Raw genomic sequence first — 1132916 nt, 5'->3', positions numbered from 1 at the left:
CATTAAGACATTATAGAGGATAAAAAGCAAGCCAGAGAACAGTGGGTACAGAATAATTCTATTTTAAAATATATATTTTTTGAGACGGGCTCTCACTCTGTCACCCAGGCTGGAGTGCAGTGGCACAATCATGGCTCACTGCAGCCCAACCTTCAAGGCTCAATCAATCCTCTTACCTCAGCCTCCCGGGTAGCTGGGACCACAGATGCGCACTACCATGCCTGGCTAATTTTTGTATTTTTTTAGAGACCAGGTTTTGCCATGTTGCCTAGGTTAGTCTCAAATTCCTAGACTCAAGCGACCCACCTGCCTCGGCTTCCCAAAGTGTTACAATAAATTATATATATATAATAGGTATATATATCCATGCAGAAAATAAAGACTAGAAAGATTTAGGAGAAAATGTTGTCTCTGGTGATGTGATGATAGGCGATCTTGTCTCCTTACTTTTTTTTCGTTGTTCTAGTTTTCTTTTAGAAACACCTGTTAATTTTGAAAAGTTAGGTTTTCTACAGTAATCTTTACTAAATCTGGCTTGCTAAGGGGTGAGAAAAGTAATGCATGAGAAACCTGGGAATTGGCATGAGTGATCCCAATAGAATGCCACTATTGAGGTTTTCTTGGATATTAATGGGCACATAGGGCTCACAGTGTTTATCAGCCTCCTGCACCTACTCTACTCACTTCCAGGGAGGGGCTCATTCTTCTGGCCCCCAGGGGGCAGTCCTCCATAAGTTTACAAAAGCCTACTCTTTTTCCCCCACAGTGTGAATAATCAGGCATCATCATATTGGCCACAACTCAGCTACACCAAGGTCGGAGAGATTCTGGGCACTTTAACAACAACAGCAAAATACTATAGACACTGAGAGATAATATTTTATAAACAGAGGCAAAATCCCCAAATAAACCAGAAAAGAAACAGAGCACAAACCACCCACATTGCTCAGCCGTAGCACCAAAAGATTTCCATCTACAAGAACTTTCTTGTGTTTTGGGAAGGAGGGCAAAGGTGGGAAGGATAGACACAACAAAGACACTAGACAAGGTTCAGATTGCTAAGGTCCGCTTCTATTAATACCTCCTACTACCTGTTAAACCTTGGGCAAGTCACTTAACTGTTCTGCTCCTCTATTTCATCCATTGTCAGTTTCTCAATCTGCAGCCTTGAAGATTTTCTGAGTGCTTTAAAAACTGTCAAGTGTGCAAAGATAAGCTTCTTTGTTGTGCCGGTTGTTCAACATTTTCCCTCTAGATCCATTCTAAATCCTTCTCTGAGTTAGCCTGTGCCTTGAGATGCTGATGTTTTTGGATTGTGTCATACAGGCTCTCTGGCCCATTGGCATCTGTTGGGAAGTAACAATAAGAGATTAGACAACAGGAGAAGACAGAGGTAGACATTTCCTTGCCAGATATCTACGTTATCTTAAAGAAGCCCCAGGAGAATAGCACTACCAACTTATTATGCAATGCTGATGGCTAAAAGGCATGCTTGAGATTTTACAGTTGTTTTGTGCTAATTATTAAATGTCAGGTTTTCTTATTCACCTTGTTGCCAAACACTGAATAAGCCTCAGAATGTTAGAATAGGGTGCAATTTGGGGTATTAGCTTAGTAGTTTCCAAACTATGAGTGACAGTCATCTGGTATCCAAAGAACAGTGGAACAGAACACCAACTGTGTGTGCTTGTCTGAGGCATTGCCTGCAGGTGAAATAAATCATGTGTCACATACAGAAACTCCCTGTTATTTTCCAAGTATATGTACATGGACTTATGACAAAATGCAAGGTCTTAGAAAGGCATGACAGAATTCATGGGCGCTTGTAACTCATTGCATAATTTTTCAATAAGCAGTAATTAAAAGGGCCATTTTTTAATATACAAATTTTGGAAACAACTAGGTTCACTTCTAATGAAATCAAACTTTTTATTGCTTTTGTTCATCATTTCAGGTAAATTATTTTCCCTTCCTTTGATTCATTCAACAAAAACTAAGTGAGATCCTCATATATGTTTAGCATTGAGCTAAACATTTGTATTTCTTCCAAAAGTGAAAAAAAAAATCAACTCATGGACCTTATGTTCTAATGACAAGGGAGTTCATCAGACAAATTATTACACAAATATTTGCCTAAATTGAATTTGTGACAAATGCTATGAATCAAAGTTATAGGCTGAGAATGTAGATATACCAGAGGACATAGCCCATACTAAAGTGTTAGTGAAATACTCTCTAAGAAAGAGATACAATATTTAAGTTGAGACTTAATAATACCACTGAAGGAAGCCACTTTGCCATAATTTGCTCTTCACTAATCCAGTGGACACCACCCAGGATCTCAACAAGTGTCTCCTGCAGCTGGTGTTATGCAAACTGCTCAGTAACTTCCCAATGTCTTGCTCTTGAACTTAGGCAAGAAAGAACTCTAAAATGAGCATCTTAAAATTATCAGTGTATTCCTTTCAACTCTTGTTAAAACTGGGCATTTCACTTCTTGCCATGCATGTATTTTTCAAGATGCTCATCTTAAGGCCCTTTTCATGGGCTGGGTGTGGTGGCTCACGCCTGTAATCCCAGCACTTTGGGAGGCTGAGGGGAGCAGATCACCTGAGGTAGGGAATTCGAGACCAGTCTGACCAACATGGAGAAACTCTGTCTCTACCAAAAATACAAAAGCCGCGCATTGTGGCACTCGCCTGTAATCCCAGCTAGTTCGGAGGCTGAGGCAGGAGAATTGCTTGAACCTGGGAGGCGGAGATTGCAGCGAGCCAAGATCGCGCCATTGCACTCCAGTCTGGGCAGAAAAAAAAAAAAAGGCCCTTCATGCTAGATTGTAACAGAGGATGGTGAAGTAGAAGTTTCATTATGATGAGTAGTATTTTTCCTTACTATTGGAAAATTAACCCAGAGTGGATGAAATGTGAATGTATTTGCTTAGTTTATCTTTAAAAATACTCTGGACTATATTTGAATAAATTTATTAGTCTTTGATTCTTAGAATGTTTTTTCAGATTTTAAGTGTGTATATATATACATATATATAGTGTTGTGTTTATATATATGTGTGTATATATATACACATATATAGTGTTGTGTATATATATACAAGTGTATATATATGTATGTATGTGTGTGTATGTGTGTATATATATAGAGAGAGAGAGTTGATTCAGAATCCAGTTTTAGCATGTGCTGTGGATAAGGTGATTTTATGAGGTCAGATTGGGGGAAGGGAGCTCTTATTTTTTAAAATTATGGTTGTCAAGGCTACGAAGTTGAATTAAACTTACTTCGCAAAATCCTTGAAATCTTCTAATGTTTGGGGAAAAGAAAACTTTATGCATATCAAATAAAGTAAATCAATATCAGCAAGGACCTTGGCAATACCCTAATGAGCCCTAAGTGAATGTAATCATGGAAACAGTAGAGAAGTGGTAAAATAAGACTCAGCTACTGCAAAATCCCCTGGCAATTGTTGAGAGAGGGCTGTACGTAAAGCAAAGCCCACACTGGAAAACTGAGGGAGGGTTGCTTAATTCCTAAAGAGAATGGTTCTCTGCTACCTGCCATGCTGGGAATAATTTTAGAGAGATATTTGGCCAAAGATATTAAGGACTAATGGTGGTTTAATTGTTTTTTTTTGTTTGTTTCTTGTTTTCTTCTTTTTGTTTTTGGTTTTGAGACGGAGTCTTGCTCTATCACCCAGGCTGGAGTGCAGCGGCACAATCTCGGCTCACTGCAACCTCTGCTTCCCAGGTTCAAAAGATTCTCTTGCCTCAGCCTCCCGAGTAGCTGGGATTCGGGGCGTGCACCACCACGCCCGGCTAATTTTTGTATTATTGGTAGAGACGGCGTTTCACCATGTTGGCCAGGCTGGTCTTGAATTCCTGACCTCAGATGATCTGCCCGCCTCGGCTTCCCAAAGTATTGGGATTATAGGTGTGAGCCACCGTGCCCGGCCTTTTTGTGTTTGTTTTTTTTTGTTTTTTGTTTTTTGTTTTTTGTTTTTGAGATGGATTCTCAATGCTGGAGGCTGGAGCCTCCAAGCTGGAGGCACGATCTCTGCTCACTGCAACCTCCGCCTCCCGGTTCAAGCAGTTCTCCTGCCTCAGCCTCCTGAGTAGCTGGGATTAGAGGCGTGCACCTCCACGCCTAGCTAATTTTTGTATTATTAGTAGAGACAGGGTTTCACCATGTTGGCCAAAATGGTCTCAAACTCCTGACCTCAGGTGATCTGCTCGCCTCAGCCTCCCAAAGTGTTAGGATTACAGACGTGAGCCACCGTGCCTGGTGGTTTATTTCCTATCTCACTCTTAGCCCCAAAGAACACACTATTCAGGCTCGGCTATTTCAGAATGTCAGTGGCTTTTCTTCTTGTTCCTCAAATCACACCACTCCTAATACCATAATAATCTGTTAATCTCCATGCCAGACAGTGAAACCTCAACTTCCTCGTCTATAAGATTAGGATAATGCTAACTTTCACCAATTGCCAGAGGTTTTAAGCGAAGCAATGCATGTAACAGATTTAACCGCAATTACTTGTATGTAGCAAAGATTTTTAAATACTAGCCATCACTATTAGCACTCTTTTGTGGTAAAGGAAGCAGCCATGTACTCATCACTACATTCTTAGCACCTATTACAGTGTCCAGCGCATAGAAGAGGTTCAAAATTTATGGAAAGAGTAAGGATATTATTAAAAATCAAGGATTCCCAGGGTTTAGAATCCAGAATAATGAAAGATCTCTTTTTGTTTTTCACTCATCACATCAAAAAATCCAGTTAGACTCCACAATCTTACTCTGACACTGAGAAAAGTGAAAATTTCAATAGTTTTATCCTAAACAACAAACAAAAATAATATGTTTCTCATTAGGGAAAAAAATACCTTGACCACCGGTTTCCAAACACTGACTTCCTGAAAGAAAGTGGAAAAATCCAAATCTAAATAAAAATCTGCAACTTCTCCAAGACCCACGCTCCGGGCCATATCAACTAACACTCCGGGAGGGAGTAGTTTCCGTACACCAACGGAACTAGCTTCCCTTTGCAAAGCCCCTTTTATAGGCAGAATTCCTTTTCCATTTCCTTGGGGTTTTATTTCACTTTGTGGGCTGTTTGCAATATTCTGGTTTGAGGGAGTAAAAGGAAAAGAGGAGGAAAATGCAGGGTGAGTTCCTCCAAATGTCAGGCTGGGTAGTGCCAGGACAGCTGGGCCTGAAATCCTGTACCTAAGGAGGGGACTGATGTGGCCGAGAAGAATGTGAGCTCAGCCTCATCTGGTTTCTTTTAATGCTCGAAGCAAAGAGCCTGAGTTATTGCATTCTTTCTCGATGTCTTACATAAAATCAGATTATTAAGTGCAGAGACAGTCGACTGTTCTCTGTCCTCCTGGCTAGCTTTTAGCATCCCCATAGCAACGTCAATAAACAGAGAAATAAATGAACTTCTGAAGAACAAGTCTGTTGGCTTTGCTGTCTAAATTATTCTCACTCTCTCTGCTTAAAGACACACACACACTGTTATTGTTCTCCTTCCTAAATCTATGTGCTTTTTTAGCCCAGTGATGACGTTTGAGCTTTTACATTTAGATTTTGATCCATTTTGAATTTGGTTTCCGTCACCCCTTTGTTTAAAAAAATCTTCAACTACTCACTATCATCTACAGAATTAAGTCTGTTTCCTTTGCACAGTATTCAGAGTTCACTTGATCGCTTTCTTTTCTTTCTTTGTTTTCTTTTTGAGGCAGAGTCTTGCTCTGTCTCCCAGACTGGAGTGCAGTGGCGCAATCTTGGCTCACTGCACCCTCCGCCTCCTGGGTTCAAGCAATTCTCTTGCTTCAGCCTCCTGAGCAGCTGGGACTGCAGTCACCTGCCACCATGCCCAGCTAATTTTTGTATTTTTAGTAGAGACGAGGTTTTGCCATATTGGCCAGGCTGGTCTCGAACTCCTGACCTCAAGTGATCTGCCCGCACTGGCCTCCCAAAGTGCTGGGATTACAGGCATGAGCCACCACGCCTGGCCTCACTTGATCTCTTTCAAAGCCAGTTCTCCGCCATTGTCAATGACACCTTAAGCTTCATTCAAGGAGAAAAAGGCTTATTTTCCTTATAAGACACTTTCTCATCTGACATTAACACCCCTGTCCATGCTCCCAGCTATGATATTAAAAAAGGGTGTTGGACCGGGCGTGCAGTGGCTCATGCCTGTAATCCCAGCACTTTGGGAGGCCGAGGCGGGTGGATCATTTGAGGTCAGGAGTTCGGGACCAGCCTGACCGACATGGTGAAACCTCGTCTCTACTAAAAATACAAAAATTAGCCAGGTGTGGTGGTGGGCACCTGTAATCCCAGCTACTCAGGAGGCTGAGGCATGAGAATCGCTTCAGCCCAGGAGACGGAGTTCTCAGTGAGCCAATATTGTGCCACTGCACTCCAGCCTGGGGGACAGAGTGAGACTCTGTGCAAAAAAAAAAAAAAAAAAAGAAAAGAAAAAGGATGTTAATGTTAGACGAGAAAGAGGCTTATAAGGAAAGCAATAACCAAAGCAAACTTCAAGTCCATCTGCAACATGGAATCCCAATCTGGCCTCTACTGCCGCCAGCCTGGATCAAGCCATCCCCAAGGCAATCTAGATAACATCTCCTAGAGTCTCCGAACTGGGCTTGGTGCTTACACTGTTGTCTTGCATGGTCTGTTTTTTGACACAGCAGTCAGAATGATCTTTTAAAAACATAAATCGTATTAGGTCACTCCCCTGTTTAAAACTCTTCAGTGACTTTCCTGGCACATAGATGAAGTCCAAAGACCTTATAATGACTATCAGGTCCTAAATGGCCTGGCCTGTGTTCATTTATCTTACCTCATTTTGTATCCCTTCTCTCACCTCTGGCTCTTACCCTCCAGAATCACTGGCCTTATTTCCATTCCTTAAACGTGTACAGCCCTTCCCTGCTTCTGGCCTTTGCATTTTCTCTTACCCTTCCTGGAACAGTTTCCTCTGATTTTATGGGGTTGATGCCTTCTCATTGCCATTCAGGCCTCAGTTCAAATGTTTTCTCTAAATGTTTTAGAGAATTTATTGACCACTCCGTCTGTAGTTCCCTTACCCCATCCCACCTCAGCATGCTATGAAATTGTTCTATTATGTTTCCTTGTTATCTTGCTTATTTATTTGATAACTTCATTGTCCGAGTGTTTCCATTACAGTATAAGGAGGGCAGTAACCATTTCTGATTGGTTCACCACACAAAGGCTTGGCACAAAAGGAAATCAATCAAAATATTTTTTGATTGGGAGGCCGAGGCGGGTGGATCACGAGGTCAGGAGATCGAGACCATCCTGGCTAACACGGTGAAACCCAGTCTCTACTAAAAATACAAAAAATTAGCCGGGTGTGGCGGCATGCACCTGTAGTCCCAGCAACATGGGAGGCTGAGGCAGGAAAATGGCATGAACCCGGGAGGCAGAGCTTGCGGTGAGCTGAGATCACGTCACTGCACTCCAGCCTGGGCGACAGAGTGAGATTCGGTCTCAAAAAAAAAAAAAAAAAAAATATATATATATATATATATAAATGAATCAATAAATAAATCCCATTTTTCAAGACTCAGTCTGTATATGACCTCTCTGGTGAAGCCTTTATCTCTCATTACTAGAAAGTGCCTCTCCCGTGCAAATCTCCTGCACAGCGATGGTCATTTCTTTTAGAGGACGGATGTGCACAGCTGCCATACCTTCTCTATTAAACTATAACTTCTTAAGCAATGTCTGGTCCATTTTATAACCTACCACTTATATCTTTATATATCAGAGGTGCTCAACTAACGAATATCACTGTTTTGCGGCCTGGCCCTACAGCTGTCCCTCTACTTGATGTTGAAGCATAGGAAGTTTATTTCTTGGTTACTAATTATAGAATATCTTTTCAGTGGTTCACATCACAGTCCTTGGCCACCATCTCATATGTAAGCTATTGAGAACAGTTCTTTGTGAGATGAAGCATCATTGCCATGTGTATTAGTCTACTCTTGCATTGCTATGAAGAACTACCTGAGACTGGGTAATTTATAAAGAAAAGAGGTTTAATTGGCTCACAGTTGTGCAGGCTGCACAGGAAGCGTGGCTGGGGAGGCCTCAGGAAATTTACAATCATGGCAGTAGGTGAAGGGGAAGTAGATTTGTCTTACATGACCAGAGCAGAAGGAAGACGGCGAAGGGAGAGGTGCTACATACTTTTCAACAACCAGATCTCATGAGAACTCACTCACTATCTTGAGAACAGCAAGGGGAGATCTGCCCCCATGATCCAATCACCTCCCACCAGGCCCCTCTTCCAATATTGAAGATTGCACTTCATTATGAGATTTTGGCGGGGACACAAATCCAAACCACATCAACAGGGTCTCCAGGTGGGTACCAGAAATAAGAGCCTTCTTTGGAGTAACAGCAGACCACTGCATTCTCCCACACCCCTCCTGCCACACACACATACCCTTCGGAGGTGCCAGAGAACTAACACTCTACAAGGGTAATGGTCAACCAGTGGAGACAGAAACTGGACATAAGTGCCTCATTTTTCTGGTCTTTAGCTGGGCCAATTTGACACACATTCTAGAGAGTCCCCAAATATTCTGGCAGAACTAAGCCCCTGTCACCTGTGGCAGTGACCTTCATAATGGACCTTCCTGAAATTTTATCCTTTTGCATGCTGTTCTCTTTCTCATTCTTTTCTCATCCTATTTTTTAGATCACCTCCCAAATAAACTATCCGTAAATAAGTTGTCTCAGGCTCTGCTTCAATGGAACTCAAAATAAGACATCAAATTTTTCTTTAAGAATCTCCTTTGCTTTCAACAAATAATGTTGGTAAAACTGGATATCCACATTCAAAAGACTGAAATTGGACCATTACCTTACACCACATACAATAATTAACTTAAAATGAACCAAAACCTAAATGTATGAGCTCAAACTATAAAATTCCTGGAAGAAAACACATGGGTAAAACTTCATAACATTGGATTTGGCAATGCTTTCCTGGATATGACACCAAAAGCACAGCAACAAAAGGAAAAGCAGACAAATTATACTACATCAAAATATAAAATATCAGGGACTGGCTATAGTGGGCCATACCTGTAATCACAGCACTTTGGGAGGCCAAGGTGGGAGGATCACCTGAGGTCAGGAGTTCCAGATCAGCCTGGCCAAAATGGAGAAACCCTATATCTATTAAAATACAAAAATTAGACAGGCGTGATGGCATGCACCTGTAATCCCAGCTACTCAGGAGGCTGAGGCAGGAGGATTGCTTGAATCCAGGAGGCGGAGGTTGCAGTTAGCTGAGATTGTGCCACTGCACTCCAGCCTGGGTGTCAGAGCAGGGCACCATCTCAAAAAAAAAGAAAAATTTATAATGTCAAAGGACAATATCAAAAGAGTAAAAATGCTACCCATGCAATTAGAGAAAATATTCAAAAATCATATATTTAATAAGGGATTAATAGAATATATAGAGAACTCTTATAACTCAACAATAAAAAAAAACAACCAAATTAAAAATGGGCAAAAAACTTGAATGGGCATTTCTCCAAAGATGCTGTATAAATGGCCAATAAGCAGATGAAAGATGCAACATTACTAATCATTAGGGAAACATGAATCAATACCACAATGTGATATCACTTCACATCCATTAGGATGGCTACTAGAAAACAACAACAACAACAGAAAATAACAAGTGTCAGCAAGGATGTAGAGAAATTGGAACCGTGGAAAACAGTACAGTGGTTCCTCAAAATATTAAAGATAGAATTACGATATAGTCCAGCAATTCCACTTCTGGGTATATACTGCAAATAACTGAAAGTAGGATTTCAAATAATATTTGTTCATAGCAGCATTATCTTCTTTAGCAAAAAACAAGTGTCTAATGACAGATGAATAGATTTGTAAAATGTGGTATATACATACAATCGAATATTATTCAGTCTTTAAAAGAAAGAAAATTCTGATATATGCTACATGGATGAACCTTAAAAACGTTTTGCTAAGGGAAATAAGCCAGTCACAAAAAGTCGAATACTATATGATTTTAGTTATATGAGACACTTGAGTAGTTCGACTCATAGAGACAGAACATTTAAAGCAATGTGCATGCAACTATTGACAATGAGGTAGTCAGTTAAAATTAGTTAATGCAGAGAGAGAGAGAAGAAAGGGAAAAAGGGAAGGGAAGGGAAAGGAAGGAAAAAGGGAAAGGAAGGGAAGGGAAGGGAAGGGAAGGAAAAAAAGAAGGGAAAGGAAGGAATAAAGGAAGGGAAGGGAAGAGAAGGGAAAAAGGAAGTGAAGGGAAGGAAAAAAGGAAGGGAAGGGAAGGGAAGGAAAAAGGGTAGCTCATGCCTGTAATCCCAGCACTTTGGAAGGCCGAGGAAGGCGGAGCATCTGAGGTCAGGAGTTCAAGACCAGTCTGACCAACATGGCAAAACCCGTCTCTACTAAAAATACAAAAATTACCTGGGCATGGTGGCACATGCCTGTAATCCCAGCTACTAAGGAGGCTGAGAGAGGAGAATCAGTTGAACCCAAGAGGTGGAGGTTGCAGTGAGCCAAGATTGTGCCACTGCATTCCAGCCTGGACAACACAGCAAGACTCTATTTAAAAAAAAAAAAAAAGAACTTCTTTGGCTTCAAATCTGTAGAAACAAAGTAAATTAGTAGTTGCCTATGTATGCAGGGGCTGGAGGAAAATAGGAAGTGATTTCTAACGAATATAGTGTTTCTTTAGGGGTAATGAAAACATTCTGAAATTGATTGTGGTGATGGGGTTCTGGGCATACTGCCACTCAAATATGACACCTTGGCATTTGAGAAAGTAGCAGAAGCAGGAAAGCCACACTCTCACCTTCTCCTGCCCTTCTTCCCTGAAGCAAGTCCTAAGACCCTCATTCCAGAGGTGTCCCTTCTATATGTAGAGAAAAGGAACATCCTTATCACGGAAAGACATGAACACAGAAGAATCTGAACAAACATTCCCTGCTAAGTTCCCTCCAGCTTATTACCATTAGATCACACCCTCTTTGTCTAACTATATTTCTCCACAACTCTCCACTCTTCATCAAACCTAAGCATAAACATACAAGTTCCCTTTTTCTTTGGATTATCATTTCCAAAACTCCTCATATCAGATAAAGCTCACATTAAACAAATTTGTGTGCCTTTTTCTTGTTGATCTGCCTTTTTCTTACAGGTGCCTTAGCCATGAACCTGGCAGTGGGTGAGGAAAATTAATTTTTCCTCTTGTACAGTGGTGATGTTGCATTTTTCCTCCTATGTAGTGGTGATGTTGCACAACTCCTAACATACTAAAAACCAATGAATTGTATACTTTAAATGGGTGACATATGGTATTTGAATTGTATCTCAAAAAATTATTATATTAGAAGAAAAAGGAACCTCTTTTCCTTTGCCTTTTGACAATCCCTCTACTTAGGCATGTAATCGATGATCTTGGCTATACATAATATTCTATCTCTTTATGTCCAAAAATTCAAATTGCTTTCTTCTTCCCCAACAAAATTAACTATCCTATCCTCTGTCCTATTTCTTTCTCATTCTGCTGTCTTAAAACTAGTATGGTATGCATTTATATTTTTTAAAGGCCTAGTGACTATCTCTATGAATACACATATTAGGAAAAAAAACTCTGCTACTTAAGCTAATGTGTGAAGTCCAGAAAACCTGGCAGACTAATAAGGAGGATGTATTTAGATAACTGTCACAGCAGACACACCAAATACTGCCCATCGGCTCTTCTCTTTAGCTGCCAACGAGAATAGAAACCATCAGTCACAGGGCTAAGTTGTACTTTCCAGAAAGGAAAACTGGAGAAAATGGAGCAGTTTCCCAGCAGCCTGAGTCATTGGACTCAGCCAACTTGATAGTAGTAGTGTTCCAGACTGATTTTGGTGTGCCAGAAGATAACATCCTGGGACTCATTGTGAGAGCTCAAGATTAGAAAGGGCAGCCTTTTTAACTCTTTTTAACTGTGCTCGTTTTAACTGTGCAATCCTGGGTGAGTCACTTATCATCTCTCACCCTTCAGTTTTTAGGATTGAAATCTAATTCTTCCAAACCCAGTACCTCTTCCAAATTCCTACCCTACCATAAATACTTTATTTATTTATTTATTTATTTAGAGACAGAATGTTGCTCCTGTTGCCCAGGCTGGAGTGCAACGGCACAATCTTAGCTCACCACAACCTCCGCCACCCGGTTTCAAGCGATTCTCCTGCCTCAGCCTCCTGAGTAGCTGGGATTACAGGCATGCACCACCACACCCGGCTAATTTTTTATTTTTAGTCAAGACGGGGTTTCTCCATGTTGGTCAGGCTCATCTCGACTCCTGACGTCAGGTGGTCCGCCTGCCTTGGCCTCCCAAAGTGCTGGGAGTACAGGTATGAGCCACCACGCCTGGTCCATAAATACTTATTGTACTAAAAGGTAAGGGACTTGGGTTTGATTATCATCTCAGTACTTGTCAGCTTAGACAAGTTAAGTAGTCTCAGAGACTCAGTTTCCATACCCTTAAAATGACAACAAATGACCTTGACAAAGACTAGAATTTGTGGGCTCTTGCTTCATGACATTTTCTTGAATATTTCAAAAGTTTGTAAAATCCTAATAGGGTTTATTATTCTGTGAGGTAAAGCAAAAAATTTAAAAGAATTCAAATATATTTTCATAAAGGATTGGTTAAGTTAATGGCATGTTCACACAACAGAATCCTAAGAAAAACATTAAAAATAGATTTTTATAATAGATTTAGAATAAAGGCCAGGAAACATTAAGTGGGAAGAAAAATCGAGTTGCAGAACAGGATTATTAATTAGATTTCATTTAAATTTTTACTAAATAAAAAAAGCATAAATAGTATATGAATATGTACATGCACATGTGTAGATATACAAAGATAGAAGCTTGGTAGGATACAAACTACACTCATATGCCTGGATTGTAAGATAGTGTCTGTTATATGCATGCATTTGTGTGTGTGTGTGTGTAAGGGAGTAAGGAATTAATTAAAAAATTTTTTTTTTTTTTTTTTGAGACAGAGTCTCACTCTGTCACCCAGGCTGGAGTGCAGTGGTGCAGTCTCAGCTCACTGCAAGCTCTGCCTCCTGGGTTTATGCCATTCTCCCACCTCAGCCTCCTGAGTAGCTGGGACTACAGGCGCCCGCCACCACGCCCGGCTAATTTTTTGTATTTTTAGTACAGACAGGGTTTCACCGTGTTAGCCAGGAGACTCGATCTCCTGACCTTGTGATCCGCCCACTTCGGCCTCCCAAAGTGCTGGGATTACAGGCGTGAGCCACCGCGCCCGGCCGGAATGAATTAAATTTAACATTAGAATTTATCAGTCAGGATATCACTTTTCCCATTATAGAATAGGCAACTTTGTGCCAGACTACTGTACTAAGCATTTTATATTCAGTAACTCATTTAGTCATCCAAATACCTGAAGGGTTCTTGCTATTATTATTAATCCCATTTTACGAATGAGAAAAGTGGGTCACAGAGAAGTTAAGTAACTTACTCAGAATCTCATATTTTCCTTTAACCAATATTTAGCTTCTTAGCTAATTGCCTTTGAAATAAAAAAAAATTTATCAGCAGAGTAATCTCTAATCCTAACATGATTGTTCTCTCTTCATCACAAAGATACCAGCCATAGATTTCTTCATTTTCTATTCAATATGGGGAAATATTTTTCAGATAAAAATGCATATAGGTGAAGGAACACCTGTCCATATTGTATTAATATTCAGCAGTATATTTGTTCTCTCCAATATGTAGTTCAAACTATCCCTTGTTTTCTCTACCTTTATAAATAATCAATAAATTGAGTGAGGGGAAAATGTCACTAGCTAAATGACAAAAACATTTCACTCCCTACTTGCTTCTACTTATTGCTCCTTTCTCTAATAACATGAAAAAAAGTAAATGTAGATAAATTATAGCATATTCATAAACTGAGAAACTCAATGCCTAAAAGTGAAAATGGGAATGAACTGGCTGACAAATTTTTCAACTGCTTGAAGACAGAAAAAGTAGTCTAATTGGAACAGAATTTGCCAGTTATCCAGCATGCTCCAAATAAAAATAGTTTTTAAGTACTATGGGAAAATGTCAACTCCATCTCATGAACCTCTCTTTGACACACCCAGGCAGCTTTCTCAGCAAAGAGCATGAAGGTGGGGCTAAGCATCAAAAGAGAAAGAGGGCAGTGGGGGATTAAGCATAACACCCCCAAAACATACACACACACACACACACGCACACATGTATGCGTGCATGCACTCACACAGGCATGGTGCTTAGTGATTATAATGATTACTGAAAATACACAAGAAAGTTCAGATTCTTGTCCAACGTTCCTTTATATCATGACTTCCACCTCTTTGAAATTCCCATTTCTCCCATTAGGTGAATGGCATCCTTCCTACTTCATCTCTCACAGGACACAATTGCAAAGTATTGATTCTTTGTTGAGTGATTTGAGCATGAAGGATTTATAAATAGAAGACACTATTAAGGCAAAATAATACCTTGGGGCCAGTGATGCAGTAGGCTGCTTTTCTTCTTCCCTTTTTCCTCCTTCTGGTCCATATGAACCGTCGCCTTTTGTTTCTCCTCGTCTTCTGGTTTCATTGCATCTGGAACCACCCAATACCTATTTTACATGCACATTTCCTCTTCTATGTTTAAATGGAGAGTTTATTGATGTATCAAAGTGACAGAAAATACTTTTGTTTCTGTCATTTTGGCGTAAGAGGGGAAGAGAGAGGTGCCCTAATTCACAGCAAGAGAGAAGAGAGTTTCATACTGCTCGGAAGCAGAGACTGCCCGGTGCTCAGCAGATGCATTTCCTCTTCTTCCTGAGCCTACAGTCAGAATATGTTTCTCAGCTTGTCTAGTGCTTAGGTGTCATTAGGTCATAAAAAAATCTCCCAACTGTCATTCTTTATGCTCTTTCTCCTTCCCCTGACTCGATGCTAAAAAAGCACAGCAACCTTAGAAGCCATCTGATGAAGGTAGCAGGGTCATGGAATGGAAGAAACCCAGGCATCTACGTCATCTGGGAGAAAAACGGCCCATCAATCAAAAACAACTATTGTTATTTTATACGGGCAGGAAATAAACTTCTCTTATATTTGAGCCACTGTGTGTTTTGCAGGGTGTTTGTTACAGCAGCTATTTTCACTGAATTTATACAAGTTTTCTTCCACTAGGAAAGGCACTAATATGAAGTAGGTCATGGCTAAGAATTTCATCCGGTTAATACCAGACTATAATGTCAGGACAACACCATTTTTCATCCATTTTGGTTGAGAAAACAGAAGTGCTAGGAGATAAACTGAATGGCCAAGAAATTAGAACAAAAGAACTAAATCGTTGTGCATTATAAAACAAGAAGAGTGTTCAAAGTTTTCTGAAGTAATTCAAGAGTGTTGAAGAGGCACTTAAATACACATATTGGGGTTGACTACATAGACTGGAGATATAAGAGGAAAGCACTGAAGATGAAGTGGAAGAAAATAGCAACATGAGAGGATTTATAGATAAATCATCCAGTGACAAATGTTCAATGGTTGGCTGGTTGTAGAATTTAAAATCATAAAAACGTTATATTAGTGTTCATGTCATTGGCTTTGTGATGATGTGACATATCTCCCTTCAGTGAATGTGATGCATGTTCCTTTCATTGAGATACTCTAAGGAAATCAAGGAAAATATGCTGTGGGCTCATCTGGGTCACACCCAGCCTACAGGAGAAGAATAAAGACAGAAGGATGAGAATGACAGTTAAAAATTTATCAGGAAATGAGGAAGTCAGCAAATGAGGAAGAAATAAGTAGAAAAAAATGTAAGCCTGTAAGCATCTTTGGAGATAATAGAAGGATGCTAAATTTTCTACCCCCTGTGGATATGTAGTAAAGTATTCTTACACTCTGGCTCTAAAGTTGGACTGCCTATTACTTAACCCAGGTATCACCAGTTACTGTGTGACTTTGGGCAAGTTAACTTATTTCCCTGGGCCTCAGTTCTAGACCCTGTAAAAAGAAGAATACTAGAACCTATCTCCTAGTGATGTTATGAGGAATAAATGAATTAAAAGGTGTTAACAGCAATGGATGGTATCTGGCATCAGCAGACTTTTATTGATAATTATTATCATTATTAATACTATTATATGTGGAATTACATGTATTTGGTTATTAAAAACTCTTTACAAGGATATTTATCACAGCATTCATCTTAATATCCTCAAGACAGAAACAACCTAAATATCCATCAAGTGAAGAATGTATAAATAAATTGTGCAATATTCATGCAATAGGACACTACCTAGCAACAATTATTTTATTTTATTGTTTATTTATTTATTGAGACAGAGTTACACTCTTGTTGCCCAGGCTGGAGTGCAGTGGCACAATCTTGGCTCACTGCAACCTCTACCTCTCGGGTTCAAGTGATTCTCCTGCTTCAGCCTCCCGAGTAGCTGGAACTACAGAGGTCTGCCACCATGCTTGGCTACTTCTTGTATTTTAGTAGAAATGAGGTTTCACCATGTTGGCCAGGCTGGTCTCGAACTTCTGATCTCAGGTGATCCACCTGCCTCGGCCTCCCAAAGTGCTGGGATTACAAGCATGAGCCACCACACCAAGCCGGCAATAATAATTTTCAAATGAGCTCCTGCTATGCACGACATGGGCAAACCTCACAAAAATCATGTTGGGAGAAAGAAGCCAGACATGGAGGACTAACTACTGTATGATTCATTTACATACAATGAATATATAGTTTTATAAACATACAGTGTTGAATACTCAATAGTGAGATGCATATACAGTGTTACACTTCAGGGCCGTAACCACCTTTGACAGGCAGGAGTAGTGATCCTGAGGGGATGCAAGCAGGATTTTTGGTAACATTCTTGTTTTTTCCCTGGTAAATTGTTGCACCAATGTGTTTACTTTGTCATAATTCTGTGAACACAAAACACTTTTGATTTGTGCTCTCATACTTCAGTATGAAGATTTTGAAAAAGAGGATTTTTGATAACTTTGGATTTAGCGTAACCTCCACTAGATCCAAAATGGTCCTTGCTCTTTGCTCCCAAGATCACAAATTTGAAATCTCCATCAGTGGTCAGAGATTAAACTATGGAAGAGACTCTGGCCTTACCACAAAATGACCTAAAAACATAGACATTTCTTGAAGCAAGTAAGCAACAAAACCTCATATTACAGCGGGTACCCCACAGGCTACCCTGAGCTGCTCCCAGGCTTAAAAAAACTAAAAAAGACCTTCCATTTTAACACGCCTATTTGTCTTACCATTTTCATTGCTTTGCACATCAGGAATTTTTATTCTTTCTTTTTTTTAATTAGCTACTTTAGATTCAATGTTGAAATGTATTTGAATAAGATTCTTTCAAGAAAATAGTAAGCACCAGGTACAGTGGCTCATGCCTGTATCCCAGTACTTCGGGAGGCTGAGGCAGGAGGATCACTTGAGGCTAGGAGCTTAAGACAAGCCTAGGCAACATAGCAAGACCCTCGTCTCTATACAAAATTTCCCTGGGCATGGTGGCATGCCTGCAATTGAGGTTGAGGTGGGAGGATCTCATGATCTCAGGAGTTTGAAGCTGCAGTGGGTCATATTCACACCACTGCACTCCAGCCTGAATGAAAGAGCAAGACCCTGTCTCAAAAAACAAACCAACAAAATAGTAAGCAATGTGTAAGCTTTTATGTAAAAAGGATTCAAGTTTAGTCACTAGTCATTTCTGTATTTGGTGATGCCATTAGCCCTGAAAATATTTATTAGTTTAATAACCAGAACTCACAACAAAAAGACCTCATCTTCATTGCTGCTTACAACTTGTAGTCATATATTTATTGTGCATTTGCTCCTTTAATACTCTTCTCACTCATGAGACTTAAGCTTAATTAGGCCAGGGACTACATCTTTGTTTATTCATTTTCTATATATCCAGCACCTACAAAATTTATGAATAAATAAATCACTAAATATTTCTATGATTTTCCAATGCTAATATGTTTTCAAATATTTGAAGGAAGTGAGCAGCAACAAATAAAATCTTATGAGGATCCCTGATGCATCAAGTATATAAAAATGGAGCTACAGTGCATGATTGTCTTCGGGTATCTCTATGCAAACCTTAGGGTCCTCAGAGTAGAATATGACAGCAATCTGACTACTTATATAATTAACTATATAGTTCTTTGTATTGTGTGGAACTATTCATATATTCAGCTAGCAGGAAAGTTTCTGGATGTCTCTAGCAGACCTACAAATAAACAAGAATAAGGCAAAGTAGAAGCTGTAATGCTGTGAAACCATCAGCAGCAACTTCCTTAGTGAACTCAATTCTCTTATTTTCTGTCGACTCTCCCTTTACGTCTCTCAGCAATTTGTTCAAAGCTCTGAAGCTGTCAAGTACTATCATAAAAGTAGATCCTATTTACTGAGCATTTACTCTGTGCTTGTGCTGTGCTAAGCGCCTTATGTACATTATCTTGTGTAATCCTGCTTATTGCTATTTTATAGCTGAAATAAGTTGAGGCTAAAAGAGATTTAAAAAACTAGACAAAGTTGGCTGGGTACAGTGGCTCACGCCTGTAATCCCAACACTTTGGGAGGCAGAGGTGGGCAGATCACTTGAGGCCAGGAGTTTGAGACCAGCCAGGTGAAACCCTATCTCTACCAAAAAATACAAAAATTAGCCAGGCGTGGTAGCACATGCCTGTAGTCCCAGTACTGGGGAGGCTGAGGTGGGAGAATCGCTTGAACCTGGGAGGCAGAGGTTGCAGTGAGCTGATATCATGCCACTGTATTTCAGCCTAAGGGACGGACTGAGACCCTGTCACAAAGAAACAGAAACAAAAACAAAACAAAACAAAAAAATGCACTTGACAAAGTCAAACATTTACTAAACTGGGGTTTGAATAAAGATCATCGGTTCACTCATTGATTCAGCAAATATGTTTGGAGTGCCTACCTTGTTAGATCTATCTCTTGTCTGTACCTAAACAATTCTACTATCCCATCAATAAATAAGTGATTTGTGTCTACCTAGTTTCTTAAGGAATGAGAAGGCTGGGCTTTATATCCCCATATCATCAGTCACTGGATGTGAGCTACATTGAGAAGGGTGGGAAACCTTGGATGAGGTGGCCTACATAAGCAGAGGCATTTCCTGAAAGAGACTGAGAGCTGAGGGCCAACTGCCAGCCATACTCCCAGCAACTGAGGCTATATATTTTTTTGGGGGGGGGGAGCGGGGGGGTTGTCAGGATTTTGCTCCGTCACCCAGGCTGGCATGCAGTGGCAAGGTCATAGCTCACTGCAACCTTGAACTCCTGGGTTCAAGGGATCCTCCCCGATCAGCCTTCAGAGCTGCTGGGACTACAGACACATGCCATTGCACTCAGCTTTTTAAAAACCAAAATTCGTAGATATGGGATCTGGCTTTGTTGCCCAGGCTGGTCTCAAACTCCTTGGCTCAATTGATCCCCTGCTCCAGCTTCCCAAAATGCTGGGATTACAGGCATCTGCCACTATGCCTGATCTGTTCTTCATTTTTAAAGTGGGATCTGATTGATAAATCACAGTGTTTACCACAAACTTCATGATAGATCCCAAGAGAGAACTACTCAACTAAGCCTAGTCAACCCACAGAAATATGAGAAGTAGCAATAAATTGTTATATGCAAGGCTGACAGGGAGGGCAGTGGTACTAAACATCTATCTGGGGATAACCAGAACAGAAGACAGAACAACTGAGCTTTAGGACACCTTGACATTAAGAGGTTAGGGAGAAGAGAGTATGAGCCAGCTGGAAGACTGAGAAGGAGCAACCAGTAAAGTAGGGGATAAAGAAGTTAGGCCGGGCATGGTGGCTTATGCCTATAATCCTAGCACTTTGGGAGGCTGGGGCAGATGGGTTATTTGAGGTCAGGAGTTTGAGACCAGCCTGGCCAACATGGTGAAACCCCGTCTCTACTAAAAATACAAAAATTAGCTGGGTGGTAGTGGCGTGTGCCTGTAATCCCAGTTACTCGGGAGGCTGAGGCAGGAGAATCGCTTGAGCCTGGGAGACAGAGGTTGCGGTGAACCAAGATCATGCCACTGAATTCCAGTCTGGTCAAGAGAGTGAGACCCTGTCTCAAAACACAAACAAACAAAAGAAGTTCAATGTGTCAAACTTAGACCTGTCCACCCTCAACCTATTCCTCATCCTTTCCCCACTGTGGTCTGTTCTGCAGTGGATTCACACCTGCAGGCTGCTTTTCCAAGACTCTCCTGTTAGCTGGTTTCCAGCTGGGATTAGTTTACTGAAGGCAGTGACTAGAAATAGGAGAGAAAAAGCAAAGGATAAACCAGGGGCTATATCTCCCTCTCTGGTATAGTATCTCTAATAGTAGTTGTATCTCTTCCCTGGCTCCAGCTTCTGCCAGCCAAACCGTGCATAGTTCCAGCTTCTGATGAGTCACCCCAGCCCATGGACTCTGCTACCAGCTTCTCTCATCTTTGTTCCTCCAGCCTAAGTTAATATTGCATTTCTGCTGTTGCCAGTGTCTGCCTCACTATGTCCCATTTGGCTTTTTAGCTCTTTTGTCGTCTGTGTCCTCAAGATCCTGCATTAAGTTCCCTCTGGTCAAATACTAAGAATAGTTTCTGGGTTTGTTGTTGTTGTTGTTATTGTTGTTTTTTGAGATGGGCTCTCACTCTGTCACCCAGGCTGGAGTGTAGTGTGGTTCAATGACACGGTCTCAGCTCACTGCAACCTCTGCCTCTCAGGTTCCAGTGATCCTCCTGCCTCAGCCTCCCAAGTAGCTAGGATTACAGGTGCCTGCCACCATGCCTGGCTAATTTTTGTATTTTTAATAGAGAGAGGGTTTCACCATGTTGCCCAGGCTGGTCTGGAACTCCTGACCTCAGGTGATTCACCTGCCTCGGCCCCCCAAAGTGCTGGGATTACAGGTGTGAGCCACCGTGGACAGCAGTTTCCATTTTCTTGATTAGGTCTTGAAAACCAAGTGAAGGAATTACATCCAGGAAGAACATGTGAAGGAAGTACATCCAGGAAGAACATGTGAAGGAAGTACATCCAGGAAGAACATGTGAAGGAAGTACATCCAGGAAGAACATGTGAAGGAAGTATATCCAGGAAGAACATGTGATTAACTGTGCCAAATGCTATTAAGAGGTTAAGATGAGAGCTGAGAATTGATTATTGGATTTAACAAAATGGAGGTCATTGATGACATGATCGAAGCAGCTTCAATGGAGTGGTGAGCAAGTGAAGGACAGATTAGATTAATCAGGAATTAGCTCTAGAGCTGCTGTAGGGCCAATTGCCCAAAGGACTGACACAGGGAAAACAGAATGAACATGGGAAGAATGTGGGAAAATAACCACAACATCCACTCCCACCAGGAGGGAGGCAGAGACTAGAGTCACAAGAGGAAATTCATTTAGGTGGAAAGAGCTGGAGATCAAAGCCAGAGTCTTGTAGTGAATGAACTCAAGGACTTAGGTACATGACAGAAACACATGCCAAAGTAGAGAGTTAAAACCGTTTCAAAGAAATTCAGAAACTCTGGTTAAAGCACCAGAAAACTCAGAATCCTTTTAGGGAACAGTGACTTTCTGCTTTCCAAACTTCATTTTGGTCATTGGACAAACCAATTAATAGTGTAATTGCGGGCAAGTTTATTGCAAGAAGTCAGTATAAGCTGATAAAATATGTTTACTTGCAATAAACTTTAGAATACAACATTTTTGAGCAGGGATTCCACTTGAGGAAAGCTAATCCAAAGAAATAATCCTAAAAAGGAAATGTTTGGGCATAAATATGAATACTTAATTATTGTTCATTAGGTTAGAGAAGTTGGAAACTCCTTAACTGTTTAGAAATATAGGACCAAGTAGATAAAATATGGAACATCCACTCAAAGGACTATTGGGAAAACTATGAAGAGTTATGTTTCTATACACAAATAAAATTCAGACAATTTAATGTTCAGCTTTTGAAATGAAGGATGTAGGCCGGGCATGGTGGCTCATGCATATAATCCCAGAACTTTGGGGGGCCGAGGCGGTTGGATCATTTGAGGTCAGGAATTGGAGACCAGCCTGGCCAACATGGTGAATCCCCTGTCTCTACTAAAAATACAAAAATTAGCCAGGTGTGGTAGTGCATGCCTGTAATCCCAGCTTCTCAGGAGGCTGAGGCAGGAGAATGGCTTGAACTTGGGATGTGGAAGTTGCAGTGAGCCAAGATCGTGCCACTGCACTCCAGCCTGGGCAACAGAGTGAGACTCTGTCTCAAATAAAATTTAAAAAATAAAAAATAAATGAAATGAAGGATGCAGTATTGATATGCAGACCATAATTAAAGTAAGTGGAAGTGTGCTAAAATTTAAGTGGTGTAAGAATGGTGAGACCCTGGGTAATTTTTCTACTTTTTTGTGTTTTATTCATTGATCACATATAATTTTTTCCTAGTAGAATTAACAAACTCTTAAAAAGGGAAGAAATTTAAGGTGATAAAAGGCAGATCATTCCCTATTGAAGAAATTCTGTATTTAAATAACAGGCACAATACAGATGGCTTATTTTACTCTCAGGACAAGCCATGTCCTAGCTAATCAAAGTCTTAGTCTGAGTTTTACTTTCTATTGTTGCTTGTAATTAGCAGAGTTTTTATACTTGTGTCAAAGCTGCTACCCTTGTGATCTTTCTTGTCCCATTACTGAAACTATTAATCCACATCATAACACATGTGCTTAAACCAACAAAATTGCATGTATTCAGATGTCATAGCTAATTGATGCAACTTTACAGGATCCTAATGATATGAACAAAAGCTGTCATTGCATGCAAACTAATTGGAATATCGTCACTGAGACAAGAACAGAAAAAAAAGTATGCTATATTACAAATATTTTTAACATAATCCCTTGGATTTAACGGATAAAAAGTATGGAGAATTCAGTTTGAGTTAGATGTAATGCCTTTCAAATATATTATGAGTTCTCAGACCCAGATTTGGGAGAATCTATCCAAATTGCTCCAGCCAGAATCAACATACTTTTCAAACTACTTTGTTGTTTTAAAACCTAAATGGATAGTGTGTTATGCTTTCTTTAAATTATTGGAAATATGTGCTAACAAAAGATAAAGGAGCTCTCAGACATTAAATTAAGCTCAGAAGAATGTCAGTGGAGAACCAGAATCATAATTCCAACAAACCCCCAAAGAAAGAAATATCTTGGATTTCATTGTAGATGAGGAGAATCTAAGAATTTCTTTTTGCTTCTTTTTAAGGTTAACCAAGAAGCAGCAAGGAATATTATCCATTTGGCTTTGATCATAACAACAAAACATTCCAGATATCTTGTGCAGACAAGCAGTAAAGGTCTAAACTTTAATTCTTTTCACACTCCTCAAATTATTTTAAAAGACGGATAAACAGTAGAGATGTTGTTTTGGTAATGCAAGAGATTTCTAATCAGGTATATATGTGTTTTCTTCAAAATTTATCATTCTTCCTTCCCCTTGGATCAGGTATTATATTTTTTCTACTCATACTAGTTCAAATTCCTTTTCGCCTACTCCTAAATTAGTAATGATCCTAGTATTTTCAAGTCTTAATGGTATGTTGAGTCAAAAACAAGAAACTGCATAAAGCAATGGACTCAGCAAAATTTTAAAAGCATGGACATCAAAGTTCCTAGTTTCAAATCCTGCCTTTATCATGTACTAGGTGAGTGACCTTAGGCAAGTTGTTTCACCTCTCTGAGACTCATTGACTTCACTCATGAAAAAAGGATAATAGTACCTCCCTTTAAAGATTATTGTGTGTCTAAACGAATTAATACACTTGAAGCACTTAGGATGGCACTTGGTACACTGGGTGTATTTAACAAAGTGTTAGCTGTAATTATAATCAGTAACCTTTGTGTCCAACTCCAGGAAATTCTTTGGAGATGACTACACCCACCCTTCAAGATAACATGGTGGGACTGAGAGTTAATCTTTCTAGCTCACTTAACTGAACATCTGGTCAAGTTTTCATTCTAAACAATATCAGTCGGAATGAATCAGCCAGAACATGACTAAATAAGGCAAACATTCTGTAATTCTACTGTATTACAAACCAAAAATGTTTTTCCCCTCTGCTGAGAGCCAGAGGCAATGTTAAGGTGGGGTGGTAATTTATTTTGTTTAACAGACAAGGAGTATTTAAGCTAAATGCATGAACTCCAAATGCAAATATCTGGATTAAATATTTTTTTAGGGGCAGAAACTTTTGCCATTCATGTACTTCAGGAATTTATCCATTAAATAGTTAATTTTGTGATAACTCCTCTCCCATAGAGAGGAAAGAGGAAGCCAACATGACTGATCTAGAAATGACGATCTTCACCGAAGTTACACACTGCTCTGTAAAATGTAACTCCTTGTCCACAAAACCTTAATGCCTCAAGGATTCTTTTTTGAGATGGAGTCTCTCTCCATTGCCCAGGCTGGAGTGCAGTGGCCCAATCTCGGCTCACTGCAACCTCTGCCTCCCGGGTTCAAGCAATTCTCTGCCTCAGCCTCCCGAGTAGCTGAGATTACAGGCGCCCCTCACCACACCTGGCTAATTTTTTGGTATTTTTAATAGAGACAGGGTTTAACCATGTTGGCCAGGCTGGTCTTGAACTCCTGACCTCGTGATCCACCTGCCTTGGCCTCCCAAAGCGCTTGGATTACAGGCGTGAGCCACCGCGCATGACCACCTCAAGGTTTCTTAAAATGGCACAGACCCTTTTGTTAAATAAGAATTATAGAGATAAGAAAACCTTTGAGGTTGTCTATTGTTCAACCACCATATTCAGGAGGAGACAATTTAAAGGTAAAGACGAAAACTGACGTATTTAACGTCATATAACAAGTTTGGGACAAAATTGGGACCAGAATTGAATCATCTAACTCCTAAGGTAGTGCCTTTCATAAGATCTTCATTATTCCCCAGACTCTACTGCCTGCAATTACAGAAAATGTCTTGGCACACTGACTTCTGGAGACATATCAGCCTGGATTTCCAAATATAAGTCCATTTGCAAATTGAAAAGTGAAACGAAAGTTTTTTTCCATCTTGGCCATCTGGACACCATATGGAACATATTTGGCACTTTTTAAGATAAAACAAGTTGTGGGTGTGGCCCAAAAAAACCCAGTAATTGATCAAAAATGCATTGTACCTAGGATGATTTTAACTATCTATTGAAGAGATAAGATGGGGTGGGTCTTGGGCTAAATTCTTTATAGGAATTATTTCATTTACTGCTCACAGGAACTCTATGATGTAGTTAATATTATTACCACTCTTTGACAGATAAAAAAAACTGAGGCTTAGAGAAGTTAAATCAATTGTCTAAAGTCACAAAGTATGAAGTATCAGAGTCTCATTATAAACTTAGGTATCCTTACCCTGAAGCCTGTGGTTAACCTTTATTCTGATTTGGGGCTATTATGGCCATTGGCAGATTTACCACTGTCTCTACTTGCTCTACTTCTTGCTTAAAGTTCACAAACCTGAATGCACTCTAGGTTTGCTGGCTGGATGTTGTTTTTTTTTGTTTGTTTTTTGTTTTTCCAGTATTCTATTTATCAACAAACACTTATACAACAGTGGTGCATCAAGCATTGTTCTAACAATATATGTTTATTACATATATATTTATTTACTTTTTACCACAACCCAATGAATGAGGTAAAATTAATATCCTCATTTTATAGATAAGCAAACTTAGGCATTTTCCCAATGTCACACAGTTGGTAAATGGCATGCTCTACATAAAGGTTGCATTATTTAATATTATCCTTTTTTTCTCCTCCTACTTTTTTTAAGCCCTATTTTCAAAAAGGAAACTTAAAACAGAAGTACTTTAATTAAAGGATGATTCAGTAGTCCCTGATTCGTCTCCTCATCACCCTTACCACGATAACCTTTGGGGCACATCAAGCATCAAAATTAGAAAATTACTGTTTTGCACATGTTTAAATAAACTTTTTCCCAATTATTCCACATAATTGTTGCCTATTCTCAAACCTAAAGGAACAGTGTTGCCACAAGCAATAACTTGTAGATGATTATGCAACCATTAAAATGACAAATATAAGGACTACGTAATAACATGGCAAAGAAGCTGTAATATTAAGTGGAAAAAGGAACACAAAATTGCATGCATTGTATGATTATACCTGTGTAAATATCTTTATGCATATACATCTTGGAGTGGCATTCTTAGAGCAGTGGAGTTACAGGTGATTTTTTTTCTTTTTAAAATTCCATCTAAGACTGTTCTATCATCTAAATTAAAAGCAATCCCAATAAAATACCAAAACAAGGAAATTGTCTCAAGGAAGTATTCATTCTTTAACCTAAAGGAAAGACTTTAGTTGTAGGTTAACTATGAGGACAGTGATTCTTCATTAGATTATATTTTTGGGGCATCTATCTCATAATGATCTACCATCATTTGGTAGATTATTTTTAGGGCATTGCTCTTGAAAATTAGTCAAGAACCTTGTCGAATGAACTATATGCATCCTCTTAAAATATCATTTTGCCATTAAAATAACTATTTGCAATGGGTTTGTCATGACATGGTAATGTTTATATTACAATGGTGAATTTTTTTAAAAGGTGTAATGTAATGTTGTATACATAGTATAATCATAGCTATATTATATATTTTTAAAAAGCAATACATAGGAATAATGTAGAAAAGAAATATACCAGAATATTAAGACTGGTTGTGTTGAAGGGAAGGTAGTTGGTTGGATAAGCTTTTTCTTTCTTTTTGAAAATATTTTTCAAATGTTTTGGAAAGTATGAGTTATTTTATAATAGAAAGTTATAAACTTCAGCTTTTTTTTTAAGTCAGGAACCTAAAGTAAAAAGCAAGAGAAGGCAGCATTTTATTTGAGGCTTCTGAGTGAAGGAAGTTGTTTAGGGTTCTATTTCCCATCTCTCTCTTCCTGGGAGATGGGAAATGTGATGAAGTGGGAGAAAGATCATCCAGTTTAAATGTAGACCCCAAATTTCTCAAAGCTGCATAGGTAGCCAATGTTTTAGTCTTTGGTGTCTTGGACAAATGCCCAGTTTCAAAAGAGTATGTACCTTGTCAATGTTAAGAGTATAGCAGGCTCTCTTCTTAAAGAAGCCATTGTTTTTGTTTTCAAATATAATTTAACTTTAGAGATGTCATAATTTTTTAAAAAATAGTATATCAGTTTCATTTTCCATTTGAGACAAATCCAACAATTCTATTTAGGAACACCTTGCACCACCTTAGAAACTCCCAGATCTGACTGGCTATCAGAACAATCTGAGAAGCTTTTGAAGATAATAAAATGCCTGGGCTTGCAGGAGATTATGACTTAGTAGACAAGGGATGGCAGTCTCTCTGGTTTGCTTAAGCAAAGATCTGTAACTAGGCCAAAGAAACACCATTTTAGGATGACCAACCATTCTGATTTCCCTTGGCCTGTCGTCATGTTAGCACTGAAATTCCTGCATCCCAGGATATCCCTCAGTGTCCCAAACAAGGACAGTTCATAATCCTAAATCATCTTCTCTAGGCTCTTGACAAGGACATACATTAAATCACCATTAATCATGGTACAAACACAGAGAAGTAAAAACTGAAAAGAGTGGAGTGAATACAAATCATTTCTTTGTAGAGTATTGAAATATCAAAATGGTCATATTTTAAAAAGGAAAAACCACTTAGATTTTTAATCTTCTAATTTTCTGAATGTTTCTCTTTCCCAACAAGCATTTAACTTAAGAGAATATAATAGGGTTTCTTAGCTGTTATGACTTTATTTCAACATGCCTCTTAGGAAAAGGTCAAAAGAATAACAATATTATTCAAAATGTAGGTTCAGTTCCCAGCCATCTTGGGTAAACATTGCCTTTATTTTTGTTTCTTTCTTTTCGACTTTCCAGTGGTAAGATAGTAAGCCCAAACATTAATGAGAGGGCTTTCTTTCAAGTTTGGACCAGAATTAAAGCATTTGGGTCAGTTGCTCCATCTGTTGAAGTTGGAATTTTGTAGGGTATAATTCTCAGATTGTATTACTGTCTTCATACTTTGTTCAATAGCAATGCAGTTGGAGGTATGAAATATGGAACTTTTGAGCATTAACAATGGGATGAAATGGGATGAGTAATATTTATTATTATTAGAGATTTAGCCTATTACGATGAGCACATATTGAACCACAAGTTTTATAGCTTTAGACAAATCTCTTTAAATATAGTGATGAATGACTTCTTGCTTTTTCTGCACCAAATCACATTGTGGAGCAAAAATTGACCGAAGGTCCATTTTCAATTCTTGTCCCAAATAAGGCTATACTATTTTCCTAGTGAAAACAAAACTCTGTTATTTTTACCTTTCTCAACTCTAGGTTAAGGAGAAGAAAATTATATGGAAGTTTTAAAAGATATGATTTCATAATAAGTCCTTTTGATATTCATCCCCAGTGTCTTCATACCCAGAATCTTGGGTAAAGCTTGCTTATAAAATTTTAATAGTTTTGGTTATGCTTTCAATGTCTGTTTATTTTAACAATAGGCTTCCTATCTAGGATGAGAAAACAAGTACTCTATTGCTAAATCAATGTGTCATCCTAGCTGGGGCAAAGGAAAATCAAAGGATGGCCACACTTTGGAGGAGATGAGACGACTCACATGCAGTCAGCTGGCAGTATCGTGTAGTGACTTATACACTGGTTCTGGAGGCAAACTGGTTGTGTTCAAATCCAGGCTTTATGTTTTACTAGCTCTGTAACTGCAAGCAATATTTTTATTTTATTTTACTTTATTTTATTTTATTTAAGAGATGGGGGTCTCACTATATTACCCAGGCTGGCCATGAACTGGGCTCGAAGCGTTCTCCTGCCTCAGCCTCCTGAGTAGCTGAGATGACTAGCATCCACCACTGTGCTCAGCTTAAGACATTTTAAGTTTAAGCTTTAGTTCCCGTCTATAAAATGGAATATGATACTGACCCCATAGTGCCTTTGTGTGGCTTGAATGAAATAAGCAAAGCACGTAGCATGGTGTAAGCAGTGAGGTACATGCTCAGTAAGCCCTGGGTATGGATTTAATTGTCTTCTTCATTCTCTGTGCTGCAATCCCAGAGGATTTATTAGTTTTTAGAATGGACCACATGTTTGATTTCAACCTTAGGCCCTCATAGGTGCCATTTGTCTTATAGAAAGTGCTCCTATAGCCCTTCATCTTACTAAATTCCAACATCCTTCCAGTCTCTGTTCTTCAGAGAGGTCTTCCTTTATCACCTAAACCACAGGCTGATCATAAAGCCTCCCAGAACTTTCCCTTCATTTGTGGGGACTAGCATATAATATACACTTAAAAAATAAGTGTATATACACTTAAAAAATAAAAAAAGATCATTATTATTACTAACATTATTATTTAAAAACCTAATGTCATAAATCAAACAAATGAGGAAGAGAGATAGCTTTACAAAGTAATGGTGTTCGTAGCCAATGCATTTTGCCACCTCTCACTGCAATTAACCACGATGTATCATGTAGCATTTGCCAAATTTCAGTAATTATATTAACTTCATGATTTTTGCCATATCTACACAATATTCATACAACTATTTTCCCAGAGTTTTCCTTATATTGGTTCACTTTTTTGTTTAATTTTATTTGAGAAAATATTAAATCACAACCATTAATGGGAAACCAATCTCTGAGAACCACTGACCTAGTTTGATGCTTTCCTTTTCCAGATCAGGAAACTAAGGACCACAGAAGAAAAAGAACTTACCCTCAGTTTTATACCAAGTATATATCAATATATCAATAGTATATCAATGGCAGCAGTACAGGTTTTTTCACTTTTTTTTTTTTTGAAACAGAGTTTTGCTCTTATTGCCCAGGCTGGAGTGCAGTGACATGATCTTGGCTCACTGCAACCTCCTCCTTCTGAGTTCAAATGATTCTCCTGTCTCAGCCTCCCAAGTAGCTGGGATTACAGACAGACACCACCATGCCAAGCTAATTTTGTTTTTTTAGTAGAGACAGGATTTCACCATGTTGGTTAGGCTGGTCTTGAACTCCTGACCTCAAGTAATCCACCCACCTCAGACTCCCAAAGTGCTGGGATTACAGGCATAAGCTACTGTGCCTGGTCTTTTTTTCACTTCTTAGCAGGCATTTTTTTGAGTACTGCACACAGCCTCATGTAAGTTTTATTCCAGAAAGGGCATGTTTTAGTTAGGTCGACACATTTGAAAGGGCCTGACAGAATAATCCACACTTATTTTTGATGACTTGTAATGCTAACTAAGAAACCACCCTGGTGGTAGCAGTTTCTTTCTTTCTTTTTTTTTTTTTTTTGAGACGGAGTCCCAGGGTGGAGTGCAATGGTGCAATCTCGGCTCACTGTAACCTCCGCCTCCTGAGTTCAAGTGATTCTCCTGCCTCAACCTCCTGAGTAGCTGGGATTACAGGTGCGTGCCATCACAACTGGCTAATTTTTGTATTTGTGGTAGAGACACGGTTTCACCATGTTGGCCAGGCTGATCTCGAACTCCTGACCTCAGATGCTCTGCCCGCCTCAGCCTCCCAAAGTGCTGGGATTACAGGCATGAGCCACTGTGCCTGGCCAGCTGTTTCTAACAGAAAGATGATGCCCTAATATAAAGGAGTAATTAATGTTTCAGAAACTGCAACAAACTAGTGACCTTATTTCTCATCTCTGAAGAGCAGCTTCTACCTACTTTCCCAACAAGTGAAAACAATAAATTTAATCACAATCAAATTTTTCATTCCAATAATTGTAATAATAAAGCTGTTTATTTATGAACAGCTTTATTACAATTAATTCATACTTCACACAATTAAAGTATACAATTTAATGTTTTTTCATATCCTCACAAGGTTGCCATGGTTGGTGCAACTATAGCAATATAATTTTAAAACAGCTTTGTTTCCCCTAAAAGAAACTGATATCCATTACCAGCCAATATTCCCCTCACCCTCCTTCATCCCTACTCCTACTTCGTGCAGTGCTGAGCAATCACTAACCTACTTTCTGTCTCTACGGATTTGCCCAACCTGGACATTTCATATAAATAAAATCAAACAATATGTGGCATTTTGTGTCTGACTTCTTTTACTTAGCATAATGTTTTCAAAGTTCCTTAATACGTTGTTCCTTTTTATGGCTGAATAATGTTTCACTGCATGAACAAACCACATTTGTTTATCCATTCATTGGTTGGTGGACATTTTAGTTGTGTTCACTTTATAGCTATTATGAATAATGCTACTCTGAACACTTGTGTATAAGATTTTGTGTGAATGTGTGTTTTCATTTCTCCTGGATATGTATGTACACAGGAGTTGAATCATTGGGTCATATGTTGATAATTCTATGTAAAGGCTACTATTTTACCTGCCCCAAATCCTTGACTCCTAGTAACAGTCCTCCCCCATCCCCATTTAGCTGCATAATTTCTCCCTCTTTGGCTAATCTTGTAGAACTATCAATCAACTGATCAGGATCTTCTCTGCCTAGGGGGTGAGCATGTGATCCAAGGCCTCCATCAGATGCACTCTTCCTGGAATTCGAGTCTTTGGAAAAGGGGCATCTACACTGAAAGGAGTCAGAGCTCATTCATCCTGCCCATTCATTTTCTACTATCTACATTCCAGAATGGCACTTAACACTTCAACTTTTTCTTTAAGGATTGAGTTAAATGATATCCCTCCAATAAGTTACCTAATTTTGTTTTTTCCTTAAGTAGGCCAAAAGTAGCTTTGTTGTTTACAACCACTTCTAGCCACATCTTGGACACTTTCATAGGATATATATAAACACATGCCTATTTATCACTACAAACTGGTCTTTCTGTTGATGCCATAATTTAATCAACTCAAATCTTTTTTCCCTAGCCCATCATCCAAGAGAGAAAAGGAAAAACACCCTCCATTATATGCTTTATTCCCCAAAAAGGGAAGCTTCAAACAAGTCCCTGAACTTGCCTGGTTTCAAAGACAAAGATGCACACATGCCAGAGCCACCAACAATAGTTCTTTCTTGGCCAAGTTATAATCAGAAGCATTTGCATCAGTATGGTCCCTGCTCTTTCATGTGTATAAAAAGGATGCAGTTAAAACAAATTAAGGGTTTGCATGTCTTTATGCTGTATTAATCCACAGAAGGGTTCTTCAAGCCCAGAGATTGGGTCTTGAACTCCCTTCTTTCCAACTGTGAAAAATAAAATGCATGGGATGATTAAAAAGGTGATTTTATTCAGTATATTATAATAAGAAAAATGTTTATTAATGAAGAATATTTCAAAGAAAAGAAAAGCGCCCATGGTTTTATGGAGAAAATTAGACAAGGGACTCATGAGGCTGAGTGGAGGTGGGCCTCCACTGAATCACAAGTGAAGGGTGGTTCTTTGTAGTGAGCGCTTTCCTGAAACAGTAAAGCTTGGGAAATTTTAGTGGGGAGAAAAACAGAGGGCCTAGATAAAGCTAGATTTGGTTCCATACTTCATTTACTTCTTCCTTCCTTCTCTTTTCTATACTTTGTTCATATAGGAAATACATATTGAGTATCTATTTTTATGGGACCAGGGCTCTGGCTTTAAGACAGAAGAAGATCCTGGTTTTAAAGTCCTTGTCAAAGGAAACAGAAAGCGGTAGGTACCTTGACCTGTGTAGGCTCCGGGAGCACTTGGTTTTGAGGCAGACTCTTTTTCTCTTACTGCCTCATTCTTATCACTCCCATTCTGAGGTCGCCTCCCCTCTCTTAGTCTCTTTACCTTGGATCAAGATGCCCCTCTCTCTGGATAGCTCTTTTACATTTTCCTGCTGCCTTCCAGCTCAGCCTAAATGTCGTTTTCTCTAAAGAGCTTTTCTAGACTTCGAGGGCAGTACACAAGACAGCTTTGGGAGAGTTTTATGGTCTCTGCCAAACCCAATTCCATTCTTTAAAAAAGATAGTCTACACTCTGTTAATTTTATGTAAAGTGGTATCTAAAATCAACTTCAGGTTAGCCTCCAGCCCCCTCTTCCAACTCAACTGCCTCTCTCCTAAATGCCCCTTATACAGAAATTCCAATAGATCCCCAGAGCCGAATGAACTGCTCCTTTCTTTATTGTATTCTTTAACATTCTGCCTTATTGAAAGTATTTATATATTTCTGTTCTGGTAGTTTTTAAGACATTTTTTATTCATGCCTATCTCCCAAATACCTTTTATACTTACCAGGTATAGAAGTCTTCCTGAGTTTAAGGAGCAAGGGAGAATTACAAGTACTGTAGGGAAAAATTTGCACTTCAGTGAACAACTATGTATTGTCTATAGCACGTCTTTCTAGTGTTCTCTTGTTCCAATTCTATGGGGACTACAATTCTGTAAGCTGTAGAAAAATAATAGCAATGTCAAATAATTCTTATCTACAGACATGCAAATTCTATTCAGTAGAGCTTCAAATGATTTCCATCTTTCATTATGGGAGAGTCCACTTTTGTCTATATTTGCACATTCATTTCAATATTCCTGATCAATAAATGTGTCTGTTTTATGATTTTACTGATTTTTAACACAACTCTATTTTTCTCATTACTTTGTTAAATAAAATTCTTAACACATATCCTTTTTTTTAAGTCTATATGAGAATCACGATTTTACCTGTTTTCGAAAATTATATTTTAACAAGGCTGAATTACATTGAGTTGCTCAGCTCATCAAAGTACAAAGAGGAAAATCCCCATAGATATGAGTTCAGGAAATAGTGTAGTAGTTAAGAATAGAGGTCTGGAGTCAGACACTCAGGTTCAAGATCTAACACTTTTTTCCTCCCTGAGCTCTGTGACCTGAAGCAAGCTACTTTTCCCTTTTGCACTGCAGAGGAGATGATACTGCTTATTTTACAGGGATGTTGTAAGGATTACATGAGTACATCAAATTATATGTAACATACAATTTTACAGCAGACACACCTGGTAGCAATAATTTAAGCATACACTGAGAATGACCCTGTGGTCTAAGAAGAATGTGTCTTTGAAGTTCTGAGCTAAGGGATCCAGGAACAGCCAACCAGGAGATTCACTTCCAATCTATGAAGGACATCCAAACTCCTGGCCCATATTTTTGGAACGCAGGCCATAGAGAGAAATGGGTCTCTTTGTTTTGGGTTGAATGGTGATTGCTAGGTGGAAGTTGCTGAATGAAAATGCTTTATAAATTACATCCTTTTTACAAATGGTAGTGGTTTTCCTGTCTGGGCCCTCTGCTCCTGGACCTCCCTGTATATAAAGTCTTCAATTGATCCTATGTCTTCTTCGCTGGCTCTGGTTTCCTTGGCTCCTCGGACATGGTGCTATCCCTATTGGAGTCAATAAGGGTCTGGCACGACATTAGTAAGAGCTCAATAAATATTATCTATGTATATTATTAATCAGTAAGGAGACATGTAAGTAAATTCTGGAACCCATTGAATTCTAGCAGTTAAATACAGCAAAACTTTACCAATCACATGTCTCAAATTCATAGCCATGGTTTAATTTATAGGAGAAAATGTTGAACTTATAAAAAGGATTAGAATCTAGCTTACTTGAGATATTATTCTGCAATTTTTGTCCCACTTTGCAAATAAGGCATTTAAATGTTCACCCTGGGATTTTCAAACCAAGGATCTTAATTGACAGACAAGTCCATCCTGTCTCTCTCTATCTCACTTTTAGACATCACTCCTCCACTTCCACCCCACCGCACCCTCCCAGGATTTCTTACAAATCTCTTCTCTGACACCCAATATAAAATGGGGCTGAGGCACAAATATCAGGGACATTTTTGTCTTGGGAGATCCATTTTCAAGGTACCAATATGGAATCCTTTCTAGCCAATTCCTGCCAGTGTATTTTCTGAGTCATTTTGGAGTCCTTCGTAACCTCACATTTTCCCAGCTATGTTTTTGGCCAGATAATGGTAATTTCCTTTATGGATATCTCTGATTGGTTGTCTGGAAGATAAAGATAAACAAGAGAATAAAGAACCCACGAAATAGAGGTAGAACAAGGAAGCATCAGATTCACATGGGAAGCTGGAATGGGAGGAGCAATGTTTGCCTGCATTCACACTGCTATTTGCGAATTATGGGCGGTAGAAACAAATTATATCTCAGGGAAGCAATCGCAGTGCTTGCATTCTTTATTCATAGGGGTGATAGATTGTTTTGCTCTGTTTTTGTTTTTTGGATTTTTTAGACTGCTTTTGTCTTGTCTAAATCAGAACAAATGGAAAAAGATTTTAATGCATAATTTCACTTTTGAATGGTCTGTTTTATCTGCTCATATCCACAGGTAAAAGACAAAAATCATATTTATTTTTTTCACATAGTGCCAATTTTCTTTTTTCTTTCTTTTTTTTTTTTTTTTTTTGAGACAGGGTCTTGCTCTGTTGCCCAGGCTGAAGTGCAGTGGCACAAACATGGCTCACTTCAGCCTCAACCTTCTTGGGCTCAAGTGATCCTCCTGCTCTGGGCTCCTGAGTAGGTAGGACTACAGGTGTGTGCAATCACACGCAGCTAACTTAATTTTTTGTACAGACAAGGCCTTGCCCTGTTGCCCAGGCTGATCTCAAACTGTTGGACTGAATCCTCCCACCTTGGCCTCCTAAAGTGTTGGGATTACAGGCGTCAGCCACTGTGCCAAGCCCTCAGTTTTCTTAATTATGACTTCATAAGCCCGGAGAGCTCAAGATAGCTAAATGTTTAAAGTATATATACTATATATATATGTATATATATATGTTTATATATATCTTAATAAGTTCTTCTAGTTACTTTACTTTTGATAACTACATAAAAAGATTTAGGATTATCCCAATTTTAAGACTCACTGCTTTAGAAGATTTAAAAAATGGAATAATTTTCTCATCCCTTCCAGTCATTGAGCAATGGAGGCACTTGAATGAAGAACCAATTTTGAGTCACACTTTGTTCTATCTCTCCTCCAAGGCTAGCACTTGGCGTAAGTAAGTGCAATAGAGGGAAAGAGAGAGAGGGTGGTTCTAAGGAGCCACAAGAGTATATGACCATTGCGATTTTACAGGACAACAAGAGACCACTTTTCAAATTTCTTGTCTATTCAGTGACATAAAAAATCAAGATAAATTGGTTCATCTTTCATTTGGAGTAGTAAGCCTCCAAGGTCAACTGGTTAAGTGATGTGAACCAAGTACATTCAAGTGTGAGATAATGTTCTGATTATTTAGAATGTTTGGAGGGATTTGTTCTCTGATGAGGCTAAAAAGTCACCACAGTAAGGCTATCAATGACTCATCATAAAGGTCAGGGGGGAGAAAAACTATTCCCTCCTCCCTCAATATGGCATAAATAGTTGGATTCATTTTCTCTGCTTTTAACCTGTTTCTCAAATGCCCTGAACTGACTAAAGCAAAGGAGAGAAAAAAAGATCCATTTATTGTTCAGTTCAGTTTCCCAGTTCAGCATATTCATATTGAAAATGTTTAACTCACATACATAACAAGCCTTTAAAAGGGAGGTTGCTTTCGACCAAGGAATGTCATATTTGGGAGTTGTTTACCTCTGAAATACTCAGTCAGAACCTTTAGGAGCACCCCCTGTGTTTCAATAGCTGTAAAAAGTTCTAGCAATTCTAACGTGAGAACCACCGGTTAGAGTCAGAAAGATCTGAATTTTTAACACCATTTCATGTTCTTAAGAATAATGTGGTTCCTTTGTAAATCACTTCAAACTCGAAGCCTGTTTTCCTGTCTGTAAAGTGGGGATATACAACAGATATTATATTAGGCTTTAATAAATATGGAAAAGAAAAAAAAGAAAGGCACAGTCTAAAAATTTTATGTTAATCCTTTTCTATCTTACAACAGACACCCTCCCCCACAAAGAGTTATAAAAGTGACAAATGTCTCATTACCATATTCAAATGTAATGAATTTAAAATAGTGGCTTTTTAGATGATTAATTCTGACCAAGCATCTTTTCCTCATTGCTGAGTGAATAACAATAATTAATTTACAGTAAGCAGGTGATTCACATTCTACTCACACACAGATTTCCTGGCTAGACCCAATGAGGAGGATCAAGCCATCTTGGCTGGCTGCCTATTCATCCATGGGATTATTCTTCTTTACAAACAGACCCGCCACAGCAAGATGAATTCACATCCAGCTGAGACAATTGTCCTTATCACCATGCATCTTCTGGGAATGTTCCCCAATCTCCACCACATGTCCTCTATCTACTTTTGTAATCACACGAGCAACCATTTTGCATGCTTTCTCTGCACCAGTCAATTTGTGCTAATTATTTCACATATATTATTACATTTAACCCTCACAACAGCTCTGCGAATGAGACATTATTATCTTCATTTTACAGATGAGAAAATGCTTAGAGAGGTTTTAAAAACTTGCCCATGGGCACAGAACTAATATTTAACACCTGGATTTGAATCCAAGTCAGTGTGGCTCTTAGCCATTACATCAAATTCCTTCTTGACCCACAAGACAAATTAAGTCCCACCCAGATTTTGCTCTTTGTTCTAGATCAAATTGGAGAGCAAATAAAGTATCCTATCTCAGAAAACCTAAATTGCACACTTACATTACTAAAATAGCTGACATTTATTGAGGAATTACCAGGCACTGAGTACTTTTATGCCTATTGTTTCTTTGTGAACCTTTTCTAGACTTTTCACATTTTTTTATTTTTAAACTAATACAATATTCTTGCATGTTCAAAATTATATGTACATACTCACCTACATATATCATGTCTATTCACTGCACTCTTCACACTCTGCTTCTCCCACTCTGCTCATAGGAAACTATTTGCAATTCCAAGAACCAGCCAAGCTATTTCTTGCAACTGGTGTCCTACATAGAATCTTCTTTTCTTCTTTTCTGTAGTGTGTGCCTTCAATACCACTTTTCTTCTTACTCATTCTTCAGAAGTCACTTTCCTTTACCCTCTAGAGATGGCTTTATGTGTCTTGTGTCTGGGCTGACCCTTTTGGTACTATTTAGCAGGCTATATTTTCATTTGCATTTCATTTCATTTTCATTTCATTTGTTTGTCTCTCCCATGATGTTGAGAGCTCCTACAGTGACTGATGCATTAGATGTGCATAACAACATGCCTACATAGGCTGAATCCATATAAAAATCTCTTTTAAAATACTGTACATCTGATTTCTGTAATCCACACTGGACCACCTTGATTACACCTCATGTGAATTCAAACCCCTCCATTGTCAGCTTTCATGAAGTGGAACAAAAGTTGTTTGGTACAAGATGGCAGAAACATATAGACTGTTTTACTTAACCAGTAACTTTCTCTTTTCTTTTTCATTTATTAGCCTTTCCTAAGCATTCTCAAACTTTGCCTTTGGACAAAAAGAAATATTAGCTAAACTATCAGTTTGCTTCAGATTTGGAAACAGGGAGCCACTGGATAAATTAAATTGCTAACCTCAGCCTAGATTGTATGTATGTCCTTTTTTCTTTTCTTTTTTGACCCAGGGTCTCTCTCTATCAACCAGGCTGGACTACAGTGGCAGAATTGCTGCAGCCTCAGCCTCCTGGGCTCAAGCGATCCTCCCACCTCAGCCTCCCGAGTAGCTGGGACTACAGTAGTACACCACCATGACCAGCTAATTTAAAAATTTTTTTTGGTAGAGATGGGGGTCTAACTGTGTTGCACAGGCTGGTGTATGTCCTTCTAAACACAGAGGACACAGTTTAAACTCTCTGGAATTAACATTGAATTTTAAAGCAAAGTTTTCCAGCTTAAAAAACAATAAAACTAAGACAAGATACTATACAATAAGAACTACGTGTAGAATATGTTTCCTGACTGTGAACCTGTAAGTTTTTGCTTCTCAAAGGAGGGTCAAAACACACTCTTAAAGGAAAATTTAAAAATCTAAAACCAGTCTGAATGTTCTGATGAAATTAAGACAAATCCAAAGTTGTAAGATTTGCAATCAATATGAGGCTATTTACCATTTAAAATAGAGAATTCTGAGTTCTAAGGATGTGCTCTTTGAAGAGGGACCCATAATTCCAGACTGCATTCAGGTGTGTGAACTGCTTTTAAAAGGAGCTGAAGGTCATGGTGCTGAAAGAACAGTTCCTTACTGACGATACTTCACCTACGCCAGCACTAGCAGGAAAGTGTAACATAGGAATCTTCTCCAAGTTAGAAAGCACCAGTAACACGTATTGTAAAATGATTTTCAATAGAAAGAGTCTCAAAGTAGAGACACCAGAGTACATTATTTTTTAGAATGTGGTTTCAGAACCACCTGCAGCAGAATCACCTGAAGGATGCAAAGTAACATGCAGATTTCTTGAATATGTTAAGGCCTTTGATATTTATTGTCAAACTGCCCTCCAAAAGTACTGCAGCCATGGCCGGGCGCAGTGGCTCATGCCTGTAATCCCAGCATTTTGGGAGGCCAAGGCGGGCGAATTACCTGAGGTCAGGAGTTCGAGATGAACCTGGCCAACATGGTGAAACCCCGTCTCTACTAAAAAATACAAAAATTAGCTGAGCATGGTAGTGTGTACCTGTAATCCCAGCTACCCAGGAGGCTGAGGCAGGAGAATTGCTGGAACCCAGGAGGCAGAGGCTGCAGTGAACCAAGATCATGCCACTGCCCTCCAGCCTGGGTGACAGAGGAAGATTCTATCTCAAAAAAAAAAAAAAAAAAAAAAAAGGCTGCTGCATGTATACAATAGATAAGATAGGTATTCCAATACAATGCTGCTCAGACTGTATAAACATGCCCAGAGGTGATAGATGTGAGAGTCTATGAGAATGTATTTTACTACACAGATACCAAACTGTATACATTGTAGATCAAGGGTTGGCAAACTTTTGCTGTGCTGGGTGAGACAGCTATTATTTTCAGTTTTGTGAACCATATGTTCTCTGTTGATATTATTCAAACCTGCTGCTGTTGCAGGTTGAAGGCAGCTGTGGGCAATACGTAAACAAATAGATATGACTGTGCTCCAATAAAACCGTTTGGACATTGAAATTTGGAAACTTTTTGCCTTTCATTCAGGGTCCCCCACATTCGAGCTCTTATCTAATCTTCCTGGCCCTATCCATTGCTACCCTACAGCTACAGCATTGTGCTCTCCAGCCAAGCAGGTCTGCTCACTGTTCTCCCAGCATTTCCCACTATGCCAGGAATGATGTCATCCATCTTCCTCTGTTAAAATCCCACTCATTCTTCATCGCATGTGGTTTGCTTTCATCTGTAGCTCCCTTTTCCTCTTGTGACAACACTTATTGCAGTTTGAGCAGCATTGTATTGGAATACTTGTCTCATCTATTGTATTGTAAACTTCCACAACACCTTGCATACTCCCTGGCACAAAATAAGTGCTCAATAAATATGTAATGAATTGAATAAATGGGCTGTTTCCCTTTTGTTATTCTAGCAGGGTCCTCCTCTCCTCTTAGCTGTGAGAGCGTGAACTTGGCTCAGCATTTGGGGAGTGTGAACTTGGCTCGTTAGCATTTACATTATTTTAGGACAAAAAAAACACAATTAGTCAAAAGCCAAACTACAATATATATTTTTATAGGTGCAATTTTTAGAGCCAAAAAAATTCCTTCTTTACGACTAGTCATTTTCTAGTATATTATTTGAGTGTGTGGTAATACTGAATTTTTATAAGAAATAAGAGATTTAACAAGTTAACATTGTACTTTAAGTATTAAAACAATTTCTAGTAACCAGCCAACATTAAGAATTATTAAGTAAATTGTTAGATATCACATAGTCAAAGCTGAGTATTTTTTTTAAGAAAGGCTGAATAAGGTTAATTCAAAAGTTCTTTACAAGAACAAATTTCTAAGTGGTTCTTGGATTTTGTTCAACGTCTTCAAAGGAAAAAAACAAACAAGCAAACTTGATTGCTATGTCATCAGGTATACTAAAATTTGGGGAGAGTTTTATTTTTATAGTAGATTTTAGCCAAAAGGGAAAGAAACAACGGGAAAGTTACATTTTTAATAAAATTAGATCTATTTTCCTCATGGGAAATTTTCCTGTATGCTTTTTCCCGAATTAAAGACTTCTCAGAATCCAGATGTAAAAATTACTGGTTGTAAAAATCCAGATGGTGAAATTAATCATCATTATATGATTTATGATTATATTTCAATTACTGATTATTGAATTTTAATAAGTAATTATAAACTTGCCAGCCAATGTCAACAATTATATCCCTAACAATGAATAATCCACTTAACAATATTATATTCTTATTTTATTTTGTACAAGGGTAATTGCCAAGGCCTATATCCACCAGACTTACTGCAAGACCATAGACAACTTATAAATCCTATCCCCATCTCTTAAGTCACTCCATTTTTTAGTTTGAGAATTGATATTTAGTTACAATTTTAAAATAAATTATAGATAAATTATTATATTAAAGATAAAACACTGCACCAGACAAATAATCCAGTATAATATTTGCATAGTATTTAACCCTAGGTTTTCTATTACAAATGTTCCTAACATATATTCAATACATGTTTGATTTTATGAATTTTAGATTAGTCAGATCTTAATATGCTCTAGTTACTCCAACAACTGATTAATCAACCTGTTGCAAAAGACTGCAATGTATATTTTCACAGGTGTAACATTTACAGCCAAAAATTCTGTACTGGTGAAACTAATCATTTTGTAGTATATTATTTGAGTGTATGGTCATATTGAATTTTTTTTGATAAAAAATAAACACTTCAGCATGTTAACATTGTACTTTAAATGTTAAATGTTAAAAAAATTCCTAGTGGCCAGCCAACATTAAGAATTATTCGATAAATTATTAGACACTGCATAATCAAAGTTGAGTAAATTCTAATATGAGCTCTGCTAAAAAATTAATCATTTAAAAAATATATTTATATCTTATTATTTTTAGTATATTTTTATGTAAGTTTTATACATGCATTTGGCTACATCTTTTGTCTAAGGGTGTCTTCAGGGGACAAATGTCTAAGAGTTTTACGATTAGAATAGAAGGTAATCTGATTTGGTTTCCCAAAATACATTTTTAACTTTGGTAACACTTAAGACTGATTAGTAATCATTCCCTACATACTACATAGAGTTCTACCACTGAAAAACAAAAATTCCAGATAACACTAATTCAACATGTGTTTGTTGCTTACCTGTTGATCACAGAAATTGGGGCCAGGCACTGAAGCAAATAAAACAACATTTGTAAAGAACCGTTACAACCTGGCATAAAACATCTTACTTTTTTTCAGCACGACAGCTTTTTATTTTCATTTTGTTGATAAGAGAAGAGAAATAAAGAGCTTGTGTAGTTCCCCCAAATTCACTCAGTTAGTGGTGGACTCAGACTTCTGGTCCAGATTTTCTGACTTCTGATCCCATGCTTTTCTCATTCATTCCACATAAATACTGTGCTATTTCTTAATAAGACAGGGAAAGTGGAGCTACACAATTGGACTAATTGTCTGAACATAGTTTCTTCATGTATCCAATATAAATTATTCTAAAAGCTTGGAAACATTGAAGGGATCCTATTTCCTATCCCTTCATCTTAATTAGGAAAGATCTGGAGGAATAAGGCAATCCAGGGAGCTGCCTGGACAGGGAATTATTTATTAACGAAAATATTCAGACAAAAGCATTGGGTTAAAAAGGCATTATCAATGCATTTATGTTTTCTGAATATATGCATAACCAAAAAATTCTCAATGAAAGAATTATTCACCTTGTTTCAATTTTTTCCTCTCATATCTTTCAGTATTTGTCATTTGCACCCTGGCCTGTTTGCCGCTTATATCGGAGCCAGGATGTGCCCTCATCTCTGGAGGCAGGAAGCTTCTGTCTGGAATGAAAGGAGCTTCTCTTTTCAGACTGTCATCTTACTTGACTACCTTTCTTTGTGCATTACTTAGTTTAGTCTCAAGGGAATGCTAAAATCAAAGGTATCCTTTTAAAGGTTAAGTCTAAGTTTCTTGAGCCACTTAAGCTTCATAGTAACAACAATTGCCCAATAAGAGAAAAATAGTTGGCTTTCTAGCCTGTCTCAAACGCACTATTGGTCGATTAAGAAGCACAGAGTTCTGAAGACACATCTTTTAGAATTTGGATTGAATTTCTGCCCTGATATGAATTGTGATTACTTTTATTTTAGGAGGGGAAAACCTAATGTTATTGTTGTAAGCCTCAGCTTTCCAGGAGTGAAGGACTTCTATACATCATTATTGGCCAAGGGTTCTTCTCATATGCAAATAATTAAACTAAGACAATAATTTATTTGGTAAGGAAAACAAGCTTAAAAATCCCAGTTAACGGATCAGTGTCCAATAGATAGCAAACTTTAGAAGAATGTGAATGATTAATATAGGTTAGTGGTTGTTATTCAGAGAGAACAAGAAAAAGAGAAAAGGAAAGGGGTACCAAGAATATCCGAACTCTGTAATATTTTATTAGCTAAAAATATATGAAAATATGATGAAAAGTTAACTAGACTGTGAGTACCTGGGCATTTGCTAAATTACTCTCTGCTTTTCTGGACTTTCAAATTTTCATTGAAAAGGAAGGAAGGAAGGGAGGGAGGGAGGAAGGAAGGGAGTGATAAACAAGGAATGTGTTATTGTTATTTTTATCTTTGAATAGTAACAGGTAAGAGAGAATCATTTTATTTTAAATAATCAGGATGAGATTGTTATAAAAATAATGTAAAACCAATAAGAATGTTTTGTAAATGGGCAAAAAACAAACAATAACTGGAAAAATAACGGTACATTTAAAAAATCTTGGAAAAATTTGAGCCATTTTGATTGGCAAAGAGGTGGGACAAGTCATAGGCTTGGCTTTTTTTTTTTTTTTTTTTCCTGTTACATCCTGTAACTCACTTTATCATCTGGCCCTTACTTAGAGATTTTCATTTAGGAGATTAAATTGCACCTGTGAGCCTGCAGCAAGGAAACTAGAGGATTAGAGCATTTGAAATGAATATCTCTGTTATCATATCGGTCAGCAACTACTTTAAAATTTATCTTCTTCCCACTTACGGCCAAAGAAAATTCTGTTTTTGGAACTGGCTTTCGAACATTTGAGAATATTAAAATCAAAGAGAGATGCTCAGTGTATAATACTGGGAAGGAAACCCCAACAACTCCCCACCAGGAAGATGATTATGTCATGTCCTATTAACTAATCCTTTGGTGGAAAGGATTTACCTCGAGGACATTTGTAAGCCCTCATTTCACACTCTCACCATAATGACCGTTTTCCCACTCAGCTGTCCAACTGCTGAAATACTTTGCACGAGGTGACAATTTGACTCTGATGAGAGGCCTGATTTTATTTTATTTTTGTTTTCACTTTAGATAATATATCTGCCTAATCCAGTAGGGAGACAAAAGCTTGGGTCAATAATTTTCCATTGGCAATTTTTACCATGCTCAGTAAATATATTTCTGTCTAAAACATCCTGGACACATATTTACAAATAACATTCTTTATGATTATAAATGTAACTCACACTTACTATAAAGATTTTGAAAAATATAGAAATGCATGAAGGAAGAAACTACAACTTACCTGTAATCCTATGAATTACACTCTGCTAATATTTTGATATATATTCTTGTAGGTTTTTCCCCTACATGTATATATTTTTATAAAAGCAGATTTTTTTCTGCATGTACAATTAAGATTATTGAAAATATTTTATAACCTTGTTTTAACATTGTACATATATTTCAAAACAACTTGTTTTTAGGTTTTAAGTTTGTAACTATTGGCTTAAATGTGGCTTTGTCAGAATTAACACTTTGTTCACCAAATATTGAGCTGAAATTAAATAGTGGCCTGCCAGGAAAATTCATAGGCTATGATGGAGGTATATGAAAAATGACAGTCATTTTTAACATACATATCCAGCATTATTACAGTATCAACTTGTTCCATAAAATCCTGCAAAGTTAAAGTTACAGGACACCACCAAGCTCATTCCAAAGTCTCTGTGATATTAATAATATATCTATACTCTTAGGAAATGAGAGACTAAAATTTATTGGGCACCTACTGTATGCCAGGCAGAATGCTGAACATTTTGCAAACACTGCGTTATTTATATATGGCATCTCTCCACGAAAAGTTAGATTTCTAATCTCTATGTCCATCAAAATCGGGACAAGATAACATAGGTTCAAATTCCTGCAACTCAAAGAAAGAAAAGAAGGAGGATAGGTTTTGATTAGAATTATTTAAATTAACTGATGAGTCAAGGTAAATTGTATAACTCCTCTATTTTCTTCTTATTTTGAGAATAGAGGCGTAACCTTAGTGAGAACTAAAATTTTATCTTCTGTTGGGTAGACCTTGCCTTATAAGAATGCAATGTGGCTGGGCCCAGTGGCTCATTCCTGTAATCCCAGCACTTTGGGAGGCCGAGGCAGGCGGATCACCTGAGATCAGGAGTTCGAGACCAGCCTGGCCAACATGGCAAAACCCCATCTCTACTAAAAATACAAAAAATTAGCCGGGCATGGTTGTGGGTGCCTGTAGTCCCAGCCACTTGGGAGGCTGAGGTAGGAGAATCGCTTGAACCCGGGAGGTGGAGGTTGCAGTGAGCCGAGATCGCACCATTGCATTCTAGCCTGGGCCACAGAGCAAGAGTCCGTCTCAAAAAAAAAAGCAATTTATTTATTTATTTATTTAGAGGCAGAGTCTCGCTCTGTCACCCAGGCTGGAGTGCAGTTGCGCGATCTCGGCTCACTGCAAGCTCCGCCTCCTGGGTTCGCGCCATTCTTCCCCCTCAGCCTCCAGAGCAGCGGGGACTACAGGCGCCCACCACCACACCCAGCTAATTTTTTGTATTTTTAGTAGAGACGGGATTTCACTGCGTTAGCCAGGATGGTCTCAATCTCCTGACCTCGGCCTCCCAAAGTGCTGGGATTACAAGCATGAGCCACCGCAGCCGGCCCGCAATGCAATTTATTTTTGCATAAAATGTATTCTGTGTGCTGCCATATCAGGATTGCTTGGTGCGTATCATTGCTTTCTAGGGAGAGTTTCTGCCTTCTGCTGATCTAGAGGTAATAGAAGATGCCTCCGGAATAAGTTTTCCTAGAGTTATAATCGGATATGCTATGTGCTCACATCACAAATCATCTCAATACAAAGTGGCATATGATTTACTTCAGCTACAGGAAATGCAAATTTGATTTGGTGTGTGACAATTTCAAAGCACTATATTCTTGCCCACATTACAGAAGTAGTTTGCTGTTTGTACATTGTTTTGGATAACCCCTTCCCTGGGTGGTCTGACTTACAGTATCTATAGACATACTGTTGCTGTTTTGTTTGTGATTGTCACAAGTAATGTATCTTCTATCTTACTAGAAAGCGACATGACAAAATTGCCATGTGTTCATGGGGCTAATACCTTTGCTTGGAGTCGAGTGGTCTGATACTTCCTTATGTGAGTGTTTGCCTTAACCAAAGTTAACTTCTGTCCAAGAACAACTGGGGCACTTAGAGATATTTCATTCCATAACACCTTAATTTTGGGCTTCCCATTTATTACTTCTCTGGATCCTCATGACAGCGATCTATTATGGGTGTTTTTTTAAGAGCACAGGTTCTGTCTGAATCAGCTGGTGGGAAGTTTGAATTCCAGTTTGAAGTACTAACTATGATACTTCAGGGAAAGAACTGAACTTCGCTAAGGTTCATTTTCTCCATGGATAAAATGGAAATAATCATCACTTCAGATTTGTGGGGTTCTTATGAAGGTTAAGGCAATGTTTATGAAATTCTAAGCACAATGGGTTGCTCAAGGAATGAAGTCCATAATAATTCTATTCAGTGGGAGGCAAACATAAAGGAGAAAAACACAAATAGGTTAAGCCAGACATTTGCCTAAAGCCACATAGTTGCAGAACTGGAGCAAGATCAGCCATTCCCATTTTAGTCTTTCTAAAATTTTAATAGGCTGATGTACTTTCTTAATTAAACACATATGTGTACATGTAACTGTTACTTTTAAATGTGATATTTTGTCAACAAATGTAATTGTCATGCCTATACACTGCATCAAACATAGTGGTGAGGCAATGCAGCTGTAACAATAGGGCTCACGTACAACTACAAAGTTCTGTTTGTATGCCCATGCTCCCATGCAAATATGCACATAAAAGTGTGTGTCTACATTCAGAATGTGCCCTCTCTCAAAGTAAACAGACTCAGCACATATCCTGCTTCAAGTTATGACTCTTTTGTAACTTGGACATTCATTCAGAGCCTCTGCTTCCTCATTAGTAGAAAAGAAATTTTAGGCCAAGTGCAGTGGCTCACTTCTGTAATCCCAGTACTTTGGGAGGCCAAGGCGGGCAGATGGCTTGGACTCAGGAGTTCAAGACCAGCCTGGGCAACATGGTGAAACTCTGTTTCTGAAAAAGATACAAGTTTAGCTGGGCATGGTGGCACACCCCTGTGGTCTCAGCTACTCAGGAGGCTGAAGTAGGAGGATTGCTTTAGCCCCAGGGGTCAAGGCTGCCATGGGCTGTGATCGGGCCACTGCACTCCTGCCTTTCCCATCTGGGTGACAGAGTGAGATGCTGTCTCAAACAAAAAGAAATGCTAGTACCGGACAGGTAAGGTTATTAAGATTAATTAAGATATTGCCTGGATGTCCTTAGGGCAGAGCCTGAAACTAATAAAACCTGGATAAGCCTTAACTGTAATTGTTCTGAAGCAGCACTCACAGGAAATTCTGAGTCCATCACCAACCAGCATTTCTTAAGAAGGAGCAGCTGCCCAGAGGAAGTCAGCTTAAGAAGTCATAAATAATTCTGATAGAGCACAGGCAGTTTAGCAAGTGGCTTTCTCTTCACTGGGGATAGGGTTTTTGTTGTTGTTGTTGTTGTTTTGAGATGGAATTTTGCTCTGTCGCCTAGGCTCGAGCCCAGTGCCGCAATCTTTGCTCACTGCAACCTCCACCTCCTGGAATCAAGCAATTCTCCTGTCTCAGCCTCCTCCCAAGTAGGTGGGACTACAGGCGGGTGCCACCAAGCCCGGCTATTTTTTACATTTTTGGTAGAGATTGGGTTTCACCATGTTGGCCAGGCTGATCTTGAACTCCTGACCTGAGGTGATCTACCTGCCTCAGCCTCCCAAAGTGTTGGGATTACAGGTGTGAGCCACTGCGCCTGGCCAGGGGATAGGTTTAAATTGTGTCAACATACCGGTCTTTGATCTAAGTTCAGGCCAACTTCCATTCCTCAATTTTTTGTGGCTGTCACAGACCTGAGACTAACATTCCAGTTTCCAGAGCCTTTGTTCCACTCCAAAATCAGAGTTAAAAGGTTCAATTCATCAAATTCTATGCAGATGCCTTCAAAGAGTATGTCTATGTGCACAAAGAAGCCGACCACATGCTTATGAACATTAAATGAGTTAATATATGTGAAACAATTATAATAAAGACTGGCACATAGCAATAACTCCATAAACATTTTCTGGTGCTGCTGTCGTTGTTATTGTTATCCTCCATTTATTCAAAAAGAATGTATCAAGTGCCTGTAGATGTTCTGGGCACAAGATATACAAAGGTGAACTGAACAGACCAGATCTCTGCCTTCATGGAGCTTAGCACGTATGTGTCTGTGCTTGGTAGTGTTTAGTTCACAAAATAAACAAAGTTCAGCAAGTTGAGCAGAACAGTGAATGACTGTGCTACCTAGATGGGTGGTAATAGACCACATTCTTGGTGAGGACAGGCCCATTTCCCTTGTTCGACACTGTTGATCCAGTATCTTGTGAAAGCCATAGTGGGTACCTGATTTATGTTGGTTGACTAAATAAATAAATGGGTGACTTTCTGAGAGGGAGCCCAGTTAAATCCGGCACCACAGGTTTTGGGTTTAGGTGGTGTGTGCAGATGTGATGTAAGGTATGTAGTTTGCAGATTCTGTTTATGTGGCAGAGTCTGCATCAGGGTATACGTGGGTGGATGTGGGGAAGAGAATGAGGTTATGAAAGCATAGATGTATGTAAGTAAAGTCTGCATATATCTGAGGTAACATGAAAAGTGAAGTCTTTGGTTGTGTGATTTTTGAAGTAAATCTGGGCTTAGTTGTGAATCTAAGTGTCAGTTCCGACTGAGGTAAACCTGGACTTGTGTCAGTGTGTGAGATTAAAATCTGGGGTTTGTTGTATGAGGGACAGAGCATTAATGAAGAGTGCTTTGCAATGCAAAATCTAAGAGTGTGTGTGTGTGTGTGATCTGAAATGAGGCAAATTAGGGGTGGTAAAAAGAAAATTCTAGGATATTATATAGAAGCTAAGAAAGGGCTTATGTGAGTCAAAGGGCTTTTGTGACTCTCAATGAAGTAAGAGGGCTTCTCTCTCAGTGTATGTGTTTGTGTTGTGTGTGTAAGCCAATTCAGGACTTTATGTGAGAGTTTGGGTTTGCAAGGCAGATTCTAGAACTGGGTGTAGTTATGAGTGTCATCCTAAAGATCAGGATGAGGCAAGTTAGGGGTTCTGGGTAGGATTGTGAGTCTGTTGTAAATTTGAGTTTGTATGTGTTAGTTGTAAATCAGGACTTGGCTTTGAGATGAATCCACCTGGGCAGCTGCGTTTTTGTCCACGAGGGACGTCAGAAAGCTTTGTGTTTGTGAGGCAAACTAGGGAGTTAGTGTGGGTGAAGCAGTCAAGTGCTGGAGTGTGAACATTTCTAAGACGTCTAAATTGCGCGAAAGTGTGTGAGGCAAGGCTGTTGCGCGAGCGGGCAGTGTGCGCCTGTGTGTGCGTGTGCGCGCGCGCCAAGTTTGGTTTGTGATTGTGATGGGCACCGACGCTGCGTCAGCCCGGGAGGCCACGTTAGGGTTGGGGGTGCGTGAGGAGGTGCGGCCGGGCGAGAGGTCCAGCGAGTGAGCCAAGCGCGCCGCTACTCTGGGCCCCTGCGCCGCGCGCTAGCTGGCTGTGTGGCTCGCTGGCTCGCTAGGGACAGGCAGGAATCGGAGCAGCACTGCCGCCTCTGGCGCGAAGGCTCAGGCGCCTCCTCCCGCCCCAGTCACTGTGGCTCGGCGCACACTGCCGGCGGCTGCCCTTTCCGCCTCTGGGGAAGAAAAACCCGCGAGCCGCTTTCGCGCTTGAACCATGGCCTCGGGCCGGAGGGGCTGGGACAGCTCCCACGAAGACGATCTGCCCGTGTACCTGGCCAGGCCGGGCACCACGGACCAGGTCCCGCGGCAGAAATACGGCGGCATGTTCTGCAACGTGGAGGGCGCCTTCGAGAGCAAGACGCTGGATTTCGATGCCCTCAGCGTGGGGCAGCGGGGCGCGAAGACTCCTCGGAGCGGCCAGGGCAGCGACCGAGGATCGGGGAGTCGGCCCGGGATCGAGGGGGACACCCCGCGCAGGGGCCAAGGCCGGGAAGAGAGCAGAGAGCCCGCGCCCGCGTCCCCCGCCCCCGCCGGGGTAGAGATCCGGAGCGCCACCGGCAAAGAGGTGTTGCAGAACCTCGGCCCCAAGGACAAGGTAAGGGGGCCCCGGGTCACTTCCCTGCTTGCCTTCGTTCCTTTCTCCAGCCCTGGCCGCCATGGCCCGGGCACAACTTTCTCCAGCTCACTTTGCACGGGGCTGGGGGACCAGGAGGAAGAAAGGGGCATCCTCCACTGAGCGTAGCGCGACTTCCTAGCCCAGACCCTGGATTAGCGCTTGTCGCCACTAGCAGCATCTTCGTGCAAGCGCGGAAAGGATGCCCGGGTTCCCCTGCCGGGAGCCGCGTCCTTTGCCCCTGCCTCCTCGCCGCACTCCTGGGCCATCCGGTCTGGGTGGGTGTGTCAGCCCGGGAAGGCTTAGTGATTTCCAGCTCTTCTCTCTAGTAGCCAACAGCACAATTGTCTTGCCCCCCTCTGGCCCTAGATTAAATCTCAACCCGGGTCACCAGGGCAGAGGGCAAAGTGATGCTGGGAATATGGGGGTCATCTCCATAGTGCCCGGATGAAAGTACTGGAGGGGCGGTCTCCCCTCTCAGTCTTCAAACATCAGCTCTGTCCCTGAAACTTTTGGGTGTGGAGCCTCTAGACTAAACACGCGAATCTCTCTCTCTATGCCTCGCTTCTGTCTTAGCACGGCATTTCACATCTGTGTTTGTAAAGAGTGCATTTGTGTACATAGCTTGGCACAAGACTGGGTATCACAGGGGTCCAGCTGCCTCTGCAAGAATAGCATTATATTTTAGAAAATAGACGAGAGTATTAAGAGTGCACATTAAACTAGCATGAGATGCAAATTCCCTGCTGCTCTTAAATGTGCCAAAGCCAATTTCTTCTGTATGTGTATTTTTGAGAAACTTATGTCACACTGAACTGACTGAAGGGATGGCATTGAAATCTAGCTTGCCCTGATTTATGTGTCTATTTCACAGAGAATCAGAGATGTAGTTCAGAAAATGCAGGGCCTGGCAGGGCTGGAGACTTCAGAGTTCAAACTGAAGCTTTCAGCTGGGGAATAATAGTAATCAGATGCCCTCACCCTTGTCTAGGTAATGGCCGCAAAATCCACCCACATGTATTATTCTGCACTAATATGGTTAGGAATAATAACCTGAAATGGAAATGTCTGCCTCAGAGCAATTACAGTTAATGCTTATTCAGGTTTTAGTTGTTTTTCCATTAAAATGCAATGAGCTAGTGAAAGAACAGCATCTCTCTCCACTGTTTGATTTTTGAAAGTTTAGACAAACCAACCAACCAACCTTTAACTACTAAGACCACCAGGGAAAATAAGTGCTGAAGTTAGTGCTGTTCAAGGGTACCACTTGGAAAACAATGTCGGCTTCCTCTGAAATCATTCATTTAGTTTGTGATTTTCACATCATCCTTTTAGTGTGTGATTCCCCTAAGCCCTTGCTTACCAGCGTTTTAGGGAAAACTTCTGATATTTTGCAAATGTTTTGGTTGATATCTAAACTGAAGAAGAACCCTATAGAAAGGTTATTCCTTTCTTCATGTCTGACTTGATCCATATTGAAATGTTCCCTTCCTGACTGGAAGGGGCCGGAGTAGTGATGGAAAAGGTCGGTAACAATTGCTGTGAGTCAGTGCTATTCCCTTTGCTGAAACACCCCTGATGTAAGCCAGATAATATGCTGGGTTTGCAAGATTTAAGAATGGTAACTAGAGAAAGGGAAAATATTCCTCCTTTAAACCTAGCAATTCTCCCGTTTTCCTCCCTTTTGCAAACCCTATACTTTTGGCTACTAATTGAGAAATAATAATACAACCTAGGCATCAGCAGGATTTCTAGTGCTACATAGTCATTTGTAAGTTTGGGCTTGCCATCTGCTTCATCCAGGCCGTGTTATTATCTCTAATTTGGTTGAATCACACTGTTAGAAGAGACCACAGAGGTTATCAAGTTCTGAACTTGTTGTTTATTTCCTTGAGGGTAGAGATTGTGTATTTGGATTTATCTGAGTGGCTAGAATGCTTGGCACATTGGAGGTGCTCAATAAATGTTTGATACACTAAACCTCCTTAATTAAACCATCTGTTTTGCCACATAGCTGGCAAAATGATCATCTGGCCTCTGCTTAAATACAACCATTGTCAGGGAGCTCACTACCTCATGAAGCAACTTTTTGGACAACTTTACTTAAAAAAAATAATAATAAGCCCAAATCTACCTACCTGTAGTTTCTACAAATTATTCTTAGTCCTGACCTCTGGAAATATAAGGGTAAATATGTTTCCTTATTCTGAGACATTTTAATGATTTTTAGGTATGTGCACTCTTGTATCTGTCAGAAAAGGCTGGGTGATGCCACAGTAACAAACAACCCCCAACTCTCAGCAGCTTAATAAAAAACATAACAGCATATTTCTTGCTCCTATTTGTCCAGTGTGAGTCAACAGGGAAGCTCTATTCATTATTGTGCCTAACTTGATGGAGGCTCCATCTCCACACGTCTGTGAATAGTATGTGGCAAATTGTATACACACTTAATTCCTTGCTGAAGTAATGAACATGATGTATGCTCACATTTCATTGGCCGAAAACCATGTCTATACTCAGCTTCAAAGGAATTGGTGGAATACAATCTTGCCATGATCCTGTAAGACTAGAAATATTTGGCAAATAGCTCTAATATCTCTCCCAGATCTGGAGATGAACTAATGGAGTGAAACCTGTCCCAACCTTTACTAGTTATATGACTGTAAGCATGTAACTTAGCCTCTGGGTACCTCAGTTTTCTCCTGTACAAAATAAGGATAATGGTGACTACTTTGCACAGTAGTATTCAGTACATATTAGTTATTACTATTACTCTTCAATTTTTACTGCCCGTTACATGTATGAGGGCAATTATCTCATTCTCCCTAAATTTCTTTCTTACCCTTATTATTCCTAGCTTCTTCAGTTTTCTCTTGTATGAGCATTTTACCATTCTGATTTCCTTTTCAGGTTATACTATATTACATATTTTGTAAATATTTTTCTCAAAATACAGTGCCCAGAACTGAATACGTTGCTTCCGATGGGATATGGCCGTGGTGAAGTGCATTGTGCTACTTAATTTTTTGGACTTTTATGGAACATGTGCATCTATGACTTACTATTGTCTCGATGGCAAACACCCTGCCATTCAAGCTTTCAGAAACTTTTTTCACGTAAGCTGCTGTTAGGCCAGGATGTTCCCCTTCTATGCTGGTACAATAGAATTTAAAACAAACCACCCCCAAACAAATCTTAACTATAGGATTTTATTTTTCTTCCTTCTATAATATTTATCACTATCTTAGCTCATCTTTCTATTATATCATAATAATCTTAAACCTTAATTCTATAATACAGCACTCCTACTGCCAGCTTTGTACCATTTGTTGATTTGATAGTATCACCTTTTGAATACTTTCTGTGTGCCTATACTAAATAGTGCTCAAAAGGTCGTTTCCTCACAGAAAATGGTTATACTGATAAGGAAATTGAACCCCAGAGACTAATTGTTTAGTCCCAAATCACATAATTAATAAGTGAGGAGAGCCAGAATTCACAATCTGATTTTTCTGATTCCAGAGTCTGTCTTCTTTCCAGGTGGGGAGGCTGCTTCCTTATTTTAATATGACCAGCCTGACCATTGTGTCAGCTCCGGACATGTCAATATTATTCAGAGCAAGGACAGATTTTCCTGCCACACCTCTAGAACCCTTCTTCTATTTTGACACCAGCCCATTACACAGGAAACTTTGAGACCAGTTGTTTAACCTTGGAGAACAGTTGCTGCAAAATCCTTATTCTTTCAAGTTGATTGCAGAGCTATCAAAAGATATTTTTAATGTCTTGGTAAAATCAAAATATGCTTTGTATCTAGCATACCTAATTATTAACTTCTATCTTAACAAAATGAGTTTATTTAATAAATTATAATGAGGTTAAATAACAAAAGTGTTTACAGAATAAAAATATAAAATCGTAGGCTGGGAGTGGTGGCTCACGCCTGTAATCTCAGTATTTTGAGAAGCCAAGCTGGGCAGATCACTTGAGGTCAGGAGTTTGAGACCAGCCTAACCAATATGGTGAAACCCCCGTCTCTACTAAAAATACAGAAATTAGCTGGGCATGGTGGTGGGCGCCTATAATCCCAGCTACTTGGGAGGCTGAGGCAGGAGAATCACTTGAACCCGGGAGGTGGAGGTTGCAGTGAGCCGACATCGTTCCGCTGTACTCTAGCCTGAGCAACACAGTGAGACTCTGTCAAAAAAAAAAAAAAAAAAGTCTCTTGAGTGTCAAATTCCAGGTTTGAGTTATCACTAGATGCTAATATAGTGGTTCTAAATCTATCTATAAACACCTTCTTAAATTGTGTATTTAGAGTTTTCTCATAATAGGCATTCATGTTACTAAAATCCTCCATGGTTGGCTTACACAACTTTTTGTTTATAATTTTTGATACTAAGTGCATAGAAAAGCAATTCTAAGTGAAAAGTATGTATTTTTCATCATTTCTCAAGATGCTTTTCCATGCATACTGAATTTTCCTAGCAGTAAAATAGTTACTAAGAGGAAGACAATTATGATATGGCCTGCCAAGAGCAAATTATATCATAAGGACTCTGTCATCCAGCAAAAACAAAGTAATGACATTATGATTACAGGGGTTTTTATTGATAACTTTCTATCAGGAGTCTTGGGTCATTTCTAGTTTCCTGCTTCCCATGTGGGCCTCTTTTGTGCAAGATGTTTCCTTCATGAAGTTGGCAGGGGCTCTGGGAGCAGAGGGAACAATCTAGAAACAAATGAGATGTGGCCGTTACCTTTTTACCATTTGTCGTTTGTCTTGTTTTTCCTGGGCTAAAAGTTTTCAAAGTGACTCAGAGAAGTTGATGTTCTCCTCTTTATCCTGCACAATGTGAGACAGCTGGAAATAGAATTCTAGGCTTATAAAGGCCTCACTAGCTATCAGAATCCAAACCCTGGCATGTAAATGAATTTCATAAGGCTTCTCTGACAAATGAAAGTTTGTACCAAAGCTAGGAAAAAAGGCCTCCTGCTTACCTGGCCTTCAGGCCACACTTAAATCTGGGAGTAGGTTTCCTTCCCCAAACTTGGAAGTGTTTGTGACCTTTCAGAACTTTGGTTTAGTTTGACAGTAGGCATTTGAGGAACATAAAAAATATGCCTTCTCAGTAATGCTGCGATTGGCAGAGTTCCCTCAAAGTAATGGTCCTTGGAGACAGGGTTTTGCTGACAGCTCTTGTAAGTAATGTTTAAGACAGCCAGAACACTGTCTCTGAGGATTTCAGTCAGTGACTCTTACAGCTGATTCTCTTGGTGATTTATTTCCACTGGGCGTTATCCTGACAAGTAATGTTTCTATGAGATAGGGAGTAAAGCTTACAAGGAAGAGGAAATCTGTCTGAGGAGGATGCAATCTGTGACTGCAAATGGAGGAGGCAGAAAGTCCATTTAGGTGTGTGAGCACTTTTAAAATTAAGCTTCTAGGAGAATGTAACATTAAAATATGTTTGTAACATAGAATCACATTGCATTCAAAAGACAGTTCTACTCCATCAAAGAACATATTAGGCAAAAACAAACAAACAAAAAATCAAAGTGGATAAAGTATTAGCAGTCTCAGTTTCCAGACCTAACCTTTAACCTGCTGTACAACTTGGGCAAGTTACCTCCCTTCCCTTCGAGCTATAGTTTCCTTCTTTCTAAAACAAAGGGGCTAGACCAAATGGTCCCTATAGTAATGGTCTTCTTGTAAGCTTTCTTGATTGTTCATCTTTAAACAAAAATTTTTTGAGCATGCTCCATATTCCTTGTGTGTGTGTATATATGTATACACATATGTACATATATATAAATTACATATGGAAATATCACACTAATATCTTATGAGTGGCTGGGCATTGTGGCTCATGCCTGTAATCCCAGCACTTTGGGAGCCAAGGCAGAAGGATTGCTTGAGCCCAGGAGTTTGAGACCAGACTGGGCAACGTAGAACATTTGGTCTCTAAAAATAATTTCAAAATTAACTAGGCATGGTGGTGCGCGACTGTGGTCCCAGCTACCCAGGAGGCTGAGGTAAGAGGTTTGCTTGAGCCTGAAAAGTCGAGTTTGCAGCCAGCCATGACTAGAGGAGGCGACAGTGAGACCCTGTCTTTAAAAAGAAAACATCTTATGATCATCATAAAATGTAAATAAAAAATCTAAACTAAAAAAGAAGAGATACAAAAAATCCAAATATAAATTATGGTTGTTTTCCTTTATCCCAGTGGCTTGTCTTGTCCAACCAATTGGGTGAGTGCTTGGAAGTCTATGATCTCTAGACTAAATAGATAATAGTCAGTGGTTCTAACAACTTGGTCATTAATGAGTCCATTGTCAGAGTACTTCAGTGATAGATGCCCTTTTATTGAACAATTTTTGAGAGACAGTTCAAAACTGTTGAAGGCTTGTGTTGAGGCTACAGACCAGGTGCTGGTTAGTGCTCAGCACTCTTTACAAATATGCATGTGGAGGTGGGCCAATAGCTTGTGGCTAACAAGGGAGTCCCCACGTCTCCCTTTACCTGCTGATTTTTGTCTTTACTCATTTTTGCAAAAAGCATTATTAAGGCCGGGCGCGGTGGCTCACGCCTGTAATCCCAGCACTTTGGGAGGCCGAGGCGGGCGGATCACGAGGTCATGAAATCGAGATCATCCTGGCTAACACGGTGAAAGCTCGTCTCTACTAAAAATACAAAAAATTAGCCGGGCCTGGTGGCAGGTGCCTGTAGTCCCAGCTACTCGGGAGGCTGAGGCAGGAGAATGGCGAGAACCCGGGAGGCGGAAGTTGCAGTGAGCCGAGACCGCGCCACTGCACTCAAGCCTGGGCGACAGAGTGAGACTCCGTCTCAAAAAAAAAAAAAAAAAAAAAAAAAAAGCATTATTAAGCCCCAGCTATGTAGGTGCACAATGAAAAACAAATGTTGGAAAAATTAAGATGTACCAAAGAGATCAGCAGTAAGAAAACATAAACATCATTTCCTCATCATCTTCTGGAGAAAACTGCCATTAACCTAGGAACCTAGGAGTGTATTTTCTTCCCATCTGTGTGTGTATATGTGTGTGTGTGTGTGATCTGTGACATGCATTTTTTTTTCCAAAAGTGAGGAAATGCAGTATTTCTGTGTTTAAATTATTTTTTATCATTTAGTGTGGTCTGAAGGTTTGTGTACCCCCAAATTCATAGGTTGAAATCCTAAGCCCTAAGGTAATGATAGTGATTTGGTCATGAGCATGGAGCCCTCATGAATGGGATTGGTGCCCGTATGAAAGCGGCCCTAGAGAGCTGCTTTGCTGCTTGCACCAGGTGAGAACACAGCTAGAAGGCGCCCTCTGAGTCAGAAAGCCGGCCTCCACCAGACACTGAATCTGCCTTATCTTGGGCTTCCCAGTGTCCAGAATTGTAAGAAATACATTTATTAGTTATAAGCCACACAGTTTATGGTATTTTGTTATAGCAGCCTGAGCAGACTAAGATATCACCTTTTAAGCTTGTATTTTTAGAGCAGTTTTGGATTCACAGTGAAGTTAAGTGGAAAGTACAGAGAGTACTTCCCATATACCCCTGTCTCCATAAACACACAACCTCCTTCACTGGCAACACTCCACACGACAGTGGTAGATTTTTACAATTGATGAACCTACATCGACACATCATTGGCTGGATGTGGTGGCTCACGCCTGTAATCCCAGCACTTTGGGAGGCTAAGGCGGGTGGATCACCTCAGGTCAGGAGTTCGAGACCAGCCTGTCCAACATGGCAAAACCTCGTCTCTACTAAAAATACAAATATTAGCCAAGTGTGATGGCAGGTGCCTGTAATTCCAATTACTTGGGAGGTGAGAGAATCGCTTGAACCTGGGAGGCAGAGGTTGCAGTGAGCCCAGATTGTGACATTATACTCTAGCCTGGGCAACAGAGTAAGACTCTGCTAAAAAAAAAAAAAAAATCATTATCACCACAAATCCATAGTTTTACATTAGGGTTCACTTTGGTGTTGCACATTTTATGGGCTTGGACAAACATACAATGACAAGTATCTACCATTGTAATATCTTATAGGAATTAGTTTTACTGCCCTAAAAATCCTCTGTGCTCTCTCTGTTCATCATTCTCTTCTGCCCTCAACTCCTGGCAACCACCGATCTTTTTACTGCCTCCATAGTTTTATCTTTTTCAGAGTGTCATATAGTGGGAATCATACAGTATGTAGCCTTTTCAGATTGGCTTCTTTCACTTAGTGACATGCACATACATTTTCCCCACGTTTCTACATGGCTTGATAGCTCATTTCTTTTTCTTGCTGAATATTTGGATGCATGGCAGTTTATTTATTCACTTACCTACTGAAGGATGTCGTGGTTGCTTCCAGGTTTTGTTGGTTATGAATAAAGCTGCTATAAACATTTGTGTGCACATACATTTTGTGTGAACATAAGTCTTCAGTTCATTTAGGTAAATACCAAGGAGCACTGTTGCTGGATCGCATGGTGAGAGCACATTTAGTTTTCTAAGAAACTGCCAAATTGTCTTCCAAAGTGGTGCTACCAATCTGCATTCTTAGTAGCAATGAATGAGTATTCTTGTTGCTCCACATCTTCACCAGCATTTGATGTTGTCAGTGTTCTGGATTTTGACCATTCTACTAGGTGTATAGTGGTATCTCACTGTTGTTTTAATTTGCAATTTTCCAATGACATATGATATGGAACATCTTTTCTCATGTTTAGTTGCCATCTGTGTCTGTTAAGCTCTTTGGCTCATTTTTTAATTGGGTCGTTTGTTTGTTATCATTGAGTTTTTTTTTTTTTGAGATGGAGTCTCACTCTGTTGCCCAGGCTGGAGTGTAGTGGTGCCACCTCGGCTCACTGCAACCTCTATCTCCCAGGTTCAAGTGTTTCTCCTGCCTCAGCCTCCCAGGTAGCTGGGATTGCAGATGTGCACCACCACACCTGGCTAATTCTTGTATTTTTAGTAGATATGCGGTTTCACCATGTTGGCTAGGCTGGTCTCAAACTTCTAACCTCAGGTGATCTGCCCACCTCAGCCTCCCAAAGTACTGGGATTACAGGCGTGAGCCACTGTACCTGGCCGTTATCATTGTGTTTTAAGAGTTCTGCGTGTATTCAGATAATAGTTGTTTATCAGGTATGTATTTTGCAAATATTTTCTCCCAGTCTGTGGATTGCCTTCTCATTCTTTTGACAATATGTTTTGCAGCACATATGTTTTTAATTTTAATATAGTCCAGCTCACCAATTATTTATTTCATGAATTGCGCTATTGATGTTGTATCTAAAAACGTCATCACCATACCCAAGGTCATCTATGTTATTTTCTAGGAGTTTTATAGTTTTGCATCTTACATTTAGGTTTATGATCCATTTAGAGTTATTTTTTGTGAATGGCATAGATCCGTGTTATGATTTTTTTTTGCATATAGGTGTCCAGTTGTTTTAATACTGTTCGTTGGAAATATTATATTTTCTCCATTGTATTACCTTTGCTCCTTCATAAAAATCAGTTGATAACTTTTATGTAGGTCTACTTATGTGCTATTTTGTTCCAAGTTTGTCTATTCTTTTACCAAGATTGTACTGTCTTGATTGCTGTGGCTTTCTTGTAAGTTTTAAAGTTGGTACTGTCAGTCCTCTGACTTTGTTATTTTCCTTCAATATTGGCTATTCTGGGTCTTTTGCCTTTCCATATGAAGTTTAGAATCAGTTTGTTGATATCAACAAAACAACGTGCTAGAATCTTGATTGGAACTGTGTCGAATCTAAAGATCAAGTTGGGAGGAACTGACATCTAGACAGTATTGAGTCTTCCTGTCCATGAGCAAGGAATATACTCCCTTTATTTAGTTCTTCTTTGACACCTTTCATCAGAGTTTTGTAGCTTTCCCCATATGGATCTCACACTTTTTTTTAGATTTATACCTAAGTTGCACATGTTTCTTTAGATTTCTACCTCAGTTGCACATGGTTTTCTAGATTTATACCTAAGTATTTCATTTCCAGGGTGCAAATGTAAATGGTTATATGTTTTAATTTCAAATTTAACTTGTTCAGTGCTAGTATATAGGAAAGCAAGTGACTTTTGCATATTAACTTTGTATCCTGCAACCTTGCTATAATCACTCACTAGTTCCTGAGGGCATTTTTTGCTCAATTCTTTTGTATTTTCTACATAGATAATCATGTCATCTGCAAAGAAATACAGTTTGTTTCTTCTCTCCACGTCTGTATAACTTTTATTTCCTTTTCTTGTCTAATTGTATTAGCTAGGACTTCCAGAATAATGTTGAAAAGCAGTGGTGCACCATATACAAAAATTACCTCAAGATGGATTAAAGAGTGAAATGTAAAACCCCAAACTCTAAAAACCCTGGAAGACAACCTAGGCAATACCATTTGGGTCATAGGCATGGGCAAAAATTTCATAATGAAGACACCAAAAGCAATTGCAACAAAAGCAAAACTTAATAAATGGGATCTAATTAAACTAAGGAGCTTCTGCACAGCAAAAGAAACTATTATCAGAGGAAACAGTCTACAGAATGGAAAACAAAGGTCTAATATCCAGCATCTATAAGGAACTTAAACAAATCTACAAGAAAAAAACAAACAACCCCATTAAAAAGTAGGCAAAGGACATGTGTTCATGTCTATTACACTTTCAAAAGAAGACATACATGCAGCCAACAATCATATGAAGAAAAGCTCAACATCAGTGGTCATTAGAGAAATGCAAATCAAAACCACAATGAGATACCATCTCACACCAGTCAGAATGACTATTTTTAAAAAGTCAAAAAATAATAGACATTGGTGAGGTTGTAGAGAAAAAGGAATGCTTATACACTGTTGGTGGGAGTGTAAATTAGTTCAGCCATTGTGGAAGACAGTGTGGCAATTCCTCAGAGACCTAATGACAGAAATACCATTTGGCCCAGCAATCTCATTACTGGGTATACACCCAAAGGAATATAAATAATTGTATTATAAAGACACATGCACATGTATGTTCACTGCAGCACTATTTCCAATAGCAATGACATGGAATCAACCTAAATGCCCTTCACTGATAGACTGGATAAAGAAAACGTGGTACATATACACCATGGAATACTATGCAGCCATAAAAAAGAATGAGATCATGTCCTTTGGAGAAATATGGGTAGAGCTGGAGGCCATTATCTTTAGCAAACTAATGTGGGACTAGAAAATGAAATACCATATGTTCTCACTTACAAGTGGGAGCTAAATGATGAGAACATATGGGCACATGGAGGGAAACAACACACACTGGGGCCTATTGGAGGGTGGAGGGTGGGAGGAGGGAGAGGATTGGGAAAAGATAACTAATGAGTACTAGGCTTAGTGGTGAAATAATCTGTGCAACAAACTCCCATGACACAAGTTTACCTATGTAACAGACCTGCACTTGTACCCCTGAACTTAAATTAAAAAGAAAGAAAGAAAGAAAGAGAAAGAGAGAGAGAGAGAGAGACAGAGAGAAGGGAAGGAAGGATACAAAGAAAAGTTGTGGTGAAAAAGTGTGTCTTTGCCTTGTTTCTAATCTTAGTAGGAAAGCTTTGAGTTTCTCACCATTAAATAGGATGTTAGCTGTAGGTTTTTTTGAATGTGTTCTTTATCAAGCTGAGGAAGTTCCCCAATCTTCCTACTTCGCTAAGTTTTTTTTTTTTTTTTTATCATGAATGGATATTGGATTTTGCGAAATGCTTTTTCAGTATCTATTGACATGACCACGTGATTTTTCTTCTTTAGCCTGTTTGGATTGTATTATGTGTAATGTAATGTGATGGATTCTCAAATGTTGAAGCAACCTTGCCTAGATAAATTCAGCCTTGCTGAGATAAACCTTCATGGCTATGGTGTATAACTTTCTGTATACATGGTTGAATTCAACTTGCTAATATTTTGTTGAAGATTTTTGCATCTTTGTTCATTAGAGATACTGATCTGTAGTTTGCTTTTTTTAAAAAAATTTTATTATTATTATACTTTAAGTTTTAGGGTACATGTGCATGACGTGCAGGTTTGTTACATATGTATACATGTGCCATGCTGGTATGCTGCACCCATTAACTCGTCATTTAGCATTAGGTATATCTCCTAATGCTAACCCTCCCCCCTCCCCCCACCCCACAACAGTCCCTGGTGTGTGATGTTCCCCTTCCTGTGTCCATGTGTTCTCATTGTTCAATTCCCACCTATGAGTGAGAACATGCGGTGTTTGGTTTTTTGTCCTTGTGATAGTTTGCTGAGAATGATGGTTTCCAGCTTCATCCATGTCCCTACAAAGGACATGAACTCATCATTTTTTGTGGCTGCATAGTATTCCATGGTGTATATGTGCCACATTTTCTTAATCCAGTCTATCGCTGTTGGACATTTAGGTTGGTTCCAAGTCTTTGCTATCGTGAATAGTGCTGCTATAAACATACGTGTGCATGTGTCTTTATAGCAGCATGACTTATAATCCTTTGGGTATATACCCAGTAATGGGGTTGCTGGGTCAAATGGTATTTCTAGTTCTAGATCCCTGAGGAATCGCCACACTGACTTCCACAATAGTTGAACTAGTTTACAGTCCCACTAACAGTGTAAAAGTGTTCCTATTTCTCCACATCCTCTCCAGCACCTGTTGTTTCCTGACTTTTTAATGATTGCCATTCTAACTGGTGTGAGATGGTATCTCATTGTGGTTTTGATTTGCATTTCTCTGATGGCCAGTGATGATGAGCATTTTTTCATGTGTTTTTTGGCTGCATAAATGTCTTCTTTTGAGAAGTGTCTGTTCATATCCTTTGCCCACTTTTTGATGGGGTTGTTTGTTTTTTTCTTGTAAATTTGTTTGAGTTCGTTGTAGATTCTGGATATTAGCCCTTTGTCAGATGAGTAGGTTGCAAAACTTTTCTTCCATTCTGTAGGTTGCCTGTTCACTCTGATGGTAGTTTCTTTTGCTGTGCAGAAGCTCTTTAGTTTAATTAGATCCCATTTGTCAATTTTGGCTTTTGTTGCTATTGTTTTTGGTGTTTTAGACATGAAGTCCTTGCCCATGCCTATGTCCTGAATGGTATTGCCTAGGTTTTCTTCTAGGGTTTTTATAGTTTTAGGTCTAACATTTAAGTCTTTAATCCATCTTGAATTAATTTTTGTATAAGGTGTAAGGAAGGGATCCAGTTTCAGCTTTCTACATATGGCTAGCCAGTTTTCCCAGCACCATTTATTAAATAGGGAATCCTTTCCCCATTGCTTGTTTTTGTCAGGTTTGTCAAAGGTCAGATAGTTGTAGATATGCGGCATTATTTCTGAGGGCTCTGTTCTGTTCCATTGGTCTATATCTCTGTTTTGGTACCAGTACCATGCTGTTTTGGTTACTGTAGCCTTGTAGTATAGTTTGAAGTCAGGTAGCATGATGCCTCCAGCTTTGTTCTTTTGGCTTAGGATTGACTTGGCGATGTGGGCTCTTTTTTGGTTCCATATGAACTTTAAAGTAGTTTTTTCCAATTCTGTGAAGAAAGTCATTGGTAGCTTGATGGGGATGGCATTGAATCTATAAATTACCTTGGGCAGTATGGCCATTTTCACGATATTGATTCTTCCTACCCAGGAACATGGAATATTCTTCTAGTTGTTTGTACCCTCTTTTATTTCATTGAGCAGTGGTTTGTAGTTCTCCTTGAAGAGGTCCTTCATATCCCTTGTAAGTTGGATTGCTAGGTATTTTATTCTCTTTGAAGCAATTGTGAATGGGAGTTCACTCATGATTTGGCTCTCTGTTTGTCTGTTATTGGTGTATAAGAATGTTTGTGATTTTTGCACATTGATTTTGTATCCTGAGACTTTGCTGAAGTTGCTTATCAGCTTGAGGAGATTTTGGGCTGAGATGATGGGGTTTTCTAGATATACAATCATGTCATCTGCAAACAGGGACAATTTGACTTCCTCTTTTCCTAATTGAATGCCCTTTATTTCCTTCTCCTGCCTGATTGTCCTGGCCAGAACTTCCAACACTATGTTGAATAGGAGTGGTGAGAGAGGGCATCCCTGTCTTGTGACTGTTTTCAAAGGGAATGCTTCCAGTTTTTGCCCATTCAGTATGATATTGGCTATGGGTTTGTCATAGATAGCTCTGCTTTTCTTTTGGTGTCTGTGTTAGATTTTGATGTGACAGTAATGTTGGTCTCAGAGAAGGAGTTGGGAAGTATTTCTTCTGCTTCTATCTCTGAAAGAGATTGTAGAGAATCGGCATAATTTACTCCCTAAATATTTGGTAGAATTCGCCAGGAAATCCATCTGAGCCTGGCATTTTCTGTTTTGGAAGGTAATTATTGATTTGGTTTCTTTAATAAATACAGGTTTACTTATTCAAATTTTCCATTTCTTCTTGTGAGAGTTTTGGCAAATTATGCCTTTCGAGGAATTGGCTCTTTTCATCTAGTTTATCAAATCTATGGGTATACAGTTGTTTGTAATATTCCTTTATTATTATTATTATTATTATTTTGAGATGGAGTCTCGATTTGTCACCCAGGCTGGAGTACAGTGGTGCGATCTCGGCTCACTGCAAGCTCTGTCTCCCGCGTTCATGCCATTCTCCTGCCTCAGCCTCCTGAGTAGCTGGGAATACAGGCGCCTATCACGATGCCCGGCTAATTTTTTTTTTTTTTTGTATTTTTAATAGAGACAGGGTTTCACCATGTTAGCCAGGATGGTCTCTATCTCCTGACCTCGTGATCTGCCCGCCTCGGCCTCCCAAAGTGCTGGGATTACAGGTGTGAGCCACCGGGCCCGGCCTCCTTTATTATTCTTTTGACATCCATAGGCTCTATAGTGATGTCCCTATTTCATTTCTGATATTAGTAATTTGTATCTTTTCTCTTTTTTTCTTTGTTAGCCTGGCTAGAGACATATCTATTTTATTGATCTTTTTGAAGAGCCAGCTTTTGGTTTTATTGATTTTCTGTATTGATTGATACTCTAATTTTTGTTTTTAGAAAAGAAATGTATTTATCTATCATTTAAAAAGAAAAGAAATATTTTCTTCTGCTTACTTTAATTTGCTCTTCTTTTTCTAATTTTCTAAAGTGGAAGTTTGGATTACTGATTTTAGATATTTCTTCTTCTTTAATACATGTATTCAATGTAATACATTTCCCTCTAAGCACTGCTTTAGCTACATCTTACAAGTTTTAATAATTTATATTTTCATTTTTATTTGGTTGATTTTTTTGTAATTTCTTCTTAGACACCCCCGCCTCCCGGGTTCGAGCAATTCTTCTGCCTCAGCCTCCCGAGTAGCTGGGATTACAGGCACCTGCCACCACGCCCGGCTAATTTTTGTATTTTTAGAAAAGACGGGGTTTCACCATGTTGGCCAGGCTGGTCTTGAACTCCTGAGCTCAAGTGATCCACCTGCCTCGGCCTCCCAAAGTGTTGGGCTTACAGGCATGAGCCACTGCGCCAGTTATATTGTTTAATATCCACGTATTTGGGGATTTTTCAGCATTCTCTCTGTTATTTATTTCTAGTTTAATTCCATTGTGGTCCAAGAGCAGCTTGCATGATTTTATTATTTTAAATATGTTAAGATGTGTTTTATACCCCGGAATGTCACTTCTCTTGTTGAACAGTTCATCTGTGCCTCAGAAAAATGTGTAATCTGCTTTTGTGGATGAAGTAGTCTATAGATGTCCATTTTAACTATGTCTTTATTAATCTTATTAATTTTCTGCCTGCTGGATCTGTCCATTTTTCCTTCTTTCTTTCTTTCTTTCTTTCTTTCTTTCTTTCTTTCTTCCTTTCTTTCTTTTTTTTTAGACAGAGTCTGGCTCTGTCACCCAGGCTGGAGTGCAGTAGCGTGATCGTGGCTTGCAGCTGCGACTTCCTAGGCCCGGGTGATCTTCCCTCCCACCACAGCCTCCTGAGTAGATGGGACCACACGTGTGCACCACCACATCCAGCTAATTGTTAAATTTTTTGTAGAGATGCTGTCTCCCTGTGTTTCTCAGGCTGGTGTCAAACTCTCAAACTCAAATGATTCCCCTGCTTCCACCTCCCAAATTGCTGGAATTACAGACATGAGCCACTACGTCCTGCCCATGATCTGTCCATTTCTGACAGAAAAGCATTAAAGTTTCCAACTATCATAATGGATTCATCTCTTTCCCCTTGAAGTTCTTTTAGGTTTTTGCCTCATGTATTTTGATCCTCTGTTGTTTGACACATACACATTGAGGGTTGTTATGCCTTCTCAGAGAATTGATTTCCCCTTTATCATTATGTAATGTCCCTCTTTATTTCTGATAACTTTGCTTGCTCCGAGGTCTATTCTGGATGAAATTAATATAGTTATTTGCACTTTGTTTTGATTAGTGTTAGCATGGTATTTCTTTCTCCATCCCTTTTCTTTTAATCTCTCTGTGTCTTTATATTTGAAGTGGGTTTTTTGTAGTTAATATAAAGTTAAGCCTTGCTTCTTGATCCATTCTGACAATCTCTGTCTTTTAACTGGTATATTTGGATCATTGACATGTAAGGTGATTATTGTTATAGATGGATTATAGATGGATGTATACCATATTTGTTGATGTATTCTATTTGTTGTCCTTGTTCTTTGTTCCTATTTTTGTCTTCTATAATTTTCCTGTTTTTTGTGGTTTTAACTGAGAATTTTATATGATTCCATTTTCTCTTTTTTCTTAGCATATCATTTATACTTCTTTTTCTCAACTTTTTAAATGGTTAACCTACAGTTTGCAACATATATTTACAAATAATCCAAGTCTACTTTCAAATAGTGCTGTATTATTTTATGAGTAGTGCAAGTACTTTATAATGATAAAATATTGCTAATTATTTTCTCCTATCTCTTGTATCATCACTTTCATTTATTTCAATTATACAGAAGCAGATGTATGTACATAAGCATATATAACAGAATACATTGTTGCTATTATTATTTTGAATAAACTGTTATCTATTAGATACATTAAGAATAGGAAAAACAAAGTTTTTATATTACCTTTACTTATTTATTCTCTGGTGATCTTCTTTTCTTTATGTAGATCCAAGTTTCTGAACTATATCATTTTCCTTTTCTCTGAAGAACTTCTTTTGACATTTCTTGGAAGGCCACTCTACTGGAAACAAATTCCCTCAATTTCTTTTTGTAGAAGAATATCTTTATATCTTCTTCATTTTTGAAGGATGATCTCACAAAATTCTAGGTTGATGTTTTTTATTTCTCTCAATATTTAAAATATTTGTATCCACTCTTTTCTGGTTTCTGAAGACAAGTTGGATGAAATTTTCATGTTTGCTTTGCTATAGGGAAGGTATTTCCCCCCCTGTGGCTTCTTTTAGATTTAAAAAAAATTTGATTTTCTGAAATTTGAATATATGTCTAGGTGTAAGGGTTTTTTTTGACATTTATCTTGCTTGCTATTCTCTGAGCTTCCTGGATCTGTAGTTTAGTGCCTGATGTTAATCTGGGGAAAATTGTTAGTCATTATTGCTTCAAATATTGCTTTTGTTCCTTTCTCTCTGTCTTTTCCTTTTGGTATTTTCATTATTCATTTTACACCTTTGGTAGTTGTCCCACAGTTCTTGGATATTCTGTTTTGGTCTTTTTTTTTCTCCCTGCATTTCAGTTTTGGCAGTTTCTATTGTCATATCCTCAAGCTCAGACATTATTTTCTCAGCTCTGTCTAATCTACTAATGAGCCTACCAAAAGCATTCTTCATTAATGTTGCAGTATTTTTTTATCTCTAGCGTTTCTTTTTGACTATTTTTTAGAATTTCTGTCTTCTTACCTTATTTATCTGTTCTTCCATGTTGTCGTTGTCTACTTTTTCTACTAAAGCCCTTAGCATGTTATTCATAGTGTGTCTAAATGCCTTCTTTTGATCATTCCAACATTCCTGCCATAGCTGACTCTTGTTTTGATGCTTGTTTTAGTCTCTTCACACTCGGTTTTCTGCCTTTTAGTATACCTTGCAATTTTTTGTTGAGCGGTGGATCCATGTACTGAGTAAAAGGAACTCTAGTAAATAGGCCATTAGTAATGTAGTTGCAAGGTGTAGGGGAAGAGAAAGGGTTTTACAGTCCTGTGATTAGTTCTAAGTCTTTTGGTAAGCCTGTGCCCCTGGACTGTGAATGTTTCAAGTGCTTCTCAGTATTGCGTTGGCACCTACATGAGAAAGGACAGCTGGAGGCTGCTGGAGTTGCGTATTTTCCTTCCCCTACTGAAGGCTGAGCTCGCTGGAGTTGGGTATTATTTTGTTCTCCAAGTAGGTTAGGCTCTGACAAAACTCTAGCAGCTTAGGCTCTAATAAAATAGTTTCTTCAGAGAGCATATCTTGTTCCTATGAACAGCATGCTTTAATGTATTCCAAAATGGTTCCTCTCTCCTCTCCCTGACAGAAGCAGGAGGGAATTTTTCTCCAGTATTGCCTATGAGGTCCTGGCAGAGTTCTTGAAGGTAAAATTCACATGCTCCCGCCACACCACCCTGTGCTGCCATGACTGCATCTGAAGTTTTTAACTCTCTGAGTTGTCTGTATCTAGCATCCAGCAATTAACCAATTGCAGTTCAAGTTTTCCTATCCCAGGCTGCTTCCTGTGGAAGTTTCTGCTTATGGGTCTGTGTGTGGGTATATGTGATTCTCTGTATCTGTCTATCTGTCTGCCCAGTTTTGGGGGAAATGGTTTGCTCTGTGACCTCACTTCTCTGTCAGGTCTAAGAAAAGCTATTGATTTTTTTGTTTGTTTAGCGTTTTACTTGTTTTTAGGATGGAATGATGACTTCTAAGCTTCTTAACATGCTAAGCCAGAAACCTTTAACTATTTTGTAGATTTCAATCATTGTGGCATCTTCACAGAGCATCAGAGATGTTCTAAAGCATAACTAACAATGGCTATCTGGTACTGTATTTTGATATGTCACATATTTAATTATAAATTTATTCTAATAGGACATTTATGTTTGTATTTTCAGTTGTGGTTTTGTATGTACCTTCTCTTCTTTTGTTATTATAAGCAAGAAGGTGGTAAACCTTCATCTAGATAATCTTTGTGCACATTCATTTCATTATCAATGGAAAATTCCTATAAAAGGCTGCATGTGATCATTTTTGTGCTGCAGGAACACTGAACATGGGATAGATGCTTTCTACTTCAAACTTTAGGGGCAGGACTCTAGGGTGTGCAACATCAGGAGAGCCTTTCATATAAATTCTCTAAGAAAGAGGAGTGCAGCCTGGGATGGAGGCAGTTGAGGCATCAGAAGTAACATTACTTGGGCCACATTATTCAGTAGATGGGGTGCAGGGGCCATAAGAGCCCTATAAGTGGGATATTGTAAAAGACATGGGGAAAGGAAGAATTTTATTTCATTTTATTTTTTCTTATTAGAACATTTTTTCTTTTCTTAAATTTTATTTTAGATTCAAGAGGTACATGTGCAGTCCTACTACGTTGTGCACTAGTATATTGTGTAAAATGGTAAGGTTTGCCCATTACCCAAATAATGAAAATTGTACCCATCGGTAATTTTTCAGCCCTCACTCTCCTTTCACCCTTTCCACTTTTGGAGTCTCCAGTGTCTATTATTTAAGAGAAAGAATTTTAAATCTTAGCTGCAGAGAAAAAAAAACATAAAAGGAAAGAATGCTGAAGTCGTAAACGGAGATCTAACTAACAGAACGGAATTGTTCTATACCTAAGTAGCTCCCTCAATAATCTCTTGGAATTTTACATTTCTCTGAGTTCGAGGCACAAATATGAGGTTCAAGGGGTGTGCGCTCATGAAATATTACATTTATAGAGTACTTATTTTTGCAAGACAATAATGTCTCTGATCCTCATGACAACTCTACAAAATAGGCATTAATATCCACATAATCCAGAAAACAAACAGAGTCATGGAAAGATTACTCAATTTCCTATAATCATGTAACTAGAAATGGACAAAGTCAGGATTAAGCCCAAGGACTCTCTGATTGCTTTCCATACGCCCCTGTGCTGTTCTCTTCTGGTATGGTGGCAGCTAAGCATCAGTGCTGAATGGGATCCAACACCTAGAGCTGGCGTGGATACTAAGAGGAGTCCAAAATAAAATGTCTAACAGAGGAAATTTCTGAACACTGAGAACATGGGGCTCACAGAATCAAAATAGGAAAGCAGAATCCGGTCAAGTCCAAAAGGTGAGCACAGCAGCTAAAGCACAAAACATCAGAAGCTAGGAGGCCCTAGAAAGAAACCAGGAGATAGGGCATGGAAAGGAAGAAGTGGAGAGGGACTCCAACAGTTACCATGATGTGCCCCAAGTGCCTAATGATATATATTTTTTTTCTTTTTCTTTTTTTTTTTTAGATGAAGTCTCGCTCTTGTTGCCCAGGCTGGAGTACAGTGGTGCGATCTCAGCTCAGTGCAACTTCCCCCTCCTGGGTTCAAGCGGTTCTCCTGCCTCAGCCTCCCGAGTAGCTGGAATTATTGGTGTCCACCACCACACCTGGCTAATTTTTGTATTTTTAGTAGAGACAGGGTTTTGCCATGTTGACCAGGCTGGTCTCGAACTCCTGACCTCAGGTGATCCACCCACCTTGGCCTCCCAAAGTGGTGGGATTACAGGAATGAGCCACCGCTCCTAGTCAATATATTTTTTTCTTTTGAGAAAGGCCTCACTCTGTCACCTAGGCTGCAGTACAGTGGCACAATCATGACTCATTGCAGCCTCAACTTCCTGGGCTCAAGTGATCCTCTCACTTCAGCCTCCCAAGTAACCAGGACCACTGGCATGCACCACCATGCAGGCTAATTTTTAAAATTTTTGTAGAGACGGGGTTTCCCTGTGTTGCCCAGGCTGGTAATGATAATTTTTTATTGACTGCTGTGGCTTGCTGGTGGGCCAGCCTGATTTTAAGGCACTTGCTAAAATCAGGGTAGATAATATTCAAAGGATGGTGGCAGAGATAGGACTCACATCCAGGTCCACATGATCCTGTAGCCCATTCTTCGCTATTTTAGAGGGTCTCCTTTGAGGGCATAATTCCTGGACAGCAATGCATGCTGTCAACATGCTGTCTGAATCCCTCTTCACTTCTTCCTTCCCTTGATCGACCTCCTGGTTTCTTTCTAGAACCTCCTAGCTTCTGATGTTTTCTGCTTTAGCCACTGTGTTCACCTTCTGGACTAAAGAGGGAAGATGTAAAGGTTATGTTGGATTGGAGTGGACTAGGGAGGGACTTGTTTCTCTTTGGATACTATTCCCACATCCTGCCACTTAGATAGAAATAAATAAAACCAATGAAATGGAAAGTTGTGTGGTAAATGGATATTAAGTGAGAAGGAAAAAAACAGTTAGTGAATAACGGTTTTTCACAAAATTGATAGGGAGAGAAGACTATATCCAAAGACACAATTTTATCCCATGTACCACCCAGGGAGTGTCAGGAAGCCAGACTGTCGTAGTGCACTAAGGGAACTTTTTAGTGAGACTCCAGAGTGGGATGTGGGGAGTTCAAAATGGGCATGAGGGATTTGAAATGAAGGCAGTGTATCTGGAAATGCATTCTGTCAGCTAAGAGTTTTCAAATGAAGGATTAGATAGCTCTCAATGATCTAGAATAGGAGTCTGTAAACTTTTTCTGTATAGAACAAGACAGGAAATATTTTAGGTTTGTAAACAATAAGGTACCTGTTCAAATTATTCAACTCTATACTGTAAAAGCAGCCATAGACAACATGTAAATGAATGGTTGTGGCTATGTGCCAGTAAAACTTTATTTAAAACAAAGAAACAAACAAAAAAACAGGTGGTGGGTTGGATTTGACCCATGGACAATAGTTTGCCAACTCCTGTTCTTGAATAAAAGAAAAGTGGCACAGGTGTATGTGTGTTTGTATGTGTGCAAGAGTGAGTAGCAAAGTCATAGCAACTTTTCGATATGAAAAGATTCTAAAATTTGAGGTAGTTATGATAACTAAGCAAGACAATCTGAAAGGCTCAGAAATACTTGTTCCCCTTTCAGGATGCCTGAAATTGGAGGAGGAAATTAAAATTAAATACGTATCTGACATTGAAGGGAGAACAATGCAAGATATTTAGAGAATGCAAATTTATGAAATGGAGGCAAGGCTTGTTAAAAACAAAGACAGGAGAAAGGGGGAGGTTGAAGAGGATAACCTGGAAATGACAGTGGGAAAGAAACAAATACAGGAAATCCGAGTGATTAGGAAGAAGGAGGTCAGGCTTAAAATAAAGCTTTACTGGAGTGCTAGAAAAAAGGAGAGGTGGCAAGATAGCAAACAGCCTGAAGCTGCAAAAAGAGAGGTAATGGTGGAAAAGAAGGCCTCTGGGGAGTTAATAGCATGTGGCATTGTTAAGCAAAGCAGGGGGGAATGCTAAGCTCACTTACCCTTAAAACATGTCAACAGATTCAATAGAGTTTGGGGGATGAGATAATGACTAGCCCAATAAAAATATGATCAAGAATATGCAGTAAAAGGATATAATCGGGAGAGTGAATTGATTACCTCTTGGAAGATGTATGCTCACCATTCAGGAAATCTGACTTAGAGGTCAGTTCAGGGCTAGGTCCACTTGAAGTATTCAGTGAGAGTCAGTGGCTCGCCATTCACTCTTTCACTCATGTATTCTTTCATCCACTTACAGGACCAACAGATGTTTACTCAGTGTGCACCATGAGTCTCTTCAGGGTTAATAGCAGTCAGAAATCTATCAGGTACTTGAAGGGATCATGTTGAAGAGGTGATGGCAGCTACAGAAATGAGTGCTCAGAAGGGCACTGACTGGCCCCTTTCAGTCCAGAGGAGGGAGAAGGCAGGGAATCGATATTCATGAAAAGATTTCTCCATCACAAGGCATTCATCCAACTAGAGTATAGATAGAAACTCTGAGCTAGAAGCAATTTCAAGATTATTTTGTCCTACACTTTTTACTTCACAAATAGGAAAACTGAGGACTTGAGAGGTGATAAGGATGAAAAATAAAAATTTTTGAGCATTTATTATATGCCAGGCATTGTTTTTTAAAAGTTGTAGTAAAATACTCATAACATAAACTTACCTTTTTAACCATTTTAAGTACAATTCAGAAGTATAAAGTACCTTTACAATACTTTATTATTATCACAACAATGTAGTTTCAGAATTTTCTCATCACACTATAACCTCCAGCCTTTGGCATTCACTAATTTGCTTTCTTTTTCTACTCATTTACCTATTCTGGATATTTTATATAAACAAAATTATACTATATGTAGCCTTGTGTGTTTGTCTTCTTTCACTTAGTGTAGTTTTCAAGGTGCATCCATGTTGTGGCATGTGTCAGTACTTCTTTCCTTTTTATGGCTGCATAATATTCCATTGTATGTATGCATCAGATTGTGTTTATCTTCTCATCAGCTGATAGACATTGGGTTGTTTCCATTTTTGGTTATTGTGAATAGTGCTGTGCCAGGCACTTTTTAAAGCACTTTACATTAATTAATTCTGTTCACAAATATCCTTGGAGGAAGGTACTATAATTACACCATTATTACAGATGAGAAAGGAAAAATTAGATCTTTTACCCAAGTTACAGTTAATAGAAGGGGATTGGGGAGGTGGAGCTGAGGGTCAAATTTCTTATTTCCCAGATCAGTCTGTTTCCACCCTACGCTCCTGCTCAGTTCTGTAAGGGCAGGGCCTACCGCTTACTCCTCACCACAGACACTTGTGCTCAGCATATTTAATGTAAATTAGTTGAATTAAATTTCTCTGCTGTATAATACATAGGAAACAAAGGGAGAGACTGGAGATTATTTATAAGAAGTCACTCTATGCATTTTAATAGTAAAAAATACATAAAACGACTGAAATATTTAGTCATAGAATATTGTAAATAAATAATGTTATATTCATATGATGGAAAGTACTCTAGAGCCATTAAAAATGAAGCTATGGGAGAGTATTGCTGTGAGGAAGTACTCCTGGTTTATTTAGTCACTTGGCCCTTTGAAGGAAGGCATGATCAGCTCTTTGGCTTAAAAATCTGAGGTTTAGAGAGATTAAGTAACCTGCATGAACTCAGACAGCTCACAAAGCAAGAATTTTGTCTAAATCTCCAAACTCACGCTCTCAGCCACAATCAAAAAATTAAATGGAAATTTTACAAAATCTTACCCGTGGTAAGAGGAATAAATAACGTGTGACATGTGTTTTCTTCTGTTCCTTCAGCTCCATTTTCTACATTTTCTACGATGTTGTGGGTTGCTTTCGCAATCGAATAAAAGCAGTACAATTTCTCTTACAAAAAAGAGATCTTGCCTAAATCAACCTCAAAACATAGTTGAAAAAAGAGACTAAAACTCTCATGGGCTGTAGGAAAATATACAAATATAAAAAGTATGGCCCACAGCAAAAGTAAGGAACGATGCTGGTGACAAACTCTAAATGGAGGTGTTTTGTGGTTACTTCTTTACCATCTCAATCTTTGGAAACTATTAATGGATGCTGACCACTCCTTGTCTCTAAATAAGCATTTCTGTTTCCCAATTCCTTGCTGAGTTCTTCTGTTGATGTTAGAGAGCAGTTAACAAATCACATCAAATCATATGCAGTTGTAGCCTGGTCTTGTGTGACATGGTGGAGATTTGAAGCATTTGGTTATCTGAGTTATATGCCTCGATTTTTTAACCCCTATCCAAAATTCTACTTTGCTCTGGTGTCTGAATATTACCAGTGAGCACTTGCTTAGGGCCTGATTCTGTCTACACTGTGTAGCTTGCACAAAGAATCTGAGAAATAACCTTTCTTTATATTGCTAATACAAGAACAATATTAGTTTGTTATTGTTTGTTACTGTTGATAGGAAAAGCTCCATGAAAACCAGTCATTGTCTCTAAGGACGTAGGCTGTTGATATTTAATTCCAAATTTCCCCTTTCAAGTCCTGTCTCCTCATTCAGTCAGCAGTGATGTGGCTCCACAATAGCTGTAATATTGTCATAATTTCCATAGAAACCATCTGTAAAGCTGCAAACACAGGATTACACCCTCCCTGCAGGCTGAGGCAGGAAGGCCAGATGGGCTATGAAGGGGAAAAGCCCTCAGTGAGACATAAATCATTTGGTGAAGGGGAGGAGGATGGGGGAGGAAACCACTCTAGGAGAAGAATTCTGTTTGGTGCAATCTTTGCAACAGGATGAAATTCCCAAATGAAGTGGCCAGCAGCACGGGCTCCCTTCCAAGGCCAGTGTCTGGAACTGGTTACTTGCCGGGAACCTGGTGCTAATGAGGCTGGAGACAAAGATTTCTTCCTATGTGGGCTGCTGATTTCACAGGTCATTAGCCACAGACAGACAGACAGAGAGACAGACCCAAGATCCTGGTCAACTCTTGTGTGTTCAAAGACAGAGATGGAAAGTGATGTGTAATGTTCACTCCTCGGTGCCAGGCTGGACTTTTCACATATGTAGCTCATTGGGCCTTCACAGTATCCCTGAGGGGGAGATATTATTCCCATTATACCGATGAGATAATCAAGTTATTCTCATTTTACAGATGAGATAACTGAGCTATTCTAACTCCTTCTTGTTCAGATCTCATCTTCATCTTAAGTTTTCTGAGACCTTTCTCCGGGTGAGGTCCACCTATATGCTTCAGAATGCACCTCTATTTAATACTCATTATTCTGTATAATAAATACTTGTTAACCTCTTTCCCACTCACCTGAGATTCCTTTGAAGGCTATGTCCTTACCACTACCACAGGGTTGACTCATAGTAAATGCTCATTACAGATTTTTGAATAAATAAATGAGAAAGTCTGAGTAACTCATTCAAAATCTATCTTTTCCACAGTTGTATAGCTGGGAGTCAGAACACTGCCTGGCATATACAGACCCTTAATAAACATTGGAATGAAATAGTGAATGAATGGACATCAATCAGCTGATTACACCGTTTATCAGGAAGTCACATCAAGCTTTTCTGATTTCAAACACAGTGTTACATTAGCCGGGGCCATTGTCATGTCTGGCCAGGCAGTTCAAAGCACCTGGCTTCCTGTTAGTGTCTTGCTACTGTTTGCTTTTAAAAGTACCTCTTATTATATAACAGCTCTAACTAAAAAGCATTCGCTGAAAGCTCGGAAAGTGAGGGTGAGACATGGATCTCTTACTCACCATGTAAATTTGATCACATCCCTTTACCTTTCTGGGCCTTAATTTCTCCATTGTTGGAATAATTATAGTTGAGTTAAATGTGAGATTTTCTATGAGCACCCCCATACGGTTTTGCTTTGTGTCCCCACACAGATCTCATCTTGAATTGTAATCCCAACGTGTCAAGGGAGAGATCAGGTGGGAGGTGATTGGATCATGGGAGCAGTTCCCTCGTGCTGCTCTCATGATAGTGAGTTCTCACGAGATCTGATGGTTTTATAAGAGTTTGACAGTTCCTCCTTCACACACTTTCTTTTTCCTGCCTTCTTGTGAAGAAGGTAATTGCTTCTTCTTCAGCTTCTTCCACGATTGTAAGTTTCCTTTGGCTTCCCCAGCCACGCAGAACTGTGAGTCAATTAATCCTCTTTCCTTTATAAATTACCCAGTCTAAGGCAGTATCTTTATAGCAATGGGAAAACAGACTAATACAACCCCCTTCCTTTAGAAAAAAAAAAAAAATCAGAAGTAATCTTATGCATAAGCTCAATACAAGTGAAACTGCTTGGATAGAGCCTTTCTCAACCTTCCTTTTATGTGCCCAGCCTCTACCCCTTGGTGGCCTCTGAGGAAGCTCAGTGGAAAAAATGGTCTCTGGTGAACACAGTTTGGAAATCACTAGAATAGATTATAAATAGGGCCATTCTGGCTCTAAAGTTCAAGAGTTCTAGAAATATTGGCACTGAGCTCCACACATTATGTGGCCAATCTGAGCTGATGGTGTGTGCCACCTATCCTTACAAATATAGATCTAGATGGAGAAGAATGGCCATGGGATTTGGTGTCATAATTCCTGATTTTTGAACACTCAGATCCACCACTTCCACAAAGGGTATTACCCCTGAGCAAGTCATTTTACTTCCCTGAGCTGATTTCCTCAAATCTATAGATTGTGAAAAGGGTTCTTTCATGATTGGGTTTTATGAGATCCAAACTGATAGCTGTTGTTTATTGTGCAGTTACTAAGTCCTTGGTAAATTACACTGGGAGAGGCAGTGAACCATGGGTTTTGGGTATCCTTACATGTCATTGCTGGTTATAACAAAAATATGAGGCCCTGACTGCTCTTTATCTGGATCATTTCTCATGGTTATGTTTTTAGTGAGAAATCTTGAGTGATGAGGTAATGTTTCCCCTAGACAAAGAGTAGTCTTGCTTCCTCTTACTATAAAAGTGGCAAATCTTCCTACATCAGTATTATTCTCCTGTAACACAACCCACTGTGTGTGCAGGCATCTGGCATCTGTGTTGAACCATGTCTTAGTCCATTTTGTGCTGCTATAACAGAATACCCGAGACTGGGTAATTTATAATGAACATAAATTTATTTAGCTCATGGTTCTGGAGCCTGGAATGTCTAAGAGCATGGTGCTGGCATCTAGCAAGGCCCTTTGTGCCGTGTCATACTATGGTAGAAGGCAGAAGGGCAAGAGAGGCAAAAATGAGCGAGAGTTCAAATTCACAGCCTCAAGCTCTTTTATAATTGCCATTAATCCATGCATAAGGGTGGAGCCCTCATGACCTAAACATCTCCCATGAGGCCCCACCTTCAGGCACTGTTGCATTAGGGATTACGTTTGCAACACATACTTTCTGGTGAACATATTCAAACCACAGCAAGCCTTTTGCATCATCCCTGTGAGACTTGGGAGGTATGGGCAACCAAAGAAAGCCAACATAAAACTCTAGCTAATGCTTTTTCATGAGTAATAAAGTCATTTGTTTCTGACCCAGGAAACTCCTGTCTTCTGCCAGCATCCATGAAATAGTAACAGGCTAACTTGTTAGATTGTAAGTAATATAAAACCTCAGACCCTACACAGTTCTTGATATATCATGTATAATATATTACATTGTAGTGTATTCTATCATATGATTTTAAATTATTACAGCAGCCCTATGAGGTAGGTAAATTCTAGTAACCGTATTTCATAGATAACAAAACTTAGTTTCAACAAGGTTCAGTAACTTGCCAACTGTCACACAGCTATTATGTGGCAGAACTGAGATTAAACCAAGGACTGTTTAATCCCAAAAGTTACACACTTAACTACATTTCCTCTCTGAATTTTATGAAATAATGAGTATGAAATTTTTTGTAAACTTTAAAGCATTATATACATATGTTTTATTTTTAATAAAAATATATTGATGGCCAGGCGTGGTGGCTCACACGTGTGATTCCAGAACTTTGGGAGGCCAAGGTGGGCAGATCACCTGAGGTCGGGAATTAGAGACCAGCCTGACCGACATGGAGAAACCCTGTGTCTACTAAAAATACAAAATGGTCCGGGCGTGGTGGCACATGCCTGTAATCCCAGCTACTCAGGAGGCTAAGGCAGGAGAATCACTTGAACCCGGGAGGCGGAGGTTGCAGTGAGCTGAGATCGCGCCATTGCACTCCAGCGTGGGTAACAGGAGAGAAACTCCGTCTCAAAATAATAATAATAATTATTATTATATGTATATATTCATGATACATGCACTAAGAAATTGGTTCATTTCAACAAATGTGTATTGATTGTGGTCCTAGCTTCCTACAGCAGATAAAGCTGCCCATTTAAACTTCTGTGGAAAACCTGGGTTTAGTAATTGTTATGCTGCTTACCAGCTGTGCGTCATTGGACAAGATAATTAACATAGCCATATCAGTCTAGGTTCAGCCACCATAACAGAGACCCTACTAGGTGCTTCAGACAGGGGATTTGATACAGAGAGTCGATTACACACATGTTGGAAGTTGAAACAGCAAAAAGAAACATAGACGTTAATCCAGAGAAAATAACTAGAGGAAGTGGCAACCACCCAAGGCTGAATGAATAAGGAGGGGTGCTGCCCTACAGGTTCATTACCCAGATTTTGGAGGAGGGATCTCTACCTGACTGCTCCTAAGAGGGTGTGGCAAAACTGGGAGTGACAGTGCAAAAAGAAGCTGGAGGCTGGAGATGACTGCCACTACAGCAGTGAGGCAGGCAGAAACAGGCAAACAGGAAAGAGATTCTGTTGTCCTTTCTTTGGCCTTCTATTCTCTATGTGCTGCCTTCTTTTTGCAGAACTTAATAGGAAGCTAGCTGGTTAAGAATTCTGGGTCATGTAGTTTGTGGAGTAGTAGCCAAGTAGAAATCAAAGAGTATAAAGTGATGAAGGCTGGGCTTAGAGCTGACAAACAGGAGGCAAATAATAGGAATAATTGCTGTGCCTTGGTCTCATCACTGCACAATGGGGATAATACCTATATCATTAGATTCTTTTGGAGGATTAAATGAAACACCACTCATTTGCTTGCTGATTGCAAGTGCCCAATAAATGCAAGCCTTTATATTATTCTTATTATGCTAAGCCTGATTTCTGTGTAGTCTGCTGCCTGTGCCTGTTTTCCAGTGGGACTTGGGTGTTATGCTTGCTTCAGGGATTATCAGGCCATCTGGGAAGCTGGCCTTACTAAGCTCCATGTGGAGAACAGGCTTCAAGACTCAGCATTGGCCCTTGTGAGTCAAGATGGGAACTTTCTCCCCAGAGATATTTAATTAGCTGGTTGTCAGAATGGTGTTGATAGATAAAATGCCTGTCTTAGATTGGCTCTGTGGTTGCCCTGATGTGGGATTCTCAGTTTATTTCATTTGTCATCCTGCTTCCTCTTTTTCCCAAAATAAAGCCCCCATTGTGTTTCACCTCCTTTTTTCATTCTCTCTTTAGACAAGATAAAATGTCCTTCACTGAGTTAACAATATTTGCGCTCCTAAACAGTTGTCCTGTGCACTAGGGATTTATGTTGCAGCATCTCTTAGAATATACAGCCAAAGGGGCTGAGACCTGAATTTCAGCAGCATAGCCTGGCAATTAAGGATTTTGATTGTGGAGTAGACACAACCAGGGTTTAAATCCCTGCTCAGTGTTTTATTAGCTCTATGACCTAGGGCAAATAACCTCTTTGAGCCTCACTTCCCTCATTTCAGTAATTGTATGTGTATCATGTATTGTTGGAAAAGTAAGATAATCCCTGTAATGCTCTAAATCCAGAATGCTTCACTGTTTGAAAACTCTCAATAAGTAGTAGCTACTATTACTGCCTGTCTACACTTTTTTTCCTTTAATTAACTCATGATGTACTCAGGTAGAATTTATTAATTTATACATTCCACAAAAATTTATTGCTCACCTATTAGATGCCAGACACTGTGCAAATACTTGATGAAGAAAAATGAGCAAAAGGCAAGTCTGATCTGGTGGAAATGGAATAAAGTTTTTGTCTTCAGGGTGCTGACAGTTTGGGGAGACACTGTACCGAGGCTGAATGAGGCTGGCCACATTCCCTGACACACTTACAGTACAGTGTGATAGGCAGTACAGTAGGGATCTCAGAGAAACAAAGGGCCCCAAGGTCCCACAGACAGATAGAGGACCAACCTTGAGGGATAAGAAAGGTTCCCCACAGCCTCAATGTACATTTGAGATAGCCTGGCAAAATATATGTGTATGATATGGTAGTGGAAATGCGTGCTAGTGTGTGTCAGGGGCAGAGGATTTCCATGCAGAGGATCTATAAAGGAGAGAGCATGGCATGCTCAGGAACATGAAACACTGTAGATAGTGGCATAAGTTGAGCAAAAGTCAAAGGCAGAGAGGACAGTCAAGGCCAAATTACACAGGGTCATACAGAGTGCATGTAAGGCCACAAAACTTAACAGGCATCTTGGATTCTCTTGGCTGCCTTCTTCTTTCCAAAGGTACCATCTTCTTCTTACGCCATACTTCTTAGATGTTATGATGTGTGTCTAACCAATAATCAGTTGTCTCCTTCTTTCTTACTAAGGCAACCCTGATTTTTTTGTTGACAGAGGCAATGTGCCCAGCTTAAAAAACTACATGTTCCAGCCTCCCTTACAGATGTAGTTATGCAGAGCTGAATGCAAGTCCTAGCTGATATTAATGTGTATAAGCTGGAGACGGAGTAAAAATTAAAATGTCAGAGTGTGTATTAAGAAGACCTATGAACTCCCTCTAACAGACCAATGGAATGTGTGAAGTTCTGTGAGACTGAGAGATATCTTATGTAGTGCATAACTTAGGATAAATCATTAATCGAAAAACATTTTTATGAGAGCAATAATGAAAAAGAGAGCTCAAAATGTAGGATACAAGAGACATGAATTCTGGTCCTGGCTGTAAAAAGTAAAATTGTGATTCTGGACAAGCTCTAAGAAAGGCAGTCTTCCTTTTCTCTCTGCTTGCCTTTAACATCTTTTCTTTATCTTCACAGTTTTGCAATTTTAGTAAAGATTTAGGTGTTTTTATTTTTTCTTCTCTGCACTGAATGTACTTTCTGAATCTGAGGATTCACATCTTTCAACAATTCTGGAAATATCACAGCCATAAATTATCTCTGTGAGTATTGTCTCTCTTCATTTTCTTTCCTGTCTGGAGCTCCTCTTAACTTTATTGTGGATCATCTTTCTAATGTCCTCTGGTCTCTTAATCTCTTTGTTGTGCTTTCCATTTCTTTTCATTCAGCCAGGGCTATCTGGTCATAGTTATATTCCGGCTCACAAATTCTCTCTTCATATGTAAATAATCTGCTGTTAAACCACTCATTGAGTGTTTCATTTCATTGGCTATTTTTTTCCCACTTCCAGACAATGTATTCCGTGCCCTATTTTAAATCTGCATTTTCTGTTTTGATCATGTCTTGTTCTTTTCCTGTACTTAAATATTATTTGAATTGGGAATTTTGTCAATTTAAACATACTGATTTTATTTTATCTATGTAATTGTTTTATTTCATGAAGTTTTGAGGGAACTGGGGGTACTTACTGTGTCTTAAATCTTGCTCAGGGTAGATTTTTTAAATGTGTCTGGTAATTTTTAATTGTGAACTCATGTGAGTTGGTGCTTTTTCTGAAAGAGTCTAATGAACCTGATTCTAAAGCATCTAAAGGGTGTCTCTTTCTAATGCTTTTCTTTTTTGCCAGATACCCCAGTGGTATCCTTGCAGTGAACATTGTTCATCTTAATATTTCACTTTAGGAATTCCTAAAATAAAATAAAATAAATGCCTAAAATAAAATCCAAACTTACCTGAGGGTCTTCTATTGTTACAAATTCTGAGGAGACTCCTCCCACAATACTCCATCAAGAACATTGGCCAAGAAAAATAAGCTCCATGTCATCACTCCATATACATGAGAAGATTTCACCAGTTTGCATTTGTCACTGAGAGACCAAAATTTACATGGAAGTCTCTGTCCAAATTCCTCCCCCTTTGATATGGACCAAAGGGGTTCATCTCTTTTCCTCTTTGAAGCATTAAAACTCCAACTCTTGGTTACCAAGATGGGTAAATCCCCATAAGGCAGCCAAAGTGTCAGCTCTCCTGCTTATTTTTGTCTTCATTTCCCTTGTTTTTACTCCCAAATATGCATTTACATGTTTTGCATTGGAAGGACTAAATGATCTAATCTACCATATTTCTCTACTCATCATTATGAATATCAATTATTTTACAGTCATAAAAATTATCCTCTGATTGGACCTTGGATAACTGAAATTTTATGTTAATTCAAACAAAATTAGTTTAGTTCTTCTTTTAACTAGATGATCATGGAACTAATTAGTATTGGGACTTAATTTTTCATTTTAAAATTATTAGTTAATTCACTTTAAATTTAATTTTGAATTTCATAATCGAGTTTGTGACCATTTGTATCTATATCAATTCCAGCTCTAGCCCTACCACTTACTTGCTATATGAATTCGATCAAGTTACATAATCACTGTGCCTCAGTTTTCTCATTTGTGAAAATGGCCATAATAACAGTATCAACCTCAGCAGGTTGTTATGAGAATTAAATAAGTTTGTACAAGTAAGATATTTAGAAAAGTTCCTGGGCACCTAGCAATTAATAATTTTACTTCCCATCATTATTACTATTGTTATCTGCAGAAACAGAATCATAATAATACATTCATTTTTGAGGATATGTTAATTGATGCTACTTTGTGATCATGATCTTAATCCAAATAAATTAACTTCGGGTGTTTTTCAGGATAATTGTCTGCTCAAAAATCTTTACAAATATTTTCAAGAGTTTGAGTCATCTTCTTCATTATAACATGTTAAGACAACCCTTTAAATGAGATTACTTCTATAGTTTGTAATTACTTTGATCTTTGCACTTTCCTAGGGCATCTTTTATTTATTCTGTAATTTAGTTTCTTTTTATACCTTAACTTTGAGGCTCTGCTTTCATCTGTTCTTTCAAGGTATTCTTTCTATTCTTTTGAATAATTTTCCATTTTGAGCAATTTGTTTTAAGATTTTAATCTTTGTTTCAAATCTTTTGCTATGATGAAGTTGTTTCAATTCTAAGAACCATCTCAAAAACCATATAGATGCCAGCATTCGGTTCTGGGTATATTCTTCAACACTTGACTTAGCTCTGCTTTTGAAGTGCTATTATTTTGACGTTTTATTTTGAAATGATTATAGACTCACAAGAAATAACAAAAATAGTTCAGAGATCCCTTGCACTTCACTCATCTTTTGCCGATGGTCACATCTCACATAACAGCAATACGATATTAAAACCAGGAAACTAACATCTGTTCAATACTGTTAGGTAGGTGGCAGGGCCTTATTCAGATATCACCAATTTTTGAAGGATATTTGGGGTGTTTCTAGGTTTTAGCTATTATGAATAGACCTGCTATGAACATTCCCCTGCAGGTTTTTGCAGGGATGTAAGTTTTCATTTCTCTGGAATAAATGCCCAGGAGTGCAACTGGTAGGTTGTATGGTTACTGCATGTTTAGTCTTTTGGGAACCTGCCAAGTTATTTTCTTGAGTGGTTGTACCATGTTTCATTCCAACCAGTAATATGTGAGAAAAGTGCCATTTTTCATAATACTCTCCTTTAAGAAAACCTAATGTATGAAAATCCAGATTCCAAAAAATAAAGGATTTTTTGAGTGATGAAAATGTTCTACACTTAGATTGTGGTGATAGTTACACAGCTTTAAATATATCTAAAAAACCACTGAATTGGATACTTTAAATTGGTGAATTGTATGGTATTGTTGTATCTCAACAAAGGTGTTTTTAAAAAGGCTATTACATGAGATGATCTAATTATATTACAAAAAATCTTATTTGTTCACCAAATTTCTAATTTATTAAGCGTTTGCCATGTGGCAGGCATTATGTACAGCGCTTTCTATGCATTACCCTATGTAATCTCCATATAATCATTACCTCCAATTCATAATAAACATTGTTGTAAAAGAGGATAGCATAGAGTGGCTAACAAGGGTGAAGTTCTGGCACAAGACTGCTTGAGCTCAAATCCTGACCCATTCACTAATTAGCTTGTAAACAACCATTGTCAACTTCCAAATCCTTTTCTGTAAATGGGAATGGTAAAAGTACTTCCTTTTGTGAGGAATAAATGAAAAAAAATGCAGATAAAAGCACTTAGGATGCTGCCTGCATAGTATCATTATCATTATTATTAAATTCATGAAAAGACATTTTCCTCTTAGCAGTTCATAATTGCTTGATAATAGTGTTATGAGAAAGTGAACTATGTGTATTAATAAAAGATGACAGATTTTGTCATTATGTGTATGGGAGGACAAAGGAAGCAGATGACATTTGCTGATCCCTTACGATGCACCAGACACTGTACTTACTAGCCACCATTGTGTACATGAAATCTGAACAACATTGTGTGATGAAAGTATTATTCATCCCCATTTTATAGAAAAGGAAACAAACTCAAAAAGATTAAGACAGTATTTCCTTTCATAAAGCGAGTATTTTATGTAGCCAGGATAGAAAACCAGGTGTTTCTGTGTCCAGAATTCTTAATTTGCTTTTTCACCTATGAAAATAATTGATAGAAATGAGACTTTGCTTCAAACACTGCATTTAAGTTACAGTATTAAGATACTTGCAGCTTTTCTTTCCTCTTTATTCAGGAACAAAAATTTAGCATTTCTAAGGGTGTCACATTTAAAATAAATTAAAAAAAGAAAATCGGAAGTCCATGTAGTAATTCAGAAAGGTCCCCAAGGTTTAATTCCACCTGAATTTCCAACTGCTTAGAAGTTGAATCACCATTTAACTGCAAAGGGCAAACCCATTGGTGGAAAAGTCCATAGCCAGAAGAGCTCAGCAAGAAGTGAAGAAATACATTCTAGAGTTTAGAACAAGATGAGGCATCCTGTGCTGAGCTCAATCAGAAACAAAACAAAACAAAACAAAACAGAACCCCCAAATGAATTCCAAACTAAGAAGAGGAAAAGAAAATTGTCTGTGATAACATGTCATTCACCATTTCTCAAGTTTATTCACCTGTGGATTAGTCTTTATATTCTTTCTCTTTCTTCTTCAAACTCCCTTCTCTTTAGAAACTGCTAAGTGTTGTAATGGAAGCAAAGATGGGACTTTAATGTCAGCTTGTTGAGAAAACCAACGAAGTTTTTTCTTTTGTAGTGAGCCTCAAAGATTATGCATCTCATTCTTCAGGTTTATTACTGAGGAACTTGGCTGTTGGTCTCCACTGCAAAGAAACACAAGGATATGGAATTCTGCTTGGAAAACTCAGGTCTTCGTGTTTGCTGGATAAATGCAGAGACAAAATCACAATGAGCACTCTCACATTGATGTGAAAAAAGATCTTTGGATAGAAACCTACTCATTTATTCTCAGGACTTTAAGTGTCCTGCTTCATGTTTTGGCATGTTGCAACTGACTTTATTTTATTTATTTTATTACAAGCAAGAGAAACAAAGTCTGGTTCCCATATGATTTAAAAAAGAAAACAAAATAAAATGTCTTCGGTTGGGTTAGGAGTTTCTCTGAACCATGAAAATGACCTCAATATTGGCTGAAAAATTCGACAAGAATGAAAAATGGCATGGTACAAGCTCCAGGAAGATGTTGCAGAGATGAGCTTCAGATGCATTTCATTTTGTGTTGTTATTAATGGCTTGGAAAGAGGCCATAAACCTATTATGGTAATTATGTCTGCAGATGAGGGTAAATAGGATGGTGTTATAAACACCAGTAAGCAAGAGACGTAGTACAGAGCAACCTAGGGAGATTAGAAATATGGACAGGAAATGAACAAATGAGATCAGCCTGGAAAAGTGAAAACATGCATCTGGAGAAATACATAATTTGAAAAACAGAGAGATACTTAAAGGCAGGGTCATACTTGGAAAGCAGCAATGGTAAATAGGCCTTTGAGCAGATATCAGCCCTGGATAAATTTGTAACATGATGGAAAAATAATACTCAGACCTGGTGTTCATATAGCCTTTCAAAATGCATTTTTTTCCCAAACAGAGGCATTTCCATTATCTCATTTGATCATCAACCCAAAGAGGTTGGAAGCAAAGAATTCTCCACTGAAGAAACGAAGAGAGGTTAAGTGAATTGCTTAGGGTCAAACAATTTGTTAATAAAATAGACATGGCTAAAACTTGGGTGCCTTGACTTTTCTTTTTCATCTTTCACTATAACACCTCATCATTATGTCTTGGATCTCAGAATAGTAATTATTTCTGGTTCAGCATTTAGCCATCTCTTTCTGATATTATGAACAACTTTATTTCATTTGAGACTGAGCATAGCATTACTGAACCTTTGAACAGGGCATAACCTATGCCCCAAACCTATTTTCTAGGATGAAGTGAGGCAGTGTGTAATGGATGGTGGATCTCTGGATTAGAAGTCAGAGTTCTATACTAATAGTATCACTAACTACAGTGTTGGCCGTGGGCAAGCCATCGCTAGTCTCATGTGCTTCAGCTGTAAGATGGAGGAGGTTGATTGCTATGGTCTCACAGAATTGCTCTCTTTGAAGAGCTAGAAGAAGAATGAAGCTTGTGTAAACAGACAACTCGAGACAGAAACCTTGAAGCCTGAGAGGAGTGGGAGAAGAAAAAGAGAGAGAGAGAGATGTAAACGCCTGGACTAAAAACATGTATTGGCATATGGCAGGCAAGCATATTTAGGCTTTTGAGGATAACTTTTGCAAAATTTATCTCAATCTATTCTCTCATGCTCTTGTTATAGAGTTTCTATCCTAAAGTTGACACTGTCATTTTTTTTCCCCTTGGTAATGATGTATGAGTTTCTATGTACCCTTATCTGCCTTTGTAAGAACCAATGCACTAGATGTCTTTTTGGATTCTGCCAACATCATAATGACTCCTTTTTCTCTGAGAAGTGCCTTTATGTCCAAATGGGTGGATACCTTGCACCACGTTTAGGTTATGTAATTCCTCCATCCCTTCTCCATAAGTGATTAGATTGTAATCACTGACCCAAGCAGAGCCAATCGAATTCTTTCCAATTGGAAATTGGGACCAAGAGAAAATCATTTTATTCTGTCACTGAGATTAGAATGAAGAAGCATGGAGTGGCCAAATGTGGAGAGGAAACTAATGTAAATAGAGGATTAGAGAGAATCACAGTATAGCCTCAGAGGGTCAAAGACAGACTGTAGCTGACATCCTGATTCTAGCCTAGGTGGAGGCTTACATCTGAATCATTGTTCTTTTTTTTCTCAATAGTTTTACTGAGATTATTTTTCACTTTGTAATAAGTTGTTTTTACTAATACAGTGGTCAATCTAGATGATATCCTGTTAATATGTCAGTGAGTCTATCCAGAACTTTCCTCCACCCCATTAGTACTTTAGGATTCTGCCTTCAACAGTGTTTGCATTTGGTTTGAGTTTCTTTATGTATGTATGTATGCATGCATGCATGTATGTAGCATATATGCATGTTTATATGTATTTATTCAAGGCAGCTGCTCAGTGTGTATCCCATGAATGTCTTTGTCTATATTCCAGGCACTATGTTGGGCACTGGGGATACAGTGATGAGTAAACAGAGCCCCATCCTCAAGGAGTCCAAGGGAAGTGGTCAGCAAAACAGATCATTATAACATACTTTATAGGTGCAGGACTGAGGTCAGCAGGGGCTCTGAGAAGCACCAGGGGAAACTGCATAGATGTCAGAAAAACTTCCTGGAAGAGATAATGCCTGAGCTGAGTGTTAAAGGATTGTTTGGAGTTTCCCAAGTCAAAAAGGGTTACAGTCATTTCAGGCAGAGGGTATGATTTCGGCAAGTGCTTGAGGTAGGAAACAGCAGGATGTGAGAAAGGAACGCCTAGTTCCTAGGGTTACTGGAACATAAAATGCAAGTTAGGAGTGAAGAGAAGATGAAGCCACAGAGATGAGCAGAGGTCAAGTGTGGAGAGCGTCAAACATCGTATCAAGAATCTTGGGTTTTAGCCTGAGAATACTGAGGAATGATTGGAGACTCACTTACAGGTAAGTGGGAAAGTGACAATTTAAGATGAGACCTGAAAGACAAGAAGGAGATAAACTGGTTAAGGTTGGTCCAGACAGAGGGAGCAGACAGTGGAAAAGGACCAAGCACTGAGACCCGGGTTTCCAGTGAAGATGACCAGTTGAAGGGAGGTGTCACCAGCTGAGCTACAGAGCACCGGAAAAGGTAAAGAGAAGTTTCCGGCATCTATGTTAGACTTGTTTAGTGCTCTAGGTGCCCTAGAAAGTAGATTATAATACCAAGAATAATATGCAGAAGGCTTATTAGGGAGTGCTCTGAAGGTCAACACCAGGGAAGGGAAGAAAAGGAAGGAGATGGAGGCAGAATTGGGTAGAGGGAGAAGGCCGCCTCAATGCACACCTCAGCTGACCCTGAAGGGAGTTACGAAGAGAGGATGAACCTTCAGCTTGCTCCTGAGTTGGGATAAGGGTCAGGGCTTTACAACTCCTCATCGGTATCATTGCATGTGGGTCACCCCTCAAGGCAGTGACGTCTCAGACAAAATGGATGTCTTTAGCTGAAGCAATGTCCAAAGGTGGCTGACAACTGAGAGCCTTCTGCCAGGAGCTTTTGCAGAAGCTGGAGTCATAAGCCCTTTATTCCTGAAGGATCAAGATGGTGCACCATAGGGGCCACTGTATTGTAACTGAGGCGCTTGTGGATCACCTAGGTGGAAACATCCTGTATGCAGTTAGATGTATGATACTGAGGCTAAGAGGAGAGGGCTGGCTAGAGCTAAGGATTGGGAAGCAATATTATACCGGTGAGAATGGGTGACCTCTTTGGGGTCATGCACCCTTTGAGAATCTGAAGAAAACTAGAGATTCTTCTTCTCAGAAAAATGTGCAAAAAATATATATATATCCATGGAACTTTTGGAGGTTCACCTTTTGGCTCTCTTTTGATTGGGTTCACTCAATAACATTCTGTGACTTGGGCAACATCATGCAATATTTTAATTAATCTGATTAAATAGTCCAGTTTATTGGAGCATTCCCAGAATATCAGGACCTCTCCAACATTTTACCTAATCTTCATACTATCTAACTTAACCATATTATCCCTATTTTATAGAGGAGAAAACTGAGTTTAAAAGGACTTGTGTGGGGCACCACAGTTGCTACAGCAGAGCTAGAATTTAAACACTGGTTTGTGTGACTAGCAGAGTTGGATTCCATTTCTGAGCTCCATGATATATCTTCTCACCTGGGCCCTTTCAGGGCAACAAGTGGCCTCTTGCCAAGTAGGGAGGAAAGCAAGGGGACCTAAAGAGCAGTCAAGGAGGTGTATTCATATTGCCCTACAGCTGCCGTCAGTGATGCAGAGTATTACTGGAGAAGGAGAAAATTACTGTCATCAAGCAAACAGCTCCAGAGCCAGGGACTGGCCAAGGCTACCAATGTGCGGTGTTTGCTTGAGGGTGCCCCAATGGTCATAAGGATTTTGGCAGAGGAGTCTGCCATTCTGTCCCTGGTGGTGGGTGATTGGCTGCTTCAGATATTTTTCTGTTTTATTGGTGTTGTCTTGGAAAATAGCGTACATTGTATTCTCAACTTAATTGGCTAGTTCTTTTCTATTTTACTTGAAAAAAATTTAATATGAATATCATTATTGCTGTCCATTGGCTCTTATCATCTTTTTATCCTAAAGAAAACTCAACTTGCAAGGTCATAATAAAACAATCATTATTTACATTAGGTAATGGGTGCAGCACACCAACATGGCACATGTATACATATGTAACAAACCTGCACATTGTGCACATGTACCCCAGAACTTAAAGTATAATAAAAATATATACATATATATAAAAGAAAAAAACAGTCATTATTAAGTTAATGAGTCAAATCAACTTTCTATGGCAAAACATAGTTTCTACCTTTACAGAGTAGGTTCTTTTACAACAAACTTTCTGATAATCTAGTTTCTTTCAATAGTCTTTTATAGTCACAGAGAGTTAAGTGGGGAGACCTTGGACCTATTAAAATGGCTTTCAATATTACAAGAAGTTCTCTGCAGGTTTTTAGTCAGGGGACATAAAGAAAAATTTAACTTTGTGGTGACAAAATAAAGACTAACTACAGATTTAACTTAAATTCTGTAGTAAATGTATAAACATCCACTGAGCTTTCCTCTTATCTTTCTGAACAAAGGCAAATTGCAAATCCAGTGCATTGTAGTTGTGAAATCATTTGTAATAGTGGTTTCTTAAAGCTAACTCTACAAGTGATTTCCAGGACTCCTGCTTGGAAAAAGAAAGTAGTGCCTGCTTTTAACTTTAATTTTAATTAAGGCTGAGTGAGTCAAACATATGTGGGTGTTAAAAATCATTGTTTTCCATAGTGGCATTAGCTCAAAACCCTCATTACAATAGAGCAATTGTTCTATTAACTAGAACCTTTTTATGCATTATAAAGGATCACTGCTATGGTCCAAATGTTGGTGTTGGAAATTTATATGTTGGAACTTAATTTGTATTTTGGAACCTAAAATCCAATGTGACAGTTTTAAGAAGTAGGCCTTTTGGAAGTGATTAAGTCAATAAGGCTCTGCCCTCACGAGTGCAGTTAATGCCCTTATAAAAGAAGTTCAAGGGAGCTGTCTTGCCCATTCAGCCAGGTGAGGACCTAGAAGGCACCATCCGTGAGGAATAGGCCACTCACCAGACACAGAATCTGGTGGTGCCTTAATCTCAGACTTTTCAGCCTCCAGAACTGTGAGAAATAAATTTCTGTTGTTTGTACATTACCCAGTCTAAGATATTTTGTTATAGCAGCAGGAATGGACTAAGACAATCCCCATGAAAGGTATAAACTAATGAAGTGTCAATAACACAAAATGATTCATCTCTTTTGCCAGCAATACCTTGATGTTTTTGGAGGTCCGTGTAAATTGCTTGTAGCTGTGAGGTACTGAAAAGAAGACTTGGTTACTTGTTAAAATATGCATTAATTGTGTATGCCTTTTTGGAAGGCGTTCTATGTATGTACTCTATTAATAAATTCAGTCCAGAAGGTCCTTATCTAATTTGGTGTACGATTACAGCAGGGAGGCAAGATTAGTATTTGACTAGAGACCAGGTTGGGCAGGGTTCCTTCATTTTCCATCCACTCACAGCTATGGGGACTTCAAAATCTATTCTTTTAATTATCCTATGCTATAATGATATACACCAGCAACTCCTTTCAAATGAATCAATCCATCTTTCTGTTTCATAAGACTCGTTTCCCTCTTTTTTGTGTCAGCATATCCACTCAGCTATTCTCCCAGCTACTTTAATAGGTGAGGCAAGTAAGGCTAAGGTTTTTCAGGTTGTTAATTCCAAAGTCAAATAATTTGAAACAAATTTGGAAAATCTAACAGCTTTCTCTATTTCTGTTTTTCGCCTCTTATGTTTATGTCTCCAGTGAAAAAATAAGTGCCTGGCCCTTTAAACTATCTAAGTACTCTGCTTGAGGCCAGGTGAGCTCAGGTCACTGGACCCCCTGAGCTCAGAAATCTAGGGTCTCATTTGGGATCAGTGTGTAGAGGTGGCCGAATCAACAAAAAGTACTCATTTGTTGACACTCCATTTGCTAGAAATGCCTGTTTCTCATCCCAGGGCTCCTTGGGTAAGTTGCTCGGTGCAATCTGTGTCTAGACCCTCAGGCATGTGTCTCTGCCATCCCTACTTTCCCCCGCAAAACAGGGAGCCAGAACTAATGAGGCCAATGGCCCTGGAGCATTTGCTATAGCTGAGTAAAGAAAACTGGAGGGAAAAACACAAACAACACAGCCAACGTCACTTCCTGGAGATGGAGGGGAAGCCTGCATAATACAAAGTGGGATTGCAGCCTTGCACTTAGGGATTGGCTTGCTGTTCTGAGTCCCCATCCAGGAGTGAGTTTCACATCCTTCTGGGAGTGAACTGTTGTGCTATTCAGGAAGGGATCTGAACTCAATCACATGTGCTTCCATTCACCCAAGGGTGAAATTGACTGCACTTAACTGAAGATTCAGCAGCTCCGGCGCATGTTCTCAGACAGGCTTTTAACAGACAGGGTGCAGATATTTCCGGGATTCAGTCTTGTGGTTTAGGGCTCAGTGTGGGTGGAGTGAGGGTAGGCTGGAAAGGAGGTAGTTCCCTGGAGATAACTCATTGCCATCTTAATTCTGAACAGATATCAAAGACTCCTTCAGAATACAACGCCCTTCACATTTGAGACAAAGACTCCCTATTCACCAATTCCTAAATAACTCAACAGTCTCTAAATTTCTGATGTCAGAAATTCAGATGACCATAAACCAGGCAGGGGCATAAATAAATGGCAGCAAACCCCATGTAAAGGAAGAGGAAGCAACAGACATTATGGCTAATTGGAGAATACATATTCTGTCAACAGGCAGCCAATATTTTACTCTAGCTAATGGGCACTGATGTGTGTCTATGAGCCCAGAATTGCCAGGTCTCTTAATTTTTAAAGAAATATAAATGTGAGTGTGAAATCTATAAAATTTAAAATACTGGCTAAATAAAAAATGTCTGTCCATGTACATATTTATTTAATATCAATCTCACTGTTGTTGGCTGCGTATCCTGGGAAGCAGATCTGAGAAGAATAATAGGATGAAGGAAGTTTATTCGGGAGTGTTCCTGGATCAACATCTGTGGAAGGGAAGAGAAAAAGAAGGATCAGGGAGAGGGACAAGTTAAGCCGTGTTGTGGTCTTAACAGAGGCTTCAGCAGACCTAACATGACCTTACAGGCAGGTATGATACTGGGATAACCCTTTAGAATTCTTCTCTTTTTTTGACTAGGAGGCCAGGCCTCTGTGTGCTCACATTAACCAACTATCGGGTCATATGCCCTGGGTCGGTGGGATGCTTTAGACAGGGGCAATTTTCAGAAAAGGCTAACAGCTGAGGGTTGCGAGCACCCGGGGTAATAAATCCCTTAGTCTTAAGGGACCAGGGGCCGGGAACAGTGGCTCACCCCTGTAATCTCAGCACTTTGGGAGGCCAAGGCGGGTGGATCACCTAAGGTCAGGGGCTTGAGACCACCCTGGCCAACACAGTGAAACCCAGTCTCTACTAAAAATACAAAAATTAGCCAGGCTTGGTGGCAGGCGCCTGTATTTCCAGCTACTTGGGAGGCTGAGGCAGGAGAATCGCTTGAATCTGGGAGGTGGAGTTTGCAATGAGCCAAGATTGTGCCACTGCACTCCGCCTGGGCAACAGTGCGAGGCTCCGTCAAAAAAAAAAAAAGAGGGACCTGGGTAGAATACCAAGTGCCTACTACAGACCACTCTTCACATAGCTCAGATTTACTTCCTGGTTGTTGTTGTTTTGTTTTTTTTGTTTATTTTATTTTATTTTATTTTTGAGAGAGACAGGATCTCACTCTCTTGTCCAGGCTGGAGTGCAGTAGTGTGATCACAGCTCACTGCAGCCTTGACCTCCTGGGCTCAACTAATCCTCCTATTTTAGCCTACCAAGTAGCTGGAATTACAGGCATGTGCCACCACATTCAGCTAATTTTAAAAACTTTTGTAGAGAAAAAGCTATGTTGGCTAGGCTAGTCCTGAACTCCTGGGCTCAAGCAATTCTCTCCCTTTGCCCTCCCAAAGAGCTAGGATTACAAACATAAGCCACCATAGCTGACCTCAGATTTACTTCTTTGTATAAGTTCAGGGAGCAAAAACTTCAGGATTTAGGGTCTCTTCTCTTGGGAGGTCTCAGGGCCTCTTTATCCACAGCTGGTCTTAAGACCACAGTAAGACCCATTATTGTCCTCTACTGACCATTCTAGATGCTCCTCACTCTTAGCTAGTACCTTCACTGGTTCAGATGGTTTGCCTGGTGTTAGGACATGGAAGGGGCAGAGCCCCTGGTCACCATGCCTTTCTCAGGCTCAAGTACATTATGGCTGATGTACTTGTCTATACCATTAATGCTGGGCAAGGTAGTACCTATAAGAACCCATGTAGTTCACAAAGGTTCTATACATACTCTTCCTTTCTTTTATTGTGTAACAGCAGCCTTACCTTCTCCTGATAATCAGGGTCCTACAAGGATGATGACTCTCCTTGCCTGTTTACAGACTCTGGGCCCATGAGCCCGAAGTACACAGGTAGCTGCTGCAACTTAGAGTTCAGTAGGATTCTTGCTATGCCCCCTGGTGGAAACATTTCTCCTTGGTGAAAAGGCACTAAAGAACCCAGAACTGCAGAAGTGGAAAGCGTGTATTTCGAGTTGGGTCCCTGGGAGTGAAGGTAAAAGGGATCACTCCTGCTTCTTCCCCTTGGTTCTTGCATTCATGTATTCTTCCTTTTGGGACACAGCACCATATAAAGGGGACTGATGTAAAATGTCCAGTGCACCCTGGAGGATGGCGCCCTATCCTTGCACAGACTCTTTTCTGAATTGGCGCTTCAGTTGTCCCTTCAATAGGCCATTCCTTCACACTCAGGATGGTAGCTTCTGGTTAAAATGGTATTTGATATAACTGTGGATCCTGTGGTCATGTGGCCTTTCTTGTATCTCATTTGTTATTGAGTGGGCCCATTGGTCTCATGTGATGTTTTGTGGGATCCTGTGCCAGTTAATCAGATACTCCTTAAGCCCTCAAATAGTGGTGTTGACTAAGGCTCTAGCAGCAGCAAAGGCAAATCTGTGCCTAGAATGTGTTCATTTCTGTAAAAATGAATCCCTGTGCCTTCTAGTATGAAAGGGACCCTGTGTATTCAACTTGTCACTAAGTGGCTGCTTGTATCTTTAAGGGATGGTGCCAGATTGGGAAGTAGGGTTGCTCTCTCTTGCTGGCATGACGGACATTTGACAGCACCAGTAGCTGAATCAGCATTGGTCGGTTCCCTGCATTGCCTCTAGCCCTGTCACTGTGCCTACTCTAATCATGTGCCCATTGTGCCACATTGGGGCTGCTGATGGCAGAGCCTGGCAGATGTCAACTAATAGGGTCACTTTATGTACCTCATGGTTTAGTGCCTCTTCTGTGATGGATGCCCTCTGGAGGGCGTTAACAATGCAATACATGTATCTTCACTCTTCATGCCCATTCCCGTAGGTCCACCCATCTGCTTCTACCCACGACCTTCTTTTCCTTGATCTTTTAATCTTTCCCCTTCCAGGCCCAAGTCGATGCTGCCTAGGAGTCTATATATAATCTTAAGTCACGTTTTTGTTTTCTTTCCATATAAGGTAGATGGCTAGGTGCACTGTCTGAAGCCATAGGAAAGTATCTCCTCATTGTTGTCTTTCAGCACCACTCCTGAATGGGGCTGTCATGTGGCCATGGTCTATTTTTAGCTTGCTCTTCTCACCAAGATGGCCTACCTGTAAAACAGGCTCAGATTTTTTTCTTCTCCATCAGCTGATCATAAGGGCCACAGATGTGTGCTAACAGAAAGGTACTGGAGCAAAAGTAGTGGATGACATGGGAGACTAGACCACCTGCTCAGGTAGCCTACTTATGCCCTTCAGCATTTCTCATGGCCAATCCTGGATGTATCACTTCCATCTGCAGTGAATTGCTGCTAGGCCCACCTGCTCTTATGACATGTTGAACCTGACAGAACCTTGTGCTGGGCATTTGTGGCTGCATGGTCACTTGATGACCCTGATAAGGGCTTCTGTCTTTACCAGGGTCCAGAAGGAACTATTTTTCAGATAGTGTGTAATTTTCTGGTTCCAGAGTCCTAGGAGTCTAAATATGATTCTCCTATTGGTATTTGTATGACCTCCACGTGGCTTTTTTTCCCACAAATACCTCCAATAACATAGGAGTCATTGAATCATAGGGCCAAAGTGGTTGGGCTGTTCACACTGCAGCCAAATCTGTTACAGAACACTTTCCTATTCCAGGTCTTACTCAAAACTGATAGCCTTCTGTGTATGTGGGTTGTAACACATTTTGGAATATGGAATATGTTGTCTCTAAAACCTGAAGAGACCTACCAGGCTTTGTGCTTCCTTCATTGCAGGAGTTCCCTAATGCATTAATTTGTCCTTTACTCTGAAAGAAGTTGTGGCATGCCCAATCTGAGATATCAGGCCTCTGAATCTTTGTAGATTTATCTTTATCTTCCGTTCTCTAGATAAGAGTTCATGTGCGTTACCAAAGCCTTCAATGTACTTGTCGTTTCTTGCTCATCTAGTCATATTTTCATGATGTTATCAATTAAGTATATTACTGGGATGTTCTTTAAGATGTCCAGACAATCTAGATCTTTCAGACTATATTATCGTGGAGGAAAGGATAATTAACATAGCCTTAAGTCAAGATTGTTCATGTGTACTGTTTTTCTGTTCCAAGTGTGTGCAGTCTGCTTTTGATCTTCTTTTCTGATGAAACAGCACTCATTTGCTAGGTCAGTGGCTATGTACAATGTTCTTGAGGCCATTTGATCTAGAAAAATATCATAGCAGCTTAGGTTTAAGCTCTTGATTGAGTCATGCTCTGGTATTTGTCAGGCTTTTGTGGCATCCAGACTAGTGAATTAAATGGTAATATGATGGAGACTGGCAGCTCTGCATCCTTCAGGTCTTTAACTGTGCTGCTAACCTCTGCCATTCCCTTAGGATAAAACAAATTTTTTGATTTACTCTCTATCTTTGGTGGGGTGGGGGTTCGGTTTTGGAGCTTTCTGCTTGGTCTTCCCTGCTTGATGGCTCTTACCCCAGAGACTAAGAAACCAATGTGGAAGCTGTGCTAATTGCCATATTTGTCTATTCCAGTTAATCAATGGTGGTCTGTGAAAATGACTGCTAGGTGGATCAGTGAACCCCAAAGGCCAAATGTAAGCCAAACTTAGACCAAGAGTCCACTCAGTACCTGGCCTCTACATGTCTCTACTCTAACAGAGAAGCTATGTTGATATTTCAGCTCTGGGTATCAATGTCAATTGGGAACTTGTATCTGCCAGTCTCCCTTCCCACTTTACAGTGGCATTAGTAGGTGGCCATAGTGAAGCAGCATCGTTGTCTGGGGTGATACCTGAGATTCGTTGTCTCACGGCCACGGAAAACTAAGACATGGACACACAAAGAGTAAGGTTGAGAGTGGAAGTTTAATAGGCAAAAGAAAGAGAATAGCTCTCTCTGCTGCAGAGAGAGGGGTCCCAAATGGGTTTTCTGGGTCTGTGGTGAAATGCAGGGGTTTTATAGGTGAGCCTGAGGAGGCGGTGTCTGATTTACATAAGGCACAAAAGATTGGTTGGACCAGGCGTGCCATTTGCATAAGGCATGAAAACCTGGTTAGGACTAGGTATGCCATTGCAGAGGGCATGAGAAACTGGCCTCCCTGACCCTAATCTTTTTTCATGCAGATGGTTCTCTGCCTTGCTAGCGCCATGTTGCTTATTCCTTTACTATACACATGGTAACAAAAGGGAAAATGGTGCCTCCATGTTGACCATGCCTGGCTCCTAGGTAGCCCTTTTCTGTTGGCACAGCTCCCAGCATTCACCCGTGCAAGCTTCCAGGCTGCTTATCTATGTTTGCAACTTGATTTTCCAGGCTGCTTTTCTTGGGCTACTTTTTGTTAGAAGGGAAGCCTTGACAAGGACTCTTTTACTCTATCTGCCTAAATAATTTCTATCTCCTGTATCAATAGGACCTCTTGTTGGAGGACTAGGTGTCTAAATTATGATTCTCCTATTGGTACTTGTATGAGAGTCAAGATTACCTTGTACATTAGGCATGGCGTTGCAGGCTCCTTCCTACTGACGAACTGGCTTTTCCTTCAATTAATGGATTGCAAGCCTGAAAACTAGCTCAGATCCAGAATTTGGGCAAGGGATTATTACTTTTTAGTGAAGTGATTCCACTCAGTCTCCTGATCATTTATCTTTGATTTATTTTGATTGCTACCTATATTAGTTTCCTATTTCTGCTGTAACAAATTACCACATACTTAGAGGTTTAGGACAGTACAGTTATTTTCTTACTGTTCTGGAAGTCAAAAATCTAAATTGTGTCTATGGGGCTAAATTCAAAGTGTTAGCAGAGCTGCCTACATTCCTTGGCTCATGGCTGCATCTGACACCCTTCGTTGTCTAAACACAGACAGATACTGGTGTCTAGACACAGTGACTCTTGCTTTCTTTAACACAACTCCCTCTCTTTTTGAGTCTCCTGCCTCCCTCCTCCCTTTATCAGGACCCTTGTGATTACACTGGGACTGCCTGAATAATCTAGGATAATCTCCCCTTGTCAAGATCCTTAACTTAATCACAAAATCCCTTTGTCATGTAAGGTGACATCTTCATAGGTCTGGGATCAGGACATGGACCTTTTGGGGGAATGGTACACACTAGACTGCCTTCTTTCCCAAACCCATGCACATATATAGCTGAAAAACCTGGGATTCCTTGCTGAAAGATAATTCATAGCAGCAACTTTGGGGAAATAAAGTATTTTCTAAAATTTCTGAAGTTCAGATAAGTTCATCAGACTATAGTATCTGTCCCCATGATGCCTAAGGCAGAGCTGTCAAGAGTTTTTCCCCTCTGTATGAATGTAACTTCACTTGTGTGTCTAACATGCTGGGCCAGAGATAAAGATCAGCATACAATAATTTATCCTTATCTCGCAACCTCATCCTTTTTTTTTTTTTTTTTTTTTTTCTGAGACAGTCTTGTTCTGTTGCCCAGGCTGGAGTGCAGTGGCTCAATCTCAGCTCACTGTAAGCTCCACCTCCCGGGTTCACACCATTCTCCTGCCTCAGCCTTCCAAGGTAGCTGGGACTACAGGCGCCTGCAACCACGCCTGGCTAATTTTTTGTATTTTGAGTAGAGACGGGTTTTCACCATGTTAGCCAGGGTGGTCTTGATCTCGTGACCTCGTGATCTGCCCATCTCGGCCTCCCAAACCACCCGGCCTCTCGCAACCTCATCTTCTAACTCTAGCCTTTGACTTTGATATGAATTGCCATCAGAGCTGATGGAGCAGGTCAGAATCCTTCAAACTCAATGATTACTGAAGAAAAGAATGAGAAACTCTATCTAGGGAGACGTAGGATTGCATACCTTTGCTTAAGCTAGTGTGAGCTTGATTTTGGAATCAGCCAGTGGGAATACTTTTCTGTGACTGTAATTTTTTTTTTTTGGTTTATATGTATCCAAGGTTAGTTTGTTTACCAGTTTATTTCTGTATTCAATATGTAGACATCTAATAATAGCAGGTGAATCACCTCTTTGGTTTTCATTCTGTAACACTGGAATTACATGACTGAGATTTCCTTTGTTTGAACTGTAGGTAAAATTAATGGACCCAAATGCTTAACCGGCAGCTCTAAGATTAAATGTTTATTTATGTAATATAAGAATAGCCTATATATTTCACATAGGCCTAGTATATACATTATCCCCTTCAAAACTCTTCTATATTTATTTTAGAACTTTTTTTCCTGAATTTTTCAAATCAAGACCAAGGGGGAAATGTTTTCTCATATTAAGATAGCAACATATAAATGTATTTTTAGAAAGTAAAAAATATTTTTAATGGTCAAAACTAGGTAAATGGCTAGGTCCTTATTTTAAATGTTTTGGAGATTAAAGAACAGAGAATATTCTGGACTTTCTCCCCTGCCTGTTCAGTCAATCTCCCCCTTTTCCCATTGATTCTACTCTACTCCAAGCACTGTAAAAGAGCTGGGGGGTACAAAGATAAATAAAACATAGTTCCTGGCATAAATAAGTTTAGCAAAAAAAAAAAAAAAAAAAAAAAATCAAAATATTAAAAATAGTGTTAGGAGTAACTGTCATTTAATTAACTTGACTTACTTTGTGCTAAGAGCTTTATGAGAATAATCTTACTTAATCTTCAGTATGTTCACTGTCCTTTATTTCCCTGTACACTGTGTTCTCTCTGCTCTCTTAAGCAGCTTAGATCCCTTGCTTCATCCTCAATTCCCCTGAGTTTTTCTCTCCCTTCTCAGCACTCATCTAAAAGAGCCCACATTCAATTCCACACCCTACCTGCTCCTTGCCTGCACATATGCTACTGTAAGTGGCTGGAGGAACATCCACAACCAGGCTTACTGGTCTCTCTTTAAATTTATGGCCACCGTTCGAAGGGAATCCTTACTGCTGCTATTACAGGAAAGGGGTCTCGATCCAGACCCTAAGAGAGGGTTCTTGGATCTTGCACAAGAAGGAATTCAGGGTGAGTCCATAGAGTAATGAAACCAAGTGTATTAAGAAAGTAAAGGAACAAAAGAATGGCTGCTCCATAGACAGAGCAGCCCTGAGGGCTGCTGATTGCCTGTTTTTATGATTCTTTCTTGATGATATGATAAACAAGGGGTGGATTATTCATGCCTCCCCTTTTTAGACCATATAGGGTAACTTCTGATGTTGCCATGGCATTTGTAAACTGTCATGGCGCTGGTGGGAGTGTAGCAGTGAGGACGACCAGAGGTTACTCTCGTCGCCATCTTGGTTTTGGTGGGATTTAGCCAGCTTCTTTACTGCAACCTGTTTTATCAGGAAGGTCTTTATGACCTGTATCTTGTGCCTACTCCTGTCTCATCCTGTGACTTAGAATGCCTTAACCATCTGGGAATGCAGCCTAGTAGGTAGGTCTCAGTTCTCGGCCTCACTTTACACAGCTCCTATTCAAGATGGAGTTGCTCTGGTTAACACGCCTCTGACACTGCCAGATAATCATACCATATTTTCCTAGTTCCTTTACTGTCCTGGAAAATGATTTTCATATGAACTCCTCCTCCCTCTCTCAATACCTTCTTTCCTAGACGGTCTTAGCTGATGGCAGAAAAAATAGATGGAGTCAGAAGACAAATTCCATGAAGTCCTTCCCGGAAATATACCCAGCTACTGGACTCTGTGCGAAGATATTCTCCTCTTCAGTGACCGTGGAAGAACTAGTCTTGTTTCTAGCTAAGGGCAAGCCCTCCACTCAAACAATAAATGTCACTTGAGTTGCCTATTCTAGAACTTTCATAGAGCCATTGACCAACTTCTCTCCTGCCTCATAAAGTTTCCTCTCCTGACCAAATCAGCCTCATTGGCATAAAACTAATCAGTGCCCAGGTACCAATTCTACTCTACTGAGCCTTTCTTTGGCCCATATGTTGCTCTGAAATTTTTGGACTGTATCATATTAGCAAAGTGATTCTTCGCCATCTTAATTCATCTGCTCTGAAATCTGGAATCAGGAAACTCTAAAAATGCATAGAGAAGCAAAAATAGATACTGTAAAATCTACATTCTAACTACATGCCCTTTAGTTCCAGAAAAGTTCTTCTTCACCTATTTAATCTTTCTCCAGATGCAATTTTTAAAAATTCTTACATTCACTCCCCTATCGGGGAACCTGCCCCGATAATCATGTAGGTTCTTTTCTATTTTCCTAAGCGTCGGCTGGCTTGAGAAATAAAAGGACAGAGTACAAAAGAGAGAAATTTTAAAGCTGGGCGTCCGGGGGAGACATCACACATTGGTAGGATCCGTGATGCCCCACAAGCCACAAAAACCAGCAAGTTTTTATTAGGGATTTTCAAAAGGGGAGGGAGTGTGCGAATAGGTGTGGGTGACAGACATCAAGTACTTAACAGGGTGATAGAATATCACAAGGCAAGTAGAGGCAGGGCGAGATCACAGGACCGGAACGAAATTAAAATTGCTAAAGAAGTTTCGGGCACCATTGTCATTGATAACATCTTATCAGGAGACAGGGTTTTGAGATCCACTGGTCCGACCAGAATTTAATAGGTGAGAATTTCCTCTTCCTAATAAGCCTGAGAGCTCTATGGGAGACTGGAGTTTATTTCACCTCTGCAATCTCGACCATAAGAGACAGGTACGCCCCAGAGGCGCCAGTTCAGAGACCTGCCCCCAGGTACGGATTCTCTTTCTCACAGATGTTCCATGCTGAGAAAAAGAATTCAGCGATATTTCTCCCATTTGCTTTTGAAAGAAGAGAAATATGACTCTGTTCTGCCCAGCTCACCGGCGGTCAGAGTTTAAGGTTATCTCTCTTATTCCCTGAACAATTGCTGTTATCCTGTTCTTTTTTCAGGGTGCCCACATTTCATATTGCTCAAACACACATGCTGTACAATTTGTGTAGTTAACGCAATTATTACAGGGTCCTAAGATGATATACATCCTTCTCGGCTGACAAGATTAAGAGATTAAAGTAAAGACAGGCATAGGAAATCACAAGGGTATTGATTGGGGAAGTGATAAGTGTCCATGAAATCTTTACGATTTATGTTTAGAGATTGCAGTAAAGACAGGCATAAGAAATTACAAAAGTATTAATTTGGGGAACTAATAAATGTCTATAAAATCTTCACAATCCACGTTCTTCTGCCATGGTTTCAGCCGGTCCCTCTGTTTGGGGTCCCTGACTTCCCGCAACACTCCCCTAATAATTATTGAGCAATTTCTATGGACAAGGCTGTATTTCAGGCACTCAGTAAATAAACAGACACATCACATACCCTCAAATAGCTTATATTCTGGTGATGGGGAGAATACCCAATAATAAATTAATATGTCATGTGGTAAAAAGTATTATGAAGATAAAGCAGGAAAGGGGGCTAGCAAGTGACAGGTGGTGTAATAAGGTTATGCATTATTATTATATAATAAGAATACAGAGTAAACTCCATGATATTTGGGACTGATTATTCACCTCCATTGCACTAACACCGATAAAAATATGGCACATAGTAAGCACAAGGTAAATATTGTGTGAATATTTTGAGAATGAATGAATGAATGAATGAATGAGTGATGGTGAGGAAGAGAACCCGGTTAGGAGGTTACAATAATTCAGGTGATAGCTAAATGATGGCTAAACACAGGAAGAAACTTTGCAAATCATGAGAGGAGACCATAGTCCGGATACATTTAAAAGATAGAACCGGCTGGGTGCGGTGGTTCATGCCTGTAATCCCAGCACTTTGGGAGGCTGAGGCAAGCAGATCACATGAGGTGAGGAGTTCGAGACCAGCATGGCCAACATGGCGAAACCCCGTCTCTACTAAAAGTACAAAAATTAGCCAGGCGTGGTGGCAGGCACCTGTAATCCCAGCTACTCAGGAGGCTGAGACAGGAGAATTGCTTGAACCTGGGAGGCGGAGGTTGCTGTGAGCCGAGATTACCCCACTGCACTCCAGCCTGGGCAACAAGAGCGAGACTCCGTCTCAAAAAAAAAAAAAAGAATCAGTAGCATTTGCTGAAAGATTGTCTATGGAGAGTAGGGGCATGACTGAAGGACAGAAATCAAGGATGGTGCCAAACCTTTCGCCTGAGCAACTGGAATGGAGTACCCATTGATTTAAGTGTGGAAATCTGGGGTGTGGCAGGTGTGGTAGCCAAAATTAAGTTTCTTTGGGACTGTAAATCAAGTCTCTGTTTCTACGTCTTCCTCTCCCTCTTTCAGTTTCCTGAGATACCTAAAGCCAAGCACTGCTGTGTATCCAAGGAAAACCATTCAGAGTCATTCTACTGTGGAAAACATCCATACTGGTTCCATTCTTCTCTCCCTTGGCCAGACACAGAGGCATCCTGTGTTGATGACTGCCTTTCTCATAGCCAAGGAAAGCTTTTTCCTTCAAATTCATCTTAGAGGCTTTATTTTGGTTCAAGAAAGTGAAAGATAATTGAAGGGGATGAAACAAGGAAAATAGTGTTTGTTGTACATTTCTGATGATGGCAACAGCTTGAATCAATTTGCTGTGTTTCTGTGTCTGGCTGGTCACAGCAGTCGGATCCAGAAGAACACATTGCAATTGCCATTCAGCATGGCCTCTTGCATGCAAACCTGACCTCAAAAAAACTTAACCAAGTCTTGTTATTTGAAACAACACACACACACATACACACACACACACAATCAAGTGATCAAAAATATGGTATAAATCTATTTAGTAAAGAGTGTTCTGGATTATAATGATGGTAACAGAGGAGATAACTCAGATTAAGAAAGGCAAAGAAACTTGTAAAAATTAAAAAAAAAAAAAAAAAGGAGCAGCAGTGGTATCTTTTTTTTAGGATTGTAAATGTCCCCTACCTATTTTTGCTTTTCTTGAGGAACATGTGCAAGATCCTTTCCAGCAAGTTTGGGGCAGTAAAATCTACAGGAAAGATGCAAAGAGAGAAGGCTCTGCTGGTTTCCATAGTATGTAGTTAATTCTCCTTTTACTCTGTTCTAAATATAATCCTGCTCATTTGCATGCCAATCCCCAGAATGCTTTGTAATTTCACAACTCTTGGCTAGTGGTCTCAGCACTTAGGCTTTAAGAACAAAGCAAAATGTTTAGGGCGTGCCTTTGGCCCAGTCTTTTTATTCCCCCTTGTGTTTTGCAAGAGTATAGGGAGGTGATCTTTGCTTGGCATTCATCCTCCTTTCCAGAGTATCACAGAAATAAAGTGGAGACTGCTGTGGACTTTTCTTGTGAAGACTGCATTCAGTCCAATTAACCATAAATAACTAGAAGCTTGGATTAACTCACTTGAGAGGGAGTGTTTAAGGGGGGTTTTGTGTGTCCTTGGATTATGTGACCAGTCTGGTTCGTTTCGGGTTTATGGAAAGCCCAAGCCGGAGTATTCTGTATCCTCTTTCTGTGGATGCCTTATATAGTTTCTTTATCGCAAGCACGCCTTCACTTTAATGACAAGATGTCTAGAATTGCCATCAGTGGGCTGCCTTATGGAAACGTGAATTCAAGATCCTCAACACAGCTTTAGTCATGCTTAGTGACATACAGGATTTCTATTTAATAGGACATTAAGATTGACAATTGGGGAGCGGTGGGAAAATTGTCTTAAAAGGGTTTTATACTTTTTTTTGCATAGCAAGTCTTTTTTTGGTTCCTTAAATTTTATGTTTGGAATTATTTTTCGTGAGAGTTGAGGAGCTCCCTCACCCCCAGCCACCACTCAGATCCCAGCCACCACTCAGACCCCACCCACAGTGGCCTCTCCAAATATGTCTCCTTTTGGCCGTTTGATTTTAGCAGGTAGCTAAAGGACAATGTATTCTATCGCCGAAGGGGCATGGTTTTGCTTGTAATAACATATAAACCTTCGTCTATCAGCCCTGCCTAAAGTAAACTCGGGATTGTGAGCAGTGCACGTGGTTCATTACTGACGGCGAGCAACAGCAGTTCTACTCCAAATCCATGGCTGCACCCCAGGAACGCGTCTGGGCTTCTGCCTTCCCACTCCACAGGTGTTTTCTACTTTTTACTCACAGAGCAGCATTCATGTTCTTTCTTTGATTCTGAGACTCAGTCAGGCAGTGGAGTTTCTTTAACAAGATACTACTTGGATATTTTTTAAATACAGGAAATGGTTGAGTCCACTGCCACCGTGCCCCTTGCAGCCTCTGAGAGCAAGTCACGGCTTTCCATTTTCTAACGTGTATGTTCCGGGTCTGGGGACCCCAGCAGGCCCGCCAGGTTGCAGAGTCGGACCAGTCCCCGGCGTCTGAAGCGGCTGCGCCGCTGTTTACCACCCCGCGAGCAGCAGAGGCGGCGCCCAGCCCTCCTCTCGAACAAAGGCGCGGCCGCCGCATTCGACCCGCGCCATGGCAGAGGAGAGCGGGTGCTGGGAGGGAAGCCGGGAACCGTCTCCATTCTGAAACCAGGGCGGGGAAGGTAGGAGATCCGACGAGGGGCTCGCTGGGGGCAGCAGCGCCCGCCGACTCGGCCCCGCGGCCGGGAGGGCGTAGTTGATGCTCCCACCCCCGGGCCTCAGCCTCCGCTCCCGAAAAGCTCCTCGCGCCCCCTGGTGGCTGTGGAGCAGCCTGGCTCTGCAGCACTCGCGAATCAGGAAAAAAAAAAAAAAAAAAAAAAGAAGAAAAAGAAAAAGTGGGTGAGGCAGATGCAAAGAGGAAAATCAATAGGGATAAGAGAGAAGAGGGAGGAGTCGCAGATCAGCCATTCTTGTCTTATGGGGTCCCAGCTGGCACAGCAAAAGAAAAAAAAAAACAAAACCCGGGCGTGAACGCGGGTGGAGGAGGGTGTGCGTGGGGGGGCGGGGGTGAAAGGGGGACCGGGGAGATTTACTATTGTCTCTGGCAGCCGCTGCGGGAGCCTGGGAGGGGGGCGGAGGCGGGCGGAGGCGGCGGCGCGGCCAGCGCACCATTCACTCCACCTGATCTCGGGGCGCTGTGCGCTGAGCAAGGCGCGGGCGAGCCGGAGCAGCAGCAGCAGAAGAAGGAGGGAGGGAGCCAGCCGCTGCAGCCACCGCCGCCACCATGTCCTACCAAGGCAAGAAGAACATCCCGCGGATCACGGTGAGTCCGGGCGCCGCCGCTCCCTCCCTCCTCGCTCGCTCCCTGTCCGCTGCGCTGCGGGCGGGGTCGGCTCGCATCCCGCCGGCTTCCCTGGCCCGGTCCCCGGGGAGGGACGGAGACCCGGGGTCCGGGTGGCGGAGCGCGGCGGTCAGTCCAGCCGGCGCCACACAGACTGAGCGACCCTGGGGTTTGGGGAAAACAAAACAAAGAGGAAACCCAAACAGTGGCGGGGAGAACTTTGGATTATTTGTCCTCCCTTCCCACCGCCGGTAGTTCCCCAGGAGCGCGGGACTCGCGGCTCTCCCAGGACCACTGCTCCGCTTGGGGTGTCGGTTTGTGCCGCCCCAGGTTGAGGTGTGCTTTTTGTCTAAGGATCCTTTTGGCCGGGCTGGGTTTGGAGAGATGACACCTTTCCCCAGGGGTACTTGGCAGCCCGACCGCGCCCCTCTTCCAGCTCCAGCCCCACGGCTCTGACCCCTGCGCCGCGAGGGTGGCAGGGTGTCTGGACCACCTGTCCTCTCCGTGTCCCCTTCTTGCCTGCATTCAGTCCGACTCGTGTTTCAATGTATCGTTTATGGGACTGGACAGCTAACGTGGCTGCAGTGGGAATGATCAACTTTATGTGTGTGTGTGTGTGTGTGTGTGTGTGTGTGTGTGTGTGTGCCTTCGATGCACTTTACATTTTTCATTTCTTTTCTCCCTCACATCAAAGAAAAGGCCGAGTTTTTAGAGCAGATTTTAGTTTGCTGTCGCGGACGCACGCTGTGTGCATGCAGTGTTCAACCCATTGTGTGCAAGACCGAGACACCGCGACCGGCGGGTGTCAGATGCGCTAGGGTGTGCCTAGGGCGGGGTGGAGAGGGGACCTGCCATTATCAGGTACAGAAGCCGCGTCTTCACCGGCGCCCAGCAAGGCTGGGATTCCGTGGTGATGCGCTGCAATGATGCCCCCAAATAGTAGGCACATATGGCAGGCTGAGATGGGCATTTACAAAAATATAATAAAAACTAACGTTTTTTAGTTTAGCACGAAGCAGTGCGGTTGTGCTTTGTCTATAGTGAATTGGATGGTGTGTGTGTGTGTGTGTGTGTGTGTGTGTGTAGTGGGGGAAATGGGTGGCTACTCCATCTTTGCAAGCTGAACAAAGGAAGTGATCAGCTGGCCCTTGGGAGGCTCTGCAGCCGCCTTAGGGCAGAGCTTTACCTGTCACAGTAGTTGATTTGCAGGGTCCGCCAGGTTTTGTTGTGGGTGTGAGTCTGTTTGCACTTGTTCCCTTAGGCTTGGAACATCCTGTGCGTTTGCGATTGAGATGCAGAACCTTCCCTTCTGCAGGCAGGAAGAAGCCTCCCTTGCCCCTAATAGGTTTTATTGTGAAATGGTTTATTTCTTTTGCCGCACCATACCTTTTTCATGCAACTGAGCTTCACTTCACACAAATGCACCCCACCCCTACCAGCTTCCCAGCTGGTGCTGGGGAAGAAACACTCCCCAGGGAGAAGAGTTGAGGCCAGCAGGAATACTTTTGCCTGGTAGAGGCTTTGGGTTAACCGATCCTCTTTTACCACTACCTGATGGCATTCACTTTCCATTATTGAAGAAACATCGTGGGTCTTTTACAATGCACAGTATTGTCTAGTGCTGATTTTCTTGTCTTTCCAAAGAGCTGTGGAAGTTATCATCCAAAAAAAGAAAGAAAGAAAGAAAGAAAAAAGAAAAAAAGAAAGAGAAAAAGCTGATTGGGACAAAAGCTCAATTTTTACTTATTTCCCCAACTCAGGAGATTGAACCACAGCTCTCATGCTATTCTATGCTGGAGGTATGCCACATGTATCTGCCACTTGCTTTAACATCCAGTATATATTTGGTAGCTTTCCTGTTTGGGATAGGCAGAGAACCGATATTTTTTTTTTCCTCCTAGACTGCAGTGGTTCTTCTGGACTCAGCCTGTGACATGACATTGAGAGCCACACCCATTCTTCTAGGTATCATTTAAGCCACCTTTAAGGAAAGATAAGGAAATTCAGCATTGATAACTTGCCTTAAGAGCTCCAGTAAATGTGGTTGTGCCCTAATCCCAGGGCCAGATTTGCAGTGGATTCCCTTTTGTTTCTGGTTGAATGATCTTCCCTGGGGTACATCCTTCATTTTCAGTGCGGCTTCCATCCTTTCTCTGTGTGTGTGTGGGGTGTGGTGCTGCATAGCAGCCTCTGCCTTGAAGCTGGGGCTGTATCTCCAGCAGCTGTAACAGGAGTAGACAGTGGTTGTGAATTTCTTCAAACCAGGCTGCCTTGAATTCATTGTTAAAACCAAGGGGATGAAAAGGAAGGGCATGGCAGGAGGTGGATGTTGGTCTTTGGGGATAAGGAATCCATTTGTAAATTTTCTCATGCTTCGTGTTTGCATTTCCATGAACAAGGACTCTATTTTAGAATAAAATATTTATGTATGTTTGCATGTCTATAGAAGATTATAGTTGTCTATATACTGTGAAGGCTGAGGTATCTTTTCTAGATATAGTTATAAATATAACAATGTAGACATAGATATTCATGTGCAGAAAATATGATTAAAGATCTAAGTATAACATATACCCCCTACCATCAATTCTAGTACATTTTAAAAATGGTAATATGGAATTTGAATTGAATTTTCTATGCCCTCTCTATTCCTTTCTGTGAAGGCAGCCCCACCCAGTAGCTGAGGTGTCACTACAATCTGAGGACTGGTGGGGGCAGTCTATCTTGGCCTGGTACCCTTCGCCTTCCTAGGAACTACTTTCTACCACTGTTTTGGGTCCAGAATAGGATTGGTTGTTTTTGTTTTGTTTTGTTTTTTCCTCTTTCCACCTATTTTTATTGCCTTCCTGAGATTAAGGCATTCTTACTATCCTTGTTTTATTGGTTTCCTGTGGTAGGGCTGGAAATGGGGGAGATTTCTGTGTCCCTGTTGGAGTTGGCTCGGAGTAGCTACCTTTCTCCCGAGTAGCTCCCAAGACTTCAGATCTTCATTGTCCCCTCTCAGGTCAGCTATGTGGATTATCTGTTCTACCTCAACACAAGCCTTGCTTCTGATTATCAGAGACTGGCAGTTTTGGGGTTCGACAGATCACAGCAAGGGACCTTGTATCTTCACTGTCTCGCGATGGACCTAGTATACAGATACATAATGATTATCACTTAAATGGATGAATTGATTAAAAATTGTTCCTAATAATAGCCCATACCTGTTGAGTGTTTATTTTGTCAGGTACTATGTTTTTTTATGCCTTACATGCCTTGTTTCGTTGAATCCTTGACTCAGTCAATACTGTCTGAGAGGGACTGTAATTACCCCTATTTTACAAGTTAAAAAAACTTAGAAAATAAAAAATAATTTGCTCAGGGTCAGAGATTTAGTAAGTGTTAAGGCCGGACTTAAACCTACATACCCGACTGAAATTAAAATGCATGTCCGTCACCATCACACTCTTTTTGGTGTCTCTGCGTCTGCCTTTCTACCATCGCTGTTACTTGGCATTGGTAGGGCAAATGGTTTCCAGACCATCTCCACTGCTGGGAGGCATATTTTTCTTGTCACTGTCAACAAATCCCACAACATGGTCTTTCTTACCTTTTATATTAAGTACATATAAGAATACATTTTTGAAATAGTAGTCACCATCAATTCTACAGGTAGGAACTTTTGATAAGTTACAGTTATTGTTTTCCTCTGACATACGTTACAACTTGAAGCTGGCCACAGGAATGGGCCGGGCCCTAATACCTAGGCACTTAGGTTCCAGTGTTTTATATGTATTTTCGTATTAGAACCTCCACAGATAATCATTTCCCAGTTAAGGAAGGACATTGAAATATGGTTAGGTGAAGTCAGTTATTTAGAGTTGGCTGGTGAGAATATTGGGGCAAAGCTAGCAATCAAACCTAGGCCTTGTCCGGCTTCAAAGCTGAGGCTGCGGTGGTGCAGCAGCTGCCTCTTGGAGGCACGTGCAGCTGGGATATTGAAAGTTGTGGAAACAGCTCCAGAATTCCCTCTAGGAGACAAATTACAGAGAACTGGTCTTTTGCAACTACTAATTGGATTTCTGTAAACATTGTCTTGCAGGTAATGCATTTCTTTTGCGTTGAAAGTTCGGTTGTGCATGTGATATTTGGGAATTGCTGGAAGACATATCCCCAGTTAGGAATAGAACTTGCAAAGTTCAGTCTAGGGTGTGTAGTCAGAGCTCTGTGATCTCCCTTGAAAGGGTGTGATTGTGAGTGTAGTAGGTGCCACTGGAATTTATTTTCTTTTTCGGAGAAGTGAAGGGACCTTATGAACTGGAGTAACACCCAGATCTCTGCAGCAGTTAAGCTGGGGGCCTAGAACTAGACTACAACTAGAAAAAGGGACAAATGCAATCTGACCTTTGGATCTACGCATTCCTCTTGCTTCAATGGGTGTCATTTAAGAATTAGAGGAAAATATTAGGAGATGGAGAACTAGAGTTGAGGAAACCAAAAGAAGAGGAGTCACGGAAAACCAGCTCTCTCTGTGCAAGGCATCTTGAAAGGGGAATTCCAGAGTCAAAGACAGAAGAAAAATAGCAAACACTTAGGAATGGAAAGCATCTTAGATATCTGATCATGGAAGTCTCAGCCGAGGCCCTGCCTGAAGTGTTCATTTGTTACTTTAAATTTTGAGCAGGTATGTGCTGATTCTTAGCCAGGTTATTCCTTTTCCTCAAATACTAGGAGAATGCCTCAGGTATACAAAGAGCCCTGAACATTAGTAGCTGTGACCAAGCCAGCTGGGCATTGGGAGGAATTCTGAAGAAATAGATTTCCTGAGAGAATTCAAGTCTATGTGGCAAGACCCTCAGTTTGTAAATAAAAAGCCTTCCTGCTTATTGCACTGAGCTACTAAGAGGCTCAAACAGTGGCCATGAAAGTGGTCTGTGAACTCTGGATGTATTCAAGTGAGCAGATGCTGATTTATATTTATAAAATCTCAACTACTTTGGAATGTGGAAATTAATAAAAGAAGACTTGACAATGGTCTGATTTAGAAAGAGACTACTTAGGAAATGATTTTGTAAAAATAAGAGTTTTCCAAAACAAAAATAAACAGTGTTATATAAAAACTTTTTTGCTGTTGTTTAGTTACGTTACAGTGTTCCTAAGAATTTTATGCTTGTCATCTCTGACAGTCCGATACAGGCCATTAGACTGCCTTTGAATTTTGATACAGAGACTCTCCCTTAACCTGAATACAGGGCATTTTCCTAAATTAGTTGAGCTCTGTATCATTTTTTAGTCCTGATCAGCTTCTAGCCTAGAGTGACACAGGTTATGAAGATCCTTTCAGCTGTTTCTTCATAACTCGTTTTTTGGTGGCTTGTCTGCTCTTTTTTCTTCAGTTGGAAAAAAATAAAACTAAATTTGAAAAGAACAACAACCAAAAGAAAAAAAAAACTCTTCTGTCCTAATGGGCCCTCTGTTCTTTACCTATTGACATATTTTATAGGGCCATTTGTGTTTGCTTATTACACTTGAAAAATGGCAAAATGTTTACAATAGTAGGAATGGGTCTCTAGGGTGTAAATGTTTTCATCCTTCGATGAAATCAGTGCATCTAATCAGAAGGAGACAGGAAATTTGAATATGTCATTACCTCTTGTGATGGATATTTTTTGTTTGTTTGTTTGTTTGGATTTTTGAGACGGAGGTTTGCTCCTGTTGCCCCGGCTGGAGTGCAGTGGCGCGATCTCAGCTCACAGCAACCTCCGCCTCATGAGTAGCTGGGATTACAGACATGCGCCGCCACACCCAGCTAATTTTGTATTTTTAGTAGAGACAGGGTTTCTCCATGTTGGTCAGGCTGGTCTTGAACTCCTAACCTCAGGTGATCCACCCGCCTCAGCCTCCCAAAGTGCTGGGATTACAGGCGTGAGCCACCGCGCCCGGCCTGTGATGGATGTTAATAGGAGAGGTGAACTGCTCCCTTGTTACTCCCTCCTCAAATCAATGCTCAACTTTGCCTTGTCTCCCACTTTCTTTAGGCAAATGAGAAACAAATAAGAAAGATCTTGGAAAACCCAGAGAAGTAGACTCCTGTATTTTCAGACTCCTTTTGCTGTGAAGTCCCTCTTTCATCAACATATGCCTATTTCAATATACGAAACACAGGTATCCTCCCACCCCTCAAAAAAAGCCAAAGCTAGTTTGGTGGAATAGAATGAGCCTCTCAATTTGGCCTCTTCCTTTGGTTCCAGTCCCTACATGAAGCCCAGTATAAAAACTACTTTTCTTGAGGAACTTTCTTCTGTTAATTAGATTGTAGGGAACTCAGTGGTAAGAAGTATGGGACTAAGCATGGTGGAGCTATTATTGTTAACTGTCTTAGTAAAAGCTACATGGATTATCTCATTTAACTCACAGCAGCTCTTACAGCTACAGTTATTAACCATCATTTTGCATTCTGGAGAGAGGCTCAGAGAAACTAAGTAATTTGGCTAAAGTCACACAGCTGAAAAAGCAAGATCCTGGGATTGATCCCTGCAAAGGTGAATTAGTTTCATAGGCAAGAAAGCAGTAGTTCCATAGGCACAGGTGACTACCTCCTCCCGCCATTATCTCCAGCTGTCTACCCCTGTTAGCTCCTAAATGTGGGTCAGTGTTCACAGGGTGGAAGGATTGGAGGTGGTCTGGCCAACCCTATCACATCACTATTGGAACAAGTGAGTTGTGTGTCCTCTTGACAGTGGTTCATGCATTGCTTCTGCCTGCTGTCTGAGTTAGCTTCTGGCTTTTGCCCAGGAGTATGTATGAGTACAGGGTGGAAAAGCAGATGCTATTTTTCTGCCTTGCTTCAGAGCAGATCTGGGTCTAAGGCCCTTTCTCACTCTCTATCCCTGTCTTCTTCCCAGACATAGCCAGGCTGTCTGTTTCCCTTCAGTCACGCGGAGAAACATTTACAGGACACACCTGGCACTTTAAGCTAGATGGGGAAGCTCCACAGTAGAATGGTCCAGGAACCTATTTGGAACATCTGGAATTCAAGGACAACATTTCTCATGGCCTAATTACTATTTCTCTTCTCTGGAAGTGCTGGACAATGAGATTTTAAGGGTAAAATGAGATTTTATTTTTTAAGAGAAGAGTTCCTTGGACTAGAAGAGCAAAAGAGCCATCTTGTTCTTGGATGTGGAATAAGGAAGTGAACCCTGGAGGGAGTATCAGCACACTGTGATTCAGGCCTGCCCTTGCCTCTAATTTGCTTGTCACTTTGGGCAAACCCTTATTATCCCTCTCAGATTCTGCATCAGTAAAATGAGGGCATTGAACCAGATGATCCTTGAGGTCCCTGCCAGTGCAAATGACCCTGTGAGCCAGCCCCTCCTCACTTTGTTCCAAATTCACAGAGAGGAGTTCTAAGGCCTTCCTGTGAGGGAAAAGAGAGTAGGGAGAAAGTGGATGAGAGCGACCATTGTTGGCTGAAACTCAGAGGGACCAGCCAACATCTGTGTTGGATATAATGGGCTTTGGTTGCTTTTTACACTTAAAATCCTAGTCTTTTTCTCATTCAGGGAGTAGACTTAATTAATAGATTTCGTGCAGAGGAGAAATGGAGTAATGATGACTGAGATCCTCTGCCTAGCAGAGCGTTAGTATTAATTCAAATGAGCATTATTAAAGTGATATCATGATTCATTTGCTGTCACATACAGTCTTTCTTTAGGATAAGGCTACTATTGATAAGGGCATGAAGGCGATAATTGCCCAAAATCTAGACTGGCCAAACAAACAAGAAAACAAACCAAAAACAACTCGGAGTCTGTATCTGCTCACCAAGCTCTTTTTCCAGCTGCTCTTGCTAATATTTTAAATATGATGGCTGCCATCCAATGGAAATAATCTACCCCCAAAGGCCCAATCATGCCATGTACATGCCATGAGGATAGGGATGGTTTTTGTTTTGTTACCACTGAATCTCCAGCACTTAATCTTTGGTTGTCACATACTAGGCCCTCTGTATTTGCTGAATGAGTGGATATATTTAACACTTACCTGCAGGAATGATTTTAAGAGAGAAGATCACCTGAAAGTGTACCAATTTGTTCTTGTACATAATCTTCCCTTTGACAACTTTCTAGAATATTGACTTCTAAATAAGGCCAGACTCTAAGGCATAGGATCACTGGGCCAAGAGAAACACAACAGCTCTTTAGCAGAACAAGCAAGTCATTGTAATCCAGGGCCTGACCTGGGCACATGCGCCAGAAAGTCCATCCATCACTTGGACTTCTTTCTTGTCTGGCCTCCAGTCCTCTCTTTCTTCCAGATTCTGCATCTGGGCTCATTCTGAGCTTGTTTCAGGGGCCTACCTGGATACTTCTTGCCTGCAACAAAGACATCATTTCTCTTACTGCAAATAATTTAAAAGAATTAATACCGACCTTTATGTCCTCTTTCATATAGAGGAAACTGTCACCATGACTCTTTGAACCAGAATACAATATAGATCTTAAGTGAGGTCTCTTTCTGCCTTTGCACAGAAACTACAAAGTCATTAGAGTTATTAGCAGCAACTAGATAGACCAATCTGCATTTGTAAAGCAAACTTGGTATTTTGGAAGTATTGGTTAACAGGCAGCTCATAGTTCTTTTTGTTTCACTATTAGGGCTGGACATTTATATGGAATGGTTTTGTTTCTGTGTGTTTCAAAAGATTTTTAGTCTCTTATCCCACTGCACCTGTCAGCTTTCTCTGAGCTACATTTGGAGCTATTCTTATTACTAGTTTTTATTCTAAATGTAATTCTTTGGTTTGAGGGGTGGGGCCAGTTAACACAGATTTTACCAAGCTTATCTCTGGGTACAAACCAGAGAGTTTATGGTTTCAGTAGGTTTATGTGTAATGGTAATCACTAGAGCCTTTTAAAGGGAGGACAAAATGGGAGAATCAAAGTATATTCATGGAACCAAAAACCTTTGATTAGAAAGTGTTTGAAGAACTATATGTGTTATAAGAGTGTCATATATAATATAATCAGGTATGATAAAAGCATTTTGCTATTTTTTATTGCATAAAATATATTTATTGACCATAAGCTCTGGGAAAAGTTAGTTTAATAATAAGAATAATTCACATTTATTGTACCCTGTGTAAAGTGCTTTTTATTCATTATCTCACTTAATTCTCAAAACAACTTAATTAGGTAGATAGATTTTTAACCAGGTCTTTCTTTCCATTTTATTGATGAGGAAATTTAGAGAGATTAAGTAATTTGCCTGATATCACACAGGGCTTAAATGACAGAACCAAAATTCAAACTTAAGTTTATGTGACTTAGAGCCCCCATTCTTAACCCCATGGTATGGTGCTACCTTAAATTATCCCTCTGGAGGGATAATAATTTATCCCTCTCCCACCTCTGGAGTCTTAAGACTTTGGTTCCAATTGGAGTTCACTTCAAGTCCAGGGGTAAGTCCTTCTCTGCACCTGTTTCCTATAAGGTATGAGTGGTGTAGGTTATGGGGGACATGGAAAACAGTTGGTGCCCCTCTTCTGCAAGGGGGATGGACTCCTTAGCACTGCTTGGCATCAGGACGCTCTCTAGCCCTCCTGTTAAGAGCGGCTTTGTTTCTGGCATGTCCAAAGCTTGCTCCACACTGTTGTACTTACACAAACAACTTGCCAGGGAGATTCCCACCACTCTCAGCAACTTTGCATTGAATTAGCAAACCTATCAATTAGGGATTCTTCTTAACGTGAATTTAAATGCCACCTTCTCATTTCATACTCCACACTGCATGCCCCATTCTCTTAAATAAATCTTAAGTAAGATTCTTTTGAGGTTTGACTTACTATGGCTCTGTAAAATTCATACTTTCAGAGTCTCTCCATGGAGATAACTTTTTTCTTTATCTCTCCTTAAAAAAAAAAAAACGGGATACATGTGCAGAACGTGCAGGTTTGTTACATAGGTATACATGTGCCATGGTGGTTGGCTGCACCTATTGACCCATCCTCTAAGTTCCCTCCCATCACTCCCCCAACCTCCAACAGGCCCTGGTGTGTGTTGTTCCCCTCTGTGTGTCCATGTATTCTCAATGTTCAACTCTCACTTATAAGTGAGACCATGCAGTGTTTGGTTTTCTGTTCCTGTGATAGCTTGCTGAGAATGATGGCTTCTAGCTTCATCCATGTCCCTGCAAAGGACATGATCTCATTCCTTTTTATGGCTGCATAGTATTCCATGGTGTATGTGTACCACATTTTCTTTATCCAGTCTATCATTGGTGGCCATTTGGATTGGTTCTATGTCTTTGCTATTGTAAATAGTGCTGCAATAAACATACGTGTGCGTGTGTCTTTATAGTAGGATGATTTATATTTCTTTGGGTATATACCCAGTAATGGGATTGCTGGGTCAGGATTTTTTTTTTAAGTCTAATGCCCCATCTTATAAATAATAAAACCAAGACCCAAGTGGTACCCACCTAATTAGCATTTTTGCTGCTGTTTTACTGTGGGACACAAGGATTTTAAAATTAACTAAGGCTTTTTTTCCATTACAAAATAAGTTTGGTGGTTGTAGAAAAATTTACCAAAAGCACAAAAAATAAGGACAATAAAAATAAGCTACAATGAAATTACTCAGAGAGAACCACTGTAAACTTTCAGTATACCCATCTAGATTTTTTTCTTTTGACTATATATGCCATTTATTAAAATGATTCCACATATTGTTTATGCTGTTTTATGCCTTACTTTTCATTGCACAATATATTACGACATCTTTCCATGTTTTAAATATCCTTCCATAACTTAATTTTAATAGCTATATATTATTACATTCCTTGGAAAATCTAGTTAAATGAATCTCATTTTGTTTGCATTGTTTTGATTTTTTCCGAGATCTTTGCATTAACAGCAAAAATGAAATGACAGATTTATTGTCGGTTGTTTTTTAGTTGAAGCCAAACTAAAAACTGCCTCAGGATGAGAGGTTGAGTAACCTGCCCGAAGTCACTCAGCTCACGAGTGTCAGACTACAGATTGAAATCCCGGTGTCTTTACTCTTAGCCTTATATTCTTGTCACCACTCATTCCTTCATTAGTTGTGCGATTTTACATGGAGAACTCTGCTTTCTGTCATTTCCTCCCACTCTTGAATGAGCACATTTGTTTTCTCACCACCACCTTTGCCTTCCTCCTTGTCTTGCTGAGGCTGTTGACATTTGTAGAGGTACACTGTGTCTTGGGACCTGAAGCTACGCAGCTGGAGAGGAAACATGGCCAGTTCTTCCCCACTCCTTACTGGCTCAACCTATAAGCTTGGAAGCTGGTTTTAATTTTACATTTTCTGTGTGTGTGTGTGTTTGTTTTTAAAACTTTTTTCCACTTAATTCTTTCAAGGAGACCTTTATTTGAAATCATGCACTTTTTCCCGCAAAGCGAATCTGTGCCTCAAATCTTGATGAGATTACTTTGTTTGGGGATATTGATAAATTCATAGTGGGGTTTTTGGTTTATCCAATTAAATTGGTTTAAATTATGGCCTTATAGAGAGAAAGGGCCTTAGACAACTTAGAAGGTTTTGAGGCAATTGAATATAATCTTCTACTTCTAGGGACTTCATCCTGGATTTATTCCACAAAGAAGGTATGTTTTGTTTGTTTCCTTTTCATTTCACTTACTTCATTGCATGCTCTATCTCAGAACCCTTTTTGCTATGAGAAATCGTGGGAAAAAACTTAGCCTTGCTTGGCTAGGGGCAGGAAGAGAAAAGGGACCTGTTATTCCAACCCCTTCATTTGAATGATTGAGAAAATGTGGATCAAAAAGGGAAAATAATTTGCCAAGGTCATACAGTAAAATAGGTTTAAAAAAGTATGAGGCATAGGACTCTTTTCCTTCCTCTTCTGATAACTTTTGTTATGGGAAGTTATTGTGCTTTTCTCATAATTTTGTTGAGGAAGGCAGAGAGTGAGGGGGAGAGTGAATTATGTCCCCTACCCAGTAATTGAAGTCTTAACCCTCAGTACCTTACAACGTGACTGTATTGGAGGCAGGGTCTTCAGAGAGGTAATTAAGTTAAATGAGGTCATTAGGATGGGCCCTAATCCACTCTGACTGGGGAGTTTTATAAGAAGAACAGATTAGGACACAGACACGCACAGAGGGAAGACCATGTGAGGACACAAGGATTAGGGGAGTTTGATCTACATACCAAGGAGAGAGGATTCAGAAGAAACCAAGCCTGCTGACACCCTGATCTCAGACTTCTAGCATTCATAACTTTGGGAAAATAAGTTTCTGTTTTTAAAACCATCAGCCTGTGGTACTTTGTTATGGCAGCCCTAGCAGAGTCATAAAGGGAGAAAGTGAAGAACACAGAATGAAAAAATTAAAAACTTAAAACTTGAGAAGTTCTCAGAGAGCGGAAAAGGGAGCCTCAAATAAAATTTATAAGAAATTATGGCAGGCCAGAGCCCATGCTAAGTGATTTTCAATCATAATTGTGTATATGGCATTTCATTCAATTCTGTTACCATGCGGAGATCATAGTTATTATTAACCCACTTTACAAATGAGGAATTGAAGCTCAGAAAGTTAATTTATCTCAAGTTACATCATTATTAACTAACTGGCAGAACTAAGTCCAAATTCACCTCTTGTCAGCCTTGAAAACCCTCACTTACTGTACTGTTCAAATCTCCTTTTAAGAAGGTTAATGTAAGCTGCTTAGGAAACATTACTTATCAAGTTATTTAATGTTAGGAGAAATAAAAAAATGTACTCCAAAGTCTCAGTGACCTGGAATCCACTTAATTAATTAGACAGGAAATATTTGGCCCCTGATTTTAGGATAAAAACAGAGATTGGGGAAATTTAAAAAGGTAGTGTAATTAGATTTCAGTACAGTCTTCCCCGTGGCTTGCACTTTCACATGTCTAAATGAATAGCTACACATAATGAAGAATTAATGTTCACAGTGACGTGCCGTGGGCGGTGAAGAAATCTGATCCATCAGAGAGAATGAACAACTGTCACTAGGTTGCATTTGCTAAAGCAGGAAACCAGATCCATAAATCTGTAACATGAGGAGACTTGGAAGCTGTCTATGTCAGGGTTTTACAAAGACATATTTTCAGTGATTAGATAGATAAATATGCAATCAATCCAAAAGAATAATCAAAATAACCTGAGCTGCTGGTAAACCCAGATTTTATGTTTTTTGTTTTTATTTTTGAGATGGATTCTCGCTCTGTTGCCCAGGCTGGAGTGTAGTGGCGTGATCTAGGCTCACTGCAAGCTCCGCCTCCCAGGTTCATGCCATTCTCCTGCCTCAGCCTCCCAAGTAGCTGGGACAACAGGTGCCCGCCACCATGCCTGGCTAATTTTTTTGTATTTTTAGTAGAGACGGGGTTTCACAGTGTTAGCCAGGATGGTCTCGATCTCCTGACCTTGTGATCTGCCTGCCTCGGCCTCCCAAAGTGCTGGGATTACAGGCGTGAGCCACTGTGCCTGGCCAACCCAGATGTTATAATATGGGAACTATGAAGCACTTTAAATATTGAATGCAGATGGCTCTATTGAAGCTGCCTCCTCACTGTTTTAAAGTTGTGAAGTCTATCAATCCTGAAATATATAGGTTAAATTTACTTGGATATTTAGTAATGACACAGTCAAGGTAAGAGGTGGACAGGCATTGTTTTCAACAGATACTAGGATCAAGTCCAAGCTAACTGTATATTAGCTGTGCATATTTGTTGGTTCTACCTTTAGAGTAGAATATTAAGCCAACCACTTCTCACCATTTTTCATCACAGTCATCACCCTCACTCAAGCCTCTGTCATCTTACTCCAAGAACTCTTCTAACTTTTCTCTGTGTTTCCACTTTGCCTACCCCTAAATTCGTTCTCTATTCATGATAACCAGGTGGTCCTTTAAAAATGTAAATCAAACCAAGTCACTCCCCTGCTCAAATATCTCCTATTACACTTCAACTAAAACCCAGACCATGGCTCTTGAGGTCCCATGTGGGGTGGCCCTGCCTACTTCTCTGGTCTCCAGTCCTGCCACTGACTGTCAGTGACTCAGCATCAGCCATCCTCCCATTATGACACTTTCATGTCCAGCTTAAAGCTTCTGTACTTGTTGTTGGTTTTTTTCTCCCTAGGACTCAGATTATTCACGTCTGTTCAGGAGACAGCTCCTTAGACATGCCTTCGTAAAATGTAACCAAATGTCCCAGACTCTCTTCTCAGCCTCCACCGTCCCTTTATCCTTTTTCTAAATTTCACTTATCACTGTTGAAATTATGCTACTTATTTAGTAACTTACTTATTCTTTGCACTTTCAGCCACTGCAGTGCCTTATTTTATTTTGTTCACTATTGTATCAATGGTACTGTGAACAGGAGGCATTTACAAATGTTGGATGAAGAAATGAATTAATTAATTTAGACTAATGTTTCTTTCCCTGGGTTAAGTGGTTTGGCAAGAACAGGTGTCAAGGAAACAGGGTTATCAAAAGGCTGTTAGTCTATCTGCTCCATGATCCTAGGGACTCTGTGTTATACCCCACTGTATCACCAAAACCTAGCTCAGTCTACCCCTGAATGAATGGAATGATAAATGAAAGATGAAGACTTGCGGCAACAGGGGAAGAGTGATAACACATAGGTGAAAACTGGCTGTGTCTGAGATGACTGACAAAGATGATAACTTGCTATTTTTTGGACAAAATTTAATACATGTTACAACGTACGTCTTGCTTTGATAGACATAAAACATGTAACTGTAAACTTCATTCTGAAACATTTCTGAGCAGAGACACATGGCAAAAGAGTAGACTATTCTAAAAGGAGATTATTCACCTGTTGTTAGACTCATAGAATGTTAAATAGTGATCATTGGGAAGAGAAGTGGGCAGCTTTATGGCTTTGCAGGTAAGGGATGAAGTCTTGGAGGTTTTAAGCACAGAGAATGTATTCCCATAATGTTAACGTGGTCTTTGCCAATAGTAAGCAGTCTTGAATACATTCCAGGAGGTGCCTAGTATGAGTAAAGCCTTAGATCTTTATTGAAGGCGAAGAAACCTTTTGTTCTAGGATTAACTACCCACTTGTCTCTGATTTTTGAGTTCTGAAAATTTTTAAGTGGTGTCTCATTTGTATTTAGTTCAAGTGTTTGTTTCATTCAAGGTCTGCCTGACCTGTTGAAGTCCTTGTTCTCAGAGCATCTGCAGTTTTATCTATCAATACAACTTGAAGAAGTTCAGGGCCAAAGAATCAAAAATAGCCTCTGCTTTAATAACCACCTCTCTATCCAATGAAAGCGGAGTTGCAGGTGTATAGGTTTTTAGACAAACAGATGGAAGCATGTAACCAAGAAAATCAGTCATCACCATTGTCTGCTTTGTCAAGAAGGAACCAGAAAAAAAGAGCGAACTCTTCCCTTTCTTTCCTTACCCATATTCTTTTATGGGAGGTGTGTTTGGGTTGTTGTAGAAAGGTAGTTAAGATATATTGTATGAATCAAACCAACTCAAAAAGAAATGAAAAGTCAAGTTACTTTTCAGGGATAAAGGAGAGGGAAGGTAGGCACCAGGTGGAAGGCTTTGACCTGAGAAGATTTAGGGAGATTCTAGCTTCTAAAGTAACTCACATTTATTGAGAATTTGGGCTTCATCCTCACAGCATTCCTTTGAAAAAGATATTATTTTCCTTACTTTACAGTCACGAGTCCAAAGCCCTTCCCTTTCCCACCATTCCATCAGGCTAACTGGCACTGATTCATCACTTGAGTTCTTGGACTGCTTTAACGACGAGGACCCTCTTTGCACTCCTGTATGATAGACCCAATCTTTGAGGTCTGGACTACAAGGCAGAGCAAACTGGAAGACATGTGTGGTCTTTGAGACAATTCCTTCCTTCCACAATCTCCATGGGGCCCTTTTCATGGCCGCCTGGTGTGACTGGAGCACCGCAGCTAAGTGTTCTGTTAGACTTGCCCACCACAGACAGTTTTAGGAAGTTGCATAAGCCAGTGGTTGTGTGCTTATGACCACAATCCCCAAGAAGCTCCCACCAGCTTTAAAAGTACAATGTCACACTTGAAGAAGAATCCCTCTGGCCTCCACAAATAGATGGGGAGCTATTGCCTGTCATTTGAAGGTGCTTCTCACACATTCCAAAGCCTGAGCCCACATTCCTCCTCTGGGAGTTGCATTTTGGCAGGCTTTCAGATTTAGTGAAAAGATTTCTTGTTTCTGAGAAGCAATAGGGTGGGAATTCACTCGACGTCTCTGTCATTGTAAAGGCCCTGTCAAAGCCAGCTGTCAGTCAGAAAAGATGAAAGGGGAGAGCTGCTTCTTAAGAGGGAGCTGGGTACCATTAATGGCACAGCTGCTTGGAAAGGTGAAGGGGATCACAGAACTTTGACTGGAATCCGTGGCTCCCGACTCCCGTTCTAGGGATCTTTCCACCCTTCTTTTCTGCCTTTCAGTTGGCACAGCCATTTTCAGCGTGGCATTAACTCAAGCCCGTCCACTAACACCTGACCATTCTCTTAAATCCCAGGCCACCATTTCAGTGACCTGCTACATGGCTGTATGGTTGACCAGTACCTCAAAATTATTCTTAGTCTTACACTTCAATTTTGTTAGTCCTTTTTCTGTTTCCTGTGTCTATTAATGGGTCCTCCCTAGACATGCTGCTTTAAAACTCAGTCTGGTTTGGCACGTCTGCATCTGCGTCACTTTCCCTTCCTCTTCAGTTACTTAGTTGATTGACACTTTCTTCTGCAGTATGCCATTGCATTTTCTAATCCATATTCTTCCTGTCACACTGGACCACAGCAATTACCACATTCTTTTACCTTTTTATAATTTTCTTTATTAAGTTCCTTTTAAAAGTTATAAAGTACATTACACATATGCAACTAGAGAAATAATGTAAATAAATAGAGGAGAGAGAAGAAAGTTTAAAAGGACCCCTACAACCTCTCTCTGCATCCTTTCCTTCTACAATATCCAATGTTAATAATATGATTTGCATCCTTCCAGAACTTTCTTCCAGATCAGCTCACACAAAAATATAATAAACATATTTACATACAGCATTTTTTGTTTGCTTTGACAAGAACTGGATCGTATTTTGCATATTGCTCCACAGCTTACTTATTTTAGATATTTCTTCAGTTCATGATATAGATTTAAAGGTGGCCATAATAATCGTAATCCATATTTGTGGTGATACATTGGTTTATTAAATCACTTCCCATTGTTGGCTATTCAGGGCCTGGGCTGGGTATTTCCTGCTTGCATCCCCAGATATCCTCTCCACCTTTGTCTACCCTGCTCCATACTCTGTGTATGGTGTGCATTAGTTGGTTTCTTTGCCCTTGGGCTTCTGGTTGCATTTAGCTCTTAGGGCACCAATAGGAGATTAGAGGGAGAGTGAACAATGAAGTCAGGGTATTTTCCCCTGATTCCTTCCTGTCACTAGGTCATTGTGGGGCAGCTGCATGTTTCTGCTGAAGGTTACGGCTCCTGCCAGGCAGCCCTCTCCATACAGCTACAGTCTCCACTTCCAATAACCACTCCCTCCCCTTTCCCTCTTCTGGCCTTGGCAATGGCTCCCTCCTTCTGGTAGGCCCTGGGTGCTGCATATCCATTTATTTGCCCTAAACACTGTCCACACTTTGTTAAGTAATTTCTTTGTTAAATTCTCCTTAATAACTTCTTAATAATTTTATCTGCTTCCTGCTGGCACCCTGCGTGCTAAAGGTCTTTTCTTATTTTGTTTTGTTTTTTTCCCCCTGCCACTTGCTGTTTCTAAGTTTTTCCTTCCTTTATCTCCAGCATGGGCCTCTGTCAGCTTGATTTTTTGACCCTATGATTGACTATTTTACTTATTTTTTGAAGATCCTTCTAGGGCTCCTACATAGTAAAGGTCAAACTTCCTAGTTGGCAGCCTTTTGCATCCCTTATTCCAGGATCTTAAGCTTTGGAGGAAGGAGGCTGCCTAACTCCACAATTTTGTTATGGAAATGCATTTCTTGCATCGGTACCATTGGTTCTCCCAATGATTGGTTGTGTGATATTGGACCATGAGCTAACCTCCCTAAGCTTCCATGTCTTCATCAATGCAATGGGGATGAGAGCAGCATATAATTCATAGCACTTGAAGATTGATTGAACAAGATGTACTTAAAGCTTCTATCTGTTTTCAGCAAATAAGAAGTTTTCAGTAAATGGTAATTATGAATTATTGTAACACGCTGTGATCATAATTACCGTTGGCCATACCCACGTGTACAAATCAGCTATTTACCTTAGATTCACTCAGGCAAGACCTCTGTGAATCCTTTAATCTCTGCCAGACAAAAGATTTTTCTGCCTGCCTCTCTCCTCTCTCTCTCTCTCTTCCCCCGACCTTTCTTAATTAATAGACTTTGTTTTTTAGAGAAGTTTTAGGCTTACAGAAAAATTGTGCACAAAGTACAGAGAGCTCCCATAGACTCTTTCTCACTCCCTCCTCACCCCCAAGTTTCCTCTCTTATTAACACCTTACATTGGTGTGGTATGCTTGTTACAATAGATGAACCAATACTGATACATTGAAGAAAGTCCAGTTTACATTAGAACTCACTCATTGTTGAGTAGTTCTACGGGTCTTAACAAATGCAAAATGTCGTGTGTCCATCATTACAGTAGTCTAGGACAGTTTCACTGCCCTGAGCCACTTCAGTGCTCCGCTTACTCACCAGTTCATCCCCTCCCTGTTCCCCTACCCCCCGCCCCAACTGGTAACCACTGATCATTTTACTGTCTTTCTATAGTTTTACCCTTTGTCTTTTTAGGTCACATTACTATTTGCGATCCTGGCTTACTTTTCTTACTGTTTTATCTTTACTTCTCTATTCACCTTCTGTATTCAACTTCATGGCTAGTAGTTACACAAGCATATATTTCAGGAATGAATTATTAAACTCGTTTACCCTTAGAATAAAGACTTAGGTTGAATTTTAGGCACTTCTTCCTGATGGAATAGGCATTTGGCTTTTGCACAGGCCCAGGGGCTTACGGGACAAGATATCCTGTTTGATTGAAGCTGGATGTCACTTCTCTAGTCCACATATGTAAGAGAGCTTCCACCCATGGCACATGTATTTGAGGCCTGAAAAGGAACAATGCAAAGCAAAACAAACAAGTAAGAAAATACAAAACTATCGTATAAATCCAGACCAAAGAGGGGCATGAATTAGCTCTCTAAAGCACTGACTTGGCTTTAATCCGTACTGGACTTCATACTCTGGTCCTGAGCAACAGATTTCTCAAGCAGCTTATATAAAATGGTAATAGCTCCTTGTATTTGGACTGTAATTTGGATTTGATTTTAACAGTAAATCGATATTACAAGAGCAGTAAAATAGAAGTTGTAGCATGGTAGTAGGAGCAGTAGTAATATGTGTAATACCTACCACTTAGGAGTCTTTTTTTTTTTTTTTTTTTTTTTGAGACGGAGTTTTGCTCTGTCACCAGGCTGGAGTGCAGTGGTGCAATCTCGGCTCACTGCAAACTCTGACTCCCTGGTTCAAGCGATTCTCCTGCCTCAGCCTCCTGAGTAGCTGGGATTACAGGGACGCCACCACGCCCAGTTAATTTTTGTATTTTTAGTAGAGACGGGGTTTCACCATGTTGGCCAGGATGGTCTCGATCTCCTGACCTCGTGATCCGCCTGCCTTGGCCGCCCAGAGTGCTGGGATTACAGGTGTGAGCCACTGCGCTTGGCCAGGAGTCTTTTGTGAGTACCCAACCCTGCATCATGTCTTTAACTCTCACAGTAGCCCTGTGAGGTAAGCATTATTATCTGTACTTTACAGATATATAAATGGGCCTTTTTAGAAAGATTTACCTTCACTCAGCTGAAGAAGCTGAGGCACAAAGAAGCATCAAGTTAGTTGCCTAAAATCACAGAATAACTTAATGGCAGAGATGCTAATGTAGCCCTGGCTTCTGGACTCCCTCAGTTGCTACCTACAGTTCTGGGGGTAGCTTCAAAAACTACTATTAGGCTGGTTTTCTTCCCAGGCAGGAACCTTTCTATTTTTTACAACCGAAAGCCCAGTTAAAGATTTACCATATGTCTTCACTTACCCAGATCTGGTTTCTTGTTTTCTGATAAGGCATCTTTGTTCCTACACCTGACGCTACCCCACCCTGCCTCTTTTCCTATCCACCCAAGCTTCGGACCCAGAGCATGGTCCCCAGTAGTCTCATCCTTCTGCTGTACTGCCTGATGTGAGTGGTCCCCGTCACTCTACTTTGGGTCCTGCTCTTGCTTCTCACAGGCCCATGTGGACACATATGGGCCTATACGTCAGTAGCAGAGATGATTCCAGCTGTTTCATGAGATCATTTTAGGGGGTTGTGGAAGAAGGCATTAAATAACATGGAATCGCATAATGACAAATTTTGTCCCCTTTCTAGTTCTTTTTCAAATCTTCTGAGTAGATCAAGGACAAAGTCTCTGTTTACTACTAGTTTCTCATTAACATCTCCCTGATCCATGTTAATCTTCCTTTATAACAAAATAACAGATCCAAGATCATCCTTTAGAGCCCTCTCGAAGGCAGCAGAATGCAGAAAAAATTTAGTGATGTTTTTATTGTATTCATTCCTAGGTTCACTGTTTATTTTTGGCAAGTAATACTAGTTTAGAATTTATAAGACTAAGATAGTGTTTTCTTTTAAAATACATTTATATAAGGATAATATTAAGAAAATAACAGCACAGTTTATTGCAGGCTGTGTCAGATATCATGCAGGTAGTGTACAAATGACTGAGGTTTGAGCTACACAGACCCAGCTGACCTTTCTCGTTGAGAATGGAATCGCTCTAGGGCTCCTCTTGTCCAGTGCTGTCCTTCTCCTCCGCATTCTCTTGCTCCTGGCGTGTTATCTATTTGTACTTATCTGTGTCTGGAACGCTGTTGAAGATTAAGAGACCATTATCAGGGACTAGGATTAGGGTGCTCCCCACAGTCCATTCCCCCATCTGCTGTGACCCAGGGCAGGCCACATCACTTGTCAGGCCCTTTGATAATGACATCTTTAAAATGGTTAACATGAAGTTCTGGGGAGGGAAGAATGCACATAGCTGGCTTTGATTCTCCAGTTCAGACAACAGAGCAGCCACTCTGCCCTGATTAGTGCTGCCCTGGGCTACTGCTGCCTCCACATAGCTGTTTTTCCTACCTTGTGTCTGTCCGTCTAGGGCTAAACCAAAGATAATAAAGAAAGTGAAGACAGTGCTTTCCATGTGTTATGTATTCTGCTTCGTGGGTTGCATTTTGAAGGGAGTGCCCCAAGTTGACCTACTTCCAGCACACCTCAGTGGTCATTAAGTATGTTTAGGTGATGAGGAAAGGGAGGAGTGTTTGAGACTCTCATCTGTAGCAGTTCAGAGGTTTGGAATAGCCAATCCTGGTAAACTATGCCCAATTTCAATAAAGACTCAGAGCCAAGAAACTGCATTGCTCCTCAAGATGTCTATCTTCTCCCAGGCCTTTCTCTTTGTCTCAATGGCATACTTGTCATCGAGGGTCCTAGAAACACACCCATATACTGGAGGGAGCAGGGGTGGGAGGCAGCTTTAAGACCTTACTGCCCTCTCTACAGTCTTGCTGGAAGAGTGTAGATTGTTATCTCCTCACAAGGGCTTATTTCCAGAGGAAAAATGACCTGGAGGGATCATGGGAACTTGCCCTGTGGGGTTGGGTTTAAAAGCGGAAGTCTTGGCTGACCTTGGCTGCTGGTGGCAGGAGCTGAGAACAGTTGCTGAGGCTTGGCTGGGGACTGGCGTCTCTGGAATTCCCTTTATGGCAAGGTCTGTTATATTTTGATTAACAAAGTGTTAGTTCAGTCTTTCTTGAGTATTTGTGAGAGAGGAGTTTTACAATGGCTGGTTATAATTGTAAGAAATAATAATGATGATGGTAGCTCACATATATTGAGCATTTATAGTGTGCCAAGCAGAGTTCAACCCTTTATATATAGTATGCCCCACAATCCTTGTCTGCACCCTCAGAAAAAGGTATCATTGTCCCCATTGTTCACTGATGAGGTAACTGAAGCCCACCCAGAGAGGTGAAGTCATTTATCCAAACACGGGTAGTGTTGGTGCTAGAAGTCAAGCTCATGTCTGCATGTCTCACCCAAGGCAACATATTTAATAACAGAGCCAGGATGAGAACTCGAGTTTCCTGAGAGCGTATTTAGTACCTTTTCCTAAATACCACCTTGAGTCAACTGGACTATCTTAGAATGTCTGGTTTTTCCTCTCTTCTTGAACTGATGCTGCTTTGGGGAAGAAAAACAAGATTTCATCCATGCAGTCTATCCATCCTGATGTTTTCTTAAGAGTGAAGGTGTTTTAGGAAATCAAATCTAATTGCCCAAATGGGAATTTATTTTAAATAACCACCTGCACCTTCATCTGGATTTTAAAAGGATCTTGAATCCCCACTGAGAAGGTCACAGTCTGCACTTTGTTAATGCAGGTAACAAAATATTTGATTTTGGGAGTCTCATTCTTCAGTTTATATCCTCTTTATAGGATTATAGTTTTTACTCTGAGCTGCTGGAATGTCTGCGGAGTGTGGAACAGATGTGTCTTAAGCGCTGTTCTCAGGCTGATTTTATTGACTGGGAAGAAGTCCATGGAGGGCTTTGATTTCTCTGAGAGGCATGTTCTCATTACCTCAGATAGACAAAGGTGGTAATTTATATTCTCTAAGTTGAAGACTAGGGGAGGAAAACTAAAATGGAGACCAACATCTCTAGTAGGCTTTTAGCTCAAGATTCTCTTTTCGTTCCCTATTTTACTTTGCATCTGTCATTCTTAATAACATTCCTTATAGCATTTATTACATCTTCCAGTTCTCTCTCCCTGCCCTTTCCTCTCTTTCTCCTTTTCTCCCTCCTTTCCTTCCTTTCTTTTTTCTTTTTCCTTTTTTTTTTCTTTTTTGAGACTGAGTCTCACTCTGTCACCCAGGCTGGAGTGCAATGGTGTGATCTTGGCTCACTGCAATCTCTGCCTCCCAGGTTCAAGTGATTCTCCTGCCTCAGCCTCCCGAGTGGCTGGGATTACAGAGGCCTGCCATGATGCCTGGCTAATTTTTTTCTTTTTTTTTAGTATTTTTAGTAGAGACAGCGTTTCACCATGTTGGCCAGGCTGCTGTCGAACTCCTGACCTCAGGTGACCCACCCGCCTTGGCCTCCCAAAGTGCTGGGATTACAGGCGTGAGCCTCCACACCTGGCCCCCATCCTTTCTTTTTTCTTCCCTCCTTTCCTCCCTCCCTTCCTCCCTACCTTTTTCTCTCCCTTTCTTTTGCTTTCTCTCTCTCTTTTTACTTCCTTCCTTTATTCATTTCTTTGTTCCTCTCTCTTTCATTCTCCTTCTCCCACACTGAGTTTTTTTGGTTAGTTTTCCTAATCAGTATCATACCCTAGTGAAGGAAAAGATGTTAGACTTATATCACACTTTAAAGTCCTGTGCCAAGCTGGACTGCAAAGTAGATCCCTTTATAAACTACATTAACACATTCAGGCCATAAGGGGCAGGTGTATTGCACTGATTTTATAAGTAGTGGCTTAAAAGTTACTGGATTCCTAAAGCTACCTACCTGAGAGAACTGGATGCAGATTGGACACTGGAACAAATTCAGTATTCAATAGAGAAGAGACCCCTGTCAGAAAGAGCTGCTTGTCATAAGGTTTAAAGACACTTGGTACAGTGGCCTAGGAGAAATCAGTGATGTGCCAGGAGATGGGAGACATGGATTTACTTCAAATTGGAACTAATCTACTCTGTCATTTGGAGAAGGTCACTCACCTCTCTGTATATATCTCCCCATTTGGAAAATAGAAATAGTCTCTCACCAACATACTTAAGGCTTAAAAACATTCAAAGTATTATAAATAATATTAATGGAATAAATGTAATATTTGTTAGCTATTTACTTGTGTGCTAGATTACACACACACACACACACACACACACACACACACACTGGCAGCCACCCTGTGATGTGAGCTAAGTATTATTATCCACTCTGGGCTGATGAAAAAAAACGATGCTCTGAGAGGTTAAGTCCCAACTCAAGATCACACACGTAGTTAAGTGGTGTGTCTGATTCTCCCAGCAGTGGCAAAACCTAGCTGGACCCAAACTTGCCAGCTGGTATGCCTAGAACCCTGCTGGGCTGCAAGACAGTGACACACTCAGCTCTTGGTAGCTGTGCAGGGCCTAAGGCAGGTCAGTGGCGGGTTGCTTCAGGATCTGAATACATTCATTTTGGGTTCCAGATACCCTTCAGATTACCACAGCATGCCCTAGTGATATAATCATTCTTTATATATATATATAATTACATTAGAAAGATTGCTAACTTTTAGACAAGACCATTTGACCTCCTCAGACATCAGCTCATGGACGCTTGGCAGTCTTGGCTGCCAGGAACAAGGTGAAGAGGCCCACTGAGCCATATACATCACTGAGGGAACTTTTATTTTATTTTATTTTAAGTTCTGGGATACATGCACAGGATGCGCAGGTTTGTTACATAGGTAAACATGTGCCATGGTTGTTTGCTGCATCTATCAACCCATCACCTAGGTATTAAGCCCAGCATGCATTAGCTGTTTATCCTGATGCTCTCCCTCCTCCCTGCACCCCACCCACCATGACAGGCCCCAGGGTGTGTTGTTTTCCTCCCTGTGTCCATGTGTTCTCATTGTTCAGCTCCCACTTATAAGTGAGAATGGGTAGTGTTTGATTTTCTATTCCTGTGTTAGTTTGCTAAGGATAATGGCTTCTAGCTCCATCCATGTCCCTGCAAAGGAGAGAGCAACTTTTAATCAGAGATGTTGGGTTTGTTCATTTTGTTGGCTTTTGATCCTAGCATGTGTTAATCTATCAGGCTCATGCATGAATTCATAGACAAACACTTTTTTGTGTCCAGTGAGGTTTGATTTTATGTGACCTGGGGGTGGTCAGTGGTTATGTCATACCCCACGCTCAGATTCCCCAGTGCCAAGCCCACAAATTGCCTTTCAGATTCCTCTTTGTTGATGACTGATTTGCCTAGGCCGCCCTTTGTAGTGGATCCCCCTTCCATGGAAAGAGTTAAAATTGGGGAGGATAGCAGGGCAAGCTGAAGACCACTAGAGGAAGCATTTATTTGAGCTGTTTAAGTTCAGGTTTTGATATTTTTGCTCTGCATGGTGAAAACAAATTAATAATATTAATATTTGTAGCCCATGGAGAAAACTCTTCTTAATCTCTTCTCTGAAACCTACACCAGGCCTATCATTCATCTTTGGGCTCTGTTTAGATTCCTGATTATTGAGCCAGAAAGATTTTATTTAATTACTATTTGAAAAGTTTCCAATGACACCATCTCAATGGTGTTAATTCCACTTGGATCAGTGCTTACTATCACCCTGGTGTTCACAGGGCTGGAGATAGCATTTGCCCCTTTGCTGACATTTCATGCTTGTTGAAGGGAGTGATGATCACACCAGTGGCTCAGGGCTGGGTGTCCTTAGGCTGGTCATATTTCATAACTGGTCTCAGTTCAGACAGAAACTGGCCCCTTTCCAAAACCCAGTTTAGCTCAGCTCTTTGCTGGGAAGATAAAATCAGGAAAGCATTGAGTTATGAGAGGGAGGGTACTCTTACAGTTACCAAGATTGTTATTATTATGAAGTTCCTGTTGAAGATGCTCTGTCACCTTCCTGGACACACATAGAACTGTGGGGTGGGGTTGGGGGCAGGCAGGAGGGCAGTGGTTCCTTGTGCTGGTCTGTGACTTGGTACTGGGCTGCCTGATGGCTGCATAAGGAGCTTATAAAATACAGATTTGGTGATGTAGAGCACAGCCTGGGAATATATATTTTTCTAATGTGTACACACTAGTTTGGAAGCACAGACCTAGGACTGCCTCATATAATTTTGCAGTACTGTTAAAATAGTATATCACAAAGCCATCATTTATTTTCTCAAAACTCTAATTTTTGGCCGCTTCCCACAATATTCTGACCCAGACACCTTTCCATCACGTGGACATAATACAACCTCCTGTGTCCCACCCTTCACCTATTCATTCAGCCAGTATGGAATAGCTGTCTAGGATGAGCTCCAGGAACTAAGGTAGAAATATCAAAAGATACATTGTTCCAGGACTAAAGGAGTCTTTGGTTTAGTCAGGAGATAACTTGAGTAATAAATAAATCAGCTACAGTAGAACATTGCTATTTTTCCAACTAACTTGCAGTGGGAGCAGGTGAAATTTGCTGGAAGGTCAGGTCACACATCGTGGAGAAAAAGCCCTTTGGGGCCTTGACAAAGGAGATGACTGCTAGATGCCAGGTGATTATATGAGAAGGCAGAGAGAACATGTTTGTAAATGCCTAGTGGACAGAGAGCCTGATAATGTGACAAGAACTGCATGTTTTGTCATTTTAAAATATAGGCCACACATGATAGAAATGAGGGTGGACATATTAACAGACCAGATCATGAGGGGCTTGTATATCATGTGTGGTGGACCTTTGTATTTGACCTCATAGGCATGTCTTCCTTGCCACATATGTAGTTTGTTTTGGAACACTTTATTGATCTGTATCTTTAAAAAAATAATTTCCCCTGACAATATGATATGATGAAATTTCTTCTTATGCAATACCTTAGAAGAGCAGGGGAAGCTAAGTGGTAATTTTCTGTATCCCAGATGGGGCCTACCTTCAAATCTCATTTTCTGGCCCTTTCATTTCTGAAGCCAGAAGTCAACTGGTTTTGGGGCTCCATCCTCCATAAAATTTATATCCTCTTTGAAAGCTGATGTTCTCAAACAGGGGCTACAGAATCAGCATCAAGGGAATGATGACCATGGTTGGCCCTGCATATGATGTCTCCCTGCCATTGACCCCTTAATCAGTGACTCTTAATCCTCATAGTCAAATAGCCATGGAGAACATTGGCCCTGAGCAGTGCATTCTAGAGCTGACTTATCAACACAGGTCTTCACCCCTCTGCTTGCAATCCTGACATATGTCTCAGTGTATTTTCATTCAAACTCAAACACTTACCAAACCCAGCATGAGTAGCCTGCCTACCTCCCCAACCTGATTTAATGCCACTTTCTTCCTTGAACCCTAAACTCCTTCCACATTGAGCTTTTTCAGGTTTTCAGAGAAACAAAACTTCATCCTACCTCTAGGCTTGTGCACATGCTATTCCTTCTACCTAGAGAAGTTCTTCACCCCACCCCCATCTAAATTGCTCTTCCCTGAAAAGACATTTTCCAGCCTCTAAACACGCCCACTCCCCTATATTTTGTGACACTTAATATAATTTTAGATTGCTTGATTTGTTTTGTTGACTTTATTTGTCTATTGCCAGACTTTCCCTTTAAGCTCCATAAAAGCAATGACCTGGGAATGGATGGAAGGATGGATGGATGGATGGATGGTTGGAGTTGAAATCTCTTTGTGAAGTTGAATTCTTCACAAAGTCCAGCCTCTCATTCTTTATTCATGCTGTAGCTACAACCAGCCAGACTCCTGGGAATTGTTTTCTCCTCCATGAACCCAACAAAACTTCATCCATCCCTCATACTCCAGTCTAAGCTCCATTCGTTTAATGAAACTTGTGATCTGTCAGGTTGACACTGATTTGTCCCTCTCCTGACTTATATATAAAGTATATGTTTACTTTGTTAATAACTTGCATTGTTTCCTGTTGGGTAACTCAAATTTCATCTAAGTTATAATTTTTAAAAAGGCTTTATTTTTCTCATAATTCAAGCAATAAAGAAATGCACTCAGAAAATGTGAGAAATATTGAGTATAATGAGGTAAATATAAATCCTGCATAATTTCTCCATTGTAAGTTAAATACTATAGATACTTTGCCTTTTTCCCTTCTAGTGGTTTTATTACATATTTTACAACATTGTGTGTACTTGTGCCTACATTTGTAAGTATCCTGAATTTTAGACATAACCATGATCTGAGCACGTCCTCGTGTAATTGCAAATACTTTTAAAAGCCTCTTTCCTTGTATGCCTAACCTTAAGTTCTATTTTTGAGAATCACCATTGAGTGTCAACAGAGTACTAGAGAGTGCACTAGGCACTGAGGCATATGTTATCCCACTTTAAATATTTAGTGCCTACTGAATCAGAAAATATAATATAAAGAATGTCTCACTTACTTGAGTAGATGTGTTTCCAGGTGGCTATAATATTAATAGAATGCAGAAGCAAGAGGTGAAACTCTAGAATAATTTGAATTAAGGGCAAACAAGAAAGACTGGATCCCCAACAAATACACCTACTTTAAATGTTGAGTGCATTGAGCACACATATGTCTTTGGTAAATGTGTTTCTACTAGACATCTAGAACAATGAATTGGGAAAACGTTGGCAGATCACTCTTCTCTGAAATCATACCTGTGATAACGACTCATGTTTTCCTTCTTTTCTAGAGTGACCGTCTCCTTATCAAGGGAGGCAGAATCGTCAATGATGATCAGTCCTTTTATGCTGATATTTACATGGAAGATGGCTTAATAAAGTATGTATATGGAATTCTTCTCGTTATTGTTTTGCACTTCCTCTCTTCATTAATGGCTCATAAAGAAGCTTGGATTACATGAATGTAGTGAAAAAAATCTTAATTTAATCAACAGAATGAAATGATACTGAGGGCAACTTTGGGCAGAAAGTATTGATGAACATTCTATGGGTCATGGAAAAGTGGAAGATGTGGCCATCATCCTTAAGGATACTGGAAAATGTGCACAAATTACAGCACCCTAAAAATATAAGGCTTTGTGCAATAGGTATCAAAGGAGTTGAAGTCGGGATAAGTGATTTAGAAGTACAAAGAAGAAGAAATTCATTTAGAAGTAATGCTTTGGGGTAGAGAGAGTGTTTAATCTGAACCTTGACATAAGGATAGGACTTAGATGGGCAGAGCACAGATAGGACATAGATTTCATGCAAGATTTGCAAATAAATTCATTAGGGATATATAATTACATTCTAAAATGTATATTATTGGATGCCTGTAAGTGGCACAGCCAGGTAAGTTTTATGTGTAGGTTTCCTACATAGTGAACTTTAAAAAAAGATTTGATTTGCATAGTGTTTCATCACAGAAAACAAAGTACACTACCCTGCTAAGATGTTGTAAAAGACTGGGTGTATCCAACCCATTCTATTAGCCCTATCTGGCCTCTTTTAGTTTTATTTTTTTATGACTTAACTTCTTTGACTAGTTAAAGATTTTGGTTATAAGAGATCTCTTGCTTATCTTTGAAAAATTGGCTTAGATATAGTTTTCTGCAGACAAATGTTTTTTACCAGCCCCCAAGTCTAGGCTAGCTTTCCCTTCTGTGTGCTTTCAAAACAGCTTGTGCTCGGCCGGGCACGGCAGTTGTAATTAAGTGCCTGTAATCCCAGCACTTTGGGAGGCCGAGGCGGGCAGATCACTTGAGCTCAGGAGTATGAGATCAGCCTGGGCAACATGGTGAAACCCTGTCTTTACTAAAAATACAAAAATTAGCCGGGTGTGGTGGTGTACACCTGCAGTCCCAGCTACTCAGGAACCTGAGGCAAGGGAATCACTTGAACCCAGGAGGTAGAGGTTGCAGTGAGCCAAGATGGCATGACTGCACTCCAGCACTCCACCCTGGGTGACAGAGCTAGGCTCTGTCTCAAAAACAAACAAACAAAACTAGCTTGTGCTTTCATCAATCATAGCAATTCTGACACTGTTAGTCTCCTTTGAGAGTAAGGAGACTTACTCTCATATCTTACATATCTTGTTTATTCCACATCCCCAATACTTAACCCAGGACTTAGCACATAAAAATTTGATAAGAGCTACTTTTTATTGAATGTGCAGTATGTGCCAGGCACAATGTTAAATGTTTTGCATGCTTTCTCTCAATCAGCCAGCAGCCCTCCGAAGTAAGTACTGTACTTTTATTATCCTCTTTCCTTAGATGAGGAGAAAGCAGCACATAGAGAGCAAATAACTTGCTAAAAGTTAATGTATTAGTCAAATAACATTGAATGAATGAGCGAGTGAATGAATGAATGAATGAACAAATGCAAGAACAAAAAATATTTGTTCATAGTTACCTTGCCAATTTACATTATTACTTTCTTATATTGGAAGTAAGAAAAATGGAAACAATGGGAAAACCAAAATATATGACAATAATTTCTTCAAAATATAAGCCACAATTGATTTTATGTTTTTCTATTAACTAAAAAATTATTATATATAGTTGGCTCTATTCGGAGGTAGCAAGCTCTCTCATTTGGAGAGAATGGGAAAAATTTGTTACCAAATGCTTCCTCATTTCAGAGCTCATCATAGGCAGCACTAATTGTTCACAGAACTTTTTTATTATTATTATTATTACACTTTAAGTTCTTGGATACATGTGCAGAACGTGCAGGTTTGTTACATAGGTATACATGTACCGTGGTGGTTTGCTGCACCCATCAGCCTGTCATCTTCATTAGGTATTTCTCCTAATGCTATCCCTCCCCTTTCCCCCACCCCCGACAGGCCCTGGTGTTTGATATTCTCCTCCCTGTGCCCATATGTTCTCATTGTTCAAGTCCCACTTATAAGTGAGAACATGCGATGTTTGGTTTCCTGTTCCTGTGTTAGTTTACTAAGAATGATGGTTTCCAGCTTCATCCATGTCCCTGAAAGGACATGAACTCATTCTTTTTTTTATGGCTGCATAGTATTTCATGATGTATATGTGCCACCTTTTCTTTATCCAGTCTGTCATCGATGGGCATTTGGGTTGGTTCTAAGTCTTTGCTATTGTGAATAGTGCTGCAATAAACATACCTGTGCATGTGTCTTTATAGTAGAATGATTTATATTCCTCTGGGTATATACCTAGTAATGGGATTGCTGGGTCAAATGCTATTTCTGGTTCTAGATCCCTGAGGAATTGCCACACTGTCTTCCACAATGGTTGAACTAGATACACTCCCACCAATAGTGTAAAAGCGTTCCTATTTCTCCAAATCCTCTCCAGCATCTGTTGTTTCCTGACTTCTTAATGATCGCCATTCTAACTGATGTGAGATGGTATCTCATTGTGGTTTTGATTTGCATTTCTCTAGTGACCAGTGATGATGAGCTTTTTTTCATCTGTTTGTTGGCCACATGAATGTCTTCTTTTAAGAGGTGTCTGTTTATATCCTTTGCCCATTTTTTGATGGGGTTGTTTGTTTTTTTCTTGTAAATTTGTTTAAGTTCCTTGTAGATTCTGGGTATTACCCCTTTGTCAGATGGATAGATTGCAAAAATTTTCTCCCATGCCTGTTCACTCTAATGATAGTTTCTTTTGCTGTGCAGAAGCTCTTTAATTTAATTAGATCCCGTTTGTCTATTTTGGCTTTTGTTGCCATTGCTTTTGGTGTTTTAGTCATGAAGTCTTTGCCCATGCTTATGTCCTGAGTGGTATTGCCTAGGTTTTCTTCTAGGGTTTTTATGGTTTTAGGTCTTACATTTAAGTCTTTAATCCATCTTGTGTTAATTTTGTACAAGGTATAAGGAAGGGGTCCAGTTCCTGTTAGCCAGTTTTCCCAACACCATTTATTCAATAGGGAATCCTTTTCCCATTGCTTATGTTTGTCAGGTTTGTCAAGGATCAAATAGTTGTAGAGGTTTGGTGTTATTTCTGTGGCCTCTGTTCTGTTCCATTGGTCTATGTATCTGTTTTGCTACCAGTACCATGCTGTTTTGGTTACTGTAAAATTATAGTATAGTTTGAAGTCGGGTAGTATGATGCCACCAGCTTTGTTCTTTTTACTTAGGATTGTTTTGCTATACAAGCTCTTTTTTAGTTTCATATGAAATTTACAGTAGTTTTTTCTAATTCTGTGAAGAAAATCAATGGTAGCTTGATGAGAATAGCATTGAATCTATAAATTACTTGGGGCAATATGGCCATTTTCATTATATTGATTCTTCCTATCTGTGAGCAGGGATTTTTTCCCCATTTGTTTGTGTCTTATTTCCTTGAGCAGTGGATTATAGTTCTCCTTGAAGAGGTCCTTCACATCCCTTGTAAGTTGTATTCCTAGGTATTTTATTCTCTTTGTAGTAATTGTGAACGGGAGTTTGCTCATGGTTTGGCTCTCTATTTGTCCATTACCGGTGTATAGGAATGCTTGTGATTTTTGCACATTGATTTTTATCCTGAGACTTTGCTGAAGTTGCTTATCAGCTTAAGGAGTTTTTGGGCTGAGATGATGGGGTTTTCTAAATATACAATTATGTCATCTGCAAACAGAGACTATTTGACTTCCTCTCTTCCTATTTGAATACGCTTTATTTCTTTCTCTTGTCTGATTTCCCTGGCCAGAACTTCCAATACGATGTTGAATAGGAGTGGCGCTATGGCCATACCACCCTGAACGTGCCTGATCTCGTCTGATCACAGAACTTTTTACAATTGAGCCTTAAATACAGGTTTAGAATCCATCTTCACACGGTGCTTCAGGAATCTACAACCAGGGTTGAAGGTGTAAGACGATTCCTTTTTGCCATTTCTATTAGAAAGACTGAAAGGCCACTTGCCAAGGATGTTGTAGAAGGAATTTAACCATCAGATGTGTGTGTTGGTGGTGGAGAGAAGGTTGAGTTAAATGATCATAATTCAGTCCTGAAATTTTGTATGTCTCCAACAACATTCTTAACTCACAGAGCATAAGAACAGAAATAACTTCCTCTAACTATCACATAGTTGTTTGTCTGTCTGTGAATATTTGTGGAATACTTGTTATGTGCCAGGCAATTTTTTGAGATATTGGACTCATGCTATGTCACACGGTATGGTACTCATTATCAAGGCCCAAAGCATCATGCTGTCTTCCCCCGGGACCTTTTAGTCTTTTAGGGGAACTGAGATATCTGTATATATGCAAAGGACCTAGCATTACCAAGGAGTGGCATATCAAGTATTATATTCATAGAACAGGTGAGATTCAGAGAAGGGAGTGGACTGATTATTAATTATAATAGCTGACATTTATTGAATTCTTAGTTACCTAACAGTGTTTTATGGGCTTAACATAATATTCACATTTAAGCTGCAGCACAATCCTGTGGAGGAGGCGTCTTTATTACATTTTACAGAGGAAAGAATTGAGGCATGGTAAGGTAATTTGGCCGAGGTTATACAGCTAGTAGCTAGCAGAGCCAGGATTGTGAATCCAGATAGCCCACATCAACCTCACTCATTATTAGACTTGGCTGTTGCTAGAAACTTGATGGAGGAGGGAAGATGGAAGCTGAGCCTTGAAGGATTAGTGCGGCCTTCATTGGTGGAGCAGTGAAGAAGGGGGAAGCCATTTCTATTTCAGGCTTGGTATTAAACTAGTTGTCAAAATGGATGAAAACACACACACAAGCCAGGCAATTCTTCATGCCCTTAGTTCTCAATTTTCCTTAAAGGAGAACCTGTGAGAGAGAAAAATGAGAACAGAATTGGCCAGTATCTGAACTAGAATGGACTTATGATCAGAGGCTGCATTTTACCAGTATATTTTGAATTATGGTGGCTCTGGAATGGCCCAGTGATGATGTGGTAAAGTTGAACTCTTAGAGTTGTCAGGAATACTTTATTTTAGTTGCAGAACTTGGAGTTTGAGAGGCCAGTGGTAGACTTCTTACTGCCCCAAGAGATTGTCTTTCTTGGCTGTCTGTAGACAAAAGAGGAAAATATTCATGCCGTGGACAGTGAGGTACAGATATCCCAAGGTAGGAGATTTTTAATGGTCATATAGAGGCTTATGAATCATAGGTCTCCCTGGTATCCATAGTGGACATGTTTAACCAGCTATTTAAATCAAAGATGTGATACCACGTATGAGCCAAGCAATACTGGCTGATCTATAAGCAGCATTGTGTGGGGACTAGTTGTATTTGTCACTTTCCTTGGAGGCTTGCCTTTGAGATACTCATTGGCTTACTTCTGCCTGAGTCTCCCCCCTATTCCTTCCTAAGATGCTCTGAAGCTTCCTGGGTGAAGCCGTGTCTAGTGGAGGTTTTCATAATCACTAAGCTCGGCTAAAAGCTTCTACTGGGACACTGACCATGTCATAAAGGCAGCTGGTGCTGGAGGCATGTGCATCTTTGACTTCCTCCTGGTGAATCTGCCATCAGCTGTGATTGGCTGATAAATGATCAGGAAAGGGTGGAATTGGGAGTGAAGACTTAGGTGGGAAATAACCCAGACAGAATCTTTTGTTAGGAGCAAAGATGACCCCACTTAAAAGATAGCTAAGTTCCCATACCTTTTCTTTAAATGATTCACTATTATCTTCTTCAGTCTCTTCTAACAGTGCATTATTTTATACTCTTCAGATCCTTCTCCAAATGTTATTTCTCACCTTAACTTAAAGAACAAAATGAAAGGAATAATAAAAATATTTATATTAAAAAATTATTACACACACTGTATTCTAAACACTGTCAAACCCCTGGGGTTATAGTACTAAACCAGGACACATGGTCCCACCGAATGGCATATCAGATCATTCTGTGACTATAAACCTTGTTTTCTGTATATATCTGTCTTTATTTATAGATTGCTAAGCTTGCGAGTCACTTGCAAAGATTAATTTGATAAATACAAGTAACACTGTTTAAAATCCTTATACCACTATATTTGTCTTGGAAATTGCACTTTTAAATGACCAAGTGTTTGATCATTTTTTTATTTGTTTCACCAGACAAATTGGAGACAATCTGATTGTTCCTGGAGGAGTGAAGACCATCGAAGCCAATGGGAAGATGGTGATCCCTGGAGGCATCGATGTCCATACTCACTTCCAGATGCCATATAAGGGAATGACCACAGTAGATGACTTCTTCCAAGGGACAAAGGCGGCCTTAGCAGGTGGCACCACCATGATCAGTAAGTCTTCATATTTTACACACTCCTGTTTCTCAGAAGTGTGTGTTTAATGAATGTGTTATCTCCAGAACTCTCTTACTATAACTTGTATACTTGCCCCAATTCAGTTTATAGATGTTTTGCCTGATGGGACCTGAGAAAAGCAGATTGAGCTGAGGAAATGGGCCGCTCCCTGTAACTACAGAGAGGAGATTCATGAGGCTCTTGGTCATGGCAGCAGCTGCCCTCTTGTCTACCTTAGCAACAGATGCTGGCTCCTGCAATGAGTGGAGAATAGGAAATAGCATCTCTGGGCTAGTAAGAGGTGAAAGTAGACTTAAAAAGTTAAGGATAGAAGATGAAATGTTATTTCAAACCTGCCCACTTGGGTCTGAGAAAGGAGGGCAGAGAAGCGTGAATGGAGCTAAGGAGTATCACGGAGAGAGGGATTATGGAGAATTACATTTCTTGGAAATTTTGTGAACGTCAGTGGGTGAAGCTGTGTCTGGTGGAGGTTTTCAAAATCACTGAGCTTGGTTTAAAGCTTCTACTGGGACGCTGGTCATGTCGTAAAAGCAACCGGTGCTGGAGGCATCTGCATCTTTGACTTCCTGTTGCATTTAGTGCTATCTGGTCTGCACTGTATTTTGACCAATTCATATCTTTAACATTTGGCAAGCTGTAGGAGTGGTTTCTCTTGTTGTTAATTTTTGTTTTGTTTTGTTTTTTTCTATTGCAATTCCAAAAAAAATCCAGGGAGTTGCATGCCATTGGATTACTGAACCAATGGCATTCCAGGGCAGTCCTTCCTGTCCCAAAGGAATCCTGATGAATTGGGTCCCATCCCAGTGCTGGCCCCAAACTTGGTCAGGCAGAGAGCACTGTTTGTTTTAACACCATATACATCCCCTGAGAACACAGGACAGCCTGAGTTGTAGAATTACTGCCCACTGTCTTTTTGACAGGAGCATGAGCAGGGTTCAGCTTCCTTTTGACAGGAGCATGAGCAGGGTTCAGCTTCAGCTAGTTGGGTGTGGAAGCCCAGAAAAATTGCACCAAAGCCATAAAAGGTGCAATTCAGGGTGCAATTCTCCAGCTGAAGGGTGGAAGCCTGCTGACTTCTCAGCAGCTGCCTGCTGACAAAAGCCCTGGTGTTGCCCCAGACATTAGTAATGTAGCTCCATGCATTTGCTTTCCGATAAGTGCACTCAGGCTGCCTTTGATAGAAGACTACGGGAATGAGTGATCTTGGCCTGGCTTTCTGCCATCTGGGCAAGGAGTTGGACCTGTTTGGCATCCTTGAGATTTGTATTATGCTTGGCCATCTGCATTAGGGAAGTCAGATTCCCAGTGACGAGAGTAAAACTTACAAAGAACCACAAAAGCAATTGTGTCCTTCATAGATAAATTAGGAAACCTAGAGATGCAAAAAGAAAATAAACCTCATAATCCCACATTGCTGTTAGAGTTTGGCTGTATATTGTACACAATTTAAAAATCCTATTTGGCCGAACTAGGATCACAGTATATGTACTATATTTTAACCTTCCATTTTTGCTAAATAATATGTCACGGATATCTTTGCATTCATTTTTTTTCTACCCCAACATTTAAAGTGGATTCCTAGTCATCCATTTTATAAAGGATTTATGTATTTAACCTAACTTCTCTATTGTTAACAATTTCAATTGTTTCCGATTTTGCACATAGATAAATAAGTAGCAAACATCCTTGGAACCAAAATTTTGTATACAGCCTCATTTATTTCCCTAGGAATAATTCATAGGTGTGGGAATAAATATTGGGTTAAGGTTTGAAAAATGTCCAGGTTTTTTATGTATATTTCAAAATTCCTCTCTGGAAAGTTGTCCTTAGCTGTACTTTGTCCTTACTTGTACTTTGCCTCAGCTATTCAGGGGAACTATGAAAGTGTACCTTTTGCCTTTTCTTCATCAACTGTAGATGCCATTGTTTAAAAAAAATGTATCCATGGTTGCGGGTGAAAGGGTAGATTTGGGCCTCAAAGAAACCAGATTCTTGACAAGAAGTTTCCATGGAAATAAGATCTGCGGGCCCAGTATCAGGTTTATGTAACTGACACCAGCTTTGTCCTATAGCAGAGAGCCTCAATGTCTTGTGCCCTAACTTATTTAAACCTCACTTTCACCCTTGGAAGAGAGTCTGACTTTTTTCACTAGCAGTGACCTCCCCACAGTACTAGTAATAATGACACATAATAGTCACTCATTGATGGCTAACATTTATTGAGCACTCACCATGAGCCAGGCATTAGATGAAGTACTTTACATGCATTTTCCCATTTAATCTTATAAATTCAGAAGAAAGGCACTAGTAACACCCTGTCTCCCACCCCACTTGGCACCAACTTAAAGGAAAGAAAACTGAGGTTTAGGGAAGCTAGTAATTTGCCCCAAATCACATAGCTTGGTGACATTTAAGTGATCAGCATTCTTGAAACTACCAGGGAACCCCTTCAAAAGTTAATTCCATGCTCAGGAAATAGAGATTCTGCAGTCACACCTAAGCAAGCAGGAGCAGGCCTGGGCAGAGGGGAGCAAAGGCTATGTCTGAGAATGACTCATCTGGGGTCTCTGTCATTCAGTTGACCATGTGGTGCCTGAGCCTGAGTCCAGCCTGACTGAGGCCTATGAGAAATGGAGAGAGTGGGCTGATGGGAAGAGCTGCTGTGACTATGCCCTGCATGTGGACATCACCCACTGGAATGACAGCGTCAAGCAGGAAGTGCAGAACCTCATCAAGGACAAAGGTGAGCCTGGACATGCTGTCCTCCCTCCTCTCTTAGCTTCTTCTTGCCAGTCCTTCCAACACCATCCACTCATTTCAGTCACTGTCTTTTACTTGGAGCCTGGAACCTTGAGCGTGAGCACTGGATGTAGGGATAACGCAATGTTCTGGGCACTTTATTTACTTCTTACAGGATCCCCGTGAGATAGTGATTGTTTTCCCCACTTTGCAGATGGGGAAACTGAGGCTCAGAATAAGCAGCCCAAGATCATAGCATTAGTAAGCAGTAGGTGTATCCAAATTCTATGCTCTTCACCTCCATGCAATATTGCCCATTCTGCAGAGGAAGAAACTGAGGTTAGGAGAGGCTAACTAATCTTACATAAAGTTGTATGGCTAGTACGACCTATGAGATTAGGGATTTTTAACCTGTATCGTTTTTACTGTAGAGCTCAAACCCTTACTATCATATAACAATGGTATCCTTAGACAAGGCTAAGGCATTTCTAGGAGCAAGGATGTATTGGTACTCAGGCTGGGAGCTTAGGGTGTGAAAATATGTTCATGTGTATGTATATATGTTTCTGTGTGTGTGCCAGCGTGTGTCCTCTCAGTGAGTACATGATTTAAGTTCCACTGTCTTCTTAGATTCCTCCATTCTCTGCTTCTTTTTGATCAATAGATATTGCAAACCCCTCGCTCCCACATACAAGCACACATATTCACAATGTGCTCAGCATTGTAAGGCGGCCTGGGGGTCTTAGAGAAGTGTAAGTAATGGCCTCTGCTGAACACCCAAGGCAAAAGAAAACAGGCTCATGAAGAAAAACAGAATAAATGTCATAGTGTGCAGGAACCGTTACCAAAGGAGTAGTCTAGACACAAATGCTAGGAGTCCAGTGGAAGAGTGTGCCCTGGGATGGCAGGGAAAGGATGACCCCCTCAGAAGATAATATTTTCTTTCCATCCCCCTCCTTACCCCATAAGCCCTGTAAAATCTTTGGTGACACAGAATGTGAGATTAACTCCTTCTTTCTGTATTTGCGTTTACACTGGGCATCTCAACCGGGGTAGAAAATTGAATGGCTTTAACACTCACTTCTTTATCAAAGAGCCTGGATCATTCCATGGATAATGTAGAAGCTTTTGGGAAGGGTAGTGTTTGGGAAGACTGCCCTGAGTTGAACCACTCTGGGTAGGGAAGTTCTCAAATTACAACCCACTTTTGGCCCAGAACACAGTGGGCTGAGAAGGCCCTAATGGTTAGAGACCAAAATTATCCCCCTTTCCTCAAAATGATTCTCAGTTCCCCAGTCCCACCTATTTCTGTAAATCACTGTATTAGTAGTTTATTTGGGGTGAGATCTAAATAGATCTTTACATATAAACCTTACAACTTAAGCTATTTAAGCACAAGGTAAAACCTGCCCATTAGTTCCCTAAGGGTAGGGTCTGTATCTTAGTTCTCCTTTCTGATCCAACACCCTGCACAGTAAAATGAACTGATCCCAGGAGATCCATTAATTGGAAACCAAATATGTGCCAAGCCTGGTGCTAAGAGCTCTGTATGTATTCTCTCCTTTAATATTCACAACCACTTTATGAAGTAGGGTATTGTTATTTTTCTGTTTAACAGGTGAGGAAACCGAGGTCCAGAGAGGTTAAGTATCCCAAGCTCACTGAACTAGTATGTGGTAGATTTCGGTGGTGCAGCCCCCAGGGTATGAACACAACTGGTGTGCTAGAGTGATTCTTAATGCCACCTACTACTGCCTTGAGCAGTATCAAAGTTTATTTACCTTCTGGGCTAGGGGATGCTGGATAGGGGAGTTTAGAAAGAGGCACAGAAGAAGAGACCATTCTGCTATGATATCTGTTAGGAATTGTTGATTTTATGGGGCAAGGGTGGGCAGAGCAAAATGCTCTTGAAGAATATAAATATCTGCTTTATGTTGGACAGGAGCCTGGGTAATGCAGCTGGGTCCTATGGTCGATGGAAGTAGGAGCAAAGGATGGAGGACAGTCATGATAACGTTGTCTTTCTCTTGTTTTTCCTCCCATCCCTCTTTTGCAGGGGTTAACTCCTTCATGGTTTATATGGCTTATAAGGATTTGTATCAAGTATCTAACACAGAGGTAACAACCCATTTGCTATGTGGTTTGGGGTATCTGGATGGGTTTCCTATTGTTGCTGATGACCTGGGCCCTTGTAACATGAATCACTGTGGTCACTGTGGGAGACCACTGGGCCAGAATGCTTCTTGAAGCCTTTGCAGTCCACGCTACATTTTAAAAAAGGCAACGGGCAGGGTGCCCATGGCAAGACAGACAGGGAGCTAGAGTTTCCACTGGCAGCAGCTTTCTTAAACGGCAAGAGGAGGAACATGCCTAAATTTCCATCTACCAAACAAGCTCCAAACCCCTCATAAGCCCAGTGAAAGTGTGAGGCTCTTTGCCTGTAGGACCAGGAGGGCCTTCTGCTGATTGGAATAATCCTACTGCCTTGCCTCTGACTCTCCCCCTAAGAAATTCATGACATGCGTTTGCTTTAGACAGAGGCTAAGTTTTCAGAGGAAATACAAGAAATGAATTCCCATGCCTCCTGCTTAGAGGTAAAGGTATGTCTGCCTTCACAGGTTAAGAGATAAGGGTTTCAGTTTTTGTGTTTGTTTCTAGCCTGGCTGTAGTGGTTTTCTAGAGCATTTGTTTAGAAGAATTCTGAGGCTGTCTCTCAGCTCAATGGGAAAATAATTCCATTAGAAATGTGTGCTAGAGGCAGAGGAGAGGAGTTGGTAGTACTTTATTATATATTTGCTCTGCCTGCCTACGGAACATGGTAGGTTCTTTATATAGTCAGTTTCCTAGGATTTCTTTGGACTAGCACTCCTCTTTGGCCATGCCTATGTAATATATATTTCTGCCCTAGTGACTCTGCTTTATCCCATCTGTTTTAGCCTGGGCTCTGGTAATTGGCCCTTCTGTGGGGTTGCTAAAAGTGCTTGCATGAGTGACAAAGACTCATTTCTATTTCAGCTCTATGAGATCTTCACCTGCCTGGGAGAGCTGGGGGCCATTGCTCAAGTTCATGCTGAGAATGGGGATATCATTGCCCAGGTAACACGGTGCAGCTCCCTGGAGCGTGCTTTGGGTCTGCATCCCATTTTCTTCTTCATTTCTTCAGTGCTGCTTGAGCTCTCAATATGTGCAAGGCACCATCATAAGTACCTTGCTAAAGACAGAAGCTGCTCCAAAGTACCTCACAATTTAGGTGGAAGAAACAAAAGAGAGGGGAATGTAGACAAGCAATGAAACTAGAAGATGCGGTAAAACAGAAAGAGGGCTGGCCGTTGTTGGAGAATCAGAAAAGGCACCCTGGAAGAGGAGGATTTCAATTTGGACCATTTAGTGGGAGAGCATTTGCTGATTCTCTTCTGAAAATGTATCAAAGCTACAAGACATTCTCTGTCATAAAGAAAGACCGTAAGGCAGCATTTCTCAGAAGCCAGAGATTGGATCCAAGTCTGTGGAACTCACAGCCTTAGATAATAGAGAATTTAGGTCTCATGAGGAGCAGACGTCTCACTGGATTCCTAGAAATCATATTGAGAAACTTGAGGAAAGAGTGATGAAAGTGAGGGCCCCAAGGCCCAAATTGATCATTTGTAAGGAAGAAGGAAGCAGTTATCTCTCCATCTCCTGGGCTGCTTAATGGAATAGATGGACAGATATGTCTTAGGAAGGGTTTTGTTTATCTCAGAAACATCTCAAGATAGGCCTTTGCTAGGAGGAGACAGCCAGAAAAAAAAAAGAGTGAGCTTTCTTCATCCATTTGATAATGTTGGCAACAAGAAACCATTATTCATTCCTTCAAAGAGTATTTCCTGAGCACTTTGTGCCAGGCAGTAGCTACTGAAGTGAGCCAAAACAGATGCATTCCATAGCCCACTAATACTTGGGCTGTGCTTTTATTTTAGAAGTTGTCCAGAACTTGGTGAATGTGGTCAGCAGGGGTGTAGGAACAATGTCTAGGCCTCCCCTCATCTCGGACCATTAGTTTCCTGATAGCAGGTGCCATTTGCTGAGCACTGACTACTGTGTGCCAGGAACTGGTAAATTTTCTGGTGTATTCTCATTTAATTTTCACCCAACCCTTTAAAGGTGCTATCATCCTCCCTATTTTATACATGAGACCATCCAGGCTCAGAAAGATTAGGTCACTGGCCCAAGGATCACAGCAAACAACTAGGAAAACGAAATCTTTGCCCCTAAGGTGATATACCTCAGTGGGTATCTTTACCCAGAGATGGCATATCTGGGATCCCTTGCCTCCCAAGCCCAGCTGCAGGCTTGTGGGCAGGCAGCACCCCAGCCATGCAGGGCTCCAGTTGTTGTGATTTCAGACTCTCCATGTTGTCTTGCTGGTGGGGGAGGTGAGGTAAGTGTACAGTTTCCTCTCACTATGACCAAGGAGGCTAATTAGTCAGGACCCTGACAGCACTTTCGCCCACGTCCACCACACACCCAAAGATAATGAAATCATTTTCTGTAGAGAGCCCAAATGCCTTGGTCCCGTGGGAGGCAACCCAGTGGTATTAGAACAGTACTACTCCCTTTATCCAAGTTTTCAAGGCAGCAGCCAGAGGTCCCAGCCCTGCTTTCAGCTGCCCTGGAAACCAAACTCTCTGGCAGTTAATTCCAGCCCCTGAGGAGGCAGATGGACTTCAACCCGAAGTCTCTGTTCTCAGTTTCTTTCCTCTTGTGAATCCTTAGAGTGGAAGTTTCTCTGGTTTCCACTCCTGCTACTATTTCCCTACCTTGGGAAGATCTGTTCTCAGTCAGGAAAAGAGTAGGGGCATTTTTCCATTTGGATGAGTTTATTGTGTGTGTTTATTAAATTCAGCTTGAGCAGAAAGATTTTTATCACATTGTTTAAATGAAGGCAGCTGCTATACTCAGAATTTCTTGCTGCACTTATTCAAAAGTGAATATATGGGAGAGGAATCTTTGCCTTTGGGTACAAACAAGGATGATTTTCAAGAATTTCAAGTTGGCAAAACAGTCTAAGAGGACAGCATCTTTAGCCATTCATTCAAGAAATATTTGTTGAGCACCTAGTAGGTGCCAAGCCTTGGAGGGGGAAGATGAAAAAGACAGGGTTCCTTTCCTCATGGACCAAGCCACAGTTGTGTCATGACCCAAACTGTGATGTAACTGTAGCTGTGATGAATGCCACAACATGCCCACTGCTATCCGCATGTAAGGTAGCATCAGAGGGGCTTTACTGTTGTTCTTAATCTCTCAGCTATAGGGACATCATGGCTTCAGAATAGGACTTACTAGCCTGAACAGTGCATTAGAATCACCAAATTTTTCTAATTCCAGGTATTCTGGAATTAGGAAAAGTCAGTAGCAGAGTTCAGGCAAGTGTATTTTGAAAATAATCCCCTGGTGATTTAAATGTGCTTGGAAGCCACCACTTGAGCTTAGCTTTGTCCTGTGCATTATCCTGGTGCTCTCAAACAAGACAGAAGCATAAGTGTCACCTAAGACAGAGATTCTTTAGTTGGAGACCTTAACCCTTGTGTGACTGGAGGCAATTTAGAGTAGAAACTCACTAGACTTTGGAAGAAATTTAATTCAGTTCAAGTTTCAATAAGTGAGAATGGTAAGAATGAAAAGTGGAGGTGCTTTTCTGGAAAAATAAGCCTCTAACCTTTCTTTGTTTTCTGTAGAGCTGGAGATAGTGACCATTTCACTTCTCATGGTTGCTTTTAGTATGTGCATTTTCCTTTCTACTCCTCTTTTAGAGATTTATATTACTAAAAACAAAAAACAGAAGGTTCTTTTCCAGGTGGTAAGAATCCTTACCTTTCTAAATGCCTCATAGTTTCAAAGTGAGACAAGGCTTGTTGCATTCACCATCTTTCCTATGTGTCTCACACATTACCAGAGTACTCCCAGGTCACTAGGCCAGGCCTGCTGGTGCAGAGGTTCATAGGGACCCAGTCTTAATAATTTCGGAGTGAATGCCAGTAACGCTGAAGGAATGGTGGCTTGGGATTTCTGCCAGTTCCAATCAGTTCATGTGTGTGTGCTCACTGCCCAGCTACCTGCTTCTTCCATAAAGAGGCTAGAAGTCTGAGGAATTTAGCCATCAGCCACAAGGGACATGCACTTCTTCTGCCATGTCCACAACTTGGTTAAACAGAATTTCACCAAGACACTAACTCAGGTAATGCTGTTTGGAGGCACTATTTTGTTTCGTTAAATTTTGAATCCATTCATTTAAGCCATAGATTTAAAACATCAAAACTCCTGAGTGGTTTATTAGATTATGCATTACTAGGATTCAACTTCACATCTTCTGATGTGTTAGGCTAGGATGGGCGAGAAATCTGCATTTCTACAAAAACAATTCAGGCGATTCTGATGTAAGTGATGAGTGGCCCCCGCTTTGGGAAACATAGCACTAAATTGTAAGCCCCGTGAGGTCAGGGGCTACATTGCTTTAATGCAGGTACTTACCCAGAGCCTAGCAGGAAGCAGATGCTCAATACATTTTGTTGAGTGAAGTGGCTTAAAGAGCATGAGTGAATAAACAAATGAGATAAGCAAGTACAGTTTCAGAGGCAGCTGAGACTGAGAGAGATGAACAATAAGTGACCTGGTATGATTCTTGATGGGCAGTATAGACAAGAAGTAGTCTAACAGACAGCTGTCTTTCCTCTAATAAAAACAAATCACCCTTGAATTTTTTTCTTCATCCTTTTAGTTGAGTCTACCCTATATTGCAACTCCAAATATAGGATTAATACATCTGTTCAACATACACATATTTATTCTTTAGATCTTTAGATCAGAACATACCAGTGTAATTTTTCCAAATCTCACTTGAGCTTATTGAAGAACTATTTTCTTTTTTCATTTCAGGAGCAAACCCGCATGTTGGAAATGGGGATAACTGGCCCAGAAGGCCATGTACTGAGCAGGCCAGAGGAGGTAAGTTACAGGGGATGAAGGTGCACACACAACACATGAATAAACATTGTTAAAAGGCGATGAGAATCTGAGTACTAGGTTGCAGTATTGGAACATTTCTTCCAAAGACCACTTCTGATTGACCCTAGTTCAAAAGCCTGTGAGAAAATTGGAAAGGAATGTAAGAGACATGCTTATTTCTGACCCCTAATCTCCCTAAAGATAACACAAGTTAGAGTGTCCTTCACAGCTATTCAGGAGTGTTAAATTTCTAATCCCTTTCTTAAGGAAATCTCAGTGTGAATCTCATAGACATTTCCACTTATTCCCTTATTTCATTTTGAGTCCTGCAAAATATTGGCCATATAGATAAGAGGTTGAACGGGTTTTTTTATATACATTATACTCATCAGTTTGTCTAAGGTGATGATTATGTCCAGGTATGGAAGTTTCTCATATATAAAATGAATGATTATTTATGTGTGTGCTTAGCAGCCAAACAACAAATCAAAGGTGACTAGAGGCTGGTTCCTTGTCTCCGAGATGTCAGCAGCTTCACCTGCTGGCACGGAGCACAGAGCTGGGAATTGGCTGCCCATGTACCTGAAAGCACATTGGCTTTGGAAGGGCAGTCTGGGTCTAGCACCTGGAGCAAAGTCAAGGCCCTCCATATCAGTGAAGCGAATCCTGTTTCTGTCCTGTCATTCCAAACCCTACAACAGGGAGAAGAGGGAATCATAACCAGAAATGATTGCATTCCCATATCCCGTCTCTTTTAGAGTCTTATTTAAAATATAAATAGAACTCATATAGAAAAAAAGTTTCTATCCTAAGGAGGCAATGAATTTTCACAAACCAGATACACTTAGCTAGTGTTACATTAGTTACACTAGTATAACCAGCACCCATAGAAGGAAACAGATTATCAGCACCTCAGAAACTCCTTTGTATCTAGTGATATTTTTATTGCCATTTAAATAATTTATAATTTTGTGATTAGGGTTCCAGTCACATACAGCATCCCTGAAGTCTGTCTCCTTAATAATACTAGGTCACTTCTATGGAATGCATACATCTGGTATGTGCTGATTGCATACATTATCTCAGTTCTCGCTGCCACTGCTCTGTGTGGTTGGCATTGTTGCGCAGGTAAAGAAGCTGGAGATCAGAGAGGTTAAGCCCCTGGCTGATCACACTTGAAGGACTGGAAAATGGTTTACTCATCATGAAGAGACCAGGGTAATCAGCATTGTTTCTGAAGTTTTTCTTAAATGCTGGTCACTGTGGAGATGTGCTGGCAAGACGGATTTCCAGCAGCAGCCAGGGGATTTCAGAGCAAAGTCTATTTTTGTTCCTTGATTTGTTTTTTCAACCTCCCCTTAGCCCTACCACCCCACCCTCCTCCTTATTCCTGTCTCCTTTTTAGTAAAAAAGCCTCTCAGCCGCAAATCTCTATAGCCGTGGAAGGCCTTTTGGGTGAAGTTGGAGGGTGATGTAACCTTCCAAAGATAGTCATGTTGTCAAAGTGCTGAAAAACCTGTAGTGCTTGGGAGGAATGAGATCAAAGGGACCAGGACAGAGGTCCTGGGGGAGCTGAAGTGGTCAGCATAGGTGTGAAGGGGGAGGAGTGAGCACAGGAGGAGCCAGCCCCTCTTCAATTCAAGCATACCCAGACACCACCTCAAGTGATGCTGTTCAGAGAGCTGGGACCCCAGGCATAGAGACAGCTGCTCCAGAGTACAAAATTCTGGGTGCTTCAGGAAGGTGTCCATATTCACATATGACCAGGGGCCTCCAAGGTCCCATCCACATGGAATAAAGTGCAGCTTGGGGGAGGCCAGCTCAGCCAGCCAAGTTCTTAGAGTCTGTCTGCTGAGCTACACCCACTATGGGCAGTGACTGGTTTGCATTATACAGCCATTGGGCATCTGCAAGCTATTTTTGGTATTTTTTTAAGTGTTAGGCTCCACAGGCTAACCAGAATGTCATATCCATAAAAAAAGGAACTGTTGCCAATTGAATGGAAGAATGTCAAAGTCTCTGCTCTGTGCTGAATTGGACTAACTCACACAAGTTGAGAGTAGACCACTTGAGAGTAACACAGACCCCCAACTGGTTAGAAAATATCATCAACAATAATATCAGTAGCCAACCCTCAAGGGGCACTTACCTTGTTCCCCCATTAGGAATGAGCTAACTGCTTTACAAGGATGAACTCATTTAATCCTCACCACAGCCCGACGTGTCAGATCCTATTATCCTCAATTTACAGACAAGGAAACTGAGGCTTTGGGAGGTTGTGCAGTGTACCCGAGATCACCTAGTTTATAAGTGTCAGAACCAGGACTCAGAACCAGGCCATCTGAGAGACACTCAGCTCTCAGACCCTGCTTTGTTAATAAAATAAGGGAAAACTTCTAATTTCTTACTTAATAAATGCCACTGGATTGGTTAGCATATTTGAAAACATGAATTCTACATTAGGGTAAGATGGGAGAGATCAATAATAAAACAAGTCTTTGTGTTGAGAAACCTGGGAATTATTTTTGTAAGAAATGCCTCCTAGAATTAACCCTTTGCTGACTACTTACTGCTGCAGGAAAGGATTTGAGGAACCATGATGCCTAACTGCCTAGGCTGGTTATTTTAGACATAATGGTTTGCTATTGTGTTTGCCCAGAGATTCTGTCCTGAGAAGATTGAGGAGCAAAGGCTTTCATTCAGATGTCACCTTTGTGATAACCACAGAGGCTAAGGAAAAAGTACTTACCCTCTGCCGGGCATTGCTCTCAGATGACAACGCTGTGCTATACTATTTTACTAGTGAGGGATAGAGGCACTGGGAAGCTGAGTAAAGTGACACAGTTAGGAAGTGGTAGATCTGAGATGTGGATATAGGCTATCTAATTCCAGATCCTGCCAAGATTATCCATAACCTCTGTGCAGCACTGCATCCTCACAGTTCGTGGAGGTGGGAGCCACCAGTTTGAGAGGTTCATGTTCCTATTGACTTCTGGAAACTTTTTCTTGCAGCTGGAAGCTGAGGCTGTGTTTCGTGCCATCACCATTGCCAGCCAAACCAATTGCCCTCTCTACGTCACAAAGGTCATGAGCAAGAGTGCAGCTGACCTCATCTCACAAGCCAGGAAAAAAGGTGATTTGTGTTTCCAAGATCTCGGAGCCCCTGGTGGCACTGTGTGGCTCCTTCCCTCTCTGGTTGTCCTGTGTAATATAAATGGTGCCTACTTTGCTCATTGCCTTGCTCCCTAGGAAGCCGCTCTCCACATCCTGTGTGGATGGGAGGATCCTGGGATTTCTCCCACTTGGCGTTTAAGTAAACTGAAGCTCAGGAAGGTTAGGTGAGTTGTCCAAGATGACACAGCTTGAACCAGTTCTTCTGAGACTTTGTGCATCTTCCTTCTCCCCTTGATCTTTGATTTTCAGTTCATCTTGTCTGAGTTTTATAAACGGACATATCAGGATTAAATTGGGTGCAAAATTCAAAGATCCCACTCAAACTGGCTTAAACAAACACAAGTGAATAACCGATTGTAGGTGTTTCAGGTATGGCTAGATTGAGGGGCCTCAACAATGGTATTAGGGGTTTGTCACGCTTACTCCTTTCTTGGCTCTCTTTCCTCTGTTTGGTTTATGTTCAGTATGAACACTCACAGAATAGATGCTGAGAGGCACCTGTTGTCCTCAATTTTTGGCAGAGAGCATGATGGGAAAGTAAAATACACCTTTTCCAGCAGGTCAAGCAAAAGTCCCTAGGAGCACTGTGACTGGCCTGGCTTGGGTCATGTGCTCATCCCTGGACCAGTAAACACCCTGGGGATGATATAATCTGGCCAGGATTGAGGCTACAGTGCAGATGCAGGTCACACCTCCTGAGCCACTGAGACTAGCACAAGTTATTTTAGAGAAGGGGTTGAGTGGGTTTCCAAAGCATATTGGCCACCGTGGCCTTCACGACCCTGGCTGTGTCCCTGTTCCCTGTTGACTTCTGCTTCTTTTCTCCACTGGTGTTAACTTGGTCTTCCTTAGCTTGCCTTGTGCTTAGCTAAAGTTTTCAGAGCTTTCTTTTCTGTTTCTGGTTCTCATCCTCAGTGTCAGACTTGTGGGCTCAGTTGTGAGGCTGGGTAAGGGACGAGTGCAGGTGAGAAGCTGCAGATGTGTGGCTCTGCGTTGGGTTGTGAGAGGATTTACCAGGCCCAGTGATGTGGTTGCCACTGCTGCGTGCCAGTGGCCATTCTGGTAGTGGAGAGGCCCAAGATGGGTGATTCATCTACAAAACTGGCCTGTGAAGATGGTGATTCATCTACAAAACTGGCCTGTGAAACTCCACGTGTGAGTGACTGCGGTAGCTAAAAATAGTCTCAGCTGATGCTGATGGCTGAATGTTCAGCTGCCTGGCCTTCTGGCACAGGGTGACCCTATTTTTCTTACAAGAGGGAAGGCTTTCACATTGTCTAGACACCCTTCCTAGCTGACAGATTCTGGGGCACCTCCTTCCTTCCTCTGTTCTTCGTAGGCCTGCTGTTTTCTCCTTAGCTTTTAGAAGTTTCAACTGACATGGCGTGGTTGCTCCACTGGGTATGAGTCATTGGGCAAGAACCAGGAAAGCAGCCCAGTGCTCCTCACTCATTCTTGGAGAAAAGCAAAAAAAGAAAAAGAAGTGTGCAGGAACTCCTTCTGCCCTCACCCAGTGCCACACACACACACTCCTGCCAACTGTGACCACCCACCACCCTCATGCCCTCTGCTGAGGCTGCATTCTGCCCGGGACCCATTCTTAGGGTGACCTAGGGGCCGCTCGGGACAGGGTGTTTTAGTTATATGCTGGTCTTATTTCAAACTTCATGGAGAAAAATTCCTAACCCTGAGCCTTTTGGCTCATGATTCTCTGGCGAGCAGAACTAGTACAGCTGTGTCTCCGGGGTGGAATGGGGGTATTATTTCAGGGATGAAAAACTGGCTGCTGAGATTGAAGTCAGTAAACAACTCATGGACCGTCATTCTCAGGGAAACACTCAAGAGCATTCTGAGCAAGACAAAGTGTAGCAGGGTTGGCACTTCCTTCCTGAGCAGGATATGGTTGAAGTCTCAGTGTGTTTAGTCACCAGTCATCAGGGCTCTTTAACTGTATGGCTGCTCAGAATTAATATTAGAAAGCTACAATTTAATGAGGAACAGCTATGTGCCCTGCACTGAGATAAATACTTTAATTTCTTTATTGTGTGGAATTCTCAAAGAACTCTGAGAAATAGGCGTTTCTCAGAAATGCCCTTTTTCAGATGAAATTGCAGCACAACTTGTCCAGGATCTCCCAGCTGGGAGAGCTGGTATTCAAATCTAGGTGTAATTACTATCTTAGCTTCTTTTACTCTTCCGTGCTAAACATAGTCCAGAGGGAGAGTTCTTCCACTTTTAAGATTCTATTTCTTTCAATAGTAGTTGAGTGCTTGCTGTGACTTTCATTTCTTCATATCTTTATGGTCCTGTATCCTTTAGTGTGTAAGTATTTTTGGAGAGCTCTTGAATTCTCATCACTTGGATTTTTTTGCTCTCACCCCCAAAAGCAGGGCTGTTCAATGTGAATCATTGCCATCGCTTCCTTCTTTTGCCCATGGCAGACATTACTAATTAATCATGAGTCTTTTCTACTGAGACCCCAAGCATTATTAGAATTCTTCCCTTCATGGAATTCTAGGCAACCATTACCAATTGAATGGAGTTGAAACAAGGCAAAACCTATTTGTAATCCTGGCCATAGAGTGCAAACTTGTGGAGAATTTGACTGTGGAAGATGGAGGACCAAAGTTAAAGAAGTGCAGGGCTGTGTATAGGGTAGCTTTGGCCCCAGATTTTGGCATAGAGAAACTTGGTGCCAACCACCTAGCTATGAGCTAGCATTTGCTTTCTATATCACTATTCCTTCTTCTTAAAGAAGCTAAACAGCTTAGATCAGTGTAGATTCCAATAGCCTTTATCCCCTCTCCATGGTTTGGGTAGTTAGGCCTCTAATTTTTGAGGCAGAATCCAAGAAGCTAGTCTCATATTTGATGTGTCCTAGGTTATTGGGTGACTTTTAGCAAGTCATTATGTTAGGAGTAACAAACATGATAAAAAAAAATCATGAGAGTCTCTAATCCACAAGAATGGATTTTACTTTGTGGAACCAAAGCATATCGTTATAATGGGAGGATCTAGCAATTCACAGTGGTGGGTGCACATTTGAGACTTTGGGCCCCTACCGTGGGAAGGAGTAACAGGTAAAGAAAGCGATATTTACCAAACATCCTCTAGGTGCCAGATGCTTCACATATGCCATATCTTTTCATTTTCACAAGCCTAAGAAGTAGACATCATCTTGTTTCATCAATTTCAGAGTATATCTATTTCAGCCTTGGTATACATGGAACCCATTACTAGAGCAAGAACTGGAGCGTTTTAGTATTTCTGAAATGAGGATGAATCTTGAAATCAATATGTATATTTTATTTTCTTTTGCCTCAAATTTTAATTTGCCTCAAAATTTGAGAATTAACACTGCATCTAACAACCAATGGCTTCTTTTAATCTAGGGAATACAAACTTGGTCACATTTAACAGATAGGAAAGCAGGGGCTTTAAAAAGGTGGGAACATGGACTTGAACCCAGGTCAGTCTGACTCTGAGACACAGTCCTGGGTAGGCTTAGGAGCTGAATTAAATAGGCTGGGCCCAGTGCAGCATACACTTTATGCTAACTCCTTGTCTGTTTCCTGCCCCTTCTAGGAAATGTAGTCTTTGGTGAGCCCATCACTGCCAGCCTCGGCATAGATGGAACCCATTATTGGAGCAAGAACTGGGCCAAGGCGGCTGCATTTGTGACATCCCCACCCCTGAGCCCTGACCCAACTACTCCAGACTACATCAACTCCTTGCTGGCCAGGTTGGTGCAGGAATGCCCAGCAGCCGGCGTTTTGTGAAAACATCTCTTGGGGCCAGCTGGGTTGAGGACAGGAGCAGTCCCATCTATCAACTTGACCAGAGTCTGCAGTGTGAACAGTGTATTGGGAATTCTTTTACAGTCTGAGCGTAGAAAACAGGCTCTTCCCCATCCTATTTTAAACATTAATACAGTCATAATATTATTAATGGTAATAGCAGTTAACACCTATTATGTGCCAAGCTCTATGGTAAGACTACACTCACAATCTCATTTGTTTCTCGTAACAACTTTATGAGTGAGGCACTCTTATCATCATTTACATATTAAGCAACTGAAGGTCAGAGAAGCTAAATCATTTGCTTAAGTTCAAATAGTTGGTCATGATGACAATCAAAATTATAGGGAGACTTCTTTGTTGCTGCCCTCAGCAGACATGTAGGATCATGACATTGCTTATTTGAGTCCATTTTATTTTGCTACAAAAGAGATGATCTAATCCCACCCCCTCACTTTCTAGATGGGGTAACTGAGCCCAGGGAGGGGAATAAACTCATCCAAGCTCATATATCTAGTAAGAGTAGAGGAGGGATTCCAAACCCAAATAGTCAGAGTCCAAACCCTCACATAGACACAAGATTCTAAGCTCCCAGTGTGCCTCCAGCCATCTCCCCTGTTCATGTGGAGCTTTTCTCCTTTGCCAGCGGGGATCTGCAGCTATCTGGGAGTGCCCACTGCACCTTCAGCACTGCCCAGAAAGCAATCGGGAAGGACAACTTCACAGCCATTCCTGAGGGCACCAATGGTGTGGAGGAGCGGATGTCTGTCATCTGGGACAAGGCTGTGGTAAGGCATGGAGGTCATGGGAGGGTGGCCAGGGCCAAAACATCCATGGGCCAGATCAGAACCTCCTGCCACCAGGTGGGCTGGTGACACTGCGAGTGCAGATGAGATCTCGTACTTGCTGAGATGTCTCTGGAACCATGTGGCTCAGGCAATGTGGAAAATTTCCTTCTAGTGTGATGAATCCTAAGGCCTAGCATTCTGAAGGAGGCTTCCTTATCTAGACTGTTAGGACTAGGAACCAGACATGCAACTCCTTCATCTGAGTGTATGAATAGCCTGTACTTAAAATAATAGTGAGTTAATTCTTTTGGTTTGGATAGTTTTATGACTTCTTTTGAAAGAACTGGATATAATGCTTTGAAATGATAAGCAATGAGTCTGTGTCTAGACCAAAGTCATCTTGCTTATCAAGGACGCCCTGTACTGAGGGCATGTGGTCATTCAGGCGATACAAGTGATTGTCTCTAAATGTCTTCTGGCAAGTGGCCTGTTGTATTTTCCTTGTTCACATCACAAGGACTGACTAAAGAAATAGCTATTCAAATTAAGACTCTCTCAAAGATTTTAGTAAAATCAATAATTATCTCATTATTAAGTTGATTACTCCTCTATGTTTCATTTTAAAAATCCTAAAAACATTCTTATCAGGGTTATGTATACTAAAACCTCATTAATCTACACAGTGTGATTTCACTGAGTTTTCTTTTTCTTCTTTGCTCCCAGGAAGCTCAAAGCTAGGTTTTAAACTCAATTCTTTCTGTAAAGAGACTTTTTGGTTTGAAAAGAGGGAAAATATAAATGTTGTTGTCTGTTCTCTTACATAGTGTTTCTTTTTTCATATACCGCAGAGCAGTACGTATATATTTATCCTGGCACTATTTAGAATAGTTCCAAGATAATATATATTTTTAAATTACCAACATGACACATGCTCAGTAAAGAATATTTGGAAACTACAGACAAGCACACACTTGAAAGAAAACAAAAATATCTCAATTCCACAACCCAGGGAACCCATTGTTATCATTTGGGAGAGGTTCTTTCGTGTTTATTCTATGCATACAACATATGCAAACACAAATACATATCTAAAGGATGGGATTATAATCACATTTGTTTTTACTGTGAACTCTCTATAATCCTTTTTGAAATTAGAAGAAGAAAATGAGTAAGTAAATGTAAGAACACATAGAAAAAAATGCATACTTCAGGGGCAGTAACTTCTATCTTAAACCATGTGTTTGACCATTTTGCCTGAGTAGTCACGACAGCCCAGCTAATTCGAGCTTGCTGAGTGAGGTTCTGTAGCTCACCAGCTTTTCAGGTGGCTCATCTTTGTATTTCTATGCCTTTGTGGGTTGTCTTTCTCTGAGTTCAGAAGCCCTGAATTGATATATATGTAGCTATAGCTATAGATATAGATATAATTTCTTATATTTCAATAGGCCACAGGGAAAATGGATGAAAACCAGTTTGTGGCTGTGACAAGCACAAACGCTGCCAAGATCTTCAACCTGTATCCCCGCAAGGGAAGAATATCTGTGGGTTCTGACAGCGACCTCGTCATCTGGGATCCAGATGCTGTGAAGATCGTCTCTGCCAAGAACCACCAGTCTGTAAGGCCTGCTCTGGTGGGAGTGGAGTAGAATGGAGAATGCATGCGAGGAACTTGGTCAGGAGAAATGTGTTTATGTGGTGTGCCAGGGTAGTTAGACTAGGACGGGTTGCAATAATAATCCATCCCCTAAATCTCAGTGGCTCAAAACCTCAACTGTTTCTCCTGCTTTCCAAAGCAGATGGGCTCTGCCCATTCCAGTCACTCAGGGACAGAGGCCAACAGAGGCTCCCTCTCTACATATGTTTTCATGATTGCTGAGACAGGGGAACGTGACCTGGTGAATGGTCTACCGGCTCTGAAAGCTTCCCCTAGATGTGGTGTACGTCACTGCCTCTCACACGGCACTGGTCTTAGCCAGTCCTGTGGCCATACCTAACTTCCGGAAGTCAGGACATGCAATGATCCTTTGTGCCTGGAAAGAGAAAGAATAGGAAATAACTGGTAAACAGCACTGATGACTTCCTCACGATGAGTTTCACATGGAGGATGATAATTAAAGTGCAGTACCTAACAGAAACGGGTTCGACACTATTGTTAAAAATAGTTAATATTTTTAAGCACTTACGTTTCAGGCACTGTGCTTTTAATTCACTGGATTTCCATAGTAGTCTTCTACAGGTAGGGACTATTATCCTCCGTTTTATAGATTAAAAATTGGAGGTACAGAAAAATTAAATAATTTGTGCAGCAAGCAAATGGTGAAGCTAGCATTGAAACCCAGACAAGCTGACTCTAAACTGATGTTCTTAATTATTGGCAGTACAGTAATGCCTCTTGCTGGTTGAGTAAATGAAGGAGGTAGGGAGAAATCCCATTTTTGGTGGCAATGGCCTTTGCTTAAATATTGTGTCATCTCATGTTATTTAATTTGGAGCTAGAGGGACCTAAAGGCCACATAACCTTTCTGCCCACCTGCTCAATACAAGACAGTGATGTACAGCATCCTGGATAGTTAACCTGCTTCTCTTTGAACACTACCCAAAACAAAAGTTGACTTCCACTTGAGGACCTTATTAAAGACCGGACACTTCTTTTTGCTAGGAAGTTTAGTCTTTTCTTAGCAAATCTGTCTCTGGTGCCTTCTACCCACTGGATGCTTGCAGATGCACGGTGAGCTTTTCCTGGCTTACCTGGTGAATCAGCAGCAAATAACACTGAAAGTCTCAAGGAGAGAAGGTACGTTCCTCTTTCTCCTCTTTCTATACCCTTACTGTGGCTTTGCTCCTCACCCCTGCCTCTAGGCTGCAGAGTACAACATCTTTGAAGGGATGGAGCTGCGTGGGGCTCCTCTGGTTGTCATCTGCCAGGGCAAGATCATGCTGGAAGATGGCAACCTGCACGTGACCCAGGGGGCTGGCCGCTTCATCCCCTGCAGCCCGTTCTCCGACTATGTCTACAAGCGCATTAAAGCACGGAGGAAGGTAAAAAGCAGGGGAGCTCCGAGGTGGTGCAGGGGCTTTGTGTCCCATTCAAGCTCAGAGATAGTAACCATGAACACAGGGCACTGTGATCTCTAGATTCTCACAGAGAAATTCAGTGACAGTCTTGTCCCCAAGAACAACTACACAGACTTAATGTACTATTAAAGAGGGTGTTGAAAACTTTTGTTCAAAGAGAGCTTTTTTTCCCAAATGACTTTTCTCACATTTCTATAGTACTTTTATTGAAAGTAATTTAAATTCAAATAATTCAAAATAAGGCCGGTGTATTTTTTTTTTAAAAAAATTACTCTTAAAGTCTGAAGGTGAGAACCAAGAATCTACACCGACACATCCCTGTCTCTTTCTGTCCAGTGTTGCTCCACAGGGGCAAACACTTACAACATTTTAGCTACTGTATTTTCAATAAAATTTTATTTGTTTCTCTGATTTTATATATAAACACACACAGAGATATGTGTGTATATGTATAGGTCTATAGATACATACATGTGTGCAAATGTGTGCATGTGTATAAAAAATGGAGGTGCAGAGAAATTATATATTTACAATATATGTATTATATTTATATATACTTAATATATAAATACAGAATAATATATAAATATATCAACATTTATCTATTTATATTGTATTGTGTATTGTATTTATTGTTAACAATACAATAAATATAATTAAAAATAAATAAAAATGCATATAAATAAATATATTCACATATTTATATTTATTGTATTTATTGTATTGTACTTTTTATACACACACTATATATATACACACACATATACATATATATGTATATATATGTGTTTGTGTATATATATATGTGTGTGTGTGTGTGTGTGTCTGTGTGTGTGTGTATTAGCCCTACCCTAGGATTGTGGAATTTGAGCTCCACACTCCAGTTTGGGCCTAATAGAGAAGGAGACTTCCCCAGTATTGACCCTTTATTTCTGAGTGTGATTTAGATTCTGAAACCAGGGAAGTGTTGATGATGTAGAGTTCTTGGTTTTGGGGAGTACAGATAACAGTCATCACATCACCAGAATCGTTAGCATCTGCACATTTGATGGGCTCGGCTTCTGTGCTGTCACTTGAGTCACTAACAGGGAAGGAGGCTCTGACAGGACTTGTTGTGATGATCCATCCTGCACGGTCAGGCTCCTCTGGCAGCACGTCCTCATTGCCTCCCCTCTGGCCAAAGTTAAGAAATGGGTGGAGGTTGTGTACCGCTGCAATGGGTGGTCTTGCAGTGTTTGTCTAGTATTCTGTAAGCCCCTTTGCGGGAGGTACCGTGTTTCCCATGGCCAAAGGCCCTAGTGCCTGGCACAAGGCCTAGCAGAGCATGTGCTGGGTGGAAGTTGCTGGCTGGCTCCACAGTCCCAGGGCAAGTTCACAGCCACAGGCAGAGGTCAGTGGGTCAGACCACAGACACTCACTTCAAGGCCTGCCCACCCTGGTGTGTGCTGAAGAGTGTGAGGGTGGAGCTCCCATGTGATCCCATCCCGGCCAGGACCTGTGACCTCATGTCATGACCTACCCTTCCGATCCCTCTGCTCCAGCTGTACTGCTGTTCTTCTATTTCATAATCATTCCCACTTCAGCTGTCTGCCCTTGCTCTTCTCTTTGCTGGCTTCGCTGTCATCCACACCACTCCCCGGTATCCCTCCAGCCTCCTCCCTCTGGCAACCCCAACCCCATAGCAACGTCCTTTGATCCTTCAGATTGAAGCTCGTCTGTTTAGAAGGGCCTTCACTGACCACCTCCATTGTCACTCTATCATCACATCCTCCTTTATTTATTTTATACTACTTCTCCCTTCCTCAAATTATCTTTATTATTATTAATTCCTGGCTCCCACGACACACTGTATTCACTAATATATTTATGATACCTAGAACAGACCCTAAAATGCTGAATGAATGAATGGTGACATGCTCTTCTCTGGCTGCAGATGGCAGACCTGCATGCTGTCCCGAGGGGCATGTACGATGGGCCTGTGTTTGACCTGACCACCACCCCCAAAGGTGGCACCCCTGCAGGCTCTGCTCGGGGCTCTCCTACTCGGCCGAACCCACCCGTGAGGAATCTTCATCAGTCGGGATTTAGCCTGTCAGGTGAGTGGGACAGGCTTATCAAAAGATAAGAGAAGGGGGAAGGGGAAGATCAATGTTCTGAGGCCACAGGGTGTTCCTGAGAACTCAACCTTAAGGAGTTTTCCAGCCCAGCACTGGTGTCAACTTTAGGGAGAAGGTTACTGGGGCAAGCAGGAAGGTTCCCTGAATTGACAAGGGGTCCTGGTGAGAAAGTAAGACAAGGCAGTCAGGCTGAAGACCAGGTTTAAGTGGTGACTGATTCTGTCTAGAGATCAGCCCTGGTTGGGGGCAGGGGTGGGGAGCTGGTCCCCTCTATGAATTGATAGTGATTTCCAGCATTAGCCTATGAGTGCTATGCAACATAGTATGATTTCTTTATTTGTCCAGATTAAAAGATAGCTTAAATTATTTTTATGCTCAAATTGTAGTAGCATCTTCTAACCTAGGATTTTTATTATATTCTCCCATTACTAGTAATTATAATAATGCTAACACTAGCTACCACTGATTGAACACCTACTATGTGTTAGCCATATGATTAGTCTTACCTATTCTTTACGAACTCTCTGATATAATTAGAAAATAATCATTCAGTTGCTCCATAACTAGTAGTCTTAAAATGGAGAAAAATAAATGTAGATTCGTATTCCTATAATGAATAATTTAAATGTGAAGGAAGTAAGATAACAAGAAAAGAAAGACATTTAAAGGTAAAATTACAGCATATGAGGAAAGGGTAAGTAAGGAATGGGAGAAACAGAAACATGGGAGAAAGAGGTAAGGGAGACCTAGGGGAAGAAAGACAAAGGAAAAGAGTTTAAAGTTTGGAGGTAACTTTGACAGAGGTCACATTCTGCTAGTCATAAGCAATTTTTTTCAAAGTTTTTGCCATTTTTTTTTGTTGTTGTTCTCTGGCTACCTTAATTCTTAAGCTTTTAGAGGCTCCTTTCTGAATAGACCCAAGCACACATTGAAATTTCTTTTTGTGCTGTTGTCACAAAGACCTGACCATCACTGCTTTACACTGTGAGATCTTGGGCAAGTGACCTAACCTTTCAGAACCTCAGTTATCTCCTCTGTAAAACAGATAAGGGTACCTCTCTCAAACCATGGTGGTGAGGATTAAAGGAGATAATGGTTAAGCACCTAAAACATTGCTTGCCACGATGAGTGTCATGTCCTTGTCATTGTTCTTCTTCCCAGTATTATTATCATGCTCTGGGTCAGATGAAATCTAGATAAGAACTTGGCTTTTCCTACCAGAGGCTAGTTTTCGGGGCCATAAGAAAAGTCTAAAAGACCTGATAGACTGGAATGGAAGTTTCTTGGGAGGTGAGGCCAGCAAGGCACTTCATATCTTGCACTCTTAAAATTAACCCAGTTTCTCTCTTGCCCGCAACCCCCTACCCCCCACCCTGTTTTTTTTTTCCCCCTGGGAATTTATTTCCAACTATAGGCACCCAAGTGGATGAGGGGGTTCGCTCAGCCAGCAAGCGCATTGTGGCGCCCCCAGGCGGCCGTTCTAATATCACATCTCTGAGTTAAGCAAGCCTTCCTCAAAGAGAGAGGCAGAAGCAAGAAGAGATTGTTTTGAAGCCAAAATGGTACACCGATATTTAAGAAGGAAAGCGAATCCAAACGGTTGTGATCTAAAGAATCAATAAGCCTCAAGCCTTATGTTTCTCCAATGTTACGCTCGCTTGCCTAGCTTTACGAATATTGCTTTGTTTTCTGTTTATGCATAGCCTTGATTTGTTTGACTCCCCTCCCCTCATTTACATGCATGCAATCAGACAGGCCACTAAAGTAAAAGAGTCTGTTCTATCATAGTGTTGAGAGCGTGTGTAGTGCTGCATCTTATGACACGGGGACAGACAAGCTGGGACGTCAGGGAAATGAACAAAAGGGACGCAGGTTATTTGGGGTGAGTGGGTGGTGGGAGCTTGGAGCAAGGTGGAGGGTGCAGAGGGGCTGGGGTAGGGCATGTAGGAGGGAGGTGGGTGGGTCAGGTGAGCAGAAGGGGTGTTGTATATTGTGTTGATGACGTACGTTATTTCTATGGAAGATAGCTGCTGTGGCAGCTGTCACATCACCACAGCTCCCTAGGGTCTGCCGAGAAGGCAGGCAGTCTTTGGGTTCTGTTCTTTGTCACGTCCCCTGCGAGTAAATTTTGTTTCTTTGAACATTTATTAAAATGCCAAGACCCAACCATTTCTTCCACCTGCTTGATTGTGCCAGTGTTTGCTCAGGCCTCTTTCTTAGTGTTGCTTTCAAATCCTTCTCTTTCCTGGATTGGGAAGGCCAGGCAGGGACAGAGCAAATGACACTTCTCTTCCTCTTGCCCTCCCTGCCTCTTTGGTGCTCTTAAAAGCCAGCAGCTGAGAACATAGCACAGGCCCACATGGTGAGGGCGCCCACAGCTTAAAGACGCCTCCTTCTAAACACGGCGAGGTCACCTCTCACTCTTCTGTCTTTGCAAACCGAGAAGAGTGGCATGCTTCTGGCATCCCAAGTTAGGATTTTAGCTCAGATGAGGCAGAATGAAGGGCCTCTCTTACAGGCAGTTTGTGTTTGATTCTCTTGATCCTGGCACATCCATGATAAATAGGATTTTTTTGAAAGTTGGTTTTATTAGGTGTTCCCTAATTTTTACTGTAATAGGTCATCTCAGCTTATATGAAAGTCAAGTGGGGATTTGGGAAAGCCAAAGTCAGTCTTGAGCAGAGGGAGCACATTTTGTGGACCTGGTTCCACCTTTCCATTCCAAACCATCTGTTTCCCCTTCCATTAGCAGAAACTCTGGGGGAACTTTGTGTCTCAGTCCTAGAATCTCCCCAAGTGAGTGGAAGTGACATGATGCAGCCTTCCTCATGGGGCACCTAAAAGAAATTAGTGTGGGTGCTTCGATCTACCTTGTCTGTCAGAGTTTGAATATCTCTTTCCATATCATGCCGCTTCTGAAAATTCAGTTTTAGAGCAAGTCCTGTGAGCAAGATAAGAATCTATAGAATCAAGATGCTCATTTTCAGAAGAAATATGTTCAACCTGGGATCAGACTTCCATGCTCTGGGGAATCCAAGTGGTAGCACCTGTAACCCTGTGTACTAAGTGCTTTGAAGAGAAGAGCAGGCCTCAGACACCTTTTAAGTGCTTAGGAGAAACCATTATCTCTGACTGCAGGTTTGAATAAGTTGAAGACCAGAGAAAAGTACACACTGGGCTACAAAGGAATTTGGAGATAGCCAAGGAACAAGATTTCCCCTAGCAAGCTACCTTCTGTTCAAATCATGAAAAAAGACTATTTGCCCTTAGAATAGGGAATCTTGCTATTTTAAAGCTCTCGTAGTGCTTTTCTTTTAAGGGAGATGTAGTAAAAGGGAAAATGTAGCTCTTAATTTACACTTCAAAGATGTGGGGGTCTTTCAGAGAACTCAGAATAACAGTTTTATGTGCAGAGAGAGTTTGCCAGATCTGAAGCATATACCTCATTGACTAGGCTGTTACTTTGGGATAGGTTGCAGTACCAGCCACAGCCAGCAGATAGAGGAAAAGACACACATAAACTTGCTTCTGAGCATCCATTTCTGCACTCTCTGCTCTGCTGTTACTCAGCCCCTGAGTCTGACTCATCCCTGCACAAGCTCTCTGTGCCATGAAGATAAGTCTTCCATGGCCAAATTGGTCATCTGCACTGCCCTTGGGACTTCCGAAGTGAACCATTCCACCAGAACCTTTGATTCTGCACAAGATTTCCTTGCTCTGGGAACAACCCCCGAATGCCCTCGGGAGGAACAACATGAGCTCAGGAAGCCTCGCTTTCTTCACTTACCATTACTAACTCTCCAAGCATAGAAATCCCTGGGAATTGCGAGAATAACTCCCACTATTTTAAAATTTATATTCAGATTTGTTTCGTTTCGTAAGACACATCAAACAGGCCTATACAAAAGGTTTAGGAAAAGAAAACTATGGTGAGTCCTGGCCCTCTTCGAATTCACTGGCACCTCATACAAGTGTAGGAAGGCACGCTGGATCTTCTATCTGATTCCCAAGCTGTCCTTTGCCATCTCATCCCTTGGCCTGCCCCCCAACCCTGAGGATGCCCCTGCCATCCCCCCAACCTCCTCATATTGCCTCTGAACCCAGATGGCAATCCGTCTTGGTTCTCTCTGAGGGCCACGGGCTTGGGTAGTGGAAAGGGTGTTTGTGAAATTGTTAAATCAGTTACCCGTAGTAGAGCTATTTCTTTTACTTCTAAGTTTTCTAGAAGTGGCAGGATTGTAGTCATCCTGAAAATGGGTTTCCTTCAAAATCCCTCAGCCTTGTTCTTCACGACTATCTATACTGAGAGTGTCATGTTTCCACAAAGGGCTGACACCTGAGCCTGGATTGCCACTCATCCCTGAGAAGCCCTTTCCAGTAGGGTGGGCAATTCCCAACTTCCTTGCCGCAAGCTTCCCAGGCTTTCTCCCCTGGAAAACTCCAGCTTGAGTCCCAGATACACTCATGGGCTGCCCTGGGCAGCCAGCATTCATTGTAGTTCCCTCTTTGAAAACTGGTGTGTGGGTGTTCAGTTCTGTGTCTGGTGGGTATGGACAGACAGTAATCTCCCGTGATCTGTGCTAGCTGTGAGGCAGCTCTGGAACGTGAAGAGCTGTTTGGTTTGAACCGTGAACAAAACTGTGTTTTGAGTTTAGCTGAGATTAAAGAAAAAAGTTCATCAAGTGACTGTTAATGTAAACCTGGTTATTAAAATAACTATGAAATTACCAACATTGTTCTCCAGTCTTCTTTGTGTGATGTGCATTTTCACCTATAATATTAAAATTGCCCAGTAGAACTGAAAGGGTTAGTAAGAGGGGCAGGCAGATCTGGTGATAAAAGAGTTATCTGGAGAAAAATTGGGGGCTTCTATTTTTGAAATTGAGTTGTTAGTTTTGGCCACCAAGCTTGATGGCCATTTTGAAACTTTGGAGAATGAGTAAGTTTTTTTCTTCTGTGGATCATCAAATTTAATATTATATGCCATTTGGGATAAATCTAGCTAAGTCCAGAACAGAGCCGTAAAGCTTTTTGTTTTGGGTTTTGTTTCTTTTTTTTTTTTTTTTGGTCTTTCCCCTAAAGCCTTGCTATTTGATTGTTTTGCAAGCATTTTCTGCTTCTTTTCAATAGCCTAGACTTGAAGAAAAACTCAAATTACGCCCATACCAAAGTATATTCTTTAGCAAATGGATCCCAAGGAGTCAAATCAGTGTACGGAAGCATTTGCTATATCTGCTCTTCTTAGAGCTTTCAGGTACATATCGGCAACTTGAACGCTCTGAGAAATCCTGTGATAAAGAAGTCTTTCAAACTTTGCCTAATTCAGGGTTCTCGAGCTTTTGACTACTGAACCCTTCTATCCCATACCATCTTTTAGCATCCCACCAAACCTATTATACTACACCCTTTTAAGGGAAACACTGCTGAATCTAGTTCTAATTTGTTGTGCAGATCATATTTTCATTGCAAAAGTTAAACTAGTTTACCGGGGGGGAAATTGGAAAGTGGAATTTTAAAGTCTGGTGCAACTGTAAAGTTCCGTCAGGCAGACTCAAGTGTAGTTGGATCTAAGTGCTAGACCCTGACATCAGAGCGTTGCTTCTTTCCACTTCGGCCCTGTGTGCCTTCAGTAAGTGCTTCCTTCTTAGGAAAGCTCTTTTTTTATTATTATTTTATTTGAGATGAGTGTCCGTCTGTTGCCCAGGCTGGATTGCAGTGGCACCATCTCAGCTCACTACAACCTCCACTTCCTGGGTTCAAGCGATTCTCCTGTCTCAGTCTCCTGAGTAGCTGGGACTACAGGCATGTGCCACCACAACCCGGGTAATTTTTTGTATTTTCAGTAGAGACAGGGTTTCACCATGTTGGCCAGGCTGGTCTTGAACTCCTGCTTGACCTCAAGTAATCCACCCGCCTCGGCCTCTCAAAGTGCTGGGATTATGCCTGGCCAGGAAAGCTCTTTTTATGTGGGACAAAGTTGGTTGTCAGCATCTCCAGGTTTTCATTTCACCTGCTTAGTAACCTCAGAAGAGGGAGAGAGTCCCTCAATAGTTCCAGCTAAAAAGACTGATTCAGTCTGGCTTGGGGCATGTGCTCACCATTGACCTAGTCACTGTGGCCAGAAGAGCACAGGGGACCAATTGGCCACACCGGATAACATACCTAGCCCCTGAGCCTCCTGAACAACATGGACTCCCAATAACTCCACAAAGAAAATCAATTTGTGATAACTGAAGAGGGATGGATGCAAGGAAGGCAAAAAGAGCTGTGGCCATGGCACCATTCACAAGCTTGCAGGGCATGAATGTTTTGCCTGGTGATGTGGAGGTTGGTATGGGTGGGGAGGAGATGGGATACCAGGGGATGGCCATTTCTGATTAATTGCTTTTATATGTGATGAGCCCCTGTTGGTTTGATAGAACAATGCTCTTGATACAGGAGCATAGAGTGATTATACCTTTTAACACAGAAGCTCAGAATCCCAATCAAAAGCTACTCTAAGTGCATAAAGAATTAATTATTTTACAGTTGAAGTTCGAGTTTTGATGTTTAACAAGCTTTGGTTTATAGCCCCATTTTATGGCTTTAACTCAGGATTGGTGAAGCGCCTCTCCCTGCGCATGACCAAGGCAGCAGCTGAGCTCTGTTTAGGATCTGAGTGGATTTAAAGGCAATAGTCAGCACTTAACAAACTCAGGATGCAGCAGTCTGAAAGGCATGAAGTGGTTTTCTTCTTAAATGGTGAAAGATACACATTGACTTTCATATCTCTTCCTTCAGGGTGGAGCTGTTCAGTGGCCGAGTCACGTTGACCAGGTGGGGAATGAGAATGCTGAGTAGGAGACTAACAAGGGCCCTCTGGTTCCAAACAACTTTCTGGAATCAGCTCTTCTACCACCAACCCGTCACAAAGGAGACCCCAACCATGAGCAGGAGATGGGGGATAAAAAGGCCAAAGTAACCTGCGGAAATGAGATCACATGCTTAAGGCTGGTACTCTTCAGAATCTGAAGAGTTCTAGATCCTGCCCTTTGCTCAGATGACTGCTAGGCACACAGCAGGACACTTAACATGACCTGGACAACAGGGTACTTCATGTGCAGAACTTCAGAGGCCACAAAACTTACAACAGCCTACTATGTCAGGACAAGCCCAGGGAGCCGGCTGCCCACCCACTGTGGGTCTGAGAGGTGGTGACAGTTCCCTTTGTTCTCTCCTAAAGCAGAGGTTGCTTTTAGCTGCAAGAGTTCAGAGCTGCCCGTTAACTTTCTGTCCCAGGTTATGGACCTTAGAACTTCTGCCTGCTGCTTTGGTATATGGAATGGGGCATGGATGTTGAGGGGTAGGAAGGCAGAGTGCTAAAGAAAGGTGCATAGGCTGCCCATGGACTTAGGGGCATAGTGAAAGGCAGAAACTGGAATTCTGGGCTATGTTCCCTGAGATGTGACTACTAGAGAGGTCAGGATTTTTAGTTTTTATACATGTGGGTCAGGTAAGCTATACTGCATTCCATAGTTGCAGAACATCATCTCTGTTACAGAATATTATTTCTGGTAAGGGACATTCCTCACAATAGGAAATAGACATAAGAACGGGTTACTTTGGGCACCCCCAATGCTATCTCTGGAGAAAACAATTACACACACACACACACACACACATATACACACACACAGCTGACAAAGAAGGGTCAGTGGCTCATTGTTTACAGAAGACATTTTAATACACATAGGCACATTTATATTATATATGCTACAGCTCAACAGAAGCACTTGTTTCCCATTCGAGGGCTGCCAGATCAGCTGCCTGTTCACAACAGCACAGATAAGTGAAGTTTGAAATTTTAATATCAGTGTTTAATATCAGTCAGACACACTGAATTTGTAATAAACAGGAATCACAGACAGATAGCAGGAAACAGGATTTTATGTAGACAATACAGGGACAATTGGGTACTGAAACAAGCTTGCAGTGCTTTTCGTGCCTTTTCGTTTAGCTTTTGAAGAGCTAAAGCCTTAGCATTACTGCCTCAGCCACAAGCAGCAACACTGGTCCCTAGTAGCTACATTAATACTTTTTCTTCCTACTTATTCTTCCATCCAATCTACAAAAGCTATGATAATAGAACATCTAGTGGTTTCTGGTTAAAACTTTCCTATCAGAAGAAGCCTAGCCACTAATTAATTAGATTACCATAATTAATTTAGCAATGCTCTGTGCTGGTTGCTGTTCATTCCTGCCCTAGCAATGACCTCAGGCAAAACCAGTGCCACCATGGCAGTGGGTTAGCCATTAGCAGACGACTTCCTGGAATTAGGGTTGTGGCATAAGTTGCCAGGTTTGACTGCCCTACCCGTCTACTAGAGGTCACTGAGGGTGTACTGGAGGTGGGCAGCTCTGTCACAGTGCAAGAGCCTTATAGCTGGGATGCTCTTGGACTTCAAAACCTGCTCAGACTTTGCAGACGCTCCATACAGGCAAGGGAAGCTGCTGGGAGAAAAAGATTCAAGAGTACCAGGCCAAAGGATTTAATAGTCATCTTGTTTTCTAAAAATCACAGCTCTGAGCCTCGGTTGTCACGACTCTGGAAGAGACATGTTCCACCTAGCGGGATATTAACGTTTAGCCCAAGTTATAGAATAAAACCAAAGGATCTGATGTCAACAACTAGCAATGACCATAAAGATTTAGGAAAAGTTTAAATTTTGGAAAAGGTTTTTGTTCTCATGTTTAAAATGCACAGTGGTGGGAGGTGATTACAATCAGTTGTTCCACACTGTCAGATACCATGGTTTTGCTTTTCAAACTTGAAATACACTGTGTGTCATTCACCTGGCTAGCACTAGAAATCTGTCTTACTCTCTTAGCCTGTGCTCTCTCATCTGTGCATCCATGGTTCCTAAAAGCCCACAGAGGTGCTTCAGTCACAGAAGCAGCTCACTGGAAATAAAACTAGGGATTCAGCCTACAGAGATTGTATCGGGTTCCCATCCCATCATAAATGTATACGTGTGAAATGGCACTATGGCTTAACTCTCATCACAGTGGAGATCCTAATGGTTCCACGGCTCTTTGGTAAGTGTAAGTACAGGAAAATTTCCCAAAACCTCTTCTTGGGAAGGATGCAAACAAGGTCACAGTGAGAGCAGGAACCTGGTTACTTAGGGAGGTGAGTCCACAGCACACAAAGGCTTGAATCAAAACAAATGAAGGATAGAAGTAAACATGCAAGTAGTCCCTGACACTCATGGGGTTACCAGACTGCAGCAGAATCTGGTCACTTTCTTATTCTTGCTCTTTCCAACACATCCCCCTCTCTGAAATGGAGTCAGGGCAATTGCTTCAAGTTTACAGTGTTTGGAGAAAAACAGAATAGCACAGACAAATGATGTGGGAACTGTAGGGAAAAGGAATCAAACAAACAACAAAAGAGCTAGCTTTTAATTATGTAATAATAATATGGTTGCTCTTAGAGAAGCGCTATTTCACAGCTCTGCCCGAAACTCTGGGCCTATTAGCTCAGTGAGGAGAAAACTGTGAATGCCAAGCTGAAGTTTAGCTCTGGCTTTCTACACATACTTGGTTGCCCCAGTGTAACCTCCTTATGGAAAAGCCCTGCATAAAAGACAGCCATCTCTGTTTCTTCAGTCCATTTTCACTTGCCTGGCTTCCCAAATGGGCATCAGTCAGGTCTTCCCAGTTGCCAGCTTACTGCCATCTTGGTGTGACACATGCTCTCCATAAGTAAGGACAGGTTTAGGTACTCTGAGTAGCCAAGAGGTGAAAACAATCCCCCACCAAGCCTGTTCACTTCTTGACCCTACCCAGGGGCATATGGGTTGCCAAAAATAGTTCTTCTGCAAAGATCTGTGTATCTGTACAGTGGAGTTACATCATATGCACGTCTCACTTAGGTGAATTAAACTTTGTGGCAAATCAATAAATAAAATATAAAGAAAAAGAGTGAGACATCAGTGATATTTTAAATAAGTAGGCAATTCTGCCTGCCATTCTCGTAGTAAGCACAAGGGAGAAGGGAGACATGATACCACTGTTCCCTTAGTCTCTATGAACTTGCCTGTCTTGGATGTGTGGGCATTCCACTGTTCTAAGAGTAATTCTAAGGCCAGGTGCGGTGGCTCACGCCTATAATCCCAGCACTTTGAGAGGCCAAGGTGGGCGGATCACTTGAGACCAGGAGTTTGAAACCAACCTGGCCAGCATAGCAAAATCCTGTCTCTGCTAAAAATACAAAAAATTAGCTACACATGGTGGCACACACATGCGATCCCAGCCACTCAGGAGGCTGAGACACAAGAATCACTTGAACCCAGGAGGCAGAGGTTGTAGTGAGCAGAGATCATGCTACTGCACTCCAGCCTGGGTGACAGAGCGACACTCTGCCTGAAAAGAAAATAAAGAGTAATTCTAGTCTATAAAAACAAGTATAATTTGTTCAACATTTTAGCTCATCTGGTATTAGCCAAAATGAGACCAAAAATAAAAATAACTAAGTCAAAACAAAACAAAAGCAATGACTTGTTTCATTAGTGAAAGGTGACACTGCATTGGGCTTCACTGAGAAAAGATACTTCCCATATGTTATGGGTAATTTAAGGGGTTTTTCAATGGTAAATTTTACTATCTTCTAAATTCATTTCTAACTTAGACAATAAACCCCATATAAGATGCAACTTTTCTGAACTGCAAGGTGGACATACTTTCAGTGTGATGACATTCATTTCTGATCCTCTCCAGATACAGGTCTCTGCTAATCTTCAGAAGACAATTAGCCCTCAAGGAACATGCTTCTTGGAAGGAGAGTGGTGGGCTAATATTTAGCAATTCGCTTGTTAGGAGGGAAAAAACTAGCATTTACTGGTCTCCATGGTGTAAATGCTCCCATTATTACCAATTTCAAGTTACCAACTTCACACTGTTGAAGAGGGAACTGGGAAGTGGTGTGCACGGCAGGCTTGTGCTGGCTGAGATAAGCGGATCTAATGCTGATTCACGCACATCACTGGAAGGCCCTCATCCATCTCTGTTACTTTTAATCTGATTCCATTCTTGCCTCCCTGACAGAATTCCTTATCTTTATCCAAGTAGCCTGGGGAATTCTGACCACTTTATGAAACTTTCGAGGTCTGAAAAGTCTCACTGAGTCCTGTGTCCATTTGTCCATTTGTCACTGTGTAATTAGGAGTGGAAAAATAAATCTATATTCATATATTAATTTTAAAATAAAAATAAAGGCGGTTTAGAATAACAACTATAGTACTAAAAAGGCAGGGTGTGGCTCATCTAGTATAACCCTCTCATTTTAGATAAATAAAGTAAAGCACAGAAAGTGGCTAAGTGACTTGCTCTAGATCACACAGTTGATTGATGTGAAACAACATCCCAGGAGCTCAGGCCCAGGACCCTTCACTGTGTTGTGCTGCCTTTTTTGAAAGATATTCATTCACATTTTCTAAGTCATGATGTGTGGAGTGGCAAGAACTACTGTCAGCTTTTCTTGACATATGTAATTAGAAGTTTCTGGCATGAGATTGTCCCAAGAAGAAGACATGAGGCCTTTACAAGTTGTTATTCTGACCATCCTCATCTTGTGGGTCTTTGGTTTGTTCCAAGGCTAGATTTGGTTGTCTTTTGTTAAAGTCCCTTTTTACTCTTAAAAAGAAAAAAAAAGATGTTTTATTCTTTGAAAAAGAAAATGAAAGGTTTAAGCTTTTGAAATAATATTAAACCCAATAATTTATAAATAAACATGAGCCAAGGAAATCTTTTAAAAGGCTTTGATTTTTAAGTGTTTAAATCCGAATTCCTCTTCCCTTCTCACAAACAAAAACTTGATGCTAGGCTAATTTGTCAATTAAAAAATGTTAAATACCTTACAAAAAAGGTTTCTACATTTTCTATAATAGATTGCATCATTTTCCCAATTAGAAAATAATTTTTAAAATGTTAAAAATATATTTTCTCTGCAAGTAAAGTCTGGCTGAAACATGCCACCATTTCCGGAGCTGTTGTTCTCCCAGGAATTACTTACTTTTCTCTGTTGAAAATTATGAACTCCTTCTGGACAGAGTCAAGGTGCTCTTGAAGAAGACATGTCTTCCAGGTGAATGTAGAAAAAAAAATAGAGGTATAGTTAGCAGACAAATGAGGATCTTCAAACAGCCAATAACCTGTTGACAGTCTACTCAATGAATAGCCCCAAATTGAGAAGTAAATAGTATCTTCAAAACGGATGCTATGTGAAGAAGATTCCGGGAAGCTGGCAAAACAGGAAACACTAGGAATCTGTCTCCTCTCCTAGACAGCGATTGCACTGGCAGAATCTGTCTAATGTCACTATTTTAGAACTCTGGAGTCTATTGAAAGCTTGCAACTTTCAGGGAAGGCTTGGGTGGCAAAGCGCAGTTAATTATGACCAACTTAAGCTCTTAGCACAGCAGCAGCTACCCATCCCTCATCCTCCAGCCCCATGGGAGGGAGCTGAGCACACACATGTTCCGGAGCAGTTTGCACACAGCCTGTGAGAGTCAGGATGGAAAGCAAGAACCGTGTTCTCCAAATTCTGAGGATCTGTGCTTCCAACACTGCTGCTTCTGATCACAGAGGTGCGAACAAAATGCTTGATGGCCATTGTTGTTGCACCTCCCCCACAATGTTGCCAGCCACTCTCCCTCAGGTTGAACTGACTTCTGGGAGAATTAAAGGGCCAGCACCTTTTCGCCCCCTTCATTTTTCTCCTTTCCTCCTTTTGGGAGCCACACGTGAAAGGCTGGGACATTCAAAAACAACTGCATCTGTAGGGAAAATTAGAAAGTGACTGCACATGCCCAGGGAAAGGTGCAGGCTCAGAAAAGACCTAAGAAGATCTTATGTTTACACCTCAGCTGATCCTTGGCATGGAGACAGCTTACAACAATAATAAAAAATAAAAATAAAAACAATAACAAAAAACAGCAAACTGTGGGGATAGGAGAAATCTGATTTTCCTAGATTTATCACATTATTAGATTCAAGTGTCCAATACAAAAAATAACAAGGCATGCCAGGAAATAGAGAAGTATGGCTCATTCACAGTAAAAAAACATAAACCAAAAAACCTATCCCTTAAAAAGACCTAATAGTAGATCTACTAGATAAAGACTTCAAAACAACTATTTTAAAGATGCTCAAAGAGCTAAAGGAAGATACAGAGAAAATCAAGAAAATGATGTGCAAACAAAACTAAAATGTTAATAAAAATATAGAAAACCTAAAAAGAAACTAAAAAGGAATTCTTGAGCTGAAAAGTGCAATAACTAAAATTTAAAAATTTGCTACACGGTTTCTTTCAGTGGCAAAACTGAGCAGGCAAGGAAAGAATCAGTATCAAACTTGATGACAGGACAGTGGAAATTACTGAGTCTGAGGAACAGAAAGAAAAAAGATTGAAGAATAATGAACAGAGCCTATAGCAAGCTTGTCCAACCCACAGCCCATGGGCCACATGTGCCTCAGGATGGCTTTGAATGTGGCCCAACACAAATTTGTAAACTTTCTTAAAACATTAGGAGACTTTTTGAGGGTGATTTTTCTTTAGCTCATCAGCTATCATTAGTGTTAGTGTATTTTATGTGTGGCCTAAGACAATTCCTCTTCTTCCAACGTGGCCCAGGGAAGCCAAAAGATTGGACATCCCTAGCCTACAGAATGTATGGAACACCATCAAGCAAACCAGTGTACATACTGTGGAAGTCCCAGAAGGAGAAGAGAGAGAAAAAGGAAAACAGAATACTTAAAGAAATCATAGCTGAAAGGCATGAGCCCCCAAATCCAAAAAGGCACAGTGCATCCCAAGTAAGATGAATTCAAAAACACCCACATTGACACATAATATAATCAAACTTTCCTTTTTTTTTCTGACAGACTTTTGCCCTGTTGCCCAGACTGGAGTGAAGTGGCATGCTCTCAGCTCACTGCAACCTCCTCCTCTTGGATTCAAGAGATTCTCTTGCCTCAGCTGCCCAAGTAGCTGGGATTACAGGTGTGCACCACTACACCTAGCTAATTTTTGAATTTTAAGTAGAGGCAGGGTTTCATCATGTTGGCCAGGCTGATCTCGAACTCCTGGCCTCAAGTGATCCGCCTGCCTCAGCCTCCCAAAGTGCTGGGATTACAGGTGTAAGCCACCATGTTCAGCCAATATAAGCAAACTTTCTAAAGCCAAAGACAAGGAGAGAATCTTGAAAGCAGCAAGAGAGAAAAAATTTGTCAAGTACATCATAAGATGATGGGCAGATTTCTTATCAGAAACTTTGGAGGCCAGAAGGCAGTGGGCTGATATATTCAAAGTGCTAAAAGAAAAAAACCTATCAACCAAGGATCCTCTATCTGGCAGAACTGTTCTTGACAAGTGAGAGAGAAACTAAGATGTTTCCAGATAAAAGTGGAGGGAGTTTATTACCACTAGAACTTCCCTGTAAGAAATGCTCAAGGGAGTCCTGCAAGGTGAAATGGAAGGACATGAGACAGTAACTTGAAACTATATGGAGAAATAAAGCTCTCAGTAAGTGTAAATACGTTGAACAATCACAAAAGCCAAGATTATTGTAACAATAGTTTGTAACTCCTTTTTGTTTTCTACATAAGAGGCTAATACATATTTTAAAAACAACAGTTAATCTAAAAGCTAGTATTATTGTAAATTTAGCTTGGAGGTTCTACCGGGATTTTGTGAATAGCCTAAAAACATCTCTCCATACTGAATCCTGATAGACTGTTCCCTCAACAATGTATTGGAGTTGATTAAGTATCTTTCTCTTCTAGTCAGCAGAGCCTTCTTTATTTGTGACTTTCTTGCAGACATGCAAAGCATTTGCTTTGACACTGCACTGTCCAGCTTTCAACATCTATTGATGACTTTTTCATCAAAATGAGAAAATTTAGCCTCAAAAAAAGATGATTACCAGTCCCAGGACAGAATTAGACCCAGATCAAATGTTTTAAAACTCTGCAATAAAATACTTCCAAATTTCTTCTGATGAAAAATATTCTTTAAAAAAAATCATTCAGTCATTTATTTTTTTTTTAACCTAGGAATTAGAATATGCTGAGTTCTCCAGTACTGGAGAGTTTTCTTTCAGAGTGCCCGTTTAGGTGACAGGAGAGGAAACAATACAAAGCACAGAAGAGGGATGGGGAACAAGACAAAGGAGAAGACACAGTTCTGTTGTATTTCACTCTCATTTTGCAAACGGAGGCATTTGTAATCCTGAGTGTTTCCAGTATCAGTCACAGGGGACAGGCAGCTACAGGATAAACATAATCTGATAAAAGCTCTTTGGAGCAACACTTTTACCCCAAGATTTTAGGAAAAATAATTTTTAGCATTAAAAATCAAAGTTATAATTGAGTGAAATGCAAAATCCACATGGATTTTTTTCCTCTACTATGTAACTATTTTATTTAAACAAAGATATGAAATACATACTTGCAGATGACCTTTTAGTGTGACACTTCAGACCCCATTACCCTTAAAGGGTTCATGTTCAACATGTTCTTTTTTCTCTGCTTTAGGTGGAGAAGTTTAAGAAGTGTGGCCAAATGGATACATCAACAGGAATAGCCATAAAGAGAATATGAAATGAGGGGTAAGAAAAGAGAATGGAGAGACTAATGGGTCATACATGACTTAGAAGGGAAATGATCGCTTAAAATCTTAGGACTCACATATCAAGGATGAGCAGAGCAAACAGTGATAAAACTATCATAGCTGGAGATGGCATCTGAAATATTGGAAGGGGTTAGAGCAGGTGGAAATCTCAGAATGAGAACAAGAGGACTTAGGGAATTTGCCTCAACTCTCAGACAGACTGGGTGGCATGGCAGTCTGTTGATTCTACACTTTAAAGATATTGAGCAGAGCAAGACAAAGTGAAGGATATTCTGGAGGGAAAGAAACAACAGAGGCATCTGACATGAGCATAAAAAGAGCCAAGGAAAAGAAAGGCTAGGAGTCAGGAAGTGCAATGGAAAGTAAAGCATCACAACAGCTAACATTCTGTGGAGCACTTTACATGCACTAATTTACTCAGAACAAGCCTATGAAGTTGGTACACATGCCAAATCCATCTATAAATGAGGAAACTGAGACATGGGAAAAATGCAAAACTTTAGTTATGTTCCTCTAGTTTATCACATCCTAGATTCTATAACAGTATATCTCAACCATGGTTGCACACATAGAATCACCTGAAGTAAGTTTTTAAAATACTGAAACCCAGGATATAAAATCAATGTGCAAAGATTGCTGGCATTCCTATACACCAACAACAGGCAAGCAGAGAGACAAATCATGAATGAACTCCCATTCACAACTGCTACGAAAACAATAAAACACCTAGGAATATAGCTAACAAGGGAAATGAAGGACCTCTTCAAGGAGAAATACAAACCACTGCTCAAGGAAAAGAGAGAGGACACAAACAAATGGAAATACATTCCAGGTTCCCAGATAGAATCAATATCACGAAAATGGCCATACTGCCCAAAGTAATTTATAGATTCAATGCTATTCCCATTAAATGACCATTGGCATTCTTCACAGAATTAGGAAAAAAAACTATTTTCAAATGTATATGGAACCAAATAAGAGCTCGAATAGTCAAGACAATCCTAAGCAAAAAAAAAAAAAAAAAAAAAAGACTGGAGGCATTATTATGCTACTACACTACCTGACTTCAAACTATACTACAAAGCTACAGTAACCAAAACAGCATGGTACTGGTACAACAACAGACACACAGACCAATTAAACAGAATAGAGAACTCAGAGAGCTCAGAATAGAGAGCTCCTTTTCCAGGCTTGTGGCTTGATTGGAATTCCCTTGCCAACAATTGACTCTTTTCTAATGTGGTACCTAAACAGTGATGAATTTGGCTCTAGAGTAACAAGGTAACTCTGAGCTACACACAGTGGGGCATAAATGGGGCTAAGCTATAGCTAACATGATATTGATATGGTGTATGTTCTTGTTAGATTTGGCTGAAGGAGTGCCTTCAGTGTATGGCTCTAGATAAGATTAAAGGCAGGAGGATGAGTAATGTCACGAGCCTTTTTAACACAGCATGGGTAATTCCTATGATCGGAAACCACCTGTCATTTTATTTCCTCTGTAACATTAAGATCTACCTGTGCCCTGAGATGTGCTAGCCTTGAAATGCTCTTGTCCTTTCGTGTATGCTCACCTACCTCTGCTCAATCTGGAGGAACCGGATCAAATGTTGCCTCCTCTGGAAAGCCTATCCTAACCCTTCACTCAGGTCCAGTGAGCAATTCCCAGAGTACTTTGTGTATCTAACCATAGCATTGACCACCTAGTCAGAAACATTTCCTAACATAGCAGGAACTTTACAGTCACCTGAATAAATGAATGAATGAATGAACGAGCATGTTAATAATATGATAAGGTAAGATTGACCCTCACGTTTTAAAAGCCTTAATGTAAAAGAGTGAAAACAGAGTGAAGAATCAGATAAATAGTTCATAATCTTTCTGATTCTTCTTGGAAGAAAGACTATTCTTTGTTTTGAAGCAAAATACCTTTTATTTTTGAATCTGGGGTACAAGATTAGAAGAATCTAGAGAAAAATGCTGATGTAAGCAGTTCCAAGCCCCATCTCTCAACAGAAACATCAAAAAAACAAGCAGATACTGTCAAAACCAACTTTGTCAAAACTCCGGAAAGCACTCAAAGGTTTACTGGAACCAAGTGAACACTAAATTAAGAAAAGAAAAACAACTTAAAAATGCTCTTGGTGCTAAATCTCAGTCAAAACATTAGCTGAGCACAGGCTAAAGTAACAGAGACTTCAGTGATGACACAACAAAGAAGACAATCTCTGCAAACATTGTTTGGAGAAGTTGCTAAACAATGGATAACTACAGCCTTCAACAATCAAAAAATAGCAAACCATGAAGAAAGGAGGAACTGATTTCCAGAGTTACCACATTATAATATTTAAATGTCAAGTTTTCAACAGCAACAGAAAAAAAATCACAAGGCACACAAAGAAACAGGAAAGTATTGCCATTCAAAGACTTAAAATCAACGGATAGAAATTGTCCTGAGGAAGCTCAAACATTGAGCTTTCTAGGGTGAGATTTTAAAACAACTGTCTTGAATATGCTCAGAGTTAAAGGAAACCATGGAAGGAAACCACAAAACAGGTCTCAAAAAATTTAAAAAGACTGAAATAATTGGAATGAAGGTAGGAATCAATAACAGAAGGAAAACTGGAAAATCCACAAAAATGTGGAAATTAAACAACAAATTCTTAAAAAAAGAGTCAAAAAAAGAAATCACATGAGATATCAGAATATACTTAGAGATGAATTAAAAACAAAACACAACATCCCAAAACTTATGGGATGGGTGAAGGCAGTGCTCAGAAGGAACTTTATAGCTATAAACAGCAATATTAAAAAAGAAGAAACATCTTAAGTCAAAAGCCTAACTGAACACCTTACTAATATGTTAAGGATTTTTGCATTTATATTCATAACAGATGTCAGTTTGCAATTATCATTTTTTGTGATGTCTTTGTCCAGTTTGGTATTAGGGTAATGCTGGCTTCGTAGAATGAGTAAGGGAGAAACTACTTGCAGTTCACATATCTGATAAGGGTCGAATATCCAGAATATGTAAAAAACATCCTATAATTCAACAACAGAAATGACAAGGTGACATTTAAGGTATAAAGAATGAGAGGAAGCCCCCTAGGTGAAGATGCAAGGGAAGAGCACTCTAGGAACAGGGAAGAGCAAGGGCAAAGGCCCTGAAGAAGAACAAAAGGCTCAGTCCTTGAGAGTGAGACAGTAAGGGCCTGTGAGGTTGGAGGGTTTTCAGTGAGGGTCAGAGTGGGGTAGTACAAGGATGTGGCAGGAAAGATGGGCAGATCATGTTGAGCATGGTAGGTATGGTCAAAAGTTATTCCCAAATTGCTCAGTTATTTCTAAAACTTTAAAAACTTGTAATAAAAAGGATCTCTTGGTTTTTATCACATGTTAGGTCCTGTTATCAGAAAGGCCTGTATCCACCTTGAGCCGAGTTCTGCTAGGTCAGGGGAAGGAGCAAGTCTGGAGAAGTGGGTTGGTTATGACATGATCATGAAGAACAGACCATTGGGAAGAAGACAGTTCAGAGACAAGCAATATGCAGGACGGGTTAGCAGCACAGCTAAGCATTCCTTGGAGGGTCCTAGAAAACATTTACTGAAGGGAATCTGATGAGAGGCCAGTTCTGTGATCAAACAGGACTCAGATGTGAACGTTGGTTAATTGTCCATTGAAATATATAGCGGCCCCTGACAACTAGAGAAATTAAGCAGATGGAGGATACTTATTTGTTTGCAGAGCCATCTTTACCACAAGACTACACAATCTTTGAGAAAAGGGACAGCACTGAGTACAGAAATTATATCTCAATCATTTCCCACTCCAGTGTTTAGCATAGGACCTGGCAGATCATAGGTACTAAATAAAAGTAGCCTAAATGAATGGATGGAGGGAGGCAGGGATAGGTGGACGAATGGAAATGGTTGTGTGGATAGATAGATGACCTTTAGAGGCAAAGTAAATGTTTATTACTTCATCATCATTATAATTCACAGAGCCACATGTGAGTATAAAATCCTACTGTTTGCAAGTTATTTCACTGAAATCTGAGCTCTGACTCAGACAGAGAATAATATACTTAGTTACAAAGTTAATTTAACTCAGCCTGAAATCCAGCGATAGTGCTCCACCATATTAGAATTCCATCATTCCTGTGAACAGACACTCCTCTGTGAGGCTTGATATCATAAAATTCTGCTTGTGGCAAAGAACAGACATCATCTCTAGGGTTGGCTGCTCCCAGAAACTCCTCAAAGCAGGAGTGAGGTCCAAAACAACCATGTGTGTACTTTGAAACCTGCCCCTTTACCATAATTTTATGAATCATCCCCTGACCTAAGCTTGGCCAATGACAGTTCCTCTCCCAGGAAATTTGTAAATTTTGAACTGAGAACTGGAAGAGAGAAATAACTGAGTCAAGTTAATGGCAGAACTCTAGACGGAAAGCCTACAAGTAAAACATTGCTGCTAGGATCCTCAGAGCAGCTCTGGTCTGCCCTTTTAGAAGCCTGGCTGATCTACTTCTCCTATTTCACTAAGCAGCAAAAGCAGGAAGCTGAAATGACCTCCCAGTAGAAGCTCCCGAAGATATTGCAGCCATCATGGGGATACCCATGACCCTGAGTTTGGTGGGGACCTGCTTACCTGAGAAGAATCGCATTTCCTCATATCTTTCTCCTTCTTTGCCAGACGCTTTTTTTTCTTGTGAAGAGGTTTGGACTCCAAAATCATTTCCTCGAGTTCAAAGGTAGGATCACAATTCAGTCTGCCTTTCTGCAAGGAAGACAGTTGGCTCAATCCTCAGATTACTGTATCATTCTGAAAAACACACCAGACCTAATATGGAAAATAACACTTAGTCTTAATGGAGCAGTCCATGAATAATACACTGGGATTCCCACTCTAAGTTTTACATTATTTATTGCCGGCATTGTTTTTCATATTCTTTGTTTATTTTTCTAAACTCTCAATTAGGCCTCAATGAGTAAAAACAAAAGCCAACTTACAATTATTTTTCTAAAGTGGAAAATAATTTTTTGGGTTATGTTTCCCAAAGTGTGCTCTAATAATCATGTAACTCAGAATCACCTAAGTTGCTTGCTCAGCTTCCCAGTTCTCCAACCAGACTTCCCAAATCAGGATTTCAGAATGTGAGGTCTAAGAACTTCCACTTTAATAAGCTTCCCAGATGATTCCGATTCACACTAAAGTCAGAGAAGCATAACGTAGAACTTCTTTTGAGCCAGCGTTGATGGCTAATTGCAGGGACGCAACACATAGAAGGAGGGGGAAGCAAGAGTTGGGGGTGCCTAGACCTTCATTGTGTCATGTGTCAATTATGGTACAAGTTGCCCCTGCTGGACCCTGCAAAGCAGAGAGGTAGGAACTCAGACCTAACCTGTTGCTCCACAAGGTACAATTCCACTACACTGGTTTCTCCTTTCTCTCACTTTGTACTTTCTTCTTACCCTCTCATTGGAGCATGCCTCCTGCTGTGTGTACATGAAGGATCACACTATCACATTCCCACAGCAAATGCCTCATTTGGACTTGAGTAATTTTTTTTTTTTTGAGACAGGGTCTCACTCTGTTACCCAGGCTAGAGTGCAGTGGCACAATCACTGCTCATGCAGCGGCACAATCACTGCTCATGCAGCCTCAAACTCCTGGGCTTAAGTGATCTTTCTACCTCAGCCTCCTAGGTAGCTGAGACTACACCCAAGTACCACCACGCCTGGCTAATTTTTTTTTCTTTTTTTTGTAGAGACATGGTCTTGCCATGTTGCCAAGGCTGATCTCGAACCCCTGATCCTCCTGCGTTGGCCTCCTAAAGTGCTGAGATTGCAGGCCTGAGCTGCCATGACAGCCAAAACAGAAAACTGAACTGGTTCTACAGTCCCCTTTAGAAGCCTCTTATTCTGCCCAATGTACCTACAACTGAACATATAATTTCAGTTCTAGGCAGAGAGAAGGAGCTAGAGGCCTCACTTGGGACCTTTGGCCTAAGCTTCTGGACTCTGGCTCTTACCAGCATAATGCAGTAGACCACAGAAGTCCATTGGTTTGGCTATCCATCCAATGGGAATTATGTGTCTTTGGTTATCAGTCCTTACAAATATAAATCCCTGAGATAGAACAAACAAAGGACGAGGGGCAAATGGTAAAATAAATTCCTCACCCCAACTCCAGCAATTTTCAATTCTTTGACTCAGATCTCTAGGGACACAAACTTCTGCATCTTTAGAATCAAAGAAAACTTAAAAAAAAAAACAACAGCAGATTCATGAAAATGACTATTTGAAGAACTAGGACTTCCTTTCAATAAAAACATACCATAAAAAGTGGTTAAAAGCTAGAACTTCAGTTGCAAATATACCTGGATTAGAATCCCAACTTGACTACTTGCTAGCTTTGTGACCTTTGGTGACAAACTTACCCTGTGTGTGTCTCAATTCTGTCATCTGTAAAATGGGAATTGGGGCTCTCTTAACAACACTGGTGTGATTATCTAATGAGACAATGTGTGAATCTGGCACACCGGGTAATGCGCACTGAATGGGAGTTATTTGGGTTTGTTAGGATTGACTCACATTAGGAATGAAACCTGGAATGAGCCTCTTCTGAAAAACTGCATCCCAGTTTATATCATTCATATACGGGAAGTTCTGGACATCAGATAACTGAGAAAATCGTTGGTCTGGATTAGGTTCGAGTAGCTGCCAATAAAATACAAACATCAAGGCCATAAGAAAGGATAGGAGGACAAAAAAAAATCTTACAAATTCCCTCTAAATGTTTTCAACTGTAGAACTGAAGGAAAAAAGACAGTGTCCCCTATCCCTAATCCCATAAACAACGTAGATCATACATTATTAGAATGAACAGTATGTAGGATTCTGCAATGTGATGAGTAAAAATGGCTTGTCCTACTAAGTCAAATGTATCTTTGATTCTTGACTCCTCTACTTACTAAAGGCAAATTTGTTCTCTAAATCTTAGTTTACCCATGTGTTTAAAAAAAAGTGGTAATAATGTATTTCATACGATTGCAATCAGGATTAGTGGGAGGCTATTTATACAAAGTGCCTAGTAGAAAACCTATGGTGACAAATGTTGATACATTTCACAAGTGGAACTCATTTCCTACTAAGAATTTTAGCTGTTTTTACAACTAATTAAAATACACTGGGGGTGGCATAGATAAGGTGTAACTAAAGTAACTGTTATAGTTCTAGATTTTACTAATTGAGATAAAAGATTTTTGCCCCCTTAACCATTCCTGAGCCAACATCACAGCAATTGTGTGGCTCAAATAGGCATTGTCAGTCCCACTTGAGAATGCTTCTGAAGATGACAACCACGCAACCTCAGGGTGTAATTTGTGGAGTGAAGCAGGGCTGTCTTGGAACTAAGCAGAATTTGCTTATGGAAAATGATCCCCCATTCTATGTCTTTGACATTACTGATGCAATGTCCCTATTCCAAAATAAGGAACTTGACTCCAAAAACAAGAGACACAAATGATGACTCCTTAGCCACTAAAGCTATTTTCCATTACCAGCCACAACTGGTGCAATTTTCTCCTCAAAAAAAAAAAAAAAAAGCCAAGCCCATTCCTCTTGGGCCCCTCATTCTTGTTTTGTATCATCACTCAATATACACTTTTGACCTCCTGCTATAACTGTTCTTCATCTGTTTGATGAACATGGGTACCTTGAAAATCTGATGAAAGCTGTGGACCTCATTTATTTGAATACTTGTCAAATTTCACTTCTCAGGCTTTGTGTTAGATGCTGAGAATACCATGGTACACACGTCAGACATGGTCCCTACCCTCATGAAGCTAAGAGGAAAATGGTACGTAACCAAGGATCACACAAATGCTGGGTATAATTTTAAACTGAAAAATGCTATGAAGGAAAGATAGTGTTATGTGAACTTACACCAAGAAGGTGATATTTGAGCTAAGAGCTAAAGCTGTGCTTCCCAAACTATGCAGAAGGGTCAGTTATTTTTGTTTGTTTTTGTCTGTTCAATTTCCAATCCACTAAAATCAGTATGTGGTCTTATTATGCATTGCCAGTATGCAGCACCCCACATAGACACCTTGTGACTTGAGTTCAACAACTGTCAAACAAGCTTGGACTCTCTTCAATAAGACAAGTCCACTGATCATGTGTTTAGATGCTACAGCAGTGTCCAATTGCTATAAAAGTTTCTACATGCTTCTCTCAAGTTCTTTACTTATAATAGACCTGCAGAAAAAATTCATGGACTAGAACCAGTGAACCATATTGAGTAGTACTGCTCTCAAGGAGGAACTAGAGGAACTAGGATTGGAGGCACTGTTCCAGGAATAGTGCACACTGGCATGTGCGAAGGCCCTGTGGTGAGAGGAAGACTGGTATGTAAAAGTGAAGAAGTGGAAAAGAAAGAAAAGAAGAAGAAAAAGGCCAAAGCAGTTTATGTGTAGTCAAAGGGGGGATAAAAGTCCAAAAGTCCAAAACAAGGCTTGAGAGGTATTTTGAACTTTTGTACCATAAAATTATTTTAATCTGTATTCTAAGAACAAGGAAAATATCCTGGACTGTGCTTTAACAGACCACTGTGGGACTGAATGGGGAATAGAATGGAGTGGTAAAAGTGTATGTGGACAAACCCGTTATAAGGCTAGACTGATGGCAGTTGGATCAGGGAAATAGTAGTGAGGACAGAGAGAAATGAAATATTTTAATACTTAAAATATAAAATTTCAGAACCTGGTGATGAATACGCAGATGACAAATGAGTCCTGGTTTCTGGCTGGCATAAGTGGATTTGGATAGAGAAGCCAGTCACTGAGAGAATTTCCTGAGAAGATATTCAGGAAAGACAAAGATAAAGAAGTCCTTTGAGTTTAAGATGGCTTTGGGACATCCAAGGGGAATCTGAGTTGAGTTAACGAAGCCATGTATTTGAAAGCTAACAGCTAGCAAATACACTCTAGAAATGTATATTATCATGACTGTCCCCAATATTCTATACTAACTTCTAAACTTAAACCAGAGAGCCTGCTTCCTTTTATTACTTCCCTTGGACATGCAGTCTTCCTTCTTACCTTTTTAAGAAGTGACACCATTTCCTGTGACCAGGCAGAAGGGTAAGTTACAACAGTCGTCTCAAAAGTGTGTACAATTTCCTTGCTGGAAGTACTGGAGCGAATATGATATGGTCTCTTAAGGGAGAAAAGAAGTAAAAGTCTTCATTTGTATAGGACAAAAGAAAAAAAATTTTCCAAATGTTTCCAAGCTAAACTTCCAACCGATAAAATATCTATATCAATTTCTAACCCTGTCCAGCTGACTCTTGCATTGCCATACGTGTAGATGGTCCTGTGTTGCCAGACCCCCTACTTTTTCTTAAAGAGCCGCTAGAAACTTATGGTTGCTTGTAAAATATCATAAATTTTAAAGTTGAACAATCCACTGAGCCAAACAAAACATTCAAGTGGGCTGAATCAGCCTCTGAGATGCTGATTTGAAATTGTTTTATAAGGTATTATATAAGTATTAACATGAAATACTGGACAAGTCCTCAATAAATGGAAGTCTAAAAAATTATTATGTAAGGGTTGATTGCAAGTAAATCCAGAATTTTACCATACCATCCCCTTCACTGCAACATAATGAGGAAGCTCAGGACAGAAAACTGCTCAGAAAACATCAACTCCAGTCCCACAAATGCTATGAGTCCCTGGTTCCACAGAGTATGGCAGGGTGGAGAATTTTGTGATGAGGCAGAAGCTTTTAAAAAAATTTTTCAGGGGAAGAACCAGGTTCTTCTACAGTTTTAACTTTGAAGAAAAGCAATTTAAAAAGAAAAGAAATTAAACAAAAGAAAACTGTGGATTAGCTGTAGTTTTCACAGCTTTACACTAGAGGACAGCCTTTATCTATATTATTTTGTAGGGGACTCACCAACACTGAAATTTCATGTCTCTTATGTGAACTGTAAGCTACTCACAGCCAGAGATTATACCATTCTTGTTCATGAGACCAAGCATTCAGTAGGTGCACAGTACATGCTTATTTAATGAACAAAATTCCCATATTCGATTAACTAGCCACAGCACAGTTAATATGGATATACACATTGATCACATGTCTGGCCCTTTTAAGATATTTAATAAATGACTGTTGATGGATGACCTAAATTGGGGGAAATGAAAGGGTTTAAGTTTTTCCCTGTAGTAAATCAGTGTTAAGAGGTAATATAAAATAATCAAGTGTTTGAAGTTAAAAGGATTTGGTGCTAAACTTCTCCACTCAATTTCTGAGCTTGTTACTTCATCTGTAAAATGAGCTATCTCATGAGATTGCTGGAAAAATTAAAGGAGGTAATATGTGTAAATTTCTCAACAGAGTGAGTGGCTAATAGTATTAGACACAATATAAGAGAGAGATTTTTATCGTTATTGACACAAAGGTAAAAATGGGCATATGTAAATGTGAATGAATAGTGAACAGCAAAATGAGTCCTCAAGAAAAGTGATGGGAAGAAAAGCTTAATTTTACACATGGCAAGTCAATGTCAGTTATTCATGGAACCATGAAGTGCCAGGAGGTGGCCCTTGAAAGGGAGATTAATTCAAACATTTTTTTCTTTTTAAGTAAGATCTAAAAACAACTGCCATATTTTCCCCCTGAACACTAAATAAAGGACCATAGCTAAATCATATGTCCTGGTAATTATATAGTAGAAATAACTCATTAACTCAATATCAATAAAGGAGTGCTAGATGCTTTATCACCATTATCAATGTTTATTGATAATTTAGTAGCCAAAGGGTTAGGTTACTCCATATGATTCAGACCATGTTTATCATTAAGAATCAGATTAGGCTTAGTATACTCAAGCTTCTAGGCTTATATGTGTATGCACATGTGTTTTTTATTTTTTCTATGTTTCTTCTTGATTTTAATTCATTGCTGCTTCTCAACCTACTGTTTCTGGGCCACCTAGAAAATAAAATGATTTTATAAACAAATGAATTAACTGATGAATGCCACAAGCAGCTGGCTTAAGTGTGTACATTTTTCTCTAGTTACTTTACAAGGCCATATGACTGAATTTAATTTTTAAAATCTCCATGACCTGTTGGTTTATTAAAAAATAAATCACATTGTCTTTATCTTATTTTTTAATTTACTTTTACAGTTCTAAATTTTAAAATTAATTTGAATTAATCAACTACCAGAATTGTATATTTATGTATTTACCAATTATTTATTGAATGCCTGCCATGTTCCAGCACCTTTCTTAGGCATTGAGGGTACAATGAACAACAAGACACATATGGTTTCTATATTGGTGGGGCTTAGAGTCTACTTAAGGAAGCATGTAAATTTATTATATAGACTGTATACACACACACACACACACACACTTAAATAAATGGGATACATGCTATAGAGAAAAATTACAGTATGCAGTCACAGTATATATCATACAAGCCTAAGGCAGCATCTAAACTAACAGTGAGCATATAGAGAATAAACAAAGTGGAAAAGGTGAAATGTTATATGGGAACAAATGATGTGTTGTGAATATAGTTGTATTTCAGAAGTGCAAAGGCAAAAGAATTGCAGCTAAGCATGTACAATGAGTACAAAACTATGTACACATCTATCCTAAGTTAACACTTTTGGATAATATGAAACTATAAAAGATGTGGACCTTTGCCTTTGCAACGGCAATGAGATAGTAGGGAGTTAGAGAGATGACAAAGCAGATTAATAGTTAAGGGACACATTCATTAAGACTGAAACCAAACTCAGAAATGATGAGAATGTTTTCGAGCACATTTTCTCATTAAGACATATACTTTTCTGTAAATAAAAATTTGTACGTATGGAGGAAATTGTTTAGCACCCTTCCTCTGTGGTTGAGTTGTATTGATGCTTGTAATTAAATGTTACTTCCTTTTATTCAGATAAGCTATATTTTGAAACATAATTGCAGGTAGCCTAGTTGGTCATTTTTTCCTAGAAGGTGTCTAAGTGATTTGTAGTGATTTGTTCCTCCATTCATTCAATAACTGTCAGGCCTATGAGCCCAAGCTAAGCCGTCATATCCCCTGTGACCTGCACATACATATCCAGATGGCTGGTTCCTGCCTTAACTGATGACATTACCTTGTGAAATTCCTTCTCCTGGCTCATCCTGGCTCAAAAGTTCCCCCGCTGAGCACCTTGTGATCCTCACCCCTGCCTGCCAGAGAACAATCCCCCTTTTTCCTTTACCTACCCAAATCTTATAAAACGGCCCCACCCCTATCTCCCTTCGCTGATTCTCTTTTCGGACTCAGCCCGCCTGCACCCAGGTGAAATAGCCTTGTTGCTCACACAAAGCCTGTTTGGTGGTCTCTTCACATGGACGTGAGTGAAAATAACCATGTATTATATACCTATTAAAAGTTAAATATTGTGACCAGGTGCGGCGGCTCACGCCTGTAATCCTACCGCTTTGCAGGGCCAAGGCAGGTGGATTGCTTGAGCCCAGGAGTTCAAGACCAGCCTGGGCAACATGGTAAGACCCCACCTCTACAGAAAATACAAAAAATGTCCAGGCATGGTGGCATGTGCCTGTAGTCCCAGCTACTTGGGAGGCTCAGGCGGGAGGGTTGATTGGACAGAGGAGGGGGTGGTTGCAGTGAGCCGAGATTGGGCCATTGCACTCCAGCCTGGGGGACAGAGCAAGACTCTCTCAAGAAAAAAAAAAAAAAGTTAAATACTGTGAATAATACTAACCTATATAAGATACATACTTTACCTTTAATGAATTAACAACCTAATAATATACAAGAGATAAAAAATAAAAATTGATATGCCTATAGATTTAATCCTTAAAAAGAAAATAGATTTAGGTGTTCTGATCTAGAAAGCTGTACATTTTATCTTATGAAATGAAAAAAAAAAGGCTCAACAGGGTAAAACGTAATTCTATTTTTGCTAAAACAACACATCTATCTATATCTATCTATCTGAAGATAGAGTATCCTTATGAGGACAGAAACAAGTTGGAAGTGAATGAGACAAACTGCTAAGATGGGGCTTAAAAGTCAAAGGGAGTTTAATTTCTTAATTGAAAATGTTCTTTGCCTTAGAGACTATAGCTGATTTTTGCTTTCATTTTCATGGTTTTCTATATTTTCTAATAAGCTTAGATTGCGAAGATTCACAGGATACATAAAGTAAATAAACGTTTGAAAGAGATTCGGATCACTTTAGATAAGGAGGTCAGAGAATGTTTCTTTAGAGAAAGTGCTATTTTGTCATAGGTGATAAAGTATGAATAGAATTTGAATATAAAGAGATCTAGAAAAACCTCCCCAACACGAACTGGAATAGTTTAATAGTGTGTCCTTTCTTAGAAATGACCAAAATACTTGGCTATAAAGATTTTGAAAAGCCCTGCAATGAAGATATATCCTTTATTAAAACTTCATTTAGTGATTTCAAACCTTATGCAGAGTGATTTTTAAAGAAGACCAAGGTTTGCCTTGGAAACTATCTTTATAGGCAAAGGAACAAGAGGTTAAAAAATCCAGGAGATGCTTTGAGAAGAGGAAGAAGTTCTAAGAGGCCAAAATCAGTTCATGAAGGGTCAGAAACATACAAATGGAAGCAAAATCTGAAACGTTGACCTAATTCCGAAGAATACCAAGCTAAGACATCTGAAGTTTGTTGTGGGGAGTAGGCGGGGGTGCAGATAAGGCTTGTGAAGGGGGTGTGTGTGTGGGGGTGTGTGTGTGTGTGTGTAGCACTGGGGAGCAACAGTACTTTCTTTTTCTTAACAAAAAAGGTCATATCTGTGCTTTAGAAAAATGAATTTGTCCAAGTTGACATATCAGATCACAGGGAACTACCATAGAGGTAAAATAATATGGGAAGAAGAGAAACAATTTTCTCAGCAAAATTCTTTCCAGGCAGGCGAGAATACTTCTTTTAGATAGGTGATAGTTAAATCCAATCCTAGGTATGTTTGAAGAATAACAGGTAGTCATTTGTTTATTTCAACTCGCTCCTCTGCTTCTGTTTTGCTAGGTGTGTCATAAAAGATGAGGGCAGAGCACAATTGCTCTGAACCCCAGAAGCAGCTAGCAAGGGGCTAACACAGAAGCACAGCCACAGAAGGTGAGTAAATTGGCTGGGGAGAAAAAATTAAGGGTGAAGTGGGAAAGAGCAGATATGTTTCTACTTTTAAGTAAGTGTATGATTCTCTTCTCTGTTTTCCTATACAATCATGAGTAGCGTATCTACTTCTTCACTGGATTTATTTAGAAACTTGAAAAAAAAAAGCCCATCAGGAGACAAAAACAGGTAATATCTGAGGCTTCCTATGTAGGACTTACACATTTGGCTTACAAGGGTGGTCCTTTCACATCAATTTGACTAACTTATCCAAATTTGAATATACTTAAGACATAGTGCTACAGTGATTTCCTCAGGAAAGGCAGGAGTACTAACAATGAACTAATGAATGTTTGGGTGTAAAATGGACCCTGCAGAGTGAATGAAACAGATACAATTGTGAGATCCTCCTTTTTTTTGCTTTAGAAACACTCACCTTTGATTTCTTGAGCAAGATAAAGCCATTGGACCATGATGAAATAACCCCAACTTCTAACAACTGTTCTTAATGTGAATAGGTTAATTACTTGGGCGATGGCATTTTTAATGCAGAAATCATGATGGTGTGTTGTAGGACCAAAGAAGAGGGCTATTGACAATAGCAGAAAGAATGACTCCAAAAAGTTAGGAGAGGAGAGCTGCAGTATCAGGATGATGACTTGAGATACCCAATTCCTTAGTTCTGTGGGATAAACAAGTTTCTGAAGTCAGGTCTTCAACTCTTTGGTCTTAGAGGAATCACTGATTGCATCCGTCACTGGGACCTTGAGAGTATACAACCTGTTATGGACTGAATGTATCCCCCCAAAATTTCTAAATTTAATCCCTAACCTTCAATATGATGGTATTTGGAGATGAAGCCCTTGGGAGGTAATTAGGGTTAGATTAGGTCATAAGGGTGGGGCCCTCAGGATAGGATTAGTGGCCTTATTATGAAAAGAAGAGAAAGAGATTATCTCTCTCTCCATCATGTGAGGGCAAGAAAGAAGCTGTCTGCAAGTCAGGAAGAAAGCCCTCACCAGAACCCAACCATGATGGCACGTTAATCTCAGAATTCTAGCCTCCATAACTGAGAGAATAAATTTCTGTTGGCTAAGCCACCCATTCTGTGGTATTTTGTTAAGGCAGATATTGCAGACTAAAATTTTGGTATTGAGAATTGGGATGCTGCTGGAACAAATGCCTTAAAATGTGGAAGTGACTTTGGAGCTAGTTACTGAGCTGGAAGACTGTGGATGTATGCACTAGAAATATGGATATTAAGGGTGATGCTGCTGAGGTCTGACAGAAATGAGGAACACATTATTGGAAACTGGAGGAAAGGTGATTCTTGTTATAAAGTGGCAAGGAGCTTGTCTGAACTGTGTTCTACTATTTTGCAGAAGGTAGAAATTGTGAGTGATGAAATGAGATATTTAGCTGAGGAGATCTTTTTTTTTTTTTTTTTTTTTTTTTTTTGAGACGGAGTTTCACTCTCATTGCCCAGGCTGGAGTACAATGGTGTGGTCTCAGCTCACTGCAACATCTGCCTCCCAGGTTCTAGTGATTCTCCTGCCTCAGCCTCCTGAGTAGCTGGGATTACAGGCATCCACCACCATGCGCAGCAAATTTTGTATTTTTAGTAGAGATGGGGTTTCTCCATGTTGATCAGGTTGGACTCGAATTCTTGACCTCAGATGATCCACCCACCTCAGCCTTCTAAAGTGCTGGGATTATAGGTGTGAGCCACTGTGCCAGGCCAGCCGAGGAGATTTCCAAGCAAAACTTTGAAGGAGTAACTTGGTTCCTCCTGTCTGCTTATAGTAAAATGTGAAAGGGAATGTTTGAATTGAAGAAAAAATAGTTAAGCAAAAAGCAACCAGAAATTGAAGATTTCTATCCATATTGCAGAAAATGAGCAAGCTGTTCTGAAGAGAACACTAGAGTGTAGCTGAACAACCAATTAGTTATCTCAACAGAAGCCAGAAATAAAGATGGGATCATACTAGCAGATGCTGCCAGTTTGAATTTATGAAGAAAGGCTGTCAGACTTCTTGGATTTTACGGGCTGGGACCATAATGCTATCCAGCTGTGAACATGTGCTATCCTTCAAGTAAAAGGAAGAAGGATCATGAGGGCAATTCACAGATCACCAGGGCTGCCATTCCCACTACAGGTCCAGAGTGCACTGGCTTGGGGAGCAGGGTTGCCTCCACCTCTGTTTCGAAGGGCAGGACCACCACCCAACAGAGCTGTGTAGACAGAGCCTTCACAGAGAGCCATGTGGGTAGTGCCTTTGTAGAGAGCCACTTAAGCAAGTCCCCTCTCCCCATCCCCAGCCATGAGAGTGATGCTTCCATGCCCATGTAGATCTAGAGGGCAAACCAACAACTCAAAGAAGATTATTCTCGAGTTTTAAGATATAATAGAATTTGCTTTGATATGTTCTGGACTTGTTTAGGAGCTGATGCCCCTTCCTTCTTTCCCATTTCTCTTTTGAAATGTTGGAATGGGATTGTCTATCCCACAGCTATGATACCATTGTATTTTGGAAGCACATAACTTGCTTGTTTTTTTGTTTGTTTGTTTGTTTTTTGTTTTGTTTTGTTTAATGATGGGGTCTCACTCTGTAGCTCAGGCTGGAGTGCAGTGGCACCATCATGGCTCACTGCAGCCTCTACCTCCTGGGCTCAAGTGATTCTCCCACTTCAACCACCTGAGTAGCTGGGACCACAGGCTTGCCCCACCATGCCTGGCTAATTAAAAAAAAAAGGTGTTTTAGACACAGGGTCTCCCATGTTGCCCAGGCTGGTCTCACACTCCTGGGTTCAAGGAATCCTCCTGACTCCTGCCTCCTGCCTCTTAAAGTGTTGGGATTTCAGGCATGAGCCAGTGCCTGGCCACTTGTCTGCTTTTATAGGTTCATAGCTGAGGAGAAATTTTGCCTTAGAAGGAATCATACCTCGAGTCTCACCCATACACAATTTCTATGATGTTTAGATGAGATTTTGGACTTTAGACTTTAGAGTTGATATGGAAATAAGTTAAGACTTTTGGGACTGTTGAATGTATGTATTTTGCATATGAGAAGGACATGAATATTGGAGGTGTCAAGGATAGAATGTAATGGACTGAATGTTTGTGTCCCACTCAAAATTCAGATGTTGAAGCCTTAACCCTCAATTTGATGGTATTTGGAAATGGAGCCTCTGAGAGGGAATAAGGGTTAGGTTAGTTTATGGGGGTAGGTCCCTCATGATAGGATTAGTAGACTTATAAGAAGATGAAGATCTCTCTCTGCCATGTGAGGACACAGAAAAAAGGCTGCTATCTGCAAGCCAAAAAGAGATTTCACCATAACCCGACCATTCTGGCATCTTAATCTCAGACTTCCAACCTCCATAACCAAGAAAATAAATGTCTGTTATTTAAGCCGTCCTGTCTGTAGTATTTTATTATGGTAAGCAGAGCTGACTGAGATATAACCTTAGGAGCATATTTACATTATGTAATAGTTTGCACAAATTGTACAAAATATGTTTCAGCATATTTGCTTTCTTTTCATCTCTTTTTTTCTGGGAAAGAGTTTCTTAGTTTAAGAAATGTTTCCTTTAAAAGGAAATGACTCTAATTTGTCACTGAACCCAGAACCCAGGAGCCAAGTGATAGAAATCCAACAAGACAGAACATGAATTGTGTTGTATTAATAATTCACACTAGCCTTGGTGAGGTATGTCTGAATTAGAGTCCTGTACTATGACTGCAAAATGACTTTCTTTAAACAAACACAGATATTTACACAAGATATTTAGTGAGGTGTATTGATTTCCCCTCTTTGGGAGTTTATAATATCCATATTATTCCTTTACTTTTAACTGTGTAATTTAATGGTAATTGACATGGTTGGTCCCATATGCGGGACAAATGAATTAACCTGTGCAGAAATCTCAAGGGGTGTTATCAACATCACATGGCATAGCTGATTTCAGCTTTCAAGTGAACCGCTTGGTTCTTAGCAAACAATACATTCTTTCATTCTAAAATAGAACTTGCTGGAAAAATAACCAAAGAGGAAATGCAATACTACAGTACCCGGCCTCTCAGCAGTTCATATGCCGTCACTCCCAGGGACCACCAGTCAACTGCAAAGGAATAGCCTGCTCCTTTTCTGGAGCTGAACATCTCAGGTGCTGAAAAACATGAAAAATTAAACCAGTTTGATTCCCTGAGACATTAATATTATATTTTCTCAACATGTTCCTCCAAAGGAGAATTACCAGGATCAAAAATATAAACACTTTTATGGATGTTTATCATCCGTTGCTAGATTGCTCACAGCAGGCAAACATTTCTAATTTTCTAATCTCTCTCAGTAGCCTCATTCATCAGCCAACACACACAGGCATGCATAGGCCTTCATGCATAAACTCTTCCCTTATTTAGATCATGCACCGATTAAAATTTGGGTCCTATTGGGCCTCAAATATGTGGCTCACCCTGAAATCAAGAAGGCTAAGAAGATGTTATTTGTTTTGATTGGGAAGGTTTGAACTAAAGGATCTAAATTTCTATAACAGTCGCAGACAACGTGCAGAATTTGGTACAGCACACATTGGATAATCTCCCTATCTCAGAGTCACCTGGAAGCAGCAAGGGAAGCACTTGCAGCCATCTGTTGGGGATGAGGGAGGGAGAAAAGAGGGAGCGAGCATTCTGGAGAGTAAGGTTTTACAACAGCTGTGGGTTCTTTACACTTTGTAACTCTGTAGTTCTTTCAGTTGATTCCAGTGGAAGGCAGAGCTACAGTCAATTTTACCCCCAGAGAGGACCCCAAGTTATGCATTCTCTAAGCACTTTGACACACCACGAACCTTTTACTTAATCTTCTAAGAATAAACCTAACTCCTGAGGGATGTAATAGGGAGAATGAAGCACAAAGCAAAGGCAGGGAGTACTTCTGCATGCTCACCATATTCCTACTGTCTAGTACAGAATCTGGCATTCAGAATCACTGGAGAGAAATTTGTTGAATGAATAAACAAATCAATTGCTCAAGCAATAGTTGTGATCATTAGCTCTGGAGCTGTGCTCTCTGGGTTCAAATTCTACCTTCACCACTTATTATGACCTTGAGCAAGTTTGCAGAACCTGAGAAACAGCAAAAGCAGAACAATAAGGCAATCTTTCTCTTTTCTTTTCTTTTTTTTTCTTCCTTCCTTCCTTCCTTTCTTTCTTTCCTTCCTTCCTTCCTTCCTTCCTTCCTTCCTTTCTTCCTTCCTTCCTTCTTTTTTTTCAGGGTCTCACTCCATTGCCCAAGCTGGATTGCAGTGATACAATCGTGGCTCACTGCAGCCTCGACCTCCCAGACTCAAGTGATCCTCCAACCTTGCCCTCCCAAGTAGCTGGGACTACAGGTGGGTACCACCATATTTGGTAAAATTTTTGTGCTTTTTGTAGAGACAGAGTCTTGCCATGTTGCACAGACTGGTCTTGAACTCCTGGGCTTAGGTGATCCACCTGCTTTGGCCTCCTAAAGTACTGGGATTACAGGTGTGAGTCACTGCACCCAGCCAACAAGGCAATCTTTATAGAGTTAGAAATTAACAGTGATAATCCATGTCAAAATCTCAGTATGGTGCCTAGCACTTATACAGTGCTCAGAAACATTGGGTAGGCTTCTAGAGAGGCAAACATTCATAATAATGGACCTAGTTGAAAGATATGTATGGTTGATCCCAAGCCTCCTGTATAAAGTGCTGGTTCTGGGCAAAGGAAACTGGTATGACATGGGTCCTGCACACACAGGTTTCCGTACCCAGTGCACTCATGTTCTTTTTAAGTAAAATCCTATGAACAACATCCAACTAGAGAGGTAGAGTGTTTACATCCCAATGCCCAGGACTGGCCCTGACTATAAGAGCCTGATGCAGCAGGAATAAGTAGGGCTATTTCCCTAGTGCATTCACCTTTCATGCATCACTGCATCCTTTCTGCAAGTCACAGCCCCCAGTGCAATTTGGGAGATAATGGCCCTGACCCCACACTACTCCCACAGACAGGATGGACTATATTTCTGCTCTCCCTTCTCAGTATCTCACAACAAGTCCTATCAGATAGTCCCCAGGTGACAGGTGACAGACACATCATTTAGAGAAGCTACAAAGAACTTGGAGGGGTAATCAGAGCCACTGTGCTAAGAAAATGCCTAATAGAATAAACATTACTCTATAAAAGTTATGTATCTGTCATATTGGATTATCCTTGGGGTTTACATGAATATTCTTTTCACTTTCTTTCTTTCTTCCAGCTTTATTTATCCAGTATTCTTTTATATCCTCTCCTACCTGGTCTATTTTCAGGCATGAAAACATTTTAATACACATTTATTCATTCAGCAAATATTCATGGTATGCAAGGCACTGAAGCATTTTGGTGGAACATTAAGAAGAAACTTTATGACAACATACAAAAACATAACAGATGAGTAATTCTTTGAGCCCTCAAATAGCTGAGAAACCAGAGCAGGAAGATATTGAAGGGCTCTCACCAACCCTTCAAGAAGATTCCCTGCACCTAAGAGAGTACTAAGAGAGTTGGAGAAGGGCTAAATGTCCTTCAAAAAAGCCACTGAGTATTTTGTTTGGTATTGCTCATTATGTATTTCTATACATATATTCAGAAAAGTAAATAAAACACCGCAGAATTAGCAAACAGTTATAAGCAAATGTCCACGTAAACATGACACAGGTCAAGAAATGGAATCTTGTCCCCATCACTGTGTCCTGTTCTGTTCATAACCCTAGAAGTCACTGTGCTAAATTTTATGTTAATAATTTTCTTGTTTTTCTATATAGATCAATCTCTATGTACATATTTTTAGACAATAGTTTAGCTTTGCCTATCTTATATAGCTCCCAGAAACTGTGGATAAATTGGCTAGCTGCCTATTTATTTATTTCAGTGCTTTATAATAAAGGAAACACTAACAAAGCAAAAAAAAAAATCTATGCCTTGTATTCTATTAAATTCCATTAAATTAAATCACATCGTATTCCTTGTATTCTTTAGTGTCTTACTTTTCTTACTCAATGGTATGTGTATAAGATTTATCCAAGTTGCTGCATGTAGTTAAGTTTGTTCACTTTTAGTGCTATATGAATATGCTGTAATTTACCTACCTATCCCATTGTTGATAGCCATTTGGGTTATTTTCAGTTTGGGACTATTTTGAACAATGCTCTTATGAACGTTCCTACACATGTGAGACTCCTGTAAGTGCATATCTCTTTAGAGTGTATTCCTAGCAGGGGAACTGTTGGTGATAGGAATGTGTATCTTTTCTGTGTACTAGAGAACACCAAACTATTTACCAAAGTGGTGTATAAATTCACACTATGACCAGTATTAGATCAGGGTTCCTTTGCTGAACATCCTCATCCACACTTGGGAATAACTGACCCTTTATTGCCAATCTGGTGAGTGTGTAATAGTATTTCACTGTGGTTTAAATTGGCATTGTCTTGTTTACTAATAAGCTTGACCACATTTTAATATGTTTATTAAATATTTGGATTTCCATCATTTGGTTTTCAGATTTTTTTAAACGTGGGTATTAAATTTTGGTCAGGACATAAAGAAAGGGACCCAACACTAATCTGTATATTTAATGGAATTAATTCATGGAACTTTTCAAAAATGATTCTAAATTTCATCTACAAGAAAAAAATTGTGGAAGTAATATTTTTGGAAAAGAATAAAGAGAGAGTCCTGCATCCCATGTATTAACCTATAAAGCTACAAGATTTGAAATCTACAGAATATACATGTTAGTACAAAAATGTATTTAGTTTATGGTGAACATATTTCAAATCAGCATGGAAAGGGACTTATTTAATACATAGTCTCAAAACAATTATTTAATAATCATACAAAAATAAAGTCAGATCCTTGCCACATCCGTTCAGTCAAAATAATATACAACTGAGTTAAGTAAAAAAGTGAAACCATAATCAGAATAAAAATATTAAGCAAACACATCTAAAATCTGGTAAGAAGGTCTTGCTAAGAATAGCATCAAAATTAGAAAACAAAGTAAAAAGATGAGTGGCTTGATAATATTTTTAGCAAGCTTTTCATGTCAAAACTAAGCCATAAAACAGCAACAAATTAAAAAATGAGAAATTATATTTGTAATGAAATGTACAACAAATATGATACACTAGGATTTCACATTCCAAATACATAAAAGGCAAGAATTATTTATATAATCAATAAGAACTATTGGAATAGGATAAAAGTATTAGCACCTTAATAGAAAATGAGCAAAGAATTTGAACAGGCAATTGACAAAAGAAGTCAAAGAAATACTGTGGTGATATCATAATGTCATATCATTTTTACTTATCTTTTTTGGGACAATTAAAGATATTGATAGTGTAGCCCTGATGAGAATGCAGGGAAATGAATATCTTCAGACACTTCCAGAGCAAGTACAAATTAATATGAATTTTCAGAACAGAAATCTGTTAACATGTAAAGCCTTTGACCAGAAATTCTTTTGCTGTTTTAATTAATCAAATTAATTAATTTTAATTAAGCAGTAAAAATTGCATATATTGTATATGACACTATGTTTTGAAATAAATACATTGTAGAATGGCTGAATAGAGCTAATTAACATGTGCCTTACCTCACATTACCCACATTACCGTTTTCTGTGGGGAGAACAAAAAATTTTCTATGAGTGATTTTCGGTAAGAGAATACACTATTATTATTGAATGAAAATTTATCGCTAAGAAATAACTAAGTTCCAGGACATAATTCTGCTAACAGGATTTTTACTACAAATTTAAATGTACAAGTTGAGTATCCACTATCTGAAATACTTGGGACCAGAAGTGTTCCGCATTTCAATTTTTTTTTTTCAGATTTTGAAATATTTGCACTATACTGGTTGACCATCCCAAATCCCCAAATCAATCCAAAATACTCCAATGAGCATTTCCTTTGAGTGTCATGTTGGCATTCAAAATGTTTTGGATTTTGGAGCATTTTGGATTTGGGATTTTTGGATTTGGGATGCTCTATCTGTATTTCAAAATGAGAAACAACCTAACATTCAACAATAAAAAATTGATTAAGAGAAGTGGGTTTCTATTTTAGCAGAGGCATGTTTCTTGACATGAACAAAGGGACACTATTGCAGCATGTTAAGAGTTAGGGCTCTGGCATCAGACCCCTACGACTGTCTCCAGCTTCACAGTCAACAAGTTTCTTAACCTTTCAGTCTGCTAATTTCTGGAGTGAGAACAATATATACTATAACAATAGTACTATATATACAATATACTACAATAATTATATGTTAATATATTATGCTATAATAAAACTGTAATGATAGTACTGGCCTCACAGAACTGTTTTTAGTTTAAATGACGTAATGCATGCAGTTAGAACAGTGCTTAACATTTAGGAAGAGCTTAGCAATGTCAGCCATTCTACCTTCATCATTGTCACATCATCGTCCATGTCTCAGGCACTGCATGTTTCTAGACTTGGGTTTAATTTCATGCTCTGCCAATCACTGGCTGTGTGATTATGATCACATCACTTTCTCTCTCTCTGGGCCTAATTTTTTTTAACTTATAAAATCTAAACAATAGTAAAACCTATTTTATGGGATTGAGAGTTTAATAATAAATGTTAAAAACTTAGCAAAGTGCTTGGAACAATAAATGTTCACTATATGATGCTATCATTATTGTTACATTATAAAATGAAAATTTGGGTTACATTTAGCATGATCGAATATTTTAAAAATGTAAACAGTATGTGTTTGTGCTTAGGAAAAAATGTCTGGAAATAAACCATAAATATCTACTGGCAAAGGGATTAATTTACTTTCCTTTTGCTTACTAGTCCATAGTGAACTTATTATATATATATATATATACACACACACATATACACATACATATACATATATATATAATTTGGAGGAGAATGTTTTATTTTTATTTTTGCTTTTTATTTTATTTATTTTATTTTTTTTGAGACGGAGTCTCGCTCTGTCTCCCAGGCTGGAGTGCAGTAGCGCGATCTCTGCTCACTGCGAGCTCCGCCTCCAGGGTTCACGCCATTCTCCTGCCTCAGCCTCCCGAGTAGCTGGAACTACAGGCGACGGCCACCACGCCTGGCTAATTTTTTTGTGTATTTTTTTAGTAGAGACGGGGTTTCACCGTGTTAGCCAAGATGATCTCGATTTCCTGACCTCGTGATCCGCCCGCCTCGGCCTCCCAAAGTGCTGGGATTACAGGGTGAGCCACCGAGCCCGGCCGAGAATATTTTAATTGGTTAACTCTAAGTAATCTGGATGATATTCACACAGACAAAGGAGAAGAAAGAAGGAATAACGGAGGGACCAGAGGGAGCATAGAGGTAGAAGACAATAAATTGTAAAAAGCAAAACTTCCTTGCTGGATGGAAGGTGGTGAAGAACTGGCATACTGTCTTACTATTTACAGAGCTATCGAACTGATTTAAAATATGCTCAGCATCTTGTATTAGTAGATGAATATTTCTCCAATCTTCATTCAGTATTTTGGTTAGTTTTCTTTCTTTTTAGAATTCTTTTTGTTCTTTCTGGTGAATTGCTACTTAGTATCCAATGGAAGCATTATAAAATGGGTGCTGATAGATTTGGTAGATTTTACCAAATCACTGGGAGCATAATTTTTAAAAAGAGACAGCAGACTTCTACCCACAATACCTCTGGGAAAGACTCCTGTCCAAAAGGAGGAGTGTGGCAATCACATAATCATTTTGGAATAAGGCAAGAAACATTTCCAATATGTTAGCCTAACTAAGTTGACTTAGAACCATTTAAAAACCACAGATAAAAATATTTACAAATATGTATTTTTATTTCTCGCTAATCTTCTTTTAAGAAAAAGCTTGATTTCTGAAATCAGACAGAGCTTGATTTAAATCTAGACTTTTCAATTATTAGCCATGTGATCTTGGCCAAATTATTTAGCTTCTGATTTTTCTCATTATAAGGTAGTGATAAGTATAGTCTGCCCCATAGGGCTGCTGAGAAAAATAAACGAATAAATGAATGTAAAACATTTAACACCTTGTCTGGTCTGCGGAAAGATTTCAAGAAATATTAGTCATTGTTAATTACAAGGGTAAAAGTGGAAAGTGCACAGAATTTTTCCTAGGTTCCAATTTCCCAGTTCTATCTTGTGAGAAAACTAGAAATGCCAACATTGAAAAAATTACATTATACAGGTATTGTACTTAAAACCACCAGGGAGAGGAAAGAAAGGTGGCCTCCCTGTACTTCTCTCACCATGGAAACCAACCCTGGAAACCCAGATGCACATTTTCTGATTTGGCTCCAAGAAAATAGCCCTTAATATGGAAACCCAGGAAACCTGGAGAATAAACTCATCAGAGCAGCAGGCTTGGATATGCTTTTCTATCATTTGAGTACCACAGGTTTTAGGCAGAAAATAGGCTGAATTATATATGTCCATTATTTTAGAAGTGACAAAAGAGATTTATTCCCCCCACTGGTAATTGAAAGCCATGAAATTTGCAGTTGTTCAAATATCATAGAAAATAAGGCTCATTTTTTTTTTCTCATAGAAGATTTCTGTTGGAAAGTGAGGTGGCTCTGCATGTAGGGGGTTCTCTTTTCCTCTCTCTCTCTCTCTCTAGTTACATGGGGGAAGAGAATGAAATATTAAAAGAAAATGGCATTGCTCTTGTCCTTGATTTCAAGTTGAAATATTTTACCTTTGAATTACTCTGACCATATCTAGCTGAAACAATTCATTCCACCCCTGACTTAATCCCACCAGTTTAAACAGCAACATCACTACATCACCTGCTTTAAGCATCTTAACTAATTAGGGTAAAGCATGAGTAGTTTTTTTGTTGTTGTTGTTGTTTGTTTCTTCTTTTGAGATGGAGTCTCACTCTGTCACCAGGCTGGAGTGCAGTGACGCAATCTCGGCTCACTGCAACCTCTGCCTTTTGGGTTCAAGTGATTCTCCTGCCTCAGCCTCCCGAGTAGCTGTGACTACAGATGCACGCCACCATACCCAGCTAATTTTTGTATTTTTAGTACAGATGGGGTTTCACCATATTGGCCAGGCTGGTCTCGATCTCTTGACCTCGTGATCCGCCTACCTCGGTCTCCCAAAGTGCTGGGATTACAGGTGTGAGCCACCGCGCCCCGCCAAGCATGAGTAGTTTTTAGTCTTCTATCATCTGACAGCAACATTGCAGTGTCTAACTTCCTGTTTTTGCTGGATAAGGAGCTCGCCTAATGATAGCTCTGTCTGTTGCCTAATAAGTTTTAGTCCTATTTGCTTATTACATTTACTTTAGATGCTTTACAATTCAGTTCTGTGAATTTTAAAACTATTCTCATATCTGATTCAAAGCTCCTTCACCCACCACGCTGGGCTGGTTTCAGCCACCCCGGTATGGGGGTGGAGGATTGATCTGGCTCTCACACACGTCCTTCTATCTTTTCCTAGAAAGCACTATTTGTTTTAGGACATGAAAGGAGGGTAGTCGAGGCAGAGGGGTACTCACACATGTGCTACCCCTGCAGAGTAATCTCTCTTTAGGGGTCTGTGGTGGAAGTTGTGAATCCTAGCTACACAGAGGAATTACGCTAAGAGCTTTAAACCACCCTATGCCTAGACTCCACTCTCAGTGATTCTGATATGTTGAGCTCTATTGGGACTTGTGGTGTTTTCAGGAAGTCACACTGACAGGCGCTTCCCTCCCTTCCAGGCTATACTCCTGGTCATCGGAGGGTCCCATGTGAAGATGCATCACAGCCTGTAGCTAATCCACCTCCCTTCTCCCCAACACAGTCACATTCACTGCATACCTGTCTCCTGCTGCTATGATCCCCAGAAAGACTAGCCCCCAAACTCATCAAAGTTCCATGGCCAACCAGGCTGTGTTAACTCCAGGACCAGTCAGCAAGTCCAGTAACTACACAGATATCTAACCAAGAATGAAACTCCAGGTATCTTTTCTTGCAGTCACTCTAAGAGTTTACAGATAATTCTCTTGAGATCTGACTCACTTGCCTCAGGAGCAACCACAGGGAGAAGGGAGGGAGAACTCCCTCTTTCTGAATACTGTGTGCCCACTCAAGGACACTAGCTCTCTCCTTGCATTGTTGAGGCTGGACAGGAAGTAAAGCTAGTTCTGCTAAAAACTAGTTCTGGTGTCTATATGGAGATGGCTGCTCCCAACAGGTGAACTTAGAGTTTTTGTAATTGATTTGTTACCACGACTATACGTGAAACCAACTGACAATTTTGCATCTAACACTATCTTTTTGGTCACCCCTTAGTAAATGCTGAATTGTCAAGGCAAAAACCAGTTCCTCACCTCGCTACACACAAAATAATGCAAAGACATTTAAACTTTCTGAGGCAGAATTTCCTCACCTTTATTTATTTTTAAAAATAATTTATTTGTTTTTAGAGACAGAGTCTCACTTTATCACCCAGGCTGGAGTACAGTGGCGTGATCATAGCTCACTGCAGCCTCCAACTCCTGGACTCGAGCAATCCTCCTGCCTTGGCTTCCAAAGCAGCTGGGACCACAGATGCATGCCACCATCCAGCTTCAGAATTTCCTTATCTTTAAACAGAAGAATTCATGGGATTGTTGTGGCACTAAAAGTCAATCTAAAATTATAGCTGGGAATGTGTTTTGTAAAGTTTATAGCTCTATGTATGTAATGCAGTATTATGTAAATAATGGTTAAAATAATACTTTGCCACTTATTACCATTTTGCTTATTACTGTTTCCTACTTCTTTGTTTGTTTCTTTGTTTGTTTGTTTTGAGACAAAATCTCGCTCTGTCGCCAGGCTGGAGTGCAATGGCGCGGTCTCGACTCACTGCAACCTCCACCTCCCAGATTCAAGCGATTCTCCTTCCTTAGCCTCCCGAGTAGCTGGGAGTACAGGCGCGTGCTACCACACCTAGCTAATTTTTGTATTTTTAGTAGAGACGGGGTTTCACCATGTTGGCCAGGATGGTCTCAATCTCTTGACCTCATGATCTGCCCACCTTGGCCTCCCAAAGTGCTGGGATTACAGGCGTTAGCCACCGTGCCCGGCCTTGTTTGGTTCTTTTTTTATAAATCTGCTCCCACTAGAATGTAAGCTCCAAGAGCTGAAGACCTTGTCTGTGTTGCTTTCTACAGGGTCACCGGCATCTGAAACAGTGCTAAGCACACAGAGACAGTTAGTAGGTATTTATTGAATTAGTTAATATTTTTGTTAGGAAGCGGGTACAAATGGTCTTCCTTGACTCATGAAACAAGTTTTCAAAATGTAATAAATGGTCCTTTTCTATCAAAGTCATCTTGGGTGCTTGCTAGTGGAGAAGACCCATGAAATCAGAAGCTCCACAGGTAAAGTCAGAGAGGAACTTACCAGTTCTAGCTGCAAATCCCCACAGATGATTCCACCTGTCATAAATGGTATTTACAGGAAAGAAAAAAAAAGACACTCATGAAACCCATACCCATGTAAGGCTTGGTGCCAGCCATGGTGGTAATCTGTGTCTCCCTGGGCAGCATTGCAGCAATGTTGAAATCTGTGATGTGCACGTGCCCTGCAGAGAGAGAAGAACCACACAGAAAGTTAAGTCCCATTCAACCCAGTGGCACAATCATGCTTCTAACTGAAAACACCCAATTAGTCTGTTAATTCTTGTAGGCCAGTTGCAGTCCATCCTCAAGGACAACATGGTCTTAAACCAACAATTCTCCATTTCATGATATGCAATGATTAGCCTCTGATTGTAAGCCTGTAATTCAGCCTCAGAAAGTTTTACCCTTAGTAGCTAAGAATTTGTGGTCAGGTAATTCTAGTTAGGCATCTTTTGTCTGTTGGTGACATTTTAAGTTACTTTAGCCTATGAGTACTATGAAGGAGTCAGCCAAGATATACTCAAAGTATCACGTTTCCAAACATCCCTTATGGGGTTATTTTTTTTTAAAGAGGCAAATAGGCTGGGCGTGGTGGCTCACCCCTGTAATTCTAGCACTTTGGAAGGCTGAGGTGGGCGGATCACTTGAGGTCAGGAGTTCGAGACCAGCCTGGCCAAAATGGGAAACCCCGTCTCTACTAAAAATAAAAAATAAAAAATTAGCTGGGCGTGGTGGTGGGTGCCTGTAATCCCAGCTACTTGGGAGGCTGAGGCAGGAGAATCACTTGAACCTGGGAGGCAGAGGTTGCAGTGAGCCGAGATCACACCGCTGCACTCCAGCCTGGGTGACAGAGTGAGACTCTATCTCAAAAAAGAAAAAAAAAAGAAACGAAAAGTAAGAGGCAAATATTATTACTACAAAACTGGCATGAATATGGATACGAATATTTATTTCCTAGCCAAGAAAGTATCCTTTTTCTCCAAGTTTTTCTAAAATATTTTTGTACATATTTTTGTCTGATAGTTCAGGTTGGCCTCATCAGTCCCCAACAAAATAACTGTTATCAAGGGATAGTGGGGGGCGGCAGGTAGGGGGAGGGGATCAACTTTAGTTTCTTTTATTAATTTAATTTTTTTTTTTTTTTGAGATGGAGTCTCACTCTGTTGCCAGGCTGGAGTGTCATGGTGTGCTTTCAGCTCACTGCAATCTCCGCCTCCCGGGTTCAAGTGATTCTCCTGCCTCAGCCACCCGAGTAGCTGGGATTACAGGCATGCACAACAATGCTCAGCTAATTTTTGTATTTTTAGTAGAGATGGGATTTCACCATGTTGGTCAGGGTGTTCTACGATCTCCTGACCTCGTGATCTGCTTGCCTTGGCCTCTGAAAGTGTTGGGATTACAGGCGTGAGCCACTGCGCCTAGCCAATCAACTTCATTTTTAAAGGGATTCTACAAAGAGCACTAGACTGGGAGCCAAGGAGGCCTGGGTTTTACCTTGAACTCTGCCTCTAACACATAGTAGACTTTAAGTCCTTTTCCAAGGTGGATCTAAATTTTCCTTTATATAAAAAAAGAAGGGGCAGACTAAATGATCTCTAGGGTCTCTCTCAGCTTTAACACTCAAAGCAATATAGTGTGGGTCTAATACTTATATGTTGCAGGGAACACACTCTATGAGGTGCTCTAGGGTCCCTGCATTTACAGCTAAAGGGAACAAAAGGGCCGTGCCAAAAGCTCAGGGAGACAAGCCTATTGTGTTAGCTGTTGGCATGACAGTCATCTGCTTTCAGAGAATCTTGAAGTGTTGGCATTTCCATTTACATGTGTCTGTGGTTTTGATGAGATACAGCTGTGATTGGAGGGCATGTCATCAGATTCTTCCAGGGCCCACAGTCCACACTCCCTGTATCAAACTTCATTGTCTGCTCCCTGATAGTATCCAGCCTGCTGCTAAACATAAATCCCGCTGCCTTTATCACCAGGATTTTATTTTGTGCAGAAAGTGTTTTGGCTTTGTTTATGTGATGATATTTCAGTAGAGTAAAGGTAGCGCTCATCTAGTTAAAAGTATTCTTGCCGGAGTGGCACCAATGCCTAATTTCAATAACTTCTTCTATCATAGCATAGGTTGTCTCCATTTTTTCTTTTTCTCTGTCTCCCCATGGGTCCTGCTCATAGTGTTGGACCAGTGATTCACAAAGTTTAATACAAATCAGGTGAGTCTGGAGACTGTGGCAAACAGCCTGTTTCTTGGAGTCAGACTGCTTGGCTTCAAGTCTAGTTTCTACCACTAACTAGCTGTGTTACCTTGAAAACGTCACTTATCCTCTCTGTAAAGTTGGAAAGATAATCATAGTCTTCTCAAGAAGTTATTGGAAATATGAAATGAAATAACGATTATGGGAGACTTAGCACAGCATTTGGCAAGAAGTAAGTGTTTAATTGCTGATATCTGTCATTATCAGAAACTTCAGTGTAGTTTTGCAAAATACATGTGCCTGGGCTTCGGTTTCCTAAAATTCCAATTCAGTGGGACTTGTAGGAGAGCCAGGTATCTGTATTAAAAACAACAAATTCCACAGGTGATTCAGATGAGCAGCCAGACATGCAACTGTCTACTTTAGTCTGAATCGATTTTCCAGGCTGGCTCAGCTACAAGATTATCTATGCTCAGGTAGAAGTGGAAGGTAGAGAAGGTTTTAGAGCCAATTGGTTCCTACAATGTAGTGCCCAGACCAGCAGTATCAGCATCACCTGGGAACTTGTTAGATATGCAAATTCTTAAGCCCCTCCCCGCTCAACTCTATTATATCAAATCAGAAACTCTGTGGGTTGGGCGCCAATATTTAAATAAGCCTTCCAGGTGATTATGAGACCTAATAAAGTTTGAGATTACAGTTTTAAAAGAGGCCCTGGCTTAGCAGAACATCCCGACTCTGGTGAGTACTCATTACACGTCAGTTGAAAGAATGTTGAATATTTTCCTTTTAAATGTTGTTTACACTTGCGTGATTGATTCAGTTTTCAAAATGTTGTTGCACAAAGTTTCTCCTTTAGCCTAGTGAGGTAGGCCCTATTTTATATATGAGTCATTTATGGCTAGGTTCAAAAGACTCAAAAGTTACAGAGCTAGAGTTAAGACCTAGAATTTTGTCTAGAATCCCTTTGTCAGGCTATGAATCTACCAAAAACTTTGTGTGCTGTATCAGAAGATCAAAGAACTGAATAACCTAAAACAGTTAATTTCTGATTGGCTCAGAGTTCTAGTCCACTTCCAGGATGCCTATTTAAGGACAGGGAGAAATTATTTGAGGGTCAGGTTCTACTGGATCTTCTGGCCTGGTGCTCCTGAGCTAAACAATGAAGGCAGAACTTCACAGAGTCCTGGCCCTAAGCCTTAGTCCCAGGTCCGGCTACAGCCATGCCTCACTTCTCCTTACCATGGTGACCTATCTGCCAGGTTCCCTTCTGTGTTTTGAAAATGAAATTTGACTGCTGGATCACAGAAAATGGTTCCGTCTCCTGCTGATTGATAGAACACAGGAATTGCCTTGGGAATGAAGGACTTCTCTGGCTTTTTTCATTAGCCCAGGCCTTAAGTGAGCCTTAGAGCAGAGTTTCTCAACCTCAGCACCATTGAAATATTGGACCTGATAATTTTTTATAGTGCGAACTGTCCTGTGCATTGCAGGATGCATGCTAGCATCCCGGCCTCTACCCACTAGCTGCTGATACCACCTCCCAACTCTGGCTGGAATCCTGATATCAAAAATGTCTCCAGAAATTAACAAATGTCCCCTGCAGGGAGAAGCAGTAGAGCAAAATTACTCCCAGTTGAGAATCACTACTTCAGTGAAAAGTTTTTCAGGTGCAAGCCTCAGAACTTCCTAATTTACCACTCTAGGAGAGGGTTTCTGCCTTTTCTTTTTGCCTCTGTTGCTTGGGTCAGAGGATCATATAAAAAATCTGAATTCATCTTATGATGCCATTGAATTCAGCCATCATTGTTGTCATCATTTACACTCTTTCTTACTGCTCCTGTGCACAGCCTGAGGATCTCTGTCATCAATGCAGTGCTCTAGGGCACCATAACCAATCGGTTGGCACTGCTCCCAACTTTTAAGTCTCTCCTACTTGCAGGTGTTTAGAATATGTGTCCCACATTTTTCTGAGATGCTTGCTGAAAATGCATATCCCTAGGTACTACCTAGGGAGTGATTAAATGGGGATAAGTTACTGTATTCTACACTGTATGTTGTTTTAAAAGGACACTGTCCACTTGATCTTTTGGTACATTTTGAGACTCTGAAATGAAAAGGCTGTTAAGATGGCAGCCTCAGTTTTTTCTCACCTCCTACACTGAGTTTTTGCCTCTATTCCTTGTAACAGGATGGTATTAAGAAACCTAAGTGACAGATGATGACATAATTTTCATTTTCTCTGATATGTCAGGCAGACATTACTGTTCCTCTAGTTGTAGCATTTCCTGAATAAGAAAAATACAAGAATTTTAGATACTATGGAATTGATAGAATTGGATGGGGTACTTAAATTGGTAGGAAATGAAAATATACATTAGGATAGTGGGTCAGGAGTCGCCCAAGACCTAATGCCATCTTGCTCTGAACTAGTAAATGGGACATTTGGGGAGAACAGTACAGATGTGCTCTAAGTTAAAAACATTTTTTAAGGCAAATTCTGATGTACAAGAAATATTTATTCACACAGTGGATTTCCCATTTTACAATTGGCTCCTTTAAATGTCAATCTTTTCAGATGAATATAAAGAATATGAGTCAGTAAGAATAAAAGTTTCTGCCTGTTACTGAATCGTGCTGCATTAAAATGTAAGCAGCATGCTGTGATACACAGCTCCCTTGTAGGGATGCACATAGGGGGCACCAGAGAGACAGGTGGTTACCCTTCACAGTGGCTACAGTTTCCACATAAGAGGCCCATGTGACAGCCCATCAGGGATGAAATATTATAAATGGAGATGGAGAAGGCAAATGAGGTCTTCAAATATGAACTCCACATGGAAAGTCACACCAGCAGACACTCTAAAAGGCAGGCATTGATTTGTGGTTCAGCTGATTCTCACAAGATCAGCTCTACATAATGAGCTGGGGAGAGGTGAACAACAGGAATTTATTCATTGAAAAGTGGTTAGTTATGTTCCTTGAGTAATGTCTGAGAGTCCTACTTTTTCAGAATCTGAACAAACAAAGTAAATAACTTCAAAAAAATTATCTCCAGAAAGAGATCCCTAAGGCAATGTTTAGAAAATGGCTCTCAGTCTTTTTTGTTTGCAAACTTCTGTACCATTCGTACACAATCCTTCCCAAAGCAATTGATTTTCCAGTTGAGTTCAGGGTAGGAATATAATACAGAAAAGCCTCTTTTTAATTCACTGACCAAATTTTAAAAAAGCCTTGAGAATGACAGCAGTCATTGTAAATAAGACACCAGATAATAGGGGCAGACTGAGACTCTCTCTCCGGCACACTGGAATGATGGCTTGTATTCTGTAGGCAACAGAGCCTCAGCTCCACCAAGAATAAAATGTCATGACTGCACCCTTGCCCCCTGCACACATGAAAGACAGCAGAATGTACACGGAAAGTGTAGTTACCTGAGGATGAAGGGATAAACAAAATGGTTTAAACACAAGATCTAACAAGTAGACAAGCAGAATATTTGGTATATCACTTCTGAAATCAAAATAATTATTGAGGAAAGACAGCTTTTACAGATTCTATCTGGTAGAGATTTGGTACATATTAGGTATGTGTCAGCATAGACAAAGAAACATAAAACAAGATGAAGCAGTCCCAGCTTCCTTTCCAAGGAAAGAAAGCCATGACTACCTCAGAAGAATTGTACTAATATTAGACTTTTATTGAGTGATTTCTTTGTGACAGTCATTGCATCAAGTACTTTACACGTATCAGGTCAGTCTTTACAATGACCCTAAGATGTAAGTATTCTTTTGATCCCTGGAAAAACTAACGCAAAGTTTAGGCAACTTGCCAAAGCTCTCAGGGCTAGGAAATGAGTGAAGTGTGTTTGGAATGAAGGCAATCTGGCTCCAGAAGTCACATTCTTAACCACACTGTTACACAATTAATCTTTCACAAGGGTAGTCTCTAAGGGTGGTTAAACTTGAAGATTAATTGATTTCTTCATGATTTTCCTCATCTGCAATGACCAAGTTACCAAGAAAATGAGGAGGAGGAAGAAGTTGACTGAAGGAGAACAGGATGCCTTAATGATAGAAATAGGATGAAGCCATGGATGAGACCCAGGATGAAAACACTGTTCTCTGAATGGAGGATAAAGCTGGGAAAGTGTTGGATTGATAGGACCTATATGCCTTCATTTAAGGCCTCTATAAATGGTGGAACAGCAGAAATCATGCACAAAGGCACCCAGCTGAGGGAGCAAGTGAGGACTCAATCCTAACTTGGGTTCTCCTTGATGGGCCATGTGCTGTCAGGAAGCTGTGGTGGGCAGGGGGAGCACTTCTCCCTAAGTTGCACAAAGGTGGCCTCTATAGGCTAGAAGAGAAGCCAGTGGTAATTGTTTATCCCCCCAACAAGAAACAGGGTCTCTCTGTGCTGCCCAGGCTGGATTCAAACTCCTGGGCTCAAGGGATCCTCCTGCCTCAGCCTCCCAAGTAGCTGATACCTGCCACTGTACCTAGCTCTGGATAGGTACCTGCCACTGTACCTAGCTCTGGATAGCTGGTATTTTAAAGAAAGTCACCTTCGTGCTAAATCTCACCATTGCTCACATTTCTGAGAATCAGAGACCCTGTTTTCAAATGTCAGAAGCAGTAAAGGAAGAAATAAGGCATCGGAAGAAAGTGGAAAAAATCTTTTTGGACAGTCCATAAATAAGTAATGACACTGAGATTTGAAATTAGAGGTCATTACCAGTGTTTCTTAGCCCCCTGAGCACAGGTGGGATCAGGCAAATCAGGCTCAAAACTAGGTAAATAAATAATGAGCAATAGATGGTACTTGGAGTTTCAGTTCCACTTGCAAATCCTTTTTGTAAAAATTGAATAAGGAGCTTTTAAGATTTAGGACTCTCCTCATCTAGCAGCCTTCTAAAGACATAACAAAGATCTTACTGACACTGTTAACATTTATAACATACAGTCTTCGTGCCCTGCAGATCTTCCCTGATGTTCTGATAAATCCAAATATACACAAAAATAAATATTAGGAAGAAATTGTACACATTTAATCACCACGGGCAAAAGCTTATTCTAGAGGGTATAATCAGTAGTTCTTGAAATTCAGCATTCACTTATCACCATCTTGATTATTGCCATATCCCTATATCACAAATCTAGATAACACATATACTTTTATCTTTTTTATGTTTTCTTTAAGTGATTTTTCTCAAACTGAAATTTTTGAACAAAACTTGATATCTCTTCTGAGATACATTGGTACATACTAGTTATGTTGCAGCGTAGACAAAGCCGCATAAAACAAGATGAAGCAGTTCCAGCTTCCTTTTCAAGGGGAGAAAGCCATGACCACTTCATAAAAATTGTACCAATATTAGACTTTTATTGAGTGATTTCTTCGTGACAGTCACTGCATCAGGTACTTTACATGTATTAAGTCAGTCTTTACAATGACCCTAAAATTTAAGAATTCTTCTGTGATATTAAGTAAATGTAAAAACCAATTTGCAAATGTAAAACCAATTTGCCTTTTATAAGAAGGAATGCATAAAAGTAGATGCGATGAGAACAAAATAATGTCATTAATATCTAGGTAGATGCTATTACTGGCCAAATGCTCTCAGCTTGAGGCCTTCTGTATCATTATAAAAAATAGGTGATTGCATGTTATATTAAGGCCAACTAACACTAAAAAGTTGTGATGGTTTTCTTGAAGAAATATAGTAGTGGAAGAAAATTGAGTAGAATATGATTTTCTCATTAGGTAAATTCAATGTGATTTAAGGGTGTATTGTTGTACTATAACCTGCCATAAGTAATAAAGTTCCCACATATTGTGTATGAGGAGTTTGTACGTAGAGCTCAAATGAATAGAACAAAATACCTTTTTCATGTGTAATACCCCTCTGCTGGGAACAACCAACTTTTCTACATGCATGTCATGTACTTGATTGCAAACAAATCACTCACTTACCGTGTTCATCAAGTAAAATATTGTCAGGCTTCATATCCCTAGAGGAGTAAAAAGAAAAAAGAAAGTTGCTCACAATAAAACAGAACTAAGGGTAGGGGCAAAAAATGCTTAAGAAAGCTAACTAGAGTTGAAACAATGTACTAGCTTCTCAATACTCATCTTCTCATTCAATTCTCACAGTAAATTTATGAGACAGAAAATCCCCAATTTTTAAATCAGAAAACTGAAGCTTAACCCAAGGTCACAGAGCTAGGAAATGGAAGAACTGGACTCTGAACCAAGGCCTCTCTCATTCAAAAACTCAGACTCTAAACTTCCTATAGCATATTGTTTCTAAGCATGTAGATATATTGGTCCATCAGATCATATAAAGCATTTACATTGCCATAAAGTAACGTTAGTAGTATTAAGCATCATTTTCTTGTATAACTCTAGAATTATGCAGATGATGTGAGCTTAAAGACTATAAATGGGAAAAATATGGTTGGTAATGTAGTTACATAACCACCCCCTGTCTTCTTTTGCCTCCTCACATCCACACCTGCTGTTGCTTTGCCTAAATTAGAGTCCTCTCACCAGTGCACTCAGACAACACAGATTCACCCTTAACCCCACAGCTCAGACGCCACTTCCTGTAGGAAGCCTTCCTGCTTTTTCATTTCTGGGTCAAATCACCCCTAATCCCATATATTCTGACCACACGGGATACTTCTTCCACCATAACATTTATCACACTTTATCACACACTTGGTTCTGTTTATTGATATGGGACTTGTTACTCATTAATATTTTTAAGTAAAGAGTAAGCTGACAGACTTGGTCTGTCAAAGATTAAGGTATTTTTATTCTAGCAGCATGAAAGCCACCTGACTAGGCTGAAAATGTGTTCCCAAAACCTGTTTCAGAATTTCTTCCCTAATGGATTCTATGAATTTAGGCTGAAGGGCTTTAATTGTACGTTAGGGAAAGGCAGTAAAAATCTGAGAGTGGAAAAGTGAGGGCTGTTATAAAGTACAATGCGATTTTTTGATTCAGGAGTGTTCCTTACTATAATATTCACCAAGGCTTTGCAAACTCTATAGTTCTATCCTCCAAGTATTAACCACCAGACTACTCCCTTCATTGGAAGAAGGTGGGTTTTGTGCTCCCCTATGAATTTTTTTTACTTTGCTATTTTAATTTTTTCAGTCATTTAAAAATAAAAATTGTGTGTTTAAAGTGGCCAACATGATACTTTGCTATAACAAATTTCTGGTATATAATACAATGTTACTAACTATAGTTATCTTGCTGTGCATCAGTGTGTAAAAGACTGGTCCAAATCTTTTCACTAACTACCCTAGGAATAATAATTAAATAACTATAGGCCTTATAACATCCTAAAAAAAAAAATTATTTCCAGGCACAGTGGTGTGCACTTATAGTCCTAGCTACTCAGGAGGTGGAAGAGGGAGTATCACCTGAGCCCAGGAGTTTGAGGCTGCATTGCACGACTGTGCCCTGAATAGCCACTGCACTCCAGCCTGGGGAACAAAGCAAAATTCCTACTCAAAAAATTTGTCTAATCTCTGCAAGTTTTCCAAGTGGATCATGATGTCAGGGATGGTTCCTTGATTAATATCATATTCTATCCCAGTGCCTCATGGTCAGTAAATGAAGAACTTAATGACACCCAGAGAAATTCCAGTGCACTGAAGAAGGCTGATCCTAACAGTATATACAGAGCGCTGTGGCACACCATCAAATACTCTCTGCACCATAAAGCTAGAGCTAAACCAGGTGTCAGGCTCTTTCCACCTCTTTCAGATCTGCATCCAGTGAGTATCAGGTACTGTTTGCCAGGTGAGAAAGAGGCCCACAGAAGCCCTACCAAGGATGGATGAGAGTTGAGTGAGGCAAGATCAGTATCAAATTTCTTGGCCTGAATTTGTGAGGACTTACTAGGAGAAATTAATTGCTGTGGATTTGACATTTTATGAGCTTTCTGTTAAATCCCTGAGCACCATTTTTCTTATTTATTGAATCCATACATCATGGTGTTAACTACTTTTCCCAGAAACTACTTTGAAACTTAATATTACAGAGATCAGGGAGGGAACAGTTAGTTTAATGTGATAACTTCTTAATTAAATCTTGTATTCATTTATTCATCAGATATTTACCTACTTTGGTAAGTCACTGTAGTAAGATACAGAAAACCTAAAGATAAATGAGACATAGTTCCCTCGGGATGTCCGAGAGGATGAGAAAGCTTCATAAAGAACCATGATATAGAATGGGAAAGGGGTATTTTTTACCACAAATTCAGAGAAAGAATATGAGAAAAATTTAAGAAAAATGTATAAGAGAAAGTGGATTTGTAAACATAAAAATAAGTTACCTAAGCTTAGATTCTAACTATATAGTTTCTCCAAAATATAATAGGGTAACATCTAATTCCCTACAGGGTAAATTGCAGTATGGAAGGTTGTTTATTCATATACCAGGAGAGAGAAAATGAAAAGAAACTTAGTGTGCTCTATTAAAATTCCTACTAGAGCAAGTTGAGATTTTCTAGTTCTAAATTTTAGCATCACTTCTTTACATTTTCAGTCTTCTCAAGTAAAAATAAATATGAAATAACTTACAAAATGTTTCTTTCATTGACAGTAGTCTATAATATATTTTAACTTAGTGGCTAATAAGCTTGGATATGCTTCAGAATCAACTGGGGAGATTTGAACAGTGTGGATTCTCTTATCAGGGGCATTCAGACCACAGTGACTCCATCGTGAATAGGTGAGATAGGAATTTAGTAATCAGCAGGACTGTTTTTGCAAGGTACAGGTCACAAAGACCCCACTGATAGAAATAAGATGCAGTGAAGAAGCTGGCCAAAATCAAGATGGTGACAAAAGTGATCTCTGGTCATCCTCACTGCTCATTATACACTAATTATAATACATGAGCATGCTAAAAGACACTCTCACCAGCACCATGACAGTTTACAAATGCCATGGCAATGTCTGGAAGCTGCCTATATGGTCTAAAATGGGGAGGAACCCTCAGTTCTGGGAATTCCCCAAAGTCTTAACTCATTTCAGCAATAACTCAAAAGTCCACAGTTCAATGTCTCATCTAAGACAAGGCAAGTCCCTTCTGCCTATGAGCCTGTGAAATCAAAAGCAAGTTAGTTACTTCTTAGATACAATGGGGTTACAGGCAGTGGGTAAATACACTCACTCCAAATAAGAGAAATTGGCCAAAACAAAGGGGCTACGGGCCTCATGCAAGTCTTGAAATCCAACAGGGCAGTATAATCTTAAAGCTCCAAAATAATCTTCTTTGACGCCATGTCTCACATCCAGGTCATGCTGATGTAAGATGTGGGCTCCCACAACCTTGGGCAGCTCCACCTCTGTGGCTTTCCAGGATGCAGCCCCCTTCCTGGCTGCTTTCACTGGCTGGCATTGTATGTCTGCAGCTTTTCCAGGCACACGGTGCAAACTGTTGGTGGATCTACTGTTCTGGGGTCTGGAAGATGGTGGTCTTCTTCTCACAGCTCCACTAGGTGATGCCCTAGTGGGGACTCTGTGTGTGGGTTCCCACCCCATATTTCCCTTCCACACTGCCCTAGCAGAGGTTCTCCATAAGGGCTCTGCCCATGTAGCACACCTCTGCCTGGATATCCAGGCATTTCCATACATCCTCTGTAATCCAGGCAGAGGTTCCCAAACCTCAATTCTTGACTTCTGTGCATCCACAGGCCCAACACCATGTGTAAGCCACCAAGACTTGGGACTTACACCCTCTGAAGCAATGGTCTGAACTGTATGTTGGCCCCTTTAGAAACAGCTGGGATGCAGGGCAGCAAGTCCTGAGACTACGAAAGTAGCAAGGCCCTGGGTCCAGCCCATGAAACCATTTTTCCTCCCAGGACTCAGGGCTTGTGATAAGAGGGGCTACCTCTGACATGCCCTGGAGACATTTTCCCCATTGTCTTGGCAATTAACATTTTTCTCCTCATTACTGATGCAAATTTCTGCAGCCAGTTTGAATTTCTCCTCAGAAAATAGGTTTTTCTTTTCTATTCCATCATCAGGCTACAAATTTTCTGAACTTTTATTCCCTGCTTTTCTTTTAAACGTGGGTTCTAATTCCAAACCATATCTTTGTGAATGAATAAAACTAAATGTTTTTTAAGAGCACCCAAGTCACCTCTTGAATGCTTTGCTGTTTAGAAATTTCTTCTACCAGATACCCTAAATTATCTCTCTCAAGTTCAAAGTTACACAGATCTCTATGGCAGGGGGAAAATGTCACCAGTCTCTTTGCTAAAGCACATCAGGAATCACTTTTGCTCTAGTTCCTGGTAAGTTCCTCATCTCCACATGAGGCCACCTCAGACTGGACTTTTTCATTCATATTACTATCAGCATTTTGGTCAAAGCCATTCAACAAGTCTCTAGGAAGTTTCACACTTTCCCACATTTTCCTATCTTCTTCTGAGCCCTTCAAACTGTTCCAACCCCTGCCTGTTACCCAGTTCCAAAGTTGCTTCCACATTTTTGGGTATCTTTACAGCAGTGCCCCATTCCTCATACCAATTGGCTTTATTAGTCTATTCTCACACTGCTAATAAAGACATACCCAAGACTGGTTAATTTATAAAGAAAAAGAGGTTTAACAGACTCACAGTTCCACATGGCTGGGGAGCCCTCACAATCACGGCAGAAGGTGATGGAGGAGCAAAGGCACCTCTTACGTGGTGGCAGACAAGAGACCATGTGCAGGGGAACTGCCCTTTATAAAACCATCATATCTCATGAGACTCACCCACTGTCACAAGAACAGCATTGGAAAAACCCACCTCCATGACTCAATTAACTCCCACTGCATTCTTTCTACGACAAATGGAGATTATGGGAGCTACAATTCAAGATGAGATTTGGATGGGGACATAGCCAAAACACATCAATATCATAAGCAGATAGCTAATGATGAATTCCCTCTTTGTTATTTATCATTCTTGGTGACTTCAGTGTCTACATGAATGCTCCATCCAACACCCTGGCCTCTCAGTTCCTTGACTTGCCTCCAATAATCTTTTCATCCATCCCACACCAATAGTTTCCTTATTCTCACTTCCTTAATCATCACCTTGTCGTAACTACAGCCTAGCCCCTGACTAGCATTTATCCAATACAATTTCCAAACTGGCATATCTATCACACTAAGACCACCAATTTTTGACCTTGTCACTTTTTCTTTATACATCAAAACTCGTATCCTCAATTCCTGCCCATAGTTCACTTTTAACATTCTTTGTAAGAATGCTTCATTCTCTCAACCCCCAACCCCCACTAGGATGTAAGTTCTGAGTGAAAGGACTTCTTTTCTGTATTGTTCAATGCTGCAGCCCCTGGACTCATAAAAGTACCCAAGAATAAAGTAGGTGCTCGAGTAACTATTTGTCATAAAAATGAATGAATCCTGGCCCCCTGGTTTCTCAAATTCTTGGAATACTAAGCCCTGCATGTCTTTTTCCCCTAAGAAGAGAAGAGAAAACAAAACAAAGCAAAACAACCAATCCCCACCCCCAAAACAACCCAAACAAACCCTGTGTGCCAGATGTGCCACATTTACCATTGGCCAACTAAGAAACTTGACTCTCCAGTAAGTGTATGTGTATGAATTAGAGTAAGAGTAATAAATAAGAAGTGATTTACGCCTGTTATGAGCCTATGCTTTCAGAGGGACTATGGAATTTTGGGGGTGATAAACGGAAATTCTAGGACACATACTTTGGAAATTCTTCATTGCATCTTGGTTTGATTAAAAAAAGAGCCTTGTCCTGCTGAACCAGCTGATTCCGGCTGTGAGAACTATAAATAGCAGAGTGGAAATACAATGCTCCTTGTGGCAGGATCCAAGGAGGAATTGATGTATCTGCTGTTCTCACTTGAATGACTTTACAAGACATTAGCAGAGTTAACAGGCTAATTACATCCCTTCATTGCGCCTCCCCTGGAGTCAAGTTGCTTACCCTGCAATCCTATACTGGTACATGTACATGAAAATAGCAAACAAGGAAATCGGTATATCCAAACCAAAATCAACTCCTTCAGTGTCCCATGGCCTTTTGATGGTCCATAGTTTGTATTTAATTCTTTGCCACATGACAGTCTCTTAGATTGGGCCATCGCCAAGTTCTGGAGAGGGGAAAAATATTGTACATATAATTCTGTAACATATTATCTAGGGTGTCACAGATGGGCTATTGGTCTCAAAAAACAGACCTATGTTAAGAGCGAGTGAGGGAAAATTATAAGGAAAAACAGTTTGGAATAGGGGGCAGAAGTGAAAGGCTGTCAGGGTTAGATGATTGAAGACTAGGTATCATCCTCGTAAGATTGTACCTCACAATCTTTGGTTGTAATCCCAGTCACTCATCATGTAATCTTGGATAAATGATCTTGGATAAACTCTCTAGAGCTTAGCATACTAAAGTTTACTGAAATATAGTGAGCATATATAGTATTCCATGTAAGTATATATATTTACAAATAGCCAGAGGTGATAGACAAAATATTTAACAATCAGAACAGCACAGTCATCCTTTCATCAGAAGGGATGCTGATGGAAGCCGAGGAGCAGTGCCCTGAAGGACCTCTCCTGGGCCAGAAGTTAGCACTTCAGTTGCTGGGTCAAGGGAGGGAAGGGGTGGGGGATGAGGGGGAGATTGGAAAAGGGGCTGGAGTAGGAGGAAAGCTCAGGCATGACCTCTTCATCAGCCAATACACTGAAATACAACTGATATGGCCAGACCATGTATGCAGATTAAACATGAGCCCTGTATAGGCTATACTGTGTGTAGTGTATGAGTGTGTATGTATATATATATGTGTACATATACACATTTCACATATATATGCTTTAGGTTGCATGAGTATATTAGTATAGTACTTAGTAATGTTGGTAATAGTCTCAAACACAAATGATCCTATCCAACCCCAGGGATTTCTAGGTTGATTTGGGAAGCAGTAGATAGTAGAGGTTTAAGAGTATTAATTCTGTAGTCAAATGACCAAGTCTCAAATCTCGACTGTGTAGCTTACTAATGGTCATTTTGATTGCCTTTCTAATATGCATTCTTCATTCTCTTAATCATCATTTCAATTTTCAACTGAGTATTTTCACTTCTCTCTAACACACACATTCACGCACACATGCACACAGACACATGCATGCACACGTGCGTGCACGCGCGCACACACACACACACACACACACACTGTATTTTGTGTGCTTTGGGAAATCTACTCCATCCTGACTGTAGGGAAGGATTATGTGAGTCAGGCCTAAGTAAGAGTTATCCCATCCCACAGGCCCTGTTATTGGTTCAGGGATGGGCTGATGACCCAATTTAAGCCACTGAGTATCAGAAAGAATTATGTTCTGGGCTTCTGAGAAAAAAGCTTCCTTGCTGTCCTGGGGAAAGTTTTGAGAAGGAGTGTGATTCTTTAGATTTAAAGAATTTAGCATGGAGCCCTGGGCAGCAGGCAGCTTTCTTGCAATCACATGGAAGAACAAGCTGAGGATGAAGTGGCCACATGGAAAGGAGAGAAGAGAGTAAAAGAAACCAGCTAGTTGGTGATACTGCTGAGTTGTTGAATCAAGATACCCTCCAAGTCCAGCACACATCTGGATTTTCTGATTTTATAAGATAATAAATCTCTTCTATTGTTTAAACCATTATGAGGTTTTCTGTTGGGACCAAAACCATGTCGGTAATAAAACTTTCTGAGACTCAGCCCTCCACATCTGTAACTGAGGACAATAATCATATCTACTTTATAGAATTGTAATGATTTAGTTAAATGGTACATGTAAAACTCGTAGTATAGTAATCCCCCCTTATCTGCAGTTTTACTTTGTTACCCACAGTCAACTGTGGTCCAAAAATAGGTAAGTACGATACAATCAGATGCTTTGAGAGAGGGACTGCATTCACATACTTTTACTTCGCATATTGTTATAATTGTTCTGTTATTAGTTATTGTTAATCTCTTACTCTATGAATCAAACTTTACCATAGGTATATACAAAAGGGGAAAAACATAGTATATATGGGTTTGGAAATATCTGCAGTTTCGGGTATCCACTGAGGGTCTTGAATGTATCCCTCATGTATCAAGGGGGACTACTGTGTAGTATCTGGCACACAGTAATTGTTCAACTAACTTCCAGAAAACATTGAACGAATAATTAGGAAGTCTCCAGTGTAAGAAGAGCTAGATAGTGAGAAACTGATAAGCTGAGGATGTTAAATGATGAATCGATGTTTTCAATTATCATTGAACCATTGTGACAGCATCATGATGCTAAGTTTCATTTATTGCAATATTTGAGAAACCAGGCTAAGCCCTTTTTATACTTTATTCCACACTATCCTTAAACAGCCTTATGAACTAGGTACAATTATTGTCCCTGTTTCATAGATGGGACCACAGTGGCACACAAATCTGATGTAACTATTCCACTGTTATTCATGATTATGGAAAAAGTGAGGACTCCATGTTTATCTGATACCAGGGTTAATAGTCAAAACACTTAAAAATGGCACAAACACAAATCAGAATGGGACACGGACCAGTAAGAATGGACGCCATCCATAAATTACTAGTACAACAGTACTGAATGGAAGCCCTGCCCGACTGTACACTTAGTAAAACTCCAATAGGCAGCAACAGAACCATGAGGCTAACTGTAAATCAACAGAAGAACTTTCTAAGATTACGCATGTCTGAAAATGAACTACTTTATGTGGTAGTGACTATCCCGTCCCTGAGGTATGACGATTCCTTGTTAGGGAGACTGCAGAAGAAATTCTGCCTTTAGATGAAGGTAGGGCTTGTCAATCTGCAAATTACTCCTCACTTCTAATTTCCTGTGGTTTTGTAATGGCCCATAGTTGTTTCACAATTATCTGGAAAATCGCAGTGTGGATTCCATTTATTAAGCTCTCCTGATTTTACAAGCATTATAATAGGAGCTGTTCATATTTTTCCTGCTTTCTTATATATAATGTTATTATACCTATTTAACAAAATTTAAAGAAATTCAGTTTATTAATTTGCCTAAAGTCATACAGCTCACAAATTGATCCCTGATGTAACTATTCCAAAGCCTCTCAATCTCTCTACCATACCACACTCTGCTTTTTAGTAAGATTATTGTTCTTTCTTAATGTTTGCATTATATAAGAATGTGTAATGATTTGGGTGATGATGTATCCTGGAGTATGAGAAGGAACAGTAAGTTTTTCCCACAGCTTATCGCAAAGAAGATAACTCAAAGCAAATGGGTATAATAAATTAATATAAATGAGTAGCTAGAATTTATTGAATGTTTTTATTTAAGAGTGTATATTCATTAGAATATATCATTACCACAGCCTGTGAAGTATGTATAGCTATCTTCATTTTACTGATAAAACAAATGAGGTTCAGAGGTGCTGAGTGTCTTGCCCAAGTTGCCCCACTGGTAACTGGCAGAGCCACTACATAACTCAAATGCTGCTGTTCATTGCTGGTGATAAACACCATGCAAATAGCCTCTCTGTCAGCATGTGAATATCACAGTGTAAAACTGCATAACAAGATTTGAGCAAATAAAGTATCTTCATATTTTGTCTTAAAAGGATGTAAAACTATATGCATTATATATATCTATACCATCGTACAGATGCTCCCAACTTACAATGGGTTATGCCCTGAAAAACCCATTGTAAGCTGAAAATATTATAAGTCAAAAATGTGTCTACTTCACCTAACCCTACCAAACATCATAGCTCTAAGAGGACTAAAACCATAGTTTTATATTTCAAAGCTCTATTCAGAGCTCTGTGTCCAACATGCATAATTGATCAATATTATGTGTTAATGACTAAACTTGAAAGAATAAAGTTTAAGCTTTATATTATAATGTATTCTGGGCAAAGTAAAATTTAACTTGGACCAAATCACAGGTTGCATATTAATGAAGCTCTTAACCTTATAGAACTTATTAAAAGCTCTGCCAGTCTAGTTAAATGTTAACCTGTACACAAGCAGTTCTCTTTGCCTTTTCACATGGGTTTTCACAAATGGGTGGCTTTCTGTGAGAAACACAATTGCAAAGCCCTTTTGAAACTGCTTGATGCATACAACACAAAGAAGGCAGATTCTCCTGTTTTCACAATGTGTAATTCATGCTCATTCATTATTCGGTAGCTCGGGAGCAGGTGCTGAATAGAACACATCAACCTAATACCCTCATTACTGCACTGCCGTTTTGTTTTGAGGCTCAAGTGGCCTTTCTGCTACCAGAGTTAGAAAAAGAGAACATTTGCAAGGGCTTGTGGTCTACTGAAAAGCAGATTTACCAAAACAAAAAGAAAGGGCGTTTTCTTAAGCACTCCACAGATGATAGCCTAAAACCAAAGTCTATTATTCCACTGCAACAAACAGAAACTTTTATCAATACACTGAAAGAAAGCCAGCATCAAGCAGAACACATACAATATAAGTAATCAGATAATTTTTAGACTTTAAACGTTCTCATACTGGACATGTAGCTTTGGTAAAATGGAAAAGATTTAACTTTCCTAATAGATATATAAAAGCAAAACAAAACACCTTGGACAAGAGAAATGGTATAAAAAACAAGCCACAGATACTGAAAATATCTTCCCAAACCTGAAATACAAAAGTAAGCAAAGACAGTCTTTGGCAACATTAAAATAGGTTACCATATACTAAAGCCAATGGACTTGACTTACTGAATATTCTCTTGGATTAGTTTAATTTTACAAACAATACTAACAAGTTTTGTCACTTGGTCTTCTATCCCATAATGTATTGTAAGCAGCTTGTTAGGAGGGAGGACAGAAGGTGCTCTGAGTGGCACCTACTAGAGAAGCAAAGTTTAAAATATTAGCAGCAAAGAAAAAATGAAAACTTATTTACTACATTCATTTGTTAGAGCTGCTGTCACAAAGTACCACAAACAGTGGCTTGAAGAACACAGAAATTTATTTTCTCACAGTTCTGAAGGTAGAAAGTCCAAAATCAAGATGCCAGCAGGGCCCATGCTCCCTCTGAAACTTCTCAGGGAGACTCCTCCCAGGCCTCTTCCAGCTACTGTGGGTTTGCTGGCAATCTCTGACATTCCTTGGCTGATGGACCCATCACACCAATCCCCCATCTTCACCTGTCATCCTCCCTGTGTCTCTCTACATCCACATCATCTTCACTCTATGTATGTTCCTCTGTGTCCAAAGTTCCTCTTTTCGTAAGGACACCAGTCATACTGGATTAGGGCCTACACTAATGGGTTCATTCTAACTTGATTATCTGGGTAAAAACCCTCTTTCCAAAAAAGATCATTGTCTGAGGCACTGGAGGTTAGGACTTCAACAAATCTTTCTGAGGGAGCACAAATTAACATATAGTATCTACCCACTAAAATATGTATCTAAACTGAAGTTTTATGCTATTTGGTAAACAGCACTGAACAGCTCATCTGACCTTGAGGATATCTTATTATTATAAGAGTGAAAGTAAGGGCATCTATATTTAGAACAGGGCCTTTGAAGAAGGTAATTCTACATCTGAATCTGGTCCCCATATACTGACTGTATATTGGCAAGTTGCTTAATCCCCTCAGAGAACTGTTGATTATCAAGTTAGGTGGTGTGTGGAACCTGCCAATTAGCACAGTATGCAGTTGTTGGTATAAGCAATAAGTGATAGCTCCTATTAAGTCATTAAAAAAGTGACATAGGTACTTTGTAGTATAAATTAAATAGTTAAAAAACTCTGAAATACTTCCAGGAATTAGAAAAACATCTCTCCAGATGACTCATTCCCACATGCTTCAGAAACCTGAGGTGTCACTGTGTTGGCAAATTTATTTATTAGGAGCTCACCTGTCACTCAATGATCATTGACTAAAATGATTAGCTGCAGAAATTTCTTATTTTTTCCTATAAATTGTCATCTCAAGAAAATAAAATGTGACTGCTAAGATAGTACAGTGTGTGAGAATTAGACACAAAGGTGACATTCCAGCCCAGATCTCTGCCTGAAATAAACTAAAGACCTCAGTTAAAACAAACATAATTTTGGCCCACAACCGAATTGCAAACAAGACCTTGATTGGTAAATGTGCTAACAGCCATTTATCACAAGTCACTATCACAGGCTCTCTAGACAGGTCATTACAGTTGGGCAGCCTTCTTGGAGGGGAACGAGTGTGTGGTAGAGCAGAGAAACAATGAGGAGGTCATATTTTGAAGAGCAGCCTACCAGGGCAGAGAGGAAATCATCCTAGAATCTTAGATATAAAAGAATCATTTCTGATCACTTGTTGAAATATCCTCACTTCTTCCTTGACAGGGAAGTTCAGGGCTATATTTAAGGTCATAGCAGAAATTGGTATGGAACTGTGATGCAGTGCAACTTCTTTAGAGGAAATGTGGTGAACAGACTGTGTGGTGAACAGACTGTGTGGTGACCCCCAGGATTCCCAGCTTTTGGTGTTCACACCCTTGCATAATTTCCAGCCCCTCAGCATGGGCTGGTTCCATGGTTTGTTTCTATCCAACATTACATGGCAGATGTGATGGTTTCACTTCTGTGACTGAGTTATGTTACAATGTTATGTATCATTATTCAAGTATGTGTACTCTGTTTTCTTTCTAGCCAACTTACTCTACAGTATTCTTCTCCTTGTTAAATTTGAAGAAAGTAGCCGCCATGAGTCCTACAGCCACAAGGAAATACCTTCTGCCAACATTCTGACTGAGTTTGGAAGTGGATTCTTCTCCAGTTCAGCCTCCAGAAGAGAACCCAGTTCTGGCTGACACCTTAATGGCAGCTGTGCCGAGAACCCAACTAGACTGTGCCCAGACACCCAACCCAAAGAAACTGCGAGCTGATAAAGGTATGTTCTTTCTGGTCACTGGGTCTGTGGGAATTTGTTACATGGCATACAAAACTAATCCAGCAGAGTGGAAAGGCAGCCCAGAACTCCACATGCTGTGGACGCACAGAGGAATGTGTGGAATAAATTGAGAATTTGCTGAAGACGACATCCTCCACAGCAACTTTTACCTTCTGCACTCACCCAATGGTTACATGTACATACTGTCCTCATTCATTTGTTCAGTCATTGAATTATCCAGCAAGCACTCTAGTTTAGATCAGTGCAAGTTGCTGGAGATTAAAACATAAGTGAGGTGTAGTATCCACCTATGAGGGCTTAAGATTTGAGAGGGGAGACAGCTTTTTATATAGAATATCATGGTCCAGAGGCTACAATTAGAGGTATAACCATGAGCATTGGGAAGATGCAACTAAGCATATTGTGTGTGTGTGTGTGTGTGTGTGTCCACGTGTGTGCACACACGTGCATGCAGGCACGCATGCATAGCTCAGGATATGCACATAACAGCTTTCATTCTTTATGGCACATGCCACAACATTTAAAAGCCTTTTGATATTAATGTTGAAGTGTTTACTTGACTATTTTTCACACTATAATATTAACAACTTCATATGACAGGGGGATTGTCTTGTTCCCCATGGGAGCCTGGCATTCAGAACACTGGCAAATGGGTACCCAATAAATAATTTTTGAATAAATATTTGGACTAGAAGCATTATTCCTAAGATTTTTTTCTTCACTGTCAAGATACTGATTTCTAGAAGAATGATAGGGACTTCTCATAAGCAGCTACTCCAGCCCAAGAGGTCATGTGTGAGAAATAATTTCTATCTGCATTTTATACAGTCCCTAAGATGAATCTGGAATCAGTTATTGGTTCCAATGAGTACAGCAAAGAAGGTAAAGGTGATAAATAAAAATACTATCCTGTGTTTTTCTACACAGCCATAAATTTTCTTTTATTTCTCTTCAACATTTCGGTACTCAATGGAAAATGAAATTTTTGCAACTCTCTCTGTTGTACTGCAATTACTTGCACAAATTACTCTAATTAGATTTTTTATCTCGTTCCTATAAAAATTTAGCAAACAGTGAGTTATAACCTCGTTATAGTGGGGGGTAATTCTCAGAGGGAAAAAACAATCAACCATCCTCTCAAATGGTATTTTGACCCAAAATGACTTACTATTTAATTGTCCCATACAATCCATCTCATTAGCTTAAATTCATAATTGAGTCTTCTTTAAGATCTGACAAGGGAGTAAACAGAAATTTGTCTTTGGATTATAATATTAAATAATTACTTTCCACCAGATTGTTCATTGGAGAGGCTTTGGCAATCAACAAATAGAACAGTACTAACCCTGTAGAGGAGATTGTAATGAGTTTCGTTTTCCTTATTTTTTAAATAAAAGCAAATAATCACTTTGTCCATCATTTAAAGCATTTATTTGCAGATTTCAAGTAAGCAAAAGAGAATATTATACTTCAAACTGGCCAGTCTTTGGAAACTAAAGCTGATTTTCAAGCTGTACTCACACAAAATGTTTGACTTCTTGACTAATAAGAAAGTTGTCTAATTGCACAATTCAAACTTAATGGTTATTATGCAACCCTGTGTCTTTAACAACGATAGAAAAGAAAGATTCTGAAATTGAAGAAAACTAGCTGAATATTCTACATATTTGGGAAACTACCAAAAGTTCAAGTCCATGGATTTTTAAACATCCACAAAATAAAACTCCATTTATGTCTTAATGGGGATTTGTGGCAGAAACAGATCTTATGGTTTTTTTTAAAACATCATTACACTAGACATTTCTGGCAGAAAAGCTGAAGTGAAAACAAAATTTTAAAAAGAGCCGCTTCTATGTTAACACAGGGAAACAAGTGAGGACTTTCATCCATTGAGCTCCTCTTGCTAGGCTAGACTTGCTGTGTGCTTTGGCTGTTAAAAGTCCCCTTTACACCCTCAGAGCTCTCATGAGACTTGCTTTCTTACTCCAAACCAACTTCTCTGAAGTACTTGTCTTTCTCACACAATTTAGATTCTAGTTTTAGGCTGTTCTCTGTATGAGCTCTCATGAAACTTGTTTTGTGACTCCACACCACCTTCTCTGAAGTACTTGTCTTTCTCACACAATTTAGCTTCCAGTTTTAGGATGTTCTCTGTCTGTCCATTCCACATGTAACACTTCCGTCTGTGTGTGCCCGAGGCAGGTGGCCATGCATAGGTGTCCCGTGCTCCCCTCAGAGCTGCAGCCATGCTGAGCATCTGCAGGCTGGAGAGTGGTGAAGAGCTCTGCATTTCCTAAACATAATGCTTTCCCTACTTACTAGCCATGCAACCTTGGGCAAGTAATTTTTCAGAACCAGAGTTTCATCGACGGCGAAATGGGGACAAAGTGCCATCAACCTCCTGGAGCTATGGGGAGACTGAGTGAAATAACTCACAAGTGCTTAGCAGGCAGCCTGGTACCCAGGAAGCCCTAAGCTAATAGCAGCCTACGGCGGCTCCTACTTTCACGTATTGCTGACTGTTTATGGGTAATTTTGAATCTTCTACTATGTCCAAAGGCAAAATGTAGATTTTAATCTAAAAGTAGGAAGTCACGTATTTTATATCTTCAGTTTTATGCAGATGTTCTCTCCTTGTCCAGGAGATCTACTGTACTTTCATTGATTCTTTTTTTCATTCTCACTTTTAATTTCTAGGGACTCAGCATGTATTTTACAATCTAATCTTTCTAAGTAACTAAAAGGTGTTTTATCTTGAAGTCAAATACAACATGAATGGTGCTGATTCTTTTGAAGAAGGAGATTTTAAAAAGAATTACAGTATTCAGAAGCTTATATCTCTTCTGTATTGCTTTTTGCATTCTCTGGCCCTGGAGCCCTAGTCTCAGATTGCCAAAGTTATTATCATTTAAATTCCTTAAACAAAGGGATCACTGCTTCTTTTACCAAGTACATTTTTTTAAAAGCTATTTGACACCATTTCAAATTGATATCTGGTATTCTGGGAGCAGAAAATCCTGGTTATTAGAACACTGTCAGAATTAAAATGTCTATTTGAAGCTGGGCATGGTGGCTCACATCTGTAATCCCAGAGTTTTGGGAGGCTGAGGCAGGAGGGTTGCTTGAGCCCAGGAGTTCAAGGCCAGCCTAGGCAACATAGGGAGACCCTGTCTCTACAAAAAATAAAAAACCAAAAAACACTGCTTTGAAAAGCCTTAATGATGTTGACATAGGTCCTGAATTGCCTAGATTATTTATGGCTTTTGACTCTTCCCAGTGCAATTATTAATATTAATAGCATCCTCTTTAGCTCTCAGAGTGTCCTGGTTTGGATGATAAATTACATGATTAAAGTAAAGACCAAGGTACAAGTAGGTCTGAGACCTTTGGATTTAATGTCCTATATTTGAATCTTTCCTGTTTGTACGCCTGAACTTCTGGTCAATCATTCATTCATGTGGCTCATATTTTTTTCACATTCTGGTTATACAATGAAAAGCAAAACATGCAGAGTTCACAATTTTGTAAAGGAGACAAATGAATTAATTACACACCAAATGTCACAACTCCTCAGGAGAGGTACAAAAGGGTATGAGAGCCTGTAAAATATAACACCTGGGAGGTGGGGGGAGAGGTGCATAAAGGCTGCAGAAATGCACCTGAATAGTTTTTGATGCCAGAAGGATGTCACCTCAATTTAACACTGCACTCAAAATGTCATCCTGTTTGCTTTCCATACATTTACCATGGTGAGGAGACATTTCAGTACAAAAAGGCCCTTCTGAGAACGGGCACTAAGTAATAACTGTGGGTGTGATTGAAGGGCAGAAAACCAGAAAGTTAATCCTTGGTTTATGATTTAAGTGGCAAAATGATGACGATGACGAGAGAAAAAGAGAGGGAAAGAACAGAAAAACAGTATTGGGTGTTAGTAAGCTCCTTGGGGAAAAATTGTATCAATATTTTTGTTGTTGTTTTTCCCTCCTGAATTCCTCTTGGAACACAGTTCTAAACACATGGAGAAAATGCTCAGAGAATTGGTCTTTTGATGACCAAGAACATGAAGCCTAAAGAAAGAAGGGACAGAACCCAATTTCAAACAGGAAAAGGAGAGAGAGAGAGTGAAAAGGCTCTGAGGCCATGCTGGTTTCTCAAGGTCACTGCCTTCTTTGTGATATCTGTGATGTCACAACCAAGATAGGCTGTGGTTGGCAATTTTGGGGAGAATGAATGAGCAGGAAAGTTTTGAGAGGGACTCCATAGACTAATAAGTATGAAGAGTCTCTCTTCAGAAAGAGCTATGAGGCACCAGAAAACCAGTATGGGAAGATGAATGCTTGAGAACAGGATTTCTAGTTATTGAAAAAATACCAGGTGTGCAAATTCACTACTGAGATCCTATGTAATTAACTGGTCTGCTTTCATTTATCTGGTGCCTGAAGAGCACACTTCCAATACAAGCAGGCCCTTCCAAAGAAGGAACATTAAATAAAAACTAAATGTAGAGGGCCAAGGCCAAAAAATAAATAAATAAAATAAATAAAAGAACTGGCCTGTGGTACCTGCACAGAGAATCTATAAATTCTGATGCTTCACCTTCATCTATAGGCTCTGTACTCATCAAGATAAATTATAGGCTGAGTACAGTGGCTCACTCCTGTAATCCCAGCATTTTGAGAGGCTGAGGCAGGAGGACCACTTGAGGCCAAAAGTTGGAGACCAGACTGGGCAACATGGTGAAACCCCATCTCTCTAAAAATATATATATATATGTAGGTTTAAAAAATAAATTACAGGTCAATGTCAACTGGTGGTGGTCAAATATTTTATCTAGCCAACTTTTTACTAATTGAGACATAATTGTACTTAAAATCTCAGCAAATTCTTCAAGGATGGGAGATGACAGCAGCAGAGTCACATGTACTGATTTTTCATTTAATGATGTATAATCAGTTAATGCATATATTTCATACGTGTAAGTAACGTGAAGTGGTATCATAGAATTCTGACTTTGAGGTCAGAGAGATCTAGGTTTGAATCCTGGCTATGCTATTTGCTAGCTGTTTGTCCTGGCAAATCTTTGAGACAGTTTCTTTATCTGAGTAATGGGAATATTATAATGAAATGTGGAATCTTTGCTGAGTTTTGAGGATTTAATAAACTAATGTACATAAAGTACCTAGGAGTGCCTGGCACATAGTAAGTCATCAACCAGTAAACACTAGTTGTTTTGATGTTGATTAGTAGATGTTTTGATGTTTGATATGTTTACAATTCTTATAAGTAAACTGGGTGCTAATTTAATGTATACAAGCCATGATTTTTTCATATGTAATTCTAGTCTAATTACATCTGCTCTGATCATTTATCTCAGGTTATTTCAGAGATCAAATGAGATACTATATATAAAATCATCATTAAAACTACAAATTTCTTTACTATAAAGTATTATCTTTTCTCTCTATTATCTCTATAGCTTTATGGTTTCTTATGTTATTCGTATGTCTTTATTTACTACTAATGCTCTAAATGCAGAAGACATTGCTATTGCTTTTTCTACCTCCATTTGCAGTACATACATTAGGGATTAATTTAACATAGACTGCAGGACAGCAAATATTAGAAAGACTCAAGCTTTTTTCCCAAAGAACTTTCTTTCTTTTCATTCTATTTCTTTCCCTCCATGTGCTACCTCCATTTAATTATTTATTTAATATTTATTAGGTTTCTATATGCCACCTTTTCTCCTGTCTAAGCTTAGTTATAAAATAGTACCAAAATTCATTGATTGTGATCTTGTTGTTTACTGTGACCTTTGGCAAATTAAGCTCTATGTGTTCAGTCTTTTAAAAAATCTGCAAAATGAGGACAATCAACCTAACTCAGGGTACTGTTTCAAGAATTACATGAGGATTAAATGTCATGTTCAATAAAAATTTATTGAAGGTAGCCAGTTGTGGATTCTCTCCTTGCATTACGTTCATGGCTGTCTCCTTGGACTTGACTGACCTGTGAATGATGCGCTGGCTCTGCAGGTAGTCCAGGGCCATGACCAGCTCACAGATGAAGAGCTTCACTGTTTCTTCCTTGAAGCGGACGTTCTGTTGCAGATGATAACGCAGGTCTCCACCGAGCAGGAGGTCCACCACCATGAACATGTCTTCCTCATCTTGGAAGGAATACCTGAAATTGCATTAGAAGAGAAAACTTATCAAATATATTTACACATTAAAGAGTCTCAGAGGCAAAAGACCCTACAGATCAGAGCAGAGTGTTCTTGAGCTAAGAGCTCAGACTTTGGGAGTAGGTGGTCTATCACTAGCTCTATCACCTTAGGCCTTTAGTTTCCTCCTGGGTCACATGGGAATAATAACCAAATTTGATCATACTGATGAATAAACAGGGTAATTATAATACTTATTGTCATGCTTGACATACAGTAAGCACTCAATAACTGTTTGTTCATGTAGCAATAAAACACAGAAAATGAAGAGAACCCAAGTTATCCATTTATTGCTAATGGTTGTATCCTAACCATATATTGCAGAAGGCCCATAAAATATGAGTTATGGGAACTCCTTGAACCATTCTCATGCCCATTTTTCTATACTAACAACATCATTGCCCAGCAACATTATAACAAATCATGTCCCACATTAATGATAAGGAAAACATATAAGAAGGGCAATGAAGAACTAAGCACACAGTACAAGGAAGTAATTCACTTTGGGATGGGGAAGTAAGAGAAAGCTTCTCAGTAGAGGTAAAACCGGAGCTCAATTTTGAGGAATGGTGATCACAGTAATAACTAAAAAATAATGCTAACATCTCCTGATGTTTCTACTGAGTGACTTTGTGGGCTCTGACACACTGTAAGTGTGACCCCAGTCCTTCCTCACGATGCTGGTCCTACGCTCCCATTCACACGAGGAAATGCACAAAGTTAAACACCTGACAAATGGTAGTGCCAAAATGTTCTCCAGGTGCCAAAGTAAAATTTGAAAAATACCAGAGAAAAATAGGATGCATGAAAGCACAGACTTCGGAAAGAACCTAGTGCAAGTGCAGAAAGGAGAATAGCGTGGATTTGCTGGAACAACAGGTATGAGGGGGAAGCTTGTGTCTGGAGAAGGTGGCAGAAGCCAGATCCCATAACAGGACCCTGTGCATGCATCTGCAATGACTCCCAGTCACTGAAATAGGCAGGATCAGACATGGGCTTCACACATGAAGGAGTGTAGGGATGAGGAATTAGAAGAGGAAATGAGACACAGAGAGTAGAATTGGCCTCTGCTGTGTACAAACAGTAGCTTGTAAAAATGCATTCCTACCTCTGTGATTTATTTTGTTTCCCTCAAAGCACAGCTGTGATTTCTATTCACAGTCAAGTTCTCTGACATGTTTCTTTGACATGTTTCTTTAGACATAATGTCATGGATATAACATTTTAAAGTTTCATTTGAATCAAAGAATTAAGTGCCTGTAAGCAGTGCCCAGGGATGCACATCACTTCCTAGTGACAACTTATTTGCTGAGGAAATAAATGTAAAATATCAATGATGGGAGAAATGCACTTAGTACATTTTCTTCTTTGTAATTATCATTGTGCTAAAGGAGAAAAGGGATACTTACAAACACCAGAAAAAAAGAAATTCAACAAAGCATTAATCTGAGGTGGTAACATTCTAATTAGCATTAATAGCACCTGATAGTTCAATAAATAAAATTTTGTTTACCACTGAAGACTGATTTACACAGAATATGTCTTGGAAAAATTAAGCTTTTAGAGGAATTTAGACAGAAACTCAAAAAGTGTTTTGTAAAAGCCTGAGAAACATATGCTTGGTATTGCCTTTTGGGAGATACTATTCTTCATCTCGATGCAATGACTGCCATTGGTGTATTGGGCGTGAGGAAAGGTCTTTGGTTCTAGGCAGTGTGGCACATAAGCCTTCCAACTGCAGCAACACAAATTATATTCACTGTGTTTTATAGGCCATTCAGTAAACAATATTGAACTGGTGAATCTGTAATCATACCTGGGACCTGCTGCACCTCAGGCTGTTCTCCGCTAAGGTAATAGAAAGAATGATTGATTGTGGGATGTAAGCAAGGCCTTTTAGGATGAGTGGCAGATGCAATAGGGATAATGAGATGTGTGAGGGTTTGGTACCAAAAGTCAGGAGAAGAGAGTACTAACCATAAACATAATTAGATGCCAATGCAAACCACCTACTCAGACCGGGTTAGCATACAGAGCAGACGTGATTCACTCCCTGCTGTTGACTATGTTAGGCTGCCAGGTGTAGTTCAGAAACCTGGTAACAGACCAGTGGACTCTTCTCGTATTATTCCATTTAACTCCAAGGGATTAGAATAAATTTCTTAAATTCAGCCTGAATGAACATTTTTACTGGGACTTGAGTTAAGCTCTTTTTATTCAAAGAACAAAGTGATAAAGGTGCTAGTTGTGGCAAGTTAATAACAGTGTTCGAATGTACAGGGGATTATTAATCAAAGACAGAAGAGGCCCAAGCAAGAAGCAACATGCTTCCCTTGGCCAGTAGAAATATAAATGTATTTAATCATGGAGGCACGTTTGGCTCTTAAAAATCATCTTTCTCCTTTGGCACATCAGAGGCCTCCATCTCAGATTTTTAATTCTCAGAGGGAGAGAAGATAAATATTTTATTATCCAGAACTATGCCCAGTAAAATATGTGAACATAACACAATTGTGCAATATCTAGAATATTCAACTTCATATCATCTGATTTTTTAAAATGAGTGAGTAAGAGCTTCCTTGTACCTCAGCCATTCATCACAGCCTCACTATTGCATTTCTGCAACTTTCTTTGGTGGGATATCATGGCTTATTTATTTCTTGGTTGACAGCTCCAAAATTAACAAGTCTGGTCCCAGTGCATTTGAAATTCATTGCAAAGTGTGCTCAGTAAGGAAGATAACTAGTAAAAGATCACCACCCTATTCCAACCCTACTCCACCATGCTTGACCCAGACCATTGCAATAGGCTATTCATAGCTCTGTCTGCATAATCTTGGACCTCTTCAATCCATTCTCTACCTTGCAGTTATATTTTTACAGTGTGAGTTTTATCATGTCATCCAGGCTCAAAATAACCTTCACCTCTTTCCATGGTCTACAGAAACCTATGAGGTCTGGCCCTGTTTATTTTTCCAGCTTTATCTTGAAGATCTTTTCCTTCCATTCTCCAGCTAGCAATTCATGCCCCCTTCAGCCTTAGAAGCTTGTGATATGATGTGACCTGTGCCTGCACTCATGATGCTGCCCAGTACCTGGTTATATTTTTTTCACCTTTCAAGTCTCAGCTCAAAAGGCTTCTCACAGAAGCCTTTTCCAACACTCCATATTAAATGCGGTTCCCCTGTTACATGCAATGCCATATGCTTACACAGAATTTATCAAAGTTTGAAAATATTTTCCTGTGTGCTTTTAGATTAACTTCTTTCATTCCCAATATATCTCAGGATGCATGCTTGCTTTTACTCACCATTGGTGCCTCAAAACCTGTACACTGCCTGAAATACAGATTGAACAAATACCAATAGAAAACATAATCAATGAATCAAAGAAAGAAAGGAGAGAAGCAAGGTTAAAACACAAGCTTTGGGTGGGTCTGATGTAAATGCTCTAGGTTCTATGTTTAGAAATTAGCATGGTTACCAAATAAGCCAAAAGAGTCACTTATTTGGAAGTCATGGTAAATGGTAAAGAAGCAAAAAGAAAAACGAAAGTCACTCACATGCTTGAAGCCGTCTTACAGGGGCCATTTTGAAATAAATCTGACTCTGAGGGTTTGGAAGAGACTCTAAAATATTCTACAATGCAGTATTTTTCAAATTGTGGCTCAAATTCCTTCAAGGAGTTGTGAAATCAGTTTGGTTGACTGTGATAAGCATTTTTTAAAAAGAAATAAAATAGATCGAATAACATAGGATAAATGCTATTGACATAAGGTTAAACATAATGAAATTTGTTTATGAATATAGTGTCTCTCTGTGAGTGTATCTACTGGGTTATGATGAAAAACATTATTTCTCGTTATGGGCTGCAGTCAAAAAAGCTTGAAAACCATGAGAGTAGGGGAACCTACTTCCTATTGCAGAACTGTTGCACCAAATCCTCATTCTGATGCTACCCCAGCAAAGCTCCATTCTGAGCAAGGAAAAGCAAGAGAACATTGTCCTAGAACCTAAAATGATAGAGCAGGTCATTGTGTTTTTCTGACCCTGAACAGGGAGTGCTCACAGCAGGCTTTTCATGGCTTAGGGGAAGCATTAGCCCTTGTTAGAAGAGATCCCTGAAGAATAGCAAAGAGGAGGTTAGGATACACTGTCTAATTCATTAAGTACAAATTTACATTTTAAAACCTTTCTTTGGAGCAATGACCCATCATATTTTTCTTCTTATAGCTCTTCTTATAGCTCTGGAATGATTTTTCAAGGTGTACTTAGTGTGAAGTTCATTTTTTAAAAACTAGTATTATGCACCTAATTCATTCACCATAACAATACAGCAAACCCGCGGTTTCCAAAGGCAGATTTCAACAGTCTATAAAAACAATACCCCATTGTGGCCGGGCGCGGTGGCTCACGCCTGTAATCCCAGCACTTTGGGAGGCCGAGGCGGGCGGGTCACGAGGTCAGGAGATCGAGACCATCCTGGCTAACATGGTGAAACCCCGTCTCTACTAAAAATACAAAAAATTAGCCGGGGATGGTGGCGGGAGCCTGTAGTCCCACCTACTCAGGAGGCTGAGGCAGGAGAATGGTTTGAACCCGGGAGGTGGAGCTTGCAGTGAGCCAAGATCGCACCACTGTACTCCAGCCTGGGCTACAGGGCGAGACTCCGTCTCAAAAAAAAAAAAAAAATACCCAGTCGTGTTTTTGTTTTTTAACTGAAATACTGCAATGTGACGATCTAAAGCAAAAGAAAGGTTAATGGCTTGGATAACACTGGAACCAAGCTGAGACAACACCCTAAATTATCTCTGTATAAGTTTAGAGGGAGGCAATTTACAACCTAAGCAGATATGTCAGGACTTTTAGTCGTTAATGTATCAGTATGAGAGCATTTCCACCAAGGCTTGATGAGAGCCACTGTTGGAAAGGACATGGAGAAATGGGTATCTTGTATGCCGTGGCTGGTAATTTGGTGAAGCCTCTTTTGGAGGACGATTCAAAAATATCCTTTAAAAAGCACATGGATTTGGCCTGTAATTTCTTTCTTTCTGTCTTTTTTTTTTTTTTTTTTTTTTGAGACAGGGTCCCACTGTGTCATCCAGGCTGCAGTGCAGTGGCACAATCATAGCTCACTGTAGCCTTGACATCCCAGGTTCAAATGATCCTCCCACCTCAGCCTCCTGGGTAGTTGGAACTGCAGGTACACATCACCATACCAAACTTTTTCTTTTTTTTTTTTTTTTTAATTTTTAGTAGAGGTGAGGGCTCACTATGTTGCCCAGGCTGGTCTCAAACTCCTGGCCTCAAGTAATCCTCCTGCCGTAGCCTCTCAAAGTGCTGAAATGACAGACATGAGCCACCACACCCTGTGTTGCCCTATAATTTCATCGCAAGGAACTTTATGGATACACTCGAAAAACTGTGCCAAGATATACATATAAGGATACTCATTATATCACATAAAATTAACACCATTTACATGCCCATCAATAAGGGAGCATGCGGATAAATTATAGTAAATTCATACTACAGATTATATGGCATTTTAAAAAAAATGAGACAGATCTATGTTCTTTTTTTCTTTGCATTTCAATGGCTACAAAAAGGCAGATCTATATTCTGATATGGAATGATTTCCAAAATATATTGTAAAGACAAAAGAAGGAAACACACATATGCTAGTACATGCATAACACTTTTTTGAAAATCAGATAATCAGTTACATAAATGGTAGGATTATAAATCATTTTGGTTTTTACTTATATGTTTATATTTAAAAAGCCAGATAGATATAAGAAAAATATTTCCTTCTACTCTGATATATCTAATACATATTGCCTTATCAGGAAAGAAACTAGCAAAAATGAGTCAGTTATCTAATCTTTATAAATTATCTAGGCTAGTAGTGGTCCTGAGATCCTCAGTCTTTTTTATTTTTTCTGATTGTTTTATAAACTTTTCTTTTTAAATAAAGAAATTTTTATCAAATGTTTGCATCCTAGAGTTGGATTCAAACAAGGCCCGCCCACTGCCATTGACGTATGTGGCAGTCTTTTTTATTCTACAGCTTCCCTGACCAACTATTATTCTTTTATTTCTAGTAATTTTTTGTTGAAAAAAACCCAAATGTGGGCCGGGGGCGGTGGCTCACGCCTGTAATCCCAGCACTTTGGGAGGCTGAGGCGGGTGGATCATGAGGTCAGGAGTTCGAGACCTGCCTTACCAACATGGTGAAACCCCGTCTCTGCTAAAAATACAAAAATTACCTGGGCATGGTGGCGCACACCTGTAATCTCAGCTACTCAGGAGGCTGAGGTAGGAGAATCGCTTGAACCTGGGAGGCAGAGGTTGCAGTGAGCCGAGATCACACCACTGCACTCTAGCCTGGGCGACAGAGGGAGACTCTCTCTCAAAAAAAAAAAAAAAAAAAAAAAAAAAGAAAAGGAAAGAAAAAGAAAAAAAAAGCCTCAATGTTTGCTGTAGTATTTTCACAGTCTGGACGTTGCTGATTGCCTTCATGTCACGTCTATCTATACATTCCACAATTCCTTTAGTTTGTAAAAATTGGTGGTTAGATCTAGAGGCTTGTTCAAGTTTAGGTTAGTTTTTTTTTTTTTTTTTTTTGGCAAAACTAAAACTATTTCACAGATAGTGGTATGCACTTGATCAGGAGTTATACAATTAATAAGTCTACATTTTGTGTGTGGCATTATCAGTCATTAATTATTGTTGTCTTGATCCAAAAATTCCTTAGGGATTGCGATATTTGAATTCTATCATTTCTCCTTAATGTTTTAGCTGGAGTATTTTTATACAGAGAAACTTGCTTTAATCAATTATTAGTTACTCCGAGGCACAGTTCATATAGGAAAGGTACGTTTAAGTCTTCCTTTTTTTTTTTTTTTCCCCAGAGACAGGGTCTTGCTCTTTAACCCTGGCTGGACCACAGTGGTGCCATCATAGTTCACTGCAGCTTTGAACTCCTGGGCTCAGGCAATCCTCCCACTTCAGCCTTCAAGTAGCTAGGACTAAAGATGTACACCACAATGCTCAGCTGATATTTTAATTTTTTGTGGAGACGGGGTCTTACTATGTTGCTCAGACTGGTCTTGAACTTAAGTCTTTCCTTTATTTACCACTTTTCAAAATGATTTGTTTGTTTCCTGGAATCCTCCAAAAGCAATCAATATACTTAAAAATATATTATAATGAACTCCTGGGTTTGATGTCATTATTCTTATTGATGTTCAGTTCATAATGTTCATTCTTCAGCCAGTAGGAACATAGTCACGTTAGATCATGTGTTATTTTGACATAACCCTAGTAAGTTTTGACAGCTTTATAACTGTAGAATATGAAAACATATTGCTGGCTATCTTGTATATTTCCTGTTTCAGACAATCTGGGTGACAGGAGTGTCTGCTGCTATAGATGTATAGTTATAGATACACACATATTCAAAGGTAAAGTAAGATAAACACATCACACATTTCATAATAATGCTTTCAGTTTACATTCAAGATTACAGAAATTCTTAACCTCTTCAGTCTTCTCCCTCAATGAAAATCTTGGTTCTCAATGACATCATTATAAATACTTGTTGGTTCTATCCCACTGTATACACTCAACACTTTCAAAGTGACAGTATCAACATTACCCCCAACAATGCCATTACTGAAAACACTTTAAGATATTTTTGCTGTTCTTTTTTGTTATTAGGATATATTCTACTGATGGTATACAGTAATTTTCTGTTCAAAAGTCACTTGGAATAGTTCATTTCTGTGCGGCTATGCCACAAACTGGATATATACTTAGATTAATTGGTTTCATTTTTTTTACATTTCATTTTTGGGATTGTTTTAAGATTTAATTTTGTTTTCTAGTTATATAAAGTATGTACATATTTTCAAAGTCAAATACGAAAAACAAGGTATACTGAGAAAAGTCGTGCTGTTATCCCTGTCTTCTGTAATCCCTCCTTTTCCCCACTGGTAACTTCTTGTATTTTTTTCTATTGTGGTAAAACATACATATCATATAATTTATCATTTTAACCACTTTAAGTACAATTCAGTGGCACTATGTACATTCAGAATGTTCTACAACCATCACCACTGTCCATTTTTAGAACATTTTCATCATTGCTAACAGAAACTCTGTACCCATTTAATAGTAACTCCTTATTCCTCCTCTCCAACCCCTGGTAACCTCTATTTTATTTTCTGTTTCTATGAATTCGTCTGTTCTAGGCATCTCATCTAAGTGGAATCATATAATATTGGTCCTTTCATGTCTGGATTATTTCATTTGTTATAAGATTTCAAGGTTCATCAATGTTGTAGTGTATATCAGAATTTTACTCCTTTATAAGGCTGAATAATATTCCACCATAAGCACATACTATGTGGTGTTTATCCATTCATCTGTTGATGGACATTCGGGTTATTTCTACCTTTTGACTATTATGAATAATGCTGCTGTGAACACTGGTGTGCGAGTGTCTATTTGAGTCCCTGCTTTCAATTATTTTGAGTAAATATCGAATAATGGAATTGCTGGATCAAATGGAAACTCTATGTTTAACTTTTTGAAGAACTGTCCAACTGTTTTCTTCAGTGGCTGCACCACATTACATTCCCACTATCAGTGTGCAAAGGCTCCAATTTCTCTACATCCTCTCCAACATTTGTTATTTCCCATTTTTTAAAGAGTAGTACTGGCTCAGTGTGGTGGCTCACACCTATACTTACAGCATTTTGGGAGGCTGAGGCAGAAAGATTGCTTCAACCCAGGAGTTTCAGACCAGCCTGGGCAACATAATGAGACACTGTGTCTCCAAAAAAAAAAAAAAAAAAAAAAAAAAAAAATTGGTGCGGTGGCACATGCCTGCAGTCCCAGCTACTCAAGAGGCTGAGGCAGGAGGATGACTTGAGCCCAGGATGTTGAGGTTGCCATTTTGTGATCACACACATTGCACTCCAGCCTGGGAGATAGAGCAAGATTCTGTCTCAAAAAAAAAAAAAGAAAAAACAATAGGTGTGAAATGACATCTCATTGTGATTTTGATTTGCATTTCTCTAATGTTTAGTAATGCTCAGCATCCTTTCAAGTGCTCACTGACCATTTATATATCTTTTAATGTAAAACTACTGAGATTCTTTATCCATTTTTAAATTGCGTTTTCTGTTTTTATTATTGACTTGGAAGAAATCTTTGTTTATTCTTTTTTTTGATATGGAGTTTCTCTCTTGTTGCCCAGGCTGGAGTGCAATGGCACAATCTCCACGCACTGCAACCTCTACCTCCCAGGTTCAAGTGATTCTCCTGCCTCAGCCTCCCAAGTAGCTGGGGATACAGGTACCTGACACCACACCCAGCTAATTTTTGTATTTTTAGTAGAGACAGGGTTTCACCATGTTGATCAGGCTGCTCTTGAACTCCTGACCTCAGGTGATCCACCCACCTTGGCCTCCCAATTTGCTGGGATTACAGGCATGAGCCACAGCGCCTGGCCCCTTAGTATATTGTAAATGCATATCCTTTACTAGATATATGATTTGCAAATATTTTCTCCCCATTCTCTGGGGTGACTTTTCACTTTTTTGATAGTGACTTTGAAGTATAAAAAGCATAAAAGTTTTCAATTTTGATGGTGTCCAATTTATCTACTTTTTTTAGTACTTGTTCTTTTGGGGTCATATCTAAGGAACAATTAGTGATTACAAGGTCTTGATCATCTACTTCTATATTTTCTTTGAAGAGTTTTATACATGAAGTTCTTATATTTACCTCTATTTTCCATTTTGAGCTAATTTTGTACATGGTGTGAGGTAGGGTTCCAATTTCATTCTTTTACATTTGGATATACAGTTGTCCCAGCACCAGTTGTTGAAAAGACAAATTCTTCCCCCATTGAATTTTCTTGGCACCTTGGTTAAAAGTCAATTGACTGGAAATATGAGGTTTTATTTTTAGATGCTCAATTCTGTTCCATGTTTATCCTTATGCTAGGACTACCCTATCTTGATTATTGTAGCTTTGTAACAACTTTTGAAACTGAAAAGTGCGAGCCCTCCAACTTCGCTCTTCTTTTTCAAGATTGTTTTGGCTAGTCTTTGAATTTATTGAATTTTGAGTCCCTTGGATTTCTATACACATTTTAAGATCAGCTTGTGAATTTCTGCAAAGAAGCCAGCTGAGATTTTGATGGGGATTGTATAGAATCTATAGATAAATTTGAGGCCACAGTGCTTTTTTCACTTAACAGTATACTCTGGAGAGCAAACCACACTAGGAAATAGAGACATTTCTCACTTCTTTTCTCAGGTGTGCAGTGCTGCAATTTATGTATGTCACATGATTACTCAACCTGTCCCCACTTGATGAATATTCAGGTTGTTTCCAGGTTTTTGGCTAATATAAATAGTGCAACAGTGAAAAACTCTATGCATATATCTTTGTTTGTTGTTGTTGTTTTGTTTTGTTTTTTTAAGACGGAGTCTTTCTGTAGCACAGGCTGGAGTGCGGTGGCATGTTCATAGTTCCCTGCAGCCTCCACTTCCAAGGCTCAACCTGTCCTTCCATCTCAGCTTCCTGAGTAGCTGGGACTACAGGCATGTACCACCACGCCTGGCTAATTTTTTTTATTTTTTTGTAGAGATGCGGTCTCACTATGTTGCCCAGGCTGGCCTCAAGCAGCCTTCCCACCTTAGCCTCCCAAAATGTTGTGGTTACAGGTGTGAGCCACCACACCTAGCCCAGTAGTAGTACTGGCCCAGTGTGGTTGCCTTCTTGTATTCTGGGCAGTCTAACTTCATTATAGATGTATAGAAGAGGGTTTGCTAAAACAAAGATTTGTCAAAACAAAGGGCAAAGGTATATGTAATGTTTGCTTGATATTGTCAAATTTATCTCCATAGGGAGCATATCATTTTGAATTGCCACCAGCAGTATGTGACAGTGCCTATTTCAGCGCTTTCTCTCTCTAGAGTACGTTGTCAAATTTTCAGAGGTTTTTAACAGCAGAAAAACTCTTCAATAGACCAAGAAGCTTTGGAACTTATAAGATACTTACTTCTCTGTCTCATAAGCAGCCTTAAAAAGCTTTTCCAAAGAAAAAAATGCACCTGGAATGCCTTCTTAACACATATAAGTGATCGCACCCACTCTTGTGTATTTTGTGTGTTTATCCAGAATAAACAGCCTTATATCTAAAATTCATAAACGTGGACAACTTAGAATTTATGTAGATCTTTTGGGCAGTAAACAGAATGAATTTGACAGAACTACCATATAATATTTACAATAAGTGTTCAGGCCAGGGGCAGTGGCTCACACCTGTAATCCCAGCACTTTGGGAGGCCGAGGTGGGTGGATCAGCTGAGATCAGGAGTGAGACAAGCATGGCCAATATGGCAAAACCCTGTCTCTACTAAAAATACAAAAAAATTAGCTGGGAGTGGTGGCAGGCTCCTGTATCCCAGCTACTTCCGAGGCTGAGGCAGGATAATCGCCTGAACCTGGGAGGCAGAGGTTGCAGTAAGCCAAGATTGTGCCATTGCACACCAGCCTGGGCAACAAGAGTGAAACTCCATCTCAAATAAATAAATACATGTTCATTAAAACTTCCTTTTTAGCAATAAGAAACTTGTACATAAATCTCAGAAGACATAAAGACTCTTGGTTGGAGTTTATCTCCCCTGTAGTTAGTCTTTCCTGGCCTCTCCTTGACAAATGTAAATTAGATGTTACTCCTCTGTGTTTCCCCCTCTGCCCTTCCATGGCACCCAGGTATTTCTCCATCACAGAATGCTTCAGGCCTGGTGCAGGTGACTCACGCTTGTAATCCCAATACTCTAGAAGGTAGCACTTTGGAAGGCAGGAGGATCGCTTGACGCCAGGAGTTCAAGGCCAGCCTGGGCAACATAGTGAGACCCAGTCTTAAAAAGGTGTGTTTTTGTTTGTTTTTGTTTTAAAATTAGCCAGTATAGTAGCATGCACCCATAGTCCCAGCTACTTAGGAGGCTGAGGTGAGAGGATTCCTTGAGCCCAGGAGTTTGAGACTGAAGTGAGCTATGATTTCACCATTGCACTCCAGTCTGGGTGACAGAGCAAGACTCTGTCTCTTAAAAACAAAACAAAACACTTCAGAAATCTAGTTGTAGATGGCTGCATTGCATTATATTGTATAATCACCATTAATATTTTCTTTTTGCCTGAACTGCTCACTAATTGAACAAAGAATTTTGTGCCATGCTCATTTCTAACCATCAGCAACCCCTGGCATATAGCTTGGTACTTAATGAGCACTTGTTCATTCGATGGTAATTTTACAAATATTTTTTGTATGTTCATGTTGTGCAAGGTGCTGAGAATAAAGGAGTAAACAAAAGGACATGGTTTCCCTCTTCCTGAAGCCAATCATCTATAAAAGATAAACAAATATTTAACAAACAAATATGTAGTTATAAAATATGTCAAGAATTGTGAAAGAAAAGTGAAGGATACTGTGATAGAAACTAACAGAAGGACCCAAGTTTGATTGCAGGGGTCATGAAAACCTCACAGAAAGTAATACTCATATGTGTGTGATTCAAGACATAAACTATAGCCTCAAATAAAATAAGCAAAAATCTACAGTTTGCACAGTAAAAAAGATGGGGAGTGATTTTTAAAAATCATATAAGAGGTTACAGATTAGTTTTTCTTGATATTATGATGATTTTTCTGAAGCCCTGACCTTTCTCTGGACAGAGCATTAAATCATATTTCACAATCTGTTGGCTTACGTATATGGCTCTGGAGATTTAATTTATGAAGCTTCTCCAGGGAGAAATTTTGCTATTATTATTTTCTACAGAATCTCTTGAGATGGCCACCTCAGAGAATAATACAGCCAGTAAACAGGCAAAGCAGAATGCAAACATTTCGCTCTCCATATAAAAGGGCAAGCCAAGACAGCATGCTCAGATGATAATAAGGAACAATTAAATCAGACTCTTGCTTATAAAGTTCATCAAGCGTCCAGGAAAAAAAAATAAATGTTGGAAGTTAATACTTTTTGTGCTCCATGACAGTCACAGACTGATCACAGAGAAACTAGTCTAAGTTGGAGAGCTTAGGTCACTGATGGGATTGGAAATGGCCACTTGTGATTCAGCAAGTGGCTGGGCAGGCCTGGCTGGCGTGGGAGAAGTGCCCGGCGTGCTGAGTCATACATTGTGACTGGCCCTTCTCCAGAGCAGAGAGACAGGAAGTTCAGCTGGCACAATGTATTGTCTACCCTTCTGCCTCTCCAGCCAGAAAGGCAATTTATTTCCTTATTGACCAAGCTACACCACGTTCAGAATTGCAGGTCAGAGGGGGATGTACTAGAATTACTACCAAGTGAAGAGATTCTTACTCAGCCTTCAAGCCTTCATCCCAGGCTCTCTACTTTTAATGCACCCAATGTTCCTTTACCCGTCTAGTGATTATAGCCAAACTAGACCAATTGCCTCTTCAGAAATGTTTTGCTTTTCTCCTATCTCTGCTCTTATCTCAGGGGCTCTACTATTCATCTCTATTTCTGATGTCCAGCAGTAGAAACGCTACCAGGAAAGCAGTAATAATATGACATAATGGTTTTTCTCAGACCTAAGAATATTAAAGTATCAGTGGTTATTTTGTTTTACTAAAATATTTTAGTTTATCATGTTAAATGGCTCTTTGAAATTTTTAAGTTGATTTTGCAGTTGTAGCTAATTTTAAAATGTTTGATTTTAGAGTTGTAAAAGTAATAATACATATAATAACATTAAAATAAAATATATGTTAACACTGAGGGTCTTAGAGAATTTGGGGGTCAGGAGTTAGAATCCAGCTTTGTCATCACTTTCTGTTTTTGTGGCTATCGAAAGAAATGGAACGTGTCATCATCAGCATACTTATTTACAGGAACTAGTATTTGAAGATATATGACATTATACATGTAATATATTAGTACAGCACCTCAAAAATAAATTCTTAAAATTATTAGTTGTCTTAAAAAGTGACATTGCATACATACGATTCTTTAAGTTTCCCCAAGAATTTCCTTCCTGAGTTTCCTTTCTACGACTACGCTTTTCAATTCATCAGACTTAGTCACAGTGAGAATACCTCACCCAATTAAACTCCAATCCTGCTTAAACTCAATATGCTTTTAAACAGCAACAAAAATGAACTAGTGATCTATTAAGTGCAATCTAAGGAGAAAAATACAAATCTGCAGGATAGATTCTTGTTTAATTATAACTACAAGTCTCAAATGGATATTTAGAAAATCCTATTCTAATTCTCTATTAATTTCACAGATCTTCTTGGCATCTCAAAATTTCCTATACTCTGACCACCTTCATTCTCAGTTGATGGCCTCATATACCACAGGGAAAACACAGGCAATGGCATAAGAACTACTTCATCTGCCCTCTGACAAGCCCAGCAGCTCACACACATACAGACTTCAAACTCTGCTTTCTCTCCTAGTACATGAAGGAAGGGTCACCACTTCCACCTAAGGTCACCTCATTCACCTGTGCCCTGAGTCACATTCATCTCACCACCTACAGGACCTGACTTGGCAATCATCCCCCCTCTTTACTATATTACCAATTTCTTCCTCTCAATTGGCTCATTCTTGTTACCATTCAAACTTGTCTATGTACATCTTAAAATGTATGTAGGCATATATATAAATAGAATACATATTTATAAATAATAACATACATAATAAATAATATATGAATAATAATATAAAATATATAAAAATAAATATTTTATTGTAGCCAGTAATATACACAAGAGGATAATAGAACATGACAACTAGCATTTACTTTTGGAAGTCAAGATTGCTTTAATATTTACAAATCAACTTACTTCACTCATAATAGAAATGATCTCAGTAAAACAAAAGTATTTGATAAAATATTATACTCATTCATGTTAAAAAAAAAAACTTCTAGTGACTTAGGACAGAAAAGACACTTTCTTATTGTGTTAAAGGATATCTACAAATAACCTACAGCAAATATTTTATAAACTCTTGCTATATTAAAAATCTTCCCTGTGAACTCGGGAAAAAGAGACAAAGATGTCCATTATCACTACTTTTATTCAACATTGTTCTCAATGCATGTGCAATATGCATGGAAAGAAAAGGCAAGAAGATTGAAAGGGAAGGAATAAACCTGCCACTGTTAGTAAATTAAATGAATGTAAATATTGAAAATCCAAGAAAACCTGTGGGACAACTAGTATAATTAATAAGAGAATTTAGCCAGGTCACTGAACACAAAGTCAATATTAATAATCAATTGTATTTTAGTATATAAGCATCAAACTAGCAAGAAATACGATTTTGATAAATAATACCACTTGTAATCTTATCAAATACCTAGTCATCAGTCTACAGACAAATACGCTAGACCTCTACACTAAAAACTAAAACCAAAGAGAGAAATTAAGGTATATCTACATAAATAAGGAAATGTACATGCATATATATGTATATGCATGTACATATATATAAAAAACATACGAATTGGAAATTTGATATTTTAAAAAGATGTAAGTTATCCCTGAATTAATCTATAGACTCCATGTACCCAATATACATACCAGCAGCTTTAAAATACAAATTGAAAAGCTACTTATGAAATTTATATGGAATTTTAAAGAATCAGCTGTAGCCAACATAATCCAAAGATGAATTACTGAAAATCCAGTATAAAACTACAGTAATTAAAACAGAGTGATAAATAAGCAAGAGTATACAAATGAATCAATGGAACAGAGTCAAGAAACCCACACATAGATGGTGACTTGATTAATAACAAATGTGGTTCTGTGGTGCAGTAAGGAAAATATAAGCTCATCAACAAATGGCTAAGGGTCAATTACTTATTTATATTAAGACAAAATAAAACTTGATCCTAGACTGTAGATCTAAATGTGAAAGCTAAAACAGTGAAGCTTCTAGGAAACAGGATAGAATAGCTCCATGTTGGCATAGGCAAAGATTTTTTTTTTTTTTTTTTTGAGACAGCCTCTGGATCTGTCGCCCAACCTGGAGTGCAGTGGCACCATGATCTCGGCACACTGCAACCTCCACCTCTTGGATTCATGGGATTCTCATGCCTCAGCTTCCCAAGTAGCTGGGATTTACAGGCATGTGCCATTACATTCTGCTAATATTTGTATTTTTAATAGAGACGGTGTTTCACCATGTTGGCCAGGCTTGTCTCAAGCTCCTGGCCTCAAGTGATCTGCCTGCCTCGGCTTCCCACAGTACTGGGATTGCAAGCCTGAGTCACTGTCCCCAGCCAGACAAAAATTTCTTAAGGAGGACACAGAAATCACTACACGTAAAGAAAAAGATTGATAAATTGTACCACATTAATTCCAAACATTTTTTATTGTTAAAAAAAACACCATTATTGCAGTGAAAAAGAAAGTCAGAGATTGTGCAAATAGTTAATATGCCCCAAAGAAAGACTTCTTGGTGAAGTTTCACAGCTCTTTCCATATATATAATGAATTAGATACTAATTTGTATTTCTTTTACTTCTGGTATATTATGGTCCCTATATTTTTTACCCATAAAAACAAAAGATAGGTTATTCAGTGTCTCATTTTGTGTTAGTAACTCTGTTCTACCATCCTCAACATATGACAAGAAACTCCTGACTCAGGGTAGAGTTCTACATACATAATATTAAAAATGATTCCACATTTTCTTCTAAAATGTATCAATTACATGTAGGCTGTATGCCTATTGTCAGGCATAGTTATATGTACTTTTTCTAGACACTTTCCCTACTGATAAATGCATCTTTCTTTTTATTTGTTTTATTTGGTTTCTATGCAGAAGAATTATGTGATTCATCCTTTTCCTTAGAAATGTTTATGTTAAGTCATTCAAACACCTTAGATAATCCACTACTTCTTTATCTGAGCAGAAGACTTAAAATTTATTATACCTTTATATGTAAGCAAGCAAATGACATTCCAGTGCTAGGAAGCTAACACATGTCAGTGAAGATACTGAATTTTGAATTAATTAAAATCTATTGATTTTATATATGATAAAATATAAAATATTACATATAATACATTTTAAATATGTGTTACAAATTATAATAAATATTTATTATTGCCAACTTGATAGTAACAAACAACACAAATCACAAAGGTTAACGCTTTTTTCTCTTTGCCACATATCTTCTGAAAATTTCCTTATCCTCCATTTCAGCACCTGGAACAACACCTGACTTGGTATGTGCTAAATAAACGTTTTTTAAAAAGTTTTAAAAAGACTTGTATATAGAATATATAAAGAGCTTTTATGGATCAATAAGAAAAAGAAGCAACCAATAGAAAGATGGTCAAAAGAGTCAAACAAGCACTTCCCAAAAAACGGATTCTAAATGGTCAGTAAGCAAAAATATGCCCAAACTCATAAGTCACCAGAAAAATGCAAATTAAAACCACAGGGAGATACCATTACACATTTGCTGGAACACCCAGAGTTAAATAAACTGATAATATCCAGTGTTGGTGATGTTTTGGAGCAACTTGACTTTTCATACATTGCAGATGTGAGTATAAACTGTCACAAGCTCTTTGGAAAATTGTTTGCCAGCTAAACCTGTGTAAATCCTAGGACCCAGTGATTTAATTCTTAAGTGTATATTCCAAAATATGTGTAGAAAAATAAGAAGTCCACATATTTTGGAATATAAACTTAAGAATTAAATCACTGGGTCCTAGGGTTTACATGTGTACAAAAGTACACATATTTTGGAGTTTGCCAAAAGATACAAATAAGAATGTTAATAGCAGTACTCTGCGAAAGTCTCAAATTGCAAACGATCCAAATGCCTATCAATAGTAAAAAATGTAAATGAACCATGTAGTATTTATACAATGGAATACAATAGAGAAATGGCAACACACTATTGCTACCTGTCACAACATGAATCTCAAAACTCACTTTGTACCTCTCCTCCTCTACTTGGAAAATAAAATCACTCATTAAATGATTTTCTCATTTTCTCATTAAGCCTCTCCCTTTGCTCCCTTTGGTCTTTTGTCCCACCATGTGTGGAGTTGGCTCTTATTAAGATCTTGATAGAGACAGGAGACAGCCAAGGGTCCCGGAGAAACCCAGCCTCCAAGTCTAAAACAGCCTGAAGGCTGAAAAACCGGACTGCTGGTCCTGGATGAAGCCCGCGCTTTCCTGGTTCATTCTCTCTAAATAATGCCCACTTGCGCACTGAGGGAAGTGGGTGGAGCCAGGGGAAGTTCGCGCTGTTTGCTGGGAGAGGAGCCTGGCCTCTTCAGTTTCCGTGTGGTAACCTGGGATTCAATCTGTGAGGCAGGAGGTTGTTGGCAAGACTCCTTCTCTCTTTGCTGAGAGTTTTTCTTTCTTTTTCCTTTTCTTCCAATAAATTCTGTTTTCCTCACCCTTCTCTGTGTCTGCAAGCCTAATCTTTCCTGGTCATGTGACAAGAGCCCAGTTGTAGCTGACCTAAGGAGAAAGTTCTGCAACAATCTCAATATATTTTTTATTTTTGGTTTTAGTTTTTTAGAGGCAGAGTCTTGCTCTGTCACCCAGGCTGGAGTGCAGTGGAGTAATCACTTCAAACTCCTGGCCCAAGGGATCCTCCCACCTCAGCCTCCAAAGAAGCTGAGATTACTCAGCTAATTATTTTATTCCTATTTTTTGTAGAGATGAGTTCTCACTATGTTGCCTAGGCTGGCCTCAAACTCCTGGCCTCAAGTGATCCTCCCGCCTCAGCCTCCCAAAACACTGGGACAAGGTCACAATATTTATCTTCTCAAGTAAGGGGTCTGCTCTTTTTGTCTTCTTCTTCTTGACCTTGCAGCAGCATCTGAAATGTTTTTCCCTCCTTCCTTTCTGAAAAACTTTTCTCTCTGGAAGATTCCAGGATGGCAGACTCCCCTGACTTACCCATAGCTTGTTGATTAGCTTCATGACTGTTGTCTTTCTGTCTAGTTTCCTGAAACTTCCTCCTCTACCAGAACTATTAGAGAGCAATGTCTTTAGTCCTCAGAACTTCTGTTCCATCTAGTCTCTCTCCCAATGTGCTCCCTTCAAGTCCCTGGTTTAAATGGCATCTAACAGCCAATGATTCCCATATTTTTGTTTTGTTGGACTTTATACACCCTGAATTTCTCTTTGAACTCCAGATTCACTTACTGCCTATTCAAGAGCTCTGTCTGAATTACTAAGGGGCAGTTCAAAATTAACAGAGCTAAAAGAGTTTTCCTGATTTTCACAATGAATCTGCTCCTCCTCCAATCTCCCCATCTAAATGAATGACACGATCATCTAAGTTGCTTAGGCTAACAATCCAGGAGTCATTTATTTTATTCTTTCTTTGAGCTAAGGGACAGGAATGTTTTCTGAGCAAGGCCAGTTGGATTCTCTCCCAGGACTTTCAATCTTGAGTGGGTGACACAAGGTTAGAAAATTGGTTGGAACTGATTCATGTCCGCCCGGACAGCTTAAGAGCCTATTCAATAGTTCCTGCTACCTAGATTTCCAGAATGGCCTTTGTCCCTAATCTTTGTGAAACGTGCTACTTCAGCTGTGCTTCTGAGTCTTTACCCCATATCCATCCAGTGAGTTTCTTTTGAGCTTAAATTTTCTAATGGCTCCTTGCATTGTTTTCCATAAAGGATGAGTAAATGAATATGTGAATATCTGCATTATAAAGGCTCAGCTTCCTGTTCATCAGTCAGTCAACATCTCTAGGTGGAACAATTACTGTGTACTGGACACAGAATAACACTTCTCTACTAAGTTCTTCTTCAGAGACTGCTCTCCCTTCTTCTCTATTTTTGCAAGTTCATCAGGGTCATACACCAAAACAACTTCTTCCTTGAACCCTTTCAGAGCACTACAAGGACTCAATAACCTCATGTGGCTCTGAGTTCTTGCAGTATTTATAGTTTCTACCATTTCCTTGATCATTTTGTGGACTTCTTAAACATATTTTATGTATTATGGTGGATTGTTTGCAAAACTGGCCACAGTAATATCTCTGCCTGGCTTTTTGCAATGTTGACTTTGCCATGCCACTCATCAGAAGTGGAGCCTATTTCTCCACCCCTTGAATCTGAGCCTGACTTGGTGATTTACTTTGGCCAATAGGATAGAAAATGTGACTGTGGCAGAGGGTGAAAAAGTGCTTGCTCATTAAGCTTGTCAGCTGTTGCTGTTAGGAACCCTTCCACCCCCATGTGAAGAAGCTAGGGTTAGTCTCATGGCAGAAGAAAAAGGTTAGGCTAGCCCCCGCCTTCAAGGCCTAGATGGATAGTTTTGCATCACTGACTCACCTAACAGCCCAGACTGGAAGAACTGCCTGGCCAATCTACAGAATCATGAGACATCAATACTTGCTGCTTTGAGTTAGTAAGTTTTGGGGCAGTTTGTTACATAGCAAAATCTGTCATAATGCATCTAATTCTTAACCTAAAAGCACGTCTGTACAGCCCTTGAATATTGGGAAGCGTCTTCTTTTTATAGGATTTTACATTATGTGTGTAAATGTGTATGTATGTTTAGGGATGATGCACCTGATAAAATGATCTTTTATATCCTTACTAGCTCTAATTTGTATAGATTCCTCTAAAAAGGATGGAATTTGACCTCCATTGCATCTCTATTGCCATCCCAGAAGACTTAGGTCCAAACATGTACTGGGAAGAAATATATACTGAAAAGAAACAAAGAGTGTTTACGCTTAGGAAATTTAGGAATTCTCCCCACAACAATAAAACATTCTAATAAAACATGTTTAATAATATAAATATAAAATAAAATTTCAGGATCTTCTAAATTGATTTTGACAAGGGGGAAGTTAAGCCCTGGAAACTGAGTGAGTCGTATGGCATGTCTGCAATTCTGCATCTTAGATTATAGCTTACCTCTCTTCCTCATTGTTCTTATTCTATAAATGACTAGGAGAGACCAGACCTCCCCTTTCCAATCACTGATCTTTGTTATAGATTAACTGCCTCCCTATAGTCTTGTACCTAACTCAGACATGATGGTGCCCAAGGCCCCATGACAATTACATCTTCAGAGCAGAATGTTTAAATATACATTTCTCAAAAGAAAAAGACCACTTTGACTAATCAGATTGCTGTAACTAGTCATTAAACCTTACATAGAAAGATGGTGAAATTCTGTTAAACTTCCCTGAAGTTTGTCTATAAGTGATCCCCAATGTCTACACTTTGGAACTCTGACTTCCATTCCGTGAATTCTGTGCTTCCTGGGGGGTCTGTCCTCAAACTTCGCACTTGAATAAACTCGCTTTAAACTAGATTCTGACCATTTTGATTACTTTATGTTGACAACAGAAAACAATTACAATAAAATGTTGCTTGAAATAAGCAATCTTGTGAATGGCATAGATAGTAAAAAGTCAAGTATGTTGAAAAATATAGGGAAAACAATGGGAATGAATTGCACTAAATACTAATAGTGTTTGTAATAAGCAGAATAAAGGCTCCCCAAAGATGTCCACATTAGAATCTCCAGAACCTGCAAATATGTTTTCTTTTGTGGCAAAAGGGACGTTAAGGCCCATCATCAGATAGAGAGGTGATCCTGCATTATCCAAGTAGACCCAATGTAATCACAAGGGGCCTTAAAAGATGAATAAGGAAAACATGAAGTCAGAGTCAGAGAGAGGTTTCAAGATAGTATGCTGCTGGCTTTGAAGATAAAGGAAGGGGCCACAAGCCGAGAATGCAGGCAGCCTCAAGAAGCTAGAAAAGATAATGAAACAGATTCTCACCTGGAGTCTGTGGAAGAAACACAGCCCTGGTGACATCTTGATTTTAGCCTAGGGAGACTGATTTTGGACTTCTGACCTCCAGAATTGTAAGATAATAAATCTGTGATGTCTTAAGCCACCAAGTTTGTGGTAATTTGTTACCACAGCAATGGAAAACTAATACAGCAGATAGTTCTGCATGATGAAATACAGGTTTTTATTTTTTCATTAGAACTTTCTGTGTTTCCACATTTACAAAATATGTTTTATTTTATATTCAAAAAATTAGATTTAAATTTATAAAAATTTAGAATAAAACAAAAGACTTTCTAGTGCTCAGGCTCAAGTTTAAGTGCAGTTGTCCACTCAAGAATCTTTTCTGACTATGGGAGAAGCAGGGACATTTCATTTCTAGCAAAGGAAACCAAAAATATTTCACCCCAAATACACTTCTTTGACATATCTTGAGATGGTGCTTCAGAAGAAGGCATGCACACAGGAATAACCCTGAAAAGCTACCTTTCATGGAGATGATTTGTATGTATAGAAAAAAAAATACATTAGTGAAATAAACAACCAGGCATTCTCTGAGGATCTCCCCATGATCAGATCTCCCAACCACAGACTATCATCTACTCTTTCTGAGAGTTGCTACTTGTGAGATTTCATCTACATAACAAGGACCACCTATGCCCCATGCCTTTCTTTCTCTCCCTTAACCCATAACCTATTTTGCCAAGCTCTTTCTGTAAGCTCAAGATGGCATAAAAATGTCAATCATCTAACCCTTTCTGTGAATTTCCATATTGCAAAGAAATTTTGTGTGCTTTTTCTCCTATTAATCTGCCTTTTATCAGTTGATTCTCAGTGAACCTTCAGAGGGTGAAGGGGAAATTTTCCCTTGGCCCCTACGCCAGAAGAAGTGTCACTCAGTTGTTGTGTAAAGTCACCATTTATCAACCACGTACTTTGTGAGGTGCTTGAAGTACATATTCTTATCACTGTCATTCAAAGTAGTACCGACATGAGTATTCCTGTTATTCCTAATTACGAGTGAGGAAACTAAGTAAAATACCAAACATAACTGGCCAAATTCACTCAGTTACCCAGTGGTGGAACAGAGATTCAAACTCAGATTTGTCTGAACCCAGGACCTGCAAAGAAACTGAAGTGCATATGATTATATGAGGGTATGTTTGTGAGTGTGCAAATGACATTGGTATAATGGCAAAAAGGGCAATTAACCAGAAGCCAAAGGCCTTAGCCCTAACACTAACAGACATTCATTCACCTGCTCATTTAAAAGATATTTATCGAGCACTTACTGTGTGGTAGGCACTGTTGTAGAAGATGGGGAATGAGGCAGTGATAAAAAACATACAGACATACCTGCCTTACACAGTTTGTATTCTTGTGGGATATGAAAGACAATAAATGAAATAAATCCTGTTCCTTACATATTTTTACAGGAATCTCACAGATGTGTATAGGGATGATATAGTGCAGCAGGAAGAGTAGAGGCTTTGAAGTCAGGATTCTTGGGTTTGAGTCCTCACTCTGCCACTTCCTGGCTGTGTGACTCTGGGAAAATATTTTAGCTCCTTTGAGCCTCAGTTTCTTCAGGAATAGAATGGGAATAATAATCCCTATCAACGAGGTTGTTATGATGGATAAATGAGATAATATATGTAAAACCCAAAGTAATAGAACACTGCTAATAGGGAAGTTAATATTGTTGATGCTGTGGCTCTGAAGGCCACCTTGAGTTCTTATGGTTTATAATCCCATGAAGAAATGCTAGCACTCTGAGTCACATATGATGGAGGCTGCTTCCAGGGAAGCCACTGAGAAGAGAGAAATAGCTCAGAGAAGGCTGAGCTATATGAACTATGCAAAATGTGTCAGGCCCAGAGAGACAGGAGTATGGGACTTCAGTCATATCCCCACACTGATGCCTGGGATTTTGTTTCTGACTAGCTGCCTGGCTCATCATCATCGTGATCCTGGAATTTGTGATACAAAGAATAACATGTAGCCTATCAATAGCTTATGTTACTTTAACGTAAATTTTTGGTGAACAACTTAGAAACTGCCTCTTCTTTTTTCCGTAGAAACCCACTTGTCGCTGTTGCTAATTGGAGTATATTCAGGGCAACTTGAATCTATGCTCCTGGATAACAATTTTCAAGCTTTGAGCCCCAATAAATGCTATACTTAATCGTATTCTCTGAATCTTGTTTCACGTTGACATTTTACCACCCCAGATGGGATCTAAAGTGGAGCTTCAGTGATCCCCTCAAGTTCGTGACAATTGGAATCTTGGTACTGTCAGAGGCGTGTGAACAAGAGCAACTCTATTTTAAATAGGAGCTGGGTAAAATGAGGCTGAAACCTACTGAGCTGCATTTCCAGACGGTTAAGGCATTCTAAGTCACAGGATGAGATAGGAGGTCAGCACAAGATACGGGTCATAAAGACCTTCCTGATAAAACAATTTGCGGCAAAGAAGCCGGCCAAAACCAAGATGACGATGAGAGTGATCTCTGATTGTCCTCACTGCTACACTCCCACCAGCACCATGACAGTTTACAAATGCCATGGCAACATCAGGAAGTTACCCTATATGGTCTAAAAAGGGAAGGGAATAATCCACCCCTTGTTTGGCATATTATAAAAAAAGCCATAAAAATGATCAACCAGTAGTCCTCAGGGCTGCTCTGTCTATGGAGTAGCCATTCTTTTGTTCCTTTACTTTCTTAATAAACTTGCTTTCACCTTACTCTGCGAACTTGCCCTGAATTCTTTCTTGCGTGAGATCCAAGAACCCTCTCTTGGGGTATGGATCAGGACCCCTTTCCTGTAACAGTACCAGAATCAACAGCTTTTCACCCAACTTCACCAGATCTGGCAGCCATCTCGGTATCCAAATACTCCCAGGTTAGTTGAGGATTCAGACTTTATTCAAGCCATACACATTCTTAATTCTGCGGGATTGGAATTGAAACTCTACTGAAAGACAGGAGTTTCATGTGTTATTCTCTAGAGATTATATTTACTTTGTTTTGTGATTTTCACTTTTCTCTGAAGTTAAGGTTTTCTTGGTCTTATTCATTAGAGTTTGTAACCTTTCCTCTAATTCAAAATTTGGTCAAGAAGAATATAGTTTCTCTTGAAAAAGAAGTAAATCTTTGTGGCTTAAGAAAAAACAAATGTAGTTTTTAAAACTGACCAGATTCTGAAGTGCAGTTCAATTATCTAAAACTGAGGTTTCCTCCTTAAGAAGAGATCCACCATTAGAAATGCCAACTCGATTCATATTGAATACTTACCATGCCTCTTCATGCAAATATTTAGAAAACTAGTAGAGCATAACTCAAAATGATTCCAACTTACAATGGCCAAAATGTGGTACCATTTAAAATACCTAAATTAGTTTATTTGCACACACAATTAGAAAAAGCTAGTTTTAGAGCCAAACTGAGTGAGAGACTTACTTCCAATAGTACCTACAATTTTCTAAAAGAAATCCTAAAAGAAAAAATTGCCTCCATTCAAGAGGTGAACAAAAGTATGTTTGAAACTATTTCTGAATTTAATAAGATTTTGGAGGTTTTCTCTTTCACCTCTAACTGCTCCTTCTCCTTCTACTCCTGTGATCTAAACTCATCCCTTTCTGCTCATTCCCTCAGCTCCCATCCATCTCCTAGGAAGATAATTTTTAAACAGAACAAATGAAACAACTACAGAGTGAAACTACAGAGATTATAAAAATACAGATCCAACAAACTTTTGTCTATACCAGGTCTAATGAATGACACTGATGATTTCTTGACCCAACATCAGACAGTATCTTTTTTTTTTTTTTTTTTTTGAGACAGAGTCTTGCTCTGTCACCAGGATAGCGTGCAGTGGTGTGATCTCAGCTCACTACAGCCTCCACCTCCTGGGTTCAAGCAATTCTGCTGCCTAAGCCTCCTGAGTAGCTGAGATTACAGGCACGTGCCATTACATTCGGCTAATTTTTTGTATTTTTTAGTAGAGACGGGATTTCACCATGTGGACCAGGCTGGTCTCAAACTCCTGACCTCAAGTGATTCACCCGCCTTGGCCTCCCAAAGTGCTGGGATTTTAAGCCTGAGTCACCATGCCCAGCCCAGACAATATCCTTCAAATACCCTGCTGGACTTCACAGTCCCTTGGAGATACAAATCTTATCGTGTCTTTGAAATATTAACATGCAGGAAATTAGCTAAACAGCATTCCAGCTGTGATCAGATCTGAAATGAGTTGAAATCCTTTATATGCTCAAACTGCCTGCTTGGATCTCCTGAAGGATTTACAAAAAAGCACTCCACTCTGTGGTCTAGCAGCTAAGATTCTGCTTTCATGACTGCAGCCCAGGTTTGATTCCCAGTCAGGAAAGCAGTCCTATTTGTTTAAAATCATTTGTATAACTCTTGACCTTCAGAGGTACCCATTTGTTATTGATCCTTTTCCCTTCCAGAGACAGCTTGTGATTTCCTGTCTCTATCTGTGGGGCATATAGGGCTTTGGGGCCTCCATGAGTAGGTGCTCAACAGAGAAGCTGAGATCCTTGAAAATATGGCTGGACAGAAATATGGGTTGTATTCTATTTGCAGCGAGCAAGACATTTGTTTCTTTGAGCTGTCTTTGGTTCTGGATCTTGTGAGGACTACTTTGCAACTCTTTGGAAATGCCTAATTGATCCTTGGTTTAGACATAACCTTGGTTAAGGTGTATTGGTTTGGTAAGTCATTGAAAAGGTACCTTTGTTTTAAAAGAAAGAAGTTGAATAAAATATTTATAAAAGATAGGCCCTCAGGTAAAATAGGCTTGCTTCTTTCCCAGAGCTATCCATGCCGAGTCCAGGCATAGAGAAGGCTTTCTTTGCCCTGTTCATTAAAGAGCTTCCCAATGATGTCAGTCATCTCACCAAGAAACAAACCAAGTTGAAAAGCCCACCTATTTAACTAAGTTGGTCTGTTACAGTAGAAAGGCAGACACCGGCAAGGCAGGAGATCACCCCCAACCTCCACCAGGAATGTCAGACAACCATTAGGTGATGGTCAGGTGGTTGTTAAACCGTCTCTCTAAAATAATATTTGGTTGCAGCTGGCGCCAGGAAAAGGCAATCTCCCAGTAGATAGAAAAACCCTGAAACTGGTGATCAGTGGCTTCCCAATAAGATCTCAGGAGGTGGGCGAGTAGGCTCAAGCGTGCATACTAAGAGGCAAAAATGGCAGAGTTTAACTGGTATATGACCTTCCTCTAGGAACAGTCAACTGGTAAGGAAAAAAGATGCCTCAAGTAAGCATGCACATAACTTCAGTTAACACACTGCACATGCGGCCTCTCCCAAGTGCCGGCAGGCTACTGCACATGCGGACAGCCCATCCCAAGGGAAGAATCAGGGGAGAAGCAACAACCCCCCAGAAGCCTGCCAACATATAAAACTCCAAGTCAAAGGTCAAACCGTGTGCTTGAATCTCTCAAGCTGCCCGTCTGGCCCTCTTCCAAGTGTACTTACTTCCTTTAATTCCTGCTCTAAAACTTTTAAAATAAACTTTCACTTTTGCTCTAAAAATTGCCTCTGTCTCTCATTCTACGTTATGCCCCTCAGTTGAATTTTTTATTTTGAGTAGGCAAGAATTGAAATTGCTGCAGACGCATACAGATTTGCTGCCTCTAACAGGTCTCCAAAATACACCTTGCTGGCATTTAGCTGGCTATATTGATATTTACATTTATAAAGGAAATCTCCATTTGTAAGGGTGTCTGCCTCTGTGCACCTGGAGGAGAGGGAGAGCTGAGTCATGAGAAATTTAACATTGGTTTAAATTTATACAAGTCCTACCTTTACTTAAGGTGCTTTCCTTGGCCATCTTGTCTTAACTGGACCTTTACCTATATACACCTGCTCCCTTGGTTTGAGCTCAGCTCTGTGTTTTTGAAACGTAATTTTTTTTTTTTTTTTTTACTTTGTTTCAGCGAAGAGTCATCCCTTTAGAAGCACAAATTTAAGGTTGCCTAGCTAACAATGTTTAGGGCTTGACAGTCTAAAGGTGTCAAATGAAGAAACTTATAAAGCTATAAAATCTGCCTCTGTGTGTCTGCATGTTTATATGTGTCATGTGTATGTAAAATTTATTACAAAAATATATGAAAGAGCTCTAATTGGCCAAAAGAGAAAGGAAACACTTAAATATTTTATCAGAAAAACAGAAAGTAACTCAAATCCCTTTTAGTTCACATAACTTGGGTAAATCTTTGGTAAATAAGACCAGTTAATACTGTTGGTTTAATGAAAGCCGCCGTGACTTCTGATCAGCAAAATATCTCTGTTTTAACTTTTGGGTTCTTGCTTAGGTGGCAACTGCCTGACATTTGCAGGCTATAAAAATGATTAACAAAGAAATAACTTGATGATGGCTACTTTTGTTTAATGAACTATTCAAGCATAATTGTTAAGAATGAATAAACTAAATTAAATGAATGTAAATGGGATAGAAGTGTATAAATGAACTTTTCAGTTTCAAAAATCTTTTTCAGTAACTAAATAGTAAAGTCATGTTAAATTAAGTATTATGTAATCATAAAATGTCTGAGTTATATGGTGTAGAAAAGCTAAATATATTTAGATCTGTTAATAAACAAAATAATTGAGGAAACAACTTTCTAAAAATTATGAAATTGTTTTCATCTATAAATACTGGCATAAAACAGCTCAAAATTACTTCCTCAGATTTCACTGTAAATTAGCGTTCCTAAGAGTTAAAATTGTAGTTATCGTATGTAATTTAAATGACTAGTATGGCCAGACGCGGTGGCTCACGCCTGTAATCCCAGCACTTTGGGAGGCCGAGGTGGGCGGATCATGCGGTTAGATCGAGACCATCCTGGCAAACATGGTGAAACCCCATCTCTCCTAAAAATACAAAAAAATAGCCAGGCGTGGTGGCACATGCCTGTAGTCCCAGCTACTTGGGAGGCTGAAGCAAGAGAATTGCTTGAAGCCAGGAGGCAGAGGTTGCAGTGAGCCAAGATCACGCCATTGCACTCCAGTCTGTGCGACAGAGTGAGACTCCATCTCAAAAAGAAAAAAAGAAAAAAGAAAAAAAAAATGACTAGATATAAGAGAGACAATTCTATACATAAGGTATATAAAGAAATTAAGATGTGTTTTTGGTAAAGGGAGTTGAAAAGACAGTAATTTTTCATTTGCGTGAAAGAGAGCGTTGTGTGGTCAAAATGATAAGGGAGAAAGGAAAGTAGATTTTGTCCTAAGATAGAATGCCAATCTAAAAAAGAAGTATACTAGCCTGGCCAATATGGTGAAACCCCGTCTGTACTAAAAATACAAAAATTAGCCTGGCATGGTGGCGCATGCCTGTAGTCTCAGCTACTCAGGAGGCTGAGGCAGAAGAATTGCTTGAACCCAGGAGGCGGAGGTTGCAGTGAGCCGAGATCATGCCACTGCACTCCAGGCTGGGCAGAGTGAGACTCTGTCTCAAAACAAAAGAAGTATAGGACAAAACTGAAGGTTTAAGCAAGTTGTAAGTTTATGGAAGATTAATCTCGTGAAAGGAATTTTGTGTGTGATCAAGTTGGCTAAAATTAGAAGAGAATTGTTTATAAGTTTTTCTAAAAAGTGAACATTAATCTCAAAAGCTCACTGGTGCAAGGCCAGAGTCTGGGCCCCTCTTTTGGAACCACAGGGTTTTCTTGAAACATTGATCTCTTTAATAGAAAATTGTAATAGCTTATAAAAGATTTATGAAAATCTTATCTTCTGCGGTCAAAGCTGACTGAGGTTGTATGGATTTGTTTATAATATTTAATTAAAATTAGCTTTAGTATTGACAACACGCTAATATAAAAGTAAAATTTGGCATTCTCCTTTGAACAAGAATTTTATATAGTATTAATAAGAGACAGTAAAAGATTTGTTTGCCTTTTGATTAAACGTCAAAAAGAAAAACAGAAAAAAAAGGTAACCTCTCAAAGATACCTAGCCTTGAGAGGCTTTTAAAAGTAAAATCTGAGATTCCTTATGAAAAGGAGGGAAGAGTTTGTCTCATGCTGTCCCTATTAGGTCTCTTGATTGGGAACTGAGTCTCATTTCTACCAAATAGTAAAAGTTTTTGCTTTTGAAATCTTGGAATTATCACTTTGGCTAAATAAATGACTATTATTTTACAGTGACCTGAAAGAATATTTTGAGTAAGTTTTTTAAACCTTTGATATTTGACAAACTTTCCAAAATCATATTTCAAATTAAAATTTAGTCTTTTTTTTTTTTTTTTTACCTCAAACTAACTTTTCAGATATGAGGGCCCCTAGAAGTTCCAGAGAGGCAGATCAGGCTTATTTGATATGTTTAAATCGTACAGAAAGCATTGTCAAATAAGAAATGATGTTTAACTTTCTTTGAATATATTTGTATAAATGTATTAATATGATTAATATCTGTTCAAAAATTGAATGAGATTCCAAAAGTTCCAATATGTTTTGGTATATATGATCAGTAATAATTATGATTGTTATGTCAAGTTGTTGTATGCTACAGGCATAACCAAATTTCCTGGTCAATTGTGTCTTTAACTAAGGCTGCTTTAAGTCTTTTGTCATCCACAGACAATTATTATTTTACTTAGATTCTTCATAAAAAGTGGTTTATAATCAGCTACAGTCCAAAATTTGCTTATTCTTCAAGGAAATTCATGGAAAGGATTCTGAAAAGTACTCTTGAATACAAGTTTCTGAAGGTTTTGGAAATCATATTGTTGCACTATGTAAAAACTTTCAGAATTCTAATAAAAAAGTTTATCAGTTCGTGAAGATTGCTAACCCAATATCAAACAGAATAAGAGTTAATTACATGGATCTGAACTGATAGAGAACTAAATTTTTCTTTTTTTTTTTGAGACGAAGTTTTGCTCTTGTTGCCCAGGCTGGGGTACAATGATGTGATCTCAGCTCAGTGCAACCTCCACCTCCCAGGTTCAAGCAATTCTTCTGCCTCAGCCTCCCGAGTAGCTGGGATTACAGGCATGTGCCACCACATCTGGCTAATTTTGTATTTTTAGTAGAGATGGGGTTTCTCCATGTTGGTCAGGCTGGTCTCGAACTTCCAACCTCAGGTGATCCTCCTGCCTTGGCCTCCCAAAATGCTGGGATTATAGGCATGAGCCACTGCACCTGCCCAGGACTGAAATTTTTTTAATGACTTTTTTTGTTTGAAACATTGCTGATTCTTTTTGTTTTGTTTTCCAAAGTCGAGATTTTTTTTTGAGCTATTTAGAGCTTACAACAATTAAGTAAAGTATACTTTTATGAACAAAATTGAAACATCTTACTCTCTACCTGATTCCTCCAAAATTTGGAAACTATTTGTGAATACTCTTTACTTATGGCAATATTGTTATTTGTGTAAGTTCAGTAAGAACCTGTTTTCTTCTGTAACAGTACACAGTTGGAGACACTGGTCATTTTACTAAGGCTGGTCATTTTACCAAGGCTTTGGGTGAAATGACATACTTTCAGATATGACCAAACTGCTTTGATGAATTGAAGTTGACTTTATAGAGCCAAATCAAAAGTCCTTTTGGAAAACTGACCTGATACCTTGTCTACATGGTACCCTCACAAGTTTTTTGACCTTGCAGTAAGTAAAGAATGTCATCGTTCTTTACCTCAAGATATTTCGGAACTTCAAGAAGAGAGAAATTCACCCAATTTATGTAGATGCTACAGGCAGTTTGATGGTGAATTATTGGCTTCGATATCTAGTTTAGAGAGGCTTTTAAAAGTCTAATCTGAGATTCCTTATGAAAAAGTTCCAGCAAAGCCAACTTAAAAATGCATACATGGCCATTCATTATTTTTGTTGCACTTCATGCAAATAATTAGGCCAAATATAATACTAAAACTTATTTTGCAAGTATGTTGGTCCTGATAAAATTTATCTTGGGTAGAAATGATGAACTGAGGAGAGAGAAATTATGGTTCAGAAGAAAATTATAGCACACCTGTTTTTAAATTCAGCCCTGACCATTGTTTTCTAGTTTTTATTATTTTCCTACAATTTGATCTAAATCTTGAATTATTTCCTGCTACAAGAAGTCTCTAAGAAACGACTGGATTTTAATTTTCTTCATGATGTTTTTAGTTGACTTTCCAATGGAATAGATTTTTTTTTTCATTCAGGCATAGAAATTCTTTTTTTTAAAAATTATAATCGTTATGTGTATTATATTTCTACTATGAATAGCTCATTGTTTTATTTATTTCAAGAAAACTAACTACATGGTATTCTAAAGACTAGAGATGATTCCACAGGCAACAGTAGCTACATAAATTAGTGACTTGAGTGAGGTCTCATTTGTGGTACCCTGTGATGCCATCCCAATTTTGCTTCTGATGGTGTTAAAATCCCCACTAAGACTCATCCTCTCCCCTTCCCCCAAATGTGGGACAGGACCATCTGGGAATAAGACTTCCTAGCAATGCAGGACTAAGTTCCTGAACATAAAAGGAGCAAAAACTGCTTAAGTTCATCCACAATGCTTTCTTTGCAAAATCATGATGAAAAGGGGGGAAATGAGAAAACAAAAATAGCTCAGAGCAGTCTGAGCTATATGAGATATGCACAATTTATTAGGTTTAGAGAAACATGAGTATGGAATGTCAGTCACAGCCTCAAACCCATGCTCAAGGACAGTATTTTAAAGCCATTTTGTTCCTGACTAGCTGCCTCACCCATTATCTTTGTGTTCCTGTAATTTGTGATACAAAGAATAATGTATAGTCCATCAATAGCTTACATTATTTTAATGTAAATTTTTGGTAAATAACTTAGGAACTGCCTTGTCTTTTTTTCTTAAAACCCCACCTATAACTGCTGCTAATTGGAGTGTATATTCTGGGCAAAGTGAATCTGTGCTCCCAGGTGGCCATCCTCAAGCTCTGGGCTCCAGCAAACTCGATACTTAATCATATTTTCAGAATCTTGTTATTTAAGGTTGATACCATTTATTGGGCTATGTTCAGAGTCTGAAAGGACCTTGTCACACTCTCAGTACAGGTAGTTCTTTCCAGTTAAAACAGATGATCTGGTGTCCTGATTTCCTGAAACCACATGTGGACCCTTTCTATCCACAAGGACAAAGACACGAGTAAAGAGTTAGAGGCCCTGAGGAGTTGTGTGCAGCTACAGGTTTAATCTCAATTAACAAAGCCACCTGGGGAACCAACTATGCTGGGAAAGACTGGGGCCTATTTGTTTTCAGGCTGTGGGTTGCCAGGGCTTTGTGAAGAGCCCTCAGAGACAGACTCACAAGAAGATTTTATTTACTTTTCCTGGATGCCAGCCCTGTCTGGCAGCATTCACTTGATAACATGGCCTACATTTGAAGACTGTTCCTGAGTGGAGCCAGGTCCCTGGAGGCAAGTCGGGTTGAATTTTATTTCCAAATGTTCTTTCCTCCTTAACACCCCTGCCCCCAGACTACTTACCTTCTTTCTCTGAAACCCCAAAACATACATACCCACACACCACACACACAGTTCTTCATACTTACTCTCTTTACATACTTCTCACAGTTTATATATTCATGTGCCATTGGATTAATATCAGGGCTCTGTCTATTTCTGCTCACCAAGATATTCCCATAGCATGGGTTTCTACTACAGTTAAGCTTGCCAGATTTAACCAATAGAAGTACAACATGCATAATTAAACTTCAAATTCAGATAAATAATAATTTTCAGTAAAAATATATCTCGTGATATTTGGGCCATATACTAAAAATTATTGGTTGTTTATCTGAAATTCAAATATAACTGTGCATCTTGTATTTTACCTAACAATCAAATTATAACTTGTTTTTGATGCTCAGTAAATATATAGGTGAAAGAAGGAATGATTGGGGCTAATGCATGATCAAAAACAGAAAATCAAATGCAGACATTTTACTGAAAAGCATACACCAACATGTTAGAAGTGATTGTTACAAGGTGATAAGAATTATTGAAGAATTTTCATTTTTTCTAGGTAATTTTCTGTTTTTCAAGTTGACTGCAATGAGCAGAAGAGTTTTCAAATATCACACATATATATACACACACATATATATGTGATATTCATATATATAATACATATAAATGATATTGAAAAACATATAAGTTTGTGTGTGTATAGGTATAAATGTATAAATATATGCATATGTATGTATACATTTATACCTATAGACACACACAAACTTCTTAACATTAACTCACTTAAAAAAGGAACAATTTGTTTTCCCTCAGCCTGAAAAACTAGAATTTTATAACTAAATCTCCAGAAGCTAGGGGCATTTTAGCATGAATGAAATTATTGAAAGTATTATTGAGAGGCCTACACAGCATATCCATAAAATAGAGTACACAAAGAAGGCAGAAATTTTAAAAATATTGCTGTTACTTTATAAATAATACAATGCTTCTTAAGCTTTTGATGTTTTCGGGTGGTAAAGATAAATCTAATAGTTAAACTCAGGACATAAAATCTTGATTAAATTGCACACAATATATTGGGGAGTCTTGATGTTTGTTTAATTTGAAGAATGAGGATAGAAAACAAAACAAAACAAACAACATATGCTCTTACAGAGAATGAGTTGAAGATAACCCCCTTGACACTGCACATACAGCTTTCCATGATGTCCTGGGGCCAAGCACCATTTAGATTTGTCCTTTGGATGTCCACAATGAACCATAGGAGATGGGCAAATTCAGAATGTCATAACTTCATGAAGTAAGGAAGGAAAAGAACGAATATTTGTAAGACACATGTTACTATGTGCTGGGTACTGGCCATAGCACTTTATTCATTTCATTTATAAATGTAAACTTACACACATTAACCCTATCTTATAACCATGTGACTTAAAAATGATGAAGTAAATTACTCACTGATATGGTTTGCATCTGTATCCCCACCCAAATCTCATGTTGAATTGTAATCCCAATGCTGGAGGTGGGGCCTGGTGGGAGGTGATTGGATCATGGGGGTGGATCCTCATGAATGGTTTCACACTATCCTCTTGGTGCTGTTCTCGTGATAGAGGTCTTAAGAGAGCTGGTCATTTAAAAGTGTGTAGTGACTCTCTCCTCCTCTCTCTTGCTCCTGCTCCCACCATATGAGATGCCTTGCTCCCCTTTTTGCCTTCTACAATGATTGGAAGCTTCCTGAGTCCTCCCCAAAGCAGAAGCCACTATGCTTCCTGTACAGCCTGCAGAACCATGAGCCACTTAAACTTCTTTTCTTTAAAAATTACCCAGTCTCGGGTATTTCTTTATAGCAACGTGGGAACTGACTAATACACTCACAATCACACCTTCAGAAGCACTGCAAGATGGTTTATAGATGTGGAAAGATAAACTTACATTGAATATATTGTACTTACTAAAACAGAAAGCATTTATTAGGAAGAATGATACAGATTTGTGAAGATTTTTATCTCATGGTTTGGAAGACAAAGGGAGTTGCTGTTGTACTTTAAGAATTCCCCCTCCCAGTTAGTTTCTAGTTTTGAATGTAGTACCAGAATTACTGGGTGGAGGTAAGTCTCTTCTCTTTCTTCTATCATTGTGAATGATGCCTAGTGTTCCACTGTGAGGTTCAATGTGAGAAGTGAGAAGGAAAGAACAGGTTATATGTCATGTTATCACCAGGTCAGTATGCATGGAGAACAGAATGTTGTCTGGAATGACACCAAGTTAGCAAACAGCAAAATCTATCATCTTTGGCCAGCTTAAAGCCTCACAATACCCATTTTCTTAAAAAAAGGAACAGAATGAAATCAACTTTGCCCACACAGCGATAAAAGACAAATATGAGAAGGTAAAATGCTAAGGCCTTATCATGGGTCCCTGGTCTTAAAAAAAAAAAAAAATTAGTTGGTTAAACTTTAAGAAGAAAAATGTGACTTTGAACAAAGTGAGGTTGTGAAGTGACAGTATCTTGTCATTCTCAGGATGCAGAGAGAGGGGAAGAAAGGCAATTTGATGATTACTAAGGGTAGGGAAGAAAGAGCTGCATCCATTTTAGCTTTTTACATGGCAGCATTTTGAATAGGCCACTCTAACATACTGATTAAATACACTGAGCTTGAGCTGAAATTAGACTCTACCATATCCGAGTAGTGCATAAACTGTAATAGACCTATTTCCAAGTCACATAAAACCATCTTCTTTTCAACTGTGGCATAGAGGCTTTGAGCAAATTGTATATTAAGTGAACTGTAATAATTAAAGATGGATGGAGGCAGGTTTTATGCACTGATTTCTCCAGAAGGATGTCCCTAAACACAGAGTAAAACCTCAATTATTTTTCCATTAGCATTCTCTGAATAAAGACCCTTTTTGTTTCTTTGCTGGTAAGTCAGAACTTCTTGGTATGCATATTTAAACAACAGTCTTAAAGCTGAATTAGCTTTAAGAACCACCACTTAACATAATGGATGCATTAAAATGTAAAATAAAATGAAGGTGACACACAAAGACCTTGACACACAAGAAAAGAACAGGAGGTAATAGATACTGCAAGCTTCTCTGCCATTTTCTATGCCTTGGATTATGGAAATAGCTTTGAGCGCAGATCACAGTCACTTAACGTCTAGTCATTGATACAAGTTAGCTTCAGCTCTGCAAAAGCTATTAGTTGACAGAAGAATCACCTATCCTTGTCTAACTTACAGGTATATGTGTGGCTGCCTAAGAAATACGCTACAAAGCAACAGTTTTATTGCCAGTTATTTTAAGGGAGAAAGTGCTTCCTATAAATTCTAAATATCAACCTCAAGTCAGCTGATGAGGCCATGCTTTGTAACCAAAGTTCCTCCTGTGCAGTTCATGGGGAAAAAAAGTATCTAATAACTAATAAGACATCTGAACTCATTCCCAGTCAGCATGTTTAATTACAATGTTTAAAAATATATATATATATTGATCTCAAGGACAAGGGGAACTGTGACAACTGAACCAAGAAGTATTTATTAGTGACAATAAAAGAAAAATGTTCTTTATAAAGCCAAAGAAACTAAGGAGAACAAAAGACCCTGAGGAAGATCCCAATGAGAATCTGACAAATGCTTGCCTAGAAATCAAGATGCATTTATGTAACAGTAGGGATGAAGATGAAAGTGAGACAGGAATAATAAAGGGTGGTAGCAGGAGAATAGAAAATTCCAGACAGCAGTTTCACGTGACTAGCAAAAGGAAAATGTTGAAATAGCTGCATAAGCTGGGACTGATAAGAACCTGAAAAATCAGGGTGTAGGCCAAGCTGGCTAAGTCCGAGTAAACCTAATGTGGTGCTGGATTATTTTTCCATAAATTATTGGGGTAAAGGTCGTTTTGATTACATGAGTAAGTTCTTTAGTGGTGATTGTGAGATTTTGTTGCACCCATCACCTGAGCAGTATACACTGCACCATATTTGTAGTCTTTTATCCCTCACCCCCTTCTCACTCTTCCCCCTAAGTCTCCAAAGTCCATTGTATCATTCTCATTGCGTCCTCATAGCTTAGCTTCCACATATCAGTGAGAACATATGATGTTTGGTTTTCAATTCCTGAATTACTTCACTTAGAATAATAGTCTCCAATCTCATCCAGGTCACTGCAAATGCTGTTAGTTCATTCCTTTTTATGGCTGCATAGTATTCCATCATATATACATATACCACAGTTTCTTTATCCACTCATTGATTGATGGGCATTTGGGTTGCAACTGTGTGCTCTGTAAACATGCATGTGCAAGTATCTTTTTTGAATAATGACTTCTTTTCCTCTGAGCAGATACCCAGTAGAGGGATTGCTGGATCAAATGGTAGTTCTACTTTTAGTTCTTTAAGTAATCTCCACACTGTTTTCAATAGTGGCTGTACTAGTTTACATTCCCACCAGCAGTGTAGAAGTGTTCCCTGTTCACTGCATCCATGCCAACATCTGCTATTTTTTGATTTTTTTTATTATAACCATTCTTGCAGGAGTAAGGTGGAATCGCATTGTGGTTTTGATTTGCATTTCCCTGATCATTAGTGATGTTGAGCGTTTTTTCATATGTTTGCTGGCCATTTGTATACCTTCTTTTGAGAACTGTCTATTCATGTCCTTAGCCCACTTTTTGATTGGATTGCTTTTTTCTTACGGATTTACTTGAGTTCATTGTAGATTCTGGATATTCATCCTTTGTCAGATGTATAGATTGTGAAGATTTTCTTCCAGTCTGTGGGCTGTCTATTTGCTGACTTCCATTTGCCATGCAAAAGCTCTTTAGTTTAATTAGGTACCAGCAATTTATCTTTGTTTTTATTGCATTTGCTTTTGGGTTCTTGGTCATGAAATCCTTGCTTAAGCCAATGTCTAGAAGGGTTTTTTCCAATGTGATCTTCTAGAATTTTTATAGTTTCAGGTCTTAGGTTTAAGTCCTTAATTCATCTTCAGTTGATTTTTGTATAAGGTGAGAGATGACGATCCAGTTTCATTCTCCTACTTGTGGCTATTCAATTACCCCAGCACCATTTGTTGAAAAGAGTGTCCTTTTCCCACTTTATGTTTTCATTTGCTTTATCAAAGATCAGTTGGCTGTAAGTATTTGATTTTATTTCTGTGTTCTCTATTCTGTTCCATTGGTCTATGTGCCTATTTTTGTACCAGTACCATGCTGTTTTGGTGACTGTGGGCTTATGGTATAGTTTGAAATCAGGTAGTGTGATGCCTCCAGATTTGATCTTTTTGCTTAGTCTTGCTTTGGCTATGCAGGTTCTTTTTTGGTTCCATATGAATTTTAGGATTGTTTTTTCTAATTCTGTGAATAATGATGTTGGTATTTTGATGGAAATTGCATTGAATTTATAGATTGCTTTTGGCGGTATGGTCATTTTTCACAATACTGATTTTACTCACCCATGAGCATGGGACGTGTTTCCATTTGTGTGTCATCTATGATTTCTTTCAGCAGTGTTTTGTAGTTTTCCTTGTAGAGGTCTTTCTACTCCTTGGTTAAGTATATTCCTAAGTATTTGTTTTTTGTTTTGCAGCTATTGTAAAAGGGATTGAGTTCTTGATTTGGTTTTCCACTTGGTTGCTGTTGGTGTATAGAAGAGCTACTGATTTGTGTACATTAATCTTGTATCAGGAAACTTTGCTGAATTCTTTTATCAGTTCTAGGAGCTTTCTGGAGGAGTCCTTAGGGTTTTCAAGTTAAACGATCATATCGCCAACAAGCAGTGAGAGTTTGACTTCCTCTTTACTGATTTAGATGCCCTTTATTTCTTTCTCTTGTCTGATTGCTCTGGCTAGGACTTCCAGTACTACATTGAACAGGAGCAGTGAGAGTGGGCATATTTGTCTCATTCTGGTTCTCAGAGGGAATGCATTCAGTTTTATGTTGGCTGTGGGTTTGTCATAGATGGCTTTTATTACATTAAGGCCTATGTCCCTTGTATGCTGATTTTGCTGAGGGTTTTAATCATAAAAGGATGCTGGATTTTGTTGAATGCTTTTTCTGCACCTATTGAGGTGATCATGTGATTTTTAAAAAAATTCTGTTTATGTGGTGTATCACATTTATTGACTTGTGTATGTTAAGCCATTCCTGCATCCCTGGTATGAAACCCACTTGATCATGGTGGATTATCTTTTCGATATGCTGTTGGATTCGGTTAGCTAGTATTTTGTTAAGGATTTCAGCATCTATGTTCATCAGGGATATTGGTCTGCAGTTTTCTTTTTAGGTTATGTTCTTTCCTGGTTTTGGTGTTAGGGTGATGCTGGCTTCATAGGATGAATTAGGGAGGTTTCCTTAGTGTCAAAAGAATTGGTACCGATTCTTCTTTGAATGTCTGGTAGAATTCTGCTGTGAATCCATCTGGTCCTGGGCATTTTTCTTGGTAATTTTTAAATTACCATTTCAATCTCGCTGCTTGCTATTGATCTGTTCAGGGTATTTAATTCTTCCTGATTTAAGATAGGAGAGTTATATTTTTCCAGGAATTTATCCATATCTTCTAGGTTTTCTAGTTTATGTGCATAAAGGTGTTCATAGTAGCCTTGAATGATCTTTTGTATTTCAGTGGTGTCAGTTGTAATATCTCCTGTTTCATTTCTTAGTGAGATTATTTGGATTTTCTCCCTTGTTTTCTTGGTTAATCTTGCCAATAGTCTACCAATTTTATTTATCTTTTCAAAGAACCATCTTTTTGTTTTATTTATCTTTCATTTTTTTTTTTGGTTTCAAATTCATTTAGTTCTGCTTTGATCTTGGTTATTTCCTTTCTTCTGCTGGGTTTGGGTTTGGTTTATTCTTGTTTCTCTAGTCCCTTGAGGTGTGACCTTAGAGTGTCAGTTTGTGCTCTTTCAGTCTTTTCAATGTGGGCATTTAGGGCTATAAACTTTGCTTTTAGCACCGCCTTTGCTGTATCCCAGAGGTTTTGATAGGTTGTGTCATTATTGTCATTCAGTTTGAAGAATTTTTAAATTTTCATCTTGATTTTGTTTTTGACCCAATGCCATTCAGGAGCAGGTTATTTAATTTCCATGTATTTGCATGGTTTTGAAGGTTCCTTTTGGAGTTGATTTCCAGTTTTATTCCACTGTGGTCTGAGAGAATGCTTGATATAATTTCAATTTTCTTAAATTTATTGAGGCTCATTTTATGGCCTATCATATGGTCTATCTTGGAGAAACTTCCATGCTGTGTTGAATAGAATGTGTATTCTGCAGTTGTTGGATGAAATGTTCTGTATATATCTGTTAAATCCATTTGTTCCAAGGTATAGTTTAAATCTATTGTTTCTTTGTTGACTTTCTGTCTTGATGACCTGTCTAGTGCTGTCAGTGGAGTATTAAAATCCTTTACTATTATTGTGTTGCTGTCTATCTCATTTCTTAGGTCGATTAGTAATTGTTTTATAAATTTGGGAGCTCCAGTGTTAGGTGCTTTTATGTTTAGGATTGTGACATTTTCCTGTTGAACAAGGCCTTTTACCATTATATAATGTCCCTCTTTGTCTCTCTTTTAACTGCTGTTGCTTTAAAGTTTGTTTTGTCTGATATAAGAATAGCTACCCCTCCTCGCTTTTGGTGTCCATTTGCATGAAATCCCTTTCCCCACCCCTTTACTTTTATGTTTATGTGAGTACTTATGTACTAGGTGAGTCTCCTGAAGGTAGCACACAGTAGGTTGGTGAGTTCTTATCCATTCTGTGATTCTGTACCTTTTAAGTGGAGCATTCAGGCCATTTACATTCAATGTTAGTATTGAAATGTGAGGTACCATTGCATTCATCATGCTCTTTGTTGCCTGTGTACTTTGGGTTTTTTTCCAAAAAAACAAAAAAAAGCTGAAGCTGTTCTCCCACAAACAGAACTTCAGCTTCTCCAGTGGGGGTGTGTGTTCAGGAGAGGATGCTCTCCCTTTCCCACTTCCACAGTTGGGGCACTCGCATTTTTTTTGGGGGGGTCTCCTGGGTCCTGCAGGTTTTTTTGGTGTTGTTTTTGCTTTTTAACTTGTATTTTTATTTTGTAGATCCTGTGTGATTTATGCTTTAAAGAGGTTCCATTTTGATGTGTTTCCAGGATTTGTTTCAAGATTTAGAGCTCCTTTTAGCAGTTCTTGTAGTGGTGACTTGGTAATGGCAAATTCTCTCAGCATTTGTTTGTCTGAAAATGACTGTATCTTTCCTTCATATATGATGCTTAGTTTCACTGGATACAAAATTCTTGGCTAATAATTGTTTTGTTTGAGGAGGCCAGAGATAGGGCTCCAATCCCTTCTAGCTTGTAGGGTTTCTGCTGAGAAATCTGCTATTAATCTGATAGGTTTTCCTTTGTAGGTTACCTGGTGCTTCTGTCTCATATCTCTTAAGATTCTTTTCTTCATCTTAACTTTGGATAATCTGATGACAATGTGCCTAAGCAAATATCTTTTTGTGATGAATTACCCAGGTGTTCTTTGTGCTTCTTGTATTTGGATGTCTAGATTTCTAGCAAGGCTGGGGAAGTTTTCCTCAATTATTCCCTCAAATATGTTTTCCAAGCTTTTAAAATTCTCTTCTTCCTCAGGGACACCCATTATTCTTAGGTTTGGCCATTTAACATAATATCAGACTTCTTGGGAGTTTTGTTTATATTTTCTTATTCTTTTTTCTTTGTCTTTGTTTGATTGGGTTAATCTGAAGACTTTGTCTTCGAGCTCTGAATTTCTTTCTTCTACTTGTTCAATTCTATTGCTGAGACTTTCCAGAGCATTTTGCATTTTTAAAAGTGTGTCTAAACTTTCCTGAATTTTGTATTGTTTATTCTTTAAGCTATCTATTTCCTTGAATATTTCTCCCTTCACTTCTTGTATCATATTTTGGATTCCCTTGCACTGAGCTTCACCTTTCTCTGGTTCCTCCCTGATTAGCTTAATAGCTAACCTCCTGAATTCTTTTTCAGGTAAATCAGGGATTTCTTCTTGGTTTGGATCCTTTGCTGGTGAACTAGTGTGATTTTTTGGGGGCATCAAGAGCCTTGTTTTGTCATATTACTGGTTCCTTCTCACTTGGGTAGGCTCTTTCAGAGGGAAAGTCTTGTTCAGATTCTTTTGTCCCACAGGGTGTTCCTTTGATGTAGTACTCTCCTCCTTTTCCTATGGATATGGTTTCCTGTGAGCTGAACTGCAGTGATTGTTATCTCTCTTCTGGGTCTAGCCACCCAGCAAGCCTACCCAGCTCCAGGCTGGTACTGGAAATTGTCTGCACAGAGTCCTGTGATGTGAACCATCTATGAGTCTTTCAGCTGTGGATACCAGTGCCTATTCTGGTGGAGGTGGCAGGGAGCACAATGGACTCTGTAAGCGTACTTAGCTTTGGTTAATATTCTATTTTTGTGCTGGTTTGTCCTTCTGCCAGGAGGTGGTGCTTTTCCAGAGAGCATCAGCTTTGGTATTATGGGGAGAAACTGGCAGTGGGCAGGGCCCTAGAACTCCCAAGATTATATGCCCTTTGTTTTCTGATACTAGAGTGAGTAGGGAAGGACCATCAGGTGGGGGCAGGGCTAGGTGTCTCTGAGCTCAGACTCCCTTGAGTGGGCCTTGCTGCTGCTGCTGCTGCTGTGGGGGATGGGGATGGGATTCCCAGGTCACTGGAGTTGTATACCTAGGAGGATTATGGCTGTCTCTGCGGAAACATGCAGATTGTCAGGAAGTGGGGGGAAGCTGGCAGTCACAGGCCTCACCCAGCTCCCACGAAAACCGAAGGGCTGGTCTCACTCCCACCGTGCTTTCCACCACCCCCTCCCCCACCCCCATCCCGCAATCCCCCCATCCCCCCACACACAGCTCCCAGGTTGTTTCTAAGTAGAAAAGCAATACCGGCTTGAAAACCTGCCCCAGGCTACACCCCTCTCAGCTGGGAAAGAAAAGGGCTTGGTTTATCCCCTGCCCGTGGAGTCTGCACACCGGATTTGTGCCCTCTCCCAAGTTCTGGCCAGGCGCTTGCTCACCCCGTTCAAATTGTCACCAAGTTCAGCTAGAGATTTGCTTCCCCCTATGGGATTTTGCCCCCGCTCCTCTCCCATTGGATCCCTGTGGTGCCAGGCAGGGATGGCCTGCTTGGGGACCCAGCAAGCTCCCAGGGCCTTTCTGCTGCTTCCTCTCCCCATGTATTTCACTGGGCTCTTCAAATCCACTCAGCTCCAGGTAAAGTCAGAAACTTCTCCAGCAAACAGACCTTCAGCTTCTCCAGTGGGGGTGTGTGTTTGGGAGAGGAGGGTCTCTCTTTCCCACTTCCACAGTTGGGGCAATCACAGTTTTGGGGGAGTCGCCTGAGTCCTGCAGGAGCAGTCGTTTCCTTCAGAGCGTCTGTGGGTCCTCTCCATCGTGCTGGATTTGACCTAGGTTTCACCTAGGACCTCATCATACACTCATTAACATACTAAATCATACACCCACCAGCACCATGACAGTTCCAGGAACATTCATATTTGGTGTAAAAATAGCTGGCACCACAGTTCCAAGAAATCTCCATCTTTTTTCAGGAATCGTCATGAATGTTTCACCCCTTGGTTAAAGAAACCCATTATGGCAGCAGCTTCAAACCCCCCCTTACATGACATTCGCTGGAGTTCACCCACGCTCCCCTCTCTTGAGTGTGTGCTTTTCCACTTTGCAATAAATCTCTGTACTTTCATTGTTTTCCAACTCATCCTTGAACTCTTTCTTGCAATTGTGTCAAGAGCCTGGATACCAGCCAGGACTGAGGTCCCAGAGGCATTTGGGGACCTCCCCTAGCCCACCGATATCAGGAGTGTCTCTATTCAGAGGTCCAGTAAAATTACTCACCACAAATTAACCAGGAAAGGGTGCTCCAGACCCTGCATGATCTGGAGTTCCTTGAAGACATTTCTCACTTCATTGCGCTCCACGCACTTTTGTTTATTCATGTACTTCATTGCGTACATCTTCTTGGTATCATTCTTCTGTACAATGCAGACCTAATGGTGAAAACCCGAGTGAGAGAGTGATTAGGGAGATAATGGATCATGGTGATGAGAGACAGAACAAGACATGTTCTTTGCTGTGGCTTGGATCCTTAACATTTGCAAATTATACGATGTTAAAAGCTCCCACTTAGCTCTGATTTTAGATTAAAAATTTCATTTTCTTTTCTATGCACCAGTTCAATTCTTGGATCTCTTTTTTTTCAAACAATTTTGCCTGGTATTGCTTTTTGGGCTTTTAAGACAGCATTTTGGTGAAAATAGCTGCCTCCATGTCAGGAATATTCCAATAACAAGTAACATCCTTAATCCTGCTTTGAGTGACTGGAATAGACATGACTGAACTGTCAAGCTGAATAATACTGTGCAAAGAATTTCTGTTTACAACCATACATGATATAACCAAAAAGGACTTTAAGGACTGGAAAAACACTAAATATGATGTCCATGTTTTTGAAATTTCTTTAGAGGTCTGTATAATACCTGAAAAAGTAAACAGAAAATGATTTTAAAATGCAAGTTTTATATGAAATATTAGTCTCTTAAAGTATGTCTCTATTGAGAAACTAGTAATCAGGGTTTGAATAAAGAAGTTTCTTGCAAAAAAAATTAAACTGAATATATATATTTGTTAAGATAAAAATATTAGACAAATGAGGAAACAAATAGAAATCAGGTGACTTCTTTCCTACATGAAAATAAGTAACTCTTCCATAAACAAGATAACTATTACTGGGCGTACAGCTGGTAGAATCTGAAAATGATTCTGAAATCTTCATCTCCTTTAGGGTAGAGAGAAAAGCCTTAAAGTTTACTGAGAGTAAACAGATTTGAGTTTAATGAGATTATTCTGAGAACAGTATATGTTCATTATGTAGCTGCCGGTCACATGCTTTTCTTAAACTGTGGTGACAATTTTATAAGAATCCATTACAAAAACATTTTCACTTAATTATCTTTCCTTGCGGTCCCAGCAACTCAATAATGTGAACATTTCTGGACCCTCTGTTCCCTGGGCTACATAACCCTGCTGGTGGTTAATCATTTCAATTTGTTCTCACCTTCCCAAAACTGCCTTTCCCAATGGCTCGCAAAATTTCAAAGTGGTCAAAGTTGACTGTAAAACAACAAAAAAGAAGAATATCATGAGTAATTATCAATTTCTCTTTAGTAGCTAGTAAATAATAAAGATTGGACTAAACTGAAGTATCTTGTCTAAAACATGATCTCAGACTACCTTAAAATGCCAATCTAATCATCCAGTAAACATCTATTGAACACTTATTATGTATTAATCATAGTGCTTAGTGCTGGGAATACAGTAATAATAGAGTAAAAATAGAATCTCTGCCTTTATGGAGTCTGTAGTCAAGTGAGGGCCCTGTAAAGACAGAGACTCTTATAGACTAAATAGTCACATAAATAAATGGAAAATTCAAGCTCCCACTGCAAGTTAGGAAGAGAGGTCGTGGGGCTCTAAGAACTTATCACAGAGAATTTGACATAGGCAGCAAGGTAAGGAGAAACATCTCTGAGCACAGAATGACTTCAGAAAGATCTGCTCTCAGGTGCATCATATGTATGGCTTTACCGAGGATCAGCACTTTAAAATGTTCTCCTTGCCTATTTTCCTGCTACAACCACTCTTTTGTATCTAAGTAATTTCAATTTTCCCAAGTAGGAAACTATTACACCTCTAAGTGTGTAGCATGAACTAATCTCCAAAGTGCAGACTTATAACAGATTAGAATGGATATGTGTGCAGAAGTCCACTGAATTTTGCTTTGAAGTAGAGTCAATCCTCCACGTCTGAAATTTTAAAATTTGAGTCCCTAGAAGAAGCAATCGTTGATTAGTTTATAGGTAGCATGGTTTTTTGAGTCAATGCTCGTGAAATGTATAATGATGAGAAGAACAAATCATAGATTCTTCTGTGCAGGTGACGATCTTTGGTTTCTTGCCTTGATAACTGAGAAAATGTTTGACTCTGTTTCCTGGTTTTTGAAATAAGGATTTAGGTAAGTTAAATTCCAAATAAAGGATTTTAAGAGTTTATTCAGAAAATATTGTGAAACACTAAATGGTATAATTTGTCTCTTTAAAAGACCTAGTTTGTCTCTATTATCCAGAATAATTAGATAAGCTCCTTCTGAAGGAAAAAGTTTGGCTAGAGTGCCTTCAAAGTCTTTCCAAGATATCCAAGAGTCAAACATTTTAATGATGTGACTTAATTATCACTTTCTCTTCTGAACTCCAAATTCCCTTTCTATCACAAAACCCACTCAATCGTGTGAGGCAGCATGTATATTACAAATAATCCTGTACTTGGACTCCAAATAATGAAGAGACCAGAGATAAATGACAGACTCTTTGAGCCTCCATTTTCTCATGAGAAAAAAATTGGACTGACTCTCCTAGATCAAAAGAAAACACCTTGTACTAAGAAAGCACCACTAAAGCTGTTTACGTACTTAACATAGTTACTCAAGGGAATGACTTCTCTTTTCAAACTCTTTGACTTCTGAGTTTATTTCATCCACTATAGCATAAGCTTAATGAGGGTGGAGATGATATGTCCTTTTGCTCACCCTGGTTCCCCTGCCACCTCAGAAAATTCCTGGCTTAGGTAGTTGAAGGCAAAACTCTTTGCAGTTCTCACATAGCCGGGTCTTAGCAAATAAATCAAACTAAGCTATAAGAATACATAAGAACCCTAAAACAATGAGTTCTTATAAATATGGATAGTGTGAACATTTGGATTCTCTAAGGCAGTGTTTTTGAACTGTGAGTCAAAACCCATTAATGAGTTATGAAATAAATGTAGCAATAATAAGAGATACTAAAAATTTAAATGGAATAGAAAATACCAGAAATACCTCAAATATAGTAAGCATAGTACTGCCTCTGAAACTGTTGTTTCCATTTCATATACTTGAGTAGACATATATATACAATCCCGGCTTCATTTACTATGTCATGATATGCTTTTTGGCATATGTTTTACCTTGGGTTGTGGTCAGAATAATTTTAAAAACACTTCTGTAAGTTTTCTCTTGAGTTTCATACTGAAATAACCAAAGCAATGATTTTCTTACACCCATTACATGAATCTGAGTTGTGTATTATTTACCACAAGAGTGTTAAAAAAAGCTGACCAGGATTTATTTGTAAGTTCAAGATTTCATCTTGAGCAAATCCAGTAACTCACAGTGATTTCTCTGCTACCAGTCTAGCCTAGAATGCCGTGATGACATTTTGAATCTCCAAGGATACAGCAGGTACCTAGAAAGCATGAAGTTCCATCTTGGTATTAATCCATTTCATGAACCACCTCCTTTCATAAACCATTTTAACCTCACTGAAAATGATGCAGGATTACATGTCAGGATCCTGGTAAATTTATACTAGCAAAACTGCTTTAACTAAATGTGACCTCCCAAAGGTCACTTCTCAGAAAAGGGACAAGCCTAAAGCCTTAGAGCAATTCATCTTATTTATGCCTTTATCAAAGAAAAACACAGCCTCTAGTCTAGTGCCATACTGTCTAAAGTCACTTCCTTGTATAAAACTACAACCTAATGAGAAAGCCAATGATAGATTAACAGTGACTATAAGAGGCTGGATGCAGTCACTCGCACCTGTAATCCCAGCACTTTGGGAGGCCGAGGCAGGAGCATTGCTTGGGCCCAGGAGTTCGAGACTAGCTTGGGCAATATAGTGAGGTCCCATCTCTACAAAAAATAAAAAATTTGCGAGGCATGGTGGTGCACATCTGTAGTCCCAGCTACTCAGAAATTGAGGCAGGAGGAACTTGAACCTAAGAGGCTGAGGCTGCAGTTATCTGTGATTGCACCACTGCACACCAGCTTGGGCAACAGAGTGAGATCCTTTCTCCAAAAAAAAAAAAAAAAGTGACTGGAAGAGGCTCTCTTATTCAATCCTGACAGTGCCTTCTTAAATGTTCAACAACAGAATCACTAGTTGGCAGGAAGACTAACTTGAAAATGCAACTAAACCTCGTAAATTCAGACAAAATCAGAGAGAGAGAGATGAAGTCAGAATTGTGGATTATTTTGTCAACAGAAATCTAATAGTACTATAAACATATAGGATTTGCCCAAGGGGAATGTGGAATAGTGTACTCACTATGTTCTTAAATCCTTGATCAATATGAAGAGTAAATGCCAAATCGGACTTGCAATCTGTTTTTGTGTAGTCTATGAGCTAAGAATGGTTTTTGAAGTTGTATAGGATTATTTTTGAAAACCAGTGGATATGCAATAGAGAATGTATATAAACCCACAATATTTACTAGCTGGCTTTTTACAGAAAAGTTTGATGACCACTGAGATTAAGAGCACAGTCCCTGAAGACAAGACAACCTGAATTCAAATCTCAGCTCCAACAATAAATAGCTGTGTAATCTTGGAAATTTACGTCTATGCTTCCCTTTGTGCATCTATAAAATGAGGATGAAAATAATATATACTTCACAAGGTTTATAAGAAGATGAAATGAGTCATGTGCATAGAACATTGTCTGGAACTAACTGCTTTTACTAGTAGTGCCATTACTTCTTAAAGAGTATCATAGCTCCCAGCAAATACCACCTTAAGCTGCCATGGTAGCACCTGGGTATTATCAGGCAATATGGAGGTAAATGGAATCAGCATTATTTCAACACATTTGGGGTTTTCGTAGTCTACGGTGTGGTGTCCTTGCAGTGTCTTCTCTAACCTCTAAAGCAAAGTTAACCTTAGTGGTGTTTGATTCTTGGGTCTTGTCCTTGTATCATGTTCCAAAACTTTCATTCTGGTTCATGGAGCTCTGAGTGTTAAGAAGACAGAAAGGCTGTCTGAAGACACTGGGTCTTTGTGGGGCCTTGAAGGTAGTGGTTTAGTGTGGGCAAAGGCAGAGCCTGGTTCTCACTCACACTGACAGGACTGGTCTAGGGTATGTGGCCTGCAAGAAAACAGGCAAAGGAGACATAACTTTGAGGCCTTCCTTAAGTGCCTCGGAGTCCTGCTTCGCACAGGTCTTTTCATCCCAGCCTTCGCAGCCATTGTATCTGTACAGTATCCTAAAGGTTGCCTGGAGGTATACCACGTTAACACACAGAGTTGAATGCACCTTAATGTTGCGATAATTACTTGGAATATTAAAAAAGTAAATATCTAAAAGTACTTATTTCAGAGTTTTTCTTTTGGGTGAGTACATATTCCTTCACTAATCAACCAGGCACAGACATTCTATATGCATGAGGGATCTGTTTATGAGGGTGGTCAGTACATGTTTCATTTTTATGTCACTTTCTATCTTCACATCCTTATAGTGTATACAGTTAAGGGTACTCAGGCTCAGAGAGATGAAATAATTTGTTATGGTTATAACCAGTATAGTGACATATTAATGTTGAGGTTAGATTTTAAAAACAGAAAGTAAGGCAAAGCCTTGTTTAGTCAAAACTACACATAAAAATCCTTTAGAAACGTACCTTTTTGAAAACCAAGAAAGTTTTTCAAAAAGTCCAACAGACAATTCTATCTCCTTTGTGTGGGTACCCAATAAGGCTCATAAACTGCATCTAGGAACTATTATTTGGGAAAAAATAGTTTAAACACTGAAATCACACTCCACTCATTAGCAAGTTTATAATTATTATAGTCACATGGAAAGTTAAGACCAACTATGTGGATAACTGGTTGAATGTTTTTGCAAAGCCACACCCAATATTTGAGTGGAGGAGTGGGTAAAATCAACTCACTTGAGTCTGCCTAGTTGCACTCAGGTAAATTCAATATCCACCTTTCTCATTCTGGACCCAGGCTCTTAACCACTATTTTTATAGCAGTCATCTTAATGTTATTCTTACTGTATAACATACCTACCCATCCCAAAGGTAGAATCAGAGGAAAAAAGATGGGATTTCTTCCTTTCTCCTTTTAGAATTATATGTTGAATCAAGGTTTCCAAGTCTTTCCCTTAGCATAAACCATGCTGATTCTGAAACCCAGTGATGATACTTTTTATTTCCTTTGTTTTATTTCACTTACCATCTTCTCAGTCTCAACATGCTGTGCAATAAGCAATGTTAAAGGAAAGGAAAAAGGAAACCCTTTTTAGAGTCTGTTATAACACCCTGATGCTTGGAATTTCAGAGAAGACCCTTGTAGAAGGTAAGGCAGGAAGCCCCTTTTTTTCTATTTTTGAGGTAAAAATCTTTGTAAAAGATTTTATTTTTTCTAAAAATTGATTCCAGCTTGAGCAAGTACCAAATTATGAACATAAGTGAGTCTATTGAGAACAGCACACCTTGCTGTTTATGTAAATCTTTCTACTGATGAGGAAACAAGGACACCAGCTGTGTAACCTTAGACTAGTTACTCAATCTTTCAAATCACAATGTCCCTGTCTGTAAAATGGAGCTAATTAAACCTAACTCAGGTGACTTTGAGGATGAGACATTGTAAACCAGAAGCAAAATATCTGGTCCACTGAAAACTAAAAATTACAAATTTTTTTTAAATACAACAATTATTCAATGAAAACTAAGCTATCTTCCCCTTCCAAGTTTGCAGTTCCAGCTCCATGAAGCAACCATTATTAACAAATCCTTGTATATCCTTTAAGAGATTCTCTCTGCATATATGTACTCCTTCCTAACAGCAATAGCAACATACTATCATTCCGAAGTGGGCATACACTGTTAAACCCTTTCTATGTAACACATTGCCTCTGTCCATTCATACCATCACATATAGATCTAATTATTTTTAAGTAGCTAATTTGTATTTTATTGTGTAAATGTACCATAAAATATTTAACTTATTGATGGATTTTGAAAGATGGTTTAATTATCTATGATTGCTGGGTGCAGTGGCTCACACCTGTAATCCCAGCACTTTGGGAGGCTGAGGTGGGTGGATGACCTGAGGTCAGGAGTTTGAGACCACCCTGGCCAACATGGTGAAACCCAGTCTCTACTAAAAATACAAAAATTAGCCGGGTGTGGTGGCATGCACCTATAATCCCAGCTACTCAGGAGGCTGAGGCAGGAGAATCCCTTGAACTCAGGAGGCAGACTTTGCAGTGAGCCGAGATCGTGCCATTGCACTCCAGCCTGGGTGACAGAGAAAGACACTGTCAAAAAAAAAAAAAAATTATCTATGATTACCAAAACTACCTTGAGCATTCTTGATGGGCTTCTGTGTCTACGTTTATAAGCAAAGTTGGTAAAAGTAGAAATGCTGGGCAAAGAATATGTTAACTTTCTAATTTTATAGCTATTATCAACTGGCTCTTCAAAGATGTTGCATCAAATCTCCTTGATATCAGAAACGTATAAGAATAACTTTTTGTCCACCACCTTGCCAACACTGCTACATTAACTGTTCTTCATCTGACAAGTGAAAAAGATTGAATTATTGATTTACTTTATTTCTTTAATGCTGAGTGAAGCTGCATATATTTACGTGTGTATTTTTTCAGCAAACTGCCTTTGTATATGTTTTACATATCTTTAATGAGTTATTAGATTTTTTGATATGTAAGCACACTTAAAAATGGTAAGTAAATTAACTGTTTAACATATCTCAGGAGTATTTTTTCTAGGCTTTCCATTTGGCTTTTGATTTTAAAACTTTTAAAGCCAGGGTCAGTGGTTCATACCTGTAATTCTAGCACTTTGAGAGGCTGAGGAAGGAGAATCACTTGAGCCCAGGAGTTCGAGACCAGCCTGAGCAACATAGGGAGACTCCGTCTCAACAACAAAAAAATTAAACATTAGCCGAGTGTGGTGATGCATGCCTGTGGTCTCAGCTACTTGGGAGGCTGAGATGGGAGGATCACATGAGCCCTTAAGCCTGTGAAGTCAAGGCTGCAGTAAGCTGTGATCGTACCACTGCACCCCAGCCTGGGTGACAGAGACCCTGTCTCAAATTTTTTTTCAGTAATGTAGTTTTAAATTTTATGTAGTTAAATGTATCAATCTTTTCTTGTTTGTCTCTCTGGGTTTGTGATTTTCATAGGCTTTTTTAAACTTCAAGATTGTTAAAATGATGTATTTATATTTAAAACCAATTTCTTTTGACATGCATTTTTGCTGTCATTGCTGCTGCTTTTGTTTTTGAAATCTGTTTCTAGCATACAACCTTAGACTAAATTACATAATTGATATTCAATACATAGAATTAAAAGGTTTCCAAATCCCAAAGTTCCCAAAAAGTCATTCTGCTACTGCTTAAATTAAAAGTTAAAATAACTGATTATCTCCCTGTATGCAGTCATGCCAATGTGATTATTGAGTGTATGCTTTTAAGGCATTTTGCAAGAATCTCCTCTTAAAGTAGGTCCTCCATATCCTGGTTATGCGGTTATTTGGTAAATATTTCACATATACAACAAATTAAATTCCAGTGCACTATATAGCCCCAGTTGATAGCAAATTAAACCAATGCAGTCTGAATAAGTTCAAGATAAGATAAATTCCAAGATAAGGCCAAAATAAGATAAATTCCCCAGAGAGGAGGAAAAAAAATCAAGTAAAAGTCTTGCATGCCTTTTTTGGCATGTTAATTTGCTATACAAATTTGCTGCTTAAACATGACACTCCTCAGTGCTATGATTCTCTAAAGGCAAAGTCAATTCGACATGGAAACAGTTACAGTTTGGTTGCCCACACATCTGGCTTCTGCTCTCCAGTCCAGAGAGGATTTCATTTTTCTGTCTCAGTATAGCGGAAAGTCCTAGGTGCAGTAGAGGCTTTCTAAGACATTGCTTACTGAACTCAGTCTGTGTTCACTGACAACAACACACAATTACTGACTGCTTACTAAGTAACAGCCATTGTGCTAGGTGCTGGGAGAAAGAAGCCCAAGGTTGCCTGTCTTCAGGGGGCCTATAGTCTAGTGGAACAACAGAAAAATTCATAGTAGCTAAGGTCTAACATTTATGTAAGGAATACCCATCATTATTCTAAATATGTTACATATATTATCCTAATTTTGTGCCAACTCTGAAACAGTATTACTATTATTGCCATGTTTTTAGGTGAACAAACTGCAACCCAGAGAAATTAAGTACCTTTCTCAAGGCCACAAAGTAGATAAGTGGCAGAGTGGTAGAGTCCCATTCAAGTGGGCTCCACAGCTGCCCTCCAACACTCTTCTTTACTGCATTCTATTAAACACACATAATCAATCGTGCACAAGAAAGTAGAATAAGCAACACAGAGCTGGGTAAAGACCTGACTCACAACAATGTCCATATTTCTGCTTCTCCTCTTTTTATGCAGGGTCTTTCATTTTTCACAGACCCTCTCTCACAACTCAGATCCCATCAACCACTTGCTGTCACTGTATCTGTCACTCATCATCTCTCACATCCCTAGCCAGATGCCTTGGTCTAGGATTGGAACCATGACTCAGGCCATTCCAATCATTTTCACTCTGGATCTTCCTGGAAATGCATATTCCCCCTCTGTCACAAGCTTCCAGAACATGAGAATGGAACTGACTGAATGTAGAGAAAAAAGATCAGCACATCCAACAGGATAAAGCTGACATTTGGAATAAAGTAGAATCACAACATAAAGGGCTAATGCTGATGGCATTAATGTGCCTGGCTCTATAACCATATAGATCCTATTTTGATTACTCTGCAGGCATCCCCAATATCCTTCTGATAATTTAATTTTTAACTTTTTTTTTTACCAAAATAGATTCAAGTTCCAGGTAATATAAGCAGTGCTGCTGCAGGGAGATCTGCAGTGGGAGAATGTAGCAGGAAAGCCAACCTAGTCCAGGGAAATCCAGCAAAGCATCCTAGAGGAGATTATTACAACCTCAGAAGAATGTTGCAAGGGACTTAATGTTCTATTCTTTCCTACAGATTTTCTTAATTTATCTCTGCATTGGATTATCAGGAAGGTAATTTCTCAGGAAAAGAGATGAAACATAAATAAATAACTGCAATATAACATAATAAATAACTGTAATATAAGGTAGTGTATATGTATTGAGAGCCACATAAATGGTCCTGACGTGATTCTCAAGTGTGTCCACCCATCAAAATCACACAAATACATGTTTTTAAATTCAGATTCATTGGCCTTATCTGAATCAGATTCTCTGGAGGCTGGACCTGGGAATCTGTATTTTCAAAGATCCCTTGAGGATTTTGTTAAAGGCTGCCTAGAACTAGTCTGCAGGTGTTTATAGGAGTTCTAAGATGGGAGAAATCTCTTCCTACTTTAGAAAATAAAAAAGCTTCAGGAATGGGCAGCATTTTAACTGGGCCTTGCAGAATGGGTTGGAGTTCCAAAGGTAGCCAGGCAGAGGAGGGCAAGGAGGATGCATTTAAAGTGACCCAGATCCTGAGGTGTGAAGAAGCTCTCAGTAGACAAGTATTTATATAAATGTTGACTCAATCAATTTCTTAGATTTCCTCCTCCACCTTGCCTCTATCCTTATGTGTTTGAAGCAATTTAATAAGTGTCTGTAAATGTTTAATGATAGAACTTTTGCTACCTGCACTGTGCTACATCTTAGGTCATAGTTAATAATTATATTACTGTCTATTAAGTAGCATATATACATGTATAGGCACTATCCAAATACCTTAACATACATTATCTTATTTACTTTTTACCAAAACAGCATGAGGTGGTAATATTATTATTGCTACTTTATAGATACGTTACATAAACCCAGAAAAGTTAAATTACCCAGGGTCAGGATTTGGACTTAAATCCGACTTTTTGTGGCTCCAAGTTCCATGATTTTAATATTGTGATGAGTCCTAAAAGTTTCCGAATACATTACGGTGACTATGAGCATGAAACTCTGGGTTTGGGTTTGTCTGTACTACTTACTAGCTAAGAACTTTAATTATTTACCCTCTGTGAGTTTCAATTTCTTCTTCCAATTTTGACCAGGTACAATATACCTTCTAAGGTTATAATGAGGACTAGGTAAAATAAGCCATATCAAAGGTGCTTATCAACCATTTTTGGCAGAGAATAGGAACTCAATAATGTATAACTGTTACTGCTATTTATGTTATTGCTGTTGTTACCAGATGAATTACCTTTGTATCAGCCCAGAATGTTGCCTCTTGTTTTTTGTTGTTGTTGTTGTTTGTTTGTTTGTTTGTTTTGAGTTGGAGTTTCGCTTTGTTGCCCAGGCTGGAGTACAAGTGCAATGGCACAATCTCGGCTCACCACAACCTCCGCCTCCCAGGTTCAAGTGATTCTCCTGCCTCAGCCTCCCAAGTAGCTGGGATCACAAACATGCACCACCACACCTGGCTAATTTTGTATTTTTAGGAGAGACAGGGTTTCTCTATGTTGTCAGGCTGGTCTTGAACTCACGACCTCTGGTGATCTGCCTACCTCAGCCTCCCAAAGTGCTGGGATTACAGGTAGGAGCCACTACGCCCAGCCAATGTTGCCTCTCTTGCCAAAACATTAAGCAAAATAATGTTAGGACTTCACACAGGACCAACAGTGCCAAGAATATAGACTCCATGAAGGAAGACACTGGGTGTGTCTTGTTCTTCACTATATCCACATCACCTAAAACCATTTTGGACATATCATAGTAGGTGCATAATTAACCTTTTTTAATTAAGGTACAAATGAATGAGGTATCATCATTAAAGTTCTACAGAAAAAGGATGGCTTTGGAGGAAAATCTTTCTATTTTCCTTTATGTTGATTTCTTAACACAACATATTTATAATATGTACCTTCTAAGAAAAGTCTTACCAACATGCTATTAAAAGGACTTCTTAATGAGCTAGTCAATGAAGTCCTCATTTGAATGTTGTTCTAATATTACAGCTTCAGATTTCTCTGCAGACATTGGATTTACATCTTAAAAGCCTCATGCATTGACTTACTCACTCTTTGAGCTCAAAACATTAAGAACTGCCATTGAGATTGTGGACTCCATCTGCTTCAGAACCGCCAACTCTCCTAAGTGAGGAAATGGACAAAAACCCTGTAGCAACTGAAGGATAATTAACAGTGGGAGTCAGAGGGTATTTGCTTTGTCAGGGCTGCATGATCTTTGAACAGAAATAAATATATCTCGTTATGGCAACAGAAAGGTGCTGACATTAAATTACAGTCTGCCATATACCTGGTCAGAATAGAGATGGAATCAGTCCCTCTTCTAAGTTCTGCTGGCACTTTACCCATTTTTAAGAAGGAACATTGCGTGATTTGCCAAGGAAGGGTGAAAAAGTACAAATTGTAAGCACTGGTTAAAAAGAGAGCTCTTCTGCTGGATTTTACAATTCTCCATGAATGAGATGAATGTTTTGTCTGCCATGCGCATTCTCAAATACAGTCAGTTACAAAGAAAGGCTCACTTACTGCCTTTTAAGATAGTCATACCAAGAAAATAAAGAAGCTGAAGTCACTTCCCTAGGAGCCACGGCTTTGCTGGCAAGTCAAACCAACAAACATTCATTGAGTATCTGTGTACCCAGGACTTTCCTAGGCACTGATGGAAAAACATAAGAAGCTTGGGACTCAGTCCCAGGACACTTACCCTCCCCAAGCAGAGAAGGAAAACTGAGTGTGACTTATTTAGCAGTCTGACAAAACAAAACCTGAATAATCAAATGTCCCTTGTTTCATTTTTGTAATTTTATTCTATTTCACTATAGTCTATGTACCTTTGGAATCCATTCTGTCATCTTTCTAAAATTAGATGAATATGAATAAATGTGTAGATAGACAAATAAGTAAACAAATAATAAAACCAATCAAGTGTTACTTTGTATAGTGTACAAAAGAGGCACTATGGACCTTCAGAGATGGGAGAGAATGGGGAGGCATGCCAATTTTGCCTCTCGGATTTTAACAAAGATTGAATGCTTTGATGAAAGATAAAAATGAGTCAAATCGGACAGACTTGCAGTGGAATCCTAGCTCTACCACTTACAAGATATTTGAAATTAGGAAATTTATCTGGCTTTTCTGAGCTTCAATTTCTTGTTTACAATGAAGAGTGTGTGTGTGTATATATATATATATATATATCTCTAACATGCTATCAGTATAAAAAATACAGCAAAGTATAAAGAAGAAAAACAAAACCATCTAAAGATAACCACGATTCAAATTTTGCTTTATTTCAGTCCTTTTAATGTTTTCATTTTTTCAAGTTTTGTGTCTATAACTGTCTATATCTTTATATAGCTTAAAGAATCGAATAGTTCTAAAAGATTTGTTATTTTTTAAAAAGGAGAAAATGGCAGTCCTATGATCTACTTACTCCCCTTCTAATCTCTCCTAGCAAAGAAGTAACCACTTTTACTTCTCTTTAGCTATGCATTGGGTGATCATCATGTACCTAAAGAGTATAACTTTATTGTCCTTTCTTTTTCATTTTAGGCATTAGTTATTGAATATTCAAGGTGGTAGATGAGGATTTAGCTCATGTTCTTGCTCCTTTGGTTTTATCTCAACATGCCTCCATCTTTCCAATACATCTGGCATAATAATTTTAATTAGATCAATATTCAGTATTTTCATTATTATGAATACACGAATGGTAGGCTCAATTGAGTTGTAGTAAACTATGATTAGTTTTCTTTTCTTGCACAATTTTTGGCTTTCCCTGGAATTAGTAATAGTCTTGTTTACACATGTTGACTTTTCTACATCCCCTTCCTTAATCCAATCCCAAACTCTTCTCCAGTTGTCTAGTTCCCTTTCATAATGCTCAGGTGCATCAGGCACATTGTCATCTTCCTGAAAATGTCTCTCCTCAGACATAATCCAGTCTGGACTATTTATCTCTATTCCTGCACAGCTGTCTTCCTGGGATTCCCTTCACCATCATCCTGGGGATTTCCTTCATGCCTCTTAAAGGATAGATTCCTGGCTCTTGCATGCAGTGCCCCCTTCTTTCTTGTTTTAGTGAAGCACATTTTAAAACAGCTTTGTAAGAAGGATTGCATGGGAGATATATTTTTCTGAAATATTATATAGCCATGAAAAATATTTTTATTGTATTCACACTTGACTAATAGTTTGGCTGACTATTGAATTCTAGGTTGGAAATTGTTTCCTTCAGAATTTGAAGGCTTTGCTCTTATCTTCTACCTTTTCACACATTGCTGTTGAGAAGTCTAGAGCTATTTCGATGCCTGATCCTTTTGATGTAACAGTTTTCTTCTCTAGAAACTTCTAGTCTTATATACTTGTGTTGAATGTTTTGATGTTTTATGATTTATTCATTGTGCTGGGCATTTAATAGGCTCATTTAATCTGAAAACTTATGTTCTTCAATTCTGGACTCTTTTTCTTAAAATATGTAATAATTATTGCCCCCTTCCATTTTCTCTTTCTCTCTTTCTATACCTATTATTTAGAAACTAGAACTCCTCACCTGGCCGTTAAATGTTCTTATATTTACCCTTATTTTATATCTTTGTTTGCTCATTATTCTGGAAATTTTCTTAAATGTATCTTCTAAATCTTCTTTGGATTTTTCCATTCATGCTGTAATTTTTTTCCCAAAGCAAATTGTTGCTCTCTGAAAGCTATTTTCTTGTTATCTATTTTGTTTGTTTGTTTTTTGTTTTTGTCTGGTTGTTTGTTTTTGGTTTTCATAGCTTTCTCTTACCTTTCTTATACTTTTTGCTAACCTTTTCCCTATTCATTTGTTTTAGTCTTTATCAGTCATATTAGAGGGCTTTCCCAAACGCCTGACAATCCTTGGTTGTCTGCTCATATTTAAGTGTGGAGACCTAAACCCCTGTTTGGACATTCTGAGTATATGGCTCTTGCCAGCAATAAACTTCTACAGTGTTGCTTCTAGCTGTGGCCTGGATGTTGAATTAGAAAATCTCTAATGTTGATAACTTTAAATCTTCCTTCTTGGATTGATCAAAATCTCCAGAAAATATTCTGTCGTTCTCTTTACTGGAGGGTGAGTCCTTGGCTGCCAGTATTATCAGAGCCAAGTGGGAAGAGGAGGCTGGGTGCCCCAGTATCCAGTATGCATTTATCTACCCGATCCCTCCATTTTCAGCAAGGCATCTTCCGCACTCAACTTCCCCACTAAGAAAACTTCTTCTTCAGAGGATAAACCATAGTATGGAGTGGATAATTTTTTTTTTGTCTTTTTCCAAGTTGGTAGAAGAGACATGACTAGTTTTTAAATAGATATCCAAACAATGTCACTTATTTTAGCTCTTCCCCTTCACCTCTAGCTCTAGAGGCACATGACAGTGCCAGTTCCCGAGTCTTTGGAGGGTTCTACAGCGTGGGTCTGGTTGTTTCTCAGCTTCCCCTTCTAGAAGCTTAGGACTCAGTTATGTTGCTTCTAGTTCTCTCTCTCCTTTCCAGTTTCTGCAACGTTGATAGTGAAGCTCTTCTGCCTGTCTCTTCATCCTTGTGGGTTTAAATCTTAAGACAAATCCCTACCTGGCATATTAGGAAGATCTTCAGAAAGGAATGGATGTAGAAGAATGTGTTCTATTCAGCGTCTTTCCCTAGAAGTCTTGTTTTTTTTTTTTTTTTTTCCTGATCTGTAAAATAGGTATAATGATACCTACCTTACAGGAATGTGGTAGGTATTAAATGAGATAGCATATATTAAAAACATATCTAGAGTTTAGTAGGCACTCAATAAATGGGGGCTATTTTTGTTGTTTGAAGGATGAACTAACTATAGGAGCCAGAGGTACCCATCCTTTTATCATTCACTGGCTTTGTGACCTTTACTAGTGTTTTTAAAAATCATTTTTAGACATATATTCTCATTCAAATAAGGGGATCATAATAGTTTTCTTGTTTAAATCTCAGGATTATCTTAAGAGTGAAATTAGTAAGAGGATGAGCAAATATGAAGTGTAAAGCTCACTCTCCTTGAGCTTTGGAGGCAGACAGAAGTGGGGTGAGGATTCTGCCTCTGCCTCTTCCTGGCTGTGTGAACCAAGACAGGTTTTCTCACTTGCTGAGTCTCAATATCTGCTCTTTAATGTGGCTGACCATTTCTTCACCATTTGTGATGAGAATAAAATGAGGTAACCCAAGAAAAGTACCACACTTCGAGACCTGCTCTTGTACAACATTGGTCACTCTCATTTAACCTCGCAAATGCCTCTCAAGTTTTCTCTCTGATTCAGGGCTAAGTTTTTAAAATTGAGGGTCCCCTATAAATGTATCCGAAGACAACTATGAATCACTGAGGATGAGCAGAAGCACATTCTTAGCTTGGGGGGATAGCATGGACTCCTTTGGTGAACACATGCCTTTTCCAAAGAGAAAAAATAGTTCAAATACACAAAATAAACTTTGTATATAATTTTCAGGGTTCCTCATAATCCTACTTGTGAATTCCATATTAAGAATTAGATTTTTTCTAAATAAAAGATGCTAGGCGCTAAACCAAAATCCTAACATAAAACCCTAAGCATAAGCCTCCTTCAGTGTTAGATGTCAGTTATAAATTTCTTTTCAAAGAATTAATATGTCAGTATGTTCAATTCTTTGCCTTCTACTTTTAAACTTAACTTCCTCGTAAAGCAACCTTTTTCTATTACCTACTCCACCCTGACTCATTCTGATGACCTACTCCACTCTAAGTCAGTCTGATTACCTGCTACCTGCTCTGCCCTGACTCCCGCCAAAGCACTCACCCCAACATTCTCTTTAAATTAGCCAATCAGAATTAGTTAACTTGTGCGGTCTAACCCTAGCCAATAGGAGGACAACACAGCAGCAAGGGCCACATGCATCAGAGATAAGAACCCCTTCCCCTCCCTTGTCCAAGTGTGCTCACCATTGTTCCATCTGTAAGGGCGCACCCTTCTATATAGAAGTACCTTGCTGGGCTGAGAATTAAAAAGAAAATTTTATATTCGAGTGCTATTCCTTTTGTGGCACTAAAACTTGATATATAACAATTGGGGGCTCTTCTGGGATTGCATTCCCCTCTGGGGGTGGTCTCTGGTTGTCTCTCCTGAGGAGGTGCACCCCATCCCCTTGTGGCAGCCTCAGGGGTGAGAAATCAAGACTCACTCAGTGTGAGGAATAACCCAAGCTCTCAGCAAGGTGGGAAAAAAAGAAACTGGCCAGCAACCTAGCTTAAAGGATCTTCACATACTGCGGCAACGACTCTGCGCACAGACCAAGGAAGGAGAAGCCGTGGGAGTCGGTAAAGTGCTTCCTTGGTGGTCAGATTCCGGAGGGTTAAATGTGTGTGTGTGCATGAATGATCACAAATGACCTGCTTGCAGTGTTGTTTGTGTGGATGATGACAAGTCCTGCTGCTGGACGGAGTGAGTGGGTCCTCTCTGCGGTTCCCTAGCTGCCTCATATGGCTTAGGGCGTATCCTGCCATGGGCCTGCCAACACTAAGAGGGGCCTGATTCTGCCTTGGGGGAGCGGCCAGAGAGGACAGCACGAGTGGGAAGTGTGTAAAGGACCATCAGAGTGAGGGAAACAGGTCAACCTCCCGGGACAAGCAAGGCAAGACACCCCCTGGTTTGAGGGGTTGAGCCTTCCAGGACAGGCAAGACACCCCTTGGTTTGAGGAGTTGAGCCTTCCAGGGCAGGCAAGGCAAGACACCCCCTGGTTTGAGGAGTTGAGCCTTCCGGGACAGGCAAGGTGAGACATCCCTGGTTTGAGGGGTTGAGCCTTCCGCTAATTTCAAGAGTTGAACCTCACATAAACCCCCCCTTTCTTCTTGGGGGAAGAAAGAGTAGCTCTACTCCCACTGGTCCCTTCCCTAGGGAAAGAGGAAGGAGAGGGGAGAACAGCAGCATAAGCAGCTGGCAGAGGCAAGGAAAGACCAGCAGAGAGAGAGAGAGAGAGAGACAGAGAGAGACGGAGAGAGAGAGAGAGACAGAGACAGGAGAGAGAGAGAGAGAGAGAGACAGGAGAGAGAGAGAGACAGAGAGGAGAGAGAGAGAGAGAGAGAGAGGAGAGAGAGAGAAGAGAGAGAGACAGAGAGGAGAGAGAGAGAGACAGAGAAGAGAGAGACAGAGACAGAGAGGAGAGAGAGAGACAGGAGAGAGGGGAGAGAGAGAGAGGAGAGACAGGAGAGAGAAAGAGAGAGAGGAGAAAGAGACACAGAGAGGAGAGAGAGACACAGAGAGGAGAGAGAGAGAGACAGCGAGGAGTGAGAGAGAGACAGAGAGGGAGAGAGAGAGGAGAGAGAAAGAGAGACAGAGAGGAGAGAGAGACAGGAGAGAGACAGAGGAGAGAGAGAAACCGGAGAGACAGAGAAACAGGAGAGAGACAAAGAGAGAGAGAGACAGAGAGGAGAGAGGCAGAGAGAAAGAGAGGCAGAGCTACAAAGAGGGAGTCAGAAAGAAAGAGACAGAAAGTCAGAGAGGGAAAGAAAGAGAGAGAAGTAGTAAAGAAAAAACAGCATACCCTATTCCTTAGTTAATGGGTGCAGCACACCAACGTGGCACATGTATACATATGTGACAAACCTGCACGTTGTGCACATGTACCCTAGAACTTAAAGTATAATAAAAAAAAAAGCCAGGGTAAATTTAAAACCTATAATTGATAATTAAAGGTCTTCTTGGTGACCCTATAACACTCCAATACCACCTTGTTGTAAGTGTAAACAAAGGCATAGCCTGAAAGCACTGAGGCCATTGACAACCAGTAGCCTTCCTGTCAAAAATCCTTAACCCAGTAACCCGCGAACGGCCCAAATACATTCAATCTGTAGCGGCAACTGCTTTGCTAACAGAAGGAAGTAGAAAAGTAACTTTTAGAGGAAACCTCATTGTGAGCACACCTCACCAGTTCAGAACTATCCTAAGTCAAAAAAAAAAAAAAAAAAACTGAAAAGGTAGCTTACTAACTCAAAAATCTTAAAGTATGTGGCTATTCTGTTAGAAAAAGATGATTTAACATTAACCACTAAAAATTCCCTTAACCCAGCAGGTTTCCTAACAGGGGATCTAAATCCCTTCAGGACAGGATGATAGATGGTTCCACCGGGGTGATTGAGGGAAAAAGATACAATGAGTATTCAGGAAGTGATAAGGAAACACTTGTAGAAGCAGAGTTAGGAAAACTGCCTAATAATTGGTCTGTTCAAACGTGAGAGCTGTTTGCACTTAGCCAACAGTACTTATGGTACTTATGGAATAAGCACTTACAGTACTTATGGAATAAACATTAAAAAAAAAAGCCATCTATACCAATTCTAAGTTAATTTTGACTAAACAAGGTCTTATTAATAGCAAAGAATAATTGAAATCCCAAACTTAGAAGGTTTTCAACAAAAGTAAATTTTGCTAAAAGTTAACAGTGTAACATGTATTATCCTAACTTCAAATCTTGTGGCCTTAGACAGTCTAGTTCACAGACATGAAGGAAGTTGGCTTTGGAGAAGAATGATTATCTTAAAAAAAAAAAAAAAGGAGGGAGAATTTATGTAAAAAGAATGTTATATAGTAAATTCTTGTCCTAAAATAAATTAACTAGTTGTTTAAAGAAAGGGATGTTTGCAACAAGTCAGAAAGTTGAGGCATGTCAAAGAATTGTCTGTGAAAGTTGTGAAGGAAAAAAAAGTTACAAAAGGGAATTTATGTAAGAAATGTATAATTTAAAAGTAATTAAGCCTCCTGAATGTAAAGCTATTGAAGAAACAGTTTATGTGCAAGGTGTATAAGGAAAGTAAAATATAACTTTGGTAAAAGTATTATAAGGAGCCATAAGAATGTGGATTTTTACCTACATTAAAAGTTTAAGAGTAAACAAATATTTTGTTTTAAAGGTTTAAGCAAGTTTTGAAATGTTAATTGTAAAGGAAATTCTGTGTGTAAACATATTGGCTAAAGTTTAAGGGGTATCATCCAGTTTTTCTGTGGACTGGACATTAAAATAAAAGCACAACACGTCTTTCTTAAAGCACTAACCTGCTCTTTAACAAAAATTATAAAAGGTTAAAAAGAGTCTATAAAAATCTTACATTATGGTCAGACATTAAAAATTGGATAAATATGTCTACAAAGTTTTATTAAAATTAAGTTTAACATTAATAACTCGCTAATATAAAGGTGAAACTTAGCTTATCTGGTATAAAAATCATACAGGAAGCACTGTTAAATATAAAATGGTGTTTGGCCTTCTTTGGTCTAAAAACTAATAAAAATAGGTGCTAAAGGAAATTTCTCAGTATAAAGGCACCAAGGACTATAAAGTCCACTGCTGATGTCTCCACATTTAAAACAAAAGGTCCGTTTCTTAGAAATTATATACTTGGCTTATCTTCCACTTTCCTTTCCCTCAAAACTAAAAGTCTTTTAGCACAGGTACCACCCCTAGAATTTCCAGTAAACTAACACCAGCCTGAAGATCACGTTCTCATCAAAGGGTGGAAAGAAGGAAAACTCAAGCCAGCCTGGGAAGGACCCTACCTTGTGTTGCTGACCACCAAGACTGCTATTCCTACAGTGAAAAAGGGTTGGACTCATCACACCTGAGTCAAGAAAGCTCCACCCCCTCCAGAGTCGTGGGCCACAGCCCCAGGGGAAAACCCTGCCAAACTAAAGCTAAGAAAAATTTAACTCTCTTTCACCTATTCTATGACTCTTTCTTCTTTACTCATTCTATTGCTGACCATTTAGATATTAACATAACCAAGTCAAATTTGCCTCAAACTATTGGACTTCATGCTTGCCTTGTTATACCCTGTGGGGACTTGCTAAGTCAAAGACAACTCTCTACTTCAGAAAAAATACCTCTGTGCCTCCTGACTATCCTCAGGCTGGGCATTAGTGAATTGGGACCATTTAATCTGGGGAGATTTCGATAAAGACCCCGGTGTCAAGCCAGAGACCTACCCCCCGCCCCACCCCGCCCCCTATGTAGAGCTTTTATGCCGTAGTTGGTCCAATGTTCTGTGGACCACTAAAGAGCAAGAATAGATTGGTCCAACATTCTCTGGACCACTAAAGAGCAAGAATAGATTGCCCCAACCGGTTTTTGTAATTTCCTAGAACGATACACTCATTTTACTAAAGAGACAGCCCTCCCCCCAACTGTTAGCTAAACCTATACAGGTTATTATCTATAATTCTATACAGGTTATTATCTCAAACCCTCAAATTTCTTCCCCTTTTCTAAGCCAGTCCCCTTCTTTAAGCCAGTTTTATGCTATAGGGGCTAAGGTTTCAGGGACAAACCCTATTAGATTATTTAAAATGCGTTTCTTTGATCCCCACCTCCTGCACCTTCCTCTAAGCCTTCTTCCAAAACCTCTCACAACAGAACAGTTGCTCCTCCTCCATCTAACAACAAGACCAAGATAGCTATTGTAAAAATTAAAGACTTAAAGCAGGCCAGGCTCGGTGGCTCACACCTGTAATCCCAGCATTTTGGGAGGCTGAGGCAGGCGGATCGCCTGAGGTTGGGAGTTTGAGACCAGCCTGACCAACATGGAGAAACCACTGTCTCTACTAAAAATACAAACTTAGCCAGGCATGGTGGCGCATGTCTGTAATCCCAGCTACTCGGGAGGCTGAGACAGGAGAATTGCTTGAACCTGGGAAGCAGATGTTGCAGTGAGCCAAGATCGCACCGTTGCACTCCAGCCTGGGCAACAAGAGCGAAATTCCGTCTCAAAAAAACAAAACAAAACAAAACAAAAACAAAGACTTAAAGCAAACTTTGGCAATTAAGACAGGATACCAAGATGCAAATGCCTGGTTAGAATGGATCAAGTATTCCAGATTGTCCCCTTTCCACTAGGGTGGTCCTCCAGTCAACCAGGCATGGGCTGCATGGTAGCTCTTTTCCAGGATTCTATAGCCTGGAGTAATAAGTCATTCCAAGCTCTCTCTCTGCTATATCCCGAAGTCTGGTACCCTGCAGGTCAGCCCCCAAGGGCCATCCAGCTTCTGTCTCCCAACACTAAGTTCACTTTGTGTCTCTCATGACAGGCAGGAAACTTAGCATTCCTTGGAGACCTGAAGGGATGCAGTGAGCTTAAGAATTTTCAAGAGCTTATTAATCAGTCAGCCCTTGTTCATCCCCGAGCGGATGTGTGGATGTGTGATAGTATTGTGGTGGACCTTTACTGGACAATCTGCCAAATAACTGGAGTGGCACTTGTGCTTTAGTCCAGTTGGCTATCCCTTTCACCCTGGCATTTCATCAACCAGAGGAAGGAAAAATAAGACATCATCAATCGAGAGAAGCCCCTTATGGGTCTTTCAACTCTCACATCTATTTAGACACAATTAGAGTCCCATGGGGAATACCAGATCAATTTAAAGCCCAAAATCAAATAGCCGCAGGATTTAAGTCAATATTTTGGTAGGTGACAATTAATAAAAATGTAGATTGGATAAACTACATCTACTAAAACAAACAGTGATTTATTAACTACACTAGAGATGCTGTTAATGGAATAGCTGAGCAATTAGGAGCCACTAGCCAGATGGCTTGGCAAACTAAAATAGCCTTAGACATGATATTAGCAGAAAGAGGGGGAGTTTGCATCATAATTAAAACTCAGTGTTGAACCTTCATCCCAAACAACACTGCCCCTAATGGAAGTATTAGAAAGGCATTGCATGGTCTGACTGCTCTATCCAATAAGTTAGCCAGCAACTCAGGGGTAAATGACCCCTTTATAAGATGGCTAGAAAAGTAGTTTGGTAAATGAAAAGGAATAATATCCTCAATTCTTACGTCCCTCACAGCCGTAATAGGTGTACTTATTCTTGTCGGGTGCTGTGTCATACTGTGCATCTGTAAGTAGATGCAGAGGCTCCTAAAAATGGCACTTACTGAAACCTCCCTTAACTAACCTCCACCTTATCCAGAGAAGCTTCTTCTTTTGGAAAATGAAACAAAACTACTAAGCCAAGACATGTTAAAAAAAACTTTGAAAAGAAAGCTGTAAGGAAATACAAGGGGAGAGATCGTTAGATATGAGTTCTAAATTTCTTTTCAAAGAATTAATATGTCAGTATGTTCAATTCTTTGCCTTCTACTTTTTTGTTTTGTTTTGTTTTTGAGGCGGAGTCTCGCTCTGTCGCCCAGGCTGGAGTGCAATGGCACGATCTCGCCTCACTGCAAGCTCCGCCTCCCGGGTTCATGCCATTCTCCCGCCTCAGCCTCCTGAGTAGCTGGGACTACAGGTGCCTGCCACCACCCCCGGCTAATTTTTTTGTATTTGTAGTAGAGACGGGGTTTTACCGTGTTAGCCAGGATGGTCTCGATCTCCTGACCTCGTGATCTGCCCGCCTCTGCCTCCCAAAGTGCTGGGATTACAGGCGTGAGCCACTGCGCCTGGCCTGCCTTCTACTGTTAAACTTAACTTCCTCATAAAGCAACCTTTTTGATTAACTACTCCACCCTGACTCATTCAGATCACCTACTCCACCCTTACTCAGTCTGATTACCTGCTATCTGCTCTGCCCTGACTCCTCCAAAGCACTCACCCCCTCAGGCTCTTTAAATTAGCCAATCAGAATTAGTTTAGCCTGTGCAGTCTAACCCTAGCCAATAGGGGAAGGACACAGCAGCAGAGGCCACGTGCATCAGGGATAAGAACCCCTTCTCCTTCCTTGTCCAAGTGTGCGCTCACCATTGTGCTGTCTGTAAGGGTGCACCCTTCTATATAGAAGTACCTTGCCTTGCTGAGAATTAAAAAGAAAATGTTGTATTCGAGCGCTATTCCTTTTGCAGCACTGAAACTCTATGTATAACATTCAGAAACCTAATAATAAAGCACTTGGGAACCCTTAGTATGTAAAGCAAAGTGCTAGGCATTTAACCTGCATTATTTCTTATAATCCTTATTAGCCCCAAAATACAAGTGAAACACTAAGACTTGAAGAGAGTATGTAACCTGCTCAAGCTCATAGAGCTGGTAAGAGTTGAAGCAGCAGTCAAACCAAAGGTGTCTCCCAAAAAGATAGGTTGAAGTCCTAACCCCTGGTATGTCAGAATGCGAGATTTATTTGAGAATGGGGTTGTTGCAGATATAACATATTCAGTTAAGATGGTACAGTATCAAAATGGAGTAGAATGGGCCCTGAATCCGGTATGGCTGGTGTCCTTAGAAGGAAAATTTGCACACAGGCACAGATTTGAGAAAGTAGTCAAGCAGAGGAAGAGAGCAGTTTTTAAGATCTATGGAGAGAGGGTTCTAGAATTCCATGATATCTACTTGTGCCATGCTTAGCACTTGGAGGAGGGAGACCAAGAAAAAGTATTTCTGCTGTGAATTATTTTTGTCCTTAACTGAATCTGCCAGCCATTGAAATTCTTTGCTATCAGTACATTTTGAATGAAAATAAAATGAAATACATTTGTCTTCTGAGCACTCCCTCCTCCAGCATGGATAAGCGAAAGCTCTGGCATGTTCAGTAGTGCTATATGGGCCATCAACTAAGGCACAGTCCTGACTCTAATCATTAGCTGACTCCAGGGATCCTTCTTGAAATTATTCTGAAGGAAGTACAAACATTATTTTTCACCATCATGTAAGGATAAATGCAGGCTGGGCACGGTGGCTCATGCCTGTAATCCCAGCACCTTGAGAGGCTGAGGTGGGTGGATCACTTGAGATCAGGAGTTCAAGACCAGCCTGGCCAACATGGTGAAACCCCCATCTCTACCAAAAAAATGCAAAAATTAGCCGGGTGTGGTAGTGTGTACCTATAATCCCAGCTACTCAGGAGGCTGAAGTGGGAGAATCGCTTGAACCCGGGAGGTGGAGGTTGCAGTGAGCTGAGATTACACCTCTGCACTCCAGCCTGCATGACAGAGTGAGACCCTTTCTCAAAAAAAAAAAAAAAAAAAAAGCTAAATGCAGTCCCACATAAATGCGTTTAATAGTTAAATGTTAAGAATTTTGAGCAATTCCACTCTTAAATTCACATCCAAAATATTAAGGGCAGGAACTTAAATTCTTGTACACCAATATTCACAGCAGCAGTATTCCCAATAGTCTAAAGGTAGAAACAACTAAAGTGTCCAACAGCAGATAAATGGAGAAACAAAAGGTGGTATATATGTACAATGGAATAGGATAAATAATAAAAGGAAGTTCTGATATATGCTATAACACGAATGAACCTTGAAAATATTATGCTAAGTGAAATACACCAGACAGAATAGGATTCCTCTTACAAGAGGTGCCTATAATAGTCAAATTCATAGAGATGGAAAGAAGAATAGAGTTACTAGAGGCAGAGGGTAGGGGGAATTGAAGAGATCTTGTTAATAAGTACAGCGTCTCTGTATGGAAAGAAGAAAAAGTTCTAGAGAGGGATGGTGGTGATAGTTGTACAACATTATGAATGTACTTAATGAATTGTACACTTAAAAATGGTTAAAACGGTAAATTTTCTGTTATATATATATATATATTTCCACAATAAAAAATGAAGAAAAAAAGAGCCAGCTTTGAGTAAATCGTACAGAAGCCTCCACAGCAATTCAGCTGACTATATTTGTTTTTTAAATAATATTCATACTGAAAATTAATCCTACCTAAGTAAACCAACCAAGCTGCTTTAGATATTATTAATTGTAGAGATGATTTAAACACTCCAAAAGAAATATTTATCTCTTCACTCATGCCACAAAATTTTTTTTAGGATCAAAGGATTATCAAAAGTTACAAAATTGCAATCTAAGAGAACTCAACTGTATTTTCACATTTAAATATGTTTAAACGGTATGTATATTTAAGTAAGTTGTAGTATATTTGTGTTTTAGAATTGTACAACTGCTACATTGTTCAACAAAATCAACAAATTTCAAGGAATTGACATAAACTACCTATGGTATGAGTGAAAATGAGGATACAAAACTATATTGAATATCATCCCAGATATATCAAGTGTCTTTTATACACATACACAGATTAAAAATAGATCATTAATGCATTCACTTCATCAACAAAGTAGGTGCTAAGGATACAAAAGTGAACAAAATAGCAAAAATCCCTGGCCCTCATAGAGTTTACTTTCTAGTGAGAGGAAAAACATAATTAACAAATAATTAAGTAAATTTAAACAAGAAATATGGTGAAAAACATAGTGGGTAGGAGGGATGAGGGCTGCTAGAATGGAGATAGGGGTTGCAAATGAAAACAGCCAGAAATATTAGCAATGGTTATCGCTGGGCTGAGGCATGATGGGTAATTCTTTCTTCTTGATTTTTATTTTATGAGCTTTCTACAACTCACATGCATTCCTTCTGTAATTGTAAATCTTGCTTTTAACTATGCATTTAAATACGCATTTCCTAAGAATAGCTGCAATGAAGTTCATCTACCTTTATATCATATACCACCACAAATGTTAACAATACGATATTTCAGGACTATATATGACAGTCTCGATATCACATCAGGACTACCAGAAAACCCACTGAGGAAAGCAATCAGGCCAATTCTAGTTATTGATTAGAAACATAAGACTTAGAAGATCTTTTTAATATCTTAAGCCTTAGTTTAGAGCCTTTTCCCTGGTATGTTATACTCTGGACAGAAAATGAAGAAGTTATCAAAGTGGCAAAAACTTCAATATTTTATAAAAATAAATAAAAATTATCCCACAAGGTATCATATTAATTATGTTGACCTAAAAAAGGTTGAAGAGTGAGCAATGACAATGATGATGACAAAGATGATGAAATAAATTGTTTTTGTTTTTGGTGAGACAGGGTCTTGCTCTGTTGCCCAGGGTAGTGTGCAGTGGTGCAGTTACAGCTCACTGTAGCCTTGATCTCCTGCCACCATAGCCAACTAATTAAAAAAAAAAAATTGGTAGAGATGGTGTCTCACAATGTTGCCAAGGCTGGTCGTGAACTCCTGGGCTCCAGCGATCCACCTGCCTCAGCCTCCCAAAGTGCTGGGATTAGAGGTGTGATCCACTTCACCTGGCTCATAATGAATTGTTAAATACATGGATAAAGGACATTCAAATTGTTGTCCTTAGAATCCAAATGGGTAGAAGAAGCTAAGCAAAGCTCAAGATTGGTGCTGAACTGGATGATTAACTCCAGGGAAGAAAAGGTGCTCTAGATGGAACCCTCAATACTTCATTAATAATGTGGTCTAAGGCATATGCATGTGAGTTACAGCAGAAGCGAAGATGAAGGTCATTGTGAAATGAAATTATTTTTAGCTCTCTGAAAGTAAGATTTAGAGTTAGGCACGTAATGGGTGTTTGATGTATTCTTGCTGAAGAGCAATTCCCCATGTTTGTTTTTGAAATTTTATGTATGCATTCTGGTTGGCCATCCTGGGAAGATAGCTATAACTGAAATAAATGGGATTCATTTTAGATCAAGATTCTGGATCTACTCATGTGACTATCTGACTTAAGGTCAGTGGCTTAATCTTCCTGTGCCTCCGTCCAGTCCTGCTGTGTTTAAATTGTAGACTGATCGAATGAGAAAATGCATTATGGTTGTTCAACAATCTTTGCGAACACTCCCTAACAAGAATGTTACTGGATAGTAAAGTACATTTTCACATCATTTGCTTCCAAATCAAACTCCCTGAGGTACTCAATATCTGGATATGGAGGTGGTTGTTGATGGGAGCCTAAGAGACAGTCAGAATTTGGAGACAGCAACTGCAGAGCATTAAAACCCAAATGTGATGTCCTTCTGGGTATAAGGCCCTGTGTGTCTAGCCTGTTTCATACTGATGAAGCCAGTCCTGGTTCCTGGCCACCCAATTTAATAGATTTATATTACATGCTCTAGTACCTCATCTTAAAAAAATCCATTATATTATATTTAGCTGAATTATATTAGGCATCATCTGTTTGTTTATTTCTCTGCTTCCTTTTAGACCAAACTTCTTGAAGCTTGTCTATACTTGCTGTATCTGAATTCTTACCTTCCATCTACTGCTAACTCATTACAGTCTGGCTCAGGCCTCCACACTCCGCTAAACTGCTTTTGTGAATAACAACATCCTCCATGTTGCCTACTCCTATAGATTTTTCTCACCTACTTAGTCACACAGGAGCATTCAACATAAGTGAACTACAACAAGAGTAATGTTGAACTGGATGATCAACTATCTCTTTCCTTCCACTTTCCGTAGCTAGATTGCTTTCCTCTGCCTGGTTTCTAAATATTAGGATTCCTCTTCTCCTTGGTCTCCACACTGTCTCTCAGGGCAGACTTAGCCATCCCCGTAGAATTAATACCCATGTCTTTCTGTCTCCATCCCAGATGTTTCCACTCATTGCTGGATACTCCATTCCAGCTCCTACTTGGCGCCATCATTTAGCTGTCCCATAATCACTGTATGCATCCAAAAGTGAACTCTAGACTGCATGTGAGCAGGTCCCAAACCCCTCCGTTCCCACACGTCTCCATCTTAGTAAAATGTCACAGTCATCCACATAACTACTCAAGCAAAAACCTAGGATTTATCCTTGATTTTGTTCTTTCCATCTTACCCCACATTCAAGCCATCAGTAACACCTAATTATTTTATATTGAAAATAAATGTTGAATAAACTCTCAGCTTTCCATCTGCACTGCTACACTGTGAGTCCAGAAACTATCATCTTTCACTGAAATGAAGATGAGGCCACTTTTTTCTTTTTCCTTTTTCTTTTCTTTTTTTTTTTTTTTGAGACGGAGTCTTACTCTGTTGCCCAGGCTAGAGTGCAGTAGATCTCGGCTCACTGAATCCTCCACCTCCTGTGTTCAAGGGATTCTCCTGCCTCAGCCTCCTGAGTAGCTAGGAATATAGGCACCCACCACCATGCCGGGCTAATTTTTGTATTTTCAGTAGAGACAAGGTTTCACCATGTTGGCCAGGCTGGTCTTGAACTCCTGACCTTAGGCGATCTGCCCACCTCAGCCTCCCAAAGTGCTGGGATTGCAGGCGTGAACCACTGCGCCCAGCACAATATGCCACTTTTGATTTTTTTTCATCCCAGCAACTTAAATGAGTTCTCTACATAGCACTTATGGAAAATTACAAAGATAAATTCGGATTTCACAGATCAGAAAATTCGGTCTCTGCCTCCCGCCCCGCAAAAAACTAGGGAAGAAAAGGGAAATCAATATTGGGTGACTTGTTCCTTTATTTGCCAAGTAAAGGCATTGGAAACCATGATGATTATATAATGATATATATATATATATATAAAATGATATATATATATATAAAATGATATATATATAATGATATATATATATAAAATGATATATATATAATGATATATATATATATATATATATATATATAGATAGCAATAACAGCTAACACTTATTGAGCAATTACTGTGTGCCATTCACTAGCTAAGCATTTTACCTGGACAAATTTTTTATTCTCACAAAAACTATATGAGACAGATACTATTATTAGCCCCCTTCTACATATGAGAAAACAGGGGATCAGAGAGGTAAGTCACTTACCTAGGTTCTTACTATGAAAAAAAAAATTCTATTTCCACAATCCATAAATACTAAGCACACACATGTACAAAAAATGACATAATCTTAAAATTAAATTTTAATAGGTTTAATAAGTTTATGGGATGCTTATTACATTGTCCTAATTTTTCTCTTCCACCATAGACTAAGAAAAGCTTTGTCGTAGTTGCTACTTGTCTACAGAGAGTGACTGGGAAACACTGATTTAACCTGTAGCCCTCTGATGCCATGATATTAGTTAAGGTTGAAGATCAGCTCTAGAGCCTATCACTTAGGATCCACTGATTAAAAAAAAAAAGTCACTTAACCGGCTCACCAGCCCTTCATCATTTCAAATGGTTGGCAGCAAATGGTTGCCACTAACACTTGAAGATTTTGGTGGGTCCTTTAAGAATATAATTGGAGCTTCTCCAGGGAAGTAGTCTCCAAGGCCAATTGATGGCAGCTGTTTGCACTGTCAGCACTTCCCTTTTATAAAACACGGTGCCCCAGGAAGTCTGGGATTTATCCATTTCTGGTGCCAAAACCAAGCAATGGGCAGCAACAGCTTCTTTTCCTGTTGCTGGATCCCGATTCATGGATTTGCTCAGAAGTCAGAAATATATTGACAATTTCTTTCAAACAAATTGCAAAGTAGAACAGTGGGGCAGGATGGGGGGATGAACATCAACTGTTGGACGCTCCTCAATTGAATAAATGTCTTTAGTAGGAAGCAAATTCTGCCTAGTCATATTTTAAATGCTTTACAGGTTGTAACGATTTAATTGAATTTAGGTTGTGTGGCCATTAAATAATATATCTTACAAAAATAGCATATTTTACCCTCAAACACACTAGATTTATTGGCCCAAGTATTTCCACTGGCTCACACGGATCAACTGAATGACAGGGAAGAATGAATTTATTAAGCATCTGCAAAGAACAGATTGTAGTCTTGGTGTAAGGCCAGGGTATTATGAGGGGATATCAGAAATCTCTTAGGGCATATGAAGAAATGTCTGCAAGATGTTTAGAGCAGGAGTCAGCACAATAAGGCCCATGGGCCAAATCTAGCTCACTATCTATTTTTGTATAGCTCATGAACTAAGAATGGTTTTTACACTTTTTTTTTTTGAGACGGAGTTTTGCTCTTGTTGCCCAGGCTAGAGTGCAATGGTGCAATCTGGGCTCACTGCAACCTCTGCCTCCCGCGTTCAAGTGATTCTCCTGCCTCAGCCTCCCGAGTAGCTGGGATTACAGGCAGGCCCCACCACACCCAGCTAATTTTGTATTTTTAGTATAGACAGGGTTTCTCCATGTTGGTCAGGCTGGTCTCGAACTCCTGACCTCAGGTGATCTGCCCACCTCGGCCTCCCAAAGTGCTGGTATTACAGGCACGAGCCACCATGCCTGGCCGATTTTTACACTTTTTATTGATTGGAAAAAAATCAAAAGAATAATATTTGATCCTATGCAAAAAATATTTTTGAAATTCACATTTCAGTGTCCATAAATAAAGTTTTATTGGAACAAAGCCATGTTCATTTGTGTCTGCATTGTCTAAGTCTGCTTTTATGCTACAATGGCAGAGTTGAGTAGTTATGAGAGAGACTGTATTACTTGGAAAGTGTAAAATATTTAGTATCTGGCCCATTACAGAAAAAGTTGCCAACTCTGCTTTAAGTCATTCTCATAAATAACCGAAGGTATAGGTTACTCGAGTGTAAAACAAGGTTAATTTTGTTTATTTTACTATAAATATGCCTCCAGAAAGGACAGAAGACATAGTTTAGGAGGAAACAGAAAAGCCTATGCAAGGCTATTGGATTCAAAATCTATAGCCATAAGTTTTCTAGTCCTTTTTGCCAAAGTCCTGTTTTAACAAGAATATTATTCCATGACTGGCTTTTTAATGTCTGTGTTTCCAAATGAAACTTCCATGAATGGTCACATAGTAATGCATAGTAGAAATCCCTGTATATTTCATGGGACCTGAGTTTGTGAATTGAGGGCTAACACTGGTCACTCTAATCGAGTTGACATTTGCAAGGCCATACAGCAGAAGTCAGCTCCCATGAAGGCCTGCACTCCCATTTTCTTTGAAGATAGTAGGCTTGAAGTGATAACCAAATTGTCTGAACAATGAAACTGGCTTGCAGATTTAATTTTTCAACCTAGGTAGTTGCAAGTTGAAAATTAAAAATGTCTATAGCTCTGGATAGTATAAAAAGTTAGGGTAGCATGAGTGTTACTTAATAATCAGCAACTACTTCACAAGAATTTGTTCAGAAGACACTCTTTAACTAACATGTTCTTGAGTTTTAAAAAATAATAAAGAAGCAGTGAATTTTCATCAAATCCAACTTGTTCTTTAACTAGAAACATCCAACATCCCAGAATTAAACTGAGCTATCTTGTGTTTTACTCATTAAACCAAATAGATATAAATTATGCAACATAAAAACTTGTAAGGAAAACTTACAGAGGAGCATAACCACTTTTGATCGTGTAATAAGAAAATTACATTTTTTCATATAAATCACATTACAAATATTTCACGTGTAAAAATTTGTTGCCATTAAACCAGCAGGAAAAATAAATGGAAAGATGTTTCCAACAGATAAGAGTAGATACGATTATAATCTTCCATTTCCCAAACTGAGATCCACAGAATATTATGAGCCACAGATATTAAAATGTTTTTCACAAAAATTATTTCATTTTGAAATAAATATTAAAAATAGCAGAAGACTGAGATTTCAATATTGTAGGTCATTTCAGAGACTTTAATATGCTAACAAACACTGGAAGCTCTAAAGGCAGGATGTGACTTTCCTAAATTTGTTTGAGTTGATTCTTCTAAACAAGTATTCATAACTCACTGCTCAGGGAACACTCCAGTTGGAACCACTAGCTCAGTGTTTGTGGTCTGTTTTCTGGCTTTCTAGTTTGTTTCTCCAATCCCTTTGTATGGAGAAATAAAGCCCTTACAAATTAAAACCCTTGCCATAAATTGGACTTGAGGTTATTTATGACAAATGCCTTTACTAAATGTTAGGTTGTCCAAGACGACTTATTTTTTTAAGAAGCCAATTCTTGCTAGGGAAATTTTTCTTTAACTTTTCCAACCATTCTAATGCAAAATAATAAATACAAGACAACATTACTGAAGGCTGGTAAGGGAAAGTCGGAAATTCATTTGCCTATTAAATTGAGTGCAAATAGGCCATGATAGACATTCAAATAACAAAAGAAATTTTCGATGTCCTTCATAGCTGGAATCAATTTAGCAGCCTCCTATTTCTTTTGGATTGCAAATCTGTGGCCAATTTCCTTGGCCCAACATTTTTTTAAAGGATCCCATTGCCTCTGTCACTGAAGATGCTGGAAAACTGGAAACAGCCACATATCCTAGGAGATGGTGTTGCCAAATAAAAGTAGAACACTGAGTTTTCAGCAAGTCCAAAGAATAATGCAATAATTGAACTCTCTGCAAACTCAGGGCATTGATGAACTCTTTAGAGCAGCTTTTTAAACTTAAGTCCAAATTTTCTTAGCTCTAGAAGAAGGCTGTCTCTTGATTTAACTAAGCCAACTTTATCACCTTTACATTCTTTGTATAAACTTGGATACACATATTACTCATAATGACTGCAAGATTTTTTCTTGTTGCCTCGACTCTGAATTGTAAACAAGTCCACTCTCTCCTGTAAAGATTTCTTTTTTCTAAATCAGCCTGAAAACCTCAATAAGCAAAACCATACCAACCAACCACACAAACAAACAAACAAAATCTAGTGCATTCAGATAGAGAAAATAAAGTAGATTTTTAAAAAAAGGTTGTAAGCATTAAAAAGAAGTGTCACTTGCACGTCTATGCTTTAATTTCAGAAAACAAAAAATGTTTTTCTGCATCATTAATTATATCTCAGAATATCCATATGGTAGTTGAGAATGGGGGACAGTTTTCACTGAATCTGTTGATCAAATGGCATTACTTATTAGTCAGTTTGGGACTTAGACAAAGTAAACTTTAGTTATTTTCATCCCAATTAGTTCTTGATTTTGCTTTAAACAAAAATACAAAAACCTCAGGGGGATAAAAAAGATATCAGATGAGATTACGTTTTTGTGCAGTCAATAACTTGGCTTCTTTTAAAGCGTTTTTATATAGGTTTTAACAGAATCCATAAAATCTGCCATTCTGTTAATTCAATCAATAGAAACATGAATAGGTCTAATCAACCACGGCATCAACAGAGTTGCATTTAATCAATGTTGTTTCTCTCAGAACTTAAAGTACTTCGAAGAGTTCACACTAGGAAACTCTGATGTTAGTAAATAACACTTAATTAGCATTAATTGGGTGGTTACTTTATGGGAAATACTTTGCTAAGTGTTTTACGTGCATTATTTATTCAATCCTCACAAAGACCTAATGAAGTATGCCCAATTATTACCTGCATTTTACATATAAAGAAACTGAGGCTTACAAAGTTTAAATAAGTCTCCCCCTCAATTAATTCACTAGTAATTATTTAGATTTGGAGACTTTTCTTGTGGTATCTCAAGTTTCCTTAGAACACCATATAATTAGTCAAATTGACTTTAGTGTCTGATAATGGCTGACCAGGCTATATCACCTTTGACTCTTCTCATAGAAACATGTAGATTACTGGCATGTGGCACAGCTGAGATTTGAACCTGTGTATGCCTTTCCAATACTCTAGCCCATCATGCCAGGCTGTGTCCCATTAATAAAACACAAAGCATAATTAGGTAGAAGACAGTATGATGGTTCCTCAGAGAGTCAAACAAGGAATTATATGATCCAGTGATTCCACTTCTAGGTATATACCCAAAAGAATTGAAAACAGGGACTTGAACAGATATTTGCACACCAATGCTTATAGCAGCCTTATTCACAAAAATCAAAAGGTGAGGACAGTCAATGTCAACTAATGAAAAGATAAACAAAATGTGGTATATCCATACAATGGAATACAACTCAGACTTAAAAAGAAAGAGAATCTTGACACATGCTACAACATGGATGAACCTTGAAAATATATGCTAAATGAAATAAGCCAGATGCAAAAGAACAAATCTTATATGTTCCATTTATATGAGGTACATAGAGTAGTTAAATTCATGGAGACACAAAGTTAAATGGTTGTTAACAGGGACTGGGGAGGGGATGGAATGTGGATGTTATTGTTTCAGAGGTACCGAGTTTCAGTTTGAGAAGAGAAATGTTCTGCAGATGGGTAGTGGTGATAGTTGCATGATAATGTGAATGTGCTTAATGTCATAAACCGTATATTCTAAAATGATTAAATGGTACATTTTGTTATATATATTTTACCACAATAATAAAAAAAGGTAATTAGGACTTAAGATTTGCCCTAAAACATAAGAGCTAAAACCGCAAAACAAAACAATAGTATAATTTGAGATCTAAATTATGAAAGATATCTTACATAATCAAATAAGCAAGCCATTTTTTTTTTTTTTGGACAGAGTCTTGCTCTGTCGCCAGGCTGGAGTGCAGTGGAGCAATCTCAGCTCACTGCAAACTTCACCTCCCGGGTTCAAGCAATTCTCCTGCCTCAGCCTCCCGAATAGCTGGGACTACAGGCACACACCGGCATGCCCAGCTAATTTTTTTGTATTTTTTAGTAGAGATGGGGTTTCACCACATTGGCCAAGATGGTTTCAATCTCTTGACCTCGTGATCTGCCCACCTTGGCCTCCTGAAGTGCTGGGATTACAGGCGTAAGCAACCGTGCCCAGCCCGAAAATCTTCTACTTTGTTTTCGCTGAATAAAGATCAACATAAGTAACTAATAAAATGATGTGTTCAAGATCAGATATCAGATGGAACAACATGAAATGCAAGTGTCAGGATGAATTCTGGCAAGAATAGCTTATCTCAAGGGATATCCAATAACCTCTTATCTTGCTCCTTAATTACCTTCAAAGTGAACAAAAACACTTTTTCCATAAGAGAGAATTCTTGAAATATTACTTGGGAAAAATATTGGTTAAATGTTCTTCTCATATCTATATATTGGAAATATTAAACAGTTTGAAGAAAATATGTTAAAAAATCTTTTAAAAAATCTTTTTAAAAATTTTAAAAAACTTTTTAGAAATCCCATATTGGGATTCTTTTAGGCAATATTTTTAAAATAATTAAGTTAGCTCATTTTAGTGCCCTTGATACTGGCCCAGTTTGATTATACATTATCATTATGTGTATAAAAATATGGATATCAAAAATGACATAGGCATTAATGTTGTTTGGTTAATCAGTGCTTTTTGGTTGCTTTTTCTTGGTCAGGAGCTTCACAGCAATCAGATACAATTTTACCTTGTGCTCAATCCAGATTTATGCGAAGAGTCAAATGAACTTTACAAAATGTACTGAATTTTAAAGAAAAGTAAATTCCCTAGAATGGCATACTTTTTCTCCCCAAGTCAATGATCTTTTAAAGAAATAAGTTAACATGGCAATAAACGCAGTCTCTTTGGCAAACTCGCGCTCATGAGAGAACGTTAAGATATAGGCAACTATTCAATCCTGATTTTGTCATTATTTGGATTTTGAACTTGTTTTTCCTGTTCTTGAACTATTCTTTTCATGTCATTTCATAGCTGGCTTCTTCTCATCTTTCAGGCTTCAGCCCAAACGTCACCTCCTTAGAAAGACAACCGCAACCACCCTATCTAAAGTGGCCTTCTCACCGTCACTGTCACCGTCTGTAAGATCACTAGGAGTCATTTCCTTGGTGGCCTTTAAGGCACTGAGAAATTATCTGGTTTACGTATTATTTACCTGTTTATTGTCAGCCTTCCGCCATCAGAACATGGGCTTCACAACGACAGAGCAAGGACCAACTTGTTTCCTCCTCTATTCTTCATGTCTAGAGAGTGACAGGTTTATAGTAGGTGGACTTGCCCTCCTACTTCCTTTGCCTTGCAACTGTCTGCATAAACAGACAGAGAGCCTAGCACCTCTGGGAGGCACAGACTTGTTGCTATTCTCAGATCTTCCCTTTATGGGTGCTGCAGTGGGTTCATCTCATTGGGCCGAGAAGCCGGTCAACAGAAAAGGTGGTGACCTAGAGGGTGTTAAGAAAGACCTGTCTGGTCCCTAAGCCTAACTCTCCTTCAACCTAGTTTTTTTAGAGTCCTTTAAAGTAACTAAAAAGGGGTACCTTATTTCCCAATTGTCACAATTCTTTGGGTATGTAGCTTTCTTGGGCATCACACAAGAAGAAAGCCTGGCTGAATCAAGGAAGAGTTAGGCATTTCTGTGTTTTCTCATCATAATGCTATCCTAATACCTTCAAATGTAGCCCAGCAAGTTAAAAGTATGCAGCTGGCCTCTCTTTTCCACCCTGTTCTCTGACGACCAGCCTCATGTACAATATTAGCTCTGAGTCCAGAGGAAGCAGAGGAAACCCACTAAATGAAAAGCAAGCCTATTTGTCTTTCCATTTTAGAGACAGAAAAATTAAGTAATATCACTAGTCTCTAGATCTTTGATTTTACTATTTGATAAATTAAAGCAAGGCAACCAAAATAGCCATGAAAAAAAAAAGTTTTAAGGCCCCTTTCCAGCTATATAATTTCAAGATTCCTATGAACTATTCTGTAGAAATAGTAAGAATGGGCCTCCAAACTGATAGTGAATAGCTTGAAACAAGGCGTCCTGAGCAGCCATACATTTTTTTTTTTGTTTGTTTGTTTGTTTGTTTGTTTTGAGATGGAGTCTCGCTCTGTCACCCAGGCTGGAGTGCAGTGGCCCGATCTCGGCTCATTGCAAGCTCTGCCTCCCGGGTTCCCGCCATTCTCCTGCCTCAGCCTCCTGCGTAGCTGGGACTACAGGCGCCCACCACCACGCCCGGCTAATTTTTTTTATTTTTTAGTAGAGACAGGGTTTCACCATGTTAGCCAGGATTGTCTCAGTCTCCTGACCTCGTGATCTGCCTGCCTCGGCCTCCCAAAGTGCTGGGATTACAGGCATGAGCCATTGTGCCCGGCCCATATTTTGTTTTTAAAAGTATTTCCATCCAAAGATTCAAAACTAAGATTGTTTGCCCCCAACTACAGCAGACATAGTTGTCCCCAATCGTGACAAACTCCTAATTCTTCTTTTCTTTTGTAATAAAACAGAACTCCTTATTTTTAGAAGGTTCATGGCCACCCAAGATAACAAACTAAATTTCCCAGTCTTTCTTTTATCTAGCTAAGTGCAAGTGAACAAAAGTGACAAGCCAGAGCAAATCCTATAAATAAGTGGGCATAACCTCTCCTACTTTCCACCTTTCTCACTGGCTGGAATTTGTTGTGGTTGGTTAGCCACCCTGAGAGTACCACTCTAGAAATGGGAAGAGAGGGAAAAAGGCAAGTAGTTGGCGTCAGAGTCCCTAAGCTGCTGGAACCACACATCACCTGGATTACTTATGCCTAGATTGTCACATGAGAAAGATAAACATGTCCATTTGGCTTAAGCCACTGTTATTTGTAGTTTTCATTGCAGCAATCAAACTTGCATTCTAACCCAATAAACTTTCCTTGATGATTTAGAAGCTTCTTCAGAATTCACAAAGCTGCTTTAGGATCTCAAAATGATAAACTTCTTGAGTGGGAAGGGACCTATCTCCTCACTTTATTGATAACAAAATTGAAGATAGAGTCAGTAAATAAGCTGCTTGGGCCTAAAAAGTAACTGGTAGTAGGACTGGTGTCAGATTTCCTGAATTTCAGTCCATTCATTTCCTCCCTGTTCCAATTAGCAGAGCTCTCTGGGAATTACTCGGAAGAGCTCCCTCTCTCAGAGGTCTGGACAACTTACTACCTGGGGCTTGGGGCATTTTTTTCCCCCAGACAACCTACAAACAGTTGCCACCTGCATATGCCAATGCTGTTCACACTTAACATATAGGAAGGAAGAGGGACATGAGGAGGCATTGCCCAGTTCCAGCATGCCTCACTGATGAGAGAATCAGGAGGACTCATGCCTTTACTCTGGTCCTGCTCGGTCTGGCCTGGAAAGTTTCCCTTTTCTCCAATAAAACTGATTCTTTTTTCTATGACATAGCATTATGGGATTTGTCTAGTATGCAAAAACTTGGCAGTTGGAAATTCCGAAGGCACAGCTTCATTCTATAATATTATGAGCACTGGTTATCATTCACGTACATGTTGATAATGTATTTTCTATAACAATGAGCAATGGGGGTAACTTCAACTGCCAAGGAACAGCACAGAGGACAAACGAATCATTTAACTATCCACCACATGCCCAACTGCAGCTCCCTTCGGACAAAGGACAGTGGTATAGTGGAGATTAGGAAAGCTGCCAAAGGTCCCATGGAAAGTGGAAGGTAAAACCTAGCTATGAGCCTTCAAAGTCCTCAGGCTCACTCATGCAGCTTTGCCTTTTCCCTTCAAGGCCCTACAGACCATGCTTATGCTTAACTTATGAAACTAGAAGCATATACTTGAATTGTGCAAAATTCTATTTTTTATATGCCACTATCCCATATTTCTTACCATCTTCATTTTCATCAAACACTGGTGGTTTGCTTGAAGTGTTGGCTCCCATGGTTGAATCTGCCCAGACCTGGATCCTCGATTTATACTATCCGGGCAGAAACACACATCTTCGCTCAAAACATGTCCTGAAGCCTTAGTTGGATATCTAGGATAGGAAAAGAAATAGTACCCTAATAATATGCTCTACTGTAGGCACCCTGAGTATAGACTGTGGCCGAAACATAAACCTCATCTGTATCACTGTAGTGAAAACTTTTGTGTTTGAAAACCAACCATGATTTCAGAATAAAAACATCAAGCAACAGGAGAAAACACTGCATGGCTCATCAATAGCAGACCTAGACTTACAGAATGGGAGGAAAGCAACATATTTTTCAAGGTACGTAGAAAAGTTTAAAATGGAGTCAGCCATACTTTATTCAACAACTATAAAATGAAAATATTGTTGAGAAAATATGCTGATTTTATACTTTCTTGTTGTTACTGGGTAATCAACAACAAAAACTTTCTTTTTTAGTCGTAAAGATGCACTAGCTATCTGTTTCTGCATACCCTGGAGGGTACTACAATGTAAAAGAAACAAGTTCTGGGTTGGACTTGACCACACCAGCAAATTGCTGAATTTCAATACATTTCTTTGTTTCCTTCTTCTGAACTTGGAGAAGATAATGATCCTTTCCTCAATGGAGAGTTGAATGGGATAGACATAACATTTAACTCATTATATATTAAGTTAAATGTATACTACACACATATATAATTATTTGTGTTGTATTTATATATTATTAACTCTGTGTTGTATTATATAACTCTTTGTTAATATATATTAACATATATATTATGCTTATATATAACATTTATATATATATCAACTCTTGTATTATATAACTCTTTATATATTGAGTTACATAAATGTATGATATGCATACACTTAACTCATTATATATTAAGTTAAATAGTACACATATATGTGTAACTCTGTTATACATACATATGTTATATCACATTTATATATAACTATGTATTGAGTTACATAAATGTATGGTATGCATACATTTAACTGAATACACAAAACATTTTCATAGCATAAGTGCTCAAAACTGTTAGCCACTCTGAGGCTCAAATTAAATGATACGTGTGAACAAGAAAAAATCCTGAAAAAACTATGGCTTTGCTCCACTTTAAAACATAATGGTAAAGAGAGGCATCATCCTGTGTTCTAGTCCTAAAACTGACACTGATAATGCCTTTGGCCCAGTTATGTAACCTCTCACCTTTAGAATGGGGGAAATGACAGTGTCTACCTCAGGACTGACAAGCTGGGATCCCTATAGGAGCCAGGCAGATGATGCAAATGAGTGAGCCAGACTGGGCATTTAACATTAGTGCATTGGGCAGACAATGGTGACAATGGCTCCATCCAAATAAAGTTTGTGCTCAGATCAAACAGATTGTCACCACATGGAAACATGAGCCCAGATCTTCAGATCTATCCCCCAAATGGGGTAAAGGTCTAGATTTTGTACAAAATAATATTTTAAAATTCTACTCAGCTACCTGGCTTAAGAAAATTTCATGCTTAGCACAGATATGGTCATGGATACAGATAATGAGACAATGTATGTAAGGTAATTGGCACAATGCTAGGGCACATGATATGCAAAGAATGAATGTTAGCTCCTGCTATTTCTAAGAGTAGCAGAATTTCCTTATAGCATATTTAAAAAAAATAGTTGATTTCCTCCTGAGCTCTTTACATGTGAAGGGAATATCGATTACAGGCAGAATTGGAGAAAGTGTTAAGGATGAGTTATTGAAAAAGAACTTATGAAACCCCTAAGCAAGTATAGAAGAAAAGCTCTTTTTCCCATTAGGAAAATGTAAGTAAACCCTTCGTTTGGAAGGCAGACTCATTAAGGAAATGCTACTTTTCATACTAAAAGCCAACTGCTGGCAAAGTGCCTTATGGACTTTAGCAAGAATAATTAAATAGAGAGCAAAGAGAGTCAGCAATTAGGAAGCAACCAATTAAATGGTATGAGAGAGGGAGTGGGCAGGGGCAGGTGGTCACAGGTGGCTGATGGAAGCTCAGTGGAATTATTGAGACCCAGGAAGATAGAACTCAACCATTTCTCCAGGATAAAAAATCAAAAGGAGTTTAACTCCAGCGGACAAGGGAGTTAAGAAGTAAGTGGGATGCACTTTTTATTGTGAGTGTTTTATTGTGAGTTAGGGAGAAGCAAATGGGGTGGCCTTTGTGCTTTATTATTGTGTTTAAAATCCAAATGAGGGATAGTGTAAGGACTGAACCACTGATGGCACTAGAAAGAGATGAATGGTCCTAAAGAGAACATTTTTTTTTTTTTTTTTTTGAGACAGGGTCTTGCTCTGTCGCCCAGGCTGGAGTGCAGTGGCGCCATCTTGGCTCACTGCAAGCTCTGCCTCCTGGGTTCACGCCATTCTCCTGTTTCAGCCTCCCAAGTAGCTGGGACTACAGGCGCCCGCCACCATGCCCGGCTGATTTTTTTGCATTTTTAGTAGAGACAGGGTTTCACCATGTTAGCCAGGATGGTCTGGATCTCCTGACCTCGTGATCCACCCACCTCAGCCTCCCATAGTGCTGGGATTACAGGCTTGAGCCACGGTGCCTGGCAGGCAGAACATTAATTTTAAGGATTTGCAGTTGTTAACTGCAGGCAGAGGCTACATTGTCTTTTATTTTGTGCTTAAAACCTGAGTACATGTAGTTTTCACACCGCACCCCAGTGCTGTCATTCTTATATCTTTCTTCACACCTCAGGTTTTTCTCAAGTAGCCCGTCATCCTGCAACATAAGAGATACCAAGCACTGACCTTGCGAATTGTCAAATCAGAAAGAGAAAGAGGAAGGAATATTATCGCAATTTTCCATGTTTCAGAATTTCATTCTGATGTGCAGACAATTTTGTTCACCACGGACCCAGTGATTTTTAGTGGGAAGATAATATGCAAACAGGGAACCATTTTTGTGTGTGTCTGCAGAAGGGGGAAGCAGATGGAACCACTGGGTGGTCGTTTAGTATCTTCTTCATTGCACCTAACATACACAATCCAGTTTAAAATTATTTTTCATTTTCTCTCCCATGTGGATAACCAAATTAGATTTTTTTTTTTTTCATATTCAGAAAGAAATCTACTTTTCTCTCACAGGAAAATGGAGACATGTCCTTTCCACTCTGCTGAAGAGCCCAATAGAGCTGTAGGACTCTTTTACCAATCCCCCAGCCCTTCCTGATCTCTGGGCACTAAGTCTGCAGTGCTACCTAAGCATCATTTTGAGATGTGAAGAGGACAGCTACCATCCATGAAAATGAAAATCCAAAGCATATGAAATGTAAAAGGAGGAGAAATTTGTCTTGCAGGGACACAGGGAGTTTTCAGAGTCTACCCTGACCTGGCTGATTATCAGATTATTTACTGGGAACTAGGTCCCTAATACCAACCTTTCATCTTTGGCCTGTAATTTGGGGGTTGTCAACAGGTAAGCTTCTCTAACCACCAAGCCTCCCTAGATAAAGAGGTGTGGTCTTCTAGGATTGGAAAACATAGGAGGTGATGCAAGAAAGTTGCAACTTTTGATTAAACATTTTAGGTTTCATTGTCACAGGATGTGTGTAGACACAACTTATTTTGTTTGCATTTGAAAAACAGAACTTCTTAGATTAAGAAATATTTTAAAAATAGCGGGAAAAACATGAAAAATGCCCAAGTTAATAACACTCTCAGTTAACAATTGTTTATATTTGGTCATCTTTATATTATCATTTTTATTTTTAAAACATTTTAGGGAAATATTATTTCCACCTTAACCCTAAAGTCCAATTGATTTCCCTTTCACACTTTCCAAAGACAGCCACAATCACGGATGTGATAAACATTTTACAGTCCCCGTTCTATGATTTTACAAACATGAAAAGGGTCTTAAAATAAGTCACCTAAATGGCACGATAGAGTGGATATATTTTGCATCTTGCTGTGTCTATCTACCATCATACTTCTGAAATCTAGGTACAGGCATGCTGATCCCTACAGCTCTGATTTTAGCTTTTTAAGTGCTGCGTAGCAGTCCGTTGTGTGAATACACCACATTTTATTTTTTAAGTCCTGGGGGAAAAAGTCCTTGTGGAGATGAAGCAATCATCAAAAGCAGCTAGGTTTTGCTTGTTTAGATGCTGGAGAACAAGGAGAAACACCTCCACTCACTTGTCTCAACCCAGCAAATATTTATTGAAGTCTGTCTGGGTCTGCACACGAGTCAGTGCCAGGCAGGGGAACCCGGAGTGCAAAATAGCTAGAATTGGTCCCAGCCTGCATTTAGTTTTGTGAGTTATCTTGATCAGCAGCCTTTGTCTTTTCTTCTCCTTGCACTTCCTAGCTTCCCAACAGTACCCTTAGTATGCAGGTTTATTGTTATTATTCGTTAAATCTAGACCACCACTCACCTAGTCTCGATTCTTCCTTCATTCCTCCCATGAGGCTCGGAGCGATGCTTTCATCCAGGGAGCACGGACTAAGAGAAGAACTCCAAGAGCAAGGAGCAAGGAAAGGCACCTATCTGCCTGGAAGCGGCGGAGGCTGCAAGGGCCGGGCTGGGCTGGGCTGCGCTGGACTGAGCTGGGCTGGGCTGGGGAGGCACCTGCGGCTGCCAAGGGGTCCGAGCGCCGCCCAGCGCACAGCTACCCCGGAGGGGCGGCTCCTCGGCCAGGGAAGGAGGCGGGATCTGCTTGCCAGCGGGCGTCTCCGCTTAACGCTCTCTCCAGAAACCGCTGGGCAGTCGCCTGGGTGAGAGCCAGACGCCTGGGGTCCGTTTGCCGCCTGCTGAGACTAGACAAGGACCCCGGGAGGGCGAGGTGCGGGGAGAGGGCTACGGATGGAGGTCCCGCCGCGCTTGCGCCGGGTCCGGAGCCACCAGGACGCACAGCGGGTACTATTACTCCCCATATCACGGGAGCCACCTCACACCCCTGCGATGTGGACTGTAATAGCCGGGGGGGAGAAGGGGGTGCTATTACTCCCCATATCGCCGGGGGTGCCTCACCCCCTTGCGATGTGGATCCTAAAAGCCGGGGGGTTGGGGGGGAGAGGGGGGTGCTGTTACTACCCATATCGCGGGGGAAGCCTCACTTCCCTGCGATGTGGATCGTAATAGTCAGGGGGGTAGAGGGGGATGCTATTAATCCCCATATGGCGGGGGAGTGCCTCACACCCCTGCGATGTGGATCGTAGTAGCCAGGGAGGGAGGGGGTGTCCTATTACTCCCCATATGGCGGGGTGTGCCTCACCCTCTTGTTATACGGGGATTAATAGCATTCTCTCCCCTCTTGGATATTAGAAACAATTTCACAGGGTGTGTGTACACAGCCTGCGATATTGAAACAAACATCATCCTCTCCACCTCCGGATATTAGGAACAATATCACAAAATGGTGTACACTCTTTGCGAGACTTGGAGTTCTATCGTGCTGTGTTTCCCTGAATATTCGTAGAAATATGACAGCGTGGGTGTACACCCCCTACTATATTGGGAGTAACTTCGTACTCCACCCCCTGGAAATTAGGAGAAATACCACGGAAGGAGTGTAAAGCCACTGCGATATTTGAAGTAATATCATGCCCTCACCCACTAGTTATTAGGAACAATATCACAGGACGGTGTATACCTTCTACAGTATTGGGAGTAATATCATCTCTTCCTTTAGATATTAGGAACAATATCAAAGGGGGTTGTACACCCAGTGTATTTTTGGAAGTAATATCATTCTCTCTTCTTCTAGATTTTACGAATCATATCACAGGCGGGGTGTACCACTCTTGTTGTATTAAGAGTAACGTTATCTTCTTTCAACCTGGATATTAAGAACAATAAGAAATGCGTTCTGGACATCCTTTCAATATTGTAGTAATACCATCTTTTCCCTTCCTGGATTTAAGAAACAATATGATTGGCGGTGTGTCCACCCCTTGCAATATTGGGAGTAATATCACCTCTCCCCATGTCGTTATTAGGGACAAAATCACAGGGTGCGTGTACACTTCCTAAGTTATTAAGAGTAATATCATCCACTCTCCCCCTTTATATCAGGAACCATATCACAGAAGAGGTGTACACCCCCTGTGATATTGTCAGTAATATCATCCTCTTCCCCCCTGGATATTAGGAGCAAAACCACAGTGGGGATGTACACCCACTGCGATATTGAAAGTAATAGCAGCCTCTTTCCCGCTGGATATTAGGAAGTATATCACAGGTGTGTGTGCACCTTCTGCGATATTGGTAGTAATATAAGCCTCTACTACGCTGCCTATTAGGAAGAATATACAGCGGGGGGCGGGGGGGGGGTTACAACGCCTGCGATATTGGGCGTAATATTGTTCTCTTTTCCCTGTACATTAAAAACTCTATCAAAGGGGTCTGTACACCTTCTGCGATATTGGGATCAATTTTATTCTCTCCCCCACTGAATATTAGAAACAATATTACAGAAGGGTGTACACTTCCTGCGATATGGCCAGTAATATCATCATCTTCTTCCCTGGATATTAGGAACAATATCACCATTTGTGTACATCCCTTGCGCTATTGGGAGTAACATTATTCTCTGTTCCCCTTGATATTAGAAATAATATCACAGGCGGAGAGTACACCCCACCCCCTGCGATATTGAAAGTAATATCATTCTTTTTTAACTTGGATATAAGGAACAATATCACAGGGGGCGTGTACACTTTCTTCGATACTGGGAGTAATACCATCCTCTCAACCCGTAGAGTAGGAAAAATATCAAAGAATGTTTGTACACCACTTGCGATATTGGGAGTAACATCATCCTCCCCTCACCCGGGTGTCAGAAAAAATATCATGGGGCGTGGATGTCCACCACCTGCGATACTGGGAGTAATATAATGTTCTATCCCCACGGATATTGAGAACAATATCACAGAGGCGGTGTACATCCTCTGCGTTACTGCGAGTAATATCATCCTCACCCCTGCTAGATATTAGGAGCAATATCACAGGAGGATTATACACCCGCTGCAACATTGGGAGTAATATCATCCTTTCCCTTCTGAATATTAGGAACCATATCTCATGGGGGATGTACAGCCCATTCCATTTTGGGAGTAATATCAATTTCTTCATTGCTAGAAATAAAAAACAATATAACAGTGGTGGTGTACACACCCTGTGATATGGGCAGTAATAACCTAGACTCTCCCCCGCGATATTAGGAACAATATCAAAAAGGGGTGCATACTCCCAGCGATATTGGGATTAATGTCATACTCTTCCCCCCTGGATATTAGGAACAATATCAAAGAAGGGGTGTCCACCCCTTGCCATATTGACAGTTATATCATCCTCTCCCTCCCTGGATATTAAGAACAATACCACAGAGTTGGTGTACACCCACTGCAATATTGACAGGCATGTCATCCTCTACCCCCGGATATTAAAAACAACATCACAAAGGGGGTGCACAACCCCCGCGATATGGCCAGTAATATCATAGTCTCCCCCACTGGATATTAGGAACAATATCACATGGATGTGTTCACCTCCAGCGCTATTGAAAGTAATATCATTCTCTCTTCCCCTGGATATTAGGAATAATATCACAGGCGGGGTGTACAACTCATGCGATATTGGCAGTAATATCATCCTCTCCCAACCTAGATATTAGCAACAAAATAACAGGGGGGTTTACACTCCCTGTGATATTGGGATATCATCCTCTCCCCGCCTAAATATTAGGAACAATATCACAGGGGGTGTGTACACCCCTACGATATTGGGGGTAATATTATCCTCTCTCTCCCTGGATATAAGGAACAATATCACTGGGGTACTGTACACCCTCTGTGATAGGGGGAGTAATATCATTCTAATCCCCCCTGGATATTAGGGACAATATTATGGAGGGGCTGTACACCTCTTGCCATATTGTGAGTCATATCATTTCTCTTCCCCTGGATACTAGGAACAATATCACAGGAGGTGTGTCCCCTGTGATATTGGAATTAATAGCATCCTCTCCCCCACTGAGTATTAAAAACCACATCACAGGGATGTTGTCCACCCCTGCGATATGGACAGTAACATCGTTGTCTCCCCGCCTAAATATTAAGAACAGTATCACAAAAGGGGTGTACACCCCCTGCGATATCGGGAGTAGTTTTATCGTCTCTACCTTTGGATATTAGGAACAATATCACGGGGGTGGGGTGTACAACCCCCTGAGATATTGGACATAATGTTATCCTGTCTTCCCCTGGATATTAAGAGCAATATCCTGGAAGGGAGAGAGAGTACAACCTCTTCGATATCTGCAGTAATAACATCATTTCCCTTCACGGACATTAAGAACAATATCACTGGGAGGGTGTACACCGCCTGCGATATTGGGTGTCATGTCATCCTCTCTTCCCTGAGATATTACGAACAATATCACAGGAGGGGTGTACAGCCCCTGTGGTATTGGGAGTAATATCATCGTCTCCTAATGTGGATATTATGAAGAATGTCGTCAAGGGGGAATGTACACCTTCTTCGATATTGGGAGTAATGTCATCCTCTCCCCCCCCCCGGGATTGTAGGCAAAATATCGAAGGCGTTTTACAACTCGTGCGATATTGGGGGTAATATCATCCTCTCTGCACCTAGATATTAGGAACTATATCATAGGAGGCTGTGCACTTCTTGCGATACAGGGAGTAATACCCTCTCTCATCATGGACATTAAGAACCATATTACAAAGGAGGTGTCCACCCCCTGCGATATTGAGAGTCATATTATGCTCTCCCCCTAGGGATAAAAACAATATCGCAGGAGGTGTGTACAGCCCCTGTGATATTGCCACTAGTATCATCGTCTCCCTCCCAGGATCTAAGAAACAATATCACAAGGGGGTGTATACCCCCTGCGATTTTGGGAGTAATATCTTCCTCTCCCCCGCTGGCTATTAGGAACAATGTCACAGAAGGGGTATACACCCCCTGTTATATTGGGAGTGATAGCATCCTCTCTGTCCCTGGATATTAGGAACAACATCACTAGGGAGTGTACACCTCCTGCGATATTGAGACTAATATCATCCTGTCGCCGCCTGGATATTAGGAACTGTATCACAGGGGTGGTGTACATCCCCTGCGAAATTGGAAGAAATATCATCCTCCCCACCTTTGGATATTAGAGACAATATCACAGGGGAGGTCTACGCCCCTTGTGATGTTGGGAGTAATATCATCCTCTCCCACCCAGGATATTAGAAACAAGATCACAGAAGGGATGTACACCCACTGCGATATTTCGAGTAATGTCATCCTGTAGCCCCTGGCTATTAAAAATAACATCATAGGGGGGTGTATACCTTCTGTGATATTGGGAATAATATCACCCTCTCCCCACCGGATATCAGGAAAAATACTATTGATTATTAATATTAATACATATAATAATGATTAAGAGTAATCATTGATAATAATGAGGACAAAATTAATATGACTTAATCATAATGCACATGATTAATAATTCATAGTAATATCATTATTAATAATGAAATAATCATATCAGTAATAATTAAATCCATCATAAAATGATGATAAAATGATAATTAATATTAAGATTAATAATATTGATAAGTAACATTAACATCAACAATTAGTTATACTCATACACAATTGTAAAATTAAAATAATTAATTATTATTACTTAATAATATTGTACCAGTAATTAATATTAATATTAATAATTACTGATTGCTAATTATAATAGTATCACTCCTCATACGTCAGGGGGTGTACACCCACCTGTGATATTGTTCCTAGCATCCAGGGATGGAGATCATGATATTAGTTTTAATATCGAAGTAGTTGTACACTCACCCTGTGACACTGATCCTAATATCCAGGGGATAGAGTATGACATGACTCCCAGCATAGCAGTGGGTGTACATCCGCCCGGTGATATTGCTCCTAATATTCACGGAGGAAGTGTATGATATGACTCCCAATATCGCAGGGAGTGAACACCTCTTCTGTGATATTGTTCCTAGTATCCGGAGGGGGAGAGGATGATCATACTTCCAGTATCGCAGGCTGTGTTCACCCACCCTGTGATATTGTTATTAACATCCTGGCAGGAAGAGGATGACATTACTCCCCATATAGCAGGAGGTGTACACCTAGCCTGGGATATTGTTCCTAATAGCCATAGAGGGCAGAGGCTGATATTACTCCCAATATCGCAGGGGGTGTACATCCACCCTGTGATATTGTTCTTAATATTCAAAGGCCGAGAGGTTGATATTCCCAATATCGCAGAAAGTCCACACCCCCGTGTGATATTGTTCCTGATATCCAGAAGGGGAGAAGATGATATTACTCCCCATATCGGAGAAGGTGTATACTCACTCTAATATCTTTCCTAATATGCAGGTGGGGAGTTGATAATATTATTCCCAATACCGCAGCAAGTGTACACTCCCCCCTTCCGGTGACATTGTCCTTAATATTCTAAAGCGGAGAGGATGATATTACTCCCAATATCGCAGAGAGTGTACACCCCCCAGTGATAACGTTCCCATGATTCAGCAGGGAAGAGGATGATATTCCCTTTAATATCGCAGGGGTGTAGACACCTCCAGGGATACTCTTCCTAATTTCAACGTGGGAGAGGATGATATTCCTCCCAATATCGCAGGGGTTATAAACACTCCTTTGACATTGTTCCTAATATCCAGGGGGTGGAAAGGATGATATGACTCCCTATATTGCAGAGGGTGTACACCCGCCTTTGGTATTGTTCGTAATTTCTAGAGGGGGAGATATTCCTCACAATATCGTAAACACGTGGTGTGTCCACCGTGGATCCTAATATCCAGGGCGGGACATGACTCCCCATACCGCGGGGGGTGTCCACCCAGCCTGTCATATTGTTTCTTAAATCCAGGGGGGAGAGGATGATATTACTACCAATATCGAAGAAGTGTATACGCCCCCTGTGATATTATTTCTAATATGCACGTTGGGAGAGGATGATATTACTCTCAATATCACAGGAGTTGCACACTCCGCCTGTGATATGATTCCTACTATCCAGAATACGAGAGAATATTACTCCCAATAGAGCAGGGGGTGTACACCCCCATGTGATATTGTTCTTAAAAGCTAAAGGAAGAGAAGATAATATGATTCTCTATACTGCAGGGGGTGTACACCCACCTGTGACATTGTTCCTAATATCCAGGGAGGGAGAGCATGATATTACCCCCAATATCGCCGTGGGTGTACACCCACTTTGACATATTGCTCCTCATATCCAGGGGTTGGAATATGACATTAATCCCAATATCACAGTGGGTGTACCTCCACCCAGGGATATTGCTCCTAATATTCAGGGAAGGCGAAAATGATATGACACCCAGTATCGCAGAGAGTGTACAACCCTTCTGTGATAGTGTTCTTAATGTCCGGAAAGAAAGACGATGATATTACTTTCAATATCGCAGGCTGTGTACCCCCACCCTATGATATTGTTCCTAAAATCCAGGAAGGGAGAGGATATTACTTTCCATATAGCAGGAGGAGTACACCCACGCTGGGATTTTGTTCCTAATATCAAGGGAACGGGGGAGAGGGTAATATTACTCAAAATATCGCAGGGAGTGTACATCCCCCCCGTGATACTGTTCTTACCATTCAGACAAAGAGAGGATGACATTACTCCAGATATCGAAGAAAGTGTAAAACCCCTGTGATATTGTTTCTAATATCCATAAGAGGAGAAGAGGATATTAATCCCCATATCGCAGGAGGTATACACTGATACTGATATTTTTCCTAATATGCAGGGAGAGAGGATAATAATATTGCCAATATCGCAGGGGTTGTACACCCCGCGTGAGACTGTCTTTAATATTCAAAGGCGGAGGGGATGCTATTACCTACCAATATCGCAGAAAGTGTACACCCCCCAGGGATATTGTTCCCATGATCCAGGAGAGAAGAGGGTAATACCTTAAATTTCACAAAAGTGGTACACGCGTCCAGGGATATTGTTTCTAATTTTAACGTGGAAGACAATGATATGACACCCAATATCACAGGGAGTATAAACACTCCTGTGATATTGTTTATAATATTCAGAGAGGAAGAAGATGATATTACTCCCAGTACTGCAGAAGGTGTACATCCATGTGTGAAATAGTTGGTAATTTCCACTATTACAATACTAATGATATTACTCACAACATTGTAAACAGGCTGTGAGTCCACGGTGGATTGCAATAGCTGGGTCGGGGGGTGCAGGGGAGAGGAAGGGGATATTACCCCCATATGGCGGGGGGTGGCTCACCCCTCTGAGATGTGGATCGTAATAGCCAGGGGGGTAGGGGGGACTGTAACTCCCTGTAAGGCAGGGGGAGGGCTCACCCCCTTGCCGTGTGGATCGTAATAGCCAGGGGGGGTAAAGGGAGTGCTGTAACTCCCGGTATCGGTATCGTCGGGAGTTGCCTCAGCCCCCTGCGATGTGGATCGTAATAGCCAGTAGGGGAAAGGGAGTCCTATTACTCCACATATCGCAAGGGGGTGCCTCACCCCACTGCGTAGTGGATCGTAATAGCCGGGGCGGGCGAGGGGGGTGCTATTACTCCCCGTATCGCAGGGCTGTGCCTCACCGACCTGCTATGTGGATCGTAATAGCCAGGGGTGGGAGAAGGCGGTGCTATTACTTCCCAGAGGGGTGCCTCGCCCACCTGTGATGTGTATCGTAATATCCAGGGGATGAAGTGGGGGTGCTATTACTTTCCATATCGCAGGGGGGTGCCTCCCCAACTTCCCGGGCCGGGCTGGGGTTCCCCTGAAGAGACGCGGCCTGCGTCTCCATGGTGGTGGGCGTGGGGGTGGCGGGTCGGAGCCTGCTGATCTTAGACAGGAAAAGGCAAGATTGCCATTAAGACTTCCCTTGGGGTTATGACGGGAGACCAAGACAGTGGTGAGAATTTTATAGGATCCCAACAGGAAAGATCCTTAAAGGACTGTGGTCTGGTAGATTTTTTTTTTTTTTCCGTTTTATTGCAGAGGGAATTGAGGCACAAAGACAGAAAATACTTGCCCAGTGTAGCATAACAGTTAGTGGAGAGAACCTTTGGTAGGCCCATGTCGCCTGGCTCCCAGCCCCCAAATTTCCCAGGCACCTTTGTTGCCCTTGCTCTCTGCGGGTGGAAGTGGGGGCCGGAGGGGGTAGAGATGAAGACCGTAGTGCTGGAGGTTTCTCTGTTCTTGTCCATGGCAGCTCTCCATACAGCTCTTTGTAATAATCGACACGATTGAAATAATTTCTTATTGTTTCCATCTCTAACCCAAGAGTCACACACACCTAAGCCTACGCAGAACGGGCACATAGGTTGCCTATGACATGGTGACGGTGGGCGGAGTCGATGGAGAGTGTGGGTCTATTCTAGGTGTGGGGCGAGGACAGCTTCTTTTCAGCTCCACCTTTCCCTGCCATGTGGGAATGCCAGCTCAGCACTGCTAAATATTCAGATTTTTCAAGAGAAGCTGGAAACGAGAACTTTTGGATTAAATCTTCCTTATTTTCAAACATGGACAAAATTTTTAAATATGAAACTACAGGTGGTAAAACAAAGTGTGTCTGTGGCTGACATGTCTGTTTCAGAGTTCTGTTGTTTGATCTATGGAGATGTAAAATTCCACAGAGTGAAGGAATCATATTGGTTTTGTTTAATATTTTTGGGACCAGATCCTAGGATAGTGCCTGATACACTTGAAATATCTGCTGAACTTGTTGGAGTGCTAGTGGTCGCCTTATGGTCAAGGGCCCCATAATGGATTCAATTAAATGAATACTACAAGATAACACTATTGTCATCTAGCCCTTTTCCTCTTCTTTCTCTCATCCCAGTCATGGACAAACACTACGCTATTATTTTAAAACTTGGAATAATCTTTAACTCTCACTAACTCACTTGTTTACTTTAAATTTGGGGTCCAGATGAAGAGATTTGCCCTAAGCTGCACAATGTGATGGCGGCAGAGCTGGGTAAAAACATACCCCCCGTGCTATTGCCTTACCATCTTCTGATGTTGCCAATGCCTTACGAAAAACCTGAGAGAGGATTAGGAACTATGAATGAACACTTGGTGTGCAATTAGGGGAAAGTTGCAAAAGAGGGCTAAACACAACCAAGTTTAGGAAAAAAAAAATAGAATTTTTAAGGAATTCATTTTTGGGAGAGGTTTTTCTTTTTAGGCAAAAATCAGGCACCTGGCAAAAAAAAATACATTGTCTTTGTGTAACACTTGGGACTTGACAAAACATTTTGATTATCTTCATGGCATTGGAGATGCACTACAAATTTGTTGGGTCTGTAGTCTCTTTTTTTCCCCTGGGGAAATAACAATCAAGGAAATTGAAACTGCAAGAAAGTGATCTAAGGCTTGAACTGAAGTCTATGGAAAACTTTTTAATTTGGTGTTCTGGTTGGCATGGAGGGCTTTGCAGTCAAGCATTCTTTCATCCAAATGCCAGCTCCACCAATAATATATCTGAGATGTTGGACAAGTCACTTAAAGGCCCTAAACCTCAGTTTTCCATTTTCAGTAAAGGAAACAATGGTCATCTCTATCAACTAGGATTAATGAAGGATTAAATGAGATTATATATATATTGCACTTAACACAGTGCTAGGCAGCACAGAGTAAACACTCAGAAACCGACAACTGTTAAGGTCATTTTAATAAGTGGGCCACCAGCTTATGCTCATGTCTGTTTTCTAAATCTTTCTTCTGTTGGAATAGTCACTTTGGCTTAAAATAAAATTAGTCAGTCATAATGTATTTGTTCATGTAAAGACATGGCATACCATTGGTTCTATAGAAAAAATAGTGATTCTTATTTTGCCTCATATTCCTGCTGTCAAATGCAGAACTGTTTCGCAGAGCTGACTGTGTTTTTATCTTTTATTTATTCAGTTGTTCATGCTGTCTTGTTGGTGTTCCCACCTTAAACATAGCTAGCTCTTGGGGAAATGCAGAGACTGCCACAAGAAGGGTACGTGGGAAACTAGACTGCATTCTTGAAACAATCTCTGGAGCCACCCAGTGGAGAGGGGAATGAAGTAAAGACTAAGCCAGTGAGAAAGTCTTGTCCAGATAGATACACAAAATATTTTACAATTAAAAAAGTAAATAATGGCTTACAACACAAATTTGAATACCATGCAGTTTCAACTATATCATTGGTGGTTTAAAACTGTATGCTGGGTTCCACTGCATTTAGACAGGGCCTGATACTGTCCAATCCCTGTCACTCTGTCCACCTTTATCTATGATCTGTTCACTCCACTCCAGCCCATCAGCCTTCTGTTCTTTGCAGATCACACTGAGCTTGTCCCCACCCCAGGACATTTGAGTGGCTCTTACTTATCCATGAACGCAGTTCTAGACTCTTCCTCATTCAGCTGTCTGCTCATATTTCTCCTGCTAAGGAAGACCTCCCCTCAACTCTTCTGATGTTGTTTCCTCACCACTTCCTCCATTCTCCACTGTACACCCTAATTTCTTCCATCATATCACTCATCATGAGCTATCATTATTTTGCTTGTGTAACAACTTTGCTGTGTTTCTCCTCATTGAGTGCAGCTTCCATGAGGATAAGGACATCTCTCTTATCCACCATTACATATACAGCACTGAATCCAGTATTTGTCACATTAAATAAATTGCTAACATAATTACATGTTTATTATTTCCATCATTCTTTTCATTGAGTAATTTAGGAGGAAAATACAAAGAAGACACCTTATACTGCAAAGCAGTAACCATTCACTGGTGAAGTAAACAGACCTTTTACAGGGCTATGTTTAAAGGAAACAAAGAAAAGTTGGAAACTGTTACTGGACCTGACGATTTTGTGGTTTGGATAGAGGCAGAAACCACAGCCTGAGATTGACAGGTGCCTGGCTGGGAGCCCTCGCAAAGCACTGACCAGATCGGCTATCTCTGCCTCAAAGAGCCAGAAGCCTCAGTAACATTTGATCTGTGTCTTGAAAGATGAATAGAGTGTCACTAGACAGAGAGGAGGGCATTCGAGGTTTGGAGAATAGAGGCATAAAAAGCATAATATCTGGGGAGAGTTATTCGAAGTTCAGTGTGATTGTAGTGTAGGGAGTGTAGTGATGAGGGAAAGATCTTGGAAAACCAAGTCTTCTGTGAAAAAGTTTACAGTTTAAACCATAGCAGCAATAGGAAGCCTTTTAGATGTGTTAGCAGGAAAATAGACCTCATTAGAGTTGAGTTTTGGTAAGATTACTCTGCCCTCTTTACATACGACAAAGCCTTATTTTCTGCTGGCTGGATATGCAAATTACTTTACTAAAAAGATGAGTTATCATAACAAAAAGAAAATTCTCCTTAATTATAAGAAAATAATCAGGTCCTAGCACAATGTCTCATATTTAGGAAATTATCTATTAATTGCTTTGCTCACTTCTACAAATACCATCACATTGAGAGAGTACATACAATAACCTCCCACAGAATATTTTTCTTTAGATATTATCTTGACAGAGATCATCCATTTTATTTTCCAATTTCATTGAGTGATTGGAGTTTACAGTTTCTAAACAGCCGTTACAAATTCTGTAACCTCAAGTTCATTATCTGTTTAATAACCCATTCCCACAGTTCTGATCATTTGTCTACAGTGGGGAAGACACCATGCTGGGAACTGGAGATACAAAGATAAATAAACCAGTCTTCGCTCTTGAGGAGCAAGCATTCTAGTGAGCTCACAGTACATATCATGCTGCCTTCACTACTAGTCACCCCTGTGAGTTTGACATAATTTAATTGACAGACAGAGAGGGAAACAACCCTAGGAAGTAATGGGGACATTTTATTTCTAGGGCTGCAAAGAAAAGCTAGAGATAGTATTAAAATATTCCCTATTACATGATTATTAGAAAAATATTATTACCTGAGAAGGAGAAGGAAAGTGGATATGAGCTATGGTTTCTAATATGTGTGCGTGTGTGTATGTACTCATTTATTCAACTGCATTGAGATGTGAATAATTTAATTGCTCCCCAGAAAACTTGCATAGTAGAGCATTGTTGTTGAGCAAAAATAGTGTTAGCATCAAATTGACCCAAGTTTATTTCCTCATTCACCACCTAGAGCTTCATATGCTTGTGCAAGTCATTTAGACCCTGAGAGTTTTTGTTTCTTAAACTGTATAATATATGGATACTAGTAGAGTATGTACTCCTGAAAAGCATTGGGATGATTAAATGAGATAATGCATGAAAGCACTTAGTGTAATGCCTTGAGCAGTGTGCGTACCCAATAAGTTTATTAATGTTATTACCAGATGCCTATCTTTTGTACAAAAAGTGTGGAAGTGTTTGTCTCACTGCACCCTCATCAGCACTGATTATTTTGAAAGATCATTGCTGAAAGTCATACCTATGACATTAAACAATGTGGATTCTTATTTTAAGGAGATTATCATCAACTAAAAACCTGACAATTTTAATACAGGGTAACAAGGTCATGACAGCAGAAGTGAGGGTGCTTTGTGAGCACATAAATGAAGTAGCCACTCTAGTATAGGGATGTCAGCAAAGGTGTCACCAAAAAAAGTATTCAAACTTGGTCTTAAAAATAGAGTACAAGTTAGTTGTGCAAAGAGAAGGGGATGAGAGTCTTCCAGTCAGAGGGAACAGCGTGAACAGCCAGAGGGAAAGCTGTGTAGGCAAGAGAAAGTTAGGTATGTTCAAGAAAACCAAATAGTTTCAGTGTAGACAGGTTATGAAGGAGGCAGGCACTACATGCACAGAAAACAGCCATTGCAGTATCCTAGATGTGATAGAGGCCCTGTTCAATCCTGTCTCTTTATAAAATATGCGTGGGAAACCCATAAACCATGTGTTACTATCTTCTGTTTTCAGGACAGAAGATAGAAACAAATGGTTTAGGTAAGTTTCCCAAACTTCCAGGTCTGGTTTACTGCAAAGCCAATATCAGTTTCACTATACTATAAGCTTCCACTCTGTATGACATGTGTGTGGTGTGTGCATGTACATGTATGTTGTAATATAATTTTAATCCATTTTTCTATATCATAAATATAAGATTTAAAAATACAGTCTTAAAAAGATAACATTTCCATGAAGTTGTTTTAAAACAGGACGTATGAACCTTGTCTATCTTCTCTCAGTTATTCAGAGTATTCCACCAAATATTCTATAAATGATAGCTCAAAATATATAAATGGTTTAATTCTTAAACAAATTCTATATTATAAAGAAAGAAATCAGACACTCACATCTTGACTTTGTTTTCCACATTTTTAGTTTACATCATTCTTTTTCTGTTTTACATGTAACGTAACATTTATTATCTTAACCATTTTTAAGCGTACAGTTTGGTGGCACTAAGTACATTCACATCCTTGTGTCACCACCATGACCATCCATTCATAGAACCCTTCATCTTGCAAAACTGAAACTCTGCACCTGCTAAAAAATAAGTTCCCATTCCCTCCTCCTCCCAACCCCTGGAAACCTCTATTTTACTTGCTATCTCTATGAATTTGACTACTCTAGGTACCTCATATAAGTGGAATCATACAGTATTTGTACTTTGTGACTTACTAATTTCATTTATCATAGTGTCTTCACAGTTCACTCACGTGGTTGCATGTGCCAGAATTTCCTTCCTTTCTAAAGACTGAGTGCTATTTCATTGCATGTACACGTCATATTTTGTTTATTCATTTATTCATTAATATACAGTTGGATTACTTCTAACTTTTGGCTATTGAGAAGAATGCTTCTATGAGAATTACTTACAAATATCTCTTCAGGTTCCTGCTTTCAGTTTGTTTGGGTATATATACCCAAAGTGGAATTGCTGGATTATATGGTAATTTTATTTTATTTATTTATCTATTTTTTATTTCTTTTTCTTGTTTTAATTATACTTTAAGTTCTGGGGTACATGTGCAGAACGTGTAGTTTTGTTACATAGGTATACACGTGCCATGTTGGTTTGCTGCACCCATCAACCCATCATCTACATTAGGTATTTCTCCTAATGCTATTCCTCTCCTAGCCCCCCCACCCCCTGAAAGGTGCCGGTGTGTGATGTTTCCCTCCCTGTGTCCATGAGTTCTCATTGTTCAACTCCCACTTATCAGCGAGAACATGCGGTGTTAGGTTTTCTCTTCCTGTGCTAGTTTGCTGAGAATGATGATTTCCAGCTTCATCCATGTCCCTGCAAAGGACATGAATTCATTCTTTTTTATGGCTGCATAGTATTCTGTGATGTATATGTGCCACATTTTCTTTAACCAATCTATCACTGATGGACATTTGGGTGGGCTCCAAGTCTTTGCTACTGTGAATAGTGCTGCAATAAACATATGTCCACATGTGTCTTTACAGTAGAATGATTTATCATCCTTTGGGTATATACTCAGTAATGGGATTGCTGGGTCAAATGGTATTTCTAGTTCTAGATTACTGAGGAATCGCCACACTGTCTCCCACAATGGTTGAACTAATTTACACTCCCACCAACAGTGTAAAAGCATTCCTATTTCTCCACATCCTCTCCAGCATCTGTTGTTTCCTGACTTTTTAATGATCACCATTCTAACTGGCTGTAATATGACATCTCATTGTGGTTTTGATTTGCATTTCTCTAATGACCAGTGATGATGAGCACTTTTTCATATGTTTGTTGGCTGCATAAATGTCTTCTTTTGAGAAGTGTCTGTTCATAGCCTTTACCCACTTTTTGATGAAGTTATTTGTTTTTTTTCTTGTAAATTTGTTTAACTTCTTTGTAGATTCTGGATATTAGTCCTTTGTCAGATGAGTGATAGATTACAAAAGTTTTCCTCCATTCTATACGTTGCCTATTCACTCTGATGGTAGTTTCTTTTGCTGTGCAGAAGCTCTCTAGTTTAATAAGATCCCATTTGTTAATTTTGGCTTTTGTTGCTATTGCTTTTGGAGTTTTAGACATTAAGTCTTTGCCCATGCCTATGTCCTGAATGTATTGCCTAGGTTTTCTTCTAGGGTTTTTATGGTTTTAGGTCTTATGTTTAAGTTTTTAATCCATCTTGCATTAATTTTTGTGTAAGGTGTCAGAAAGGGGTCCAGTTTTCGGTTTTCTGCATATGGCTAGCCAGTTTTCCCAACATGACATATTAAATAGGGAATCCTTTCCCCATTTCTTGTTTTTGTCAGGTTTGTCAAAATCAGATGGTTGTAGATGTGTGGTGTTATTTCTGAGGCCTCTGTTCTGTTCCATTGTTCTATATATGTTTTGGTACCAGTACCATGCTGTTTTGGTTACTGTAGCCTTGTAGTATAGTTTGAAGTCAGGTAGCATGATGCCTCCAGCTTTGTTCTTTTTGCTTAGGATTGTCTTGGCTATGCGAGCTCTTTTTTGGTTCCATATGAAATTTAAAGTAGTTTTCTCCAATTCTGTGAAGAAAGTCAATGGTAGCTTGATGGGGATAGCATTGAATCTATAAATTACTTTGGGCAGTATGGCCATTTTCACGATATTGATTCTTTCTACCCATGGGCATGGAATGTTTTTCCATTTGTTTGTGTCCTCTCTTATTTCATTGAGCAGTAGTTTGTAGTTTTCCCTGAATAGGTCCTTCACATCCCTTGTAAGTTGTATTCCTAGGTATTTTATTCTCTTAGTAGCAATTGTGAATGGGAGTTCACTCATTGACTCTCTATTTCTCTGTTATTGGTATGTGCTTGTGATTTTTGCACATTGATTTTGTATCCTGAGATTTTGCTGAAGTTGCTTATCAGCTTAAGGAGATTTGGGCTGAAACGATGGGGTTTTCTAAATATACAACCATGTCATCTGCAAACAGAGACAATTTGACTTCCTCTTTTCCTGTTTGAATACATTTTATTTCTTTCTCTTGCCTGATTGCCCTGGCCAGAACTTCCAATACTACGTTGAATAGGAGTGGTGAGAGAGGGCATCCTCCTTGTCTTGTGCCGGTTTTTAAAGGGAATGCATCCAGTTTCTGCCCATTCAGTATAATATTGGCGGTGGGGTTGTCATAAATAGCTGTTATTATTTTGAGACACGTTCCATTGATACCTAGCTTATTGAGAGTTTTTAGCAAGAATGGGTGTTGAATTTTGTCAAAGGACTTTTCTGCATCTATTGAGATAATCATGTGGTTTTTATCATTGGTTTTTTATGTGATGGATTACATTTATTGATTTGCGTATGTTAAACCAGCCTTGCATCCCAGGCATGAAGCCGACTTGATTGTAGTGGCTGTTTTTTTCTTTTCTTTTTCTTTCTAATTATGCTTTATGTTCTAGGGTACATGTGCACAATGTGCAGGTTTCTTACATATGTATACATGTGCCATGTTGGTTTGCTGCACCCATCAACTCATCATTTACATTAGGTATTTCTCCTAATGCTACCCCTCCCCCAGCCCCCCACCCACTGACAGGACCCAGTGTGTGATGTTCCCCACCCTGTGTCCATGGGTACTCATTGTTCAATTCCCACTTATGAGTAAGAACATGTGGAGTTTGGTTTTCTGTCTTTGTGATAGTTTGCTGAGAATGATGGTTTCCAGCTTCATCCACGTCCCCGCAAAGGACATGACCTCATCCTTTTTTTATGGCTGCATAGTATTCCATGGTGTATATGTGCCACATTTTCTTAATTCAGTCTATCATTGATGAACATTTGGGTTGGTTCCAAGTCTTTGCTATTGTGAATAGTGCTTCAAAAAACATACGTGTGCATGTGTCTTTATAGTAGCATGATTTATAATTCTTTGGGTATATACCCAGTAATGGGATCACTGGGTCAAGTGGTATTTCTAGATCCTTGAGGAATTGCCACACTGTCTTCCACAATGGTTGAAATAATTTATATTCCCACCAACAGTGTAAAAGCTTTCCTATTTCTCCACATCCTCTCCAGCATCTGTTGTTTCTTGACTTTTTAATGATTGCCATCCTAACTGGCATGAGATGGTATCTCATTGTGGTTTTGATTTGCATTTTTCTGATGACCAGTATGATGAGCATTTTTTTATGTGTGTGTTGGTTGCATAAACGTCATCTTTTGAGAAGTGCCTGTTCATATCCTTCGCCCAGTTTTTGATGGGATTGTTTGTTTTTTCTTGTAAATTTGTTTATGTTCTTTGTAGATTCTTGATATTAGCCCTTTGTTAGATAGATGATAGATTGCAAAAATTTTCTCCCATTCTGTAGGTTGCCTGTTCACTCTGATGATAGTTTCTTTTGCTGTGCAGAAGCTCTTTAGTTTAATGAGATCCCATTTGTCAATTTTGGCTTTTGTTGCCATTGCTTTTGGTGTTTTAGTCATGAAGTCTTTGCCCATGCCTATGTCCTGAATGGTACTGCCCAGGTTTTCTTCTACGGTTTTATGGTTTTAGGTCTTACACTTAAATCTTTAATCCATCTCAAGTTAATTTTTGTATAAGGTGTAAGGAATGGATCCAGTTTCAGCTTTCTACATGTGCCTAACCAGTTTTCCCAGTACTACTTATTAAACAGGGAATCCCTTCCCCATTTCTTGTTTTTGTCGGGTTTGTCAAAGATCAGATGGTAGTAGATGTCTTGTGTTATTTCTGAGGCCTCTGTTCTGTTCCATTGGTCTATATATCTGTCTTGGTTATGGTGGGTATGCTTTCTGATGGGCTGCTGGATTCGGTTTGCTAGTATTTTATTGAGGATTTTCACATCGATGTTCATCAGGGATATTGGCCTGAAATTTTCTTTTATTGTTGTGCCTCTGCCTCATTTCGATATCAGGATGATGCTGGCCTCATAAAATGAGTTAGGGAGGATTCCGTCTTTTTCTATTGTTTGGGTTAGTTTCAGCAGGAATGGTACCAGCTCCTCTTTGTACCTCTGGTAGAATTCGACTGTGAATTTCTCTGGTCCTGGACTTTTTTTGGTTGGTAGGCTATTAATTACTACCTCAATTTCAGAACTTGTTATTGGTCTATTCAGGGATTCGACTTCTTCCTGGTTTAGACTTGGGAGGGTGTATGCGTCTAGGAATTTATCCATTTCTTCTAGACTTTCTAGTTTATTTGCATAGAGGTGTTTATAGTATTATCTGATGGTAGTTTGTATTTCTGTGGGATCAGTGGTGATATCCCCTATATCATTTTTTATTGTATCTGTTTGATTTTTCTCTCTTTTCTTCTTTATTATTCTGGCTAGCAGTCTATCTATTTTGTTGATTTTTTCAAAAAACCAGTCCTAGATCCATTTACTTTTTCGAAGGGTTTTTCATGTCTCTATCTCCTTCAGTTCTGCTCCGATCTTAGTTATTTCTTGCCTTCTGCTAGCTTTTGAATGTGTTTGCTCTTGCTTCTCTAGTTCTTTTAATTGTGATGTTAGGGAGTCAATTTTAGATCTTTCCTGCTTTCTCTTGTGGGCATTTAGTGCTATAAATTTCCCTCTACTCACTACTTTAAATGTGTCCCAGAGATTCTGGTATGTTGTGTCTTTGTTCTCATTGGTTTCCAAGAACATCTTTATTTCTGTCTTCATTTTGTTATTTACCCAGTAGTCATTCAGGAGCAGGTTGTTCAGTTTCCATGTAGTTGTGTGGTTTTGAGGGAGTTTCTTTATCCCGAGTTCTACTTTGATTGCACTGTGGTCTGAGAGACTGTTTTTTACGATTTTCGTTCTTTTGCATTTGCTGAGGAGTGTTTTACTTCCAATTATGTGGTCAATTTTAGAATGAGTGCAATGAGGTACTGAAAAGAATGTATATTCTGTTGATTTGGGGTGGAGAGTTCTGTAGATGTCTATTAGGTCTGCTTGGTCCAGAGCTGAGTTCAAGTCCTGAGTATCCTTGTAAGTTTTCTGTCTCATCGTTCTGTCTAATATCGACAGTGAGGTGTTAAAGTCTCCCACTATTATTGTGTGGGAGTCTAAGTCTCTTTTTAGGTCTCTAAGAACTTGCTTTATGAATCTGCACACTCCTGTATTGGGTGAATATACATTTAGGATAGTTAGCTCTTCTTGTTGCATTGATCCCTTTACCATTATGTAATGCCCTTCTTTGTCTCTTTTGATCTTTGTTGGTTTAAACTCTGTTTTATCAGACATTAGGATTGTAATTCCTGCTTTTGTTTTTGGTTTCCAATTGCTTAGTAAATATTCCTCCATCCCTTTATTTTGAGCCTATTGTGTCTTTGCCCATGAAATGGGTCTCCTGAATACAGCACACTGATGCATCTTGAGTCTTTATCCAATTTGCCAGTCTGTGTCTTTTAATTGAGGCATTTAACCCATTTACATTGAAGTTTAATATTGTTATGTATGAATTTGATCCTATCATTATGATGCTAGCTGGTTATTTTGTCCGTTAGTTGATGCAGTTTCTTCATGGTGTCGATGGTCTTTACAATTTGGCATGATTTTGCAGTAGCTGGTACTGGTTGTTGCTTTCCATGTTTAGTGCTTCCTTCAGGAACTCTTGTAAGGCAGGCCTGGTGGTGACAAAATCTCTCAGCATTTGCTTGTCTGTCAAATATTTTATTTCTCCTTCACTTATGAAGCTTAGTTTGGCTGGATATGAAATTCTGGGTTGAAAATTCTTTTCTTTAAGAATGTTGAATATTGGCCCCCACTCTCTTCTGGCTTGTAGGGTTTCTGCAGAGAGATCTGCTGTTAGTCTGATGGGCTTCCGTTTGTGGGTAATCCGACCTTTCTTTCTGGCTGCCCCTAACATTTTTTCCTTTATTTCAACCTTGGTGAATCTGAGGTTTATGTGTCCTGGGATTGCTCTTCTTGAAGAGTATCTTTGTGGTGTTCTCTGTATTTCCTGAATTTGAATGTTGGCCTGTCTTGCTAGGTTGGGGAAGTTCTCCTGGATATTATCCTGAAGAGTGTTTTCCAACTGGGTTCCATTCTCCCCATCACTTTCAGTACACCAATCAGATGTAGATTTGGTCTTTTCACATAGTCCCATATTTCTCGGAGGCTTTGTTCGTTCCTTTTTATTCTTTTTTCTCTGATTTTGTCTTCTCAGTTTATTTGTTTATTAAGTTGATCTTCAATCTCTGATATCCTTTCTTCCACTTGATTGATTCAGCTATTGATACTTGTGTATGCTTCACAAAGTTCTCGTGCTGTGTTTTTCAGCTCCATCAGGTCATTTATGTTCTTCTCTAAACTGGTTATCCTAGTTAGCAATTTGTCTAACCTTTTTTCAACGTTATTAGCTTCCTTGCGTTGGTTTAGAACATGCTCTTTTAGCTCGGAGGAATTTGTTATTACCCACCTTCTGAAGCCTACTTCTGTCAATTTGTCAAACTCACCCTCTGTCCAGTTTTGTTTCCTTGCTGGTGAGGAGTTGTGATCCTTTGAAGGAGAAGAGGCATTCTGGTTTTTGGAATTTTCAGCATCTTTGCGCTGGCTTCTCCCCATCTTTGTGGATTTATCTACCTTTGGTCTTTGATGTTTGTGACCTTCACATGGGGTCTCTGAGTGGACATGCTATTCCTGTTTGTTAGTTTTCCTTCTTACACTCAGGCTCCTCTGCTGCAGGTCTGCTGGAGTTTGCTGGAGGCCCACTCCAGACCCGGCTTGCCTGCGTATCACCAGCAAAAGCTGCCGGACAGCAAAGATTGATGCCTGCTTTTCCCTTTGGAAGCTTCATCCCAGAGGGGCACCAGCCAGATGCCAGCCAGAGCTCTTCTGTATGAGGTGTCTGTCTGCCCCTAGTGGGAGGTGTCTTGCAGTCAGGATACACAGGGGTCAGGGACCCACTTGAGGAGGCAATCCGACCATTAGCAGAGCTCGAAAGCTGTGCTGGGAGGTCTGCTACTCTCTTCAGAGCCATCAGGAAGGGACGTTTAAGTCTGCTGAAGCTGCGCCCACAGCTGCCCCTTCCACCAGGTACTCTGTCCCAGGGAGATGGGGGTTTTATCTATAAGTCCGTGACTGGGGCTGCTGCCTTTTTTTCAGAGATGCCTTGCCCAGAGAGTAGAAATCTGGCAGTCTGATCACAGCGGCATTGCTGAGTTGTAGTGGGCTCCACCCAGTTTGAGCTTCCTGGCAGCCTTGTTTACACTGTGAGGATAAAACCGCCTATTGAAGCCTCAGCAATGGTGGACACCCCTCCTCCCACCAAGCTCCAGTGTCCCAGGTCACTCTTAGACTGCTGCTGTGCTAGCAGCGAGAATTTCAAGCCAGTGGATCTTAGTTTGCTGGGCTCAGTGGGGGTGGGACCCACGAGCCAGACCACTTGGCTCCGTGGCTTCAGCCCCCTTTCCAGGGGGGTGAACTGTTCTGTCTCCCTGGCGTTCCAGACACAACTGGGGTATGGAAAAAAACAAAACAAAACAAAACAAAACAAACAAAAAAAAACAAGCCAAAACAAAAAAAACTCCTGCAGCTAGTTCGGTGTCTGCCCAAAACAGCTGCTGAGTTTTGTGCTTGAAACCCAGGGCCCTGGTGGGGTAGGCACCAGAGGGAATTTCCTGGTCTGCAGGTTGCAAAGACCGTGGGAAAAGTGCAGTATCTGAGCTGGAGTGCATGGTTTCTCAGGCTCAGTCCCTTATGACTTCCCCTGGGTAGGGGAGAAAATTCCCTGACCCCCTGTGCTTCCCAGGTGAGATGATATCCCTCACCCTGCTTTGGCTTGCCCTACGTGGGCTGTACCCACAGTCCAACCAGTCCCAGTGAGATGAACTGGGTACCTCAGTTGGAAATGGAGAAATCACCTACCTTCTGCAACAATCTCACTGGGAGCTGCAGGCCAGAGCTGTTCCTATTCGGCCATCTTGCCAGCAATCCAGTTTACTTCATTCTTATGAGAGATCAGATAATGTTGTGATATAGAAAGTGAAGGGGAAGTGATCTTATTCACCTATAAACAAATTAATTTGACTCCTTAGGTCTCTGGTTCCCTTCCTAGCCCTTCTCTCCCAACACACATGCACACACACACACACACACACACACACACACACACACACACACACACACACACACACACACACACCCCCTACAGAGTCATACCCCAGCATATACATATATATCTATATTGAGACTCAGGAGCATGAAGGGGAACAGGCAGTGAACTTGATATTTACCTAGATAACAAACTAAATGGCACTCAGTCTACCATTTTCACCTTCCTTCTTTTATCTTTTCCTTTTTTTTTTTTTTCTGTAATAAGGATGTCTTTGCAATGTGCAGGCCTCACGCATGACCCAGAAATTAACAGAATGACAAGGACTTGTGCTCTGACAATGGAGAATGCATCTGATTACATTATGTTTCTTTTTAAAAATTACCTAGAGACATATTTTAAAATCCATAAATCTATAAACATACATTTTTCAGGTGTAGGGTGAAGATTAAGTTTCATTTGGTGTGTATTACTCTGAAATCTTGTTTCTAAAGTTAGGAAGTTCTAGGAATAGTGCTTTTTTCCCTTTAAAAATTACCCTGCTTACATGCAAACTGTTTCTCAGTCTGGTCTATCCATGCTGTAAGTAGATATTTTCTCCAGAGTTGTGAGTTTTTCTACTTTTGGAGACCATTTCATTAAGAAGCTTAGAAAAGGCAAATATGAAACAATCTAGGGTATAAGTCAAACTAGGAAAGTATCCACGAAATTAACGGTAAAATGCTGTACTTTGCTCCGCAAATCACATATCTATTTGATGCACATCCAAGAGTGCTGTTAGTCTTCAGAGGTACTTGTACTGTTTTTGTTTTCTAAAATTCTGTTGAACTTATCATTTTGTACATTCCTGAGTATGAAAGTGACTTACATTTTTAACAAATGAAAATATTGAACTGTAAAAGTGGAATGAAAGGAAGAGAAATTCTGGATTTTGCTCTTTTGGATTTCAAAGCAGGGCTAGGCCAGGCATGGTGGCTTATGCCTATAATCTCAACACTTTGGGAGGCTGAGTTGGGAGGATCACTTGAGCCCAGGAGTTCAAGACCAGTTTGGACAACATAGGAATACCCTGTCTCTACAAAATAGATAAATAAATTAGCCAGGTGTAGCAGCACACACCTGTACTCCCAGCTACTCAGGAGGCTGAGGTGGGAGAATTACTTGAGTCCAGAAGTACAAGGGTGCAGTGAGCTTCTATAATACCACTGCACCCCAGCCTGGGTGCTGGATGACAGAGCAAGACCCTGTCAAAAAAAAAATAAAAGAAGAAGAGGAAAGAAGAAGAAGAAGAAAGAAGAAGGAGGAGGAGAAGGAGGAGGAGGAGGAGAAAGAAAGAAAGAAAGAAAGAAGGCCTAATCTTCTGAATACTGGGTATATTTATGAAGTATTACTTCTCAATCTAAACTTTGCTCTGCAAACCCTGTTGCTGTATCATTTGAATATGTAATCATCTCAAATAGACTTTCTCTTTATTTCAGGATGGCCATCCTTTGATGAGTGCTCTTAATAGTTAGGCCTCTATAGAAAATGGCTCAAGATGTAGAGAGTAATAAAGATCGAGCATTTTGAAAGGAGCTGTTTAGAAGAACCTAGTGGAGTACGCTGAAGCTGAATTACTAAGGAAATTTGCATGCATTTTTCATAGTCAAAGAGACATCTTTTCAAAAAGGGTCTGTAAATTGTTCAGCTCAGAGTGACACAATTTCAATGACTTATTTTAAGAAAATTCCAAGTGTGAAACACTATTCTTTGATGTTCTTAAAATCCACATGATTTTAGTGAAAATCCAAGGAAGGGTCTTATTATCCTAGGTTGTGCCTCCTTGCTGTAAGTAGCAAATAATAATAATAATGATGATTATATTAATAATGAGGAGAGTAACGAGGAGAAATAGATGAAAACTATCAATAATAATAACAAATATTTATTTCATGTTTTTTATGTGCTAGGCACGGAGCTCAATACTTTATTTGCTCCCTGTCATTCAATGCTAATAATACCAATATTCAGTGAAAAATATTGGGGCTTAAAGGTCAGATCACTTGTCCAGAGTCACAGGATAGAAGCCCAGGTAATCTGGTATAAAAGCCAGGCTTTTTTTCTACTACAACATTCTTCACCCTGTATGACATTTTGAAATCTGGAATTAGAAGAGTGGAGTTCATGTGTCGCCTGAAATGCTCCTCATGGTTAGCACTGCACCTGTGGGGATGTCATTAGCTCATACCTAGAATCTGACTTTCCATCTGTAAAATAAAGCTAGATTCTGTAGTTTCCCCAGACCCTTCTAGTGCTGCTATTCTATGACTATGGAACGTATCTTATGACCTATGCTCAAGGTGACTGTCTTGGTTTGCCCAAGATTGAGAGATTGAGAGATTGAGAGAGTTATCAAGATGTGGACTTTTCAGTCTGGGAAAACCTGGATTGCTAGTCCCCTACTACAATATCTGATATATTATCTATATTTTGGACACAACCATTTATTGATTTCTTAAACTTCTTTAGGATTCTTTTGTTTCTCAAAGTCTTAAAGAACTGGGACACAGAAGAGTAAGGCTTTGTGTTTCTTAGCTCAACTGTTGAATATCTGGAACATAGGGGAGATTATTTTGAAGGGACCTGCATTTTCCTACCTGGACATGTTATGCTCAAGTTGTTGGGATGGTTTCCCCCTTCCTTTCCTTTTACTTGAAAACAGTTGGCTGGTTTGTTTTGTTAAATTTGCCATTGCACTGATAGTTGAGGAATGCTTAGTGACAAGAATATAGCATTTGTAATCTATTCGAAACTTTCTCCACTGATGAAAGGGAATGGTTGTGTAGTAATAATAAATTCATTTCTTTAAAAAACACTTTACGTATACTAACTGAATCCCGAAACAGCTGTAATTCCAGATAGCTATTATTGTCCATACTTTAAAGGTAAGAAAACTGAGGCTCAGGTAAGTTGTAATTTATTGAAGTTAACAAATCTAAACTGGCATTTGAACTGTGGTGCCCGTAAATCAGAGTCCCTGTTTTTCCTATGCAAATGGTTACTTCTATGGTTCAAACAGCTAACATTTCTAGTTTATTGGAATATGAGTACTGTTTATGGTCCTAAAGATTTCAAGTGACAATACACTTAGATGTCTGGCTCTTTGCTTTCAATTCCTGACTTTGTTCCCATACAGAATAATCGGATCATTTCTTCAACAGATATGAAACAAGTACTTTACTTACTGCTGTATTTTTCCCCAACTTTGAAAGTACCTGCTTATTGGGACAAAGTTTTACTTCCAGTTCTTGTTAAACAAAGATGCATCTTTATCGCTAAAATAAAAACACAATGACAGTTATAAAATTTACATGGCTCTGGATAGTCCAGGCAACAAGAAAGAACATTTCAATGAAGGCACGGCATTTAACAGAGTGTACATATGAAACTACAATTTTAAATAATATGAACTACAATATGTGTCTATTTACATCCAGTATATAATATTAGAAAATTTATAACTTATTGTTAAGTATAAAAAGTATGCAGATCTTACTTTTTTCATGATTAATTAGCATTGACACTCTTTTGCAGTCTCTAAACAAAACTACAAAATTATGGGAATATTACAAACATTTATTGCTTGTCTACTATGTGAATTTAATCTGCACAGAAACCTATGAAGTAAATAATTTCTCCCATATACTAATGCAGAATGTAGAGTTCACTGAGGTTAAATTGTACAATTAAGAAATGTAGGAGATGGAATTGAGGACCATACTGAAACCTGGGTTAATCTGACACCACTAGGGTATGTTATATTAGAATTATTCCAGAAATTTCTCTATTTTTGAATTGTTTTGGATGCTATATTTTATATTAGAGTAAATCTAATTAACTCAGGCAAGTTTACCACTTCTGGCCTTATTTAAATGAAGCAACACATTGGTAATCTAGATTCTATAACGGACATTTTTATGTGACTTTCACCATCCAAGCTACCCATATGCAACAAATTAGGAGTTTGAAAAATGTCTGAATTATTAACTCAATTTTCCTATTTTTATTTGTGTTTTAGGCATTCTGTAAATGTGGTCTATTTCCAACTTCTATCATTGTTGAAAGCCATCTTTCTTCCAACCATAGAAAGTTAGATGAACTTTTCTGCAGAAGACATTGTTTATCTTAATTAATTATATGATTTTAATATTTTCTTCTCTCTAGACACTTAATATGTTTATTCTCCTGCTCAATTGTTGTTTTCTTCTCTCTCAGTTGTTTTTTTCCAGTAATAGGAATGAAAGTTACCCAAATATTAATGAGAGAGAAATTGCAAATTATGTATCAACTAATGATAACTATGTTTCTTTATATATATGGAGTTATTAACAGCTCCAAAACTTTCGAACACAAGAAAAGGTTAGTTTGAAAAGGTTTTAGAATGTAAATAGGTTCCAACCTAGTTAAATGTGGACTCATATTGACAGTTGATATTAAATAAGCAATTTTCATTTTGCATATATCAGACTTAATCAGAAGCACAATGATTAAGTTTGCATTATTTGTTGAATCAAAGACTTGTAAAAGCATGAGTAAGCATATGATTAAGCAATTTTAAAAAGAATTATTATCCTAATATTAAACATAAATATCAAAAATTATGCTTTGATTTAGAGCATTTTTCCTAAAGATTCTTTCTACCATCCCTGTGAGGGAAGAAGGGACTTATTTCAGCTTACGAAATAGAAGAGTATGGAAGTTACGTTAGTTGCTTTTTGTAAATGTAAAAATATTTTAATCAGTAAACTGAACAATTTGAAGAATAGAACACAAAGCATCTTTCCCAAGCAGAGTATTTGTTGAATTTACATCTTAACTGGGTTATGAAATGCTGACAAATTTCATGTTGAATTTACATTTCACAGTAGCTTCTAACATGAAACCTGTAACATTTATGTCAGATTATCTTTATGGTCCACTGTAAAGGCCTGGTTCCTTTTTATTTTTGTATTTGGAACTTCTCTTTTATAAAACATTTTATAACAAAATAATAAAAATATTATAATGAAATTCACATTTTAGAAGTGTACCATTGGATGACTTTTTGACAAATATTCATGTTATTTCACTTGCTTTTGCCTCATAATCCTTTAAACCTCTGTGTTAAACAACATTTCTTTTGACCTGACATCCAATCCACAATTTTCTCACCATACTCTGGTTTCAACTTTTTCTGTAAAGAATCAATTAGTAAATATTTTAGGTTTCTGAGACATATGGTGTCTGATACAACTACTTAACTCTGCCATTATAGTGGGAAAATAGCCATAGAGAATATGAAAGTAAATGAGCATGACTGTTTTCCAATAAAGTATTATTTATGGACACTCAAATTTTAATTTTATATTTATATGTCATAAAATAGTATTCTTTGGATTTTTCCAATGTTTTAAATATGTAAAATTCATTTTTAGCTCCAAGGCTGTACAAAAACTGATGGCAGCATAGATTTGATCAGTGGGCCTTGGTTTGTTGATCTCTGCTATAATCTAAAAGATAATAAAATCACAGAATTTCAGAAAAAGGTCTGGAGAGTATCTCATCTAATGTATTTTTTTTAACCATAAAGGTGACTGAAGCTCAAAAATAAAGGACCTAAGTGGTTTAAAAAATGTCATATGGCATGTCAGAGGATACGTTCTGGTCAGCTGGTAGTGGTTGCCTGGAGGATTGTGTTGGGATAGGACTATGAAGTCCAATCTGAGTCTCATGGGAGGAAAGTCATGTTGTGATTGATTGAAGATGTCTGCTTAGTATGCTACAAGGAACCATACCAAGGGAGTATTTAATGTTTGCAAATTCATATTTTTGTGCTCTGCTAAGGAACAGATTGGCAGATAGGAAGGATCAGAGAAACAGAAATCAAGATTGTGTGAATGGCAGCTTGGAAATGAAAAAGAGAACAAATGAATGAGCAATTAAAATGTTGCAGACTCTTCCGATTGCCATTTCATGCAATGAATACATGCCTCTAAGTGAGTGTGAGAGCCTCTAAGTGAGTGTGAGAACCTTGATAGAATTTCCTGTTCTCTCAGTCAGGAACATATCTCCATACAGAGTATGATTCTAGGCTTTAAAGCTACTTTTCTTTTCTTTCTTTCTTTTTTTTTTTTTTTTTTCCAATGCAACATGTCCCAGATGCAAGCTACCTACATTAGTTGGCAGTGTTCAATTAGGGTGGGGGAAACACAGTATGTTTCAATAGGGGAGGCAAATTTGGCAATATTGAATGTTTTGAAACATGTTTATTAGGTTTTCATATGCAGTTTTCCTCAAGGCAATTTTGACTTGATGCATTTTCATCTATATTATGTACTTACAAACTACCGCCTTGAAAGGTCTATCTCTACCATACATCATAAATGTGATATCCTCTAACAAGCCCAAGGTAACATCAGGCATTAAATACTCAATGTTAACTTTAATTAGTACCCTCACCTGCAAGAGTGCAAGTGATTGAAGATTGCAGCAAATGCTTATCCCATTCCTTTAAGTCCCCAGAATGACTCTCTAGACCAATGTCCTTACTCATTCCTTATTCTTCTGAGGCTTTGCTAACTGGAGTACAGGAGCAGTCAGCAGGCCCAGAGAGTATGTTTTACCTTTCTGATAACTTTATTGGATGATCAAACCACTGGTTTACCTTGGCCATTTGAATGTCTGTACTAAGTGCTCACTCTGCTAGCCACCCTACAGAAAGAAAGGGATCAGGCAACAGGAGTGCAAACAATGACCCATAACTCTAGCATTATAAGCTCAGGCCCTAAACTAGGGTCATTCTCAGTCTAGGTCTAGTTGTCAGCTCATAACTATACTAGTCACAACTCATGCGTTCATGTGTTATACCTGCATGTTTTTGCTTCTAAGGGGATTTTGTTATCAAACAGAGATGGAACATGTACACAGGCAGATAAGAATTCTAAATATAATCCCCTTCTTGCCTTCAGAAATTTCTGTAAAGCCTTTGAAGAACGCAAAAGTGGCTTATTTTAAGTAAAAACTGGAATATTAATCAGGAATTAAAGATACCTGGCTTGTATTTCAGATTCTGCCTTGGATTGCTGGTCATATTCAACATCTTCTTTATCTGCGGCATAAAGAGACTACTGTGTCTGTCTCTTTTGGCACAAAAGTGATGAAGATAAATGATATACTGTGCTTCAGTATAATTCCTTTGTTAATTATAATATTATATAAACATTGTGGTAATAAACATTTTGCTCTACCATGATTATTATCTGTGGGCTTATGACAGATAAGCTTATTTTCCTCAATTAGTTTTAATTTAACAGCAGACACCCCTTTCTTCTTAAAGCCTATAACTATCTGCTAAGTACACCCTTTCAAATTATTGGTTGGGTAAGAAAGAAAATTCAGTGCCCTTGCTGTATATTGACTTGATAATATGGCACAAATAATTTTTGTGTTATAAATAGTTCTCTTTTATACCAGATGCAACTAGAAAGTCAAAGAAAATAATGTTGTAGATGAAGAGAGGCATTATTTCCATTTTCTGGAGTGAGCACAGTGCTGCCAGTGTTCAACATTTTTTTCCCGTTTCATGACTTCCACTGACACTGACTCATTGTGCAGCCTTGGTGATTTTCCATAAGAGGCTTGCCAATAATTGAAGGACCATATTTTTCTGGGGGCAAAGAGAAATGATGGCTCTTTTTTACAACCTGAAAATTCAATAATTTCTAAATTTGTTTTTCAGAAAGTTAATGCTATAGACCAAAGTAAATGCTATAGACCAAAGTAAATGTCTTTCTAAAATTGTAACTTTCTTTTGGGGGGATGGGGGACAAGGCGAGGGAGAGCATTAGGACAAATACCTAATGCATGCGGGGCTTCAAACCTAGATGACGAGTGAATAGGTGCAGCAAATCACCATGGCGCATGTATACCTATGTAACAAACCTGCACATTCTGCACATATATCCCAGAACTTAAAGTAAAATATTTTCTATTAAAAAAATAAAATCTTAAGTACTTTTTTTGAAAAAATTATATTACTATAAGGTAGCATTTTTCAAATAAAGCAGTATGGAAATATAATATCCCTGTAAAACTGCACTTATCATAAGTATATAATTATTTGATTTGATCTTTTATTTTATTTTCCATATATATTATGCTATTTTTCTGATTTTTTCCAAAAAATATATATTTTAACAAAATTGTTTTGTAACTTGACACTGAAAAAATTAAATAAAAAACTAACATATATCTTGAATTTTATTTTTAAACATATGCATTTAATTTGGGAAGAATATATAGCAAAATGTTTATAGCAGTAGAAGTCACTGCTGTTTTGTGAGACCAAGGTAATTTGCTTTTTTAAAAAGAAAACCTTTTTTTGTAATTTCTAAGTTATCTTCAGCTAATACACATTACTTTTATTATCAAGAGGAAAGCCATAAAAATTACAGAGAACTCCAATCCCCCAAATTGCAATGTTTGTTTCCTTTGGGTACAATTGAGTTTTTACAAATCACACTCATTTCTCTCGGCATATTGAAATTACTTCTCTATGGTTTCATAATTATTACTAAATCCAGCCTAGGTTTTGCTAGAGCCAAATCCAGATTTGGGCACACATGGACATTTATTCATTTGACTTAGTTTTGTAGAAATATCTCTGTTTACATAGGGATGAACTGGGGCAGTGTTTCCCTATGTTCTAAAAGTTATGATTATCTCTCATAGCGTGATATTACTCCACTCCTCCTCCTAAAAATGCCCCATGACTTATCGGTATGAACCAAATTAATGTGTTTCTGGAAATTAAGTCTTTATTTGCAACTATCTGCTGTGCTCAATAGAGAATCATGCTAATTCATTGCCAGACATCCTAGTATTTTTCAAAATGTGAACTTTTTATTAGCCTCAACAGATTCATCTGTGGACTGGTTAAAATGCAGATTCTTAGGTTTCAATCCAGCCTTCTGAGTCAGAATGAATGGAAAGTGAGTTGTGCTCTTCAAGTGATTGATTCTAATGCATACCTTTCAGTTCAGACAATCTCAACTTTTCTTTCAAGAGCTGGACCCCATTCTGCAATTAAAAATTTAGGTAGAATTCTAACATATAAAATAGCTAAAAAGAAGTCGCTCTGGCTTAAGAGAGTTTTAAAAGCTTTACCTATTAACTCTTCTTCCCCTGACCTCTGCTACCTGAGGTAACCCCTTGTCTTAATCTGTTGTGTGCTGCTACAATAGAATACCTGATACTGGGAAATTTGTGAAAAAACAGACATTTATTTTCTCATAGTTTTGGAGGCTGGAAGTCCAATATCAAGACAGTGGTAGGTTGGGGCCCAGTCTCTCTGCTTCCAAGATGATGCCTTGAATACTGAATGTTCTGGAGGGGAGGGATGCTGTATCCTCACATGACAGAAGAACAGAGAGGGCAAACCCACTTCTGCAGTTTTTCTTATAAAAGCATTTAACCATTCATGAGGGCAGAGCCTTCATCACCTAAACACATCCCATTAGGCCCCACCTCTCAACATTGTTATGTTGGGGATTAAATTTCCAACACATGAATTTTGGAGGGAACACATTTAAACCATAGCACCCCTGAAACACCACAGTTTAGAAGCCACTGATAATTTAGCAACTTCAAGGATTCAGAGGTCCAGAGTCACTGACCTAAGCAATGGAGCCCATTAGATTCTAACTTTCACAATGGCTGGAATTGCTTCTGTTTTGTTCATTGGCTCCCTCATGCATAGAACAGTGTCAGGCACACAGCAGATTCTCAGTATCTATTTGGTGAATGAATGAAAGGATACAATATCTAGTAATTGAACCCACATTTTTATCAGTTTTCTGACCATGATATTTAAGTTTTAGGTTCCTCATTTGTCAGATGAGGTTTGGATTAGATGGTCTCTAATATTCCTTCCTTCTAAACACAGAGCATCCTGTAATTGAAATTCTTTGTGGTGTCACAAAGCCAATGTTGAAATTCAGTGTCTACAATACTTGAGACTTGGTTGTGATCTTCAGTTTTCATCATATAGAAGTTAGTACTTTTGGAGTGCAGATTATGTTCTGTTAAAATATTGGTTTCAATTTTAGTAACAAAATGATATTCGCTGATTTTTTTTTTAATTTAAACCATAGAGAAAGGTACAGAGGAAAGGAAAGTCCTTCCCTCTGAATCCTTCTCTCAGGAAATAGCCTTCTTTACTTATTTGGTTTGTTTCCTTTCTAGCATTTTAGTGTGCACAGAGTGGTTACTCTTAGACATCTATCATATCAGAGATCTTTAGAATAACTATATCAATAGTCGTTTTCCTAATTGAAAAACATTCTCAGGAAAAAATAAGATAAATCCATTAATCTAAAGCAATTTCTATCCAAATTAAAGATAATTTGGAAAAAAAATAAAATGCCAATGGATCACTCTTTATTCTAAAAGAAAAACATTGCTTTGGCCTTATAGAAATACACAATAAAAAATGTAAAAGTCACTCGGAATCTCAATATTCTAAATAGACTACATTTTAAATGGTAACTTCCTCTATGTTATGGCTTGAACGTGTCTCCAAAATTTGTCTGTTAGAAACTTCACTGCCAAAGCCACCCTGTTGGGAGGTGGGGTCTAATGGGAGGTGCTTAGGTCATAAGGGTTCTGCCCTCAAAAATAGACTAACGCCACTATAAAAAGGAACTGTGGTAGTGGGTTCACTCTCTTTTGCCATTCCTCCTTGCGCCATGTGAGGAACAGCAAGAAGGCCTTCACTAGATGCTAGCACCTTGAAATTAAACTTCCCAGTCTCCAGAACTGTGAAGGAACTCATTTCTCTGCTTTTAAAATTAGTCAGTCTCAGCATAAAACAGACTAACACAGAAATTTGTACCAGGAGAGCGGTGTTACTATAACAAATATCTAAAAATGTAGAAGGAACTTTAACACTGGGTAATGAAGAGAAGCTAGAATAGTTTTGAAGTGAATGCTGAAAAAAGCCTTTATTGCCATGAATGGAGCATGGAGGGTGATTCTGGTGAGGGCTCAGAAGAAAAGAAGAGCTTTAGGGAAAATCTGAATCTTCTTGGATATTATTTAAGACGTCATGACCAGAATGCTCATAGAAATATAGACAATAAAGGTCATTCAGATGAGGTCTTAGATGGAATGAGGAATGTCTTATTGAAAACTGGAGGAAAGGCCATTCTTGTTACAAAGTGGTGAAGAAATTAGCTAGCCAGTCGCGGTGGGGCATACCTGTAGTCCCAGCAATTTTGGAGGCCAAAGTGGGTGGATAGCTTGAGGCCAGGAGTTTGAGACCAGGCTGGGCAACAAAGTGAGACCTCCTATCTACAAAAAATACAAAAATAAGCCAGGCGTGGTTGTGCACACTTGAAGTTCCAGCTACTTGGAAGGCTGAGGGAGGAGGATCGCTTGAGCCCGGGGGCTGGAGGTTGCAGTGAGCTGAGATTGTGCCACTGCACCCAGCCTGGGCAACAAAGCCAGACCTTGTCTCAAAAAAACAAAAAAGAAAAGATAAAAAAAAAAAAAAAAAGAAACTGACTAAACTATGTTCCTGTTCTAGAACTTTGTGGAAGGCAGAACTTAACAGCATGAATTAGGATATTTGGCAGATGAAATCTCTAAGAAGCAAAGTATAGAGAGTGCTATGTGACTTCTCTTAACTGCTCGTAGTAAAATGTGAAAAGGGAAAAATGATTTAAAGATGAATTTATGATCAAAAGGGAAACAAAACATAGAGATTTGGAAAACTCAATCTGGCCGTGTAAAAAATAAAAAATAAAAAAAAAATGTTTGGGAAAGAAAACCAAGGATGTAGCTAAGCTACCATTTGATGAGAATAGAAGGAAGGTGGGTGCTATTTATAAGACCCACCAATTCTCCAATGGGAGAACGACCCCAAAGGCATTTTAGAGATCTTTGAGGCTGCCCCTCCCATCATAGGCCCAGAGTGCCAGAGCCTTGAGGACAGAATGGTTTGGAGGAAGGAACCTAGGGGACTCACTGCCCAAGGCTGCTTTAAATCCCTGCTCCCCACATTTCAGCACAATGCTCCTCAGTCACTCTAGTTGTGGCTCAGGGTCCAGGTACGGCTTGGGCAGTAAGCCTTGGTAATATCTAAGTGGTGCTAATTCTGCAGGCATGCAGAGCACAAGAGCTGGGGAGCCATGACTTTCTCCACCTAGATTTCAAACGATGCCCAGCTCTCTGATTTCTCTATCTCTCTTATTGTAAAATTGACATTTAAAAATAAAAGCAAAAACAAAATATATGTCACATTTTTTAATCCATTCATCCTGAGATGGACAGTTAAGTTGATTTCATATTTTGGCTATCATGAATAGTGCTGCAATAAACATGGGGATGTGGATGTCTCTTCAACATACTGATCTTATTTCCTGTGGGTATATACCCAGTAGTGAAACTGCTAGATCATATGATAGTTCTATTTTTAATTTTTTGAGGAAACTCCTTACTGTTTTCAGGAATGGCTGTACTAATTTACATTCCCACAAACAGTGTATAATACTTCCCTTTTCTCCATATCCATGCTGACATTTGTTATTTTGTGTCTTATTGATGATAGTCATTCTCACTAGGGTGAGGTGATACCTTATTGTGGTTTTCATTTGCATTTCCTTGATGATTAGTGATGATGAGCATTTTTTTTTGTATACTTGTTTGTAATTTGTATGTCTTCTTTTGAGAAATGTTTACTCAGGTCTTTTGCCCATTTATTAAATTGGATGATGTATTTTGCTATTGAGTTGTGTTCCTTATAGATTCTGGATATTAACTACTGAGTTCTTGTTGGATGCATAATTTGAAAATATTAATATTTTTTCCTACTCTGTAGATTGTCTCTTCTCTCTGTTGATTGTTTCCTTTGCTGTGCAGAAGGTTTTTAGTTTGATGTAATTCCATTTGTCTATTTTTGCTTTTGCTGCCTGTGCTTTTGGGATCTTATCCAAAAAATCCTTGCCCAGACTAAAATCATATACACAATGGAATACTATTCAGCCATAAAAAAATGAAATGCTGTCATTTACAACAATATGAATGAACCTAAAGGACATTATGTTAAGTGAAATAAGCCAGACAGATAAAAATAAGCCTGATCTCATTCATATGTGGAATCTAAAGAGTCTCCTAGAAGTAGAGAGTAGAATATTAGTTATCAGAGGCTGAGAAGGATAGTGCGGAGGAATAAGGAGAGACTGGTCAACAGGTACAAAGTTACCCATTGATCAGAGAAATAAGTTCTGGTATTCTATTGTACAGTAGGGTGACTATGGTTAACAATATTGTATATTTCAAAATAGCTAGGAGAAAGATTTCAAATTTTTTCACCACAAAAAATGATGACCATATTAGTGATGAATATTCTAAATGCTCTGATTTGATTATTACACAATGTATATATGTATCAAAACATCACACTGTACCCCATAAATTTGTATAATTATTATGTGTCAATTAAAAACAAAACAAAAACCAAAATACTTAAAAAGCTAAAATCGCCTATAATCATAATATTGAGTATTAGTCACTATTAACATTCTGATATATAGGTACATGTACATGTGTACATGGATATGTTTCTATGTTATATGTATATACATCCTCTACATAACTGGCATGTAGAACATGTTGCATTTTATCCTTAGGCTATAGCTGACATTTATCATCTCCTTCCTTCACCACCCATTCTAGGTTTCTCTCATTCTCAGTCAGGTGGTTGAGTTACCCAAGCCTTCATAACCAGAGGGTCTGAGCAATTGTTGGACTGTGCTTACTGCAGCTTCTCATTTACAATTACCATTGCACCTGAGAGTACCAAGAGATTTCTGAGCCAGAGATTACGATTTCCAACTCCCAGCTTCTCAAGGTAATCAGGATCAATAACTCCTGCAAATATAGTAACTTTACTGCTTCCTTGCCCACTGGTGTGAGAAGTCCTAAATAACCAGCTGGTGGTCATAGCTTAAAGTTCAAAGTAACCTTTACTGAATAGTGTTGTTAAAGTTCCAATAACAGGAACCTGAATTTCTAATCCAAAAAATTCTAAATTCGTAGGGACAGAAAACAAATTATTCAAGTAGGTCTCTAGCAGTTTTGGTAAGAATAGTTAATCCTCTTTTCATCCTTGGATCTCAACTCATGTATTCTAGTTGCTTGGGGACACAGCAGTGTATAGTGGCCTTTATTCAATGAACATGTGGCATTTTGGAAGACAGCTGTCAGACCATACAGGGTGTCATTCATACATGCTCCTTTGTTGCTCTGCTGCTCTTATTATTAAATAAATATCAGGGCTGGTTTTCAGCACAGCTTCCCCATGGTTATAGGAGATTAAGACCATGAAATGGTTCCATGGAGCCCAAATGACTTTCACAGTGCATCTTGAGTTGATAGTTAATTAGCCTGAGACTGTTAAATTTTTTTCCCAAAGCTTCTAAAGCCTTTGGTAAAAAGTAGTTAACTTCACAATTCTTATGACTACCATTGTCCCTGTATCATTTACCTAACCTACGACCACATGAGCCAATGCTTTGCCTTCCACTTCCATGTTATCCCAGTCCACCATTGCTGAGCATCTTCGTGATTGGGAGGCATCCACTGCCAGGGATTATCTTCATCTACTGACCACTGGCCAAGGGATCCTGATTGCTGTCTGACCAGTGAGTGATCCAGGTCTAGAATCCCACCCTAAGAATCTGATATTTACATTCATTTCTTGTACCAGCTGTCTAAGCTGTGTTCCTCTTAAGAAAAGAGCATAAAACAAGGGCCCTTTTGCAGGCAGCCTATTTTGAAAAGTGATCCCAGGGATCAGGAATGGGGAGTGGAAGACTGAGAAGACTGAAACAGAGAAAAGGGGAAAGGTAATAGGAGAGTGGATTATTGACCTTGTCACACCGTGGAGCCCCATTCCTCTGTGGAGCCTGCAGAATAGTCTTCAGCTTGGTCCACCTAAGGACAGACAAGGGGGTCAATTACCGCTACATGTTGCTTTGGGCTATTAGAATCCCTAGTAATTAAATTCTCCCCCTAGGCCATTCCTGAACAGCATATTCTAAATCTTCTATCACCAGTGTCTCTCACAATACTTTGAACACAGAAGGTACTTAATAATAAATATTTATTGAAAGAATGAATCCATGAATGTGCTCTGCTCTACAGTTATTCTGAGCAGAGAATGGAGTTACTGAAATGCACATATACATTGTCTTTCTCTTGGGTAAACTATAAATATTAACTTATGCCTTTTCCCCTTTAACTAAAAAGTGTCAAATTTATTCTCTACCTCTTGACCAGAGCTACACTGATGAAGTGGGCATTTCAGTGTCTTCCATACTTATTCTCTCTACGCATTTGGGCAAGTTGTTTAATTTCTCTGTTTCAATGCCTATAAAATGCTGATAGTTCTAGCAGCTGCCCTGAGTGACTATCATGAGAATTATAGATAACAAGCCACGGAAATTTGCAAATAGGTACATGTTTCCAAAATGACGCACTTTGTTCATAATACATAATAGTAACAAAAGCACTGTTTGGGCATGGGAAATACTTGTGAGTATCTCACAGCTCCCGCATCATTCTGAGTACATATTATCAGAGGCAATGCTGAAAATATTTAGCAACTCTCTGACCTGGGCATTGATTAAGCAGAGTAGTCAGTAATTATTAACCATCATTATAGCCATACTGGTATGTGCAGGCTGAATATAAGCATGCAACTCCTTCAGAACATTCCCAAAACACAGGACTCCTCTGGTTCCCTCCTAATCCCACTGCCTATCTGCAGGTTTACCACATCGTGGGCTGGTTCAGGATCGTGTATAACTCTATGAAGGCAGATTCAGATGGAGACAGGCTCCTGAATGGTTGATAACAGAGAAAGGATAGTTGCTTCTGAGCAATAGCATTGATTATGGTCAGGGGGAGCCCACAGAGGCCATTCTTAGGCATTCTCCTTGCAGTTTCAGGGTATCAGGTGTGTACTACTATTGAGAGGACATAGGTCTCCTTGCCCATGACACCATCAAACCCACCTGGAGTCCACCCCTCAATTCTGCTCCCTCAGCTGCCCAGCAGCAAGCATGGGAACTCCCACTTGCCCCTTATATAAGAGCCAAATGTCGGGGCAGCTATCAGGCTACTGCCACGACAGTCTGACTGCATGGCTATCAGCTGAAGAGGAAAAGTTCCTTTTTATTATTAGGTTGGTGCCAAAGTAATTGCAGTTTTTGCCTTTACTTTCAACAGCAAAAACCACAATTACTTTTGCACCAACATAATAACTGTTGTGGACTGAATGTGTGTGTTCCCCACACAAATTCATATGTTGAAATCCTAACCCCTAATGTGATGGAATTGGAAGGTGAGGCCTTTGGGAAGTAATTAGGTCATGAGGGTAGAGCCCCTGATGGGCTTAGTGTGCTTATAAGAAGAGGATGCAAGTCAGCACTCCCTCTCAGCTCTCTTTGCACCCTGTGAGGATACATCTGGAAGGCAGCTGTCTGCAACCTGAAAGAGAGCCCTACAAGAACCTGACCATGCTGGTACCCAGATCTCAGATTCCCACCCGCCAGAACTGTGAGAAATAAATTTCTGTTGTTTAGAAGCCACCCAGTCGCCTGCAATCCCAGCACTTTGGGAGGCCGAGGCGGGCAGATCATGAGGTCAGGAGATCGAGACCAGACTGGCTAACACAGTGAAACCCCATCTCTACTAAAAATACAAAAAAATTAGCCAGGCGCGGTGGCAGGCACCTGTAGTCCCAGCTACTCGGGAGGCTGAGGCAGGAGACTCACTTGAACCCGGGAGGCGGAGCTTGCAGTGAGCTGAGATAGCGCCACTGCAGTCCGGCCTGGGCGAAAGAGCAAGACTCCTTCACAAAAAAAAAGAAAAAAAAAAAAAAGAAGCCACTCAGCCTATGGTAATTTGCTATAAAGGTTTGAACCAAGACAGGAGGCACAACAGTGACTACCATAGAAAGCTTACAGACATCTGATTTCGGAATAGGGACAAACTTTTATCCACTGCCTCAGTTGATGAAACCAATAGCTAAAGTGTAACAAATTCCTACTCCATGATTGCAGGATCAGTGGGTGCATTTGAAAAGGAAATGAGGAAACTCTTTTGCATAATCTTTTTGCCTTCCTAAGTTATCAGTCTTCAAAGCTGAAAGCATGACCTTATAAATTTGAATCCCTGAAGACCATTCAAGATCCGTGCTGCTGGATTTTCTAATTCTCCTCCCATGAAGCTTATCTCATCAAAAAGGGTGGTTTTGCTTTGCATTTCTCTACTGACCAGTGATGATAAGCTTTTTTTCATATGTTTGTTGGCTGCATAAATGTCTTGTTTTGAGAAATGTCTGTTCATGTCCTTCACCCACTTCTTGATGGAGTTGTTGGTTTTTTTCTTGTAAATTTGTTTAAGTTCTTTGTAGATTCTGGATATTAATCCTTTGTTAGATAGATAGAATGCAAAAAATTTCTCCCATTCTGTAGGTTGCCTGTTAACTCTGATGATAGTTTCTTTTGCTGTGCAGAAGCTCTTTAGTTTAATGAGATCACATTTGTCAATTTTGGCTTTTGTTGCCATTGCTTTTGGTGTTTTAGTCATGAAGTCTTCGCCCATGCCTATGTCCTGAATAGTATTGCCTAGTTTTTCTTCTAGGGTTTTTATGGTTTTAGGTCTTATGTTTAAGTATTTAATGCACTTGAGTTAATTTTTGTATAAGGTATAAGGAAGGAGTCCAGTTTCAGTTTTCTGCATATGTCTAGCCAGTTTTCCCGGAACCATTGAATAAATAGTGAATCCTTTCCCCGTTGCTTGTTTTTTTCAGGTTTGTCAAAGATCTAGATGTGTGGCATTATTTCTGAGGCCTCTATTCTGTTCCATTGGTCTATATATCTGTTTTGGTACCAGTATCATGCTGTTTTAGTTGCTATAGCCCTTATAGTATAGTGTGAAGTCAGGTAGCATGATGCCTCCAGCTTTGTTCTTTTTGCTTAGGATTGTCTTGGCTATACGGGTTCTTTTTTAGTTCCATATGAAATGTAGAGTGGTTTATTCTAGCTCTGTGAAGAAAGTCAGTGGTAGCTTAATGGGGATAGCATTGAATCTATAAATTACTTTGGGCAGTATGGCCATTTTCATGATATTGATTCTTCCTATCCATGATCATGGAATGTTTTTTCATTTGTTTATGTCCTCTCTTATTTCCTTGAGTGGTGGTTTGTAGTTCTTCTTGAAGAGGTCCTTCACATCCCTTGTAAGTTGGATTCCCAGGTATTTTATTCTCTTTGTAGCAATTGTGAATGGGAGTTTACTCATGATTTGACTCTCTGTGTGTCTATTATTGGCATATAGGAATGCTCATGATTTTTGCACATTGATTTTGTATCCTGAGACTTTGCTGAACTTGCTTATCAGCTTAAGGAGATTTGGGGCTGAAACGATGGGATTTCTAAATATACGATCATATCATCTGCAAACAGAGACAGTTTGACTTTCTCTCTTTCTATTTGAACACCCTTTATTTCTTTCTCCTGCCTGATTGCCCTGGCCGGAACTTCCAATACTATGTTGAATAGGAGTGGTGATTTGTTTTGTTCTGATTTTTGAGGGGAATGCTTCCAGCTTTTGCCCTATGATATTGGTTGTGGGTTTGTCATAAATAGCTCTTATTATTTTGAGATATGTTCCATCAATACCTAGTTTATTGAGAGCTTTTAGCATGAACGGGTGTTGAATTTTATTGAAGGCCCTTTCTGCATCTATTGAGATAATCATGTGGTTTTTGTCATTGGTTCTGTTTATGTGATGGATTATATTTATTGATTTGCATATGTTGAACCAGCCTTGCATCCCAGGGATGAAGCTGACTTGATTGTGGTGGATACCCTTTTTGATATGCTGGTGGATTGAGTTTGGCAGTATTTTACTGAGGATTTTCACATCAATGTTCATCAGGAATATTGGCCTGAAATTTTCTTTTTCCCTTGTGTCTCTGCCAGGTTTCAATATCAGGATGATGCTGGCCTCATAAAATGAGTTAGGGAGGAGTCCGAGAGGAGCTATTAGAGCTTTACAGGTAAGTGATTTTTACAAATCTTTGACTGGTAAAAAATTTTGTTTCAACATTTTTTATCACATACTTGAGCAAATAGGTGTTACAGGGAAGTTGTCTAATCTGATTTGAAGAGCTCTTTAATCAAAAACTCTTTAATATGAATTGCGTCGTTACTATTTAGAGGTTACACAAATTAAAAATTTAGAGCAATCACTAATACTTTGTATTTTATTTTTCTAATGCTACAATAAAATGTAATAAAAATTTCCCAAGCTCATTTAGATACTCTCAAATCTCTCTCAGTTTACTTCAGCGTTCTGCATAAATGTTTTGATTTTTATTTATCCCTTAATGGGAAGTGGTGTGGAAGATTGCCTTATAGGATAGTTTTGAGGCTCTACTGAGAAAATTTGTAAGAACATGCTATGTAAGTAGCAACTTTTATATAACACTTATTAGCCACCCTCAACACAATTTCTTCCCTCCTCAACAGCCCAGTTGAGGCTCCAAATACTTCATCAATATCTGCCTTGTTAACACGCACACACAGTGGCACATAGAAGCACACAGGGGCATACACTTTCACTCAAAATATCGTGGAAGCTGGAATCTTTCTGAGTTGAGTAAACAGAAGGCAATTCCTACCAATATGATTGCCCCAAAAGATATGATCTGAAAAATTCCGCAGGCCAAAACCTGGACAAATACAACTGCTTCTTTAGTTTATAGCTTCCTCTTCCTTTTTTTTTTTTTTTCTTGATAGTGAAAACCTTTGTGGTCAATATGTCCATCCAGTTTTATCTTCTTAAGGATGTGTTTTGTTTAAGTTTCTAGAGATCAGGAGCAAGTTTGAGAACTCTGGAAAAAAGCATATATCAGTTGGATAACGTAGATTTTAGCCTTCTGTCCCAAGAGAATCATATAATTTACTCTTACTTTTCTGGGTCTCTACAAAGTAGGTGAGGACAACAGAGCATTCTAATCACAATTTCCATTTAAAACACAGGGGCACTAAAGACATTGAAGAGACAATATAGCATACTGGCTCTGTCCATTCAGTATCTAAAATGTGCACCGAATCCACCCCCTTTTTTAAAATTCCATTCCCTCTGTCTTCTCTGATGTAACCTCGGTCTAAGCCATCATCATCTGTTACCTGAAGTACAGTTGTCTCCTAACTGGTTTCTTTGCTGTGGTTTCCATATTTGTGTCCCCGCTAAAATTCATATTGAAACTTAATTCTCATGGCTGGTTGTGTTAAGAGGTGAGGCTCTTTGGGAGGTGATCACGCCATAAGAGCCCTACCTTTATGAATAAGATTAATGCTTTTATAAAAGAGGTGCAAGGGCAATAGCAAAGACTTGGAACCAACCCAAATGTCCATCAATGATAGACTGGATTAAGAAAATGTGGCACATATACACCATGGAATACTATGCAGCCATAAAAAAGGATGAGTTCATGTCCTTTGTAGGGACGTGGATGAAGCTGGAAACCATCATTCTCAGCAAACTATCGCAAGGACAAAAAACCAAACACCACATGTTCTCACTCATAGGTGGGAATTGAACAATGAGAACACTTGGACACAGGAAGGGGAACATCACACACCGGAGCCTGTTGTGGGGTGGGGGGATGGGGGAGGGATAACATTAGGAGAAATACCTAATGTAAATAACGAGCTCATGGGTGCAGCACACCACCATGGCACATGTATACATATGTAACAAACCTGCACATTGTGCACATGTATCCTAGAACTTGAAGTATTAAAAAAAAAAAAAGAGGTGCAAGGGAACTGTTTGCTCTCTTTTTTGCCTTTCTGTCCTTTCTGCCATGTGAGGACATGGTGTTCATCTTGTCTGGAGGAAGCAGAGTTCAAGGCACTATCTTGAAAGTAGAGACCAGGCCCTTACCAGACACCAAACCTGCTGGCACCTTGATCTTGGACTTCCAAACCTGCAGAACTGTGAAAAGTAAACTTCTACTATTTATAAATTACCCAGTCTATGGTCATTTATAGCAGTGGGCATGGACTAAAACATCCTCTCTCTATTCTTTACAATGTATTCCCCATATAATAACCAGATCACTCTTAAAAATATAAACCAGATTATATCAGTCCCCTAATTAGAATCCTTCAATGATTTCCCACCTTGCTTGGAAAGCAATCCAAGTTGTTTACCGTGGTTTACTAGGTTGGATGGGATCTGGCTCAGCAAGGTTGCCCCTTGTCTGCTGCTCTATGCTTAATGTACTTCAGCCACACTGGGCTGATTACTGACTCTTGTCTGCCCAGAGCCTTCATACTTCACAGCGTGTGCATTTGCAGTTTCCTCTGCCTAGCATCTCCTCCCTCTGACCCTCACACAGCTTCTTCCTCAGCAGCCAATTCTCCTAGTAAAAAGAATTTCCATGGCCATCCTGATTAGAGTAGCCCTCCAGCACAGGCCCCTTTCGCTATAAAATTGCTTTATTGCCATCACAGCACTATTTTTAGCACTCAGTCCAAACTATTTTGTTTAACTATTTGTTTCTGAATTTATTGTCTAACTTCTCCAATGAAAGATAAACTCCTTGAGAGCAGACAACTTGTCCTCATTTCTTACCGCTGAGTCCCCAGCAGCTGTGAGAGTACACAGCCAATAGTATTCATGCAATAATTATTTGCCGAATGAAGGAAGGAATGAATGAATGAAGGGTACAATGCCAAGAACTCTGAAATGGTTATAATAGCTTTTTGGGTCAGAGTTTCCCCTGCTGGAGAGACAGAAAGAAAAGGAGTAGAAATTGCTAAAATGTATGCTATTGTGAAAGAAAATAGAATTTTTGAAACTCCAAAACACTATGCCAAAGGGAATGTTAAACTGGGGACTGAGTCACACAACACTGCCCTTCTTTCTTTCCTTCCCCAAAAGAGAGCTGTAATTTCACAACCCTGTGTCATAGCCTCATCCATAAGCCAGGTTCCCGCAACTAGGGAAGGCCACATATCTCTCCAGAAGGCCTTCCTCACAAATTACTCACAAGGAAATTCCTTATGGTCCCTAAACCTTTCAGGGTACGTATTCTAATTCTTTATGGTCCCTAAATCTTTCAGGATACATATTCTATCTATAAACTATCCCCAAAACCAAGTTCTGTTGAATCTCACCCTGAAATTGTCCATTACCAGCTTATCTTCACAGGTACAGCACAAGGATGAGAAGAGAAATCATACTTCTGCCTACCCTGAGATGGATGCATAATTGACTTTTTCCTCTACTCCCCTTGTGCAGATTTACTGAGGCTAATCAGAGCCTCACAAGAATGTACGCATTTCCCTCACTGCTTCCCTTCCCTTCCCTCTCTTTTTTTCCCGTCTGCTTGCTCTTTCTCCTTTAAATACTGAAGCTCCTGAAACCCTATTCGGAAAAGCACAAGTCACAGATGCTCCTGTGGCCTGTGTTTTTCCCTCAAACTTTGATTACGGTAATCTCTATCCATTGAAACATAGTCTTAGTCACTTTCTGGTTAAGACTATCAAATGGTGACTCTTCACCAGTGGGAAGTAGAGCCTGTCAAGAGAAAAGGAGGTAAAGAAACTTTTTTATGTTCACCCTACTAACAGTCAGGCTGCGATCCAAATCTGAGGCTTTGAAATGCATGGTCTTTTTGTTGTACAGCACTGACTGTAAGTGGCCAGGTTTCTTTCACTTAAGACATTGTCTAATAGCATAGTGATTTATATTATTCCACAATTATGTAAAATGTCATCAACTCTCAGTGGATTAGTCATGGTGTTTGAGAACCATATTATTTTTAAATAAATATTACACTTTTCTTCCTGTGAAATTATTTCAAGTGATTTGCCAAACCATGGGTCAGTGGTATGCTTATTCCCTGATGAAATAAGGCTATATCTGTAGTAAATTTCCTATATTCTGGAACACAAAGACATGTGACAAGAAGATGGGTAAAAAAAAAAAATGCATTTGGTTGGAAATAAGACACTAATTCAGGGAAACAAATTTAATTGCCTGATTGGAAGCTATCCCAGATTTTTAAAAGTTACTCTTTAAAATAAAAGGATGCTCTAAGAAATTAGATGGCTGTGTGTAAACCATGGATGATTTCACCTCTCATCTCAGGAACCACCGTTGTGTAAGAGGTAAACACTCTCCCTTCGACTGTGAAGTTCTTAATTCAGAATCACAGCCAAGCAAGTAGTGTCAAAGTCTACAAATGAATCCAAGTACTCACTGGGCAAGAATTGTCTTTATGTGTTCTGTTGTTCGTATTATCAGCTCTTGACAGTTATATCGTGCCAAGTATTTTGCCAAGTGCTTCCGATATCTCATTTTGTTCTCATGGCAACCCTATTCTCCTATTTAATTTACTATGAAACAGAGTCTTAGAGAAGTGAATTGACTTGCCCAAGGTCACATAGTTAATAAAAAGCACATAGTTAATAAAAGTTTGTTAAATAAACTTTAAGTGGTTCCATTATACTCCCTACCTTTGAGGAGCACTGTAGTATAATGCTGTGTTCTCACAGTTGAGGAATGTGCCGAATCTTTTACATGGAAAAAAAAATCTCATAGCTAGTTCATTTTTCCGCTAATGTTGCTTATTATAGGCAAAAACATAAATCTTATACTTACAGTTCATATGAACTCTTGGACTGAAGTGGCCATTCAAATATTCAACAAGTGCTGATAGTGTTTTAGGATATTGAAATAAATTTAAAAATTTTAAAAATGTTTAGAGAACTTGCAGACCTCAAAAGTATGTCCCTGGACATCCCAAGAACCTGCAGATTCCAATTTGGGTAACATCTTCAGCTGATCTGTTGGAACTGAAATGACAACATTACTGATTCATTAACTGTGTAAACTGGGTACAAGTTACTTAATTCTCTGTTTCTCCAGCTATAAAATGGGAATAAAAAGAATGCTGCTCTCCTAGAATTGTGAGGATTGAATGACAATGTATGTAAATTGCTCAACCCATAAGGTAAAGTTTTCTGTATTATTCATATGAGTATTAGGTGATTATGGTATGCTGAGTGAGGAAAGCAGAGATGCAGGCAACTAAAATTACCCAGGGAAAAGTACTTTGTATCTTTATATACAAAGTTCTCTTTGAACATAGACAAGACCTTGATAATATCAAATTTAAATAGCTGGTAAGTGGCAAAGCTGGGATTCAAACCTGGGCAGTCTGGCTCCATATGTTGTGCTTTTGAGTTCTAGAAAGAGATTTAAAAGTTAAGTAGAAGAAAGGAATATCATCAGCAGAGTTGGTCCATCTGACTCTAAAACCCACACACGTAAGCACTGTGCTGTGTTGTCTCCTCTAGCAAATGCCCCAGAAGCCTCAACTGTAAAAGCCCCATTCAGTCTTGGGGCATCTTTTCCTGGCAAGTGCTGCTGTTGCTGTGGGGTTCCTCCCACTTCATACATCATACATTTTCAAAGGAAAATAGTACTTCTGTGTTCATACTGATGCAAATCACTTCGTCCCAGCATGAGCAAGCCAAAGGATCTAAACTGGTCTTCCTCCGCCCCCTCAGAAGAGATGATTAGTTCCAGCACAAAGTTAAAAAATGGAATGAGTTGTCAGCATTTAAATATCAGCAGATTTTATATAACGATCCAGGTTTCACCATCTCCTGAAAAATCCGAGTATCTACCAACCTTGAGCCTCATACCCACATGACAGCAACTGAGTGGACCTGAGCAGCAAAATGAGCATGTGAGCTACGTGTTGCCATAGCCTCCTTCCTAAAAATCTTCTCTGGCCTTCAGTAGTAGCCTGGTTCACATAGGCATGAAGCATGAGACTCATGGAAAGCACTCCATGGATGTCAGCTGCTATTATTTAGGCTTTTGTTGTTGTCTGGCTCATATCCCCCGTGTTTTATAAGAGCCTGAAACTCAGGAAGTGTGGTAGTTTGCAAAAATAAAAATTGCCACTAATTTCCCCTAAGCTTGCATGCATGCTCCTTTGCGATATGATTTTGCTGCTCCTCCAGACAAGATGGGGGGCCCATCTCTCCATCCTGTGAACCTGGGCTTGGCCATGTAACTTGCTTTGGCTAATGGGATATTGGCAAATGTGTAGTAATCAAGTGCTTGGGGGTTGGCGCCTGCTGCCCTGTCTTGCTGGTGGAAATTCTTGGCCACCATATGATAAGCCCAAAGTAGCCTATTGGAGGATGAGTGACCATGTGGAGGGGAGGGCCCAGCTATGCAAGCAAGGCCATCTGAGACCGATGGACCAGAGGAATTAATCAACAACCCCTGGAATCAGGACAAGTAAGAAGTCATTATTGTTCTAAGCCGCTAACTTGTGAGTTGGCTTTTACACAATAATAGCTAACTGACACGGAGGCAAAGGCTTATTAATGCCTCTATACAACACATCCTGCAGCGTAAGTGGTGGTTTTCTGGATAGTCTTTAAATTAGGCATTCTCCCCTTACAAATAAGGCCTAAAACAAGTTGACGCTTCCGTTTCAGTTTTTATTCCACTCTTATTGAATGAAAAAAGGACAGAAGTAAAAATCAATAGTAAGAGAATTTTTAGGGTGTTTTTATAAGTGGAGAATGAACACTTAGGTAAATATACAGAAAGCCAAATTAAATACACAGAAACGGTACACAGCCATGCACTGCATAATGACAGTTTAGTCAATGACAAAAATATATAACCCATATACAAGAAGGTTCCCATAAGATTATCATACTGTATTTTCGCTGCACCTTTTCTATGTTTAGGCATATTCAGCCACACAGACCCATTGTGTTACAATTGCCTACAGTATTCAATACAGTAACATGCTGTTTAACAAGCTTGTCCAACCCGTGGCCCATGGGCTGCCTGCAGCCCAGAACAGTTCTGAATGCAGCCCAACACAAATTCATAAACTTTCTTAAAACATTATGAGGGGTTTTTTTTGCGATTTTTTTTTAGCTTTTTATCTATTGTTAGTGTATTTTATGTGTGGCCCAAGACAATTCTTTTTCCAGTGCAGCCCAGGGAAGCCAAATGGTTGGACACCCCTGCTATAGGTTTGAAGCCCAGGAGCAATAGGCAATATCAGATAGCCTGGGTGTGTAGTAAGCTATGCCATCTAGGTTTGTGTAAGCACATCTAGGATATTCACACAGTGTTGAAATCTCCTAAAGACACATTTCTTTAAACATATCCCTGTGTTAGGTGACATAACTGTAAACTTTCTGTAAATATGCAGAAAACATTAAGGTAAATATATAGAAACTTCTTACAGAAGTAATAGAATATATGGAAAATGCACATTATCGTGTTCCTTGATAATTTTCCCAATTATGAAGACTTCATGTGCATATTAGTATTTTTCACGAAGTTATCACGATGGCAATAAATGCAACGATGAGAAGAAGAGTTTCTACATTGAGCTCTTACACACCCAGCACTTTTCTAAGGACTCTTACATAGATTTTTTTCTTTAATCCTCAAAACAACCCTATAAGGAACGTCTTATTATTGTGCCCATTTTACAGTGGGGGAAAATGAGTCTCAGAGAGATGGGGTAACTTCAGAGTTCCAGAGCTGGGACCTAACCTGCAGTTTTGTTAAAAGCCCATGTTAGCATCTACACTTTACCATTTCCTTGTGATAGTAGTCATAGCGTCATAGTAATTAAAGGGTTTAAAGCCTCTAAAGGATGACCTGAATTTGAACAGAAGGATTTTCGCCTTTCTTTCATCTGTTACGAGCATCCTTTGCAGAGCAGAGACACTTTTATTTCTATCCACCAGGGGGCAATCTAAGTCAGAGTTTGATTCTGAAATCAGTCTGAGCGTTACTTGGCCGAGCCTTCATAGCTTCATTTCTATCGTTGTTTTGTTTTATCTTGTTTTTCATTTTAAAATGCCTTGAGATTCCCCAGCTTTTCAGGACACTATTCTTTTTCAACCAGCAACGTGAGCCGTGGAAACACGGCTGGATAAAATGCCAGGATACTTGCTTACTTTGTGGTCCTGCATTAGTCACTCGCCGACCTTCGGAATCACTCCGCTTGCGGGATCAGATTGATTTTGACAATGAAGTGATGAGGCTGGGCAAGTTTTAGGGATTACTTCGACTCTCACATTCTACCACTTCTAGTGTAGAAGGCGGCACGAGTCTTAACATGGTACGAACAAGGGGGTGCAAGAAATGTTACATTTGTTGTTCATAAATCAAACTATGACTAAGTTCGCATCCTACCAGATTGATGAGAAGTGTAATCTGTCATTATTGAAGCTCCGCCCCCCCAACTCTCCCCACCCCAATTACAAAGGTGCCAAAGAGTACAGGAGGTGCCTGTTCTGGGAGCCTCTGTCCACACTGGGTACCAAGGGATGTCCATTGTCCAAGCCTGTCTGGTCTCCTGAGATCAAGCACCTGCTGCTGTGTTTCTTGCCTGAAGGACCCTTGCCTGTGTTGGGAGTCTAGGCCCCTGTTTCTCCAGGTCTGTCTCCGAGTCAGGAAGCCTTTGATCAACAGCAGCAAAGATGTATTAGAGATGATAGCCTTTCTCTGGCTGTAGTAGTCCCAACTACTTGGGAGGCTGAGGTGCGAGAATCACTTGAACCAGGAGGCAGAAGTTACAGTGAGCCAGGATGGTGCCACTGCACTCCAGCCTGGGTGACAGAGCAAGACTCTGTCTCAAAAACGAAATAAAATAGCCCAGTTTGGGGTATGTCTTTATTAGCAGAATGAGAACAGACTAATACGACAGAAGCCCAAATTTTCACTCAAAGGAGAAAGAAGGAAGAAGAGAGAATGGGGAGGGAGGGAATAGAGGAGAGCTGTCCTCAGCGACCTCTACTTTACCTTTGCAAAAATTCCTAGGAAAAGGAAATACAAAGGGCCTGGCTATCTTCACGGAAGGGAGAGAGAAACCATGAAACAAAACATATTGATGTTTAAATAAATAGTGCCCAGCCACTTCATAAGTCAAGAGCCTAGAGACTAAAACAGACAGTGTCTTGAGCTATATTTATTTTTCACAGTCTATAACCAAGATTCCACTCAATGCCTATTGGATGGTTAATTTTCTTTTTCATTCTGAAAAAGAAGAGGAATAATGGGCAGGATTAGTTTTTGAAACAAAATGACCAGTATTGAAGCTGAAAGCGAAGCATAGCTGTGAATCCTGGCACCACAGCTTTCTGGCTGTGAAACCTTGGAGAATACTGACTCTTCCTTCTTCAACATGGAGGTATATAAATTCTGGATCTAGTTTAAAGTGATTTGCTGATTGCTTGAAATTGACTCAGTATCCTTATTACCTCCCACCCCCAGGGGAGGCTGCAGACACTTTTATGGAGTGCTACAGTCAGGCTGAAGAGAGCCTTGGAGATTCTCTCCTCCTTTGTTGTGACCGTTTCTGCTCTGTTCCTCTGTCCACATATCCAGACCTCCTGGCCTATGCTTGGTCCTGGGGGATTGATGATTTTCTGGCCCTCTGCTTTATCTCTGAATACAGCCATTTGAATCCCATGTGTTACTCTGTAATCTGAGATCTTTCTCCAGATTAAAAAACCATAACCCATATTCAAAGCCTCAAGGCTCCCAAAATTGTCCATTAAACAAAACAAATGTGTACTGTACCAAGGCAGCTGTATTAATGTACATTCCTATTAGCAGTGCATGATGGGTACATGAAGGACCTGCTCTTGTCCTTGAAAATATTTGGTACCCAGAGACGTCTAGTCTTTGCCATTCTGGTGAGTGTGATACTGCTTTTCAGCGTGTGTGTGTTTTATCATTATGATTAAAAAAAAAGGCATAATATGAGATGTGCACCCTTTTAACCCTTTTATGTGCATACTGCATTTTGATCATGTTTTTAACATGAGTATCCTGATTGCTAAGAAATTTAGCATTTTTTAAACAAGTTTATCTGATTCTCTCTTCCACAGTTGGCCTGTTCAAAAACCGTTTCCCATGTTTCTGTTGTGTTGGGGTTTTTCGTTTATTCTTTTTATTGATTCATAAAAATTCCTCATATGTCCTAAATAGTAGTCCTTTGTCAAATAAATGGGTGACAAATGTATACTTCTAGTCTATAGCTCTTTTCATTTTGCTAATTGAACCTGTTGATGTAGTTTAATATGCTGACTCTCTTTTTTTTTGTTTTTGAATTGTGTTCTTTGTATCGTGTTTAGGAAATTTTTTCTTTACTGAAAAACTGGGTGGCATCAAATTTTAAAGAGCTTTGCCTCCCCTGAAAAGATATTTCTAAGATGTTTTAGCTAATATTCCAAAAATTGACAATGACCATCTTAAGAATATTTGTTGTGTAAGTGCTAAGTTAACTAGGTATTCACAATAAAGACAATAAAGTTAGATTCCTACTTTGCACTATACTTAAACAATGCCAGGGACTTGAAAGTGCTATATGTGAGGGGAACAAAACTCAGTAAAATATATAGAAGAAAACCTCTCATTTTTCTAAAAGTTTTTCTTTAAACTTAAAAATTAAAAAAAAAAAAAAAATGTCAGCTGGGTGGGGTGGCTTACGCCTGTAATCCCAGCACTTTGGGAGGCCAAGGCAGGTGGATCATGAGGTCAGGAAATCAAGACCATCCTGGCCAACATGGTGAAACCCCATCTGTATGAAAAATACAAAAAATTAACTGGGTGTGGTGGCACGTGCCTGTAATCCCAGCTACTCGGAAGGCTGAGGCAAAAGAATCACTTGAACCCGGGAGTTGGAGGTTGCAGTGAGCCGAGATCATGCCACTGCACTCCAGCCTGGTAACACAGTGAGACTCCATCAAAAAAAAAAAAAAAAAAAAAAAAGAAAAGAAAAAGAAAACAAATTTGTCCCCCTTCTATTAGCCAGAAGGTATGATCTGATATTGTAGCTGCAATGAGCAAGTGTAACAGAGCAGAGATGGTGACAGAAGTGGCCGCACATGTGTCTGTCCACAGGTCAGGGCCAGATCATAAAGGACTGTGGTGTTGGAATGTTATTGAGGATAATAGACAGCCAGAGAGGCTTTACATAGCAGAGTGATGTGATTATCAGATTCGCTTTAAGAAAGCTACAGCATCCTACATAAGGCTAGCCAGTTTTCCCAGCATCATTTGTTAAATAGGGAATCCTTTCCCCATTTCTTGTTTTTATCAGGTTTGTCAAAGATCAGATAGTTATAGATGTGTGGTATTATTTCTGAGGACTCTGTTCTGTTCCATTGGTCTATATCTCTGTTTTGGTACCAGTACCATGCTGTTTTGGTTACTGTAGCCTTGTAGTATAGTTTGAAGTCAGGTAGCTTAATGCCTCCAGCTTTGTTCTTTTGGCTTAAGATTGACTTGGCAATGCAGTCTCTTTTTTTAGTTCCATATGGAATTTAAAGTAGTTTTTTCCAATTCTGTGAAGAAAGTCATTTGTAGCTTGACGGGGATGGCATTGAATCTATAAATTACCTTGGGCAGTATGGCCATTTTCACGATATTGATTCTTCCTATCCATGAACATGGAATGTTCTTCCATTTGTTTGTGTCCTCTTTTATTTCATTGAGCAGTGGTTTGTAGTTCTCCTTGAAGAGGTCCTTTGCATCCCTTGTAAGCTGGATTCCTAGGTATTTTATTCTCTTTGAAGCAATTGTGAATGGGAATTCGCTCATGATTTGGCTCTCTGTCTATTATTGGTGTATAAGACTGCTTGTGATTTTTGCACATTGACTTTGTATCCTGAGACTTTGCTGAAGTCGCTTATCATCAGCTTAAGGAGATTTTGGGCTGAGATGATGGGGTTTCCTAGATACACAATCATGTCATCTGCAAACAGGGACAATTTGACTTCCTCTTTTCCTAATTGAATACCCTTTATTTCTTTCTCCTGCCTGATTGCCCTGGCCAGAACTTCCAACACTATGTTGAGTAGGAGTGGTGAGAGAGGGCATCCCTGTCTTGTGTCAGTTTTCAAAAGGAATGCTTCCAGTTTTTGCCCATTCAGTATGATATTGGCTGTGGGTTTGTCATAAATAGCTCTTATTATTTTGAGATACGTCCCATCAATACCTAATTTATTGAGAGTTTTTAGCATGAAGGGTTGTTGACTTTTGTCAAAGGCCTTTTCTGCCTCTATTGAGATAATCATGTGGTTTTGGTCTTTGGTTCTGTTTATGTGATGGATTACATTTATTGATTTGTGTATTTTTAACCAGCCTTGCATCCCAGGGATGAAGCCCACTTGATCATGGTGGATAAGTTTTCTGATGTGCTGCTGGATTTGGTTTGCCAGTATTTTACTGAGGATCTTTGCATCAATGTTCATCAGGGATATTGGTCTAAAATTCTCTTTTTTTTGTTGTGTCTCTGCCAGGCTTTGGTATCATATGTAGAAAGCTGAAACTGGATCCCTTCCTTACACCTTATACAAAAATTAATTCAAGATGGATTAAAGACTTAAATTTTAGACCTAAAACCATAAAAACCCTAGAAGAAAACCTAGGCAATACCATTCAGGACATAGGCATGGGCAAGGACTGCATGTCTAAAACACCAAAAGCGATGGCAACAAAAACCCAAATTGACAAATGGGATCTAATTAAAGTAAAAAGCTTCTGCACAACAAAAGAAACTACCATCAGAGTGAACAGGCAACCTACAGAATAGGAGAAAATTTTTGCAATCTACTCATCTGACAAAGGGCTAATGTCCAGAAGCTACAAAGAACTCAAACAAGTTTACAAGAAAAAAACAAACAACCCCATCAACAAGTGGGCGAAGGATATGAACAGACACTTCTCGAAAGAACACATTTATGCAGCCAACAGACACATGAAAAAATACTCATCATCACTGGCCATCAGAGAAATGCAAATCAAAACCACAATGAGATATCATCTCATACCAGTTAGAATGGCGATCATTCAAAAGTCAGGAAACATCAGGTGCTGGAGAGGATGTGGAGAAATAGAAACACTTTTACACTGTTGGTGTGACTGTAAACTAGTTCAACCATTGTGGAAGACAGTGTGGTGATTCCTCAGGGATCTAGAACTAGAAATACCATTCGACCCAGCCATCCCATTACTGGGTATCTGCCCAAAGGATTATAAATCATGCTGCTATAAAGACACATGCACACATGTGTTTATTGTGGCACTACTCACAATAGCAAAGACTTGGAACCAACCTAAATGTCCAACGATGATAGACTGGATTAAGAAAATGTGGCACATATACACCATGGAATACTATGTAGCCATAAAAATGGATGAGTTCATGTCCTTTGTAGGGACATGGATGAAGCTGGAAACCATCATTCTCAGCAAACTATCGCAAGGACAAAAAACCAAACACCGCATGTTCTCACTCATAGGTGGGAATTGAACAATGAGAACACTTGGACACAGGAAGGAGAACATCACACACCGGGGCCTGTTGTGGGGTTGGGGGAGGGGGAAGGATAGCATTAGGAAGAATACTTAATGTAAATGACGAGTTAATGGGTGCAGTACACCAGCATGGCACATGTATACATATGTAACAAACCTGCCCGTTGTGCACATGTACCCTAGAACTTAAAGTATAATAAAAAAAAATGTATTAAAAAAAAAAAAGAAAGCTCCAGCAGCAACAAGGTGCAGACACTGGAGGAGAAACAGGAGTGAGAAACAATGGTGAGAAGGCTATTGTAGTCAGCAAGGTGGAAGTGATGGGGCCTTGAATCTGGGCAGTGTCTGTTGTGATGGGCAAAAGAAGAAGTGGATTTGAGAGCCTTTAAGGACAGGCAATTGCTGGGAGCTAGCTAATGTAAATTAGCTTCTTCCTGACCACAAGAAATTGGCCACCAAAAATATAAAATTTGGGGTTGGGAGGCAAATGCAGAAACCCGAACTCCTTATATGAGGTCAGTTCTGGGGTGGAATAAAACATTCCCATTTATCTGTTTTCTATTTCAAAACTCCTCTTTTAAGGAGATGTAAGAAACATCTATTTTTTGAGCACTGGCATACAATTCTTTGACAACAGCATTTTAATACTAAAAAGTAAGTTATTTACCTTATTTTACTAATATTTCTTGCTTTACATGTAAAAAGTAGAGGCTTAAACAGTCAGTGGCACTTCTCAGTGAAGGAAAAGGTGCTTCCGACTTACAAAGTAAGATGAATCCCAGAGAGCACAAGTCCATTTCAAGGAATTATGCTTAACAAACGTTAATTTGTAAAATGCAGTACTAGGAAATGTCTCTCCCTGCATGCCCCAAAAGTCAACATGAAGGTTTAGTGCTTTAGGAAATGAGACAACGAGGCGAAGATTAGATTGTCTTTTCATACAAAGTAGTTGGATGCAATAATATTAGTGATTTAGGGATGAGATAGAGATTAAATATGCAAGTTTAAATGACGATGTCCTAAAAATAATCACCTTCAAGAAGGGTGGAGGATCATCAAATGTTGGACAGAAACTGTCAAAAACTTGAGCATAATAATATAAATAACTTTTTTTTGAGACGGAGCCTTGCTCTGTTGTCCAGGCTGGAGTGCAATGGCTTGATCTAGGCTCACTGCAACCTCCTCCTCCTGGGTTCAAGTGATTCTCCTGTCTCAGGCTCCTGAGTAGCTGGGAATATAGGCGCACCACCATGCCTTGCTAATTTTTGTAGTCTCTAATTTTAGTAGAGATGGGGTTTCACCATGTTGGCCAAGCTGATCTTGAACTCCTGACCTCAAGTGATCTGCCTGCCTTAGCCTCCCAAAGTGCTGGGATTACAGGTATAAGCCACTGTGCCCAGCCCATTTTTTTAAGTTTTTATTACTTTTGATGTCATCAGTGTTGTCTGTCCTATGACCACCCTCCCTTGCAGCGGACAATGGCTATCATTGTTTCAGGCTTCTCAGCTACATAGCATGTCATCAATACACACCTAATTGGTCCAAATTCATTAAATCTCTTAGTTAGGGGAATACATGGGCTGCTTGTCTTAAGTCAAAGTTAACTGAAGGAATCACTATGTTCAGGGGACTGAGATTACTTTGATTAACTTAGACCTGTCGGTATCCACCCTTGAACCTGGGGATGAAGGCAGCTTAATCTTGTATTAGTTCTCATGCTGCTAATAAAGACATACCCAAGACTGGGTAATTTATAAAGAAAAAGAGGTTTAATGGACTCACAGTTCCACCTGGCTGGGGAGACCTCATAATCATGGCAGAAGGCAAAGGGGAAGCAAGACCCATCTTACATGGCAGCAGGCAAGAGCGCATGTGTAGGGGAACTTCCCTTTATAAAACCATCAGATCTCATGAGACTTATTCACTATTATGAGAACAGCACGGGAAAACCTGCCCCCATGATTCAATTACCTCCCATTAAGTCTCTCTTGTGGCATGTGGGGATTATGGGAGCTACAATTCAAGATGAGATTTGGGTGGGGACACAGCCAAACCATATCAATTTTTTTTTTTTTTTTTTGTGATGGAGTTTTACTCTTGTTCCCCTGACTGGAGTGCAGTGGTGCAATCTTGGCTCACCACAACCTCCGCCTCTTTGGTTCAAGCAATTCTCCTGCCTCAGCCTCCCAAGTAGCTGGGATTACAGGCATGCACCACCACGCCCAGCTAATTTTGTATTTTTAGAGGAAACGGGGTTTCTCCATGTTGGTCAGGCTGGTCTCGAACTTCAGACCTCAGGTGATCTGCCCACCTCGGCCTCCCAAGCTGCTGGGGTTACAGGTGTATCAGTCTTAAAGTACAGGGCTGTCTGGGAAAAGGCTGGATACAAACAATGATCTGAGTCCTGCTATAAAGGAAAGTAGGAAATACATTATTAGTCACAGCCTTATTAGCACGAGTGGGAGAGACTTGGCGTTTTCTAATTGTTGATGCCAGAAAAGGAAACTTAGCTGAAATATGGGTGTAAATATGAATCCCTTATGTCTTCATACTTTTCAAAGTTCTTTGACATTGAATCTCTTTGGTTCTTCACACAAACTATTGCAGTTTTCAACAGAGGAAACATGATTCTTTTTTTTTTTTTTTGCAGATGGAGAAACAGAGGGAAGAAGAGACTTGGAATCACTCTGTCCCGGCTGTAGGTCTACGAAAAAGAATGTGGCCTACTGCTAAATACATTGATTTTGAAGCTAGATAGCTCTGGTTTTGGGGAGCAAGTTATTTGATCTCTCAGAGACTCAGTTACTTCATCAGTAAACAGAGATTAACATATCCACCAGTAATGGCTATAGGAGTAGTAATAGGGATGATATAGGTGAAAGCACTGATCACTGAATGATTCCAAAGACAGGTGCAGAGAGGTTCAGGCATCAGACAGGCTACCTGGATCCAAATCCCAGCTCCATCATTTACTACTTTCATGGCCTTTACAGACCACTAAACTTCTCTCTGAGCTTCAATTTTCACATCTGTAACATGAGAACTAATAAAATGAAACCTTCCTAATAAAGTTGCCAGGAGGATTCATTGAGACATTGAATGTAAAGTATTTAACTCAATATAGAGCACAGGGGAGCACCAAATAAAATTCAGGTGTTACATTTTAAGCGCGTGTTCACCAAGGCTCCCAATTCAGGTGGTGAGGATTCTATAATGATCAATTCCTCCTAAGGTATTTGTAAAAGGACCCACCAGATTACCAACCATTCCTATATTTCCAGAACCCTTTGGAAATCCTTTATGTAACCTGGGAGAGCTGTTATTCTTTTTTCTTTTTGGTAGAAGTGAAATCCTGCAGGAAAATGTGCTCCATTTTGGTTATTTCTGTTATATCACAAGGTGGGCTGGATAGCAAGTTTTGGAAGCACTGAACACCCACACAGAGCTGGCTGCTCTCAGGCAGGGAGTCATCTTCACTAAGGAGGTGAGTGAAAAACATAACCCAACACAAATCATGCTTCAATTATATCCATTTCCTATAGTTGGGGGAAGGCTGCAGTGCTATCTTTTCCTCATTTGAAAAAGAAAGTAGAACATTTGGTGTGAATAAAGGCAGTGGCAAGAATGACATGTTTGGACAGCTATTTCACACTCTTGTTAAAGGCATTAGCTTTTCTCCAGAATCAAAAGACAGAGTGGAGACCAGCCTTATGTCTAAATGTCAAAGAGCACTGAAATTCAAATGCAATTTTTTATGCTCAATTTATAGGCCTATTTCATTTTTTTGTCATCTGTTTTTAATTGGTAAACTTACAAAAGACTGGGATATTGTCCTGTTTTAAAATTATTTTCTCAACTAGGTCAAATGGTATTGTATACAGAGACGTAGCTCTGAGTATTTTTCTGAGTCTATTTGCTTCTTAAAGACACATCAGGACAAGTGGACTGATTGTCAGTATTTATTACAACCATGACATTAGAAAATATTAATTCAGATTCATTAAGAGCTAACTATGTTCACTGGGGAAAATGGAGCAGAAAACACAAATAAAAAACTAAAAGCAATCATAATTCCAAACCAGCTGCTGTAACTACTGTAACATTTTCTTGTATCTGTTTCCACTCTTTTACTTTGCATGTGTGTTTTCATGATCATTGAGTTTTTTTAATGGGTGGTGCATGTGTGTGTTAGTATATATTTTATGTATATAAGTTTATAAGTATACAAGTATGCTTATATTTTAAACATCTTTCTATGGTAGTATAAACTTTTTCTCTTTAAAATTTATTATTACAAATACAATTATTCTGGACATACAAAAAGATACTGAGAACTGTATAACAAACATGGGGTATCCACCACCATTTACAAAAAAATGTCATGACCAATCCTGTTGAATCTCTTCTCTGACTTGCAAAAGTAACTACAAATCTAACTTTGGCATTTATCGTTTTTGTCAGGTATATATGCTTTTACTACAAATTTATGTTAGCTTAAGTATTTTTAGGATTTCCTCACTTGTTTTTGAAATTTTATATAAATATTGTCATATAGTAGTTTTCCTGTAGCTTGCTTTTTCCCCCCCAATGTGATTTTTTTTTTCCAGATTCATCTATATTGATGCCTACAGTTTGGGTTACTTTTAATGCAGTATAACATTCCATGTTATAAATATTTGTCACAAATTATTTGTCCACCCATTAGAGGATGAACATATGGAAATAACTTTGTATTCCAAGAAATGGAATTGCAGGGTTATAGGGTATAAATAGTCTTAGCTTCATTAACTTTCTATGTTGGCAAATAGTTCCCCAAAGAACTGTATCAATTCTTCCCCGAAGAATTGTATCATTTCATACCATCAACATGTAAAATATCTTATTTCTTCAAATTCTAAGTCTTTTAAATATTTCTGCCTATCATAAAAGTGTGAAATGTTTTTGGTTGCAGTATTCATGATCACTTTTATGACTACTGGTGAGATTGAACACATTTCATTTGTGCTTTTTCTGTTCAAGTTTCTTGTATGTGTTTCATATAACAATGTTTCAAATGTATTACTACTTACTTACTGGCATTTAGAAAACATATGTGCATGTGGGATACACATACACAGGTATATAGGAGAATTAGATCCACGAAAATCAGGTGCTTTTACAAAGAATTAGGTACGAAACTATAAAGAAAGTAGAGAAGGACTGACCTGATACAATAGGCTTGTGGAGAGGTGACTGGTTGATAAAACCTGGGGAACAGTGATCTAAATAACAGATAAAGAACAAACAACTAGACGTCACTCTTATTTAAGCCAGAGAAAGAAAGTAAAAAAATCTTAAACTTTTTTTAAAACAGTTAAATGGAGTATCCATTTAGAATTTGTCAGGTGGAAAGCTATCACGAGAAGTTATTACATTTTTTCAGGAAAAGGCTTACTTATGGATAATGACAGCCTTTGAATAACACCTCAACATTTGGAAAACTCTTTGGCTGTATAATCTAATTCTGCCATGAGGCAAACATGACATAATTAGCCTATAAGAGACAGTTAATATGTGAAGTAGGGAGGTAAGTAAGACTTGGTTCTTGCCTACAAGGAGTTCACAGCCTACCGATAGAGACAGAGGCACAAAGTTTTATAATTAAAAAGGTACTTTTGTAATGTGGTGTTGCAGAGAAAGTGACCAGTGCTGCTATGTGGTGGGGAGAGGGAAGATTTGCACGGGATGTGTGTCTCATAGGGTGAGTAGTGCTTGGGAGATAGAAGAAAAAAAGGACATTCCAGACAGAGAAGCACATTCCTAAAGGCAAAAAGAAAAAAATAAGTTGAAGTGATGGGAATATATTAGAAAAACAATAGAAAATGATTGCAGCTGCAAATTACTTGACATTTCTCTTGTTCAGAAGTGCAGTTTGTATCCCCCTCCTTGACTCCAAGAATCTTTGTGATCAACAGAATGCAGAAAAGTGACACTGCATGGCTTCTGAGGCTAGGTCCAGAAAAGGTGATGCAGCTTCCCCCTTTGTGCTGAAGTGCAGTGCTTGGACCTCAGAGCTATTGACTAAGAAGTCCATGCACCGTGAGCTTCTCATGCTGGGGAAGCCACGTGCAGGCATTCAGTTCCCAGCCCAGCTGAGCTCTATCCTGGCTGCAACAACAATTGTTCTCTTGAGGAAGCCATCTTGGACACCGAGCTCCGTGGAGCCTCCACGTGTCGCCAGCCCCAACTGACATCTATCTCACTGCAGCCACAGGAGAGCCTCCAACCAAGAACTGCACAGCTGAACCCTTTCTAAATTCTTGACCTCCAAAAAGCCATGCACAAAATAAAATGGTTGTTTTGAGCCACTAAACTTTGGAGCCTCGAGTAGGGGAGAAGTTCCTTTGGGTAGGTATCATTTTCCTAGGCTACCATCCATTTTCTCTTATTTTGGTGATAGCAGTCTGATTTATGTGTGTGGTGGGTCGGGGGTAACCCTGATCTTAAGTCATGTAGTTCAGGTGCCTCCTGGATGTGCCTACCTAACCATCATATTCCCCCTACGGTACAGTGTTTGTAAAGAGTTGAGCAAATAATCCAGGACAGACCACTGAGATTCTGCCTTGTGACTTTTGTTAAAATTAGTGAGAAAAAGTCACTCTCAGGGCAGGCTGGAGTAAAAAGGGATTGCTAAATAGGTGCTAGGTAGGCCTGAAACTGCTGGGGGTCAATTTATTATGAAGCAGGAAGAATCTAATAAGAAATAAAGTTACCCTGGAGGAAAGCCAAGCAAAGGATAGTGAGAGACAGCTTCCTGATGAGACTGAGCTTTGGCCCCAGTTTTGCCTGGAACTTCGGCAGGCTGTTTTAGTTTTGTAAGTTAATACGTGCTCCTTTTTGATTAAGCCTATTTCAGAGGTGTCACTTGCATCTGAAAGATTCCTAATACAGATAGGTCAGATCAGGTCATGGAGGGCTTTGTGCCCTGTGATGGTAAAGTTTTACTTTATTCTGTAAAAAATGAGAACTATATTTTAATCAGGAGCAGGATGATGAGATGTACACTTTAGCAAGACACCTGAATGCACTGACAAGGGATATTTTGGTGTTAGGAACAGGCAAATGGACTAGGAGTATATAGTGTTAGTTTAGGACATTATGATGCCAACTAAGATAGCTGGTGGGATTGGAGATGCGATTTGAGAAATATTTAAGTCATGGAATCAACACAATTCAGACAGGTTGGGTGGTGTTGGGATAAGGAAGAGAGAAGAAGCAAGGATGACTTTTAGATGGATGGCTTATATACAAGCTGGACTGTGTATCACTAAAGAGAACATTAGCTCCAGTTTATGTCTGATGACTCAGAAGTTAAACAACCTGCCCAAGGTTGTGTATCTAGTAAGAGCAGAACCAACCAGGTCTTTAGGCTCCGAGACTTTTATTCTTTGAATTGTATCAGGCCACTCACTGTGTTCAGGTTGCCATGTGCACTGCATTCCCAAGAAATCATAGCACATGGGGATGCTTGTTGTTCAGCATATCATGAGGAAGGCAAAATTATTAATGATTTCTTTTGGTCTCCTTGCTGTGTCTGATTTGCTACCAAACAAAACCTCTGCAGCAGGGCATTTGTACTATTCAGGTTTTCTTGGCTGACTTATCAGCGTTTGTGAAAAGTACAGATGATTCTGTTCCAGCCTTTCTGCAGTCTGACTTCAGAAGCTGATTACAGATGCAGAAACATGAAGGGAGGTGAAATCTATTTCCCAAGATGGACTATTGATTGGTTCTAAAGATCAAAAGGGTATGGCTTTTCAATACAAACAACAAAGTCTGGGAGTTTTTGCACAGTGGAAGAGAAAGGCAAGTAGTAAGCATGGTAAAGTGCTCATTAGGAAGAAAAGTTAACAGGAAAACTTGGTTTAAACCAAGGCAAGTATGAAGAGAAGGTTATCAACTTTATGAAAAAGAGGACCAGAGAAGGCGAAGTGGCAAGCTGAGTGGTGAATGCTGCTTATCATATATCCAGTTAAAATTTCTTGGTCTCATTCTTCACCATTGTTAAAATACTTTAACATATTTTATATACACTTAAATATCTGTTCCTTTCTAGTAATATATTTTATGTCTTTTACTATCTTTGAGCCACAGTGATCTCAACTGTGAAATGGGAGCAGTAACAAATTGCACCATAAGATTGTTGTGTTAAATAACGGCATGAATGTGCTTAGCCTGTTGCTTGTCACATGGAACCTGCACAGTTAATGCTCATAGCCTGTAAATCTTCCCATCCTCTTCAGCAAGCTTTTATTTAATGACACATTTATGAATGGGAAACTCCTGCAAGAATGATCAGTGTGCATTGGATAGATGTTAATTAGATAGGACAGCCAGCATTGCGTTCATTTGAAGGAGAAAAAAATTGAGGTTTTCAGAAGTTAAGTATCTTGCTGCAAGGTGCTTAGCTATCAACAAATAGGAGGTGGTTTTCTCCAGAGGGCCCCAGGTGAGATGCACAGGTGTTACCTAGTGCAGACTTTTGGTCACCTTCACTTAACATGGCGATTGTTATCAGATGAGAAAGAAGACACCCTGGAATTGAGAAAGTGCCATACAAGATGAGGCCATTGCAAGGAGGAAAAAAGAGGCCCTGTGTGAGGCTAGGAACACAGCACAACAATGAGCCCATGGCTTGCCAGGAAAGGATCAGAAATGGGAGGAGTGTTGTAGGCTAGTGGGACATTCTCAAGCTTCAGATCAGGTGAATCTGTGCTCAAATTATCACTCCTCCATGTATTATCTGTGTGACTTTGAACAAGGTTGTGTAGCCTGTTTCTTCTTCTTCTTTTTTTTTTTTTTTTTTTGAGATGAAGTCTCACTCTGTTGCCCAGGCTAGAGTGTAATGGTGCATAATCTTGGCTCACTGCAACATCTGCCTCCCAGGTTCAAGCAATTCTCCTTCCTCAGCCTCCCTAGTAGCTGTGATTACAGGCAAGCACCACCACGCTCGACTAACTTTTGTAGTTTTAGTAGAGATGGGGTTTCACCATGTTGGCCAGGGTGGTCTGGAACTCCTGACTTCGTGATCCACCCGCCTCGACCTCCCAAATTGCTGGGATTACAGGCATGAGTGGCTGTACCCAGCCTTGTTTCTTCAATTCTAAAATGGATATAATAATGTCTTATTTAATTATCACTGTTAGTATAAATTGACATGTCTTGTAAAGTACCCATCCAGTCCAATTCCTTAGGAAATGCTCAATAAGTAATAATAATTAGGAGACTAATTATTGTTTTTATTTTGGAGCAAGCCTTAGCTGAACATTTTCCCTGTGGAATAAGATTGTTTGAATGGGCATTAACCAATCTGGAGGGATTTATAACATTTCAAAAAGACTGTTATAAAACGAGGGATAGTTTGCCAGAACTGAAAATCAATGCATTTAATGTTCAGCTGTTTTGAATGAGGAGGTAATGCAGGTAACAGACACTTGGCAGCCCATCCCCATTCCTGTTTCAGTCCTGAACCCAGGCATGGGCTTAATGTGAGAGATGGAAATAGGGCAATCGATGACTGAGATTAAGAAATGGGGCAGAACCAGAAATGTCTGTTGTAAATTAATTAATTTTAAAAAGTCAATTAGTGAAGATGTGTTTTCACATTTTGAAGCCACTACTTCCTGACTTGTCTGGAAAGCCTGAGATTAAGAATCACACTTTGGAGGTAAGGGAATACATTAGTCTGCTCTTGCACTGCTATAAAGAACTACCTGAGACTGGGTGATTTATAAAGAATAGAGATTCAATTGTCTCATGGTCCCACAGGCTCTCTAGGAAGCGTGGTTGGGGAGGCTTCAGGAAACTTGCAATCATGCAGGCACAGATTGCATGGCTAGAATAGGAGGAAGAGAGTGAAGGGGGAGGTGCTACACACTTTTAAACAACCAGATCTCGTGAGAACTCACTATTATGACAACAGCAAGGGAGCAATTCACCCCCAAGATCCAATCACCTCCCACCAGGCCCCTCTTCCAACTTTGGGGATTACAATTCGACATGAGATTTGAGTAGGGTCACAAATCCAAACCATATCATGGGACAAGTGATTGAAGACTCATCATTCTGTTCTGAATGAATTTTATGACCAACTTGCTGTGTAGAGGGAGACATTTGCCAAATTTCATTCATAATGGATTCTGCACACAGAACAGCTCAGATTCCAGTTAGCCATTATTATTGTATGAGCTTGCATGAGTCACTTAAATAATTTGTAACTCTATGTACTCATCTGTAAAATGGAGATACTAATATTAACTTGTTTGTAGCCTTTTGTGATGTTTAAATAAGATTATTTTTTAAAGTGCTTAGGCTGGTGTTTGGCATTGATTATATGCTCAGGAAATATTAGTCACTTTTAAAAGTTACCATCTTAGAAAGAGAACTGAGATTTAGCTTAAGCCTTGTAAAACTCCCTGTTGATAGTTGTGCTCATCTGCTTTCTGCTTCCCTGAAAGACTTTTAAAATGAAAAGGTGTGAATTGTGAAGACATCTTGTTTTTAAGTCAGCAACAAGGTGGGGGGAAACTGCTATTTAGCACACAGACTTTAGAAGCTAAGACCTCATAGCGTGAGGAGTGGGATGGCAACCACATCGAGAAAATTGACCTAGGCCAAAGAGATGGGCCTGGGGGCTCTTCAAGGTGAAAAGTGACCTCATACAAGTTTAGAGTTAGATCTCAGAGAAGGTGTCAAGTCTAATATCTTCCCCTTCTAATGTGTGAAGACCACTTGAAACATTCCTGGCAAGTGGGAGTTCAGCCTCTTGTTTATTTAAATAAATTTTTATTTTATAATAGTGTTAGATTGACAGAAAAGTTGCAAAGACAGTTCAGAAATTCCTGTATACCTTGCGCTCAGTTTCCCCTACTATTAACATTTTACTTCAGCATGTAGCTCTATCACAACTAATGGACCAATACTGATACGTTATCATTAACTAAACTTCATAATTCATTTGGATTTCGTTAGTTTTTCTTTAATGTCCTGTTTCTGTTCTGGGAACTCATTCAGGATACTGCATTACACAAAGTCAATACGTGTCCTTACGTTCCTCTGGGCTGTAACTGCTTTCTCAGGCTTTCCTTGTTTTCAATGACCTTGACAGTTTTGAGAAATAGTGGCCAGGTATTTTGTAGAATGTCCTTCCTGGGATTTGCCTGATGCTTTGCTCATAGTTAGACTGGAGTTAGGGATTTGGGGGAGGACGACCACTGAGGTAAAGTGCCCTTCACATCACATCACGGTGAGGGTGTGAACTGTTGGCATGACTTATCCCTGCTGTGAACCTGGATCACCTAGCTGAAGTGATGTTAGGCTTCCTCATTGTAAAGTTACTCTTTTTTTTCTGCTTCTCCCCACTGTACTCTTTGGAAGGAGTCACTCACTAAGTGTAGACCATGCTTAAGGGATTGGGGAAACACCTTTTGCAATAGATGGTAAGAAGATCAACAATATTCATGAACATGTGTTATGAGCTTATTCTATGCTAAAGTCTACGTGACTCTTCCTACACGCTAACTCATTTCTTCTTCAGGGTAGCCCTAAGGAGAAACCCAGGCTCAGAGAAGTGACCTGCTCAATGTCACACCACTAGTGCCTGTGAGGGCTTAGTTTTGAACGCAGGGCTCTTTGCTTATGTACCTCTCTCCCATAAGTGGGGTTCCTTTTTTTTTATTATACTTTAAGTTTTAGGGTACATGTGCACAACGTGCAGGTTTGTTACATATGTATACATGTGCCATGTTGGTGTGCTGCACCCATTAATTTGTCATTTACATTAGGTATTTCTCCTAATGCTATCCCTCTCCCCTCACCCCACAGCATGACAGGTCCCGGTGTGTGATGTTCCCACCGTGTGTCCAAGTGTTCTCATTGTTCAGTTCCCACCTATGAATGAGAACATGCAGTGTTTGGTTTTCTGTCCTTGCGATAGTTTGCTGAGAATGATGGTTTCCAGCTTCATCCATGTCCCTACAAAGGAAATGAACTCATCCTTTTTTATGGCTGCATAGTATTCCATAGTGTATATGTGCCACATTTTCTTAATCCAGTCTATCATTGATGGACATTTGGGTTGGTTCCAAGTCTTTGCTATTGTGAATAGTGCCACAATAAACATACGTGTGCATGTGTCTTTATAGCAGCATGATTTATAATCCTTTGGGTATATACCCAGTAATGGGATAGCTGGGTCAAATGATATTTCTAGTTCTAGATCCTTGAGGAATCGCCATACTGTCTTCCACAATGGTTGAACTAGTTTACAGTCACACCAACAGTGTAAAAGCCTTCCTATGTCTCCACATCCTCTCCAGAACCCGTTGTTTCCTGACTTTTTAATGATTGCCATTCTAACTGGTGTGAGATGGTATCTCATTGTGGTTTTGATTTGCATTTCTCCATCAGTGGGGTTTCTAAATGCTGTGCTTTGATCTGTACAGTCTGGTGTTTATTTTCTACTTGATAAATCAGAGTCTCATGTTTTCTCAAAACTGGATATTCTTGCTAGGTTCCTGTGTGAGTTCAATGTGAATGTCATCATCCGCTCCCCCGCCTGGCTTGTGGCGCCTGTGATGTGGCCTCTCAGACATGCCAGGTTGAACTTTGCTCCTGCCACACGCTGGGCCCCTGGATATGTCTCAGAGGTCAGCATGGCCTTGCCTCCAAGCCAGGATGTTCCTCCCCTAAATATGTGATTTGCAGCAGTGTCAGCTTTGATCTTTCTTATATCTCTGGTGTTCATTTGCAGTAAGGAATATTTGGCAGCTTTTTTCTTTCTTTCTTTTTTTTTTTTTAAAAAAGAAAAGGCTAGTAGACTTTCATCAAGAATGCTTTATTCTATTTTGTTCTGAAATCCCTTGAGAGTAAGTTTTCCCCTATGAAAATGCTGCCATGAACATTCCTTGGAGACAAATCTTTATATGCTATTAATGACTCTCTGATTATCTTGTGCTTTTAGTGTCTGTTTCCCTGTATTTACATGGGTAACTGAGAATCAGCAGCACCTTCAACAGAGGTAAAGACAATCTCTCATTGAAGAATAATAATTCAGCCTGTGGCAGGTGCCTATGGTATGTTCATAATCTTTCAGAGCCTCACATGATACATAAGGTCAAAAATCCTTGGTGTGTTTTTCTTACAAAATATGAATTTGTGATGACAATAGAGAACCAGGTACAAAGTGCATAAAGAACATAGCCTAGGCTTGGAACTAGATGCCTATTCTTGGTGCAGCCCTTGGCTCAGTTTATGACTTTAGTGAAGTCACCTCTCTGTCCCTGCACCCATCAGGTGTGACACCTTGTCCCTTCCTGAGACAGAGACAGCTGCGTGAATGAAACCATGTTTCTAAGCCATGATGTGGCCTTTTTGATACTACAGACATGGGAGTATCAGACTCTGCTGGGCTCCACACTTTTGATTATAGTACAAAATTATGTTTTATAAAATTATGATGATAGTACATTACAGAGAGATGAAAAACAAAAAGCACACTCCTGGAGATAAGAAGATGCTTTGTTTGAGGGCAAAAGGGTGGGCTTAATCAATAACTATAGCTTCCTCTTGACAATTAGTTTGTTTATTACTAGAATTAGGTTTACAGGTCTGACCTGGGTTATTGCATTTGGGCAGGATTTATCTTGTATTTCCCAGAAGAATGACAAGGCTTATAAATGAGCAAAGATCTCTGTGCCATAGTTGAGGCAAGGCCACAGAGCTCTTAGTCATGCTGGGAAGTCAGAGCTGCCCAGCCAAAACTGTCCTTAATTGCTACAGCTACAAGAAGTGAAAGCTTCAGTTTCTAGGGAAATTAATGTTTAATGATAAGCTGAGTACTTGAAAGAGTAGTTCAGGATGCAATAAATACTCCACTGAAGCAAGGTTTTTACTCACTTAGTTTGTGCTTCTATTTCAGAGAGATCCACTGAAGCTAGATGAAATGTGTTGTGTTATGTGTGTGGTTGTGTGTGTGTGTGTTTCTCCCTGAGGCGTCTTTCATTTCCAAACTTTGCAATCATTGGTGGAACAGAGAGGATTCTGACTTAGGTATCCTTGGTTGGTTATTCCACTATGATTTCAATTTGGACCACATTATATATTTGTATATGAATATGCTGTCATTGACTACTCATATATAATAACAGCTGTGCCAAACACTGGTGGCTTCACACTTGAACAATGCACATGCTTCACATGCCTCAGTGTTGACTGTGTAAGCATCCCAGTAGTCTTGAAAGAAAATCTACAGAGTGAGGAGCAGAGCTGTGGAGTTAGGAAGAAAAGGAAGAGGAGAAACTGCTTTGCAATACAGGGTCTCCATGTTCAATCACACCCTCCTGAGTGCCTTAAATCACATCTTATAATTTTGTTGTTTTACACAGCCCACTTTTTAATCATGTAGCAACCTCATATGCTTTTGCAAAGTCCACTTGTTATAAATGGAAACTTCAGAGAAAAATAACATGCCCAAGGTCTGATAGCGAGTCATCAGATCCTGAAACAGGAAACCATGGTTTCCAGAATGAACAGTGCTGAGTGAGCCACCTCTCCCCTGAAGCTGCATTGCAAGCCCAGTAAATGAAACTGTGTCCTTGTCCATGCCGTGACAGGAATGCCCCTAGAGAAGCATGTCCAATGCAAGGATCACAGGTGTAAGAGTGAAAACAATGGGCATTCGGATCCTAGCTGTGCTACTTCCTAGCAGCAACCCTGACGTGTTGCCTAAGTTCTCTGAACCTTTGGTGGATAATAAGGCCAACCTTGCAGGGACGCTGTATATGGGCCACAATCAATTGTGATTTACAAAGAAAATCACATAGATTAACTATTGGATTTCTGCTTTAGTGAACGGAGTATTTGATCTGTGGTGGAAGACCTGGATTGCTTGGGCAAGCACAATGGACATTTTAGAGGTTATAGGGAGAACACGAGAGGAGAGACCCAGCAACAGGGCAGTCACATAGAAAAAATTTTGAGAGACGACTGAAATGTTTAATGATGGGATGACTTTAAATTTTATTGTTTGGAATAGGGCAGTACTATCCTCTGTTCTTTAGTAAACACCCCATTAATTAGGAATGCTCTTGAAATTGTGCATGATAAGTGTAACTGAGTGTAATGTAAGGGAAACAATGATGTTCTGAGACATGACAGGGCTCCAAGCAAGCATGGGGGAAGAGAGTCAGGACACAAAGTCTGTTCACAATGTATGTAATGTGTGCAAAGTCCCTGCATATAGCAACCATTCAGTAAATGTTAGCTAATATTACCATTTTTTCAAAAGCCCTTGAAATTCTTGGTACTACTCAGAAAGAACAATGTATGTTCCTGAACTAGGAACTATGCAGTGATAGCAACCATTTTATGGTTATCTTTTTAACAGATTTATGCAACGATCAATGAACTGTTTATTGAGTTGACCATGTGCTTGATACTGTGTTAGGTACAATAGTAGAGATAAATAAACATCTACTTCTGCATCTCTATAATCTCTATAGCCACATTCTCACACACATACCAGAATTTCCTTGAAGTTATTGATGGCCTAGCTGTAGAGAGACTTATACAACAAAGAGGATGCAATAAGGATCAAAGGAGGAATGTTAAGATCTACAGTGACTCAGAGAGGACTCTATTGGCTGTTATCTTCGGTCACATTGGGTAGTCTCCTGAAGGCTCCTCATTTTGCCCAGTAAAGTCAAAGCCCTTGTGTGGAACACAAAGTCTATACTACCAGGCTCTTTGTTACCCTTACGACTCTGTCTCCCAAACTTGTCCCCTCAATCAGTCCCTCCACTTCAGTTATCCTTGCCTCTTTCCTGTTCTGTTTTCAGAACAGAAACAGAAATCCAGTTAATCTCAGTTGACTTCTGCCTCAGGATCTTTGCACTTGCTGTTCCTTTGCCAGGAACATATCTGGACAATGCATTCTCTCACTTCTTTGAGGAATCTGCTCAGATGTCACCTTATCCCAGAGTACTTCCTTGACCACCATCTAAAATAGCAACCCTGCCTCCCACCCGTCTACACCTTATCCTACAATTCTTCTTCACTATTTGTATCCCTCCCTGAGGTATGTGTGGTTGGTTGGTTGGTTGGTTGGTTGCTGTCTGCCTCCCCCTTCAGGATAAAACCACTGTGGAAAAGGCAGTCTTTCATTAGTGCTGAAACCCCAGCTCCTAGGACAGTGCCATTTAAATGTTCGATTACATTCCATAACAATACCCTGAACCTACAATCAAGAATTACATAAAATATTTTAAAGCTTCAGGAAACATACATATTGGGTACAATGTACACTACTTGGGTGACAGGTGCATTAAAATATCAGACTTCATCCCTATACAATTCATCCACGTAACCAAAAACCACTTGTACCCCAAAAGCTATTGAAATGAAAAAGATTTTTTAAGTGCAATGGAGTTTAATGTAACAGAATACAATAAGTTTATTGAAGTGTTTTAGATTCCCCATTAGGATGAACCTTTAAGAAATGTCTTATCTAGCTTCCGTGTAGTGTCAAAGAATATCTACAACTCTCTAAAAAGGTTGTTAAGACATTTCTCCCTATTCCAGCTATATGTCTGAATGAAGCTGGGTTTTCTTCGTGTACTTCGACCAGAGCAATAAATTGCAGCAGACCAAATGCGGAAGTTGACATGAGAATCTGGCTGTCTTCTCTTAAGACAGACGTTCAAAAGATTCACTAAAATATAAAGCAATAACACTCTTCTCACTTTTTTGTTTTGAAAAGTATAGTTATTTTCATTAAAATGTTATTTATGTTTACAAAGTTTCATGAAATAATAGTCTTACTACCTAAGATATACAGTGATATTTTCTATTCTGTTTTATTCTATGTCTTATTAAAAAGTGTTGGCTATGATCCACTAATGGGTTACAAACCACAGACTTAGAACCATTTCTGGAAGATATTAGGCACTCAATTCTAGATGCTGCAGTTCTGTAAAATTGGTTATACAACATGAATTCTGAGTAAAGAAGCCATTCTTCAATGAAAAGAAGTGTGGTTGATGGATGAGAAGGTGTGAGGACAGTAGGTACCCCAAATCTCATTGGTGCAAAGGATACTTTTAGAGCAGGGGTCTCTAACCCCCAGACCATGGACTGTCATCAGTCCATGGCCTGTTAGGAATCAGGCCGCACAACAGGAGGTGAGTGAGTGAAGCTTCATTTGTATTTACAGCCACTCTCCATTGCTCCCATTATCACCTGAGCTCCACCTCCTCTCAAATCAGTGGCATTAGATTCTCACAGGAGTAGGAACCCTATTGTGAACTGTGCATGTGAGGATCTAGGTTTCGAATGCCTTATAAGAATCTAATGCCTGATGATCTGTCGTTGTCTCCCATTACCCCTAGATGGAACTGCCTAGTTGCAGGAAAACAAGCTCAGGGCTCCCACTGATTCTACATTATAGTGAGTTGAATAATTATTTAATTATACATTACAATGTATTAACAGAAATAAAGTACACAATAAATGTAATACACTTGAATCATGCTGAAGCCACCCCCTCCCGAGTCCATGGAAAAATTGTCTTCCACAAAACCAGTCCCTGTTGCCAAAAATGTCAGGGACTGTTGTTTTAGAGGAAGCCCCAGATGTATTTTAAAAAGTAACTTGAAAAGAGATGGTTGAACACCAGACATATTAAGAGAGCTCTTTCATTAATTGCCAAGTTGGCATTAGCTGGTTTCTGCATGAATGACTTAAATTCAAACATCCTTTAAGGATCTTGCAAAAAAATTTTGAGGCTCTTTATTTCTTATACATTTATTACTTGGTCCAAAATAATGGTAGAAATCTTCATAAAATAGCCCTTTACTAAAACAATGCTGTTTTTGTTCCAAATACTGAAAAACAACAACAACAAAAAAACACTTTTTTTTTTTGAGGAAGACACTTATTATAAGCTTAATTTACTAAAGTGATTAATTAATGTGGATTGAGTGCTTGCTAATTCTATAACTTAATCATGGTACCATATCAAATCAATTTTTAACTATTCTCTAATATAAGAAAAACTAATAGCATCCTCAGGAGAAAAAGGAAAGAAACAATAGCATATTAATTATTTACATTGCAAGATTTATTCTACTTTCAGATATATTTAAGTACCCTAATATGGAGGAAATATGATACTTAACATTTATTGAGCAGGTGCCAGGCAATATGAGAAATGCTTTATATCTATTAATCCCTTTATAGTATGAGACAAATAACTGATTAGGAATGTTCTAGCTACAAACATTAAGTTTAACCATATAAAACTACTATTTTTGTAAGTTAAAAATATTAATTATTGACAACTAATAAAAGAATGCTTGACCTTAGTATTCTAAACATAGTTAATTTTTCTCACAAAAAGAAATTAAGAGATAAATGGGCATTGATACTTGTCAATAAGCATTTTTAACTTTACAAAACTATATGAAGTTGGTTTTGTAAGTCAAAAATTCTTGACAACTTCATATGGTTCCACCTGATAAAAGAACACTTGACCTTGGCATTCTAGATGTAGTTTATTTTTCTCACAAAAAAGACATTAAGAGATAAATGGCCACTGATAGTTGGCTATCAAGATTAGCATCTCAGTGAGTATCTTGATCTCACTCTCATGCTAATTTCCTCATGGTTACAAGATGGCAGCTGTAGCTCCTGGCATCACATCTTCATTTAATTCAAGAAGAAAGAAGGAAGAGGGCAGTCAACAGTTTTTTTTTTTTTTGGAAGGGAGAGTTTACCGAGAATCACCCAACAGATTTCTACTTTTACCCCACTATCCAGAAATGTAACTTCATTTCCCCTGGCTAACCTTAGCTGCAAGAAAACCTGGGAAAGAAACTATTTAACCTTTTTTTTTTTTTTGAGGCAGAGTCTCACTCAGTCACCCAGGCTGGAGTGCAGTGGCACAATCCCAGCTCACTTCAAGCTCCGCCTCCAGGGTTCACGCCATTCTCCTGCCCCAGCCTCCCAAGTAGCTGGGACTACAAGCACCCGCCACCTCACCCGGCTAATTTTTTGTATTTTTAGTAGAGACAGAGTTTCACCGTGTTAGCCAGGATGGTCTTGATCTCCTGACCTCATGATCCACCTGCCTCGGCCTCCCAAAATGCTGGGATTAACAGGCGTGAACCACCGCGCCCAACCAACCTTTTTCCTTTTTTGTCTCAAATAGACATGAGCAAGGAGCAAAGAGTTTTGAAATGTAAGTTATATTGGCAACCAGCTTGTCCATCATGGTAATACTATTTTCATAACTTCCATTTTGCAGATGAAAGAAGGGAACCCTTAGAACGTGTTACTTGTCTGCAGTCTCATGTGCAGCAGGGCCAGCATTTGAACCAGGTGCCTTTTGCCTCCAGAGTCTGAGCTGCCAATTACTGTGTTACAGTGTATAATTTTATCAATTATTACCATTTATATACAATTGTAAGTCATAAAACCTTAATATAAATTATGTAGTCATTTCTATCTTAAATATAGTTAAGGAAAAATTACCTCTTTGCTGACTGAGTTTTCCCCTCTCCTATCATTCATTAATGAGCTTGAAAGTAGTGATATATTCAAAGGTATATAGAGAAGCCAAACTATAATCATATTTGGAGGGAGGGAAGAAGAATAGGAAGAAGGAAAAATGAAAAGGAAGAAAGAGAAGAAGGGGGAAGAGAAGGCGGGAAGACAAGTCCTATGGGCAGTTACTACCTGAATGAAATCTCTGCTTGTCCAGGATAATTTGAAAGCCAAAAGCCAAGAACATTAGGTTCTCCTTTAAAAATAAAAATTAGTGAGTACCATCCCTGCTGCTTCATGGTCTTTTTTTTCTCCCTAGAGACTGCCATGAGACAGTGGCTAAGTGGGCAGGGCATCTCACCTCACAGCTCAGTTACGTCTGTGGCTAGAACAGCACCAAGTTGCTGACATTTGCTACAAACCTGGGGACTATTCCAGAAGAACTTTCTCCAGTGTCCACAGATTGTCTGAAAGGTAGCACCTTAACCAGGGTTAGAAATCATAATGAAGAATGAAAAGAACACTGGCACGAGATCCAAAACAGCTTCAGTCCCAGCTCTGTCACTGTGACTAAAAACACAACAAAAACTTCTTTTTTTCTCTGGGCCGCAGTTTTCTCCTCCGTAAAATAGCAGAATTAGGTGATATTGAAGATGCTGTTAGTAATCATATTCTGTATCAGTTGGGATTAGTTTTCAGGCAACAGAAATCTCAAAGAATTGAAGAGGAAGTTGAAGAACCAGTCCTTGGAAAGGACAAGAATCACAGAGCTTTGGGGATCTGGGAGCAGTAATGAATGTCCATTTTGTTCAGCAGGCTTGCTTTCAGGCTTTTGGTTACCATCGAGAAAGGAAGCATCCGATTGACCTTGCCTTGGACTTCAAGCCCTCTCTGCGGGGGAATGACAAAATTCCCCTCCAAAATTGTACAATTGGGAAGGAGTCGTTCTCCAAAATAGAACTAGCATGTAATTAGCAGCAGAAGAAGGAATAAGCGTTGGGCAGATAAACACAATGGACAATCAGCCATGTGGTCTGAGTCTGGTCTTGGTTGGTCATCTTTGCTTCATTAATAAAAACAAAAACTTTCATTTATTGAGCACCTACTGTATGTCAGAAATGTTGCAGAATATACTAAATCTATTTTTCTTTAATCTTCACAAGTTAGGTGTTTGCCATCTATGTTTTTGGAGGTGCTAATGAGATTAATTTATATGCAGACATCTATGAGGAATCAATCAGAAAGTCGTTTATTGGCAGCTCTGAACACTCCACTGCCTCCCATGTCCCCTGCCTTCTTCCAATAAAGCCCTCCCTTTAACTGTGTAAGTGCTTTCCTTTGGTGTTGTACAATTAGAATGTCAAGATGGCATTTCTTGGGAAAACTGATGACATTATTTCCTCAAAGGAAGAGTCATTGATACAAATTCTAATGTCTCTTTGTTCTCCCACCTTTTCCTAAGAAAAGCCTCAGTGTCTGTATTTGTACAGACATATTGTCATTCCAATTTCTATACCATGTAATTCAATGAAGGCAACAATAATAGCAGCTCTGTCAGGGAGGGAATAACTAGAAATTTTATTATTTTGTTCTGAAGTAAAGATCTCTTAACACTGATATCTAGTCAATTGACATTCAAATGCAATAAGTTAGCACAGCATTTTAATAATTCACACAAAGTCCTTAGGTACTTTGTCCATGAGAATAATTAACATCCCCTGCATCTGTGCACTTGGCAATCTTCTCCCAAAGCCTTCTGATTTTTATTGTGAAAATACATTTCCATGTGCTCTTTGCCAACACAGGGCTGTAAAATGCATCAGTAGGATTCCAAGCCTTGGGCTAATATTAGCATCAGCCTCTGTGGATTTCCCTTATGCCTTTCACAGATCACAATGGTAGTGTTCTGAGTTATTTCCATGGGTCTTAGGAAAGAACTCATTGCTTTATCCCAAGACTGTCCTGTCTCCATTACTTTCCATTTTGCTGTAGAATATTAAGAGACTAAAAAAGAATGTAATTAAATTTTAAACTCATCAGTGATATGGGCTCAATCATCTGTCCCAGCTAAACAGAAACTCTTGCCAAACTGAATGACTTACTATTCCCATGTACCTCTTTCTAGCCTTGGTCTTTGCTCAAAATTTTCCTCTGCCTGTCACAAGACATGCCTTCCCCATTGTTTCTGGAGAGCTGATTAAAACACAGATTCCTGGGCCCCAGCCCAGAAAATTCTGATTCAGTAGGTTCGTGGAAGGGCTCAACAATTTGCATTTCTAATAAGCTGTCAGGTGATGCTAATGCTGCTGGTCCTAGATCATAGTTTGAGTATGGCTCTTGCATATATTATGACAAGAAGAGTTGAAGGGCTTGTAGAAATCAATTCTGGATTATGGCTTTATGATGAGGGTTTTTTAATGAGATATAACTATTCTGAAGGTATAAATGAAATGTATGCACACATCAAAATTTGCAATATATCGCTTTATATGCTGGAATAATTTAAGATAAACTACAAGTCATATGATAGCAGGAAACTGCAGAGAGGAAAAACGAAGGTGAACAGAAATAATCCCAGCAGGGATCTCCAGAAAAATGGTGACATTGAACTTCCATTTTTAAGCTTGCACAATGAACAGATGATAAAGTGTACAACCCTTAAAAGGTTGGGAATCAAATAGGAGATCCCAACTCCTGGGATCCCCAAAGAGCTGTATCTTCAAACTAAGGGGAAATGAGAAATCAACTCAGTGTTCGGATGAAACAGTACTGAATGAAGGGGAAAAATAGAATATATAAACATTTTCTTGAGATTTTCATAACTCCAAGTTAGTCCTTATGTGGGTTCGTGGCCAAATTTATATTGCTTGTAATGTATAAAACATCTCCAAAGAAGAATTTGATAAAAGAGATCTCCTAAATCAGTACTATACTATAGTACTATACAGGTAATATACCCAGAGAGGAAATGCAGTTTTTCTCTAAAGGAATGCAACCTCTAGTCAAACCCTCCCCAAATTCCTACAGATAAATTTGCAAGGAATATGAACTCACAAACACATGAATATGTACATGCACACATATCTCTACATATATGAAATATATATGGAAATAGGACAATGTGAAAAACAACAGCAAAATAATACTCGCAAAAACATATTTTGGAATTAGTAAGGCCAGTAAAAAATTTGTAATACGTTTAAAGAAAAGGTCATTTAATGAATCATCTTTGTATTTCCCAAATATTTGCATATAATGATTACTCAAGCCACATTAGTTGACGGAATAAAAAGCCCAAATAACTGCTTCTTTAATGAAGAGCATCAAAATAGTGATTTACGTTCTCCCAGCAACAAATAGTTGGCATCAAGGAGCATATTACTCCTGAAAGTTATTAGGTTGGTAATCTTATACCCTCTTCGAGCCTGGTAGAGCAGCTCTTCCCACTAAAAGGATTATTTTTTCACAAAGTTAAATATTGAAGGGAAGTTCTGAAGGAGCTGATCTCTTTGTCAGTCCTGGGCACACATCTATTAATCTGAAAGACTTCCCTTAGGACTTTGACATAAGCTGCTAAGTCATTTGGTAGTGGAGGACCAAGAATGGATGGCTGCCCAGGCATACAAGAAATCCAAAACTTTGATTGTTAGAAATAATACATATTTCCCCTAAAATTGAATTTAGAAATAGACTACACTTGGGATTCATAGACATCTAGGGGAACCATTACTGGGCTTCAGGGGCCTGTGTACTTATGAAACATAAAAAATTACACATTTTGGGAGAGAAGATTCTGAAATTTTTTTAGATTTGCAAAGGTTCCCGAGTCCATGATCCCAGAAAATGTTATAGAAAGATTTCTTTCTGTGTTTTCCCCTTTAATAAACAGGGAAACTGCGGACCAGAGAGCTAAAAAGATTTGTCCAGTATCTGAAGTTCACATATGCCTGTCTGTGCTCAGAATGCCAGTCATGCCCCAGGAGAAAAGTTTATCCATGCAAAAATTTTGTCTTCAGTTAAGGCACCAAAGAGTGGGTTATGAGTATTTCCTGCAACAACAGCTGTCTTGAGAACATTTCTGAAGCTTCCCAACTTCCTCAATAATTTGCCATTTTAAAACATATTTGTAAGAACACATTAATTTCCTTATACTTTGCAAGGATGCTACTGTACAAATGCAGGATTTCTCCATTATGCTTGGAGTGTTCTACTTCAGGCATCCAAACCAGCACCTGGGGTAGATCCTAAATGTCTATCGCCCAGCAAATACATACATCTTTTGTCAATGTTTGCACAGATAACCAAAACCAGGGTTTGGCTTTGACAGTTTTTCAGAGTTGATCAGAAATCTCTAAAACTCATATCGAGCCTGTTGAGAATAAAGAGTTGTCTTCCCCAGAAAGATATAATCAATTAGCATTCCAGACACCTTACAAACTAAGTTTTCCACAGGTCTATTTGCAAGTTTGCTTTGGTAGAAAGAGCACACACTGGGTTTGCCACTTACTAGCAATGGGGCCTCAGAAGGTCACTTAAGCTTCCTAAGCCTCAGTTTCTCATTTGTTAAATGAAATTGAATCACATTTAAAGTATATTGGGTATGATTTTATGTAAACCTAAGCATTGGAAAAAGTCCTTATTTCATTGAATATCTGCTGAAAAATTGCTTTGCCATTAGAGGTCATGTTCTATGAAAAATGGGTATTTCAAGTGTGGTTCTTCCACTAAGCACTTAAAATTGAAATTGTAAAAATCAAACAGGCATAATCCATGATGCAAGTAATGGTATTGCTTATCTCACTGAATTGTTGTGAGGGGTGAATAGGTTACAATGACTGAGCCTACCCGAAGGCTGGGACTGAGTTCTAGTTATCTTTATATCCAGGCTCTACAAATTACCCCTTGTGTGATATTGGCTAATTTATTAAACTTTTCTAGCCATATCTTTTATGGCCTATAAAATAGAAACAGTAGTAATCTTACAAAGTCATGATGATTAAATCATTAAATGGCATATCCTTAGAACACTGGTAAGTTTTTAATAAATATTATTTTTATCATAACCATCATCACTCATGCATAATACCTATTATCAGGCTTCGTATTTATAGATGACCAATGGTATTTTAAAATTAATTAATATTGAACAGCCAGGTTGGCACATAATAGGTGCCCAGTAAACTCATTTTGAATGAGTGAATGAACTAATTCAGTGTTTGTCACATAGTAGGTGTTTGAAAACCAAATGGGTTTTCTAATGGCCCTACCTTCTCCTTGCCCTATCTTTGCTATCTAATCCTCACTCAGAGGAGCTGGTGACAGAAGAGGCTCCTGGAAATCCCAGGCCAACTCTTCTCTCAGCCCTGCCTTAATCAGTGAGAAAACTTTTGGCAAAATGAAAGGGTGCAGCTGCTGGAAATAGAGAAGGAGGTCATGATGCCTGACTCCACAAAGGAAAGGGAATATATCCCTTTGGTGTTGGCAGCTGCAAACCTGAGATGACAGACGCTGGCCAATTTCCATCCTCAAGCATAGTCAGACCTCTTTGGACTCCCTAGGCACATTTTGGTGAGCTAAAGATGGAGAGGCTCTTCCTAAACCCCAACCTCCCAGACACTCTCTCATGAGTGGGAGAAAGGGACTTAATGATTCCCTGATTACCTACAGCCTCCCTTGGTAGCTGGGTAAACTCTGGCAGGCTACTTCCATATCTGTGTGCTTTATTCATCTCTGAATTGGGAATAAAAGTAGTGTCTGCCTCATAGCATTGCTGTGATGAAATATGTTAACACATGTAATGTGCTGAGAACAGTGCCTGAGATATAGTATCTGGTAATGCTAGGAGCAATGAATGCTGGTTATTACGAATTACTGTTCTGCTCAGGACACAGGATCTTTGAGCATAGTGTGGGAACAGATGGGGATCCACAGTTTCTTACTATGGAATGCTGGGACCTTGGAGTTTAAAGTCTCAGGCTCAATTCCTGGCTGTTCTACTTACCAATGAATTAACTTTGATCAAGTGGATACCTTGTCTGAGTTTCAATTTCTTCATCCTACATTGGATAAGCCACCCACTTCCCTTCCTCACAAGACTTCTGTCCAAATAAGACAGTGTTTCTAAGCTGTGAAGGGTTAGCTATTGCTATTCCCTCAAACAGTTGGGCTTTCTCCAAATAATGCGGCCTTCTCATTCAGTGGAGAGGCTCTGATGTTGATGCAGAGAAGGAGGACCTCAAGTGCTCCTCACAGCCCTGTGATTCTAAGAAGGATTCATTCAGCTTTGGGCTGGGCATCTTGGCCCTTGGGTAGTCTGCATGCAGTATTAGCCTGGCTTTGGAAAGGCAGCGTCACTTCTTTTAAAGGGTTACTTGGCTAGTTTTGGACTCATAGCTTCTTCGATATGCTCATAGAAGGGAGTCTCAATAGCAAAGTAAAGGATCGTCTTAACTTTGCTAGTTTGATAACAATAATATCTGATTTATTCAGCACCTGCTGTGTGTCAGGCCCTACTATAGGTACCAAGGATTCATTAAGCCCTGCCTTCATGGAGCTCAGCTTCTCTTTAGAAACCGTTCATCTCAAAGGTGAAGACACTGAGGCCAGGGCTTCACAGGCAAAAGGGCTTGTGCACATTATGTCTTGATTTTGTTGCTGAGCCAAATCTGCAGCCCCGGTTCTCAATAGCAGTCCAGACTAAGCAAATTAATTCTCGTTTTCTTCCCTCTGATGTTACCTGTCAACTTTCAGCCTCAAAAGAATGTGGTATACAATGACTGTAAAGAACCATGAGCTTTAAAGAATGGAATCATTATTTTACATCAGACTCACTGCTCTCTGCCTTCTGCTGACAGCATTATTTTTGCCACAGCTTTTTAACAAAAGAAAAGATGCTGGGGGCACAGCAGATAAGATTACTAAAAACTTGCTCAGCATTAGGAGTGACCCCACTGCCTCTTGGGTCTCCACCTTTGCTATTTTCAGCTGTATCCTTTTCTCTGGCTTGTTGCTATGATTTGGGAAATTGCTAAACATTCAAGGGCTTTGTGGGCCTGCCTGTGCTGGTTTCCATAGCGAGGGGTGGTTCCGGGTATGGACACACTCCTGCACTAAAGGAAATGAGATTCCCCTATACAAACACCAGTGGCTCCTTACCACCCCTCCTTAGTTTCAGCAAAGAATAGAACTAACAGAAAAACATAAACTCATATTGAACATTTTACCCCTTCAGTTTAAGTACTTAACCTTTGAGTGTTCATTTACTAGGCACTTGTTTGCATTTAGATATCTCTGTTGGAAACATCCCTGTGTGAAAGCCATTTACCGCAGGACCAGCTACCACCATTGAGTGCTTTCTGCCATCCAGTATGGTGCCCAGTGGTTTACCTGCATTAGCTCACTTAATGCTCACAAACCCCAAAGAGATAGATAAGGGTAAGTTCACGTCCTTTGTAGGGACATGGATGAAATTGGAAATCATCATTCTCAGTAAACTATCGCAAGAACAAAAAACCAAACACCGCATATTCTCACTCATAGGTGGGAATTGAACAATGAGAACACATGGACACAGGAAGGGGAACATCACACTCTGGGGACTGTTGTGGGGTGGGGGGAGGGGGGAGGGATAGCATTGGGAGATATACCTAATGCTAGATGACGAGTTGGTGGGTGCAGCGCACCAGCATGGCACATGTATACATATGTAACTTACCTGCACATTGCGCACATGTACGATAAAACCTAAAGTATAATAATAATAATAATAATAATAATAATAAAAGAAAAAAAAAAAGAAAAAAAAAAAGAAAAAAAAAAAAAGATAAACATTTTGCATGTAAGGAAATGGAGCCCCAGAGAAGTCAAACCCTTGTTCAAGATTGTACATTCAATAAATGTCAGGCCTGGGACTGGTACTCAAATCTGCCTGACTCCCAAGTCTGAATTTTTTTTTCTTTTTTTTTGAGACAGAGTCTCACTCTTGTCAACCAGGCTGGAGTGCAGTGGTGCGATCTGGGCTCACTGCAACCTCCGCCTCCCGGGTTCAAGCAATTCCTCTGCCTCGGCCTCCTGAGTAGCTGGGATTACAGGTGGCTGCCACCACGCCCAGCTAATTTTTGTTGTTTTGGTAAAGACGGGGTTTCACCATGTTGGCCAGGCTGGTCTCGAACTCCTGACCTCAAGTGATCTGCCTGCCTTGGCCTCCCACAGTGCTGGGATTACAGGCATGAGCCACCGTGCACGGCCCCGAAGTCTGAATTCTTAACCAGTTACTGGGGCTGCCACTCCACGGACTTCTCACTGGAGGCATTCAACAAAAGGAAACAGCACGGCACACGGGTGAAGGCCAGGTCCCTCCCAGTGTCTGTCATTATGTCAGTGCATTCACTGAGTTCCTATTCTGTTCTGTTTCTGGAGTTCAGTTATTTTTAATGGGATGAATATTTACTGCAAGGAAACTTCATTGTCTTAAATTATTTTGTGGAAAGCCCAGGCTGTATTAGTGAAATACAGTCTAAATATAAGACTATCATAAAAAAAATTAAGACAATGTCTCAGACTTCTCTATTCCTTCCAGTTTCCAGAAGGTCACTGCATACATATGTAATTTTCCTATATCCTTCAGAGAACACACAGCTGTTGACACGGTAGAGCTCCAAGTGGCTTCACTTTGAGTCACTAGCTTAGGGGTTAAGGACAAGTGTTTTGCAGTCAGGTGAAAGTGAATTTGAATTATGTCTTACCCATATGCAAGTGTGAACCTCCAGCAAGCTACTTAGCTTTTCTAAACTTCAGATTTCTTTATATACAAAATGGGCATAATGATCCCTTTCAAGGATTATATGAAGGATCAATAAATAATGTAGTGAGATTTTAGAATTCTTAGTATTTTACTTGCAAGGAGTAAACACTCATTAAGCCTTGTCTGTTGAGCTACTATTCACCTGATATCATCCATATCACATGCACATTTCAATATTCAATTAATACCAACTGTTGAATTCCATAGTGCCGTATGTCATCCCTCATATTTAGTATAATCATATATACTTAATAGTAATTATTTTATAATGTAAATTCACTAAATCTAGGTTTTAGAATAACAACAATAATAACAGTAATGGGTTATACATTGAACATTTGCTAAGATCCAATACCTGAGCTAAATCTATAATTTCAGAAGACAAATTGTAGACTCCAAGGTGTAAGATATTAGGAATAATCATCAAAACAACTAACATTTACTGAGCCTCTGTTTTGTATGAGGCACTTTCTTAGGACTTACAAACATCATAGCTCATCAGTCCTCATGATAAACCTACCAACTAGCCATTATTTTCCCACTGATGAGAAAAAAATACTGAATCTCAAAAAGGTTATGTAACTTGCTTAAGGTTGTACAACCAGTGAGTTGCCAAACCAAACCTGTCAGATGTTAAAGCTACTGTGCTACCAATTGCCCTACTGTGGCTCTTGCAATCTCCTGGGGGGACTAATTCCTTATTACCAAGGGGAGGTGGCCTTAAATACTGAGTTAAAGAAGGGGTGGATAAGTTACTAGTTAGAATAAGTTGTGTGGTAGTCTCTATGAGCAAGAAGGATTTTGACCACAGTCTTCTTAATTTTATTTATTTTTGTATATATTTAAGATATACAACATGATGTTTTGGTATATTTATGCATAAAAACGGTTACTATAGTCAAGAAAATTAACATATTATCTCACATAGTTACCATTTTGGATGTGTGGCAAGAGCACCCAAAATCTACTCTGTTAGCAAAAATTCTGAATGTAATACAATATTACTAACAGTAGTCCTCATGTTGTACATTACATCTCTAGACTTATTCATCCTACATATCTCCAACATTGTATCCTTTGACCTAACTCTTTTCATTTCCTCCTAACCTTCCACCCCTGGTAACCACTGTTTTATTTTGTTTCTATGCATTTGACATCGTTTTTTTTTTTTAAAAAAATGATTTCACATATAAGTGAGATCATGCAGTATTTCTCTTTTTGTGTCTGGCTTATATCATGTAGCATAATGTCTTCCAGGTTCATCCATGTGTGGCAATGACAGGATCTCCTTTTTAAGGCTGAATAATATTCCATTTTATGCATGAACAGACTTCAAAAAGTACATGGAATGGAATTAAAAATAAAAATGTATATAAACTTCTCAACAAAAGCTACATCAAGTTCAAGACACTTTTGTAGGCAACAATACCAATTGTTTAGTCCATCCCTAAAGAACTGAGGGTCCTGGGAATTTAATCATGTCAATGCAATCTCTTTCACATTATTAACTGAAGAAAAATGGGTTCCCTTTAAAGATTTTTTAAGATTAGAAAAACAAAAAGAAGTCAGAGGGAAACAAATCAAGAGTGTAAAGAGGATGCCTAATGAATCCCCATCAAAACTCTTGCAAAATTGTGGTTTGATAAGAGGAATGAGCAGGAGCATTGTTGTGGAGAAGGAGTCTCTGATGAAGCTTTCCCAGGCATGTCTCTGCTACTGCTTTTGATTTTCTCAAAACACCCTAATAATAAGCAAATGTTATGGTTTCTTTCCATCTAGAAATTCAACAAGCAAAATGCCTTGAACATCTCAAAACACTGTTGCTATGACCTCTGCTCTTGACTAGTCTGCTTTTGCTTTGACTGGACATTTCTACTTCCTAGTGGACATTGGTGTGATTTGTGCTTTGTCTTCAGGATCATACTGACAAAGCCATGTTTCATCTCCTGGTACAGTTCTCTGGGGAAATGCTTCAACATCTTGATCTCACTTGTTTAAAATTTCTATTGAAAACTCTGTTCTTGGCTGGGTACAGTGGCTCATGCCTGTAATCCCAGCACTTTGAGAAGCCAAGGTAGGAAGATTGCTTGAGCCCAGGAGTTTGAGTGCAGCCTGGACATCATAGTGAGACCTCATCCCAAACAAACAAACAAACCAGCCACCCAGCCACCCACCCACTCATCCAACCATCCACCCATCCATCCATCCATCCATCCATCCATCCATCCATCCATCCATCCATCCATCCATTGTGGCATGTACTTGTGGTCACCACTACTTGAGAAGCTGAAGTGGGAGGATCACTTGAGCCTGGGAGGTCAAGGCTGCAGTGAGCTGTGATCACATCACCTTACTTCAGCCTGGGTAACAGAGCAAGACCCTGTCTTGAAAAAAGAAAGCAAGCAAACTCAGCTTTTTATCTGAAGCTAGACTGGGTGCAATAGCTTTGGCACCCATCAAGTGGAAAGTTTGCTTAACTTTAATTGTGTAAGCTGAATCAATTGAGATGTCTCTGGTGTTGGCTGCTATTTCTGCTGTTGTCAGTCCTCTCCAATTAGAATGAACAGAATTATTTTTTGCAAATTGATGTGGACAGTCTGCTGCTGTGGGCTTTGTCTTTAACATCATGTCATCCTTTGTTAAAACTCGTTATCCATTTGTAAACTGCTGATTTCTATGGGGCATTGTCTCCATAAACTTGTCATAAACCATCAATAATTTCACCATTCTTCCACCCAAGTTTCACCAAAAATTTGATGTTTGTTCTTGCTTCATTTTTAGCAGAATTCATGTTGTCCTCTAGGGCCTGTTTTCAAACTAATATCTTATCTCTCTGAGTACCTCAAACTACATCCTGTTGAAGCATGTTATAACAAGTTAGTATGAGTTAATTTTGGTGCAAAAAAAATTGAAATCCACTCATAGTTTTTTCTTAATATGCATTTCCATGAACTTTTTGAAGATGCTGTCACACACACACACACACACACACACACATACACACACCACATTATTTATTTATCCAATTATCTGTCAATGGGTGCTTAGGTTGTTTCCTTATCTTGGGTATTGTGAATAATGCTGCAATAAGCATGGGAGTTCACATATCCCTACAAAATATTGATTTCACTTCCTCTTGGTATATACCCAGTAGTGGGATTGCTGGTTCATATGGTATTCTATTTTCAGTGTTTTAAGGAGACTTCATATTATTTTTCATAATGACTGCACCAATTTATATTCCCACCAATAGTGTACAACAGTTCCATTTTCTCCATGTCTTTGCCAGCACTTATTATCTCATCTTTTTCATAATAGTCACCCTTCGTTGTAGTTTTGATTTACATTTCCCTAATAATTAATGATGTTATTAAGCACCTTTTCATATACCCTTTGGCTATTTGCATATCTTTTTTGGAAAAAAAAGTCTATTTGGGTCCTTTGTCTGTTTTTAAATCAGGTTATTTTCTTTTTCTATTGTGTTGTGCGAGTTATTCATATATTATGGATTTTGCAAATATTTTCTCCCAATACTCAGGCTGCCTTTTCATTTGGTTAATCCTCTCCTTATTTTAAAAAGCTTTTTTAGTCTGTTCTTCTATACACAATTCATTTATCTTTCAGTACAATTCCAATTAATCCCTGTTTTGTAGTAGATTAAGGCAATTCTATGATACAGTTTTTCTTTTATCTATTTTTAAATAAGTTATCAATAGTGGAATATTCCTACCATCTCCAAAGTATCAGAAACATTTTTATTTGTCTTTTAACTGTCTGGAACATTGGCAAATGCACCCATTATGCCTTCGTATCTCAGTTTTCTCCAAAGGAAGAAACAAATTGTTGGAGGTGGCATTTGAGAGCTAATCTCAGCTCTGATTCTCAGTGTGTGGGTGCTAGGCTTGTTTTCTTCATAGAAGCAGGGACAGGATTTATGAAGATGGGGAGAAGAACCCACAAACTGCTGAAGTATTAGCAATTGCCATCCAACCCTAAAACACAGACAGGCAGAGAAATAGCACTAAGGCTGACTCAGAGCCATTTTGCTTATCAAAGAAGACCCAACATATCAACACACAAATCATCTACATAATTAAGATTCTATCAAAACAGTTCTGTTTTTAATTTTTCTCTTTTTGATACCCATATAGGTACTTTCAAGAAGCAAAGCAGTGCATTCTATGCAACAGGATAAAATCCTACCGTATCTTGCCTCCATCACTTCCTAATCATTCAGTTTTAATAGTTTTAGCCATTAAGGTGGCTGTGGGTATTTAAAAAGAGAATATATAGAAAGTGCTTGAATCATAGGCATACTCAGTGTTTTAAATGCTATTATCATCATTGCTATTGTTATTAGAATTACAACAAATTATGTGAAGCAGCAGATCAAATTATTGATTATACATGTCCTCACTTCATTTTTTGTTATAATCTAAGAAAGAAGGAAAATAAAAACCATTAAAACTAGAAAAATGCCACTGTTTGGGTAGCTTTGAACTTCTGAAATATATCACGTTACTCCCCCTTTACAGCAGTTAAATTCTTCTTTGCTGAAGTACTTCTGTATTCATGTTTAGGCTCACTCAGACTAAATTTGTTTCCACTGTGAATAGAATAAAATGACATGTGAAAATTCTCTCATCTCTATTTTTCCTTATTAGTTATATAATGTGACATTTTTAAAGAGTGAGGGCTGGGATTTCAAAAAAATTTCATTTTCTGAATCTCAAAATTAAACAGAATGAAAATATATACCTCAATGATAAAAGCTTTAATTGCTCATAATATGTAAGAAATATTAGGAGCATGTCATTTGCTCCTCAACAGGATTTTAAGTTTCACAAAGAAAAGTGTGAGACTGTCTCTCTTCCTTTTATCAAGAAGCTGTCAGTTTTCTGCTTTCAAAAGAGGCTTGATAATTGTATAAATACAGATTTTTTAGCTGAATATGGAATAAATAATTCATTTCAATACTTAATAATGAGATATTAGTGCCTAATAGGTAGAGCTAAAACATTTCCTGCTTACTATGTATGATTCATTGTAAGGGGTAGACAGCATAGGAGCATATTTATTTCTTAAAGTTCTTGTTAGTCACAAACAAAACACGACTGCTACCATATTTGAGCCCCTACTGCATATCAGGTCTTATGGTAGAAGTGTTATATGTGTTATTTCATTTAGTCTTCTTCCAGAAGGTGACATTACTATTATTGTAGCCATTTTACAGGTTATAAAACTAAGACTCAAAGAGAAGTGGCCTCTGTGGTTACTAGCTAGGACATGCTAGGACTGGGATTCTAAACTGGGTTTCCTTGGCTTTGAAATCCACATTCTTTTCAGGAATGCCACAACTCTTCTGTTTATGCTGGTTGGGCCTATTCTGCACCAGGGTTGTATTCAGAACTAAAACATCTCTAGAAATGCACAAAGGCCAAGAAATACCCAACCTTTTCTACTGTTTGACCTGCATGAGGGCTGCCTTCAGGAGTATCTCCTAGCAGTGAGTGCCAGAAAATATCATTAAAACTCCTTCAGTCCCCTGGAACAATCAAGTGTGCAGGCATATTTGATCATTGAACAGATCTGAATGGAAAGGCATTTAATTTGCAAGCCCAGGCCAAGTTACAAGAGATCAAAGAAAAAGGGAGTCCCTTGGTGAATTTCAAGATGCATTAAATGCACATGGAGCCAAGTCTACCTCCCTTCCCTCTGTTTTGCTTTTTTGGGTCAAAAATCAGTTTTGCACAGACATATTTTGGAAACTCAATTGGAAAGCATAATTTATAAATAAGTTGTGTGTGTGACCCACAGTGCCTTCCATATTTTAATTTGTAAGTTTGGAGCTTATGACCATTATTTCTTCTGCTGTGCTCTTCTTGCTTAAAGTTAATCAAGTTTGCTATTCTCCAGATGCTCAGCTCCCAGTGCCCCAAGGCAGGGAAGCTGTCTGTGTATGAAGATCCCAGAGCTGGCAGGAAGAGTCATCAGACTGCTGTCTATCTGCAGGATGCCTGGCCTCCTAAGACCTTGACACTGTCCCCACACCTTGCTGCCAAGGAAACTAACTGCTCAGGATACAGAGACAGTGATCTCTACTCTGGCCTTCTATAGAATTTGAAAGAACAATGAATGAGGTGTTCTCTCTACATTTTACCAGGGAGCTGTAATAGCTATGGCACAAGTAATAAAGCTAACATGTGCTGAGCATTTATTCCATGCCAAGCAGAGTTTGATCTGTGATATGGCTCATGAAATTATCTCATTTTATTCTTTCAACACTCTGTTATCATCCCCATCCCCGTTTTATACTTGAGAAAATAAAGCACAGAGAGGTTAGTACCTTGCCCATAGTTACATAGCTAGTAAGATACATGTCCATTGGCCCAACTGTCTGACCATCAGCATTCTGAACTACAGTACAAGCACACCAGGTTACCTCCTCTTCCTTCACTAGTGGCCTATCCAAAATTAAGAGAGAAATTCAAAGAAAGCAAATAAAAAAGGATGCTTTTGCAGTATACCTTGAAATCACTTAATTATTTAGCAAAGACTTACTGAGCACCTTCTATGTGGCAGAACACTAGAGCATTGCTGTTCAAAATAAATAAATAAATATATGTCATTCAATAAATTACATAGTAGCCTCATTAAAAATAAGGATAAACAGGCCTAATTAATTTTAATAATATATTTCATTTAAATCAATAGATTCAAAATTTTGGCATGTATTCAAGATGACAAATTATTAATGATATATTTTACATCCTTTTGTCGTATTGTCTTCAAAGTCCAATGTGTATTTTGCAGCACATTTTAACTTTGACTAGCCACATTTCAAGTAATCAGTAGACATATGTAGCTGGTAGATACCATATTAGAAAGCACAGCCCTGGATAGTTTCTGAGAGGTGTAAACAAATGGTGGTTTCCACACCAAGGAACTAACAGTGGAAAAGGCAGACAGCACAAGGCAGTGATTGCAGAAATGTAAAAGTGCGTTGATAAGGAAGTACATAGAGCATGTTGGGATCACAGAAGTGGGGCCCGCAATTCAGCCTATAACGGGGGAAATTAGAGAAAAAAATAGGAAGTCTGGTGGTCTGGCCTACCAATGTGTAATAATTAAAAACCAATGTAAGACCCTGTATAGCCACTAAAAATAAAAGGAAAAAAGAAAAGGGCACACATAAACAGCGAATGAAGATGACATTTAGAAGAAGAATTAGCTCAGTAAACAAAATAAAAATTTTTAAATTTTTCTTTTTCAACTTTTAGGTTCTGGAGGTACATGTGCAGGCACTCCCTTGTTACATGGGTAAATTACATGTCACTGGTGTTTGCTGTACAGATTACTTTGTCACATAGGTTATACGCATAGTACCCAATAGGTAGTTTTTTGACCCTCAACCTCTACCATCAAGTAGGCCCCGATGTCTGTTGTTCCCACCTTTGCGTCCATGAGTACTCAATGTTTAGCTTCCACTTATAAGTGAGAACATGCCATATTTGGTTTTCTGTTCTTGCATTAATTCACTTAGGATAATGGCCTCCAGCTACATCCATGTTGCTGCAAAAACATGATTTCATTCTTTTTTTTATGGCTGCATGGTATTCAATGGCATATATATATGTACCACATTTTCTTTATCCAGTCCATCATTTGTGGGTGCCTAGGTTGATTCCATATCTTTGCTATCGTGAATAGTGCTGCAATTGAACATATTATTTCACGCGTCTTTTTGTAGAGTCATCTACAATCCTTTGGGTACATACCAAGTAATGGGATTACTGGGTTAAATTATAGTTCTGTTTTAATTTCTTTGAGAAATATCCAAACTGCTGTCCACAGTGGCTGAACTGAACTAATTTACCTTCCCACGGGAAGTGCATAAGCATTCTCTTTTCTCTGCAAACTTGCCAGCATCTGTTTTTTTTTTTTTTTTTTTTTTTTTTGAACTTTTTAGTAATAGCCATTCTGACCAATGTGAGATGGTATTTCATTGTGGTTTTGATTTGCATTTCTCTAATGATCAGTGATGCTGAGCATTTTTTTACATGCTCATTGTCTGTGAGTATGTCTTCTTTTTAAAACTGTCTGTTCATGTCCTTTGCCCAGTTTTCAATGGGGTTGTTTGGTTTTTGCTTGTTGATTTGTCTAAGTTCCTTATAGATTCGTATATTAGACCTTTGTTGGATACATAGTTTGTGAATATTTTCTCCCATTCTGTAGGTCATCTGTTTATTCTGTTGATGGTTTCTTTTGCTGTACTTTAGTTTAATTAAGTTCCACTTGTCAATTATTTTGTTGTTGTTGTTGCAATTGCTTTTGGAGACTTCATTATGAAATCTTCGCCAAGGCTTGTGTCCAGAATGGTATTGCCCAGGTTTCCTTCTAGGGTTTTAAAAAGTTTTAGGTTTCATATTTAAGTCTTCAATCCATTTTGAGTTGATTTTTTTATATGGTAAAAGGAATGGGTCCAGTTTCAATCTTCTGTATATGGCTAGTCAGTTATCCCACCATCTTTTATTGAATAGAAAGTCCTTTACCCATTGCTTGTTTTTGTTGCTTTGTCAAAGATTGGATGGTTGTAGGTGTGCAGCTTTATTTCTTGGTTCTCTAAACGGTTCCATACATCTATGTGTTTTTGTACCAGTATCATGGTGTTTTGGCTACTGTAGTCTTGTAGTAAAGTTTGATGTTGGGTAGTGTGATGCCTCCAGCTCTGTTTTTGTTTTGTTGTGTTTGGCTTAGGATTGCTTTAGCCATTTGGACTCTAACACAAGAAAGTTTTAGAAATAACCTTCTCTGTATACTTAAAAATACAAAATTCAAAATAAATAAAGAGGGAGAAAAGATATCCAAAGAAGAAACAAGAGAAAGTGATAAAAGTGAGCTAGCAGAGCTGAGAAAAGAAGTTGAAGACAAAATTATTCCAAAATTGAGACCCCTATTAGCAATAGCATGAAATTTTATAGATGCTGCTGAAAAAAATAGTCACTTGAAGGACAAGTTATTTAAAACAACCAATAATACAAAGAGTAAAAGGTAAAAATAAAAGTGTTGAGAAAAGATGCTATGTTTAGAAGATGAGCAAGGGGAACAAATAGATGGCCAGTAGTTACTGTAGAAGTACAGAGTACAAAAGGTATTCAAAGGTGTGATGGGAAGCAAAGTAAAATAAATTCTCTCTGGAACAGAGGAAGATATAACTTTGTATATTAAGAAGGTACATCATATTCCTGGGAAAAAAAATGGAAAGAAAATGACCAGTACCTAGGACATGAACTAGAAAATTAGCTGAATGTTAAAGAAGGAGTCCTTTGCACATCTCGAGTCAGTCTTATTCAGAGCAATGATTAGTTCCAGATGACAGTTGAATAATGTGGGCAAAGTCCTGGGGGAAGAGAAATAGAAAAGAGCTATCCAAGAATTTAAAAGGAGCCCGAATTACCACTTATATATTGCCCAACAGGAAAATATTTGTAAACATGCATGGCCATGGGCAATGCAGCTCTGATATTAGTTGGGTTGTGTCCCCACAACCCCCACCAAATTCATACCTTCAAATCCTAACCCCCATATCCCAGAATGTGACTTTATTGGAAATAGAGTCACTGAAGATATAATTAATTGAGATAATGTTATACTGGAGTAGGGTGAGACCTTAATCCAATAAGACTGGTGTCTTAATAGCAAGGAAAAATTTGGACATAGAGACAGACATGCATAAAGGAAAGATGATGTGAAGAGACCCAAGGAGGTGATGGCCATCTACAAGATGAAGAGAGAGGCCTGAAGCAGATCATTCCTCCACTTTCCTCAGAAGGAACCAACCCTGCTGACACCTTGATTTCAGACTTCTAGCCTCCAAAACTGTAAATTTTTGTTCTTTAAGCCACCCAGTTTATGGTATAGTCATGTATCACTTAATGACAGGAATACATTCTGAGAAATGTGTTCAGTGATTTCATTGTTGTGCAAACATGAGAGTGTGCTTACACAACCCTGGATAGAACAACCCACTACATACCTAGGCTATATGGTAAAGTCTATTGCTTCTAGGCCACACACCTATGCAGGGTATTACTGTACTGAGTACTATAGACAATAGTAACACAATGGTAAGTATTTGTGCATCTAAACATACCTAAATATACAAAAGGTACAGTCAAAATATGGTATAATAGATGAAAAACAGTACACCTGTAATAGGCACTTACCATGAATGGAACTTCAGGGGTAGAAGTGAGTGAGTGAATGTGAAGGCCTAGGACATTACTGTACACTACTGTAGACTTTATAAATACTGTGCACTTAGGCTACGCTAAATTTATAAACATATTTTTCTTTATTAATAAATTAATCTTGTCTTAGTATCACTTTTTATTTTATAAACTTTTTAATTTTTAAAAAACTTTTTGACTCTTTTGTAGTAACACATCTTAGAGCACAGGCTCATTTACAGCTGTATAAAAATCTTTTCTTTATATCCTTATTCTCTAAGCTTTTTCCTATTTCTAAAATGTTTTATTCATTTATTTTTCACTTTTTAAACTTTTTTGTTAAAAACTAGCACACAAACACCCATTAGTGTAGGCCTACTTAAGATCAGGATTATCAATATCACTTGTATTCTTCCTCTGTATCTTGTCCCACTAGAAGGTCTTCAGGGCCAGTAGCCCATATGGAGCTGTCGTCTCCTACAATAACACTTTCTTCAGGAATACCTCCTGAAGGACCTGCCTAAGGCTATTTTACAGTTAACTTAACAAAAAAAAATAAGTGCAAGGAGTACACTCTAAAATAATGATAAAAAAATAGTAGAGTGAATATGTAAACCGCTAATACTTTTTTTATTGTCATCAAGTATTATGTACTGTATACAATTTCCTGTGCTATATTTTTATAGACTGGAAGCGCAGTAGGTTTGTTTATACCATCATCACCACAAGCAAGTGAGTGATGCATGATATTTGATGGATACATTGTCACTAGATGATAGGAATTTTTGAGCTCCATTGTAATCTTACGGGACCACTGTCATATACGTAGTTCATTGTTGACCAGAATGTCATTATGCAAGTGCATGACTGTTCTTTTTATGGCAGCCTTAGTAAACTAATACAAACTTTCATGAGCCTGTCTTGTGAAAACTCCACTATAGAATCCAGCCAGTAGAGAGATGAATTTAAAATACAGATCTGTAAAGACAGCAAATACTAAATCCTATGGCTAAACAACTGTGAAGGCTAAGGTTACAGAATAGAAAGCAGTCATTTAAAATATCAATAAAGTAAAATTAATAAGAAAATAAATTGGCATGAAAGAGATAAATGGAAATGCAAATCCATCAGTGTCCTCATCTTTCAAAGTCATGCCTCAGTAGATAAATGTCTAAAGTTAATACAATGAAGAAAAATTTAAATGGCTAGGCTTAATCATTTTGGGTAAAATTAGGAACAAAATAAAAATGCTTACTATAGTGGTTATTTAACACCATTCTCAATGTGTTTGTCAGTGCAGTTAGGTATAACACAGAAATTATGGTTATAAATGTTGGAAAAATCTCTTGGCACAGGACAAGATTGTTGTCATAAAATAATAAGTATTCAGATAAATATATAACACCCAAAATGTTTCATGTTAGAAATAAACAAAAAAAAAACTTAAAAAATCCCAATTAAAATTGTTAGAGCAACACAAAATCAGGGATAACTCTAGAAATAGTATAGACTTTGTGTGAACAAAGCACTATTACCTGTTTAAAGACATAAAGAATGACTTAAGTAGAGTAATTTACTATGTACTATGGGAGACTGAATCCTGTAATATGTCAGTCAGTCTTTTCAAATAAATGTATATGTTGAATATGGTTCCAAGTTTAAAAAGCTGGGACTGGGGCCAAGATGGCCAAATAGGAACAGCTCTATTCTGCAGCCCCCAGCGAGACCAACACAGAGGGAGGGTGATTTCTGCCTTTCCAACTCAGGTACCCAGTTCGTCTCATTGGGACTGGTTAGTCAGTGGGTGCAACCCACAGAGAGGGAGCAGAAGCAGGGTGGGGCATTGCTTCACCCAGGAAGTTCAAGGAGCTGGAAGGACCTCCCTCCCCCAGCCAAGGAAAACTGTGAGGGACTATGCTGTCTAGCCTGGATACTACACTTTTCCCATGGTTTTTGCAATCTGCAGATTAAGAGATTCCCTGATGTGCCTACACCACCAGGGCCCTGGGTTTCAAGCACAAAACTAGGCAGCTGTTTGGGCAGACACCGAGCTAGCTGCAGAAGTTTTTTTCATGTCCCAGTGGCGCCTGAAACCTCAGCAAGACAGGACTGTTTACTCCCCTGGAAAGGGGGCTGAAGCCAGGGAGCCAAATGGTCTCGCTCAGTGGGTCCCACTCCCATGGAGCCCAGCAAGCTAAGAACTACTGGCTTGAAATTCTTGCTGCCAGCATAGCAGTCTGAAGTTGACCTGGGACAATTGAGCTTGGTCAGGGGAGGGGTATCCACAATTACTGAGGCTTTAGTAGGTGGATTTTCCCCTGGCAGTCTTAAGGAGGCTGGCAGGTGTGGACTGGGCAGAATTCACCACAGCACAGCAAAGTGGCTGTGGTCAGACTGCTTCTGTAGATTCCTTCTCAATGGGCAGGGCATCTCTGAAGGAAACGTAACAGCCCCAGTCAAGGGCTTACAGATAAACTCGCATCTCCCTGGGACACAGCACCTGGCAGATGGGATGGCTCTGGGTGCAGCTTCAGCAGATTTAATCTCTCCTGCCTGCCACCTCTGAAGAGAGCAGCTGATCCTGACAAGAGGGATTCTCCCAGCACAGCACACCAGCTCTGTTAACGGACAGACTGCCTCGTCAAGTGGGTCACTCACCCCCGTGGCTCCTAACTGGAGAGACCTCCCAACAGGGGTCGATAACTGATACAGGAGAGCTCCAGCTGGCATCAGGCTGGTGCTCCTCTGGGATGAAGCTTCCAGTGGAAGGAGCAGGCAGCAATCTTTGCTGTTCTGCAGCCTCCACTGGTGATACCCAGGTGAACAGGGTCTGGAGTGGACCTCCAGCAAACTGCAGCAAGGAAAACAAACAAACAGAAAGCAATAACAGCAACATCAATAAAAAGGACCCTCACACAAAAACCCTATCCAAAGGTCATCAGCCTCAAAGATCAAAGGTAGATAAATCCACAAAGATGAGGAAAAAACAGCACTAAAATCCTGAAAATTCAAAAAAACAGAGTGCCTCTTCTCCAAATGATCACAACTCCTCTCCAGCAAGGGCATAAAACTGGATGGAGAATGAGACTGATGAATTGACAGAAGTAGGCTTCAGAAGGTGGGTAGTAACAAAGTTCTCTAAGATAAAGGAGCATGTTCTAACCCAATGCAAGCAAGCTAAGAACCTTGACAAAAGGTTACAGGAACTGATAACTTGAATAATTAGTTTAGAGAGGAACAAAAATGACCTGACGGAGCTGAAAAACACAGCACAAAAACTTTGTGAAACATACACAACAAGTTTCAATAGCCGAATCGATCAAGTGGAAGAACAGATATCAGAGATTGATGATCAACTTAGTGAAATAAGGCATGAAGACAAGATTAGAGAAAAAAGAATGAAAAGGAATGAACAAAGCCTCCAAGAAATATGGGACTATGTGAAAAGACCAAACCTACATTGATTGGTGTTTCTGAAAGTGACAGGGAGAATGGAAACAAGTTGGAAAACACACTTCAGGATATTATCCAGTGAGGTATTGCTCCTCACAAGAGGGCATTAGCTGCAAAGGTCTGCCCGCAGACCCTGACCCAAAAGGCAGATGAATAAAATGTATACTAACATACAGATATTCCACTTTGCCAGTCCAGCTGAGGGTCTGAGGCCACTCAGAGACTCCAAGGAGAGTCCTGTAAAGAAGGCCCTGAGCAGCTCGCACTCTAGGCATTTATTTAGTATACAATTAACAACAGAAGCTTGAGTAAACACATTGGTGGATAATTAACATTTTTAAGAGAGTAGCTTTATGAATGATAAAATGACCGCCCCCCCACACACCCACACACCCACCCCCAGGGGGCCATCTGTCTCAAAGGTTAGTTAATGGAGGTAGGGTAAACAGACTTAACTGGGAAAGCCTCTATTGTTCCTAGTATTTACCTTATGACCTAATGCTCTAAGGTAAGAACCAGCCACCTTCAGCCTGTTCAAATATTACAAGCTATGTAACCTTTCAGCCTTCCAAAAAGGTTTGTGACTATTCCCTATAACTTTCCCTAATATTTCTCTTTAATATTTCTGCCACCATCCTGAGTGAATCCCAACAATCCAAGAGAACTTCCCCAACCTAGAAGCCAGGCTAACATTCAAATTCAGGAAATACAGAGAACACCACAAAGATACTCCTCAAGAAGAGCAACCCCAAGACACATAATTGTCAGATTCTCCAAGGTTGAAACCAAGGAAAAAAATGTTAAGGGCAGCCAGAGAGAAAGATCAGGTCACCTACAAAAAGAAGCCCATCAGACTTCTCTGAGAGAAGACTTCTCCCAGAGAGACAGTGGATCTCTCTGCAGAAACCCTACAAGCCAGAAGTGAGTGGGGTCCAATATTTGACATTCTTAAAGAAAATAATTTTCAACCCAGAATTTCATATCCAACCAAACTAAGCTTCATAGGTGAAAGAGAAATAAAATTCTTGACAGACATGCAAATACTGAGAGATTTTGTCACCACCAGGCCTACCTTACAAGAGCTCCTGAAGAAAGCACTAAACATGGAAAGGAAAAACTGGTACAGCCACTGCAAAACACACCAAAATAAAAAGACCAATGACACTATAAAGAAACTGCTTCAACTAATGTGCAAAATAACCAGCTAGCATCAGGATGACAGGATCAAATTTGCACATAATAATATTAAATGTAAATGGGCTAAATGCCCCAATTAAAAGACACAGACTGGCAAATTGGATAAAGATTCAAGACCCATGGGTGTGCTGTATTCAGGAGACCTATCTCATGTGCAAAGACACACAGAGGCTCAAAATAAAGGGATGGAGGAATATTTACCAAGCAAATGGAAAGCAAAAAAAGCAGGGGTTGCAATCCTAGTCTCTGATAAAACAGACTTTAAACCAACAAAAACCAAAAAAGACAAAGAAGGGCATTACATGATGGTAAAGAGATCAATGTAACAAGAAGAGCTAACTATCCTAAATATATATGTACCCAACACAGGGGCACTCAGTTTCATAAAATAAGTTCGTAGAGACCTACAAAGAGACTTAGACTCCCACACAATAATAGCAGGAGTCTTTAACACTCCACTGTCAATATTAGACAGATCAATGAGACAGAAAATTAACAAGGATATTCAACTGGAACTCAGCTCTGGACCAAGTGGACCTAATAGACATCTATACAACTCTCCACCCCAAATCAACAGAATATACATTCGTCTCAGTACCACATAGCGCTTATTCTAAAATTGACAACATAATTGGATGTAAAACACTCTTCAGCAAATGCAAAAGAATGGAAATTATAAAAAACAGTCTCTCAGACCACAGAGCAATCAAATTAGAACTCAGGATTAAGACGCTCACTCAAAACCACACAACTACATGGAAACTGAACAACCTGTTCCTAAATGACTACTGGGTAAATAAGGAAATGAAGGCAGAAATAAATAAGTTCTTTGAAACCAGTAAGAACAAAGAGACAACATACAAGAATCTCTGGGACACAGCTAAAGAAGTGTTAAAAGGGAAATTTATAGCAATAAATGCCCACGTCAGAAAGCAAGAAAGATCTGAAATCAACACCCTAACATCATAAGAACTAGAGAAGCAAGAGCAAACACATTCAAAAGCTAGCAGAAGATAAGAAATAACTAAGACCAGAGCAGAACTGAAAGAAATAGAAACAGAAAAAACCCTTCAAAAAACCAATGAATCCAGGAGCTGGTTTTGTGAAAAGATTAACAAAATACATAGACTGCTAACCAGACTAAGAAGAAAAGAAAGAAGAATCAAATAGACACAATAAAAAATGATAAAGGGTATATCACCATTGATCCCACAGAAATGCAAACTACCATCAGGGAATACTATAAACACCTCTATACAAATAAACTAGAAAAACTAGAAGAAGTGGATAAACTCCTGGACACATACACCTTCCCAAGACTACATCGGGAAGAAGTCAAATCCTTGAATAGACCAATATCAAGTTCTGAAACTGAGGCAGTAATTAATAGCCTCCCAACCAAAAAAAACCCAGGACCAGACGGATTCACAGCCAAATACTACCAGAGGTACAAAGAGGAGCTGGAACCATTTCTTCTGAAACTATTCCAAACAATAGGAAAAGAGGGAGACTCCTCCTTAACTCATTTTATGAGGCCAGCATCCTCCTGATACCAAAATCTGGCAGAGACACAAGGAAAAAAGAAAATTTCAGGCCAGTATCCCTGATGAGCATAGATTGGAAAATCCTCAATAAAATGCTGGCAAACTGAATCCAGCAGCACATCAAAAAGCTTATCCACCACGATCAAGTCAGTTTCATCTCTGGAATGCAAGGCTGGTTCAACATAAGCAAATCAATAAATGTAATCCATCACATAAAGAGAACCAATGACAAAAACCACATGATTATCTCAATAGACACAAAAAAGCCCCTTGATAAAATTCAACACCCCTTCATGCTAAAGACTCTCAATAAACTAAGTATTGATGGAACATATCTCAAAATAGTAAGACCTATTTATGAAAAAACCCATAGCCAATATCATACTGAATGGGCAAAAGATGGAAGCATTCCCTTTGAAAACCAGCACAAGACAAGGATGCCTTCTCTCACCACTCCTATTCAATATAGTATTGGAAGTTCTGGCCAGGGGAATCAGGCAAGGGAAAGAAATAAAAAATATTCAAATAGGAAGAGAGGAAGTCAAATTGTCTCTGTTTGCAGATGACATGATTGTATATTTAGAAAACCCCATCATCTCAGTCCCAAAACTCCTTACGCTGATAAGCAACTTCAGCAAATCTCAGGATACAAATCAATGTGAAAGAATCACGAGCATTCCTATACACAAATAATAGACAATCATAGAGCCAAATCATGAGTGAACTTCCATTCACAATTGCTACAAAGGGAATAAAATACTTAGGAATAAAACTTACAAGGGATGTGAAGGACTTCTTCAAGGAGAACTACAAACCACTGATCAAGGAAATAAGAGAGAACACAAACAAATGGAAAAACATTGCATGCTCATGGATAGGAAGAATCAATATCATGAAAGTGGCCATTCTGTCCAAAGTAATTTGTAGATTCAATGCTATCCCCATCAAGCCACCATTGACTTTCTTCACAAATTAGAAAAAGCACCTTTAAATGGAACCAAAAAAGAGCCAGTATAGCCAAGACAATCCTAAGCAAAAAGAACAAAGCTGGAGGCATCATGCCACCTGACTTCAAACTATACTACAAGGCTACAGTTACAAAAACAGCATGGTACTCGTACCAAAACAGATACATAGACCAATGGAACAGAATAGAGGCCTCAGAAATAATGCCATACAGCTACAACCATCTGATCTTTGACAAACCTGACAAAAACAAACAATGGGGAAAGGATTCCCTTAATAAATGATGTTGTTAGCTGGGCGTGGTGGCTCATGCCTGTAATCCCAGCACTTTGGGAGGTGAGGCAAGTAGATCACCTGAGGTTGGGCGTTCAAGACTAGCCTGACCAACATGGAGAAACCCCGTCCTACTAAAACTACAAAATTAGCCAGGCGTGGTGGTGCATGCCTGTAATCCCAGCTACTTGGGAGGCTGAGGCAGGAGATTCCCTTGAATCCAGGAGGCACAGGTTGTGGTGAGGCAAGATCACACCATTGCACTCCAGCCTGAACAACAAGAGTGAAACTCTGTCTCAAAAAAAATGGTGTTGGGAAAACTGGCTAGCCATTTGCAGAAAACTGAAACTGGACCCCTTCCTTACACATTATACAAAAATTAACTCAAGATGGATTAAAGACTTAAACATAAGACCTAAAACCATAAAAACCCTAGAAGAAAACCTATGCAATACCCTTCGGTACATAGGCATGGTCAAAGACTTCATGACTAAAACATCAAAAGCAATGGCAACAAAAGCCAAAATTGACAAATTGGATCTAATTAAACTAAAGAGCTTCTGCACAGCAAAAGAAACTATCGTTAGAGTGAAGAGGCAACCTACAGAATGGGAGAAAATTTTTGACCTATGCCATCTGACAAAGGTCTGATATCCAGAATCTACAAGGAACTTAAACAAATTTACAAGAAAAAAATAACTCCATCAAAAAGTGGGCAAAGGATACGAACAGACACTTCTCAAAAGAAGACATTTATGTTGCCAACAAACATATGAAAAAAAGCTCATTCATCTTCATTTGCATTAGAGAAATGCAAATCAAAACCACAATGAGATACCATCTGATGTCAGTTACAATGGCAATCATTAAAAAGTCATGAAACAACAGAAGCCTGCGAGGATGTGGAGAAATAGGAATGCCTTTACACTGTTGTTGGGAGTGTAAATTAGTTCAATAATTGTGGAAGACAGTGTGGCAATTCCTCAAGGATCTAGAACCAGAAATACCATTTGGCCCAGCAATTCCATTACTGGATATTTACCCAAAGTATTATAAATCATTCTACTATAAGGACACATGCACACATGTGTTCATTGCAGCACTATTCACAATAGCAAAGACTTGGAACCAACCCAAAAGCCCATCAATGATAGACTGGATTAAGAAAATATGGCACATATACACCATGGAATACTATGCAGCCATGAAAAGGATGGGTTCGTGTCCTTTGCAGGAACATGGATGAAGCTGGAAACCATCATTCTCAGCAAACTAGCACAGGAACAGAAAACCAAACACTGCATGTTCTCACTCATAAGTGGGAGCTGAACAATGAGAACACATGGCCACAGGGAGGGGAACATCACACACCGTGTCCTATCAGGAGATGGGGGACAAGGGGAAGGAGAGCATTAGGACAAATATCTAATGCATGTGAGGCTTAAACCTAGATGATGGGTACTGGCCATCAGAGAAATGCAAATCAAAACCACAATGAGATACTATCTCACACCAGTTGGAATGGCAATCATTAAAAAGTCAGGAAACAACAGATGCTGGAGAGGATGTGGAGAAATAGGAACATTTTACACTGTTGGTGGGACTGTAAACTAGTTCAACCATTGTGGAAAACAGTGTGGAGATGCCTCAAGGATCTAGAACTAGAAATACCATTTGACCCAGCCATCTCATTACTGGGTATATACCCAAAGGATTATAAATCATGCTGCTATAAAGACACATGCACACGTATGTTTATTGCAGCACTATTCACAATAGCAAAGACCTGGAACCAACCCAAATGTCCATCAATGATAGACTGGATTAAGAAAATGTGGCACATATACACCATGGAATACTATGCAGCCATAAAAATGGATGAGTTAATGTCCTTTGTAGGGACATGGATGAAGCTGGAAACCATCATTCTCAGCAAACTATTGCAAGGACAGAAAGCCAAACACCACATGTTCTCACTCATAGGTGGGAATTGAACAATGAGAACACTTGGACACAGGGTGGGGAACATCACACACTGGGGCCTGTAGTGGGGTGAGGGGAGGGGGGAGGGATAGCATTAGGAGATATACCTAATGTAAATGACAAGCTTATGGGTGCAGCACACCAACATGGCACATGTATACATATGTAAGAAAGCTGCCCGTTGTGCACATGTACCCTAGAACTTTATATATATATATAAAATCTAGGTGATGGATTTATAGGTGCAGCAAATCGCCATGGCACATGTATACGTATGTAACAAACCTGCACATTCTGCACATGTATCCCAGAACTTAAGGTAAAATTAAAAAAAAAAAAAAAAAGGAAAAAAAAGCTAATGGATAAAATCAAATTTAGAAATTGTTCAGGTAATTCCAAAGAAAACAGAATAGAAAGGACAGAGGCTAAAAAAAAGTAAATAAAAGAGGAACAAATAGAAAACAAAAGATGAAAGATCTAAATCCAGCCATATAATTACATTAAATATTAATGGAATAAAGATCCTAATTACAAGCAGAAATTGTCATAAAAAGAAAAAATCCTACTGCATAATATGTATAAGAGGCACATTAAATATAAAGACACAGGTTAGTTCAGACATCTGCAACCCCCTGGCCACAGAGATCATACCAGTCTGTGGTCCGTTAGGAACCAGGCTGTGCAGCAGGAAGTGAGTGGCAGGTGAGCAAAAAAAGCTTCATCTGTATTTACAGCTGCTCCCCATCACACACATAACTACCTGAGCTCCACCTCCTGTCAGATCAATGGCGGCATTCGATTCTTATAGGAGTACAAACTCTACTGTGAACTGTGCATGCCAGAGAGCTAGGTTGTGCACTCCTTATGAGAATCTAATGCCTGATAATCCATCACTGTCTCCTATCACCCCCAGTTGGGACCATCTAGTTGCAGGAAAACAAGCTCAGGGCTCCAACTGATTCTACATTATGGCGAGTTCTATAATTATTTAATTATATATTACATTACATAATAATGATAGAAATAAAGTGCATAATAGATGTAATGCACTTGAATCACCCTGAAACCATACCCTGGGCCCCCTACCCCAGTCTCAGGTCCCCGGTGCCAAAAATGTTGGGGACCACTGAGTTAATTGGAATTTATCATGAAGAAAACCCTGCAGACAGTACCTGAATACCAGAATTAAAATATTTCAAAACAAAGATATCACCAGAGGTAAAGAGGAATTGATAATGATTAAAAAGTTCAATCAGTCAGGAACACACAGCCATCAAATGAATATGTGTCAACTGACAGAGCTTCAAAATATATAAAACAACAACTGACAGATGTAAAGGAGCTATTAATTTCACAGTCATAGAGGTTTTAACTCCTCTCTTTTAATAAGTGATAGAGAAAATGAGCAAAAATCAGTAAAGACAATAATAGTTGAATAACTACCAAACACCTTGGACTAATTTTATGTAGTGTTACATCCCACAACTGCAGAATGCATATTCTTTTTAAGTGCGCATGGTACATTCACCAATAAAGACTATATTCTTGGCAAGAAAACACATCTCAAAGACATGGAATCAACTTACATGCCCATCAATAACAGATTGGATCATAAAAATGTGGTAAATATAACCATGGAATACTGTGCACCCTTAAAAAAGAATGAGCTCATGCCATTTGCAGGAACACAAATGGAGCTGGAGGCCATCACCCTTAGCAAACTAATGCAGGAATAGAAAACCAAATACTGCATGTTCTCACTTATAAGTGGGAGATAAACGATGAGAACTCATAGACACAAAGAGAAACAATAGGAACAAAGACGGAAACAATAGACTTGAGGGTGGAGTGTGGGAGGTGGCAGAGGATCAGAAAAAAAATAACTATTGTGTACTAGGCTTAATACCTGGGTGACAAAATAATCTGTTCAACAAACCCCTGTGACACAAGTTTACCTACACAACAAACCTGCACATGTACCCCTGATCCTAAAATAAAAGTTTAACTAAAAATCGCATATCAGTAAATTGTGAAGGATTGACGTCATATAGAGAATGTTTTCTGACCATAGTGAAATTTAAATAAAAATTAACAATTAAGTATCTAAATATTTGGAAATTCGACAACAAATGTCTAAATGATCTGTGGGTCAAGAAAAAAATAACAAGAGGAAAAAAACATTGCAAGTGAAAGGTAATAAAGTACAACATATTAAAATTTAGGTGATGCAAAGTAGAGTAAAATTTAAAGGTTTAAATGCTTATGTTTTTATAAAGGCACAAAACAAATGAACTAAGTTTCTACTTTAAGAAGCTAGAAAAAGAAGAACAAAGCAAATCCAAAGTAAGTAGAAAAAAAAAAGAAACTAGTAAAACTAAAAGAAGAAATCAATAAAAGGAAAAAGAAAAAAGCAATAGAGAAAATTAAAAAACAAAATATGGGTTGCTAAAAGATCAACAAATGCAACAAAACTAGACTGGTCAAAAAAAGGGAGAAAACTAATTACCAACATCATGAATGAAAGATTCTACAGACATTTAAAGGACAATAAAGTAATATAAACAAATCCATGCTAACAAATTCAACCACCCAGATGAAATTGACTAATTCCTTGAAAAATAAAATTTAACCAAACTGACAGAGATGAACCAAAGCTGAATAGCTTTACATCTACTAAAGAAACTAAACTTAGTATAAAAAACAGTACCACAAAAATCTCTAGGACCACATAGCTTCATTTGAAAATTCTTTCAAATATTTAGTGAAGAAACAACACAATATTTACAAAAAATCTTTCAGAAAACAAGGAAGAACTATTCACAACTCATTTTAAATGAGCAGAAAAACTCTTAAAAAAAAAAAACTGCAAAAGACATAGGAAATTACAGCTGGGTGTGGTGGCTCACACCTATAACCCTAGTATTTTGGGAGACGGAGGCAGGAGGATTGCTTGAGTCCAAGAGTTTGAGACCAGCCTGGGCTCTGTACTGAGACCTCATCTCTAATAAAAATAAAAACAAGACATAGAAAATTACAGATAACTTCATTCCTTCAGAAATGAAAACAAATATATCATAAATACTAGCAAATTGAATCCAGCAACGTATTACAATGATAATACATCATGGCCAAGTAAGAGTTCCCTTTGAAAGACTGAAGGTTGCTTTACCATTCTAAAATCATTCTATGTAATTCATTATAGAAACAGAATAACGGGGAAAATTTTGATGCTTTCAAATTCAGATGGCCCCTAACTAACGGTGCCTCAAATGACAATTTATTTACTTTTTTTTTGAGACAGAGTCTTGCTCTGTTTCCCAGGCTGAAGTGCAGTGGCACAATCTCAGCTTACTGCAACCTCTGCCTCCTGGGTTCAAGCAATTCTGCCTCAGCCTCCCGAAGTAGCTGGGACTACAGGTGCATGCCACCAAGCCCGGCTAATTTTTGTATTTTTAGTAGGCACGGGGTTTCGCCATGTTGGCCAGTCTGGTCTTGAGCTCCTGACCTCAGGTGATCCGTCTGCCTCATTCTCCCAAAGTGCTGGGATTCCAGGTGTGAGCCACTGCACCCAGCCTTATTTACTTTTTGAAGGGTTTATTGGGATGGCACACCATCATAAGTCAAGGAGCATCTGTAAATGAAGAAAGCATTTGACAAGATTAAAAATCTATTCATTATAAAATTCCAAGCAAATCAAGAATAGAAGAAAACTCTCATTCTTATAAAGGGAATTTATGAAAAATCTACAATTAACTTTATCTTTTACTGAACTATTAGGCACATTCCTTCAAACCAGGAAAAACAGAAAAATGTTCATTCTAACCACTTCTATTTAACATTAAATTTAGCCTCTATTTAACATTCTAGAAGGTCCTAAATGTTGCAATAATTTTTTTAAAAAATAAAAAGTATAAAAATTAGAAATAATACTATCTCTCCAGAATTGAAGTAATTCCTTACACTGAAAGTTCTAAAGAGTATAAAAACCAACTACAGTACAAGAAATAAGTGATTGTAGCAAGTAGCAGGATACCAGGATAATATATGAAAATCAATAATTTGTTTATATAGTAAAAGCAAAACATCAGATATTAAAGAACCATTTTATTTATAGTGGCATTAAATATAAATATAAAATACTTAGGAATAAATTGAAAAAATGGCATGCAAGACTTCTATCCTATAAACTTCAGAATAGAGAGGGGCTTCAAGATGGCTAACTAGAAGCATTTTATGCCTGCCTTCTCCTCTTAGAAGAATGAAAATAGCATATAGAAAAGCACACCTAAAATACATTATCCAAGAGAGAACAATGAAATTCAACAGAAAGGTGACAGAAAACGTGAAAAGCAAGGAAAGAGAAGGACGAGAGGCAGTCTGCTTGGCTGGGATCTGAGAATAAGTTCCCAATGTGGGAAAAACATAAGCGAGAGATTTCCAGTGGCCCACATCCCCACATTAAAACTGTGCAATCCCAGCAAAGGAAACTACCATCAGAGTGAACAGGCAACCTACAAAATGGGAGAAAATTTTCGCAACCTACTCATCTGACAAAGGGCTAATATCCAGAATCTACAATGAACTCCAACAAATTTACAAGAAAAAAACAAACAACCCCATCAAAAAGTGGGCGAAGGACATGAACAGACACTTCTCAAAAGAAGACATTTATGCAGCCAAAAGACACATGAAAAAATGCTCACCATCACTGGCCATCAGAGAAATGCAAATCAAAACCACAATGAGATACCATCTCACACCAGTTAGAATGGCGATCATTAAAAAGTCAGGAAACAACAGGTGCTGGAGAGGATGTGGAGAAATAGGAACACTTTTACACTGTTGGTGGGACTGTAAACTAGTTCAACCATTGTGGAAGTCAGTGTGGCGATTCCTCAGGGATCTAGAACTAGAAATTCCATTCGACCCAGCCATCCCATTACTGGGTATATACCCAAAGGACTATAAATCATGCTGCTATAAAGACACATGCACACGTATGTTTATTGCGGCATTATTCACAATAGCAAAGACTTGGAACCAACCCAAATGTCCAACAATGATAGACTGGATTAAGAAAATGCGGCACATCTACACCATGGAATACTATGCAGCCATAAGAAATGATGAGTTCATGTCCTTTGTAGGGACATGGATGAAATTGGAAATCATCATTCTCAGTAAACTATCGCAAGAACAAAAAACCAAACACCGCATATTCTCACTCATAGGTGGGAATTGAACAATGAGAACACATGGACACAGGAAGGGGAACATCACACTTCAGGGACTGTCGTGGGTTGGGGGGAGGGGGGAGGGATAACATTGGGAGATATACCTAATGCTAGATGACGAGTTGGTGGGTGCAGTGCACCAGCATGGCACATGTATACATATGTAACTTACTGCACATTGGGCACATGTACCATAAAACCTAAAGTATAATAATAATAATAATAATAATTACAATAAAAGAAAAAAAAAAAAAAGAGTTTTTTGTACAAGTTGCAGGATTCAAAAAGTCATTTATGGGCTGGGCATGGTGGCTCATGCCTGTAATCCCAATAGTTTGGGAGCCTGAGGTGGGCAGATCACTTGAGGTCAAGAGTTCTAGACCAGCCTCGCCAACATAGTGAAATCCTATCTCTACTAAAAATATAAAACTTAGCCAGGGACGGTGGCATGGGCATGTAGTCCCAGCTACTCTGGAGGCTGAGGCAGGAGAATTGCTTGAACCTGGGAAGTGGAGGCTGCAGGAAGAAGAGATCGTGCCACTGTGCTCCAGCCTGGGAGCAGAGCAAGACTCTGTCTCAACAACAACAAAAAAGGCATTTATGTAAGAAACTGAAAGAGATATTTGGTTTTTTTTTTTTATTACTTGCTATTACTCTCTCATTTTACAGATAATGAAAGCTAATGTTGAAAGAAATTTTCTTAATGAAATTAGTCTACAGACAAACTCCATCTTTTAGAGAAACACTTTGTCCAAAAACTGGATTTCATGGTTCTTAAAGATGAAAATAAAAAACTAAAACTAAAGAATAATTCTCTATGGACATTTATACAAATTGAAAATAAATCTGTCATGATTCTGTTAATGAAAAAAAAAAAAAAAAAAAAAAAAAACTGTGCAATCCTGGCCACAGGAGAACCCTTTGGTTCTCCCAAGTCTGAAACTAACACAGGGAACTGCTGTGAAGTAGGGAGCTCATGCTGGGTCCCACACCCTTTCTGATACCTAAGCAGCTACAGCAAAGTGCCATTTTCAAACTCAGCACTTGGCCAACTGTACACTGTCCTAGGGCCCAGCAGAGCCAGGTCTGAGGTGTTAGGGAAACTTGGAATGTTGCTGCTGAAACTGGTACACAAGATGGGAGCACTCATGCAGACAGGGCTGAGAAGTAAGCAAGGCATGGGTTACAGCTGCTGGTGCTGGGAAGTAAGCACCAATGGACTGAGACCAGGACATGAGCAGGGCACAACTTGCCTCTGGAATTTACCTGCAAGCTGGGCCAGGAATTCCTGCAGCTGGGGCTGAGATCATCAACACACACTGCTCAGGACCCAGAGAATTATCCTGCCACTGCTGCTGCCATTGCTTATACCACCCTGGCTGCCCAGGGGCCCAAGAACCCACCCACCCACCTGGTCCACCACTGCCACAAATGGAATTCAAGCAAGGCACCTGGAACCCCAAGAATTGCCCCACCAGTAACCATCAACACTGGTGCCAGCATAAACGGCCCTGGGACACAAGGATAGTCATGCTCAACTTAACCACTGCCACCACTGGGGCTTGGAGACTGGTCCACCTGGCATCCCAGTCCCCAGCACAACTTCAGCACAGCCTCCACTAATAACCATCCTCTAACACATAGAGGAAATCTTTACAGCCAAAGAAATCATACAAAGACTACACTACCGTAGATACTCAGAATCATAGCAAAAGTGCCCTACCCAACCAATACCATAGGTTTATCTTCAGTAAAAAGTTCTCCCCTATGAAAGCAAATCAAAAATAGGAAGAAGTGACTGTTGCACCAGATGTACTGATATCAATGTAAGGACATAAGAAACATGAAAGAGCAAATAAATAAATAAAAAATAAAATTAAAAAATTAAATAAAAATAAAAAAGACACCTCCAAAGGAACACAATAATTCTGTAGCAATATATTTTAAGAAAAACAAATTTCAAAATCCAAGATAAAGAATTCAAAATATTAAGTTTTAAAAAACTCAGTGAGATACAAAGGAATTCTGAAAAGCAATACAATACAAATAATTCACAAAAACAATTCAGAATATGAATAAGAAATTTACCAAAGAGATAGACCTGTTTAAAAAGAACTAAATATACATTCTGGAATTGCAGGATTCATTGAAAGAAACAGAAATATATTAGAAAGTGTCAGCAGTAGACTAAATCAAGCCAAATAAAGAATCTCAGAAATTGCAGACAGTTCTTTTAAAACAATCATAAAAATGAAGAAAAGATTGAGCAAAGACTTTGTGACATTTGGGACAACATAAAGCAAATGAATATTTGAAGTAGCAGTATCCCCGAGGGCAAAGAGAAAAATTAAAGTATTAGAAAATTTACTTAATGAAATAATACATGAAAACATTCCAAGTCTAGCAAGAGATTCTTAATGAAATAATACCTGAAGACATTCCAAGTTTTCAGTTCCAGGAGTCTCAGTGATCCCAAGGAAGGCACAATGCAAAAAGGTCTTCTTTATGGCACATTATAGTTCAACCCCAAGACACATAATTATCAGATACTCCAAGGTTGAAATGGGAAAAAAATGTTTAAGACAGCTAGAGAGAAATTTCAGATCACCTACAAAGGGAAGCCCATCAGACTACTAGCAGACATCTCAGCTGAAACCCTACAAACCAGAACAGATTCAGCTATGATGTGGTTTGGCTCTCTGTCCCCACCCAATTCTCACCTAAAATTTTAATCTCCATAATCCCCATGTGTCAAGGGCAGGGGTGGGTGGAGGTAATTGAATCATTGGCTGGTTTCCCCCATGCTGTTCTCATGATAATGAGTGATAGTGAGGCCCAACATAGCCCCCCAAAGTGCTGGGATTACAGGTGTGATAGTGAGTTCTTATGAGATCTATGGTTTTGTAAGTGTCTGGCATTTCTCCTGCTTGCACTCACTCCATCCCGCCAACCTGTGAAGAAGGCATCTGCTTCTCCTTTGCCTTCCACCATGATTGTAAGTTTCATGAGGCCTCCCCAGCAATGCAGAGCTGTGAGTCAGTTAAAATTATTTCCTTTATAAATTACCCAGTCTTGGGTATTTCTTCATAGCAGTGTGAGAACAGACTAATACAGTAAATTGGTACTGGGAGTGGGGCACTGCTATAAAGATATGCAAAAATGTGGAAGCAACTTTGAAACTGGGTAACAGGCAGAAGTTGGAATAGTTTGGAGGGCTCAGAAGAAGACAGAAAGATATGGGAAAGTTTCAAACTTCCTAGAAACTTGTTGAATGGTTTTGACCAAAATGCTAATAGTGATATGGACAATGAAGTCCAGGCTGAGGGGGTCTCAGACGGAGTGTGGAACTTGTTAGGAAGTGGAATAAAGGTGACTCTTGCTATGCTTTAGCAAACAGACTGGCAGCATTTTGCCCCTACCTTAGAGATCTGTGGAACTTTGAACTTGAGAGAGATGATTTAGGGTATCTGATAGAAGAAATTCCTAAGCAGGAAAGCATTCAAGAGGTGACTTGCATGTTCTTAAAATAATTAAGTTTTATGCATTCACAAAGATATGGTTTAGAATTGGAATGTATGTTTAAAAGGAAAGCAGAGCATAAAAGTTCAGAAAATTTGCAGCCTGATGATGCAATAGGAAAGAAAAACTCATTTTCTGAGGAGAAATTCAAGCTGCCTGCAGAAATTTGCATAAATAATGAGAAGCCAAGTGTTAATTGCCAAGACAATGGGGAAAATGTCTCCAGGGCATATTAGAGGTCTTCATGGCAGCCCCTCCCATCACAGGCTTGGAGGCCTAGGAGGGAAAAATGGTTTCATGTACTGGGCCCAGGGCTTTGCTGCTTTGTGCAGTCTCAGGACTTGGTGTGTCCCAACCATAGCTAAAATGGGCCAGTATATATCTCAGGCCATTGCTTCAGAGGGTGTGCAAGCCCCAGATTTTGGCAGCTTGCATGTGGTGTTGGGCCTGTGGGTGCACAGAAGTCAAGAATTGAGAACCTCAGCCTAGAGTTCATAAGATGTATGAAAATACCTGGATGTCCAGGCAGAAGGGTGCTGCAGGGGCAGAGCCCATGGAGAACCCATGCTAGGGCAATGTGGAAGGGAAATGTGCGGTGGGAACCCCCACACAGAGTTCCCACTGGGTCACTGCATAGTGGAGCTGTCAGAGGAGGACCACCATTCTCCAAACCCAGAATGGTAGATCCACTGAAAGTTTGCACCATGCACCTGGAAAGGCTGCAGACACAGACACTTAACACCAGCCCATGAAAGCAGCTGGGATGGGGGCTGTACCCTGTAAAGGTACAAGGTGAAGCTGCCCTAAGCCATGGAGCCCACATCTTACATCAGTGTGACCTGGATGTGAGACATGGAGTCAAAAAAGATCATTTTGGAGCTTTAAGATTTGACTGCCCTGCTGGATTTCAGACTTGCATGGAGCCTGTAGCCCCTTTGTTTTGGCTAATTTCTCCCTTTTGCAATGGGAGCATTTATTCAATACCTACATTGTATCTAGAAACTAACTAACTTGCTTTTGATTTTACAGGCTCATAGGTGGAAGGGACTTGCCTTACCTCAGATGAGACTTTCAACTGTGGATTTTTGAGTTAATGCTGAAAGGAGTTAAGACTCTGGTGACTGTTGGGAAGGCATGACTGGTTTTGAAATGTGAAAAGACATACGGTTTGGGAAGGGGCAAGGGCAGAATGATATGGTTTGGCTCTATGTCCCTACCCAAATCTCACCTCAAAAGACCATTACCAGGCACTAGAAAAACTCATCGAAATACACAGACCGGTGACACTATAAAGCACCTGCATAAAAAAGTCTGCAAAATAACTAGCCAACATCATGATCACAGGATCTAATCCATACATATCAATACTAACCTTAAATATAAATGGGCTAAATGCCCTGATTAAAAGACACAGAGTAGCAAACTGGATAAACAACCAAGACCCATTTATATGCTGTCTTCAAGGCACCCATCTTACATGCAGTGACACACATAGGCTCAAAATAAAGGGATGGAAAAAAATGTACCAAGTGAATAGAAAACAGAAAAAAACAGGGGTTGCAATCCTAGTTTCTGACAAAACAGACTTTAAATGAACAAAGATCAAAAACGACAAAGGCATTACATAATGGTAAAGTGTTCAATTCAATAAGATCTACCTATCCTAAATATATATACACCCAACACAGGAGCATTGAGATTCATAAAGCAAGTTCTTAGAGGCCTTCAAAGACATTTTTAGATTCCCACACAATAATAGTGGGAGGCTTTAACACCCCACTGACAATATTAGATCATCGAGACAGCAAATTAACAAGGATATTGAGGATCTGAACTCAGCACTGGATCAAATGGACGTGATAGATATCTACAGAATTATCCACCCCAAAACAACAGAATAAGTGTTCTTCTCATTACCACATGGCACATATACTAAAATCAATCTCATAATTAGAAGTAAAACACTCTTCAGCAAATGCAAAGAAGTGAAATCATAAGTCTTTCCTATCACAGTACAATCAATTAAAAATCAAGACTCAGAAATTCACTCAAAACCATACAATTACATGGAAATTGAATAACCTGCTCCTGAATAACTTTTGGGTAAATAATAAAATTAAGGATGAAATCAAGAAGTTCTTTGAAACTAATGAGAGCAAGGATACAACATGATGGAATCTCCAGGACACAGCTAAGGCAGTGTTAAGAGGGAAATTTATAGCACTAAATGCCCACATAAAAAAGTTAGAGAAATTTCAAGTTAACAACCTAACATCACAACTAAAAGAACTAGAGAACCAAGAGCAAACAAATTACAAAGCTGGCAGAAGACAAGAAATAACCAAAATCAGAGCTGAACCAAAGAAGACTGAAATACAAAATAACCATTCAAAGAATCAATGAATCCAGGAGAAGTTTTTTGAAAAAATCATTAAAATAGATATACTGATACCTAGACTTGTAAACAAGAAAAGAGAGAAGAATAAAATAATCATAATCGGAAACAACAAGAGCATTATTACCACTTACCCCACAGATATACAAACAACCATTGGAGAATATTATGAACACCTCTATTCACATAACCTGGAAAATCTAGAAGAAATGGATAAATTTCTGGACAAATACACCCTCCCAAGACTGATCCAGGAAGAAATTGAATCCCTGAACAGACCAATAATGAACTCTGAAATTGAGTCTGTAATTAATAGCCTGCCAACAGCAAAAAAGCTCAGGACCAGATGTACTCACAGCTGAATTCTACCAGATGTACACAGAAAAGCTGGTACCATTCCTACTGAAACTATTTCAAAAAATTGAGAAGGGATTCCTCTCTAACTTATTACATGAGGCCAGCATTATCCTAATGCCAAAACCTGGCAGAGATACAACAAAAAATGAAAACTTCAGGCCAGTATCGTTGATGAACATTGATGCAAAAATCCTCAACACAATACTGGCAAACCAAATCCAGCAGCACATCAAAAAGCTTATCCACCATGATCAAATAGGCTTTATCCCTGGGATGCAAGGTTTGTTTAACATATACAAATCAATAAATGTGATTCATTACATAAACAGAACTAAAGACAAAAACCACATGATTTTCAAAATAGATGCAGAAAAGGCTTTCAATAAAATTCAATACCCCTTCATATTAAAAACTCTCAGTAAACTAGGTATTGAAGTAACATGCCTCAAAATAATGAGTCATACATGATAAACCCATACCCAATATCATACTAAATGGGCAAAAGCTGGAATCATTTCTCTTGAAAATTGGCACAAGACAAGGATGCCCTCTGTCACCACTCTTATTCAACATAGTACTGGAAGTCCTGGCCAATCCTGAGCCAGGATTGCCCAGTCCTGGGCAATCAGGCAAGAGAAAGAAATAAAGAGCATCCAAGTAGGAAGAGAGAAAGTCAAACTTTCCTTGTTTGCAGATGGCATTATCCTATATCCAGAAAACCCCATAGTCTCAGCCCCAAAACTTCTTAAGCTGATAAACAACTTCAGCATTTTCTCAGGATACAAAGTCAGTGTGCAAAAATCACTAGCATTCCTATACATCAACAGTCAAGCAGAGAGCCAAATTAGCAACACATTCACAATTGCCAAAGAAAGAATAAAATACATAGGTATACATCTAACTAGCAAGGTAAAAGAGCTCTACACGGAGAACTACAAAACACTGTTCAAAGAAATCAGAGATGACATAAACAAATGGAAAAACATTCCATGCTCATAGATAGGAAGAATCAATATCATAAAAATGGCCATACTGCCCAAGCAATGTATAGATTCAGTGCTATTTCTAGTAAATTACCATTAAGGTGCTTCACAGAACTAGAAAAAAACTACTTTAAAATTAATATGAAACTAAAAATGAGCCAGATAGCCAAGGCAATCCTAAGCAAAAAGAATAAAGTTGGAGGCATCATAATACCTGACTTCAAACTACACTATAGGATTAAAGTAACCAAAACAGGTTGGTACTGGTACAAAAACAGATACACAGACCAATGGAACAGAATATGGGACCCAGAAATTAAGCTACATACCTACAAATATCTGATCTTTGACAAACATGAGAAAAACCAGCAATGAGGAAAGAATTTCCTATTCAATAAATGGTGCTGGATAACTGACTAGCAAAATGCAGAAGATTGAAACAGGATCCCTTCCTTAAATCATATACAAAAATTAACTCAAAATGGATTAAATACTTTCTTTAATGTAAAACCCAAAACTATAAAAACCCTGGAAGACAACCTATGCAACACCCTTCAGGATATAGGCATGGGCAAAGATTTCATGATGAAAGTAATGATAACAAAATCAAAAATTGACAAATGAGATCTAATTAAAGAGCTTCTGCAAGACAAAGGAAACTATCAACAGAGTGTGTAGACAACCTAAGCAATGGGAGAAAATTTTTGCAAACTGTGCATCTGACAAAGGTCTAATACTTAGCATCTATAAGGAACTTAAACAAATTTACAAGAAAAAGAAACCTCATTAAAAAGTGGGCAAATGACATAAACACTTTTCAAAAGAAGACATACATGAAGCCAACAAGCATATGAAAAAAGCTCAGCATCACTGGTCATTACAGAAGTGCAAATCAAAACCACAATGAGATATTATCTCACACAAGTTAGAAGAGCTATTATTAAAAAGTCAAAAAATAACAGATGCCGATAAGGTGGTGGAGACAAAGGAATGCTTATACACTGTTGGTGGGAGTGTAAATTAGTTCAACGATTGTGGAAGACATTGTGGTGATTCTTCAAAGACCTAAAAACAGAAATACCATTCAACCCAGCAATCCAATTGCTGGGTTTATACCCAGAGGAATGCAAATCTTTCTATTATAAAGACACATGCTTGCATATGTTTATTGCAGCACTGTTCACAATAGCAAAGACATGGAATCAACTTAAATGCCCACCAATGATAGACTGGATAAAGAAAATGTGGTACATATACACCATGGAATAGTATGCGCCACAAAAAAACAAGATCATGTCCTTTGCAGGGACATGGATGGAGCTGGAGGCCATTATTCACAGAAAACTAATGCAGGAACAGAAAACCAAATACGTGTTCTCACTTATAATTAGGAGCTAAATGATAAGAACACATGGACACATAGAGGGGAACAAAACACACTGGGGTCTATTGGAGGGTGAAAGGTCAGAGGAGAGAAAGGATAGGGAAAAATAACTAATGGGTACTAGGCTTAATCCCTGGGTGATGAAATAATCTGTACAGCAAACCCCCATGACACAAGTTTACCTATATAAGAAACCCGACATGTACCCCTGAATATAAAATAAAATTTATAAAAAAGTGTTGAAAGAAAGGAGTAGAATATCCAGCAAATTTATCCATCATAGAAGAAAGAGAAGTTAAGACTTTTCCAGACAAGCAAATGCTGAAGGAATTCATTACCACCACTAGATTGACCCTACAAGAAATGCTCAAGGGAGTCCTAAACCTGGAAGCAAAAGAACAAAATTTACCATCATGAAAACACATCGAAGTACATAACTCACTGGTAAAGCAATCACACAAAGAAGGAAGAGAAAGGATTCAAATGGATACCACTAAAGAAATCTACCAAATCAAACAAACAATAAAAGAAAAAGGAACAATACATAAAACAATCAGGAAACGACAATAGGATAGAAACAAAACCTCACATATCAATGATAACCTTGAATGCAAGAAAATTAAATTCTTTACTTAAAAATACAGAATATTTTTAAATTAAAAATACAGAATATTTTTAAATTAAAAATACAGAATATTTTTAAATTAAAAATATAGAATGGTGGTTCATGACTGTAATCCCAGCACTTTGAGGGGCCAAGGTGAGCAGATGCCTTGAGCTCAGGCGTTTGAGACCAGCCTGGGAAACATGGCAAAACCCCATCTCTACAAAAAAAAAAATTAACTAGACATGGTGGTGCACATCTGTAGTTCCAGCTACTAGGGAGGCTGAAGTGGGAAGATCGCTTTAGTGAGGAATATATACTAGTTCTCTCTCTCTATATATATATTTATATGTATATTTAAAGATCCATATTTACATATATATACACACACATACATAAACATACATACACACATATATAGATATATGTATTTAGCTATATACACATCTATATACATACACATATATATATATGTACACACACACGTATACATATGGATATTTCCAAGAAAGGAATAGTATGTGCAGCAAAATTATCCATCATAATTGAAAGTGAAATTAAGATTTTCCCAGACAAGCAAACACTGAAGGAATTCATTACCACTGCTAGATCGACCCTACACTCTCTCTCTCATATATATGTAGAGAGAGAGTGACAGCGTGCGTGTGAGAGATAGAGAAAGAATGGCTGAACGCATTTTTAAAATAATCCATTTGCTGCTTACAAGAAACTCATCTTACCAGTAAAGACATATACAGATTGAAAATAAAGGGAAGGAAAAAGATATTCCACAGAGATGGAAATCAAAAGCAAGGAGGACTAGCTATATTTATATCAGATGAAATAGACTTTCAGTCAAAAACAGTAAAAAAAAAAGAAATGGTCATCATATAATGACAAAAGGATTGATCCTTTGAGAGGATATAACAATTCTAAATATATATACACACGACACTGGAGCACCAAGATTTATAAAGCACTAGATATAAAGGGAGGGAAAGACTGAGAAACAATAATAGTAAAGGACATCAACATCCCACTCTCAGCATTAGATAGATCATCTAGACAGAAAATCAACAAAGAAACATTGGACTTAAACTGAAATTTAGACCAAACCCAAATGGTCCTCACAGATAATTATAGAATATTCTTTCCAACAATTGCAGAATATACATTCTTTTCATGAACACATAGAACATTCTGCAGGATTGACCATATGTTAGGCCAAAAAACAAGTCTTAAATTTTAAAAAGATTAAAATTACATCAAGTATCTTCTCATTCCCAATGAAATAAAACTAGAAACTAATATCAAGAGGAACTTTGTAAACCATATGAATACATGGAAGTGAAACACATGCACCTGAATGACCATTAGGTCAACAAAGAGATTAAGATAAAAATCAAAAAAATTATAGAAACAAATGAAAATGGAAATACAATAGAGCAAAACCTGCGGGATACAGCAAAACCAGTGCTAAGAAAGAAGTTTATAGTGATAAATGCTTATATCAAAAAGTAGAAAGATTACAAATTAACAATCTAACAATGGACCTCAAAAAACTAGAAGAACAAGAACAAAACCCCAAATTAGCATAAGAAAAGAAATAATAAAATCATAGGAGAACAAAATTAAATAAAGACTAAACAAACAATACAAAGGATCAACAAAATGAAAAATTTCTTCTTTGAAAAGGTAAAGAAAATTAATAAACTGCTAGCTAGATTAACCAAGAAAATAAGGGACAAGACTCAAAGAAACAAAATCAGAAATGACAAAGGAGACATCACAACTGACACCACAGAAGTACAAAAGACTAACAGAAACTATTATAAACAACTATATGCTCACAAACTGGAAAACATATAGGAAATAGATAAATTTCTGGAAACATACAACCGACCAGGGTTGAATCAGAAAAAAATGGAAAACCTGAACAGACCAATAATCAGTAGTGAGATTAAATCAGTAATAAAAAATCTCTCAACAAGAAAAGCTCAAGACTGGATGGATTCACAGGCAAATTCTACAAAACATAAAAAGAACTAATACCAATCCTCCTGAGAGTATTTCAAAATATTGAAGAGGAGAGAATTCCCTCTAACCCATTCTACAAGGCCAGGCTCACCCCAATATCAAGACCAGACAATAACATGGCAATAAAAGAAAACTGTAGACCAATATCCTGGATGAACATAGATGCAGAAACCCTCAACAAAATACTAGCAGTATGAATCCAACAGCACATCAAAAAGATAATGCATCAAGATCAAGTGTGATTTCTTTCTTTTTTTTTTTTTTTGAGACTGGGTCTCACTCTGTCATCCAGGCTGGAGTGCAGTGGTGTGATCTCGGCTCACTAAAACCTCTGCCTCCTGGGTTCAAGCGATTCTCCTGCCTCAAGCTCCTGAGTAGCTGGGATCACAGGTGTGTGCCACCATGACAGGCTAATTTTTTTTTTTTGTATTTTTAGTACAGACAGAGTTTCACCATGTTGGTCAGGCTAGTGTCGAACTCCTGACCTCATGATCCACCTGCCTCAGCCCCCCAAAGTGCTGGGATTACAGGTATGAGCCACCGTGCCTGGCCAAGTGTGATTTCCAACATATGCAAATCAATGAATGTGACACACCACATCAACAGAATGAAGGGCAAAAATGGTATGATTATCTTCATAGATGCTGAAAAAGCATTTGATAAACTTCAACATTCATTCACGATAAAAACTCTCAACAAACTAGGCATCAAAGGAATATATCTCAAAATAATAAGAACTGTATAGACAAACCCACAGCTACTACCATTATAATGAATGGGGAAAAGTTGAAAGCCTTTTCTCTAAAATCTGAAATAAGACAAGGATGCCCACTTTCACCACTCTTATTCAACATAATACTGGAAGTCCTAGCAATAGAGCAATCAGGAAAAGAGTAAGTCAAATTATCCTTCTTTGCTGAGGATATAGTCTTATATCTAGAATAACTTAAAACTTCCACCAAAAATCTCTTAGATTTGATAAATGTATTCAGTAAAGTTTCAGGGTACAAAATCAATGCACAAAAATCAGTAGTGTTTCTATACACCAATAATTACCTAGATGAAGACATCAAGAAGGCAATCCCATTTACAATAGCCACAGAAAATGCCTAGGAATAAATGTAACTAAGGTGGTAAAATATCTCTGCAAGGAAAACTATAAAATGCCAATGAAAGAAATTGAATATGACACAAACATGGAAAAACATCCCATGCTTATGGCTAGGAAGAATTAATATTATTAAAATGACCATATTCCCAAAGGCCATCTACAGATTCAATGCAATGCCTATCAAAACACTAATGTCATTCATTCTTCAGAGAATTAGGAAAAAAAATCCTAAAAATTTATATGGAGTTTAGAAAAATCCTAAATAGCCAAAGTTGTCCTGAGCAGAAAGAACAAACCTGGACCCATCACATTATCTGACTTCAAAACATATTACAAGGCTATAATAACCAAAGCAGCATGGCATTGGCAAAAATATAGACACATAGATCAATGGAATAACACAGAGCACCAAGAAATAAAGCCACATTTTTACAGCCAATTCATCTTCAGCAAAGCCTACAAGAATTAACGCTGGGGAAAGGATACCTTCTTCACAAATTGTGCTGAGAAAATAGGATCATTACATTCAGAAGAATGAAACTGTGTCTGTATCTCTCATCATATACAAAAATTTACTCAAAATGGATTAAAGGCTTAAACACAAGTCCTGAAACTATAAAAATACTAGAAGAAAACCTAGGGAAAACTCTCCTGGATATTGGTCTAGACAAATTTGTGACTAAGACCTCAAAAGCACAGGGAACCAAAAGAAAAATAGACAAATGGGACTTAATTACACTGAAAACATTCTGCACAGCAAAGGAAATACTCAATAGAGTGAAAAGACAACCTGTTTTATGGGAGAAACTATTTGAAAACTATTCATCCAACAGAGGACTAATATTTATAATACACAAGGATCTCAGATAACTCAACAGGATAACAAATCCCATTAAAAAGTGAGCAAAATATATGAATAGACATTTCTTGAAATAAAACATACAAATGATCAATAGGTATATAAAAAATGCTCAACATCACTAATCATCAGAGAAGTATGAATCAAAACCACAATGAGAAATCATCTTACCCCAGTCAAAATGGCAATTATTAAAAAGAAAAAAAAATAACAAATGTCAATGAGAATGCAGAGAAATGGGAACTCTTATGCACTGTTGATGGGAATGTAAGCAAGTACAGTCATTCAACTAAATATAGAATTACCAGTGGATCCAGCCATCCCACTACTGAGTATCCACCCAAAGGAAAAGAAATTAATATATCAAAGGGATTTCTGCACTTGCATATTTATTGCAGCACTGTTCACAATAGCAAAAATATGGAATCAACCTATTTCCATCAATGAATAAATGGATAAAGAAAACATGGTATATATACAAAATAGAATACTATTTGGCCCATAACAAAGTACAAAATCATGTCATTTGCAGCAACTTGAGTGGAACTGGAGGTCATTGTTTTAACTGAAGTAAACTAGACCCCCAAAGACAAATATTGCATATTCTCACTTACATGTGGGTGCTAAAAAATTTGAACACGTGGAAGTAGAGAGTGGAAAGATTGATAACAGCGACTGGGAAGGGTGAGTGGGGGAGAGGCGGGAGGATGAAGATAAGTGGGTTAGAGAGTACAAACATACAGTTAGATAGAATGAATAAATTCAATGTTTGATAGCAGAGTAAGATAAATATAGTTAACAAAAATGTATTCAGTTGATGGACACCTTTAATACTCTGACTTGATCACAATGCATTATATACCACTTACATTTAATATGTGCCCTATAAATTTGTACAAATAAAATATTATTGTAGCAGAAAATTAATCTACAGAACACTGCTGAGAGAAATTTTTTAAGGCTTAAATGTTCATATATTTGAAGATTCCATATTGTTAAAATGTTATTTATCTCCAAATTGACCAATAGATAAACGTAATCACAGTTATAGCATGTATTTTTTAGAAAATTGGTAAGCGAATCTAAAAGTTATACAGAAAAGCAAAGGATTTAATTCAAATAAATCTTGAAAAAGAAGAACAATATTAGAATACTTGCATTACTGGGCTTCATGACTTATATAATAACAGAGACAGACTAATGGAAGGATTGGCAAATAAATCAAAAGAACAGAATGCAGACCCCAGAATGAAATCCTCATGCACGCTTACTTTTTTCAAATTTAAATAGTAAAAATAAATAAGAAAGAAAAGTCTTTTCACCAACCAAGTGGAAATAACAATATCCATTTTAAAAAATAAAATTCAACTCCTGTATAAACAATATAAAACTTTAGAGTAAAACATAGCAGTGTATCTTCTTAACTCAGGGGTAGCAAAATACTTACTGGGAAAACTACAGAAAGGAACAATCGTGAAAAAACAAAAAAGATAAGTTATAATTCTTCTACATTAAAAACTGCCTGTCAAAATATACTATTTAGAAAATGAATAGAAAAGCTACAAACTAGGATGAAATATTGTCAAAACATGTATCTGGCAAAAGGCTGGTATCTAGGCCCTATTAATACCACTCCCCCCACAAAATTGATTAAAAGATCTGAACACTTGAAAAAAATATATTAATGGCCAATAAACACATGGGAAAGTGCTCAGCTTCATTAATCATGAGGGAAATTAAAATTACAACCATATGAAATGACTACATACCATTTGGAATCGCTAAAATTAAGATGCCTGACACTAAACGTTGATGCGGTTGTGGAGGAACTGGACCTATCATATGTTGCTGGTAGTAATATAAGTGACACAATCATTTTGGAAATGTTCACACTACCTCTTACATAACTAAATATACACCCAAAAGAAAGAAAAATAGGAGTTCACAAAAGACACATACAAGAAGCCTTAGCAACTGTATACTTAATAGCCGAAACAGGAAGTAGCTCTGGGGTTAATCAATACAAGAACGAATAAACAAACTTTGGTATACTCATACAATAAAATACCACTCAGCTGTGGACGGAAAAATTACTAACACACACAACAGAATCGATGACTGTCAGAAACATTATGCTGAGTGAAATAAAGCTAGTAGAAAAGAGTACATACTATATGACTACACTTATATGAAATTCTAGTCCAAGTAATATTACTCTAAGGTGAAAAAAATTGAAGTAGTGGTTGCCTCTGGTAATGGGAAGGTGGAAGAGGCTTTTGACTAAGAAAGTGCATAAAGAAATGTTCGAGGATGAAGGTAATGTTCTGTATCTTGACAGGGGTTTGTATTACACGCGTGTATAGTTTTATCAAAACTTTGTGAATAAATAGTAAGGCCTCACTTAATGTCATCAATTCTTGAAAACTGTGACTTTAAGTGAAACAAGTAGCAAACCCAATTTTTTCCCCTCATCGTCACTGTAACAAAACCATGTTGAACAAATGACGTTACCTGAAGACCTGCTGTATGTTAGTTCACTTAAAGTCAATTTGTAAGAACCTATCAACAACATGAGGTGAGGGCTTACTGTATAGTTTTAGATTTGTGGACTTTATTGTATGTAATTTTTACATAAAAATAGTAAGCTGTAGTGCATGATATGCATAGTGAATATTTAGGAAGAAGCGTTCCAATACTTGCAATTCACTTTAAAACGTATCAGGAAATAAAATGGTTTGATGAATACACAGAGGAATAGATAACTGAATAGATATAAGTTAAAACAAATTTAGCAAAATGCTAATGGTATATGGGTATGTGGGTGTGTGATGATTCGTTATATCTGTTAACTTGAACGCACTAAGGAATGCCCAGATAACTGGTAAAACATTTTTTTCTGGGTGTGTCTGTCAGGGTGTTTCCAGAAGACATTAGTGGTATGGTTTGCTCTCTGTCCCTACCCAAATCTCCTGTCATATTGTAACTCCCATGTGTCCGGGGAGGAGCCTGGCAGGAGGTAATTAGATCATGGGGTCAGATTTCCCCTTGCTGTTCTCATGACAGTGAGTGAGTTCTCCTGAGAACTGATGGTTTAAAAGTGTGTGACACTTCCCCCTTCACTCTCTCTCTCTCTCCTGCTCTGCCATGTAAAGATTGTGCCTGCTTCCCCTTCAACCTCTGGTATGATTGTTTTTTCTAGGGCCTCCCCAGCATGCCTCCTATACAGCCCGCAGAGCTGTGAGTCAATTAAACCTCTTTTCTTCATAAATTACCCAGTCTCAGGTAGTTCTTTATAGCAGTGTGAGAAAGAACCAATACAATTAATATTTAAGTTTTTAGACTGAGTAAAGAAGACTGCCCCCATTAATGCAGGTGGGAATCAGATTGAGGAAATGAACAGAACACAAAAGCAGAGGAAGGGTGAATTTGCTCTCTGCTTGAGCTGGAATATTCATCTGCTTCTGCCCTTAGGCATTAGTGCTCCTGATTCTTAGGCCTTCGGGTTTGGCTTGGAACTACATCACCAACTTCCTCGGTCTCCATCTAGCAGATGGTAGATCCTGGGACGTCTCAGCCTCCATAATCATCTGAGTCAACCCCTCATAATAAATCTATATGAGATATCTATGTATATTCTCTCCTTCTCTGTGTATCTATATATCACACTGATTCTATTTCACTGGGGACCCCTGACTAATACAAGGTGTTTAGTGTAAAATTCTTTCAACTTCGCTGTGTGTATGAAAATTGTTATAATATTGAGAAACAAAGCTTGAGATTTCTATTAATAGCATTACCTGTCTCTGTCACTATTGTGTTGTGTGACCTTGAGCAACTCACTATTCTGTGCCTCAGGTTTTGCTATGTGAAACTGAGAATAGTAATTTATAGCTGAGCAAGGAGTGGAAAGAAGTGACTATGTGTGACACCCAAGAATCTGCTGTAGACACAATAAATGAGTCCTGTGCTTCATTCTTTAAAGCCATTCAGTAAATTTTCACTTAGAGAATTATAGGTTGTGGTGAGATAATTACCATAGCTCCTCTAAGACACTTCCCCTCCTTTGATTACTTTTCTCTCAGTCAAAGATAACAACATATATTCTACCTACATTATGGAATCTTTGTAAAAGTCAAATGTGTCTGGCTAAAAAGAAATTGTAAAATACATCCTGTTATTAGAATCATGTACATTTGGATGAACAAGGATGAGAGAGATCAAGTATGCTTAATTTTCTGTCCTGGAGACTGATGTACATGTGCACAACAAAAGGGCACTACCGGCCGAGCGTGATGGCTCATGCCTGTAATCCCAGCACTTTGGGAGGCTGAGGTGGGCAGATCACTTGAGGTCAGGAGTTCGAGACCAGCCTGGCCAACATGGGAAAACCCAATCTCTACTAAAAATACAAAAATTAGCTGGGTGTGGTGTCAAATGCCTGTAATTCCAAATACTCAGGAGGCTGAGGCAGGAGAATTGCTTAAACCCAGACGCGGATGTTGCAGTGAGCCAAGATCACACCACTGTATTCCAGCCTAGGTGACAGAGCAAGACTCTGTCTCAAAATAAACAAACAAATAAAAGGCTCTACCGAGTCTATCCTATGGCTTGCTTCTTGCAGAGGAGAATAAAAATTTAAATATTTAGAGCCAGAATTTTGTAAAGTTATGCTGGTCAAGAAAGTCAGATTCTATACAAATCCTCTTTCCTTTAGGTAGCCAGCAACTCTACTATGTAGGAAAGAGTTGAGAAGGGAATAATGTTTTCCTCCTGCATTTTCAGGGGAGAAATAGTCACTCTGATTAACGGCAATCTTTACCAATCTTTAATCCAACATCCTGGCTATTTACTCTTCCCACAGTAATATCAGTGCAGCCACAGACAGCCCTGATAAGGAAGGCTAATGCAAACTCCTTCTTATTTGAAGACACTAAAATCCACACTATTGCCAAAGAAACCATTTGCATTAAAATTAGCATCCATTCCATTAAGCACATCCATTATTCAACAGTCACACCCATGCAGATTTTTTCATGTAAAAGATCTTTTTTGAGAAACACTTATTTGCAAGTTGTTGATCAGTTCATTACTTTGGATATAAAATATCATGGCAGCAGATACTTCAGCCCCATGGATTTGCCAACAGGTGGAGAACTCCAAAGCTTTCTAAGGCTGTTTTATTCAAGAGAGGCCTATCTGACCAGTGAAGAAGAGATGTATCACTGTTTAAAAGGCTAAAAAGTCTGCTCTTCTAAATGATATTGTCTTAAAGCATAAATTGTACTAACTTAACAGGTGCTTATTTATTTATCTGTTTCAATTTAAGTTTCTCAAAGAAATATTACTTCTAACCATAATACCCAAAGTGATATTTTTTCTGTCATTGCTGTTTCAAGGGCTGAAGATGACAATCACACATATGACTTTTGAAAAAATTAGTCATTTTTAGTTTAAAAGTGGGGCCAACATCTATGCCTAGTATTCACTCTCAGAACAAAAGCGGACTGACAGCAAGTTTCAGTGATTCATTTGAAGCATGAAGCCTTTTCATACATCAGGGATTCAAAGAAGAGGGCACGGTGAAATTACTGGTATAAATAATGCTGACTCTTTTTCAGATTTTTTTTCAAAATAATTTGATTTACTTCATGATAATAAACCTCATTTTAATTTCTGCTCTTAAGTATTGAGTTTACAAACTCTTTCATTCATCTTTCCACTGAGCTATTCATTTTGCCAACATTTAATAAGTGCTGAGTATGCTAATGTACTGTGTCAAGAAACGGGTATTTAAAAATTCATAAGGCATAACCCCTGTCCCCAAGAAGCTCATATTCTAACCGGGAAGATGACAAATAAATAGTTCACTACATCACAATATGAGATTTATAAATTTCATGTGGCATTTTTTATTTTTTCTAAATGTTATGAGGCAACTAAGGAAGGAATTATTAGTCTCATTTTATAAATTTATAGCACACTGAGGCCCAGGAGTGTGACTTCCCCAAAGTCACACAGCTAGTTACAAGCTAAAACTGGCAGTAGAACTCGGGCCTTTTCTTTGCTAACCCAGGCCTTTTTCTGTCGAAGCCCACTGTCTATATTTAGTGATTATGCCTACTGCTTTAGTTAACTTTGAATATCTACTTTGTGCTTAAAAAAGAATCCAAATCACTTTTGCTTCAAGAAAAAAGCTGACTTTCCTAATTGCAAGTTTAACCAAGTACTAGAGTACATATGCCTTGTGCATAGATCATTACCAATTAAAGTTTGTAGAAGCAGCTGATGTAGCTAATCTTGCAGAAAGTAATATGGTAAAATTGAAGCTACACTGCTCTGGGTGCTCATGTACATGCCTAACAAAGTAGCCAGTTTGTCTTGAAGGAGCAGATCCCACAAGGGCATGAGAGTATTACATTTTAGACAGAATTTCTCATATTCTCAATAGGCTGAAAATACTCTTGGTCCAACCTCTAGAACAAAGATTGGCAAGCTAAATCCTTCAGTGCAAATTCAGCCTACCTCAACTTTTATAAATAAGGTCTATTTATAGACCATGACCATTCTTTTACAAATTGCCTATGGCTGCTTTCACACTACAACAACATAATTGACTAGTTGTAATAGAAACTGGCCTGCAAAACCTAAAATATTTACTGTCTGGTCCATTACAGAAAATCTTTGTCAAGCCTCGTTCTAAAATAAAACTTTTTCTCAAACTTTCACACTATACAAATGAGTACAAACTGTTGCATACTTTCAAGAAAGAAAAGTGAACACCTATATTAAGAAAGTTTAACAAAAAATGCACTCATATTCCTTAACATAGTAATTATTCTTCTGTACAACATGGCACTAGTTGACCAGTGATGTAGTGGATTAAATTATTGCTGAGCTCTTACTACACACAAGGTGTGGTACTGAACACCTTACAAATGTAATCTCATCCTAGTACCACAACTCTGTAAAATAAGAGTGATTATTATTTCCATAGTACAAAAGCAGAAACTGTTTTAAGGAGTTTAATTTCCCAAAATCACACTAGTAAATTATAGACTGTTTTGATACCCTGATCGTAAAGCCAAATGATCTGAAACACTATGTTGTATTGTCTATGACAATAAAGAGGAAGTGTAATGGTCATCTATAGCTGTGCAACAAATAACCCTAATTTTAATGGCTTAAACAATCATTTTATTTTGTTGATAATTTTACAGTTTAGGCATTTGGGCAGAGCATAGCGGAAATGGTTCATCTATGTTCCACAAAGACTCAGGCTTCAGCTGGGTTGTCTCAAATAGCTGGAGATGTCTGGGAAATCTTCATTGACAAAGTATGTCTGGAGTCTTCATTCCGGTCGTTGGCTTGGTTCTTTGGTTTTCATCTATTTGCTCCTGTTGAGGCTAAAGTGTCCAAGATGGCATCATGCACTTGTCTAATACCTGAGTTGTGGTTGCTGGGCCAACTGGGGCTAGCTGAGCATCTTCCTCTTTCCACACAGACTCTCCACATGGTTATCTCAGGCTAATGTGGCAGTTGCAAGGTATTCAGGTTTCTTACATTGTTTCTGGGTTCCCCCAAATGGAGTGTTTCAAGTAACCGTAAATGGAGTCTGTCACGTTTTTAAAGTTTGTGCCCAGAAACTGGTACAGCATTACTTCCCCAGTAGTCTGCTGATCAAAGCAGTCATAGAGCCCCCATAGATTCAGAGAGTATGGGGAGTAGAGTTGAAGAATTAGCAATCATCTTTATTCTGCAATAAGGTTTTCCAGAGCAAGTAAGTTTTGGAAACATTGATTAGATTATTGCCACTAGATGATACACAATATATACTTGTCTATTAAAGACTAATTCCCAGAATGAACAAAGCTGTTTTCCAAATATATTTAACCATATGATCTTATTTTTGCATTACAACTGTTAACGTCTCCCAGCACTGACTTTATGAAATATTTTTCTAAGAAAAATATTTTTTAATTTTCTAAGGAAAAATATTTCCTTTGAAATGAGATATAGTTTTATGCACAGAGGTATTCTTTGCACTGTTATTTGTGATATGGTACTGTAGCACACATCTCAATGTTGAATATCCAATATTAGGGAAATCATTAGGTAATGTTTCAATAATAGGATATTATATAGGCATTAAAATTATGTTTACTGAGAATGTTCCCAGCTAAAATTATATTTATATGGTAAAATGCTTATGCTGTATTTTGATTTCATTTTGATTTGTCTTAGCTTTTTATTTTGAAATAGATGTAGGTTCACATGCAGTTGTAAGAAATACTACAGAGAGTTTCCATACATGCTTTACCCAGTTCCCTCCATGGCAACAACCTGTAGAACTATAATATTATAACCAAGAAATTGACATTGATACGATCCACTGACATTCAGATTTTCCCAGTTTTACATGTACCCACTGTATGTGTGTGCTTATTTCCGTGTAATTTTATAACATGTATCTATCTATATTCATGTAAAGACAAATACAGTCAAGGTACAGAACAGTTCCATCATAAGTATCCCTCCTGCTACCCTTTTATAGAAACAGCACCTCCTTGTCCCACTTCTCCTGGCAGCCAGTGATGTGCCTTACATTTCTATAATTTATTTCATGAATATTATATAAAAACATATAATAGCTAATTTTTTAAGACTGGCTTTTTTGACTCAGTGTAATATTCCAGGTTAATCCAAGTTTTTGCATGTATAATGATTCTTCCTTTTTATTGATGAATAGTGTTCTATGGCATGGATATACCACAGTTTGTTTGACTTTTCAGAATGGAAAGACATTGGGATTGTTGAAGTCTTTTGGCCATTACAAATAAAGCTGCTGTGAACATTCATGTAAAGGTTTTTATTTAAATGTAAGTTTTCATTTTTCTGAGATAAATGCCCATGACTGGAATTGCTGGTTTGCATGGCTGTAATTTTAAGGGAAAGAGAATGACAGAACTTTATATGAAAGCTATGTAAAAATATATAATAAAATACTGGAAGCAAATATATTCTGAATATTAGCAGTGGTTACTGCTTGCTGATAGAATTATGAATAATTTTTAAATCTCTTTATATTCCCCTGAATTTACAAATTTTTCATAAAGACTTAAGAGTTTTCAAAAAAGAAATAAATGCATGTAAGAATGAAAGAAAAAATACTGAAATAAAGTGACTATTTCTGAGTAATGAGATTAGATCATTTTATTTTTTATTTTTTTCCAGACAGTCTCACTCTGTCACACAGGCTGGAGTGCAGTGCTGCGATGTCGGCGCACTGCAACCTCCACCTCCAGGGTTCAAGCGATTCTCCTGCGTCAGCCTTCTGAGTAGCTTAGATTACAGGTGCCTGCCACCCTGCCCAGCTAATATTTGTATTTTTAGTAGAGATGGGGTTTCCTCATGTTAGCTAGGCTGGTCTTGAACTCCCGACCTCAAATGATCCTCCCTCCTCAGCGTCCCAAAGTTCTGGGATTACAAGCATGAGCCACCACATCCGGCCTTAATCTTCTTGAAATGTTTAGGAATTTTCCAAAATGTATTCATTGAACATTTATTACTCTGAAAATTAGGAAAATATGTTATTTGTTTTAAATGTTGATATTGTTCTTGTGTAACAGATTTATATTAGTCTCCATTTTTTTCTATAGATCATATCTGTTTGCAGCAAGTTCCAGAATCTCATACACTGACAAATGCTTATTTTATTTCCTATTGTATCCTGAAGCCCATTTCTGTACAAAATCTACTACCATATTTTTCTGTTTCAGTAGACATCTAGTGGCATCCGTTACTCTTTTCCTAAATTCTCCACATCAAGCCAGAAATAGTCTTTGGAGCCCTTGAAAATTAATTAAAGTTGTTTGGTCTAAGCTTTCACACTTAACATTGATTAACAATTTTGAATCTTTCGAAAAACGACAGTGGCAAACAATATTTCAACAGAGTGATGTCCTGTGTCTAATGGAGTGTATTAAACTATAAAATAAATTAGCGGCCAATAACATCATTTCAAGCCTTTTTCAGTGCAATTCCCACTTCTCATCTGATTCTTTTTGTTACCACATGAACAGGTCAGCCCCTTCACTCAGTAACTATCACCAAACCATCTAGCAACTATTATCGATTTTATAGTTACTTTAAAAATAAAAATTTATAGAGTTTTGATGTTTTCCTAGTTAAGTTTCTATAGTTGAGTATTTGTTTGTTTGTTTTTTAAGAAGTAGTCTCACTATGTTGCCCAGGCTAGAGAGCAATGGTACGCTCTCTGCTCACTGCAACCTCCGCCTCCCAGGTTAAAGAAATTCTCCTGCCTCAGCCTCCTGAGTAGCTGGGATTACAGGCACCCACCACCATGCCTGACTAATTTTTGTATTTTTAGTACAGACAGGGTTACACCACGTTGGCCAGGCTGGTCTCGAACTCCTGACTTCAGGTGATCCACCTGCCTCAGCCTGCCAAAGTGCTGGGATTACAGGCAGGAGCCACTGCTACCAGCCCATAGTTGAGTTTTTATCATACAAATAGGATATTACCTACCAGTGATGTTAAATTCTAAAACACATCTTTGCTGACTCTTCAACAGTGTGGCTTCTCTTAGCTTCCAACTTCATGAGTAGACAGAATTAATTCAAATTAATTTTAAATAAAAAGTGTATTGAACATGGGCAATTTTCCTTCTAGAAAAAAAGAAGTTGAACTTAGGAGAATTCAGTCTTAGAAGGAATTTACTGTTATTGATTCATTAATCCTTGTCAGAGGACCCGAAGCTCAGCTCTCCTTTGTAGCTAATGGAAGAGATGAGCAGTACAGTGAAGGGCCAAGGAGAGTTAAGTGGCTTTGAGAGGACATAAGAAAATCAATGATTTTGAATTTATAATATCTAATTCCCATGTTGTCTTAGTGCATTTTGTGCTACTATAACAGAACACCACTGGGGATTTATAAACAACAGTGGTTTATTTGGTTCACAGTTCTGAAGTCCAAGACCAAGGGGCTCCATCTGGTGAGGGCCTTCTTGCTGCATCATCCCATGGCAGAAAGCAGAAGGGGAAGAAAGTATGTATGAGAGAGAGGAGAAGGTGGCCAAACTCATCCTTTTATCAGGAACCCACTCCCACATTAACTAACCTACTCCCCTAAATAATGGCATTAATCTATTCATGAGGGCCCTCATGACTTAATCACCTCTTAAAATTCCCATATCTTAATGCTGTCAAAATGGCAATTAAATTTCAACAGGAGTTTTGGAGCGAGCATTCAAACCATAGCACATGTTCATGTTCAGATGAAAGTGAGACAAGAATGAACCTCGTGTCATATTTATGGCACCTTATTAGAAGAAACAACACTGAAGTGGGGTTAGTTTCTATTTTTACTCTGTCATTAACCCCTGTGCAAAGAGACGATTATTATCATTAAAAACTCATTAAGCCAAAAGTGTAGTAGAGTTGAAAAGGGAAGGTAAATTACCTCAACAAGGCTCTGCTAAATCAGTTCTCCAGCTGATTCTGTAAGGGGCAATTTAAAATTCTTTAAAACATGGGCTGTATTTTTTCCATCATATGGCTCCAGGGCTCAATGTATAATTCCAGGGGCCAAGAGCTAAGAATTTTTGCCATATTCAGACATGAATTATTTCTGCCCTGGTGTTTCTACCAAGAAACATCTCAAGTAAGGAAGCAAACAGCTAATGCTTATGGAAAACTTCTAGTTGGCATAGGCTAAAGCTAATCACACTAATAAGTAGCTTTATATTCCGAAATTCCAAATCCCATTTCAAACATGCATTCCCAAGGAAGATGGGGTTGACTTATGCACGCAAAACTGTTACAAGTGTCAAATCAATGGTTCATCCAGCATAGTGAATACTTTTCTTCCTCCCTCCCTCTAGCAAACATTTATTAAGCATCCTGTCAGCATGTGTGATGCACTATACTAGGCATTGTGACCAAGATGATAGGTAAACACATTATCTAAAGGGAGAGTCATAGTTCACATTTGCTGCTTCCATGAACCCAGTATATAGTTCCTTTCCTGATTCCAGATTGGATATTCCTCTGGGAATGACCCCTTCTCTATTTTTGGACTTGTGCTTTGTTTTTACTCCATACGCAGCCCTGGGATGGAGCATGTGGCCTAGACCTAAACCAATCAGTGTGTGCCACTACTTTGGGCAGTGATTGATTGGGTAATAGACACAAGCCTCAATTAGAGCCCACGAGAAGCCAGGAAATTCTCATGGGATCTTGAGAAAGATATTTTTCTCTTTTCATTAGAAGTGAACATGAGATAGGCCAGGCGTGGTGGCTCACGCCTGTAATTCCAGCACTTTGGGAGGCTGAGGCGGGTGGATCACGAGGTCAGGAGATCGAGACCATCCTGGCTAACACGGTGAAACCCCATCTCTACTAAAAATACAAAAAATTAGCCGGGCGTGGTGGCAGGCGCCTGTAGTCCCAGCTACTCTGGAGGCTGAGGCAGGAGAATGGCGTGAACCCGGGAGGCAGAGCTTGCAGTGAGCCGAGATTGAGCCACTGCACTCCAGCCTGGCGAACAGCGAGACTCCGTCTCAAAAAAAAAACAAAAAGAGTGAACACGAGACAAAGGCAGGAGCTGTAACAGCTGTCTGGTAAGCAGTAGGACTGAGAATGAAGTAAATGTTAAGGATGTAGTCAAAGAAATGGAGAACAAAATCCCATTCTGTTGACATCATATGGACCTCGGATCAAATCATTTCTAATGGAGAACTAGCCTGGACTGTTCAGTTTGTTGTTGTTGTTGTTGCTGTTTGTATTTTTAGTAGAGATGGGGTTTCACCATGTTAGCCAGGATGGTCTCCGTCTCCTGACCTCATGATCCGCCCGTCTCGGCCTCCCAAAGTGCTGGGATTACAGGCGTGAGTAAACTTTAAAACTATGTGGATTTCAAGCAAATCATTTCCACATTTTTAGCATCTAGCCACAAAGTGTCAATCAGTCAGAAGGAAAAACAGATTAGGATTTAGGTTGAAGGTTTAACACATAAAAATCCATTCATCTCAAAATTTACTGTGAGTACCTGCTGTGTTTTTTATTTTTATTTTTTACACTGTGTTTAGAGCTAAGGTAGTAACAGAAGAAAAGCGAGATCTCTGTAGAGCCTTTTTCCCCTACCAAAGGCTTTTCCTCTTATTCTAGAACTTCTTTTGGGAAGGTTTTTCCTCAGCGTCACTGGGCTCAGGTGATTGGATGGGGCTCACTACATGCCCATTAGGTCTGGGTTGGGCACATAACTGAAGTTGCCTACCCTGAGATATATGTAGAAGTGGCTAGGGAAAGGCAGTGTAGTTTCCACTGCATTTGTTGCTGTGAGACTATGAACACAGCCCCCTAACACAAGGTATGAGCCTACCTGGAAATAGCAGAGGGAAGCAGATCTGAGAAAGGGAAGTAGATCTGAGAGAGGGAAGCAGATCTGAGAGAGGGAGACTGAACCCTGGTGGCAACTTGTGAGCCCCAAGACCCAGCTGTCCCTGACCTATACCTGGACTTTAGGTTACATGAACAAATAGATATATTTATAGGGCTCAGAGTATTGACTTATTCAATACCATCTTCACATATCAATATTTGTGGAATGCCTATTATGTTTGTGGTATTAAAGTCTGCCTACAGGTAGCTTATTAATCGGGGAAATAAGTTTCACAAACATGGAAGAATTAGAGACTATAATGATTGCTGTTTCAGAGAAGGCAGACATCAATGTGGGCCAAAGGCTTTTGAAAGGAAGTGGGACTTGAGCTGAAAATATGAATTTATGTACAACCCACACTTCATTTTTTCATTAAATATGTCAGCAGAGCATATTGGGGCCTTTTATTCACAGCAAAACTGACACACATCTGCTCAAATAAATTGATGTTCCAATCTCAAGTGACTCATTTGGCAGGAAAAACAATTTCATTTCTTATTATAAATAGAAGGAGTAAAAGAACACATAAGAAAATGAGGATGTAGAAGAGACATTTTTATTTTATTTTATTTTTATTATTATTATTATTATTATTATACTTTAGGTTTTAGGGTACATGTACACAATGTGCAGGTTAGTTACATATGTATACATGTGCCATGCTGGTACGCTGCACCCACTAACTCGTCATCTAGCATTAGGTATATCTCCTAAAGCTATCCCTCCCCCCTCCCCCCACCCCACAACAGTCCCCAGAGTGTGATGTTCCCCTTCCTGTGTCCATGTGTTCTCATTGTTCAATTCATTTTAAAAGTGTATGAAGGTGGATAGGAATAGTCGTAGTTGTAATGGCCATGGGGGTAGCGGTGGTAGTTGGAAGAAGAGGAGGAGGAGTAATGGTAATAGGATGATGGTAATAGTAATAATAGTGGTAGTAATACGGTGGTGTTGATAGTGGTTACTGTAGTAATAATAATGTGGTTCTTACTATTTAGTTCTCACTATCTGGTGGTTTTGCTAAGAGATATAAAGGCATTTTCTTATATAACCCTCACAACAGCCCTAGGAAGTGAATATCACTAATATCTTCACTCTAGTTAGAAGGCCCAAGACTGAGATGCTGGGGTCTAATCTCAAAACTTTTGTATTTCACCACTACGCTATTCTGTTCCATTTCTACCTCTAAAAAGTAACCATTCAGTGTATGTATAGATACCTATAAAGCTATAAGAATATTTCAGACCTCAACTTGGATATGCCTTCTAAAGCCTGCATCAGAGGCAACTACCGGACCAGCTATCATTTAGGGCCCTACAGTCACTGAGAGTGTCCCTGTCGGGGGGCTATCATGCTAGAGAGAAACAGGTCAGTCTCCTTGGGAGAATAGGTTTTCAATAATACTCCAGGAAAATTGTTTATGCAAAAGAATTTTGGGTAACAAATGCTGGAGAAATATTGCATTACTGTCTTTAAATTTGAATGCTTTCTGGAGTGCAGCTTATGTGTTTTACTTGGTAAATATACATTGGATAGGACAATGATGTTTTGAAAACACCTCTTACCAAACCATGTTTATCAAATATAATCGAATTGAGTCTACTCGACTTATTTTGGACCTCCTGCTTATTCAGATTCTTCAATTTAACAGTGATTTTTAGATTCTGAATCCAGTTCTAATATGTGACAAATAAAATTAGAGAGCATTTATTAAATTGGATTTGTAATTATTCAACTATCCCAGTGGTCGCCTCTTGAAATCAATTTTAATATTAAATGTCAGTAATGAGACTTGGGTCTAGGACTCTGTTTTACTCTATTGTCTCCCTAGACTGGTGATGGTTGAATTTTTCATGTTGACTGACATTCCCTATCAGCCCCCCTATATATTTACATCACCTCCATGATGTGGAAAACCTGGCTAGTGAGATACCCTATTTCTAAGCCAATATATCAGAGGCATCCAATAGGAGAGAACATTAAAGGAGATGAAAACAATCTGATCAGAGGCAGAAACAAGAAAGTGCCTGTCTCCATTGTTCCCTGATTTATTCGCTGTATATGACTTTGAGCAACATACCTAGCCTCTCTGAGCCTCAGCTTTCACTTTCGCAGAATGAGAAGTGGAGCTCTTAGGGTTGCTGTGAGGATTAAATAAAATTATGGCTGGCACACCTTAAGTGATTAGAGAAGGCTACTTGCTATCATCATCATCTTAATTTCAGGAACATAGAGATGGGAATTATTCAGATCACCAACTAAGACAAAGATGCTGCCCTTTGCGTCTGCTGAGGCACATGAAGACCAGAGCCAGCTGATGACTCAGTCACTGTGCCCTGCAACAAAAGCCTGAGCAAGCAGAGAAGAGAGGGTGACTGGAGAAACGAAGAGTATTAGCTATAGGGGCAGATGCCCACATTTCTGTGAATAACAATAGCAACAGGGCAATGAAAACAGCAGACAGGAAAATGACCCTGCTTTTCTGTAGGGTGTGATCTCATGTGTTCTTGTCAGTGTTTCCTGGGAGGATTTTAAACTCCCAGAAGACACCCTATATGCTTTTTTGAAAGCAGACCAAGGGTAAGTAGTGAATAAATAAATAAATAGTCTTTTGGGTACAGTGCCCAGCAAACAAGTGTTATGCCAATATCTTTTAATTTTTTTAAAGACTATTGCTGATGAAGTAGAATGGAAAAGGAGAACATCTTAAATTAATTAGGAAGATGCTTTTGACTGAATGGTGTCCCTCCAAAATTCATATATTGAAGTCCTAACCCCCAAGGTTATGATGTTTAGCAGTATGACCTCTGGGAGATAATTGGTTCATGAAGATAGGACCTTCGTGATGGAATTAATGCCCTGATAAAAAAGAGACATCAGAGAGCTTGCTTCCCCACCCCTGACCTGTCAAGTGAGCATAGAGCAAGAAGGTGACCTCATCAGAAGCTAATCATGCTGGCACCTTGAACTTGGACTCCAGCTAGCTTCCAGAACTGTGATAAAATAAATTTCTGTTGTTTCAGCCACCCAGTCTATGATATTTTGTAATGGCAGCCCAGGCTAAGTCAGAGAGTTCTCTGCAGTCACTGATAATAGATACACTCCCACATTCCCTTAGGTGGAACAGGGGAGATGGGACACTGAGACCAAGGTGGTGGCCAGAGCCAGAGCAGTGGACCCCAACCGGGCCCTGCAACAGCACAGCTAAAAAGTCCACTCCCGCTGCATCAGAATCACCCGGGATGGGCGCAGATACTCTAGATTTTAAACACGTTTTCCAGTTGTTTCTGACAGGTGGCCATGTGTGAGAGCCATGGGTCAAGTGGAAAGAGTCATTCAGCTTTGGATTGAAACTGACCCAGATTTACAAACAGATGTTGCCAGGCATGAAGTCTCAGTTCATCCACTTTCTCGGAGAGACTGTATTTCTTCATATTGTAGAAAAGAGATAATAGTGATGCCAACATTTATTGAGGCCTGGCATCTTCTAGGCACCGTGTGTCTATCACACATTATCTCATTTAATTCTGACACCAAATTTTGTTTTTTTAAATGAGGAAAATGAGAGAGAGAGAGAGAGAATGAATGAATCTAAATGCTTATTGAAAATTCCACAGCTGCTAAATGGCAGAAGTAGATGCAAATGTAGGCTTATTAGTCGCCAGAGCTGCGGTTTCGGTGAGGGTTAGTTGTGTGAATTTTCAAGTGCTGAGCATGGTACCTGGTGTATAGAACTTGTTCACTAAATTGTTGTTGTTACCTCTGTTAAATATCAATAATCTTCCTCATTGTTATTTAGGACAGAGCTGGGGTTAGTCTGGATTTTATTGCAGGCTCTCATGGATTGGTTGTGTGGCCCTACACCACGGCAAAGGGCTTTCCAGAAAAACGGGCGTTTCAACTTGTCCCCAGATGGAAACTAATTCTCATAAAATATAACAGAGTGGTTAATTAAGCTTTCTGATTTTGGAATTCAAAGGTCTGGGTTCAAATCCAGACTACCAGCCACTAGCTGTGTGATCTGGTCAAATTGCTCAACTCCTTTGTGCCTGTTTTTTCATCTAAAAAGTAGACTTAATAAGAATTCCTCCCTCAGAAAGTGGTTTTAGGAATTAAATAAGATAATTCTGGTAAAACATCTAGACGGGTGCCTGATAAATACTCAATATGTGGTAGTTACTACTAATATTTTTTATTATCTTTCAGGAAAAGTCTTTGACCTCTGTAACACAGTGGCTGACCCTGCTGCACGGGTGAGAACAATTTAGGCTATAAGCCATCAAAGTCTGCCTTTGATTTCTATTCTAGAATGGAAGAAAGTCTGAAACACAATTCACATGACCTTAAGTTATGCAGCATAGCCCCCTAAACTCAGGCAGGATGGCACCAAGGGAAGGCCAAAGCACGTGCCCCCTACCCAGACAGCTGTTTCAGCATTGAGGATCCAATTAGGGCCTGTCGCTTCCACAGCAAATCTACACTCATTGTTCAGCTGGCATTGAATCAGATTCTCACCATATTTGTGAAAAATGAATGAACTTCAAATACTACATGATGGTCTCCTACACACAGGCACCTCTCACTGAACAGAAATGTGCTCCAGAGAATTTGAAGCTGCAGCAGTCTATGAATTGAACCAGAAAAATAAGAGCTGAAACCCCACAGAGGCCCTGAGCTGCCATCATCTGGGGTTCCAGGTTTTTCCATCTTTAGCTTTTATAGCCTGAAACGTAAGGCTATTGATTAATAACTTATTAATAACTGCCACCATTTACTGGGAATTTACTATGTAGCAGGCAGCTACTAAGTCCTACATACACACAGCTATTTCACTTAATCATTACTCTATGAGTAAGTACTGCTATTATCTCTACTGAAGGGACCAGGAAACAAACTCAGGGGCTAAATAATTTATATTAATACTAGTTTGCACAGAAAAAAATGTGATGGAGCCAGAAATGGAATCAGGCAGTTTGATTCCAGAACTGTGAAACATTAATTCTAGTTTTCTCAGAAATTTTTCAAACACTTGATTTTCAAAGTATGCTTTCTTCTAAAGTTTGATTTCTTATCATATTCAGAGATCCATTTCCTCCCATTAATATAACATCTTTTGTGTTTATCATGAAAGCCAGTGAATTGATCAGAGTCACTTTAAAATTTTGCTTTTAGACAAGCCTTGCCCAAACATATCCATTCCGTCAAGAGAGGGCTACCTGGAGTGCCCATATCTAAGAAAGGATCATTTCTCTACAGAGACAGACGAATGGGGAGAGCTGACCAATTACCTGGAAAATACAATCGATGCCAGCAGGCAATAAGAATAATTTAAACCAATAAACTCTTTCCTCTCAACTGCAGGGTTGGGTATAGGGTTTCCTTTCTCTGTCTTTTTGTTTTGCTTTCCATTGGTTGTGCTTTCCAAATAATTGTTCCATCTGTCCACTTCAGTTTGCCTGAGTAATCACAGCCAGAGGGCACTTAGAAGTCAAACGTCAGACATGCAGGGAAAACTAATGCGTGGGAGGCTGTGAGAAGAGAAATCGTTGTCTGTTCTTTTTCCCTGCAGCTGGGCCAGGGATCTGGAAGTAAATTATAAGCACCAGTTGCCCCAGGGAGGAAGCTACTGTTTGGGAATGGAAATGGAAAAGGGATTTGTTGGACTTCTCTGTCAGGAATGTTGGCTCCCAGGATCAAATGTGCTTAGCAATGGGATTAAGTCAAGAGATCACAGCCAAGCCAGAGATTAAAAGTGTGGAGACAGGAAATGAAAAACCAGAATCCTGGGACAGCTTTTTTTCTGTGCCATTTACTTTGAAGTAGGTCCCATGCTGGTCACTCCATGTGCTTTAACTATTTTGATCCTCCCTGCAGTTCTGTTTCACAGATAAAGAAACTAAGGCCCATAGAGTTCAAGTAACTTGCCCAGGACCACAGAGCTAGTAAACGGCAGAATGAAAAATTGAATTCAAGTGTAACTTAATCCGATGCTCCTGCTCTTATCTACTGCATCTGGCTACTCTAAACCAGGGGTGATGACCAAGGGTGAAACAGAGTCCTAGAAAGGACAAAGGTGCAAAGGTGAGCCCAGATTATAAAAACGTGGATAATATGTATTACATATAAAGATATTTTACATGCATTAGACGTAAAATGCTTAGATTTAAAAACCAATATAGAATTTCAATTTATAGATGCACAGAAAGGTTTAGTAACTCACCTGAGACCACAAAGCCAGTAAGTAGGTTAGTGGGGAATTGAATCCATGTCTTTGAACCTGGTCAAAGACTACACTCTTTGGTATATGAGGCAGCTTCCTTCCTTTCATGCTATTAACTTCTGAGTAGAGCAAGTTAGTTCAGCCTCTTATAAATTATCTTCTACAGAATGCCATGTTTCTAAAGACATTTAGTGACAAATAAAAATAAGTTTGTAAAAATGTTATATTAAACAAGGTTAAGCAGCGTTCTAAAATCTAAAGCTTCTCCCTGCGTCTAAGCTGCTCATGTTCATTGTAAATATGCAAGAGAAAGATGATAAGCAGAAGGTTCCCAACTTAGTTGACCATGTAACCCTTTTTATTCTTTAAATAAAGGCTGGCCAGTGTGTCAACCATGGATGATGACTTGACTCCCATGTATGTCTTTGCCTCTAAATAGCAAGACGAACTTTTTTAAAAAAAAAAAACACCAGGAATCACACTGTGTACTGCCTAATACCTATATCTTATGTAGGATTACCAACTGGGGAAATGGTGAGGTCAACCTTGTTGTTCTCACACTGCCCCTTCAGGACTCCACTCCTGACTTTTATTCTAAATGCCCTTATGTTAACCATCCTTCCCAGGTGCAGCTAGTCACATAGAGATCATTCTGTTTTGAATAAATATTAATTGAAAGTAACGGCTTCATTTGTTAATCCATTTTATTGAAGAGCTCATGAAAAGGGAAAGTCAATGCAGAGAAATGCTTCTTTGTGCTGGACTCTTAAGCATAAGATCAACTTGTGCCTTAGAAAATGGATAGTAGAGTTTTCCTTGTACTAAACTATAGACCACAAACTACTCTGACTATAAATATAGCTAGCACAAGGTTGAGAGAGTTTCAGAGTATGATGTTGGGGGTGCAAACTGTAGAGCTAGGATGGTCTGCCATGTTGAATGAGATCAAAAAGGAATCCTAGAGTAAATTTTCAAGTAGACCTGTATGGAAAATTTAAGATTAGGCCGCCATAGTGGCATAACATTGAGGAAATTAATCTATAATATTATGAAGAAAATGTATTTTTCTCATATTCTCCTAAATTTTGTAACAATAAAATAATATCAGCATTTAGGAACCTTGAATTGAAGGTCTGACCTGGACCAAAGGGAAAGAGGAGGCATTGATGCCAGGGGCATCTCCATCGGTCATGCCACCTATGGGAATCACACTTGACCAAGATGAGCTGTGGAAGCAGTTGGTCCAGTTCTGTATGGAGTTGTTCAGAAGTCTCACTTCTTCATTCTTTCATTCAGTCATCCATTCACTGGTCACTGAGTGTCTACGTCGTCAGGCACTGTGCTTGGTGCTAGGAATACACAGAGAGAAATCGAAACAGCCACTGCTCTCATGCAACTGCACTCCAGTGTGAAAAATGAATGTTAATCAAATTCAGACATCCTATTAAGTCAGAAAGCTTTTGCACAGAAACCTTGCACAGAGTGAGTCACATCATGTCAGGGTGATGATATGTAACGCCTAGTTCATATCTAGTGGACACCTAAAACATAACACAAACGAAATACCTTCTAACCTGCCTGTCCCCATCTCAGTAAATAACTCCATTCTTGCAGTCATATAAGCCAACACATTTTGGCATCATTCTTCACTACTGCATTTGTTGTGTACCCAATGTCCAACACTCCTCACCATCTCCACTGCTACCATTCTGGTCCATTTCTCACTTGGATTATTGCAATAGCCTAGTGACTTTTTTTTCTTCCTGTTTTCACTCTTGCTTCTTTTCTGCACAGAAGCCAGAGTGATTTCTCTTCTTAAAAGTCCCCAATGGCTTCTCATCTTATTCAGAGAATAAGGTAGAAATTCTTATAATGATAATGGCCTGAGTGTTTAAGTCCTGTCTGACATGCTTTGCTTGCTACTGTAGCCTCTCTGTCTTTGTCTCCTACTGCTCCCCTCCTGCCTCTTTGCAGCCACCCCAGCCTCCTTAATGTTCCTGGGACACAAGAACATACCAGTCTTAGGGATTTCACACTGATAGTTCCCTCTCTCTGGGATGTCTTCTCCTAGTTGTCTGGCTCACTCACTCCCTTCTTATAGGCCTCGATCCAAATGTTGCTTGTTCAGAGGGGACTTATCTGACTTTCTTATGAAAACTTGTATCCCTGTAGCACTTTATTCCTCTTAACTAGTTTCTTTTGTTATCATAGGTCTTACCACTACCTAACAACTCATATATATGTTTATCTCATCATTGTCTATCTGCCATTGTCTATCTGTCTATCCTAGAATATAAGTTTCATGAAAACAACATCCTTGCTTGTCATATCCCCACAGCCTTGAACATAGTTGGCCCTCAACAAATATTTGAATGATATAGTAGACAAATAAATGATGCATTAAGAAACAGTACCACATCAGCCCAAAAGCTTGGAGAAATGGGCACAATTCCAATGACATTCAGTCGCTTCATCTCTCTTGCTGTTTTCATTGTCCTTCCTACTGTCTGTTATTCATGAATCGTACTTTGCACAAAACTGTAGGAGACAGAAAGCAGCTTATGCCCTGCATAGTGGGATTTTCCCCAGAAGCCCCTCTCCCTGCTGATATTCCTGAATCTGGTTCACTGGGGCTTTTTCAACAGGTGAGCCAGGTATGTCTAGTCATGCTGATGCTTTCCCCACACCTGGTCATTTCAGAAGACACTCTTTCCCGTAACCAGGGCTTCAGCCAGGAAAGAAGTTTACCTCTATCTGAGAACTGTGTGGCCTGAAAGAACAAGCATATGAGGGGAGAAATTCAGGTCATTGAAAAATGGGCTACGAACATTTTCTCCATAATGCCCCTCTCGACTGCCACCTCTTGTACTTGGCCTATATTTAGAGTTCAGAAAAATCTGAATTTACTTATTTATCATTATTAACAAGTGCTTCATTTGCCAAAGGATCCCTGAGATTTCTTTTAACCAGCAACTTTCCCTTGTACATGTAGGACAGAATTGGGGTCACAGATGTTCCATCTGCTGTTTGGCAACAGAGGCACTTGATGAAGATGTCATAAGGAAGAAGGGCTGGCTTTAGGATCATTACATCTGAATTTTTTTTTTTTCTGTCTTGGGTTCTTTTTTATTTTTTTAACTTTTATTTTAGGTTCAGGAGTATATGTGAAGGTTTGTTATATAGGTAGACTCATATCACAGGGGTTTGTTGTACAGATTATTTCATCACCCAGGTACTAAGCCTAGTACCCAATACTTATTTTTTCTGCTCCTCTCCCTTTTCCCATCCTCCACCCTCAAGCAGGCCTCAGTCAGACCTGAATTCTGATTCCAGCTTGGCTATGCTTAGCCACAGGCAAGCCCCTGAACCTCTCTGTGATTTAGTTTCTTTGCTTATAAACACCTAAGCCATGGGGCTGCCGTGAGGACTATTTAAGTTGTACTTATCTCGCCCAGCATAGAGCATGTCCTCAACAGATAGTAGCTTCAGGGCTGGAAAACATGTCTAACATGTGAAGGCAATTCAGCAGTCTTGTTCATGCATTTTTGTATGCAAGTTTCTAATCTGTGTTACCTCTGTGGGCATATACATCATGGGGATTTGTAGCTTCATTTTATAAGAAGCTAATATTGGTCATGCTTACCTACTATTCTTGGGTGGCTGCCAGAGGCTGCTTTGGAGTATATTTGAAATGGCCATCTCTTGCAGTATTTTCCATGCCTACAGATTCTGAGTTTTCACCTTGTCCTTCCGTTTGCTGTTAGAGCATTATTTTAGCTTCTAACTTTGCAGTTTCTAATCGTATCTACGTTTTTCCACCACAAGGAAAGAATGTTGAGAATGAGAGTGAAGGACAGAGATAACAAGTGAGGCTATACCTGCTTAGCTGCTGGATTTCCTTCCCTCTTATTTTGATGTGACACTGTTTGATTTCCCTGTTTGCAAATTGCTTCTTGCTTCCCATTTTGCCAAATTTTGATCATTTTCTTCTTTCAGAAAGGAAAAAAAAAACACAACCAACCAAATTTTATTTTCCATATAGTTTAATTGAATTGATGGCTGCTGTCACAAAATAAAATAAAAACCTCACAAATAAGAAGGCCGCAAATCCTAGGATTAGGCTACTTCTGAAGTTTTAAAAATTCTTCAAGGCATTTATTTGCAAATTCTACCCATTTGCATATTTTATAAGCATAATACAAAAATGTATTATTTATCAGGTGGTCTAGGCAGGCTTGTGGAAAATGAATGGTTGCAAATTCAACCTTCATTTTAAAATCCTCATTGTAAATCCATCCTTCTAACTTGCAGGAAAACTGGGTTTTTCAACCCTAGTTTTTTCTGATCTACTTAAAATACTCTAGACTCCACACTGTGAGCAACTTTTCTTAAGAGTATGTGTCTGTAATTTGAAGAGAATGGCTGCCAATATACACAATCACAAAATACAGAATAATTTACAATGTCAAAATCGCCTTATCTCATTGGCCCCATTTTATCTGGTCATCCCACTGACACCCATGCCAAAGATATTCTTGCAAATTTTCAGGCAGAAGTATGATCTCACACTTAGGCAATTTCAGTTGTCAATGATGCAGTACTTGGGAGTTTCATGCCTTGATATCTTGTCTAACCTTTATATACAGGCAAAAGAAGAAATCTGATTTGAGCTGTTGCTGGTTCCTGTTGAGTTTAGACTCCATGGGCCAGAAAATACCATACCCCCAGATTTGAGACAATTGATGAGTGAATAATCATTACAGTAGAAAACAAAATTAAATGAGCATGCCGTTGTTTGGCTTTTTGCCATTAAATGAGCATGCCATTGTTTGGCTTGTATTTTATGATTCAGTATCCATTTTAAATATCCATTTTTAAGTATCCATTTTAAGTGAGACTTTTTAAGTGAAACATTTTAAAGTATCCATATTAAGTAAGTATGATAACTATATTTTATTATGATTGCTCTCTTTGGTGAAGTGTAACTAATAGGCAGAAAACGCTGCAAGTGGAGGAGCATTTGCTAAAGCATCTATCAAGGCTTCTTTTTGTAAGGTAGTTTTCTTCAGGCACTCAGAAGACACTTTTGTCCCTGTAGAGCCACATGATGTTTTCTGGACTGTAGGGAGCAAGACACTGGTACAATGACAAAGTGCTGATCCTCTCTCCTGGCTCCCTTCTGCTTGCCTGTCATATCACATATCTGACCACTGGTTTGTATCCTGTGGACACAGCCTGTACTATGGGTTTAAAGAGCTGCTTCTCCTCCTAATGTAATTCAAATAATAACTTCCTGATCTTCTAATAGGTGCCCAGGATATGTTTTCAGTTCTAAAGGCATGAAGATAAATAACAAATAGATCTTGCTCTCAAGGATTTCAGAGTCCGTAAACAGAGATGTAAATATATTGTACATAAATTCTAGCATAGTGCTATTGTGCTTTGATACTTGAAATTTTGGTTAAAGGTTGAAAGTGGTGAGACAGAGCATGAGGAAAATGGATTATCCTGAACTGTTTTACCTTTTCAAAACCTAAAAATGTCTGTTTGGTTTATATTGTGAAAGAAACAAAAATGATGTTTAATTATACACAGACAATATCCCCTTTCTCCATTTGCATATGGGGTATTGGATTCAGCTGTAGCTGACTAAGCAGTGGCTTCAACAAATGAAGTTTTGTTGTTGTTGTTGTTGTTTCTTTGTCACATGAAAAGCTAGAGGGAGGCAATTGCCATATTTGCTCAGTGACTTAAAGACACAAGGCTGAGGTCTCGGTAATCCTTTCTCTTTGGATTGCCAGAAGACTGCACAGCATCACAAAGATGGGAAGGGGAAAAATTGAAATATACTATTGTAAAGTTTTTGTACTATATATGAAGTAGTATAAAATCACTACAAGACAGACTGGTAATTTAAAGATAAATACTATAAAAACCTACAGCAACCATTAAAACAACACCACTAAGAACTGTAGCTCAATACCAAGAAAGGTGGGTAAAATGAAGTCATTAAAAAACCTAATATACCAAAAGAATTCAGTAAAAGGGAACAAAAAAAGGTGCCACAGTAAAAAACAACAAAATGAATTTAAATCTAACTATATCAATAAGCACAATAAATGTGAATAGTGTAAACTCTTCAATTAAAAGGCTTATAAAATAAAAGATATTGGGTTTTTTTAAAAAAAAAATTCAACTCTATGCTACCTACAGAAAACATACTTTAAAAGGTACAAATAGGTTAAAAGCTAAAGATTGGGAAAAGGTACACCATGCTAATGCTAATCTAAACAAAATTGGAATGGCTATATTAATATAAAAGTGAATTTCAAAGCAAAGAATATTATCAAGGATAAAGTCGTTTCATAATGATAAAGGGACCAGGTTATCAGGAGAAAATAACAATGCTAAATATGTTAATGCATATAACAACAGAACTTCAAAAACTAACTGAAGTGAAAAGAAAAAATAAACCCAAATTATATAAGATTTCAGTATTCCTCTTGCAACAATTGATGGAACAGAAAACCAGTGAGGATACAAAAGACTTAAGCAAACAAATAGCTGACTTGACCTAATTGGCCTTTACAGAACATTCAACAACAGCAGAATATACATTCTTTTTGAACACATCCAAAGTATTTACCAAGATAGGCCATATTTTGGGCCATAAAATGTCTCAGTGAAATTTTTAAAAAGTAAATTGAATCATGTCCTCTGACAATACTGGAATTAAATTAGAAATTAAAATGAGAAAGATCACTGGAGAATCTCCCAAAGATTTCAGAAGTAAATAACATATTTCTAAATAAGTCAAGGGTCAAAGAAAAATTCAAAAGGAAAATTAGAAATTATTTTGAATAAATAAAAATAAAAACCCAGTATATCCAAATTTATGGCATGCCACTACTTTATAAGAAATGTATAGCACTAAATGCCTACATTAGGAAAGAAGTGTCTCAAATCAATGACTTCAGCTTCTACTTTAAGAAACCAGATGAAAAACAAATGAAACCCAAAGTAAGCAGAAGAAATGAAATAATATTGATCCGAGAGAAAATCAGTGAGATGGAAAATAGAAAAACAATAGTGAATATTGATAAAACTAAAGTCTTGTTTTTTGGGGAACATGTAGCCAGACTGATCAGGAAGAAAAGATAAAAGACACAAAATACTGATGTTGGGAATGAAAGAGGTACATCTTTACAGATCTTCAGATATTAAAAGTATAATAATATTATGAACAACATTACAACAGTAAATTTGAAAACTTAGATGAAATGCAGAAGTTCCTTAGAAAGACACAAATTACCAAAGCCACTCAAGAAAAAATAGATAACCTGAAAATATTATGTCTATTAAGGAAATTGAATTTATAATTAAAAACCACATGCAAAGAAACATTGAGGCTAGATGACTCACTGGTGAATTCTCTCATACATTTAAGAAAGAAAGAGCAACAATTATACACAAACTTTCCAGAACATTGAAGAGGGGCAAATAATTCCCAACTTATTCTATGGGATAAGCATTCCTTGATACCTATTACTTTCAAGAGTATAAATGCAACAATTCTATATAAAATTTTAACAAATAGAATCCAACAATATAGAAAATGATAATATAGCATAACCCAATGCAAGATTGCTTTAACATTCAAAGTTCAATTCATGTAATTCACTACATAAACATATTTTTAAAGGAAAAAAATATGAGCATCTCACTAGATGCAGGAAAAAGATTTGACAAAATCAAACAAGTATTCCTGAGAAAAACTTACTAGATTAGAAATAGAATGGGACTTCTTAAGTAGATAAACAGATAAACCCATCTGTGAAGAATCTACAATTATCATCATACTGAATGTTAAAAACTGAATGCTTTTACCCTCAAATCAGGAACAAATTAAGGATGCCTAAGTGCAGTGCTTCTATTAAAGTTTTTACAGCAGGTTTTAGACCATAAACAAGGCAAGAAGGAGAAGAAATATAGATGGCAAATAAGTAGAAAAATGATAGTTATTTAGCAGAATGAATATTTAAAACACAGTAGCATACCACACATTTCTAGTAGAGTGGCTAATCTTTTTTTTTTTAAATACTTCAAGTTTTAGGATACATGTGCACAACCTGCAGGTTTGTTACATATGTATACATGTGCCATGTTAGTGTGCTGCACCCATTAACTCATCATCTACGTTAGGTATATCTCCTAATGCTATCCCTCCCCCCTCCCCCTACCCCATGACAGGACCTGGTGTGTGATGTTCCCCACCCTGTGACCAAGTGTTCTCATTGTTCAATTCCCACCTATGAGTGAGAACATGCAGTGTTTGGTTTTCTGTCCTTGTGATAGTTTGCTCAGAATGATGGTTTCTAGCTTCATCCACGTCCTTACAAAGGACATGAACTCATCATTTTTTGTGGCTGCATAGTATTCCATGGTGTATATGTGCCACATTTTCTTAATCCAGTCTATCATTGATGGACATTTGGGTTGGTTCCAAGTTTTTGCTATTGTGAATAGTGTAGAGTGGCTAACCTTAAAAATTTTGACCATATAGTGTTGGTGAGAATGTTGAGAAACTAGAACTCTCATACATGCTGGTGACACAATCACTTTGAAAAAAGTTTTGTTTCAGTAAAGTTTTGGGATACAAAATCAGTGTACAAAAATTGGTCGCATTTCTATACACCAATAACATTCCAGCTGACAGGCAAATAATGAATACAATTCCATTTACAATAGCCACAAAAAGAAAATTGTAAATTCCATTTACAATAGCCACAGCTAACCAGGGAGGTGAAAGAGCTCTACAGTGAAAATTACAAAATACTGCTGAAAACAATCAGAGACAACACACGCAGATGAAAAACATTCCACGCTCATGGATAGGAAGACTCAATATTGTAATAATGGTCATTCTGCCCAAAGCAATTTACAGATTCAATGCTATTCCCATCAAACTACCAACAACATTTTTCACAAAATTAGAAAAAAAACCGTTCTAAAATTCATATGGAACCAAAAAGAGCCCAAATAGCCAAAGCAATCCTAAGCAAAAAGAACAAAGCTAGAGGTATCACACTACTCAACTTCAAACTGTAACTACCGGGATACAGTAACCAAAAGAGCATGCTGCTGGTATAAAAACAGACATGTAGAACAATGGAACAGATTAGAGAACTCAGAAATAAAGCTGCACACCTGCAACCATCTGATCTTTGACAAACTCGACAAAAATAAGCAATGGGGAAAGGATTCTCTATTTAATAAATGGTGCCGGGATAGCTGGCTAGCCATGTGCAGAAGATTGAAACTAGACCCCTTCTTTTCACATATACAAAAATCAACTCAAAATGGGTTAAAGATTGAAATATAAAACCTAAAACTATAAAAACACTAGAAGAAAACCTAGGAAATACCATTTGTACATAAGCCTTGGTAAAGATTTCATGATGAAGTCACCAGAAGCAATTGCAACAAAAACAAAAATAGACTAAGTGGAACCTAATTAAACTAAAGAGCTTCTGCACAGCAAAAGAAACCATTGAGTAAACAGACAATCTACAGAATGGGAGAAAATATACAAAAACTATGCATCCAACAAAGGTCTAGTATCCAGAATCTATAAGGAACTTAAATTAACAAGCAAAAAACAACCCCATTAAAAAATGGGCAAAGGACATGAACAGACACTTCTCAAAAGAAGACATACGTGTGGCCAAGAAGCATATGAAAAAATGTTCGATATCACTAATCATTAGAGAATGCAAATCAAAACCACAATGAGATCTCATCTCACACCAGTTAGAATAGCTATTATTAAAAAGTCAAAAATAACAGATGCTGGCAAGTTTGCAGAGAAAAAGGAATGCTTATACACTGCTGGTGGGAATGTCAATTACTTCAGCCACTGTGGAAAGAAAGCAGTTTGGAGGTGTCTCAAAGAACTTAAAATAACCATTTGACCCAGAAATCCCATTACTGGGTAAATACCCAAAGGAATATAAATTGTTCTACCAAAAAGACACATGCACCTGTTCATTGTAGCACTATTCACAATAGCAAAGACATGGAATCAACCAAGATGTCAATCAACAGTGGACTGAATAAAGAAAATATGGTATATATATATTATGGAATATTATGCAGCCATAAAAACAAAATTAGGTCCTTTGCAGCAACATAGCCACAGCTAGAGAGCTAGAGACCATTATCCTATGTGGATTAACACAGGAACAAAAAACCAAATACCGCATATTCTCACTTACAAGTAGGAGTTAAACACTGAGTACACATGGACACAACGGTGGGCACGGAAGACACTGGGGCCTACTTGGAGATAGAGGCTGGGAGAAACGTGAAGTTTCAGAAACTACCTACTGGATACTATGCTCACTACTTGGGTAGTGACATCATTTGTACACCAAACCCCAGTGACATGCAGTTTACCCATGTAACAAACCTGCACATGTGCCCCATCAACCTAAAATCAGTTGGAAAAAACAAAGCAGCGTGGCATTTCTGAAAATGTTAGATACATGCCTATCATATGACCTGGCCATCCTACTAAGAAAAGTAAAAGCATACACAAAAGTTTCTAGTAGTTTTGTTTGTAATAGCCAAAAATTGAAAACAAACTAAATTAAGGTAAATGAATAAACAAACTATGGTATAGCCATATAATAGAATGCAAATCAGGCCGGGCGTGGTGGCTCATGCCTGTAATCCCAGCACTTTGGGAGGCCAAGGCAGGTGGATCATAAGGTCAGGAGTTCGAGATCAGCCTGACCAACATGGTGAAACCCCATCTCCACTAAAAATACAAAAATTAGCTAAGCGTGGTGGCACGCGCCTGTAATGCCAGCTACTCAGGAGGCTGAGGCAGGAGAATCACTTGAACCCAGGAGGCAGAGGTTGCAGTGAGCCAAGATCACGCCACTGCACTCCAGCCTGGGCAGTAGAACAAGACTGTCAAAAAAAAAAAAAAAAAAAAAAAGGAATGCAAGTCAACAATAAAAAGAAGTGAACAATTGATACATGCAAAAACAGGAATTGGTCTCAATGCTGATCAAAGGAAGCAAGAAAAAAAAAAGAGTACATACCATAGGATTGCATTTGTATAAAATTACAAAAAATACAGACTATAGATACACTGCAAATCAGAGGTGCCTGAGATTAGGGGGAAGGAGAAGTATGGGCAAGACAAAGGGCTAAAAAAGATTATGAAAAGGGCTTGATGCGGTGGCTCATGCCTGTAATCCCAGCAGTTTGGGAGGCCGAGGTGGGTGGATCACTTGAAGTCAGGAGTTTGAAACCAGTCTGGCCAACATGGTGAAACCCCGTGTCTACTAAAAATACAAAAATTAACCGGGTGTGGTGGCGTGTGGCTGTAATTCCAGCTACTTGTGGGACTGAGGCCCCTTCGCTTGAACCCAGGAGGCAGATGTGGCAGTGACCTGAGATCACTCCACTGCACTCTGCCTGGGTGACAGAGCAAGGTTCCATCTCAAAAAAAAAAAAAAAAAAAAAAAAAAAAAAAAGGCATGAGGAATGTTTTGGTAGTTGGTTATGTTTATTATATTGATTGGAATGATGGTTTCAAGGTAACAGTATACATGTCATAATTTGTCAAATTCCACACCTTAAGTATCTCCCATTTATTAAATGTCAATTATACCTTCAAAAGCTTTTTAAAAAGAAAGGGTGGAAAGGACTGTATTAACTATTTATTAAAATGTTACTATAAATAGTAGAACACTATCACAAAATAATAATTGCATATAGGGAGAAGAGTAAAATACAATCTTTCAATCTTAGATACTTTTAAATTACACTCCAAAATGGTGTGCTAGGATGCATTAGGCAAGAAATAATGTGTCTTCTCATTTTCTCAGTATCTACCATACAGATATTTATACAGATCTATTTGAGGATATTAGGTACCTTCGTTTCCTTTGATTTGTAAAATACAGTGAGATTTCTAATGAGAAACTTTGCAGCATCATTATTTTTTTGAGAGTATAAAAACTTTCCTTTGTTCAATAAATTATTAGGATATAGAATCCAAAGCTTAATAAAGAATGAGTAGCTCCACTGTCTCACCAATAGTACAAGATTCCTTCACTTCTTCCCTTCCTCATTCCTATTGCAAATCACCACAAATCCCTAACTGATACTACCTTCTTAGTAATCTGCCAAATGTATCCACTTCCTTCCACCTCCCTTCCCTTTCTTCCAGTAAATGAACTGTTGTGATGGTCAGTTTAGCCAATTAACAATTTTTCTGATTGCCAATCGAAATCCTCCAGTGAACTACACCCAGCAGAATGATCCAATGATGGTTTTTCTGTAATGTTTCTAATGGTGGATCCTGTGCAAAGGAAATGTTTGAATTTAAAACCTGATGTGCTTACTATCTCTGCTTGTTTCTGTTCTATATGAGCTCTCTGGCAAATTGGGGATACACAAGTGGCCTGTCTTTACTAAACGCAGTGGCAATTGCTAAATATCAAGCAATATACAGGGCATAGAGGTGGAAAGTGAAAAATAAAAGCCTCTCTTTTTCACTGAAGTCTGAAGTCCTTATTTTTAACTGTCTCTGGAGTACCTAAGTCTCTCCTTTTAGAAATTCAGCTTCCTAGATAGAAAGATTTCTACACCAAATTGGGGCTGATGTGTCAGCAAGACATTCATTCATATTTCACACTAAGTGCCTGCCATAAGTTATTGCGGTATCCTCGTAACAACAGAGAGGATTGCACTATTAAGGCTCTTTCTATGCAGTGAATATACATTTATAGCCTATAACATAATCAATTTCAAATTAGATTTCTCTCAGAGAAAATTTTTCTGGGCAAGGATCTCTCTTTTTCTCTCTCTCTCTCTCTTTCTGCCTCTCCCTCTCTCTGCAGAGAGAAGCACACTGCTAGCACAAAGCCCCTGAAAATAACTCTTTACAGTCACCTCCCAATCAATAAGGAGCTTTATTTGCTGCATGTCACACCCTCTGTTCATTGTATTCACAAAGCTGAGTTGGCACAAAAGAGGCAGCACAAAGGCCAGCCTCAACTCTGAAGGGCCCTGTGCAGGACATCAGAGCCCTGGGCTGGCTCCAACTCTGCTGTTAACTCAGTGTGTGGCCATGCCCCTTTTGGGCTTCTGTGTCCTCTGCTTTTAAATGAGGCCATTGGACCAAGTGATCTCCAAGGGCTGACCAGATTCAGAAATTGTCTATTCCATGAGCCTAGAGATAAGATAGATGCATGCCATCAGTGGGCTGCGCTTCCAACCATTCAGTAGGTGAGACTCAGGGCCCTTTTGAGCTGTGGAGGAGAAAAGCATGAGCACCTTCCAAGATGTTTCGCCACAGGATCTGCATCAGCCTCCTGGTAGGGAATGTTGCTTGTGGACACCATTACCATAGCCAATGAGGTGTCATTTAACACTGGGGTTTAGGGAAGCTCTCAAGGTCTGTCATGTAAGAGAAACAAATTTTCTTTTCTATGTTGGTATAATTCTCCCAATCATCCCACTTTAGCAATCAAATACACTTCCCCAAAGAGCATTCATTAAATATAGACAGATACCTTGCCAAACCATTGCCATGACAGGTAGCCTGGTGGTAAAAGGGAATCTGGTATAAGAATTGGATTTGGCCCCTTGATGTCCTAGGTCTGCAACTGAAGTAACTGGAGGTCTGCAACTGTTGTGAGTTCTTTTCCCTCATAGGGCCCTACTTCCTAATCTGTGAAATGGTAAGCATGAGCTAGGTATTACTTAAAGCGTCTTTCAGCACAAATATTCTAACCAGAGATTTCCAAATTGGTGGCACCAAGACAATATTCAGCCTGCAGATATGATGTTTACCCTATGCTGTGTGAGCCATGCTGTGTGAGTCTTCTAATTTGAACTTATTGACAACATTTAAAAATTTGGAGTTATTTGAACATTTGGATTATTCACATAATAATCCAGATTTCTGGCCTCTTCTGAAAAATATCAGCCAATCTGGTCACACTGGGCTGAAATTTTTCATGGCAACCTTTAGCTGGAGCTGAATAGCTGCTGACCTTCAGGCAAAGCCTGAATCCTCCAGTTCCTTCATTCCTACCACTTTTGAGATGATCACAGGCTGAGATCAAGTGTCAAATCACTGAATATCTGACACCTGGACAGCTTGTCTCATTTACATCCTAATCCATCCAGGCATTTGTGTTTTCAGCTGCTGCTTAGCACTTTTAGGAAAGAAATGGCATGGTCCAAACTTTCTTTGCATCACTAATTCCCTCAATTGGCAATAATATTGGTGGGAGACAGAAATTGGGTCCAGTGGAAGCCTGCCTTGGACAAAAACACTGACAATATCTTGGCTGCCTGGAACCCTCACAGTAATCAACCAACTCTCATCAACCGAGCTTATGCCTCTAGGCAACCCTATCTATGAGTAAACATCAGGAACTGGCATTGGTATGTGAATTGGTCACATTATTCCTAGTGAATTCACCAAGTCAGTAACTTCCATGATTTGGGTTTTTCAGATGTGAAATAAATTAATTTCACACATAAGCAAGGTTCCTTCTAGAGCTAAAATTCTCTAAAGTAGTACAAATATCTAGACATAGGCTCGTATTTAAATATGCCTAGGTTTGTATGTATGCTTGTATGTGTTTCAGAGTTGCATATGTCTGCTTGCTTTAAAGTACATGTTCTGTGAAAATAGAAACAGCATCTACATCCAGAATCATAACTATTGATATAGGAACAGTGCCAGGACAAAAATTGGGGAGAAATCTCATCTATAGCTAATGTTCCCTAAGACAGATGTGGTCTCAGATCTCAACAACAGAATTGGCTTAGTGTAGAGAGGGTCACTAACAACTCACAAGGTAGGGTAAGAACCTGTCAAAGAATGTCTGATGCTGGAATCCAAGGCCAGAGCAGAAAGTATAAGCAAGGATCAGCACTGTGGGTGTGTCTGTCTATGCACTAATAAATGCTGCTAAAGGCCTTCCTTCTCCCCTTCTAGGTGCTAATTTTATTAGGAAGTTTTAGCCCTGTGTCATCTCAAAGGAGACATTGATACTTTACTACTTGAGATCTGAAACTGTATTCCAGCTCAGCCTTCCAAATGAGATTCTTGCAGTGAAGCCTCTCTGGGCTAAAGGGCCCAAACTGTCAAATGGGTATCCAACCTCTACACACTAGGAATACTGCAATTCACACAGGCTTGGTTGAAATCCCAACTCTGCCATGCGCTAGGTGTGTCCTTGAAGGAGTTACCAAAAATTCCTGAGTCTCAGTTTCCTCCCCTGTAAAATGGGGATGATAATAATGCCCTCCCCATGATTTATGTAAGAATGGAGTTAACTCTTAGTCAAGTACTTACCACAGTGCCTGAAATTTTCTCAGCCAATATTCTTCTTCTTCTTTTTTTTTTAAGTATGAAACACTTTAGAATCAATCTTTACTACTACTACTACTAATATCCATTATTAAGTTTCTTGACTGTGCTAATCACATTCAATATCCACAACTCTGAGAGATGGGTACCATTATTATTGCCATTTAAGATGAGGAAACTGTGTGATTATGCTTAGAAACTTGTCCCAAGTCAGAGCCCAACTATAAACCCTGCCTAATTGCAAAGTCTCTACTTTTAATGATGACTCTATACTACTTCCATCAGATAACCTGTCAACAACACTGAGAAGAGCATATGAGAGGCAACGCTCCTCTCATGTGGCTAAGCAGATGAAGGTTTCTGTATAGGAATTCAATAAAAATCTATAGCTGACAGTGAAAATGACTACTCAGTTCCCTGTGCATTTTTAAAGGTCAATTTGTTTTTGAAACTTTGTGGTTTTTTTCCTACTGAATTTAATCATTCTTAAATTCATACCATCTCCCTCTGGGGACTGTTGTGGGGTGGGGGGAGGGGGGAGGGATAGCATTAGGAGATATACCTAATGCTAAATGACGAGTTAATGGGTGCAGCACACCAGCATGGCACATGTATACATATGTAACTAACCTGCACATTGTGCACACGTACCCTAAAACTTAAAGTATAATCATAATAAAATAAAATAAATAAATTTAAAAAGCCACTCAGAAAAAATAAATAAATAAATAAATAGGTGATTTGTATATGTCCATCTGTTGGAAAATGAAAAAAATATAATTCAACTGTTTTTTCACATTATCTAAAAAACTGACAGCCAAATAAACTCTTCAATTTTATTATTCTAAAAAAAAAATTCATACCATCTCCCAAAATTTGATTCTGCAATATTCTCTTGAATTTTGAAACCTAGTTGAATTGAAGGGGAATGTTCATGCTGTTGAGAAGAAAACTGGCACCCCTGCTATCCAGAAGTGTTCTGTAAAGGACTCTTTTGAATATGTAAAGGAATTAGAATATCTCTTAATATATGTATTAATATATTCATTAGTATTGGCTACATATATTTGTAGAAACCAGGAGTCACTATTACCCAGAACATTTAGCCCCATCAAATGTCCAACTGGATCTGAAACAAAGATACCCTTGGAACAAAATAGGCCACATTTGTCAGAAACTGACTCCCCAACTCTGTGTGAGCCACCCCGCCCCATCCCCAGCCTTTTTTTTGTTTTGTTTTCCCCTACTCTGCAGTCAGCCTGACTTTGGCAAGCAGTCAAGAAGTGAACAAGAGAGATGGAAGTGCTCTGGGTATCTGACCCCTTACTGGCCGCTCAACCATGCAAGCTGTGAAGCTCAGTTTAAAAAAAAAAAATGTTGCCTTTCTTTTCCTCTCACCCCTTAACGAACTGCCTCATTCTCTTCCACACCATCACAGAAGGAAAACAATCAAAAGCATTAGTATTCCCGTGAAAAGGGCCAGTCACACAGGGGATGACTGCAAGTCCTTCGTAACCACTCCAGGACGCTGCCAGGGCCTGAGAAGGGACAAACTCCAATTGCTCCAGTTCAAACTGGTCCTGACTTGGTCAGACGGAGGAGACAGAGCAGTGATTCACAGCAGGACGTGGTACTTGCAGACTGACCGTTCTCTCAGGCCTCACTAGGGTCTCTTCTCTGACAAGATGATACCTGGTGTGCAAGTCTCCTTTCAGAAATGCATAGATTCTGCTATATATTTCTTTTCTTGTTGGTCTCTTAAGAACAACTGGAAGCTCTTACCTAACCTGAAGTGTCTCTTTGTGTTGTTTTCAGGAATTGGAACGCTCACCCAGGACACACTATGGTGCTTCAGCCAAGTGAAAGGCACTATTGAGATTGGAACCACAGAAGGTAGGAGGAATCCCCATGCCCTTTTCCTTGCCTCCTTGGGAGTTTGTAATGATTTCAAAACTAAAAACTTTCATCTTTGCTTTCATGAATCTAAGTCCCCACACACCCCAGAATTGCATTCTCGGCTAGAAATGGATTTAATAATTTCTTTCTCTCCTGTTTTTTTTTTCTGTTGAAATTTATTTTATTCCTACCAATCAGCAGCACTGAAATGAACTTTCAGTAAAATAGATTTGCAGAGACAGAGGCTAAACTAGGCAAGCCTTGTTTCAGGATGATCTGTCAGTGCTGTAGAATTCTGAGTCCAAACATTTTAAGACTTTCAGCCATAATTCTCTCCCTTTCATTGTATGTGGAGGACCATTGGCAATACATGAAGTGCGGAGGGAAACTGAAGAATTCAAGTCTAGTCATATGACTTATGAGAACATCGAATCCCAATCTTAGCATATAATTGCCTTTCTGGTTCTCAGGAGACTTTCCTATTGCAGGGCCCTTTACCTGGGATAATGCATTAGTTTTCCTCCTCCTGAAGAACTTTTTAATTTTCTTTATTTTCTTCTGTTATAAGCCTGGGCTTGGAGACCTCCATGACTCTCCCTAAGGGTGTCTGCGTTACAAAACACTGGATGATAGGCAATTGGAAGGAACTAGAATAGCACTTCTGGGTATTTTAAATCACGGTTTAGCTCTTCTAGCAGAATGCAGTAGGGCTTGCCTGAAACAGATTTTGCTGCTTTGATGGTAGGTTTAGATTCCAGATGTGGTATAACACAGGTCTAAAACTAGTTTTAAAGAATGATGAAGTGAACAGTTGACAGGATTGAACACTATACTCAAACTAACATGCGTAAATGCATGTGAACTTCAGGTCATTCTGCAACACTTCAATTCTGAGTAAAAAGTAATTCAAGCAAAGATTAAGGAATTTGAAAAAGGTAGTTTATTTACAATCTTGCTATAATTCCTTTGTAGAGAATCTAATAGTGGGTGACCAAAAACCAAATACTCTATGTTTACAAAGTGGGAGAAAGCACACTAAAATTAATAAATAAATCTATATAAAATTATATTTAAAAGAAATTGATACAATGATTGCACATATTTATAAGGTACAGTGTGATGTTTTGATATGTGTATATTGTGTAATGATATCAAACCAAGATGATTAGCACATCCATTACCTCATACATTTATCATTTATTTGTGGTGAGAAGATTCAAAATCCTCTCTCCTAGCTGTTTTGAGATATACCATATGATATTGTTAACCATAGTCACCCTACTGTGCTATAGAACGAAACTTATTCCTCAGATCTATGACTTTATACTTATTGACCAATCTCTTTCCATCTTCCTACCACCCTCCCAGGCCTCTGGTAACCACTATTTACTATTCTCTACTTCTATGAGATCAACTTTTTTAGGTTCCTGATATGAGTGAGAACATGTGGTATTTGTCTGTTTGTGCCTGGCTTATTTCACTATTAAGTGAAATATATTAATAATGCCTTTCAGGTTTATCCATGTTGCCACATGACAGGATTTTATTCTTTTTTTATGGCTGAGTAATATTCCATTGTGCATATATATATATATATATATATATATATATATATATATATATACACATACATAATGTGTGTGTTTGTGTGTATATTATATATATTATATATCCCATTTTATGTCACATATTTTTAATATGTATATATATATATATCACTGTATGTATCTATTCATCTGTTTATGAACACTTAGGTTGAGTCCATAATTTGCCTATTGTGACTAGAGCTGCAATAAACATGGGAGAGCAGATTTCTCTTCTATGTACTGATTTTATTACTTAAATATAGACTCAGTAGTGGGATTACTGAATCTAAAATTATATTTGTATATAAACTCATCTATTTTTGAGATGAATTGTCAAATAGGGCCTTACAAAACATCCTTCTAAAGCCCCTATGAAGACAGATAGAAAATTATCAATCCCATTTTATGTCACCTAAAAGAAGATTTTTGAGTGTCTTCTACATGACAGCACTGTGCTAGACATTAGAAATTTTTTTTAAAAAGAAAGAAAAAAAATGACCTACTCTCTAACCTCGTGGTTCTTAAGAAAATGAAGCTCAAGTGAATGCCTTGTTTTAAATCTTGGCCATGATTCAAAATCATTTGAACTTTTTGAACAATAGAGACTCCGAGGTCTCCAAGAGCTACTAAGTTAGAGTTTCAAGGGTCAGGGTGATACAATGTGGGTTTTGTTTGTTTGTTTGTTTGTTTGTTTGAGACAGAGTCTCGCTCTGTTGCCCAGGCTGGAGTGCAGTGGCACCATCTCGGCTCACTGCAAGCTCCGCCTCCCGGGTTCACGCCATTCTCCTGCCTCAGCCTCCCGAGTAGCTGAGACTACAGGCATCCACCAAATACGCCTGGCTTATTTTTTTTTAATTTTTATTTCTTTTTGTATTTTTAGTAGAGATGGGGTTTCACCGTGTGAGCCAGGATGGTCTCGAACTCCTGACCTCGTGATCCGCCCGCCTCAGCCTCCCAAAGTGCTGGGATTACAGGCGTGAGCCACCACGCCTGGCCGATACAATGTGTTTTAATGAGTTTACCCAGTTAATTCTGATGTAGTGGACTGGCTTTGGGCACTACAAGTCTAGATGACTTGTTCCAAGTAATCCATTATTCTCTTACTCTGCACTTAAATCTTGTCCTTGTGACAGGCTTCCCATCAATTATGAGAATTCTGAGTGTCTGCTCTAACTATAGGTCTTACCAGTTGCAGATTTATTATTTGCTTAAGACAAATTAATAAGATAATACAGATACAGCATTGGCCACAGTGCTCAATACTTTGTAAGTTCTCGATATTTGTAAGCTATTATTATAAATATTATAATTAGACCCTCATTCTAAATTAGTGTTCACCAAGACCTTAGGTAAGAATTTTTATTCTCACATTACCTACGAGGATATTGAAGTCAAGCAAACAAACAAAAAATATTAAGTACATTGCCAAAGGCACTATAGCTTATAAATGGGTGAGGCAGTTTTCAAACCTAGTCTTTGGGACTCCAAAGCCCCTGCTCTTTAAACATTGTTTTGAAAATAGAGACTCTGACTTAGTAGTCTGGAATGAGGGCCTGGAATGTGCATTTTACACACATGCCCTTAGACAATCATTATGAATACACGTGAACTGAAGATAGGTTGAAATGTTTCTGGTGCATAATACAAAAGTAGCCTGCTTGAACTGACTGTTTATTGGGTCAGAGTCAGGATCAACATGACAATCCCTATCTTGTTTGGAAAGTGCACTTTAAAATAGTGAATAAAGGCAGAAACTTTTTAAAAAGAAGAACTAGGTTGGTCACAAACACACAGCCACTGGCATGGAGGTTCCCTGGCCAACATATCTTAGATGTCATTTAACCTCCACTAACACTGCCTCAATGGAAGTTGAATATTTGTTGAGTGAATTAATAAATGACTTTCACTTGCTACTAGTTAAAAATCCGGTTTAAAGGAAACCAAAGGGGTTTAATTGGCATAATCTACCCTAATTTTCTATACGATCAAAGTCATTAAAAGTTATTCAGCTTTCCCTTCCATGTTACTTATTCCTATTAATGGCTTTTTCTATTTCAGTTCTATCACTTGCTAGCCAGTTACCTTGGCAAGTTAATGTCTTCATGCTTCAGTTTTCCTCATGTGTGGAATGGGGATACTCGTATAGTTACCCATTATGGCTATAAGGACTAGGGGTGTGTGTGTGTGTGTGTGTCTCTGTGTGTGTGTGTGTGTGTGTGTATACACACATACATATATATAACATATATGTATATAATATATATGCATACATATGTGTATATTGTACATATATAATAATATGTAATATATGTTATACATATAAAATAATATGTAATATATATTATACATATAATACATATATAATATACAATATTACATATTATATGTAATATAATATATTATACATATATAATAATATATGTAATACATAATACATATGTATGTAATATATATGTATTATATATATATCAGGCCATTACCAACAGATTGTTATAAGATGTTCAAATTGCATCTTGGTGCAAGATACTTATGTGCATCTTGGGTATCAAGTAGTAGACTAGAATTTTTTCACATGTCAAATTATTCCATAGTACTTTAAATGAATGATACTAAGAGTTCAACAATAAGCATTTAGTGAGTGCTTACTATATCCAGGGTACTGTCTCAGAAAGTGAGAGGGTTGTAAAGATAAATAAAATATAGTTCAAGCTCTCAAGAAGAGCTCTCCACTGAAGAGGAGACAGAGCATGGCCCAGAAGAGTAAAGCATCACATCAAATAGAATACAAGGTAAAATGAGCTACAGATAAAAGTGCTTAGGCTAAAGACTACAGTGCTTTGACTATCAAAGAGGTAGGAATCTCATACAAAATTTGGTGGAGCAAAATAGACTTGTGGGAAGAAACCATTTTAAGACAAACCTTAAATAATTTTTAAAAACATAACGTTTATTCTTTTATTTTTCTGATTACTTAAACAATATATTCTCAGTGTAGAAAAGTTTAAATTTAACCAATAAAAATCAGAAAATAAATGTCATTCATATAAACCCACAACCCACAGATCAGCACTGTTAAAAGTTTATGGTATATTTTTCTAACCTCTTCATTATGCATATATGGTCATTAATTGATTCAGTCAAGAAACAAGTACTGTGTGTCAAATACTGTGCAAGGAATTGGTTAGTTTACACCAGACAATATCAATTTTTTTTTTACCAAAATGGAGTCATAATGGAAATACTATTTTGTAAATTTATGTTTTTACTTAACAATATATAGGATCATCTTTCATATAATAAGAGGTACATATACCCTAGTTTATTTACCTAGGTTTTCAATATTTATAACATTGTTATGAACACCTAATAGTAAAATCTTTACATTTATCCAGAAAATGCAGTGTGATGTAGTGATTAAGAGTGTATGTTTCACAGTTAAAAATACCTGATTCAAATTTAGCTTCACTACTTATGGGCATGGAGTAAGTTACCTCAAATTTTTCATGATTCTATTTCCTGATATGTAAAATAGGGATAATAAAAGCTATTGAAGAATTCTTATGATAATATAATTAGATATATATTTTAAACAACATAACACATAGACATTATTCAGTAATCATGATTTGCTATTGTGATTATATCACTGGGACACATTCTCAAAAATAGCATTCCTTGGGCTTTATAGGAAGTCTGATGAGAGACAATCTGGCTTTTTTAGAGTGGAGAAGGTGCAGATGAAGAGATAACAGGCTCCAGGCATGTTTTGGAGGCAATAGGCTGGATTTTAGGGGAGAAGTAAACTAAGGAATTAAGATAGTTTTCAGGTTATAGCTTTGAACAATTGGGTGGTTGGCGGACACCAGTTACTAACACTGGGAAACCTGAAAAAGAAAGATATTTGGGGAGAAAAATCATGAGCTTCATTTTGAACATAATTAATATGAAGTAGCTATGAGGTACAAAGGTACAAACATCAGGAAGGAAATTGTATATACATATATATATATATATGAGTCGTATATATGTCTTAGAGAGACAATCTCAGAGATAGAGATAGAACCTGGGGAGGCCTCAGCATGCAGATGGTATTTGGAACCATTGAACTGAATGACATCACATAACTTATGCAGATCATGTGGACATGCAGTCAACAAACAATTTGTTGATGACCTAAACTTACACTGTTATGCTGGTGGTTAGGATGCCATCTAAACATTGTTTACTTAGTTGAGTTATTGGAAGACACTTACACATTTAACGGTTCTGATTTACCATGTGCAATGCTTGTATTTGATTTGCTTAGCAGGCATATTTCATATAACATACGATTTCATTGCATGAAATTTTACATTATTTCCTCATTAGAAGTACTTTATATGGTGGAAATTGCCCACTCGATATCAGACAACTTCTTGAGACTTGGTGTCTGATTTTGTACAAGGGAAAAATAATTATCTGGTGCGGTTTCTGTTTTTATCCCAGCTACAGCATATAAACATTTTCTTTCCGATACTGCACTTCTAGGGTGCTTTGTTTGTTCCTTATTCTGCAGTTCTTTGATGTCTGTCAACATAGGTCACTTCATCTTATTCATGGGAAATAATTGTGGTATTTATTCTGTTTTGCTATATGGACATCACATTTTTTCCTTCCCTCCCTCTGAAAAGATCACTCATGTAGAGGAAAGGATGAGGCATTCTATCGATTCTGCTTTCTAATGAGAGAAAAACATCAATTTGACTGTCGATGTGAGGTGTATTTCATACACCCTAAAGTAAAAGCCAACAACTGTGACTTCCTTGCAAAGAGGAATCCTCTAACTATAACATTTGCAATAATGTTTTGTTTTGCATGGATGTTTAAGAAATTCGAGGATTATAAGAATGATTTTTCAGCTTCCCTTCAGTGATTGTGACTCTTTGCTGTCACCAGAAAAACAAAAACAAAAACAAAAACAACAAAAAACACAACCAATTGGGTTGTCTCAAAGCAGTAAAAAGACTTGTGACCTTCACCTCATTTTATAGAAAGAAGTCAGTGATTGACAAATACCCTTTCTTAGATGTTTAGATGTTTAGTTACAATAATTGTGACTTCACCCCACAGATCTTAGCCTAAATGATAGAAAATGGAGCCCTACTTGCCTTGCTCTTCCCACTCCTGAATACAGGGTGAAGGGCTGGCACTGAGAAGAATTCCCATTTCAGGGAGAAGGAATCCTGTGTTTTTGGACAGAAGCTTTCTAAATCAACAACTCAAGAGGATTTTTAATTAGGCACCAATTTGAAATCAGATAATCCCTCACTTTAAACTTGGTTCAGTTACCCGCTTAGTGACCTTAGACAGGATATTGAATGATTTTCCAACCTTATTGTGCATATGAATCCCCTGGGAATGGTGTTAAAATGCATATTACTAGATTCTACCTCTAGAGATTCTGATTCACTAGCTCTGGGATGGAGCCAAAGGACCTGCATATTTCACAAGCATCCCAAATAATTCTTTTTTTTTTTTTTTTTTTTTTTTTTGGAGACAGAGACTCATTCTGTCGCCCAGGCTGGAGTGCAGTGGCGCAATCTTGGCCCACTGCAACCTCCACCTCCCGGGTTCAAGCAGTTCTCCTGCCTCAGCCTCCTAAGTAGCTGGGATTACAGGTGCCTGCCACCACCCCCGGCTACTTTTTGTTCATTTTTAGCAGAGATGGGATTTCACCATATTGGCCCAGTGGTCTCAAACTCTTGACCTTGTGATCTGCCTGCCTCAGCCTCCCAAAGTGCTAGGATTACAGGCGGGAGCCACCACACCCGGCCCATCCCAAATAATTCTAATAGTTTGAGCCAAGAGACACATTGAGAAATTCTGTTCTTTCTTTCCTTACATCAGAGGGCAATTCTAAGAGCAGAGAAGACAGAAAATCTGAAGGTATTTTGAGTGCATTTAAAGGAAACCGGAATGCCAGCCAATAAATGTGAGATACTGGGCAGCCAAGTTCTCTGCCTCGGGCACTGAAGGGAGTGAAAACCTTCCCTCTGTGTGTGAAAAAGAAGTGGAGATCTCTTCTCTGCACCTGGTAGGCTACAAGGGGATTTCCTATGCAACTTCACTTTGCATGGCCCTCCAATCTGCCAGAAGAAAAATTGGACTGATTATGAACAAGTTGTGCAAGATGAAAGCATTTTTTCTCAGCTGTGATGGAGAATGTCTTGATATGAGGAGGCTTGCTGTACTCTGCAGGTGGGCTAGTGAGAAGTGAGCTCTGGAGGAAAGGAAGCAGGTTCTTTGCCTAACACTGAAGGCAAACATCCTGTTCTCTTTGTAAGCATTAGGTAATTAAATATTTCCTAGCCAAGAAGGAGAAAAAAACTCCATGGCTATTTATTTCACCCTTTCCCTAATGCCGGTTACTTTAAATGTGTTTAACAAATATTTATGGAGCACCTAGCATGTGCCAGGCACTGGGCTGGACGATGAGGCCAGTCAGGGACAAAACCCTGTTGCTCCCCTCCATTAAGCACTGTACACTTTCCTGAGGACATCACCACATGGTTTTTAATGACAATCCAATGTGATTGTGGAAAGTGCTAGAAAAAGAGTAAGTCACCCAACCCACACTGGGAACAGAGCAGGGAAGGCTTACTAGAGTAAGATTGGCTAGATTGGAAGCCAATCTGAGACCTAAAGTAGAAACAGGAATTAGCTAGGACTTGTGGGTACATAGACCCACATTTTATTCATGGTTCAATTATTCTCTTGGGCTATTTGCTCAGGTTCCCTGGGTGATTGCCAACTTGGGAGGATGAAAGGATATGTTAATAAGATCTTTGAAAGTGCTGCACAATACCTGGTCAGGGTAGAGTAATAATAATGATAATTCTGTTTAATCAGGTTTTACGAGATCAGACTCCTTAATAATTGCTTTCAACATGTTATCTCATTCCACCTTTGCTGCAACACTAAGATATGAGGCAGGTGCCAGCTTAGGCCCATTTTACAGTGGAGGAAATTGAGACTTAGAAAGTTTAACAACGTATCCATTTACACACTAGTCTGACCTCAGAGTTGGTATTCTCAACTACTGTGATAGAGCAATCTTGGAAAGTAACCTGACACCAAGCAGGGGCTTAATAAATATTTATTGACTGAAAATAGCCTTCAGTAACTAATAAATGTCAACTAACCAAAAAACATCAATATTACCATTAATACAACAATAATGGATATTTTTAGAGAATAAAAAAGTTCATTCAAAACAATTCATTACAGATACACAGAACTTTTCTACTTTTAACATATATGGGTCATATATGTCTTATAACCCACAGGAGATAACTGGAATCGGTCTTATAATCCCACATTGCAGACAAAAGGATAGTATAGATATTATAGATAGTAGACCTAATTTTCTTCATAGATACGAGATTAAGGCAGCTAGAGATAAGTTTTAAATTGACCAAGGTCTTATAGAGACCAGAAAGCAAATTTCTGAATCCTACACCAGAAATATTTTTACTGCTCATCTTCTTCTGGACGCACTGACTGTGAGTTTAAGATACAGTCTTAAGACTGTCTTGAAAATGCAGGGCACAGGACACCGAGGCAACTCAAGTGAAATCCATCATGCTTTCAAGATGCTTTCAGCTCCAACAGAAAACTGCTATCAAAATGTCTGGAACAGTAAAAGAATGATCTCTTCTGCAAATATCTACTAAGCACCTACTATGTGCTTGGCATTCTAGGCACTGGAGATTCAATAGTGGAGGGGCTGGACAATAGATATAATAAACAAGTGGAATATAAAATATGAGGCTATAAATGCGAGAAAATAAACCAATACGGGGTTCAGGAATATGGTGTTCTCTTTTAAATAGGATGGTCAAGACTTCATGCAAAAGATGACATTTGAGCAACGATTTGAAGAAGGCAAAAAAAAAAAATTGTCATGTGAATATCTGGGGAGGAGAGTTCCAGATAGAGGGAACAGCCAGTACAAATGCCCTGAGGCAAGAGCTTATCTGGTATGTTTAAGGACTGGACTTGTGGCCAGTGTGTCTGAAGTTGAGTAGGCAAAGGAGGAAGTTGTGAAAGATGGAGACAGATGATGGCAGACAGATGCAAGATGGGGACGTTATAAACCATTATAAATAGCTGGACTCCTGCCTGAATGAAATAGAGAGCCAATAGTTGAAAACGCTCTTTCTAGCAGCAGCTCAATTAAGGGACCACGGTCAGAAGCAGGAATCAGTTGAAAGGTTATTGCAATAATCCAGTTTTTCACATAATAAGTCATGATGCAGGAAGCCCCCAGAGCTGATAAATTCCCTAGGTGAAGCACAGCATAGAGGACTCGGATCCTCTCCATCTCCCTGCCTTGCTGCCCTTGGAATATCAGCTTGGTCCCAAGACAACTGCTGCAATTCTCGGCATCATACTCAGATAAACCAACAACGTCAAGTGAAAGGACATTCTGATTTTTTTTTTTTAATAAAGGAAACTTTTCCGTCAGATATCCCTAGAAAATTTCTTTTGATGTCCCCTTTGCCACAGTCTAAGTCAGATGCCCACTTCATTATTTTTTTTCAAGACGGAGTCTCGCTCTATCGCCAGGCTGGAGTGCAGTGGCATAACCTCGGCTCACTGCAGTCTCCACTTCCCAGCAGATGCCCACTTCTAAATCATCCATTGGCAAGGAAAATAGGATTAGCCTAACTAGCTTTATACAAATAGGCTTGCATCTGAGTTTGGTATAGGATCATCATGGCTGAGTGGAGGATGCCACAACAAAATCTCGGCTTTGCAGCAAGGAATGAGGATGTGATTCAAGGTAGTCCAACAATAGTATCAGCTACAGGAAAAAAAAGACAGATAAGGCTTAACCAGTTCTATTGCTACCACTGTTCAAAGGGTGGTGGGTCATTGGCTTGTTCTTGGTAAAACATTTGGCTCAGGCAAATCCGGACACCAAGCTTCTCTAGACGGACTTGTCTTGAAGCTGGGGCCCGGGGTGTGTGAGAAGAGCATTTGCCTTTTTGTAAATGTCTCTCATTAAGCAGGCTCAGCATCATCTTACTTACTGCCTATGCTATTAGTTAATGGAATTTAAAAGCCAAGAATAAATAATTAAGCACATGGACATTGTGGGGTGGTTCCTGGTTTTTTGCTCAAGGTTTCAAGTAAGCATTACGCCTTTTTCTTAGTATATTTATTTTTAGTCTATCATATAGAGCTTTAAAAAAGAGAGTATAAATAACTTTATACCAGTTTGGTTGGAGGTAAGAATATTGAATTTTATTCATCCATTTATTCAGTAAATATATATTGGGCAGTAGGTGTTGAAAACACAGCAGCCCTCGAAATAGCCATGGTCTGTGGTATTAATGGAGCTCACATTCTAGTGCAGAGGTGGACGATGGAAAATGCAAGCTTACAAAAACACAAGACATTTTCTGATGATGACACATGCTATAAAGAATATAAAATGGGCCTGGTGTGGTGGCTCACACCTGTAATCCCAGCACTTTGGGAGGCTGAGGCAGGCAGATCACGAGGTCAGGAGTTCGAGACCAGCCTGACCAACATGGTGAAACCCCATCTCTACTAAAAATACAAAAATTAGCTGGGTGTGGTGGCAGGTATCTGTAATCCCAGCTACTCAGGAGGCTGAGGCAGGAGAATTGCTTGAATCCGGTAGGCAGAGGTTGCAGTGAGCCAAGATTGTGTCACTGTACTCCAGCCTGGGAGACAGAGCAAGACTCTGTCTCAAAAAAAAAAAAAAAAAAAAAAAAGAGTATAAAATGTGTTCATGTGCGAGTGGCTAAATGAGGGAATGGGGAATGCTACATTATTAGATGGCTTTTCTGTGAAGGCTTTTCTGAAGAGGTGACATTTTAGCTAAGATCCAAATAATGAGTAGAAACCATGTTCAAAAAATCCATGGGAACAGTGTTTAGACACAGGAGACAACAAGTGTGAAGGCCCTGGAGAGAAGCAATCCAGGCATGGCCAGAAGGAAGGCCAGGATGCCTGGATTGGTCAGTAGGGGAAGAGTTTATGTTGAAGTTGTGGAGGGAAGCAGAGGCAGGTTCAGGTGTGAGCTTGCAAGCCATGGTAAATAATTGTGTTTTATTCTGGGTACAATGGGAAGCTTTCAGGAGTCTAAGGATGGAAGTATTCTGATGTTTTAGGACCTAAATCCTAGGGCATTTCACCTCAATGGAGAATTTTCAGTAACATAATCTTCCTTATACTTGTATTGTGAAAATTAAACCTCACCTCTAAACTCAACTCTTTTTGTTTGTTTTGTTTTTGCTTCCGACGGAGAGGTCTTCATACCTCACCTCTCATAGTAAAATGCTGTCTGTGGTCTGAAGCTCACTGTGCTATCTTTGCCCAGGATGACCATTGGAATTTGTAAATGTTACAGTTTTCTTCAGTGCCCAAAAGCAATTTTCAAGGCATTGTTGAGATCACTTAAATTTGGTGGCCTTTAGACCTGACCATGTCCTTTCAGTTTATAGTTTAGGGAACATAAGATCTGTTGTTTTTTCACTTTATTTTTTACTGTGGATGATATTTCCATAATTGTATTAGCCGTTTCTTAAGGGTCATTATCATCTATTGTTTCATGAGTGATTTTTCTGATTACGATTTAAAGCAACCTTTCCCAAAATTGTGGCATAGTCATTTGTCCATGTGTGCTTCTCACTCTACACCATTAATCAAATATACCAGGTAATTTTATGTTGGCAGGTCTATACCAACGATATTCAAGCAGTAATGATTTCCAAATATTGATATTAAGTGCCTATTTTCCAAGGAAAACTGATGGCAATTTTTCACAGCTTACCGTTCACACATGGTTCAGAATGTTCCTCTACTTTCTTCAGTCAATGATTCATGTAAAGTGCAGCTTCTCATCAGATGTACCTGAGAGAGAATATTTTTCTAAAAAGTATCTTATAGCATGCTGAAGATGTCTTTTAAAAATATTGCTATTTAATAGCAGTTTAAACCAAATCCATGAAACTAAAACATAAAAAATAAATCACAAACTTTATTTTAAAAACAACTCAGATATTACTGTTTAAAAACTTGCATTTTTTTTTCACATAAGGTAATACTCTTTGTGTTTCTAACAGAAACTTGAGGGCATTAGAAAGACTTTACCATAGTTAAGAGAATGACCCATGAACAGATGGCCTGGGTTTGAATCCCAATGAAACGACTTTCTGTGTCACTTTGAATAGATTGCATAACTTTATTTTGATTTAGCTTCACTTTACTCCTCTGTAAAATGGGAAAGTAGTAGTTTCTCCTTCATAGGCTTGTCAGGAGGATGAAATAAAATAATCTACACAAAGCACAGCACTTGACACAGAGTGAATGCTAAGTAAATGTTAGCTGTGATACTAATGAAAACAGATAACAAGAAAATAAAAATGACTTGTCATTCTACCACCCAGATCATTATTTTTTTAATGTTTAATATTTGCTAAGTTTAGTAAACTCTCTCTAAATGAGCTTAAAATGGCCATCAGATCCATGTGTTTACTAAAAAGATTACACCCGGGTGCACACAAAGATTATATTTCATCTTTGGGAAGAGCAATAAACACCTGTAGAGGGTTCTAGGCTCCAGTTCTACAGACATGATGTCAAAGCAAGTGGAAGAAAATTACAGACAGCTAGTTGTCTCTACATCATCAACAAACATGAACAATTAATTAGGACTTCTTACACCTAATCCAAGTATTATTTACCCACATGATGTTAATGAACAAATAGGTAACTGTGCGATTAAACACTTAGATTCATAGCATGTTGGAATTTGAGGGAATTTCCTTTGAAGGAAACTGGGAGCTCTTTTCTGGAAGATCTGCCCACTTATAGACAGAGAAGGTGGGGTACAGAAAGGAAAACAGACAGAATGAAGTTATGTGGAAGTTTCCTCTACCACATTACCACTTAATGTTTTCACCACTCAGGATCCCCTGTGGCACTAAGGGATTAGAGTCTCTCTCTGATATCCCTTCTGGTAGAAAAACAAAGGAATATTACTCGGCCTGGAAAAAGAAAGAAAACCTGTCATTTGTGACAGCACAGATGAATCTAGAGGACATTATGTTAAGTGAAGTAAGACAGGCACAGAAAGGCAAATACCAGATGATCTCACATCTGTGAAATCTAAAAAAGTCAAGCTCATAGAACCAGAGAGTAGAGTGATAATTACTAGGGGTTGGGGTAAGAGGAGGTTGGGGATACAAAGGATATAAAATTTCAGATAGACAGGAGGAATAAATCAAGAGGTGTACTGTACAATGTGATAACTGTAGTCAATAACAAGGTATTGTATACTTGAAAATTGCTGAGCAGATTTTTAGTGTTCTTATAAGTAAATAATAAGTGTGTAAGATAATGTGTGTGTTAATTAACTTAGCCATTCTAAAATGTGTACATATTTTTAAACACCATGTTGTACACCATAAATGTAGACAACTTTTTCTCAATTAAAAATAAAAACCTCCTGACCATCAAGCAGATGTTAGCATTTTCTACCTCTATTGTATCAACCAGCTGTTTTCTTTAACCTAGGTGGTGATTAAATGCACAAATATTAAAGGAGGAAAGACAGTAGCCCACCAAGGGCCTTGGTGTGGTCTTTTGGCCAACACCCAGGCTAATCACATCAGCAGAGTGGTTCAGGCCATGTATTTGGCTCTTGATGAAGCCTGGCTTCCCTGGTCTTCTCCAAAGCCTTCCTCAGAAACTGCTGCTGACATTTCCCAACTTCTCATGGGCAAGGGAGGCTTGATGATACAAAAAAAAATCATGATTAGAAATGGCTTTCTAGTAGTCCAAGAAAGACATTAAGACAGGGGCCATATCTATCTTATTTGTCTAATACGGTGCCTGGCACTTATTGAAAACTCGATAAACTTAACATTGAAGAAAAGTTATGGTCAGCACTGAGCACATCCAACATTCCAGGTGCTAGGCTCTTGGTGTGTCAAGCACTTTCTAAGGTCTCACTTCTTAGCAGAGCCTGCATGACACCATAGTGAAGAGCACAGGTTCCAGAAAGTCTCACACAGGTTTGCATTCCAGCAAATCTGCCATATGAGTACGGCATTTAATGTGTCTGTGCCTCAGTTTCTTCATCTGTAACATAGGGATAATAATTGAAGCTATATCCAGGGCTCTTGTGAGGATTAAATTAGCTAATACATGTAAAGAATTTACAATGCAGCATGGAATACAGTCAGCATTCAATAAATGCTTGCTCTGTCAGTATTAGTGTTAGCACTAACTTACTCACCCCATGGGCCCTCTAAAGGAGATATTCCAATACCTAGATTTTGGCAGGGGAAATTGAAATTTGAAGAGCTTAAATGATTGAATGGTTCCTCCAAAACTATCATTAGTCACCAGAAAACCTATGATTTAAACCTAGAAAGTAAACATTCAAGGGAATCAATAATGGTTCTATGTGGTAGTTAAGAGAGCAGGCTTAACAACCTGACTCGGGAGTCAGTCTGTTGGGTTTGATTCCAGCCCAAATCAGGACCCTGTTATTACCAGGTGTGGGTCCTTGATCAGGTTATTCTGAGCCTGGGGGTCCTGAGAATAATACATCCTATCTCACATGGATGTTACAAGATTTAAAGGAGATAATGCTTGTTGGCATTTAGCTCACGGACCTGCACTCAGCAGGCACCCCATAAATTCTTTCATTTTTGTCAGTAGTAGCAATGGCTGTAGTAAACTCCAGTTTCTTCCTCCAAAAGCCCTCCCAAACACCCAAGAATCATTCTTGGCTCTGCCTTCCTAACTTCCTTCAACACCCATACTCATGCACTCTATCACTAAGTCATATGTCATTTTCCCTCTTTTCTCTAAATAGGTCAGTATCTCCAATCCCTCAACCTCGCTCCAACCCCATTGCCACTATCTTAGTTTGGACACCATCTTCTCTTCTCTGGATATTGGAGCAGCCTCTGTGGCTTACTCCCCCTCTCCTTATTGTCTTGACCACCTCCAGTCTATTCTTCACACTGTATCCAGGGTAGTATCTACAGTGTGTACATATGTCACTTGCCTCCCAAAAAGCTTCATTAGGTTTCATTGCTCTTAGGATACCCCAAGTCTCATTCACCATTCTCCTCATGTACTCTCTGCTCCATGTGTCCTCTAATGCCATATCCTCTCACCTCCAGCACTACACACATACTGTCCCTTTGCCAGAAATATTTTCACTCTCTCTTTTTCTGGCAACCCCCATTCATCATTCAAATCTCAGTTTTGGTTTCATTTTCCCAAGTAAGCGTTTCTTAACCCTGAACTCTGAGCTTCGTGGCCCTTGTAGAAGGTCCTGAATGTTCTCCATCATACACTTACCAAATGCATTATAATTTTCTTGCTCCTTGTATATTTTCTCTGCTAGTCCATACCCTGCATGAAGACAGGATTATATCTAACACGTCTGCTACAACTACTTGCTGATATACAACTACAAGTTGTGTAAGCATTCCTAGTGCCCAGCACCATGCCTGGCGTATGCTAATGCTTAGCAAATACACATTGAATAAATGCATGATTAAGTAAATGAAAGAATACTAGCTTTCCAATCAGCAAGAAAAACCAAGAAGACAGGAGACTCCAAGAAAATTCATTCTACTGCCCAAAGTGACATTTCTTATTGCTAGGTTCAACTCCTTGTCAGTGTACTTGGTTTATGGAATGCCTTCTAGTTTAAATGCTTTATTCTAGAATAGAGCTGCTGTTTTTCAATGTGCCAGTATCAGTGGATGCCTAAAGAGCTAGGTAAGACCAAATGGCAACAACCTTATATAGTTAAGTTTTCAAAACACATTTACAAATATTGTTTCATATACTAGATTGTTTTGATTTATATGCTAGACCTGTGGGAGAATGAGGTGAGGAAACTAAGGTATGAAGAATTACACACAGATATTAGTTCTTCTTTATTCTAATCAAAATATTATTTACCCTCGTTATGCTGCCTAATATGCAATTAATGTGTCCATTATCACAGCCCAGGTCTCTGAGGCTGTATTGCTGTAAAGCAGTGATTCTCAATCTAGGGTGTGGGAGGGTAATTTTGCACCCCCGGGGATACTCACTGATGTCAGAAAACATTTTGGATTGTCCTGACTGGGGGATGGGAGGTGTGCTACTGGCCTCTATTGGGTAGAGCACAGTGACACTACTAAACATGCTCAAACAGCCCCATCTCCCCCACACAACCACACAACAATTACCTTATCCAAAATATCAATAAGGCTGAGGTTGAGAAACCCTGCCATAAAGCAAAGCTCATAGACTGAAACAGCAAAGGGGAAGGTAATTATGTAAATCTCTCCAGATGTAATCCAGATGTAGAGGAACTGATGAGTACATACCCTGTTTAAAGGCAGGAAGTTTGAATTAGAAAATATAATACTCTGCAGGCCAAACAGAACTCCCGTGCAGGCTGCTGTGAACAGTGTGACACGCCCAGGGGAAGGTCCTCGCAGAATGAGCAAATCTGGCCCCTTTCTGTAAGAACAACAGGTACAACATTTTCTCCTCTGCTACCTCCTAAAAGATTTACTATTACGGCCTCTCAGAATCAAGAGGAAAACTAGGTTAAAAGTGTTTTCTTGAAAAGACATTAAACCCAATTACTCAAATGCCTATTCTGTATCTCTAAGGGTTAGCCTATGGGTCGGAAAACTAAGATCTTGCCACCTGGATTCATGTGCTGCGTTCCTTTCAAATCCTCTAACATTCTCATCTGTCCAAAAAGAAATATGCTGCCTAATCCTGGGAAGACTCTAAGGCCAAAATAGATATCAGAGTCACAGTAATCCTTTTAAAATATTGTTTCATATCAGAATTTTGGTTCCTTTTCATAATATTCATGATTTAATTAAAATGCAGAGATGTCTGGGAAGGAAGCTGATAGGACAGTTTTTTTCTGCAGAACAGGAAGCACATTCTGGATTTACTTTGGAATGCTTTCTTTTTATGAAGGCTTTGAGGCATTATATATACTGAATAATTGGAACATTTTTTATCCACCTTGGACAAGAAATATTAAAGTCCACTATTTCCAAACGAGAGCTAATTAAGTGCATAGCCCAAATACAGCAACTGAAATCTGCTTTATATATTTAAAGTATGTTTTATAATTCCATTAATTTATAATAAATAGGAGAAAGAGTGAATTTGAGCTGTTTTAATAAAACTGTTACTGTTACCTCTTACCAGAAGGCTCTTCCCACTTATATCTTCACACGTGCAAATTCTTCTTCTCCTTCATAGCCTATCTCAGATGCCACCACCTCCAGGAAGTTTTCTTGGATTCTGTCCCAATGTTCCATTTAGGTGTGAGAGTTTTCCACTATGCATCTCTTTTGGCCCTTCTGTAATATTTATATATTTATTACTTAATTTTGTCTTTCTTTTCTATCTCCCTTCCCTTCCCTTCCCTTCTCTTCCCTTCCCTTCCCTTCCGTTCCCTTCCCCTCCCTTCTCTTCCCTTCTCTTCCCTTCTCTTCCTTCCTTTTCTCCTTCCTCTCTTCCCTCTTCCCTTCTTCCTCCCTTTCTCCCTCCCTGCCTCCCTCCCTCCCTCCCTCCCTTTTACATTCTATGCCTATACATGCATCTAATCTCACAGTCCTTGGCACCATGTCCTAGGAATAGCAAACTTTCAACACATATTGGATCTCTGGAGGCATTGATAGGTAGGTGTGTGGTTTGGCTAGATTTCTTCTTCATGATTATGGTAGACATTGGAAAACTCTTTCTTTCAAATAGGTCAGAAGTAAATTTGCCCAGCCCTAATCAACCCACAAGTTCCAAATAAGCAGATACAAAATCTTAGTGTCAGTCTCGGTGCCGTGTCCTATACTAGACGGTAGGGGAGATAATGTTCAGACCAGGCAACCCAGAGAGCATGGTGGCATGGGACAGCCTGAGGGGAGGAGTGAGCGGAAAGCCTGTGCTGGAATCTTACCTCCTCCACTTGCTTGCAGTTGACTTTATTTAATGTCTCTGGGTAAACTTCTTCATCTATAAACAGATAAAATAATGATATTTACTTTATTATATGTTTTTCAGGAGGATTCAGTGAGATATTCTAGGTACAGCACTTAGCAGAGTAACTGGAACCTAGTCACTCAGATGAATGAAGAACTCAGATGAATATAGATTTGGTGGTTGCTCTTATTACTACTACTGTCATGCATCACTTGATGATGGGGAAACATTCTGAGAAGAGCATTATTAGGCAATTTTGTCATTGTGCAAACATCCTAGAGTGCACTTACACAAACCTAGATGGTACAGCCTATTGCTCCTAGGCTACAAAGCTGTACAGTCCTGAATGTCATGGTCATGAGTACTGTGGGCAGTTTAACACAATGATAAGCATTTGTGTATCTAAACATATCTAAACATAGAAAAGGTCCAGGAAAAATATGGTATTATAATCTTACGGGGACACCTTCATATTTGCAGTCCACAGTTGACCAAAATGTCATTATGGCACATGACTGTATTATCATCATCTATTAAAATCAAATCATGTTTCCATGGCTCAGAACCAAAAAACAAACAAACAAACAAACAAAAATCATGTTGCCTACCTGCTCTAACTTCCCTTTATAAATTAGGAGATTTTATTTGTCTACTCTTTCTAGGTACTATGAGAGTTACTATATAAAATTTGGTGCAAAACATGCTTGGCTTCATTGTGCTTTTCCTTCTTTCGTTCTTTTTAATGAGAGCCAAAATCTTCTGTTGTGAGGCACTGGGCTTTTTTTCTTCCCCTGCTGCATGGTAGCAGCTGCTCTAAATGGAGCCGACCCCCATCTTCAAAGTCCTCTTCAGTCTTATCTGTAGCTGCCCACCTCTCTCTTGCTTTAGTCACATGCCAAGAGAGCTGGCTGAATCATCAGTCCAGACTGCCAATCAGAAATATGAATCAAGTCACTCCTGACTGCTCTGCTAGGTCTAGGGGATGCAAAGAGTGAGAAAGACAACATACTCTGTGTCCCTATAGAACTTATATTAAAGCAGTGAAACAAATGTTAAATAAATTATTTTTAAAATATGTAGGTAGGTAGTTAAATTAGAAGAGGAAATCTCTGTGAGAATAAATTGCAGGCTACAGTGGGGTAAATGAGAGGGCCAAATGCATTCCTTGGCCATTAATTTGTCTTTCATTTTCAGCTCAAATGTCACCTCCTCCAAGAAGCCTTCCCTGACCATCAAGCAAAGCAGTCACTCTCTAATCCATGTCCCACTTTATTTCCTTCATTCTACTTTTCACCACCTAAAATAACCTTGTTGATGTAATGTTTGTTTATTACCTACCTCTTTCTTTGAGAATATAAACTCAAAGAGCTAAACCTCAATATATTATTTACTGCTGTATCCTCAACACCTAGAAGAGTGCCTGGCATTTAATAGCTGCTAAAAACATTATATTGTATGAATGAATGGATAAATGAACTAACCACAAAGAGGATCCTCTTTCTTTCAGGTCAGAATTTAACAAGTTGTGAATTTCACACACTGGCTAGTGGGTGTAGGAAGTGTGATGGAAATTGTCAGAATTTTCTTTATTCAGTTCAACTCAATTCAGCTCAATTCAATCCAGCATGTACTTATCAAACTCCTCTTATGCTTCAGGCCGCAAACTTTGATCTCAGAATTCAGCATAAAGAAGTCCAATTTTTACCCTCTTGCAACTTAGAGTCTGGCCAGGGTGTCAGATACTAAACAGCAATTATCAAAGAATTCTAAGCACTTTACTGGATTACCTCATTTAATCCTCACAGCAGCTCAGGAGCTGTATATGTTGGGAATGGTTATTATACACAAAGAAGAGAGGAGTAGGTTTTTGTTTTTGTTTTTAAGACAGACTCTCACTTACTTTGTCACCAAGGCTGGAGTGCTGTGGTGTGAACGTGGATCACAGCAGCCTCAACCTCCCAGGCTCAAGTGATCCTCCTGCTTCAGCCCCCTAAGTGGCAGGGACTATAGGTGGGTACCACCACACCTGGATAATTTTCTGTATATTTTTTAGAGATGGGTATTCACCCTATTGCCCAGGCTGGTCTCAAACTCCTGAGTTCAAGTGATCTGCCCACCGCAGCCTCCCAGAATGCTGGGATTAGACGGGTGAGCCACCACACCTGGCTGAGAGTAGGTATTTTATCTGTCATGTTTACTATTGATTCCTTGGCACCATGCACAGTGCCTGGCCTAAGTAGGTATTCAATAAATATGCTCAATAATGAACGAGTATTTTAAAAGAGGAACATGGTGTGTGGGAGTCTGTAAGAGGGGGATTTGATCCAGTCTGAGGCATCAAGAAACCTCTCCCTAGAGATATAGCACTTTATTTAAGATTAGAAGAATGAGTAGGAATTTGCTTTGCTTTGACTTAAAAGTAAAAACCTGGGCAGGCTCATCCTGACTAATATTAAATAAGCTAATTTTTTTCCAGGGATTTAGTTTCTTTCATAGCAAAATGAAAAACTGTGAGGATGAACCTTCCCCCAAAGGAGGTTGTAAAAACATACAAAGAGAGAATTATCAGGGTAACGTTTCTGTAAGACGTGGGCTTCAGTGAGGTGGGGAACAGGACTGGAACCAGTGGGAACAGGCAGTTAGGAGACTCCAAGTCCATTGGCCCAAAGGCAGGGGCTCTAGCTGGACTTGGCAGGGCAGAAATGATTGCTTCTGCTCTCCCAGGAGGTCAGTCTAAAGAAAAGCTTAGAGCAGCCTAGTCCAGAGCACAGCACTCAAGAAACTCCCAATTAATTGCTTGTTTGCCGCTGTCAGAACCTGACATGTGGAAATCATCTGGAGAAATTTCTTGTCTCTGGACTCTGCTCTGCCACATTCAAGGGGCCTTCTCACATGGCACCTAAATGGGTCACCTTTATCTTTCCTTCCTCTGAGGCTCCTGGTTTCCCTTTCAGAGACCTCTTTCTGCTCTTGGGCTCTCCCTCCAGAAACCTCTGCCATTGCTTTAGATCATCCCTTCTCTTTATAATGACACCATTCCTCTCCTGGTGACCCTGCTCTTATCTGTGATGACATTAGGTGTATCCGAGACTAATGCCACTTACAGAGTTAATGACTGCTAACTCTTCATTTGCTATGCCTCCCAGTAAGATAATTGCCTTTTAACATGTGGTGTTTTTTTTTTTTCATTTTTTATAAATAATGCCTAATGCAAAAGCATGGATCTCTAACATTGACCTTTTGGGGCTTTATAATCCCAAAGAATCTTTTCGTATCCTCTTCCTGCTGTCATAGCCCATATGTGGCTTTATTAAAACAGTTCATTAGTCTTTCTTTTTTCTGGAATATGCACTTCTTTAGAGCAAGGGTGGTATCTCATATCCTATGTTGCCATCACTCAGCCTGATATATTGTCAGGGTGGCAATAAATTGTCGGATACATGATTTAGGACAAGGGTATTTGGAAAACTTTCCGTTACCCAAACTTGTCAAGCCAGAGCGTGAAATTAAACATCTTACTCCAGAGGTTCTCAAACTTTAAAGGAAGAATCATTTCTTATCCCCAGGGAATCTGGTTCCATTGGCTTGAGGACTGTGAAATCTGCATTCTTCATTATCTAATCAGGTGATTCCAGTGCAGAAATATGAGATCTCCTGCAGATAAATTATTATATTCCCTCAGCCTGTTTTCTCTTCTATATAATGGGATTGTTGAGAGAATCAAAGAGACAAGAAGCACACTGAAACAGTTCAAATGGTGCAGTGCAAACTACCTGCAGCAGATTCACCTGTCCAAAGAAATTTCAAATTTGTTCTCTCTGCCTCTTGCCCATTCTGCATGTGGGCAGATAGGTGCCTAGGCCTTACACTAAATCAATCATTTTAGATTTCAATTGAGGTCAAGAGGTATTGGCTGGTTTGGAGAGGCCTATTTGGGACTTGAGTTCTAGTCCCATTGTTTATTTTGCTTCTAATGGAGAAGACAGATTTTGTTTGTTCTGTTTTGTATTTATTGAGTTCTTTGAGGATAGCTATGGCCAGGATCCTCAGTGAGTATTTTTTTCACTCAGGAAGTAATTACTGAGTGCCTACTATTGACTTAGAAAGTATTTGCTGAGCGCAAGCGACGCAGAAGACGGGTGATTTCTGCATTTCCATCTGAGGTACCGTGTTCATCTCACTAGGGAGTGCCAGAGAGTGGGCGCAGGTCAGTGGGTGAGTGCACCGTGCGCCAGCCGAAGCAGGGGCGAGGCATTGCCTCACTCAGGAAGCGCAAGGGGTCAGGGAGTTCCCTTTCCAGGGGTGACAGACGGCACCTGGAAAATCGGGCCACTCCCACCCGAATACTGTGCTTTTCCGACGGGCTTAGGAAACGGTGCCCCAGGAGAGTATAGCCCGCACCTGGCTCAGAGGGTCCTACGCCCACGGAGTCTCGCTGATTGCTAGCACAGCAGTCTGAGATCAAACAGCAAGGCGGCAGCGAGGCTGGGGGAGGGGCGCCCACCATTGCCCAAGCTCGCATAGGTAAACAAAGCAGCCGGGAAGCTTGAACTGGGTGGAGCCCACCACAGCTCAAGGAGGCCTGCCTGCCTCTGTAGGCTCCACCTCTGGGGGCAGGGCACAGACAAACAAAAAGACAGCAGTAACCTCTGCAGACTTAAATGTCCCTGTCTGACAGCTTTGAGGAGAGCAGTGGTTCTCCCAGCACGCAGCTGGAGATCTGAGAACGGGCTGACTGCCTCCTCAAGTGGGTCCCTGACCCCTGACCCCCGAGCAGCCTAACTGGGAGGCACCTCCTAGCAGGGGCAGACTGACACCTCACACGGCCGGCCAGGTACTCCAACAGACCTGCAGCTGAGGGTCCTGTCTGTTAGAAGGAAAACTAACAGAAAGGACATCCACACCAAAAACCCATCTGTACATCACCATCATCAAAGACCAAAAGTAGATAAAACCACAAAGATGGGGAAAAAACAGAGCAGAAAAACTGCAAACTCTAAAAAGCAGAGTACCTCTCCTCCTCCAAAGGAACGCAGTTCCTCACCAGCAACGGAACAAAGCTGGACGGAGAATGACTTTGACGAGCTGAGAGAAGAAGGCTTCAGACGATCAAATTACTCCGAGCTACGGGAGGATATTCAAACCAAAGGCAAAGAAGTTGAAAACTTTGAAAAAAATTTAGAAGAATGTATAACTAGAATAACCAATACAGAGAAGTGCTTAAAGGAGCTGATGGAGCTGAAAACCAAGGCTCGAGAACTACGTGAAGAATGCAGAAGCCTCAGGAGCCGATGCGATCAAATGGAAGAAAGGGTATCAGCCCTGGAAGATGAAATGAATGAAATGAAGCGAGAAGGGAAGTTTAGAGAAAAAAGAATAAAAAGAAACGAGCAAAGCCTCCAAGAAATGTGGGACTATGTGAAAAGACCAAATCTACGTCTGATTGGTGTACCTGAAAGTGACGGGGAGAATGGAAACAAGTTGGAAAACACTCTGCAGGATATTATCCAGGAGAACTTCCCCAATCTAGCAAGGCAGGCCAACTTTCAGATTCAAGAAATACAGAGAACGCCACAAAGATACTCCTCGAGAAGAGCAACTCCAAGACACATAATTGTCAGATTCACCAAAGTTGAAATGAAGGAAAAAATGTTAAGGGCAGCCAGAGAGAAAGGTCGGGTTACCATCAAAGGGAAGCCCATCAGACTAACAGCGGATCTCTCGGCAGAAACCCTACAAGCCAGAAGAGAGTGGGGGCCAATATTCAACATTCTTAAAGAAAAGAATTTTCAACCCAGAATTGCATATCCAGCCAAACTAAGCTTCATAAGTGAAGGAGAAATAAAATACTTTACAGACAAGCAAACGCTGAGAGATTTTGTCACCACCAGGCCTGCCCTAAAAGAGCTCCTGAAGGAAGCGCTAAACATGGAAAGGCACAACCGGTACCAGCCACTGCAAAATCATACCGAAATGTAAAGACCATCGAGACTAGGAAGAGACTGCATCAACTAACGAGCAAAATAACCAGCTAACATCATAATGACAGGATCAGATTCACACATAACAATATTAACTTTAAATGTAAATGGACTAAATGCTCCAATTAAAAGACACAGACTGGCAAATTGGATAAAGACTCAAGACCCATCAGTGTGCTGTATTCAGGAAACCCATCTCACGTGCAGAGACACACATAGGCTCAGAATAAAAGGATGGAGGAAGATCTACCAAGCAAATGGAAAACAAAAAAAGGCAGGGGTTGCAATCCTAGTCTCTGATAAAACAGACTTTAAACGAACAAAGATCAAAAGAGACAAAGAAGGCCATTACATAATGGTAAAGGAATTAATTCAACAAGAAGAGCTAACTATCCTAAATATATATGCACCCAATACAGGAGCACCCAGATTCATAAAGCAAGTCCTGAGTGACCTACAAAGAGACTTAGACTCCCACACATTAATAATGGGAGACTTTAACACCCCACTGTCAACATTAGACAGATCAATGAGACAGAAAGTCAACAAGGATACCCAGGAATTGAACTCAGCTCTGCACCAAGCAGACCTAATAGACATCTACAGAACTCTCCACCCCAAATCAACAGAATATACATTTTTTTCAGCACCACACCACACCTATTCCAAAATTGACCATATACTTGGAAGTAAAGCTCTCCTCAATAAATGTAAAAGAACAGAAATTATAACAAACTATCTCTCAGATCACAGTGCAATCAAGCTAGAACTCAGGATTAAGAATCTCACTCAAAACCGCTCAACTACGTGGAAACTGAACAACCTGCTCCTGAACGACTACTGGGTACATAACGAAATGAAGGCAGAAATAAAGATGTTCTTTGAAACCAACGAGAACCAAGACACAACATACCAGAATCTCTGGGATGCATTCAAAGCAGTGTGTAGAGGGAAATTTATAGCACTAAATGCCCACAAGAGAAAGCAGAAAAGATCCAAAATTGACACCCTAACATCACAATTAAAAGAACTAGAAAAGCAAGAGCAAACACATTCAAAAGCTAGCAGAAGGCAAGAAATAACTAAAATCAGAGCAGAACTAAAGGAAATAGAGACACAAAAAACCCTTCAAAAAATAAATGAATCCAGGAGCTGGTTTTTTGAAAGGATCAACAAAATTGATAGACTGCTAGCAAGATTAATAAAGAAAAAAAGAGAGAAGAATCAAACAGATGCAATAAAAAATGATAAAGGGGATATCACCACTGATCCCACAGAAATACAAACTTCCATCAGAGAATATTACAAATACCTCTACGCAAATAAACTAGAAAATCTAGAAGAAATGGATAAATTCCTCAACACATACACCCTCCCAAGACTAAACCAGGAAGAAGTTGAATCTCTGAATAGACCAATAACAGGAGCTGAAATTGTGGCAATAATCAATAGCTTACCAACCAAAAAAAGTCCAGGACCAGATGGGTTCGCAGCCGAATTCTACCAGAGGTACAAGGAGGAGCTGGTACCATTCCTTCTGAAACTATTCCAATCAATAGAAAAAGAGGGAATCCTCCCTAACTCATTTTATGAGGCCAGGATCATCCTGATACCAAAGCCGGGCAGAGACACAACCAAAAAAGAGAATTTTAGACCAATATCCTTGATGAACATTGATGCAAAAATCCTCAATAAAATACTGGCAAACAGAATCCAGCAGCACATCAAAAAGCTTATCCACCATGATCAAGTGGGCTTCATCCCTGGGATGCAAGGCTGGTTCAATATACGCAAATCAATAAATGTAATCCAGCATATAAACAGAGCCAAAGACAAAAACCACATGATTATCTCAATAGAGGCAGAAAAGGCCTTTGACAAAATTCAACAACACTTCATGCTAAAAACTCTCAATAAATTAGGTATTGATGGGACGTATCTCAAACTAATAAGAGCTATTTATGACAAACCCACAGCCAATATCATACTGAATGGGCAAAAACTGGAAGCATTCCCTTTGAAAACTGGAACAAGACAGGGATGCCCTCTCTCACCACTTCTATTCAACATAGTGTTGGAAGTTCTGGCCAGGGCAATTAGGCAAGAGAAGGAAATCAAGGGTATTCGATTAGGAAAAGAGGAAGTCAAATTGTCCCTGTTTGCAGATGACATGATAATATATCTAGAAAACCCCATTGTCTCAGCCCAAAATCTCCTTAAGCTGATAAGCAACTTCAGCAAAGTCTCAGGATACAAAATCAATGTACAAAAATCACAAGCATTCTTATACATCAATAACAGACAAACAGAGAGCCAAATCATGATTGAACTCCCATTCACAATTGCTTCAAAGAGAATAAAATACCTAGGAATCCAACTTACAAGGGATGTGAAGGACCTCTTCAAGGAGAACTACAAACCACTGCTCAAGGAAATAAAAGAGGATACAAACAAATGGAAGAACATTCCATGCTCATGGGTAGGAAGAATCAATATCATGAAAATGGCCATCCTTCCCAAGGTAATTTACAGATTCAATGCCATCCCCATCAAGTTACCAAATGACTTTCTTCACAGAATTGGAAAAAACTACTTTAAAATTCATATGGAACCAAAAAAGAGCCCGCATCACCAAGTCAATCCTAAGCCAAAAGAACAAAGCTGGAGGCATCACACTACCTGACTTCAAACTATACTACAAGGCTACAGTAACCAAAACAGCATGGTACTGGTACCAAAACAGAGATATAGATCAATGGAACAGAACAGAGCCCTCAGAAATAATGCCACATATCTACAACTATCTGATCTTTGACAAACCTGAGAAAAACAAGAAATGGGGAAAGGATTCCCTATTTAATAAATGGTGCTGGGAAAACTGGCTAGCCATATGTAGAAAGCTGAAACTGGATCCCTTCCTTACACCTTATACAAAAATCAATTCAAGATGGATTAAAGACTTAAATGTTAGACCTAAAACCATAAAAACCCTAGAAGAAAACCTAGGCATTACCATTCAGGACATAGGCATGGGCAAGGACTTCATGTCTAAAACACCAAAAGCAATGGCAACAAAAGCCAAAATTGACAAATGGGATCTAATTAAACTAAAGAGCTTCTGCACAGCAAAGGAAACTACCATCAGAGTGAACAGGCAACCTACAAAATGGGAGAAAATTTTCACAACCTACTCATCTGACAAAGGGCTAATATCCAGAATCTACAATGAACTCCAACAAATTTACAAGAAAAAAACAAACAACCCCTTCAAAAAGTGGGCGAAGGACATGAACAGACACTTCTCAAAAGAAGACATTTATGCAGCCAAAAAACACATGAAAAAATGCTCACCATCACTGGCCATCAGAGAAATGCAAATCAAAACCACAATGAGATACCATCTCACACCAGTTAGAATGGCAATCATTAAAAAGTCAGGAAACAACAGGTGCTGGAGAGGATGTGGAGAAATAGGAACACTTTTACACTGTTGGTGGGACTGTAAACTAGTCCAGCCCTTGGGGAAGTCAGTGTGGTGATTCCTCAAGGATCTAGAACTAGAAATTCCATTTGACCCAGCCATCCCATTACTGGGTATATACCCAAAGGACTATAAATCATGCTGCTATAAAGACACATGCACACGTATGTTTATTGCGGCATTATTCACAATAGCAAAGACTTGGAACCAACCCAAATGTCCAACAATGATAGACTGGATTAAGAAAATGTGGCACATATACACCATGGAATACTATGCAGCCATAAAAAATGATGAGTTCATGTCCTTTGTAGGGACATGGATGAAATTGGAAATCATCATTCTCAGTAAACTATCGCAAGAACAAAAAACCAAACACCGCATATTCTCACTCATAGGTGGGAATTGAACAATGAGAACACATGGACACAGGAAGGGGAACATCACACTTCGGGGACTGTTGTGGGGTGGGGGGAGGGGGGAGGGATAGCACTGGGAGATATACCTAATGCTAGATGACGAGTTGGTGGGTGCAGCACACCAGCATGGCACATGTATACATATGTAACTTACCTGCACGTTGCACACATGTACCATAGAGCCTAAAGTATAATAATAATAATAATAATAATAATAATAAAAAGAAAAAAACAAACAAAACAAAACAAAACAAAACAAAAAAAAAGAAAGTATTTGCTAAGTGCCTACCATTTATTTAAGACTGAAATACAAAATTAAAGTTGAAGCATGTCTATCTATAAATTCCATAATGCCTTTGTTTGAATGCTGTATTCCAGCTTTACGATAGGCTCAAATCCACTTCATTTGTGCTGTAAAGGACCTTCACGCCCACATAAAAAGTATAAAATATCTTCCAGAAGCTTTACCTGTATATATTGATTTATCCATTCATCGATTCACTTACTCACCTAATATTTACTATCTACTTTGTGTGGGCACTAGGTGAGGCAGTAGGGATATAAAGATGAATTAGATGTTGATCTCCCCCTCGAGAGTTTGTACTATCATTATTTAGATAGGTAAGTAAATAAAGTAATATGCTGTAATTAAGGGCTGATACTACTGTTATAGACAATAGTAATTAAAATTAGGAAGCACTTACAATGTGCTAGACACTGAGCTAAGCCCTTTATATGAACTATCCTATCGTATCCTCAACAGTGTCATTTAAGACTCTATTATTATCCTTGTTAGGCCTGTAATGAGGCTAAAATATGTTAAGTAAGTTGCCCAAGATCACACAGCAAGTCAATGTCAAAGGCAGGATTAAACCCTGGCTGTCTAACTGCAGCCTCACCCCTCTTAAGCACATCCCCTCTTCAGCTACTCTTAGGTTGATGTATGGCATAGAAGCTCAGAGAAGGCTAACAGCAGCAACACTGGTAGTTTATCATTTGCCTGCAATGTGCCAGATCTCTATGCTTATTGTCTCACTTCTTTCAAGAATACATGAGGAAAACCTTGTTATTGTTCCCATTTTATAGAAGGAGAAACTGAGGTTTGCAGTGTTAAAGTTTGTTCTTTTCTACCCAGCCATTAAGTGAATGCACTGGGATACAAACTGTCAGGGTCAGGTTGAACCCAAAGCCCACACTCCTTCCACTCCCTCACTGCTGGCCAGAGGTTAGATATGAAGTATCTCTTAGGGAGACACTCCTGCATATACTCTTCTGTCACGAGTTTGAAATTACCCACAAAAACAAACCAGACCACTTAGGCATTGTTTAAACAGCACCTTACTTAGGATGGCCCTACCTTGCCAAGTCCCTGGGTCTAAGGAGGTTATATGATTATTGCAGAACTAAATGGCCCAACACTGCCAGCAGTTTGTCACCATGTCATAATAGTTCAAGAGCCAGAGAGGTGGCATACTGGTGGGGGAATGGATTGACACGACCACGGTCTGTCCTGGCACTCTAATGACTTTGTTTTTTCCCTCCTGGGGAGACCAGCACATTTCTCCAATGTTGAGTTAAATATTTTTGTGAGGAAGAGAGCCCATAAAGGCTTAAAAATTATTCCATCAGATTTTCAAGGCACACTTTTATTTTATTTTTAAAAATCTTGCTCAGGGTAATGTTGGTTTTCTTTTATGGACATTTAGAAAATGCCTCTGAATGCAGCATGAAGGACATTTGACTCTTTCTCTTCATTATATACAATAGTGTCTTTGACAGAACTTATAAACCCCAAACTGAAGCCCTGTGCTTTCTTGCCTTCCAGTGATAAGGTTTCCAAAGTCATTATTATTTCATGGGCCAAAACCAAACCAATTCCCCATCCCAAATTACTTATATCTTGTGGTTGGTCATGTCCTTAAATAATATCAGTCTATCTGTCTCTGTCTCTGTCTCTGTCTCTCTTTTTCTCTCTCTCTTTCATTTGAAATCTCAGTGAGAGTTTTGGTAAAGTTGTGTGATCCTTGGATCAACTTAGTTTTTCCATGTTTTTTAATGCTATCAGGGTACACGGATTGATGAAGGGTCAGTTCCTTTGGGTTTAGTCTCTATTCTTGCGTTGTGGCTTTCTCTTTGGAGGGTGAATAGCTCAGAACTAAGTTATTGCTTCACTGTTAAGGCTGGCAGGGGAAGAAAGAGGCAGTAGTGGAGCACAGAATCTATCTGTGTTAGCCCTCTGTCACCGACTACTCAATCCAGCTTTTGGCTTCACCTAAATGATAAATGGTCCTATTGTTTGGGCTTTAGTATTTTAAAAAATAGAACTAAATCTAGATTAAGCAAGGACAGAGACCCATTTCATTGCACTGTACTTTAATATTCCTGAGATCCATGGCATTACGGGTGGCTCCTTTTAACAGCCATCTCTCTCCAGGGCGGAACACTATGCTGTCTTTGTTTCATCTGATCTTTCAGCTAAATAAGAGATGGTCACTTATCCTCACTACTCCCATATCCTGCTGGATTTCTCTTGCGAAAAGAGAAACTCACCACACGGGAGAGGGTAGAGGTTTCAGGCAGAGCATTTCAGCGTGTGTTTACAGGCAGGACTGACTTACTCAGCAAATCCTGCTCAGAGGAGCTTCAGCCAATGAAGAGGCTATATCCCGGCTTGCTTGGGGGCTTCTGAGTTTGAGCTGCATGCAGAAATGTAAGGCAGTGCTTCCTGGAGCTGATGGCAAAATGGGACCCATCTCCAGTTATTCCTCGGGCACCCCAGCTTTGCAAATCTGGGAAAGAACCTACATAAACATATTGGTGATGTAGCCAGCTTAAAAGGCTGAGAGAATCCTTATGGATTCAGGAGACTGTTTTTTTATTTAGATTTTTATTTTTTATTTGGAAGATGAAATGCTTCTCTCGTTACCTGCCTTACATCTTCAGACCTCCGAACACCATCCTTTCTTCCAGCTGCCACACAGAAGGTACAGACCAGAGAGGGAGAGTGTCTGGGTGGGTGGGAAAAGTGGGCTGGTGTCTGACTTCCCACGGGTTCTGCTGATGCTGCTTTCTGTAGCTACTAGGTGACTGTCATTCCTGGCAAAAGCTTGTATCCAACAGACTTAGATCTGCTTCTAAAATCAGTCTGTCTTGTACAAGGAAAGGGAAGTGTTTTCTGAAGAGCAGAATAATGTTGCAAAGGTAATCTCAAAGCTGACACAGCTAATTAGAAAATAACTCAGAAATATTTTGCCAATTTTCTTTATTTCATTTAACATGCAAACAAGTCATTGGAACTAGTGTCAAGAAAAAAAAAATCAGTAGGTGCTGCCACATACATCTGTCCGAGCTCTTGTTTTGTCACTGTCTGTTTGATAACTTGGTGCATGCCCAAGAAAGCAATTAGCAAAATAGAATTAGCTTAGTACATCACTGTGGAGTGTTGATTGTTGGATTGGTTCACTTGGAGTCTGTACTTGGGTTACAGAGCAGTAAGAACACAGCTGACTTTCAGCACTTACATGAAATGTGGTTTCTGGGGGTCCTAAGTTAATGCTTTAAAGAGAGAGTAGGCTGAGCCTTCTACACCTTCCCCATTTCCTGTTTTTTTCTGGGGACCTTCTCTGCTGCCTTCTAACCTAGCATGCTATGCATACATGTATGTGTGCCTTGTAAACATTCTGGGAATTCCCTTTCAACTAAGCACTGCAGAATTCAACATTTCTATAGTCAGAAGCTGGTTGTATACCTTCTATATGTGATGTGCCTATGTTTTCGATCTGACATATCCTAGAAAAAGAACAATTTCAAGAAAAGCAACTGGCTGGACATTTTTAAGGCTTAACGATTGTCCTACTAGTGGTATTTGATTGAAAAGGGTTGGGGATGCTGAGGTGCTGTGACTCCAACTCATGTCTAGCCACACTCTCTTGGAACTGAGCTGGCGACCAGCCTGTTCTGAAAACCCACTCTTGTTTTCATCCTCCAAGTAGAATCCTGAGATTGGGGGCTGTGTGTTTATAATGAAGGAAGCTTGTATTATACCATAAGGTAATTTTTTATCCATACCTTCAGGGAATGGAGTAGACATTTGGGATCACCCTTGAATTGAGACTGAGGGTGGTATTTTTCATAGGCATTGATATCTCATAGACTTTTTTTTACAATTGGACATTTCCCTTTAAAAATTTATTGGTGGCAAAAGGAAATGGTCCACTGAGAAATCTTTTCTTCCTCGTGGAGAAAAACTTAGTAAGTCCTTATCCACATTGAGGGGAGGAGAGGAATGAAAGAATGGCATGGACTAAAATCTCCGGGAGAACTTTTCAAATACTAAAGATCTAAAGCCATAGAGAAACTGCCTAGATGACTTTTGTATTTCTGATTGGTCCTCCTGTCCTCTCCTGCCTGCTTAGACTTTGAAAATTTAAACACTTGGTCTACTCAGTTGCTATCTTGTGTATTAATTAAATGAAACATCCTATATCATATAGAAAAAAACCCACTACAACAAGAACTTTTAAAGTTGTTTGTGAAAATTAAATTTCACTGATTTATTTCATTAAAATGGAAACCTCATTTTGCTTATGTCAAAACAATTTCTGCTTCACCCACTATCACCAGATTTCAGGGTGGGAGGGTGGAAAGGCATGTATTTAATTTTTTGTAAACCTAATAAAGACAATAGGTAAGGAAAATAGTATTTGCCAAACATTAACATCGTGGAGAAGGCTCTGCGACATAATGGAAAAGACATAAGTTATGTACCAAAGTACAAAGAAAGCAGTGCCAGGTCACTTAATTGCTCTATGCCCAGTTTTATCTATAACAAGGATGTTGAGATGAAATGTGACCATTGAATAAAGTTCTTTGTAATGCTCTGCACATGATAGGTGCCGTCTGTTTTTGAGTCCCATGCCCCATGTGTTTTCTTAGATATTGAAGTTTGCTTTATTTTTCACATTACCTTAAGCAATGAGTGGTTTCCTCAAACACATCACTTTGCCACCAGAAACTAGTTACACTTACTTAAAGTTTGTCTGGGGAAAAAATTATCAGAATATACCTGAGGTTGTGTGTGTGTGTGTTTGTGTGTGTTTATATTGTTGGCAATCGTGTCACCCTGTAGTCTATGCTAGAAAAAAAATATGGCTGTGAACTTCACATTTTATTAATTTGAAAAAGTGCAGAATGAATAGTGTGTGAATATCTCTGTGGAAGTCAAATAAATACGAATAGCCCAAACAATCTCCTTAAGAGAAACTCTAGAACAAATTTAAGAGCTTCAACAATTTCTGGGCTTCTTAGGGGATAGAACCATCCTAATTAGAAAACTTGGCTTGTCTTCCCAACTTCTCCTTGTCATCGCTTTTGTGTGTGTGTGTGTGTGTGTGTGTGTGTGTGTGTGTGTGTTTTAATGCAGGAAAGCCATAGGTTTTGAATCTTAGCTCTGTTACATGTCAACTGAGAGATATTGAGAACTTATTTAACCTTTCTGAGCCTTAATTTCCTTATTTTAAAATATAGATAACAATACTCCACAGGATAGTTGCAAAAAAATACATTCAAAATGACATAGCAGGGTGATAATAATAATAGTAATAACCAGCGTTCACTTGTATTTAGTGTATCAAAGGCATTACCTAAGCACATTATATATAGTAACACATTTGTATATAGGGTAAATCAACAATATGTGGTTCACAACTATTGGTTCCTTTTTCCTCCCCTCCCTCACTCTGAGCCCTCACGTCTGCTTTTTCATACATTAGAGAAGATTTGGTTCTCCATGTAGCAGTCAGAATAATTTTTAAAAATATGATTATCTTACCTCCCCACACTCTAAAACACAAACACTCACATTTAAAACCTCTCTATGGTTTCCGTGGCAAGCGGGGCCTGCATATTCTGAGCCCCGCCTGACTCTCCTGCTTGAGGTCAAACATACTCCATCTTGCCTTGTCCCCAGACACACAGGCCTTCTTTGGTTCCTCAACATTCTCCCTTCCACCATAGACTTTTGGGCTGCTTTTCTTTTCCTTCTGCCCCATTGCCTTGCTAATTCCAACCTTCAACTCTCAGCTCAAGCTCAGAAGCCATCCTGACGCTCAGCTGATCACAGCTTTTAAAGAACTGGGTTTCTTAATTCGAAGCACTTACCCTAATTTGTCATTATGAGCAAACCAATGTGACTGTTTTGTTAGTCTCTGTCTCCTTGCTGTACTGGAAGCAGGACCCACATGTAACTGTTGTACCTCTAGAACCAGAACAACACCAGGCACGTTATAGGTGCTTAGTAAATTTTTGCTGAATGAAAGATGACAAATACCAAGGCTGTTGTATGGATAAATTACCAAAACCATATGTGAAAAATATTCTGTAAAGTATTCACTCCTACATGCATGAAAATTGTTTTCATCATTGTGGCTTAGGGAGCTTTCTGTAACCATACTTTAAGGAACTAGTTTTATTGTAATCTTCTTTAACTTGAAATAAGAAGATACAAACAGAAGCCAGGGCAACCAAATAGTGCAGATCCATAATCAGGGTTTTGCAAAGAGGATTGGACTGTCTTTCCTTCTCTGTGGACCTCATTAAGGAAGCACATAACTCGTTCCCCTTGGTAGGGGAGGATTCATCCACAAAAGTGGTATCAGAATTGGAGAAACAAAATTCCAATCATAGCTGTAAAGAAGCCATTCAAGCTGGGTGTGGTGGTGGGCCCCTGTAGTCCCAGCTACTCCGGAGGCTGAGGCAGGAGAATTGCTTGAACCCGGGAGGCAGAGGTTGCAGTGAGCCGAGATCACACCACTGCACTCCAGCCTGGGCGATAGAACGAGACTCCATCTCAAAAAATAAAAAGGAAGCAAAACAGAAATGAGAGAGTCAGTGAAGCATAAGGAACCTTGCCTGATACTTTCTAGTGGACCTAATTTGGCACCAGGCACTGGAGGGCCTGTTATTGTTATCTAACAAATCAGTAGGGACACTTTCTTTTCCTAAAGGGACAAGGGTACTGTGACTTGCCACGTGCTTCTTCCTTTCCCAAAATTGTCTTTCTCTCATTTCCATGCTGCTAACCTCTACCCATGCTTGAAAACTCAGCTTGAGTCAAGTCTTTCTAGGAAGATGTCTTCAACAACTCCAAAAATGAAGTTGTTATTATGAGTCACACAAACCACAAGGAGAGTGGAAAGAAGAAATAAGAAGCAGCTTCAGCACCACGAATCCTGTGGACCACTGGCTGTGTGCTAAGAGCTGCGTCTGTGCCATCTCATTCACTCCTCACAACAGTCTCTCTTATTAAACGCCATTGTCTCCATGTTATAGATGAGGAAACTGACTCAGATGCAACCTATTCAGAACCACAGCTAGTGAAGTGGTAGATCCAAGACTCAAGTCCAAACTCTCTGAATCCAAAATCGGTACTCTTAATCTTTATATCACACTGCACATTTGCTTCTGAGTAGGAGAACAGCCTTCAGATTACATTGAAACAGTCTATTTACATGTCTGTCTCCTGAGTGGCCAGCAGCAACTTGGGCACAGGAATTCTGCCCTACTCATCTTCAGTCTTGGCATCCTGGTTTAGTGCAGAGCTTGACTCTGAGTAGATGCTCAAGAAATCCTTCTTAAATGAAGGACTCAATGGGAGAGTGGGGAGAGTGAATAAACAAACTGACCCATATTCTATCAACAATGCTCCTTCAAGAGGAGGACATATCTTAAAGCAAGTATCTTCCAGTGACACCCGGAAGCATGTTTGCTGGAAATCTACACACACACGCAGAGGGAAAAATAACATCATATTTTTCTAATTCTTTGTTATATTATAAATAATAATAATACAAGAATAAGTAAAACATAGGACGCATACTATTTGCTAGGCACAATTTCACCATGTGTATATCAATGTAGGTATAGATGCATGTGTGTGTGTGTGTGTGTGTGTGTGTGTTTATCCCTAACAATTCTATAAGGTCAACACTGTTATCCTCATTTTATTCATGAGAAAACCAAGTCACAGAGAAGTTAAGTAGTCTAAGTTCACACAGCTGTTAAATGCAAGGGCTAGGATTAGAACCCATGCAGTCTGGTTCCAGGGTACATGCTAAGAATGGGTTCATTACTACTATATTTTGTACCTTTTTCATATTTATGGATTCTTATTTTTCATGTGTTTGAAATTCTCTTCTCAGTCCCTTTCACATATTTAGAACCAACCCACTCTTCACAGCCCACGTCAAATGCACCTCCACCCACAGCTTTCCCTCACTACTCATTTTCTCATCCATCATTCTCATCTTATAAATGCACACCTACATTTAAAGTCTTTTCCAAGTGCACATGGCATTTGTCTGTAACATGGAAATAGTAATGCTCAACTCAAGGAGTTATTGTGAGAATTAAGTAAGACAAAAACCTTACATTGTTTAATATTGCTTTATGTCTGAAACATATTTTTTGAATTTTATGTACAATGCATGAATTATCCCTGCTTTCATCTAAGGCCAAGCCTCCACTTTAAGCTGGGTCATCTCCCCTCTCTCTTACTCAAGCACATCACTCCTGCACTTGTTCCTACTCTGTCAGCACCAAGGTTTTTCTCTCTACAGGATCACGTTTTGCAGTCCACACACATGCTATAAATCATCTCATTTTAAACACCGATCTCATGAGCCTGTATCTTCCTTCACCTGCTGCCCCATCACCTGCTCCTCTTTTCAGAAAAATGCCTTGAAAGTGTCATCCACACTCACTGTCGCCACCTCTCCTCTGATTTGCACTTTCTATCATGCCACCAAAATTGCTCTTGTGAGAGTCACCAATGACCACCACATTGCAGAGTCCAGTCATGCCTTTGCAGGCCTCTTCCCACTGCGGCCCTCAGCAACACTGACAGATGATTGCTCCGTCCTTCCTGAAGGAGTTTCTTGTCTTGGCCTCAAGACCCACTCTTTCTCTCTGTTTCCCTCTCCCTTGCAGTCTCAGACTCCCTGCCGGTTCCTTATCATCTTCCTAAACTAAATATTGAAGCCCAGGAATCAGTCTTCTCCTTAACATATACTTGCTCATAAGTGATCTCATCCACTCCTATGGGCTTATATATCACTGATTTAATTTCTATATCCAACTCCAATCTCTCACCTAAAATGTAGACTTGTACATCCAACTTCCTAGCCAACCTTTCCAATCAGATGCATAGTAGAGATCTCAAAACAGACCTGTTGATTTCCCTCCTAAAAATAACCCTGTTTGTGCAGTATTCTTCTCCAGCCTAGGAAATAAGAGGGAACTCTGTTCTCCTAGAGACTCAAGCCAAAAACATTGGAGCCATCCTCAATTTCCTTCTTTCTCTCATATCATTCTTACAGTTCTATGGTAAATCCTTTGGGCTTCACCTCCTAAAAATATCAGGAATCCAATTGCGTCTTATCACATCCATCATTCAAATGTTTCTTCACCAGCGAATCCTTTCCTGGCCTTCCTATGTAAATATCACACACATGCTCACTCCCTTTCTCTCAACATCAATTTATCTCTCTCTGTGCCTCTCCTCTCACCCCCAGTTACTTTTACCCTATTTATTTTTCCTTCACAGCCTTTATTTTTACCTGACCTGTTATACATCCATTTACTTGTTTTTTGCCTGTCCTTTCCCACTATAGAATGTAAGTGACATGAAAGCAGAGGCTTTCTCTGTTTTGTACATTTCTATATCTCCAGTAGGCAGAACAGTTTCTCCCACATATTAAGCATATAATAAATATTTGTGGATTGAAAGCACGAATGTATGAGTGAATGTTTATATTAAGTCTTAGTAATAAAGTGGGGGAAATGGGTTTCAAAACTAGACAAACCTGAGTTCCAATCTCAGCACTCGCAATTACCTGCTGGATGACCTTCCATTACTCAACTGGTGTATTTTCTTCTCTAATGAAAATATATCAAAGTATTGTTATGAGAGTGAAAAAAAAGTGTTGTAAAACACCTAGCATAATGCTTGTGAATATTCAATGAATGGAGCATCATATTCTTCTTTCATATTTCCCACTGCATTCACCACAGCAATAACCAAGGATAGACCATTAAATGTTTTGCTTACCTACAAAGCTAGCATTTATTGTATGAGCCCTAGCATAATGTAGGGCTCATTACTTGCCAGAGCCTGTGCTAAGTACTTTACAGTTACTATCTCTCAAAATATTATGAGATAAGTACTATTCATTTTCCCCATTTTACAGGTGAGCAGATAAGACACAGAAAGGCTGAGTAACCTATCGAAAACCACCCAGCCAAAATGTGATAGATCAGGGTGTGCACCCATACTGCCTGACTCCAGAGTCCAGGCTCTTTACTGCCCTATAAGACTGCCTACAACATTTCAGGCATTGTTCTTAGCACATGGGTAATTAAAAGATAAAATACACTCATCTGTACTTTAAGGTACAGTCTAGCAGGAGGGAAAAAGGCGTATGCACACAACTCTAACAGTATTTTTTAACCCTGGCTATGCGTGAGAATCACCTTGGCAAATACACGGGGCTATCTCTACCACAGCCCTGTTGAATTAAATCCCCTGGAACTGGGCCCCAGGCATCTCAGTTTTTAGCTTCCCCAAGTGAATCTTATGTACAGTCAGAGGTAAGAACTCAACAATGGCCAGGGTAGAGAAATATACTAAAAGCTCAAGGGAAGAGCTCTGGGAGAAAATCTCTCTAAAATGACAGTAAATCTGCAGCTGAAAAGAGGTTACTTTTGGTGAAGGCTTCAATATCTGGCAGAAAAGTGGCTGCCATGGGAAGAATCAAGGTCACTGTCATCCACCTAAGAGTTCAGTGAAACTATGTTGAGCACTTATTTGCTTCAAGGTAGCTGTGAATTTGCTTCAAGAGTTTATATTCAGGTATTGGCTAAAACATCTACCTAATACACAGAAAGTCATTTTATTTCCTGGCCTTTAATTTTATCATCTATAAAAACAGGGGGGAAATTTTGCATATATCAGACAATTGCTTTAGTGAGTAAATGTGATCATTCATACCAAGTATATAGTGTATTACCCAGTGCAAATTAAAAGCTTAATAAAAATTAGCTATTATTAATACTCTTTATATTAGTAGAGGCCCCAGAAATCAAGTCTTGGCCTGTGTACATTCTGGGGGGTGGAATTCAAGAAATTTTTTTTTAATTGACAAATAATTATACATATTCATGGGGTATGTAGTGAAGTTTTGATACCTACCATGAACAGTGACCAGATTAGGGTAACTAGCATATTCATCATCTCAAACACTTATCCTTTCTTTGTGTTAAAAATGTTTAATATTCTCCTCCCAGATATTTGTAACTAAGATATTATTGTTAACTATAGTCATCATATAGTGGTATAGAACACTGGAACTTATCCCTCCTATCCAGCTGTAATTTTGTGTCCTTTAACAAATCTCTCCCTATCCCTCTCTATGCTTGTGTGTTTTGATACAACGTGGTGATAGGAAGAACACTGGGCCTGCAGTTCAGAGTCATCTAGATTCCAGTCCTCTTCACACGTGATGTCCCTTGAGAAATTGGCTAATCCTGCTATGCCTCAGAGTCAAATGACAATATAATGAAACTTGGTAGTGTTGGTGTCAGATTAAGTGATATGTGCTTTGGGAAGTATGTCCCCATCTTAAATCTTCTCATATTAAATCAGAAGCTGGGAGTGGTAACTCATTTTCAGGAATTTCTAGTATAATCCATAAGGAACTTAGCAGAGGGAGGACGGAGACTCAAGTTTAATAAAAACCAACTGAGCACCAGGCATTCTCCCTGTGTTATCACAGGAGGATGATTATCCTAAGTCTGCATGGTACTATCCACATTTTACAGGTGAAAATAGTGAGGGAGGACTAGTGAGATGAAATATTTAGTTGAAAATGACTTTCACTTTGGAATCAGATAAACTAGAGTTCCAATTATGACTTGAAGTTATTTATCCTCTGAGTGTGTTTTTTTTCAACTTTAAAATAGAAGTAATACTGCTTCCTTTTCATGTTTCATTGTAAGAATCAAGACATTGAAAGCAATGTGCCTGGTAGCCACCTGATAGATGGCACCTGTACTTACACTGACAGTATCTTTGCTAGGTCTTACCAGCATGACATCAAGCATCTTCAGTTGCAAATCTGGGGTTCCTCCCACTTTGCTTGTTCCTAGCAAAAGAGGCTCCTGTTTTCATTCTTTGACTCTTTCAACCTACATCACCTTGACTGCTGTTTGCCTGTAACATACACTGATCAGTGCTCTTTTGATTTGTGTTTCTGGATCTAGTTTTGTCTTTGGTTCTTGTGCCCCAAGGCAATTCCTTCATTTTGACTCAATTTTATAAATCTAATAGAAAAATCACCAGCAGTGAAATCATTGTCATCATTAGAGAGACTGGCTCATTAGTTTTCTGAGTCATTGTTTCCTTACTGGCAGATTGAGCTGAGAGAAAAGATGGGCTGAGAGGGCCAAGGCCTTTATCTTCACAAGTGTCTGCAAAAGCACAGTTAGTAGAAAAAGCAAACAGGAGGCAAAGAAACGTATGATTTTGAAGATATGTATGAAAGCCTACTCTGGATCTTATCGTTGATACACGAGAATGTCAATTTTTGGGAAATTTTAGGAGCAAATTCAGTATTCTGTGAACTGCCTTCTAAGAGCAATTATTCATTTATTTATTCATTTATTCAAAAAATACAAACACACACATAAAGAACATCTCTATTTTGTGTCAGATATCAGCTGGGCGATGGGTTCACAGGTAGTAAAAATAGATATGGTTCCTGCTCTTATGGAAGGCAAATAAATTAATCTAAGAAATTAATGTAAACTGTGACAAATGCAGCAATGGAGAGGATATGACATTAGGACAAGATCTAACGAGGCTTTGTTATGCACAGGAAGATCAGGAGAGTTTCCCTAAAGAAGTGTCACTTGAGCTGATAGCCGAAGGATGAGTCAAACTTAACTAGGAAGAATGAGAAAGAGGATATTTTAGGCAAAGGAGAGTATATTTGCAAGGCCCAGTCCCCAGAGAGTCATGGTGAAAGCAAGATTCTGAGGGAAAGCCATTGTAGCCAGAGCACAGAGACCAAGATGGGGTACAAGGGAGATGACGCTATCAAGTGATGTGACCCTGTGTGTCTCTGTAACATAAATTACAAAGTTTCATCTTAACCCAGAGAGCAACTGTAAATTATTGAGGGATATACATTTAAAAATATATATATATCATATTTGCAGCATGAAAAGATTTTTGGGACTGCTGTGAGGAGAATACGTTAGAAGAGCTAAGAGCAGATTAGCACGCAGTCATGCATCGCTTAATGATGGAAATATGTTCTGAGAAATGCATGTTAGGCACTTTCATCACTGGGGAAACACAGACTGTGCTTGCACAAACCTAGATCATAGAGCCTACTACACACCCAGGCTATATGGTATAGCCTATTGCTCCTAGGCTACAAACCTGTACAGTATGTTACGGTCCTGAATTCTGTGGGCAATTGTAACACAATGGTAAGTATTTCCATACTTAAACATAGAAAAGATTCAGTAAAAATACAATTTGAAAATCTTATGGAATCACCGTCATATATGTGGTTGATTATTGACCAAAATGTCATTATGCAGTACATGAAAGTATTTTAAGGGGTGGGACACACAAAACAGAGATAAGTGGTCACTAGAAACAGTCCTTACTGTTACATTATGTAGAGTTGTAAATGGCTCTAGACATGCCCTCAAATTCCTGAATGTCTATCTGTGACTGTATCTGAATAGAACTGCTTTATAAACATGGAAACCTGTTTATTGTCTTGACATTCAGACAAAGAATTTTTTATTCTCAATAAGCAGTGGCAGAAACACACTCTGTTCTGTTTGGAAGTAGCAGTAAACATTCCAGGCATAGGAGTGAATTTGCTCTTCCAGGCAGACCACTTGCAAAAGCATGATGTTTGGAAGAAAAGGAAAGCAGACTTAGGACAGAACCACTAAGAATGTTTTCATATCATGTTTATTCAGCAAGATATAGCTGCTGCGTCAAAGCCTCCATCTAGAATTGTGCATATGCTCTGCTGCGTATATTCCTATAGAAACAGCAAGGCAGCCTTCGCAGGGGAGTTGACCAACAGTCAGTCTTACAAGCCAAGGTTAGGATGCCACGTCTACCTTAACTAATAATCTTTTCATTGTCCTACAACCCAGATGACAGGATGCTTAAGCATGTGAGTCAGAACCCCAAATGTAAAATCCTGCAGAAGCTAAAAAAAAAAAAAAAAGCATGATACTGGCTGTTATGAATTTGTGAGTTCAAGCCCTGCCTAAAGGCAACACAATTCAATTTTTAAACAAAAAAGAAAGAAAGAAAATATATTGTGCAAGGAAAGCAGAGCTGCCCCAGTCCTGTAGCACACCTATTCCCATCCCATTAGAAAGAATTATAAAATTTCTATGCAAGAGAAGACTTCTGACTTCATCTATGCCAGCCCTTCACAGGTGCCCTGAACCCCCTCACAACATTCCTGACCAGATAGCAACAGAGAGATTGCTCCCTCTCAAACCTGGCCATTCTACTTCTGGACAATGCCAAGTATGCCTAAGTCTTTAAATTGCACTGAAATCTATTTCTTAGAACTACCAAATAAGAAACCTGAGGCCCTTTCCACATGAAAACTCTACATGAGAATGAGAAGGGTTTTCATACTCTGTACAGCCTAAAGATTTCAAATTCCTTCAAGCAGGGCCCTATGACTTCAGGGTGGTAATAAGCATTTAGGTGGCTAGCCCTATTCTAATGTTTTAATGTATTAGCTCACTTAGTGCTAATTACAGTCTAGTTAAGGGAAAGCATTTGTTGTCCCCATTTTACAGATGCAGACACCAAGGCCCAGAAAGATAAGTAAGTTGCCCAAAGTCACATAGTTAGCAAGCAGGAGAGGTGGGATTTGGACCCAGGTAGGCTGGCTCCACACCTCTGTTCTCCCGCTTCTGAGATGGAGGGAAAACACAGGCTTTACTGTTATAGTCCTGCATTTCAATAAAAGCTCCAACATGTCCCCTGGCCAACTGACTGCCCCTAAGTAAGCCTCTGTTTCTTTATCTGTAAGGTGATGGTCATAAAGCTTACCTCAGTATTGCTGTGAGATTAAATAAAATAATGCATGCAAAGAAGCAGCACAGTGCCTTGCATATACTGGGCATGCAGCAAAGTCTGAGGAAGTAAATGGGTGAATAATTAAATAAAGACCTCCTGGTCCTACCCTCCTGTATTAGTTTGCTAAGGCTGCCATAACAAAATGCCTGAGCCTGGGTGGCTTAAACAACAGTAGTTTATTTCCTCACAGTTCTGGAGGCTGAAAGTATCAGATCCAGGTCCCAGCAGGCTGGTTTCTTCTAGAGCCTCTCTCCTTGGCCTGCTGATGACCGCCTTCTCAACTGAGTCCTCATGTGGTCTTTTCTCTGCATTTCTCTTCTTGCAAAAACACCACCAGTCCTGCTAGATTAAGGTCCCACCCCTAATAACCTCATTTAACTGTAATTACCTCCTTAATGGCCCTATTATTAAATGCAGTCACATTGGGGGTTGGGGCTTCAAACTATGACTTTGCAGGGGGACACAATTTAGTCCATAGCACCTCCCTCCCAAAGCTTTCTTATTCTTTGCCCCAATTCTCAAGCAAAAGACCTATTTTAGGTTGTCTTCAGGAGTTCAGCCAGGAACAGGGAGTTACAGCATAAATAAGGACAAAAGACTAAGAACAGGTGTATAATATATTATCACCGCAAATCATTGTTCCACAATCCAGACTGTATAGTATTCTGCAGCCTAGAAATAATGCAAACAAGCTACAAGATATTAGCCCCTGATCTCCTCTAACTCTCTTCTTCACTCACCTCACTCCAGCCACACTGGACTCCTTGCTGTTCTTCAAACAGACCACGTACATCCCCTCTCCAGGGCCTTTCTGCTTGTGGCTCCCTCTGTCTGGAATGCTCTTCCCTCAGCTGCATGGTTCTTTTCCTCACTTCTTTTGTGTCTTTGCACAATCATCCTACATACAGGCCTTCCTGCCTACTTTGTCTGAAAAGCACACCTCCCATCACTCACCCTTCATCTCACTGCCTAGATTTTCTTACTACTTGACATATTATGTATTTGTTTATCATTTCTTTCTCTTGCTAGACTGCTAGCTCCGTGAGAACAGGTACTTTGTGTTTTTGCTCATTATTGTACCTGGCATATAGTAGTGAATGATAAATCTTTGTTGGATGAATGAATAATCATCACGGTTAGTAGCAGCAAAAGGCTAAAAGTTTTTGTCTCCCTTTTTCTAGGACAGTAGTTTCCAAATGTTAGCTACCATAAATAAGAATTATCTACAGTATTTGGCTTAAAATGCAGATTTGTACTCAGTAAACAAAAATCTGGGTAGTCCTATGGCACTTTTAATTAGAAGCTCTCAAAGCAGTCCCCTACACTGTTGTTGTACCTGAGCGAGTTAGAGAAAACGCCACACTTGGAGATTAATTAAGAGTCCGCTTATTTAGCCGGCGGCCAAGAGATGGCTAATGCTCAAAGTTCTCTCGGCCCCAAAGAAGGGGCTAGATTTTCTTTTATACTTTGGTTTAGAAAGGGGAGGGGGGTTCTAGTTAAAACAATTTTACAGAAGTAAAGTAGGCAAAAAGTTAAAAGGATAAATGGTTACAGGAAAGTAAACAGTTCCAGGTGCAGGGGCTTTAAGACTATTACAAAGTGATAGACGCGGGGATTTGGGAGTTATCAATCGGACGAATTCCTGGGAACTGCGGATATAGCTCGCCACAGTATCTTATCAGTTAATTGCATTCTTGGGTGTGCTGGGAGTCAGTTTGCACAAGTTAAATCCTTGAGGAAGGGGCTGCCAGTGAAAGAGCCAAGATGGAGTCTGTCTGGCTCTCTTAGCTAAGGGAGGGTCAGTCAATTCAGGTGGAAACAAGGCTAGGTGATTAAAGGAAAGGGAGAGTCTAAAAATAGCGTTAGTAAAAACAAGGTTGGGCATTACACTGTCATTAACAAAGCTTTGTCACTGAGGTGTTAGACACCATGAAGCTATGGTAGAAAAGGGTTAAACAAATGAATAAAAAGCAAATAATAAAAATAAAGAAAATGAAGATCTGGGGATTTACAGCCCCCCTAAAGCTCTGAATCATTAGATCCTGAGCTGAGCCCAAGAATCACCATCTTCAAGAAGTACCCCAGTGCCTTCTAAGGGAAAAACTCTAAGTGTAATGCTTCAAGAAACTTTGTCCTAGGATGACAAAGTTAAAAAAAAAAAATGGCACCGCTGAACTTTGCGTAGTCTCTTCCCTCCTTCCATGTCTAGTTCAGGGTATGGAAACTCTAGACTTAGCACCAGGGAACAATGATGGTGGAGAAAAGGGGATTAGATATGCTGTTTATAATGCCCAATTCTCTAAGTCTCAGTTGGAGAGAGCATAGCTGCAGAACTGCTAAAGGAAGGGTCTTACAGGTGAACTCAGAAGCAAAGGAACAATGTCAATTTTCTCCCTTGCCTGTGAACAGAGCTATTTTCTAGATGGCTGCTGCAGCCTGTGAGGAGAGGAGGGCACCCACTGGCCCTTGGCAGTCCTCATCGAGTCAGACAGCCAGAGTTGGAAGTGACATGGAAGCCCTTTTTAGATCCTGCCCACCATCTTGCAGAGCGGTTAACCCAAAACCCTTGGGTGAGCTACCCAAAACCACACAGAGAATTAGTGCAAACTACCAGGACTGAACCAGCCTGTGAACTCCAGAGTGGTGTTTTGGCCTCTGTACTTACATGCAAAGTGGTTTGACTGTTTCTGACATTCCTGGGAATACCTTAGAACAATGTGCTGAGTAGGAACTCTGTGAAGAGGGGAAAACACCTCAAGGATACACTATAAAGAATCGACTACCTTTCACTTGGCAGACATGTGTCTTGATAAGCCCTCAGGAGAGAACTAGCCTCAAGGTATTTTTAAATGGCTGAGGGAGGCATGTGTAATGGCACTATTATTTTACAGTTTTTTTTTTTTTAAAAGGAAACTCATCTTTCTTTGAAATTGGCCCTATTTACACACAGAATGAGCTGAAAAGACTCTTGGCTGTTATTAAGCCTTCAAGAATGTTCTCATAAGTGCTACCTTCCTCACACTGAGTACCTAACAAGGTCATTCAGGGCCAGGGTATATGTTACATGTTTGCTCACACTGAGCGCCTGAAGCATCACTAAGTAAAGAGCCAAGCCTCAGTGTTTTGAGCTCGGGGCTGGTGATTTGGGACAGTCATTTATTATGAACTGGTTCTCCTACAATTTCTCCAGTCCAATCTCAAGCATGACCCTGTGCCAGCTTGCATTTGTCCCTGTCTAACTGACCTAGGCTAAGCTTTTTGTACCTGCTGGGAACAGCCTCCTCCAAATTCACTTTATTTGCAGTATTTCTAGTCTTCTGTTTGGAAATTGTGTTTTAAACTTTGATTCAGATAAATTAGAGCTGAGATGATAAATGGAAGTGATCCTATAGGTGAGGCAGTGGCCAAAGCTCTCATTACAATTCTCTGTTGATCCTCAGATATGCTAGGGTATCATACAAAATTATTTATTTGAATAATTATTATTTGAAACAACATTATCAGGTCATAGCATAGACCTCACCAAACTGATTAGAGTTTGAGGCTTCCAGTGATATCCAATGTTCATTTAAAAACCCACTTGCCCAGCAAGACCTGATTTTATGGCATGGAAGAAGAAAGGCATCTTCACTCCATGAATTTTAGCTTTTTATAAGTGAGGCTCTCAAAGCTTTCCACTTAACAGGGTCAACAAATGAAATAAGATATGTGAAAGCATCTAAAACAGTGCCTGGGGCTTAGAAGAGACTCAATAAATGTTTCATTCTGCTCTTCCACCTGTCTTTGTCTACAGAGGAAATTTAGTGTTGGGCCATTTGTTGGTCCCTTTATTAAGTATTACTTGAGCACCTACTATGTGTTCAGCATGCTTCTAGACACTGAGTATACAGCACTGTAAAAGACAGATGGATCTCTGCTCTCTTCTTACATTCTGGTGGGAGGAAGTGGTTGATTAATCATGGCAAGCATTAGATCCAAATCAAGGTGGGAACTAAAAACAAGACATGAACAAGGAGATTCAGATAAAATTGAAATGATGAACTTGCATATACTTAACTGCAGAAATTGCCTCCAAATTGGTCCTCCTGCAAGTAGGCTTCATAGATGGTCTCCGTGGTAGGTTTCTGAGCAGTTGTGGCTCATTTGGGTGCTTACTGGTAAGTATTTCTCAGGCCCCAGTTGCAGATCTCTCTTTTCCCATCTTGTACTCTAATTCTGCACAGAATGTGGGCAGATGCATGATCCTGCACAGAAGTAGAGCCCCCCAGGATCTATCTGGGTCTTCAGACCCAAGGGAAAGCATTCATTTCTTCAGTGTTTTTGAAGCCTCTGTGATGTACAGGCAGAGGTCAGGCTCTGAACCAATTACAATGAGTACTGCCACCCACCTCATGGCACTTGCATATTAGTAGGGGCAAATAGCCATGGGGAACATAAGTAACTTTTAACATAGTGATAAGGGCTGGGAATAACATAAAAACAGGGTAAATCATGATAGTGACCGAGGGGTGATGGACTACCAGGAATTGGGCAGACAGGGAAGGCATCTCTGAAGAGGTGCATTTGAGCTGAGGCTTGACTGATGGGAAAGGGTCAGCAACTCGAACAGCCCAGTGGGGAGCATTCCAGGCAGAGGGACCTGCAAGCACAGAGGACTGGACAAAGGCTGGAATAAATTCAATGTAGTATTCAAGGAATAGAAAGATCGTTGTGGAATACTGTATCTTTTCATGGTGGGGGTTGCAGTTTTGTTTAAAAAAATCAATAATCTCAAATACTTAAGCCCTCCTACTTCATTATACTTTTAAAAGAAGCTGTGTATCTTAGCAGTTAGAAAACTTGGATTCTGGAGGCAGTTTACTTAATCCTACAAGGGGATAATTTGGCCCTAGATCAGACCACCTGGGTTCAATCCTGGATTTTTCTACCTACTAGCTAAGTGACATTGAGCAACTTACAGAATCTTACCATGCCTTGTTTGCCATAAAAAGGAGATAAGAATAATCCTATTGCACATAAATCATTTGATGGTAAACTGGGATAATGAACATAAAGTTTTGACCAGCATAGGGAAAGTACCCAAAATACGTTGGCTATTATAATTCCTTCCTTGTTTTCTCTAGAAGTTTATTTTCTTGATCATTGTTGCCATCCTTTTATCCCACCAGCCACTCATTGAACAGAATTCTAAACATAAAGTAGAAAATAGTTTCCCAAGAACTTTATAATTTGGGTGCAGTTGAAATCTTTGAAAAGTTATCAATGTAATTTAATAAAGGAAGTGTTTAATGTAATTTAATAATGTCACTTAAAATTCTCATTAAATTGATTCTAGGCCCTGGAGAATTCAATCCCCAGGGGATACTATATAGTATTCCTCCATCAAACTCATTCTCCTTTCCCTGATTTTTCATAGCTTTTATCACCCATTCATGTTACGCATTTACTTATTTTGTTGCTTAACTTATAAGAATGTAAGCTCTATGAGAACAAGGATTTGGCCTGCTTGTTCAATGAGCCATCCCCAGTTCCCTCTGATAGCGTTCAAATAATAGAGCTCAATAAATTCTTGTTTACTGAATTTTTGTCTCTATACACCCCTAAAAAATATACCAGGAAGTGGGTTTGCTAATGAGGCAAAGAACCTTGGTTCTAAAAGTATCCCATAACACAATCTGAGTGCCAGCTTCTCCGTGACCCAGGAGGGCATGATTCTCCAATAGGAACTGATCTAATAAATACAAAATATTACATAACTTTATTACTCATTCCCTCAACAAACATTTATTAGGTCTTGACTTTATGCCAGGCAGAGTATTAGATGCTGGTAAACAAGGGTAAATAAAACACAGTCCCTGGAGAGTACAGTCTTGTAGTTAATCACTGTAATTCTTATAAAAATTAATATTATCTGTTCTTATGAATCTGAAGACTAGAACCTAGAGAATAAATAAAACCTTCTGGCAATGTGCCTGTGAGTGGGCAGTCAGGAAATGCTGCTCCCGGTCTGACTCATCCCTCCTCACACCACTCTTAGGGTATTGGTGGTTTTCAGTACTATTCTGTGCCATTCTACAGACGGCGCAGATACATATCCCATGATACACAAACGTTTCTTGCTCACTCAACACATACTTGTACACACACATACACCCCAATGTAAAATTCTCATTCAGCACCAAAATGAATGTTAGGAAACAAAGAACCTGAATACATAAATGTATTTATGTGTATATTGATACATATATATTTATAATTACATACCTATGTATACATATACGTATATGTACATACACACACACATACCCCTTTGTCTATCTCAGAGATTCAAGGATAAGTTCCCATACTACTTTTTTTTGCCTAACAGTTTACTCACATGTAGCTATGTTTTTCTTGGATCATAATGCCAGAAGTCACTCTGTCTTTAGCCCTTTCTGATTTGAATACTGGTTACCTAAATAAGCCTGTGGTATAGACTCTTTCAGACAATTGATTCCACAGCCCCTGTTGCTGTGATTTAACTGTCTTAGGCAAAAATAAATTTTTTTTTCCCTGAAGCTACTGTAGTTTCCTTCAAGAGTTGTATGCTGGAGTGGTTAAACTCTCGTTAGACTGCCTGGGTTCCCTGCGCTCTACTGCCTGCTAACGTGGGCAAAGTTACTCAACCTCTTTGGCATACAGTTTGCTCATCTAAAAACTTGAGTCATAATAAGACTGTATAGCATTAATGTGGAATTAAATGAGCTAATTCATGGAGGGGTTAGCAAAATTTTTGACACATTTCAATAGCTTAATAGAATTTGTTGATTTTCTTTTTCATATTTCCTCTCCACTGCATCCATCACTGGCTAATCTAGACACAAATTAAGCCATTACTAAATTTCACAAAAGTCTTTCTAATGCTATGGTTCAATGGATTTTAAGGGCAGGGTTAATCCTCCAAATGCATAAAATAATTGCATTTAATCAAAACCACAATGAAATACCATCTCACAGTCAGAATGGCTATTATTAAAAAGTCAAAAAGACAACAGCAGCATGATTTATAGTCCTTTGGGTATATACCCAGTAATGGGATGGCTGGGTCAAATGGAATTTCTAGTTCTAGATCCTTGAGGAATCGCCACACTGACTTCCACAAGGGTTGAACTAGTTTACAGTCCCACCAACAGTGTAAAAGTGTTCCTATTTCTCCACATCCTCTCCAGCACCTGTTGTTTCCTGACTTTTTAATGATTGCCATTCTAACTGGTGTGAGATGGTATCTCATTGTGGTTTTGATTTGCATTTCTCTGATGGCCAGTGATGGTGAGCATTTTTTCATGTGTTTTTTGGCTGCATAAATGTCTTCTTTTGCGAAGTGTCTGTTCATGTCCTTCGCCCACTTTTTGATGGGGTTGTTTGTTTTTTTATGTTTATTGCAGCATTAATCACAATAGCAAAGACTTGGAACCAACCCAAATGTCCAACAATGATAGACTGGATTAAGAAAATGTGGCACATATCCACCATGGAATACTATGCAGCCATAAAAAATGATGAGTTCATGTCCTTTGTAGGGACATGGATGAAATTAGAAATCATCATTCTCAGTAAACTATCGCAAGAACAAAAAACCAAACACCGCATATTCTCACTCATAGGTGGGAATTGAACAATGAGAACACACGGACACAGGAAGGGGAACATCACACTTCGGGGACTGTTGTGGGGTGGCGGGGGGAGGGATAGCACTGGGAGATATACCTAATGCTAGATGACGAGTTGGTGGGTGCAGCGCACCAGCATGGCACATGTATACATATGTAACTTACCTGCACGTTGCGCACATGTACCATAGAGCCTAAAGTATAATAATAATAATATTAATAATAATAATAATAATAATAATAAAAAAGACAACAGATGCTGGTGAGGTTGTGGAGAACAAGGAATGCTTTTACCCATTGGTGGGAAGGTAAACTAGTTCAACCATTGTGGAAGACAGTGTGGCAATTCCTCAAAGTCTTAGAAGCAGAACTACCATTTGACTCAGCAATCCCATTACTGGGTATATACCCAAATGAATATAAATTGTTCTATTATAAAGATATATGCATGTATATGTTCATTACAGAGTTATTCACAATAGCAAAGACATGGAGTCAACCTAAGTACCCATCGATGATAGACTGGATAAAGAAAATGTGGTACATAGACACCATGGAATACTATGCAGCCATAAAAAGGAATGAGATCATGTCCTTTTCAGGGACATGGATGGAGCTGGAGGCCATTATCCTTGGCAAACTAGCATAGGAACAGAAAACCAAATACTGCATGTTATGTCTTATAAGTGGGAGCTCAATGATGAGAACACAATGACACATGGGGGGAACAACACACACTGGGGTCTGTTGGAAGGTGGAAGGTGGGAGGATGGAGAGCATCAGGAAGAAAATAGCTAATGGATTCTGGGCTTAGTTCCTGGGTGATGGGATGATGTGTGCAGCAAACCACCATGGTACACGTTTACCTATGTAACAAACCTGCACATCCTGCACATGTATCCCTGAACTTAAAATAAAAGTTGGAAATTTTAAAATATAATCACTGTACTTTATACACAAAATATTGATATAGAACACTAAAATTCTAAGAAAATCCATTGAGAAAAAGCAACAATTATTACAACATTTTGTGAAGTGATTTAGCATGATTATATTTTTATAGTACCAAACAACTAGGTAGAAAATTAAAATTTTAATCAATTATCTAGACATCCAAACTGTTTTTTTTCCTTCAGTTTTCATTAAAACATTTGCAGTTATATTAAGACAGACTCTTGGTCTTTGAGGTTGTTTATCTTCCTAAGATTTTTCTTAACTATTTTTCCCTTTCCATTCTCTCCTATTTCAAACTAAACTTCTTGGCAGATGTAAATGACTTTCTACTTTGCATGTAATTTTGTTTCTTGGATAACAGAATAAATGGGTCAAGCTAAGCCCCAAGATTAAATGGTCAAGCAAAGTCAGTCTTTCTGATTTTCCTGAACTCAAAGCCTTGAGAGTCTACTTATTAGAGGGTTGTTCTAACAGAAGACAAAGGAATTCAGAGAGAATGACCTGACTTTGGTTTGTCCCTCTGATATGGTTTGGCTGTGTGTCCCCACCCAAATCTCATGTCAAATTGTAACCCCCACATGTTGAAGAAGGGGCCTCGGGGGAGGTGATTGGATCATGCATGAGGCCTTCCCCCTTGCTGTTCTCGTGATAGAGTTCTCATGAGATCTAATGGTTGAAAAGTGTGGCACCTTCTCCCCTCACTCTCTCTCTTTCTCTCCTGCTACCGTGTAAGATGTGCCTTGCTTCCCCTTCGCCTTCTGCCATGATTGTAAGTTTCCTGAGACCTCCCCAGCCATGCAGAACTGTGAGTCAATTAAACTTTTCTTTATAATTTACCCAGTCTCAGGCAGTTATTTATACAATAGCAGTGTGAGAACGAACTAATGCACCTTCCTTCTGGGAATGATGTTAAATGAGCTAAGTTCAGAGATTGCTACCAAAGTTTTATCTGGCTATCATGATATGAAGTGTTCTCTCTCCCTTCCTCTTCCTCCCCCCACCCCACACCTCCCTCATTCTACCACCATCACTGATTACCAAAAGGATTGTTTAAAAAAAGTTTCAGTCATCAGTCATCCAAAGTCTTTCTTATCATTACCTGGTTCCTAAAGTTCACTTGAAATAGTAAAATGAAATACTGGTTAGCTTTGTGGTCTTGAGAAACTAATGGAAACATTCCAAAACTCATACATCTTATCTATAAAGTACACATTATAATAGGATCTAATTTAGAGGGTTGATGTAATAAATAAATGAGATAATCTAGCACGTTGACAGGAATAAAAGATCAATTGAACATATACAATCATTATTATTACAAGAAATATGTAATAGTTCTATAAGAAGAGAGAGGGTATAGGGAAAAATTATGGATTTTAAACTTTACTTATTTCCCTTTAAGTAAAGAAAAAATAAACATGGACTCATTCCAAAGAAATGACATTTAGAAGAGCAGTGGCATGAGAGCTTGAGAGTATATTCCTCTCATTGTCATTCATTGTGATATCCCACAGATAAGTAATAAGGACCTACTATGGGTCATTATTTTATTATGGGTCACCATTATTTTAGATGCTGGGAAAATGGTAATGAATAAAACAGACAATAAAAGGAAAAATATTCTAAATAAATAACTTGAGTTAGCTATAAAAATTGTGAAGAAGATAATACAGGATAGTGTGATAATGAAAGATTGAGTGGCCATTAAATATGGTGGTCCAGGAAGCTAAAGATTTGAAGGACATGAGGTCATCAGCCATACAAAAACCAGGGGAGAGGATCTTCTAGACAGACGGAAAAGCAAGTAAAAGGGACCTTAAGCAGTAATGAGCTTACTATTTTAGCATAAAAGAAAGCAGAGAAGTGTGGCTAGAGCTTAGTTTGCGAGGGGAAGAATGATGAAGCCAGAGTCAGTATGGAAGGTAGGCGCTAGGCCATATATGGCCTTAAACACCATGGTAAGAAACTTGGCTTTATTTTCAGTGTAATAGGAAACCTTTGCAGTTTAAAGTAGATCAAGGACTTAATTTTTTTTATTTTTAAGCTATTTGGTTGCTGTGTGGAGATAAATGATAGGGAACCAAGAGTAGGAGGCAAGAACACCAATGAGAGGCTATCACAGTTGGTGGACAAGAAAGGACAGAGGCTTGGATTAATGCAACAGCAGAGAAGATGTAAAGAAATGAATAGATATTGGATCAATTATTTTGGAGGCAGAGTTGATAGGATTGCTAGTAAATTGGATAAGTTTAAGTATGGTGTCAATGAGGGAAATATGAGTGGCATCCCTGTGATGAAGGCTTGACTTGCTATGTAGGCTTATAGATAGCAAAGAATGAGGATGAATCATTACCTCCCAACCCACCATCTGTCTCCATCCCAAACCACCTACAGCCTTCCCAACCCCATTCCAGTCAGAAGTCATCTAAGCAAAAAGAGGTACAGTCTAGCTATTAGTATCTTCTCAGGTTCATTCCACAAATAGTCATTCATATCTGTTACTATGTTCTAGACTAAGTTATGAGTACTGGTCATACAGTAGCAAGCAAGATAGGCACACCTCTGTTCCAGTGCAACTTATGTTCTAATGGGAGAAGTTAGTAAGATTAACTTTGAGTTGTGTATCATCCATCCATGGAGTGACATCAAATAGGCCATGAGTTTTGGGAAGAGAACAGAATGAGAGGTATAGATGGTAGTTAAAGCCATGCACATGGGTGGTTATTAAGAGAAAAAGTAGAAATTGAAAATAGAAGGAGGCCCAGGACCAAACATTTATTGGCCTGACTTCCTGGTCAGTAATCTTCTCTACTGCTATAGTACAGCAGCTTTTAAGTCCATTGATCGCATTCTTAATTTGAGTATTTAATATTTATTTTATTAACCTAAGTTTTCATTTGTCACTATGGCATGGTCTCATAATTTTCAAAAAATCAAAAAAAAGTAGATGTTGGCGTGGATGCAGTGAACAGGGAACACTTCTACACTGCTGGTGGGAATGTAAACTAGTACAGCCACTATGAAAAACAATATGGAGAGTTTGGAGATTCTTTAAAGAACTAAAAGTAGAACTACCATTTGATCCAGAAATCCCATGACTGGGTATCTACCCAGAGGAAAAGAAGTCATTATTTGAAAAAGATACTTGCACACACACATTTATAGCAGCACAATTTACAATAGCAAAATTGTGGAACCAACCCAAATGCCCATCAATAAACAAGTGGATAAAGAAACTGTGGTATATATACATACGATGGAATACTACACAGCCATAAATAAGAATGAATTAACAGCATTTGCAGTGATCTGGATGAGAATGGAGACTATATTTTAAGTGAAGTAACTCAAGAATGGAACACCAAACATCTGTGTTTTCACTGATATATGAGAGCTAAGCTATGAGGATGCAAAGGCATAAGAATGATACAGTGGACTTTGGGGACTTGGGGGAAAGAGGGAGAGGGGGGCGAGGGCTAAAATACTATAAATATGGTGCAGTGTGTACTGCTTGGGTGATAGGTGAATCAAAATCTCACAAATCACCACTAAAGAACTTATTCATGTAACCAAACAAGATAGACACACCTCTGTTCCAGTGCCATTCTTACTGGAGTAAGGTGGTATCACATTGTGATTTTGATTTGCATTTCCCTGATCATTAGTGATGTTGAGCGTTTTTTCATATATTTGTTGGCCATTTGTATATCTTCTTTTGAGAATTGTCTATTCATGTCCTTAGCCCACTTTTTGATGGGATTGTTTGTTTTTTCTTACTGATTTGTTTGAGTTCGCTGTAGATTCTGGATATTAGTCCTTTGTCAGATGTATAGATTGTGAAGATTTTCTCCCACTCTATAAGTTGTCTGTTTACTCTGCTGACTGTTCCTTTTGCTGTGCAAAAGCTCTTTAGTTTAATTGGGTCCAAGCTATTTATCTTTGTTTTTATTGCCTTTGCTTTGAGTTCTTGGTCATTAAATCCTTGCCTAAGCCAATGTCTAGAAGGTTCTTTCCAATGTTATCTTCTAGAATTTTTATAGTTTCAGGTCTTCGGTTTAGCTCGTTAATCCATCTTAAGTTGATTTTTGAATAAGGTGAGAGTTGAGAATCCAGTTTCATTATCCTACATGTGGCTAGGTAATTATCCCACCACCATTTGTTGAAAAGAGTGTCCTTTCCCCACTTTATGTTTTTGTTTGCTTTGTGGAAGATCAGTTGGCTGTAAGTATTTGGGTTTATTTCTGGTTCTCTATTCTTTTCCATTGGTCTATGTGCCTAAGTATAAAGGATAGAAAATAAGAAAACAGCCTAAAGATACAGGGGACATAGTAACATATTTTTAATTGAGGTCTAAGAAGTATGACAGAGAGGTAATGAGCAATATCAATATTTGAGGAGATACCAGCTGAGATTTTTCTAAAATTTATGAAAACCATTGAACTACAGATTTAAGAACTGTTATTAACCCCAGTCAAGATAAATTAAAAAAAAATAACAATGCCTAGACACATCATAGTAGAACTGCTAAAAAAAAAAAACAAAATCTTAAAAATAGAGAGAAACACATACTACCATGAAAACAAAAACAGCTGGACAGCTGAATTTTTAATGAAATTATGGAACCCCAAAGACAATAGAGTGACAGCTTTAAAATGCTGAAAGGAGCTAACTGCCACTCTAGACTGCTCTATCTAATAAAATAACCCTTAAGATAAAAGCAAAATAAAGATTTTTTTTTTTTTTTTTTTTTTTTTGAGACGGAGTCTCGCTCTGTTGCCCAGCTGGAGGTGCCATGGCGCGATCTCGGCTCACTGCAAGCTCCGCCTCCCGGGTTCACGCCATTCTCCTGCCTCAGCCTCCCGAGTAGCTGGGACTACAGGCGCCCGCCACCACGCCCGGCTAATTTTTTGTATTTTTTAGTAGAGATGGAGTTTCACCGTGTTAGCCAGGATGGTCTCAATCTCCTCACCTCGTGATCCGCCTGCCTCGGCCTCTCAAAGTGCTGGAATTACAGGCGTGAGCCACCGCGCACGGCCATAAAGATGTTTCTAAATGAGTAAAATATGAGATAATTTATTGTAAGGAGAGACATGCATTTAAAATACAGAAGTGAGTGAACAATAATGAAAAGTGTTGTATGTTGATAGAAAAATGAACAGAAATAATAGCATCATGTAAAGTTTAAAATAGGGGACAAAAATAACACAAATAACAGAAGGAAGGGATTAAAGGAGTTAAAGTTATTAAGCTCTGTTAGACTTTAGGGAAAGTAGTAAGATAGCTAATGTAAATTAGACTTTAATAATTAATAGATATATGTTGCAATTTCTGGTGCAATCAATATTTTTTAAATGGTAAAATAATTCATCAGTTACAAGCCAATAGAGGGAAATTTCAGAAGTTAAAAATACATTCCTAGCCCAAAATAAAACAAATAAACCTATGGTAGTTACATTAATTGTAAATGGACTAAAAAGCTAAAGGCTAGTTCTAGAACTGAATTTTTAAAAATTATATTATCAATAAGCATGAAAAAAATCTCTCAGCAAGCTTCATGTAGAAGGGAACTTTTTAATGGGATATTTTCAGAGAAAATATGAAAGTACTTATAGGCAAACTATTAGAATAAACAGGTAATTTTGCAAGGTGTTTAGATACCTAATTAACATGTAAAATGAACTTATATCTTCATATGATAACAACAAACATTTAAAATGATTTGGGGGGTTATATCATTTATAAGAGCAACATAACATCAACTACTTACGAATAAATCTAAGTACAGAGGGTCTAAACATCAATACCAAAAAACTTTATTAACAGAAAGTAAGGAAGACAAGTGACTGGAGGAATATATCATGTTCACAGATGGAAAGACTCAACATTGTAAAGTTGTTTATTCTTTCCTAGGTGATATACAGCAACATGCAATTCTAATAAAAATTTCAGGATTGTTTTTGTGGAAACTGAAAAGCTAATTCTTAATTTATATAGAAATGTAAGGCACAAAAAGCCAGCCAACACCATTGGAAGAATAGTAGAAGAATTTACCACTTATATTAGTCAGCTGGGGCTGCCATAACAGAATATTAGAGACTGGGTAGCTTCAACAATAGAGATTGATTTTCTTAAAGTTCCAGAGGCTAGATTAAGGTGCTGGCAGTATGGGTTTCTGGTGAAGCCTCTCCTTGGCTTGCAGACAGCTTCCTTCTTGCTGTGACCTCACATGGCCTTTCCTTTATGCATGCCCACTCTTGGTGTCTTTTCCTTTTCTTATACCAGTCCTATTGCATCAGGACCTCACTTTTATAACCTTATTTAACCTTATTTACCTCCTTAAAGACCCTTTATCCAAATACTGTCACATTGGGAGGTTAGAGTTTTAATATATAAATTTGCAGGGGGGGCACAGTTCAGTCTAGAACACCACCTATTAAGATATCTTATACAGCGTCAATAATTAAGATACTGGGTATTGGATACAGGACAAAAAAATAAATCAATGGAATATAATAAAGTCAAGAAACACATTTATATGGATTGTCAATCTTTGAAAAGATGGCATTGCAGAGCAATGGAGAAAATGTGGTCTTTTCAATAAATGGTGTGGAGAAAATTTGAAATTATTTGGGGAAAAATAATCTTGGTCCCTACCACAGGCACATAAAGCAATTTCAGATGAAATGCTTAAAATGTATAAAATAAAACACTAAACTTTCTAGACCATAACATAAGATAAAATATTGACAGCCTTAGGTAGGCTAAAATGTTTAAAATGACATAAAAGCTGATAATAATCATAGAAGGAAATATTGATAAATTAGACTACATTAAAGTTAAATTTTCCCATTCATCAAAAAAAAAAAAAAAAGGAATTAAAAGACTAAAAAGGCAAGCCACAGTGTAGAAAAATAGGTTAGCAAAGCAGGTGACTACCAATGACTTAACATCAGATTATAAGGAACTACAAATAAGAAAGACTCTGACAGCTCAGTGGAACAATAGGCAAGAGACTTGACAGGCATTTCAAAAGGGAGAATAAGTACTTGAAAATGTAGTCAATTCTATTATCAGGAAATGCACATTAAAGCCACAATGGAATACCACTACATACTGATCAGAATGGCTAGAACTAAAAGGACTAAAAATATCAATGGTTGTTAAGGATATTGTGATACTAAAAATCTCATATGCTACCAGTGAGAGTATAAATTATTACAACCACTTTGGAAAATGGGTAAATCCACTAAAACTGCACATACCCATACAGTAAATCCAACTGTTCTACTAAGTATATATCCGAGAGAAACACATACATATATTCACCAAAAGACATGTATAAGAATGTTCATAGCAGTACTGTTCATGATAACCCTAAATGAAAACAACTCAAAGTCCATAAAAAACAGAATGACCAAGTAAATTGTGAGATATTTATACAAAGGATTGCTTACAAGGATGAAAATATACTGTATTGCTTCATTTATATACATTTCAAAAACAAAATATCAGAAGTTAGGATAGTGTTTGCTTTGGGATAAAATGGGGAATGACTGAGGTAGGGATCCAAAGGTGTTTTTTGAGTATTCATTCTATTTCTTGATCTAGGTGGTGGTAACATGGGTGAAAAAAATCAGCATTCAGTGCCCTTTCTGTATACCTGTTACTCTTCAATTTAAAAAGCATAGTGTAGTAATCAAGGTCTAAATTATTATTAGCCTGGGTCCTGCAGGATCAAGAAGGGAGAAGAGGTTACTGAATCCTACAAATGAGAACTCCTATTGAGTTCTTTGCTTCTAGAGGAGCCAAGGTCTTCTGTTAAGAGGTAAAGCCAACTGAAGACCTTGCAAAAAAGAATACGTTTGTATAAATATCTCCCACCTTCCCTCTTATCTCCTCTTGGGAATTCCTATAGGCTAAACCCAACCAGCAGTCAGAGAGCATGGAAAGCTGTTGATAAAGTCAACTTCAAGGGTCTCATCTGCCTGAAGTACAGACAAAAGCCACAAAGTCCGTGCCAGCAGAGTTGCCTCTTGTTAAAAAGATGTCCTGGAAGCCCCAACCACCGACTTCTCTTATCTCTCATTGCCCAAAAGAGACACTAAAGCACCCATAATTCTAAGTGAAGTTGAGAAAATGTATTTTTAAATGAACTTTGTTGGGACATAATTTATATGCAATAAAATGCACCCATTTTAAAGAGTGTAATTCAAGGAGTATTAACACATATATACTCCCATTGATCATCACCACAGTGAAGAGACAGAACATTTCAGTCATCCCAAAAAGATTACTTAGTGACCATTTAGAGTGAATCTCCTTAGGCATCCACACTAAATTTTTTTTTTTTTTTTTTTTTTTTTGAGACCGAGTCTTGCTTTGTTGCCAGGCTGGATTGGTGCAGTGGCGCGATCTTGGCTCACTGCAACATCTGACTCCCTGGTTCAAGCGATTCTCCTGCCTCAGCCTCCAAAGTAGCTGAGATTGCAGGCACATGCCACCACTCCCAGCTAATTTTTGTATTTTTAGTAGAGACGGGGCTTCACCATGTTGGCCAGGATGGTCTCGATTTCCTGACCTCGTGATCCGCTGGCCTCTGCCTCACAAAGTGCTGCGATTAGAGGCGTTAACCACCGTGCCCGACCCACTAATTTATAATTGAGGTGAAATCCATACAACATAAAATTAACCATTTTCAGATGAACAATGCAGTGGTATTTAGTACATTTGCAATGTTGTATAACCACACTGACTTGATCATTATATGTTGGCTTATCCTTGTAGAACTTGACATAAATGGATTTGTATTGTATGTGTTCCTTTTTGTCTGACTTCTTCCAGCAAAATGTTCTTGTGATTCATCCATGTTATTGCATGTCAGTAGTTCCTTCATTTTATCACTGCATAGTATTCTACTGTTTGAATGTACCAAAATTTGTTTATTCTTTTACTTGATGATAGATATTTGTGTGATTTCCAGTTTCTATTATGAAAAAAGCTACTGGGAACTGTGTTTTACAAAGCTTTTTGAGAACACATGCTTTGATTGCCTCTGAGTAAATACTAGGAGTAGAACGGCTGGGTCATGTGGTTAGTGCATATTTAGTATTATAAGAAATTTCCAAGCTATTTTCCAAAGTAGTAACACTCTCACCAGCAGTGTATGAGAGTTCCAGTTGCTCCACATAATGGCCAATATTTGCAATTGCCACTCTTTTTGAGAATTCTAGTGAGTGTGTAGTAGTATCTTCTCATGGTTTTAATTTTTGTTTCCCTGGTGGCTAAAGATATTGAACATTTATTCATGTGCTTATTGGTCATTTGTATATTTTTGAGAAATATTTATTTAAATAGTTGTCTATTTAAAACAGCTTTCTTGAGGTATAGTTGGCATACAGTAAATTGTACATAATAGAATGCACAAGTACATAAGTTTTGACATATATAGAGAGATATATACACATGAAACTATCACTAATTAAGAGAATGAAAATATCTATTACCCTCAAAAAGTTTCTTGTGCCTCTTTGTAATCCATCCCTTTCCCTAGCCCTCTTTCTGCCACTGTAGATTAGTTTGCATTTTCTAGAATTTTATATATATAAACTCATACAGTATGTATTTTTCCTGGCTTCTTTAACTCAGCATCATTGTTTTGAGATTCATCAATGTTACTGTGTGTAGCAATAGTTCGATCTTTTTATTGCTGAGAAGTGTCCCATTGTATGGATATACCATACTTTGTCTATCTGTTGATGGATATTTGGATTGTTTCCAGTTTGGGGCTATTATATAAATAAACTTGCTATGGACATTCATGGACAATTCTTTATACGGAGATCTATCGTTTTTCCCTCTGGAGTAGGTACTTAGGTGTAGAATGGTTTGATCATATGATAGTGAAACATTTTAAGAAACTGTCAAATTGTTTTCTACAGTGATTGTGCCATTTTACATTCTCATCTGCAATGTATGAGAGTTCCAGTTCCTCAGCATTCTCACTACCACTTGGTAAAGAAAGTCTTTTTATTTTTATTCATTCTACTAAGAGTATAGTGGTATTTCACTGCAGTTTGAATTTATATTTCCCTAATGACTAAGGAAGCAGGGTATCTTTTTATGTTCTTATTTGCTTACTTCTAAATGCTAACATTTTGTTATGGATTACCATATCTGTTTCTAATTTTAGTTTCCTCTGTGTCTTCTTTGGTGAAATGTCTGTTCAAATATTTTGCCCATCTTTCAATTGGATTGTTTGCTTTCTTATAATTGAGTTTTGAGAGTCCTTTATATATTCTAGATCCAAGTCCTTTTATCAGGTATGTGATTTACAAATATTTTCTCATGGCCTATGGTTTATCTTTTCATTCTCTTCAAGGTATCTTTTACATAGCAGAAGTTTTTAATTTTGATGAAGTTCAGTTTATTAATGTCTTTTTTAGTTTATTAATGTCTTTTTTATAGATCATGCTTTGGTGTCATATCTAAGAAATCTTTGCTTAACTTAAGGTTATAAAGATTTTCTCCTATTTTGGGTTTTTTTTTGTTTGTTTTTGTAATGTCTTCGTGTGACTTTAGCATTGGGGTAATGCTTGCCTCCTATAACATGTTAGGGATTGTTTCTTCCTTCTCCATTTTTTGAGCGAGTTTACATAAGATTGGTATTTCTTTCTTAAATATTTGAAGGAATTTATCATTGTAACCATTTGGATCCACATTTTGGGGATGATTTTTTATTTATTAAAAATGTGATTTCTCTAGTAGATTATAGGAATTTTCAGAATCTTTATATATCAGTTTTGTTAAATTGTATCTTAGAAATTGTCTATTTCCTCTGAACTGGAAAATTCATTAGCATAAAATGGTTGATAATACCCACTTATTTTCTTCTTAAAGTCTGTAAGACCTATAATGAGATCCCTTCTTTCATTTCTGATATTGTCAATTTTTTTTTCTCTTTCTCTTTTTCCTTCATTAGTCCAACTAGAGGTTAATCAATTTTATTGTTTTTTTTTGAAGGGCCTATTCGTGGTCCCATTTTTTATTCTGGCTCTTATCTTTATTTCCTTCCTTTTCTTCACTTTGGTTTGCTCAGCTCTTCTTTTTCTAGATTCTTATGGTAGTAGAAGCTTAGATCATTGATTTTAAAACTTTTATATTTTCTAACATAAGCATTTAAAGCTATAAATTTTCTTCTAATTGTGCCTTTTCCTGCAAGTAATAAATTTTGATGTATTGTTTTGTCATCATTGCTTAGTTAAAATATTGTTGAATTTCTGACATTTTTGAGCCATTAGGTTATTTAGAAATGTGCTGTTTAATTTTTAATGTTGGAGGACATTCCAGCTCTATTTTTGTTATTAATTTCTAATTTAATCTTTTGTGACCAGAGAGTGTTCTCTGTGTGATTTTAGTTCTTTTAAATTCTCTGAGCCTTACTTTGTAGCCCAGTATATGATCTCTTGGTGAATATTCCACATATATTCTTTAAAAATGTGTATTTTTTTAGGTGTTGTGTGTTGTGTTTTTCAATGTAAAAGAAGTGAAATTGGATAATAATGTGTTTACATGTTCTGCATAATTACTGATATTCATTCTACTTGTTCTATCAATTACTGAGAGAGGAATGTTGAAATTACCAACTATTATTTTGGATTTGTCTATTTCTCCTTTTGCTTCTGTTAGTTTTCTATTTACATTTTTGAAGCTGTTTTATAGGGCCAATCTGCATTTAATATATTAATGTTTTTCTTATGTACTGACCCTTTTATCAGTGTATTAGGGTTCTCCAGAGAAACAGAACCAGTAGGTGATAGATAGATAGATAGATAGATAGATAGATAGATAGATAGATAGATAGAGGAGGGGATCTATTATGAGAATTGGCTCATGCAATTATGGAGGCTGAGAAGTCCCATGATATGCTACCTGCAATTTGGAGAATAAAGAAAGCCAGTAGTGTAACTCAGTCTGAGCCCAAAGGCCAAGAATAATGGGAGCCAATGGTGGAACTCTGAGTCCCAGGTCCAGGGCCTGAGAACTGGAGGGGCCTGTGGGGTATTAGCATAAGTTCTGGAGATGAAGACCCAAGAACCTGGAGTTTTGATGTCCGGGAGCAAAAGATGGATGTCCCATCTCCAGGAAAGAGCAAATTTGTCCTTCCTCTACTTTTTTTTTCTGTCTGGGACCTCAGTGGATTGGAAGATGCCAGCCCACATTGGTGAGGGTCATCTTCTTTACTCAGTCTACTGATTCCTTCTAGAATCTCTGATTCCTTCTAGTCTACTGATCTCTTCTAGAAACACCCTTGCAGACACACTCAGAAATAATGTTTCACCAGCTATCTGTGTATCCCTTAACCCGCTCAAACTGACACATAAAATTACCTGTCAGTTAGTATGAAATGCCCCATTTTGGCTCTGGCAATATAGCTTAGCCTGCTGTCTGCTTTATATGATACTAAGATATCCCTCTTATGGTTATTGTTTACATCATAGGTCTTTTTCTGTCCTTTTACTTTTTACCTATGTTTTATATTTAAAGTATATATTTTTAGGCAGTATTTAGTTGGGTCTTGCATTTTTATCCAATCTGTCAATCTACGCTTTTTAATTGGTGAGCTCATTCCATTTTTAAATTTACCATCTTGCTATTTTCTCTATTTATCCATCTGCTTTTTGTTCCTTGCTTCTTCTTTTTCTGACTTCATTCATATTAATTATTTTTGGTATACTATCTCCTCTATTGAATTCCTTGCTCTACCTCTTTGTTTTGGTTTTCGTTTTAGTGGTTGCTCTAGGATTTATAATACACTTGTCGCAGCATATTATTCCACTTACGTGTAATATAAGAACCTTACAACAGCGTGTCTTTCCCTTTCTGATTGTTATTATTTCTACACATGATATATGTATACATATGTGTCTAAATATAATATATGTACATATGGCATAATACAATTCATTGTTATTCTTTTTTAAAAAATTAAAAATGAGAAAGTTATCTTTTATATTTACTGACATCTTTATCATTTCTAATTTTTGTCATTCCTTTATTCCTCATTCTTTAGATATGAATTCACATCTAAAATCTTATGCATGACAATGAATTCACTCAACTTTTTTTCTTTTTTGAAAAGTTCTTTATGTTGCCTTCATTTTTGAGGGATATAAGAATACTTTCACTGGTTCTATCTAGACTGGGTTTTGTTTTTCCTTATTTCAACACTCTAGATAGTCTCCCATTATCTTATGGTTTGCTCTGTTTATGATGAGATGTCAATGGTAATTCTTATGTGTATTTCTGTATGTAATGGACTTTTTTCCCTGATTTTTAAGATTTTTATCTTTGTAATTGGTTTTCAGCAATTTTATTATGATGTTCCTTAGAAAAATTTTCTTTGTATTTATCCTAAGCAAATTTTATTGAACTTCTTAGTTCTATGGCTTTATTTTCTTATTAAATTTGGATTTTTTTTTTTTTTTTGGATGGAGTCTTGCTCTGTCACCAGGCTGGAGTGCAGTGGCATGACCTCAGCTCATTGCAACCTCCACCTCCTAAGTTCAAGCGATTCCCCTGCCTTAGCCTCCCGAATGGCTGGGACTAAGGTGCATGCTACCCACACCGAGCAAATTTTTTTTTTTTTTTTTTTTGTATTTTAGCAGAGACACGGTTTCATTATGTTGGCCAGGATGGTCTCGATCTCCTGACCTCGTGATCCACCCACCTCGACCTCCCACAAGTGCTGGAATTACAGGAGAGAGCCACCGCGCCTGGCCGGAAAATTTTAGCTATGATTTCTATAAATATTTTTTCTGCCCACACTTTACTCTCTTTTGAGAACTCCAATTGCAGTATGTTCAATGACTTGATATTTTCCTACACAACACTTACAGTCTGTTCATTTATCTTTTAGCCACTTTTTAATGTTTTAGTTTGAATAATTTTATACCTCATCTTCAATTTTATTGTTTTTTAAACTTATTTTGTGTTTGAGTTGTGTTGAAGCTCATCCAGTAAATTTCATCTCAAACACTGTATTTTTTAACTCCAGAAGTTCCTTTAGGTATTTTTTCATAGATTTCATTGCTCCCCTCAATATTTTTATGTTTTATTTGTTGTCATTGAACATAATCTTAATAGATTTTTTTAAGTCCTTGACTAATGATATCATCATCCTTATCATTTTTAGAGTTTGCTTCTATTGACTGATTTTAATCTTAATCATAGTCAGCTTCTTTGCATATCTAGAAATTTTTATGTGATGCTGAATATTGTTAATGTTATGTTGTTGAGTATCTAGATGTCTCCCATTAAAAATATTGGGCTTCATTCTGATAGCAGTTAATTTATCCATTAATAATCATGCTCCTTTTAAGGCCTGTTTGCAAGCTTTGCTTGAATGAATCTAGATTAGCTATCACCCTGTGGCTATTTTAGGCCTGCTGCTAAGGTATAGCCTTTCTTGGGTCTCCCTTCAACATCTCAGGTGGAAACTCTCTCAGTTTGGGGTGGTTCTCATAGTTGATTAATTTGTACCTCCCCAGTATTTTAGGCTCACTGATAGTCACTCTTTGCCAAGCCTGTGGAGTCTCACACTGCACATGTGCATCTTAATATTCAACCAAAGACTCAATAGGACTTCTATTGCAGGTTTCTCAAACTCTTTCTCCACCCTCTTCTCTCCAATATCTGCCTCCAAATTACGGCTGCATGAAACTACCTGAAATCATTTCTGTCTCCTCAGCTAAGTAAGACTGTCATGTTTTCCTTGGGTGCCCCTTTCCTACCCCAGGGTTCATCAAAGGCCTTCAAACTGAAAAAGCAATTAATCTGTTTGTTTTCCTTTTCTAGGTGGTTACAGTTCTGTGTTGTTCGTTGTTTGATATTCAAAAATAGGAATGTCTTTCCTACATTTTGTACAACAACAGTTTTCTAGTTGTTTGCAGTGGAAGAGCTAGTCTGGTACCAGTTACCCCACCATGATCAGAAACAAAAGTCAAAAATGTATTGTTTCAACTCCACTTCTGTTAACATACACTACCAATTCTGTGTGTCAAAGAAGCTCACAAGTTTTTCAGTGACTATAAGAATTAATGACAATATAGCATATAGAATATCATAATAGACCTGGAAACTTTAGTTAAACAGCTTTTGAACTAAAATACTTTCCTAAGCCCTTGGTATTCATGGAATTTGCTTGGTTTGATTTGGAAAATGTTTTCATTTTTCAGTTAAGAATATAAATGCCTGAACTTCAAGAATGTGATTAATATTGACTGGGCTCATCAGTACTGTTTTCATTAGAAGTTAAAACCAGTATAGTAATACCAGATTCTTATAATCTGAGCTCTGAGATCCTTGCAGTATTGAATATACCTTCTCTGTCAATCTGTATCAAAACCCTATAAGCAGAAAGATACAGTCAAGCAACTTTTCAAGCACTGTTGATTTATTTTCACCTTTTGTTTTCTTTCTCACCCCTCCTGGTCTCCTTCTCTTGCTAAACTCTATTGTGACCACTTTTTTGTTCATCTTCTTTAATGCAACCCCCAAATCTTTTATGATAGTATAGTACTATCACTATTTTTTAATTCATATATTCACTCATTACATATTTATAAATCATATATTAATTTCTAGGTAGTTTTTAGACCTAGGGATGAAGTCAACATGTTTCCTACCCCAGTGAAAGTCAGTGGTCTGATAGGATGAAAATTATTTATTAAATAATCATATAAATATATCACTACAAAATATGTGGGCTTTAAATAAATGGTACAAGGAACTCTGAGGGTGCATCAATGGAGTGTCAGTTTTGATTCTCCAGGATTAAATACCAAGATGTAATTGAATGTGTCACAGGATTTATTAGAACAAATGACTATGGAGGAAAAAAAGAGAGAAAATCTGAGTGGGGAGAGCTATAGAAAGTGATACAACTCTAACATCTTTATAAGGAGAGGGTGAATGAAGAAAGATTGGGTAGAAAGAGCATCAGAGTTGAATGCAGCTCTGAGAACATCTAGGCCAGGTTAATAGGGAGCTCCAGAGCAAAGACTGCCTTCTAGAGAAATCCTCTGTTGATAAGGAATGGCCAGATCTAGTACCCATGCTGTGCTCAGTCATCCGTCACAGCATGTTTTCCTTGAAAGGAGATCTGAGCGGTGTATTCCCATAGCGCCCATACAGAAGAATCAGATCTAGACTCAGAGACTGAGAAAGGCTTCTCTAGGAAATATTTTAAATCATCTTTAAGTGATGGCTTTAACATCTCTTACATGCGACAATGAAAAGAGTAGGTATTCGAGTCACATAGAATATTTCTTAGACTAGTTGTTAAGACAAGAGCCACCTTGCTATATTTTTGGTAGTAGATCCCAGATGTAAAGCACTCTGTGCTTTTAACATATCTTCTTTCAAAGTAATAGATAGACTTTTTAAAAAACAAAACAAAACAAAAAAGCAAAGTAAAACTATTTGGCCAGCATTAGATCTCACTTCACCAGGTTTTCTAGCTCCATCCTTTCATTCAGGTCATTGTGAAATCTAAAATCTTCCTTTTCTTCCACCTTCATGTTGGTGTTGGATATTGTATACATACATTCCACTCCAAACATATTTTTGGTACTAACAAATTGCAAGGATGATCTTATTAACTTTCTTCTGTTTTGGTTGATAAAACAGTTCCAGGTAATAATTTATTCTGAATCTTTTCTACTTTAACTTGCTTTTCTTCACCTCAGCAGATCACAATTGTATCTTCAAACAGCTACTGTTTTGAGTAGCTTTGATTGTTGAACAGCAGTTATTTAATTATTTATGGTCAATCTGTTCCAAAACAATATTGAAATCAACAGTGCACAGTTTAAGAAATACATAAAAATCAATGGGGCAAATTTATGTACTAGAAGATCTACATTTCTAACTAAGTGCCAGATTTTCCATTTATGATTTTTGCAAATGAAACACTTCGGGTAGTCATAAATACTGACCTCTCTGAACATTCCTTTGTGAATTATGATCTTGCAGTAATAAACAGAGAGCAGTATTTCATTTGTAGGCTGAACTATACAAAGCAAGAACTCAGTGCTAATGCTTTTGATCATTCTAATTCATTTTAACTGGCCAAGAGGGAGTTTTTTAAAATAATAACCACCGTCATCTTCTGTTCTGAGTTTGCTTGATGTCTGTCTTTATATGTTTTTACCAAAGTAGCTTTACGTAGCGTTGGGTCTGGCACCAGGAGGACATCACTAAATATTTGTTTTAAAAGCTGGTAGTCCAAAGCCAGCATGGAGCACTGCCTTATTCAGTCCATAACCCTTGTTCTCCTGCAAGGGGTCCCATGACAAATGAAACTAACACAACACCAACTCTGTTCCAGTCCTCTGCAGATCTCAAATAATTTAGTTAACTAAGCTGGGTTTCTCATCGTTACATCAACATTTACTATATTTTCTAGAATCTAGATACATAACATTTCCTATTCAGAAAGGACCTTAGAAATAATAGAATCCAGTGATGACAAATATATTTGATTTTGTAAGCTCAATAAGGAAAGGTGTTTTTTAAAAAAACATATTAAAAATGGGATCTTTTAAAGAGAGGTGAAGGCATGAATACTGGATATTGACCCTTCCAAATCGAGTCCAACTATCCCTCCTGACAGATGGCCATCAACCTCATCTTGAATACTTCCAAGACAGGAAAATACTGCCTTTCAGAGTGGCTATGTCATGACTGGATGATAGAAAGTTGTTTCCAGTGGAAATCTGTGCTTCTGCAATTTCTACACTTTTATTTAGATTCTGCCTTTTGAAGTCATACAAAATAAATTTACTCTTTCTATTCCATATAATAGTACTTTACATATTTGACAAGTTTACTGAGGTCCCCTTTCTTTTTATTAGCTTCCAGCCTCTTAGCATTTTTGACATTCCTATCTATGATGCTTAACGCTTTCTAAGTGTGTGTGTGTGTGTGTGTGTGTGTGTGTGTCGTAGACTATAATTCATCTGGGCCTGGAAGATTTCCTACATGCGAAACTACATGGTCCTGTCTTTATTATCTTCTAACTTATCTTGAGCCTTAATTGCCGCTTAAAGACATTGCTTTACCTTTCCAGCTTGAAGATCCTTAATTTTGTTAGGATAGACAAGCAACAGGAATGTTGGAAGCTTTTCTTTCACTGTCATCTGTTTACATGACATCATCTTTTCCAAGTGGCAGGCTTAACCCTGTCTTGTTTTCCTTCTCACTCTAAACCTAATTTACAATGCCTTTTGCCAAAGCTAAGAAACACTTTTTTGCTTGTATCTTACTTTACATTGCAGCTGCATTTGATACCATTGATCAATCCCTCTTTCCTGAAATTCTCTACCCTCTTAGCTTCAACAAATTCATTTTCATTTGATTTTTCTCTTCTCTTTCTCTTTGCATTCCTAATATGCTTCCTCTGTAGCCTCCTCCTCCTCTGCTTTAAATGCTGTGTTCACCAGAATTCTGGTCTCTACGTAAACTTCATCCTTGAGTTAGTTTACACACTCCCATGGTTTGAACCACTCTGTATTCTAATGATAACAAATGTTATCTCCAGCTTGAATCTCTCCCTCCCCTAAGGTTAAGATGCTAAGCACAGACTTTCCAGTGTGACTGAAACTGAACCGTCATCTCCCTCCCACATGCCCAGCCTGTGTTCTGCTCTTTCTCTTCAAAGATGTCATATGATTAGCATCACTGTCTGCACAATCATCCAAATAGAAACCCAGCTTCCTCCCTCCAAACCCATTCATACACCAATCACCAAATCCTGCTGATTCTATTGCCCACAGTTTTTGACTCCATCACCTCTTGTATTATCCTACTTCTCTGGCTTGGGCATTCCATTTCTTTAGCTTGGAGTTTTTCAATAGCCCTGATGTGCATTTTTGTTTGTTTGCCTTTATTCTTGTATTCCTCAGATCTAGCCTCTACCCTGCAGCCAGAGCAATCTATCCAAAACTTAAATCTGACCATGTTCTTTCCCATTTAAAATCCTTCAAGTTTCTCCTTTACCTGCAAATTAGAGCTCTAGAGCATGACATTTAGGATATTCTGTAACTTGGCCAACAACTTTCTCTCCAACTTTGCATTTTCCTACTCCTTGCTCTGGAATAGAAGCTGTGATCATGCCTGAATGCTTATGAAATCCAGCATATATAATGCTATTTTGGATTTCAAGTCTTCTTGCCTTTTATTATGACATGTTTTCTGCCTGGATAGAATGCCCATTATCTTACCTTCTTTTGACTAGTTTTCACTAATCTCTAGTAGTTTAGCTCAGCTGCCATCTTCTCTAGAAAATATTTTCCCAATGCAGAAGGATTGAATATACTGCCTTTGTGTTTCCCATAGCACCCTAGGCTTGCTTCTATTTTCCTCACTACATATATTGATTCCACAATGTATCTGTATATGTGACTGTCTCCTCAATGGCAAGGCCCACATCTTTTTTATTTTATTTTTACTCTTTTATTTTCTTCCTTTCCCTTATGTTTTCTCAGACTTATTTTAGAAAAGCTTAGGTGGATATTTTTTAACTACAAGTCCTTTTTATATACAAGGAAATAAAATAAGAAAACCTGATGTTAGTAAGCTTCAAATTCTATGCTAACAACATCTTAGAAGTAAAACAAAGTCATAAAGCAATAGAGTTACTTGTTAGAAGATGATTGTCCCCCCCAAAACTGCTATCATCTTTTTTTTTTTTTTTTTGAGACAGAGTCTTGCTGTGTCACCTAGGCAGGAGTGCAGTGGTGCAATCATAGCTTACTATAACCGAGAAGTCCTGGGTTCACACAATTCTCCTACCTCCTGAGCAGCTAGGACTACAGATGCATACCATCATGCCCACCCAGCTAACTTCTAAAAAAATTTTGTAGAGACGGATCTTGCTATGTTTCCCAGGCTGGTCTCGAACTCCTGGGACCAAGCAGTGTACCTGCCTTGGCCTCTGTGCTGGGCTAACTTTTTAGCAAGTATTTTTGTTTTAGCTTAGGGGACAAAGTGATGGTCTTGGTTCTCAAATTCTCTTAACACATATTTACTGAGTATCTATGTGTGTGTAGAGACAAATTAGACATTTATTATGTTTTTAAGAAACTTACAATTTAGCAGGAAATAATATACTCGTATTTCAAGGAGGAGACGATGGTGATGATACTGATAATAGATACCATTTATTGAGAAAATAAGGGATTTCCATTATCTCAAATAATCTCATAATCATACTGCAAGTAAACTATTAGCATTCTTATATTAAGAATGTATATTACATTATTTTATATTATATTAAGAATATATTAACTATATTAGCACTCTTATTTTATGTTAAGAGAATAAAGATTCAAGAGTTAAGAAACATGCTGACGGTCACACTGTGAAGGCATGCAAATTTATGCTTAACCATAGCTATGCTCTCTGCAATACTATGTTGTGTTATGAGAGTCAGCCAACTGTAAGACTCAGAGAAGGCAGAGACAGATGGTTTCCTGCTGGAGGAATCAGAGAAGGCTCCATGAAGGAGATGGCTTTTGATTTAGGCATTGAAATATGAGTAAAACTTGGACCTTCAGATAGGCAAATATAGATATGGAGGTGGGAAAGTGTAGAGCACGCACAAAGCAAAGCAAGGGAGATCAGTTTGAATGGAGCAAAAGAATATTGATGAAGAAAATTAAAATGTCAGTAGAAGGTTCATGTAGGAGTTTCACATTGTTCCAACTAAGCAAGGTGAACTTCCTTTTAGAGTCATAAATTCAATGAGAATTTTAAAACAGGGCAATGATATGAGACGAATAATACACTGTGGTCTATAAAATTGGGGAAAGGAGGGTCTGGAAGTGGTTCAGTCATTCATTTGACAAACATTTATTAAGCACCTTCTCTGAGTCAGGCATGTTTAATGTGCTAGGAAACATCGGTGAACAAAAACAACAAAAATCCCTGCCCTCTTGGAGTTCTTCTAGTTGGAAGACAGACAATTAACAAATTAGCTGCTATATACAGGTTAAGTATCCCTTATCCAAAATCCTTGGAACAAGAAGTGTTTGGGATTTTGGTGTTTTTTTTTTAATTTGGGAATATTTGCAAATACATAATGAGACATCTTGGGGATAGGACCCAGTCTATGAAATTCATTTTGTTTTATATATTCCTTATACACCTAGTGTGAAGGTAATTTTACATAATACTTTCAATAATTTTGTGCATAGAGAGCAAGTTATATAGTTAGTTGTATAGTTATATATAGTTTATTTGTGATATATATGGTGATATATATGACATGTTAAAGGGTGATAATTTTTACAGACAAAAGTTAAGCAATGGAAGAAAATGGAAAGCTCCTATGTAGGGATGGGGGGGCATTTATAATTTTAAGTAGGACTGAAAGGGAAGGTCCTACTGAGGTGACATATAAGCAAAGACAAGGAGTAGATGAGAAAATAAACGATGTGAAAATTTGGGATAAGAGCATTCCAGGCACAAAGAAGAACAAAATCAAAGGCCATGAGTGTGCCTGTGACATATAAAATACAGTAAAGAGGCCAAGTGGTTGGAGTGGGCTGAGGAAGGGGCAGTAGTCGGAAAGGCATCCAGAAAGCTCACAGGAAGAGAGTATGGCAAGGACTTTGGCTTTTTCTCTCAGTGACGTGGGCAGCCACTGGAGGGCTTTGAGTAGAGCAGTGCCAAGGCCTGAGTCAGGTTTCTGAAGGATAACCCCGGCTTCTGTGTGACGAATGTTTGAGCAGGGATGAGAGCAATGGCAGGGAGTCTGGCCATGAGGCAGCTCAGTCCAGGGTGGCAGCTGTAGAGTAGGTTGGGAGTGGCCAGATGTGTGAACCAACTGGATGTGGAGTAAGTGTGAGAGACATAGAGGAGTCTAGATCAGGGTCCCCAACTCTCAGGCCACAGACTACTACTGATCTGTGGCCTGTTAGGAACCAGGCCACACAGCAGGAGGGCAGTAGGTGAGCAGCGGGCAAGCAAAGTGAAGCTTCATCTGTATTTACAGCTGTACCCCATCACTTGCATTACTGCCTGAGCTCCACCTCCTGTCAGATCAGCAAAGACATTAGATTCTCATACAAGTATAAGCTCTATGAAAACTGTGCATGAGAGGGATCTAGGTTGCACACACCTTATGAGAATCTAATGCCTGATAATCTGTCACTGTCTCCCATCACCCCTGACATGGGACCATCTAGTTGAAGGAAAACAAGCTCAGGGCTCCCACTGATTCTACATTATGGTGAGTTGTATAATTATTTCACTGTGTGTTACAATACAATAAAAATAGAAATAAAGTGCACGATAAATGTAATGCACTAGAACCATCCATTAACCATTCCCCCTTCCACCCTGCCCCAGTCTGTGGAAAAATTGTCTTCCACAAAACCAGCCTCTGGTGCCAAAAAGGTTGGGGATCACTAGTCTAGCTGACTCTAAGTAGTTCATGTACTCAGTAACAACTGTTATTTGTTTTTATGTATTGCTGGGTTTGTGTTTGTGTATGTGTGCTTTTATGTACCACATTTATAGCCCTTTTATGTCAGCTACAAAAATTGGAAATTCCTTCTGACAGATAAATGAATGCCCTTGTAAAGTGTGTATTTATGAGTATGCACACACCACATTGCTCTTGATTAAGATTCTTAACTTTACAAAGTGCATTTTCATCTCATTTAATAGTCATAACACCTCTGTGTTAGAATGCTTATAGTGAGTACAAAAAGTGCTTAAATTATCTCCAGGTCCTATATATATATATATATATATATATATATATGTATGTGTGTGTGTGTGTATAAATATATATAAATGTGCCTCAGAAAGTTAGGAAATAACCACTTTAACAATAATTTTACACTTGGGGTAGTTGTTAAATTGGTAGCCATGTCTATGTATGCCAAATATCTGTATGTAACCTTAAAAACTGTGCAATATTAAAATGAATTGAAAACATGTGAAGTGATATCTTTAGGTTTTCAGATATTCTAAAATTTTTGGTGTAGCTTGCATGTCCTAAAAAAAATCTCTTCAGTTTTCCCATCATTTGTCTAGATGTAAAAGTAGGATGTAGATACCTCTGCCAGCAAACTTAATTTTTCCTTCCACCTCATCCTTCATCTTATTATTTTTAAAACTGTATACAATATGTCAAGTTCTAGATTAAGTATTAGACTTTCAAAACAAAGAGGATAGATTATCTGCTTTCAAAGAAATATGAATTATCTAAGTGTGTATCCCCTATCTCATTCATACAAGGATTTAAACTGTCTTACAGAAGTATATAGGCAAAAGGGAAAAAAATAAAGAGGTGAGACTAAAAAGTAAATAAAATTAGGAAAATAATGTGAAGCCAGGAATGGGATCAGTATAAAAATGCACATGAAAACATTCTATTCAATGTTCACTCCAAGCTTTTTCCAAGCCAGGGCAAAGAGGAAAACAGAACGGAATTCACTGCTATCAATATGATGAAAGCTCACCATGTGCTTAGAAATAGTGTAGTTTTTCTTGATCTTCAATCATGAGAACAATTTCTCCAGCAGGTAATAAAAGCACACGGCCAGTTTTTTCTAAGAGCTTTCTAAAAGTAATGCAGCAATGGGTTTTATGGTGATCATTTTTATAATATTTCTTAGTTCAGATAGATTACACACCATTCAAGCATAGATCAGTAAAGAGGCCCAAACGGTGCAATCTAAGGACGATGTGAATATCACTTCCCACACTGATGCTTTTCATAAGAATTGAGTAGCAGAATGATCAGGTTCTCTCGCCAAAACCTAAGTTTCTGTTATTTTGCTGTGATTAAAGTTTGAATAATCAACAAAACAGAAACTAGAGTTGAGCTCCTTCAGTGGGATGTAAAGAAATTATCAAAGATGATGTGTGGGAATAGAAACCCTCAAACATCTGAGGTGTGCCTTAAATGAGGCTGACTCCCCTGTAACAACCACAGGGACATGGGAGTGGGGGCTGGGTTTGAGGAAGGCCTCTTAGAAGAGGTGACTCTTGAGCTAGATCTCAAAGCATGAGTAAGATTTTGATATGAAGAAGCATGGAAGCCCATTTTATACGGATAAACATCTCAACCTATGCAGAAGGGAGTAGGTTCACAGAGTATGTTGGCAAACAGTGGAAAGTCCTATTGAGTTAGGACAAATGGTGATCAGTAGCAGGCATGAGGAAAGACAGCATAGACACCAGGGTGAAGATTTATGAACAGACCTTGGGGAGCCTGTGTTTCCTCCCCCTCTCCCTTCATCTCACATGGCTTTCTAAAGAAACTAGAGCCCTGACAAAAAGTCCATAAGTTGGGAGCACTAATTTATTTAAAAATTTGGCAACTAGGCACCACATTTACACAAACCATGGCTTCCCTCTCAAAATCCAATGAATGTCATTCTCTGCTTCCTCTTTATACAAATATTTTTGTCCCTCAACATAAATGGGAGTGATTCTTGGCCTCTTTGGGAGGTACTGGTCATTTATTTCATTGATGTTCAATAAATAAGGAGAATTGATCCGAAGGTTTTTCTTGTTTTTCTAAAGAGTTTAGTTTAAGATTCAGCATTTCATTACATTAACCTTATGGACTATTGTGTCTGGAACTGGTTCCTTCCAGTGGATTCTTGGTCTCGCTGACTTCAAGAATGAAGCCGCGGACCCTCACAGTGAGTGTTACAGTTCTTAAAGATGGTGTGTCCAGAGTTTGTTCCTCTAATGTTCAGATGTGTCTGGTTGTGGGTTCATGGTCTTGCTGACTTCAGGAGTGAAGCCACAGACCCTCGCAGTCAGTGTTACAGCTCTTAAAGATGGCACATCTGGAGTTGTTTCTTCCTTCTGGTGGGTTCATCACCTTGCTGACTTCAGGAGTGAAGCCACAGACCTTCGCAGTGAGTGTTACAGCTCATAAAGGTAGTGCAGACCCAAACAGTGAGCAGCAGCAAGATTTATTGCGAAGAGCAAAAGAACAAATCTTCCACAGTGTGGAAGGGGACCTGAGCAGGTTGCCGCTGCTGGCTTGGGTGGCCAGCTTTTATTCCCTTATTTGGCCCCACCCACATCCTGCTGATTGGTCCATTTTACAGAGAGCTGATTGGTCCATTTTACAGTGTGCTGATTGGTCCGTTTTTACAGAGTGCTGATTGGTGCATTTACAAACCTTTAGCTGGACACAGAGTGCTGATTGGTGCATTTTTACAGAGTGCTGATTGGTGTGTTTACAAACCTTTAGCTAGACAGAAAAGTTATGCGAGTCCCCACCTGACCCAGAAACCCAGCTGGCTTCACCTCTCAATCCCCCCTCTAAACAGGACACCTCAACTGCTGTTGGGAATTGGGCGATGACTGCTCTAGCTACTTCCTGCTGAATAGAGGTGAAGAAGGGGCCCTGCAGTTGTAGTGTCCTCCAGATAGGAACTCTTTAGGTCAGTGAAAGGATCAGTGGGTCGGTCCAGGGGTCCTCAGTAGTTGTTAGTTGAGCTCACTTGGGGTTCCATTTGTAAGACCATCTGTAGCTTGATGGCCTCAATTCTAGAGGAAACAAATTTGACAAGGAGGTTAAAAATACAGGGCCCAAAGACAAGTAATAGCAAGATGGCTGCCACAGGACCTAGAAAGGGGAGAAGCCATGTTGCCCAACTCCAGAGGTTGGTATAAGAGTTTGAAAGGCATTGTCTGATTTCAGAAACCTTTTCCTGTAAACACTGGGCAGTATCTCATACTATCACTGAATGGCTAGTGTAAAAACAACACTCTTCCCCTAAGAAGGTGCAGAGTCCTCTTTTCTCAGCAGTGAGGAGGTCTAGGCCTCAGTGGTTTTGGAGAATCACTGCTGCCAAAGAGTCTATTTGGGATTGTAGTTACTATCCTTACTGGACAGATTTTGTTATTTCTTGCAAACTGTCTGAGAAATCCTCTGAGAGTGTGGCAGTAGGATAATGAAATAGATAAACCTGCTATTCTGGTTTCTGTAGCAGTAGCCATTCCTAACCCTATAATTAGGTGTATTCATTGTATGGCCCTGCACTGATGGACTTGAGCTTTGAGGGGCACAGATAGGGTCTGATTTCCATAAGATTAGAAGTTAGGATAATACATGTTACACTGTTAACTTTTTTAGCAAACTTTACTTTTGTTGAAAACCTTGTAAGTTTGGGATTTCAATTATTCTTTGCTATTAATAAGACCTTGTTCAGTCCATATTAACTTAGAATTGGTATAGATGGCTCCTTCCTGATTCTGTAAGTACTTTAAGATTTGGCTGAGTGCAAATCTCAAACTCCCACGTTTGAGCAGACCAATTATTAGGCAATTTTCCTAACTCTGCTTCTATAAGAGTTTCCTTATCACTTATTGAATACCCATTGTGTCTTTTTCCCTTAATTGCCAGGGAGGAACCATCCATCATCCTGTCCTGAAGGGAGTTCCTCCTAGATGTGGTCAGACCTTTGTATGGTAATTAATTAAGACTTAGATCCCCTGTTAGGAAACCTGCTGGGTTAAGGATTTTTGTTAGGAAGGCTATGGGTTGTCAGTGGCCTCAGTGCTTTTGGGTTATGCCCTTGTTCCCTTGTTTACACTGACAACAAGCTGGTATTGGAGTGTTATAGGGTTACAGAGAAGACCCTCAATTATCAATTATAGATTTTAAATTTACCCTGGCTTTTAAAGGAATAGGGTACACTGTTTTTTATTTATTACTTCTCTTTCTTTCTGTTTGACTTCTTCTTTGTCTGTCTCTCTCTTTCTCTCTTTCTGACTCCCTCTTTGTCTCTTCCTTTCCTTCTGTGACTTTCTGTTTCTCTGTCTCTTCCTCTTTCTGTCTTCTTCTCTTTGTCTCTGTTTCTTCCTCTCTCTCTCTGACTTCCTGTCTCTTTCTCTCTTTCCTTTCTGCTGCCTCTGCCAGCTGCTTATGCTGCTGTTTTCCCCTCTCCTTCCCCTTTTGATGGCTTCAGCTTCAGCAGTATAAGACTGCCACCTCCTTGGGTTTTTGCATGGAGTGCAATAACTCCATGATTTCTTTGTGGTATTTAATGGGGGTTCCCCCAGAGGTTAGGAACTCCCTTTCTTTCCATATTGCAGCATGGGCATGTAGGATTAGATAAGCATACTTGCTATCTGTATACACATTTATTCTTTTTCCCTTTCCCAGTTCTAAGGCTCGGGTAAGTGCCACTAGTTCTGCTAACTGGTCACTGGTCCCTGGGGGAAGAGGTTTACTTTCAAGTACATCTACATCACTAACTATGGCATAACCTGACCTTTGTATCCCATTCTCCACAAATGAACTTCCATCGGTATATAGGTTAAGGTCAGGATTAGCCAAGGGGACTTCTAAGAGATCATCTTGGGCAGCATGAGTCTGGATTATAATTTGTTGGCAGTCAGGCTTGATTGGTTCCCCATCCTCTGGGAGAAAAGTGGCAGGGTTGAGGGCCTCACACATATGTATTTGAAGCACTGGTCCCTCAAGGAGTAGTGCCTGGTATCTAAGTAGGCGGCTGTCTGATAGCCATAAACTTCCTTTGGCACCTAGTATGCCATTTACATCATGAGTAGTCCAGACTTCCCTCAGGTGGCCATTTTTCCCCATCAAAGAGAGAATATTGGGGCCAGGCCATAGTGCAGAAAAAAATGAGCCACCTCTTTTTCAGGGTTTGCGGGTCAAATTGGTCCCAATGGCTTAGGATGCATTTCAAGGGTGAGCCTGTTGATGCCTGAGTGTTTCCCATCTGAAAGACAAAACCACCCACAGTTTTGGTTTATTTCTCCCCCTGCCCAAGAACCTGCAATGATCCCTGGACCCTGCTGATCAGAATAGTTGTGCTTACCGATGCAGCAGCAGAAACACCTCTTGCCCAAGAACCCGCAATGGTCCCTGGACCCGGGTGATCAGAAGAGTTGCGCCCACCGATGCAGCAGCAGAAACACTAGTTTTCCTCCTAGACCACAAGGAGGACCAAGGAAGGTTGGATTTAGTGACCCTTACCGACACATTCTCGAAAACCTGCACCCTTGCCTGTCCTCCTAGACCACAAAGAGGACCAAGAAAAATCAGATTTAGTGGCCTTTACTGACACATTCTTGAAAACCTGTTAGAGTCCTAAGCATTCTCCTGTTAGTATTGGGACTTTATCCATTTCCTATAAAGATGTTATGCCCCAAAAATGAAGTAGAGGGCCATACCCTGTGGGACAGAAGGGATCTCCAGAGTTGGAAGAGTGATGCCTTTTGTCCTCACTTATATGAACAGAAGGATACAATTTCTGAGGCTCCCCATATCCTAGATTCAGGAACAGCTTTTGTTAGGCCTGCTTGTCTGAAGAGGGATCCTAAAATTCCAGATAGTCCCCCCTACCATGGGGCTTTGGGCAAAAATTATGTCTTTCTGATTGGTGAGTCCAGGTGCCTAAAGAAGGTAACAGAGTCCTGGAGTTTATACTAGAAATTATTCTTACAGGAGAAACTAGAAAAGCACCAGAGACAGGGAGTGGTTTTTAGAAGCGGGACTAGCCTCGGAGAAGAGAGGCAAGAGGAAGTTTGTCTGACAGGCATTAGGACCCAGGAGGCAAGGGTCAGGATAGATAGGATAGATGGGTGAGTCTCACTTGGGCGACATGACTTTGAGAGTTCTGCTCATGGCCGCAGGGTCAACCAACTTGCTGTCGGGACCCCAGAGCTGAATGGCTTTCCTCTCTGTTGACCCTTGGCTCAGCCCAGAAGTACAGGAAAAGTGGCAGCTCGTTCCAGGCAAACCAACGCTCCCAACTCCAAAGAGTTGGGGGTTGTTAGAAAGCCCTTTCCCAGAAAGCCTGGCACCCGCGTCTTTAGTCTGGTGGCCACGCTAGTTGCTTTTAACTGGCCGACAGGTGCCTGTTATTTAGCCCCCAAATTCTAAGGAAAAATAGGACAGAATAGCAAATGAAAGGGGTCCGATGGTACTCACCACTTGGTGATAGGCGATGGTCCCTTCATGGTTGCCAAAATGTGTCTGGAATTGGTGGGTTCTTGGTCTTGCTGACTCCAAGAATGGAGCTGCAGATCCTCACAGTGAGTGTTACAGTTCTTAAAGATGGTGTGTCCAGAGTTTGTTCCTCTGATGTTCAGATGTGTCCAGAGTTTCTTCCTTCTGATGGGTTCGTGGTCTTGCTGACTTCAGGAGTGAAGCCACAGACCTTCGCAGTGAATGTTACAGCTTTTAAAGATGGCATGTCTGGAGCTGTTTCTTCCTCCTGGTGGGTTCGTCATCTCGCTGACTTCAGGAGTGAAGCCACAGACCTTCACAGTGAGTGTTACAGCTCATAAAGGTAGTGCAGACCCAAAGAGTGAGCAGCAGCAAGATTTATTGTGAAGAGTGAAAGAACAAAGCTTCCACAGCATGGAAGGGGACCTGAGCAGGTTGCCGCTGCTGGCTTGGGTGGCCAGCTTCTATTCCCTTATTTGGCCCCACCCACCCTGCTGATTGGTCCATTTTACAGAGAGCTTATTGGTCCATTTACAGAGTGCTGATTGGTCTGTTTTTACAGAGTGCTGATTGGTGCATTTACAAACCTTTAACTAGACACAGAGCGCTGATTAGTGCATTTTTACAGAGTGCTGATTGGTGCATTTATAAACCTTCAGCCAGACAGAAAAGTTCTCCAAGTCCCTACCTGACCCAGACACCCAGCTGGCTTCACCTCTCACTATCTCTTTGGAATGAAGAAAATGCAAACCCACAAGGGACAAATTGGAAAATCAGGAAAACCAAGAGGCTGTGTAACTTGATTCATAATATGCTGCCTTGAAGAAACATAATGATTCCCCTTAGGCATTAAAGAAATCAGTGTGATCCTAAGCAGAAGGGAAGTCCCTCAGGAGATGATTAAACCAAGGGACATTTGCTGATGGTGCTCACTGCTAAAGCCACACACTATGTACTCTATGGGTGTTATCTCAATCAATTACTATAAACCTATGTCATCAGTATTAGGTTGGTGCAAAAGTAATTGTGGTTTTTGCCATTAAAAGTGGCAAATCCACAATTACTTTTGCACCAACCTAATAGTTACTGATCACAATAGAGTTCACAATATGAGCATGAACTCTATTGTGAACTGTGCATGCGAGGGATCTAGGCAAAAACTGCAATTACTTTTGCACCAATCTAATATTATCTTGACTTCATGGACAAGGAAAAACAAAGGCCCAGAGAGGCTTAGCAACTTCCACAAAGCTATATAGCTTGTAAATGGCAGAACACATTTACAGGAGCATGAACAAGGGAGCTTGGCTCTGGAGCTTTTTCTCTTTGTCGCCATCCCTACTGCCTCTCTGTTTAAAGAAGTCCAAACTTGAAGAGTCCTTAGAGGGTCATTTAGTTCAGTGATTGAACTAACAGCAGGGATTAGAATCAAGTGAATGAGGCACTCATCCTAGGTGCAAAATGTAAAGGGATGCCAAAAAGCTCAGTAGTTATGATAAACAATATCTTAATGCCATATTTAGAAGAATCAAAAGTAATGTAAAGGTTTGTGATAAATAAAATATCAAAATGTAAATAAAAACAGGATTGTTATCTTAAAGAATAGATTCCTCTTGGAATCCCTCTGTCTGTTAAAGGCACCATCATCACAGCCTTGGTGTCTAAATCAGCAGCACTAGTAGCACCTGAGAATTTTTTTTGGAATGCAGGTATTCAGGTCCCATCTCAGTCCTTGTCCATCAGAGGCTGAGGGTGGGGCCAAGCAATCTGTATTTGAACAAAGCTTCTAGGTGAAGCTGATGGAAGTTCAAGTTTCAAGACTTTCCCTGTGGCCTTTACATGCAGTATGTAAACCATTGGTTGGCCCAGTGCCTTCATATGACACATGGGAAGGGGACATGTTAGCTGCACATCTGAGGATTTATCTGTGAGTTTGGGGCCCTTTCTATTCTATTGCACTGCTCCCCACCCATTCAACTGACCAAGTGTGGTCAGTAACATGTTCTATGCCATATTTACCAGAATTTCCTGGTAATCTGTTCCTTTCTGGGAGATGAATCATTTTGCTTCTGTTTATTCCTGGTGTCATACAATCAAATAGAGAAGAAGCCACATAAGGTCCCCTGAGAGGGATTGCTAACAGCAGTGATTTCCAACCTTGGTGGCATGTGAGAATCACCTTAGGAGCTTGGGAAAAGACCAATACCCAGACCTCATCCCAACTAAGTAAATCAGAATCTCTGGGGATAGGCCTTGAGTATTGATATTTTGTTTTTTAACTCCAAAGTGGATTGTAATATGCATCCAGGGCTGAGAATGATGGGGCTGGCAAATGTGGGAGGATTCAGATCTGGTCTAATGCAATATTCACTGTCACTGTCCACAAATCATAAGCTAGACATCATTTTTACCACCTTCCTTAGTATCATCCTCTTTATTTTACATTTATTTGTGTGCCCATTTAATCAATATCTTTATTCTACTGTAGAATTTGTGATGGCAGGAGCCTCATCTTCTTTTGCTTGTCACTGAGTCCATAGCAGCTAGCTAGTGCTTGGACATAAAAGGTGTTTCATAAACATTTGCTCAAACAATGAATGCACAGCCAAATGAACAATTATATAGGCCTGAAGCATTGCACAGGAAAGATCTCAAAACCAGAGATTGACTCTTTTTTTTTGATACGGAATCTCGCTCTGTCTCCCAGGCTGGAGTGCAGTGGCTTGATCTCTGCTCACTGCAAGCTCCGCCTCCCGGCTTCCCGCTCTGACACTTTCTACCCCTGTTACCTTTGAAAAGGCCTTTTGCTTCTTGGGCTTCAGTCTTTTTAAACACTGAATCAGTGGTTTTTAAACTAGGTTTTGCTGAATCCCTCAGGATCAGTGAGTGATAAGGGGGAAAAAAGGCTGAAGGGGCAAGTGGAATGAAGTCATTTTAATCTATTTCTGGGTAATTTCTTTTGAAAGAAGGGTTTAGTTCCTAAAACAAAAATAGTTCAAAAACCATAGGACTAGAAGTTACCTAAATCCCCTTCTGGCTGAACACTTCTGTAAAACTAGATGTTTTCCAAAGGAGACTTGACTCACAGAGTTCTGAGAAGACTGAACAGCTGGCAAATCAGGTTTCTGTTTTTCTAGAAGGCTGCAAATGTGCGTGCAAATACAGGTGGGCTTCTCTTTTCAGGAAAAGCTCTGAAGCAATAAAGCCCACTTATTTAGTTGCATCTGCCCAAACAGAAAAGACACAGACTGAGTCACTCGCACTTCCCGGGCTGGCAATTTCATAGGCTTCCCAGACTGTCCGACTCAATTAATGATATTTACTAAGAGCACATTCCTGGGCAGGTGGTTCAGTCTTCCAGCTGCAAAGATGATTGAAGCACCTGCATTTTCATTGTGCGCACCTGAATTGTGTTCCCTGAAAGGGACTCTTTTAGATGAGGTTTACCTCACTTCTCTTCACTCTCAGTTTTTAGAGAAAAACACAATCTCAACAAAAACACATTTTCTTTTCATCTTAATTAAAATGTCTGTCCCAGGAATATGATACTTTCCCTGTGGCCTTTGTATAGGGTATGTAAAGTGAAGAGGGACTTATTTTCTGCTATAATGAGACTTGCCTGGAGCCCTCTGCACACTTGTGAGAAGGAGTGGGAGGCAGAGATCTGACCCCTCCTTGTTTCCCTAGAGTACAACTCAATGATCTGTTTTACCTTTGGGGTTTCAGTTTAGATTTCATTTAAATCAAAGTTTGCATTGCTTTCAAAAAGAGAAAGAGTAGATCTTGGAACCTACACATTTAGAGGATGTAAATAAAAACCCAGCACTTATATTTGCCTTAATTACCTGAGTTTTTTACCTAAGGTTTCTGGGTAATTTCTTTCCTCCTTTGTCTATAGAGATGTTGCTAGGTTTTGTGGAAATATCTACTTTATTCACAAAAATTAAATTCTATCCATTCTAAAAATTTTACCACATTATATTACTGAGTCTGCTGTTAGCTTAAAATAATGAATATATTCATGCATTATTTAGGAGTAGTATGTTTCCTTTTATTACTCCATCTTTTAATTTATTGGTCTCAAATGTTGGCATGCATCAAGATCACCTGCAGGGTTTCTTAAAAAGGGAAGTGCTGGGCCCCATCCCCAGTTTCTGATTCAGTAGGTTCAAGTTGGGTACTTGAAATGAAGTTGTCAGGGATGTGTAAGGCACAGCTGAAAGGCCATGTCCATGGGTGCTGTGCTTGCTCAGTCAGTCTTATACAGAATGTCTATCTGGAGGGCTTACTGCCTTGTGCAGGCAGCCCAGTTGGATTCCCTTATTCATACCATGGCTGCTGTTGATAGACACAAGCGTTTTTTACCAGGGGTCAGAGTAGAGAGCGGCTCTGGAAAAGGATTTGAGAATCAGAAGGGCCCCTCTGAATCCAAGTTATCCCCTTCTTCTTCAGACCTATCTCCATGGCTGCTCCGCAAAACCCCACCATTGTTCCTGGGTTTCTTGGTGAGGCACTATGCCTTTTTGAAATGCCAGTACCTGGTGAGAAGATGGGGATACTCTGAATGTTTAACAACTGAGTACATTTCATACTGGCAGAAGTAAACTGGAAAAAATCTAGAACTTTAGAGTTGGGTGCAATCCCATGTTTGAGTCTTCTAATTTTAAAAGGTGGAAATAGAAGGTCAAAGAGGTTAAGTGATTCTTCCCAAAGTCATAAAGCCAGTCTGCCTAAAGACAGTGGGGCAGAGGAGTTGGCATTGACCAAGTAGGGCAGGCCTGGAGGGAGAGAGAATCTGGGGATCTGGAAAAGTCCAGGAGTGTGAGGCCTGGTGGGACATGGAGTGAGGAGAGGAGACAGTGGGAGGGAGAATGGATCCCTCCTGAGTTCCTTGCTGTTAATGACACCATCCACTGGGCCCCAGATTGGAAACCTCAGGATTGCCTTTCACTTGTTTCTCTCTGTCCTCACCCACGCACCATAGCGACTTATCAGTAGTTTCCTCCTTTCTGTTACTCCTGCCACTGCTGAAGTCCAGGCCCTCTTTGTCACTGTTCTTCTGGCCTCCTAACTCATTTTTCTGGCCCTACTGAAATCAGTCTTCCATACAGCCACGAGAATTCTCTATGGGCAAACCGTACTCCTATTTAGGGATCTTCAAGAGCTGCCTAGTGCCAACAGGATAACAATTCCATCTTCTCAGTGTGGTGCTGTGGTTGTCCCATTTCCCTAAATCCACCTTGCTCTTCCACTTTTATTTCCTTACACTTTCTTCCATGCAAACTATAGCCCACCCACATCGCACGACTTAGAAGAACCTAATTATCTAATTATACCCTACACTTTCAAACTCTGATTTTGCCTAAGCTATGCCCCATAATAACTTCCTCTTAAAATCAATTTTTTCCCAGTTATTTAAGGCCAAGCCCAAATTGTCTTCTGTGAAGGCTTCCCCCTCTGCCAACTAGAAATACTTTTTTCCTCTCTGATGACCTGAGAGCATTTTATTTGTGAACCTGTCATAGGCCTAGCTGAATTAATATTGGCATGAGAATATGCTTCTGAGCACACCTGTACACACATCCTACTGTCCTTGGTCCTGAAAAATAACTGAGTGACTATTTATCCTTATTCCAGGATTCCAGTTATTCCTGCCCAACCACTCACAAAAATTGTCATTTAGTGTTTTCATTTTTTATCATGACTAGAGTGTTGAAATTTGAACTCTGCCTCAGAACAAATTGAAGCATGGCATATCTACATTGTTGGTTTTATATTGCTGGTTTTAAAACCTTAGGGAAGTTCTGGCACACCCAACAGTAACAAATTCCTGCTACCTCTAAGAAATCAGGGAGGGAAAATCTTGCTCACCTGTGTGCCTGCCCACCTTGTGTTTTGCTCGTGATTCCTGACATTTCCCCATTCTGGTCTTACTCCTGTCATCTTGGGAATGTTTTATCTCTTATGTATTCTGAAGTTCACCATCTTGCTCACTAGAATGGAAGCCGCATAGAATTTTCTTCTAAGTCATCAAAAGACAATCCTGGCATGTAGTAGCAATGCAGGAAATATGGAGTTGAACTTGTGGGAAGGTAGGAGATGGATACTAAAAGTAACCTTTATTTCTTTTCCATTTTTTGGCAGAGTATTACTATTTGCTTCAGAGAACTTAGAAATGCCCATATCATTCCTGAATTCAAACCTGCACATTCAGCCATAGAGAATCAGTTCTTATAAGGCAGAGCCTGTCAGTGGTTACACCCCCCAATTACAATACACACTTCCTTGTGGCCCCAGCCTCAAAACAGAGTGTAGCTTTTTCTATAGACAGGTCATTTATTCCTTCTTTCCACAAATAATGACTGACTGTGTGTCAGAAACTGGACAAGTACTGGGGATACAACAATTAACTGCTCCTATTTAATCTTAATATGAATACTGATTACTATGGAAACATACAGCTTGAAAGTAAAACCCACCGGGAAGATTCAGAAAAATCTCTCTGAAGAAGTGACATATAATGTAAGTCTTGAAGAATGTGTATTAGACACCCAGATGAAGATGGAGATTATTTTGTACAAAGGGAACAGAATTGTGGAAACTCAAAGGTAAGACAGGTGAGAGAGTGATGACTTAAATCACTAATATACCACTGCCTCTAGGGAGTCTCTCCTGCACCCACCTCAGTCTTGGGACAAGGACTCCTCCTATTTACGTTCCCAAGAATTCTATACTTCCATCATTGCAGCTCTTATCACCCTGCATTGTAATTGCCTATATACATTTTGGTCTTTCCCATTAAATAATAAAATCCACAGGAGCAAGAACTATGTCTGTCTTGACTACCACTGCATCCCTTGCAGTTGGCACAGTGCTGAGTATGTGATACATTAAAGTAAATGCCCTGTGCACAGCCTCACTCCTCACCATTCACATGCATGCCTGCCTGGCTGCCAAACATCAGCATCTGAAGTATTGGGCAGAGCGGGTCTTGGAGGCAGAGAGTCATGGGCCCCAGGGAATTAACACTCCTGGGAGCAGCCTCAACCAAGGACTGTCAGGGTTGGTGGGTAAATAGTACAGTGGCTTTCTTCACCCTAAAGTGGGATAAGGCTGAGTTATATGGTCTACAGGAGGCTTAAGCTCCAGTGGCCCCCTGTACTAAACTGCTTAAGAATTCATTATTCACTGGGGGCCTTCTGTTCCTTCCTGACTTCCATATTCCCCTACCAATATTTCCTGGAATCATCTCTCATAAAAAAACAATCTCAACCAGATCCTTGACTCAGAGTTGGCTTCTAGGGGAAGCCAAACTAAACTGTTACTCACCAAATATAGGTTGAATGACTGAGTCCCCTCCTGACTCAGCCACTTATTTGCTGGGTTACGCAAGTTATTACCTCTCTGAGCCTTCACCCTTGTCCCCAGTTCCCTGAAAAATATACTCACTATCTCACCAGGTTGTTGCTTGGCTCTAGCAACATATGGTGTAGGAAAAGCCTGCTGGAGCTGCACTGAGTTGTTGAAATGGACCGTTGCCCTGTCACATGCCCAACTGGCCCAGCTGGGACACAGCCAAGTAAGAGCCAAATGGCTAGAAAAGGTTTTTTGACTGCCTGCCTTGACCTTAAGAAGCCACAACCTGCTTAGCTATTCCTGAAGTGAGTCCAAACCCCTAGGGAAAAATACAGTGGTTTTAATGAGAAGAAGTTTTCTGCAGGTCACACACAGCTCTGGGGCCTGTGTCTGACTCCTGGCTTAAATAGCAATTCTGGATCCTTAGAGAACAGCTACTAACTATTATAGTATCCTAACATAGGGAGCAAGAATCTAGTTTATATGTGACTTACATTTATTAAAAAAAAACTGTGCTGGATATTTCTAGTTAATGTAACAATGACAGTGATGACAGTTGTGATGATGATAGCAAGTGTCATTTATTGAGCCCCTGTTGTGAGCTAGGAGGCAGTCCTTTAAGGTAGTTACTATAGCCATCATTTTTACAAATAAGAAAGCTGAGGCTTGGAAAGAGTAAACTTCTGCTCAGTATCACACAGTAGCAATTTATACAGTCAAACTGGTATCCTGAAGCTTATACTGTGTACTCCTTATTAGGTTTTTCCATCACCAGCTGGGTGCAGTGGCTCACACCAGTAATCCAGCACTTTGGGAGGCTGAGGCAGGTGGATCACTTGAGCTCAGGAGTTTGAGACCAGCCTGGCCAACATGGCAAAACCCCATCTCTATTAAAAATATGAAAATTAGTCGGGTGTGGTGGAGCAGCCTGTAGTCCCAGCTACTCGGGAGGCTGAGGTGGTAGGATTGCTCGAACCCAGGAGGCAGAGGCTGCAGTGAGCCAACATAGTGTCACTGCACTCTAGCCTGGGTAATAGTGCGAGACCCTGTCTCAAAAAAAATTTTTTCTAAGGCTGGGACCATTGACTCACACCTGTAACCCCAGCACTTTGGGAGGCTGAGGCAGGTGGATCACCTGAGGTTACGAGTTTGAGACCAGCCTGGCCAACATGGTGAAACCCTGTCTCTACTAAAAATGCAAAAATTAGCTGGGCATGGTGGTGCACACCTGTGGTCCCAGCTACTCAGGAGACTGAGGCACAAGAATCACTTGAACCTGGGAGGCAGAGGCTGTAGTGAGCCGAGATCATGTCACTGCACACCAGCCTGGGTGACACAGCAAGACTCCATCTAAAAAAAAAAAAAGAAAAGATTTTTCATCACCACAATAAAGAATTCAGGTGTTCACTGAATCCAGAGCTACCACAGCTTTTCTTGATCCTACATATAATATTATCTACCATAGCACCCATGCAAGCCAAGGCTGAGTGGAGAGCCTATGCTTTCACCTATGAGAGTCTGTAATGAAATTATAAGTCTGTAATGAAATATCTCAACATCCCACTGGGGTGAGATCAGAGAATTCCATGTAGGAAGCCAGGATTTTATCCCAACTATGTTGTAATGAGAGCCCCCTGCCCTGAAGTGTCTGTGTAAACCATGTGAGGATGATGCTGGGTTTCCACTCCCCCAACACCCTGGCGGTGATGAGGTGCCCAATGTCCTCCCTGTTAGGGGTATAAGAGGCCTAATGGAGAGTCAGAACTGTCACTACCACCCAACAGAAACAAGGCCTCCCTGCAACATAGAGTCACTGAAGGCCATGTGGGAAGCAGTAACAAGGAACCCATACTCCTTCCATACAAGGAGGAACCCATACTCCTTCCATACAAGGAGGTATGAATGACAATGGATTTTGCATCAGATATTACAGAAGCCAGAAAGAAGTGGCTCAACATTTTTTCAAGTGCTGAAAGAGAACTACAATCTGATATCCAGTGAAAATATCGTTTAGAAATAAAGTAGCTATCTAGTTTTCCCAACACCATTTATTTAAGAGACTATCCTTTCCCCATTGGGTATTCTTGGCACCTTTGTGAAAAATCAGTTGACTATACATGAATATGTTCATTTCTGGGCTATCTATTCTGTTTGTCTGTATGTGTGTTTTATGCCAGTACCATGCTGTTTTGATTACTATAACTTTAAGTAATAGTTTGAAATCAGGTGGTGTAATAACTCTAACTTTGTTCTTTTTGCTCATGATTGTCTTGGCTATTTGGGATTTTTTGTAGTTTCATGTAAATTTTAGAATTGTTTCTTCTCTTTCTATGAAAAATTTTAACATTGGAATTTTGATATGGATTCCATGGACTCTGTAGATTGCTTTGCCAAGAATAAATATTTTAACAATATTAATATTTCCAATCCATGAATATGGAAAATATTTTCATTTATTTATGTCTTCTACAGTTTATTTTATCAATATTTTGTAGTTTTCAGTGTGCAGGTCTTTTACTACCTTAGATAAATTTATCCCTAAGTATTTTATTTTATTTTATTGTAAAATGTGGTTGTTCTCTTGATTTCTTCTTTGATTAATTAATTTTAGAATTTATAATTGACACATAGTAATTGTACATATTTAGGGAGTACAAGTTGATATTTCATTGCTTGTATATATGGTATAATAATTGAGTTGGTCTAAAGTATTATATCCATTAAACATTTTTCATTTCTTTGTGGTGTCAACATTCAAAATCTTCTCTTCTAGCTATCTTGAAATATACACTACATTGTTATTTGCTAAGATCACCCTACTATGTAATATATGACCAGAACTTATTATTTCTGCCTAACTGTAATATTGTACCTATTGGCCAACCATTCCTGGTTCACCTCTCCCACCTCTCATCCCTAGCCTCTGGTAATCACTATTCTACTCTCTACTTCTATGAAATCAACTTTTTTAGATTCCACATAGATTTATACATTTATCTGTAGATGGGCACGTAGGTTGATTTCCTATCTTGGCTATTATTAATAGTGCTGCAATAAACATGGAAGTGCAGATGTCTCTTCAACATACTGATTTCATTTCCTTTGTATATATACCCAGTAATAGCATTCCTGGATCATATGGTAGCTCTATTTTTAATTTTTTGAGAAACCTCCATACTGCTTTCCATAATGGCTATACTAATTTACATTCCTACCAAGAGTGTACAAGAATTCCCTTTTGTCTGTATCTTCACAAGCGTTTGCTACTTTTTTTAATCTTTTTAATGAGATTCATTCTAACTGGGTTGAGGTGACATCTCATTGTGGCTTTGATTTGCATGCTCTTGATGATAAATGATGTTCAAGATTTTTTCATATATCTGTTGGCCATTTGTATGCCTTCTTTTGAGAAATGTCTATTCATGTCTTTTGCCTATTTTTAATCCTATTATTTAGTTTTTGTTCTTTCTTTTTTTGCTATTGAATTGTTGAGTTTCTTATATATTCTGAATAATAATCCATTGTCAGATGCATAGTTTGCAACTACCCCTCCATATTTTACTCTTCACTCTGTTGATTGTTTCCTTATCTGTAAAGAAGTTTTTTAGTTTGATATAATCCCATTTGTCTATTTTTGGTTTTGTTGCCTGTGCTTTTGCAGTCTGTGCTTTTGCAGTCTTATTCAAAAAATCCTTGCCTACTCCAGTTTCACAAAGCATTTCCCCTATATTTTCTACTAATAGTTTCATAGTTTTAAGCCTTGTATTTGTCTTAATTTATTTAGAGTTCATTTTTGTTTATAGTGAAAAATAAGTGTCTAGTTTCATTCTTCTTCATGTGACTATCGAGTTTTTCCACCACCATTTATTGGGACTGTTTTTTCTCAATGTGCATTCTTGCCATCTTTGGCAAAAAACAGTTGGCTAAAAGTGCATGGATTTCTTTCTGGGCTTTCTATTTTGTTCCACTGGTCTGTTTTTCTATAAGTACCATGCTGTTTTGGTTACTATAGCTTTATAGTATATTTTGAAGTCAGGTAGTGTGATGCTTGCAGCTTTGTTGCTTTTGCTCAAAATTTATTTGGTAATTCAGGGTCTTTTGCACTTCCACATGAATTTTAAGATTGTTTTTCTATTTCTGAGAAGAATATCATTGGTATTTTGACAGAAATTGCACTGAATTTGAAGATTACTTAGGGTAATATGGACATTTTAACAATATTAATACTTCCAATCCATGAACACAGGATGTCTTTTCATTTATTTGTCTTTTTCAGCTTCTTTCATTAATATTTTATGGTTTTAATTGTAGAGGTATTTCACCTCCTTGGTTATTATGTCTAGCATTTTTGTAGCTATTGTAATAGAATTGCTTTCTTGATTTCTTTTTCAGATAGTTCATTATTAGCAAATAGAAATGCTACTGATTTTTGTGTTGATTTTGTATCCTGCAAATTTACTATGTTCAGTTATTAGTTCTAACAGTTTTTTAGTGGAGTCCTTAGGATTTTCTATGTATATGGTCATGTCATCTGCAAACAGGGACAATATGACTTCCTCTTTTTAAAATTTGGATGCCCTTTATTTCTTTCTCTTGCCTACTTACTTTGGCTAGAATATCCAGTACTATGTCAAATAAAGTGGTAAACATGGGTATTCTTGTGTTGTTCTAGATCTTAGAGAAAAAGCTTTCAACTTTTGCCCATTCCGTATAATGTTAGCTCTGGTTTTGTTATATAAGGCCTTTATTGTATTGAGGTATGTTCCTTTATACTCAGTTTGTCAAAAGTTCTTATCATGAATAGATGTTGAATTTTATTGAAGGCTTTTCCAGCATCTACTGAAATGATCACATAGTCTTTGTTTTTTATTCTGTTAATGTGATGCATCATACTTATTGATTTTCATATGTTGAACCGTCCTTGCATCCCTGGAATGAATCCTATTTGATCATAATAAATGATCTTTCTAATGTGTTGTTGAATTAGTTTTGCTAGTATGTTGTTGAGGATTTTGCATCTAAGTTCATCAGAGATATTGGTATGTAGTTTTCTTTTTTGTTGTGTCCTTGTCTGGTTTTGGTATCAGTAATGCTGGCCTTGTAGAATGAATATGGAAGTATTCAGTTCACTTTAGCTTTTTGGAAGAGTTTAAGTAGAAATGATATTCATTCTTCTTTAAATGTTTGGTAGAATTCAACAGTGAAGCCATCCATTCCTGGACTTTTCTTTGATGGGAGACTTTTTATTACTGTCCCTGTCTCATTACTCATTATTGGTCTGTTCAGATTTTCTATTTCTTCATGATTCAATTTTGGTAAGTTGTACATGTCCATGAATTTATTCATCTCTTCTAGGTTTACCAATTTGTTGACGTGTAGTTGTTCATAGTAGTTTCTTATGATCCTTTGTATTTCTGTGGCATCAGTTATAATGTCATCTTTTTCATTTCTGTTTTTATTTATTTGAGTTTTGTCTTTATTAGCCTAACTAAAGGATTAGTCATTTTGTCTATCTTTTCAAAACCATCTTTTTGTTTTGTTGATCGTTTGTAAACTTTTTCGTCTCTATTTCATTTATTTCTGCTCTGATCTTTATTATTTCTTTCTTTCTGCTTATTCTGGGTTTATATTGTTCTTATTTTTCTAGTTCCTTGAGGTATAATGTTAGGTTGTTTATTTCAGATCTTTTTAATATTTTGATGTAGGCATTTATTACAATGACTTCTCTTTCCAAACTGATTTTACTGTATCCCATAGCTTTTGATATATTTTGTTTCCATTTTCATTTGTCCCAAGAAATTTTTAAATTTCCTTCTCAATTTCATCATTGACCCATTAGTTTTTCATGAGCATGTTGTTTAATTTCTATATATTTTAATCATTTCCAAATTTCTTCTTGTTATTGTTCTAGTGTTATTGCATTGCGATCAGAAAGGATACTTGATATGATTTCAATTTTGTAACATTTGTGAAGACTTGTGTTGTGGCCTAAAATACATTCTATCTTAGACAATGTTCTATGTGCTGTTGAAAAGAATGTGTATTCTACAGCTGTTTAGTGGTATGTTCTATAATATCTGTTAGGTCTATTTGGTCTAGAGTGTAGTTTAATTCCAATGTTTCTTTGTTGATTTTTGGTCTAGATGATTTGTTCATTGCTGAAGTTGGGTGTTGAACTCTCCTACTATTATTTTATTGCAGTCAATCCCTTCCTTTAGGTCTGTTAATATTTGCTTTATATAATTAGGTACTCTAGTGTTGGGTGCATATATATTTACAACTATTATATCCTCCTGCTGTATTGAATCTTTCATCATTACATAGTAGCATTTTTGTCTCTTAAAATTATTTTTTACCTAAAGCCTATTTTATCTGATATAAGTACAGCTACTCCTGCCCTCGTTTGGTTTCCACTTGGTTGGTGTATCTTTTTCCATCCTTTCACTTTTAGTCTATGCATGTCTTTATAGGTGAAATGAGTTTCTTGTAGGCAACATATAGTTGGGTTTCTTATTTATTCAATGACTCTATGTCTTTTAGCTAGAGAATGTAGTCCATATATATTCAAGTTTATTATAAATAGTAGTAAGAATTCACTACTGCCATTTTGTTGATTTCTGATTGTTTTATAACTCCTCTATTCCTTTATTCCTCTCTTACTGTCTTCTTTTGGGTTTATTTTCTCTGGTAGTATGTTTTAAATACTTGCTTTTTATTTTTAGTTTATCCATTATAGATTTTGCTTTGTAGTCACCATGAGGCTTAAAAAAAGTATAGTCATAATAAGCTATTTTAAACTGATGATAACCTGACTTTAATTGCAAAGACAATAAAAGAAACAAAAAATTAAACTCTTTAACTCATCTTATCCCTACATTTTGTCTTTTGGATATTTCAGTTTACATCTTTTTATATTGCTTATCTTTTAACACATCATTGTAGTTATTATTTTTAGTAGTTTTATATTTTAGTACTTATACTAAAGATATGGGTGGTTACAGTATATACTTTTGTCAGTGGATTTTATTTCTTCAGATGTTTTCTTGTTGCACATGTGTTTTGTTGCACATGTGTCTTTTTCCTTCAGATTGAAGAACTCTCCTTGGTATTTCTTATAAGTCAGGTCTGGTAGTAATGAAGTCTTTAAACTTTTGTTTGTCTGAGAAAGTCTATATCTCTCTCATGTTTTAAGGATAGCTTTGCCAGATATAGTATTCTCAGTTGTCGGGCTTTTCTAAATCATTTTGAATATATCATTTCACTCCCTTCTGAACTATAGGGTTTTTGCTGAGTAATCTGCTTCCAGACATATTGGAGCTCCTTTATCTGTTGTTTTCTTCTTTTCTCTTGCTGCTTTCAGGATCCTCCCTTTGTTTTTGACATTTGAGAGTTTATTATATGCCTTAAGATAGTCTTGTTTGAGTTGAATCTACTTGGTGGTCTTTGGGCTTCCCTACCTATTCATATATTTCTCTTTTGAAAAGATTTTTTTGTTATTATTTCTTTAAACAAGCTTTACACCCATTTCTCTTTTTCTACTCTGGCTTTAAGGGCAATGACTCTTACATTTGCTATTTTGATATTATCTTATATAGCTCATAAGTGTTCTTTGTCCTTTTGCATTCTTTTTGCTTTTCCCTCTCTAACTGTGTATTTTCAAATAGCCTGTCTTCAAGCTCACTGATTATTTCTTCTGCTTAATCAGTTCTGCTATTGAGAATCTCTACTGTACTTTTCAATTCATCCATTTTTTTTAGCTCCAGGATTTCTGTTTTTTTATTAATACTTCAATATCTTTGATAAATTTCTGTGATAAATTTCTGAATTGCTTCTCTGTGTTTTACTGAAATTTGTTGAGCATCTTCACAATAGCTATTTTGAATTTCCAGTTTGCCTTCCATTGCAATTTATTCAGGAACTGAGGCCACTTTAGTCAGCCAATGGTGAAGTGTTTCAGGGCTCAGTTTCTTCCAGCTGCAGCAGCAGATTCCATTCTAGCCAGGGATAGGTCTAAGTATACCCTCTGTGGACATTGGCCTGGAATCAAGGGCTGCAGGTTTCTATTCCATGTGTATTTTTCTGCGGCAAGTTGGTACTAAGTTCCAATGCAAAGTCTCACATGCACTTTTCTCTCTCTCTCCCAAGCTGACAGATTCTTTCTCTGCCCTGTGCTGTACTGCCCAAGGTTGGGAGAGCAGTGTACAGGCAATGTGGGACTGTCCTTCCTCCCCTCTCCAATGTGCCTCTTCTTGCTATTATGGTAAAACCAGGTAGTATGATCTCTCACCTGATTTCTTTAGTTCTTGTGAAGGTGTTGTCTTACATGAATTATTATTCAATTTGATGTTCTTGTTGGGGGATACTTGTCAGAGGGTTCTATTATGCCATCTTGCTCTACCTTTTCCTGTTCTCTTGATTTCTTTTTTGTATAGTTTGTTGTTTTCGTATAGAAATGCTACCAATTTTTGTGATTTTGTATCCTACAGCTTTAGTATATTTTTTATTAGTTTAACAGTTTTTTGAAGGAGTCTTAGGATTTTTATATAAAATTATGTCATCAGCAAACAGTGACAATTTTACTTCTTCTTTTTCTATTTAAATGCCTTTTCTTGTTTCTCTTGCCTAATTGCTCTGACAAAGGACTGTCAATACTATATTGAATAGTAAGTGATGAGAGTGGACATGTTTGTCTTGTTCAAGATCTTAGAGGGAAGACTTTTAATCTTATATTTTTGAGTATAATGTTAGCTGTGGGCTTATCCTATATGGCCTTTATGGTGTTGACTCAAAGTGAATTAAAGACTTAAACATAAGACCTGAAAGTGTAAAGCTGCTAGAAGAAATTGTAGGAGCAAAACTACATGACATTGGTTTAGGCAATAATTTTTTGAATTTGACCCCCCAAAAGCACAGATAACAAAAGCAAAAATAAACAGATTGGATTATATTAGACTTAAAAAGCTTCTGCACAGCAAAGGAAACAACTAACTATGTAAAGAGACAATCTATGGATGAGAAGAAAATGTTTGCAAACTAAGGCCAGGCGCAGTGGCTCACGCCTGTAATCCCAGCATTTTGGGAGGCCGAGGCAGGTGGATCACAAGATCAGGAGTTCGAGACCAGCCTGGCCAATATGGTGAAACCCCGTCTCTACTAAAAACACAAAAACTAGCCAGGCGTGGTGGCACATGCCTGTAATCCCAGCTATTCAGGAGGCTGAGGCAGAAGAATTGCTTGAACCTGGGAGGCAGAGTTTGCAATGAGCCGAGATCACGCCACTGCACTCCAGCCTGGGTGACAGAGTGAGACTCCATCTCAAAAAAAAAAAAAAAAAAAAAAGAAAAGAAAAGAAAATATTTGCAAACTATACATCTGATAAAGGGTTAATATCCCAAATATATAAGAAATTGAAACAACTCAATAGAAAGAAAACGAACAGAATTTTACAATGAGCAAGGGACCTGAATAGACATTTTTCAAAAGAAGGCATGTAATACAAATAGTCAGCAGATATATGAAAAATGCTCAACATTTGTAATCGCTGGGAAAATGCAAATTAAAGCCACAAAAAATATCCTCTCACACCTGTCAGAATTACTTTTATTAAAAAAAAAGCCAAAGATAAGTGTTGGTGAGAATGTGGAGAAACAGGAACCCTTGTACACTGCTGGTGGAAACGTAAATTTATGGAAAACAGTATGAAGCTTCCTCTAAAAGTTAAAAACAGAACTACCATATGATTCAGCAATCCCACTTCTGGATATTCACAAAGACATTAAAATCAGTTTGTCAAAGAGATGTCTGCAGCCCTATATTTATTACCACACTATTCACAATAGCAAAGTTATGGAATCAGTCTAAGTGTCCATCAACAGATGAATGGATAAAGAAAACATGGCATATATACATCATGGAATACTATTTAGTCTATAAAAAGAAAAGTATCATTTGTGACAACATAGATGGAACTGGAGAACATTATGCTAAGTGAAATAAGGCAGGTGCAGAAAAATACATGTTCTCACTTACATGTGGAATCTAAGATGATCAAACCCATAGAAGCAGAGAGTAGAATGATGGTTACCAGACCGTGGGGGTTTGGAGGAATGAGAAGATGATAGAGCATACAAAGTCTCAGTAAACAAGAGAAATAAGTTGGGTGGTGGTCTTTTTCTGAGATATATTGCACTGCATGTGTAATATAGTTAATAATGTATTGTAAATTTCAAAATTGCCAAGAGAGTAAATTTCAAATGTCCTCATTATGAAAATGATAAGTATTTGAGGTGATGGATATGTTAACTACCTGATTTAATTATTCTATATTGTGTTCACAAATCATAATATTACTTTGTACCACATAAATACATTTAGTTATAAATTATTAATTTATAATAAAAATGTTTAGAAAGAATAAAGGGAAAATTAAGACATTTTCAGATGTTGGAAAACAAGACAATTTGTTATCAGCCAATCAACCCTAAAGGAATGATTAAAAGAAATCCTCTAAAGAGAAAAAAAATTATAAAAGAAGAAATCTTACCTTATGAGGAAGGAAGAAAAAAGACAATATACAAAAATGTGGGTAAATACAATTGATTTTCTTTTTTCTCGTGTTGTCTAAATTATATTTAACAGTTGAAGCAAAAATTATGACAATGTCTGATGAGGTTCTAAATTTATGTAGAAGAAATGTTTAAAATAGTTATAAATGGGGGAGAATAAAGTAATGTAAAGGGAGGTAAGATTTCTGTAGTTTACTAGAACTAGGAAAATGATGCCCCCAGGAGAGTGTGATAACTTGTGTTTATATAATGTAATATCTAGAGAAATCAATGTTTAAAAAGGTATACAAAGAAATGCTCTGGGCCGGGCGTGGTGGCTCATGCCTGTAATCCCAGCACTTTGGGAGGCCGAGGCAGGCAGATCACGAGATCAGGAGATCAAGACCATCCTGGCTAACACGGTGAAACCCCGTCTCTACTAAAAATACAAAAAATTAGCTGGGCGTGGTGGCGGACGCCTGTAGTCCCAACTACTCGGGATGCTGAGGCAGGAGAATGGTGTGAACCCGGGAGGCAGAGCTTGCAGTGAGCCAAGATTGTGCCACTGCACTTCAGCCTGGGGTACAGAGCAAGACTCCATCTTAAAAAAAAAAAAATGCTCTGGAAAACACGATAGATAAACCAAAATGGAATTCTAAAAAATGTTCAAGTAACCCATTAGAAATTAAGAAAAAGAAAATGAACCAAAAAAGACAAAAATAAAAATAAATTCTGGATATTAGTCTTTTGTCAGATGAGTAGGTTGTGAAAATTTTCTCCCATTTTGTAGGTTGCCTGTTCACTCTGATGGTAGTTTCTTTTGCTGTGCAGAAGCTCTTTAGTTTAATTAGATCCCATTTGTCAATTTTGGCTTTTGTTGCCATTGCTTTTGGTGTTTTAGACATAAAGTCCTTGCCCATGCCTATGTCCTGAATGGTAATGCCTAGGTTTTCTTCTAGGGTTTTTATGGTTTTTCGGTCTAACGTTTAAGTCTTTAATCCATCTTGAATTAATTTTTGTATAAGGTGTAAGGAAGGGATCCAATTTCAGCTTTCTACATATGGCTAGCCAGTTTTCCCAGCACCATTTATTAAATAGGGAATCCTTTCCCCATTGCTTGTTTTTCTCAGGTTTGTCAAAGATCAGATAGTTGTAGATATGCAGCGTTATTTCTGAGGGCTCTGTTCTGTTCCATTGATCTATATCTCTGTTTTGGTACCAGTACCATGCTGTTTTGGTTACTGTAGCCTTGTAGTATAGTTTGAAGTCAGGTACCGTGATGCCTCCAGCTTTGTTCTTTTGGCTTAGGATTGACTTGGCAATGCGGGCTCTTTTTTGGTTCCATATGAACTTTAAAGTAGTTTTTTCCAATTCTTTGGAGAAAGTCATTGGTAGCTTGATGGGGATGGCATTGAATCTGTAAATTACCTTGGGCAGTATGGCCATTTTCACGATATTGATTCTACCTAATATCCAGAATCTACAATGAACTCAAACAAATTTACAAGAAAAAAACAAACAACCCCATCAAAAAGTGGGCAAAGGATATGAACAGACACTTCTCAAAAGAAGACATTTATGCAGCCAAAAGACACATGAAAAAATGCTCATCATCACTGGCCATCAGAGAAATGCAAATCAAAACCACAATGAGATACCATCTCACACCAGTTAGAATGGCAATCATTAAAAAGTCAGGAAACAACAGGTGCTGGAGAGGATGTGGTGAAATAGGAACACTTTTACACTGTTGGTGGGACTGTAAACTAGTTCAACCATTGTGGAAGACAGTGTGGCGATTCCTCAGGGATCTAGAACTAGAAATACCATTTGACCCAGCCATTCCATTACTGGGTATATACCCAAAGGACTATAAATCATGCTGCTATAAAGACACATGCACACGTATGTTTATTGCAGCACTATTCACAATAGCAAAGACTTGGAACCAACCCAAATGTCCAACAATGATAGACTGGATTGAGAAAATGTGGCACATATACACCATGGAATACTATGCAGCCATAAAAAATGATGAGTTCATGTCCTTTGTAGGCACATGGATGAAAGTGGAAATCATCATTCTCAGTAAACTATCGCAAGGACAAAAAACCAAACACCGCATGTTCTCACTCATAGATGGGAATTGAACAATGAGAACACATGGACACAGGAAGGGGAACATCACACTCTGGGGACTGTTGTGGGGTGGGGGGAGGGGGGACGGATAGCATTAGGAGATATACCTTATGCTAAATGACAAGTCAATGGGTGCAGCACACCAGCATGGCACATGTATACATATGTAACTAACCTGCACATTGTGCACATGTACCCTAAAACTTAAAGTATAATAAAAAAAAATAAAATGAGAGATTTAAAACCCAATATATAAAAATTTAATTGAATCTAAATAATCTAAATACACCAATTAAAGGACAGAAATTAGCAGAGTTAACTGAGAAAACATAAGTTAACAAATATGCTGTCTATAAGAAACTCACTTCAAATATAAGAATATAGACAAGTTAAAGGTGAAAGGATGGAAAAAGATATACAAACACGAATCAGAAGAAAGCAGAAGTGGCTACATTAACATCAGATAAAGTAGACTCTAAAGCAAATAAATTTAAAGAGACAGAGAAGGACATTATATAACAATAAAAGAATCAACTCATCAAAAGGACATAACAATCCTAAGTGCATACGTACCACACAACAGAGCTGCAAAATATGTTAGGCAAAACTCATATAATTGAAAAGAGAAATAGACAAGTCTATAATTATACTTGGAGACTTCGACAACCCCTTTTTAACAATTGATAAGACAACTAGACAGAGAACATCAAGGATGTGGAAGAATGCAATAATACCATCAACCAACAGGACCTGATTGACATTTATAGAACCCTACACCCAACCACAGCAGAATGCACATTCTTTTCAAGTGCCTGTGGGACCTAGACTGTAACCTGGACTATAAATCAAACGTCATCTAATTTTAAAGAATTAAAATCATAGGGAGGGTGTTCTCTGGCCAAAATGGAGTTACATTAGAAATCAATAACAGAAAAATAACAGAAAAATCTCCAAATACTTGGGAAGTAAATCACATACTTCATCAATGGGTCAAAAAGGAAGTCTTGAGGAAAATAAATATATGAAATGGAATGAAAATAAAAATACAACATATCAAAAATTGTGGGACTTGGCAACAAATGAAAAGCAAATTTTTAGCACTAAATTTATAGATTATAAAGACGAAAATCTCTCAAATCAGTAATTTAAGTTCCCACCTGAAGAACTCAGCAAAAGAAGAGCAAATAAGCTCAAAGCAAGAAGGAAGAAAAAAATAATGAAAGTAAGAACTGGTTAGAAGTGAAGTATTTTACATGGTTACTTTGGGGAGAATTTAGTTTTCCCTGATTTGTCCTAAATTGGAAGTAGGAACAAAAAATAAGGAAACTCCAACATTGACCAAATGCTGACCATCTGGGCCGACTGCTGCAGAGGTTAGGGTTTGACTTCTGGGCAAGTTGCTACAGAGGTTATGAGTCAGAGTTCTATTATTATTGCATATTCATTGTCTCCTTTTGTATATTGTATCTCTCAATTCCATTTATATAACATTCTTGCAAAGACAAAATTATAGGATTGGAGAACAGATTAGTGGTTTCCAGGGCTTAAGGAGGGGGTTTAAGTGGGAGGAAAGTAGGTGTAAAAGGGCAGCATAGGGATCCTTGTGGGGATGGAAATGTTCTCTGTCTTTATTGTATCAATGTCAATATCTTGGTTGTGATAGTATATTATAGTTTTGCAAGAAGTTACTATTGAGATAAGTTGGGAAAAGGATACAAGTGCTCTCTGTGTATTATTTCTTTCAAGTGCTTATGAACCGACAATTATCTCAAAATAAAAAAATATTTAATTAAACAAAAAAATTCCAAGAGATAGGGGACTGGTTATCTTCCAAAGAATATCAGACTCACAACCGAGTTCTTGAAAACATTAAAAGCCAGAAAAAAATTCTTTAAGTAATAGATTCAAACTGCTGAAGAAAAAAAAAACTCATTATATAGGACTTGACCCAGCTAAACTCTCATTGAAGAGTAAAAGCAAAACAGAAACTTCTAGTTGTGAGGACTAAGAAAATTTACCACCCAAGACTCTCCCTAAAAGAGGGATTGAAGTATGAACTTTAGTAAGAAGAAAATTGAACCCTGAATGAAGCAGGGGAAGAACTGAATCCATTACTTCAGCAAATATTTGTAGAGTGCCTGCTATGTGCCAGGTACTCTGAACAAAATAGGCAGAATTTCCTGCCTGCCCTTATGGGACTTAAAATTCTAGTGGGAGACATACAATAAACAAACAAACAAAATGAGTAAGAAATACAGTATTTTATATGTTCTGAAGTTTCACTGAGTCCTTTCTAGATGTAGATATCTTTTTATTTAGTCTTTTTAGAATTCATTGTTTCTTGAATTTGAGTATCTAGGTAAAAAAAAATGTTTAAAGGTCTTCCTCCACTTTCAGAAACTGATAGGTTACAACACGGAAAACTAGTAAGGATATAGAGTTTTTAAATAATGCAATTAACTAGTGTCATGTAACAAACATGTATGCATATGGAATCTTGTATCTACACATTAGAGAAAGCAATTCTTCTATGTATGTATAAAACATTCCAAAAATTGACAACATATAGCCTCAAATTACATGCAAAAGATACTGTAAATCAATATAACAGAGACCACAATACCATAAAATTAGAATACGTAACAAAACAAGAGAGATTAATCTATTTAATGTTCAAGTCTTTCCCAGCCCATCTAGTTCCCCAGGGAACAGGAATTCAACTCACATTTAGTTCAGGCATGGGAGCCTCCATTCTCTCCCTTGAGCCTTCCTTCCTCTCCTTCTTTTTCCTTGTTGCTGTTTCTTCCAGCTCTGTTCCTAATCTTAATCTCTGGGGTGGGTTGTCAGTGATCAGATTTCCCTTCTGGATGAGACTAGCAGGGAGGGGAGGGATGGTGTAAAGGAGACAGAGGTTCAAGTATTAGAAAGATCCTGAAGCATTTATCCTGCTAATTGATTTTCTCTTCGAATACCATCTCTGCTTCATTGTGCTCAGAGAACTTCTGGCTCCTTCCCTGAATTACAAGATTTCCTTCTGTTACCTTATCTTCAGTATATGCCCAACATCTAGTTGGGAGATGTGGAAAGTCTACTCTGAAACATAGATACATGCACACATTTTTATTTTTATCACAATGAAGTCATGTTCTACATACTGTTCTGAATTTCTTTTTTTATAAAAATGTATCATTGGCATCTCTCAATAGCAATAAATATAAATCTATCTCACCTATAAATTATGGAATTAAATTTAAAAATTAAATTCAATTTTGTGGATATCTCGAAGATGAAACCACCAAGCCATATTAAAAACTAAAACAAGTTTGCATATGTGTTTGTATATATGCACACACATACCATTTTCTCCTTTTATCTGCCATGGTTTTGCTCTCTGTAGTTTCAGTTACCTGTGGTCAATTGCAATGAGAAATTGGTGAGTAGGGTACAATAAGATATTTTGACAGACAGAGATCACATTCACATAACTTTTATTACAGTATATTGTTATAATTGTTCTATTTTATGAGTTATTGTTGTTAATCTCTGACTATGCCTAATTTGTAAATTAAACTTTATCATTGGTATGTATGTATGAGGAAAAACATTACATATGTTATTTGTACATGTGGTTCAGTACTATCTGTGGTTTCAGGCATTTACTGGGGGTCTTGGAACGTACCCCTGTGGATAAAGGGGCACTAGTGTGTGTGTGTGTGTGTGTGTGTGTGTGTGTGTGTGTGTGTTTCAAGGTGGGAAGATTCAATATTAGTTCATTGGTTCATTTAAGTTTTATTTATTCAGCATCTATCGAGCATCTACTATGTGGCAGGTACTACTGTAGGCACTGAGGATATAGCAGTGAACAAAATAAGTAAATTTCTTTGCTATTACAGAGTTTATATTCTAGTGGAAGGACAGAAAGTAAATAAGAAAATCGTGTGAAATTTCATAAAATGATGAATTCTATGGAGAAAAAGAAAACAGAAAATGATGAATAAGGAAGTATTGAAACAGAGAAGCAATATTAGATAGAAGGGCCAGAGATGTTCTCAGAAATGTATATGAATAAAAACATTAAGAAGGTAAAAAAGCAAGTAATGCAGTTAACTGAGAGAAATGTGTTTCAGGCCAAGGAAACAGCAAGTGTAAAGGCACTCAGGTAGAAGCATATATGTCCTATTAGAGAAATAGCAAGGAGACCAATGTTACTGAAGTAGAGTAAGTAGAAATGGGAAAAGAGAGAAATGAAGCCATTCTTAAATACATCAGCTTTTCCTCCAGGTGAAATGGAGAACTATTGGAAAGTTTGGAGTAGAAGAGTAATATGCATGAACTAACATTTTAATAAGATTTTCCCTGTCTGCTGTAATGAAAATAGACTCTACAGGGATGAAGTTAATGCAAGATTATCACTTAAGAGGTTATTACACAGGAACTAAAAAAGAGTCCATATAGCCAAGACAATCCTAAGCAAAAAGAACAAAGCTGGAGGCATCACGCTGCCTGACTTCAAACTATACTACAAGGCTACAGTGACCAAAACAGCATGGTACTGGTACTGAAACAGATATATAGACCAATGGGACAGAAAAAAGGCCTCAGGAATAACACCACACATCTACAACCATCTGATTTTTGACAAACCTCACAAAAACAAGAAATGGGGAAAGGATTCCCTATTTAATAAATGGTGTTAGGAAAACTGGCTAGCCATATGCAGAAAACTGAAACTGGACCCCTTCCTTACACCTTATACAAAAATTAACTCAGGATGTATTAAAGACTTAAACGTAGTACCTAAAATCATAAAAGCTGTAGAAGAAAACTTAGGCAATACCATTCAGGACACAGGCATGGGCAAAGACTTCATGACTAAAACACCAAAACCAATGGCAAAAAAGCCAAAATTGACAAATGGGATCTAATTAACCTAAAGAGCTTCTGCACAGCAAAAGAAACTATCATGAGAGTTAACAGGCAACCTACAGAATGAGAGAAAATTTTTGCAATCTATCCATCTGACAAAGAGCTAATATCCAGAATCTATAAGGAACTTGAACAAATTTACAATAAAAAAAAACCCCATCAAAAAGTGAGCAAAGCATATGAAACAGACACTTCTTAAAAGAAGACATTTAAGTGGCCAAGAAACATATGAAAAAACACTCATCATCACTGGTCATTAGAGAAATGCAAATTAAAACCAAAATGAGATACCATCTCACGCCAGTTAGAGTGGTGATCATTAAAAAGTCAGGAAATAACAGATGCTGGAGAGAATGTGGAGAAATAGAACACTTTTACACTGTTGGTGGGAGTGTAAATTAGTTCAACCATTGTGGAAGACAGTGTGGCAATTCCTCAAGGATCTAGAACCAGAAATACCATTTGACCCAGCAATCCCGTTACTGGGTATATACTCAAAGGATTACAAATCATTCTACTATAAAGACACATGTACATGTATGTTTATTGCAGCACTATTCGCAATAGCAAAGACTTAGAACCAACCCAAATGCCCATCAACAGTAGACTGGATAAAGAAAATGTGGCACATATACACCATGGAATACTACGCAGCCATAAAAAAGGATGAGTTTATGTCCTTTGCTGGGACATGGATGAAGCTGGAAACCATCATTCTCAGCAAACTAACACAGGAACAGAAAACCAAACACTGCATGTTCTCACTCATAAGTGGGAGTTGAACAGTGAGAACACATGGACACAGTGAGGGGAAAATCACACACCAGGACCTGTTGGTGGGTGGGGAGCTAGGGGAGGGATAGCATGCGGAGAAATACCTAAGGTAGATGATGGGTTGATGGGTGCACAAACCACAATGGCACGTGTATACCTACATAATAAACCTTCATGTTCTGCACATGTATCCCAGAACTTGAAGTATAATAATAATAATATTATTAAAGGAGACTGTTACACATGAGACTGAGGTAGGAGGATTGTTTAAGCCCAGGAGTTCAAGACTGCAGTGAACTATGCTTGCCCCACTGCATTCCAGCCTGGGGTGACAGAACAAGACCCCAATTCTAAAAAAGAAAAAGAGGTTATTAAAGTAAAGGCTATTACAATAACCCAGGGATAATATAATGAGAGCTTGGACCTTGTGTGGGGGGGTGGGGGTGAAAAATGATGACCATTTTTAAGGATGAATCTAATAAAATTTTCTGATGTGTTAGACATCGGGTATGAAAGAATGAAGGCACTCAAGGATGACTCCAGATTTGTTTTTTTGTTTTGTTTGGGATTTGTTGGCCTGTAGCAAAGAGAAAGATGAAGTTGTTATTATCTGAAATGGGCTATACTACTGGAGAAACATATATAGAGAGAAATATCCAAATACTATAAAATGTCAATCCTGTTCTTTTAATCTCTATGCTTGTTAGCTTTATGGGAGTGATGGGTAGGAAGGTGTTGATGGGGTGGCTGAGTAGTAGTCTAAAAATTCATAGTAAAATTTTCAGGAAGAATGAATATGCAAAAGTCACCAAGAAAATTTTAAATAAGAATAATAGTGAGGGGGCATTTGCCTGCTTACTCAGAATATAAAATTAACCTACATTAAATAAATCCATATGGTACTGGCAACAGAATAGACAAATAGCTCAATGGAACAGAATAGAACATCTAGAAATATATACATATACATTAGAATTTGATATATGAACAAAATAGTGTTACAAATTGATAGAAAGAAACCTTCTTTTTCAGTAAATTGTGTTGTGCCGATTGGCTAATCAGCTGGGGAAAAAATTACAAGTTGCCCCCTTACCTTTGTACTATATACAAAAATTAACTCAAAATGAATCAAAGACCTAAATGGAAAACATAAAACTATAAAACTCTTGTCCGGGCATGGTGGCTTATGCCTGCAGTCCCAGCACTTTGGGAGGCTGAGGTGGGTGGATCACTTGAGGCCAGGAGTTCGATCACTTGAGGCTAGGAATTCGAGACCAGCCTGGCCAACACGGCAAAACCCATCTCTACTACAAATACAAGAATTAGTCGGGCGTAGTGGTGCATGCCTGTAGTCCCAGCTACTCGGGAGGCTGACGCAGGAGAATAGCTTGAACCCGGGAAGCAGAAGTTGCAGTGAGCCAAGATTGCACCACTTCACTGTAGCCTGGGAGACAGAGCACGACTCTGTCTCAGAAATGATAATAATAATAATAATAATAATAATAATAATATTTTTTTAAAAATAAAACTTTTAGGAAAAAGCCTAGAAGAGAAGCTTTATGACATTGAATTTGGCAATGATTTCTTGGATATGATACCAGGCACAGGAAACAAAAATAAAAGTAGACAAATTGGATGACTTCAAGATTAAAAACTTCCATGCATCAAAGGACACAATACAGTGAAAATGTAACCTATAGAATGGGAGAAAATATTTGCAAATTATATATCTGATAAGGGATCAATATGCAGAATATGTGAAGAACTCCTACAACTGAACAACAAAAAGCCAATTAAAAAAATGAACAAAGGACCTGAATAGATATTTTGCCAAATAAAATATACAAATAGTCAACAAGCATAGGAAAAGAGGTTCAACATCACTAATGATCAGGGAAATGCAAATCAAAATTGCAATATTACCTCACACCCATTAGGATGGCTGTCATTTAAATATAAGAAAATCATTGTTGGTAAGCACGTGGGAAAATTGGAACTCTTCTGCGCTGTAGTGGTGCAACCACTATGGAAAACAGCATGACAGTTTCTCAAAATATTAAAAATTGAGTTACCATATGATCCAGCCATTCCACTTCAGATATATAGCCAAAAAAAATTAAAAGCAAGATCTCAAAGACATATTTGCATACCCATGTTTACAGCAGCATTACTCAAAATAGCCAAAAGTTGAAAGCAACCCAAATGTCTATTGACTGATGAATAGATAAACAAAATGTGGAATATACACACAGTGGAATATTACTCATTCTTAAAAAAGAAGGAAATTCTTACTCATGCTATAACATGGATGGACCTTGAAAATATGCAAAGAAAATAAACCAATGACAAAAAGAAAAATGCTATATGATTTTACTTATATGAGGTATAAAGAGTAGTCACACTCATAGAAATAAAGCTAGAGTAGTGCTCACCAGGGGTTGGGAGTGGGTGCAATAGAGAGTTGTTTAGTGAGTACAGAGTTTCAGTTTGCAAGAGGAGAAAGTCCTGGAGATTGGTTGAACAACAGTGTGAGTTTATGTAACACTACTGAACTTTGTACTTAAATGGTACATTCTATGTGTTGTATCACAATTGCAAAAGTTTTTAAACTTATAAAATTTAAAAAATAGGTGGGGCACAGTGGTTCACGCCTGTAGTCCCAGCACTTTGGGAGGCGGAGGTGGGTGGATCACGAGGTCGGGAGATCAAGAGCATCCTGGCTAACATGGTGAAACCCCGTCTCTATTAAAAACACAAAAAAATTAGCCAGGTGTGGTGGGGGGCGCCTGTAGTCCCAGCTACTCGGGAGGCTGAGGCAGGAGAATGGTGTGAACCCAGAGGCAGAGCTTGCAGTGAGCTGAGATTGCTACACTGCACTCCAGCCTGGGTGACAGAGCCAGACTCCGTCTCAAAACAAACAAACAAACAAACAAAAATCCTTTTATTTCACCATACACATTTTTTAAATTATACTTTAAGTGGTCAAAATTTATTAATTTATTAAGCTTGTAGTTTGTGCCTAGGATTATGCTAAACTTGAAAACACAAAGATGAATGTGACTTACCCCCAGCTCTTCCAGTGAAGAAATAGATCAATGTGACAGTTGCCTGAGTTGTACAGAGCCCTCCCAGGGAGGCAGCAAGCCCAGTGATTCAGGCCACCAACCCCAGCACGGGACTGCCCTATCCAAACCCACCTCTGCCACTTACTTCCTATGTGACCTTCAACTGGTTACTCATACTCTTTGGACCTCCATTTTCTAATGTGTGAAATGGGAGGAATAATGAACCCTGCCTCATGGCTGGTTTTAAAGGCTATATAAATTAATGTATGTTAAAGGACTTAGAACAGTATAAAGCACACAGAAAGTACTATTAGTGCATTAGTAGTAGTAGTGTGAACTAAACCTACTGTAGAACAGAGTCCTTTATTTTCTATTTTGACTTTTTTGTTCTTTTAAAATATGCATTATTGCTGTTATTCACCTTTAAACTCAAATGATACTTTCTTGCCCAGATTCCAAATAGATCTACAAGAGTTTACTATTTTCTAACTTAATCTACTTAGTTATTTACTCTCTAGAGAAAACAAATCAATAACATGGAAAACCTTAAAATTATCTTTTTGTTCATCTGCCTCCAGATTATTTCTGCAGATTTTAAAGAAGGATGGGCCTAGGACGGAACTCTGGGGAACAAGGATCCCTTACCCTATAGGCTTTGTAAATCTTGTCTTCTCAGATGGGTGCCTATTATCTATATGCATTGTTTCCTTCGCTAATGCAGTGACTGACCCTGACGGAACTGTCCTCTCCAAGAACATGGGGACTTGTGTTTCTCATTTAGTTTTGATACAGCACCTTGTCAAAGATGTTTTAAAAATATAAGTAGGTTATACCACTTACCTCTGTTGTCAATATGCCCATGTACCACCTTAAAGAATCCTAGCCTCAAATGCTATCTCTTCTCATATAATCAAGTGGCCATTTCTCTCCAAATTTGGGTTGTTATACGTGAGGAATTACAAGCAATGGAATTCTTCTCATAACCCCAATTTTGTAGCTCTAACTGTAGATTTAAAGTAATGCCACTAACCCAGTGTGACTCGAGGATCCGCGCCCTTATCTTCCACTTAGCTATGACCTGGGGGCACGCTGCCCTTCGGCTGCTGCTGAAGTAAGGTCGAAGAAAGGGTAGCCCGATGTGCCAACGGTGGCTCAAAATGAAAATTGTGCCTGGAGATATTGAGGTCAATCTATATGAACAATAATGTAAAATATGAGAGTTTGTGTTGTTTTGCTTTATCTGTCTCTATGGAAACAACATGGGAATTTAAATTGTCCAGGGCTGAAGCCCCTACACATATTTCCGGCAAAATTATCTATTGCACATCGATAAAATAGTGGAAAATAGGCCATAAATTGCTACTGGGGCAACCAAGTAACCACAAGAAAAAGAAAAAGAATCAAATCCTACTCATTTTTATACCTAAATAAACTCCAGATAGATCAAAGACATAACATACTCTCAAAAAAGGATACCACAGAACATTTTTAAAGATCATCAAGAAATAGGTAATATATCTCTAAGTGTGATAAATAAACCATAAATCATAAGAGAAACTAATAAATTTTATTACATAAAATTTTTAAAATCTGTATGGCAAAAACACAACAGAAAAAATAAGAAATGGTAAACCGGGTGAAAGTTTTTCATTTGCATTACAGAGAAAAGGCTTATTTCTCATAGCAACTGACAAAAATAAAATTGATTAAAAGTTCAACAGAAAAATGTCAATAGAGAGTTCAGAAAATATAGATGGTCCTTAAGCTTATGAAAAGATATCCTTACCTATAAGATAAATGCTAATTATAATTACACTAAGATTTCCCTATTTTGTTTTTGTTTTTGCTTTTTTGAGATAGAGTCTTACTCTCTTGCCTAGGCTGGAGTACAATGGCATGATCTCAGCTGACTTCAACCTCCGCCTCCCGTGTTCAAGTGATTCTCCTGCCTCAGCCTCTTGAGTAGCTGGAATTACAGGCACCCACCACCACACCCAGCTAATTTTTGTATTTGTAGTAGAGACTAGGTTTCAGCATGTTGGTCAGGCTGGTCTCGAACTCCTGACTTCAGGTGATCCACCCGCCTCAGCCTCCCAAAGTGCTGAGATTACAGGCATGAGCCACTGTGCCCAGCCAACATCTCCCTCTTGAGTTTGAGCTTGACTTAATGATTCATATCCAGAGATAAGTGTGTGGCAAAGGGAAAAAGAGTAACTTTACCATGAACACATCTGGCAAACACTACCTTAAATCCACAAGATGTCCGTCACCAGTGATAAGTCATGTTGATAACACCTATCATCTGATATGACATGAGGAGGGAACTTTACCTGTGAAGTGTTCCTGGCAAAAACTGTAACCCCATTCTAATCACAAGACACATATTTGACAAACTCAAATTGAGAGACATTCTACAAATCACTGACCAGGACTTGTCAAAACTCTTAAGGTCATGAAGATCAAAGGAAGACTGAGAGACTGTCAGAAACCAGGTGAGACTAAGGAGACATGATGACTAAAATGCAATATTGCCTCCTAGATGGGATCCAGGAATATTGATAGAAAAACTGTTAAAATCCAAATAAAATTTGAAGTTTAGGTAATAGTAATATATCAATGTTAGGTTCTTAGTTTTGATGAGTGTACCATGGAGATATGAGATGTTACCAAGCGGGGAAACTGAGTAAGGAATATACAGGAATTTTCCGTACTATCTTTGCAACTTTTCTATAAAATCTAGAATTATTCCAAAATAAAAAAAGTATATTAAAGATGTAATTTTTACCTATAGGTACAGCAAAGATAAAAAGTTTGATAACCTAATATGTTGGAAATGCTGTAGGAAAACAGTATTTTATACATTTTTGGAAGAAGTATAAATTGGAACGTTTAAGAAGATCAATTTGGCAATATCTTCAAAATAACAACTGAATTATCCTTTGACTCAGCATTTACATTTCAAGAAATTTAATAGGTATACTGCTGTATGTGCAAAATATACAAGAATACTCATCATAGCATTATTTCTCATAGAAAAAGATTGGAAATAACTGCACATCACTAGGGACTTAATGAATTGTGGCACATTCTTTCAAGGTAAAATTTGCAATTGGAAAAAAGACTTCCAACACAGAGTGTAAGTTTTTAAAAAGGCCAAGATGCCCTAGAGTGGATAATATGTTACCATGTATTTAAAGAGAAGGGGACACATGTTATATTTTCTTGTGTGTGCATTAAAATGCATCTGGAAGGGTAGACAAGCAGCTGGAAAATACAATCTGTCTCCAGGGAGAAACACTGGAATATGCTGAGGGGAAAGAGGTCTTTCTCTGTGTACCTTTTAGCACATTTTCAATTTTTAAAGATGTGAATATATGTCCTACCACATTTTACCAAATCTATGATGCTATCAATGAAAAGATGCAGCATTCTTTGTACAACTAAGAGCAAAAAGTTGTCATTAACCTGTGGAATACCACTGATTATAAGATAAATCCTGATTTTAAAATGTGCAGCTTTGGAAACAATAAAATATAATTTTAAAATAAAACTTTGAAAAATGTTTCAAAGGGATCTCTGTTTTTATATGCATAGAACAAAAGTCTGAAGGGATATACAACAAATAGTACCACAATTATTTCTAGATAGCTGAATACTGTGATTTTTATTTTCTTCTCTGTATTTTCTAATTTTCCTACAGAAAAAAAAACCAAAACATTGCTTTTACGATTAGAAAAGAATGTTAGTAAATTCAATCTAACTGTAAGTTTTAAGGGGCAACTCCTCAATTACCTAGTTTGTGGTGAGGGAGTTTTTAAGAAGGTGACCTTCTTATGAGCCGCAAGTTCCCCACCACCACACCTCCCTTTACCATCTCCTTTGTAAATTCCTCTTCCTGTGACTTAAATATTCATTTCTGAGGGGGTCTAACCTTCTGATCTTCCCTTCTTCTTCTTCTCTCCCTCTCTTTTTTTTTTTTTTTTTTTTTTTTAGACTGAGTCTCCTCTGTCCCCCAGGCTGGAATGCAGTAACATGATCTTGGCTAACTGTAACCTCCAGCCTCCCAGGTTGAAGCAATTCCCATGCCTCAGTTTCCCAAGCAGCTGGGATTACAGGAGCCTGCCACCACGCCTGGCTAACTTTTTTTAGTAGAGATGGGGTTTCACCATGCTGGCCTGGCTGTTCTCGAACTCCTGACCTGAAATAATCCGCCTGCCTCAGCCTCCTAAAATGCTGGGATTACAGGCATGAGCCACCGCACCCGGCTGGTCTTCCCTTCTTAGTCTGTATTTTGACGCAGAAGCAGACCAACAGTATAGTTCAGGGTGTAGGTTCTGGTGCCAGACTCACTGGTTTCAAATCTGGGCACTGCCACTTACCATGCAGCCTTGAGGAAATAGTTGTTCTCTCTATGCCTCAGTTTCCTCATCTGCAAAATGGGAATAATAAGTATACCTACATTACAGGGTGTCAGTAATGATTAAAACAGTGGGAGGATGTAAAGAGGGTGGACGGTGCTGGTGGAGTAAATGGCCCAGAAACTTTAGTGATTCTGATGCATCCTGTATGATTGCATCCACACACGTGGTTTTGTTTAGCATCTATGTGTTCAAGACTCCGAAATTCATTTTCCAGCCCAGATATGTGCCCTGAGCTTCAGACATAAATTCAACTGCTTCCTGGATATCTCCACTTGGACATTCACTGCGATAAATGTAACCCGTCTAAAAGAGAACTCATCATCCTTTAGGTTAATTACCTGTTCCCCCACCACCATCTCCACTTCCATTCATTTACTTGGTTGCTTTTGTCAGAAATCTGAGTATCATTCTTGACTTGGTTTCCCTCAGCATTCCTTCCACCCCAAAAAACACACAAATAATCAATCACTTTGTCCAGCAGGCACAACCTCCTAAATGACTCTTGATTCTTCTGTTCTTTGCCATCCCTGTGGCCACTGCCACCAGGCAGGCAACCTGCATCTCACTCCTGGATGGCTGCAGCACCCTGGGTATAGCCTTGTCTAGCCTCTCTCTTTCCTATACCACAGCCAGAATGATCTGATAAGAAATCCAATCAGGGTGCCCTCACTTATATAAGCTGTCAGTGAGTACTCACCATCCCTAAGACAAACTATTTTTAATATGGTTTATATGTCCTGGCTTTGTACTCTCCTCCCCGCTAAACTTATCTGATGTGACCACCTTAGCTTCAGCACTTTATTCCAGCCATAATGAAATACTGTGTATTTCTAAAAGTTTCTGTGATCTGATTTTACCCCAGTCCTCTGCACAGGGCCTTCCTCCATCTGGAACCCACTTTCCACCCTTCATATAGTTAATATCTATTTTCCTTCAGGTCTCAGATTAGATATTTTTGTCTCAGAAAGCTTTCCCCAAGCCCAACTCTTGGCTGGATCTGCCTTCCAAATGCTCCCATGGCATCTTGATCTTACTTCTTACAAAGCAGTTCATACTATGAGAGCTTTTCCCCAATTCAACTGTAAACTTCTTCAAGTAGGAGACTATGTCTAACCAGTGGTGTGCTGGAGTTGACAAATACCAGCTGGCTGGAGCCACTTGTTAAATGTCCTAGATTATTTTGAACTGGTTGTTAAGCACAGCCATTATAAAATATCAAATTATATAAGTAAATATTGTATATTTAAAATGAAAATAATAAAAGCTTAAGACTCATTTCTTCCTAATTACTAGATTGTACTATAATCTATACTTTTGAGATAATATACGTTCATGTTGTACATCTCTCCTCAACTCCATGCTTAGTGGCAAAATATTGGTAGCTTGAAATTGTCCACGATGGTCATATTTTCACATGAAGACTGGCAAATGCTATAAACCAAGGCTTGATTTATTGTTAATTAATTGTCTAGACTCAAGAAACTGATGGAGAAATATTAATAATGCAGATTAAACCTTAAAGCGTGTCATAGTATTTGTGAACAACACAAAAAATTAAAGAACTCTTATATTATTGACACTTCAGTTCAGCAAAGAAGTAGCTCATCTCCTTAACAGATGACACTGACATAATTCTTCGTAGTTTCAATCTTGTCTTATTCATTAATGTAAAGGAAAATGCAACCAACATTCATGTCAGCCTGACACATAGTGAGCCTGTTGGCCATCACTTACCAGCACCCCACTGTGTCTAACCCACTTTGATGTTCCCAGCACCCAGCATTAACCTGAAACAGAGGTGATACTTAGCAAATGTATATTCAAGACAAGATTTGTCAACTTACAAGTACATAAATTTATGAAAACATGAACTAATGAATACAAGGAAGCCCAGAATGTCCCTAAACACCATCATTGCCTATTTATTTGGAGGAAAGGTTCAAAAAAGGGTGGAAACTCTGAATTGATACCCATGGAATGTGGAATGACTTTGCCACTGTCCTCTGAGTGTTGCCTGAGCCCCTTTGCCCAGGTCAGTGATCCAGAACAGACAATTCAATAAGTACAGTGTCAAGTTTCCCGAAGGGCATGTGGATGGCCTCTACATAACTTTCAATTAACACATAATTGGCAAGATTGTTCTAGATTCATGTGGCCTTGGTTGTGTTCCTTTAGTGGTGCATGCGGCTTATATAAGCTGAGTGGGCTGTCTTTGAGAAATGTCCAGACCTTGAAGGGAAAATTTTCCTCTTCTCCATCAATAGCTTGTTTGCTGCGGTGAGGATATTTTTGGTTCTTGGCTGAGTCGGTCTCTCTTTTTGGCCCATGTACCCCTAGGGAATTGCTGCTTCTACAGATGGAAACTAATTGAAGAGTAACCATAGGCTGGGACTGCAAACCAGGAGGGAGGAGGGCTAGCTGCAGAATGCCTGGCATCCCTATTTATTCCGACTTCAGCGCAGTTTCTGAGCTTAAACGTTCTGGGAAGTGCTTTACTGAGTGGGGCTGCCCCTGAGGTTTTCTGAGGGCCTTCCCTTACCTGATGTCAGCAAAGGGAATGTCCCAGACATAGCCCCCTAGGACGGCCACTGGTGCTTAGGAATGTATCCTGGAAGGAAACTGCCTGCCTAGGTTCAAACCAGGGCTCTGGTTTAGAATCTGGGTAACCATGGGGAAATTACTTCACTTCTCTGTGCCTCAGTTTCCTCATTTATAAAATAGGAATAATATCAACAGAACCTATTTTACAGGGCTGTTATGAGGATTAAATGAGATCATTTGAACCCTGCCTGGCACATAATAAAATCTTCAATAAATTGTAGCTAATTTTTGAATTTTGAAGTGAACATGGAGGAAACGTCTAGAAACCAATACAGACCTGGCTACAAGAAAAACTAACATGAGATTTAGCTTGGGAGAAAGGCTTCTTACAAAGGCTTAACCAAAACTCAGGCCTGGGTTTCCAGGACCGAATCAAGAAAGCCCTTTTTTATCCATGTATCTAATAGAAGGCAGTATGTTGCAGTGAAAAGAGCAGGACCTTTGGAATTAGAGAAGACCTGGGTTTTAAACCTGAACTGAGTGACTTTCAGCAAATTGCTTCACTTCTTTGAGACTCAGCTTTCAAATCTGTAAAATGGGTGAAACTATAAGAAGGATTTCAAAAGAGAGGATTAAATAAGATATGGCATAATAATACTGAGCAAAGGGGAACCATGCTTGTTGAAATTGAAAGATCAATTCTAGGCCCTAGAAATTACTGATCCTATGTGGATGGTGACATTACCCCCACTAAGCAGGCTGATTATGGAGATTAAATGGGGTGATCTATGTACAGACCTTAGCTCTGTGCCCAGCAAAAAGTAGGATCCATAAACAATAACAGCAGTGATTATTGGCATTGTCATTGATTTTTTATGCTATAGGCTACACATATTTTTGCGCTCCTACGCTGTGCCAGGCCCAGTGTTGGGTACGAGGGATACATAAAGGAGTAAGGCTCACATGGCCCCACACTTGGCTGCCTTCCATTCTAGTTAGGGGCAAGAGAAGGGGGTGGGAAACAGAAAGAAAGTAATATTTTCAGACAACGATATGCTTTTGCGTAAAATAAAATGGTATGATGGATTAGAGTGTTGAGGGAGGGCGTCTGCCTTAGGTCATGTTGTCAGAGGAGGCCGATCTTTGGCTCAGCTCACATAGCCGCAGTGTAAGAATACAGTTCTCAGGTCTTTGTGTTAGTTTGACAACTGCGTGAAGATAGAGGGGAGTCTACATAAGCAGGAACACCCCAGTATCTCCCTGGGCATGGCTGCAAGTCAACAAGCTGAAATCAATGTGGACAAGATGGACACAACAGCCTCTTCCATGTGTGACCAGGTGACCTGACATAACCTCCGTGATTTCCTTACCTGCATGTGACGAATTTATCCACTAGGTGGCAGTGTTCAATAATAAACAATGACAACATTAAAGAGCCTTTGGCCAACACTAATATCGCAGGCAGCCTAAGGACCGTTTGCTAAGAGCACCAACTGCAGTTTTCCTTTCTAATGGGTGTACAGGATTCCAATTCCTGGCTATGCTATGGTGACAATTTTCTTCTCAATCTCCTTGCATTTTATGTCTGAAATAGATAATGTTTTTAATTGCCATAACCGACCACATATTATATGCCTGGGGAATGTACAAAGAGCTTTACAAACATTATAGCATTGCATTGCTGTACCAGCTTTGCAGTGAGTCGTACGATTCCCACTTTATAGATGAAGGATCTGAGGATCAGCAAGTAACACTTTGCCTGGATGCACAGCTGGTAAGTAACAGTGCTGGGTTCAAACCTGGGTTTATCGGATGTCAGAGCCTAGCTATTAACCATCATGCTGTCCTTCTATGGATTTTAAGAAGAATTATTATCAAGATAAATGTCATTAGTGCAAAGTAAATCATCTCTGATATTAGGGCATTATATTTGTATCCATATAATACTAGCATTCATACTACCAAATGGAGGATTTATGCAGCACCCACCTGGAAGCTGATGTAAAGCAAGCGGGGCCAACGACACTTCTGCTGACACCTCAGGACAGGGCAGGCATATAGCAGCAGAGTTTTCTGACTATGACTGACAGTTCTGACAAGGTATCTTAGAGGAATGGAGGGCACACTGTCATTATTTTCTTTTTTACGGATTAAAAAAACAAGTCACAGAGAGGGAAAGTTGCTTGCCTGAGGTCCCACTGCAGTTCACCTGAACCACTCTCTGCACTTTCCCATTATCCTGAAAATTGGCTAATCAGAGAAAACCTCAACGTTCTGAACAAGTAAATGATAGTGTGATTCTGGGGAATACCTTCTATGATGTACTGGCAGATAGGGACAAATTATGTGTATGTTTAAGAATTATATAGCTAGAAAAAGATTATTATTTTGTTTCTGGGTGAAACAAACATATGGCTTAAATTTTCATCTTATGTATTTTGAAGGGAGCTGGTGGATGATTTTCTTTTGGGAATCTAAGCCTGATTCTGCCATCAAACTAACTGAGTGACTGTGAATAAGTTATTCCTCTGTGGGCCCAATTAAGAGGATGAGATTAAGAAAATATAAACACACAGTTTGTCATGATGTTCTGGTGTGTGGCCCCATCAATTCCATATGTTTAGGTGATGGTATGCCAGAATTGGAAGGAAAGTTAGAGACAAAATGGTATATTATCCTCATTTTACAGATGGGAAAACTGAGCCCCAGAGAGGAGTGACTTGTTCACAGTCACCCAAATAATTGATGGCAGGACCAGGCCCAGATTCCCAAAAGAGGACACTTTGTCAACTCCCTTAAAAATACAGGAGATGCCGGCCAGGTGCGGTGGCTCACGCCTGTAATCCCAGCACTTTGGGAGGCGGAGGCAGGTGGATCACGAGGTCAGGAAATCGAGACCACCCTGGCTAACACGGTGAAACCCTGTCTCTACTAAAAATACAAAAACAGCCTGGCGTGGTGGCGGGCGCCTGTAGTCCCAGCTACTCGGGAAGCTGAGGCAGGAGAATGGCATGAACTCGGGAGGCAAAGCTTGCAGTGAGCCGAGATCATGCCACTGCACTCCAGTCTGGGTGACAGAGATAGACTCCATAAAAAAAAAAAATTAATAAAAAAAATACAGGAGCTGAGAACTTAAACCAGAAGCTTTTCTAGAGTGGGCTCTTGTGGGCTGGTCCTGCAAGATTAAAAAAAAAAAACCTGAGGTTAAAAAATCTGCGAAACACCAAGTCAAACTATTTAGCAGGACTTGCCAGAAGCGTTAATATGCTAATGTTTATCATAAATCTCCCAAAAGGGAATTAGAGTATTTATATTTTGCCAAAACTGTTTAACCTCAAACTGTTTTTTGATTTTTTTTCTTTGACTGTCAGATCTATGAACAGCTCACACAACAGAGTTTAATGGAATGCAACTGGGAAACACCAACTTAATTTTTGTTTTCTCAGTTTTCCGATGTATTTAGCCGTGGAATCTCACGTTTAAGAGGATAATAGGATAAATGTTTTGGGGAGCATACTTAGGAATGGCTTCACTGAGCAATGGACAAGGCAAAACTATCTTTGAACCCCCGTGTCCAACTGACTTAAGGGCTACATTTGGAGGGCCTACATGCCTGGAGAAGGTCAAGTATCATCAGAGGAAATTCAGCCTTGAGAAGGGTAAATTATTCATAGTAGAGAGCTGTCTTTGTAAGAAACTTCTGAATGAGACCTGAAAGGTCAAGCTGTTACAATTGTTCTTTTTAGAGGACAACTCCTTTTATACAATATTTGAGAAATTAGCACAGATAGTAAGAGTTTAATACAATGAGTTAGGGAGTTAATGTCATTAAACAGAGCCAGAATTTTAGAAGTCAGACCAACGTGGATTTGAATTTAGGCTGTGCAAGGTGTTAGCAGTGTGACTTTTGGCAAGTTACTCTAATTGACCTTCAGACTTCCTAAAATGGGGATAATAACATTACGTAAAAATTGGGATAATAACATTATCTATGAGAAAAAATGAAGACAGGAAATTGAAGGTACCATATGTGTTCAGAATAATTGCTGATAAACCCCTTGGGGAAAAACTTGGGACCCCAAAGAAATGCTCGAGTAACACAATATGTTCAATTAAGTGCTCTGCAGGGCAAAAGGATAAGAAATTCCAAGTGTGAGTGGAGGACTAACCTGGAAGTTCAGGTAGGAGCCAGTGAGTGGTGAGGCAAAGAGCAAGACAGGAGAAGGGGAAAGAGAGAAAAAAACCTCACTTCACCCTCCAGATCCCTACTCCCTGGTGGTGCTAAGAAGAGGAACTCTGAGAAGAAAAATGTTTGGGAGGAATTTTCACATGAAATTCCCTAGGCGATGTCAGCTCAATGTTTAACTACACAAAACCTCCATGAAGACAGCGAATCTCATGCAATGATTGTCTGCATTGATTCTGATTTTTATTTGACTTGATACCAGGTTATAACCACCACAGACAGCTGTATAAGGACTCATAGGAAATGCCCCTAAATGGGAAGCTAAGCAAAGAGCTTGAGGTGTAGCTCACTTTATACAATTTGTTCTTGAATAACTGCCCCAATCCAATTTGTACACATTGAATATTTTCTTGTTGAATTGCATCATCATCTCAAAGATGAGTCAGCACAATAAAGGAGCCTGTGTTCTCTATTCAGCTCCACTAAGAAAGTCTGAGTGCCTTAGCCAGTTGCTCAGTCCACTGGGCCTTTGTTCATTCACCTGTAAAACAAGACGTAGCAGACATGGTGACTTATGAGACACATAATCTCAGAAAAATGAGTTTGAAGTCATCGAGACCTGAGTTAGAGTCCCATCTCTGCCACTATCTAGCTTTGGGCCTTTGGCAAGTTCCAAAGCAAACTTGAGGGTGATGAGAATCAAATAAGGTTATACTTGTAATTCTGAAATGATATCTCTGATTGGGTCATCAATTGGTATTGCCTCCAGGGACTTTTTCCTTTAAGGTTTGTTGTTGTTGTTGTTTTTTGCCCAGGCTGGAGTGCAATGGCGTGATCTTGGCTCACTGCAACCTCTGCCTCCCGGGTTCAAGTGATTCTCCTGCCTCAGCCTCCCGAGTAGCTAGGATTACAGGTGTGTGCCACCACATCTGGCTACTTTTTGTATTTTTAGTAGAGACAGGGTTTCACCATGTTGGTCAGGCTAGTCTCAAACTCCTGACCTCATGATCTGCCCGCCTTGGTCTCCCAAAGTGCTGAGATTACAGGCATGAGCCACCACACCCAGCTGCTTCCTTATCTGTTTTTTATGTACATACATTCTCTCTCTCTCTCTCTCTCTCTCTGTGTCTACCAAATTCTTCTCCCTTCTCCTGAAAAACAAAGGAGAAAGGAAACATTGGAAACAAAGAGGAGGGAAAGGGAAGAGTTGGCATGATAATTTGAACTGACCCAAAGAAAAAAAACAAGTGTATTGCACTTCACAGCCTAAGTGTTTCTAGGACTCAGAATACATGCATGAAAAGAAGAACCCCCACCATGTTCAGACTCAGAAAACCATACTAGATGGGAGTATGGGGGCAGGGATGTCATGAAGAGTTTATTAACTCGTTCCCTTCTTTTTGAAGTTCTAAGTGGTTATTTAAGCAAATTAATCCCAGCTAGCTAAATAAGCTTTTGCCAAAGTGTTTTCTCTTGAAAACACCTTAGATGGTGACTCCTTAATTCATTCTGTTCTCTAGGGACACACACAAGCAATGACCAGGAATTGCCGAAGCTAAAGTGGGTCAGACCACTTTATTTGACTAATAGGGACACCACAGAAAATCCGTTTTGGTTTATGATCCATTCCTTTGAAAAAAAGCTCCTCCGTGGGGGACCAATGTCTTCCTGACTATGAATTGCTTAAGCTTAAATATCCAGTACTGATGTTGGGCAGATTTTGGGCTGAATGCTCTCTGTAGATGACTGGACCAAATTATAATTTTCAGGCTATAAAATGGGGTTTCAATAGGTTAATACTCTTAACATATAAAAAAATCACCAAACAAATATGAGGAAAGGACAAGAAAGTGCAATTTATGAAAAAGAGTACATGCCTAATAATCATATGGAAAGGTGTTCAAGCTTCCTAGTAATTAAAGAAATAAAATATTAAAATAACAATGTAGTGCTCATTTTTACCTATCAGGTAGGCAAAAGTTAGAATCAAAAATAATATTTAAAGTTGTTATAGATAGAGCAAAATAGACACTTTTTTGGTGAAATAGTACATGAATACAATCTTTCTGGACAATTCATCAATATGTAGCCCAGGCATTAAACATGCATGCCATTTGGCTCAGCTATTCCACTTCTTGAATTTCATTCTGAGTAAATAGTCATAGAAACATAAGATTTAGCTACATTGGTGTTCATCATAGCCTTCCCCCTTCCAAAGCATTTTTGTTTTTGTTACTGGGACAATTTAAGTGTTTATGAAGATGATATTGATACAATTATGGTACAACTCCATAATGGAATACTCTGTGTGCTTTAAAAATGATAATGCAAATACATATTCACAGTATAACTGGAAAAAAGCAAATTATACAACTAAGGTAATATTTCTTTAAACAACAATGGTAATAACAATAATATTGTTTTCACAAGAGGATAAAAGCTGGGGCAAGAGTTGTACAAAAACGTTAAGCCTGGTTGACGCCGGTGGAAAGAATAATTTTTACTTAAAATTATTGTTTCTCTATTCCTGGAATTTTACAATAAGCATACATTGGTTTTATAAATCATATAAATTAAAGCATCAGGGAGGAGCTGTGAGGTGTACCTTACACAACAAGAAAGGGCTTGCAGCTTCAGCATGTAAGAAATCATGCCTGTCTTTTTATTTGATTTTAAAAATTACTACCTTTCCTCAAATATGTAAAAATCTGTCATCTAGGTTCTACGGCTGATCCCCTGCCTGAAAGACACATTAACAAGAGCTCAGAGTCTAATTTGTTTAGGTTTGCCTACATTGCTTGGTACATTTTCATGCAGGTCTAATGGTTTTCCATTCTAATTACTGTGCTTCTGTCTTCTGTCCTGCTCAAACTCTGAGTGACTTTTATTTAAAAGAGCGTGCACTTTGGGAGGCCAAGGCGGGTGGATCACGAGTTCAGGAGTTCGAGACTAGCCTGACCAACATGGTGAAACCCCGTCTCTACTAAAAATACAAAAATAAGCTGGGCATGGTGGCCCGCCCCTGTAACCCCAGTTACTCGGGAGGCTGAGGCAGGAGAATCGCTTGAACCCAGGAGGTGGAGGTTGCAGTGAGCCGAGATTGTGCCACTGCACTCCAGCCTGGGTGACAGAGCGAGACTCTGTCAAAAAAAAAAAAAAAAAAGATCGTGTGTTTGTCTTTTCTTTACACATGTAACCAGATAGTATCTGAGTGATGAAATGCCTTTTGTAGCAGAAAAAAGGACTAGGGACTATCCTGGATACTCTCAATAGAGCCAAGGGAATCTGAGTAAGAACCTAGGAGGGATAATTATAGTCAGGTAGGTCTAGAACAGAGCTGGAGGTAGATGACCTCTACTCATTAAGTCCTGAAACAATGTAGTATTATCTAACACAGCCATCCCTACAGAGGGTTAGGAAAGAAGGGTTTACAATTTTGCAGTCAACTAAAAGTGATCATGACATTTCCCTGCTTAAAACCTATCAATGGCTCCTCCATGGCTTTCAGAGTCAGGTTCAAAATGCTTAGCTTGGGAAATATGATCTGTCTCCTGCTGACCTCTTGAGCTCTCTCATTGTCGTCTCCCTACTCTGCTTCTAGTCTCCCTTGTTCTTCCTCGGTATGTCAGCTGGTTCTCCTTTCTGTATGTTCCCCCAGCCAAACCTGGAAAGCCTTGCACAGACCCATCATCAGCATAACAACTCACTTACAGTGCTCTTGTCTATTTGTCTGTTTCTCCCATCCTCCTCTTCCCTTGCCTGGCTTATTGATGCTAAATTCTTCAGTTTCAGCACAGTTCAAGCACCTTTTCAAGGACCCAGAAGCCTTTCCATTGTCCTCTCTGTCTCATCCCCAGCTGACTTAGCTCCTGCCCCACAACCCTGCCTGCAGTTCCTCAGCACCACCACAGTGCATGCATTTATTCATGCATGCATGTATAAATATTTGTATTCTCACTCTGCCAGGCAATGGGTGAGGTGCTGGGTGGAGATAAAGCAGAATAAGCAGAGACTCTGTCTTCGTGGAGCTCCCAATTAATCATAGCACTTGATACCTATACTACAATCACTGTTTCCTTCTGAGTCTCTACCAGACTGTAAGCTTTCTGAAGGCAGGGACTATGTCTGAATCCCATTAGATTCCCCAGTCCCTGAAGCTGCGGGCACTCAGTAAACACACTTCGGTCATTGAACAATTGAATGAAAACATTAATGCCAAGAAGGCATGTTAGGTAGGCAAGTTTTGATTATTTACCATAAAATTCTATTTACTTTCCAGGGACTATCATATTTGAAGGCAAAGACTTTAGACTTAGAATTTCCAGGTTTCTACTATACTCTCCCTCTGAACTAAATTGTAGATCTGGATGTCAGTATATTTTCCTAGATATTTATTAAAACACCTTAAAAATATTGGCTTTGGTTGGATTAAAGCTACTATGTAAGAACCAAATGTGAAATAAACAAGATCTCAACAGCTTTTTTGAATTGTTTGAATCCCATCTCCAACTGCTTACTAACTGGCTGATCTTGGGCATGTAATTTAATTTCTCTGTGCCATAGTTTTCTCATCTCTGAAATGGAAATAATAGAACCCATTGCATAAGGTTGTTGTGAGGTTTAAATTGGTTAATACATACAAAGAGCTAAGTTCACACATAGGCACTCGGAAGATAGTAATGATATAGCTCATGATCTGAAGGAAAGAGGGCAGAGGCAGTATCATATACTGATTTATACTATGGCCTTTCAAGTTGGACAATCTTGAGTTTGTATCCTGGCTCTAGTATTTATTAACTACGTAATTCAGGATAAGTTACATAACCTCTCTGAATCTTGATGTTCTCTCTAAACGAGGCTTAATAATGGCTACATTATGGAAATCTTGTGAGGATGAAATGAGAATCATGACAATACAGATTTAGTAAAATTGATTAGCACATGAAGAGTGATGAATAAATATTATTTTTGGTAGTTACAGTAATAAAATAATAAATGGTTACAGAGGTAAGATGACTAACACTAATTTTGTGGATTCCTCATCTTTCCTTAGAAGGAAAATATGCCATACCCAGAAAGTGCTCATGGAGGCAGATCAACTAGTGATATTTCCTTCAAAAATGGAATGGAAAGCTCTCTCTGGGATTGAAGCCTTTGGAATGAATATCAAGACAATTCAATAGAGTAAAGGGCTCCAAGGACCCAGATAAGGGCTAGAGACAGTGGCAGCTGAGCGTCCTCAAGGGAAAATAAAAGGTACTTCTCTTCATAGACGGTGCTTGGAATTTGAAAGGGTGGGGCCTTCGGGAGATCTGCGATTAATGTCTGCTCGGTGTTGTATCTGAGGAACACTGGATATGGGTTGTTTGATTAATGTCTTGGCAGCAACATTTGGAGAAAAAAAAAATAGATGTTTGATGATCCTCCTCCAACTCAGTTTTTCCTACTCTCCTCATTATTTGACCCTTTTCTCTCAGTCCTAGGTTCACTTTATATTTTGAGCAGGTACATCTTTTTGACATGCGACTGTAATCATAGTATTTTCTTCCTCCAGGATTCCCTGTGTTCCTTGTGAAGTGATATATGTGAGACTGAAAACTGTGAACAAGGGATATGGTCTTCCCACTTCCTCTCCTCTAGACCTACCACTAGCCCACTGGTCTTTGCACAACTTAGAAACTGAGACCATTTCTTCAAGATATAGTGTTACCATAGGTCAGAAAGTTATTGCAACAAATGTACAAAACTATGATGACTATGGTGTGATTGGTGCCCTAAAGCTGGGTAGAGTACAACCTACATAACTATTTGTGTCAGTTGCCTCTACCTGCTCCCACTGCCCTCTATCTCCAACAATCATGCAAATAAAGATGGATTTATTTGTTTATATCCCATCAACTGGTGCCTGCTGAATTTTCCCTTCTCTCTCAAGGCTACACTATTTGAAGAAGACTCTAACATCCTTCTCTAGACTAAGTAAAATTCCTACTGTGCCCCCACTCCTTGCAGCTAGCACTATGCATGGTACGCACATCTGTCATTCAATTTATCATGTCGGATGGCAGTCATTTGTTTACATGGCTGTCTCTCATTCTGAACTATGAGCTTCTGAAGAAAAACTACATGGGATGCTTACGCAAATGTAGATTTCTAAGTCTGACTGTTGATCTCCTAAATCAGAATTGCTGGGCATAGAATCTAGAAATCTGCATTTTTAAATAAGACTCACCTGGGTAGTGTATGACCCCTCCATTTTGAAGCTCACAGCTCTAGAGGGCAACACACATATTTACTGCAAGTGGTAAAATATTGGGCAATATGTTTTACTTGGAGAAAGACTTGGTGATTCATGTCTTCCCAATAATAAAATATTTGAGTTCCAAAATGTATTAGAAACTCTAGGATATGGCTATAGACTGAATGTTTATGTATTCCAAAATTCATATGCTGAAATCTTAACCCCCAATGTGATGGTATTAAGAGATGGACCTTTGGGAGGTGATGAGGCCATGAAGATAGAACCCTAATAAATGGGATTAATGCCCTCAAAAGAGAGACTCCAGAGAGTTCCCTTGCTCTTTCACCATGTAAAGATATAAGGACACGTGAAAGATGTCCATCTGCAAACCAGAAAGAGAGTCCTCATCAGACACCAAATCTGCTGGCCCCTTGATCTTGGACTTCCCAGCCTCCAGAACTGTGAGAAGTAAATGTTTGTTGTTTAAGGCATTCAGTCTATGGTATGTTGTTATAGTAGACCAGATGGGCTAAGACAGATATATACATACATAAGCATATTGTCTTCTGGAAAGAGGTATAATCTCAAGTCTATGGACTGGTCTGTGTGTTTGGCATGGGGGGACCTATGGAAAGAGATGGAGCGTACTCTAAGTTTGAAGTTGTTCTAAAATATGCATGATAACAATATCCTGGGTTATTTCAAAAGCTGGCTGAGTTGGATATATTTTCCCCAAGATCAAATCTTTGGTGAAACAAAAGTGGATAAAATCTTGAGCAAGCTTTTTGGGGAGTGACCAGGGCAATTATTTTTCTGTGGTGACAGTTCCACATAGTTGGGGATCAGATAGGAGAACAAAGAGAATGGGAGTCAAGAATTCAGGCAAAGTTTTTTCCATTCATGAGATTAAAGTGTATAGGAGAATAAATTGTGCAAAAACCTTGTAATAATTAATATGAAAAAAATTGAACGGAAATTTGATGGGAGAAAATTGTGGGGTTTTTTACACTTAATTTCTTTAATCCCAAAGAACATGTGTCTTTTACCTTTGTTCTGCTTTCTAATGACTTTGTTGATATCCCTTCATAAGTATTTTCTTAGACTCTTTAGAAAGAAGACTATTGGGCCAGGCTCAGTGGCTCACACCTGTAATCCCAGCACTTTGGGATGCTGAGGTAGGTGGATCACGAGGTCAGGAGTTCGAGACCAGCCTGGCCAACATGGTGAAACCCCGTCTCTACTAAAATTACAAAAATTAGCCAGGCACAGTGGTGGGCATCTGTAATCCCAGCTACTCAGGAGGCTGAGGCAGGAGAATTGCTTGAACCCGGGACGTAGAGATTGCAGTGAGACGAGATCATGCCACTGCACTCCTGCCTGGGTGACAGAGCAAGACTCTGTCTCAAAAAAAAAAAAAAAAAAAAAAAAAAAAGTAATAGAAAGAAGACTATTGTTATGACAGCCTATCAAGTGACCAGACAGAGGGACAGAATCTGTAACCTCTCCCATGCAGAAGTAAATCAGGACACCTGCACTCTGAGAGTAAGCAAGCCCCTTTGTTCCAGTTCTTCTTGTGGTTGGATGTTAAAAAGAGTCAGAATAGCACTTCTCTTGAGAATTACTTACCAAGCATTATTTGAATGGCTTAATTTTTTTATGGGTCTAGTACTACTAGCGTATGGAGATACTGTACAATTGATACTTCAGGTGCTTCCAATTTATCTGGGGATGTAATTTATAGTTTTCATTACAGAACAATTTAAAACATTGTATAACTGAATGCTGTGCCCTATTGACTTGCTACTCAGAATGTAGTCTAGGAACGAATAGCATTGGCATTACCTGGAGCTTGTCAGAAATCCAGATTCTCAGGCCCACACCCAGACCTAATGAATCAATATTTATAATTTAACAAAATCTGCAGGTGATTGATATGCACATCAAAGACTTACCAGTGGATTCTGGGACCAGTATTGAGCTGGATGCATAAGAATCATCTGGAGGCTTTTAATTACTCAGATTCCTAGGCTCCAATAATAGTGTATTATATTTTAGCACAATTGGTAGAGTATGAGCTCTTGGTAAATACTGCTTAGGTTTAAATTATGGTTTTCACTCTCACTAGATGAGTTAATGGCCAAATAATTCAACCTGACTGGGTCTATTATCTCATCTATGAAAGAGGGAAATTATACCTACTTGGGAGGACCATCGGGCAGATAAGTTATTCATCATGGTTCTTCCTATACAGTAAACATTCAGAGAAACTCTGGCTATTTTTATTCTGATGGTCAGTGAAGTTTGGAAATACCTACACTATGGGATTGTACCTGGTTTATTTTACTGATTAGAAAATACGTCTTTTGGAGTAAGAGCTAAGTGAAGGAAACAATAGTATCATTGCCACTATACCCTCAACCCAACACACACACGCACACGCACACACACACATATATACATATACACATATTCATATACGTATACATACACATATGTACTGGTGTGTGTGTTTCTCTAAAGATCTCGGCTCTCTTTTTGTTTCTTTTAATTTTTTATTTTCATAGGTTATTGGGGAACGGTGGTGTTTAGTTACCTGAGTAAGTGTTTTGGTGGAGATTTGTGAGATTTTGGTGCACCCATCACCCAAGCAGTATATACTGCACCCAGTTTGTAGTCTTTTACCCTCACCCACTTCCCACCATTTCCCCCTGAGTTCTCAAAGTCCACTGTGTCATTCTTATGCCTTTGCATCCTCATAGCTTAGCTCCCACTTACGAGTGAGAACATTTGATGTTTGGTTTTCCATTCCTGACCTGGATGAGATTGGAGACTATTATTCTAAGTGAAGCATGTCTTTTCTATTCATACATTTTCTGGAGGTCCAACTGATCTACTTAAAAACTGACATGGGAATCATTTCAATGTTAGTCATTCCATTTTAGCAGGGCAGTAGTTTTACTAAAGTATCCTTATATACTTTGAGGTCCTGGAGAACTAATACCAAGAAAACACCTTCCAGGAGTGAGGTTCGGAGGAGGGAGAGAGACTGGATCTGATGGCTCCCCAAACTGAAAAAAAAAAAAAATCTCTCCTGGTAAAACCAAACTATGTGATCCTCTCTTCTACAGGGAAATGCTGACATAATGTGGTATTTATAGGGAAAATTAAATTGCATGCACACCTGCCCGTCAAGTCTACCTCACAGATACCAATTGGCAGATATTCATATCCCAATTTAGAAATACTGGAGACTTCAGTTCTTTCTTAGTGAACAACCAAAGTAGTTGATGCTACCAATTCTCTTTTCATGCATCTCTACCCGTTTTCTGGCTTTGAATGTCTTATTAAAATATCCACATTTGTGTTTAGATGTATGCATTCTTACACAGGAGTTTGGCATTGGATACCTCCTCAGTAGCCGATAGTCACCGAAACCTATTTTTAACAGTTAAATAGGAATAATAACTACTTCACGGGATTGTTATAAAATTAATGGAGATTATGTTTATTGAAGGGCTCAGTGCAATGTTTAACACAGGCTAAGTATTCCATAAACACTGGCCATTTTGCTATATTAACTTCTTCACTTGGTGGGATTCATTTTCTTCTGATAATTTAGCAAATTCAGTTTTGTATCACTTTATATCTTTTTGTCACTTAAATAACAAGTATTTGACCAACTCCATTAACACCACTGAATTCATTTTTGCCTTTCCTCCCCTAACTTATGTGAGGTTCCCATCGTTTGAAATAAAATGCTTGTTCTATAGTAATATATGGCAACTCAGTGAGTTCCATGTTTGGAGCTGGTGTATCCATTGTGCCATGGATGATAAAATTATACCCCATATGCCTTGGTGGCAACCTTGCAAATGAACTGGAGTATTACATTTCAGACATATTATAAATTGCAAATATAGATATGTCTGTGTAAGTATATGTGTATGTATTTTGAATGCAACAGCTACAGGTCGAGCAAATGAGGAGAGTAAATGCTTTATCAGAAGCCATATTGCAGATTTATTCACAATCAGTAGTTTTGTTCAGATGCAGATTCATGTGCATTTCTTACTACATTTTCTAGTTTATAACTCAGTGCTCTATTTTGATTAGCAGGAGGGCATGTAACTGAGTATCAGCCATTTAGCTTTTGGCTTGTGAAGCCAGGGATTCTAAATATCGTTTATCATTTTTACATATTTTATCTGTTAACCTCAGAGATGGGTTTTATTTTGAAACTTAGCAGCTATCTGCCTAAACTTACTATGATTTTAGTCCCCTACCCCTCTCACTTATTATCTGCTGTTTCTATTCATTTGCAAACATTTTGTCTGAAGTGGATAACCATCCAGGTCATCCATTTGCTAAAGCTTATGACTCTCACATACCTAGCAGCCAAGGTTAGTCACATAATCTCACTCACTCACACTTTCCACCGACCTTAGCTATAATCTATCACCAGACCAGATCCTGCGGTTCCAGAATATACAGATGGTGTTACTGCCTTGCTTATAACATTGTACCTTATAGAGTTCTTCAGTTGCAAGCAACAGAAACTGATCCTGGCTAAAGCTAGCAAAACAGGACATTGTTGGCAGAACATAGGTAGTTCAGCACATTGAAAATGTAGCTGAGAAAGGGTTGGAACTGGGCAGCTAGGGTGTCTATGTATCCGATTGACTGTCCCATCTGAAAGCTATTCCAGGAATTAATCAACCCCAACTTTTTTTCCCCATCCTTGTGTAGCTCAGCTCAATGTCCAAAGTCTTGAGAGAGACAATGTGATCATTTTAACTTGGATCACATTCAAGGCATCTTGATTGACAGCCTCACTAAGATCACACACAGTGATGGAAAAGAGGTGCCCCATCAGGATGCTGTTGTCTGTCAAAAAGAGTGAATGGATGGAGAAAAAAAGATCACCACAAGTACTTTATGGTGTTGTTTATCTTGGTTTGTAATAATAAGTGATCATTATGAAAGACTTGGTCACCCCAAAGAAAGGATTTAAAAAATCAACAGGGCAAGAAAGAAAGGGAGAGTTATTCCCTTACTCCCATGGGAAGATATTGAAGATCGTGATAATAATATTTTCAGTTTACTCATATAGGTAGAATTTTATCTGTAGAATCTTAGCGTTAATTACAAAAGTGCCAAAGATTATAAACGTCCATGATCCTCAAATGCCAGGGTGGATCACCTATGTTAAGTCACTGAGGAGCTTTAAAAAAAAAACGGAGATTCTATGTAAATTAGTTCAACCATTGTGGAAGACACTGTGGCGATTCCTCAAAGATTTAGAACCAGAAATACCGTATGACCCAGCAATCCCATTACTGGGTATATACCCAAAGGTATATAAATCATTCTATTATAAAGATACATGTGTGCATAGGTTCATTGCCGCACTATTCACAATAGCAAAGTCATGGAATCAACCCAAATGCCCATCAGTGATAGACTGGATTTTAAAAATGTGATACATATATACCATGAAATATTATGCAGCCATAAAAAGGAATGAGATCATGTCCTTTGCAGGGACATGGATGAAGCTTGAAGTCATTATCCTCAGCAAACTAACACAGGAACGGAAAACCAGACACCTCAGGTTCTCACTTATAAGTGAGAGCTGAACAGTGAGAACACATGAACTCAGGGAGAAGAAAAACACACTGGCGCCTATTGGGAGGGACCTGTCGGGAGATGGGGGAGAGCATCAGGAAAAATAGCTAATGCATACCGGGCTTAATACTTAGGTGATGGGTTGATAGGTGCAGCAAATCACCATGGCACACATTTACCTATGTAACAAACCTGCACATCCTGCACATATACACTGGAACTTAATTAAAAAAAAAAAAAAAAAGGCATGAGGAACTTTCAACGGGGAATGGAAATGTTCTATATCTTAACTGTGTTGGTGGTTACTGGTTACATGGGTATAATAATTATCAAAACCCATCAAATTGTACACTTAAAATGCATACATTCTATTGTATATTATACCTCAATAAAGCTGATATTTAAAAAAACAAACAAACAAAAAAGAGATTCCAGAGTACCATTCTCAGAAATAATGCTTTATTTAAATCTGGAGTTCATCTCCAGGAGTGAATTTGAAGAACCGCCAAGTAGTAAGCAGAGGCCTTAGATAGAACGGGCATTTGCCTGGGTCTTTCAATCATGAAAAATCTCAAATTTAGATGCTTGATCTTATCTCTACCTGAGGTTGTATACCATCATAGTACTGCAGTACCAGGATTGAAAGATGACTGCATTTACACCCTTTAATGTTTTATCCATATTGCCTAAAATTTTTGGCAATAGGAATTAAATATTTCTTATATATCTGTTCATTACCTGGTAAATGGCATACCTATGTTGTTTGTATCCTATTTTGTGCTAACAGCATTAATTTGTTAATGTAAACCTTGGAAATTATACCATGACTTTAGTCACCCTCTTTTGACATTTATTCAAGCAAGAGACTTGGTCTGTCTTTGTGTCTGGGAGCATACAACCTGTGATGTTAGGTCCAGCACTTAGAGTCTTTCTAGGGATACTATGTACAGCCTAAACAGTGATTCTTTGGCTGTACATTTATTGTCACTACTTTTTAAGAGCATTAAAAAGAACTGTCAGTACTTGGAAAAGTACTGATGTTTGGCCTTGTCTCAGAGTAGTTGAACCTGAACTTCAGGGGATGGGCCCCAAATGTCACCATATTTCAAGGTCTTTCCAGGTGATTCACTGTGCTGCCAACTTGAAACTTAAATTTTTTTTAAAAAATGTGACATAATTTGGGATAAGTAGAACAACTGTCAGGCTCTGTGCTCTGTCTTTGGCAGTGATATCAGCAAAGCTATTCATTTTTTTTAATGGTGCTTTAAAAAGCTAACAGTACTTCTTTAATATAAATTATCTATCATGTTCAAAGTTCCCTGATTGCCTGATTTTAAAATGTTTTATTTTTAATTTTTACAGGTACATTGTAGGTATATATATTTATGAGGCACATGAGATATTTTAATACAGGCATACAATGCATAAAAATCACATCGGGATAAATGGGGTGCCCATCTCCTCAACCATTCATCATTTCTTTGTGTTACAAACCTTCCAATTATATCATTTTAGCTGTTTTTTAAAGTACAATAAATTATTGTGGACAGTAATCGTTCTGTTGTGCTATCAAATACTGGCTCTTACTTATTTTATCTAATTATATTTTTGTACCCATTAATCCCCACTCTTCCTATCCCCACTACCCTTCCCAGCCTCTGATAACCATCATTCTACTCTCTGTCTCCATGAGTTCAATTGTTTGTCTTTCTGTGCCTGGCTTATTTTACTTAACATAATGTACTCCAGTTCCATCCATGTTGTTGCAAATGACAGAATCTCATTCTTTTTTATGGCTGAATAGTATTTTATTTTGTATAGGTACCATGTTTTCTTTATTCATCTGTTGATGGACACTTAGGCTGCTTCCAAATCTTGGATATTTTGAATAGTGCTGAAATAAACATGGGAGTCCAGATAGCTCTTTGATATACTGATTTCCTTTCTTTGGGGCTATACCTAGCAGTGGGATTGCTGGATTATATGGTAGCTCTATTTTTAGTTTTTTGAGGAATCTACATACTGTTCTACATAGTGGCTGTACTAATTTACATCCCCACCAACAGCGTAAGAGGCTTGCCTTTTCTCTACTTCCTCAGTGGCATTTGTTATTGCCTGTCTGGATAAAAACCATTTTAACTGGTTTTTATTTTAACTGGGGTGAGATGATATCTCATTGTAGTTTGGATTTGCGTTTCTCAGATGATCAATGACATTCAGCGCTTTTACATATGCCTATTTGCCATTTGTATGTCTTCTTTGGAGAAATGTCTATTCAGAACTCTTGCCAATTTTTAAAATCAAATTATTAGATTTTTTCCCATTGAGTTGTTTGAGCTCCTTATATGTTCTGGTTATTAATCTCTTGTTGGATAGATAGTTTGCAAATATTTTCTCCCATTATTTTGGTTGTCTCTTCACTTTGTTGATTGTAAAAAAAAAAACTATTCTTGAAGCTTAATAGTACCACTCATGTCAAATGTTAGCAAACTCCTAATCATCTGTAAGTACCTAGCACATGTATCACCTTCATGTGCAGCATTCCTTGACCTATTCAGGCAAAAAGTTATTATCCTATCTTTTATGCCAGCAGTTACCCATGAGGTTCTGTTACAAGTACAGATACATGACCCCAAACCCAGTGTTTCAGAAGCTCTGTGGGTGCCCCTTCTGAGATTCTGTGATTTTTAGCAAAGTCCTTAGATGATTCTTATGTACAGCAGTTTCAGGAAACATTACTCTGTGCCCTCATGGTATGTGTGCATACTTCTGTTGTTGCACATTCACTCAATTATAGTTACTTATTTACCTGTCATATGTATCTACTAAACCATGAGCCTCTTGAAAGTAAGGATATTATCTTAATTTTTACTCTCAAGTCCGATCATAATGCCCTCTTAATAGAAGTTTTTGCACCAAATGAATGAATATGAACAAATCTCCCCAAGTCAGCCAAATTTTTCTCATGGATTTGTCACAGAAACACATGAATTTAAGAAAACAAAATTATAAAGATTAAGTTATTTCTTTTTTTCCCTTTGTTTTCTACTTAATATATAAGACTTAAAGAATTTAAGCCTTCTTTTCATTGTTACATTTATATTTTTGTGTACCTACATCAGGCATTATTAGAAACTAGAAATATAATAATAATAGCTAATATTTATTGAAATTTTACCATCTTCCAGGATCAGTATCAAGGACTTCACATGCATTAAGTCATTTCATCCTCCCAACTAACCTATAAGACAAATAGGTATTAACATTATCCCTCGTAGTATAAATGAGGAAACCAAGGCACAGACAGAGTAGATAATATATTTAAGCCAAACACCTAGAAAGTAGCAGAGCCAGTGTTTAAACCCAGACAGTCTGCATCCAAAGACAGCTCATGCCCGTAACAATGTTTCCTGCCTCTGAATGTTGAATAAACATAGTCCCCAATCTTAATGCCTCATGCGAGAGATAGACAGTCTCAAAAAATATTTGAATAAAGTGTTAAGGGTTTATAGGGTAAGGGAAATGGTTATATGAACACAGCATGGGAAGTTTTAAATTTTGCCTTGAGAGGAGTAGGGGAAAAATATGAATGAAGAGAACTCGGCTTAGCCGCACACCCCTGTGTTCTCATGAGTGCGTGCCTTTGCTTATGCTACCACTTCATTAGGAACGCCTTTACAGAGAAGGTGATTGGGCTGAACATGAAAGGTGATTAGTGAGATTTGGCCTTGAGGAAAAGAAGAGAACGCAAGGGCATTCCTAATGAAGTGGTAGCATAAGCAAAGGCATGGACTCATGAGAACACAGCGTTGCATGGCTAAGCCAAGTTCACTTACAGCGGCTCCAAAGAAGGAAGTGGTAGATGGTGAGATGTGAAAGGACAGTGGTGAGAAAGGGGCATATGGCCATTAGATCTCTCACAGAAAGTCTAAGTGATTTGAGCAACAAGAGAATGTATTGCCTCATCAAACAGTCACAAAATAGGGCTGGCCCCAGGTATATAAGGCTTTAAACCATATGTTTAGTTAGGCAACTTGTGTCTTTCTTCTGGCCTCTCAACTTGGCTTCTGTCCCATTGGCTCTGTTCTCTGGCGGCAGCTCCAAGCCTCAATCATCTCATTACACAAAGCACCAAGCTCAGCGACTGAGACAGTCCACTTCTCCAACCATTCCAGAAAAAACAGAAAATGAATTTCATTGACACTGATTGACCAGATTTTGAGTCACATGCTGGTCCCTGTTCATCCTGATCCAATCACTAGAGGGCAGAATGCACAGATGTCTAAACCACATATTCTGCCTTTGGAAATTATGAAGTAGGCGCAAAGCACATGCAGGTAGAATAACGAAGAGATAGACCCCAAAGTGGAATTGGGGTGCTGTTGTCACAAGAAGAGAGCATAAATGCTGTGCAGAAATATAACAAATATCCACTGAAGTTGAAGTTCACATTTTGAGAGATCTTGAATGTTGTCTGTAAACTAACCAAGGCATCTGCCTCATATTATGGAATTTTTTCCTAAACCTTTAATAATGAGCTTTGTCTGATTACTGACCTTGTGTAGATCTCTGGTTCTTTGGGGCTGAAACTGAAGAGCGGGTTGCTGTCTTTCCTTCAGTTGTGAGGATGTTCAACATGAAACAAGATGCAGGATTGAGCCTTGACTTTGGCTTTCTTGAGAAACACCCTCTCAGGCTTTCTCTGCTGAGTATTTTTTAAAGTTGTCTAAACAGATACCCCCACCCCCTCCCCATCCACCCAATTCCCATCCTATTGGCAGCCACTTTAGAAGGGAAGTGTGTGAGATGGGAATTGTTTAGATGGAAACAATCCTTCTGTAATGGCTTTGGCCTCCTCTGGAATGAATTGAGCATTTACAGTGGTGAAGCCATGTTTTATTTATGTTATTTCCTCAAGACCTCTGGTTAGCTTCTCAATTTGCAATGCAAATTAGACATAGAAAAGATTTTATATACTCTACATACAATTCTCCATACATCCACATTCAGTGACAAATTGTAATCTTTCGGCCTAACAGTTCTAGTGTAATTTTAGATAATAAAAATATTCACCACTTACAGTTCTAGCTTATGCTAATAGACTGACAGGCATCAGAGATGCTGAGACTAAGCAACAGACTTGGGGCTCAGAAAAGTAACACTATTGATTGCACTGCCTTTTGAAAATGAAACTTGCAATGAGAGACTCTAACTTATACCCCAGAACTGGGAAGGAGGAGCAATTACCATGAATTCAAGCATCACTTGGCATGTGAGCTCTTGCTGGTGTCCTGTCATACTCCAAGCAGTGGTGGGGGGACAGGGAGAAGACAGATATCAGAGCCACCTTTGAAAGATGGGAAAAAAAGACTGGTCTCTCTTCATCTGGTACTGCTTCAAGTTGATTGCTGAAGTGTGCACAGGGGTAGTTGGGCTATACTCACTACTAGCTAATTGTATGTCCTTTTGTGTAAGGCTGTTGCTTAAGCAGCTACAGTGTTGAAAGGGAACACAGGGATAAAGAGATTTTAGATAAATCATTTTATAGAATCCACATGACTAATGGCTGGCTTGGCTCAAAAACTAAATTGTGTATTAGAATCAATAGCCCAAATGTAACAAATCTCACTCAGCCTCTGGTCACCCTTCAGTCTCTGCACAATCCCAATATTTGTCTTTATAAGGTAAGAGTTGCCAGCAGCTGACGACACACTGACCATTAGGCAGGGGTCCATAGTAACACCTAGCTATTAGAAAGATCTGACTCACATCTCAGCTCATTCTTGGAAACAATGGTTCTTCTTGCATACCATCAGTAACATTCTTTCTCAAATCGAATTGCATTACACAATGATTTTCTGTCTTCAAAAATTAGACTCATGTGCGCACAATATAAAACCATGTTATCCCTGATGACAAGGCTGAAAATGCTTTCCCCCACTGTCCTCTAAACTTTAGGAAAACAAATTGCTATTTTTATTTCCTATTGCCTCTCCAGTGGGTGTACCCTGGGCACACAGCCCTTAAAAAAACATCAGCAGCAGCTGCTATAGCAGCACAACTTTAGCTTCTTGTTACGAAAAGCCTCTGGGTTGCAATGGGGAGCAAGGTAGTCAATATATCGGACTTGGACAGTGCCCAAACAACTGTTACAATTCAGACCATGATTTCTGGCCCAATTCTGGGAAAGTACTTGCTTTCCAAGATAAAAGTCTGTTTGGCAGAAAAGAAATGTTTGTTTTAAAATAAAATCCATTTGGTTAATAATTATCCACCCAGTTTTAGGTTGGTTTCCTCATTTCTGTAAATAAAATTTCCTACATTGCCTCTCCCAGTGATTGATGAAAAGTGGACTTAAATTTTCAGGAAGGAACCTGAAGAACATATCCAAGTCCTCACTTCCCTGTTTGGTAATAGTTGCACCTAATGTTTTCTATTTTTCTTCCTGAATTAACTAGATAGTATAGTGTGTAGGGAGTACGAAGCTGGTATTCATCAGGAGTTACAGAGATTTAACATGGGTCACTAAAGTGCTGTATGTTGGCCTAATTTGAAAAATAATTCCCCAACTATGGTTAAACTATACTAGAAGTCAGTTTGTCTATCTGTGCAAATGAGGTTTTTGCAAATCTTAAGTTAGAACATATTTGTCAAAGAGTCAACACAGTAAGTTACAAGAGGGCATCTTTGGTTAAATAACAGAAGCTGATCTAATCACTAATTTGCAATACCTTTTCAATGAAAACAAACTATTAGACTCCTCTGAGAGACCAGATCAGACATTTGTTTTCTTCTTCCCTATTATCTAGATGCCCTCTTTTATTTTATTTATTTATTTATTTATTATTATTATACTTTAGGTTTTAGGGTACATGTGCGCAATGTGCAGGTTAGTTACATATGTATACATGTGTCGTGCTGGTGCGCTGCACCCACTAACTCGTCATCTAGCATTAGGTATATCTCCCAATGCTATCCCTCCCCCCTCCCCTCACCCCACAACAGTCCCCAGAGTGTGATGTTCCCCTTCCTGTGTCCATGTGTTCTCATTGTTCAATTCCCACCTATGACTGAGAATATGCGGTTTTTGGTTTTTTGTTCTTGCGATAGTTTACTGAGAATGATGATTTCCAATTTCTAGATGCCCTCTTTTCATCACAGTATTTCTTTACCTTTAATAAATTGTTTTAAAGGTTGAGGACTACCAAGGGTGGAGGGAGGGTGGGGAAGCAAGGTTACAAATGAGTTTTACTGATAAAATCAGCCCTTTCAGGTGCTATCAACTTGAAATAAATAGAGCTCTTATACCACCTACACAGTCTTCCCGCTCCTGTGAGTATTCTTCCTTTTTTTTTCTCTTTAAATCGTGGGACACAATTCTGCTTTCTCAGGAGATATATTGAGTTTCAATCAAACTATATAAAACCCAACCAAATAAAATCTGGTACAGGTCAACCACTGTAATAATGTGGAAAGTCTAAGAATGCTGCTGTTATTTAATCTTATGATTTCTCTGAACCTTTCAAATCATTTGGAGTTTCCCTGGGTTGCGTAATCTAATAATGAAAATAAAATAAGGTTGTGGGATCTACCTTTTCTTTCTTTCTCTCTCTGATCTAAAGCTTGAAAATCTCTTTTCAATCTCTTCCCTTCAATTAATGAGATAGTTTCTCACCCCACTCCCATCCTGCCTGGAGACACAATTGCCATGGTTACCTGGATACCTTTTCTCAAAGAATATATGTAGTGGCAATCGGCAATTTAGACGTCTCAGCGTATTGCACTTAGGAGCAGTAATGAGACCATTATGGAACTACTTGTAGTGCAAATACTATTGATGTTACAGTCTGAGATTAAAACTTTAATTTGTATTCATTTACTCCTTTAAAGAGATAAGGATGAGGAGGCTGGTCTCTGTAGCTAAATAGCAAGTTACTGACAGGAAATGTCATCCACTTGAGACAAGGTGTTGGAGCTGCCTCTCCTTGAACACATGTCAATGAGGCCGAAAGAATAGAATAACCCACCAATCCAATACAAAGTTAGCAGTAAAAGGCCAGTGTGAAGAAGGGTGTATTTTGGGAGCAAGTGTTCCTCGATAGTGAATCCATGTGAAGGATCAGGGAAAGAGATACACAGGGATACTGTCTTCATTTTATCTGAAAACAGTGCTTGTTTCAGTAAGCTGGATTTGGATCCTTTCATATAACTCCTTACAGATTTTCTCTGGGGAAAGAACACTTCTCTCTGAGCTTATGCTTTTCTGCTATAAAAAAAAAAATAGTGCCTCTGTAAACCAGGGGTCTTAACATCAAGCCCATTCTAAAGAGTTGAAAGATGGTTGGCAAGTAATTTGAACTACTGATAATCAAAAGGCCCAAGTGTGCCAAGATTGCAATTTAAAGAAAACACATTAAAATGGAGTCAGGATTAACCCTGTAATGTCATTAACTTTCTTACAACCTCGTGGGCTGAATGGGAGAGAAAAGGGTTTAGTTACAGCAAGAATGCTGATAAATTCAATTAACTATAAGTACTGAAGCTAAAAGTACTGCTTATTACCATGGCTCAAAATTATGTCCCTGATTACTTTTTGAGTATGTGTTTTTCTGTGAATTAGTACAAGGCCTTTGATTAAATGAACCTGGTCTCTTGGAAAGGCAAACAGGAAACACACTAAATTTCCCATTCACATTCCCAAACAATGTAATTTTGAGTGACTTAATAAAGAAATAAAACTCAGTTCAATCAGAATCTCTGGATTGCAATTCCATATCCTGTACTAAAAACATGTTGTGGATGGGTCAGAATTAGAAATTTATCAAAGTGTGAAAATACTAGATTAAAATTATGGATTTGGGCTGGGCGCAGTAGCTCACGCCTGTAATCCCAGTACTTTGGGAGGCCCAGGCGGGCGGATCACAAGTTCAGGAGATCGAGACCATCCTGGCTAATACGGTGAAACCCTGTCTCTACTAAAAATACAAAAAAAAATTAGTCAGGTGTGGTGGTGGGCACCTGTAGTCCCAGCTACTCGGGAGACTGAGGCAGTAGAATGGCGTGAACCTGGGAGGCAGAGCTTTCAGTGAGCCAAGATCACGCCACTACACTCCAGCCTGGGTGACAGAGCAAGACTCCATCTCAAAAAAAAAATTGTGGATTCATGTTTATTACCTAAGAATGAAGAAATGCCATGGTTTAGAATTTCACATAGGAGAACACAGAAATATTCATAAATTTAAAGTTTTTAACATATATCATACTAATACTTGTAATCTATAGGACAAAGAAGATGGGAGAAACAGGAGTTCTCATGCATTATTGGTGGGAATGGAGTTACTCCATTCTTTCTAGAGTATAACTTGATAATATGTATAAAAATGCATATTTTTCTTCTACACAGACATTGTATTTCTAAGCATTTATCCTAAAGAAGTAATTGCACAAATGCAACTAAAAAGAGAAAGAAAAAAGACACATCACGGCATCATTTGTTATAATCTGCACAAAACTGTAGACATCTTCAACTGCTTCTGTCCTTGAACTTGACTTATTTCTGACAGTATAAGAAAATAACATTTGTTTTGAGAAATATTTGAAAAGACATTCACCAAATTGTTAACATGGTTATTTTTGGTGGGAGGAATCTGGATGATTTTTAATTTCTTCCTTATACCTCTCCTTTTCACAACAAGCATGTATTAGTTTTACAATCAGGCAACAATTTAGCTGTTAAGGGTTGAATCATATTCTCTCCAAAATATGTTAAAGTCCTAACTCATAGTACCTCAGAATGTTATCTCATTTGAAAAGAGTCTTTGCTCATGTAATCTGAAAAATCAAGTTAAAATGAGATCATTCTGAATTAGAGTGGGCCCTGATCCAATATAACTGTTGTACTCATAAGAGAGACACGCAGGAAGAAGATGGCTATGCAACCGGGGAGGCAGAGACTGGAGTGAGGCATCTACAAGCCAAAGAATGCCAAGATTGGCAGCAAACACCAAAAGCTGGAAGAAGCAATAAAAGGTTCTCCTCTACAGGTTTCAGAGGGCGGTTGGCCCTGCCAACACCTTGATTTCAGACTTCTAGTCCCCAGAACTGTGAAAGAACAAATGCCTGTCATTTAAGACACCTAGTTCGTGATACTTTGTTATGGCAGCCCTAAGAAACCAATACAAAAGCTATTTTAATTTGGGGAGGAAATTTCATTTACTATACAGATGCAATAAAAAGTCTCTTCATTCTACTATGCCATACATGGAATAGCAAACTCCTCTATTAACTGTTCTGCATCCAATATAGCAATCTGAAATTGAATTAACTGCTCATAGAAAAAGGAAGTGAAAAGGTTCTATCAAGTGGGCGCAAAAGTAATTGCACCAACCTAATGTTTTTTAGTTTTTCTACAGATGACATAAATGCTGACGTGGTTCTGAACACATCCCTAGGCAACAGAAGCATCATTTTTCAAGGGCCCCAAAGACTCCTCCTTCTCTGAACCATCACAAATATTATGAAGTATCCAGAGATCTGTCTTATTGATGGACTACTTTAAAGAATTTCAGGCTGGTTTGTCATAATTTTCATGTTTTCCCTCAACCATATTAAATGTGACTGTAACAATGAGCTGAAAGGAAAATAAGGTCCCAAGTGTTTTGGCATTTTTTCAGTATCGAAGGTCAACCACATAGCAGCTAGCCAGAATGCATTGTGAACAGACATATGGCATTTGTTGGGGAGGAGAAAGGGTGGGAGGAGGAGTGTCCTGTTTTCCAGCTGCCTTCTAAAGTCAGGCTTGATTGCTATAAAATCTTGTTGCATTTCATGTAGCCTCATAATCATTTTCTTTCTAAAATGGCCTTTGGTAATCTTGAGAACCAAGAAGACAAGTCTCCAGGAAACTCTTTCCTTCTGATTATGCTAGGTCTTCAGCAATGTAAAATTGAGGCTCTAATTGTGCCAGCGGTGGACAAATGTCCTAGTCCACTACTAAAGTCTGAACATTAGGGCAAAGAACTACTCAACAAGGAATACTTCTAGGAGAAGGCTACAGCTTATGGAAAGTATAATACTAGGCTGAAATCACTCATATTCTCTTTAGAGTAACTACACTGATACTAATTTAATAAAATCATACCTGTTTGGATGCTCATATGATAGAGAATTCAGTGGAACACAGCTGACTGTGGATGCATGGGGAGGATATGTATGCACCTAGTGTGATTTGGAAGATAACTAAGGGGCCAAGGATTAGTCAAGCACTTGGGCAGTTTCAAATGACGGAAACCCAATTCTATCAAGTTTATACGAAGAAAAACAAAAGGGATTTTGTTGAGAAATCAAAGGGTAGAGGTGGCATCCAGTCTCTAAGGGCTCATTAAATATGTGTCTGTCACTGTGCTCCCTTTTTAGATATGTTCTCCTTGGGCAGTAGGCTTATGGTTTTTTTTTTCCTAGCAAATGTTCTTCCATCTGGACTTCTTCCATCTGGCCAGAACAAGTAGGTATAACTCCTGACTGGCATTCTTATGGCTCACAATCCAAAATGAAAGCAAAAAACAGGAGAAAAATTCTCCTTTCTCTGTGTCCATATATAAATATTCCAGAGAAGTTCTCTGTTGGATTTGGAATAGATATTCACACTTGAGTCAACTATCCTGGCCAAGTAGATGTGGCACTCCAATCATCCAGGCCTGAATCTGCAGCCAGGAGGGCAGGGCGCTGAGACTTGTAGCTCTATTAAGACAAAGTGGAGTGGAAAGATCAACATGGAGTTCTGCTGTCCAGAGAAAGAGGAAAGTGATGCAAGAAAGACAGACAGTAGATGCCCACTAGAATACTTTCGTTCACCAAATGCTAACTCATCTCTTCTTGACCTAGACTTCCATGGCACTTGAAATCTTTGTTTTACTCTTTTAGGTTACAACTGCCATACGTTATATAAAAAATAGATGTAGGTAGATGATACTATGTAAATATTCAAAGATTACAAATGGCTCAAACCTTGCAGAGCTGACAAAAAGCAATGACAAGCCAAACTCTGTAAACAAGTAAATAAAACTTGATTGCAAAATAAAACTTGTACATAAGCTGAGCTTTAAATTAAGGAACAGTTAGGTATATAATGTTGGGAAGTATAAGAACAGCTTATTTTTTAAAAGCGAGCTATACATAAATATAAAGCTACCTTGAAAAAAATGTCAAAAAGGCAACTCACTAATTTGGGGATAAAATAGAAATACCAAATGCATAGTTACAATTTTTCCTATTCAAGCAGGAATAGTATGTTTGAGCATTCAAAAATGTTTCCTCTATGAAGCAGGAGGTCCACTTCACCTCATAAATAGATATAGTCAGTGTCGCATTTTCCCCTTAAAGTGGAGTCTAGGCCAACAAAAAGTTTGTCTTTTAGAAAAAAACATTTATGAAGAATTATGAATGACTTACAAAACAAAAGTTGTGAATTTGTAGCAGTGTGGTTGTTAGAGATGGAGGATTTACCATTTAAGCCATGGCAAAAGTTGTAAGCCTAAGCTTGACTTCTGCTCATCACCCTCTTTCCCACTCGCAGGACCTTGAACGTGACTTGCATGTGCTCAGGGTCTCACAATTTGCCTCAGACTAATACTACATCATAAAGACCTCATTCCCCAGACCCTCTGGCACCCTGAGGTAGAAGTATTTATTTTTATTTTCTCCTTTTAGGTATCAACTTTTAAGGGAAAACTCCAGTTGATAAAGCTGTATTTCCAATTGGGAATCAAATAATCTTTTCACACCCTTTTAAACCAGGGCCTCAGTTGGAACCACCTGGAGCCTGGACAGACTCATTTATGAGACAGGAAAGATTCAGGAGCCTACTTCATAAAAAATAAAGTTTCTAAGACAAGGGAGTTAATTTTCCAATATTCACATGTGTATTGTCTACTTAAAGGCCCATATCTGATTGCCTGAGCTCAGGAGTTGGACACCAGCCTGGGCAACACGGTGAAACCCCGTCTCTACTAAAATACAAAAAATTAGCCAGGCGTGGCAGCATGTGCCTGTAGTCCTAGCTACCCAGGAGGCTGAAGCAGGAGAATCGCTTGAACCCGGGAGGCGGAGGTTGCAGTGAGCCGAGATCGCACCACTGCACTCCATGCACTCCATCCTGGACAACAGAAGGAGACTCTGTCTCCAAAAAAAAAAAAAAAAAAGCCTATTGTCTAACCAGTACTTTTCCAATTTTTGGAAAATTAGAACATAAAATGATCAGTCAAAATTGCTTCATCCAGACAATCTCTGTCAACATTTTGATATGTCATTCAAGATTTTAATTCCTATGTAAACATGAAATGTAAATATGTTTTTTCACAGGAGTAATTTTATAACAAATACTTTATTACCTGATTTTTAAAATGCAATGTAACTTTAAAAATTTAAATTAGTATTTCTTTAACTTTAATTATTTTTTACATAGAAAAACCGAACCCACAGACTTAGAGACATAATTGCTAGGTCAAAGAGTTTGCAGAATCTTTTGGGCTTAGGTTGTTGGGCAAATTGCCATCCAGAAATGTGTAAGACTTCTCATTTTCTCTCACATCAACCAGGGAATCCGCACGTTTTAGAATTTCTGACTATTTGGGGTGGGAGTTAACATCATCACCATGCATTTTCTCTTTAAAGACACATTTTTTCACATTTAATATATCTGAAATCAGAGTACATCTTGCAATAGATAGTGAGTTTATACTGTGCTATAATTTAATGAACAGGATTTTTTCTTTTTTAATAGCACTTCAAATTTCATAACAGCATACCCTATAATCGATAGTGTGTTGGAATCCATGAAATACGGTACCTCAATCTAAGCAATTTTACGTTTTGGCCCAGTAAAATTTTTCCTTTCCACCCACAAGCTTCTGGGACCAGTTGCCCTTGCTAACTGCTTACAGAGTGCTCAAAGTATGTAAATTCAGTTCAACTTTTATTCAAGTCTCTCTGCATATGGCTGAGGGAATACAAAGACGAACATGACAGTGCTGAGAAAAACTTAATTAGGAAGGTCACTGCATAAAAACCATGTAATGAATTTTCTTTCAAAACCTTTGTGGAACAAGGCAGAATATAAATAAATAAAAACATTGTACATACAGAAGCCAAACAGACATAAATTTCAGATCATCTGTCCCACACATTCCCTCTATTGTTGCAGATAACCAAGAGCTGTACCGAGCGACCTGCAGCTCCTTGAAGACATCCTGTTCTCTAAGCCTCCGTGAAGGTGTAACTGCGGCTCACTCTAGCTCAAAGGATGTCTCCTTTCCTCACGCTTTTACATGGCCAACCCCTGCTCAGCCTTCCAATCTCAGAGCAGAGGCCACCTCCCTTGGCAAGTTGTTCTGACTCCATCTTTCTCTTTCTCTGCCTTCTGTCAAAAGCCCCTCCTCTCTGTGGACCCACAGTCCTTGCACAGTACTTAGTATTTAAGTAAACCCTTAATAACACTTATCAAAGTAACCCACTGACAGACTGCGAGGAGTGTGGAGGTAGCGTGTCATAAAGTGCAAAAGTAAGACTATCCTGGCCCCATCCCAGCCCTGCCACTTACTTACTACCTATCTATCTGTGGGGAAGTAACTAGTAACCCCCCCCTTTTTTTTTTTTTTTGAGACGGAGTCTCACTCTGTCACCCAGGCTGGAGTGCAATGGTGTGATCTCAGCTCACTGCAAGTTCTGCCTCCCTGGTTCAATGGATTCTCCTGCCTCAGCCTCCCAAGTAGTTAGGATTACAGGCGGGCACCACCACGCCCAGCTAATTTTGTATTTTTAGTAGAGACGGGGTTTCACCATGTTAGCCAGGCTGATTTCGAACTGCCGACCTCAGGTCGTCCGCACGCCTTGGCTTCCCAAAGTGCTGTGATTACAGATGTAAGCCACCGCACCCAGCCTAGTAACCACTTTTAAATCTCAATTGTTTTATCCACAAATGGAAGTTTATACTGTCTAGTTTGAAGGATGGTTTGGAGGACTTTAATAAAGCGTATGAAGCATTTAGTACAGGGACTGCCCATTAGACAGCATTAAAAAAAAAAAAAAAAAACCCTGGCTCACTGGTTTGTCTCCCACAACAGAACAAGGACCTTGGGAGGGCATAGAGTATGTCTTTTATTTCTATGATCCCCAGTTACCTGGCAAGGAGTAAATTCTCAGTACAGGTGTGTTAGAGTATTCACATAGAAAAACCAAGCCCACAGCCGTAGGGGCTAAAAGAAATGAGATGACAGGCTTCTCTTTTTGGCTCAGAGAGAGCTTTAGTGCTTTGTGCAGCATGTCCTCCTACTATCTGTCTGTACAGACAGGTCTGTTTGTTTGAGCCTAGTGATGTGAAAAGCAATCAAAAGGACTGTAAAAATCTCAATAGACATATCTTTTTTTTTTTTTTTTTTGAGAAACCATCCTTCATAACTGTCTAGGGTTTTTTTTTTCTTTTCCTGCTTACAAGAAGTCTTAAGGCTGATAACAAAAAGAAGGTAACATAGGTATTAGCAACCACTGCATTAGTTTATTTCATTTACTTCTTATGCCCACTCAGAGGGGGAGCGGGATGATAATTTAGGCATCTTCTTAGGCAGCATGAATGACCAGGACAAAGCATAATAATGGATGGGCACAATGCCTAGAACGATTGTATCAAATGACTCCACTGCTTACAGCAGGAAATCTTTGCTTTCTTGAAACAAAGGATAGAGCTAAACTCTCAAAAGAATAAGATACTGAGACACATCAGGAAGTTACCCCAACCCAAAACGTCAACATATGTGGCTCTACTGATGCCTAAACTGATGGCAGCAGAGCTTACTTTCCTGATACATTATTCCTTGTTGGAATGCCATTGTATTTGACTGTAGTAACAGCAACAGCTGTAGCTCCCGTGTACTGAATACACTGAATACTTCCAATCTGCCAGGTACAGATATGCTCCATCATTTAATTTTCCAAGCAATCCTACGAAGAAGGTATATTCCCCGTTATATACATAAGGAAAATGAGGCTTAGAAGTGGCATAACTTGCCTAAGTTGCTGGGAAGGATGAGAACTGGGAATCAAACCCCCCTCTATCTGAGTCCAAGCATATGCAGACCTCAGAAGTTAGGTCTCAGATTGGCACAGCTTTAAGACTTCCTCCCTCCTCTAGCCATGTTTTCTACCACCCTTTTCCAAACTTTACACTGAAGACATATCAAACTTCTTTTAGTTTCTCCAACTTTTTTTTCTCTTTTCTTGCCCTCTTTACTTTCAATCCTCCTTTACCTGGCTGACACTTTCAGGCCTCAGCTAAAATGCCACTTCAGGGAATGAATTTCCTGACAGCCTATCACCATCCCCACATATTGCTGGGTGGCCTTGCTAAGTGCTCCCAGAGCTACTTGGCATTCCCCCATATTGGCATGGATTACATGGCATAATTACTCTTAGATCATTGTCTGTGTCCTTCATTAGACAGTGTCATAGTCCATTCAGGCAGTTATAATAAAATATCATAAGCTGAGTAGCTTATAAACAACATAAATTTATTTCCCCTCATTCGGGAAGCTGGAAAGTCCAAGGTTAAGGTGCTGGTAAACTTGGAGTCTGGTGAGGGCCTGTGTACCTCATAGACAGTGCCTTCTAGCTGTACCTCACGTGATGGAAGGAATGAGGATCTATCTGGAGCCTATTATATAATGGTACTAATTCCATTCATGAGGGCTCTGCCCTCATGATCTAATCACCTCTCAACGACCCCAGCTCCTAATACCATCACCTTGCGGGTTAGGATTTCAACATATGAATTTTGAGAGGCACAGATAGATTTTAAGTACTTTGAGGACTGGATCTAAGTCTGTCTGATTTACTGTTGAATCTTCAATGCCTAGAAACTAATATAAGTTCAATACATAATCGTAGGGAGAATAAATAAATGCATAAATTAATCAATGGTAACTGATGGAGTATGAATGCTTTGCAGTAGAAGAGTGATAATTTCCTATCTTTTTTTCCATACCAAAGGCAAATTCTATCTTCTCCATCATTCTACATTCAGATTACCCCTACCTATTTACAGACATTATCAGCTGGTGATCTGGAAGAACGTGCTCTATGTTGTTAGAATAATAGTCCTTGTTCACCTCAGCAACACCTTTCAATCAAAAAAAAAAAAGTTTGGTCTCTGATTTCCCTTTCAGCTTTGAGGAAATTGGATACAACTTTCAAATATTTAGTTTTAAATTTTAGGCTACAGCTAAACCTAGAAAAGCTACAGGTATATTTGTTGAGGCCAAAGTCTCCCCAGGCACCCAACACATTCTTTTTTTTTTTTTTTTTTTTTTTTGCTTATGAAAAACTACCTCTTCTAACTCCAGGACACCTCAGAACTTCCGTTTGTCACAATAGGTCACATGTTCTTAAATGGGTCTCATTTTGCTTCTCTCTGGAAGCTTGGTAATCTCCCTGAAGTAGAAATTTCAGAATAAAGTGAGGTGGCCCTTAATGGTATCCCAAGTGTGGTTGATAATAGGTTTTATTTTTCTCTCTTGTTTTTTTCTCAAGAATCAGGTGCCATAGCCAAAATAGTTATCTGAGAGAGAATGGGAATAAAAACTCCCTAATAATCATTTTTAAAATCTTTTGATTTTTTAAAGAAATAGTTAAGGTGCAGCTTTGACCTGCTCTGTAATCAGAGGATTGGGTTCCCTGGATACAGATTTTGTGCTATTCTACTTAACCAAAGAGCAACTTGGGCGTTTATCCAGGATACTCCTCAAGGATCTAATATGTTAATTGAAAAAAAATCTTAGGAAATAACTTTACAACCAAAAAATTCATCCAGTTGGAAACACATGGGATTATTTTCCAATCCCTGTTACTTGAAATCTCAGCTGCTGAAGCAAAGGATATTAAAAATATATACAAGAATTTCTCAAAGAGCAAACAGAATTAGTTACAATTCCAAGGTAGAATACAACCAGCTTTAATTAAAACAGCATGCAGTATAATTCCCACGTGAATATTTTAGCATGCTTAGTGCTGGTACAAGTAAAGAAACAGTTTCCTAGGCTGTCCTTCCAGATTCTCAAAGCTTCTTTGATACCTCCACAGCTGTAATATCTCTGCTGGATATAGCTTTCTCCTCCTGCTCCCTTGCTCAAGGAAGTCTTCTTGATCTACTTCAGCATTTGATATCTCTCTGCATATACTAGGTGGTTAGTTTTCCTTTTCTCACTGCTCTGCGACCTTGTTTATCATGATCACAAATGGGATGTATATAAAGAAGAAGAAAGCTAGGAGAAGATTCAGCTACCTGGGCCACTAGAGTCTTCAGTCTCTTCATGGAATCTGTTGTCCAAAGATCTGTTTGTTAGTCTGTTCTCATGCTGCTAATAAAGACATACCCAACACTTTATAAAGGAAATATAATTTATAAAGGAAAGAAGTTTAATGGACTCACAGTTCCACATGGCTGGGGAGGCCTCACAGTCATGGCAGAAGGCAAAGGAGAAGCAAAGGCATGTCTTACATGGCAGCAGACAAGAAAAAGTGCCAAGCAAAAGGGGGAAAAGCTCCTTTTAAAACCATGAGACCTCCTGAGAATTCACTCACCATCACAAGAACAGCAGTATAGGCGTAACCACACCCATGATTGAATTACCTCCCACTGGGCCCCTCCCAGGACATGTAGGGATTATGGGAATTACCATTCAAGATGAGATTTGGGTGGGGACACAGCCAAACCATATCAATTTAATATCTTTGGTAATTCAAATTATCCTTTCAAACCAGGATAGAAAGCTGAGGGACAGGCTGATAACTTGATAAACCCTAGAATACAATAGGCCTTGAATTCAAGAATCCCAGTTCCCTGGAGATGACTTTGACCTAATTTAAGGAAAACAAACAAATAAAAGTGAGTGATGTGTTGTAAATAGTTACTCAATGAATGGGTGGGCCAATCTAAACAATTCAGTTCAAACATACCAAGGAAGGTTCAAAGAGTTTGAAATTCTCCTGGTGTTTCAGGAAGAATGACAGGAAATATTTCAGATTATTGCTGATGACCAGACATGGATATGCTGCTGGAGGTTGGCGGAAAAAGTCTGGATTCATCCATTCACTCACACATATGCATGCATCCACACATATGCCATGCGTGCACTCACACATATGCATGCATCCACACATATGCCATGCGTGCACTCACACACAATTCTCTTCTAAATTCGTCTTCTACATTATATAGGAAAGTAACTTCTTTATCAATTGTTAAGAGAATTAAGAGGCGTTTTCCATTTATAGTCAACTCACTGTAAACTATGTTATGGAAAGAAAAAGCTAAGGTGGGGCTAATTAGAACCCATAGATATTTCTCAAACCTCACTTTGGACAATTTCAGTCCTTTCTACCACCCACTCAAGTTACCCCCAGGTTTTTCCCATACCTGCTAATAAGAAGCTAAAAGTGGCTTGAATTTTATTCCCAGTGCCTCTTGTTTACCCTCGACTAGAGTTGCTAGGAATAATGAAATGCCTCAAAAGCCAAGAAAGAAGGAAGATGACATCTGATTAAATCTCGATAGGCAAACAGTCAACCCTTGAATCTTTGAATTGGTGCTATAGGGTACCCTTGACTGGGGTTAAGTTGATCAAAACAGCACTACCCATTTAGAAAGAAGAGATTATTGAGAGAGGGTGCTATTTCTGGACAGTTCCAAGAAGGCCTATTGTGAGTAGCAGTCAAGAAATTTTGTCTCAAAGCTGCAGGGAGGTCAGCAATCTTCTTACCTCTGTTTCCCATTGTGTAGCAGAAGAATAACAAGCAGGTTGGATCTGCACTCAGAAACACTAAGATGGGAAACATCTTAAACTTAAAACATTTTCATCACATTGCCACTTGCCAATGTATTATTGTGGAAGGCTCTGGCTTGCGTTACAGAGATATCACTTTCTCCTCCTTTCAACTATAGTTGAGCATAGAAGAGCTCAACTATAGAAATATAGAGTATAGAACTATAGAGTATAGAAGAGCACTAAAAAAAAAAAATTATCTTTGGCACAATAGCGAACAAAATATTCAGGCAACTAGCTGGAACACCAGTGAGAATTTACATTCACTGGACATGTGAGGGGGACTTTATTATAATATGGTGAGCAATTAAGCTTTTGCAAGTTAAAAGTAATACCATGTGGTATTTGCTAAGCATTCTCCTGGATGTTTAGCTATATCCAAGAGACTAGTCTCTGCATTCCAAAAGGAGAAAGGTGGGATGAGAATACACAAAAAAAAAATTTAGACATAAAATTCTAATATCAACAAAGAGAAATGAGCTTAGGCTTCAACAAGAATGAGAGCATCAGGGTTCAAGAGAAATCACAATGTCAATGAGTCCCAGGTACAAGCCTTTTCTTATGCATTTTTAATTCATATTCCCTTATCCTCTGAGTCGACACTTCATTTCCACCTAACTCCACTGCCCTTTTTGTGAATGGTGGAGAGAAAAGATTACCACCTTAACCTGGGAAGCCTGTTCAAAACAGGCTAGTCAATTCTCCCTGAATTGTAGAACTGTGATCACTGCCTCTCTCTTCCCCTCCAGACCACTGGGCCATTGCCACAATCCCTCCAGGGCCTCTCTTCTTTCCCCCAAGAAAGAATTATAAATTGAAAAGTCATCCCACAAATAAAGACCCAGAGGGATTAGTGTTATTTAGAGCTACAAAAAATGCTATTTTTCCCCAGTACTCCCCATGACCAGCCACATGGACTTTTTATCTAATCCTGAGCAAGCCAAGCTTATTCCTCCCTTGACACATCTGTCCTTGTTGTTCCTTCTGCCTGTGCTGCTGTTCCTCCAGAGAGACCCTTGCTTGACTGGATCCTCACTGATCAGCTCTCAGTATAAGCATCCTCTCCTCTGAAAATCCTTCTGGACTATTCAATCTAAAGCGGCCCTCCATTCCACTCTTTCTATCACATAACCCTGATTTATTTTCTTCATAATAGTGCCACTATCAGAAAATGTTCATGTATTGGTTTATGCGTTTCTAGTCTGTCTTCTGCCTACAGAACATAAATTCCGTGAGACCAGGGACCAATTTCTAATCTGTATCCCCAGAATCAAGGATAATAACTGGCAGATCACAGGCATTTAGATCATTGTTTAATTTGTAAAATTGTGGGAGTGCTTACTATGTATTAGGCACTCTTTACTTATATTATCTTAATTCTAACCCCAAACCTGTAATATACATACTACCTTATTTTACAGATAAAAGAGCAGAGGCTTAGAGATATCAAATAACTCTTGTAAATGGCAAGCCAAGATATAAACCCTAGTAGTCTATCTCCAGAGCCCACACGCAAAACTGCTGCTTATTTTATTTATACAATATAATATAGAAATCTTTTTTTTTGAAGTTTGAGCTTGTGTTGAATTCTTTTTTAAAATAATAAAATTAAGCCCATTTTTTTCCTGTAGGACTTCTCATAACTTTTACTATGCTAATGTACCCCATGATTCACCAAGAGAAGTATATTATATCCATCATTTCCCAATCAATTTTTTTCTTTTCTTCTTTTTGCCATGGACTCTTCTTTTTCATGGAGTCTCTTGACATTTCTTTTAACTATGCTTCTCCTGAAATTTCTTTGGAAAGTGTTCTCACATTCAGTGCATGTTTTCTAAAACTATATCAGAACCATAGATCCGCCGCTGACTTGTTCATTCAACAAATGTTTTTTGAATGTCTATTACGTTCCAGGCACATTTCTAGAAACTGTGAATTGATATGTCACTGAACAAAAGTCCCCACCCATTTTGAGTTATGTTCTAGAGAAGGAGGAGACAGATGACAAACATTAAGGATAGGAAATAAGTAAATCATATAGTAGGAAGTAATATGCTATGAAAAGAACAGAAATGTGGGAATGAGTGAGAGGGATGTGGAAGAAGAGAGAGGTAGGGGGGCAGTGGGGACACACAGATGGGAAGGATAGGGTTTGCAATCATAAATACAGGGTGGGCGTCATTGAGAAGATGATATCTGAGCAAAGACTTGAAGGAAGTGAGAGAATTAGTCACTTGGATATTTGAAGAAAGAGGATTTCAGGAAAAGAAAATAGCCAATGCAAAGGCTCCAAAAAGCCAGTATCATGTTTTCCAGAAGCATTAAGGATGCCAGCAAGGCTGGAAAGGAGTAAGAGGCAGTGTAGTGAAAGATGAGTGAATTGAAGAAGGTGGCAAGACAGACTATGTAGAGTATTGTAAGTTACTGAAAAGCCTTTGGCTTTTTCCCTAAGCAAAATGGGAGGCCACCAGAATGTTTTGAGTAGAAAACTGATATGATCAGCTTCATTTTTCAAAAGGATCTTTCTGGCTATGATGTTGAGTATAGTATACCAGGGTTTAAGGATCACTCTGGGTGCCATGTTGAGTACAGAATATGAGAGATCAAAGTTAGAAGTAGTAAAACCAGTTGCAATAGTCCTGTGAAAGATGGTATTTCTCAGACTAGGATGGTAGCAGTGACAGTGGTAAGAAGGCACAGGGTTCTGATTTATTTTTAAAGTAAAACCAGCAGAATTTCCTGATGGTATGAGAGAGAATGAAGAGAATTAAGAATAACTCGATTTTTTTTTTGGTCTGAGCATCTGAGCAGATAAATTAACATCAATCAAGATGGAAAAAGCCTATAGGTGGAAGAGGCCCCAGGTGGGAACAGTTCAGTTTTGGGTATGGTGACTTAGAGGTGTCCTTTAGATTTCCAAGTGGAGATGGCATGTAGAGAGTTGGAGTTTGGGGGAGATATCTGATCTAAAAAAATATTTATAAACCTAAAAAGGGCCAGTAAATGGATGGGATTTAAAATCATGAAAATCGATGAAATCACCAAAGGAATAAGTGCAAAGGTTCAGAAGAAAAACTGTCACAGGAGCTGAGCTTGAGGCACAAGTAAAAAAAGACATGTTCCTCAGGAAACCAACCCCAAGCCTTGACTGATATGTGGAAGCACAGCAGATAGTGCAATGAATTATACATTTCAGCTTTGGGGACTTGAAGGTGGTCAGGTGCGGTGGCTCACGCCTGTAATCCCAGCACTTTGGGAGGCCACGGCGGGTGGATCACGAGGTCAGGAGTTGGTGACCAGCCTGGCCAACATGGTGAAACCCCGTCTCTACTAAAAATACAAAAATTAGCCAGGCATGGTGGCAGGCGCCTGTAATCCCGGCTACTCAGGGAGTAGGAGAGAGTAGGCAGGAGAATCGCTTGAACCCAGGAGGCAGAGGTTGCAGTCAGCCGAGATCGCACCACTGCATTCCAGCCTGCGTGACAGAGTGAGACTCCATCTAAAAAAAAAAAAAAGAAGAAGAAGAAAGTATGGCTACAAGGTCTCATCTTCTGAAACACATAATGGCTGCCTGGAGTTCTGTCTGAGGAAGATTCTGAGACCATGTCTAGGGTTAGTGGGGAAGAAAGTCGCAGTCATTTAGTGATGTTTGCTAGAGTTGTGACAAGTGTAACAGCATGCAGGCAGCATCAGATATCCACCACTCCTTGCCTGCAGGAAAGGCCACAAGCCTAAGGATAGATGGCAAGCGGTGTTTAGAGAGTTCACTGAATGCTTTTGACTTGCCGCAAGTTAATCTGTATGGTTTATATCCGTAGTACTATATAATCTGTTGCTGAAGTTATCTTATACGTGCAAGAAAGATTTTATTGCTCTAGAACCACTAGCATGTGTTGGACTTAAGTGTGTGAAAGGGGAACAACGAAGGAAGAAGAGAGAGACAAATCAAAACCCAAGGCAAAGAGTGGACTTTTAGCTATGACTCTAGGAGGAGGTTGGGTAAATCCTCTTCCCAAAATGCAATGATAGAGCTGTGCAAAGTTGGAAACTTCAACTATTTGTGCTCTGGAAATCAACTAAAGGCCTATGACAACCAGAGAAGTGTTTATTTTTTAAAAACCGTGGGACATCACTCAGGAACACTGGGAATCTGAGATGTTCTGACCTAGGGCTCCTCTCATCCACCTCAACCCAGCCTATAGGTTCTGCCAAGGTACAACAAGCCATGATGACCAGTAGCTTCTCTGTAGATGTTGAAGGAGACTCAACCAGTTTGAAGAGCTGGGCAGTGCAGACACCAAGCAAAGTTGTCAATAGAAATGATCATCTTGGATGGGAGTGAGTTGGGAGGGCCATCAGCTCCATCAGCCTGAAGTTGCAGCTGTGGTCAGAGAGAGCATATTGCTGGCTGAGGCTGTGCATATGGGCAGTGGAGACTGAAGAGACAGAAGCCCTTTATATGCTTCTGGTTTATCCGAAGTCTCAATGCATGTGCATAGGAGACTCAAAAAGGTCCAGCAGATACCAGACTCAGGGGAGCTTGAAAAGAGCCTGAACTTTGTATATGCTCCTCTATCTGAAAATAGGTGAAAAAGGGCAAAGGATGGAAATCTTAGTGGTTTAAGGTGTTTGAACATAAATGATGTTCAATCATGAGCTGACCACTAAGACTATACAGACACAGGAGCAACCTCTAGCAAGCCAAGTTTAAAAATAAAATCAGAGCCTGTGGTCCCAGCTACTCAGGAGGCTGAGGCAGGAGAATGGTATAAACCCGAGAGGCAGAGCTTGCAGTGAGCTGAGATTGCACCACTGCACTCCAGCCTGGGTGACACAGCGAGACTCCACCTAAAAAAAAAAATAAATAAATAAATAAAAAGTAAAAAAATAAAAAAATCAGGAATGTATATATATTTTAGACTAGCATAGGCATTAGTAGCCTAGGGGAAACAGATTTCACAGATTTAGTCCAGGCAAGTTACAAACAAAATGCCAGCAACAACCACCATCAAGGGAAAAAAATATCAGAATTCAGAGTAGTTGTAATGTGTTATCTTAAATGTCCCATTTTTAAGAAAAGAAAGTGTGGCCCATACTTAAGAAAAGAAAAACAGTTAATAGAAACTTTGTGGGTGTTACCAAATATTCGTGGACAAAAATTTCAAGGCAGCTATTATAAATACTTCCAAAGAACTAAAGCAAACCATGTTTAAAGAATTAAAGAAAAGTGGAGTAACAAGAGATCAACAAACAGAATCTTAATAAGGATATTGAATTTATTTTAAAAATACCAGGTGAAAATTCTGTAGCTGAAGAGTACAATAACAGTAATTTAAAAATTTTCACTGTAGAGTTCAACAACAGGTTTGAGAGAGAAGGAATCAGTGAACTATAAATCAATAGAAATTACTCAATCTAGAGAATGGTGAGAAAACAGACTGCAGTAAAATTAACAGACCCTCAAAAACCTGTGGGACAAGCTCAAGCACAAAAACAACCATGTCAGGGGAATGTCGGAAGGAGAGAAGAGAAAGGGACAGAAAACCTATTTGAAAAAATAATGGCCAAAACTTCCAAAATTTGATTTTTTAGAAAATTAATCTATACACCCAAGAAGCTCAAAGAAACCCAAGCAGGATAAATACAAATAGATCCACACTTGAACACATCATTATCAAACTGTTGTTTGCCAAATCCAAAGAGAAAATCTTGAAAGCAGCAAGAAGAATAACACACACCATAGAAAGGCGAGCATCCATGCAATTAAGCTGGCTTCTCATCTAAAACCATGGATGCCAGAAGGAAGAAGAATGGCACATCCATAGTGCAAAAAGAAAATAATGTCAAACAAGAATTCTGTATCTAACAAAACTATCCTTCAAAAATGAGGGCAAAATAAGGACATTTTCAGATAAACAGAGACTGAGCAAATATATTGCTAGCAGCCCTGTTTTACAAGATGTACCGAAGGAAGGAAGACCTTCAGGAAATGATACTCTAAGGTAACACAAATCCACAGGAAAAAATGAAGAGCACTGTAAATGATAAATATGTTAGTATAAAAGATTCCATAAAATATATTTTTTCTCCTTTTTCCCAATTTCTTTAAAAGACAGGATTGTGTGAAACAATAATTTTAACATTGTAGTGTTGGGTTTGTAACATGTATAGATTTAATATATAGGACAGTAATAGCACAAAGGAGGGAAGAGGAAATGGCACTATATTGGAGCAAAGTTCTTGTATTTTCTGGAGTTAAATTACTGTTAACCAAAAGAAGATCATGATACATTAAAATGCAGATTGTGAACCAACCCAAATGCCCATCAGTGATAGACTGGATAAAGAAAATGTGGCACATATACACCATGGAATACTATGCAGCCATAAAAAAGGAGAGTTCATGTCCTTTGCAGGGACATGGATGAAGCTGGAAACCATCATTCTCAGCAAACTAACACAAGAACAGAAAACCAAACACTGCATGTTCTCACTCATAAGTGGGAGTTGAACAATGTGAACACATAGACACAGGGAGAAGAACATCACATACCGGGGCCTGTCAGGGCATAGGGGGCTGGGGGAGGGATAGTATTAGGAGAAATGTCTAATGTAGATGACAGGTTGATAGGTGCAGCAAACCACCATGGCATGTGTATACCTATGTAACAAACCTGCGCATTCTGCACATGTATCCCAGAACTTAAAGTATAATTAAACATTTTTTTAAAAATAGCAAAATGCACATTGTAATCCTAGAGCAACTAATAAGAAAATAACACAAAAATATAGTAAATTAAGAGGAGAATTTAAATGGCACATTAAAAATATTTATTCAACACAAAGAAAGCAATCAAGGAGGAACAGATAGTCAAAAAAGACAAAAGACAGAAAATCTAAGGCAGGTCTTTGGTAGAATTCTTATTCTTTTTGCTCCTTGTGATTTTTAGTAAAGAGGGAAATAAAAATCTATAACAAGCAGGATGGCCTACATAATTCTGGACACAAAGCAAAATGAAAAGGTATGGTCCCTTATTCAAAAACTATTTCAAATTTCAGGATGGTGAAAGCAGATCATAAAGCTAAACAAGGGGGCCCTTCTGACCACAGGGTCCTGTGTGACTGCACAAGTTGTTCATCCATGAAGCCGGCCCTAATCAAGAGGTTACTGTATCCCATTTTCTCACTCTCGGGATAAACCCCCTTTGGTGACTCCCTATTGTCCTGTCCTTTCTTATCCTTGTACTCAAAATCTCCAGTACTTGGGAAGGGCCCATCCTTCACAACCAGAAGTCCAAGAGACCAGATTCAAGCTGTTACTTCAACTTCAGGCAGCTACCATTACACTTTGGTGCAGATGGTTTTGCACTGAATCCTGTAATTCCCTTATTTGTGCTTACTTTGTGCTTTTCAGTTGCAGTTGTCCTTGTAAGCAAAGACAGCCCCGGGGTGTCAGAGAAGAACATCATTATCTAAGTAGCTAATATTTTCTTTAACTTTTATTTTAAGTTCACGGGTACAAGTGCAGGTTTGTTACATAGATAAACTTGTGTCATGGGGATTTGTTGTACAGATTATTTCATCACCCAGGCATTAAGCCTAGTACCCATTAGTTATTTTTCCTGATCCTCTCCCTCCTTCCACCCTCCATCCTCCAAAAGGCCCCAGTGTGTATTGTTCCCCTCTATGTGTCCACGTGTTTTCATCATTTAGCTCCCACTTATGAGAACATGCTGTATTTGGTTTTCTGTTCCTGTGTTAATTTGGTAAGGATAATGGCCTCCAGCTCCATCTATGTCCCTGCAAAGGAAGAAACCTACCATTTCTTCTTTTCTGTGGCTGCATAGTATTCCACGGTGTATATGTACCACATTTTCTTTATCCAATCTATCATTGATGGGCCTTTGGGCGGATTTCATGTGTTTGCTATCGTGAATAGTGCTGCAATAAACATGTGTGCATGTGTCTTTTATAACAGAATAATGTAGATTCTTTTGGGTATATACCCAGTAATGGGATTGCTGGGTCAAATGGTATTTCTGTTTTTAGGTCTTTGAGGAATTGCCACACTGTCTTCAATAATGGCTAAATTAATTTGCACTCCTACAATTCATTAATTCATTTGAAAATGTTGAAATATGTGAAACCCAAGAAAGGCTTCCCACAAACCTACTAGGGATTGTGCTGGGCTAAGCTGATCTGTTTATTAGGAATGCCAATGGTGCAATGGTCTAACTGTGCAAATGATCTTACCCTGTTTTCATAATTAGGCTTTGGGACTGCCATAGGGAGAATCGACTCGAGCACAGTTCACTAGTGTCAAACACACTTGAGAGCACTCTGGAAGATCACTGCCATACATCATGCAATCCAGTTCTACTTAGGCTCTGACAGGTACATTTTGCCTGCTTCAAGTTTGTGGTGAGCTAATAAGTGGTCCTCTCTGGTCCTTCAGACCTCTGTCATACTTGTTTTTCTGGAAAAAGAAAAGTAAACATGAGGATGAGCATGAAACAATCAAAGCTGTCACCTAGGTATACTGAGAATTTTTTAGTGTGAAGTCAGAGAAAATCTGGCTCAAATCCGGCTAAACAAAAAAAGAAATTTAGACTCTCATGTAGCGGAAAAACCTGGAGCTGTCAAAGCTTTGGAGCAAGGCTTGATTACATGGCTCGCCTATGTCATCAAATGAAATATTTTTTTCCATTTTTCTTCTTGGCTTCCTATGACATCTCGCTTACTCCTGAAGCTGAATTCCAAAATTATTTCCAGTACCTTCTGGATCTTTCTTGTTCTACATGAATCTCCAACAGGGAGAGAGAACCTCTTCCCTCGTATTTCTCTGAGCCAGGAAGCGTTTTTTCCCAGAAGCCCCAGCAAACACCTCCTTGTTTCTCATTGGCCTGAACTGAGTCTTCTGATTTTAACTGATCACTGCAGCAAAGCCAATGGGATGTGCTGATGGGCTTAAACCACCCAGAGTTCTACTCTAGAACTGAGAGTAGGGTGTATTTCCTCCAAGCACATGGGCTATATGGTAAAGGTACTGTTACCAGGATAATGGGAGAATGCTATGTGCTGAGAGGGTTAAACTAGCAAAAGCCCATTATCCCATCATTAGGAAACTTTGACTATTGTGAAGTCAGTGGCCACCAGACCCTGAGCTCCCCGCCCCACGTGCTGTGGAGTCTAGGATATTGAAGAGAGCTGGGAGGAGATGCCAAGAACACTAGGCTGCTTCCTACCATCTAGCTTATAGTCCAACATGTGAGCAACACCAATACAAATGAAAAGCCATCAAATGTGTCCAATAGTGAATATCATCCTGGCAGACTCTGAACTAGGAGGGAGAGTCCTGGAGAGGTGTTTATTTTCTGATATAAAAAAGGTAAGGTGAGCTTTCATTTTGATACACAGTACTAACAATAATCCTTGATATCATGCACACTTGGAAGAAAACAGAAAAGCAGAAACTGCAAAGTTTAACCTTAACTACCAAGGGGATGCAGAAGCTAATTGATATTAAGATATTCATTCATTCTACCAATATTTATCAATGTCTGCTATGTACTTAACCCTCAACTAGGCACCATATTGGATAGGTACAGTTTAGCACAGGTACAGTTTAGCATACAGTTTAGCAAAGGCTTTAGAATCTTTCAGACCTAGGGATGAATCCCAGTTCTGTCACTCAGCCTCTCTGAGCCTCAGTTGCCTCATGGTAAAGTGAAGATATACCTACCTTAAGTGGCTGTTGTAAATATTAAATGACAAGAAGAAATAAAAGTTAAATAAATTAAAGCACTCATCCAAGTGACTTGCACATTTATAGCCATAAGAAATGGTAGCCATCTTAATAATTAATAGTAGTAGTAGTACTTGTTGTTATAATTGAATGGCTAGTGAGACACGGTCTCTGTTCTTAAGATGCCTTTCTAGGGGAGGAGGTGTACAGGTAATGAGTGTCAGAAAAGAAACAGAGATGAACTGATATAGAGAAGCAGAGATGAACTGATATAGAAGTTCACAGGAAGATGAAATTTCTTCTCCACGTTGAGAGCTGAGAAGGCTCACCAATATGTATTTTACATGCAGAAGCTAGCAGGATTATGTTTAAGTTTAGGTGACATCTTTTGAGTCTTTTCTCATGTCTCTCTGAGAAATGAAATCTTAAGTGTCAGTAGAAGGTTGTAAGAGAAAGATACATGAGCAACGATGACACTTGCATAATCACGTGTGCTCTAGGGAAGGCGAGTTGCTGGATGTCTCCACTGCTCTGTCCCGCCTCACATGAGAGATGAAATTGTTGTTGCCTGTAGGAGTTGTTGCCTACTCCTTTTGTGGCAAAAGGAGTAGCTGCTTGATTCATGGTTTAGTTGGGTCTATTAGGTTGTACTCCCAAAGGCATTTGATAATCTGTTCAACTGAGCATAGTCATTTGTCTTGTTTGCTGACTACTTATCAGATGAATTTGTGATTTTGGTAATTACTATGTGAACATTAATAAGACATGATATCTTTTATTAATTAGCACTTTATGGGGTTTTTCAAAATAGCAAAATCTAGATGATTCACAAATATTAATGAGTCAGTAGTATTAATTTTGCAAAATTAACATTTGGAGGTTATTCACTCTAGAATAGTTTTTCCCTCTGAAGTCTTTTACTGAAGAACAAAGACCAGAGACAACATACTGTACTCTGCACCCTAGAAAAGGCTAATTTGGTCTGCTCAGGCAGAAATGGTTTAATTTAGAGATGTACTTATTTACACATTTTTCCATTTTAATTCTCTCCAAAGAGGTTTTGGTGGTCAAAGGATAAAATACTTTCAGAAAATTAAGTTATGCTTGAGGAATGATTTTCTAACAGAATTCTATGAGATTCAGACCTGTTTTTCAAATGCAGGGGGTACTGCAGATGTACCAACCCACTCGCCTACAAAACAAACACACACACACAGCATAAAAGGACACAACAGTGTGCTGGAGCAGTGTGCTGGAGCAGGTTGGCAGGAGCTTCATTCTGCTCTGGGGCTCTCTCCCCTGTAGCCAGCCTCTTCCTTCCATGTACACACGTACCAGCAAGCCATCATGAAAAGCCACTTCCTAGCAGGGACTGGCAGTCATGAGGTTATGTAGCAAAGAACAGCATCTTTAGTATGTTAACTCAGTTGGAAAGCACTTCTGAACAAAGCAATCAGATGGCACATTGTTACTGCCCTCCCTGAAGAACTCATTTAATGACTGTTAGAACGGTACAATTTTCTTTAAAGATCCAGATGCCTACTGTGCTTTAAACTGCCTGCACAGCCCATGGTTGACAGTTTCAACAAGCATTTCTTGAGCACCCACTGTGTGCCTCACACTGTATTGGGCCTGGTAAGGGCTTTATAGTACACAGCAAAGACAGCCTATGCCAGGCAGGGTGTAGAGCCCATGTCACCAGTTATTAGAGGAGCGACTATGATGCAGCTTGCTTTTGCCACTAAATTTAAACTAGCAAATAGACTCAAAGGAAGAGATTATTCATCTTTTCTGCTCAACCACCTTTTCAGAAATGCAAATAATTCCTATAATGTAGAGATTATTTGTAATAATTTCCATAACCTTCACGTAAGGCCTGATTATGTGCCACATATTATGCAGTTTACCTTTGTTTTCTCACTTCTCACGAAGATATCTTTGGTAATTACTTATATTTGTAAGCCCATTTTTTAGATGAGCAAATTCATGATTAAGATATTGAGTAACTTATCAAAAGTTACACAACTGTTAAGAGGTAGAGCTATATCAGTGGCTGCCATGATGTGCAAACTGGTTCAATTTAATTTTCTAAATAAATGTTTAATTCAGTGCCCAACTTTTTTTCTTATTACAAGTCACAAAATTGAAACTACTGAGCTTTTCACCTGTAGAGTTGCTATTCTGGCATAGTCTACAGATTAAACATTAAACACTCAACCACATAGCAAGAATCTGGAGCTATTGTTTGGGCTATCCATGGAGATGTCTTTGCCAACTGTGTCCAGTTGTGGCAGGTGAGTCCTTCAGGGGTGCCCCATTAAAAGAGTGTATGAACATAGTCATCTGCTGCCCCACAGAAGTGGGCGCTGGTATGGGAGAATGTGCGGAAGACAGAGCCTGTCTCAGCTGGGTGGTCTGTTGCTCTGGCTTTGTCTTTGTTGCCTGGGCAACATCTCTCTCAGAATGTGAGAAACTCACTTTCTCTTTTGCATGTTGATCTGTGGGAAGGCCTAACAGCTGTAGCTATAGGTTGCCTGTTATCCACTACCACCTATAGTTGAGAAACAGAAACCAGATTTTGGGGAGGTACACCATCAGGCCCAGGGTGCAGAAAGATATTAAATCACTGAGCTTCTTTTATGTGGCTCTGAAATCAGTTGGGAAAAAGATCACCTCCCTGAATCCTGGGAGCTTTTTCTACTAAATTTTTCTCCAAGACAAATATCCTGTAGAAATCTTCTTTATTTTTCCTGTGATAGCTGGAGGGAATTTTGAGAAGACAGTGCTGTAGAGTAATTGTGAACATGGGTTTTGACATCAGTCTTTGATTCAAAGCTTGGCTTCACCACATGCTAATTATGTCTTTGGGCAAGTTATTTAACTCCTCTTAACCTGTTTCCTCATCTAGGAAATGGGAACGTTCAGATATAGATTTTGCATATAATTGATTTCCAATTATTTATTCAAAGTCTACTCATGTGTCAGGCATTCAGCTAGAGGCTAGTGAAACAACTGTGAATTAGTAGACACGGTGTCAGCCTTTGTAGAGGTTAAATCTAGCAGAAAAGGTGCAATTTAAATAGTCATTTCAAGTATTGAGTTACAAAAGAGTTTTTCCTCTTTTTTAACCTTGGAAGCAAACAACAGGGAAAACTGGAGATAGCCTCTCCAGGAAAAAAAAATATTAAGGTCTTAAAGGGAGGTATGAGATAATCAGGTGACTAGTGGGAGAAATGTGGTCACAAGGGAATATATTTATAGGCCTATTGGCAAGGCAAAGTATAAACACAGGAAGAACCAAAAGTATAGATGAGACCAGACCCATCCAGAAAGGGGCAGAGTGGTATTAGATGAGGTTGAGAGAGAGGCAAAAGTTTGTGAAGACTCAGAGTCTCATAAACTATGTTAAAACATTTGGACTTTATCCTAAAGGCAATGGGAAGTCCTTAAAGGATTTAAATGAGAGGGCTATATAGAGAAGTTGTGAATATTGAATAAAATAATATGCACAAATGCTTAGCCTACTATTAGTACCTATTTACCTCTCAATAAATGCAAGCTGCCATTATCACCAACTTCATCATTCTAAATATTACCAACTTTAGGTAAAAGGCAAAAATCCTGCCCCATACTATGGAAAGAAACTTAGGTAGTTTGCGGTGGAGCAAACATGGAAATCCTGAAAGGCTGGGAAAACCATTCTCAACTTGCAGTAGTGCAGAGCCCAAGGAGAGTTTCCCTTCATGTATATTCTTCCTCCTGTTTCTTTGCTTCTCTGCCTTGCTACCTCCACAGTGAATTCACAGCTTGTTAAGCAGTGAAGTCATAATTCTTTCTGGCAGTTCTGTCATTTTCATAATGGATTCTTTGCTTGAGCCTAAACATACAAAAATGCAGGTAGACAAGATTATATGTTTTCAAGGAAAGCCAGTGCCAGGGGATGGGGGACTGCAGGGAGTGTGAGGGGGCGTCTTACTGCAGGAAGTTTGAGGCAGCAGCTCCGAAAAGCAGATAGCTTGCATAATGACATGTATCCATCTGTATTTGAGATGACTTTGTTTTAACCAGGAGGAGATGTCAGATTGCTTGGCACTTTACTGTTAAATAAACACTTTGCATCCTTGGGTAGCAAATAAAACAACAGGACTCAGTAAAAGGTGAGGAAAGCAAAATGTATCATTTCTAAGTTCATTAGACTGCTCACATTCCTTCACCTCAGATCTTGCTACAGACAGATTATGAAATAAGATTGAACTAAAGAATTGAAGAGGTTGATTTTGCCAGCCACTGTGGTATTAGAATATTAACTGGGAGGCAGAAGACACATTATTTATTTATTTGTAACCTACCTTATTTATAAAAAATGTGAAGGGACCAAGTCAATTAGGTTCTAGAACCAACTCTATCATTAATTGTGTGCCCTTGGGCATAACTTTGAACCTCTATATAAACGAAGATCCTTATTTATAAAATGGATTTCTTAAATTGATAGACACCAATGAGCAGAATAAACATTTTTTTGGCTCTGAGGCTCATATATAATGCTATACAAGGAATGACCTTTTACTGAGGTAGGTGCTTGGTGACAAAAGCACAAACATAGATAATGGCAGTTGAGGAGGGTATACAGCAAGGATCAAAAAGTGGCATCAGAAAACACAAGCATTTCTTGAGCACCCCCTGTGTGCCTCACACTGTATTGGGCCTGGCAAAGGCTTTATAGTGCACAGCAAAGACAGCCTGTGCAGGCAGGGTGTAGAGCCCGTCGCTGGTTATTACAGGAGCAACTGTGAAGCAGCTTGCTTTTGCCACTAAATTTAAATCAGCAAATAGACTCAAAGGAAGAGATTGTTCATCTTTTCTGCCCAGCCACCTTTTCAGAAACCCAAATAATTCCTATAATATAGGGATTATTTGTAATAATTGCTATAACCTTCACTTAAGGCCTGATTATGTGCCACACATTATGTACTTTACCTTCGTTTTCTTACTTCTCACAAAGATACCTTTGGTAATTACTTATATTGGTATAAGTAATTTTTTAGATGAGCAAATTCATGATTAAGATGTTAAGTAACTTATCAAAAGTTACACAGCTATTAAGAGGCAGAGCTATATCAGTGACTGCCATGATATGCAAACTGGTTCAATTTAATTTTCTAAATAAATGTTTAATTCAGTGCCCACCTTTTTTTCTTATTACAAGTCACAAAATTGAAACTACTGAGCTTTTCACCTGTAGAGTTGCTATTCTGGCATAGTCTACAGATTAAACATTAAACACTCAACTACGTAGCAAGAAGCTGGAGCTACTGTTTGGAGCTGAGTGAGTACGGACTCACTCAGATGGATGAGGGAAGTCAATACAGTTTAGTTGTGGGATACGGGCTTTTAATCAGAAAAAAACCTGGCTTGGAATATTCTGTCATGTATTAGCTGCATGCATTCATTCATTTATTTCACATATCTCAGGTGCCAGTCACATGTCAGATATTGAGTTTGGCTGTAGGAGTACAATAGCAACCAAGACAGATAAAGAAGAATGAAGGAAAATCACTTGCTTTATTTCTCTCTGTCACTCTCTGCCCAGCATGCATATTTGAAATCATTTGATTAAATATATAATGAGAACTACCATGTACTCAGAGCGATAGAACTTCCTCTGAGTCACCAAAAAAAAAAATGGTGGTAACATATAGTTAGAATTTTCTTTTTTTTTCACTCTTCTGGGATGAAAAGAACTTGAATAACTCAAAAATTGAAATGCCATTTAAAAGTACTAACCCTTTGCATTTTTTTGTTGTGGGTAATGTGGTGTTTCAAAACAGATATTTAAGTACAAACCATGGGTCAGATGCTGTACAAACCTCTTCAAAGTGATACAATTTTTTATTTTCTTTAGAGATGCTATACTAATGCATTGTCTTCAAGGAGCTTTTAGTTTAATGGGAAACATAACTCGCCCCAAAGTGAAAGTCATGCGTCTTACAAGTCCGGTTTCTAAAAACATGACTTTTCCATCACCCCGGAGGGTGAGAATTCAGAGTAATGAGGCAGTAAGTTTTCTTAAAAGAGTTCCATTGCAAAAAAGGATGAGAAGACAAAGATGTAGTAACAGTGTTGAAATTGATTTTTTTTTGTCTTGGTTAATGATTTTTAAATATTAGCAAGGAGGAGGCAAGCACAAGAATTTGGGCAGAGGAGAAGGGCCCAATAACAGTGATTTTTGCTGTAGTGGCTCAGAATGTAGCATAATATATGAACCAAATAGAATGGTAACCTGGAAAGGAACAAAGGCCAGTGAATCTATGAGTCAGTCATTAAGGAAATATAATGTTTCTTTCTCTAAGTTTGCACCTGAGTGTGACAGCTAAACTTAGGGTAAAGGAATAACATCTTCAGGACAGAGGGCTGAATGCCTGGAGTGCTGAAATTTCACATAGTGGCAATTGTTATGAAGGAATAGCAATGGGGGATGGGTATGTAAATTGCACACGTGTGTGTGTGTGTGTGTGTGTACATAGGTAGAATGACTTCTTTGGATTTATTGAGTAGGAGGGGAAGGTGATGTATGAATGAGAGAGAGCTGGGCATGCAAAGGGCTGTAAGAAGAACGTTTTGCATTGAATGCCAGGGTGAGCAATTTGAATTTTACTCTGAATCCAAGGGGTAGACATTGGAGGATTTTAAGTAGAAGAATGACATGATCTGATTCTCATTTTTTAAAAAAATTTTTTCTGGCTACTTGGCAGAGTACAGCAAATTTCAAGAGGCAAAATTGGATGTAAGAAAACCAGTGTTACCAAGCCCAGATGAAAGATGATGGTGGCTTGGACCAGAGTGGTGGTAGTGAAGATAGATAAGGATATATCTGAGAGCACTGTAGTACATCAAACCTTGAATCTCCTATTAAAATTGATATGGAGAATAAAAGAAAAAAGAAAAAACAACATCTTGATTTTTTAGCTCTCTAATGTGTGCATTTTAGCCAGAACATCTTTATGAAAATGACCTTTTTGGAAGCCACTGTTGATTCTAATACTGAAAGTGGAGGACTAGTCGGGGAGATACATTTGAGCTAGAGAGAGACTTTAAGTATCCCGGCCCTAAATCATACCACACAAGATATGCCAACTCCCACTAGGTCTTGGATCTTCCATTTGGGCTACCAAATCTGCTGTCTACATTATGTAGCCAAAGAAATGGCTTTGTTCATAAAACCCAACCCTATATTTATTCATCAACATACGACCTTTATTCTTTGCCAGTGTCCCCATCTACTCATGTCTCATCCTTAAATTAGGGCCAACCTGGCCAACAACATTTTTTGCAGCAATAGCTCCTTTACACCATATGAATGCCTAATTGGTTCCCAGATTTTAAGTACTTTTAAAAGCTGATTATGTCAGGAGATCAAATTTGTTGATACAGATGCATACTAAAGTTGAAGATCACCAGAGATTAGAATGGTGCCCAGGAAAGCATACAAATCATTAACTTTTGGAGGTGATCTTTACGTAGGTTGTAATGATGTACCAGGATGCAGTGCAGTGGGACAATTGTGTAAACTGCCACCACCCTAACCACTGCTTCCCAAAGGACCCCATGGATGATCTCCTCTGAGTCAAAGTTACACAAACTTGACAAGCAGAAAGCATGTGGCCTCTATTTTGCATTTCATCTTGCTCATAATAGAAGGTCTTCTTTAATGGGAAGAGAAAATACACGGCAATAAATCTTTAAAAGTATTGTAACATTCAAACTGTCAATATTGGTTTTAAATTATTGCATCATTTTCTGAAATAATGAATGTCATGAATTGTAATTAATTTACATATGCATTAAAGTCCACTTTAAAGAAACCCTCTTTTCTCCTTCAAACATTGGAAATTAAATATTTATAGTTGTTGTGATTTCATATATACATAGTTAATATTGCCTCTCAAAGCCACCTGCTCTCCACCATATATCATTTTGTTTGCTGATTCCTATAACCTCATAGATTTGAAGTTGGGGTGGCCAGAACAAAAATCCTACCAAAGGCCACATAAGTAGAAAGTGAAAAGCACTGAGCTAGGTCCATTTTAGTAGGAGGTAGGAGGTAAATGGGGAGTAAATAGTCCCATCACCTTTAAGTATCCCTTTTTGCAGTTTAATTCACTAAAGGATTTAAGAGTTTAGCTTTTAGTCCTTAAAGTTGAATGATTGGGCAGCAATCAATGTATATTTATGGTATTAGAGAAGGTTCCTCAAATTTTCCATCTCTCAATTCAGTTTATGTTTTTCAAAATAAAGATGAACATACAAACTAAGAACCATGCCTTGTGGGGTCCTCAGCTAAAGGCAAAGTGGAGATCAGGAGACTGAGTGAGCTGTTTTAATGTGATGTTTGAAAAAAAAAATTGAAAATGAGAAAATCAAAAAGTAAAGAGGCCTAGAATATAAATAGAATTTCAGTCATTACTGGAACTATATGTTGTCCTCCATTTCTTTCAATTTTTACTAAGCATAGAACTTCCTTGCATGTTTCTGCCTTGGATGTAGGGCTACTTTGAAAGTGTGGGCTAAGATGGCCAGACACTGTAATGGGAGAGAGTAAGACCCTTGGAGTCCTCCCTGCCTTTCTTAAACATGGGGTGGCTGCATGTGAAGACTACCTCTTCCAAAGCATCAATCCCTTCCCTCTGCCTTCTCCTACCATCCTGAATAGGCAATAATAATAACAAGGACAAACATTTATTTGGCACTGTTTCTGTTTTAAGCACTTGACTCTATGCTTCTAAAATCACAGGAAATAGACTATTTCCGCCAAATAAAAACTCATTCTTGCCTTCAGAACATCTTACCTGCATGGGCAGACAGGGCCTCCACAGGACAACTGCATTCCAAAAAAGCCTGAAATAAAGCATTAGGCAAGTATCTGCCTACAGGGCTGAACACATAGTGTTTTTAACAACATTTCCTGCAAGTGAGGTGAGAGTTTCTTGGCTATAGATAGGATTTGAACTTACCAGCATATAATCCCCAGAAGAGCTTGGACTAGTCTTTTTTCCATATGACGGTAGTACTTGACACATTGAAGAGACTTATTTAGTGTTTGTTATGAATTAATAAGCAGATGAATGAATGAATCAAAAGTTGAAAGAGGCCGGGTGCGGTGGCTCACGCCTGTAATCCCAGTACTTTGGGAGGCCGAAGCAGGTGGATCACAAGGTCAGGAGTTCAAGACCAGCCTGACCAATATTGTGAAATCCTGTCTCTACTAAAAATACAAAAAAAATTAGCCAGGCACGGTGGCACACGCCTGTAATCCCAGCTACTCAGGAGGCCAAGGCAGGAGAATTGCTTGAACCCAGGTTGCAGTGAGCCGAGATCGAGCCACTGCACTCCAGCCTCAGCGACAGAGGGAGACTCTGTCTCAAAAACAAAAAAAAAAGAAAAAAGAAAAGTTGAAAGAACAAGAGGTTGTGGATATGTCAACTCTGCAAGTATGCAGAATGCCTAAATATCCCCCCTCTATTCTTTCTTTCAGAATGCTCACTCTCTCCCCACCACTCTTCATGTGTATGCTTCCCACTCATTCTTCAGATGTTACCTCAGAAAATCTCCTCATTCAGGAAGTGGCCACTGATTCCGCAGATAATAAGGTCACTCTCTTTAGGGTATGCTGTACCTCTCTTAGAGAACTTTTTTTTTTTTTGAGACGGAGCCTCACTCTGTCACCCAGGCTGGAGTGCAGTGGCGCGATCTCGGCTCACTGCAACCTCCACCTCCTGGGTTCAAGCAGTTATTCTGCCTCAGCCTTCCAAGTAGCTGGGACTACAGGCACACAGCGCCATGCCCAGATAACTTTTTTGTATTTTAGTAGAGACGGGGTTTCACCTTGTTGCCCAGGCTGGTCGCGAACTCCTGAGCTCAGGCAATCTGCCCGCCTCAGCCTCCCAAAGTGCTGGGATTACAGGCATGAGCCACGCACCCGGCCTCTTAGGGAACTGAATATACACTCCACACTTTCTTAAATCAGAGCTTTGTGCCTGTGATTCATCCTCCACTGTGCTGAAAAAACCCTAAGTATAGGAAGTGTACCTTTATTCATTGTACATACCCAACTAAACCTAGTGTGCTACACATTCTAGGCACTTGACAAGTATTTATGAACTAATAAAATATTCAAAGAAAGTGATTGCTTATGAAATAAAATTGGACCTAAGTGTGGCCATATAGAGGGAAGAGGTATTTGGGTTCACTGTGAGGAAAGACAAGCAGTAAGAACTCTTAATCCAAAAGGCAATAGTCTCCCATGTGACGTAGTGTCTTCCTCGTCCCTGGCTAGGATAGCCAGTGGCAATATTATTTTTATATCCTTCTTTAAACAATTACTCATTGTGCACCTACTGATTGCATGCTACTGTGGTGAGGATAAATTGCCAACCAAAGCAGAAAGGTCTCTGCTCTCTTGGAACTAACTTAGCATTTAGTGTCATAGAGAGACTGTAATCCAATAATCAGAAAAATAGATCCATAAGTACCAACTGTGATTTATTTTAAAAGTCAAGAGGCTGGGCACCGTGGCTTACCCCTGTAATCCCAGCACTTTGGGAGGCCGAGGTGGGTGGATCACAAGGTCAGGAGTTCAAGACCAGCCTGGCCGATATGGTGAAACCCCGTCTCTACTAAAAATACAAAAATTAGCCGGACATGGTGGTGTGCACCTGTTGTCTCAGCTACTCAGGACGCTGAGGCAGGAGCATTGCTTGAACCCAGGAGGCAGAGATTGCAGTGAGCTGAGATCACATTGCTGTACTCCAGCTTGGGGGACAAAATGAGACTCCATCTCAAAAAAAAAAAAAAAAAAAAAGACAAGAAAGTGTCTAACAGATGATCTGATCTGGGCCCTAAGGAAATGATGATTGAACTATGATATCAAAGATGGGTCCGAGTTAACTATATGAAAAGGGATGGAAAAGAATTTTAGACTGGGAACAGCCTGTGCAGAGGCCCTGTGACAGGTAGACGAATATGGAACATAAATTACTTAAGAACTCAGAGGAAGACCAGTGGGATTTTCAGGGAGAGTTTTAGAAGATATTGACAGAAAAGTACATGGAGCCAGATTATGCTAGGTTTGGGGGACATGCTAATGATTTTATACTGTATTTTTTTAAAAAATATGATTTTATACTATTTTCTTAAAAAAATAAGAAACTTTGAAAGACTATAGGTAACATGATCAAATTGTATAATACAATGTAATGTATTATTAATAGTAACATCATGGAGCATTTATTAAGTGCTTACTATGTGCTGGGCAATATTCTAAGTGCTTAAGTGAATTATTTTATTTTATCCTCACTACATCACCATGAAGAAGGTTGCTATTACCATCACCCTTTTGCAGATGAGGCAACTAATGGTCAGAGATCTTCCCAGGACTAGAGTGAAGGAAGCAACAACCACATGGCACAAAATTTAAGGATGAAGATATTCACTGCATGTTTGTACATGTGCTATCCGGACCTTGCATAACCCCAAGAGTGAGCACTTCCTTTAAATCTTGCACTTGAGGCACTACACTTGTCTCGTCCTTGTCTCAAATCTGAGTTAAGTAACCTATTCTGGGCATTGTAGCTCATAAATGATCAAACTAGCTTTTGCATCCATAGCTGTATAGCCTTTGAATTTTTTTCTATCTGCAAAATTTTTTGAAATTCTAAATGAACACCCTGCTACCTTCTTGTTATTAGGCTCGTGAAAAAATGAAATTAGTTGCAATGAAAGATTAAATTTTACATTAGACTTCAAATTGAAAATAGCTACGCTTGCCTGAAATGAATTCAGAGAATGAAAACTGATAAATTGTAGAATCCATCCCATAGAATGGACTATCTCAACATTATTCAGGAGATGAGAAAGGATGAGTCAAATATTTAAAAAGTAAACAGGTTTTTCCTATTAATTTTAAGCCAATGAAATGGAAATTAAATCTTCTAGCTGCAATTAGATAAATGGATGTCAATCAGATATGAAACTGCTAAAGAAATTAGCCATAGGGGTAGTCCTTAATCTGTTTGGGCTTTTTTGTGGGATGGTAGAAATGTAATCTGTTATCAGCATAGGTGTGATTGAATTATTAATAATATTGTGCAAGGCCACCTAGAAACCAGAGCTTGGGGACTCTTAAATCTATTCTAATTGAAACAGAGAACCAGCAGACTGGAAAAGACCCTGACTCTTCTCAAGATATGTCACAGGATGTGACACAGAGGACATGTGGGCTTGCAACACAGTGGCAGCTGCAAGCTGACCTCTTGGCAAATTTAATCTGTAAATGGATTCCAGTTTAAGATAGTTAATGCCTTCCATTATTAGGAAGGCTTCTTTCTACATTTTGGAAAGCCTGGTTAAAAATCTTTCATGCCAGGTTATTATGCAGATTGCCTAGCTAACAGGGAGATTATGAATGCAAATAAGTCAGGTTTTGAAATGAAGAGCTTTACTGACCTCTTAAGAGGGTAGTAATATGTGCATAATGGTGAGGAAAATGCTCCCAGATCATTAGGACAAGAAAAGGTTCACATTGTCATTCTTTGAAGTGTATTGGGGTTGGAATAAAAATCCAAGAATATCCCAGAAGCAAATGAACTGAATTCAAGAACTGCTCTACTTACTGATAAGTTACCCACTCTTCCCTCTGATGTTAGTGTGGGGGAATGTCATGGTCTAGGAGGATGGATGAGCTCCCCATGGGACCCCTAGTTAGTCTCTTAATTCCTCAGTGTAAATTTATGTTGTGGTAATAGCTGGTGGTCAGAAACAGCCAGGGTCACTCACCCTGCTACTTTCTGTGACCTCCCACTGCCCTCTCTTAGCCGCAGGGGAAATCTTCTCCCACTATTACTTCTCCATGGACCATCTGCTTTCTCTTTGGTGACTGCCTCCAAAACCTGATCTGAAGGATCTTAAAGTAAACCCAGGATGAAAAACACGATCTGAACTCCAGGGCCCACCCCTGTAATCCCAGCTACTCGGGAGGCAACTCAAGAGGATCACTTGAGCCCAAGAGTTTGAGGCTGCAGTGAGCTGTGATCATGGCACTGCACTCCAGCCTCGGCAACGTAGCAAAACCCTGAGTGGGAAGGAAGGAAGGGAGGAAGAGAGGAAGGGAGGAAAGGAGGAAGGGAGGAAGGGAGGAAGGGAGGAAGGGAGGGAGGGAAAGGAAGAAAGAAGGCATGAGTTTTATATTGAGGGGAAGCTGGAATTGAATCCCAGGTCTGACACTGACTAGTGTAGGCCCTTTGGGAAGTTTCTCAACACTCTAGGTCATCAGCTTCTTCAACTACAACCTGAAAACAATGATGTGAGCCTTACAGGGTGCAGATTGCTAAACTTTTTCGGTTAATGAAGCCCTTAGTGTCTCAGTAATTGTTTAACACACCCCTATGCCAAAAAAAAAAACAAAAAAAACAAAAAAAAACAAAAAAACTAACAATTTCTTTATTAAGTAGCTAGGCCCAAACAGCTGGATACATATGTATGTTCAAAAAATTTAGAAGTCTTTTGAAAAATATACATATTGAAAGAAAAAAATAATATAATTTTTAAGTAAACACCAAGTACTTACTAGTGGAATATGTGTGCCTGTTGAGTACTGCATAATTCCTTGAAACTTGGAATCAGACTTTTCTCTTCCATATTGAATTTTGCACCATACTTGGTTTTCATCACAACCAACCTTTACAAAGATCTGTCATGTAGTACAATCTAATGTTGCGACTGTGATCTACTTCGAGCTAATATTTTTCATGGTGTATCACAGAAGTGTTTCCCTCAAAAACTTAAAATCTGTCTTGGCTTTCCTGTAAGTTCACTGTGGTGCCCTGGGGTGCCTCCAGTCACTTGGGGAAGCATGGTTATAAGTATCATGTGGTTTGATTTAGAAGACAAAACATGAGAATTAATGTAAAGAATGTGGCTGTGGGTATGCTCATAAAATTATTGCTGCTGCCGTTCTGCTCAGCAGTTTTTCTCTATGATCATATTTATTAATAAGGAAGAACAACATGGTTTTTCCTTCTAGGGAATTCAATGCTGCCAACATTTGATCAGCCAGTTTGAAAGGCTAACAAACCACTGCATACTATGGAAATGAAAGGCATGCCCCCAAGAACCTCACCATTTGATTGAGGAGACAGAATAAACATACAGGACCCAATAGTGAATAACTCACAATTGCTAAACAGTAGAGTAGTGTAGGATTTCAAAGCAGTACAAAATGAAAGTGGTATGGGAAAAGACAAAAACTTAGCTGGGCCTTGACAAATTAACAGCATTTATACAGGATAATGGAAAAGGGGATTTCTCCCAAGTAGAGAACTTAAAACAGTGTGAGGCATAGTGTGTTCCACAGTATAGCTGATGGGTTGGCCTCAGGGGGGATGTTCAGTTACACCTGTCCTTGGCCCCTCCTCCAACTTGGTGACGACCAGGCAGCACAGAGATGCTATTGTAGACTTTGCCCTTCTGTAAGGACATTAATTCCACATTCTTTGGCTCCTGGGTACATGAAATTTTCCATAATAGGAATATAAGCTGAACTTTGGGAACACTCATATGGGAACACATTCATTTTAACCAATGTCCTGGAGAAGCTCTGGGAGAAGAGCTGCTTGAGCTGAGCTTCAGGAAAATGCACATAGATGGCTTAAAATACGTAGTTGTAATAATCCACCAGCTCGCTTGTGCAAAAATGCAGCTTTATTTCTAGATTTTAACTTCTACATCTGCTGATGGCAAAAAAAAATGTAATTTAGCCAATTCATGCTTATCCAATCGTTTTCAGACTTAAGCTGATAATTTAGGCTCTAAACATTCCGTTTTACACCCACAAAAGCCTCCTGTACTTTCCTACTTCCCTGTCGGAATGGCATCCTGCGCTATCTTCTGTCCTCACCACAATCAGCCAAGGAGCCTCTTGCCTTTCCTGGTCTTCCCTTTAGGCCTCTGTCGCTGCAGCGCCCCCTTCCTGTGTTACTCATCCTGTCTCCTGCTACAGTGTAACTCGGCTGGTCTTCTTAGAAGTAGATTGTCTCTTTAAATTTAATCAGCTTCATAAAGTGCAATTGACATTTCAAAAAATGTTCTAGTTTTAAATGTACAATTCAATATGTTTTGACAAGGGCATACAGTGTTGTAACCACTGCCACAGTCGTGAGGTAGAGCAGTACTGCCCAATAGACATATAATGTGAGCCACGTACATAATTTAAAAGTTTTCCAGTGGCCACATTTCCAAAAAGTAGAAGAAAGATACATATATTGAGATATCACTCCATTGCCCCATAAATATGATGATGCATAATTATTATGTGTCAATTAAAAATAAAAGAAAAAGGCCAGGTGTGGTGGCTCATGCCTGTAATCCCAGCACTTTGGGAGGCCGAGGCGGGCGGATCACCTGAGATTGGGAGTTCGAGATCATCCTGACCAATATGGAGAAACCCCTTCTCTACTAAAAATGCAAAATTAGCTGGGCGTGGTGGCGCATGCCTGTAATCCCAGCTACTCGGGAGGCTGAGGCAGGAGAATCACTTGAACACAGGAGGCGGAGGTTGCGGTGAGCCGAGATAGCGCCATTGCACTCCAGCCTGGGCAACAAGAGCGAAACTCCGTCTCCAAATAAATAAATAAATAAATAAATGGAAAAAGGTACCAGAAGCAGGTGAAATTAATTTTAATAATATATTTTCTTTAACTTAATATATTCAAATATTATCACTTTGCTATGGAATCAATATAAGAATATATTAATGAGCTATTTTACTCTTTTTTCACATCAATTCTTTCAAGTCTATTGTGTATTTTACACTTCCAACATATCTCAACTCAGACAATATATCTTCACTAGAAATACTTAATTTTTGTTTAGAACGTATAAAATTCACATTTGAAAAAACAGGTTCAATTTTCCAAATTGTTTCAATCCTGCTTACAAGCTTTCCATTATAACTTTTATTTCCATTTAAATTTGATTTAATTTAAATTATATGTAATTAAAATTTCAGTAGCTACATGTGGCTTGGGAGCTTCCGTACTGGATAGCACAGAGAACATTTCCGTCATCCCCAAAAGTTGTCTCCTGCTATTTTGAAATCAATCCCAACCTACCACCATTGGGCACTAGCAACCAATGATCTGCCATTTGACTCTATAGTTTTGTCTTTTCTATAATGTTATATGAATAAAATCAGATTGTACTTAGCCTTTTGTTTGACTTCTTTCACTTATCACATTGATTTTGAGATTTATTTAGAGGATATTTAATAGGAGTGAGTTCCTTTTAATTGCTAAGTAGTGTTACATTGTATAGATGTACCATACCATTCACTAGTTGGTGGGCAGTTGGGCTGTTCCAGTTTTTGGCTTATAAATAAAGCTGTTAAGAACATTCAGGCCAGGAACGGTGCATCATGCCTTTAATCCCAACATTTTTGGAGGTCAAGGTGGGATCACGGCTGGAGGATCACTGGAGGCCAGGAGTTCAAGACGACCAGCCTGGTCAACATAGTGAGATCCCATCTCTATTATAAAAATTAAAAAATTTAAAACTTAAAGAAAGAACATTCAAGTACAAATGTTTGCATGGACATGCTTTTATTTCTCCCTAATAAATATGCAGGAGTAGATTGAGATATGTTTTTATTTCTTCCTAATAAATATACAGGAGTGGATTGAATGGTGTGTGTTTAATTTTATAGGGGAAAAACAAATATTTTCCAATGTTCCATTTTCCACTCCCACCAGCAATGTATGAGAGTCCCAGTTGCTCCATGTCCTCACCAACCCTTGATATATTTAGTCTTAGCAATTCTAGTAGAGATGCAATGGTATTTCATTGCGGTTTTAACTTTCATTTCCTTAATCACTAATAATGTTGAGCATATTTTCAGGTGCTTATTTGCCACTCATATATATCCTTTGGTAAAGTTTCTGTTCAGATATTTTGCCCCCATTTTTATCAGGTTGTCTTTTAATTATTGATTTGTAAAAGTTGTTTTAAATAAGCTGAATATAAGTTCCTTAGCAAACATGTTTTGTATATGTTTTCTCCCAGTCTTGGCTTGGGTGTGACTTTTTTGTATCTGGTTCCTGATGTTAATGTTAACCTACTGCTGTTAAATGTGGTGTTACCATGACCTCCAGTACCATGTCCATGTCCTCATTTTGATTCCTGGCACCTTTGGGTTCATCACTGTGTTCTTAACTGCTTCTGCTTTTCTCTCAAGGAGCTGAAGCTACTTTTAGCAGTCCCTTTCATTCTATACTGAGGCTACAGGACTTCAAGCAGATGTCTTCAGCTAGTCTGTATGATCTGTGGTTACAACCATTACTCAAGCACCATATTGGTTAGATATGAGGTTTCTCCAAGAAGCTTACAACCTCTCTGGGCTATACTTTAGGACTCGGGGAACAAGCTCCCAATACTGTCTGTGGAATTTTCCACAACTTTCCTGTAGTTTCCGTTAGTTATCTCCTACCCCAGGACTGGGCTTGATAAGCCTCATGAGAGGCTGAGTGGATATTTAATCTCTAGACTAAGCCTATTGATTTCCTACTTTCTGCCACTTGGTCAAATTTTGGTCTCCTTTCATAATAATGTTCTTATATAATAAACTTGCATTATTTCCTTTTTCTTCCTCAGAATAAATACTAACCTTTCAATCTTTTAGGAACTGGGGATCAGTATTTAAAGGCAAGATTTTGATCTTCAAAAATTTTTTCCTCCTTCTTAGGCACCAGACTCTTACAGATCGTGAGTTAGAAACTCAAGAACAAATACAATACTTTGGTCTTTCTGGTTCTATAGGAGTGAGAGAGAGAGTGATGTCTTTATTCTACAAATACTAACTTACTACAGTTGGCTCTCAGTAGTTAGACAAGTCTCTGAGAGGACAATCCCTGCAGAGACAAGAATATCACTAATTACTCTAAGCTAGGAAACCGCAGAGCATATTTAGAAGATGACAATATAGTGATCATTATGTCAGTCACGAAATGGGAAGAATCTACCATTTGGCAGCATTTGGTGCTGTGCCAACTCTGGCTTCAGCATTTCGCTCATATTACCCTGGAAGGTCAATAATTATTATCCCCATTTTGCTGTAGAGAAAACTGAGTATTCTGATACAACTTTAACTTTCCTGGGGTCAAAAAATTATCAGTATCACTAGGATTTGAACTCCAGGTCAATCTGATTTTAAAGCATGTACTCTTAAGCATTAGAACAGTGGTTCTTTTGACTGGGAATGGTGGCTCACACCTGTAATTCCAGCACTTTGGGAGGCGAAGGGTGGCAGATTACTTAAACCCAGGAGTTTGAGACCAGTCCAGGCAACATGGCAAAACCCCATCTCAACAAAAAATATTTAAAAGTTAGACAGGTGTGGTGGCATGCACCTATAGTCCCAGCTACTCGGGAGGCTGAGGTGAAAGGATTGTTTGAACCTGGTAGGTAGAGGCTGCAGTGAGCCAAGATTGTACCACTGCACTCTAGCCTGGGCAACAGAGTGAAATTCTGCCTCAAAAAAAAAAAAAAAAAAAAAGAGAGAGAAAGAAAGAAAGCAAAGCACAGCAAAGAAAAGAACAAAAGCAAAAACAAAAAAAAAAAACAGTGTTTTTTAAACTATTTGGTCTGAGGACCACCTTATAACCTTAAAAATGATTGAGAACCTCAAAGTTCTTTAATTAATGTAGTTAATTTCTATTGACACTTAAATTATTTATTAATTCAGTTAAAAATAACAATAATAAACTCTTTGCATATTAACATCAATGACATACTTTTATGAAAAATTACTATATATATCCCCCAAAATAGAAGAGTAGCATTACTTTATGTTTCTTATAAATCTCTTTAACATCTGGCTTATAGAAGACAGATTCTCATATGTGCTTCTGCAGTCTGTTATAATATCGCATATCATAGAGTGCCTGGGAAACCCTGCTGTACACTCATGAGAGAATGAGAGTTACAAAAGCAAATAACATCTTCGTATTATGAAAATGGTTTTGATCTATGGACCTCCTAAAGCAATTTTAGGGATCCCTAGAGGTGCTCATACCACAATTTGAGAATTAGTGCATTGAAGATAATTATAAATAAACTGATTCCAGTGTAGCAAAACTTTGTTATGTGTAGAGAAGAGGTGCACTCTGAATTGGGAAGTATAGATTAGGACCAGATCTTGGGAGGACGATTATCAGCTTAAGGAGTTTGAATGTTGTTCTCAATGCACTGGGGAACGACAGATGGCTTTTGGCTTGATCAGATCTTTGTGTGGGGACAATTAATCTGTCAATAAAATGAGTAGGATGGATTAGAAAGAGGACAGAGAAAAGGCAACCAGTTAAGAGCACTTTAACGAGGCCGTGTGTAGTTGTATATCTAGAGGCAGACCTCAGGATTTTTGTGACAATTAAATGTGTTAATTTATGTAAAATGCGTATAACAAAGCCTGATCCATGGTAAGCATTGTTTGTATTAGAAGTAGTTGTAATAATTGTTGTGGGTAGTAGCAATATTATTATTGCTATTATTATTTATATTAGATGAGTTGTAATAAAAGCTTGAACTAGGCAGAGTTTGAGAGACATTTTGCAAAACAGTTCATAGGATGTAGTTGTGTGGGTGTGTGGGTGAGGAAATAAAACAATGCTGAGATGACAATATTTTGCTCTTTGACTACTATAGAGACTCAGGAAGTATTTTGACAGAGTTGATTTTCAATAAATATTTGGAAAAGGAATGGGGAGAGGAGAGGAATAGAAAGAAATGGCGACTTTGGGGGCAAGGAAGATGATGTCTGTGTTTGTTGATTCTGAGATGCCAGTGGAGTGTGCACATGGTGAGGTCTTTAGGTAAGTCAAACATGCAACCATACATCAGTTCATGTCCTTCCTGTGCTTTCAGCTCTTCAGAGATTTTTTTCACCACACTTTGAATTGTCTTCTAATTTCTTACAATAGCCTACAAGCCCCGTGAATTATGACTCTAATTACCTTTTCAATTTCATCTTTGGCCATCCTCTCTCATTTACTTTGGCACAGTTTCAGTTCCTGAACCCTCCAAGCATTTTCCCATCTTGAGGTGTTTGCACTACTATTCCATTTCCTTCTAATGTAACCACCCATCACACCAACCATTACATAACTGGATTATTTGAATCGACTGAATTGTTACCTCAATGGAAAGTATTTTCCTGACCACTCTAACCAAGTAAATCTCCCTTCTCCTGCTTGCATTCTTCTCTTTCACCAAATTCTCTTCATTATCTTCCTAGACTGAAAGCTTCATGAGGATAGGGAATTTGTGTTGTTGACATAGCATCTAGGACCTCAGATATAATGAATATTTGTTTCATGAGCTTATGAATGAGATTCAACAGATAGGTTGAAATAGCACTGGAAATGTAGGGGAGTTTGTATTTTGGTTTTTGTTTGTTTGTTTGAGGCAGGGTCTCACTCTGTCACCCAGGCTGGAGTGCAGTGGCATGATCACACAGCTCACTGAAGCCTTGACCTCCCAAGCAATCATCCCACCTCAGTCCCCCAAGTAGCTGGGATGATAGGTGCATGTCACAACACCTGGCTAATTTTTCTTTTTAATTTTTTGTAAAGCCTGGGTCTCACTGTGTTACCCAAGCTGGTCTTGAACTCCTGGGCTCAAGTGATCCTCCCACATCAGCCTCCCAAAGTGCTGGGATTACAGGAGTGAGCCACTGTTTGAATTTATTTGTATAGATATTTTATGTTAGCACCAAGAAGTTAATTATCTGTAATGGAAGCTTCTTGGTCATATTCAACTTCAAAACTGGGTGTGCCTCAATCTGTAAAATATCTTCAGCTATATTTACATAAGAAAATATAGCTGCTATTCACAATAGCAAAGACATGGAATGAACCCAAATGCCCATCAATGACAGACTGGATAAAGAAAATGTGGTACATATATACCATGGAATACTATGCAGCCATAAAAAGGAAAGAGATCATGTCCTTTGCAGGGGGATGGATGGAGCTGGAAGCCATTATCCTCAGCAAACTAATGCAGGAACAAAAAACTAAACACTGCATGTTCTCACTTATAAGTGGGAGCTGAATGACATGAACTCATAAACACAAGGAGGGAAACAACAACACACTGGGGAGTGTCCAGTGCATGGGGGTGGGGCACAGGGAGTAGGGGGCATTAGGAAAAATAGCTAATGCATGCCCGGCTTAATACCTAGGTGATGGGTTGATAGGCACAGCAAATCACCATGACACACATTTACCTATGTAACAAACCTGCACATCCTGTACACATCCTGTAGCCTGGAGCTTAAAATAAAATTTAAGAGAGAAAGAAAAGAAAGAAAAGAAGGAAAGAAGGAAGGAAGGAAGGAAAAAGAAAGGAAAAGAAAGGAAAGGAAAGGAAAGGAAAGGAGAAAGGAAAGAAGAAAGGAAAGGAGAAAGGAAAGGAGAAAGGAAACGAAAGGAAAGGAAAGGAAAGGAAAAGCTGGAATAATAATCTTTGAAATTTGCCAAGGTAGCAACAATGACATAATGCTCCTTTACCTACGGCAACAGTCTAACCTTGCCTCAAAGTCCCAGGAGTGGGTGGTTCTCCCTGTTTCTACATTGTATCTTCTTTGCCCTATGAGCTGGCCTGTCTTTGTGTGTTCAAAGGCCCTGTGATATACTCTGGAAGAAGAATAGCAGATTGGCTCAGGTATGTTTTCTGACTGTGACACTTATTTTTGACACTTATTCCTTGGGTCGACCTATTAGTGGATCTTGTCTGTGCATGGCAAAAATAATACTTCCCTTGAAGGAGTGTTGATAATCACAATAAAGCATCTAGCAAAGGAAGGGCATGGCTCAATAAATTTCAGGTTCCCCAGCCCCAGCCATTCAGTCAGTTGGTAGGTTGAGTATAGAAGTCTTGTTTGAGTCGTTCTTTCATGGAACTTTGAAGTTGTCATTTCATTGCTTTTTAGGGACCAATGTTGAAGAAATTTTCCAGTGACAATCTGATAGTTACTAACATAGACATGGCCTGTGTTTTCCTGAAGGAAACTTTCAGGATCTTCTTTGTATCCTTAGTGTTCACAATGATTATGTAGTTGTAGGTCTTTTAAAATAACCAATACGTGTATACAAAGGGATCCTTTTAATCTCGAACACTCGTGTTATTCAATTGGGAAATAGTTCTTCGAGTATTTCCTTAATAATTTCCTTATTTTTGATTTCCTAATTCTTCCTTATACTTCTATTAATTGGATATTAGTCTTCATAGAATAATTTCCTAATTTGTATATCTCTGGTATTTTGACTTTATCTTTTTCTCCTACTTTTTTTTTGTTTGTTTGTTTTTTTGAGATGGAGTCTCACTCTTGTCACCCAGGCTGGAATGCAGTGATGCAATCTCAGTTCACTGCAACCTCCGCCTCCCTGGTTCAAGAGACTTTCCTGCCTCAGCCTCCTGAGTAGCTGGGATTACAGGCACCTGCCACCACACCCGGCTAATTTTTGTACTTTTAGTAGACACGGGGTTTCGCCATGCTGGCCAGGCTGGTCTCAAACTCTTGACCTCAGGTGATCCACCTGCCTCGGCCTCCCAAAGTGCTGGGATTATAGGCGTGAGCCACTGCGCATGGCCTTTCCTACTTTTTAAGAGATTTCCTTGACCTGTATATTTTAACCTTCTAATAATTTAAAAATAAACCTGCCGTATTTTTTAATTCCATGATTTTTTTCTTATTCTCTACGTTTTCCTTCTTTGTATAGCATCCAGTTCTCGAATTGTAGATTTATTCTCCTTTTAAATGTTTCTGCACATAGAAATTAGTATTTATTTATTTGTTTCTGGCCCTAAAATATCTCTGTTTTCTCCAGTATGTGTTTTTATATTTGTTTATCTTGGTCTTTTTTCCCGTCACAGTGTAGGTTTTACTCAATTGACTAGATGATCTTCCATTGCCAAGTCATATGTGAGAATGAATCAGTAGAACTGTCAAATGAATATGAATAGGACTTACCAACTGGTGGGTTTCATTATACAGTGAGTAGGCACAGAGATTATCTTGTATTTTGTAGTCCCTAATGCCAAAATGCAGAGCACTTTGCTCTGAAGGCTCAACTCCCACACTCGTGACCTTAGTCCACCCCAGACCATTTTAGTTTTCTTTCAAAAGGAAGAACTTTTTATTTTATCCTCCCAGGGTGTGATGAGAAGAGTTAAACTGTGGGAATGGGGGGCAGGTAAATCCCTTTTCACACCCGCTCCATTTTTCACCCTTCATCCCACATCATCTTTGGCATTTCTAAATCCAAACTCTCTTTAGGTTTTTGCAAGATAGATGGGGGCCCTCCTTGGCTGTGCCCTCAATCTGTCATCATTCCTCCACTTACCTGTCTTCTCTCAGAAACACGTGAAATGCATCGTTCACTTAATGACCCTCTTTATATTCTTTTCATTGTTCTGGGGCTGTATCTGCTTCGCTTCTTTACTATCATTTTAAAGAGATCTTGGGAAAAGGAGATGACAAATATATGCTCAGTTGATCATTGACCTTAATTTTCTTTTTCTGCTTGTTCTAAATCAAGGAGGATCATTACCTTCTTAAGAGGCTAAGCCAGCATTTCTTAGCTGATCCACTTCTATATCCTGGAACTTTAGTTTTAAAGTAGAAAAGCCATCTTTTTTTGACAGTCTGAGCCTCCACTTTTCCTCAATTATACTAAACAGCTTCTCTGCTTTCATGTATTAACAACCCCCACTAACGCCTTTAAATCTTGGAATATTCAGTTTTATTTGATGTGTGTAGGTGTGTAATGTTCTGAATAACAGGAAAGTGAATCACCGAAAAAAAAAAAAAGAAGAAAGAAATAGGCTTAAAAAATTAAACAACAAAATGTCTATGGATTTATTTATCATTTTGTAAGATCTCACCACCACAGAGCATTTCAAACTGAATAGCTTCTTTGAGAGAAAAATCATCCTGGTGACTCTTTAGGTGTTCCTTTCAAATAATTATGGGAATTATGGCACTTTGATTCTTTTTGACAAATACTTAGTATGTACTTACCGAGTGGAAGGCTGGAACAGAAATTTGCATAGAGAAATGTAAGTGGAATCATTATTGAGTAGAGTCAAGTAACAGTGGGTTTGAGCCCCACATCGGTCACGTTCTACTTTCTCTAAGATAGTTCAGGTCTCTGCGTCTCAGTTGCCTCAATGATAGTTAATAATACCTCCTTCGGGGTGATGGTGAGAGATAGAGTTAATGTGTGCATAAGGACATGCATAATACCCAGTACTTAGTAAGCACCTATCAAATTGTGGATGATTTGATTATGAGGTAAACAGGCTTTAAAATGTCATTGCCTACCCTCTTCTTAAAATTATGGGGGTAAAAAAGCACTTCTTCCCAGACATATCAAAGTTTGTGTGACTCCAAAAGCCTGAGCATAGCCTTTCTTTAATGTATTTCTCAGTTCCTTTGCCTTCGTTTAAGGTCAAACAGAGCCAGGTGACCACTCAGACAATATTATTTAGCCCGATGAATTGTCAAACAGTAATGACCCCTTTGAACTGTTTGTTTTGCGATTTTCATAGTTTCTTATTGAAGAATCACGGACTAGTCTGTGACAGGACACATTTTGATGTCTTCCAATTATGTACACATTATGGAATTTATGAATTAGAGCTACTGTCCTTTCCTGTGGTGGAGACGGACTTTGTGGTTCTTTATTTTCCTAATGAGGTGGAGTCCAGGAGGTAGGCAGATGGAATTCTTTTGACATTTATTTCAAGAGAAGCCATAAACATATTACAAAATAGTATGAAAATATGCAAATATTACTAAATTTATAGGAACAAAATTTTTTATCTCAACCATTACTAGTTAACAACTGTTTATAAACTAGGGAAAGAAATCAGTTATAGTCTTTCATTTAACAAACAGCCCTTACCTACTGAACCCTACTATGCATGTACGCGGTGATGAAACAAACAAAAAACTGCTGATGAGATTAAAAACTACTGTTTTTAATTCATGAATCCATTTAACAAACTTTCGTGTGTCAGTACTTAGGCACTGGGAATCCAATAGTGAATAAAAAACAGACATGATTCTTTCATAAGCTTACTGTCTATTGGAGGAAACTTTTGCTAAATGAACATTCATAGACATAGATGTAGAGCTACACTGTGGTGAAAGTAATGAAGGAGACACTCAGTGCTATGAGAGCAGTATTGCAGGGGGCCAACTCGTCTGCATCAGCAAGAATTCTTTCCTCTTGAAAAGATGACTAATCTGAAATGTGAAGCATAAAGAGATATTAACTGCGGGTGAATGAAGAAGAAACACTCTGGAGATGCAAAGGCTCTTCAAGTGGAGCATACATGGAGCTTTTGGGGAGTTGAAAGGAGGATGATGTATTTTGACATAGAGGACAAAGGCAGGAGGATGTGTGAAAGGAAGCTCTAAATTCCTTCTCTTGTAATGCCCCAAGCTGTCCTTTTAGTTTTGCTTTCATTTACTCATTTATTCATTCTTTGATTCATTCAGGCATTCAACAAATGACTATTCCATGCCATTTCTAGGGCCGGCACCATATTAGGTACAGGTAAGATCATGATTAAGGTATGGCCCTGGCCCCAAAGATCTTACAGGAGAGAAAAAGATGTCAAGATGCTATGGGCCCTAGAGGAAGAGCACTATCCTTGGCCTACATTTAGGAAGCTCATGAATTAGCAGAGTGAGGAGGAGAATGAAGAGAATTTCAAGAAGTAGAAAAAGTGTGTACAAAGGTCCAGAGGCAGGCTAGGTGCGGTGGCTCACACCTGTAATACCAGAACTTTGGGAGGTTGAGGCAGGTGGATCACTTGAGCCCTGGAGTTTAAGACCAGCCTGGGCAACATGGGAAGACCCCGTTTCTACTAAAAACACAAAAATTAGCTGGGTGTGATGGCGCACGCCTGTGGTCCCAGCTACTCAGGAGGCTGAGGTGGGAGGATTGCTTGAACCTGTGAGGTCAAGGCTTCAGTGAGCCATGATTGTGCCACTGCACTCCAGCCTAGGTGAGAGGGCAAGATCTTGTCGCAAAAATAAAAACAAAAATAAAGTCCAGAGGCGAAAGAATGTTTGGCAAGGCCTGTAAATCACAATAGGCTCTGCAAGGCTTCCTGTGTAGACTATGAGATCCTAATTAATAACAAAATATAAGTGAAAAGCAGAGAGTAGCTAATCCTTAAAGATCCGTTACATTGTATTAAGGGCCTTGGATTCTTTTCCTAAGAGTTATGGGAAGGCACTCAAGAAATTTAAGCAAGGCAATTGGCATGATCAGATGCGCACTTTAGGAAATGATCATACTTGTGGCAACATGGAGATGGAATATTTGCCCAGAAGCTACTGCAGGAACATAGCCAAGAGATGATACTGATCCAGGCTAACTTAGTAGCAGTGTAAATGGATAGATATGGACAGATTGTTGTTGTTATTGTTGTTGTTTTGAGACTGAGTCTCACTCTATTGCCCAGGCTGGAGTGCAGCAGCGCAATCTTGGCTCACTGCAATCTCCGCCTCCCGGGTTCAAGCAATTCTCATGCCTCAGCCTCCCGAGTAGCTGGAATTAGAGGTACCCATCACCATGCTCAGCTAACTTTTTTTTCTTTTTAATTTTACTTTAAGTTCTGGGATACATGTGCTGAATGTGCGTGTTTATTAAATAAGTATACTTGTGCCATAGTGGTTTGCTGCACCTATCAACCTGCTTCTAGGTTTTAAGCCCCACATGCATTAGGTATTTGTCCTAATGCTCTCCCCCACCTTTCCTCCCACCCACTGACAGCCTCTGGTGTGTGACGTTGCCCTCCTTGTGTCCATGTGTTCTCATTTTGTATTTTTAGTAGAGACGGGTTTTCACCATATTGGCCAGGCTGGTCTCCTGACCTCAAATGATCCACCCACCTGAGCCTCCCAAAGTGCTGGGATTACAGGCGTGAGCCACAGCGCCTGGCCTATGGACAGGTTTTAAGGTTGTTTAGGAATCTGGGATTTATAGGACATGACACCTGACTGGATGTAGGGTAGAGGAAGATTTTCAAAATGTCTTCTGTGTTTCTGGAATGGGGCAGCTAGGTTGATGGTGGGCGCCACTCAAAAGGTAGAAAAAGAAGTGGGTTTCTTAATCCATGCATTTATTAATCCGTAAAGTAGACCTTATTTTAATCATCTTAGAGGGTTGTCTACGTCACAATAGAAGCTAAATAACTGACACAAAGAAGGCGTTCATTAATGCTCAGGAATCATTTTTGTATATGAAGTTCTTTAGAGGAGTTAACCACTGGAAGTAGGAGACAGTAGTTACTGAAAATGTCAGAGATGTCTTTACAGAGCAAGGGAGCTGGGTCTTAAGTGAAGAGAAACACATCACTAGGGAATAAATGGATGGATGAGTGACAGGAAAGACATTCTTGGCAGAGAGCACAACAGGTGTAGAGCTCAGAGTTCTCCAAGAAACTGAAAATGGCCCACTGTTTCTGCGGCATAGGATTTGTGAAAGGGGTGACAGAAAACGAACTAGAAAGCTAGGGTAGCAATAGATCCTAGAGGTTCTATAAAACAAGCAGAATGCCTGAGTGCAGGCCAGCATTTGACAAAATGTTTCTGCAGAACACAGGTATCGTATAAAATGTAAATATGCACAAATTAACATGGAAAATTCTGATTTGAACGAAGTTAAATTAACTTTTTTATTGCAGGATTTCTCAGAGGTTTTACATGTGCATTGGAAACCTACAACAGAGGGCTATAGCATGAGGCTTTTTTTCAAACTGCACCTCTTTTCCCAGAACACTAATTAACAAACTCCTCAAAAGACACTGATTCTGTGCCATTGGATTTAGGAAACTTTACACTAGGCAGTGAGGAACCAAAAGTTAGAAAGATCATACTGACTTAGTGAGGAGGGTGGCTTGGAAGGGGTAAAGACTGAAGCCCTGATGATCTTAAGAAGTTAAATGAGACCATAAGAAAAATCATATATGTTAAGTAGAGAGAGGTGGTGGGAGGGACAGACAGGTGCTCAGGTGCATGTGTGCATGTATGTTTCAATCAGGCACTAGACACTCAGCAAGAGCTATTTGTAGCCAGTAGAAGCTAGGGAAGGGTTTACAGGAAAATTATAAAGCTCTTTGTCAATATGAGGAATTATTATTTCAAAGCTATTTTGCATTTCTGATGCCTTTTGATCCCCCTATGTGGCATGTGTGCAAACCCACTATGAGAGAAGTTAAGAGAATTTGCTCATAGTTCCAGAGCTGATGGAATGCAGAATTGACCTTTGCTCTTCTAAGTCTGGGGCTCTTTTTATTCTATTGTGTTCCCTCTGAGCTCAAACTCAAGCTGGGATTTGAAGGATAGGTAGGGTTTGCATAGGTTGAAAAAGTAAGTAAAAACATTTTGCTTCAGAGAAAAAGTACAAGAAAGGACACAGAGGCATGTGAATGGCATGACTGACAGTCTGGAAAGTTTCACTCTGCTAATGACAGTAATCTCTCCATGAGTCTTCCCATCCTTCAAGGCAGAGCATGTGACATGTGTAGTGTCTTAAGACCCACTCTTAGAAGGGTCCTGTGCTTGGTTTAATGCTCTGTTGTTGCTGTCTTAAAATTCCAAATACTTTAAGAACAAAAGATGCCCCCTTTTTTTGATTTGGGCCCCACAGATTATGTAGCAAGTCTTGCTTCAAGGCCTAGGTTAGGTATTCTGATCATCTATTTTATCTTTCAAAGCTATTCTCACTCCACTAGATGCCTCTACATTTTTACGTTGTGGTTAGTTCACACTTAGTTGGTCTCTTATTCGCACATAAATTACTAACAGTTATCTTTGCAATCAAGTCACAATCTCCTTACAAGCAACTAGAAAACCTAGTGCTAAGCACATAGTAGGCAGGTAATAAAAATTTGATGTTGAATGAATATGCCTCCATTAGAAGCCCACTGACATGAGTTTCATACTCCTTTATAATGAAACCATGTCTTTGAGTTAACTTAAAAAAAAATAAAAAAGAGCAAATCTGCTAACATAATTCAAGGATGAAGACTACACAAGTGAATAAATCTAGCATCCATGTAGACAATGACAGTGTTCATAAAAATGACAGTATCCAACACCTAATACCAAGAGCTAACATTTATTGGGTGTGTATTATGTGCCATGCATTGCTTTAGGCATTTCATTCCATTTTTACAACTACCCTACTAGCGGATCCTATTATTATCTTTGTTTCACAAATGAGATTAAAACTCAACATGATTAAGAAACTTGCCCACAGTAAAGATTTGACCTCAAGCAGCCTGGTTCTCAAAAATCATGCCTTTAACCATTTGCCTATTACACTTTACTGACCCATCATAGAAAGGAGACTCACATCTGGCCTTATATCATTACCAGTTAAGTGCTGTATCTGTGACAGCCACTTTTATTCTCTACGAAAAAATTTGCCGGGGACATGATAGCACTGTAATTCTAAACTTGCACTCAACTTTGTACCTTTCTTTGGACCCACGCCTTATTTTTTTTTCTCTCTCTCTCTCTTTTTCTTCCTATCTGTGAAATAGACATAATGAGTCAGCATTTGAAAGCAGGAAGTGCTCTAAACTATGTTGCTGTTGTTGTTTTCCTGGGGAGAGAAATCATTAAATTCTCAAAAGGATCTATGATTCTAAAATGTTAAAGTCATGGCTCAGGGCCTATGCTACTTTTCACATGTAAATTTATAAACTTGGGTTTTCATCTTTTGTTCAGTCCTTGTAGGGCTGTCAGATGCCAAATGGAAATTGCAAAGGTCTCTATTTGCGGAATGTTTAATATCATTATTTTCACTCTATATTTATTCCATGAATATTTATTGAGTTTTAAAATATATACAACCTTGCTTACAAGTTCAAGGTCCATCTAACTCTTGAATTCTGGCTTCTGTAACTTATCACACTAGTACAGTAATGGCCAGAATCACAACCTTTTTTGCATAATGCCTTGAATTTGTCAACATGTTTCCCACATGATGAACTAAGTTTACCATGTACCATTTCCCAAAGCTTCTAAAGCTGCCTATACTTTTCAGATTTCCTCCAAAGAAGGAGAGTGTGGCAGACCATGATGGTGTAGGTGAAGGAAAATAGAACTGGTTAAAGATAGTAGAACTGAGCATAAAGGCTTCCTACCCGACCTCTACAGCCGTGGCTCAGGAGGACTGACACAGCTCCTCCTGCAGCACTTCCCTGGCCCATCACAGGGCTTAAAAGCAGAGGCAAGGGAGAAAAGAGGAACTGTGTTACTTTACAATTTTGTCCAGGGTTGGCCCTGGTGACTTTTGAAAGACAGTAGTAATTTCTCCCCTTGACACTGACCTTAACATACTGGAGAGTTAAGCCAACTTAATTGTCCAATAAATTTTTATTAACCTTCTTAAGAAAAAGTGGTGCATATGACGCAAAACAAAAGTTAAGAAGAGCCATTGTGTGTGTGTGGATGTGATCATGGGATTCAGGACACCAAGTCTCATGCTCGTCTGTCACCATATTACCAGGTAATCTGGGCAAGTCGCATCTTTTCCCTAGGCTTTCGTCATCAGCAAAATGAAGGGCTAGACCTAATGCTCTCTAAGCCCATTTTTTAGCTTTAACTTTGCCAGATGTGTGATTAGCATTGCCTGGAGTTAGATAACTGCTAAGTTTGAGGGTAGAATCCCCAAAACTGCCCTAACTTCTGACACCAATTACAAATTCAGAGGGTTCCTAAAATTATTCTCAGTTTTGATAATTCACTAGAAGAATTCACAGAACTCACTGAAAGTGATTATACTCAAGGTTGTGACTTATAGGGAAAGGTTACAGATTAAAATAAACCAAAGAAAGAGATGCATAAGGCAGAGCCTGGGAGAGTTCCAATTGCAACGTTTCAATTGTTGGACGCATTACCCTCCTGCCATTGACCTCATGCGTTACCCCCCTGCCATTAACCTCCTGCCATGTGACAACATGCATAAAGTATTGTCAACCAAAGAAACTTATCTGAGCCTCGTATTTAGTTTTTATTGGAGCTCAATTATGTAGACATGATGGATTGATTGATTATATACAAGACTGAACTTAGTGTTTAGGTTACCTGATAATCACGTGACCCAAAGCTTCCACCCTGAGTCACATGGTCGTTCTGGTATTGCCACCCCCACCCTAAGTTCCATTGGAGCCAGTCCTCATCCTAAACAAAGACATTGCTGTCATATATGATATAGATTAACTCCAAGAAGCCTAGGGCAAAACCCAGGCCTCTCTTTGGGCAAGGGTAAACCCTTTACTACATAAGCATCCTAGGTTTGTTGTTCATTAATTTTCCCTTGTGATTCATCCTTATTATTAAGCAAACACATATTCACTCTTTTATTCTTTCAAAAGATATATTAGCATAACTAGTAGTGCCAGGCACTGTTCCAGGTACTGCATATAAAGCAGAGAATAAAATAGTTTCTGTCTCCCTGGAAATTATGTTCTACTGTCTCCCTGGAAATTATGTTCTAACCAAAACCAAATAAATATATACCGTCTAGTTGCAATATAGGGATAGAGAGTGATGGACAGAGATGGAGGTGCTAATTTATTTTATACGGAGTAGTCAAGGAAGGTATCCCAGTGAAGCTGATAGTGGAACAGACACATGAAGAAGTAAAGCACTGAGCTATGCTGGTGTCTGAAAGAGAGGGAACATAAGATGCAAAGATCATGGAGTGGGAGTGTTCTCCTGTCTTCCTGTCCTGTCTTCCTTCCCTGTCTGTAAGGAGTGGTGGTGGTGGGAGGGGAGGTGAAATTTGGTGGTGCTGCAGGTGATAAGTTAAAAAAAAAAAAAAAAAAAAAAAAAGACAGAGCTATAGCTGGAGCTAAATCTTTCCAGCATTTTAAGGAAGTTTTAGTCTGAATGTGTAGGAAGCCAATAAAAGACTTTGAGCGGAAAAGTGACATGAAGTGATTTGCATTTAAAAGGACCATTCTGCCTGCTGCCTGGAAACTACTCTGTAGGGGTTGGGGGTGAAGGAGGATCAGAGACTGGTTCGAATCTATTGAAATAATCTTGGTGAGATAGGATGATAGTTGGAGCATGGTAGCAGCAGTGGAGATGGTGAGAAGTGGTTGATTCTGGACATATTTCAAAGTTAGAGCAGGGAGGATTGAAAAGATGGGAATGAGAGAGTGCAATGAAGGAACAGGAGGGTGGGGCAGGGTATTGTGGGGCAGAATTGGGGATTGAGATGCCTTATACCCTGTGAAATATCAGCTTGGCTGCTGGTGATATTGCTCTGGAGGTCTGAGGAGAGGTTTATGCTCAAAGTTCAGATTTAGGGTTTTGTTGTTATGTGAGTGGTAAGCTGTGGGACTGAGGACTTTGAACTTTGAACTCTAGGGTAGTTATACATTTAGTGGTCACAGAAGTGAGGAGCTACCAAATGAGCCTGAGGAGTGTACACTGAGGCGGTAGGAGAATAAAGAGAGAGCAATGCCCAGGAATCAGTGAAGAAACTGTATTAGGAAGGAGAGAGTGCTCAACTGCATACAAAACAAACTGTTTGCATGTATGAGTTAAAGACAATGGAATATCTAATTCAATAAGTCCTCAGAAATTAATCCACTGATCATGTGACCACAACATTCTACTCTCCAGTATAATCTAAAAGACTACTAATGGTTCTCTACTAGATGTCTACTAACTGTACCTTTAAATTTCTCCACCTTCATTGGTTATAATAGTGTCCAGATGCCCAGATATGAAAGTGCCCTTTTTGGCAGTGACATCTGGCTATTTGGCTTCTTCTCTTAGCTGGAATTGAAGACTTAGGTGTTGAACTAAATAGTTGACCTATTAGGATGGTAAGTATTACAGTGATGGAATTATATATCACATCTTTCTTGTCTGAGTTTGTTATATGGTATCATCTTACTATTAGAATCCTGGTCTTTTTGTATTTTATTTATTCAGCTTACTAGTTTTAGGGGAAAATGCAGATTGGATTCAAAATTACTATTCTGCATAATATATATAGGTATGTCTATATATATTTTCATCTTCAGTTTGTATAACTTTAAATAGTTTTGAGGCTTATCAGATTAATGTTATTTAGTTTGGTTTTAGCATTACATTCAAGTTTCTAGTAGATAAAAATTTATTTCTTAAAGAACACATTAAAACTCTTTTTGCAAATGGAATAAAAATTTTGAAATATTTCCATTGTACCTCTGCTGTCCAATATGGTAACCGTGGTTACCAGCCCCTAGAAATGTAGCTAGTTTTGAGAGGTCTTTTAGTGTAAAACACCAGATTTCAAAGATTTGGCATAAGAAAAGAATTTAGATATGTCATTAGTAATTCTATATTGATTATATGTTGAAATTATATTTTGACAGATTAAATAAGATAATTTTATCTTCCAAAAATTCAAATATAAATATATTAAAATGAATTTCATCTTTTTGTTCCTCACTTTTTAATGTGAAAATTAGAAAATTTACAATTACAAATGTGGTTTGCATTATATTTCTATTGCACAGAGCTGTTCTATACATTCTGGTCACATATATATTTTTATATGTGACCAGAATTGTTTTATGTGTCTCTTGACTTCCTGGTGTGAAGAAAATGGTTTAATCTTTTCTATACAAGTTTCATCCTATAAAGTATTTCATGGCATTAAAAATACTTATTTTTTTTTACTAAAAAAATTTAAAATGATAATCTAAAAAATCTAAAATGATGCATGTTCTAAAATATTTTAACAAAAATATGAACACAAAAGAAAACTACATGTAACCATTGCTAATATTTTGATACATTCCTTTTAGCACATGCACATTTCTTAACCAAAAAATTGTAGCAGTTGGCTTATTTTGGTTTATGATTTTTTAAACATCGTGAACATCTATCTTTGTCACTACTTTTAAGCGTTTCTGCACTGCTATACCTTAAGGATACAGCATACTCCATACTCCCCATAAGTAACAGCGGTTTATGATTGTGATGATTTTTTTATCTTTAATAACAGCTGTATTGATATCTAACTCACATGCCATAAGATTCAAACTTTTAAACTATACAATTCAGTGTTTTTTAATTATATTCAGAGTTGTGTAGCTATTGCTCCAAATTTATTTTATTTTATTTATTTATTTATTTATTTATTTATTTACTTTTGAGACGGAGTCTCATTCTGTCGCCCAGGCTGCAGTGCAGTGGCGCAATCTCGGCTCACCGCAAGCTCCGCCTCCTGGGTTCACGCCGTTCTCTTGCCTCAGCTTCCTGAGTAGCTGGGACCACAGGGGCCCGCCACCATGCCCGGCTAATTTTTTTGTATTTTTAGTAGAGACGGGGTTTCACCCTGTTAGCCAGGGTGGCCTCAATCTCCTGACCTCGTGATCCGCCCGCCTGGGCCTCCCAAAGTGTTGGGGCTACAGGCGTGAGCCACCGCGCGGCCGCCCCTATCTAATTTTAGAACATTTTCAACACCCGCAAAAGAAATCCTGAACCCTTTAGCAGTCATTCGCATCCCTTTTTCTTTACCCTCAGTCCTTGGCAACCACTAATCTACTTTCTCTGTCTAAGCAGTTGTCTATTCTGAACGTTTCACATAAATGGAATCATACACTATGTAATCTTTTGTGTCTGGTGTCTTTCACTTAGCATAATGTTTTCAAGTTTCATCTATGTTGTGGCATGTTTCAATACTTCGTTCCTTTCTATAGCTGAATAATATTCTATTGTATGGACATATTAACATTTTGTTTATCCATTTATCAGCTGATGGACATTTTGGGTTGTTTCCACTTTTTGGCTATTATAAATAATGCTACTACATGAACATTTGTGTTCAAGTTTTAGTGGGAACACGTGCTTTCAATTCTCTTCAATATATACATAGAAGTGAAATTTCTGGGTCATATGGTAACTGTGCTTAACATTTTGAAGAACTGGCAAACTATTTGTGGCTGCACTGTTATACAATCCCACAAGCAATGAAGGATTTGAAGGTTCCGATTTTTGCCACATCCTCACCAACACAATTGTGGTGATTTTCAACTGAGAGAATATTTATTCCTAAGAGAGACAAGTAAGAATCTAGCGGTGAGTGGTTTGGAAAGAGACCTCCAGGTGATTCTGTTGTGACCTAAACCCACTGCAATAGACACACACACACACACACAGACACACACACAGACACACACACTCACAATAGCTCAAATCACAGTGGTTAAGAGCATGGGCTGTAGAGACAGATCATGGGTTGGAGCCAGGCTCTCATCTATCCGACTTTGGTTATATTATTTACCTCTATTAGCCTCAGTAAAATGGAGATGATACTGTATAGAGGCTGTTGTTAGAACAAAATGAGACAATGCAAGTAAAACCCTTTCCACAGTGCCTAGTATATAATAAATGCTCAGTGTAAGCTATTATTACTATATAAATGAATCAATAATTTTCCATCATATGAACTCATTATAATTTGCCTAACAAATTATTTTGTTGGGCATTTGGGTTGTTTCCAGTTTTTCATGATTATAAGCAATGTTCTTTAGAAATAATTTTATGGCTAAATTTTTGCCCACATCCATGGTTATTTTCTTAGAATAAATTCTGTAAAGTGTTATTTCTTGGTATATTTTTTAAAGGTTTGAAAGACATTTCCAAACACTTATTCTTGTTTAAATTATACTAAAATTTTACTTTGAGCAATGTAATCAGGTACTAAGTATATCCCTGGAGTGTTGCTAAACTGGTTTTGGAAATTCTCACCTTATATCTAACAAATATACTGTAAACTAAAACTTTCTTGCACAGGACAGCCTGAATTTAACTCTAAAACCAATGAATGATAAGAGGTACAAGAAGATGTTTTATCTCATGCTCTCAGATTTAGACTCTTGAGTTTTGTAACTTTTCTCCCTTTGCATCAATATCCTAACTAGACAAGTAAAACAGCTGTCAATGAAATCATGCACAGTAGATATTTTTGTTTAGTATTGAAGCAAATCAAGGGCAAGAGTAAGGTCACAATAGAACCTGAATAGTCAAAAGGAATGATTCCTTGAGAGTGGGCATGACTGAACATTCCTACATTGTTAGGTCTAGAAGCCCTATAAAAGCAATCACTCACAAGTCTATCATGGCATTTTCATAACCAGCCTGGAAAGGATCAGACAAGGGCATCAAATTTCCTCTGATGGATATGGGAAACCTTCAGGGAAAGGTAGGATTTTAAGAGTTATTTAACATTATGGCAGAAGTTTGGTTGAATGGTGGAATGCTCTGGAACTGACATAACTTGGGGGATTTATTGTACAGAAATTGGAGGGGACTTTGCACCGATAACAGAGATGAAGGGAACGATACATCAGCAAGTAATGTGTTTCTACTGGCAGACTGGTAAATGTTTAACAACTGGCTCTCAAAAAAAAAAAAAAAACCCTGAATTTTCATAGTTTTTTTAAAATTTTCTGTGATATAAATATCCTACCATGGCAGATTTCTGATGTTAAGCTACTAACATGATGTCACTCAAAACAGAACTAGAAAGACATGTACGTGATCAGCAAAATCAGCTCTGAATAGCCAGTACCTACCAGCTTCAGTGTACCACTGTGTATTTTCATAAGTTTCTGTACTTGAATTTCAGTTGCAGAAACATTTACATGGTAAAATCCATTAAGAGTCCAGAGTCTAGAATTAATACAACACTTTGAGGGCAAGAGGTTTTGTTTTCTTTTCCCAGGTTAAATGCCACGTTAAAGGATCACTTATATGGCATTACATGTTGTAGCATGAACAAACAGGAATTGCAAACTTGCTAGAAATTCAAGAGGTCATTCTCTGGACGATCAGCACATAAACCACCTTAGAGAGAAAGTTGTGCAATTGGTGCTTAGTGATCATAGAGAGAAATTCCATATGATTCCACAATAGAGAAATGTGACTAGGTCGGCACATACATAATGAGAAAGTCCAAGAGAAGATAATCCTGATTCCTTTCATTTGCACGAGACTTCATGGTTTATAAAGGGCTTTTTGCAAGATGATAAAATTTCATGTATCTAGTTTCTAGTTGTTCATTAAGACAGATTGATAGGCAGTAAAACTGAGGTTTCTAGGTCACTTCTGTTCACATGAACAATTGACTTGGAGTGCATCTCTTCAATTCTCTGCAAGTGGGAGATCTCATGAAGTACCGCAGGAGGAAGAAGGGTCATTTTAGTGAAGCCTGGCTCTGAGCCAAACCTGGACTAAGCACTTTCCTTACCTCTGAAGCCACCCAACAACCCTGTGAAGTAGCAACTATTGTTTTCTTCCATTTTGCAAATATAGAGGTTCAGAGATGTTAAATTACTTACCAAAGGTCATGAAATTTATAAATGCCTGAGCTGGGACACAAACCAGGACTGTCTGACACCTAAAGCCTCTATTAAGACTCTCCAGACTGGCTTAGGTCAAAGGTTTCAGTAAAATTGTAGATATTTAATGTGCTAATTGGACAGGGTGACCCAAAAGGTTCCTGTGTAGGAAGCATTAGCCTAAGGAAGGAGGAGTGGGTATGTGAGTGTTGGGGGAGGAGACCATGACAAGGGTGGTTAAAAAAAAGAATGTGTCTATATGCTGTCAATACTGAGCTGGGTAACTTAAGAAGGCTGTGTATTTGTAATTGGCCTTTTCTATGTAAAGCACAAGCCTGAAATAGGTCAGTCTTTCAGAGTTCCCTCTGCTGCCCCCTTTGAAGACTATGGCCCCTTTTACATAGACTGTAAATTAGACACTAAGTTCCATGACATCAGAGACTGACTACATCTTATACACTGGCGTTGCTGAATCTATAATCCTATCCCAGTGTCTGACATAGTTAAGTACTTGCACACTTGCTGAACATTGATGATGGTGATGATGACGAAAGTAAATACTCAAAGTAATAGCAATGTATTTTTTCCACATATTATCTCATTTAATCCTTGTAATAACTCTATGAAACAAATACTATTCATTTTCCTAATTTATAGATAAGAAAATGATGGTTTAGGGAGATCTTGTAACTTGCTTGAGGACACAAAAATAAGTGACAGAAAATGATATCAGAGCCTTGGCACTTAACATTGCACTATAGTCTGTCGATATAGAATGCATTTGCTGTATTTCTAAGAAAGTTCATGTTATTAAAATTAGATGATAGAATTTAAGTTCTATGAAGAAAGAAATTCTGTTTTATATAAATCTATATCCTTGGCACCTAGAGCAATTCTTTTTTTTTTTTTTCTTGAGAAGGAGTCTTGCTCTGTCTCCCAGGCTGGAGTGCAGTGGTGCGATGCAACCTCTGCCTCCCGGGTTCAAGCGATTCTCCTGCCTCAGCCTCCCGAGTAGCTGGGACTACAGGCGTGTGCCACCATGCCTGGCTAATTTTTTGTATTTTTAGTAGAGACAGGTTTCACCATGTTAGCCAGGATGGCCTCGATCTCCTGACCTCATAATCTGCCTGACTCGGCCTCCCAAAGTGCTGGGATTACAGGTGTGAGCCACCGCGCCTGGCCAGAATAATTCTTTACATAAGTGCTTGGTAAATTTTGATCGTATATATGCATACAGGAATAAATTGAACCAATTATTTCAATAGGAATACAGCTTATGAGCTAGAAAATTTCCAGCTCACAACAGATTATTTTAATATGAATTTTAAGAAGGGGGGAGGTATGAAACCTAAATATTAAAGTAAGATATTCAGCAATTTATTCATTTGTTTAAGAAATGTTTGTCTCCAACAAATATAATTAAGCATCTACTAAGTGCCAGTTAGTCAACAGAAAAGATCTAGTGAGGCCAGGCATGGTGGCTCACTCCAGTAATCCCAGCACTTTGGAAGGCCGAGTCAGGTAGATCACTGAGGTCAGGAGTTTGAGACCAACCTGGCCAACATGATGAAACCCCATCTCTGCTGAAAAATACAAAAATTAGCTGGGTGTGGTGGTCCATGTCTTAGTCCCAGCTACTCAGGAGTCTGAGGCACAAGACTCACTTGAACCCAGGAGGCAGAGGTTGCAGTGAGCCGTGATCGTGTCACTGCAATCCAGCCTGGGCGACAGAGTGAGACTCTGGCTCAAAAAAATAAAATAAATAAAATAAAATAAAATAAAGAAAATAAAAGTAAAAGATCTAGAGAAAATGGCCAACAATAATAAGTAAACAAATATTATAAAATGCTGTGGGACATGAAAAAGACAAAAAAAAAATGTGGAGGCAGAAAACACTGGAAGTCAGGACTATGGTGTGGTCAGGGAATGCCTCAACAAAGCAGGGACAGTTGAGAGGCTGAATGCCAAGACGTGAGGAAGTGTCAAAGAACATAGCATGCAGAAATGCCCACCACTTTTGGAAAGATCTTGACATTTTAGAGGAATAGAGAAGTGGCCAGTGAGTCTTTTGAAGACTGATCTCTGCAGCCTACTCCCATCTCCCCCACTCTCTCCCCCACCCCCCCGGCTCCACAGTGGTGCACAGGGCTCTTTTCACTCCCTTACCTCCACCACAGGTCATTGTGTTATGGCACAGAGCCAACAGCTTTTTTTCCCCTTGGTTTTGGGTGGATGAGCTAGTTCTCTCATATTAGAAAAGAGTAGTTGGCCAAATGGAAACCTTGAAATCTACTTAAACAATGGAGACCTATCCAATCTGCCTTCTCAGAACATGTGTCTTAGGAAAAGTGCCTGGACTGTTGAATAAATGCAGGAGAAAGTTTGCAGGATATGTGAAAAGAAAAATAAATAAACCCAGAGACTCGATCTGTAGAAGGGAAGGGACATTCTCCCCATTGGTTACAGTGGAAAATTTCTCAAGCACAGCCTGGCCAATGAGCCTGGGCCTATCTGATTCATCACACAGCTCTGTCCCAATCTAGCCCATGATTCAGAAAGATACAGGGGAAATTTTCCCAAATACTATTCCAAGGCCTCCTGAAACAATTTAAGATCATTCCAACCAAAGGCACAATGTCTTCTCATCATTTTGATTCACTAAGAGATGAACTTAGCTTTTCCCCACTCTGCTCCTACTCCAAATTGTGCCAATATCCAAGAGAAGCTGCAATGTGTAACTACAAAAGGACTGAATGTTGGAACTTTGGTGATAGATACAGCTCATCCCATGGAAGAACCAGCCACAACAACTGGTACTGAAGTGGATTAAATCAACTTGTACCCGTCTTCACCTGTTACTAAAATTTTAAATGTGTATTTTGAACAAACAAGTGTATAAGCCTTAAGCACCAGATGAAAATAAAATAGAATCTACTGAAAGTTGAACTGAACTCCCCCCACCACACACACACACACACACACACACACACACACATAACTATGTCAAGGAACATTTCTGCTCTTTTCTCCCAGGGATATGCAGTCAATTTCTGGAGATGAGGACGATATCCTTTTCTGTCTACCAGAAGTACCCATACTGCATGGAAATCTAATGACAATTCCCAACCTCAGTTAAGGACTTGTTTTTCCATTTTTTTGAACTTCAAATACTTTCTAAATTGTGTTAACCGAAGCATCGTATGTATATAATTAACTCATAGGTCCCTCTGGGCCCATCTAGCTAAATTTGTGGAGCTTAACTGAGAAAAACATTTGCTGATGTCTCTCCCTACAGTGATACCCATTGAAATGAATACCTTCTACAAGGTGGAGCCTAGGAAATGTCGTTTCCAATTGGCTTTCTAGTGATTGGGGTTGATGTCTTTTCCAAATTGGCTTTCTAGTGATTTGGGTTGCTTCATTAAATGTTTTTGGTTGTTTCATAACAATAATAATCTCATTTTCTTTCAAAAGCAGAGTTTGAAATTTGGGAAAACATGGGTGGGGAGGGAATTCTATATTTTCTTCCTAGTTGAAGTAGGAAGACAGGTCTCTTTTCTGTATTAACTGGACTCCTGAAATTCTCCCAAGGTAGCAGTGGCTCTCTGTGGGCACAGGGCTCTTATGCTTATGTTCCTGTGCTTCAGTGTGCCTTCCATGCTGAGAGCAAATAGAAGGTGTTCCTGCACAAGCAAAACCTAACGGAGGGGCTGCAATAATTTGTCCAAAACGAAGTGCAAAGGGCAAGGGAGAGTGGACTTTTTCAGACTGACCCTGTTTACTAGTCTGGTGCTTTCCTCCACCTGTGTAGACACAGATGCTTTATTGAACACCAGCCTCCTACAGTTAGAAGGTATTTTGACTCTTAGGAATGGGGGAACCAGTTGCAAAGTTCTGGCCCCTGCTCTCCCTCCTATTCCTAGTAGAGGGCTTAAGATAGGCTCTGAGCGGCACTTCCTACTTTCTCCTTTTTCTGAAGCTTCGAGCTCCAAACCTCGCCCTTTAAATTCACCAAGGGACCACATGCATCATATAAGGGTGAGGAAAAGGGACCTGGATGTAGACTTCCTGACTATCCAAATGAACCTACTTATCTTTGCTGTCCTCAAGTTCAGGTGTCCGGAGAAAGGCAGTGAGCTAGAGGCTCTGGGTGCTAGCGTAGACGCGGCCCTTAGCTGAGTGGCGCGAGAGGGGGGAGGAGGTTGGAAGAGCGCGTCTATGCGTTCCACCTGAACCTGCAAGCTAGTCGCTTGCTGCCCAGGTGCCGATTCGCGGCTGCATGCGCTCCACTGCAGCAAAGAGCAGCCGCAGCCTCTGCCTCGGCCACCACCGCTGCTGGGAAAGAGTCCTGGGGCTGCTGACGCGGTTGGGAGGAGCCTTGCCTTTAATGCACCAGCCGCCTCCAGCCTCCTGCAGCAGCAGCAGCAGCAGCAGCAGCAGCAGCAGCTGCGAGTGCGCGCGTGTGGGTGTGAGGTTGAGTGCGCTGGCGCCGGCCGCAGCGCCCTGCCCAGCTCCGCGCCAGCTTCCCTACCCCCGCCTACCGGAGCCGCCCTCCCGTGGGACCAGCACCCTCATTCCGGCCAGGCAAGCCTGAATCCTGTCCCTGCCATCTCGCCACTGCAGCTCCGGTCCAGAAAGGCACCATTTTGTCACGGCTGCCCGCTCTCCCAGGGGGAGGAGGGATCTTTTTTGCATTTTGGAGCGGCTGCCAACGAGGGGAACCTGTTGGGCATCTCCCCAGACCCGCTTGTGAGCGCCTCCGGGGCGGGCGGGCGGGACCAGACCCCTCGGGGCACGGCGCATCTTGGCACCCGGAGGCAGCGGAGGCAGGCGCAGCATCCTCGCTGGGAACTGGAGCTGGAGTGAGCGCACCGCGCGGGAGGAGCCGCCGCAGCCTCGCAGAACCCGAGTGGAGGAGGTGACAGCTCCATTGCCGGGTTTTTATTTTTTTTCTCTCCGCCTCCCCGTCTCCTCCTCAGGCTCGGACCATGGTGCAGTCCCACTGGCTCCCCTGCCCCCCTCTCCTGTGAGACTGGCTGCGGGGAGGGATCATGGATACTTGTCTGCCGGCTTCTGGTTCCCACGCAAGTAAGCCTGCTGTCAATGGAGGAGGACATTGATACCCGCAAAATCAACAACAGTTTCCTGCGCGACCACAGCTATGCGACCGAAGGTAACGCCAGCCCCGCCGCATTCCGCCGTTGGGGCCGGGCGCAAGTTGCGGATCACTGTGCTTCCTGGGCAGCTGGGCGCGTAGTGGCGGAGACTCCTCCGGGCCCTAGGGCTGGGGCGGGGGCTCGGCTGGCCCCGGCAGCCGCCAGTGCACCTCGCATCCATCCGGGCTCCGCGAGGCGAGCCCGGCGTTCAGCAGCAGGTGGACCCGGCGCCCACGGGAGTTAAAATGGCCCTCAGGGATTAGGCTTTTCAGGGTGGGGCTCTCGCCCAGAAAGATGACCCCAGGAAGGCAGATGACCCCTCCCCCGAGATGTTTGCAGGGGTCTTAGGGGGAGATAAGAAGGGAGGGGCCCAGTAGGACCTTGGTCCCCCCTCCCTGAGCGAAACGATGTTATGTCTCTCAGTGGCTGCAGGGAGGGCAAGGTTTCATTTCCTGCCCATTCATCTCCCCGGCCGGCCAGGTTACCTGCTCAGACAATCAAAACCCCAAAAGGCCCTTTGCAGACGGGCGAACCTCTTTCCTTTTGGAAGTGCATTAGTAAAAATAAAAAGGTGGCTGGGGAAATAGTGCTCTGGCGGCCAGCGAATGAGGCTGACACGTGGGGTGAGCAACGCGATCGGTGGGGCCTTTAAAAATCACCATTATGAATTCTGCAGCAGTAGTTTCTGCTGAATCAACAGCCAGCAGAAAGCAAAAGGGTTCAGCAAGCTGAGCTTTGCCAAGAGGTGAAATTGTCGTCTCTCCCTCTCTCCCAGCTTGTTCTGACATAAGCACTAGTGCTGTGCGGACAGGAAGGGAAAGTCAGCAGGTGGAATCTCATTCTGCCTTTTGTGTGTGAATAGAGAGTAGAGGCATTTTTTTCCCCCAATGCCAAAACTTTTGCATTTTTGCTTTCATTTTCTACCTGTAGGCCTTTTATCCTTAGCCACTCGTACAAAGTGTTGCATTATCACATTGTAATATCCATTCGAGAAAATGTATGTGGAAGTGCTTTAGGACAATGTTGCAAGGCGTATTAATTTAAAATTATTATTCTTGGATGCTAACATTTCTGTAATATTTAATCAAATCAAAGGCTACTAGAGAAATGTGATGGGGGAGTAAAAGAGTTCAAGCTCTGAAAGAAATAAAAAGACACACACACATCTGGGGGTAAAGGTGGCATCTTCTATAAACATCCCTGGAAGTTCTAGATAGAAGCAATGTCCAGTGCTATTGAAAGTATATTCTCCATTTGTCATCATTTTTGGAGAGCATCAAGCCCAGTGTGCCCATGGTGCTAGACAGATAAAGCAGAGTTGTAAGCTCTGGTCTCCAGGAGCTTAGAGATGGCTTTTAAGATGTGCAGCCCATCCCTCCCCTATACAGAGCACCATACTTACCGATTCTTTTTCTGTGCATGATGGCAACCTGATTGTAAGATGTTCTCTCTCAATCTTAGTGCTTTGTCACTGACTCAGTGACCTGGTAGCATATGACTAACTCTGTATCTAAGCATGTCATCCAAGAGAGAAGTTGGCCTTGGGTCTGTTGGCTTTTGGGGGAACATTTCTTTCTGTTTGTAACCACAAAGAAAGAGAGCTACCTTCATGTTTTCTTGTATATTACATTATGCAGGCAAGAGAAACTTAGCAAGCTGAGAAAATGCCCAGAATGGAGCTATGTGTACAGGAGTGTCAATTGTGAAGTGAAGAAATCAGTTAAAAATGGCATTCTTTATTGTTTTCAGGGCCCTGGATATTACCTTTGTTCTTATTTTTATTCCTTTTTTGAAAACTCTGATTCTGGATAGAATATCTAGGTTCATATAGTCAAAAATAGATATGAGTTTATAGCAATGAGATTTCTGGCATGTGAGAATCAACCTCTCAGATTTCTTTCTCTTTCTCAAACACACACACATACTAATCACACTCAAAACTAACAAACCTTTATTTCACAGAAGCTTCCAGGTTTTAAAATCTGATCTTAGAGAAGGTATGGAAAGAAAAGGAAAATAGAACTTAAACGATGTAAATACCAGAAGTTGGATAGAGCAAGAAGTTCCCTATAGTTTTGACCTATTCATTTCAGGGAAGATTCATGCAATTTTGTTGCCAGAGCGGGAAGAGTCCCTGTTCTTCCAATGAATACCTTAAGAAGTGTTAGTATACCTTGAAAGAGCACCAGATCAAAAGACTCTTTTTAAAAATTCTCCTCACTGGGGACTTGCCCCACAAGTTCTCTTCCCCCTTATTAACTTATAGCCTCTTACTGGGTGAGGAATTATCTTCTAGTCCTTCCATAGATCTTGCTTTTCTGTTTCCTTTAACATTTCTACATTTTCCTCCTACCTGCTCAGTTATGTCAGATTGTTCTTTTTTTTCTTCAAAAATATCTCCTTCGCATGTATTTCTGAATTTTTCTTCTGTTTGCTCAGATCATTCCACATTGCAGTGTTCTATTTAAAGCTGAAAGGTTTTTGCTGTGTAGTTAGTGTGAAGGACTCTAAACTCAATTTGCATTTAAGTGGTGGCTGCAGGCAAGTTCATCCAGCTAAGAGCAATGCAAATGCTAAAAGACACTTTCACCCAAGCTCTGCTCTCTCAGTCTCTTTCTCTCTCTTTCTCAAAAGAATGCATGGTATGCATTTAATAAATAAATTTCCTAGGACTTTTTTTTAATTCTGAGCGTGAAAATTACCACCCTCCCCTACCTTTCCTCCTCTTTTAAAGTTAACATCTTTGAGCATCTTCTATGTTCCAAGCACTGTGCTGAGCTCTTTATGTATAGCATTTCAATATATCTAAACCCTGTTAAATGGATGTTGCCATTTCCATTTTCAAAGAAGGGAACTGATGCAACTGAGGTCTGGAGATGTTACTAATTTGCCAAAAGTCACACATTCAATGGAAAACCTTGTCTTCAAACTCAAGCCAGTGTCTGAAGGCCAGGTTCTCCCACTAGGAAATTCTGCACTGCTTAATTTTCCTTTAACCATCAGCTCTTATTCTGGGAAAGATTGCAATGGTTTTATCTCGGTGTATAAGCTGTGTTTCCATCAGGCATAAAATCCTTTGCAGGGAGAATTTGAAGTGTATGTATGGGGTTATATAGAGGAAGGGCCTTGGGTGGGGTTGAAATTTCCCACAAAAGTAAAGTCAACACAATGGTTTGATTTTTTTTTTTTTCAAGATATGGAACCCCAGGTTTCCTAACCAGGGATTCATCTCTCAAATCTCTCTGTATGTGGGTTTCCTGCTATATTTTTAGGCTTCTGTTACAGCCAAGTAAAACCCTATCTCCATTATAGCAGTCTGTGAGTTTTCTAGATTAATCTTCCTACTTTCAAATGGGGCCACAGATAGACCGAATATTCTACACAGATGGGGTGTTTTAAAATAACTGCTCTGTTCTCAGTTTCCTTAGCTGGAAAGCGGGAATAACAATAGAATCTATGCCGAAGAAAAATTATTTGATGCAGAGAAAGCACTCAAGCACTCGGGATATGCCTAATACAAAGCCCACCCTTAATTCATTATAGCTGTTATTGTTACTTAATGTACTTCCTGGTTATATCTGGCAACAAGTGGGTTCCACCTTCCCTCAGAAGCCTTTTTTAAAAACTATCTTGTTTATACATATTAAAGGAAGAACAAGTTTACTATTCCAAGTAGCTCCTTTCAATTATTGATTCATTCTGCCTTTAAGTCCTCCAACAAATACTGACGTTTTGCAGAGGTGATACGGGATGTTCCAGTACAGACATGGTCTCTGTCCTCATGGATCTTTCAATCTAGCAGAGGAGATAGTATGAGACAAATAATTTTGCAAATAAATATATAGTTACCAATTGTGATAAGTGATATTTAGGAAAGGCACAAGATGCCTTGGTGTCATAAGGTGGAAAGGTGGATCTAATTTAGATCGGGAGTTCAAGGACAGCCCCTCAGACAGCTGAAACTGAGAACTAAAGGATGAATTTGCAATTAACAAGACCTGAAAGCATTTTAGGTAGAAGGGACAATAGGTACAAAAGCCCAGAGAGATAAAATAGCCTAACTGAGTCAAGGAATGGAAAGATGACTATGGCTAGGAATAGGGAGAAGAGTGATAAAAATGAGAACGGAGTCTGCAGTTCATTTTGAAATGTACTAAAAGCAAGAAAGATTAATGCTAAGAGAGAGGGATTGGTAAATGGATAGACATATGATAAAGCAAGTATAAAATGTTAGTCACTGGCGGGCCGTGGTGTTGTGTGCCTGTAATCCCAGCTACTCAGGAGGCTGAGGCAGGAAATCACTTGAACTTGGGAGGCAGAGGTTGCAGTGAGCCAAGGCCGTGCCACCACACTCCAGTCTGGTGATAGAGTGAGACTCCATCTCAAAAAAAAAAGTTAATGAATAATGACTAAATTGAGGTGGTGGGTCTATGGATAATCACTGTAATTTTTTTTCCACTTTGCAGTCTGTATGAATTTTCATAATAAAATGTTGGGGGAATAAAAGACTGGAGAAGTATTCAGGTACCAGATCATATCAAGCCTTTTTGACCACAAGGAGTTTGGACTCTATCCAAAGATGAATGGAAAGCCATTAAGGAAGAGGGAAACATGATCAGATTTGTTTTTCTAGAAGCTTAATCTGGCTGCTATGTAGGATGGGGTTAGAGAGCCAGGTATGTAATGAAAAAGAATGAAAGTTGGGAGATAATTAGGAGATCATGGTGTGCTCCAGGATGGTGGCATCAGTAGAGATAGAGAGAATTAGATGGATTTAAGATACATAATAGAGAAAGAATGCATTGTACTTACTTACTATGATTGGGTGCAGATGGAGAAGGTGATGTCAAGGACAACTCCCATAATTTTGCCATGAAAATGGATGCACAATGGGGCTCGTCACTGACAGTGGAAATAGACTGAAAACTGATTAGTTTGAGAAGACAGTGAGACATCTAGTTTCACAGTGAGACTTGCAAGTAGACGATTGGATTTCTGGGTCTGAAGCTCAAGAGAAAGACCTGGACTAGATAATAAATTTGGGATTAAACATCACCAGCATATTAAAGGTACTTAAAACTATATGAATAGATGAGTTGCCTCGGATAAGAGCATTTCAGGGCAAAATTTGAACCAATGAGTGAGAAAGTACAAGGAAGCGGATCTTGGCTTGGTATGAAGAAATTGTAGCAAAAAAGTACCTCACAATAGAATAGGGCCTTGGTAAGCATAACTAACCACACACTGATATTATTCAAGTAATACTATAATATATGGCCATTTCTCAGCAATGTGGTAGGATAAGAAGAGTACAGTCTTGGATGAGTTGAGTTTAGAACGTCTCCAGATTTGAGATCTGAGTGATTTGTGAAATACATTAGCTTTTTAGGGCCACAGAGAGTAAAAGTGGGGAAGTAAAGTTTCCTCCTCCATCCCCCATTCCACATAAGCTCAAAAAACGGGGAACTTATGATGAATAAAGCTGGGAAGGTACATGAAAATGGCTTTTGATATGAAGATGCTGGGAAGGCATTGAAAAAATAAAAGGGGGTAGTGTCATATGATGGAGAGCTGCCTCATAGTTCCTTAAGTTGCTTTGGTATTTGTATGCAAATGCCAGATCAGAATGCTATTTCCAATGCATATGGATGAATGTTTGAGCTCTCTGCTGTTCTCAGAGAAACCTGAAATGCGAGGTGAGAAGTAGTAGCTGCCTTACACTATTGTAAATGACCTTTCTGGGGATGGGAAATGTTCTGCTACTAAACATAATAACCAGAATGCATTAAAAATCACTAGCAAGTATTCATTATTAGCATCCAGGTCCCCAGGGGCAATCCCAAGCCCTTTATGAGTGCTGGTCAGAATTGTACCAATGATCCTGGGGTGAATAATATTAGGCCAGTCCTGTCAAAATATTGGTAATGACCAATGAAAAGAGCACAGCTGCAGACTGACATTCCTAGACTTTGGTATTTGCATTTAAGAAGAAATAAGGGTCCAATTTAGACACTTAGCTGAGGGAAAGAAACTAAGGTATCACGAGTACTGTCTATTCCAGGCATTTTCCTAGGTATTTCTTATGTTTACTCATTTAATCTCCTTCAACAACCCAGAGAGAATGGTTGCATTAACCCCATTTTTAAAATAAGAAATTTCAAGGTACAGAGAACCAAAGGAACTTGCATAACAAATACATATGTATTACAAACATACTCACTTATAAGTGGCATAACCAGATTAGAGCCCATGACTGTGTGGATTCTTGGCACATGTTCTTTGCCCACCCGTGCTGCTCAGGATCTTTTGGAGAAATGCAAGTTGTGGTCCACCCTCCACATATATCCCATTGGTGCCTACTCGGTGCTGCTGGATTTACTTGATCCATCTTCTCCTAGCACAGCAGTGCATGTCTCTGGGCCTTTCCCATTATCCCACAGGGAGGGAGCTGAATTCTACGACCCAGTAACAGAATCCTTAGCTGACTTACTCCTGTAGATTTCTTCTGTTATATAATAAGAACAGAAAAAAGTGTTTATGGAATTGAGCAATCAAGATGTGAGAACTAGCTGGAGTTTTTTGAATAGCCTTCTCCATGTCACTCATCCCCAGTGTAGGACAGTAAGCATGCAGCTACCAAACTGAGCTGAGATGGTCCCGCTGGGCCATCTAGGCACCCACTCTTCCCAGCTCATGACAACTCATATAGTTGCCTGGGCCACAGCACGAGGAATATGACAGAGGCAGCTGTGGGATGGCAGATGTTCTTTTGCACATAAATATGTAGATGTCTGAGGCTCCACTTTGGCCAGAGTGGCTCTCCAGCTGGTTCCCCTCATCTTCCATTAATAAGATGATTTTGCTTTCACCCAACTTGTCATCTTTACCACCAAATTTTCTTCTTTTGACTCTCCAATAGAACTCTAGAATCAGGCTGAAAGTCAGCCCCAACATAACTATCTCACAGAAAGCACAGATTATTTTTATAAGTCCACTAGGAACTTTGTCAGAAATAACCCAGGAACCTTTGAGTTCTTCTGCTCCAAGTTCACTGTGAAAAGAGTTAATAGTGGGAAATATTAATAGTTAATGTTCATAGCTTTCTTTGGAGAAAGGGTCATCCTGGGTAATGAGAAGGGGTGTGTGCATGTATAGGGGGTAGTCAGACTTTCACTTCTGTGCTTTAGAGGTAAAAGACTTGATCGCTTACAACAAATGTTAAATGAAGTAGGCAGGGGGGGTCTGTGTTTAAGGGGAAAAAACATGTGTGGAGTTTAGGAATCTAGAGGGGCCCCTATGAACAGGTTTTAACCTGAGAAGGATGGAGTCTGTTGGACGGAGTGTGCCGAACAGTACCTTACCTGTGGGAGGATGTGTTTCAGGTGTACTGGCCTTCGTGCTTGGTGTGTTAGTCAGCTCAGACTGCATTTTAAAAAATGCTACATACTGGGTTGCCTAAACAACAGAAATTTTGTTTTCTCACATTTCTGGAGTCTGGAAGTCCAAGATCAAGGTGCCAGCAGGGTTGGTTTCTGGTGAGTTCTCTTTTTCCATGTATAGCCAACTTCTTACTGGGTCCTCATTTGGCCTTTCTCCTGTGTGCAAGTGTGAAAAGAGAGAGAGCAATCTCTGGCATTTTTTTTTCTTCTTGCAAAGGGACCAGCCCCATAAGACCTTATCCTTATGACCTCATTTAATCTTAATTATCTCCTTAAAGGACCTATCTCCAAATACAGTCACACTAGGAGTTAGGGCTTCAACATATAGATTGGGGTGGAGGGGGGCACAATTGGGTCCATAACATTGGGGAACTGAAAACCTCCTCCATCAAGCATTGCTTATCACACTGGTATGAATCCTTGTTAAGCAATGAACCTGAAGTGGTCACAGAATGGCAGGCTGCCTCCTCCACCTGACGCAGAAGGATCAGCTTGATGTCCCTCTACAGACACACAAGGGTGTAGAGGGTGGCAAAGCTGTAAATGTCTCTAATAGGGAATATTGCAGCAAGATGCTGCTGAGAGTTTCCAGGTGGTCTGAAAGATAGAACTTGGGTCCCTAAGTACAAAATACCACCAGGAAGGACCTTACCACAGTGGGAGAGCCACACAGGAAACTCAGTGAAACTAACATTGCTCATGTAGCCTTGTAGAAGTCAGGTTAGGGCTAGAGGCACTCAAGTTGGGAGGTCTATTGGTTCATGCCAACTGCATTATTGTAATTCACATTTCCCTCTGCCTTTATGTTTTTATTTATAAGTCAAATAATACTATACTCTTTCTTACTTAAAAGGATTAAAGCATGATAAGTAGATAAAGCATGAATCACCCTCCATCCCATGCCCATCCCACTTTCCTACCCAAAGGTTACCATTATCAGTAGTTGGTAGACTTCCTCAGAGCCATCTTTCTATTCATACATTTAAATATACATGTACAGGTATATAGTTGGGGAGGATGTTTGCATAAATGAGTACACACTGCCTGTTTTATTTACACTTTGTTTGTTCTTCTACTAGTGATATGTCTACAAGATTTTTCCATATCAGAACACCTACATCTGTCTCATGCCTTTTAATGGCTGCACAGTGCTCCATAGTATGACAGTACCACAGTTTATTTAGTAGTTCCCTGTGGATAGAAAATTGTTTCCAGCTTTTATATTACATAAGATGCTGCAGTGATTATCTGTGTATGTGTGTTTTTGTTTAAATGTTCTTCTTCCTGATTTTATTATCTTTAAAGCTGAGATGACAGTTCCCATTTCTTAGCAAAATGGCAAGAAAAAATCAGAAATCTGTGGTCTTCTATTTGTCTTCTGTGTAACCTTGGATCAGTCATTTAAACCAAGAACCTGAATTTCCTAATGTAGAGAATGAGAATACCTGATCTACCTATTTATATGTGCCCAGTACTGTGTCTTCCAAAACCATTGTGGATTTGAATGTTAATGATTAATAATGATTGCTGGTAGTTATGGAGGGCTTTCTGTGTGCCAGTACAGGCTTTGAGCCTTAAAGTATTTTTCTCATGTAATCCAGTTTAATTGTATAGGCTGATACTGTTCTTATCCCCCTTTAAATGAAAAGTTAAAGCAGAATAATATGATTACTAGTCCATTGTTACACAACAGTGAGTAGAACAGAAGTCACATCCAGGTCTGTCTGATTCCAAACCCTGTATTCTTAAACTTGGCAAAAATTCATCACAATGTAGTATATGAACACCTGTTTAAAAGAACAGTTATGATGTTGATAGAGAAAAGATGATTCATTTTTCTAAAAAATATTCTTCTGAATCAATCAATACAAGGGTCCAATTTCTACCAAGGATTTGAAAATGAACTGGGGGGAAATGGAAAGGCAATGCAGTATCGTAAGCAGTAATGTGGAATGCACGTCAGAAGATCTGGGTAGGATTCCAGTCCTGCTACCATAATTTGTCACTTTTATTCTCTGGGCTTCAGTTTCCTAATCTACTTTAATGAGGTTGAAGATGGGGGAGGGAAGGCATGCTCTCTACAGACTTTTCTGACTCTCAGTTTCTATGAGGCATTATTTCTGTATTTGTGATCATCTAGGTCTCTTTGATATGTTCCGATGTTCACCTCAGGGGTGAGACTGGGAAAACATGGCCATAGGCTTTAAATGACCCCAGAAATTCCAGGTCTGGCTGTACTTCCTGGGTCAAATCATCCTGCTGGCAAGAAGGCTCTGGTGCAGCCAAGAGGCAGAGCCAGAAAGGGAAACTTCTCTTTGCCAAAAGCTGCTGCAGATGGAGGAGCCAGTCTGTCTGGGCAGCCATGACTTTGAGAGGAGCCATTTGGCAAAGTTGTTGGCAGGAGCTGCCTTGCAGCATGAATGCTGGAGACAGTCCTGGGCTGGAGTGAATCAGGGACGCAGCAAAGGTGGCTGGTGGAACAAATAACCATCTGGTGAGCAGGGTGCTGCTCATCTTGCCACACTGATGGGGAAGAGCAAGTGCCAATCAATGAGGTTAAGCTCTCAATGACATGATCTGACAGGCACAATAGAATTTCTCTCCTGTTATTTTATACTCCATGGTGGGGGTTATAAACTCCAAGGGAACATAATTTTTTCAGAAACCAGGAAGGACCCAATTTCTTCCACTATTATAAAGTAGGAAAGAAAATTCAACAATTCAAACAAAAATTATTTATTGCCAAGTGCTATGTAGGAAGTGCTGGGGCATATGGTGAAGTATAAGACTATAGTCTTGTTCTCAAACGTCTTTCCATCTATTTGGGCAGGTGACACTCAGTCCTTCTCAAAACATAATTAACCACAGAAGCTAGGGTGCGTGAAACTGTGTCCTGTTTATCTCTCTGTTATCATGAGGTGTCTGAGGTGGTGGAATCAGAGCCCACCTGGCTCTAGACACACCTCTGGCTATGCTAGTTCTGTGGCCTTGAGCAGGTCACTTCATCTTGCTGAGTGTTTTCTTGCCGACAAAAATATGGCAGGGGATGAGGCAACATGTTATTATTTATATGTGATAAATAAATAAATACAAAAGAATCCCTGTCTACTCCATGCATTTGGGACCAATAGTTGACAGTGAACTTGAAAAGTTAAGGCAAGGAGTCATAAAAAATAACATACCATTTAAATTTACTAATTTCAATGAAAGGCCCGATGAAGAATCAAGACCTTACCTTTGAGTATGGATCTGCTGATTGGGGGTTGTAATATTTTTCTTGCATGAACTGTCCCCCAAATGACAAAGACCATGCCCAACTTTGATTTCCTTGAGGTTGAACAAGACCATAGATATCGCAGAAGCAGTCTTACTACAGAATACTTCTAGATTCTTGTAATTGTTCCCCAATTTTTATATCTCCTACTTTTAATTTGATGATTCTGTCAAGTCTTTTGAAATTTTTCAACTGACTTTTCATATGAAACAATCATCCTTCTTTTCATACTATTCTTCTCATTACCTTTCATGATATTTAATTAAATAACAAGTATAACTTGCATCAGGAGATTTGGAAACAAACACAAATGACTCTCAGTAAACATGCAACTCAACCTGAAGGAGCAGAAGTGTGCCTATGTACCAGAGATTAGCCTACTCAATTCGCTGTGAGTACTTATAAAGGATGTTGTAGGCCTGTTTTACAGAAAGAATGGAAGGCACTTTTTCTTTTTTTTTTTGCATGTATCAAAAGTTAATTTATTCTTATTTCAAGGTAGTATTCCAGCATACAGATATACTATAATTTGTTTATTCATCTATTGATAGACATTTGTGTTGTCAGCTACTGATGAGGATCATGTACATCTGTGAATAATGTTTATGTGCATAAGTCTTTGTATGAATGTATTTTCTAATTTTCTTGGGAAAATATCTAGATATGGAATGTCTGGTTGTTATGGCAGATATAAGTGTGAGACATATATATATATACACACATATATTTGTATATTTTATATATGTTTAAAATATTTTCTTTTTTTTTCTTTTTCTGTTTATTTTTTATTATTGTTATACTTTAAGTTTTAGGGTACATGTGCACAATGTGTAGGTTAGTTACATATGTATACATGTGCCATGCTGGTGTGCTGCACCCATTAACTCATCATTTAGCATTAGGTATATCTCCTAATGCTACCCCTCCCCCCTCCCCCCACCCCACAACAGTCCCCAGAGTGTGATGTTCCCCTTCCTGTGTCCATGTGTTCTCATTGTTCAATTCCCATCTATGAGTGAGAACATGCAGTGTTTGGTTTTTTGTCCTTGCGATAGTTTATTGAGAATGATGATTTCCAATTTCATCCACGTTGCTACAAAGGACATGAACTCATCATTTTTTATGGCTACATAGTATTCCATGGTGTATATGTGCCACATTTTCTTAATCCAGTCTATCATTGTTGGACATTTGGGTTGGTTCCAAGTTTTTGCTATTGTGAATAGTGCCACAATAAACATGCCTGTGCATGTGTCTTTATAGCAGCATGATTTATAGTCCTTTGGGTATATACCCAGTAATGGGATGGCTGGGTCAAATGGTATTTCTAGTTCTAGATCCCTGAGGAATCGCCACACTGACTTCCACAATGGTTGAACTAGTTTACAGTCCCACTAACAGTGTAAAAGTGTTCCTATTTCTCCACATCCTCTCCAGCACCTGTTGTTTCCTGACTTTTTAATGATTGCCATTCTAACTGGTGTGAGATGGTATCTCATTGTGGTTTTGATTTGCATTTCTTTGATGACCAGTGATGATGAGCATTTTTTCATGTGTCTTTTGGCTGCATAAATGTCTTCTTTTGAGAAGTGTCTGTTCATATCCTTTGCCCACTTTTTGATGGGATTGTTTGTTTTTTTCTTGTAAATTTGTTTGAGTTCATTGTAGATTCTGGATATTAGCACTTTGTCAGATGAGTAGGTTGCGAAAATTTTCTCCCATTTTGTGGGTTGCCTGTTCACTCTGATGGTAGTTTCTTTTGCTGTGCAGAAGCTCTTTAGTTTAATTAGATCTCATTTGTCAATTTTGGCTTTTGTTGCCATTGCTTTTGGTGTTTTAGACATGAAGTCCTTGCCCATGCCTATGTCCTGAATGGTAATGCCTAGGTTTTCTTCTAGGGTTTTTATAGTTTTAGGTCTAACATTTAAGTCTTTAATCCATCTTGAATTAATTTTTGTATAAGGTGTAAGGAAGGGATCCAGTTTCAGCTTTCTCCATATGGCTAGCCAGTTTTCCCAGCACCATTTAATAAATAGGGAATCCTTTCCCCATTTCTTGTTTTTCTCAGGTTTGTCAAAGATCAGATAGTTGTAGATATGTGGCATTATTTCTGAGGGCTCTGTTCTGTTCCATTGATCTATATCTCTGTTTTGGTACCAGTACCATGCTGTTTTGGTTACTGTAGCCTTGTAGTATAGTTTGAAGTCAGGTAGCTTGATGCCTCCAGCTTTGTTCTTTTGGCTTAGGATTGACTTGGCGATGCGGGCTCTTTTTTTGGTTCCATATGAACTTTAAAGTAGTTTTTTCCAATTCTGTGAAGAAAGTCATTGGTAGCTTGATGGGGATGGCATTGAATCTATAAATTACCTTGGGCAGTATGGCCGTTTTCACGATATTAATTCTTCCTACCCATAAGCATGGAATGTTCTTCCATTTGTTTGTATCCTCTTTTATTTCATTGAGCAGTGGTTTGTAGTTCTCCTTGAAGAGGTCCTTCACGTCCCTTGTAAGTTGGATTCCTAAGTATTTTACTCTCTTTAAAGCAATTGTGAATGGGAGTTCACTCATGATTTGGCTCTCTGTTTGTCTGTTATTGGTGTATAAGAATGCTTGTGATTTTTGTACATTGATTTTGTATACTGAGACTTTGCTGAAGTTGCTTATCAGCTTAAGGAGATTTTGGGCTGAGACAATGGGGTTTTCTAGACATACAATCATGTCATCTGCAAACAGGGACACTTTGACTTCCTCTTTTCCTAAATGAATACCCTTTATTTCCTTCTCCTGCCTAATTGCCCTGGCCAGAACTTCCAACACCATGTTGAATAGGAGTGGTGAGAGAGGGCATCCCTGTCTTGGGAAGGCACTTCTTCTTGGAGTGTCAGCTACTTGGAGGTCTGTTAAAAGGACTTCTGCTGTAATTATGATGATGAGGAAGAGCCACTATATACTGAGTGCTTGCAATGTAGCAGGAATCAGGTTAAGTATTCTGGATGTATTCTATGTGATATTCTACATATTATGTATCTATATATACATATGATATATATATGATATAGATGCCTGTGTGTGCATATATATGTGTGTGTATATATATGTATGTATCTGTGTGTGTGTATATATATATAATTTAATCTTCACCACAACCCTCAAAAGTATGTATAATTAGAGCTGAATTAGGTGAGACTTTAGATCTTATTCACCATTGTTTATCCATCTCCTAGTATAGTATCTGGTGAAAAAGCACTCATTACACACTTACGGAGTGAAAGAGAAAATAGATTTCTACTTTACTGATGATAAAACTGAGGCTTAGAGAATTTGTGTCATTTTTCCCAGTATCAATCAGCAGACCCAGGACTTGAATGCAGGTATGTCTGACATAAAAATATATGTTATTAAGAGCAAACTGAGGTACAATACAATAATTTTTCTGTACAAATTTCTTGGACATATACTTTGGATCTCATATTGCCTATGAATATCCTAATAGAATGAAACTTTGTTATTATCTCCATTTTGTAAGAGTATGTCGATGTTCTAGAGCAGGGATCAGTAAACTTTTCCTTTAGAGGGTCAGATGATAAATATTTTAGGCTTTGCTGACCATACAGCCTTTGTCCCAGCTACTCAATTCTTCCAGTGTAGTATGTGGACATGGCTGTATTCTAGTGAAACTCTATTTACAAAATCAAGGAGTGGTCTGTAGACCATCATTTGCTGACCCCCATTCTAGAAAAGTACTGGGAACCTAATAGAGGTCCAAACAGTGTTAATCGTCTAAGTGAGTGGCTGCAGTGAGTGCTAGAGGGAAGCTCACCTCACCAGAAGTGGTTAAGTGGGGAGGTGGGGCCTTGGTGGGATGCTGGCAGGTAGAGATGGGTGGCAATGGCTTTCCTTATTGGAGGCAGAGTCTTGTGTGATGTTAGGAGGCGAAAGTATGCGAGGAAGGTGGCATGTTGTTTTAACAAGTGAGCTGGAGATTAGAGATGTAATGGAATGTTTGACAGCTCATTAGAGTCCTCACACATAGCCATATCCCTTCTAATCAGTGTCTGTCCAATAGTTCACTCAGTAGTTATTTTAAAAACATTTATCATATATTAGGCACTGTGCTAAAAAACCTGGGTATAAAATATTTAAAAATTAAATGTAGACCCTGCTCTCACAGAACTTGCATTCAATTGGGAATATATACATTAAAAAACACATGTGAATATGAATATGAAACCTGTTAAAGGAGAAGGAAGATCCTTTAAGAGAATAAAGTACATGTTCATTAATGAAAATTTTGACTGTACAGAAAATTCTAAAAGAGAAAATCAAATTTACTTCTAGCTGTGCCAGAAACAGTCATTATAAACATTTTTGATGTGCTATATTTCCTTCCAGGCTCAGTGTGTGTGTGTGTGTGTGTGTGTCAGAGACAGAGAGAGAGATGAATGGAGAATGCTAGGATTATATGCAAAACAACATCATCTATAGGGTTTGTTTGTTTGCTTTTGCCCCAGACACAAACTGTTAGCATTTTTCTATAATATTCTATAGTTGAACAACAATTTTGCCAGTCGCCTAATAATGAAAGTTTACATTATTTCCAATATTTGCTATACTAATTTTGAAATATATAAATAATATATTTGGTTATGTTATAGACTCTAAATCATGTCTTTGGTTATATTTTAGAACAAGTTTCTGAAAGTAGCTTACTGGGTTAAATGGTATGAACAATTATGTTTCTAGATGATAGGACTAAATTACCTTCTAAAATGGCTATCCCAAGGAATACCTTTGTAATTACTGTAGGCGTTTTCCACTTTTGTTCTGTCCATATTTTGCTTCCACCTCACATTGTCACAAATTTTCAAGGTGCTTAAGTTTATCCTAGGGAACTTATGTGGGGTGAAGATCAGAGAAAAATTTCTTAAAAGATACAGCCATTGAATTTTAATTTGATCCCATTGCCCTTCTACCCCCCAAAGCTCCAGGTACTTCGACCCTTTCTGAGAGGAGAGGCAGGCTCAATTCTCAGCCTCTGCCATTAAGCACATGGGTAAGTAGTTTGTTCCCTGGGATTCAGTTGCCCACCTATATTAAATAAAATTACTTTCATGGTTCCAGGGCATCATTTGTAGATGAGTATATGGAACCTGGTGACCCAGAAATGTTAATTTTCTTCAAACTGGTTAGTAGGTAACTTCAAAGAATGATTGACCCAGTATGACAACCAGTATGGTTGTTTAATGAGCTAGTCTCTCATGGGGTACAAATTTGACATTTCAGAAAGCTGTGCTTTTTTTTTTGGTTAATACTATGTGTAGTTGAATGAAATTTGAACCCAGGCAAATCTGAAAAAAATTAGACTTTAACTATCAATGACTTTAGACTTCCAGACATCTCTAGTCTTCTCCCAAAACTGGCACTATTGTTTAATCTAAATAAAAAGTACAAATCTTATCTTATAAATTACCACTGTAGTTAACATTCTATAGTTGAACCATAATTTTACTAGCCACCTAATGATGGAAGTTTAGATTCTTTCCAATATTGCTGTAATAATTGTGAAATAGATAAATAACGGCATGACTCTAAATCATGTCTTTAGTTATTTTTTAGAACAAGTTTCTAAAGGCAGGATTACTGGATTAAATGGTATGAACAATTATGTTTCTAGATGATAGGAATAAATTTCCTTCTAAAATCGCTGTTCCAAGGAGTACCTTTGTAATTGCTATGGCCCTTTTCCACTTTTGTTCTGTCCATATTTTCAGTGAGTGATTTTTAGTCCACTTTCAAAGTATATTGGCTGTCTGCATTTCAGCAGTCTTTGGGGATTACAGTTGGGAGTCGGTGTGAAATCTCAATTCATTTGGCCTGAGTATTTATTTAGAACATTGTTCCTCTTTGAAGTGTCTTGGGTTATTGAAATAAAAATATTAAGTTCTTTGAGGCATTTTTTAATTTAAAAAACTTTATACAATATTTTAAAAATTATACACAGGGTAAGCACATAAAATTTAAAGGATGGATGGATGGATGGATAGATGGATGGATGGGCAGTTGAATGGATAAATATTTGTGGTGGTTAGTAGGTGACCCAGTTGCCTTCTCAGAGGACTAAAAGTGTTAAAGCATCTTCTAGAAACTCCAAGTTTCAATGGAGATTTGGGGGTGCAATATTAAAATCTACTTTTCGTCCTCTTCCTCTTCTGTCTTGGAGCCAAGGGTAGGTGGGATTAATTAGAGTGGCACAGATCTGTAGGGACATGCAAACTGGAATTCATCAATGGTGCTAGTTTAAAAGGAGAAGATATGACAGGCAGAGAAGAGCTTCCCTAGAACCCTGAACTATCAGGAGAGATTAGGACAGTTTAGTGTTTCCTACTGACATATCCTGCAATGACTAATTTCTAATCCCTTTTCCTATTCTGTAGGATTAGCCTGGGTGAAACTGACATACTATGTTTTAGAAGTCAGGACCCTCTGGTCACTTAATAGGATATAGAGGGAAAGTTTTGGGTGCAGTTCCATTTGTGAACAAGATGTATTTTTCTATAGGTTCTCTGACCCCTAGAAGGGGTCAGAGATCAGAAACTTGCTAAGCACCCACCAGGACCTGAAAATCTCTGTGCACTGTGGAAAAAAAAAGCAAGAGCAGTCTGATTATCGTATTGTACTTCGGCTGCCAACATGCTTACTCAGTCCTTAAGCTTCCTCAGCACAATTTGAGATGGAAATTTTCTGATCAGAATTTTTCCTATAAGTCTTAGAAACTTGGATTTGAGCCCATTATGCAAGCCAGGGTTTTTTTTTTTTTTTTTTTTTTTCCAATTACTTGACAAGCAGGTTGCCTTTGAGTCACTCATATGAATGGCCTTGATGTAGACATTGGCACATGCTGAAAAGGCAAAAAAATAAAAAATAAAAAATAAAAAATTTACTTTTCTTTGACCCTTTAAGAAGATTAGTCTGGTCACAGTTTTCTCCTGTGCTTATAAACCTTCATGTTTCCTGCCTGTCCTCTCATCTTCTAAGTCTCTCCTAATTGATCTTCAAATCATTGAGGCTGGCTTGTGCTGGGTCCTCGCTACTCCAGGCCATTCCTGCTTCCCCTTCCCTGGTACCTGCAAGGCCTGCCTCCAGTCCACATTTTCCTGTGAAGTTTTTCCTGAATTCCTCAAGTTCTTTGATCACCACAGCAATCCTATGAGCTTATAGATATTTTCCCTATTTCGTGAATGTGGCAACCGAGGTCCAAGTTCAGACAGCTAGATCTAAAGACACAGATCCTGCACATCATCTCCCCAACAAGACAGACACTCCAAGAAGGCAGTGACCACATCTTTCCCTCTAGTTTACCATACAAAGGACAGTGGGGTTCTTGGCACACGGGTGCTTAGTAATGGTTTTTGAATTTGATTTCAATTTGAGAGTAGATTAATAGCATTTCTGTAGTTAGGAGAGCAGCAAGTTACATATTCTTTTCTTCGGAGTTTAGACTTGCAGGTCCCTGTGAACGAGGTAAAGCCAGGTCCTTCTACCCCAACTAAAGTTTAAAGATGCAGGGGAGATGTCAAAAGATGTGATCTGAGATTTCTGCAATCACTTGGAAACTGTACTGGCTAATTAAGATCATAATAGATTATTTATTCTTTCATTCACTCATGTTTATGCGTGTGTTCTTTCACTCTTTAACCATTCAGCAGGTATTTACTGAGCAACTGAAACTTCATTCATATTATATGAGTTATTATATGATAATATCAATAAGAAAAATTATGTGAAAGTTTATTAATATTGGCTATGAGGGGGATGAAATCAGCAAGCCAAAAAAAAAAAAAAAACACAATGCTGTATTTTAAAGAAAGTCAAAGGTAGCTTCATCCATGATAAAAAGGGTATGTAAAGTATGATTTCTCTTATATAAAATTTTATTTGTGTAGATAAAGAATTCCATGGAAAAATGGCAACAAAAGTATATTGATAACTCAGGCTGATGAAATTTTAAGTAATTTCTACTGTTTTTATATTGTCTATAATGTATGACAGTTTTAAATAAATGTATACATTGTTTATATAATAAAAACAGTAAGGCTGCCATTGTGGTGAGAAACAATTCATGGAGTGTCTGCTATGTGACTAGTCTCTGGAAATCAATGTAGTGAATATTCACCTGAGTTCTTCCTTTTACTTTGAAGACACATTAGTTTGACGACGGGCATGGTGGCTCATGCCTGTAATCCCAGCGCTTTGGGAGGCTGAGACAGGTGGATCACGAGGTCAGGAGATTGAGACTATCCTGGCTAACACACTGAAACCCCGTCTCTACTAAAAATATAGAAAATTAGGCCGGGCGCGGTGGCTCATGCCTGTAATCCCAGCATTTTGGGAGGCCGAGCTGGGCGGATCATGAGGTCAGGAGATCGAGACCATCCTGGCTAACACGGTGAAACCCCATCTCCACTAAAAGTACAAAAAAATTAGCCGGGCCTGGTGGCGGGCACCTGTAGTCCCAGCTACTCAGGAGGCTGAGGCAGGAGAATGGCATGAACCCGGGAGTCGGAGGTTGCAGTGAGCCCAGATCGTGCCACTGCACTCCAGCCTGGGTGTCAGAGGATACTCAGTCTCAAAAAAAAAAAAAAAAAAAAATCAGCTTGAATGCTGAAAGAGGAGTGATAAGTGAATACTGTGACTGTCAGCTTCTATAGCAAGAATCCTTTTTAAGGTCTGTCACCTGAAGATCTGGGTGAAAGGGCTTTAACAATGAGCCTGGCCCTTAGGTTTATAGCCCCTTTGGTCCTTATGTCTTGGCTGCAACAAGAAAGCTAAGACTATATCTCTGACCTCAGCCAATCATTTTATAAGGGGACTGAGCAATGGTCTGGATGAGTCAGTGAAAATCAATTGCAATGATGGAAAACCCATCTAAGAAAAACCCATCTAAGAAAAAATGTCCTAGGGTCAGAGCCAGCCCCTCTGCACATGAAAGATTTCAGTCTGTGTTTATTGACACAGAGGGTAGTTTTAATTACCCTGAAGGAATTTCTGGCATGTTTTGCCAAAGCCAGTTTTAAAATGTTTAATCAGTGGATTAGTGACTATCAGACCTACTGGAGAGGTCTGCACATGGGGCAGCTGGTCAAGTGTAGTGTATTGCAATGAGGCTGTTAAAGACAGAGTATGGGTACATTTTGTCAGAGAAACATAGGGGAATACTACCATCCACTCATGAGATGATCTTGCTTTAGAAAGTGTGGTGTGTTTTCTGTGCCAAAGGCTTGATTTCCTTTCTTGGTTTCATGATCTAAGCAACCTCATGACCTCTGTCTTTGATATACTGAAAAGCGAATGTGGGTAAGATGGTCTAGAGCCAGAGTTTGAGTGATTAATCAAGCAATCAGTTCAAGCCACAACTAGCAACCTGAAAGAGTGAATATGCTTTTCTAAATTTGATAGGCCCAGGGAAAATGTATACTTAAAATAGCATGATGGTTTTTGTTTTACCTGTTTGTGTGGACCTGTAAAACATTTTAAGATGAGAGCTATAAAAGGAAAAGCAGGATGGTGGTGTCACATCACAAAGCAATTTTAATCTGCTAGATACCTTGAGAGGAAACCATAGTCCAAAATAAAGGTAAAATCACTAGAAAAATTGTTTTCCTGATTTTTGTGTTTTTGTTCTTGTATCTTTTGGTTGAATCTCTCCAATAAGATGTAAAAACACTTCATAGTGCTAAATACCATATTTTCTTCATCTCTCCAAGGTAAACTTCAGATAGAATTTCTTTTTTTTTCCCTACACAAAACTGTCCTTCATACTACCTCTTTTCCCTGATGTTCTAATCTATAGATAGGCCACATTCTACTCTCTGATGTAGACAAGCAAGAGACTTGGCACCTTGAAATTTGAATAGAAACCCAAAGAGCCCATGTTGTTGAGCTGCTATTTATGTCCTGTTCATTTACATGGTAGTTTTGTGATATTCCTTGTTGCTTTCACAGAAAGGTTTCTCAGGCTATTTCATACCAACATGAACTTATCTGGGGGGTTTGCCACACTTACTGGCTCTTGACTCCCACATTTTTTTAAACTTTTATTTTAGGTTTAGAAGTACGTGTGTAGGATTGTTAGATACATAAGCTGCATGTCACAGGGGTTTGCAACATGCACATTATTTGGTTACCCAGGTAATAAATATCTTACTCCCTCTTAACCATCAAAACAACTGATCAAATAATTCAGTTGTCTTTGGCACTGCTGATAGTTTTCAACTCTAAAAAATTCCCCCTTCCTCTTGCTTTTAAATTAGTTCATCAATAAACCAACTTCTCCAAACAGGTTGATACATTAGCAGCTAAATATTAGGCAAGGAAGGAGTTATGTAAAATAGTAATGTCATCTTATACTTGTGGGAGGGGTTTTGTATTTCTGCAAAGTATTTTCACAGCTCTTATCTACTCTGCTCAACAAATATAAAGAGTAAATTTCCTTTATTCTCATTTTTTCAGTGAAAAAACTGAGATCCAGTGGAGTTAATCAACTTGCCTATGATCACATACCTAGTTTATGGTGGAGAAAAGACTGAGGTTTAGAGACTGATTCATAAAACCGAGCTCTTTCTATGATATCAGAATATCAGATAAATCAATAAACTCCCAAGTAGATGAAATCTTACAGTGTTGGAAAAAAGTGCATCTGCTTGCTGACTCTCTGTAAGACATTGACCACTAACATTTTTAGAGCAAGGTTCTTTGGGTGGAACAACTTGGTGTGCTTTACACTTTCGATCTTGGGGCTTGGGCATGGGTTGTGTCTCATTCCTAAAGTCACTCATTTTTACTCTTGCCAAGTGGAAGAGTCTCTGGAACCACATTCCTGGACAATGGTGCAAGCCTTAAAGCACTAGGGTTTGGTGATAATAAAGACATAGAGAAGCCAGTGGATTTAGTTCTATGTCATGGCTGTATATTGCGCTCAAGTATCTAACTCACAGATATCTACCATTTGGAATGAGCAAGAAAATAGGTAAGAAAAACAATGGATTGATCATCACCAACACCATTCTGATCCCCAGAAACTAACATAAGGACAGGAAAACAACATTTACTGAGTACTGTGTGTATTTTTTTTGCCTCATTTCCATTTTATTATGTAAGCAGTGAAATCTTTGATAAGAAGATGGGCTCATTACTTAAATCCTCTAACTGCAGTTGCCCCTATGTAAAGTTAAGACAATAGTAGTAACTACTTTCCATGGTTGTTGTGAGGGTTAAGTGAGATAATACTTGTACATGGCTAGTTCAGTCCCTGACACAGATTAAACATTCAATGAGTAGTTGGTTGTTTTTAGTAGTTTTAGAAGACTTAAGTGGTCATAAGTATTATTTGTGCTGGACCACATACACTTTTACCCTCCCAACCCTAGAGTTTAGAATTATATGAAAAAAGTAGTCAAGAAAACAGACTCTGGAGATGACTGGGTTTGTATCCTGGCCCCACCACTTGCTAGTCCTTGGGCAAGTTATTTAACCTCTCTAAGCCCAGGTGCCTCATCTGTAAAATGAAGATAACAATGCTTAACCTCGTAAAGCTATTGTAAGTATTAAAAGTGATGGTGCCTGTAATGTGCTCAGGACAGTCCCAGGAAAATAGTAGGTAGTAATTGCTAAATGTTAAGCTGTATTTTTATTAATGTTAGTACAGCTGGCTGGGCGTGGTGGCTCACGCCTGTAATCCCAGCACTTTGGGAGGCCAAAGGCAGGCGGATCACCTGAGGTCGGGAGTTCGAGACCAGCCTGACCAACATGGAGAAACCCTGTCTCTACTAAAAATACAAAGTTAGCCAGGTGTGGTGGCACATGCCTGTAATCCCAGCTACTAGGGAGGCTGAGGCAGGAGAATCACTTGAACCTGGGAGGCGGAGGTTGCGATGAGCTGAGATCGCGCCATTGCACTCCAGCCTGGGCAACAAGAGCAAAACTCCGTCTCAAAAAAAAAAAAAAAAAAAAATTAGTACAGCTATGTATATGTCTTAAGATATTATCATTGGAAGACAGTTGTTTTGATTACAAAACAGAGGACAAATAAGTTAATACACTAACCTTAATCTTTGATCCAGTATCAGTACTGGCTGGTGGTGATTTGATCTCTTTTAAATAGCAAAAATAATCTGTTAGGTTGGATTCTTTTTCTGAATATAAAATGAAACATTGAGGAAACTAAAATTCATTACTCTATGCACCATCAGCAGGATATTTAAGGATAATACATTTAAGATACTACAAAATTAACAATAATGGACTAATTATGAACCTTTTGTTCTATATTAGTGGTATCTTGAAGCTTCCCATTAAGGCCTAATTTTTTTAATCTTACATGTTTATTTTGAATATTTCTTCGTATATTACCTTGCTCATAGTTTCTCATAGGATATAACCTCATACTTCCGAATGCTTGCAGAGAAATGGGGCCATTTCTAACGAGTGAGGTGACTTACTTCTGCTCCTGAATAGTTCCTATTGCATAAAATTTGTTCTGCACCAGAGCATTCTCTCTTTCACCCACTGCTCCTAGCCCTGCACCATAAAACCTTACCCCAAATGCTGAGTATCCTGTCCACAGGACCCTACTTTGGCTATTTGAAGCCAGCTCTCCTAATCACTACAGCCTCTTCAAAATTCCCTAGATGCCATACAGCAGCTGTTTTCAAACTTTAACGTGCATTAGAATCACCTGAAGTATTTGTTAAATACAAGGTTCCAGGCTCCACCCCCTCAAGCTTAGGATAGGTCTATAGGCCTGTGAGTTTGATTTTTTCAGTTTCCCAGGTAATCCTACTGCTACTGATGATGATCAGGAGAAACACTTTGAGACCATGGCTCTATGTCTGTCTTCTCAAGTGAGAAGGCAGTCCACTTCAGGTCGACGGGGCTGAGGCAAGGGAGCTTTTACAGTGTTGATTGTGTTACCTTCCTAGCCTGGATTTTGACAGGCCTGGAGCAAACTCTCCCAAAGAGATGGTAGGGGGTATGTGGAAAGTGTGTAAATGCACCTGTATGTTACCAAAAGTTGAAGCATCACCACCTCCTGGAGTCTGGATCTGAACCCCATGTTTGTCACAGGAGCCAAGGGAGAACCCAAGACAGAGAATAGTGGCACAATAATGAAGCATGAATTATCCAGATGAAAACACCTATGGAAATAAAGGTATTCGTATTATTATTTATACCTACTCTTCTTGATAAAGTAGCAGTATAGAAGTGTTAAATAGTTCCAATTGCTTAAAAGTTGTTCCGTGGGACACAAGTTAATTTACATTTTTTAAATAGATATTGTACATAGGAAGCATAGTTTGATTTATTGTTTTAAGAACAAGAACATATTTTGACCAAATGTACATGGGGATGATATAACTAGTTATAAAATTACCGAGAGAGAGAGAGTGTTGGCTAAACAAGAATAGAGCCTGCTTTATTGATGTTAGGTTTGTTGAATAAGCTAGAGAACAAAGTAGATATATTAACTGCTCAAACAAAAAGAGCTTGGGGTCAAGAGACAAAGAAAAAGAGCTTGGGGTCAAGAGGCAAAAAAGACAATGTGGGCATCTTACTTTGAATATAACGAAGAATAAAAGGTATCACTGAACAGATAATTTCCAATGAGAAAATAGATCTAGAAATCACTGTGTAGGAAAAACAACTTCTCACCTGTATCAAATATTCTAAAGCCCTTTCATTATTAACTCCTAAGTAGTTACACTTGATTTGGATGAAGTAGCATGATGGCTTCTGCTAGGCTTTTTTATTCATTTCTCGATACAGTGTGTGGCGAGGCTTTAGCTTTACAGCCTCCACATTTGGCTATATTTTGGGGTAATGGAAAATAAAATTTAATACAAAAGAAATGTATTTTGATTTAAGAAAGAGAATCATCAGAGATTCTCTTTAGAGGTGGAGTTTGTAACAGAGTCTGTATAAACCCTGAGACAGATCAAAGAGTACAACATTCAGAAGAGAAGAGCTCCCTTTAATAAAAGGAACGAAGGGGGAAAAAGGCTCTAGATAAATATTTTATCACAGAGCTAATGAAATTTAAAAGGTGGTCACAGATCAAAGAGGGAAGAAAACAAAAAGCAGGTATGTGTGTATGTGTATATATATTGTGTATGTGTCTGTATGCATATATGTTTGTGAATATTCCCCATCAGACTATGGATAAAGATGTGTGAGGCATTTGTGTCCTAAGAAAACTATGCAATGTTAGCATTATACATTTATATAGACTCCATGCAGGTGATATTTTTTAATGTGTTTTTATATAAAATAATAAGAGAGCAGTGTTTGTTTTTAAATAATGTTGGTGATGTGAGGTAGAGTGCAGCTCTTCCCTTGCTATTGAAAAATTATCTTTTGCCGTCTGGTCTATTTGAATAAAAGGCTTACATCTGTTGTAATTTCAATTTCAATGTACGATTTTTTTTTCCTTCCTACCAACTAGGTAACACTTTCAGTGCATTCTAATATAATATTGATTGGGGGTTTGAGTTTTATTTGGTTTGCCCTTGATGATGTTACTTTAATGAGATGAAACTGAATAGCTTTGAGTGGATTTCCCTGGAGCTTCCAACTTTTATGCCCCCTATTCCTCCTCCAAGATGGAGAGAGAAAAAAAAATGGAAGTATTTTGTTATTTGGTCAAATTTTATGACTTATGTCATATCAGACTCAAAATTTCTAAAAACATAAAAACTGCGAGACAGTTCAGAGTCCAAATTTTAAGAGCTTGTTGTGAAGAATAGCCAGGATAAATACCTGCTTTTCGCTGTGCCTCATCAAGTCCAAATGTTTCTGAAAAATCCCTTCAAAGTACAAAGACAGTGCCCTTCTCCAAATTTGGAGGGTTGGTGACTATATAAGCATTGTGCACAGCTTAGTGATCAGTGTGAGGTACAAGGTGAATATGTGTCTATACACACGTGCCTGTGTTTTAATAGAATGTAAGAGTCACTTCAAGGTGTCATTTTCACAAGTTTAGTTACTTTCTTCAGAAATTGAATCTATTAGAATCTGGTTAAGACTGCCTTGATGAAAAGAGGTTGGTCAATGGGTACAAATATGCGGTTAGATAAAAGGTATAAATTCTAATGTTTGATAGCAGAGTACAGTGACTGTAGTTAGCAACAGTGTATTGCATATTTCAAAGAAGCTAGAAGAGAGAATTTGAAATGTCCCTAACACATAGAAATAATAAATACTGAAGGTGATAGATAACCGGAATACCATAACTTGATCATTATACATTCTATGCATGTAATAAAATCACATGTACCCCATAAATATGTAACATATTATGTATTTAAAAAATTGCCTTGAATTTCTGACGTGAGATTATGATTATTTAAGAGCAGTATAAGACATGAAGCCATGTAGGGCTCTCTCTGATTTTCTAAAATCCGTTCCAGTGTGAAATAATAATTTAATGTGTGTCAGCAGATTGGGAATGAAGAGTCTGGCATCCATCCTTTTACTTATTAAGTATTTATTGTGCACTTACTGTGTGGCTGGTGCTGTACTGCTGTACTTGGCACTGGGGATGCAAAGGTTTAGTATATAGACCTGGTCTCTACTGTTAAGGAACTTGTGGTTCAGTAGGGGACACATACAGAACAACAGGCAATTATAGTGCAGAATGAGAGGTTCTCTGATGGAGGAAGTACAAGAGAATGTGAAATGACATAAGAGGGCTCAGAGCAGGGCTCATGAGGAAGCAGATGGCTAAACTGAGACCTGAAGGATGAGGAGGAGGGAAGAAGAATGAAAAGTATTCCAAGCAGGGAGAATGGTAGTCAAGATGATGGTTAGTCCCACCTCAGTTATTTAGTAATTGGGTGACTTCAGGAAAAAGTCTATCTTAGATACTTTATTTTCCTTATTCTGTGGAAGATGGAGATGGTGGCCCTAGTGGATACTGCTGCTGGTAGAAAAAAAAATGATAGCAGTTAATATTTATTGAGCACTAATTATGTGCCATGTAGTGTACTAAGCCCTTTACATGCATTAGTTACTCAATTAGGGTTTTGAAATCACCTTTTGAGGTAGGCATCATTATTATCTGTTTCACAGATAAGCAAAGAGAAGCTCAGAAAGGTTAAGAAACTTGCTCAAAGTCACCTTATTAGCAGTAGAAAAGTCAGGATTTGAAAACAGACAAGTTTAACTTAGAACCTGTGTTTTGCACCATTACTATACTATTCATAATCTAACTTTCATAAGCTGATATAGAGATGAGCAGGATAATGGATTAAAAGGACTTTTTAAACTACATGGAACTCTATACTATTATTATGCATTTTAAACTGGGGCATGAATCATGTGGTTGGTAGCTAGTCCAGAATAAAAAGTAAAAATGTTTGCAACAATATATGGGCTGCCATTTCTTGATTTGTTAGCAATGCCTCTAATTCTATGGCCTCAACACATTAGTAGTCAAAAGTGGCATTTCCTAGGGGACATTTTTTTTGAAGCAACAGAACATTAGATAAGATGGACCATGGGTTTGCTCCTAAATGGCAACTGCTATGTTAGAAAGTTCTCGAACATTCCTGAGATCTTTAATCTGTTAATCACTCCATGGCCCTCTGTGACTGCTCAGCACAAAATGAAATGGAGGCCTGGCAATTATCCAATTCCTTTGAAGAATCTTGCCTCTTAATGCTGATAATCCAAAGCTCCAATTGCACTTTTAAAAATTCTAGATTACCAGATTCACTCAGTTGTACATACTCTTTACTCTGCCTCCACTTTTTTGCCAAATAGACCTTTTTCCTGTCACTTCTACATTTCTCATAATTCCCAATGTGCTCCTTGCATTTATCTGGACTCTAATCAGCCATCGTATTGTGAACGTAGGACCGTCTATACTATTGTCACATAAGCAGGTTCATGCTGCTGGCCAACACGTTAGCAGTCATTGGGAATTGTTGAGAATGTTTGGAGAGAGGTGGTCACACAATCTTTTGGCACAAAGAGTATGTCTCCACTACAAAGGCAAAGACTGGTTCTACAGTAGGCAGAACCACAATGAACCAAAATAATGAATTCTTCTGCACCATAGTTCGATTCCAGAGGCTAATTGTTAATTTCAGTCCTGCTCGCGGCCTGATAACGGGGCTTTCCTTTTGGAAACTTGACTGAGCTAGTGTGAAAGGCAAGACTGTTATTCAGATATACTAGTGAAATGCAAACAGTTTCACATATTAATGGTCACTAATGACCTGTAATCAGGCTATGATTTGTTAGGTTAAAAACAAAGGCATGATTAGTTTATTTGTTCAGGAGTGTAAACAGAGGGCTTTGTCAATCTGCAGATTGTTCTTCTCCATTGGAGACAGTAGGCTGGAGCATTCCTCTTGAGCTGTGGCATTTGGGGACTGCATTTTCTTTTCTTGAGATTCTCCCAGCTTCCTGTCCCCTCATAAGCCTGCAGCCTTAATCAAAATGGAATGAAGAGGATGCTGTTATTGGTCTCCTTTCTCTGTGGCTTTGGTTTTTGATAAGTGAGCCACTTTAATTTTAATTTTTTTCTTTCAGCTCCACTCTGGTCTCATGCTTCCAATAGCTAATTTTCTCAAAGCATCACCATTTCTTCAGCAAACATTTAACACGTAATTGAGGTCAAATTATGCTCCAAATGCTATGCTAGACCTCAAGGATTTTAATGATTATCAAGAGAGTCCTAACCCAATCTGAAAAATTTGCAACTTCTCCACAGGTGTCGTAAGATTTTCTGTACCACTAACAACTGCTTGTAAACTTATCACTAAAAAAAAATGAAGACTCTCTTGAAATGAAACAGCTGCTCTGTTGAGATATGCATCTTAGAGAGCAAGGCACTTTGATCTTTTGGGGTGCATCAAAGCTGACAATAGAGATTTTGAGGTGTTATAGTGACTCCTTAGAAAAGGTATACCTTGTGTTTTGCCTACACTTATTTAATTTGAGAAAGTGAGTATATTTAAATTCTTATAGGAAACCATGGCATTAAAACAGAAAATTCTTTACTCCTTCATGAAGTAAAAAGAAAAGACTGTGATCTACCTGGTACCATGAAGCAATAATGATGCAGGTTATCCCAGTGAGGCATTTGGATCACTTACAATCATGATGAAGCAATGGGCATGATCTCACTCACATGGAACATGATCTCTTTCCTTCTTAGCACTAATAGCAATCAGCAATCATTTTATTTACTCATTTGTGTGTTGGTTATCCTCTCTTCTTGAAGGTGAGCCCCTGTCTCTCTTGCGTAGTGTGTATCCCAGGCTCTAACACAGTGCCTGGAATCTAGTAAATATGCTCAGTAAATATTTGTTAAATGTTGAATGAAATCCAAGGCCAAATGAGAGCTTGGGCCCAAGAGTAGCATTTCAGATATTGTGAAATAAAGAAAAATTACTTAATAAACAGATCTCTGAGGGACAAGATTAGGAGATGGTTGGCACCATTGTGAACCTTTACTGCATGAGATTGTTTCTTCATGTCCTCTTATGTCCACTTCTATGTAATATTGAATAATATTCATTTCGATATGATAAAAAGGACCTCATGTTTATTTGGAAACTACCAAACCTGGCAGTGATATTTATTATACTCATCCTTGGGCTGACCAATCAAATTTATTATGTGAAATGACATATTCTTCTGAATCCAAAGAGGACTTTAATATTCTGGAAAGTCTTTACAGCAGTATGGATAGATTGCATGGTCATTTTTCAGTCATTTACTTGATAGATGTTTATTGGGCACTTATTCTGTGCCAGCTATGGGGTTAGGTACCAGGAATATGGAGTGACAAGGCCCTCTGGGGAAATATATTAATAAAGAATAATAAAGATAAATGTACAATTGCAACCATGACAAGCACTCTCAAGGAAGAGTTAGTGGTACTCTGAGAGTGTGTAATAAGAGGATTATTGGACCCAGACAGGGAAGGCTTCCCTGGTGAAAGAATAATTGCTAAATCCGAAAGTCATAATAAGAATTAGCTATGTTGAAGAGGAGATGGGAAGATGACCCAGGCAGGGAGAACTGCATGTAGAAGGGCTTTATGGTAGTAGCAGTAGAGAGAGTGTGTGTTCAAAGAAGTGAAAGGTGGCCAGTGTGGCTTAAGTTCCCACAGGGTGGACATTAGACAGAAGCCACATCTTGCAGAGTCTTGCAAAAATATATGAGCCATTCTTGCTTTTTATCTTATGAGTAACAGGAAACCATTTAAATGTTTAAATGTGGGGAAGATTGGGGAAAGTGACCAAGTTTGCTTTTCAAAAATACTATTCTGGCTGCAGTGCAAAGAATAGATTGGAAAGGGTCTAGAATAGATCTAAAGAGACACGTGATTTATTCACATGAAACTGACACAAAATGTACATAATATACGCCCACATGAAGCAGTCCCTGCCTAAAGCATGTACCCTGGCAAAAGATTCAAGATGAGCTCCTCCGTGGTATAATATAGACCTCTTCAAATTCCTCTGTGTCACCCACACACACTTACCCAGACATAAATTAGCATCATTAATGCAGAGTGTCACATTAGAGCCCAGTTATACTTCCAGCTGATGCGTCACTTTAGCACCTTTCCCTTTGTACTTTACCCTCCACCTTCAAAGGCTGTTCTCAGGTCTTATTTTCCTTCCTAGAAGTGTGAGATTGGTTTTTCTGCTGTGCTATTGGAGTGATCCTCCATTTAGACTCTAATCTGCCATGGCTTTATGCCTGTTTGTCAGGAACTTCGAGGATGTATTAAGACATTATACAGGGTAGAAGCTCTATTTTGACAATGATTATGCCTATTATCTATTTTAATAAATGTAAATTGCTGTGGAGAAACAAACCATTTTATGCCACTTGAATCCTTTTCAAGGAAGCCTGAATCCTTTTTGCATGGCTTAGATGTATTACTGTCATTTTCCCTTCACTGGGTTGAATAAAAGCACTTAAATCAGACCTTTGTTAGTGCACCCTCTTGTACTGTTTGCCCTAATAAATTGTTGTGATTTTAGTCTTTGAAATCCGTATTTTGTAACATTTGCAAATTTATCTGTAGTCCCTTCCAGAATTGAGATTATGGGGTAAATTCAACAGTAAGTCAACATGTACATTCTATGTGCCAAGCACTGTACTTGGGATATAGCAGTGACTAAAGCACTAATTCTGCCTTTAAGAAGCTTACAGTCATTTCTCAGTAGTGGAGTGAGAATTTACAGATAAGCAAGAGGAGGATGTTAGAATGCTACATGTGGTAATGAATTAAAGTTAGACACATCAACAAGAACCCCTGCTTAACTTTATATATTCACAAGTGACTACATATAGAAATATTTATGTAGATATACATAGGGTTGTATGCACACATATATTTCTTTCTGTGTCAGCTGAGAGGGCCTAAAAGAAATGGCATCCCAGTAGCAACTAGCACCCAGATCTTGATTTCTAAAACCATTCTTTAATAAAAGGAACCAGAAATTCTTGGAGAAATGTCTGATGCTGCTACTAGCAAAGGAAGTATATGAGTCTGGAGCCTCTTATAGAACCAGAAAGTAAAGAAGTACTGAAAAAAAAGGAAAAAAGCCTGCACTGATGGAGGTATGTCAAAAGGACACAGAAATCAACTGGAGGAGCTCCTAATGGCCAAAGTGGAACAATCTGAGCAATAAAATATAGCATCGAATTCTATCCCAAAGTATAAAATCAATATGCATAAATTCATACTGGTGTAAGTAAATGATTGAGTAAATAGGAGAGAAGGAGAAAATCTCCCATGCAGAACTCCAAATAAATTGTGCAGATAACATACCCTCAAGGAAGACAGCAAGTTGGTATAGCTCCCTACGCTTTAAGGGTGAGCTGTACATCATGACTTCTTTCTAAGAGTTCAGAGTACAGTTTGGAGGAGAGGGTAGTAACTTTACAGTGGAGAAACCTGACAAACATTTCTTCAGCCAGGTGATCAAGTCCAACATGAAAATAAGGCATGTTGATAGTAGGTAACTTTGATTGATGTGATAGGATGGAAATGGCACTTTATCTCTGTGGTCTTCAATCATGAGAAAAACATCAAATAAATTCCATTGGAGGAGCATCCTACAGTATACCTCACTGCTATTCCTCAAAACTGTCAAGATCATCAAAGGTAAGGTAAGTCTGAGAAACTGCCACAGCCTCAAGGATCCTGAGGAGCCATGACAACTAAGTGTAATGTACTATCCTGCGGAGGATCCTAGAGTAGAAAAAGGACATTAGAAAACTAAGCAAATCTGAATGAACTATGAACTTTGGTTAATGATAACATATCAATATTGCTTCATTACTTATAAAAATGTACCACACTAACATAAGATATTCACAACAGAAATCCTGCAAGAGGTATAGAAGAGCTCTCTGTCCATTTTTCTGTCAATCTAAATCTATTTTTAAAAATAAAATCTATTAATAAGATTAAAAAAACAACTAAAGAATAAGAAACATACAGTCTAGTAGGGGGAGCCAGTAAGTTGGTAGGCAGTTGTAACGCAGGTAAAATGACGGAGTATGGACAGCTATTGGGAAAAACATGATGTGGCATCTAACTTGTCTTTTAAATCCTGATTTGATGACTTTGGGAAAATTCCTTAAACTTGCTGAGCTTTCGTTTCCTCATCTCTAAAATGGTGATAACACCTGCACAAGTCAACATAGGCTGCCAAGCCAAGCCACAGGAGCTCGTATCCCCTGCTATGGGGCTGGGTGATTTACTAAATCCATCTGGGCTTTACTTCCCCATCAATGAATGGGATAATAAGAGAATAATATAATAGGAAAATAATAAATACCTACCTTAGGGAGTTTTCCTGAAGCCTGAGAAAATATATTTAAAGTACTTGGAACAAGTCTTGGCACACAGGACTTAAATGCTGCTGCTGCTGTCTGCTCACAGGTTTGTGGTGAGGATTCAGTGGGAGAATTGTAGAGAGTGCTTAGTGCATGCCTAGGTTTGGGCATGTGGCTTGTGTTCTACATCCACCACCAACAGAGCACAAGCCCTGTGGTGGGTTCCTGGAGGCCAAGAGATGCTTTCCCTCGCAAGGCAGGCACCTATGTACCAGACACACCTGCTACTTCTAACCTTAAGCTGAGAATACAGTAGAAGTTGACCAGATAAAAGGAGAATAATGGATGTGGGTTCTGTAAAAGGAACAAAATCCAAAAACCAAAAGAAGTTTACAGAACAGCGGAGTTCAGAATGACCGGAGTGAGGAGCCTAAGAGGAGGAGGAAGTAGGCAAGAGGAGGAATTAAGTCTATTATGTCAGGAATTAAAGGCTGAATTGAAGATTTGAACTTTATCCTGGGGTTAGTGGACAATTACAGGCAGGTCAAGCAAGAAGGCAATATGTAAGACTTTTACACTGTCTATTGTTGGAAAACAATGGGATACAGGTAGAAGACCAGTTAGGAAGCTACTTCAGTTGTACAGATCAGTTGAGAGATTACGGTGGCCTAGATGATGGTAGTAGCTCTCGAAGTAGAATTAAAGGATTTGAACAGTAGCATAAATAATGATTCTAGAATTATATGAAGATGTTTTCCCACCCAATAGTCTGATGTATTATAGTTTATGATACTTGAACAATGTTCTAAGACCTGCATGAGATGAGAATACTGTAGAATAACATGAGAATTTAAGGCAGTGGCTTTGAGACTTCTAAATATTTTTCACCCTCAATATATACCATTATAGGCAGGTTTAAGAAAAAGTCATGAGCATTAAAATCAGATTAACTCTGAAATGATGAGAGAATAGAGGAATATTCTAGACCAGCATCATTCCAATAGAAATCTAACATAAGCCACATATGTAATTTTAATTTTTTAGTAGCTACTTTTAAAAAAATAAAGAATACAGATAAAATCAATTTTTTTTTTTGAGACAGAGTCTCTCTCTGTCGCCCAGGCTCGAGTGCAGTGGCATGATCTAGGCTCACTGCAACCTCCACCTCCCGGGTTCAAGCAATTCTTCTGCCTCAGCCTCCTGAGTAGCTGGGGTTACAGGCACGTGCCACCATGCCCAGCTAATTTTTGTATTTTTAGTAGAGACAGGGTTTCACCATGTTTGTCAGGCTGGTCTCAAACTCCTGACCTCATGATCCACCCGTCTCGGCCTCCCAAAGTGCTGGGGTTACAGGCGTGAGCCACTGTGCCCAACTTTTATTATTATTATTATTTTTTGAAATGGAGTCTCACTCTGTCACCCAGTCTGGAGTGTGGTGGCACAATCTTGGCTCACTGCAACCTCTGCCTCCCAGGTTCAAGTAACTCTCCTGCCTCAGCCTCCTGAGTAGCTAGGATTACAGGTGCATACCACCATGCCCAGCTAATTTTTGTATTTCTTGTAGAGACGGGTTTTGCCTTATTGCCCAGGCTGGTCACGAACTCCCAGGCTCAAGCAATCCACCCACCTCAGCCTCCCAAAGTGCCGGGTTTACAGGCATGAGCCACTGCACCCGGCCAGATAAAATTAATATTAATATTTTAATCCAGTGTATCAAAAATATTATTTTAATATCTAATCAAAATGACAATTATGAGATGTTACATTCTTTTTCTCATATTGTCTTCAGAACTCAGTGTATATTTTACACTTATGGCACATTGAGTTCAGACTGGTGTCATTTCAAGTGAGCAATAGTGGCCCATGGTTAGTGGCTACTGTGTTGCACAGTGCAGGTCTGGAGCTCCCAAAGTTAGTCAAAATTAGTTTAGATTTACACTTGCTGGAGGAATTCTTTTTTAAAACAAGTTAATCAACATACCTATTCTAGTACATGCACATGGGAAACAGAATTTAGTGTACGTACTCAAATTGCCTATTTCACTCTATGTATATTTTTTGAGCACTCACTGTATAGTCATGGAGCATCAACTATGTTAGCATGAGTGATGGCTCACACACTGGAGCTCTAATCATGAGCTGACCATGCACGGTGTCTGTCCTTCAGCTTACACCTTTATGGACGAGACATGAATAAAACAGAAAATGAAATAGTCATAAATTGGCCAGGCGTGGTGGCTCACGCCTGTAATCCCAGCACTTTGGGAGGCCGAGGTGGGCGGATCACAAGGTCAGGAGATCGAGACCATCCTGGCTAACATAGTGAAACCCCATCTCTACTAAAAGTATAAAAAATTAGCCGGGCGTGGTGGCGGGTGCCTGTAGACCCAGCTACTCAGAAGGCTGAGGCAGGAGAATGGCAAGAACCCGGGAGGTGGAGCTTGCAGTGAGCCAAGAGAGTGCCACTGCACTCCAGCCTGGGCAACAAAGTGAGACTCCATCTCCAAAAAAAAAAAAAAAAAAAAAAAGAAAAGAAATAGTAATAAGTTATGCTATGATGAAAACAAAAGAGGGGTTGAGATACTGGATAACGATGAGATGGCTTTAGATGATTTCAGCTGAGATGACATAAGCTGGGAGATAAAGAATGACAATGAGCTAGCCATACAAGAATTGGTGGAAAAGTTAATCAAGTAGAAGAAACAGCATGTCCAAGAGCCCTGAGGCTTGTCGCATGTGCAAAGAATCAAAAAGTGAACATGACTGAAAGCTGGTGAGGGAAGGAGAGAGTGGTGTGAGATGAAGAAGTGGCCAAAAGTGGGATCTCATGGACTTTGTAAGCCATGGAATGGAGTTGGAATGTTATTCTAAGGGCTCTGAAATCTACAGAGCTTTAGGGGAAGGGGCTTCTTGATTAGGAAGACTGCCTTAACCTCAGGTCACTGTGTAGGCTAAAGGTAAAAATGCAATAAGTGAAAGTTGGAAGAAAGTTCTGCAACCTCACAGGTTATTGAGAAAAAAATAGAATAAGGTAGTGAAAGTTCTGGAATGACAACATATTGATCTATAGATGCAAAGTGCTGGAAAGAAATAAAGAAATGGGGTTGCTAAACCCAGCTGGCTTTGTTGAGCTGCTCTTTGTAAAGGAAGTGTATACTTTCAGTGTTCAGGGTGCTTTCTGCATGGAATCTTACATTTGTTTTCAAAAAACTAAGTTGCACAGAATGGATCTGGGCATATAGGTCTTCTGCCCTATCTGTGGTTTCTGGTTTTCCAGATAAATGGTTGGCTGTTCCTGAAATGAATGCTTACAGGTGCATGATGACATCTTGCTGAAGGTCCTGCCAACAGTTTGTGTAGGTGGAGAAAGAGCAAGAATCCAAGGAAGCTAGGAGAGAAGACAGCCTTTTATTTGTCTGGCATTTTGGATGTTTCAGTATGTTTTTGAAATCATTATCTCAGGGTCATGATAACTCTGTAAGATAGAAGAAGCAAGTAGAACCACTCCCAAGTTATAGAAGAATAAATTGAGGGTTTGAGAAGTGGAGGATTAGTTTTGGCCAAAATAGACAGTGAGATGATATCATCTAATTTGTACTTTTTTCTCTTGTGTGAGAGAACACCTGTGACTATTCTAATCCTGCACTAATCTGTTACAAATCCCCTATTTTAGCAATGTATAAAATAAGGTCTAAGCTCATTGGGAATAAGTTCCCTTTGGGGCTATTTGAAATCTTATCTACTCTATCACTGCAGGGTAAAGAGAGGGTGGAGTTGTTTTATATTACACATTATTGGTAAAGCAATTTGATTGTAAGCTTCCAAGTAACTGGGTTTATGTACTTCACCTTGTATAGTGCTCAGTAGGCTACAATGATACTCACAAAATGTCATTAGATACTGAAAAAAAGATGTAATCAAGACCCAAATTGATCATTATTCACTGATCCTGGCACCTGGCTAATTTTAAAGTTTTTTTGAGGCAGAGTTTCGCCCTCGTTGCCCAGGCTGGAGTGCAATGACACGATCTCGGCTCACCGCAACCTCCGCCTCCCAGGTTCAAGAGATTCTCCTGCCTCGGTCTCCCGAGGAGCTGGGGTTACAGGCATGCGCCATCACGCCTGGCTAATTTTGTATTTTTAGTAGAGATGGGGTTTCTCCATGTTGTTCAGGCTAGTCTCAAAATCCCAACCTGAGGTGATCCACCCACCTTGGTCTCCCAAAGTTCTGGGATTACAGGCGTGAGCCACCGCGCCCGGCCAATTCTAAAGTATGAGAACAGAAAAAAAATCTGCATTTCAAAATTATTTTAATATAATTTACTAACTGAGACTGTCAGAGGCAAACCTTCTAACAGTATTTAGTTGTTATTAGCAGAAAAGGAGGGCGTTATCCCTAGCAAACTAATACAGGAACAGAAAACCAAATACGGCATGTTCTCACTTATAAGTGGGAGCTAAATGATGAGAACACACACTGGGGCCTACCAGAGGAGGATAGGTAAAATTAGATGACCAGGAAAAATAATGAATTGATACCAAGCTTAATACCTGGGTGATGAAATAATCTAGGTAACAAACCCCCATGGCACATGTTTTTCTATGTAAAAAACTTGCACATCCTGCACATGTACCCCGAACTTGAAAAAAAAAAAAGAGCATGGAGATATTTTTTTGAAGTGTGTCTTTTTTTTCTTTTTCTTGAATTATGGTTAGAGTATGGTTATTTGGAAATGAAATAAATAGCAAGTTGACTGTGGTAGATTTAGAATATAGGCTCTTATACTTTTGGGGATGTGTGGGGGTGGGAAGGAATTTGATTAAAGCTCTGGCTCCTCTCTATAGCAGGGAGAATTTGAAGAAAGCTGTAAATGTACAGCAGGCCATATAATTTTGGACTATGAATTCCCATGAAGTCGATTCCTCAGTGGCTGATCAAGCACTTCAGATTGAAGAAGGTAAAGGTTGGAGTGAACAAATGTACACAACTTAGCTGAAGATAAATGTGCAGTACTTTAAGAGGAGGATGTTGTATTCCATGCCAAGAATGGAATGTGGTTGTTTTGGCTTCACAGTGATGTGGCTAGGGAGTATGGATGAATCCCTATCTCAGAGGACTCACCTCTGAAGTTTGCCCAGTCTAAGTACAATTTAAAATTTTTAAAGATTTCTAATATCAAATCTCTTTTTTCTTTATTTTTTCATTATACTTTAAATTCTGGGATACATGTGCAGAACGTGCAGGTTTGTTACATAGGTATACATGTACCATGGTGGTTTGCTGCACCCATCAACCCGTCATCTATATTAGGTATTTCTCCTAATGCTATCCCTCTCCTAGCTCCCCACGCCCCAACAGGCCCTGGTGTGTGTTGTTCCCCTCCTGTGTTCATGTGTTCTCATTGTTCAACTCCCACTTATGAGTGAGAACATGCGGTGTTTGGTTTTCTGTTCTTGTGTTAGTTTGCTGATAATGATGGTTTCCAGCTTCATCTATGTCCCTGCAAAGGACATGAACTCATCCTTTTTAATGGTTGCATAGTATTCCATGGTATATATGTGCCACATTTTCTTTATCTCCCATTTCTGGGTAGTAAGAGGGGAAGCATCCGCTGTCTGGGTTGTGATTACGTCTTGCCCATAGGGAAGTTTGGGAGGTAGGAATGAGGAATTTTCACAATCACAAAATGCAAATAGTGCATTTTCTCCCTCTCTTCCTTTATTTCTCTTTTCTTTCTTTTGTGTGTATGTGAGGCAGTGGAAGCTAGTTGGACTGAACAGCTTCTTTAAAAACTCTACAAAGATATAAAAACCAATTACCTTTTACCCAAGAGTAGTTAATGCTGCCTTTTGGATGAGATGGGACCCAAGTAAAATTTGTACCATTGAATAATGAAGCAGTTCATGCAGAACCACATGCATTCAGAAAGAAGGCATTATTATAGCTGGCTTCTGCTTTGAGTTTTGATGCATTTGATCTTTATGCACAGGAAGAATAGAAGGCATTGAATAATCCTCCATAAGCTTCAAGTGTCTCAGCTCAAATTCCACTTTTTTCCCAAAAAGCCTCCTTGACTTTGTTAGCGCTTCTGAATCCCTACATTAGAGACTCTAGTTCAAAATTTAATGCTTGTGATACAGCATATTGGCCACTAATGTTCAATACATATTTGTCTTGTTTCATCTCTTTGTTTAGCCTCCCTAAAGGTAAATGTATATCTCCCTTCCTACAGAGTAAGCTCTATCAGATTAAGGACATGTTTGTTTCTTTTATTACTCTAATACCATCACAGTGTCTCACACATTACAGACAATGAATAGATTGTTTTAGAATGAGCAGTTCTGATACTTCAGCATCATTTATAGCTTTGATTTCTATGCTACATATACTATACTTGCTCGCTGGTAATTAAAATGAAAAGCAGTTTATTTTTGTTTTGTATAAAAACGAATCGGAGTCAAAATAGAACTATTTGAATGGGGCAGTGTCTGAGTCTGAGTTTTTGAAGTCTGCCTGTCACAGCTGATGGACCTCCAAACCCCTTTGGGTATTTTAGGAGTGTCTAGATGTGTGGAACTGTCTGTTGATTTTATTTTTAGTTATGTACTAGGGCTGTGCTTTTAAATCACAATTTTACTCAATGGAGAGATTAATTTGGTTATTCTGAAGACAAGGAAAAGAAACTAAGATTTATTAAGCAACTGCTGTATGCTAGGCACTGGGCTTTATAACTTTAGATATGTTATTTCATTTAATTATAAGAGCCCTGCATGTAGTATTATATTTTCTTTTCGATGTAAGAAAAAGATTCCAAGGGGTAACTAACTTACTTGGACTCTAAGCTCTGTAAGGACAAAGTGCCTGGCACAGAGGAGTCACTCAATTAAATGTTTGTTATGTATATTCAAGGGAACTCAATCAGGCAGCAATCGACAAGCCTGCATTTGAACCCAAAGCTGTTGGTACTTAAAGCCCATCTTCTTTTCACTACTGCTGCTCCTTTAAATAGAAATTCTCATAGAAAAAAACAGAATCAACCTAATTAACTTTTCATTTTAGCTCTTTGCTCTTTTAGCTCACTTATACAAGACTCAAGTTTTCAACATTTGGCCTCAAACATCATTTTCCTCTGTTTGTACCATTTGCCCAGAGATGATGCTAAAGATACACTTGACTTCCTGGCAACAACTCTGAACAATTGTGTTAGAACATGCTCTTCCTCATACCCTAAGGAAGTAAAAATAAATGTTTGGAAAGAAGGATGAATAAAATTGTAGAAATGGTGACACTGTTTGCATTCTATTCTCTGCCCCTTTAGAAAGGCAGGGGAGTCGTGGCTGTCCAAACACGGCCAAGAAGTCAGCAAGTTAGAACTTCATCACGTTTTTATCATTCCAGTTTTCAGACTTCTTTGTAATGTAAAGCTGACTCTCCAAGTTGCTGATGATTTTTTGGGATGGTCAGCAGATTTAGCAAGTCCATTTCTTAAGTAAAAATGAGATAATATTAAATTTTATAGGGCCAAGCCCTGGTTCTTACACTTACCTCCCAGATGACACAAAAACATGACTTTTAATTTTTTTGGAAATTGGATATACATTTTATTATTTTTTTGAGATAGGATTTTGCTCATTACCCAGGCTGGAGTACAATGGTGCAATCTCAGCTTGCTGCAACCTCCGTCTCCCAGGCTCAAGCGATTCTCCTGCCCCAGCCTCCCGAGTAGCTGGGATTACAGGCACACGCCACCATGCCCGGCTAATTTTGTATTTTTAGTAAAGACAAGGTTTCACCACGTTGCCCAGCTGGTCTCAAACTCCTGACCTCAGGTGATCTGCCTGCTTCAGCCTCCCAAAGTGCTGGGGTTACAGGTGTGAGCCATTGCACCCGGCCACATATACATTTTAGGACTCAGTTTGAATCCATATTTATTTCACTTGAGTATTGCATAAGTAATGTTTGCCTTCTTGCCACCTCCACAAGATCGAATAGACTAGGTAGACACATGATATCTGAATGAAGAAGAGTATTTAGGAAGGCACAATTAGAACAAGCTTCTAACTGGAAGTTATAAGAAGGAAGGTTGGAATTCAGTATGTGGATGAATTTTCTAGTGTTCAGCCTATGAAAGAGTGGCAGGGACTGTCTTGGGAGATGGTTTTCTCACAGGGAGGATGGACATTCACTTTCCAGAAATGTTGAAGAGGCTGTAGTGAGGAAGACTGGGCTAAACCTCTAACGCTGCTTCAGATTTCCCAAAATACCCTTGGCCTTGGGAAGGCAGTCATTTGTTTTTGTTTCTTGTTTCAAGAAAACCTTGTCAGAAGAAACAGAAGAGAGGTCCAAGGTATAATATATGAGGAACTATTTAAGATTTGATGGACAAATTAGTACTTATTAATTATTAATGTGTTAGCATATCACTTTCTTAACTCACTGCTGTAGCTCACCCTTCTGTCTAGTCTATCCTCATTCCTCTTTTCGTATGCTCTCCTTCCCATTATGTAACTCTGTCTCATTCCTCTCTCCCTTCCTTATTTCTTTCTTTCTTTTTTTTTTTTTTTTTTTTTTTTTTTTGAGATGGAAGCTCACTTTGTCACCCAGGCAGGAGTGCAGTGGCACAATCTTGGCTCAGTGCGATCTCCACCTCCCAGGTTCAAGTGATTCTCCTGCCTCAGCCTCCGAAGTAACTGGGATTACAGGCACCCACCATCATGCCCGGCTAATTTTGAATTTTTAGTAGAGATAGGGTTCCACCATGTTGGCCAGGCCGGTCTTGAACTCCTGATCTCAAGTGATCCACCCTCCTTGGCCTCCCAAAGTGCTGGCATTACAGGTGTGAGCCTGGCCTCCCTTCCTTCCTTCTAAGTCTGTAACCTTGGGAAATCCCCTAACCACCCTGTACTTCACATTTCTCTCTTATAAAATGGTGATATTAGTAGCTCCTTGAAAGTTTATCACAATATAAGTATTAGAGACTATATGCAAATACCAACACAGGGTCTGCCAAGCTGTAGGTAACTATTTTTTAAATTCTTCTTTCATTTATTCATTCAACATATAAAGTTTTCTTCAACATATAAAGATTTCTTCAACACCATAGGACAGGGGCATATGGGGCTCACTGTTAGGAATATGAACACAGAGCCTACTTACCAGGGGCTCATAAAATAGTATGAGAAGAAAGACACTGCCATGTAGGTCATGGTGCTAGGGAACAAACATGCCCCAGAACTCAGCTCAGATTCCCAGGTCCCTCCTAAATCAGTTTCTCTGATACCATTCTTCTCTACCTTTATCAATTTTAGAAGCAATTGTCCCCCTTTTGAACTTCCTGGAATTGTGCTATTCGACAAGATAGCCATCAGAAGATATGTGAGTCTTGTGCATGTGAAATGTTGCTATTTCATTTGAGATGTGCTACAAGTGTAAAATACACACCAGATTTAGAAGACTTAGTACAAAAAATATATAAAATATCTCAACAATAATGTTTTGATATTGATTACATGTGGAAATGGTATTTTCAATACATTGAGTTTGAGAAAATGTATTATTATAATTAATTTTACCTTTTTTTTTTACTTTTTAATGTGGCTGCTAGAAAATTTTAAACCACATATGTGTCTCACATTTTATTTCTATTGAACAGTGCTGTCCTAGCACTTCACTGTGCCACCTTATAACCACATCACTTTCTTCTCCCATCCCCATACAACTAACATACCATATAGATGCTCTTCAACTTACCACAGGTTTGTATCCTGATAAACCCATCAAGTTGAAAATATCTTAAGTCAAAAAATTCATTTAATACACGTAATCTTCTGAAAATCATAACTAAGCCTAGCCTACTTTAAATGGGCTCAGAACAACTTACATTAGACTACAACTCATCTACTACAAAATCATCTCATGCAAAGCCTATTTTTAAAGTTCGAATAGCTCATGTAACTTATTGAATACTGTACTGAAAGTGAAAAAACAATGATTGTGTGGATACTCGAAGTACATTTTCTACTGAATGTGTATCACTTTTGCATCATCGTAAAGTTGAAAAATCCTAAATCAAATCACCGTTAAGTCATAACTGTCTGTACTTGTGGATTATTTTTCCTTCTAAGTTTTAAACTCTTCCAGGATACTATTTATCATTATTATTGATGCTGCTAGTTGTTGGCGTAGCACCTAAAACCAAGTGTTCGATACATATTTGTTGAATGAACAAATGAATGGATGGACAGGAGCTGTTTTCTGAGGTATTAGGAACTTCAGAGGAACATAATCTTCCAATGATTTTGATGCAGAAGGCAAGTTCCATGGCTGCAAATTGTCAAAAAGTCAACTTCTTTCACCAAGATAGTATGCCCATTACATTAAAAAGATCTAGCCAGAAAGCTAATCAATATGTCCTAAGACTACATCTGTGTCTGTAGCTATCTCTCTGAACTTTGGCAATGACTTGTTTCTACAAAGAACAGTTCTCAGAGTCCCACAAATATTTGCATTTTGAAAATGAGAGAGACCAGGTTATTCATTAGGCAAAGCCACAGAACCTCAAAGTCTCTGTCTCTCTGAAAGCTGAGTCCAGACACGGAGAGCAGCAGTTGCTAAAGTATTCATCCCGGAAAAGCAGGCAAACAGCACTCTTCTAGGAACTGGGCTGGGTCAGCTCAACTTTACAAAATACGAGTGGAGTCCAGTTCGTTGCAATTTGGGACAGTGCCATCTCTCAATCTGACTCAGCACCTTAAACAAAAGAAGTGAGAAAATAAATGCAATTCTTGCCATCCATCCCAATACTGAAGAGCCTTGAGAAGAGTGTGGTGAGCCACAGCCAAACTGTACATTGTAAGTGGTTTCCCAAGAGTTTATACTCCAAGTAGGTGGGGGATATGTGTGTGGTAAGGATGGGGAGTGAGGTAGAATTTTTTTCAAACATTGGAAAACGTAACCAGTGACATATCAACTATAATAAATTTGTTGGCAGCTGCATGGGGAGGGGATAGTAGGCAGAATTACTCTGAAGACCTTGTAGGGAATTTTCTGTTACAATTTAGCAAAATGATAAGATAAAGTAATATTTATTGAATATTTATTATGTGTCAGATATATTATATGAATTATTACATATATATATCACCAACAACCCAATGTGGTTGGTGGTGTTATCATCACCTTCTTACAAATAATGGAACTCAGGCTTCGGAAAGTTTCATAATTGGTCCCATAGCTTAAATCGGTGGAACTGGGATGCCAACCCAAATCATTAGGCTGTAATTAGCATAATGTCCAAGATGTCTTTGATGCAGAATTAGTAGCATCTGTTTTCTTTACAATGAAGTAGTTTCTGGTTAACAACATTAAGAGGAGGGAACATTGCCAGCGTTATTTACAAATGATGAATCCTTTACCAATATCTGTATAGTACAGTGTAAGCTGGAGAGGAAGCATGGGATAGTGGGAGATGGTTGGGCTGGCTCTAGAACCTGGGTCTGTCTGGCCCAGGCACTGTGGCTACCTTTCTTGGCTTCCGTTTCTTCATCAGTAGACTGTGAGAGCTGGAATACACTGAGTTCTAAGGTTTTATGCAGTGTTCTAATTCTCTGAGACTGGCAAAGCTGAGGAAAAGGAGGGGTGTGAAGCAGTGATCTTTCCACCCCAAGTTCAGTAGACAGGTGACAAACCAAAGATGTACATGTTTGCTAGAACTCAACACGCTTCATGAGGGTGGGGCCCAGGTCAACTGACCTGCTGAAGTGGGCTCTATGCTTCCTCATAAAGTGGTAGATTGGGAAATCAAAACACTCCCTGAAATTTCTGATTTAACTTGGCCATATTTCATAATTTCAGTATGTTTCTTGATGTATTTTTGAGGAAATATTTTAATATTTTCCCTCAAAATATAAGTGAAAAAACAATGTAATGCATTGTTTATTATTAAACTGAATTATTATTAAGTCATCAAACTTTTTCTGCTAGGGCATAACTACAAGTGAAAAAATAGATCCTCATAAATCTTCAAGATTATTTTTCATTATGATTTCTGAAATCCACTTTTAACACACAATCCATGCACCTGTTTGTTCATCACAGGACTATTCACAATAGCAAAGACCCAGAATCAATCTAGGTGCCCATCGGTGGTGGACTGGACTAACAAAATGTGGTACATTTATACTCTGGAATATAATACAGCCATAAAAAAGAATGAAATCATGTCCTTTGTGGCAATGTGGATGCAACTAGAGGCCATTATCCTAAGCCAACTAATGCAGGAACAGAAAACCAAATATTGCATGTTCTTACTTATAAGTGAAGCTAAACATTGAATACACATGGAAACAAAACGGGAAAAATAGACACTGAGGACTGCTTGAAAGGGAAGGATGGAAAGAGGGCATGGATTGGAAGGCTACATAGTGGGTACTATCCTCAGTACTTGGGTGATGGGATCGTATATCAAGTCTCAGCAACACACAATTTACTCATGTAACAAGCCTGCATGTGTGCTCCCAGAACCTAAACTTAAAGAAAAAAACAACAAAACACAATCCAAGGACTCTGACCTTTCATAAAAATAATAAAGATGTATGACTTTTCATATGTGAAATGCAGTCATTATCACTCAGAGTACCAATCAGAGTTGTGATCCTTGATAACTGAACCTGAATGACAAAGATGCTAGATGAGTTGAGACAAGTGAAATATTTATAGCTAAACCAAAACAAAAGTCATTTGATATAATTCAACTTGCCAAGAAAGGCAGTGTAAAGGAGTGTTTAAGACTTTTGATTCTTGGTTCACACAGAACAATTCTAAATTCCAGTTCTGCCACTAACTAGTTGTAACTTTAGTCAAGTCACCCATTCTATCAGAATGTCATTGTTCTCCTCTACATAAAACATGAGAAATAATAATGGTACTTACCTCCATGGACTTACTATGAGAATGAAATGGATTATGTATATAAAGCACCTAGGACCTTGTTTAGTATGGTGTATGCCCTCAATACATGTTACTATTTCTATTGTTAGAAGATAAGTAATTTATCATAAATAACAAGAATCCTTTTTAGCATTCAAGGTATCATAAAATTATATTTTTCCAAAGAATCATTAGACAATCCAATAGTTTAATGTAATTGGAGAAGCAGTAAGAGCATTTGCCAAGGACATTTTAGAGCCACGTTAGCTAACCCCTAGGATGTGCATGGAAGTGGCAGTCACTTCTTAATCGTAAAGAGATAACCTGATTCACATGATGAGTTATCTTTAATTTCCCTGCAGTGTTATGTGGAAACAAATACAGCTCTGCACATTGAATATTATTTGATTTTGGGGGATGCCAACTATTGATTGTTAGGGGACGAGGGGATCAGTATTATTAAATGTTTGAAGTTGTCAGCTGTGCAGCTGGGGGTGGGGGAGGAGGATGGGATGGGGAAGGGCAGGGGAAGAGAGACAGAAAAAGAAGAGACATGGCCCGCCTGACACTCCAACGACCATCTCATTAATACCCATTCACCAGAGCTTAATATGAAAATGCCTCAGAGAATGGAGAAACTGTTTCAACATGTCATTCCCACAGTAGGTGAGGTGTCAAGATTTCATAACCACGGAATGCCCTGAAGTTAGACACTGCCTTGTCACATTGAAAGTAAAGTCAAGGTGAAAAATGCCATGTTTTCATTGCCAGTGTTGAAATAGGCTGGGGGAATTTCGTATGACGGTACAGACAGGTTTTGTTTCAAGGCAGCCTAAGAGCTTTGTTTGCTTAGATCCTTGCATGTACTCTTGCTGTGACTAGTGAAAGGCTTAAAGATGACAATGAAATTATTTGTAAACCTTCCATGAGAGGGAAAGGAGCACAGCAAAATCTCTCTTCTATTTGGGGATGTAGATAAAAATTCCCTTTGTAGAAAGTGCTCACTTAGAGCCTCACACACTGCACAAATATATAAGATGATCCGTTTGATGATGGGCTTGATATATTGGCATTAAAAGCATTTTGAAGTGATGAGCTAATGTGGAAATTTCAGAAATCATAATGTTAGAAACTAAGTAAAAAATGAAAGCAGCCTGTGAAGTTTCAGCTGGAAGTATGTGGAAATATTTTAAGTTGGTGGCTCTCTGATATTAACTAAAGCATGAAAATGAGAATGAAATACCTTACCTATCTAGTTTGCAAAGGGCTTGTGATATTAATATATACACAGTCATGTGTCAGTTAATGATAGGGATATGTTCTGAGAAGTGTGCCATTAGGCAATTTCATCCTTGTGTGAACACCAGAGTGTACTTACACAAACCTAAGGTGGTATAGCCTACTGCACACCTAGGCTATATGGTATAGGCTATTGCTCCTGGACTATAAACCTGTACAGCATGTTACTCTTCTGAATAGTGTAGGCAATCATAACACAATGGTAAGCATTTGTGTATCTAAACATAGAGAAAGCACAGTAAAAATATGATATAAATGATTAAAAATGGCCGGGCACTGTGGCTTATGCCTGTAATCCCAGCAGTTTGGGAGGCCGAGGCAGGTGGATCTCCTAAGGTCAGGAGTTCGAGACCAGCCTAGCCAATATGAAACTCCGTCCCTACTAAAAATACAAAAAAACTAGCTGAGTGTGGTGGCAGGCACCTGTAATCCCAGCTACTTGGGAGGCTGAGGCAGGAGAATCACTTGAACCCAGGAGGCGGAGGTTGTGGTGAGCCAACATCGCGCCATCGCACTCCAGCCCAGGCAATAAGAGTGAAACTGTCACCAAAAAAAAAAAAAAAAGATTAAAAATGGCACACTTACTTGTATAAGGCACTTACCATGAATGGAGCTTTCAGGACTGAAAGTTGCTCTGGGTGAGTCAGTGACTAGTGAGTGAATGTGAAGGCCAAGGACATTATTGTACACTGCTATAAACACTGTAAACCTAGGCTACGCTAAATTTATTTTTTAAGCCTTTCTTCAATAATAAGTTAAGCTTAGCTGACTATAACTTTTTTACTTTATAAACTTTTAATTTTTTTAACTTTTTGACTGTTTTGTAATAACATTTAGCTTAAAACAAAAACACACACCTAGGCAAAATTTTTATCTTTCTGCGTATCCTTGTTCTATAAGCTTTTTCCCATTAATGTTTTACTTTTTAAACTTCCTTGTTAAACCTTAAGAAACAAAAGAACACATGTTACCTTAGGCCTACACGGGATCAGGATTATCAATGTCACTGTCTTCCACCTCCACATGCTGTCCCACTGGAAGGTCTTCAAAGGCAATAACATGCATGGAGCTGTCATCTCCTAAAATAACAATGCCTTCCTCTGGAATACCTCCTGAAGGACTTGCCTGAGGTTTTTTTTTTTTTCAAAGATGAAGTCTCACTCTGTCACCCAAGCTGGAGCGTCACCCAAGCTGGCGCAATCTCGGCTCACTGCAGCCTCCGCCTCCCAGGTTCAAGGATTCTCCTGCCTCAGCTTCCCGAGTAGCTGGGATTACAGGCACGTGCCACCATGCCTGGCTAACCTGATGCTTTTTAAAATTTTTTATTTTAAGTTCCGGGGTACATGTGCAGGATGTGCAGGTTTGTTACACAGGTAAATGTGTGCCATAGTGGTTTGCTGTACCTATCAACCCAGAGGCATTTTTTTTTTTTTTTTTCGAGATGGAGTCTCATTCTATCCCCTAGGCTGGAGTGCAGTGCCGCAATCTCAGCTCACTGCAACCTCAGTCTTCCGGGTTCAAGTGATTCTCCTGCCTCAGCCTCCCGAGTAGCTGGGATTACAGGCACCTGTCACCACACTCGGCTAATTTTTGCATTTTTAGTAGAGATGGGGTTTCCCCATGTTGCCCAGGCTGGTCTCAAACTTCTTACCTCAGGTAATCCACCTGCCTCAGCCTTCCAAAGTGCTGGGATTACAGGCATGAGCCACTGTGCTCGGCAACCCAGAGGCTTTTTAATAAAGGTTAACTTTTTTTTTTTATAAGCAGAAGGAGTACACTCTAAAATAATGATAAAAAGTATAGTATACATAACAAGTAATGTAGTCATTTATTATCATGATTATCACATACTGTACATAACGGTATGTGCTCTACTTTTATACAACTGACAGCAGAGTAGGTTTGTTTACACCAACATCACCACGAACACCTGAATAATGTGCTGCACTCTGGCATTATGATGGCTGCAACATCACTAGGCAATAGGAATGTTTTTAGCCCTGTTAAAATCTTATGGGACCACCATCACACATTGGTTCATCATAAACTGAAACATTGTTATGCAGTACATGATTGTACCACAATTGCTTTGTGAAATGATAGTATGGTAGCAAGTCACCTAATGAACTTGGAGACCAGTAAATATTAAAGCTGATATACAGGTTGGATGCAATGGCTCACGCCTGCAATCCTAGAACTTTGGGAGGCTGAGGTGGGTGGATCACTTGAGGTCAGGAGCTCAAGACCAGCCTAGCCAACATGGTGAAATCCCATCTCTACTAAAAATACAAAAATTAGCCAGGAATGTTTGAACCCAGGAGTCAGGAATTGCAGTGAGCCAAGATCATGCCACTATACTCCAGCCTGGGCGACAGAGTGAGACTCCGTCTCAAAAAAAAAAAAAAGCCAAAATACCAAAGATACTATTGGTTAAAAATACTATGTGATACATGCAGGTGGCTAACCAAGATGGAGGAAGAGTGAGGTAATATTTGTTAAGGTTCGGGTACTGTTGGTTGGGCTTTATATACATTATCACATTGAAGTGTCACATTAAACTTATTGAGTGGATATGACTACGATTGAAATCCTAATAGCTAATTTTTTATAGGCATTAACTTGTGTCAGATACTGTGTTAAACGTGTGGCTTAAATTATTTAGTTTACTTATCACATTCCTATGGCATATCTATGATTAGCCTTATCTGACAGATGAGTAAACTGAAGAAGATTCATCATGGTTTCTCAGCCAGAAGTCAAACCTGGATGTCTCTAATATTAGAAGCACTTTACATATAGCAGTAATAAAGTAAAATGTAAATAAATAACAAAAATAAGAGTAAAAAAGAAACATCTATTGAGCATTGACTGTATACTAGCCATTGTACTATATGTTTTGCATAGAATATCTTACATAATCCTCACAATCCTGTGATGTAGGTATTCTCACAATACCTATTTTACCTCTGAGAAAATACAGGCTTACCAACTTAAAAAACTTGCCCAGGTTTACACAACTAGTAAGAGGCAAACATGAAACACAATGAGTGTGACTCTAGAGCCTAAACTACTAGCCAATTTGCCTGCAATGAAAATAGATTATCAAAATTTTAGGCCTGTTTTTGACTTAAAAAGAAGTCCTTCCTACAAAGTAGGGGGAGTTACATGAAAAAATGGAGGTCTGTAGGGATAGACTTTAGATTCTTTGGATAGTTTGAGACATCCTGGTTTTCTTACCCACCTGTATGAAACTGTAACCTGCGCCTCTTTTATGTAAGTCTGTTTTGCTTTGCAGTACTCTTTATATGGTGTCTCTATGAAATGAGCCACTACAGGTACTTAACATACATTCTCTGTTTGCCAGAAACTTCCTTAAAGCATGACAGCAGAGGGTTCCCCATCACAGCCCCACCTTATCTGTACCTCTTGCCTTTAGCTGTGCTTGGCTTCACAAGAACAATGTGATTTTACTCACGTTGCAAATGAAACAAAATATGCTGAACGCTTACCCATTTTTAATATCATTTTTCATTGCACACAAGCATGCCCATTAATATTTCTATGCTTAAGCATATAACCCACATTTCTTTGGCAACTTACAATTGTACTCCCACCAAAATATAATTTAGCCATTCAATTTACCAATGAGTCACAGATTAAAAAATAGGTTTTTTTCTTATTTACTTAGCAGGATATTATAATTTTTTAAAAAACAAGAGTTGGTGTTCTTTGGCCCATAAGAATCATTCATTAATGTAATGACATTAAATATGGTGGCCATGTCACCCTTGTCTTGCAGTATAATTTTCTTACTCTTATTAGAATAAAGATGATCTAAAGCCATAATCACTCTAAATCACATTAAGCAGGTTTTTTTAAAAAAATATTTTCTTTCCATAAAAAGGTCTGTATTATTCAGCTCACTTACTCGTTCTTCTCTATGTTAAGGAAAATATTCCTGATTCAGAAGGCTGTCCTGTATCAAAGTTTATTTTTCCTTGAATAATAGCCAAATTTTATTATTCCTGATTTTCTGTGTGGTTACTTGGTATCATTTTACTAAATAATGGTTGTTAACTCATCTGGATGTTTTTGGTTTTATAACCTGTGTAAGGAGTTATTTGAACATCAGAAACAGTGATAAATCACATGTGATTTAGAACCAGACCTAAGAATTCCAAAGAGGGGGAAAAAAATTCTTCAGAGAGTTTGGCTTGCAATAAAACAGGATTGTCATGTTTTTAGTGTTGTCTGTTTTGTGTTGGGGGGGAAAAGATCATCCATTTTGTCCATACAGTCACTCTCTGGTATTATCTCCATCTGGCTGTCTCTACAGCCTTGGGCCTCTTAGCTCTGAGTAAGTGTGTACCAGCAGCTATTAATAGCTGAATTCTACAACATTCTGCTGTCACAGAAGGAATCTGAGCTTCTGAACACTAAGACCATAAAAACTCATTACAAAGAAAGCAGTACATTCTTTGGCACTTAATGCAATTAAGCTATCTATAAATAAGGAACATTCTGAAAGCAATGCACCAGCCCTGATTCTAGTTTGTAGATCTCACCCACTGATTTGGTCATTGATACAGAAGTTTCTCTTTTATGATGTTAAATGGAGCTGAGTATTAATCTAAGAACTACATGTGAAACAGCAAAAGAATGTCTTTTTTAAAAAAAAAAAAAAAGGTAAAAGTAATATTTTAGGGTATAATAGAAAATTCCATTACAACAAAGAAAAGGGAAAATAAAACCTTCAACTAGAGAATGTGCATTATGGATGGTAGAATTCATGGAGATAATGCATGATCATGCAGGAGGGGTCTGCTCCTAACCTCCTTGAGCTGCAACTATTGCAGCAGCCAGGACACCACCATGAAAGAAAGCATACATGATTGTCTGTCTCTGTCTCTGTCTCTGTCTGTCTCTCTCTCTCTCTCTCTCTCTCTCTCTCTCTCTATCTCTCTCTCTCTCTCTCTCTATCTCTCTCTCTCTCTTCGTCCAGGCCATGGAGACTCCCAATTCTTTTTCCCCTGAGCAAGGCAGAGATTGCTCTCTTTCTCAAGGAACTGTCTTAATATTACTAAAGTGTACGAAGACGACAGAAAAAGGGCTTAATGTCTATTTCTGGGCCCTCTTTCTCCATGATCCCCTTTCCTTCCCAGTATTTACCGAGAGAATTAAAGGATTTATTAAATCAGATTAACTACTTGTGTCATCTGTTCTACCCTCAGTAATATCAGAGCAGCAAAGCCAGGAAAGTGAAACCCAATGCTGTGCATGGAGTCGATTCTTTATCAATACTTATTGTATAAATGAATGAGAGAAATTTCCTTTATTTTCTCATTTTGTTAGAATGTGGATTCTATGAGGGCAAGACTATATTGGTTTTGTTCACTTCTCTATTCCTAACATCTACCACGATAAACATTCCTGAAAAATACATAAATAAATGGAGTTAAGGCAGCTTGCAAGCTCTTGAAAGGGTTCATGCAAATTTCTTTCAGCTCTGTGCTGAAGCATAATGCCTCAGTCTTTACATAAGACATTTTGAAAATAATTAACTGATGTGTTCTGGATGCTCTTTCCCTTTTATTCATATTTTAGTTTACCTTACTCTATGCCTTGATCTATGGTCTGTGCTACATTTTTTGTTATAGCTGAGAACAGAATTTCCAAACACAAATCTCCCAATGGTACTTTGAAAGTGATTCTCATCTGAAATAAAATAAATTCACTTAGGAGCATAGTTTATCTCCTTGAACTAGAGATTTGAAAATTTCTCCTAATTCCCTGGCAATTCAGCTAGTTCATATTTTTATTACTGTGGTTATTCCAATCATGCACATAAGCCCCTATGATATGCTTGGTCCCAAGGATACAGTATTGAGTATGACAGAAAAAGTAGCCATATCTTTGTGGACTTAAAATGGGGGAAAACAATGGGGAAGAAGCAGAAACTTAAGTAGTTTCAATAAAATGTAAGTGCCAACTTTAGTTCAAATATTTATTGAGCACTTGTGATGAGCCAGTGTTCCAGTAAGGTTGAAGACATAAGATATAGATTCGAAAAGCCAATTAATATATGTTAGATAGCAATGTAAAAAAACAGATATTCCAGGGCAATAGGTGATTTGTTGACAGATGTATGGTGTAGGCAGAAGTGATATGTATGCAGAGAAAGATTAAATTACTGTAAGTTGGAGCCATCTGTGAATGTTCTTGGAGGAAGGGGAATATCAACTGGATCTTTAAGAATGGGGAGGATTTAAATAGATGAGAAATAATGGCACTAAATGCAATTTTTAAATGGTGTAATTATTAAAGTTGCTGAGTTTTGAAAACGCCACCAGAATACATTTTAATTGAATTTCTTTATGCTGCACAAAAAGTAAGTTCTAGTTGGTTCATGGATACTGACTTGGCAAATTGGTAGGTGTTAAGTTAGTGTTCTTGTGATTCCAGGGGCTTGTCCAACTTCTGGTTTGTTACATCATGGAAACTGAAGATTATCTTGGGTTAGATTCACAGAGCAAATTTTCTTTTATCCCCCTCCTCCTAAAAAAGCTTATTTTCAGGGTGGTCTCTAAAATGCTAGACTTAGGCTCTCAAAAGTTCTTCAGAATAAGGGATCCAAGAAGTTCTGGCCAGCTCCTAATTTAACCTATACCTAAAAGACTCATTTAGATTTAGAGGGCTGTAGACATGAGAGCTGAGAATTTGAATTCAGAATAATCTGATGTCAAGTTTTGTCTCTGCCACCCTTTATTATGTTGGGCAGGTTATTTAATTATTCCTAGATCATTTACTTTAAAGAGAATGTGTTCAGAGTAAATCATGACTGGGGCATTTTTAAAAAGGAAATGCCAAGTACCAAGGAGGTGGCAGTGATGATGAGCCTAGAGATGACTGAGACTTTGGTTATTAATCTTTGAATTGTTTATGGGGTATAAATTTTACAGCTTCTACATTTCTCTACTTTCTTTCAAGTGAAATTCTTCTTATATATATAACTCCTAAGATTCCCCTGGAATGAGATGGATCCTTCATTCCCATAGGCCTGTTCTGAATTGGAGGAGACAACAAAAACTTCAATTATTAATGCTATTAATGCTCTGTCAAGAATATCTTACTACATGTGATACCAACAACAAAAAAAGTGGCATGATAAATGCTTGCTTTCATAGCATGTCATAGCACACTGTCATAGCATGTCGCAGTTTGCAAAATACTTTAAAATATAGCACTGCATACTTTAAAATATAGCACTTCCAAAAAGTTAGTGGCTTTCAATCACCTCTTTTTACGGTTAAGGAAACTGAGGTAGAAAAAGCAACTTGACTCAACCAGGTTATCAGCTAATAGGTAGAGGAGCCTAAATTTGAATTCAGTTATTTCAATCAGTCCATAAGTATTTCTTTAACCCTTAAACTTATAGTCTGTTTGGAAAGAAAAAAACACTTATGATACAAATAGAAATGCAAGCTAGTGCAATAATACAAATAGAAATGCAAGCAAGTGCAAATTCATGTACCTCAATGTGGTTATTAATATCTGAAGGGTAAAACAGTAAAAAGAGATACTTTATTGAGGTAGCCTAAACAAATCAAAGATTGTTAGGAAAGCAGAATACTAGGAGATACTGTGTGTTTTCTTTTTCCAAATAAACATGGAAGTGTGGGCCACTGCACTGTGAGGTAACACATCATTTCTGAATGTGTGTCTCCTGCTGAACCAAAGAGGAGAAACAGCTGCTTTCCCAGCACCATGGACAGTTCAGCAACCCTCTGAAGGGTTGTTCCATACACAGCATGAACAAAGTCGTGTCTATGTGATAACATCGGCTCTGTGAAACCCAGGGGAACTGACCTGTAATGTGAGGAAAGTAAATTTAAAATATCAGCAGAGTTGCATTGAATGCTTATTCAGGAGGTTTCATTAATGTCAATAAGTATGAAACATTTAAAATTATTGATTTTTGGCTGAGTGTGGTGGCTCACACCTGTAATCCCAGAACTTTGGGAGGCTGAAGCTGGTGGATCACTTGAGGCCAGGAATTCAAGACCAGCCTGGCCAACATGGTGAAACCCTGTCTCTACTAAAAACAAAAAAAAAAATTAGCCAGGTGTGGTGGTGGACACCTGTAATCCCAGCTACTCAGGAGGCTGAGGTGGAAGAATCACTTGAACCCAGGAGGCAGAGGTTACAGTGAGCTGAGATCGCACCACTGCACTCCAGCCCCATCTCAAAAAAAAAAAAAGTATTGATTCTTGCGATTCTTGCATTTTTCTCAATTTACGACTAGGAGAGGCTCAATTAATTATCGTGAAGAATTTTCATACAGTTTTCTTTCTATCTCTGTTAAAGCCCGTTTCAAAAATTACCACTCTACCACAGTTGTGTGTCATGAGTCTACTTTTTTTAGTGCATACTCCCTTCCTCTTACCCAATGCTTTCTCCCAAAACTCAACTATTCTATGTATGGCCAACCCTCTTCTGTGATGATAAGAACCAAATGAAAAGCAATAGATGCTAATTCTATAGCTATTGAAGGTGCCCTAGGGAGCCAAAGAGCTAACTCACAAATTGGAAATCATATAACATGGCTGCTCTACCAGCAGTATCTGCCCTTATTGGCCTGAAAACTAGAGATGGTCATGAGGAACACAAATTGAGGCAAACTCACTACCAATGTGGACATCTTCCCTGTGATTCTTTCCATGTCATGAATCTCCATCTGATTTTTAAGGCTGGGTTGGGAGGATGAGACTGACCCTATGTTCTAGGCTTTTGGAATAGAAATAGCCTCTTGTTCAATAAGCTTTCTGCTCTTCAGTAAATTATGCTGCTATCAGATTTGACGTAATTACATATATATGTAATTATATATGTAATATATAATTACATATATAATTCTTACTTTGTGTAGCTTCCTGTGGCATCTGATAGAGGGGAATTTGTGGCTTAGCTGCTTATAAGTGAAGAAGAGGACAGTGGAAACTTGTTGGGAGAGCACTTGGTGTTTGTACCTGCATTCACTTTGCACACACATCTACTACCAGGGATCCAGGAGGGAAATGGAGTGCTACCCCCGAGCTTTCAGATGGTACTTGCTGACTTGTAAGCAAGGACCATTACAGCATAGGTTTGGTTGAGCCAACTTTTCTTTTTCAAATTAACTTGAAATGAGGCAAACAGAGACTTCTGTTTTGCTACGTTTTGCAAAAATCACTGTTAACACACAGGTGAGCTACTAGGGGCTGTTATTTTTTCAAGTTATTAAAAGGAAAATTCAGAAAGTTAGGGAGAAGAATTATTTTATACTTCTGCTTGAAAAGAACAACATATGTTTGTCATGGATGATTGAATCCATATCCAAGATTTTAAACTTTAAAGTGGACATGGCACTATGACATTAGGAATGAGGTTACCAGATAATTTTTAAGTTAATTCTCGAAATTAAACTACTTGGAAAATCTGTTCCTCCCTTCTCAGTGCACATTCTGCTCATTATGTGGTGTGCCGTCTAAGTAAACTCTGGGCCGGGTGCAGTGGCTCACGCCTGTAATCCCAGCACTTTGAGAGACCAAGGAGGGCAGATCACGAGGTCAGGAGATCGAGACCATCCTGGCTAACATGGTGAAACCCCGTCTCTACCAAAAATAAAAAAAATTAGCCGGGCATTGTGGCGGGCACCTGTAGTCCCAGCTACTCAGGAGGCTGAGGCAGGAGAATGGAGTGAACCTGGGAGGCGGAGGTTGCAGTGAGTCGAGATCATGCCACTGCACTCCAGCCTGGGTGACAGAGCAAGACTCCATCTCAAAAAAGAAGAAGAAGAAGAAGAAGTAAACTCTGGCCACAGAGCAAGTCCACCATAGTTAGTGATATGCAGGCTGTCAGATAAAATCTCCAGATTGAAACCGGAACAGGGGGCTGAACTCCAAACTGGAAAACAAGCATGTGTAACCTCTTGGTTCACATGGAGGGAGTGTCTCCAAACAGTCCCTTTTGCCAAAAGACTCAGATTTCCTTAAATATAAAGAAAAACAAAAGTCTTTTGTTCTCAAGGATGTAAGAATGATGTTTGCAATTTGCTCACTTCTTCCTACAAGTTCTAAATTTGGGGACTGCATTGCTTTTAGTTTTAGGGAGGTTATATAAATCTAGATGACAAAGGCATGGAAAGACTTATCTTGGTGCTTTAGTGGTGATAAAAGAAGCTTATTTCTTCATTTAGCAAATGTTTACTGAATATCTACTATGTATCAATCACTGTTTCATGTGTTGGTCTTAAAGAAGTGAGCAAGATCAAGATTTCTCTCTTTTCTAATAATATTCTGTGGGAGGAAGAACCCAGAAGGCAAATGAGAATTTTATATGTTGATAAATGGTATGGAGAGATTAGGACAAGTTAAGGATAGAGATAGTGGGTGGTAAACAAATATATCAGACTGAGAAGTATTCTTGACAGGACAACCTAAAAAACAAAAAAATACCAAAAATGAAGAAAATTTAGGGAATGAGGACTTCCTGGAGAGAAAATAGTAAATGCAAAGGCCCTGGAGCAGTAAGGAATGTGGAGAGTATGAGAAACAGAAGACCAGTGCAACCTGAGTATGATGACTGAAACAGACGGCGTGGTATGAGAGTTAGGCAGGATCCAGACCATATGGAGGCTTGAGGCCATGAAAAGATGAGTGATTTTATTTGGAGAGCAAGGAGAAGTCACTGGAGGGCTTAGAAGCAAGATAATGATGTAATCTGAGTTATGCTTTCCAGATCGCTCTTTCAAATGTTCATCTTCATTTGCAAGGCTCTGCTCTAAATTGAGGAGCCAGTCCTTGTTCTGGCATCTTACCAATTTGTTATTTTACGAACTTTCTTTTCTTGTAAAATAAGCATATTTAGGAAAACTACACAGCAGAGTACAACGGATTGGACAGCTGTATCATTTTTAGATGGACTCATTTTTGAAATGTGAGACAATGTTTTACATGGAAATAACACTCAAAGGCTGAGTTCTAGTCTTACTTGGGCCACAGATTCACTGTATGTTCTGAGCACAGTTACTTACATTCTCAGTGTATATTTTGCCATTGGTAAAATGTGAATATGAATATTAGTAGTTCCTTTGCTTACTTTGCATAAATGGGAATTTATAATGTGGCATCATACTTGAATATGCTTTTTATGACACTGAACCAGCTGAAAGCTAAATCCATTCATGTAATTAAGCTTTTTTTTTTTTTTTGGCAGAGTACTAGGCACATGAGGTCTAAATAGTTTTAATGATAGTTGCCATTTTATTGAGTCTTAACTGGGTGTTAGTTAGAATTTTTTCACTTATTTCTAATTTCAACTCTATTAAATAAGTGATATTATCTTTTTTTGAAGTGAGAAAATGGGGGCTTAGGGAATTTACTTTCCCAAGCTAGTAAGAGATGACTGAGGATTCACCCCAACTCTGTTTGCCCCCAAAGCCTGTGCTGTTAAATTCTGCTGCTTTTTAGGACTCCAGGGCTAAGCCTAGAGGCAGGGCTAGCAAACCTTAGTACATTGTGATATACATCCACAAAGAGCTGTGACAGCCAGAGAAGGGAGAGCCATGCTTAGCTGGTTTCATGGGAGGGTGGGCTCATGCTTTGAGCTTGATCTACAAGGATAAATCAGAGCTTCAAGGGGGCATTAATGGGTGGTATGACAGTGAAGAAAGGAGGTCTCAGAAGATAAAAATAGCCTAAACAGACATCTAGAAATAGGAGAGAAGAGTATGGAATTAAGGGATGGCAGGTAGGTTGATGTATTTGAGGATTTGTGCAATTGTACATGTGTGTAAGCACATGCATGTGCATGTGTTGTCTGTGGAGATATATATATATATTTTGGTGTTGGAGATTGTGTATTGTGTGTGTTTCTCTGTGGATATTTTTTAGTATGTGAGAAGGTTGTGTTGTGTGTGATGTGTGGTGAGTGACCTGGTGAGAAGCCAGGGTGTGGCTGAATGTGCCACTGTCAAGGACGTGGAATGATGGAAGGAGGGAGGCCTATTAGAAGGCGATGCACTAATCTTGGTGAGAGATGGTATGGACCAGGACTAGCGCAGTGCAGAGGGCATGGAGTGGAAAAGGAGATTTATGAAAGGGATATTTTGAGATAGAATTAGTAGGGCTTCTATCTAGGTCAATGGTGCAGCTGAGAGGTGTTCGGAATGAATCCTGTGTCTCTAGGTTGGCAATTTGACGGATGGAGTCCTAGGAACTTAAATGAAGAAAGTAGCAGCAGAGGAAGATTTGGAGAGGGGAGGAGATGGAAGTCAATTTAGGACTCAGTGAGTTTGAGCAGCCTGATGTTCCACATGGAGAAGTCAATGTTGCAAGTGGATTTGGAAATATGGTCTAGAGCTCAGTAGAGGTATAGCCTAGAGGAAGAGTAATGGGAAGAATATATCCCCAAACAGCATGGCGTTTTTTATATATAATATTGCAGTAGTGTGCTTTTGTGATCACATTGCTCTTTCATATTGCATTTTAAAATTCCACTGAACACAGGAGGTTTTCTGAAGGAGTGTTTTCTGCCCCTGGGAAACTATTGGCCAATTCTCAATTATCCACAAATGAGAATCCATGCCAATTGCTTTTATTCTTTAACTGGCTGCTCCATTTTACCTAGCATGGTTTTTGTTTTGTTTTGTGTGTTTAAAATTTTTTAATGTTTAATTGACACAAAATTATTGTACCTATATGGGTACAATGTGATGTTTTGATACGTGTATACAATGTATAATAATCAAATTAGGGTAATTAACATACCACCTCAGACATGTATCATTTCTTTGTGGTGAGAACACTCAAAATTCCCGCTTCTAGATGTTTTGAAATTACAATATCTTATTGTTAACTACAGTCACCCTTCTGTGCGACAGAACACCAGAACCTGGCTTTGTACCCATTGACCAACCTCTCCCAATCCCCTATTTCTGGTAACCACAATTCTACTCTCTACTTCTCTGAGATCAACATTTTTAGATTCCACATGTGAGTGAGATTGTGTGCCTATTTGTCTTTCTGTACCTGGCTTTGACTTACCATAATGTTTTCTGGGCTCATCCATGTTACTGCAAATGACAGAATTTCATTTTTTATGGCTGAATAGTACTCCATTGTATTATACATACATATCACATTTTCTTTCTCCATTTATCTGTTGATAAACCCTTAGGTCAATTCTTATCTTGGCTATTGTGAATGGAGTTGCAGTAAACATGGGAGTGCAGATATCTCTTTGACATACTGATTTCTTTTCCTTGGGATATATACCAAGTTGTGGGATTGCTGGACCATGTGGTAGTTCTATTTTTAATTTTTGACAAATCTGCCTAGCATGTTTTTAAGGGTATCTCTGTAATTTCTTTAAAAAAAGCAAATTCATTTTAATATACATTCATACAAAAAAACATAGAAAGCTAAATCTTATGGAGGAAACGATAAGTATTCCAAAGCTAAATGAAGCTAGTTTTTAAATAGTACATTTTCTGGAATTACCTTTTTCACTTCCCTATTCTTTTGTTAGGAAGGTCAGGAGTTGACACTTTGCAATCTCCACATTCAAAGAGAGGTGCCATGTTGTATTCCATTTCAGTTCTTCTGTTCTGTGGTTGTGTCTCTCTCTGCATACCCCCATCCCACCCCAGTGTTCTATTTACTCCAGATTGATTTCTTGAGAATGTGCTCATCCTTAGGTTTTGTAGTATTTTGCAGAGAATCTTATCATGACAAAAAGGAGAACTCTCCACGTAGCCCACTGAGAAACTGTTAGTGAAGAAAAAACATCTTTATCTGACAACACAGAAGATGCAGGAGAGCAGCAGCCTGGTGGTGAAAGTGATGAATCAGCTCAGATTTACAGATTCTTGGCCCCAAAATAGTTCATTTTCAAAATATATTATTCAGAGCAAGGACTGAGCAAGAGAAAGAATTAGAGCTGATTTTCAGCTGGAGATTTTGTGCCCGAGAAGAAAGCCTGCACTGATTTGTAGGCATAACTGACCTTGGTAGGAATATTTGATTTTCAAATGCAGAGAAGGCCATCTGTTGGTTCTTGAGGGTAGGGGAAAGAGGCATGATGATCATCTTTACAGCATGCTGTACTTTATCCTTGGTCAGAAACTTTTGCAGACCTTGCACCAATTCTTCAGACACTATCTTTATATAGGGGAGTGAAAACTTGGAGATTAAAGTAATGGCTCAAGGTTACCCGAGGAATTCATGGAAGAAGACAGACTAAAACTCACATCTCCTCATGTCCAGGCCAGCATCCTTTCTATTAACCTGTTAATGTCAAATCCCTACCATTACTTGCTCTACCATCTTAGTCTCTCTGAGTCTCAGATTTCTCATCTGTAAAATGGAAAAAATAAAACTATATCATGGATCACTGAGAAAATTACATAACTTAAGATGCAAGGGGATAGAACCCGCACATGGTAAGGTACTCAAAATATGTGAGTTCCCTCGGAACAATGGGGTGAATATTGGTGCTGTTTCTTCAGTGTGTTTTCAAGAAGAGCTCAGTGGCTTGTAAATCTTGGGGCAGGGAGGGACATCTCATCATATGGAATAAGAGTGAGGAGGAAGATGCCCATCAACCACCAAGTTAGAGGGAGCAGAGATTGAGTTGAAGGGATTATAAAAGTCCTCGTGATTTTTTTTTTTTTTGCAGCGAATTTTTTTTAGCGTAGATGAATGTCTTTGCAATTTATTTCATTAATTATTCAACAAATATCGTTTGGCTGTCTTATGTGCCAAACACAGTACTAAGTGCTATGGACGTAGCAGGTATCAAGACAGCTTTCCATGCCCTCGTAGAGTTTAAAATTTAGTGGGAAAGACATACTTTGATCAAATAGTCACAAAAGGAGTATATAAACTCCTAGCAGGATGGCTCCTCTGTAATGGAGTCATCATACGCAGTGCTGAGATAACCTGCCCTAGTCTTACAAGATCAGGGAAGGCTGCCCTGAAGAAGTGATCTTAAAGTTAAGGTTTGGGCATAGGGCAGCCCTGCTAGGCAGACAAAACAGCATAGGCAAGGCCATGAGGTGGAAAGGGATCCATGACTTTGGAGAAAAGGAAGTGGGGCAGAGCAGTGTGAGCAAATGGGAGGATGGTGTTTTATGGGAGCCAGAATCATGAACTGATTTGATAATTTTAAATTGGCATCAGAATAAATTGTTATGAAATGGGTGACAGAACCATTTGACTGTTGGTCAAAGAAATGAAACTGAGCCTAGATGAGAGATTGTAAAGTGGTGCATACCACTAAGTTGTGAATAGTGATTGCCTTGGGAAAATGAGCTTGGAAATGGGGGAGACTTTTATTTTACGTGTTTCCATAAATTTTTGAAAAATATTTTACAACAAGCCTATGTTACTTTAGTCATTAAAAACACTAGTTAGAGACTTTTATGCAACAAATTGGAGCTTTTTCAAATCCTGTTCCAGGATCTACATTAAAAGGGAAAAGGCTCACAATAAAAAAAAATTGTGTAAGATGATGGAAATACCAATTTGCCTGATTTACCATTTCACAATGCACACATATATTAAAAGATCACACTGTACACTATAAATATATGCAATTTTTACTTGCATATAAATACATTTATCATCAAAGTTTTAAAAATGGTGGTAGTGGGATGGAGGTAGCATCTCTGTCCTAAGTGGTGAGCATCTAGGCCAGGTGTCCAAGTCAGTGGGGAAGAGAAATGTCTTAGGCTTTCTGGTTGATGACATTGGGAATGTTTACCTTGGGAAAGAGATTTGCATAAGTACCTTAAATGTCATTCTGATTGAGTTTTAGGGTGACTCACAGCTGGAAGGAGGAGGCAGAAAAGAAAGATCTTGACACTCTAGATGATGGGCCAAATGTAGTAACATGAATTGTGTGGGGATCAATGCCAGTATCTTTCCTGAGGTCTTACAAAGCCACCTGCCTGCATACAGGGAGGGGAGTAGCCCTTAAGAGCAACGCTTATCACAACAAGCCTCCAGGGTCTTGGTTAACTCCAAGAGGAAGTCAAAAAGTCATGCAGCTGCCAAGAAAAGGTATATGTTGTTTGACAGCATTGATAGAAATCTGTCTAGTTTAATTCTTAACCACTGGTATTCATCAAAATCACCTGACGGTCTTTTTAAAAATATGCTCAGGCCCCACCCAAACTGACTGTATTCAAATCTTAGGGAGAAGGGATAAGGAATTAGAACATGGATTTTGGAATCAGCTCCTCCATATGGGTATCTGATTTTAAAAACTGACATAAGACTCTTCAATGTTAAAGGAGCTACAATCTTAAATTTTTAATTTCTGAAATCATGTTTAATAAAATAACCTGCGTTTTTATTTGATTATAGAAGTAATTTTTGGACAATGCAGTCTTCATTCTAAGTTTTCTACTTACTCAAATCAGTTTTAAATAAAATAGAAATCATGTTGAGTGCATCATTTTGTAATGTGATTTCTTCATTTAATATTCTGATATAGATATTTTTCTATGCTCTTTAGCATAATGTTTAATAGGTGCATAAACTCTATTATAGAAGATGACCAAAATTTACTAAATTTATATTGTCATATATTTGGATCTTTTCTAAAATGTTTCAGTATTATTCTTGGAGATAGTCTCACTCTGTTGTTCAGAGTGGAGTGCAATAGTGCAATCATGGCTCACTGCCGCCTCAGCCTCCTGGGCTCAAGTCATCCTCCTAGCCTCCCTAGTAGCTAAAATTACAGGCTTGTGCTGCCATGCCCAGCCAATTTTTTAATTTTTTTGTAGAGATGGAGTCTCGCTTTGTTGCCCAGGCTGGTCTCAAACTCCTGGGCTCAAGCGATCCTCCTGCCTCAGCATCCAAAAGTGCTAGGATTACAGGCATGAGCCCACTATTAGTAATAATACTGTACGTGTGTGCCACTACACTTTGAAGGGGAATATTGATATAGTGGAGTGGTCAAGATAGTGGAGGTTTCATAATCTTGATATTAGGAACAGCTGAAAGAACTTTAATCTGGAGCAGACTTAGGTTGGAGGAGTGGTGAATATCTTCAAATATTTGCAGGGAAATCAAACAGAAAAGAAGTCAATTTGTTTTGCCACCCTCAAAGGGCACAACTAGGAGCAATTGGGAAAAATTTCAAAAAAGCAGCTTTCAGCTCAAAGTAATAGATTTTTAAATAATGAAGAGTTTTGATGATCTTGCTTTCCCTATCCTTAGGGATGTACTAAGCATGAGTTAGCATTTGTAAAGAATATAATTGAGACTATTCAGATTCCTAAAGTGTGTGTGTGTGGAAAAGTGGGGGTAGGTTAAAATGGAGTCACAAACCAGGAGCCCGCAGGCTGCAACCCAACAGTAAAAGGGTCTGTCCAGCTAATCAACCCTTCTAAACAATTTGAATTCAAATGCCTTTAGGCAGAACATTCACTCCTCAATTAGCCACAAGCCACGCCCCTCCTCTTCAGTATTTCACTTGCATGCACTCCTGAAGGCATTTAGTTTACCACCCCTAGTAGGTACTCTAAATCCTTTGATTCTGTGAATATCATTTATTCATTCAGATGCTTAGTGAGCACCTACTGTGTGTCAAGTATTGTGCAACCTGCTAAGATAAAAATTAACCTGACAGATGGCCTCTCTGCTCTCAATAAGCATACAGTGAAAGTGTGTGCAGGAGTGTTGAATGAATATACATTGGAAGAGGAAATACGGGTTTTGTAATTAACTCCAGAAGGTCTTAAGACCAGTGATGATGTTAACAGCAGAGAGTGCTTTGGATTGTTAAGAGGAGGAATTTTCATAATCCAGTTCACAAGGAAGAGAATGGACCTTGCTGGAAGCAATGGATTTCCCCCAGCAGACTAGTGTAGGCAGTGCCAGCATGCACATCCATTAGGGATGATATGGAGGAGATTCCAGCTCTGCAGAAGTAGGATAGATGGCTTCTGTGTCTCCTTCTACTGTAAGTGTTAGCAGCAGAACATATCTGAGTCACGTGGCACCAAAGTATGTTACCAGAGGCAAATATGCACAGGTCTGCAGCAACCTCAATTCTTGCCTACTCAGAAGAAAGAATTCAACTGAGGGGCATAAGACAGAAGGAAAGACCAAGGCAGGGGTGAAAGGAAGGAAAGTGTACTTGGAAGAGAGCCAAGCAGACAACTTGAGAGATCAAGTGTGCAGTTTGACTTTTGACTTGGGGTTTTTCCATGTTGTCATACCTCTGGGGTCTTGCGTTACTTCTTTCCTGATTCTTCCCTTGGGGTGGGCTGTCTGCATGAGCAGTGGCCTGCCAGCACTTGGTGAGGGACCACATGTGCAGTGTGTTTAATAAAGTTGTATACATGCTCACTTGAGGTGCTTTTCCCCTTACCAGTCCAGTGTTCCAGAGGGAGGTAATCTGCCATTTTGCCTTAGTGCGCATGCTTGAGCCCATTCACCCAACTCCTGAGATCTTATCAGGAAGCTGCTGATCACCAGTTTCAGATGTTTCTGTCTGTTGGGAGACTTCCCCATCTATTGGGTGCCTTTCCCTGGCACTGGCCATGACCAATTATTATTTTAGAGAGACAGTTAACACTGCCTGACCATCACCTGATGGTCTCCTGACATTCCTGGTGTGTGTTGCAGGGGAGCCCTCTCCTACTCTGCTCATTTCTGACTAGCTACCTACTGTAACATAAGGACCTGTCATCTTTGGATTTCATGTAGAAGAGCTGCAAGGGAAGAAAGCAGCGTTTGAAGAAGTTGGCAAATTAGAAAACTAACATTGTCTCCCCCAAAAAGAAAAAAAAAAAAAACATAGGATATGGAGGGTTTTTTTTTTTTTTTTTTAGCTGTTTTCTCTACCTTCAGTATTTATTTGGGGAGGGAGCGTTTTACCCCCATTCTGATGCTCATAATCTATTATAAAGCATTTACTGAGTGCATACTTTGTATGCACAGTTTTCAGTCCTACTTTTCTATGTGTCCCAAGTCATGGCTTTAACTGCCACAATCCGCTGCCTTATTGATATTCTTCAAGTGAGAGGGTTTAGCAATTTTACTTCCCTTTTCTCCTGCCTCCTCCTGAGTGTGGTGTTGTCTCTTCTCTGTTCTTACCACTTCCTGTCCTGGTCTAAACTGTTGCCATCTTGCCAGGACTCCTCCTGCTTGCTCTCTCCATTTCTGTCCCATTTATTCCTGGATTCTCCTCCTCTTGCTGCCTGTCAACCATTTCTTTCTTTCACCAGTTTTCCTTCCTGCTGCTTAAGCAAGTCTCCTCATCTTTTGATTATTCGGCTATTTGGGAGGCAAACTCGTTCAGACAGCAGGTGTTCTAATAACTGAAATAGCAGCAGAGCAGAGCAGTGGAAAATAGAAGGTTTCGACTTTGAATTAGGAGATGGAGTTCTTAAAAAGGAGGTGTTTTATTGATGCTAAGAAATTTTAAAAATTATCTTGCCATGTGGCCTGCTTCAGCTCACTGAGGACCCGGACAGCTGCCAGTGCCCACTTGGATTTGTCTCCATGGAACCAAGCGACACACTGATTCATACCTCTAAGCATTGCTTCCACTTGACTTCTACAAAGAAGGGCCTGTTGGTTTTGGAGGGGCATACTATTTGGTACAAAGTTTATAGGTAACTGTGCTTGAAGAAGCTGCTCCTAAGGTTGGGCATGAGGTAATATTTATTCTTAGTGACATTTTCAAAAATATGCATCCAAATAATGTAACTCCAAAATTGTTGGTGTAGAAGTTGAATTGGTATGTGAGGTATGTGTGTTTGTGTGTAAAGAGAGGGTTTTTTAAATGATTATTAAAAGGCTGAGATTTATTAGGCGCTTCCTATGCACTAAGCACTGCTTCATACCCTACATATAGCATATATACATATATATACACACGCACTATATATATATAGCTTCATTCATAGTATATGTATATGTATATATATATGTCCTGGCTGGATGATTCACCAGCTGTGTGACTTTGGGCAAATTACTTGCTCTATCTGAGTTTCCCCATCTGGTATGGTTTGGCTGTGTCCCTACCCAAATCTCATCTTGAATTGTAGCTCCCATAATTCCCTCCTGTTGTGAGAGGGACCTAGCGGGATATAACTGAATCATGGAGGTGGTTTTCCCCATACTGTTCTCATGGTAGTGAGTAAGTCTCACACAATCTGATGGTTTTATAATGGGAATGTGTGTGCCTATATATATATATACACACACACACACATACACACACACACACACACACACACACACACACACACATATATATATATATATATATATACTGCTATCACTAGAGTTACTTAATCCTCAGAAGAGGCCTGGGAAAGTAGTAGTGCTATTATCCTCATTAGTTCAGTTCAGAGAAGACAACTTGCCCAAACATAAACAAACAGCTAAGTACTACAACGAAGCCTCCTTAGATCTACTAGGCTCCAGAATCTTCATCATGCTGAAAGGAAACTTTGTTATTTTGAGGTAAATGAGATACCATCCATGTGTATAGTTCTTATACCTTTGCAATCTGTTTCACATATATTTGGATTTTATTCTCACCCCATGAGGTCAGAGTGCCAGGTTTCACTTTCCTCTGTTTTGAGCTAAGAGGGAAACTAAGGTTCAGAGAGGTAATGGAAACTTCCACACATCACAGAACTAGTTAGTGACAAAAGTCCAAAGTTAACTCAGAGCTCCTGGGCCCAGTTCCCTGTAGCATGCCAATAAGACCACTAATCCAGGCTCCTGATCTCTTAGATTAAATTGGGCAAGTCTGTATCTCAACTTCCCCAGTGAGTAGGAGTTCATTTAGCAAATATGCATCGAGATGTGATGAATGAACAGTGTGTCAGGCATAGTGCCAGGCTTTAGTGGGACAGTGACAGATAATACATAGTTGATCCTGGCTGGGCACGGTGGCTCACGCCTGTAATCCCAGCACTTTGGAAGGCCGAGGTGGGCAGATCACGAGGTCAGGAGATCGAGACCATCCTGGCTAACAAGGTGAAACCCCATCTCTACTGAAAAAAAAAAAAATTAACCAGGCATGGTGGTGGGCGCCTGTAGTCCCAGCTACTCGAGAGGCTGAGGCAGGAGAACTGCATGAACCCAGGAGGTGGAGGTTGCAGTGAGCCGAGATTGCGCCACTGCACTCCAGCCTGGGTGACAGAGCGAGACTCCTTCTCAAAAAAAAAAAAAAAAAAAAAAAAAAAAAATACATAGTTGATCCTATGTTCACAGAGCTTACAGTCTATTGGGAAAAATCAAATGATTAATAAAGAAATTGCTATAAAGTTTAATGTGCATTAGGATAGCAAATGGCAGGAGGATAGAAACCAAATCTAAGATTCTAAGGAACAAGAAGGAGTAGCCAGATGGAGATGGGGGACAAGGTTTTCCAAAAAAGAAACACTTTCAGCGGAGTAATGAGCCAAGGAAAACACTTACTATAGACTAATAAAGATAGGAGCCATATGGCTGGACGCCGTGGCTCATGCCTGTAATCCCAGCACTTTGAGAGGCCGAGGTGGACAGATCACAAGGTCAAGAGATCAAGACAATTCTGGCCAACATGGTGAAACCCTGTCTCTGCTAAAAATGCAGAAATTAGGCATGGTGGCACATGCCTGTAATCCCAGCTACTCGGGAGGCTGAGGCAGGAGAATTGCTTGAACACAGGAGGCAGAGGTTGCAGTGAGCTGAGATCGCACCATTGCACTCCAGCCTGGGTGACAGGGCAAGACTCCATCTAAAAACCATCATTCTCAGCAAACTATCACAAGGACAAAAAACCAAACACCGCATGTTCTCACTCATAGGTGGGAATTGAACAATGAGAACACTTGGACACAGGAAGGGGAACATCACACACTGGGGCCTGTTTTGGGGTGGGGGGAGGGGGGAGGGATAGCATTAGGAGATATACCTAATGTAAATGACGAGTTAATGGGTGCAGCACAACAACATGGCCCATGTATACATATGTAACAAACCTGCACGTTGTGCACATGTACCCTAAAACTTAAAGTATAATAAAAAATATATATATTAAAAAGAAAAAAAAAGGACAGGAGCCATAGAGACTGGAAGTCAGTGAATGAGAAAACGCAGTCATGAGGCAGTGAAGGTGAAGGAAAGAGCATACATGAACTTTGCTCATAGACAAGCATTCAAATCCTGGCTGGACGATTCACCAGCTGTGTGACTTTGGGCAAATTACTTGCTCTGTCTGAGTTTTCCCATCTGGTATGGTTTGGCTGTGTCCCCACCCAAATCTCATCTTGAATTGTAGCTCCCATAATTCCCTCCTGTTGTGAGATGGACCCAGCAGAATATAACTGAATCATGGGGGTGGTTTTCTCCATACTGTTTTCATGGTAGTGAGTAAGTCTCAGGCAATCTGATGGTTTTATAACGGGAAACTCCTTTCACTTGGCTCTCATTGTCTTCTCTTGCCCGCCACCATATGAGATGTGACTTTCACCTTCCACCATGATTGTAAGGCCTCCCCAGCCACGTGGAACTGTGAGTCCATTAAGCCTCTTTGTTTTGTAAATTGCCCAGTCTCAGGTATATCTTTATCAGCAGTGTGAAAACGAACTAATACACAATCTGTAAAGGGAGTTGTTAGTAACAATAGCTAACTTTCACAAGGCTAATTATCAGGCTTGCAAATTATGAATGCAAAACCAGTTCTGGCACACAGCACCACTACCCACCAGCTTCTCAAGCCTGAAACTTGAGAGTCATCTTTGATTTCTGATTTTCCTTACTCTACCCCCACACAACAGATTGGCTAGCAAGTCCTTTTTTGTACTCCCCCAAAATATCTCACAGATTTCTTCACTTATCTCTATCCCCAGTACTACCATGTGAGTCTAAGCCACTGCCATTTCCCACCTGCACTACAGACAGAGCCCCTACCAGGTCTCCCTGCTTCCGCTCTCTGCTCCATGTAACCTCCAATCCATTCTTCACACTTTAGCTAGAGTGATCTTCTAAAAACATGAGGCACTTGTCAGCCTGCTGCCTCAAACCCTCCAATCATTTCCCGTTGTTCTTAGTAGCAAACGCCTTGCCAAGGCTCACCTTGCAAGATGTGGTCTCTGTGTGCCCACAGCCTCGTGGCCCACTCCTTGCTTACTAAGCTCTGGCTGCAGGCTAGCTGCTTCATCCTTCCAGTTTTAGCTGATAGGTCATTTCCTCAGAGAGGGTCTTCTCTGACCACTCCCTCTAAATAAGGCCTCCTTTGTTCATTGCTACCATAGTGCCTTATTTTTTTCATTCCCAGCCATTATTATAATTAGTCAATATACATTTATTTGGGTGCTTACTAGATTAAATACCTACCTTCCTCACTGGGTTGGCTGCTCTTTGAGACCCAGAACTATTCTAGTAGAGGCTTGATGTATTTCTAAATTAGCAGAGAAATTAAAGTTGGGCTTTCAATAAATGATAACTATTATTTATTAATACCTGTCAGAGAGACAGTTGTGAAGTGTCTGCTTGTGAGCATTTGGCAAGAATTTCTGTCTCCATTATTTGCCTTAATTTCCAAAGCAGAAAGCCTGACAGCCACATAGAAGGCTTTACCCTGGCAGAGAAAGGGAAGGTCATTCTGTCTCAGTGGGTCTACTAGAGAAAGCTGCCCCCAAAGCCCCTGACATTGGATCCATATAATACATAATTTCTAGGCAAGTCGTTGGTATGTCTTTTTGTTGCTGTTGGAAACTCAGGGACCCAAGGACATTCATCACTGGAGAAGCGGGTGCTCACACACACACACACACACACACACACACACCGGTGTTAGCAGCTGGCATTTCTGCCTCGAGGATTTTACATTTACAAGGTAATAATAAAAATGGTATTAGAAACCTGCAGATGGTCTGTCCTATAGAGATAAATGTTGATTGCAAACTCCAACATGAAAGTAGAATTGACTAGAAGTGTTACCAGGTAATTTAAGGCCTCACAGTGGATGTCCCTGCAGATACCTTGGCAAGTCAATTCTGTTTTATTTCAGAGAGGAAATAAAACTTGCCTGATTGGACTTTCTTTCCCCTGATAGAAATGAGGAGTTGTCACAGTGAATCATAAGAGCCAAGGCTGGCAAGGCTGGCAACACACGCCAGAGCCCCGGCTTCTAGGATGCTGTCTTTGAACTTGAAGTCAGGGTCAAGTTTTAGGACTCCCAGTTTGTTGGCTATTCAGGATTGGTCAGTTCTTCCCCTCCAGACAGTCTCTTACCTCTTAGTGAATGGGGCTCTGAGGTATCTTTTCTAAATGTGTGCATTTAACAGTAGAGCTTTCAATACTGAGAAGCAGTGAAACACAGAATAAGGCCAGTGATAGAGTAATGATTTTCAGCAATGGATTCTCTGAAACACTATGCAATAGAACTTGCTCTGACGATGGAAATATTCTATATCTGTGCTATTCAACATGGTAGCCACTAGGCACATATGACTGTTGAGCCCTTGAAATGTCATCTAGTGCAAATAAGAAACTGAGATTTTAATTTAAATTTGAATCACTGTATGTGGCTACTGATTAACCCATTGGACAGCACAAATCTAAAATATTGTATGACTGGGTTTGAAATAGCAAGAATGATGTGAGGACACAAAGGTGGAGTGAGAATATTTTAAGAGAAGATAGCTGGGTGTGGTGGCTCACGTCTGTAATCTCAGCACTTTGGGAGGCTGAGGCAGGTGGATCACCTGAGATCAGGAGTTCAAGACCAGCCTGGCCAACGTGGTGAAACCCTGTCTCTACTAAAAATACAAAAAATTAGCTGGGTGTGGTGGTGGGCACCTGTAATCTCAGCTACTTGGGAGGCTGAGGCAGGAGAATTGCTTGAACCCAGGAGGCAGAGGTTGCAGTGAGCTGAGATCGTGCCATTTTACTCCAGCCTGGGCAACAAGAGCAAAACTCTGTCTTCTCAAAAAAAAAAAAAAAAAAAAAAAAAAAAAGGCACCCCAGGAGGTTTAACCAAGGAGTTGGAGAGGGCATATCCCTGGTGGTTAAGCACATACTCTGGTGTGAGTCAGATCTGTATTCAAATCCCAGCTCTGTCACATTCCAGCTTGGAATTTGGACAAGTTACATCTGCAAGATCCACATTTCTCATCTGTGAAATGAATATAACAATAGAACCTACTCCCAGGGCTGTTTTAAGTATGAAATGAGGTCTATATGAAAGTACTTAATACTGCGCCTGGCGTAAGTTATTATCTTAGCAACTTTGACATTATCTTTTAATATGAAATATGATCATCTTGTATATCTAAACCCACATCTGGATAGCAGTGTTGGTGAGCTTTGTGATCAGAGAGGAAAAGATAGGGAAGAACCAAGACAAACTTTTCCTCTGCCAGAACTGACTGGTCTCATGTGACTATGCTGACGTACACCTATAAGCAAAAACATACAACCATGCCTCCTTGGCCATGAATAGCAAGTTATGCCACTGTCTCATGAAATAGATGTTCTGTGACAGTGCACTACACTGGACCACTTATAGTATAATTATAGAATGAAAAATCTGGAAGAGATCTTGAAGACCAGTGATTCTTAAGCTTTCATGTACAAACAAATCACCCGAGGAGCTTGTTAAAATGCAGGTTCAGATTCAGTTGGTCTGGGTGGAGGCCAAGATTCTGCATTTCTTCCAGGCCCCCAGGTCTCCCAAAGGCTCCTAGTCTAGGGTTCATACTTAGGGTAACAAGGTTTCAGAGCACCTATGTCATAAGACCAATACCCTCTTTTTCAGATGGGGAAATGGAGACCCACAGGGGTAGACCTAAGGTCATGGGACAATGAGAAGTAGAGCCAAGGCTAAAACTAAGGTCCCCTATTGCCTGCTCCCCTGTTGGGGGCACTTTTATACTTCCTCAGGTGGCGGCAGTCTCTTGCATTACATGACACTCAGCAGTTTGCAAAACTACATTCTGTCATGTCCTTTTTCCATTTGTCAGCCAAGGATAAAAAAGGGCAGAGATTACTCCACTCATTCATACCATCCTGGTTGGTGACTGCTAGTTAAGCTGGAGCAAAAATTCAAATATGCTGACTCTTCTCCCAGAGTACCTTCCATTATATCACAGCACCTCTGTTGCTTCATTTTTAATGTTGGGAAAGCTCCAGGCTGGATATGATGATGGCCAACAACATAAGCCTTTATAAGGACTTTAGGGTCAGTCTGCATAGCAGACCATGCAGCAAAAGCATTAAGGAATGGAAAGAGTCAGGTACCTCTTTTTCTTCTTTTTTCTTTATTACAAGCAAGATTCTAGAGCCATTTTACAAGATGAGCAATACCTTAAAGGTTATACACAAGCTGTTTCCTGGAGGTATGTTTTACTCCTAGGCAACCTAAAATTAATGACAGCTCTTAGTAGGAAAGGTGGAAATGAAGCATCAAACTATCAGGGAAAAGAATACATTTCCTTGGTAGGCCTGAGATGCACAGTTTCTTAAAACAACTTGGTGGGAGAGATTGAAACTTAGCACAAGTCATAGCCCTATCACTGACTCTAGGTGACCTTGCATAAAGGCGTGTTTCTGCTTGTGCACATGTGTGTATGTGCGCATCACACACACTGTCTCCCTAGCTTCTCCATATGTTCAGTGGCACACTCAGTTCATTTTGTCATCCACCAAATCTCACAAATGTATTTTCAGGATGAGTAAAATGTTACCTGTAAGCCTCCCAGAAAATTCTGAAAGAGTTGGCCTTTTTCTTGATGTTACTTCTTTATTGGCTTTATTCGCCAAGGTAGGGATTTGACACTTTTCTAGGTCTTTTCCATCATATGATTTGGATTCTAGGAAATAAATAAGAACTAGGAAGTCAGACTCATCGAGCTGCCGATAATTAAGGGAATTTGGGGACTCTGCTTGTCAGGTGTAGATCACAGGTGAAGCAACATATTTAGAGCTCCCAGTTGGCAAACACAGCCTTCCCTTTAAGCCACATCCCCTCTGCATAGTCTTAACTTGTTGGGATGCCTGCTTAGCCAGTAAGGTATCACTTACATAAAATACCACTTTTAAACCACTCCATTTTTTTTCCTAGGGTGCAATTTGTAATACAGGCTCATCTGCTTTACCATATTCCATTGCTATCAATGAATTTCTTCATAAGAACAGTGCAAACACAGACTCATTGAATAAAGAGGGCTTTGGAGAGAGCAAAAATTAAGTCATGTTAGACAATGTCACTCCATCTTCTGCTCAAATATCTTGGATAAATGAGGAATGATCTATCTGCTTTCCATTTTCAAAACCATTGATTTTTGTTGCAATTAGACAACAAAGAGCTAGACCAGGCAGGATCCTTTCTCTACTTTTGAAAACAGCATTCAAGGATCCCAGCTGTTTTATTGACTTTCTCTAATGCCAAGAGTTGGGGGGAGGGGAGAATGTTCCTTGAGTCAGCATGCCATCATTGCTGGGTAAAGAGAAGAATGCTTCTGCGGTCTAGGGAAAGGTTTGCAGATGACTTCATGCGCAAATGGCTCAGGGTCCCCAAATGGTTTCTGGGTCCTCAACTTTCTATGTAATAAGAGCCATGGATATTTCTGAGCACAGTTTGACCTGCATTCTATTGATCTAAGCATTTGGCTAATCACTCTCTGCAATTAAATCCTTCTCCTTGCAATAAAGTTAATCTCTTCCCAGCACATAAAATCTGACCTCACAGCTTGAGAAGGAGAATTGCTGTTGTTTATGCTGCCATCTTGGGACCCAACAGCTTTATTCTGAAGGCTGAAGCAACTCTTGGAGTTTGAGAAGTTATATTCCCCTCAAATTAAAGTATTAGAATGCTTTTCTTCATTTCTGGATGTGAAACCCCACCTAGCCTGCCTTGTTTCTGCCCAGCCTCATTTCTTCTCCAGGACTCATCATGGAATGTGAAGCACTAAACATATGCTTTTCCTCAGGTGACCTGCTCCTCTTTGATTTCAAGGCCATTGGCACATATTTTGCAATTCAGTTTTTGTTCCAGTTTGAAGAGATTCATGTCTAATATATAATAATATCAGAAAATCCACAGTCTCCATCCTCCCTTCAGTTTAAGCTTTCGAAGAGACTCCTCATTGCTTCTAAACAGATTCTGATTTTGTCTTTCTAAACAACATCGGAAGAGTCAGTAATCCATCTGGCAAATATTTATTGAGTGACAAGTCACAACCCTGACTCTCAAGGTGTTTATGTTGTTATTGATAATATAATCAATTTAAAAGGCAATGGATCAGAGCAGGGGTAGAGGGGATGGAGGGGAGAGGGCAGGCAACAGAACTATGAACTTTGTACACAGATGGCCTTGGGTTCCAGTCCTGGGTCTGCCAGATGCTAGTAGTGACACCTGGAGCAAGTCACTGGTCTTCTCTAAGCATCGGATTCCTCTCATCTTTAAAAACAGAGATGAAAGTACCTACTTCATTGGGTTATTGTGAGGATTGAATAATATATCTTAAAATGCCTATAACAATGCCTAGTGCATAGGAAATAGTGCTCGATAAATGTTAGCAATAATTATAATTATATAATATAATTTTTTTTTTTTGAGACAGAGTCTCGCTCTGTCACCCAGGCTGGAGTGCAGTGGCATGATTTCTGCTCGCTGCAACCTCCGCCTCCCGGGTTCAAGTGATTCTCCTCCCTCAGCCTCCCAAGTAGCTGGGACTACAGGCACTGGCCACCACGCCCAGCTAGTTTTTATTATTTCTAGTAGAGATGGGGTTTCACTGTATTAGCCAGGATGGTCTTGATCTCCTGACCTTGTGATCCGCCTGCCTCGGCCTCCCAAAGTGCTGGGATTACAGGCTTGAGCCACCGCACCCGACCAGCTTAACTATACAATTATTACCTGATTTCCTCACAACAACTACATGAAGCAGGCACTGTTATTTCCCCCTACTTTGCAGATAGAAAAACCAAGGCCTAGAGAGGCAAAATAATTTGCCAAAAACCACATAGTTTATAAATGGCAGGCTTTAACCCAGGGATGCCTAACTTGGTCTTGTATTCCTTACCATTACCCCAGGGTGACTGGGCTAAGCTTTCCTTATATTTTTAGGAGCTGCACATGTCATAGGGCTTTGAAAAATTTAATTTGCTAGGCCTGCTAATGATGACTTAAATAAAGCCGCATGACTTAGCTAGAATATAATATTTTCAAATATTCATTCTATTGTGTTATTTTCTCCTGATACCCAGTATTTCTCTTAACATAAATAAATTTTATTAAATGCCTAATTAAAACTGGTTAGATTCTCACTTATAACAGTTCTCAGTTCTGAATTTAAATTTAATGTTATGTTAAAATATTAATGACCTTTATCTTTAAAAGTGTCTAAATTGTACTAAAGTTAACAAATGTGGCTGATAATCCCCAGCACTGTCTTAGAACATTCCCTGACACGAGGCATTTGCTGGGGCTTTCATAGTTCTAATGTCGGGTTTCAGACAGCACTGAGAAATACACAATGTAGGGAAATTTTGCATTACAAATTGCCTGGGGATTTGATCTCCTAATACTTAAAAAGTGTTCTAACTTCAGCTAAATAATAGTAGCTGTAAAGCATTTAGATGTGGATGGCATTAGGCATGCGCTCTATGGAATAAACATGTTTTGGAGAGAGAAGTAGCATTTGGAGCATACGAAGGGAACAATTCATAAGCTGAGTTTCACTCCTCTTGTCCCTGTGTATCCTGCTTTCTCTGACATGAACATTCTTTATGGCTCTGTTTCCAGCTCCTTGAACATTTTATTAATGTTGATAGTGAGGACGGGAGTAAAATTTAACCGAAGCTTAGTTCTAATAGCCAGGTTGGACTCCTTCCAATTCCCCAGGAGTCCTGTGGGTTCAAAATACTTGCATAACTAACTAGTGCTGGCTTCTGAGCCTTGGGGCACAAGTTAAAGGCTTGATCTCCTTTTTTGTAAACATGTCCTTTGTGGAAAGACCTCGCTATATACTTATCCCATCCCCACCATGATATGGAGTGTCCAAGCTGAGGAAAAACTGTTTACCAACCTGCTGACAAAACCCTACTTGTAGGAAATCCCATGTCTTATCTGGCTAAATAACTTGGACCATATGTTCAGGTCCCAGAGCTTGGGATTTTTCAGAACAAGATGAAATGTGCCTATTTGCATCACCTGGGGATATTGAAATTCCAAGCACAAGTTCATTTGCACATAACTCATTATGCTCCCTTGGATTTGGTGCTTAATGTGAACTTTGACAACAGATGGAATGAGATGATGTTTCAGGAGCACTTACTAATTCTTTTGTGCTCACAAATACACTCAAATAGTGATAATATGCACTCAAATTTCCAAAGCCAGGCAGTGCCCTCAGGTATTCATTTGCCACCCCCCTGTTGTGTTCTTGGGTAGAATTTAATTATCCAACAAATTTGGAGATAGCTATGCCAGATGTTGGGTACTGACCTAGACATTTCCAATGGAAGGATCTGATGCATTCTAGAGAGAGCAGGGAAAGCAAATTTGGGAAATAAGACTCTGGATGCGAGAAAAGGGGGCGTGAAACTGGGACTAGAGCATGAAATTTGTGGTGACTTCCTCAGTCAGATTGTTACTCCTTAAGCTCCAAGAACAATTGGGTGTTTGTGTGGGTCATTCAGGAAGGTCTGAGAATATCACCTCCGCCTCAGTTAGTCGTAAAGGATCTCATCATTTGGACCTAGCCGAGGACACAGCTTTTGTCTGTTCACAATAAAAACAGAATTACCCCGTTGATTTGAATGACAGACACATGCAGCTGCTCCTCCCTTTCATTCCAGCATGGTTAAGTGGGGCCACTTGGAGCACTAACTCATCTTCAAATTTGGGCTTAGCTCTGGAGAAGTTGTTATTGCAGTTATAATTTGTTATTAATAAAATGTATTAACAGGATTATGATAATAGCCAGCATTTATTAAGTGTGGATTCTGCACCAGGCACTGTGCTAAGCACTTGTACATCCCTTTCACTCTCATAGCACCCTTATTAAGTAAGTAATTGTAATATTCCCATTTTATGGGTGAGTGAATAAAGCTCAGTCTTTTAACATAAGTGCCTAAGGTCCTACAGCCAATAAGAGGCAGAGGCAGGTGGTCTGACCCCACAGCCTGTATCTTCCCATCACCCTCAGCATGAACTGGATTTACTGATGGTGATTTCCCCATCCAAGGGCATCTTCTGTGCTCCAGTCTCCACTTAAAAGGTTATAAAGGGGCCCTATTTTTTTTTTCTAGTTTTGTTGTCTATTTGACAGTTAAAATTGTGTATATTTAAAGTATACAACTTGATTTGATGTATGTGTTATAAAATATTAGCCACAGTCAAATTAACATATATATCACCTCACATAGTTACCTTTTTTTCTGTGTATATATGGCAAGAACACTTAATATCTGCCCTCTTAGCAAATTTCAAGTCTACAATGCAATAATGTTAACTATAGTCACATTGCTGTACATCAGATCTTCAGAACTTATTCATTTTGTATAACTGAAGCTTTGTACCCCTTAACCAACATGTTCTCATTCCCCACCCCCTCAGACTCTGGTAACTGCTATCCTACTCTGTTTTTATGTTTAACTATTTTAGATTCCACATATAAGTGAGATCATGCAATATTTGTCATTCTGCATCCGACTTATTTCACTTTGCATAATGTCCTCCAGGTTCATCCATATTGTTGCAAATGGCAGGATTTCCTTCCTTTTAAAGGCTGAATGATATCCCAGTGCATACACACATATATATACATGTGTGTGTATATATGTGTGTGTGTGTGTGTATGTACACATACACCACATATTCTTCAGCCATTCATCTGTTGACAGACATTTAGGTTGCTTCCATATCTGGCTATTGGGAATGGTGTTGCAATGAGCATGAGAATGTGGATCTCTCTTGGAGATCCTGATTTCACTTCCTTGGAGAGGCCCCCTATTTTGAACCCCAAGTCATTCCTTCCCCATCCAAGCACAGCTAATTAGACTGAAGGGCAGGAGTACAGAAAGGTAGCCAATCGATAGATGGGCTTATGACTTTTTATGTGACCTAGTCCACCCCCCCCACCCCCCAAAAAAAATTAGCTGAGTCTATCAGATTTCTTCTCTTGGGAGTTGAGACCAGAAAAAAATACCATCAGGTTATTTAGCTCTGAGAACTTAAGATGAAATGAGACTATGACAGCAAGTCTGAGCTGTGAAGTAATGAGGCAGCAGTGACTATGAGGAAGTAAAGAAAATTCATTTGGTAGAGACAGCATTAGAGAGTGCCCTCCAAGAAGAAGGGTCTTGAGGAGGAAAAGGAATAGCCGGCAGCCTGGGATGCCCCAACCTTGATGCCATTCTGGTACCAGTACACGGGGATCCTTACAATACACAGTTGTGAGGATGAAGTGAGATAATTTATATAAATTACCCAGCAGAATGCTTGATCCACAGACAGGTAATCAGTACAAGTCAGTAATATTATGTTTATTATTATTAGAAATTTTAATATAATTTATCTTTTATTTGGAAATTACAGAAAATCCTCTCATTTCCAGTTCATCAAGATGCATGGAGCTAGAGCTATAAAAAGCCATATTCTTTCTTTCATCATTGAATTGACTTCTTTAATTGTTATAATAATTCAAATTTCAGCTTATGATTATCTTCTTAGGTTTTTTTCGGATCGATTCCACACCCACTAATGAACTATCGTGTTGAGCAATGGGAGAGCTATTCCCATAATCTGTTTCCCTCCAATCCCTCTTCTGATGCTAATGAGAAGTACCATGGAGACATCAGCCATTAGTATACATGGGCTGGTATAAATCACGGACTATGGATCATTGAGCATCTTTGTTGTAAAACAAATGGCCTGTGGTCAGTTAATCATACAAAGAAACATCTCCAGGGTCTCCTGGCTTTACTCATAACCCCTAAATTCGTTTGCAGTTTTATAAACCGAACATCTGTTAAAATATGCAGAAATTACAATCATAGTCATTAGCAGAGAGCTATATAGCTTTGGCAGATTTTTTCCTAAGCTTTTGATGGTGATCTCCTCTATCTGTGATTCATGCTTCATTCCCAGTCTTGCTGAATCTCTTTTGTTCACCTCTGTTCTTTTGGGTTGCAGCACTTTTAACCCAAAACTCATGAGTGGACATGTGTTGTCTCAGGCTAGATTGGCACCATGACATTGTGCAGCATGGCAGAGTGACTGTAGCCTGTCGATACCTCCTTACAAAACTGTATATTTTGGGTGTGCAATATGCATATCTTCCAGCAGCCAGAAGCTGAGAAACCCTAATTGGTTTCACACCTCTTTTACTGACCTTGGACTCTTACAGCACTGGCATTTAACCAAAAGTAAATAGAGCTCCCCACTATCACCAGCAGCAGCCCAAATCTTTCATATTCATTCTCTTTCTTTCTGTTAAAATTTGTACTGTGTTAACAATTTAAATTAGGCTAGTGCAAATAACATCTAAGTCAAAGACAAGGAGAAATATGTTCATTGCTAGAAAACAAGATTTGCTCTAAGAACCTAGGTTGGCCTCCTCATCGTTTAGTGAAGAAATCATTACTCCATCTAAGAACTGGGGATTAAGTAAACTTTCTTTGGTCATTGCTTTGTTCTGGCTGCCCCTGAATGGGAATCAGAGGACATTTTCTACAGAAATTAAAAAGTCAGCTCAGAGTATTCAGTGTATCTGTCACCTATTTTTATATATATGGTTTTATAAATTCTCAAAGTCACTCTGGTTGAGCCTGAATAGATCCCTTTAAACAGGCTCACAAGGAAAAAGAAGACAGAAGTGAAGTGGCTAAGACAGCAAACTCTGAGGTCAGACAGACAAGGACCTGATTCCCAGATCTACTATTTGTTAGCTGTATACCCTGGAGAAAGTTAATTCCTGAAGCTACAATTCCCTTCTATAATATTAGTGCCTACCTCATCAAGTTATTGATAGGATTCAAAGAGATAATCCAAGCAAAGCATCTCGCTATGTGCCTAGAGCATTCTTAAGTGCTGAGTCAATATTAGTTGCTACTGTTGATAATTTTGTTTGTTCTCAGTATTAATGCACAGTTAGATTATGTTAGGTGTTGATTTTATCATTGGTAAAACATTCTTTTTATAAAGTACTTATAATATTTAAATGATAGCATTCATTTGTCTAAGAATAATTTAAGCTCCTGCTCTAGGCTCAGTATGCTGGTGAGTGTTGTATGGTGTGTGAAGATTTATCTTCTGCATATGCCTATCAATGGGTATAAATCATCTTAGAATGTATCACAGAGAAAACCCAAACCAAATACTGTGGAAGCTGTGGATTAGAGAAATAAATTACCAGCTGGGGAAGCCTTCATCAGGGGAAGGTTAAAGAAGTCAGGGTTAAGGCAGGCTTGACAGATCTCCAGTGATATGTGAGAGGAGAGAAGAGGGTAAGTCTCCTTGGAAGATGAAAAACAAAATGAGGCAACCGAGTGAAAAAAATGGGATAAAGTAGACAAGGAAAGGGCCAATTTGCCTTCTGGGTGAATGAAAAAGAATTAGAGGGTAAAAGCCAATTAGAGGCTCAACACCAGACTCACCAAGTCCCCAAAGATACTAGGGATAAAAGTGGAAAGCTCCTGAGGAGGAGACTAAAAATAAGACAAATGCCTGTCTCGGATGAAGTAGTTACGGGAAGGGAGACTCTGAAAGGAGATTGATAGTTTGTTTGTCTATTTCTCAGCCTGTACCTGAGACAAGCTCCAGTTTTCTGCCGTATTCATGGCACTCACCGGCACTTGTGGCTGCACAGCTCCCTGCCAACCTCTGAACTCCAGGAGCTAAGCCAGCCGTCTTTAGGCAGCCGCTTTCTTGCTTTCAAAAGGAAAATTGCAGTTGTGCGTTGGAGTCCTGAGCCCCAATTAACATGTCAGGCTCTGAAACAAACAAATACAGATAACAAAGAGGGAGATAATGTTTTAAAATTAGGTTCTCAGGAGTCCCCCATTAATTTGGAGCTCACCAGACAGTTACTGCATGTTCAATAAATACCATTTTGATGACAATAATGTGCTTAGCTGCTGGTAGTCAGAGATGCCCAGTTGATAGGTCTCTTTAAGCACGAGGTTACAAACATACCTTGTTATATCATACTCAGCACAGATGCAGTGTTTTTCAGCTTTACAGCTTTTGTGAGTATTAATCCCCCCAGAGGCCAGAAAGATGGGTGTTATCATCCTCCTGCTAAAAATAAAGCAGGCAAGTTGGTTTGAAAAATCCAGATGGTGAGTTCAGGATACATGGACTCACTGTATAATGTTCAGTACACACAAAACCACTGCATAATCAAATACACTATGTAAATACCCAGAGGTTGTTTAGCGGGGTAGCTTGTGGAAATGAAAAAATTAGCAATAGTGGCATGGATTTTTTAAAAAGCAATTATTTGCTTTATGTGATGACAAGAATCCACAGATGGTGCATCCTTAAGTTCTTGAGTGTCTTGAAAGCTAAAGCATGATTGTAGTCACACTACAAATAATAGCTGAAAAGGGGTATGTAAGAGCCCTTTATTCTGCTGATTGCAGTGGAACAGTGCCTGTTATTGTATGGATCATGGTGGAGCACTTTCATGCTGTGAGAACACAGTGGGAACGTCGAGAGCTAACAAAGGGTCAACTCCCAAAACTTTTGGAAGAGTTTAGCTGATTTACTACTTCCACCTTAAAAGGTGGAGAACTTATGGGATGGAGTTACAGGCTGGTGAAATCAAGCTGATTCTTCCCATTGCCAATGGTGGTATATTAAGTCATTCTCACTACTATAAAAGTTCAGAGTGGACCTTAATTAGTAGCAGTAATCACAAGGTGATGGTACTCACTAGGAATCAATGGCCTAGCTAAGAAAAAACATGTGCTTCCTGGCCAGACTTAGAAGCTACAAAACAAATAATGCTTTTTGGCAGTGGTAACTGGGAACAGAGGCTTCCTAAATTTGGCTTGATTAGTTTCCTTTTCTACCCTAGGTTTGTAAATAGGACTTCCCAAATTGTACATTTGTTCATTCAGCAAAGCCTTATTAATCATCAATTATGAGCCAGGTCCTCTGCTAGGTATTTGTTGGAGAAATAGTATATTCTGTGGCTTATCTTTAGCTCAGAGATTTTGTCTTATTTGCCTTACCTTTCCCCAGGGCCCTTGGCACAGTATATGGCACATTGTGGGCACTCTGAGTGTAAATTAAAAGAAGAAGAATGTTTGCCATTTGTAGCTACTAGAGCAGTCAGATGCCATGGAAGTGGTGTTCTATCTCATAATAACTTAAACTTATCACTTGGTAAAAATTGCATTGCACATAGGCCAGGTGGGTGGTTTTAAGTTCTGCTCACTCTATCCTTTGTGATGACTTCTGTTTGTGATGACTCGAAGAACAGATATGTATACACTTGGACGTATGGGAGCATACATGGACCTATCATGAAGATACTCTTTGTTTTTTTCATTGCCCATTTGGATAAGAACAAGATGCCACTGCATTTTAAAATCCTCCTCAGATGTCAGATCATTGCAATGATGTTTTTATATGAGTGTTATCTGTTGGTGTACCATTGTTTGAGTCAGCAGCAAAACACACTGAATGCCTACAGTGGAAGAGGTGAAACAGAGATGCTTATTAGGCAGTAACTAGGCAGCTGAGTTCAATAGTGACAAAACATAGGGATAGTCTATATGCAGGCATGTTTATACCCAGTTGAGCATAGATAAAAATGTGCATAGATAAAAATGATAGTCACTAATGATGACAAAGAGTTTTTATCATGTGCCAGATACTATGCTGGTCATTTTATGTGCGTTATTCCATCGAATCTTCTGTTTTTCAGTCATGCAAATTGACTTTTTCAGCTCTGAGATGTAATTGACAAAACAGTTTGTATTTAAGTTGCACAACCTGATGTTTTGATATACTATACCTAGTGAAATGAGTCCACAATCAAGCTAATTAACATATCTATCACCTCACATGGTTATGTTTTGTGGGTTGTTTTGTTTTGTTTTGTGCATATGTGATGAGAATAACATCTACTCTTAGCAAATTTCAAGTATATAACACATTACTAATTGTAGTCACCATGCTGTATATTAGTTCTCTGGAATTTATTAGGCCAACAGCTCCCCAATACCTCACTCCTCAACCCCTGGTAACCACCCTTCCACTCTGTTTCTATGAGTTCAACTTTTTTGGATTTCTCATATAAGTGAGATCATGCAGTATTTGTCGTTCTGTGTGTGGTTCATTTCATTTAGCATAATGTATTAGGTTCTTCCATGTGGTCGCAAATGGGAGGGTTTCCTTTTTTAAGGCTGAATAATATTTGTTTTGCATGTATACCACATTTTCTTTATTAATTAATCTGTTGATAGACAAGTTGTTTCTATATCTTGGCTATTGTGAATAATGCTGCAATTAATATGGAAGTTTACATATCTCTTCAAGATAGTGATTTTATTTCCTTTGGATATATACTCAGAAGTGGGAGCCTGTCTAATCTCCTTAACAGTCCTTATGAGGTGGGTACTTTCACCAGCCCCATTTTATAGATAAAGAAACTGATAACCTGCTTATGACCATGCAACTAAGAACCCATTTTCTTAATCACTACACTAAATTACTATGTAAACATTTAACATAATGTGATTAAGAAATTAATTCTCCTTTGCCCCCATTTTGCACAAAAAAATAGGGGGCAGGAGGAAGACACCACTATTCGTTGTCTTGGGTTTTCCTGTTTTAGAAATTAGTCCAGTCCCATTTGATTGCCTCCCAGTGGAACCAATAAATTGGATGAGTCAGTGGTTCTGGGAAAATTCTTAAAATAAAACTGCACCATATTAATATGATTAGTCATATCACTAAAATAGAGACAATTCATAAGGGCTGTTTTCAAAACCCTAAGTAAAAACATAAAGCAATAGGATGTGCAAACAATTGGTAATGGCATTTGGTATTGAAGGAAATCATTTGTGCAGTTACCTTTGATTCAAACCAAATTGGAAGCAAATATCAGCTCTTTTTTCCATGTTTTTCTGGGCTTACTCAACTGTAGAATTATTGGAGTTATATGCGCATTTCTGAGAAGCTCTGTACTTGTCTATTTAGTCAGAACTAAAAAGGAAGTGGGCATTCATAGCAACCCATTTTATTTATAGCTCTGCTGTGGCAGTTTATTGTAAGTACAGTCACTTGTTAGCGTAAGTTAAAAGCTATTACACTTTGATTACAACTATCATTAGGTAAAGTTATCTGATTAAGCTTGGGTCTCCACTGACAAATGAAAGATGTAAATTTCTCACACACTTTTAATGAGTAATTAGTGAAGATCTACCATTTGCTCTGCAAAGTTCAAGATTATTTTATTTACTAACATGACTAAATAAAAGAAGATCAATTTCAGTTCAAGTAGGAAATTGATTATGGTTGACAAAAGAAGACTGAAGACCTTCATAAAGAGTATCAAACTATTTTTTCAAGCTAAGCTGTAGTCATTAGCCATGTGCAGATATCTTTCTTCAGTCACAATCCTATTTGTGAAGTTAAGATAAAGGCCAATTTTATTGGTCTTTGGGGATGGAGAGTTATTGGACAGAGTCAAACTAAGTCTATTTTCTACAGTAGCATTTCTCAAAAAGTGTTCAGAATTTCCTGAGACGTGTCAAAATGAAATTTCTGAGCTCTACTCAATATCTACTGAATCAATGTCTAGGCATGGTCACCTAGAAAGCTGCATCTAGTGAATTCGACTAAGTGTGGGGACCACTGAGCAAACTGGTCTCCCTGTGTTTAGATACCTCAGCCCTTACCTTTGTCTCAGCATTGTAGTTGCAGCTCAATATAACCCTAGAGACAGGGAACTGAATTCTTTTAGCTCTGTTGCCCACACTTAGGTCCTTTTTACTCCCCTTATTTCTAACCCTAAACATGTATCAGCTGATTTAAAAATTCCACTTGGGAATAGGCAGCAATATTGGGTGACAGGAACACAGACTCTAGAGTCAGACTGCCTGGGTTTCAGTCCCAGCTCAGCTATTTATGTCTTTATACACAGGTGAGCATAGATGCTCTTGGCCAAGCTGTTGTGTGATCTTAACATCCATGAGCCTCGATTTCCTTAATTGTAAAATTAGGATAACAATAACTGACTTAACAAGGTTATAAGGATTAAATAAGTGACTTAAATGAATTAGTACTTGGATCCACTCTTATTTACAATTCTCCCTTTATTATTTCATCTACTCTTGTGACTTGAAATAGTATCTATATGTCAGCAACTCCCAAATTCATGTTTTTAGTCCAGTCCTGAATTCCATATTTTCTTCTGCAACTGCTGCTTCAAAATTTGTATTTGGATGTCTAATAAAATATCGCAGACTAAATATTTCCAACTGAACTCCTGATCATCTCCTGAACAAACCTTTTTCACCTACAACTGTCCCTTCCTCAGTTGATAACAACTTCATCCTTCTAGTTCTTCAGGCCAAAAACCTTGCAGTCATTCTTTATTCACACTCCACATGCAATGCATCAGAAAATCATATAGGCTCTATTTTTAAAATCTACCCAGAATCTAATCTTTTTTCATCACTTCCACTGCTACCGTGCTGATGCAAGCAAGTATCTAACATACTTTGTTGTAGCAGTTCCCTGCTTCCACTTTTACCACTGACCCCCAAATCTCTTCTCCACACAGTAGCCATATTGATTCATATAAAAAATTAGGTCAGATCATGTCACTCTTCTGTTCAAAATCTTTCAACCAGTCCCCACCTCACCCAGTGTAAAACAGGGCCCTTATGATGGCCTGCAAGACCCTACATCATCTGTCCTTCGGTTTATTCTCTAACCTCACTTCCTACTGCTTTCTGCCTGTCCCATAGCCTTCTTGCTGCTGCTTGAACTCCCCAGTCCGGAAGGTCTTAACATTGGCAGTTTCTTCTATCTGGGCTGCTCTTCTTCCAGACATCTGCATAGCCAATTTCCTTACTTCTTCAAGTCTTTGAGTGTTGCCTTTTCAATGAAGCCTTTCTCGAGTACCTATTTGAAATTGCAGTCCCCTTGCACCTTTAGTCTTTCTGATCTGCATTAACCTATTCTGCTTCCCCACAGTCACCTTCCAACATACTACATATTTTACTTATTTATTTATTGTTTGTTACATATCTCCCTCCACCAGAATCTGTGTTCCAAAAGGACACTTGTTTGTTTTGTTCATTGTTATACCCCCAACATCCTAGAACGGTACTTGGCATATAGTAAGTGGTGGTCAAACTACATGTTGAATGGATGAATGCATGAACAATGTGGCATTGACTCAGAAGATAGTTTATAATTTCCCACAGGTTTTTGGTTGGGATCTTGAACTATTTAACATTTTATCACTGTATTGGCCAGTAATTTTTTGGTTAAACAAGCTAAAAAATTCTACTAAAAGTTTGCTTAATCATAAATTAGGCACACACACCTTAAAAGATCTAAAGAACACTAGTTTTAAGTAAGGCTTGATCTAGAGCCTAGCTATGTCACCCGGGTTCAATAGTCTCTGTCCTCTGCTTTCTATGTAGACCCAGCAGCTGTTCCAGCCTCTTTGTGGTAGAAAATTGTCTGCCATAGTGCAGGGTTCCACATCTCCTTAAATCCTTAGGAAACATCTCCTAACATCTCATTAGCTCTGTTTGGATTCTGTGCTTATCCCTAAATCTATTCCCTATATTCAGTAAGATGGAATACCTGATGAATTAGGCCAATTAAGTCCTCACTCTCGTGTGGAGGGAGGATTCAGCACCTCTCAAATTTTACTTGAGGATAAGAAAAGGGAAAGTCAGGGGATTATTGGCAGAAGAAGAAAAGAATAGGTTGCTGGGAGACAGCCAGTGGTCTGGTATAATAAATAGTAGTGAGTGTGTGCTTATTAAATTAAATATGGTAGCATAAGGTTTGGGGATTCAAGCCAAAATAACATATGGAAGAACTGATGGATTTCTTCATTCATTCAAGAAGTGGAATAGCATCTGCAAAAGCACAGAGGTATGAAAATGTTTGACATGTTTGGAGAGCTTTGAGGAGTGAGTGTGAAGAGAGTAAAAGTAATATGTTGGAATCTTCTCAATGTAGCAATGAAAATCTGGACCTAACTCTCATTGGTCCAAGTTGGATTTTTTTTTTAATGCCTGAACCAATCACTGTTGCCAGGGGCAGAGAATATGCCGATTAGCTCAGACCTGTAAGCTGTACAGACGCACACGCACACGTGCACACACCACACACACATACACACAGCAGATTGGACTGAAAAATGAAAAATAATATTTTCTTAATAGAAAAAGGGGGAATCGACACTGAGGAGTTATAAGAAGCAGAAAAAGATTGGCAAAATATCTCAGAATAGACCAATGGACTAAGATATAGCAGTATGATAGTTACATGACATTGAACGTGGTGCTAATGTAAGATATGGTGTGATAGTTGTAAAATTCCCTGCCACTTTTCAAAAAGACCCACACCATTCTACTCCTTACTTTTTGTGTTATATATATGTCCTTCCAAAGGACACAAGAAGAGGAACAGGTCCTAAAAGACAGGTGACTGGGCATAGTTGAGTCATTCCTTTGCAGGTAGCCTCTCTTTGCCTTTTCTTCTTTTTCATCTTCCTTTGGGGTGTTTTGAATGGAGGAAAAGAAAGCCTAAACACGGATGCATTTGAAGCATTGGTTGTGACTTCAGTCTTTTCTGCTCCACTTGTGTATCTGCTCTAGTATAGTACAGAATCAAAATGTGAAGGTCTGACTTTTCCTCAAGAGTTCATTTTATTCTGTCCCCAAAACACTATCCCACTTGCTTCCTCCTCTCTTCAATGCTAAATGGAATGTGGACAATCATAATATAATGCTTCACTCTTCCTGCCATTGTAGGATTTTCAGAGAAGAAAATCTAGGTGTCTGAGGCAAGAGAAAGAGAGTGTGAGGTTTATCCCAGGTGGATTTATCCTTGGGAGGGATATTAGGCAATGCTGCCTTATGGCTCAGTGCAGGTGTGCTCAGAGGTGAAGACAGACATTGGGGTATCTTTCTGTACTTGTTCCAAGTCTCCATCATATGCTCATCCCCCTTTGTGCACTGATCTCTGTTGCCTTGCTGGCGTAATTAAGCGCTCCCAATGCTACTGCCCCAGTTTCTAGTCTGTGGGTAGAAAGAGCTGCCCTCACCCGTGCCAACCCCCCAGCATGTTCCCTCATTAAATCATGCATATGCTAATGAAGTGTGAAAATCAGCCAAATAACAACTCTTTCTAATCACTTAAGGTCCCAAGAGCAAAGGGCTTTTTTTTTTTTTTTTCCTGTTCTCTTAATTTTGGGGTGGTTGTTATGATTTTCAAGCCAATCGGAAGCACAATTCTCTGGTGTTTCTCCTCTCCCAGTTCCCTTCCACAGAAATGAGGGTAATTGGCATTTTCACTTCTACCTCAAGTGAGAAGAGTCTTCAGGAAAACCAGTGACCCACTGTGCCCTTTTCATTTGCATCTGGGGCTGGATAATCCCTAGTTTTACATTCATACACAGAGCAGTCCTGAAGGGCAATTAACTAGACTACATTATTTCCTGCCCCCTGGAGGGCTAGTGTTTGAGAACATTTCCCCCAGAGATGGGGCATGTCAAGGCCCTTGTGCTGTGATTACATTTTACCTCTGCATTTCAGTCAACTTCCCTGAGACTTTGCCCCTCTCCCCATTATCCTTGCAGACCTAGTTATGTTCTCTGTCTCCCTGATCTGGCCCCTGCCTGCCTGACCATCTGCTGCATCCGGCCATTTGCACATCTCTCTTCTCTCTTCTTGGAAAGCTTTATCCACAGACATTCTTATGTCTGGCCTCTTTCTATCCTTCACATTTAGGCTCAGTTGTCGCTCCTCAGAGAGGTCAGCCCTGACCACCCATTTAATATTAAATCCAATCCATTATCATTATCTTATACCACCTCCTCTTTATTCCCTTCAGAGCCCCCATCACTGATACAGTCCTATTTCTTAAATGTATTGCCTCTCTCTCCTTGAGGGCAGGGACCATGCCTGTGACTGTCTCATTTACCATAACATCACCAGGCCCATAGTAAATGCTCAGTAAATGTCTTTGCGTAAATCAACAGTGTTTTCTGAGTATCTTTGAGTGATCTGCATGTTGAAGTATAAGGTTTTATTTCTTTGGCTGTTTCACCTGAGACTGCTCCAGACATTTTGTTGTATTTTTGTATTTGTATTTGCTTTTCTATGTTAAGCATGTGTGATAGCTATATTATTAATACTGACCATGTTACTCGATTTTAAAATCATTGATGATAGTGAACATGTTACCGAAAGTTTTATGGAGAGACTGAAAGGGTTATGTCACATACCCAACATCTTTTTTCTTTTCCAAGTCTTACCCATTTGCCCCCCAAGTTTTTGGCTATTTTCTCTTGCCTTTCCACCCACATATTCACTCAGAAATCCTCCTTCCTACTCTTTTGTCAAGACACAATCAGCTGTTGCCCTCAGATTCCACCCTACAGAGCAAAACAAAAGCCTCACAGTGATCTCAACAGTGGCCACATTTTGTTCCTGGAGCACACTCCTTAGGGACCGGAGTTCATTCCAACATATTTGAATGAATAAATCACTGCATAGATGTTATCTTGGTCCCAACTGATCTGAGCCCTTCTTTCATTTTATTCATTTATTCAACAAATATTTACCAATGTTTGTGCCAGGGGCTGGGATACAACAGTGAGCAAGATTGATTTGCTGATGCTAAGGTCTCTGGAAGAAACTGAGAGGGATGAATGAATTTAGAGGTCTGTGTGAGTCAAAACCCCAAGGCAGAGAGTTTTCTTTCTGTTGTTGCAGAGTGTTTAATTGTAACCCAAAGGATTATATTTAAAGAGTACCCTTCACCATAATTTTTGTTGTTGTGTTGTTGAGATAGAGCCTTGCTCTGTCGCCCAGGCTGAAATGCAATGATGCACGATCTTGGCTCACTGCAACATCTGCCTCCTGGGTTCAAGGGATTTTCTTGCCTCAGCCTCCCAAGTAGCTGGGATTACAGGCATGCACCACCACGCCTGGCTAATATTTGTATTTTTAGTAGCGATGGGGTTTCACCTTGTTGGCTGGGCTGGTCTTGAACTCCTGGCCTCAGGTGATCTGCCCACCTCGGCCTCCCAAAAGTGCTGGGAGGCATGAGCCACTGTGCCCAGCCTCACCATAGATTTTTAAAGGAATTTTCCAAATTACTTAATGTTAAGATTGTAGGTTTCTCTGTCCAGCCTAAACCTCCCTACTTTGGAGGTTACTGTTCCCTTTTTTTTTTTTTCTTTAAACCAGGGTGTGCTAAAGAAAAAAAAAATGTGGTTGGTGAGTGTGGAATTTACCATTATCCCCAAAATTTGGGCAGAGAAGATTGAAGCTGAGCTATATTTTTTGGAGTCTAACAGGGATTTTTTTTTCTTCCTCCTCCAAAATATAGCTAGACTAGTAGAAGACACTATGTAGCCGAACCACATGAGAAAACTGGAGGCAACTTGCGCAAACACTCACACAACGGCCTGAAGGAGGCAGAGAGAGGGATTCTCATTTCCAGCTGGAAAATCAGACTTCCACCAACCCTGCTCAGTTTTGACTTTGCCTCCGAAAGCAAACATGAGAAAGACAGTTTGTCACTCAACTCCTTAACTATAGTAGAGAGACAGAGAAATTTAAAAGCCAAAGATGCAGTGTTTCATTGAAGCAGCATGTTATTATCACACCTGTTAAGATTTGAGCCTAAAGAAAGAAATAATAGGCTGGACATGGTGGCTCATGCCTGTAACCCCAGCACTTTGGGAGTCCGAGGTGGGTGGATCACCTGAGGTCAGGAGTTCGAGACTAGCCTGACCAACATGGTGAAACCCTGTCTTTACTAAAAATACAAAACTTAGCCAGGCATAGTGGTGTGCACCTGTAGTCCCAGGTACTCAGGAGGCTGAGGCAAGATAATCACTTCAATTCGGGAGGTGAAGGTTGCAGTGAGCTGAGATCACCCCATTGCACTCCAGCCTGGGTGACACAGTGAGACTCCATCTCAAGAAGAAAGAGAAGACAAGAGAGAAGGGAGAGGGGAGAGGCGAGAGGGAAGGAGAAAAGAGAGGAGAGGAGAGGAGAAGAGAAAAGAGAGGAGAAGAGAGGAGAGGAGAAGAGAAAAGAGAGGAAAGGAGAGAAGAGCTCTGGTGGTCCAAGATCTGAACTCTCCCTACAGAAGGCTTTTGTTCAGCCAGTTAAAATATTTTAAATGAGTTGCCAACATTTGAAAAACATACAATTTTTAAATGTTAAAAAAAATCTATATGTCTATCTTCCCTTAACAAATCTGATCCTGTGGCCACAGTGTGTACATATAACCTTCATGTCCACAGTTAGCTGGAGTTGGCCAATAGTGATCACCCTGTAGATCATGTAGGAGTATTCCAGGTTGCCATATTTCCCTTCCAGCCTGTTCCCCTCATAGAGATTATCTGCCTGGCATCTGAGTTTGCAACCCTCAACAAAGGCCATGGCAAGGAAAATAATAGGGCAGTCGTAAGCACTATTTTTGTGTGTGTTTGATTTTTGACAAATCTAAAGTTAAAATCCCACATCTTCTACTAAAGATCCACATGGCCATAGGAAAATCCTTAACCTCTCTATGCTTCAGTGTTTTATCTGTAAAATAGGGATTTATTATGAAAAATGAACAAGATAAACCCTAAAGCCTTATGCATTCGACTGGAATTATTATAAGCATAGATAACAAGAGTTGTTGTTAGCTTTGTTATAAAGAAAAGCTTCCTGAGATGGTTGAATTAAAGAAAATTTTACAGGACTCACCTTTTTATTGCTTTCAGGAAACTTTGTCTTTCTCTGAAGATTGATCTGTAATAAAAAGGAACTTGCTAGATTACATCATACCCAAATGTGTCTTCATTTTTTTCCCTACCAGTTTGGGAGGTAGGGAGAGCCAGAGAGAATCAAACCGATATCATCTCTTTCCAAATGATACCAGGAAGGATTAATATGGGCAAAGGACTAAAAGAGTTTCTACACAAACAGAAAGGAGTTATAAATTAAGAGCTCAGAGAAAGCAGAGGGCAATGAAAATGTCTTAAATTGTCTGGAAGTAACTTGGCCCCCATGAACAGCACTTCAGTGATAGTTGGTGGTTGTCAGGAGGCCCAGGTGGGTACAGCCAGGGATTTCAGGAAGTGACAGCATTTGTCTTCCTTACCAGGATGTGGGATAATCAGGAAGGTGCCAACTTCATAATTGGCACCTGGCTGACTGTTTCCAGGAGCACTTCACTTGGCAACCTGGGTGAACCATGATAATGCATTTAAAGTAGTGTTTCCTGATGTGTGTATCACAGAAAAGTGGGGTGGGGGACAGTGTCTAGAGTTATCCTAAAGCTCAGAAATGACCCTTGAAATGAGTCCTTCTCAATAGTATTCTACACATCTTGAGTGATTCTTTTTTTCGTTCGGTTTATTATAGTTTTATTGATATATAGTAATTGTTCATATTTATGGGGTACATATGATATTTTGATACATGTATACAATGTGTAATCATCATATCAGGGTAACTTGGGATATCCATCACCTCAAAGATTTATTATTCCTTCATGTTGAGAAGATACCAAATCTTCTCTTTTAGCTATTTTTAAATATATAATAAATTATTGATAACTATAGTCACCCTACTGTGCTATCGAACACTAGAACTTATTTCTTCTATCTGACTATATTTTTGTACTCATTAATCTACTTCTCTTTATTCTCCCCTCCCCTATGCCCTTCCCAACCGCTGGCAACTGCCACTCTACTATCTACCTCCATGAGATCAACTTTTTTAGCTCCCACGTATCAGTGAGAACATGCATATATCACTATTTCTTAATATATACATTTAATATATTTCTATTAACTCCTCAACTGTGAAAAATAAGGATTTACTTCCATAACTTATCTGACTTTTTAAAAATTACTCCATTCTGATTTTTGCTAGTTATTATTTTAGTTCCGTTGCTTGCCTTTGTAAGTTTAAATGTCACCTTTGTAAGTTTAAATGTCACCATGAAACTTCTATTTCTTGTTTCACCAACTTAAGCTACTAAGTTGTTTTTGTTTTTTGTTTGTTTGTTTTTGAGACAGGGTCTCACTCTGTTGCCCAGGCTGGAGTGCAGTGGTACAATCAAAGCTCACTGCAGCCTCTACCTCCTGGGCTCAAGTGATCCTCCTACCTCAGCCTCCCAAGTACCAGGGATTACAGGTGTGCACTACCATGCACAGCTAATTTTTGTATTTTTTTGTAGAGACAGGGTTTCACTATGTTGCCCAAGCTGGTCTTGAGCTTCTGGGCTCAAGCAATCTGCCTGCCTCGGCCTCCTAGAGTGCTTAGGTTACAGGCATGAGACCACTGTGCCTGGCCAGCTATTTTATCTTGACTTCCGACTGTGTTAAATGAGAACATTAGCTCCCACTTCCTTCCTCCTTTTCTATACTCTTCTCCTTTCTTATCGTCAGGGTTGATTGTGTTTATATTCTCTTTTGTAACCACTATTAAGGTTGAGGGTTTATTCAATGAGTTATCTCATAAAATTGAAAAGCAATAAATAATATTTAAACAATTTACTTTTTATTTATTGCTAAGTAAAATGGAGTGCTACGATTGTACTTTATTCTCCATAGGTGTGATGCACTCTTGGGTGATTCTTATTGTCTATTTGCTTTTTTCTTTGCAATCATATATTCCAAAAGTTGATTCTCCATCTATTTTATTCCTTTGTAAATTGGTATCTAACTTATGTATGTCTAATCCTACAATTTCATGATTCTGACAAGTCAAGTACGTCTGATTCTGAACTCACCAGGAAACTGATATTCTGTAAAGTTAACATAATAGAACCTTCTTTTCTGATGTGGAAATATTTATTTAACTAGAAAAATGAACAATGTTTTAAAATCAACAGGGCAGTCATTCTTCTGAAGAGCTGAGATCCAGACAAAAAGAAATTGTATTGATATGTTTACCAACTTGAACTAGCACTTTTAATAGTACATTTAAGACCAACCAACAGACTGTATATATTATATACATTACAGATTGTATATATTTAGAATTCTAGTTCTAATTGATATTCATTCTGATTTACTATTATGAGAAGGTATGATATTTACTAAAGGTGTGAACAGGATAAATAAGATTGTAGTGGGGTAAAAATATCTAATAATCCCAAGGAATGTTGTGTTGAATCAATTTTCCCATCAGTGTTATAAGTGCCAGTATATTTCTTAATCAGAATAGATCTGGAAGAATTTTCATTCACATCAATTTTGTAGGTGATATGGAAACATCCTTGACTTTAAAATAATGGCTACATTTATTTTTTAAGTATGTAAGAATCCAATCCAGTCATTTAGAGGACCGAGGCTGTCCTCTTCTCACACTTTTACTTGTGACTAAATTTTTGTTTTGTTTTGTTTCTATAGCTGTTTATTGAGAAAACCTTTGCATATCATGCATGCTATTTACAGAAAAAACTAGAAGTTGGAGATCATTTTGGGGAAAAATAGGCTGAAACATTCAATGTTATTATTCACAATTAAAGAGGGAAAGGGTAAAATGTTAACCAGCTGAGGTTCTTTTTATTGCATAAGATTTTGGGGTACTCCAGTCAATCCTTCACAATTTCGTTGCTTCTGCTTCCTTTGTGTGCCAAGTTTTGTAGGTCTGGGAATTACCTGCTAAGCTCATATAGACAGGTACACACAGAAAGATATATACATACTCTGATCTTCCTTGATATTCTAATGCGATAAGTTAATAACGTCATTCTCCGAAGCAGAAGCACAGACTTCTTGCTCCTCCTATCCCCCGATCAGACAGTAGCAAAATTTCTGCAGTGCTCTGGGATGGAATTGATATTTAGTGATTCAAGTCCTTGTTCCTCAGAGGCTTCATTTCCAGTTCATGGGAAATTCTCATAACATCTGCCAGAGACTTGCAAATGCATTGTCTGCAATCTTGTATCTGTTGACCATTGCAAAGACAAGCATCCACCTCCAAGAATTTCCTTTTGGGTGCTTTGTGTTAGAGGAGTGTCTTAAAAAAAATTTACAGCCTCTGACATTAATTATTTTTTAAAATAGCATGATGTTTAACTGATTATAAAAGTTGTATGGACTTTGGAAAATGGAAAAAGCATAAGTAGAAAAATTTTAAATTGCTTATGCTATTTAATCAACTAAAGAGAAAATGACAGGTCCAGAACAAGAGATGCTTAAAGCACCCAAAGGTATGTTTTATGAACATTTTTGTGGAAATTATTATCTCTTTATTCAATGCGTATATCTTTTAAATGAAATCAGGGCTTATGCTACACCACACTGGAACTTATGCAGAATTTGTAATGTTCGCAGCATCTGAAAATCTTCATTTTAGTTCAGCTGATTATGCAGTGTAACCTGGGCCATAAATTAAACCCGGGGATGAGACTATGACCATGCATCCTTCTGTATTAGGAATAGATCACAAATATGTAATCAAATACTCTTATATCATGTGACTTTCAGTAGTTTATAAAGCCTATGACATTAACCTTAATTCGTTTAACCTATCCTCTATTCTCAGACATTTTATGGTTTTTAGTTTTTCAATATCCTTAAAAACTCTTCCTATACCTACTTATTTTTTCATATTTGGGGGAAATTCACTAAAAGCAGAATTTGAGCCAGTATATGTGATAGCAGGTTAAAGGATTTTTTTCCATATCGATTCTATGACACTCTTGTGTCCACATTTCTAGCCACATTCCCCCTTCTTTCTCTCTCTCCTTTTCTGCCTTCCTTCCTTCCCCCTCTGTTTCTCTCTGCCTCTCCTCTCTTCTTTCTTTTCCCTTCTTTCTTCTCCTATTTCCTCTCCCTTCTTCTCTCTCTCACCCTTCAATTAAGTTCAGGCATTTTATATATTGAAATAACCAAGAAAAGTTCAGAAACCAAGGTGGTCACCATACATGAAGCGTAGCTTGAAAAACTATGGATCAACTCTTTAAAAAAAAATGGGCAAGGAAAAAAACAACTATTGAGTACTGAGGTATTAGGTTTGAAGAATATTATATCCTTTGCACTGCATGATGTGACTTGTGCAAGAATTAAAAATCAAGAGAGAGCAAACAGAAAAATTTGCTAATAACTGGAGGAATCAGGTAGTCATCACTCAGGCTGAAGTGAATTCCTGTGGGCCATTTCTTTGGGCTTTATAACTTTATAAATTGGTGGGTACACCCCAGGAACAGCTGCTTTAGGGGGAACTTAGATGCTGAGTTTCCTGGATGAATATAGAAACTGGCATATTCTAAATGTAAAGACAGTTCAGAATGGTGTCTTTATTTTTATTTGAAACAACAGGTTAAGATCCTCAATAGCTATAGGAGAGTTCTGGCTCAATTATGACAATGGATAATGTAATAGTTCGTTCTTGCATTGCTATAAAGAAATACCTGAGACTGGGTAATTTATAAACAAAAGAGGTTTAACTGGCTCACAGTTCTGCAGCCTGTACAGGAAGCGTGATGCTAACATCTCCTCAGCTCCTAGGGAGGCCTCAGGAAACTTGCAGTCATGGTGGAGGGCAAAGGGGGAGCCAGTATTCAAATCGCTGGAGCATGGGTGGGGGAGGTGCTACACACTTTCAAACAACCAGATCTCAAAAGAGCTTACTATCGTGACAACAGTACCAAGGGAAATGGTGTTAAACCATTCAACAGAAACTGCCCCCATGATCCTATCACCTCTCACCAGGCCCCACCTCCAACTTTATGGATTGCAATTCAACATGAGATTTGGTGGTGACACAGATCCCAATCATATCAGTTGGTGATGAATCTGGATTGATCCAAAATTTATTTCACTCCTAGCGTCTTTCTTCCTTTATTTGACTTTCAGTTGGATTTAATCTGGTTGTAATATCCTGAATATACTGTTTTCATAAAGTATCACATTGGGACAACTATGATTCTGTGAAATGTGGTGGTGGGCTACAGGAAAATTCATTTTTTTCACTGGTATTGATTAAGCAATACATACTTTTTGTCTAAAATTTTGTCTCTTTTTTTTTTCTTAGCTCAGATCTCTTATGTTCCGTTTTCATGAAAAATGCCTTGCCTGGGTATTATATGAAGCTAGGAATTTAGAGGAGATTTGAAATGCTTGCTTGAGCACCACAGTTTTTCAAATATCCAGATTTTTGTGTTAACATAAATTAAATATCCAGGTGGTCGAGTGACTACACAAATTTGGATAGTTGTCATCAGACAGGCAAATGGAATATTCAAGTTGCCTTCTTCAAGGATACAGTACAATATACACACTTTCACATCTGTTTGTCATTAGCTGAGAGTTATGAGAGAAGCAGGATAATGTAGTGGCTAAGAGCAAAGATTTAGACTTAGACCTGGGTTGATATACTCACACTACTGTTATGATGTGATTTGGGGCAGGTTTACTTAGTGTGTCTGTTTTAGTTTCTTCACTTATATCATGAGAATAATTTTATATATATATATATACATATATATATATATCATGGTGGCATTGTGTATGTAAGTGAAATAATTATATAGGAAGAAGTTAACATAGTCCAGAGCAAATAATAAATGCTCTGTCAATAGTGTTAACTGTATTAACTGATCCCATCATCATCATCTGAAATGTGGGTGAGAATTGGAATAAAGTGGCTTGCTTTGGCACTGAAAACTATATCTTTACAAAACATAGATATTCCTCTCCTTCTATGCAATTCTATCATGTGATGCCTTAGCCATTTTAGAAAGAGGTGAGATATATACAAATGAGTGACTGAGTGATCAAATGACACGAATACCAACTATGCACTTCTATATTCTAGATGGTGTTTGAAGTAGATCTTGTAGAACAGGCAGAGAGAGTTGTCATGGACTCATGGATTGGCAACTGAGGAAGAATATCTAACTAGAGGGGTCGCCAACAGCAAACAGCACAGGGATTCCTAGTGATTAGTTTTCTTTTTATGTTGTATATTCAACAGGTATTTCAGACTCTATTCTGGCCAGGCACTAGAACAAAGCCCATCGAATTTGGATATAGCATAGGCTGGAAAGGGGAATATGCCAAAGATAATTGTAGAAAATGTAATACTTAGAGTTTGGGCTTGATTCTGGCAAGTTGAGGGAGTCACTTTTGCTATCGGACAGTCAGCCTTTAAAGTCTGAATCAGTATTCACTGCTGTATTCTTTGTATTCCTCGTACCACAGGGCCTGGATGGAGGCATTCAGCAAACATTGGTTCTCAATTTTAGGAAGATAGCAACTATCATTTTTAATCTACTTTATTATTACTTTTCTGACCATATAAACATTGCCCGTTTTTAAAAATAATTTAATGTATAAAATATCCCACAATCAATTCATTGACTCATGCATTCAACAGATATTTATTAAACGTGTACTACTTCTCTGATTTTGGGGCACTAATCCCAGAGATAATTGAGGCTTTTTGTTTGTTTGTTTCTACCACAGCTCTACAAAGTGTTGGCCACAGAATAGGTCCAAAATAAATTGTAGTCACATACAAAGAAACAAGTGTTTTACTGTAGTGGAGAAAAATTTAACCCCATGTTACATCATTGTTTTGCAATTTCGTGTTTCTAAAAACACTTAGTTTGAGCTACTCTATAGAATACAGAAAAAGCTACCTAATTTAGTGTCCAGAATCTCCAAATCTAACATAAACCAAAATTTGTCCCCTATATGTAACTCAAAAGCAGACTTCACCTTCATCCCCAGCTTCATCATATGTGTATTATTAATCCAGGAAATTATACTATGTATTACAGGAATTAAACTGAACAGAAGGGAGGGAGGCACACCCTACCTTATGCAGTCTATTTTAAATGTTTTCAGCATCTGAAAACCTTCATTTCGGACTAGCTAATTATACAATGCAACCTGAGCCATAAATTAAACCCGGGGATGAGACTATGACCAAGCATGCATCTATAATGTTTATGAGCTATAAGGTCATTGCAGAGAACAGCAAGGAACATAGTTGTAATAGACTGTTGGCCTCTAAGGAAATTATTAATTAAATTTTATCTTCTCCCCACCATGCTTCAGTGGCACCACTATGAGTCTTTAGACCTGGGGAAGCTACACCTCGGTAATAACCGGCCTTATCACCGGGCCGGCAGTCATTTAATATGCTTCTTTGTCTGACACCAATCATGAACTGCAGTGTGGGATGTCAAGGCTTCTGCAAATGCCAATCGCACACCTCACTGTACATCAGGCCCAGGGTTCAGATCTCATGATAGGAAATCCAAGAATCAACCGCCAGCAGAGTAATCCATTTTCTGGAAACAAGATGTGGACAGTCTCGTTTCCAGCACCCAGCCCCTTCAGTCTCCCATGTTATCTCTGAAAGAGTTAAAATCACTCTCAAAAGACCAGAGTGAAGAGACTCAAGTGTCATTGTGTTTACACCATTTAGATGGAGTGCTATTTTTGAGTCTTTGGCTTAAGGTGCAGACTTGACTAGGAAAATCAGAGCTGAAATGTCATTTCCAGCTACTTTCTTTGAGAGATTTCCCAGATGGATTGGCTCAGCCCACGAATCAAATGGCATTTTTGTTGTTGTTGTTTCTAACTGCTTGCTGTGTCAACCAGCTGTGTTCGTCCTGCCCCACACTGGATCCCCCACATTAAATGTTTTCTGATCAGCTAGCAGCTGTTCTGAAGACACACAAAGCAGATTGGAGTCCGGCTCTGTTTTTCCATAGATGGGCAGCCCTGCCCCACTAATGGGGATTTAAGCATCTTCATTTTAGGCAAGACAGCAGGTAGAGAATATAAAGCACAGATGTGTTTGATTAGATTCTGAGTTTTCCAAATTGTTACTTAAATGTGCCTTCTGTGGCCCAGTTATGTATTCTGATGACTGTGCCATTTACCCCTGCTTTGCAAGTTTGAGTCACTGACCCATCTCCTCTCTTGACAATCCCCTTTGTTATCAAAAACTCATGATAACAAAGGAAATCTAGGAAGAGTGAAAATTCAACTCAGGAGACTTTGACTGAATGCCTGAAAGATGGTACTGTGGCATCATCAGTGAGACCAAGAATGAATAAGACACAGTCCCTAGGATGAAAAAATCAAGAAGTGACAACACTGGCAATAGCCATGACAATTTTTACCCAAATTGCCTCTGAGTAGGCTGCATATTTGAGGTTGACAGCATCTGTGGAAATTACACTCACGTCTTTATTATGGCCTTGCTATTCATGTCATATCCCTGGGTGTTCTCCTTGGAAACACTTTTGTGAAGACAATTAGGGTTAGGAGAACTTTATTTTCCATATTACAATTTCATAGAGGAATCTGTTCCACTCTGAAATTTTAAAAGCCATTTTAAGGTGATCTGCTTTATGAAATCTGATAAGCTCTATGGAAATTTCAGGCAAGAGATTTATAGCAAGGAATATTTTCAGTAGAGACTTCACCAGACAAAAACAGTAAATTTTTATCAGGAATGCCGGAACCCAAATTGCCATTTTCCATTGCCTCTGGAAAAAGGAAAATTATTTAACCTTGGGAAAGTTTCTAGTTGTACACAATTCTCATAGAAGTTTAAACTCGTAAAAAGTGGAAGGCCTTTGAGACCCTCATCTTGTCTAACATCCGGCCATGTGTATAAATTCCTTCTACAATTTCCCTGCTGGGCTACCATACAATTTTTTATTAGTATCTTCAGCGCTGGGAATTTTACTCCCTCGTAACAGTGCATTCATTTTTTTAAACATTTATAGACATGGATTAATATGTTTAGGTAGAACTAATAGAAACAATTTAACCAATTACATTTTGCCTGTTCCAGCTATCTGGCCAAAAATATGTTTAAGTTCCAGTTTATAAGGGCCACTTTTCCTTTCTCAATTGTGCATAGAAAAACTGAATGGTTTTGTATATGTCATAGTATGGTGCTATTACAAATGCCAACAATGATGTTTATAATAGACTTCTTAATTTACCTTTTTACTGTGGTAAAATATATATAACATAAAATTTACCATTTTAACCACTTTTAAGTGCGTATTTAGTGGCGTTAATTACATTCACAGTGTTGTGCAATTATCACCATTATTTCCAAAAATATTCATTACCCCAAACAGAAACTGCACCCATTAAGTGATAACTTCTCATTTCTCCCTTTCCGTAGTCTCTGGTAACCTCCACTATATATTCTATCTCTATGAGTTTGCCTATTCTAGATATTTCATTCAAGTAGAATCATATAATAATTGTCCTTTTGTGTGTAACTTAATTCACTTAGAATGTTTTTGAGGTTCATCCATGTTTACCATGTATTAGAACTTCATTCCTTTTTATGGCTGGATAATATTTCATTTACATATGCGCCACATTTTATTTATTTGTTCTTCTGTTGATGAGCACTTAGGTGTTTCTACCTTTTGGTTATCGTGAATAATGCTGCATGAACATTGGTATATAAGTATCTATTTGAGTCACTGTTTTCAATTATTTGGGTTGTATGCCTAGGAGTGGAATTGCTGGGCCATATCCTAACTCTGTGTTTAACTTTTTGAGGATGGAAGCTGCACTATTTTACATTCCTTCGAGCAATGTGTGGGGATTCCAATTTTTCCACATCCTTGACAATACTTATTTTCCTTTTTAAAAATTATAGCCATCCTAGTAGATGTGAAGTAGTATCTTACTGTGGTATTTTTTGCATTTTCATAATAATTAATAATGTTGAGCATCTTTTCATGTACATATTGGCCATTTGTATATCTTTTATTTAAAAAAAACATCAATTCCTTTGCCCAATTTTTATTTGGGTTGTTTGTCTTTTTGTTGCTGAGTTATAAGAGTTATTTTTATACTCTGGATGTTAAACCCTTACCAAATGTATGATTTGCAAATTTTTTTTCCTATTCTGTGGGTTGTATTTTCACTCTCTTGATAGTGTCTTTTGATATACCGAAATTTTCATTTTGGTGAAGTCCAATTTTATATATTTTTGTTATTGTTACCTGTGCTTTTGGTGTCATATTAAAACTATTGCCAAATCTGACATAATACACATTTGCCATTATATTTTCTTGCAACAGTTTTATAGTTTCAGCTCTTAAATTGAAGTTTGTAGTTTATTTTGAGTTAATTTCTTGTTCATATTTGGGTAGGGCCCAACTTCATTCTTTTGAATGTGGATGTCTGGCTTTTTTCTAGCTCCATTTGTTGAGGAGACTATTCTTTCCTCAATGAATGGTCTTGACACCCTTGTAGAAAATCATTTGACCATAGAGATGATGGTTTATTTCTGGGGTCTCAATTCTATATTGTTATATAAAACCATTGTTATCCCTGTACCACATCATTTTGATTAATATAGCTTTGCAGTAAGTAAGTTTTGAAATTAGGAAATATGAGTTCTCCAACTTTATTCTTTTTCAAGATGTATTGACTATTCTTGTATTCTTGGTCCTCTGAAATTCCATATGAATTTTAGAATCAGTTTTCCATTTCTTCAAGAAACACCATTAGGATTTTGATAGGGATCGCATTGAATCTGTGTGTCACTTTGAACAGATATACCACATTGGGGCAGCATTATCATCTTAACAGTATTAAGTCTTCCCATCCATGAACACTGAATGTGTTTCCATTTATTTTTGTCTTGCATTTCTTTAAGCAATGTTTTGTAGTTTTCAGTGTACAAGTCTTGTACCTCCTTAGTTAAATTTATTCCTAAGCATTTTATTATTTTTTATGCTATTGTAAACAGAGTTTTTATAAACTTCCTTCTCAGAGTGTTCATTGCCAGTTCATAAAAATACAACTTCTTTTGTTGTTGATTTGTATTCTGCAACTTTGCTGAATTCATTTTATTAGCTATGACAGATTTGCATGTGTGAGTTTGTGTTCTTAAGGTTTTTAAATGCAAGATCATATCATCTGCAGGCGAAGATAGTTTTACTTCTTCCTTTAATTTAGACGCCTTTTATTTATTTTTCATGCCTAATTGCTCTGGCTAGGTCTTTCAGTATTATGTTGAATATAAGTGATAAAAGCAGGCATCTTTGTCTTGTTCCTAATCTTAGGGGCTACATGGCTTTTATCAAATTGAGGATGTTCCCTTCTATTTCTGATGTATTGAGGGTTTTATCATGAAAGGATATTTGTTAGATTTTGTCAAATGCTTTTTCTTTATCAATTGAGACAATCACATAGTTTTTTTCCTTTATTCTATTAATGTGGTATATTACACTCATTGATTTTCATACATTTTACCACTTTTGCAATCCTGGGATAAGTTTCACTTGCTCAGGGTGTATAATCCTTTCAATATGCTGTTGAGCTTGGTTTCCTAGTATTTTGCTGAGAACTTTTACATTGGTATTCATAAAATGTGTTAGTTTGTAGTTTTCTTTGCTTGTGTTGTCTGTCTGACTTTAGTATCAAAGTAATGCTGGTCTCATAAAGTAATTAAGAAAGTGTTTTTGTTTCTGTTTTTTTGTTTTTGTTTTTTTGAAAGAGTTTGAGAAGGATTGGTGTTAATTCTTCTTTAAATGTTTAGAATTCACCTGTGAAGACATCTAGTCTTGGGCTTTTCTCTGGAAGATTTCTGATTACTGATTTCATTTCCTTGCTTGATACAGGTCTACTTGGATTTTCTGTTTCTCCTTAAGTCAGTTTGGTAATGTCTGTGTTTCTAGGAATTTATCCAGTTAATCTAGGTTACCCAATTTGTTGACATACAGTTATTCATAATATTCTCTCTCTCTTTTTTTTTTTTTTTTTTTTTTTTTTGAGACAGAGTCTTGCTCTATCTCCCAGGCTTGAGTACAGTGGCATGATCTCAGCTCACTGCAGCCTCTATCTCCCAGGCTCAAGCGATTATCCTGCGTCAGCCTCCCAAGTAGCTGGGACTACTGGCATGCACCACCATGCGCAGCTAATTTTTGTACTTTTAGTAGAGATGGGGTTTTGCCGTGTTGGCCAGGCTGGTCTCGATCTCCAGACCTCAGGTGATCTGCCGACATTGGCCTCCCAAAGTGCTGGGGTTATAGGCATGAGTCACCGCACCCAGCCTTATAATATTCTCTTACATCCATTTTTTTTTCTGTAAACTCAGTAGTAATGTTAGTATACAACCCGCACTTTATTTTTGTCTCTCTCATCATTAGGGAGGTTTTCCTTGATTTTTACTAAAATCTGGATCCAAGAACCTTTCTGACATTTGGTCCTGGTTCTCAGACTTTATTATTTTTTGTTCAGTTTAAGACAAAAACACATTGCTGATAGTGATGATAATAATGACAGCAATAACAGCTCCCATTTAGCAAATGCTTTCCACATGCCAGGCATTATATGTGAAATAGCTTCCTATATCATCTCACTGAACTCTTAACCCCATGAGTTAGGTATTATCATCTTATCCTATCAATTTTCAGAAAACTAAAACACAAAGCAGTTAAGTCATTCATCAAGTTAGAGTATCCAGGAAAATCAAAGAAAGATTTAATTTTGCTTAGGATTAGTCCAAGGCTTATAAGTCCACAGAATTCACCAAGCCTACAAAATGTACAGTTTTCTCTCTTGTTTTGCTTATGGATACTAAGATATTTTATTTCCTTCTGTGGCTGACATTATCTATTATGACGGGTTGCAGTGGGAATGTTTACAGGTGGGAGAAACAAGGATGAGGTATTTGGGAGAAGAAATGGTCTATGAAGGTAGGCTGTCAATAAGTGCTAAGAAAAACAGATTAATTATATAAATAATTCACATTAAACAAAAAACTCATGGCAATTAAAATTGGCCTCTATGGTAAAAATATTTCAGGAAAAGATGGATCAGTGGGGAGACAATTTTATCTGAAATAGCTGTTGAGTTGTGCCTTAATTTAAACGTGCAGAAAAAAAGAGAATTCTCAAAACCTGCTGCTCAGGAAAGCAAGCTGAAAGGGAAGGTGGCAAAAGAAGGAATGAACTTTGATTACCTTCAGGCTCTGTATCATCCAATCCACTCACCCTATAATCTGTCAGCCAATGTTTATTTTTGTAGATAGGCCATAATTTATTATTTTGTGCATGTGCTAATACAATGGAGAATGCATTCTGTTTCAACCAAATACTAAAAGTGGAGTTGTAGAATTGTGAGGCCATTTCCACTGCTTTAATTCAAATCTAGATCATAATAAACCACAGTCTGAAAGAAGAGCATGAAGCCTGGCTCTGCTTTGTGCAAGCCTTTTGAAAAGATGAAATGAAAAAGTTAAAGGAGAAAAGACACCAGCTCCCCAGAATTATATCAGACATATTAATCATGGAAGGTCCAAACGGAATTCCTGGAACGCAAATGGCTATGCAATATGGCCATTTCCCATAATTTCCAAGTCGCTCTCCATCAGCTGGATAATACTGTTTAATCCCTTACGCTGATTTAAAATTCCATCAGAGGGAAGTAATGTGTTTCTGTTCTGGAGGTTTACTATGGTAAATGCATTACTGGATTAACTTTATCTTCACTATTACAGGGGTCTTTTAGGTGCTAACACAATTTTAAAATAAAATAAAACAAAAACTCTTCTATTTGAAAATGCATTTTCCACATCAGAACTCATTTGTGATGTTTATTGAGTGCTATTTGACATCTGAAAAGCTTAAGTCTTGTCCTTTACAGGCAGAGGAGCCTTAGTAACAAAAGAGCTAGACAATCAAAACCCTTAAATGATACGGGATTAGTCTAGCGTTATGCCCAAGTAAGATTTCTATCCGTATTCCTTTGTGTATTTTAATTTTCTGATTATGAGCAATGTTGGTTGTTCTTAAACATTGGTGGCCACAGAAACCTTTGATCAAAAGAAACCTCACTTATGGGCATAAATAAATAAAGCAGATGAAGACACTAGTTGAGGAAAGTGAACACGTGGTGCATCCTTCTATGGTGGTGGCCCTTGAGGAGTTCCATGGCTAGGCCCCTGAAGAGCAGTTTTTTTGGTTGCATTAGTGGAATGCATTCTACTAAAAAGGATTCAAATTCACAAATGCATTCCTATAAACATGCAAACAACACAGAAGAATATAGACAAAAAAGTTGTTATGCCCTCTTTGACCCCACTGCCCTCTCTAGAGATTACCACCATGAACAATTTGGTGGGTCTCATTCTGGATCTTCTCTCTCTATTTAGAAATAAGCATATATACATATACATGTTATTAACTAATATATAATTTTAGGATATTAAAATATACATTCTATGTGCTCATAAGTTTTATATAGGCAAGGATTTTTGTCTGTGGTTCACTACTTTATCCCCACTCCCTAAATAGTTCCTGACATATAAATCATCAATAAATGTTTGTTGTGTTAGGGGATAAATTATCCTGCAGCTTGCTTTTGTGATCAGCAATAGGTCTTGGAGATCTTTCCATGATAGCCCATATAGAACCTTTTTAAAGGTTGCATTATATTTTTTAGTATGGATATTCCAGAATTTGCTTTACCATTTTCCTGTAGATATAATTCAGGTTGTTTCCAATTTTCTGCTAGTATAAGCAATGCTGCAATGAACACCCATGAAAATGATTCTCTGTGTACATGTGCAAGTGCTTCAGTAAGATGGCTTTTTTGAAATAGAATTTGTATCTCTGAAGGTACACACATTCTGACCTCCTCTAGGTTTGTGGATTCCTTTCTCTTCTTCTGCAAGTGAAAAGAGCTTGGAATACTTTTTATGGGCCGGGATATTGGGTATCTCATCCCCACCCACATTTCATTGGCTAGAAATTAGTCGCATGCCCTCTTTTAACTGCAGTGGGGGATTGGGAAACACAGATTAGCTATATACCCAAGAAAAATAGAAAAATCGTTTGGAGAGTTTCTCACATGTCTGTCATAGCACGAGAAGCTAGCAAATGTTCTACCTAATCATGTGCCCAGCTAAAGCTTTCTTATTGTTCAAGAAGGAAAGGACTGATATTGGTAGACAGCTCATCATTTGCCACTGCTCTATTGACACTTGAGTTTGTAACTCTTATGGAAGGCATCTCTGGGGCAATCCCATCTATTTAAATCACATGTACCCTTCTCAAAACTCATATTTTACTGAACTTTAGCCCAATCTGAGTATACCTCAGGTGAACAAGCTCACTTGTAGTTGATATGAAAATGTCTGACAGCACAAGATGGATCTTTTTTAAAAAAATTAGTAGCACCTGTTCACAAGGGATTTATTGTGTTTAGTGATCAAAAGCTGAGACTTTATCATCTGTCTCCAGATTGTCAAGTCACTTAACATGGACTTTGAAATTTCTGTGCTGGTGCTGAGTGATGAACAAGCATCAGAGAGGTATTTCACTGCTCATTCAGTCTTCTTGGCCACTGATGAGAGCCAGACCACGGGATTAGGTCTGCTTCTAGAATTCTGGCACTGGGAGCTTTGGGTCTAAGATATAAAGATATATCCTCCTCCTTCTTCCATCTGATGTTATCTCATAATCAGCCAAAGTGAAATGTTATAATTTCTATTTATTTGTATTATTCTTTATGCAGCAGGAAAGCTGTCTGTGGCTTTTCAAAATGCGCCTGGTAGAGCATGGATGGCCCATCATGCATAAGTAAATTCTGATTTTTATTAAAAAAGAATGTCACTGTCCATATGAAACTTTGTTTTCTTTTGAGAAAGTAAATAGGTTGTTCTCTGTAGACTAAATTTGGTGGGGAGCTGCAAATCCCCTCTGCAACTGCTTGAGCCTCATTGAGCTATTTCTTGGCCCCCAAAGGCACTCAGCACTTCCCTGAATCCTGCTTTACTGACAACTCTTCCTGATAACAGCTCCCATGCATTCTCAAGTCCCAACTCAGATGACACCTCCTGTGTGATGATACCTCCCAACCCACATAGCAGATTTACTTGCTCCCTCAATTCTGACTTGTTGCCCTTAACATTTTTCTCTTAGTATCATAGTGCATTGCAAAATATTTGGAAATAAAGAGAAGCATAAAAGTAGAAACATTAAATTACCTGTTATCATAACACCTAGTAATTTCTGTTAACATTTTTAATACATTTTCCCAATACATTTATTTTTATATAGAATTAAAAACTATATTGTGTAGTTTCTTACTTAGTAGTATATTGTGAACAATTTCACATCATTAAGGATTCTTTTTCATTGCAATAATTTTTTAGTGTTCTGGCCTATGTCTAGGATAATTTTTGAATTCTTCATTCTTTTTTTTTTTTGAGACAGAATCTCACTCTATCACCCACGCTGGAGTGCGGTGGTGTGATCTTGGCTTACTGCAACCTACGCCTGCCAGGTTCAAATGATTCTCCTGCCTCAGCTTCTCCCAAGTATCTAGGATTACAGGTGTGCACTACCAGGTCTGGCTAATTTTTGTATTTTTAGTAGAGATGGGATTTCACAGTGTTGGCCAGGCTGGTCTCGAACTCCTGACCTCAAGTGATCTGCCCGCCTTGGCCTCCCAAAATGCTAGGATTACAGGCATGAGCCACTACACCCAGCCAAATTCTCCATTCTTTTACATTTAGGTTATTTCTGATTTTTTCTTTGTTTCTTTTTTTTTTTTTTTTGGCTAGTATAAATAATGCTGACAAACATCCTTTTGATAAATCTGTGTATGCATCCCTGGTTTTTTTTTAGAATTAATTTTTAGAACTAGAATAACTAGGTCAAAGACAAGTACGTGTGTATTTTTAATGCTTTTGATAGGTTTTTCTAGGCCTTATAATAACACTTATCAGAATAAAATAATTGTGTATTTACCTGTTTCTATCTCACTTGTCTATAAGTTCTTTCAGAACAAGGACTTGCTTGTGTTTGTATTTATAGCATTTGGGATAGTGCCTAGCATATTACAAATGTCAATAAATGTTGAATAAATGAATGGAAAGAAATACTGGTAAGATGGTTCACGGCAATTGAAGTTTAGCCGTGAGCTAATATAGATCCTATGTAAAGCAGTATTTTCCAAGGTGTGTTCCATGTCATTCATTCATTCAGCAAATATTAATTAGCCTCAGATATTGTCTTGTACCTCAACAATGATTGCTGATCCTTACAGTGCTTGCAAATCTAGTGAGAAAAGCTAAATGCATTAAATAAGAAGAAGAAACGATTATAGTTTATGATAAACATGTAGGAAATAAACAGGATACTGCCATAGAACTGCGCAAACTTTAGCCTGTATCAGAATCACCTGAAGGGCTCGCTAATACACATGGATTTGCCACACCCCAGAGTTTCTGATTCAGCAGGTCTAGGGTGGGGCCTGAGAACTTGCATTCCTAAGAAGTTCCCAGATGTTCCTGATGCTGTTGGTTTCGGGACCACATTTTGAAAATTACTGTGATAGGGAGTAACATCGAGAAGGGCAAGGGAGAAAGTTGTGCTTTAGGTGGTTACAAAAGCTTTGCCTGGCCTGTAATCCCAGCACTTTGGGAGGCTGTGGCAGGCAGATTGCTTGAGGCCAGGAGTTCAAGACCAGCCTGGCCAACATGGCAAAACCCTGCCTCTACTAAAAATATAGAAATTAGCCAGGCATGGTGGCACGTACTTGCTTTCCCACCTACTTGGGAGGCTGAGGCAGGAGAATCACTTGAACCTGAGAGGCAGAGGTTAAAGTGAGCAATTCAGCCTCAGCCTCAGTGAGAGGCAGAGTGAGAGACTGTCTCAAAAAAGAGAAAAAAAAGTAACAACAAATCTTTGCCTGAAGATAAGATAGTTAAGCTGACACCTGAAGGATGAGGAGCTGTAAAAAGTCTCAGAAACACTAGGCAGACGCGACAGCAAATCTCCAGGAACAGGAAAGAGCTGGGAGGAGGCCAGTGAGACTTGCAGTTAATGAGGAAGAAAATAATAAAAGTCAAAGTTAGAGATGTGGGCCCAATGTCAGATGGTGTGGGCCCAACATCAGATGGTATGGGACCCTATAGATCATGGGAAGAAGTTTGGATTTTACCTTAATGCAGTGGAAAGCCAGTTTATATTCTAAAGAGATCACTCTGTGTTGAGAGGAAAAATGATGGAAAATAAGCAGGAGCTGGATGCAGAGACCAGATTTGGAGGCCATGACAGTGGACAGTGAGAGATGAGGTTGGTCTGAGCTGGGGAGTTACAGTGGAGATGGTGAGAAAAGGAGGGAATAAAACTGTTAACTATTTCACCCCCAGGAAGTTTTTGGGAAGCATTGGCTACAACAAAATTACAACCAGTTCTTAGGACTTGCATGGTGGCTCACACCTGTAATCCCAGCACTTTGGGAGTCCAGGGCAGATGGATTGTTTGAGTTCAGGAGTTCAAGACCAGCCTGGGCAACATAGCGAAACACTGTCTCTACAAAAAATAAAAAAATTAGCTGGGTATGGTGGCATGCACCTGTAGTCCCAGCTACTCGGGAGGCTGGGTTGGGAGGATTGCTTGAGCCTGGGAGGTGGAGACTGTAGTGAGCTGTGAATGCACCACTGCACTCCAACCTGGGTGACGGAGTGAGACCCTGTTTCAAAAAAAAAAGAAAACCAATTGTTAACTGCTAGAGTTTTCAGAGCCTTTCAAATGACAATGCTCATTGTGAATCTCTAATAAGATATTTTTCCCCAGAGGACCTCAGGTAATTGTTTCAAAAAATATATGGCTCTGGAAAAAGCTATAGAGACAGTCAAAAGATAAGCAGTTGCCAGGGTTTGGGGAGAGGGAGGAGTGAATAGGTTAGGCACAGATCATTTTTAGGGTGGTGGAACTACTGTATATGATACTATAGTGGTAGATACATGTCATGCTACATTTGTCCAAACCCTGGAATGTGCAATGCGAAGAGTGAACCCTAATGTAAACTATGGACTCTGGGTGATAATGATGTGTCAACAGAGGTTCATCGATTGCAACAAATGAACCACTGTGGTGGAGGTTGTTGATAATGGGGAGGCTGTGCATGTGTGGAAGCAGGGAGTGTATGGGAAATCTCTATAGCTCGTGCTCAATTTTTCTGGGAACTTAAAACTGCTCTAAAAAAAGTCTACTAAATATATATATATGTGTGTGTGTGTATATGTATGTATGTATTGGAGTCATAATTTAAACATCAGCCATTTCAAAGCTTCTGGCCTTGTGTTGGCTTCAGCAGCATGGGAACTTTTTAGAAACACTTCCTACTGAAAGATTCACTCTATACCAAGGAAGAACCAGCTGCAGAGTCAGTGACAGTCTTAGGAACATGGTACCAGGAGCATTTCTGACCATGGACTGCTAACCCCAGGCAAAGTATGAATTAAATGAAATTTGCTTACAGACTAAATGACTGATGTGTCTGTGAATTCTTTGGACTCCTCAAACAGGAGACAAGGGGTGGGTCTCAGGGTTCAAATTTTGAAGGACATGAGCCACTTTTATATACTCTCAAATATTCCTGTTTTGTGATTTTCTTCTTGGCCTAAACATTTAGTGAAGTTTGGACATATGCAAGGAGAAACTAATGCTACCTAAGATATTCTGTGCTGTTACTGTCTCTCCTGAGCCTTTTTTTTTTTGAGACACTTCTATGCCCAGGCTGGAGTGCAATGGCATGGTCTTGGCTCACTGCAACCTCTGCCTCCCAGGTTCAAGTGATTCTCCTGCCTCAGCCTCCCAAGTAGCTGGGACTACAAGCATGCGCCACCTCACCCGGCTAATTTTTGTATTTTTAGTAGAGACGGGATTTCACCATATTGGCCAGGCTGGTCTTGAACTCCTGACCTCAAGTGATTCTCCCGCCTGGGCCTCCCAAAGTGCTAGGATTACAGACATGAGCCACCGTGCCCGACCTTCTGCCAAGCTTTTTTATGGTGCCATACGGCCCAGGGAGTTGTGGTAGCATTCACTGTTCCAGAAGCTAAGACAAGAACTTGCTGTCTGTGAGACTTTGAGAATTAACCTCTCTGAGCCTGTTTTGTCACTTGAAAGTATAAATAATAGAAATCACCTCATGAAGTACTTACGAGGATTAGTGAAATTACTCAGGGAAACTACTGAGCACAACATTAGCTATAATAATGGCTGCTATGTTATCAGAAGGAATTATGTGTTTTTTACCTCAGTCTTGGTCAGATGTTAACTTGGTTCTTTTCACCTGCCTGGAGCCTTTTCCCACTCCCCACTCGCTCCTTGCTTAGGCATTTAGCCACAGTTCTTCCTCCTGTTTATTTGGGGTGGAATAGTGTAGGGAGTGATATCTCTGGAAAATGGTAATTCATCTCAAATGCTAATTTAGAGACATTTTCTCTTTTTTTTCCCAGACATCTTTTTTAAACCTAAAAACACTGGAATAAATTTTTGTGGGAAGAATGGAATTTGATTCTTTATCATCAGCAAAATACATCAAAGACTACTAAGTATGTGGTACAGTAACTTTTCATGAGCAGTTAAAGTTAGCAAAGACATCTTTCTGCATTAATTACAGAAAGTATAATGAGGGCTTTTCAAGAGATGCCATTGGCTCCTTTTTCCTCAAATAATTATTAATGATTTAATGATACTTATTTTCCTTTAAAAGAACATGTTTAGGTATCACCATCTTAATTCTTTAATCACCAGATGGTAATAAATGGAGAGTCTAAAAAGTTCTGTCCAAAACAACCCGTCTAAACACTTTCCCAAAGTGACTATCTTCCGGGCTTGAAAGTTACCAGCATGAGAAATCATGATCCAATGGAAGGCATACGTGTGTCAGGGTGACTTAATTAAAGTCTCTCTGATGGCTGTTTGAGAGAACTAATGGGTTTCTTTGTCTAAATCCAAAACCTCCTATGATATTAAGTTTACCCCAATCATTTCCTGTGGTGCGAAAGACGCATTAACTATCTTCTCTACAAATCTGATGAGAAAACCAAGTTCTAAACGTAATGTGTGTCATGTTGGAGGAATCTGGATAAAAGTATTTGAGCCAGCGTAGTAGATGTTAAGAAACAAAGCATGGTCTTGATTATTTCACATTGGGCACAGTTTAACTATTTATAATTTAGAGTGGCAATTTAGATGTTACCAATAATAAGTCAGATGCTAACTCAAAGGGTTTTGGCCACTTCTCATAGTATATGGTTTATGTTGTTCCTTCCATATTCTGGGCACTGTTCTTCAAATGCAGGCTTAACTTCGAGGCTCAGAGGAATAAGGAAAAAGAAATAGATTTTCCTTATTTCTCATATGTTGTTAAAGCCCTTATGAAGCTTTCTTACCAGAATGGTAATGACTCTGAAAATTACCCTAGTACAAGGTGTGAAAACACACACTGCCTAGAGGTGGATTTCCTGTGCTCAGTCTAGCTAAGGGATGTGAAAGCATTCAGATATCATATAAAAACTACATCTTATAATTTATGAATGTGAAATATAGTTATTATTTACATCTGTGTTTCCAAGTGACCTTTTAAAATTTGATATTACATTTTCTACAGCATATAAGAAATCTTCACTGATTTGGAACTTAAAAAAAGAGGATACATTTGTCATAAAATAATATGTATGACACACTTTTAACAAAGTCTACTTATTCTTCTGAAACCTCTATGTGTTTTCTACCAAGAGTTTAATTATTGGATTTATTAACTCTTTTTATACCTGAGGATAATTAAATTCTTAATTGTACTGCAATGACATATGATTCAAGTAGCTTAATATTTTAGCAATAACTAGGAAGATCCACTAGGATGGTTTAGATAGGGCAGAGTATGTGTGCGTGTGCATGTGTGTGTGTGTGTGTGTGTGTGTGTGTGTGTGTGTATTTCTCTCTCTGTCTCTCTCTCTCTCTCGGGATAGAGATGATCCATAAAGAGACATCTCTTGGCTAGCAAGATCACCTCTTGAGATTAGAAGGACTTAAATTATCTTAACTGTAGCAGCCACCAAAAGGGCTGGGACCTGCGACATTCCCACTGAGGTTGCCTATGACTGAATGGAGATGTATAATGGAGAGTAATGAACTCACTCTTGCAGGTGCAGCAGAAGTAGACAAGTATGTGATCAAGGGATAAGGACTCTGGGGAAATGGAGCACAAGAGCTGAGAGATGCCTGCTTAAAACATTTTATCCATTAGGGGAATGATTCTGGGTCCAGAAGTTATGTTTGGTTGTATAATTACTGACTTGAGCCATCCAGAAGAGGCTATAGACTTGTGTATTTGCTTGAGTTGGAAAGGAATGAAGAAATAGCACCCTAAATACTCCTACGAAGTAATAACTTTCATTCCACCCTAAAGCCAAAGTGATGTATCCAAATGTAAATCTGTTCCTACTTAAAAACCTTCAGTGGCTCCTGGCTTCTCAGGGTTAATTCCTTCAAAAGTGGGCCCACAAGGCTTTTGTCATCTGGTGCCTGCCCACCCCCCCTCCAGACTCAGGTCCCTACAGCCCACACCTGGAGTGCCCCTTCCACTTTCCATCATGGGGCTGGCTCCATGAAGTCCTTCAGACTCAAACCAGCTTCCATCTTCTCTGTGTTGAGCTGGTTGCCCCTCTCTGTGTGTTCTGCCGCCTGTACATTTCTCTTTTCTGTGAAGTTTCTTTTAATAATTATATTAAAATTGTTGCCAGTATCAGCGGCTTACACCTGTAATCCCAGCACTTTGGGAGGCCAAGGCAAGAAGATAGTTTGAGACCAGAAGTTCAAGACTAGCCTGTGCAACATAGTGAGACCCCACCTCTACAAAAAGTAAAATACACAAATTAGCCAGGCATGATAGCACATGCCTGTAGTCCCACCTACTTAGGAGGCTGAGACAGCAGGATCACTTGAGCCCATAAAGTCAAAGTTGCAGTGAGCCATGATAGCCCCAGTGCATTCCAGCCTGAGAGACAGAGCAAGACCTTTGGAAAGAAGGGTCCTTGTCTTAACTCATTTTTGGGTCCCATCCTTAACACAGCAGGTGGCACATGACAGGTGCTTGGTAAGCATTCTTTTAACAGAACTGTGGGAAACCTAAATTGCTGTAGCTTTTATTTCTGTGGCTAATAAATTATTTTCACTGCATTTGGTCTTGCTTACCTCCTTATGAGCAGCAGAAAAGCAGTTGTAATAAGCTACCATTTATTGAGCACCAGCGAAGAGTTAGTTTGTGTGTTGGGTATGTCACATGCATTAATGCTCACTGAATTGCCAAAACAGTCATAGCACTCTTGGGTAAGATTATTGTCATCATCATCCTTTCCAAACAAGAAACCAGAGGCTCAGAGAGGTTGAGAAACATACCGGAAGATCCCCAACCAGCATTTGAACCAGCTGCGTTATTTCTATCCTATACACTAGGAAGTTGTCCCTTGGTGGGTTCCCGTTTATCAAATAGCACATTTCCCTGTCTGTGCCCTGGAGCTGTTTCCATTTCCTCCTTCATGTTTGCTTACTAGACCCTGAGCAGGTCGTGGAGCAAAAGCACTTTGGATGTCAGCGACAAGGGTGTGATTCCAGAGTTGAAGGCTGATGTTTTAAGTGTGCATTCAGTTCAGGTTGTTATTGATTTCTCTCCTCTTCACTTTGTTACGGCCAAGTGCTCCAGGCAGAAATCTAGCAAAACAGCCTCACAGAGCTGCTCTTGGAGCCAGGCGGGTCACAGGTCACTCCACTGATGTGCGGGGCACATTAGCCAAATGACAGAGGCTCAACTAGAGAACTTTAAGTGACTATAGTCAGATGTTGGTGATATTCCACACATGTTCCTTGTTACCTACCAGCCTGAAGCAGGGCAGACCTGGACTTGGTCTGGTTTGCTTCCAGGACAATGATGCTAGTCACCCAGGCCTTCTATAAATCCATAGCCTCTTGACCACAACAATTACACTGCATTATAATTACTTGTCTAGGTGCCTCTCTTCATTCCTATGAGTTTCTTAAGCATGATGGTTGGGTGCTGTGCATCCATATTTATTTATTCAAGTCACAACTGTTAAGCACAGACTGTACTTCAAGTTCTGTGCCTGACTCTGGATATATGGAGATGAATAGAATGGATTAGACCAGAAATCTGTTCCCAAAGAGTATGTAGATATGTAAGAAATAACTACTAAAAACTGTTGTGAGAATGCTTAGATATTTTTCATCTCTCTTACCCAAAATCTTAGCACAGCACCTTGAATAGCAAGAGTAGTGAACAGAACTGAGTGCTGACTGTATGCCTGGAACTGTGTTACGTGTTTTATATTCACTATTTCCTTTAATCCTCATAACTGCCTTCTGTGCAGCTTTTGGTACTATTTTCTTCCCCATTTAATAGATGGGGAAACTGATGCCTTCAGAGAATGCTGAAGTGAGTGAATTCAAGCAGTCTTCCCATTGAGCCCATGTTGTTCATAACTGCTTATTGTCACTTCCTAAAATCTGTGAAAGATTATTCTATATTCTGCAGTACACTGTTCTTTTAGCCAATATCAGTAACTTTTTTCTTTAACATTTTGTCCATTAAAGGAATTCTACCAGTCCCAAGAGCATGTTGTATGAAATCATATCATTCCGTTATGTTTGAGTGGCCATTTGGAGTCAGAGCTGTTTAAGAAATACTGTCAGGCTAAGATGCTAAGATGTCTTCAGGCTGGAAGGTTTAGGTCCCAAGACAGATTGGAAATGTAGTGCTTGTCAGCTCCTCCAGTCCTTCTCTGCCATCATTCCCCCATACACTCTGCAGAGAGCTCAATGCAGTTTGCTATCTGACAAACATCCTAGATTAGTGAGTCCCACCTTTTTTTATCCCTCGTCAAGCCAGGTAAACACTGCTAAATTATCACACATTAAACATGTTACACACCAGACACCATGCTAGGTGTTTTACAAACATCTCCTCATACTGTAATTACTATTTTCCATCTTATTGATCAGAAAACTGAGGTTAAAAAAGAAATGAGACATGGCCAAAATTTCAGCTCAGGAACTCTGACTACAAAATCCAGACAGTTACAACCCTCAAATATTTTCTTTTTTTTTAAATTTTATTATTATTATATTTCAAGTTTTAGGGTACATGTGCACAACGTGCAGGTTTGTTACATATGTATACATGTGCCATGTTGGTGTGCTGTACCCATTAACTCATCATTTAGCATTAGGTATATCTCCTAATGCTGTCCCTTCCCCCTCCCCACACCCCACAACAGTCCGTGGTGTGTGATGTTCCCCTTCCTGTGTCCATGTGTTCTCATTGCTCAATTCCCACCTATGAGTGAGAACATGCGGTGTTTGGTTTTCTGTCCTTGCGATTGTTTGCTGAGAATGATGGTTTCCAGCTTCATTCATGTCCCTACAAAGGACATGAACTCATCATTTTTTATGGCTGCATAGTGTTCCATGGTGTATATGTGCCACATTTTCTTAATCCAGTCTATCATTGATGGACATTTGGGTTGGTTCCAAGTCTTTGCTATTGTGAATAGTGCCGCAATAAACATACGTGTGCATGTGTCTTTATAGCAGCATGATTTATAATCCTTTGGGTATATACCCAGTAATGGGATGGCTGGGTCAAATGGTATTTCTAGTTCTAGATCCCTGAGGAATTGCCACACTGACTTCCATAATGGTTGAACTAGTTTACAGTCCCACCAACAGTGTAAGAGTGTTCCTATTTCTCCACATCATCTCCAGCACCTGTTGTTTCCTGACTTTTTAATGATTGCCATTCTAACTGGTGTGAGATGGTATCTCATTGTGGTTTTGATTTGCATTTCTCTGATGGCCAGTGATGATGAGCATTTTTTCATGTGTTTTTTGGCTGCATAAATGTCTTCTTTTGAGAAGTGTCTGTTCATATCCTTCACCCACTTTTTGATGGGACAACCCTCAAATATTTTCTTCAATACCCCTGGTAAACTTCAACAGCAATTTTTCATCTATGTGAGTCAAAGGTGGGTGAGAGTGAAGTTTGAAAAAGCACCCCTCCCCTCAGCCAGGTATTTCCAATGCATCCCTCACCCACAAAATCACAGCAGAGTATGCAGACCATACTAACAATTCCAGGTGCACCTTAACTTCTAAGGTCTCTTCTGACTTGCAGCTCCTCAGTCTCTTCCCCCTTTAAATCTAGAGCATATTTGCTTTAAATTGTTTAGTTTGATAATTCATCACATACTGTCTTATCACCTCACATCTTCCACTTGGGTATCTTTCCCATCTTTTCCAGCAAGACTATGAGTTGCTGGAGAGCAGAGAGTTCATTTCATCCCATAATAGCACATGGTGGCCACAAGGACACTTAATAAATGCTGCTTGTTTGCTTAAATAGAGGCAGTATAGTTTGCTGAACTCTGGAGGCAGACAAGCTTAATCTTCTACTTACTAGCTATGCAGTGAAAATTATAAAAATTCCTTATATTTCAGTTCCTTCATCTGCAAAATAGAGATTAAAACAATACCTTATAGGGTTGCTGGGAATATTAAGAGGGTACATATAAAGCACTTGGCATAGTTCCTAACACTTAATATGCACTCAATAAATAGTAATTATTGATGTTATTACACAACAGCTGAATTTATTCAGTGTTTACTGTGTGTTACATGCTGTGCTAAATGCTTTGTATGCAATTATCATTTAATTTTTACAAAATATAGGAAGCAGATTTAGCTTCAAAACAAACACACCTTTCTTGTTACCCAAAAGTTATTTAAGATTATCAGATGCTCTCACCGTCTTAGGAGTTGTGTCACAGGATGGGAAGGCACAAATATGATATCGTAATACACTATTGGCACATCATGTAACTGTAAGACATCACAATAACTACTAACAACAACTAAAGCACTGGAGTTGACAAATGTTTTGCTCTTTTATATAAATTAATATAGATTCAAAATAATTATGATACCACCACTTCCTGTCCTTATACCCTCCGTCACAAATGAAAAAGAAAAAAAAGGGAAGAAATGGATTTGCTAGTCAGACCCACCCATATGGACACTTCATTAATATATGTTACTATGAAGAATAGGGTGTGTGAGTCACTGTCCCAGGCGCTATGTGTAGCATTAAATCTTGCAGGTCCTGAAAACACCTGTAAGGCAAACACAGCAGAAGCTGTTTTATTCAATGTGATCTGGGCCAGTGTTAACCATGAGTTCTTCGGTGTAGCGGTTTGTATGCTTTACAAAGAAATTAGAGCAGATTGGGGTGAGAAAACCTCACCCTACAGTATTTCGTTTGGAAAAAAAAACCAATTTGTTACTAAATTATAAGCTAAGGGATTTCTGGCCATATTCTAGAAAGTGTGCTTTATGCCTAAAAAAGGAATCCTGTCCAGCTAAACAAACATATATCGAACATTGTCTACCTGCCAGACTATGGGATGATTTGGGAAACACCAAAATAATCAATTTGTGTGTGTCCCCAGTGAGTAGGTCCTCAGTGAGAAAAAAAAAATGCATGTCCTTAGTGAGCTGAAGTCTAGGAAGGAAGATAAGCAAGAATACAAACTGTAAAAATTGGAAGAAGTTACATGAAGATACCTGCAGAGGATGTTGAGAGTGCAACAGGAAGGGATGCACCTAATTCAACTTGGAAGGTGGAGGCAAGGAGAGCTTTCTAGAGGTAATGTGATCAGAGTCTTGGAGGATAAGTAAGAGTTTCTTAAGCCCACAGGGGAGGTGGGGGTGAAGGTGGGGACAGAACAATCAGAATTCTGTTGCTGATTGGCTGACTTTAAATATGTCAGTAATGTGCCTTTAAACTCAGTTTTAGTTTTCTGCGATGGATAATTCCTTTTTCCCTGAGTGTTATGAGGTTGGCTTAATTAATGTTTGTAAAGCTTTCAGTAATCTTCAGATAAAAGGTGAGGTAGAGGGGAAGTATATTACTTATTATCATAGCTTTACCAGCATCTGATCACATAAGGAAAATTCCCTGAAAGGTCATTTCTAAGAAGCAATATTATTAGTCTGGTGGTTCTTAAGCCTTATGTAACTTCCTGGAACAATGCAATAGCAAGGGAAAAGAAAATGACATCAACATGGAGATAATAATGAATTTAAATCATAAGCCTTATTTCCTTACTGCAGCTGCTGAGTGTGAGACAAGCTTGAAGCTTCTAAACTTAACTCAGCCACTGCCTGGAAGCATCTAATTAAAAGTTTTCAAATAAAATAAATAAGTTTTTGTAGATAAAAGAGCAGATGGCTTAAGAAGAGAACTGGAAGACTGCATTAGGAAAGTATTAGGTTTTAATTCCATTTGGGAAAAAAAAAAAATTCCATGTAAGAGAGGGCAGGGATTGGAAGTAGAAAAACCTAGGGGTCTGTAGAGACAGGATTAGGGCCTGTGCTATCATAAATGTAGCTGTGAAATTTTAGTTTGTGGGATAACTAAATTTTTCTGTTGCTCAGGATTATTCCTATGACTTACAGAAGATATTCTCTGTCTTCTGCAAACCAGTGTCCTTCCATTCCGCAGAGTGGTTTCTGTTCATTCTTCCTTTCTTTCATTTGACCCATAGGTATTAAGCTCCTACTAGGTACTGGTACTTCTTTAGATGCTAAGGATTCAGGATGAGGAAAAATCAGACAAAGTTTGTGGCCTCTCATGGAGCCAACTTAATGGGGAATTCATTCATTAGTGAATTGGCTAATGAAATATAGCACGTGAAAATATTTAAATATTTTTAAATGTCATGTAAACATTTGCTGTTATTTCATCATGATAGTGCTATATTTGTATTTTATTAATTTGATAAAATACTTGGACAGATGTCATAATGAATCCTCATAACAAGCTTTTGAGGTAAATGTTGGTAACTTTTAGCCAAGAGGAAAGTGAAATTCAAAGAATGAGGGTTCTTGCCCCAAATCACAAAGCTGTTTCATGGTAGAGCTGAGACTGAAACCTAGCTCCTCTGGTGCTAGTTCACCTGTTGCTTTTGCTGCTACAGATTGAGCCTTTTGGTCAGTCATTGAAATTTTGGTTATCTATCATTTGTAAATCTCTAAGCCAAGGAGAATGCTTGTATGAGTAACTCCAGAGAAAGCAGACATCACTGATGTTAATGTTGAGAGGAAGGGGTGGCCTGTCACAAAGAATATCACATAAACAGAACCATAATGCAAGCAAAATCAACTGAGGAATAGCATCACAATGCCAAGCTCCATATCTGGACAGGTCTGAGTAACTGAGAGGTTTCATGTCCTTCCTTGGTTGTTTTCCTTTGGACATCTCCTTATGTCTACTCAGCTTCATTTCAGGTGACCAAGCCTTCAACGTTCATGGAAGAGTTCCACTTGGCCTCAAAGTTTTGTGGAAAATGGAAGTTTAAACCCTGTAGGTTTTTTTGGCCTTCAAAAGCCAAGGTGATGTCAGGGCAAAGGGTTCCACTTGGGTGCAGATCAAGTCACTGGTTATTTCTGGAACTTTCTTGCAGTTTGGCTCCACAGGATAGTCTAAGTACCAGTGTGATTTGGGATACAAGCAATATTCTTGTATTCTTTCCTTCCCCCATATCACACATATGTACAGATTCCAGAGATGCATATATTAAATTTGGGACACTCCAGGGAAGACCCCTATGTCCTCTGCGCAAGATACATAGCAATTAGTGAGGCCATCTATGTTTTCCAGACACCCTTGCATGTCCAAAACAATGTCCTCTTCAAAGTCACCTCAAATGGGGCTTCCATCTCTCGCCTTCCACCCATTTTCCTTTAAACTCCAAAGCAGTTTTAGTTCTCTGCTGGTATGTGTCTCTTTCTTCTATTTTTGTGTTCCTACTCTGGTCCCTCCGTTCCACAATCCTCACCCTACATGGCAGCCAGTACTATCTTTAAATATGTGTATGTAATAGATATTTATATGTGATACAATTATATATATTAAGTTTTCACTAAATGTCATAAATTTATACAAAACCATGTTCCCCCTCTGCTTCTAAACCTTCTGTGGCTTCCCTTTGTACACAGCACAAAACTGTCAAACTCCACCATGGCCTGGGCAACCTGCCTACCTCCCTCCCTCTCCACTCAGCCCCCAATTCCATTGCCTGTCAGTTCCTCACACTTGCCATGCTCTCTCCTCCTTCAGGCCCTCGCTCCTGATCTTCCCTCCACTAGGACTGTTCTTCCCCATGTGTTTTGAAAGGCTGGCCTTTCACATCCTAAAATAAAAGAAAACCCCACTCTCACTCAGAGCTTCATTCTCTAGCTCCACTCTCCATTGTCTACCCTCCTTAATCTTGATTTTGTCTGCCTCCTCCACCAGAATGTAAGTGTTGCAAGGAGAGGAACCACATTTGACATATCCTTGGAGTTTGAGCCTGCCTGGCATAGAGCTGTGCAGTAATTGAATGAATGGCGGATGTGTCTTGTTACCCATCCAGCCTAAAATGCAGCTCACTGCACATACGAACAACAGTCACTGAACGTTGACTATGCATCAGGCATTCTTTTAAGTACATGACATGAATTCACTCATTTAATTCTCATGGAAACCATGTGATGCTGGTACTATTATTATCAGCCCCATTTTTCAGATAAGAAAACTGATAAGTTAAATGCTTTTAAATATCTAACAAAAAAATAATTTGCTCAAGACTTTGCAGCCAGAAAATGACAGAGCTAGGATTCAAACCCAGGCATCCCAGAGGCTACCTTTTAACTTTCCTGTCTTCCTGCAGAAAAGATTCACATATACTTTTCAGTTAATCGAAAGAAACTTGGAATACACACTGTAGCATGGGGAAAATGAATAAACCTCACATCTGCTGTACTGTATTCTTTCCCAGGCTGGGGAAGCTAGCATGCAGTATCATTATTTCTTTAGTGTGTCCATATGAAAGGAAAACTAGAGTAATCTCTGCAGATGCTGGGATTGAAAGAATCATTGTCCCCTCATCAGAAAGGATAATTAAGAGCCCCTCTGCCCATTAAATGAGGCAATGAATGGTAACCCACTTTGTAGGGTATAAAATGCCCTATAAATGTTAGTTATTCTTATTCCCGAGCTCTGTGGAACAGCAGCTTATGTTACGAAACTACTGATTCAGAATCTTTCAGAAGTACTAAATCTACTCAGTAGTCAAGAGAAGGGAATGCCTCTGGTTTGTTCCTTCCCATCATCCTGAAAATTAAACAGCAATCCATTCTTCTCCTGCATTTCCAAAATCCAGGGTCAGAGATATGCAAATGTAAGTATGCAGGCTGCTTTTAAATGATACATGAAAGGGATTTTTGAAATGAATGTGCTGTGATTGAATTTCTGGTCAGTCACCCAGAAGGCATTTTGCAGCTAAGCTCTGGACCCAATTCCACTGAAAATGCATAAGCTTTGGTGCCTGCAGCCAGTCTAGCCACAGACGAGGATCAGGGTCCTTGCCTTGGAACTGCTATTGAATGATGCAGACCCCCAGGCTCGAAGTTGAAAAACAAATTAGCACAAGCCTAAAAGAAATCCAGTACAAAGTTTACTTTTAAAATACCTTTTCCATAACCTTACCTGACAACAAAACCTCTTTGATTTTAAACCATTTGATGAAACCACAGTGCATGAATATATAACTTGGCTTTTTCAGTAGAGCTTATCTTTGTCATTTTCAAAATAATCTGGATGCTCTTTGGGAATACAAATATTGCCAATTGGTGTTGTCCAAAGAAAGGTCTCTTTGACCTGCTTTAATAATAGATAAGAAACATGAGTAAAAATGATCATTATATATGACTTATGCTAAGGTGATTTTTAAGAGTAACTGACAGGAGTTGGCTTTCTTAAGTAGGTTGGAGAGCTCCTCTGATAACCTTGTTTATTATTAAATGAGTTTGCTAAGCAACCCTTTTACTTGAAGATGATCAAAGGTAAACCTCAGCTTTATCTGACTTGCCATGAAATTCCAAAGTAGTGGAATTTTACATTGTATTTCTTCCCTTTTAGTGCTTTCTAAAATTATGTCAGTAATGCATGTATGAATGCATGTATAACAAAAATAGAGACAGAACAGGTGAAGCTAATCTTATCCCCACCCTCCATCCCTCTCCTTTCCACTTCTCAGAGGTAACCCCTTCATCACTATGGCACATCTCATGCCAGACCTTTCTCTAAACATTTGTCTCCGTGTGTGTATTGTTAAGTTATTTAAAAATTTATGTTTATATAAACGGTATATTGTTGTCAATTGCTGCCATGAACAGTGTCTTGAAATAACAAATATTTACTATCTCTCACACTTTCTGAGAGTGAGCAATCCAAGGGCACTAAGCTCTGGGGGGTTCTAGTTCATGATCTCTCTTGAAGTTGTAGTCAGGGTCTAAGCCAGGACTACAGTCATTTGGAAGCTTGACTGGGACTGGAGGATGTGCTTCCATCATGGCTCACCAACACAGCTGTTGCCTGGAGTCTTCTGTCCATCACTGGCTATTGACAGGAGGCTGCCACATGGGCTTCTCCACAGGGTTCCTGGAGTGTTCTTAAAACGCAGTAGTTGGCATCCTCTAGAGTGAGTGATGGGAGAGTAAAAGAATGAAAGAGAGAGATCAAGAAGGAAGCCACAATACCTTTTTATTACCTAGTCTTGGAAGTGGCACCTTGTCATTTATGCCATATTCTGTCCACTAGAAATGAGTTACTAAGTCTGGCCCAAACTCAAGTGGAGGCGAATTAAGCTGCATCTCATAAGGGAAAGAGTATCAAAGAACTTCTGTATGTATTTTAAAACCACTACATATGGCATAGTGCACATATGCTTCTGCAAATTTGCTTTTTTCACTTAACAATCTTAGTTTTCCATGACAATACATGGGGGTCAACTTCATTCTCTTTAGTTGCTGCATGCTATTCCACTACCTATTTAATCATTCTCCTCCTGATAAGTACACCTCGAGATCGCTCTCAGACTTTCACTTCTGCAGATGACACAGCAATGGGGGTACTTGCTTACTCCTCAGCACATGTGCCAGGATTTCTCCAGTAAAAATGCATTGATGCAGAATTGCTGAGTTGAAGGGTCTGCTTATTATAACAGTTATGGCTAAATTGCCCTCCAGAACAGCTGTTATAATTTCCAATCATCCTTCACCTGACACCTGGGGGGGGGCTTATGGCAGAACTTTGGTGGGCAAAATATCTTGGGGACTTTCAGATTATTTTTGGCCCTTTTCAAGCCTGGGTTTATGATGAGAAATTATCCTGTCTGACACCCACTTTGCTCATAATTGCAACCTCTTTCCTACAATTCTGCTTGATTTAAGCAAAAATCCAGAAGCTCATCCCTCGGGAGACAGGGAAGCTTAACTGCTGTTTACAAAGGACTTGCAGGTTTTCAGGTACAAGTTGCCCCTGGAGATTCAGGTTGATTAGTGTTAATTCAAAACCACTTCCTCTATTATGGTAGCAGCTGAGAAGTCACATGCACAAATCAAGCATGTGGATTTCAATGAAAAGGAAAGTGCCATTTCAGTAGCAGCTATTCCCGGACTCTGGCTGAGCCTTCCTATGGCAAGTACTATTGATGCATAAAATCATCGAATCCTCTGGGTCCTCCCACTTCTCACTTATCTTTAGTTTAAAACTGAGCATCAGACCGAATTCCTTACATTCAAGCTGCCAAGTGTCCTTGGCTGGCAAGAATCTCCCTCACTGTAATATCAATAATTAATGTCAGCTACCAATCCTGAGAAAGCTGACAAAAGGAATTGGCCTAGTTCATTTCTACTTATTTACTGTGTCCATCTTTGGTGAAAATGTTTGGTCAGATTCAAAATGGTGTGTCATCAAGGCAACCAGCACTTATTTATTCAATACATACTTATTGAGGTCCTGCTCTGTGTAAGGTTCTATACTGTCTATGCTCTGTATGTGGGAGAGTATTCACATGATTATACCCTCACAAATTTGAAGTCTGATGATAATTATTACCAGGTATTTTGCACTTCTTGTGTACCAGGCACTGTGCTAAGCATTTCATGGACAATAACTTTTCCTTCTCATAGCAGCCCTGTTAAGTAGGTAGCATTCCCTTTTTACCCACATGTGTCATGATAAATACAAAACCCTAGTTCTGTCATGGAGCAGCTGCTCATCTTATCCAGGTTCTGAACCCAGCTAAGCACCAGTGCATGAGAAGGTTGTACTAGTTCTGCTTTTGCCAAAATGTGTTTCTTCCCACAAGAAGCTCCATGCAAAATTTGAAGTCATAGCCACAGCATCTATGCTTCTCAGAGATCCCTGAGGCCCACAGTGGCTTCTCCTGTGGATCTCAGCTCAGAGAAGCTTCACCTGTGCTCCCCAAAGTGATCGGATCCCCAGATAACACATGTTCATACCTCCATGTGTCTTTCCTTCAGAGTTTTTAGCACAGTGAAAGTCTGTTTGTGAGATTATTTACTATGGCTCTGCCAGGCTGCTGGAAGCTCCATGAGGCTGCAGACAATGTTTTTTTCTGCTCATTTTTGTTTTCCCAGAGCCTGGCACAGTGCCTGCCACAGATAATCAATACTATTTAATCCATTAACTAATTACTCTGAAAAGAACTACACAAACACACCCCCCAAAAACCTGGAGACTTATCTCACACATTGCAAACCTCATTCAACAAACTTTTATTGATCTTATTTCAAGATCCAGGCACTGAATTAGGTACTAAAGATATTGCAAGAAACTAAGCAGACATGGCACTTATTCTCTTAGGTCTTGCATTTCAGTGGGGAATCCGGATGATAAATGAGTCAAATAAAATGAATGAGATAATTTCAGATATGTGTTAAGTTCTGAGAAATAAACTGAGCAGCGCTGATAGGATGAGGGGTGGTCAGGGAAGATGTCTCCAAAGAGAAGACATTGGATTGAGACCTGAATCATGACAAGGAGCCAACATTGTGATGTTACAGGCACCGATTTTTTTCATCTCAATAAATGTATCACTCAGAGCAAAACCCCTGGAGTCATCCTTGACTCCTTCCTCTCATACTCCAAGGCAAGTGCAAGGCAACCCTACATCTCTACCTTGACAGTGTCTCAAGCTGATCAGCCTCTCCCCACCCTCACTGCTACCACACTAGTCCAAGCTGCCACCATCTCTCACTTGGACTTTTCTAATAAACTTGTAACAGATTTCTATCCACCATCTGTTCTCTGTAAGTCAAATTGTGTCTCCGTGGCTCCTCCTTACACTGAGGGTAAAAGCCACAGTGCTAACCAAGGCCCGCAGTTTCACATGATCTGGCCTCTCTCTACCCCCATTTCCTGCCACTCTTCTGCCCTAGCACACTCCCCTTCTTGCTACCCACAAATAGGCCAAATGTGCTCCTGCGTCAGGCTCTTTGCACTTGTAGTTTCCTCTTTCTGGAAAAGCCCATGTGCTTTTGTGTTGTGCTCCATCACTTCATTCAAGTTCTTCTCATATGTTCACCAGAAGACCTGCCCCCACCCTCTGGGGGCAATCACCATTATTCCCTATGACTTAACTCTGTTTAATATTTCTTCATAGAACTCATCACACAAGGCAGGATATTACCTATGTGTGTCTTCCTCCCCCATTAGAATGTAAACTCCATGAGGGTAAGAACTGAGTTGACTTTGTTCACTATTTTATTCCCAATACCTAGAATAGTTATTTCTATTCAATCAATAGTTCTTGAATAAACAGAAGAATAAATGAAAGAATGACAAAACGCAAAGGCCTTGAGTCATGATATGCTACAAAGACAGAAAGAAGACAGGAATAAGGAGAGAAGAGGAGGCTAAAGAGGCAGGCAGGGGCCAGACCACATAGGTCCTTGTGAGTAATTAGAAGGAGCTCTGATTTTCTTCCAAGAGCATCAGAAAACTGTTCACCTCTGGAAAGCTTTTGCTTTGTAATTCCCGACAGGTGACATAACACTTGGAGAAACACTGAACTCTATGACCTCTTCCCCGCTATGTTCTGTGATGCCCGGAAGTAGAGCTCTGCACTGTTCTTTCATCCTATCCATGTTTACTCTGAAGGCAATGGATTAAATAGCACATGTTGAAGCATCAACTGAATTAACCTTCTCAAGAGTACCTCAAGCCATGTGGATTCTCTGGAAAGTATATCTTACTCTTTCCTAATGTGCTTACAGCTTGGTTCCAAATGTCTCTCCTTGGAGTTGCTGTGTAAATCCACTTCTTTGGGGAGCCATCCCTGACCTCCCAGGGCAGAGTTCAGGATCCCGCTGCATGCTCTTCAGCTCCCACTGCTGAGAGCAGACAGTGCTGCTTTGTGGTGTCTCTCTGCTGCTCCAGCTGGAGTGTATGTTCCCTGAGGATGGGGACCTTCTTTGTTGTCTCTAATTCTGAGACCACAGAAAGGCTGGTGGATCCAGCGTACCAGTGTGTGTATTTGAACTGTTTTATTTTATGTTAATTCAAAGTAGGTGCCAACATTTTAGGTTTTTTTAAAAATAGATTTCTGGCTTATGTTGCAAATATATAAGCCATAGCAATGCTGTGTCCATGTTCTTAACAATGAGAAGACTTGAGCAGCAACTGCTCCATTCATAGGGGACATGGCTTTCCTCCAGCAAGCCACAATCCCCACCATTCCTTATTATGTTTCTAATGCTGAGGTCAAGTGTTCCTGGTCATTTAACATCTGATTGAGTTATTGTTTTCTTACAGTAGAGAAATATTCTGTATCCAATCTACTACACAAGAAGGCTGCATGTTCTTAAACCTGGTACATGCGGCCTCTTTTGAGCAACTGAATTTGTTACCCTAGTTCGTCCTAAAATAAAAAAGTGTTTATAAAGGCATAGGACTTGACTACCCAACGAGGCAAAGATGTTAATTCTTCCCAAATTGATATATAGGTTTAATGTGATCTCTATCAAAATCCCACCAAGATTTTTATAAATACAGATCTGATTATTCTAAAATGTAGATGGAAAGCCAAAGGAACCAAAATAGCTAAAAATCGTTTTTAAAAGAATAATAAAGTGGGAAGAATCAGTCTCCTTGATTTTAAGATTTATTATATAGCTATAGTATGAAAGACTGTGTAACATTGTATACAGAGAGATAGAGGCATAGATCAATGAACAGAATAAAGAATCCAAAAACAAACCTACACAAATATGTTCAACTCAGTTTTTTTGTTTGTTTGTTTTTTACAAAGTTGCAAAAGCAATTCAACGGAGGAAAGATAGCCTTTCAATAAATGGCACTGGTGCAATTGAACTCCCATAGGCACAAAATTAATCTCAGCCTAATCGCAATGAACTCAAAATGGATCACAGACTTGGATATAAAATGTGAAGCTATAAAATTCTTAGAAAAAAAAGGAAATTGGCCAGGTGCAGTGGCTCATGCCTGTAATCCCAACACTTTGGGAGGCCGAGGCGGGCGGATCATGAGGTCAGGAGATCGAGACCACCCTGGCTAACACAGTGAACCCCATTTCTACTAAAAATACAAAAAATTAGCTGGGCATGGTGGCAGGCGCCTGTAGTCCCAGCTACTCGGGAGGCCGAGGCAGGAAAATGGTGTGAACCTGGGAGGCGGAGCTTGCAGTGAGCCACTGCACTCCAGCCTGGGCGACAGACTTAGACTTCATCTCAAAAAAAAAAAAGAAAGAAAAAAAGGAAATCTTCAGGATCTAGGCTAAGCAAAGGATTCTTATGCTAAATGCACTGTGATCTAGGCTAGGCAAAGAGTTCTTATGCTAAATGCACTGTCCATAAATTGAATCTCATCACAATTAAACCATTTGCTCAGCAAAAGGTTCTGTTTAGAGGATTAAATGACAAGCTACAGGCTGGGAGAAAATATTTGAAAACCACATGTCAGACAGAGACTAGTTACCAAAATATATAAAGAACTCTCAAGACAGCATTAAAAAAATAATGCAATTAGAAAAAGGGCAAAAGACATGAGACACTTCACCAAAGATGATAGACAGATGACCAATAAGCATAGCAAATGATGTTTAACACTATCAGCCATTAAGGAAATGCAAATTAAAGCACAATGAGATACATATCTATCACAGTGGCTAAAATGAAATGGTAGCAATACAAGTGCTGGAATGCAGAGAAAGTCCATCATTCATATATTTTTGATAGGAATGTAAAATGTACCTTTTGACTATTCTGGGGAAAAAATTCTGGAAAACAACTTGGCAATTTCTTAAAAACCTAAACATGAAACTATAATACCATATGACCCAAGAATTGCACCTCTGGGTATTTGTCTTTAAAAAATAAAAAAATGGTGCTCGCTTCGGCAGCACATATACTAAAATTGGAACGATACAGAGAAGATTAGCATGGCCCCTGCGCAAGGATGACACGCAAATTCGTGAAGCATTCCATATTTTCAATGATAGACTGGATTAAGAAAATGTGGCACATATACACCATGGAATACTATGCAGCCATAAAAAATGATGAGTTCATGTCCTTTGTAGGGACATGGATGAAATTGGAAATCATCATTCTCAGTAAACTATCGCAAGAACAAAAAACCAAACACCGCATAGTCTCACTCATAGGTGGGAATTGAACAATGAGAACACATGGACACAGGAAGGGGAACATCACACCCTGGGGACTGTTGTGGGGTGGCGGCGGGGAGGGGGGAGGGATAGCATTGGGAGATATACCTAATGCTAGATGACAAGTTAGTGGGTGCAGCACACTAGCATGGCACATGTATACATATGTAACTAACCTGCACATTGAGCACATGTACCCTAAAACCTAAAGTATAACAATAATAAATAAAATTAAAAAAATAAAAATAAAATAAAATAACAAAAAATAAAAAAAGTATGTGCACACAAAAACCTATATACAAACCTGTACACAATGTTTATAGCAGCATTATTCATAATTACCAAAAAACTGGAAACAACCCAGATGTCCTTAGATGTGTGAATAGCACATCAAACTGTGGTATGTCCATATCATAGAATACTATTCAGCAATTAAAAAGGAATGAACTATTGATACAATCAACAATCTGAATGAATCCCCAGAAAATATTGAGTGAAAAAAAGCCAATTCCAAAAGTAACCCCAGGTGACCACTAATCTGTTCTCCGTTTTTATGATTTCATTGTTTCAAGAATGTTGTAGAAACAGAGAACAGATTAATGGTTGCCAGGGGTTAAGGAAAGGGTGGGGACTGGAGGGAAACTGGTGTGGCTATGGAAGGGCAATAGGAGAGATTTTTATAGTGATGGAAATTGTCTGTATCTCCACTGTATCAATGTCAGATCCTGGCTGTGATATAGTCCTATAGTTTTGCAAAATGTTACCATTGTGGTGGAGGGGGAACTGGGTGAATGTTACGTAGTAACTGTCTATTATTTCTTACAATTGCATGTGAATCTCAAAATGAAAAGCTTAATTTTTCTTAAAAAAAAAAAAAAAAAAGTACAAGACTTGGAAATCAACCAGCCATGGGTTTAAATTCCTGCTACACCACTTACTAGCTAAATGACCCTGGGCAGCCTCCTGGAGCCTCAGTTTCCTCATCTGTTAACTGAGGATCATAAAAGACCCATGCTCACAGTGCTCTGGAGATTAAATGAGGTCATGCAGTTACAATGCTTAAGAGCTCGCCTGTGTTTGGCCAAGAGCTCAGTAGATGGGAGCTGCTTTTGTGGCTGTCACTGTACCATGTAGAGAATCCAGAGGCAGGTTCAGCCCTGGAACATCTCGGGTTAAACCATGCTTTGTGTAGAACAGAGGTTCCCCAAGTACCTCAGTTCATATCCCCCTTAGTATCGTCCTGATTTTTTTCATGCTGTTCTTGGGCCAAAAAAAATCACAACAGTTCTGTTTACTAAGTCGTTAGGTTCAAACTACTTAATAAGTATGTTTGCACTAACAATGTAGTAACTGTTTGAAAACATAGTAACATAAATTGAAGAAATAATTTTATTTCATTCTTAACTACAATTGCTTACAATGAAATTATGTGTCCCTAATAGTCTGTACCACTTCTCAAACCTTGGAATCACATTGAATACTGTCACCTTCATTATCTGCTCCACATTGATTTTGATGCAGTGCTTGTTTTTAATTATATTAACTACCAAAACTCCAGCTTTGCAAAAATACTTTGTAATTAAGGGGAATATACTATGTACTAATGTTGAAGTGGTAAGTTCCCTCATGCTATTCATTCTCACATTATCTGACAGAGGTTTAATATCACTATTGTTCACTCAAAATTTAAAATATCCTGCAGTATCCTTGTGAGTATGCCATGATGCCCTGGAGTGCTTTGGTGCATAAATTGGGAATTATAGGTTGAACAGTTCATTTTGGCCTCTTCCAGAGCAAAGCAAAGTAGACTAAGGCCCAAAGCTGCTCTACTGGGATCTTTCCAGTTGGCATGATCCATCTGCTTCTATCTACACCCATGTCCCCAGGATGGTCTCACAGCTAAACTGCCTACCATTGGGAGACAAGAGCCATTTTTTCTGACTCAGCAGTGGCAGAGGAGATGATTAGGAATGGGATACTGGACCTTTTTTTTTCTTGGTATTCTAAAGATATTAAGCAATTTGGGAAGCTCCTCTTAAAATTTAATTCCACATTAAGCACCTAGAAGGTGACAAGCACTGTTGTAGGTGCTGGAGCCAGAGAAATAAATTGAGCCTAGTCCTTAGCCCTTGAATAATGCTTCCTCCACAGATGATATGCAGCACGATGTTATGGAAAAGTCTTGGAGCCAAGAGACCCGAATGAAAATTCGGACTCGCCATATGAACTTGTTATGTTGGCCTTCCTGAGCCTCATTTTTGGTATCTGCATAATGGGAGTTTAAATATCCCTACAGCACCTTTATCTCACAGCACATTTAACAAGATAAATGCATATAAACTCAGAATGTTATGATTAGCAAATAGCCACCATTTAGATGTGCTGCTTTTTAAAATCACTAATTATCAGTTCAAGCAGCTTTGCCCAAGAGTGAAAAGAAATCCAAACAACAAAATATATTTCTCATGCTTCTTAGGAGAAATGGGGATAGCAGGGGTAGGGCAAGGAAGAAAATTCCAAAAGATTTTATAATTGCAGTGAGAAATTGAGGAGCAGACAGAGTCATCCTGGAAGCCCTGTTCTCCTTTTGCAGGTTAGAGAATAAATACTTTGAGAGCTAAATTGATCTGCTCATCCTCCTGTTCCTTTCTCCTCTGGAATATGTCACTTGAAAGAGATCAACTTTCTGGCCTTTGATTCTGGCTGTCACCCAGTGGCTGCTTTGTCTAATGATTGCTACATATGACTTTTTTTTTTAAACTCCCAGTCCAAAAGCTGTTTCAAAGTCAAAGTTAATACAGATGTTGTGTCATCCCATGCACCAGTGATAGGTGTTGTTTAGTCAAGGTGGATCTGATTGGGATCTCTCTCCAAGAAAGTGAGATAATATGAGAGGCCATAAAGCAGTTGTTAATTTCCCTTTCAAAGTAAGGAGGATTATGCACAGTGGTGGAAAGCCGTTCTCTGGGTCCCCAACCTAATTGTCTTGATTAACACGCTGCATGGCCATCACAGGTGTAGCCCATAATAGCGCTATAAGGTTTTCATAGCCAGGCCAATTAAAATCTGTCATTGAGCCAAGAACTAACTGTGTGTGCATCATAATGCCAAAAGTCAAAATGAGTTCTCTAAATAATAATTGCTTGCATTTCTAGGACAATTTATCTCTTTTTTTTCTTTCTTTGAGACGAAGTCTCGCTCTGTCGCCCAGGATGGAGTGCAGTGGTGCAATCTCAGCTCACTGCAGTCTCCGCCTCCCGGGTTCAAGCAATTCTCCTGCCTCAGCCTCCCAAGTAGCTGGGACTATAGGCACGCAGCACCATGCCTGGCTAATTTTTGTATTTTTAGTAGAGATGGGATTTCACCATGTTGTCCAGGCTGCTCTTGATCTCCTGACCTCGTGATCCACCCACCTTGGCCTCCCAAAGCGCTGAGATTACAGGCGTGAGCTACCACACCTGGCCGACAATTTATCACTTTAAAGCGTACTTTCTTTACCTCATTTTCTCCTCATGCCAGAAGGCAAGCAGTTTATGTGGGGAAACTGAAGTTCAAAGAGATTCAGTGACTTACCAATCTAGAGGACCCTAATAATTGTGCCAGGCTGCTCATAGTAAGTTCTTAAAGATTTTTCTCTTATCCCTATGACAATAACTAACATTCATCTTTCACTTAACAGCTGACAAAATGCTGATATATTTATTTTCTTTCTAGATCTTCCATAACAACCCTGCAAATCAGATCTTTTTTAGATACCATTTTTATGGCCAAAAATCTCAAAATCTTGGAATATTGATTGAAATCCTGCCTCATTTTAGAGTTGAGAGCTTGTTCAAGGGCACAGGGTTACCAAATGATAGAACTAGGATAAGAACTCAGGCCTGCTGGCTGACCCAGTGTTCTTCACATCGTTCCATGCTTACAGTCTCTCTCTGTCTCTCTCTCTCTGCACATTTTAGAGTTGGGGGAAAATGAGTCAAGACAACTGACACTGAGCTGCAAAGACACAGGTTTCTCTATTGCCACCATGCCCAGCTTTGAGCAACTAAAGTGTTTTGGTCAATTATGTATTTTCCCATTGAACTGGGAATGGACAACTTATACTCTAAACTGAATATAGATTTGACCCGTGGTCTCTTAACTGCCTGATCTCTATGGTGTGTTTGATAAAGGTATTTTTGTTGGTTTACAGGCCACCCCCAGAGGCCCTGAGCAATGCATTTAAAAGTTCTGAGTGGCTGTGAATGACCATGAAAGTAGGAGATAAATATCTTAGCTGGTTAGGCAGACTAAGAAGTAGATAGCCTACTTAAAGGAAAAGCAAGCTCTAAGCTATTCTCAATCAGATCCACAAACAATTTCTTGCAGTAAAATGTGTTGTTCTTTGTTTCTCAGATATGAGGAATGAGGAGGAACCCCTCTTAGGCTCTTCTGATGGTTTTTTAGGTTAAGGCTGAGTCCCTGAGTACAAATGATTGCCTGGCTCATCTCCCAGTGCTGATGGAGCACACAGGATGGTTCCCTGGTGACACATGTGAGGGTAGGAGTGGAATTTCACATTTCTCACTGCTGGAAGGGCAGTGTTTTCCACCCATTGTTCATTCTGAAAGCTCTCTTCAGTCCCAGCCTGTGTGTTGTCACTGGAGGAGGAAAGAGAATGAATTCTGTGTTCCCCACAGTGCACTGAAGCCTAAGGGCCAAGTTCCTTTCATCTAAAAAGCCAAAAATGATGATTTCCTCAAGAGCAAATAGCTTCCATTGCTTCTTTGGCTGCAGAGACATATCTGTATCTGCTCTGCCACTCCATCCTGAAATCTGGGATGTGGCTGAAGTAGCCATGTTAAGAGCATTCACAAATAACCTCTTTTATTTAAAAGGGTGGGGGCGGGGGGTGGTGTGGGAGGAAATGTAGGAACAGCCTTATGTTCTATATTTTATTTCAGATTTTTAAATATTATGAAAAGGAGGGAGGAGCAAGCATCTATGTATGGTAAAGATATATTTGTAAGTTAGTATGTATACTATATATAGTTAAATATTTTTTGCCACTTTATAATTTCCAGGCATGGTATGAATAAATCTACACTTGGCTTAACTTAATGCAGTTGAATTGATTTCTGCCTGCTAACTTGTGATTCTCTCTCAGTGGGAAATAATCAATAAGGTCAGTTGGGCCCACTTTTGCACGTCATTGGTCCTAGTTTTAATCTTGGTAATCCTGGCTGTAAACCACCCACTATGGAGGCAGATTGATTGGCAGCAATATTTGCTCAATGATTTTGTGGCCATATTTGAGGCACATTTTAGCTTATAACTTGGTGTAACAGTTTCTCCTTTAGAGTTTAGTGCCTGTTTTCTTTCTTATACTGCAAAGGGCCTATTGAAAGGAAGCTTGAGGAAAATAAACTTGACAGGAAGGGAAATGAAATAAGTTTTAAAGTGAATCTGAAAGGGAAATAATAATGATAAAATTAAAGCACTATAGAGCCTTAGTGCTCGAGGAGTTTGAATTGGATTCGACGTGGGGATGGAGAAGGTCATAACATTTAGTCCAGAAGTAAAAATTGCCATCAGAGTCACTAAGCTAAATTTAATCCCAATTCCTTCTCATTAGGTGAGTAGCAGCCACTTCACCTTTTCCTTCTTTTGTAAAGAATATCTTTTATGTACCACAAGTGAAGGGAGTGCTGAATATGATGCCTTCCTTTAGCCTCGTATGATAGTTTTATAAATTTTTGGTGAAGTCACACATGAAGGGAATATATAAATCCAGCATCACTGCCCAAGTCCTTTCAGTCCAGCATATGTTGAAAAATCCTATTTGAATGGTGAAAAGAGAAGAAAAAGAATTCTTCTTCCACCCACCCAGCCATTCCACCTATCAATCATTTATGACAATCTTCAGACCAAAAGGCCGTTGTTAAAGAGAGTAAAATGATATAAGCAAAGTGCTTAGCATAGGACCTGGTTTGTGTATTACTATGTTAGTTTGCTAGGGCTGCCATAGCAAAGTACCACAAAGTGGGTGGCGTAAATAACAGAACTGTATTGTCTCACAGTTCTGGAGGCTAAAAGTCCAAGATCGAGGTGTTGGCAATGTTACTTCCTTCTAAGGCTATGACAGAGAAACTGTTCCAGGCCCCTCTCCTAGCCTCCTGTGGTCTTCACGCAACTTTTGGCAGTCCTTGGCTTGCAGATGCATCACCCCATCTCTACCTTCACCTTCATTGCCTTCATGTGCTATTCTCCCTGTGTGCATACCCATCTCTGTGTTTCAGTTTCCCCTTTTTATAAGGACACCAGTCATATTGAATTAGGACCCACCCTAATGACCTCATCGCAACTACTTCTGCAATGACTCTTATTTCCAAATAAAGTCACATTCCGAGATATCGGGGGTTAAAACTTCATATAAATTTTGGGAGGACACAATTCAACCCATAATAATTATTATCATTTATTATTATATCTTCATTATTTCTTAGCTTTTCATAGTTTCCTTTTTACTATAAATCTATTCTCTACCCTGCAGAGAATTAAAAATGTGCAAAACTAGAAAAAAGTAGGGAGGTGAAGAAATCAGAATATCAATGCATAGTGTGAATATCTTCAAGTAATGATGAACTGTTGGGCATAGCCACCATATTCAGACATTAACGTTTCAGGTAAGAGGATCCAGAACAACTGGCCAGACCAATCCAGTGAAGCAGCATAGCTAGTCATTAGTTAAACCCCAGCCATCCAGAGTGTTGGCAGTCTCTCCAACCGTAAGATTTTGGTATTCTTTCATACAGTGAGTAGGCAGTTGGTGTGGAGTCCCCCGCATCACAGGCGTCATGCGCATTTTAGATTTATTAAAAAGCCCACAAAAAAAGAAATACCCTTTGGAGCAATATAGTCTCAAATCCAACAATTTCCTGCAGTATCACAGCAAAGTTCCCCCTGGCGGCTGTTGAGATGGTTAGCCAGTAATTCTTCAAAACATTTTTTTCTGACACATACACAACATTTTCCTTTGTAAGAACGTGAAGGTTTGATCCCTCCAGAGCCCATTACATAGACAGATTGGTCCCTGAGATAATTACAAGAAGATAGTCTAACGGGCTCAATTAAGAAAATCCCAAGACCCAGACAAGTCTTCCTACACACACACAAATATAATTTCTTACCTAAAGGCATAGAAACAGCATGCAGTTCACCTGTTTGTATTTGGATACTAGGCTAATATCGATCTGTCAAAAGAGACTTGTTGAACCAGAATATTTTTACTCTAGTCTGCTTCAAAAATACTTTAGGATGACATTCAAGGATGTATCAAATATGACATGATAGACTACATTAAAAGTTATGTGGCCTAAAATTTTGTACTCTCAGTATCAGAATCTGGCCTCCCAGCACAGGCAGGAGTGGCAGCTCTCACAAACCTGACAGGTGGTGATGCAGTCCTTCTTGAGATGGCATGATTCTCAGAGCTCTGAGTACTGTCCCCACGTCCCGAGAGGTGGTCGCCCCTCGTATTATACCCCTAGCTATTGATTCCCATTTGCCGTGTAGAGGGATGAGAGAGTAGAAAAATCCTTAGGTGTCCAAGAAGCATGCCATCTACAAGGACACCAGGAGTGTTTCACCCTCCACTCCTAGAAAGGCGGGATTTGTATGAATATGCAGCACTGTCAGTTCATAATTTATACCTTCCCCTGACACCAACATGTCCAACATTTTTAATGTATAAGAAAATGTTTTAGAAGGTGAAAAAAAATCAGTTTCGTTAGGTTAAGACACTGTATTAAGCTCATCTCTGTCCTGTACTCTCTTAGTGTCCAAGGCACATATGTACATGGAGAAAGCGGGGTTGCCTGCTAGACAAGAACCTTCCTTACTGCATGTGCTCCATCCTTATCAACGAGGTTTTTTCAAAATCTCTGTGATACGCATAGGAATTACCTGGGGAATTTTTCAAATTGCAGATGCCTAGATCCCCATTTCTAAAGAATCTGATTCAGTAGAACTGGGGTTGGACCCAAAAATCTGCTTTTTTTTTTTTTTTTTTTTTTGAGACAGAGTCTTGCTCTGTCACTTGGCTGGAGTGCAGTGGCGCGATCTCAGCTCACTGCCACCTCCGCCTCCCAGGTTCAAGTGATTCTCCTGCCTCAGTCTCCTGAGTAGCTGGGATGGAATCTGCATTTTTAATGTGTTCCTTTGGTGATTGTGAGCTTCGTGGCCTATGAGACACAATTTGAGCAGCACTCTGCCCTCCTATGATCTTCTTTCTTTTAGAACACTAATTTTTGCATTATTATCCTACCATCATTTTTTCAAAATGGAATTTTTTTTCATGTTCATCTGTGAAAAAATATGCTCATTGTGAAAAAATAATCAGACAGTGTGAGTAAAAATCATCAGTTTTTCAGCACTGAGATGGAATTACCCTAAATATTTTAATGGCATCCATCAAGAACTTTTATCTGTGTGTGTGTGTGTGTGTGTGTGTGTGTGTGATCTCATTTTAAAATATTAATTTGGCAGACCCAAATTTATGGAAAAGAAAGAGGGAGGTAGCTTCCACAAGACCTTTTTCTTCCAGAGGTAACAACTTTTTCTTTGAGTTCTGTGACTCCAAGACCTCTTCATTTACAACAGCCTCTTTCCATGGTGGTTTCAAAGCTCCTTATTTACACCTCTACCTGGAGCACTCTTCTTTAAAGACTGGGTTAACTATCAGGTGCTCTTAGTAACTTAGGAGACATAAGGGAAATTGCCCATCATCTCCAAGATTCTTTTCTCTTTTCTTGCAAACATTATCTTGTCACCACAGAGCTGTTCTCTTTTATCACTTGTACACCTCTTTCACTTGGAAAAAGTTAGGTCACATCAACATTTCACCTATTCATTTTTCTACCTTTGGTGAGAATCATCATTTAACATTTCACTTCTGAGAAGTCTTTTCTAGCTAGAGAGGGCTCCCAAACTACATTTCCCAAGGATCCCCATTTATTCAGTGCTTTGCAATCATTGTGAGGTCTTAGATTCCTTTGAGAATCTGATGAAAATGATAATCCCTCACTCCTAAAACCAATGCACATATTCGCACCCACATTTTTCCAAGTATTTTCAAGAGGTCCAAGGAATCTAGGTTAAGGATACTCCCTGGTAATATGTCCTCAGCATACTGAGTTCCCTCAAATCTACAAAGGATTCCCACAGACATTATTCATTAAAATAAGTATTAAGCATTAAGTATGTAGCAGACACTGCATTGGGGTACTGGGGATACAAAGAGAAACATAGGAGCCCTTGTTTTAAGGATCTCAAGATAGAAATGGAAGCAGATGGGTAAATAGTGATCATGGAATGTGAGAAGTACATGAAACGCAGCAGGGCTAGAGTAAAATGTTCTTAAATTATAATTGTGGTTTCTTTCCTTAAAATCTTTGATGCATCCTCTTCCTATCATGCACAAAGACCTTCCTCATGAACCTCAAGTTTACTTCTCTAATATATTCTGAACACGTGTCCTTCCTTTGCCCAGCCCTGGCACTCCATGCTTCCATCTCATTGAAATCTCTGTTGATCCCCAAATGTACCATGTTCTATGAGTCTTCATATGAGTTGTCCCCCATCCCTGGCATTCTTTCCTCCCCATCCTTTGCCCTTTGGCCAGGCTGACTCTCATTTGTCTTTTAACACTAGGTTTGGAACGCTTTCTCCAGGGTGCTTCCCCTAATTTCTCTAAATTCTATTTAGATGCACTTCTTGCCAAGTACAGTGGCTCACACTTGTAATCCCAGCACTTTGGGAGGCCAAGGCAAGAGGATTGTTTGAACCCTGGTGTTCCAGACCAGCTTGGGCAACATAGTTGAGACCCTGTCTTTACATAAATAAAAACTATTTGGGTGCAGTGGTGTATACCTGTAGTCCTAGCTACTCAAGAGGTTCGGGGGATGGGGGATCACTTGAGCTCAGGAGGTCAAGGCTGCTGTGAGCCATGGTCACGCCACTACACTCCAGCCTGGGCAACACAGTGAGATCCTGCCTCTTAAAAAAAATAGATGCACTTCTTAGATGTTATCCTTATCTTAATTCCCATTGCATTATATTACTATGTATATGTCTTCATTAGTCTGTGTCCCTCACCAGACAGTAATATCCTCAATGTCAGGGACTATCATATTCACAGTTCTAGTCACACCAACTAATGACTAATAGTTAATAAATATTTGAATTAATTTATGAATTAATCTGACAAAAAAACCCTCAACATAATTAGTTTTATTGCTCTCTAGTATAAGCTAGAATAAAGAACCCTACCTATATCCTCTCTGAGAAGTATGGTCTATAATTAGAACTTTAACGACATCTGACCAAGGTGCTCTCTGCCCATAAGGAATCTGACTCTTGGTTCCTTGGTACACACAGAAGGAGACACAGAGCTGAGGGCAGTTAACTAGGAGTTGTTCAACCATCATTTGCTTAACACTGTGCAAAATACTTTGGGAAGTAAAGATGTATTTCTCCCTCCTTTCAAGAACCTACTGTTGGGAATACAAGAGTTCCCCAGGTGAAATCCTGCTAGTATGTAATTTAGTACCAAATTATGAATAAAATAAGATGACATTTAAAGTTACTTCCAACTAGTTTTTCTGTGAAGCTAAGATTTTTTTTTTTTTTTTTTTTTTTTTTTGAGACTGAGTCTCACTTTGTTGCCCAGGCTGGAGTGCAGTGGCGCAATCTCGGCTCACTGCAAGCTCCACCTCCCGGGTTCATGCCATTCTCCTGCCTCAGCCTCCTGAGTAGCTGGGACTACAGGCACCCGCCATCACGCCCAGCTAATTTTTTGTATTTTTAGTAGAGACGGGGTTTCACCGTGTTAGCCAGGATGGTCTCGATCTCCTGACCTTGTGATCTGCCCGCCTCAACCTCCCAAAGTGCTGGGATTACAGGCGTGAGCCACCGTGCCCAGCTCGAAGCTAAGATTTTTTATATCACCTAACTGTACTAAACACTCTATGGCATATCTTCCAAACCACACTGAGAGTGATGATCATGTGCTGATGGTCTTTGTACCTTCAAGGTCGAACATAGTCCCCAGGTCTGAGTAGGTTTATAACGTTTTTTTTTTGTTTTTTTTAATTTGTTTTTTTTTTTTTTTTGAGACAGGGTCTCAGTCTGTCACCCAGGCTGGAGTGCAGTGGCGTGATCTCAGCTCACTGCAATGTCCACCTCCTGGGCTCAAGTGATCCTCCCACCTCAGCATCCCAAGTAGCTGGGACTACAGGTGTGAGCCACCACACCTGGCCTCCAACAACATTTGTTAAACCAAATGCACTGAAAGAAGACGGTGACACCCACCATAAATATATCACCTGACTGGAGTTTCCCATTTATAAATTTTTTTACTGGGATAAAAGGCTTATATACTAAATAAGCATTGTTTATTCTTCACTGTATATTACTTGGGGGTTATGACACACTGACAAAAATTAATGTGGCAAAAAAAAAGTGGAATGGATCAAAAAGCACAAGCTTTAAAATCAGGCATATCTGATTCAAATCCCAGCTCTTCTGCAGGCTTGACAAGTAACCTTCCATTGATTCTATAGATATTTGTTGAATCATGCTCTCTACAAGGCAATGTGCTAAGTGTTAAAGAGGTAAAAGTAAATACTCTCTACAATCTTGAAGCTTCCAATCACTTTCTTCAGGCTCTTTATCTGTAATGTGGAGGCAACAATGTTTTCTTGGAAAGCTACTGGCAAGATGAAGCATAATATGAATCAAAATGCCCACTCTAGGTCTTTGCATGAAGTAGACACTCAATAAATGCTACTAGAAGGCACAGCTCCTATAATCTAATCAGGACAAGTCAATGAACATTCACAGCGCAGCTAAAGCTCTCTGCCAGTATGAAGTCCCCAGTAGCTACTGAACCCTTGAAATGTGGCTAGTCAAAATTGAGATGTGCTGTAAGTACGAAATACACACCAAGATTTGAAGACTTAGCATGAAAATAAGACAGTAAAATAACTTAGTAATATTTTGTATTCATTACATGTTAAAAGGATAATATTTCAACAAATTGAGTGAAATAAAATGCTATATATGATTCATTTTACCTGTTTTTATTTTTTAAATGTTACTATTAGAAAATTAAAAATTATATATGGCTCACATTATTTCTATTGAACAGTCCGGGGTTAGAGAGTAAATGTATGTTATAGATTCTAAAAAGGACCAACTAGAGATGCCAAAGGTGATCCGGAAATGTATACCACTAGGTAATGACTGAGCAGGGATGAAAACACAAAGCTGCAATCCTGCTTTTGTGCACTCATGGTGGTATTAATAGTAATTAACAGATTACACAGGAGTCAGAACATTCTCATTCACTTTAGCTCAAATACCAATTGTGGGATGTACCCATGTACACACCTAGGAAAGGGGGTGGTGCTGGGGGCTGGGAGGAAGCTGACAGAGATGTCCTCAAGACTTACGATGGCTGCTATGATTCACTTCTTCATTTGGAGGCATGTTAAAGCAGATGGGCTTTAGACATATGAGGTTTGGATGTCAGCATCATTTCTTCCTGCATGATCTGGGGCAGGTTAGTTATCTCTCCGGGCCTCAGTTTACTCATTTTTAAAATGATGGTAATAATAACCAGATCATAAGATTTCTGTGATGACTGAAGGAGCAAATGCATGTAAAATATGTGGCAGGGCATAACGCTCAGTTGTTAGTTATTGTCACTGTATTAGTCTGTTCTCATGCTGCTAATAAAGACATACCCAAGAATGGGTAACTTATAAAGGAAAGAGGTTTAATTGACTCACAGTTCAGTATGGCTAGGGAGGCCTCAGGAAACTTAAAATCATGTCAAAAGGGGAAGCAAACACATCCTTCTTTACATGGAGGCAGGAAGGAGAATAATGAGTGCCCAGTGAAGGGAAAAGCTGCTTATGAAACCATCAGATCTCATGAGAACTAACTCACTATCGTAAGAACAGGATGGGGGAAACTGCTCCCATGATTCAATTATCTCCACCTGGTCCCTCCCGTAACACATGGGGATTATGGGAACTGCAATTCAAGATGAGATTTGGGTAGGGACACAGCCAAACTAAATCAGTCACCATCACAGTCTATTTTATGTAATCATAAATAATAATGCCCACCACATATTTGGTATTCAATAAATACTTGTTGAATGAATGAAATAGGTCATCATCATCAAATCAAGCAATAGATGACTCTTTATTCTTGAAATTCCAGTGTCATCAGGTAGGATCCTGCTGCTATATCTCTGAATGTGGGTGTGAGTCTTGTAAGAACAGTCACAGCTACTGAGAACTGCTGACTAAGTTGTCTCTTGTTTTGACAAGTGTCCGTCAGCGTTGACTCTACCCTCAGGCCACTCCATAGCCATTCCAGCAACGTCCATGGTTTTATATTTCCCTTATCCTTTCCACTTTTCCATTATACCCGAGTGTGAGACTCTTTTTTCCCCCATCCAATTTAATCATATAAAACCTGCTCTGATTTAGAATCTCCTTTGCAGCTAATCGAACCTTGCAGCGTTCTATTAGCTCTCCCTATTTGCTCTCAGCCCAAGCTGAGGCATCTGGGATTATTATATAATAACTTGGGCTCATGTCTGGTCAGTATATACCATCCCTTTTCATTCTGCAAATCCCCTCAGGGTTCTCTATCTGTTTGCAAGGGGTGGGAGAAGAGAGTAGAAGGATTGTGGTGGGGGTTTTTGTGGGAGGGGACTGTTTGCTAAGAGTTATTATCCCACACTTATCAGTATTAAACTGGATTTGACAGCTCATAGCCTGGGATTTAAATGATCTAAATCCTGCTTCATTTGGCAGCCTGGTTTTACCCGTTATTTATTGTGCGACCCAATTTATTATCATCGGCACACTGGGAGGCTTGGCCTGTGGTGTCTTCACAGCCAAGTGATTTATACAAATAATAAAAAAGATTGGGGTTCCTAGCAATGAAATTCAAAGCAATTCCACCTCTCCTTTTCCTCTCATCTAGCTCAGTTCATCTCTTACACATTAACCCTTGGCCTTCTTACTTCTTCTAGAGAAATTCATCCTCAGCTTCCTTCTGATCCCTGGAAGGAAATGCTATTGGCAGGCAAAGGAGAGGGTAATAAAACTGAAGATTTAGGTTGGTGCAAAAGTAATTGTAGCTTTTGCCATTAAAAGTAATTGCAAAAACTGCAATTACTTTTGCACCAGTCTAATAGAATTCCAAAACATAAGTATCATCAGGTCTTTATATGGAAGGTACCATGCAAATCCTCTCTACACGTTATAGGATTTGGTTATCACACCAGCACTTGGAGGTAGACATTGATTTTATCCCATTCGACAGCAGAGGGTCTCAGTTTGAAAGATGCTGCATCTCATTCTCACGAGGGCAGGCAGAGTGGGAGAGAGAAGCATGGCCAGGGGGTGGGGTGTCTGGAATATGGCCAGGATGAGGGGTAATACTGGTACCAAAACTGTAATGTAGCAGTTCAGAACATGAGCTTTGAGATCAAACAAACCTGAAAGTGAATTCCAGTTCTTTAACCTATTGAGTTGTAGGACCGTAAGTAACCAGTCTGTGCCTCAGTTTCCTCACCTGCAAAGTGGTAATAATAAAGTAGATAGGTAGTTATGAGAACTGAATGAGATATTGTATATAGGGCATTTAACACAGTTTTTCCATCTGTTAAAAATGGCTAATGGCCAGGCTCATACCTGTAATCCCAGCACATTGGGAGGCCAAGACAGGAGGAATTCTTGAGCCCAGGAGTTCAAGACCAGCCTGGGCAACGTAGCGAGGCCCCATCTCTACAAAAAAATAAAAACATTAGCCAGGTATGGTGGTGTGCATCTGTAGTCCCAGCTACTTGGGAGGCTAAGGTGGGAGGATCTGCTTGAGCCAGGGAAGTTAAGGCTTCAGTGAGCTGTGATCATGCCACTGCCCTCCGGCCTGAGCAACAGAGTGAAACCCTCTCTCAAAAACAAACAAAAAAAAACCTAACTCATTTTATCTTCACAACAACCCTATGAGGTAATATATGTAAAGCACTTAAAACAATTCCTGGAAATGCTCAATAAATGTTAGCTGTTATTACTACCACTGCTATTACTACCACCACCACCACTGCTGCTACTGCTGTTATTCTCATGACTCAAATTCCATACAAAATCAGTACTTTCCAGCATGCATATTGCAAAGACCTTGAGTAGGGTCCTGGTAAGCTGAATTCACCCATGATAGTAATTATACCCTATGCTACCATATAAATGACGTGTGTGTGTATGTGTGTTTGTCTGTGTGTCTGTGTGTGGTTTTGTTTTCCTTGCCCCAGATCTACTTATGACCTTCTCAAACTGGTTGCCAATTCTAGACTTGGAGGGAGGTTAGTCTAAAGCTCTAGCCCAAGCTTAGAACAACTTTAATATGGGAATTCAGTATCCTGTCGTCTTATCTCTCTAGCCTCAAATTTTAGCAAATCTACTTGTATTAGTTCACATACTTCTTACTGAAAGCCAAATGTTAATGGGTAGTCTTCTATTTACTCATTTAGAATATTTATAATTAGAGAGCTTATTCATTTATTTAAAATATGGACCAAGGGTAGCTCTGTTGGGGTATCTGCTATGTTGAAACTGGAAGAAGCCCCTCACCCCCAATTAATTTTATATCTTGCAAAACTATTTATGTTGGCATTGCCCCAAATAACATTTAGCCATCCCATATTGCCACTGTTTTTTGACCACCTAGCCCTGTACTTTGGAAATACTGGAAGTTTTATCCCGTGTTCCCACATAACTTGCACTGAGTGGGTTATTTGCATATTTAGGGAAGAATATGAGTAACCAGATTGTGGGAACAGCACCTCCCACTGATTTACATTTGTAAAGGAAGTGATGCTGAGAGTTCATGGTGACCTAGAAGTCCAAATTCAGCCCATATTCTCTCCTATATCCTGTATCTAGAGCCAAGAATAATGTTAAGTATGTAAAAATAATTTTTGCTTTGAGTGTGTATCAGTAATTTATGGCCAATAGATAGCACTGTTTTCAACACAACTTTGCTGAAGCAGCAATAGCAGAAGATGGGCTTTAGAATCAGCTTCCTTCATTAACTGTGTGGTCTTGAACAAGTTGTATAACGTCTATAAGCCTGGAGCGCCCCAGCTACAGAGTCTATTTGGAAGTAGAATCGATCTGATAGTGCTGTTTGAGGAGTAAATGAAAAAATACATTTAGAGTTTGTAGCTGAGCACTTGACACAAAGTACTCAAATACTTGTTACTTATTAGTATTCCTCTTCTATTGATTTGCATATTCCTAAGCTTTTTACATACAGTAAATTTTATTGATGTTGTATTTGTCGCCTATTATAGTCTGATGGCAACAGTGCTATTAATGCTGTTATTGTTTGTGGTAAAAATATGTTTTACCATGAGCATGGTTTCAACTGGAATTCACTTCCAGGTTTGTTTTACAAAACCTTTTATATTTCCTTTTATACCTCTGCAAGATTGCCCTTTGTTCCTGATTTCAAGGCCATAGTCACTGTGGAAATTCCAAATCATGCCTCCTTTCTATTTTTGTCCATCCTCCCGTTCCATCAGCTGTCGCTTGGTTTTCACTTGCTCTGTGGAAAAACGATAGTTTCTGTGTATTGGTAGCTGGAAGCCTGAGGCTTCAGACTAAATATTATCATTTATCAGTGCTGTAGCACTTGTATTAAAGAGGTCCTTGCAAAAATTTTTATCAATGTATGTGCATTAGAAACGCTGTTTTCTCTTGTGGTCAAAAGAAGTTATTGAAATTCTTATTCTCATACTCAGCCCTAGGCGGAGTGACTTACCTTTGACCTTTCACCATAAGTTAGAAGCAGAATAAATGAGTGATGATTTCAGCTGCCTCCTCCTTTCTTGGGGTAATGAATGAGTCAGCATCAAGGACTTTGCCAGGAGGCCTGAGTCATAAATATCCCTGCAATCCATCAAAAATCTCCACAGAAGGTTGTTTTTAAACCGTAAACGGGAAAGAGTTCCTGGACCTTATCTTAATCATCAAGTTAGTGGGAGATAGTTATGCTTCTAACTTTGGGGTCAAAAAGAAAGGCTATAGCCAACAATATAGATAGAGAAATTAATATGACCCCATGATGAGATGGCAAACTTCTCATAGAGGAAAGACAAAAATTCAATGGACATACCCACTCTGTCCAAATTCTTGTCAGTTGTGTCACATTGTTTTCCTAAAACTTATTGAGGATTTATCAGATGTCAGGCAGTGTGCTAGCTCCTTTATTTGCATTATCTCATTTCATCTGCACACCTCTTTCATGAAAAGTGGAAAGATTTTCTTCACTGTTTTACAGAGGAGGAGATTGAGAATGAGGGTGACTGACTCTCCCAAGGTTTTGCAGCTAATAGATGGCAGAAATGTGCTTTGACCCTCAGATCCATCTGAGTTCAAAGCCCAAGCTCTTAATTAGTCAGTTAAACTCTATGGGAAGCCACGGAAAATGAAGAGGGAAAGGAGAATATACAGAAATGCAAGTTGGCCTTCTCTCTGCCACATAAAGTACTCATAGTACAGTATAGTTAAGGTCTCTTGCATAATAATTTATTTTTCCATTAGCAATGTAAACAGAAAGCCAATGGATACTGTAAGACCCTGAAAAAGTCCAGGCATCAGAGTCCTGAGGCTGCAGCAAACATCAGGTACGCAGCAGTACCACAGATTTTGCAGCCATTTTAAGTGCCAGTAACTGGCAATAATTCCATATACCTGAAAACATCCCATTTTTGTCACCATTCATTCTAACTTACTTGGAGTGCAGTCTCCTGTCAGGGATGTATTTGTCACACATACAATATTTTATTTATGAGAAGAATAACAAAATATGATTGTTGGATTAGCTGATAGAGCACGGATTGGAAAAGGAGCCAGCTGGTGTGTTGTACGTAGCTTCAGCAGGAAGATACATCTAATTTGTGTTTTTCTCTCCAAACTCACACCTCGTACATGGCTGAATCTTCCTCTCTAACCCTTTCCACTGTGAGCCTCAAAGGCCTCATCAGTTTCTTCTTGGAATGCAGAGAATATCTTTTGTCTACATTTCCTGGTCAGACTCCTCATGCCAATTCAGGCTTCCCTGATCACCTCTCTTTTTAATGATATAAGTTTAATCTCCCTGTATTAGTCCATTTTTATGCTGATGATGAAGACAAACCCAAGACTGGGAATAAAAAGAGGTTTAATTGGACTTACAGTTCCACATGTCTGGGGAGGCCTCAGAAGCATGTCGGGAAGTGAAAGGCACTTCTTACATGGTGGCGGCAAGAGAAAATGAGTAAGAAGCAAAAGTGAAAATCCCTGATAAACCCATTAGCTCTCATGAGACTTATTCACTATCATGAGAATAGCACGGGAAAGACTGGCCCTCATGATGCAATTACCTCCGCCTGGGTCCCTCCCACAACATGTGGGAATTCTGGGAGATACAATTCAGGTTGAGATTTGGTGGGGACACAGCCAAACCATATCATTCTGCCCTTGGCCCCTCCAAATTTCATGTCTTCACATTTCAAAGCCAATCATGCCTCCCCAATAGTCCCCCAAAGTCTTAACTCATTTCAGCATTAACCCAAAAGTCCACAGTCCAAAGTGTCATCTGAGACAAGGTAAGTCCCTTCTGCCTATGAGCCTTTAAAATCAAAAGCAAGCTAGTTACTTCCTAGATACAATGTGGGTACAGGTATTGGATAAATACAGCTATTCAAAATGCGAGATACTGGCCAAAACAAAGGGGTTACTGAGCCTATGCAAGTGTCTGAAATCCAGAGGGGCAGTCAAATTTTAAAGCTCCAAAACGATCTCCTTTGACTCCAGGTCTCACATCCAGGTCACACTGATGTAAGAGTCTTAGGCAGCTCTGCCCCTGTGGCTTTGCAGGGTGTAGCCTCCCTCCTGGCTGCTTTCATGGGCTGGCATTGAGTGTCTGCAGCTTTTCTAGGCACATAGTGCAAACTGTCAGTGGATCTACCATTCTGGGGTCTAGAGGATGGTGGCCCTCTTCTCACAGCTTCACTAGGCAGTACCCCAGTAGGGACTCTGTGTGGGGGCTCCAACCCCACATTTCCCTTCCACACTGCCCTAGCAGAGGTTCTCCATGAGGGCCCTGCCCCTGCAGCAAACTTTTGCCTAGGCATCCAGGCATTTCCATACATCTTCTGAAATCTAAGTGGAGGTTCCCAAACCTCAGTTCTTCACTTCTGTGCACCCACAGGCTCAATACCACATGGAAGTTGCCAAGGCTTGAGGCTTCCACCTTCTGAAACCACAGGCCCAAGCTGTACATTGGCCCCTTTCAGCCACAGCTGAAGGAGCTGGGATACAGGGCACCAAGTTCCTAAACTGCACATAGCATGAGGACCTGGGCCCAGTCCTGGAAACCACTTTTCCCCCTGGGCCTCTGGGCCTCTGGGCCTGTGATGGGAGGGGCTGCCATGAAGGTCTCTAACATGGCCTGGAGACATTGTCCCCATGGTCTTGGGGATTAACATTAGGCTCCTGCTACTTATGCAAATTTCTGCAGCCAGCTTGAATTTCTCCCCAGAAAATGGGTTTTTGCATATTCAGGCTGCAAATTTTCTGAACTTTTATGCTCTGTTTCCCTTTTAAAACTAAATGCCTTTAACAGTACTGACATCACCTCTTGAATGCTTTGCTGCTTAGAAATTTCTTCTGCCAGATACCCTAAATCATCTCTCTCAAGTTCAAAGTTTCACAAATCTCTAGGGCAGGGGCAAAATGCCACCAGTCTCTTTGCTAAAACATAACAAGAGTTACCTTTGCTCCAGTTCCCAACAAGTTCCTCATTTCCATCTGAAACCACCTCAACTTGGATTTTGTTGTCCATATTGCTATCATCATTTTGGGCACAGCCATTCAACAAGTCTCTAGGAAGTTCCAAACTTTCCCACATTTTCCTTTCTTCTTCTGAGCCCTTCAAACTGTTCCAATCTCTGCCTGTTACCCAGTTCCAAAGTTGCTTCCACATTTTTGGGTATCTCTTCAGCAACACCCCACTCCTGGTACCAATTTGCTGTATTAGTCTGTTTTCATGCTGCTGATAAAGGCATACCTGAGACTGGAAAGAAAAAGAGGTTTAATTGGACTTATATAGTTCCACATGGCTGGGGAGGCCTCAGAATCATGGCAATAGGCAAAAAGCACTTCCTACTTGGTAGCGGCAAGAGAAAATGACAAAGAAGCAAAAGTGGAAACACCTGATAAACCCATCAGATCTCATGAGACTTATTCACTATCATGAGAATAGCATGGGAAAGACCGGTCCCCATGATTCAATTAACTCCCCCTGGGTCCCTCCCACAACACGTGGGAATTCTAGGACATACAATTCAAGTTGAGATTTCAGTGGGGACACAGCCAAACCATATCACTTCCCAACTGCTGGAGTATTATTTTGCTCCACACGAAGACAGGAGAGCAAAGTATTAACTAACAGGATGTGGAGTGCAGCAGTCCCACAGAGATCTGTTAACTCTGTGACTCTGAGCATGTACAGAACATAATCTCTGAACCCATTCTCTCTTTGGGAGAAAAAATAAACACACCTATTCAATGTTTTTGCTGCTTAATAAGTGATAATCTCTCTTATTACTAAACATGGGGAAAAGGTCTTATTTAAAAATATTCTATTTATAGGAGTCACGCAGTGAAATGGATAATACTGAGAAGAAAACATTTTTCCCGTTCCTGATTCTGAGCTCTCATGGGTAACATTTGCTACATTGGTATCTCTCCATTCCCTGTCCTTGCTTTCCTTTTGTTGGGGAATCATTGCATCTAAAAAAAAAAAAAAAAAAGTAAGTGTTTCCCTAGCAATCATATTCAGAAAAAATAAAACAGTTTTTTAAAGAGTGAGTTACTTTGTGGTATTTAAAATTATACATGCTTATTACAGAAAACTGAGAAGTAGAATGATCTCAAAAGAGCAAAAGTAAAATTTTAAACTCCATCCAAGCACACAAATACTGCATGATCTCACTTATATGCAGAATCTAAAAAAGTCAAACTCATAGAAGTATAAAGTAAAATGGTGGTTACCAGGGGCTGGTTTTCGGAGTTGGGGGTTGAGATAGGGGAAGGGGGAGCAATTGGGTATGGGAAGATGTCATTCAAAGCATATAACATTTCAATTACACAAGAAGAAGAAGTTTTAGAGATCTGCACAACTTGGTGACTATAGTTAATAATAATGTATTATATATCTCAACATTGCTAAAAGAATAGATTTTGGGTATTTTTTGTTTATTTTTTATAATTTAAAAAAAAATTTTTTTTTGGACTTATGGGTACAAGTGCAGTTGTGTTCCACGGATATATTGCATAGTGGTGAAGTCCGGGCTGTTACTGTACCTATCTAAATAGAGTACATTCTACCTGATAGGTAATAGTTCATCCCTCACCCCCATTCTACCTTCCCACCTTCTAGAGTCTCCAATGTTTATTATTTCACTTAAAAGAGTAGATTTTAAAATATTCTCACCACAAAAAGTGATAAATATGAGGTGATAGGTACGTTAATTAGCTTTATTTAATCCATCCACAATGTAAATGTATATTGAAATGTCACATTGTACCCCATAAATATGTACAATTATTCATCAATTAAAAATAAAATTTTTAAATAAGTAAAAAAAAAAAAAACCTCTCATAATCCTACCCTTTAAGACTTCATCCACATCCTTCCTGTCCTTTTTTTTTTTTTAATAAATGTTTAACATAGCTGTAGGAATCCACACTCTGAAATGAAGGGAAATATCTGTGAGCTAATACAATGAGACCTTGTTCTTGTCACTGTTTTTTGTGGAATCAAATTCAGCATACAGCTGAGCAATTTTGAATTTCCTGAAGGGTAGTTTAGAAAATGAAGTTCCAAAAGAACCCCTTTGTAGAATGTGTCAAAACACTAGAGTGTGTCTGTTCTATAGGATGAAACCTAGCATTCAGTAATCCTCCAGTTGTCCCTTCTTATGGAAATGCCTCCTTGAACCAGGAGAAATCTTACCATAATGTGTATCCTAGTTACAAAGCCATGCAAATCTAACATTTACATAGCCACAGAACTGGGTTTCCTCTTGAAATCTAGAACTGTATATGGTCCTCTATGCATCCTGATGATTCCCCAGGAGCATTTATGAACATAAGCGACTTTGGATAATTTATACAGCAAAAGAGACTATGGGAAATCCTTTGTAAAGTAGATTTCTCAGATCAGATCCCATGATCCTGAGATTCAGAATGGTTTTGTTGTTAAGATATTGACTGAAGGACTAGATTGTGTGGGTTTGAATCTTAGCTCCACTACTAACTGGTTTTAGGATGTTAGGCAAGTTACCTAGCCTTTCAAAGTCTCATTTTCTTTATATGTCAAAAGAAAATAATAGGAATAAACAGATTTGCTATGAGGATCAAGAGAGTTTGTGCATATATGGTGCTTAGAAGTGTGCCTAATGGGTTGTTCAATAAATATTGTCACTATTGTTAATAATCAGGGTATGTGTGTGTGTTTATACTTGGCCATACTCCCCTTCTGCACAATCCCAAAAGAATCCCTTTGAGACAATAAACTCGCTAGAGCCAAAAATTCCTGTGTTCCACTCTTTGTCCTCAGCAGCACCTAGGACAGTCATATCTAGTTTGGCATAGATGCTGAATACTCCCTAGTTGGCTTAAATTGGCCAAAATCCTGGTTTTCTTCCTGCTTGTTTGGTGCCCAGTAAGTGCTTGGCTCCAGGCTCTGGGGGGTGGGAATGCAGTGGTGGAGAAGGAGGCTTTAGAGGATGGTGCCTGCTTTTTGTTCCTCCTCCTCTGGCATGGTGGATTCTTCCCTTTAACTCCTTAATGCCTCAAAGACAAGTAATGATCGAGGCTCCAGGTAGGACTGACTATCAAAACCAATAGCTGCTGCTAAGATTTGAGTATTTATAATGTACATGAGATTCCATCTCTATCCAACACACCAGCCCACTGATGCTTTACAAGAAAGTCCTCAGTGCCTCAGAGTTAGCTTTCATAGTTTTCTTGTTATAATTTTCAGCTTCCCATGTGCCGTGCTAGGCACAAGGGTACAACATTGAACAGGACAGACATGGGCCCTGCCCTTTTAGAGTCTAGTGAGGAAGATGGACATAGTGGATAGTAAGTACATGTGTTAAGTTCTATGTCAGGAAACGCAGGGTGCTATGGGAATCTTAGGAAGGTCACATAACTATTTTGACAAGTCAAAGAAGGCCAGTTATTTAGCTTTAGTAGGAAACAAAGCTCTCCTTAATAAAATATAAAGTAAGTGCCATATTGTGGGTTTGAAGATTTCTTTGTTCTATATGATGTATATTTTCTGTGCTGAGAAGAGGATGGTACACTAAAAATCGGTATGTCTTGTAACTCAGTGTTTTATGGTCAACTTATAACACCTTCAACATATAGAAGAATTAAGATCATTATCTCCTAAGGCAGGATTTCCAACATTTAGATGCATGCATGCATATCCTAGCTTCCAGATACCTGCATCCATTTCCCTATGGCTGGTTATTTTTTTCTGAAATGGATTTTTTCCAGCCTTCTGATAGTGTAGTCGCAGAAATACATAGTTTCTTCATGCTGTGTTTTTACTGTCCATTTTCGCAATAAAACTATATCACTGCAGAGGAAATCAAATCTAATCTGCAATATATTTAGCATGAAAGCAATAAGAAGCATTAATTCACTCCAGAAAGAGCAAAATACAGTCGGGTACTCAAAGGAAGAATCACCATGGAAACTGTTTTCTTGAAATTCTGTGCTCTCCAGGCTCCAGGCATGACTAAGTGAGGAAAGGAAGGCAAAGGGAAGAGAAGAAATATTTTACCCTTTCTGTTGTCACTAAAAATGCTGCTGAGGAATTTCTATGAATTATTGATCGCATGAATAGAAGTATATATGAATTAGAATTATTAAACTGTTGTCTTTTAAATGAGTTTGTAAAAACACACTGAGAACTTGTTCCTCAGTATTCTCCCTTCCTAACTGTCATAACCCTATTGAGCAGTGTTCTCCCTTTCCTAACTGTCAATAATCCTATTAAGGTCAAAAGTTTTAAGAGAAGCACTAGGAATTATGATGATTAAAGAATTATGTAAGCTAGAACTAAGGTAAAATGTGTTTGCATGTAACTCCCAGATAGACTTGCTTTTGTTTACCATTTTGAGATGATTATGGTTTCAGAATTTCTTCAAAGATATTAAATATGTCAAGATAAGCCCAGCTCCTGCCTTTGGGACTGTGTTAATGGGATGTGATGGAATTTCCCTAAGGAATTTCTTATAGATTAGATTCACTCTGTGTTTGTGTGCACATGTATATATCTCATAACGAGCCCACTCTCCTTGCTTTCTACATTTTTACCTCCTAATTTATAGATTTTTCTCACTGCAACTATACATTTGGATTATAATAGCTCTGATAAGAATAGCTACCATGTGTTCAGTGTTCCCTGTGAGTCGATCACTATGCTGAATTCTTTGCATTATAACATCAAGGGCATAAGCTTTTATTTGGGTGCAATTGTGTATTATTTAGCAAAACAACAAATTCAATAAAAGCTCACCAATAAAATAAATGTTTATATTCTCATGTAACCCTCAAAAAAAAAAACCTGTGAGAGTCCCCATTTTACAGCTGAGGAAACTTGAGTTTTTGGGATGGCCATCAAATACACTGGATCACAGAGCCAGTGAGTTGCAAAACCTGGATTTGAAATCATGTGGGAATCCTAAGTCCATGGGCTTAACAACACCACTATGTTTTAATTCTAAAGGACATAGACAACCTGCCTTTTTAATCTCCGTACAGACTCATAGCTGCCCAGGGTCTGGACATGTAAGTAGGACCTTGGTATATTCACAAGAAATATATATTGAGAATCTACCATTGTACCAGGCACTGTCCTAAATATAAAAATTGAAAATAAGATAGCATCCCTGCCTTCCAGGAACTTACAGTCCTCAGGAAATGTTGGCACGAATGAATGAAACAGACAAAATAGTCAAAGGTTCAGAGAAAAAAGGGATTAATGAGATTTGTGGATTTGTTGAGTTTGTGTGGATGAATTTGTCCTGGCCCTCCAAGAGGGGGAGGAGCTTTTGGAAGGTGGGAGGAAGAGAAATGAACATTTAGGGTAAGAAAACGTGATTTTAAGCACAGAGATGGGAATGAGTGAGAAGGGTTTCAGGACCTGTTAGAAGATCAGGGCATGTTTTAGAAAAGTGAGTTTGAACAAGTACATCGACCATTGGGCCAATCAGTAAAGAACAATGAAAACTGGGGCAAGGAGGTCTGAATTTTATCCTATCAACACAAGTGACCTTTCAAAGGATTCATGTGTTTATTCTGAGATGTTAATTACTTACAATAATGAGGATTATTCTTTCGTATTCAGCTTAATGACTTTTATACATGTATACAACCATGTCACCATTACCCACATAAAGGTATAGGACAGTTTTAGGACTCCGTAAGATTTTCTCTTGCCCACTCTTACTTAATTCTCCCTCACCCAGAGATTATCAGTATTCTGACTTTTATGTGAGTGTTCAAAGGGAAGTGATTTTTTAAAATGACACTATGAAAGTTTAAAGGAAAGCTGAATGACTGATGGGATGTAGCACAAAATGTAGAGGTGAGAGGTTTCAAACAGGGAGACCAACAAAGAGGATGTTATGAGATTCACTCCAATTCATCCAGTCAATTAAATATTTATTGGACACTTATTATGTACCATACCCATACACTGGGAATACAGTGGTAACCAACATATGCTCTCTCAATGAGAAGGCCAACAAATAAACTGTTACCCTATGGTGTAATAAATGCTATAATAGGAGGAAATATACATTGTGCTTAAAATGGGCATCTAACCCAGAAATAGGAAAGTCAAGGAAGACTTCCTGGAGGAAGAGATGACAATCTGAGGATCAAGGATGAATAGAGATTAGCCAGGTTCCAGGCAGAGAAAGGCACATACAAAGGCCCAAAGAGGAGCAAGGACCTGTTCATGTTTAGGTAGTGGCAGTAGACAAGAGAGAAGTCAAAGAAAATAAGTTTTTTAATCAAAAGAAATGGCCAGACTTAGTAATTATATTCTATCACAAGAACCATGTCAAACTGGGTTTCTTCAACACTGGCACTGTATATAATTGTGTTTTATACTATGTATTAGGCACTAACCTTATTGTGCAACATTGCAAAAAAATTCAGATGTTCAGCATTGCGGGCTTTTTTATTATTGTTTATACTGTGGGCAACCCACTTGCTTGTCAGTCATTTCTCTTTGAACTTGAGCCAGAAAAACCAGTCAGGCAATAAGATTTCTAACATCTTTCACCTACTTCTGTTAGATGAAGCTGTTTTCTTATTCTTTGTAGCATATTTTTTAGCTTCCCCTTTTCTGGACTGGGCTGGGCTGTGCAAAGCAGCCAGGCTATGCCTTCTTTTGACTTTTAGTTTGTTTCCTGGGGCAGCTTTGATAAAGCTATTGAGTTCTCAACACTCATTTTTTCTCTGATTCATCAGCAGATAACTCAGTAAGCAGAAAGTGGCCTTTGTAGCCCCGCAGACCAGAGTTAAGCACTAGCCTAAGTCTTACTAACTCTCTTTGTGACTTCAACAAGTTACTTAATGTTTCTAGGCTTTTGTTTTCTTGTCTGGGAATAATAGCATCCACACTGCATATGGCGTAAATGTCATTAAAATCTAATGTTGTAAAAGCCGTAAGATAGTACCTAATATATAGCAGGTCTTCAGTAAATAGTATCTGGAGGTAGTAAAGTTGAGTGGTTTACAGCGAAAAGCTCTCAAGTTAGACTGCCCATGTTAGAAGGCTGGTTCTGCCAAAGGCTAGCTGGGTTAACATAAGCTTACAGTGACTCAGTTTCCTCATCTGTAAAATGGGGGTAGTAATAACGACATCTACCTTATGGTTTTATTGTGAGGGTTAAATGAGTTAATGCATGTAAAGTTCTTCACACAGAGCCTGCTGTGTGGGTATGCATATCTCTACATCCTATATTAGTAGTGTTCCTGTTAACCTTAATAATTATTGTTATTTTTACTTATTACTTGGTCCCATCTATGAGAATGGGAGAGCAGTACCTACCTATCCTGCAAGGTTGTTGCAAGAGCTACTTAAGAGGTATGCGTGGCTCAGTGCCAGGCACACACTGGGCTCCTGATAAATGTTTGTTGAGTGAATGAGAGCAAAGTGCTTCTCTCTAAATGTTTTCTAAAAATGTTTCGCCTTAATGATCAATGGGAGCTTCCACACAGAAGGAAGTGCCAAAGACGTTCACAGGGTGGCAGCCTGGCTTGGGCCTGGTGGAATCTGATGATGTTGAACAAAATAGATTCAGATCAGTCTATTTGGTGCCATTGAAACTGTGCCAACGAGCAGCAAAATGTGATTTCATGTTGGGAGAGTGCCAGGATCCTGGTTTGCAAATCAAAGAGAATCCTACCTATTTCTAGCACCTTCTCTCTTTCTCCCCTCAAGATTCTTCTGTGTGGGTTTTCTTACCTTTGAAAGAGCCTGTGGATGTTTCACAAAATCAGGCCCCAGATGTTTGAAAGATTTTTGCAGACAAGGTAATCAATCCATTTGGTGGCCAGATGCTGTCTGAAAATTTTCCTGCTACAGCACTGCAAGTTTCTAAATTCATTAGAAACATAAATTAATTAAATCTAATCAACAGTGGGTGATGCAGAAGATTAAATAGTGAAAAACAAACACATTTGCAACTGGGTCATATTAGAGGCAGAGAAAAACAGCTCCAGTTTGGAGGTAAATGTCAAGTTAACCCTTCATGTGATATCCTCAGAAACTTTTGCCAGGCCTGAGTTCGCAGGTGAGGCTGTGGTTCTTTCCAAATTAAGGCTGCCCTGGTGGGTTAATTGACTTTTCAAGAAATAAAAAATAAATTATCTGTTTCTCTAAAACATTTTGGAGTGGTCTGATTCTCTTATGTATTCACAGAAGTGAAAATTTCTATCATTCCTTTATCATGAAAAGTCTCTAGAGATAGGATTTGCAAGGGGCTATGCACTATGTATAAAGCAATATTTTTCAGTAGCATTCTATAGTCAGATAAATTTGGAAAGAGAGTGAAGTCTTCTTTACTCCACACTAGAATAAGTTACCTGAGTTCAGGATTGTCTGAACTGAATCTGTCAATATTCAGATTTAATATTGTCTGTCAATACTGAATCTCCAACACCAGAAAGAATAGTGCCTGGCAAGTCCTTAACAAAATCTTAATAAATATCTGTAAGTCTTTAGTAAATATCTGTTAATATATGAATTGTGGGTGAACTTCTTTCTGATGGGACGACTCAATATTTACCAGATAAATCCCCAAGATGAGGGACAATGTATGAGCTATTTCCCAACAGCGTTCGACATCTTCCCCCCAAGAAACAGCATCTTAAGGAACTAATGGTCCATAAGATATATTTTAGATTGGTGTATAGCACCCCTATCCTTTGTCCCATATCCTCTACCCTCAGTCTAAATGAAACTGGAGAAGATTCAGGGTGAGTGAATAGTGAATTCATGCAGTCAACTTCCGGGTAAGAGGCTGTCCTCCAAGGATGTGCTCAGCTTACTGGTTAGGCCAGCCCTTAGTTGTGATTTGACTGTTTTTTCATTCCACACTTGCATTTGCAGTTTTCACTGTTTTTTCATTCCATACTTGCACTTGCACTGCTGACAAATGACCTAAGGCTGTGTGGATAAAGGTGTTGCTGCCTTGTATGCAGCCCTGTAGAGAGGTACCAGTTTGCAGAGGATACCACTCAACAGTAAAGACCAGCAGCTGCTAACTCAGATGCCTACAGAGGCAAAGTAGCATAAAAGATGAAAGCAGAGAGGTAGAGGAAAACCTCAGAAGGGTAAGTGGGAGCTGGCATTTGACACTAAGGCTGGGGGTACACTAGGAAATGTTAGGAGGTGCAGTAAATTCAAGACCTATGCCCTTCTAAAGGGAGCAGCTGCTTCCCCACTCAAGCCAGGAATGGCCATATGGGAATGCCAGCTCGATGTTGCCAATCTTTATTTTTCTAAGGAAACTGAAAAATCTCAATTGTTTAAAATGAAACTTTATACTTTTTAGATGGTAGAAACTCATTCAAAATATTGGAAACCTTTGTGTGGGCTAATACTGCAATGTTAATAAACTAGTCCAGATAAAATAAATCTGCTTGTCAGATATGACCTATCCACTCCAACTGGTATCCTCTGGGCTATTTGGTCCCATGACGTGGAGCTGTGGAGCCTTGCTCTGCCTTATCTGGGATCCAGATGAGTGATCCACTGGGAACAATAACAACAAATTATATATATTGAGGAGCTACAATGTGCAAGGCATCATGCTAAACTCCTCCCCATCCTTATCTCATTTAATCCTCATAATTCCCCTCCAAAATGGTACCAATATTATTCTTATTTTACAGATAAAGAAACAGATTCAGAGAACTCAAGTAACTTGCCCAAAGGCACATCACTTGTAAATGACAGAGATGAATGGTATCTTTCTGACACCTAAAGTCATGCGGTTAACCATTCATTATGTTACTTCTAGGTAAAATACTATCCTAACATTTAGTGCTTATGTGTGTCAGGTACATTCTAAGTGCTTTGCATAAATTTATGTACATAATCCTCAATATAATATCATCATCTCCATTTTGCAGATTAAATAAGTAGGGGGCAGAGAGAGAGGTTAAATAATAAATCCAAGATTTGCCAGCTAGTAAATGTGGAAGCTATAATTTAACCTGGGATTACAAGACTGCTATTGATCAACTCTGAATTATTTCTCAAGACGAAGTCCTAGGTCAGGCACATAGAAGGTGCTCAGTAAATTGTTTTCAATGGACAGCAAATCTCATTTTCGTCTTGGGATTCTGTGCTGCAGGTGTGGGTGTTGCCTCCGAGTAGCTGCTATTTCAGCCATTATTTCATGTGACTCACTGGCAGCTGTCACTCAGGCAGCCTTCACTGCATCACTTTGCTAATTCCAGGCATGCAGAGCAAAGACCGACAAGCCCTAGAAGCTGGCTCAGCCTCTAATGAACTGTCTAATCCAGAAATCCCTTCTCAGGGATCGGGCAATCCAATTCGAACTGCGTATGTGACTGAAATAGTTCACTGGGTCAGACTTCTTGGCATATAAAGATCTTCCCACTCAGTCTCTGGTATTCGATTGCCTTTCTTCCTGCAAATTGAAAGGGTGGAGACTGGTTTAGACAAGAGCTAGAATTTAAGTAGCAGAAGGGTGTGAGTGCATTTTATAATGCATGTGTTTTCGTGTATATGATTAGCTCAGCATAGACCTTATTAACTAGAATCAAGCAAATGTGGATTTTATTGGTTTTCAAATTTTCATGATCCCATAGTTCTGCTACACTCAATTCAACTAAAAACCAAATGTATGTGTGTGTGTAAGAACAACATTAGAGGATATAATCCAAATGATCAGGCTACAAATATTAATTAATAAATATTCTAGAAAACCATACTTTTTTTTTTTTAAGATGGGGTCTCACTCTGTCACCCAGGCTGGAGTACAGTGGTGCGATCACAGCTCACTGCAGCCTCAACCTCCTGGGCTCAATCTATCTTCCCACCTCAGCCTCCTGAGTAGCTGAGACTACAGGTGTGTGCCACCACGCCAGGCTAATCTTTGTATTTTTTGTAGAGATAGGATTAGAAAACCATACTTTCATTGAACAATGCTTGCATGTCTACTATGTGTCAAACATTGGGCTAGGGGCCAGGAATACCATTGGTTAAAAAAAAAATCAGCTGTGATTCCTGTGAATTATGAATTCTTGTGAATCATGTAGTCTTACAAGGGAGACAGACATTAACAATAAACACTCAAACACATACATAATATACATAATGATGAATTCTGGTAGATGCATTAAAGGAAAAGGATAGAGTACTATAAAGAACAATGTGAAGACTTTAAAATAGGTTGTCAGAAAAGTCCACTCTCAGGAAGTGCTGCTGTTCAAGCTGAAATTTTTTAAAATGAAGAGATGTTGGCTAAGGAAAAGGGAGGACGGGGGAGTAGTTTAGGCAAAACATGTTTCCCCAAAGTAAGGGGGAAAGCAGGAAATTTATGAGATCCTGAAAGCAAAAGTAGGGCTAGAAAATGGTAAGAAGGGAGGTCAGGGGATAGTTTGAGAGGGAGGAAAGGGCCCGTTCACAAAGTTTTCTCAGTGATAACTTACCAAAAGATTGTATTACCCCAAAGCTTCCCCAAAATGGTGTCTAGTACATTTTACTGTTGATACAAGTTCAATTGAAGAAGCAGGAGGTATATTTGAGATTGTGGCCAGTGTTGAGTCTATATCTTCAGTGCTTAATGGTTTGATTCCGTTACCTGATAAAATATTGACATATCATTTTTTATTCCTCAAGAACTTTGCAGAAAACAATGCATCACAATCAGTGCTAGAAACCTGCAACAGTGTGTGTTGGAAAGAAAGGAATTTTGCCAATGCATTTAATAGTTATGGACTTTTTCAAGCTTGAAGCTTTTTCATATCCTCCAAAGGCAATAACTTAGGTTGTTGGAATCAGTACTTGAAATGTTCCCCAAAAATAGAGTCCTTGGAGGTATGGAAATGTGATCTGATTTTTACTCCTCTCCTATCTGCTATTCCTGGAGAAAGCATTTCTGAAAATGGCCTTGGTACTAGATTTCTCAAATACTAGTTTTATTTCAGAGCCTATAGCAATGAACAATTAAAAATAACAATAAGTTGTAGGTAAAAATGGAACATATGTGACTTTCAGCTAAGCAGAGAGCTGTCATGTGCATTACACAAACCCAAAGTCAGTTGTCCCCATGAGAATCCTAAATCTCCAGTTGTGAACCATTTATGTCATGTTTGCTATGCACAGAATAAGATCCTAGGTACTGAAATAGATGCTGTCTTCTAAAGAAATAAATATTATTCTGTTTTCGGGGAACTTATAATCTAGTTAAACAGATAACACATACACAAAGTATATTTGAGCTACCTATCAACATTCATACCATAATCCAATAGAAACGAGTCATGCCTGATAAGAAGATGCCAGCTAAGTTAGTGAAGTTTTAAATGTAAACTATCCTTACTTGGTTTCTAGAAGAGAATAATTTTCAACTGGGTGTTAGAAGGGAAGGGAAACAGGATAAGTTCTATGAGGATAATTTCCAGATGGAAGAATTGTTTAAGCAAAGGTCTGAATGCAGGGTAGTATTGAGTGATGGTCTCAGATCCCACTAGGGATCCAGAGATTCAGAAGTACCATGGAAATAAGATGCAGAATTTCACAAATATAAGTACATGCATATTTATGGGGAAAGGATTTATAGCTTTTATTAGATCCTCAAAGATGTCCGAGATCTCCTAAAAAAGGTTAAGAGCTAAATTGTATTATTAGAGAAAGGTTCAGATTTTACATTCTTTTATTCATCAAACATTAATTGTGCTTAGTAGAGTCAAAATTGAGTAAAATAGGAATTCTGCCCTTAAGGAAATACATTTCTGTTAGGAAAATAGAACAAGTACACATGTAAGTGACAATGTCATGGATCTCATGTAAAAGTACAAAGAGTTACAGTTGTTGTGAGGAAGAAGGAATTTTTTCCAATCAATGAAGCTTGGAAAAGCTTCATGGAATAGGTGACATTTGAGCTGGCCTTGAAGGATTTGTGTATTTACTTTTTTATTCAGTCAGTAAACAAGTGTTTTTTGCAAACCTACTAGATGCCAGTCCCTATGCTAGGTCCTCAGATTATAATAATGCAGAAGATCCTGCCCACGAGGGACATGCTGTCTCAAAGAATGAGATGTCAACAGGCACAATTAATGACAAGAATATATTAGATAAATGAAATGGCATGAACAGTTGGTCAGCAAAGATTGTATTTGCTTTGAGAGTCTGAGGAGTTAAACTTTGATGGAGTGTGTGACAGTGATGGAAAAGTGAAGATTGAGCCCAGAAGATACACTCTGCTGTGTTAAGAAGTAAAACCTATAACTGTGAGTGAAAGATGAAAGAATTTATATAGAAAAAAGAAGAGATAGTAGACAGAAGAGAATAGGAACAAGAAATAATAGAAGGTGGAGGGAAAAGAAGCAGCACACAAAAAGGCAGGTTCTGAACACAAAGCAAGCTTTGGAACTACAATTGGGTTTAAATCCCAGCTCCATGACTAGTCTTCCAAACATGAGCAAGTTATTTATCCTGTCTGAGCCACCATTTTCCCATCTGAAAAATGGGGGAAGATACTAAAACTCATGGAGTTTGAGTGACAATTAAGTGATATAACGTAAAACACAAAGCACAGATCATGACCAAAGTCAGTATCCAATATATGACGATGGATCTATAGATTTAGGAAGAGAGCGTATGTATATAGAGGGTCAAACGCTGTGCCTGGCTTGCAGTAGGCCAACTCAATAAATGGTAGTTTCAAAGAAAAACTATGCTTTTCTAAACTGTGCAGTGCTGGTGTTTCTCTTAGACTGTAATGTCTTGAGACCAAGTCAATAGCTAGTTAATTTCAGTGAGTCTTCTTTATGACAGTTGCAATTCTCTTCCTGTAGTCATACTGCAGTAAAGGAATGTGCAGCTGAAAGAGTTTTCCATTAAAGACCGATGTCCTGGAAGGAAGATCTACAAATCACTTGGAAAGTTCCTGGCACCATCATCTGGGTCTGGCCATTTACAACGTGTCTGTAAATCTTGCACAGGGAAAGGATGAGAGTGTAGGGTTTTTTCCCCACTCTGACAGACTTGTTTCTATAAGATATTAAGGATACTGATGAAAGTTAAGGCCAAAAGGAGGTCAGCCTACCCATGTGGAAGTGATCTTGTAGTAGATTTCTCATCACTTTAAAGTGTATATGAGTTAGCAGCCTTCTGCCTGGTAGGCAGATAGTAGGTAGCTAAAAGAACAGAGTCCTTTCTGCTCTCAGCTTCAAAACGAGAAGGGAAGGGACGGAGAGATGAGTGGAAAGCAGAAAAGAGAGAAGAGGTGTGAGGTCAGGGGAGAGGGAGAGATGGTAAGGAGGAAGAAACAAAAAAAAAAATCAAGAGGTCTTTTATTCATAGCAATCCCATGGATCTCTGAAATGCTGATATATGAGAGAAATTCTTGCAATACTAAATGTTTTAAGAATCCTGTTAAATCTTATATGAAGAGAAGATTACAATAGCATTTTTCTTACTATCCAGATTTTGGCTTGTGGGTAGGGTTTGAACCTGTACAGATTTTATTTCAAATGTTAGTGGTGACCAGTCCTCATTCCTGGCCTGTTCATCTATACATTTATTTTTTTATTCATTCAGCAATTCCACCTTCTTTCTTCTTCATCATTTTTTTCCTGGCGGTTGGAACTTTCCCATCAGCATATAAACATGCTGTTATTTCTATGACATTGTGAAAGTACTCTCTTGAACCCACTTTCCTTATCATCTTTCACTTCATTTCTTTGCTACTCTTAAAGGAGTTGTACATAGTCACCATCTCCAATTCCTCTCCTCCCATTCTCTCTGAAACCTACTCCAATTAAGTTTTATGGCCACCATCCCATAGAAACTATGCATTACTCAAAGTTAAAAGTGAGCTCCACAGTACTAAGCTTAAAGTTTTACTCTAAACTTTTAGCTTGCCTATGAGCAGTATTTGACATGGTTGGTCACTTGTCTGAACTTCACTTGGTTTCCAGGACATTACGTTTCTTTGATTTTCCTATTATCTCACTGGTCATTCCCTTTGTTTTTTCCCCTGGATTTTCTTCTTCTCCCCCCACCTTTTTCAATGCTGGAGTGCCCTATCAGCTCTTGGTCCTCTTCATTTATTTTAATGCACTCACTCCCCAAGACCTCATCTGGTCTTGTTGCTTTAAACACTATCTGAATGCTGATAACTCCCAAATTTACATCACCAGCTCAGTCCCCTCTCCTGAACTCCAAATTGTTATTTCCAGTTTATCTCCTCAACATCTGTAATAAACCTCTCACATTTCACATGCGTAAAACTGGACATCTGGTCCTCAAAAAGCCTGCTTTACTCACAAAATTCTCAGTGATGGCAACTCTAATATGCCAGTTGCTGAGACCAAAAACTTTGGGATCATCCTTGATTCTTGTATTTTTTCAAACCCTATAATCAATCCATCAGCAAATCCTCACAGGTCAACTTTCAATATTATCCAGAAAATAGCAAGTTCTCTTCACCTCCACAGCCTACACCACGGTTTATCTCCCCTTGATTATCTCAACACACTCCCCAATTCTACCTCAGCCCTCTACGGTCTGTTACCAACACTGCAGCCAAATTGAGTCTTGTAAAAGCACATCACTTGTCTATTTAGTATCCTTCCAACAGGTATCCCTTTCACTTTTTTGTTGTGGTAAAATGTACATAACATAAACTTTACCATTTTAACTATTTTTCAGTATACAGTTTGGTGGCATCAAATACGTTCACCTTGTTGTGCCCATTTCACTTTTAGTAAGAGAGTCCTTGCTGTGTTATACAAGACTCTATATCATCTGAACCTCTCATTTCTCCTACCTATTTACCCCTTGTTTGTTCTGCTCTAGGCACACTGATCCCTTAACACATGTTTGTTTCCCTCTTAGGGTCTTTCCACTGTCAGTTTCATCTCTTTGGAACACTCTTCCTACAGATACCTGCATCGTGAACACCTCCACTCCTTCAAGTCTCCCCCGTGAAGTCTGTCACAACCACCCTATTGAAATTGCAGCCTCCCTGCAAATGCCAGTCCTGTTCATCTTACTCAGCTCTATTTGTTTTCCTTAGTACATAACATACAATGTAATTTAGTATGTTCATTGATGATTGTCTTTTCTCCACAACTAGAATGTAAGATGCATGAGGACACATATCTTACCTATTTTTAATTGATATTTCTTTAATATCTGGAATAGTACTTGACGCGTAGTTGGTGTGTTCAATGTACATTTGTTGAGTGAATACATGGGTCAATGAATGAATTGATTAACCCTAAATCTTGAGACATTGTTTGGAGATTCTAGCAGGGAACGCAGCTACTCATATACCCTTGATTGAAGACCAGTCCTCCTCTATTGGGGATGGTAGTGCTCCTTAACCCATTGTGCAGCTCTGGGAGGGATGCACACGGAGTGGTGAGGGAGGAAGGAGACACCCGCCTAGCCATCCAGATCAGCCAAATCAACCCTGGCAATCAGTGGGGTGACAGATGTTGCAACCAGATCACCCTCATGTCCTATTAACATTAAATCTTTCCTGACTTTTCTAGTTTTAATATTATTCATTGTTATCTAAACTGCTACATGACCATGAAGTCAAATATAATAGATTTTCTAAATATCCGATTTTCAGTGGATAGATAAAAGCAGTAAGTATTTACTATACTGCCTTTATCCTGGTGAATATTTATTAAAGATTGGGTCCTGCTGCTGATGAACATCAACGCTAGTTTATTCATTCTGTATTTTACTCTTACCTACTGTGTGTACAGTATTGCATTCAGTGCTTTAAAATATGCATATTATCCAAAAGAGAGCATACTTTATAATATTCTTCAAAATACCACAACTCCTAGCCAGAAACTAGAAGGAGGGAGGGAGAAAGAGAAAAAATACTAAGTGATTCATGGTATTATAATTGGCACGCTTGTTTCTAATACTTTCCATTTTATTTGCTAAGACCATTGAAAAACCATCGTAACATAATAATACCTTGTGAACTATTAGCAACATATTTATTTTGTTTGACATGGGGACCTCATGTTTTAGGAGGAAAAAATGAAATCCTTGCCTATCATATTCTTCATTCATTTCTTTAGGCCCACCTACAGTTTAACAAAAATATGCATTGTATTTAGTGTTCAATTTGTCCTTTAGAGAAATAAAAGAGATTTATTGCATGCAAGGATATGGCTGAGATGTGTTTCCTTGAGTTCTGATAAGGACTTCTGCTTCCCTCTAGGAAAAAAAAAATTCTTTGACTTAAAAATCTCTATGATCAGAATCTTTGAACAACCTTTCCCCAACATTGTAATTGTATCCCAATCTCCCATTACCTCCCGGTCCTCTAAACTGAGAGTTTCACAAGGGCAAGTACCAGTTGTGTTTATTTATTACTATATCCCTGGGACCCAGCCCAGTGACATGCACATAATAGGTGTTCATTAAATCAAGTCCTTTCATCTCAGATGTATTTGCTCATCCACTTTGGCTTTCTTATTACCACCTCCATGCCCTCTCCCAAGTAGCACCCTACCTGGACATCGTTTCTCCCCCAACCCATCTGCTTTCTCTTCCTGTTATTCATAGGACCCTGAATCCCTGCCAATGCTGCAAAGGCTTTTTAGGACAAGATCTATTCTTTATTGAGCAATGTATCTCATTCTAAAATCATCAAACACTCACTATTCCAAATGAGAACTTTTTCTTGCTTCACATCTTAAGTAAATGTTTACATCTACCCAGCATACATATTTTGATTATTGGTACTTTGTTTAGGGTTATCCATTCTCTGTATGTTGGTCCACTTTGGTATTGGCTCTCTTCAGCGCTCATTCAGTGATCCATTAAAGAAAAAAGATCAATTGCTTGATGACTTTTGAGTATAGAAAAAAAAAGATTGAGAAGCATCTGTTATATACTAAGAGACTCAGCTAGGCACTGAGGGTTTAGTAGTGAACAAGTTCCTTGTGAAATTTACAATGAAGAGACTGAAACAGGCATTTAAATGATTCTAATATCATTGTGATAAATGCTAACGATTAGTGGTGATAACTTATAAAGGCGAAGTGTGGGGAGCAGTGAGGCTGCATAATAAAGGGAGCTGTCTTGGGCTTAAAAGAAGTCACACAGGTCTTCTTAAGGAAGTGATACCTGAGCCAGCCCCCAAATATGGGGAATTTTAGCCTCCACAAAGTGGATACCATGTCTTACTGACTTCACAGCATCTGGCAAAGCAAAATTTCTGACCAAACATGTGCCAGATGCCATAATATGTGTGTTTGGGTAGCAGGTAGCACAGGGCCTGCCCAAGAACTCCCATTTCCCCACAGATGTGAGAGCTTTCTCATTTTGGACCTGGAGTCCTGCCGATTTTGAGGTCAGCCATAGATGTCCCATGTTGTGAGGATAATAGATCTGAATGATTGACAGAGTTTGTATTGCCTGAGCAGTTAATTACTCCTCTGCTTTTTGAAAGATTGGGTGACAGATGGTAAACACCTTGACAGCAGATTCCACTGTAAACCACACAGGCATGTAGGCAAGTCTGGACTGCTATCAATTTCCCACTGGATTTTTCTGTACTCAGAGACTTATAATTTTTAAGACTCCTTTGCCCTTTAGGCAAGTTTTGTTCCAACTATGGGAAAGTTTTCTCTTCCAGACTTCTATGTTGCAGGAACTTGTTTTGAATAAAAGGCAATCTTTATCAACCCACATGTCCTTGGGTTGATTCAAACCTGTTTAGTGTTGGAGATTTGGTCAGCCTGGGTAAGCTGTGTGCATTTTAAGGAGAACAGCATGGCATTCATTACTCACCTGCTTCCCACCATCTGGATTTTCACAGCTCAGCAAGCATGGTGGGCTTCCTGCATATTAGCAGGGAAAGCTTGGCTCCTAAAGAGGGTGTGGCTAGGTCCCTCTGAAGTCATAATTTTACAATGAATACCATGAATAAATTGGGGTTGGCATTCTATCCCAGTAAGCTGCTTTCATATTTGAATGGTTGAAAAATAATACACCATCTCCACAACAGGAGAAGGAGGAAAAACACAAATCATCTTAATACTGGGAATCAAGCAAGTGGGAAGGAAAATTGGTTGTGTGGTAGAGTGAAATGGAGATGTGCATGTGAGAGTTTGTGCAAAGATGTTGTAAGGCAAGGGAGTTTCCAACTCAACACGCATTAATAACCTGGCCCTGTGCAAAGTGCTATAAGGAAAACAAAGATGGAAAGACATGTATAGTAGCGTGAATTTAGATGAATATAACAGAAAACTTACTAACAGTAGCTTAAACCACAGGGTTTAACAATTTCAGACATAGTCTGTCTTAAGGTAGGTTTTAGTTGTTCAACAGTGTCATCAAAGATACTGTCCCATTCTCCCATCTGTCATACTCAGCTTCTTAGCCTTTTAAAGCCCATAGGCTTATTACCTCATGGTCACGTGATGGCTGCCACAGCCCCACATATTATGAACACATTTAATTACAAACAAAGGCAGGAAGCAAGGAAGAGTCCGGTCAGAAGGCCTCCCCTCACTTATTTCCTTTTATTCAGGGAAGAAAACTCTTTCCCAGAATCTCTGTCCCCTTCCTGCTTCCCCAGTAGACTTTCCTATATGCCTCATTGGCCAGATCTAGGTCACACAATTACCCGTAGCCACAAGGGAGGCTAAAAAGCAAGTGTGTGGGTTTTCCAGCCTCTACAGTGGGTTAGTAGGAGGCAGGCAAGGAAGAAAGGCACTGAGTAGGAGTAGCCAACCAAGAGTATCTGCCATGACACATCACCTGCCATTAATGGGCTTGATCTACAGGATCAGACTGACATTTAAGCAGTGCTCGTATTTTAATACTGCACTTATGGTTAAGTAGGAAACAGCCATTGTGATAAGAGCTTGGGACTTGGAGCTATTGGACCCTTCTATCTGTATTCTTTCATATGAGAGGTATACCAGCACCAGGTTGAAGATAAAACCAGTATGCACAGAATTAATTAAATGAAAGGAAAAGGATTCAGTATCCAAATACCAGACACTGGTTGGATGACAAAGGAAACAATTCTGGATCAAACAGAAAGTATGTATTACAAACAGTAGGTCAAGAATAGCAAGCATGTGGCACGTGTAATCAGAACTGTGTATTTACTACTTCCGTCTTTAGTGCCAAACTAAATGAGTGTGAGAAGCAGTGTCAAGTTAAGAAGGTAATGCTACTGAATCAGGAACTCAAACATAGTTCCATTTAAAGACAAGGGCATAGGTAAAAAGGTAGAATACTTCATGGATAACCTAGTATGGGTGCAGGTTGGCAAAAGTGTATTGATGAATTTTTTTAGCTCCATACCACTCAAATGGAATCCCAAATAGTAATAACATCTAGACAGAAAGATTAAAAAAAATCTTTGACTCTGTGTACTAAGAAAATAATTATTGGTGCCAAATCAAGTTGAGTCATATCAATAGAGACCAGTAGTGTTAAACCTCTGTATCTACACAGCATTTTTAACTCTCACAAGCTCTTATATCTATCAGTTCATTTTATTCCCATAATTTTACTTCTTTTGGAAGAATTGTCCACTAAAAAGAGCAGTATGAAGGAACTTTCTGGGGTTAATGGAATTGTTCTATATCATGATAGTGGTTATGGATACATATCTCTATGCATTTGTCAAAACCTGTAGAACCGGATGCCACAAAAAGTGAATTTTACACACACACACACACACACACACATAGATATATAGTTATACAGATATATAGATTTTGTTTTGAGACCAAGTCTGGTTCTGTCTCCCAGGTGTGAGTGCAGTGGCATGATCTCAGCTCACGGCAACCTCCTCCTCCTAGGCTCAAGTGGTCCTTCCACCTCAGCCTCCTGAGTAGCTGGGACCACAGACATACACCACCATGACAAGCTAATTTTTTTTGTTTTTTGTTTTTGTTTTGAGACGAAGTCTTGTTCTGTCACCCAGGCTGGAGTGCAGTGGTGCAATCTCAGCTCACTGCAAGCTCTGCCTCCCGGGTTCATGCCATTCTCCTGCCTCAGCCTCCAGAGTAGCTGGGACTACAGGCACCTGCCACCGCACCCGGCTAATTTTTTTTGTTTTTTTAGTAGAGACGGGGTTTCACCGTGCTCGATCTCCTGACCTCATGATCCACCCGCCTCAGCCTCCCAAAGTGCTGGGGTTACAGGCGTGAGCCACTGCGCCCAGCCGCTAATTTTTTTAATTTTTGTAGAAATGGTGTTTCACCATGCTGCCCAGCCTGGTCTCGAACTCCTGAGCTCAAGCGATCCACCTGCCTCAGCCTCCCAAAGTGCTGAGATTATAGAAGTGAGCCACCATGCCCAGTCTATATATAAATTTTTAATTTTTAAAAAGTTTTAAAGCTGCTGAGATAAGTGCTAAAATCTTTCATTCAGTTTGAAAACAAATTAAAATTGTTTACAAGTTAAAAATTGTTCAAGTATTTATGGTTATGGCAAAAAATAGAAAATACTGAACATTTAGAAAAAGACCATAAGAAAATAAATTATGTACGTCCTACACCAAAACAGTACCATTTTGGATTCTCCCTGATAAACTTTTGTCTATATAGAGAGAGTGTGTGTATGTGTACTCATTAACAATTACTTGTAGGAGAGTCAGATTGTAAAGGAAACTTAGTTTTATATTTTAAGTGCCACCTTGTCATTAACAGACGTTTCTGTAAGTGTACATATTGCTTTACCTGTTAGAAAAGATATATTCTACCAAGAAGCAGCTTCTCCGCTCCTTCTGGAATCTCCGCCTAGTTCAGCCCGCCTGCCTCCACTCCTGCCTCCACCACATCCATCAAGGTGCAGAAGTCCTACAACGTGTCTACCTCTGGCACCCAGGCCTTCTGCAGCTGCTCCTATACAAGTGGGCCTGGTGTCCGCATCAGCTCCTTGAGCTTCTCCTGAGTGGGCAGCAGCAGTTTCCGGGGCGGCCTATGGTGGGGCCAGTGGCAGGAGAGGCATCACTGCCGTCCCGGTCAACCAGAGCCTGCTGAGCCCCCTTAACCTGGAGGTGAACCCCAACATCTAGGCTGTGCACACCCAGGAGAAGGAGCAGATCAAGACCCTCAACAACAAGTTTGCCTCCTTCGTTGACAAGGTACGGTTCCTGGAGCAGAGAACAAGATGCTGGAGACCAAGTGTAGCCTCCTGCAGCAGCAGAAGACGGCTGGGAGCAACATTGACAACATGTTCGAGAGCTACATCAACAGCCTTAGGCGGCAGCTGGAGACTCTGGGCCAGGAGAAGCTGAAGCTGGAGGCGGAGCTTGGCAACACGCAGGGGCTGGTGGAGGACTTCAAGAACAAGCATGAGGATGAGATCAGTAAGCGTACAGAGATGGAGAATGAATTTGTCCTCATCAAGAAGAATGTGGATGAAGCTTCCATTAACGAGATAGAGCTGGAGTCTTGCCTGGAAGGGCTAACGAGATCAACTTCCTCAGGCAGCTGTATGAAGAGGAGTTCCGGGAGCTGCAGTCCCAGATCTCAGACGCGTCTGTGGTGCTGTCCATTGAGAACAGCCGCTCCCTGGACACGGACAGCATCATCGCTGAGGTCAAGGTACAGTACGAGGAGATCGCCAACCGCAGCCGGGCTGAGGCCGAGAGCATATATCAGATCAAGTATGAGGAGCTGCAGACGCTGGGTGGGATGACCTGCGTCTTACAAAGACTGAGATCTCTGAGATGAACCGGAACATCAGCTGGCTCCAGGCTGAGCTTGAGGGCCTCAAAGGCCGGAGGATTTCCCTGAAGGCCGGCACCGCAGATGCCAAGCAGCGCAGGGAGCTGGCCATTAAGGATGCCAACGCCAAGCTGTCCGAGCTGGAGGCCGCCCTTCAGCAGGCTAAGTAGGACATGGCGCGGCAGCTGCGTGCCTACCAGAAGCTGATGAACATCAAGCTGGCCCTGGACATCGAGATCGCCACCTACAGGAAGCTGCTGGAAGATGCAGAACATGAGTATCCATACGAAGACCACCAGCGGCTATGCAGGTGGTGTGAGCTTGGCTTATGGGGGCCTCACAAGCTCTGGCCTCAGCTACGGCCTGGTCTCCAGCTCCGGCTGTGGCGCAGGCTCCAGCTCCTTCAGCCACACCAGCTCCACCAGGGCCATGGTTGTGAAGAAGATCGAGACCCGAGATGGGAAGCTGGTATCCTCTGACTTCCTGCCCAAGTGAACAGCTGCGGCAGCCCCTCCCAGCCTGCCCCTCCTGCGGCTGCCCCAGAGCCTAGAAGGGAGGCTGCTGTGCAAGGAAGCACAGGGAACAGGAGACTTACCTGAGGCTCAGACCACCCGCGGGGGAGTTCACTGCCTGGGGACCCCCGCCCCTTGCCCATGCCTCCAGCTACAAAACAATTCAATTGTTTGTTGTTTTGTTTTCTTTCGTTTTTCTGTCCAAAATAAAACCTCAGCTAGCTCTGCCAAAAAAAAAAAGAGAGAGAAAAGAAAAGATATATTCTGAAATGAAAACACTTTGACAAAATTGCAATCATTTGACATAAACTGTTTTATTGACTGATTATTCTCTAAATTTTATGACATATTAACATCTTTCAACAAGGTCATCTTGGCATAATCCCAGTAGGAGTATTTGGGTTTGGCCATAACCAGACTTTTTTCCTATCTCCTCCCCAACCCCCTATTTGTGGAAAATATGCTCAAATGCACTATTTCAGTTACCAAAACTTACCAAAGTAAAACCTTATCAGAGAAAATGGATGCTGACTTTGGACCGTGAACCAGGACCCAAGAAGGAGACCACAGTTTTATATGGATGGGAGGAACAACTGTAATTCCCATCAGGACACCTAAGAATCCCATTTGTTTAATGATCTACAAAGTAGTCATTGCCAGTCTAGCTAGAAGCCTCTGTGCTGGGATGACAAATGATACACATCCTACCTCCCCCACCACCCACCCAGTTTAGTTACCCATTAGTCATGGCACTCCAGCCTAGAAGTGACCCCGCAAAACCTTCTCAACACAAACCTGGTAACTATGAGCATTTCACCATTGTCATTCACCATGAAATATATTTTCTGTTCTTATCTTAGCTGAAGGAGAAAACTACCAAAACCCAATCCAGTCATCAGAAATAAAGCCAAGTATTGAGTGGGCAGAACTAGTCAGCTGATGCAAGTAGGGTAAATGACTTTATGATATTATCTACCAAATGTTTCTTAAATGAAAGATAAAACATTTAATGGGCTCTGAAAGCTAAATTGCATTACCCTTGCATTTCCATCTCTATGATTGATGTTGAGAGGTCAGTGCTAGTGACCTGGTCAGTAAGATATTCCATCTGTAGACTTTGAGTTTAGATCCTAAGTCTAAACTGAGTCTCCATTTTATCAAAACAGTCACCCTGCTATGTGAGCTGTATATCACCTAATAATCCAGGTGCCTGCCTCAACTCAATTCTTTGGCATTGCATAGACTCCAGCCTAGCATAATACTGCAAGAGAACAGGGATGAACTAGGAGATTCCTCTGTTTCCGTAAGCCTCAAAATCATTAGCCTCACATGCGTATCATTGTTAAGTCAATATCTATTATTCAGGTAAATAATACTTTATGTATGAAATTACCAGTCTAGAACTTTTGTAGGATGCTGAGATTGATTTTTAAAAATAATAATAAACTCAGCCTTAATAGTGCCTATTGAGCTAGAAATGGGGTTACCAGGCCACCATCTTGTGCAAATTAAATCAGCACAAATAGTTTTGGAGCAAGGCAAACTTCACACTACCCAGAGTTTCCTTTAAAAATCATTTTAACTCCATGTGACCTTTCTAGCTGTTTCTGGCTTTTGTTTTTAGTCAATGTGTACTTTATCCACATCTATATACAACAGAGGAAAAATTCTCAAGTTTGTAGTTTCTTGATCAACAGCATGATTAGGCTGAGCATTTAATGAAATGTGGAATTGTCATATAGATTTGTAATTTAAAGGTGAAAGCCATGTTGAACTTGATGAATTGATTTCTGTTGATTTCAAATGATGTTATTATCTCTAAACTTGCTACCTTATTACTACATCCTCTTTCCATATCACAAAATTATTTTGTCTTGAGCAGTATATTTTCCAGTTTAAACTGCCTTACCAAAGAGCATGCTGCAAACACAAGAGTATTTGTATCAGAAGTTTCAGTATCTTGAAATTGGAATGTATAGTGATTCATGAGTTTTGCATCAATTATTAAACAGTCATAGATGAAGATATGCAGAGATGGATGGGGCAGTAAAGTATTCCAGTTACACCTACTGGCTTAGCAATGATAAATGAGTCAGGAAACATGAAAGTTCAAAACAAGTATTAACTTGAGCTGCCACAGCTTATTCTCTGAAGGGAAGTAGACAATAGCATGATATAAACAGGTTCATGTACAGAGCAGCTGGCTAGTAGAATTAAAATAAAGGTAAGGTCTCTACAAGAGGAGTAAGGAATTTCAGAATCCTGCCAGGCAAATCACCCTTTCTCTTACAAGGTTCTTGAGGGAGATGTAGCATTGCAAAATAATAACACTTGGAAAACAAAGGAAATATTTGTATTACCGGGGACCATGCCTAATATTCCATAATGCAGAATTCTAATAATACTGGCTTAAATCATGTGACTTTGACTTCCACTTGAATCCCACCTTGTTTTGACTTGCATGGGTCTTAAAGTGAGAGTAAAGACATTTTCAGAGTCTAGGAAGAAGGAAAATGTATGTGTCATCCCCTGGGAAAGCATATGTTGTTGCCCTTGGAGTAATATCTTCTTGGCAACTGAGCCAAGAGCTCACAGTGGGAAAAGCTACTTAACTATCTTCTGATACCCAACTTCACCAAAAGGAAAGGCCCATCTTTAGTTCTCATTGTAAGGCCCTTGCAGCCCACCCAGAACTCTAGTGTTCTGCATTAATCACTGTCCGGTGAAAGGGCATAGACTGCATGTAAGCAGAACTTTAGAACATAGCTCTAAGACAAGAGCTGGGCATTGTAAACCTCAGGCCTGGCTCCCACCACCCTCTCATTATTTCCTGCTACTCTTTCTTTCTGAGAAATGTTTGTATTTGAGCAGTTCAAGAGCCTTGAACTGGACCAGGCTTTGTACCTAAGACAAAAAGTGAAAAGCAATAGCCATGCCTGCTTTAGGCTGTACCCAAATTTGGAAGCCCCATGAATAACCCTTTGCTAACCACTCATTGAAAAGCCAGAAGCAGTGGTTAACATTAGAAGCATAACTTAGCACTGGTACTTTCAAGCAGGGCAATCTGAAGCAACTGCAAATGCCTTCTCTCGTCTAAACATGGGAGTAGTTTGCTAAGATGGGCAAACTATAACAAAGGAAAGTGGTCAAATAACTCACTTCAGGTGTCTGGCTTTCTCACTGGCTGGACTTTCTTACTTCTCAATTCACGGGCTTGGTTACATAAATGGATCTTCTAAACTGACATCTGGAACTTAGTAACCATATTGCTTATTTTGTGTTTCCTTAAGGTAGTATTCACTGGAGGAGTCTTCTTGAGAAAATGAACTAGATTTCTAGTTAAGAGCATCAGTGTTGGAATGAGATAGCCTATTCCAAATGAAGACTCTGTACACTAGAAGTCATAAACTGATAACCCACAAACCATATTCAGCCCACAGATATGATTAACTTTTTCATTCTCATGGCATTGAAAAAAATACTTGCCAATGTATAAACTTTAAGAGATTTTTGCATAAAAGTCTTGATTTCCAGCTTCCTATATATATTTAAACAATCAGAACATCAGGCAATACATGGCAATACAGGCAATCATGGCCCCAATCAGCTTAAGCTGAATAGCCACTTGCCCCTTTAAAGGAGACATACATAGTCCTTCTAGTTCACCTATGTTACTTTGTGGCCCTGCAGGGCTTTGAATTTGCTGTCTATGAGGTCAATCATCTAAGAAGTCAAAACAAGAAATCAAGAATTGTTCTTTTAAATGTGTCTAGCTTGAAAGTGACCAAGGTTTATGCCTTATTTTTGTTAACTTCTGCACAATGAATGACCATAAGTAGCCTTTTCATACATGGAAAAGAACAGTTATATGTGAAGTGTAGAATTTTACACTACTTACCTGAACAAATCAGGCATACAAAGAAAATCCTGAAATAATGATATAACAGTAAGATTTGAGATCAGAATTACTCAGGGGTAATTGCCTTAGTTTTCCACCTCACTGTTTCCCCTTTGCTTTTCTTACCTAGACATTATCTTCAGAATGTTCCTGTCAAAGGCCATAGTCATAATTCCCCTGCCTCTTTTTTTTTTTTTTTTTAACTCATTTGCACTCTTGGTAGCAATTGTTGGAGCCCTGCAGGGGAATAATTGTGGGGGAATTAACCTCTGACATTTTTCTAAAAATAGCCCTAATAAATCCAATCATAGGTAATTTACCTGTCCATGTTCCTCCGGGGGTAACCAGCATGGAAGAAAGACTTGGCAGGCTGGCATTCCTTCAGTAATTATCTGTGATCTGAGTTCCTGGTGCCTGTGCATTTTCTCTGATTAGAAATACAGAGTACAAATTGCCCTCACTTCTCTACCCTTATGACCTTGTTTTCTCAGCACCCTTCTCCTGGGGTTGAAATAAGCCATGCTCTTCCAGAAGGACGTGTTGGGCTCACAAAAAAAGAAGGGGCACGGGCCAAGCTGGAGCATTCGTCAGTTCCTTCCTTGAATTATCGACTGGCAGAGTTTTCCCAATGATTTCTTTGTGCTCTGTTCCTCCATTATCCGTGTCTGAGCTTCAAGCATCCTAACCCTGTTTCATCACAGCCCCCAGCCCTGATTTGAATAGCCACAACCGAAGCCTGTGTGGGGAAGATTCTTGGTGTAAAGGCCGTGGATGCACGAAGGGTCTGTGGTTGGTAGAAATCATCAAAGAAAATCGCCATTTCCTTCAGCCATCATGAAGTTAATTTTCTCTTCCTTAAAAGGGTATAAATGTGTTTTTCCCTTTTATTCTCTCCAGATGTTCTAGGAGACCACTGTGCAGTGTGGGCATCTAGGAAATTTACTTCCCAAGTGCCACTTCTGGTGGCATTTAAAACCCAGAACATAACATCCTTGTAAATTCCACTGCAGAGACAAAGCCCTAAGCCCGTAAATGCGCAGAAAAGTATATCTATTATCTATCCTTTCAAAGTAAGTGTGCAGTTACTTAAATTGCCTTTGTCTTCTTCTTTGCAGCTGACATTATCTCTACGGTAGAATTCAACCACACGGGAGAATTACTAGCGACAGGGGACAAGGGGGGTCGGGTTGTAATATTTCAACGAGAGCAGGAGGTAAGTGGTGGTGAATGCAAAATGCCCATTTTCTTCACTTTTTAAAGGAGGCCTCCTACTGTTCCTTAATCCTTATGTGTCGCCCTTAACCTTGCTGCTTTGCTCGAAAACTAAAAACTGACAAAAAGTCATTAACATCAACAGTTATACATTCAGACTCATAAAAGCCCTGTAAAAGAGAGCCTTTTCTGAGCATGGCCTTATCTTTCTATGCCTGGATGTTACACCTGCAAAACAACTTCACTTCTTGCCTGACCTGCAAAATTCTGTGGGTGCTTGTTGAGCGTAACTCCTCCTTTTTCAGTGGGATCTGTCATAGAGCCATTGAAATTCAGTCTCCCTTGATTTCAGGTGCTGCCAGAATATGTAGGATGAAAAAAAACATAGTTTATTTGCCAATAGATGTGAAGAGGACAACTTGGGACAGGAGAGAAGAAAATGATAGCTTGCCTCACCAAAGGGAATAAAAGGCCACAAACTAGCATCTGAGTAAAGCATATGACACACATCACAGTATCACTGTAGGTGACACAGAGGGCCCTGGAGCTGAGTGCTACATATAGGACCATTTCTGAGCAGGAGTTCTAACTTCCAGTGACTCTCATAAACCCATTTCTTCCTGAGACATGGGTTTCACTAGGAATTGTTTCTCTTTTTCATATAAATTGAGTTTTTTGGTGTCTGCTTCTGTTTGTCAAAATGGAATTATGGCCCAATTTGATTTCCTTGGCCTCCCCTGGCATGGTCTTGGAGCTTCCAGCAGGCCAGTCTGTGTTCTAGTAACTCTCCCATCTGCCACTGCCTGCCTCTGAGATTCACCGGGCACTTGGGAAGCATGAGGGAGGCCCAGTGTGAGAGGAAGATTTCACAAGAGAATTCCCTAGCAATTTAAAGCCTGCTTTGTGCCTCAAAGCCATTTGCGGTACACCTCCCCTCAAAAAAGGAAAGCCTCATTTAGAGGTGATATATTTGGTAATTGCACATTATTTGCAATTAATTTCTATAAGGGCATCGTAATCCCTTGGGGTTCCGTATAAATTCAAGTGTTCAGCATTAAATCAGGCATCCAGCCTATTCCATTGGCCCTGGAAACACGAAAATGTGGTTGGCAAGTAGAAACTAATAGCTCTTCGTGACCTGGAATTTTTCCTGCTTTTCCAGAGCTGCCTAGTGCTAATTGGTCTGGCACATACTACACACACTTGACAGTCTGATTTGGATGGTAGCAAATCAACACTCTTATAAATATATTGTTAAGGTGGACTGGCTCTCTCTGCAAATAAGCAGGATAGTACCAAGTATGTCAGCATTTAAAGTCTTTTGAACACTCATTTTCAAACCTCCTTTTCCAGCTTTTTCTTAAAAAAAAAAAAAAAGAAAAAAAAAAAAAAACCAATTAGGTTCGCAGTGATGATAAAGAGGAACCGGAGGAGCTATTTAGCATAAATTACCCAAGGCAGCATGTTGCCAGTAATATTCTGCTCTACATTTTCCGTTAGCTATTTATAGGTTTCACCTATTTTAACTTAGTGAAATATTTGGGAAGGCTGATTCATTAATAGAATGATGGTGAACACATTTTCTAAAGCAGGGTAGTTTTGTTCAATAAAAAATAAATGTCAATGAGGATAAAGAACCTGCAGTTAAGCGTTAAGCTTTGTGGCCAGTCTTGGGATTAAAATGAGCACTAAATCCGAGAAACAAACCCATGTGATATCATCTAGGGCAGACCTGTTTTTTACTTCAGTGGGTGACCTCCAGGAGTGAATTCTCAGGAGGCACACACCCAGAGAGTCCGCACAAATACATTACACACCCAGAGTTCAGCACTCTCACTGGTCAGTAAGTTGAGATTTGGGTTTAGATATTTTATATCCACCTAGAAATATACATTTGGAAATTAACCCTTTTATTAAGAGTCAAGCTTTTATAACAAATGTTTAATAAGACTCATGTTTGAATTTTTCAAAGTCTGCTTCTTGAAGCTCTTGGTAATAAGGAGCTAAAATACCTGAAATAAAACTTCCCTTTCCACTTTCCTCCTCTTCTCCTTCTTTCTTTCACATCCTGTTTTTTTCTCCTCTCTTCCTTTCTTCTTTTTCTTCCCGTTTCTGCAGACCCTTGCCCTTGTGTTTAATTCTCTCATCATGTATGTAGTCCCTGCTGTTTGCTCATTGCGTAATCAGTGCTAGAGGAAAGCCAAGAGGTAAAGTCTCATCATTCCTTAATGATGCAGGTAACATCCCTGAGCTCCTGTCTGCTTTGTCACTCATGTTGGAAAGAAAAAAAAAAAAATGGAGTAGGGGCATATCTGATGCCCAAATCTGCTCCTTATGAGCTGTGAGACCTAGGGGAAGTCATTTAATAGCTGAGCCTCTTTTGTCCATTTCCTTGCCCCACCTACCTCAGAGATTTCATGAGAATCAGGTGAGATCTTAAAAGGCCAATGAAAGTCACAGATGCTACAACTTTGTACTCTCTTTAAGGGGTCCATGTAAGTTTTTACGAAGCCACTGTGGGATGGCTCACTCCGAAGGGTGACTGCAGCATCTGTTAGGATGCAAAAAGAAAATATTAGAACTTCTATTTATATTGATTTTAAAATTTTGTTCTATTTTAATATATTTCTATGTATGTATTATGTATACTATATGATATTACAGAATTTCATGTGTATAATTTTTTATATATATATATATATATATTTTTTTTTTTTTCAGAGGTGCTAGTGACTATCATGGCCCTGCCCTCATCCTCATGGCCCTGCCCTCATCCCACCCCCAATGACTGCTGGAAAAAAAAGGGAGTTGGCGAGTTTTACAGTTGGCTACTGTGATTTAATCTTTTGTGTATTTTTTTTCTTTCCTACAGAGTAAAAATCAAGTTCATCGTAGGGGTGAATACAATGTTTACAGCACATTCCAGAGCCATGAACCTGAGTTCGATTACCTGAAGAGTTTAGAAATAGAAGAAAAAATCAATAAAATAAGATGGCTCCCCCAGCAGAATGCAGCTTACTTTCTTCTGTCTACTAATGGTAGGTGGAAGTGATTTTTCCTGTTTGGTATCTTCAGAGATACAGTCGGCCAAACTATATACTTCAATCTCTCTTAACCTCAATTTTCCTTTGAACTGTGTGGGCTGTTGAAAAACTTAGAAATAACATTTGCAAGATGCTCAGCAGAGTGCCTGGCACACACAGATTAGGCCCTCAATAAATAGTAACTATTGTTTTTTAAAATATTAAATGTATGACCCAATTATGTGAGACCCATTATCTGCAGTTTTCAACTATTGCAGATTATTTGCAGATGTTTTTGGAATGTGACTTCCTGTCTTAAGATTCACTGAATGTTATTCTGGGAATACATTTCAGGAAACTCAACATGCTGTCTCTGTGAGGTTGGCATATTGAATAGAAGTTATTAATCCCTGAATATATTTTAGGGTCTGTAAAGCAGATGGCTGTGTGTCTCTCTGACAAAAATTAACTTCTAAGATAGGAGCACAAGGCAAGAAGAGATAGGGACTTTATCAAAAAACTGATCAAGAAAGGGTTTCTTTCCCTGTCTCCCTCCATACTTAACACCATTTGTTGGATGAGGAGGAGTTGACATAAATAGGTCAGAGAGAGAGGATGTTGGGTATTGAATAGAGAGATAAATTACATAATCACTGGGTAAGTCTTTATACAGTGGAATTACCTAACCTCCAGGTTATTAAATCCTTGCTGAAAGGAGCCATCTAAGCTCAAAACAACTTTGCATAAAGTCACATGTTAAAGGGTGCTAACTGAATAGCACAACAATTAAGAGGATTCGTATTTAAAAATTAAACACCCTCTCCCAAGAAAATGAGTTGGAGAATGATTCATTTTATCTCATATGTGAGTCTATGAGGAATATACATTTTAATTTAAATCAAGAAGCAAGAAGCAAGGGATTTAAAAAGAAAGGGAAATGTTCATATTTCAAGTGAAAAAATACAATGTCAATAATGTGATCAAACATACATGAATATTTTTAAAGAGTGGAAGGAAATACAACAAGATTCATCATGATTAATTTTTGTGCAGTATGGGTAACTTGTCAATTTGTTCCTTTTGTCCTTTTAATTTGTAAAGTTTTACAATGAGTCTCATATTAATCTTATGGAAAAAAGGGGGAAAGTTATTTAATGCATTTGAACCCCAAATCTCTCAAATATAAAGCCAACATAGAAGTCTAAAAAATGACAATTCGGACGCAGCTGGTTTAGGATTATCCAAGCGTATCTCATCTCCTCATGACCAGATCTCTACTCATCTGTTTTTCCAGACTCCAAGTAGTTTGATTCTTTCTCATAACTATATTTATTGTTCTGTTTATGTTTTGCAATCCTGATTTCTTGGAAGCCAAACCACATAAATTAGTTTCAATTTCTTTCCTTTTAATTTTGCTATTTAAGTTTCACTAACAGGCTTTGCAGATTCAACACTACTCGGAATAAAAGAGACTTCTGATGATTTTGACTTAATTACTTCAGGCAGAGGAAAAATGTCTGATTGTCTTCTATAGCTAACTCACTTTATAGTCTCAAATTTAGCCTATTGATTATTGCATTTAAAACTCAAAGACTTGGCCAGGCGTGGTGGCTCACGCCTGTAATCCCAGCACTTTGGGAGGCTGAGGCAGGCAGATCATGAGATCAGGAGATCGAGACCATCCTGGCTAACACGGTGAAACCCCGTCCCTACTAAAAATACAAAAAAATTAGCCGGGTGTGGTGACAGGCACCTGTAGTCCCGGCTACTCGGGAGGCTGAGGCTGGAGAATGGCGTGAATCCAGGAGGCAGAGCTTCGAGTCAGCCGAGATCATTCCACCGCACTCTACCCTGGGCGACAGAGCAAGACTCCATCTCAAAAAAAAAAAAAAACTCAAGGACTTATTAACTACTTTGTTGGGGGGGATGGGAAAAAATCAGTGAAATGCAATGAAGATTAATTATATAGCATAATATTCTGATAATTGAGTTTTTAAATAGTTTTTTGATTAACAAGGATATTATCTTCCCATTTGGGATACTGTTTCATATGCCAACAGCATCTCAAAATGATTCTTCTAAGAAAAATTCCCGTGTTCTTATGTAATTTTCTTTTTTATACTAATATTGAGGTTGAGAATCCCCCTTAGGCCGAATAGGTTAACATGCAAAAATTAATGTAAGACAATTGGAATTACTGTATGAAAGAGAAAATGAAGATAGATGATAAGATTGTGTTTAAAAGCTGCCACAAGTGATGATAAACTACTCAGAGAACCAGCAAGAAGAAAGAAAAAGTCATTACTCATATTAACAGCCACATGTTCCTTAGACATTTTTATTCATAAAGCTTCAAGATACTGAGTCAAGAAAAAAAGTGTGATAATAAAGTCAAGAATGACTCCAGGCAACCCAACCATGGGGAACTGGATTGAATTCACCATCAATTATCTTTAAGAAAATATACTGCTTATCTTATTATAGTTAGGAACAATTTTTAGTTTCTGCTAGAATATATTTTCAACTTTACAATTTCAATAAAAAATAAAACCAACATTCAATTGTGAATCTAGACTCTCAAATTATTTACCACATAAAAACACATTGTTTTACCTCATTTTCTGCTTCCACTTCAATACCTATAATGAGAAGGGGGCTATACTGAATTTGTTTCTCTCACTATGAAATTAGTACATGTTCATTGAAAAAAAAATACAGAAAAACAAAAATAATAAAAGTGTTCCCATCCAGAGAGAACCACTGTTAAGTCTTTTAAAGAAAAAAGCAAAAAGATACGAATAAATTTGTTTCTTAACAGAAATATGATATATTCTGCAAACTCTTTTGTAACTAGGTTTTTATTAATGTAACACTTAATAATAGGAATATCTTCCCAATTGTTAAATATTCTAAAATACCATAATGACCACATAGTATTTCCTTGTATGATTCTTCTGTAGGTTACTAGTAAGCCTCCTACTATTAGTCCTTTAGCTGTTAAAAAATTCTCACTATTATAAATCATATATACAATATGTTATAGTATATATAATATATTCTATCCCTCTAAATATATTTGCAGGGATAGACGTTGGTATAGACAAATATGATTAGGCAAATGCATACTATAAACTAAGTATGCCATATTATGTTTACTAAAAACAGTTACATAATTGTATACATAAATATAAAAGAAATCACAAAATTTGTATAATAGGTATCTCTATCTAGTGGAATTAAGGGAGTTTTTTTTTTACCTTTATGATTATTTTAATAAACATTCCATGTACCACTTGTATAATAAAAAGAAGGAAATAAAATGAGAAAATACAAAATCTATATATGCAATATTACAGATTTGTATTCTCCCCCCAAAGTACATAGAAAAAGTACTATAAGGATTTATGCAAAATGTTGACGATGATCGTCCCTGACTGGAGAGGTTGTAGGTGATTTTTATTCTCCATGTTATACCCATGATTTCTCTGTTTCTCTGTACAGCAATTTATCATTCATGATAAGAAAAATATATGATGTTAATTTTGCAAATGGGATGGGATACATTCCAAAGCCACGCAACAAAAAAAATTTGGTATTAAAATTTTGGGGATGTTCTAAGCCACAGCTGATCAAGAGCTAATCACCTGACTGTATAAATATGGCCCATGTTCATTTTCTCACCCTAAAAAGCAGTTTGATATGCAACAGGATCTCCTTTCACTTCAGCACAAGCCAGGGTGACAGCACAATTCAGAGCGCACAAATCATACACTTAGCAGCCTTGCCAGTGTGTCAGACATGAGCAGCCCAAGTGATGCCCAGATACAAGAAAATGGGGCACTTATTTGCTGCTGAAAGCCCACTTCACAATGTGGTGCATTAAGACCTCCAAGAACAAGGCATTTGTTTCTGGCAGCTTCAAGGTGAATGGTACTGTGATCACATCTCCTACTTAGAAGATCTGTCCGCCCAAAGGCATGAGAAGTGGGAGGTGGTGGCAAAAAGTCAGGTGAGGAGAAGTGGAGGAATGAAGCAAGGGGCAAAAGAGGAAGGAATTCCCAGAGGGACGGCTTTTCTCCCCTGACAGTGTTACAGAGAAGAAATAGGATATGCTGACATCATCGAGGGTTGAAGCTAAAGCTGTCAGAGCAACATGTTATGGCAGAATAGTTGCCCAATTTGCTAATTCTAATAAAAGCTGTCATTTGTGGACCATTATTAGAAACCTAATACCATGTTAAACACTCTCCATGCTGTGATTTATTTAATCCTCATCAGAGCCCCATGAGGAAGACACTGTTTCCCCAGTTTACAAATAAAGAAACTGAGGCACCATCTTTCTTTGTAAGATTGAACTATGTGGGATATACTCATAGTAAATTATTTTTTGCTTATCTGAAATTCAAACTTAATTGGGTGTTCTGTACTTTACTTGCTAAATCTGGCAATCCTATTTGTTGCTTAAGAAATATTAGTTATGGTCGGGTGTGGTGGCTCATGCCCGTAACCCCAGCACTTTGAGAGGCAAAGGTGGGCAGACTGCTTGAGCCTGTGAGTTTGAGATCAGCCTGGGCAACATGACAAAACCACATCTCTATAAAAAATACAAAAATTCACTGGGCATGGTGGCATGCGACTGTGGTCCTAGCTACTCTGGAGGCTGAGATGAGAGAATCACCTGAGCCCAGGAAGTCGAGGCTGCAGTGAGCCATGATCACACCAATGCACTCCAGCCTAGGCGACAGAGTGAGACTCTATCTCTATTTAAAAAAAGAAGAAGAAGAGAGGAAGGGAAGAAAGGAGAGAGGAAGGGAAGGAAGAAGGGAAGGAAGGAAAGAAGGAAGGAAGGAAAAAAGGGAGGGAGAGAAGGAAGGAAGGAGGGAGGGAAGGGAGGAAGGGTTGTGTACCTACTGCGTGGGAATCCCCATCCTTGGCCATGTGACTGGCATCAGAGTGGGTATTGGGCCCAAGGTTGTCTAATTCCAAACCCTACCTTGTGCAGGACAGAGGAAGATACAAAGAAGGCAACCACGTTTCTGTCTTCAAAAAGATATGTTAAAACAAGTATAAAATATGTACACTGGATCTGAAAAGGGAAGCCCACCAAGGCATGTGGCCGGCAGACATGATTTGTTTGCCTGATCTTGTCTCCTTAAATAATTGAATTAGGCTGGGCGTGGTGGCTCACGCCTGTAATCCTAGCACTTTGGGAGGCCGAGGCGGGTGGATCATGAGGTCAGGAGATTGAGACCGTCCTGGCTAACACGGTGAAACCCTATCTCTACTAAAAATACAAAAAAATTAGCCGGGCGTGGTGGTGGGCGCCTGTAGTCCCAGCTACTGGGGAGGCTGAGGCAGGAGAATGTCATGAATGTAGGAGGCGGAGCTTGCAGTGAGCTAAGATGGTGCCACTGCACTCCAGCCTGGGTGAAAATGCGAGACTCCGTCTCAAAAAAAAAAAAAAAAAAGAATTAAAAGCCTGCATGTAGGGCATGCCATTCCAGTTCCACAGATCCTTTAGCCCTTTTTACTCATTTCCTTGGCCTGCATGACACGTGTAGTGATGGGAGTTCTCATGGGAGTTCTGTAGGGATAGGAGTTCTCTGTTTTAATGCTATGGAGAATGCCAGGTGTCATCAAGTCGTATAAAGTGCTGGGGCAGTACGAAGGTGAGAAATGTAGTTTCCAGTTAGAGACTCCATAGAGGCAGCAAAAGGAAAGGAACATTTCAATGTATCTCCTTACCATTTTATTTCCCTGAATATTGCTAGAAATATGCACTATGCAGGTAGATGAGATTTGTTGTTCATTTGCCCTACTAATGTTTATTGAGCAGCTATTGTGTGCCAGGCACTGTTCTGGGTGCTGGTGGTACAGTGATAAACAAGATAGATAGAATCCCTACCTTCAACAATTTTACACTTAGTGAAAGAGACAGATAGTTATTTGATAAATAACCAATTGTCAGGTAGTAAAAGGTATTATGAAGAAAAAGCAGGAGAGAGGAGATAGAGAATGGTTCTGAGGACGAGGACGGCATTTTTAGGTAGGTTTTACATAAGCCTCTCTAAGGTTGGGATGCAAACGCAAGAGGAAAGTAAAGGAGCAAATTATATGAAAAAGAGGGTAAAGGGCTTTCCAGGCAGAAGACACAGCAAGTGCAAAGGCCCCGAGGCTTAGTGAGCTTAATGTGTACCTGGAGCAGTAGGGAAGCCACGTGGCAGGAGCACAGTGAGTGAGCAGGGAGAGGGTGGACAGGGCGGTCAGAAAAGTGGAGAAAGTGGAGAGGGCAGGTCATGAAGGGCCTTTTAGGACATGGTAAGGACAATGAGTGAGGTGAGATGCTAAAATAGAGATAATAGCACCTACTTCCAGAGTTATGACTGTTAAACCAATTTTTCATGTAAAATTCTTAGTTACATTGTAAACTCTGTGTATGTTGCGCTCTTATTCAATGTTCAATAAATGCTTTTACTGAATGAGCTAAATTAAGGTATAAGCTATAGATTTAAGAGCCCATTATCAGGGAAATCCATTTGTCCCAGCATAATGTATGTTTTTGTTTTGAAATATGAGCTCTGCCTTCAAATGACATGAGATTTATGCACAGCAACCCTTTATGTGAGCCAGCTTCTGTAGCAATTCTATCCATCCTTACCTCTTCCTCTCCCCACTGCCCCCAGGAAAACTCCCTTATAAGCTTGCTTTTCACTATAATTCTGACTTAATCTGGTTGCCCACTACAGATAAAACTGTGAAGCTGTGGAAAGTCAGCGAGCGTGATAAGAGGCCAGAAGGCTACAATCTGAAAGATGAGGAGGGCCGGCTCCGGGATCCTGCCACCATCACAACCCTGCGGGTGAGTGCAAACAGCTGCCCTGGCCACCACGGTCAGGGGCCGGTCTCCTAAGGTTGGCCACGTGCTGGTTGTTACTGTAGGTTGCAACTATAATGGGCCAGTGAGGGAACGTAGGCAGAGACTCAGCCTACCCCAGTCTCTCTCTGGTGGCAGATGGAGAAGCAGGAAAGGTGCCAAGCCTTCTAATGACTACAAATCCATGCTTTTCCTTTTGTCCCAGAAGACTTGCCCACATGGCCACTGCCAGACGTTACTATAATCTTAGCCTCCGTTGTTCATGTTATCTAAAATGTCTTGAGCACCTTCTGTACTCAAGGTACAGGGATGCGAATCCAGATGGCGAGTTGCAGTCTTGAGATTCAGAACACAAACTTAATAATCTAACAGACCTGGCTTCAAATTCTGCCACTTACCCAAATTTCCCAGTAGTCATTTAACCTTTTTGAGCTTTCAACATGAAAGTTAATTTTAGTTTCTCCATCTGCAAAACAGTGAACACAGTACCTACTGCTCATGGACTTATGAGGAAGAAGTGCAAGGATGGAAAACCCTTCCTCTATGGCTGGTCCTCAATATATGATTTCTACTCAGTCTGAGTGGCTTCCTTCCTGTTCCTCAGAAATACATAGCCTGATAAAGAGGATTTGTAAGACTAATATACAAATGATTATGGCACTAAATATAGTAAGATAAATGCATTGAGAAAGTGTTGGGCAGTTGCAATTTGATAAAAGGAGGAAGAAATTAGCTGTGGTTTTTGGAGACCAGAAAAGTTCTCATAGGAAAATGGCATTAAAAACGGATTTCTCAAAGCGAACTTTTAAGGGAAGGGTCTCTAGATGTAAGGTAAAGTGGTTTAGGACTGGATGATGAGCTCAGTTATGAACATGTTCAATGTGAGCAGTAAAGCAGGCACATGTTGGGATAGCCCTAGCCCCAACAGACTTGTAAAACTGTGTAAAATATGTGATTTTAGACACCAGCAGCTCTGCTAAAGACCAAAAGTAGGAAGGGAGACAGTGAAGTAGATGTGAGGAAAAGAGGTTCTTGCCCTATGTTTGAAAGCCAAAATGAGATGGTCATTGTATGCTTGATTAGCTCACTTGTTTATTTGTTTAATAATTCATTTATTGATACATCTGCTATTCAGCAGTTACTTTTTGAATATCGACTCTGTGCTGACCACCATGCTAGACTATTGGGTGTTTACCCTGTACTAATGGGCACATGGTCTTCAGTTGAGCTGCTTCTGAGCTCACAAGCATTGGCGACTCTGTTTCCTCTCATCTGCCTATGCCTTCAACTCTGGAGAACCTCCATGTAAGTCCACCTTATCAGTCTGGGTGGACTCGGCATAAATCCAGCCTTGATGCTCTGAATGTGCAGGGGTTTTGGAGGCTGGAAAGTAGAGTAGTGAAGAGTATTATTGTTGAGTCAGTCTAGCCTGGGTTAGAATTCTGGCTCCATTACTTTCTGCTGGTGACCTTGGGCATATGACAGTCACGTATCACTTAATGATGGGAATATATTCTGAGAAATGCATCATTGGGTGACTTCATTGTTGTGAAAACATCATAGAGTATACTTATGCAAACCTAGATGGTATAGCCTACTACATACCTAGACTACATTGCCTGTTGCTCCTCAGCTACAAACCTGTATGCATGTTCCTGTGTTGAATACTGTAAGCAATTATAACACAATGATATTTGTGTATATAAACACATCTGAACATAGAAAAGACACAGTACAAATACAGTATTATAATCTTATGGAACCAGTGTTATTGACCAAAACATCATGTGGCATGTGGCTATATTTGAACACCTTGTGCCTCCAATGTCTCATCTGTATAACGGGGATGATGACAGTCACTGCTTCCTGGAATTGTTGTGAGGATTCAATAAGTTATTTTGTGTAAGAAACAGCTTAGCCTGTGTAGTGCTGGCTCACAAAAAGCGCTCGATGATGTTAGTTCCCTTCTGTTGTTTTAGTATTAATAACATCATCGTCATCATGGCTATTATTACCCCTTACTGATAGTGGGCCTATATATATGAGACAACTCAGTTATTTTTCTTTTTATACTTTTTATACTGTTGTATTTATTCTACAAACTACTCACTGAGATTTACTAAGTGGCAAACACCGTACTGGCAATATAATGGGAATAAGACTGTCTTTTGCCCCTTGAGACATGGCAATCTTACGGGGAAAACAACTGGATTAAGTGCCACGTAGAGTTTATACCGTGAACTTCTGCCCAGACTTTACCTTGCCCTTGTTTGCTATGTGGATGGAATTTCTCAGGTGACATCTGTAGACCCCACTGTGGAATCCTACTGTCCATGGCATCCTATGGGATTTCATATATCTGTGCTTAACCCCTGGGAGAATTCCATCCGTCTAATAAAGAGCAGAGAAGGTCTATTCAGTTTCCACGAGAGCAGAGATCCTCCCCATGCCAAGCCAGTGATGCCAATGAAGTAGACTTCAGATGAAACAGAGAAGGAGGCCCTGACGTGTGGCTGGGAGTTGGAAAATTCCAACTCTGGTTCTCGCTTTCTTACTAACCAGCTGTGTAACCTAACAACCTAACTGATGAATCATACTTCTTCCCTCCAAGCTTAGTTTCTAAGCTGCCAAGCAGAGGACTGGGAAATGTAGATTCCTGAGACCCACTCCAGAGAGGAGGCCCAGAGGAATCTGCATTTTCAACACTTGACCCTGGTGGCTGAGACAAAGGGGTCTGCGGTCACTGGACTCTATCATCCCTAAGGCCCATTCGAGCTATCATTTTTATGAACCTGTTATTTTTCGGAGAGACATGTTATATTTGCTGTATAACCTCTGTTATATTTTGGAGAGACATGTTATATTTGCTATATAATTATAAATACCAGTATCTGTATTTACCTCCTCTCCTTTCCTAGGCTCTCAAATATCCTGCATTTCAGTGTAAACATCCACACCACAGCACTCTTTAAACACTGAAAAGTCCAGCTTCCTTTTCTTTTTGATCCCAGTGGTAGAAGAAAAAAAAAGCAGGCAACCCTGAAGACTAGATTCAGAACAATGACTCCAAACAGAGAATGAGCTGACGTGATATTAATCAGACTATAATTTACTAACACACTCTCCTCTTGAAATGTGCATTGCCAGCAATTGTGTCTTTTTTTCCCTTCCCTGTACTATGATTACCTCTTGCTCACTTTCATAGTTTCCAGTTCTATGTGGGTATTGAGAGTGAGAACATTTAATAATACCCGACAGCTAATTAATCCTCACTGTGTAATGAACCTGTTCTGTTTCAGCGCTGAAAGACTCAGCGTTTCAAAGCAAGAATGTGACTATATCTTTCATAGAAGATAGCCTTTCAAAATCAATCTCATTACCAAAAGAGCCTATGAGAAGCATGTCTATGAAAACTATATCCCCTGCTCAATATCGTAACTTAACATAAAGCAATAATCATGGTAATAATTTAATAATAATGCCTTACAGTTGTACCATTTATATTACAAAGCATTTTCTCACCTAGTCCCTTGATTCATCTTCAGAATAGCCAATGAGGAGGGCAGAATAGGTATTTAGCAGGTGAAAATGCTGGTATCTAGCACTTATTGATCATTTGCCATATCCCATGCATGATGCCGCACTCTCTATCTGCACTAGCTACCTCAAAGGTCTTAAAATGCCCATTCAACAGATGAGGCTCCAAGCAGTTAAGTAGCATACCCAAGATCATGCAGGACTGAGAACCAAGCTTTGATCTACTTTGCTCTGGGACCCGAGCCCTTCAATCCGATGCAGCTTCAGAGAGGGAAAATGACTTACCCAGTATCCCTCAACTGGTTATTCCAGGACTGGGACTAAAAATCAAGAGTTAGGCTCTTAAACTTAGACCACATACATTTGGGCATTTGAAATGTTTGTCTTAGTAATGAGTGCCATTATTATTCCAGGTCAGGGGATTAATCGATCGATCGCTCTCTCTCTCCCTCTCCCTCTCTCTCTCTCTCCCTCTCTCTCCCTCCCCTTACCACTCCCCCCTACCACTGTCCCCGCCCCCCCCACACACACATACACACACTTACACATTGACTTTCCAGATCTCTGACCTCAGCAATGGAGAAACAAAGGCCTTGAGGTCTCTATGCAGTTTTACTTCACAAGACCCTCCATGCCCTTCTTCCCCAGCCTCCCGCGGCCCAGGAGTAACAGACCCTTAGAGCTCTTTCTAGGTAATGGGAATTCACCGTTAAAGTGACTTAATCAGCCTGAAATGGAAGTTGGGTGGTGAGAAATCACACTTAGCATACTTCTCTCTGCAGGGTGAGCCTGAAGGTATTCTTTTCCTCATTATTATCAGCTGCCAGTGCCCTGGGAACCTAGGCCAGGTTGAAATCGGCATTTTTACCTGTTATAGAGTCTGGAAGGTGTGAGCTCCCAAGCTGTGACTTGTCATAGCTTCCCAAAATGAAGGTGATGTGATGAATTCAATTTTTCTAATGGATTTTATTCAAACATGACTTACAACAAATAAAAATAATTATAGCAACCATCTATTGAGTGCTTAGTATGTGCCAGGTGCTAAATCTTTTATCTTTAGTATCACATAGTCCTCATAACATCTCTCTCAGGTAGGTTCTATTATTCTCTCCAGATCATCTGAAGCCATAGCCTCCTCTTCATTTCAGTCCCTGCTCAAGTGCTACCTATCAGGCCCTCCTAGGGTGTCCTATGGAAAAGAGCACACCCACATTTTCCCATTCATTCTCTCTGCCCTTTTTTGCTTAGCTCTTGTCACTGTCTAGCGTTTTCTTCGCTGTCTGCCTCCTCTTCACCCCCCAGTAAACTGTAAGCTCCATGAAAGCAGGGACTCTGTTTTGTTCTCTCCTGCAGCTCCAGCACCTGGAACAATCCATGGCACCTGGTAGACTTTCAGTAAATATCTGTGAAGTGAACAGATTACACAGAAATGGAAACCATGTTTTAGAGTAGCCAAGAAGTTTGCCCAAAATCTCATGGCTAGAAAATGGAAGAGCTAGAATTCAAACCTAGTCCACATGACTCCAAATCTGATATTTTTCATTCTTATTCTCTACAGCTCTGCTTTTTAAGAAAATATTCCTGACCACAGGGCAGGAATGTTTTATTATTGATTGATGTCTCTCAGAACGTTTTATCAAAGCTCTCTTAACATACGAGCTTGATTTTGGTGGGGTGGAAGGCAGGGGGTGAGGGCTGCAGAGGCTTTTCTGCCACAGGGTGGGTACACAAGGGATGCACTGATTTTTAGAGGAAAGATCAAATGACATCATATTTTACACAATGGCTGTTTCTGTCCTCCTGTCAGCGCAAGACACTCACAGTCTCATGAATCTCCAGAACTAAACTTTTTCCTCTTAAAATGACCCTGATGTTAGCAAATCCCATTGGTGGCGATTTGGACACAACCATAGGCACCGTCTAAGACACTGGTCAGCTGGCATTCAGTTTTACCAGCTCTGACTCCTGAATGAGGACTTCCTGAGGACCATTGCTAAAAGGTCATGAGATTAGGCAGGTTGACTGAAAAGACTAGCTAGTTTTCCCAAAAGAGAGATCCTCTGAGTGAAACAGTTTACTTGATTTGTTTCCTAGAGAACTGATTAAACAGACTATTGGTTTAGGTTTACTAATAGTAGCAACTGTGCATATTCAGCCCTTCTTAGTGACAGGCTTGGGGCGCAGTTGTTTGATGTACTTTCTTTATCATCATTCTGTGACTTAGGCATCCCGCCCATTTTAGAGATGTATAAACAGAGGCTCAGAGAGGTAAGTACTGGCTTAAGGCCTTGCAAATAGTAAACAGCAAAGCCAAGAATGGAGTCCAGGTCTGTCTGACCCCAGAGCTCCTGTTCCTCACTATTATTAGGACTATTTATGGCATGGCCCTTGTTTTAAACAACAGTGAGGACGACAACATCTGACGTACAGGACTTTTCCATGTATTTTGTAGCTCTGTGCCTACTGTGTTACACACTGTACTAAGCATGCACTACAAAGTGTGGCTCTTACAAAGATGAATGAAACACACTCTCTGTCCTTAAGGGGCATGGAGGAGACAAGTTACAAGTGGCTGAAACATAAAATGAATTCAATCATTGGTTCTTAAATGACTGTGTGCCTCATGGTCACCAGGGACTCTGCCTAGAACATAATTTCTGGCCTCGTCACGAGGGATGCTGGTTTAGAAAGTTTGAGTTGGACTCTAAGAAATGACATCTTTGACAAGGCCCCTCCCAGAAAATGCCCAGGTGATTCTAGTGCAGGTGGTCCCTGGACCACACTTTGAGAAATCATGGAGAAGGATAACTGTCCTGAGAAAAGCACAGAAGATAACTATGGCAGTTCAGAAGAAGCACAAAGGGAGGAGACAGGGGATTAGGAAGGAGTTTCCATGATGCATCTGGAGGGTAGATGGGCTTTCATGTTGGGCATCTCATTTGATGCTCCCAAGGATCCTTTGAGGCATACAGGATGTGCGTTGCCATTTCTTTCTTTCTAGTGGTGTGGATGTGATTATCCCATTTATAAAAGAGGGTAACTGGCTCTGAGGGGCCAGGTATCCAATCAGGGTCACACAGCTAGAAAGAGGCAGAACTGGGAATGAAGCACGTTCTGTCTGTCCATAGCCTTTAGGCTTTCTTGCTCCCTCCGAGGTACCTATGTCATGATACTCATTCTGGGAGGAGGGGGAACCCCAGGCCAGATTTAGTGCAAATTATTGGTTGAGTCAGGATCAGCCTTTAATGCCCCAGGTTTTAATTTTCGGTATATGTTTTGATAACTGAGGCCTCTTAGGACATAGATACAGCCTTCCTCTACCATTTTTAATTTTTTTAGACTTCATTTTATGATTTATTGCTGCTCTGGGGGCTTCATATCCAATCCTTTTATGGTTTCATCTTTCCTTTCCTTACATTTGTTGTATAAAACAATGGCGCGTTTAGCTATTGCAGTGAAAAATCAATCAAGCCTATTCCATATTCACAGGCTTGCAATGGCACCAATGGCTCCTGGATTAGATTAACTTCGTGAATGTGTCATTCTAGTGTGGGTAATTTCTCAGCCTTCGCTCCATCCTCCCCATCCTGCCTCAGCAGGGGGATATTGAGATCTCTCATTGATTGACTGCCCCGAAAGTGAATGCTGGCATGTGATGTGTGTAACTCAGCGGGACGCACATACTCTGTGTTTATGAAAATAAATAATAATTTCTGTTATCATTATTGATTGCCATCATTATCTGATTGTATCTGTCTGTGTCATGGGGTTTCAGTTATGGGATCAGAAAGCCCTCCACGAGAATTTAGCCACTACCCTCACTGACATGCCTTTGTGTTTTGACATGTTTCGCCTTTGGGGGATGAGGGTTGGAGATGTTTCTGTTCTGCTCATTGGCTAATATTTTTGGCTAATGTTCAGAGACATGATGATAATTGAGTTCCATCTTAGCCAAAGGAACTACTTCAGTTGGAATTAAAAGAGAAGCTAACATTTATGCTAATGTTCCAAGAACATCTTCCATGCATTGGCTAATTTAATCTTCAAGATAAACCTGTAACATAGGCGCTGATATTATCCTTATTGTAGAGATGTGATAGCTGAAGCCAGAGAAGCTAAGGAACTTGCCTTAGGTTAGACGGCTAGTAAGTGGTAATGCTTGGACTTGAGTGCATGTCTTTATGACTCTAAAACCCAAGCTGCTGTCCTGCCTCTTGTATTAAAATAGAATGCCTAGTATATGCATCCGAATATTCAGTGTAAGCCAAAATACATATGAGTGAGCAGGGGCTGGAAAACAACTTTTCAAGGAGATTGTAAAAGTTACTGGTGCCTTGGGCATAGGTGGGCTTTCTGTTTAATTTTGGGAGAAGGCGGGGTAGGAAGGGTACATGAAACTAGGTCATGGCTTACCAAAGCTGGATGATCATCAGACTCTGGGAACATCTAAGTCATCTCCAAGCAACTGACTCAGAATCTCCAGGAGTAGGGCCAAGACACCCACCCGTATTTCTCGGCCATATTCCTGGCCATCCTGAAGATCAGATGGGTTTGAGACCCTTTGGCATAATGATCTCTCTACTCAAAAGTAGAGATTCTCAGATTTGATTTTTTAAATTCCTTCCTTTTCCCTTTTGTCTCCTCCTACCTCAAGGTTCTGTATAGATCAGTCTGAGGACAACATTATTATCAAAACATGGTTGCCTTTACACTAAGAGAGTGATTTGAGTTAGAATGAGCATCCATGATGATTCTGTGATTGATCGTGAGCTGTTAGTGCCTTTTATAACTCAGCTTCTTTCCCCTTCTTACTCCTGGTCAAGTTATGGGGACAGCCCACTTAGTTGCCAGTGTGCTATAAGCGTAACACTATTGCAGACATTTATTAAGTATGTATTATGTGCCAGGCCTTCTGCTAGGCAGGTACCATCTCACCATGCCCAGACGGCAGCCTGTGGAGTGGGTACTATTGTTATTCCCATTTTGCAGATGAGGACATTTGATCTAGAGAGCTATAGTGACATGCTCATGTCTGTAGCTACTAAGTGGCACAGCCATATTTTTAAACCACGTTCAAGCTGACTCCAGAATAATAACTATACTTTCTTACAGAGGTTGGGCTGATAAAGTCACTTGTTGAAGTGTTTAGCATACTATCTTGCCATCAATAGATGCTTAGTTTATGTTAATCCTTTCTCCTCTTTTTTCCCATCTTGTCTTTTACCTAGAGACTAGGAGTTTCAGGAAAGCATGATGAATATCTTGAAAAGTTAGAAGTAGTATTACATCTAGAGACAAGCAATTCATTATGCTTCGAATCTGCCTTTGTACTGACTCTCCTACGCTGCCTTGCATTCAGAGTGTATTCACTGACAATAAAATATTTTCTTTAATCCCCAAGGTACCTTTGTTATGCTGCACTTACCATGTAGTAATTAGATCCAACATAGACATAAATATAAGCAGAACCCTATACCTGGCTTAGGATCGAGTTCTCTTTGTCTTTTGCTCCCAAACCCTTTGGAAGGTGTCCATGGCTTCTTGAATATGATAGGAACTAATAAAGCACACCTCCCATATGTACACTCAATGGCAGTGGCAAGCTGAGAAGTCCACTAGTGTCAGAAAAAGAAAAGAATCACATTACAGAAGAAAATCTGGATGTTTCCATGGCCTCTGGTGCCATTTGTTTTGAGATTCCCTGGCCATAAAGCCTGATAGTGTTCCAGGCTCTGACACATTGTCTTTCCCTAACCTTGGTTGCTAAATGATCTGAATTTCAGAGATGTGGGAAGGTTGACGGGGCAGAGTTCTGGCCTTTTGAGGGCTTTGCAAGTAAGGATCTTGTCACCATTCCAAACCTGATTCACACTGACCCAGATAGGATTTTCTCAAACGAGAAGTTCTTAGAGTGATTCTCCCATCTTTTCACTTAAAGGGCTCTCTGTATACTTTTCAAAGGAAGTGAAAAATCAAGGATAATTGGATGATTGAAGGAGAGAATACTTTTATTTTCTGAATTTTCAGATGAAATTATCTGAATTATGAGCGTAATGGGAAAGACATTCAGCCTACACCAAGTCCCATTTCTGAAGTGTGAGCTCACTGTTGCTAGAGCAATGGGTGTGTCTCCAGTCCCCGAAACTACACGTGCATGTGTGGGCGTGTGCAGGCATGTACATGGCACACAACACCCAAGCAGGGCATTGCTCAAGAAGCCTAAAAATGTTAACAAAGTAAAGAGCTGACTTTTATTTATTTTTCAACTAGACTTTACTAATAGGAAATCAAAAATACATGCCTAGATCCCTTTTTGCTACTAGGTTATGCAAAGAACTAATTTGAAATCAGTAGAGGACTTCTAGGGCCTCTGCTCATTATGCATTAGGATTTTTGTAGAAAATAATTAGTGCAAATGGATTTGGAATCCAACTCAATAGAGAACATGATCACTTTGATCGCAGTACGTTGCAAGCCGGGCTTTGACTGATGCATTGATGTAAGCGTTTTAAATACCAGTCCTTACCAGAGAAAAATATTTTAAATATTTCCCTAGGGGTAGTGTGCATAGCAAGATACTATCTTGTCTTTGACGTATAAAAACAAGATCTTGGTTGGAGAAAACTACTTACAAGGGTGGTTTCATGTTAATGAAGACTGTTTTCAACAGAAAAATATATTTTATTCTCTGGTTTCCTTAGAATGTAGCAACGAGGAAAGGAATTTTCTACCTGAAAGGTGTTAGGTTTGTGTTTGTTTGGGTGGAAGAAGGTGGGTCACGCTCTTGTAATTTGTTGCTGTGATCAGATGAGTTTATTTTCTTTTTACCAGAAAACTGTTAAAAGCAGTGGTACACACATGCATACGCACACTCTCTCACACAAATGTCTCTGGCTCAGGTAATATGGGAAACCCTAGCTTAAACACAGTTAAGCAAATTTATTTACTTCAGGGTTTCTGAGAACTTTTAATATACTAATATGCAGTATCAAATCCAATAAAGATATATGGCACACAGTGTTTTCCACCAAACTTGCTTGACCATGAAGAACTCTTTTCTCAATTCAGTGGATTACTGTTCTCTAGAATATTCCACTCCAAATGCAGTCCTTGGCCCATGCCAGTACACAATGAGCTAAGGGACTTGCACCAGAATATGAGTCATGTGTGCCACTAAGCCACTGCATAGGTCAGCTGACACTTTACTTTTCCATAGTAAGACTTTCTCAATGGATGAAGCAATGCACTGATTTTGGCTTGAGCTCCTATATCTTGTCATGGACCAGAAATAAGAGTTCATCAATCTGTTATTTTGAGTAGCACAGCAGTAGACCTCACTTTGGGAAATGCTGGCTGAAGGAATTGGATCAGTGAACAGGAGTTACCCCCTGGCAAGATTTTCATTCTGCCCTTACTGCCTTCCAGTCACAGAATCACCTGATGATATAAGATTCTTACTAGCACCTCCCTCTTGACATTCAAGTTCATTAACACCAACTGAAAACATATTAGTGCCTGCTATTGTATCAGGAACTTTGCTCATTTACTAGTGTAATTGCTAACCTCATGAGCTATGATCACTGTTTCACAATGAGGAAACTCCAGCATGTGGAGGAGGCAGTCTGTCCACTAGCAAGTGGCAGAAGCACAGCTCACTGCTGCCTCTCTCACTGCAGATGCCTCACTCTTTTTTTTTTTTTTTTTTTTTTTTTTTGAGACGGAGTCTTGCTCTTGCCTAGGCTGGAGTGCAGTGGCACTATCTCGGCTCACTGCAACCTCCGCCTCCCGGGTTCACGCCATTCTCCTGCCTCAGCCTCCCGAGTAGCTGGGACTACAGGCGCCTGCTACCATACCTGGCTAATTTTTTTTTTTTTTGTATTTTTAGTAGAGACAGGGTTTCACCATGTTAGCCAGGATGGTCTTGATCTTCTGACCTCATGATCCACCCGCCTTGGCCTCCCAAAGTGCTGGGATTACAGGCATGAGCCACCGCGCCCAGCCTAGATGCCTCACTCTTAACCACCATGTTACCCGGCCTCCCAACAGCAATGGCTTTTAACCTTCTGAGCCATGGAGGCTTTATCCTACTTTAGAGACTTCTTGAAGCAGAAAAGAACCATTAGCCATCCAAAACCAATCATTGTTCACAAATGTTTCCTTCTGTCTAACCTAACATTAATCTTACCTGCCACTTATTTAAAAAGGATTCCATACACATAGTCATGATGGACATGTGTGGTCTCTGCCCTCATGGGGCTTGTAATCCAGTGACTAGGAATCTTTGGTTTGAAAATAGTCACAACGGGCCAGGAACGGTGGTGCACGCCTGTAATCCCAGCACTTTGGGAGGCTGGGGTGGGTGGATCACTTGAGCTCAGGAGTTCAAGACTAGCCTGGGCAATATGGTGAAACCCTAGCTCTACAAAAAATACAATAGTTAGCCAGGCATGGTGGTGCACACTTGCAGTCCCAACTACTTGGGAGGCTACAGTGTGAGAACTGCTTGAGACTGGTGCAGTGAGCCGAGATCAGGCCACTGCACTCCAGCCTGAGTGACAGAGTGACACCCTGTCTCAGAAAGAAGGAGGGAGGGAGGAAGGGAAGGAGGGAGAGAGGAAGGGAGGGAGGGAGGGAGGAGATTTTTTAAAAAGTATAAGATCATAGCATGATACCATTAATGTGAAAAATAAAGCAATCCTGAACCGCAAACAAACAAAAAAAAAATGGTGATAACATGCACTTCATTTGCCCCTGCCTAACATTACAGTCAATCCCATTGTGTATTTAGAAACTGCCTGAGTTCTTTCTCAACATTTTCTTCTCTACTCTGTGAGCTCCCTTCCTCTCATTATTTTCAGGGAGCGAGAGTTCTGTAACATTCAATTAAATAAGGACACTGACTAATGCGAAAACATCCAGATACAAAGTGAAAACTCTGTCCAATTATCTTGCCAGTTCAAAACCAAATATACAGATGTTTAGAAACTTCTGAAAGCTTGAATTTTTAAATCATAGGCTCTCCAAATTCAAAGAGCATCTAAGAAAAGCATCCTATGAGGGAAACATAAGATTGTCAAAGCAGACAACAGGGCAGGAGTTCAGGAGTTATAAAGTTAGAGATTAAGATAGAAGCGACAAAACAAAGCCACACTTGGTTATCATTATTCCTTCCCATAGTAAAATCCTTTATGCAGATGGAGTCAGAGGTGACCGCCACACCAGTCCCAATTAGATATGCCCTTGCACTACTTGACGGTCAAACCAATTAACATAAGCACCACCTCGGTTTCTTGCTATGCATTTTAAAAAACTAATTCCACAAGCACTTCTTAAGTCCCTACTGTAAGCCAGGTACTATGATTAGCCCTGGAGTTATAGAAGTGAACATGAAAGACATGGTTCCTGCCTTCATGGTGCTAGCCATCTCTTTGGGTTGGAAAAAGCATGCATCAAATGCTGCTAATGTAAAGCTGACAGTGTAATGGGGCCTCTAGAGGAAAGGTGCATGGTGTACAGGAGAGCAGATGATGGGGAGAATTTGATCTTTTCAGGGAGAGCAGAGGATAATTTCCTGAGCAATTAATATTTAAACTGCAGCAGGAGGAAAGTAAGAAGAGGAGCAGAAAGAATGTTCTAGGCAGAGGAGCTGGCATGCACAAAGCCCATCAGGTAGGAAGTAGCACAGAAAAACACAGTGTGGAAGGAAGGCCCAGGTGGCTGAATGCTGAGTGCAGAGGATGTGTGGTACCAGTAAGATGCAGGTGGTGAGGCAGCTTATGGCCAGATCATGCTGGGCACCATAGGTCTTGTTAAGGAACTCGCTTATTTCCCCATGAGCAATGCAAGCCCTCGCTTCTCTGTACAGGTCATTTTTTGGAACAGCCCTACTTTGCCCAGATAGCTAAATGTTCTGCACCGAAGACAGGATGTTCACCAACATGGAAAAGCCGCCTAGATAGTTCCTGGCAGAAGAGTTTTAAATTTGGGAAGCAAATGACATTTTGTCAGTTTGGCCATGTTGCCCTCTAGCCCCCGGCTGCCATTGTTTCAATACATGTCAGGGCATGGCCTCCACCGGGTTTCTCCAACATCAAGGCGTCCTCCCTCCAAGGTGAATCCGCCCATGAGTGATTGAATTGTTTGGAGGGTCATAGAACCTGACAGCTCCCTATTACACAAAGGAAAAGATAAGCTTCTGATTAGTCCTGGGGCAGGAGGAAGCCAAGATAGAGTGCACCTGTCAGAACTGCTTACGACATATAAATCATTACCTCAATTTTCCGTGCAAGCAGTGGGCCAGAGAGAGAGAGAGAGAGAGAAGTGACTGAGGTTGGCTAACAGTGCAGAACCATATAAAAGAGATGCTGCTTTCCTCCGAGGGAGGATTTTCTCTGCTGTCCATGCAAAGAAAACTGAGCCCCATGCCCAGAGGAACGACAAAGACAAATGCCCACTGGCTCCAGAAAGGGGCAATTTGTTTCTATGGCATTTGCTAACAGCATTTACTGCTAATCTAACAATAGCAGCCACCAACGCTTTCTCAGACTTTAACAGGGAGCATGCTTAATATTGCACTTGCTATATGTTTCATCCTAGATTTCTCTACCTTGTAATTGCCATAACAATCGTGGTTGTTATTGTTGCCATTTTCCTTTCATTCACTGGGCAAAAATCTCTGAGACAGACCAATTGCAACTAACCTGCTCTCCCACAGTCCAGGATACCAGGGTATTTATAGCGGGGTGAGGGGGAACATAAAAACAAAGATTGAATGAAAGATAGCAAGTCAGAAGATGCTCAATAAAGATTCAAAAGCTTAAGTTGATTGGGCAGTACTCAGATTTTCATCACAATTTATGTTGTATAAAATACCAAGTATCAGCCCGGTGCAGTGGCTCACACCTGTAATCACAGCACTTTGGGAGGCTGAGGCGGGTGGATCACGAGGTCAGGAGATTGAAACCATCCTGGCCAACATGGTGAAATCCCGTCTCTACTAAAAATACAAAAATTAGCTGGGTGTGGTGGTGCATGCCTGTAATCCCAGCTACTTGGAGGCTGAGGTGCGAGAATCACTTGAACCCAGGAGGTGGAGGTTGCAGTGAGCTGAGATTGTGCCACTGAACTCCAGCCTGGCAACAGAGTGAGACTCCATCTCTAATAATAATAATAATAATATAATACCACCAAGTATCTAGCAGAATGTGAGAGCCTGAAAGATCCTAGTTGGAGAAGCGCCAACACTGAGTAACTACTAACTTGTACAGCAAAGCTCAAGAAATACTAAGTCTTGTGCTTCTTCTGGGCTACTCTAAACAGAGTGGATAACACTTTGGGGGAGACTTGTTCATTCTTCAGAATAGATGTAAACTCAGTTCCCAGAACTTTTGAGAGGGAGTTTGGCGAGTGGCACCTACATTGAAAGGGAGCCCCAGATATTCCTGCTGCCAATGATGGAGGAGACATTTTATTCCACCTTGGTATATTTTAAAGGGAAGCATATTCTCAAAATTACAACACAACCCAAGATGTATGAGCTGTCAATTACATTCCTTGGGACCAGAAGGGAAATATATGAACAGACCCAAAAAGTGCATCAAGACAGTACACAAAGGGATGTAGGAGCTGAGGGAATGAGTCACATGGATACTTTAAAATAAAACAGAATAATTGTTTGTTCAAAATTGTGAGCAAAATGTTCTTACTGCCAGGAGAAATGTTGAGCAGACTTATTTCTACTTATTGTGTAATAGGGGCAGAAATCCCATAGTTGGAATCGTTATGAGAGAGAGTCTAGGGCTTTAGAGTGACAACTCCAGGTTCAAATCCTAGCTCTGTCTTTGTATGACTCTGAGCCTTTTACTTAAGCTCTCAACATATCAGTTTTATCATCAATAAAGTAGGGATAATATTATTTAAATTAGTTCATTGGACTTGTTATCAGAAAAAAATATTAGCACAGTATCTGGCTTTTAGTACTAACCATTCAATAATATGTAGCTAGCTCCAAGATGGAAATCAGGAATGCTCAGAACAGAGAGATAACGGAGACTCCAGTTGCTACTTTTGGATGGAAGAATACATTTATAAAAGGACAGATAAGAGGCAAGAGACTTCTAACTTGGTTGTATGGTCAGAGTTTATTTGCCTAAGACATACTGACTTCAACATGTAAGACTTCTTAGTGAATATTTCTATCCCTTGCTGGAAGTAAATTCCCCTGAGAATGGGAAACTCTGCAAGTGCAGATAAGATGGTGATGAAAAAGAAATCGTCAGTTTGAGATTCTGTGGATAAAGGGAGGTAAGTGAGTTCACCATCTAATGCCTGTTTTTGAAAGATCAGTAAACTTTCAAGTTCTCACTGAGCTAAGAAAGGTTACATGCTCAAGAGTCACTCCTTTCTAGGGAAGAAGCTGCAGTTAAGTCTCATGTGAGGGGCCTCTGGGCTAATGGCAGGTACAGTTGTCTGCAGAGCTGTTAAAGTCAAGAGTCTAGTTTCGAATCTTCCTTTAGATTTTCTGCTTCAATCATTAGTCACCAAAAATGCAGAAATCTCAGCCTGGGCCATGGATTTCCCCTTAGGTTAAAGGATCCACTATCAAATATTAGAACTTCTGCCTATTGTCTAGTAGCAATAGAAAAAAAATCTTCTAAATGGGTTACTTTTCCTTAAATAAAAACAAACCCAAAAAAAGTTCTGTTGATATTTTCTCCTTTGTCTTGACCACTAAGGGAAAAAAAAAATCTTTTCTTCCAGCACAAGTTCATTATTAACCCAGTTAACATTTGCAAATTAAGATACAACATTAGACATTAGTACTGACTTTCCAGAAATTTTCCTCTTAATTGGACTGCTTTCCTATAAAAATCATCCTGCCAGCATCTGTGGTAAGATAGATTCTGGAAAAACAATGTGCCATGCCAAATTATCAGGTAGAATTAGATTGCTCTATATTTCTGTTTGATAACAACACTGTGCCTTTGCATAATTCTTGCTGATTATCAGAAGGAAAAAACCATAACTCAGACAGATGAGCTTTATTGGCATTGGTCCCTTCTAGGAAAGAAAGAAAAATGTATGAACAGAAGCATTTGCAAGTGCCATATATGTTGAGAGAATGAAATTCCAAACAGTCTGTAAACTTAGCTTCCCTGCAACCTTAAAAAATAAAAATGCCTCCCTATATTTGGTGTCATATCTCAGGATCTGGGTTTATCCCATTTTCTATATTTCAAGACAAAAAAATTTACATGCCTATAAATATATCTAGAATAGAATGTCATTTTAAACTAGAGAGTTCTCGTGAAGGAAAAAATAAATCGTTGGAGGGAGTTGTGAGTCAGAGTCTTTATAGAACTTGGAAATTAACAAGAAAGTGTTAAATGAATACTCAAATAGAACAGCTGCATGTACTACTTATAGAGGGAGGGAGGTTGATCTGCCATCTTTATTTGTTTGCATGCTGAACCAAACTATGGTGTCCGTTTTCCCTAGCTGTCTTTATCCATCTCAGTTTCTGCAAGCAGTTTTCTCTGTTGGGATAGATAATGTAACTTTAATCTGGTACATGCGAACAAAGTCTGCTTACCCTTTCTGTGTCTTTCAAGCATTCCCCCCACCCCCATGTCTCCAGCAGCATCCTTGAGAGCTATTTTTTTGCCTCTAATTCCAGACTCTACCCCTTTCTCTAGGAGAATCCACAGAAACTCTTTGAGCCCCTTCCCTGAGCAAATTCAGGACTTCTCGGACTCTACTCAAGACTCAGGAATATTTAGTCTCTGTTTCCTGTACCCCAAACAGCTTCAGATGTCTGTCAGTACCCAGGGGCAATTGTGTGGTTTGATCCTTGTTCAACATCAAAAACCAATGCTTTGCCTTTTGAGGACTCGAAAACAAGAATGTTGCTTCATAATCTTCTTCCCCTGGGAAATTTACATCTCCTCTTGCCTCCTTGGATGTCTCCCATTGTGAAAGCAGCAGCAAATAATTTTGCTTCCCTATGTCTTTCTTTTCGGCACATTCTTACTTGTCGATCAATAAATTACCCCCTGCCAAGCTCCAGCAGCCTGGCTTCCGTCTTCACCACTTACATTCTCCTTTTGTGTTTAAAAAAGAGCTCATTATTTTTCTCTTAACCTCTAGTGAAATATTCCCTTTATTCTCTCCCTTTGTTTTGCTTATCGTTTAACTTAATTCTTAGTCCAACCGTCCTCATCTGTACCTGCCTCCGAGTCCTCCGCATTTTCCTCTTTAATAACCAGAAGTTAATGAGACCACCCTTGGAGTCACATGCTCCTTTTCTGATCACACCAGGATAAGGAAATGGGATTTAAATAGCAATAGCAGGTAATACAATAGAAGAAAAGCCATAGGCAGGGATTCAGCCAGTCAGGTAAAACAGAGGATGTAGTTTTGTGCTCTCTGGGATGGATAATGTCTCCTTTTACAGCTGTGCCTCAGTTTTCTCATCTGAGAAGTGAAGTCAGCTGTCACTTATAGTATCTGCTTCATGCAGTACTTGTGAGGATTAGATGAGATAAATTACATAATGTGTTTGATGGAGCGGCACACAGGAAGCCCACAGTAAGTATTAGGCACTACTGTGTCATGATTATAGGAAGCAAATGTAAAAGACAATCCTACTCTTTACTAGGTTTGAAAGCTGCAGTTACATATGGGGGAGAGGCAGAGGCCTTCAGTGTCCAACCAGGAATCCCAGCTGGATTTGTTTATGCAAATAACTCATCAAACCCACCATTTAGCAGTTCTTAACGGGGAGACGGTATGTGAAATAACACTGGACAGCCTAAGGACAGAGACGTGTTTTTCTATTCTCAAGACCCAATATTTTGCCTGACACAGTACATTTTCTATATACTTAAAATCAACATACATGAATCACCTAACATACTACCTTTGTGTATATCATTGTGTTTCCCAAAGTCTGGGATATGTGTTTCTGTTGATGTAAGACACAACTGTAAGTAATATTGAATCACATAATTGAGGAAGTTATTCCCTCCTTTCTTGCTTTATAAATTATTCTGATTACATCAAGCCCAAAGTCTCACTTTGATGTTAATATTTTTTAACCTCTGTCATAACACTTACAAATCTTGATTTTTTTAAACTGAGAACTGACCTTACACTCTGTCTTTTCAGGTGACTATATCTGGCTAGAATTTAAAAACAATTTTTATTGTATTTATTTTTATAATTTTCTTCTTTTTTGACAATTCATAGAAAACTGGTTTTCCATGTGTTACAGTGTAAAGTTCCCTCTCAAAATAAAGTTAGTTAACTAAAAGCAAACCAGTTTAAAGAAAATACTAAGTGGGTCAGGTGCAGTGGCTCATGCCTATAATCCCAGTACTTTAGGAGGCCAGGCAGGCAGATCGCTTGAAGTCAGGGGTTCGAGACCAGCCTGGCTGACATGATGAAACCCCATCTCTACTAAAAATATAAAAATTAGCCAGGCCTGGTGGCACATGCATGTAGTCCCAGCTACTCAGAAGGCTAAAACAAGAGAATTGTTTGAACCCGGGAGGTGGAGGTTGCAGTGAGCCGACATAGTGCCACTGCACTACAACCTGGGTCACAGAGCAAGATTCTGTCTCAATAAATAAATAAATAAATAAATAATAGTACATCTAAAACAGAAAAGAAAATCTGAAGGGGTACTAAAAGGACTGAGTTTTAGTAAACACTATTCTAATTTTCCCTCAATTATTTGGAGAGCTTTTAAAAAAGATCAGTATACCTAAGCCTCACCTCAGACCAACTGAGTTCATCTCGAAGTCTGTATTTTCTATTGCTGTTTAAGAACTCTCAGGTGATTCTGATTGTTTTAAAAGCTGGTTTAGGAATCTCTGAATGAGAAAAATCTGATTTTGCTATTAAATTCTTTTAAATTCATTCAACAAACATTTGTTGAATATCTGTTCTGTGTAATGTCCTGTGTCCTGGATGCCAAGGATATGATGGAAAATAATACAGATACTGTGTTTATAGATACTGTGTTCACTGAGTTTTTGCCTGCTTATGAGCTTTGCTCCTATGCTAAATCACAACCTGAAAGATATAAAAGTGTCATAATTTTGTGAACATTTTTTGGTTATGATTCTGATATTGAGTTTACTGCAGAGAGAAGCCTGAAGCTAGCCTTATTTTCCCTCTAATACAAGAGGAATTCATTTTTAAAGATCTAGATAATCCATAAATCTTCTTTATACTTGAAATATAATAATGTCACCAGAAAAAAATGCCATGGTTCAGATGGTATTTGAATCCTAGTTCTGCTGATCCCAAGGACCTCCTGACTTACTATGTCATTTAACCTCACTGAGCCTCAGCTCTTCAAAGTGTGTAAAATATTTATGGTATCAACTATGCAGAATTTTTGTGAAGCTTAAAGGAGGTAATGTATGTAACGTATGTAAAGCTTACGGGGGACAGTAAGCACTTTTTAAAGGGTCATTAAAGTGGCAATTTTACAGAGGTTGGGTTTCAAAGTCACCCCATAAAGCAAGTACCAGGTTTGGTAAAAATAGTCTTGAAAAAATCTCATAAATCACCCATAAGATTTGTTTGTTTTTATAAACTCTATATAGAATAATATATACACATAAATATATAGCATATAAAGAATAATGTAGAATATAAACTATGCAAACAATATGAAGGGCCATTTGTGAAAAATACACTTCCTTAAACCTTAGTAACTTATTCAACATCCCATGATGTTCAGAGATGAGATCCACCCAGACCATTGGTCTGAAGAAAGAGCAGATTAACTCCCCTCCCCCATCTCATACTCACTGGGACCTCTGACCCATTATTTAAATTTGTTTCCTTCCTTTTTTCATATTATTCTAAGCATATATAGTTGAATTCACATATTAAATGCATATGTGATGCAGTTCAGTACATAATTGTATTCCTAGATTAGAGGCAAAATAAATACTAAATAGAATGTAAAATAGGTGGAAGTCAGGTACCATAATTTGATGTTCAACTACAGTGATTTTAAATGAACTGCACATTTGTTCTCTTTTCCCTCTCTGTGATTAGTTTTCCCTTCTTTTTAGGTTTTCCTTTCCTTTCTGTTAGCCTCAGAGCTTGATGGTTTTTAAAAAAGGTCCTCTGCTTTGGCTACTGGAGAAAATAATTTATATTCCTTCCTTCAGGAAGAAAATGAATTAATGGAGTCTACAGTCCTCAAAGGCAATAACCTCCATCCATACCACCCGTGCCCTGCTTCCTTCTATTCTATGGCAATGCAGTTCACAACATTTGGGGGCAAAGAGATCAGAAAGCAGTACAGAGATGGATGACAACCTTGAAAACTTGAAGGGAATAGATAGGATTCAGAGTTCTAAAAGGACAGAGCTTAGCGCTGGGACATGAGGAGAGAAAACTCAACAATTCATGTGTAGAAAGTGGAAACACAGCCAAAGTAAAGTTGCAGAAAAAGATCTCAGGGTTTTAGTGAATAACATGAAAGTGTTACTTAAAAGTAGACCAGGCGTAAGTCACCCCAAATACTGTGTTGTTCCAGAAGAAGTAATTGCGTAATTTTCTTCAGTTCAGGATAAATTCTTACTCTAATATGGTTTGAGGATCTGGTTTTTAAAAAGAATGTGATTGCCATGAAAAGGGCTCATAGCACTTCCAAGATTGGCAGGGAAGTGGGGGGAAATTATAAGGGAGCATTACATAAATGGGTTCATTGCCTAAAGAAGATTGAAAGGCAATTATAACATTCCAAACAAAATAAAATTTCTAGCTAGGGAATGGTGACCACTTGTGCTTTCCCTCCTTGTGCAAGACACTGTTAGAAATCTAGATTAAAACACTAGGAGCTCAAGTTACAAAATGATTCCAGGAGGGTTGTCAAAATAGTGACAGGTTGAAGAAGGTAGCTAGAGAATTAATCATTTCCTTTAGGACTCTTAAAAGTATCCAATTATTCTTCATCACAATGGGTACATATAAGAAAGGAGGAATGAGATGAGCTCTGTTAACTGCAGCAGTCAGGTTCTGGGATGATTTAGGGATATGGATGGGAGGATAGAAGTGAGGTGAACAAAGGAATATCCTAGGAAAAGTGTGGATGTGATTATGAATATGGGATGTCCAAGGGACAAGGATGAGACCCAATTAGAGGGCTCTGACGCTTCCTTCTTCCCACTTTGTTTCTCTGCCTACTTGTTTCCTTATCTGCTTTCTGATAGCACTGAGCAATTGGGCTGAAAGTGTTATAAAATCTGGGCTGGAGTGACTCATTGGAGGCCATATTCAGACTGGTAAACAGATGAAGTCATTGGTAAAAAGAGGAGAAAGGGCCAGACATGCAGAGAGAAGGCGTTTAAGAGACCAGGTGGCCCCTAAGCAAGACAGACAAAGAGAGAAACAGAAAAACAAAGCACATTTTTCAAGGTTCCTAACAGCTTGCCAAATCCCTGTTCTATTTCATATGCTCCATTTCAGTCTCGATGATCTGTAATATTTTTCTATACTTCAATAATCCTTTTGGGTTTTTTTTTAAGTAAGTTTAGGAAGGTTTCTGTTCTTAAAATCTAAAGAGCCCAGACTAGAATATTACTTCACCTCCCTGCTTTCTTCTTTTTCTCCATTCTTATTTCTGAAAGCTTGGCATCTTTTTAGTCTATAGAGTCTTATTTCTGCTTCTTTTCTCAGATACTCTCTTCTCTTGCTCATCCCATCCTGTTTACTTTTTATCTCCTTTGTGTGTGTGTGTGTGTGTGTGTGTGTGTGTGTGTGCCTATTCCTGCTGTCTCTCCTTGGAACCAGCAAACCTTCTTCTCTGGAGTTATTTCATCTTCATCTACTTCATATAACAATTTATTTTCTAGAATCACTACATTCAAATTCAGCTCAGCCATTGAGGAAGAGAAGATTTACGGTCTCTCCCACCCTCACGCCTGAATTCAGAACATTGCCATTGTCTTCTCCACCTCCCTAACTCATTTGTTCATCTTCTGACCAATAGCCTTTATTAGACAGAAAAATCCAAGTAACCAGAATCTACTGTTCAGTAGATTCCTACCACCATCTCCCACATTCACACACATACCATTTCCTACCTCTGTATTTTAAGAGAAAGTGACAGATCTAGGAGGAGAGGTTAGGAAATCACATTCAAATTCAAAACAGTCAAATAGTATAGAATAGATTCAACTTGGTATATTACTTCATTTGAAAAAAGACCTGGGAATTTTACTTGATGACATGATATGGACGATTACAAAGGGAAGTCTGTTTTAACATACAGAAACAGAAAGCACATGTCTTCTTTGGAATAATAAATGCCTGTGCTGGTAGATTGTGTTCAGTGAAGCAAAGCATTTGTGGAGGCCAAGTGACCCTCACCATTATTGAGGTGTGAAGATTGGAGGCTGAGTCTTGGTATAATCTATCAAAGTGGAGAGGAGATGGGTTGAGAGCTGTCCTCAAGTATCTGAAGTGCTGTTGTGCAGAGAAAGGGAATGGGCTGACTCCCTGTCCACTCTGGGAACAGGTGAACAGTTCAGGAAAGCAGATATAAGCTCACAGGAATGAGAAAGTTGTGCTCATTAGAGATGCTTAAGTTTTCCCAAGAAGAGTCCAGTGCAGACTGAAGAATCTTAAGAATCCTGCCCTGACAAAACATTAAACATGATGTCTTCCCTTCCTTTTCTTACAAAAGAATCCATGTTTATAGCATCCAGTCAAGTAATACTATATTTACGGTTCCATATCTCAGGGTAACTAAGGTTGCTAATTTGGTATATGTCTTTCCATACCTTTCTCTGTATCTATGAATACGTATTTTAACATTACTGAATGGATATGACTTTGTTTTGTTTACGAAACTGAGATCACACTAGACATATTAGTAATATAAACATCCCTCCAGGCCAATTTACCTTCCTTGAAAGAGCTGCAGATATTCTAAAACATAGGTAAGCTATGACATTAAATTATTTCTCCATTAATAGATATTCACATTGTTTCTAGATTTTGCTATAACTAACAATGCTACAATACATGTTCTCAGACATACAGCCATACCTTGTTTTATTACATTTCGCTTTATTGTGCTTCACAGATAGTATGTTTTTTACAAGTTAAAGGTTTGTAGCAACCCTGCAACAAGCAAATCTATTAACACCATTTTTCGAGCAGCATGTGCTCATTTCATGTCTCTGTGCCACATTTTGGTAATTCTTGTAATATTTCAAGTGTTTTCATTATTATCCTTGTTATAGAGATCTGTGATCATTAATCTCTGATGTTAATGTTGGAATTCTTATGGGGTGTTTTGGGTTTCTCATTTTAAATCAAAAGCTAGAAATGATTAATCTTAGTGAGGAAGACATGTCGAAAGCCAACACAGGCCCAACACTGGACCTCTTGTGCCAAAGAGTTAGCCAAGTTGTGAATGCAAAGGAAAAGTTCTTGGAGGAAATTAAAAATGCTACTTCAGTGAGCACACAAATGATAAGAATGCAAAATAACCTTCTTGGTGACATGGAGAAGAAGGTTTGAGTGGTATGGATAGAAGATCAAACCAGCCACAACATTTCCTTAAGCCGAAGCCTAACCTAGAGCAAGGCCCTCTCTTTTGTTCTATGAAGGCTGAGAGAGGGGAGGAAGCTGCAGAATAAAAAATTTGGAAGCTAGCAGAGGTTGGTTCATGAGGTATAAGAAGCCATCTCCATAAAATAAAAGTACAACGTGAAGCAGCAAGTGCTGATGTAGAAGCTGCAGAAAGCTATCCAGAAGATCTAGCTAAGATCATGTGTGGTGGTGGCTACACTAAACAACAGAGCTTCAGTGTAGACAAGAGAGCCTTATGTTGGAAGAAGATCCCATCTAGGACTTTCATAGCTAGAGAGAAGTCAATGGCTGTCTTCAAAGCTTCAAAGGATAAGCTGACCCTTTCAGTAGGGGCTAATGCAGCTGGTGACTTTAAGTTGAAGCTAATGTTCACTTACCATTGAAAAGTCCTGGGGCCCTTAAGAATTACATTAAATCTATTCTGCTTGTGTTCTAAATGGAACAGCAAAGCCTGAATGAGAGGACATCTGTTTACAGCATGGTTTACTGTATATTTTAAGCCCACTGTTGAGACCTACTGCCTAGAAAACCAGATTTATTTCAAAATATTGCTGCTCGTTGACAATGCACCTAGTCACCCAAGAGCTCTGATGGAGAAGTGCAAGGAGATTAATGTTTTCAGGCCTGCTAACAACATCCATTCTGCAGCCCATAGATTAAGGAGTCATTTTTGAGAAATATTATTTGAGAAATACATTTTGAAAGGCTATCGCTACCAAAAATAATTCCTCTGATGGATCTGAAGAAAGTAAATTGAACATCTTCTGGGACGCACTCACCATTCTAAGTGCCATTAAGAACATTCATGATTTAAGGAAGGAGGTCAAAATATCAACTTTAATAGGAGTTTGGAAACATTTGATTCCAGCTCTCGTAGATGACTTTGAGGGGCTCAAGACTTCAGTGGAGGAAGTCACTGCAGTTGTGGTGGAAATAGAAAAAAAAAAAAAAAACTAGAATTAAAAATGGAGCCTGAAGATGGGTCTTAATTGCTGCAGCCTCATGGCAAAATTTTCACAGATGAGGAGTTGCTTCTTATGGATAAGCAAAGAGTGGTTTATTGAGGTGGAATCTACTCTGGTGAAGATGCTGTGAATCTTGTTGAAATGACAACAAAGGATTTAGAATATCACGTCAATATTAATAAAGCAGTGTTAATAAAGTTAATAAAGCAGCAACAGTGCTTGAGCGGATTGTCTCTAATTTTGAAAGAAGTTCTGTGGATAAAGTGCTGTCAAACACCATAATATGCTACAGAGAAATCTTTCATGAAAGGAAGAGTCAATTGATATGGCAAACTTCATTGTTGTCTTTTAAAAATTGCAACAGCCAGCCGGGCGCGGTGGCTCATGCCTGTAATCCCAGCACTTTGGGAGGCCAAGGCGGGTGGATCACAAGTTCAGGAGTTCAAGACCAGCCTGGCCAAGATGGTGAAGCCCCGTCTCTACTAAAAATACAAAAATTACCCAGGCGTGGTGGCACATGCCTGTAATCCCAGCTACTCGGGAGGCTGAGGCAGAAAATTGCTTAAACCTGGGAGGCAGAGGTTGCAGTGAGTCAAGATCATGCCACTATTCTCCATCCTGGATGACAGAGCAAGATTCCATCTCAAAAAATAATAATAATAAATAAATAATAAAATAAAATAAATTGCAACAGCCACCTCAACCTTCAGCAGCTACCACCCTGATCAATCAGCATCCATCAATATTGAGTCAAGACCATCTACCCGCAAAAAGATTATGATTCACAGAAGGCTCAGATGATCATTAGTATTATTTAGCAAAAAGTATTTTTTACTTCAGGTACGTACCTTGTTATTTTAGACATAATGCTATTGTACACTTAATAGACTACAGTATAGTGTAAGCATAACTTTATATACACTGGAAAACCAAAAAAATTTGTCTAACTTTATTGCAATATTCACTTTATTGTGGTGTTCTGGAACTGAACTTGCAGTATCTCTGGGACATGCCTGTATATTGTTATATACGGATGTTTTTATAGGATGGTTTTCATTAAAGTAAGGTTTACTAAGTTAAAAGATGTGTACGTTATTTTAACAGCTACTTCCAGATTACCTTCAGAAAATCTTGTTGTAGTTTATGCTTCCATGAGTAAATGCTCATTGTTTATTCCATCTCCAGGATAGGATGTTATATTTTTCTTTTTATACTTCCAACTGAGAGGCAGCATAGTATAGTGGTTTAGAGTTAGAACTCCCTTGGCTAGAAATACTGAGTACCTGTCTCAGCTCCAGCAAGTACTAGCTGTGTACTTTTAGCTAGGACACATTACTGCTTTGTGTCTCAGATATGCTGATCTGTAAAAAGAGGATGATATGAATACCTACCTCATAAAATTGTTATGAGTGTAAATGAATTAATAGTCTTAAGACTTATAACAGTGACTGGCATATAGTAAATTCTTTATGTGTAAAAGTTAAAAATTAAAAGATTCATCAGATTAATCTTTTATAAGATTAAAGATTTTAAAAATCTTAATTTACATCTCTTTACTAATGAGTTGGGCATATTTCTATTTATGTCTTGGTCATTCTCTTTTCCCTTTTTCTGAATTTTTCATTCCTATTTTTGCCCATATTTTTACTGAGCTGTTTGTCTTTTTACTAATTTTCATGAACTCTTTGTGTATCATAAATAGTAACCCTTTTCCTGTCATTTTTATCTTCCATAAGTGATGTTCTTTTTATGATTATAAACATAATCAGAATTTTTAAAATTAACATAAACCTTCAATCAGTATAGAACTATAAAAATCATTTTAAACCCATGGTCTTAGTCTATTTTGTATTTGTATAACAGAATACCACAGACTGGGTAATTTATAAAGAAAAGAAATTTATTTCTCACAGTATTAGAGGCTGGAAAGTTCAATATCAAGGTGCGAGCATCTTGTGAGAGTCTTCATGCCACATCACCCCATGGCAGAAGCAGAAGGGCAAAAGAGCACCCCGGAGAGGCAGGCATCAGTTTTTAACAAGAGGTCTTATTTGATTCTGATGTGCAGCCAAGATTGAGAATCAGACAATGTAACCCTGAAATGTCAGTCTTAAGTCAATTTGTTTCTAAATCAGTGTTGCTAGTAATTACTACTGCCATCTGTTGGTGGGAGGCAGAACTGACATGCTATGGATATCTATGAAAGGCCATGTTTTTTAAATTCTTAGAAATGCATCTTTGTGTTTATCCAGACCTTTTTAATGTAAATGACTTCTCAGGTAACTTCCAGTTGTAAGATTCTTGAAGTTAATATCAAATTTGTATTTATCTCCTTGGTTCTGTATATTCCACCGTAATAAATGACAGAATGCAGTGTGATACTTCTGAGGCTTGGTCAATCCTCGGTGATCAAAGATTCAGTGATATTTATCCTAATAATAAGAAAAAGTAATACTTCATCAATAACAGTTAAAAAACAGCAAAAACAATTTTTGTGATTAATCCTAACCAAACTAACCAAAAATTAAACCACCGCCTCTCCCAACCCCACTCTCCCCAGCTATAAATGTTAATTGAAATTTTCCTCTACTGGGGTATTTTAAGATGTCTCTTTTTTTCTTGTGGCATTACACAATGTAAAACATCAAAGGAAATAACAGGAAAGGCAGTGAACAGGGAAACACACTTTGAGAAATAGTGATATTGGCATAAAAAGTAAGTGTCTGGGGAAAAAATAAGATAAAACTGGCAGAATTACAGGTTTCTGCATGAGTTGGTAATTAGCGAGTTTATCTTCTGAGAAAAAGGTATCTTTCCTCTCCTTTTTATAGTCAGGCCAAAAGAAGTCAATGACACAAAGAGCATGAAATTTTTTGCCATGCAAACCATTTTTGATGCATTGAATTTAAAATATATACATTAATTCCCCAGGCAGCTTTTATGCATTATATATTATTCTTACAGCTGGCCATAGGGGATAAGTCTTTCAAATATATATTTTATATGTCTTTGAAATATAGATATTAAACATAGATATTTTATATATTTATGTATATATGTATATATCTTTGTATATGAAGTACCTTTTAATCCAAAACATCTTCATGAACTGAAACTTATTGCTGGCCTATTGTAGAAGTTAGTACTTGGTTTCTTCTATCCACCCTTGATTTTGACTGTGTTCCAGGAGAGTGTCCTTAAGACTTGGGTTTTTCAACCTTGGAACTGTTGACATTTTATGCTAGATAATTTTTTGTTTCAGGAGGAGCTGCCTTGTTCATCAAAATGAGTTTAGCAACCTCCCTAGTTCCTGCACACGGATGCCAGTAACATCCCCTCTATTGTGGCAACCAAAAATACCTCCAGACACTGCCCAATGGCAAAATCGCTCCTAACTGAGAAACACTGATTTAGAGGATTGAATGCTTATGGCCCTGCTTTTGTGGGATGAATTGTTATTTCTTTAAAAACAACTTATCTGATTCCTCAATCTAAATTAGAGCCCCTATTTCTTTCTCTCATGAAACAATATACATCTCTTTGTAGCATCAGTGACAGTTTATAACAATGTATTTACTTAGAGACATTAATGTCTTTCTTCCCTGTTAGACTTTAAATTCTACCCCTTAATCTGTTTTGTTCACTGTGTACACATACTACCTAATACAGTGATTGGCATTTAATAAATGTTTGTCAAATGAAAGAATATAATTCTAAGATATTTAATGACCTGAAACACAAAGCCTGACTTGGTTCAAAGAGGTTTTTCTTCTCAGGCTTATTTCAATCTGTATGACAAAGCCAGTAAAAGAAGAAATTAGGGACATATTGAGGCTGTTGAAGGGTGTGAGCAGGGAAATCTCAAAATTATATTATTTGGATAGGATTCCCAGGGGGTTTTGGCGGGGTGCTGGTGAGTGGCAGTTTCATTCTGGAAACAACAGCTCTGATATGTCACTGTAAGCCAGAGCCAGCCTATCACTCCTGCTTTCTGAACTCCATCCACCATTGATCCATGGAAGAAACAGGTTTTTTGACCAAAGCGAGGTTTAACGCTCCGCTAATTCTTTGAGGGAAAATGCCCCAGGACCAGGAGAAATATATCTATAGAAAATAAACATCAGTATAGATAGCACAAGAGGCCTTTAAATGCTTCTTTTCACGTTTTTAAAAAATGGAATTAAGATGCATATTTTTTAAAATGAAAAATGACTGGCATTCTTCCTACTGAAAATGAAAAGTAATTTAATTTGTTAGTGGTTTATTTTATTTGACAGTCATTGTACATACTCGATTTGGTTTGTTACACTGAATTACCCTTCAATAATGGATACACACAATGCCAGACTCTGCCCCCCCAGGTTGCTTTGATAATTGGATGAGCGTCCATATTGTTCAAGATTTTCATGACAATGAGGACGGAGCTATTTGCAAAACTCCTACCCAGGAGAGCTTTCAGCTTTTTAAATTCTCAATAAAGTTAATCGCTATCCAATGACCAATCATTCCCCTAGCTCCTTTTCCTAAGCAACCTTAACGTTATATAATCATGACTGAATTCCCTTGGTAGACGGAAGAGATGCTAAAACCTCATAGTCAATATAGAAAAGTCAGAAAATCTTCCCCAGGCAATCTTTCAGAATGGACCATTTTTCTACAACTGGAAGTTAATGGTAAGAATGCTAATAATAGCTACCATAGGGGCTGGAGCCAGACAGCTGACATCCAGGGACAATTCTACCCCTTGGCAACCATATGACCTTGGGCAAACTTCATGACCTGTGTTGCTTCAGGAGTTACATCCATCAAATGACAATGATCTTAGTACCTACTTCATAAGGCCATTGTGAAGACTCAATAACATGATGTGCATAAATGCTTAGCACAATCCTGGCACAAATCATGTCTCCATAAATGTTTCTTCGTTAGATGGTATGTGTCAATCCTTGTGCTAAGTTCTCTTAACAGTGCTACTGAAAGTGTTACATATCCCCAGCATTAAGGAGGGGAATACTGATATCAAGAAAGACTAAGCAGCAAGCCCAAGGCCACATGGTTGGTAATTAGCACAGCCAGGATCCAAGCCCAAGTCCACATAACTCTAAAAATCCTCTTATACCATTCAAATTGTGTGCTTGTGTACCTCCAGAAGAATTTTGAATAGCTATGTACTTTCCTGAGCATTTTAAAGTAGGCAACTAAGCATTTCCATTGTAATGTTAAATAATTGCAGAAAATGTGATTCCAAAGTATTTTAAACCTTGGCAGTTTAAAATAAAGCTTTTATATCACCTTTTTGTTGCATCCAGTGGGATTTAAATACCTCATTACTGGATACTCACCAATACCCCCTAAAAGAATATGTGAACAATTTTTTTAAGTCAGAAGCTTTATATTATTATTTTTTCTTCTTCAAACATCTATTTTTATTGCATGTCCCCTAAATCATGTTAAAAGCTTTTTTGATCATTTCTATGACAAATATAGATGTAAATAGATTTTTTCTTTTATGAATATATGACTGTAAGACTTTAAAATTATCTTCTGGGTTTAGTTGTTGCTTTGACTATTAATAGAACACAATACATCAAAACAACATAAACATATAATTCTGACAAATGATGACTAAATATAAAAAGTAAAATTTTATTAGAAATGCATATCATGAGCTGGGGATGGGGGTGTCTATGCGGCCTTGATTGAAAGTATCATGCAAATGTCCCTCTCAGAAATGTTTGTGAATTGCATAGTACACCTTGGTAAGATTCAGGATAATTTAAGGTACATCTTCTATATCTTTCTTTTGCAAAAGGAAGAAGGAGAACCTAGGCTGTGGGTACTCCTGAGAAGATCTGATTTTAGGAAGGAGAACATGGAAGTTAGGAACGAAGAAATGAATTTCCTTAAAACTTTTTCACATAGTTCTTAGGAAGTCATCCACCACTACTGTTCCTAGGGGAACAGTATTCTCATTGAAGACAGCTGCTCTGTACCACTGAGCTGTATTCTTTGGAATTAGGATATTTACAGGAGAACACAATGCTCTCCCATTTTTATGACAACTTACTCCCTCTTCCTTGAAAATGAAGTCTGGGTGCCCCTTAGCTATTGGCTTTATCCCAAACCTATGGCAGTTGTTACTAAAAAGTCATGAAGGCTGTTTCTTGAAGGAAGCCCAGTGAAAAGGCAAGGTGATAAATTTCAAGTGAGGCTGGAATCTGGAATTTCCAAGTCCCTCTAAGAGATTTACCATCTAGTGCCTCAAGATGGGATAACATATTCACCCTCAGATTCTCCACTGGGCCTCAAACCTGTGGTCCCAGAGCACCAGGGTGAGGGTTTCCTTATACCTAGGATGAGGTGGACACCCAGGACTTCCGCTCTCATCTGTGTCTTTTCTAGATCAAACAGTCTTCCCAAAAGGGGTGGTTTGAGTAAGAAGAAGGAAGGGGTTACATATTGCCTACCTCCCCTAGGCTTCTCAAGGATACTCTCTGTGGCAACTTCTCAGCATGTAGTAGATGCTCAATAAGTGTTTGTTGAAGGCTGTATCTGGGGCCAGTGTGTGGTTATAACCTTCCTACATGCACTTCCTAATTGATGATACAGAACCCACCAAACCCCATGACCTTGATATATACTGTCAGTCTAAATGTAATCTCAATTATTTGGAGAGGGGAATGGGGAGCATCTGTTGAACACTGACAAGGAGATATGGAGCAAGTGTGGATTTAAATTGATAGCAATTTTTTCAAAAGACCCCATAATGTTGATTATGTTGTACGTATCATAATGAGCTGGGGATGGGGGCGTCTATGGGGCCTTGATTAAAAGTATCATGCAAATGTCCCTCTCAGAAGTGTTTATGAATTGCATAGTACACCTTAGTAAGATTCAGGATAAGTTAAGGTACATTTTCTATATCTTTCTTTTGCAAAAGTAAGGAGAACCTACCCTGTGGGTACTCCTGAGATCTGATTTTAGGAAGGAGAACGTGGATGCTCCTTCCATAACATAATTGATTATGCTTGTCCGTAACAAGCAATGGTATTCAAAGGTTTGTCTGTTCACCTCAATGAGATTTGACCTAGAGTTACTAAACAGCTAAAATCCATGCACATCCTACAGACAGACATCTCTTTTCTTCCTTCTCCATGACTTCATCTTTTCTGTTCTTTATCTCCTATCTGGCCATCTCTTCTCTCTTCTCCGAGTCTTGCCTTGAATCTGTCAACTTACGAGCTGCTGGAGGTTGCCATGGTAAACACAGCTGTGTTTTTTCTCTGTGAAAAACTCCTCTCATGAAGGCGCATTGAGGGGAGTCCTCCCCATGGCCTCCCCTTGCTGTGCCTTTTCACAGATGTTTTTTAAAGTGAGGCTTCAGGGGCTTCCTGTTTTCTAGGGCTCTACTCTGCTTTAATTGCATGTCTCTGAAGCAAGGCACCATGACCCGCCAACCCCCACTTAGGTGTCATGGAAGATTGTGAAGAATCGCTGGTGTGGTCACCAAATAAGCCAAATGACAGCAACATTCATTTTGTTAGTAAATGGGTTCTGGGAAGTGAAAGATGATCTGGTATTTCCCAAGAGGAGAGGTAGGAAAGATAATAAGAACCTGGGGGAGGAAGACTCAAAGCGGGTGAGCAGAGACAGACGGAATGGTGAGGGAGGATACAGTCCTGTATCAGGCAGCTACTCACAGGTAGCCACTCACACCTTCCTGAGCTTTCCTCAGCTGCACAGTGAAGGCGGTGATCCGGCCCTGACTACTGATCCAACATCTTCTCCAACTGCCATGCTTCCTTACTCACTCCTCTCCAGCCATAAAAGCTCTTTGCTGACAGGTACATGGCACGTGCCTGTAGTCAGCTACTCAGGAGGCTGAGGCAGGAAGATCACTGGAGCCTAGGAGTCCTGGGCTGTAGTGCCCTATGCTGATAGGATATCCACACTAAGTTCACATTAATATGGTGACCTCCCGGGAGTGAGGGACCACCAGGCTGCCTAAGGAGGGGTTAACCTGCCCAGGTCAGAAACAGAACAAGTGAAAACTCCCATATTGATCAGTAGTGGGATCGTGCCTGTGAATCACCACTGCACTCCAGCCTGGGCAACATAGCAAGACCCCATTTCTTATTAAAAAAAAAAAAAAAAAAAAGGCTGTTTGCTATTGTTCCTCCTGTACTGTAAGCACACTGCAACCTCAGTGCCTTTGCATTTCCTGTTCCCTCTGGCTGGAATGCTCTTCCCCACAGAGCTGCATGGCTCCCTCTCTCACTTCATTCAGGTCCCTGTTCATACACCACTCCTTCAGAGAGGCCTTCTATGACCACCCCACCTCAAAGAGCACACCTCCCGCTTGCTAGCCCCTTACCCAACTCAGGTTTTCCTCAGGTACACATACACATAAGAACTTATGCCCCACAGAGAGTTCACTGTTGTGGCACCGGCCCCTAGAACATGTCTGCTATTGAGGAGGGATTTAATAAGTATTTGTTGAATGAATAACTAAATCACTGACCTCACCCCAGAAGCACAGTCACCCATCTGTATGTGTATACTTTGCTGTCTCTCCTCTGAGTTTACACACTGCTGGTCCCTCTGACTGAAGCCCAGTTCCCTCCCCTCCATAACCCCCACCTCTCTTTGGGGACCTCCCACTCACCCTTCAAGCCCTGCCTAGCTTGGTAGTCTTCTCCTTTCTGAGGTCTGCCTTGGGATCCCCAGGCAGGACCCCTTTGGTTCATACTGCCTGGGCAGTGCCTGATGACCTCCATGGCAGCGTGATTGCCCTCGCTGAAAGGTCTATTTACTTGTCTCCCTCCCAAGCATCTGAGTGTGCCTTAAGCGACTAAGAGCATAGACTCTTGAGTCAAGGAGTGGCAGGAGTGCCAGGCCTGAGTACTCGCCCTGCCTCAGACTCACTGTGAGCCTTCAGACAACTTCACCTTTCTGCCTCAGCTTTCTCATCTGTGCAATAGGGATTGTAACATCTACCAAGTTAATCATAGGATAGCGATGAAAATTCACTGAGGAACTGCTGAAGTGTTTAAAACACTCTAAGCAGTCAGTTGGGTAAGAGGATAGACTGGAGGCTGTGCGATTTGAGGTGGGATGGTCATGGAAGGCCTCCCTGAGGGGGTGACATTTGATCAGGGGCTGATTGAAGTGAGGGGGGAAGCCGTGCCACTCTCTGGGGGTAAGAGCTTCCCAGGAATATTACAACTGAAATATATCTCTGTAAGCTTTATTGCAGATTAGATTCAGGCTGCTCTTTTGGGGCTTGGGACATTATTCGGTTGATATTCTAATGTAATACTGGGTGTCCAGGCAAGACACAGGGCTGGGATGCGAGTCCTTTGAAAGCAGCCTAGGAGAACGAGCTGAAACTCAACCAGGGTCAGAGAGGACAGTGAAGCACCTGAATCGGGGGACATCACTGAATTCCAGCTGCTCAACACAGAACCACCTGCGGATAGGCCAAGGACTGACTGCTCAGAGGGCCAAGGACTGACCGCTGTTCATGCAGCACATCCCTTGTCTCCGCATTGATCCTAGCCCCATCAACGACTCTGCCGAGATGGCTCAGACAAGGTTTGAACTGAGTTAAGACGTCCTGGCCTAATCTGAATTTTGTCTGGCTCTGCTTCTGTCATTTGGCAAAAGGGCATTCTGGTCCTGTGGATAATGGCTCAGGCAGATGGTGTGTGGGAGCAGAAGTCTGGGACAGGAAGCAGAGACCTAGGCTGTGCAAGCAACCCTGGAAGGGTGACCATGGACAAGGTGCTTAATCTCTCAGACCTCAATGTCCTCATCTGTAGATTTCAGGAACTACCCTGGCTGCTCACTTTCACACTTTGCTTATCCACAGAAATAGTTCTTTCAGCATGATATTATTGAGGATGCAAGCATATAATACCAAGAATAATGAAGGAGGAGAGGCCTAGACACTATGGCCTCCCACTATAAGACTCCCACCACACACACAGATGATGTCCTAGGAAGAGGCTCTAAGGGTCCCTCCAAGCCAAAATGTTCCCTGATTTGATGTCACATCCATACACCACAGAGCCTTTCCAAAGTGTTAGGTTAAACCACATGAGATTGCTGATATTTGACAATTTTTGACTTGCAAACATGGCAGTTTTGTATTTCAACCTAATAGTTTCATTCACAGTAGTGGCTAGGTGTGCTCATTCAGGAACCAAATTAACTGGCTTCAGATCCTAGCCCCCAGCTTATTCTTTGTGTGACATTGGACTGGATACTCCACCTCCCCCCACCTCCCCTGTAAAATGGGGCAAACAGAGGAATCTTCCTTGGAAGGTTGGTTACTGAGGGCGCTGGAGGAGATAACACCTTGGAGTCGGGTGGGGCAGGGAGTCAGGGGTTCTAAACGCAGTGACTGGCACAAGAAGCTCTCCATGTATGCTTCCAGAGACAAGCCTTAGCAATTGACTGTGGACCTGACTCAGGAAATAGTGTCCGGATCTCCTTCCTCCTGGCCTTAAAAGGAGTATGTGGCCAGAGCAGATGAAAAAAACACAGTCTCAATGTGGTTTCCTAATCAGTCCATCATGTCCTGCTTGAACCACCAAACTTCCCTCTTTCTCCTTGTGAGAGGAGTCACTGGGCAGCAGACAAGCCTTGGCATAGGCCTGGGACTGATGCTGGAATACCACGAGCGGCATTCAGCTCTCCATCCCCCCGTCTTATCTGGGCAAAGCATTAGAGGCTCCATCCCCAGATACCTACACGGAGCCCTTCCCCATTAAGTGGTACATCATGGAATATGTCAGCCTGAATTAGCAGGCAGGCCCATCACATTAAGCTGAAGCTGTGGGCTGGCAGCTCCCACTGTGTAATGCCTCTTGTTCCTGGCTGCATGCTCCCTTCCATGTCGCCACCGCCACAAGAAATCTCTGCAGACAATGCACGGTAACTGAGGAGGCCCAGGGAAGAGTTTAGGAGGAGCCACAGGAAGTCCTGCAGATTCCATTTCTTTTGTGACCCTTGGGGTCCTGCTTTGAGCTCTGCTACCTCTTGACGGCAGAGGAACCAGGTAGCAACCAAAAGCTTCAGGTGGGGAGCTCCTTTGTGACAAACTATAAAAGCATGGCACACATTTCTGAAAGAATAGATGCCCTGTTCAAATACCGTGAACACCTACAACACCTAATTGAGGTTTCTTAACCACCACACTACTAAGAATACCACTACCATTATAACTACCAGTAACACTAGTTATTCCATAAATTCTCCTGGCAATTTATGTCACTTTCAGAGCATTTATCATACCTACCCTGTATGATATTTCAATGTGATGTGGTGCAGTGGAAAGAACACTCCCTTTCCAGTCCCCAAATTAAACCTAGCTATGTCTCCTATAACTGGGCAACCCCGGGCCAGTGACTTAGCCTCTCTCTGCCTGAGTTTTCTCTTTGTATGAGTACCTATTTCACAGAGCTTTTGAAAGAATTACCTGAGATTTTGTATGAAGAATGCTTGACACACAGAAAATGCCTAATAAATATTTCGGTGTAGAGTTTCTGAGGGCAAAGTCACTTTTTTATCCATCACAATGCCTTAACTCAGGCATGCCCTTAGTTGATGTCCAAAAGTGTATGATCTTCACTTTAAAAATTCTACCTCATTCGTCCTCTAACTTGTTTTCCATTGTACATCTGGACTGATCTAGTCAAAACCTGGATTTGATTATACCACAGTCATTGCAAATCCTTTCATTTTTTTTCCCTATTCACTTGGAATAATGGCAAAACTTTTTTGGGGGGTGTTGCCTCCTACCTACCCTGTCACCTCGTCTCCCACAATAGCTCCCATCACTACTTCTGTCTCAACTACAGTGACCTATCAGTTTTTCACTCTTGCCTTGTTCACCTCTACCACAGGACCTTTGCACATCCCTCAGACACATTCTCCCTTCCACTCCCCTCCTGGCCTGGTTAAATCCCTACCCATCTTTCACATTCCAACACACACATTCTCAGGGAAGCCTCTTCAGTTCTCCCTGAGCAGGTTAAATCCCTCTTGGCAGTATATCCTCTCTTTTGCGCACCTAGCCCTTTTTATTATGTCTATCTCCCCTGACAAGAACAGGTATATGATGCCAGGACCTGTGTCTGGTTCTGCTCACCAGTTGAACACCCCAGGACTTCGTGTGGCACTCAGTAAATATTGTTGAAAGAGTGGGTAGGAGGATGCATTGGAGGTCAGATCATCTCAACAAAACCCCAAACCACCCTTTGCGATAGTGAGGGCACAAGGAGCATGGTCACTGTTTTGCAGACAGTGCAATTGAGCTCAAGCTTAGGAGGAGCAGGTTAGTTGCCCAGACCTCATAGCCTATTTGTTAGTGGTGAATCTGATCAGAACCCTGGTCTCCCATTCCCTGCCACACACACTCAATCTATAGGGCCCTTATCCATAATTGGGATGGGGGACCACGAAGACTTTCCCTCCCTTTCCTTTCCTAGTATTCAGAGGACCCCTGACCCTTCTACAGCCACACCTCAAGTCACCTCTGGTTTCTGGGTTATCAAGTACCACATCTGTCTAGAATTCTATGTTTCCTCTGAATCATTGATTTGATTTAAAAATTCCCTCATAGGTGAGTTAAAGTCCCGCAAGTCTGAACTGGGAGAATTCTTTTTTCTAAAAGGTTATGTTGGTGAGGTGACTGCACTTCAGAAAATTTAACTTTTGTTTTTCTTCTCCTCGCCACCTGGGTTGAAGCCAATCCAGAAGTTGAAGTTTTAATCTACCACTTGGTATCAAATCAGTCAGGGCTTAGTTGCAAGAAATGATTTGCTTGAAAAGAAAATAGCTTTGGTTATTTTATTATCTCGTTTCTATTAAGGGACCACACCTGTGTTGTGGGGTTTTGTTTGTTTTGGGTGTTTTTTTTAGTTTGTTCCCTCTCAGGCATTAGTGTTCTTATTCTCTTTCTTTGTATCCAGTTCACCCAGAACTCAAAGGAGGAAGAGTGATAGGTCTTTGTTCATGTTTGCCAGAAAGACAGTCATGTGTGGGAAACTATTTAGTTGCCGATTCTCTGATCCACCAGAAAGAAATCATTTAATCATGTATTCTTACTCATTCAACAAAAACTTACTGAGAAGTATTTACGTATCAGTAAGGTGATCATATCATTAATGTCCAAACTGGGACAGTTTTGCATGTAAAAGTGGACACTACCTGGTTTGCACTCTAAGACAAATATAAACCAAGATTTTCTCAGGTCAATCAGATGTCATTGGGTTCCCTATATATTAGTAGCTGAATTTGGACGATTAGAGTCTTGGGTGATGCTAAAGTTTCCCAAAATGCCCTTAAGGATTAAGGACAAAGCCAGGAAGGGGTGTAGCTTCCAAAGCCATGAGATGAAAAGACATAAAAGATAAATTTAGATTAAAGTTGAACTAGACATTTCTAAAATTTTCCCATAACTCCCTTTTTTAAATAGATTTCATGTTAAAAAAAATATATAGAATAATGTCTCTGGAAAGTAATGACTCCACAATGGAAGCCAAGTTCCCCTGAGATGAGGCTACCTGGAGGGGCTTAGAAAAATGTTTAGAATTTATAAAGAATGAAATTTCCCACCAGGGCTAAGTGATGGTGATATATTTTGAAAGAGGAAGAACAGAACGGAAAAAGAACAGTGTGTGATTCATTATTAGCCTCTTCTTTCTCTAACTTGGAGTTTCTTCAGTGTGGCTATTATTTTGTGTGTGATAATAAATGGTATTAGCCTGCACACTCTTTTGCTATGGAAGATCTTTGGTTCTGAAGTGATTTGTTTCTCTTGCATCCCAGGTGCCTGTCCTGAGACCCATGGACCTGATGGTGGAGGCCACCCCACGAAGAGTATTTGCCAACGCACACACATATCACATCAACTCCATATCCGTCAACAGCGACTATGAAACCTACATGTCTGCTGATGACCTGAGGATTAACCTATGGAACTTTGAAATAACCAATCAAAGTTTTAGTATCCTTTCTTTGTGATCAAGAATCAACTGGCCTGAATTAAGAGTATTCAGGTACGAGTGGGCTGGGAGAAAATATGGAATAGAAATGCAACACCTAGCATTTGCAGAGAACTTGCCCCTTTTAAAATACACGGGCACCTATGAGACTCTTTAATCATAACAATAAAGTTAGGGAAATATTGTTATTACAAGTGGGAGGCCAGGGCTAGCTCTGGATTGGGACTCTGAATCAATTCCTTCATACAGAGGCATTTATATGTCATGAATTAAAATTAGAGGTGATTTTATCAACAATAGGATAAGAGCCTAGAGTTCAGGTTCTTTCTCTGTTAAAGGATTCATAAATCTGTATGGACAGCATGGACCACAGACATACTGGTTTCCATTGTATCATAATAGTGAAAATAATAGTGACTGACATTTATTGAGTTCCAAGCACTTGCAATGGGAACTTTATAGTATTACATTTTTTACCTCATTGAAGTATATTATGCATATAGAAAAGTACATATTATAATTGTACAGTTTGATGAAATATATAGTATACATATTATAATTGTACAGTTTGATGAAATGTACAGTATACATATTATAATTGTACAGTTTAATGAAATTTCAGAGGTTGAACTCACCTATAACCAGCATTGACATCCAGAAACAGAACTTTACTAACAATCCTCAAGCCCCCATCATGCCTCTTTATATTAATAATTTCTACCCGCAAGGACATATTTGATAAAACAACCCTGTAATGTAAGTATCATTATCTCCTGTTTAATTTAAATATAGAAAAGTCGGCTGGCCGCAGTGGCTTACGCTTGTAATCCCAGCACTTTGGGAGGCCTAGGTAGGTGGATTGCTTCAGGTCAGGGGTTTAAGACCAGCCTGGCCAACGTGGCAAAGCCCCAACTTTACTAAAATACAAAAAAGAAATTAGCCAGGCGTGGTGGCGGGCACCTGTAGTCCCAGCTACTTGGGAGGCTGAGGCAGGAGAATTGCTTGAACTCAGGAGGCAGCGGTTGCAGTAAGCCGAGATCATACCACTGCACTCCAGTCTGGGTGACAGAGCCAGACTCCATCTCAAAAAAAATAATAAAAATAAAAAATATATAGAAAAGTAAAAAAAAAAAAAAATGCTGAATAGCTGGACCAGTATTTTCACCCCCACTATGTTGACCCTATATTTCATAGTAAAAATTGGTCATTTATTGAATACCTATCATGTGTTCCATTTCTCACAAACCTAAGGCACGAGATTTATGAGGAATGGCACTGAACAAAGGCAACTGAACAACTGACCTAAGTATCAATATGGAGTTTTCTCTTCCACTTACCAGCCTCCCCTACTCTAACTCCATCTATCCATGAGCCCTGCCTCTAAAATATATGTCAAATCAACTTATATATCCCTAACTACCTACCTACGCTAGCATAAGCCACTGTTGTCTCTCACCTCTGTGACTGCAGTAATCTCATCTGGTCTCCATTCGTTCTTGCTCTTTTATACAGTACGAACCCTTCAACATGTAATTCAAATATCATTCCTACCCTGATTAAAAAAACATTCCAGTAGCTTCCCATTAAACTCAGAATAAAATCCAAGTTATTTAACTTGGCCTGTAAGATTCTGCATGATCTGGAACCTGTCTCCATCTTTGTTATCCAGTCTTGTCACGCTTCCCTAATTCACTTCATTTCAGCCAACTAATCACTTTTCTGTTCCTAAGTAAACCTTATTCTTCCATTCTTTGCATTTGCTGTTCCCTCTTTCTAGAATATTTTGCCTGCAACATTCACATGGCTAGCTACATGTCACTATTCAGGCCCCAGAGGTACTTTTTCCCGTTAACTCTTAAGTAGCTACCAATAACTCTCTATCCCTGTTATTGTCATGGTACTTACCATGATTTGAAATTTTTTTATTTGTGTATTTTTGGTTTCCTCATATTAGGATGTAAATTCTACAAGAGCAAGGGCCTTGTATGAACTATTGCTGTATTCCAGTATGTAGAACACTCTGACATACAGAAAATTATTGGGCCTGTCAAGTTCGAAATAATAGTAGGTCATCAAAGTAGCACTATCCAGTAGACAGTTCATAAAATCTAACCTGGAAATTTAATTTTAAGAGTTATAGTAAAGTTCTGAAGGTTCGTTGATAGAATAGACCCCATAATGGCTCAAACAAATAAAAGATTATTTTCGTATGAAGTCTAATATTGATGATCCCCATCAGCAGGCAGCCTCCTCCAATCAGTAATTCAGAAACTCGGGCCTCTTTCATTTGCAGCTCCCCAATGTTACCATGTTTATAGCAGGACTATGAAAGGGGAAGGTCATGGAAGATCACAAGTGGGAGATTCCTCTGAGCCATGCCCTAAAAAAGCATGCATTCCATTGGCTAGAATTCAGCCACGTGGCTACCTCTTACTGCAAGGCAGCCTAGGAAATGTAGTCTGGCTGTATGCCCAGGATAAAAAGACCTGGTTTTGGCACACAGCTAGCTAGTCTCCACCATGGAGAGCACTCAACAGTCTCTAAGGGCTTTCAGGGAACTGCAGCTTTAATCGGGTAGTGGCAATTATGAGATATATTTGGAGACAATGAGAACTGACCATCAGGACCATGCCTGGCATATTTTATTGATCACAGAACAGACTCCACATGCTGTCTGGGCCTGCCTACAAATTTTGCCTGGCAGTGCAGCTGCTAATAGAATGAGTGTGGGTGGTGGTTCCCTTTTTCTCTCTCCATCTATTCCAAGAGCCAGAAATCTGCTCAGGCTCAGCTGGCTGTCACTCTGAGCTTCTGCTTCCCCAGTCTAGGTGACATGTTTTCTGAATTTTGCCTCTAGGCCTTCAAAGGGGAGGGGAGTTTCTTTAGGCATTTTGGGAGACAGATGCCTTGGGGAGAATGCAAAGGGGAAATATTAATAGCGCAGTTTAGGTTATATTCTGCAGATGTGTGACAGACTGCCAGATGCTGGCATACAAATGAGACCGTGCCATTCACCCTTAAAGCAGCCATATGTAAAATAATCATTGTCATCATGAGAACGATGATAAGTGATAGCTATATAGTTCTTTTCAACCAGACCGCCCTAAGCACTGAGCCTCTCATTACTGAAGTATAGCCACCTCTGGGGTAGGAAGCGGCCATCTTTCAAAACAGCCTCAGAAAAATACCAGCCACCAGGCAGGTTTCATTTCCACAATGCCCCTTATTCACAAAGGAGACAGAAGAAACATGGTTCAGGATAGAATAATTTGGGATTCCCAAAGCATAGTGTGGCTACTACTGGGGGTGGTAAGCAATGTGCTTCTAGGCAATACAAAGACTTTTTTTTGGTTTTTATATTTATGTATTTATTTAATGAATGTCAAAAAATATAACCATCATATCCTACAATTTCACAGATATTCAAAATCTATTTAGATTACAAAGTAAGTGTATGTAAAGTATTAAGTAAATAGTGAGACAGGTGATCTGGAGATATGGTTAGAAAATAGTCATGACTTCCTGTGACTGGCATTTGGTGTGACTTTGGCATTATGGTTGAGAACTCAGGCTTCAGAGTCCAACAAGTGATAGAGGTCTCACCCAGCCCTACCACTTTCTGGCTGTATGAGCTTTAACATGTTTCTTAATCTATCCAAGCCTCCATTTCTCATTTTGTTCATCTGTAGAAAGCAGCTCTATCACAAGAGGATTATGAGAATTAAATACACACACACACATATGCACGCACACATTTAGGATAGTGCCTTGCTAAGCAAATGCTCAGTAAACAGGACTAGCACAATCATGATAATTATTGAGAGAACAAGGAAACTAGAAAAGTTGAACATTAGAATGGTAGCTTTTATACTGCTAATTTTATTATCTGGATTGTCTTTTCAATTCTAGACTCTTCCTTTGGCTCTGCAGTTGGGTGTCCTTTGCAAGATGTTGCCCCCTAGTTACTAGATGTTTGCAGGAACTCTGAGGTCTAGGGCCTTGTGTTTAGCACCAGATCAGAGCAAGGCATTCCTAAACCTCATAATATCTGGTCATGAATTCTCTCCCTTCCATCCATAGCCAGTATGTCCTTGTCTTGTGTAACAGTTTCCCACATAAGCAGTCAAACTTTCATCTTAATAGGCTAACTACATCAGGACTATAACAACTCATTAATACAGTAATAGTTTTCTAGGGCAAGAGACAATAGCAATAAATGAAAATTTATATTAAAAGATGTTGCTTCTTTATGAAAACTACGGTATACCTAGAATCCTTTGAACTCTTTTTGCAGGACTAAGAATGAACTGACCTGAGTTCTTACCTTGTCCAACATGGAATCTATTAAATAGGCCCCTATCAAGTAAAAATAAAGACTAGCCCTCAACAACGATAAATTGAGCACCTAGTTTGTGCCAGGCACGAAAATGGGAAAAAACAAATTTGCCACTTTCAGAGTAATGTTCATCAAATACACTGAGTATATAATTACAAACTGAGATAATTTCTGTGAAGATAGGGAATATGGTTCTATGAATGCATTTTTTAAAATCCTGCTATAGACCAGGGAAGGCTTTGCTGAAGAATTAGTTAAGATCTGAAAGAGGAAGAGTAACTTGGCAAAGAGGTGTGGAGAGATGTGTTCAGTGTGTACAGAGGTCCTGTGGCAGGAGAGAGTATGACATGTTGGAGGAATTCTAAGAAGGCCACTATTTTTGAAGCCCAGAGAGTGAAGTGGAGCATAGAGTAAACAAGGCTGGGAAGGGTAGCAGAAGCCTCACCTTTCAGAAGTCCAGTCTCTGAATATGAGACAGAGGACTTATCTGGGAGAAGCCAACTGGACTCTAGGGATACTTCAACTTTGACCTTGGTCCTAACAACCCTGTACAGCGGCTTCATTTTATTTGTCAACCAAGATGAGGCCCCGTTAGAGTCGATTCCCTAATTAAGGGACCAGGTAGCCTCAACTCTTGGCTTCCAGGTTCCAGCACTCATTACTACCATGGACAGCAGCTTCCTTTTAATTCAGTGGGATTCTGCCAGGCAGGCTTCCAGGGGAGCTGTGAGGTCTAGTACAAGTTTCTCCCCTGTTGTTGCTTCAGTGGCTTTCACCCTGCCCAATACATATTTAATATGACACCATGTGTCTCTTTGTCAGTCTCCTCATATTGAGCCTAGGAATTGGCAAACACTCCATGAGTATTTACACACTGGCTTTTTTTTTAAGCTCTTAAGAGAGGAATATCCCTTGGAGTCCTCTTTGGAGATTTCCAGTGTCTCATCATCAAGCAACATGTCCTTTCAGCTAATAAGATCTTTATGTTTCATAATCATTGCTTAATATCCAAAGATTAAATTTAGACCATGGAAAGGAAAAAAGACCTCAAAGCAACTCATGTCCCTAAAAGGAAATCAAACTCATCAAACAAATACGCTGTGTTCAAAGATATTACTATTTTCTACCTTCAGTATTGGCAGACTTCAAGTGGGATATGAAAAGCCTCAGCTGCTTTTGAATGTGGGTACTTTATCCTGGTAAACATAGATTCCACTCTTCAGCTTGGCCAATGTTTATAATACTCAGCCCTGCAGAAAAGCGTCCTACTTGGCTCTCCTATCCTCCATTGGCTTAGACAGGAATTGGGGAAATATGCATGTCAGTATTAGCAAAATCAGCAGCAATGGGACAGAGGCATATGAAAGTCACCTCACAAAGGCAATGCATATAAACCCTATCCTTGGAGAAATATGTGTTTCCTTCAGAAGAAGGAATATTCACTCTAGTGTAAAACCACTTAAATTATCTTTTCCATTATCTTGTTTAATAATCAAAATTCTTAGAGGCTGATAGGGTTACACCCATTTGTAGGCAAAGAAATGGAAATCCAGAGAGATAAAATGACTTTCCCAAATTCTCTTAGCAAAATAGAGATAGAATCAAAACTGAATCCCAATCTCTGGTCCCCATTTTGTTACAATCACAATATTTTTCACAATATTATCTCAAACTTTACCCATCGAGATGAGGTTCCTGGTCTCACAGCTCTCTCACAGATGATTTTAAGCCAGGGAAACTGCTATTTTTTAATGCTTATTGTTTTCTTTGTTTAATATGTATTCATTGTAGAGATTTGGGGAAAATAAATGACCAAAAATCTTACTACCAATTTTGCTGTCTATACATTGGATTTGCATCACAGTTTTAACTTAATGCTAGCTAATTCAACAATGTGGGTTCAGGGGGAAATAAAAGAAATTTAAAAAGCCAAAAACAATTTAAAACTCCTGATTTACCCAAGAATCTTTCTTCTTCTTCTTCTTTTTTTTTTTTTTTTTTTTTTTTTTTTTTTGAAACTTTCCTGAGGAAAGAAGTTCAGGTTCCTAATCCACTTTTTTTGCATTAGGACATTCCTTTTATTGATATTATTTTTAATACAAATAATACATTAATAAAAGTTATTTTTTGGTAAATTACTTTACAATAAACAATTCACCTCTTACTCTGCTAAAAGGTTAGAACAGGTTGGCAAACTATGCCCACAGACCAGATCAATCCCAAAGTGTTTTTGTAAGTAAAGTTTTGTTGGAACACAGCCACACTCTTTCAGTTACATATTATCTATGGCTGCTTTCCTGCTGCAACTGCAAAGTTGAATAGTGGTGGCAAAGGCCCAAAAGGCTGAAAATACTTGCTACATGGTCCTTATGGAAGCTCGCCTAGTTTAGGATATGGACTCACACTTTTTTCTATCCATTTATATATCAGGCATATTCACAGACTATTTTATTTTGTATATAGTTGGGATTATACCATATGCCTTTTTTCTTTTTAAAACAATTTTTTATTTCCACAGGTTTTGAGGAACAGGTGGTATTTGGTTACATGAGTAAGTTCTTTAGTGGTGATTTGTGAGAATTTGGCGCACCCATCTCCTGAGCAGTATACACTGAACCCAATTTGTAGTCTTTTATCCCTCACCTCCTTCCCACCCTTTCCCCCTGAGTCCCCAAAGTCCATTGTGTCATTCTTATGCCTTTTCATCCTCTTAGCTTCCACTTATGAGTGGGAACATACAACGCCAAGAACCTTCCTTCTAGTCAATCTAGGATGTATAGAGACATAATTTCTCTCTCCCTTTCCTGCTTTTACTGCTTAGTAGTTATCACTGCCTAATATACTGTGTATAATACTCATTTACCTTGTTTATTGACTGTTCCCTACTAGAATATAGGCTCCATGGATCAGGGGGGCTTGGGGCCTGCTTTGGTCTACTGTATCTCCTGCACTCAGAAGAGTACGGGCAGGGTGTAGATTCTTTGGAAACACTTGTAGAATACACAAAGAAAGAAATGAGTGAATGGGCCCTTGTCTCTCCCTCTCTCTCTGTGTGTGTGTGTGTATGTGTGTGTGTGTGTGTGTGTGTATGTGTGTGTGTGTGTGTGTGTAATATCTTTTACATGGTCTTGGTCAGACTGTATATACTTTGTACCTAACTTTCCTTGCCCAAAATAATACACATCATAAGTATGGAAGTATCCTAAGTTTTTGTTTTGTTTTTCAATACAGGGTCTGGCTCTGTTACCCAGGCTGGAGTGCAGTGGCACAATTACCACTCACTGCAGCCTCAACCTCCCAGGCTCAATCAATCCTCCTGCCTCAGCCTCCCCAGTAGCTGGGACTACAGGTGCATGCCACCACACCTGGCTAATTTTTGTATGTTTGGTAGAGATAGGGTTTCACCACGTTGCCCAGGCTGGTCTCAAATTCCCAGGTTCAAATGATCCACCCACCTTGGACTCCCAACTTGTTGGGATTGCAGGTGCGAGCCACCGTGCCTGGCCCTAAGGTTTTTTCCAGCCTGAAATACAACTTTATTAAAAGAAAATGTGGAAATTGTACTGATCATTGAAATCAAAAGAAAAACCATTCGTAAACCCACCCTGATAGAACTATCACTAATGTTTTAGTGTCTTCCCATTTAGCTCATCATTTTCAGAGTATAAGTTCTAAATGACATCATCATACTGTTGTTAGAATTTTGTGCACTATGGTTTTTACAGACTTGGAAATTTCACTGCAAAAACAATTTAATGAGATATATAAAAATTCATCTAATCACTTCCTTATTCTGTATATTTATCTAAGTTGTCAATCTTTTTCTACTATCATACTGGACTTTTGTTTTCTTAAAAAGCTTTTTCTAAACTTGGGATTAGGAAATGATGTTTGAATGGCCCCCATGCTACCTCTTACCATCCTGCCATGACCCTCTCCATTCCCTCATCCCACACTGATGAACCATTTATGGCTCTGGCTTCTCATTTGTTTGAAGTGGATCCCTTAAGGAGTGACCTCCTGGTGTCTTCAATTATTATTTTAAATGATGCCTTAGGCCACTGCCTGGCACAGCGGTGCCCTCACCTTCCCCTCTTCTCCCTTCCAAGCATGGAGCTCAGCTGCCAAGCTGGCTATGCCCCCTCCTGTCCTCAGAGCTGCCTCCAGAGTCCCAGCAGAGAGCCAGATTAACCCCTTTTGTTTGCAGATGTAATTTGCCTGGGCTCAGCATTAGTAAGAAATGCCGTAAGCAGTCAGGTCAAGAAGAACAGATCTGTGAAGCCCCAGGGTTAATTTAATAGCAATCTGTTGGCTGTCGGGGTTGTATATTAGCCATGAATTCAATGCTCTGTTTTGCTTTTGCCATCTAGTTATTTGGGACAACAGGGAAATAATTTGGATAGAGAGCTCTAAAGGATTAAAAAAAATTTTACTGGCAAAATGCATCATTCCATTTTCAAGATTATACGTGGAGCCACGAATTGCTCATCTTCTTTCTCCTTCCCTCCCAACATGAAGGGCAAAATTACATATGCTGAAAACATGGATCGCCCTTTAGAGTTGTGCAGGGGAAAATGCCCGGGTTTCTAGAGGATACAGATGTTGAATATCCTCTCCCATCATCCCCATAAGTCATTTAATTTTTAGCAACTAGACTTCTCTCAAATGTTTCTAGGACTCACCAAATCCTCCAGCAGCTAAAAATCCAAACAATCCCTTATCAGGCTTGTGTCCCAAATTCTGCTTCAAAAAAAAAAAATCTTAGAGCACATAAAAATTCTGGTTCTGGAAAATGCAGTCACCAAAGTGGTAGGTAAATTAAGAGAGCACAAATCTAAAGCCAGAAGAGACGGGGTTGCCCTCTCAGATTAGCTGCGGGTCTTTTCAAAGGAACCAAAATTGTCACATTTTGGCCAGCTTTGTGAGGCCATTCCTCAAGGGAGGCAAAGTGGCATGGTGAGAAAGAACCTAGGCTCCAGAGTCAGACAAGCTTGGGTTCAAATCCCAGCTCTGCCCACTGTGTCACATAACCTTGAGTAATTTATCTGAGTTCCCTCGGCTGTAAAATGGACCTGTTACTAATCCTGCCCTCATAAGGCTGAGATGAGGGGCAAGGGGGACAACACATGGAAAGTGTTAGCACAGGGCAGGCCTGGCCCCTGATCAGCATTAGCAACTGGCCATATCTTCCTCTTAACTTCATCATCCCAGTGATTAAAAAGAGGGATAATTGTGGTTTATCCCTGGAACCCCTTTGAGTCAAACTAAACAAGACCTCTACTCAAAAAGGAAGACTGAGACCTGCTGGGGATAGGAAGCCAATGGCTTGGGGATGAGGGCTGGGCGGTGGGTAGGCTTGAAAGGTCCAGTGAAGGAAGGAAAGATCCAGACATGGCAGCTCTGGGCAGATCTCATGGGCACAGCCCCACTGGCATCCTTGATGGCGGAGGATGTGCCTGGTTTCATAGACATGTTTAGGCACTTTGTTTTTGCACATTCTGACTTTGGGGCTTTATTTTTAGGTGGGAAAAAATAACTGTAGCTGTAGCACCTCCCCCTCCCACACAGCGAAGATCCCTTCCAGTTCAGCTTGTTCTTAGAGCTATACTGGTAGAGGTTGAGAAAGCTGACACCAGATTTTCTTTCCCTATTTGGAGAAAAGAGAAACATGTTCACTGGCACAGTGGGATATCAAGGCTCGCTCTGGAGGATGAGGAAATCTAACAGCAGCTGAACACTAACCTCTGTTTACCCAACGCCACGTCATGGCCATAGAGCCCAGGGCATGGGTCAGTGGCTGAGAGAGCACCGGAGCTGCAGCCTAGAGCCTCCTCCTGAGGGGCACAGGCTCTTGCTCCTGTGATACTAACTGCATGTGATACTAACTGCAATCATATTTATAACTCTGGCAGAAGTTGAGTTGAAAGGTAGTACTTTGTGAATCCAGGAGACTCACATGCCCCAGAGACCCAAGTAATATTTGCATCTGGGTTTGGTGGGAGCAATTGTAGTAACATGTACTGTTAGCTCAGTCTCATGCCAATTTTAGAAAGAACCCAATAGGGTTTATAAGAGATAATGAAGGGGAAAGAGGCACAGTCAAATACAAAGCCATTGTTGCAACAAATTGCGTGTTGGAATGTTGTAGCAGGAGCATAGGCGATGTTTGATCATAGACGATTACTTTGTCAGTGCTAGCGGCACTAAAAATATCAGTGCCTTTGCTTGTACTGCATCTAAACTCTAAGGAGGGGACTATGCTACTAGCTTAATGAAAAACATACAAGACTTTCATCCATCTCAGTCTAATGGGGCAGTTATATCAAGTTATTGCTTGTTGATTCAATACATTGTTATCCAAAATGTGGTGCATAAACTCCTGGCACATGCATTTGCAATTATTATATGTCAATTTTTATGCATATTACTTAAAATGTAGCTACCTTATTAAACCCATGATTTTATGAATATTGGGTTACTGTTTGGATAAAGCTAAGTAAAGAAAAAAGTGAATCAATTTAAAGTTGATCTGAAAGAAAAATGTTAAGTAAAAAGTACTACCTGATGATGCACAGATAGGGCAAAAATCACAAAGGTGGCTCATGAGTGGGAAAATCTAGGAAAAGTGGGAGTCCTGTTGGTCAGCTTCACTGTGTAACAGCATCCACATCACAAGGCTTGTTCTTTGCAGGATATTGCTGGGTCCTCAGACAGCACCTCGGCCCCTCTGTGTCCTGATCCCCCAAGCTCTGGGTGGAGGTGTGAAGAGACCTGTACCAACCCACTCCTTCACTCATGCCAGACATCCTACCGAAGGAGTTTGTTTTCATTGAGTCACTTTCATAAATAAAAGACTAAATGTTTCATTCCAATATACAAGGATATGGTCAAAAATAGAGGTATAATTCTTGATCAGAAAGGGAAATACTGAGGAAAAAAAAAAACCCAGATGATAAAACTAAGGATATTTTCCATGGGACCCTAAAACTTTCCAACTGGATGGCTTGTTTCTGATACTTAAAAACTCCCTCACAAGCTGAAAAGCAGATCACAACTTACAGAGACTAGAAGTCTTATATATCATACATGAGAGAAATTTTGCATAATTATGAAAGAGCACAGACTTTGCACCTGGGATGAAATCCTAGTGTTGTCACTTAGCCATGTGACTTGAAGCAAGTTACTTTATGCACTTGGAGCATCCGTTTCCACCCCTGAAAAAATAAGGATAAGGAAAACGCTGATTATATAGAGTTCTTGTAAGGATTAAATGAGATAAAGTACATGATATGCTTTGCACAGTGAATGGCCTATAGCTAGTGCTCAATTATTGGTGGCAGCTTTTATTATTACCATCAACATATTATAAAGAAGGGCTTAGGGATTTCATGAAAGAGGATATGCACTCTATTATTATAGATATCACTTATCAGCCCAATAATCCAGTTAAGGAATCAGATAAAATGAATTATTTGGTTATAATAGGACTAGTACCTTAATCATTATTATAAAATGAGAAGCAAAATCTTTGCAACTTAGTACATTTTAGCCTCATTGCACAAGCAGTTAACTTTAGTCATGAGTGGATGTCTTTTACATGTTTATAGAGGATAAAACACAAATGAGGAGTCAAGAGACCTGAGTTCTAATGCTGCCTCTGACTACTGGGTAACCCTGGGCTATTTTCTTAAAGTTCCTGAGCCTCATCTGCCTGAGACAAGTTTATGATGAGGCTCTACCTTGTGCATAGCAAATGTTGACATATTATACTAATATAAGATGGTGCCATTGCCAATTCTCCCCTTCCTCAAGTTCCTGCCTCCTTCTCCTGGTTCCTTCCTTGACTCGTCTGTGCCAGATATTGTGGATATTAAGCCAGCCAACATGGAGGAGCTCACGGAAGTGATCACAGCAGCCGAGTTCCACCCCCATCATTGCAACACCTTCGTGTACAGCAGCAGCAAAGGGACAATCCGGCTGTGTGACATGCGGGCATCTGCCCTGTGTGACAGGCACACCAAATGTGAGTAGCAGCTGAAGGGAGGTGGGGGGCATGGCCACTGGCCCCAAAGTGCGGGGGGAGAGCCTGGAAGCTTATGATCTCCCTTTCTACACCAGACACACTAGGAGTAAAGAAACTACAAGTGGGAGTCAGCTCCGTATTTTATATTTCGGTAAAGATGAACATTCATGTTCGATTCCAAAACATCTAGAGATGAAAATAAATAAGACATGACCCTCATCAGAAAAGGGTTTAAATAACAGTGTGATGTGATCCAAATTATGTGTTAAGGAAATCATGCTTGCTGCCATGGGGAGAATGACTTTGAGGAATAGCAGGGGGACCAGTTAGGAGACCATTGAAGGGTGGACTGGACAAAGAGGTGAGTGGAAATTGAGAGGGCAGATGGGTTCTGGACACATCTTTTTTTTTTATCCATGTAACCTGCACAGTACTGCACAGATCTTGGCAATAAAGTTATCAGGACTTGCTGAACTGTGTGGGAGGCTGAGAACATAAAAGGCATCTAGAACAGCAGCTGGGGGAAGGAGCTGGTGGCTTCTTGGAGAGATTGCGACTATAGGATGCCAGAGCCATGTCATAATGACCATGATTTTTAAAACCCAAATTTTTTTCATCAAAGTGAGTGAACGGCCACAGAAGTAACCAGAGGGGTATTATGATCAGAATTAGTTGTTAGGGAAATTGTTCAGATGGAAGGCAGAAGGATAAAGGTTAAATTCTGGCTGAGAGAACAAAGAAACAAGGAGACAGGTTAGGAAGCCACTATAATATAGATAAGCATTTCTTAACAGTACACCATTGAATCTTGTGCTACATAGTTTTTGTTTCGGGGAAGGGGCTGTCCTGTACATTGTAGGATGTTTAGCAGCATCTGTGGCCTTACCCACTAGATGCCCATAACCCAAGCCCAGTTGTGATAAACAAAAATGTCTCCAGACACTGTGAAATACCCTCTTGGTGAAAACATTGCTCCCAGTTGAGAACCACTGATCTAGACTACAATTCATTCAGTCCCAGATACAGCATGATATTCTTGTATCTGCAATGTATTTGTTACAATAAAGAACTCTGAGTGGTACAATGGAAAGGTAAGACTTATCTCCTATACTCAAGGAATTTAAAATTTGGCTGATGAGGCAAGATGCACCCAGGAAGCTTTTCAGGAACAATGTATAAGGCAGTTTAGTTTTAATACTCAAGTGAATGGTGGAGATAATTATGGGTTAGGCCATTCAGAGAGGGTTGTGACATTTGAAACAGACCTCACAGGGAAGGCAGAGGCTGAGTAGTTGAGTGTTGGAGTACAAGTAGGATTTGGTTAGGTGGGAAACAGGAAGAAGAGTATTGTTGGCCGCAAGCACAGAATGGCCAAAATTCTGAAGTTACTAAAGTAATGGAACATTTGAAGGGTGTTAAATAAAAAGTGTCAGCCTTGGGGGAAAGGGGAATCTTGGGTTAATGAGGTTAAATAGCAATGATGGTTCATATCGGGTTGATCCTTGAAGATCAGATTCCAAAGTTTATGCTGTCATGTATTCATGCATTCAGTGAGTACTTATATTATACCCCGAGTCTGGTTCCCATAGTATCCAGTCCTTCTTAAGCTGTTCCACCAAATACAGTTCTAGTGGGGCCAAGCCATGAGCCCTGCTGCCATGGAAGGAGGGCACAGAGAGGAATCCAGTTCCTCCCATGTGCTCTGGGTTGGCCCAACCTACCAGCAAAGGCAAAACAGCCCATGCCTGGCAGAGACCAGCGACCCTGGGGGAGGTGCTGACCACAACAGATTTTCTTTGAAGCCTTATTTTTCTTTCTAAAAATTGATGTGTATTTTACATTTTACCCCCATATAATATCTATTTTCACTTTAATTTGATAATTATGTTTCTACCCCCACTCCCAAATTTTAAACAAAATTGGTGTTTCTAAAAGATATAACATTTATCCTATGGCTTCCTGTACTTTTTAGTATACCCCCGTATCCTCCCCTCTTCCTAACCCCCAAGGATATATACAGGTACCCCAGTTGGAGAAGCACAGTTTCTAGTATGTGGGAGGTAATTTGAGAGCATTTAGCTGGACAGCAGAGTTAATAAAAATTGAGTTTTATGGAAGATTAACACAGTGCTCGTGTGAATAAAGGTAGGAAAGCTAGAAGGTTTTGCTTTAGTCTCAATGCAAGGATAATTTGGAACCTAGATAAAGAATGGTGGCTATAGAAATCCAAAGAAAGAGAAGGGGGAAAATGAACATTTTCTTTTAAAATAGCTATGGGTGTTATAAGTGACATTAGTGACATTAAAGGTTGGCATTCGTCATACACGGATGTGATATTAATTGTTCAATGTCATTCCCCTGTAGATAGTAAACGCCTTGAGGATGAGAACTGAATCTGACTTGGTCACATTATATGAACCCCTGACACATAAGCAGGGGTCAGGAAATATTTAATAAATGCATGCCTAAGGGTTGACATAAATAACAAGTGGGAATGGGGATGGATGGAAAGTCTCTAACTCTCTCCCAGAGAGTGAAGGGTTGGGATTCAGTGCGGGACATGCTGTGGGTGAGGTGACATGAGCTGTCTAAGGAAGCAGGGCCTCTCTGGTGAGTGAAGGCAGAACCAGGCTTTCTGGGCCACCAACCCAGGGTGGAGGCCAGGGATGGCACAGGAAGCCCTGGCATCCCCATAGCCCAGTGTGGCTGACAATAGCCTCGGCTTTGGAGTCAGACAGATCCATATGCGTTCTGGATATTGGGGAATCAACTGACTGGGAAGCTTGATGAACTGAACACAAGATAGAAAAAGGGCAAGGCCTTAGAAGCTTTCAGAACTAGAATGGTAAATAACTAATGGGTACTAGGCTTAATACCTGGATGATGAAATAAACACACACAAAAAAACCCATGACACATGTTTACCTATGTAATAAACCTGCACGTGTACCACTGAACTTAAAAGTTAAAAAAAAAAAAAAAAAAACTACAGTGATTTAGAGCAGATGCTTTGGAATCAGAACTCAGCTCTGATACTCAGTACCTGCATGACCTCCAGCAAGTTATTTAATCATTTTGAGCCCCAGATTCCTTATTTGAAAGTAGAAATATTAAGGACAGCATCATAGGGCAGGTTGTTCACAAGAACTAAATTTCATGTGTGTGAGATCCTAGCCCTCTGACAGGCACAAAGGAGTCAATAAGTGACGGCATCAGTTATCACAATTATTCACCCTGGATTCCCCCGGTTCTAGGCCTGCAGACATAAGATGTTCGAAACCCCAACCCTCTTGCCAGATATAGGAGGCCTCATTATTCATTTATTTAATCAATATTTGTTAATCACATACTTTATGTCAGGTACTGTATCAGACTCTGGAGACACAAGGGTAAGCAAAAACAGACCTGGTTTCCTCCCTCTTAGAGCTCACTGTCTATATTAGGGTTCTCCAGACAAACAGAACCAGTAGGGTGTGTGTGTGTGTGTAAGTAAAGAGATTTATCATTAGGAATTAGATCACATGGTTATGAAGGCTGACAAGTCCCAAGCTCTGCAGCCAGCAAGCTGAAGACCCAGGAGAGCCGATGGTGGTGTTCTAATCTAAAAGCCATCAGAGACCGGGCACAGTGGCTCACACAGGTAATCCCAGCACTTTAGGAGGCTGAGGCGGGCAGATCATCTGAGGTTGGGAGTTTGAGAACAGCCTGGGCAACATGGTGAAACCCCGTCTCTACTAAAAATACAAAAATTAGCCAGGTGTGGTGACACACACCTGTAATCCCAGTTACTCAGGAGGCTGAGGCAAGAGCATCACTTGAACCTGGGAGACAGAGGTTGCGGTGAGCTGAGATTGCCCCACTGCACCCCAGCCTCGGTGACAGAGCAAGACTCTATCTCAAAAAAATAAATAAATAAAACCCTCAGGCTGAAGATACCCAAGAAAAAACAGTGTTTCAGTTCAATTCCAGAAGCAAGGGGGGAAAAATACAATGTTCCAGCTTGAAGGCAGTCCGGCAGAGGAGTTCTCTGTCCCTTGCAGGAGGGTCAGCATTTTTATTCTCTTCAGGCCTTCAACTGATGAGATGAGGCCCATTGACAATAGGCAGTACAATCTCTTTTACTCAGTCTATTAACTTAAATGTTAAACTATTCCAAAAACACCTTTACAGAAACACCCAGAATTTCTAGCCAAATATCTGGGCACCCCATGGCTCAGTCAAGCTAATATGTAACATTAACCACACTGTCTAAGGAGAGAAGATGTATTAGTTGGAGAATAGAAACAAATATAGCATCGCAACTGCAATACATGTATAAAAGAGAGGCATGTGCTGGTACAAGTAGGGGTGTTGAGGACTCTACAAGGCAGTGACTGCTGAGCTGAGACCTAAGGATGGAGAAGCAGATGGGGAGAGCCCAGGGAAGAATCATGCAGTCATGCAGAAGCAGGAAGCCGGTCAAGCCACACACCCAGGGAGCCCCAGAAGCTGCTTCTCCCTCCAGCCTCAGCCCCACACAGCCCCAGAGAAGCAAAGCTCTGGTGACCGTCCTGAAGGAGGCGGAGGAGCCAGCTACTGGCCTTCAGGCTTCTGCCCAGCCCTGTCCTCCCACTCCCTATTCCAACACCAACAGAGTTCTGAATTGCAAGCTGCCAGCCTACTAATCTAATTAAGAAGCAAATGAAATTCATTTTCCTGACTCCTTCAAAGAACCAACCTTCTTCAGTGAACATCTCCCTTTGTTCAGCTGCTGCAGCTACGGGCCCCAGATCCTGCCAGCTGGGAAAACAAGTTCAATCTGACCCCTCGCCTGACATTTCATATTGATTTTCTCCATCCTCCTCAAACGGCAGCCTGCAGTCAACCGCAGTTCAGCCGAGGTGTGCGATCAGAATTGAGACAGTTCATCAGAGTTCAAAATGAAAAGCAACATTGGCTTTCGGAGATGAGCTCTGAGAAGGAGGGTATTTAATAACCATCAGCATTTAATCAAAATGCTGAGGAGAACCGTGTTATCAGAGCTGCATTTATTAATTTCCATATGTCCCTTACTCTGCATACTCAGCAGGGGTTGGAAGGGATGATTCCTTTTCTCCCTCGCCTATTTTTTTCTACCACTTCTGGCGGTAGTGACAGGGTTGTGTTTGCAGTTTAGATGCCTGAAACAATAGGGTGCTGATGGCAGCAGCACTTAGCTAGAGTGGATTATTCTTTCCCCTTTCCATGCATGAGTATCGGGGGCTGGGTGAAGCAACTGGCCAGGTGTAATGGACACCAACCTGGGGAATTAAAGGAATTAAGCCTGAACTCCTTTCCAATATGCCCCGTAAATCTGGTCTCTGCCAACCTTTCCAGGCTCAGCTCCCTGTAGCCTGGCCACACTGGCTTGCTTCCTGCACCTCCAATACATCCAGCCCTTTCCCACCTCAGGGCCTTTGCATGTGCTTTTCTGCCTGGAATGCTCTCCCCCCATGCACTCTACCTGTTTGGCCTGTACTGACTTTTTAAGCTTCTGAGAAAATGTCACTTCCTAAGAGTTAACTTCTCTGTCCACCCCATCTGCACCTACCATCTCTCAATCTCATCACTCTATTTTATTTCTTTATTTCTTTCATAGCCTCCATTATAGTTGTTTGCTTTACTTAGCCTCTGTCTTGCTGACTGGAATACAATCTTTATGAAGACAGGGACTTTATCTCACTAATTACTGAATTTGTACAATACTTACATAGCACCTGGTGGGGCTTCATAGAACATCTGTGGTGGAAAGGCAGGCAGATAGGAGAAGACAAGTGAAAAAAGACATGTTAGTTTACCAGGGCTGCAACAAAGTACCATGGACTGCGCTGCTTAAACAATTCAACTATTTTTTCAAAGTTCTGGAGGCTGGAAGCCCAAGATGAAGTGTTGGCAGGGTTGGTTTCTTCTGAGGGCTATGAAGGAAGGATCAGTTCCACACTGCTCTCCTTGGCTTGTAGATGGCTGTCTTCTCCCTGTGTCTTTATATCACCTTCCATCAGTGTCTGTGTCCAAAATTCCTCTTCTTATGAGGACACCAGTCCTATTAGATCAAGACCCACCCTGATTACGTTATTTTAATTACCTGTTGAAAGGCTCTATCTCCAAATACAGTTATATTTTGCAGTACTAGGAGTTAGGACTTCAATATATGAATGGAGGGGAGGCACAACTCAGCCCATAGTAGGAGGAAAGACATAAAAGTCATCAAGAACACAAGCCCTGGAGCCAGCAGTTCCAGACATTGTTTCTGGGCCTCATTGCCGCCAGAAGCCTGGGCAGGTGCTGATGTTGACACCTTCCTCCAGGAGGTAAGAGTGGAAAGAGGTCATGGACACAGGGCTCTTGCACAGCCCCTGACACATTGGAAGCACACAATGAGCATAACTTTTATTAAAGGCAGGAAAGAAACTAGACAAAGGACCAAAGGACCAGGATGATAGAAACCTGTGCATTGGGTCTCGACAGTTTCACCAGGCAGGGTTGTCCATGTGTGTTAGGACAGTGATGCCTGGAGGCTTTCCTGTGGTGCTAGAACACTTTCTTTCTGAACAAAGCAGACTTTAATTGATTTTAGAGGCATTGAAATACCTGATTCCTATTCAAAAGCCAGTCTTGAAGGGAGAGGTTCCCCAATAAGTAGGGTGTGGTTTAGCAGCATAAAAGCAGCAGGTGAAATCCTCAAGTGGGACTGGGAAGAGTAAAAGCGATACCTTGAAAGGCCACACAGATTTGACTTGCCAAAGACATGGGGACACAAAGATGGAGCAAGTGGAGAAATGTTTATGAATGTTAAAGCAGCACGCGAAATGATAATCTCACTATGAATGCAGCAAGGTCAGGATGAGTATATGTGGACAAAGACTAGCAGAGGCTATATGAAAGGGATGAGGTCAGGGGCCATGAAATGTGGGCGGTTTTCTTATTTTCTAGATTCCCTCCAAGGTTGTTGTTTTAATTCTGTAACTTGAAGAAATTTGATGAATGACTGAAGAGCCCCACCGGGTGCCTTACCTCCAGGGTGGAGACAGCAGGAAAGATCAAAACTCCCTGCCCACCCCAGCAGCCCCTGTCATAGGTACTGGGATGAGGCAAGGCAGTGAGGCCTGCTGTTCCCTGTAAGCACAGCCCAGGACATTTTTGTTTTGTTTCTTCCCCTCTGTCAAACCAAACTGACAGTAGTGAGTGAATTCAGGGACTGGGTCAAAACAGAGGAGGAAAATCAACATAGTTAAGCAGCCACTATCAGCTTGTATCCATGGCCTAATTGGTGCCCTTGAGCAGGTTGCCTAACCTCTGTGCTTCAACTTACTCACCTATAAAATATGGGTAGTGAAAGTATTTACCTTATAGGGTGCTTGTGAGGATTAAATAACACCCATGGAGCCTTAGAATGATGCCTGGCATATAGTATAAGCATCGTGTTATGGTTGGAGTGAAGATGCTGTCTTGCTTCCCTACCACATGTGTCTTTTAAGTGTGGGAGCAGGAAGAGCAGAAGCAATCATAAAAGTAGTAATGTCAACAGCCTTATTCACAGCTAACTTCCATGACATTTTACTGTGTCCAGGAAGTAAGCCAAGTATACATGCATGAGCTCATTTAATCCTGATAACAACCCTATGCGGTACATACTGCCATTATTCACATCTTAGAGATGAGGCAGCTAGCTAAAAGGGGGAAAGATACACTTATGGCCACTAAAGAGCAAGTGATGAAGTTGAGGTTTGAGCCAGACCACCTGTAGCTCTTCAAGAGAACACCAAAAACTACTTATTCAACTAAGATTGATTAAACACCTGCTGGTTTCTGCCTTCAGGGACCATACCTTCTTGTGGGGAGGGATGGGAGAAAACATACAAATGTACAAATAAACAAGGTCATTTCAGACATAATAAAAAAGCTGTAAGAAAATTAGCAGGGTCAGGAAGTAGCGGTAGGTGGCAAAGCCTTTGAATTGAGACCTGTTATCAGAAGGATCCAAAGAGAAAGCCAACATCTAAGTGTGAAGGCCCTAACACAGGAGGAAACTTGTGTGTTCAAAGAATAGAGAAAAAAGATCAGTGGGTGGATACAAGTAGGCTAGGGACAGTATAGAAAGTGAGGCCACAGCCAGGCATGGTGGCTCATGCCTGTGATCCCAGCACTTTGGGTGGCTGAGGCAGGTGGGTTGCTTGAGGCCAGGAGGTTCGAGACCAGCCTGGCCGACATGGCAAAACCCCATCTCTTCTAAAAATACAAAAATTATCTGGGTGTGGTGGCGCACACCTGTAATCCCAGCTACTCAGGAGGCTGAGGTAGGAGAATCGCTTGAACCTGGGAGGCAGAGGTTGCAGTGAGCCAAGATTGTGCCACTGCACCTAGCCTGGGCAACAGAGCAAGACGAGAGGGCGAGGGAGAGGGAGAGGAGCAGGAAAGAAAGGGGAAAGGGGAAAGGAAAGGAAGGAAAGGGGAGGGAGGGAGAGAGGGAGGGAGGGGAAAAGGAAAGTGAAGCCAGAGAGGTAGGCTGGGGATAGATCATTGAGAGCTTTATGGGCCAGAGCAGAGCACTTGCATTTCACTCTAAGTGAGATGGGAAACCATGAGATGGTGCTAAGAAGGAAGTGAATACTGTTTATGATCTTAAAAAAGTTCTCAGACAAGGGGTGCCAGGCCTGGAAAGCAGAGAGACCATTTAGAGGTTGTTGCCACAGTCTGGAGGAGACATGATAATGGCTCTGACCAGAGTGGGCACAGTGAAGTGGTGGTAAGTGGGCAGATTCAGGATCACCTTAGGAGGTGAGGCTAAGAGGACTTGCTGAGAGATTGGCAGTGAGGAGGTGATGGAAAAGGGAGAATCTAAGATAACTCGTAGGTTTGGTGCTTGAGTGACTGTATGGTACCATACACTGAAATGAGGAGACTGGGGAAGGAACAGTTTGGGCATGGAAAGACCAAGCATTTTCTTTTGGATGTGTCCAGATTGAGATGTCTGTGATTCATCCAATTAGAGAAGTCTGGCAGACAATTAGATAACATGAGTCTGGAAGTCTGGGGAGAGGTCTGAGCTGGAGGTATAAATTTAGGAATCATGAGCATGTCATAGCTATTTTAAGCCATAGGATGGGATAATGTCAGTTAGGGCAGAAGGTATGGATAGAGAATAACTGAGGGCCAAGGAATGAGGCGAAGGCCACACTGACATTTACCAATGGGGTAGGGGAAAGGAGGAGGTGGCTTTTTACAGATGATCAAGTATGAGCTACCAGGGAAGTGAGCAGAAAACCAACACATGTAAGCTGAGAAAAGACAGTGATTTAGAAATACATTAGGATCAATTATGTCAAATGCTTCTGAGAGGGCAAGAAAGATGAGAGGGGGGAAGTGATCATGGAATGTGGGCTCATGGAAGTCTTTGTCCATTAATTAGTTACTTAAAGTAAAAGCAGCACACTGCCTGACACATAGTAGGTTCCCAGTACACATTTGCTGAATGCAATCAATCTTGTGTGTGGTGGCACAGGGTAGGTTCTGCAGTAGCATCTTAATTCCGTTGTCGTTTGGGCAGACCTTCCTTCTTCCTCACCTGCCCCTTGACCTTCCATCTTATTGAGAGGTAATGTCTAGTGCTGGGGAATTGCAGAAGCTGAATCTGGCCAGGGAAGGTCTTGAGGGCCAGGGCGAGGAGCCAGGGTTCCCCTCAGCAGTAGCGATGGGGCTGCCCTGCGGCACCAATCCCTCGCACTGGCTCTACCAGCAAGTCCGCTGCCTGTAGACACTCTCTTCTAGCAGCAAGGCCCTTCTGCACTGGCAAGTCTGCAGCCCAAGAATTGGCCACAGAAATACCCTCCTTCAGATGACACTAAAGCAGCCTTCCTGTCCAGGGGCAGTCTGACTCTTTCATGCTGAGGGGGAAATGGCATAAGCACATTAGACCTTAAAATCTGAGATGTTAGGCCAGGTGCAGTGGCTTACGCCTATAATCCCAGCGTTTTAGGAGGCCGAGGCGGGCAGATCACTTTAAGTCAGGAGTTCAAGACCAGCCTGGCCAACAAGGTGAAACCCTGTCTCTACTAAAAATATAAAAATTAGCTGGGCATGGTAGCACACACCTGTAATCCCCAGTACTCAGGAGGCTGAGGCAGGAGAATCACTTGAGCCCAGGAGGTAGAGGTTGCAGTGAGCTGAGATTGTGCCACTGCACTCCAGCCTGGGCAACAGACTGAGACTCCATCTCAAAAAACAAAAAAAAAATCTGAGATGTTTCTGTGAACAGTGTAGTCATTGAAGAAACAGCCCAAGTTCCAATGAGAAGAGGGCAAAGTTTGATGCCCAGTCCAACAATCCAAATCAGAAATTTCATTGTCCTCCAAAGGTGGGTGTAGTAGATGGGGAGAGTGCTATTTTTGAACATTTCTGTATCTCATTTAATTCTCACAACAACCCATGAAGATTGGTATTAGTACCTCTAATTTACAGACAAGGCACAGAGAGGTGAGGAAACTTGCCCCAGATCACAGTGGAGGACCTAAGATTTGAACCCATGTCGGTCTGCTTCCAGAAGATTTATTCCTTTCCTGGGCATCTGACAGGATAAAGAGCATGATGTTTTTCTAAAATCCAGAAGGATAATTTCACAAGAGTCCATTTTATACAATCCCCATCTGGCTGGATTCCCCAGCCTGACCATTTTCAACCACAGAATTAATTCTGCCATTACACAGAACATAAAACCCACTCTCATTCTTCACCCTCATCTACAAACTTAATTGCCAACCGCTGGTAAGTAAGCCACTAGAGCTCCCTAATAAACCTGTGGCTCATTCCCCAGGTCTCTGATGGAATGTGTCCAAAGACATCAGCTGAGACAGCAACTGCAATGAATCTTAAAGCCCCTGAGATTTGGCACATCTTCCAAAAGGGGTTCAGTATTGATCTGGGGTATAATTAACAGTATTTATTTCAGGGGAGCTTGGTTAGGTTAAAAAGACAAGGTCCTTTATTAAAATGCTTTTGCCTGATGACAGGATTGCAAACACACACACAGACACACATTCCCCACTCTGGAGAAAAGCCAAAAGCCTTGCTGTAAGGAGCAGAATTCACTGATACCACCAACACCCCCACCTCATCCCCATGTCTGAAGCTGCTCTATCCCATTCAAGCTTAGCAGCAATTAACGGAGCAGGCAGTGCCCACGCCATCGAGTAAAAATAGAATCCCTTCCCACTTCTTCCATCCTCATTTCCATTTTTGATTAATTTAACCAGTTCTGTCAATTAGTCATCCTGGAGAATCCAGTTGAGTGGATTTTGCTAAGAACCAGAAGGCTTATTAATTTTGGAAGTGAGTGTTATTCATTAGTAGTTAACACCTTCCCAGGTCTTGCCCTCTCCCTCACTTGGGGTCTTGAATGAGAAAGCGGTGAAGGCCAAAATTGGCTCCTACACATGGCTGCAGCCCCCAAGACATGCAGAATGGGAAAGATTGGCCATGGGGTTATAGATGGCTCTGGCCTTGGGACATCTGAGGCCAACTTACCTGTCATCATGCCCTGTAACAATCTGTCACTAGCAAAGCAGCCACAGGCACCTGAGGGCATCCTGAATTCTAGGTTCAGGAGAACCCAGTTAAGGAAATGCCCAGAAATATTTTCCCCAGAAAGAGACATTGGCCTGTTGGAGTCTAGGGAGGGCGCTGGCCTCCTCTTCCCTGTATTTTGGCTGTAAAAAACAAAAATTATCTTCCATTTTTTTAACTTATAAATATGTTGCAACTTTTAAAATCTAAGTCTGTGTTTTATGACCATTTTTCCATTTGTGGTGCCAAGAAATGAATCTTTTAACGTTCATATAAGTATCATAACAAGGTGGGAATTTTATTATACAATTTTTATATATAGTAGATCTTCCAACAGCCCATTTTTTCCCTCCAAAGTGAAATCAAAGTTCACCTCTTTCTCTTTGTATTAGCTTCCTGTGGCTGCTGTAACAAATTCTCACAAATGTAGTGGCTTAAAACAACACTAACTTATCATCTTGCAGTTCTGCAAGTCAGAAGTCTGACATTGGTCTCATTGTCTAAAATCAAGGTGTTGATCAAGTTGTGTTCCCTGCTAGAGGCTCTAGGGAGGAATGTTTCCTCACTTTCTTCAGCTTTCAGAGGCTGCCCACATTCCATGGCTAATGGCCCCTTCCTTCATCGTCAAAGCTAGCAGCAGGGAGATGAGTCCTTCTCATATCACATCTCTCTCTCTCTCTCTCTCTCCTGCCTCTCTCTTCCACTTTTAAGGACCTTTGTGATTACACTGGGCCCACCTGGATAATCCAAGATACTGTCCCTACCTTAAGGTCAGCTGATTAGCATCATAATTCTATCCACAATCTTTATTCCATTTTGCCATGTAAGGTAAGATATTCCCAGGTTCCGGGCATTAGGATTTTGACATCCTTGGGGAGCCATCATTCTGCCTACACATTCTTCAAGTTTCAGTTAAGGCACATTACTCCAGGAAGACTCCCTGGACCCCCAAGTAGGATTAAATGCCCTCTCTCAGAGCACTTAATACCATACATTTAATTACCTCTTTCTATTTTGGTCTCTCTCACTAGACAGGACCATTATTATGGCTAGACTCTTTTCTCAAACCCCCTCAGCATTTAGGACAGTGAAAGTGCTAAAGAAATGCTTTTAGAGGTAAAACAACTATAGTCATTCAATCTGATAAATTTGCATCTGATACTTCTCTTTACACAAATGTAAAAGCTAACACTAAATTACAAAGGCCAGTTATAGGTATTTGTGAGAGTAGTTGACCCACTGTTTGCTCATTTCTAGCATTAAGAATACATTACACACACACACACACACACACACACACACACATACACACAGTATAATAAAATACCGACCTTGTTATATTTAACTTACATGAATGTTAAATCGCATTCCTAGGCACCACAAGTGGGAAAATGGCAATAAAAAAGCATAAAATAAGATTTTAAAAGTTGCAATATTTTTACAAATTGGAGAACTAGAACATAAGTCTTGGTGTTTGCAGGCAAAGTAAAAGAAAGAGGAGTCCATGAAGTAATGATAATCAACTGCTACTTATTTATTCAACAAATGTTTATTGTTGCTTCACATGTCCCAGGCACTGTTCCAGGCACTAGGAAAATCGTGCCCACTGCCCTTGCAGCACTTTATTCAAGGAGAAGGAATCTAACAACACACACATAAATAAGATTGAGATTTAGTGAAAATGTTTCAGGGGAAGCAGCAACAGCAGATGCAGTGGCTCTGAATCTGGACTGTGCTTGGCAGGTCACAGAGCAGAAGGATGACCAGCTGGGCTGTGTACAGTACCATAAGGAGGAATAGCATGAGAGGAGGCAGGAAGAGCTACATACAGGGCAGTCCCTTTGCACCACACAGCCCCCACTCACATTGTATTCCATGCAAAGGACTTGAGGGGCTGGGCCACATGGTAGACCTGTAGGCAATGATAAGGAGTTTGGATATTACTGTATTAAGAGAAAATCCAGGAGGGCTTGGTGTAAAGAAGATGATTGATTATACTTTTAATATGTCACTCTGTGGCTATTTAAGAATGAAGCATCAGGAGGAAGAGTAGATGCCGGGAGAAGAGTCAGAAAGCTATCAAAATGCTCCAGGTAAGAGATGAGCATGGCTTAGACTAAGATGGTGACAGTGGAAATGGTGAGATTGAATTGATTTGGGCCATGCTTTGAGTGTAAAGTTAATAAAACTGTTTAAAAAAAAAAAAAAAAAAAAAAAGATGTAGAGGGTGAAGTAAAGGAAAGCACCAAGGACAGCTCCCAGCTTTTTGGCCTGAGCACACACCTAGATGAAGGTGCCATAGAGCGAGTTGAAAACAGCAGTTTGCAGGGGAAATTTATAAATTCTGTGGACTCTCAGATTTGTGTTTTTAAGAAGGCATAAAATAATAAAAATTGATACCTTTTGCTGTTTAGCCCTTTGCTATTTATAGAGCCCCTTCTCATTGATTTATCTTCATTGATCCTCCTGAAAACCCAGTAAGTTTGCAGTATCTCTTCCTTTTTGCAGCTGAGGAAATCAGGGTTTAGAAACATTAAGTCTGAAACACTGACAATGATTGGGTTTTTTTCTTACATCATATAATGAATACAACCATCCTCACGACTTGCATGGCCCTGTAAGATGGAGAAGGGGGGATCTCTCATGTGTGTAATTGACTCATGTTTAAGTATATCGGTTAATTCGAGCCCCCCCATGCAGTTCTCATAATTCTATTTTGACAGCTCAGTAGGTAGCATCAATAACTGAATTGTGAGATCTGCTGTCCACTCAAGCAGCTTCCAGCCCCATCAGTGCAAGTCTCTTTATCTGCTGAATTACTCAAAGCACCTGCTGGCCTTCCATCGTTATCAAGCACAGACCGGAGACAGCAGAGGGCAGGGGAATGCTATCCCCACAAAGCTCATAATGATACTTGCCTTTATCTTCTATTTTTAACCTGAACATAAGGATTTAAATAGGATTGATCTCATGTATGGGCATCCTTAATCCCAAGGTCAAATAGCATATTCTGACATTTTTGTGCCATTTGAAAATGTCTGTAATGCAGTGAAATTGTCATTGAAGAGTTACATATGAAAAAAATAGAATCATCAAGCTTAGGAAAAAGACTGAAATCAAACAAAGCAATGAATTGGTCAATAAGTGTTAACAAAGTATTGTGCTAAGCACAATGGATAGACAGACTTATGCAATTACTGCCTTTGTACACTTATCGTGGTGGGACAAGAGAATATAAAATTATGAAATGTTTCTAATATAAAGTTCATTTTCAATTGAATGTGAAATTTAGATTCCCATCATCAGAAAGAGAAAATGCTGACTAAAAAGTGTTTATGCTGAATATTGTTTTAGACAGTTGAAATAGTGATTTCAAATGTTCTTATCCTCAGCATATCCTATGTGTACCCAAAAGTTCTGACGGGTAGCACTTTTCAGTTTCTGTTTATTGAGAATCTTTTGTGTTTGTGTCATTGTGGGTCCACAAAACCACAAATTTGTGTTAATCCAATGTACTGTTGCTTGCCCCTAGGGAGGTTATTAAGTACTGGAAGATTCCAAGGGCCATCCCTGACATTTCATGGATACTAAATTGTAGTTATTGAATGTATGAGTGAATGAGATGAGATCTAATATCAGATAAAAGGTGATATGTATCGCAGAATATAGTAAGGCTATGAATTATAAGCTAAAACTCAGAATTGTCTCAATGTTAAACTTTTCTCCTGGAATTTTTCCTGAAATTTGTATGATCTATATAATAGACCCCAGTACCAAGTGGTATACTGAGTTATATATAAGCTGCTTTAAAGATAATGTCACAATATTTTATGGTGCTCTGCCCCATGACTTTTGTGTCTTGATCACAACTTGGGAACCTTGCTCTATAAAAGTTCAGAGAAGAAAGTGATTGTTTCCAACTTAACTTTTCAGAAAGAAAGAATATCAAGGGGTGGTGGAAGGGGGAGAGGGAGCAGAGCCTGGAATATGGGAATGATTTTGCCTTTTAGAGAATTTCAAATCCTACTGAGCAACTTCCAGCCACTAGGTGGCTTTCAGATACTCTGTTGAGGTTCATAAATTATAAAGGCCAGTCATAGGTATTTGTGAGATTCCTGTGGCTTGGAAACTTGGCTTTAATGAAGATAGAGGTTGTATATCATAGTGGTCAATAGTGCTGGTTCTGGGGTCAGACAAGCCCAGGTGTGGGTAACTTGGACTTAACTCCTTGGATTTACCCTCTGTACTAAGTATCTACCTCTATAAAATGGGGACAATAATGGAACATGCATTACTGGATTGTTGTGCAGATTCAATGAAATGTCTGGTCCACAGTAAACACTCAATATTTTTTAGTATTTTATTATCAAAACAATTCATAAACTTGGAGTTACAGATGAGAAAATTGGGCCCAGAAAAAGCATGTTGTTTACACAAAGTCAAAGATCTAGGCAAAGGTAGAGGGGGCTTGAACCCAGGTCTAAAGTTGAATGTTGTCAATAGATAATACCTATAAACACTTCCCATCTTTGCCTCCCCAGGCCTGTAGGAGAGGTAGCCAGGGAAGCCACGTACTAGGTAGAGCACAGAGGAACACAAGTATTATTTTTCTGGTAGAGTCTGCCCAGGCCTTGGGGTCTGTGTTTCTACAGAACCTGCTGGGGGAGTGCTAGAGTACACTGGGAGGAAGTACCTGAGCAGCAGTGGAGATGGAAAGGCCTCTTACTCTCTAACCGAGTGCAAAATGAGAACCAAGTACAACCTGTCTCTCCTTCCCCATAACCAAGTCATTAAGCAAAAGTGCTTGCTAACAGATAAAGCCTTTATTGTCTACAGTGATTATAAAATGTTTCTTCTCTCTGCATCAAAGGACAGTGGCCTCAAGTTCTAGAGTGACTGTGGAAGGGAAGGATAGCCCACGTGTTAATGGTATGTCTGGAGCAGGTAGTAGGTGCTCAATAAATTCAGTGACTATTCTCCACATTGCCCCGGTACATTGTGTTAAGTCCGTAAAGAGATGGTTCCACTCTGGTTATAAAGCAGTGACCAGGCCACACCAGGGTCCCTCCAGGCAGTGCTTGGCCCATGCCAAGATGGACTGTCATACTCAGCTGTGAACTGCTCACCTTGCTCTGCAGGGAGATCACTGTCAGTGGGGAGCTGCTCCTCTCTCCCTTTCTGTGCCTCCCATTGCAGTGATTATATAGACAGCCTTGGAAACGGGGACAGCTTGGGAGTTCAGCACTGGCCTCTGCAGTGCCATGGCAACCAGCTTCCCAGCAATCACCCCTAATAATGGCCACTCGAGGTCTCTTCCACCTGGGCAGAGGCTCCCTGGGGAGTTCGGGCTTCTCTTGGAGTAGCTGCACAAAGCTACCTGTTGGGAACAAATTATGAGAGGGAAGGAGGGAGGGGAGAGCATGCTATCTCGGGGGTAGAGACGTGAGAAAGGAGGCAGACAAGAAGTCTCTAGCCTGTGATGTGTGGAGTGGGCCCAGGGGCCTGGGGATGCTGTCATTGGGTTCCCGGAGCCCACTGGCTGTAGGAATGTGTAATTCCACAGTGGGAGGTAGAGGCCCATGGACACTTTCGCCACTCACCAACCTTGCAGAGAGTGAAAGACCAAATATGAGCACTCATAAAGCCAGCCCTCGCTGTTACCAGATTTCTTCATTAGGCTCCTGTCGAGATGCTCACTGCCAACTCATCATCTTGTCTGGACTGCAGCCGCCTCCCTCACGGCTGCCTGCTGGAGAGAATGTGCTCAGAGGCCTCCTTCAATCAATATCTTTCCAGAATGACAGTTCTCAAAAAGGCACCAGTCCCGCTTGGCTAATAAATGATTATTCCTCACAAAAGAAAGACAAACAGACCCACAATTAATGAACTTGTCTGTACATATTAGCCCAAATTCAGTCTTTAGATTGACAGGCGAGCCCTAAGCCAAACACAGGTTTTCGCTTCCCCTTTCTTTAGATCAGATTCCAGCTGAGGCTCCTTCGTAAGAAAGTTCTAACCCCACAGATAATGAGCCTTCCAATGCTGGGCTCACTCAGGGACCATATGGTCCTTTGGGTCCCCATCTCTCCAAGCCTCTGTTTCCTCAGCCATAAAATAGAGATAATTCTTACCCTAGATGGTGCCTGGCAGATAACAGGTGCTCTTGTTATCACTGGTGTTGCCTTTCTGTGGGGCCAATTCCCTGAACTAAAATTTCTTAACTCATTGTGAATCCTGAACAAATAATATTTAAAAATAATAGGAGGAAGATTAGAAGGTGGCCAAATTAGCCAGTAAGGAAGAAAGGATGCAGTGGGCTGAGATTGTCCAGGAAGGTTTTCTAGAAAAAGACAGTGAGCCCTGAAGGTTGAATAGGAGCCAGAGAAACAGGGGAGCAGGGAGAGGGTAGGAAAGGAGCATGGATCCAGCCCCAGCACATGCCAGTGCACCACAGACATCACCATCATCGTTGCAGGGAGTTAATCAGGTCACAGTTTGTGGCCTGCATAGCTTACAGAGGACGTATGTTTGATCACACACTCAAGTTTCTTTAGTTAGTTGCTAACATGAAAAAATCAGAGTTCCTCAAAAAATTTAGACTTTACAAATTAGACAGTCTGGCTATGCTGGAGCCCCATTTCTGCATGGCCGCATTCAGCTGGAGCAGAGTGGAAACTGCCCCTTTATGGTTTTGTTTTGTTTGTTTGTATTTTGGGTTTGTTTTTGAGACAGTCTTGCTTTGTCACCCGGGCTGGAGTGCAATGGTGTGATCTCAGCTCACTGCAATCTCCACCTACCAGGTTCAAGCGATTCTCCTGCCTCAGCCTCTGGAGTAGCTGGGATTACAGGCACACACCACTGCACCCAGCTAATGTTTTTTTTTTTTTTTTAGTAGAGACGGGGTTTTGCCTTGTTGGCCAGGCTGGCTTCAAACTGCTGACCTCAGGTGGAAACTGCCCCTTTTATAGGGTGTGGACATTCTAGTTTGCCACAGTCCCTACTGTTCCCTATTCCTAACCATGAATGTGTCACCTACTTCACTACCTGCCTGGCCCCTGGAGGTAGGAGTTCTTCAACTCTGGTGCAAATGAGTAGTAGACAGGTCAGACCTCAATGGAGCATTTCAGCAGAATGAAGTAGAGAGTAATATTGGAATGCTGACCTAGGGCTTGATATGGAGCCCCTGAACCAGGACAAGGGGGTAGGACTGTTGGCTATCAGCCACACAGAGTCACTGTAGATGTCTGAGCACAAAGTGGCGTTGCTTTGGGAAGATTCAAATATTTAGCACATGGTAGGATTGCAGGTCGTTTCATGTTCTGCTGCTAAGCCCTGATGTCTCTGAGGAGTTTGGCTTGCTCTGCCTTTGCAGCCGCTGGGTTCTGGTTTCTCTGAACTGTGTCAGCTTATGGGTGTACAGCACCAGCAGCAGGAATGCTGGGAGGAAAGAGTGGCTGAGCTGGGGTTCACCAGCTCCCTTGGACAGTGAGCCTCTCATGGCCTCTGCCCAGAAGCAGCCCGCTCTGGCCTGCCTTCCCTGTCCAGCTGTATAGGGGCAGCTGCTGAAAGGGAACTGGCCCTGGGGTGCAGGAAAATAACAGCGGCTTTGCAGGGTTGAAGGGGGAACTCATGAACTTTGAGCCCTCCCTTTGTTGACAAACGGAGGAGAATAGTTTTCTATCACTGCTGTAACAAATTATCACATACTTAATGAACTTAGAGGCTTAAAATAACACAAATTGATTAACTTCCTTACAGTTCTGGAAGTCAAAAGTCGGAAATGGGTCTCACTGGGCTAAAGTCAAGGTGTCAGCAGGGCTGTGCTCCTTTCTGGAGGCTCTAGGGGAGAATGGCTACTTGCCTTTTCCAGCTTCGAGAGGCTGCCTGCCTCCCTTGGCTCATGGCACCTTTCCATCTTCAAAGCCAGCAGTGACCAGTCTTGTCTTTCTCATATGGGGTTATTCAGACTTTGACCCTCTTGCCTTCCTATTTCACTTATAAGGACGGTGGTCATTACACTGAGCCCACTCAGATAATCTAATGTAATCTGTCTTAAGGTTAGCTGATCAGCAACCTTAATTCCCCCTTGTCATGTAACATAACGTGGTCACAGGTTCTAGGGATTAGGGTGTAGACATATTTGGGGATGGGGGCAGTGGCATTATTCTGCCTACTACAGGGGAATTGAGCAACTTTTCTTCCTTCAAGAGATGGCTGGGCATGGTGGTTCACTCCTGTAATCCCAGCACTTTGGGAGGCCAAGGCAGGTGGATCACCTGAGGTTGGGAGTTGGAGACAGCCTGGCCAACATGGTGAAACCCCATCTCTACTAAAACTACAAAAATTAGCTGGGTGTGGTGGCGCACATCTGTAATCCCAGCTACTGGGGAGGCTGAGGCACAAGAATCGCTTGAACCCAGGACGCAGAGGCTGCAGTGAGCCGAGATTGTGCCACTGCACTCCAGCCTCGGTGACAGAGTGAGACTCCGCTTCAAAAAAAAAAAAGAGAGAGAGAGAGATGAGAGGAAGCCCCAGCCATGGTAGATAAGAAGCCCCACTCTTTGTTGAGGGAGCACAGGCATGGTATATCTCTTACTCATTTTTGTAACCCTAGCACCTATCATAGTGCTTTACACACACTGGGTACTCAATACCTGTTGTTTGAATGGTGTGTGACACTAGAACTTGTTGACATCTTTTTATGGGTACAGATGTGTATATATTTACGAGGTACATGAGATATTTTGATTCACACATGCAATGAGTAGTAATCACATTGGGGTAAACGGTATATTCATCACTTCAAGCATGTACTCTTTGTTACAAACAATCTGGTTATACTCCTTTATTTTTAAATGTGCAATTAAATTAATATTAACTACAATCACCCTGTTGTGCTATCACATACTAGTTCTTTTTCATCCTTTCTATTTTTTTGTACCCATTAACCATTAACCCACTTCCCCCTGCCCCCCAACCTCTGGTAACAACCATCCTTCTACTCTCTATCTCCATGAACTCAATTGTTTTGATTTTTAGCTCCCATAAATAAGTGAGAACATGCGAGGTTTGTCTTTCTGTCCCTGGCTCATTTCACTTAACATAAAGAAAGACCTGCAGTTCCATCCATGTTGTTGCAAGTGACAGGATCTCATTCTTTTTTATGGCTGAATAGTACTTCATTGTATATAAGTACCACATTTTCTTTATCCATTCATCAGTTGGTGGACACTTAGGTTGCTTCTAAATCTTGGCTATTGTGAACAGTGCTGCAACAAACATGGGAGTGCAAATACTTCTTCAGTATACTGATTTTCTTTGTTTGGGGTATATACCTAAGGAGTGGGATTGCTGGATCATATAGTAGCTCAATTTTTAGTTTTCTGAGGAAACTCCAAACTGTTATTCATAGTGGTTGTTCGAATTTTCATTCCCACCAACAATGTACAAGTGTTCCCTTTTCTCCACATCCTCATCAGCATTATTGCCTTTTAGATGAAAGCCATTTTAACTAGGGTCAGATGATATCTAATTGTAGTTTTGATTTGCAGTTCTCTAATGATCAATGATGTTGAGCTCTTTTTTGTATGCCTATCTGCCATGTGTATGTCTTCTTTTGATAAACATCTATTCATATCACTTGCTCATTTTTTTAAATGGATTAGATATTTTTTTTTTTTTTTTTTTTTTCCTGCTTCAGCACCATTGTTCTGTCCTCTTTTTTTTTTTTTTTTTTTTTCTTCTTTTATTATTATTTATTATTATTAAACTTTAGGTTTTATGGTACATGTGCGCAATGTGCAGGTAAGTTACATATGTATACATGTGCCATGCTGGTGCGCTGCACCCACCAACTCGTCATCTAGCATTAGGTATATCTCCCAGTGCTATCCCTCCCCCCTCCCCCCACCCCACAACAGTCCCCAGAGTGTGATGTTCCCCTTCCTGTGTCCATGTGTTCTCATTGTTCAATTCCCACCTATGAGTGAGAATATGCGGTGTTTGGTTTTTTGTTCTTGCGATAGTTTACTGAGAATGATGATTTCCAATTTCATCCATGTCCCTACAAAGGACGTGAACTCATCATTTTTTATGGCTGCATAGTATTCCATGGTGTATATGTGCCACATTTTCTTAATCCAGTCTATCATTGTTGGACATTTGGGTTGGTTCCAAGTCTTTGCTATTGTGAATAATGCCGCAATAAACATACGTGTGCATGTGTCTTTATAGCAGCATGATTTATAGTCCTTTGGGTATATACCCAGTAATGGGATGGCTGGGTCGAATGGAATTTCTAGTTCTAGATCCCTGAGGAATCGCCACACTGACTTCCACAAGGGTTGAATTAGTTTACAGTCCCACCAACAGTGTAAAAGTGTTCCTATTTCTCCACATCCTCTCCAGCACCTGTTGTTTCCTGACTTTTTAATGATTGCCATTCTAACTGGTGTGAGATGGTATCTCATTGTGGTTTTGATTTGCATTTCTCTGATGGCCAGTGATGGTGAGCATTTTTTCATGTGTTTTTTGGCTGCATAAATGTCTTCTTTTGAGAAGTGTCTGTTCATGTCCTTCGCCCACTTTTTGATGGGGTTGTTTGTTTTTTTCTTGTAAATTTGTTGGAGTTCATTGTAGATTCTGGATATTAGCCCTTTGTCAGATGAGTAGGTTGCGAAAATTTTCTCCCATTTTGTAGGTTGCCTGTTCACTCTGATGGTAGTTTCTTTTGCTGTGCAGAAGCTCTTTAGTTTAATTAGATCCCATTTGTCTATTTTGGCTTTTGTTGCCATTGCTTTTGGTGTTTTAGACATGAAGTCCTTGCCCATGCCTATGTCCTGAATGGTAATGCCTAGGTTTTCTTCTAGGGTTTTTATGGTTTTAGGTCTAACATTTAAGTCTTTAATCCATCTTGAATTGATTTTTGTATAAGGTGTAAGGAAGGGATCCAGTTTCAGCTTTCTGCATATGGCTAGCCAGTTTTCCCAGCACCATTTATTAAATAGGGAATCCTTTCCCCATTTCTTGTTTTTGTCAGGTTTGTCAAAGATCAGATACTTGTAGATATGTGGCATTATTTCTGACGGCTCTGTTCTGTTCCATTGATCTATATCTCTGTTTTGGTACCAGTACCATGCTGTTTTGGTTACTGTAGCCTTGTAGTATAGTTTGAAGTCAGGTAGTGTGATGCCTCCAGCTTTGTTCTTTTGGCTTAGGATTGACTTGGCAATGCGGGCTCTTTTTTGGTTCCATATGAACTTTAAAGTAGTTTTTTCCAATTCTGTGAAGAAAGTCATTGGTAGCTTGATGGGGATGGCATTGAATCTGTAAATTACCTTGGGAAGGATGGCCATTTTCATGATATTGATTCTTCCTACCCATGAGCATGGAATGTTCTTCCATTTGTTTGTATCCTCTTTTATTTCCTTGAGCAGTGGTTTGTAGTTCTCCTTGAAGAGGTCTTTCACATCCCTTGTAAGTTGGATTCCTAGGTATTTTATTCTCTTTGAAGCAATTGTGAATGGGAGTTCACTGATGATTTGGCTCTCTGTTTGTCTGTTATTGGTGTATAAGAATGCTTGTGATTTTTGCACATTGATTTTGTATCCTGAGACTTTGCTGAAGTTGCTTATCAGCTTAAGGAGATTTTGGGCTGAGACAATGGGGTTTTCTAGATATACTATCATGTCATCTGCAAACAGGGACAATTTGACTTCCTCTTTTCCTAATTGAATACCCTTTATTTCCTTCTCCTGCCTAATTGCCCTGGCCAGAACTTCCAACACTATGTTGAATAGAAGTGGTGAGAGAGGGCATCCCTGTCTTGTGCCAGTTTTCAAAGGGAATGCTTCCAGTTTTTGCCCATTCAGTATGATATTGGCTGTGGGTTTGTCATAAATAGCTCTTATTATTTTGAGATACGTCCCATCAATTCCTAATTTATTGAGAGTTTTTAGCATGAAGGGTTGTTGAATTTTGTCAAAGGCCTTTTCTGCATCTATTCAGATAATCATGTGGTTTTTGTCTTTGGTTCTGTTTATATGCTGGATTACATTTATTGATTTGCGTATATTGAACCAGCCTTGCATCCCAGGGATGAAGCCCACTTGATCATGGTGGATAAGCTTTTTGATGTGCTGCTGGATTCTGTTTGCCAGTATTTTATTGAGGATTTTTGCATCAATGTTCATCAAGGATATTGGTCTAAAATTCTCTTTTTTTGTTGTGTCTCTGCCAGGCTTTGGTATCAGGATGATGCTGGCCTCATAAAATGAGTTAGGGAGGATTCCCTCTTTTTCTATTGATTGGAATAGTTTCAGAAGGAATGGTACCAGCTCCTCCTTGTACCTCTGGTAGAATTCGGCTGTGAATCCATCTGGACCTGGACTTTTTTTGGTTGGTAAGCTATTGATTATTGCCACAATTTCAGCTCCTGTTATTGGTCTATTCAGAGATTCAACTTCTTCCTGGTTTAGTCTTGGGAGGGTGTATGTGTTGAGGAATTTATCCATTTCTTCTAGATTTTCTAGTTTATTTGCATAGAGGTGTTTGTAATATTCTCTGATGGTAGTTTGTATTTCTGTGGGATCGGTGGTGATATCCCCTTTATCATTTTTTATTGCATCTATTTGATTCTTCTCTCTTTTTTTCTTTATTAATCTTGCTAGCGGTCTATCAATTTTGTTGATCCTTTCAAAAAACCAGCTCCTGGATTCATTTATTTTTTGAAGGGTTTTTTGTGTCTCTATTTCCTTCAGTTCTGCTCTGATTTTAGTTATTTCTTCCCTTCTGCTAGCTTTTGAATGTGTTTGCTCTTGCTTTTCTAGTTCTTTTAATTGTGATGTTAGGGTGTCAATTTTGGATCTTTCCTGCTTTCTCTTGTGGGCATTTAGTGCTATAAATTTCCCTCTACACACTGCTTTGAATGCATCCCAGAGATTCTGGTATGTTGTGTCTTGGTTCTCGTTGGTTTCAAAGAACATCTTTATTTCTGCCTTCATTTCGTTATGTACCCAGTAGTCATTCAGGAGCAGGTTGTTCAGTTTCCACGTAGTTGAGCGGTTTTGAGTGAGATTCTTAATCCTGAGTTCTAGCTTGATTGCACTGTGATCTGAGAGACAGTTTGTTACAATTTCTGTTCTTTTACATTTATTGAGGAGAGCTTTACTTCCAAGTATATGGTCAATTTTGGAATAGGTGTGGTGTGGTGCTGAAAAAAATGTATATTCTGTTGATTTGGGGTGGAGAGTTCTGTAGATGTCTATTAGGTCCGCTTGGTGCAGAGCTGAGTTCAATTCCTGGGTATCCTTGTTGACTTTCTGTCTCGTTGATCTGTCTAATGTTGATAGTGGGGTGTTAAAGTCTCCCATTATTAATGTGTGGGAGTCTAAGTCTCTTTGTAGGTCACTCAGGACTTGCTTTATGAATCTGGGTGCTCCTGTATTGGGTGCATATATATTTAGGATAGTTAGCTCTTCTTGTTGAATTAATCCCTTTACCATTATGTAATGGCCTTCTTTGTCTCTTTTGATCTTTGTTGGTTTAAAGTCTGTTTTATCAGAGACTAGGATTGCAACCCCTGCCTTTTTTTGTTTTCCATTTGCTTGGTAGATCTTCCTCCATCCTTTTATTTTGAGCCTATGTGTGTCTCTGCACGTGAGATGGGTTTCCTGAATACAGCACACTGATGGGTCTTGAGTCTTTATCCAGTTTGCCAGTCTGTGTCTTTTAATTGGAGCATTTAGTCCATTTACATTTAAAGTTAATATTGTTATGTGTGAATCTGATCCTGTCATTATGATGTTAGCTGGATATTTTGCTCGTTAGTTGATGCAGTCTCTTCCTAGTCTCGATGTTCTTTACATTTCGGTATGATTTTGCAGTGGCTGGTACCGGTTGTTCCTTTCCATGTTTAGCGCTTCCTTCAGGAGCTCTTTTAGGGCAGGCCTGGTGGTGACAAAATCTCTCAGCATTTGCTTGTCTGTAAAGTATTTTATTTCTCCTTCACTTATGAAGCTTAGTTTGGCAGGATATGAAATTCTGGGTTGAAAATTCTTTTCTTTAAGAATGTTGAATATTGGCCCCCACTCTCTTCTGGCTTGTAGGGTTTCTGCCGAGAGATCCGCTGTTAGTCTGATGGGCTTCCCTTTGATGGTAACCCGACCTTTCTCTCTGGCTGCCCTTAACATTTTTTCCTTCATTTCAACTTTGGTGAATCTGACAATTATGTGTCTTGGAGTTGCTCTTCTCGAGGAGTATCTTTGTGGCGTTCTCTGTATTTCCTGAATCTGAATATTGGCCTGCCTTGCTAGATTGGGGAAGTTCTCCTGGATAATATCCTGCAGAGTGTTTTCCAACTTGTTTCCACTCTCCCCGTCACTTTCAGGTACACCAATCAGACGTAGATTTGGTCTTTTCACATAGTCCCACATTTCTTGGAGGCTTTGCTCGTTTCTTTTTATTCTTTTTTCTCTAAACTTCCCTTCTCGCTTCATTTCATTCATTTCATCTTCCAGGGCTGATACCCTTTCTTCCATTTGATCGCATCGGCTCCTGAGGCTTCTGCATTCTTCACGTAGTTCTCGAGCCTTGGTTTTCAGCTCCATCAGCTCCTTTAAGCACTTCTCTGTATTGGTTATTCTAGTTATACATTCTTCTAAATTTTTTTCAAAGTTTTCAACTTCTTTGCCTTTGGTTTGAATATCCTCCCGCAGCTCAGAGTAATTTGATCGTCTGAAGCCTTCTTCTCTCAGCTCGTCAAAGTCATTCTCTGTCCAGCTTTGTTCCGTTGCTGGTGAGGAACTGCGTTCCTTTGGAGGAGGAGAGGTACTCTGGTTTTTAGAGTTTCCAGTTTTTCTGCTCTGTTTTTTCCCCATCTTTGTGGTTTTAACTACTTTTGGTCTTTGATGATGGTGATGTACAGATGGGTTTTTGGTGTGGATGTCCTTTCTGTTAGTTTTCCTTCTAACAGACAGGACCCTCAGCTGCAGGTCTGTTGGAGTACCTGGCCGGCCGTGTGAGGTGTCAGTCTGCCCCTGCTGGGGGGTGCCTCCCAGTTAGGCTGCTCGGGGGTCAGGGGTCAGGGACCCACTTGAGGAGGCAGTCAGCCCGTTCTCAGATCTCCAGCTGCGTGCTGGGAGAACCACTGCTCTCCTCACAGCTGTCAGACAGGGACATTTAAGTCTGCAGAGGTTACTGCTGTCTTTTTGTTTGTCTGTGTCCTGCCCCCAGAGGTGGAGCCTACAGAGGCAGGCAGGCCTCCTTGAGCTGTGGTGGGCTCCACCCAGTTCAAGCTTCCAGGCTGCTTTGTTTACCTAAGCGAGCCTGGGCAATGGCGGGCGCCCCTCCCCCAGCCTCGCTGCCGACTTGCTGTTTGATCTCAGACTGCTGTGCTAGCAATCAGCGAGACTCCGTGGGCGTAGGACCCTCTGAGCCAGGTGCGGGCTATACTCTCCTGGGGCACCGTTTCCTAAGCCCGTCGGAAAAGCACAGTATTCGGGTGGGAGTGGCCCGATTTTCCAGGTGCCGTCTGTCACCCCTGGAAGGGGAACTCCCTGACCCCTTGCGCTTCCCGAGTGAGGCAATGCCTCGCCCCTGCTTCGGCTGGCGCACAGTGCGCTCACCCACTGACCTGCGCCCACTGTCTGGCACTCCCTAGTGAGATGAACACGGTACCTCAGATGGAAATGCAGAAATCACCCGTCTTCTGCGTCGCTCGCGCTGGGAGCTGTAGACCGGAGCTGTTCCTATTCGGCCATCTTGGCTCCTCCCCCTATTTTTTTCCTATAGAATTGTTTGAGCTCCTTCTATATTCTGGTGATTAATCCCTTGTCAGATGGGTAGTTTGCAAATATTTTCCCTCATCCTATGGGTTTTCATTTTGTTGATTGTTTCCTTTGCTGTGCAGAAATGTTTTAACTTGATCTCATTTGTTCATTTTTGCTTTGGTTGCTTGTGCTTGTGGGGTATCCCTCAAGAAATATTTGCCCAGTCCAGTGTCCTGGAGACTTTCCCCAATGTTTTCTTGTAGTAGTTTCATGCTTTAAGGTCTTAGATTTAAGTCTTCAATCCGTTTGAATTTGACTTTTGTATATGTTGAGCAATAGGGATCTAGTTTCATTCTTTTGCATATGGATATCCAGTTTTTCTAGCACCAATAGTTGAAGAGACTGTCTTTTCCCCCAGTGTATGTTCTTGGCACCCTTGTTGAAAATAAGTTCACTGTAGATATACAGATTTGTTTCTGGGTTCTTGTGTTCCATTGATCTATATGTCTATTTTTATGCCAGTACCATGCTGTTTTGGTTGCTGTAACTCTGTAGTATAATTTGAAGTCAGGTAATGTGATTCCTCCAGTTTTGTTTTTTGCTTAAGATAGCCTTGGCTATTCTGGGTCTTTTGTGGTTTCATATAAATTTTAGGATTGTTTTTTCTATTTCTGTGAAGAAAGTCATTGGTATTTTGATAGGGATTCCATTAAATCTGTAGACTGCTTTGGGTGGCATGGACATTTTAACAGTATTGATTCTTCCAATTCATGAATATGAAATATCTTTCCATTTTTTGTGTCCCATTCATTTTCTTTCATCAGTGTTTTTTAATTTTCATTGTAGAGACCTTTTACTTCTCTGGGTAAGTTAATTCCTTGGTTTTTAATTTGTAGCTGTTGTAAATAGGTTTAATTTCTTGAGATTATTTGCTGTTGAGATCATTTTTGTATCTCGATTTTGTATCCTGCAGTTTTACTGAATTTGTTTTCAGTTCTAATGGTTTTTTGGTGGCATATTTAAGTTTTTTCAAATACAAGATCATATCATTGGCAAACAAGGATAATTTTACTTCTTCTTTTCCTATTTGGATGCCTTTTCTTTCCTTTGTCTGATTGCTGTATCTAGGACTTTCAGTACTATGTTGAGCAACAGTGGTGACAGTGGGCATCTTTGTCGTGTTCCAAATCTTAAAGGAAAGGCTTTCAGTTTTTTCCCCATTCAGTGTGATACTAGCGGTGGCTCTGTCATATATGACTTTTATTATTTTAAGGTACATTTCTTCTATATCCAGTTTTTTGAGAGTTTTTCTCCTTCATTCTGTTGATATGACGTATCACATTGATTGATTTTCGTATGGTGAACTGTCTTGCATCCCTGGGATAAATTCCACTTGGTCATGATGAACGATCTTTTTAATGTATTGTTGAATTCAGTTTGCTAGTATTTTGTTGAGGATTTTTGTATATATTCATCAGGGATATTGGCTTATAGTTCTCTTGATATGGCTTTGTCCGGTTTTGGTATCAGGGTAATACTGGCCTCATAGAAGGAGTTTGGAAGTATTCCCTCCTCTATTTTTTTGTAACAGTTGGAGTAGAATTGACATTAGTTCTTCTTTAAATGTTTGATATGGGTTTGATGACTTCTGACAGTGTACCAGGCACTGTGCTACATGTCTTGTTTGTTTTTGAGACGGAGTCTCATTCTGTGGCCCAGGCTGGAGTGCAGTGGCATGATCTTGGCTCACTGCAACCTCTGCCTCCTGGGTTCAAGCGATTCTTCTCCCAAGTAGCTGGGACTACAGGCACGCGCCACTATGCCCAGCTAATTTTTGTATTTTTAGTAGAGATGGGGTTTCACCATATTGGCCAGGTTGGTCTCGAGCTCCTGACTTCGTGATCCACCTGCCTCAGCCTCCCAAAGTGCTGGGATTACAGGTGTGAGCCACCATGCCTGTCCTGTGCTACATGTCTTGCTTTTATTTCTTTTCATTTTTATAACCATGCAAATAAGATATTGATGTCTACATTTTAAAGATAAGCTGCATCTTAACAAGATAAGGAAAACTGACAAAGACAATCCAACCTGGAGATGATGAAGCCCAGGTTCTAGCCCCAATATGTCCGACTCCTAAGTTCATTCTCATGTACCATCCTGAGAGATGTAGTTTAGGAAAGAAATTTGCAGTTTAAGCAGAAATCTCATATTCCAGCCCTTCTACATGATCTCATGGCACTACCAGTCCTAGGGGCCCATTGTCCCACAGAAATGCATTGATCACCCCAGGCATTTATTCATGCTGATTCCCCTGTCCAGATAGGATGCCCCCTCCTACCCCTCAAACACCATTATCAGGGCTCAGCAAACTATGGCATACAGCCAAGTCTGACTCACAACTTTTTTACAACTCTAGCAAAGAATAATATTTTTACATTTTCAAATAGTTGAAGAAATCAAAAAAGAATAGTGTTTTATGACCATAAAAATTATACAAAATTGAAATTTCAATGTCCATGTGCAAAGCCTTCGTGTGGGATACATGCTCATCTGCTTACATATTGTCTATGCTGCTTTCACACTACAAAGGCAGAGTTAAATAGTTGTAATGGAGACCAAATGGCCCTCAAAGCCTAAAATATGTACTAACCTCTTATCTATCCAGTGCTTATTGATCATTTAAGGCTCAGCTTCTTATTAAGTCTTTCTTGGTCACACCAGCCCAATCGCTCCTCACTTCTCCCCACTATGAATTTTTAGTCTGTTTTTCCTGTCTGGGAAAAAAAAAGGTTTTGATTCATTATTTCTTAACTTTGAATGAATGATTAGTTGTTAAAAGACATGTTGTAAAAGAAGTATAGTAGATGCAGAATTATTTTGAAAAGTTATGTAAAACTTAGGGACCAATATAATTTCTTTTAGATTAACTTTTCATTCTTCATCACGCTATGCATTGTATGCCTTGTCTTGTTAAAGTGTCACTGTAAAACAATTGTTTGTTGAATTAATGGAGGGCTACATGAAAAGCAAACTGCAAGGGTTAAGCAACTTGGTTTCATTATTTCCCAATTCAGAATCCTTCATCTGAGTCTTAATACGATCTAAATTTGCAGTCTCCAATCCGTGTCTGGAGACTATGTCATTAGGCCCCTGGTAGCACAGTAGCCACTAATTAAATCTTAAACCTCTTCTCTCACTGTCCTCAGCTGGATAAAGGCCAGTATTGTCAGTCCGAGGGAGTTCTTACCTCCTGTGGGAAAATTGTTGGCCGTTTCTCTCACTGGGCAAAATTATTGGATATGTCTTCTGTATAGTAAAAATTACTGGCTGCATCTCAATCGGCGAGGCTTTTCTCTCCAGGGGCAAAACTGTTGCCTGCATGTCTCTGAAGGAAAATTGCCATCTGCCTCAGTCTGTAGGAAAATTGCCAGTTGTGTCCCCATTATGGAGAAATTGTCAACCATGTCTCCAAACGGAAAAATGTGCCAGCCGCGCTTCCCTGTAGAAGAAATGTCAGCAGAAGTGAGCAATTTAAAGCCCTGTGCATAATTCCGAGGCCGTTCCTTTTTCATCATCATGAGCGGACCTTCATGTCCCCCTGGCTTGTTTCCTGTACACTAACTCTCATCTGCCCGCGTCATCACAGCCAGGGTGAGGGTGACATTGAAATGAAAGACACTTGGACCAAGGAGGGTGTATTTCAAGGGATAGTTCAGAAACAAGCTAGTATGTGTCTGTGTCACAGCCCAGACAGAAGACCCAGAAATCAGTATCACAACTGGTTCTTAAGATCTGCCTCAAACGAAAAAACACTTTAGGCTTTTGGACTCATTGCACACCAAGCTTGCCTTAAGCAATGCCTACTCCTGCATTACTGCTGCCTTCCCTATTTTTTTGGGTACAGACACTTTGCTAAGTGATTCACAAGCAAGATCTCGTCTATCCTCACAACCGCCCTAGAATATAGGTACTACTATTATCTCCATTAAATGAAGCTTGGAAGGAGTCAAGCTGCTTGTTCAAAGCTCCATCATTTATAAGCAGCAAAGCTGGAGTTTCGACCCAGGCCACTGAGTTTGGAACCACCTATAGTTTTAGTCATCACATCATCTAAGACAGAGTGAACAGGCCTTCAGGATCAGCTGTTAGTGGCCTTGGGCCCCTCCTAACCCCTCTACATGGGCATGAGTTCCTATGAAATCAATGAAGGTCCAGTGTAAGGTCAAGAGAAAGGAGCCACACCCAGGAACAGCCTGCACCTATGGTTACCTAATCTCTCTCTCCTCCTATCCCCAGAGTCCACAACCAGCTCACTGCATGCCTCCTTTCTGCCCTTGCTCCAGTTGTAATGAATGCTGTTTCACTTTAGGTTTCTCTAAAGTTGGCAGTCTTCTTCTTAATTCTTTCTTTTATTTTTGAATTCTTGAATTACTGAATTCAAGATTTTCCCCAGATTCTGGAACCTTATTTATTTACCCAGTCATCTGAGCCCTTTCAGGGGGCTCCCACAAGATACTTACAGCTCCATGGAGATGTATTCATATCTGTACATGTTATAACAGAAAACACGTCTGCACAAGGCACATAAGAAAGCCTATGGAATTTTAAAGGCAGTATTCGGTTGCTTTTGACTATAGCAATATAACCCAAAGTGTATTCTGAGGAAGCCTGTACTACAGAAACACTGAGCTGTAAATCAATTGCCAAATAAAAATAAAATGGAGTGGGGAGAAAGGTATGATCAAATAATACTCTGAAGTAGGATTAAAGCAGTGATTCTCAACCAGGGGCAGTCATGCCCCCTGGGGAACATTTGGCAATATCTAGAGACATTTTTGGTTGCCACATGTGGGCGGATGGAGTCAGCAGGGCAGATCTAGTGAGTAGAGGCCAGATATGTTGCTGAACATTCTCTAATGCCCCAACAATAGGGTAATTGCATTGTCAACTCCCAAAATTGTCAAGGTTTCCCAAGCTTATTTGACTTTGGAATCTGGAATGCCTGACATATCACAAGTTGAACATTTTGCTGATGTCACTTTGGAAAGGCTACCTAGAGTAGTGAGGATTAGGAAAGGGAAATTGAAAAGCCAGTGGAATTTCATAGATTTTAGAATCTAAGAGCTGGGAGGGACCTGGTAGGCAACCCTAACTCCTTCATATTACGGAGAGGGAAACAGGCCCAGAGAGTTGACAGTTGCTGAAAGCCACGCAGATGAAAGAGAGTAGGACAGAGCTTAAGAACATAAGCTGGAAGTATACTGAGTTCAAATTCTGGCTCTGTTCCTACTAGCTATGAGTTGTGCCTGAGTTGACTGATTAGACTAATTTGTGGAAAAGAGAAAGTACTAATACCTATGAATAGTGAGTGAGTTAATACATGTAGAGCACACAGCACAAAAGCTCAATAGATGATAGGTATTATCAAAAGCCAGCCTGGACTTGCGCCCAGCCTGGATTCCAGCCCAGCATCCCTGAGTCTGATGTTCTTTCCAATGTACCTGGATGGGCACAGGAAGAGGTGAGGAGCAGCAGAGGCACAAAAGTGGGAATATACAAGGTATATCTAGAATGTGAGGAATCCTGGTTTGATTTGTTTGAACAGGGAAACAATATTGACAAAGCAAGGTAAGGTCCAGTTGTGGAGGTGGTGTGACAGATGGGCAGAGTCAAGAGCCCATCTCTGCTGCTGCCTAGCTGCATGATCCTGGGTGACTTACTGAACCTTTCCTCCTGGTCTGTCTCCTTATCTACAAATGAGAAGAGTGACAGTACCTTCCTTAGAAGTTTGAGCATTAAATGCAATAATGTATGCAAAGCTTGAGGACCAAGAAGTGGTAGCAAATCTCATTATTGTTGTTACTGTTACTACTGGGGTCTCCAAGACATATGCTCCTGTTGGTGAACCTGACAGCCCAGTCCTAGCCTCTGGGGGTATGTCAGGATTCTCACCAAGACTGCTTCCTCACAAAGGGAGCAAAGCTCTTCTTGTCTCCCCCTTAGTTCTCTTCCTCTCTCCTCTCAATGTCTCTATTTTCTGGTAGCTAATTGGAAACCTTGCAGGTCAGCAGATTCTCTACTGTCATGCCAAACCAAGGGTCTCCAGGAGAAATGCTAGTGTTGATTTGTCTCAAGTTCTATCAATCACTCAGGCACCAGATACTGTTGTACTACATGTTCAACAAATTTTGCACATCTCTGATATTGCAGGGGGCATGAGAAGTAAATTTTATGGAACACACACTCGTGTTCTATTTACCTTCCACTAGCCAGTTCCATAGCACCATGATTTCCCTCTGATAACACAGTAAAATCTCACTTATTCACAACTGTAACCACATTTGTGTGACTGCTAAACATTTGTCCCCTCCTCTATCCTGTGAGCTCACTAGGAGTAGTGCTGGATCTGTCTTGTTCATTATTGTGTTTTTAGCATTTGGTACAGGGCCTGGCACATATCCAAATACTTTTTATTTGTGGACTCTAGCTAATATACTATATTGTGCATGTGTGTGTGCCTGTGCATACAAGACACTTAACTTATAAGTGAATGCTCAGCAAGGTCTTCTACATGGCACCATGATTAAGAACAAAGATTTTGAAGTCAGATAGATGTGAGTTCAAAATGCAGCTCTATCTCAGTGTGTCCCTGGACTGGTTATAAAACCTCTCTATGCCTTAGTTATCCACATATGTAAAATGAGGAATCATAATTCCTACTTCATAGGCTGTTTTAACAACTAAATGAAATAAAACATGTAAAGCACAGGGCCTGCAGTATTATAAGCTTCCCATCAACAGTAATTATTAATACTATTAAATGCTATTACCCAAGGAATGAAAATAATTCCTGGAGTTGCTATTAAAACTTGAATATACATAGATATGTCATGAACTACAAAGTGCTATGCTGGTATGTTATCTGTACCTTGCCCTCTGTGTGCTACCTAAAGCCGGCACTCCACAAATAAATAGTGGTAGGTTGATTGAAGAATTGTCATCTTTCATTTCAGTTGTGAGGCTTTACAGTGTTGCTACACTGGCTTCCCAATATGCCAAGTATTTGGGAAACAGATTCCTATGTATAACATTGAAAGGCACCATAAATATATACAATTTTGTGGTCGATTTAAACATTTTAAAATAGATTTGAGTTTAAAGAAGAGAAAATGTAAACATTCTTTATATCTTTTAAATAGTCCGCAGGTTCTATACTCCTTGGTCCCAAATTCTCAAGAGTCTTGATGAATGAGATGTGACTGGCCAGCACAGAAGCAGTGCATGCTGAAAATGAAAATAGTGATGGCATGTATTGAGGACCTACTGCATACCAAGCTTATATGCCAAGCAATGTGGCTCCACATTTTGCAGCTGGGAAAACTAAAGCTGGAGTAGTAAATAAAATGATCATGGCTAGTAACTGGCAGAGGCAGAAATTGATGACTCCAGGGCACAATTTGCTAAGCCCATCCACTTTACTGCCTCTGGGTCAGATGTTTTGCTTGGAATTTCCAAGCCCCCAATACTAATGAGATGGCTGTTAGTTGAAACTACTATGAAAATTTTCTTCCTATCTAGTTCTCAACTATGAAGATACCAATCAGAATCCAGGGGCCTTCACCAATACTCAGCTGAAGCCCAAAAGATGAGGGCAGAGACTAAGACATTGGGTCAGAGGCTGTAATGAGCCATGTTTTTCTGTTTCAATGATTTTTTTGAAATTTCAATTCTGATTGATCAGGGCTTTTGTTGCTATTTTAACATTTTGGCTTAGTTCATGGTTTAATTCAGCAATTTATTATATACTTGGGTTCTTTATATAGAATTCATTACTGACTATGTGAATGCATTGAGCAGGCAGGAAAGAAGTAGTCTTGGAGGATAAGTTAACTCAGCAACCTGCAGGCCAGTGTTTGGTTCAGCCTAAAATTGTGATATAAACCCTTATTAGATTTAGCCATACACAGTTGCCATCTTTGTAGATCAAAAATAATTGAATGTCAGCAAATGCATATGTTTCAACTGAATACTATACATGCTAAGCACCCAGAAGGCAAAGAATCTGTTAATTTATCTGGCCTCGGCTCCAGTGAAGCAGCAAATATTCATTGAACATTTGTGAATAAGACTCTGAATACGAAGACAAGACCAAAATCCTGTTCTCAGGAAGCTTATGTCCTAGTTGAAGAGATAAACTCATGAATTGTTAAAATAATAATAATAATAATGTGAAAAATGATAGTTCCATTGTAAGAGAGTACCTGAGCAAATACTAAATAAATGGCCAGACCAAGCATGATAGGGCTTCAGAGAAAAGAAAAGATCATTTGGGGTGAAATAATATGTAGTAGATGAGATATATGCATCAAAGAGTATTCGGATCAGTGAAGAAAGAATCAGGCAATGAATAGAAGTGGGAAACATCAAGATATACTCTATACATCCAACTTAAAATCGAGGTAGAAAGAATTAGAGGCAGTTTATGATGGGCTCCAATAACATACTGAGAAGCCATGCCTTTTTCCTGTAAGTGGAAATCAGCTGAAGCTATTGAGAGAGATAATAAGAGCCTGGATATCAGTGCAAATAGACAATCCGCACCAAAGACATTGTGGATTCAATGTACACTATTTGGCTAATGGTTACACTAGAAGTCCAGACCTCACCACTATGCAATATATCCATGTAACAAAACCACACTTGTACCCATAAAGTTTATACAAATTTAGAAATTTTGTTAATTTTAAAAAGACATCATAGCTACAGTTTACATACAAGGAGACCTAAGGCACAGAGAAGTATCTTGCCTAAAGTCACACAACAAGTAAATGACAGGCTTAGACCCAAGGCAATCCAGTAAGAAAGGGCCACTTTTTTTTATTTCTTCCTTTTTTGAAGACAGGATCTCGATCTGTTGCCCAGGCTTGTGTGCAGTGGCCCAATAGTAGCTCACTGCAGCTTCCTTGGCTCAAGCGATCCTTCTTGCCTCATCCACCCAAGTAGCTGGGACCACAGGCATGCCCTACCATGCCTGGCTAATTTTTTATAGCAATGGAATCTTCCTATGTTATCCAGGCTGGTCTTGAAATCTTGGGTTTAAGTGATCTTCCCACCTCCCAAAGTGCTGAAAACAGGCATCAGCCACCACACCTGGCCAAAGTTCCACTATTAAACACCGTGAGCCAACAAGAGAAATGAAAACATATGACAAGACAAAAACTTGTACATGAATAATCATAGCAGTGTTATTCCTAGCAGCTAAAAAGTGGAAACAACTCAAATGCTCATAAAATGGATAAACAAAATGTGGTATATTCATACAATGGAATACTATTCAGTCATAGGAAGAATGAAGACCTGATACATGCTACGACATAGATGAACCTTGAAAATTTTATGCCAAGTAAAAGGAGCCAGTCCCAAATGACCATATATTCTATGATTCCATTTATGTGAAATTTCCAGAATGAGAATCAGAAAGTGGATGGTGTTTACCCAGTACTATAGGAGCAGGGAATGGAAAGTAACTGCCAATGGATATGGAGTTTTTGGGGGGAGGTAAAGAACATATTCTAAATTTACATTATAGCAATGATTTTGTGATTATACTAAAAACTACTGAACTCTACATTTTGTGGTATGTGAATTGTATCTCACTAAAGCTGTAAAAAAAATTTTTTTAACTGTCTTAAGATGACTCCAGGTTTTGTGCAGTGACACCCAGATACCAAGGGAAACAGAAACAGAGTTAGATACATAGATCTGTCAGTGCCAGATCTGTGAATGGGACAGGTCCCATGCCAGTCCCTCCATGAGAATGAAAATCCAGAAACTAATGACAGCTTTTTCCGCTACCAGAGAGATGACAGTTCTCTATTAGCAACTTACATTCTGCAGACACCAGCCCTACTTAAGGAAGACTCTCAGTTACACTGTTAGCTTCCTAGCCAGTCCAAACATGTTAGAGTCAGTTGATAAGGATTGCTAAATTTGTCTTGTTTTGCTTTTGTTCTGCAGTTTTTGAAGAGCCGGAAGATCCAAGCAACAGATCATTTTTCTCTGAAATTATCTCTTCGATTTCGGATGTGAAGTTCAGCCACAGTGGGAGGTATATCATGACCAGGGACTATTTGACCGTTAAAGTCTGGGATCTCAACATGGAAAACCGCCCCATCGAGACTTACCAGGTATAGAACCCCAGGCACCCATAAGTATATTGAACATTCCCTTCATGAGCTTTTAAGTCAGCCCCTGCTTCCAAAGGTTTACAATGCAGAAAAATGGAAGGCAATGCATGGTAATACATTCAGTAAAATGGTACGGGCTATAAGTGCCACAGCATTTAAGATAAAGGTGCATGTGGAGAGGCTAGAATTCAATTTAATTGATATGGGCAGAGCACTTCATGTGGAATGGATACTATAGAGGTAAACAAATGGTCCTGCTCTCATGCAGCTTACCATCTGGTGGAAAAGTCAGATGATGAACAAGGAATTGAGTGTGCATCTCTGCAAGAGATGGTCCAGCCAGGTGAGAAAGGTTTTCCCAAAGAAGTGACCCTTAAACTGAGTCTTAACTGCCATGAACTAGTCAGGAAGTGCATGCTCTTAAAATAGTGTGTTCACATGGACACAGGAAGGGGAACATCATACACTGGGGCCTGTCAGAGGGTGGGGGGCTCAGGGAGGAATAGCATTAGGAGAAATACCTAATGTAGATGACGGGTTGATGGGTGCAGCAAACCACCATGGCACATGTATACATATGTAACAAACCTGCATGTTCTGCACATGTATCTCAGAGCTTAAAGTGTAATAATTAAAAACACAGTGTGTTCAAAGGCCTGGTGTCAAGAGAAATGAGGTGTGTTCAGGGTGCTTACACCTTGAATATGAATCACAAAGGCAGAAGGATGAGCCTGGAGATAGAGGCAAGGGGCTGATCACTAGGCCCTGGTAATATACAGTAGGCTGTTTTGCCTGTGGACTGGGTACAATGGAGGACCATTAAAGTTTTACACCAGGAAATAACACTGTGAGTTTTACTTTTTACTGGGTGTTTCACTTTGCAGTTTGCCAAACAGACAATTTAGATAAGAGGAGATGATGGCAATTTGGTCTGGTGATGGTAGCGTGCAGATGGAAGGATGGGTAGGATGAAGAGTCAGTGAGGTTTGCTTACTGATCAAATGTGCAGGGAGAGGAATCAAGAAGACTGTGTGGAAGTTTTGGATTTAAGTGTTGGGTGGATGGTGTAAATGCAAGGAAACAAAGGAAAAGGCATTGTATAGGGTGGTTTTGTTGAAAGAGGAAGACCAGACTTTGAAGTAGAGAGGACTTAAAGAAGCAAAATCCAGGTCCAAGCAAGAGTATAATGAAAGCAAAGATCAAGTGCTGGGGATAAACTAACCCTATTTTAAGCTATTTGGGATTAGATAAAAAGAAGTGAGGGGATTCTAGACAGAAGGATTTGACTTACATTTTTTTCCTTGAGATATAATGTACATAATAATCAGCCTTTCAAAGTGCACAATTCAAAGATCTTAGTTTACTCACAAACCACCATTATCTAATTCCAGATCATTTTCATCATTGACATTTTTAAATGAACATTCTGGTTGTGCTGGGGAGGAGAAACTGTGGGAGGGACATTGGAAGAGACAGGAGAATAGTTATAACATTTTGGCAAGGGGCAATAGTAGCTTAGATGAGTATATTAGCAATGAAGGTAGCCAGATTCTTGATATATCTCCAAAGTAAAAGCAATAAGGCTTGAGGACAAATTTGATGTGGGATATAACAGGAAAAGAAAGAAGCACCAAGGATTACTCCAAAATTTTTGTCCTGAACAATTAGAAAAGTAGAGTTGCCAAGTTATTTAGATGAGAAAATCGAAAGTTTGGTTTTGGCTCTGTTAAGCCAATTAAACATCCAAACAGACACAGCAAGTAGACAGCTCAATGTGAGTCTGGATATATTTAGCTTCAAGATATAAATCTGACTCTCACAAGTATGTAGAGGGTATTGAAAGCCATAGGACTGGATGAGATCTTCTAGGCAATTAGTATAATTAAAGAAGTGGTCAGAAAATATGACCCAGTTGAGAATAGGAAGAGGATTTGGCAAGAGAGATTTGGGGAAACTAGCCAGTGAGATGAGAGGAGTGACTAGGAAGCCAAATGGAGAAAATGTCTTAAGGAAAAAGAAGTCATCGAGTGCCAATGCTTTGCTGAATCAAGTACAGAACACTACGAACTTGGATTTAGTAAGTGGAGATTATCAGTAACCTGAATGACAGAGGAACAGTAGTAGAGCAGTGTGAATAAATGTCCAATTGGAGTGAGTTCAAGAAACTGAAGATGGGAACATAATGAGGACAGACAACTGTTTCAACAAGTTTACTCTGAAGGAGAACAGAGAAATGGAAGGGTGGCTGAAATGGGATTCTGGCTGAAGGAAGTTATTACAGCATGTTTTCTGCTGATAGGAATAAGCCACTAGAGAGAGAGACCATTAGAGAGAGACCACTGAAAGAGCAAAGCCCTTGAGGGAAACCAGAGGGGATGGAGTCCATCGCAGAATTGGCTGTAGATGGTAAGATGCATAGATAATTCATCTATCAAAGGAAGGAGAGCAGTTTTCTTATACAGATGAAGTAGGTTTGTGAATTTTGTGATGGGAACATGTTGGTGTTTTCTTTAGTAAAATAAGTAGTAAGGTCATTAGCTCGATGGGAAGGAAGAAAAGGGGTAAAGTACTTATCTAAGAAAGAGAAATGTTGTAGGGTGGTAGGGTTGCTCAGGGATCCACTTGAAATTTATACAATTGATTTAAAGGGAAATTAACCTGTATGATTATATGTTTCTTCCCAGCCACATTCACCTGCTTGGTACAGGTAAAGAAAGGGTAGAAAGTAAGATTTAACCAGTGATGGAATTTTGCCAAATGAGTACAATGGAAAGAGAGAGTAAGAAAGGCAAGCTTGTTGAATATATATGCTAAAGGAGTGATTGATTGTAACGATGTACTGCTGAATCGAAGGTGGGGAAAAGGGGAAATAATGAATTTTAAGAATTGATAGAATCAAGATACTAGAAGGAGTGAACTAAAAAGACGGGAGGTAACAACAGCAACAGGGATAGCAATGACAGGTACAGGGATAGCAATGACAAGGTTCATAACATAACCAAGGAAGCAAAGGACAAAACACATTAAATATGATAAGACCAAGTAAGAGAGAGACTAGAGTGCCTGAATAACTAAAAATAGTGGCAGGAATAGTAATGGAAGAGAGACAGAGATACAAACTTGCTTCAAGGAATGAGGATTAGGGACTCAGAACTTTGGACGGCTGAAAGAAGGACCAGTAGCAGGAAGCTTAGTTTGATGGCATGACTTCAAAGGAGTCGAAGACTTTAAATAGAAATAGTTGTCTGGAGCAACAAGGAGCCCAGCTACCCAACACTGGCATGTGGAGTGACAGCAAAACTCTAGCTACCACTTGAGTGTCTTCAGAGGAGATCCAAATTCCAGTCAGAGGAAGAAGAAGGAAAGGTTCAGAGAGGAGGTTGAAGACTTTGATGACTCTGTGTTCCAGCAGGTGCTGGAGAAAGGTTTGGGAGCCAGAATTCACAGCCATATATGTAGTGGAGATAGCTTTGTTTCCCCTGTGGTCCATCGTACTCCCTGTTATTTAGTGTTCCTGTCTCCTGAATCCCACCTCGACTTCAGGGCTTGGCTCCACATCACTTGCCCCCAAGCTTTCATTTGCAGCCCTTCATCTTTAGCTCAGGACTAGAGTCACCTCGGTGTCCTCTTCCAGCTGCATAAGACAAACCTTATAGGATTCAAATCCTTAATGCAAAAGAAAGGGCAGTGGGAACTAGGACCCGGGTGTGGCTGCCGGGGAGCCTTAACTAGGAAGAGTAGATTTAGGACAAAGCTAGTTTTAGAACACAGCCAGCTAGCTTTTACATGAAGTAATTTAAAGACGGTAAACAAACTCTGATTCAGTGAGCCTCCAGAACACCATGTTAGGTTGTGAGGTCCAGTGGGAAAGAATTTAGTGATCAGTTAATAATGCCTGCCCTGGGCAAGGAGACAGGTAATGCTACTATTATACATTTTCATACATGCATTCACAGATCTCAATCACATTTCCATGAATAAAAGGCTGCAGACTTAAGTATGATTAGCTATTTTCAAGTTTTCCCATAGAACAAGGGTTGACAGACTGCAATTTGTGTTCCAAACCAGCCCCCTATTTGTCTTTGTAGGTAAATTTCATTAAGACACAGCCATGTACAGTCACTTACATATCTTCTATGGCTGCTTCCATGCACAATGGCAGAGTTGAGTAGCTGTCACAGAGACCATACGGCCCACAGAGCTTAAAATATTTACTATCCGGCCCTCTGGAGAAAAAGTTTGTCAACACTTGAAATACAAGAACAGACTGACAGAGTTGGCTCTTTGTTCACCTCATAGCAGTCCACTAACTATATGACACTGGACTCCCACAAATAAATATGAGAAACACTGTATTGGGACACTCAGTCTGGTGTCAAAAATCCCATGCACAAATTAATAGGATCATAGAAAAGTCATATTAGGAACATGAAGAAAGATCATCAAATAGGATGAGTTTTAAGTTCTCTCTTGCTCCAAGCTCTAGAGGTTGCTCATGTATACATCTCACTTTATTCTTTCCTCTAGTAGAAAAAGGTCCCTCTGGTTTGCCTAAGAAGACTTTTTTTCTATGCAACAAAACATAAATACAGCATACCTTCATAGTAGACATTCTTTTTCTTTAAATGCTGTCAATTGGAGGCAGGCAGGAGCTACCCAGACCTTAGGTATGGTGGAGAAATAATGGTTCAGACTAGGTTTTCCCTTGAGTCTATCCCAACTTCTATCTTTCAAGAATTATTTACAGAGTTCTCAGCAATGTCATTCCTGCTAATGGGCGTGACTTCCAAAGCACACGTTTTGACACTTATAGAAACACTGCAGGTGAGTAATAAGACAAAATGCCAAAGGTGAATGGTGACAGATGAGGACAGGTTCATCACAAAGCGGGCATATGGAACTAGACCTTAAAAAGCTTGCCACTGCCCAGTTTATAAACCTTTACTGCTGTGCCCCCTAGGGAAGGTGAATGAGTTAGTTTATAGCAGAGATGCCTCTGTAAGGGCAGGACACAGCCTCACCCTAGCAGCCCCCAAATGCACCTAACAATGCCAAGAGCACTGCTGTAGGGGTATTCCCTTGTCACCAAAGCACTGAAGCTGTTACCCTGACAAGGCCTGGAACTGTTTGGAAGTGAGAGAGTAAAGGTGGGGGAAAATTAATTTGCAGAGTTAGAAATAACTTCCTCTGTCCAAATAACTCAGAGCTTTTCAAATACTCAGAACATCTAATGGAACATAGGATGAGCCTGACCTCGTTCCTTTGCCCAAGACTAAGAGCCTGAAGCTCTGCATCCAGCAGAACTGTTGGAGTCGAAGGAAGAGAAAGAGCCACAGTTGCAGGAAAAAAGAGATCGAATCATCACTCTTAACTTAAAGTTAAACACCAATGCCTTGGTAGCCTGCCTCTGCTTTCACCCAGTCCTATCTCCTTCTCTCTCAGCCCCACTTGAGTACATTATCACAGCTCCTGTCAAGGACTGAGGACCCACCAGAGCAAGCTGGAGGCAGGTTGCTAGTGCAGCTCATTGTGCACTCCAGAACCTGATACCGGGGCTCAGTTCCCTCCCCTTCTGTCGCTTTCTTTTCTGTGTGATCTTAGACAAATGATGTCATATCTCTGTGCTTCATGCTCCATTAAAGTAAAGAGAATGAAAGTACCTACATCATAAGATGGCTTTAGAGATGAAATGAGGTTTTGACAGATAAAGCACCTGGCTAATAATGACAAGCCAGCATATTGGGTATGACCGTTATTATTGCCACTGTGTGCTAGTGGGTTCAGGAAAGGATTCCCTTCGAAACACTGAACCCACGCTACTACTCTCTGAACCTTATTCATCTATTTGGCATCTACATCTGAGTTGCTGAATGTAGCTGGAGAAAAATATTCAACTATGCCTGATCAGCCTTATTTACATACATGTCCAACAACGTCAAGTGTCCCCTGGTGCCTTCCAGAAATCTGACACTGTTTCCCAACCATTCCTCTCTCCTGCTCACTCTTAGTTGATAACCATGCTGGCTGCTTTCACTGGAAAAGAGAAACCAGGAAAGAATCGCTACATACTCCAGGACAGCACCTTTCACCTCAGAGTCTACTTGACAGCTCCACATGTAGACATCTCTAAACCATTGTACCCAAAAGTGAACATGGTACCCACTCCTTCCACTTGTTCAGGAGAAAGATCAGAGAGTCATCTTTGACTCCTGTTTTTCTCTCCACACCTCAGAGTTGACCCAAGTCCTATCTGCTCTTTCTCTAAACAAAAGGAGAATCTGACCAGTCCCCATCACCACTCATGCCCTGGTCCAGGCCAGAATCTATCACTCAGGTTATAACTGGTCTCCCTGCCTTTGTCTTTGCACCCTTAGGATCCATTGCAACACAGCAGATTCAGCAATCCTTTCTGTGAGGTCTCTTCTTCCTCAGAATAAAGGGTCTGTGTAAACTGATCATCCTTTCCCCCAGCTGCTTACTCACCACTCTCCCACCACACTCCCTCCAGGATTCCTGCCTCTAGGCCTTTGTGTTTGCTGTTTCCTATGCTTGGAGAGCCTTCCCCTCACCACAAACCCAGACATCACTGTGGCTCATTCATCTCTTACAGGCTTCTGCTCCACTGCTACCTCATCCAGTGAAGCCCTGACTACTTGTGCTGTATAAAATAATACACCCCCAACAAGATCTCCCAGCCTCTTTTTCCATACACTTTTGTTCTATGATTTTATCACCATCTAAACATCTTATTTATTTACTTGGTTATATAGTCTGTCACCTGACACTGGGTCAAAAGCACTGCAAGGATATTTGGCTCACTGCTGCATCTCAAGTCCATAGTAGGTATTCAGTAAATATTTGTTGAATAAAAGACTGCATGAATGGTGACCTCTAATGCCTGTGAGCAAATCAGCTTAGAAAATGAGAATCCACCGCTTATTTAGTCTTACTGGATGCCACTGTCTATACAAGCAACTTGATTAATCCATATCAGCTACATGAGAAGCTCATCAACCCATCCTAATGTCCTACAGCTAAAAGGGCCAAGCCTAGGTTCAGATCCAAGGCCATCTGATTCAAAGGGCATGTACAATGGAAGATTTAACAGCTCACATCAGAAGAGGAGGTGTTTGCAGAAATAATTACTGTTTAAAATAATAACTGACCTTCTCGATATGTTTCCTCTCCAGGTTCATGACTACCTCCGCAGCAAGCTGTGTTCCCTCTATGAAAATGACTGCATTTTTGATAAATTTGAGTGTGTGTGGAATGGGTCAGACAGGTAAGAAAGGCTCTGTGGCTGAAGAACCTTCCAAAGGTTTTCTTGAAGAGGCTTGGGGAATTCATTCTAAGTAGAGTACAGCCAAAGGGAGGTCAAAATTGGGCCCCAAAACCTGGCTGAAATGCATAGTGTGGGCCCCTAGTGACCCCTGAAGTCAAGCCTGGAAAGAAGAGAAGGATGTAGTAAGGCCTTTGAATCCTGTTTCTGAACTGGCACAGATAACACCTTAATGTTAATAAGGAAGTCCTATCTTTTTCACACAAGACACCTCCAGCACTAGGTCAACATGCCTAAACGAAGATCACTTATCCACCGGTAAATTCCATCCTGAACAGTTCAGATTACTGCCAAGTAGGCTTTCCAGATCAAAAATTGTCCCTTGAAGCTGCTAGTGGAGACCTGGCCAACGGCCCTGGTGGTTCATTAACTGAATTCTAGTCGACCTCATTTATCACATTCCCTCAAAGTGATTTATTACTATTTTAAGGCCTTTGATTTGAACAGTGCTTCATAATACCTCCCAACAGTTCATTTTTAGTTTGACAAATACAAATGATTCTCTGACTTCCATGAGAACTAAGTGCCAGCTACCAGGGGCTGATTTTGTTCCTTGATGAAGGTGGCACCAATAATAGTGTTTGAAAGCATAGAAATTCTATTATGGCAAGACATTCAGACATTCAAGCTTTCAGTGAATACGAACTGTCTCTCTCTCACACTCCACCTGTTTCTTGGCTTTCTTTGCCACTGGTCCAAAATGAATCCCCTCCTTAGCAGGCTTGGAAGGAGTCCCCACGTGGCAAAGGACCCAAGTCACACTGACCAGTTGGTATAGGACAGAGAGCAAAGCAACTGTGACATAAGAACAAAATCCCCCATGGGGAAAAGAAGCCAGCCCTCTCATTTTATTCTTTATTTATAGGTATTTATTTATTCATATATTATTATTTACATATCTGTTATTATTGCTCAAATTTTTCCTCTATCTTAGCCTTGATTCAAAAACTACACTTATTAGACACCTACTATATACCAAACACATTCATACACATCATTTTATTTAATCCCAACCACAGTCTAACAAGATTGCTTCCATCATTCTCATTTTACAGTTAAGGAAACTGAGGCTTAGCAAGATAAAGTAATCTGCCCAGCCTCATAAAGTAGTAAGTAGTAGAGACAAAGGAACAAGTTTAGAGTTTGAATCCTAAGATCAACACTCTTTCTATAACATCACAACTGGGAAGTTTAATTTCTCTTTCAGATAAGGTAGTCTTTTTTTTTTTTTTTGGAAAATAATATCTCTTACTTGTTTAAAAATAAGTCGGGTCATGGTGGGCAAGTGAACGTCAAAGTATGGGAAGCAGTGAGGCCAACCGGCTGAATACTTATGCCCCAGAGTCAACCATATGTGGGTTTGAGTGTGGACTTTACCACCAACTAGCAATGTGACACTGAGAAAACTACTTCTCTGTAAAACCCTTTTATGGGATAATAGAAGTTGAAACGAGATCGTGGAGGCACAGCCCTCAGCGCCCTGCCTGACAAGGCGATAGCAGTCCACTCGAGTACACAGACACAGTTCACAGTATCAGTTTGATGAGCCAGAGTAACAAAATCTAACCTTTGCTTAATTTACCTGGTACAGGTGACAGCGTGCCCAAAAACACATCCCCCTTGCTGTGGCCCAATCTTGTCAGCTTTTTCCTTCACCTCTCTACACATCCCAAATCATTTGAGAAATAGATGAGAGTTCCTGCTCTCCCATCTTAAGGAGCCAGTCAGAGCTCCAACCAGAAGTGAGTAGGAGCCCCCCACTCCAGGGGAACCACTGTGTGATGGCACTTGGGGTACTTGCAGATGCCCTGGCCCAAGGAATCTCTCCCTCCCCACCTCTGCTTGTCACCGTGTCTGAAAAGTCACCGTTAAACGTTCAGTACCTTGCCTCTGGAAGACATTGGGTGTTCGCCACTCTCCTGATCGATTGCAGCTATGCCTAAGAGGGGATAACTCTTATAAAAATATGGAAACCATCTGTCCATTAAGTGTGGAAATAAAAACCATATAAAATCTTTTTATTTCTCCATCCCAGATTCTTTTAAAATTTGAATTTCCTTACTTGTTTCCTAGATAAGACCATGATGACATCCATTTCATAGATAAGTTTTCTAAAAAAGCCGAATTCAGAGCTAGTTCTCGGCAGGGGAGAGGTCACACCCCAGGTTCGTGCATGACACCACTAGCATCTCTCCCCTCACTGCACTGATGCCATGAAGCCTTAGAGGTCAGACGGCCCAGGAACCCCCTTGACAGTGGCCAAGACTTAAACACGTACAACTGCTTATTGTTTTCAAAAGTGTGTCTACTTCGACAAACCTCATTCTAGTCTCACATTCCTGATGGGAGGTAGGTAGGACTGGGATCATTAAAACCACTGGACACCTTTTCTGAGCCAAAGAACCAAAAGGAATCTATTGAGCAAAAGCAAATTACAAGGACAGTTCTCACCATCCCTCATGTCCAAACCCAGCGAAAAATCTTATTGCTTTCAGTTATTAAAAAAAAAAAAAAAAACATAAAAAAACGAAAAGCTAATAATCACACTGCAGAGCCTGTTCTCATTTTTTGGTTTTTGTTTTTAATAAAACCTATGGTGTCATAAGCTGGCCATAACATGGTATCATTTGCTCCAGAAAGACAAGACAATGAAGATATGTCATTACCTTTCTCCATAATACTCGGTCACTCCCTTTGCTCTCTGCCTTGCAGTGTCATCATGACGGGCTCCTACAACAACTTCTTCAGGATGTTCGACAGAAACACCAAGCGTGATGTGACCCTTGAGGCTTCGAGGGAAAACAGCAAGCCCCGGGCTATCCTCAAACCCCGAAAAGTGTGTGTGGGGGGCAAGCGGAGAAAAGACGAGATCAGTGTTGACAGTCTGGACTTTAGCAAAAAGATCTTGCATACAGCTTGGCATCCTTCAGAAAATATTATAGCAGTGGCGGCTACAAATAACCTATATATATTCCAGGACAAGGTTAACTAGGTGGACAAGTTATTACTTAATAATCTCACATACTGAATACTAGTCAAACAAGTTTTTAAATGTTCTTTGGGTCTTCATTTGATGCATTGACTTTAATTTCCCTATGCAGGAAATGATTGGAATAGAATTAAAAGGAGTCCAACATTCCCAGCTCCCCAGTTCTAAGAAACTTTTGTCAAACCCAATAGGTTTGGGACACTTCTGTTTAGAATTGAAAGCTGCCAGCTAACAGTAATTCTTCCATAGTTGACTTGAACTTCTGATGCTTTTATTGCCCAGTTTTCTCTGGTGGGTACAGTGTTTTGTTCCTAGGTGTCTGCTGCGATAAAATGAGGTTGTCTGTAGTATTTAAGGAGAAAAGAGATAAGTTTTTTTTAATTAAGCAATTCCATTTGATTGAAAAAAATCAACAAAAAATAAACACCGTTTACTCTTAGACAAATTCTTCTTGTTTTGTGAAAAACCAGAACTAGTCAGTATCTCCTGCCCCTCCACCATTTTTTTTCCATTTTCCATTTTCCTTTGAACAATTTCATTTAAGCCAGAGATTTATTGCATGAAGCTGAGAAGAGGATGCAGAATGACAAGGAAAGGGCACATCAACCCTGCTATGCTCTTTTTTTGTAAGCTCCATAGAAACAGCCTGAGAATTTGGCTAGGGAACTTGAATGCTTCAGGGGACAGAAAGAGAGCACTTTCGACACAGTGCTTCCCAGAGTGAGCTTGGCAGGGCCAGGCGGGGCCAAATTCCATCTGCTGCCTTGTTACTCTTGCTTTTTGTGCTCTTAAATGGCTCCATATAATCCTCTACTTACATGTTCCTTGGCTTTTTTCTCTTCAACCTTTTCCAGCTTATTTATTCCATTGACTTCTAAAGGCCGAGTCCTGGGTGCTTATTATCTGGTGTTCTAAATGAAGCAGTAAGTTGGAAGCAGTGCCACCACCCCTGAGTCCCTGAGAAAGGCTGGTCTGTTCTTTTTGGGTGTTTCTCCTAAGCAGCGCCCTCCCCTTCTCCTGGTTTTGGTAACCAAAAGTAATAATCCATCAACCTCCATTGTACCTAAAACAAAAATAGCCAATAAAAATGCTGAGTTGTAAAGTCCAATCAGGCACTTCTAACTCACCCCAAGCTCACCATCTGGAAAAACAGACCAGAAGGCTCTCTTCTACAGAAATGAACTGTGGGGAAATCAAGCAGCTGTGACATGAAGTGAATGAAGTCCACTTGAAGCTGTGGAAGATGGTTCATCCTTTTCCCCAGTTGAGGATCCAGATTTATAACTTCTAGAAAGCCATTTCCAGAAGGTTCTGTGTGGCACACCCCTAGGAAAGGCACTAAATCTGTGCAAAGGATTTAAAAACTTAGGAGAGTAGATGGGTGGAGTCCAGAAAGCTGGGTCTGGGTTAATATCTCTACATCTGTCTTGATGACTCATTTCTCCTAACTTCCATTTAGTGCAAGGTAAATGGTTTGAGATGGGAGTTTTTCAATGAAAGGGAAATTTTCTTTCAGTTTACAGATTTATTAGAAGTCCTGACTTTCAAGTGTAATTTGCTTTGGAGGAAGAAAAAATAGTGAAAGAATCATATTATCTCAATTCTAAGCTACTATCCATTTACTAATAGCTTTTTGGCAAGGAAATAACTGTCACCTTAGGTAAAAACAGTTTTGTTAGATGCAGCCCAATTTCAGGAACATTAAAATGTGAAAAAGTACATCTCAGAATTGAGGGAGCATGGGAACAAAGACGAGACTTTCTCAGTATTTCTCATTTTTCCTGCAAGGAAAGCCTCTCCTTAGGCATCTCAAGTAAAGTGGCTAAGGTGTAAACTCTCTGGGCAAGATTTCTGGCCTGACTGGGACAGTGTTCTTGGAGGAGACATGAGAGAGTCAGAAACCTCTGCCAGTCATAGAGAATGACGATACTGCAGAAGGCCACTGGGTTATTGGCCTACATTTACCACCAACTTCTTTTATGGCCTTTTCTCCACTTCTCTGGACTCAGCTCCTCTGTCTGTACCAGGTCGGGGGTTGGGACCAATCATTGTATCTCAAACTTAAGAATCAACCCACATTTGTACTATTAGTCATGTAACATTTTTTTAAGTCACCTTTTCTTAAAAGCAAGACTTAGCCTCCTCCAAAGAAATAGTATGCATGAAATTTCAACTCTGATATGCTAGGTTTTTTCCCTAACATTAATCACATAATTATCAATGTAATAAACATGCACCCACATACCACCTGAAATCATTTTGTGAACCACCAGGAGCATGTGTATCAAACTTTGGGGCCCCGAGTAACTGATATGACAGAACATTTATGCCCTTAGGGGCATCAAAGATGATGGTTCTTCACATATTAGAGTCAGCAGGGCTGCCCATAACACACACAGGAATAATTTTTGTCATGGTTTAAGGAGTTTATAGGCCCCTTTGCAGTTTATCTGTGAACTCCAAATAAAAGCCCCTACACTAGCCCAACACCCTTAGCATATAGATGTACAAACTGAGATCCAGAGTAGGATGAGTTTGCCAGAGAAGAAAGAGCAGAGGGCAGCCATCCTCTCCTCCATCCCCTGCAAAGGATGGAACAGAGCAAACACCCAAGACTCCTGGACAGGAACAGGAGGGGAAAGCCCTCGAGATTAGGCCTCAGGGAGCAATAACCACCACGATGTTTCACAAATTAACTGTTCTTTACCAGGTACCGAACTAGGTATTTTATATGTGTGATCTTTCAGCCCCAGTACTGGCAATATTTCTTAGTTAGTGGCACATAGAAGTCAGTCTGTTTTCCTGCTGACACTAAAAACTACTTGAAGGCTGATTTGCTACCTTGCAACAGTTGGTTTGATTCTAAGGGCCCTGTACTACTTTACCCCACAAGGCCTGCTGCTTGGTGAGAGCCATCAGATTACAACTGGAGGGTGTCAGTTGAATTAAGGAAAATGGAAGCCACGCCATCCTTGGCTTTTACTAAAACCATCCTTGTGCAACATTCAGTTCCTGACATTAAAAACAAGTAATGCAAAAAGCTGAACTTTGGTAGACATTCATGCTCTTCTGTCAGGAGGAGGAAGATTAGTTAGAAAAAACAAAAAAGGAAGATACTAGCCAGCATCAAGAAGTGGGATATATATAGGCAGATGGGCAGTGGGAATCAAGTTGCTTCTTAACTCCTTAAAGTTTGGCTCCTGCCTTTACTCTTCCATTGGAAAAAAAAAAAAAAAAGCACCTTTAAACCTCTCATTGATCTTGTAATTAATTCAACCAAATCAACATCTATTAGGCAACCAGCATATATAAGATGGAACAATTGCAAGGTGGAACAAAGATGAAGCTAAAATTCTGCTAGCTCAGTGGCCCAATGAAGTAAGTCAGCTATCTCCACTGAACTTCCTTTGAACATTCTAGGGTCCATTATAATAAAAGGTACACCCTCAAATGCCCAATTTCTAAGGACTTGAAAAGCCATAATTTCCCTTCCTTCAAGTCTACAGAGCAACTGCCTAAAGCTTCCCTCCCCTCACAACCCCAGGCCTCATTTCTTTTTCAGTCCCTTTGCTAGCTGCCTGCAGGGCTCAAGAAAGCCCTGGTAGGCCTCATAATGAGGATTTAGGGATGACACTATAGTCCACAGCCTGAATGGTGGAACCCTTACTAATTTTCCCTCTTCCATGATGAATGTATGGATGAAGCTGGTGTGTTTTCAATAATGCCACCCCCCCTTCCAAAACAAATCCCCTGACACAGTCTTTGGACATACCACCCTGAATGCACCCGATCTCATCTGATCTTGGAAGAGAAATGGAGTCAGGCCTGGTTAGTCTTTGGATGGGGGAAGTCTAGACACACCACTGAGAAACATTCACACTGCAACCTGATTCACTGTGCATCCAACATGCCTTCATCCACCTCTTCCCCCTGAACTTCTAGGTCAACTCTCAGGGACTGCTTTCCAAGGAAGCAACCAACCTGGTCAGTGGAAAAAGGATGGGACTGGGAGACAGGAAACATGGGTCCTGCTCCTGGTAACCAAGGAACTTAAGCTACCCACTCAGTCCCTATGTCAGTGTCATCACCTGTAAAATGGCCAGAAAGATATCTATCCTAGCTCAGAGAATTGTTGGGAGAACAAGAAATCCATTTACTTATAACTGTTTTGATAGGTTTAAAGCACCATAAAATAATAATAGCAACAACACTGATAGGTAATATACTATTGCTTTCCATGCCTCATCTCATTGTCTCCTCCCCCAGACCCCGTGATGGCATTAGTATTTCCATTTAGCAATAGACTCAAGTTGTCAACCTAGCCAAGGGCACAAAGCCAGAGAGAGATGGAACCAGGACTCCAACTCAAGGTATCTGACTCTAAAGCCAGAGCTGTTAAAATACAGCTGTAACATACAATAATTGCTGACATTTATTGAGCACTTATTATAAGCCAGCTTTGTTCTACAAATTTCACATGTATTGACTTATTTACCTCTAAAACTCCAGATGCAGATACTATTGTTGTTCTCATTTTATAGATACAGAAACAAAGACAAATGACAACCAAATTTATACAGTTCACAAGTGACAAAGCCAGGCAGTTTTAGTCAAAGTTCTTTTTTTATTTTTCTGAGATGGAGTCTCACTCTGTCACCCAGGCTGGAGTGCAGTGGCACAATCTTGGCTCACCGCAAGCTCCACCTCCCGGGTTCATGCCATTCTCCTGCCTCAGCCTCCCGAGTAGCTGGGACTACAGACGCCCACCGCCACGCCCAGCTAATTTTTTTGTATTTTTAGTTGAGATAGTGTTTCACCATGTTAGCCAGGATGGTCTCCATCTCCTGACCTCGTGATCCGCCCGCCTCGGCCTCCCAAAGTGCTGGGATTACAGACGTGAGCCACTGCGCCTGGCCAGTTTTAGTCAAAGTTCTTATCCGCTATCTGCATCATACATTGTGTGTGTGTGTGTGTGTGTGTGTGTGTGTGTGCGCGCGTGCATGTAGATGGAAGTTACTGATCAGAAAATAAGTCCCAGTAATGACCCATAAGCTCAATGAATTAAAGATTCATTGGTTGCCTGGGTTGTGTCAGGCAGCCAGGTTCTAGGCAAGGGGCTGGAGTTACTGAGATATTTAAACCACTGGCCCCTGCCCTCCAAGAGATGACACTTACATAGGAGAAAGTGCATATTTGCATATTGTAAACATGTTTACAATGAGGTATCTACGAAGGGCAGAAATCATACAGAGGAAGAAATGATTAATCAATGAGTGATAAGAAAAGTTTCTCAGAATGTGTCATCTAAGCAGAATTTTAACTAAATTTGCTCAACGAACCATGATACAGCGTTTCCAATAGGTAGACCAACATATACCAGAATATGAAGCAAAATCCATATGGCATGGAAACAGAAAGCCAGTGTTTCTCTCCTTCCACTAGAAACACATTTTCGACATACTAGAACTAGACTACCCCTTTTTCCTTTTGTTCATCCAATAACAAATATTTACTAAACCTTATCTTAAGCACTGTATTTAAGTGTAAAGTAGATGGAAAGAATAAAAGGAAACCAATATTTCCTGAGTATTTATTGTAATGACAGGCATTGGGAGAGGCATTGTTTTAAATCATTGTTATCACCAGATAGGTAGATGTATTATTCCATTTTTATAATGAGAAACAGACTCAAAAGGGTTAAATGACGTAGCAGGAAGTTTTATCTGGATCTATCCTGTTCCAGATCCTATACTTCTTCCATCACAGTGATGGGTAACGCAGAGATACCTTGGCTTGATTATTTTCCCTAGCGTGGGTACTCACAAGTACGCCATTTCTCTATGACTAAATATTGCCTGACAGCTGACCAAGAATACAAATTTGGTCTGTCATCAAAGCAGAGAGTGAAGTCAAGTGGCTCCAACTTCTGACTTTGACCTTATTATGACTGATTAACTGTCCCCCAATTTAGATATTCCATGCCCCATTGGTTAAACTGCTGGTGGCAGAACCATCGTGATCTGCCATCTCTGCTGATCCCTGCCTCAGCTGCAATCAAAGCAATGATCACTGTCAGGCCAGAAGCAGGGGCTTAGCCACTGCCAAGACAGATCCCAGTCCACTCCCAGCCTTCCCGCCCCTGCTGCTCATTCCCCAAAAAGTCAACCTGGGTTTTCCTGGGTGAACAGCACCCACTGAACAGCTCCTGCTTGCCCATCTCGAGCACTCTCAGTTGCCACTCCAATCATTTTGGGTGCTGTATTTGGTTTGAGAAAGAGTGGAGAGGATACTTCTTCAGAACTCAACTTTGACAGAAACCCAGAAATTGTAGGAACAAGCCATGATTGCCGTGATTCTTGCTCTGGTTGTCTAGGGATGCCCTCCCTTCCAGCCAGAGTAATACATTTTTGTGGGAGTCATGGAAGACTCAGGAAGCTGGAGTAGAAGGGATGGGGTGCTGCCTCACTGGTAAAAGGGAAAGCAACATTTTGGAACTCTAAACTGTTGCTCAGTTGGGTGAATTTCATGCATTCATTCATTTATTTACTAAATGGTTAATGATTGTTCATGTACTGCCTGCCAAGCCCATGCCAGGGTGGTCTGTGGAAGCAGCAGTGACAGCTCCATCTTCACACAGCTCACAATAGCAGGAGGTGCAGACAAACTCACAGGCAATGGTGGCAGTGGAATGTCAAGAGCCCAGGATACCAAGCCTGCCAGCCTGCCTGCCTGGGTTAAAATCTGAGCTCCATCATGTAAAAGCTGAGCAACCTAGAAAAATGACAACCTCTCTGTGCCTAGATTTTCTTATTGATGAGATAAGGATAAAAATGACATCTATCTCATAAAATTGTTGTGAAGATTGCATGATTTAATATACACAAAGCTCTTAAAAGGGTGCCTAGCCCAAGAATATGCATTCAGTGCACATTTCTTGCTACAGTTCTGCTAATCCTATAAAACATATGCACTATGATGGATGTGCCTGGGTGCCAGGAGGACAAAAAGGAGCACCACCTCATCCAGACAAGAAGCTTCCCAGAGGAGGTGATTCCCAAGGTGAAATCCGAAAGATAAAGGGAGTGAGTTATCCAGGGGAAGAGAAAAGAAAAGCATATTCCAGACATCAGGATAGGACAATGGAGGCAAAACAGCACATGCTATATATATATGGAATTCACAACACTCTGGTATGACTGATTAGTGGAAAGTAGGAAGGCACACCAAGAGAAATAAGGAGACATGGTAAGGTGAGTGGGCAATAATGCATGATCTGAAAAATAATAATGCATGGACTTAGTGAGATTCACATATCAGGAGCTTCTCCAATAGCCAGGCTATGAGGCACTCAGATGAGGAAATATGGTTTCCATAGCTCAGCAAATAGTTATAGTCCAGCCATAGGGGATATACTGATAAACTCAGCTCAAATGTCACCTCCTCAGAGACACTTTCTCAATCACCCTTAGTTCCATGAGGACCGCATCATTGTTTAGGCCACTCCTGTATCCCAAGAACACAGAACATTGTCTGGCTCATAGTAGGTGCTCAAAAGTTTTGTTGAATGAATGAACAAATAAACGTGTAAGGAAGTGAGGCACAGCACTTGCCCACAGGAAGCTTACAAGATGAGCAGCATGCCATTGGGAGTTTGAAAGATATACGGAGATCCAAACAGCATCAGAGAACTGCTCAGAGGAGTCAGGGAATTAAGAAAAAATTGAGAGCCAGTGAGCCAAGATGTGTTAAGAGCAAGCGATCAAGCTTAGATTGCAGTGTTAGTTAATAGAGCATGTGTGTCCCTGCCTGATGCATTACCCTCCCTGCAGTAGTTAGCCTTCTGGGACCCTGCAAAGCACGCAGAAAGGTTGACAGCTTACAATCAATACCATGTTCACTGATGCAGGGAGCAACATTATCACATCCAAGATATTGCCCCCACACCCAGGCTGCAGCACTAAATATTCCCCATAACAAGGCAAAGGGAAGTGACTAGAGCTATTATTCTCAACCCTCCCACTTGGAAACAAGAGGTGAGACAAACCTTCCCCTAGATGTTCTGAGGGAAAAGCAAGACAGTTCCCCAAAGAAATCTTTCAGAACTGAGCACATGCCTAATACAGCAAGAAAGGGATGGGAGAAGATTGGCATTTTCATTTGCCTGGGTGTCCACAATATTGCAAGGGAAGCTCTGTGGGCAGCTGGGAAACACAACAATAAATTGGAGGGGGATGAACAATAGGGTCAGTGGGGCTGTGTGCTGAGTGAATGCTGGATTTTATTCTACATGCCCGATTCACTCCAATAAGATAAACTTGACTTCCTCCAGGGTGGCTTTCTTATTTCAGCTTCTCTGACTGTGGCATAATTGAAAGTCATATTTCATCTAGACCATTGGTTTTTCAACTCCAAATGCAGGTGGCTTATGAAGACTCAGCCTGAATATATAAAGAGAACAGCAAACAATCATAGTTGCATATTAAAGACAATCTATTTCTCAGTAAAGGAAAGTAAAGTGAGTCATATTACATACTAGCCACAACACAGAACTGATCTGAAATATACTGTGGAATGGCCTTTCAGTCTATGCTGGACTCTAACAGGAAAAAGGCAGAAGGTGGTCAACGGTGCATTTATTTAAACCCCTCATTTCCTCCCTGACAAGAAGAAGGACAATAGTTCTTATTTTTCATATTATTTTTGAAAAGGCAGAAAGGTTAATTACATATTGGCACAGTTTGGATCTGTGTCCTCGCCATAATCTCATGTCAAATTGTAATCCCCAGTGTTTGAGGTGGGGCCAGGTGGGAGGTGGTTGGATCGTGGAGGTGTATTTCTCATGCATGGTTTAGCACCATCTTCTTGGTGCTATTCTCGTGATAGTGAGTAAGTTCTCACGAGATCTGGTTGTTTAAAGGTGTGCAGAACCTCCCCTCTGTCTCTCTTGCTCCTGTTCCTGCCATGTAAGACATGCTGGCTCCCCCTTTGCCTTCTGCCATGATTGTAAGTATCCAGAGGCCTCTCCAGAAGCTGAGCAGATGCCAGCACCATGCTTCCTGTATAGCCTGTGGAACCGTGAGCCAATTAAACCTCATTCCTTTATAAATTACCCAGTCTCGGGTTTTTCTTTATAGCAATGCAAGAACAGACTAATAGAGGTAATTTGTGATGTTTCTTGATGAAAGAATCAGCTGAAACTTGAGAATTAATACATTCGTTGAAGATCAGACAAATATCATAGAAACCGAGAAAGTATCCATCATGGAACAAGAAAGTTCAGCTCAAAAAGCTGATTTTTTCAAAGTACAAAATGAAATATCATTTCAGGAATGGATCATGACTCAAAGAAGCTCTTCACTTTGACCAGCACGGGGTTGATTCATTAACTCCATTGTTCTCAAATGAATCCCACTGTGTCCCAAGAGAAACTCTGGGGAGGCTTCACCAAGAACAGTAATTATAGCTTTTCCATGTTCTCTAGCATTCAATAAATTCTTCCTAATGTGACCTCTCTCTCCCTCTCTCTCTCTCTCTCTCTCTCACACACACACACACACACACACACACACACACACACACAGCCTCAGTGTCCCACTAACAGGCTTCTTTCTTCTCGGGCAATCATCTCGGAATTCATTATCCTTCTTGTAGAAATGGAGGATGCTTCCCAGCTGCATAAGGACCCAACCTGGAAGCGAAGATTGTAAATTTTTTATTGTATTTTACATCAGGACTGGGGATCTATTTACAAATTAAGGCTCCACTGGCTTCATTGATAATAAGGTTATATGACTCCACATAAGATTGTAATGACTTCCTTTTTTACATGCTCATTATTACATAACTGTCCAGGTGGTGAGCAGTAATTAAACATTATTGCTTTTGGAGACATTTCAACTTACTCAGGCACTTTCGTGACCAGAAGGTTGGTGACAACTTCTCAAGGTTACATGAAGAATTATTCCAAGGCCAGGATAGAAACCAGGTCTTTTGAACTTCTAAAATCAGTTTTATTTCATTGTTATTGTTGTCTTTATTTTTCCATGTGCCTAAAACCAATGAGTCGACATCCTTGACAAGTTTAATTCCTACCCAGGAACATTCAGCATTTTTGCCTGGTGTACCATTCAAAGACAGGTCTGCAAGTAGCCCTGGGGGAAGTGCCTCACACCAAGCCTCACTGACATCCATGTTTACACAAATGGGCTCACTGCATTTATCTATCACATTAAATATCATTTACCCACAAGATTAAATATTATTTTGCCTTCACCTGAGCAACCAAGTATTCCATACCTGATCATATGTCACAGAGTAAGCTACAAACAAGGCACAATCCCTGTCCTTAAGGAATAATATCTAATAGGAATGCCATCTCAACGGGATGACTTAAATACAACATGGTGTATGCAATAGCAGAAATATACATAGGTTATTATGGGTACATAGAGTTAGAACATCTAATCCCCTGAAGATGAAAGTGAATTAGACCTTCAAAGATGACCAGGGCCAATCGGGGAGCACAAACATGAGCAATGGTTAAGAAGCACTACCTCTTTCTGAGTAGCACAAGCAGTTTGATTTTGCTGAAAGGAAAGACTCTTGGCTAAGACTGTCTCAAGTGCTGGTGAGGTAGCAGGGCCCAGATTGCAGAGGGCCATTTAGAGAGCTTAGACTTCACTCAGGCTGTGGAGTGCTCCTGGAAGATTATAAGAGAATTGACATCGTTGGAATCACATTTTTGAAGATCACTTTGGCAACTGTGTAAATGATACATTTGTAGTGGACAAGACTGAAGGCAGGGAGCCTACTTAGGAAGCTATTGAAGTGGTCCAGGAGAGAGATTATAAGAGTCTGAACTAGGGATGAGGGAAAAACTGAAGAAGTAAAATCAATATAACTTAGAGAGTGATTTGATGAGTGCTAAGAAAGAGAAGTGGATGAAGATGCCTAGATTGATAGCTTAGATGATAAACAAAGGCATGGACAGAAATGGAGAATAAAGAAACAGCGGTAGTTTCAAGGGGGAGGAAAAGATAGAGTCTAATTTTGGACATACTGGATTTGAGAAGCCAGTGGAGCAGACAGGTGAAGAGAGATCCCCCAGTGGGCATCAAGATAAAAAGATCCATCGCTGGAATGTCACTGAATATGATGGAGAGTTAGTCATCAGTGTGTAGTGGTCTTCACAGAGGGGATGACCCAGGGAAAATGCAGAATCAGAATATGTTAGTGAGGAGAGGACCCCAGGACACAGGGGAAGGAGACCACCCAAAGCAAAAGAGGAGGAGGCATCACAGGTACAAGGACCATTAGCAACAGATATCATGGAGATGGAGATAAGAGAACAGAGCTCTGTCTTTGAAAAATAGTTTCTCCAAATCATATTTTTTAAAAAAACCTGGTAGAATAGTGGGTATGGGACTTGAAGGCAATTCACAAAAGACAATATTCAAAAGAATCAATGAACATAAAAAATGAGAAGGATTGACACTAACAAATGTTGGCAAAGACATATTACAGCTGGAACTCCCATACACTGCTGGCAAGATTACAATCCAGCACACTTTGGAAAACTCTTTGTTATTACCTAGTAATATTAGATACTCAGATTCTATAATCCAGTAATATAGAAATCAATCAAATCAATCAATAATAACATATGGCAATACATATAATACCCTATACCTTATGACCAACTTCTAAGTAAATATCCAACAAATGCACATATAGTACACCAGGAGAGAAATTCATAGCAACATATTCACAAACGCTAAAGTTAGAAAATACAAATGACCATCAATAGTAGAACAAAACAATATGTTCTTCCCACAAAATGGAATGCTATCAATGAAAAGGAATGAATGATAATTTTTCACAGCAACCTTTTGAATCTTACAAATATGAGGTTGAGAAAAAGAAATCAGACAAAAGAATCTATATTTTCCAACTACAATTACATAAAATTCACAAACGTGCAAAACAAGACTATAGTGTTTAGGGTGGTACTTAGGTGGTAAAACTATAAAGAAAGGCAAGAAAGTGGTTACTTTAGAATTAATGACAACAGTTGTCTGTAAGGGAAAGAAGGGAGAATGACCAGGTGGAGGGATTCAGAGGGGCTTCAGGGAGGCTGACACACTACAAATTTACCATTTTAAAGGATTTTCCCTTTATGATAATTCAGTAAGTTCTAGATTTGTTCTTTGTGATTATCTGTTTGTGTATTATACTTCATAAAAAGATATTTAGAAGGCTAACACAGGAACCGAACACCCTAACAACATGAGTTAGGATTTTCGGGGAAAACAGCCCCAAATGCATGTCATGAGCCCTGAAACACCTCACTGCATCACAACCTAGGACAGTATATTTATGACGACTGTGAGTCATGAAAAACATATTAAGTTAGTGCCATATTTGCACCTAGACAAGGCAAGGAAACAAGAAATGCATACGTAACAGGATAAAGGAAAGTTACAAAGGTTGCAGCAGCTTTGACTGAAAGGGAAGCAGTGCTCAAGTTAGCCGTTGGGGATAGGTTTAACTTCTCTCCTTTCAGAATTCTTACTCTCCCACTTTCAATGATCTTTGTGGGACAATCCTTAGAAAGAATAGCCACTAATTAGCAACTGGCCTCTCATGAGAGATGGGGGTAGAAAAGTCACCTTCCTGCATAGCTATCTGGGCACATTACTGAAATATTTCCATCCAGTTTTTCCATTTACATCAAATATTTACATTCATGTAATTAAATAATCAAATGCACTAAGTAGGCCATTATTAATACAATCGATATTTGTTTTTACTACCCAGAATTCTGATGTTTTTCCCACAGCAAACTCTCTAGATGCCATCTTAGGATGTAATACTCTTTCTTGACCTCCAGCCACATACCGTGAATGAAGCTGACTTCATTCCTAGTTTCAGGGATGGAGCAGCGGGGCTGGGCAGTTTAGTGATGACCTAAATCAGGCCAATCAGGGCAAGCAAGACTCAATTCTAGGGCCTCATTTGAGGAATCGGGGAACTAGATATGTTCTTTATGAATGTGAAAAGAAAAGGATTAGGAGTAGGAGCAGCTGCAGCCATCTTGCCACCATATGAAGCCTAGGAATCGTAGAATCCAATATGGCACAGTGGTTTAGAGGAAAGGTTGGTAAATTCTTCTTATAAAGGGGCAGATAGTAAATATTTTAAGCTTTGCAGGTGATATGGTTTGCTGTGTGTCCCCAACCAAATCTCATGTCGTATTGTGATTCCCAATGTTGGGGGAGGGACCTGGTGGGAAGTGATTGGATCATGGGAGCTAATTTCTCCCTTGCTGTTCTTGTGATAGTGAGTTCTCAGGAGATCTGGTTATTTGAAAGTGTGGTATGCCTCCCCCTTCGTTCTCTCTTCCTTATTCTCTGGTCATGTAAGACATGCTGCTTCCCCTTCACCTCCCAGCCATGCTTTCTGTACAGCCTGCAGAACTGTGGGTCAATTAAACCTCTTTTCTTCATAAATTAACCAGTCTCAGGTAGTTCTTTGTAGCAGTGTGATAACAGACTAATACAGAAAATTGGTACCAGAGAAGTGGGGCATTGCTATACAGATACCTGAAAATGTGGAACCAACTTTGGAACTGGGTAATGGGCAGGAGTTAGTAGAGTTTGGAGAGCTCAGAAGGCAATAGGAAGTTGAGGAAGAGTTTGGAACTTCCTAGAGACTTGTTAAATGGCTGTGACCAAAATGCTGATTGTGACACAGACAGTGAAGCCCAGGCTGAGGTGATCTCAGATGGAGATGAGGAACTTATTGGTAACTGAAGTAAGGGTCACTCTTACTATGCTTTAGCAAAAAGAATGGTGGCATTGGGCCCCTGCTCTAGAGATCTGTGGAATTTTGAACTTGAGAGAGATTATTTAGGGTATCTGGCAGAAGAAATTTCTAAACAGCAAAGTGTTCAGGATGTGGCCTGGATGCTTCTAAAAGCCTATGCCCATTTGCATAAAGAAAGAAATGACCTGAAACTAGAACTTATATTTAAAAGGAAAGCAGAGCATAAAAGTTTGGAAATTTTGCAGCCTGACCATGCAATAGAAAAGAGAAACCCATTTTCTGGGGAGGAATTTAAGGCTGCATAAATTTGTGTAAAGAAGAGCCAAATGTTAATATCCAAGACAATGGGGAAAATGCTTCCAAGGCATTTCAGAGACCTTCACAGCAGGCCCTCCCACCACAGGCCTGGAGGCCTAGGAGGGAAAAATGGTTTTCTGGGCCAGACCCAGGGCCCTGCTGCTATGTGCAGCCTTGGGATGTGGTGCCCTGCATCCCATCACTCCAGCTCCAGCCATGGCAAAAGAGGCCAAAGTACAGCTCTGACCATTGCTTCAGAGGGTGAAAGACCCAAGCCTTGGTGGCTTCTATGTGGTCTTGGGCCTGCACGTGTGCAGAAAGCAACAGTTGAGGTTTGGGAGCTTCCACCAAGATTTCAGGGGATGTATGGAAATGCCTGGATGTCCAGGCAGAAGTCTGCTGCAGGGGCAGAGCCCTCATGGAGAACCTCTACTAGGGAAGTATAGAGGGTAAATATGGGGTCAGAGTCCCCACACAGAGTCCCCACTGGGGCACTGCCTAGTGGAGCTGTAAGAAGAGGGCCATGGTCTTCTAGACCCTAGAATGGTAAATCCACCAACAGCTTGCACCATGTGCCTGGAAAAGCTGCAGGCACTCAACACTAGCCCAAGAAAGCAGCTGTGGGGGCCTTCCCCTGTGGAGCAACAGAGGCAGAGCTTCCCAAGGCCTTGGGAGCCCACCCCTTGCATCAGTGTGGCCTGGATGTGAGACATGGAGTCAAAGGAGATTATTTTGAAGCTTTAAGATTTAATGTCTGCCCTGCTGGATTTCAGACTTGCATGGGGCCTGTAGCCCCTTCATTTTAGCCAATTTCTCCCTTTTTGAATGGGGGCATTTACCCAATGCCTGTAACCCCATTGTATCTTGGAAGTAACTTACTTGTTTTTTTATTTTACGGGCTTATAGGCAGAAGGGGCTTGTTTCATCTCAGATGAGACTTAGGACTTGGACTTTTGAGTTAATGCTGGAATAAGTTAAGACTTTGGGGGACTGTTGGGAAGGCATGATTGTGCTATGAAACATGAGAAGAACATGAGATTTGGGAGGGGCCAGGGGGTAGTATGATATGGTTTGGCTCTATGTCCCCACCCAAATCCCATGTTGAATTGTAATTCCCAGTGTTGGGGGAGGGACTTGGTGGGAGGTGATTGGATCATGGTGGTAGATTTCCCCCTTCCTGTTTTCACGATAGTGAGTTCTTATAAGATCTGGCTGTTTGAAAGTGTGTAGTACTTCCCACTTTGCTTGCTCTCTCTCCTGCTTCACCACAGTAAGTTGTGTTTACTTTCCCTTTACCTGCCACCATAATTGTAAGTTACCTGAGGCCTCCAGCCATGCTTCCTATACAGCCTGCAGAACTGTGAGTCAATTAAACCTCTCTCTTCATAAATTACCCAGTCTCAGGTAGTTCTTTATTACAGTCTGAGAATGGACTAATATAGCAGGCCATACAGTCTCTGTTGTAACTGCTCAACTCTCATTGCAGTATGAAATCATCTACTGACAATCTATACATGAGTGTGACTGTGTTCCAAACAAATACATTTATTTTAAAGTTACTTAAAATAATTTTTTACAAGAATGGGCACAGGTAGGATTTGGCACACAGGACATAGTTTTCCCAAGCCTGGTTTAGAACATGGGCTTTAGAAACAGACTACATGGATTCTAATCCTGAGTCCATCATTTGCACATTCCTGAACAAGTTACTTAATCTCTCTATGCTTCACTTTCCCCAACTGTAAATGGAAGTGATAATACTACCACCTACCTCATAGACTCATTTTGAGGGTTAAGTGAATTAGTAAATGTAATGTGCTTATAAAAAGCATCTAAAACATTGAAGTGCTATATGTGTTAGCTGTTATTACCATCATCATCATGATCATTATCAAAGGTACCAAGAGACAGAAACCCAGTCCCGTGTCATTTGAGTCCCAGATCAAAATGAGCTAAAAGCCGTTAGCCCAGCCTATTTAGTTACCTGAGATAATAAATTCCCTTTTATGCTTAAATTAGTTTGAGATGATTTTCTGTCGTATAACTAAAGTCATCCCATCTGACTAAATGAGGGAAATCAAGGCAGGGATGACAATTCACCTAATGCTTATAACGTAACTTCTCTCATTTCAGCACCCATCACAGAAATCAATCAATCACAGAATTCTCACTCATTGAGCCCAGAGAGGGCCTCAGACATGTTTTTCCCCAAAAACAGGACTCTAAGCAATCTTTACTATTCAATCAAAGTCAGCATACGAAATGAAACTTCTCTATCCCTGCTTTAGGTCAAGAATTCTAAAAGTTGATGTCCAGTAATATTAATGAGCTTTGTAAACATCCTCCTAGTATATTTTGTAATAGATAAAAATTTTCCAAAAAAGACAGACATTCTTAGGTGTGTGGTCTCTTTTTCTAATTCCTCACTTGTGAATCCCCATTCTATTTCAAACCCATATACTTTGCAGAAAAACTTGGGAGCTGTATTAGTTTATTCTCATGCTGCTGTGAAGAAATACCCAAGACTGGGTAGTTTAGAAAGTAGAGAGGTTTAATTGACTCATGGTTCTGCATGGCTGGGGAGGCCTCAGGAAACATAATCACGGTGGAAGGCGCCTCTCTAGAGGGTGACAGGAGACAGAATGAGTGCCTAACGAAGGGGGAAGCCCCTTATAAAACCATCAGCTCTCATGAGAACTCACTCACTATCACGAGAACAGCATGGGAGGAAAATGCCCCCATGATTCGATTATCTCCTACTGGGTCCCTCCCATGACATGTGAGGATTATGGGAATTACAATTCAAGATGAGATCTGGATGAGGACACAGCCAAACCATATCAGGAGCACTCTACAGTTCTTTTATCTTTACAAACTGACTTTCTTCAAGAAGGTGCTCAATAAATATTTTCCTGAAAGTGGTCAGCAGAGGCTGCTAAAGAACAAGTTTCTCCTCTGACCCAAGAAGTGATAAAATCAATAGACTTTAAAAATATACAGTGTCACTGATGTATGTAACGTCATTAATCTACAGTGGAAAAACAAGGGAATAATTAACTTGATGTGTTTTACATTCATAAAGTAAGGGGCTTTTAAATTCAGAATACAAATGAGCCAGTAACCTTAATACTTTGTTTTTTTTCTTTTTGACCCTCATTCACCTTATTTATTTCAAAGGGGTTTAGATTTTTGTAAGCCCTTTCAACTTAGATGACAAGGCCAGCTATTAATAGACTTAAAGCCAAGTCATCAGGCAGTACTCCGCAGGTGTTAATGTGAAGGTTTTTTGTTTTGTTTATTTTAAGCTCTGGGGTACATGCACAGGATGTGCAGGTTTGTTACATAGGTAAGCATGTGCCATGGTGGTTTGCTGCACCTATCAACCCATCACCTAAGTATCAAGCCCAGCATGCATTAGCTATTTTTCCTGATGCTCTTCCTTACCCACCCTCAACAGGCCCCAGTGTGTGTTGTTCCCCTCCCTGTATCCATGTGCTCTTATTGTTCAGCTCCCACTTACAAACGAGAAAAACAGTGCTTGGTTTTCTGTTCCTACGTTAGTTTGCCGAGAATAATTGCTTCCAGCTTTATCTGTGTCCCTGCAAAGGACATGATCTCATTCCTTTTTATAGCTGCATAGTATTTCATGGTGTATATGTACCACATATTCTTTATCCAGTCTATCATTGATGGGCATTTGGGTTGATTCCATGTCCTTGCTATTGTGAACAGTGTGGCAATGAACATACATGTGCACATATCTTTATAATTATTTATACTCCTTTGGGTATATACCCAGTAATGGGATTGCTGGGTCAAATGGTATTTCTGGTTCCAGGTCTTTGAGGAATCACATTGTCTTCCACAATAGTTGAGCTAATTTACATTCCCAACAACAGTGTGAAAGCATTCCAGAATCTCTGGGACACAGTTAAAGCAGTGTTAAGAGGGACAATTCTAGTACTAAATGCCCACATTAAAAAGCTAGAAAGATCTCAAATCGACATCCTAACATCACAACTCAAAGAACTAGAGAACCAAGAGCAAACAAATTTCAAAGCTAGCAGAAAACAAGAAATAACCAGGATCAGAGCAGAACTGAAGGAGATAGGGAAACAAAAAAAACCTTCAAAAACTCAACAAATCCAGGAGTTGGTTTTTTTGAAAAAATTAATAAAATATATAGACTTCTGGCTAGACTAATAAAGGAGAAAATAGAGAAGAATCAAATAGACACAAAAAATGATAAAGAGGATATCACCACTGAACCCACAGAAATATAAACCACCATCAGAGAATTCTATAAACACCCCTGTGCAAATAAACTACAAAATCTAGAAGAAATGGATAAATTACTAGACACATACACCCTCCCAAGACTGAACCAGGAAGAAGTTGAATCCCTGAATAGACCAATAATAAGCTCTGAAATTGAGGCAGTAATAAATAGCCTACCAACCAAAGAAAGCCCAGGACCAGATGGATTTACAGCTGAATTCTATCAGAGGTACAAAGAGGAGCTGGTACCATTTATTCTGAAACTATTCCAAAAAATTGAAAAGGTGGGAGTCCTCCCTAACTCATTTTATGAAGCCTGCATCATCCTGATATCCAAATCTGGCAGAGATACAACAACAAAAAAAAGAACTTCAGACCAATATCCCTGATGAACATCGATGCAAAAATCCTAAATAAAATACTGGCAAACCGAATCCAGCAGCACATAAAAAAGCTTATCCACCATGATCAAGTTGGCTTTATCCTTGGGATGCAAGGCTGATTCAATATATGCAAGACAATAAACATAATTCATCACATAAACAGAACTAAAGACAAAAACCACATGCTTATCTCAATAAACGCAGAAAAGGCCTTCTATAAAATTCAACATCCCTTCATGTTAAACACTCTTAATAAACTAGGTATTGAAGGAACATACCTCATAATAATAAGAGCCATTTATGACAAATCCACAGCCAATATCATAATGAATGGGCAAAAGCTGGAAGCATTCCCCCTTTAAAGCCAGCACAAGACAGGAATACTTTCTTTTTTCTTCAAAATTATAATTAGTGTATTGCTAGCAATATTCCATACTTCCCCAATTCTTAACCCACATGGTACAAATACTATCACAACTTCCCTGAAAAACTACTCTGGTGTGTACCTTCCTCTCAGATAAATAGAGATGCCATCATTTTGTTAAGAAAGCCTCCCTAGTTATTCTACAGCTGTCTATGAACTATCTGGAGCAGTGGTTTTCTAACTTGAGTGTGTGTTGGAATCACCTGGACGGCTTGATAAAAGATTGGTTGGTCCCACTTCCAGAGTTTCTGATTAACTAGTTCTGGGGTGGAACCTGATAATTTGGATTTCTAACTAGTTACCAGGTGATTCTGATATGGTTGTTTTAGGGACCACACTCTGGCTAACGACTTGCTCTAGCTAAAGGTCTTGTTCTACGCCAGTGGTATTCAGTGAAGCAAAAGGAAGCCTATCTTCACTAACCTATACTTTATACCACTCTGATCCATTCTTTACACCATGGGTCCCCAAGCCTCTGGGCCACGGACCAGTACTGGTCTGTGGCCTATTAGGAATCAGGCCACACAGCAGGAGGTGAGCAGTGGGCAAGCAAGAATTACCGCCTGTGCTCCACCTCCTATCAGATCAGCGGAGGCATCAGATTCTCATAGGAGTAAGATTGTGAACTGTGCACACGAGAGATCTAGGTTGCCTGTTCGTTATGAGAATCTAATGCCTGATTATCTGAGTTGGAACAGTTTCATCCTGAAACCATTCCCCCACGCAATTTGCATGGAAAAATAATCTTCCACGAAACTGAACCCTAGTACCAAAAAGGTTGGGGACCACTCCTTTACACTGCATCTACAGTTACTTTCCTAAAATATGAGTTGAAAAAGGTTACTTTCTTCCTCAAAAAGCTCCAATGACACTTTATTGCTCATAAATTTCCAAAATCTTAAAATCTTTAGTCTTACATTCTAGCTCTCTTACAGTCTGATTCCAAGCTTCCCATTGTTTCCCCCCATATGCCCTGTTACCTGTCCTGCAAATACTTGCTATACCCAGCCAAGCCATTTTCATTTATGCCTTAGGACTTTGCTCATGCTCTTTCCTAAACCTGTAGCATCCTTTCCTCCTTCCCCATTTACTGAAATCAATGAAATCAGAATCACTATGACTGATCCTGACTGCAAGTAAGAAGACTCTAAAAAAAATAAAAAATAAAAAATAAAGAAGACCCTGACTCCACTGGCTTGCACAATACTGAAAATTATTACACCACAGAACAAAAAGTCTGGAGATAAGATGGCTCCAGAGACGGTTAATTTGGCAACTCAAAGACACTGTCAGAGACAAAAGTTATTTTCAATGTATCAATCTGATATCCTCAGTACATGCTCTTATTCTCAGGCTAATTCTAATTAAGGTCACAAAGGCTTTAGCAGTTTGAAATATCACATCCAGTCAAAAACGCATCTAGCAGGAGAAGCAGGAACTTCTTGAAAGCCTCTTTTTGTGTATTAAAAAAATAGGATGGGAAATAGGATCCCATTCTATTTCCTTGGCCAATTTGTGTTGCATTCCCATTCCTAAATCAGGCACTGAAAAGAGGATTGAAATTATCATGATGACTTAGACCAGGTGTATTAGTCTGTTCTCACACTGCTATAAAGAACTGCCCAAGGCTGGGTAATTTATAAAGAAAAGAGGTTTGACTGACTCACAGTTCTGCATGGCTAGGGAGGCCCTCAGGAAACTTATAATCATGGTGGAAGGGGAAACAAGCACTTCTCACTTCAGTGAAGGCAGGTGAGAGAGAATGTGAGCACATGGGAAAGAGCAGGGAAAACTGCCTTATAAAACTATCAGATCTCATGAGAACTCACTCACTATCATGAGAACAGCATGAGGGGAACTACCCCCATGATCCAATCATCTCACACAAGGTCTCTCCCTCAACACCTGGGGATTACAATTCAAGGTGAGATTTGGGTAGGGACACAAAGCCTAACCATATCACCAGAGGTCAACAAACTTTTCCTGTAAAAGGCTACATAGTAAATATTTTAGTTTGTGTGGGCCATATGGGCTCTGCCACAACTGCTCAACTCTCCCTGTGTAGCACAAAAATAGCCATCAATAATACATAAACCATTGGGTGACTTGTTCCAATAAACTTCATTTACAAAAACACGTGGCAAACTGCTTGGCCCAGTCAGCCACCCCATGGTTTAGGCCAAACAGGATCAATCTTTGAGACATGCTGGAGAAACATAGATTCCGCCTCCCCACCCCCCACCCCAAAAACATCAGAGTTCTTCCAGGAAAGAAGGAGAAAATGGCTTTTAGAAGGGCAACCAGCAGCATCAGTGGGGACATCCTTCAAGCCCTAGCTCAAATGCAACAAATGAAGGCTTCTCTAACTCATTTCAGACTGAATTATACTCTCCCAGTAAATTGTTTAGATCTCCATTTGGAGTGATTATAATATAGCCAGCTGACACAACTGTCTCCTTGAATAAAGAACAAGTTTCTTCAGGCCAAGGTCTGTGTTACACATCTTTGTATTGTTTCCCTTTACCCCCACCCAGCACTATATGGAGCACATAAAATTATTAAATATTAATGTAATTAAAACAATACAAATATGTAATCCATGAAATAGTCTTCAAATTCTTGGTTTCTTTGCCATTGACCTTAATCTACCAACAGTTCATACTTCACAAATTTCACAGTCTACCTGCATCCAGAAGTTTCAGTTTGATTCACAGTCCCACATAGTCCAGCAGAGATCTGTTTGCACAATTAAGAAAGGTCATTCTGTCATGGCTATCTATATATACCTCTGTATTCATTTTCTATGCCATGTAACAAATTACTGCAAATTTAGTGGCTTTAAACAACACAGACTTATTATCTCACAGTTTCCCTGGGTCAGGAGTCTGAGTAAAGATTAGCTAAGTCCTCTGCTCACAAGGTTGCTAGATCTGGGGTCTTCTTCCAAGCTAACATGGAACTTGATAACCCAATTTCTTGCAGCTATAGAGCTCATGAAGTCTGTGTCTTCTAGGTCAGCAGGAAAGTTTCTCTCTCACACTTTGACTCCCTTTTGACTTCAGGAAGGGCTCAGTCCCTTTTAAGGGCTCACTTGATTAGGTCTGGTTCATCCAGAATAATGTCATTTTTTGTTAACTCAAAGTCAACTGGTTAGTACCCTAAACACAGAAGTAATATCCCACCATGTTCACAGGTCCCATCCACACTCAAGAGGAAGGGAATGCAGATGCAGAGGGGAGGGCATACACCAAGGCACCAGAAAATCTGGGAGCCATCTCAGAATTTTGCCTCCCATGGCCAGGTGCAGTGGCTTACACCTGTAACTCCAGCACTTTAGGAGGCCAAGGCAGGTGGATCACTTGAGGCCAGGAGACCAGCCTGGGCAACACAGCAAGACCTTTCTCTACAAAAAAAAAAAAAAAAAAAAAAAAAAGACACACACACAAAAGAATTCTACCTCTCACAATTTCTATTATAATGCCTAACCCCACAATATTGACACCTACATATTTAAATATTTGTCCTCCTACTGAAAAGTGTTCATTTTACCTCCATGTCCTCAGTGCCAAACAACCAAAAGATATTCCATAAACACCAAATTGACAAACAAGCAAATGGATAAATTTGGCCTTATTATCTCTCAGTAGAGGCTTTTTCTTCACATTCTTGACGTAAAACCTTCTGGAAAAAGTAAATGGGCCAGGCGCGGTGGCTCACACCTGTAATCCTAGCACTTTGGGAGACTGAGGCAGGCAGATCACTTGAGGTCAGGAGTTGGAGATCAGCCTGGCCAACATGGTGAAATCCCATCTCTACTAAAAACACAAAAATTAGCTGGTGTGGTGGCTCATGTCTCTAATCCCAGCTACTCAGAAGGCTGAGGCAGGAGAATTGCTTGAACCCAGGAGGTGGAGGTTGCAGTGAGCTGAGATTGTGCCACTGCACTCCAACCTGGGTGACAAAGCAATGCTCTGTCTCAAAAAAGAAAAAGTAAACAATGCATTTGATTACACGTAAAGAATACATAGGAAAACCAAGGAAGGAAACAAATCCATAAGCAAAACTCTAATGACATGTGGAGAATGCTGGCTTCAGAGGATTACGAACTCTAAATAGTAAATATTATTCAGATGTTAGTTAAATCAGAATCAGGATTGCTAAAAGATTTGACATATGGGCTTTGACACTTGTGCTTGACCATATCTTATGTTTGATCACAGTACTTTAATTTATTACTGTCATTATTATTATTATTCAAAGCTTACTCTGCTATAATGTCCTGTGGTCCGAGGAGAGGCAAAACTATTTCTCTCTTGTTCACTACTGCACCCTGAGTGTTAGCCCAGTATCTGGATGCTACTGAGTGCTCCACAAAATAGTTGCTGAGTGAGTTACCAAAAACTCTAAGAAATGATTATGCTCATTTTGAAGCTAAGGGAACTGATGCTCAGAGAAGCCAATGTCTTGCCTAAGGACACACGAATAGAGAGATAAGATTCCAACCTGAAGTTCCACACTTTTTTTTTTTAGATGGAGTCTCACTCTGTGGCCCAGACTGGAGTACAGTGGCACAATCTCAGCTAACTGCAACCTCCACCTCTGAGGTTCAAGCGATTCTCCTGCCTCAGCCTCCTAAGTAGCTGAGATTACAGGTGTGCACCACCATGCCCAACTAATTTTTGTATTTTTAGTAGAGACAGGGTTTTGCCTTGTTGGCCAGGCTGGTCCCAAACTCCTGACCTCAGGTGACCTGCCTGCCTCAGCCTCCCAAAGTGCTGGGATTACAGATGTGAGTCACCATGCCCAGTTCGAAGTCCACACTCTTGATCACTCATCTCTAATGGCTTACAGTTCATCCATGCAATTACCGTATCACAGTAACTTTCCGCATTTTTAAGCTGGACTTGAATTGGCCTAAGTCTCTTAAACCAAAGCTTTTCCATTAGTGTGCCAATTCCAGGTCTTACAGGTATCTGCTTGCTAAACGAGCCTGTTCCAAGAAAGCTGGGAAAGAGGAGTATCGATAACCAAGGCCTACATTTACGTCAGCTACCCCTCTGTACACTTCTCCTAGGTGAAGTAACAAAAAGCACTGACAAATTCACTTAGGACTCACTCAAGGAACCTCCCCTAGATGCCAAATGATTCTTGAAATTGTCACCACCATTCTGAAAAGATCTGGACCTTCGCTTGATCAAATCCCAAGTGGACATTTCAATTCCTTGGCATGAGATAAAAAATTAATCCATAAAACATCTGCAAGGGAAGCATACGGTTTAGACAGTTTGTGCCAGAGATCTGGGAAGTTGTGTGCTTGAAAAATATTTGCGTATAGAAATAGGAGTAGGCTGGCAGAGAATGTAAATGTGATAGGAACTCTCTCAAAATACTCTAGTGAGAATTGTGAAACTAGCGTATGACTTTTCCCCTCCATGTTCGCAGCCATGCATTCAGTCACCTCCCAGAGTCCCTGCACAAGGCATCACGAGTCTTTTCATGACGTGTTTTCAGAAGAAATAGAATCAGTAGTGCTGAAAACCTCCCTATGTAGACCCATTTTCAGGTGTTCACTCAGATCACCCCTTAACAGTGTTTCCCCGGCCCCAACAAGGACACACCCCTGGCTGCCATGTTTTTATTCTTTGCCCCCACCTAGTGGCCATAGCTGCACAGACAAGAGTATTATGAAAGACCGTTGAGCAAAGCCTGAATCACACTTGCAGGCTAAAAGATTACCGTTCAGTTTGGTCTGGTTTCTTGTGGAGGGGTGCGGATCTGAGCATGAGGGGTAGTGATCCACACTTGCTGCGTAAACTGCAGTCATGCCTGCTTACAAGCCATCTGTTACCAGTCCACGAGGAATTAAGGACAGAAACTGAGAGTAAGGAAGCACTTAAGAACTTTTATAGCACTTCGACAGAATAATTTTATGTCTATGGAATCTAATAATAAAAAAATCAGGGCTTATTTTATTTCGTTTTAGTATAACTCATTTTTACTGTGTGTTAGCACAGATAGTTTGAAAAACGCTGGATTTTAGAGAGGCAAAAGTTGATCTGCAGAGAGAAAAGGCAGAAGCAGATGTTTGTGAAAGAATTCCTATTTCGAGCCCATTCCTGGGGCCTGATGACATCCATTCTCTTCAGTTCCTAAGAACATTCGTGAGTCCTTACAATGAACACCTTTTTTTTTTTTTTTTTTTTTTTTGCTTAAGTTTGCTCAGTGAATTTTATGGGCCTTGAAACTAGAGTCCTAATGAATATACTTACACCAATCTCTGACAGGGGCGTAAGGGAAAGCCCCACTTGTCTTCATCCTAGTTTCCCCAAGAAGTTCTTCTAACCTGAGATTCCACCTCAAACCAATCCAAAACAATGATTACCTTTTCATTCTCATCCTTGTCTAGACCCTCAATTCTAAAATAAAATTTTTTTTTAATATAGGAATCATGGAGAAGAAAGAAAAATTACTGAAACAGATGAGGGAGTTGGTCAATAATTATGTATGGAGAGCCTACTCAGTGCTCTCCCTGAGTGGACAAGTATGAGCAGATGCACAAAGGCTTGCCATATGACGCTTGTATCACAGTGGGAGGGGAGAAACAACAAACATTTTAAATAAGATAGTTTCAGAGAGTGATACATGCAAGGAAGGAAATCATATATGACAAGGAAACACAGACCAGCCACTCAAAACTACTAGATAAGACAAGGAGAAAGGTGAGGCAGAGAAGACAGCCTCATATTTATAATCAATACCATTTATTAAGGGGTTAACTCTGTGCCAGGCACTGCTAAGTATTTTAAATACCCTCACAACAAACCTATGAGATGACGTTATCATCCCCATTTTTCAGATGGGCAAATAAGTTCCAAGAGGTTTCTAACTTGCCCAAGATAAGAGCTGCGGAGACATGAAGGCAGAGCATGAATCCAAATGCATCTTACTACAAAGCTTATACCCTTAACCACCTATAAAGAATAACAAAATAATAAGGTGAGTCTTTCTTTTGGTCACCCAGAAGAGTCTGGCTCAGACATTGTTGCTTCCTGGCAAAAAGGACAATGAAATCCTTTCAAACACATGTGCTCTTCTGAAAATCAAATGCAAGGGCCTCCTGCTCAGTGAGGCCGGCCTGTATTTCTTAGTAGAAACAGAGTAGCCAACTGCTCAGGGCACATAAAAGCTATTTTAGGAGAAACCATCTCAGAATGGAAAAAGAAAGAAGATTGAATCTTATGACATGATTTCCCCAGTGGTGGGGAATTGTTGTAAAATGTCTCATAAAATCCCATCATATGTACAAATGGCAGGGACTTAAACAAGCTGAACGATTGAGTGAGTCATTGAACGTTTGGGCTGGATTTCCAAAAGCCAGGAGAGCCCCAGGCACAGTTTTTTGTTTACAGGTGCTAAACAATCCATCACAACCCCTCCTTTTAAGCTCTGTCCTCCCTCTCCCTAGGCATGCCTCTCTCATTCTGCCTCTCATTCCCCTGACAGGTTAGTGTATGTGTTTTCTAATAACAGTTTCAGGTGACCGAAGTCATCTATCTTTCTGGACCTTATTTATAGGTAGGCAGATTCTAAATTTAGGCCTCTATAACCAGCTCCAGGCAGACCGCTTGACATCCAAGCAATGAACAAAGATGAATGCAAGAGCACTGGGTGACTTAAGGTGTGCAGTAGATTATGGAATGGTGGCTCTAGTCCAACTAAAAGAAATAAAACTTCCATTCTAATGCTACTACCCTAGAATTCGCACAATCTAAAATAACTGTTATTGACTTTACCTATACGTTGTCTATGAAATAAAAGTATACTAGATCAATTAACATTTCTAAGTACTTTAGTAAAACTAACTCCCTGAAATTACATACTTTCATCAAAGAGTTATATTTGGCCAGGTTTCACTAATAATAAGTGCCCAATAAACATCAGCATGTATCAGATCTCATCAGACTAAGTTTTACCACAAGCCTGTGGCATAGATACCATTATACTCACTTTTTAAAAAAAAAAGGAAAGAAAACTGAGCCTTGGCGATTAAGTTTGCTGTCCAAGGGCGCAAAAACCAGGCAGACACATGATTCAAATCTGAATTCAGAACCATCAAGCATACCTCAAAGACTGGAGCATCAGGCAAGGAAGCTGCAGAAAAAGTTGCTATGAAGGGGAGAGCATTCAATCAATGAGATGTCTTCAGAGTTCTCTTACATTAGATAAGGTCTCAATATTGGGTAGAACTCTACAAATGGTTTGATATTCTCTTAAATTCCCCCATACATACACACACTTCATTCAATATCCCCTAATGTCTAAGAATGTGGGCTTTAGAGTTGGATGGTCCCAGCTTCTGCCACTTTACAGGCTGTGTGGACTTTAGCAAATTATTTAACCTGTCTAAGACTCATTGCCCTCATCATATATCAAATGGCAATAGCAATTGAACCTGACTCCTAGAATTGTTGTGAAGATTAAATGAAACAGTATACATAAAGAACTTAGAACATGGTAAGAATTCAATAAATCATAGTTATTCAAATGGCTGGCTTCTCTGATTCTTATCACCAGCTGAGTACGGCAAAATATCAGGACCTACTGTGTAGTGTTTCATTTTGACAGGTGCAAGTTTCCTTTATTCAAGTCAATAAAAACAACAGTAAGAGCAACAGCAGCAACACCAGTTAGTTTACTTTTTATTGAGCATATATCTGCCAGGTCCTATAAGACATCTCTTAAAATCTTCCTGAGTGCCCTAGGAAGTCAGTTTCCCATTTTACAAATATAGAAAGTTAGCCTGAAAGATGTTAAACAGCTTGCACAGCTCATGCAACCAAAGAGGGCAGAACTAAGATCCTGAGCCTAGAGCTCCTAACCAGCATACCACACATAACCAGCATGCTATGCATAACCAGCACACTACATGTAACCAGCATGCCACACATAACCAGCATGGTACACATAACCAGCACGCTACACGTAACCAGCATGCTACACATAACCAACGTGTTATTCAATGAAACACCAGTCCCATGAGAGAATCTTCAGGGCAAAGGGGAATGGGAAGCTCTGTGGTCATAGGAATAGAAGAATGCCCTTGCCAGGAGCACCACAATGGACACTAGCATAATAATGGCTCCAAGAAGTCTTTCCATATTCCCTATAGGGACTAGCACAGGTTTGAGCACTCAGTAGGCTACCAATAAAAAGCTCTAAATAATGCCATCCCTGCTCAAAAATATTCAGCCCACAAAACAGAGATCATAAGAAGAGAAAGCCCAGAGCATAGAAGAGATGAGAGGCTCATGGAGAGACATAGCTAATGAGAAAATCCTCAAGGCAGAAAAAGGCTGATATATTATGTGAGCCAAAATTGCCAAATTTTTCTAGATTTGAGGGTAGCCAAAACCTAAAACCCATAAAACACCTAGGAGCCATCCTCAGTTTCCCTCACTCCATTCTTGCCCACACTGAACCCATGGGCGGATTCTCTCTGTACACATAAGACCTGGCACCAAATTCCAGAGCCTCCAGAAAAACTTGTGACCCCATCTATTTATTGCCATCATGCCACTGATAACTACATTGGTCCAAGCCACCGTCATCTCTCACTTTAACCACTGCAGGAGCCTCCAACTGCCCTTCCCGCTCCCATTCCTCCCCACAACTACAACCTAGTCCACACACAGCAGCTAGAGTGACCTTCCCACCACCACCATAAACCAAAATATGTCAAGCATCCACATAAAATCCTCCAGCTGTACTTAGAATACAATCCAAATTTATTATGAACTCTTAGTTCTAGACTGCACACCTCTCTAATCATCTCACACCACGCTTTCCTGCCACACTCTCTCCTTTCCTGTTTGTTGAATGACCCGGTCTCTTCATCCTACCAGGCTTGAACTCACAGCTCCCTTGCCTGGAACACTCTTTCCCCAGATCTTCACATGACTGGCTCTTCTTTACCTTCACTGTCATATCCTCGGAAGGGCCCTCCCTGACCTCCCATCCTACCCATCTGCCGTGGCATCATCACCCTCACAGCACCCACTGGCACCTGAAATGTCCCTTGTGCCTGCGTTTCATCGTTCCCACTGGAATGCAGGCTTCACGAGAACAGGGGCTTCCCTCTAGTTCACAACTGCTCCTTCGTAGCACAGAGTAGGAGTGCAAGGAGTATCTACTGAGTGAATAGATGGTTAGATGCTTCCTGGGTTGGTGCTTCTTTGAGCAAATGGAGTAAAGGGGTCACATCTAGTGGGAGGAAGGGAGACAGGGAGGCGGAGCAGCATCTGCCAGACCAGGCCTCCAGGAGAACCATCTACAGCACAGAGCCCTCCAGAGACACACACACCTCACCCAGGAATCCTCAGAAACTCTGAAGAACAGTTCGGTGTCCCTTGCACAAACTGTGGCATTAAAAAATAGGCAGCTTTATGAGGTTAGGGGACTCAGAGTTATGCAATCTAGATTATCAAATTCACTCTTCACAACTTGCCACTGAAGTCAGAATAATCCCTAAATCACAAAATGAGGAAAGTCAGGCTTGGAGAGCTTGAGTCACTGCCTAGGGTAGAATCTGTGCCCTCCCACCAGATTCAGAATATTAGAATCTGTCTGCCAACCATTCTAATATTTATCTTGTGCCACTTGCCATCTCAATTACCCACCTTTGGTATAATCTAGGGCTGTAAAAAATACTTCATTAAGGAGTCAACTGAGAGAAAAATATATTTTTCACACATATCAAACTCAAGGTGATGTCAGAATTAAGAAGAAACTTAGAAGTACTGTGTTTACAGATTTATTTCACTCTTTTCCACCTCTATGCTTGATGGGGGGTGAGGCTGGGGAAAAAACATCCCTAAGAGAAGGTCTGGGACTCTTGCATTCCAATGAGACCACCACAAAGGAGCTGGCACCGAATTCCAGAGCCACTAGAGACTATGCTTGATTGGAATTTATAACCTTTAGTTTTCCTGGCTCCTCTTAATGTGATTTTTCCCTGCAATGATATCTGTGAATGATGAATAATTGACATAATATTCAACACGTATGAAGATAGATATGTTCACAAGGCTATCAATCTATCCATTTTAATGCTTCCTTTGCCCACATCACTGATGGGCCTAGAGATGAATGGGGGAGGGGAGGTCCTGCAGAGCCTGGGAATGAAGACGATAGAACAACCTCATATTATAGTGTTTTCAGTATTGTTTTGGGGTGGGGGAGAAGAATTTTGGTTCAGCAGCACCTTGTTAAGACTCTGTGGGGAGCCACTAGTCAGGCAGAGAGGCAGATCCCAGTGATGAATGGACTTCTCAGACCTTTTTTTCTTAGTGCCTTTTCTCAGCCATAAGATGACTGAAAAAAATACAGATTCAGAAACACGCAAAAAGATACACAGAGATACATACATTCATATATGAATACATGCACACATACAGAAATACACACACACACACACACACATGCAATCTGAGCCTGGCAAAAGCCTGCTTAATTTTTAGAAGGTCTGCTAATTTTAGAAGGCTGCTTCCTGTTTAGGTTAAAAAAAAAAAAAGTAAAATGACCTCCAGGACAAGTTTTGTCTTTAGACTAAGAAAGATAGGGAGAATCTACTAAATTGTGGGGATATGGTGTTTTCAGTGAATCTTGGGTAAATGTGAATAAATTTCCCAAAACTAAGTTTTGATGAATACTGCTAAGACCTCTTTTAATTCTCAGACATTGGCCAGGCATGGTGGCTCACACTTATAATTCTAGCACTTTGGGAGGCCGAGGTGGGTGGTTTGCCTGAGCTCAGGAGTTTGAGACCAGCCTGGGCAACATGGTGAAACCCCATCTCTACTAAAGTACAAAAAATTGGCCAGGGATGGCAGCGCGCGCCTATAGTCCCAGCTTCGGGAGGTTGAGGCAGGAGAATTGTTTGAACCTGGGAGGCAGAGGCTGCAGTGAGCCGAGATTGTGCCACTACACTCCAGCCTGGGCGACAGGGTGAGACTTCATCTCAAAAAAAAAACGAAAAAGGAAAATAATTCTCAGACATTATAAGAACAACCCAAAGACAAGCATGTATTATGTTAGGAAATTTCTCAGCTTGTTTTTATAAATAGAATCCCTTTTAACTCATTTGGTTAATAGTAATGGGAGGTGAGAAGTTAGCAGTGAGACTCATACATATGAATACAAGATGTTGAGGTTACTATTGCAATAATTATTCTGTTCTATAAACTTTAACATTTCTAGTATACCTATAAAATCCATTCCCCCAAGTGGCCAATAGAACTCCAATTACATGTTTGTAACTATTATACAATGTTGCCACTTGGCATTCCATGATCTTGAACTTCTCAATCAGTCTCAAGGTGATCAAACTGCCTATCTTTTAAAATAATGATGAATGTGATATAGAGTCATCTAATACAATTCCAAAATATTAAGAATCTTAGTCATTAGGTCAGAATTGACAGATAACATAAACTGAACTCTTATTTGTGCCAGACACTGTGCTCACAGATTTTCCTTCATTGTCCCATATAACCCTTATACCACACCATGAAGGTACTATTAACCTTACTTTACAAATGAAAAAAGTGAAGTTAAGAAATATCAAACTGTCCTGTACTAGATAAGTGGCAGAACAGAGTTAGATCTTGCTCCCCATCTTATTCTATTTTCTGTGCTGTAGTTGAATACCCAAGACTGAGTAACTTATAAATTTATAAAGAAAAGAAATTTATTTTTTACAGTTCTGGAGGCTGGGAAGTCCAAGAGCATAGTGCTGGCATCTGGTGAGGACCTTCTAGTTGCATCATAACATGGCAGAGGACATCACAGGACAAGAGGGCAAGAGCATGTGTGTCAACTCAGGTCCCTCTTCCTCTTATAAAGCCACTAGGTCCATAATGGGGAGCTCCACCCTGATTAACTTATTTAATCCTAATTACCTCCCAAAGGCCGTACCTTCAATCAGCATAAGAATTTGGGGGTTAAGTTTCCAATACATAAAATTTGGAGGACTCATTCAAACCATAGAACTCCCCTACCCACTGACATTCTGACAGTAAATGCTCTTAACAAGTACATGATTGTGTATAAAATGTCTAAGTGATTGATATGGTTTGGCCATGTCCCCACACAAATCTCATCTTGAATTGTAACTCCCACAGTTCCCATGTGTCATGGGAGGAACCTGGTGGGAGGTGATTAAATTATGGGGGCAGGACTTTCTTGCACTGTTCTCATGATAGTGAATGAGTCTCACAAGATCTGATGGTGTTAAAAATGTAGTTTCCCTGCATAAGCTCTCTCTTCTCTTGTCTGCTGCCATGTGAGACATGGCTTTCACCTTCTGCCATGATTGTGAGGCCTCCCCAGCCACGCAGAACTATAAGTCCAATAAATCTCTTTCTTTTGTAAATTGCCCAGTCTCAGGTATGTCTTTATCAGCAGTGTGAAAATGGACTAATACAGTAAATTGGTACCAGTAGAGTGGAACACTGCTAAAAGATACCTGAAAATGTGGAAGTGACTTTGAAACCGGGTAGCAGGCAGAGGTTGGAACAGTTTGGAGGGCTCAGAAGAAGACAGGAAAAGGTAGGAAAGTTTGGAACTCCCTAGAGACTTGTTGAATGGCTTTGACCAAAATGCTTATAATATATAGACAATGAAATCCAGCCTGAGGTGGTCTCAGATGAAAATGAGTAACTTGTTGGGAACTAGAGCAAAGGGGACTCTTGTTATGTTTTAGCAAAGAGACTGATGGCATTTTGCCCCTGCCCTAGAGATTTGTGGAACATTGAACTTGAGAGAGATGATTTAGGGTATCTGGCAGAAGAAATTTCTAAGCCCCAAAGCATTCAAGATGTTACTTGGGTGCTGTTAAAGGCATTCAGTTTTATATGGGAAGCAGAATATAAAAGTTCTGAAAATTTGCAGCCTAGCAATGCAATAGAAAAGAAAATCCCATTTTCTGAGGAGAAATTCAAGCCTGCTATAGAAATTTGGATAAGTAATGAGGAATCAAATGTTATACCCAAGACAATGGGGAAAATTTCTCCAGGGCATGTCAGAGGTCTTCACGGCAGCCCTTCCCATCACAGGCCCAGAGACCTAGGAGAAAAAAATGGTTTCATGGTCTGGGCCCAGAGTCCCCATGCTGTGTGCAGCCTAGGGACTTGGTGCATCCCAGCTGCTCCAGCTGTGGCTGCAAAGGGTCAATGTAGCACTCGGACCATGGCTTCAGGGGTGCAAGCCTCAAGCCTTGGCAGCTTCCATGTGGTGTTGAGCCTGCAAGTGCACAGAAGTCAAGAATTGAAGTTTGGGAACCTCTGCCTAGATTTCAGAAGATGTATGGACATGCCTGCATGCCCAGGCAGAAGTTTGCTGCAGGGGCAGGGCCCTCATGGAGAACCTCTGCTAGGGCAATGCGGAAGGGAAATGTGGGGTCAAAACCTCCACACAGAGTCCCTACTAGGGCACCACCTAGTGGAGCTGTGAGAAGACGGCCACTGTCCTCCAGACCCCAGAATGGTAGAGCCACTGACAACCCGCATTGAGCACCTGGAAAAGCCGCAGACACTCAATGCCAGCCTGTGAAAGCAGCTGGGAGGGAGGCTGTACCCTGCAAAGCCACAGAAGCAGAGCTGCCCAAGACTGTGGGAACCTACCTCTTGCATCAGCATGACCTGGATGTGAGACCTGGAGTCAAAGGGGAACATTTGGGAGTTTTAAGATTTGACTGCTCTGCTAGATTTCAGACTTGCATGGGGCCTGTAGCCCTTTAATTTTGGCCAATTTGTCCCATTTGGAAGGGCTATATTTACCCAATGCCTGTACCCCACTGTATCTAGGAAGTAACTAACTTGCTTTTGATTTTACAGGCTCATAATTATGTGGAAGGGGTTCACCTTGTCTCAGATGAGATGTCGGACTGTGAACTTTTGAGTTAATGTTGACACGAGTTAAGACTATCTCATCTTGAATTGTAACTCCCACAATTCCCATGTGTCACGGGAGGAACCCAGTGAGAGATTATTGAATTATGGGGCAGGTGTTTCCTGCACTGTTCTCATGATAGTGAATGAGTCTCACGAGATCTGATGGTTTTAAAAACAGGAGTTTCCCTGCACAAGCTCTCTCTTTGCCTGCTGCCATCCAAGTAAGATGTGACTTGCCCTTCCTTTCCTTCCACCATGATTGTGAGGCCTCCCCAGCCATGTGGAACTGTAAGTCCATTAAACCTCTTTCTTTTGTAAGTTGCCCAGTCTGGGGTATGTCTTTATCAGCAGCATGAAAACAGACTAATACAGTGATCAAACTGAAATACATTATTTTGGGAGGAAATGGCAGAAGGAAATCATTTGTAAGCTGATTAAGTCTAACATATGCCCTCAAAAAACTTGCAACTGACTTTTTTTTAATTTAGAAAGATTTTTTTAAAAAAACTTACAAACCCTCGTGTTGAGGACTGACTTTCCATAGGACACAGCAAGAAAGCTATTCTGCCATGTACAAAACCCCAACCCAGAAGTAGGTCATCTACGAATGGTTTAGTGCCAGGTTCCCCATGCAATCAACTTTTTATTTACTAAAATTTCTGAAAACAATAGGCTTATTACTAAAAATTCCAACCGAACACAAACTATTTTTATTCTTCAGTCAGATCAGAACCAAGTGTTTACTTCAGGGACATTTGCCACCAATGAGCGTTGGGTTGTCTATAAACCCCCTAAAGTTAAAATCAAATGTATGTGTACCTATACGGATTTCTCTGGAATGAAAGTCCATAGCTTTTACCAGTTTTTCAAAGGGTTCCAGGACCACTACACCAGAAATAGACAATATTTGGATAGTGAACCAAGAAAAGGACTCCTAGAAATTTCATCTTCCCAAGGTAATAGAGGTGCATATCAACAAAGTAGCAACATTTCAAGGGGAAAAAAGAAAGATTACATTAAAGGTGCGTGATTTTTAACTTACAACTGTCTACCTTTACTTATATAACAATATACCTCTTTCTTCTTGAGGCCACCAAGCAATGTTTGGGACTTAGCCTGTTTCAGAGAGTAAAGATTCTTCTGAATCACTTTTGGCCTGGGCAATTTTATGGGCATTGTGGTAACACATAGCTTTCCCAGACTCACACTTGTAATCTTCACCTCTTTGACATTACGTTAAGAATAGTAGTAAAATTGTATAGTAAATTAAAATATATTTTTAAGTGAAAAAAGTAGAGTATTGAACAGTATACCTAATGTGTTTTCATTTGTATTTTTACAAAAGAAATGAAAATGAAGATTTTAAAATACATTTTAAAATACATTTAAAATACATTTTAAAATGTATTTTAAAAAAGAAATGAAAAAGAAGAGGTGAGAGAAAATGTACATATTTGCTTGTATGTACATAGAAACATCTCCTATTTCTTATCACACAAGAAACTGCTAACATTGGATGCTTCCAGGGAGGAGATAGGGTAGGCAAGAGATAACTGTTTACTTTTATTACTTTTGAAGCCATTCAAATGTACAATTTTTAGAAATGCTTTCAATAAAATCAAAGAATAACAAGATTGCATCTTCATTTCCTATTTGGTTAAACTCATTATTTCTATTTTTCTTAACGGAAATATATGCTGCTGGAAGTTTACTAGCTTCTTTCTAAAGTCAACCAGAAGTTCAAGCACGTGAATTGTCATACCAGCCTCTTAGAATTGAGAAAACCCTATCAACTATTCTAAAACATTTAGAAAATTCTGCTGCCTTTAGTTGCAATGTATAGCAATTTATATATACAATAACTTTTGGTTCCATGTTGCACAATAATATGAATTTCTGAAGACATTCAAACCAACAATGAGATATCCACATGCTATGGTGTGAAGGTTCCCCCAAAATTCATGTGTTGAAACTTAATGGCTAAGAGGAGGAACCTTTTGAGAAGTGATTAATTATAAGGATTACTGCCTTATAAAAGAGGTGATACAAACTAGCTTAGGCCTTTTTGCCCTTGTATCCCTACCAGCATGTGAGGACACAGTGTTTGTCCCTTCTGGAAGATTCAACAACAAAGTGCCAACTCGGAAGCAGAGACCACGTTCAAATCAAACACTGAACCTGCTGGCACCTTGATCTTGGACTCCCAGCCTCTAGAACTATGAGAAACAAATTTCCATTCTTTATAAATTACCCAGTCTGTGGTGTTTTGTTATAGCAGCACAAATGAACTAAGATATCATGTTTAATTTACATGTATCTTAAATCATGCTACCAAACAAATCTCTCAGCCAAGGTGACAATCAATGAACAGATTCCTTCTATGAACTCCAAGTTTGATATGAACAAAGACAGCCTCTTATCTGTCACTACTCATTTCCTTGCCTAGTAAGTTTCTTTTGATATTAACTCCAGCTAGTAAGTTTCTTTTGATATTAACTCTAAAAAGCATCTCAACCTCAGAAGTGTTAAAATGAGGGCTGGGGAGGAAAAGAACACAACATACCCACCAGAGTGGCCAAATTTTAAAAGAGAGATAATATCAAGTGTGGACAAGGATACAGAGTAATTTGAACTCTCACATATTTCTAGTGGGAATATCAAATAGTACAACCACGTTCAAAAACAATGTGGCAGTTTCTAACGAAGTTAAATAGCACCTATTCTATGACTCAGAAATTTTACTCCTGAGTGTGTTCCCAAGAGAACATACATGAATGTCTATAAAAGTATACATGAATGTGTATAGTATCATTGTTCACAATAGCCAAAGACGGAAATAATCCAAATATTGATTAGCAAGAAAATGAATGAACTGTGGTATACCTATATAACATAATACCTCTCAGCAATTTAAAAAACAAAGAACTACTACATGCAACAACTTGGATAACTATCAAATGCATTATGTTGAAAGAAGTTAGTCACCAAAAAAAGGAATGCATAACTTATGATTCCATTTACGTAAAATTCAAAACCAGACGAAATAATCTCCAGTGATAGCAAGCACATTATGACTGCCTCTGGCAGGAGGAAGGGGTTGACAGTAAAGGGAAATGAGGGAAGATTCTGGGGTGATAGGAAAGCTCTGTATTACAACTTGGGTGATCTTACATAGATGTTTATATTTGTTGAAATTTCTCAAGCTGTACATTTAAGATTCGTGCATTTTACTCTATGTAAATTGTCTATTAATAAAATATTCTTAGCATTTGAAAAATCCACATTACCATGAGGCAAGGTGTTACGTAGTTGTTTGTGAATCTCTAATACCCAAAGAATGGGATAGAAACTGAGAGATCTAAGCGATTCTAAAAGCAATGAAACACGAACTCCATCAAATGCAAATTCCACCTCAGTTCTGACTTTACTGCCTTGATCCTGGCAATTTACCTTCTTTTCTGTCTTTATAAAGCAGCTGCACTAGATCTGTGAATTTGTCTTTTAGTCGGCAGATCTTACTCTTTGAGAATCTATTTAAGCAGTGGACTCAACTCCAGAAAAATGAATATACATAAACCATTTTGCATAGGATCCCAAAGGGTCATAAATGATCTGAAGCCCATCAAAGATGCCAGGATAGGTGGCCTTGGAGAGATGTTTTCTCAGACTCTTCAAAGCTCAGAGGTTCCTTACTGAATTATAAGTTCTTGTTGTCTAAATCAAACCAATGGCCTCTAAAATGCAAATTGGTCCATTGGAATGTGGAAGTATTTATTATTTTAATTAAAAAATAAGTATTATGCTTTACTAATATCTGATCCATATGAAGTTAGTAATAAACAACTTATAAATAAATATATATAAGCTAGGGATTCCTGCTCAAAAATTTTATATACAAACATATATGACCTAAAAATGTTGACTTTGCTCTTCTATTTTAGACCTTTGAATTTCATGGAATTTACATAGAAATTTCATGGAATTCCCAATGTTGGGAATTATTTTTATTTTTGCCTTTAAAAAAAGACCCCCTACCTTTATTATAATTTTAGAAAAGAAAAATAATAAGGTAGGAAAGACTTAATCTCAGGATTTAAAAAAAATCTTTAAAGCAATAAATTAAAACAATAAATTATACATAATATATTATCTTGATTTTTCAAATTTTACTATGGAAGGAAAAACTTCATTGCAAAGCATCTCTAGGGCACAGCCTTAAATGCTAATCTCATTGAATTTCAACCCTATTTTATTTTGCCTTCACCACGCTCAAATACGTGAAAAAGAAAGTTCAGGAATTTTTTACTGTCATATACCCATGCCCCTTTTCAGAATAAGAATTTTACTTTGGTTACATTCAAAGTTAGACTATGAGTAGATCAAAGAGTTTTCACCTTCTTTCTGCCTCCTCTGTCTATACAGAAGACCCACTGGCAGGCAAAAAAAAAAACAAAAAAACAAAAAAACAAAAAAAAAACCTTGCTGATTGACTAACAAGTCTCTCAGGACTTACAAAGCAAAGGAATTCATAAATGTGTCCAATACAATAACCTGGGATGGCCACAAAACTGGATGTATACAGAACTGCTCAGTCACTTGGAACCCAGTATGTTTCACTATCCACCAAACCTTGAGCAATTGAGCCTCACCAAATGCTCCAACAGACTGTGCTATTTCCCCCTTTCACGAGTAATACATGAGATAAATAGATGTGGTGGTGGGAGGAGATGGGACTGGGAAGAAAAGTGTTTGTTTTTACCTTTAGACCAGGCATTGGCCAAATCCAGCCTGCTGCCTGTTTTTGTATAGCCTGCAAACTAAGAATGGCTATTATGTTTTTCACTAGTTAAAGAAAATGAAAAGAAGAATGTTTCATGACACATGAAAATGATACGAAATTCATATCAGTGTCCATAAATAAAGTTTCATTGGAACACAGTCCTGCTCATTAGTCTACAAATTGTCTATGGCTGTTTTGCACTGCAGTGATGTAGTTGACAGAGACCACATGACCCACAAAGCCTAAAACATTTACCATCTGGCCCTTTATAGAAAGAGTCCACCAGCCGCTGCTCTAGAGTGCAAGTATCCGAAGGACAGAGACCATGCTTCTGTGGTCAACATTTTGTTATATTTGCTGCCCAGCTTCTATCACCTTGAGAAGACCCACCATGATTCCTTTCAGGAAAAGCCCCTCCCTCCCTCTCTATCCAGTTCTTTGGGTAGAGCCCACCTCTGTAAGGCCAGTGGATGCACCAGTTCTCCTGGGCTTGGCAATGGGGGCGGGGACATTTGACTCAGCCATCCCAGAGCAAATCCTAGGACCTTTGAGAGTTCGCTCACATTTTCCCAGGACCTGAAGCTGAGCAGGTAGAATGGGAACTGCTGCCGTCTTGCTGCCCTGAGTGAGAGCTCATTGAAGAACTGAAGTTAAACAGAGCAAAAGCAGCCAGAGGAGAGAGAGAAGTCAGGTGCTGACTACACTGTTTGAGCCTGGATCATGCAGAGTCTGAAGCCAAATCCGCTCTTGAACTTTTTATTACCTATTCTCTAGCCTAAACTCAGGATCATTTTTGCCTAAATTTGTCTGAATTATATTTTCTATCACGTGCAATTGAAAGAAAAAATAGAGTCCTAACCAATGCAGTCCCCTTCCCACTGCATTTCTGGCTGCACCCAGCCCCACAGCATGAACACAGGAGGATACTATAAATGCCCATGAAAGAGGATGACAGCCTGGAGAACTTTGAGCTAGGAAGAGAAACCCTGCAGTACTTTAGAAACCCTAAAAGGCAAGATGAGTAAGAAAAAACAGCAATATCAACAATCATTGAGCATCAACAACCAATGATTGTCAACATGTGTCCCACACTGTGCTGTATATTGTTGCAAGCTTGTGTCTTATGAAAACTTGCTAAAATCCCCCATAATGAACAGAAACTGATGCTCAAAGAGGTTGTCAGATGACATACAGGCAGAAGAGATTTGATATAAGGTCTGTCTGTCTAACTTCAAAGCCGATGCTAATGAATCTTTTGACTATTAGAGATTCTCTACCCCAAAATAAGTCCAGTGAGATAATGCAACCTGCCAAGGTCATGGGAGATAGCTCTGGGGTCAAAATTGGGTTTATGCCCTAGTTATTCCTCCCCCGTAATCTTCAGCAACTGACCCTTCTGAATCCCAATTTCCTTACCTATAAGAAATGTGGTTGGAATGGGCGCAGTGGCTCATGCCTGTAATCCCAGCACTTTGGGAGGCTGAGGCGGGCGGATCACCTGAGGTCAGGAGTTCGAGACCAGCCTGGCCAACATGGTGAAACCCCATCTCTACTAAAAATACAAAAAAAAAATTAGCCGGGCATGGTGGCAGGCACCTGTAATCCTAGCTACTTGGGAGGCTGAGGCAGGAGAATCGCTTGAACCTGGGAGGCAGAGGTTGCAGTGAGCCGAGATCGCGCCATTGCCCTCCAGCCTGGCTACAAGAGCGAAACTCTGTCTCAAAAAAAAAAAAAAAGGAAAAGAAAGAAATGGGCTATATCTGCCTATATCAAAAAATTTCCTTGAGAATTAAATGACTAACAAATATAAAGTTCCTAGTACAGTAATTGACACAACCCAGGAATTTGATATGTGCTAGTCTTTTGCTCCCATGCCTTGGTTGGGTCAGTGTGATCCTGTTTTCTCAGAAGTCTCCACTCAACCCCAGCCCCTCACAACCACAATTCTGCAAAATTCCTTCCAAAGGCAAAGGCACACACTCAGCTGCTTTTGTGGGACCTGGAGCGGGCATTAGACACTACAAGTCAATCCTTCATGGGCTCCTATTAATGAATTGAGCTTTTAACCAGTCTGATACAGCCAGGCCTGGAGTTCCCAAGCTGAAGCCCATTAGCATACATAGCCCCATTTACTGATAAATGCATGCAATTCATCTCCAGCGTGTCACTGTTTTATGGCTGCTTGCTGACTTGGGGCTCAAGTGATGAAGTTTAATGCAGTTATGGTTTCTTATTTTTAACTGGAGCTTTAGATTTCAAGAAACAAAAAAAATGGTGTTTAATTAAAAATCACTCATGGTTCTTAGCTTGCTGGGCTGTAAAAATAAAATTTAAAACAATCACTCATGGGTTTACAATCCTTTGGTTTATTAAAGGGGGGAAAAGGGTTTCAAGAAGGGAAATCTAATAGATCCACCTAGGTAAAGAAAAATCAAGGCAGCTCTTATCTTGTTAAATGAAGAAAACAAAAACTAGTCATGTGTCTTTTCTGAAGACTAGGCTATCCTGTTGTCCTTCTCAGATGCTATAACCATGTCTGATGGACCAGGCACACAGAGCTAAGATTCCGTTAACTTGACAGAGGCCAGTGGAAGAATCAGATTCTGGTATCTGACATCTGTGGGTTGCGTCCTAGCCCTGCAACATATTCATATGTGACCTTGGTCAAGTTACTTAATTTATCTGAGTTTCAGTCTTCTTTATTGTAAAACAGAAATAATAATAGTACCTGATTCACACATATGATAACATACTTGGTTGCAAGCAACAGCATTCAGGTTTAAAAAAAAAAGGAATTTACTAGAATCTACAGAACCACAGATGTACATGCATGGAAAGCCAGCAGAAGCCACGAGTGCCTTGAAGGCTGGGCATTAAGAATATTTGTCCAGATGCTGCTGCCGGCAGCACAGATGGACTCTACCACCCCTTGCCTCTGCCCTTTATGTCTTGGCTCCTGCTCAAAAATCCAACACAGGTGTCTGGGAGGCTAACCGGTCTGCTAGAGGTAGGAGAAGAAAGAGGTAGGAGAGGAATGCTAGACCCCTGGAGGTCTAGATTCTTTTTCAAACGGAGATGCTCATAAAGATGCACACAAAGGCAGCTCTCCCCACAATGAAAAATGTCTATGACAACAGGATTGTGGTGAAGGATAAATGAGATAATGCATGGAAAGCCCCTGGCAACTTACTAGAACATAGCAGATGGCCAACAAATGACAGCTATTATTATTGCTATAATTAGCATTATTTTTAACAACTACCATTCTGGCCACCAGGGATGATACAGGCAGATGATAAAAATAGACTCGTTTTAGCTGAATTCATGATGAGGGGTCGTGGGAGAGGGTAGAACTATAGACATTCAACATATAACCCCAATGTCTCTGGAGAATGACACCCAAGAATATCAAGGCCACTCATGAACTACCCTTAATACCAGTGTCAGCCTGGATACTGTGGCAGAGAAGGGGAAATCCCTGCTCTAGAGCAAAACTGGTGCTCTTATGCCAGCTCCTCCCTCTCATTTTCCAGATTCTACTGCACCACGAGCAGGCTCCTCAGCTCTGCACATGAGGGTTCTTCTGTTTTAATGACTTGCCTCAAGTCCCATGTATAAGAAAGATGGATCCAAGGTCCTCCCGAGGCTAACGTGCAGGCTCAAACCTTGTAATTTAAAAAGGACATGGGTATGGCTGCACGTTGTTTGCATCAAAAATATAGCTGAAGTCTAAATATTAGCTCAGTGTAACTATGCAGAAAATGAAGGCTGATGTGTCAATTAATTCTTTGCATCTCTCTGCTGTGTACAAGGGGGATTTTCTTTTAAAGAGTAGAAATCTCATCATAGGTTCAAGTCATATTAGTCAATGGCTTATAGCTAAAATTAAAAGTGAAATATAGTACTTTGGAAAACTGTAGTCCTGAAGTCACTGTTATCACAGAGGAAGAGAATTGTTCTTTTTTTTTTTTTTTGAGACAGGGTCTCGCTCTATCATCCAGGCTGGAGGGCAGTGGCACAGTCTTGGCTCACTGCAACCTCTGCCTCTTGGGTTCAAGCAATTCTCCTGGCTAGTGAATGTTCTCTTTAAAATGTGTGATGTGAGTTGCCTCTGGCAGTCCTAAATTGTCTTTGTGTTGCATGGTCCTTCCTCATAGTCAAAGTATAGGATGGTGTGTAAATGATGAACCTGAGCTCTTGGAAGGCTCAGAAGGGCCTTCAGTCTTCCCCCAACCCCTGAAAATAAAGTCATATTTAGTATTGGGTAAAATTTAGTGAAATTAAGAAAAATTTAGTATCAAGTTAAATGTTACTATAATGTAGAATATATAATTATTTAGAGATATCCTATTCCACACTCCCCATCTTGCTAAATATTTGATCTGTCCTAATATATTCAAGTTGTAATCCAATTTGTAATAGTAATAATGCTAAATTATGGGAATTAATCAAAATTTATTTAAAGCTGGGCACAATGGTGCATGCCTATAATCACAGCTACTCAAGAGGCTAAGGCAGGAGGATCATTTGAGCCCAAGAGTTTGAGCTCATCCTGCACAACATAGCAAGACCTTGTCTCTTTAAAAAAAAAAAAAAAAATTTGAAACATGGTTTCACCCTGTCACTCAAGCTGGAGTGCAGTGGTGTTACCACGGCTCACTGCAGCCTTGACCTCCCAGGCTCAGGCAATCTTCCTGCTTCAACCTCCCAAGTAGCTTGGACCACAGGTACACATCACCATGCCTGGCTAATTTCTAAGTTATTTGTAGAGATGGGTCTCACTATGGTGCCCAGGCTGATCTCAAACTTTTGGGCTCAAGTGATCCTCCCAAAGTGCTGGGATTACAAGCATGAGCTACCACTCCCAGCCCAAAAAAAATTAATTTAGTTCAGAGTTAATGTACTAGATAGTCATTCCTTCATCCAAACAATAACTATTCAATGTCTGCTATATGCCAGGAACTGCAGTGAGTTCTGGGGATGCAATAAAGAACTAAGGCAGCCAGGTACCTCAGGGAGTTTCCAGGCTAGAAAAAGAAAAGGATAGTCCAAAGAAATTCAAAGTAGTAAAAGTTATCATTGCTATTAGAGGGGAGCTAGAGCTACTTCTCTAAGTAGGTATGACAAACAGGCTGGGGACTGAAGAATGAGAACTGGTATCTAGGTGAAGAGTGGATAGGGTTGGGTGGAGAAAAGGATATTTTATCAGGCTGTGATCCAACTTTCCTTACCCTCCCTCCTTCCTGGGAAATTCAAAGTCTCTGAGCATTATCATCAGTAATAGTCTGATAAGTATATATATTTCTAGACCCACCCCTGGTTTGCCAACAACCTTCAGGGCAAAAATTCTCAAATGGAAATGGTATTACTGTTTAAGTCTCTATAGGCAAGACAATGAAGATTATACAAATGAGTTTAAGGTCTGGTTCATCCCTCTCCTCAATGGTGGCCAATCTAACTTTAAAGACAAAACAATCCATAAATAGTTAAGAAAAAATATCTAGGCTGTTTAAGGCAACAAAAGAAGTCATTTTTTTTATTCATTAAACAAATATTTATGTAGCAACTATGAACTCAACATTGTGTGGGGAACAAAAATGGCTAAGATCCATGATAAATCAAGAAAGTTTTCAATGGGTCTTAAGGGGGAATAGAAATTGGATTGGTAAGAAAGTGAAGAAATATCGCCCAGGTAGATGTAATCAAGGGAATAAAGTCAGATAAAGGAGAAAGATGTCTTTAAGAACAGCAAGGAATCCAGTTTGGTTGTAGCTGAAGACTTGATGAAGTTGGCCAACTTCCATCCAACTGTACTCATGGACAACAATGACTGATCTCCACATTCCTCTTCTCAGATCCCAGAAATCTTTCTCACAGTTCTCCTAGCAGCCATTCCCAATAAACTGATATATGCAGCCTGTCTAGCAAAATGGTGGCACCATTGAGAGTAACAGTAGAGGAGGGAGAACTGAGCTCTGCGAGAAAAGGAAGAGGTTAATTTGATTTATGGGTAAAGATCTGTGTTTAGGCACAAGCTAGTAAAATTCAGCAAGACCTATTAACCTGGGAATCAACCCCAAAAGGTGCTTCTAGATCAATATTCATACAACTGAGCCCTCTTTGGTAGAGAAAACCACAAACCCAGGCTACTTTGAACAAATATAAATAAGGTTTTCATTGAAGAGACTATATAATTACAGAGAGCAGGTAGCAAATTGAGTGGATGCAGAAGTCTGCTAATGGACGGGGATAAGGGTTTTTCAAGCTTTAGTCATTGATTTAACTCCTGTTGGCATAAACGAGGTGTTAAAAGACACTACAACTAACATAATCTAAAATAGTGTGTTAGCTAACACAAATTCAAGATAGCATATATAGTGTAGGTACAAGGTAATGTCTATTTACTGGTCAGAGTTTAGGCAAGAAACAAAACCACTCTAGATATCTTGAGAAGAATGGGGTTTGATTCGGAGATTAGGTATTTACGAAATCACTGGAAGAGTTAGTGAATGGAATTTAAAAGGCTGCCTCTAGGCTTTCGTGGGATTCATAAGTAGTCATCACCAAGTATTTCCAGCTTTCCGCCTTCTGAGAACACTTCCTAGTCCCTTTGTGGTTGGATGGGACACGTGACTTTTCTTGCCTTTTAGGGTTATACATTTCTTATGTTTATTTCCCTCTGTATGTATAAAATACTGCAAGGGATTCCTTCTCCTAGCAGTAAGATCTCCAAACCATCGTCCTAATTCATGGGCATTTATAGTACCCTCCTGAGTCCATGCTATGGTGCTGGGTGCTGAGTGCCGCTGGGAACATTGATTTTGGAGACAGGGTCTCACTCCGTCATCCAGGCTGGAGTGCAGTGATGCAATCTCAGCTCACCGCAACCTCTGCCTCCTGGGTTCAAGTGATTCTCCCACCTCAGCCTCCAGATTGGCTGAGACTACAGGTGCACGCCACCACACCTGGCTAATTTTTGTATTTTCTGGCAGAGATGGGGTTTCACCATGTTGGCCAGGCTGGTCTCAAATTCCTGACCTCAAGTCATCCACCCACCTCGGCCTCCCACAGTGCTGGGATTACAGGTGTGAGCCACTGTGCCCGGCCGGGAACATTGATTTTTGAGAGTAGATGACATGTTTTGCTTTTAGGTCACACCATTTAGTTGCCAGCACAGTCTTTGTAGGCCTCTGCACCCCTCTAGCATGATAGACCAAGTTGATGGCTGCTCCATGAGTCTAGATCCTACAGTGAGGAGACACAAAGCACAGCCCCAAGGCAATCCACAGTAGGCACACAGCACAAATGAGAAATAAGCCACCTAAAATTAGGAGGTTGTTTATTACCACAGCAGAACTTTGCCTATGCTGACTGAAACAAGGTCTGACCTCCAGATTATAAACTACCACAGCCACCAACCAGAGGACAGGAGCAGTGACTGTCACTAGGAGGCCAGGCCATTGTGGCTTGTGTGGCTACTGCCACTGCTGAAGCCACAGCTTCCCCACACCATGAAGCTAAATAACACAGAATGAACCTGGAGCCCAGCTGCTGCCAGCACTCACACATATCAGCAGCACAAAATCTCAGGAAAAAAAAAAAAAAAAAAAGGCCTTTGTCTTCCTTCTACCTTCAAAATCTCAAGGGCTCCTCCTTGCCAGAATCTAAGTTGCATCTAGAATCCTAGTGGCCAAAGGGTCAGGGGAGTGTGGGTTTTAAGCCTTCTGGTCCCTGTGATGGAGGAGTCTGGGGACACAGACAGCGATGGAAACAGATGTTAAGTGCCAACAAACAAAATCTAGCACAAATCCTCAAAGTGTGCTCCAGGCCCCTCTGCATCAGGGTCACTGGGGTGCCTACCACCAGATGCCAACCATATAGAGTAGAGTCAGACTTGTGGGGACCTGGGATCTGCATTTTGACAACGGTCTAGTCTACAGAAGAAGGGATTTGCCCTTAAGAGAGGAAAAAAAAATAAAAGATCCAAAGTATTTAATAAAATGGCTCCTACATAAAAATTGCTTTACCACTTTAATATCCCCTTAAGTTTTGTGTTTCGTGGATAATTTTAAGTCCTATTAAAGTTGTAGATTAATAGTAAGCAAACAAAATCCAACTCTTTCATTTTAAAAATAAGGAAAATGAAGCACGGAAATGTTAAGAATTTTGCTTAACATTAATTTTTTTAGTAAGAGAGACAGTTGTCTAGACCAAAAAAAAAAAAAAAAAACAGTGATTGAAAGCCAAATAAATTAGATTTGGCCTCAGAAGACATGTCTATTCACCAGCCACCTGAGTATTACCCACAGAGAAAATTTTAATTTAGCAGCTGCAAATGGGCAGGCCTCAAGCCACAGATGTATTTTGCTATTCTGCACAATATACTTTTACAATTTGAGCTAAGCCAGGCGTGGTGGCTCATACTCATTATGAGGCACTTTGGGAGACTGAGGCAGGAGGATTGCTTGAGCCCGGGAGTTAGAGACCAGCCTGGGCAACAAAGCAAGATCCTGTATTTACAAAAAATAAATAAATAAATAAATAAATAAATAAATAAATAAATAAATTAGCCAGGCATGCTGGTCCACAACTGTAATCTCAGCTACTCAGGAGGCTGAGGCAGGAGGATCCCATGAGACCAGAAGGTCAAGGTAAGCCATGATCATGCCACACTACACTCCAACCTGGGTGACAGAGCAAGGCCCTATGTAAAAAAATAAATAAATAAAATTTCAGCTAATATCTAAAATTTAGGAAATTCCACATAAAAATCCATGTATTTGGTTTCCCTTGGAAAATTAAAGGGTCCCACTTTCCCAGCTGACAACAACTGACTCCTCTAAGAGGCAGCTCCCAATCCTCACGTCCTTACCCCCCATCCTGACCCCAACTGACCCCAACTGACCCCCCAGACCCCCTTCCAACTGTGTGCTCTCCAGTTTGCTACTGTGCCCACCTATTTTCGTGTAAAAGGTAGATTTTTACTCCTGTAAAAGATAAACAGCTAACTGACTACAACTGAAACACCAAGAAGAAGGGAGTCATTTCATTTTACCAAGGGTGCGATAAGGTTGTGCCAAGCGTTTATTGAAAGCATTTGGCTTGATGACACCACCCCCCACCCTACTCCATGCCTATATTTTTTATTTAGAGAACTATTTGCTCATGCATCTTTAAAGAACCCAACAGTGTCTTCTGGAAACTCAGGGTTAGGGACAATGATATTTATCATCATGCTTGAAATAGTCTTTCTTGCTGTAAAGAAAGATTCTTATAACTTTATGCTGATCAAAAGTAATAGAACAAAGATAGACCCGTGAGGCTGTGCAAGTTCTTACACCTTCCCATTTCATTCATTTTTACGACTTTCCTGGCCCCTGGGGACAATTTGCCACTCTGGTTTAAGATACTTTGTAGACAGATTTCTGCCCCACGGACCTGCCTGCGGTCCGATCTCCAGTTGAGGTGAGCCCCCACCTGGTCACCTGCAGAACAGCACCCAGGAGGGCAAGCTAGTTCTCTATTCTGGCACACAGGGCAGTTAGAGCGAGCGCTTCTCTCTACAGGACACCACTGCGCTGTGTATTTGAGGTAATTAGTTTGGCTCTAAAATTAGCAGTTAAATAAATGTTAATGAACAGCTGTTCCCAATAAACAGGATAAATTGAAATTAATAATTGCCGTATTCATTTAACAAATGAATTACCCACTTTTTAAATACACCGACATAACACATGTGTGATCTCCTGCCAAGAGGGGCCGGCCTAGGAAAATGTACTTAGTGGTAAAACAGGGTGAGCCGGGAGCCAAGCAGGGCAGATGCCGTGCCGCCCACTCTAAAGATACCAACAAAATGTGTGACTGCTTTCTTATTTTTATTCCTGTAAAAGGTTGAAATAAATATCAGATTAACTACAACCCAAACACCAAGAAGAAGGGAGTCATTTGATTTTACCAATGGTGGGGTAAGACTGCATCCAGGGTTTCTTGAAGGCATTTAGCTTGATAACACCACCTCCCACCCCACTCCACCCCTATATTTTTTATGTAGGGAACTATTTGCCCGTGGATCTTTAAAGAACCCGACTCTGTCGCATCCCAGGAGTAGAAAATAGCTAGCAACACTGAATTATAGGGCAGTGAGAAGGACAAGAGCTTTAGAGGGACAATCTAGGCTCAAGTTCTGACTACACTAATTACCTCAGTTTCCTCATCTGCACAATGGGAATTGTGAGCTTTGCGTGAGATCATATAGGTCAAGTAGCTAGCACAATGTTTAGCATTTAATAGTTCTTTATTATAATACGTATTATTACTTTTCCTCTACAGTGTAAATGACAATCAGAGTCTAGGGAACAAACTTACAAGTAAACTAAGCCTTTATCTGCCGGAGCCCCATACATTGATGCCAGGCTCTGTCCTGGGCAGGAACACCAACGTGAACAAGACAAGGGCTCTGCCTAGAGGAGCCCATGCACTCGTGTCCTGGTGTAGCAGGCATGTGAGACATGGACATAACAAGCAAGAACGTTTAGGCGCATACTGTGAAGAGACTAAAAGGGGACAACAGAAGAGTGGCTGGGTGACTTTAGCTGCAATAACAGGAACATTTGAGGGACCACCACTCTGAGTGAAAAGTTAAGCCAACACCTGCATGTGACTGGAAGCCTGCCATGAAGTCTCCAGGAAAAACATTCTGGAGAAAGAGCAAATGCAAAGACTCTAAAGTGGGAACAAGTACCAGCATATTCCAGCGAGAAAGTGATTGTCATTCGAACTTAGGGACATAGCCACGCTCGATGGCTCATGCCTGTAATCCCAGCACTTTGGGAGGCCAAGGCAAATGGATCACCTGAGGTCAGGAGTTCGAGACCAGCCTGGTCAACATGGTGAAACCCCATCTCTACTAAAAATACAAAAATTAGCCAGGCCTGGTGGCGGGTGCCTGTAATCCCAGCTACTCAGAGGCTGAGGCAGGACAATCACTTGAACCCAAAGAGATGGAGGTTGCAGTGAGCTGAGATCGCATCATTGCACTCCAGCCTGGGCAACAAGAGTGAGATGCCATTTAAAAAAAAAAAAAAAAAAAAAAAAAAAGAACTTAGGGACATTAGTTTCTGAAGATCACTCTGGCTGTCAAGTAGGACAAAAGTGAAAGGAGAGAGCTAAGTTAGAAGGCCCTTGCAGATGGTGGCTTCTCCATAAATTGACCCAACCTACTTCATTCCATGCAAAAGGACTCTTTCACCCCAGGAATTCCCATTACACATAGTTTTCATTACAACATGGAAGGTCATTATTGGTAGAAGACGTTATAGCAAGTACAGAGCGAGTCATGCACACTCTCTCACCAGCTAGGAGTTAGACCTGGAAGGCAATCACTGGGCCACGCTAAGATCTTCACCTCCTTTGTTTGTTCTTTTGTCCCCCTCCCTACTCTCAGCATACACACAGCTAGTCATTAGCATTCTTTGCATGTGGAGAGACTCAGTAATGGTTTGTGTGTCTCACATTGAAATACTATAGGCAGATACAGTATTTCAGAGTGGTAAAGAGACATTGGTTAGCTGGGTCTGAGTCCCAGCCCTACCGTTTTCTGCCTGTGCAACCTGGACAATTTACTTAACCTGCCTCATGTGTCAGTTTCTGTCTCTGGGAATGGGGAAAATAGCACATAGTTATTAAGGAGATCAATAATAACAGTGGAAAGAGCATAGCATGTAAGGGTGCCGGCCTACAGTAAGCCCTCAGTAAATATCAGTGCTTAGTCATAGGCCTGCAGCACACAGTTCTCTCTGACGGACACAAATCCTGTTCCAATGATAATCAAGCTGTGGCTGTAAAATAGACTGCTACATTCAAATTAGAAGCAAAGTTAATGATAAAGTTAATTCATAGACAGGATGTTTGAAGTTTCACGTTAAAAATGAACTTATGGGTCCGGTGGCAAACTCATGTCTTAGCAGGAGTTTCTTTGGAGCCAATATCAAGTGTTTAAAACTTCATAGTAATGTAATATTAAGTATAGGCAAAGTTAGTAAGACAGAGCTGTCATACGCTGATGGGGAGAGAGAGGGTGTAAAATGTTATAGCCAGTTGAGAGGCTTTTTTTTTTTTTTGAGAAGGAGTCTCTGTCGCCCAGGGTGGAGTGCAGTGGTGCAATCTCGGCTCACTGCAACCTCCGCCACCTGGATTCAAGCAACTCTCCTGTCTCAGCCTCCCAAGTAGCTGGGACTACAGGTGCATGCCACTATGCCCGACTAATTTTTATATTTTTAGTAGAGATAGGATTTCACCATATTGGTCAGGCTGGTCTCAAACTCCTGACCTCAGGTGATCTACCTGCCTCAGCCTCCCAAAGTGATGGGATTACAGGCGTGAGCCACCTCACCCAGCCAAGAGGCATTTTTAATACATCTTTTAAATGTGCATCAACTTCAATCCACCAATTTTGCTTCTTTTTCTTTTTTTTTCTGAGACAGAGCCTTGCTCTGTCACCCGGGCTGGAGTGTGGCGGCACGATCTCAGCTCACTGCAACCTCCACCTCCAGGTTCAAATGATTCTCCTGCCTCAGCCTCCTGAGTAGCTGAGACTACAGGCACGTGCCACTATGCCCAGCTAATTTTTTGTATTTTTAGTAGAGACGGGGTTTCACCATGTTGGCCAGGATGGTCTCGATCTCCTGACCTTGCGATCCGCCCGCCTTGGCCTCCCAACGTGCTGGGATTACAGGCATGAGCCACTGTGCCAGGCCCAATTTCACTTAATGTCTGCTCTGGAATATGACACCCATGTGTACACAAGAAATAATATTTAAGGGTGTTCATTACAGTACCATTTTCTAACAGGGAAAAGCTGGAAATAAATGATTGCTCATGAGGAAATAGCTAAACAAATTGTATTTTTATAATCGAAATACTATGCAACACTGAATGAAATGTAGAACTATGTGTATTAATAGTCCGAGATCTCTAAAACACATTGTGCTGGAAAGAACAGGCTACCAAATTATATGTGTGGTATAAAATGAATGCTATTACTTTTATACACACGTTTGCATGGCAGAGATTGCTAGTTGCCTTCTCTCTGCTATTTAGTAATAGAATTACAATTTTATTTGTCGTAGCAATGAATTCAGCTGAAAGACAACAGCTCCCAGCATCTCTTGCAGCCACATGTGGCTGTATGACTGAACTCTGGTCAGTGAGATATAATTAAAAGTGAGTGCAAACAAGGCTCCCTCCCTTCTTTCTATGTCTGGCCTGGGTTGCAGATAGAATGACTGGAGCTTTCATCACCATTTTGAACCAGGAAGTGACCTTGAGGGTGGAGACAGTGAACAAAGGCAGAGTGATGCCCAGATCGCTGGTAATATCGTGGAGTCACCATTATCAGCCCTGGACTGCCTGTCTCCAGACTTTATCTGAGAAAACTTCTGACTTCAGCTAGTGTTATTAGAGATTTTCCTATCATATGCAGCTGAACGTAATCCTAAATCATACAGTAGGCAAATCCAACAGTCTGCACATACGTGCACTAAACTAACATCGGTTGTTACCTTTGGGGACAAGAGGAGAGGACTGCAATTATAGAGAGCAGTCCAAGGAAAATCAAGCTTTAGCTCCATCTTCATGTTTAAATTTTTAGGAGAATTCATTCATGTATTTGTACAACTAAAAACTGATTTTAAAATAAAAGAGAAATATCCATTTAAATTAAAGAGACAGCTGGCAAAGCAGCCGCTGAAGGGGCTCAGGGCCTCAGGGACTCCAGCGCTGCTCCTCACTGCACCTTGTAGAAGCCACAAATGGCCGGATGGGCCATTTTAGCCACCACCTCCCCAGGGGACTCTTACCCTGACTGTCAGCTGGGTACTCCTATCAGAGACGCTTCACCTGTGGACTGACCACCAAAACCATCCCATAAACAATAAACTTGGTTCCTTCCTGATAAAATTGAACCTCAGGCAAGCTATGTGCCGGGCTTTGTAGTCATCGAATCATGAGGCCCCAGAAGGCAAAGGTGAGGTTCAATCACCTTCCCGTCAGACAACTATTCTGTCTTTCATGATCAGTATTTCTAAGGTGGGAGGGAGAGGTATGGAAGTGACAGAGGTGAGCAGGATGCTTGGTAGCCCTGTGTGTCACAAGGGATGTGGTACAATTCCATCTTATGGCAGCCACGCGCCCAGGAAGAAAGCACACTTCACATTCTGCTGCTCGGGGTATTTCCTCAAATAACAGTGACATGGGAAGTGAATGGAGCAGTGGTAGAAGGATGTGGGGTACATCACTAAAATTTTAACTCCATACTCAACTCAGGTTCACCAACTTCAGATCAGGAAGAAGCCTCAGCTGTATTGACAATGGGACAAAAATGGGGAGGAAATTTTCCTGCTCTCAACATGTCTGTCCTCATTCATTCCCAGATTTGGCAAAACCCCAACCCTGAATAGCCCAACTATCACCTTGCTTTAAGCCCACACCTATAAAGCCACACCTTGCTAGACGCCCTACATGAGCAGGCAGACTGTTGTCATTTTAAATCAGCATCCCCACTCTCAAATGCCATTCTGCTATTTTAGAGCAACCAGGTCTTAATCTGTCCCAATTCCTCAAACCTTCCACCCTCAACCCCCTTTTTAATTGAGGGCCTCACTGCCACCATCCCTTCACACCCCTGTTCCCCAACTCAATCAAGAAAATGGGAGCCAGACAGCAACTCCCACAGTCGCCACCTCCAAATGCAAAACCCTCCCCTGCACCTACACCTTCTGCTGCCTCTGCTTTCTCATCACAAGAGAGGACCACCCACCCCATTGAAGTTTTTTTCCCACCCACGCCATCTGGATCCCCTGTGCTCTGTACTTCTCGACTCCACTGCCACTCATGGAGGGCCAAGACCCTAGCGTATCCATCTTTCCTTCTCCATTGCGTCATTCCCTCCAACATAAGAATTTGCTCTAGTGAAGGAGATAGGCATGGTGCTGCTAATAGGAGATTTGATCTTATGTGAAATATCAGGGAAAGTTTTCCAGAGGAATCAATGCCTGAACAAAGATCTACAGGATAAGGAGAAGTTACTCTGAGGAAGAAGGGAAAGAATCATATTCCAGGCTGTGGGGCCTGCATGTACACACACCCTGTGATAAAATAAGGTGCTTTGAAACTAATCTGTTACAGTCTCCCCTGTATTTTGACTTGCAAACATAAATTCCAAAGAAGGAAAGTCTTTCAGATACTTCTTTTTTTTTTTTTTTTTTTTTTTTTTGAGATGGAGTCTTGCTCTGTTGCCCAGGCTGGAGTGCAGTGGTACCATCTTGGCTCACTGCAACCTCCACCTCCCTGGTTCAAGTGATTATCATGCCTCAGCCTCCCAAGTAGCTGGGACTACAGGCAGGCATGGCCACAGCCGGCTAATTTTTATATTTTTAGTAGAGACGGGGTTTCACTGGACAGGCTGGTCTTGAACTCCTGACCTCAGGTGATCTGCTCTCCTTGGCCTCCCAAAGTGCTGGGATTAGGTGTGAGCCACCACGCCCAGCCTCAGATACTTTCTTAACAACCAGGCAACCTGTACCTGTATTATTCGATAGGGTAGCCAATAGCTTTAAAACAAAACTAAATAAAATTAAATATTCAGTTCCTCAGTTGCACTAGCCACACTTCAAATCAGACAGTGGAAATACAGGACACTTCCGTCATCACAGAAAGTAATCTAAGACAGTGTTCACCTAAACCACTGGGAGCAGGAAGGTGCATATGAGATTCACAAGAAGTTGGGGTTTTGTTCCAATTTATTTTTAAATTTATTATTTAGGTTATTACAGAAAGAATCAGTAAGCTAATACGTAAGATCTGTGATTAATATCACAAATTTATCAATTTCCTTCAACAAACATGTTAACAAATGATGTTTTCCTTATATATTAGTAGTTTCAAAGTTGTAGGCCCACAGTCCTTGGAAGGTAACTATCAAAACCAACCACTGAATACACAAGAAAGTTTTTTTGCTCTTTTTAAGAGAGCACTTAGAAATTTGACTTTAGGTGGAGCATGGCAGCTCATCTCTGTAATCCCAACACCGTGGGAGGCCAAGCCATGATGATTGCTTGAGCCCAAGTGTTTGAGACCAGCCTGGGTAACATAGGGAGACCTCCGTCTCTACAAAAATATTAAAAAATTAGCCAGGCATGGTGGTGCATGCCTGTACTACCAGCTACTCAGAAGGCTGAAGTGAGAGGTTCACTTGAGCCCAGGAAGTCGAGGCTGCAGTGAGCCATGATTGCACCACTGCACTCCAGCTTGGGCAACAGAGCAAGAGCCTGTCTCAAAAAAAAAAAAAAAAAAAATCAACTTTATGTTGATAAGATAATCAGCACAGATTTAACTCCAATTTTATAGTGCCTGGTTTGTTAATATTCTCTACCTTTTCCCTCATTGCTCTAAATAAATGATAAAGAATCACCCTAACTCAAAAACACCTTTGTCAACATCATCTTCACTCAGTTTTCTCGTCATGTACCTTCAAAGTTTTTGCCTGTATAACCTTAATCAAAGCACTATTGGGAGCAGGAGGGCACCTAAAATAGTTTTGCTCCGAAGTTCCCAGGTGGAAGAAAACATGGTAACCACAAGGCCAAGGTGGCTGGAGTGAAAGATGAAAAAATCAGGAGAAAGAGGCACGAACCAAGCTATGTATCTTTTTTTTTTTTTTTTTTTTTTTCTGGAGACAGAGTCTCGCTCTGTCACCCCGGCTGGAGTGCAGTGGTGCGATCTCGGCTCACTGCAACCTCCACCTCCCGGGTTCAAGTGATTCTCCTGCCTCAACCTTCCAAGTAGCTGGGATTACAGGCAACCACCACCACACGCAGCTAATTTTTGTATTTTTAGTAGAGACGATTTCACTGTGTTGGCCAGGCTTGTCTTGAACTCCTGACCTCGTGATCCATCCACCTCAGCCTCTCAGGTACCTTTTTGTTTTTGAGACGGAGTCTCGCTCTGGCGCCGTTCTGGAGTGCAGTGGTGCAATCTCGGCTCACTACAACCTCTGCCTCCTGGGTTCAAGCAATTCTCCTGCCTCAGCCTCCCAAGCAGCTGGGACTACAGGCGTGCACCACCATGCCCAGCTAATTTTTGTATTTTTAGTAGAGATGGGGTTTCACCATGATGGCCAGGCTGGTCTTGATCTCTTGCCCCGTGATCCACCCACCTTGGCCTCCCAAAGTGCTGGGATTACAGGCGTGAGCCACCATGCCCAGCCCAAGCTATGTATCTTTAACCTAATGTGTGATAAGAAGCCACTGAGGGATTTTAAGAGTAAAAGAGAAGAACACTGAAGCAGGAAAGACTTGATCCAATCTGAGTTTTGAAAAGATGGCTGTGGATTCTGTGTGGTGAGAAAGGACAATCTTGAGGGAGGCCAGTGTCCAGGCAGATAGGCCTGTTAGGAGGCAGCTGCAGCAGGAATTGAAAGCAAACCCTGGGTATAGCCAGAGGGTCACTATAGTACCCAAATCAAAAGTCAAGAAACCATACTGACAAGTGTGGAAGTGGTTACAGGGAAACATGACAGAATATTTAAAAGTCAACCAACCCCACAAAACCTGGAGTGTGTGGTCCTGCCCACAGCAGTAGGCAAAGTGATGGTTTTATAATAAATGCTCAAAAAGTAATTTATTATTTGGAGGAAAATTCTTGTCTAACAGGTCAATTTCTATTATACTTCAGGATTCCAAACCAAAAATTTCTTAACACTTGAAATTTTCCTCCCAATGGAGACTGCATGAATTTCCCCTGAAATGTTAAAGCAGCTCTACCTTTGTTTTCTGTAGTATTCCCCTCTCCTCCCTTTTGAGGAAATGCTATGGAAATGTCCTTTTATGCAAAGAGACAAGTGTGGGCCATCGATCACATTCCTAGGATACTATAGGGCTTGGAAGACCATAGGTCAAATTCAACCCACTAACAGCTTTTATTTTTCTTTTCCCCAAGCAATGCTTTAAAAGAAATTGAGCAACACTTTTTTTAATAATCTATCTTCTTTAATGCATATATATATATATATTTTTTTTTTCATTTTAAGTTCTGGGATACATGTGCAGAACGTGCAGGTTTGTTACGTAGGTATACATGTGCCATGGTGGTTTCCTGCACCTATCAACCTGTCATCTAGGTTTTAATCCCTGCGTGCATTAGGTATTTGTCCTAATGCTCTCCCTCCCTGAGCAACATTTTTAAATCAGAAAATTTCACTGAGAACTCTGGAATGTTTTCATCTCTTGAAAAATCATAAGCCCCGACCCTGCAACACTAGGGTTTTCTCTCCACAGGCACAGATCCTATCAGCTAGAATCAAGTGCAAGCCAGTCCTCTCAAGACCTGGATCTCCTCTCCAGTTCACTAAGGTCTCCACCACCCACACCAGCTAAGCACGGAAGTCACACAGGTTACACAGCATTTGTGTTCTCAAGGTACTGGACTCTGCTGCCCTCTGTTGGCCAAATCTGTGCAACTGTAGAAAACTACCAAATTATTCAGACCTGTTATCACCTGCAACTAGATCAGCCACTAAAAATCAAAGTTCTCTTTATCCATATTCCTGACCTTCCAGCATCAGATGATATGTATTCAAGAAATGTAAACTAGGCCTGGTATGGTGGCTCATGCCTGTAATCCCAGCACTTTGGGAGATGGAGGCAGGCGGATCACTTGAAGTCAGGAGTTGGAGACTAGCCTGGCCAACATGGCAAAACCCAGTCTCTACTAAAAATACAAAAGTTAGCCAGGCATGGTAGAGGATGCCTGTAAATCTAGCTACTTGGGAGGCTGAGGCAGGAATCACTTGAACCCGGGAGGAGAGGATGCAGTGAGCCAAGATCACGCCACTGTACTGCAGCCTGGGTGACAGAGCGAGACTGTGTCAGAAAGAAAGAAAAGAAAGAGAGAGAGAGAGAGAGAAAGACTAAATTTGACCTTAACAGGCCATCACTTAAAAATGAATGGGAAGGCGGGGTGCAGTGGTCACACCTGTAATCCCAGCACTTTGGGAGGCCGAGGCGGGCAGATCACGAGGTCAGGAGTTCAAGACCAGCAGGGCTAACATAGGGAAACCCCATCTCCACTAAACACACACACACACACACAAAATTAGCCAGGCCTGGTGGTGAGCACCTGTAATCCCAGCTACTTGAGAGGTTGAGGCAAAGAGAATCGCTTGAACCTGGGAGGTGGCAGTTGCAGTGAGCCAAGATCATACCCCACAGTCCAGCCCAGGCAACAGTGTGAGACTCTATCTCAAAAAAAAAAAAAAAAAGTGAATGGGGATACCAAACATCAAATAAAAAATTCTCTGTTATTATACTTTGGATTTTCTGAGGGGGTTGGGGCAGAAAGGGGTCTCAATCTCTGTTGCCCAGGCTGGATTTCAGTGGCACCATCATAGTTCACTGCAGCCTGAAACTTCTGGGCTCGAACAATCCTCCCACCTCAGCTTCCCAAGTAGCTGGGACTACAAGCGTGCGCCATCACGCCAAGCTAATTTATATCTATAGATAGATAGATAGATAGATAGATAGATAGATAGATAGATATAATAGATGTAAATTTATTTATGTATCTCTCTATATATATAAATAATTTTTTAAGATGGGGTCTCCCTATATTGCCCAGGCTAGTCTCAAACTCCTGGCTTTAAATAATTTTCCTGCTTTGGCCTCCACAGTAGCTGAGATTACAGGCACAAACCACCACCCCCAGGTTATACTTTAAATTTGTAAGGAGAATTCAGGATTGCTTTATTTACATAACAAAGCTTTAATCTTTCCCAAAAATATTTTGTGTATTAAATAATTTCCCAATACATATTTTCCAAATTAAAGCATATTAATTTGGTCCCAAAGTTTTCGTGAGCCACACTGCATTTAGCCATCCCAAAGCTTGTGGTGTTAAACTTCTTGTCAGAGCATGGTGCGCACAATAGTCATTGCAGGGGCCAAAACAAAACAGGAGGCTCTTTGTCACTGAGTTACTGCAAAGTACAGCTCTCCAAGCAGGGAGAAATCACCACCTCATAGGGCATTCCCAATCTGCATGCAAAGATTTTATAACCCACTCCACCTTAATACTCTTTGAAAGCTGTATTTTGAGAGACAAATATTCAATGAGAGGGATTTCTGGTCTATTTTTCACTACCATCGTCTTCTCTCTAGAAGATAAAACATGACATGAAAGTTAATCAATGCTTTGATCATACCCTGCAAGCTAATCACCACGTTCCCAACGAGCAGCAGGAATAGCCAAAGAAACCAAAACGCCAAGCAAATTTTCTGCAGCTGAACTGGAAATCGAAAGGCAATTGTCAAGTGCACCGTAATCAAAGACTCCTGTGGTGGCATGGTAAACCCCACAGTGGATAAGAACAAGCTGAATTCATGAAAACTGAGAATTACCCTTCTTCCAGAAATTGTTTCACTCAAATACAATTTGGAATCCCAGCAGAGGTCTGTCCCAGTAAGCATTTAATTAATGTAAAAGAATAGATTGTTTGTCTTCAACTACCCATATGTTTGCTTACAATGAGGGTGCTTTAATCTTTTAAATTCCTAGTTTTCTGGGAGTCCCTGAGACCATTTCAGGAGACCACAAGATCAAAACCATTTTCTTTTTTTTTTTTTTTTTTTGAGGCAGAGTCTCGCTCTGTCTCCCAGCCTGGAGTGCAGTGGCACCATCTCGGCTTACTGCAACCTCCGCCTCCTGGGCTCAAGCAATTCTCCTGCCTCAGCCTCCTGAGTAGCTGGGATTACAGACACAAATCACAATGCCCGGCTAATTTTTGTATTTTTTAGTAGAGATGGGATTTCACCATGTTGGCCAGGCTCATCTCAAACTCCTGACCTCAGGTGATCTGCCCACCTCAGCCTCCCAGAGTGCTAGGATTACAGACATGAGCCACCGCGCCTGGCCAAAACCATTTTCTAACAACACTAAAATGTTATTTGCCTTTTTCATTCTCATGAGAGTACAGTAGAGTTTTCTAGAGGATACATGATATGAGATATTGCAACAGATTGAATGCAAAAGCAGATAAGAGAATCTAGCTCCATTCTGTCAAGCCAGATGTTAATGAGATCTGCAAAAACATAAAACAATACCACTCTTCTTACTAAATGTTTTTGTTTTAGGAAGTGTACTTCTTTCTAATGAAAGTATTACTTATATTAACATGTAATGGGTTGGATACTATTGTTTTAAAATCAATTAATATTTTAAATTTTCCTCAGCTTTCGGTTCTAATAAGGTAAATATTAATACATATAACCCACATAAACAAAAGTTCTTTGGGATCCTCAATAATTTTTAAGAGTGTAAAGGGGTCCAAAGGCCAAAATATTTGAGAACCACAACTTTAAACAGTTTTCTTGTTCTTTTCTAGATTATGCAAGCTCTCTGAAAATTGATTTCATTAGAAAGCATCCTTTCTGCAATAATCAATAATCCAAAGAGTGGGTCCGGGGTTCAGAATTCAGCCCTCAAAACTACTACTCCCAACAGGCCTCAATATCCTGCCTCCACTTGCCAAAGCCACAGTCTTTAGTTCTTCAGTTGAGATAGTCCATTCCAATATACTTGCTCAAAGACCATGCTTTATAGTGATTATAATAACCATAAGTGAAACAGGAGAACTCCCTGACCCCTCTTGCAGGACGTGTGACAGGGGTGTGACTTGTGGGCTCAAATCCCATACAGGAGGGGAAGCACACAGATCGGCAGGTGCAGGAGCCAGAGTGAGTGCCCCTGGGCTCTGGCCTCATGGTAGCATCTAGGGGTGGGTGACTGCAACTCCCAAAGCCCAAGTGGGCCTGGCTTTTGTTACAGTTTAGCCTTGCCATCCATGGATGGCTTAAGTGTTAAACAGCTCAGTGCCCTCTTGGTACCCAAGTCCTTGTCTGGCATCCAGGAAGAATCAGGTCGCACATGGACTTGCAGGATTAATGTGGAGGTTTTACTGAATGGTAGAGGTGGCTGTCATTGGGATGGATGGGGAACTGGAAGGGGGATGGAGTGGGAAGATGATCTTCCCCTGAAGTTTGGCCATCCAGCAGCTGATCTCCTCTCTGACCGTCCCCAGCCAAACTCCTCTCAGTGTTCAGACATTCCTTCTCTTCTCTCTGCCACGCTGTTCTGCCATTCTCCTGTTCATCTCTTCATCTGCTTGTGGAGCCTGGGGTTTGGGGTTTATATGGGTACAGGATGGGGTGGGGTGTGGCAGGCCAAAAGGCAACTTTTGGGCACAAAAAGCAGGAATGCCTCTTCCCATTAAGGTTGCAGGTTTCCATGCTTGAGAGTGGGATGTATGCCCGGGAACCGCCCTCTTCTACCCAGTATTTGCCTGTCTCCTGTCTGTTTCAAAAACGTCAGTTTTTAACAGTTGATGAGTGCATACCATTTGGCAGGTGTTTATCCTTCGTGATATCACTAATGAATTCATGAAAGGTGCTTCAGCATTGCCTGAAATGTGGTAAACCCTCATTAAACATTAGCAATGATGGTGATGGTAGCGGTGATGGTGGCCTTACAAGAATCCCATGAGAAATGTATTAATATCATTCCTCACTTGTAGTTGAGGAAACTGAGGCCCAAAAATGTAACTTCACAAATGCACACTCTAGTTAGTGGCAGAGCTGGGATTCCAACCCAATAAGTCTAAGGTCCATGTGCCAAAGGCTTCCACTCTGCTGTGCACCAGAGAATCTCACACTTTGCCATGGAGATGAATCAGCTAAAGTTTTTGTGAAATTCAGATTCTGATTCAGGAGGTCTTGGGTGGGGCCTGAGATTCTGCATTTCCAACAAGTGTCCAAGCAATGCCAATGCCACTGGTTCTGAAACCACAATTTAGGAGAGGGTTGTACACCTCCTCTCTCACAGACATCCTGAACCATTTTTTATCTATGTGTTCATTTTCCTCTGCCTATAATACTCAAATATGCTTATGCTAATTAAAAATATTTTCCTTTTTTTTTTTTTTTTTTGAGACGGAGTCTCGCTCTGTTGCCCAGGCTGGAGTGCAGTGGCGCTATCTTGGCTCACTGCAAGCTCCGCCTCCCAGGTTCACGCCATTCTCCTGCCTCAGCCTCCCGAGTAGCCGGGACTACAGGCACCCGCCACCATGCCTGGCTAATTTTTTATTTTTAGTAGAGAAGGGGTTTCACCGTGTTAGCCAGGATGGTCTCTATCTCCTGACCTCATGCTCCACCCAACTCGGCCTCCCAAAGTGCTGGGATTACAGGAAAAATATTTTTCAATAGCTCCATCCATGTCCCATTCAATTATAGTCCCTAGCCTTCTCTCAACCGCTACTTTTATGTGCTACTCACTGTGACCACAAACTGCCCTCCGAACACCAAATTCAGTTTTTCTCCATCAGCTGAACAATCAGCATTTTCAGTTATCACAAGGGGGCAGTGCCCACTAATCAACGGTTCAGACTCGGCAGCAGCATCTCAGTAGAGCTGTGGAATTGTGCAATTACATGAACATATTATTTAAATGACTAGAAATGAGGAAAATACAAATGAGAATGCAAACTTATACATACTGTATGAGCACTAATGAGGATTTGGGGCTGAATGGATCCCTGGTTTTATTCACGATATTTTTGTCATATTCCTTGCAAATGCACAAAACATTGGCAGTCATTAATTATGCATGTGTCTGACACTTGAAAGTTTGCAGACATCTTCAACTACACTACCTCGTAAAATCAATGGCTTCCTTTTACCTGTATAGATTATGAACTCTTCGTGAGCCATACCTCAGACTTCCATTCCTTCCACTGTGTTAACAGAAAAATCTAAAACCTTGATTTATCAGATTCATCAAATATCTTCCCTCTCTCCCTGCCTTGACTTGCCTTTTATGAGAAACAGGGACATTACCAAGCGACTCAGCTTCATTCTAAAACACAATGTTGTAGATCAAATTATGTTCCCCTAAAAATTCCTATGTTGAAATCCTAACTCCCAATATCTCAGAATGTGTCCTTATTTGAAGATACGGTGTTTACAGAGGTGATCAAGTTAAAATGAGGTCACTGGGTGGATCCTAGTCCCATATAATTGGTATTCTTATAAAAAGGGGAAATTTGGAAACAGCGAGAATGCCATGTAAAGTAAAATCTTGCTTTTATGTAAAGATGAAAGTGGAGATTGGGGTGATGCATCTACAAGCTAGGGAGCACCAAACATTGCCAGCAACCCCCAGAAGCTAGACGAGAGGCATGGAGCAGGCACACCCCCACAGCCCTCCGAGGGAACCAAACTTATGACACCTTCATCTTGGACTTTAGCCTCCAGAACTGTGAGACGATGTGTGTTTTCTAAGCCACCCAATTTGTGTCACTTTGTTACAGTAGCCATAGCTACTGTACACAAGTTACACAACTACTACACACAAGTTACAGGCATGAACTGGCATCGAAGCTCCCCTGCATAACCCATAAGGTGACAGTCACCTTCAGAATGATGACCCTACAGCAGGGGGTATTCAATAGGTTAAAGAAAGATAACTAAGTAAAGTAAACTAGGGCATTTTGAAGAGATTTTTTTTTTTAGAACAAGAGAAGAAGCAAAATGCTTTTCACACTGCCCTATCTCTTTATATCTTAATTAAATTCAGATTTTGCTGTAATTCCACTATAAACCGTTGAAGAACTAAATATATAAAAATTTTAAAACAAGCTTGAAAACCAAATATTTTCACTGAATCGCTTAAAATTTCATTAAAATAGCTTCCTTGGTCCATTCATTCCAAGCAAGGAAGGGTGGAACTTAATGAAAAGAAGGAAGGCTGCTTGTAGAAACAAATTTATAATGAAATTTAGTAGAATCTCATTCAAAAATTATATACATGTATATAATAATGTATTTATAAGCACGTAGAAAGATATCTAGGCCAGGTGTGGTAGCTCACCCTTGTAATCCCAGCACTTTGGGAAGCCGAAGAGGACACTCGAGCCCAGGAATTCGAGACCAGCCCGGCTAACATGCCAAAACCCTGTCTCTACTAAAAGTACAAAAAGTAGCTGTGTGTGGTGGCACATGCCTTGTAATCCCTGATACTTGGAGGCTGAGGCAGGAGAATCACTTGAACCCAAAAGGTGGAGATTGCAGTGAGCTGAGATGATGCCATTGCACTCCAGCCTGGGCAACAGAGTAAGACTCCGTCTCAAAAAAATTTTTTTAAAAAAGAGATCTATGGAAGATTATTTACCAGACTACTATTTTTGTTTTGTTTTTTGTTTTTGAGACAGAGTCTTGCTCTGTCACCAGGCTTGAGTGCAGTGGTGCGATCTTGGCTCAGTGCAACCTCCGACTCCCACGTTCAAGTGATTCTCCTGCCTCAGGCTCCCAAGTAGCTGGGATTACAGGCATGTGCCACCACGCCCGACTAATTTTTGTATTTTTAGTAGAGACAGGGTTTTACCACGTTGGCCAGGATGGTCTTGATCTCCTGACCTCATGATCTGCCTGCCTTGGCCTCCCAAAGTGCTGGAATTACAGGCGTGAGCCGCCGCGCCTGGTCCCAAACTACTATTTTTACAGTAAATAAGGCTGCAGATGAGAGGAGACTCCAATGAAATGTCTGGGTTGTAATCAGTACAACCGTGAAATAACCACTCTGTATGAGAAATGCAGACAGCATCCTATTACATATATTTCTGCCAGTCAGCAGCAGCTGATCTCATACCTCCCTTGGATAACTCATTCACTAGTATTACACTTATCAGAAAGAAATCCTATTTTGGAGACAGGTTAGTGCTTTAAATGCCAAAACTAGACTGCTTGGAATTAAATTCCAGGCCTATCACTTGCAGGCCATATGACTTGGAATCAGTTACTGCATTTACTTCTTTTCATCTGGAAAATGGACACAGTGAAAGTGTTTAAATCCTAGAGTTTGTGTGAATGGGATACAAAGGACCTGGTACTTAGTAAGCCCTCCTTAAGGGCAGGGTATTTATGATTACTATTTGAACTACATTAATAATAATTTTTAAATCTTTGCTTTCAGTTCTATGAAGGCATAATTGACAAAAATTGTATCTATTCAAAGTGTACAAAATAATGTTTTAATATACATCCATCCCTAAGTATCCGCTGGGGATTTGTTCCAGGACCTCCCTCAGACACCAAAATCTGAGGATGCTCAAGTCCCTGATATAAAATGGTATGTATTAGGTTGGTACAAAAGTGCCAACCTAATAGTATTTATATACAACTTATGCACATCCTCCCATATACTTTAAATCATCTGTAGATTACTTGTAATAACCAATGCAATGTAAATACTATGTAAATAGTTGTTATACTGTTTTAGGGAATACTGATAATAAGTCTGTACATGTTCAGTACAGACAAGTTTTTTTTTTATATTTTCAACCCATGGTTAGTTGAATCTACATATAAGGAACCCATGGATACAGAAACCAGACTATACATATATTATACATTGTGAAATGGTTACCACTATCAAACTAATTAACATATCAACTCACATAGTTACCTTTATATATATATATATTCTAACACAAAGAAAAAAAGCCAGCAACAATAATTTTAAGAGACTGCTGAAGACCTACTGACAGTTCCTTGCCCAACAGTACATGCTGTCGTATTTATCACTTGCTTAAGATTGGGTAAGAAAAGAGCTTGAACTAGATTATGCAAATAACTCAAAGCCTGAACGTGATTCAACTCTCCATGTAGCTCCTGTGCCCACATGCATAGAAAATGTAAAAGCTATAGCAAGTTTTAAAGCCAATTGAATGATCTCCAGTGTCATTGGTGTTTACAGGCAAGGATAGCTCTTTCGACAAAATAATTGCTGAGGCTGGTTCTGAGTAGACATGAGATCCTAAAGCATGCCCCTTCTTCCCCAGCCTATACTCTGTCCCTTATAAAAAAGAATTCTCAGCAGCCATTTGAAAGATGTAGATCTATATTGATAACACAGAAAGTTATGACAAAATATGAAGAAGAAAATCAAATTTTCAATGGCATCTAATAGGATCTTTCCAAAATTATGTAGTATATAAAATATACTTGAAAATATGCAAAGAGATATCTGGGAGGTATCACATCTCACTTTTCCCAGGTAGCCTTCCCTGCCCAATTCATAAACTCCTGCTTCTGAGCTTTTAAACCTCCTTCTAGACTCTATCAGTGATTCATATACCATTAATATGTTAATATTAATTCATTCCAGGGAGGTTACTCAAGGGCCACAACAGTAAGTGAGGGAGCTTTGGAAAATGGGATCATGATTCCACTCCAACGCTTGCTTCAAACCATATAGCTCTCCTTTTATATATTGCAGACACTGGACTTTTGCCTGAGATGTGATCTGAAAAAATTTCTTCACAATTAAAGAAAGAACACCTCTGGCCCATGACATGAATTTGGTACTTGCTTTACAACATTTCTAATCATATCCTCCTATGTAACATGACAGACGACAATTTCACCAAAGCCCATCCTGTCTCCCCAGAGTGGGTTTGAAGACTTGACAGGACCTTAGTACCGCATCTTTGATTTTTCCATAACTTCTAGAATGGCTTCATAGATTCTTGTTGAATGATTGAAGAGTTCTTCAGTTTGGAAACTTATCTTTAGAGGAGACTGTCAGACTAACCAACACTCCAGATATTTCTACCAAAGACTAAGACTCACTGGTCTACAAATTCTCATCGGCTCCTCACATGACAGCTAAAATCCTGTTTTACTATTACTCCCCTTCACAGAGACGTTCTCTTTTCAGAAGCATTTTTGCACTTAAGGCAGGCAAAGTTTGGGGCCCAAGGAAGGCAATGGAGCTCCTTTCTTAACATGCTGCCAAGCTATGAAGTTAGAGTTGGAAGTGGAATACTGCATATTCCTTCCCCAGCTCATCTGGTCCTAGGATGTCTGCAACATGTGTGAAGACGCCATTCCACCTGCTGGATTCTGTAGTCATGGGAACCGCTCTCGTCGGTGCTGAAGAGAGCATCACAAGCACACTGGCCCCATAGGGTGGACAAGGTATGAAAAGAGTAATATACCAAAAACCTTGAATTGTACACTTTAAATGGGTAAACTGTGTGGTATATGAATTATATCACAATAAAGCTGTTTTTCAAACAAAAGAACATGACAAAATTCCCTGTACAAGGTTGTCATGACAATGGAATTTTGATTCTTTCTTAACAACTAGGTTTTTCCCTAAATAATAGAACACGTCATTTAGTAAGAACTTAAAGCAGGCAATACTCTACAAAAACAAAACACCTGTAGCCAGGGATGGGCTTATTATGTCTAAAGCAGATTTTAATCAGCCTGGGCCCCTATCTTAGCACTTTACTTGCTGAAAAGTCTCTGTTCTTTTAAAACAATATACTCCTTTTTAGGGAACCATGTCATCTTCTTGGTGGAGGAAATCAATTCCCACTAGCTCTCTAGGGTCTTTTTGGCTGACTAGGGCCCCTTATTGGATAGTAACAAAAATCATAGCTGCAATTATTATTACAACAACTTATAAAAAAAAACTCTTGGGATGAAAACGGGGAGCTAAAAGAATGCAGTGCATCAAAATATCAACCACAGTTGTGTTTAGATATGACTATGAAGGATTTTTTCAAGAAAAGAAAGTTCTACCTAAGCTGACACAATACAGTCATCTCCTTATGTTCCTACCATCCTTTTGCTTTCTGAAGAGCCATCGCATCTGTGTCCAAATTTTGTTCTCCATAAGTCTAAATGAGCAGTTATTAACATAGACCCCACCACCACCACCCAAAAAAAAAAAAAACACCTGGCAGAAAAAAGTGCAAGACAGGGTAGAGAGGAAGATGCATCCACCTGGCAGCTGAGATTCCTGGATACCAGCCTGTGCCTTGCTGACATGGGACAAGTCACGCACACATTCAGAGCATCTGTCTCCACGTGGAAAATAAAAGTTTGACCCAGATCATTCAAAAGGGCCTCTTTCTGATCTAACAGTCTCATTTCTTGGAAATAGGGTTCAGATCTCCCAATTCCCAGTACCTGGCTCTCACAAACCCAGTTCTGTGGGATTTAGAATATACAGGGTGACCATCAAGTCTGAAAACATAAGCAAATCAATAATAAATGGCTTATCAATTAAATAACATGATAAAATTATAATCTACATCTCCAGACTTGATGACCACTGTGTAACTAACGGCACAATTAATCTTCTTCCATCATCTTTCCTACAGCAGGACTTCAGGGCTACATAACCAACAGCAAAAGTTGGGGGGGGTGTCTCTTGTAGGAGTAGCCACTCAGACCCCGCCACATCTATGCAGACACTTACCTTAGAGACGAAGATCACTTGGCTTGCACCTGTATTCTGGAACAACACTCCAGGACACCAGACACTAAATCCTGGACATGTCACTCAGGAAGGTCCCACAGCCAAAGATATTCCACAAAAACAAAATAACTGTAGTCCAAAAAGGAGCACAACCTGGGGACTAGAGAAAGGAAGCCTCAGCAAAGCAAAGCAGTCTGAAAAGAAAGCAACACTAACTGTATATTATGGCCTTTCCAACATTGCGTGTAGGAGTGAAACTGGTGCAGAACTGCAAAGCTGAGGGCTCACTCGTGCAGCGTCCACAGAAGGAGCTGAGGCACACTCTTCAAACACTTCGGCCTGCTAGCCAACTGCAGCTGGTTGGCAAAGCCCAGCTGAATCCACTCTGTTTCACCAGGAGCTTCACCTGCAATGTTCAGAGCCTGAAAACTTACAGGTAGACAAAGAGGTTAACTCTCAAAGCCCTGAAATAAACAACGCTAACTCCTCTGATAAGCAATAGCTGTTTTCTGGTGCATCTAATACAGGGGTACTGAGTACACAACAATGATAAGCTTCAAAAGGCTCTGGCAGAGATGAGTAAGTAGATGCATGACTAAGGTCTCAGCTTAGATATCTTTTCTAACAGGGAGCCCTTGCCTGACCCTCCCACCAGACCCAGCTCCTGGTTTGAACCAGGCATCCCTCTTCCAGGCATCCACAGCAGCCAGTACTCTTCAATGACAATCTAGCTGTCATTGAAATGTCTTATTTGTTTATTCATGTCTCCCACTAGATTGTAGCTCCTCAAATAAAGGTTCCCTTTATGATCCTGGGCTCCCAGAGTCTAGCATCGTGCCTGGCACAGAGAAAATAGCTCAGTAAGCATTCACGTTAAGAAAGGAGGTACATGCACTTTATATTCTCAGTGTCAAAGGCTCAATAAATGCTTGTTGAACTAAACTATACTAATCTGAGAACTGCATTGCTTAAAGAACAGTAGTTCCCACTGCTTCTTTGGTGGGGCAGGATCATGGAAGAGATCACACAGGTAGTAAATGACAGAGTTGGGATGGAAACCCCTGGGAGAACAGCTCTGGGGTCAGACTTCCAGAGGTTTCCATCCCAACTCTGTCATCTACTACCTATGTGATCTACAGACCCACAGGCAAGATACTGCATTTCTTTATGCTTCCATGTCATCATCTGTAAATTGGGGTCGTCGTACCCATCTCCAGGAGTTGTCATGAAGGTCCAAGTGCCTGGAATGCTTAGCTCAGAAGATGGAGCTTATGACTCACTCAGTAAATGACTGCCATTGTTATTACCGCTTCTCTGGAAATAAGCTACAGGGTAAACTTTGCCCAGCCCCAGTAAGAGGTCACTCTTAGCCCTGTTTTGACCAGAAGCCACTTAAAAGTCTGGCCACAAACTTGCTTTTTCTGGGTTCTTTTGAAGATTAAGCTGACTGAGGTCCCCTGTAACTTACATATAAAGCAGAATTGTGTGTGTGTGTGTGTGTTTGTCTGTGTGTGTGTGTGTGTATGTGTATATATATATATATATATATGCCTACAGCTCAGATGTTCAGTTGTTTGATGCCTGCTTCTCAATGTCCAGAGCCGACCTCCTGGCAACATCACTATGAGTGGTGTGTGTGTCAGGAAAGGGACACAGCTAATGCATTTGGTGTTGGCAGCTGCTCTGTGGCTACAGCCTTAGCTTAAGTGTGGAATTAGAGAAGGCTTTTCTGAAAGACCATTTCAAGCCAGGGACACTAGGCATCAGAGGGACCCAGCAAATTTTGTGTCTCTACATTCTGAGTCTCCCTTTCTCCCTGCTCCCCTCGTACCCTTTCTCACCCAGCACTGTCCTTTCGCTTGGTCCCTCTGGACCACAGTCTCTTTCTTCATAAACTATTTTTTTAAATCAGTCAGAATAGGCTGCTGTGGCTCATGCCTGTAATCCCAGCACTTTGGGAGGCCGAGGTGGGCGGATTGCTTTTGGCCAGAGTTTGAGACCAGCCTGGTCAACATGATGAAACCCCATCTCTACTAAAAATACAAAAAAATTAGCCAGTCATGGTGGCGGGCACCTGTAGACCCAGCTACTCAACAGGCTGAGGTTGCAGTGAGCTGAGATCATGCCACTGCACTCCAGCCTGGGCAACAGAGCCCTCAGAAAAAATAAAAATAAAAATAAATTAAGAAGTCTCAGAATAGAATATCCATTCTGCTGGAGGCTACTCAGCATTTCAAGAGCAGGGAAATCTGCTCTTTACCTTTTCTCCATCCCAAATAACTTCTTTCTTGAAAAGAGCTTTATTGAGGTATAATTTGCATACCATAAAATGCAATCATAGAACATTTTCATCACCCCAAACATATCCTCTGTGCCTATTTGCGGTCACTCCCTTTTCACACCTCGAGACCCAGGGAACCACTATTCTACTTCCTGTTTCTATAGATTTGCCTTTTCTGGACATTTCCTGTTAATGGAATCTTACCGTAGGTATTTTTTTTTTTTTTTTGGTCTGGATGTTTTTATTTAGCATAGTGCTTTTTTTCATCCATATTGTTGAATTTATCATTCATTTTTATTGCTGAATAATGTTCCATGGCATGAAGGTAGCTACTTGTTTAACTATTGACCAGCTGATAAACATTTGGGTTGTTTCCAGCATTTTGTGGGGATGAGGTTGTTTCCAGTTTCCATCTCAAATAATTCTCAATTGTTTTTAATTGTTCTGCTCTATCCACCCCATCCATATCATTTTTCCCCAGAATCCCTTCTATCCAACAGGAGAGGTTCAGATACTAGGCACCTCCCCAAAACAAATAAAAATAAGAAAACCTGACAAATGTTCACCACATCTACAACTGAATTCTATACTTTAAGTGAATATGCTATAAACAAAGATTCAAGTAACTTCCACTTATAATGCAAATAAAGACTTCTTTTATGTTTGCTAATTACATTTATCATTTATATGGAAATAATTTTAAAATGAAGAAAATGTAGATACAAGCCACATATAACATCCATCAGATACTCAGATGTTGTACAAATGCTAATATTCAAAGTAAAATGTGAAACTTGGATAGTATGGTCTGAATCTTTATGTGCCCTCCAAAATCACATATTGAAATTTTCGGCCAGGCGCGGTGGCTCACGCCTGTGATCCCGGCACTTTGGGAGGCCGAGGCGGGCGGATCACGAGATCAGGAGATAGAGACCATCCTGGCTAACACGGTGAAACCCCGTCTCTACTAAAAGTACAAAAAAAAATTTAGCCAGGCGTGCTGGCGGATGCCTGTAGTCCCAGCTACTCGGGAGGCTGAGGCAGAAGAATGGCCTGAACCCGGGAGGCGGAGCTTGCAGTGAACCAAGAGTGCGCTACTGCACTCCAGCCTGGGCGACAAAATGAGACTGTGTCTCAATAAATAATTAATCGGTGAACTCAGATGAAGTATATAGGGCAATTCTTTGTGCTCTTCTTGCATTTTTTTCTATACATTTGCAATTATTTTTTGAGACAGAGTCTCTCTCTGTCACCCAGGCTGGAATGCAGTGGGACCATCTCGGCTCACTGCAACCTCAGCCTGCCAGGTTCAAGCGATTCTCCCGCCTCAGCCTCCCGAGTAGCTGAGACTACGGGCGTGTGCCACCACACCTAATTTTTGTATTTTTTAGTAGCGACGGGGTTTCACTATGTTGGCCAGGCTTGTCTTGAACTCCTGACCTCGGGTGATCCACCTGCCTTGGCCTCCCAAAGTGCTGGGATTACAGGTGTGAGCCACCGTGCCCAGCAGCAATTATTTTTAAATAAAAAGTTAAAATAAATTTCCCCCAAAAGAGTGGAGAAAGTTCATTCTCCTTCAGTCCAAAGACTTTATCTCTAGCTGGAGCACCAGGAGATGCTTCCCTGAGTCAGTACCAATAGACTTGGGAAGTACCACATGACAGTCTTTAGTTTCCCTCAATTGTCTACTAAGAATCAAATTTCCATGGTATTAAAGGTGGCTTGAACCCATTTAGCTTTTTATCTTATACAGCTTCAGGAGCCTTGAATATCATAATCTTGAATATATAAGCCACAGTGTGAAGTAGTATATTTGTTTCTTGGTTCTGAATGAATCTCTTCCACATACATCAAGTGAACTACCTTCCTTGTAGTCTACAATCTGTGAAACGTTACTCTGCTCCCTCCCCCATTTTCTTCCCTGTAAGACGGTGCGGGCCTCTTCACACCCAAAAGTGATGCTTGTTGAGACTCAAGGATATTTCATCCTTAAGTAGTTACTGGGAGTTACTGTGCCTTGCTGGAATAAGGTGTTGCCCCAATTTACTGTTCTATAAGAACAACTACTTCCCAGAGGTAAAAGGAAGGAAAGCAAAAGGAAATAGAAATGGAAACAAAGAAACCCAGCACCACTGACTGCTATCCCAATAGCTATACTGATCAGTACTTATTTATTGAGTTCTAGGACACTGAAGAATTTTAAAACGTCAGACCCTTCTTTACTTGCGAAAAACTGGTGAAAGCACAGTACCAGAATCCAGAGATCTGAATGCAGCAGCATACTCTCCTGTGTATCATGCTTTAGCTTTTCTGACTAACCACACTCAATGTAGCATGTATCTTCATATCAATCCCACAAACCCCGTTCTCTGAACATTTTGAGCTCCTCTAATCCCCCCAGAGTATCCATTGCTTATTTTAAAATTTCAGGGCTAGTTCTACCAAATCATCTTATCTGAGAATTTTTTATTTCTAGAGACAGAGGATCACTCTGTCACTCAGGTTGGAGTGCAGCAACACAGTTATAGCTCACTGCAACCTCGAACTCCTGGGCTTAAGCAACCCTCCCACCTCAGCCTCTTAAGTAGCTAGGACTACAGGTGTACACCATCATGCTTGGCTTTTTTTTTTCTTTTCTTTTTTTTTTTGTTTGTTTGTTTGGTAGAGGTGGGGGCAGGGGTCTCACTTTGTTGCCCAGGCTGGTCTCGAACTTCTGGCCTTAAACAATCCTCCCGCCTCCACCTCCTCAAATTCTGGGATTACAGGCATGAGCCAGTGTGCCCAGCCCAAAATCTTTACCAACTTTAAAATATAATTTTAAAAAATCTCTTAAATGCCTTCCACATAGATATTGATTTTTCTTTCATTTCTCTTGTCTTCGTAAATCCTCTAGGAATGCTCTCTGAAAAGCAGCTTAATTCATCATGCAGTTGCCTTCATCACCATCACTTGTTGAAAAGTCTTATTAGTATGTAAAGCAGTTCTAATTTGGAGCTGTAAAATTACCTTTAAAAACTCAGAATAAACCGAGAGTCATCCATAATTAGATTTTTTTTTAATAGGACTTCTAACTTGTTTTCATTATCCAGCTGTGTTTGAACTCAGCCAGCTGTTGATGGGACTGAGGTGGTTGTAAGGGTTGGGGAAAAGAAGGAATCTCATCTCTGCAGAGTGGGTAGGGGAAGCTTTAGTTCTCAGTTTAAAACAGTGGTTCTCAAAGTGTGGTCTCCCAACCTGCAGCATCAGAGTCTCATGGGAACTTGTTAGAAATGATTTCTTGGGCCCTACTCCAGACCCACTGGATCAGACCATCAGGTGAAGTTCAAAGAACTTGGTTCAGATGTAGTGTTCACTAAATTACAGACAGCAGTCAAGATTTTAGGAACAGCTGGTTGAAAATATTTGCCTTGACTGGCTCTAGTGACCCCCCCAAGGAACACATGCCACTTACATGTATGTTCTCTTCATTCATCATTTATGGGTATATTTGTATTACTCCACAGGGCTGACGATTTGGTATTAGACTTGCTAATGAGCATCTGACAGTCGGTACAGTCACAAGTATATTGTATGCAGCAGAGAAGAGCTTAACAGCCAGCCTCCTTCCACATTCTGCTCTCAGGAAATAAGGGGAGGATCCAGGGTGTCATTTGACACTGACGACAGAGTACTTATTTCCTATGCAAAAGAGCCCAGGCAGAAAGACAAACCTAAATGAGAATCTAACTTCTGTAAGAAGCTGTGAAGAGTGATGCTGGCAGCTGCCTTTGCAGACTCTAACTCCAGCAGCATGAATGTGTCCTTTGCTCACCTCCACTTTGCCGGAGGGTACCTGCCCTCTGATTCCCAGGACTGGAGAACCATCATCCCGGCTCTCTTGGTGGCTGTCTGCCTGGTGGGCTTCGTGGGAAACCTGTGTGTGATTGGCATCCTCCTTCACAATGCTTGGAAAGGAAAGCCATCCATGATCCACTCCCTGATTCTGAATCTCAGCCTGGCTGATCTCTCCCTCCTGCTGTTTTCTGCACCTGTCCGAGCTACAGCGTACTCCAAAAGTGTTTGGGATCTAGGCTGGTTTGTCTGCAAGTCCTCTGACTGGTTTATCCACACATGCATGGCAGCCAAGAGCCTGACAATCGTTGTGGTGGCCAAAGTATGCTTCATGTATGCAAGTGACCCAGCCAAGCAAGTGAGTATCCACAACTACACCATCTGGTCAGTGCTGGTGGCCATCTGGACTGTGGCTAGCCTGTTACCCCTGCCGGAATGGTTCTTTAGCACCATCAGGCATCATGAAGGTGTGGAAATGTGCCTCGTGGATGTACCAGCTGTGGCTGAAGAGTTTATGTCGATGTTTGGTAAGCTCTACCCACTCCTGGCATTTGGCCTTCCATTATTTTTCGCCAGCTTTTATTTCTGGAGAGCTTATGACCAATGTAAAAAAAGAGGAACTAAGACTCAAAATCTTAGAAATCAGATACGCTCAAAGCAAGTCACAGTGATGCTGCTGAGCATCGCCATCACCTCTGCTCTCCTGTGGCTCCCTGAATGGGTAGCTTGGCTGTGGGTATGGCATCTGAAGGCTGCAGGCCCAGCCCCACCACAAGGTTTCATAGCCCTCTCTCAAGTCCTGATGTTTTCCATCTCTTCAGCAAATCCTCTCATTTTTCTTGTGATGTCGGAGGAGTTCAGGGAAGGCTTGAAAGGTGTATGGAAACGGATGATAACCAAAAAACCTCCAACTGTCTCAGAGTCCCAGGAAACACCAGCTGGCAACTCAGAGGGTCTTCCTGACAAGGTTCCATCTCCAGAATCCCCAGCATCCATACCAGAAAAAGAGAAACCCAGCTCTCCCTCCTCTGGCAAAGGGAAAACTGAGAAGGCAGAGATTCCCATCCTTCCTGATGTAGAGCAGTTTTGGCATGAGAGGGACACAGTCCCTTCTGTACAGGACAATGACCCTATCCCCTGGGAACATGAAGATCAAGAGACAGGGGAAGGTGTTAAACAGATTTAAGTTTCAAAGCAAAACAGTGATTATTGTATTTACTTGTACTGCTGCTTATCAATATTGCTGACTTTACAAACTATGATATAATTATTACCATTAGGAATTATAAAAATATTTCACAATTTACACTTTACAAATGTGCAATGTGGTAAGTAGAGAACCATGTTAGAATAATTTATGTTTCAGAATTAGAACCTGGCTTCCCAAACAATTTAAGTGTTGTGTAAAGATGTTGCTGTCAAAGTGATTAGACAGCCCAGCTATTCTGTCATTTGTTCACAGTGGTTTTACTGGGTACCCCCTAGGACCAGCCAACCCTGTAGTGGACCGGCTAGAGCCTGGAGTAGAGGTTCTGTCAAAGCTGAGCCCCTTTACCTTCAGTTTCACCCGGGACCTGCTAGTCCTAATTTTACCTACTAAATTGTATTTCACATAACCAAAGCTCAAAATCTACTTTCACTTGAGATTTTTAACACATTAATGATAAATTTTAATGTGTTCATTTACTTAATAAGTGTTAATTTACTTGATGAAAAGTCCATATCATAATGCTCCTGACTGAAGGTCAAAGAAAAAGAAACAGCACCTTATTCCAATTCTGGACTGATTTCAAGCCATGGCTGGTTCTGGCTAAGTTTAAATAAATTCAAACTTATACTAAAGCCTGCTTCAGCGAACCTTTTAAAGCTACCTGAATGAGTCTTCAGTTTCTAAGCCTGAGAATTTTAGCAGCTTTCCAATGACATTCAATAGTCTGATATGGGGGAAAAAAGTACTTAAAAAATGCCCTCTCTTCACTTCCAACATGTGGGAAAGTTATTTTTCTATAAGCAGAAATGTGTTCCTCCTAATATCTCCTTTCTCCCAAGATAAACCATAGTTAATGATATAGGTATAGATTACTCCTCAAATATAAATAGAAGATGGAGATGGTGATCTTTCTTGTTAATGGTACTAAACTTACCCTTACTCAGAACATTGAACTTCAACCCTACTCAACTTTTAAAATACTACAGGATTTCTAAGTTATAAAAACAATCGAGTAACCTGAGAAAGAGATTAGTATCAAAAAGAGAAAATTCAACAAACGCAAGACAGAATTTGGTTAAGAATACAAAATAAAAAGCATAAGGGCAATGCAGAAAGAAAAGCAGTAAAACTGTGTACCCAGACATATGGTAAAATCTGAGTAATAGGCAATAACCATTCATTTTATAGCAAGGTAAAACATACCCAATAAAACATGATTATATTTCTGCCCCTTTTAAGTATAATGACATTCACCCATGATTCTTGATTACTTTGTTATGGAACTTGGATATTTTCACCGAAAGGTTCCCTCAGAATAGAAATGCCTTTAGGGCAAACCAAGCAATGGAGAATCTGAAATATAAAGGATACGTTATGGAAAAAAAAAGATTTTGTTTTTTATGTTGTCTATCGGTTTCCGGATTCTTTGCTTTTTCATAAGTGGTCATAGTTTGCTTTTTAACACAGGAGGTAGGGCTATATTCTTTTTACTTCCTTCATTACAAATTTTATTTGAAGCTCATGTATTCAAATAAAGTAAAATTTAACCCAAGAATCCAAAATATTGTTTTGTGATATGGTAGTTATAAAAAGGATTATCATTGTCTGTAATTATTTGAATTAATAATTTTTATGTTCATTATATGTAGTAAATTTAGGATGTAAGCTTCCAGGGTTTGACACTTTAAACTGGTAAAGAAATAAAAATAATTATGCTTTACTTCAGATAGTTTTGGAGATTTAAAGCTGTCTTTGTCTTGAATTATCATTCCAAAATCATTATTAGGAACAATGGAGCTTTATTGGGCTGTTTGACCTTAACACTGGAACAGGTCTCAGGGTGAACTGATTTTCCGAGTTTGCTAACAAGCACCAAATCAAGATGCAGACACTGGAACAGAGTAATTACAATGAACCTTTCATTAAGAACCTGATACACAAAGTTAAGTCCCGACTTGATCCCTTAAAAAATCTGCTTAGAGAAGTTTGATTTGTATCTTATCTGATCAAACCCAGATACCTTAAGACAAAAGCAGGAAATTAGAACAGATACCACCAAACTGTTTTCTTCTCACCTCTCTACTGTGAGAAACAATGTAGTAAGTGGGCAAATAATACTATGTGGAATTCAGAATAACAAAATAAGACATTCTGGAAACTTTACCCTTGTGAGACAGTCATATTTCTACACACTGCATAATAGTTGTGCTCCTTTTGGCAAGCACTTCAATTTCATTCCTCACAGTACTTAAAAATCACTCAATGAACTTATAAAATGAACTTCAAAGAAAGAAAAAAAAGGAAACAAAAGAAGGCCAGGTGTGGTGGCTGACGCCTGTAATCCTAGCACTTTGGGTGGCCGAGGTGGGAGAATGGCTTGAGGCTAGGAGTTTGAGACCAGCCTGGGCAACAGAGTGAAACCATTTCTAAAAAAATTAAAAAAAAAAAAAAAAAAAGAGCCAGACATGGTAATGCATGCCTGCAGTCTCAGCTACTCAGAAGGATCACTGAAACCAGGAGTTCAAATTTACAGTGAGCTACAATGGCACCACTGCACTCCAGTCTAGGAGACAGAGTAAGATCCTTTGTATGAATAAAAAGAAAAAACATATCCTGTTTATCAACTTTACAGCTGAAGACCTTAGTCTGATCAATGCCAGGTTCCTACATACAGAGTTCACAAAATTTCCATGGCACTTAATAGATTTAAGCTAAGAACTATACAACATGGATGTGAATGTGTGTGTCTGTGATTGTATACACACAACATACAAATACAGATCTGTTGGTATTCCTTCCTTCTAGGATTTGTTACAATCATAGTGGGTATGAGATAATGGAAAATAAATTATTCTATTAACATATATATTTTCTTAAACATTTTATTTATGTGGCACTCTGAAACGAGCAACCTATGAAGGCATAAAATAATAAGATTTTTTTTTAACTTGGGAGGTAAAGCTAGATATATCAATTAGGAACTGATTCATGGTGTGATGTACATGACATGTTGAAAGAATGCCAAAAAGGCACAAACCATCATACATTAATACAAAGGACAAAAACAAAAAAAAACCCAGCATCTTCTTGCTATGAGGCAATAAGGCACTGCTAAGAGACTTGAGCACCAAAATGATTATCTACAAATTCCTTCCTTTTTATACTGCAAATACTGCATTATTATATTCAAACCTTTAAAAATAAGCAATACTTAAGATTTAGAGTCAACTTACTTTGTGAGAAATTCTATTTGCTGCTTCTTTTAAAAACAGGTTAAAATAAGCTCTTAAAAATTAAGTAACAATAATCATATACAATACAGATATATAAAAAGGGTTGGTTTATTGTGGTTCAAATACATAAACTGAACATTCAAACATCTTAAAATTAAACTTTAGCAACAAAGTTTAACATTCAAACAGGAGTATAGTTTACAAGAAACACCCAGAAAGGTAATTTGTTGTCTAATCCAGAATATTGATATAGATCACTTAATGGTGAATAAAATATGTTTAACCAGTGGTTCTATTCTGGCCAACATGTTAGTTATGACCGTGGTTCCATACCTGAGAAGAAATTACTACATAAATCTTCTCTTAGGCTAAACAACAAGACTTGGTCTATAATTCAGAGGGGATAATCAAAGCACGTAAGTGAACAAATAAAACTAATCTGACCTTTAGAGACAAAGGTAAAAGTATTGTCCATTATAATAATTGTAGCCTCTGGAAGATAAGAATTCAATTTTCAGTGTTTTCTCTTTTACCCGCTTTAAAAAAAAAAAAAATCAAAACAAAACAAACCCCAACTCGGGTTTTCTTGGAGTCTGTGGTATTTGCATCTGGCAAGTTCAAGCCACAAATGCTCTTACTTCTTGCATGTATTAACACTGCTAGGAAGAACGTCACCAAGTCACTGACTTCCACACCTCATAAAAGGATGAATTTTAGCTTCAAGATTTTAAGATTTACTAGAGACAGCCTATATTTGAGTATGTATGTCAGTCATGCCACACAAAGAAAAGCATAAATATTTCCAAAGTGTTCTGTTCAGAAACTGTTCACAAATGCTTCTCCTTCTGTTTGTCAGATGGTTTTGCAATAGGTTGACTAATGCACATATATGTAAAAATCTGAAAATTGGCTCATGCAAGCATTTTGAATAGATACCCCTGTGGAAGAGTATTTAGAATTATTTTGTTGATCGTCTCGTGGGCTCTGATGCTGTGGGAGGTGGGGGTGGACCCCGGCGATCCAGGTCATCAACATATGCCACAATCAGTTTACGCCTCTCCTCTGGCACACAGTCCAGTACTAGATACCGTTTGTCATTCTGTAAAATTTTTTCTACATCTTTCAGGTGCTGATCCGATTCTTGGATTAATTTTTTGGATCTGAAATAAGAAAAAGAAGTCCAAGAATTACTGACTGCTGTTCACAGGTCTTTCAGAAATGAGCTGGAAATGTCCATCTAGTTCCTAATTGTGTTTCCATTTTTTTTTTTTTTTTTTTTTAAGAAAAATTTCACTGCAGTGGTCACCTTTGTAAGTCGCCTCAGCAAAGACTCCAAGGAGTGAAAGGGCCTCAGAAGCTGAATTACCCTCCCACCCCTAGTGGTGGTCCCTCCAGATCAGGGCTGAGGGTGGGTGGGTAAATCTTGCCCGTGCTGTACCTGTTCTGTGGATGAACAGAGGACTTCAGTCTGCGGGGCTGCCAATCCCAGCATCTTTCACAAGCTTTCACTTTCACATCTTTCACTAAATTAACTATAAAAATGTAGAAAGAAGTCTTACTTCACATCTAATTTAAAAGCCCAAGCTGATGCAAAACATTAAGGATCCTGACCAAAAAATCCAAATGACAAAATATCTAAAAACCACACCCTCAGCACTATCTAGCCTCCCGTGCACATACCCTTTATTAAGATGTTTCAAATTTCTCTCTTAAAGAAGAAAAGCTGGAGCATGAAACAAAAATGGTTTCCTGCATACTGACTGGTAAGCAATGCAAAATTGTTTTCCTGATGATAAATTGTTAGGGGTGAAGAACTGTTGGGTTTGCTACAGAGAAATCTTGTTTAAAGGCTCTGATTTCATAATTTACAATTTTTATTTAAATGTACCCAGCAAAATGCTTTCCTCTGAGGGAAAAAAATGTTTATGCTGAGCTTAAATAGATGATTTCATGCTTTAGAATGATCTAACCACACTGAATAGTCTTCAGAGGAGGCAAAGATAACTGATAGTGAAAGATTATTTTAAAAGTCTCTTCATGAAATACAATTCTTATATAGTTGAGGGTATTCCTAAAAAAAGCAGTGAAGTAAAAAAAAAAAAAAAAAAGGTATGTATTAAAAACTGGATGGGTGGGTAACACAAAATAAGAATTGACATCTGGGCCCTTTCTTTAAAAAAAAAAAAAAAAGTATGGTAGATATGGGCTGTATTTGACTTTGGACAGAAGTTGGTATCTTCTTATCCCTAAAAATTAATAATGTCAACATGTGTGTGAATGCAAAGAATGCTCTGACCATTAGAGTAAAGACTAGTAAAGAGAATGACTGCCAATATGAAACACTTCATTGCACACACCTATATGTTATAAATTTGGTCTCTTTCAAAAGCGTCCTGAAGTCAGCTTTGGCTGTGATATATTTGTCTCTGATATATTCTTCAAATTCTCTTTGTTTTTTCTGTTAATAAAAAAAAAAAAAAGTTAAGATTATGGAAATAAAACCCACTAATTCCAAAATAAATATCAATTATTTATTAAACAGTAATGTGTAAGTCACATAACAAAATTAAAAATTCAAAAGAAAAAGGCAACAGGGTACATTTTGTTCATATATAAAATTCATTAAATCACATAATCGGCAAGGCTCATTTTTGCAGCAAATAGAAAGAATGAGGAATCATAAATTAGTAGTGGCTAAAACTTGAGAACTTGCTATGGGCTACACTGCTGAGAATTTTATGAGGATCATCTACTTCAATCTTCACAACAACCTCTTGAGGTGGACACTTAAAAATAAGGATATTAAGGATTAAGTGTTCACTTCCTGCACACTGTATTTTTAACTTCAAGAACAAAAACAGTAATTTGTGGATACAGCAACTGTAGGTTAACACTCAATACTTAACTTACACAGTAATGAGCATTTAGCTTTCTGGCAAGCCAAAAGTAATAAGATGAATAAACTCTTTGGACTTAAAAAAGACTTTATTATCAATTCTAAACAGTCAGAAAAGTTAGAAACTAAGACTGGGTCTACCCCTCTTTCCCAGTCATGCATATTTTATGGTCCAAACATCTACAATCCAATAGACTTTGAGGGGGAAGAATATTAGATTTATGAGTTTTTATAAAGGATGCCCAGACCTAGAGAAACCAACCAGGAAAGGGGAATGATGTAAAAGAAAACAAATAAAAGGCCTAGGGATAAAATGGACTGTAGTAAACAACACTTTTCTTGACATCATTCACTGTTTCAGACCTTGAAGCATATGAGAACTAGCGATCTCATTACAGGGTTCTGTTAGGCTTAAGAGTCAAGTGCTTTGATAGTTTGGTACCAATTGCCAGCCTAAATATGTCTGTCTAGTGGTACCTGACTAAAATAAAACTGCAGCTTCATTAAATCTCTAAGATCCTAAAATACAAGCTTCACCCAAGTACTAAAATTTTAAACTTTCTATTGTGCTCTCTTGCTAATTTATCATGCAAGAAACAATACATAAACTTAAAATTCAGATTTACTTCTCATACACTTAAAAGTAATTCACTTAATCAACTTCATTTTGGTTAAGATAGTAGTGCTGTTAGGCCCCGATTTAAGTATTTATAGATTGACAGTAAATCTCGACACAAAATCCTCTTACCCTGTCACTGGAGGAGAACTTAATACACCGAGGATCTTCCTTAATGATTTTTTTTACTTCTTTCCACGTGGATGTTAAGGTAATCTTTGAAAAGACATGTGAATAAAAAACATAAATACAACTCACTTTTACTTAGGGAGTCAAACTGCAGCACATAGGTACATAATATTACACACTGACCTGCGATCTCTTGTAATGCCCAAGCGTAACTGGACTAGTTAGGGACAGGGAAGCAGCGTTAATGCAATTTCGTTTTGTTGGCTTGCCACAAGAGTTATTTTCATGGCCATACTTTCAAGGTGGCCTAAGACAATCATCTGCAAACCCTGTATTTACATGGGCAAACATCATAACTTCTGAATAAACCATCACCAAAAAGAGAGCAGATAAAAAGGAACAAAACCTGGATAACAAAGCGTACAAACTGCCGAACAAGAGGCCATAGTACCAAATTGAAAATGGATCAAAAGAAGAAATTTGCTAAATCTATTATTAGGAGGGATCACTGACCACATGGCTAAGGACATTTTGAACTACTATAGGAGCAGTTATGAATGTGAAAACTGCAAAGAATAGGCATTTCTAAATAATTAGGAATACCATAATTTTTTAAACTCAGAGAATTGTCATAAGATGCATTCCAGTAATGAATCTAAAGACCATGACACTAAAAATCACATCAATGCTTTGCTTTAAGAAATTACTAGCAAAGATTCATCCAGATTAAAATGAGAAAAATAAGAGATTCTTACTGCAGAAGTTTCATCCAGAAGTTGCCTAAAGTGCTCTCTCTTTTTTTTGGTAAGTGCTTCAATGTGTTCATTAAAAAGCTTCTCTTTCTCCTCTCTTTCCAATAAGGATCCAGATTCCCAGCGGTGATCTTTTCGGAGGGTCCTACGAGTATCAGACCATGACACATCTGAAGAACGTACCTGAAGAGAAAAAATTATATATATATCACCAAAGAGACTTATCTAAATGTCTATTTGCACTTCCATGTCCACTGCAGCATTATTCACAATAGCCAAGATATGGAATCAACCTAAGTGTCTACCAACAGATAAATGGATAAAGAAAATGTAATAAATATACACAATGGAGTACCAGTCAGCCTTTAAAAAAGAGGAAAATTCTATTCATTTATGGCATGGATAAACCTAGAGGACAATATAAGTGAAATAAGTCAAGCACAGAAACACAAATACTGCATAGTCTCACATTTGTGGAATCCAAAAAAGTTGAACTCATAGAAATAGCAGATGGTCACCAAAGTCTAGGGGGTAGGAGACAGGACAAGTGAGAGAATGAGGAGTTACTTGTCAAAGATAATGAAGTTTCAGAGACAGCAGGAATAAGTTTTGAGATCTACTGCACACCAGGGTTAACTAAAGTCAATAATGTATTCTATATTCAAAATAACTGAGAGTAAATTCCAAATGTCTCACCACAAAAAATTACAAGCAAACAAAGTGATGAATATGTTAAACAGCTTTGGTTTAATCATTCCATATTATCCACCTATATCAAAACAGCAACTATACCCCATAAGTATATACAATTATGACTTCTCAAAACAATTTTTAAGAAGAAGACAGTATAATAGAAAGCATAACAGGTCTGGCTGGCTCACCAACCAGCAAAAAGATATGCTTCATTGGTGGAAATGGCACTATAAGTTAAGCCACACTACTGCCAATGTGAAGAAACATAGACTAAAATGACAGAAAGGTAAGAAAAGGAAAATACAAAAACATTTATTTAACCAACACTTATCAAACATCTAAATACAAGTCAGATAAATACCGTGCTTTGTAATAAGATTACAAAATAAGTAAGACGCTATCCCTTCCTTCAAATAGCTCACTTAAAAAAGAAGGAAAAAAAAAGGATAAAAAGGCCAGGTGCGGTGGCTCCTGCCTGCAATCCCAGCCCTTTGGGAGGTGGGTGGATCACCTGAGGTCAGGAGTTTGAGACCAGCCTGACCAACACGGTGAAACCCCATTTCTACTAAAAATACAAAAATGAGCTGGGTGTGGTGGTGCATGCCTGTAGTCCCAGCTACTCAGGAGACTGAGGCAGGAGAATCACTTGAACCCAGGAGGCAGAGGTTGCAGTGAGCCAAGATCATGCCACTGCACTCCAGCTGGGTGACAGAGTAAGACTCCATCTCAAAAAAATAAAAAATAAAAAAACAAAAAGGATAAACATGTAAGCAAATAACTGCAAATACAGGTAATAAGTGCTGCAGAGTCAGTCGTATGCTGAGCACAAGGGTGGTCTAAGGACAGTGAGATCGAATCTGCCTAGATAGGTCAGAAGTAGCCTCACAGAAGAGATACTTGAGAGTACCCCTGAAGAACGAGAAAGTCTGTCACTGCAACAGGAACACTTCCAAATCATTTCAGGTAGAGGGACTGCCGTGAGCAATGGAAGGATGGTATGGTTCATTAAGCATGTTCAGCAAGGCTACAGTTGAAGGAGCAAATGAAGAAAGCAAAGGTGTTAAGGAAATATGAAGGTGGGAGGTAAGAAATGAACGATCTTTTACATTATGCTAAGGAGGCTAAATGTGACCTGTAGGAAACTGCTGGGAGTAAAGAGAACCTTCATCCCCCTGCAAGTAACCAGGAGAGTGACAAAATTAGATTCGCTTTTTATGAAGATTTCCGTGACTGCAATAGAACAGATAAATTTGAGGGAATGTTAGAGGTAGGGAGAGAAATTAGGAAACTACTATAATTTTCCAGGGTGTAGGACAAGGTTGTCCAACCCGTGGCCCCCAGGCCACATGCAGCTCAGGATGGCTCTGAATGTACCCCAACACAAATTCATAAACTTTCTTAAAACATTATGAGATGTTTTTGTCTTTTTTTTTTTTTTTTTTTAGATCATTGGCTATCATTAGTGTTAATGTACATTTTTCTTTTTGAGATGGAGTCTCACTCTGTCGCCAGGCTGGAGTGCAGTGGCGCGATCCCGGCTCACTGCAGCCTCCGCCTCCCAGGTTCAAGTGATGCTCCTGCCTCAGCCTCCCAAGTAGCTGGGACTACAGGCACGTGCCACCACACCCGGCTAATTTTGTATTTTTATTAGAGACGGGGTTTCACCATGTTGGCCAGCCTAGTCTTGAACTCCTGACCCCAAACGATCTGCCCGCCTTGGCCTCCCAAAGTGCTGGGATTACAGGCGTGAGCCACCGTGCCCAGCCATGTTAGTGAACTTTATGTGTGGCCCAAGACAATTCTTCTTCCAATGTGGCCCAGGGAAGCCAAAAGATTGGATACTCCTAGGTAGAGTAAGAAACAGATGCAAGGGAAGAAATCAGAAGTGACAAGAGTAACAAGCTCCACTGAAAAAGAGAAAAGAAATAGCATAGGAGAGATGTGACAAAGAGAAGCCACCCCCAACTCCAAAAAATATTAGCAAGTAGGACAGTAGTCTAGGGGCATTCACTGTAGGGACAAAAAATCCTACATACCTCAACAACCCTGAGGGGTAAGGGAGAAAGATTTTCAACAAAGTATCAGGGTATCTCCTGTGGTCAGTTACACCTCCAGTCCTACAATCTCATACCATCTACAAGTATAACTGATCAACACAATGATGGCCCTAAATCATCAACAAGAAGGTTAAATTGTGTTCAGCACATTTTGTTTATCACTATGGCAGGTAAATGTGTAACAGTTTACAATGACTTTCATCAAGCACAATAAATAATAAAGTTGTGAGACTAAATGATTATGACTTTCCATATATGCAAAATGCCTAACTTCTGAATTTGTTAAATAACTAGGGTTTTTTCCTATACTAACAGTACTTATACCAAGTATTCAATTTTTAAATGCTTTCTAATTTAGCAAATTATCTCCCTCAGAATTAAAGAACATTAAAATATTCATAACAGTAATATAATAAATTTCCAATATCCAGTACTTTAGAGAAAAAAAGTAAAAGATTAACGTATACCATGTCAGACAGAAGAGCTTTGAAATTCTGGATAGCTTCTTCTCGTTTGTGCTGCTCTCTCTCTCGATCTATTTCTTTTGTTTGTTCTGAACGGGCCTTTTGAACCTCCCTTTCTCGTTCTCGAAGGCTTGCCTCAATGCGGGCTTGCCTTTCAAGCTCCTTTTCTTTTTCTGAGTCTAAATTCTGTAAAAGTAAAAATTACATTATCCCTCTTACCAACTCCAACAAAATATGTTTTTACAGAATAACTAGCTTGCCAAATAAAAAATTCCAAATCTAGTTTTTGCCCAGAATATACCTAAACACTGTGTACCTCTCATCTCCAAATCAACTAGACTCTTATGTTAAGAATACTAACAAGAAAAAATCCAAACCCCCAATAGAAAAATCCCCAACAATAACATATACCCTTAAACACAAGAATCGTATTATTCAATGAAAGCAATACAAGTAAATACAACAGTTACCTTGGCTATTTTTTCAATGTACTGTTTGAAAAGGTCTTCTCTCATTGATGAACTATCTACTGCTTTGTAACGTGGATCACTTTCTACTTTGTCTTTTACTTTGCTCCATCGAGACTGACTGTCCAAGTGATGATTAGATAATAGTTCAAAGAAATCCGATTTAATCTGTATTTTAAAACAGGTAGTGGGATGGAAGGGAAAATAATGTACCATGAGAAATTCATCATATCTTAAATATTTACAACTAGAAAAAAAGTTCACTTACCTTAAATATGAGAATAACTTTTAAAATATAGGCATTTAGAGTAGAATTATAGTAAAAGAAAAGATCAGAAGTGTTCTTTTACTAGAAATGTAAACATCAACAAGCATATAGGCTTTCACCTAAAATTTGCCAAATTCAAGATAAATAATATTTTATAAAGAAATTATTCAAATATAGAAAAAGGCTTTTTCAGATTGTTGATAATTTTAGACCTCAGAACTGCCATGTATTCACAGGGAACATAAATTTACATCGAGCTGCATTTATTTTTAGCTAAGAGTCAGGCTTATGAGCTGACAATACTTTAATATCAACATGGTAAAAATGATTTATTTAAAAAACTAGATGGATAAAAATTTTGGCCATTGAAATTAATAGGACATTTAAAAATCACTGCAAGTCATTACGTACTTATACTGTCAAACGTCTAAAATCAAAATAGGGTAAAAATTCAGATTTTGGTGAAAAAAGGCAGCTGTACACCTTGATATGTGAGAAAGTTACAGAATTTCTATGTTCACAATTAATCATTACTAAAAAATTACATTCAGATCTTCTACACTTTTTAGCATTAAACATGTATGTAATGTTTATACCATTATAAACTCAGAATGTTAAGTGTTTATCCCGTATTATACTCAACAACTGAAATACCAAGTTAAAAACATTATACCAAAGGTATTAAACATTAATTCTTCAGTATCAACATATACAACTACTTAAAACCCCTCTCCAAAACTGTATTTCTTATTTATTTAAATAGGTGAGGAAAGGAGTAAATGAGATAATTATTTTTATGTATGTCTGAGGGCCTAATTGATTTAAAATTTAATCTGATGTATACTACTTTGTACTCCTACCACAGAAGATACCCAAGGTAACCAAGGTCATTTCAACAAAGGATTCTGACCGTATTAAGAACCCCTCCCTTCCAGTAGGAATTGAATATGGTACCTTCCCACCTGATCAGGGGAATCAGGATTTAAAATGTGTGTGCACAAAAATACATGAATCATTCCTTCTGCCTAGTCTAACACTATCATTTCCCCTTACAACTTCATTTCTCCTACTGGAGGATTAAAAGTGAGATTGAGGCCAGGGACAGTGGCTCATGCCTGTAATCTCAGCAGTTTGGGAGGCTGAGGTGGGTGGATCACCTGAGGTCACGAGTTCGAGACCAGCCTGACCAACATGGTGAAACCCCGTCTCTACTAAAAATACAAAAAGTTAGCTGAGTGTGGTGGCAGGTGCCTGTAATCCCAGCTACTTGGGAGGCTGAAGAAGGAGAATCGCCTGAACCCAGGAGGCAGAGGTTGCAGTGAACTGAGACTGCACCATTGCACTCCAGCCTGGGCAACAAGCAAAACTCCATCTCAAAAAAAAAAAAAAAAAAAAGTGAGGTTGATGTCCTTTCTGGAAAATACTTTTTAAGGTTATAAGAAACAGAATATCTGCATCAGAAATTTTTCTAAAGACAAGAGCGAATTGGCTGTGGACTTCTCCACTACTAAACTTGGCCTTTCACTTCGAACTAATAAGAAACACTCATAAACCCATTTCCAGACAGTGATTAAGAAACCACCTGATGTAGTGATGTAACTTAAATTTTTCTGTTCATCTTGTCTACTTTGTATCTGACATGATGAACACCAAATTCCTAGATGCATTTGACAACTGGAAGGCAAAATTTACAAAATTTATGTTAAATAAAACATGCAAGTTATATCAAATAGGAATCTTTCTAAGCCACAGGAATTTGTATTAGCTTAAAACAATTTTCATATATTAGACACGAAACCTATAAAGTAAGGATTATCATATAGGTTTTTAAATGTGTGATGTATAAACAAGTGAACTTTAAATAAAATTAAACTTTAACTTCCTTTCATTGTGGATATTACCATGACAGGTTATAAATGGCTTACTAAGGCTATCAGTAAGAGAAAAATTGCCTGACAGCTGCATAAATGTCAAAAAATGTCATGTACCATTAGCTGCAATTCAAGGCCTTATTATTCTCCCCATTCCTTACTATAACAAAAATAATTTATTCACAGGAAATTTAAAAGAGAGGGAAGAGAAAAATATGTCAATTTTGTAACAGTGTATTAACTCCAATTATGTACAACCTCAAATGTGCTATTTCAAAAGGTAAAGTATTTGAACCACTATTTTATAAAAATTGGTTATAATAATATATTACAATAAAATAGCTTAAGAATAGCTACTTTGGCAAACAAAATAAGTAGACTTTTTTTTTTTTTTTTTTTTGGGAAAGAATCCTGTCTGTTGTCCAGGCTGGAGTGCAGTGGAACCATCAAAACTCACTGCAGCCTTGACCGTTTGGGCTCAAGCGATCCTCCCACTTCAGATTCCAGAGTAACTGGAACTAAAGAAGCGCATCACTACAACCAGCTATTTTTTTGTTTCGTTGTAGAGATGGGGGTCTTGCTATATTGCCTAGGCTGGTCTCGAGCAATCCTCCTGCCTCAGCCTCCCAAAGTGCTGGGATTACAGGCATGAGCCACCGCACCTGGCCAATAAGTAGACTTTTACAGGCACTTTTTAATAAAATGGAAAACTAGTGGTAAAAACTACATGAAAATGATGCTCTTACTGTGAGAATGACTTTACCGTGAAAATGCTACTTAAGAAAAACAATAATTTCACCAGAAGTCAATGTTCTTCAAAGGTTTTCAAAATTAGTTTTAAAATTAGTTTTAAACCTTTAGTGTTCAGCTATTGATTCAACTACCACAATGCTACAAAGACCAGCTGGAGAATTACAAGAACAAGGAAATAAACTCTAGTACCATGCTACCGGTACTGCTCTTGCTATCTAATTACACAGTTACAATGTGATTTTTTTTTTTTAAGTATACACAATATACTTAAGAACAGTATAAACAATACAGTGGAAGTCATGAAAGAAAAATGATAAAGCCGCTTAACCAAATGTGCTCAAAATGTGAATATAAAATCCACTATATTTAAACCCTTACTTTAAAGATTTCTGCTTTGATGGCCTAGTTAGTCATTGATTTTGCATTCTTCAAATTGGCTGAGAAAGCTTCACTTTAGCAATTTCCTGCCTTTTTTTTTTTAATCTAGTAATGGTATAAAGCCAACCCTGTAATTTAAAGAATTAAGATTTTTATAGTCAAAATAAAATAAAGTTGAATATATTAAATATTAGATTTATTTAATTTAGATGTCATATCTATTTAATTTCTTTTTTAAAATTAACACATTCTGGGCACAATTCTCATCACTTCATAAGGAAAAAGACTAAAAAAATGTAAAGTACCGGAACTGCGGGAGGCTAAAGTCACCACACAGAGATACCAATTCTTTCCTCACTAGGGAATCCCATAACACTTTGCGTGTCAGTGATTGACAGCTGTCACTGAACTGATTGACAGGCCGCACAGCACAAAACTGTAAAGTCTATCCACTTGTTATAAAACAGAATACATAAAATAGTTATAAAAAAAGTGTTTAGAAAATCAGTTACAAATGCAAAGATAAATACATTTAATTTGTATAAAAGCAATCATACAAAATCAAACAATCACTTATTTACTTGGTTTTCTTAAATAGGTTATTCTAAAAGTGAAAAGTAGCAAATAATTCATTAACATGATTCTAATTCAACATATAAAATTATGTAGTAGAATTTGATTTTACACATTTCCTCTGAAAAGCATAATCATTTTTTAAGTAAACAGTGAAACAATTCTGGAAGACTCACTTGGAAGCCCAATAAATCAGATAATTAGGAAGTTTCAGATATTTCTGATAAAAGCTGTTTTAGCTAATACTGTTATTATTTTGAATGAAAGAGACTTCTTCCCAGGAGTAGCATTACTTTCAAACAACATTTCTTAATAGAACTTGTAATATTATAACTTTCTAGAATAAGAGGCAATTTTAAATGTCAAGAATGATTAGGCTCCAGAGGTTATTTTTCTACATTCACAAAGCATACCGGGACACTAAGGAGAGTGGCTCCATGTTTTGATGGTTCACACACCACTGGGGTCATCTCCCTACTAGTTTTCCTCCCCAGTGGTAAGCTCCTCTCCACTCCTGACACTGCTATCAAATGACATTTGGAACTCATTAATCTTTAATAGCTGACCTTTAATTCTGATAAGCAATAATTTATATGTAAGATATGTTTACTGAAAGAATAGAAAGTCACTAAAATGCTATCTTTTAGAGGGCAAAAAAGATAAAGAAGCTTTTTGAAATTCAAATATTACCACCTATAGAGAATCTTGAAATCTTAGAAGGCACCACTGAGCAGGCAGTCCTAACAACCTGTTCTGAGTTTACCAGGCATCTTAATATTAACACAATTTAAAGCAAAAGTATATAGTTTAGTGAAGCTACTAAAATAAGCATTATGTAAGTAAAGTGACAGAATACATACATACATAAATAATTATAAAAGTTAACTTAAAAGAACAGTCCATGTAGATCCTATTATTTACGCCAATGCATAAGGTTAGAAACATAACACCAGCACAGACCTTTCCCATTCACACTCCCATCAATCACACCACTGGAACTAAAACCATCTTACCTTCTCACCTCTGGTCTTCGAATCTTCTTTCTCTTTCTTCCTAGCAGCGGCCACAAACTCATTAAACAAGGCTTCTCGGTCTTTCATCTTTTCAATTGCTTTGAATCTTGTATCTTTAGCATGCTTGGCTGCAAATTCACTAAAAGTTGCTCTGTAACAAAATTACAAGTGTGCTAACTTTGGCAGTTACTTCTGCTTCTATAAAGGCATAGCAGAAGATACCATTTTTCCAACAAGAGTATATGACAAAGAGACACTGGGACTCAACATCTACCTAACAGTGAACAGTAAGTTTCAGAAAGGAGTAAAAAGAGGTAATGAGCAAAAATGTGGTTAAGGGATTTGTATGCTATCAGCATAGAATTAGGAGAATAAATATTTATTATTATTAAAAAAAAAAGAAAGAGATCACAGAGTAAAGAATTTGCATGCCTCAAGATACAAAAGCTCATCAATTTCCACTCTACGATGAAGCTAAGTCCTTCCTCCAGCCATAACAGAAAAATTCTTATTGGATTAGCTCTCCATATACAACTATAAAACTGGACAAAAGTATATGAGGCAACTGATTTCAAGGAGTAGACAACAGAAAGAGTAGACTGAAATGCCTGAAAGAAGGGAAATTTATGAGGTGCAGAGAGAGCTCAAGTCCAACTAGAGTACCGTAGTCTTAATGAACTGGAGGAAGCAAAGATTAGAGCTTGGGTGAAGAGGAATCCACAAAGAGAGGGTACCCAAGAAAAATCCGACTTAGTGATTATCCATGAGTCCACAGCTAAGGCCAAGCTGTGTAACAGCAGGGAAAGATCACTCTCTATATCAAGCTACTACAGGGTTAAGAGCATAGAAGAGATAATAGAGAGTCAGTAGTATTAAAGGGAGAATAGGATCAGGCCAACAAAGTCCACAAAAGATCCACAAGGAAAACAGAGCTGGAAGGCTAAAAGAAACATATTACACTTTCAGAGATTCACATTAACAAAACATAAAGTCAAGCCTAAAATTAAGGTGGCAACCAGTAAATGAACTGCCTATTAAAACAAAAATATCCACTTTTCAATGAAAGGTAACAGACTCCAGAGTCTCTACATATTAGCCACAAAGTCCAATATTCAATCAAAAATCACTAAATATACAAAGAAACGTGATCCATAGAAAAATTTTTTTGAAGTCAATAGAAACCGAACCCAAGATGTCCAGATGTCGTTCTAAGTAGACAGTAACTTTAAAACAACTATTACTGGCCAGGTACAGTGGCTCATGCTTGCAATCCCAGCACAGGAGGGCAAGGTAGGAGGATCATTTGAGGCCAGGAGTTCGAGACAAGCCTAGGCAACACAGTGAGACTCTGGCCAGGCACGGTGGCTGATGCCTGTAATCCCAGCTACTTGAGAAGCTGAGGCAAAATAATCTTTTGAACCTGGGAGGCAAAGGCTGCAGTGAGCTGAGATCGTGCCACTGCACTCCACCTTGGACAAGAGAGCAAGGCCTTGAATCAAAAAAACAAAAACAAAAAAACATAGTGTGGTGGCTCATGGCTGTAATCTCACCACTTTGGGAGGCCAAGGAAGGTGGATCACTTGAGGTCAGGGAGTTCCAAGACCAGCATGGCCAACAAGGTGAAACCCTGTCTCTACTAAAAATACAAAAAAAAATTAGCTGGGAGTAGTGGCAGGCACCCGTAATCCCAGCTACTCAGGAGGCTGAGGCAGGAGAAAAACCCAGGAGGCAGAGGTTGCAGTGAGCTGAGATTGCGCCACTGCACTCCAGCCTGGGTGACAGAGCAAGATTCTGCCTCAAAAAAAAAAAAAAAAAAAACCATAGTGAGGCTCTGTCCCTATAAAAAATTTAAAAATTGGTTGGGTATGGTGGCACACGCATATATTTTCAGCTACTCAGGATGACTGCTTAAGCCCAGGAGTCTGAGGCTGCAGTGAGCTGTGACTGAGCCACTGCACAACAACTGAGCAAGACTCTGCCTCTTAAAAAAATAACTCAATAAACTGTTATTATTACACTGAAAGAATCAAAGAAAAACAGGTACAAAGAATTGAAAACATGGTCTAAAAATGGATGAACAAATAAGGAGTTTTGGCAGAGATGCAGAAAATATTAAAAAGAACCTAAAACTAATGAAAAAAAATTAACTGGATAGGATTAACATGAGAGTTGACAATTGAATAAAGAGTCGATTATATGAAGTTAGATCACCAACAATTATCTAATCCAAAGAGGAGACAGAAAAAAGACTGAGGTAGGGAAAACAGTCTCAGGGACATGTAAGATAATATCAAACACTAATATATGTGTGATTAGAATCCCAAAAGAGGAAAGAATGAATTAGGGCAGAAAAAATACTAGCCAAAAACTTCCCAAATTTGATGGAAAACATCAATTTATAAATTCAAAAAGCTCAGCAAACTCCAAACAGGTTAAATAAAAGCATGAGGCTTATGAGGGCTAATGAGCCTAAGTTTTAAAAAAGAAGTTTCTCCATAAATAAAAGGCATTATAAAGCTTTCATATATTTAGTATATAGTTTAAATATTTGAAGCTTTAACCAGTGGCGCGATCTTGGCTCACTGCAACCTCCGCCTCCAGGTTAAAGCAATTCTTCTGCCTCAGTCTCCCAAGTAGCTGGGACTACAGGTGCCCACCACCACGCCTGGCTAATTTTTGTATTTTTAGTAGAGATGGGGTTTCACCATACTGGCCAGGCTAGTCTCAAACTCCTGACCTCGTGATCCACCTGCCTCGGCCTCCCAAAGTGCCGGGATTACAGGCGTGAGCCACTGTGCTCGGCCAAGAATTTACTCTTATAATTAACAATCCTAAGATTAGCCCATTTAAAAGCTATTTAGCTATTTAAATGCAAAAATAAAACATTCTCTTGTGTTAAAACAAAGATTATGTTATAGTTTTAATTATAAACAAAAAACTGGCCAGTTAATCTCAATTTAGAACTTAAAACATCAACTGAAGGTTAAGAGTATCACTCACAGCTACCATTTATTATTTTTAAGCTTTGCTGGCCAAGGCTAGATTCTAATAATCTTTTGTATGCAACCAATACTAATCATAATATCCAATGTTAATTCAACATTTTTAACAAAGAATATATTGCAAACCTAGTCTGAACAACAGATACATAACAATAATAAAATGGCATGGTAAAATAAAAATGTATATTCCAGAAAAGGGATCATATGTAGTCCATTAAATGTTTTATTTTCATGATAAATTAAGCCCTTCAGTTTATAATTTTAAGATAGAAAAAGCAAGTATAGGTTGGGCATCCCAAATTTGAAATCCAAATGCTCCAAAACCCAAAACTTACTTAGTGCCAACAAGACATTCAATTCAGATTTTTGAATTTGGGATGCTCAGCCAGTAAGTATAATACAAATATTCCAAAATTTTTTTAAAAAAATCTGAAATCCAAAAGACTTCTGGTCTCAAGCATTTGGGATAAGGGATAATAAACCTGCATTGTTATGATTAAACAATAAACTATGATTAAAGAAAAAACCTTTTAAAAAGTGGAAAATCAACGTGTAAAGTGATAACTGATTTATTTTAGACTTATTTCTATTACTTATAGGTAAAATATCTGACACTTTTTATGACAAAAGACTGAAATGAACTTTTAGCATTAGATTCCCATGGAGATGTTTTCATATGACTTATTTCTTAACTGTGAAAAAACTACTTTAAAACAAACAGGATAAAAAATATTTTGGAGGGAAGTGGGTAATGGCTGGTGGTGGATGACAGGGAGATAATAGTGACCAGAAACTGACTGTGGGAGGTATGACTTAAATTTTCATTAAAAAGAAAAACGACATACAAGAGACAGGCACAGTTCAGTAATTTCCCCCTTTCTTTCCCGCTGGAACAAACTCTGGTGCTCTATATTTACCAGCTCTACTAAAAGGTTCTGCAATATTTTTCCCACTTTAAAAAAAAAATTAGGCCAACAGACAACATTTTCTCATTTTAAAGTTTTTCCTCCTTGCATTCTTCTAGGACTAAAAATGGTCTTAATTTCTATGCCAGAGTTGGATGTATCAATATAACAATACAGGACAATGCCCTTAGTGCCTGATCATTTCATTTTATGAAGTAACCTGCACAGTACAGATCACTTCAACAATTCTACCTGCCTGAAAAGAACACCAGCAGAGTACTATGATATGGTAAGACTTAGTCATATCTACTAAAGGGAAACCTCTTTGGAGTTTCAATTATTCACAGACCCATATGGAGTTTTAATAAATATATTCTGCTGAATGATTTGGAAATATGCTGCAGACATCTTAAGACTTCACTTAGAAATATTTCAACATGCAACTCCTGAGAGTAAAGCCTTTTTCCTCCATAACCACAATATCCAAGAAAATTACTAATTCTCTAACATCTAATATCAATTCTTACCAAGTGACCTCAACTGCCCCCCAAAATGTCTTTTATAACACAGACTCAACTATTTTGACCCATGATCTCACTCTTTTGACTCAGAAAAAACTCAGGACTCCCTGGAAAGTCTGAACCTCTATTACCCCTGAAGAATATTAAATTCTTCATATCACAAATACTCTATTAGCTTTATTTTCTAAAACTTTTAATACCATATTTCAAATATAAAACGATATTAAACATATCTTCTTAAACAACATCACTCTTTCCTACCTCCACAGACAAAATTAACTATTTATGTAAGATGAACCTTTATAATAAGTGCCATTTAACCCAGAGACTCCATTATGCTACCCAACAGTTTTAGAATACTGAGGTATTCCCAGTAACCTAATACCACTACTCTTACATCTAAGTCATAAATAAGAGTAATTCCCCCTGTCTATACAATTCTGTGCAACACTGAAATCTAGTTGAAATCCCAGCTTCACTGAGGCAAGCTACCTAATTTGCTTATCTCATATAAAACAGGTATCACGTAAGTACCTAAATCAAACTACCTGTTCTGAAGACTGAATATCTGTATGCATGTATATAAAATTACATGCTTTCAGTCATGTTTACATGTATGTATAAATGCATACATATATGTTTTACAGTGCAAATAAGCACATAAAATACCCAGTAACTGTTATTATTATAAACCTAGGCAAATAAATTTAAAATGTCTCATTTTCTTCAGCCCATTACATGTATTTAATACATATTACCAATCAACTGAAAATGTCAGACACAACCATTAACTAGACACTTAGAAAATTTTGAAATTGAAGTGGTAAAAGGTCCTTCATCACTTCAATTTAATCAAAATAATGTTCCTCCTCTGCAACTCATTATGTATAAAACTTTACAAAGATGGGGCACAGATTTTCTATCATATACTAGTTTCTAAAGAACTTATTCCCACAGGGAAGCACTTAAATCAAAGGTATCCTTCTTAGAGCACTTAGGATTCCTCTAAAGGAAACATAGTAAAAAATAAAGATTAGAAATGTTGGCAAAAACTGATAATCAAATAAGGAGCTTTTAGTGCCCAAATAGCCAAAAAAATCTATTTTTTTAATTTTTAAAAACTGATCTTAGGAGAAAATAAATACACTTTGATATTTAAGAGAAACAAACCACATACCTTGGATTAAATTTTGCTTCTTCCATCATTTTTTTGAAATCTTCCTTGGCTTGCATTATTTTATTTTTCTTTTCCCTGCGTTCTTCCTCTGCCCTGGTCTTTACATACTGATCAAACACCTATTATAAAAATCAACAAATTTGACAAGTCAATCTTTCATATAGGTAATTTAACTACCAAATTATTGGACAATGTCTTTGTCCAAACTATACCAGGAAAAATATATTAACTATAGATAATTATACACAGATAATCTATACCAAGTTTCACTTTAAAGCTTCACTGAAATATTACACAAGCATACAGCTCTCTACTTAGGCTTCAAGAACAAAAGAAAACTGCAAAAAGCCTCTTTAATTTTTTTCCCGATTATAAATTAAATACATGATTATTATAAACATTTCAAGAAATTTAGAAATGCGGAAGAGAAATCACAGTCTTCCCAAATCCCTTTTAGAAAGAAATATCAATGGTATGGAATCTGTGGTATATTTTATTTCCGTGCTTCTCTTAAGACATAAGTATTTTCACTAAAATGTAATCATGCTTTACATCTATTCTGTATTTCCCCCGCTTAATAATACAGTCAAGATAACGAACTGATCATCTATTTACCGCCTACTTCACACCCTATAAAATGACAGAAGAACTTCTTTTTTAAATCATAACCCAACAATAAGGAATTGAGAAAAAAAGAACCAGCAACTTGCAAAGCTGATGGGACAAGTGGAAAAGGATGTGACAGATATGAAAGCACTCAACATAACCTAGTAGTCAAGAAAAACAAAGAGGCAACGCAAGTTTTTTTTTTCTGAAACCAGAATCTCTTCAAACAACTCAAGAATAGACAGCATCAGATATATATGGAGGTGAGGATGGGGCATAGCTAAAATAAGTAGTATTTTTAAGGATGAAAAGCTAATTAATAAGTTGTTAGATCGCCAGATCCCCCCACCAACTTAATGTTTCTGGGCACTGCCACTTCTGAATGTAAAAGGCAAGTGACTATTCCAAAGCAAATAATTGGCAAACTATGGCCTACGGGTTGTTTTTATACAGCTCAAGAATAGTTTTTACATTTTTTAAAGGGTTGAGGGAAAAAATAGAAAGTTTCATGACACATGAAAACTAAATAAAATTCAAATGACAGTATTTCCATAAATAAAGCTTTAACTGAACAGTCATGCTTATACCCTTACATATGTCTATAGGTACTTGACACTTAAAACAGCAGTTGCAAAGTTACAATAGAGACCATATGGCCCACAAAGCCTAAAATACAAATTATCTGACTCTTAAAAATTTGCTGACTGCCTGCTCTAGAAAGTAAAAGAGAGTGTCTTTGAACTAGGGGAATCTCCATTGGGAATAAGGCAAACCAAACTAAAAACATGGAGATTAACCAAACACATATACCAAATACTAAGACACAGTTCTCTCAGATCCGAAGCAGAGAGATCTGTGCCCTCCAGCCAGGAGATTAGAAGTCTTTATTGGGAATCTGACCAGCCTAAAACAATGGCTCCAGGGGTTCTCAACAAACCAGCCTAACTTACCCTACAGCATGTTTCTCAACCTTGGCACAGTGATGTTTTGAGCAAGATGTATACCAGCATCCCTGGCCTCTACCCACTAGATCCCAGCAGCACTCACTTCAATGGTGACAAAAATGTCTCCTGGGGGCAAAACTGCTCGTGGTTGAGAACCACCCCTCTGCAGTATAGCCCCAAAGCACGAGGGCCCACCTAGATGCTAAGCATACCCAAACAGGCCAGGTGGTGGCTCACACCTGTAATCCCAGCACTCTGGGAGGGCAAGGCAGGAGGATCGTTTGAGCTCAGGAGTTCAAGACCAGCCTGGGCAACGTGGCAAAATCCCATCTCTACATGCAAAAAAAAAAGAGTACCCAAACAGCATTTTAGTGCTTCACTTAAGTAGTCAGGGTCTACAAGACATCTAAGGAAACTCTCCAACATGAAAAATAGAGCCCTAAAGAGAACAAACTTAGTGGAATCAGAAACTATACAGAAAAATAAAAATTTAAAAGAAAAAAATGTTCCTAAACAACCTCACAGAGCTAAGATAAGGCACCCATAAGGCAAGAAAAACCTCAAAAAACATAAAAGAACTCTTAGAAATTAAAAGACACAATAAATTTTAAAAATCTAAATAGGTGGTTAATAAAGGCAAGGAAATTATCCAAAAAGTTAAATAAAAAGACAAAGGTAATTAACAAGAAAGAGAAAAAACTTGAAGGACCAATCCATGAAGGCAAATTCAAATTCTGTCCCAGAATGAAAAAACAGAGAAAACTGGAAACAATTTTTTTAAAGTAACACAAGAGAATTTCCCGTAACTAAAAGAGCTGAGTTTCCACACTGAAAAGGTCAGCCAAGTGCCCAGCACAATAGACCCTTCCTCTAGGAAAAATACCACTATGGCATTTCAGAATACTAGGGACTAAGAGAGCTACATACTTACAGAGAAAGAAAAACAGATTCATATATAAAGGAAGAGGAATGGCTTCAAAAACAACGAACACTAGAAGCAGAGCAATGCCTTTAGCTAGCCAAACAATTCCAAATAAGGGTACAATAAGGGCTTTTCCAAGTATGCTAGGCCTCGAATAAATTTTCCCTGCACATTCTCAAGAAGCTACAAAAAGGAAAAGACTTACTATGTAGGGAACAGTTCTATGAACATCTTTATAACAAGTACAACAAAATGTTCCAAAATACCTTCGACATCTTCCCAAGTCAATCCACATATGTCTACCAATCTTCATCCACTGCGGGTCTTGGAACATACCCTCCACAGATAAGGAGGGACTACTGTATCTATGATTACCTGACCAGTCCCCTGCTAGACATATAAGTCATCTTCAATTTCCTCTAAGTATAGCATTGCAGAAAACCTTTTGAAAGTACTTGCATGCTGAAGAGAGGGAGAAAGTTGTTTCCAACTCCTTTCTCAGTATATACTTACTTTTAAATAAAAGTATTAAATAATACCTAAAATTCAAGGGAATTTGTATTAACATTCCTTTGAGAATCTAGAAAGAACTTCATATTCCCTCTGCTGAGCTATCCCAGACCAAGGTTAGGAATCACTCTCTAAGATTAATATCTCATAGAAAATTAGGGGTTGTGTTATGCTTCCAAGTTGCTCCTAATTTGTGTCATACTTCCCAATACGCTTGGCTTTATGTTCCCTATATTAAGCGGTTATTTTCTGATTTCAACTCATGAACAAAATTTCATAATACAATGAAAATCAGTAAATTTTAAAAATAATTCTGTTAAGTTCACTTTTATAGGCACGAACAAAAATGTATATTCAAGGGCTATAACCTTTAAGCCTTTGAGGCAGCTCTGGAGTGCTTGCAATGTTCCATTTTTTGGATCATGATATATTCATTTTGTGAAATTTCACTTATGATTTTAGCTTTTCTGTATGTTTCAAAATACATTTACTAAAAGTAAGTCTCCATTATTTGCTTCTCATATTTTTAATTTCACACTGATTCAATGACAAATTATTCAGTAACAGTGGCCTAGATGGATGGTTGACAATTCCGAGTAATCATGGTGGTAACATATTATCATACTGTAATACTGTCAATATTTAAAAGCTCTGAATAACAAACGAGATATTAAAAAGTTTATTTTGGTGTTTTCTCTTAGAGTTCAAGGGCAGGGATTTTTTTTTTAATTGACAAATAATAATTGTACATATTCATGGGGTTAGTGTTTCAATACATGTGCAATCGAAATGTGTTTAAATACATATCATGTAGTGATGAGATCAAGGTAATTAGCATATCAATCTCAAACATTTATCATTTGTGTTGGAAAAACGTTCAATATCCTCCTTCTGGCTATTCAAAACTACTTACTATTGTTAACTAGTCATCCTACAGTGCTACAGAACCCCAGGACTTAATCTTCCTGTCCAGTTTTAATTATGTATCCTTTAACAAATCTCTTCTTATCCTCCCGAGTTCTCCCTACCCCTCTCAGCCTCCAGTAGCCTCTGTTCTACTTTTTACTTCTATGACATCAACTTTCTTTTGCTTCCACACGTGTGAAAACATAAGATGTTTATCTTTCTGTTCTTGGCTTATTTCACTTAACATGACTTCCAGTTCCATCGATGTTGCTGCAAATGACAGGATTTCATTCTTTTTTATGGCTGACCACATTTTCTTTATCCAGTCATCTGTTGTTGGACACCTAGGTTGATTCTGTATCTTGGTTACTGTGAACAGTGCTACAGTAAACATTAGGGTACAGATATCTCTTCAATACAATGATTTCCTTTCCTTTCAATACATACCTGGTAGGGGGATTGCTGGATCATATCGTTGTTCTGTTTGTAATTTTTCGAGGAATCTCCATACTGTTTTCCATAGTGGATATACTAGTTTAAATTCTAACCAACAGTATATAAAGAGTTCCCTTTTCTGAGTATCCTTGCCAGTATTCATTATTTCTTCCTCTTTTATGTAAGTCATCCTAACTGGAGTGAGACATCTCACTGCTGTTTTGATTTGCATTTCCCCGATAATTAGTGATGCTGAGCATTTTTTCATATATTTATTGGCCATTTGTATGTTTTGAGAAATGTCTGTTCAGATCGTCTGCCCATTTGTTAGTAAGATTTGTTTTTTTCTGTTGAGATGACTGAGTTCCTTGTACATTTTGGACATTTAATTCCCTGTCAAATAAGTTGTTAGCAAATATTTTCTCCTATTCTGTAAGATGTCTTCACTGTTGTTTCCCTTGCTATGGAGAATTGTTTTAATTTGATATAACCCCATTTGTTTATTCTTGCTTGTGCTTTGAGGTCTTATTTGTAAAATCTTTTCCCAGTCAATGTCTGGAATTATTTCCTCTATGGTTTTTTTCTAGTAGTTTTATCATTTCAGGTCATACATTTAGGTCTTTGATCTACTTTGAGTTGATTTTCAGATAGGGTAAGAGGTGGGGTTCTAATTTCATTTCTTCTGCATATAGATTTCCAGTTTTCCCAGCATCATTTATTGAAGAGACTGTTCTTTCCACAGTGAGTGTTCTTGGCACCTTTGTCAAAATAAGTTGGCTATAGATAAATGGATTAATTTCTGAGTTCCCTATTCTGTTCCTTTGGTCTATGTGTCTGTTTTTATGCCAGCACCATACTGTTTTAGTTACTACAGCTTTCTAGTATATTTTGATGTCTGGTACTACGATACCTCCAGCTTTGTTCTTTTTGCTTAGGATTGCTTTGGCTATTTTAAGTCTTTTTTGGTTTCACAAAAATTTTAGGATTTTTTTTTTTTTTAAACAGGGTCTTGTTCTGTTGCCCGGGCTGGAGTGCAGTAGCAGTCATAGCTCACTGTAACCTCAAACTCCTGGATCAAGTGATCCTCACACCTTAGTCTCCCAAGTAGCTTGGACTACAGGTGCACGACACCACACCTGGCTAGTTCTTGTATTTTTTTGTAGAGAGATCTCGCTATGACAGTCTCAAACTCCTGGCCTCAAGTTATCTCCTGCCTTGGTTTTCTAAAGTGGTGGGATTACAGGTGTGAACCACCTTGCCAAGCCAGATTTTTTTCTTCCATTGACATTCTGTTTTGAATGTCACTCGTATTTTGATAGAGATTGCACTGAATCTGTAGATTGGTTTGGAGAGTACTGCCACTTTAACAATATTAATTATTCTGATCCATGAGCTTGGGATGTCTTTCCCTTTGTATCCTGTTCAGTTTCTTTCATCAGTGTCTTATAGTTTTCCTTATGGGGGTCTTTCACTTGTTTGGTTAAATTTATTCTTAGTTATTTATTTGGCACTATTGTAAACGGGATTGCTTTCTTGATTTCTTTTTCAGCTAGTTCACTGTGTACAGAAACACTATTGTTTTGGATATTTAATATCCTGTAATTTTCCTGAATCAGTTTAGCATTTCTTTTTTTTTTTTTTTTTTTTTTGAGACAGAGTCTTGCTGTCACCCAGGGTGCAGTGCAATGGCACAATCTCGGTTCACTGCAACCTCCACTTCCTGGATTCAAGCAATTCTTGTGCCTCAGCCACCTAAGTAGCTGGGATGAAGTCATGCACCACTACGCCTGGCTAATTTTTGTATTTTTAGTAGAGATGAGGTTTCGCCATGTTGGCCAGGCTGGTCTCGAACTCCTGACCTCATGTAATCCGCCTACCTTGGCCTCATAAAGTGCTGGGATTACAGGCATAAGCCACCATGCCCAGCCTGAATTTATCAGTTCTAAGAGATTTTTAGTAGCGTCTTTAGGTTTTTCCGTATGTAAGATCCTGTCATCTGGAAAAAGAAACAAGTTGACTTCTTCCTTTCCAATTTGGATACCCTCTATTTCTTTCTCTTGCCTAATTGCTCTGGCTAAGACTTCCAGCACTATGTTGAGTAAGAGTGGTGAAAGTGGGTATCCTTGTCTTCTTCCAGTTCTTAGAGGAAAAGCTTTTAAAATGTTTATTTTGAAATAAGATAAGAGAGAACTTATTTTAAAGTGTTATTAGCATAACTACTATCTATGTCAGAACCTAGTAGCATCCTTTATGCAAATGGTCTAGTTTTTGTGGAAAATGTTACTCAATTAAAATTTGTCATAACAAATAAAACAAAAACATTTCAGACCCCTTAAGTAACCTTTATCAAAAGAAAATTCTAAGTTAAAATTTATGGTTACAATTATATAAAATACATCTTTTATAATGATACAGAATGTACATAAATCTACAAATAACTAGAAAAGGACAACTGAAATATAATTTTATATTACAAGGCATTTCCAATGAAGTTATTAGTGTTTTCTAAATCAAAGCACAAACTGCAAATATGAAATTACAAAGTGCAAATGTGTAATGTGCAACCTAGCACCTTTCTGGTTGTTCATTTTATACTCCTATGCAAATAATAAAACCAAGCATTCAAAAAACGTGTTTATTTTTAAATGCCAAATGTTAACTACTACTTCTTCTCAGTTCGTACACTCTGATTGTTGAGAGAAGAATTCTATTTAAAAGCCATGAAAGGCCGGGTGTGGTGGCTCACGCCTGTAATCCCAGCACTTTGTGAGGCCAAGGCAGGCGGATTACTTGAGGTCCGGTGTTCAAGACCAGCCTGGCCAACATGGTGAAACTCTGTCTCTACTAAAGATCCAAAAATTAGCCGGGCATGGTGGTGCACGTTTGTAATCCCAGCTACTTGGGAGGCTAAGGTAGGAGGATCACTTGAACCCCAAGAGGCAGAGGTTGCAGTAAGATGAGATGGCGCCACTGCACTCCAGCCTGGGCAACAGAGCAAGACTCCATCTCTAAATAAATAAATGCATTAAATAAATAAATAAATAAATGGCAAGAGAACTTTTAACTAGAGATTTTATTGAAAACAGAACACTAGAATAATATTTTCTCTTTTCAAACGTAATTCTATTAAGGAGATACCACCATCAGCTTATAGAATGCTTCAAAAATTGGGAAAGAACTATAGTTCTCAATATGTTACTTATAATTTCACTATAGCACTCAGTACCAGGAGGAATATGTCATGAAAGTTTTAAAGCCTTCAGAGATATTTAGATTAGGCAATGTTCCAGGCACTGTAAATAAAGCAATGAAGACAAAGTTTCTATCCTCATACAATTTATATTTTGCAGGAGGAGGAGACAGATAATAAAAACATAATTTTATATAATTAGAGCCATGAGCACCATAAAGAAATTAGAAAAGGCAAAGAGACAATACTTAGATTGATTAGAAGGCACTGGGACAAGTACCTTAATGAAATGAAGCTGGCTGTACTAACACCTGGAGGAAAAACAGTCCAGGCAGAAGGAATAGCAAACACCAGAATGACTGGCTTGTTCAAGTAATATCAGGGCCAGTGTGGCTGTAATCAACAAACATTAAAAAAGACCATCAAGAGGTATACAGGGATAAGTCTATGTAGAATATTAGAGACCATGAAAAGAGCTTCAATTTTATCCTCAATGAAATGGGAAGCACTAAACAGTTTTAAGCAAGGGAACAGTGACTTAATTTACTATCACTTAAACTTTAAAATTAGTCTGGCTGCTGCGTGGAAAAAGAACTTGACTAAAGAGGAACAAGAACAGATGGAATGAAGATCAACAATAGGCTACACAGATGATAAGGGCTGTTTATGGTGGCTTGGATTAGGGTGTTAATGGGGGAAATGATTAATAAAAGGTGAGATTTTGAAAATTTTTTGAAGGTAGATTATAGATTTGCTGATAAGACTGTAAAGGGGCAGTGGGAAAAGTAAGGAATCAAGGCTAATTTATAAATTTTGATAGAGCCATAAACTGAAATGAGAATAAAAAACTCACACAGAGTTTTTTTGTTTTTTAAAAAAGATACAAAGCTTAAAATGAAGATGCAAATACATTAAGGAAGTTATGTCTTTCTATTCCAAGTACTAAAATACATATCTGGCACATTGTAAATTTTCTCCCTTCATTCAAGTCCATGATTAGACCTACATGCATAATGGTATACACCATGTGGAGAATTATTTCAATTGTTACATTAAAAATATCAAAGATGGGCACTACTGTTACCAAATGAAATCTTACAGCTTAACAGCACTATAGCAAGTGGTTCCACATACTCACCATTTTATGGAGATCAGTGTCAGGATAGTTCAGATAATTCAGAAATTAAGTAAGTTGGAAGTGTGCAATGCTTTAGAAGAGGCAATCACGAAATGATACGTGTCACTGAATCATCATGGGAATAAAAAGCAACACTAATTCAACAGGGACCCTGAAGTATCCACTGTTTTTCTGAGTTTCTGATGGAAACAGATATTTTAACAGATGCTACTTAGATGTGAACTTTGTATGTGTAGTTGTATAAGACATAAACCTATGTTCAAGTACTATCTACAGGACACACACACACATATATATGTACATACTGACACACAATGGTCAAGAAGGCTGTTCAGTATTCAATAATAAACCAGTGTTCAACGGTAGTCATATCTATTGGTTGGGATTACAGTGGCTTTTTTCTCCTTTTTACTCATCTGTATTTTGCTATTTTTCTACTCTAAATTTGCATCATTGGCCCAAACAAGCAAATTAGTAAATGCATTTGAAATCAATTTTAAAACCATACTACACATAACCTAGGTATATGAGGCATAAGGACAAAATGTTTACAAGACAACAGTCATGCTCATAAGGGCAAAAATATCCAAGAATTTTGAAGTAGAAATGTCCACACATAGACATATAGTATGTTCTAAGATGCAAGACTATATTTTTGAAATGCTGTATCAGAAAAAAAAGGGATGGTACTTTATTCCTTATAATTTAAAAACTATGTTGGCAAGAGATATACATTCTTAGTTAATGCCATTTTCCTTTTACCTGTTTTCTCTCTTTAGGATTGAGAAGTAAGTACCGGGGATCAAAAACTATCTTGTGCAACTCCTTCTCCCATGTTGAAAAAGCAGACACCTTTAAAATAAAAATGTATTGCCTCATAATTAAGTCTGCTCTAAAAATATAAAGGTCATAATTTTGCTTGAAATCTACAGGATATCTGTTTATAAAGGAGACATAAAACCATACTGAAGTTTCCATCACTAATAAATGACAAGCAGTGGGAGGCTAGCAATAGCAAATTTCCACACTAATTGGCTCTGAACATTCCTATATTATATAGAAATAACACACACTTAATTACTCATTAAAATAACCACTACTGTGTGACATTTTAAAAATCAGTACATCAGAAAAAGCCTTGAAGATTTATATTTTGATTTCTCATGCTTGCTCCAATCTTGTGAACAATGTTGTGATTTAAAATTGAACAATTTTACTTATTCAAATGAATCTGTGAATATAACCAAATAGTTGAAATCCCTTCTCAATTAAATTGCAAATAATATCACAAAGTATCAGTTCTCCTTTAACAAAAGCCATTCTCAAGATATTAAAGGAAGAATAATCATATATACCTTACCTATCCCAAGCAGTCCGCCATTCTGTAATGTTAATACTCGTCTTATATTTACTCACCACAATTTAATGACCCAATAAATGTTAAGTGTTATTTGTACTTAAAAGGACAGTAAAGTGGCATTTAGTTAAATATGATAAGATTAGCCAAGAAAAAGGCTGTTGCAAAAAATGTACAGTAATTTTAAAAATCCCCTTATCCCCCCCATAACATGAGCACTAACCTTAGATTTGACCTTTTAGCAAGACATATTTATATTACTTATACAAAACAGAAATATCTCCCCCAAAGATTGTTTTCTGACCCCTCTCTCTAGCAGCATGTCCTTGAACTGCTTCATTCGAGCCTCCAGAGGGACAATGGCCCTTTCTCGGGCAGCTTTAATTTCAGCTTCCATGGCAGCTTCTTTCTCTGAGTCAATGTCTTTATTATCATCTCTCCTATAAAAAATAAAATATAAGACATCAACTGACAAAATATTAATTCTCAGATCTTATTAGAAATCTTAAAATCAAAGGAATTTTCAAGACTCACTACTGAGCAGCATATTTTTGGCAAAAACAAATTATATTGAGGGTTTCAAATGAACTCTAAGGGATAAATAACTTTCATAATAACAAAATTAAAATGGGCTTCTAATGATTTACAATGGCTACATTATTAGGAAAAAAATACACCTTTAATATGCTGTCTCTCCCTCACACTGGTTAATAACATAAAAAGGGAGCAACCTTACTTTAAAAAAAAAAAAAGTTTAACACTGCAGTAAACCTCTATGTGTCAGAATCAAACAGCACAGAATATAATTTTTTTTAGTTCTTGAAATATAGAAAAAAACAGTATTTTCCAAAATGTTTTACATTATAAACACATAAAATATTTTGTAAAATCTAATAAAAATTGGTATTAAGTGGCATTATGTTTTAGTAATCTCAAACATTTATTTTAAAAATAAAACTAAAATATCTGCAATCTTGGCCAAGTGAATATGTAAGATATATACCTTACCTACCTGACTTTTTATTACTCACTTTCTGGGTGATAAGTTGAGATTTAAGTTGAAGGACAGGTCCCAGAGAGCAACATGGGCCCAGGAGTAGTTAGGTGGAATTAGAACTGTTCATCAATGACTAAACTACTTCTTGTTCCTCCAAAAATGCACCTCAGGGGTAAGGGCAACCCTGTTTCTGTGTGGTACTCAAGTGAAATTGTGAACATGGAATCACAGCACCTCTCAAATATATGCACTATGAGAAAGGCCCATTCATGTAAATAATCCAAAAAAGTATGTAATTCAATAATATCTGGGGTGTGTTTCAGCAGATCTTCCTTCTTAAATATGATCTGCTAAGTATATTTTAAAAATTGGCTCTTATTCACTATACAAACTTAAGGGAATTAGGAAAACAGAACATGTGGAAATTCAAAAGCATGCTATACAGGAAACTGTAGGTAGCCCCAGAGATTCAAATGGAACTAAGGCTAACCCACAAATGCAAGTGAGAGGTACTTAGCAACTTAGGCAATGAATCAAAAGAAATAGAAGACATAGTCCGTGACCTGCAGGAACTTAGCGAGATAGTCTGTGACCTAAGATATGCACAAAACAAACAGGTAAAAGCAATTTGCCAAACAATATACCCTCTTATAATAATAATTTTAAAACTATTTAAATAGTTAAAGAGTTAAAAGACATCCAAGAAATAACTAATGAAAACAAATAACCTTTATAGAACTATACTAAATGAAAATGTCACAATACAAACTATCACTATCTATCTCAATAAAGGAAATAAAAGAAAAACTAAGCCAGGAAAAATAGGCTTTTAGCTTTGTACCTAAATAGAGAAGCTCGGGCAATCCACATAAAGGACTTCTTTGACATTCTCCTGATAAAAGCAGTTAAAAACCTTACAGAGTTGTCTATAAGAACAAACAATTAAAAACAACCTAAAAGTTTAACATCGTAGGAACATCCAAAATTACGGTACATAAACAGAATGAATACAGTCATTTATAATAATTAACAAAACAAATGTCTTATTCTAGGTTTTTTTTTTTAAAAAAAAAGCACAAAATCAGTTAATCACAACTAATAAAAATTACATTTGGTCAAGAACTAAAAAGTCAATTGCAAAAATGAGAATAGCTATGTTACGCTGATAAATTATGAGTGATTCTTTCATATCTTTTATGTTGTTGCCAATAAAGAAATTTTTTTTAAAAGAACTACCCTTTATAGGGGTTGTCCTACTGATTTCTTTGCCATAAGTTGGCTGCATTCAATCTGTCCTTTTCAGATAAGGACTACGATTAACCAGTTCCTGTTAATGTCTTCAAACTTTCCTTTTTGCTGCTAAATAATGGTCCCATTCCCCATACATGCATACCCTCTACCCCATCCTTCCCCCCGCCATAACATTTACATTTTACCCAACTCTAGAGCACTGGCCAAGCTAATGCCTCTACTTCTTAGCAGTCTCTTTCTCGCAGAGCACTTCCTAAGCTTATGGGTTCTCTCCTCACCAAGGAGTAATGACCAGACTCAAGGACTAGATAAGTCGTAAGATAACCATATAAAGAGGGAGAAGTCTGTGTCTGTTTTTATGAGATCTCTGGAATGGTATCTATTGGGGTCTAAATGAGGGAGGAAACTAACTTTTTATAAAATTGAGACCTAATAAATTTCCAAAAAGAATTAATTCCAAAACTATCATTTGGCTTCATAATACATGTATGAATACCCAAATCTTCTACAAATCTAGCAAAAGAAGGGACACATTTTCTACAATGAAAAACAAAGCTATTTACTATCAGGCCTAAGAGAGCAATCATGTCTCCTAACAACATTCACATTACCTGTCCCTTCCAATCACAAATTATTACCAAATCAACTTTTAAAAGATATAATCTACCTCAATCAAATTGTATGTATTACTTACTTCCGTTTTTTTGCTTTAACAGGCTCATCTTCATTAATTTCTTCCATTAATTCTTGTTCCTCTTTAACTATAAGACAAAATTTAATTAAAATATTTAGGCATGAATCCTTCTGCTAATCACTACCAGAACACTTGCTTTAATAGTATTAAAAAGCTGCTGCAATTTATGGTTAGTTCACTCACTTGCACTCATAGAGAATTGCCACTTTTGGATCGACAGCATTGTCGGAGTTGGGTGCCCTGGCAAAAACATTTCAAATATTGTTACAAAGTCATTTGCATATATTTCACAAACTTTTCTTTTTAAAAATTACTGTTTACATAACATATTCACCTCTTAATATTCATCCCTTTATAAAACATTAAACAAAGCATAATTCTATACTTCTTCTATTTACCCACCCTTTACATTAAATTTAATTCATTTTGAAATGTTTCTTGCCCAAACCTTAAATTTACAAATATATAAAATAAAGCTTTCTTGATTCAGGATTTACAGTACCTTTTAACGATGCATGTTAATGTATTTATCAAATGAATGAATCAAATATGTAAAAACAAATTCACGAAAAACAAAAGAAAATCACATATTGTTTAGACATCATTCAATACCATAGTTATAAAGTATTATTATCATACCTATAAAACAAGTATTGCGGAAGGTGGGCCTAGTACCTTCAGCACTAGATAGGCAAAGTTGCACTGATTCAGAAATTACTTATAATTCAGCATATATATAATGCATGAAAATGTCTCAATGACTATAAATGATACACACTAGGATTTATTTCAGTAGAAGCATTAAATAATTCATTTATCTTGCTTCTATACCACTTGCAGGCCACAGTTCTATAAAAACACAATCATAGCAATACACGGGCAAATTACCAATAAGAAATACACAACAAAATTACGTACAAATATCTGTACTCAATATATTAGTATGCCCTCTGAATATGAGGTAGATTAAAAGATAATCTCTTGGTAAGGTTTAGGTGTCTAGTCTCAGGAATATAAGGGGCTCACCATCTAATTCAAAAGATTGAGATTTTGTATTTTTAAAAACTTTGTACTGTATTATTTCAAGAAATATATTACTAGTCACAAAAGGTGCTAAAAGGTCCACTGAGGAGCATTTTAGTAGTATTGATAAGCACTAAGCAAGCAGCAACACTACCAACCATATCTTGGACTAACTGAAAATCTTGAGTAGGACAATAAAGACACACATATTTTACAAAGCACAATCTTATCCAAATTCTCTCCATATTTTTAAGCTCTATTATTTCATTCAAACTAGGATAGCAGGCTATTTTTTTCTAATGCTTCTTATATTCTTTGAAAAATAAAGGGTTTCTAAATGCCCTCCACATTTTCTATCAAAATATGAAAAGAATGTTAAAATCAGTGGATAAATTCCTAATTTAAAACTTACTTAGTTTCTTCAATTCTTCCATTCCTTTTTTATGAGGGGGCTCCTGAATAATTTTGTCAACATCTGCCCTGCCAATCAGATCATCAGGTCGGTCCCACATAGAAAGACGAGTGGTGGGATTATAAAAGAAGACCCGCTCATCACCGGTCCAAACGACACACCTAAGAATTGATGCAAAATATCATTCTCTTATGTTACAGAACATATTTTACAGCTAGAACTTCTTTCAGCCTGTTAGAAGTAGGGAGATGAGGGTACTGAAGAACGACATGTTCTTACTACCAATAGTTACTGACAGAGAACCAAACATGGTTTTTACAAGATAACTGAATGACTCAAGCAAAAATAACAGATCAACATATTAACCGAGAAAACCAAGAAATGCAAAGCAATTTGTGATCAGAGATTAAAATGCTTAGGAATTTGGTTTGGCACACTAAACTTGAGAGTACTAAATTTTAAACTATCAGAAAAAATGAGTTTAACGGCAACAATAATGCTATTAAGCAGTTCTAAAGCTAAAGAACAGACACAGCTTCCTAGCTACTATAGTTCTTAATATTTCTTAACAAACCAAAACTACATACTCAAATGCAACCTTCTCTGAAGACTTTAAGATCTAATTATATCTAAAATAAAAAGTACAGGGAAGGCCCAGCACGGTGGCTCAGGCCTGTAATTCTAACACTTTGGGAGGCCAAAGCAGGAGGATCACTTGAGCTCAAGAGTTTGAGACCAGCCTGGGCAACATGGTGAAATGCCATCTCTACAAAAAATATTAATTAAAAAAATTAGCAGGATGTGGTTGCACGAGCTTGTAGACCCAGCTACTCAGGGCTGAGGTGGGAGGATCACCTGAGCCCGGGAGGTCAAGGCTGCAGTAAGCTGTGATCGCACCACTGCACTCCAGCCTGAGCAATAAAGTTAGACCCAGTCTCAAAAAAAAAAAAAAAAAAAAAAAAAAAAAAAGTAAAGTACCAATTGCACTAGGGCATCGTACACTGCAGCCCACTACAACCCACTGGTCCTGTTAATTACACTTAGAAAACTCAAAGGAAAAAAAAACCCACAACTACATTCAGACTCTGTAGAGTATAGTCTTAATGAATAAACAGAAAGCAATATGGAGGAGAGCCAAAATTTAGAGAAACAACTGCAAGGGAGTAAATCTCCCATTTCACCCACCTCGTAGCTCTGCCCTGAGGGTGATCCCTGGTTGCAAAGTGGCATGGCTGCAGTAGCATGGCAGCTAAAACCCCAATAGAAACTATGTCTATATGACCTGATTATCAAATTAATCAACAGTTGTCAAGTCCAAGGTAACTTACAAGTTGAAATGATCAGACTAAGCCTCCTATGTTAAGATAGTAAAAAACTTTAAAGCAACAATAACTATACCTCCCTGAGATAAAGAAAAACACACTTAAAATAAATGAAAAGAGTTCAATAATGAAATATAAACTACAAAAAAACAACCAAAAGCAAAATTTAGAAATTAAAAATAACTGAAATTAAATTTCACTGGATTGGCTCAAGACAGAATGGAGACGCCAGGAAACAATCAGTGAATTAGAAGATGGATCAGCTGGGCATGGTGGCTCACGCCCATACTTCTCGCGCCTGCACTTTGAGATGCTGAGGTGAGAGAATCACTTGAAGCCAGCAGTTTGAAACCTGCCTGGGCAACAAAGTGAGACCCTCCATCTCTACAAAAGATAAAAAATTTTAAATTATCCAGGCGTGATGTCATGCACCTGTAGTCCCACCTACCCAGGAGGCAGGAGGCTGGGGCAGTGAGCTATGATCATGCCACTGTACTCCAGCCTGGGTGACAGAGCAAGACCCTGTCACTTAAAAAATTAAAAATAAAAAATCAATAATTAACTATCTCATCTGAAGAACAGAGGAGGTGGGGACGGACCCCCAAGTCTGAAAATTAATGAGGACCATGAAACTCCAAATTGAGGGGGTTTGGAGTTGGTTACTAACTTTTCATGTACAATACTCAAACAGAGAAACCACAACCCAGGAATATATTCTTGGAATACAGACTGTTTTTATAACTTTGAAACCAAGTAAATATTTTCCATAATTATTTTTTTAAATGAGCCTGTGTAACAGTCAGTGGAATAATTATATAGAAATTATACAGAAAACAACTATTTCAAGTGCCTTTAAAACACAGTAATTTGATTATACATTCCTACAGCAACAACAAAAACTATCTTCAGTAATTATATTGTTAGTGATAGTTTTGGTATTGTTACTCAGTGACATGTCTGAGAAAAGCAAATGAGTAATTAGGTCACTATCATTGAGAAACAGTATTTTCAGCAAGAAATGAGATACTGAAGATAGATGATGAGGTTCAATAAAAATCTTCAGGTAGATCTAAATGGCAAGTAATGGTATCAACTCATGCTGTATCTTTGAATGTGTGTATCTTCCAGCTGAGTCTGCCAAAGAAGTCTAAAAATAATGAGTAATTCAGCTGCAAACTATCCACTTCCCACAAAAATGCCAAGGGCCCCCTGTAGAAATGGCTGAGTCTAGGTCTGAGACAGGAAATATACAAGATAAGCCTAGAACATCTTGTCACAGCAGAAAGCAGGGAAGCTACAGAGGATTGTAACCAAAAAAACCCTAAAAAGTTAGCACAAGAGGCTTCTCCTGACCAAAGATGAGACAATTTTAAACATCAATAAGGATAAAAACTGCGATAGATTAAAAACATAGAAAATATATTTAAATCTATGAATTAATAATACTCAAACCAACTCATTATTCTGAAAGCTGCTAAGCCCTTCCCTTCCTATACAATTTGTACCTCTAAGTGACCAAGGGTGATAAGGGGAAGTATCTCTCTATAAGCATCCCAGTTAATAAATGAAAAGGGAATAAAAAAAATACATTACCACTACTTTCAACCCTTAACGTAGTTATGCCTAGTGTTCCATTATTGGAACGCTAAGCTTGTGGGATTTATATCCTACTGCTCAAGGTCATTGCCAAGGTCTGATTTTCCACAAAAAAAAATTTGCAACCTTCGGCATAAATGGGTTAATGATTTAATCTATCTTGGCCAGAGTTTTTCAATCTTACACTGCTGACATATTGGGCTAGGTAAGTAATTCTTGTTGGTAGCAGTCCCGTGCATAACAGGATGTTTAGAGCATCCCTGGCATCTATCTGCTAGATGTCACTAACACCCTCCAAGTTTTGACAACCAAAAATGTCTCCAGGCATTGCCAAACGTCCACTAGGGGTAAAATTACTCCTAGTTGAAAACATCTGATCTACGCAATAATAATAATCACTTATGAACTAGGCTTGCCAAAAAGATTAAATCCGAATCTGATCACACTTCTAGACCTGCTTGCCTGTCTGCAGGAAATTCAGGAATGGAGGACCCTATTAGACAGTACCATGGGGACAAATCCAGACTTGGGAACACTATAGGAAAAACATTTATTTCTTCAATAACAAAAACAAGGAAAAGAAGTTAGAAGGGAACCTATAGATTACAAGACTTCAGAAACAAGCCAAATCATTGCAATGTGTGGATTGGATATAGATTAAATAAGTTGGAGCAGGAACAAGAAAGGAAGCACAGATGTGGAAAAAGGAAGAAAAGGGAAAAACAAGATAAGAGAAAAAAAGAAGTAGACAGGCGTACCTCGGATATTATGGGTTCAGCTCCAGACCAACAAAATACAGCAAATATTGCAATAAAGTAAATCTCAAAATTTTTGTATCCCACCATATACAAAAGTTATATTTACATCATGCTGTAGTCTATTTAGTGTGCAACATTATGTCCAAAAGAACCAATGTACATACTATAATTTAAAAATACTTTATTGCTAAAAAAAATGCTATCATCTGAGCTTTCATGGCATCATAATGTTTTTGCAGTTGGAGGGTCTTGCCTCAATCATGATGGCTGAAGACTCATGAGGCTGGTGGTTGCTGATGACTGGGGTAGCTGTGGCAATTTCTTAAAATAAGACAAATATGAAGTTTTCTACATCAATTGACTCCCCCTTTCACAAAAGATTTCTCTGTAGTATGCAATGCTGTTTGATAGCATTTTACCCACAGTAGAGCTTCCTTTAAGTTTGGCATCAATCAAAATGGAAGCCCTGCTGCTGCTTTATCCACCAAGTTTATGTAATATTCTAAATCCCTTATTATTTCAACAATGTTCATGGCATCTTCACCAGTAGATTCGATCTCAAGAATTCACTTTCTTTGCTCATACATAAGAAGCAACTCCTGACCCCATTACAGTTTTCTCATAAAATTGCAGCAATTCTGGCTCATCTTCAGGCTCATTTCTAATACTAGTTCTCTTGCTATTTCCGCCACATCTGCAGTGACTTCCTTCACTGAAGTCTTCAATTCCTCAAAATCATCCATGAGAGCTGGTATCAACTTCCTCCAAACTCCTGTTAATGTTAATATCTGGACCTCCTCCCATGAATCACCAGTGTTCTTAATGGCATCTACAATGGTGAATTGTTTACAGGAGGTGTTGTATTGACTTTGCCCAGATCCACCAGAGGAATCACAATCTATGGCAGCTATAGCCTGATGAAATGTATTTCTTCAGTAATAAGACTTGAAAGTCAAAATGACTCCTTGATCCATGGGCTGCAGATTGGATGTTGTTAGCAGGCATGAAAACACCATTCATCTCCTCGTACATTTCCATCACAGCTCTTGGGTGAAGAGGTGCTTTGTCATTGAACAGTAATATTTTGAGAAAAAAACAAACTTCTTTCTGAGCAGGAAGTCTCAACACTGGGCTTAACTCAGTAAACCATGCTATAAACAGATATGCTGTTATCCAGGCTCTGCTGTTCCATTTATAAAGCACAAGCGGAGTAGATTTAACATCATTCTCAAGGGCCCTAGGATTTTCAAAATGGTAAATGAGCAGTGGCTTCAACTTAAAGTCACCAGAGAGATGGTGAGAGTCAGCCCATCCTTTGAAGCCAAGCGGTGACTTCTCTCTAGCTATCAAAGTCCTGGGATGGCATGTTCTCCCAATAGAAGTCTGTTTCGTCTACACTGAAAATCTCTTGTTTAGTGTAATTGCCCTCATCAATAACCTTAACTTGATCTTTGGATAACTTGCTACAGCTTCTCCATCAGCACGTGCTGCTTCCTCTTGCACTTATGTTATGGAGATGGCTTCTTACTTAAATCTCATGAACCAACCTCTGCTAGCTTCCAACTCTTCTTCTGCAGCTTTCTCACCACTCTCAGCCTTCACAGAACTGAGGGCAGGTAGGGCATCTCTTGTGGATTAGGTTTTGGCTTAATGAAATGTTGTAGCTGGTTTGATCATCTATCCAGACCAGTCACTTTCTCCATTATCAGGAATAAGGTTCTTATCATTCTTATGTTCACATGAATAGCACTTTTCATTTCCTTCTTTTGCATTCACAACTTGGCTATTTAGCCCAAAAGGCCTAGCTTTCAGCCTATCTCGGCTTTTGACATGCCTTCCTTACTAAGCTTAATCATGTTTAGTTTTTGATTTAAAGTGAGAGGTATGTAGCTGGGCATGGTGGCTCATGCCTGTAATCCCAGCACTTTGGGAGGCCAAGGTGGGCGGATCACGAGGTCAGGAGATCGAGACCATCCTGGCTAATATGGTGAAACCCCATCTCTACTAAAAATGCAAAAAATTAGCCAGGCGTGGTGGCGTGTAACTATAATCCCAGCTATTTGGGAAGCTGAGACAGGAGAATTGCTTGAACTCAGGAGGCGGAAGTTGCAGTGAACCAAGATCACACCACTGCCCTCCAGCCTCGGCGACAGGGCAAGACTCTGTCTCAAAACACACACACACACACACACACACACACACACACACACACACACACACACACACAAAGTGAGAGGTATGTGACTCTTCCTTTCACTTGAACACTTTGAGGGCATTATAGGGCTACTAATTGGCCTAATTTCAATATTGTTGTGTCTCAGGGAAAATGGACACCTGAGGAGAGGAAGAGAGATGGGGAACAGCCGGTCGGTGGAACAGTTAGATCACACACATTTATCAATTAGGTTCACCATCTTACATGGGTGTGGTTTGTGGCACCCCAAAACAATTACAACAGTAACATAAAAGATCACTGATCACAGATCACTGTAACAGACATAAAAATAATGAAAAAGTTTGAAAGATCCCAAGAATTACCAAAATGTAACACCGAGACACAAAATGAGCACGTGCTGTTGAAAAAATGAAACCAAAAGGCATGTTAGATACAGGGTTGCCACAAAACTTTCAATTTTTAAAAACACAGTATCTATGAAGCACAAGATAGTGGAGCACTATAAAATGAGGTATGCCATACTTAGATTGAAAGACACAATTTTACACAATTCTATAAATGCAATCACATAGTGAGTAAACATGAAAAAACAAATTTAAAATATTTTAAACAAAAAGTAGATTCAGGATCTCACAGTGGTCATGTCTATAATTATGAAGAATACACATTAATGGACAGTAGTACTAGGAAGACACTTGTAGTAATTGAACTTCAGTTTTGAATAACTCAAATACAACAAACAAAGGCCAAAATATTCAGTAGATAAAAACATATTGACATACACTTTTTAAAGTACTTTTTCTTTCTACAAAATAAACCTAACAATCAAGTATGATTTTTAAAAATTACTACTTAACGCCGGGTGCGGTGGCTCACGCGTGTAATCCCAGCACTTTGGGAGGCCGAGGCGGGCAGATCACGAGGTCAAGAGATCAAGACCATCCTGGCCAACATGGTGAAACCCCATCTCTACTAAAAATACAAAAATTAGCTGGGCGTGGTGGCGAGTGCCTGTAGTCCCAGCTATTCGGGAAGCTGAGGCAGGAGAATCGCTTGAACCAGGGAGGCGGAGGTTGCAGTGAGCCAAGATCGTGCCACTGCACTCCAGCCCTGGTGACAGAGTGAGACTCTGTCTCAAAAAAAATAAAAATAAATAAATAAATAAATAAAAATTACTTCTTGAGCCAAATACATACCATGGAGTACCAGGAATAGGAGCAGTAGCAACTGGCTTTGCCTTCTGGGCAGCCTTTTCTTCTTCAGTCATCTCCTCTTCTTTGGGCTCCTACAAGAAATGATATTACTCTAATTAGTATCACATTAACAATACCTGAATGTTCCACAAAAACATGAAGGCAAACAGCTCAAAGTGCAATCAACACAAAATCTGCTGCTAGAATGAGAGAAGACTCTGAGTAGGAAGAAAGTTCTAAATCCTCATCCCACAGAAAGAGCTGAATTTCACAATAGCAGAACCCAGCAGCAGCAGCTTGTCCTATCTTATAGACTCACTAACCATGTGCTTAGGAGCAGATACGGAGAACTACAGTACATACCTCTTCATTCAAGGTTGTTTCTTATTTCTGCTAGCTTTCCTACTACTGAAACATGACTATCACTGATCCTTCACTGAATAAAAAACTCTTAGTGCTATATATGGATCATGCTATGCAAGAATACAACAGCAGAAAGGACAGATAAAATATATCTAACATTCCCCAAGTAAGAAATTACACTTATAATTTTAACAAATACCACTCAGTTTATAAGTCAGAAGGTTAGAGATCAGGTCCAAGCTCTGGTCCAAGGCCCTGTCTTTCTATGGATCTCAGTTTAGTACAAGAACTAATTTAATGACACTTTCAAAGAAAAAACTGAATTAAGAACTTGCAAGAATCCTAAAATTTCAGAGATCAAATTTATAACAATTATTTTTAAATCTATCCAATAGATACTCAGATACAAGTAAGCTGTAGGAAACAATTAATGTGGCTCCCAGGTTAACGGGTTATGGCCCTTTACCTCCTTTATCTCCTTTATAGGCTCTTCTTTAGGATCCTCCTCCTCCGTCTCCATTGGCAGAGGCTCTTCAGAGGGTTCTTTAATTGGCTCTTTAATCTTCTCTTCTAACTTTTCTATTAAAAAAATTAAGATAATGTCACTCAAAGGTTTTGATGTAATTTTCTAAGAACTTTCAGAGAATAAGCAATTAAGATATTCCATTCCCAAGTATTAACCATAAAGATAAAATATCCTTCCTTATAATATCTTTGATTTGAATCTTATGTAATGCACAACTTCAAATACCTTGCTATACCAATCAGGTAACTATCTGATTTGAAGACGACCTACTGACTTCGAAGGGACATTAAATCTTTCAGGTCATTCATATATCATTTGCAGCAATCATTCATTTTGCTAAAAGGGATAAGATACTAAGATACATAGGAATAGAAAAGGGGGTTTGGTGAGCTGGGCACAGTGACACATACCTATAATCCTCAGCTACCCGGGAAGCTGAGGCAGAAGGATTGCTTAAGCCCAGGAGTTCAAGACCAGCCTGGGCAACACAGTGAGGCTCTGTCTCAAATTTTAAAAACAACAATAATAATAGCAGCTGGTGATGTAGAAAATTATGAATCTTCTACATCTAAGACCCTAAGGGCCTAAATTTTTTTCTTCAGAACACATATAAAAAACACATTCCTTCCTGATCTGTATTATCAATCTCAATGACGATTACAATAATTATGCAATATAATTAGAAAATTCCTAACAGTAAAAATATGTACATACATATGTACATATGTATAACCATTTCTCCAGATGGGAAAAAAATGATGACAAACTAGTTTTTAAAATAAATATTTATCAATTCAGTAAAAATAAACAATCCAACGACTGTGTAATTAGAAAATCCCTCAAATATGTTAAAAAGCAATTAACTCAGAATTTCAAATACCATTCTACTTATTACAGTTTATACTACTTTCCAAGTCATTAAAACCACTATATACCTTTTTCCTTTAGTTCTTGGGGTTTTTCCCAGGTTGATTCTAATGTTCTATTATTATAATAATATGTCTTCCCATCTGCTGTTTTATATTCAGTCCATTCAGAAACTGCTGTTGCTCCAGCTAAGGTAGCAGGTGAAGCTGCAATAGCAACCTGGGGATGTATCATGGGTACGATAGGAGGGGCCATTCCTGGCAATACACCTAAAAAAAGAATAATAAAAAATTAGATCCAAGTATCAAACTGCAATACAAAATAAAATTCTAAAATATGAGCTAAATCTTTCTATTAAATATTAATAAATGAATGGACCAGTTGGAACAAAACAAAAATCATATAAAAAGGTGACATAAAAATACCACTTAATTCTATTTCCCTGGATTTTTAATTCTAATGCCTAAACTCCATTAGACATAGAAATTCAACCCTTAAAAACAGTCAGAAATTTGGGTCTCACCTATGACAAAGTCTTAACATAATAAATATTTAAAAACATGGTATATTCTCTACTTATGAATAGAAATATATTTTTATAAAGATAATTTATCAAATTCTAATGAAGACAACAAACATATTTACTACACATATTTCCTGAGGCAAAATTATTTTTAATTTTAAGGTAACTAAAAGGGTATGAATATTCTCAGTTTTCTAGCAAATGACTGAGTTTATCGACTCTAAATGATTAACTCAAATATCCTTATACCCTTTGTTTACTCTTTTCCTAAGAGAAAGCAAAGCTCGTCTACTTTTTAGAAGACAAACCAAGATTTATATTTTTTACAAGACAGCTAAATAAGCTGGTAATATATAAACAAAATACTATTAAAATAAGGATATGTGAATCAAAACTGGAAAAAAAAAAAAAAAAAAGTCCTCAAATCCTATACTGAATTTTAAGTTTCAGGTAGTTATCTTACTTCATTAACTTTAAAATGTAAATGTATACTATACACATGTATTCACACACATATACTCACTAGCATGCAAGCATAATCACATCACTTTACACATGGAAATGATTTTTTTATATTTAACTTAAAAACACACATCAAAAATAAAATTAAATGTTATGAATATGAGAATGAAGTTGTTTACACTTATTACACAAATTAAGATATAAAGTGATCTGACCTTATTTGTTTTTGTGAACCAAAGAAGCTAATACTACAGGCAATTGGGAAAATTAAGTGTTGGCCAAATATGACAACTGCATTTATACTGCTCATTAAAAAGAAAAATATAAAAATATCCACTTACTTGGGCAAAAAATAAATAAAAGGATAAACAACAACATTCACTACCATGCCAACTTACAGACAAAACAAACTAAGATGGTTTTAAAAATTACCGGTCTTGGTGGTAGCGACTGTCTTTACATACGGGCAGCTGACTATTTGCATCATTGCTACACCTGTAAAATGGATAAGCAAGCATACGTTGGAAAGCTGCCATTGTATGTCGGCTACCACTGGGATTCAGGGAAATAATTTACCACTACAATTTAGAATGCTATTTCCAAATGAAAAAGACCAAGAATGGAGTAAAATTTCTTTCTGTTTGACATTTTGTGGGAAGTGCTGCCAAATCCAATGACACTAATTCTAAATGATACCATCAATTACCTTTTTATCAAACCAGCTCTGAACATATTGAAGGAGTCTTAAGAGTTTAAATTCAACAAAAGAAAGCCCCTTCATTACACATACATAACAAATTCTCATGTGGGACATTTTCCCACAGGACATCAAACCCATGCTGCTGTTGCTTAGATATCAGTAAAAGGCAGATGCAGCATGACACTGACAAGACACTTTCTCTATGCTGCTGCTAAGTTGAAACTACATGCAGGAGCTGAGGCATGGAGTACAACCATGCAGAAGTAGAAAAGGAATAAGCTAGGGGTGGTGAGGAGAGGAAGAAAGTAAGATATGAGATGAATCCAAATATTCCACTGCAAATAATACTTTAAATAAAAGAAAGGCAAAGATGAAGAGGAAGGTAGCATTTCACTAATGCCAAAATATCCATGTTTAGTGCCTGCTCTATGGAACCCCATGGGCTTGGAACACTGTGGAAGCAGGCTAAAACATTAAGAAACATACAGCCCCTTTAATACCACTAATGACTATTTGGGCTGATGGCTGCAGAAACTTCTATCATTTAAGCTGACTAAAGAAGTAGTACTTGTATTAAAGAATGAAAATTATGTACAGTTCTTAGAAGAATGAAGACTCATCATGATGCATCACGATGGTGATTTTTAAAAAGGGAATGAAAAGAAAAGCTGGAAAACTAAGACTGATTAACTGAGAAAATTAAAAACTTTTAAAGGAAAAGGCCAAAGTCTGAAGAAAAGTATAGGGGCAATAACTTTTACTTTTTTATTTTTTTCAGCTGAAAAAACTAAGCTTAGTTGGTACCCTATAAAAATTAAAAATAGTAACAATAAACTATTTTCCCCACTAAAGGACAGGAAAAAAATTTCTCCTACCTCTGAGACTAAAAGTAAAATTAAACTCCTGGGTTTGTATACAATTTAACTGTGTTCACACACGCAAACAAAAATAGTGTCAATTATTGAAAAGTACCTTTATTTCTTAATTACTATTTTATATAAAGAATATTTAAAGTAAACTTTCTATTAACTTTTAAACTAAAATAAAAACATTGGATCATGAAAGCATGCTGAATAAAGTTATATGTATAATTTTATTTTCCCTAATGTCGAAACAAAGCAATGGAAAAATTCATTTGGTTAAGGAAGTTACAGCATGGATTAAGTTTAATTAGTATAAATACTGCCATCTGCAGGAGCACTGAGCCTACTAAACTCAGCACAGGAAATTCAATTCTTATGAATATATGAACTTTACTCCCAAAGACTCTTCTCCAAAACCATCTTCCAACAAATACTTTTAACTATACAACTTATGCAGAAGAAAATCAAATCTTTTCATACATAAGCTTAACCACCATTATTAAAAATCAGTTGGACTAGCAGAACTCTTCTATTTGACTATCAACATACAGACCATATAGAAAGGTCCTGTGTTTCTTCTCATGCTAAAAAGATACACTGAAGTTTCTCTCAAAGTGATTACATGCAGATTGTGAGTACTCACAAAATAAAAATCTAAATTTTTAACCTTTTTTTTTTAGAGGGAGCATTTGTTCAATTTTCCTACAACTCTGTCCTCAAATTATTATCTAAGAAATAAGAAAATTCCACTCAGCATTTTGGATGATTCCAATGTCACAGACAGTTAAGTTTCTTAAAATTCCAGATAAGATTTTATAGTTTTAGAAGTAGAACTCCTATAATCCTAGACTCATTTATCCAAACTCCACCCCCTACTCTTGTATTTTACCTAATTCTTCCACTTCTTCCCTTCATCTTGTTTGACCATCCGTTCCTCAATCATCCTCAGGAGACCCATACAATACTATTTCAAAGAGAAATTAAGCCTCTAAGACAAATTACATACAAATCCTTCCCATTCACCTTATTGCTGAATTGAATTAAAAGGCAAAAACCAGGAGACACAGATCTCATTGTTTGTAAAACCAAAGATTTGGGGAAGAAAAAAACAAGTCTTCTTTGTCCTTATTTTTTACTGAACACCTTGTAGGACTGAGTTAAAAGGGAAAATGAGAAAAGTGAACAAATATCAATACCAAAAAGTCTTAATAAACAAACTAATATTTGATACTAATACATCTTTTTTTTTTTTTTTGAGACAGAGTTTCGCTCTTGTTGCCCAGGCTGGAGTGCAATGGCACAATCTCGGCTCACCGCAACCTCCACCTCCCAGGTTCAAGCAATTCTCCCGCCTCAGCCTCCCGAGTAGATGGGCATACACCACCACACCCAGCTAATTTTGTATTTTTAGTAGAGATGGGGTTTCTCCATGTTGAGGCTAATCTCGAACTCCTGACCTCAGCTGATCCACCCACCTCAGCCTCCCAAAGTGCTGAGATTACAGGCGTAAGCCACCATGCCCAGCCTAATATATCACTTTGTATGACACTCACTCTCTCCAAAGAAATCTTAGACTATCCAATTCGAGTTCTCTTCCAATTGACCCCCAAAATGTCACTAATGGCTGCTGTTTATTGAATGCCTTCTACTGCCAAACTTCACAGGTACTGCTTCATTTGGTGACTCAAATGGTCACCACCACCTGTCCAAATTTTTTTAATGATGGAGCAAGGATACGCTTGCTCCATATGACATCAAAATATGTCATCATATTTTGGGGGAAAATATGACATCAAAATGAAGCTAGAGCCAGAGGGATTTAATTGTGAGACACTTCTACTTTCTATAGAAATAAATTTTGCTATTGTGTACCTTTTATCCATTAGTCCTAATAAGAACCTCTAAAGAAAAGCAAAAGTTGTTCAAATGACAGCCTTTCAAAATACTTCAACAACATTATCATGCCACCTCTCAATCTTCCCTCTACAAAATGAGCAACCTCAACTCCTTCAGATCACTCAGAATCCACGATCTGGTCTTAATATAGTCCTTAACCCTAAAGCAGACCAAAATTAGGTTGTGACAAATATCAGGCTATTCTCCATCTATCATTTAGTTTTCCCAGAAAAATTACACATAGAGAAAAGTATCCAGCTGCTTGTCTTAAATTTAATCTAGAAAAGGGATAATCCCTAATAGCAGGGAAAACATCTTTTGTTTTCTTTTTAAATGATTTGAATTTCTTAAACACCACATAATGGGCATTTAATTATCTAACACTACACCAACAATGTATAGAAGGTTTTCCAAATCAAAAAAAACCTGAAATTTTTGGTTTCTTTCTTGACAAGGTATATCTGAAGGTGTCCTTTTCAGAGTGGTCACAAAGAAAAAGACAACCAGTCCAATAGTGATAATTAAGATGTGGCAAATCTAAGAAATAGCTGTATCACAACTGTATTCTTACACAGAAACGAGTATAAAAAAGTAGCAATAAGTAGATGGAATGTGAACTTGAGAGACAAGAGGCCTAAGTTCTATTCATCTTTGCTACAAACTAGCCCTGTGAACCTGACCTCTCTAAGGTACCAATACTCTCAACTATAACACAAGGAGAATGAACCATGGATCAAGGATTAAATGTGTTTGACAAAAACTGATGCATTCAAATTTGGAATGCCCAACACTATCATTTTTAAACCCTATGGTAAGAATTCCACTCCACAATATTTCTTAATTCTTTCTCTAGTTTTAATGACTTCTCTTAAGACAATATAACACATTAATTCACCATAACAATTTAAACTTTTAAATGATGCACATTATGCTTTACTTCATAATTGTTACAAGGGAACCTTCTAGTTCCTGTTTTATATGAATTGTTTTATAGTTAAATCACTCACATTTTCTTCCCAGTATTAACATAGTTATTAAAAGTTTACTATCTGGATGTGGAGGGCACAGGCTCAAATCTCAACATCATCACTTATTAGCTATGTGACCTTGGGCAAGTAATTTAACCTGTCTGTGTACCTATCTCATAACATGGGTTGTAAAAATTAAAGGAGTTAATGCATGTAACATGCTTACAACAGTGCACTGTATATAAATCATCCAACTTGTGTTAGCTATTGTGACGTGATTTCTCAACTTCATAAACTCAACCCTTCAAAAATATTGCATTTAGAACATTATTTACATGAAAAGATAATCATTTTTAACTTGTTGAGGGCATTATCCAAAATAAGTGTAGCTTTAAATGTGGCTCTAATTTTAGGACATGTAAACAACAACAAAAAAAGGACATTTACCAAAACTTAAGAGAAAATATTGCAGTTAGCCATGAATCTTTCAAAAACGTTTCAAACAGGTGAGATTCAAGGCAAATTTCAAACGCAACAGACACATGAGAACAAACTAACTGACAATATGAAAACATAGCTGGAAAGACCATTATAATCTGTTGGTTTACCTGGAAGTGGAATTGGCATGCCAGGAAGGGGAACACGAAACGGAGGTACCATTACTGGTGGAAAAGCAGGTATTGCTGTTGTTGGCTGAGGTACTGAATGAGGAACAGCAGGAGGTAACGTCTGAGGGTGCGGCTGGGGAACGGTTTGCACAGGTGTGGCTGTAGGAGCAGGAGTTGAAACACTAACTGTAGGCGTGGCAACTGAAACAGCAGAACTTGGGGTCTGATCTTGTGTTGTGGGTGCTGATAAAAGATAAAACAAAAACATGTATCACTCCTTCATAAATCATTTTACTATATTCATTCATCATTCACACATTCAGTAATTTAAGTATTTAAGGGACCATTCTATGCACTGCAAGAAATTTGTCAAAAGGTCTCATCTTCAAGGTTGAAAATAGTTAAATGAAATACAAAAATGAATACAAAGTAAAATGGGATAAACATATAGGAGTAAAAATCAAGACCCAAAGAACATTTCTAACTGTGAGACGGTATAGAAAAGTTTATATTGGGATGCTGCGCCTTGAAAAATTAAGATTTCAACAAGGAAAACAGCAGGAAGGGGGTAGAAGAAAAAAATAAACCAGTGAGAAAAGTATGAATAAGGCAAAGAGTAAGGAACAAAAAGGAATTGTTTAGAAAACTGAAGGCAAGCAGTTAATGACTGAAACAGTAGGCATACCAACAAAACGAGTGAGTTGTGTGGCTGGAAAGGTAGGCCAGAAGCAGAAATTAGAAAGCCTTGAACAAAAGGCTAAGGAGTATGCCCTTAAATGGACAGGAAAAGGGCAGAACTTAGGTAAATATAGAGAAAATGATCTAGTAGAATACAAGACAAAATACATTAATGGTAGTTACCCTCTGTGTATGCCTCTTTCACATTTTACTATTAATATGTATGTTTTGTTAGACTGAACTTTTTATAAGAATGCATTCACATTATTTGTGTGACTTCATGAAGGTAAATGGGGTATATAGTAAACTAAAGGTTCCTGTATGGAAGAGTAATAAACAGGTTTCATTTGATGAATTAACCTCACAGATGCATAGGAAGAAAAGAACAGAGAAAAAGATAAGCAAATAACTAATGACTAACTGGATATGAATGAATGGAATAAAAAATACTCAGGTTTCTCTCATTATTTTAAAAAAATGAAATTTTTTTAAACTGAGGTTTCCATTGTGAGAGACCAGGAAAATGTGAAATTCAGGATCATTTGGGTTCCGCTAACACATTATTTTTAAATATCGAAAATAAAACATCCCATCCCTAGCAATTGCATTTAAAATCAAACTAAAAACTAAAATCCTTATTTCATACTTTTCAGTTTCAATTCTCACGTTACAAAACGATTTTGTTATTTATTCATAACCCATCTAGTTCCAAAATAAAATTCATTTTGGTAATTCATTGGTAACAAATACTTCATCTTTTTTAGATGTAAAGAAAAAAATGTCTACCTGTATTGGACTAAGAATGAATTTGTCAAATGAAATAAAATGAAAACAGTGCTTTCCCAATCTTTATGCCAATTTTGTTCTAAACAAAAGCACACTATTTAATACAAATCACCCAATAATCCAACTGACAACAAAATCTGTCAGTATCTTTTTCTAGCTTCTAATAATGAAAAACTCACTTAGGCTGGGAAGATGTGAGCAATTTCATACTTGTTAATGAGGGACTCACCTTGGCTAAATAGACAGCAGGGCCAAACAAGTATCTTCAGGGGCCCAGGAATGAATTGTTGGTCTAGCATAGACCTAGCCTTAGGGTACAGTATCATATTAATATAATTTTATAACAGTGTGAAAAATACAAAGTACATGCAACATTTGCCCAGTCCCATACATATACCATTTAGCATTTGTAATCTACTATAATGGCTGAAAATGTATCTGGTTATTGTTCCCAACTTCCCTGAGAAGTAGGATTTCTTCATCATTTTTCACAAACTTGCACAAAATGAGTCTATGCTCAGCTGGGATTAAAATATATTCTTAATTTTTAGTCCCATTTACCCCACAGATCTATACTGTAGTTCAGAAAATTAAAATTTAAATATTATTATAGTATTCAGATAATTGCTAAAATTGTGATCCAAAGTACTATAGTCAGGAAAATAAATAAGGGCATCAAATTTCAAGTGGAAAAGAACACCAATGGAGATGACAAAAAATATTTACAACCCATTCCTCTTACTTTCCAGCACAGCATTTTCTGAATTTGATTAGTAGCCATGAGTCATGACAGGAAAAGAACAAAAGCAATAAAATAATGGGAAACTGGGAGAATGGTATCTAAGACTTCAGCGGGTAAATTCCTACTAACTTCATTTGCTTAAAGTAGCTAGTGAAGCACTAGGCCTCAAAATATACTAACCCAGCCTCAGATCTTAACTAAAAAAGACAAGTGACTATATATAATAGATGGAGAAATATTAAGACTGCAGTATGACAACACTTTATGATCCTAAATCAAGTAAAATAAAAACACACATTGGAATACGTAGACAACATCAAAACTGATGTTTAAAAGCAGTAAAAAGAATATGATCTTGCTATTTTATAGTTCTGGGAATAAAGTCCTCCCAATCACTGAAGAGTAAAGCAAAACTGACAAACAGGACACAAGACAGCTATGAGCTTACTGACACACTACTCTGAAAACAGAAATGGACTATATATAGCATGGTTAAATTATCTAGCTAATCAACTTTCTTAAAACAAAATGAAGCACTACTATTTCTCCTTTCTAAGAACGCAGGAAAGAAAATGTAAGCAACACAGAGCCTCCACATAAAACTACATTGCTTTTATTAATCCCCTTCTACCATTACTGCCACAGGTCTCCCATAAAAACTGGTAGTCTCCTGCCTTGCCACAGAGGTTTGGGAAACACTAAGCCTATAAAAAGGTAACAACCCTTAACAAACTAGCTAGTATGACTGTTATACTTTCATATCAAAATTCACCTTAGCTACAAAAGCAAACAGATTTGTAAAACACTATTCACATTTTCCTGTTCAGTACCTTCCCCCTCCTACAAAATGTCTAAAAACCATTAAGAAGATCTTTAAAGGCTATCCCCATATTATATGTACCTTACTTGACTGCTTCAGTTGCTTTTTATCAATAAAATAAATTCAAATTTGAAGCCAATGTGAATTAATTTCTCTCTTATACATATTTCCTACACACTAATAATTCCCAAGTCCCTGAAGTAATCACAAAAAACCCCCACATTTTTTCTTTATTCTTATCAATTATCCTGGTAGTAAAATAATACAAATTATAATCACACTGTAGAGACAGCTGTGTATCTTCAGACAAGTGCCATAACAAATAATCAAATAAAAAAATCATTATTTAAGTACTTTCAGGCTTAGTCTCAACCTGCAGAGTAAGGAGCAACATCCATATATTAATACAAAAAAAAGAAAAAAGACAAAAAGAAAGAAACCCCCAAAAAGAAAGCAATATTGTCACATTAATGACAATCTTTTAAGCAAATTAACAGCTGCGTCCCTCTCTTAATCTCTGAAATATGCTATTAATCGACTCTCACCTTTTCAGAAAAGATCTACTCTTCGGGCCTCTGTGAGTTTACACCTGAAAATTCTCCTGCCTTTCTGACTGCTCCCTTCTATGGCAACTCCTCAATTCACCTACTCGCATCCCAGCCTAGAAACTATTCTAAAAGAGATTACTGAGAAGCTCCTAATAAACCTCCCTTATTTCATCACCACCCAAAAAACCAACACCAAAAAAAAAATCTTCCAAAATACTGCATTCATACAGGCCCCCAGTGCCTGTCTCACCTATTTGCCTAGTTCTTAAGACCCTTCAAAAAAACACCCTCTCACCTCAGAAGCTTCCTAAAAACCCATAAACTACATTTATCATTTTCCTGACCTTTATTCATGTTGCTTCTCCTACCTGAAAATCCTTTCCTTACCTGTGAACCTACTTAAACCCTATTCCGTTTCCTTCATGATAAATACCCATGTAGTCCACCCACTCATTTCTCCACTTCTCAAATTCTTACATCTTTCTCACTGTATAGTTTTGCACACCAATATCTAATTGTTTAACATGTGTTATTCTTGCCTCCTCGATTAGGAATACTGGAAACTGTAAGGTAGGGACCAAGACTTACACTTATTTTGCAAACCCACAATGCCTGGCATTACTGTTGGCCAAGTGGAACAGCTAACTTTGCACTTTCTCAATTTAGCTTCATGAACTGCAACTGGGCAAATAATTCCTCCTATTAATATAAATTCCTGTTTTTCTCTAACCCAAAAGTTTTAGAGTCAAAAATGTATTTTAAATAATTCTGGTATTAAAGGATAATACCAGAAACACTGGGATCAATATGAAATGTAGTCCCCTACTTGTTCATGTCTCTAGCCCCTATATAAAAACACATGCTGAGTGGTACTCACTTGATACTGTCTGCGCAACTGAAGTAGCAGTTGTTGTGGTAGAAGTGGTAGAGGAAGGGGTGGATGATGATGTTGAAGTGGATACTGCAGGTGCTGGGCTACTGGTCGTAGGGGTGGAAGCTCCAACTGCTTGTGCTTGCACTTGTGCCTGGACCTGGGCCTGGACCTGAGCCTGGGCCTGGGCCTGAGCTTGTGCCTGAGCCTGAGCCTGGGCCTGGGCTTGGGCTTGGGCTTGGGCCTGGGCCTGCGCCTGGGCCTGGGCCTGAGCCTGAGCCTGAGCCTGGGCCTGAGCTTGTGCCTGGGCCTGAGCCTGCGCCTGGGCCTGCGCCTGGGCCTGAGCCTGAACCTGTGCCTGGGCTGCAAGCATAGGTGTCAGTTCTGATTGCTGAATAACCTTAACTCCATCTGGCTTGGTCCATGCAGATTCACGTGTCCGAGCATTATAATAATAAACCTGCAGCAGAAGCAAAAATCAATGGTATCATAAAATCTGTCAATTATTATTAAAAACAAGAATGGAACCATATTTTATCTTTAAAGCTATTTAAAAATAACGTAGGACCAGGAGTGGTGGCTCATGCCTGTAATCCCAGCACTTTGGGAGGCAAAGGCAGGTGGATCACTGGAGGTCACGAGTTCGAGACCAGCCTGGCCAACATGGTGAAACTCTATTAAAAATATAAAAAAAATTAGCCAGGTGTGGTGGCGGGCACCTGTAATCCCAGCTACTTGGGAGGCTGAGGCAAAAGAATCACTTGAACCCAGGAAGTGGAGGCTGCAGTGCGCCGAGATCGTACCACTGCACCCCAGCCTGGGCGACAGAGGAAGACTCCATCTCAAAAATAAAAAATAGCTGGGCGCGGTGGCTCACACCTGTAATCCCAGCACTTTGGGAGGCTGACGCGAGCAGATCACCTGAGGTCAGGAGTTTGAGACCAACCTGGCCAACATGGTAAAATCCCGTCTCTACTAAAAATACAAAAATCTAGCTAGACGTGATGGCGGGCACCTGTAATCCCAGTTACTCAGGAGGCTGAGGAAGGAGAATCACTTGAACCTGGGAGGCAGAGGTTGCAGTGAACCAAAGATCGCACCACTGCACTCCAGGCTGGGTGACAGTGCAAGACTCCATCTCAAAAATAAAAAAATAAAAAATAAAATGACTTAGGGCCAGGCACAGTGGCTCACGCCTGTAATCCCAGCACTGTGGGAGGCCAAGGCGGGTGGGATTACCTGAGGTCAAGAGTTCGAGACCAGCCTGTCTCTATTAAAAATATAAAAATTAGCCGGGCATGATGGCAGGTGCCTGTAACTCCAGCTACTCAGGAGGCTGAGGCAGGAGAATTGCTTGAACCCAGGAGGCAGAGGTTGCAGTGAACTAACATCGTGCTACTGCTCTCTAGCCTGGGCGACAGAGTGAAACTTCCGTCTCAAAAAACAAAAACAAAACAACAACAAAAATAGGTAATTCCACCCCACAGCCCAATTTTCTATAATGAGCACACTGTATTTTTAACACCCACACAAAGGAAAACCCATGTTATATTTTATGCAGAAATTCAACATAACAGACCTGAGACAGCTATCTGTAGAAAGCCCTGCTGACCCTTATCTGGAGTCCGAGAACTTGGATTTCAAGAGGGTTGACATTCCCTTACTGATAAGAATGGCTCGATGTGCCTAAACCAGCTATGCTGAACACCTGCTTTCCTTCTAGGAGCCTGGAATTTGGTATGTGCTAGGCAGATGGTACCAGTGTGACCAGAAGCTTCCAGAATCACAGGTAAATGTATGTTAGCACTCCAGGCAACCCCATATCTGCTGCACAAAAACTGAATCCAGTCAGCTTCTCCTGAAGTCTTACCCCATTCCCTGCTTACCCAAGGCTCATTCTTAATTGACAATATCACTGATCTCAATCTGCCAGAACTCTTTAAGTTTTACTCCTGTCAACAAATGACAACTTAAATATATTTTATAATTTACCTTCCCATCTGGAGTTTTATTTTCAACCCATATCTCCTCCGTAGGAGGTAGTGCTGGAGTACCAGGAGCAGTCACAGGAGGCATTCCTGGTGGAAACATCATACCCGGAGGAGGAGGCATAGAACTCATAGGTGGAGGCATGAAAGGTGGTCTCTGTTAATTCACAAGAACAGTAATGGTCACTTTAATTACTTTTCCTCCAAATTATTACTGAATTCTATTCAAAAGTAAAACACTGTAACAGAAACTAGTTTTATAGTCTATTCAAAACATTCACCTGTCGTAGAAACAAAATGTCCGCAACAAAAATTACCAAACAAACTAGAAAGAAACACATCAAACTACTAATAGTGGTCAACTCTGGGTTATAACACTGTCAGTGAATTCTGCTTTCTCCTTTCTACATGATCTGCTTTTCACACACAAGGCACTGGATTACTTTTTTTAATGAATTGATTTTTATATCCTGTTTTAATACCAGGCACATCACTGTCCCCTCAGCTTCTTGAAGAATCCTTCAAGAAAGTTTTCACTGTGCATAAAAATGAGTTTCAAAATTAAAAATTTGATATTATGACATTATAAAAACATTTTGAGCAGGGATTTAAAAGATTCCCTCTATAATCTCTAAGTAACATTAAAATTCAATTATCAAAAGCAGCTTAATCTGGATAATGGAACTCAAACTATGCTAATAATGTGAAGCTGTACTTTATTTTCCTAAAAATTTCTTTCCCATACTCCAATCTTTGCTGGATTCAGTTGAGTATCTTTCAAGCGTCAGCACACCAGATCTAAGTTATATAAAATATCTATCCCAAATATGTTTCATGAGCCCTTGGCTGAAAATCACTCGGACTTAATATAAAGCCACACAATTATCCAAGACCAAGAAAGGCATGACAACATTAGAAAGTATCTCAGCACAACATTTGATATATTTCAATGACAGGGTTACATTAGTCCATTACATTCTATAATACTCCAAAGTAGGTTTAACTCTTAAAAGTCACAAATTAGAACAAATTCACGTTAAAGATTATACCAGAATAAGTTAAAAAGCTATTTCTTATTCTAACCTTGAAGCAAATATAAAACCATTTAACAGTGTGTTTAAAGGAAGGAGAGGCTATTCGTTATTAGGAAGGCCATAAAATTATTAAGCAAAGCATTAAAACCTGTCTCTTCCATAACCACAACCCTATCTAAACAGAACTAACATCACTTAAATGGCACACCATTGTCTTCTTCTATTTTTAATATAATTCATTCTTCACTGTCTAAGCTAATGGAAGGCAGATGATACCACTATATTTATTTGGTTTCAGAACTATACAGACTAAACTAAGAAAACATAGATACATACTCAAAAAGAATACAATCCCAAAATGAGACATTTGAGAGCTGATACCTTCATGACCTCACTTCAGACAATAAGTCTGGATACACTGGAGAGGGATCTATGCCCCAGGTTAAAATACCATAAATGTTTTTATTTAAAGAAATTCCATAATAAATATTTTTCAAAAAGAGTAAGATAACCCTATTTTCCCCCCCAGGGGAGAAAAAAAATTCAACTATGTGCTTATAAAATGTGTTCGCTGTCACTTTCCAGATTCTATCCTAGGCACCATTTCCGGGGAGAAGACTTACTCAGGAATATATACACATATATTTTTAGACTTGCTGGCAACATATATCATTGAAAATAAATTTTCTCCACTCAAAAATATCTTAAGATTTCAAACTTCATTTCCCATAAAGAAGATGCATTACTAAAGCCAATTCACAGAGCTAAAGGTAGGTAAAAACTATTGAATCCTGGTTTTATACACATACTTCTCTATCACCATCTAAAGTCCTATTCTGAATTTCCATAGTAATTACTGCTACCACTAATTCAGAAGAAACATATTAATATATGGATCTTCTCTTTAGCTCCCATTTTCCCATAAACTGAAACTATTTAAGAATATAAGTTTTTAACTCAAAACCCATATATAAAATTAATGATGCCAACAAAAAAATGGCAACCTCTACATTCTTTACCTGGAGGTGTGGAGGGCCCATAGGTGGAGGTATCCCTCCTGGAGGAGGCATTGGCGGCATATTAGGATCAAAAGGAGGACGTCCAAAGGGTGGTCGTGGTGGTGGAGGAGGGCCTCGCATCATACCAAAAGGTGGAGGAGGTCGCATCAGAGGTGGTGGGCCTCGCATCACTGCATTTGGTGGGGGAGCCGGACCTCGGAACCTCAAGGCCTGCTGTTGGGCCATCCTGCATGGGAAAGCAAGGAATAAATTTTTCTTTCTTAAAATTACAAAAATGTAGCTACTGATCTCTAATTATATCAAATTTAAAAGGTTCTTAAGTCTAAGTGGAGTTGGAAAGTCATCATTTTGCAACTGTCATGATAAAAACTACATCAATGGGCCGGGTGCGGTGGCTCACACCTGTAATCCCAGCACCTTGGGAGGTCAAGGCAGGTGGATCACCTGAGGTCAGGAGTTCGAGACCAACCTCGCCAACATGGTGAAACCCCATCTCTACTAAAAATACAAAAATTAGCCGGGTATGGAGGCGCACACCTGTAATTCCTGCTACTGGGGAGGCTGAGGCAGGAGAATCAATTGAACCCACAAGGCGGAGGTTGCAATGAGCCAAGATCATGCCACTGCACTCCTGCCTGGGCGACAGAGCAAGGCTCCATCTCAAAAAAAAAAAAAAAAAAACTTACATCAATGGATGATCTAGTTTGGATGAATGATCAAGGGATGCCGAGTCTAGGCAAAAATTTAGACAAGAGGGTTATCTGATGGTCTTAAAGTATTTACCCACATGCTGCTTAAAGTCGCAAGAAAGAATGAAAAAAAAAAAACACTACGTAATAAGGAAATTGGGCAATACCTTGATCCAGTGATCTAAACTAATTATCATCTAAGAAGGACAGATAGATAATGTGTGACTGAGAGGGACACAACATCACCTATTCCGACCAAAAATGTATAACCTCAATCTGAAAATGAGGAAAGTATCAGACAAACTCAGAATAAGGAAGGAATGTTCTTTCTTTTCTTTTCTTTTCTTTTTGAGACCAATTCTCACTCTGTTGCCAGGCTGGAGTACAGTGGCACGATCTCGGCTCACTGCAACCTCCGCCTCCCGGGTTCAAGCGATTCTTCTCCCAAGTAGCTGGGACTACAGGCACGCGCCATCATGCCCGGCTAATTTTTTTTTTTTTTTTTTTGTATTTTAGTAGAGATGGGGTTTCACCGTGTTGGCAATGGTCTTGATCTCCTGACCTCATGATCTGCCCTCCTCGGCCTCCCAAAGTGCTGGGATTATAGGCATGAGCCACAGCACCTGGCCAGAAGGAATGTTCTTTCTATTAAAAGGGGGATGTGTATTCTTCAGAAATGTCAATGTTATCCATAAAAGACAAAGAAACGTTGTGGAAATGCTCCAGATTAAAGAAGGTTAAAGAGTCATAACAACACAATTTTTTTTTTTTTAGAGACAGGGTTTCGCCATGTTGGCAAGACTGGTCTCGAACTCCTGACCTCAGGCAATCTGCACACCTCAGCCTCCCAAAGTACTGGGATTACATGCGTGAGCCACCACGCTCGGCCAATAACAACACAATTTTAACTCTAGATTGGATTCTGTACTAACAGGAGGAAATGCCATACAGGACATTACCAGATCAACTGACAACACTGGAATATGCACAACAGATTAAAGTATCATATCATTACAAATTTATGAAGTTGATAATTAGGCTGTAGTTAAGTAAAATAATATCTCTATTCTTAGAAAATACTGAAGTATTGAAGGGTAAAAAGCCATAGGTATACCTTACCCTCACAGTTCAGAATAACAAAGAGGATGCATGTGTGCATGCAAATAGTAAAGCAGAAGAGGTAAAATACTAACATTGAATACACCCTAGCTTTATTTTTGTGACATTTTGTAAGTTTGAAATTACTTCCAAGGTTTTTAAAGGGGGCAGGGGGTAACTCAGCAGATCATTAGTAGTCTCTATCTAAAGGGAAAGCCTTTCCCTGTAGGGCACACTGCCCCACCACCCCTCACTCTCAACACCCTAATGTATTTTCTCCACAACACTTAAGTAAATAAGTAATATCACATGAGATAGTATTATCTATCTCTTCCCCCAAGTACTTCTGTAAAGAGAATTATTAACTCTTAAAAGTGCTTACTGTGAGCCAGGCAGTGCTTGCTCTAAGCTCTTTTCAAATATTAAGTCTTTTAATCATCAAAACAACCCGATGAGATGGATATTATTAATCTCAGTTTATAGATAAAGAACTAAAGCAAAGAAGTCACTTGTCCAAGGCCACACAACTGGTTCAGTATTAAAGCCAGGATTCAAGTGGCCCACAGTGGCTCGTGCCTGTAATCCCAGCACTTTGGTGGCCAAGGCAGGCAGATCATTTGAAGTCAGGAGTTCAACATCAACCTGGCCAACATGGTGAAACCCCATCTCTACTAAAAATACAAAAAAATTAGCCGGGCATGGTGGTGCACGCCTGTCATCTCAGCTACTTGGGACGCTGAGGCAGGAGAATCGCTTGAGCACGGGAGGTGGAGGTTGCAGTGAGCCAAGATCGTGCCACCGCACTCCAGCCTGGGTAACAGAGCAAGACTCTGTCTCAATAACAAATAAATAAAGAAAATAAAGAGAGGATTCAAACACAGGCAAATGCTCCTTCAGAGTAGGAATTGTGTTCACTCTTGTATCCCTAGCACATAGATCTGTACATAGTAGGGCTCAATAAATATTAGTATTAGTATTTGTTGCATGAACCACTGAATACCTAGGTGATACTATACCCAAACTACCTTACAAGTACGGTATGCAGGATCTTAAAAAAATTATTTTTACAATTCCACCCATTTACTGAGTACCTATCATGGTATTCTCAGTAGCTACTATACATCTACATTATACATTAAAAACCTACATTTCTGTCCTCAAGAGAGGAATTAACAATTATATTCTTTATATATTTGAAAATAATCATTCTTATAGTCTCTCCTTACCAGGCTCTTTCAACTTTCTGACATTTTTCAACCCTCTGCTTATAGATTACCCTTTGAACTTTCTCTAAATTTACCACATCATAGTTCAATTCTGACACACACCAAAAAAATCCTAATAAAGAACCAATTTAGGCCAGGAGCAGTGGCTCATGCCTGTAATCTCAGAACTTTGGGAGGCAGAGGTGGGCACATCACTTGAAGCCAGGAGTTCAAGACCAGACTGGCCAACATGGCAAAACCCTGTCTCTATTAAAAATACAAAAATTAGTGTGGTGGTGCACGCCTGTAGCCCCAGCTACTTGAGAGGTTGAGGCATTAGAATCACTCAAACCCAGGAGGCAGAGGTTGCAGTGAGCCGATGTTACACCACCGCATTCCAGCCTGGGCAAGAGAGCGAGACTCAAGTCTCAAAAAAATTAAAAAACTAAAACAAACAAACAAAAAAACTAATTTGCCTTCTGGACTTGTTTACAGTCCTGGTGTAATCCTTGTTACACCAGGACTGTAAACAAGTCCAGAACTACTATACCAAGTATATTTAATCAAATTTGCAAATGATCCTACAATCCAAAGGTTAGAAAATATGAGTTAAAAAGGAATATGGGCCGGACGCCCCCCGGTGGCTCACGCCTGTAATCCTAGCACTTTGGGAGGCCAAGGTGGGTGGATCACCTGAGGTCAGAAGTTCGAGACCATCCTGGCCAACATAATGAAATCCCCTCTCTACTAAAAATACAAAAATTAGCCGGGTGTGGTGGTGCTTGCCAGCAATCCCAGCTACTCAAGAGGCTGAGGCAGGAGAACAACAGGAACCTGAGAGGTGGAGGCTGCAGTGAGCCAAGATCATACTACTGCACTTCAGCCTGGGAGACAGAGCAAGACATTGTCTTAAAAAAAAAAAGGAATATGGATTGCATCAAAATAATCAGAAGGTCTTTTTCAAATTATATGAATCCCCAAAAGACAGAAGCCACTGTTACTGAAAGAATGTCCAACCTTTTAGGGCAAAAAAAAGTTAACCACCAAGGAAAGACACTCTCTTTCAGGCTTGAGTTAATAATGTACCCTACTCTTAGATTTTCTTTCCATCTGCCTCTCCTTTTTTCAAAAAGTCTACAGTACTCATTTCTGTACAATTTCATACTTCCTGGTTACAGCCTAAAGTTAAGCATTTAAGATCCAGAACCATAAAAAAACCCTGTTAGGACTCTGTCTTTTGTTGTCAGGCTAGTTACATAATTTCTGAGCCTTGAGTTTCCTCAGATGTGAATGAGTAAGGAACAGAAAAGGTATCTGATATCTCTGTTCAATGAGATAATCCCGGTGAAACATTTAGGGTGGTAGCTGATACACAGTAAACTACTTCAACTATCATTACTTTCATTCCCCCACAAAACCTAGCAGTGTTTATCTGTAAAAAGCATTTCATTATTAATTTGTTACGGTTTTCAAAAGTCTGCCACTAAAATGGTGACAAAATTCACATAATTTCCTTTTTTGAATAGCCTAAAGTTGCCATTTTCTGATGTTAATTACGCACAGAACATGGGCTGGGCTCTTTATATTACACTGCTTCATCACAACAACCTCACCAGAACCTGCAGTGAGGATTAAATGAGCTAATAAAATACTTGGAATAGTGCTTAGCATGTAAGTGCTATCTAAGTTATTAGCTATCATTACTGTTTCTGTAACATTAGGACAGTAATAGTACTGGTAAGTGTTAAATAATATTAATATTAGTAATGTTAGCTATTATTACTATAATTATTATTATCAGGCCCTGTATAACCTGGCCCACATTAACCTTTCCACAAATTCTAGTCTTTTCCTTTAAATATTTCAAGTTTATTACTTTGAAGCCTCTGCACCTGTTCTCTTTGCCTAGCAGGTTCTTCCCCAGATTTTCACCTAACTAGCTTTCTCACTACTCAGCCTCAAGTTCAAATGTCACCTCAAACTGCTTTCCCACTTCTGGCCTCTACAGGCCCTCTCAGGATCATTATTCCTAATTTGAGTTTTCAATTATGATAAATGCTATGAAGAAATCTCCCATTTACTTCTGTATTATCTTTAGCCACTAGTGTATAGTTCCCTTTAGGATACTGTTGCAACACATTAAAACACATTATTGTTTTAATAATGATAGTAAAGTTCCTATATACCAGCATGGTTATACAGACATTATCCATATTAACTCTTAATCCTCACTACAGCCCAATAAGGTAAGTTTGGCACCATTTTTACAGAGGAAATGATAGCACAGAAAAATAATTTTCTTAAGGCAGCTAGTCAGTGATAACACCAGAATATTCTTATTCTCATTTTATAGATAAGGAAATTTAGATTGCAAGTATTTTAAGTATTGATAGGTAAACAAAGGCTCTAGGGAAAGGATCTATACAAATGACTCTGGAAGTTACTTTAATGGCATTTGGAATGTCTATAAATTTTCCATCTATTGTGATTTGCATTCCTACCACTTGCATGAATAGAAGGAACAAAAATATTTCACAAGAACATCATGGAAATACAAACGTAAGGTATTTTTCTATAATAGAAGTTCTCTATCCAGACACGCAATCTCTCCAATGCTAAAGACAATACTTTAATTGGAGGGGCAAGAAATAAAAAGATGCTACTGATATATGAGAGCAAATTGCATAAACTGTGATTGAGGAGACCTGAGGTTTAGTCCAGACCCTGCCAACTACCCAGAGACCTTGTGTAAGTCACTTTACACTTACAGGCAGATTTAATCATTTGATGTGGTTGATTTCATTCACAATTTAGATGGCTCTTACTTAAGCTGGAAGCTCCTTCAGGACAAACCTCCTTTTTTGGTCTGGTTCAGGGCACTACTGCCAGCACCTAGGTCAGCAACTGTCATGTAGCACACAATAAATGTCGGCCCAATAAGTGAAATATCTTTAAATCTCCTATCTTCATTTATTCACAACATAACTACAGAACATCTCATTTGCCAGGCGGTTATGACAGACACACCATGAAGTACATTCAGGATACAAATATAATGCAAAAATTAAGCCCCAACTTCTGCCATCAAAGAGGCCACATACACACCTAATTTCATGAGAAATGCTAAAATAAAGATCTGTACAGTATGCTCTGCAAGCAACTTCCAATCCAAGAGGCTACGATATAAAATATTTGCAACAGGGCAAATTCATTTGCAAATTAAAGCCCTATTCAAATCAGTTGTACAACAGTGTCTAGACTATTAATAAAGTCTAAACGGCTTTATTAATAAGGATTTTTTTAAAGCTTTAGAAAGATACTTTCTAAAATGCAAAAGAATGTTCCCTAATAAATCCATCTGAAACTAGCTAAGTAACCTCTCTTTAAGATCGAAATCAGGAAAAACTTGGCATTGCTAATATTTAAAGCTCCTGACAATTCACCTTGATCACTCATTAATACTGTATACATACGGAGTTTAAAGGATTTCAGATTCATCTCTGAAATAAGACTAAATTTCATTTCTGCCAAAGTGGAGATTTGTGTGTGCGACCATACAGAATCTGAAAGGCATTTTCCTCTGCTAAAACCTTGAATAACAATACCCATTTCCTTACACAATTTCATCTTAAGTTCTAGACAGTATCAACAGAGTCTTCATAATCTACACTGCTCTTTTTCATTTTCAAATGTTGACAATAGCACAATTCAGAATGGGAGCTGAACATCTGAAATGCCATTTCTCCCATACAGAAAAAAAACAAAGTACCAAATACACACAAAGCGTAATACCTCTTTTCCTCAAAAACCACTGACCAAAAGATTTCTCCAGGTCACTTTCATTTTACCAAATTTTAATTACAAACTCATAGGCACTGAGGTTCCAGGGGAAAAAAGGTCACTGCACTGTTCAAGGAAATGGCATGAGTAGTAGACGAATAGAATGCCAATCGGGATTGCAGGCTCTGAAACCTGACTGCCTGAGTTCAAGCCACTTCCTGGAGCCACAAATCCGCCTAGGCAATCTTATTCTACTGACTCAACCTCCACGAGGCTCAGTTATCTCACCTGTAAGATGGGCGAGTAACAACTGAAGACGCCTCTGGTCTGTGGCCTGCAAAATGTTAATAGCAACTACTCCAAAGGGTGGTTGTGAGGATTAAATGAGACAAACCTAAGTAAAGGGTTTACTGGCACACGGTAAGTGCCTAATAAGCGGTTGCTACTGTTGTTGTTACTCACAACTACAGGATAATAAGGAATAAAGGGATGAAAAAAGGAAGGAAAGCCAAGGAAGTTAAGAAAGGCAATCAACGAGGGGGATGAAATGAAAGGGCAAACGTGGGGAACCCAAAGAGCCGCGGAGAGCGTGGAGAAAGCTTAGCCAGAAGTGGCGAGGGGTACAGGGGAAGTAACTGCGGAGTGCAGAGATGTCGGTGAGGAAAATCAGGCCCGCAGCGGAGCGCGGCCGGGGGACAGACTCAGGTCGGCCGAGACGGAGGCGACACGCGGCTGAGGCGGGGCCCAAAGGCGGGAGCACCGCGCCCGGCCAGAGGGCTGCAGGCCGCGAGAGGCGGCGAGGCCCCAAGAAAGCACTAGGAAGTAGCCAGAGAATGCACAGGAGGCCCTGGCCCAGCCCGGGCCCGGCTCTCATTCAAGCCACCTTCCCCTTCCCCCTTCTTAAACCCCATGCGGTCCCGGCCCAGGGCCGCCCGGCTCCGCTACCCACCGTCCGCCCCGGATCTCCACATGGCAGGTCTAGCCTCTGGGGCTCTCGTGAGCAGACATGTGAAGGAAGGCAGCGTCCCTTACCTGAGCTCCCCCGGGTTGAATCGTTCACTGTCGCCCCCGTCCCCGCCACGCTCCGCCATTACAGAGGGCCGCGTTCATCCACCCGCCGACCCGGCGTCCCCTATTGGCTAGAAAAATCGTCAATCCCCAACGAGAGAGGCGGAGACAGCAGAAGTCTGAGATGCGGTTGGTCAAACTTTCCATCAATCTTCGAAATGGGGGCGGTATGTTCTTTGCTATTGGGCAAGGGGCCCGCCGACTTTGAAAGCGGTATGAAGACAGCCAGTTGATTGGTGACTCGGGGGCTTTATGGGAAATGAGATTTTAGCAGTGAGGAACCGCCAGCGCCCTCTCGCGGTAAGCAGAACTAAGTCCTCCCAAGTTCGGCTCAGCCTGCGGTAGCCACGTGTCTGTCGGCTTCCAGGAGAGCCAATTGTGGAGCCATATTGGCCAGTAGTAGCTCAGGCGGAGAGCATTTCCACTGGGCAAGCCAATCAAAATCGACCTGGGCCGCGCCTAAACCGATTGCACAGTTGCTGTGGAAAGCCGCTATTTCCTAGCTTTACGGTAGCAGGAGTCTTAAGTCACCACTCAGCTCTATATCCATGTTATTAAATAATATATTATTAATTACAAGAATACCTCCCAAATTATACTAAACAGTTGCAAGCGAATAGGTGTTATAAGTTGCTGCATTAAGAAAGGTAAATTGGCGAAGGCAAGCCTCTTTGCAATTTACAGCTTAACCATGTCTCCCTCGATCTCAAAATGTGCTTGTCTGAAATTTGCACACCCAGAATACCAGACAATTCCGAATATTTATTTCGTTTTTCTAATTAACAAAAAAAAAAAGTTTTGGATTTGGGGTTTCAAAGGCACAATGAAGATGAGCCCTTTTATTGAAGTCCTAAAAATATTAAAATAATACTAATAGATAAATTTTTCTTGGACCTAACCAGGTAGCAAACCCGGATCTAAGTACGCCATGTACGTTAACTCTTTTAAGATTCAAAAATTACTAAGAGGTGGGTAACATAGTCACTGTTTGTAGATGAGCTTGAGGCACAGAGAAGTTAAGTAACTTGCCCAAGGTCACACATCTACTGAATAGCAGAGCCTGGTCTTAACCCCAGTCAGCGTAGTAGCAAAGCAGCACTCTTAAATACTGTGAGCCTAAATAATTGGATCCACATAAAAACATGTGCACAAATGTTCACAGCAGCAATATTCATAATAGCCAAAAAGTATTGTAATAACCCAATGATCATCAGCTGATGAATGGTTAAGAAACATGGTATAGGCTGGGCCCGGTGGGTCAAGCCTGTAATCCCAGCACTTTGGGAGGCCGAGACGGGCGGATCACGAGGTCAGGAGATCAAGACCATCCTGGCTAACACGGTGAAAGCCCGTCTCTACTAAAAAAAAAATAGCCAGGCATGGTGGCGGGCGCCTGTAGTCCCAGCTACTCGGGAGGCTGAGGCAGGAGAATGGTGTGAACCCGGGAGGCAGAGCTTGCAGTGAGCAGAGATCGCACCACTGCACTCCAGCCTGGACGACGGAGCAAGACTTTGTCTCAAAAAAAAAAAAAAAGAAAGAAACATGGTATAACTGTACAATGAAATATTGTTCAGACATAAAAAGCCACATACAAAAAGGCCACCTGTTGTATGATTCCATTTACATGAAATGTGATGAAATTACATTGCATTTCAGGCAAACCCATACAGACAGAAAGTAGAACAGTGGTTTCCAGGAGGTAGAGGGGAATGAGGAATTGGAAGTGACTGCTAATAGATATGGAATGTCTTTTTGGATGATAAAAATGTTCTGGAATTGGCGCTGATGGTTGCACAACTTTGTGAATATACTAAAACCCATTGAATTCTATACTATTTATTTATTTATTTACTTATTTTGAGAAGGAGTCTCACTCTGTCACCCAGGCTGGAGTGCAGTGGCATGATATCAGCTCACTGCAACCTCCGCCTCCCAGGCTCAAGCGATCCTCACACTTTAGCCTCCCAAGTAGCTCCCACAGGCCTCTGCCACCATGTCCAGCTAATTTTTTATATTTTTGGTAAAGACGGGGTTTTGCCATGTTAGCCAGGCTGGTCTTGAACTCCTGAGCTCAAGTGATCTGCCCACCTTGGCCTCCCAAAGTGCTGGGATTACGGGTGTGAGCCACTGCATACAGCCAAATTGTATACTTTAAAAGGTGAATTTTATTGTATGTGAATTATATTTTAATTCAAAAACACCATTCTACACTGAATTCCAGTTAAATATTCAAAATCAATTAAATATGTTAAATTGTGATAAAGGCTTCACACAGTTCTGAGCAGGAGTAATTGGAGGAGAGCATGGTGAAAATTTGGTTAAAGATGTGACGTTTGAGGCTAGGTTGTAGTGCCTCAGGCTTGTAATCCCAGCACTTTGGGAGGCCAAGGCGGGAGGACTGCTTGAGTTCAGGAGTTCGAAACCAGCCTGAGCAAAATGGTGAGACCTCATCACTACAAAAAATCAAAAATATTAGCCAGGCATTGTGGTGCATGACTGTGGTCCCAGCTACTTGACAGGCAGAGGTGGGAGGACTGCTTGAGCCCGACAGGTCGAGGCTACTGTGAGCTGTAATTGCAGCACCGCATTCCAGCATGGGATACAGAGTGAGACACTGTCTTAGAAAAAAAGGTGTGGCATTTGAACAAACTATAGTTTGACTAAAAGTTGGGGGTTCGATCCCTTTTTCAACATCAGTGTGTATCCCCAAGTTCTGTCAACTATTCTGAAAATAATACTGGTATAGATGGCTCATTACAAAGTAATTCCTACTAAAAAAAATTCAAAATGGATACCTTACAGAAAATAAGTCACTAGCATATATAAAAGATGAAAACAGGCCAGGCGCTGTGGCTCACACCTGTAATCCCAGCACTTTGGGAGGCTGAGGCAGGTGGATCACCTAAGGATTTCGAGACCAGCATGGCCAACATGGCAAAACCCCGTCTCTACTAAAAAATACAAAAATTAGCCAGGCATGGTGGCGCGTGCCTATAGTCCCAGCTACTTGGGAAGCTGAGGCAGGAGAATCGCTTAAACCTGGGAGGCAGAGGTTGCAGTGAGCCGAGATCTCGCCATTGCACTCCAGCCTATGTGACAGAGTGAGACTTCATCTCAAATAAAAAATGAAAATAAACTGTCAGTCGAAGAAACTCCTTGCAGGTATTAAAAATGTTATTATCTGATAGTTTTTATTATGTTATTTATATCTAAATATACTTTAAGATATTTATATTATAGTATAATCTTTTAAATAGATTAAGTGTATACATATGTATATCTATCACATGTAATGATAATCATATGTGTATATATGTATATATTTCATTATTTCATTGCTATAGTGTATCCCCATAAATATGTCCTTGAAATTCAGGTAGTTTGAGCTCAATAGTTATTTACAACATATTGCAAATTTCTGACTTGAACTATGTCTACACAGCTTTTCTAATGTGAACCATTTTATTGAATCAAAATGAAAAAGGAATTGAAGAGATTCAGTGCATCTTTTAAGAGACCAAATGGACTTTCCTGTAGTCAAAGCTTGATAACTATTAGGATACTGATAATGTATACAACTATACAGAACAAAATAGCAAATACCATCCTTGCTCAATTGGTAACCATTGAATTATCAACCCCCCAAAATTAGCATATCAAGATGAAATGAAGAGACAATGTTGGTTTCAGACAAATTAATTCATCAGGGCTTAGGTCCTGCTGTGAAGACACTCATCAGAATTGGCTCTTGAGAACTGGTTCCAATGCAGAATCAGGCTTTAAAAAAATAACTGCCATTTTTGAGCACCTATCTTAAATCCACAGGAGGTACATTACATACACTATTTCCAATCCCTTCAACAGCCCTGCAAGATGGATGTATTGTCCCCAATTTACAAATGAGGAAACTGAGGCTCAGATAGATGATAGGACTGATGCAAGGCAACATTCAGATAGCTGAAAAGAGGGGAAGCCAGAATTCAAACACGTGTGTGTCTAACACCAAAGCCAGTTAGAGACCACTCAATCCTGTGTCTCACCCAAATCACAATGTATCATTTCTTCCTCTTCCCTCTAGACTGTAAATGCTTTAAAAAGACTGTTTTCCTGGCCGAAGCCCCAGCTCCTAATATCACACTTATTAACCCATAAACTGTGCAGCTATGTTATTCCTAACTGGAAATATTGGTCTTTGAAATATTTAAAGAGATCTCAGAAATAGAGAATCCCAGGCTGGATGCATCTGCTAGCTCCCTCACAGGCAGTATGGATAGAGGTTGCTACTGAGCTTTGGAGTAAATTAGGTCAGGATTCTAGTCCTGGCTCTTTCAACTACTGGCTGTATAATCTTGGGTAAGTCACTTCTCACAGCTTCGACCTTTTTATTTGGAAAACAAAGAGTTGCCCTGAGATTTCATAAGTAAACTATTTACCATGGCATAGGCAGCAACTAAAAATCATCAATAAGTAATATTTGTTTACAGAGTTTCTTTAGGGCTGCTATGGTCTGGATTCCTATGTTGAAATTCTTACCCACAAGGTGATTGTATTAGAATGCGAGGCCTTTGGGAGGTGACTAGGTCATGGGGGCAGAACCCTATGAATGTTACTAGAGCGCTTGTAAAAGAGGCCCAGGAGCAACCTCTCGCCCTCTTCTGCCACATGAGGTTAGAGTGAGAAGGTCGTCTGAGGAAGCTAGTTCTCACCTGACACCAAATCTGCTGGCACCTTGACCTTGGACTCTCCAGTCTCTAGAATGTGAGAAATAAATCTCTATTGTTTATGAACCACCCAGTCTATGGTATTTTGTTACAGCAGCCAGAATGGACTGAAAAAGGGCATTTTGCTAGCCTGTGCTTTACCGACAAGGTCAAAATCAAGATAGGGTCCACCTTTTTGCATATATATAAGAGAGGACAATGAGATAGCCAAGAAACTAGAACTAAATAAACAATATTACTCCATGAATAGGAAGTGTCATACTAAATCAACATACAGGATTATAGCAGAAAATAATAATAGTAGTTTACATTTCCTAAGCCTGTAGAATGCTGAGCATGTTACATAAGCATCTCATTTAATAAGTAATATTTATCAATCATTTCCTACATGCAAGGCACTGTTTTAAGCACTTTAAATGTATTAACACATTTGAAACTTTTCAAAAACCCTATGAGGTAAGCATTGCTATTATTTCTATTTTACAGATAACGAAGGCACAGAGAGATTAAGTAATGCATCCTGAGTCACACAGCTAGTGAATGACACAATTGGAATTCAAGCCTAGGCCTCCAGGCTACAGAGTCCACATTCATAACCAATCTGCTCTACTGCCAATCAGCAATTAGACCATAAAGTCTCCCCGGGCTTCTTCCATTCTGTATGGATGTCTGAGGGCAGCAGGTAAAACTTCTCCAGATGACATCTCCATTGCATCTACCTTCAAACTGTCACTTCATCAGTCTGTAACTTACTTATGGAATTTAGAACGCGTTCTAACCTCTCATCCCCTAATCTCCATTGGATCTAGGATATAAGAAAACTCAGAAATCATTGTTATATGTTCAGCTATTAAGTAGTATCAGCATATAGACTGCTTGGATGGGGCTCAGAATTCCTGAGCTGAAGTAAATAATTGCATCTTTGTGAATATATTGAGTCAGTAATGTGCAAGTGTTAAGAATATCATTCTATTCACCCTCCCAATCCATACCTTTTTTTTAATCTATAGAGGTCAAATGATCTAGTCAATCATGGTACAGAAATTTATTCTAGTCAAGAAAATGTTTGGGTTGCAAGGAAAAGAAGCCAAATTAGCATGAGTGAAATTAGTATTGGTGAGAAAACAGAACTAATCAATTCTATGGACAAGAGGTCTAGTTGCCCTGACCTTTATAGGGGCCGGAAAGCTTTGAGGACCTACAGAGTTTCCCACTGTCTTCCTTTCCTTCTCAGGGGCCACAGGGCTCCTCCTCTCTGGTTATCTTTGCCTGTTTGCTCTAGTCTCCTCTTTCTGTAAACTCACTTTCTCCTCTCACTCATCCTATTCAACGCGGATGTAAAGGCAGCACCTGACTCACCTCACAGTCTAGTGTCCACATATCACTGCCAAATCTCTGGATATCTATAGGTAAGAAGTCTTCCAAGAAGAAATCTAACTGGTCACTGGGTAGCCAGCGTATTAACTGGTTGATTTGTATGGCCATCCTTGTGCCAATTTTGTGTAATCAGAGTAAGGCCCAGAGCAGTGTTGACCTTTTCAGAGTCTGAGTTGAGAAAGGCGATGCCATCTGTTTTCCATACCCAGCCCCAGATGATTCAGCGCTTCTCCCAGATTAGCTTCCACCCTTGCTCCCTCTATTCTCTTCTCTGCAAAACATCAAATTAAGCTTCCAAAATAGCCTCTGCTTAAATCCTTTCCATGGCTTCTTATTTCCCAATAGGAAAAAGAACAGACTTTTGACATGGTCTTTGTAGCCCTATATCATGCCCATTACTACAGCTTCATCTTTCCTCCTTGCTTTTAAGTTCTAATCAAACTTGGTTTCTTTCCATTTTTCAAACATACTCATGCTTCTTACCTTAAATACTTATCTCATGGGTTTTTCTCTCTGCCTATAATGTTCTTGCTCTCTTTCACCCAAATAACTCTTTCCTGTCTGTATTAGTTACCTACTGCTGCATAACAAATTATCTCAAAACTTAGCAGTTTAAAGCAACAAAACATTACTTCACAGCTTCCACGGGTCAGGAATCCAGGCACAGTCTAAGTGCCTCTGGCTCAAGACCTCCCATGAGGTTGCAGTCAGATTGCCAGCCAAGATTGAAGACTCACCTGATGTTGAAGGATCTTCTTCCAAGTTCACGCACCTGGTTTTTGTTTTGTTTTGTTTTGTTTTGTTTTGATGACTCAGCTCATTATTTATTTATTTTTTTCTTTTTTTTATCTTTTTTTTATTATCATACTTTAAGTTTTAGGGTACATGTGCACAATGTGCAGGTTAGTTACATACGTATACATGTGCCATGCTGGTGTGCTGCACCCATTAACTCGTCATTTAGCATTAGGTATATCTCCTAATGCTATCCTTCCCCCCTCCCCCCACCCCACAACAGTCCCCAGAGCACTCACCTGGTTTTTAATGCATGTCAGTTCCTCATAGGTTGCTAGACAGAAGACATGCCACACATGGGCCTGTCCACAGAGCTGATCACAACATGACAGTGTCCTTCTCCCAGCACGAGCAATCTACGAAAGACAGAGAATGCTCAGTATGGAAGCCACAGACTTGTAACCTTTTGTAACCTCCAATATTTCAATAATATTGGGAGTGAAATTCCATCACTTCTGCCCATATCCATTCATTAGAAGCAAGGTGAGGCTGCGTGCGGTGGCTCACACCTGTAATCCCAGCACTTTGGGAGGCCGAGGTGGGTGGATCACCTGAAGTAGGAGCAAGACCAGCCTGGCCAACATGGTGAAAACCCATCTCTACTAAAAATACAAAAATTAGCCAGGCATGGTGGTGCACGCCTGTAGTCCCAGCAGTGAGCCGGGATTGCACCACTGCACTCCAGAGTGAGACTCTGTCTCAATTAAAAAAAAAAAGGGAAGAAGAAACAAGTTGAAAAGTGCACTCAAGGAGGGGCTGAATATCAGGAGGTGGGATCATTGGGGGCTGCCTTACCTATGACACTGTCTTTCAGGTGCAAGTTTATGAAACGTTTTATATATTTTATCTTATTTCTTTTCCTGCCAACTCCATTTATTGTAGTTAATGCTGAAGGGTTTTTTTGCTTTTTGTGTTTTTTGTTTTTTTTTTTAGTTTAGTTTCATGTTTTTGTTTTTCTTTTTGTTTTTGTTTATAGAGCCAGTGTTTCACGTTGTTGCCCAGGCTGGTCTCAAACTCCTGGGCTCAAGGGATCCTCCCACCTTGGCCTCACAGAATGTTGGGATTACAAGCATGACCCTCCACGCCCAGCCCTGAAGTATTTTAAAGCAAATTATAGACATCATAATATTCCACCCCTAATGTTTGGAATGCATCTATTTTTTTAATGCCCAGTTTTCTACATAGCAAAAATTATATTTTCACACCTAACATAATTAACAGTAATAGCAAATCCATATTCAAATTTCCTCACCTATCCCCAAGATGTCCTTCCAGCTGGTTTGGCCAGATAAGTGTCGAATTCAGAACCAAGCAGTACATCTGGTTGCTATGCCTCATGCTTTTAATCTAGAACAGTTCCTTTTATCATGATATGGACTTGCTGAAGACCAGGCCTGTTTCCCCTCTGGATCTGTCTGATTGCTTCCTCTAACCCTTGTGTTTCCTATAAGCAGGAAGATAGATCTGAATATTTGACCAGATTTAAATTGAACATTTTATCAAGGGAACTTCATAGGTAATGCTGTATATTCCAATTTCAGTCACAATAGGAGACACATCTGGTTGTCCCATCCTAAGTGATGCTAAGATAAACACTGAGTTAAAGGTGATGACAGCTCAATCTTATTATAATCAGAATATTATCTGCATGATATTATTTTGGCTTCATACAAATGTTGGTACCCTGTCAGGAAGGTGACCCTATCACTTATAATCCAAACTGCCACATTTGAGACTAAAAGGGGCACTATTAATAATTACACTTGGACAATAGTCATAAACTAGGACCATCTCTGGCAAAATGGGATGAATGGTCAACGTACCTGTCTACCATTAACCTAACGATTTAATGATTTTATCCTTTCCTGAATCAATACTTTCCTTACGGGTGACAAACTAATGATTTTCCAATTATATGTTACCTTCCACATTTGTTCACTGACAATCTTCCTTAAATTAGAGATTTCCTTCGACAACAGAGGCTATTTAGTTACCTGAAAATAGTTTCTGCTTTAAAAGTGAATAAATGCTTAATTCTTTTTCTTTACTTACCAACTTTCAAAATAAAAAGATTGAGGCCAAGGCAGGCAGATCACATGCGGTTGGGAATTCAAGACCAGCCTGGCACACGTGGTGAAATCCCGTCTCTACTAAAATTAAAATTAAAAAAGAAATTAATATCATCAGTGATAGTGTACATCCCTGACATGATGTGGTGAGAAGGCCGCTTCGCCTCTATGGTATTCTTCTCCAAGATCCACAACCTCAGTCTAAAGTTGTGGAAATATTAAACAAATCTGAATTGAGGGACATTCACACAATACCTGATCAATACACTTCAAAAGTGTCAAGATCATGAAAGACAGATAGTGAGAAACAGTCACAGTCTGAGGCAACAAAGGAGGCACGATGACTAAAATGTACAGTGTTGTCCTGGATCACATCCTGGAACAGAAAAGGGGCACTGGTGGGGAAAACTGAGGAAATCCAAATAAAGTTTGTTGTTTAATTAATATTGTAAGGGCCAGGCACAGTGGCTCACACTGGTAATCACAGCACTTTGGGAGTCTGAGGTGAGAGGATTGCCTGAGCCCAGGAGTTCAAGACCAGCCTGGGCAACACAGCGAGACCCTATCTCTATTAAAATATATATATATAAAAAATATATAACCTTTGTGGTTTGATCAATGAACCATGATTATATAATATGTTAATGTTGCACGGTGGCTCATGCCTGTAATCCCAGCACTTTGGGAAGCCAAGACAGGGGGATCACTTGAGGTCAGGAGTTCAAGCCTGACCAACATGGTGAAACCCCATCTCTACTAAAAAAGTATAAAATTAGCCAGGCGTGGTGGCGCACACCTGTAATGCCAGCTACTTGGGAGGCTGAGGCAGGAGAATTGCTTCAACCCAGGAGGCGGAGGTTGCAGTGAGCCGAGACTGTGCCATTGCACTCCAGCCTGGGCAACGAGAGTGAAACTCTGTTTCAAAAAATAAAAATGAAAATAAATATGTTAACGTTAAGGGAAGCCGAGTGTGGACTATGTCTGTACTAACTTTGCAACTCTTCTGTAAATCCAAAATTATTTCAAAATAAAAGGTTTATTGTTTTTTTGATTGTTGTTTTCTTGAGACAGGGTCATGCTCTGTTGCCCAGGCTGAAGTGCAGTGGTGCAATCACGGCTCATGGCAGCCTCAGCCTCCTGGGCTCAAGCAAACCTTCCTCCTCAGCCTCCTGAGTAGCTGGGACCACAGGTGTGCACCACCACACCTAGCTAATTTTTGTATTTCTTGTACAGACAGGGTCTCACTATGTTGCCTAGGCTGGTCTTCAACTCCTGGCCTCAAATGATCTTCTCTCCTTGGCCTCCCAAAGTGCTGGGATTACAGGCATGAACCACTGTGCCCAGCCCAAAAGAAAAAGTTTTCTAAAATCTGTTTTAAGTGTTCAGATAGCTAGTTCTCAAAGGTGCTAAGTACCTTTCATAAAGGTGAAAACCACAGGTATACTATGATGCCTCAATTTGTCCATCTACAAAATAAGAGGATCAGGATGCTCATCTAATGGTAAGTGCAAGCAGTACCCAGTGAGGCATCCCCAGAAAAGACTCAGCTAGCTGTATGAGTGCCAAGAGAGCTCATGAGGTACGTTTGACCTCGAGAAACACATGCAGTTAAGGATTGCACTCCTAGCTTTCCAATCCCCCCAAATAGTTTTTTTTTTTTTTTTTGGCAAAATGAGCCTGGAAACGAAGTCAGTAACACACACATTAAACTGAACACACAGCAGGGCATGGTGGCTCACACCTGTAATCCTAGCACTTTGGGAGGCCGAGGCAGGAGGATCCCTTGAGCCCAGGAGTTCGAGACCAGCCTGGACAACATAAGGAGACCCAATCTCAAAAAAAAAAAAATTATAAACTGAACACTTAAAAAAATGATCTTCATAAACCAGAATACCAATGTATTAATTTATGAAAAAAATTACAACTGTCGGGTGGACCAGCTGCTCCTGTCCTCCCTGTGGGCAAACACACATAGCAAGCAAAATAATCAGAAGGCAGTTCAACGAGATTAGAAGCAGAACAAGGGTAGAATGTTATTTAATTTTAATTTTTAATAGCTTCGGGCCATGAAAGCCTGATAATTCATATTCCAAATAAAGATACACCTTCTACTTGGACCAACTGTGCCTGCCCTTGCATTGGGGAACTCTCTGTCCTATCCAAGAACCTCTTCCTTACACAGATAGCTAAGCCTACTTCTCCAGTGAGGAGGATTAAAAAAAAAAAAAAAAAGGAGGTGTGTTCTTTTCTATTGTGGTTTATAGGAAACAAAGAGAGGGAATCGTTTTGATTATTAACACCATTGGCTGGTTCCGCCGACAGACAGCAAATGGTTAGTAAACTCATAAATTTGCAGATCCTTAAAGCAATTTCACGGACCACCTGGAATCTGTGAGCCATAAATTAGAGTACCCTGCTTTAGGTTGACCATCTATGTTTGTTTCCACAATTTTTTCCCTATAAAATACCGTATGATTATTAGGTTTCCACTTATTATACAATGATCATATTCTCTAAGATTACCCTAGTTTGTGTTTTTCCTAGAATAATTAACCACACATTTGCAATCTCTTCATTTACTAACATAGATGACTATATCTAAGTACATTGTGTATGCATTTTACTAGTTTAACTCTCAGAAACTTTGAATTTGTCCCATAATTATTAATGATACATTTATAGTCTCCTTGCTTATTAACATAAACAGTTAATCATATCCACTGTATAAAGCCAATGCTAGTTCTTTTACTGAACATGGCCAGGTCGGGGGCAGTAAGTGGGGATTCTCTCTTATCCTCTTGTATCAACAACAATTACCTCTTTTATGGTTCATTCCAATTATAAATTCTTACCATTAAAATTTTTCTGTTTCTCAAAGTTAAAAACAACAACAATAACAACAAAATCTCAGGAACATTAAATAGCAGCAGTAGTTAAGACTATTATAATGCAATTATTTCATATACTTTCATATACAATTTCCCCAAATTGAAAGTGTAACTTATCACCTTGAGAAGTTACAAAAGCAGTTGATTGACAAAGTGAAAGGATCTTCAAGATAATCTTATGCATCACTGTTTGTCTACAGATGAGGAAATAAAGACTGAGACTTTAATTTTTAACTTTTTCTTGGTCACACATCCCATTAGTGGCAGAGACAGGACCAGAACCCAGGTCTTTACAATATTATGCTTCCCCAGTTAAATT

At 39.4% G+C, this 1132916-nt stretch overlaps 5 protein-coding genes, 3 long non-coding RNA genes, 1 other non-coding gene and 1 pseudogene across 23 annotated transcripts; 7 read left to right on the top strand and 3 right to left on the bottom strand.

Annotated features, from left to right (window-relative positions):
- The first annotated feature begins 49690 nt into the window (after window positions 1-49690).
- Window positions 49691-170130, top strand: DPYSL3 (dihydropyrimidinase like 3). Its single transcript, XM_054488339.2, has 14 exons — window positions 49691-50771; window positions 136228-136316; window positions 142520-142704; window positions 145307-145471; window positions 147524-147585; window positions 148483-148563; window positions 152380-152448; window positions 155461-155581; window positions 159208-159364; window positions 160066-160207; window positions 161653-161823; window positions 163067-163246; window positions 165216-165378; window positions 166814-170130. The coding sequence occupies exons 1-14, from the start codon at window positions 50391-50393 to the stop codon at window positions 166900-166902; spliced, it is 2055 nt and encodes a 684-aa protein (XP_054344314.1). The 5' UTR covers window positions 49691-50390; the 3' UTR covers window positions 166903-170130.
- Window positions 170131-172201: 2071 nt separating this feature from the next.
- Window positions 172202-325321, bottom strand: STK32A (serine/threonine kinase 32A). The gene is made up of 13 exons (XM_054488342.2): window positions 324928-325321; window positions 320444-320591; window positions 282536-282591; window positions 281317-281468; window positions 236877-237050; window positions 217881-217918; window positions 209799-209888; window positions 199316-199413; window positions 190170-190286; window positions 187663-187788; window positions 185717-185845; window positions 177452-177516; window positions 172202-177072 (listed from the first exon to the last, which is right to left on the bottom strand). The coding sequence occupies exons 2-13, from the start codon at window positions 320493-320495 to the stop codon at window positions 176979-176981; spliced, it is 1191 nt and encodes a 396-aa protein (XP_054344317.1). The 5' UTR covers window positions 320496-320591; window positions 324928-325321; the 3' UTR covers window positions 172202-176978.
- Window positions 178992-202255, top strand: LOC134739612 (uncharacterized). The gene is made up of 6 exons (XR_010126449.1): window positions 178992-179440; window positions 180973-181046; window positions 185762-185819; window positions 188851-193639; window positions 195157-195246; window positions 200520-202255. It is a non-coding gene; the product is annotated as an uncharacterized LOC134739612 (long non-coding RNA).
- On the top strand, window positions 325263-386332 carry LOC129036771 (uncharacterized). Its single transcript, XR_008502642.1, has 4 exons — window positions 325263-325409; window positions 361233-361407; window positions 382624-383457; window positions 385876-386332. It is a non-coding gene; the product is annotated as an uncharacterized LOC129036771 (long non-coding RNA).
- Window positions 386333-483191: 96859 nt separating this feature from the next.
- On the top strand, window positions 483192-978263 carry PPP2R2B (protein phosphatase 2 regulatory subunit Bbeta). 9 transcript variants are annotated; one of them, XM_054489452.2, is made up of 11 exons: window positions 483192-483258; window positions 483379-483456; window positions 536490-536561; window positions 868468-868565; window positions 871437-871602; window positions 878334-878446; window positions 917425-917602; window positions 929795-929959; window positions 967321-967490; window positions 974681-974772; window positions 977542-978263. In XM_054489452.2, exons 1-11 carry the CDS (start codon window positions 483249-483251, stop codon window positions 977819-977821), a joined length of 1422 nt encoding a protein of 473 aa, XP_054345427.1. In that variant the 5' UTR covers window positions 483192-483248; the 3' UTR covers window positions 977822-978263. The 9 variants fall into 9 exon arrangements, with proteins under 9 accessions (XP_054345427.1, XP_054345430.1, XP_054345426.1 ...); XM_054489455.2 differs by lacking the exons at window positions 483192-483258; window positions 536490-536561 and adding an exon at window positions 688663-688856 and having other exon boundaries at window positions 483441-483456; XM_054489451.2 differs by lacking the exons at window positions 483192-483258; window positions 483379-483456; window positions 536490-536561 and adding exons at window positions 514672-514950; window positions 688663-688856.
- On the top strand, window positions 820022-820128 carry LOC129037779 (U6 spliceosomal RNA). Its single transcript, XR_008502991.1, has one exon. It is a non-coding gene; the product is annotated as a U6 spliceosomal RNA (small nuclear RNA).
- On the top strand, window positions 850477-863437 carry LOC129037104 (keratin, type II cytoskeletal 8-like; annotated as a pseudogene).
- LOC134739611 (uncharacterized) lies at window positions 950700-1005392 on the bottom strand. Its single transcript, XR_010126448.1, has 4 exons — window positions 1005147-1005392; window positions 960551-960802; window positions 959954-960077; window positions 950700-950805 (listed from the first exon to the last, which is right to left on the bottom strand). It is a non-coding gene; the product is annotated as an uncharacterized LOC134739611 (long non-coding RNA).
- Window positions 1005393-1052080: 46688 nt separating this feature from the next.
- Window positions 1052081-1055135, top strand: GPR151 (G protein-coupled receptor 151). The gene has a single exon (XM_054489450.1). The coding sequence runs from the start codon at window positions 1052158-1052160 to the stop codon at window positions 1053421-1053423; it is 1266 nt and encodes a 421-aa protein (XP_054345425.1). The 5' UTR covers window positions 1052081-1052157; the 3' UTR covers window positions 1053424-1055135.
- Window positions 1055136-1056770: 1635 nt separating this feature from the next.
- Window positions 1056771-1120970, bottom strand: TCERG1 (transcription elongation regulator 1). 7 transcript variants are annotated; one of them, XR_008502788.2, is made up of 24 exons: window positions 1120712-1120834; window positions 1112908-1113133; window positions 1110859-1111011; window positions 1108873-1109326; window positions 1104422-1104664; window positions 1099819-1099881; window positions 1098470-1098670; window positions 1097475-1097587; window positions 1096649-1096737; window positions 1089601-1089761; window positions 1088349-1088405; window positions 1088166-1088232; window positions 1087062-1087112; window positions 1085528-1085663; window positions 1084629-1084718; window positions 1075216-1075334; window positions 1069611-1069761; window positions 1064758-1064922; window positions 1064291-1064473; window positions 1061077-1061256; window positions 1060325-1060408; window positions 1059038-1059138; window positions 1058119-1058212; window positions 1057705-1057840 (listed from the first exon to the last, which is right to left on the bottom strand). XR_008502788.2 is itself a non-coding variant. In XM_054489445.2 (23 exons), exons 1-23 carry the CDS (start codon window positions 1120768-1120770, stop codon window positions 1057639-1057641), a joined length of 3348 nt encoding a protein of 1115 aa, XP_054345420.1. In that variant the 5' UTR covers window positions 1120771-1120834; the 3' UTR covers window positions 1056771-1057638. The 7 variants fall into 7 exon arrangements, 6 of the variants coding, with proteins under 6 accessions (XP_054345420.1, XP_054345421.1, XP_054345422.1 ...); XM_054489445.2 differs by lacking the exon at window positions 1058119-1058212 and having other exon boundaries at window positions 1056771-1057840; XM_063665249.1 differs by lacking the exon at window positions 1057705-1057840 and having other exon boundaries at window positions 1058114-1058212.
- Window positions 1120971-1132916: the final 11946 nt, after the last annotated feature.

Source organism: Pongo pygmaeus, chromosome 4, assembly GCF_028885625.2.
Source record: "Pongo pygmaeus isolate AG05252 chromosome 4, NHGRI_mPonPyg2-v2.0_pri, whole genome shotgun sequence".
Classification (NCBI taxonomy): domain Eukaryota; kingdom Metazoa; phylum Chordata; class Mammalia; order Primates; family Hominidae; genus Pongo; species Pongo pygmaeus.
The sequence above is the reverse complement of the archived record's forward strand: the minus strand, read 5'-3'. Positions and strand labels throughout refer to the sequence as shown.

Bases quoted from the DNA above. Each gene is read 5' to 3' on its own strand.
- DPYSL3 (XM_054488339.2), top strand. From the start codon at position 50,391: ATGGCCTCGGGCCGGAGGGGCTGGGACAGCTCCCACGAAGACGATCTG. The intron at 50,772-136,227 runs GTAAGGGGGCCC...CTTCTTTTCTAG, and splicing joins ACCTCGGCCCCAAGGACAAG to AGTGACCGTCTCCTTATCAA. The intron at 136,317-142,519 runs GTATGTATATGG...TTGTTTCACCAG, and splicing joins ATGGAAGATGGCTTAATAAA to ACAAATTGGAGACAATCTGA.
- STK32A (XM_054488342.2), bottom strand. From the start codon at position 320,495: ATGGGAGCCAACACTTCAAGCAAACCACCAGTGTTTGATGAAAATGAA. The intron at 187,789-190,169 runs GTAAGAAGGAAG...TTTTATTGGCAG, and splicing joins TGGTGTCACTTCTTAAAAAG to CTACTCGAACCTAATCCAGA. The intron at 185,846-187,662 runs GTGAGTCAATCC...TCTTCCTTGCAG, and splicing joins TTCCAGGTTTCATTCCTAAT to AAAGGCAGACTGAATTGTGA.
- PPP2R2B (XM_054489451.2), top strand. From the start codon at position 514,877: ATGCTTCTCTCGTTACCTGCCTTACATCTTCAGACCTCCGAACACCAT. The intron at 967,491-974,680 runs GTATAGAACCCC...TTTCCTCTCCAG, and splicing joins GCCCCATCGAGACTTACCAG to GTTCATGACTACCTCCGCAG. The intron at 974,773-977,541 runs GTAAGAAAGGCT...TCTGCCTTGCAG, and splicing joins GTGTGGAATGGGTCAGACAG to TGTCATCATGACGGGCTCCT.
- GPR151 (XM_054489450.1), top strand. From the start codon at position 1,052,158: ATGCTGGCAGCTGCCTTTGCAGACTCTAACTCCAGCAGCATGAATGTG.
- TCERG1 (XM_054489445.2), bottom strand. From the start codon at position 1,120,770: ATGGCGGAGCGTGGCGGGGACGGGGGCGACAGTGAACGATTCAACCCG. The intron at 1,097,588-1,098,469 runs GTATATAGTGGT...TTTTTTTAATAG, and splicing joins CCAAGAACTAAAGGAAAAAG to AAAAGTTAGAAGAGAAGATT. The intron at 1,057,841-1,059,037 runs GTGTGTGCAATG...TTCTTATTTCAG, and splicing joins ACCAAATTTATAACATATAG to ATCCAAAAAATTAATCCAAG.